General features: G+C 39.3%; 6 protein-coding genes and 2 long non-coding RNA genes across 16 annotated transcripts; 5 read left to right on the top strand and 3 right to left on the bottom strand.

Moving 5' to 3' along the window:
- Positions 1-21,121: 21,121 nt before the first annotated feature.
- Positions 21,122-439,844, bottom strand: DOCK4 (dedicator of cytokinesis 4). Its single transcript, XM_036897350.2, has 53 exons — positions 439,473-439,844; positions 247,284-247,367; positions 244,752-244,792; positions 242,574-242,629; positions 238,542-238,638; positions 233,771-233,919; positions 230,144-230,228; positions 223,626-223,777; positions 207,686-207,767; positions 207,113-207,173; positions 202,033-202,165; positions 198,202-198,290; positions 179,673-179,798; positions 170,808-170,932; positions 169,816-169,978; positions 164,213-164,319; positions 149,962-150,118; positions 136,884-136,981; positions 136,687-136,770; positions 136,418-136,518; positions 134,235-134,316; positions 133,040-133,210; positions 128,465-128,657; positions 118,145-118,272; positions 117,120-117,254; positions 105,412-105,510; positions 96,169-96,263; positions 85,984-86,059; positions 84,017-84,117; positions 83,542-83,600; positions 75,794-75,942; positions 74,035-74,120; positions 69,555-69,581; positions 69,316-69,411; positions 68,422-68,482; positions 64,251-64,344; positions 57,888-58,036; positions 55,982-56,068; positions 54,019-54,123; positions 49,182-49,323; positions 47,679-47,845; positions 44,924-45,010; positions 38,396-38,572; positions 37,594-37,677; positions 35,445-35,564; positions 34,963-35,084; positions 34,513-34,633; positions 33,457-33,538; positions 33,243-33,352; positions 31,482-31,554; positions 29,605-29,718; positions 26,812-26,873; positions 21,122-23,737 (listed from the first exon to the last, which is right to left on the bottom strand). The coding sequence occupies exons 1-53, from the start codon at positions 439,507-439,509 to the stop codon at positions 23,321-23,323; spliced, it is 5,898 nt and encodes a 1,965-aa protein (XP_036753245.2). The 5' UTR covers positions 439,510-439,844; the 3' UTR covers positions 21,122-23,320.
- Positions 439,845-439,995: 151 nt separating this feature from the next.
- On the top strand, positions 439,996-567,200 carry ZNF277 (zinc finger protein 277). 2 transcript variants are annotated; one of them, XM_036897353.2, is made up of 12 exons: positions 439,996-440,182; positions 494,921-495,122; positions 502,677-502,765; positions 502,997-503,079; positions 543,706-543,797; positions 550,563-550,673; positions 552,323-552,455; positions 557,521-557,588; positions 559,652-559,748; positions 561,639-561,681; positions 562,693-562,867; positions 565,531-567,200. In XM_036897353.2, the coding sequence occupies exons 1-12, from the start codon at positions 440,092-440,094 to the stop codon at positions 565,715-565,717; spliced, it is 1,371 nt and encodes a 456-aa protein (XP_036753248.1). In that variant the 5' UTR covers positions 439,996-440,091; the 3' UTR covers positions 565,718-567,200. The 2 variants fall into 2 exon arrangements, with proteins under 2 accessions (XP_036753248.1, XP_057360658.1); XM_057504675.1 differs by having other exon boundaries at positions 440,092-440,182; positions 494,925-495,122.
- A 30,825-nt stretch (positions 567,201-598,025) lies between these two features.
- Positions 598,026-652,218, top strand: LOC118918579 (uncharacterized). The gene is made up of 5 exons (XR_005027192.2): positions 598,026-598,700; positions 618,163-618,244; positions 645,678-645,818; positions 645,975-646,965; positions 651,817-652,218. It is a non-coding gene; the product is annotated as an uncharacterized LOC118918579 (long non-coding RNA).
- A 9,147-nt stretch (positions 652,219-661,365) lies between these two features.
- On the bottom strand, positions 661,366-705,783 carry LOC118918465 (uncharacterized). 2 transcript variants are annotated; one of them, XR_005027151.2, is made up of 2 exons: positions 703,657-705,783; positions 661,366-662,970 (listed from the first exon to the last, which is right to left on the bottom strand). It is a non-coding gene; the product is annotated as an uncharacterized LOC118918465 (long non-coding RNA). The 2 variants fall into 2 exon arrangements; XR_008998532.1 differs by lacking the exon at positions 703,657-705,783 and adding an exon at positions 663,094-663,168.
- On the top strand, positions 679,283-679,441 carry LOC130684302 (uncharacterized). Its single transcript, XM_057504678.1, has one exon. The coding sequence runs from the start codon at positions 679,283-679,285 to the stop codon at positions 679,439-679,441; it is 159 nt and encodes a 52-aa protein (XP_057360661.1).
- IFRD1 (interferon related developmental regulator 1) lies at positions 679,440-698,901 on the top strand. The gene is made up of 12 exons (XM_036897330.2): positions 679,440-679,578; positions 683,162-683,266; positions 683,419-683,503; positions 684,232-684,356; positions 685,970-686,127; positions 688,853-688,903; positions 688,986-689,164; positions 689,252-689,360; positions 693,000-693,134; positions 696,628-696,756; positions 697,158-697,253; positions 698,595-698,901. The coding sequence occupies exons 1-12, from the start codon at positions 679,485-679,487 to the stop codon at positions 698,682-698,684; spliced, it is 1,356 nt and encodes a 451-aa protein (XP_036753225.2). The 5' UTR covers positions 679,440-679,484; the 3' UTR covers positions 698,685-698,901.
- LSMEM1 (leucine rich single-pass membrane protein 1) lies at positions 701,804-713,087 on the top strand. Of its 3 annotated transcripts, none has more exons than XM_036897332.2 (4): positions 701,804-702,335; positions 706,908-707,036; positions 708,665-708,793; positions 712,278-713,087. In XM_036897332.2, exons 1-4 carry the CDS (start codon positions 702,302-702,304, stop codon positions 712,406-712,408), a joined length of 423 nt encoding a protein of 140 aa, XP_036753227.1. In that variant the 5' UTR covers positions 701,804-702,301; the 3' UTR covers positions 712,409-713,087. The 3 variants fall into 3 exon arrangements, with proteins under 3 accessions (XP_036753227.1, XP_057360660.1, XP_057360659.1); XM_057504677.1 differs by lacking the exon at positions 701,804-702,335 and adding an exon at positions 702,581-702,934; XM_057504676.1 differs by lacking the exon at positions 701,804-702,335 and adding an exon at positions 702,942-703,212.
- Positions 713,088-997,153: 284,066 nt separating this feature from the next.
- TMEM168 (transmembrane protein 168) lies at positions 997,154-1,056,715 on the bottom strand. Of its 5 annotated transcripts, none has more exons than XM_036875431.2 (5): positions 1,055,860-1,056,715; positions 1,050,334-1,051,589; positions 1,007,260-1,007,402; positions 1,005,139-1,005,413; positions 997,154-1,000,339 (listed from the first exon to the last, which is right to left on the bottom strand). In XM_036875431.2, exons 2-5 carry the CDS (start codon positions 1,051,459-1,051,461, stop codon positions 999,792-999,794), a joined length of 2,094 nt encoding a protein of 697 aa, XP_036731326.2. In that variant the 5' UTR covers positions 1,051,462-1,051,589; positions 1,055,860-1,056,715; the 3' UTR covers positions 997,154-999,791. The 5 variants fall into 5 exon arrangements, with proteins under 5 accessions (XP_036731326.2, XP_036731325.2, XP_057360662.1 ...); XM_036875430.2 differs by lacking the exon at positions 1,055,860-1,056,715 and adding an exon at positions 1,055,478-1,055,803; XM_057504679.1 differs by lacking the exon at positions 1,055,860-1,056,715 and adding an exon at positions 1,055,478-1,055,781 and having other exon boundaries at positions 1,051,267-1,051,589.
- Between the last annotated feature and the right edge of the window lie 12,353 nt (positions 1,056,716-1,069,068).

Here is a 1,069,068-nt window from a genome sequence, read left to right on the forward strand (position 1 = left end):
TTTTTGGAAAGTATAGGTAAATTCTGATATTTTACTTAAAATCATCCATTACTTCTCAGTGAAACTTTCATTGGGAATATCAAAACTATCTCAATGGGGTTAAGACAGAGCCAGAGGCTGAGAAAATTGCTATATGAGAAAAAATGATCCATGGAGCTCTAAGGTCTCAGTTGGTATGATTTTCTATGACAAAGCCAATTATAGGCCTATCCAATCTCTACTTACTGAGGGTTAATTTAAGCTAACATCATTTCATATAATATTCCTTGGGAACTAAATCCCTTGCTTCTTAGTAAGTAAAACTCTTTTTGACTTCAAAGGGAATTTTGCCTGTCTTAGAAACCAGATCATGTTTCTGGGCATATTACTCTTACATGATCTCCTTTTCCTCTTTACTTCTTTTTAGTGTATTGATGTCTGAAAATTTTGGTGGACTATGTATTAATGGGTAGGAGTAACCCCCATGCTAGTTTGCATTGTCTCTTCCCTTTGCCTCAGCTGCTTAAGTAGCTTTTAAAAAGAGTTCTTTCTGTTGGCATACTTCTGAGAAATTGCACATTGCAATAGATACGATTTGAAAATATATTAATATACATTACAAATACTAAGGGATGTGTTATATAAAAAAACATAGCCCACAGCACTGGCAGGTTGAACAGATACATTTGTTCTGCTTCTGCTCTATTGCTTCAGTAAAGTGCTTTGAAATCCATGTGTGGTCATTTAAGAGGGTAGAGAAGCTATACCAAAGGGTTGAATTTCAGCCATTATTTGACTTTTTTTTTTTTCCAGGAAAGTATTTCCATATCTATTTTATTGGCAGTAAGATCACATTTCAATCACTTTACATGTACATGCATACATTGCATACACACACACCTGGCAATTATTTCATTTGGCACTTCGATTTGCAGGGCTTTATATTCAAAACATGTAACATATTATATATTTATACCCATATAATTCTGATTTTAACAGGATTTTTTTTTTTTCTGTGAAACCCTTATGTGCATTCTCCATGTGAAATGCCCATTTCAGATCCGGATACCCCAGGAAACATCCTGATGCACTGGAAAGGAACCTGATGAGCTCAATCTTTGGGCTCTTGAGAAGATGACAGGGGATGTTATTCCCTGGCCCCCACTTGCAACCTTCTTTAACTGTAGTCAGAGTCTACAGCTTCAGAACAGCCAGGCTGCTCGGTGTTCCAGACATTGGTGAGAGGAATTACTGAGCCTCCTTGGTGAGCCAGATTCTGTGTGTGTCAGAGCAACTCCTGGAATTGTCTTCCATCCTTCTGAAAAGGAGTATGATCCCACATGGTGGATGGCTACATGGTGAGCCCGGCTGGTCAGGTACTTAGGAACACCATCTTAATGATGATGATACACTGGCTAAACGCCATGTTGGCGTCTCCACAGAGGGCCAGCTGAGCCGGACCATTATTTGACATTTTAAAAAATTGATGAAACACAGCCCATTGGCTCTTCTAATTCCTTTCAAATGCAAATGCATAATTAGTCTTCCTAACTTCTGTGAAGAGAGAGCATGAATCAAGCTTCTTTCTTGGAAAGTCAAGGCTAATTTCATTCAACAGATGTACGTAAATTGATAGTTTAGATAAAGACGTCTCAAGGGAAGGTCAGAAGAATGCCCCAACTGAATTTGGCTTTAAAGGGCAAGGAGGAACTCCAGACTCCTTTATTTCTCTCTCATCAGTATTTTGCTGCACCCACAATACAGATGTCATACTCACGATCAGTCTGAGCGGAGCAGCCGGACCATTGCTCCCTGGTTTGTAATGGCGCCTCTCTCTAGAGCCTAGAGATAGTCCCGTGACAAACATGTCCGTTTTCCTTGCCTTCAGTCATCATTTCGTTCAAGTTTGGGAAGGTAATACCACATTGTTTTCTTAATTAATTGAGATTATGTGATCATAACTAAGATTTTGGCAGCAGTGGTGAGAACAAACTTATTAATGATGATCAATTATGACCAGGTGGACTTTCTGACAGCTGATTTTTACCTGACAAGATGTGTAGAGCCTTTAATGAGGTAAATATAGCTAACAAGCTGACCTCACCATCTGCTGTCATTTCTCTGCCTGGGTAGAACATTTCATTCGTTGCACATGAATTTTAACCCTGTTCAGTGCAGGCCCCTCAGTCAGCCCTGCATGGGACTCACAGTTCACCATCAGTGGAGCCAGCGGCTGAGTACCCCACAGCCTATTTATAGCCCCGTAACTGAAGGCAATTTCCCAAAACCAGTTGGTAGGGATCTAAACAATTCCATTCTTGCTCCAAACAAAAGAGAGTAAGTCAGGACTCTTTCTGTTTTGTTCAGTAGGTAAATAGCTTCACATCAAAGAATTCTGAGGCTTGAAGTGCTTGCTCTGGTGTGATGGCTGGAGACAGCTATAGCAACATGGTGTGACAAGAACAGTGACACAAGTAAGCACAGCCAGGGCGGTGGAGCTGCCAGACCCGACTCCTCCACAGGACCGGGACATTCATTTCCCCAGCGACTGGCCGTTTGAGCAGGAAGCGCTTGCAGACGTGTCCCCTCCCTGCCCAGGAAGTTCCCTTAGCCAGGGAGCCGCCTCACTCTCAGTCACATGACCTCTGCTCCCTTATCCCTGTGAGATCAGCAGAGGCTTTTAGGCAGAGGCATCTCAGATCAATTTATCCCTCTGCCTAATCTCGCTTCCCTCGCCCCTCACAATGCGGTTCCTGAGCTCCCCAGTAAAAATCCTTCATTTGACCCTCTTTCCCAGAGTCTGAGCTACAGTCCCAGTACCTGAGCGACCACCTACAGTTATGCCACAAGAGCTTGCCACAGATAAATACTGGACTTGGTCCATGCTCACATTTTGTGTGTGTGCCGTAAGACTTACTCCACATTGCTACATGTCTTCCCTGAGGGTGAGAAAGAGATTGTTGCTTTATTATGTACTTCATTATGGATACAGTATGGTAATGACTACACTTTCTCTGGGGTATTCATTCATATACTCTTGCAATGCATATGGTCCTACCAGCTGCAACTAAAATACTCATGCATCAATAAGTTAAATAAATAAATAAATATTTATTCATGCTTTCAATCAAGGATTTCAAGGGCATGAATTGCCCTCGGAATGCCTCCTGCCATGTGTTGTCTACTTCTGTGCAGTATGCCTCTGTTTCCTCACTCTCCTGTGGCCATTCAGCTCAATCCTATGTGCTCACCTGGCTATGGTTTTGCTTTCAGAATAGTTTGTATATATACATTGTGTGCTTCAAGACTTTGGTTTTGGACAAGCTAAACCTGAGATGCTTATAAGATATTCAATCAAAGATAGTCAAGAAGGCTACTTGATAGAGCAATCTTGAACTCAGAGAAGACATATGGGTGTTAGCATTAAACTGCTATATGAAATTATAGGAATGTAATGAGGTTATTTAGGGAGAATGGAAAGAGAGAGGGGAGTGCTTAGGATGATCTTGGAAACTTAATCTAGGGGCCTGTCAGAGGATGTAGGATTTACGAAGACTGAGAATGAGCAGCCAGAGAGAGAACAAACTAGGAGAGAGTGGTATTGTGGAAGCCAGAGTGCTTTAAGAGGGACAAGAGCAACTGTGGGGTTTAAAAAACAACAACAAAAAACAGCTTTATTGAGATATAATTCACATACCATAAAGTTCACCCTTTTAAAGTGTGCAATTCAGAGACTTGAGCTGAGCATCCATTACTACGAATTCCAGAATATTTTCTTCCCCAAAGTAGAAAGCTATGTTATCAGTTACTCCTCATTTTCCTTTCCTCCCTCCCGCCCCCACCTACCCCACCCCATCTCTAGCAACTGCTAATCTGTTTTCTGTCTCTGGATTTGCCTATTCTAGACATTTCACATAAAAGTGGATTCAAACAAAATGTGGTCCTTTGACATTGGCTTCTTTCACTTGTTTTCAAGATTCATCCTGTTGTAGTATCATTGGCACTTTATTCCTGTTTATTGCCACATAATAATCTATCAAATAGATCCACCACATTTTTTTCTGTTATTATCAGTTGAACATTTGGATTGTTTTGCTTTTTAGTTATGAATTATGTTGCTATGAACATTCACATATATGTTTTTGTGTAGATAACTTTTCAGTTCTCTGAGGAGTATAATTGCTGTGTCATACAGTAACTCCCTTTAACTGTCTGAGAGTCAGAATGTTTTCCAAAATAGCTTCACTGTTTTGCATTCCCACCAGCAATGAGTGAGGGTTCCAATTTCTCTACATCTTCACCATTACTAGTTATTGCCTGTCTTTTTTATTATTGCTATCTTCATCAGTGGGAGGTGGTATCTCCCTGCAGTTTTGATCTGTATTTCTTGGAGAATTAAAGATTTTAGGTATCTTTCCATGTGCTAATTGGCCATTTGTATATCTTCTTTGGGGAGCTGGCTATTCAAATCCTTCGTCAGTTTTTTAATCGGGTTAATTGTTTTTTTATCATTGAATTGTAAGAGTTCTTCATATATTCTGCATTAAGACCCTTACGAGATATGATTTGCAAATATTTTCCCTCATTCTGTGAGTTGTTTTTTCAGTTAGTGGTACCCTTTAAAGCATAAAAGTTTCTAATTTTGGTGAAACTCAACTTCTCTATTTTTAATTCTGTTGCTTGTGTTTTTGGGGTCATGGTCAACTGTGCTTTGTGTGCTGGGAGAGATGAATAATTTCTTTACTCATTACTTTAATGAGTAAAGAGAAGACAGAGAAATAACCACGCATTTGGCAACAAGGAATTCACTTTGATCTTGGAAGAAGGTTTATAAAATATTGGGGTTGGACTTCTGCTGAAGTAAATTGTGGGGGTACTAAAGAGACCACCTAGGCTGACTCCGGCTCCTGAGGCACATGGAAATAAGAGGGAAAGCAGCCTCTATTTGAGGGGGCTGCAACTTGCAAGGGAGGTGTCCTCAGAGACGTCAGCTTTTAGAAAAGGGAGTCAAGGGGATGTTCAGGAAAGAGGTTAAAGTCATAGAACAGTTTGTTGATCAGTGTTTGGAGGTTAGAAAAGGCACAGGGAAGGGCTAGGTTGCTGGTGTACGACTGGTAGATTGGGTCACTTTGGGGGAATCCTGGAATGAATTCTAATTCATCATTTGTCTTCACATCACTAGAATAAGACTTAAAATTCTGAGGTTAGGTATCCAACTAGAGACCTCTGGCTGCCAGGGAGCAGAAATAAATAGAGTCTAGCACTCAGGTTCTATGATGGGAGATGGAGTACCACGTTCCAGAATTTTACCCATAATAGAGGCTTCCCCCTTTCGGGAATGCAAATTAGATTCTGCATTATTATTTCTCTCCAAACACAAACATCTGCAACATAGACTGTTAAATTTGTGTGTCTACTCTAAAAGAATGTTTTAGGTAAAATCCTCTGGGCTGGGTGACAGAGATTCAATAGTAAGTCAAACTCACATATAAATATCTGATTTGCTGTCACTTTTGACTATATGTTTGGTCTAGATGGTTTGAAGTATGAATTATATCAGCATAGATTTTGCAGGATTGTAAAATCTTCAAAAGTATTTTTAAGGCATCATATATTCCTGGAGGTATTTTCAACACATGCACACACACAAAGAAGACTTATTGAAAATAATCTTTCCTGTATATGTAAAAATATGCTAAGTGTCTGCTTTGATTTATTCCATTCTACTTCTGGCTGCTTACGCAGTACAAAAACCCAGCAAGAAGCTGTTGGCAAACATGGTTTATTTTTACTGACACACTCGCATCAATTCTCTGATTTAAATTCCACATGTGTTGTTAGGGTTCAGTCTAAGCTGCTTAAGCACTGTGGATTAAATTTGATAGTTTTTTTTCATCTCCCCACATAATAATCCCAGTGTTCCAGGATGGGTATATGGCTGTGATCCATGACCAGTAATCTTGGCTCTGAATGTTTGGCTATCATCTCCAGGCCTAAGGCACCTGCAACAGGTCTTCCCATTTCCAGCTGGCAGTAAGGGGGAAAGGCTTCGGCCCAGGGGAAGCAGCTTGTCTTAACATTGAGTTGCTCCAGGATTTGCATACTCACTTATGATCACATCCCATTGGCCCAAATTTAGACACATGGTCACTCCTAGCTAAAAAGGAGGCTGGAAAATGTCTTTACCATGAGCCCAGCTAAAATAAATGAGTTCCAGAGCTAAAGGAAGAAGGAGAAAAGAATACTAGGAGGCAAAGGTCTCCACCAAATCAAGGGACAACTAATGTGTGAAAGTTTACCAGTTTTTCCACGCTTACCCAGTCCTTGCTGAATGAAGTACAAAGAAGGATATTCTGTTTTACAAGGAACCTCTTTCTTTCTGCTCCTTACAGTGGGAAAAGGCAGTTAGACATTAGAAGTAAAAGTGGGGGAAGTGGGGGAATTACCTGGGTTCGTAAGTCAAGCTTTGCTCTATACTGGCTCTGTGACTTTGAGTAAATGAATTCACTTTTCTGTGTCTTAGTTTCTCCAAAGGGATGATAGGGATGGAAAGTGCTCGGAAGAGTACCTGGGTTACAGTAAGCACTCAGTTATATGTTAGTTTATATTCTAGCTGCTACTGAAGATAATTAATTGCTTTTTAGTTTGAAAAGTATTTTTAATCATGAAAATATCCTGAAATTGTACTGATATGGGTTGTACTTTTCAAAGAGCAACCATGGTCCCATTTAATTGGCCTTACCTTTCATCCTCTGTAACTTTTCCAACTTCATCTATTTTTACTGCTCCCCAAAGTTTTCCTCCATTGCCAACACCTTGCTGCTTTCTGTTTTGGCTCATTCTAGTTCCTCCTTCCAAACCCCTTCCAGAAAATTCATGTTGAGAACTTTCTTAAACTTGCATCTCAAATCCCCACCCCAGCAACTCTTGCCCTCTCCCCCGGCTCCTGCACTTGAATCTCCCTCCCTCTGAAGATGCTCATTTCATCAGCCTCTTCTATCAGCTGATAAGGCTCTCTGGTCTCTCTGACACTGTTAATGGTCTCTCAACTATCCATTGTCCCTTTCTTGCTTGCTATTAGAAATCTAGTTCAAGGCAGCAATATGTTCAGCCCCAAAGGAAATGTTTGCTTATCCAGCCTACCTTGCAGCTAGGGATAGCTATGTAATACAGCTCTGGCCAATGAGATGTACTAGTTTCCTTTAGGACTTCACGGAAGCTTTTGCTTTTACTAATGAAACAAGAAGCTATGTATTGCCCCCATTTCCTTTTCTTTCTTTCCTCCCTTTCTCTCTTTGTCTTCTTTCTTTCATCTGTGTATGTGATGTCTGAAACTATGGCAGCCATCTTGTGTCCATGAGGCAACACTCAGGAAGAAGAAATCAGATCCATTAAAGATGGTGCTATATAGAAAAAGCTGCAGTTCCTCTTAGTATCATTAGGAAGCTGAAACATTGTCAGCAACCACCTAATTCTTCCTTTCTCTTGTCTTTGCCTTCTCTACTTACACACTGATAAATCCACCAATTCCACACATTTCCCATGCCTCTCCCACCTCACATAAAAGCTATGTCCTCTTCAGTCCGAAAGTTAGTAAGATTGGCAGCAGAAAATACTTAAAATTCATATCTTCTCCACATCCCACCTCCAGACTCCAGCACTGACTTACTCCACTGATTATTCCAACCTCGTTGCCTAGCACTCTGCATGAGGCTCTGGAATTGTGTCCTCAGTATACCAGCTTCATCTCTCATCTAAGATGTGGTATCCCAGGGATAGATAAGGGCTTCTGAATTGCTCTCTGATATCGATCACTTCCCCTCCTACATTTTCTAATATATTAAAGAGCTTCTGAGTCTTTGTTCAGGCCCAAGTCTTCCACATAAATGTCAATTTATTGAACTGGGCTTCTCTCTACTCCTCATCTGACTCCTGGTTGAGACTGTGTGGGGCATTCACTGCCTTGATTCAGTCTAGAGGCTGGAATTCTGTTTTCCTTGAGAAGACTTCACAGACACCAATGGAACCACCTGCCAGGTGCCTGAGCACGCAGCCGCCCTCTGTCCCTTGCCCTTGTCTAGTGGCCTCTGCCTGCTCACCTTCAGCTTGCAGCCTACATAAATCATGCCTGAGCCATGACTGGAGACACAAGGTCTGGGCCTTCTGTGTTTATCCAGATTGTACTGAGCTGTTAGCCCCTACATCTGATCAGCAATCCCAGCTGCAGGTCTGACCTGGTAGGCGGGTCCAGTGCCATGCCAGTCCCACTCGTCCTGTCTCATTACAAAAAACCTGACTTCTCAGTAGCAAATCCTTTGGTAACTTGATACTGATTCTAGTTACATGGGACTTGTGATTTGTCCTTTTAACAATGCCATTGAAACCCTGAGGGTTAGCGAGTTTTCCTTTTTAAATTTTAAAAAATGAGTTCATAGAGGGTATTCATGAACATATAATAGGCTGGTAATAATTGTTCAATGAATGGACAGAGTCACTAAGGCCAAGGAAAGCCATGGGTCAGAATAACAACAGTGCTTCCTTTTCATAGTCTGTCCTCTGAACAGCTTCAGGGAGTTAGGCCTGGTTGTAATTGATAAGGAAAATAGAAGTCTTTAATTCTTTCCAGTGCTGCCTTGTCTGATTAACACTGTGATGTAGGGCCAGTGGCTGCAGAGGAAAAAAATGTAATCTTGGTATTGAAGTTAGTAATTCCAAATGTGATACAAATGACCTGGACACAACTCATGGTAGAAAATAGGACAGGGGCTTAATGTAAAATCCAACCTTTGAGGCCTTTGAAGCCTACTCAGGATTCACTCAAGCCTGACCCACACCACCCCTGGTTTAGTGCACCACACCTCCACATGCCTGGTTCATCAGCTCATTACATTTGATGGAGTTCTTAAGGCTATGAAAGCCTCTTGGGACTTTGTTTTTTAACTAGGCAGAGGGAACACATTTTCATATTCTCATTGCTGTTCTCAATAGAACATCAACATTTTTTGGGGAGTCATATTTGAAGTGATGAATGCTCAGTGAAAAAGTGCTGCAGCATGAAGAAATCATGCAAAAAAGTGGTACAAAGAAATGGCAAATTGCCATCTAGAGACTAAAAAAATGAATGAGTGGACCAGTTCATGAAGAAAGACCTCAGAGATTGTTCTTCTGTGGGCTTGAGTCAATAATTGCTCATCTAATTTACTGTCAGTTCTTTGGAGGTAGAAATGTTTGAAAATCTGGCTCCTTTCTATTGAAGAAGAGTTCTTGAGCAATACCAAATGAGGGTCTTGGGGTCCAAATCTTCCTGTGATGAAACATATCAATGTGTTAAGTTGAAGCCTCTAAATCAAAGGTCTCTAAAGACATAAGCAACAGTACATTTCAGTGTAGAATATTGTATTAGTCTAGAAATAATAAAACTGCTAAACAGTAAATACGTGCATTCCAAAGAATAATGCATTAAGGACCAATATGGTATATTACCGCAAACACTATGGCTACATAGTATCCTTGTTTTGGTATCTGGCTTTCACTTCCCCTCAACATGAACCACTCATTTCCACTGCATTCTCTGGACTGCTGACCCCTATGGAATGATAATCACTGATCCCCTCGCAGGGGCCACCTTCCTCTCCTCCCAGCTCTCACTCCTTGCACATCCTCTTTCCTTTAGCCCAACCTCCAGCCACATACCTCCTGGTCTATCAGAGCCCCACAGGTTTGGACTTGTCTGCTGGGCCTCGCCCAGTGGATTATTGCTGTCAGTGTGTCTTTGGGCCCCCTTCCTTCATGCCCCAGGAGTGCTCAGCTACAAGGAACCAGGATGAAGGCAATTTTCATTTGCCTCCCTGGGAGCTAGAGCTTGGCCCCTGAACACTCTTGGAGAAAGTCACAAAACTGTGCCAGTTGGTGCCATCACAAACTTGTGGTCTCCAATCACAGCTGGCTCTCCACACTGCCCAGTAAACTCAGGTGTTTAAATATCAGTAACTACAACATACGTGGCCAAACTTTATAACTCTCCTCAGGCCTGCTTTACCAGTCCACTGTCCTTATTCTCAGCAAATAATTCTCTTCTTGCTACATGGATAAAATGGAATCCTTAGGAGGGAACTATAAACTTCCCCCACATCCTTAAAAATGCTGGTTTGTATTCAGCACCAAGAGCCCCAGAGGAAAAGACACCCCTCCTTCTTCTCAAGAAAAATCCCTTTGCTGTCCTCTGCAGCCCATTTCCAGTCTCAGGAACATCTTCACTCACCCCATAGGCCAACTATTTCTCTCCCAGATGCACCCTATTGTTTTTTATTACAGATAGATCTGTTATATTTGTACTTTTCTGCTTTGCTACAACTCTGCCTTTAGTCAGATTGCACTTATTGCAAACCCGTGGAACCCCTACCTGGCCTCCTCCATTCTTTGTTTCTCCCAGGCCATCCCTCACCACTGTGAGTGATCTTGCACAGCAATCTTTCTAAAACATAGGTCAGAGCATGGCTTACCTCTATTTAAGATCCTTTAGAGACTCCATTTCACTACTAGAAAAAAAGTCCCAACTCCCAGGCATGGCAAACCATACTCTTCATAACCGGGTCCATTTCTCTACTCTGTTTGCCACTGAATGTTCCTGCAGTCAGAACCCACTTCCACCCCCTAAATGCTCCCAGGCTCCCAGGTCTCTGCTGGTACAGGTCTCTCTGCCTGGAAAGCCTTCTCCATGTCTGCCCTCCTTGGTTGGTCTTCAGTCTTTGATCAAGAGCTGCCGCCTCTGTGGAGGCTTCTCCACCTCACCCCACCCCATTACTCCCACTCTAGGTTAAATGCCTCAGCACTACCATAGCATTCTCCTCATGATGCTTTTCTAGTCCTTATCATGCCTTATCAATTATTCATCTCTTTAGCAATTTATTTCTTTATAGAAGGAATCAGAAAAATTGGAAGCATACATAAGGAAAAAAATCCTTTAGTTCTTCTACCCAGGTTTATCAATAATAACTTTTTGGCATATATCCTAGTATCTAGTATCTAGCATATATTTCTAAGTATAGTATATATGAGTATATACTAATTTGATTAGTTTATACTGTACATACTGTTTTATATCATAAATATTTTCAGTTAATAGTGTTGTAAATACCTTGCCATATCAATAAATATACATACACATTATAATTTTTAATAGCTGCTAAGAATTATACTGTATGGATATTTTATAAAATCCATTCTTTTTTACTAGCCATTTGGAATATTTCAAAAATCTCATTATTACAATCAGCATTGCAATAATTATGCATAAATACTTGTGCATAATTCTGATAAGGATATTTTCTTTGGAAAAGTTCTTAAAAATATAATTTCTGGGTCAAGGAGTGTGTTTGTAAATATTATGCCCAATAGCAGAGTCACCCTGTGTTGAAGTGATGGTCTACTTCTCTTCCTTCCCATTAGTCTGGAGATTACTCCAAGGTCAAAACATAGTTTTGTTAGTTTTTACGCCCCCAGGCCCACACTTGAAGTATTACTGTCTCTGTCAGTGTCAAACAGGTCAAAGATCCATGCCCTAGCTGACTGCCTTTTCTAAGAATAGGGAAACTCAGCCTTCCGGATCATCAACCCCAGACAAACTTAGTTCCAGTTTTTAAGAAAATCAATCAAACAGCATGATAAGCAGAGGGTGTTTGTTAAGTGGCATATATATCATGTGAAGTTAGCCTTTATGGACTGTGCCACTCATGTGGTGATTAATCATGCTATGGTGGCATTTCTTACTATGTTATTAACCAGTAACTATACAAATCTCCATTTTTCCCGTTAACAATAAATTCCTGGAAAATGGGGATAATACTTCTCTATGTGTATAGATTTTTGCTCTAAGTGGGCTAAAAATAAATACTTTTTAATCACCTAAATAAATATTGTTGATAAAACTACCAGAGGAAGGGACAGAGCCCTTTTTCAGATGTTTTCAGATAAGAGAATTAACCACCTTCCACGGTGAGCCCTCAGCACACTGGTTACATGTAGTTGAACGAGACTCTCCTCAGCATCAGTCAGGTGGCAGGCAGGAAGTGGACAGTCCTGGCTGACAGCTGGTGGGCATTGCTAGGAGTCAATGAGGAGGTCAAGGACCATTTCAGCACCTCATACTTTTGCTGTGGCTACCCAGCTCTCACCACTCAACCTGTCAGTGACTTTCAGCATTGTGTCTTAACATTTTATGACTCTGACTTGAAAAAATTTTCTGAATAACACTTTTAACAGCCTGCCACCAACATGAAGAATGCAGGAATTTTATCTAAAAGCCAGTAACAGGAACATGGGAGAAAATAAAATTAGTCTCTGTGAGCCATTACCTACTTACCAGGTTGTTCAAGTACTTTTGACTTGAATTCTACAGCAATCAAACACTCACAGCTTAAAATGCACCCAAAGCTCTTAGCCTAAGAAGTCTTTGAAATCACAGCTAAGCATTATGGAGGTAGACAGGAAGGAATAAAACAGGTTAAAACTTACTATGTTACATAAAATTACTACAAAGAAACTATATCCCACTAAATACTTGAGGCCTAGGCAATAACTAATCAGCTCATTTCTACAAAATGTTTTTTAGTTTTTTATTTATTTAAAATTTTTTTATTGAAATACAGTTGATACACAATGTTAGATTGGTTTCAGATGAACAATAGATTTGATAATTGTATACATTACTAAATGCTCACCATAACTGTAGTTACCATCTGTCACCATACAAAGATACTAAAATATTACTACCTATATTTCCTATGCTGTACTTCTATCTCTGTAACTTATGTTATAGTTTGAAGTTTGTACCTCTTTATCCCCTTCACCTATTTCACCTGCCTCCCCATCACCCTATGTAACCAGTAGTCTGTTCTCAGTGTTTATGAGTTTATCTATTTTTGTTAGTTCACTTTTGTTTTTCAGATTCCATATGTAAGTGAAGCCATATGGTATTCTTATTTCTCTGACTGACTTATTTCACTTAACAGAATATCTGCTAGGTCCATCCATGTTGTAACAAACAGCAAGATTTCATTCTTTTTTATGGCTGAGTAGTATTCCATTGTGTCTATTCTTCTCTCAGACAGTAGGTAGCCTTTTTGTTTGTTGATGATTTCCTTTGCTGTGTAGAAGCTTGTTATTCTGATGTGGTCCCACTTGTTTATTTTTGCTTTTGATTCCTTTGCCTGGAGAGACCAGAAAAAAGCTACTAATACTAATGTTCAAGAATTTACTGCCTATGTTACTTCTAGGAGTTTTATGGTTTCATGACATATTTAGGTCTTTGATTCATTTTGATTTTATTTTTGTTTATGGCATAAAACTGTGATCAGTTTTATTCTTTTGCATATAGCTGCCCAGTTTTCCCAACACCATTTATTGAAGAGACTGTCTTTTCTCCATTGTATATTCTTGCCTCTTTTTTCATAGATTAATTGAGCATGTAAGTGTGGGTTTATTTCTAGGCTCTCTATTCTGTTCTATTGATCTATGTGTCTATTTTGGTGCTAATACCATAAAGTTTTGATTACTATAGATTTGTAGTATAGTTTGAAGTCAGGAAGCACGATACCCCCAGCTTTGTCCTTCTTTCTCAAGATTGCTTGGGCTATCCTAGGTCTTTTGTGGTTCCATACAAATTTTAGAATATACCCTCTAGATTTACAAAAACTGTCACTGGTATTCTGATAGAGATTGCATGAATCTGTAGATTGCTTAGGGTAGCATAGCCATTTTAACAATATTCTTCCCAGTCATGAACATGAAATAACTTTCCATTTATTTGTGTTGCCTTAAATTTCTTTCTTCAGTGTTTTATAGTTTTCCAAGTACAGGTCTTTCACCTCCTTCGTGGGATTTCCTCCTAGGTATTTTAGACTTTTTGATGCAATTGTAGAGGGATTGTTTTCCTGATTTCTCTTTCTTCTAGTTCATTATAGAAATGCACAAATTATAGTGCATATAGAAATGCAACAGATTTCTGTACATTGATTTTGTATCTTGCAACTTTAATGCCTTTATTAACAGTATTTTGGTGGTGTCTTTAAGGTTTTCTACATACAGTATGATATTTTTCTTATCAATTTGGGTGTCTTTTATTTCTTGTCTTATTGCTGTGGTTAGGACTTCCAGTACTAAGTTGAATAAAAGTGGTGAAAGTGGCACCCTTGTCTTATTTCAATCTTATAGGAAAAGCTTTCAGTTTTTCACCATTGAGTAGGATTTGTCATATATGGCCTTTATTATGTTGAGATATATGTCCTACCTAGAGTTTTTATTATGAATTTATGTTGAAGTTTGTCAAATGCTTTATCAGCATCAACTGAGATGCCCATATGGTTTTTATCTTTCCTTTTGTTAATATGGTATATCATATTGACTGATTTGCAGATATTAAACCATCCTTGCATCCCTGGAATCAATCCTACTTGGTGATATTGAATGAGCCTTTTAATATATTTTTTAATTGTTTGCTAATATTTTGTTGAAGGCTTTTGCATCCATGTTCACCAGGGATATTGGTCTGTAATTTTCTTTTTTGTAGTCTCTCTGTCTGGCTTTGGGTGGTTTTTCCTGGCCAGGGTAATGCTGGCCTTGTAGAATGAATTTGCAAGTTTTCCTTCCTCTTCAGTTCTTTGAAATAGTTTGAGTAGGCTAGATATTAATTCTTCTTTTATGTTAGATAGAATTCAGCTATGAAGCCATCTGTCCTTGACTTTTGTTTATTAGGAATTTTTTTGATTACCATTTCAATTTTGTTACTAGTAATTAGTCTGTTCAGATTTTCTATTTCTTCCTGGTTCAGTCTTGGGAGCTTGTATGTGTCTAGGAATGTAATGATTTCTTCTAAGTTGTCCAATTTGCTGGCATATAATTTTTCTTAGTAATATGTTATAATTGTATTTCTGTGGTGTTGTTTGTAACTTCCCCTCTTTCATTGCTGGTTTTATTTGAGTCCTCTCTTCTTTTTCTTGATGAGTCTACGAAAAGGTTCATCAATTTTGTTTATCTTTTCAAAGAACCAGCTCTTAGCTTTAAATTGTATTTTTAGTCAGTATTTCATTTATTTCCTTCCTTCTATCAACTTCAGGCTTAGCTTGTTTTCTAGTTCATTTAGTATAAGGTTAGATTGCTTATTTGAGATATTCATTGCTTCTTGAGGTAGACCTGTTTCACTATAAACTTTCCTCTTAGGACTGCTTTTCCTACATGATGAAGATTTCAAACTGTTGTATTTCTTTCATTAGTTTCCAAGTATTTGTTTATTTCCCCTTTGATTTCCTTGATGGTCCATTGTTTGTTTAGTGGCATGCTGTTTGGCCTCCAAGTGTTTGCGTTTTCTCCATTTTTTTTTTTTGCAATTGATTTCCAGTTTCATACCATTCTGGTAGGAAAAGATGCTTGATATGATTGCACTCTTCTTAAATTTACTGAGAATTGCTTTGTGGCCTAACATGTGATCTATTCTGGAGAATGTACCATGTGCACTTGAAAAGACTTATGCATTCTACTGTTTTCAGATGTAATGTTCTGTATATATCTGTTAATTCCATTTGGTCTAATGTGTTGTTCAAATCTAGTTTCCATATTGATTCTCTATCTGAATGATCTATCCATTGCTGTAAATGGGGTGTTAAAGTCCCCTACTATTTATATATTATTGCAACTTTTCCCTTTATGTCTGTTAATATTTGCTTTATATATTTAGGTCCTCCTCTGTTGGGTGCTTAGCTATTTACAATTGTTGTATCTTCCTGCTGAATTGTGCTTTTAATCATTATGTACTGTTCTTCTTTGTCTCGTTACAGTCTTTATTTGAAAATCCATTTTGTTTGAGAAAGGTATTGCTACCTCAGTTTTTTTCCTTTCTGTTTGCATAGAATATCTTTTTCCACCCCTTCATTTTCAGTCTGTGTATGTCTTTAGGTCTGAAGTGAGTCTTGTAGGCAGCAAATAGATGGGTCCTGTTTTTTTTTCCATTAGTTGACCCTATCTTTTGATTGGAGCACTTAGTCCATTTACATTTAAAGTGATTATTGATAGGTACATGTACTCATTAATTTTGTTAAATGTTTTCTGGTTGCTTTTGTCATTGTGCTCTGATCCTTTCTTCCTCTCTTGTTTTTTTTCCTTAGTGCATTAAGACTTTCTTTAGTGTTATATTTGGATTCTTTTCTCTGTTATTTATCTATTATAGTTTTTTGGCTTGTAGTTACCATTGTGTTCATATATGACATCCTATGTATACAGCAATATATGCTAAATTAATAATCATTGAAATTTGAATAAATGCATTCTACTAGCACTGCATTTATTTATTTATTTTAATTAAGGTATCATTGATATACTATCTTACGAAGGTTTCACATGAGCAACATTGTGGTTTCAACATTCACCATATTATCAAGTCCCCCCCACCCCAGTGCAATCACTGTCCATCAGCATAGTACTATGCTATAGAGCCATCACTTGTCTTCTCCGTAACACTGCATTTTTTAAGGTACATGATGCCTTCGAGGAAAATGGCAAGGTGAATCCATGCATAGGATGGGCTACTTCTGCTTCTCTTTGTCTAGGATTTGTATGCCTCTAGAAATACTCTGAGTTTGCTGTTTTTGGCCTGGCCTTTCAATTTTTTTTTTGTAAAGTATGAATGCTATTTAGGCAAAAATTGGAAAATTCAAAGTAAAGACAAATTACCATCAATAATTTCACCACTTAAGGCAAACATTATCAGTTTGGTGTATGTTTTTAAAAGTATGCATTAAAAAAATTGCTCTAATCATAGCATGCACATATTTTACATCTTTCTTCATTCCATACGCTATTAGTTTTTCCTCATTACCAGTCTTCAAACACATTTTTAAAAATTGTACTATCCGATTGATTGGTTGTGATATATTTATGTAACCATCTCTATACTAACACTTCTATGACTTGAAGTTATTTCCTGTTGTTTCTCCATATACCCATGAAATATTTTCTTGGTATAGATTTCCAGTAATAGAGTTATGGCTCAAAAGACATGACCATTTTTTAGACTCTTGATCCACATCACCAAATTGCATTTAAAAAAGGTTATCCTAATTTAGTGCCACTAGCTGTATCAATAAGTACAGCTTTCACTATATTCTTCCCAGAATTGGATGCTATCATTTTATATATTTAGCTAATTTCATAGGCAACAAATGTTACATCATTGTTGTTTTCATTTCTTTTTCTTTGATTAACAGTTTGGTGAATTATCTTACCATGTTTACTTATGGTTCATCTTCTGTAAATTACCTATTTATTTGACTACTAACTTATTTTCTCCTTAATTCTTATGTCTCTTAATATTGTCCTTATTTTTTTCAATCAATTTGTATGAACTCTAAGTAAGATATTGACACTGTCATGTTTGGTGCAAATTTTTTTTAGCCTGTTGTTTGCTATTTTGGCTCTATTTTTCTTTGACATACCTAAGTTTTGAAATTTAAAACAGTGAATTCTGCCAACTTCTTGTAAATTCTTGACCTTAGAAAGTTGCCTTACCAAAGGGAGTAAACAGGAAAGACAGAAAAGGAAATTCATACTGTTGTCTGAAGTGAGTACTATACTTGGTCTTGTCTTCAGGCCCAGCCCTCAGGTTACTTCTTTAAACAGGGTCAAACATCACAGCCAGTCTTCTCACTTCCTCACTGGTAAGCACAGATTCGGAGGAGGGAGGTGAGATGAGATCTACTGGTAGGTGGAGAGCTTATTCTGGTCAGGGAAGCACCTGCTCCTCTGGGTTTGGAATAAGGCTTTGGGCAAGCTGTGGTCAGGTAAGAGTTTGAGGCACAGGGAAGGGAAGGACGATGGGTATATAAGACCCACCACCAAATTCTTCATCATAGGCATAAGGCTTGCTTAAAAATGACTATGTATTTCCTCATTTTCTTCCCCTCTTAGAGGGAAATAACTTGGGACTGTTGACTGTGTTCCCAAGTCAGTCACACCAACACATGTGTGTTTAACAGAATGAGAAAACTCCCATTATTGACACAAAACTTGTTGGTTGTAATGTTTGCAGAGTTTCTTTCAGAACTCTAAAAATTTTCTACTAGCTGCTTTGTGCTGCCACTAAAGAACAAAGGGGAGCCTTTCCTGTAAGCCTATTGCAAATGAGTTGATGCTGGGGTTAAAATTTGTTCGTAACACTGTAAGTCACTTCTGCTCCAGGAGGAGTTGCAATGGGTCCAGAAACTCCTCCCCTTCACTCCCTGCTACACACACTGCTTTAAGTAGACACCTGGTTGCAAACTGTGTATGGGCTTTTCAAAGAGGTCCAAATCCACATCTGCAATGTATCATGTAAAGGAAGGAAAACAATAAGCAAGAGGTGAAGCCAGTGTGCTGTTAACTGAATGTTTTAGAATTCATTTTTCCAGTCATAGTCATACATGCATACAGTTCTATAAAGCTGTTGTGAAGAACATGAGTCCCCTGTGACATTACTGTCCCCCAGACATTTTCACTTTTCAAAGGCAATTATTTTCCATTTTTAGAAGTTACTTTTTAAATTTAGGGATATAAGATAAACATTAAGATGTATCTCAAATTGTTACTTTTTGATTATCTCTAAATTTTAAACATTTATTGACATCCCTTTATGGAAGATGAGAATTTATTTATTCTCCACACAAATTCTTTCCTTACGCTCATCTTTTCAATGTTAACTATATATAGATCAATTATATATAAATCACAATGCTTTACATTTCCATAAGTAGGTAAATATTATATGTTGCTTTCTCTGGAGTTAACTTTTTTCCCCATTTGCATAGCTTTCTAGGAACCTATCTCATCAAGCCCTCCATTCTTTTCCAAATGTGCAATCTCCCTTCAGTAAGTTCAACACACCAGGCATTTGATCACTTTACCTTCTTGGGACAGTTCACTTAGCAGACTGTGGCACTTCCTATGGCTGTTCAGGTCATTGTCCTTCCTTCTAGGCTTTTTGTTCCTCCACTGATTGCACAGGTTCTGGATAAGTGACTTGTATGCAGAATGTTGGAGATTTTTCTAGTATTCTAGGCAAATAGAGGATCTAAAATGTCTTTCTAGCAATCTCTTCTTTGGGACGAAGTATTTTCAGTAGGTGCCATGTTAAACATTAATGTCCCCTACTTTTCTGCCTTCTCACCTCTTCTTTTTATTTCCTTTATAAGGATATCAATTACCTTAGTACAAGAGTCTATAAAATACTTCAAGAACTTATTAACATTTCCTCCAATTTTGGGTGAGGTAGCAACTATTTCCTTCCCACATTGCTGGTGCTAACACTTTCGGGAATAACTTGCCAATATGCAAAAGAACTCTAACAATCATCATTCCTTTGTGTTTGCAATTTCAGTCTAGGAATCCATCATAAGGAAAAAACCCAAGACATGGAAGAAGCTGTATATGAGACCAGTCATAGAGGTGTTATTTATACTGGTGAAAAGTTGGAAACAATATAATGTCCGCTAACAGGGGAATAGCTAAATTGTGAAGCATATATGCTTTTTACATACATGTACTAATATGAAAATACTTACTATAACATTAAAAAAAGATAGGCTACACCATGATTACAACCATGTAAAACATACATGTTGAGAACTGAAACAATCTACCCCATATAGCGTATGTCTACACAAATGTGACTTCAGTATTCCAAAGCTCATTAGCATAAATTTACTCTTTCAGGACTCCCTAGGCCAGACAAATTTTTTTATTATTCATAACAGGTACTTCTCACTAAACCCATCAAATAACCAATAGAAAGCACAGATTGTCAGTTTATGTAATAAGACTCTTTGAACTCAACTCAAAATCCTTGCCCTGCTGTTTCCACCAAACCTGAACAATTATATCATGATCTTTACTCAAACTTAAATAATGCCTGCTCATTGAAAGACCCACCTTAAACAAAATTCCAGAACTACAAGAGAACCTGATCTTGCCCTGCCCCCTCTGAGACACTACCAAAGTCCTGTTGGAGTGCTTACCCTTATGACACGAGCAGTAAACTCAGCTGTGTATTTTCAACAGGTTGTACTGGCGATACTGGGGGAACAAGTGCTCAACAATGTAGAAAAACTATGTAATATATCCCTGTAGAAAAAGGCAAAAGGAGTATGTAATAAAACAACAACAGGGGATTGGTATTCTCTCAATTTTTCAAACCTTTTTTATGGTATCCTTATGTAATGAGGGCAAGGTTTATTTCAATCAATAATAATTCATTTTGGTATAAGCCACTTTTTAATGTACAAAGATCAAATAACAGCAAAGCTGTGCAACTTGTTATTCTCTATGTGGTGTTATGTAGAACAATCAATAACAATCCACAGAGAAGACTACTTAGGTAGGAAGCAGAGCTATTCATTTGTAATTATGCTTGCAGAATCGAAATACTTAGGGGCTCCCTTTTAATGAAAATGATCCCAAAATGCTCTAAAATCATTTAGTTAATGTTGAGAAACAATCAGGAGGACATTGACTATGGCCTTTAAATGGGTTTTGGTATTTAAGGGGACAGAGGCTTTAGACAATGGGTTGCTTAGCACTGAGATACATAAATATTGGAAACCCAACACAGCATACATCTCACAAAATTAAAAGCCAGGCTTTACTAACAGCAATCTTGTGGTCAATGGGTTTTGCAGTGTTTGTCAACTATATCTCCTATCATTTTATGAAAATCAGGGAGAAAAGTTGGATGTAGTTAATTACAGCTTGTAAAAACAGCACTGAGCTTTTCCTTTGTACAATCGGCAGTTACCTGTTTTGTATTGGGTTTTCTAATGCAAAGAAATTTTGATGGTTTGACTTGTTACAATTCACTCTGGTTATGCCAATTAATGGTTAGCCACACAGGGAAATGTTACCTTCTTTACTGATACGAACCAGTACTATTACCTTCTCAATCTTTATTGTCTATGGCATAAATAAGCTTTGTACGGAGAAACCAAGTGCATCAACCAAGGCTTAACAATAACAACAAAACAGTCTATCTTGATACCTGGGATCTATCAACAAAGAGGTCTAAGAGATTTATGCAGCTTCTGTTCTAGGTAAAGGAACAATGATAACAGGAATAAAGACAGAAATATTAAGATTAATCAGGTAATTTTATTTAATATTTACCATTCAGCAGCAACCAACAGGAACATTTGAGCTAACACAATCTCTTAAAATGTTCTGCTATATAGCTGCTGCAGAAATACACACACATGATAAATTCAACTGTTCATTGCCAATTTTTTTTTTAAAGTGGCTTCAAGAGCAAATAACACTGATTTATACTGTGCCCAAGCACTAGTCAACAACTCTATTAAATTACAGAGGAAAAGGAAGTCAAAGAAGCTTTGTTATCTTACGCATGTCAACTTATTTAAATGGAAGGCTTTACTTCTTTAAAGCAACCAGAAATATGGAGCTTCCTATGTATGTATGTATATATGTATGTGTGTGTGTGTGTGTGTGTATATATATATATATATATATTAAGGATGTGATTACAAACACAGTGTTATCATCAAAAGCAAAAGCTAGTCCAAGAAATTTTTGACTGCAAAACTTGCAAGATACAAAGCTAAAATTCATATGTTCCTTTTCTCAATTATGAATACTTTCGCTAAACATAAATATTTTAACATATATTAATTTTTCTGACATTCAAAACTGTAAAGTCAATATGGCAGAATTATTGTTAAAAGCACATATGTACAAATATTCTTTTTCCATACATAAAGTATTTGGCATAATTATAACAATCATTCAGCATCCACAACTGTTTGCTTTTATTTTTACTTTTTTTTACACATAATGGTATCTCTTATTAAAATTAACCAGTTATGTACAAAAATACTTGAACATTTATTATAGAAAACCTCTATAACCAGCCTCAACAGCATAAACCTGCTGAATGGTTTCATTAAGAGAATATAAAAAAGTGGTCACTGCCTTCCAGGTAAGCTAACAACAAAAACAAACACAGTTAAACTAAAATGAGCTTCCCAACAAAAGAGGGAAAATATTTAACAATATGATTCAAAATACAGTTCCTATCTATTGTCAATTGAGTGTTATAAACAGTCAGCAAAATGAAAAACAAAGATACAAAATACATTACTACATACAAGGTGCATTTCACACGCCTACAACTGTGGCACCAGCATCTCTATCTAAATCTAAGATGCTATGTCGCAATGTTCAAGCCAGAGCAGGCTACAGCCATCATCCTTCAACAAAGAGACAACAGATCAGCTAAGAAGACAAGCTCCACTAGTAAGAATGGAGAGTTTGAGGAATTTTTTACTTTGTGCAGGATTGAAAGTTAATGCCCTTGCCTTTTGAAAGTCCTTTTGCCATTTAGTCATGCTAATATATTTTCTCTAAGGTTTTTTTCTCCCTTTACGCTATTGATTTAATACTGTCCTGTATTGATTCCTGAATTCTTGTTAATGGGACACATTAATTTGTGCCTATTTAATACATGAACGTCTGCTCCTTCAACAACACATTTTGCAGAGGAAATTATAGAGTAAGGAAGCACGAGATTCAAGTAAACATTTTTCCTGGGGTCTTTTGCTTAATCTAGCTGATTGGAACTCTGAAAGTAAATTGCACCTTGAAATGAAATACAGTAGATACCATTACTAACCAAATTCACAAAGTGTTAAGAATGTAGACGGCTGTCAGATGTCAAAAGCAACCTTAAGGAAGTGGTTTGTTTCAAGAACACCACAACTTCCAGTCCCAATGCTTGCAACCCTTTAAGTATTATTGTCTAAGTAGCTTGCTTTAACTTTAAACTCTGATGATGTGCATTGATCAGTCTGCTCATGCAGAGAGCCAGAAACCTCACCTTATTTACAGAAGTCTCCTTTAGTAAGGGCCATTGTGTTAGGATGTGCATTGACTTAATAAGCTTTCTCGGAGTATCAAGTATTCAGTAAAAAGTATACAACATCACACGTCGTATTGTTTGACAATACTGTACTGGTTTTAAGATTAAACTATATAAAAAAAAGTGAACATAAAAAGATACAAAAGAAGTCTTTATCACTATTTACCACTTTCAAATGAGAGACGTTTTAATGAAATTCAGCCATACCTCATGGAACATCTGGCGTTTTAGTCAGTAACTTTTAATATTGTGCAACATATTAATAAGCAAGTTTTAATTCTGTTCACCGAAGGACAAATCTGAGTAAGTTATTAAAGTGCCTACACTAATGTCTTCTCATCATACTTCTTACTCTCTTGTAAACGGCAGAGAATTCATCGCGGATCAGTATCAAAGTGCCTATAACTGAGAGACTTTCCGGGGCAGGGGCCGGGGCCGCGGGGGCTCGGTCCTCCGGGTCCCGTTCTCCAGGAGGCCGGGGCGCGCCAGGGGCTTGGGGGGCAAGGCGGGTGGCTCGGCGGCGGCGGGGACGGACAGGCTGTGAGGCAGCGGGGCGGGGCGCCGCAGGGTTCGCTCGTACACGCTGTAGGGCGGCGGCGTCCTGCTGTCCCTGCGCGCCGGCTCCTCCGGCCCGCTGGAGCTCGGCCCCGCCGCCGGCTCGCTCACCTGATTCTCGAAGCCTGAGGTTTCCGACGTGCTGCACCGGCTGAGGGAGGAAATCCCGCTGCTGTAGCTGCCCGACAACACGGGGGAGTTGGAGACCAGTCCTGGGGAGTGATACTCCACCGGAGAGGGTGTGAAAGACTGCAAGGAGCACTGCGCAAGTGGGAGGGAGGGAAGCCAGGACACGCACGTTATGGGCGGAACTGCGGCCCCTGTGCCCCGCCGGACCCACACCCTGAAGCCCGCACCCCAGTACCTCAGAGTGTGACTCCATTTGGAGACAGGGCCCTGAAAGAGGCGGTTGTTACGAGGCCTTAGCGTGGGCCCTAATCCCACCTAATGGCTGCTCTTCCAAGAAGAGGAAATTTGGACGCAGACACTAAGGTGCGTGCACACAGAGAGAGAGAGAAGGGCAGAAGGTGGCCTTCTGTAAGCCAAGGAGACAAGCCTCAGGGGAAACAAAGCCTGGCTTGGTCCGAAAGCCTCCAGAACATTGAGAAGATATATTTCTGTTTAAGCCATCCAGTTCGCGGTATTTTGTTGTGACAGTTCTGTTGGACTAATGCAAACACCCAGACAGAAATCTGAGTGTTGTCATTCTCAGCACTGAAAACATACATCAGGCATTTATCTGCCAAGTCCACCAGCGAAAATAAGGAGTATAGAGGAGAAACGAAATCAGGAAGAAAATTCAGAGGCATATAATTAGTCCCATGGTTTGAAAGATATGGGAACTGGCAAAAAAAAGAAGTCTTTGGAGGTACCATTTCCCCTTTCTAGCTCAGCAGGGCAAGAGCCAGAACTGGGACAGGACGCAGTGTAGCTCGCGGTGTGCATGGGCCTCACACTGGAAGAGTGAGAGGCCTGTAGGCCTGCATTGCAGTCTTCTGTCTCCCCTACAGCCTCCGCAGCCCTCAGGGTTTTAAAAACATTGCAGATGAAATAGCTACTAATTTTTAAAATTGGGATGATTTCCCCTAAAACTCCAGATTTCTGGCACTTCATAAAGAAGTGGAAGTTCTAGCAACAATGGATCACTTTTTCTCAATGGAGATCATCTTCTGAAGATGAGCAGGGCCTGCCCCTTTAGATGGGGCATGGAGGCTTCAGTTTACCCAAGTCCCCACTACCCCACATTGTGCTTTACCAGCCTCACTCATTTATGTTAGCTGCCTAACTCCACTAACATCTGAATTAGCTACTTTGCTAACTGGTGTCCTAAGGAAAATGAATCCCAAGAGATGCTCTGTGAAAAGAGGCTTCCTCCTCTGCAGCATGCTGCATACTCTGTACTCCTTGAGCACATTCAAAGCATATTGCCATGTTAAAAGTCTTATAATAAAGAAACCTAAAGGACTTTGTTCAGCCCAGTGTATTCTACACTTATCTGACCATAGACCATTTTTTCATTTATGACATAAGAAGCCTGTAAAATTACTGTTCCATGGAACACACTTTGAGAAATGTTAGCCAAGATGAAGTTTGCCTTGCTCTCTTTTTTTAAACAAAATATTGCTGGCAGACACACATCCTTTTAAGTAGCAGGAGTCTAAAATTAAGCTTGGCCAATTAAGAGATCCAAATTCACGGCTGTTTCTGTCAGTGGAATCAGACCCCAAGTTCAAAATAAGGCAGGTAAGCTTGCTCTTCTCCACACAGTTAGCACCATCATTTAATTGCTGAAAACACTTCTATCAGCTAAGGCAACAAACTGCATCCTTAGCACAGTAGAGCTAGTAACTTGGTAGCAGTGTGCCCTCTAACGTAACTCAGCAGTTACAACACAAATGTTCCGTCCATCTTCTCTTTAAAACCCATTTGTAAAAATAGGGCTAAAAGGCTGCATACATATGGCCAATAAGAACATATGCAGGTCTGTAGAGCAACAGTATGCCAACCCTGTGAAATGGGACTTTATGGTAGCTACTTAAATATTTTCATCCCTTCAGTTCTTTTTATTTTTAAAGAATCTCGAAGGCTTCTTATCATGTTACTACTCTGCAAAATCAAGTTGAAAAAAGGCAGATGTTAATTTTTTATCACTGTGGGAGCTCTTTGCCAGAAACACTGCATTGCTTTCCTTCCTGTCACATCAGGATGGCAGTCTAGGGCTTTCAGAGCAAATGCAGTCCCACGTACTTCATGATTAACGGCTGCATTGCAGAATGACAACAAAACTAGCAAGTAATTTTCACTCACCAGCAAATTTCTACATCAGAAGTACTGGAATGCAAATGAAATCACACATTTTTGTAATTTTTTCCATTTCTTTGGTTTTGTTTCCCAGATTCTCAGTTTCTATCAGCAACTATCCTTAGCACCACAGATGCATCAGATCACGACCTGCTCCTGTGTGTTTGTAGAAGCTAATTTGTCTTTTTCTTTTACATTAGCTAGAAATATCACAACAACAAAAAGCCTATAAATCCTAAGTCACTCAGGTACAAAATCATTCTTTCAATACTCACTTCAACCTTATATTTGCCTCAAGTGTAGCAGCTCTGAACACCGACCTCTATATATATTGACAATCCTTGCAGCCAGTCTGATTCAATTAGGATAGAGACTAAATATTATTCTTTACCTTCATGAGGGATTTTGTATGTTTAGAGATGTTAAATAGCCAATGTCTACATAACAACTCAAACATCTCACCTTTAAAGCCTCCAGTTTGGTCCCCAGAAATTTTTAATGCATTTTACTGTCTTCTTTTTCATTATCAAGTATGTATAACTAACATAAACAAGAGTATTGGCATAAAATATTAGAGAAAAAGCTTTGTCAAAATGGATGAGGCTGATGATAAAGGCAAAAAGACACAAGGGAATATTTAGCAGATCTTGATTCTTGATGCTTTTCAAATGTTGTTTTGTTTTGTTGATGTCCCTTAAACCAAAAGACCCAGCAGAAAATGTCCTGTGAGATTACTGGGGACCAGTATCTTTCCCAATTCAGTGTCTATAGTCAGTGTACTCTCACTGCCACCAGTTGGAGAATGAGGTTAATACTCTGACAAGAAAGGGCTGCATTCATGGCCTGGGCTCCCCAAAGGGAAAGCCCAGGGCTTTTTCTTACCCATGTTCCTCTACCTCTTCTTCATATGTTCTTTGCCTCATCTGTGCAAATGCAAGCCCCTCATTAAAGGACCAGGGATGGGGCTTAAGGAAAAAAGGAATGAAAGGAACTTGGGACCAGTCTCTAGCCTCAGTCAGTGTAAGAGTCTGTACCTTCAATGGAGATCGCCCGGCAGGCGACGGGGACACCGACGCTGTGTGTCTTGCTGGTGAAGCTGTAAATAGACAGAGATCATTTCAGTTCAGGGAAGCCAGGTAGTTGCCTATTTGCAAATGCCCTCTGTATGTATAAATTTGTATAGATGAACCAGTGCACCTCCTGGGTGAGGAGGTGGGGGGAATAAATGATGCCTGTGCAAAACAAAGGATGGCAGCACCAAGACATGGGGTGATAAGGAAAAGTCACCACTGCATACATGACAGTGTAACCAAAGTGACGGGGCCCCAAACTGGTCTACTGTCCCTTCCATTTCCCCAAATTCTAGATGCTTCTCTGCTGCTTGATGTATTTCAAAAGGTGCTTTTTGGTATGAGGTGCCAGGGGCCAGTCTTTGAAAACAGCTACTGACTTTGGCCTGAGGGTCACCTGGGCAGCTTAGAATAGATCCATGGGGTTATACTTACACCAGCCACCCCTTTCACACCCCCACTCCTCCTGTAACAGACAGAAAACCCTTGGCCATGTCCACACAAGAGGTGACTAGCTTTCCATTTCTCCCCCTACTGTTTGCCTGTACCCAGGTCTTCCCTTTGTCCCCAGGGGGCTGGGGCTCTGGATTTCAACATCATGGCCAAGAAGTGCTACATCTTTGTTTCTCCTGCCAGAGTTTCAAGCCCTAGCCCTGGCTGCAGTGCGTGCACTGGCACTGCTGTGTAGATGTGCGCTGGCAGCTTAGACCCAGCTCTGAAGGAGAGTCATGCACAGAAAATGCCTGCTGAGGCGGTCACCATGGTGAGTGGGAGTCAGACCCCCCATTCAACCCACAGAGGTTCCGGGGAGTTCAGGGTCTGTCGCTCTGTGATGAACTGCCATTCTCCCAGCTGTCACAATGAGGTTTGTAACTCATAAGAAAACTACAGAAAGGCTGAAGGGAAAAAAAGACAGTTACAGATTCCCCAACAGTGACCACAGATGATGACATGAGAACAGACCACGAGAGCAATCAGTGCAGAAGGGAGGGCAGCCCTGCCAAGTGATGGGGGAGAGGTAAGGTCCCCTGCTCTGGGCCCTAGGGATCAGGGAGTGTGGTCTGTTAGCACATTGTGGGCTTGTGCAGTCTCTGCCTTGCACACTGGGCATGCCATGTTCAAACACTGGCATTAGCTCTCCTGTCCTGCCAATCGTGGGTATTGATTATGGAAGAAAACCATGTCTATAGAGAGAAGGAGTTCCTGACTGTATGTCTGCCACTTGCTGTGGCAGAAGTCAAGACTGACTGACTGTAGCTTGGGACCCTTTTCCTCCTGACTCAGGCATTCAATGGCACCACCACAGTGGACTCCTAGCAGCCCTTGCCATCCACTGCATATTCACAGAGGTGTTTTTCTAGAAAGGCATTCTCACACAGAGACCTGTAGAAGTTCTATCACTATCACTGTCTACAAGTCTGAATGGGCCTAGGAACCTAACTACCATAAATATTATTATTCCTTAGAAGATGTTTTTCAAGTTTCCAAAATTCAGGACACAACCAGGTTTAAACTGGAGACTGCCTGAATGTAAGTATGTCATGAATAAAAGACAAAAAAATGACTCGGTTAATAAGTCTTAATCTTCCCTGGTCACAATGATACACTAATGCAGATTATCAACTAAGCCTGGTTATTTCCTGTTTTGTTTAAAGATTTCACATGCCTTTTAAAACCTAAAAACTTTTCACTGTGGCAAGTATAGAACAAACTGGTTAGCAAACATAGTTTTTTTCTAAGAAAACTGACTTTTTAAAATAAATAAAATAGAAAGATGAGATGCTAAAATACAGCAAATGAAACATAAACTATCAACCCAGAAAAATCCGTGAAGGAAATAGTATCTTATTTTCTCTCGCCTTTAGGCCAGTTGTATTTGTAAAGCTTCAAAAATCCTCTATGACTAGAGTAAGGATTGAAAAGACTCTCCCCATCATCAGGATAAGTAGAGTCTGTACAGCAGAGCAGGTCCCTCTAAGATTATGGCATATGTAGGTCACCAAGCAAATGGCTTGTTTGGGAGGAAAGGGGAGCTATGATTGCTGTGAACTCAGAAAGGAAGTTTCTCAATTTTCAGTGGTTCTGAAAACCTAGAAAGGTTTGGTAAAATATTGATTCGAGGGACTTACCCCAGAAATACTGAAATTCTGCCTTTATAGGTCTGAGGTTAGACCCAAGAATGGGCTTCTTAAACCACTACTCTCAGAGATGCAGTGCCCTGAATCAACCCTTTGAAAATGGGTTGACTGTTGACTATAGACCTCCCTAAGTAACAGAAAGCTATGGATGTGAGGTTGCTTGTTCTCCACAAGCCTATCAAATTATAGTTAGTCAGTTACTATTTAGGGGAAACCAGAAACCTTGGATGAGTCCTGAATAAGACTGAAGAAAGTGACTGACTTAGCAGAGGTTGATAAGAATGAAGTGGTTGATAAGAATGAAGAGGTTAATAAGAACGAGAAAGAAAATGTTAGTGGCTTAGCAAAGTTAGGGGACTTCCCTAAAGTCTAAAGATGGTGCCTATGAGGAGGACATTCTACAAAATCTGTCTGTGGAATTTATTAGGAATGGAGCACTGTTTGACTCAGTCTGACAGACTCTCAGGAAAGGAGAACACTGTAAACGAATTATACAGCTACTAAGGTTTTTACCTCAGATACCAAATGCCTACCTTTCTCTGAGGAATTCGCAACAAGTTGGAATAGTCAACAGAAGTTATTTTATAAAAGTGATTGTTCGAATGCTTCAAATACCCACCAGTTTGTGTGGGTCTTGGAGGGACAGGGGGAGAGAGAATTTTCCCACTATCCGACACGTTCTTGGCTTCTTTCCCACTGTCCAGGCTCCAGCTGCTAGGGGTGGGGTTCACAGCTGGAAGGGAATAACACAGCTAAAAATACACGTCCACTGGCCCTGTGAAACACCTGAGACCTTAGAAGAAAGTCTCAGAATGAAATTATCCAGAATGAAAAAAATCAACTAGATTAAACAAACAAAAAAAACAGGATATCTCCTAAATACGAAACCTTTATTTCATTGCCTACCTCACAGTTATGGTTGACATTTAATTGGGTGATAGCATGTCTGTTTATTTCCCTCAAGCTGTCAAACAGAACTACAAGTCTCTACACTAGAGTGTAGAAACTTGTTGAGAATTATAATGTGTTTAGATGCTTGATAGCAGATGGAAGATGTCATCCCCAGACTATTTTAAAATTTAGTTTTTAGTGTAAATTTCTGGACAAGTGTCATCCAAAAGGGGTAGAGCAATAACATGCTAATGCTTAAACTGTTTGGTAGAATTATTGGGAAGAAACAGCCATGCCATAACCATCCTTCTGACCAACTTCTCAAGAAAAGGACGCTTGTTCCTAAAAATAAATGGATTATACTAAATATATCCTTTAAAAAAAAAACTGGAATACTAACAGTATCATTCCAGTTTTATAATTTGCCTGTTCTATGCTTCAGTAAGATGCAGAACTATAGAGTAACCCTGTTAGGAACAAGGGCAAGACACACAAGGCTAAAAATAGTGGCTATGCCAGAAGGCTTATAAAAGCAGGTCTTAGGAGATTTCCAGTAGCTTGTTCCCTGTACAGACACTGCCATCTGATGGACATGTCTAGAAGTTCAACATTTTACCACTATACGTTACCACTTCATTTAATAGGATGGAATTAGAACTCTGACAATACTTTTACACTGTTCCTTTTAAATTGACCTTGTGGTTTTCTGTGGTAGAAGGCGTAAGAAAAATATCATATTCCTAAGTTCTCCAGACAATCAACATTTGACTTGCAACATTAAAGCAGAAGTTGTGTTTTATAATAATTTAGTTTACAATCTCACTAATTTCAGTCTCTCAAGAAAGATTTAGTATTAATGTATTGGTGTACTCAAATGACAATACAGTCTAGTTCTTAACGGGAGCAACTGAAGTGCACTGGATGGGGACATTTCCTTAATGACTTCTGACTCCCTGGCTTGTGGGATCACTTGGAGTTTTGAGGCTTCACCCTGAGAGAGGTGAATGGGTGACCTGCTGCCAGCCCCCAACCCCACAGCTGAGGAAGTCACACTGAATCTGCTCTTCCTCTTCTGCTGAATTGCACAGCCTGATGCTAATTGGTTATTAACTGCTATGCATGTGTTTCACATTTTCTATGTGACCTTGAGGCAGGGCACACTCCATTATGCACTGGATTGCAATTCCTTAATAATACTGGAGTCACCACAAACAACACATGAGCCAGCAGAATGAGCTTTGTAAGGGAGACAAAGGATGGGACTAGAATCCATTTGGGAAGGTGCTGTTTTCATTGTGTTGAACAGGGATAGCCTATGTGGCAGGGGTGTGGGAATTGCCTCCAAGGCTTACTGAATGACATTAAAGCCATTTAACAGAGGAGTTCCTAACTTGCTCAGATACTGCTGGTAAATCCTACAAGAAAACAGTTTTAAAAGAATGCATCATGAAAGACTTTCATTAATCCCCTGAAAGAAAACTAGTTCTGATCATTAGAAATCTGGAGATCTGCCTTCTCTACAGACACACAGAAGACTGGAGAAAATGAGGACAAAACAAACTTGTACACATTCAGTACTGATGAAAAGGCTGGCTTTATACCCACCTTTCTCAGGTGTAGAAAGATTCGGGTCACTGCGTGGCAGGGCCCCATCTCCAATATGATTAAACAGCAGCCTCTGGAAAGGTACGAGAGTCTATTTTTATGATGTATATGCTGGTATGTGAGACTGTCTAGCAAATGAGATGATTATCTCATTACTACAGAGTTTGGTTCAAAAATAATTTTTATATGGTATACAATGAGCCTGGGAGCGAAGAATTCAATTACATTCATGGAAAAAAGGAGAGAAGGGCCTTAGGTTTTGAGAAAGAGAGCATGATGTTTAAATAAAGTTTGTATTAGATTTTAAATATGAATGGTAAATAAGTTTTCATAATAAAATATAGGGAAAATAAATAGTAGCAGTTAAGCTACGGTGTTCTTCAAAAATACAAATGCTAAACTGGCAATAAGAAATGCAAGGAAGAATTAAAGGAAAAATATTAGCTCATAAAACCTCTAGTGAATGGACTTTACATTTTAAATCCTAGATCAGGCTAAAACATATGAAATGCTTAATATTCTACAATTTTTAGAACCAGGTAAAATTGGCATTTTTGTGGGTTATCTAATATATTTTTTAAGAAGTGCAAGCCCTTAGAAGGAGATGCACCATAGCAATGAGTATTTTGAAGTTCTGGCAACATACAGGCTCCTTCAAATTTTACTGAAAGCAGAGAACTCCACAGGCTTATCTAGGAAGGCTTTCAGAGTCCCCCACACTGGCAATGTGCTCTCCCCGAGCAGATGGAACAAACTGTGAAATTCCCTTGCAACAATCAAGTGATAAAGGGAAATAAACTGGTTAGCTGGTTCAGCCAAAGGCGCTCAGCTACAATTTCTGAGACATCAGTGTTGTGCAGAACTTGCAGGAAGATCACACAACCAGCAAAGATAAGCCAATCAAGCCAAACCCCACCCGCTCTCATCCATTTCCAGATGCAGCCACAGACTTTTGACAGGATGATGTAGGAAAACAGAAAAATTAGCTGGAGCAAAATAACTTTTGTTCTCTGCTACCAAGTTATTCCCAAATAATCAGTAAATTCAGGGTTACACAGGAATCTTCAACTTTGAAACCAAAGCCCTTGAGGTACACAAAGAGCCAAGCTCTAGATCCGGCCCTCAGACTAAGGGGGGTAACTTCCAACCCAAATCCAGGGAGGAGGTGAGGGCTATGCTGTGCTCCCTTCCTCCTGAGGAGTACAGGCAAAGGCCAGACTCAACCGCTCCTCCCTCAGTGCACTAAAGAAGCATGGTGATGGCCAGCATCATGGTTCCCTCAGACAGGAACCAACTGCAGCTCGCTCAAACTAGGTAGAGGCCAAAAGAAAGACTGCTGGACAGACCATGTTTCTCCTCAAGGATTTTTTGCTAATGCAAGAAGTTCCTCCAAATTTCTGCTACATGTACATGCAAATGCAAACACACATGTGCACACACACATCAACTTATTCACCCAATTACCCCTGTAATGTTGAAGTAACAGCAGTGAAATATGGAGGCACATCAAGGAGGAGAAAATCATTTTCCATTTTCCTCTTAGCTTTACTGCTCAGGCGACAACCCACGTATTTGCACCGAAATATGGCTCAGACAGACTCCTAACAGAAGGCACAGAACAGAGCTTCCCTCCATCCAGCTGGGCTTGCATCTAACATAGCCTGTCCGGTTGCCTCTGGCAGTTAGTGTGCTTGTGCAGAGGTATGTAAGCAGTTCCAGAATCTTCCTTGTTTTCTAGCATTTCCACCCCTCCAGGACTACCTGAGAAGGCTCCACAGGTGTGGGATAGATGGCACTGCATGGTCTCTCTCGCGGCGACAGGCAGGAGTTCTCTCTGGAATGTTTGTGTTTGTCAGACAACAACGGAGAAGCTGGGAACAGGAGGAAAGAAAGGACCATCAGTGTGGCGGGTGGGAGCTGGGGTGGCTGGCCGGTCCTCTGGGCAGCCCTGGTCTACCCCACAGCTGGCACTGACCTCTGGCACTTGATGGTGCAGAACTGGTCACATTAGGCGAAGCAGAGTGAGTAGAACTCAAGCTTGAGGTAGATGGACTTGGCTGGAAATACACAGGGGCTGTTATCACCCACTGCTTCAACGTTTCAGACAACACTGACATATTTGAAACAAAATCACTGACACTTTTTTTTTTTTTCAAGCTAGCCAGAAAGAAAAAAGGCATTTAGAAAAATCTCACTAACTCAGACTGATAAGGAAGCCTGTCTGAATCAGAACCCAAGACTTTGACTCCTGCCAAAGGGACGCCTCACAGTGGTTTCGGCCACATCCATGACTGCGTCCCAGGTGGCAGTGCGCTTCTGGCCGGAGTACGGGCACTCCGCCGGGGCACGGAAATCGGCGGATGCTTCTAAAAGGCAGAGAACGTGCCCTTTCATTTTCTCCAAAAAATGCATTCAGAGCATGAATCTGGTAATACGTAATCATGCCCCTTTTCCAAAGATGTGGTGAGGAAAGTTTTGGCTTAGTCTTACTGAACTATCGTCAATGCCATATTAGTAGTGTCTAAATAAATTTTTTTGTTGTTGCAAGAGTTAGACTGACTAAAACTGTGAAAACCATTTTTTCTTTTGTAAAAAAATTATTATAGATTTTTCCAACACACACTTTTCTCTCTTCATCAGGTAAAGAGATTGTATAATGGACCCCTATACCCTGTAATCTTAAGGAAAAAAAGCCACTTCGATGGCAGCTAGTACGTGGTGACATGCTCCCGGCATCCTGGCCCGATGAACCAAACCAGAGAGGTTGGTCTCAACATCAACTAAGCCCTGTAACAGCCTGCCCAGGTTTTTCCACTGCTTGCCCATGTCCTCTCCGAGTGGATGCGGCGGGCTCTGAGAGAAACACCTTCGTACACTCCAGAGACCACGACAGCAGTCATGTCTAAAAGTCTGTCCGGAAGTGAAGTTCTTGCTTGCAGGTCTGATCATCAGCACAGCAGAATGGACGGAAACTTTCATGATCGAGACAGAAAAGGAATAAACACAGCCAGACAAAAAGCCAGTCAAGTACCTGCATGTTAAAGACTTCATCAGAGCTCTCTGACTGCCCTGTGATATTGCTCACTTCAGCAGAAGCTTGTGAGGACAGGGAGGAGGAAGAGTACCGGTTGACAGCTGGGTAACTTAATGGGCTGTTTCGGGGGAGAAAAAAATGGTCGTTAACTCAGTCTCCGAATCGTACTTTATCACATGCTCGCATGGTATAAAACCGAAGGGAAAAAAAATATACATCCCCTTTCATTGTCTCCTGTTTGACTCAATGTAATCGAATGTTCGAGTTTATTTATTTCTCATGCTGTTGCTGTTTTATCAAGCGGCAGATGTCTGCAGCTGCCTCGTGGGTTAATTATTTCATTAAGAAATAGTGTATTTGACAAATGGTGCCATAAAGAATGAGAGAATCATTCCAGATCATCTTGTGGGGAGGTCAAATTGTAAGATAATTCAGAATATGACTTACCTGCGTCTAGGAATTACCCTGGTACCATCTGGGCTCATAGAAGCAGGTGCTGAGTTTCTACACACGCGAGGGCTTCCATTAGGAAAATGGACTGGACTGGCTTGTATACAAGCAGAGAACTCCTAAAGATGTTGTCAAGGAAATATTTTAGAAAAGTAATTATGTGGGCAAAATAACTTGTGAGGTATTTTAGTACATTAGATACCATGAAATCTTTACATAAGGCAACCAAGGTAAGTTTGGGTATTATTAAGCTTTAAGCTTTTTCTCACTTTTTTGTTTTCATAAAAGTTGAGCATGACAAATATAAGATAATGCAGTTTTAATATCTGAGGGCCCCCTGGTAAAATGGTGTAGTTTGGTAGCAAAACCAATAGATGCCACTATTGGATACTTCATCATCCCTTTAACAAAAGGCAAAGGGCAGTGATCAGACTGCGCTCCACCCCCGCTCAGCCACCGTGGACATTTTGTGGACATACCTGTATCCCTAAACTGGACTTCATCACAAAGAACTGGTCAACCAGCTTTTTATGAAGGGGTCTCATATCTTGAGGTACAAACTTCTCATGCACAGCCAAACCAAATTCCAAAATCTGGGCCTTGATAATAATGTAAGAAAAAAATCCACACCAATGAGTAACTCCACTAAGTGCCTGCTAGGGGTCAAATAGTGTACTATGCATTCTTGTTAATCCCCTCAATCCAGTAAAATAGGAACAACCCTTAACTTAAAGGTGTGGACACTGAAGGGTCAGAAACATCCTCCTACATGTGGTAAAAGATAAATGGGATTTGAACTTAGGGGTCTCTGATCCCAAGTCTTGATTTTTCCACTATCCTGTTTTTTTCCCCCATATATTTTAGATCTGTAAAAGCCACCCTTTTAAGCAGCTGTGTGTCTCTGGTCCACTCTTGCACTTTCCAAGAGGGGGCAGGAGGTGCTCCCTGAGGGATCTTTTTCTGAATGGTGACCCTCTTTTCCGCATTACTTTTCTCTCTCCATCAGGTTTTCTGTGCCATCTATCCCTCCCCCAGATGTTCAAAATCTGTCACAGAGGAAGTAAAAAATGAACAGGAATCCTATCATAGTTGCTATGCTTCTTGCTTTTATTAAAAAATATATATTATTCTTGTTCATTTATTGTAATGCAACAGGGAAAAAAGGTTTCCTGATGTGAGGACCCCAAAAAGAGATGAACATAAACATTCACATTTCCTTTACTCAACCATCAATAGTGCTTAAGCCCTTCAATTTGACTAGCAGCTGTCTAAAAGATTTTTTTAAATGCCCCATGTTAAAGTGGTCAAAGGAACAGACTTCATAGGCTAGGAGGAAAGCAAATCACACATCACCTCATCTTTTATCATTACAGCTTGTGAGGTAATGTTTTCAGGGCTGTGGCTCTTTCCATAAGGCTCCGTGAACATAACTGGGCATAACGTAAGGGACACCAAGGTTCTGTGATTTTATTTTTCTTGAGAGGCTTCTTGGCCCTTTTAACTTTAATCCTGGGGCTATAATTCAGTCAGACAAAATACAGCAGGCAAAAGTCTTAGGGTGAGGCAAACCGCTCACGAGAGACCTTTCCATAATCTTAAGAACTGGATAACCTAAACTGCTCGCTTCCAGTACCTACATCACCCTCAAGGCCACATTGAGAACTCAGCTTATTCTCTATTTCCTTTCAGATCAACTTCAAGTAACTCTTCTCTCTTTTCCAAAAGCTGTGCGACTGACCCTCTTCCAGCCATAGCCCTTGTCCATGGCCACTTCTCTCCCCCCAGTGTTAAGTTCTGTGGACTAAGCCACAGAGCCTAATGTATGGATGAAAGTCAGACACAACTTCAGCATTTTCTAATCCCAAAGGGCATACTTTATTTGCTTATTGATTTGGTATTATCAAGTGCGAAGAAATATTTTTGTCCCATTTATCATACATATTCCATTTTTCATGGATATAAAATGTCTTTATTTACTATCTAACCCAGTTTTTTAATCACAATGTCTCCTACCCCAGAGGTTTTCAAACCTTTTTCAAGCCAAGAGCTATCAACAGGAACATAGGAGGTAACAGATTAGTCACTCCAGTTCCTTGATCCTTGTAGTTGATGGAACGAAATAAAAATAAACAATGCTTCTCTGAAGTACAAAATGATGAAGTGTATCTAGTTTTGCCTGTATCATATATTTATATAGTCTTAGTCTGTAAAACATGACACTGTTTTAAAAACACCTGACTATGACATTTAAGAATCCAATTTATTCATTTATCTGTTCATTTATTTTGAGGTGGCCTGAACTTATTTGAGCCCAAAATTTTGAGTGAAAAGTCAGCATCCAGCCTACAGCAAGTCTTTAGGAAGAGAACATTCAAAGAATGTTCCAAGAAACCACTTGGAGTTGTTTGTTATAAGGGACTTCCATAGTCTACTCACTGTTCAATTTATTTTTGCATCAAAGTACGAAGAAAAAATAGAATTAGAGAGTTGGAACACTTTACAGATGAACCCGCAACCCCTGACTGCCAGCTTCAGTTAGACAACCAGTGTAGGAATCCATGTGGATGGGTCTCTGGAAAAGCATGCACACATCTAGCAGGAGACGTGACTGGATTCTCCTCCACTTACCTGCTCAAGCATCAGCTCTCTTAACCGTGCAATTTTCTCTCCATCTTCAGGGTGACTTAAGATATATTCTTTGACAAAGAATGCCTAGTAGGAAAATGGATAGTCAGTATACTTCAGGAGAGTTAAAAAGAAATGAAAAGAGTTGTTTATAAAGACCTGGCATATTTAAAGACATGATACCACTGTAAACCACACTGGGGGAGCAGACAGAATGATTCCTATTGTGGGCAGCTAGTCACAATGGGAATATAAGGAAAGGATTGGTCAAGGGAGATCAGGGATTATATGCTAAATATCTTTGGTAAAACAAACAGATGAAAAGCAAATCCAAACCAATAAGCTTTATAGTATTACATCCTAAAATAAATAGCCTCAAGACTCCGTCTGACCAAGATGGTGGCCGCCTCACTTTCCAAGTTATTGTGCCTTTCTGTTTGAAACTAAGAGTACAGAAGGAAAGTCCACTTAAAGTATCTTCCAAACAAGATCAGGCTTGCCTATGCCCATGAATCTCATTGCTCAGGGAATTGATTTTAGGTAGACATTTATTAAACAACCCTGATACCCTCACTACTTTTATTCATCTAAGAACACATGCTTTTATACTCAAAATATCACATCTTGGGAAATGGAATCCAGATATGCATCACAAAGGACTGTATGTTTGCTCTATTTAACAAAGAACTCGGTGTCAAGTTTAGCCCTGAATCAGCATGCGGATTTGTGCACATATTTTGAAAAAAACTTCCAGAAAACCTAAGAAATGACATCTGAAAATTTTCAAACAATACCTAATCCTCACCTCTTGATACCTGGAAACTCCACCATTAACTGCAGCATCTATAACTCCATTCAGGCACATGGTCAGGGGATTAATATTCTGCATCTGTCTTGTCTGACACTGACTAATCAGAGTCTTCAGCTGTTGATTCTTATTTTCTAACACTTCAATTGCATTTTCCAGAGGACTCATTTCTACCTGAGAAGCAAATGAACACAAATATATGTTGGATTTTGTGACATTCAAGAAGAAAGACGAAGTAGCTTATCCACATTCTAAATTATCTATGCATCCCCCTTGGCTACCATCAATACCTCTACCAGGGGGCCATACAGTAGAACAGAGAAGAATGTGGAACATAAATTAGCTATTCATTAGTAAGGTCTGGAAAGGGAAGGGGATTATACTCATTGGTTGAAATGTGGTTTGGATAATCAGCAGTCATCAAATATATATTAGCATTGCAACAATCAATTTAATCCTTAAAAGAAAATCCAAGCATTCATGTCTTTAAAAAGTTATTTTTCTCTTTTCTTTGGAAGGACAAAATATTTAGGGGCCCTGCATATTATTATCACCATTTTAGTTGCTTACTTAATGCAAAATACCACGGGACATACAAAGATGCATTTACATATCCTCTGATGTCAGGGAGCTTTCAGCCCAGTTGGGAAGAGGGACATATGTCCATATGGACCCCATATGCATATGCAACAGCACCATAAGGTGGCACAAGATGATCCACAGTTGGGAGTTATAGAAAATAAGACAATCATGTATGCTGCAGGATCTATTTGTTGAAGGAGAGCCAAACAGAATCACAATGACCTAAGAATTTGGGGTTGCATAGGGGACCTAACTGTGAAAATGATGAAGGTGCTCTTCAAATGCACATCATTGTGACTGTCATTGGCATTGACATTCTTTTTACAGAGAAGGTCTGCCAAGCTCTCAGCTGTGAAGTAATTCAAGCTTACAGTAAACACATTTAAATACTCGTTCTTTCAAGGAAGGAAAAAATTAGAGTTTTTAAAGGTGACTTACATCATCTTAAACCAACACTGTAAAGTACTAGAATAATATGACATGTCAAAAGTAGAATATACATTCATCAAAAGATACTATAAAAAGAAGGAAAAATAAGCCAAGAAGTAGAAGATATTTGTAACATGTAAAACTGTTAAAGAGCCTGTGTCCAGAACATATAAAAACTCTATAAAACAAAAGGGCAAACAACCCAGTAAAAATGGGAAACCACTTTGCAAAGGAAGAAATCCAAATGGTCAATAAACACATGAAAACATAATGAACCTCATTTGTTATCAAAGAAGTGCAAAACAATCCTATGGTAATATACTACTAACCACTCAGCAAAATGGCAAAAATAAATATGACAGTAGTAAATGAGGGTGAGAATGGTAAGCAATAGAATCTCTCAATTCCTGTGTTGGAAGTTCAAATTGGCTCAATCACTTTTAATTTGGCATTGGTAAACAGCTTGGCATTGTATATTGCAGTCGAAAATCTATGTATTCTACTTTATGATCCTGTAATTCTATTCCTATGTATATATCTGACAAAGTCGAGTAGGAGACATATGTACATGTGTACAAGGAAACATGTACAAAAATGTTCATAACTGTCTCCAAAATCTGTATGTCCACTGATAACAGAATGCCTAAACATAATATGGATGTTCATTCAGTAGTATAGTATACAGCATTGAAAACAAACTTCAGTCACATGTAATAACATGGACTAATATTACAGATAACACTGAGAGTCAGAAGCAAGTTGCACTAGAATATATGCAGTATGACACTGCTGTATAAAGTTCAAAACCAGGCAAAACTAAATTGACTTGTTTTAGAGAGGCATAAACTTAGGTGATAATCTAAGCAAGGGAATAGATACCATAAAAGTCAAAACAGTGGTGACCTCTAAGGGAAAGGGAGGGAGTTGTAAATGGGAAGCCTTTAGGGTGCTACTGGGAATGTTCTGTTTCTTTACATCAGTGGTGCTAAATGGGTATTTACTTTCTATTTATTTATGAAATTAAACCTTTGTTTTATGATCATTAAAGCAAATCATAAAAGAAAAGTCTGAGAGCTCTTATTAACTGAAAGTTAAGAAGTAAAACATCTCAGAAACAGAAAGTATAACAGCGGTTACCTGTTGTAAGTTAGACTGGCACTAAGGGGGAAAAGGGGAATTGTCCAATGAACACAGTTTCAGGTTTGCAAGATGCAAAGGGCCTGTTGCTGTTGCACAACAATGTGCACATAGCTAACACCTGGACTGTATACTTAAACTTGGCTAAGATGGTAAATTTCATGTTTTTGACCACAACTAAAGAAAAAGGAAATTCATGCTCATCTTTATAAAATTCAAATGCTATGAAGATGAAAAAGTTTTTAAAGTAAACCAAAACAAAGTGCAAGAAACACATGCAAAAGACAAGCAACAACTTGGGAAAATATTTGTAACATACATGAATTATTAACATTTCTCAAATACTGAAGAAAAGTAGACAAAGGCTATGAAAAGTGCACTCACAAAATAAATAAATAAATATATGAAAAGATGTCATCTTCACTAGCATTCAACAAATACCGAAAAAAAAAAATCAACCCTACTATGATCATTGTTGGTCTGTTATTTGGAAATATTAAAATAACATAACACCCAGTGTTGGAGAGAATACTAGGAAAATGGGTATTCCTGAGAACACTTATTTTCTCCAGATGGGGCATAAATTGATACATGCCATTGCTGATCCATGAATTAAAGGTTAAATTGTAGATCCTTACCAATTCACTTCTAGGGAAATTATTCTAAGAAGATGGTCAAAGAAGTGTGCAAGGAATAATGTATAAAAAATGCTCATGAAGGAATTACTTTCCTCTACCTCCAGATTGTGAACTTTAAATATTGGTCTACCACTAAAAAGAATCAGGAATCACTGGAGAAATGGTTGCTTTCAGGTCTGGGGCAGGAGATGTACAAGTGATCCTGTACTACCTAGTCATATCAGTAAATCAAGGACGACAGTTGGGGGAAGGCATTAAAGCAGCTGGCCTTGTGATCTATTCACCCTCTTTACTGTGCAGATGTCCTTGGGGAACAGAGCAGGTGACCTGGTCTTATCCCCTTGTCAATTGAACCTTCAAAAGTAAACAGACTAAGAGTAATTGCTAGGGGAAGAGATGGTATCTATGGAATGCCCTTAGCAGGAAGTCCTCAGTTGAAGGACTGCTTACAGTAAATAAACAGGGTGTTCACGAATCCATGAGGCATGATTCCCTGGAGGATGTCCCAGAGGAGTTTCACAATTCTCTGGAGTATAAAATGGCATGTTTCATAATTTAAATTTCATAATTTAAAAGTGCTCCCTGGATGAAAAACTCTGTGAACTTCATTTAGGCACACCATTATTCCTAGTTATTATTATTGATTAGGGAAGAAGGACCTGGAAGACAAAGGCTTTCGGTCTCAGGCTCAATGCTTCATCTGAGCCTCTTGATTGCCTTACAGTTATTAGTAAAGCTTGATGCTGACTCCTCTGTCTGATTTGACAATCTGGTCCTGTGTGTTAGTTCAGTAACAGAGACTACTTATACTTAGATACTGTCAAAAAGACTCAAGAGCCAATTTGAAAATTAATAAAGTAATAACTTTAGTGGATTGAAACAAAACTAGTATGTTTAAATCTATGGGTTACTAATGATACTAAAAACAAAGCTAATCAAACAAAAGTCTATCTCGTGACTTTTGTGGGGGCATTAAGGAAACCAAATGATTACTTTGAAAAATGGTAAATAAAGGAAAGAATAAAGTATTACCCTTCCTTTCCTATACCACAGGGTAATCAGATAGTTGGAGAGGGGATACTTCCAATGAATGAAGAAAGAAGGGATGATAAAACATCACCATTTTGTAACCACTAATAATACATTGATGTATTGGGGCAGTGATCATCAGCGGCTGCCAACATCACACACGAAAAAGAGACAATAAAAGCATTTACTGCCACCTAGTTAGTCTGGCAAATAAACAAACAAAAAACAAAAATGAAAACAAAATAACATGTTAAATTACCCAACTGGTTTGCAGGCTGCAAAATCCATACTTAAGCAAACACTTCAGGATAAACAACCTGGTCTCTACAACAAAAAAATTGCAAGGAAATAGAGTGATTCAGAGGGAACCTATGGATTAGAGGAGACTTAGGAGACACTGCAAGCAACAGACAGCCCTTATTTGGATCTGGACTCAAACATCAATGTCCAAAACCAACCAAACAAAAACCCATAAAATGAACAGACTCTTGGTGAAGTATGAATGAACACTGGGTAATCTACAGTCAAAGAATTATTGTTAATTTTTTTAGAAGGGAAAATGTATGATATTGTGATTATTTTTTTTGTTAATAAACATACTGGAATATTTATAAATGAAATGATATGTCTGCAATTTACCTCAAAATAATCCAATGTTAGAGAGAATGGTACAGATGAAATAAAATTGGCCTTTTGGTATCTGTATCAGGTTCATTATATATTTCCTCTTCTTTTGCATGATATAGCTTAAGTTTAGCAAGGACACTGGCTGCTGTGTACAGAAGTGACTGTGGGCACTGAGGGAAGAAGCAGGTGACCTCTTAGGAGCCGACTGAGAAATCAAGCTCTGGGTGGCACTTCCAGGGGAGCTGGTGAAGTATGGCTGGATTCTGCATATATTTTGAGAGCAGAGCCACATGATTTTCAGATGGATATGATGTGAGGTGTGATAATATTCTCATTATCTTTAGTTAAAGTTAAAGAAATTTTTATTTGTATGTACTTGTATAGTTTGTCACCTTGTTTAAATTTTTTAAAAGGGCTTTATTTTTAATCAGAAAACCACAGATTTTTTTTTGAAAAAAAAAAGTAATTACTGAGGAAACAGGATTCAAAGGCATTGTTATCTTTGAAAGAATGGGATAATACATTCTGGGGCTACCATTTAGAGAATAAAGGCTCATAATCTCATCTGAACCTTTTGGTGCCAGATAGTTCAGAGTTCAGAGTTTGCAGATTTTAGAAAGGTAAATACAGGGCCAGTACAGTATATTAAATAGTCCTCAAGCAGGGTGCAGGGAAGTTCCCTTTAGCCAAATGCATTACTAGTTCTGCAGTAAAATATATGAATATTCATATTAAGTGAGGTAAAATCATAAATTGCCTTACATCAGATCAGGTTAGATTACCAATTGAGTTTTGGGAGCCAAACTTATGAAGACATATTTTGTTTCTCAAAATCTTTGTAGATTTGACATTGTACATAAGGATTTCAACTCAGTTTGGCCTATATTTATTGAGCCCCTACTATGTGCCTTTTATCTTGAGGACCTTATACACTAGGAATCAAAGCAAAAAAGCAGCAATTTTAGGAGAAGGTGGGACATTCCAGGCAGTGGGAACAAGGGAAAGACAATACAAGTTTGTTAGGAGTGGGCTGTGTTCAGGGAACAAAGTAGGCCAGTTTAATTTGCTCTACTTGATGGGATATACGATGGCTTATTCTAATAAAGACAGCTGATGTTTGAAAGGTTGTATTTAGTAACGCTCCTTTAATTATTACAAGCATGCTATTTTTTATTAGCACTGTGTGTGTGTGTGTGCGTGTGTGTGTGTGTGTGCACGCGTAAGTGCGTGTGTAATATTTCGAAGGTTTAGGATCACTGGTGAGACTTTACAGAATTTAACACTCTGGGTAGTAAACAGCTGCAAAAGCTCTCTGAATCATTAATGCAGCATAGATGACTAAGAACACTTCTGTGGGTTGGGCCCATGCCATTCAGCGGGAAGCATAATAGAAAGATTTTCCAAGCACTGTGTTTGGCAGCCTCTCCTCTCCCATGGAAGGCACCAGGGTCCACCATGTACACAGCCGGCTTTGGAGACCCTTCACTCAGACCCTACAAGAGTACAACTGCACTGAGACAATCTGATGAACTCAGTTCAATTTGTTCAGGGAGCTGTGTGAATTTTTAGCGCTGCAAAAGGAAAATGCCATTCATTAAACCCTTAGCTTAACTGAACACGGTAAGATGAGAGGTTTCAATGCTTAGGGGGATAGAGTTCAGGTAGGACAAGCCATTCTTGGAAGACAATTTGGGCAGGAGGTGTTCTTATTTGACAGAGCAGTCTTGGTACCTAAATATGGAAGGGATTCAGTTGTATTTTCACAACTGGCCCACTATCTGGCATCTAGAGGACTGTGGCAACCACAGGGCTGGGATTCCAGTTCTTCTGACTCCCAGGCTCTAATTGTTTACATGCTCCAGCCATATTTTTGGGGAATCCTAGCTGGCTGGACTAGGACAGGAGCAACGTTCCCCTTCAAGCCGTGGGCATGGTGGTCAATATCATAAACATTCACTGACTTACTATGAATGCTGACAGGGACTTTGAGTCAAAAGCAGAGGCAATTAATATATGACATGACTCTCTTCACAGGTAAGTAACTGTGATGAGAAAGCAGTTGAGTATAAGCTCTGATCCTTACCACTTCACGCTTTTCCACTTCAAACCAGCGGGAAATTCCAGGTAAACTCTGCACCAAGTATAGGGACGTTCTCTCCACCCAGAGACTCTGTGGAAACAAAACAAATGCCTAATGTTTGCCATTCCGTTTTATCAGGTTCTGCTCATTCCTGCCAGCTTTCCTTTAGTCTTCATGCTAGCATTTTGGCAATTCCTTTGCACTCACAAAGCTATCAGAGTAAGATTACCGCTGATGCTTGCGTTAATAATTCCATTACATGTTGTCTGAAACTTTTTTGTGTGTGGAGTGAATTATCTACTGTGGAGAGGAAGCTTAAAAATATAAGAACAGGCTATAACATTATTTCCTTTGCTATTGCTATTTCTCTAAGATTCTAATTTAAACTCTTTTCATGCTTTAAGGTCTGAGCCATTTTTAATCTGAAAGGGATATCGTATCAGATAGCCAGCACAGGATTAAAGAAGGAAAGGGACTTCAGGAATCACACAGCTTGAACTTTCTACTTTAAAGATGATGCCAAGCCTCACAGAGGCCATGTGACCCACTTGGAGCTACTCTAATTACCTGCAGAGCCAGGGCTAGACCCTGCCCAATAGAGCTTCTGACTTCTCCACGGCTGCATCCACTGAGCCACAGTTTCTCACCCCCATGTGAACTGCCGTAATCCTGAAGGATTTATAGTGAAGAGGTGGGCTTCCCTCTAGCCAGGAAGAGCACCCCCGTGGCATGTGCATCCATGGCTGCCTTGGTTAAGGGCTGATGATGACAGACTTCACTTTGGTCAACCGGGTTTCATATCTATGTCTCATTTTTCTTATTTAAATAAAGTGTTTCTCCCAGAGGATAATAAACTGTACAAAATTCCTGAAATAATGCCATTTATTCAACAACAACAAAAAAATGGAAGGATTTCTTGGTGCCAGCCAAGATACACTGAAATGAATATTGCAGAGTCCCTGTGACAGTCGCTGCAAGTGTGGTGGTGGTGACAGGGAGCTAAGATGATAAATAAGGGCTAAGGGCTCAGGGTGAGGAGAAAGGACTGCTCAAGATGCTGAGGGAAAGCAGGGGAAAGCACGCATGCACACGCGCCAGCCTGTGGGAGGACAGCACTTCTCAGAGGAGGTGACATGTGAGCGGAATTTGAAGAGTGAGTAGGAGTTTGCCAGGCGGAGTGGGGGAAGCACGGCAGGCAGCAGGAGGCAGCAGGAGGCAGCAGGTGCAGGGACCAGCGCAACTTGCCAAAGGGCTCAACAAGAGATGGAGAGAGAAGCTCAGTGAGGGCGGGCGGGTGGGTGAGTGGGCTGTGACAAGGAAGAGACTTCTTGAAGGGCAGTCTGGAGTCAGAGGCCCAAGGGCTCTAAGCACAGGAATAAGGAGCCAGATTTTTTTTTAAAGGAGGAATGTTATACCACTGAAAATATATGAAGTGATGGTCATGAGGAGGTATGGTGCAGCAGAAAATGCAAAGAAGGTATGAGAAGGTGCAGGTTCTAGAGCATGGTCTACAGGCAATTAGGCTGTGACTCTGAGCAGGTCAACTGCCTGACTCCGGTGGATCTGGGACTTTCTGTTCACTTAGCATCAACTAATGATCTTTAATAGGTTTTAGAGGACAAAAAGAAAAATGTAAGTATTCAAAAGGACTAAAGAAGGACCACAGATCTTTTCAGTAAATCCAGGGCTGTTTTCCAAAGGTTTCCATGCCATGACTTTTAACCCATTAGAAAGACTGCTCTTTGTTCAGTCCCATCATAATAACACTGCAAAACTATCACAGCCTCCCCTTGCGATTGCTGGGATGCAACTAATTTCTGGAGTTATGACTGGGAACACTGGGCGCTGACACTTAGGCAGAGGTGACAAGGTGAGTCAATGTCAGGCAGTCATCGCTGACAATGTCAGGAGAATGCTTTCCAGCATATGCAGAGACTACGAGGGACAAAGCTAAGCCAACTAGCTTACAATAATAAGCTTGTTGCACGTTCTCTGATTAGGGGGAAATGCTGACTACCTGGGGATTTATCTGATCTCATTTGTCACTGTTATCAAGGAAGAACAGGTTATAATTAACCTGTGGAACAATCTTGCATTTTCCCCCAGTGGGGCTGTGAGAAATCTTACCCCTTCCTGGCTGAGAGAGCTCTGACTCAGTAAGGCATACTGGAACTACTGAGAATGGGGAACTCAACACATGCCAAGAGTCTGAGGTTTGCTTTGACTCCGGTTCCTCTCAGAAGTCCTAATTACATACTATTCTAAAAGGAAAACGCAGCAGAAGACAGCAGAGCTTTCCCATCATACCAGCAGTCTACCCAACTGTTCTCTGTCTCAGATTCTTCTTGTCCCCTGTTCATTAAGTATTCTTTACTCATTGTACTTTGCTCAGAATAAATATCTTGAGGTTCCCACAGTTGGTTCAACATGAATGAATGAGAGGACTGAGCTAAACTGTGAGACCTTAAAGACTGGCCTGAGGACCACTGGCAATAGAACTGTCAAAAGAAGCTGATTTCAGGGCTTCCTCTCAGATCTACTGAGTCAGAATTACTGGGCTAAGAAACTGCTTGGTTAGAAAGTACCCCATGTCACTCTGATACACAGCAGAGTTTGAGAAAAATTAGACTAAATGATTTCCCGTCCCTTCTGGTTCCAGCACTTGACTCTTTTCTGAGAGAATTTTTATCAAGGATCTTGCCCCAAGTGGCTCACCATCTATCTGAGGGAATCATATGTAATAAGAACTGCATGGTACCTTGAATTCATTCTCTTTATCTTTAGTGCCTTTGTGAAATGGTCTGTCATAGCGGAATTTCCAGATATGATTCACTTTATAGAAGCTTTTGATGTTGTCCGGAACACCCTCTCTCTGCAGGACCTCCTGGTTCTCTGGAATAGGCGTCACGGCATATATCTGCAAATCTAGAATTCAAGAGTCAAGGAGGGAACCTGACTTGACAAATTCCATGGAAGTCTGACTTGAGCTGAGATGTGGCTGGGAGAAGAGGATGGGTAACAATCTGGTCTTTCCATTTGGGTTGAAGTCATTAAAACAATTGCCAAGAACGCAGTTCTTAGCAAATCATTTCTCAGACTACAGGCTTTGAACTAGTTTTAGGTAGGTGATTCTGACAATTTGAAATTTCTATGGCCTGTGAATTTATTTATAACTTAATTTTTTTTTGGTGGGGGTGGATGGGAATGGCTTGGGTCTTAAGTACTCAAAATTATATATTCCAATCCTTGTTCATGAGACATTCATGTCTTCAGTGCATGTATGGCCCCTTTTAATGAATTTGCTTGCAAAATTATGTATAAATACCCATGCAGCCATGACCAAAGAGTACTGATGGTGACTGACACTGGCCTGTGGGATGCTCGGTGTCTCTAGCCTTCCCACATTTGTGGTATCCACTCTCCCAAATCTTGTACTGATAAGCACAGTGTTTAGTTATAGTTGATATTTTAAAAAATTACATTAAAAGGCATCATATTTACTTGTATATTTACTTTCTTCTCCTTCAAAGAGGGACAGCAAAATCTTTTTCCTTACATGATTTCTTGCTTCTGTTGCATTTTAGTTTCTGCTTTGAAATGGTATCCATAATTATCAGTGGGAATTTGTGATTTTCTCTCAGATCATCAGTCTCAGAAAGAGGCAGAGGGACTCAGAAAGGAATGCGAGGGTGAATTCGTTTTGTCTCTAAAGCCTGTGTAATTTCAATTGAGTTGTTCATGTTTAGACAATGAGAGTGTCAATCACATAGCAATTATTGAAGGCTATCTGAGGTGCCAAGGCTAAGAGTCCCCAAAAAATACTGGGGTACCTCTTTCTCTTCCCTTCCTTCCAAAATAAAAATATCAAGGGCAAAGGGGATGAATGAGGTGTGCCAGTAAACATGATGCTATCATTTCCTTGAACTGAAGCAGTTTCCGCAAGATATGCCAGAGGAAAACTATTCTAAGGGAAATCACTAAAAGGTGTTTTAAAAGCAGGGCTGAGATACATAAAAGTTTTAATTGAAAGGAAAAACTTCCTTGAACAGGACTCTGAAGGGATTTCTTTCCAACTGACATCTGATAATGACTAGAACAATTCTGTTCAGAAGGAGCTAGGAGTAAGATGACAAGAAAGAGGGAGAGTAAGAACACGGCTGTTGAAGAACGAGCCAGCGTCTGAACAACCTTGCAGGAAAATGCTTTGCAGCTAATGGCCAGTTGGATCTGACTGGAACCTGGCCTTTCTCGGTGTGGATACACTGGGCCTCTGCCTGGAAGATGGTCTCGTCGGGCTGGTTGGCATGCTGCATGGCAATGGCATGGGGGAACTCGTTCAGCATTCTCTGTTGGAAGGCCTCCAGCCTCTCATAGTCATGCCCTCGACACACGAACTCCTTATTCTGAAATCCAAAAGAAATTAGGACCATATCATTGAGTGCATTAATTACAGAGAGAAGTAAAAAAATATGACACCGGCAGTAACGGAGCCTATGCCCCACGTCAAAAGACTATAACAAGAGAAATACACTGGCACAGGCTGAAAAAGTTTGCCTAAACGTTAAAAATACAAGGCAAAGGTCATGAGCTTCAGACTATTGCTTTTAATAAGACCCAGTAAGCATGCTTCACCCTTCTCAATTTGCTGGTGTGATGTGCCAAGTGGCATCTGATTCTCAGAGCACCCAAGTACAGAACAAAGCAATCGTGTTCCCTCTTAATGAGCACATGTGGTACAGATTATTTTTATAAACTGGATATCAAACTAAGTGAACAAATTCTAAATTCAGAAGGAGAGAAAAGCAACTTCTAAAAAGGCATTTTATTATATTTTTTCTATAAAGGCCACAGAGAAAAACACTTTCATTACTAGATTCTTCTATGGAAAGGAAGAGTGAGGTTGTGTGTATCCCTGATCTCACCAGGGCTGACACAGGGGGCTTCCCTGCCATATAAGCAACTCAGTTCAGCTTTCTGAGGCCAGGAATCCTGTTAACTGCCCACAGCTAAGATTGAGGATTTTTAGGACCTTGCTAAATGTTGGACAAATTTTTGTCTGGTTTTTGTTTTGTTTTACAATATGTATAAATATTCTGTGGCTCGGGAATAAGTCTCATTCAGAGAAGAATGGTGAAGATTTATCCTTGAGGTAGGCTAGAGAGTTGGAAAGATGGACAAGTTTCTAAAACGTACCTTAATGATCAGACTAGATATGAGGGAACTCTTGAGAGTTTAATGATAGTGAAATTACAATTGTTGAGCACAGTCATTAGCTAGGCACTCTGCACACATCTTACTTAAACCAAGTGAACTTAGAAGAAGCTCAACATCCCTCACCTTGTACAATGGGGAATCGAGAATCAAAGATCAATATATACTTCGTCCATTTATACTAGATTCAAGCTCAAGTTTGAGTCCAAGGCCTGAGCTCTGGCTACACTAAACATGGGCTGGTATATCCAGAAAAAACTCCTAAGAGCTACTGAGACCAAGAAAGGTTGTGGGGTAACCTGTCTTGAGATCTTTGAGAAAAAGAGTGGTTCGTGGTCTGTGGGAGCTGAGACTCAAGTTTCTCCATGTTTCTCAGCTCAAATGGATTCCCAGGATAGTGCAAAATACTCTAAGAACTCTGGGCTAAAGTAAAGAAATTAGAAACCACCCATGGGCAGGGAGCTCAGGGCTGCAGCTGAAGAAAAGCAGCCACAGACAAAGCAGAGGAAACAGCAGCGGGACTGGACTCTGAGACCCTACCACAATTCCCCACAAACCTCTAAATACATTAAGACCCTTTGAAAAACAAGCTAAAACAGACTACCTAGAAATCAGGACCTCAAAACAATCCTATATTCAAAACTTACTATATGAAGTTATACCATTTGATGTTATATTTTATTTATTCTACTCAAAGGATAAATATACTTGATAAAATAATACATAGCTTCCTGTATATTACAGAAGTCCCAAAATAAATATCTGAATACTCTACTAATTGAAACGTTTTTAAAGGAATGCTTTTTATAAGTCACAATAGTTAGTAAAATCAGGGGAGTTACTCTAAGTCACAGACCATAAAATCCACCCTTTGAAGTATGCAAATCCATCTCTCTTCAGTAGAGCTGTACAACTGTCAATGCTAGCTAATTTCAGAACATTTTCATTGCCTCAAAGAGAAACTTGTACCCATTAGCAGTCATTCCCTACCTCCCCTCACCCCAGCCCTTGGCAACCACTGCTCTACTTTCTATGCTATGGATTTGTCTATTTTGGAGATTTCATATAAATGGAATATAAATGTGGTCTTTTGTGATTGGCTTCTTTCACTTCACATAATATTCTCAAGGCTTATCCGTCTTGTGGCAAATCTCAGTACTTTATCCCTTTCTTCATGCTGAGTAGTCCCTTGTATAGATACACCACATTTCCTTTATCCATGCATCAGCTGATGGATATTGGGCTGTTTCCACTTTTCAGCTATTACGAATAATGCTGCTATGAACATTTGTGTATATAGGTCTTTGTGTAGAGGTATGTTTTCAGTTCTCTTGAGTATATACCTAGGAGTAGAAATGCTGGGTCATATTTGTTAATACCTAAAAAAAATCTTGTTTACTATCTTTTTTTGGAAAAGGAAATACATATCTCTGGTTAAAAAAGAAAATCTCAAATAATACAAGGCATACAATGAAACATAAGTCTCTTTCCCATCCTTGACGACAGTCATTCTCCCAAGAAGAATTCAGAGACATTCTATGCACATAAAACACTGTTTATGAAGAGCCCATTTTCCATGAAGCTTAAAAAATGACTTAGATTATACAATTGTATAAATTCATTAATTTATGAGCTTTAGAAATTATACTGAAATTGATCAAACAATGAAAGGAACTTTTAAAGGTTGGTTTTGTTTGGTTTTAAACTAAAGAACAGACTAGATTCTGATTTTCTATGAAGATCTAGTCCCATGATTCTGAAGGGTGCAGTGCCCTTTAGGAACCAACAGAGGGTGACCCTTCTCTTTCACTTCGAAGGAAATGCCGCTTATACCTGGAAAAGCTGTTTTTAAATGAGTGAAAACATGAAGATTTATTTATTTTAATTGACTTTTTAACAAAATTAATTTATCAGTCAATTCAGTTTTCTAATTTGCTGAATTACCTTTAAAATTTGGCTCCTAAACTACTTCTGATTTTTTAAAAATGCTACACTTTTAATCAACATTATTTGCATATACAAGATAGATGTCTAGGGTACTTCACAGTATACTTGCTGGCTGAACTCAACTCGATCAGGGCTACAGTGTGACTTTTGTGGGCCCCTTCCTCCATAAAAATATTAAAAGTGGTATTGTAGGACTGATTTGGTATAAAGTTACATATGTCAGTAAAAATCTAGCATATAATATGCAATATAATATATAATACAACATTTTCTTTAACCTAAAAGTTCACTTTTTCCTTTGATTTTTAAAATAAGTTGAAACAGTTCATACTCCATCTAAAAATATTATAGTCTCTAAATTCTGTTTAATGGATCAATTAGTCCTGGGTAAGAAAACGTTATCTTTTACTTTGCATGATTTTGAGCCGAGAGAGGAAGGGGGTCTGCTGAGGTAGAGTCATGTCGGGACCCTCCTGTGAGGTCGCTGGGCTCTGTGCTGCTCACAGCTCTAGAATGTCCCTCACTCGACTCAGAACCTGGATCCAGGCCATATCCACTCTGCAGGGGGCTGCTGATGACAGCCCAGGCCTACCATGTCCACTTACAAAACTTAGTCTTTCAAATTGACAAAGTGCTCTGAATCTGCCGTTGTTTTTGATCAGGAATCAAGCTTTCCTCTGTCTTTAGGCAGGTCCAACCTAAAGAGTCAGCTTTGTTACCACACACAACATCATGTGGATTCTTTTTTAACCTAACAAGGAGATTTCACTAATGTCTGTGTGGAACCCAAATGCACAGCCATTTCAGTCACAGACGATAACCTGTCATCTGAGTGTTCCATGTAACGCTAAAATGAATTTTTGCCCATGTCAACTGGATATTTTGGAATACATATATATGTATAAAACTTTACATAAATATATAAATAAATAACTACATATAAAAATTTCACTGTGAAAGGCAGGTAAGTTAATGATTCTTAAACAAACAATGAAGTAAAATTTTTCTCCTCTGCCTTCTCCTTCCAATACTCTGTCCTATATCTTTTCTCATGTGCTCATTACAGAAAGGTTAAGTGCAACGCAAACACAAAAATATTTGTATATTGAAATATAAAGTTTGTATTGAATTCACTCAATTTTCCAATTATCCCAGACACTTCTTCTTAGTTGATTGGGGAGATACATTTACTCTCCTAACCAATATTTTTATATAAGTGAGGGTAAGTAAGATGTTACATACTGAAGTATTAAGTATTCAAGTCTATAAGATACTGTTTGACACAATGTGAAAAACAGTAAGAATGGAGTCAAATATTTTATTATCCAGTAGGTACCTTAGAATGAAAATTTCCTTTGAAGAAATAGTTTATACTAGCAATAAATTGGATCTCTTTGCCGGGTGACATTTACCTTTTCACAAAATCATTACCTAGGCCAAACAATGTTCTTGACATTAGTCGGGAGGTAGTTTCCACATGATGTGAAATTTATAAAATTTTTATTACATGTGCAATGTTTTCTGTATTTTCTATATTTCTAAACGTTTCTGTATTTCTAGGTATTTTTATTATATGTACAATGTTGTCTGCACCTCCCAGCCATTTGTCTCCAACGCTAACTTCATGGAAATTGTAGAATGCAGAAAATAATGAATGCCAATCACACAAGGGAAACAACTATAATTACCAAAGGCTGTTCTCAAAAATATAATAAACTCAGAAACTTAGGAAGAAAAATCAAATTACTGCTTGATATCTTGGGAAATTATTTTAAGACAAGGCACTCTAGGTTAGTATGGTGTTTGCACGCTAAAAAGTTAGAAATCTCATGATGTGATTACCTGTTTTAAAGGAAAAAAATGTCACAATTATCTTAGTTTTCTGGATTGGAATAGATACATTGGAAGTATGAAAGTAAATTAAATGGTATATTACTTACCCTTAAGAAAAATGGAAATTTTTTTCCATAGAATCCAACTCTGAAGAACTCTGGTTCAAGACGTTGCTGGTCCATGATTTTGTCATACAAAGAGGCTTCCATCATCTAGGAAAGCACAGGAGAAGATCTAATCATTTCATCTCATCTTTCAGCTTCACTGCTTATAGAAGAGGTTATTTCTTCTCTATAGAGGAGAACTTCATTTTAGTTCAGTTTGCAGAAAAAAAGGCTTGACTCTCTTTCTATGCTTTATGGCAGGGATCAGCAGATTTATTCTGTAAACGGCCAGAGAAGAACTATTTTAGGCTTTTCAGGCCATATGGTGCCTGTCACAACTACTCAATTCTGTGAGGCCCACAGGCAGCAGTTTGCTGACCCCTGCTTTAAAGGATCAACTGTATTATTACATGTTCTCACCAGAGAAAATGAGTCCTATGAACATAAGTCCATTGAAGAAATTCTTTCTCCACAATTAAATAGAAATTAACATGAACTGTTAGATGCAAAACCTTTCTGGAGAATTCTGCTGCCAGACGATCTCACCTGTGGATTTCCTTCTCCTTGGTCATGTAATTCAGGACATTTGGAAGGTGTAACCTTGCACAGGTTGGACAGTGATAAAACTGATACACAGACTAAAAGAGGCCCACAGTGCAAAGTGCTGTCCAGGCCAAAAGCTCTTTAGTGTGTCTCTGACAATGTTGGAACTCTGAAGCACGTAAAGCTTATGGTTTCCTATTCATGGTATTATCGTTCCCAGGGTTTCCAGAGAAAGACTAATATTGTACTTGAAAACCTCCCTCCCTCCCCCCACCCCCAGTAACAGCACCCAAAAGAGCAGTTGGCCCGAGGTGTAATGCTTTGGGTTTATAAAAATCTCAGTGACTATGGTACCCAAGGGCTCTCACGGATAAACACTGTAACCTCGCTTCTGCTACAGGGACAGAACGCCAAGAGAGGCACAGCGATGTTTTTATATAAAACTACAGGGCGTGTCAGAGCCAGCATGAGGGACTGAAGTTAACACAAGGTTTTTTCTCTTTGGTTTTCATGTTAGGAGAAATACCGATGGACTGCTGACATGAAACACTTGACCAACAGTACGGGGCTCGCTCCTGCCAGATGGCTGAGTTCCCTGTGGTGTAAGTGGTGTTATGAGCTCTGAAAAGTTTACAATATCATCCTGTAAATTGCTATCTCAGAATTAAAAGGCAATATCATAATCTTTTAAGAAAACATATACATGTATATGATAAAAAAGCTGATGATCCTATTTTAGAAATGCTGCAAGAGCATGAGAGTTACGAGATGACATAAAGCGTCCATGACTCTAAGGAATAAGGAAGGACTCAGGTGGCAAAAGGGACTTGTTTGAACCTGAAAGAAAAGAAGGGATTAAACATTTGGTTCAGGCACACAGAATATTAAACTCCTTGAGTCTTGGTTACTAAGACCTTGATTTAGATTTAGCAAAAAAAAATGTATTTATTTATTTTTCTTTTTTCTTTTTTAGCTAAAGAGAGATGACACCTATAGAATTCTGCCCCAAAATATTTAAAAATGGGTCAGTTAGCCATTTCTACTATTTTGCTGTGCAGTTTATATGATTAAGAATGGTATATTGTTATAGAGACTTGTGTACAAGTGGGAAGCTCTTCAAATAGTGTGGAGATTTTCCTCAATAAACTAAAAGTATTAATCCTGGATTCGATTGTCTATTTCAGATGTAATGTTTAGAATAGATTAAGGGTTTACTTTTTGTATATTATCAAAAGCATCACAAAGATCAATTGCTATTTCTCTGTATAAATAGCTGAGAGTGCTTTAGAAGAAAGACTAATCTTAAAAAAGCTGTCTACAAGACATGTCAAGACGATCACAAAGTAAACTTCATAGAACCATCTTGGAAAGCTAATCAAAAAAGGATGCCACAGCCTGATCAGGAGGCATCCAGCTACCTTACCCTCATCTTGCTCAGGTTTCTGTAGTCATAATAACTCTCATACTGCTCTGCGATCTTCCGGCATAAGATGATGCCATTCTCCCAACACTGTGGACAAATGAATGTTGTAAATGTTTAAGGGTCGCTATATCAATGATACCTTAATAAAAAAAAACACTGTTGCTAAAAATGCTAACCATCAAATAAATAAATAAATAAATGTTAAAGGTCTCAGAACATTTACTTACTTCCACTCAAAGGACAGGACATATTTGCTTTCAGATCATTAAGCCTTACTTCTTAACCTTTTATAACCTACTTTTGATACTATCATTGCAACTTTTAAGCATGAAAACAGCATGCAATTAACATGTAAACTATTAAAAATCTTTAGAAAGTTGGAAATTAGAATCTACCACAATGGTCATTAACATATGGTGCAGAAACAACATTTTCTGGTGTCATTTCAGAATCATCATCCTGAAATCATTACAGTTCCACAAAGGCCAAGATGAATAAACAGGACCTCTGGGCTGAGGTAGGGAATTGCCACTGACCTCTAAGGCCCAACTGTCCACAGCTGGCATGCTGGATTCTTAGCTTGGCTCAATTGCACTTGTAAATTATGAGGGTCTAATCCAGCTGGTTACTCTAAGTAAAACTGCAAAAATTTTTCAGTGTAGTCCCATTGTCAATAAACTTTTTCTGCAGAGGGCCAGACAGTAAATACTTGAGTCTTTGTGGGCCATACAGTCTTAGTCGTATCTATCCAACTCTACCATTAAAGCACAAAAGTAGCTGTAGACATGAGTAAGCTTAGCTGTGTTCCAGTAAAACTGTAATCTATGGACACTTCAGTGTGATTTTATATAATTTTCACAAGTCAGATATTCTTTTTCTTTTGATTTCCTTCAACTATTTAAAAATTTTAAAGCAGTTCTTAGAATGTGAGCTATACAGAAACAGACAGTGAACCCTCTGACCCATGACCGTAGTTTGCCATCCCTGATCTAGCGCAAACCCCTGGGAATGGGCCAATCAATACATGCAGCCAGAGATTCTGGAACAGCTTATCCAACAGGTGGAAATTCTACCCAAGGAGGGCACAAAGGCCTTTCCTTGCTATTAACATAAGAATGATATGCATTTCGGTAAATAATAAAGAAGAGTAGAAAAAAAAGCAATCAAATTTACTTGCATCAAATTTTTAGGTGTACCAACTATATTTTATAAAAAAGTGAAGGACACTGGTTGAATTTTAATCTTCTGTTAGCCGTGGCTATTTGGAAGGTATTTTAAAATCTAAGACATGTATCACCAGAGCATCCAGGTGCTCCTATCAGATAAACACCCAGGGTCAGATTCACAAGGCTTTGGGCAGAGCGCGGCAAGCCTCTGACGGGGCGGGGGTGGGGGGTGTGTGGCGGGGGCGGAGGGCGGCGACGTGCTGAGCAGCAGCATCGGTCAGTGCGGTTTCTCAGAACCCCGCGGCATCTCCAGGTGTATCATGGATGACAGAATATTCTTTAAACAAATTCGGTTTCATTTATTTTACCTTACAAAAAAGTGGAATGGGGTGGAATACATGCCAATTTGGGGAGGTGAGTGAGGGGCGAGAATGGTTTTTTGGAGAATAAAATAGCTGGTGTCAAAAACCTCTAGATCGGTGTTTCCAAAGTGTGGCTGGAATCTCCTGGAGTCCTCGTGGAAAACCACAGAATCCCCTGCCCCCTGCCAGACCTATTTAATCAGAATGTTTGGAGGTAGGGGCTGGGAACGTGCATTCTAACAAACTCTTGGATGTTTGTAAGGTTCGTCACAGTGTGAGGGCTCCTGCCCGAAGAGGGGAGCACCAAGTGAACTACCAAGAAGGAAGCGTGACACCGCACAGCTGAGCCGGGGGTGGGAGGGGGGGCAGGCCGCTCACTTTGCCTCTGTCGAAGTTCTGGATGATGGCCAGGTGCAGGCGCTCCTTGCGCTGCCACTCCATTTGCATGGGGTAGGTGAGGAACTCCCGGAGGGGCCGGTCAGACCATTCGAGCAGCTCATCGTACAGCAGGAGGGTATAGGCAGCCTCTGAAAGTCAAGAGGGATGATGAAGGCAATGATCCAGGCAGAGCCCCAAACAACCTCGCCTCAAATGGGGCTGGTCAGAGACCCGCCGGAGAAAATAGAGTTTTCTGAATTTCATGATATTGAAGTAAAATGTCCAGGATATATGTAAGAGCAGCTTAATGAATGATGACCTCCCCTGGAAGATGGAATTATCAGAGGTTTGTGTTTAATCTTTTGGCTCCCCATATTCTTTGACTCATTCCTTCTCTCATTCATTCATTTCACTCTCTCCCATTGCCTTCCCTTCTTGATTTTTGCTACAACGCCTGTATGCTGCCAGCATACTAAAAATGTTTAGGGATAGCTTGTTGTAGTTGGTTCAACGGGGAGACATGGCTTTGTTTGCTAGGGAAGGCCACTAGTTCACTGGAACTGAGAGTTGGGAATATGGGCATTTTCCAAAGGGCATACTTAGGAAACAAAAAATGATAGCTAAATACTTCTGGATACTAAAAGGCTTGAACAATTGAAAATGGCTTTGGGAGGATGGTCAGGGTACAGGGTAGAGTTTAGGAGGGACAAAGAAGCCAGAGAGGAGCTGAGAGTAGAGAAGAAAAAAAAATCTAGCAAGGCGTGGGGTGGGGGGATTTAGAAAGGGCAGAAGTGCTGGATAAGAAGTGTACGTATGTGTGTGTTGTGTGATGGAGTGAGACAGCTATGTGACATGACCCACCCCCACTCCAGCTGGCCCCCAGACCTCCAGTCATGGCTACTGAAGTCATTCCATGTCTGGTGTGGTTGGGATTTCTTGGGGAAACACGTAAAGCTGGGACATTCTGTACACACATGTGGAAATGGTGACCTGCAGGCTTATGCACAGTTGACAGATAGGTAGTATATTTAATAAAATACTTGCCAAAGTGGTCAAGAATAGAAACCAGAATTCATTGTCACTGCTGAAGGACAGGAACAATTTTTTCCTCTGACATTGTAATAACCAACTCACTAAAGTGCATAAAATGGACTTTTAACAAACCCTTATGTTACTAGTCCATTTAACTACCATCCCTATTTGGGTCTTAAAAGATGTAATAGTAGCTTTTAACACAATGTCAATAAATGGTCATTTTTTTCTTCATTTGCTTTAAGGGTAACTACATATAAAGCTCTAAAGTAATATGTTCAGTTCTAGTACTATGATGTAGCCACCTCAATATATAAAATACAGATGTAATAAGAAAGGCTTGGTTTCCTAAAAGTTTTCTCTTACCTCTTAAACCCAGATACCTGGGATGTACAGCCCCTAGCCTTTTATCTCTTTACCTCTGGTGAGCTCAATCTCCTGGCTTCAATGATTGTTGCAAGAGTTTTCAAAACCCACCAGCGGTCTCTGATCCTGCTCCATTCAGTTCACACACTATTACCAATAATGACCTTCCTTCAATGCAAATGGCACATGTTGCTTCCAGTTAAAAGTAGCTAATGACTCTCAGTAGCTAACAGAATAAACATAGGCTTTCTAAAGTGACAGAGAAGGCTGGTCATGATCTGGTCCCTACCAACTTCTCCACTCACATTTTTCCATCATCCCCCCCCACAGGACAGGTAAGGAGTCACTACTGTCTTTCTTAAAAAGCCTCTAGCCCTCATAATTGGAGACCCTAGAAGGCCCAGGGGGTGGCTGGAAGGTCAGATATGGGCAAGTGGCCCCTAAAACGTTTGGGAAGAAAGTACACATTGGCATGCCGTCAGAGGATGCTGCCAAATGGCTCAGTGGTTGGCATGGGAAAGGTGTGAAACAAAATCACACTTGCTTCAGCATTTGATTCAGGAAAGTGATGATGTATATGTGGGATCAATTGTGTGTATAAAGGAAGCTGTAGAAATTTTTCATTAAAAAATAATATATATATATACCTCTGAGGCATGAACAGCACAGCAGACTACAGAGGCTGCTTTGAACACATTAGCAAACTGTAGATGTCTTATTGTAACATGTTGTATATTTATTCTTCTGCATCTTTAGAAGACAATATTATGTATTAAAGAGGGAAGAATGAATGACATCCAAAATTTCCAACAGGCAATCTTTTAAAAAGTATTTATAATTTTGAACAAAGGGCATCACCATATAATTAAATATGGGCCATCTTTTTACATCATTTTGAAAAGTGTACAGTGAGGATACCAATATGCAAAAAGAACATAGAGAAGAGTGGCGATGAATAAGGAATGGAGAACATTGTTACGAAAGGCTGGAAAGGCTTAAGCCATTTAAACAGAATGGTTCCATCTATGGAGATGGAAAAGTTTTTCCATCAGTTTCACTTTCTCCAGGGACACACACAATGAGGACAGAGAGAGATCAATAAAATGTTATTTGGGAAAAGGACTTATTTCTTATGACTTTGGGGAACATAAATACTCTAAGTTGAGTAAACAAATTAAAGAAAAAAATATTTACCCATTTCCAAAATATAATCAGACAGAGTTGGCCTTTGTTTCAGAGAACCAGAATGCACCCGCTCCATATTTGGAGGCTCTTGTCCTCAGTGTCCTTTCTCACTTCTTTTTTATGGGTTTTTTTAAAGAACCCTACTAGGTTGTTCTCACAGATACAAAAACCAGCTTCACCACTTCTCTAAAAATTTGACTACTAACTACTTAAAAGTGACCATTTAGATTCTCAGACAACATAGTCAGCTCAGACAAAATCTTAGTCTATTTAATTAAAACTACCAGCCAATCTGTGTGAATAGATTCTAGGGATCCAGGAATTACCAATATTAAAGGAGAAAGAACCTGCTCTCTAGATGTTAATTGAGTAAATTTATTAGTGATGCATTTACTTAAATCTCATGTTGCTAGGCACTATTTTAAGAACTGAGAAGAATAAAAAGAAGAAAACATCATCTCTGTCCTCAAGGAATTCACCTTTTAACTGATGATATGTCTATTGACTGATAGATCTACCTACCTATCTACCAACCTATTATGTACACACATACACACACACACACACACACACACACACACACACACATCTCATATTACTACTAATAAAAGCAATGTGATAAGTGTTTTAATGGAAATCTGAAAAAAAAATGCAATGGGAAAAATGTTGGAATTATCAACTCATCACATGGGCAAGAGGTAGGGCATGGAGTTAAGGAAGGGAAGAAAAGGAAGAGAACTCCAGGATGGCAAAGACTTCATGGAAAAGATGATAAAGGAACTGCCCCTGAGGGATGAAAATGAAAAATGCAGTACAAACGATAAGTTGAGGTTAAATAGACAGGCATTGGTTTAATTATGATGGACTTGAATAAAGAGCTTGAACTTTATTTTGCAGAAGACATGAATTCACAACAGATATATCTCTAAGAAGGGGTTGGCAAAATTTTCTTAAAGGCCTGGATGGTAAATAATTCAGGCTTGCAGGCCAATGGTCTTTATTGCAACTACTCAGTTCCGCCACTGGAGCACAAAAGCAACCGGAGACAATATGTAAATAAGTGGGTGTAGCTGAGTTCCAATAAAACTTTCTTTACAAAATCAGGTGGCTGGTCTGCAGGTTGTGGTTTCCTGACCCCTACACTAGAGAATGACTGTGGAGATACTTAAGAAGCAGTCCAGGAAAGAGATGATACAGGCCTGAGGCAGTGAGAGTGGGAACAATGAAAAGGAAATGACTTAAAATATTTTAAGGAAGTGAAATCAATATAGCATAATGAATGATTTTTTGAGGTAGCTTAACAAGAGAGAAAGCAACGATAATATCAAGGTCTCAGACTGAGGAAACAGGGATGCTATTAATCAATACAGTGAAATCATAGCTAGAGGCATATTTAAGTTCTGGGAACATGAAAACCATTTCAGAAAGGATTCCTTTACTGTCTTCAAGCTGAGGGAGGGGCCACGATACAGGAGTTCCTTGGAAGACTAGTGCAGCAAAAGACTAAGATCTGCAGTGCCTCAATCTAGTAAAGGGTTCTCATTCTGGTTAAGATGTAGCAAGCACGTTCTCTCGAGCTTACCCGCTGACTGCAACTAAAAACCCTAGACAGAATGTATAAAGCAACTACTGGAAGATTCTGAAAAGTAAATAAGAGAAAGTGGACAGAGTAGGAAAATCAATATTCAAAGAATGACCATATAGTGGTGAGTTCCATGTTATTTTTTGTCTCCCACATCTCATGGCTTTCCCTGTCCTGAAACTACAAATGGAAATAGGAAAAACCTCTAAGAAAACCTTCTCTAGTCAGAGGATTGGGAAGACAACCTTTTGACTTGGGATGGGACTGGGATGGAGCACTTTTGGCTCTTCTGGCCCACTCTGAATCCCAGGAACCAGCTGCAAACTTGCATAGGGGCAGTCACAGTGGCAGGAGCAGCTTCCATAGGCTTTTGACGTTCATGGCTAGGCCCCCAGGAAGACCAGTGTAGGGAGCACATTACTGCGTGTGGATCAAGCTTTGATTCTGAAAACTTTGGTTCTGATCCAGCAAGAGTGCTAGGAAAAGGAGCCTCTGAGAGAAGAAGAGTGAGAAGATCATAGAGGGGAGGGAAATGGAGAAAGAGATCCTTAAATTCTGTATATGATGTCCTGGTTCACTCCCAAGCTGCACATGCACAGGATGGACTAGAATCAACATCACAAAGATTCTGAGAAATGAACTATGGTAGGGATCACTGTCTAGGTCTCAGACTCTCCCTGGGCGACACACAGGCAGGCAAGACCAGAAGAGTACTACAAAGGCTTTGAAAACTAACCTGACATTAGAATCACACCTCCAGCTCAGGACTTGAGGTTTGAAACTAACTGGACTGATTATCTGCTAAAATAAAAAGAAAGTCAACATTCTCCAAAGATTTTAACAGAGCCCAGAGTCCCATAATACTCAAAATGTCCAGGATACAATCCAAAATTACTTGTCATTTAAAGAACCAAGTAAGGGGAAACTAAGTAAGTCTCAAAGGAAAAAGGCAATTAACATAGGTCAACCCCAAGATGATTCAGATGTTGGAGTTACAGACAAGTACTATGAAGTACATACAAAAATTAAAATCCTACTGGAAGGGCTCGTTAGTTGAATGGAAATGACAGTGGAAAGTCAATGGATTTGAAAACAGATCAACAAAAATTATCTAATCTGAACAATAGAAAGAAGAAAAATTGAGAGGAAAAAAAAAGAACAGAGCCCTAGAAACTTATGGAACAGTATCAAAGGGCCTAACATTCATGTCATTGAGGTCCCAACAGAGAAGATAAGGATTGGTGCAGAAAATATATTTGAGCAAATAATGCCTGAAAACTTGATGAATTTGGTGAAGAAGATAAGTTTATAGATTGAAGAAGCTCAGTGAACCCAAAAAGGACAAACTTAAAGAAAACCATGTCCATGTACATCATAATCAAACTGATGAAAACCAAAGATAAAGTCTTCAAAGCAACCAGAAAAAAAATGCACATACATGGAAAATTTACATGACTCCAGATCTCTCATCAGAAACCATGGAGTGCAGAAGACAGTAAAACAATATTTATAAAGTATCTACTGAAACAAAAGAACTGTCCACCAAGAATTCCATATCCAGCAAACATTGTCCTTCAGAGATGAAGGTAAAACAAAGACATTCTCAGATTAAGGAAAGTAAGAGAATTCTTCAACACTAGATATGCTTTAAAAGAAATAACTAAAACAAGTTGTTTAGATTGAATGAAAATGATATCAGGGGAAAATTCAGAACTTCATGAGTGAAGAAAGAACAACAGAAATAGTAAATATCTGAATAAATATAATATTTTTATCCTTCAAACTTTTGAAAATAGGTATGACTATTAAAAGCAAAAATGATGACAGGATCTGATGAGGTCTCAATATGACAACTGTAATATAAATGGGGGAGGATAACAGGACCTATGTGGCTGTAAAGTTCCTGTATATAACTTGAAGTGGTAAAATACTAACTCTGAGTAGACTGTGAAGAGTTACGTATATAGTTTGTAACCCACTAGCAACCTCTAAAAAAATGCCAAGATATATACTCAAAAAGAAAATATATAAACTAAAACTGAGCACTTGGAAACATGAATCCAATTTAAAACAAATTTCAATTTTAAAGTAGAAATGCTTGAGTTCTCAGCTGTAATTATAAAAAGCAAAGGAGTGACCATGTTTAATAAACTGACGTCCAGCCCATTTCCCCAACCTGAGCCAAAAGATAGACTTACCTGTGAAGTTCTGTGCTTTGAGATGCAGATCATAGAGTTTGTGGATGTAGCGAATGTACATCTCCTCCTTATTCAGTTCAGTCTTATAGAAGTTCTGTAAAAGAGATTACAGTAAGTACAGACAGTTCTGCAAGCTCAGGTCTGCAAGTAACTGCCTTTTACTCTGCTGCAGTTTTACTTCTTTAACCAAGAGAATGGATGCATTTTTCCATACAGAAGTCTTTTACAACATTAAGTAAGGAGGCCCAGTGACATACTTTCCACTCAACACTGTCTGTGTTAAATATCACCTAGCAATTATTGGATAAGCTGTAACTCTTGGGAGGTGTTACTACCACTGATTCACATTTCTTTAGTTACTCTGGATTATTTTTTGCTTGTTTTACTGCCAATGCACAATCAGCCTATTCAACTAAAAAATATTAAAAATATGTAATAGAGCAACCTGTTTATTACATTTTATCATTGATGTTTGAAGGATGTTTATTTCAAATTTCAAACATATTTTGCTCTAAAGGAAAAAAGATAAATGGTAAGATATACAAGTAATATATAACTTGTATACATACTATATATATACATATATAATACATATATATCTATAGATATAGGTGTGTGTGTGTGCATGTGTATGTGTGTGTGTGTGTGTGTGTGTGTATATATATACACCTAAGGTATATAGGTAAAGATATATATATATATATGTGTGTGTGCATGTGTGTAGATACACACACACGAGATATATAGATAAGGATGGGTAAACAACAATGTTAAAGCATTTTTTTCCCCCTGAAGAATCATGTAAAAGAGGGTAAATGAAAATGGTCTCTATTGTAAGATGTTATTCTGAGTTGCTTGTGTTGGAGTTTAAATATTTCCAGTTTATGCTCAGAACATAAAGGCGTTGATAACAAGAGGTTTTATTTCAAATCATTATTATAGGGGCCTACTAACTGAAAATATTTTACTTATTAAAAAAAAAGTATCTGTATCTTACTAAACATCTCTAAAATGTTTTAACATTAGTTATCAAAAACTCAACTTTGACTTGCCTGGACACATTAAAGGTACAATTTATAAGCATCCACATCTACTCCTTCACCATGTTCAAAAGTACATTAGTCCTCATTGAACTTAATAAACAAAGGAGCAAATGTATATGAGGCTGGATTCCAGCAAAAGCATGACACTGTGAGACTCTGAGGGAGGCAGATGCATTGTACATTATGAAAACCCTATTGAAGCCACCTGAACTACAATCATCATTGTTGCTGTTGTTTTGACTGATGCTACTTAGTATGTGGATGAAGGGAAAATGAATAGTGATGGGGAGATAAATCTGTTGATCTGAAGGAGTGTCAGGTTTTTCTAAGAGGGAAAGGCCAGGAATTCTAAAAATGTTTGAAACTGATTAGCTAGAGAGGTCCATTAATTTAGGACCAAACTGGTCGATGTGGCTGTTTAAATTGTACTTGGGCTTGAAGCCCGAGACCTTTTGTCAAAGGTACTTTCTTTCCGCCACCTACAGGTGTCCATTACTCAACATGAGGACCCTTACAACCTTGAAAACACTGACATTTAGTTGAATACATCATAATAATTTCTTCCCCCAGTTTATACCATTATCCTCCCCTTCTCCTCTTCTCTCCTGCAGATCTTGGCATTCTTTAAAAGGCTAAGTAAATAATGCTATTCACATCTCTCTTATTATAACCAAAATCATTTTAATTAGCAAGAATTGTTGTACCATAAACACAAGTCTAACAACCCCACAGCAGGTTTTTACATTATTAAAGGATGATTTGCTCTAACAGCTTTTTGGTAACAAGGAGCTTTCTTTGAGAACAAAATAAGTGATCATTCTGTAAAGAATAGTTCTCCTTAAAAAAAGAAAAAGATTTCTCCAGTCAGCAGATGAGAATCTTTTACATATGTCTGGCAAAACTTGTGACACAAAGAACAAAACAATAATTACATTTCCTTGTATTAGTCATGTCAAAGATTACGCATTTTTAATTCTACACTACAGTTTAACTCTGATCTTATAAAGGAAGCCAGAGCTGCCCTGAAGATGAGATGGAATTTATCTTTCCAAAGAGTTGAGAAAAATCTCTAAGAAGGAAGTGAGTGGTTGAAGAAAAAAGCCTTATTGCTCCTAGAAAACATCAAGAACTTTCCACATGGAGTAGAAGCTAAAAAGATTAGCTTCAAAGTTATATATTTGGTTCCTTATTAATAAGTATTCTTGCGCTAGTTTGAAATCAGAACTGCTTTTACAATGTTAACATTTCCTATAAGGACTATTTTTGATCAGTGCAAAGCCAGCAGGATAAATTCTTTGTCTCAAGTGTATGCTGATGGGGCCACTGATTTGACCAAGTCTGGTTTATTCCTACTGAGAGGCTAGAGTAAACACATTTAGGGCACAGTAGTAATTCCTCATCCAAGAAAATGAGCTCGTCTGTTATACCAATTGAGAAAATGAACCTAGGGTCTACAATTATTTGTTTACATTCAAATAGAAGGCACTGTAAAGCAGATAGAGACACTGGAAGAAAATTTGTTTGGAAAAATGTAAAGGTTTTCCTCTGAAATTATTTATGAGGCTTTGTGGCTGGACCTGGGGTAAAGCCAGGATTAAAGAGACCAACTGAGAAGATGAAAAGCTTAGAGCACACACGGCTTTTCTCCCCAAACCCTGACATACAGGGGGTTACAGAGGAGCAGCTCAGGCTGAGAATCTTGAACACAGTGAAAGGTTGTAACAACAGGCAAAGAACTGGGGAGACTGAAGAGTGAGAATGACTTTGCTCAGGGTTAGAAATAAGCGCTGAGGGGAAGTAACCGGGCTGACCCAGTGAGTCTGGCCTGATGGCTTGGAAATTACTGTTGGGTCTGATAAAAAATTATGGTAAAAAGTGCATTAACAAGATGGGGCCTGATAGAAGATGCTCAGATCCCACTATTTTTAGCAACTGATGTTGGAGGTGGAGATGCAATGATTAAATTCAAATGAGGAGGAAGTGGTGGGTGTGGCAAAGAATATAGTGATGGAGGAAGAACAGCACAGTGAGAAAACTAACATGGGAAACACATAAAAGGAAGCTGTAAGAAAGCTTAAGTCCTCAGTTTTGAAGAGGTCTGTAAGGGGAATACACAAAAAACAAAGCAAAAGCTGACTCCGATTAGCCAAGTCAAGGCAGAATCAGAGTGAGGGATGCAGTCCCAAGGTGAAGTAGAGTACAGCCAGGCATGTGAGGGAGCCGAACGGTCAGAGTCAGACTGAGAACGCCTCACAGTGGAAGCTTCCACCTAATCCGGGACATTAGAAAAGGAAACCACGGTATTCACCAATTTAGGACTGGAAGAAATCATATATTCTTATATTTCAAATCTGATTAAGGGAAATTATCAGAAGTATCAACATACCCTATATTAAAATAGAGAACACCAATGTCTAGATGTATGGTCATTCTTTTGCTCTGAGGTGAGACTACCAGTCTGTTAAATAGTTAGTTATGAGACATTTTACTATGAATTTAGTTTAGCCAGGAAAATTCTAGTTTAGCTTGATACCCTTACATAATATTATTTTCTATTCCTAAAAATGTCCTGTTTGGGTGACAAATTATATGGTGGTCATCCTAGTTACAATTCAAACTTTAACAACAGTGGTATTATGAATCTAATTTGCAAAGAACCTAGGGAGTAAAAATTAGTGTGTTAAACAGAAAACTGACATTTGTTCACAAAGGAAGAGATCACTAATATTTATTAAAATGTAGAATGAATATAAGGACAGCAAGAAACTGTCCACACAGAAATAGAGACCTCTGTCTGGGGAAATCATGCTTTTCCTAGGATAACAACCAAACCTGGCAGGATAGGAGCGCCAGGCAACAGGACTAAGGGCAGCATCACCCCCATATTACGGGGCCAGCCATGGGAGCCCTGGGGAACGCAGGGGGTGCACTCTGCAGTGCTTGGACCTGAGAATTTCCTGGAACGAATTCAACCTGAAGCTCACTATGCCTCTTTTAAAAACACTTTTAAACTTTTCTAAGAAACATCCAGGTAACAGCACATTGTGGATTAAAAACAAACAAAACACAGTATTTCTGGGAAAATGAACATTGGGCTATAAAGAGGAAAAGAGGAATAGTTTACTAACCAGAAGGCTAACTGTGCAGCCAATCTTTTTGCCATCTACCTCTCCCATTTTCATGCAGTCCCTAAAAAAAAAGCAAGAGTCAGAACTTAGAACTTCCTTCCTTCCTAGGGGCAAACACAGTTTGTTCTTTAATGGGGAAAAAAGGTCTGAGACCGGAGGCAATTTGCAAGTTGCTATTCAGACAGAGGCTCTGGAGACTAAAGGCAGTGCTTCCAGGCTGCATGATCTCCCAGCAATGCTGGAGCATCAGACGTTCCTGAGCACCAGTTTCTGCTGAGAATTTCACTTGTACATCCAGAGAAGGAGGGGTGAGGACATGTTATAATATGCCTCCTCCAGTGTGGTGAGAAGTAGCTGGTAAGCCTGGCCTTCAATAGAGAATGAGCGTTTTGTTCTCAAAACAGAAACACCATGCATTTAAGTGGGATAAAATTCTTTAACAGTTTAGATAATCTAAAAATCAAAACTTATGTCTATGAAAGGTTATGATAACATGCATTTCACTCCCCCTCCCTTTTGTAAGAAAGCAGCATAGTAGCACAATTCTCTGTTACCTTGTCTTCCCCGTAAAATCAATAGATCTACTTGTTAGAATAGGTGAGTCTAACACCCAAAAAAAGATGCCTTTAATATTGGGACTCTGAGAATCCTTTCAATTCACTAAGACTTTGAAAGAATTGTCAACTAAAACAAAACAGGAGAAAAGGAGGGGGAAAAAAACAGATAAAAACTCCAAACCAGTTAATTAGAAGTCCATTATCTTACTGCACAAGGTCCCAGGGTCTGACTGCCAATTCTTTGAGTGATTAACTCTAGTGGAATGTTGATGGTATTCTAGCTCTGATTTTCTAACTCGAGCACAGCATATTTGGGAAGCGTAGGGACTCAGCTTACCTGTAATCTAACAACCTCTCCATTAGACGAGTTACAGTGGCAATTAATGAAACACCACTTTCCCTCCATGTTTCCCGCTCAATTTTCTTTAGTAGACTGGAAAAGAAAGAACCCAGGGCATTTCAACATTTATTTTTGTCAGTCACCATGACAACCATTTTACTTTCATCTGTACCTTAAATGCCTTAGCAACCACTGTAACATCTCACAAGTAGCACGATTTGCAAACAATGTCTTACCTAGGATAGGGACCAAATAGTGGAATTCTAATCCAGGAAGCATTGACAAAGCAAATTGATTTTTCAGATTATCCAAGTCATAAAACGTGAACACATGCATATAATCATATTTCCAAACTATGCAAGCACCACATAGCTCAGACATTTCTTTCTAGCTCCTCTCTTACACTAACAGAGGCTTGAGCCTTACCACACCAAATAACACTGCAAAAAGCAAAAACAAAAAGTACCTCTAAGTTTACTTTCAAGTAAGATCTTGCATTATTCACATAAAAATGTTTTCCTACCTCTCAGTGGAATGCATCTTCATCCAAGCAATTTTACTGCAATGCAACTGCTACAGGAAAATCCTTTTACAGACGGTATGACGTTTTGCGTTTTTTCCTTTCACTTAACATTTGCCCACTCAATACATACTGTACTATCTGTGCACTCAATCAACAGTTTCATTCATTTTGTCCTTAATCACCGAGGATTTTCTATGTGGTTGTTATAGAAGATTGATGACAAGTACTGAACATCTCTCCTCCTACATTTTCCCTAATCTTAAGCACCATGGACCAGAGGCACTATGTAAACATAAAACAACAATCATAATAATTAGGATCTGGTTCACTTCACACTGCCTCTTGGCAAACCACTCATATACTTGGCAAAGCCTCTATGACTGAACTTTCCCCAAAAGATAAAAGTAAGAACGGAAGCATGACACTATGAAGTAATTCTCTACCCCCTCTGAATTTAATGATCATCTTTTCTGCCTAAAATCTTGCTTCCCTGTCATCTTGGTTTCAGGTATAACATAGAAAGAAAACATTTCTTAGAAGAACAATCCAAGCCTATTATATGTGTGCCTAGTGGAAAAATAAACATTAAAGAAAAGAGCTGTTTTGCCAAAGTTTTGTTTTTTGGGGTCTGTAACAATGTTCTTTTCTCATTTTCCTCTCCAAAGCCGCCACTTCTTGCTACTGCCATTCTATCACTCCTGTCCCTTCATCTGTCACCTACGCACCCTCAATCATTTGCCTTTTTCTGTCTTCTGAACTGTTTCCTGGATTAAGAAGTAGAGTACGAAGGGATGGGGCTCGCCCTGACTAATCTCCCAGAGAGAGGTCCCCTAGTTTGTTTAAAATGTGTTTTCTTTCAAAAAGCTCTCAACAGCACCCATTTCAAGTTTAAGTGCTAAACTGGTGTTGAACCAAGTACCCAAATGAAAATCTGCCTGCCAAAGCATTGCAGGATGTTGGAGAAATCGCCCCAAGTGACAGCCCACACCTCATACACTTCAGAGGCTGAAAAACAAAGAGCTCAAGTTAAGTAATAATTCTAAAAATACATGGAGACTTCTTTTACAGAGTGAGTTTTACTAATTTGCACAGCCTCCTAATGCAGTAAGAAATCAGAGCTATATAATGCGCTTGTAAGAAGAGGCAAAGCTCTGCAGAGCCTGTTTCCTTGACTAACACAAGACCCAAATGTTAGGACCAAGTCTAGAAGCCAATTCATCTGCTTTCTCAGCCAGGCTTGTTCCTTCTGCTGGAAGCCTGACGACCTCCCAGTTTAGCTGATACAAACTGAGGAGAGAAGCCTCTCAGCAAGAAGAGAAGTGTCTTCTAGATAACTTGGGTTAGACTAGGTGTTTTTATTAGGTCTATATTCATGCCCACATACCCATGTTGAGGATACAGGGATTCATCTAACAGCAGTGAAAGGTTATTTCTTATTGCTAACTGATAGGCAATGGGCCTCCATACCTGTGGGCAGCAGGATAAACCACGGTCCTGTACGATAATATTACTCATCATACTCACTCTATGAAAGAATATGGGGGATGGGTAGGATTTAGTCCTCAATCTACCCCTCTCTATACCAAAACAGAATTGGGTTGAGGCCATCACTTTTATGTAAAATACCTGTGTCTGTGCATGCTCTTATTAAACCGAAGACAAGAGTTTGATACCTAAAGTATGCATTGCATGGCTAATGCTCTTCCTCCAAACTATAATCAAATGTATGATCACTAAATAAAGATCTTTGAAATGCTCTGAAGTCTTACTGAATTATTTAGAGCAACATATGTGAAAAAGCAGAGTAAAAGACTAGGGAAAGAACTGAGATGGATGTTCCCTCTTCTGGAAAACCCCTTTAGGACCCCCAAGGCTGTAGGTACCCCCTCTGTGTGCTCCTATAGTACAGTTGCTGCGACACCCCAGCCTTCTGAGAGGATCTGGCACAGAGAAATGCTCAATAAATGAAGTTGAATGAAGGGATCAAGCAGAACCTGGGGAAGCAGAAGTGAGTTCTGATACTCCACTCTGGATCTTCAGCATTATCAAAAACAATAAAACCGGACTCCAACTTATTTCGGAAAGATGTAGATGAAGATGTAGTATGGATAAATGAAGATAATGTTAGGGGTTAGAGAATGATGAGGTGACTTCTTAGGAAGGAAAGCACCACACAAATTTGAAGTCTGGCTCTCAGGAGCCTATTTGGGCGAGCAGCACATTTTCAGGAAGCAGTGGGCTACTTCCAGCTTCTGAACAAGTTTTAATTTTTAGATGTGAATTACAGAGAACAAGTGAGAATCTGTACCATAACAGCATGTGTTCCTAATTCATAATGTGTGCAGTGACTCATGGTGATTATAATAATTCATTGTGATTTCTATTGCCAAAAAAGCATATTATTGTTTCCTGAAATACAGATTTTCACTTTCTTTCCTGAGCCCCAGTAGTGATATTTAATTATCACCTTAGATTTTATTTATTCCCAATATGCTGATCATAAAAGCATGAAAGGAAAATATTTATAGTAACATTTCTAGTAATTGAAAAATCAAGAAAAGAAAATAATCTCCGTTGAATCAGGTACCTTAAAATTGTGCTAATTACAGAGGTTTAATACATTAATTACTGACTTGATTCTAATGTCGAAGTACATCTTCTATTTCAAAGTCATATTTATATATAAGCAATCTGAATTGCATGTTTCAAGCCTTTATTAAAGTAGAGAAGAGGCACTAGAGAACTATGTATTTATTAATCTTGTGAATTTATTATAAATAATCACAAATCTCAAGGGAGTTATTTCACTGAGTGCTTTCTTATTTTAGTTCTTTGTCAAACCAAGGACTAGTAACTGAAATGAGACCAGTTTTCAAAAGCAATTTGTTATATTGGATGAGGTTTTAATCAAAATTCTTGTTAAACTCCAGCTATCATGAAAGACAGATGCTTTGTACACCAAAATGAATGAGGGCTTGGTGAATAATTACTGAAAGTTCCAGTTTAATTACAGCATCAGAAGAAAATGGTGTTGTTCAGGATTCAGTACAAAGAATGTGTTTTATCACCCACCACCACCAGAAGAGATATGTAAACCCCTTCTTGGCTTTTCCTTTCAACATAATTTTCTTAAAAGCTTCAAGAATGATTTTGAATCAGGCAAGCTAAAATCTATCAGTCACTAATAATACATTTCAAACCTATATATTTCTATGTTAACTTTTCTAAATCGATGATCATAAATGAATTACAGAATCTTGTATTTGGCTATCAGTTCTAAAGCATTCGTATTTAGTTTTAGGTGATACATGGGCATAAATACAAGTAAAAGTATACTGTGTAGTAGAAAAATGTATTGCTGAATGATTTTTGCACTTCTGAAAGAACTGCAAAACATTTTCCAAGCACAGTGAGCTGGTTCTTCCTTCAAAAAGAAACACTTTATAAATAGGTTAGAAAATGACTAAGAGCCATAAAATACTATAGAGAAAACAAGTGTTGGAATTAAAATCTTAAAGTACTAAACCTTTCTCACATATCATCTCAGTGGGTGAACACTAGGTAAGAGCAATTCACCCTGTGAGTGTGATCACATTCCACTGGCAGGACCACCTCAAAGTCCCTTCACAACACTCCATTATTTCTCTCTCCTCCATGTAAACCCAAATCACAGAATTTAAAAGTGATTAGCTTCCATGATACTCTAATAAGAAACATTTATGAAGCAACTAATAATCCTGAGTGAGCCATGAGTATTTATGAATTAAATCAAGTGTTGAAAAACAGATGCAAACCAGGTTTATTTTCCCAACAGCCAATCAGCGCAGGGTATCTTACTTTGGAAAGTACTGCGTACAAATAGACAAACACAATGTTTTTTTTCCCCTCTCCCAAACTCAGCCCTACTTAAAATCATTATCGTGCAGCTCTGGTTTTAAAATTATTAGGCATGAAGAGTGAGATTTGTTATGTAACACATACGACCTGACCTAATCAGAGATTAAAATAAGGAGACATGTCTAATCATGAACATAATAAGATCGGTTTGTTCGAGTTAGGCAATTACCCTTTATTGCACATTCCACAAAGACAAAGCACTCCTGTGAGACCCAAGCTGTCTTTGTAGCTCTCAGCCACTCGGCACTGACACCACAGCCTCTGAATAGAACCAGCCTGAGGTAAACGTTACTCACATACTGTTGAAGAGCTCACGGTATGTTTCATCACCTTTGCCTTCTGACATCAGACTGTCCAGTTTGTCAATTAGCTTGGCTTCCACCTGAAACACACCCAAATATTACTCTCTCTTTCCTCCCCCTCAAAGTAGGATTTCTAGGCAAAGTGAAACACATATATCTGCAAGGGTAAAAGCCAGAGTAAATTTTGTGAAAGCGACTTTACCATAAGCTGTGGTTAATAGCAGATACCCCCTTGGAATTCCAGGGGGCTAATTTAGGCGGAACAACATGACTTCTAACTCCCAGCGAGGGAGCACTTGCTGCTGCCAAAGGCATCCATCTAGTTGTTGATAAACACAAATGTGCTTGCAGCCCAGCTTATCATGGGATTTTTAGAAGCTCTAAAAAAGTGTCAAGTCCTATTTATTTATTTTAAAAAGCACTATATATATATGAACATCAGCAAAGTAACATATCAACAAATATTAATTTAAATCTTTGATGTGTTTTATATCTATTTTCTTTCTTAAAACAGTTCGAAGTTGCCCTAATCTTGGCTGAAGTGGAGAACCTGCCCTCTCCATGTGCAGATGGCAGATCGTAGAAATATCCTAAGGCAGCAAAGAAGCAGGTGAGACAGAGAAGCCAAGTCATTTGTATCTTCAGTAAGGTAAATCCTTTAGGACTTGAATATTAGGAAGGTAGAAATATCCCTCCATCTATCTCAGGCAGTGTAAGTGACAAAATGAAACATCTCTGCATAGTCATTTATTAAACAATGAGGGATTGGAGGGATACTGGACTTTGTCAAAGGACTAAGCTCTATTATCCTTTGAATCAAATTTCAGTAAGGGGATAAAGACAAAGGAGAAGGAAAGGGCATCCCCTCTATCCCGTACAATTTTAAAATAGCCTTTCATGTACCTATTAGTTTTCTTGAAAAGAAGTGCAGACATCGATACAAGTGAAATGCTGTGCTTTTGGCAATGAGAAGGTTCTGTGTGTGTGTTCAGCTTGCTCATTCAGTTGACAATCATTTCTAATATTTCAGAAAGGCTTCATTTGGAAAAGGGCCAAATCCTTCACACAGGTGAGTCGTACCCATGCTAGGGCAATGGCTGTGTGAACAGACAGCAGGCCAGCTAGCTCCACCCTGAGTGACCTGGCATGGCAAAAGCAGCTGACTTCATATGAGATCTGGTTTTATGATAAGAACATCTGTCTTTTCAAAACTGGAGCAGAGCTATTAGTACCTATGTCAAAGAGAAGTGATAGTCTTGTCTTCTCGGAATTTCCCTTGCAAGAATTTCCACTGCTTTCCCCTTATAAATTAATTCTCAATGCTTCAAGCAAAAAAGAGCAATAAAACATACTGTGCATCAAATGCTCAAAACTAAGCCATTCACCAAATGTGTAGACCACTGAGAGGTCGATTATTTAAGAAATCATTAACCTTCTGATTCTTCTATGTTGTGTCCAACTGGGAGCAAATAAAGTCTCTGCCAGTACATAGACACAGGCCTGGGAAATCACAGAAGATTTTAGCTGAAAGGGAATCAAACAGGTTTTCAGGGCTTCCCCAGAGGCTCGGCAGAACATAGGACCATTGATGCCCAGGGCCATATGGCTGGGAGCGGGCAGGCCAGGCTGGAATCTAGGTCCCTTGACGGCTGTTTCAGTGCTCATTTCCCAACTCAGAGTTGAATCTGGAAGCTGAGAGGCTTGAGGAGAACTGAAACATGTTCCAACTGCTCTGAGGAGCACATGTGCTTACCTGTTTAAAATTGCCACTCCGCCTCTGCTCCCAGTCCATCATATCATGGAAAATAGGAATCATGACATTCCGGAGATCTGGCTGGGGTATCAAAGTCACTTCTAGGAAGGGGCCGATCAGGGCAGGGATGAAGTGAAGCTTGTGCTCTCCTAAATTGAATGAAATATTTGAGTTTCAGTACATTTAATCTTAATAAGATTTCAGAAAGTTAGTATTATAAGTTGAAAATTACTGCCACAAGTTTATCTAATTATAGTTGTCTTTCTAAGCAAGAATATATTTCCCTAAACAGATATAGAAACAGTAAATTTCCATGTGCTAATAGTTCTCCATCATTTTTAATTAAAAAACTTTTCAGTTAATAAAAAAGTCATAAGATACAATTAAAAGTTATATAAATCATCAGAAATTGGTTATATATAGTACTACACATTCATACATTACAATTTTTATGCAGTCATTAGAAATGAGGCTGAGGAAGGACAATATAAGTGAAGTTTTTCAACATAATGAACTAAAAAATGAAAAAGCAAGGTACAATATAGTAGGTATGGGTACGTTTTTCATTTTAAAAAGATGTATGTGATAGTTTAGAAGATTATATCCCCTATTGTTAACCACAGGGGCTATGTCTGTGGGTAGTAAGATTAACAGGTGATTTTTTTACATGTGAAAAAAGGCAGTTTCTTATCAGTATTATGCCATTTTTATTTATTTATTTTTCCATAAGGTAAACACACATTCTAAATAAAAATCTAAATGGTGGTCCAAAAAAGGAATATAACAATTTTCTGAAAAGACTACATTGTAACAACAGTGAACTCAAAATGATGCATCACTGCCCCCTGTTATTTCTTCTCCATTAACTTGAGTGTCCTGCGTGAGAGACAGACAGATGTCCCAGAAGGATGGTTGGATTCTTCCTTTTTATTAAAATAAAATATTTTTTTAATTAAAAAAAATCAAATTTTAAACTAACTTAAAAACAACAATATCAAAATGGTGTATTATCAAGTGCTCAAAGGTATGGTCTTGATAATTCACAGGAAAGGAGAAGGTAGGGTGAGGTAAAGATAGATGACTTCATCTAGCAGATGAGTGTTGAGTTCAGTCTATTATACTGATTAACTGTTAAATCTCAGTCTCTATTCTTATAATGAGAGTACTGCATACTCTACAATAGCCAAGACACAGAAGCAACCTAAGTGTCCATCAGTAGATGAATGGATAAAGAAGATGTGACACATACACATAATGGAATATTATTCAGCCATAAGAAGAAAACAAATCCTACCATTTGCAACAACATGGATGGAGCTAGAGAGTATTATGCTCAGTGAAATAAGCCAGGCGGAGAAAGACAAGTACCAAATGATTTCACTCATCTGTGGAGTATAAGAACAAAGCAAAAACTGAAGGAGCTAAACAGCAGCAGACTCACAGAACCCAAGAATGGACTAGTGTTTACCAAAGGAAAAGGGGTTGGGGATGATGGGTGTGGAGGGAGGGAGGAGGGGATTATGGGGCACTATAATTAGCAATCACAACACAGGTAGGTCAGAGGGAAGGCAGTAGTATTGCACGGAGAAGACAAGTAATGACTATCAAAAGGGGTCGAGGGGAGGGACCTGATAATAAAGGTGAATGTGGAAACCACAATGTTGCTCATGTGAAACCCTTGTAAGATTGTGTATCAATGATACCTTAATTAAAAAAAAAGACTACTGCATACTCACAAAACAAGTTGGGAAGCTGAGCAGAAGATAGGTGCCTTCAAGAAAGAGGATAATTTTATCCATATTTTTCTTTTCTACCTGTGATCTTTTGTAGTTAGGGTCAAATACACACAGAATCATACTGTTCCATTACTGGCCAGTTTCAGAGTTACATGCCTTCACATTAATTTCTGTTTTATTTTTTGTACTAGAAGGCATTAAGGTAGCCACAAAGCACAGACATAGACATATATACAAATCTAGGGTGCAAATATATGGTTTAAATGTATATTGACTTTAAAGAGGTTTTTAAAAGGAAGAGAAAATGAAAGAAAGATTTTGGATATTGTGAAAATATGATGAATGAGATCAGGGATGGGCAAACTTCAATGCGTATTTGTGGAGTCACTGTTTCTGGAGACTGGAAGGGCCTTTCTTTATTGCAGTATAGTTGATACACAATATTATATCAGTTTCAAGTATACAACATAGTGATTCGACATTTATCTACATTAGTAAATGCTCCCACCAACTAGTGTAGTTACTATGTCAATATAGAAAGATGTTACAGTATTATGGACTGTATTCTCTACGCTGTACTTTCATCCCCATGACTAATTTATATTATGATTGAGATTTCATGCCTCTTTATCCCCTTCACCTATTTCACCCATTCACCCCAACCCCTCCCCCATGGTAGCCACCAGTCCCTTCTCAGTTCTATGAGTCTTTTGCTGTTTTGTTCACTTTGTTTTGCTTTGTTTTTGGAAGTGCCTTGGAATAATCTGGCCATCTTTGGAAGGATGCCCCCATCCCTTTTCTCAGTGTTATGGTACATTTAGCAGGACCCGACTCACACACCAATCTGAAAACTCCTCTGTATGACTGAGGTCACGTGGTCCTTTCCTCTCTCTGAGGTTTCATCAGAAGTGACTTAATTGTTTCTTGCCATCTCTAAATCACTTTTCCACACCCATTACAAGTAAGGAAGAAAACTGGCTTGTGGCTCCTTTTTCCTTTCCTATGTTTCTTTTTGACCCAGGCAAAATTTCTCCCAAGAGCCTGCTCAGTTTTCCTCAACAGAGCACTAACACCTCTTATTCATCAAAAGAAACTTCCTTAGTAATCTAACCTTGTATATTTTCCTCTAAAAGAATAAATTCTTTCACAACTGACAAACTCACTGTGGCAGAATATACAGAAACATCAGTTCACAGCTCTCCTCCCTTATTTCCCCCATCTTCCCAACATGACCGGTTCAAGCAGGTAACCAGTAGCCAGACTGTGCAATTCCTTTCCTCAGTCATCTTTGCCAGGGCAGAAAGCAGGATCCACCTGAACTCAATCACTCTTGCTGTCATTTGTAAAAGCCTAAACCCACTCAATGCTTATTCAAAATTTCCTGGCAAGTGAGGGGATTAAAGATAAAAGAGGGAAGGAGATCCCTGTAGGGGCAAAGGCTGGCAAGTCCTGAGATTAACAGGCCTTACATCTGTCCCATGGCCCTGCCCCAGGAAAGGGCTGCAGGGTTCGAAGTCCAGCCATAGATGCTGTGCCCCAGAAGAACCACAGACTGAGGGCCCACCTGCAGGGCAACAGCCATCTTGGCTTGTGACTAATAACCAGGAGGGCCTCACTGCTGCCTTGGGACTGTGCAAGACGCCAAACCTTTGCACAGCTTTGGGGAGGAGGCATGGGAGAGGCAGGAATACTAACTAAAACGGAGTTTCCTGCCCGCTCGGATAGTCCTCGTGTGCCTGCACTGGTGGGATGGGATTCAGAGCTGCTACATTACAATCTTCATTTTTAATCTTTCCTGAGCCTGGCATAATGGCATCATTAGCATGCAGCTATTTTACTTACCACCATTTGCTTGAGTATTTTTTAATTTGTTTTTTAAAAAATCTCTTCCATTTATGGACATTTTACCTGATTTTTTAAAAATAAATATATTATGAAAAAACTCACACAAACACACAATTATAAAGGACACTAAAACAAATCTGCACATATGCATCATCAAGCTTCAGTAATTATCAATGTTGTTGCTGATCCTGTTTCACCTGTCACATCAACTTTTTTCCCCCAGGGTATTTTAAAGCAAGTCTGAGACATATCATTTTACCTGTCCATACATCGATAAGCATCTTGAACAGGTAGGGCATTTTGTAAATATAAAATACAATGTCTTTATCACACCTAACAAAGACAAACAATAATTCCTTAAATTAATCTAAAACCCAGTCTATATTAAAATTTCCCTGGTTGCCTTAAAATATGTCATTTACACAGCTGGTTCCTTCAATCATGATCCAAACAAAGTTCATACACTACATTTTGTAGCCTGATTTTCTATTGACAGTAGAGAAGCCACACCTACATTTAAATCATTGTGTAGGAAAGCATGAGAATAGCCTTATTTTCTGAAAACATGCTTTGGGAACAGGATCTGTGCAAACCGGAACACACTCTCCACCATAGAAAATTTAATTTCTCCCAAATCAGCAAAGCAAAATCTTGAGTTATGTATGGCAACAGCAAAATAAACTTCATTTAACTGATTTCTTTTTAAACCACAGATGTTGTATACTTTTCCCATCTCTAATTGTCAGCCATATGGTCTTGTTTTGAAGTATTCAGGGCACCTGCTCCTGGACGGCTGGAGTTTTATATTTATACACACAGAACAGCCTGCTAGGGAAGTATTGAATTTTCTACAGCAGTTACAAGACACTGTGTTTGCAAATGTGGAAGAAAGAGCCCACTTTATATTTAGTAAGAATGTTAGTTCAATGGGAAAAAAAGATAAAAACCTAATCTTGTGGTACAACGAATGCCAAAGGTTGGACACAGTGGTGAAAACCAACCTCTTCCTTTGCAGACTATTCTTGTGGGAGAAATGTATAAAATTTGGGGAGGGGTTCTCTCTTGACAGAACATTTTTAGTCCTACTCAGGAAATGAAAATACTGAGCAATAACACATTTACAAAAAGGTGTTCACTTTTGACTCCTTGGTCTTTACTATTCAAAAATAAATGATCAAAACCACAATGAGATACCACTTCACACCCATAAGGATGACTACTATTAAAAAAAGTGTTGGCAAAGATTTGGAGAAATTAGAACACTTGTGCACTATTAGTGAGAATGGAAAACGGTAGTAGTCACTGTGGAAAACAGTATGAGTATGGGGCTCTTCAAAAAATTAAGCATAGAATTACTATAAGATTCATTGCTCACAGTTAAATCTAGGGGATATAATGATCCAACTTGAAAATCTACAGCTTCATGTTTAAAAGCAGATAACCTCAATAGGATGGAAAAACCAATATTTCTAGCATGTGGAAGAGTTTCCACACTTATGATGCAAACACCAATAAAAAATTAAAAATATTGCCCAATAAAATTTGTTTCCAAATTAGACCAAGTGGCCACTTTCAAGTGGCAAAAAAGTATATTTAGTGACTCTGGGCATTTCTTCTCTTCAATTCATTTTCTAAAAAACAGTACTTTTTGTATCTAGTAAAAAGTATTGAAGATTTTGATTTAGGAAATCATAAAAGCTTACTTGCTTTACTAAGACATGATGAATCTGTCTTTATGAAGCTTTTTCCTGTTTCACAGAAATTTGACAAGAAGTTTAAAATATAAGATTTTAAAATGAAACTCTACACAGGCAAGGGCCACTTCTTCTCATATCTCACAAATAGTTTGCACATAGCCAGTGCTTGATGACCTGTATTAAACTGAATTTATTGTCCTGTTCTGTTAAAAAACATAAATCTATAATTATCTGAATAAATGCTCCACTGGCTTTTAAAATACTCAATATGACACATTTATAAGTAAATCAAATTATAACTAATATATTTTTATATTCCTAAGTAACAAGCTGACTTACGGTCTATAAGGGATGTTCAAATAGTACCCTGATGACTTAGCTTTGCTTATCAGTTTGTAGGAATATATGTTAGAAGAGAGGCTTTAACATTTCTGAACATTTTCCAGTTCTAGTTGTAGGAAGTGCGGTAGTACTGACCTTTAAAATTAACCTTATGTTTTGGAGCATCAGAAAAGTCAGGACACAACCCCTGGGAAATAATTCAGAAACCAAGGAACATTTATTAACACTCACACTATACTCGAACTATGTCATGCTGGGAATTTGTGGTTGAGTTTAAAGAGCCTTTTCTAACAGTGCTAGTGAGGTGCTTCTTTAGGGCCAGAAGAAAGGGGATGGTGTCCACCATAGTGCTTTTCAATCTCTAGCCAAGTGCACGGAATCACCTAGAGAACTTGTGAACACTCAGATGTGGTACCCCACTCTGAGAAACTTGGTCTCAGGAGGTCTGCAGTGCAGCCAGGGACTCTGCAGTTCTTACAAGCTTCCAGGTGAAGCTGATGTGGCTGGTCTCTGAGTATCTCTGTCTAAAGCGTCCTGACATGATTATGTGTTATGGGGACCAACATGCTCCAGAGATTTCCCACATTCTCTACATTTCTGAAGAAAACAAAGAAGTTATTTAACATAAAAGCCAGAGAAGTAGAAATATTTTTGTTTTAAAGACAAAAATAGAGAGGGAAAGTTTATGAAGTATACAGAGATGTCTCTAGGGAGACGAAAGGTGCTGCTTTATGTAGCAAGCAGAAGGTCATGGCCCTAAATGCATAGCTATCCTGGCTTGGATAAACATTTCTAGGGAAATAATCATATGTGGCGATGCTAAGATTTACCTACAAGAGCTAACCTGCCATGTTGCCTAGTATTCTGGTAACTCAAACGAATCTGTCCTGGTCTTATCTGAGCCTAAACAACCACAACAACATTTCAATGCGTTATTCTCTAAAAATATCTTGCAATGCCCAATACAATATGGACACTACAAGGGCCTTGATCTGCTTTTGAAAAACAAGGACACAGAAAATCAGCAAAACAGGAAGACTAAGAGGATCTTCAAATAAGACAGACTGATGCTATTTCTGAGCTGAATCTAAATACACTCATTTCTTCTTCTTGGCTGGTTTTAGATACTGGAAGTTGCTTTCAAGATGCTAATTCACTTGTTTTCTGAAATTACCAGCAAATATTGAACACAGACTCAACTATGTATAACAAGGCTTCCTTCAATTGCTGTATGTATTTGGGGGATATACATATCCTAGTCAAAAATCACTCTGTAACATGAGTTGAAGTAAAATGATAATGGTCCTATTTTCCCTTACAGAAAATAATGCTGCTATCTCCCAAGTTGTGCTGGGATGAGCCCAAGAGAAAAGACACTTTCAGATCTTTAAATATTCCATTCAAATAGGTCCCTACTTTAATAAGCCACAAGGAGAAATCATAGCGCAGTAACAGCAAATGAATACTATAAACTTGCATAGTTAACATACCAAATTAAATAAGTTAAGACTCTCTAGAAAGAAACCCTATGCCAATGAGCTTTTAAAACTATTTTCCAAAGTATATTCTTTCCTATGCAACCAGGTCTGTGTCATCAATTTGCTGGAATAATATGCATTATCTGCTGTGGCAGATGAACAAAATTGGATCTGCTCATTCCTCAGCAGCTGCAGATGTTTTTAAGTCCTTTGGCTTTACTCTTTATGATACAGGCCCATGGTTTCAAGTTTCTGAGAGTACTGACACTTCAGTCACTGTTTCATGGAGTTTATTCTAAATCTGTTATGCTTCCTAGCCTCAGTTCAGAGTTCTAGAAATTCCAAGTTAACAATTGCCAAATCTGAAAAGTTAGCTCATGGCTGGAAATGTGTGAATTACTGGAGCAATGCTAGATTACAAAATGCATCATTCCTTGACAATGAAACACAAAGGTAAGGAGATTTTTCTTACAGACACTAACCTAAGGAATTAGTTTTCACCTTAGTCAATGCCAAAGTATCAATTACTTTCTACAGATATCTTCAGTGATTTATACATTTGGTTTCAAATGCTGTCACTAGTACATTGCCTTTCTTCCTTTGTACAGGGATGAGCTGGAAAACGGAGGGGACTTCTCTTCACTACTTACCTAGATTTTGCCACATGCTGAAAATTTCACAACCCATTGTTACACGCATGTCACCGTACCTGAAATGGAACAAAAAGAGAACCTGATACAAAGCCTCCAGAACAAAACAATATTTTTATCTCTTTAGGATACAATCTATCATTCTGAATTACAAGGCAATTTGTTTTTCATTAATGATGTTTAACGTAGATATCTTGATGCTTCTGATGCAAATCTTTAGTAAAACAGACTTGTCTCATAAATTTTGCTTCTATAGTATTTTGAATTCTGAAAGACTGAGGGGAAAGATGTATAAATAAGCTCAAAATATTGAAATTTCCAGAAAAGACTGCTTCTTTCCCCTTGGTCATTAACTCTCCAATGTGATTTTTAATTATGGACATCTGATTTATGAATTATTTGACCTAAACATGCTTCAAAAGGCACAAGATTTGATTTACCTTTTATTCCTACCTAATTATGCTCTGATACTTACTTTTCTAGCACCTTTTTCTTTTTGGAAGGTGTAAACATCTCTAATTGTAGACACAACTGGTTTATAAAAATGACTGCCAGGTAAAAGTAGGAATCCCAGATCTAAAACAAGAACAAGGTATTTAAATATTACAGTGTTACAAAATATTTACAGGTGAAGTAACGTGGTATCTTGGATCTGCTTGAAAAGTGGTAAGTAGTTGGGGATATAGTTGAAATAAAAGTTGACAAGAGTTGAAACTAGAAATGGGTTGTATGGGGTTCATTATTCTATTCTCTCTACTTTTATAAGCTTGAGGTTTTCTATACCAAAAAGTAAACTAAATAAATATTATAATTTATATATTGCTTGAATGCCATATCTCATATTTCCTGAGCTCTCTGGCATCTGCTAAATGGTAGAGATGTTTTGCTTCCCTTATAACACACCACAGTATCTCCAAGGAGGCTGAAGTATAAGTTGGACTACTTTATTCCTGTGTGAATTCATTTTTGGAACTCTTTTTAATGTAGAACTAAAAAAAAAAATGCATATACTTCTTTGGATATGCTAATTGCTTTAAATTCAGACAGTATATAAAAATTCCCTGCCCAAACAAATCTTCTGAGTCTATTTTCTTATACCAAAAACAGCATCAGAAAGAGATCAGAATAAAATTCCCAGAAATAAACTTAAGCAAAAACATGTAGGACATAAAGGAAGGAGGCTACTTCTCTACTGACACCATGTAAAATTAAAGATAAGTAGGGGAAACATTATAAAGAATTAATATCTTTTATACATAAAGAGCTCTTACAAACAAAAAAGAATATGATAAAAACCCCAGCAAAATAATGATGTCAAAAACAGATACTTCACAAAATATGAATTGTAGTCAATAATTAGTCAACTAATAACTAATTCATAACTAATACAAAATGTAAATTAAAGTTAAAAAGACTGTTTCCCTTATCAACTAGCCAAAAAAAAAATTATCTCTTTCAGTATTGGCATGTATATAAGGCAATCAAATGTAACTGATATAACCTTTAACTCAACAATTCCATTATAAATATTTATCAACAGAAATAATTAGGGACATATACCAAGTTTTAGTATGTGAGAATGCACATAAGAAGAATAATTTATAAGAATAAAATAAAATAAACAACTTGAATATTAAAAAGTGGAGCTCTAATTATGAAATTTTGATATATTGGTTATTGATAATCATAGTATGTCCATTAAAATCCCATTGGTTTTTATAGTTTTTTGCTTTTTTGCATTTTCTGGTTATCCAATAAGGAAATGTCATTAAATATTTAATACAAAAAACATTATTTTAAGAATAATAATAAAGATGCCAAGAACATAAAACATCATTAAGAAGGGGAGCCAACATAGGTAATGCTCATATTTGTTTACCATATATCATTTCCCACTTAAAAAATACTACATCAAGAATTCTTTGGCATGTAAGCATATCACATTATATCACAGATATACAAAGAGTTCTCCTGAAAGAATTTTGCTGTTTCATTTGTTTTCTTTTCATTAATTCATTATAAAAAATGGGAAGATGGAGAAGAAAAGGAACTAATGAGTTTACTTTGTAAATATTTTCTTCATATGAACTCTATTTTAAAAAATGTCTTAAAAACATATGTTCTAAGTTCCCTTTGTCATGCATGGGGAAAATAACAAAATTAAAACTGAAAGTAACAACGAAAAACAATCTCCTTTTAAGCCACTATGATTTCTGTCAGGTTGATAGGCATGATTATAGCCCTAACTTGTTCACAAATATAATGAAAACTCTTCTAATATTATTCATAATTAAAATTAATATGGCCAAAGATTAATTTGAAGTATCTGGAATAAATTTATTTTCCTATTATTAAGAGAAAAAAAGTCCGTTAGGTAATTTCCTGAAGTACAATGCAAAACGTTTTAGCCAAAGCTGGATAGTCATTTAAATGGACACTTACCTTATAATCAAAATTTTCACTTAAGAAGTTCTTACGAAGTGCATCTGACAGGTATAGAACTGTTGTAATAATAACACTAGTGATAAAAAAGAGTACATTTTAAGTTATAAACTTCACATTAGTGAAAATCATTTATTAGATAAGAGTAAAAAGCAACTAAAATTACAGAAAACCTTTAATAATCATGTGGAACAGTATTAAAGAATTAATACATGAAATAAAAAAAGAAAAGACATGTTGGAGGAAAATAAGAAAATGAAGTCTATCACTGAAGTGGGGTTCTTTGTAAAATGATACATTTCTAGGAATTCATACAACTCAGAAATATATTAATCTAGATGTTTTATGATTTTATTGATTTCTGAACAAAGCAAAATTAAATGAAAATATAATATTCATGTTTAATATGGAAAAAAGTGGCACTTTTTAAAAATAAAGAAAAAGAAATTGAGCCCCCAAATGAAATGGATAGGGTAAAATGATAGAATACAATGAGTATTCCTTAGACGTCTTCTCTCTGCTCTCCCCTGTTTAAGGTGTTAGGGGGCATGAAAGAGCTGTGGAAGGCAGAGTCCTCTCTCATGGTGATAAGACTGCCACTAAGGAAACAATTACAGACTGTGAAATTGTCTATAACCCAGTACTAAGCTGTGTGAAACTGGCTAAGCTGTGTAACGCTGGTGAGCATTATAGTCATTCAGAGAATGGGACACCTCAGAGCTGGAGAAATAGAGAAAGCCTGACAGAGGGGGCTTATGTAGTCATGTCTATCTTGCTGGGAAGATTAGAAAAGAAAGATTTGGTGAGCATTCTGGGTTAATTCTAGAGTAATATAATTTGCTCAAAGTCTGCTCCTTTTTTGCAGCTGTAACAGTAGATATTCACAACTGAATGCATTTCCAGTTAGTTTTTTAAATATTAGATACAGCATTATATTGAAACCAGATAGGCCACTCCCCAAACTACAATAACCCAAGCACCAGTATATAAAGGGTTGATACTTGAAGCGTCTTTGGTCTTTTCTGAGATGCTTGTGTAAAGGTGTGCTTGCGATGATGAGCCTCCAGCTCTCACTATAGGGTTTGGAATAATTAGTTGTAGGACCTTTGGTAAAACAAAATGAAACAGAACAAGACCCCACCAACTTCATATTTGGGCTATTCTACTGATAAAATATAGACTAGAAGGATATTTACTAGTTATAAGAATATTTATAGTCTTCGGAGGACATAAATGTTGATTATTGTTATGTGCTGGAAAACTCATTATTAAGCCTGCTCATGGGGTGGGGTAATATGAATGGGACAAGGGGTAGATGGCTGAATGTGAAAGCTCAATGTGAAGAAAGGAAAAGAGAAGAAAACCACCATTTCTTGGGCACCTGCTCTACTATGAACAAACACAGTGGTACACACATGTACATTTTATAGGTCATTTATGTCTTCAACGAACCTTACTATGAAAGTACAAATAAAGCCTATGAAATTGAGAAGTCCTGTGGTTTCTTTAGTCCCCAAGTGGCAGATACCATCAGTGAATTTAATATCAAAGAGATAAATCATCTGTGAATAACAGCATAAAATGGCAATTTTCTAGACACTGGCAAAGCAAAGATAGTAACTGAAGAAATTGCTAAGGTTCCCAAAGCAGTTTGTTTCAAACTTACTACATGAAACTGAAGTTAATTATCAGAAAGTGGAATGCTATCAGGTAAGGAAACAGTTCCTTGCCCAGCATCTAGAAAATCACTGGACTAATCAAGTTAAAGGAAAAAATTGTGCATCCTTCACATGTGGTTCTAAGCACAAATGTTCTGCCTTCACATTCAATGGAGAAAAACACAGTTGCACTATACCTGAGTTTTACATAAAAAAGCTTTTGGCCCCAACTCTAGCTTGGATTGTTGGTCAGCAACAATAACCTCTAGTGTTAGTGGAACATGACATCTCTGGGATTCAGACTATTGGACCGAAGGTCCCAGGAAGGAGCCAACAAATCAAGTTGAGAGATTCCAAGTTGAGAGGTTATTCCACAGCAAAGATGACCCATTTGTTATTTACATGCTGGGTCCCCAACACGCAAACAAAACTCACAGCTTCTTGAACTGCACTTGCTGGTGAACAATGTGGAGCCTCTCTGGCTTGTAGCATGGACCAGGGAGTCTCAACCTGGCTGCTCACTGGAATTATCTAGGTGCTTTTAAAACACAGACCATACCTCCAGAGATTCTAATGATTGGACTGGGGTGCAACCTGGACATCAGGATTGTTAAAACCCCCAAGGGATTCTTTTATGCACCCAGAGGTAAGAACCACTGTTTTAGACACAGGAGTGCTTCTTAAATTTTAATGGGTCCCCAGTGATCTGGTTGAAATGCAGATTATGATTTAGTGGGCTGGGGTTGGGGCCCTCTTTCCCAACAAGCTCCAGGGATGCTCATGCTGTTGATTCGCAGCCCACCCTTTGAAGAGCAGGGTTATCTACAGAGGCTTGAGTCAGAACACCATTCCAATGAACTCTGCTTCACATTCTTCCGGCTTCTATAAGTTTAGGCTAATGACTGTTCTTATGGTTCTCTAATGGGGCATGCAGTCCTTGCTCTAGATTGAACATTTCATCCTCTTATCAAGGCTGCTTTATCATTAGGCACAAGAGGCATGGTGTTTAGGGCCTATAAGCTTTTCAGGGGCTTTGGAAAATACTGAGACCTGGAAAAATGTTATGGGATCAAAAATTAAAACTGAAAAATAGAAACTAAAAATCTAAGAAAAGTTAATTTTATGTCTACAGAACACAACATCAATTTTATTAATTGTCCAATTTAATATTCATGCAACTTCTATTGTATTAAAAAATTATAGGTTACTTTTTACAACTTCACAAGAATTCCTAAATATACAGAATTGCTGAGAAATCACAACCAAATGGAATTAAATGGTTTACTCATAGGCCAGTAATTTACAAAGCGAAATGTAAAAACTGCTTTTCATTTTCCTTCAGTAAAATATATCTGTCTAATGTGGCATTCAGGTCTACTCAATATATTTGATATGATGAAGGATAAGTCTTCCAAAAATAAGACTTCTCAGGGCTAGAAAGATCTGAAAATGACTCTACTTCATTGTTTTTCATTTATGCTCATAATATTCAGCCAAACTCACAAAGGCAGCTCCCAGAGCTTTTTATGGTAACTTAGCAACACTGGGTTGGTTTCCTGGTACACCGGTCCCCAAGCCAGCTAAAGGGAATTACATATTATTGCTCCCTCATTGTAGTGGATACCTGTGGTGTTAAGGGATCTTTCTTTACTTGTTTCAATTTATCCTAAACCATGTGGCTCCTTTGGTTTTATTCTTACACCCATGACTCAGTTTCTGAACACGAGGACATTTCAAATCTCAGTGCTCCAATTCAATAGTGAAGAAAGGTTTGCAATCTGTTACTACAAATGGTCAAATTACTAGTATCTGCCATAGGAATGCAGGCACAAGGATCACTTTTGACAACTATAATCTATGCACACAGTGTGATAAAATTTACATGTAGAAGGGGAATTGGTGCACAGGGAGTCAGAGTCGGTGCCTCAAGGTTCCCAGCTACCGCCTCGTTCTAGGAAATATTTTTTAACCCAACTGCCTCCCTCCTATAGAAACCTCATCTCCTATAATTTGTCTTTTTGAAAAGTACTCCAACCTTATAGTCCGCTCAACTGGAAGCCCATCTCCACAAAGTATACACAGACTGAGAGAAGCCCCTTCGTGGCTAAACTGGGCATCACAAGGCTGATGTCGGCACATTGAAAAACCGAAGAAATCTAATACGGGAGTACAGTGAATTCCCTAGAGCCTGGTAGGCCGATGGGGGTGGAAGAAATCAACACAAAGACATTTAGGGCAGATGAAAACCCTGGATGGCCATCGACTGACCTAAGCACGTGGTTCTCCCACTTCAGCATGCATGAACACCACCTGAGGGGCACACAGGACTGCAGGGCCTCACCACCACCTACAGCATGGCGAGTTCAAGGTGGAGCCCAGCCAGGTGATTCTGAGGCACGTGATCATCCTCTCTCATTTTGAGGATTGGTGTAACAGATGGAAGAGGAGAGTTCTAACAGGGCTGGAACTTGGAGAGCAATGGTATTTGGGGAATTTGGCCTTGCTAACCACCGTCACCAAGAGTGGAACCTGATCAGGGTTTTTTGAATGACTGTAGCCTCACCATTATATTTAAAAATCTATGCTTCATCATACTTATTTGCTGTACTAGGTAATCCTAAAACGGGAAGCTTGCAAAACTTTTTACACCTTTTAAAGTATATTTTGAAGAACAGACTGAAGTTTGACAGGCAAAGCAGATGGAGACAGGCACATCAAGTGGAGGGCAGAGCATCAGCCCAAACAGGCAAGCGGTAACAGGACTGCTTTGCTTTTAGGTAAAGGAGCACGCAGCAGGTGAGGTAACAAGAACGAACGGAAGCATTTGAAACCTCCCTTGGCCTACTCCACTGGGCACTTCTGGCAGAATCTCACTCATGTGGCAACAGCCTCAGTTCTGACCTACTAAGCTCAGATCTCAAGGAAGCCTTTCCTTCATGTATTCGCTCTCCCTACACAACTTGACAGAAGATGCAGAATATAGGCAATTCTGTGTAAATATTTGCTACAACTATTGAAGTTTGGCACATTCATCTCAGGAATATATAGTTTTGATAAAAATCAGTATCTTATCTCTCTCTGAACAGTAAAATCATTTATGGATAATTACCCCAATAGAAAACCACCACCACCACCACCACCAAAAACAACAGTAACTGTGTCAATGGGTGCTCAACAGCACCCAACTTTTCAAGGTATCAGCTATGTTATCTCCTTTTCTATTACTATGGGAAAACTGCCAGTGCTCTCAGGTAAGGTCGAGCTTTCTTTGTGCATACTGCATCAGAATTACTCTCACTGTGGCAAGCTTCTTTCATTGAGAAAGTCTCACCACAAATAAGCAATATCAGCTGGACTACATCACATGCTCACAGTTAGTTAGCCCTCAGCACAAGCTGGCTGTGGACCCATAACAGAGAGCACTCAGACAGGCACAGAGAGCAATACCATACTCAATCCCATCCCACTTGCCTCCCCAAGGACACTGTTCCTTCACTTACCCCTGCATTCTTCAGCATCACCTCTGTTTCTGTCTTTACTGGGCCAACATACTATAATATTCCAATTAAAAAAGAATGCTAGTCCCCATAATCCTTCCAGATACAGTTCCGTATTTGCTCCCTTTTATAGCAAAACTTATCTCAAGAGCTGCCTATGATTACAGTTTGTACTTTCTCAATTCCCATCTGTTCTTGAATTCACCACATCACTGAAACACCACTTGTCAAGGTCACCAGTATTGACACCACATTGCCAAACCCCAGGGCCAACTGTCCATCTTCATCCCCAGCAGCTCTGGAACTCCTTCCTTTACTAAATACTTTCTCCACAGGGTATTATATGCTGCTGGTTTTCACCTTCCATCACGGGCTGCTCCTTTCTAGTATCATTTGTTGGATGCTTCTCCACATCCTGACCTTTAAAACGCTGACATGCACAAGGGCCCAGTCCTAAATATTTTTTGCCTTACAATTACACCTTCTTTGTGGTCTCTCATTTAGTTGAATGTCTTCAAATACTATCCATATACTGGTGACCCTCAAACGTGCATCTCAAGCCCTGTCTTGTTCCCTGAGCTTCATACGAGCATGTCTAGTTTCCTCTTCTACAGCTCCACTTGGACATCTAATAGCATCTCAAACTTACATTCAAAATAGGATTTTTCACCTCCCACACTCCAACCCTCAAAGCTGGTCCTCTCTCAGTTTTTTCCACCTAGGTGAATGGCACCACCACTTATTCTTCTGTTGGGCCAACACTCTATGGGTCATCTTTAATTTTTTCCCTCCCACTCTCATGCAGCCATCGTCAAGTTTTGTCATCTCTATCTCCAAAATCGATCTTCTCATTAGCTTCATTGCTATCCACATGCTCAAGCCATCATCATTTCTTATCTGGACTGCTTTACTAAGCTCCTAACTGGTTCCTCCTAGCCTCTCTATCCCCTATATTTGGGCCCTGTCCTCTTCTTCCAACCTCACCCTTACTGGTTCCTTTCCTCCTCCTGTTTCTGTCAGGCTGACAGTCTTTCAGTTCCTCGAATGTGTCATTCTCATTCCGACCACAGGGCCTTTGTACATGCTGGAAGGAATATTTGTCCTTTGCTGTTTGCTTGTTAATTCCTGCTTTAGCCTTCAGCTCAAGTTTCACTCCCAAATGAAAGACCCCTCCTACCTCAACTCAGAACAAAGTTCCTTTCATAAACCTCCTCATAGAACTGTGCTCCTTATCTTTATGACAGCTATTTTACACAGTAAGCAATGGTATATTTGCAGAATGGATGGGCCAGTGAAGAATGAATGACCTCGGCTAAGAATCTTTGAATCCATAAATTACTTATTTCTTTATGCAGATCTCATTTGAAAGTTAAATTGGTCACAAAAGAAAATTGAACACAAAAGAAAATGTATAATGTGTTTGAAATCCACATGCACACAAGACAGACAAAATCAGGGCCTGGCCAGGGAGTTTTTACTTTTCTCAGTAAGCAAGTCTGTTATAAGATTTATCTCCTAGAAAATATGTATAAAGCTGTGACTTTATTTTTGTGCTATATTTTGCAATGTGTATGGGGAGGGGGTGGAAAGAAGCTTGTCTCAAAGTGTCCTGTATTTCTGGTACTTAATTTTCATCTCCCTTATGTTCCTTCTTTCTCAGACTGAGCAGTTGTCCTCATCAGAAACATCTTCCAAGCCCTTACAGTGGGCTTGATACAGCTTTGTGCACAATCAAGGAGGATAAGTCACATTTCTTGTCCTTGTAAAACTGAGCCTGGATACACTCACCATGTGATACAGTATCAGACACTCAGGTGGCAATAAACAAAAGCCCATACTAATCACCAGGTGTCTGGTCACAGCTTCTGGCAGGACTAATAGTTCACGCAGGGAAGCTATGGGATTTGGGACAACACAGTTTATAGATAAAACTTAAAAGCATTTAATTTATTTGAAAACATCGGAAGAAAGGACCAATACATAAGAGAATATATATTCTGAGGGACAAGCTATTCAGTTGGGTTCAAGGGTAGGTAGAACACTGGTGACTTCTCAGCTAGTTACTATCAACTTGACATGTATTAAGTATACAGACGGATAGCAAAAGTGGAAGTTTTGATTAAAATGCCTCTTTGAGGGGTCCTGATCAAATATATGTCTAAGAAAGTTAGGACCATGAAAGAAATGGTGGTCAACTTCAGAGATGAGACCTTGCTCTCATAACTCACTTCTAAACAGTTTAGCAAAGTAGGATCTTTTCTTTCCCCAGTGTATGCTCTTTTACATACTTAAAATATCTTTAACATATTTCAGGAATTAATTTTTCTACCAATATCATACAGGTTAATAACTTTTACAGATGAAGCACAAATAGTTAAAGGCTTATTTCTGCATTTATAAAGCATGAGATATCTCCATACACTGATAATTTAAAATGGGAAATGGCTAGGGTGGCTAAATGAGGAGAAGACAGGAAAGGAGCAGGAAGAACAGCCCAGAGCACAGTGTCTGCTCCAGCCTGGCAGGTGTTTCACCAGGCCCCGGAGTCCTATGTGTGATTTAGGTTGGTCTTGCCACTGCCGGCCTTCACCAGTGAAAAAGCAGGGCCAGATTCCTCTCAGCACCAATTTGGGCTGCAATAGAATGCTATCACTGCATCTAACAAAGGTTGATGGCCTTTTTTTGGGGTGTGCTATAGAGTAATCTTCTTCAATGTATTACACATTTACTTTCAAGGACAGAAATCTTACAACAGACTTGCTTACCGAGGAAAGTAAAAACTTCCTGGCCAGGCCCTAATTTTGTTTATCCTGACTCTCTACCAGCTGTATCACTTAGATGTATAAAAGGAACTTTAATTTTCCCATGTCCAGCTTGGGGGTTTATCTTATTTCCAGTGCTCAGCACATGGTAGATGGATATGGTACTCTGCTGAGTTGAAATGCATTAAAAAAGGTCAGAAATGATTCAAGTGTCCAGGAACAGGGCTGGTCCCACAAACTATGGTACATCTATTCAATGGAATATTATACAGCTATAAAAGAAAGACAAAGCCAATGAATGAGGGGCTTTCTAGGTACCAAAGTGGAAAGACTGACAGGATTTTTAAGTGAATGGGTGATGTGCAGAACAGCGTATATATTACACTACCTTGCCAGATTTCTATTTGGCTGGCATTGTGGATGAAAATTTTAAACATCATGCATTTACTCAAAAGCAAAATCTATACTTGCAAGTCTATTACCCACTCCTGTGACCAAGACATCCTCATAAATGGAGTGGAGATTTTCAGGTGGGATAGAGAAAGAAACAGTTTAATATCAAAGAGCTACACAGTTGCCATGGTTTTCAGGAAGTTCAAGCAGAGCCTGTGCATGTAAGCAACAAAATGTCAAATTTACTTTCAGTCTGAATTTCTGCCATTGCAAATTCTATCTGTAGTCAAAATACCCTGTACACAGGGCAGGCAGAATGACCAAGTGATGGTGCTGTGTGATGATCATGTCAGCAGCCTGGACCCCTTCCCTGCGGGCTCCCTGGATTATTTCATTGCCCTTTCCAGGTACCCAGAAGGTTTGATCTTTACTAATAAGGCCAGATACATGATCTGTAGCATCTGGACATCCAGATGAAGATATTTAATTCTATTCACAGATATCAAACTAAATATGCTAAATTCTGAGGAAAGCTATTTCAGGAGTCTTAATTAGTTTTCAAAATGGAAAAGCTGCCTCTGTACTTATGTAAAATATAATATGCCATATTATACTATTTGTTACTTCTCAAAGCTTTTAACACATCATTTCAACACCTCCATAGCTATAAATGTATACTGCAGCAGAAACCATATTAGACATATCTAGTAAAAAAATCAAATCCTATATTCCTGGGGCTCTTACCACCATCAATCCTGGGTATCTGGGGAAAACATATGGTGTCCTTGGCCTATGGAGAGATACCTGGAGAATTCAACCTTCATCCTGAGCATGAGAGTGTTGGGATTACACAGAGGAGGAAGGAGAGTAATGCAAATATGGGCTGAGAGAAAGAACGCTTATGAAGCAGGGTAAATTATAAGTGTGGAAATAAAGGTCAGGCCAATTTACTACAGAATTTCATTGTTATTTTGTATCCTGAGATGACAGACAGCATGAGAACAGATAAATCCATGACACTGTATTCAACAGAACAGCTCCAGCCATTACTACTGCCCCCTAATCCTCTTTGCTGGCTCCTATTCCTTCAAGTATTAACCACACATTATTTTATTTTATTTTTCTGTTATGCTTAATTCAAAGTATCAACTCCTAAAAATTCAACTTTATGTCAATCACTTCCAAATGTCTGCATCTAGTTCTGAATTTTTCTCAGAGCACTATTTTCAACTCTCTACTGGCCATATCACTTAAATGTATAAGGAACTTCAATCTTCATGTGTCCAGCTCAGGGATTTATCTTATTTCCAGTGCTCAGCACATGGTGATAATTAATGTGCTCTGTTGAAGTAAAACAAATTGAGAAAGATCAGAAATGATCTAAGTGTCCAGGGACTGGGATGGTTACATAAACTATGGTATATCTACTCATTGGAATATAATACAGCTATAAAAGAAAGAAAAATCCAGTGAATGAGAAATTTCTATGTACTAATGTGGAAAGACTGCCAGGATTTTTAAGTGAAAGGACAATGCACAGAACAGCCTATATATTACATTACCTCCACATAAAAGAACACAAGAGGGATATACAAGAAACTAATAAAAGTGGTCACTACAGGCTGTGGGTGAGAGATAAATAAGACAGTAGGGAGTGGGAGTACTCAATGTACACTCTGTTATATTGTTTGATTTTTGAACTATGTTAATATATCACCTATTTAAAATGAATTAATAATTTTAAAAAAAGAATGAGAGAATATGAACCCTAGGACTTGGAGGTTTCAGACTTCAGATCAAACTAAAAATATCACTTTGTACTCTCTTCTCTCCCTATACAATGAACTGCAATTGTCATCAATTGAAATGCCTTACTTGTTAGCCACCAAGCGCATAACAGTCCAGTCCTTTGGAAACATCTCTGGGCGTATCAAAATTCGGAACACAGTAAATATCTGCAGCAGGAAATCCTTGGATAAGGAGGAAATAGACCATTTTACTGAGTTGTAACTGTCAACACACACACACACACAGCACCATTGTTACCATTTCCAAAGTGGTGACAGAGAAGGAGGGTGCCCCCTGTAATGGTTTGCCAGGAGAAGGAATCACCATCCTTCCTGCTCTTAGCTGCCAAGTGGCTTGCTACCCTTCCCAAATGTTCCTTTTTCTTTCTCTTTCTCACACACAAAATGACTTTTCATTTCTCTTCTAAAAAGTAGGTTTTACAAATAAAATGGAAAACTGGTAATAGCGGATTAGTAGGCAAATACATCTTCTTTAAGTTCTATTGTAATGTCCTAAACATCAGAATGTTTCAACCTGAGAGAACTATTAACAGTCCTAACTCAGTTCTGCTTTCCTTTAAGGGGATGACAAAATTTAGAAAGTTATGTTCATTAAAAAGCATCATAAGCTGACACTCACATTTCTTAGAGGGCATCTGGAACGCCCTCTAAGAAGCAGTTTTAACAAGATGCACACAGGTTGTTAGAATCTGAGTATGCTCTGCAGAGCAAGCTCAAATGAGGATGCCTGCTAAGCTGAGCCTGTGACAGGGGCTTAGTAGCTGAGTGTCAAGGTTTTCTTCACAGATGCCATACCAGAGGGCAGCAGAATTTACTGAGATGTTTTCTTTAAAAAGATCACCTGGAAAACTATTGACAAGAAGCTACTGTCAGACATGGAAGTATCTCTTCCTGAAACATTAGGAGAAATAGGGCTCCAAATGCAGTAGCACATTATACTTAAAGGGGAATCAAAGAGATAACATACCACACATAATGAAAAAACAAGCATGCCCTACACAAGAGAATGGCTCAGTTTAGCTTTGATTTAGATTTATTACTTAGAAAACTTAAATATTTTTTTGAACCTTAAGTGCTGCTAGGAAAATATATCTAGCAATCTGATAGAAGGCAACAGTATGGTGCTGCATTAAAAAAAAAAAAAACCAAAACACTAGAGTTTTATTTATCAAACGCAACAACACATTATGTTAAACATGTAAGCTGCTTGAGCATAAGATTATGGTTGTCACTCACACCATCAGAAGATAAAAAGATAGAATCTAAAAAGCTAAAAAACATGTGGGGTATGTGTGTGTGATTTTTTACATACTCTAACAGCTTTGATCGAGCCCATAAATATTTTGACGAGAATTTATTTTAGTTTCTTTGGCATCAACACACACCCGTTGATATGTAGCATGCTCATATGGAAATGAGCCCACTAGGTCATCTGTCTTAAATGGCCAGACAGATCCTGCTCAAATAGGCAGAAATGACAGAGAAAGAGTGCCCAACTGTATTCTACTGTAGGTCAAATAATTTGGGGAAACACCTCACATTCTAGCCCTCCCTTGGGATAGTAAGTCATCAACATACTAAACCTGAGAGAAGCCCATTTCAATGCATTTCTAAAATTTATTTCAAACAGCCTTTCAGTTGATTCTTTGGGTTTTCCAGAAACGAATGCATATAATCCTGCAAAAACTGATGTTTGCATTTAACTCCCCAAGAGTGATACCTTACTTCAGCCTCCTGTCTTACTGCATTTGCTTAGCTGGATACTGAAGAAAAATCAATGAACATAGGGAGTCATTTGTTTCTCATAGTCTACAATTACTTAGGAATATTTCAAATAAATTCTGAACTATTATAGTTTCATCTTTTCTCCTCAAGACTTTTAACGGGATTGGAAATTGGATGCAGCACACTTAGAAATGGGGTGTGTGTAGAGGAGTGGTAGGGTAGTGTGATAATCAGTTGCAGAGAATAAAACTGACTGAAAGTGGCTACCGGGGACAAGATAGCTGTCTTCTGGGCTAGTAACTTAAGTTGTTCTAGTGCTAGGGACAAAGGGAAGTTATTACAGGTGTAGGAGTTTGGGATACACAACCTGTTTCTGTGCAAGCTCATTTTCCTATTCCCACTGATCTCACAACATAAAAGGCATGGCAGCATGTCACACTGTGCCAATGCCCATGTAATGACTTAAATCTTTATTTCTTCAAGGAAACCTTTCAGTGTCTCAAGGAGTCTTCCAAGATATCCATTCAAGCTTCATCTACCTTTATAGAATCAAACACATTAATTCATAGAAACCTTATAATGAAAATAAAAGAACATTGTACTGAGAATCAGTAAAACCTAGGTTGTAATCTTGGCTCTGTAATTAACTAGCTCAGTGACCTCGGCAATATATCTAACCTCTCTGGAACTGAGTTCTTATTCTTGGAAAATGTGGCGGCTTTAAGGTCCCTTGTAGTTAGAGGTGATTTAAAAAAGTTAATATGATCACATATCTATTCACAATAGTACATAACATTTTTTCTTACTCCTAAACTGTAGGCTAACGTTTGATCAAATGGTAACAGCATCACCTTCCACTGTGATCCTAACACATAATTTAGTTCAGCAAGTATTTATTGTCAACTGCCACACAAGAGGTTTCATTTCAAACTCAGCTCCAACATTTTAAAGCACTGAGACCTGAAGGCTAGATTCTTCATATCCCCCTTTCTTTCCTCCCCAAATACAGTGGTATTTCTTTGTCTGTCTTCTCTAAGTACTTTTTGGCTCTGATCATTTCACTAAATATGTGCTTTTGCATAGATATATGAAATTATCTCATACATGTAACAAAAACTATAACAGATCCTTTTCAAAATTAAAAAAAGAACATTAGTAGAATACTATTCTTGCTTGGAGAGCAAGAAGTAAGTGTTTTGTATGCCATCATTTTTTAAATTAAGGCATCATTGATATACAATCTTATGAAAGTTTCACACAAGCAATATTGTGATTACAACATTCACCCACATTATCAAGTCCCTCTCTACACCCTATTGCAGTCACTGTTCATCAGTGTAGTAACATTCATATGCCATCATTTTAAAATTGGCAGTCTGGGAGTAGTTTTATTTGTTCACTTCAAATAACACAACACTGTAACTTAACTGCATTACTAGTATTATTAAAATAAAGGTTCAAAATAAAAAGGAAACAGAGAGGTGCTACTTTACACAAGAATTTTTCCGCAATGCAAGAGGTTTGAGTAAGGAAGTTTATATGAGAACTGAACAATAAAACATCCCATATTCAAATAGAAAAGAACGAAGCAATGTGTTATGCTATTAGAAATTATCACTAACATTTTTTCATTCAAAAATGCTGGGTACTTTATTATGTGCCAGGCACAGTATTAGGTGCTGGGGACACCTAGTGGGGTAAAATATATTCTTTTATTTATTCATGCAACAATATTTATGGCATGCCCACAACATGCCACATCATAGTAAGCTGAGTGTGATCTTTGCCTTCATGGAGCTTACGATTTGGTGGGAGAGATGAATGTTAGTCTAAAAACTGCACAGATATATGCTTGCAGTACAAGTAGGGTAAGTCTCAGGGGCAGGTACTCCATGCAGAGGAAAGAGCACCAGCAAGCCTCAGAAACAGAGGAGAACACTGGGTGCCTGGCCTGCAGACAGACAAGAAGTGGGGTGAAAGACAAACGGGGATGAATGAGAAAGAGAGAGAGAGAGAAAGATGATAAATAAATAGGGATCAATCAAAGATAGATGAATAAATATAAGGTAAAAGATGAATAAATCTATACGTTTTCCATGGTACGGAGTTTGGAAATTTGTCCTGAAGGCAATGTGGCGACACAGGGGTTTACGCAGCCGTGTCAGAGGGTCAGCTCTGTGCCTTACTGATTCTCTGACTTTATTGTATAAGGAAACTGTTTTGTCTTCAGGCATGACTGGTATCAGTAAAGCAGAAGATGAAAATTAGGTTTATGAAACAGAATGGTGAAAGACAGAAGAGGAATCCTGAGATCATGAAACATGAGTTAAGACACCCAGAAAATAAGGCATCATGAGTTAGGTAGATAGACCAGGACACTGTCTCCTTGTCAAGAGCAAACAGGGACAGGGCCTTCTAAAAACACATTTCTTTTACCTATGATTTAGATTATAATAAATGTTATTTTAAAAATTTGTCACAAATTTCAAATATGTAATATGTCTGACATGTAATTGAATTCAATTAAAGGGTGCTAATAATCATTATCACATTGAAATTCATATCCTTAAAACTGAATATTTAAGTACATTATGCAGAAATAACTCCCATGCAGTCTTCAATATTTGAGAGGTATAGAACTGTTTTTCTGTAATAAAATAAAGACTGTAAGTTGAAATAACTGTATAGGAAAAGATGGCTTATGAAGCAGGCAGACATTTATTAAGAGTGTTGCTTCACTGAACAAAGACATGAGATGCCAGGCTCTGCGCTTAGCACACAAAGACATGGTTCCTACCCTCATGGAGTCTAGAGTCATCAAGAATACAAGGGAACAACAAATAATTACAATGCCTTTTGAGTTGGATTTTATAGCATGAGCTGAAATCATGGAAGAGATTAATGGTGGTGCAAGTCAAGCAATGGAAGTGAAGTGGTAGAGGAATTGGCACTTCCAGTAGACAAAAAATAATAATTCAGAGGAATTAAAAATTTATATATGGTTTGTCAGGAATATGCAAGTTATTTTACATGGCTGGAGTTAAGGTATCTGGAAAAGGTAGGTGATAGTGAGGATGGGAAAGTAGACTGAGGCTGGGGAAGACCTGACAGAGAGATGGGATTTGGCCCCATAGGTCATGTGAAGTCCTCAGAGTTTTAAAGTTGGTTGAAACTTCACCTGACCTGATTTTTGAAAACAGTGGGCCAGTATATGGAAGACAATGAAAGGTTATAATAGTGCCATGCTTGACCTCCAGAAATGTATGATCTCATGCTTAAAGCAAGATCCCCACAGTTTATGAAAAGTCAAAATCAATAAAGAACAGGAGTCTCACTGCTCTCTGTATACGTGAAACACCAGGGATATGGACAAAACTTCAGCCCCAGTGGAAGGTGGGTGTATAATAAAACATTACGACTACAGAAGGAGAGAAAAACACCCGAATCACTTCAAAATTTTTGCTTTTGTTCATTTCTAAAATAACACTGCATTCTTGAGAAGGAAAGAATGAAGCAGTGCTGAGCCGCGGCCTTCGGGGCCTCGCTCCTGCAGGGTCCTGCTGACACCGTGACTCCCACCACGCACGCGCGGACCCCGCGAGCACCTGAGGACCCCGCAGAAGAGACGGCAGACTGAGCTCAAAGTTCCAGAAGCCGCTCCGACAGTAACCCTGGAGACATCCAGGTTCCTCAAGCCAGAAAGGAGTGAAAACGCTGTTCATCTTAGCAGATACTTGAGAACTACATACTTTCAAAATTCATTTTAATTCAGAGAACCACCGTGAAATGCCAAGCCAAATTTTTCTTTGAATTGGTAAGAAAGAAGAAAGCAGTGCTGCTAGGAATAAAGACCAATAAAAATAATAAAGACCAACAAAAATATTGATTTGAAAATCTCAATATATAATTTGTCAATATCAATTGAGATTTAAAATGGGTATGACCCAACAGTTCTGCTTTTGGAAATTCATGCAATAGCAATAAAGGCGCAAGTCTGTAGAGACATATATATCAAGATGTTCACTGCAGTATCCTTCCTAATGGCAAAAATCAGAAACATCCTGGATGCCCATTAAAAGGGGAATGATTAAATCATTTAGCACCCATATATTGTGATTCAGAGAAATAATTGATGTAGTAGACCCTACAATATCCATGACATATTATTGTATAAAAAAGTACAACTAATATGAATAATATGATTCCATTTAGAAAAATTGAAGGTGTGTGTCTATCACAGAAAGTAGTCTATGAGGACACAACCCTTTGTGTTAACAGTAGTTACCTCTGGGGATTAGAATAAATGTGTGTGGAGGAGAGTGGGACATATACTCTGATAGCACTTTAAACAAGCAGGATTATATGGTATTTTTAGTATCTAATCCCCATGTCAATTAAAATTTTCCATTAAATATTCCTCTATTATGTTATACCTTTTCTTATGGAGAGTTCCCTTATATGTTCCATATCTAACCTAAATGTAGACACAAAAACTCCAAATAACTTTTTATCTACTAATTTGGCCTTTCATTCACACTTCATGACTAGAACCACCACCTTACTACTTTTAAAGAGTTGATCAATGAAATTGTAAGCAATTTGATAGCAAAGATTTTCATTCAGGGAAGTTATTAAGGTTTAGGAAAAAGCTAAGTTTAGCTGCCTGAGCAGAGAACTCAGATGCTAATAGAATCCTGGTAATAGAATTCCTGGTCCTGCCAGTTACTTGATGATAACAGCAGGCCGGTGAGGTGCAGCAAGACGAACACGGGGAGGTCAGTAAAATGAAGGAAAATGTATGGCATTGCTTCTGGCACATGGCAGTGGCGGTGAGGAGGTATTCCCTAACTGTTCCATTATATACACATCACAATTATAAACTAATGTTGTGATACCCTTAATCAAACAATTGACATTGGTAATAAAATAATAATAGTGCCTACCTCATGGGTTTCTTTTGAGGAGTAAATGAGTTAATACTGATCAATCTCTTAGAACAGTGCTCTGCACGCAGTAATTTTTATGTAAATGTTTGCTGTTTGCTGTTGGGGCCCTCACTTCCTTTACCACAATACGCAAATCCCAAAGTATTTAAAAAATTTGGATTTTATAATCAGTTTATCCATATAATCCAGTACCACCTGACCTAAATGACTCCCCATGTGGTGAATGGCACTGACATCCAGCCAGGTTTCAAAGAACCTGGGAGTTATCTTCAACTCTTCTCTTTCCTTCACCTTTTAAAAATATAATCAGTCAGCAGGTCCTGTCAATTCATCTTCCTAAATGTCTCTAGAATTGACCATCATGTTCGCCTCTGTCTCAGGCAAGTCTTCTCTTGCTTAGACTATTACATCAGGTCCTTTACAGGGTTCTGCCCACTGTCTTGACCTTGGCTAATCTATTTCAATACTGCAACCAGACAGGTTCTTAAATGTGATCACATCTCAAAGGTAATCATATCTCTCCCTTTTAAAACCTTCTGTAATTTCCAAATGTCCTCAAACTGAAGTCTATACACAGTCAGAGAGCCCAATGGCTTACAGCTCTCTTCCTCACACTCTATATTATATCAAACAATCAACATGTTTCTTCAATGCCTACAATGTGGTAGGCAGGTTCTGGGATCTGAGGATACAGCAGTGAACCAGCCAAAACCTTAGGCATAGGAGCTTATAACCCAGTGGCTACGAGTTGGGGACACATGTTAACAAATAAACTAAAAATATTCCAAGAACTGTTACAAGGGTGGGGTGGGGTGTGTGCTATTTCAATTAGCATTTTCAGGTGACATTTTAGTTGAGAGATCTGATAGATTCAGCACACTCCTCACCTCTGTGCTTCCAGCTAAGACCTTCCTTGGGGAGTTTTCTTGTTGCTTTAAGTCTGGGTTAGCAGCGACTCCTAGATGATCCAAGTACCATGTGCTTTCCCTGGGCCTTCATCACTCACAGCATCAATGCCCATTACCTCTCTGATTCCTCTCACTACAGGACTCGACATTTTGTTCCTGGCTACATAACACTGGTAGTATTTGGCATGCTGTAATTGCTCACTCTACATTTCCTGAAGGACACACGTAGTATTTAATATCATTAAATACTTTTCCTATCCTAAAGGACTAATTAATTTTGAAGAGGGAAATACATGTCCTTTGAAAAGGTGTGTGTCGACTGAAAACAAAAGGCCACATAAAACACTTCATTCATTACTTCCATTAGCTTTATTATTGTTAATGTGAATATTAAAATGTAAAACTCAATACCTAGATTAAATTAATCATGTTTTTTCAATTTTTGCTTTTCTGCTGTTCTTGTTACTCCCAGGCTTTATAAAAACGGGCAGTCTTTTCCTATATGAAATTTTGAAACATGAAGTCATAGACTTTAAAAGTAAAACTTAAAGAGTTCATCAATGATGTTAAACATTCAACTTCTGATGAAAGTTGAAAACTCCACAATTATCTTCCTTTTAAAACACAGATTTCTTTCTGTAGAGTGGGTAAGTTTATCCATGTTTAATTCTAAACTCAAAATTGAATAGAGGCATGAAAAATATATTTTCAGGCTTGGGCATATGCCAATCAAGCAACTTAGGTTACAATTGAGTACATAGGTTACAACTGTCCAAACCTATTCTTTGTTTCATATGACTCAGCTTGTCAATGCTCCAAAGTCACAGAGAAGTTCTTCTGAGGTCATTCAACATTATCCAGGCAGTTAAAAGTCAAAGATAAGTCACCATTATCAACTATCTTTATTTTAAAAATCTACAGATATTCCCCTGAGGTCCTGAGAAGGCTTCCAGTCAGGCCAATGCTGCAGCCTGGTTATTCCCACTGTGTGTGATTCTCCACCCTCTAGCATTTAAGTGACTCTTCCATTAAAATGGTTTATATTTGAGGTTGTCTGGAAAACTGAGGAGATGTTAGAGAAATAAAATTAAATATGAACAGATGATGGGTTATCTCTCCAATTGAGGACAATCAACTTCAAAGCTCCTAGTGAGCACCATGGAGGAAGCATTAAAGTTCCCTAAACCTCAGCAAAGTTTGGATTTTTATAAACCTGGCATTAATATTTTCTATTTAATGTCAGCCTGTCAGACTAGCACAGCATATTGATTAGACTATAGCTGATAGAGAATGTCAAATATAACTATGCTTCCCTAGTCAGAATGTTGTAGCCACAGCTTTCCATTTTGGTTTGAGAGGGATGAAATCAGTTAACATATTTATATGTTCTTCCTTATCTTCTATTACGGCAATATTTCTAAGTCAACTTAACTAGAGTTAGCCTATTTTCTTTCATTTCATTAGTTCTGTTATTCTGTTTCTAGTTTATTGGACTTTGATGACAACTGTTTTAAATCCTATGTCCTTGTCCAAAGTAAGAGTTCATTGCTTTGCTTGAATAGAAGAAACATTAAAAAGCCAGGATAAAGATGTAAGAACCTTAGAAAAAATTGCTTAGAATTTAATAGAAACAGGTAAGGCAACTGTTAAAGAATTATCTGAACAATGATGAGTAAGAACAAGAGAAGCTAAAAAGATATATTAAAGGAAAATTTTTAAAATGTCACTTACCCTTAGTTCTTCCTTTGTACTGAAACTATCAAGAAGTTGTTGATAATGTCTATCTGTCATTTGTCGTAATAGAGATAGGAGACAAGCAACAAACTCCCCCTAATTAAAAAAACAAATAAGCATATTTCTTTAGTAAGGACATAAAACAACAGCAGTAACTTACTTGGAACTATGATCAAACAGAACACCTAAAAAAACTCACTATGATACAAACTTATCCTGTGAAGTCTTTTTAATCTAAATAACCATAATATCCAGTTGAAATTTCTCCCTGTGATGATTACCATTTACTTGGTATACACACATTTTAAAATTTACAGTGGATTTTTAATTTTGGTGGAAGTTTTTCACTAGGGAACTAACTTCATACATTTAAAGGACGTAGAGCAATGATGTTCATTTATTGAACACTTACTATAACTTTATTCATTATATTCATTATATCATTTGAGCCTCATATCAACATTATGTAGTAGGGGGTATAATGATTATTTAAAGAAGGTGAAATATAGGTTCAGTGGGCTATTAGACTAGCTCAATGGCATACCACTAGAAAGCGGCAGAGCTGCGGTTATCTCTAGGTCTTCCTGACTCCAAAGCTCTTCCTGTAACTTCATGCTCCACTTTTGAGTTCACATAATTTCCTCCACCTTATCAGAATGCCCATCTGCTTACTCAAAGGATGTAGTGAAAGCCATGCACTGTGTAATGTTGGCTCTCATCTCCTTTTAAATAGTTTAATAGTGATCCTTATGTGCTTGGGTGCTATGTGATTGACACCTTAAAAAAAGTCCAGTTCTTAAAAATTAGTAAGAATGTGGCATCCTTTCAATACATATGAAATCGCTATCACTTGCATTTCCAATGTACTTCTAATTTAAAATATCTGTCTTCAGTGCAACTGTTTTTGCCCAGCAAAGAATTTATCTACTTATAATTATAACAATAATGTTTAAAACTATACAAATACAACAGTTGAAACAATCAGTTGTAACTAAGTGTAAATTTACAGAAATGAAATTTAATTGGGAATTGGTTTTTTTGAGTTTACATAGAGACTATAGCTTCACATGTAAAGTTAGAGACTAAAAGCCTTCAGAGTGGATTTTCTCATAGAGGCAGATAAGTCAGGACAGTCAAATGTATTTCTACCAGCTGCCAAGAGAGGCCTCAGGAGGCCACTTAATGGCCATGTCAGGATAACCAGAGATGTAGGCTGACTCTTTGCACATGGATAATCATTTGTAACACACAGGTATGACAATCATCCCTGCACACTTATTAGAGAAAATATTTAAGAAACTAACCAGTATGGGCTAGCAGAAATATCCTCTCAGCGCAATAATACTTTGTTAATGAACAAAGGGACCTCTGATGCTTAACACAGAAGTGGAAAATTTAAGGGCACAATTATTAATATTTTACTGCATGTGAGTGAGAACCCAAGGCTAATAAAATAATTACCCAAAAGGGCTGAGAGAACAGTACCTGGTGCTCACACAGGACTGGGAATAGTTTGTTTTGGTACCCACCAAGCTGGAAAAGCCCTGAAATTAACAGGGAATCAGAGAACTAAAAAAGATATTTCCTCAGTAGCAGGGAAAAATTACTCCTAGAATAAATGCTGCTCTGATCCTACTTAAGAAAACTCAAAAGCAAGACCCAAAACAATCAGCTTCCAAGAAATCTAACTTCATTTCAGGGCAAACCTCAAAGATATCTTTAGGAATTAAAAAAAATATATCCAGCTTCCAAAAAGATAAAATTCACAGTATCTGGCACTCAAAAAATTGTCAGGGATACAAAGATGCATGAAAAAATGATGATGCAAATGAGGAGGGAAAAAAAAGCCCAATCACCAGAAATAAACACAGATATTAGAATTAGCAGTCAAGGTCATTAAAATAGATATTATTATTATTATATTCTATATATTTAGGAAGTTAGAGGAAATATTGAACATTTTAATTAGAGACATGAAAGATATAAAAAAGACCCAAATTGAACTCCTAGAGATAAAGACTTTATGAGATGAAAAGTCACTGCAGGACTAAGAGCAGATTAGAGACTGCAGAAGAAAAAACTATTGAGTTTGAAGACAGCGTAATAGAAATTCTCCAAAATAAAACACAGAGAGAGAAGACAGGGTAATAGAAATTCTCCAAAATAAAACACAGAGAGAAAAAAAATCATCCAGTGAATGGTAGGCAACTTCAAGTAGTAGAATATATATTTAATATTGAAGACCCTAAAGAATAGGAGAGACAGAAAAAGTAACTGAAGAAATAAGGGGAAAAATTTGATTGATTGGAAACTATAAATCTATGTATCAAAGAATTTCAATAAGCCATAAGCACAAGAAACACAGAAAAAAAATATACCAATGCACATCATAGTAAAATTGCTTATAAACCAGAGTTAAAGAGAAAATATTAACACCAATTGAGGAAAAAAACACATTGGATACAGAAGAACAAAGATAAGGATGAGAGGTTTCTCATTGGAAACAATATTAGTTAGAAGATAGTGGAGCAACATCTTTACAGAATATTGAAAGAAAACAACTATCAACCAGGAATTTGTTACCCAGTGAAAATATCTTTCAAAAACAAAAACAAAAATAAAGACTTTTCAGACATTCCAAAGCTTAAATAGTTCACCACTTCTATTCAATATTATACTGAAGGTTCTAGCCAGTGCAATGAAGCAAAACCAAGCAATAAAGAAATACATATTGGAAAGGAATTTTCAAAAAAAGCTATCTTTAATCACGTATTTGTGTACATAGAAAATACCATGGAATCTATAATGAGCTATGAGGACTGCCTAAGATAGTTAACCAATGTCCCAGAATAAAAGTTCAATACATAAAAATCAATTTTACAACATTTAGCTATGCTGATGGACAGTGACTGTAAAGGGGTTTATGGTGGGGACCTGGTATGGGGGAGAGCCTAGTAAACATAATATTCTTCATGTAAGTGTAGATTAAAGATAACAAAAAAAAAGAAAGAAAGAAAAGGGGGATTACTCCATGATAGAATAAAACTAAGTGTAAATCAACGATTAATGCATGTTTTAAATATCCTTAATTTTGATCATTTAAAGGGTGTCAGATGATTGGCTATGGAGGTACACTTTCCTGATAATATTCCTTTCTCTTAAAAAAAAAAGCAGTTCCTATGTGGTGACCTCCAATGAGTTCTACACAATGGTATAAAGGGCATATCAAAGTGTGGGCAAAGGGTCTGTTTGTGTTTATACAGAGGATCAAAGCCTAATTTGGCTACCCCGAAAATGAACTAAGATACAATACGAAGAAGAACTTCCAACATCAACACACTCTGGAAGAGTCATACTAGAAGATGATCATCAAAAAACCTCAACAAAGATCCAGGTGATGCTGCAGTTGTAGCTGCATTCATCCCACCGGTTCCTGGACTTGCCATTGGAATGAAGAAGGAGATATCTAAGCTGGCCTGTGCATACAGTAAAACAACAAATTTGACTGGATCTACACTGTTGGAACTCAACCAAGAATTAGGAGAAGTGCAAGTTGTAGCGCTCCAAAATCTTACAACTACAGATTATCTACTGTTAAAAGAACATATGGGATGTGAACAGTTCCCAGGAATGGGCTGTTTTAATTTGTCTGATTTCTCTCAGACTGTTCAAGTACAGTTGGACAATATCCATCATATCATAGACAAATTTTCACAAATGCCTAGGGTACCTAACTGGTTTTCTTGGCTGCACTGGAGATGGCTGGTAATTATAGATCTGCTTTGGTTATGTAATTGTATTCCTATTATGTTAATGTGTGTGCGCAATTTAATTAGTAGTTAAAACCTATACATGCTTAAATTACTCTACAAGAAGATATGTCAAAGAAATAATCAATCTTCCCATGTTTTCTTCCGCCTGCTACCTCTATAGCTTTTCTTCTTCCTTCCTAATTACAACCCTTAAATAGAATTCGTGCCTCATATCGAATTTACCGAGTATCATAATTCCTCCAAGTGCTAAAGATACTTCAAGACAAATGCTGGGCATAGAAGCCACAGGGCATAAATCAGCAAAGAAGTAAAAAGCTAACCTTTTCAAACAATATGGCTTCTCTCTCACCAACTTTACATCTCCCTGTATGGCCCCAGAAGATGACTGGTTAGCCAGAGACGGGTAAGATTCCTCAAGGGAGGAACAACCTAAGGCAGGCACAGTTGCAGAGGGCCCATCAGGTGAGAAATTGGGGATCAACAGAGGGGAGGCTTAGAACCTCTCTCCCCCTGTTTTGAGAGAAATCTTCTGCATCGTGGATGTTTTCTTGCCCTTGTCTAGCTTGGATTAACACATAGTCTACAGGCACACACCTGATCATCTACATTTGCTCTCTTACAACACTAAACTAAGTTTTCTACCTTTATCTTACATCTACCTACCACTTCAGCATTTTATTTAAAAAAATAATTATAATAATAATAAAGGGAGAAATGTGGGATCCACATATAAATCAAGTATAAAAATCAAATGAATATTCATATTTGACCTGATTTTTTGTAGTTCATAATGCGTGATCAAAACTGAAAGTTTCTGTGATGACTGCCCTTGCACTGTTCACCATGTAAGAACTTGTTCATTATGCTTCAGAAGATTGGAGACTGTTGAGAATTAGGCTTGGGATTGATTAATGATTGTGCATTGAGTCCCCTATACAGAATTTTATTGTTGTTAACAACCATTTGATCAATAAATATAAGATATGCCCTCTCAAAAAAAAAAATCAATTTTACTTCTACATACTAGAAATGAACATCAGAAATTCATATTTAAAATAATGTAGTTCATAATACCATTGAAATACGAAATTCTTGGTGACACATATAGACAAAAGAGATATAAGATCTGTACACTAAAAATTACAAAACATTGATGAGAACAATCAAAGACATAAATAAATGGAGATACACTATGTTCATGGATTGGGAAATTGAATATTGTTAAGATGTTAATTCTCCCCAAATTGATTTGTAGATTCTATGCAATCCCAATCAATATCACAGCAGGCTTTTTAATGAGGTAGAAAGTGACAAGCTGATTTTAAATGCATATGGAAATGTAAAGGTCCTGAAATAATCAAAACAACTGAAGAGAAAACAAAATTGAAGGAATTATACTACCTCTCTTCAAGACTTATTATAAAGCTATAGTAATCAGGCTACTATGTTATTGATGTCAAAGCAGAAACACAGGTAAATAGGATGGAATAGCCCAAATCAGGAACAACCCAAATGTCCAATAGCAGGTGAATGAATAAATGAATTGTAGTATATACATATAATGGAATGCTATTCAGCATTAAAAAGGAATGAGCTATTGATACACACAACATCACTGAAGAAACTGAAATGATTATATTGAGGGAAAGTCAGAATGCCTTCCCCACAAAAAAAAACCCAACAATAGTAACTATGCACTCTATGATTCCATTCTCTATGAGGTAGTATGGTGGAGGGCATAGAGAGGAAACAATATTTTCTGAGAGTGATGGACATGTTAATTATCTTGATTGTCATGATGGTTAGTAGGTATATACAAATGTCAAAATTTGTCAAATTGTATACTTTGAACATGTGTAACTTTTTGTTTATCAATTTCACCTTAATAAAATAAAAAGATATTATGACTACATTATCACTTATACAATGGTACTATGCATAAGTTATTATATTTTGATTGTATTATCAAATTCTTCCTTACTAAAAGCCTTGTTGGGTAGACACTATTAATTTAACTTTACAGTAAGATCTCTTAAGTTTAAGGTATTTATCGCAGGTTCCACAATTAGAAAATGATGAAGCTGGGATGTGAACCCAGGTATCTCTGGCTCTTCTTCCCACTGCTCAGACTTACTTGATTTTATAGAAGAAATATACTGGAGTTTTGGGATTATATTTCAAGTAGAAATTGGTACATAAGAATCTGTCTTTTTAACCTCTTTATTATGTTTTGACTTAAAAATGCAAATCTAGTTGGTAGAAACCCATTCAATTTTTCATTCCTTAGTTTTCCTACATTCTACACTAACTCTGATACAGCTAACAGACTAATATTCCTAAAACATTTATTTCAACATACCATCCTCTGAATATGATATACCTTGAAGTAGAATAATTACAGATTTTTGTAATAATTTTAGTAACAGGAAGAAAAATTATTAAAAAATAAAGACTTTAAGTCTACAATCAATGTATACACAAGAACACTATTTTGAGTCTAGGTTATTAAGTATTTGTATTATGTCATATCTGATTTAGGCCCATTGCAAACAACTTATCCTGATATCTAGTCTCTAGCACATTTATATGTTGTCAGTCTCAACATCTATTCTTCAGTGTCATTTGATTTATTCACTTACCCTATTTAGGAACTCAAAGTACATTTAACCAGTGAAGAGGCCTAGAAGTTCAATATTTTACTAACATATTTTTCATTCACAATGTGCTTTCCTTTGTTTTTAAGGTATCTTAAGTATCTATACAAAAAACCTAGACTTACAATTTGTTAAAAAGAATAAAAAGCCACTGATGGCCAAGATTCACTTGGTTTTAGTATGAGTATTTTTTTACATATAAATTGCCTTTAAAACATTATATGCTTCAGTGGCTTGTATCCATTTTATGTATATATTAAATATAACAGTTATTTCTGTCAATAATTGTGAAGAAGGTATTAGATGGCTACAACACAGTCTTCATGAAGCCTTCTATTATACATATGCACAATATTTTCCAGAAATTTCCAGAATTCTCCCACACCCCTTCCTTCCCCTAAACATAAACCCATAGTGCATAAAAACTTTAGATAAGCACTCCAGAGTATCTTTTTTAGACATTGTCTATGCTGAGCTGAGTCAATCTGCACTATAAATGGTGCTTATCAGGATTATGTGCAAAGAAGCACTTATAAATTATAAGGAACTCTGGAGTCCAATTAGTTGAAGGTGTGAGCAAATGGCCATATATGCTGCTTTATTTCATCTGCTTCCATGTACAATTAAATTTTTGAAAGGAACTAATCACAATAGTGCTGTTTTTTTCCCCCAGTTAGAGAGAGCATTTTAAACTTTAAAGAACAGTTGGTAGTAGAAGAACAAAAAGTACAAACCTTTTAAACAGTAAAAATAAGGCTACTGTTATCTGCAATTAATGATACAGCAGAAGCCAGTTCTCCTATTGGTATTACTGGGAGGCAACATGAGAGCCATGGTATTTACAGGGAACTGGAACACTTGATACCACACGCTGGGGTACTGCTTTTATCCACAGCATGTCCACTCATTGTGGGCACTTTTTCTGTAAAGACTGAAAAGTGCTCAGTGTGGGACTACCATGTGAAGACTCCCTGTCCAGAGAGCCTGTTCTCTGTGAGAAAACAATGAAGAAATTAGGCATTCTTCAGTGTCCAAAGAGAACTGACTTAATGATCAGAGCATCTTTCTCACCATAGACTTAGTTATCACAACAATATAATTATTACTTCTGCAATAATATTAATATGACTGTTGTTATTTCCACAATAACTGGCTAATTACTTAAATAACTAAATAAAATTTAGTTATTAACTAATAATAACTAAATTATTTATTAAAACTTATAACTAGATAAAACATTGATATTGTTTAAAACACTTTTTACAAATTTGATGAAATCATTATACTATCTTTAAGAGAGGTACAATTATTTTCTGTTTTAAAGACAAAGAAACAGAAGCTTAGAGATATTAGATAGTGCATGAGTTAATGAAGAGGCAGAGTAGGATTCAAACCATATCTACCTGAGTACTCTCAAAAAAATGTCTTAAAGCATAAAATCAAAACTGCCAAATAATTTGAGTGTTTCCTAGCAAATTTCACCCCACATGCCTTGTGAAATTGGTTTTTCACATAGCAAGGGGTACAACAGAGTTATGGAGGGGAAAGGTTCTCTTTATATGATTTTATAAAATTTAAAACACTGGATGATCTCACCTCTATCCACAAACCTGATTCATGGCCTTCTTCACATCTCTTACTTTGCACTGATTATCACATTGTGAAGGCCTAAAGGCCACATATATCCCAGAGGGATTTGTCAGTGACACCCCTGTCTATGGATACAAAGCAGTTTGAAAGAGTGTCAGAGCTTTTGACTCCAGGCAGTCTGTAACCATATCCAGTATTTGCTATGATTTTGCTTGCTGGGCCATCATAATTTCAGAACTATATCAGAACTGTATTGCCAGGAAGCAATTAAAATGTTGCCATAAAAACCATAATGAAGGAGACTTTCTTTGCATTGGGGAAGACAGAGTAGATATACTTTTACCTTTTCCTCCTACAAAGCACAGCACTAAAAACCTCAATCTTATATATATATATAACAAGTTAAAGAAGGGTCTGAAAGGTAAAGAAAGCAGCCTGGCTAATGACCTTGGGACCCGAGGAAGGGCATGGTGCTGAGTTCTCTGGCTTTTCTTTTTGCCTCAGATATCCCACACCTGGAGCTGAAGAAGTTGGTCACCCTGAAACACCAACTGCAAACAAAAACTGCCAACAAAAGCCTACTCTCGTGGCCAAGGGACCAGGGAAGGGCAGCTTAGCGTGGCAAAACTTTTAGCAATAACTGCTCTACTCCAGCTGAACACCTCAAAACTCCGGCCTCACCTGTAAAGGCCGGGTGGGGTGCTTAGACTCCCAGCCCCTCGCAAGGTTGTGTCAGGCACCTGCACATCTCTCTGCAGAGCAGTGTCAGAGGAAGCCAAACAGGGAGCAGGTACTTTCATGCCCACTGGTCAGTGCTAGCGAGACAATGTGGGGAACCTGCACTTATACCTCAGTAGAAGGTAATAACGGCTGTGATGAGCTGACAACCTCCCTCTTTCCCTGAAAAGTAGTGCCACATAAAGCCAGCTGTAACAGAAAGTTTAAATAAGATCTTGAGTCTTATAATTCAAAAATGTTCAGATTTCAACTGAAAATCATTCATCATACCAAGAGTCAGGGAGACCTCAAGTTGAATGAAAAAAGACAACAGATGTCAACATTGAGACTGAAGAGATGTTAGAATTATCCGACACAGCTTTATACAAAAATTAATTCAAAATGTTTCATGGACTTAAATGTAAAATATAAAACTTTAATACTTTTAGGAAAAAATACTAGGGGATAAACTTCAGAATATAGGGCTGGACAAAAAGAGTTCTTAGATTTGACATCAGAATCATTATCCATAAAAGGGAAAACCGATCGACATTAAAAATTTTACTCTACAAAAGACCCTGTTAGAGGATGAAGAAAAAAGCTACCGAGTGGGAGAAAATATTTGTAAACCACATGTTCAATAAAGGACTAGTATCTAGAACATATAAAGAACTCTGAAAACTCAACAGTAGGAAACAATCCAATTAGAAAATGGAAAAAAGACATGAGACATTTCACTGATGAGGATACATATGTGGCAAATAAGTATGTGGAAAGATGTTCAGCATTATTAGCTATTAGGGAAAAACAAATTAAAACCATAATAAGATATCATTATTTATCTATCAGAATGTTCCCTCCCCCCAAAAAAAGTGACAACCCCAAATGCTAATGAGAGTACTGAGAAACTGAATCATTCATACATTGTGTATATGAGAATGTAAAACGATACAACTACTATGGAAAAGAGTTTGGCAGTTTCTTGGAAAAACGTGCAACTCCCACACAATCCAGCAACAATACTCCTGGGAATTTACCCTAGAGAAATGAAGACTTAAGGTTACATAAAAACGTACATACAAATGTAAGCTTTGTTTCTAACAGCCCAAATCCAGAGACAACCCAGGTGGTTAAACATGCTTTAGTACATCCATACCACAGAACCTACTGATCAATAAATAGAAACAAAATATATACACACAATAACATGGATGCATCTCTAAAGAATTATGCTGTGTAAAAAAAGCCAATCATAAAGGTTATATGGTATACTGTATGACTCCATTTATACAACACTCTCGAAATGACAAAATTATAGAAATGGAGAACAGATTTGTGGTTGCCAGTGTTAAGCAGGAAGAGGTGGAGATGGAAGGGAAGTGGGTTTGGCTATAAAAGGGTAAGATGAGTGATCCTTGGGGTGATGGAAATATTCTGTATCTTGATTGTGTTAGTGTCAATATCCTAGTTGTGATATAGTATTATAGTTCTGTAAGGGTTACTATTAGCAAAATCTGGTGAAAAGACACATGCAATATCACTTTATTATTTGCTATAACTGCATATGATTCTATAATTGTCATGAAATAAAAAGTTTAATTAAAGTAGTCTGGAAAAAACAAAACAAAAAAATTCAAAACAAAAACCCCAAAATCATAATGAACTCCAGTGGTATTAAATAATAACAGGTTTTGAGCATTTACTATGGACCAAGTAGTATACTAAACACAGAAAGTCAACCCTATGAGGTAGGTACCTTTTTACATATGAGGTTCCATAAGACCATGAGAAATTAATTGCTTGCTCTTTTCTTCTTTAAATGAAGCAGTGTAACTATTACATATGTTAAGAAGCTTTTTCATACTATCTTTAACCTTAGGTTGTTAAGAGTTTAACTGTATTTCCCAAACCCAGAGCTTGGTTTCCCCGCAGGTAAATCTCAGCTGGCCACTATCACATCTATTTCCTCCAACACAGATTTTTCCTTAAGAGAAAAAAAAAATAATGCAGAGAAAATAAAATTGAACACAAGATGGCCATCCTGAAACAGTCAACCTTGGAAGGAGAGCCAGGGTAGTTTTTTTTCTAAGTAAAAACAAAAATTATTTTCATTAGGAGCTAGGCAAACATTCTCAAGACAGGGGTTCTATTGTGCACTATTTGTAAAAAGAATGGCAACAGGCTAACATTTTTTGCACATAATCTGTAAGTGAAAACTATAGCTGTATCTACTCTATTTATGCAAATGATACAGAAGAATATTCTTAATCAGACAAACTTTTGGTCAGTTGAATGTGTTTTAAAAGAAATGTATCCATCCATCCACCCATCCACACATGTACCTGTATACACACACATGTAAATATGAAAAGGCACATGCAATATCACTTTATTTTTATTATCAAAAAAATTAACTATCTGTTATATTATTTCTTAGTACTTTATATAAATCATGTTATATGAGACTCATAAAATAGTGGAGCTTGAAGGCACCTTAGAAATTATCAAGTCAAACTTTCTCATTTCATAGCTGAGGAAACTGAACCCTTCCTCTTCTGCCCCCGCCCCTCCCCACCCAAATTAGGACACCAACTAACTGTAGTAAAATATCCAGAATTAGAAATCAGGACCCCTGACTCCTATTGCTCTATTTCTCTATTCTCTCTTGCTCAAGCAATCTAATGGATGAAAAGTTACCAAGGTGACTAGGGATGTAGAATCACAGGTTAAATTGGGCAAAGTAAAAGCTAATATCAAATTTACCTTTATGAAATAAAAAAAATCTTAACACAAGATCTTTTAACAAACATGCTTCTTATCTTGTTCCCTGGTAAAAGGAAGGTAACTTTATGTATTTTGAAATGCACACAGGTCATTCTCCCAAGGCCAGAATTTCCACCTTCAAGGTGACTGAAGCCTTAACAAGCACAACTGTGCTGTGGTCTGTGTGCCATTTGCTTTATGATCTTACAGTGACATCCTGGAATTGGAGCCGCATTGTGGAGCCGGATGGCTGAGGGCGACTGGTGATCTCCAATATGGTTCTCAGCAGGATGTCCAGCAGGCTGGCCACTATCACATCTATTTCCTCCAACACAGATTTTTCCTTAAGAGAAAAAAAATAATAATGTGTTCAGGAAATTGTGGCTTAATGGGTCTATTAATCTCTAACAGAAAAGGGGGAAGCACATTTCCAAATACAGACTCCAAGAGTCAGAGAACTTGAGAGCTCAGCAGACTTGGACTTCACTGCTTTCCTGAAGCAAAATTAATACTATCTGAACTCCTGGGACTTGTTAAGGAAACCCAAATGTCTTTGCACTGACTGTTATGTAGTGGATTTTGGTTCTTACTTTACCTGCACAAGGCAAAACTCTGTATAAATGCTCCCTACCAAGAAGACTGCCTCTGCAAAGAAAACTTAAAGAATGTACAGCATCAAAAGTCAGGTACATCAACAAGAATTCCCAAAGGCTTATGTAATGATTTACTGATGACTGCTGGGACTGAGTAATGGTTCAAGTACAAGATACCCCCAGCATCCGGAGGCTTTCCTCTGCTTCCACAGTGATCCCCACAGGACTAAGCTCAAGGGCCAGGGCCAAGCTCTGAGCAATATACAGCCATTCCCAAAATGGCCCCAAAAAGACTTCACTTTGCAAGCAGTAATTTATTCTTGCCACACAGCATTCATCATATCAAGATTAAAGACACATGTGGGAGGCTTTGAGATTTCTAATTTTTTCTCACTGGGTATTTGGTTCTTTCTTGAAATACAAGTGTAGGAAACCCAGGTTATTTGGGGTTTCAGCAATTGCACAAGGGTAAAAAAAAAGAAAAAAAATCCCCCAGAGGAAATGCAAAAAGTCCAACCTAGCTGGAAATAAAAGTAAGAGACTCAGAGGATTACTCTTTAGTGTGGTTTCTTTGAAGACTTAAAATTTATTTCCAGTAGACATTTAATGTGAACTGCATACTGGACCTGTATTTACTTACTGAGCTATTTTTCTTGATGAGACAAAATACGTTGCTAAGGATACGTGCACACATGATGAGGTCCTTCTGTTCTTGCAAGTGCACATGGAGGTGGTGTAACACGACAGGCAGGAGAATGTACCTGGAGTCTGGAGAGAAGTGCCGTTACTGCCACACCTGTAGGGTCCCACACAAACCTCACACAGATCTTCACCCACTCTTTAATTTTAATTATGAAATTATTAGCACATGTAGTTCAAAAGATACTAGTTCTGCAAGGTTAACACTGAAAAACAGCAGTACCTTTTCCCAACTCATGATTCCTGCACTTGAGAGGCCTTTAATTCTTTCATTGAAGTAGGTTTTTTAAAAAATTGTTTGTCTTACTTCCAATTTCTAAATGGCATGTTTCTCCTGCTATTTCTTGATTTTTCACTGAGATCAATTCAACTACTGACTTCTACTATGGTAGATAAGAATTTAGTTTTTTTACCCCCTTTTCTCTTCCCTAGCCTCAAAAAAGAGATCATTAATTTCTGACTAAATTAACCTTTGCTGTCATTCTGATTTCCAACCTGTGTACATGAACAGATTGTTTTATTTTTGTTTTTCTTTCTCTGAAAGCTTTCAGGATATTATTCCTGGTAATTCAAAATTTCATTATCATGTGTCTTGATTTGGATGATTAAATCTATAAACTCATGTCCTTCAGCTCTGGGAACTTGACTTCAAATATTTACAGGATTAATTCCTTCTCTCTTTTCTCTGTCCTCTCTCTGGATCATGGATGACATTCACATGAAGAATCTCTTAAACTACCATTTACTTTCCGCAAATACTTTTTCATCTTTCAGTTTTTTTGGCAATTTATTTTATTTTTTAAAATTTTTATTAAGTTATTATTGATATACACTCTTATGAAGGTTTCATGTGAAAAAGCAATGTCGTTACTACATTTATCCATATTATCAAGTCCCCACCCATATCCCAATGCAATCACTGTCCATCAGTGCAGTAAGATGCCACAGATTCACTGTTTGCCTTCTCGGTGCTACACTGTTTTCCCCGTGACCCCCCACACCACTTGTACTAAACATAATATCCCCCAATCCCCATCTCCCTCCCTCCCGACCCGCCCTCCCACACCCTTCCACTTTGGTAACCACTAGTCCCTTCTTGGAGTCTGTGAGTCTGCTGCTATTTTGTTCCTTCAGTTTTGGTTCGTTGTTATACTCCACAAATGAGGGAAATCATTTGGCACTTGTCTTTCTCTGCCTGGCTTATTTCACTGAGCATAATATCCTCCAGCTCCATCCATGTTGCTGCAAATGGTAGGATTTGTTTCTTTCTTACGGCTCAATAGTATTCCATTGTGTATATGTACCACATCTTCTTTATCCACTCACCTACTGATGGACACTTTGGTTGCTTCCAAATCTTAGCTATTGTAAATTGTGCTGCAATAAACACAGGGGTGCATATGACTTTTTGAATCTGAGAAGTCATATTCTTTGGGTAAATTCCAAGGAGGGGGATTCCCAGGTCAAATGATATTTCTATTTTTAGTTTTTTGAGGAACCTCCATATTGCTTTCCACAATGGTTGAACTAGCTTACATTCCTACCAGCAGTGTAGGAGGGTTCCCCTTTCTCTGCATCCTTGCCAGCATCTGTTGTTCTTAGTCTTTTCGATGCTGGTCATCCTTACTGTTGTGAGGTGATATCTCATTGTGGTTTTAATTTACATTTCCCTGATGATTAGTGATGTGGAGCATCTTTTCATGTGTCTGTTGGTCATCTGAATTTTTTCTTTGGAGAATTGTCTATTCATATCCTCTGCCCACTTTTTTAATCGGGTTATTTGCTTTTTGGGTGTTGAGGCATGTGAGTTCTTTATATATTTTGGATGTTAACCCCTTGTCAGATATGTCATTTACAAATATATGCTCCCATATTGTAGGATGCCTTTTTGCTCTGTGGATGGTGTCCTTTGCCGTACAGAAACTTTTTAGTTTGATGTAGTCCCATGTGTTCATTTTTGCTTTTGTTTCCCTTGCTCAAGGAAATGTGTTCAGGAAGAAGTTGCTCAAGCTTATATTCAGGAGATTTTTGCCTACATTGTCTTCTAAGAGTTTTATGGTTTCATGACTTACATTCAGGTCTTTGATCCAGTTTGAGTTTACTTTTGTGTATGGGGTTAAACAATAATCCATTTTCATTCTCTTGCATGTAGCTGTCCAGTTTTGCCAACACCAGTTGTTGAAGAAGCTGTTATTCCCCCATTATGTCCATGGCTCCTTTATTGTATATTAATTGACCATATATGGTTCGGTTTATATCAGGGCTCTTTAGTCTGTTTCATTGGTCTATGGTTCTGTTCTTGTGCAGTACCAAATTGTCTTTATTACTGTGGCTTTGTAGTAGAGCTTGAAGTTGGGGAGCATTTTTGTGGTGTCTTTGCCTGGTTTTGGTATTAGAGTGATGCTGGCCTCATAGAATGAGTTTGGAAGTATTATTCCCTCTTCTTCTACTCTTTGGAAAACTTTAAGGAGTATGGGTCTTCACTAAATGTTTGATAAAATTCAGCGGTGAAGCCATCTGGTCCAGGTATTTTGTTCTTAGGTAGTTTTTTGATTACCAATTCAATTTCGTTGCTGGTAATTGGTCAGTTCAGATTTTCTGTTTCTTTCTGGGTCAGCCTTGAAAGGTTGTATTTTTCTAGAAATTTGTCCATTTCTTCTAGGTTATCCAGTTTGTTAGCATATAATTTTCATAGTATTCTCCAATAATTGTTTGTATTTCTGTGATGTCTGTAGTGATTTTTCCTTTCTCATTTCTGATTCTGTTTATGTGTGTAGACTCTCTTTTTTCCTTGATAAGTCTGGCTAGTGGTTTATCTGTTTTGTTTATTTTCTCGAAGAACCAGCTCTTGCTTTCATTGTTTCTTTCAATTATTTTATTCTTCTTGATTTTACTTATTTCTACTCTAATCTCTATTATGTCCCTCCTTCTACTGACTTTGGGCCTCATTTGTTCTTCTTTTTCTAGTTTCATTAATTGTGAGTTTAGAGTGTTCATATGGGATTGTTCTTCTTTTCCTGAGGTAGGCCTGTATTGCAATATACTTTCCTCTTAGCACAGCCTTCACTGCGTCCCACAGATTCTGTGGTGTTGAATTATTGTTGTCATTTGTCTCCATATATTGCTTGATCTCTGTTTTTATTTGGTCATTGATCCATTGGTTATTTAGGAGCATGTTGTGAAGCCTCCATGTGTTTGTGGGATTTTTCATTTTGTTCATTTAATTTATTTCTAGTTTCAGACCTTTGTGGTCTGAGAAACTGGTTCGTACAATTTCAATCTTTTTTAATTTACTGAGGCTCTTTTTGTGGCCTTGTATATGATCTATTCTTGAAAATGTTCCATGTGCACTTGAGCAGAATGTGTATTCTGCTGCTTTTGGGTGTAGAGTTCTGTAGATGTCTGTTAGGTCCACCTGTTCTAATGTGTTGTTCAGTGACTCTGTCTCCTTACTTATTTCGGTATGGTTGATCTGTCCTTCAGAGTGAGTGGAGTGTTGGAGTCTCCTAGAATGAATGCATTGCATTCTATTTCCCTTTTTAATTCTGTTACTATTTGTTTCACATATGTAGGTGTTCCTGTGTTAGGCGCATAGATATTTATAATGGTTATATCTTCTTGTTGGATTGACTCCTTAATCATTATGCAATATCCTTCTTTGTCTCTTGTGACTTTCTTTGTTTTGAAGTCTATTTTGTCTGATACAAGTACTGCAACTCCTGCTTTTTTCTCCCTATTAGTTGCATGAAATATCTGTTTCCATCCCTACACTTTTAGTCTGTGTATGTCTTTGGGTTTAAACTGAGTCTTTTGTAGGCAGCATATACATGGGTCTTGTTTTTTTATCCATTCAGTGACTCTGTGTCTTTTGATTGGTGCATTCAGTCCATTTACATTTAGGGTGATTATCAATAGATATGTACTTACTGCCATTGCAGGCTTTAGGTTCATGGTTACCAAGGGTTCAAGGTTAACTTCCTTACTATCTAAGAGTCTAACATAACTCACTTAATATGCTATTACAAACACAATCGAAAGGTTTTTTTTCTCTTTTGTCTTCCTCCTCCATTGTTTATATATTAGGTATCATATTCTGTACTCTTTGTCTATCCCTTGATTGACTTTGGGGATAGTTAATTTAATTTTGCATTTGCTTAGTAATTAGCTGTTCTACTTTACTGTTGTTTTACTAGCTCTGGTGACAGCTATTATACCTTAGGAACATGTCCATCTATAGCAGTCCCTCCAAAATACACTAGATTAGAGACGGTTTGTGGAAGGTAAATTCTCTCAGCTTTTGCTTATCTGGAAATTGTTTAATCCCTCCTTCAAATTTAAATGATAATCTTGCTGGCTAGAGTGTTCTTGGTTCGAGGCCCTTCTGCTTCATTGCATTAAATACACCATGCCACTCCCTTCTGGCCTGTAAGGTTTCTGCTGAGAAGTCTGATGATATCCTGATGGACTTTCCTTTCATGTGATCTTATTTCTCTCTCTGGCTGTTTTTAATAGTCTGTCCTTATCCTTGATCTCTGCCATTTTAATTACTATATGTCTTGTTGGTGTCTTCCTTGGGTCCCTTGTGTTGAGAGATCTGGGCACCTCCATGGCCTAAGAGACTATCTCCTTCCCCAGATTAGGGAAGTTTCCAGCAAATATCTCCTCAAAGACACTTTCTATCCCTTTTTCTCTCTTCTTCTTCTTCTGGTACCACTATAGTATGAATATTGTTCCATTTGGATTGGTCAAACAGTTATCTCAATATTCCTTTGTTCTTACAGATCCTTTTTCCTCTCTGTGCCTCAGCTTCTTTGTATTCCTCTTCTCTAGTTTCTATTTCATTTATTATCTCCTCCACCATATCTAATCTGGTTTTAATCCCCTACATTGTGCTCTTCAACGATTGGATCTCCAACCGGAATTCATTCCTGAGTTCTTGAATATTTTTCTATACCTCCATGAGCATGTTAATTATTTTTATATTGAAATCCCTTTCAGGAAGATTCATGAGGTTGATTTCATTTGAATCTTTCTCAGGTGTTGTATTCATAGTTTTACTTTGTACCAGGTTTCTTTGGCATTTCATATTTGTATATGGCACCCTCTAGTGTCCAGAAGCTCTACTCTCTGGAGCTGCTCATCCCCTGAAGCAATGTCAGGGGTCTCAGGGGAGCAGTATTGGTGCCTGAAGGGAGAAAAGAGCTGTTTCCTGCTACCCGGATGCAATGCCTGCCTCTACAGCTAGAACCAGTGGATTGAGCACACAGGTATAAGCCTCTATGCTTTGCATTTGTAGTTGCTGTAGACAGAGCCTCCCTCTGGCTGGCCTAACACCAGGGTAGGGTCTGCCAGTTTGTGAGTCAGGTGGGGCTGGCCAGGAAAAGGCACAGTAGGCTGCATATCACGGAGGGGGTTCTTCAAGCTGTGTAGCCAGCCATGGAGCTTGAGCACCTGAAGATCGAGAAAGTTCCCAACCTGTTGGGCAGAGTTCACCCAGACAATTTTATCTACCTGTCCTTTCTCCTGAGCAGTAAGCTCTGTGCAATCCTTGCCCCTTTAGAAGCCCTCTTGCTGTTAGGAATTCTCTCAGACTGCCCACCTTTCTTTTGTCCCAGAGCAAGTTGCATACCTATGACACTGGCCTTGGAAGTGGGAAGAGCTCTTGAAGATGAAATATATGATAACATAAATAAATTGCCAGACTCTAAAGAGGATGAAAGATAGCAGTGTGAGAGGTGAGGCAGAGGCTTCCTCCTAAAACCACATATAATATGAAAATATAATTAATGGATTCCTGCTTTCCACAAGTGGCTAGAATCTCAGTTTCTCCAGGTATTCTGCCTGTCTTAGCTTTCCAACCCCCTAATCATGAGAGTACCATGAAAGCACCATGAAATGTAGGTTTGTGCTCCCATAGCAGATCTCTGGAGTTAGGTATTCAGCAGTCCCAGGCCTCTACTCCCTCCCCACTCCATTTTTCTTCCTCCCGCTAGTGAGCTGGGGTGGGGGAATGGCTTCGGTTCCACTGGGCCACAGTTTTGGTACGTTACCTTGTTCCCTGAGGTTTATTTTTTTCTCCAGGTGTATGCAGTCTTGAGCAGCCCTCTTTCCAGTTGGTCTTTCAGGATTAGTCATATTAATTATATTTTCATATTATATGTGGTTTTAGGAGGAAGCCTCTGCCTCACCTCTCACACTGTTATCTTTCATCATTAAAAATCTTGCTAAAGATTTTTAAAAAAAACAATTTTCATATTTCTAGCACCCCTAATCTTCATAGATACCTGGTATTTGCAATTCTTCATCCTTTATGAAACAGCCCTGAGTCACCCATAGTTCTGTGGTAGGAACTAGTTTCTTCTTTGGCTCTACCCCAATTCCACAGAAGGCTGGATTTCAGACTTCTCCTGTCTGTTGCCAGTTGCTATTCATCTTTGTAAAAACTGTTGATATTTCTACTGTGTTGTCATCTCCTCTCCCATTCTGAACTTTTCAGATTATACATTTTTTAAAAATTCCTTTACTGATCATAGATACACAAATCCTTTTCAAAACTAGCACATCAAGTCCAGCAATATCTAAAATATGTATTAGTTTATGACCAGCTAAGGTTTATCCTAAAAGCAAGGCTTGTTTAAACATCTGGAAATCATATCTGTGTACTTTCATCAGGAAAGAAAGATAAATACAGTCAATTCTTGTTATTCATGGTAGTTAAGTTCTAACAAGTAGCTGAGAACAATGGAACAGTGAATAACCAATCATTTCTGCTACAGGGAACATACACACACCTGGTACACACCTCACACAGATTACAGTCTTACATCCTAAGAATAATTCATCCAGGTTGATTCTGTTTTTATTTTACAAAAGAGAAATTGAAGTTCAGAAGTGTGAAGTGACTTGCCTGAGGCCATGTCACTAATGGGGGCCAGTGTTGGGAGTCAAACCCTGGAGCTGGAGCTCCTTGCAGTGCACTGCCCCCTACTGCCTCCTCCCTCTGCTCATCTCTGTATGACAGTGAAAACAAAGTAGTGCATTACCAGGACTGACCTCAGCTAGGAATGTGTGTGTTCGGCAACTCAAATTTTTGGCTGCTCTGTGCATGTCCACAAACGAATGTCAAAGAGTCACAGTATTGACTTTGAGGTTACAAATAAACTTTAGTAAGTGAATCCACAAATAATGAACTTTGACTATACATGTGCCAATCCTCCATTAACTGGAAGTCTTATATTTATCTCTATATTGTCATTAAATAAGGATTCAAAACAATAACTTGATAAGTAATCTAAAAATTGATTTGTGCAGTACATATTTCAATCTTAAGAAAAAGTAACAATAAGTATGCTTATTGTCTTCTTTTTCAACAGTATGTCATGAGCATAAACTTATCACCCATTGCATGCCCATAATGAACATACTATTCATTCATGTGCCCACTTATAAAATGCCCTATCCTCTTTCCCTGCTCTACTTGGTTTTCTAAAAGATGATATCTGTACAATTCAGACAGATTTTTCTTGGTTTATAAAAAATCTGTTTCTTATAAATAGTTTGCATAAATTATAATTCCACTTGACTCTCTCAAGAAAAAATGGATAAGCTAAAGAAGTTTATACCTATTAAAGAAGTTGAATTTGTAGCTAAGAACCTTCCCACAAGGAAAATTCTAGACCCAGAGGCTTCTGTGAATTCTATGAAGCATTTACAAAAGAAATTATATCAAGTCTACACAAATCCTCCAGATAATAAAGCAAACAGGAATACAACTAACTCATTTTCTGAGGCCAGCATTACTCATACCAAATTGGCTGAAGACATTACAAGACAAGAAAACTACAGAGTGATTGATGTCTCATGATATAGAGGCAAAACTCCTTGTACAATTTTAGCAAAATGTATTATCATCTATCACGTATGTGTGTATATATGTAACAGTATTATCAAATAGGGTTTATTCTGAGAATGCGAAGTTTATCTAACATTTGAAAATCAATTAATGTAATTCACCATATTAGCAGTATACATGGGAAAAAGTGCAAAATTCAGCATCCATTCATGATAAAAACTGTCAGGAAACTAAGAACAGAAGGTAATTTCTTCAAATTGATAAAGGGCATTAATGAAATGCCTACCTTTAGCTAACATAATAGTGAAAGATTGAATGCTTTCTCCTTAAGATCAAAAATAAGGCAAAGATGATCAATTTCACCAACTCGGCATGTAAAGGATTCCCAGCCAGCGCAATAAGGTACATCCATATGAAAATAATGTATGGTTCTGAATCCTAATAGAATCATGACGAATACAAACAAAGTATTTGCAAGAGTGAAAGTGCTTTTATCAGTATTTGCTTAATCTCTTGTCCTGTCTTCTTGATTTCTTTCAGGATTGAGGTTTGGAATCTCATATTTCTTTTAATGCCTGCCACCAGTTTACCAATGCAAGGAGGTCTGGCCGTAAGTTTACCACCAAAACAAACAACATAAGGCACAGGCATTCTTCATTTTATGAAAACCAACACAGAATATTAAAATCCAAACTTGGGAAATAATTCACTGCAGGCTTCCTTTAAACAGTAAACCTGACCAGGGAACTTAAATACTTATTTATACATCAATTACTTGACAGAAAGAACCAAGAGAAAGAAACTAAAAGCTTACACAACAGAAACGCTGCCTAGTAATGCTTAATTAGAAAGGAAGATAAAGCTTATCTGGTATGTTCCTGCAGCCCATGGGATTTGATTTTTAAAAATTCAATTTGCAACCAACTGTTAAGATTATATCTACTACAAAAAAAAAATAAGTAAGGTAGACAAATAATTCATGTGTGGTATGTATAAGAAGAAATATGACTAGCCTCCAGATTTGCTTTTTCTCCATTACTAGGACAATGTCAGCCAATGCAAATGATAGAATCAGCGAGTAAATGCCAAATAAGCTGACTGGTTAAAATGCTAATTCTTACCTTTAAAAGAAAACACCTGGACTCATCAAGAAGGACCAAAACAAAAAGAAAACCCACAGTTGAACAAACACTAACTTTCCATACACTTAACAACAGCAGCTTCTGTCCTTGAAGGGGTCAATACACTCATACTCCATATCTCAAAGCTCACTGTATTGTGTATCTGTTGAGTGCATAAAAGTAAAGCCCATTTACTTTTTGTTTTGCCTGTACACACTTGAGCAGATAAAGTCAGCTCCAATTAGTAATTCCAGTGGGTGTGGGGTTAGGACAGAGGAGAGATGTGCTGTGCTGGTTGAAAAAATAATGAGATACATTTTTACAGCTATGTAATAAAGGCATAGAAAATAGAAAAGGGAATCCCTTATTGTGGGAATTTCTCTGAAGGAAGTGAATACACACATTCTATAATGATGAATTTCTGAATAAAAGACTTATAGCAATTACCTGATATTCTTAAGATTTGTTTATATTTACTCATGCTCTATTCTTGTCTGCATGTTTAAAATGTTTACAATAAAATAATGTAAAAAAAAGGTTTGTTTACTATATTTGAAACTATCTTTTATTAAATCCCCTTCCCTCTTGCTTTTTTCTAGTTTTTCTGGAAATAAATAATACAGTATCAACTTCATTCATGTGGAAAGACAATTCTCAATAGAATCCAGTTTAAAAGTTGACTTGGTGATACTGATAGAAATCTCCTCGAATAAACTTTAAAATTAGGTTGATACTGTATTATTTATTTCCAGAAAAACTAGAAAAAAGTAAGAGAGAAGGGGATTTAATAAAAGATATTATGACAAAATCAATTTAGTAAGTAGTCACTTGCTATTAGGATAAAATAAAAAAACAGTAATATGTCAAAACTTTCACCCAATACCAGGACATGAATTGATGGAAAACCCTTACAAAAAAAGTGGCAAACAAATAAAGATCATAACAAGCCCCTATATTACTAAGAGAAACTGTTAAATTTTGTTGAACATTAAAAAAAAGAATTCTGCAAAACTGTAACAAGAAGAAAGCATGCCTTATACCACAACTAGCTGGGGTTAGAATTAAAAAATTAATCATTAGGGATTTCATTCTTTCTAGAAATAGTTTTAATAGCCATACTTTTGTATTTGGCTACTCAATAGATTTATTCTACCATCCTAATACACAGTATTTTGAGAAAGTAATTTTCAGTTTCCTTGTTTCAATTGCTTCTGTTGAGCTCTGACTACCACAGGTAAGTAATGGCTTTCTAGAGGCCCTACTTCATCCAGGAGACTCGCCCCCCTACCTGGGTTAGTATAAAGCTGGCTTTCCACGGTTTTGCCAATGCACTGAAGTTTCACAGCCTGCAGGGAGTCGTCCACATGCACGATGGTCGGCAGACTGCCCAGGGTGTCCTGTACCAAGTTGGCCACTTCACGAACATCAAAGAGCTTCAACAGCTCTGAGTACACGGCTGGGAAAGAGCTCAGAAACACAGCCTTAAAAAGAAGACATTTAAATCAACTCCCAGATATGTCCTGAGAAATTTGCTGTAATATGTCATTGAGTTTAAGACTGGCAAATGTTTTTGAATGCTAGGAAAATGAATGTAAAATGTTTCTGATACCTAAAGTTAAAAAAATTCAGCAAAATAGGACAATTTCCTGAAATGTGTAAAGGTGCAACATAATAAAAATTGGAACATTCTGGAAAATCATTGACATTAGCAAAATGATTGGCAAAAAAAATCCCATAGAATTAGCCAAATGCAGCATGATTAAATGGAAAGAATGTTCAACCTAAGACCCGGCATGTAGTCACTTGTATTTCATTTCTTTTTGGAGAAACTTTTCTGAAGTGCTCATTTAAATCTCATTTACCTTTAAGAAACCAGATACATTCATTTCTTTAAGCAGTCAATATATGATTAAAGAAAAAAATAAGGCAGGGCATCAGAAGAGTTAGATGATATGTAGTCTTAGCTCTGCTTCTGATCAACTCTGTGACCTCGGGCAAGTTATTTCAGCTCCTCAGGTTTTAATTTTATTACATGTAAAATAAAAAGAACCGCATCTTAGGTTGCTTCAAGATTTATTGTAAACCCAGAACTCTGTGTACTGATGAAAACCAATATTCTTTAAATAAAGAAACCCCATCACCATTTTTTTAAGAGGAAAAAAAAGATGCTAATACCAAATCCTAAGGACCATACTTAAAAAAATGAGCTACAATGGCACATCAACAAAAAGTTCAGTCTTTTAAAATTCTTCCAAAGGAGGTCTCTGAAAGAAAGAGCCAGACCAGCCTTAACTCCACCTAGTAGGGGAAGGAGGTACACGTTTCTTACATGCTGAGATTCTAGTATTAGCTGGCTTACCAGTGAGAGCTGACACCAGCGGAAAGTAGGTAAGGTCTACATGGGCTGATGACTCAAACACCCAATCAAATTCAAATGTACGGATTTTGGTATTCATCTCTACAGCAGAAACAAAACAATCTAGAAGAGCCAAGACCTCTTTTAATGTCAGTCCCATCAAAATGCTTAAGGTGTTGCAGTCAACAGCTATGTTCTCTTTGACTCTTAAAAATTATAGATTTACTTGAATGCATTTAAAATTAATGACTTGGTATTCTCTGTTAAAGACTATATATAACCTTCATTTCACTCTCTGAAGAGCTGAGTAGTTAGAAAAATAAAATGTGCCCAGCTTTCTGATTTCTGAAAAGTCAACTACATTGATTTTCCTTAGGGATCCTTTAGTTTATCCATTGTTCTTCATTTTCATCTCTTTACTTCAAAAAAGTATTTGAATATGCCTATAGTGTAGATGTATATATTAAAAAGGATAAAGGAACAAGGCATTTGTGATAAGGGTAGAAAGGCAGTTGTACCCAGGTATCTGAGCTAAGGATTTTTACTGTGAAGTGAAGAGAAAAATAATTTTGTTTTGACCATCCTGATAGCCATGAGGAATAGAGATAATTATTAGGAATTTGATGAAGGGTCTTGGGCCTCAACTCTTCTGTCATTCCACTTCTTCTCTTGGGGTTCCTAGGGGTAGGGATCTGTCCAAGGAATGGGAAACCAAGAACCATGCATGCTTCAACAGCTGAGTTTAGCTGGCAGTCCCGCCCAGGGAAGGGTTCCCAAAGCCACAGACATTAGCAAGCTGGGCTTAGGCCAGGAGGACTAAATGGGCAGCCTACAAGGATCAGGATGGCCAACCAGGATGGCCAGGTCTGTGGGGCAGCCGTCCACTGACCCAACATGAGTGGTTACGGGGATAGCTGCCCTGCCTCCAGGGGAAACTGCCCTGAGTTGTAGCCCACAGGCAAAAAAAAAAAAAGCAAAATGGAGCAAGGAAATTAGGTTTTTGCCTTAAGGCAACCTAATAATAAAACTGGACCAATGGATATCCCTGGCTCTGGATGTGGTAAGCAGAATTCTAAGATGACCCCCAAGACCCCCATGCATTGCTGCTGTTGCCATGATTATGTTATATTAAACAACAAAAGGAACTGTGTAGTTATAATGAAGGTTGCTAAAGAGTTGATCTTAAAATATGGAAATCATCCACATGGACCTGACCTAATCACATGAGCTTTTAAAACAAAAGTTTTCTGTAGCTGGGAGGGGGGGAAGTCAGGTTTGCAGCATGAGAAGGATTTGACCTGCGGTTGCTGGTTCTGAGGTGAGGGGGGCTACATGCCAAGGAATGTGAATGGCCTTCAAGGCTGAGTCCCCTTCTCCTCTTGGTAACTTTCACTGCTGGCCAGCAAGGAAATTTCAGTCTTACAAGCATAAGAAAACTAATTTCTGTGAAATCTGAAAGATTCTGAAAGTGAATTCCTCCTTGGAGCCCCCAGATAAGCCATGAAAGCCAACTCTTTGGTTTTGGCTCTAGGGGACCCTAAGCAAAAAGTCCACCCAAGCCTTCTGACCTATGGAAGTGTGAGCTAATATATGGGTATTCTTTACAACCCACATGTACATGGTCATTCATTACACAGCAGTAGAAAAGCAATCAGATTGGTGCACCTTCTTTAAAAGAGACAGCCATGAAGGTGTGGGGTATAAAGGGAGCCTGAAATGGAAAGAAGTGTATAGTACTCCCCTTCTAAAATACAGAGGGATAAGGTCCTCAGTGCTTAATAGAGAAAATGAATCACTTCAGCATTTTATATGAATTTTCTTTTAGCATCAAACTAAAACATAATTGTCATACCAAAATTTACAAGTATGGGATACTCTCAAAATAGTAGAGAATGATTTCAGTAGAGTTTATGAAGATATTCAGAAACTTTATGTGAACATTTTATGTATTATCTCTTGATAAAGAGCAAAGGGCAAAAAAAGAAAAATCAGATATGATTCTTTGAAAGTGATAATTTGTTTCATTATCTTGACTGAAGAACAGAACTTACAGAGAATCAAGCACAGCAGAATCAGTATTTTAAACAGATACCAAGGACACCTGCTCTCTACCGTGGCTCTATCATGGGGGTCCAAGATGTCTCAGGGCACCTACTAGGAATCAGTGGAAACATAACCAAGGTAAAAGACTATTTGTCTAGCCTTAAAGAAAGAACATATCTCTTGATTCCCAAGGAAGGCATCTTACTGAGAAACCATGACTTGAGGTTACTCCTTTAAGAGTAAGAGCATATTTTCAGGTGTGAAATAGGTAAGCTTTAGCCCCACAACTGGTAAAGTTAAGTTTAAAAAGGAAAATCTCAAATTGAAACCTCAAATTTCCAATGACTTTTGTAGAAGAAGTCAACTTCTGAGAACTCTGATCTAAAGAAATACATGGATGATCCTTTTCAAATATCAACTGCTGAAAATACGGTTTGGCTAGTAGGCAATTTGACACTGAGGTCTCTGGCAAGTTCCTGAAGGGCCATGACTTTACCATTGACAACAGAGGCTGGAATGACACTGAAAGAGCCTGAATGGTATTCCTGCCAGATGGAAGACTGGTCTGCTTCTACAGAGACAAGAGTCACAAAACAACCCCAAACAGTCAGGAAAAGCACGGCGCTATTATTGGAGGGCTGGTACATTTGTGGGGTTTTGCCATTATGTATAATGCCTTCTAAACAACAATACTCTGAGGCATCTAGTTCTGTCTTTTAATCTCCCATTTTATGTCCCAACTGTCAATGATTATAAATCGCTAGTCCCCAGGAGGTGGAAGCAAAGAGGCTGCTACTCCATCTGACAGGTTTTTAGCTAAGTTATTAGAAGTAAATGTAAGAAGGACTAAGAAAATGTAGAGACAGATAGAATTCTCTTTTGGAACATGTTCAAGGCCATGGTATTGGGGAAGTGGATGGGTCCTGTTGTCAAACAAAACATGTGGAGCTACTCCAGGTAACAGCATTTGGCAACCAGTGCTCAGCACTGGTCACGTAAGATCAGCCCCGGAACGATCAGGGTCAAGTTAAATGAAACGCAACAACATGCAGTTTAGCCAAGTCCAATATAATGAGTCTCAAGCTGACAGATCGAAATGCAGGGCAAGACTGGGGAAAAACGACTGCAACAGATTGGCCCCAGTGAACTTCCTTCCCGGAGGTCGGTGGTGACAGTGTGTTTAATCATCTGCATGCGTTCTGCTAACTGGAATCGAGGCTGATGCAAACCAATAGGCTCTCCATTCAGACTGAGAACTGTCTGGGGAAAGGCAACCCAACTTCTGCTCTGCTGGCACTTGGAAGCTGGGGGGCTTTTTAAAGTCTATTCAAAGTCAGTAAAGCTATAACTATAAACAGAGCCATGGATTCCTCACGGTGAGAACATTCATGTATGCTGCTATGTAAAAGGAAGCAAACTGGACTCATTTTTCTTCTATTCAGTAGAGATGAAAAAGAAAATTACCTGTGATTGAGATAACGCTCCAGACCCTTTGCTCTCTTGTGAAAGAAAGAAACGGACTGACATGAGGAGCTCCTGAATGCAGCAACGGAACTCCTCTTCATTTTGTCCACCAGTCGCAAGGGAAAACAGCCTTCGAGACTGAACTATATACTTAAAAATATATTCTTGTGCCTTAAAACAAGATTTTTAAAAAGTTAGTTTCAAGAGCATTTATTTAACAGACTCAGCATAAAAATGGTGGCACAACATTAGACTTGTAAATTACTGATCTAAACACTACGACCTCATGAGATTTTTGAACAGTATTTATTTGTAGGAGCCAAGCCATTTTTCTCTGATGCCTAATGAGAGAAAACATACAAACATTTAAAAAATTTTATGTAATTCTCAGAAGTATGAACATTAAATATTTTTGATCCTCAGATGGTTTTAAACATGGTTAACAGAACAGTCTGTTTTTCAAAAATCTTTTTGCTTTGCTTGTAGGTCCTCTCGCCATTTAGCATTTCACCTTCAATCAGACCAAAATGACAAATTTCTAATTAGCAAAATGCTTTTTTTAAAAAAGTACACCTGTCTACTTTTATCTACTGACCTCAAACAGGGTGGTACTCAACAACGGGAATCAGAAAACCACGAGGGCAGTGACTGGACAAACTCTTTAAGAATCTGTATTCTTTAGGAACATGCTTGCAAATAAGGTATTAGCATGCACCTGTGCACAGAGCACGAAGGGCCCAGAGATATGGGCAATGTTAAACCATGAGACATAGTAAAGTCTCAGCTTTCTTCATGGTGATCCCTGCTACGCCACCCATTTCTCTCTGAAAATTTAAGACATATGGTTCTGAGATGGCCTCTGTCAGGTAGACAGAAGCAGGCACCAGGGACATCTGCGCTTAAATGCCCATCTGTACGCTTCCTTCATGAACCCCACCTCCTACCAGCCCTAGACTTCACTTCGAGTGTCCCAGAGACCAGAGGAGTAAGGATTCAATCCCAAGCAGGTTCCAGGGTGCAAGCTCAGTGAAGTCCCTTTCAGATTTCATCAGCTCTGGAGCAGACTAAACTGAAGCTCCTTGACCTGGAACGTCAGTGATGCATCACCACCAACTGCCGTCTGTGTACAGGAATCCAGGTAGCTGAGGAAACAGCTCTGTTAGATGACACTGTGGCGCGGACGGTGCGCCCTCACCTTCAGCACCTCCTGGATGTGCTCCTGCCGCTCCGCTTCTGTTATCCTGTCCACATACCACTTGAGAACTTTGATGAGATCTCTAAAACACAGGGAGGAATGCGCAGAAGGTAGAATTGGCCTGATTCTCAGTTAAATGCCAACACATCAAAAGATTATTTTTATCATAAGGAGGCTTCTTTTCCCATCAGTTCTCACATTTTTCTGTCAGGCCGCTACAATAAAATAATTTTACAAAGACTGCACGTCAACATCACTACCCCTCTTTGAAGCTGAAGAGAGAAACACTTCCTTCCATTGAGATTCCCCTCAGTCTGGTCATATTCTATCAACCCTGCTGTTTCTGGCAATGCTTCCAAATGGGTGCACACAAATATCGGAGAAAAGGACTCTGGCCAAGGAAGTGCTTGGAGATATGACTGTCATGGGCAGTCTTGGGCAACTGCTAATTGGGATTTTTTCTCCTAGTAACCACATGAACAGCTGGGTGAAATAATTCAGCTGGAGGCAAAAGGAGGTGTGGGGAGGGACGAACCCAACACTTCCTCACTTCAAATCACACTCACATGGATTCAGCAAGCCAATTCTCTGACCTGTGGGAAGTACAAGGCTTACCATCAGAGTGTGCCTTAATAGGAGCATTTCCAGAAGAGCCAAGATATATATATATATATTTTTTTTAAGAAACAAAAAATTGAGTAAAAAAAAAAACCCTAACAGTTCTCATGATTGCAGTCTGCTATCTTTGACTTTGGTCAGTTCTTGGTTCCTAGGAAACTGAGCAGTTTCTCTAAATGCTCCTCTCCTCTCTCAGTCAGGGAAGAATACATGGAGGTGCCCGTAGTGGATGCTGCCAGAAATGCTACTTCAGAGACAGTACGTCAGTGAGGTTTTGACCACCCACAGCCCAAGAACTTTAAGCCCAAGGCCTTATTTGTCTTGTTAGGACTGATTATCTGCTTTCCTCGCCAACCTGAAGAGTTGGAAATTACTCCCTTGTTCTTTAGCTTCAGTGACAATTTCTGTTGGAAGTGGTGACCTCTCATACTAGGGCCCAGACTGCCCCTCTGAGCGGCAGAGCAAGGCCAACATCTCAAACTACCCCTGTTGTTCCCTTTCACCCTCTGCAAAAATCATGTGACAGAGGGTCAAGTCTTGCAAAAATAACTCCATTCATTTAAAGGTTGGAGGCAGAAATCTAACATGCCATGATAAGAAATACCAAGGTAACAGGGCCAAATGCTTATTTGATTACCTACTATCTTCATACATCCCACAGATGTGGGGAAAGAGACAAAATTCTGGTTCCATGCTCTTTTACCACACCTCTGGGAATACATGGTTGTGCCTGTACATGCACGCCTATGGATGCTTAAGATATAAGGCAAAATGTGCGCAGAATAGCCATGACAGTATTGGAGAGGAGAGAGGACACTGGGGCACACCACGGCTGTTACTCAAGCAGGGCCAATGACAGAGAAGGTGCTTGGCACAGGACAGAGAGAAGTGGCTGCCTTCCGGTGAGCCAAGCTACATGGAGGCAGGTACTGGCTGAAGCATGTCATTATTCATTCACTTTACATAATTTGAGGTAATAGGACAGGATGAGCAGTTAAAATGGCAGCTAATATCAAAGGATAGCATCTCGTGGCTGAACTGCTTATAGCCAGGGACCAGGCCTTCACATTAATCAGCACAAAGGAGGGTGCCTGGCATGCAGCAGGCACTCAGTAAACAGGACCAGAGGAATGGATGAATGGATAAATGGATGAATGAATGAATGAACCGTTTTTTAACAAGGTATGACGGCAAAGGCTGTTTTCCCTGACACCAAAAATCTTCCAGGAGTGTGCTGATTAAATGAGGCTCTTGGCAGCCAAGGTGAAATAACCAGACATTTTAGACCAAAGAATAGCAAGTGAAATAGAGACAAGAAGAAAACACTTTATATTTTAGGTTTCAGGAAGTCTCCCCCCCAACCCTTTTTTTTGTCTTTATTCAAAGTAAGTTCTAGCCATTAAAAGAAGGTGTGTGAGAAAGGAAGATACTGTCTTAAGAGACACTTCAGTTGTTTTGCTTCATTTCTTCCTACACTGCCTTTTAAATTTCCTATATTGCTGGTTCTGCTTAGAAGAGCTCGAAAGGAACTGCTTCTAAACCAATTATAAGATAAAAGACCCTACCTGTGTGCCAGTGCTCCAGCAAAATGACTCTCAATGTAAGTGTCCATTACAGGTTTAAAATGATGAAATTTGCTATCTTGCAGCAAATTTATTATGTGAACCTAAAAAGAAAATTGGGCTTTATTAAACCAAATGCAAACCAAGGTTTTTTTAGTTCTTTTTAAGTGAACTCTTACGTTAACAAGCACACATTCCCCCAAACAGCCTTATGAAAGTCAAGATTCAGAGACAAAATTACTAAGATCTAATTAAAGTAAATTTAAACTTACCAAGGAATCAAACACTTTTGACCCATATTTTTGGGAATTTTCATCTAAAATTCCAAATAAGGTATCCAGTGTATCTTGTAGAAACTGTTAGATAAAGAAAAAAATTAATGAATAAATAAAATAATATCTAGCCCTCCCCTCCAAATGAGTCTTTATTCCATGAATTTCCAAAAGAGGGATAACAAAATAGCATATACCTTTACTATCTCTGAGCCATCGATTTCTTTTAATCTAGAGAGACAGCCTGTGATCTTGTCTGGGTGTGTTCTCCATTTCAAAAGATCAAGCATATCACCTTTCCAGACAGAAAAGGAAATTGCCTTTAGAGATAACAGTCTCTCACATAAAAGTGTTCCACTGGCAGAAGTTGAATTGTTAAACGTGCTGCCTACTCTTCCTGGTCATCCAAGATGCATGCTTCCCCAGACTGTGACGAGCCCTCTAATGGCATTCATTACAGTGTGTTCTAATTATTTTCCCCTCCCAATATGCTTGACTTACAAATGCCTACTCACCCCTCAGTTCTCAGATTAGCTACTGCTTCATTCAGGAAGTCTTACCTGAAATCTCTAGACTGAGCAACTATCCCCCACATGCTCCCACCTCACAGCAATACTTATTTTACTATTAACAGTTGTTTGTCTTTCCTCCCACTGGACTGTAAACTCCAAAGAACAAATCCATGCCAACCTTGGCCCTATTTATTCCCAGCACCCAGAACAGAGCAGGCAAACAGCAGGCACTTGGTAAGTATTTGTTGACTCATTTTCCACCTCCTGCCATTAAAATGGGAGTTTCTTGGGGATTGGGAACCTGCTTTATTTATATTTGTGCCCCAAGTACATAGTGGGCTGCCTAGCAACCAATTCCACTGGGCAATGAAGGTCTTCTTGACAATGTGACCCCAACCTGGCAGGACTAGATGGTCCCTGCACAATGATGGCATGTCCAGTCAATTCTCTGATCATCTAGTGAGCCCTTGGACTTGAGGGGGTCAGTTCCTGAATTCTATCGTCATTTCCACCCCAGATTCCAGGCAAGGGAAGGGCCCTCGCTCTTCAAGCTCCTTCCTAAACCGACAACACCTGGGCCTGGCATCTGCAGGGTCCTTCAAGGGCCCCTTCACCTGGTGAGGGAATATATTCTTCCCTTGTGCCTCCTGGGCAGAAGTTAGAAAAGCTGCTGACCATGGTGTCCAGCTTCAGTAGCCTCCAAAGGGAGCAGGGAGATGGTGGCATCTGGAGGCCAATGAATGCAGTAAGAAATGACACAGCTCATGTGTGCGGAAGTGCCTGAGGCAGGGAAGCCTGGCAGGGTGGCCTCCGTGCTCAGGGGGTGCTGAGAAACCAGAATGGCAAAGACAGAAGCCAGGAGGGATTTCCAGAATTAAGAGTAAAAAATCCACTTCAAAGCATTTGTTTCCAAAGAAACCCAAACGGGACTTACTCAGAGACAGAAAGACCAACATGGAAACAAACAAATTAAAAAAATACAAGAAACCAAAGAAGTAGTTAGGATGAGAAAGAAAATAATGATGCAATGAACAGAGATGACAAAAAGCTTGAATCATCTCAAGAGGAAAAAGAAGCAACATCCACCAAAGCCAGACTCCAGAGGAGACTCCACAAAGGACTTAAGAGTGAGAACTTCAGTACTAAATAGGAAGGTTCACCTATGCAAACAGGGATAAGAGGAGGAGGAGGATTTAGAATAAGAAAAATTAGGGCATTTCAAAACTACTCTTAAAAAAGAGATTTATATTTTCCTAACAGAAAAACCTGAAAATATTCAATATTCTTGTCTAACTCAGACATCCTGGAGGTGTGATTGAAACCCTTTCCAAAATGACTGGTTATTTATATTTAGAATATTAGAATTTCTGCACCGTGAGACCTACGGTGGCAGGACAGCTCTCTGCTGCCCTCCCGTCTGTTGGCTGATTCCTACTGCCTGCATCCAACTTCAGGAAGCCTCTCTGCCCTGGCCCCCTACTCTAATTCCCTGATGCGCTTCCCCCTACGTCCCACGCCACCTCCACTATGGCTCGCACTCCGTCTCTTTGCTCTCTGTCCCTGGCCCTGGGAGCCAGGCCATTGTGGGGCGCCCAGGGCAGGCCCAGGGTGCAGAGTGGAGAGTGAGCAGAGAAGGGAGGTGGCTCTGCTAGCCGAAGTGGCGTCACCACAGGCAGCAGTGGGGAACCTGGAAAGCAGATGACAGCGGTCCAGACAATAGGATCAGGTGGCCATCTTTCCGGCAAGAAGTCTGATGACTCTCTTAGAGACTGCTTATTATGGAACAAAAGGAAGAGTAAAGTAGTATGTCCTTTGGGACACAATTAGTTATGTAGGCAAAGTACAGAATTAAGTTAAAATTGTCATCTCTTAGGTCTCTATTTCAGCCACTTGAAGATATGTTAGTTGCAAATTAGGAGCTATGACTTAGTACAGAAAATATCAGTTGTATGAATTCCATTCAATAACACTTAGGTGGGAGGGAGCCAAGATGGCGGCGTGAGTAGAGCAGTGGAAATCTCCTCCCAAAACCACATATATCTAAGAAAATATAACAAAGACAACTCTTCCTAGAATAAAGACCAGAGGACACAGGTCAACATCCACACCACATACACACCTGCGAGAACCCAGTGTCTCGTAAAGGGGTTAAGATACAAGCCCCGGCCCCACGGGACCTGAGCGCCCGTCCCCCCAGCTCCCGGAGGGAGAAGAATAGGCAGAGCAGGAGGGACACGGAGCCCAGGACTGTTGAACACCCAGCCCAAGCCATCTGAGCCACAGCGCAGACACAGTGCATGCGCGGGGTCCCTGGATACTAGGGAAACAGGGCAGCAAGAACAGTGAGCGGGCACCGGAGGCCTGGCGAAGGAGGATGTAAGAAAAGCGAGCGGCCATTTTTTTTTTTTTTCTGTTTTGTTTTGATGAGCGCTTTTTGGAAGTCTTAAAGGGATAGGGACCCGAATACTAGGGAAACAGGGCACCAAGTCTGGTGAGCAGATGCCTGAGGCTGGCGCCGGAGAATAAAGAAAAACGAGCGGCAATTATTTATTTATTTATTTATTTTTTAAAATAAAAAAAAATTTTTTTTTTTTTTTGTGGTCGTTTTGTTTTGGTGGGTGCTTTTTGGAAGTCTTAAACGGGCAGGGCGGGACACTTAATCCAGAGGTAGGGAATCCAGGGATCTCTGGGCACCCTAAGCCCTGGGCTGCAGGGAGCAGGGAGGCCCATTACGGAGATAAATAGCCTCCCAGCCGCTCCTGCTCCAACGCGACTCCACCACTTTGTAGTAGCTGCCCGAGCCAGGCCACGCCCACAACAACAGCGGAGATAAACTCCATAGCAGCCGGGCAGGAAGCAGAAGCCCTGTCTGCGCGCAGCTACGCAGCACAAGCCACTAGAGGCCGCTGTTCTCCCAGGAGAGGAGGGCCACAAACCAACAAGAAGGGAAGTTCTTCCAGCCGTCACTCGTCCCAGCTCTGCAAACTATTCCTATCACCATGAAAAGGCAAAACTACAGGCAGACAAAGATCACAGAGACAACACCAGAGAAGAGACAGACCTAACCAGTCTTCCTGACAAAGAATTCAAAATAAAAATCATAAACATGCTGACAGAGATGCAGAGAAATACGCAAGAGATATGGGATGAAGTCCGGAGGGAGACCACAGATGCCAGAAAGGAGATTACAGAAATGAAACAAACTCTGGAAGGGTTTATAAGCAGAATGGACAGGATGCAAGGGGCCATTGATGCAACTGAAACCAGAGAACAGGAACGCACAGAAGCGGACATAGAGAGAGATAAAAGGATCTACAGGAATGAAACAATATTAAGAGAATTGTGTGACCAATCGAAAAGGAACAATATCCGTATTAAAAGGGTTCCAGAAGAAGAAGAGAGAGGAAAAGAGATGGAAAGTATCTTAGAAGAAATAATTGCTGAAAACTTCCCCAAACTCGGGGAGGAAATAATCGAACAGACCACGGAAATACACAGAACCCCCAACAGAAAGGATCCAAGGAGGACAACACCAAGACACATAATAATTAAAATGGCAAAGATCAAGGACAAGGAAAGAGATTTAAAGGCAGCTAGAGAGAAAAAGGTCACCTATAAAGGGAAACCCATCAGGCTAACATCAGACTTCTCGACAGAAACCCTACAGGCCAGAAGAGAATGGCATGATATATTTAATACAATGAAACAGAAGGGCCTTGAACCAAGGACACTGTATCCAGCACGACTATCATTCAAATATGATGGTGGGATTAAACAATTCCCAGACAAACAAAAGCTGAGGGAATTTGTTTCCCACAAACCACCTCTACAGGGCATCTTACAGGGACTGCTCTAGATGGAAGCACTCCCAGAAAGAGCACAGAACAAAACACCCAACATATGAAGAATCGAGGAGGAGGAATGAGAAGGGAGAGAAGAAAAGAATCTCCAGACAGTATATATAACAGCTCAATAAGCGAACTAAGTTAGGCAGTAAGATACTAAAGAGGCTAACCTTGAACCTTTGGTAACCACGAATTTAAAGCCTGCAATGGCAATAAGTACATATCTTTCAATAGTCACCCTAAATGTTAATGGACTGAATGCACCAATCAAAAGACACAGAGTAATAGAATGGATAAAAAAGCAAGACCCATCTATATGCTGCTTACAAGAAACTCACCTCAAACCCAAAGACATGTACAGACTAAAAGTCAAGGGATGGAAAAACATATTTCAGGCAAACAACAGCGAGAAGAAAGCAGGGGTTGCAGTACTAATATCAGACAAAATAGACTTCAAAACAAAGAAAGTAACAAGAGACAAAGAAGGACACTACATAATGATAAAGGGCTCAGTCCAACAACAGGACATAGCCACTCTAAATATATATGCACCCAATACAGGAGCACCAGCATATGTGAAACAAACACTAACAGAACTAAAGGGGGAAATAGACTGCAATGCATTCACTCTAGGAGACTTCAACACACCACTCACCCCAAAGGATAGATCCACCGGGCAGAAAATAAGTAAGGACACGGAAGCACTGAACAACACAGTAGAGCAGATGGACCTAATAGACATCTATAGAACTCTACATCCAAAAGCAGCGGGATATACATTCTTCTCAAGTGCACATGGAACATTCTCCAGAATAGACTACATACTAGGCAACAAAAAGAGCCTCAGTAAATTCCAAAAGATTGAAATCCTACCAACAAACTTTTCAGACGACAAAGGCATAAAACTAGAAATAAACTGTACAAAGAAAGCAAACAGGCTCACAAACACATGGAGGCTTAACAACACGCTCCTAAATAATCAATGGATCAATGACCAAATCAAAATGGAGATCCAGCAATATATGGAAACAAATGACAACAACAACACGAAGCCCCAACTTCTGTGGGACACAGCAAAAGCAGTCTTAAGAGGAAAGTATAAAGCAATCCAAGCATATTTAAAAAAGGAAGAACAATCCGAAATGAATGGTCTGATGTCACAATTATCGAAATTGGAAAAAGAAGAACAAATGAGGCCTAAGGTCAGCAGAAGGAGGGACATAATAAAGATCAGAGAAGAAATAAATAAAATTGAGAAGAATAAAACAACAGCAAAAATCAATGAAACCAAGAGCTGGTTCTTCAAGAAAATAAATAAAATAGATAAACCTCTAGCCAGACTTATTAAGAGGAAAAGAGAGTCAACACCAATCAACAGTATCAGAAATGAGAAAGGAAAAATCATGACGGACCCCACAGAAATACAAAGAATTATTAGAGAATACTATGAAAACCTATATGCTAACAAGCTGGGAAACCCAGGAGAAACCTAGAGACAACTTCCTAGAAAAATACAACCTTCCAAGACTGACCCAGAAAGAAACAGAAAATCTAAACAGACCAATTACCAGCAACGAAATTGAAGCGGTAATCAAAAAACTACCAAAGAACAAAACCCCCGGGCCAGATGGATTTACCTCGGAATTTTATCAGACATACAGGGAAGACATAATACCCATTCTCCTTAAAGTTTTCCAAGAAATAGAAGAGGAGGGGATACTCCCAAACTCATTCTATGAAGCTAACATCACCCTAATACCAAAACCAGGCAAAGACCCCACCAAAAAAGAAAACTACAGACCAATATCCCTGATGAACGTAGATGCAAAAATACTCAACAAAATATTAGCAAACCGAATTCAAAAATACATCAAAAGGATCATACACCATGACCAAGTGGGATTCATCCCAGGGATGCAAGGATGGTACAACATTCGAAAGTCCATCAACATCATCCATCACATCAACAAAAGGAAAGACAAAAACCACATGATCATCTCCATAGATGCTGAAAAAGCATTTGACAAAGTTCAACATCCATTCATGATAAAAACTCTCAGCAAAATGGGAATAGAGGGAAAGTACCTCAACATAATAAAGGCCATCTATGATAAACCCACAGCCAACATTATATTGAACAGTGAGAAGCTGAAAGCATTTCCTCTGAGATCGGAAACTAGACAGGGATGCCCACTCTCCCCACTGTTATTTAACATAGTACTGGAGGTCCTAGCCACAGCAATCAGACAAAACAAAGAAATACAAGGAATCCAGATTGGTAAAGAAGAAGTTAAACTGTCACTATTTGCAGATGACATGATACTGTACATAAAAAACCCTAAAGACTCCACCCCAAAACTACTAGAACTGATATCGGAATACAGCAAAGTTGCAGGATACAAAATCAACACACAGAAATCTGTGGCTTTCCTATACACTAACAATGAACCAACAGAAAGAGAATTCAGGAAAACAACTCCATTCACAATTGCATCAGAAAAAATAAAATACCTAGGAATAAACCTAACCAAAGAAGTGAAACACTTATACTCTGAAAACTACAAGTCACTCTTAAGAGAAATTAAAGGGGACACTAACAGATGGAAACTCATCCCATGCTCGTGGCTAGGAAGAATTAATATTGTCAAAATGGCCATCCTGCCCAAAGCAATAAACAGATTTGATGCAATCCCTATGAAACTACCAGCAACATTCTTCAATGAACTGGAACAAATAATTCAAAAATTCATATGGAAACACCAAAGACCCCGAATAGCCAAAGCAATCCTGAGAAAGAATAAAGTAGGGGGGATCTCACTCCCCAACTTCAAGCTCTACTATAAAGCCATAGTAATCAAGACAATTTGGTACTGGCACAAGAACAGAGCCACAGACCAATGGAACAGACTAGAGAATCCAGACATTAACCCAGACATATATGGTCAATTAATATTTGATAAAGGAGCCATGGACATACAATGGCGAAATGACAGTCTCTTCAACAGATGGTGCTGGCTAAACTGGACAGCTACATGTAGGAGAATGAAACTGGACCATTGTCTAACCCCATATACAAAAGTAAACTCAAAATGGATCGAAGACCTGAATGTAAGTCATGAAACCATTAAACTCTTGGAAGAAAACATAGGCAAAATCCTCTTAGACATAAACATGAGTGACCTCTTCTTGAACATATCTCCCCGGGCAAGGAGAACAACAGCAAAAATGAACAAGTGGGACTATATTAAGCTGAAAAGCTTCTGTACAGCAAAAGACACCATCAATAGAACAAAAAGGAACCCTACAGTATGGGAGACTATATTTGAAAATGACACATCCGATAAAGGCTTGATGTCCAGAATATATAAGGAGCTCACACACCTCAACAAATAAAAGCAAATAACCCAATTAAAAAATGGGCAGAGGAACTGAACAGACAGTTCTCCAAAAAAGAAATACAGATGGCCAACAGACACATGAAAAGATGCTCCACATCGCTAATTATCAGAGAAATGCAAATTAAAACTAGAATGAGGTATCACCTCACACCAGTAAGGATGGCTGCCATCCAAAAGACAAACAACAACAAATGTTGGTGAGGCTGTGGAGAAAGGGGAACCCTCCTACACTGCTGGTGGGAATGTAAATTAGTTCAACCATTGTGGAAATCAGTATGGAGGTACATAAAAATGCTCAAAACAGACTTACCATTTGACCTAGGAACTGCACTCCTAGGAATTTACCCTAAGAATGCAGCAATGAAGTATGAGAAAGACCAATGCACCCCTATGTTTATCACAGCACTATTTACAATAGCCAAGAATTGGAAGCAACCTAAATGTCCATTGATAGATGAATGGATAAAGAAGATGTGGTACATATACACAATGGAATATTATTCAGCCTTAAGAAGAAAACAAATCCTACCATTTGCAGCAACATGGATCGAGCTGGAGGGTATTATGCTCAGTGAAACAAGCCAAGCAGAGAAAGAGAAATACCAAATGATTTCACTCATCTGTGGAATATAAGTACAAAGCAAAAACTGAAGGAACAAAACAGCAGCAGAATCACAGAACTCAAGAATGGACTAACAGGTACCAAAGGAAAAGGGACTGGGGAGGATGGGTGGGTAGGGAGGGATAAGGGGGGGAGACGAAGGGGGTATTAAGATTAGCATGCATGGGGGGGTGGGAGAAAGGGGAGGGCTGTACAACACAGAGAAGGCAAGTAGTGATTCTACAACATTTGGCTATGCTGATGGACAGTGACTGTAAAGGGGTTTATAGGGGGGACCTGGTATAGGGGAGAGCCTAGTAAACATAATATTTGTCATGTAAGTGTAGATTAATGATAACAACAACAACAAAAAAGGCAGTTCCTTTGTGGTGACCTCCAGTGAGTTCTACACAAGGGAATAAAGGGCATATAAAAGTTTAGGCAAAGGGTCTGTTTGTGTTTATACAGAGGATCAAAGCCTAATTGGGCTACCCCGAAAATGAACTAAGATACGATATGAAAAAGAACTTCCAGCATCAGCACTCTCGGGAAGACTCATGCCAGAAGATGATCATCAAAAAACCCCAACAAAGATCCACGCACTGTTACAGCTGTAGATGTACTCATCCTTCCAGTTCCTGGACTTGCCATGGGAATGAAGAAGGAGATATCTAAGCTGGCCTGTGCATACAGTAAAACAACAAATTTGACTGGATCTATACTGTTGGAACTCAACCAAGAATTAGGAGAAGTGCAAATTGTAGCGCTCCAAAATCTTACAACTACAGACTATTTACTGTTAAAAGAACATATGGGATGTGAACAGTCCCCAGGAATGGGTTGTTTTAATTTGTCTGATTTCTCTCAGACTGTTCAAGTTCAGTTGGACAATATCCACCATATCATAGATAAGTTTTCACAAATGCCTAAGGTGCCTTAATGGTTTTCTTGGTTTCACTGGAGATGGCTGGTAATTACAGGTATGCTTTGGTTATGTAACTATACTCCTATTATGTTAATGTGTGTGCGCAATTTAAGTAGTAGCTTAAAACCTATACATGCTGAAGTTACTCTACAAGAAGATATGTCAAAGAAATAATCAATCTTCCCATGTTTTCTTCCGCCTGCTACTTCTATAGCTTTTCCTCTTCCTTCCTAATTACAACCCTTAAATAGAATTCGTGCCTCATACCAAATTTACCGAGTATCATAATTCTTCCAAGTGGTAAAGATGCCTCAAGACAAGTGCTGGGCATAGAAGCCACAGGGCATAAATATGCAAAGAAGTAAAAAGCTAACCTTTTCAAACAATATGGCTTATCTCTCACTTACCAACTTTACGTTTCCCTGTATGGCCCCGAAAGATGATTGGTTAGCCAGAGACGGGTAAGATTCCTCAAGGGAGGAACAACCTAAGACAGGCACAGTCCCAGGGGAGCCATCAGGTGAGAAATTGGGGATCAACAGAGGTGAGGCTTAGAACCTCACCCCCCCTGTTCTGAGAGAAATCTTCTGCATACGTGGATGTTTTATTGCCCTTGTCTAGCTTGGATTAACACATAGTCTACAGGCACACACCTGATCATCTACATTTGCTCTCTTACAACACTAAACTATGTTTTCTACCTTTATCTTGTATCTACCTACCACTTCAGCATTTTATTAAAAATAATAATAATAAAGAGAGAAATGTGGTATCCACATATAAATCAAGTATAAAAATCAAATGTGTATTCATATTTGAACTGACTGTTTATAGTTCATAATGCATGAGCAAAACCAAAAGTTTCTGTGATGACTGCCCTTGTACTGTTCACCATGTAACTTATTCACTATGTAAGAATTTGTTCTCCATGTAAGAACTTGTTTGTTATGCTTCAGAAGATTGGAGACTGACGAAAATTAGGCTTGGGATAGATTAATGATTGTGCATTGAGCATTGACTCTCCTATACAGAATTTTATTGTTGTTAACAACCATTTCATCAATAAATACGAGAGATGCCCTCACAACAAGAACAAAAAAAAAAAAAAAAGAAAGTATACACTTCCAATTATAAAATAAATAAGTAACTGGGATGTAATGTATAGCATAAGGAATATAGTCAAAATATTGTAACAACTTGGTATGGTGATAGCTGGTACCTAGAATTATCATGTATATAAATGTTGAATCACTGTGTTGTACACCTGAAACTAATGTAATGTAATACTGTGTGTCAACTACCCTTCAATAAAAAATAATTATCAACAAAAAATAAATAAATAAACACTTAGGTGTATGCCTATCTACCAAGAGTTATCAAATAGGTGGATGACATGATCCCTACTTTTTTTTTTTAATGGCAATCTCAGGAAGAGATGGAATGAACCACCCATTATTTGGGGGAAAATGGGATATAGGGAAGTATGACTGTTAGACTAAATTTAGCATTATTTTCATTCTTTTTAACTTTTTTCTAAGTTGTGTTGCACAGCCCAAGGAAGTTAACAAATTTTCTTTCTGATTCCTTTCCTGATCCCTGCTCTTAAGAAGTTTAAAATACCTACTTGATCTGGCAATCACAGATGTCCAGCAGACTGCTCTGGCATTGACATACCATATAACCATGTTGGAATACAGAGAAAGCTGTGCAGACAGATACATTTTAGGGATCCTGAAATGAAAATATACTCAAGGAAATTGTTCCTAGAGACCACATCACTTACTAAATGCCCAGTTGTAATGGAAATGGGATTTGTATAATTTCCAACTTGAGTAAAATGAATACAGAGCAATTTAATTCCAATTTGGAACTGGATTATTTCTACACAGAGATGTGTGTCTAGCATGTAAATTTCAAGAAGATCAACTAATTTCCTTCCTCCTTCCAATCTTTTTGAAATACTCTACTCATGTCCTGGTTCATTTTAAGCTGTCTTATACTGACAAGGTTAATCAAAGTCAAATGATAATTAAGCATTTATCAGTGTCAAAAAATGAACCAAGCATTGCCTACCATACAGTGAGATGTTTAATATAATGATTTTGAGAATAGTTTATTGACCCCTATTTAACTGAAAATGTTCTCTGCTTTTACAAAACAGCAACTTTCAATCACAGGATTGGTTTTATCTTACATTCAAAATTCTGTCTAACATCATAAATCTGAGAACTAGAACATATTAAGGATGCAAGGTCAAATATTTTGATTGCAGATAATCTATTGTTAGGTTTATCTGTGTGGCTGGCAGAATAATGGCCCTCAAAGATGTCCATGTTTTAATTCCTGGAACCTGTGAATATGTTTATATACAAAGATATTTTACAGATGTGATTAAATCAAAGATTTTAAGTTTAAGGGGTAGTTATAATGATTTTGTAGTGGGCCTAATGTAACTATAAGGATCCTTAAAAGGTGGAAGAAAGAGTGAGAGAGATTTGAAGATGCTATGCTTTTGGTTTTGATGATGGAGGAAGGGCCCATGAGCCAGGAAATGCAGGTGGCTCCTAGAAGCTAGAAAAGGTAAGCCAAAAGATTTTCTCCTAGAGCTTCCAGAAGGAATGCAGCCCAGTGAGACTGATTCCAGACTTCTGACTTCCAGAACTGAAAGATAATGCACTTCCCTTGTTTTAAAGCCAGTAAGTTTATAGTCACTATTAGAGCAGCAAAAAAAATACAACGTGAAAAAAATTCTACTAAAGGCAATCAGTTGCATGTGAACCCAGGCTCTATAACATACACATCCAACTAATCCACATAGGATGAATAAAAATTCTGTTTCAGGGAGTCAATAACAGGGTGATTTTATCATCTTCATAACCTCCATGGGAGTAGACTGGCCCCATAAAAAAATACCTGAGGTTTGGTAAATGCTTTACAATCATTACAGAGTATGTCAATGAAGGTTTTAAGTAAAATCATTACCCACTGAATACTGATACAAGTCTGGTATAATTTGACATATCTTAACCATGTGACAGCCACAGTTGATCCAATTTACTAAAAACAAATTATGTGATTAATTTAAAAACGTATTTCTCCAAAAATACTTTTGGAGGAGGAGAAACAAAAACTAATATAAATGTGAAAGAATCATTTGCCAAAGTTCTCTATAAATATGGTAGCACCACATGAGAAACAGAGAAGTCTCTTGAAAGTTGTCAGTCTCACAGCACTACATTTTGCTTCTTTTCTGAACCCATGTTCTAAGAGAAGAAATAATTTCCCACTAAATGCTATTCTATGACACTAGTAGAAAGAACTAATACCACTTACAAATGTTTAGGCACAGGAACATTTTATGAAACACAATACCTTATTATGACGTGATTCTCTCCACATAATGAATCTGCCTTACTAATATGACATTCCAGATGTTAGCCAGAAGCCTTATGTGACAACCATGAAAAAACTCAAAAATGTTAATTTACTTCCTTCATTACAGATGATGTTTTCATGACAATTTACCAAGAAGAAGAGCTTGCTTTATTAATCATAACTTGCTAAACAACCACTGACATAAAAAGCAATGCTAGCACAGAAAAGCAATATCCATCTAATTAAACAAAAACAGCCTTTATTCTAAAGCCTGCAATTAGCACTGTCTATGCAACTATAAAACAAGAGAGAGTAAGGAGGTGGTATAGTCTTTGTGTGTGTGTTTTTTTTTAAGCAGTTGGGTTTTGATGGTTTATATGAAGAGGTGTGTCGTCGGATCCCAATACTGGAATAATTATGAAATCCTTAAATTACAGGCATTTAACAGATCACTGGGCACAACTGCTTCCATTTTATTGGAATTTATAAACAGAAAGACCAACAGTTTTTCTGGTGCAAGGTTCTTAAATGTAACAGTGGTATTTGTTGAGTATGCCTACCAAAATTCACATGAGTACTTAAGAACAAGAGCTTTCAAATAAACAGTATTATACATTACCATTTTGTGTGAGTTTTGTGGAACAGAGAAAAGATGTTATCCAAAAAGACTCCTTTGTGGCTTTCATGGCTTGACTATTATTCCCAAGGAAAATACCCTTGGAAAAGGGAAGTTTGAGGTAGCGGGTAGTATCCTGAAGATTTGTGTTTTCTTCACACTGTAAAAAACATTTTTTTTAAAAAGGGGGGAAGGGAAGAAGAGATTTCATAAGAATTATTAAGTACCATTTTCATTGCTAGTGTTCATGAACTGGGAAACAATCCAAACAGCATTACAAATAGAATTTGGCTTTTAAGTAAAATGCAACAAAAATGTATGAAAGGAATTAAGCATGGATTTTGGACTCAAGCTGATTTGGGTTTGATTCCAACTCTGTCACTTCCCACACAAGTAACTTTATCAAGTTATTTAACCACTCGGGATTTCCGTTCCTATCTCTAAAACCTTATTGTGTTATCCTAAGAATTAGATTATGTAAGGCTTTTAACACACTGCCTGATACACTGGAAGTACTCAAGAAATTGTATCTGCAGTGGCCAGAGACATTTTTAAAATATGCTTACATTCTTCCAGCATCTCATCTGAGGCCACTATTAAATAAAACCTTACTTTGAAAACTGGTAATTAGAAGAAACTGTTATTTTAGAGTAATCTAATAGTCCCACTATGTGAAATAGCTACTTCAAAGAAAACAGCAACTAACAAATGTGAAAAGGATTACAGATTAAGAAAAAATAGTTTCATATGCCTAATGTAATGCTTTCTTTAGTCAGGGATTGTTACTTAGAGCTAAAATCAGCAGGAAAATTTTGATAAGAACTGGAAATTCATATGCCAATTTAGCAACACCCAGATTACTTCCCACTGGCAAGAGGACAAATTAAACTGTGTGCCAGGGGGGCCGGGCTGACATCACACCAATGCAGGGCTGTGCAAAGAAACATTATCACTATCGACACTGAATTCTTACCCAAGATGTTGAACCTGAATCTACCACAGCTACAGATCCAACTTCCACTTCATAGGAAATGTAAGAGACTGAGCAACCTGCTGAACACTCTGGGGAAGCAACCTGATCCAGAAGATGGCACTTTCTGCAGGATGCCTGCCTTTGTCTCTTCAAGTCCAGTGTTATAAGAAAAAACGGATTGTTCTAGATTAAATAACACACCAGATGCAACAAATGGTCCTGGATTTGGACAAACCTGCTTAAAATGATTTGTTTTACATTTCTATATGTACGAACTTCTAGATGAGACAGAAAAATCATTGCCTGAAAAAGTGGATTAAGCAGTGTATGCATTATGAAGCAACAAAGATGTCCTTCAGAAGGTGAATGGTTAAACAAACTGTGGTATATCTAGACAGTGAATATTACTCAGCACTAAAAAGAAATGAGCTATCAAGCTACAAAAAGCTATGAAGGAAGCTTAAATGCATATTACTAAGTTAAAGAAGCCAATTTGAGAAGGCTACATACTGTATGATTCTAATTATATGACATTCTGGAAAAGACACAACTACAGAGACAGTGAAAAGATCAATGTTTGCCAGGGGTTGGTGGGGAAGGGAGGAACAGGTAGAGCATGGAGGTTATTTAGGGCAGTGTGATATTATAATGCATATAGGTCATTTTGCATTTGTCCAAACCCATAGAATGCACAATACCCAGAGTGAACCCTGAGGTCATCTGTGGGTGATTATTATGAGTCAACTCAGGTTCATCCCTGGTTAACAATGACCCACTCTGGTGACTGATGTTGATAATGGGGGAGGCTATGCATTTGGGGGTGGAGGGACAGGGGTATATGGGAAAGCATTGTGCCTTCCTCTCAATTTTACTGTATACCAAAAACTGCTCTAAAAAATAGGTACCATGTAATGTCATTTGCATGAAACAGTTCATACAGAAAAATATCTAGAACTCTAAGGAATTAGCAGTTAACATTATCTGTGTAATGAAAGTAAGCTGTTTTTATTCTATTTTGATGATCTGTGTATTGTTTTTGTAAAAAAGGTGACTTTAAATTTTTGAGAAAAAGTATTGTAAGATATTGTTAATACAGTTTAGATAATTTTGAGTATAAATTTTTCAAACTCACAGGAACTTTATTCCTTTATTTTGTTTAAATATTTTCAAGGCTACTGTCCTGATAATAGCAAGAGTTTAAGCACAGAATACCTTTGGTATTCAAGTACTTTGTGTGAGTAACAAATGTTTTTATTTTTTTTTTATTTTAAATAAATCTTTAAGACAGACCTCTGTAACAAGGTTAGAGAAACAGAATCACAATATTACAAGATGATTTTCAAGCACACCTGCCCATTAACAGGAGTGCCTGTAACACAATAAATAGCCTTCATAATTCTCTTCAAAAGCTTTTTTTATTACCGTGATATATTGCATATAGACGAAAGAGGGCATGAACACACATATATATGGTGTAAAGAATAATACAAAGTGAACACTTCAAATGCCTTGCGCAGAAAGAGTGCTTAGGCAAAGTAATGCTCTGGAACCCTGGATCACCATCCCCTTCCCCATCTCATTCTTGGGATCAGGGCTTGGAACACAGCAAGTCATAACATGAGTCACAGCAACCTCTAACTGACCCTATTTCCTTGTCTACAGGGCTAGGATCATGTTCTGGTCTGTATTCCCCCACCTGACTTTTGCTCCATATGTCTAACCACCACTTCCTATTGGCTGAAATGTCATTCGAACGCAGCATACTGTCCAGCTATTTCCAGGTCTCCTGCCCTAGTCTGGTATGCTCCATCTGTTCACAGAAATCCTGCCCCCTACGGCTATACCTCTTACCTTCCTCCCCCACCTAATGGCTCAATCCTCTTGGAATTCCTACATGATATGCTCATCTACCTCCACTGGTGATCATGGATGGACCACTTCTGTGACTTGACAGAGATGGCAGCGTCATGTCTTGCCAGAGCACTGTGGGTGGAAGACTTGGTTGCCTTTTCCAGGGCCAGGCACTGTGGCCAGGTCAGTGCCACCAACCCTGGTTCACTTCACTTCTCCCCCAGCCAAGGAGGCCAAGCCTTAGTGTGTCAGCTTGTCTGAGGAGTGACACCTTGAGTTGCTTATGGCTAAAGCCTATCACCCTCATTCAAGTACAAAATGTAATAATATAAACATTACTATGAATATAAAAGTTATTTCATGGCCTTCCAGCAAGAATACTGGAGTGTGTGTGTGTGTGTGTGTGTGTGTGTGTGTGTGTGTGTGTGTGTTGGAGGAGAGTAGATGGGAGAATTCTACCCATTAGGTTAGTAAAGAAAAGAATGTCCTCACTCTTTGGTCTCTGTGAACACATTAATATTTACCAGGGGTTCAAAACTGATTTTTTTGTCCCATAGAGTCAAAGGAGATCTGCTATGTACAAGGTTAGAATTGGAGGCTTTATTCTATTTTTGAAGAACTTAGGTGGCCTGGAGAAATTGGACAGAACAATCTGATAGTTTATCTTATTTTATTCTATGAGGTTTTTAGCATGCATCCTGAACACATCATACCAGCACTGGAGATTTTAAAAGCAATCCAAGCAACTACCACTTATGAGGGTTTTCTAAATGTGAGGCATTTTACAAAGCACTTTACATGTATTTTCTTATTCCCATAATAACCGCATGAGGCAGGACAGTGAAACCTGAGTTGCATATGTGATTTGCTCAAAGTCATAGTATTAGTAAGTATCAGAGTCAGGTTTTAAGCCAAAATTTATGTTTACAACTATTACATAACACTGCCTCCTTTTGCTCCCTTCCCAGCACTTCTGGGAAAGGAACTATTTGACCTCAGCTTGCTGTTTTAACCAAGTTCTGAGTTTTGCTATAGCAAAGTTAAATTGTATTGACTTATAGGTAACATACTGAATGGTGGGTAAGGCTAAGAACACCACGAACAGTTCACTTCTCAAAAAAAAACATGTTTGCAGGAGATGCCATGAGGCGTAGAGTGGTCTGTGGAGCTGAAATAGTTGCATATGTAATTAGCCTATGAGTCCGGCAGCAAGATGGGCAGCCCAAGCCCTGAAACCAGATGGGGTACAGAAGGGACTGTGTGACCTGGGCATAGTGGACAGGAAGCTGAAGTAGGAAGAGATGAGGTGTGACACCGGAGCTAGAGAACAGAACAGATGAGTTTGGGGTCATCTTTTCTTTCATTCAATAGAAGAGAATCTATAGAAGAGAAATGGGTTGAAGAGCAGAAATGGTGCTCCAGAAGGGGGCCTGTTGGGCAGGGGCAGGTGTCAGCAAAAGTTTACACCAAAAAGGTTCTCTGACCTCTTAGGAGGAAGTGCACTGTTCACCAGCAGACTCAGGGAGTGAGACAGAGTCAGCAGTCCATGTTTCAGGTGCTCTTCAGCCAGATGGGGGAAGGGGTTGCACTGAATGATTCTGAACCAGGGCATGGACCAGAGAAGCAAAGAAGAATGAAAGATCTCTTCCTCCTGGGAGGGACCCAAAGTTGATGCAGTCACAGCAATGCAGCTGGAAAAGCATGGCCTGGCATTCCTGCACTTTAACTGGAAGCACCAGAGCAAGAGAGTCACAGTTGGGTGTTTGAATGCCTGTGAATCTGGGCAATCCAGGCTCAATGCCATAAAACTGCAGCACCAATGTGGTATGTAGTGGATATATGGTTTTGTCACCACAGTAAAATCCTGTTACACCTTAAACTAGATGGATGGTTAAGTAGAGATCTCTTGCATTCTGGGGAACACTTGCAAAACAACTTTTTGGTCTTAGCATTTGAGTTTTTCATCAAATCCAGTGCAGGCATGCAAGAAGGCAACATGAACATGAGATTAATAAGACACCAAGATACTGTCCTCCCATCCCCTTGACAGACACAGCTAGAGTGTTACTGATGTTACAGATGTATGATGATGGATAGATGAGGGAACAATTAACTGAACTGTTCTTTCTAGAATAAATAAGGCAACATGGCCACAGCCTCTAGAGACTGCTACTGGATTGTGGAAACAAAACAGTGCCACTGTCATAGTAAAGGACAACTCTGTTTTGCTTTGATAGGCTGTGAGCTGTGCAAGTCATCTTAAAAAGGCATGAAGTTAATTTATTACAAATTAGAGCAGTGGCATTGAGAAATAGCCCTTTGCTTTATTACACTTGAGACTGAAATCAGATCTGACAGGAGAGAGATGCTCCTTCGGCCTCTCACAGAAGAATTTAAATGCAGGGTCTGTGGTAGCACTAATCATCTCAATTTTCTTTATGATTATACAGCTTGGAAAGACTTCTTTGCCCAGAACTAAAAGCAGTGGGTACAACAATGAATGGGGCATCGTACCCTGGGCCAGTTTTTTGACCGCTGTCTGAGACATGTGAAAGAGGCCTGCATGGTCAGTCATAAAGTGTTCCAGACATGTGGTATCTGTACTAATTAATGCAAGCTATGTGGCTGGGAGATGAGCATCTACCATCTACTCGGGAATAACCTGGTACAGAAATCCATAGTATATTTACCTAATTAAGGAGTCTGTAATCTGCTGGAAATAGATAATTAAATTTTAAAAACACAGTAAGGTAGACAATCCAGCTGGAATGATATATTAGCAGTTACAAAACCAGACTGAAATAGCTGTGGAAGCAAAATACCTTATTTTAGGGACTCTTTCAATATGATTAGCCATCCTTAATGTCATTATTAAACACTTATTAAATTCCTACTATTTGCCAGCTCTTTAATGTGGTGTTAAGAATGTAACAAGGAAATAAACAGAGTCCCGTCCTTGAGGCCACTACACGTCTGACCTCTGTACTCATCTGTTAATACTGATTAAAAACTGTTCTGAAACCACTGGACTCCAGCTCTCCTGGGGAAGGGAAGGAAGGCCTTCTGGGAAAGGGACTACTTGACTTCAGTCATAACAAATCAGAGGCTCACGGAGCAGGCAAGGGAGGGAAAGGCATATTACATGGAAGACACCACACATATAGAGGCATCGGGGGTATAAAAAGTGCATGATCATCTGGCAACTTGCTGCACTGATGGACAGTGACTGCATTGGGGTATGGGTGAGGACTTGATAATTTGGGTAAATGTAGTAACCACATTGTTTTCTCATGTGAAACCTTCATAAGAGTGTATATCAATCATATCTTAATAAAAAATTAAACCACAACAACAACAACAAAAAAAGTGCATGATCAGACTGTGGAGACATGGCAATTGAATGTAACATGGGATCCTGAAACAGAAAAATGGCATTGGTGGGAAAACTTGTGAAATTCAAATAAGTTTTGTGTTAACAGTATTACACCAAGGGCAATTTAGTTTCAATAAATGTGCCAAGGTTATGTAAGATGTTAACATAAACAGAAGTTGGGTGAAGGGCATTTGGGAATTTCCTGTACTACTTTTGCTCTTTTGTAATTTTAAAATATCTTTAAAAAACAACTGTTTTTAAAAGTACAGGTTTATTCAACCATATGTAGTTTAGTATCACTGGAACATGGGATTTTTCAAAACAAAAAGCCTTGGGACTGCCCTAGACCTCTTAACCAGGAAAAACTCAAGGTGATTCTGATATTCACCTCCGGTTTAAATTAGACTGAAATACTATCAAGGAGATGAACTGACCAGTCATGCAACCAGTAGCTTAGACAGGTAGACATGTGAGAAGTCAAGGAAATCTGCAGGGCTCTGTTTGCAGCAGGAGCTTAACCTTGGTGGTGCTGAGTTTGAGGTGCTTCTGGCGAATCCAGCTGAAGATGTTCAGAGGGCTGGTAAAAGTTCTGGGCTAGCAATCCAGATCTGGTCATCCTCAGCAGAGATGTGGCAAGTTAACCCATGAAAGTAGATCAGATGGTTTTAGAGTATAGGAGATGTAGGTGGTGGCTAAGGATTAAATCCAACATAACCGACGTTAGGGTATGGAGAGAAGAGAGAAGAATCTTCAAAGGGGAAGGATGTAACTCAGGAAAATGCTCAGACAGACCAAACAATGTGACATTTTTCAAAAAGAGGAGTAAGCAGCATGTTACACACTACAGGAAAGTCAAACAAGGAGAGATTTTGACAGGGCGTAGTGGCTTTTGCTTCTGGTGGGCACTGGTGACCTTGAGGGAGAGACTTAAGATGTGGGGACAGATGCAGCCTGAGGAAGAAGTGGAATTTAAGGAAGAAAAGACAGTGCGAGAAGACTGGTTTTTCATGTAGGCAGGCTGTGATCAGAAGGGAAAAGGGAGTGTGGGGGCTATAAAAATGTTTTTGTTTTAAACAAAAAGGCTTGAGCATGTCTACAATCAGGGAGAATACTGCCAGAAGAAGGGAAACAGTTATAGATGCAAGAGCAAGAGGAGCAGGTCCCAGGGGAGTCAGGCCGGAGGAAGATCCTGAAGGAAGCAGGTGGAAAAATTAGCCTCGGAGGGAAGGAGTCTTGCCTCTCCTTTTAGACAGGAAGCAGGAAGGAAGGGAAGGATGCAGATAAGTGTGCGGTGGCAAGGGAGAGAGCACAGGAAGTAAAGGAAGTTCCTGTCCGACGGCTACTGTTTGCTCTGTTAAGTAGGTAGAAGGGAAGTGGTGGGAGAGGCAGAATGGCAAAATCTTGTAAAGAGCTCTGGTGCGGACTGAGAGAGCTGATTCGGCCACCTGCAGTGCTGACGGTCCTGGGTCCTGTATCTGCACTCATCAGGTTAACCTGTAACAACAGAGTCAGCCCTCTAGCCATCCTCAGCTGCTATAGGAGGGGCAACGTTGATGGACTGATCCAGGGCTGGTGTTTTTTTCCCATGAAGGCACAGTAGAACTAAGGGTCAAGGGATACCCTGGATAAGGAAAGGGAGAAAGTGAACTCAGGCAGGGCCTATCAGAGGAGAATAAGATTAAAAAAAAACAGGTATCAGAAAATTGGAAGGTTGAAAGGTTAGAGTCAGTATATGGGGAATTTAAGACTTTTGTTTAGAAGTGGTTCTGGATTATTTCATCCATCCATGTAGTATTTATTACCACTCACATGGAAAGTCCTGCTGGCTGTGGATGAAGCAAGGCCAGGGAGAGGTCACAGTGACACAACACAAGTGAAGGTTGCTGGAACTCAGGTGACGGAGAAACAAGAGGAGAGGGCACTGAACAGGCCAACCAACAGGAGAAGACAGCTTTGAGCTAGGGGTGATGCTGACTGGGAAAGTGAACAGCTGCCCAGCCCCATCTCCACACTCTTCCGTGCTGGCCAGTAAGTGTGTATTGGGAGGAGACAGTAACTAGGCCAGTGGACAGCCACAGCACTGTATGGAATGAGCCCAAGGAGGCAGGCAAGCTCTTTACGAGGGGGTGGAGAACTGGTATCTTTAAAGCACTGGGGCCTTTAGATGGATCAGCGCTCTGAACCCTGGACACAAGCCTTCAGAAGATGAGGTCTCCCTACTCAACAAGCTGCTCAGGAAGCTCTCTCAGCAGAGGAGATCCAGGTTTCTGTTAAGGCAGAGCATCTGGGGAAGACTGCTTGGCATGTCTCTATGCTAAACTTACCAGGTTACTTATTCTTAATTTTTTAAATGTTGCAGATGTTTATCTTTTAATTTCTCTCACAATGTGTAATGAAACAAGGGTTGTGTGCACAGCTCTCCTATGCCCAGGTGCAGGGGGGACAGACACGCTCTGGCTTGTCTAAGAGCCAGTGACTACAGTTACAGGGCAGCCCCTCTTGGGACAGCCGGAGGAGCATGGAGGGTTCTCTAGGCAGCAAGGCATGTGGCAGGCCCATCTGCATACCTGGACATTCAGCCCATGTTTCATTTTACTTGAGTGTAATCAGACTATAGGGAAGGATAAGGGGAGAGCAAGAGCTTTCACCTGAATCTGAGAAATCCTTCTCAAAGACAGTGGCCCGTGAAGATGAGTGCCTGTGCAGCACTCTACAGAGCAGGTGGGGCACAGAAACTGAAAACTTGTAGGAAAATCTATGAGCCACAAAGGTTTTATGGACAAAACTTAGGAAGGAAAGGTGAAATAAAAGAATCTGCAACAGATTCTTATAGCCTAGGCTACCCCATCAAATTAATCCTTCAATCAAGGAAGCAGGACCATCATGTGTTGGGCTGGTTCTTACCTGGTCCTTCTTCTGCTCAGATGTATTGGGTTAGGAAGCCAGTAAGTCCCACCATAAGGAATCAGATTTCTACTAAGCAAACCTCAGCCGGGCTGAGTTGGGCCGTTTCTGCCATGGTGGTGTTAGTCAACAAGGATGAATTCACAAAACCTTAATTTCTCAAAGGTAGACTACATTATTACTATTACTATTATTAGGCTTGTTTGCTTATTTATTTATTTTATACACATACTGGACCTGAAGGTGTTTTAGAATGTATTTTCAAGGACTAAAAAATTCTTCACTGGAATAAGCCAGAATAGGCCTTGAGTGCATAGCTATTAACTCCCTATCTTCCTTTTTTGAATTGTCACATCATTCTCCTTAAGAGACTTGACTTTAGAGAAATGAAATCTCTTATACTCTTTATTGCAGTCTCTTTTCTAAACTTGCTTTCCAACAAGTAGCTGGAGAGGGGCAGCCAGAGACATCCCTGCAAAGCAGGGGAAGACAACAGTCCTACCAGGAAGTAACGAAATAATAAAACTTAGATTAAATACTGTTATTAGCAAATGAGCAATACCAAAGGGAAGTTTTGAACATAGCCATCAGCCACGTGGAGATATCATTAATTTTCTGAGAACCATAAAAGAGACTCTAGAGGCAAAATCTCTAATGAGGACTAAGTTATTTTGCTTATATTTCTAGAGCTATGATAGTCAGATTTTTATAGATTTAAGAGTTTATTTCCATTGGAAATGACTCCAAGCATGTAATCAATCATGTAAAGTTGTGAATGTCCTTGAAAGGAGTCTTTGCCCTCAGAATTTCTTACCTCCTACTCTAGAGGATGAGTCTAGGTCCTTGTCAGACTATGAACTGTTAACTCCTCTGGAAGATTTCCTTAAAACACACTCAAAGTGGAGTCCAGCCACTGCTACAAAGTCCAGCTCTCTCACAAATTAGCCTATTAAACAGTCTTTAACATAGAAGCTTTCTTCTTAGCTACTGTAGGATTGAGTTTTTTAAACTAATACCTTACATGAGGAGCATGTAGGTTTTAACTTTAAGTAATCCACTATGAACCACAATTATTCTCTGTATTATATCTACAAAAATATAACCTTCTCTCATTAGCCTTCCATTTTATAGACTGTATCCATCAATGAATGACACAAAATACAGTTTTTAAAGACTTATGGCAGTTTCCTCAGAACCTTACAATATACATTACTATCAAGATTATGATAGAAGAATGGTCTTTAGTTAGAAATTCCATAATTAAATGGTACAAAACAAGGCTAAGTCTAACTTCATGTCTCTTCTCATTTTTATTTTTTCAAAATGAAATAAGATTTCACTGTTATAAAATAACCCTTGTCCATTAACAAAAACTAAGCAATATAAAAATAAAGTCAGCATTAACATTTTAGGATATCCCTCCAAGCATCTATGTAATACATACACACACACACACACACACACACACACACACACACACATACACATACATACATATATACGGACATGTAGTTAAACAATTTTATAAAAATGGTATTATACTAAATATATGCTTCTATAATGTGTGCTTTGTCAGTGTAGCATAAACATTTTTATATGCCCATAAAAATTCCCAATAAACATATAATAATAACCCAGTCATTGTATGAATATAACTAATTTAATTAGCCAGACCTATGTTATTGGTAATTTAGATTACTGTCAACTTTTCCATATTTTAAGGAACCTGCAATGATATCCTGGATCATCTTTTTTCAGCTTGTCTGATTATTTTCCTCCAATAAATACCAAGAAATGGAAGGGCTGAGTCAAATGATATACATGTTTGAATTTTTCTATGTGTTGCTAAACTGTCCTCCAGAAAGACAACACGATTCACATTTCCTCTGTGATGCAAGAGAGTGTGCATTTTCCTCTAACCCTACTCAGATTCTGAGCTTTAAAAATCTTTACCAATGTAATAAGCTAAAAGCTTTCCCATTCTTTATTTAACTTATATTTCTTTGATTATTCATATATTTATTTTATATTTTTGCATTTATTATTTTTGGATATCTTGCTCAATTCTTTTTCTTACTGATTTGTGATAATGTGTGGTAAACCGGGAATGGTCACACTTTTTAACTGAGCTAAACCTATACTTTTGTTTGTTGTGTACCCTGCAGCCTTGATTATGATAGTTTGTTAATAAAGAAGCTGTAAACTTTATGCAGCCAAACTTACAGACTTTCTCTGTACTAGATTTCTAACATTTGAGCAGTCCTTAGAAAGGCCCTCCTTCCCTATTATAAAAATGTTCACTCATATTTTAAGGCTCTTGCAGCTTTACTTTTTATATCTCATCTGGAATTTGTTTTGGTACAAGAAGAAAAGGTAGGGATCCAGCCCTTTCTTTTCTCCATCATGGTCATCTCCACAATGCTTATTAAATGGGCTATTCTTTTACCCAGTGATTTGAAATCCACTCCTCCTCTTATCTTTTTTTTTCCTATTTTGTTTAAATAATAAATCCAAGGCTGCAATTATCAGCAGGCTGTGTTCCTTCCTACATGACTGAGGAAGGATATGCATTATGCTCATAATATGGTTTTATAATCATAAACTGTAAGTGGCCTTAAGCTGACATTGAACTTGTTGGCTCAGTACCATTAAAAAGAAAATCATGGCATCAACTAGACTAAAAAGGAAAGTTGTTATACTTGGTAACTATTCCACATCTCTTTAAATAAGTGATGCTGAATAACCCTAATCATAAGACAATTCAGCTACTTAGGGTTTTTGTGTGGAGCTAATGCTGCCTGATGGGTCTGCCCCAAATTAGATAACCTACCATCCTGAACCTCCTCTGTGCTTGAAGATTATCACTAGGAACACTTGCCCCTTAAATTGTTCAAGCTCAAATAAATTTGCCTATGCTGTAAGGAGTAGAATTCCGGGTACTCAGTGAAAATTTGTGCAAAGGCTTGAGCTGATAAAAAGCTTTGTTTTTGAAAAGTTTTGGTCTTGCCAATAGGTGCCCAATAGGCCTTTGATATTGGAGTAGAATGGTTCTCTGGGAATCAATACCAGCAGGATTCCTAAGGGCTCACACAGACAAGCAAGCTCTGCTACCTGTCCTCTTGTGTTTTTAGTATATGGATGTCTCCCATCAGCAACTAACAACTGTGGTATTAACTGTGTTCATTTGGAGCAGTCAACCTGGACTTGACTGGAAACTTAGCATCTGCCCCAAACACACCCTCTGACCACAGGTTAGAGAGCCTGCACCCAATATGCCTTACAGAAGCAAATCATTCCTCTGTATATTATTAGGAAGCTGCAAGCCCAGTTTTGATTATCTCAGCCTGCCTTTTCTGAGTCAAGATTTAATGTTACACTGAGGCAATATCACACCCATAGAAAGTAACATTACATCTTTTGGAAACTAATAGCTGAAGACATTGCCTGTCACATTACACATCTCACATAAGGGACTTCTGACCTAACAGAGAGGTAAATTGATCACCGTAGGTGTCTAGTACATTGAGCTACTCTGTTTGCTTTACTGGTTACTCTACTTTAAAATATGTTTTCTTTGTATTTTAACACTATAAGTGCCTTTAAGTCACTTTTCAAAGCAGAGAGAATGTAAGTGCCAGAAAGGGAGGTACTTGCACTGTTATGTTCGACACTGTACTTGCAGTACTGAGAACAGTGCCTAACCTGTCACTTGTCATCAGTATGCTGAACAAAGAGAAAATGAATGATTAAAGAAATACGTACATACATATACATACACATACAAATAGAAATTACTAGGTATATTATGTACTGACACTCATATTTTAGCAATAATTCAAAGGTAAAGAAAGTTTTTGATGGTAATCTCCTTTCCTAATAGTAAATATTCATGGCACATGTACAACCTGCCAGGACCCTCTGACACAGCGGCTGCTCTCAAGAGCCTCATAAATCTACTGGGTAAGCAAGGGATCATCAGATAATTGCAGGATGATGTAGTGAGTACAATGTAAGAGGTGCGAGCAGATATCCAGGGAGCTCGGGACAGCAGTTGGCCAGCTGGGAATATAAAGAGTAGGGGGTGGGGAGTGGGGACCATTCTGGAAAAGGCTGTGGTCAAGGTGAGCCTCCGAGGATGAGCAGGAATTGGGGTGGGGGTGGGGGGAGGCATGACTCCAGGAGGGCCAAGGGCAGAGGCGCGGCACAGACAACTAGCAGGCAGGGATTGAGGAACTAGCAGAAGCTGGGCATGTGTGGCTGTGGAGTCAAATACAGAACAGAAGCCGGAGAGGCGAAGCAGTAGGGAGTCGGAAGCCTGGAATACCTTGAGGAGCCTGCTATTTATTCTCTCAGCAATGCGGAGCTTTTCACTGGGTTTAAACTAGGAAGTGGCCTGGATATATCTGCCTCTTAGGCAGGTCCCCTTAATGGCTGGGGAAACCTGGACTAGAGGAGACAACACCCAGGTTGAAAGGACCAGTTAGCCCAGGTGAGATGATGAGAACCTGGAATGTCACTTGGCTACAGAAATGGAGAAATGCAAAGGAGATATATTTTGGAGAAAACTGGGTACTTGAATTGTGTATTTCACATTTCTTAGTATTTCTATTCTATACTTCATTACTGTCATTCTCTGGTAACTTCTAAGGATCTCATTTTATGAATTTTCTTTTATTGCCTAAAGTATACTTCATTCCCAATATTTTTATGACAATTCTTGATGCAAAAAAATAGGAACAACCAACAAAAGTCATGACAAAGCACAGCCACTTCTCTGCTTAGTGAGAGTCAGAGGCCTGACCTGCGAAATTACCTCCAGATGTGAAAGCACGTAGGTACCAGCAGCGCTCAAAAACTTATTTGCAAGATTATTTACTCCCATCACAGCAATGGAAAGGACTTTAAGGTAAACATATAGACTTACCCAAATCAAATACCTATGCCTAAATTAAGATGAAAACATAAATTATCTTTGAAATATGTTTTAGGAATATGATATGAAACATAGAGACAGCATTTTCTAAAACACACTCCCTGGCAGCAGTCTTCCAAAAGAGTCATTCTTTTTCTCTTTTCCAGAACAATGACAAGACAGTGAGTTAATATTCAGCCCTATTTTTAACAGTCCATTACTGATGTCTGATTGATGTTACCTTATGCACAATGAGTTCATGAGTGCCATCTGGAAGAGTCCTACCATCTTCCTGCATCAGGGGGACGAAAGAGAAACCGAACAATTTCTTCTCTCCTTTTTCCTTTGCTGTGTGGGGGAAAAAAATTGGTTGCTTACTTAAACACCCATGTTCAGATGCAGAGATTGTTAAGCAGCATGATCATCAAGAAATACAACCCACAGTCACCAGCTTCCTCTACACAATGGAGGAAAGCTGTGATGATGGGATCTCTATCTACAGTAGCTACCTCCAATCCTATATTCCCAACGTAATCTAGAAATTACATTCCTTGACATTTTCTTCATGGGATTATCAGAAATTACATTTTTAAAAAATTTCTGGTGTGCTTGTATTTTCTCCTCACCTCCTACCCTCCACTCCTGGTCATAAGCATCAGTGAGGGTAGGATTCTTCTCTGTTTTATTCTAAGCTTGGTATCTCAAAGAGTGCCAAGAACATAGCAGGTTCTCAATAAATATGTTAACTAAATGAATGAGCGAATGAATGAATGTGAAATGCAATGGTAGCTTGTGGAAAGGGAGTCTCTAAGCTCTGCCTCAATCCATGACAGAATTTTCCACATTCTGTGTGTAAAGACACATCTCTGTGTGAAGACAGATCGCCCTGTGGAAATTTACCTCTTTGGAATGTTATGCATGCTGAAAAACAACATGAATTGCAATCTATAGGTTAATAAGGTCTTACTGAAGTAGTATTCCTGAAGCTGGAAATGAGGCAATGAGGTTTTTCAGATGCTTAATTAAGAATTACAATGGATAGAAATGTCAAGGATCATTGGCAGGTTATTTGTAGATAAGGAAATTGAGATCACTCCGTGTTAGGTAACCTACTCTAGATCTCTTGAGTACCATTCCAGTCCTTTCCACCCAGCTTCCTTCTCTCCAAAATGGGAGAAAGCATTAAAGGAACGTCCCTGTATTTAGATGTGCACAGAGGAGTTCCATGGCTAGCAGACTATCAAGAGCTGCATGGTTATTCTTTTCCATGCCGTGTGGAAGTGGAGCATTATACTTGGTAGAAAAGCCCAGCTTTGGGATGCAGTCACACCTGAGCTAGAGGAGTTAGATAGTCTGATTCAAGTTTGATCTTGAAGATTAGACAAGAGGCTTTAGCAACACATGGTTCCCTTACAATTGCTTCTGGCATTTAACCACAAGGCAGTGGAGCCCCACACAGAGAATGGTAATTTTGGCTCCTAGCATGAGGACATACCTGAAAATGTGATGAAAACAAAGGATTTTCTTTTAAAAGATTAATTTCAACCCCAGAGAGAAATTGGGAAAATATCAATATTCTTTCAAGTTAAGTGGCAAACACAGCAAAGATCTCTGAGAAGAGATTGCTAAATCAGTGAGAGTGCTGGGCATGGAACTTATGATTTAGGGGGAAAGACTCACTTAGAAATAATTTCCTGAGTTTATTCGACTATTTATCTTTTTGGTGTGGTTTTAGTGTTCAATTTGGAAGGAAAAAAAGATTCCATGATGAACAAAATTAGCAAGGATAAGAAACAAGGCAACAGTTTCTCCAAATTTGTCTTCTTAGAAATAAAAATACCAAAGTTTAAAGAATGTGGCCTTTTGTCTTGAGCTATTAGATTAACATTAATAAACTGGATGGACTGTTATACACAGTAGGCATAATGCGATCCCCCTTTACTAACAAAGGCCCTCAGTTTATAGATTCTACCTCTCAACTTTCCAGTTCATTCTTTCTAGTACCCCAATTCCAACAATTCTGCTGGAACTGACCTCCCGATTTCTTGGCCCACCCCTCCTTGCCCCTCCACTGTCAGTTCCCACTTGTATGGCACATCTTCTAATCAGTTCCTCACAAAAACTCTTAACCCTTACTCCCCAATGCTTCCCACTACGATACTGCAGCCTGGTGAGACCCCACATGCAGCTGACTCCACGCCCACAGGAGACTCACCTCACTTGAATGAATGCACACTGACCACAAATGGGCCCTTAGCTGGGCAAACTTTCTACCTCTCCCTAATCAATTCACCTTTTTAATAACTTTTCTAGACAGTTATTTCATCCAATCTCCTCCCTTCTCAAGCCTGAGAGCAGGGCACCTTCCACCCACCCAGTGGAGGTGGAGCGAACTCCCAGGTGCTCCGCTCACTGGCCGGCCTGCGTCTGGCCCCTGTGCGGTGCCTGAACTCTGCATGCTCCTCCCTAGCTGGTAAGCTGGCTGGTAACCTGGAGCATTGGGCCCATGCTGCCCTCACGCAAGGACACGGCTCCTAGTTCTCCCCTCTCTCTTCTACAGCAGCATCTTCCCCCTCTCTACTGAATCATTACACCAAACAAATATGTCTTAAAGGCTCCACCTTAAAACAAAAACAGAAAACCCCTCCTATGCCCCATTGTTCCATTACAGCTACTATCCTACTTCCCGGCTCTCTCATATTCTTCACAGCAGTTTCTCAAAAGGTTTGTCTGTCCTCACTGCCGGCCCTTCCATTCCTCCCCTCCCTCTGGGGCTCACACCTGCCAGGCCTTCAGTACCATAAATCCCCTAAAGCTACATGCGAGGTTCAATGACTTTCATGGTCCCAAACTGAGTCATAATTTCTCTGTTCTTCACCTTATTTGATTATCATTGGCACCTGACACATCTGAGAAACTTTCTTGAGAAACGTTCTTTGATTAGCCACCTGAATTCTGTTCTTTCTGGATCCTCTTCTAGCCTCGCTGGTTATTCCTTCTTAGTCCCACTAACGACTCCTCCTCCTTCTCCCAACACCAAAAATGCCAAAGCGCGACGGGAATCCACCCTCGACTTCCCTTTGCTATCTTGGCTTATTCCTGAGGATGCTCATCCAGCCTCACGGGTGTCAAGGATATGCTGGAGCTGGTCAGGACTGGCCCCCAGAGGCTGACAGTGTGCATCGTTCCCCAGCTCCACGTTCAGGGATGGTCATATCAGTAGACTGACATTGGCCATGGTGGGAGTATTTGCCACATGGAAATCAGCAAATGCTGTAATTCAGGGTTTCCCTCTCCCCCCCGCCCCCACCCCAAGTGCTTGTTATTAAACATTTACAGCATACCACTGAACTGTATGTTTTCATTCTCTATTTTAAGTCTCCAGCTGAGATCTCATTCAACTGTCGATTTGACATCTTGAATGTCTAATAAACTTCTCACATTAAGCATTTTTAAAATGGAATGTTGATTTTTATTCCTCAGACATTCTTCCTGTTGTCTTCCTCACTTCATTAAGTGACTGTTTTCAGAACAAAATCTTGGCATCACCCTTGACTTTTCTCCTTCTTTCACATCCCATTTATCAATAAATCTGTAAAAGAGAATCAAACCACTACCAAACCACCTTAATCTCTAACTTGGAAGATGGCAAAAGCCTCCTGAATAATCTTTCTGTTCCCACCTACAATCTACCATCTGGCAGCCAGAATTATCTGCACCATAAATCCTCCAACGGCTCTCTTTGCTTCAAATAAAGTCCTCCCTGTGACCTAAAACGCAGAACGGAATCTGGCTCCCCTGCTACCTCTCTGTCCTTATCTCCAAACTCTTTCACTTGCTTATTCTGGGCTCCTTGCTATTCCTTGAAAATGCCAAGCAAGTTTCAACCTCAAGTAGCTTGCACTTACACTGTTTGCTCTGCCTGTGATGGTCTTTCCCCAGATACCCAAGGGCTCACACCTCCCCTTGGTTTTTGCTGACACATCTCCTTACCAGAGAGGTCTTTCCTGACTGCCCTTTAGAAAATAGCGACAAAGCGCCATCACTCTCTAGGACCTACCCCCAATTTAGCCCCCTTCACTACACTTACCACCCTGATACTGTATGTATTTATTTGCTCACATACTGTCTGTCTTCCCTCTCTAGAATGAAAGCGCTATGAGGAGGTATTTCACGTTCACTGATGTATCTCCAATGCCCAGGCAAGTGCTCGACATGTAATATGTGTTCAGTGAGTACTTGTTTCATGAATAAATGATATTTAAAAAATAAATACATGTACACAGAGAGAAAACCTGGAAGCTCATGTGAGGAAGTGGTCACCTTGATTATTCACAGATTATGGGATTATGGGGATTTTATTTTCTTTGTGCTTTGTTATTTCTTCTGCATGTTAATAATGAACATTAAAGACAAAACAAAACAAAAAAAACCCTGTGAGCAATGTTTGAAGTACAAGGGCAAGAGGGCAGAGATCTAATACGTTTGATTGAAAATAGCCTTTATTCTACTTTCCAGCTTCTGAGTTACATGTAATTTTCTCGATGCTTGTTTTTCCTTTTGCCCCATTTCATCTTGACCTTCCCCTCTTTCTCCTACCTTAAAGTTCAAAGATCGTACTAAGTCCAACTGAGAATTTATAACAAAAACTGATGGAAAGAATAGTATGGCATCATTCCAAGTCCTTTGTTTTCCCACTTCCAGTCCTATCCATGGACTTCTCCTGGGAATTTGGAAGAACGGTAAGAACCTGCTGGTCTTCTCCCTCCGTTCTGAAACATCCACAAAAGCATAATTTCTGGAGCTCCCTGAGCCAATGCCAAACATGCCATTGTCCCTGCAGCAGGTAAGTCCTTCCCCTACCCCCAAATCTTGGGCGAATTACAACCATTCAGGTGAAGCCACCGTATATCTATTGGCACTGACCCCGTTCCTTCCAGACTGAAGACAAGCCTGCTTCTTCTCCAGCACTTGAATTCTTCGCGACCTCTCACTCATCCCACTGCCCCAAAGCAGGATTCACCTAAACCTTCTCTGGTCATAATGTACATGTCCAGTAATGTCTGAGATGAAACTTCAGAACACAGGGAATGGAATACCAGAAGATGCCTGGACTGGGAGCTGATGTAGGGACTTGAGGGGTGGAGATGCATACAAAAGATTTAAAAATAGAGATGTCAAGAAATGACAATTTTATGGGTAGTAATGTTCACATGGATAAATCGCATAACTTCTCTTTGTCTTGTATTTTTTAGATCTGTAACGTGAGGCGATTACTTCATGTCATCTCAAAGGCCCATTCAGACTGATATCACTTGAATCTCATTTGAATACCACCTAAGACTGCCCGGTGATGTAGATATATGCAAATCAGATATAAATCTGAGCCAATCAGAGGCTCTCCTAGTGATTTCACATGCTCAGAAAAGCCTCATGGGTTCCCCTCAGCTGTCTGAGAACTGCATGTCCTGGCTGTAGACAGCAGATGGGTCAGAACTTCCAAAGACCACCGAGCCAGTCAAGTTTAAAATGCTGTGTATCCCCTTTCTGTCTAATCTTTTTACACTACAAAAGTGATAAGCTGACTTTTATGAAAATGGTCAAATTAAGGAGAACCATGTAGATCTGCAAGGTATTTTCTTTCCCTTCCCCTTGCTCTGTGTTTTCAGAGGGGTCACTGGTTCTTCAGGAAGTGAGCTCCCTCACCTCCCAGACTCCACTCACCTTCAATCCCGCTCCTGGAGGTCTCTGCCACACACTTTCTGCAGGTGAGCCCCCATCGTCATGGCAAATCAGTAAGTAGACTAGCCCAACACAACACAGCCAACCCCACAGAACACTTACTGGAACAATGTCGAAACTCAAAGCGGATGTGTGCGCCCCTGAATTTATCCACAGGAATAGGGAGTTTCAGCAGCTCGGACCACCTGGGACTGTTGTTATGATAAAGCACAAAGGAGTGGTACTCACTAGCTGGTGGCTCTCCAGAGCCAAAAGAGATAAAATCCTAACAAAGGAAACATGCAGGTTAAAGACAGCTTCACTTGAAGATTATTTTAATAAAGCAGCAGAGCAATGGCTTTGCCTTACCTGCCTGCTTCCCAAATAGCACTTGATGTGAAATTGACTCCTAGCCCTTGGCAGCTCTGTTTCTGCACTTCCTTCTGCTAGTGGCTGCATCTGCTTAATTCTGATGCTGCTCTCCAAGCACCTACTATGCCAAGGGTGGACCTCGGTGACGTGGTGGAGAGGGGCCCACTCTGGAGTTCAACTACGTGGCAAAGTCCTCGGGCTGCTGCAGTCCAAGTGGGCTCTGTGCCTTCCTGGGAAACTCGCTGAGCCCTGGGGCTCATGCTAAACACTTCTTCCATGAAGGCACCTGCTATTACCACCCCAATTACAAATACCCCAATCTTCATGCCCTATTTTGGTCAGGTGTGGAGAAGAAAACTAAGACTGGACATACACAGGCTTATGTGTGCTAGTTTTTTGCTTTTTTGTCCTTTTTTAAATCAACTGCTGAAAAGAAAGTGTTCATTTCCAAAACTATGACAGAGGAAAGGTAAAAATTAAGCGCCATAAAAAACTCTGTAGTTAAGGACTAGCAGTAAGGAGGAAACTGTTGACACAATTAATTAACAATTAAAGTGGAAAGGCCTTTTTGTCTTTCTACTTTCTTTTCCAAAATGTATTTTAATGATTTTTAAAAAAGAAAGAAAACTACACAAGATGGAGAAAAAAAGTACCACAAAGCAGAAATTAACTGATAGCATTAAAGATGAACCCAAAACAATTATGTGAAACTGTTCACTAAAAAGGATTCATTATTAACGTACCTTTAAGGTCTGACCACCACTCTCTACAATGAACATCATAACTTCCACGTTTCTGGCCACGCTCTTTCCTCCTTTCTCAAATTCTCCCCTTTCTACAGTGATGTATAAATCATTCCTCATTTCACCTAGTAGGAAAATTAAACCATGTTATATATACTAGGAAGAACAATAAAGTACTCTATCAAGAAAAAAACTTCAGTTCATAAAATACATGGCTACAGGATACATATAGAGCACAATATATTATATTTATACTTGTATAAAAGAGTCCTCACCCTCACTGCCAATATCTAAGAAAAGGAAAGGCCAGCCTTTGCAAGTCTGAATTCACAATACTGAAAATGTACATTTAGGAGGTGAATACTGGGCTTGATTTCACCATTTCTCAATATTTCTCTCATTTCATTTATGAGGTGTGATTACAAAATGACAGCCTAGCAGGGATGGCTCAAAGAAACTAGTCTTAATACTTTATAGACACAGCACTTAGAGTAGAAGAAATACCTAAATGGAATAAAATGATAGGACTGCAAAGGGTACAGTTACAACTTAAATCTTTCCCAAAATTCATGGACAAAATGATCTCACTGCTGGAAGAATCCAGATTAGTGCTTTATGAACACAGATGTAGAATAACTCAGTTATACAGGCCAGCTTGGCTAGCATTTCTTACCATCAAGCTATAAAACAAATGAGAAAGACCCCGGATTCAAACTGACATATTTTATATACACATATACATCTATTTTTTTCTACATTGGTTATTTATAAAACCTGAATGCTTTTTAATCTTGACCCTTTCTTATTACTGCAAAGAAAAGGGATATCTGATGCTAACTAGCAAACTTAGATAAGCATGCTGTTGCCATGCTTTTACCTCTCCTGTAAGAATTAAATTAGGGTTAAGTGGTGTGTGGATAGGGAAAAGAGAAAGAAATAAGTAAACAAAGCGCTACTGGAACATTTTTGAAGGTAACTGGTGAGGTTGGCAAGGCTGGATTTACCATAGGTTTCAAACATTTGCAGAATCAAAAGCAATATTCTTTTCTTCTAATAAAAAACAGATGCATAAAAAAGCAAATCAGTCTAAGGAATAATAACCATACAAATATGCCCACAACTGGGAGATTTATATAACTTCCAAAGAGGGCAGAAGAAAGTACCCTTGCTCTCAAAACACTGGGGAATACCAGTGTACCTAGTCACCTTCCTCGTTCGGGACCAACTTTTCATGGGGCCATCACTTGTGAATGGCCTGGGCTGACCAGGAAACAGATGGGCCATGAGACAGAGAGATGAGTCACTCCTAAAACAGATGGAATCTTAACCACCCTTTACAAAGGGTATGTAAGAAACATAGGAGTGTATACAACTGATACAGTGGTCTCTGACTTCTGAATTTCTAGTTCTCACAAACAGCTCACACAAATCAACTCAGGAAGGCAATGAACTCGGAATTCCATGAGAAAAGCAACATATTTCAACACATTTAAATTATATTTGTATGCATTGAAAATTTTTTGTTTTAACCACCTCCATGTCTTTTTAATTTTTAGAGAATGGCCCAGGAAATTTTACAAGTTCGCTAGATTTATGATCCTGTTCATTTCATTACCATATATATTTATCACTATCCACATATTCACATAGACATTCTTAATACAATTTCACTTTAACAATTCCATTACAGAATGAAGAGTAAACTCAAAAACTTTGTCCTCTGAAGCAACCAACTTCAACAGACTCAAAATACGTCTGGTATACTAATGCTCTGCACATGCACTACTTCCACAGCATGTTTGGGATGAAACTCTTGACAATAGTTTTCCCACTAACCGATTTGGCATGTGAAAAACAACACTCAAATCAAGGTGTTTTCGAACAAAAGATAGCAAGATAGTTAGTTAACAATAGCAAACCTTCTTTGTTTCTTGGATTGGTGACATAATGGGTAGCTCTGCTTACAAATAGCCTGTAAAACATACACTAGTTAATGGGAAGTATAGCCACAGGGGGGGTTACCTAAAGAATTTCTCATAATGAGGAAATAGCTTGTCCAAAGCACATGGGGATTAATGGTCCTGCAAATAGAAGAGTGAGAGTGTTTCTTGAGGGGACAGACTTCTACTCTCATCTGTTGGAAGGACACAGCAACTCTTACTTTCACCAAGGCAAGAGGGGATGATGGAGTTTGCAAGGGAACCTATTTTCTCCTGTCTGTAGGTCATGCCCAAGGAAGGGGTGGGGTCATGGGTAGAATAATATACTGCCAATGCTACGAAATTCTTTCTCCATGTATTCATTTGGTAAATATGTCTTGAGCACTGACTATGTGCCAGATATTATTCCAGGCCTGGCAGACTCAGCAGTGAAGAAAACAAAAATCCCTTCCCCACAGAGCTCAGATTCTAGTAGGGGGAGGTCTTTAATAAAGAAGTAAATTATATAGCATGTTGGGTAATGGTAAATGCTGGGGATAAAAATTAACACAGAGAAGGGGAGACAGGGTGTGTGAAGTGGGGACAAAGGATTTTTATATGGGAGAAAGACTCACTGAGAAGCTGAGAGATCTGAGGAGGCTAGGGTGTGTTTCAATACAGGAGCAAGATTGAAAGTGGCATTTGCTTCCCAGACCAGTGCATAAAGTCTCTCTAGCTTATAACTTAGCTGGATTCTCCTATCTCTTCTGAATTCAGAAAAGATTCTGAATTCAAGTAACCCTAAAGATGTAAGGTCACAGGATGATTGGAATAAAGAGATCTGGATTCAGGTCTCTCAAGTGATGTTAGTCTAAACAGAGTAACAAAATCCTCTGGGACTCAAGTTTTATGTTATTAAAATTGGGTGGGATAAGGACAGAGGTAGGGAGGGGCCAGAGAGGTGACAGGAGGGACCCAACGACCTCGTTATGTTATACTGTTTCTGTGACTTAGGAAAGAACTTGCGGAATATAACACTTTCATACAGTAAAACACCTTATACATACACAACTTTACTTCTCTGTTCTTCAACTGTCACTATCCTTGTCACCTCTTTACCCTCTGCAAACCTTTTAGATTAAAATAAGATTTCTTTGAAAAGAGAACACATGCCAAGAAGAACATTTCTCCTGGATGACATTCTACAAGTATGTCCCTGGGAATTCTGCAGCTTGCTATGTTCCAAGGTGCCATGTGTTGCCAAAACATGTACCACGATAAAGCTGAAACAAGTGCTAATTAAAATCCATACACTTGAGGCTGGCTCTGGAGAAAACTGATAAGCCCAAATGATGTTAAGAAAGCACCTTGGGTAATTAAGAGAGAAACCATAAAGTGAGTATGAAATGGAGCCATGGCACCAGTGTGAGAAGCTATTTTCCTGACAGTGTTTATTAACACCTTGAACTTCTCGAATTTATTACTCTGTGAATTTGATGTGCAGGCCACTTCCCTCTGTTCAGCAGGCCCACTGGCTGGATGCCTCTACACATGTGAAGGCTTCTCAAAATATCACTGTAGACAAGATAAAGTCATGTTGGATATTTGTCAATATCAGTGGAACTGGAAGAGAAACATTCCCATCCTTCAGTTAAAAAAACATCAACATGTGTAAAAGACTAAAAGCTTTTGTGAACTTAGATTATGACAAGGATGGTGACAGTAGTGGCTGATGACCACAGCTGATGGTAATTATGACTTTGCCAAGGGCTACTAGTAAAACATCTCAAATCCTCACATCTACTTTATAAGAAGGCCCTATGATTGCCATTTCCCAGATGAGAAAACTGAAGTGTAGCGATTAAGAAATGTGTCCAACCTGTTATCAATTATTATACATGAAAAAATAATCATATTTCTTCAGCATGAAAAAACATAACTCCATAGGGTGAGAAAGGCCATCAAATAAGCTAGTGCCTTTGTCACCAGAAGACCAGTGCCTTGAGCAGGGAAGGTATTAGTCCTGAATTCTGCATTGGTCACAGTCTTGAAGCCCTGATTTAAGTTCTAGGAACCATCCTTACAGGACAGAGAAAGACACAAATGGCATCATCCAGATAGTAAATAATATAGAGAAAGGCCTCAGAACCCTCAGAGGAGGGATGAGAGAGACAAGAGTTAAAACTGAATTTTAAAATGTTGAGGTTCCAAGCAGAAAAACTCAACTCAATGGATAGAAGGTGGAGAGAGACTTGTCTAAGGTAAGAGTCATTTTGAGAGATGCTGTGCTCTTGGTCATTAACAATATTCCAGTGCAAGCTAGAAAACCATCACCAGTGACCCGAGAAAGAAAGTCATGCATCGGCCACATGGCTGGGTGCAGGTGTGCAGCAGGCACTGACACTTCCCAGCCCCACAAAGGTGTCCAGGCCCATCCCAGAACCTGTGAATATCTTACTTTACATGGCAAAAGGGATTTTGCAAATGCAATTAAGTTAAGGATCTTGAGATGGGGAGATTTTCTTGGGCTATTAGGGTGAGCTCAGTATAACTACAAGGGGTCCTTATAAGAAGGAGGAAGAGGGTCGGAGTCAGAGAAGGGCTGTGATGAGGGCAACAGAGATGGAAGGGAAAGATGTGGGGCCATGAGCCAAGGAGAGCAGATACGTCTCCAGAGGCTGGAAAAGGCAAGGAAATGGATTTTCCCTTTGAGCCACAGAGGAACTGCAGCCCTGCCAGCCGGGCTTGATTTTAGCCCAGTGAGACCTGCACAAACTTCTGATCTCAGAACTGTAGGATGTGTTGTTTAAACCATCCGCTTTGTGGTGTTTCGTAACAGCAGCCATAGGAAACTAGCACGACATGTCATTCACATCCAAGCTTCTACCACCTCATGGCACCTTTGCAGGGGAGGGGACAAAGACAAGGTTCTCACGTAAATGGGAATCAAGTAAACCACAGACAGGGACAACTTATGGATTGGCTAAAAATTAACTTTGTATTTCTCACAGAGTATACTTCAGTGTTTCCTCTGTTTTTTTTTCTTTCTTCATTCTTGCTTTTGTTTTGCTTTATTTTAGGAGAGTATTATGATATGCTCAACTTTTTTTTCTGGTGGACGGGTAACTTTTTTTGTGACAACCCAATAATGGCAAATGCTACAAAAGCACCCACGGGGGGCTTGCCAGACTGTGCTGCACAGAGACGGGGGCAGAAATGGGCTGGGGCTCCCTGCTGCCCATCTCAGTCTAGGACAGTGCATGCACTTCTGGTAGAGCCTTGGGAAAGTCCTACACCCTGGGCAATGAGGCCTGTACACTTCAAAATTTGGGAGGCACCAGCCCCTCCCCCATTGTGATTAAGGACTGGGATCCATCTGCAGGAACATGGTAGAACCTGCCTCCTTCTCTCTCTGGTCCCTACAGCATTCATTGGCTGAAAGACCCCCCAGCCCCTCCCCCGGCATGATTGGCAGGTTCAGGTCTAAGCCAAGAGGCTGCACCTGTGTGATGTGCAGGCCCAGTGACTGCACTGGGGATGGTAAGCTTTGGCTAGATTTAGGATCTGTCTTTAAGGAATATCAAATACCATGCTGGCTCCCACCTGCTTCCTCTGTGAGAAGGCTTACCTCAGGCAGTTCTATCTGTTGACATGCATGTCTCCATCAATAAGTGGTAAAGAATAATATTTATATTTGAAAGAATGAAATTATATATGTTCTTAAACATGAGGCAAACATGTCTATAGCATTCCTCTTACCCCAGCCTTAAAATCTGACTTATCTGAACTACCTCCTAAAGATCAAAGACAAAGGAGACCTACGCTGAGTGACACTTGTAAAATAAAGCTTATAACAATCTTAAGATCACTATCAAAGCTAGTACTAGTGCAGCCACTTGAAACCTATGCTCTGCTAACGGTTTTCAGTGTGAGCCTCCAGCGTCCCCAGTCTCAACCCTCTCCTCCCCTTACACTCTGCCACTTTCACTTGATTCTGTTTAGGGTCAGCAGCATCAAAACTCTAATATTAAAGTGAATCCACCAGAAGGCATTAATTAGGGATTCTCTAACAAAGAGTGTCAGTTTAACCACTCGATATGTGAGAACGAGTGTCCAGGACAACAGGGTCCCAAGTGAGAAGATAAAGTAGGGAGACAGTAATGAAAGCAAATTCTGCCCAGAAAGAATCATAAACTCAGAGTAAAAATGAACCTTCAGGGTGGGGGAGGGCACAGCCTGGCCTCCCATGACATTGCTGACACAGCAGCCAGCTTTGTTCCAAAATGTCTGGTGGCTAGCAGCTCAGTCCTTCCTGATATTCCACAACAGCCCGGGCCCCCCTTTGCACAGAGGCTGTCAGGACAGTGAGAGCTGGGCTCTCCAATGCTCTCCAATGCAACTGAGTCCTTGAAATGTGACTTGGCTGAAAAGAGATGTGCTGTAAATGTTCAGTACTCACCAGCTCTCAAAGACTGAGCTTGAAAAAGAGCATAAAATGATTAAGAATTTTTTTTATTATGGATTACCTGTTGAAATAATAATATTTTGGATGTATTGGGTTAAATAAAACATTTCACTAAATTAACTTGACCTCTTTGTCCTACTTTTTATAAAGTAGCTACCAGAAAAGTTAAAATTACATTTGTGGCTCTCAAGAGATTTGTACTGGGAAACAATGACTGAGCACCTTCTCTGCTCTCTCTGTCACAGGCTAAGAGATCAGACCATGGGACTTCCTGTGGCTGTTCGGTTGATAGGTGGCAGTGATGGACTTCACAGAAAGTGGATTTTCTTTGAAAATTGGATACCCTAGGAAATAAAGTGCTGCATGACTGACCCTTAACAACAAGGCAGGGCCCAGAGGACTTCACGATAGCTCAGAAGCACGTGGGCAGATTGCCTCCTCACACAGGGCAACATCGCAGAGACCTGCCTATACAATGGCCAGACCAAGGGCAGAATTTCTGTGTCTGTGTTTTTTCCATTCCAGAAAGAGTCAGGCATTGATTACATTCTGTGACCCTCCAGAAGAGTTCTGTGTACGTTCCTGTCTGTGTCAGGACCACAGAGAATTCATTCTGTAGAGAGGCAGTGACATGTCGATGAACTTGGTCCTGCTGGAAGAAGCAAGCACCTCACCTATCCTGACCCCTATTAGAACACAAATTAACTCTGAAGGACAAGTCTAGATACAAAAAGAAAAAAAAGACATCATCCTAGCAGACTGTCAGTGCAACACTGGGGTCAGAAATGTTGTTGACATACATTTTCTCATAGAAGAATTTGCTCAAATCATCACTAAAGCCATAGAGAAAATCAACTGACAAGTAAAATTCTAATAACAAAGGAAAATGAAACAATAACTTTGTGTTTGCCACTGTAAAAAAATTCCACTGAGTTTCAAATTACTTTCAGCTGTTAAGTACACACACACACACACACACACACACACACATCTCTCTCTTCTCCATCTAATTTGGAAGATAAAGAAGCCAAAGAAGAAAAAGGAGAAAAGAAAAAGAAGGAAGTGCTTTAAAAAAAACCTCTTGCCATCCCTGGCATGGCAGACTTACATCTGGGAGGAATGATTTCCCAGACAGTGTGAACCATGCTGCTGTATGTGGGGCAGGAAAGGGACAGAAGTGAGCCTTATTCCACAGAAAGTTCATCTCCATCATTAAATTCAGACAAAAGCTGCATAAGCAGAGTGCCTCCCAGACAATTATTCAGCCAGTGAAGTGTCATGCTGCTTTATGTTTCTGCATTTCTCAATGATACTGCCCAGAGACCAAGCTGAAGAATTCTCCGAGCAGCTGGCTGCACTCTGTTCGAAAATGTGTTTTTTATATTAGATTTGCCCATCAATTTGCTTCCCAGTGGCATGAAATTTCTGCTTTTTTGTTGAAGAGGAAATACCAGTTATTTATAGCAACTGAGGGAAATAACGAATGGTTCCAAGAGCCACTGCATAACATGCCACCAAGTAAACAGTTCTATAAACAGTCATTTTCGAAGACAGTAGCACAAGATGCTCAAGGCAGACTGGGTCCCTACGCTAGGTCAGGTCACCCCAGGAAACTTTCCAGGCTGTTCTCTTAGCTCTCCCTGTGTGAACTTATTTCTGTAAGGAGATCATAAAGTGCGGCAATGAGCATCGGCAGTCAGTGTCTGCCCCGCGTTACATCTTTATTCACAGCAACCTCCCTTGGGTCTCACAGGTTGTCAGATGCAGCTTACCTTGCTTACTTTTACACACAGGATTTAAAAAGTAATTTAGAGAATTTTTGTTTCTAAAAGTGCTGTCAACAGTTTGAGATTGTTTTACTTTGTCTTTCTATTTATTTCTTGGTTGCGGAGGGTGGGATGTAGGGCACTGAGAAATACTGTAACTTGTCATTTACTTTAAGAGTGAGAATCTCCTTAAGCCCTACTTTCTCCACTTAGAAACAAAGACTTTTTGGAGTTTTTTGGTCACTAACAGAGATCTGAATAGATCTCAAACAGGACTCGGAAAGGTGTAGAAACACACAGGGCATTTGCCTATGGCTGCTTATTTACATATATGTATCTCTGATGGAAAAATCCCCCAAGAAGGGCTAACTATTGTTCAATAACTATTCTTAGCAAAACCTCAAAGGATTTCCCCTAAGTGATTTCACTAACATTTTCCACCAAAGAATAAAATAATTTCTAAATGCTGCTTCAGTTTTCCTTCTTAGCATGGCCATCATGATGCATCCATGGCCCCACAAGTTACCCACACTAATATAAACAAACATAAAGATGTTTATTTAAAACTTTTGCTTCCTTATTATCACATACTTCATTTCATCTTCAGCAGGGCCCACTTAAATTCTTCAAAACTTACTATATGAAAAATTTCTCAAGTGTCGAAAACAGACAAAATACCCATATTTCATCATTTGAGCCATGCCAAGTCACTTACCAGGCATAATAATATTAGAAAAGCCTAACTTCCTCGTTATGGATACTCCATGAGAAAATACTGACGAGTATTCTCTTCTGATTTGTTCAATGTCTCCATGCAATAGTTGTAGGGAAACTGCTAAACCTACAAGAAATGAGAGATACCAGAGTTAAAAACGGAAGGATAGAAATAGCATGAACAGAAACTGAACTTGCTTCAGCAAGCTCACATCTATGGCATCCTTGTTTTAAACTAAGGACTAACACTTAGACACAATCAACAGAATCTACAGAAATAATAACACTTTCCCAACTTGACTACTAGAGTTTTCCCATCTATAAGGACATCCACAGCAACTTCAAAAAGTTTGAGCAGAACACTAAGAAGAGAAAATCTGGTTTATAGACCCTTCACCCTCTTCTCCAGCCCCACTAGATGAAGACATTGCTCCACCAGCTTCATTCCAGCAATCAACGCTGGCTACCCGGCTCTAGAAGACACTGATTTCAAAATGGGAGTTCTAATATTTTTTAAGCTTTATATGGTCTAAAAATAATTGCTTAGCACACACCATAAAGATGAAACACATTAAAAACACATAATACTGCAATGATTTTAAGAATATTCATAGAGATTTTTTTTAACTTAAGTAACAAAGGTTATAATAGAACCAAGATTATAGTCTTAATATTACATACAGTAGAAACCCGTAATGGCTTTATTTTCTACTGAGAATAATTTAGCAGGATGCAGGCCATTTTGACAAACCAAAGGGAATTTAATAAAGCAGTAATTTTTTTTTGCCCCAATTATAGTGGAATATATATAAGATGAATGACACTTTTCTCATATCTTATTTTCCCAGCTCTCAGGCAAGAACTACAGAAAGGATGTCATGTGGTATCTTTGTGAATGTAGAATCTTTGCATATTTCCAAGATGATACTTCTCTTTAAGCTTTTAATTCCTTCTTCCTTTCTCTTGTATTATTTTAAAACAAGAAAGATCAAAAAATAAATTTAAGAAGTCCCTCACAATTGTGATAGCAGATGAAACCAGTTAAAGATGACTTCTTTTTAAAAAAAACTTCCAGCCATCATTAAGCTGAACTCAATTTTAATATGAATTTGGGTAGTGGAGTCAAGAAGATGATAAATCTGTACTTCAAAGATTCTCCATCCACATCATCACTCATCACCCCCTTTCACTCAGTAATATACCTACTATGTGCAAGTTCTCACTCCTCATTCTCTTACAGTACTACCACACTCTCTACAAATATAAACTGTAAGGACAACAATCATGCTGGATTGAAAAGTAAGTGTAAAACTCATTTGCCACACATCTAGATTAGGGTCTTCCTTTCATTCTCCTTCAGCAGTACTGTTTAAAAAGAGAAACAACAAGCCCAAATGTAATCATCTGCCACCTATACAGACTTTATAACAGTTTCTACCTATTCCAGGAAAGTGACTTCGTAAGAGTCCATCAGGAATGTTCCCATCAGCACCAATGAGGTAATCTGTCACATGGGCTCAAAAGACGGAGTTTGCACGGTAAGACCCCGAGGCCTTCCCCTGTGGGAGGGTCATCTTGCCTAAAACAGTACCTTCTTTCCTTCTGCTAACAACTTCTTGCCCCATCCTCCTGTCTATTAAAACCTTCCATTTTGTACAATTCCTCTGAACCTTTCCTACTTACTAGATGGGATGCTACCCCATTCATGAACTGCTTAACAACAGATATTTTTTAACAGTAAGGAACAAAGAACAAAAACAGCACTTTGTTGGTCTGCTTGCTTGCTTTTCAATAGAATGGTTTAAAATATCAAGAAAATGTGTTTTGAAAAAAAAAAGCATTAGGCTCAGAGAGAAGATGGATCCTTTCCTGGGCTGCAAATCTGACCTAGATGAGGCATACACAAGAGGCAGTGACTAAGAAGCAAAGGACAGGGTGTGACTGCATCACTGCATCCTCATGCTTTCTGGCGTACACCAGAAAACAAAAGGGAATTTAATAAAGTAGCAATGTTTTTTTTACCCCAATTATAGTGGAATATATAGAAGATGAATGAAAGAGAAAATATATAGAAAGAGAAAAGTGTCACTTCTCTGCAGGCAACAGAGGAGGGGCAGCTGCCTTCTGACACCCACATGGATTGAAACACAGGAGAATAAGGGGTCTGGGTGGTTTGAGGGTGACAAGCATCAGTGCAGTTTTGGGGTACTTCTGTGGGGGACTTGTGGTTTAAACCTCAGAGGCAAGAGAATAAAGACAACTAACACATGTTAGAATCCATCTGTCCCAGCAGCTATTTCTTCCTGACTCACACTCTCCCACCACCCTCACCTCCTTACAGGCATCTCTGTTCTCCCACTTCTGTCCTTTTGCCTTCAAAATACACACCCACGCCGTCACCATCACATTAACATCACTGGGAGCTGGTATTTGTAGAATGGCAGTGTGTGCCAGACACGTACATAATCAACAATCCCTCCTGCTGGGGAGAACACCGCCCAAATCCTGGGGTACTAGAAATCAGGGTTTCCAAATAGAGAATTGGATGCCTTTAGCAAAATTGTTGAGGCCCTGTGATTTTTTGCAAGTGAAGATCAATTTACTAGGACTTCCCATCAAAGGATCTGAGCAGAGACAATAATAACATTCCGTGTACATAGTAAGTAAGAAGATAAAGAACTAAACAGCAATGACAAAGCACTCATCATTGGGGGAGGAGCTGGGAGAAGAAAAGTGCCTAGGTCTTGTTTTGCCCTATCAGAGCCAGAATTCATTTAATCATCAGTGACTTTTCTTTTAAATTGAATACCAAGGATACAACAATTAGAAAAGTCAATGTGAATGCTGAAGAAAATTAAAGATAGGAAACTGAGAAAAAAACATCTCTTTCATGGAAAGATCCGGATGTAAGCATGAGCAGAGAACACATCAGTGCTCCCTTCGGCAGAGCTGCTGAGATGAGAGCGGGCAAAAGGACAGACGAGACGATTCATTCTGGAGAGTGTACAGAGGAGCCAGCCGGGAGGCAAGGAGAGGAAATGAGGAAACAACAGGAACAGAGCGGATAGAACAGCAAAGGGAGGAAAGGAAACCTAGGCATTTAAGAGTTGAATGCATCTTCAAGTATGGTTGGAAGATATGGCAGCTTCCAACCTGGAAGATAAAGATTAAGGGCCTAGGTATAATGATTTCATCGGTCTAGGCGAGTGATGCAATTCTGGGGAGAGAGGAAGGTACTTTTCCAGAGGTAATCCAATTTCCCCAGAATGAGTACCTCACAGACAGTCCAGAATTGGAAAAGTCAACTGAATCAAGGGCTTAGCAACAATGGACTCAGCTCTTCCTAAATCAATAACTCAGTTTCCATTTAAAAAAACCACAACACTCATCAAAGAAACATCAAAGAGTGGGCATGCTTTCAATAAGACAGAAAAAGCATGACAGAGTGGTGAGTCCACAGGGACCAGCCTACAAAGAGTCACTGTAATAGTTATTTTTCAATCAGGGAAATCTCCTGAACCGGTATTTATCAGGGCCCTTGATTATCATGACAACAGGTAACAGATTGGATAAATGAGCCACCAGAACAATAAGAAATAATGTATTAAAATGAAGAAACTACTCATCATTACAAAGGAAAGTCTTATCAAATATTTACCCATTCCAATTAGCAAAGGATTAGCCCTACCTTTCAGGAGTAATCATTCATGGTATATTTACAGAGCAGTATTTTCCTTTCCAGTCTCTTCCTTGTCAGACAACTTGACTCTCCTCACCTTACCTGCTATCCCTGGGGCTGGTGCAACTTCTAAAATTTTATCTGCATACTCTTCGTTCCTACTTCTGTAACTGAAACTGCACACTTTGGGTAAGGCAGTAATTTCCGGCTTGAGAGGAAGGTGGAAGGGGGAACACAGGGATGTGTATATATAGGATAGGATTCCTGTTCCAAAGGAACTCATAATCTAATGTGAACATAAGACACAGACTATAAAGCAGAAGAAGTTAAGTATATGATAGGTATATTGAAGTAAGGAAAATTAGTACTGACTGAGAAAAGTTGAAAGTTTGGGTAAGAAATTTTTTGGAAACAGGGATTTATAACAGCTAACAAGCTGAAGAATTAGGTTAAGTTTTTAATTTTACAAAATACATCAATAATGTTTTACAATCAGTTTTTTTCTGACCATTAATGTCAGTACCAAAAATAAAACCGCTAAGGGAGAAATGTGTCCCTTGTTAGAAGAAACAATTATTAAATTGAACATTTTTATCAGCCTAGATGCTTAAGGGCCAACTATAATGATTTGATATCTAATTGTAAGCAAAGGCATAGTTGTTAATTAATGTAGTCTGTCAAAAAACAACATATTCTTCATGATTAAGCTCAGCTTACAGAGCAGTGGTGCAGGAAAGGAAGGTTTGGTATCTATTGAAGCAAATGTAGTTGATTATCTGGTAGCTCTAATTTCATAGGAATTGAACCTAACTCACTCTCTAAGACAGTTCCTTTCAAATTCATAAAATTCTTCATTTTCACAAAAAAAGTGAGAAGCACAGCATGATTTAAAAGTAGCAGGCAAAATTAATTTTAGACCAGATCAGCCATTTTGCCATCAATGAACCAAAATAACATGTTGCTGGGAATGCTCAGCAATGCAAAAATGGAGAATAGTGACAACTACATCTGATAAAACACATTGTGATTAAGTTTCAGTTTAAGTGTATCATACAGCTTCATGACCTTGTCTCACTGTTAATTTCTCTGTGCTTTTAGTTTCCACACTTGCAAAATAAAGATAATAATGATTTTAACCTCATAAAATACCTTGGGCAATACCTGGCACAAAGGACATGCTCAAAAATATTGGCTGCTACTACAATTCCCACTGCCACTACTATTATTGTATCATACCATTGTTCTGTTCTTATTCCTCCCTACCATGAATATCGACACATTAGCTTCCATCAAAAAAATGTCCAACATTCCCCATGCCCATTTACCAAACAATTAAGCCAGGTATTACAAATGTCCAGGGATATTTGAATGATGAAGTTCTATGGAGGCTTCAGGAGCAAATCTATCAGGAGCAATACTCTAATATGGTAGATCTAACAAAGTTGTAACTGATAAATACAAGTAGGCAATGTGCATAGACAGACATATATGAAGATGGTGAAATTCTTAAAAGGATAGGGATTCCAGTGCCCAGATATTAGAAAGGCAAATCTCTGAACAAGTGGAAAATTCTGAAATAACCCAGAGGATATTTAGAATGTAAATTGGGATGAATAGAGGTTATTCTATTATTTTGTGTTTTTCAATTTTAATTATTTTTCTTGGTTTCTTTTTTCTTCTTCATTTCCATACTCTAAATGGATTGAGTGTTATTAGTTCCTATATTTCTCTCTTTACTATTCTGGAAGTTATACATGCTCTTCCTATTGCTAAATGTTTAATATAGACAACTGAATTAAATAGCAATGAAAAACTGTTCATTTTTTTCATGATGCTTTCATCATGAGTCTGTTTTCCTATCTCTGAGTCTTTCCTTATAGTTTATTACCTAAAACTCTAGAAGATCATGACCCCTGTTTGTTGTATATGTTTACTAGGCCCCACTGCTGATTGGTTCATGATTGATTATTGTTATTGTTAGCACCTTATTGTGATTTGTTCCATGGGTGTTGCCTTTTGAACAGGGATCCAGGTACCATAGGTGTGAAAGGGGCAACATGAAGTGGTTATACATGTACTTTTCTGAGGCTACTCAACTGGGACCAATTTCCTTTTTTTACACTGAACTTCACAGATGTGGACTTTCCCAAACTACAAGTTAATATAAAAATTCAGACTAATGGCATAAGCTTGGAGTTCTTACATCTCATGGGAGAACCACACACCCACATCACCTTCTCGAAATAGACAACTGCTCCTTCAGGCCCAGTACTAGAGGGCTCACTCTAGGTGCTACTTATCTACACCTAGGCCATGTCATAACTTCCACAGGAAATTTAAAATTCAAGCCCCAAATTGCCAGGGTCTATATTCATGCCCCCTTCCCTCTCAGAGCATCTAACTGAGTGTTCACCCTCCTAGTTTTGAGCTCCCTTTTCATTTCAGCAGGGTTTCCTTCCTTTTTTGAACCTTAGTTCTCTATCCCATACCATGTCTTGGTTGTAATTTATCCAGCACTTTCATGTGTTTGTAGTGGAAGTGGAGGTTACAACAGTCTACTATGTTTCAAAAAGTCAACTTTAAAAACATTCTTGAAATCCCTATTGCTCTCCAATGACCCAAACACTCTACTAGAAAATAGAATAGTATGCCTTCAATGCATAACAACATTATAATTGTAAAGGACTGAACAAGCAAAACCTTGCTTTACCTATGTAGTATTTAAGGACAACATATCTTACCAAAATTTTATTCAAAAACCATTCTTCACTCCAAAAGTTGTATAAAGGTACCAACTTAAAGTATGAAATAAAATCACAATATTGATTTAAAGACTAACTTAAGAAATAAAAGACAAAAAATACTTAACACGGCACAATTATATTTTCTATATAAGTAAAGAGAAATGATAGAATATTAAATTATATGTTTAAAAATATATGTGCTAAAACACCTGAGCTAAGAATAGATGTGTTAATAGTGCAAAAATATTTTCACAAGAAGGGTATCTAAAGGTCACATTACAAGCCAAAAGAAATAAAAGACAAAGCCCTTCTGAAGTAGGGGGTTGGAAATCGAACATATATCATTGGCATATGTATATTAACACTTAATTTTCTCAATTCGAATTTTCATTAAGTTTTATGACTAAATTAAAAAGGTCCTTTATTTCCATTTTCAGCATTTTAAAATACCTGTATGCAAGAAAAGGCAAAAAATTTGCTTTATTTTACTTCTTCTGAAAATAAAGTGTCAGAGAATCTAAAACAGGCTATTCACCTCAACTCAACCAGAATATAAATATTTTTAATTTGTTAGGAGGAAATTTTTTTTTATTATTAAGGTAACACTGATATACACTCTTTTCGAGGTTTCACAAGAAAAACATTGTGGTTATTACATTCACCCATATTATCAAGTGTCCCCCCCATGAGTAGTAAGCTACCAGCTTACTGTAGTACCCAGCTACTGAGTTCTATTTTCTAGAATCAATCAAAATTTATAACTTTTTATGTACCCTGCCAGAATTTTTCTCTTTCAATTGTGATAACTGCATTAAAGAAAATAAACCAGAGTCTGAGATTAAAATAATAATAAGTTAAACAGGATAAGTATTTAAACAGGCATTTCTGAGTGATATTCAACCTGGGAAAGAGAAAAGATGATAATGTTAAAAATAGTGAGGCAATGCTGCAGGCAGAGAGAAGAGCATATGCAAAGTCCATGCAACAGGAAAGAGCTTGGGACAATGGGAGAACCTAGAACGCTGCAGTGTCCAAAGGAATCAGAGTCAAATGTGGCTGAAGGGGAGGCTAGAAAGATAAAGCAGCCGTCATGGAGACTACAATAAAGTACTCTTATTCTAAATGCAACAAAAAGCCACTGGAAGATTTTAAGTTAAGAAAATGATCCAGTTTATGATTGAAGAAAGTATTCTTAATGTTTCCTAGAAAATGGGACTTGAAGGGGGAAGAGTGGAACTCATGAGTCTAGTTAAAGGCTATTGCAGATATGAAAGCAAGAGTTAATGGAGGTTGATGCTAATTATGTTTGCAATGGAGATGGAAAAGAGGGGTAAAAAAGCTACATGTTAGAATTCCAGAAGTCATGTGTTGATTGTTCATTAGATGTGAGAGAATAAGGGAAAATGAGGAGTCATGGAAGACTCCTGAGTGTCTGACTTGAACAACTCTGTAGAGGATGGGACTGTGTACCAAGATGGAGAAATTAACAAAGAAAATACTTTCATATTGATTTGGATTATGGTCTGGGTTCACTTGCTTTCAACCTCAAGAACTTCCTTTAGTATTTCTCATGAAGTGGATTTGTTTGCAAAAATATTAGTTTTTGTCTTGAAATGTCTTTATTTTGCCTTGAATTTTGAAAGATAGTTTTGCTGAATATAAGATTCTTGGTTGACAGTTTTGTTTTTAACTTTCAGTGTCTGGACAAGTGCTTCATCACTGACTTCTAACCTCCACTGTATTTCATGACAAGTCAGGTGATAATCTCACTGGAGTTCCCTGTATGTGATGAGTAGTCTTCCTCTTGCTGCTTTCAAGATTCTGTCTTTGCCTTTCAGCATTTTTACTATGACATGCCTGGGTGTGACTCTTTTTCTGTTTATCATACTTAGTGTCATTGAGCTTCTTGAATATATAGTTTTTCATCAAATTTGGTAAGTTTTCTGTCAGTACTTCTCCAAATAGTTTTCCTATTTTTTTCTCTCTCTCCTCTCCTTCTGGTACTCCCATTTTGTATATGTTGGTGTGCTTCATGTTATCTTATATTTTTCTGCAAGTCTGTTCATTTTTCTTCATTCTTTTTTAAAAATATCTTTTTTCCAAAATCCTGCATGTTTTCAAGAGTACTTATAGCATTAAACTTCAGAATCCGTGTTTCAAATAAAGTCATTTTCCTTGAGGAGAGGTTCTGAGTTTTCTTTCCTGGAGTGGGTACAGTGGCCCATTCTTTAAAGAGACACCTCGGCTTTATGAGCAAGGTGCTAGGCTGGGGCTGTAATTTCTGGTCTTCTCAACTTACTTCTCCTTATGTGGAACCTCCAATACAACGAGTAAGTTGGGGTGAGAGCACCTGAAGCCCTAATATTCTTGGTGTGCTACATCTAGAGAAAATTCTCTGTCCTATGAGTGTAGAGTGCATGGAAGAAGAGAGCTCCTGACTTCATAGCCATTTTTACCAGAAATTTTGCCTCAGCAAGTCAGAGCTAAGGGAGGTGAGAAATGCTGGCAGCCTTCACCTTCTGGTCAGATATTGTATCCCTTGACTGACAGATGACAGGAGAAGGAGCCCCATTTTCTAGGCTACATGTGCCTAAAGTAGAACTTCCATGCTAAGTAGGGACAGGTGGGAAGTAGGAATTGAATATTTATTATTATTCTTGAATAAGTATTTCTTTATTAGCTGCATGCTCTTAGGAAAATTTTCAGACTTTAATGATTTTTTGAAAATATGATCTTTACCAGTTATAGTTGTTCCAGTTTGGAGTGCAGCACCTCATACTGACATTCTGTAGCAAAACTAAAAGTACTATTTCTTGATAGTAGTTGCACACTTTGTTTGGGAGGTAGGGACTAAGGATAAAATAGAATTGTCAGGACTTTTAACTTGAACTGCAGAATTACTAACATCATGAGATGTCAGCAAAACTTCCTAATAATGGTATTGATTCTTTCAGGAAATCATCTTCAGTAAAATATGTTCATTTCTGAAATACTTAGGACTCTAGTATTATCAGAGCAAGAATTTTATGCACTTTATTTACAAAACCTATCACCAGAGTTTTGTTTTGGGTACTAAAATATTACATGTTGGGTGTATAAGGTAAGACAATTAACTTTTTAAATAAATATACTAGAAGCATTTAGGTCTTATCTGAGTCCAATTCAACATCAGAGAGAACTTTCAAAGGTACATCCTGGTTGCATCAAGCAGTAAAACCCTGGCAGGATCAGGAGAGTTGTTTATACCGTGAAATAAGAGATGGGTCTTCAGGGTCTCTGGGGCAAAGGAAAGAAAGGAAGCCAAGTGTCTAGTAGAACTGGTATCAAGTGAGACAACACTGTTGGGAAATGAGTCAACTAAGCAAAAGCCAGAAGCATTAGGAAGAGACCAGAGTATAGAAATGAGCCAGGTTAGATGAAGAAACAAAACGGGGGCTGTGACAGTACTAGAGGCCTACTAAATGGTATGATAATTACATGATGGAGGGGGCCTAGCTGCTTAAAGCCTCTACCCAGCAGAACCAGATTACTCAAAGGGTAACTGTCCTTTCACACTGTCACCTTGAAAACCTAGACATCTATATCACTTATGTTGCCATTATTCAAATTTGGAGATTATCTTCTCTTCCTTTTCCTTCAGATGCACTTTCAAAGCCAATTTAAAGGAAAAAAAGAAAAAAATCACTCCCATTTAATAAGTCACACCTGGATTTCTGACTTTCAGTCAGTATTATTAAATTTGTGAATGTACCTATTGCTAACTGCTTCCTTAAACCAACATTACTCTTAAAGGATCTAATTTCGATACCACTAAGGATAAATCTGACTGTAGGCTCACCTTCTGAAGATAATCAAACTGGGATCTTTGAACAGGTAACTCTATATGTTGGGATGCCTACCTCCTAACATGCAAAAGGTATAATATATATGAGCAAATAATCTAGTGACTATAACTGCCAGCCTACAGATCTGCTATTTCAAAGTTTTTGGAAGGCCTTTATGTTTTCTTTAAAGAAGTTATTAGCCCATGGCTAAGAGTTATAGAGAATATGTAAGACTGAACTAATACATAGTAAGTCATGATATGTCAAATTAAGGGACATAAGAAACACCTGAAATTGTTTATTTTCATTGAGTTTTAACCAGAAAAGAAGTTCATTAACAAGAAATGAGAAATGGAGAGGCATATACCAAAAGCCGTAATTGTAGTAGTGAATGAAACCACTCAAAGGGAATTAATATTTCCTTTTTAACAAAGCAGTATTCTTACCTTAAAGTTTCCATCCTTATTCTGATTTGGGATATCAACATTACAATAGTTTACAATGAGGAGTATGTCAGGTTAAAAGGTTTTTGTTTGTTTTCCTTTTACTGTAACTCTTATTGCTTATTTTAATTTTTCCAAGGCATGAGGCACATAGTAAGTCACTGTCTGAAAACTACTTTAAAAATATGCATATAGAACAGCATATATAAGTATAACTTAATATCTGATTATTTTAATTTACTGAAATACTTGCTATAAACTGTATGTCATTTTCTTTTTACTAAGGTATCATTGATATACAATCTTACGTTCAGGTTTCACATGAGCAACATGTACATTCCCCCCTATTATCAAGTCCCCACCACATACCCCATAACAGTCACTGTCCATCAGCATAGTAAGATGCTATAGTCACTACTTGTCTTCTGTGCTACACTTCCTTCCTGTGCACCCCCTATATTATGTGCACTAATCACAATACCCCTCAATCCCCTTATCCTTCCCTTCTCACACACCCTTCCCAACCCCTTTCCCTTTGGTAAGCACTAGTCCATTCTTGGGTTCTGTGAGTCTGCTGATGTTTTGTTCCTTCAGTTTTTGCTTTGTTGTTATACTAGACAAATGAGTGAAATCATTTGGTACTTGTCTGTCTCCACCTGGCTTATTTCACTGAGCATAATACCCTCTATTCATCCATGTTGTGGCTACTGGTAGGATTTGTTTTCTTCTTATGGCTGAATAATATTCTATTATGTATATGTACCACACATTCTTCATCCATTCATCTACTGATGGACACTTAGGTTGCTTCCATGTCTTGGCTATTGTAAATACTGCTGCGATAAGAATAGGGGTGCATATGTCTTTTTGAATCTATGATCCTGTTTTCTTAGTGTAAATTCCTAGGAGTGGAATTCCTGAGTCAAATGGTATTTCTATTTTTAGTTTTTTGAGGAACCTCTATATTGCTTTCTACAATGGCTGAACTAATTTACATTCCCACCAAAAATGTAGGAGGGTTCCTCTTTCTCCACATCCTTGCCAGCATTTCTTGTTGGTTGTGTTTAAGTGTTGGCCATCCTAACTGGTGTGCGGTGATATCTCAATGTGGTTTTAATTTGCATTTCCCTGATTATTAGTGATGTGGAGTATCTTTTCATGTGTGTGTTGGCCATTTGAGTTTCTTCTTTGGAGAAGTGTCTGTTCAGATTTTGTGCCCATTTTCTAATCAGGTTATTTGCTTTTTGGGTGTTGAGGCATGTGAGCTCTTTATATATTTTGGATGTCAACCCCTTATCGGATATGTCATTTATGAATATATTCTCCCATACTGTAGGATGCCTTTTTGTTCTATTGATGGTGTCCTTTGCTGTACAGAAGCTTTGTGTTTGATGTGGTCCCACTTGTTCATTTTTGCTTTTGTTTCCCTTGCTCAAGGAGATATGTTCACAAAAAAGTTGCTCATGTTTATATTCAAGATAGTTTTGCCTATGTTTTCTTCTAAGAGTTTTATGGTTTCATGACTTACATTCAGGTCTTTGATCCATTTCGTTTACTTTTGTGTATGGAGTAACACAGTAATCCAGTTTCATTCTCTTACATATAGCTGTTCAGTTTTGCCAACACCAGTTGTTGAAAAGGCTGTCATTTCCCCATTGTATATCCATGGCTCCTTTATCATGTATTAATTGGTCATATATGTGTGGGTTTATATCTGGACTCTCTGTTCTATTACATTGATCTATGGCTGTGTTCTTGTGCCAATACCAAACTGTCTTGATCACTGCGGCTTTGTAGTAGAGTTTGAAGTCAGGGAGCATAATCTCCCCTACTTTATTCTTCCTTCTAAGGATTGTTTTGGCTATTCGGGGTCTTTTGTGGTTCCATATGAATGAATTTTAGAACTATTTGTTCTAGTTCATTGAAGAATGCTGTTGGTATTTTGATAGGGATTGCATTGAATCTGTAGATTGCTTTAGGCACGATGTACATTTTTTCTATATAGCAAATCTTCCAAACAGTATTGCTAGTGATTATATCTAAATTAGCAAAATATAAGTAACTTAGATAATAAAATTAAACTCTAATCACTACTCCCATTAGCTTATAATTTAGGCTTGGGTATTTTTTCTTTTTAAAAATACTACACAAAACTTTAAAAGTATCTTTAAGCATAAATAATTTAATATCATATTTTGAACTGTATCTTATTTCTTCATTGTCATTTAAAAAGAATGGTTTAAGAGAAACTAAAAAGATATGACAACTGTATTTAAGGTAGCCTGGATTTCTCTAATTATAAAGGACATTGAGAAAACTGTCAAAATCTGAATAAAACCCACAGATGAGATGAGTATTATATCAATCTTAACTTCTTGATTTTTTTATCCTCGTACTGTGGTTATGTTGCCATGTCCTGTACGAAGCAGGTGTAGAGAGGAGTCATGCCTGCAGTTTGTTCTCAAACAGCTCAGGGGGAAAGAATTATATGTATGCATGTGTAATATATACATATATGTATGTATGTGTGCATATAGACACATATATATAGACATCAAGAGTACTGATGCAATTTTTCAGAATTACACCACCTCACTAATATTAAATGGCCATAGAGTCTACATATATACACATACATAAATAACTGTATCTATATATATAAAAATATATGAAAAGTATATATATATATACACACACACATGTGTGTGGATATATACATATGTGTGTGTGTGTATAGAAATAGAGAGAAAAAACAAGAAAGTAGGACAAAGTAAATGTAGTAAAACATTAACCTTAAATAAATTAGGAATACTTTGTACTATTCTTGCAACTTCTCTGTAAGTAAAATTAATTGAAAATAAAAACCTTAAAAGAATAAAAAAGATTGTATCATTTAATAATTAGGAGATTCAAAAAGTAAACAAAAAGGTCATATCCTGTACTTCTAGCCAACAGGTAGTGCCAATAAGTACCAGTTTTCTTTTAAACAATATTAGAAAGCAAAGTTTCCAAATGCCATGTACAAAACTCAGGAGCACTGATACAATCCTTAAGAATTACAGCAGTTCAATAATACTGAATTAAATCACTACATTGCTGTGTGAGGATTGGATGCTCAACCCCCAAATACAATCTCAATCTGAAAAGCCTTCTTTCACTTGAGCCAAAGAAAGAACACTGTTTTCTTCCTGCACAGAGATAAACTGCTTTCCATGTATCTGTGGGCTCCTTATCTAGGGAATTCCTTCACCTTTATGTGGGGGTATAGTTGGCAGGAATGCAACCATGTATGTACTTAATACTCATCTTGCTAAGGCAAAAAGAAGACTGTAGAAATTTACCTGCTTAAGAAATATGGTTTCTTCTAGTTGTAAGCTTCATGTGCAAACTACAGGAAATAGGATTTCATCCATACATAGATAATATGAAAAGACTTTGAAGTTTCTCTTAGGACACACTGAAACAGAGCCAATGATTTTTACACAATTTACTTCAAGTGATGGAACTGAATTTTTTACACAATTTACTTCAAGTTGATGGAACTGAATTTGCCTCTGTAAATCATATTGGCTCAGTCTTACTTCACATTCCTAGAATTTAACTGCTAATGTCTATCAGAGGTGACAATTATAATAACCATTTGTTCAACAAACCTAACCAGGCTCATTTTAATGACTATGCTTAGAATTTCAAGTTCTTACAATATTACCTTTGGATTTTAAAATTCCCACACAGCACAACTCAACCTAACTAAACCTAACTGTAGAGATATGCTAATTCAATGAGTTTTTTTTCTTGAAAGGTTAAATGGATCACTTTCAATTTTCTCCCATTTTCTAAACTCAGCAAAGATAGTGGTTAATGTACTTTTGTAATATAAGTCTTAGGTTACTGGGAAAAAACCCAGTTAAGTAGATGAACCCCTATATTAAAAAAGACAAGATTGCAAATCCAAGAGATAGCTGGACATCAATGAAGCATAAAGGGGCCGGAAATTAGTTGGTAGAATTTGTTTCTAAAACTAATTTCAAAGTTTTTCTTTTTTTCTTTTTTCTTTTTTTAGTGCCAATGACCAAGGAAAAGCAGCAAGAAAGCAGGGGAAAAAACATTACTTTGCTGAGTGAACTCAGTTCTCTGGAGAACATTTGACTGCACTGCTTTTAATCAACAATTCCATGGTCCAAGGAGAAAACAAAGGAAGTCAACGTGATTAACCATTGTGATAGTTTGAACATTAGGAACAACTTCTGACTTCAATTTCGTGTACCCTTGCTTCTCCCACTATTTTTAAGTAAGTCATTAGAGAGCCTCCCTTCCTATATAAAGCCACACAGCTCCGGAATACCTATCTGCTGTTCCTCTAATTGCCTTTCCACAAGATGGGGTCTAGAGCAAGGCAACGTGGAACAATGAGCCACCAACACTGAAGGGTAGAAACTTAAGTGGAAAGAGTAAAGGGCTTATTAATTTTTTTAAAGTTTCTTCCTGAGCTTTCTTTCTCTAGAGCAGTACTTAGGGAGTGATGAAACTCAGGGCTGCATTTGCTTTGGCTTGAGAGAGCAGGAGGGGATCAGGCAGAGACCAGAGGAATTGCTCAGGCAGACAGAAGCTGGCTGGGTGCAGCTGGCTCGGACTCAGGCTTCAAAGGAGGATAGAGAGTGGCTGGGTCGTCGGGACAGGAGAGCAGGAGACAGGGCTTCGCCACAGAAACCAAGGATAAAGAGCATACACTTGACTGACTAGGATCTAGGTATCCCAGTAGGCAGCAAAGGGTGGGGTCTGCCAAAGGGAGGGGACCTTTTCTCTACCTTACAATGGTTTCTTCAACTTTCCAACAATGAGACAAATAGCTTTCATTTCAGTACGATGGCTGTAAATAGAAAAGGCAACACTCAGGGAATGAAGTGATCGGGATCCACTTTCTGAAACAGTCTCAGGGTTCCAGCAAGAAAAGTGATCAGTGGATCAATAAAATTGACAAAGCACACGGAACATATGCTGCCCATCTGAACACCTGGGGAACTTCCTGAGGAAACAGAACACACTCCCCTTCCTTCCTGGAGTTAATCTACATAATGAGAAAGACAGAAATTCAATTTAAAAGACCTGGGAAGAGATAACAGTAATCAAATCAGCAGAGGCGAGATGGAAGAAACAAAACAAAACAGAGACGGAAGGGTCAGTTCAATGATCCAATCCATCAATATCTAACTGTATTATTCTCAAAATCTTCATTAAAGGGGTCAATCAGGATCCATTCTGAGAAAATGAAACAAGGTGGCCCGATTTAAGAGAATATTCCAGATGATGGCTCCAAAGTGGGTAAACAATAATCACTAACACAGAATAGCACTGTGTATCAAGTTCTGTGCTACGTGCCTTGCATACACTTTCTCTTTTAATCTTCTGATAACCCTCAGAGGATAATACTTCTATAATCCCAGCAAAACTGTGATTCAAACCTAGGACATCCCACTTCAGAAGCAAAGCTCTTAGAAGCTATATTCTCTAAGAGATGACTCACATCTGTAAGCAGAGAGAAATTTGTGTTCTAGCTTGTCTGGAACCCTGACCTCATAATATAAAGGATCAGTTATGTTAGGAATCTATTTGGAGGTAAGAAATCAAAGTCCATTATTGAAAACTTTACCCTGATTCAAAAGGCACATGGGTATCACATCAGAGTTTGGGTAATGATATATTTAAACAATCCAACAACGGAGGAATTTTGTTCTGCACACTGGAAAAAGGAAAGGCTTAGGAGTCAATGAAAGAAGCATATGGGAGCAGGCTAACATACGCTGCCAGTGAAGGCTGCATCTATGATGGCCGGGAAAGAAGGGGTGGTATGAGAAAAATTAATGTCAGGGTTAGTTTTCTATTTGTTTATTCACATAGGCAGCAAATGCAAGCAAATTAAGAGTAACAGGAATCTTCGGGAGAAAGAAGTTATACAATGCTATAGATTCCTCTACCCACAGTTCATGTGTGAAGGACAGGAGCAAGGCCTAATGAATTTGTGTGGCATAGAAATAACTTAAAAAAAAATCCTTTAAAGTGAGTCCAGAGTAGCACTGTCTAATGGAAATATAATTTGATCCAATGAAATATAATTTCTAGTAGCTATGTTAAAAAAGTAAAAAGGAAACATAAAACTAATTTTAGTATTATATTTTATTTAACCCAGTATCTCCATAATGTTCTTTCAACATGTAATCAATATAAATATTAATGGAATATTTTACATTCTTTTTATTGGACCAAGTCTTCAAAATCCAGTTATGTATTTTAAAATTACAGCACACCCCAATCCCAGTGCTGTACAAGTCTCGTGTCAATAGCCAGATGTGGCTGGTGCCTGCCAAATATGCAGAACAGGTCTAGAGTGTACTTAATGATGAAAAATCATCCATGGTATCAAGAAACACCAAGAGATTTAAAACAAAACTACAGGATGTGGCTAGAAGTCTACGAATGCATTTGGCAGCTTACCATCTCACTAAGGGCATATTTAAATTAAATCATTTGGTCCCTACCCAGTAAATGCTATTACAATTGTTTCATGGGAAATGCAAAGACAAGTGTACATGTATCACTTCACATTGTCTTCCACTACTACCATCTCTTCCTGGTCCTTGAGGGACTCTGCCCCCAACAGTAAGTGCTCCAAGCCTCTTGTTTATTTAGAGGTAGATGTAGAACTTTGTGTCAATTAAATAAAAGCCAATTACCTCTCCAACTCTTGGGAAAGGGAGGAGAAAACTGACCTCACCACTCACTACAGCCTGAAGTGTTGCCTCATGTATGAGTTGTGAATACTTAAGGCTTTCACTGAACTGACCACTCTCTCTCTGAAGGTTCTTTTCCTTTGTGGGTTATTGTGACCTAGTAAGATGTGCACAGGTCTGAAAAAAGGTGGTCTGAATTTAAATTCTTGTTCTTCTAAATTACCAGGCAGGTTGGACTGTAACACCAGTGTCTGTATTTAAGTTCCTTTAAAAATCTAGTCTTAAAAAACAATGCATTCAGTTCAAATAACAGATTACTTTATTTGAAGTTTCTTGATATCAACAAAAGCCCACAACTACACAGTTTATTTTGCTTCAACATGGGTTTGAAGGGGGATAGAGAGCAAACAATATTTGCCAAGTTTTTGTCTATTGACTAAACTTAAAGATGCACTACACATGCTACATCTTAATGTAATATATTCTATAATGTTACTAGTATAAGACTATGCACCATCTAATATATATAACTTATAATGCTCAGTAATATTGCAGTTCCTTTCTGAACAGTATGCACACATTTTTTCTCCATGACACTGTAGTCAACGTCACTTTCCTTCTTAGCCAGTTTCAATATGTGAGCCTGTGTGTTTGTTCTCTAGGACAATAATGTTGTCCCAGCTACAGGCAGAGAGACATGTCTTTTCTGGATCTTAGGGACAGATTTGTGCTCATTGAACCTATTCCACCACAACAGTCATGAAGCCAAGCACATCTGTGATTTGGTTCTTAGTAATTAGTAACACCTTGGAGGTCCCAAGACTTGGTACTGCCAAACAAATTCAGAGACTGTGCCTTGTTTCAAACCAGAATGGAATATATATATATATATATATATATATATATATATATATATATATATATATATATATATACACACATATAAAAGAAAGAGTTATAGCAACACAACAGAATGTTAACTGTACATTTTTAAAGTTAGGGATTGAATAGAGAGAAACAAAGGGCAAGTCACTTCCTTCTGACACAGACAAATAAAGGGAAGGACCTGCTACGAAAAGTGTAGGGAGAGTCAGTCAGCCCCATATACTTGCCTGCGTTGGAGCCAGTCAAATTATAACGTGCATTCAGCTTTCTGATGATGTTCTCATGGATCTGGTACCACTCACTCTCTGTGTTACACCTATGGAAACAGTAACATTCTGTTAAGTGTGGGTGATGCATGACATCGAGCAAGGACCTTAATAGCACATCTGGGATTTTTGGTATAACCACCATAACGTACTTCCTTAAACCTCCCTGGAGTTCCCAAAAATCCAAAGTTAATGTCAACTTTAGCATAGTCCCTCCAAGATGAGCAGGTATATCCATACCTGGTAATGCATGACCACCTACCTCATGCCAGAAGCAGCCGGGATGAACAATTCACAGACTACAAGAGCCCTCTGCCCCACCAAAATCTCAGAGAACAATATATACAGTAGAAGGCAGTACAAATTAAGAGTCTTACTCCTTCCTCATTACTAAGTAAGTTCAGTCCTTTGGGCAAGTTATTTACCCTCTCTGGATTTCTACATCTATGCGAAGGGGGTAAGATATCAGAACACTAAATAAGCTCGGGTTTAGGATAATGCCAGGCACATAGCAAATGCTCAATAAATGTTCATTATCATTGGCGAGTTTCCACCTACTATAACATGACCAAGATTGGCTAGCATAAAAATGCAACAAATCAAGCAAAATTAAATGGAGGTTAACACAAAAAGCAGAATTAAATTCTGCACTGGCAAAAGACTGGCAGGATTTACCAAAGGGTGATTAAAGTATCCTCCCCATTTTTCCACTTCTGGGCTAAAAGTCATCTTTCTTTTTACTCTCACAGCCATCTGTACCTTGTTTTAGGTCTTGCCACTTGCTAGTTCATGTTATCTTTGTTTGTATGGTGTGGTTCACCTAGAAGACTTTTAAGCTTCTTGAGGATTGGATCTAGGACAGGTTGGTATCTGTGTCCCTCTCAGTACTCTGAACATTGTGGGTACTTAAAAAGGATCAGCTGCATGAATGAATGGAGGGATGTCCCTCTGACTGGTAACTCTCAGTGGTTCATAAGTGTCTGGGTTTGCTATCCCTCCTTACTGGCACTACTTTCTCAGCCAGTCTAGAGAAAGCCTCCCTTATCTGGACACATTTTCAAATTCACTATTATCTTTTATTAGCCACAAATGTTTCCTCCCAAGAGTCCTAAATATAAAGATTCTATACACTATCAATCAAAGTGTTCCAGAGTACAGATTCCTCATGATCTTGTCCATAGCAGCTAATTCACAATTTGCTTACATATTTATTTATTTCACAACCATAGGCTTTTCCAAGATGAACATGATAGTGGCCATTTTCGGGCCAGTTACAGTAGGATACGAAAGAGAGCACTGAATCTTGGAAGGCTGGAAATTAAGATGAAATGAAGCCAACACACCCAATTGCTATTTAGTACATTCTGCCTCTAGTTTTCTTATTTCACCTCAGTGGGGAAGGAAGAAGGATGGCTTGCTTCCTATTAGATAGTTAAGTGACTCCAGAATTCATGCTTTTAACCTGCAAAACTCCACATAAAATCAAAGTTCCTAAAATAGATGACTGAAATATCTTCCAGGCTCAGATGAGATATTTGTTATTATTCTGTATGTGAGTCCCAGATGGGCTGAGAATTCAGTCACCTTAATAAGCAGAAATTTCTTCCAAATTGTTTCTAACAGGCACTTCCCTAATGTATTTTACTAAATTCACACTTTTTTTCTTAATCTACAGTAATTTTTTTTTGACTGGCTAACATTCCTCCTGTAACAGCTTCATGCTTTTATGAATTGGCATTTTTGAGGGCTCTCTCTTCTAGCAAGAATAAGTCAAAACCTTATTAGATGGCTGAAAAAAAAAGCAAGACAATAATAACCATAAAGAGCAGTATGATCTATTTGTAGAGAGCGAGGGTCTCCCATAGGCCGAGCTGGAATTCACAGGTCTTCTTCAGCTGGCTGCCTAATCAAGGGTGAGGTATGCAACTGTTGGTCCCTCAGATTTCCCAGTGGCAATATAAATAGAGCATCTGCTACCCACACCTGGAAGGACTACTCTAAAAAACGGTGAGATGGTGAGAAATTCTAGTTTTCTTAAAAAGCAATGCCACATAAAATCATTATCACGTTAGTGTGAGACAGTGGTGGGAAACAACATCCAGAAGCATACAACCTGGCAGCATGAGAGTTCAGGTTCTGGAGTCAGTCCTGACTTCAGATCTGATTAGCCAGGTGATTTGGGTGTTACTTCGCCTTTCTGTCCCCTAAAGTGGGAAATGGAGCCAGCAGCATCTGCTTCATGGATTCATCGTGAGGATACAGTGGCATGATCCAGGCAGAGTGTTAACGCAGTTCTTTGTACACATGATGGCCATTATCGCCACTATTATTTGAAATAAATTGTTTTATGATCACCAGTAGAATATGGAAAGGATTATCATAGGCTTAAGCCCAACCACTGAAGTTGAGGGCTGTCATGAGATAAAAAGAGTTAGCAAGTTTTACTACTCACTAGTTTCACCACAAGTTTTCATGTTTCAAATCAAGGTCACAGATTTTATCCCTCTTAAAAGAGATGATTTCTGCTCCTAAACCACGGGCTACAGACAAATCCTTGTCACCTAATTAGCACACGCTTGGCAAAGATCCGGGAGGCACTGGTTGGAGCATGGATAAATCCATGAAACCCTGTAGCACTGGTCAAAATTTGAAGCATATGTCCCACTGTCAGTGGGCCACTTATGTACCTCCACATATGAATAAACTATTGCGATACACTGAATCTATTAACTAACAGACAGACGAGAAAACCTAAGCAAGCTCACTCATGGAGGTGGTCAGTGGAGTGGTCTTCAAACCTGAAATGTGGACACCACCACCTCACATGCCCGCGACCTCCCTGGGCCCCTGGGGGTACTTAAGGTGAGGTGATCCAAAACCATGTGTATTTTTAGAATCACATACCTTAGGATTTGGAATACATGAAGTGATTTTCTTAGTCAATTGTTATGAACTGAACTGCATCTCTGGCAAAAAAGATATGTTGAAGTCATAACCCCTAGAACCTCAGAATGTGACCTTATTTGGGAACAGGGTCTTTATGCAGGTAATCAAGTAAAATTTAGGTCATTAGGGTAGTCCCTAACCAATTATAACTATGCCCTTGTTAAAAGGGGAAATTTGGACACAACAACAGACACACACATGGAAATGCCATGGGAAGATAAAGGCAGAGATTGGGTGATATACTGGCAAGTCACAGAACACCAAAGATTGCCAGCAAACCACCAGAAACTTGGAGAGAGGGCCAGGGATCAGATTCTCCCTCACAGTCCTCAGAAGGAATCAGCCCAGCCAACACTTTAATCTCGGGCTTGACCTCTAGAACTGAGAGACCATAGATTTCTGCTGTTTAAGCCTCCCTGTTCGTCGCGCTTTGTTAGGGCAGCCCTAGCAAACTAATAATCTGAAGTAGGAGGAAAGTCACTTATCTGAGCTTCCTTTTCCTAAGTCTAACTCATTTATATTAAAAACTATTCCCATTTTCCAAGAAAAAATTAACTCCCTGAGGGTAAAGACATGTTAGGTTTTTAAATTCACAGGAGGTACCTATGCAGTGGATGGTATACCCAACTGGTACACTGCACTCTTTGGTTCTCAATTTCATGACTGCTGTGACTGGCAAATGGTGATTTGTGGGCTCACTGGGAGTGAGTCCACAGATTACTGAGTTGCTGAGGAATGGCCGGCCCATCCCTTGTGCATCCACTACCTACGTAAAGCAACATTCACCAAGCAGGTCCCACATATCCCTCTGCACCTGCCCAGCCCCACCACGTGAGCGCTTCTTACATGTACACTTTCAGGATGAGGTCATCTTTTGTCTCCCCTGTCAGCAGGTCAGCAATGCTAAGAACTGCACAGCCAAAGGGTCGCCGGTACTGGACACTACAGGCATTCTTTTTTTCTCCTGCCCCCATTCGACCTGTTCAGTTAAAAAGCAAACATGGCTCATGTAGTCATTTGATCAGTGCGTCTTAAACAGACAAACAAACAATTACAAGATAGGCCATAGGAAATGGAACTGGGTGATGGAAAGGAGACAGGTTTGGGGCAATAGAAGACGTAACTTCAGTTCTGGATTCTCCTTTCCAACCACCTTAAACTCAGATGCCATCTATGAAAAGGAAGAGTGGAACTGATTCCAAGATTGGAACCACCCTCACAGATTTATGAAGGCACCTCAGGAGGTTTGTGTCAATAAAGGCAGCAATAGTGCCTATTTTTCTATTTTTAAAAGTGTCCTAATTTAAAAAACTATTTCAAATATTTCACACTTGAAAGGAAGAACTTTGAGATTACCTGAAGGTACAGCAAGTAAGAATAGGTGATCAAATGAGCATACCCTTTCCTGACCCAGGGCTCAGGTTGGCTATAACTCAGCCAATCACTGAAATCCTGATCACTTGGGATGGTTTTCACTCTGACACAATTTCAACTCATTTAAACCGTTATATATTTTTAAGTATGTTATTGCAGTACTTTTAAATTTACTACTGTACTTAATTGCCAGTAGATTATTTTGAAGAGAGAAAGTAGAAAGTACATTGAAGCTAAAATATAACAAGTTAATGTGAGGAAAAATAATGAAAGAAATCTGCAAGTCTATTTCCAGATGCTTGCTAACAGATCTGTAAGTTATTATTGTCTGAGTGAAATTCTCCTATAACACATCTAGATGACTCTAGTACTTCCCATATCCAGTGTTTAATAGAAAAAAGAAAAAAGGGTGGGGGATGACAGTATCCAATTTGGTTTTCATTTAGCAGTAATAAAACTGCCTTTGCAATACATTATTTTCAGGGGAATACTTAGAAATAACAGCCTGAAAACCTCTAATTTTGCAGTTAGAATCAGAACTAAAACCCAGTCAAGTAAGTCCATTGCTTTTGTGATGTGCAAAACGTAAGAACTTTTGATACCATGTGTTCATGACCTGATGCTGTAACACGTATCTAAATTTCAGTCTAGGTTTAAAAAGAAACTCACCTGCAAGTCAAACACTTCACAATGACATATTTGAATTTATTCATCAATGATTCATACTTTTATTTACAGAATTGATTTAAATAAATGTAAAACTTTGGTCACTCATTAAATGGAAAAAAGTCTAGTTTTTCTCTATTTTGAATATTATTACAGACTGAACTACGATGAAATATATACTCCAATGTTTACCAATATCACAATTTAAAATATATTTTTTTCTTACTTTAGTAAATGCAAGATGACAAAATGGTTAGAAGATTTCTGAATGCTGTAATTCAAAGGTATTTAACATCGTTCAAGAAATTTATTGGTGGAAAAAAAAAAAACTCTAGCAAGATATTCCCGCAAACTTCTAGTTCTAACTTCCTAGGCATTTATACACAGTATGCATATCACTCCAATTTTTTCTACCCCCTTCAGATAGAACTGAACAAAAAACTGTGAGTGCTTGAAGTGGGCTGCAAAATAAGGAGATGCAGAAGCATTTTCTCAGGATAACTTGAGAAGACTCCCCAAGGAGGTTTCTATCACTCTGACCATTGTGGAACCTAAGCCAAACCTCCACATCACTCAGGTCTTCAGACACTCAGTTTGAAGTTTTCTTTTCTGACTCTGTGTGCACCATAGCTTTGGACACCAAAACTTTGGTCTAATTACTGTTCTGGAAAGACTAATGATGCCAGCCCTGGTGTTCCCAACTGTAGGATTAATAAGAGTTCACAGTTCTGGTCAGATTTCTAGAAATATTCTCTAAGCAGGAATAGGAAAAGGTATAAATATTTAGTAGTATTTAGTAAAAATTGTACAAACAGGGCGAATATATTTGTAAGTGACATATCCAATAAGGGGTTAACATCCAAAATATATAAAGAACTCACATGCCTCAACAACCAAAAAGAAAATAACCTGATTAAAAAATGGGCAGAGGATCTGAACAGACACTTCTCCAAAGAAGAAATTCAGATGGCCAACAGGCACATGAAAAGATGCTCCATATCACTAATTATCAGGGAAATGCAAATAAAAACCACAATGAGATATCACCTCACACCAGTTAGGATGGCCAACAACCAAAAGACAAACAACAACAAATGCTGGTGAGGATGCAGAGAAAAGGGAACCCTCCTACACTGCTGTTGAGAATGTAAGCTAGTTCAACCATTGTGGAAAGCAATATGGAGGTTCCTCAAAAAACTAAAAATAGAAATACCATTTGACCCAGGTATTCCACTCCTAGGAATTTATCCAAAGAATATAATTTCTCAGATTCAAAAAGACATATGCACCCCTATTTTTATTGCAGCACTATTTATAATAGCCAAATACGGAAGCAACCTAAGTGTCCATCAGTAGATGAATGGATAAAGAAGATGTGGTACATATATACAATGAAATACTATTCAGCCATAAGAAACAAATCCTACCTTTTGCAACAACATGGATGGAGCTGGAGGATATTATGCTCAGTGAAATAAGCCAGGCAGAGAAAGACAAGTGCCAAATGATTTCCCTCATTTGTGGGGTATAACAATGAAGCAAAACTGAAGGAACAAAATAGCAACAGACTCACAGACTCCAAGAAGGGACTACCGGTTACCAAAGGGGAGGGGTGGGGGAGGGCGGGTGGGGAGGGAGGTAGAAGGGGATTGAGGGGTATTATGATTGGCACACATGGTGTGGGGCAGATCATGAGAAAGACAGTGTAGCACAGAGATGGCAAATAGTGACTCTGTGACATCTTACTACACCGATGGACAGTGACAGTGACTGCAGTGGGGCATGGGGTGGGACTCGATAATATGGGTGAATGTAGTAACCACATTGTTTTTTCATATGAAACCTTCATAAGAGTGTATATCAATAATACCTTAGGACAAAATAAATAAATAAAATAAAATAATAAAGTATTCAGTATCAAAAAAAAAATTGTACAAAGAGCTAGAAGTCAAAAAGGGAGACACAGAAATGGAAAAAATTAAACAGGAGAGGCAGAAGGATAGGACTCTACTTATTTCTCATTTTCCTCCCTTCTTTCCAATCAGAAATCCAGGTTTAAATCCTGAGGCAAGGTGCTATTGCTCTTTTGCTTTCTGCAGTCAGTGAGGGTCAGTGTGCCCTTTTCCTACTAAAGCAAGTACAAGGTTGCATTCTAGAAAAAGTAAGAATTATCTGCTCTTAATTTTCCATCTCAGCACTGCAGCAGACTAAGTCTTAACTTTTTTTAGAGTTTCTTACTTGCAGCTTATTTCTCCTCAGTCTCAAAGTATCAAGCCAGAAAACATGACCATGGGGTAAATTTTGCAGTAATCTCAGTAAAGTATTAATTTGACCAAAGCTTGGGGGTAAAGGGTGGGTAGGTAATTTCTGATTCAACATTTATTCTGAAACGTGAAAGATCATAATAGTCTTAATTAAGAATACCATTGCTAATCAAACGCCATGTATTTGGAAGGCAGCCCTACAACGGGTTAATACTGCTAACATGGCTTCCTTGGCAATTATCCTTCAGAAGGAGGACACAGCGGCCCAGGCCGTGTGGTCGCTCTGACACATTGTGTGTCTACTGCCCCAAAGCTGTAGGTACCTTTATAAAAAAGTTCTGAAAGCAAAAGTATTTTACTTTTTATGTCAATGCTATAGAAGATTATATTCAAATTTTAGCAATGTTTACATGAAGATATCCAAAACCACATTTTACATTAACAACTGGTATTACAAATTTGAATTTTAAAAAATCACAAAGAATTACATAACAAACAACACCCCTGCCATTCTGGGGACAAACCCAAGCTTTAGCTCATAAAGATATAGCAGCAGGCATTTCAGCTTCTCCAACGTTTTAAATGATTCTTTCCAAATTTTTTCCCACATACTCATTTATAAAAAGAAAATCAAAACACAACTGGAAACAGTGCACTTTTGAAAAAATTTCTACTGTCCCTTAAATATAAAAATAGCATAAGACAATAATAGGTTTTCCAAAGAGCTTTTTATGAAAAATAATATAGAGATAATTTATGTTGGAATGACATGTTTTATAGCCTCTCTCAATACACACTGCAGTTATCATGTGCATTGGATAAAAGACTATAACAATAAAGATGACTCCACAGGACAGCATGCGATATATTACTACCCTGCAGAAGTATTCCCAAACAAGAAATGCAGCAGAGTTAGTCAAGAGGTGGGAACCAGTTGTCCATACCAGCTGGCTAGCTTTTAACAGAAAAAATTCCTCATTTTACCTAGTTCCTCTACCATAAAAATTCCTGCTTTTAGAGGCATTTTGTGTGTAAAACAGGCTGAAGATATTCTAGCTCTGTTGTATAAGTTTGTGGTAGAACACCTAAGGTGTGTTCTGCAAGATGTTAATAGATATTACATTGTATAAATGTTTCTACAGTCAAATCAAATTCGGGGAAAGCCTATGGTCAACAAACTTATAGAGGCATTTGTATTTTTCCCTATAGGTCTTCTCAACCTCTTTAATAAGCTGATGATTATACAAGTGAAAAAAAAATATAGGATCCAGGATTTCATAACCCTTTCTTATAGCAGTTTCTGTGATAATAGTCTGCACCATCCCACTCTGAAAAATTCTAACTGGTGTAAAGTTTTCATAAACCTGTAGGAAATCTAGCTCCTAAAAGTTTAATTTATGCTGTTAATAGAAATTAAAATTTAAAAGGCAAATACCAAATTTCTCAATCAAATACATTCAGGAAGGCCAACAAAACAAAATGAAACACAACAAACCACCTAAAAACTTACAGGGTCTCCTTTCTGATCCAGACAGCAAGTAAATCACAACTATACAGACACCTCTCAGCATTTCTTCTCCGGTTGTGTGTGTGTGTACCACATTGGCAAGTGTTGTACTTACCGATTCGGATGATGTGCACGGTGATATAGATGTCCCTTCTTAGCTCGCTGCTACCCAAATCCTACCAAAAAACAGTCTGGTTATTTCAGAACTCACAATTTATGAAGAAGGATTTAAAGGGCAGAGCCCATTATGTTCACAAATAACAGAAGAAAGACAATAACTAACACAGACACTCTTAATGGAATTTTTGTAGCAGAAGCATAAAGCTCAAATCCTGCTCTGAAAATACAACTACAATCAGCTTTACCGTAAATCTACTAGGTTAAATAATATTAAAAGAAGAACCCATTCTTATTTCAATCTCCTGCTCATTCTTTCAACATTTATTAAGTACATACTAAATAGAATGTGCTAAGCTGTACTTGGGCAACAGTGGAACAACATGCACTAAAGGAACAAAGGTGAGAGTGCGGATGGGGGTATTCAGAATTCTGGGCACTACTGTAATTTGGGTGTTATTTATGAAGTTGAAGCAAAGCCACTATGTTCTCTCACAATTATTTGCTTTTCTTAAATGATATAAAGGACATTGGAAGACTCTGCCTCCAGGGTAAAACAAGATCCACTTACCACAAAGAGAGAGCAATGTCGTTCTGGCTTATCTGGAGCTTTGGGAAGCCCATTTCTATTCAGCCGCAAGAAAAATCTCTCACTACAAAAGAAATGAAGCGTAATATTTTGAAAACTACTTAATATTTAAGAACTCATCACTTTTCTAGTTGGTCTTCATCCTGAGAGCGAAGCTCAAAACTTATGAAGTCTTGCATCTGACACTGAAATTACTTATATAAATTAGAAGAGCATCTGACAATAAAAATTCGTTTCATTGCGGGTAACAGTGGAAACACAGCAACTGCAAAAGCAGAAAACATAACTACATAAGCAAACAAAAGATCAACTTTTAAAAGAACAGGTTTCCATCCATGATAACACTTTTATCATTGTAAAAAGTAGAAACAAGTACACTAGAGGAAAAAATATAATCTGACACATGTTGTGTGTTTGTACTTAAGAATTTTTTCCAATGTTTTGCAGCACAGTATTAAATTAGCATCATATAAGGACATCATTCTGAATGGTCGCCATCTATTAGGAGGCTTAATTTCTTATGCTCTTATAAATCTATAATCCAAAACTCAAAAAGAGGGTCCAAGAAATGTAACTTGAATTTTCTTTGATCCACAAAGGAACAGAAGACTTCAAACTCCCCATAAAATGTGCACATGAAAATGCAGTGCAACCTAGATTTAATGCAAACACAATGCTATAGATCAGCCACTAAATAGATACTTGTAAACACCATTTAGATCCAAGGTAATGTGTTAACACTATTTATGTTTAAAAAAATAAAATAAAATGAGGAGCAACCCAGGAAAAATTAATCTACCAGCTACCATGAGTTTCTGAATTTTCATATCCTGGTGCCTATGAGAGAATCAAATGGCTGGTTGCCTCAGGCAGAGAACACACAGCCAACATCCACGGAACATGAAATCAGCACATGGGGTGGCCCTGGTTAGTGTAGCTGCAGCCTAGGAAACAGCAGGGTAGAGGAGTCTACAGGAGGGAGCCTGAGCAGCCACGACGTGTCTGTGCTTGCTCATTACTCAGTCCTCAGTCCTTGCCGGGAATAATGGCTCTGTCATCCAAAATCTCCCATCTTCCACACAGGGGCAGAAATGAGGACAATAATCAGATCTCCAAGGAGGCATTTGTATTTGAATTTATGGCTGCTTTGAAACATTTATATTCTCTTTTGGGATCTAAATCTAGATAGATATATGTAACAGAGTCAACTACCTGGCTTACCTTGCCTTGTTTTTTATTGTGCCTATTCCTGACTACTCATATTTGCAATAGCAATGAATAGATATTTCTATGGGGTTGTTTCCACATCTACTACCTATGTTTTTCCTCAGAGCAGTGGCTGATGGGTTCTGAACAAAGAGGATATAAACTGCTGCAAGGAATTCTCAAATGAAGTGGAAGTTCCCATATGATACAATTCTGAAGTAGAGACTGGGAATGCCAGATTCAACTGAGGATGCAGTGAAATTAACCTCATCCAGCTGTAATTCAAGGAAAAGAAAAAAGCTTTCTTCACAGTGAAAGAGAATTCACTATTATTTCAAATTTAAGATCTGCTAAAAGGAAATGTGCAAAAAATCATCTTGGGATAAAAGAACTATACTTTAATCATATTAGGTAATACTATTGTTTTGAGAAATTGCCATTTGATGGGCACGATCCTAAGGACTTTACATGGACTAACTCATTTTATTCTCACTATGCCCTTAGGAAGTTGGTACTGTTATTGTGCCCATTTGATAGATGGGGAGGCTGAGAAACAGTAAAGAGTTTTGCCCAAGATCACAGAACTGGTGTGTGGCTGGGTAGGGTTTCTATTTCGAAACCTTTGAACTTCATCTGAATGCCATGAGGTAAATTCTTTCTCTGCTTTATAGAAATATTGAGCAAATATTTCCACAGTATTGAGATAAGGGAGAAATCATTCATCTGCTCAGGACACCCATTGATCAGCAACGCCTGGTTCCATGAGTTTAGGGTAATTTTCCCCACACCTTTCCTGGGCTAACAGGAATGAAATAAGTGGGAATGTTCATTTGGCAGACTTCAAAGCAGTCCCTCTTTTGCTAGTATTTCTTGGTACTTTTTCAAGGAAACATACCCAGAAAAATGACTTGGGAAATAAATTATTTTACTAAACAAATTCAAAAGTCCAAAAAGATTTAAGAATTTGGTTTTAATTAATTAAAACTCCTGAGATGTAAGACTGGTATTTGGTTTTGCTTCTCAGTCATCAGCCACTTACTAATGTAGAATGTTTATTCGTTAAAGTTTAGTGCCAGACACAAGCAATGTCACCGTTTCCCCCCTCCTGCATCACAGACAGTATGCTCTACTTTACATTTTCTGAGATGCAATTATGCTTCAGGCTCCTCTTTATCACTACTGAAACATTTGAAACAAATTCCACTTTATGTTCTGACTGTCCAATATAAAAGGATGAATACCAATAAGATTATTATAGAAAAGTCAATAAAGCATTTTCGATATTAAAACTTTAACATGATATAAAATACTACACCATATTTGCAAGTTTTATCAATATTTTGGTAAAACAATGTTCCTAAAGTATTCTATTTCAGAAAGATACTCCTTTTTCTCTGTCACTATTTTAATTTCACTAGTCTAGACAGAATCCTGATTATGCAAGTATTATACTATATCATGTCCTGTTTCAGAAAGAATATCAATATGTCCTAAGCCAATGACATATCCCTTAGCTTAAGCATGGCTTAAGGGGAAGATAAAAATAGACTGAAGATGGGTACTGTGGAGAAATAAATCATGTGCAGATTTTTTTTAAACCAGACTTCTTTTAAAAGGAAAAAGAAAACCTTTGTGGCCAATCAAAAAGTTCTTTTTTATTCATTTGATGACAAGTTGCTACACAAACTCAATCAACGTCTCTTCCACTTAGGGGACACAGCAACTACTTAATCACCAAAAGGTTTCAGAGGAAAAAAGAACCCATAGCAAGCACTTCAGAATCTCTGGATTACAAATAAGTACCCAGGTACACTCTCATGCCTGCTTGGAGAATACCAAACTGGATGCCTTAAAGGCCTGGGGGAGAACTGAATGAGTCAATGATATTTCTTCTTGGCACATGATCTAAAATTCTCTCACAAACTTTTGTGGGCACAACAAAAGGTGTTTTCATTTCTCTACTGTAAGTCAAAGAGTGGCATCTCTGATAGAAAACAAAACTAGATTTTGTGAATTTAAAAAGTGCCTTATAAGATGTGCATACCCCCATTTCATCATGCACACTTTTTTCTTCCTAATCAGAAGAGGTTCGTGCATTCCTTTCTATTACATTGTGAGTAACTAGAGTAGAGGCCCATGATTATTATTAACCTTTACAGCCCCAGCTGCTAGACAATGATTTGGTACCTCCTTAGTGTTTAAAGAATGAACAAAGTCAATCTTTTAGGAAAAATATACAACAATACACAAATAATTGGGAAGCTTTAATTCTGTCCCAACTTTCCTTCCCTTCCTCTTAATGTCTTTTACTTTATGGTAGGGAAATGTATGAAATTCTCCAAAGACACATTTCAATCAATGGTGCCTCACCACCAGATGTGAGTTATCTAATTAACTTCACAGCACCTCCAGATTTTAGATCATGCCATTTAACCTTGTCCCTCATACCCATTTTATATCTTTATTATATAAAATATATAATAATGGAAACATTCACAGTAACATTATATGTTTTCAAATGAGAATAATGTCTCCTTCCTCATCATCAAAGAATGAATAAGGAAACAGAACACTTCTGGAAACATTGAGAAATGAGGGTTTATATTATTATTAGCAGAGAAAAATCATCATCATTTGACTTTCCCTTATATTGCCATGTTCTCCCAGAGGAAATTTCACTGCCAGAGAAATTTAGTGTCCACCTGCATTCCATGTGTGAGCCCTTATAAATCATTCTATTATAAATCAACAATAACAAATACTTTCCTTGGAAATAAAGAATAAAAATCACAATCATTTATTATTTATAACCTGCTTTCTTCTAACAAAGACTTGTGGAAACCAAGATAATGACATAAAAGTATAAATAAGCAACCCTAACATTATCCCTGGGGAAAAATAATGCACAAGTAGATCTATACCTTGTGCTATGTACTATCACTTATGCTTTGCATGGATTTTCTCACATAATTCTCACAACCACCCCCTATGAAGTAGGAACTACTCCCCCATCTCCATCTTACATATGAGAAAGTTGGGGCTTGGAAATATTAGGTACGTTGGCCAAAGGAACATGGTCTGTCAGGAATGAAGACAGGAAACTAATTTCCAGGGGCTGACTCGAGTCTCGGCTCTTAATCACAGCACTACACTATCTTTAAAAGGGTGCAAAGTGTGCTGGCTGCCCGGAGGTGGCTGCTGGACCAAAAAGCCTTAGTGTTCAGTGTGGCACCAAAGAAGGGTGAGAGGAATGCTCAGTGGTAAACAGAAGAGACCCTCTGGCCTTCTCACCCAGGGGCTCCTACCCTGGTGAACAACATCCTCCTGTGGAGCTGTATAAAACCCAGGCCCTACCCTGGAGATCCTGATTCATTAGGTCAAGATAGACCTAAAATCTCTTCTGCTTGTTTAAAAGCCCAGTCATGATTAAGGACCACTGTTTTGATCCAAATGCCCAGGCCCTGACAACTTAGAATTGCTGCCTTTTGTCACTCATATATGCCAAGAAACAGGTAACAAATGCGTGATATTTTGAGGTCAAAGATTTTTCCCGTCTTCCTCCAACTGCAAGACTGACAGAAACAACAGAGTTTTTCCTTGCCAATAAATGAAAGCAACCCCTCAAGCAAGCCTTCCTGGATAAAGCTATTCATGTGCTTTCTAATTCTAAAGCTAGAGCAACATTAGGCTTATGAGCTCTTTTTATTAAAGGGAAAGGGAAAGAGGATGGCTGATACCAGGGCTTCTGTAGCAGTTTACCTAAAGAGCAGACAGACACTGGATTTTCTTTTACTAACATTAATATCCAAGCCCAGATTCACTTACAGATTCCTGAGGGTGAGGGACAAAGCAGCCAGCTAACATGATGGCTTTGCTAGGACACTAACAGATTGGGCTTTAGTTGAATGATACAAGGGGAAGTAATTTTTTAAACTATAGCCAACTGGATTGTCAATTTTGAACATCAAGCTCATTCTTTCTTACAACATAGGACGACTAGTTTTACCACTTCATGTTATTTTTCTTTTCAGAGAATAAAGTTATCTGAATCAAACTCTTTATAGGAAGGTAAAACCCAATGAAAAAAGGAATGCAATGTTTTTTAAAGTTATAAATAAGTGGTGTTCAGATCAACTGCATTTCACTTTGCCTGAGCTATTACCAGACCCAACAATTGACTGATTAAAGGAATGATTTGGATTGACTGATTTGTAAAAAACAGTAATGATGTAAGTTCAGAAGACTTGAAACTCCAGAAATTTCAACATTGAATTCAAGTAAAATCCTTAGAAACAGCTTACTGTTTAACAACTCAGGAAAATACTTGCATCTATTTCCAGAGAACTCATTGAGAATTTCCCTAGAAAAACAAATTTCTCAAAGAAATAACAAAAAGCAGGCAATGATATGAATCTGGTCATCAGAAACAGGGACAAGGAAATAAGAAGGCCTGTATAGAGACAGAATGTCATCTGCTTATTTTTCTGTGAATTTACATAATTTGATAATTGTAAAAATAGTGTATCTTTGACATTTCAAGAGGAGGAGTCACTGCAGTTTACATCTGGTAATTATTCTGACCTTTCTAACAATGCCTCTTTCAGGGAAAGCATCTCTAATAAGGAATCTTGAAAGTAAAGCAACTTGAGCTCTTTATAAGTACTCTGGGTTGAAGCATGTAGGTCCTTGCAAAGGTAAAAAACCTAAAGTGAAACAAAATAAATCACAGAAATCCAAGTAATTCAAGCCCTGCAAAAACTGTAAATATAATAAATCTTTCATGCACTTTATTATCTCAGAAAGATGTTTTATTTTTAAAAGAACATCAGCCAAAATGAAATTTCTTGTCAACAGCTTACTAATAGCCATAACAGCTTACTAACAGATTTTATATCCATTATATCTTTACAAAATGAAAACTATCTAAACTATCATTCAATACTATTTATTAGCTAGATGACACATGCAATTGGACTTAAGGTCAAACGCCTTTTTTTTAACCCAGCAGCTACAAAGTGTCTAAATGGATTAACACAAATATTAATGTATATGAGACTAGGTACATTATTTTCAGTAGAGGTCTATAGTTTTCACAAGTGTGAAAAGAGCTTTAGGCAATGAAAAGGTCAGGAAATACTGCTTTAGATATCATGAACATTTTTGTGAAATGAAAACAGCATACTGGTTACTACACAATGAGATTATATAGAAACTCTGGCCTTTAAAAATATTTCTCAACTGACAGTTTAATAATATTTTGAATAGCAATAGAATTCTGAGAGGGCAGGAATTTTTTTTCTGTTTCATTCATTTGTGTGCCCCCAGTGCCCAGATCAGTGCCTGGCCCTGAGCATGAGAGTTTGGTAAATGACTGAACATCAGTGATTCAACAGTAATAGTGTGTAATCTATGATGTTGAACGGAAATAAAAAGAAGATGCAGTCTTTTGAACTTGTAGTGAAAAATCTCTAAATAGAAATACTTAGAAGAAACTACATATTTATCTGCCTATTTTTATTCAATTTTTTTTAGCATGACCAAGGCTCCCTTAGAGACAACTATGAGAGCACAGATCCGATTCACACAAAGTAACATGCAACATCTCCATGAACAATTCCATTTCTGATGCCCTCGACACCTTGAGTTCTCCCTCTTATTGATAAGTATATCCCCACTGGAGTAGAGGATGGTAACAAAATGAAGATAGTAACGGCATGATCTTTTAATGCTTTCCCTCAACTACAATGAAATACTTGCAAGTTTCCTTGAAGTGATTCCATGCCCACCCTAAGCCAAGCCCTCTGCAAAGCACAGAGAACCTCCAAGATGATGATAGGCAAAGCCTCATCTTCAGAAAAGGGGCTAACAAGGACTGTATCATTAATAACTCTTCTGTCAATATTGAATCGTCTCACAGAACAAATGGCACTGAATACCAAAGAAGTCCTTGCAAGGTGGGTTGCTATGTATGACCACAACTTATTCAGAGGGAACAGGCACAGGGCAGAGAAAGAATGCTGGTGAAAAGCATTTATGGTGAAAAGCATAATCATCTGGTCACATTCTAAAACACTGGACGACTTAAGTAAAAAGGGACAAGCAGCCTGAATAAGTGTTTAGAGCTAAAGGGAGTAAGAAAGCCCATTCTGAATCCATTTACTCTATTAGTTTTTAGTTTTCTGCCACTTCGAATTTCCAGCCACTTATTATTATAATAATGTAGTAATTAACAATTTGAAAAATAATTGGAATTGTATGGCTCTTAAAATGCTACAGAGAAAAAGTGGATCATAGAGACCCTGGGTGTTTTCTGCATCAATCAGGTTCTTTCTTTGGTTGTTTTAATCTTCCTGGTCCATTTATTAAAATTTCTCCTATTAACAATATTGCCACATGTAAAAGCAGTCATTTTTGTTTTTTTTCTAATGTGGCACAGAACTGTGACCAAAGGGGGAGCGAGCCACAAAATCTGATTAACTCCAAGGTGACAACAATCCCAATTTTCATGCACCTGCTGGAAGAATCAAATGACGAAAAGAAGAGGGAGAATGGAAAGCCACTGTGGCCTTACACAGGAGGCCCGAGGGGAGGTCACTGCCGGTCACTGCTGTACAGACACCCACAGCGAAATCTGTGCCAGCATGTCTAGACATGGCAGGAAATGCTCTGGGCCGTATGGAATAGTTGATATTGCCACAACCCAAGGAGGACCTCTAAAAACGCCTTTTTCATCTATTTTTGTCTCAAATGGAGTTATACCCCCTGCATGTGCATCCAGTCAGACCTTTTCCCTACACTGCTGCTTTGCTCTGGAGAGGTTACAATTCTCAGTTAGTTTAATAACATCAAACTATCAAAAGAGAGCTATGCCAACTATGATTCAACATTCAAAACAATAAATGTTCCTAATTTATGTGAAAATATAGATGCTGAACTTGTGTGCTCACACTATGATAAGTTGTAAATGATGTATGAAATGAGAAATTCTAGCACAGTGCTCAGAGAATTAAAAAATCATTTCTGCTCTCTTAACTGTGTTACGTACTACAACACATACACAAAAACATTAGCATTTTTCCTAGTCTGGACTGAATAACTATTCTGACAGCTCCCTTCTATAAGTTCTTGAAAAGATTTTTCTCAGTAACTGAGTTTTTCCAAAGAAACATGATTTCTTTACTTAAAAAATGAAAAGGATATTATTATTATTAGATCACATCAGCCTCTGAAGAGACCTACTGGAAGCTCTGGTTGTAATTTCTTTGATTCTCCTCCTCATTACACAAGATTCCAAATCTTCTCATTCTTTTCCAATTATGATGTTTCAGTCTCAAACCCCACAACATGCCTCTGATGCCTATTTCCTGAGCACCTCTGGCAGAAGCTGTCTTTTCTTGGGAGCCAGGATGCACAACCAAGGGCTGTCACCACATTCAGCAATTCTATTATCCCTCACTAACTCATTTCCTATCGAACTTTCGTGCAGTCTGCTTCCCTTTTCCTACAAATCATTTTCAGCCCTAAATTCCCTTTCATTCTCTCTTTTGCTCGCTAAGGCAGCTGACCTTGCTACTGCTCACATACATAAAACTTGTTTCTCCACTTTACTTATAAAAGATCAAGGCCACATACCCAGTCTCTCTTTTCCATCTCAACATTTTATGACCACCTCACTGCTCTGACCTCCCTCCCTCCCATACTATAACTGTCCTTTTTACTTTTCAAAGTAGATTCCTTCACTTGTGCTCTGGACCCTTCTGCCGTTTGCTCTGGGACTCACCTTTGGGTCTCCAGCTGGGTCTCACACTGCTGGCACACAACAGTCACTCCTATGCACTTATGTAACAACTAAATGAGTGAACAAGTGAGTAGTTTGAGGGAATGTGCCACTTAATCCAACCACTGCATTTCCTCACCTTTAGGAGGACTAATCTATACTAACTCAAGGGTTTCAGGGAAGGTGATCCTTGTGTACATAGAGGATTTCACTTAAGCATATAAGGTACTTCTCACAGAATCTTTATTAATCTTCTAAAAGCAACCTATTTTGCTTTTCATATATGAGTCAAAGCATATGCACTAAAGGTAATATTATTATAATGTATGTGTTAAAAAATACTGAATATCCTAGACCTTTGTCAAATACATTATCAAAAATATTGTCAGTTTATATGAACCCAGAAATGTTATTCCAGGCAGAAAGGAATCCAGACCATTCATGGGGACTAGACCAGACTAATAAACCAGTCTTCCTTAAAGAGACTGAAAAAAAAATGCCTGCCCTCTTTGCTTTGTTGCCCAGATACATAAACCTTTAATACATTTTAAGGAGGTAATTCACTAATCTTGTACACTATATGCTAGAAGTTAAACCAAGAACCCATATACTTTCCACAGGAAATCTACAACCATTCAATTTTGTCACACTTGCTCCTATCCCTTTATTCTTTCTCTGTTTTTCTTTTTTTTCCTGTTGAAGTATTTTAAAGTAAATCATATCCCTGATGCCATTCCACCTGCTTTCTAGTAAATCTCTCTAAATCTTACATTAATTATAATATACACCTTAAAAAATCAACAGTAATTCTTAGAATATATGATTTCTTTAGGAATTCAAGACAAAATACCATGTGTCACTTTTGGTTATGTTAAAAGTGTATTTTCTGGTTTGATTTTTAAAAATCATCATCACTAGTGTTAATATTTACTGACCAATTACCCAGTGTGAAGCATTATGCTAAGAAGTATATGTATTATCTCATTTAATCCCCAAGTAATCCAACAAGGAAAGTACTACTATTATCCTCATTTAGCAGATAGTTATCAGCCATAGAGACATGAATTAACTTGCCCAACTGATGCAGCTATGGAGTGGCAAAGGAAAGGATTTGGATCCAGACCCTCTGATACCAGGGCTGGGCCACTCATATACTATACAGTGGTGCCTCCCCCAGAGAAAGGAAGATATGTGTCTTGAGGATGAAGATGAATTCAGATATATTTCATAGTTCAGTATGAATCCATATGAAAAAAATCTGCCTCACCAATAATTTTCACTACTTATCCTTTTTCTCAAATGGCAGAGTTGGAATGATATACTAAAAATAAGGTAATTGCAGACAATATAAAATTTATATGAAAGGAAATTTTCCAGGAAAATGAAGAGTTTACTTATATGATAGTAGAAAAAATACATAACTTCAGGATAGAATGTGACTGCAGAAAGTAAGCTTTATCTAAATTAATTATTATGAAAAGCTTTTTTATATTTAATAAGCAGGATAAGACTTTTTCCATAAGTCCTACCCTGCTATTTTCTAAAATAAAAGCCCATGCCAGCAGTTTGCCTGCATGAGCAGCTGTATATTAAGCTGAGAACCTGTTAGAGGTATTAAATATATATAATAGGTTAGTCCTATTAAATATATTCTCTGATGAGGATGAAGTACAGTAATAGATTAGTTCTGAAACAAGCTTACAACTTCAATTAATGAAGCTTTACAATACATCAGTAAACAAAGTAATGAAAGTTACAAGGAAGCAGTCAACCAGTGAACTATACTGTATTCAAAGGCCCATATCATTTACAGTCTGTTGTAGATTAACTGACATATATCAACACAGAAAAGAAGAATTAATACACAAATCCATAGATGTACAGTCTATGGTAAGCCTAAACACAATTGACAATTTATATTACCAAATAGTGCAACGGTCAATTTTGAAAGCCAGAGACATTCATAGCATATAATGTTAGCAGTTTGACTTATTAAAAAAAAAATAGGCACCTGATATTCCCCATCATATACCTCAGGTGTGCACATCCACACGCTTCCCTTTCACTGGCCCATGGTTAATCTCCCCACCTCAGTCTCAAATCTTTTTCCTGAAGCCTAAAGGACCTTAATCCAGCAACGATTTCCGTCTCCCCTGAATGTAGCCTCTCCTTTGTTACTGGACCCTTTTAGTCAATTCTTAACAAGCTCAAGTCTCTCCCACTCCAGTTCCTTAAGAAACTGCTACTTGGCTCTTAAAGTACTTGAGAAGAACTCAACAGACCCCTTACTACACGCCGGTGAGTAAAAACCAGTTGAGAAAGACAATAGAATGTTATAAATACTGAAGATAATGAGAATGGAGGTAGAAAAGTGATTAAGAGTCCCGATTCCTGATCACGCTGCATGTTAAAATACCAATTCCATCACACAGAAGCTGTGTGACCTATGACAAAGTGTGATCCCATCAGTAAAAATGAGGATATGAATAGTACTGACCTCATAAGGTTGTTACTAGGTTAGCAGGGACAAATAAATGAATATATTTTTTAAAAACCTTAGGACAGTGCCTGGCCCATCATAAGCATTATATAAGTGTTGCATGAATTGACAAGAATCAAATCAAATCAATTCAAAGTACAGATTTTTAGGGAAATGGTTCCCTGACTTTTCCAGCTGTGCCCTTATAGACGGGGAAAATCAAACTTCCAACAAGATAGATACTATTTAAAAACATTTTACTCATGTAAAATTTAATTTGGCAAACATTTTTTTTTACTTCAAATTAGCTTTTATTGTGAGAAATTATGTCAAGACCGCACAAAACTCAATAAATAAAAGTGTATTTTGCTGATAGTTGAGTCCAGGGCAGCTATGCCTCAGGGGACTCTGGGTTGATGCTGCTACAAACAACTGATCAAGTAAAAAGCAGAAAAGAAGCGCAGGTAGGTGTATGTTAGCTGGATGCTGTCAGAATAGGACTAAATCTTTACCAACACTTACAGCAAGAGGGTCTGCAACACGCATCAGAGACCGACATTCTGGGTCTCCTTCAGGTAGAAACTGTTTTGAGATCAAATTGATGGGTTTTCTAAGTATGGCCCAGCTTCAGTAATGATTTGTTTTAACTTTTTGTCAGAAAACGTATCCTTCCTGGTACTGAGGATGCTTCACTGTTTCCCTGAGGGAATCAGAAGGTGATCATTTTCACAGGATGAATCCTTCTGCATTCGACATGCCCATGGACGAAACCTAGGATATTTATCGCTGGCACTCAGCAAGAGCCAATGCTACTTGGCTCTTGAAGCACTTGAGAAGAACTCAATTCAGAAAACCAATTTCTACAGCATAGAATATTTCCAAGGCCCTGTATTAGTTTCAGTATTATCATTATCAATAATTTAGAACAAGTTATTATTAATACTATCAGTCTTTGAAGCTCTAATTCTACCCAGTAAAATACTGCTCAGCAATGGAAACTTCCAGACAAACACAGAAGCCCTGAGGAGGAACGTGGCTGAGGCCAGCGGCGGAGCGGCTGCAGGGCAGGCATTGGGCCAGACAGCTGGTGTGCAGCCTGGCTCTGCCTCCCGCCGGTCCTGTGAGCTTAGGCAAGTCACCTGACTTCTCCGTGCCTGGGCTTCCTCACCTATACAACCAGTGTGGCTAACACAAGTAAAGCATTTAGAATGAAGTCTGGGAGATGGTTAGTGCCCAATAAGTGTTGGCTTTTTAGAAGAAGGAAGTTCAACCAGAAGTCCTGGCCAGTTATCTGCCTTGTGAGAGGAATAAACATCTACACCTCTCCTGACCACACCTCCGCTGATTTTGTGCATTTTGGCCCCTCCACCTAGACCTGGACAAGATAACTTCCTGGGGTTATGGTCACAACAATGCCATAGAGATAATATAGAATGTATTTTATTTTTTGGAAATTAAAGGACTAATGATTCTATTTAACAACAAAAGCATCCATTTAACTACGCCAACTGTTGTCTACTATTTTCATTGTTTGGACTGCACTTTGAATTCTGAAAAAGAAAAAAAAAACAAATGATTCAGTTTCTTCAACAAACAGACATAAGGAATTTAAGACAGACAGAGGGAAACTATAGCTGAAAATGACTTTTAAGACAGATCAGCCAGCTGCAATAAATGGACTTAATTTCCTTCTTTGGAAATTATAAACCAACATTTGAGTCAATAAGGGACATCTGAATACTGACTGGAAATGGGTATTTAATAATGTGAAGGGGATATTAATGTTCTAGGTAGTAATTTCTTTAGAGCTTCCTTTTTTAGAGGAACACCCTGAAATATTTGCCTTTGACAATAGTATGATGTAGGGATTTGCCTTCAAATAGTCTGGGGGCAAAGAGGAGGACTGGAAAGGGATGTGGTTAAAACAAGATCAGCCCTGAGTCAATCATTATTGAAGCTGGTCATGAGTACATGGGACTTCAAGACACTATTTTACATTTTTACGTCTGAAGTTTTCTAAACAAAAAGTCTAAGAAACTGTAATTCGATTTTAAAACACCGGCATATCCCCCAGTGCAGCCATTGTTTGGCACACAGAGAAACACGATGATGCTTCAAACTTGTATCTTAACATTTATAGCACCTTTTTCTGAGAAGATGCCAATACTTCACACTCATTAGCTATGCTGGATGCAGTGAGGGAAGCATGACTTGTCACCAGTTCCAAGAAGAAGGAAAAGACAGAGGTAAGTGAAGGGGTCAGGGCAGTGGTGCTGACTGCAGAGACGAGAACCAAGTTAGTCTCCAGATCTTTGCAAGCTAAGGCCTCTTTGAAAGGCGATGGTGACACTGCCTTGTGTGGTCTGAACCAAAGCTACCCTCACAGCCAGGCTGTGAACACTTCCTAAAAGGATAATCACTGGGCTGCCAGAGGCCTCAGGAAGTCAAGAAAATAAATCTAAGGCTGTTCCAAATGCCAAGTAAGCGGGTACCTTCATCCTCATTCTTCTGCCAACCATCCGTACAGTGATTATGAGTTTGGGAGGGGAGGGCCAATGGCCAAACTCGGTGAACAGAAGCAGGAGCGAGGGATGCAGACTTGATTTCTCCTGCGGGCGTTACCCATCAGGTGCGGCATCAGAGGAGTGTGTTGGCAGAAGAAAAACACAGCAGGGAAGGGAAACAGGAAGAAAAGGCTGGGGAGGAGAGAGGAGGGAAGGGTGGGAGGGAGGCAGGCACATCTAGTAGCCCAACCACATCGCACAACAGGAAAAAGGCCCAGCTCCTGGTCTGAACCTGGGGCCACAAAAACAGTATTTTGGGTACCCTGCTTCCAGGTTATTCTCCTACTTTCACCAAGCACACAGGAATAAAATGAGAGGAACTCTGTTGATCAAAACCTAAAAGGATGCTTTAGAACATTCTAAAATGTTTATAACAAGACAAAATTGAAAGACAAGCTAATACTAATCATAATTAAAGCACTCTATATCAATGCAATTTGAACATTCGTGGCAAAGGGGAATTTGTATTCCCCCAAAACTAGCTTAACAGGAATGAACAAAAGAGTGACTTCATGTTTCCCTTTTACATTCCATATAGCTCACTAAATATTTTAGAGACCATATATTATAGATAATGTTATAAGCATTTCTGTTGAACAAAACTACCTAGAAACCAAGCTCTCTACAACATGCCTCAGTGTCAGGTTTTACCCCTAAATAATCTTTCATATTTCTGAAGCAAGTGCTGAGCTGTAACTTGGATCCAGTTTTCATGCCTTTATCCTCTCTTTTTAGTAGTGCTGATTTATGAAAGGGGAAAGGTTTCTAACTCACTTATTCATTTCCTTTAATAGCGTAGAAAGTGGATTTTGAAACTGTATTACCATTGTTATTTCCACACCTCATAAATTGTCCTTGATGCACAAAAACACCACTTTTAAATTCTACAGACACAGTCCACTGTCAAGAAATAAAATGTACACTTACTACTAGGTAATGACTCACATATAATTTGCCAAAGATTTTATGGCTATAAATGCATTAAAAATAAACTTCACACATATTTCCTAGAAAAAAATCTTTTTTTTTTTCTACCAGAAAAGAAATACTCCAGGATCATTTTAGTGTCTATAAAATAAGATATGTGGCTTAGTGTCCAAGCATTTTAGTATTATTTTTTTTAAAACATGATACAATTGGGTCATTATGTGTGATTTGTGTGATACAACTGTAGTTCTAAATTTAAATTAAAATGTATAATGTAAAAGATGTTGTGTGTTGTGCTCAACTTTAAAATGAGCATAAAAATCTTTTAAACATAAAAAAGTTATGAGTTGAGACTTCTGGATAACAATCAGAACATTAGGAAACTGTGTTTCCTAAATATTCAAAACTTGCCATCAGAGAAGTGCAACAGGCAGGACTCAACAAACTGAGGAAGAAAAAAGAAAACATGAAAACTGTTTAGCATTTCACCACTCTGAAACTCTAGTGGGAAGGTTGCGCAGTATTTCATCATCTCTTGATATCATCTGATGCAGACAGGATAAAGAATAATATAACTGTTAGCTGAAAATTAGAAAAAATGCAATGTGTTGCCCTTGACAAGCAAACTTCAGATATGAGAGATATCTTTTCTTCCTGGCATTATCAATACAAAACAACTCAAAGAAATGACAGGCCTGGTATCAATCTATACTTTCATTCAATAATAATAATTACAATTCTACAATCCTTCTGAGTTTTTCAAAGAACTGTGGTATGCCTCATCCCATCTAACTTTTGTGGAAACCTCCAGAACGTAGACAGCTTAGAAATTCACTGAGTTTTACAGATGAGAAAATGGAGGCTGATAGAGGAAGTGTACAAGGTCATATATCCTAAAGCTTGCCAATTGCAAATATATCCACCATTCCAACATTAAGAAGTTCAAGTCACATCTCTGTGCGCAGTTACCTGATCGGTCGATTCTCCTTACTGTCAAAGAGGGAGAAGATGACCTCGAGCTCCTCTCCCAGGTTGGAACACATGAGGCTCTTCATCTGCACAAAGAGGTGGTGACTGCTGGCCTGCACTGGGGTATCTTTCTTCCGATGCCGATGCTCCATCTGAACGACCCCCCACCAACAACAAAAACATTTATCAGCATGCACTGACAAAAATAATGGGACCCAACAAACTGTTAGCTATGGTGTGACTATAATGATATTCTGTGCTATAATAATTTTTATCTTTGCTGTGGATTTGGTATCCAGTTGGATGTTAAATTCCAAATTTTCTTCCAACTTCTAAAATAAGACACTATAAAGTTTGCAGGCCATCAAGGAATCTTGCTTTACGAATCTGTTTATATCATTAATGTTAAAACGCTACCAACTTACAGAGCAGATTCAGGCAGCATGAAGTTCAAAGGATTCTATGATTACCTCATCAACTCACATGGTAAGAACAAGTTATTAGTCATCTTTTAAAACTCAGACTTAATTATATCCAAGTGATCACTTCAGTGATGAGAGCTGAACAATGCAGCTACAACTCCATATCTCTCATAACTAGAAGTTCTTCTAAAGGATACTAAACTGAAAAATTGTGGCAGGTTTCTGAGACAGGCTGTGGCAAATGATATCCAATTACTAGAGCAAAAAAAAAGTGTTTCTGACATGCTATGGAGCTATAGGGAAAACTTAAGAATTTAGGAAAGCCAGTGAGGTATCAAGGTAGGAACTAATTTCTGTCCTCAATACAGCTAGCCGGGGCTACACTTGGGAGGCAGGACCACAAACGATAATTTTCATAAGTTGAAGGAAGAAAGACTCTAGGGATAAGGAGAACAGGGGGCTAACCATTCATTCAACACACATCTGTTACGTACCAAGCACTGGAAAAGTGATATTGAGCAAAAATAGAAAGAGCCCTTAGCTTCATGGGGCTTATCTGCTAGCAGGGAGCAGACATCAGCCAAACTGTCACAAGAACAGATGTAAAACTGCAGTGTGATGTGATGAACGGAGCAGAGGAACCAGCTCATCCTGACAGTCTCTATGGGGGAATCTGACTCGCGTCTGGGCAGTGACAGGAGTGACACTTGAGCCAAGAGTTAAAGAGAGAGCAGGATTATTAACCATCCAGGACAGGACGGCTCAAACTATGTGAAGCAAAGGACCAAGCTGTTTCTCCCCTTCGCCTACTGCAGGCTGATGTTTTCATTAAACACAATAAAAATGCCATAGTAACGTCAAATGTTATAAAGGCTTATAAACGTTTACTTGCCATTTCTATACCTGGACAGCTACAAACAGTCCACAGTCCCGCTAGTTCTCAGACTGCACTTTGAGTAGAACTGACTCAGGTCAGAACACAGGGAAAACATGTGCCAAGGCCTGGGTGTTAACAGGAAAGGTGCTAAAAATGTGGAGGATTATTGCTGTCCTAACACAGACTACTAATGAGGCCACCTCTTTTGGATCCCTTGACTAATTTAAAAAAATAGCTTAGGAATTAACTCCATACCAATGGAGTCACAGCCTTTGCTAGGGGATTACGTATATAACCCCACTTCTGTACTATCCATCTTTTTACTAATCTAAGTGTAGTTCTTCAATAACCACTGTCTGACTGACCGACATTTGAAGGCAAGAAAGGCCATCAAAAATTTACAGATGGAAATGAAATAGTATAAAATCACCAAACTTTTTCCATGCTTTTATCTTTTAATTTGAACTACTTGAAAAGTAAACAGTTTACAAAATGCAATTAACCAAATGCATTTAGAATCACTGTATACACAACAGGTCCACTGGACACCTCTCTAAGTAAGTGAAAAGTAAGTACATTTTCTTTTGAAGTGGACCTCAGCATTGTGGTAATGTTGACTATAATTACTAGAAAAACTCCCTGCAGAGAAATACTCTACCTCTAGAAAAAAGCATAATTCTGCCTTGTTTACTATGAAGGTGGCTCTATTTTGTGCTTAAAAATATTTTTTTTACCCTGGGCCAAAGAAGAATCATACATTCATAAAACTAGATCTTTTTATTTTCTGAATTGACAACTTATTTATTGATTTGCTTAAAAGTTCAGGGTAACAAAGCACAAACTACTATGAAGAAATGAATGGCTACTAAAGACTAGAGTCAGAAACACAGTATAAAAACCTGAAGAAAAGACCATTTCAAGGAGGGGTCTGCTCTTTACCTCAATGAGTGCTAACAAAGTTCCTAGCATCAATCATGACGTTCACTAAAAGCTGAGGGAAAAAAATTAGCTCCCTTACTCATGCAAAGAATCCAATATATCTACATCAGTGATTCTTAACCTTGGTTGCACTTTAGAATCATCAAGAGAGCTTTTAAAAAATACTTATGCCCACATCCTATCCCAGAACAATTAAATTAGAATTTCTAAGGGATGGGGGTCCAGACAGTGGTAGTTGTAAAAGCTCCCCTGGTGATTCTAATGTGCAATGAGGGTTGAAAATCACTGATTGAGATCATATGCAAAGAGATGCAAAGCACAGCTGACTGGAAAATGTATTGTTGCATCCTTTGTATAATCACTGCCTTTGGAACCGTTGGTCTTTACATGTTTGCTAGTAATAAGCATCCCTGATTCTGACATTTGCACATGTGACAGGAGTCTTCTCTCACAAATGGCACTGGAATCTCTGGCATTGAAATCTCCTCTTAACCAACCTTCCAGATCTGGGATGGATTTGGACTTATTTAAGTTATGATTACTTGTTTATCTCTTGGTAATTCACTACTTTTGGGTACTGCTAAAAATATTTCTGTGAAAATATTATTACAATAACAAAATCAAAAAGGCATGTTCACACTTCAAGACCTATAATTTGGTAGGTAGTTATAATGCACAGACAAAAATTCATCTCTGAAATAATTTATGGTTACAAAGGCACCTACCAGTAACTCTAGTAATAGTGTAACTGTACTAATTACCAGTTACAGCTTAACTGGACCTTTGATTGGGAAAAGAAACAGATTCATTCCAAAGATTTATTTAATGACACACATTTTTAATACTCATATCAGGCATTAATTACTGGGTGAACTGTCCACACCAGGGTTTCTCAGCTTCAGCACTGTTGACAGTTTGGGCTGGATATTTCTCTGTTATGGCGGCTCTCCCAGACTTTGTAGGATGTTCAGATGCTTTCTGTGGCTTTTACCCACCAGATGCCAGTAACACCTCTCCCTGCCCTCACTCGACATCATCTCCAACTGTCACAACCAAAAACATTGCCAGACATTACCAAATGTCCCCTGGTCTCTGTTTGTGAACCACTGGTCTACTCACTAAGGATCACAAACCAAGCAGCTAACATGATGTGGGGAAGTTGGGGTTCCTAGGGCCAGGATCCTTACTGAACTTAAACCACCTGATGATGTAACTGGCCTGTTGCTAGGCTACCGCTTCCACATCTTTAGGCAATAAGCTATTATTGCACTATAGAGAGAGCTCAGCCCAGAGCTCCGGGCAGAGGCAGAGACTATAGTGCTCGACCTACCACCAGGAGAACAAGCCCAGTAATAAACCCTTTCACCCCAAAGAACATTTTGCTGTCAATTTCTTTGGTCACACTGAATCCATAGCGAACTTGCCAGGGGTTGAAACCCATTGGCAAGACACATGATCTTCTAAAACCAAGAAAGGTTCCTAAAAAGATATTCTGCATGCACAACTAACCAGAGAATCCAGATAATAAGATTCTCTATTTATGGAAGGATTAAGATCTAGCCTTTGGCAGTAAACCAAACTTCCTAAGTGGACATATGTTAACACTGTGAGGTTTAGCACTTTTTACTGCTTACATGAGCACAATTAGGTGAGAAAGATCTGCTAACAGGGCTATCAAAAACCTAAAGCAAGACTTTTTTCCTAATGATGCAATGTGGATTTAGTAAGATGCAAACACCTGTGTTTCAAATATGACACAGAGAAGACATAGTAAATGGAGAGGAGTTGAAAAAATTAATGAAACATTCGCTGTTGGGTCATTTTTTCTCGTAGCCATGTTCCTTGATCTGTAAGTCGCAATAAATGGCCAAAACAAGGGATTGGTGGTTGTGCCTGCCAGCTCTCCCTGGTGAAGTCAGTGCTGTCAGCCACATTTACATCACACTGAGCAGACCAGTGCTACAGAGAACCTGAGGATTGCTAGGCTGGGATAGAAACAGGAACTTAAAGCTGGCTTAAGAAAGAGAACGTGTCCTACTGAAGCCTTTGGTTTGTCTTAGGCTATGGTCTTTACTTTAAAACACTAAAATGCAACAACTACTGAGGAGAAATTAAATTTTCATGTAAAAATCACAATGTTTTCTTTTCCTCACCCATAAAATGAAGACTTTGGATTATGATTTGAGCTACAAAATGCTAAAGACCCTCTCCAATGGTGGTCACTGCTATTCAATAGTAATCTTTCCCACCAAAAGCAGTCATTGCTGTGAAACCACAGCCCCAGTGAAACCCCAGAAGCTTACAAAAGTAGCACTCCAAGCAGCCACCTGGAATGTTGAAAGACAGGAAATCAATTTGCCATCTTATATATGACATTAAACGAAAAGAACAGAGATAAAACAGGCACACAAAAATCAAACTAGGGAAAATAAAATGTATTTGTATCACACATGGTTATTGTCTGTCAAATATTTGACATCTTGAGCTACATATGGGGATGTGACTACAATCTGGCCAATGAAATGTAAGTGCCAAGTGTTGTGTGGAATCTCTAGGGAGGCTCATTAAAGTAGTTGAATCAACTGAGAGGGATCTTTCTCCTTTCTACTGCTGGGAAACAGAGGTAAAGTCTAGAGTTCTTGTCATCACATGGTACTGGGAAGTGTCCTTGATGATGGAAGCTGTGCACTGCAGAGCAGAAAGATAAAGCCTGTATCACTCCTGGCACCATGAAACCATCAACAGGCCCAGAACTTCCTGCCTCTGGGCTTACGTATTGTGAGAAAGAAAGAAATTTCTATAACATCTAAGCTTCTATTATTTATTTATTTCAGTTAACACAGCCAAACCTAATCATAAGGCTCAGCACATAAGGTATCAATTATTGTTATCATCCTGCCTTTCTAATAAGGATGAAACAAAGATGAAAAATGAATGAAAATCAATGCGATGCTTAAGTGCTTGCAAACATCTGTCAAGGAAAGGCATCTGTCAGGGTCTTGGAACAAATCCCCTGCAGCTAAGGGGGAATACTATATACAGATTTTGTTATACAAGCTAAGAATTAGTGATGACTTTAGTTTGAAATACTCTTATTTTGTCTCCTTTCTTCCTCCGTGCTTCTCCTTCAACTGACCTCTGTGTTTTTGCTGTACGCCAGGTACACTGCTTGGCACCAATGCCACAAAGGGGAATAGAATGAAACATAACTCTCGAGAAGCTCAACGTAAGGGAAATTCTCTACAAAAACAGAATTTATTCCAACATAATGAGGTGTACATAATCTGAAAACAAAAATCAATGACTAAGGAAAAACGTGAAATCAGTATTAAGGACTGCTTTCTCAAATCAGACATAAGCCCCAATGGACTTACTGATGACTTTTTCCCACATTTTATCTCCTGTAAAGAATATCCCACTATTCTATGAAGAATTCTGTAAGCTTGGAAAGCTACCCAAAAAGAGGCAGCCTCTTCCAAAAAGGAGTCTCCTGTTTACCACAGGCGCTCCTCCTTGGCACATTACGGTAAGATGCTACAGTAACTATATAAAATTTTAAAAGAGTAAAATTATGCCTGGGGCAATGACCTTTGAAAGCCCTTCCCAACCACATTCTTCTTAGAGTTTGGGTTTTAAAAGCACTTAGTTAATATCAAGAGATTAGCTAAGTTTTATACAAGTATTAAGAATATAAGGCAGATGGGACCAGATTTGGGGAACCTAGATGCCAGGTAAAGAGAAAAGTCAAGTCATAGGCGATGTCATGATGGGCAATATGACCACATTTCTTAGGGTTATTAATCTGCTTCAGCACTTAGGAATGGATTGGGGTCTGGGAGGGGTGGGGATAAGACCAGTAGTTGGAGACACTTTCAGTAGCCTGTGCATACAGTGCTAATGGGAGGAAGGAGGGGGCTGATGTGGCGGTGGCAGTAACTGGGTACCATTAGTCACTGAAGCACAACCGATCAACATATGCGACCTGGAAGCCTTTCACTAGACTAGGCAAAAAGAACACAGACGAACGAAAGAACTTCTCTTGATGTCCTCCCTTGTGCCTGGGAGGAGGAGGCTCAGTGGAGAATATCAGGTCATTCTGAAACAGGCAAAGTGTCTCAGTTCTGTGCTTGGGGCATGGTCACCTCAGTTCTCAATTCTCCTTACATGCTCCAAATTAAACCTGGAACATCCTGTTCTTATAAAATCAAGCAAGTATGGAGAGTACCATGGAAACCACAAAATTAGCAGGGAGGCTGTGAGCCAAGGTTTCCTGCACCTACCAGTCTGTAGAGCTCAGTAATGCTGATGTCTTCGGGATCCACCATTGCATACTCTTTCCTAGGCACCAGATCCAGTCCCAGTTGTCTAAAAAACAAATTGCACACATTTGCAGAAAAGGTCACCTCTAAAGCATATGTTAAAAATAGTTATTTTTACTATAGCACTGTGAAATTAGATAGATCAGCCACCATGCTTCGCTCCCCATATTGTTTGCCTTTCATTAACTTGTTCCCATGGTTGGAGAAGCCAGTGTAACTAGGCTGGACAAGGGACATAACTTCAGTAACAGAAGATGACAAAGGCAGGCTTTCAGCACCCTAAAAACTGTCACAACAGAACCCACCACCACCAAAGTGTCTCTGGGGGGTGGAAACTACTGATATAATTTTGTTCTAGAAATGAGAGTTAAGAAGTGGAAAATTTGGTCTTTGGGATTTGGCCTGGCACTCCACCACCTAGCTATATCCAGAGGTGACACATTTCTAGCACACATCGCTGCAACATGTGCCTGGTCCTCATCTCTGGTGAGTTCTGGGATCAGTCATTAGGAGAAACTCAGTAAAGACAAGGGACAGAAACTAAGGCAGCATAGTTCTAGGCCTGGAGACCCACATTCCCTGCTGGGAGAGGTGGGAGATGAATAAGAAGACCTAGTCACCTGGTATCTCTCCCCTCCCCCAGCCACATCTGGCCAGAGCACAGACGACCCACGGACTAGCCAGCAGCTAAGAGGCAGCTGGTATAAAACACTCAGTCTGAATAGGAATAACAGATATGGGCTGTCAGTGAGATTCCTTCTTTGAGACCTGGAACCTGGAAATTCAGAGACCATCAGCCATGTGTAAGACGGAAGAAAAGACACATGAAGGGAAGCTGATCTACATCACTGCAGAGTGAGGCAGTAAAAGCAACTCAGCAGGTGGGGGCTCTCGAACATTCCTGGGCTTTGGTGCTGCAGAAGCCTGTAAATCTCTCTCTCATAAGGTTTTAATTGGTCCTGGAGCCCTAGCTATGTGGAGAGTTTTATCTGTTCCTATTTTTTTGTTGTTGTTAATACCTAGGTATATCCTTACTTTAGCCCTCCCACTTTTTGAAGTTTCTTAACTCACAGAACAGAAACAGGGCAGTGCTTTAAAAATAAGAAGAAGAAATGAGGCAAAGAGGGAAGGGACAAGCTAGAAGGAGAACAGTCAAGCTTTGGGAAGCCAGGGGTGAGACACTGTGGGGGAAACATGGAGAGGGGGTCAAGTTTTATGTCAGCTCAACCGCTAAACTGCTCCAGGACATCAGCAAGCAAAGATGAATGGATCCCTCTCTTAGCATGAAAGTCAAAGGACTAGATGGGAAACAGAAACAGAAAAAGACGCCATTGTTTTGACTATGTCTGAGGCTTCCAGGAGAGAACACTTCTTCTGATGGCCCCATTAGGAAACAAGATAGATCACCTCCTCCTCCCCTCCAGGCTTCCCACATCCAGAGGGCTTCTCTTCATCACTCTTCAACAGTTGGACATACAACTTCAGATTGAACACACTCTTAATTTATGTTCATCCGGGGTCTAACATGCTGACTGACAGATAATTTTGCAAGGCAATGTGATCTAATTTAATATGCAAGAGAGTTACCTGAATTTGCTTTCCACTTGGCACTATTCAATAAGAAAACTAATTTATACTTAGAGGCAAATGCACAATTTGTATGCTGTAAGTCATTTTTAAACAAGTGGTCAAAGAAATTCAGAGAAAAAAGAATGAGGCCTCAGAAAACTCTTGAATTTTGAAATTTGAAGATGATCTATAGAAATGATATTGCTCATTTTCATGCATCAGTGTTTCACCAACTTACTATAAATTAGCCACAGAACTACAAAGTACAAGCTAGAACTTCTGTGAGTCAAAACTGAGTCATGATCCAGTCATGATTAATGTTTTTCCTTCCTTTCCCTTTCCTTTTGTGATCAATCTTCCTTCCAAAAACTGAAAAAGTATCATCCTCTTGCCTGCTCTATATTTCTAAGCTATTTTTGAACAGCTCACTTTATCCAACTTTCTTCCTATTTACAAACTAGTCTTTTAAAGGATTACCAGCTACTAAGAGCCAAAATAATTCAGTGTAATCTCAAAATTTTTCCAAAATAAGAAAAGAAATACATGAAAGCAGGCAGCACAGGTCCTGCTCAAACAGCCTTCAGATCTAAATCTCAGAGTCCTACTCTGTCTCATGCAGCAAGACTGCAGGCTCCATGCAAACAGCTGGCAAATCTGCTCTCAGGAAACACTGCATGTTTTGACTCACAATGCCCTTGGAGCCAAAAGACCTTGGACCTCCTCTAGTTCAACTTACTGCTTCAGCAGGTGAAGAAATGAAGTTAAGAAAAGCTCAGGAATTTGCCTAACATTTTAAAAACAAGCAGAGTTCCTGGTCCAATGTCTTGTTGCCGTTCCACACTGCACTGGTGTCTTATTCCCCACAAGGCATGAATCTCCTAGATACATATATATTATGGCTATGCCATTGCTCATCTGTGAAAGGATGAATGGCACATATTACTCAACAAAATAGCTGATGTACTCTGGGTGAGACTATGGTTTCAAATATTGTTAGTAGGTTCACATATCCATGTCTATAGGAGTCAGTCTTGGCAGAAATCAAAACTGGATTTTGATAAAGTGACTTCCTATGGTTCAAGGAAGCAGCACTTCTGTTTCAAACCAGTTCTTCCGGATTTAGCAAGAGGTAAATTTCTCTCTGATGTACCTGCTATTTTCTCCTCTTCTGTCTGCTTTTCTTTTATTCTGTTGCTCTGTGATCCTCTGAAGGTCCAAATAGCAAATGGGGATTTGGGGAGAGGAATGGAAGGGAGTATATGGCAATGTAGATATGAGAGACCTTTTAACTCCTTAAACTTAAGCCTGTACAAACTTAGGATCATAGTCAAAGGTGGCTTATTCTAATTTCTTACCCACACATTAACATTCATACTTAGCACAATATCAGCATTAATAAGAGCTTTAAGTGATTAGATTAACTATTTAAAGTATTTGGCTGTTATTTTAGATTAGTCATTTCATTTTATTTAAAAGTAGATCTTAGCCAAACAGCTTTTCACTGAGTTCTCCCAAGCAGCTCCTCAAAGAGTCTAATACACACACACACACAGACAGAATCAGGCAATAATGAAGGACTCCACTGTGCACCTGCCCTAAGACCCTTAAGAGAAGCTGTTAGTATTGGCGTCTTCCTCTGGATTATTCTGGTGACCTATTAGCGCACTGTGGTGGTATGTATTAAAGGCAAATACACATGGCTAAACCTAATGTCTTATTTGGAAATATTACCTATTTTAGCAGAAGCCGTATCTGATTGGTCCCTGTGAACACCTTATATTCGGTGAGCACACGCACACAATCAGGTGACACAGGGCACCAGAGAACAGGCACATGCCAGTGCCTGTGCCAGCCCTAGAGGATGCGGTCCTCAGCCCCCTCCGGGGCTGTTCGCACTAGGCCCCAAGAGGGAAAAACTGGAAAAGCCCCATGTGGTGTCCTGCGGAGATACTACCACGTAGTGGCTCGCACCTACAGGTTTCGCCACCAGAGGCCATCCCTGCAGAGGCTGGTACTCACTCATTGCCCCAGTCCAGGCGGGCGGTAATGTGGCGCTTCACGTCTTTCATCCGGTCCTGAGTCAGATGGCCCACCAGCACCTGCCGCCGCAGATCCAGGATTTCATTCATGATGTGCCACAGCCGGTGGAAGAGATCACCTTCATTTCTCTAGGAAGCAGGCAAGCGTGGAGATCCTGTAGTCAGTCCCCACTCTGAATGCGAGGTAACCACAGAGGGAAGGGAGAGGCAAGTCTTGCTTCCCCTCTAGGTGCTCACTACTCTGGACAGATGCCCTTCACAGACCAACTCTCCCCCCATGTTCTTAAACACACCCTGCTCTGAACGCTTTCATCCAGTTTCACAGTGTGGTCTCCTGTCCAAGAATCCAGCTTCCCTTCTCAGATTCCCCAACACAGACACCTTGCATTACCAGCATCCTTACCATGCGCCCACACCTGGCACTCCCGAACCCTACCTCCCTTTCCAAAGCAAGTCCTCCTTTGCTCTATCCAAACTCTACTAACCTCCCCCTCTGTCGGGTATCTTCCCTGACAACTCCTACTCACATTCTTTCTCCCTTCTCTGAACCATGGCTGCATGCAATGAGGCTAATTCAACCGAAAATACCAGTTTTCAATTGTTGCTTGTACGTCGGTCTTAATGCTTTACTGTATTTCCCATCATGAGCTGAGCACACAGAGGGCTCTCAAACTGACGGATTTTTGCTGCTACTATCTGGTCAGTATTCAGGCCTTTTAAAAAATGGTGTGTTCTTTCTTACTTATTAAACATTCATGTAGATTCAAGAGACTCTTCTGTGTAATTCATCAAGTGAGGTGGCTTAGTGGAAAGAAGACAGGTTAAACTCCTGGCTTCAAATCCTGGCTTTGCCACTTACTAGTTTTATAGGTTTGGGGAGTGAGTTTTATCATCTGTAAAACAGAGAGAGTACAAGCTTCCTATAAGGTTGTTTTATGGACTAGAGAGAGAGAGTTTGCAAAGAGAACAGGAGAGTACAGTAATGAAGAGCAGATTCAAGGGTCAAATACCTGGACCTGCAATCCAATTTCTCCACTTACTGGCTGAAGAACCTTTAGCAGTTTATTAGCCAAATATTTACTCATCTGTAGAATGGATGTCATAGTAACTACCTGTTAAAGTTGTAGGCATTGATGAGTTAATATATTTAAACATTGAGACCAATGCCTGGCCTAGAATAAATATCATGTAAGTATCAGCTGTTACTATTATTGTTACAAGCTTGGTGCAGAATAAGCCCTCTACAAATATTGTGTCTTTACAAAAACTTAAGGTGATATCTCTCACACAGAGACACTCAGGACAAAAAACCCTTATTTACCCTTCATCATCTTCTGTAACCAGAAGCTATGCTTTTACTTCCTACAAAAATTATTAGTAGAGGACATGAACAGTGGTATGAAAGTATTGAGATTATCATTCACCTATAGTTTTCTACAGCAATAAGCTACCAGAATTATCAAGGTCAAGTCACAACACTTTTTATTTTAAAAAGTAGTCATATGTCTTTTGCTTTATTCTTACTTGGTGACTTGAGGCATTTTTACCTACTGTGCAGGCCGGACAGTAAGAAGCATTCTCCATGACATTTTCCTGGTCCTCAGAGATATAAATCATCTTGCTCTCCTCTCAACTACTAAAGTACTCTCTGGAGCCTGTTATTCTATTTCTTCTCACTCTTTGCTCATGTTCTACAGTCCCAGGCAAGTCGCCACAAGGGCATGTAACGTGATGTTCCTGCAATCCACTGCTCGGTGTCTGCGTTCTCCACCCTGTGTGAGCTCCCAGCCACAAAGGTTTGGTCTGCCTTGGGCAGCCCAGCAGCGGGAGAATGAATGAATGAATACCTTGAGTTACAGGAGGTATTTTTTGTGGATCTTGAGAGGTAGGTTCTATATTAGGTCATATAAAAGAATAAGCAGGTAAGATCAAGAAAAACTTGACAGAGTCAGTGGTCAGAAAGGTCTGTTGTAGTCGAAGAAATTACATAAGAAATATAAAATAAACCAAATCTTTTGCAGCAAAGCAGAGAGCCAGCCTCCTCTTGTACTGACTGCCACAGTGTGGAAGTCATCTGCTCTGCTCCTGGGGAAGGTGTTCTGCAGTTGTCTAGCAGGATGGGCTTGATTTTCTAATGATTTCCCCTCTAGTACTTAAGTTTAAAAGAAGGCTGAAATGAGAAGGAAGCTGGATCCTTTATAAAATGAAAAGTAGCTGGTCAGCTTCCTCTTTAGGGAAGGGGGGCAGGGACACTGACATACTGCAGCCCTGACCAGCAAACCTGCCTACTAATGTATGAAAACAGCACATACCTGGTTTGACAGCTAAGTCATAGATGATGATTCTTTAACAACCAGATTTTTTAAATTAGACAGTTATAAAAAGTACTCAGAAATATAAAAAATGTTTTTGATTTAATGTTAAATGAAAAAGGTAGGGTATAGTATTAAACACTTGGAATAAAACATTATTTAAAAATTCTTACAATGTATCAGAAATGTAGCAAAAAGCTAATTATGGCTATTTTAGTATTTTAGAGAAAGGTAAGCTTTCATTTACCTCAAACTGGTTTTGGAGCAGCAGATCTAGATTTAGACTGAGGCTTTACCAATTAGCATAGGGTCCTGGATTGGTTATTTTTTATAAGATTCAAGAATAAAAACAATCTGGCAGAGCCCTAGGGAAGAGGGATGTAAAATACCCAGCCAAAGGCCAGCATAAAAGTATTTAGTAAAATATGGCTGCTCTATTTGTCCTAAGATTTTGGTGGTCCTGTTACTGATATTTTATTAAGTGATATTTTAAAGAACATTATTTAGGCTCTTACCAAGGTGATTAGAAAGAACAAATAGCATATGTCAAGTAATTTCCATGTGCTTTATGCTAAAAGTTCTACTTATATTAAGTATATCCCCTATACTGCTTAAAATCTACAAAATACTATTACCTTCATCAAACATCTTCCAGTAGAGAAGCTACACACCTTAAAACTACTGGAAAAGAATGTGGACAGCACCCCAATATGCTCAAGCATGATGAACTTGAATCAAAACATCTGGCACAAAACATATCAGGAAAAAAGGACCCAAAAGGTCCAATGTAACCAAGCAGCCTCAGTCTCAAGGTAAAATATCTAGCATCTCCAAATTAAACTTTACATTTGTTCCAAAATGGCTGACTACCATTCCAGGACCCAGAGAAATGTTTAAATAATTCTCTGAGTCCATTACTAGGAGGTGAGAAGGTTACTCCTAGGGCTTACAACACATAGATTTTCAAGACAATGAAATATGTCCGCAAAATACATGCTCACAACCTCAAAAGATAAAAATAGCTAGATAAGGCAGGATCAAGAGAAATTCAACTTTGCTACCTACAAGCAGCTACATAAAAGGAAAAGTGCCGGTGCTCTGGCTTAACTCATGGGTGACACTTACAGTGTCATTATTTTTATAACTCTTATGAGGGGTCTTTAGGGATGCAATGATTTGAACATTTCAAACAGTTTCATTTTCCACATTAGTGGAATGCACAATGCTATTTTAAGTGAAATAACACTTCAATTTTATATTCTTTCAAACATAAATTTTAAAAAAATCTAAAAAGGAGAAGTATTTCCTTCATAGCCTCTCAGTACAGAGCATCTTGACTGCATTTACCCGATTCCAGCAAAACATAGGGCTCTGGCATCTCACCTAAGATCATCTTGTGGATTTCTGTGCTGAGTCCTGAAGCCAGCAGCTCCAGGAGGGCACAGTCAGAGAAATCCAACATCAAAGGGCTTTCATTTTTAAGATTTTCTTGTCTCAGTGAAATATCCTATTGCATTTTACATGTAACAGACAATGAAAACTGTCATTCTGTGCCAACGTCCCATACTAATTTGGATTTTCTCTTTGACAGGCTGCTTCAAATCATTTTGTCAGGCTAAGTACACCTTTATATTTTGAATGCATCCATTCAAATGATTAAGCTGTTCTATAAATGCCTCTGAAAATAAAAAAAGATAACACTCTGTCTTTCCCAAAACTTCACCACCCCCAAATTTCTGCATATACAGTGGTTCAGAGTGAGGGTACCAGATTCACATCAGAATCCCAACTCAGACATTTTCCAAGTACTTGGCCTACAGCAAGCACTTCTCTCTCTACCCAGCTTTCCTCATCTGTAAGCTGGGGATGGTCACTGTCATTGTGTCCTATAGGGTTTGCAATGTGGTAGACTCTCAATAGATGTAGTTAGTTATAATAAGTAAATAAGTACATACATACATAACATACCACCAATGCATTGATGACCCCCCCTTTTTAAGAAACATTCATTTCTCCTATATATTTAGAATATCCTCATTGATTCTGAGTAAGTAGTCTATCATTTCCTGGGTCATTTATAAAGAATGAGAATATAATAAATATAATAAAATGCCACCAATACTCAAATTGTATCAAAAATAAGTTTATTTCTCCCTGAAAATTAAAAACAATCATAGAGTCTTGCACCAGTAAACCATCCTATTTGATTAGATGCCAGAAAAATTATCTTTTATATTCCTGAAGCTTGAAAAAGAACTAAAAAAATCCAAGCTTGGTGGACATACATATTACAACATGACATAAGCTCTGTATCCCCAACTCCCAGAGGAGTTCTCATGACTGGAGCAAGTGCTTAAATATTAGTCGATGCTTACTCTTGTTCAGGTCTCCTAAAACAATTCTCTACCTGAAAAATGATGCTATTAAAAAGTCACTTACCACGTAGAGTTGTTTCCACATGGTTCCCCAGTCTCTTAATGTTGATGTCATTTCTGTGATAACAGAGTCTTCAGTGGGAATAACCATTTCAAATTGTCTGTGAAATTAAAAAAGAAAAACAAAGTATACATGGAAGTATCATAGACAACAATTTTCTTTTAAATCCTCTAAAAGATGCACCAGGAAAGGAAGCCACCTAGTCAGTTCTGGTTCTACAGACAATGATGAGGATGTGTGAGGAATGCTCTGTGGTTTATGGCAGTACCACACCAAAATGACAGACCACCTCCTTCAGGTCGAGTGCGAGCAGGTGGTAGAAAAGCAACAGTATAAGATGAGTTCTGCTCCAGCCACAGACTGACCACTGAGCTGCAACCACTTAACCTCTCTGAATCCAAAGCCCTCATCTGTAACATGAAGTTCCCTGGCTACATAAACTGAGATGACGTTTTGCCTTTCAAACATCATGACTATAGGACTCATAGGAAGTGACAGGCTTATTCAATAATCCAGATATTATGGCTGCAAACACCTAAACTGAGTTAGTGTTATAGGTAACTATACACCGAGGTAATGATTGAACACTCAACTTTATTAACACTTCATTTTATTATCTGCAAATGTAACCATTTGTACTATTATCAATGTTATCATATATCATAGAATGTACTCAGAGCTTTTTGACATCACAGGTGTTTGAAAACCCATTGCAAAATTCTCCCCTCTATGTTTAGGTTAATATATTCTTACTATTTCTTCTCTAAAAGTTAGAAAGTATACTGGGAAAAATATTCATACCAACATCTAGTGGGGTGTGTACAGTGGTCCTGATGTTGAAAAGATACATAAGAAGAGGGAGGGGTTAAAAAAAACTAGATTTAATTTGTCCTCTGTGTCTATCTTTGACATACAGTAACGGTTTTCTTCATCTCTAATTTCTTTTTCAAATTCTTTCAGTTCATGTGCAGGTTAAAATGGTTAAGTCGCTATTATGACTACAGTTTCTCAAAGGATGCTACCAATTCTACCGATGGGGACTGTTTTCTTTATTTGAGTAAATTTTTTTTAAGGACAACATCCAATTTGTAGAAGATAACAGCATATTAGACACTTAACCAGGTTGTCTAGATGATCAAGAGATAAATTAGTTCTTAGTATGAGGCTAATAATTGCTCTGCAGTTCCTCTTTTTGATGTTATGTCCAAAGCGTATAACTGTCTTGTGTAGCCTTCTTGACAGCAAGTATGAAAAGTAAAATCTCGCCTTGATTTCTTCACCAACAGAGCCTCATCTTAATTTACACTGCTACTAAATTACTTGCTCTGTAAATATTTTTCTTCTTTCCAAAGCTTAAACACAGCTGAAAATGTAAAACTGAGATTTAAAACTAGAAATATAGGTAAACAGTAACATAAGTACTGTGACATATATAGAGCCTTTTATCAAGCCTACATATGACATTTTCAAATGGTAGTACACTTATTTTGCTGTTGAAGCAGCGGTTGTAATTTAAATATGGCCATTTGGAGACAGATTATAGAATGATCGATGCAACAAGGTCAAGAAAGGAGCAGGAACAGTGAATTTCCAGGAAGACTCAACAACCTACTTAACATTTTAACAGTGACATGCCCTCATGCAAGAACTCAACAATACAGAAGTGGCCTCCCTGTTCACAAACTATGATTTAATTTGAGGACTCCCATCAGTCCTACATTGCTCTGAAGACCTAGGAAAGAACATAAAGGCAATTCAGTCTCTAGAAAGTTGATTTGGGGTTTGTTCAACCAAAATGTAAATTTTTAGAAGCACAAAATTGCCATTTTAGGTGAGGCAGCTGTTTCCTCCTTAATTATATCAAGGTTAAAATCAATGTTCAAATAGTCATACATAGTTGCCTCTGAAATTATATTTTGTTCAGTTATTTTGAGATGTACTTTGTAGCTATTTCATCCTGGTGGGTTATCAGGCTGCTAATCCCCTTAAAATAAGACAGGTAACATCAAAATTCCAAAGAAGTTCCTCTCTGGGAAAGCAATCATCTGGTAATACATGTCCTCAAATGTTTTCAGCTTAAAGTTTTTCTCCCAGTTGAGAGTTCTAGGATGTAGGGTCTCAATCAATTCCAATAACTTTTTTTAGAAAATCAGGTTTGGTCCTATCTCCCAGGGTTCTCCTGCTGTATAAAGCTCATCATACCCTGTATCAGGCAGGGTACCCACAACCAAGATTTAAAACTTATCCAGTGAAGTTCTGAGACAACTTTACCGATATTTAAACTTCCTCAGGCTCAGGAAAGGGGGTCAGATAGGGGGTCAGATATGTACTAGTTACTGACTAGAACAAAAATAAATAAAAGAAGGTCCTTATATTAATTAAAATTATGCACCACCCCAATCCGCTTTGAAAAGCAGAACTTTCTCCTGGTGGAGTGATGTTTGACATCATCTTTGCCAGCATCCTCTCTTTTCCCTTCTTGGTGAGAGTGTAAGTTGAGGGCTGGGTGGCCCTTTGCTCTGGAGAGTTGGAGGGACAGGGCTGGGCTTGGGGCAAAAGCAGCAAACAGGACTGGTGGCACAGGTGCACCCAGGTGAACATGTTAAAGGTCAGGGTAGAGACCTCGGGGTCTCCCCATTGCCGAGCTCAGGACCCTAAGGCAGAGAGGCCAGAACAAAGAGGAAGCCTGTGGCTGGAGCATTCTCTGGTTTACTTGAGCGGCGATGGACAGTGTCAAACCTGGCCTAGAGTGAGCACTCCAAAAGCGCTCATAACTCTGTGGATTACAGCAACATGACACTTTTGAAGGACACACACTTATTAAAAGAGTGGTAGTAGTGTCTTATTAGTATTAGAATTACTGTGTTTTTAATCTACAGTTGCACATAATTACTGCTACTAATAATGATAATATTGCTTAAAGTAGCTGACATTAACACATACAGTATAAGGATCTCCTAGACTCTCAAAGTTTTATCCATACAGGGAAGACACTGAGTACTTATGCCATAGACTCTCAGCTACCTGCAGGAATCATTTCACTGAAGACTTCATACCCTGCCTTTTTAGAGAGAGTGGATATAGGAATTCTCCATTTAAAGAGTATCCTTGGAACTTTTTTGGTAATATCCAAGTTTTAAAATGTCATTTACTATGCTTTAAAATGTGCTGTAATAGTTCAAATAAATAGCTGTTTTCTGTTTTCTGAGGAAAATATAATTTTTATGGCTGAATCTGTATTAATACTTTCTTTCATTATAAAATGAAAATTACTGAGTGATCCAATGCATAGCCCTTGTGACATCAGCATCAAATGTTTGGGCCCAAATTCATGAACCCACTTATAATGAATGGTCTGCTCACGTGAAGCACTTAAATAAGCAAGTTCTACTGTTTAGCCTGTGATTCTTTATTTGAATGACTGTTATTCTGATATCTGCTTTAAAGTCCTTTTGGAAATAGACTGGAAAAACTTCTTAAATGTATGAAAAATCCTAGGAAAAACTTTCTTAATGTATGAAAAATCCTAGGTGGTCAATGAACTCAAACAAACAAAACGCCAGAAATTTTGTTTCCTAAAATAGAAGAGTGGCTCTGTGAAGGAGTTGCACAGGATATAGTGTTACCACCAATTAGAAAATGACAGTCTTGGCTACTTATAATTAATGGCGAATGTAGGAAATTCCTGGGGCTGGAGAAATGCCTCAGCACTCAGTGGGTCTGACTGCCACTTCTCTACCTAGTGGGAAACCAGAAAGAACCAACATCTTCTGCTTAAGATTAGGCTGACTGCCCCATGGGCGAGCGATGAGAGCCCTCCAGGGTCCCCGATCCTACTGTTGTCCAGCACGTGTAGATGCAGTGTGTTTCATTTTCTCCAATAACCTCGGTGTAATCTACTTTCATCAAACAACAGAGACCATAGCATTATCTTCTATAGTCCATTTCTTAAGACAATTACTAAGCCTTTCAAATTCTTAAATAAGCAATGGTTCTGTGAAAATCCTCCAACTATTAATAAAATTCATTTCTTACCCTTTGTTCTTTACACAGGCATTTTTCAAGTGAACAAAGCTGGAAGGAAAGATACCCTGGAAGAGAAGACAAGGTTATAGTGCTAGCTGTTAAGGCAAAATTGGTTTCCTAAGTCATATGTATAAGACACAGCCATACAACCACAACAATATAAGGAACAAGACAAAACAATATCTCTACCACATTCTATAAGTAAAATCTATTGTAACTTGGATGCATTCCTTGTATTTTCTACTATTCACTAGTTCACAAAGTCAGAGATTCTCTAAAATAATCAAAAATTAAATCTCCCCCCAAAATATATTCTTTATAAAAATAAAATTTAAGAATTCTCAGGAATTCTGTATAACAGTGTGTTACACTGAACAAGAATTTTTTTAAAAAAATATTGCATAGCTTTGAAAGAGGATTGGTTTTTTTGCTTGTTTCAGGGGTTATTCATTTTCTCTTCTCCAAAGCACTCATGTGTCTATTTTAAAACATACAGTAAAAAATAACCACTGTGAACTTGAAGACAATATGTATATTATGTGTTATGGAAAATCTTTTGCTGAAAACACAGCAGAAATTAATCACCAGGCTGCCATTCTCATGGAACAAAAATTAAAACAAAGAAGTCACACTAGCTTAAAGCTTTTGATTAGCTTTTTCTTGTAGGGAAGAGACAGGACAAGGAAATTGTTCCTTTGTTCTAAGTGAGAAATTGAAAGAAACAACATTAAAAAAATGAGCACAATTTTCTTGCCCATTAAATGATAATATATGCCCTGAGTGATTTTTGACATATAATCAAATGAGATATTCAATTAAATATTTAGGAAAACAAATGTCATTTGAATACATTACCACTGTAGATTCGCACATAACATAAAATTTAATAAGCAAATTCTATACATACTACAGTAGTAAATAGATATGTTTCAGTGGTTATTCATTTTCTCTTCTCCAAAGCACTCATGTGTCTAATTTTAAAACATACACTAAAAAATAACCACTGTGAACTTGGAGATCAAAAAATACATTTCTTCAAAATTTAAATTTACCTCAAAATGGCTGGATTAATAAATAGAGAAATTATAATTAATAAGGAAAAGTCAGGCTTGAGGTTTGTTGGAAGAGTGACAGAAATAAAATAAGTGATAATAAATTTTTTTCTCAAACATGTTCTAAATGAATAATTAAATACTGAAATTATATTTCATGTGCCTTGCAGATGTCCAAAAGTAACTTTAAATGAGGGCTAAAGTGTTTCTGAAAATTTGAATGTGTATACTCTTTTGTCCCTGAGGATCTCCTCTAGGATGACCTAAAAAAAATTAAATAAAGTAAATAAACACAACTGGATGATCCAGAAAAGGCTATATTTAAGCAGAAAGGCGGGTAAAAAAGGTTAGATTACTTACATTATATTTTGAGAGTAAGAAATGATACAATTTCTTATCTACAATCCTAATAAAGCCAGAATTAAAACCAAAAACTGAACATGATATATGAGAATATTAGAATGTGGCAAATATGGATGAAAGCTGAGAAAATTAGAATAAAGCAGAAAAACATAGATATTAGTAAGGATTAGTGTCAAAATCATAAGCCATACAAATGAAAGGTGAAACAAAATTCATAGTACTTCCTAACATAATTCCCAAGATTTTATAGTAATATATAAAGGATAATGACTGCAAGTTTCTATCTGGAAGGGTAAGAACGGTGAGCTCTTTATAATACGGCTTTCCCATGTTTTAGCTACCGAAACTCAAAGGAACTCTTAACATGCTGTAAAAATAAACTTGTTTCTCCACAACAATATTTTACAAATGAGAGCACAGAAAACTTGAAGATTAAATACTTCCATTCAATATTTCTTTTGGAATACATAGTTCCCTTGCCTGAATTTTAATTTTGCTATGAAACTAAGACTTCAGAAAGATTTTATCTATGTATAATGAGCTTATTAAGGTCTTCCCAGTGCAAATTTCAAGAGCTCCATAAGGATTATAATTTGAGTAGCATGTCTTAACTATAATCCAAGTTCAAAGGAATTTCCAAAATTATGAAATTGTGTACTTTCATCTGGCATTTCAACTAAGAGTACCCACTGTAATTTCTACTGTATAATGAAATAAAGTAAAATAACTTTAAAAAAATTGCATAATTATGCTTAGAAGTAATACTTTTTACCTTGATATTTGGGTTTTTTAAGGCAAATCCTCTGTACCACCCTGTGGAGAAATAATCATGGTCATATTTAGATAAACCACTGTAACATTTTTAAAAACAGAAATGATTACAAATTAATGTCCTTTGCTGATGGACTATTACCCTACATGTAAATATTCTAGGTACAAATGAGGTGGGGGCTTGGATTAGGCTATATTTTAGCTCAAGTGAGCACTAGTTTAAGTATTAATAAGACTGTATTGGAAATTTATATAAAATACAGAAACATGGATAATAGGGGTAAAGGCTTTGGAATCAGAGCATTGGGTTTAAATTCTGGTTTTGCTACTTCCTAGATTATTTAATCTTGGGCAAATTAGTTGACATCTCTGATCATAGTTACTCCCCATTTTACAAAAGGCTACTTACACTACGTCCAAGGGAAATTCAAGAATCTGCACAAGATTTAACACATTTCCAATTTCTCTTTGCCTGACAACAAAGCCCAGACTCTACCAACAAAGATAGTAAAGATTCATGTAGTGAATTTGCATAACCTTTAGCCCACCTTTTGTTAGATGAGTTTGATAGCATAGAAAAGGTGAAACCATGTCTCATCCACTAAGAGAATTAATGGGCACTCTTTCTTCAGTCCAATGTCCTACCAACTGAGTTCACCAGAATTTTTATTCTGTAGAATACCTATTACTTAACCTTTGAGCAACTCTCAAGGTTAAGACTGTTATCTTAACCTTGTTAAGTAGGTTAGAGGAAACATATCCTTAAGAGGGAATATATCTTTTCATAGTTTAAAACAAATACAGCATGCATATGAATATATGAATATACACTTGATTCTTGAACAACACAGGTTTGAACTGTGAGGGTCTATTTATGTGTGAATTTTTTTCAATAAATATATTGGAAAACTTTCTTGAAATCTGCAAAATTTTGAGAGAACATTTACTTTTCTCTAGTTTGCTGTATTGTAAGGATATATATATATATATATATATATATATATATATATATATATATAACTAATACATGTAACACAAAATAACTGCTAACTATTTATGATATTGGTAAGGCTTCTGATCAATAGGCTATTGGTAAGTTTTGGTAAGTCAAAAATTATATGCAGATTTCAACTGCATGTGAGGGTCGGTGCCTCCAGTTCCTACATTGTTCAAGGGTCAGTTGTATAAGGTTTATATGTAGCCGCCATAAGTAAATTATTTTCAACTTGTAGTTTATTCAAGTATAAAAACTTTTTCTTTACTGGTAAAAAATTATTTTACCATGTAACAAATGTTCTATTGAACTGGATTTTTTAAACTGAATTTTTAAAAAGAAATATTTGAGCTTTGTATTTAAATATTTTTGTTCCTCATAATTTTTCTTAAAAGGATATATCATAAAGTATGATCCCTAACACTCTTAAAATCAGCCTGAAGACAACAGAACAAATTGACAATTGGAATCTCCGTCTCTCAGGAGTTTTTAGATCCCTTAAAGATGTATCCAGAAAATATGCCCATTCTTACACAATCACTCTAACAGAAAAACCAAAACTTTTTGAGAATTGCAAAAATATCATAAAGGTCCCTGTCCAATTATACCATACAGAAAGGTTTTTAGATTGTAAAACAGCTCCCATTAGGTATAGAGCCCATTTTCACACAGCAATTCAAAGCAGATGTTATATTTACCTGTATATAAAGTAGAAATAGACAAAAATCCATCTGGCAATGACATGGAAAACCTTATTTTTTTTAAGGTATTATTTAAAATAGACAGAATAAACACCCCCAATTACTACTATTGTTAACGCCAGACTGTAACTAAATTTAATAGTTCTGTTTTAGGGAATACAATCTAATCAATAATGAATCTTGAAACGATGGAATGATATCATTTATTAATTCCTAGTATTGACAACATTTTAGGAGGAAAATGGATACTTTGGGATATACCAATGAGTCCTTAAAATGTGGTCATTTTTTAACAAGAAAAAAGTAGTCATTTCATCTGGGATCTTTTTAAATATTAGAATTTAAGGATGTTTTTGGAACAGGAGTGGAAACATTTGAAGATATATTAGGTTATCTTGATTTAATGAATTTCCTGCTACCTAAATTAATAATCATAAAGTCCATATAATATATTCCACTTGCATCTCATATACATTGAATAATTTTAGTAAATCTGGGCTGGTGGGAGAAAGTTGCAGGACTAGAAGAACTGGCCTGGGTAGGAATTCTCCCCAAGACATTCAGTTACCTAATCTTGGAGTTTCGTTGGTATCTAGTAAGCAGTATAAGGAAATAATACTAGGGAAAATTTAATAAGCTTAAAAATACTTTCCAGAAGTATCTTATACCCTCCCATAAGTCAAACACTAATATGCAATAAACAAGTTTTATCAAAAATGGCTTGCTGGGACTACTGGACAAATTCCAGAGATTAATAAAGTAATGGACAGAATTTGTAAACTGTACAAACTGTCAATGTTGAGGAAGTTGTTCCTACAATCACCACTAGCCCACTTACCATCACACTTCTCCAGGATTTGAACTGTATCTCCAATTTCCAATGACAGGCCATAGGGAACGGTTCCTCGAAAACTGGCAATAACTGTAAAAAAATGATAGAGAATCTATGAAGGTGATCCTATCAGTTACAGCCAGTTATATTGCTTACTAGTAAATGTTACTGACTAGGAAAAATGAACATAAATAGGAAGTATGCTTTGATAGCTGGAACCTGCTGTGATATTTTAATTTTATGTACTTTTGAAAGAGTCAATCCTTCAGTTTATACTTTGTTAACTTCCTGGTCAAATAAGTATTACAAATATGAATTTCACAGATGTGGAATTTACTCAAATAATGTATTAAATACCAAGGATATTGCTCAATGCTGTATGTGAAAAAAGATACTGGCTGGAGAGCTCTGATGGCAGCCATGCCCCTCCTGTTCACTGCTGATTTCACTCTGGATCTGGGTGCCTGGCCTAGAGCAGTTACTCGAAAAATACTCAATAATAAATGAGGAATATATGTCTTCCTTTATATCAAGCTTGACTTAACATTTCTGTTATGTTATTTGAAGATTTCTTTTCCCCTAGACTCTAAGCTCCTCAAAAGAAGGGACTGCATCTATTTGTTATGTTCCCAGGACCTGGACCAATATGTGACATAAAAGCAGCCTCCTTGTGTAATAATCAGTGGTGACATTTTATTTAGTAATGACTGGACCCCTTCCCTAGGACTCACAGTCACCATGACAATCCCCACATGCCTTAGCTCTCATACCAAATGGAACTGGGCGTAGGGAAGAGTTGGGAGCACCACCATTTAGCCTTACCTTGCAGTTATAGATTAACTGGCTTCTGAAACATTTCAAAGGGCTGGGAAGGACTAGGATGTAATACTAGAGAGTGTATATAGGTTAGTCATCTCAGGGCAAATTGAGGAGTCAACCCCAGGCAACTATAGAGAGAATGAAGCACAGTGACTCTCCCCAGGATAGGAACGCTTGAGTTAGACAGGAGGCCGAGATAGAGAAATAAAGAAAATGCACCTCAAAACATGACAAGAAAAGAGACATCTGCTGATAAACACTATGTGTGCTGAAATCAATTTGCAATTCACATCAAAGGAAAATGATAGTAAATGCTTAAACTACATAATTTTTAAAAGATCAAAATTTTGGAAGTGAATTTTATAATTCTGTCTCAGAGAGTGAGATTTAAATACAACCTCAAGCCCCAAGATAAACTATTGGTTCTGTTGTGAATATACTTTAAAAGCCTGAAGGAACACATGAATCTGTCTAAAATCAAAATAGACAAAAAAGTATTAGGTTTTTAGAGAAATCTAAAGCCTTTTCATGATCTCAAAACAAAATTAACAGCAGAGATCAAAACATTGGAGAGAAAACATAAGCCAAAGTATATGAGATGGATGAAAATAACTGTAGAGTAACCAAGTTAGAACATTTTAGACAAGCACTAATTCATGATGTCATTTTCTAACTTTGACCATAAATACCAGATGGCCTTACATTGTATGCTAGATCATGTTTGCTCAAAAAAATCATCAGGGGTCTGTATATCTCCACAGATTATTTCAAATAACTTTCAGAGAACTCTTCTCCCAAGCAATCAATAACTGAACAACAGATTGATTGCAATTAAAAGCCTTCAAAACATGCTTGCAAGCAGAACTGCCTTTCTAAACTCATGAAGTTACCTTAATCTCTCAAAACCCCAGTGGCTCAACACCACACTACTGATGCTTCACTTAGATATCTAAGCCCCTGGACCCCTACCGCAGCCTAACATACAGTTCTTTCCACTCAAGAATGCCTTTGTAACTCCCAAGGCTGCCACGAAAACCTCCTCCACTGCGGGTGCCCACCTAACACCCTCATCTTCTTAAACAGAGCAGGACCATTCAAGGATTTCACTTCACCCTCCCTTCATGCTGCAGCCCACACAATCTAGCATCCACTGATCTGAAACTGCTCTACTGAGTCACTAGTTTCCCGACGGTGAGCAAATGCCCATCACCTCCAGGCGTCTATCCTCGCCTGAGTGTTCTACTGCATCTCTCACACACGTTCCAGCCTTCCTCTGTAGGCCTTCTTCTCTTAGCCCTTTTCTTCAATGTTGGTGTCATCCTGCATTCAATCCTCAAGATTCTGAAGCATAAATGAAGGCTGGAGTGTAGGAAAATAACATCAAACTTGGCATCGTGAGACATGGATTTGAATCCAGACCCTACCATTTATAAGTCACATGAATTTAGTCAAGATGCTAACCTCTCAGGCAAATGAGGGTGCCAATAAAGGAACTGCAAAAGGTAATGGAGGATTAAACAAATGCACCTATCAGAAATAATTTACTAGAGTGTCTGGTATAGTCGAGTCACTGAATAAGTATCTCAACTATTTAAACTGTACCTTTTCTTTTCTATCCATATAGTCTCCCTATCTGGAGAGAGTGCCAAGATTTCTGGAATCACCTGCTGACACATCTCTCCCATCCTGATCTATGCCCTAAACATCTGACACAGACTTCCCACTTGTGCCTCTCTAGTCAGGTGTCTAAGCACCTAAAACTTAGTGTTCCTCCAAATGAGCTCTTTATTTCCCTTTAGTCCTCGACCAAATCTAAGCTATTTTCTCTCTCCCAACTACTGACTCTAAAATGTTAGTATTATATTCTTAGTCCTACTTTATCCTGTTCCTAGACATTCTCCATATCCCTCAACTGGGCCACACCAAAATCCTCGGGAGGTCTTCCTGCCACACGGCTGTCCTTCCTCAACACAATGTCCAGGATGCTTCGATTCTGTCATCTTTGTGCTTAAGGTTCTTATTTGTTGTTGTATGTGGCATCAGGAAGAATTTTGCATTCCTTTTATTAGGTTCAATTTCCTTCATATTAAAGCAAAAGGTGAAAAAATATATCATATAGTATTGTATAACAACAGCTTAACGACCTTAGTTGTTTTCCTCTTATTTCATGCTGCCATTTAGCTCACATATCCTTAGGTGTCTCCACACTAGATCCTCTTTCATTGTTCCCAGTTCTGTTGAATGCTAGCACTGCCCATCTAAGCCAGAAACCAGGTCATTCACTTGTCCCCTCAACCACATACCCACACCACAATTATCTTACCTCCTAAGTATCTTCCAAAGCCATCCTGTCCTTGAAATCTCTACTCCCACAACTCCCCAAGCTCTGCTATCACCTCTTGTCTGGCCTTCTCTAGACTCTTCTAATAGATCTGTATTCAAATACTCAGGTACCTCTCCAATCCACTTCTCAGACAACAGTTAAGCAGGTCTTTACAAAATGCACATCTGATGATGTCATCCTCCTCCTAAATATATCAACTCTCTCAGAATAATATAAATATCAGTAATGCAGCCTGTGACACTTGTCCTTCTCAATCTTGACTTTCTGTACTCTGGGCTCATGGACCTTCTATCAATACCTTGCTCACTATATAACCTCCCACACAGGAGTTTGTGAATGATTGTTGAATCCTTGCAAGGAATAATGTTCCTCTCCTTCTTTGCCAAGTTAAACCATATTCATCCTACAGGTATCATTTCAGTAGTCACTTGTCAGGACCACCTGCTCTGATGCCCTCCTCACCCCACAGCAACGAACCAGTCAACCACATATCCCTCACTGGTGCAAGTTTTGTGAATGTCGCTGGCAAGACACTGTTAAGTTCCATGAATGCAACGACTGCGTTGGTTTTAGCTCCCAATTGTATACCCAATTCACTGCAGAGCTTGGAACTCAATCTGAGCTCAGCAAATGATCACAGAGGATGTGGCCATTACTGCTAAAACTTCCGGTCTTAGTCAGTCAGGTTCCTTTATTATTGGCAATACTATTTTGAGAAGGCACTCAAAAATCTAAGAACCAAACTACATCACCTGTGAAAATTCATTCTGTCAGAGGAGCTGTTTAAAACTTTGGAGATAGTTTGAGTCATAACTGTATCATCTCATTTCTTACCTAAGCAGTCTATGTGTGTGAATTCTGATTTTACTCTTCAGCTGTAGAATAGTTGATAACTTTAAAGGAAGGCTAATAAATTCTTCAATCTTTCCAGGCTACAGTTGTCTCTTCTATAAAACAAAGGAGCTAGATGAGGTGACCTATGCTCAGCCATATCCAAATTCTCCACAAAGCTTTCTTGTAGGCCTCAGTGACTTTACACATATTATTTTTTGGTGTGGGAGGGAGGGTTGTCCCTCTCACTCCTTGTATACTAGGAGCTGGCAAAGTGGCCTTAGTTCGAAGTCTAGCTTTTGACTTCCTGATGCTATCCTTTCCTTTCCTCATCCTTTGGCCCAGATGGAATCAATTACTCTTTCATCTGTGCACGAAGGACACTCTGACCACACTTATAGCACTTTATTTACCTATATCTTTCTACTTAGAACATGAACTATTTCTAATTCATCTACAAGACCCAGTATATGAGTGTTGAGTGTATGAATGGAGAATGAACATATAGAATGAATGAATGAAGCCACCGAAAAGGTACCGAGGTTTTAATGGACTCCAAGAATGTCAGAGGCACCTGTCATAACCAGAAACACCTGGAAGTAAGCATTGACTTGCAGATCATAGTGGAAAGTGACACTTTTTCAGGATATGGTTCAAGGCAGGACTTTGATCTTTACTCTCAAAATGACAAGCCATTTTCAATCTCCGAGTTATACAAGTAACTCCAATTGCTGGTGTACTGAACTCATGAACAGATGGATGAATGCTATGCTATCTATGCTTCAGGTTATTTGAAAGGGGAAGACAGTTGTAGGCAAAAGAGTAAAAGATTCGAAAACATGATTGGCTCATGTTTACTAGTGGTAGTATGTTATATATCAACTAAGGAAAACTGGTTTAGCAAAGCAAAAATTCAAAGAGAACACAGGCATTTATGAAACCTCAATTTACATGTCCATCAAATGCACTTAAAGTATTTGTTAATTTTAGATCTAGTCTGATTACAACTTCCTAACCAAATCCCTTTAAGTTCCTCCAAGCGTTTTTCCTTGAAACAAGTCTATAGTTGAAAATCCTTTTTGTCCCCAGTTACTGTCAAGTAGCTATGTCTTTATAAGAAAGTCCTCATTGTCCACTTTCCAGGGGCATTTTTCCCCAATAATATTCGGGTTTGCTCAACATAACCACACACTGTCTTAATCCCTTCACTTCCTTTTCTTTTTTTTCTTATAAACTGAACAACTGTAGTAGTTTCAGAAAAGGTCACAGAGAATGAGCCCTGAATAGAGCTGAAAATATAAAGGTCCAATACTTCTGCTTCGGTCGTAAAAACCCTGGTATGTAATTTCAAACAGCACATAAAAACTACTATATGATACTGTGTTGATCTCTGCCCATTTGCTAGTATGTAAAAATGTACTTGGATTAACAAAATGCAAGTCCTTTAAAAATATATACATAAGCTAAAGGTGTCAAATGTAGAGCAAAACCATCTTGAAATCATATCACAAATAGCTGCCTATCACCATTCCTTGATAAAATTATATCAGTTTAATACCTATGGACAGTTTATTAAAACTTAAATGGCTATGCTGAATATCCTTACATACACTCAAAAGTACTTTCTATGAAAAAAGTAAAAAGAAAGCACAATCATGCTGTGAAGTACAGAACTATTTCTCAGTTTCAATAATATTGTTTGTTCATGCAAAGAACAAATTCATATTTTAAAACCTTTAAACTTAGTACACAGAAACTCAATTAGAGTTCCATGACTTTTATAAGCAAAAATAGAAACAAATCATAAAAAACTAGTATAAGTCAATCATGTACGTCTACGTCTCAGACAACATATTCTTCACCGTCACTGTCAAAATTATATTTACAATGACTCTACTTGCCACAGTTCAACACCAGCCTGGCAAATGCTGCCCTTGCCCTTTATGGGCTGACAATTGAAGATGAATGGAACATAATGTAGAAAGAAAGTAATGAAAACGCTTTGTCCCTTGTGACACAAATGAAAGAAACTCATCTCTCAAAGCCTGAAGTTTGGCTTCATCTTTCAATAAACGGATGTCCACCTAATGAACAGGGTGTAGTCTGAAAGGTCACTTGCAGGCTGACTATTTAAGACACAGAACGTGGTGCTGTGGTTCTCAAGTTATGAGATTATTCCATAGAAGCCTATTTAATACGAAAATATTGCTGTTTTTTGCAATAAAAAATGTGCTATGGCTGCATCAGAACTTGAACATTTTTACATTCATGGTTGTAAAACCTTGAACGCCGGTGCTTGATCACTGTTACCGCAAGGAGGCGGTGGCGAAGCAGGCACTGACCCGTGTGCAGCCTGAAGAACCCTTTCCCAGAGCACGTTTAAAGCTGGCTCTTCACTATGGCCATATTCATTTCACACTGCACATTTGGCTCTGGCTTCTTAGTTTTATCAGCTTTTGTTGAGTATCATTTGGTGGGGAGGGCACAAGTGGAAAAGGGGAAAAACAGGTAGGATTTCTAAGGAACTTGGAAAAGAGCTGGGAAATAAACAGAAAAGGAAAAGGGGATTAAGAAGAAAATATTCTCTCCAGGGACTTTATTTAATGAAATGGTGAATTGTGGGAGATGAGAACAAGGAATCACTTCCCCTGCACATGTACAAAATCCTCCTGTAGGGAAAGATAAAACATGTTGGGGAAAACCAATTTAATTGTCTCAGACACTTCCTTTTTAGAGATGTCTTAAGGAATGACAAAGGTCACTTGGAGATTTCTACTGATACTACACTTAGAACAGAACTGTTTTTCTCCTCTGCCTCCTTCTATCCTTCTGCTCCACAAGAGGACGTTAAAAACAAAGGGGTCATTCCTAACTTCAAGGGACTCCTGCCTGGTGATCAATATGACAGCAGGACTTGGGGAACAGGCAGAACAAAATGATTTTTTAAAGATTCTAAGGAAACGTGGGAGAGGGTGATGGGTGGAAGCTCCTGAACGCTGCTCTGATGTTGAACATGAACTCACTAGGATAATCCAAGAGATGATGTACTCCACCTTCTCATCCTCACGCTTGCCATGTGTTTGGGGTCTGCCTCCATTCTGGTAATGGGCTGAGCCCACAGGCCTCACACACCTTGCAGGCACACCTGAGAAGCACAAATGTATGCACACCTACAGATGAGATTCCATTCACATGCTACAGTTAGCATGGCCAGGCTTTGAGACCTGTCACATGATTCCCTTCTGGCCTAAGTGTTTGAAAAATCAGAAACGTACTGAATAAAATGTATTCATTCCTGGCATTTCCTAAGTACCCCTGAAAATAAATTGCTGCCCTGTTAGGAGCAAAACTCATTCAGGGATTGCAGGCCTTCATTCTGCTTGAACCACTGCCATGTGGACTCAAGGGAAACAGAGAGCATGGTGGGTGTCACAATACCAAGTCCCCCTTCAGAAATGGATGGCCTCTTCTCCCAGCTGCTAAGAGCATTAGGGCAAGCAGACAATGGCTGCCAGTCCCCTTCTGGGCTTGCCTCAGCTGAAGAGAGCTGCTTTGCCCAAGGTCATGCCCCCTTCTGAAGGGTGGTGTGCATCCAGTGACTGACTGGGTGGGAGGATGAGGGCTAGGCTACAACTCAGCACAGCTCTGAAGGGCCACTCCAGCTCAAGGGACTAAAGCTGTCATTGGGCCTGCATCACAGGTTAACTTCTCCTTCAACCCACTCCCCCTTGCACAGGTGTGAACCCCAAAAGCATTCCCTGAGAACTATCTTGCAAGCTAATCTCCATCTCCCAGTTGGTTTTCTGGAAAGCCCAACATGCTACAAGCTTTAAAGCTTTACCCATTCATACTTCTTGCCAGATTTACTCACAAGGAAGAAGGACAGTAACATAATTACATTACTATTTAATGTTAAGGCTTTTGCTAAGTTCTTTATTATTCTCATCTTCTATGATGTAGGTGTTTCTATTCCCATTTTAGAGATAGAGAAAAAATGGAGGAGAGAAGCAAAGAAATGAATTAACAACAGCAGGAAGGAATTACTCCACATTAAGATTGGTTTGAAGACATTGTCACTATGGCAGTAAATGAACCAGTTTTATTCTCCAGAATCATAAACATATTCTTCACCTTGGGTTTAATGTTACAAAAGCAAAGGCACTTTCCTAAGTGCCTACAAGAACAACTGAAGGTCAAACAATAAAACTCTGAACTAATTATTGCATCTGCCTATCAGAACTTACAAAAACAACTTACTACAATAGAGGTTATGGTTTTGGACAGATGCCAGCCAAGGGGAATATTTTGGAAGAGACAAAGTTTAAACAATTTTCTCGAAAGCATCCCAGCACTTAGGAAAGAGAGACAATGTTAAACAGAGAGATGGAGGCCTGGGGCTTAGCTCCAACTACTTAAGAACCATTAGGACCCATGTGGTCTTTGAATCCTTCCATTTGCTAGCCTGGGATGACATCACCTGCCTGGCCTACCTCACAGGGAAGTCATGAGGATCAAGCAAATGAAAAAGAACTGAATTTGTAAGCCTTTAATTGTAAGTAAATATGTAAAATTATTTTTTTCATCATCATTACTAACTGGAAATTTGGAGGCTACACCTGAATCTGTCATGGGCAAAAACAGGTTTCCATTTACAACAGTAAGTCAAAAAGTCTTGGTTATTACAGTTTCTTAGAAATCATTATTAACAAGTTAAACTTAAACAGATTCAGGCTCAGCCACTTGAGAGGGAAAAAAAGCTGATACTACAGCTTTCTCGGATAAAACAGAAAGAATATCTTTGGTAAATGAAACCCCGGTAAGAAAAGTAATGGAGTTAAGAGGGATTTTCCTAAAATGCTAAGGCAGAGATGGGAAGGGCAGGATATTTGGCCTGTAACATTTACTCTGCCTCAACAGTGCATTATTTGTCTGAGGGAGAACAGAGAGCTCAGGAGGTGAACATTACCACATAGCTAGCCTTCATGTCACAGAGTGGAATGAAGTAGCAGAAAACAATCATTGCTTTCCCCATGATCCAAGGGAAAATTTTTATTAAGAATGAAATACCATTTTCCAAGCAAACATATTAAATCTATCACCACATATTTGGTTTAAACATTTATGGGTACTGTATGTATCTTTGAAGAACAGTTGTTGGGGAAAGGGCAATAGCAGGATATACACACATGCACACAATGTAGCTATATAATGTGCCTTTTTACAATGCAAAGTGGTTATATGAAAATTATTATTTAAAAGAATTTTTGAAACACAGGATTAAATTTCCTGACTTTGGGGGTTTTTTTTTGCCATAAGATAAAATAATCTGTTATACCCTGCTGTGTCTTTTTTTTTAATGATTTATCTAAGTACTAAATACTCAAAGTCACAGAACAGCACAGGAGAACTGAAGTGGTACACCAGACCCAAACCATCTCTGCCTTCTCCACCCCACACCAGAGTGACTCACAGCCACCCCAAAATGGGGAGAGGCCAGGCGACCCTCTTCTAACATTCTCTCCAACCTAATATTCAGTCCTGTTTTATCTCTAGTCATTAATTTTCCACACACAACAGAGCATGCATACTTCTAATTTTTCCTCCATAGTCTTTTCTTGTTCCAGTTCGAATTTTGACTTCTATTCCCAATGTTGACTTCTTAAGAGGTCTGCTAGGATATTACCTACAAATTGCATAACTCCCATCTGAAGAGCATCAATCTCTATGTTCCTACTATTTATCTATTATTCTCCTTTCTACTCTGATGACTAAGCCAGTTTTCAATTTTGAACAAACACTACTTTTGACTGGTTTCAGCCATTGAAAACCAGTCAAAAACAATTTCTCTAGAAAATGGGGAACCAGTGAACATGTCAATGGAGAAAAATGTAACAAAGTCCAAAGTTCTTTCAAAAGCTGGCTTCTGCACACTTTTCCAATTTCATCCTTCACAAACCACAATTAACAGTCACACTGAACCTCTCTTATCTTTGCCCTAGCAAATACTTTGCTCTCTACTTCAGATTCCAGCTTCCTATTGTCCTTTCCCACCAGGTTCTTCAAGATACTTCAAGCATCCTCTTAAGGAAGGGTTACTCTATCGCCGTTCCACTGCACACCTCCCAGTTACACCCCTCTAATATCTGCTAGACTCATCACCTCTAGCTTTAGGGCTCCTTTACGTTCCCAATATCTAGCAAAATGGATGACACCTAGAGGTTTCTCAAAAAATACTGGTTGAATATATAATGGAATGAAATTACCAGGTGTACAATTAACTCATTTATTCAGCCAACAGTCACCTTCTTCTATGTGCCACCACTGTGGCATGCACCAAAAATAAAATGGCAAAGGTAACACTTTAAACTTGCTTTATCAAGTTCATAGAAGTCATAAGAAAGAATGTTCCCCCTATCTTTTGGTTCTTACAAAATACTGTTCTGTATTATGAATCTCCAATGATTTTTAAATGTATACACAAAACTAACACACTCATAGTTCTATTATTCTTGTGTGAGAAAAATAAATCCAATGCCTATTTAACTTTTAATTTTGAAATAATTTCAAATTTGTTTAAGAAATTTATAAAGATAGACAGACCCTTATGTTAGCTTCAGCAAACATTAGTATTGTAAGTAAATAGAGTACACATACCAAGACCAGGAAGTTAATGTTGGTAAGATACTATTAACTATCCTAGAGTTCAGATGCAAATTTCACCAGTTGTCCAAGGAATGTCCTTTATCTGTTTAAGGATCCAATCCAGGATTCCACATTCCATTTAGCTGTTTTATTTCCTTAGTCTCCTCCCATATGGTAGTTTCTCAGTCTTTCTTTGTCTTTCATGACCTTGATGCCTTTAAGAATACTGCCCAATTATTTTACAGAATGTCTCTAAATTTAGGTTTGTCTGATGTTTACTCATAACTAAATGTAGGATATGCAATTTTGACAAGAATACCGCAGAAGTGATGATGTGCCCTGCTCAGTGTACCTTATCAGGAAGTATACAATGGTAATGTGATCTTGACCTTGATCAGTTGGCTAAGGTGGTTTCTCCACTGTGGAGTTAATATTTTTTCCTTTGTAATTAGCAAGTATCTCATGGGGAGATACTCTGACACTATGCAAATATACTATTTTCTATCATACTTTTATAGCATGCATTGATGATTCCTGCCTACAACATTGGCCATTTTAATCTGATGCTTTTTTTTCACAGGGCCATTAAGACACAACTGGATTATCTGAAGTTCAGTCAGTATCTGCAATGGGTCTTTTTTGAAGTGACACATTGTCCTGACTTTAGTCTTGATTTCTTAAGGATATAATAAACACTGCTATGACCATAGGTTTCCTTGGGAAGCCTGCTCATTAAATAAATGAGCATTTCATTTGTTTCAGAAAATGGACAAATTAATATTTCTGCCCAATTTTCAGTATATTACATGGCCTCTTTAGGTACTGCTTCCTTAACCAAAGCATATATGTGTGTGTGTTCAAACAAATATATGTTTGAACTGTTTCAGCCAACATTTTAAAGGACAATTAGATGAGTCCTGTTATTAACTATTAACGATTTACAGGTTTCAATTACACCTTCCGTCTTTACTCCAGTTACAAGTGAAAAAGGAATCAGTAAAATTCTGTATTTCTTTCATTTTTGGGTGGAATCTAGCCTTCTATGATGGCTAATTTTATGTCTACTTGACTGGGACTCAGGGTGCCCACATTAAACATTATTTCTGGGTGTGCCTGTGAGGGTGTTTATGGAAGCCATTAGCATTTGACTTGGTGGGCTGAATAGAGCATACTGCGCATCAGTACATTTGACTTGGTGGGCATCATCCAATCCACTGAAGGCCTGAATAGAATAAAAAGGTAGAAGGAGGGATTCAATCTCTCTGCTTGATAGCCTGGTCTGGATTAAGATTTACAGCATCAGCCCACCAGTTCTCAGATGTGAATCACTGGCTCTCCTGGGTCACCTGCTTGCTTTGTGAGACTTCTCTGCTTCCACAATTACATAAGCCAATTGCTTGTAGTAAATCATATGTCAAATACATTATATATAATAAATGGTAAATAATATATATCCTATTGGTTCTGTTTCTCTGGAGAACACAATGCACCTTTCTAATAATTTTGTACAATAATATTTATTTTTAACCAAGGCGTTAGGTCGTAACTAAGATTCACAAAAACTATCAAAATTTATTCTGTTGCATGCTGTATTAGAAATGCATATTCAAATCTTACTTAAAATAAGATATTGATGATAAACTACAGTCTCTCTAATTTACAAGTTATTTACATTTTGGAAATTTTATAAAGTTGGTTATTTAGAATCAGTGACTGGATTCTCAAGCTACCACACAACAGCCTACCTAATCAATTAAGCAGTTGAAAATATTTCACATGCAATGAAAATTAGGGGATGGGAGGGATTTTAGCAAAGGAGGTATACATTGGGGGAGGTGGAGAGGTGCTGGTGAATGTGGAGAGACAATGGACATAAGCCTACTCCTTCCAAATACAAGCTTCTCATCCTGGTCTTCTAGAAAACCCCAGTTCCAGAGAGGGCCACCGCACCTCAGCTTTGCCACAACCTGGTGCTTAGTGCCCCCCATACAGATGGCACTATCACATCTGCTCTTCTCCCACCATTTTCCTTGTCTCCAGAGGGGCACAGCTGCGTCAGGTACACTTCTCTCCTTCAACCCCTCTCCCACCCCGACCCCAGTGCAGACACAGAAGCTACATGACCAGTGGGAGCGGGCTCTTAAAGGAATAATCACATCATTATAAGGCATACTATTTGTAAACCTGGAATCCATGAGGCTTAAATTATCCAAGAAATTAGTATAACCCTGTTATTTTTACTTTATAATTTCTCTCTGAAGCCTTCCTGTTTTCCAAGACTATTTTTAAAATTAAAAGATATTAAGAAAAGAAATGGTTAGTTTACCTTTCGGATTTTAATGACAAGTTGAGGCAAAACTCATGAAACTATAATAGCCAAATCAAGGAACAAGGATAAAAATGAACATTACCTATTCAGCACTTATCAATTATAAATGAACTTTTAAATTCCTCCTCAGGATTTTTAAAGGGCACCAAGTTTCTATGGAGATCATACCCTCTGTTCTTCACCTCTTCCAATTTTATAACTGAATGAAGCAACTGCTTCCTTTTCTTCTCACTATAAATTTCAGCTATTGATTCCACATGTTTTCTATAATAATTGAAATCTGGATTCTTTGTTAACAAACTTATTAAAAGAAACTTTTCTTTTTTACAACTAAGCCCCCTCCCCCACCACACATATACCTCTCACTTTATTTCATAAAGATTAAAAATTACTATGCTTGGCCAGGGTTAAAAATCTTTGTAAACATTTATCCTTTTCCCTTCTACAATGAAACTCACCAAACAAATTAGATCTAAGTTTTCTAAAACACCTTCAAAAACAGACAACAGGTCTGGTGTGAGAGCCAAAAACAGTCATTTGTTTCACAGTGTTTTTATAAGGAATAATCCATCTATTGTAATTTTTTGTTTTGAATGATAATTTTTTTTCACAGGGCCATTAAGACACAACTGGATTATCTGAAGTTCAGTCAGTATCTGCAATGGGTCTTTTTTGAAGTGACACATTGTCCTGACTTTAGTCTTTTTCTGATTCTCACTCCAGTGACTTCTTTTTCTTTTTCTGATTCTCACTCCAGTGACTCAGTCTGTTCATGAATTAAACCTGACAATGTGAATGCCCTTGGGACTTATGTATCAAGTGAGTGCCTTTAATATTCCAGCCAATGCAGAGTGAAATAACAACTGCAGAAAGCTAATAAGATTAGAAGGAAAAAAAAATTCCAACAGTACAGAAAATATTATTTTTTGGACAATAATCTCAAACTCCCCCAAATAACCTTAACATACAAAAATTAAATTGCAGGTGGAATGTACTTTCACAGGTGTGTGGGAAGTTAAAGACATATTCATTTAACACACAGAAGGATTAGAAGCTCAATTTCCTAAGCAGCACCAGAAGCTATACCTAATGAAAAGTACATATTAGAAGAAATAGTTGTCATTAATAATGACTATAATTAAAAGTATCTTGTCTATTAGCCTCTGGTAACAGCAATCTGTCAGTTATGCCTTACTGACAATTTACTAAAAGCTCCACTATTAATAAAAAAATACAGGTAAATGTAGTGAATTCTTAAAGTTTAAAAGCAATCTATATAAATGAATAATTTAGCTATTTCTAAATATAAATGAATGGATCAAAAACTGACCATAGGCTATCAAGACTCCAAAATAATATGCTTTCAAATTCTGAATTTATCAACTTCTTGTAAAATTCAAATACAAAACTATGAATATAAATACATGTCCCTGCCACCTCTCCTAACTCTAGCCCTTACAGCTGAATGAAATATTAGAAAACATTAAGATACTTCTTGAAAGTATTTTCAGTTACTGAATTTGAAGGTCTTTCTGTGTACTAAATATTTGGACTCATGAAATGGTTAGAAAATGCACAGAGTAGTAGTAGATTTGCCTACTAGAGAGTGCAGTTTTAAAAAAATTCTGCATTTTCCCGTGTGTTCTTCCTAAACACATGGGTAGCCAGGAAGGTCTTTTGTTTATTTACCTAGGAGATAAATGTAGAACTAAGTTACATTATACCAGGAAATTCCAATTTATAACTGGATCTGCACAGTTAAAAATACCAAACATTATAGGGAAAAGCTTCCCTACATTGAATTTGAAGCTGTGTGACAGATATAGAAAAGTCTTAAGTGTTTTTCAATTAACTCCTCCCCACCACATGCCTCAGTTCTGACAAACACAGTAAGCAAATAGGACATATTAACCAAGTCTCATTAAAATAGATGAGTTAAAATGTACCCACCCCTCCTTCCATCAGCTAATATTTCTTTTCCTTTGCCATAAGATTGAACCTCTTTTAGTTCCTGGTACATAAATAAACATAATAGATCATTCGGTCAGTTTCCCAAAGACTAGTGGGGGTCCTGCTAGAAGTAACATATGTCAAGCTACTTAATGTGTATCAATCTTGAACCTCCAAGGTGAAAAAGTTGAGCTTCATACAATTTTCCAGGTGTGACAGTTCCTTCTGTTTGTTAAAAATAAAAACAAAAACAAAAATTCATCTCAGTTGGAATCTCTGATGCTCTTCATTTAGCCTGCAGTTTGCACCTACTGGCCTTGAAAAACAAATTTCTATGTTTACATTTGTTTTTGGAAAATGAGAAACTGTCAATCATTTCTTGAAGTCTTTGGCTTACATAATCAAACCTTCAGTCCCAAGCCTGAAGTCCTTGTAAGATCATGTGACACAAAAATTAGGTTGAAACAGATTTTGCTTTCTCTACCAAAGGCCACTTTGGTACCAAAAAGTACCCCACAAGTACAATTTTTAGAAGAAATTTAATAAATGAGCAAAAGCTGGACAATAGAGTCAGAGAGCTAGAATATAATAAGAAAGTGTGGTAGTTGCTAATCACCATGGCCTGGCTTTAGAAAATCCAGAGATTACCTCCTAAAGATTTCAGAGTCTATAAAATAGTGTAGTTTTAAGGAGTTAGAATCAGCTCACATAATCAAAAAGAACATTACTTTCTCTACAGTCCCACTGCTCCATTCTCACTGTCACTAGGAAATTTCAACTTCTTGGAGCTGGGGAGCTTCTTCCTGGTCCACATTCAATCCTATGGCTGGACAGTATGTTTACATATTTATCATTTGTATTTTTCATTCCTAGTAATCTCCTATGCCCTTCAGCCCTCCTGCCACTGCGACAGCTGCATCATTTCAGGGGACAACATGGATTTTAAGGGAAGTGTTAATGGATACAATCAATGCTCAGTCTTCTACTTCCCAAACAGACTTGTTCATTTCCCAGTAAACAGTTGTGAAAGTCAGCCTTCCTTTTGCCAGGTTTTCATTAGCAAGAGCCTGGCTTTGCTGGGAGAAGTGTCTTCTAAATTCCTAAGGCTGTCCTTTAAATATCAAGAATTAGAACCTGGAGGACTCCGGGTTCTGCTATAACCTACAGAGCACGAACTATGCAGAATGGTTTCCCACCACAGGAAGGAGAAAAGCACTTCCAGTCTTGAGAGAGAGAGAAGAGGAGAGGAGCAAGACAGGTGAGCCAGAGGGCTGCATACAACCACAGGGCCTGCTTGGTAGCCTAGTGAGGACCCAGGAAGTGGGGAGAGAGGCTGAACAAAGGTTTCCTGATGGAGTTTGGAAATTTCAAAGCAAAGAGGTCTGCACTCACTGCTCCATGGTACTTTGGCAGGGACTGCAACAATAACAGAGTAGACATAGCAACCTGGTATAATTAATAAACTGACTCTGAATTACCTGAACTCCCCAGTACCCTCTGCCCTCCCCGCCGCCCACCTCCAGACAGCCTCACCCTCTTGAGGGGGCAGCAGAGAGCAGCTGAGAATACTGAGTCACATTCCTGCCAGGTCTGCAGAGGCTGCCGAGTGGACAGCCCAGAGCTTGGGCCGCAGGGACTATAAACTGCCTCTTGAAGGGGCAATACCACCAGCAAGACCCAAGGCAGAGGCCAAGCGAGGATGGGAGATGGCCCATTACCATGTTCCACTCCTGCAGGGAGACAAAACACCAGAGGGTACACAGAAGGCAAAAGCAGATGCCCAGAGCCATCATAACCTTTCTCTTCTAAAAGATTTTGGTCCATAAACCAGTCCTTTATATTTAGGCATAAAAAAGAATCACTAAACTGCCAGAATGAATATCATGAGCTTTAGAGCACAGACTTCAGCAAATCTGTGTTGTCTGTTCAGAAAATTACTTGTTAGTATTGGCCATGCTATGGATAGGTGAGGTAAGTCCCAGAAATACAAAATGTTACAGAAGATAAGGCATCTGTTCTCAAAGGCCTACACCTAGATAAAGAAAAATGGCAGATACAAATGAAAATATGTAAAACAGTCAATCCTGTTCATCCTTTGACGAGCTCAAGAAAAGAAAGAGGTAGTGCATTAATCTCATACACGGTTCTCACCCATAAGCCAAACAAAAACTCCAGGCAACTTGCAGTACTGGAGGAGACCTGCATCTTCCACGGGGCAGATCAGGCTAACTCAGTCCATGAGCCTGACTGTCAGCTTAACCATTTTACATCATCCTGTCATTTCCATCAATTCACCCAAATCTACTTAGTAAGCTATTTTCCCCTATCCATTAACACTTCCCTTAAAATCCATGTCTTTTAATTTACTTACTCCCCAGGGAGCTGTGATCTAATTTTCTCAAAAGATTCCTGAATCATCCTTATCTATCAAACATGACTATAGCTGACCCTTAAACAACACAAGGGTTTGAGGCGCTGACCTCTTTCAATGCAGACAAAAATCCGAGTATAACTTGTGACTCCCAAAACTTAACTTACTGTTAATACTCTGAACTGTTGACTGGAAGCCTTATGACAGTCTTACAACAGTCAGTTAACACATATTTTGTATGCTATATGTACTATATACAGTATTCTTACCATAAAGTAACCTAGAAAAAAGAAAATGTGTCCAAATGGTCACAATCTCCAAAAAATTTCCTGATATAGTTATTGAAAAAAACCCACACATAAATTGACCCATGCGGTTCAAACCCATGTTGTTCAAAGGTCAACTGTATACACAAAATGGAGCAAGCCTTTTTTAAAATCTTTCTTTATTAATGTTTAGAATGTCAAATAACATATATTTGCTAAAGAACATTAAAGTAACACAAAAGTATCTAAAGTAAGAACTGAGTATCCCCAGCTACCTGTTCAACCTCACTCCCGGAAGTTACATCTTCTCTCCCTCCCTGCCTCTTCCCTCTCTCTCGCTCACTCTCTCTGTCTCTTCCCCTCCCTGCCTCCCTCTCATATAGTGTGTTTATTCTTTATTATTGTTTAGCTTTGATTTTTTTCCCCTACAAATCTGTGCTCATGTTGTACAAATGACTCCACAACTTGCTTTTTCACTCAACAACACACTGTCACAGCAGTTTCTTGTACTGAATGTAACACCTGAGATTCGTAGTGTGAGGTACCATAATCTACTGGAGCAGCCTATTAGCAATGGACATTCAGGTTGTCTCTAAGTGTCTGCTAATAAGAGACCAAGGCTTGTTCTTACAGTTGTCCTGCAGCACACTTTGATCCTCACCACCACCAGACTACAGAGCAGGTCTATGGCAAGTCCCAGAAATCCCAACATCAAAGTAAGAGCATACAAAATGCTGTTTTTATAAAATATGCATTTGATAATTTGTGCTCCTAAGTAATGTCAAAATTTTAAGCTGAGAAAGCCCACTAGCCATTAGCAGGGACACAATTTACTTAGTGTTACTCTGTATCATGATGGTGCAAACTAAAAGTTTTACCTTCCCCTCTTCATGTGTATCTGTCATCTGTCCCCACATGGGTTTCTCCCAGCGGTGCTGTATGTGCTGAGCACAATATAATCACCCACTTAGTACATGTTTATTAAACAGCTACCATAGAATAGGTACCACTCTATGTACCAAGCCAGGGACATCCACAAATACATGACAATTATTCCTCTCAGCAACTCTCTGTGAAAGGTATTATTATCTGTATTTTATAAAGGAGGAAAGATTGGCCCAGACAAGTGAAGAAATTTGCCTAAGGTCACAAAGCTTGAAAGTCGTACCCAGGAAGGTTGAAACCCCAGTCTGCTAACTTATGTCCCAGCTGTGGTTACTGATCCTTGAAAGGGGAACAGACACCACAGAGTTGATGAAAAGCATCCCTTGGACTTCTGCATTGGTGGGTTCAAATCCCGTTTCTGCTATTTATTAACCACATGCCCTCAAGCAAGCTATTCCCCTTGCTGTGCCTCAGTTCGCTGACATGGTAAAGCTGGAGTTATAAGAGTATCTGCTTCACAGGGTTATGTGAGGATAGAATGAGTTCCATAGAGAACATGGAAGGGGTTCAGCACAGTGACAGGCACACCTGCGCAGTCAATGTATGTGAGCCACCATCATTGTTACCTCTTCTACCACCACTGCTGTAATCACCTGACAAATAGTTAACCCAAGAAATGTTTTCCTGGCAAAATGCTTACTACCTCAATTTCTAACCTCTGTGCTTTATTGGTTGTTAATTCCTACTAAGCATTAGAAGCCAGAGGTCTGCAAACTGCCCAAAAATTACAAGTACAACTTCTATCAAACAGAAGCTTTTTCTAAGTAGCCTTCATGACAGGATTCCCAGAGTCACTATTTAAGACCAAGGGAAGAATGTAGAAGTACAAGCACTATATCTGTGAAATGTGCTCGGTGCAGAGGTAATACAGAGAACTTTGGCAAGAGCCTCTGTTTTCGCCTGTAAGATTCAGCACTTACTCCCATTCAAGTGGTACAGAGGTTCCAAGGAAGCCAGGCTAAGTGACGCGCAAAGATGCCCTCACTGTGAAGACCTGACATCACCTCCTCACGGGGCAAAACCTTAGCAAGAAAGGACATATTAGACAGCACCATCCTTCTGAAGTGGAGGACAGACTTTAGGTTAATGTGCTTTCTACTATTTTTACAAACAGTAATGGTGAAGGCTTTTTTTTCCCCTAAACTTTGTCCCCAGACTCCAGACACTAGAATACTAATAGAAGAGTCAGGCATTTTGCACTCCAGCCCCTGAGTAGTGGGGCTGAGTCCCTTGGGCAGCATTATTTCTCCAACTCAAAAACCCACCAAGAAAATCCTCAACTTATCAATTCATGATATGTCCTTGAGGAATTAACAAAAGTAGTCTTCATAAAGAGATGCACTCTTTAATCTATGTTCTAGCTCCTTTCATTACATTAAAAAATAAAACGTTCAGTGTTGTTAAATGCTAGCCAGGAGACCAAGGGATACCAGTACAAGGAGGTGTCTCTTTCCCTTGATTTGTCCATCATGTGCTGATCAATAACAGCTCTCCTTCCTAAACTGCTTTGCTTATGCTTTTCAGAGATAATAAAAGGTTTGTCATTTACATGGTGGTTCATGTTGACTTGTTTTTCAAGAAAGACTACTTGCGTGTGTCTTTGAAAAGACATTCTCAAGGATACAATGCTTTCAATTTTCTAATAAAATGACTTCATAAAAATAATCTATTTGACCTAAAAACTTAATATATAAATCAAGTGTCATAAGAAGTCTTTCTCAGCCTCCTGGCTTTAAATATCACCTAAATGCTGATGATTCTTAAATTGATATATCTAGCTGGGACTTCTCCCTTGAACTTCACATTAGTACATTCAGTTTTCTGCTTGATACCTCAGTTAAACTGAATTGCTCATCTCTCTTTCCCACCCTAGCCAACTCCCTGAACCCAAACCTGCTCTACTCTCAGCCTTCCGTCACAGGAAAAGGCACTGCATCCTTCCAACTGCTTAGGTAAAAATCCTAGGAGACATCCCTGCCTCCCTTCTCTTACATCATTTAACCGATCCATCAGCAAATCCTGTTCTTTACTTGTAAAGTACTTCTAGAGTCCAGCCACCCTTTACCCACTCCACCAATACCAACTGGGTTCATACCACCATCATTGCCAATCTGGGTTACTACATTTACCTACTAATGTCCTTGGCTTTCAAAGTCCATTCTCCACATGGCAGCCAGAGTGATTTTCTACAGCCCAAGACAGATCCTGACATGCCTCTGCTCACACCACCATAATTCCATCCTCTACTGTCCTGTGACAGACATTGGTTATTTTTATATTTGTGACTGTCATGAACAGTGCTGCTATCAAGACCTGCAGTTCTTAGCCATCTATAACATTTGCAAAGTGATATAAAATCCTTTACAAAATTAGCAAAGTTATATAACTCCTTCCTCGCTATTTTGTGATACTAAATATTTACAAAATAACCATATTTCCAAGTTTAGAAACTTCATTTATGTAATGCAGCTGGTCACTGAGAAAGCACTAATCCACAGAAATGCTGAAGACCAACAGGAAATACTAGTGACCCTGATGATAGCACAGATGGCTTCAAACACTGATCAAGCCACATCTTCACAATCACTCAGCACCTCCCACGTGGCGCCAGCGAGCGGGTGCTAGGGGATCCAGGGATGGGTCAAAAAGCCGCTGTTTCTACCTTGCCCCTGTGTCCCCTAAGCTCTCACTGTGCTTCCAATTCAGCTGTATTCTGTGCGTGTGAAATAACTGCATGCTCAGAGACACCCTCGACCAGGAATAAAAACTAACCCAGCTTCTGATCTACCTCATGAATGGCAGCACCACACTGTTGGGCTTGAACTATTTTGGCTATGTATTGGCCTTTTCATCTCAGTTCAAAGTGCTTAGTTATCAGACTGGCCAAAGAGAGGATAACCAGTTCCCCTTCTAAAATTTTTCTTGTTTTAGCTCCTGAAACACAAAGGACCTTTGTACACAAGCAGGCTACCTTTCTTTACCTATGTCTTTACAGATTCTAACTTCACTTAACTAAATAAAAAATAATTCACACCAAATTGATGGGGAAATGATAAGCTGAGCCAGCTCATTTGGTTTTTGGTATTTTGGTTAAAGCAGAAGATTGAGTATAAAGTAAGTGGGACAGGTGCTAAGAACCTGGGCTGTATCAAAGAGCTTTGACTTTAGCGAGCCGTAAATGCATGAGCTCAGGAAGGTAGAAGAAGGAAAAGGACTCTGCTTATTTTTCAAATGTTAACTTGACTTCCTTCACCAAACCCAATTCCCTTCAACAGTAATTTCTTAAGCACCTGAGTACCACACAGAGAGGCTGATTACACACAGTAGGTAAGTCACAGTGCATTCTCCAGACTCAGTCTAGTGAAGGTCAGAGCTGGGAATCCCAATAGCTATGATGCAGTTTGAGAAGGACAAGACTGGAGGTGGGTGCTGAGCAGTACATAGAAGAGGGATTATTGGCAGGTCTGGGAGGTGGATGATAAAGCCGCCACAACAAAACAACACCTGACTTGAGTTTTAAATGATGAAAAGGATTGCAAGAGAGGAAGGGAAAGAAACAGCCAGCCATTTAGAAACCCACAAGTAGGTAAGCATCACCAGAGCATGAAGTGGTGAATCAACTTTTTTAAAGATTAACTTGAAAAAGGCCCCAAAACAGGAATATGTTCAAAGTCCAGGCCCTTTGGGACTCCAGCTGAGAACCTAAAATAGGGATAGCACAAATAAGAAATGGATTCCAACTTCCTTCTTGAACTCTATGAAAACATTTCTTTTCCATCCACGAAAGCATCTCATTGGCAGAGTGGAGGCCAGAGCCTACATCAAAAGCACCATTCAGTATTTGTTTGAGAACTGCTCAGCCCTGAACTAACTTCACTGTCTCACTAACACAATCTCAGCAGAAGTAATTGGCTGAAGTGTAATTGTCTGGTGATGCCTTTAAAAGATCTGGTCAACCTCAACACAAGGCATCAAGTGGGAGAAATTTCAACCCAGAAAGCTTTCTAAAAGGACCCAGATCAAGTGAAATGGGAACCTGGAGAAGAGTGAACACCTCTGGTCATCCTGGTCACAGAGTGCTCTGGTTGGCCGCACAAAAAGACTTAACTGTCTCACCGGGTTCCCTTCATCCATTTCTCTCACAGCATGGACAGCACACATTTCACCCTGAATCATACAACTCTGTCCTACTCACGTGGTTGTGATTTCTTTCAGACTGCTTCTAATTGTTTAAAAATAATAATGCTAGGTCTAGCATTTTCCAACGGTCTACCTGAAATGTAAATCAGACACCCAGCAGGGCTGGTCCTACAATATTATGATGTAAGCAGTGTACCTTCTGACTTTTCCCTCCTCTGTCTCTCCTCATCCAGCTCCCTCCAGATGCCCTCAAAGAATCTACCACTGAACATGTGCCTGCTCATTCCTTGGTTCTGTGTCCCGTCACCAAGGCCCACAGGATCCAAAGCAAATCTGAGAAACTGATCATTGTGAATGTGCAAGGATAGGAAGGCTAGATGGCCACTCCCAGGGAGCATAATCAGTTCAATGACAGCCTTCTGTGGGAAAAATCACATCCAGTCTCCCATCCCAGCATATCTGATTCACCAGACACCCACAAGAAGAGGAACAACATTTTGAAACTCTCAAATTATGCAACACTAAACCACTTCTTTCATTGGTAGGTCCTGGATATGAATCTCTTTTATAAAAATGAAAATCCTAAGCAGCCTCCAGGGATGATAATAAATGGGGAAAAATAATTCATAAAATGTCACCATTCATTTTCAGGACAGAACCAACACTTGGTGTTTGCAATATCTTTTGCAAAGTCCAATTGACATTGGATGAGAACTGCTATTAACCCTTGAACTTCCATGCTAATATGAGGACAGAATTTGTCACTATGATTTGAATAATCTAAAATGCCACCCAGCATTGGCTTGAATGTCACTCTTGAATTTAACATGGAAATTCATTAGTTCCAACAGACAGCAGTGTTAATGAAGATGGTAATTTCCCTCACTGGGTGGTTTGTTTGCTTGTCTTGACAGAAGGAGATACTATTATAAACCAATCTGATCCTATTTAATCCTTGGAAGTACAAGGATAAACTACTGATGCATTACAGAAAGAAATTATTTGTAAGAAATATGGCAGAAACTAAACAGTAACACGATTCATTATTTTTCTAAACATTCATGACAATTAAATAGCTGTAATATTTCAAAAAAGATCTGAATGTCTAAATCATTGGCAATGGAACTTTCTGGCTTCAAAATGACTCAAGAAAGTTGCTTCCTTAAAATAAGCAAAGCAGTTAAGTAGGCAAATCACTGCATCTACAGGAAAAGCTTTACTGGAGTCACGAACCTTGCTACTGCATGTCATGTGTCTAATTCAAATGCTGGCTCCCATATGCACTAACCAACACAGAGTATCAGCATCTTGGTTTTGCAGGAAGCAGATAAAATGCCCTTTTAAGCCTAAACTAGCAACTGGGTATGGAACAAGTTCCAGTATCTGTTTCCTAAGGAGATCATCCATTAAGACTGAGAAGAGGGCTGGGATGGGAGGAGCTCAGGTTGGGTCTAAACAGTAAATGCCCAAATCTGAGCCTGTACAAATACACCTGCCCAAGGCCAACCATACTGAACCCACCTGGCTGGTTAATGCTGCTCCAATTAATGCAGCTAAACAGTGGATTCACACCTTCCAAGTGTTTCCAAATCACAATGAAACCACAAAAATCATGAAACAAAAACCAGGTGGCTGAAGTGAACAGACATTGTGCAATGTGCCTTTCATCTTTTCTAACCATTCCACTCACTCCCTGTAGTTTGCGGGGGGAGCAGGCACACATTTTACTCCTCTTCCAACTGGGCACCAAGCAAGATCTAACAGATTCTTCCCTCCAAGTTTAGCCAGAGCTGATGAGAAAAAAGATCTTTCATTCTTTGGGACTTTGAGCTCTAAGAAACAGGAAAGGCTAGAGCCATGGGGACAGAGCCTGCTAGAAAAAGAAGCCTTCCCAGACGGATGAAGAGAACTCTCCTGGTACAATAAACTCCTGGGGCCAGCAGCTATTGCAGCAAGGGTCAGAATCTCAGATTTCCTCGTCAATGCACTTATTTTTTTTACCTCTTTTGAATCTGGGGGGATTGCCACGTGAAACTAAGAGTAGTGGCCACATTCTATGACAAATACTCAGAAAAGGATGCAATGGAGTCTTTTAAGGCAGAAGTCACTGGTGTGTAGTCTCTTGTGACTTGTTTTATCAAGTTTATCAAGATGAACATATACCTGTCTGTCCCCTTCATTTACTGCTGCCAAACCAGACTAGAGCAGGCAGAGGGGAAAACAGCAGGAAGATTATAGAGCAACACAAGCATCGTAGAACCATGGCCACTACCCACTGACAACTGTACCGCAGAACCAGGGACACCAGCAACCCGACACAGCCAAGTAGGGATGGCGCTGGCCAAGGATGCTGCAAGAGGGGCTGGCTCCCTGTCTGAGCCAGTCTGGGCTGCTATGACAAAGCACCATAGACTGAGTGGCTTGTAACAACAAAAATGTACTTCTCACAGTTCTGGAGGCTGCAAGTCCGACATTGGGGTGTCAGCACGGTCATGGTGAGAGCTCTCTCCCAGCCTGCAAGCTGCCGACTTCTCATGGCATTCTCACAGGGCACAGCAGAAAGAGAGTAATTTACTTTGCTGGGCTCTTCTTGTAAGGGCACTAATCCCATTCATGAGGCCTTCACCCTCATGATCTAATCACCTCCCAAAGGTCTCACCTTCACACACCATGACACTGGAGTTAGATTTCAACATATGAATTTTGTGGGAACACAAACATTCAGTCCATAACAGATACCCAGCAGAAAAGGGTAAGTCTTCACTCCCATTCACTGCTGACCCAACTAAAACACCCTTCAGACAGTCAACCGACGCCTCCTTACCTGGTCTTCAGTGGCGCTGGGGTAGCAATCACTCTCTTCCTTATTTAAGGTGAGATGCCAAAGGGTTTTTTCTTTAGGAAACGTAATTCCATTTTTTTATTCTTCACAATTCCCTCTCTCCCTCCTTCCTTCCTTCCTCCCTTGCCTCCCTTCCTCACTCCCTCTCATCTGTACTTCATATAAGCTTTACATCATTAAAGATTGATTACATCCCCCTACAACTTCTCAGAAAGCACACCAGCTCAGTTTTTATACCCTTCCATTGTGTGCACTGCTTTCTAAACTTTCATGCAGCTGAAGCCTCCTGCCTCACTCCCCACTCTCCTCCTTTTGCTCTCCTGGGCTGTAACTCATGGACTGACTTCAAAGAGAATTCGCTATGTGTAGTTCATCATTTCAAGCCTCTTCAAATTAGTCTTGTTGCTATAGGGTGACTTCTTGCTTCACTCCAAGAACATTTTGAAACATACATTAACCCTCAAAAAAATACAGATTTATAAGGGAGATGCTGACTAACCAGAATTAAAGGTATTAAAATGTCTTCTGCCAAAATACTGAAAGATATATGCACTATACATTAGCAACTCGGATTAACCCAATCAAACAACAGTGCTTCCTGAGATTCACGACCAAAAGGCAAGTCTACCAAAAAAAGAAGGCAGTGGGTTTGCATGATAAGGCTGGCCATTATCTCCATAGGAACACGACTGGGAAACACAAGTACAAATGCTGAATCCACTGCAGTCTGCCACACAAAACTCACCAGGATTTTTAATCTTGTCATAAGACCCTTATGTAGGTCATAGCTAGCTTAAAAATTTTTGACAGCAAGAAAAATCTGATGGAAAAAAAAAAAAAATCTGATGGGTGACAATGTGTACATCATGCTCAGGAAAAATCAGTATTTTGCTATTCTGACCAAACCTTGACTGCATTAGAATTATGAAATATTTAGAAAGCAAGGATACAAAAATATCTTCTCAAACAGAGAAACTGAAAGTATGATACCATCTTTAACTGAAATATTTGATAACCAGTTAGGCTTAAGGTGCTGCTTACCTTAAACTGAAAATCCCAAGTGAATGACTATAAAGACCAAGTATAATTAAGAAGCTATTTATGCAAATAATGGGATTAAATTTTTGATAAACTATCTTTCACATCTTACTACAGTGATGCCTCACATGAATGCTGTCCCTGGCTTCCATTTCTGGGGCTGCTTGCTTCATTTTTAACAAGGGCCTTTGGTATTTTGGTATTCGTTGCAAGGCACCAAAGCACTGAGGAAAGATCTCTCTTATTCTGAATTCCTCCCTACATGACGTTGTGTTGCAGTCAGATTCCTGTGCAATATGTGAACATCATATAAAACAGCAAGTAAAGAAGTGCCTGAGAGGTGGACAGCTTTTATGTGCAGCCATGCCTTTGTAGCCTACATCAGGTACTTTTACTGCCTCATTTCCCCCTCAGGCCTCTCACTCACCTAAAAGGGGAGGGAGGTGGGCCAGGAAGGGGTGAAAGTCAATGCATTGCCTTTTATTTACAACTTAAATTTATAGCTTAAAAGAACATTAAGTATCAACTGAATAACCTCCTCTAATATATTTTACTTTCTCATGACAAAAAACATTCTAATCTCTGAAGGAAAAGAAAAACCTTTTACTGTAATATCCCCAAAGAAAAGGGGAAGGGAGGTGTTACAGCATTCATTTATTTAGCTAACAAATGTAAGCATAATAAAATTCACTGGAATCACTTCTGACTTCAATCTCTAATCTAATCTTCTACCTTTATTTTAGTTTTAATAAATCTGAGCAAGCAAATGATCCAGTAAGACATAAAGGTATACTTTTAATTTTTTCCCCATTTTTTATATTACATGTGCTTCTGGAAGCCATACCAAGGAGATAATTCCAAAAGAAATACAATATGCAGACAGGCAGATATAACACAATTTTAAAATAGGTCAAATGCCTCTTTACCTTTCAAGACTTGAAAAAATGGGCTAACAAAGCAAGTATAAAAATGATCATATCTCTTGTTATCTACTGTTTGAGGCCTGCAAAACAAAAGGATAAAAAAGCATAATACTTCAAGTTTATAGAAGAATTCTGAATATCCCCAATCCCATCTAAAACAAAAGAAAACCAAACAAAAACCCCTCTTCAGGAGAGAAAAGGTAAATGCCATTTATTCTGACGGCACATGCTATATCCTACTAATGACTTCAACAATACTTTTCAAGGCATGTCTTAAATTTCTTTCAGAAATTTACTTGCAATGCTTTCTTGCCTTCATTCAAAACTTCAAAGAAGATCCTCTTTTAGGTGGTATTACACTGTAAAACTCCTTTCCTGAGCCTATCGGTTAAGACTGGGCTTCTTTGTCTTGGCTTGATGGGTTAACAACCGCTTGATCAGATTTCATGGATACAGACTTTTTAAAGCAGTTCTTCAGAGGACATGCACAGCCAACCAGCTCTGGTTTCCCCCATTCACACTCATTGCCCCACGTGACACAGTCATTGGAAATCTGAGCTACGACAATTATGTTCAGGGATCATAATCTTTGTACTTAAAAAAAAAAGAAAGAAATTTTAAGAGAACAAGTAAGCTCTATGTAAAACCCACATCAGCATTAATATTTTGGTGTTAAATAGAGTGCTTGGTCTGAGGCAATCCCTAGAAATAGAAGTTTCAAATGATAGCATCTAAATTTATAAACCCTGCAATAAAAGAGCATATTTTCAATTCATGGGCTAATTTAGAGTGCTTTTCATTGGGTTTCGGTTCTAAGCTCCCTCTCAAATCTTTTTTTTTTTTTTTAAAGGGCCTGATATTTTCGCTTGCATACATTCATGTGCATATTTGGTGGGTGGGACAGGAGGAGAAAGAGAGTATGTACAAGGGTATTATTAGACCAATTGATATAACCACAGTTTACAGTGGACTGGCTAATAATAGTGGAATCAAACAGGATTACTGAATATACTTCCTCAAATGGCTAATGGAATTTTTAAATATCTTTTTAAAGTAACTAAACATGGAAATTCCATGCCATCTTTTGAAAAGTGGCAGCTGGAGGAAAAGCACAAGGCTCTCTCACAGCTCTGAGTCCTACCCGTATACTCTGCCCAAGAAGTGGTAATGAGGAAACAGAATGAGCTAAACCCTGAACATTCTCACTTAAAGGCTCTCAACTGGAAAGAAGCTGAATCAGAATTGGGAGTCTTAAAGAAAAACAAAATCCTTGAACCTAGAATCCTGTACTTCCTCAGGGGTCCCAGGCTTGCCAGATTCCAGGATACTAAGCAGAGTTGGCGTCAAGCTGAACCAGCTATGGCTACACTAAGTGGCCAGGGGCCTAGAGTATTTAAAAAACTGTAGAAAAGAAGGTAGATCCGGGTAGGCTGACCAACCATTCCAGGGTGCCTGGGACTGAGGGAGTTTCCCAGGATGTGGGGTTTTCATTGCTAAGCCTGGGAGAGTCCCAGACGCATGAGGATAGTCACCCTACCTCAAGGTCCTCTAGCAAGGACTGCACATACCTCCAGCTGAGCGCTCCCTACCCTCCTCCATTCAGATTAAGAGTACTGCTGGGAAGCTGACAGCCAGCCCTCAATTGTGCGTAGGAATTTGGAGAACGATTTAGTAGTCCCAGATAGAGTTGAACAGAATCAAGTGAATTTAATTCTACATAATCAGAACAAGAAAATGATGTGGAGCAAGGTCTCCATTATGCATGAGTGAGATGGAAAAAGAACAATTATAAAACTATCCTGAAATAAAAAATTTCAAGAAAAGGATCTAGCATGCCAACAGCAGATGTGGAACCAAGACCATGAGGAACACAGCCCTGTGACAGACTTTCTGTGAGGCTTTCAGATTCTATAAAACCTTCATAAAACTATGAATTCTACATAGACTAGACGATAGAAAAGAAGGCCAAAATAAAAAAATTACAGAAGGAGATGCATAGAAAACAACAGTATTAGGTCATTAACAAGCAAATTAGAGAGAGCAAGGGGCAGAAGAGATGAAAATCTAACTGATGGCACAGAGTAAAGGTTGGAGGTAATCACACAGCATAAAGGTTAAGGGAACCAGAGAGAAGGTGATACATGGAGAATCAAAATAATCAAATGTAAGGACAATTGTTCTTAAAGTAATACACACACACATGCAGGAAAAAGAAAAGAGAAGTATTCATATTCAAACACTAGAGTAAGAGAATTACAACACACTAACAAGAAGCTCTTCAAGATAAATGAAGAACTGAAACTGCAGCTTGAAAGGGCATTCTTATGTCAGGGAAATAGATACATAATAAAAAATAAATCAGGCAATAGTCGCTGAACATAAGTGCAAAAACTTATCAGACATCAAGTGTAAAAAGCGAGCCATTTGGACAGGGAAAGACAACAACACTAATAAGCCTCAATGTCAGGAGACAGTGGAGCTACATCCTTCACAGAGGAACTGTATGACCCAAGAATATTAAATTATTAAATCTAGCTAATGTATGGTTCAAGTATAAAAACAAAATGCAAACATTTAAAACTCAGGAAACAATATCCATGAATCTTTCCTTAGAATAAACAAACGAAAAAAAAAAAATAACGACCATGAAATCTGTATAAACAAGAGATGAATCAAAATGAGGAACTAGGAAATGGGAGAATTGTGGTAAAGGACCCTGTTTAAACATAGAACCAAGACTAAACATTGGGATTGTGACTGCAGATAAGAGTATGAATACTGTGAAGCCTGAAAAAAGAAAACAAATACAAGCAACAGAAGCAAAGGTAGGAGGAAGCACAAGTTTGTTAATTCCTCTCATTTCCTAACAGGGAGGCAATCCATAATATTTAAGATGTTTAAATTTAGTTGCTTTTCAAAAAAATTTTTGCACTGATGTATAATTTTATGTAATGAAGTGCACAGATCTAAAGCATAAAGTTTGATGGGTTTTGACAAATACATACATCTGTCAACCAATACAACAATCAAGATACAGAACGTTGACATCCTAGAAAGTCCCCTTTCCAGTCTGTCTTCCATTTGTCTCATACTCAACCACTTAGGAGCCCCTTCCTGTTTTACTAATGGATACTATTTCATTGTATAAGTGTACCACAGTTTGTTTATGGACATTGCTTAAAAGTGCTTCTAAATAAATCTGAAATGAACATTCTTGCACAAATTCTTTTGTGAACATGGGTTTTCATTTGTGAGGAATAAATATCAATAGAATTACTAGATCCTAAAGTAGAGGTACATTCAATTTTATAAGAAACATTTTCCCAGACAGTCTTTACATTCCCAAGAGTGTATGAGAATTCCAGTTACTCCACATCCTCATTTAAACTTTGTATTTTCAGTACTTTTATAACTTCAGCCATGCTAATGGGTGCATAGCAGTAATACCATGACGGTTTCCACCTCCTAATGGTTCTTCTTAACTCTCTTTCCTACCTTGGAGGCATTATGTTCGATATTAATGTTTTTATGATGAAGAAACTTAATCAGAAATTCAAAAGTTCCTCCAGTTTCATTTAATTAAATGCAATGCTTTAAATTTTAAAATAGCATGTACAACATGACCACACTGCTATGAAATTCTTCATGCCAGTCTACCTATCCATTCATTCCTTCTACCCATCTATTTGCAGAAGCTGATAATTCTCTAAATGATAAGTTTGTTTCTGGCAGGTAAGATTTGAAGATGATTTGTAACTTTCTTTCTTGCATTTTTCTATATTCCTTGAATTTTATAAAACGAGCATATCCAATATTTTAGAAAATTGTAAAGCCATTATTAGTTGTTTACTGGGGGTGAGGAGCCATATAAAGGCACATAGAGAAAAACAGGGAGGCAAGATCAAAGTGCTTTTAAAAAATTAATTAACAGGCCTATCACATGGTCATCTCTATTTTGAGGACTCCCGATGTCACAAAAACTTTGTAGGGAGGAGCAACAGAAGAGGCTGTGTGATAATGGACACTACTGTCACCCTGCCACATACCTGGATGAGGACTAAAGATCAATATTCCAAATGAGAAGAAACAGCTTGGGTGTCAATGCCATCACTCCAGTGCCACCACTGACTGTGGAGCTTCACTGCACTCGGGACAGGCTACACCCTACACTGTCATGGAGTGTGTATTCTGAAAACCAACACCAATGCAACCACATTTCCTCTCCAGATGACAAAGCGACAAAAATGTGAACTCCAAGTAGAAGCTAGAAAATTCTCAATCAGAGAACTAAGAAAAAACCCTTTCTATAGAAAGGACATGAATTTTGGCATCAGCTAGAGCCGACTTCAATCCCTGCTCCTTAGTTACCAATCCTAATGTTTTGTCACTATAAAAAGGATCACATCTATCTGACTCAGTAAGAACTTTTTAAAAAGCAGCATATTAGACCAATGCAACTACTCTATATAATACCTTTTGGGCCTAAGAAATGGTGCTATATTAACAAGCACACCCACGTGGAGGTGTTCATGCACACTTTAGGCCAGTCCTTCACTTTTGAGAAGTGGTTTAGTCCTCTTCACAACACAGAGTGTATAACAGGAAAAGGATTTAGACAGGGGAGACCTAAAGAGAAGCTATGAGTGTTAACATCCGTTTATCATGATACATTGCTTCAGGCTCAGTGAATTTCCAAGATCCCCCAGAATCATCATTCATATTTAAACATACACTTCAAATGCAGTCCACACTCAAGTGTGAGTTATGTTAAAATTGTCTCCAATTCTTACATTATTATTTCAACAGAAAGATATTTACTGATTACCGACAGTGTATGGAACCCTGCCACAATTCCTGCTGATAATTATCAAGCACTTACAGTGCTATGGGGCAAGTTGAAGGCTTTAAAAAGGATTTCATTTGGGGGTCTTCAAAATGCATAAATCTAGCTATAAACTGTTGTTCATCCTTTTTTCCCCTCCCTTATGTAATGGCCTATTTGAAATCTTCCAGTTTTTATATATTTTACCTATTCTTAAAGTAACATCGGAAAACTGGATGTAGGAAATAAAGCCTTCTTCTACAGGATTTCCTGATTCCTAAAGAGCTGGACGACTGACCCCAGGGCTACTTCTATCTAGACCTGTGGGCTAGATTAGATCCACAGATAGCTCCTTTTTCACCTGCCCTGCATTTTAAACAAGTTATAATTATTGCCAAGATTTAAGAATTAGGAAATTTGTATAAATAAAATGTAATTTCCAGTTTTTCTTGAAAAATCAGAAAATCCATTACTCTGGGTCCTTATTTCCTATGTTAACAACTTAGTTTGATGTGAACAATGGCAGGCCTTTTAGATAAAGAAGACAGTAGCCCACCCACTGAGAAAATAGACTCTCCATAAATGTATGATGACCCAATTTACAGTGAGATCAAAATGTTTTACAGAGAAAATTTAATGAAATTAATATGAAATAACAGTAAGTGATTAAACAGAAATCCTCCAACAGGATTTTCAGTTCCTGTACTATCACACCTTATCTTCGGAGTAGTAGAATTCTAAATAGAAAGGTTTTCATATAAAGTGAAGCAGAAAGGGAAATTATGCCACAGGTAGACTGCACTTTTGTTTTGCAATGTCCAATAGTAGGAGTTTAATTAAACAAATCGTGGAGTTTGGTACAGAACTAAATATTGTTTTTTAGTAAGACAGTGAAACCACACCAGCTCAGGTTGAGATGCAGTCCCATGTTGAAACTATTAGTTGAGACATCTTCTGAATTATTTTCCTAAGGTTTAACAGGAGAACACTAATGAACACTGCTGATAAAAATCCTTCTGGAGTCTCAAGTACCCAGCTATTGTGACAAGAAGGTTACAGAATGCCCAGTTATTATACTCTTTTCAGGAGAGCTGAGACCCTGAGGTGTAGCTGTCAGAGTGGATAAGAATATACAATTATAGGAGTTTAAAATTTTACTTTCTCTACCTATAGGTAACAGGGAAGACAAGAAAATGGGGTCATAGTATATTTCCATATTAGTCAACATTTTTCATCAAATCACCTTTAGTGAATATATACTATCAAAATAGGGTATAATTCAATGTGTACAAACAGAAAAGCAGGGTCATTAACAAATCCACCATTCAACAGATACCAAATAATTTTAAATGCGTAAGTTATTCCAAATCGTACAACTGCCATCTAACAATAGACCTCAGCGTAAAACCCCAATCTTCAAATTATAAACCCAATACTGTTCCTACTCTATCACTTTCTTGTTCCAGCTCACCATAGGGGTAAGCTGGAACAGGACTAAAAAGACTTTTCAGTTGTGGTTCCTATAATGCTATTAACTTTCATTTTGCAAAGACACTTTCCATTTATGATTTTCCTTTCCTCATCAGTAAAATGAAGGACCAGACCCTACATGATTTCCATGACCTTCCTAGTCCTAAAATTCTATGATTTGATGACAAAGACATTTATTTACTTGAGCCCCAGGCTGGTCCTGTTGCACCACATAGGTACCTCTGGAGAGCCATGCTGTATCCCACTGGGTTGAGTGACAGCCTGTGGGCTTATAAGGAGCACAGCTGCCAATGCAAAGATCCTCCAGGCCCTGATGGAATGAAGTAACAGCCAGGTGCAAGATGATAAAAAATGATCTGTGAGGATGTTTATCTATAATTTATTGACATACACACCCGTCCCTCAAGTCCAGCTCCACTCACTGGAACATACACTGTAGTCCAGAGGAACCAATGACTGGGAGACAAAGACTCTAGGCTCTGAGCTTTTGCCTTATTTGCCTTAGGACAGGAAGATCATGTCAAAATGTGAATGAGAATACTGGACCATAGACAGAGAAAGGATCAAGGAGTTACCTAACACTTTTCGTAAAACTCACAGCCAAGATAGCAAAGATTATAAAACTTGTCACTAGATGGGAAAAGGCTAGAAGACCAGTATATGCTGAGTGAAAATTCCAAGAATGCCACATGACAAAGATTAGAGCAAATACACCAGGAAAAACAAAAAAGGTGGTGTTTAGTTGATAATGCACAACCTAAACAAAATTAAATCTCTGCTGTCCAACGGCTTGCTGAAGAATGATCAATCATCTATGGACAGTAACGGCTCTCTTAACTCACCTTACTTGACACTTAGCATGCGAGGCAGAAGGAGGAACAAGTAGACACCATCACCGACCCAGTGAAATGGAGACTTTCACATGTCTTGAAAAAAATTATGTCATTAAATTTCCTTTGAAATAAAAAATATACTAATCACAATCTCATTATTCTCTCTGAAAAATTTACAAGCTTCACTAATAAATCATATTCAATTCTTCTGCCCTCAAGAAACTGCCACAAATTAACTCATAACCACAAAGGAAGAACCTTCAATACAGGTTCTTACTTGTTTTGATCTGTACACAATGATGCATTGATAACATAGAGAACACACCAGTGAGGGGTTACAGTGTAGTCAACTAAGAACTGCCTACAATGTTAAAGGCAAGATTAAGATCTCTATTAATACTGCACCCATAAAAGCCATCAATGGAGTCACAGAGTCATAAATGTTTGATGAAAAGGCAGATGAGCTATTCCCACAGAACACGGTCAATTTAAAGAGCAAAATAATGCCAAAGAGCAGAGTGTGTTACCAGCCAGTAACAAGCACAAGTACATCCAAATGTCAGGGAGTGAGCAGACAACCCTGGACAGAGGGATAAGAGAATATTCAACTTCAATATGGTTTATACGTAGTATTTGAATACCCCCACATATCAAGCTAATTCTGGCTCTCCCAGAAATTATGATAAAATATCTTGGTTTCCATTCTTAGAAATAAGAATCTTAGACAACATTTAGCAGGCTACATTATTTTGCATTTGAGCCACAGACACAGATTAAAGAATAAGATTTTCTGAAATAAAACAATTAAATGACTATTTAATTAGAGTAATAATAAAAATTCACAATAACTCTTACTATTGTTATTATTGCTGCTATTATTACTAGAGCCGCACATCAACTTGGAGAGCACTATCTATCTAACAGGTATCGCTTGAAGGGCTTTACATATATCCTGTCAATCTTCCCAGTTATTCTGGGGGATAAGTACTACTATCAGTGGCATTTGCAGATAAGGAAACTGAAGCACAGAGAAGCTGGATTGTTGACAGAAAGATGCATAGTGGGTGAGTGGAAGGACCAGAATTAGAACCTAGGAAGTTTCCTCTAGTTTGTGCCCTCAAACACTGCCAACCACCAATGCTCATCACCCGTGGCGCTTATGCTGTTATCACTAGAGCAACAAGGCCAACAGGCTGTGTGCTGGAGGAGAGAGCACCAGATGAGCCAAGTGACCTGGGTCCCACCAACAGCCTGTGCGTCCTTGGGCACCTCATTCTACTTCACAGGACTTCAGATTCTTCATCTGCAAAGTGCGTTCTGTGTTAGATGATCTTACCTTATTTTTACCAAGTGCTCAAAGTGCATGAATTTTTTCTTCTACTTAGATTAAAATGTGCCAGAACAAATTTTTATGTCTAACCCAAACTTCTCCTCTCACTCTACGCTCATAAATCCAAGTATCTAATTGATAGCTCCATTTTTGTCTAATATGTACCTCATATGTGTCAGGTCCAAAATCAAATTCTTTCCTCCCTCCAACTTCCTCAAAACCCCTGATCCCAACCCAGTCTCACCCTGTAAACAAAACTCCCTTCTATGAGTATGAAGGCTAAAAACACTAGAGTCACCTTGATTCCTTTTTTTTTTTTCACACTCTTCATCCAAATCTTCATCAAACCCAAGGATAGGTTCTTCAAAATATACCCTGAATTGACCACTGTCACCATCCAACCACCCCCACCTCAGCCCAAGATGTCCATAATCTCACTTGGATTATTCCAACAGCTTCAAACCTCCAACCACCCTTCAAAGCTTCTTTCCTGGCTTCACAGGGCAGCAACCAGCCAGGATCCTTCTAATGACCAAGTTCTTCAAGTCTCTCCTCTACTAAGAATCCTCCAGGGCCTTCCCATCTCACTCACAGTGAACACTCACATCCCTCCCACCATGCTAAGATGGGCAGGTGATCTGGCTCTTCACCCCATGCCATCTCTTCCCCACCTCTCCTGCAGAGGTCACCTCCTGCCATTTTCCCTCATTCATTCCACTGGCCACTCCAGCCTGTTTGTGGTTTTTTGATCATAGTCAAGCACATCTTACTTTTCTACCTTGTCCCTGAGTCCCTGCCTCTATCTAAACAGTCTTTCCTCAGATAATGCCTGATTTGTCATCTTACTTCTTTAAGGTTTCTGCTCAAAGGTTATCTTACAAAGAAAGGTTTTCCTGACTACTGGACAAAAATAGCACCCTCCCACTATGAAGATCTATCCCTTTACCCTATCACAGCACCTCATCATCCTCTCATTAAACCTTTACGCCATAAGACTAGGGAACTGTTCACTGCTTTGAACAGACTGGAACAGCACCAGACACATAGCACAGTCTCAATAAATACTTAATAAACAAACAAACCAGTAAATAATTCTCACCATGTTTAGTTAACAATCATTCGATGCTAAATGGTCCTTAGCTGACAAAGAGCAAGTCTTTTCATCTATACCCCCCAGAATTTAGCACTTGCCTACAAGGAAATAATTACTCAATAGTCTTTATCAAATAAAAGAGGACCCAGGGAGGGAGCCAAGATGGCGGCGTGAGTAGAGCAGCAAAAATCTCCTACCAAAACCACATATATCTATGAAAATATAACAAAGACAACTCTTCCTAGAATAAAGACCAGACGACACAGGACAATATCCAGACCACATCCACACCTGAGAGAACCTAGCGCCTCACGAAGGGGGTAAGATACAAGCCCCGGCCCGGCGGGAGCCGAGCGCCCATCCCCCCAACTCCCAGCGGGAGAAGAATAGGCAGAGAGGGAGGGAGACAGAACACTGGGCTGCCGAACACCCAGCCCCAGCCATCCCAGCCAGAGTGCAGACACAGTGCGTGCACAGGGGGCCCTCGATACTAGGGAAACAGGGCAGCAAGAACAGTGAGCGGGCACCGGAGGCCTGGCGCCGGAGGACACCAGAAAAGCGAGCGAACATTTTTTTTTGCTCTTTTGTTTTGGCGAGCGCTTTTTGGAAGTCTTAAAGGGATAGGGCCCCCAATACTAGGGAAACAGGGCAGCAAGACCGGTGAGCAGATGCCTGAGGCTGGAGCTGGAGAATAAAGAAAAACAAGCGGCCACTTTTTTTTTTAATTAAAAAATTTTTTTTTGTGGTCGTTGTTTTGTTTTGGTGGATGTTTTTTAGATATCTTAAAGGGGCAAGGCGGGACACTTAATCCAGAGGTAGGGAACCCAGGGATCTCTGCGCACCCTAAGCCCTGGGCTGCAGGGAGCAGGGAGGCCCATTACAGAGATAAATAGCGTCCCAGCCGCTCCCCCTCCAACGCGACTCCACCACTTTGCAGTAGCTGCCCGAGCCAGGCCACGCCCACAGCAACAGCCGAGATTAACTCCATAGCAGCCGGGCAGGAAGCAGAAGCCCTGCCTGCGCGCAGCTGCCCAGCACAAGCCTTGTACAAGAGGTCGCTGTTCTCCCAGGAGAGGAAGGCCACAAACCAACAAGAAGGGAAGTTCTTCGAGCCATCACTCGTCCCAGCTCTGCAAACTATTCCTATCACCATGAAAAGGCAAAACTACAGGCAGACAAAGATCACAGAGACAACACCAGAGAAGAGACAGACCTAACCAGTCTTCCTGACAAAGAATTCAAAATAAAAATCATAAACATACTGACAGAGATGCAGAGAAATACGCAAGAGATATGGGATGAAGTTCGGAGGGAGATCACAGATGCCAGAAAGGAGATTACAGAAATGAAACAAACTCTGGAAGGGTTTATAAGCAGAATGGATAGGATGCAAGAGGCCATTGATGAAATAGAAACCAGAGAACAGGAATGCATAGAAGCTGACATAGAGAGAGACAAAAAGATCTCCAGGAATGAAACAATATTAAGAGAACTGTGTGACCAATCCAGAAGGAACAATAACCATATCATAGGGGTACCAGAAGAAGAAGAGAGAGGAAAAGGGATGGAAAGTATCTTGGAAGAAATAATTGCTGAAAACATCCCCAAACTGGGGGAGGAAATAATCGAACAGACCACGGAAATACACAGAAACCCCAACAGAAAGGATCCAAGGAGGACAACACCAAGACACATAATAATTAAAATGGCAAAGATCAAGGACAAGGAAAGAGTGTTAAAGGCAGCTAGAGAGAAAAAGGTCACCTATAAAGGAAAACCCATCAGGCTAACAACAGACTTCTCGACAGAAACCCTACAGGCCAGAAGAGAATGGCATGATATATTTAATACAATGAAACAGAAGGGCCTTGAACCAAGGATACTCTATCCAGCACGACTATCATTCAATTATGACGGTGGGATTAAACAATTCACAGACAAACAAAAGCTGAGGGAATTTGCTTCCCACAAACCACCTCTACAGAACATCTTACAGGGACTGCTCTAGATGGGAGCACTCCTAGAAAGAGCACAGCACAAAACACCCAACATATGAAGAATAGAGGAGGAGGAATAAGAAGGGAGAGAAGAAAAGAATCTCCAGACAGTGTATATAACAGCTCAATAAGCGAACTAAGTTAGGCAGTAAGATACTAAAGAGGCTAACCTTGAACCTTTGGTAACCACGAATTTAAAGCCTGCAATGGAAATAAGTACATATCTTTCAATAGTCACCCTAAATGTTAATGGGCTGAATGCACCAATCAAAAGACACAGAGTAATAGAAAGGATAAAAAAGCAAGACGCATCTATATGCCACTTACAAGAAACTCACCTCAAACCCAAAGACATGTACAGACTACAAGTCAACGGATGGAAAAACATATTTCAAGCAAACAACAGTGAGAAGAAAGCAGGGGTTGCAGTACTAATATCAGACAAAATAGACTTCAAAACAAAGAAAGAAACAAGAGATAAAGAAGGACACTACATAATGATAAAGGGCTCAGTCAAACAAGAGGATATAACCATTCTAAATATATATGCACCCAACACAGGAGCACCAGCATATGTGAAACAAATACTAACAGAACTAAAGGGGGAAACAGACTGCAATGCATTCATTCTAGGAGACTTCAACACACCACTCACCCCAAAGGATAGATCCACCGGGCAGAAAATAAGTAAGGACACGGAAGCACTGAACAAAACAGTAGAGCAGATGGACCTAATAGACATCTATAGAACTCTACATCTAAAAGCAACAGGATATACATTCTTCTCAAGTGCACATGGAACATTCTCCAGAATAGACCAGATACTAGGCCACAAAAGAGCCTCAGTAAATTCCAAAAGATTGAAATCCTAACAACCAACTTTTCAGACCACAAAGGCATAAAACTAGAAATAAACTGTACGAAGAAAGGAAACAGGCTCACAAACACATGGAGGCTTAAATAATCAATGGATCAATGACCAAATCAAAATGGAGATCCAGCAATATATGGAAACAAATGACAACAACAACACTAAGCCCCAACTTCTGTGGGACACAGCAAAAGCAGTCTTAAGAGGAAAGTATATAGCAATCCAAGCATATTTAAAAAAGGAAGAACAATCCCAAATGAATGGTCTGATGTCACAATTATCGAAATTGGAAAAAGAAGAACAGATAGGCCTAAGGTCAGCAGAAGGAGGGACATAATAAAGATCAGAGAAGAAATAAATAAAATTGAGAAGAATAAAACAATAGCAAAAATCAATGAAACCAAGAGCTGGTTCTTCGAGAAAATAAACAAAATAGATAAGCCTCTAGCCAGACTTATTAAGAGGAAAAGAAAGTCAACACAAATCAACAGTATCAGAAACGAGAAAGGAAAAATCACGACGGACCCCACAGAAATACAAAGAATTATTAGAGTATACTATGAAAACCTATATGCTAACAAGCTGGGAAACCTAGGACAAATGGACAACTTCCTACAAAAATACAACCTTCCAAGACTGACCCAGAAAGAAACAGAAAATCTAAACAGACTAAATACCAGCAACGAAATTGAAGCGGTAATCAAAAAACTACCCAAGAACAAAACCCCGGGCCAGATGGATTTACCTCGGAATTTTATCAGACATACAGAGATGACATAATACCCATTCTCCTTAAATTTTTCCAAAAAAATAGAGGAGGAGGGGATACTCCCAAACTCATTCTATGAAGCTAACATCACCCTAATACCAAAACCAGGCAAAGACCCCACAAAAAAGAAAACTACAGACCAATATCCCTGATGAATGTAGATGCAAAAATACTCAACAAAATATTAGCAAACCGAATTCAAAAATACATCAAAAGGATCATACACCATGACCAAGTGGGATTCATCCCAGGGATGCAAGGATGGTACAACATTCGAAAGTCCATCAACATCATCCACCACATCAACAAAAAGAAAGACAAAAACCACAAGATCATCTCCATAGATGCTGAAAAAGGATTTGACAAAGTTCAACATCCATTCATGATAAAAACTCTCAGCAAAATGGGAATAGAGGGCAAGTACCTCAACATAATACAGGCCATCTATGATAAACCCACAGCCAACATTATATTGAACAGTGAGAAGCTGAAAGCATTTCCTCTGAGATCGGGAACTAGACAGGGATGCCCACTCTCTCCACTGTTATTTAACATAGTACTGGAGGTCCTAGCCTTGGCAATCAGACAAAACAAAGAAATACAAGGAATCCAGATTGGTAAAGAAGAAGTTAAACTGTCACTATTTGCAGATGACATGATACTGTACATAAAAAACCCTAAAGACTCCACCCCAAAACTACTAGAACTGATATCAGAATACAGCAAAGTTGCAGGATACAAAATCAACACACAGAAATCTGTGGCTTTCCTATACACCAACAATGAACCAACAGAAAGAGAAATCAGGAAAACAACTCCACTCACAATTGCATCAAAAAAAATTAAATACCTAGGAATAAACCTAACGAAAGAAGTGAAAGACTTATACTCTGAAAACTACAAGTCACTCTTAAGAGAAATTAAAGGGGACACTAACAGATGGAAACTCATCCCATGCTCGTGGCTAGGAAGAATTAATATTGTCAAAATGGCCATCCTGCCCAAAGCAATATACAGATTTGATGCAATCCCTATGAAACTACCAGCAACATTCTTCAATGAACTGGAACAAATAATTCAAAAATTCATATGGAAACACCAAAGACCCCGAATAGCCAAAGCAATCCTGAGAAAGAAGAATAAAGTAGGGGGGATCTCACTCCCCAACTTCAAGCTCTACTATAAAGCCATAGTAATCAAGACAATTTCCTACTGGCACAAGAGCAGAGCCACAGACCAATGGAACAGACTAGAGAGTCCAGACATTAACCCAGACATATATGGTCAATTAATATTTGATAAAGGAGCCATGGACATACAATGGCGAAATGACAATCTCTTCAACAGATGGTGCTGGCAAAACTGGACAGCTACATATAGGAGAATGAAACTGGACCATTGTCTAACCCCATATACAAAAGTAGACTCAAAATGGATCAAAGACCTGAATGTAAGTCATGAAACCATTAAACTCTTGGAAGAAAACATAGGCAAAAACCTCTTAGACATAAACATGAGTGACCTCTTCTTGAACATATCTCCCCGGGCAAGGAAAACAACAGCAAAAATGAACAAGTGGGACTATATTAAGCTGAAAAGCTTCTGTACAGCAAAAGACACCATCAATAGAACAAAAAGGAACCCTACAGTATGGGAGAATATATTTGAAAATGACACATCCGATAAAGGCTTGACGTCCAGAATATATAAGGAGCTCACACACCTCAACAAATAAAAGCAAATAACCCAATTAAAAAATGGGCAGAGGAACTGAACAGACAGTTCTCCAAAAAAGAAATACAGATGGCCAACAGACACACGAAAAGATGCTCCACATCGCTAATTATCAGAGAAATGCAAATTAAAACTACAATGAGGTATCACCTCACACCAGTAAGGATGGCTGCCATCCAAAAGACAAACAACAACAAATGTTGGCGAGGCTGTGGAGAAAGGGGAACCCTCCTACACTGCTGGTGGGAATGTAAGTTAGTTCAACCATTGTGGAAAGCAGTATGGAGGTACATCAAAATGGTCAAAACAGACTTACCATTTGACCCAGGAATTGCACTCCTAGGAATTTAGCCTAAGAACGCAGCAATCAAGTTTGAGAAAGATCAGTGCACCCCTATGTTTATTGCAGCACTATTTACAATAGCCAAGACTTGGAAGCAACCTAAATGTCCATCAATAGATGAATGGATAAAGAAGATGTTGTACATATACACAATGGAATACTACTCAGCCATAAGAAAAGGGCAAATCCTACCATTTGCAGCACATGGATGGAGCTGGAGGGTATTACGCTCAGTGAAACAATCCAAGCAGAGAAAGAGAAATACCAAATTATTTCACTCATCTGTGGAATATAAGAACAAAGGAAAAACTGAAGGAACAAAACAGCAGCAGAATCACAGAACTCAAGAATGGACTAACAGGTACCAAAGGGAAAGGGACTGGGGAGGATGGGTGGGTAGGGAGGGATAAGGGGGGGGAGAAGTAGTGGGATATTAAGATTAGCATGCATGGGGGGTGGGAGAAAGGGGAGGGCTGTACAACACAGAGAAGGCAAGTAGTGATTCTACAACATTTGGCTATGCTGATGGACAGTGACTTTAAAAGGGTTTATAGGGGGGACCTGGTATAGGGGAGAGCCTAGTAAACATAATATTCGTCATGTAAGTGTAGATCAGTGATACCAAAAAAAAAAAAAAAAAAAGGCAGTTGCTGTGTGGTGACCTCGAATGAGTTCTACACAAGGGTATAAAGGGCATATAAAAGTGTAGGCAAAGGGTCTGTTTGTGTTTATACAGAGGATCAAAGCCTAACTGGGCTACCCCGAAAATGAACTAAGATACGATATGAAAAAGAACTTCCAACATCAGCACTCTCTGGAAGACTTATGACAGAAGATGATCATCAAAAAACCCCAACAAAGATCCACGCACTGCTACAGCTGTAGATGCACTCATCCCACCAGTTCCTGGACTTGCCATGGGAATGAAGAGGGAGATATCTAAGCTGGCCTGTGCATACAGTAAAACAACAAATTTGACTGGATCTATACTGTTGGAACTCAACCAAGAATTAGGAGAAGTGCAAATTGTAGCGCTCCAAAATCTTACAACTACAGACTACTTACTGTTAAAAGAACATATGGGGTGTGAACAGTCCCCAGGAATGGGTTGTTTTAATTTGTCTGATTTCTCTCAGACTGTTCAAGTTCAGTTGGACAATATCCACCATATCATAGATAAGTTTTCACAAATGCCTAAGGTGCCTTAATGGTTTTCTTGGTTTCACTGGAGATGGCTGGTAATTACAGGTATGCTTTGGTTATGTAACTATACTCATATTATGTTAATGTGTGTGCGCAACTTAAGTAGTAGTTTAAAACCAATACATGCTGAAGTTACTCTACAAGAAGATATGTCAAAGAAATAATCTATCTTCCCAGGTTTTCTTCCGCCTGCTACTTCTATAGCTTTTCTTCTTCCTTCCTAATTACAACCCTTAAATAGAATTCGTGCCTCATATCAAATTTACTGAGTATCATAATTCTTCCAAGTGGTAAAGATACCTCAAGACAAATGCTGGGCATAGAAGCTACAGGGCATAAATATGCAAAGAAGTGAAAAGCTACCCATTTCAAACATTAAGGCTTATCTCTCACTTACCAACTTAACATTTCCCTGTATGGCCCCGGGAGATGACTGGTTAGCCAGAGACGGGTAAGATTCCTCAAGGGAGGAACAACCTAAGACAGGCACAGTCACAGGGGGGTCATCAGGTGAGAAATTGGGGATCAACAGAGGTGAGGCTTAGAACCTCACCCCCCCTGTTCTGAGAGAAATCTTCTGCATACGTGGATGTTTTATTGCCCTTGTCTAGCTTGGATTAACACATAGTCTACAGGCACACAGCTGATCATCTACATTTGCTCTCTTACAACACTAAACTATGTTTTCTACCTTTATCTTGTATCTACCTACCACTTCAGCATTTTATTAAAAATAAAAATAATAAAGAGAGAAATGTGGTATCCACATATAAATCAAGTATAAAAATCAAATGAGTATTCATATTTGAACTGACTGTTTATAGTTCATAATGCATGAGCAAAACCGAAAGCTTCTGTGATGACTGCCCTTGTACTGTTCACCACGTAACGTATTCACTATGTAAGAATTTGTTCTCCATGTAAGAACTTGCTTGTTATGCTTCAGAAGATTGGAGACTGACAAAAATTAGGCTTAGGGTGGATTAATGATTGTGCATTGAGCATTGACTCCCCTATACAGAATTTTATTGTTGTTAACAACCATTTGATCCATAAATATGAGAGATGCCCTCACAAAAAAAAAAAGTACACACTTCCAATTGTAAAATAAATAAGTAACCGGGATGTAATGTATAGCATAAGGAATATAGTCAAGATATTGTAACAGCTTGGTAGGGTGATAGCTGGGACCTAGAATTATGTATATAAATGTTCTACCACTGTGTTGTACACTTGAAACTAATGTAATGTAATACTGTGCGTCAACTACCCTTCAATAAAAAATAATTATCTACAAAAAAAAAAAAAAAAAAAAAGAGGGCCCAAAGCATTCTAACAACTTTCCACAATAGGTTAAGAAATAGTAGATTCAAAAACCACATTTCTAAATTGGACAGCTGGGTGAAAGCACATTGTTTTGTTCAAGAGAGCACCACTGACCAAAAATGCCACAGAAGACATCAACGGCACTGCCATGTGAATGCTATTGTTTACCACATGAGGAAATATATGTCTACTGCCATTTGCCAAAATGCTTTTTACAGTATATTAAAATTCATACCTCATATGCTCACATAAAGAACAATCAGTGGAACAACAAAACATAAGGTGTTATTTTTTAGGTTTAGGAAGGTAGGGCAATGGAACAGCAAGATTAAGGTGAGTGGGGTTTTGAGGAAAGGTTTCATGAATGAGTCTGGAATTACTTGTGGCATTGTGGGTGGGAGGTTAAAAACTCACAGCGAGGACAAGGTAGGACATTTCAGCAGCAGCATTTATCCATACGATGGAGGGTAAATTTAGTGGCACCAGGTTACAAAAGGCCTTGAAGCTTCTGCACACATATTAATTATACTTTTTAGATGGAGATGAATCAATGACACTAAATTACAGATTCTTTTTAAATGACATCTTTTAGTGAGGAGAACAGGAGCCAGAAAGACTGAAGAATGAGTTAAGGGAAGAATATGTAGGCTCAACACCTTTCAATGTCAATTTCTGAAATAAGATATCTAAAAATGATTATAAACCATTAATAGGTCAGAAAAAGATCAGAGAATGACATTTTCTAATAATAAAAAAATTTTAAATTGCACTTGACTGCAAATATTTTTCCAGCAAAACTTGAGAACATGAAATTAAGAACCTCAAGTGCTGTCCAAATGATACTATATTATTATATGAGATGCTTTGATATTGCTATGAAAAATATTCAGGGATTTTAAAAAGAAAAAAAGTACTCTTACACTTTCCCAAGACTATTCCAAGTTATTTTTCATTAGACTTACTTTTAATTAAAGCCTAAGAAAGGTCTAACTCTATAGAGCTCTATGTATCTATATGTATGTATATTTATGGATCTATTTCCATAGGTATTTATATATGTATACACAGAGGCAGTTTTATTTTTTTTCTTCCTTAAGTTACCTTTTAATATCCAAATCCTAATACTGTTCTTAAAGAAAGCTCTATAAATACATGCCTCATTCAGTAGAATTCTGGAATTGCCTTCAATATTCTTTCCTATTTTGCCTTCCTTTCCCCATTTTGGGTATATAAAGTATTAGATTCCCATGCTGGATTTTTCTGAAATCTATTATAAGTCTATGTTATTTCAGTGATGGATCACCAGACCTATGCTGGGTCAGACCTATTTCCAACACACCAATTACCATCTGTATCTCTACATTCTTCCATAATGCCTTAGACCAAGCCCCAAACTATTAGACAAGAAGCTTTGCTGCTTCCCACTCACCACCAGCAATAATGGCTGCAGTTTCCTCTAAGCAGCAGCTGGGTTTGTACACCCAGCACCCCTTACCCCTCCCCTTTGATATGTCCCTGCAATGATTTCACACTCCTCTCCAATATTCTTTTAAACTCTTAATTCTTCCTCTCAACATTCTCAATTTACAGTTCTACAAACTAAGGCCCAGTGAAATTTGCATAACTTATACCACATATAAAATCCGTCTGTTTTGGAATCAGTTGACAGAACACATCCATATGATTCCAACTTCCTGTTCTGCTTTCTGTATCACCAAACTTATAGGAGTTAGAAAACCAAGTGAAAAGCCAGTTAAATGCTACGGTTTCCCCTAACCAGTGTTTATTCATTTCAATTATTGTTATGTCAAAAGAATCATAAATAATGAGACTCAATGACTCAATTCTTTTAACAATTCAAAGACTGGAGCTAATAAAAGCACTGATTCTTAAGGACCAGCCATCATTCCAGAGACGCAATGGCAGGCCATAAACCTACTAATTATAGCACAGTATCTGGCCACATGCAAGACCCTAGGGTACTATTTATATCCTACTCCTCAGATGAAGTTCAAGGGTTTGAAGTTCAATGGAAGGACAAGCAAGGTGCCACAATCGACTTTACTGCTGCAGACAATGCCACAAGACTATAAACACAAAGCAAATAAAAACACCCTGGCTCATCTCATTTTTATTACACAGTCCACATGCATATCTTTAAAAAAGGTTTTTAGTAAGACAAAAAAGCCACTCGTTTCCTCCCCACTCTAATCTCTATTTCTTAAAAGCCCAAGAAGAAACTCTGCCCCCTCTCATGAAGAACAGCACCAATAACTAGTACGACCCAAGAAGGCATCATCCAGCTTAATTACAAAGTATCACAATCATCATCATCATAAAGGGCTCCTTCCAAACACTTGACAATACCCAACTTATGCTATAAAATAGGAGGATCTGTTTTGATAGTTTACTTAGAATTTTACTTGCATTCCGACTCAATGGTATACACGCAATTACTAGAGCTTACAAAACCAGTTATTTCTATCAGACTCTGTGGAAGGTCCGAGAGAAAGACTTTGTCAGCAATATTATCCTCACTAAACCATGAGCCAGTTTGGGCTAGAACCTGACCCAAGGAGCCGGGTATGGTCTGGAGAAATACAAATCACAAATGAAAATGGGAGTTGGTCCTGAGAGAGGGGGCAATGGTCCCTGAGAGGCAAACAGCAAATGTCCTGGAGGCCACTCTGAGCTTCAGCTTCCTGTGGACACCTCGCAGGAAACACTCCTCCAAGAAAACGAGAAGATTGACCAACTAATGTGGCCAGAACAGTGATGTTCAGAAAATGAGTACCCCACCTCTGAACTGAGTCACAAAATAATGGCTCTCTCAGTATTAGGGCTGGGACTGCAAAACATTAAATCCCCTGGATAAAAGTTATTTAATGCTCCTTTCCAACTCCAAAATGATGAGATCTGTCATTACATACCTGGGAAAATCTCCAGGTGTCCCTACCACAAGGAACCTTAATTTCCAGAGAAAAGATCCCTCTTTCTCCAAGTAATCCCAGCCTTAAAATCCTGACCTTGTTGCCATTGACAGAGAACTCATGACTATATTAACTGGCTTTCAACTGAGAACGAAAGACCGGATGTTCCTCTTTTCTAAACTAGCCTTCGAACTGGGCATCACTGACCAAAAAAATCGTACGAAATAATGAAATCCAACTATGTATTTTCCAGTTCTTATGGGGGAGAAAAAGGACTTTTCATGTAACATTAATCTGCTTCTGCTCCCAAATCCCTTTAATTGAGGATAACTCATTCATTACATTTTGTTTTCACTTAATTTACATTTATTTAGAACTTTTTCCTCAAAAATCTTAAGGCGTTAATTTCTGAACAATAAAATATATTTTCAAAGCCCTTGTACTTATTCCAGAAGACATTAAAGCAATGTAAGCTATCCTAGAGAAAGTTAAAAAAAAAAACTTGTTTGATATAAAAAGAAAAAATGAATTTAAAAAATAGGAATCAAAGCAAAATAAAGGTATGAAAATAAGATAAAGTCAGGAGGGGGCTACGGTTGCTGAGAGGCAAACAATAAATATATTCCATGCATTTCCATATTCTGCAAGAGATGGAACAGATGCATGTGAACAGTGAACTGTTGAGTACAAAAGATGAAACTGGCTCTAAGTGCTTTCCTAAAGAAAGGCAAAGAGGGAAATGTGATCACTGACAAGATTCTCAGTGCCATAAGGTAAAAACCGAGAGACAGCAGAGAAGCACAATGAGATCTGTTGCTAAGATGAGAAAAAACCTTTTTTCTTCCCTATCTTGAACCACCTGTGCTCTACCAGCTTTGGCTGGGGAGGGAGCGGGTGGCAGGTGGGAAAGAAACCAGGCAGGTGAGCTGAGGCACGATTTCAGCTCTTCAACACTGATTCAGGAATAAAATTAGCTCTGCTTATTTGTACATTGGCCTCTTTGTAAAGAAGTTATTTGGGGGGAAAAGGGCCTGTGGCTTTATTTTAAACATATTGACAAATACGAACAGAGGTTCGCAAGATGAGTCGCTGAGGTACAGGGGAACATATTAGAGTTTCTGTGTTTTAGTGCCTATGTGTCTGTCTGTTGCATGAACGCTCCCTGGTGCATTCCCTAAATCACATGATACCAGAACAATGACGCGTCCAGAGAGAAGAGGGGGAATTACACCCAGAGCAAAGGGACCAAGCAGTTCTTCACTCTCAGCATATTGTGAAAGACTGCAAGGCACCTGGGCCTGGATAAGTGGATTTACAAACAAGATTGCATCAGTTTAACTGAACTCATTTACAAAATGGGCAAATGCTTAAAAAGAATCCTGAAAAGAAAACAGGGCTCAAGGAGAGCACTAATATGGAAGCAAATGAAATACAAAATGGTAAAATTGACACTTCCAAGGGATTTATCTTAATCAGCCATATGTTTTAAGAAAAAAATCAAAGATATAATTAGATCTGAAAATTAGAAGGCAAAAACAAATTACACAACACAAGGCTGAAATAATCAAGAGAATTATTTGAAATACAGATTTTATACCTATTTTCATTAATAATGAAGTGTGTCCTAACTATAGCTATCTTGTACATGAAATATCAGCTATTAAAACCAAATATCAAAATAAACTTATTCCAAAACTCATCAAAGTGCATATTTTAGCATGGGTGCAGTTTACTGTATAAATTATAATAAAAACAATGAGACAAAAGATAATAAAGTACTTAGAAAATGACCTTCAAATGCCTTTATCACAAAGAAATACATTAAGCTTAAAAACAAGGAAGCATATTTAAACACATTTCTCTCACTAAAGTGATAATGATTATGCTGTACGATTAAAAAGGTTTCAGAGTATTAATAAACATTAAATGTTAAAGTTTATTTTATCTTTATCTCATCCTATAAAAAGGTGTTTTCGTTAAGTGCTTTATATTATGCTGAATAGAAGTGCATAGTCCATGTATGTGATTTGTAAGTAAAAATACTATTTTAAGAGTGCAGACTCAAATTTTTTTTTTGCCAATGAGTTTCACTAACATAGAAGACATTGTTTTATAAAGTAGAAATGTTTGGATAGCTACTTGGAGAGAAAGGAGTCCAACTGTAGTGACAGCACCTTACCTTGGCTTCTAATCACTTTTTTATTCCACCCTCTTCATCCCTACCACAGTAAATGTATTTTTGTAATATATGGTATAGATAATTTTTTTTCTTTTACAAATCATTAAAACCTCCGTTACAAGAAATAGTAAGCATCTCCTTCTCTACTTCACAAAGGCTCCAAAAGCAATATGAAGTCATGACATAATGTAATATGCCTAAATTATTTTCTTAATATGAATTACCCAAGCATAATTCACATTAAATTTCATTTGTGACCTTTCATCTAAGTCACCCTGCTTGATTAGAATCTCTGATATGTCTTTTCAGCCCTTTCCAATGCTTACTATCCTGAATGGGGCTTCTATAAACTAAATTTGTCACCTGATCCCTGTTTCATTAACTCAATCATGAACACATTAAATATTGAGTCCCCTGGGCAAAAGCCTCATGTAAGCAATTCTCAGAGCTTCAGTCAGGCACGAGCCTTGATTACAGGTTTGTTTGCTATCTTAACCTGGACGTGGTCAGATAATGAACAAGAAGACAAAGAAGTAAGCCGGACAGCAGAAAGGGAGTGAAGGGAAAGGAACAGAGCCACATCTGAGTGTGGGTTCTGGAGTACAAGCTGACAAAGGTCACAGTCTATTTCCTCTTCCTCTTCCCAAGTCTGCAAGGACCGCACTGTCCTAGGAAACAGGGAAGTGAAGCCAGGGAACTACAGTGCAGAGAGGAGAGAATAGCTCTTCCTAACTCAGAGGTTGAAACTCCAAAGAAAAAGCTGATTTAGGTGAAGGTTTAAGCTCCACTTGAAGGTCACCAGGGGTTGCCTAATCTGATGAGATTTCATGAGATTCAGGAAGGCAATGTTGTTTGAACCATTCAGGACAAGCAGCCAGGCAAGTGGAATCACAATAATGTTTTTAAACAATTACATAACAATTTCACAGTCATAAAATTTATCTGCAGCATTTCAGAGTTTTTTCATTTCAGTGAACACAAAATCATCCTGGCAGAACTTAGGCACCTATTCCCTTTCACCTGTCAAATCAAGGTGTGATGATGATAATCATCTCATATTTTCCTTTAACAACAAAAGTAATGTACAATTATTTCACCAACTTATGATGCAATCAAAGAGAATTGTAAATACACAGCCCTGACTACCCAATCCTGTCTCCTCAAGGAAATCTTTCTACTAGACTTAACAGGGCTAGTTGACTAAAGCAATAATTTTTTATTAACATAAAGTTAATTTAAGATAAACACAGACACAGCAAAAAAAGAAAAAAAGAAAAAAAAGATTGAAGCCATGGGCAAAGAGTCTGACAAGCAGTTACAGAGATGGAGATTTGGCTGTGTCTAAACTTTGAGAAATCGTCCTTTTCAAATACTGGCATTTACTAGCCTCCCTCACAGAGTCCTGTACAGACAGAACCACTCACAACTCCCACTGTCAAAGTCTATACCAACTCAGAAGAACAAAAGAGAATACATTTAAGAGCTAAAAACAAGCTTTAAATAAATTTTGAAGAGAAAACCTTAGAAAATACCTTGGGTATAATGGTAAGAGTTAAGATCATATCCAAGGTGGTGGCCAGAAGCACCACCACATTCAATTCAGGAACTGTGAAGGCTTGATGACATCAGGTCAATGTGGCCCCTTTTACAAGTAGGCAGAGGGAAAGCACATTGCAAAGGGCTACCCACTCCAACAGAGCGATGATTTTATGCCCACCTCCTTCAAAGTGGAATTACAGAGAAAAAGGAGGATGAAATTTCATCCTCGATTTTTAAGCCATTTAAAGATCAAAATCAAAATCAAACAGGAAAAGAATGGCATGAGTTCATAAGATTAAGAGATACTGGGGGTTAACAACCCCACATTTTTTTAACCTACTTTACCATTTTTTCTCTTGTGGCATTCCTTTATTTCACATGAAAACTTTCCAATGTAAAAGAGAAAGGATGAAATTAAAAATGACTACCCCCCATCTGTGGGTGTCTTTCTCACGGAGTGATGATCACACACGTGTAAATCAGCATTTCCAACAATCACCACTGTGGATGGACTGCAGACTACAGCCTCCGAGACAGAAGGCACAGCTGTACACTCTGACAAGCAGCTGCGTCCTGCCCTTGCTGGCCTGCCCAAAGCCCTCGAGGGCTGCAGAGGTAGGTCACACGAATTAAACCACAGAGACATTTGCACTCACAGAGAGAACAGCAGCCACACTGGGCAAGACTGTCCTGGAGTGCCAGGCTTTGACGCAGGAGGCAGCTCAAGACAGATGCCCAGCAGTGAAGAGCAAACAAGCCCTTCCTTCAGGGAGCTGAGCCCTGGACCTACAGCACGTTAACCTTCCTGTCACCTGCTTTCTACCTTCTCATCCTCCCATCTGATACTGAACAACAGTCAGCATGCAACAAATATTTTATAAGCTCTCTCTTGCCATTTAAAATGTTTATAAATACACCAAGGTTTCCTTTTAAAAGAATTATAAATGTAACTGATTCACAGTAGCCTTTCCTGTATTTTATTTTGTGGAACAATATTCTGGGAATATGTTAATAATGTACCACACAACAAAAAAAGGACTGTACATGATTTTTTAAATGTCAACAGGTTCCTCTGTTGGAGAACTTCCTAGTGTCTTTGTTATGTCAATCTTCACTGGGAATCTCCCAGAGGGGAATAAAGTAATGATGGGGATGTTTATGGTGTGCTTATACAGGAGCCAGACCAACATCATCTCATTTTTTTATATATGTTATCTCATTAAATCCTTAAAACAGACATATGTATTAAGTAAAATGATACAGTATAAAGATGAGGAAACTGAGAATTAAGAAATCATAACACAGCTAGCAGTAACAGAACAAGAACTTGAGCCCAGATCTGGCTCCAAAATGTGTTCTTTTTCATTCATTCATTCATTCACGCATGCATACGCATTCATTCACTCAGCTAGTACATATTTACTGTGTGTATACTGTGTAGGACACTCTGAACTAGTATGTATTCTGCTCAATAATATTGATAATTATGACCATGATCTCTTTTCAAACCAACTTTATATTTTTAAGAATTTCAAACCTATACAAGTTGAAAGAAAAGCACAACAAATGTCCATTCCTCCTGACCATGAAATTCTCTTCATGTAAAACAAAGTAAGTTTCAAAAGAGGAGAAGCACATAAGGGAAGTTATGGAAGTGGGAAAGAGCACTACAAACATTCAGAAGACACTCTGAAGGGACAGTTCTGCCTCAAGTAAAAACAAGCTTAATTCTTAAATCTTATGTCTTGCTCCCAAAGTGAAGGCAGCTGTCATTGTGTACATTTAGCTAGTGCTTTACATAGCACCACTTGATGATACATTGCAACGACTAGCAAAATGTGCTAATACATCCTTTATCTCCACTTTATCTCCAGCACCAAAAACAATGGTAACATGAGTGATAGCTAAGGTCGACTTTAAATAGTTCTATTTGCAAACACATGCATAAACATATGCATATATTCTATGATTTTTGCTGTGTCCTCCCTGATAGAACGAAAGCTCTCACTGCATTTACATCACGTGTATACTCTGTGGCTCTGCATCTGCACACAGCTGCCCCCCCACCTCCCAAAGACTGAGAAGTTATATGCAGAGGAGTCCACCTACAGGACAAAAAGCATGCAGAATGCCCCAGATTAAAATGAAAGACATTTACTATACCTTTCACTCAGACCAAACTGTAAACTACCCCCACACCCCGAACACTAAAGCTATGGTTCAAGAGCAGCTTCAAAACAGAAGCCCCGGGGCTGCAGAGTGTCAAGTCTGTACTTGCTGCAAGCCAGCCCCTCTTTCTCAGTCTTCCACCAGCCTTCCACCTTAAATCACGCAATCACAAATTTTGTATCTCATTCACACCCTCTAAAAATCAAAAGAGACAAATGAATACAGACTGCTCATGTTTTACCTTTGTTCCAGGGTAGGAGTGGGAGATGTAACGTGAGCATATCTTGAGAAAAGGGACTATAGAGACCATCTGCCGTATTACATATTTTGTGTTTATGGAAACACAAAACCTGGTTCTTTCTCTTTTTTTTTTTTTTTTTTGTAAGAGGACAGGGCAACCTTGGACAGCTCCCCGTACCGTGACCCACCCCTCAGAGCTAGAGTGTCACCACGAGCCCAGGTTCCACCACCCGGATGTGTTGGTTTGGAAGTGAATGATATGAGGACACGAGCAGGGCACAGGAGGTCCATTTCGCTGGCACAGGTGATGGTGGAGATGCGGCTGCTGGGCTCAGATGTGGCAGCAGCGCTGTGGGTCACAGCACAGGCAGTGTGGCTCTGGGCTGGTGGCAGCTGCACTCCTCTGATCAGACTAGTCCTGTGGGGTGATTCTAGGGAGTATCCATGGAAATTCTGAGTAGAGCATATTTCTGCATCCTTTCAAAGAATCATTAAAATAGCCAACATCCCATAACAATTCCCTCTTAAAACAGCTACCACGGATTCTATTACCTGAACCAAATAACTCTGGCAGATACAGAATTCTATGGAAAGGAAAGGTGTTGAAACTGGAAAAGATCCCAGCCAGTGGAGCAAAAATTTCACAAGCAACTTCCAAGCCACATGCCACCCCTCCAGCTGTATGGGAGGCTGCAGGGACACTAAGCCAGTCTCTTGTTTAGGGTTATTTTCAATGTCCCACAAATTGAATTATTTAATTAACTATAATAATATAGATTTCCTCTCAGTCCCAATAGCACGTAAGAAACAGGTGCTTTGTCTTGTTCGAACAGCTCCTGTGACAAATGGGGAATTTTGTCAACTGCAAGAAGGCAGCTCCTATAGGCTAGACTGCGCCCTTTCTCCCACCCCTGATTCCTGTGTTGAAGACCTAATCCCTAGTACTTCAGAAGGTGACTATATTTGAAGACAGAGTTTTAAAGAAGTGATTAAGTTAAAATAAGGCCATTAGGGTCTCCTAGGTAGAGGAAATTTGGACACAGAGACACCAAAGGTGAGCAAATACAAAGGAAAGTCCGTGTGAGGACACAGCGAGGAAGGAGGCAGCCATCTGCAAGCCAAGGAGAGAGGAGAAACCAAGCCTGCTGACCCCTTGATCTTCGACTTCTAACCTCCAGAAATCTAAGAGAACACATTTAAGAAACTAAATTAAGAAAATACATTTGTTAATGTAAGCCCCCCCTCACTGTGGTATTTCCCGATGGCAGCCTGAGCTGACTAACAGAGCCTCATGGAAGGCGCTGAAGGGACACGCATTCGATAAAGCAGGTTCTAGCCTTCAGCCTGCATTCGTTTTGTCTTCGTCTGGTTCTTGAGTGACTAGTTAAAACAACTCTGCACTCCCTCTCCTCTCACTGCGCTGCAGACATACTGCTCTCCCGAACGTGCCAAGCTTCACTCATGTCAGTGTCCGTGTCTGCACGTGTCATGCCTCAGCCTGAACCCCCTCCCCATCCCCCTCACACACTGGCTCCTTCTCAGCTTCTGGGTCCTGAGACTCTTGGCTTTCTCGGAGAGGCCACCACTTACCATTGTATCTCTCAGTGCCTTACCTACAAACTACTTACCATGATTTTAATGATTCTTTTTGTTCACTTGGCATTTTGCTGTCTTCCCTAATAAAATATATACTCCATGAGGGAGGATGCCATGTCCGCCCTGGTTGCCTCTGTTCCCAAAGCCTAGCAGAGTGCTGGCTGCCCAGAAGCTCTCAACAGATGTTTGATGAACAAATCAGTGAACTGGCTCTCAGCTTCTAGTCCACTGAATGGGGCTGGGCTGACTTTCTTAGCAGATTATTGCCAGGCTCCAGCCCCAAGATTCTGATTCAGTTGGCCTGGGATGGGTGGCAGCTTTGCAAGCTCCCAGATGTTCTCATGCACAGCTGGGCTTGAAGCCACTAGAATTGATGACCTCCAAGATCCACCTCAAAATTAATTCATATCCATGATACTTGTGTGTTATGATACTTTTTCTCCTCAAGTTATCATATAAGCAGCTCTAAGATTAACCAAACACTGTTGGTGGATTACAGGAGGGACACTACCATTCACCATGACACCAGGCATCCAGAGTGGGACTTGTGACCAAGGATCAAAAAAAATGAAAGCACCACCACATGATAACCACATGAGACATTCAGAATGGAGCTTCTTTCCAAGGACAGAACAAACATACATGCTGCTCCCACCCCTGAGACTACAAGCAAATGGCCCAAAATATTAACCCTGGTCATCTCCAGGTGGTGAGTTGATGGGTTGTTTCATACCCTTTGCTTTCACCCCTTTAAAAAAAATGTTACACAATGACCATCATTACATTTATAACCAGGAAAAATAATCATGGAACTTTTTTTTGTAAAGAAGATCCTCGAATCAAACCAGACAATGCCATGACACTAAGCAAACAAAACACACCACCATCCTACTGCTGAGGATACAGGCAGGAAGGCACCGTGGTGGTGAATCCTGCTGAATGGTTGGTGGAGTTGTGAGAGGTGCTCTGAAGTGGGCAGGAGAGAGGAGTGCAGGCAGGAGTCAGCCAGGGAGGAGGTGTTTCTGGAGGAGGTACAACTTTAGCTAACTTTTGAAGAAATGACAAATACACTAAGAGAGAAAAATTCATTCCTTTGCACTCTTACTGGGTGATAACCAGAGGGCTACGAAGAAAAAAAAAGTGCAAATGACTGGGTAAATTACTGGGGCTACTGCCTGCTGCAAAGCAGCATTACCTGCAGGAAACAGGCAGGGACAGGTTTCCTGCCAGCTCTCCCAGCACTGAGAACTCTGACTCGCCTCCAGTACCTACAGGGAACAGGAAAACTCCCCAGAGCAAGGAGACATGTACAAAGCATACCTTCAAAGTCCACCACTTGAAATCCCCAGGAAATCTTAAACTCTTGCCATGTTATTGCTTTGGAAAACTACAGCAGACATTACCAGATGAACTCTAGCTGTTGGCAGCCACCAGAAGTCTAATTATTAGCATTTTTGGTGAAATTACTGAACGACTTGGGCTGCAGTGCAAATATATCCAATCTCAGCCCATTAATCATTGCACTTAGAGTATTCATCTCAAAGCAGGTATGTAATTATATATACACAGAGCCAAGAAAATTATGGATGTCCCACACAATAAGGGAAAGGAAATATGAGATGAAAGAAAATATAATAAACTCCAGATCTCTTTATTCCTGCAAAGTATACTCCTGTGTGTTTAATTGCTACTGGGCGGTTGTACAAAGAGGACTGGCCTGCTGTGTTCATAGCCCAGTATCACCAGTTAATAACAGGAATATGGCTTTGGCCCTATACCCCTCTGGGTCAGTTTCTTCAACTGTAAAATGGGAATAGTGTCTTGTATCCACCACTGGGTCCTTCAAATGATCAATAACATTAGAGCACCTTGTAATGACCCCAACAGGTCAATTTTCCTATGGTGCTTTGGGTCAGACAGGCAGGTAGAAGAATGCGGGGATTAGGAGCACTGACTTTGGATGTGAATTTCAACTTCATCCCTGCTGGGTTTGTGAATGTGGTCAAGTTAATAACCTGTCTAAGCCTCAGTTTCCTCATCTGTAAGACAGAGGTAATATCTATTCCATTCCATAGGCTTATTGCGAAAAAATCTTTCAATAATTCACTTACAGTGCTGGGCACAGTTCTAGAACATTACAAATACACACAAATCATTCCTTCTGCCTTGAGCAAGGATCAACTTTTAAGGCTACATAAATAAAAACACATCTTTTTTGACAGAAACTTTCAGGTCTCCCCCAACTGGCTAGAGGGAGACTGACCTTTCTAGAGATGGAGATGGTGCCTATTCATGCCTGGGTCCCCCGAGGCACCTCCCATAGTGCCCTGCACTTTGTGGGTGTTTACACTCTGGTTGAAGTAATAGTCCTAAGATTTTTTTATGGATTCAGAGAGCCCTCTGATAGAAGCAGAATCTTTGTCTCCTTTATCCACAAGTGGTTCACCAAGGAATCACTTCTTTAATCCAAGGCCCAAGTGAAACAGTTAAAATAAAAAGTGAGGAATATTAATGAATCATATCAGTAGGATGATGCCCAACTTCCATCTCTAATCCCACAAAATGTGCCTCCTTCAGAGCAGTGAATATACCTGACATTAAAAATGTACTCTCGGCTATTCTGAGCACCCAGTGAGGATCTGTCACCTGACCTGGGTACTGCCTGATAACGAATAAACCAATCAACTATTGTCATCTGGTGGAGGACTGCTCAATGGTTTTCTTCTAAGAATGAGGTATCCTTGGCTATGTAGACTGAATACATTCACACCTTTGCTCATCTTCTCAGTCAAGCAGTCACTTAACTATTTATTAATGAAAGACACAAGTCTTGCTTTCAGGGGGCTCTCAGCAACAGAGTATCATTGTTGAAAGGTAGGGCTCTACAGTCAAAATAGCTCCCTTAAATCTCAATTCTACCTCTTGTTGGAAAATTTACCTTCTCCAGTTCTCACTTACGGTCTCATGACTTGGATTTTTGCCCTTCTAAGGAGAGGCAAGGGAGCTAGCTAGCTCTCCTTCCATTGTGTGAAAACAGAAGGAAGGCAGCCCTCTGTAAATGAGGCAGAGGCCCGCACCAAGCATCCAACCCTGCTGGCACCCTGACCTCAGACTTCCAGCCTCCAAACTGTGAGAAACAAATGTCTGTGCTTTCAGCCCCCCAAGTTCATGGTAATTTGCTCCCACACCCTGAACTAAGGCATTATTAGCAGTCATGGTAGTGGTGGCGGTGGGGGTGGGGAGTGCCACATTGTCAGAGCAGATGCAGAGCAGGCCTTTCAGTGGAAGGAAACAGACAAAACTTCCTGGAACAGGAGCCACTTACTGTCTAGAAACAGTCCAGAGGAGAAGGAACAGGAAAGATGGCAAACAACTGCCTACAGGCTTTGCTCACTATGAAGGGAGGCAGAGAGGGAGCTGGCTGGCCCATAATTCTTTGGACTCTTCTTTGAGTAGCAGTTTCGGCTTCCCTCACACAGGTAAATGCTTAAAGTACCAGCCTGCGGCAGAAGATGGGTCACTGTACAGAATTTCTTCCAACCACATCAACAGTGCTTCAGGTTCCACTACAGAGGAAGAAACAATTTGTTCTACAAAGCCATTCTGTTTTCACAATAACAGCATTGGTTACCCAATTTTACCACAGCCCACAGAGGGCTCCCCTCCTTAAATAGCTGGCATTTTTGTTGATATCTGATACTAGTAACAAATGTGATTACTCTTACACATTTTTTTCCTACTGTTCTTAACCATCATTACTTTGCACCCCTTGGTCTTTATGTTCCTCCCACCTCACAGTTTTAAGTACTTGCAGGCCAGGCACATCCACCTCTTGTATCTTCCACAGCCCTGCCTAGCACAGTGTACTGAACACACCAGCAGAATCAACAGAACAGAAGTCATTAGCATCATTATTAAGGATAGTATGAGATCTAACTGACCCTACCAGAGTCAAATAAGAAATCCTTCTTATTCCACCACCTAAAAGCAAAAACATATATAGTTCTATTACTTCTCTAACTAGAATGAACTCAAGAATGATTCTATTTCAATAGGAATGTTACACAAATTGTAAAAAGTTACATTCTCAGAGCAGACTTCAATCTCAAAGGAATGCAGGTATAATCCTTGTAAATATCTTCTAAACTTTGAATTTATTTTTATTCACAATTACCTCCCAAACTCTTATCTTCTTACTTATATGTCCTTGCCCTTAAGCATAGTAAAGTAAAAGTACACTAGCTTTAGAAAAATGTACCAGGAACAATGTGTAATACTGACAGAAATAAGGCTAGATGTAGGAAGTTACCATCTGAACCTTATCAAAGAAAGCCTTACCTCCTATTTCTAGTTAAAAAGGTTAGACTCATGAAACCCCAAATTATTCTTTTTTCTACAAGTTTAAAACTTTAGTGGAATTTCTCAACTCTCATAAGTTGAAGTGAAATACATACACCTTCATCCTGCTGAAGTTACTTTACTATAAGCCAATATGGAAATTAATTCCTGAGTCATAAACTGCTATGATGCCAAAGCTATTGGGAACTGAAATAGCTTCTGCTTTGTTTCTCAAAGGCTCTAACAGAAGAACTTTCATTTCCATTTGCTTAAATAAACCATAATATTTCAGGACAAAAAGCTCACATATTCATTACCTTTTTAGGAATTCTCATGTGTAAAAAAACTACCAATGATCATATTATCAGTTTGTATAATAAGATGACAGTAGTAATAAGTCAATGGACAATTTATTTTCATTTTATTGAATCTTTACTGAACACCTACACAAGACATAATGTATGCTACGCCCTGTGATCCAGGATCTCTTATCTGAAACCTCAGGATCAGGTGTATTGTGTAATTTAGTATGTTCCAGGTGTTCAAAAGTAAGTTGGATTAAATATCATGTACTAACTAACCTTCCCAGGCAGATGTGGGTTACTGTCTAATCAGGGATAATGTTTCTGTAGCAAGGTGTACAAATATTACATCAACAGGTTGGATTAGGTTTTACTGTAAAATGAACTATAAAAAAATTTAGATTTTAGATATCTGAGGATTTGGGGATGGCAGACAAATACGGCACAACTCCTGTATCAAGGAACTCATAGTCAAACAGGGGGAAGATATTTATTTATCCTGCTAAGATATTAATAGGCTAAGTTAATAAGCCATTATCAAATATCTAAGTTAATAAGCCATTATCAATCAGTTCCAAATTCACTCTCCTATTCTCTGTTCTGGGATGCTGGGCTGCACAGGAAGACTGAGAAGGGAGAAGGGACACACTTCTTTCAGTCTCTGGATACTCCTATGTTGCCTCCTGTCTGTTGGCAGTTGCTCTGTCATCCAGGTGACACCTGTCCCCCTGGGCAGTGGCAGGTCCCTCCAGCAGCACTTGAATCCAGTGGGCTGGTTTCCCTACACTTGAAGAACTAGCGTCACCCAGGGCTCGCAGCCCCAGCCGGCTAGCCACTGGATCCCAGGCGCAGAGGGACCCTCTTCTGAACTCAGCCGGAGCAGCACCCTCTCCTCAGGTCCGTTTCAGTTCTGTAGGGAACCCCTCCTACAGAACAAGTTTCTAAGTTTTAATTAACATAACCTCTTCCCTACAGTTGCAACATCCCTGATACTTTAGTGTTCTCTTTTTCCCTTGCCAGTTTCCAAGGTAACACCTTTATACCCAGTTAACAATTCTTTGTAGTAAAGTAGCTCTGTTTAAATAACCAGTGTGGCTACTGTCCCTGATTGGACTCTGGCTGATAAACTATTCATAACATGCTCTAATAACTATGGAAACACAGATTACGGAATAAAATATTCTAACAGTGGCGTTGTGGAAAGATACTGAAAGGCTAAATAGTTGAACTAGAACCTTACAAGACAACAAGGAATTCATCCAATAGAAAATGGGGAAGGGAAATTCTGGTAGAAAATACAGCAGAAGCAACCACGGAGAAAATGCAAAGCCTGCTCATGAAAAGAATTTTTGCAGGGAAGGGAAAGGAGGCAAAGCTGGAGGAGAGACTTTTTGTTGATACTAAGAAATGTTTCCTGTAGGCAACAGTTATTGGAGACTCGCATGCAGTTCCCTGCTTTGGCAGAGCACTGATGATAGTGTAGAGGACAGCTTACGAGGAAGTGTACAATAGAGGAGAACTTGAAGATCACTTAGAAAGCACAATGCAAAGATACTGTCTTTGCTCTAAAGATGTATATAATTAAGCAGGAAATTCAGACACAACTCACTAAATAATGTATAATTAAATATAACTAGTTCTTAAATTTTGGCAGCAAACAATGAAATTATTGCCCACTCCAAAAAGTGGTAGGACAACTTTAATTTCTAACTAGATTTTCATTACAAAGTATTTCCACATAGATAAAATCACCTTCCTACATACACACACATAACCATGATGAAACTTGTGATGATGCAAACATCAATGCAGCTAAGCTTTGCTTTTATTAAAAAAAAAAAAATTCTAGAGAAATGTGTAGTATAACAGGGATAAACTCACTCTTCCAGTCCAAAAGAGGTACCCAAATAAATGCAGTGACTTCTGATTTCTTAATTTTCTTGGACTCCTAGAGGACTTAGAATTTTCATACAATCATCACTTACTCATGTCCTTGCATTATCTGTTATTTTATCTTCTTTTAAGCTAGATCATAAAATTACTTTGTCAAAGGGAAGCATCACATGTGACATTTTCTATATTTTCCTATAATCTGTCAGTAAATACCCCCAAAATACTTGTTGATTTATATGCTAAAAATACAGTATTTCCAGAGTCACTTAAAGAACTCTGTAATAAATACTACAGGAAACCTTTATAAGAATAGTTTCTACTAATGAGGTAAACAGTGTGATTATGCACTTGTATATCCCCTGGAAACAAGTAGAACACCTTGCTCATAGAAGGTACATATTAAATCTTTGCTGATTTATTTGAGTGGACTGAGGAAGAGAATTGAGGGTCTTTAAAATATTTTGAAATCAGGTTCTTCATTAATTTAGGATCTGGATAATAAGTTATTAAAGGCAAACTGGATTTGGCAAAAACAGTTAAAATTTTTGGAACTCATTTTCATATTAAATAGGTTATTTAAAAAAAAGCAGATGATAAAAGCTTAGCACACATTGGCATACTTCCACAGATTATTTGATGATCAAAGACATCTGGCTTTTTGATTATTTATGGAATTCCACACTAAGGCCCACTTGATTCTTTCCAAATATGTTTTGCAATATTCGGACATTTTCCAGGTGGCTGGTTTAATTCACGTTTCCCCAAACACTACTTATTGGGAAGTTTGATTATTATTCCTTTATGGTTATAAATAAGTCCTAAATTCTAGGTAAATTCAGGGTTTTATGAAACTAAATGAAATTTTTTTGAATTTATTTTTCATTTAAAATTGAAATTAAGCTTAGAATTGCTCATTTTTTCATAAGTCTTATTTTTGGTAAAAATTCAGGTAAGAACTAAACATTGCACAGATTTGTTTTTCAGAAAACATACTGCATTTATCAAGAGATAACAAAATATACTATTTCTTAAATGTTGGTAAGTACAAGTATTATTTCCAAATAGCATAAAACAAAGGTATGAGAGTTTGGAGGCTCTTTTCTCCAAAAGATCTGTTAAATATAAATATCAAGGTATTATGATAAATATAATAGTTATATGTTTGATTTTACTCAGTATGATGCCAAAATGAAAAAAAGGGAAAGTCAATGGGACAGAGAAAGAGCAATTGAACGTCAACCAATATTTTCTTATTTGATTAACATCTCTCAGTCAGTAATCAGAAGTTTGAAACCCAAGAACAGTACACTTTTCTGATGAAGGTAACCTTTGAGATCAATCTTTCCCCTATCCTCAACTTGGATGATTACATAGTAAATTGTTATTCAAAAAGGAAAAATGCTATGAAAGTTAGCCAAACATCCCACTAGCAAGAAATACAACATATTTCGGGCTCCCTCAGCAGCATTCGCATCTATATGAAGGGAAAAACAAATCATATAAAAGGAAATCCAATTAGAACATTTTTCGCTTTATACCTCTTACAGCATAAAAACATTTTAAGTACTTATAGAAACTAACATGTCTTTTAAATATATATATTGTTTATAAAACAAAGAATTATTAACCAGTTCTTCTGTGTGTTTAAGAATGATAGAATGAGTATTTAGAAAACACCTTTCACTAATAAATCATTTATAAGCATTCCATAGTGAGTTATGGTGCCATGTATTATGAAATCATGTTTTAAACCATGGAGTGCAACAGATTACCTTCAAGGATCACCTGTAATTTATTTACATATGTGTCCATTTATGTATTTTTTAACATTATTTGTCTGCAGTATCACAGCAAGGTTTTAGGCTGAATGTTGATACTGGAAAGCACGGAGTAATACTTATAATTTTCCCCAAAATGCTCTTAAATTTTTAAGAAATACCATTCATTTGAATATCTTTGAGAGATAAAAACTATAATCAGTAAACTTAATGTATAAAAGGTTACTTAAAAAATACCAAGGCAATCCCAGAAAAAGAGCAAAAATAAACGTTAATCACTTTGGGGTAGGTATTCATTACAAGCCAAAGTGAGTGAAATTCTGACTATTATATTTATTGAACACATTTGTATAGGTGTTACACTAATTATTGGTAATGCTGACAAACACAGAAAATTGTTCTCCACTAAATGGTATATTGATAGATGAATCAACTTCAGATACATAAAATTATCAGATTCTTTTTAAAATTTAAGGGCTATTGGACATACATAAATATAATTTTATCTCTCCTCCAGTTTTTTTTAAGAGATGTTGTAAGATGCATAATTAGTTGATACCTAAATCTGAGCTCTCCTTGAAAACAAACAAGAAGGCCCTTTGTCTCACATTCTGCCCCAGCTATCTCTAAGCCCACCAGAGCTGTCATATTTTCTTACATGAAATAGAAATAGTCTACAATTCCCCAGGTTAATACTTTTTCCTATTATTAACTCTCTTCTACTTTGATTATTAAGAGCAAACTCTTATAAATAACAATTTCATTACTTGGGAACAAACTTTACATCTGCAATCAGGGCACAAAATAACATTTGTGATTCAGGGATAATATATCTGACTAGGTAGAATCATTGTGGATTATCGAGAAAGGTGATTTAAGAGTTTGACAGGTTATGACAGAGAAAAAAGGTGTAACACACCTCCATCCTTCTTCCCAAAGACATGATGGTCAAATAGTATGTACACACTGATGTCACCCCATTGTATTCCCACTTAAGCCCACAGGGAAGACAGGCAGGGTTTATGGAATACCTAGGGTAAGAAAGAACACAGGAGTGGCTCACACACTTACACATGAGCTTTCTCATGGAGTGTGGGTCTCTGCTCTGTTGTAAACACATATCATCACTGCCATCACTATTATAAGATACAATTCCAGGCAGGCAGAGTGAGGAAAACACAATAATTTCTAAAAATTACATAAGTACAAGTGAATCCCTGAACATTTGCTTAAAAAAAAAAACAGTGTATGTACAAACTTAGGGAGACTTGGCTTACTTGCATTTTGTGTAGGAAAAGAACTTAGAAGTCTATCTGAATAAAACTTCAATCTGAGTCAACTGTATTATATGCAAGTATATTTACCACCAACTAAATGAAAAAATAAAAATTCTCACAACTACAGCATTCAGTACAAAGGTCATTAAAAGTCCTACTGTACCCTGCTTATAAATTATAGTACATGTGAAATACATTTTAATATTTTGGCCAATAATATATTCAAGGACACGGGCAAACCACAGCAAGCCCAAGTTGAGCAAGGACAGACAAGGGTCAAGTGATCTTGTCTTACAAGGATAAAAAAAAAAGTTAACTGGAAACTGTAAGACTGCAAAAGAGAAAAACACTCCCAGAGTTGACAGACAGATGTGGTCTTGGTTAATGTTAGTTAGCTTTTCTGTGCTGTCATTTCCTAATTGGAGAAACAGAAATCATATAAGTAGCTGTCTCATAAGGCTGCTGTGAAGATTTGATAAAATAAAACAAACACAAGAACACTGTCTAGCACATAATTGATCTCAGCAAGAGCTTGCTATAGTTAGTAACATCATCCTCATTACTTTCTATAGCCTCCAGAGGGCAGAATTAGAAGCAATGGGGAAGAGTTAAAGAAAAATACATACTAACTGAATATTAACTATAAATGCTACTTTCCTATTTCTGGGATTCCTTGTCTTCATGTTTAATCTAATCTAGTTGCAATGACTTCAAATAGGTCAGCTTTTACACTCTTATGCTCCTTCAGCTAATGAAAATTAAATTTCCATCAGATCTGAAGTTAGAGCAATTGCTTTTCTACACATTATTTACATTGAAAAACTAATAAATACTCTTAACTGGTACCTAAATATGGATCATTAAGTTTCTTAAAGTAAAATTTCTAAATATAATACAGGATGCCCAGGAAAATATAGACTTCAGAAAAATAACAAAGAAATTTGTAGTAGAAGTATATGCCAAATTTGTATGGGACACACACTGAAAAAATTCGTCATTGTTTACCTAAAATTAAAATTTAACTACGCATCCTATACTTTTATTTCCTAAATCTGACAACTCTATTTAAGAGGGTTAATGGTAACAAAACTGAAAGTGACCAAATGGGTTCTTTTAAGCACATTTTTAAGGATCCTTTCTCATTTAGGATGTTTTCTAACATCAATAGGGAAATATTGCATATCTGCCACTTTTTGTTTAAACGACACTTGAGAAATTTTTCCTCCCTGACACATCCTTTAGTCATCTCAGATTTCCTGTGCTAGCTTAAATTGCTCAGAAGAGGTCATGATCAGCCAATACTTGTGGCAGCTTGCAGGTCCATCACTTCCCATTTGGCTAAAGGAGGACAGACCTTCTGGAGACTTCTGTTTTCGCCTCTGTTAGGCGCAGATAACACAGTTCCTTTGTTCCAGGAATATTTACACAACTAATGTCTCCAACTATTTGAGATGACCATGATCAGAGAACACACCTTCTGCCATTTTCCTCGGGCCATACAAGTATAGCCACCATCACTTGAATATGATAAACCAGTAACTGGATGCAGACAGTAAGATATTTTCATGTTTCAACAACTTTTGTATTTATGCCATTAAAACTTACACTGTATGATTTGTGATTTGTGGGGTGTGTAGAATGAAAAGGCAAGTTTAATTACTTGTTCTAGCTGTTGTTCCACAAAACAAATTTTAAAAGACAAATGACTGTTGAGATCCATCATGAAGGGTCGAGTACCTCATAGGCCATGGATGGCAGATTGCCATCTCAGGGGACAAGGGTGAAGCCGCAGCAAAAATGCCGTGGAGGGAGACGGTGGTGTTACAAAAAGCCTATGAAAGAAGAACTGAAACAAGAAGAAGAAACCCCAAGACAGAGAGGAATGCAAACCCAGTGGACAGTTCAAGGAAGCAGAGAGGTTTGAGGACCTTCACAGAATGTGGGCAAGCTCTGTTACATGGCTCAGTTTCCCTATGACTGCGACCTCTCAGGGTTGCAGGGAACAAACAAGGCAATCCATGGGAAAATAGTCTGCACACTACAAAATCCTTAGGGGACACTGGTCATCATGGTCATAAATCAGGAGGGCTTGAATCCAGGGCTCAGCGGAAGGGCGGAGTCCTCCAGGGAAGTCTGCGGTGGAAAGAGCCCACAGGAGTAATCTTAACGGCCTGCCGAACTGACCAGGTAGGCAAATGAAGGACACGGAAGTGGGGCTCTTCCAAATCGCTCCCTGAGGAAAGTCATTCTATTTTGATGGTTTTTAAGTCTTATTTCTCTCCCTTTATTATTTGATATATTTTATCAGCTACCTCAAATGTTTTACAGACTATAACAAAAACAAACCAACCAATCCTTGTAGCTCCAGTTCCTAACACAGTACTCCTCCCACTGCTGATGTTTAATATACATCTGGTAAATTAAATAAATAAATGATGGTTGTTTTCCTTGAAGAGCCAAAAAGAAAGATGGTAATTGAACTTGGGACTCCAGAATGAAAAAAGGGCAAACTACCTAAGTGCCATAATCCAAACGGGCAGATCACAGAGTAACAGTAACAGTAATGCGGCACAGCCCACATGAGTACAGGCCCACCAGGGAACAGACCTGCGCTGGAGCCCTGCTCTGCCTCATATTAGCCATGGGGCAAACTGGGCAAAGGGCTGATCCTCTCTGGGCTTTAGAGTCCTTAAGTGCAAAATCGATGTCATTGAGCACCTACTGCAGAGAATCATGGGAATTAAATGAGATGGTAGTACAGAGCTTGGCATGAAATAAACACTTAATGAGAGGAATAGAAATAATAGCATCAGGAATGAAATAATGAAACACAAAAAACATCCTTTACAAAACCTATGTCAAGACCAGGGTGAGAGAAAACATGCTAATGAAACCATGTTTTGTGAGACTGCAAATACATAATATTTGACCCTGAAATTCTCATAAGTTGTAGTAATGTCAGTAGTGGAAATAAAAGCCACCACTACACCCTTATCTGTGGGTCTGGAAGATTGAGAACATGCCAGGTAGGGGATTAATTCCATAGGAAAGTCCCGCAGAGAGGAAGAGGAGCCAGAAATAGGGACGGTGGTTTCTGTGGTACAAGATCTATTGAGGAATGATAGGATTGGAAATCCCTCAGCAGGCTGGGATTTCCCATTAAATCAAACAACATAATTGTAGTTTATTACAAAATTCTTTTTCCTTCCAGTAAGAAAGTGGAGAAGCCTAGAGAGAATGTATTGTTAAACTAAACCCTAACCTAATGGAGACAGCAGCACTTACAGAGAGCTGCAACTCCATCTCTCTCTCCTACTTAGATTACATGACACTTACCACACTTAAGGCTTTATCTAAAAAAGAGAAGGGAGAGAAAAATACTAACCACCGCATCACTTGCTGAGACAGATTATGTCAAAAGCAGCTATCTGACATTGGTGATGCTTTCATGCATCTGAAAAATACATAATTTTGTATAAACATGGTAAAATCCTACCCCTGTGATTTAGTTAGAAATAAATGTTGAATTAAGAAAATATCATCTATTATGAAACATATTTAAATAAAAACCATTTTATTACCTTCAATTCATTATGGAGATTGTCAATTTAAAGTCCACTGGGTCTGCATTGTGAATAGATTAAGCATACTTGAAATTAGCACTAATTATAATTAGCATTGATTATACCCCTCAAATAAGTGTTCTAATTTTTTTAAATGTACTTTTTTTCAGTAGGTTCATAACATTAATCTTTTCAATAAGCCCTTCACCCATCAATTGCACTAAGGTAAAGTACATTTCCATGCAGCTTAGTCAGAATGATTACAAATTAGGAATTAGTAGAATTTTATATCAATTAAAGTAGTTGAAAATAATTTTATTTGACATGTGAATACCACCACAATCACCTCAGACTCTTACATCTATCATCTCCATTGGTTTCATTTATAAGTATCCAGAGATTAGGAAATTTGCTCCGGGTTGTTCTGTGAGTTCGTTGAAGATGAAAGATTAGTATCTGAAAATCTAGAGTTATTGTACAGTGCATGACCCAGTTACTGTGAGAAAATGAATTAACCTCTGTTTCCTAGAGGTTTACCTTTACATCCTGAGTTAAACTTTTTCTCCCAGAAGTCAAATTTCTGGCAACACTAGGGATTCTTTCTGGAACTGTAGAGAAAGTAAAGGGAAAATCTGCGAAGTATCCAAAGTGGCCATGAAAATGCTTCCCTTTACAGGAGAAGGCCTTAAATCCTCATAGAGAATGTACCTGTCCTTACCTAAACACTTTCTTGTTTAGTTATCCTTACCTAAATTCTTTCTCTGCTCCACTGATGTTGGAATCAGTCAACAAAGTTGACCAACTCTGATGGATGGAATGGAATCAGATGTTGTGCAAGTAGAGAATAGAAATAATGCTTGTACACCAGGGCTATCCCTCTTCATCTCTGCCATCACCACGAGAAAACTTCCCCCTGGTTTGCTGCTCTTCTGATTGAGCCCCAGAATAAACATCTGTGGAACAGAACTTTACTTAATCCACAGAGGAACAGCCTGTGACATGGCCTAGAACACCCCCGGCCAATCGGCATCCTGGAGATTGAGAATGAACGGAAATTCTTTTAAGCCACTGAGTTGTGGAATTGTTTGTTACACTGAAATAACTGACTGATGTGCCATAAATAAAAATGGTTAAGAGATGTTCAAATTGCCTCTGCTTAAGACAGTTACATTTTAAGTAAAATTTCTATCAGAAGCTATTAAATATGTTAAAGTTTAGCATTTGAAAAGATTAACTTTCAACTGACTGGAAAATTCATTTATATGGAAAGTATCCCAAAGCCACGACTTAACTGTGCAATGCATAGTTCTTATGAGTTCTGTGTCCAGAAAAAGAGAACAAGCACTTTCTTTAAATAAAGTTTGCTTAGCTTTGCTGAACAGTTGCACCAGACCCTGAGTTAATATACTTTCATCTAAGGTTTCACACTGCTAAGAAACAGTCACATGATGCTGTGGGCTGAGAAAACGTTTTCTTCACTTCCCACAAATAAACCAACGCAGAAGATTTCAAGACCTGAAAAATAAAAATGAAAGAAAATCCTTATTTTCTTAGAAAATCCCCTTCATGTCTGCATAGAGTGAAGTAACAAACTCAGATTTAATGCCAAATGCCAAGGACATGACTTATTACCACTTTCATTACACTACTTACTGAATATTTCCCACGTTTTGCAGGCTTTGTTCTGGGTGTTCTACTATTATTACTTCAAGTAATAACCTAAAAGGTATGTATTATTACCACCTGCACTTTAGAGAATGAAAAAACTAACATGTAAAGAGCCTGAGTAACTCAACCAAGCTGGAGAGCTAGGAAGTACCCAGCAGAGCTTTGGAGCCAGACTGTCTTACTCCAGACCAGTGTTCTTACCCATATCCTACACTATGAGAAAACAGTTCCAAGATCTTCATTTTAACATCAGAACCCACCATTCAGATCTTACCACAAAGCTACCTTCTATGCTTTTCTCCCCAAATTGAAGAAGAGATCTAACATGGTAACATTTGGAGAAATATTTCATAGCTGCCTGTCTACCCCCAAATGCTGATCAGTCAGGATGCCCACGGAGCAATTTCAAACAGTAAACAAGATGAGAGATTAAAAGTCCACACCTGATAAAAGATTGATATGGTTAGTGTCAAAAAGACACAGGAGTCAAAGTGGCCTATGATAGGGCGACTGAGCAAACAGAATGACTGCAGGGGATGGAGAGATACCCAATGTATAAAAATGCATGCATTCATAGTAATCCTTATGGAAAAAAGCTAATTACTCCTTACAGGAGGTTGTAAGGATACAAATTTATTACTACAAAATTGTCTAAATATGGAGAAAGAATGAAGCATTTATCTTGTCTTTCCTGTACAAACGGTGTATCAAGGTAATCAACTGGTAGATGAAGAGAAGTTCTGTATAGAAGAATTCCAGCTAATGAATGTAGAAGAAATGACAGAATTAGAAAAAAATCACCATTTTCTGATCGTGAAGAGGAAAAAGGACCTAGACAGTGACCATCAGTGGATACCAAGTGCATCAGGTCAGAGGCTGATGGGGAACTTTATAATGGAGCCAGGCTGCCAGCATCCAAACCCCTCAATCTCTGTATCTTGAGGAGTGCCACTGAAATGGGGGCAGCCAGACATCGTATCTTTGTTGAAGGAAGGTAACAGGACACTGTGCCACCTATGAGATATTTTTGCCAAAAGAAGTAAATAAAAAAACAAACCTGAAGCTAATCACAACTCTAATATCCAATTAGAGAAAATAAAAGTTATCAAGGAACGGAAGAAAGGCTAACATACACCATGAGAAAGCCACCAGCCAAATCCACAATCTGGCAATGTCTGAACCTCCCAACAGGCTCATTCCTCACCAAGTCAATGATGTAAGGGGAAGAACAAGAGCAGGAGGAGAGGGAAAGACAAAGATGGAATAAAGACGTTACAGACTCAGTAACAACTGCAACATGTGAACTCCGTTCAGGTCCTGAATCAGGACAGGGATCAACTACAAAACCCACCCTTGAGATCAGGGAATAGGGACTATCATATTAACTCTTGAAATTACTGTTCACTGTGTTAGATGTGATGATAAAATGACAGCTAGTTTTTAAAAATAGTCTTTCTCAGTTAGAAACGCATACAGAAGAATTCTGGAGTAAATGACATAGTGCCTAGGATTTGCCTTAAAATACTCCGGAAACAGAAAGGGGGGTCAGGGAGTGGAGAACATGGTGTTGGATAAGTAAGATCGGCAAAATGTGGATCATTCCTGAGGTTCAGAAAATACATGGAGATACATTATACTACCTCTGCACACATACAGGTTCAAAGTTCCATAATAAAATAAGGGAAAAAAGGAAAATAAAGAAATCTAACTCACCAGAGCTAGTGTTCTTTTAGATATGGGGGCTATCAGTAATGCTTCATTTAATAGCTATCTACCTAGCTCTTTACTTTGTGATTTTAAATTTATAGTTTTGTATTAAAAAACTAAGTTTGGGACACTAATTTTCCAGGCCATGAAAATCAATGAAGCAAAATTAAAAAAAAAAAAAAATTAGAACTGAGAGCACCAAAATACATTCATTCAATAAACATTCGTTGAGTCCCTACTTTCTCCTTTACTAGCCAAACCCACGGTGTTGGATAAATAAGATCGGCAAAATGTGGATCATTCCTGAGGTTCAGAAAATACATGGAGATATATCACACTACCTCTGAACTAACTATCTCTGAACATACTACCTCTGAACTAATGATAACTAAATTAACCTCCACCACACCCAACAATTCCACAAAGAGATTCACAAAGATGTTTCTCACGTCTTTCTTCACCTAGGGAAAAAGGCTCTGCTCATGTAAGCCCCCAATGAAAAAGGCTAAGGAGGTATATAAAAGACACAAGTCCCTCTTGTTAAAATAGTGGTTGTTAAAAATCTGGCAAATGTCAGCTTCCCCATTAGGGCCAGAAATAAGGTTGTAGTAACAGACACAATTTCCCAAATCAACTTTGTCATGTAAAATGTCAATAAAACCTCACTCCAAAGTCACATCTAATGATCCTGACAGGGTTTACACAGAGCCCAGGCCATCCTGCCCAAGTTCATTAAATTTTAACAGTGAAGCACATGCAGGGGAATTAAACAGTTCACGGATTAGAATGGCTTCTGTCACAGCTCACATGTCGGCAGCACCAGGGAAAGGAAAGCAAAAGCACAACGGGAAGGACCAAGATAAAAAAAAAAAAGCACAAGGGAGAACTGAACATTGTACCATAACCACCACATTTTCTTAGGAAAAATATTCAGAAAAAGAAAGGGTTTCAGCGAGGAATGCTGCATACAGCCCCCCTGCAAAAAAGGAAGAAAAGTCAGAAAAATAATGAGGAAACCCTCAGGATTCTCAGTTCCACATTCCGTGGTGCAGACAAGGCAGCTCAGCATCCCAGGGCAGTGGTAAACAACTTCATTTTTTACATTCCGAGATGCAGCCTAGAGGAGTTCAGTCTCCAGAATCGCTTACTCTTCTTGACGGCAAACTTCCACTCATTCAGTTTCCCACCTCAAAGGAATGTGTTAACTGAGGAGGACAGCCTGCTGCTTAAGGTCACTTGTGCTGGAGCTGGACTGCCTGAAACTGTATCCTTAGATACTCTGTGACCTTTGTAAAGTGCCTTACCCTCTCTGTGTCTGTCTTCTCATCTGTAACATGGAAATAATACAAGTACCTGCCACGTGGGGTGGATAAAAGAATTAACTAATACATTGAAAGAGCTTACAATGATTCCTGGCAAGTAGCACATGCTCAATAGTGTTTGCTATTATATGTTGTCAATGTAAAAGCCACGCCAGATTTTAAGAACTTGATTCTAAAAACAAGAGTAAAGAATAGCTTGATAAGTTTTATGTTGTTACATATTGAAATACTAATATTTTGAATATGTTAGGTTAAATAAAACATCAGAATTAATTTCACCTCTTTTACTTTTACCTTCCAAACTTTTGAGTGTGGCTATTAGAAAACTTTAAATGATATGCGTGGCTGGCATTTTATTTCTACTGGACAGGGCTGCTCTCAAAGGCTGATCTTTAAAACTAGAAATCCATCACCTTTCCTCCTTTCCAGAGTTGCAAACTGGGTTTACTTGAAGTTAGGAACACCTGTGCCATATATGATGACTAAATTAACCTCCACCACACCCACCAATTCCACAAAGAGATTCACAAAGATGTTTCTCACGTCTTTCTTCACCTAGGGAAAAAGGCTCTGCTCATGTAAGCCCCCAGTTAACAGTGAGATTTGAAATGAATGTTGGCCCATGAGTGACACACAGAATCCTCCCTGCTCCTTTGGAAGGCAGCGAGAACTGAAGAGCACTGGCTTGCTCTCTTTCTGAGTATCAGCAGAGCCATCTAATCATCCTTCTCTTCCTGCCTCCTAACCATGGCAGACTTCTGTCCTAGGCGGGAGGCTCTCAATGACTCACGAAATAACCAAACATATGCCAGTGCACACTGCACAAGCAAGCGGCTAGAGGTTTTTGTGTGTCAGTAAGACAGGCCACTGTCAGCTCTGCTCTCTAACATCCTACACCCTCGCCAAGGCTGGTTGTGCATTAACTTAGTTTAATAAAGGAAAAGATGCCAAAGATTGACATGAACTATTTCTTGCTTAACACACTGTAAATATTCATTCTGCCTCATGTTCATCCACCATGGAGTATGTTTGGCACACCAGTCTGCCATCTGTGAGGAAATAAATGAGTGTGTATTGAGTGCCCACCATGTATGAAGCACTATGTTAGTGTTTTCACATTTTATTTTTCAATCCTTTTAACAACCCTGTGAGACATTTTACGTCCACTTTCCAACAGATGAAGATGTTGCTATTCAATTGTATGTCCACAAAACAGCTCCCTGCAGACACGACATGTGCACACTTCTGCTGTCAAGGATCAGAGAGGTCTAGCCAAGTGATGGCATCCCTTCACCCGAACAGGAAGAGCCTGGGCTCTGGCTTGTCCTTGGACCTGCACAAGGACTTTGGGCCCCAAGCATCAAGTCTCCTCAAAGCGACATCTAAAAGCACTCCAAGTGAAAAACAGTTTCTCCAAAGGCTTCTGCAGTGTGAAACAGCTTAAGATGACCTGCCTCAAAGAGACCGTGATTTGCATTAAACTTCTGTTTCTTTTCTTTTTTAACATGCCCGACAGGCAGCAGTAGATCAGAAAGCCATAATCACTATTCCAGGTTTGAAATTGCATTGCCCTCCTTCCCCAAGAAGATGGAATAAAATGCACAGACAGCAGGCTCTGGGCACCAGTAAATTACACCCTCACACACCTCAGGGTGTCAGAGAGGTATTGCTCTCTCACTGGGCATTTGGGAGAAGTAGGATAGAACAGTGAAATCCCTACCAGCCTAGAGACAAAGTATCCTGAGGAATCAAACTCCAGTTTAACAACAAAAGATTTATCTTTTCTCTCTTTTGCATATTGGCATTATTATGGAAGATTTGGGTACATTTGGAGATAATTACACCAGTAGGCAGAGAAGAAAGTAGCCCAAACATAGTAGAAGTGTGTTGCTGAATTCTTAAATAGGCAGAGTTACCCTGCTGGCTTGAAAGGATACAAGTGGGTACAATATTACCCAGGAATTGCTTAATGGTCACCTGATCACAAATAAACAGTAAGCAGTTCCTATCATAATGTGCTTTTTTCCACTGCCTCCTCCACCTCCTACTCCTTACAAATCACTGTGGTTATTAACACTGTAATTAATTCTTTCCAGGCAGCTAACTTATTAAAGGTATCATTTTAACAAGTGTTTAGGCTGGTCTACACACCATCATTAATATGCTCCACAAAATAATCTACTTCTCAATGTTGCAGATTAAATAGAACTCATCACACATTTCAAAAGGGGAAAGAACAGTTATATTAATATTACTATTTTGGAGTCTAGTGATTATTACGCCCGATTGATTGATGTGGGCAACAATTTTAAGAATCAAGTCTGTTTTCCCTGTTTTAAACAGCTCTCCTACAGTAGAGCTGGTAGTCAGCAAAGATGTTTCTTTTAAATGAGAAATGCTGTGTAAGCAAAACTACCTCTCCATAAGGGAACTCTTATTACTGTAATATATCATCTCCAAGACTAGCGCAAAATATCCAGTGTTTTTGATGCTAATTTTTAAGGAACATCTCCTATCTATTTAGTATGAAGTTAGCTATTTAAAGAAACAAACAAGAAAAAAGATTCTACTTGAAAATTTGAGATAGATAAATTGATCCATCAGGATTTTAGGTCCTTACAAAAATAAATTCATGGTTCTCTGAAATAATAAGGAAAAATAAAAGAAGAAAACAAAACTGTCTAAAATGGTGATTTTTGAAATTTAAAAGTTGCCAATTTAGTTTCTTAGAAAAACATAGTGAGCCTAGATATTATAAAACCATTAGACTTAGCTGAAGTAGACAGAAAAATCTACTGAAATATTGGCAAATGACTGAAAAATATGTATATTAAAATATACATCAACAGGTTCTTTCAAAAGCATGTTCATTTCATCTTCCTCTCAAAAAAATCGGCTTCATTTAATTCCATTAAAATAAAATACTGCTTACTTCAACAACACTGGTGTGTCATAGGGCAAATTAATAGTCCTCACAAGGGAAAAAGGAAATTCAATACTATCAGGTCAGGGCTCAGAGATGAGCCACAGGGAATTTTCTTTTGTGACACTGTGATAAACTATACGGATGAAAGGGGAATATAACAAACACAGCTCCATTTCAGCAAGGCCCATCCCTTCCCAAATGATAGCCTTATCAAATGAAGATAGTTTTAGGTCAAACCATCTCAAAAGACTTTGAGTTTACACCCGGGTAATCTCTAGTCTTCATCAGTGTTAGAACTTAGAACAAGACACTTTTCAAAATATATCAGCTTAGTTGCAGCTAACCTGAAAGACAGAAACATGACAACTGTCTATTAAATACAACAAACACATAGGGATAAAAAAATGTATCATGTATGATAGAAAATGACAGAATCAGCAACAAAGAAAATTATGAAATAGAAAACTGACCAATGCTTTACATTATAATTCAATGATCATAACAGGAACTTCATTGTGAAGTTTTGAATAACAAAAGAGTAACTAGCAATCCTGGGGAAAAAAAATCCCTCTATGTTACTTACCATTGATCAGCCTTTCCATAGTACAGGGTTGAATTTAGGCTTCCATATTTTATACAGAACATGACATGTTGGAAACAAAGAAGGCAATACAATGAGTTGAGAGGGAAATGCTGAATTACCTAGGAATGGATAAAGATCTGCAGTTCCTAAAGGAAAATAAAAGGCTTAAGAGGGAAGAAATGGGAGAGGGTAAGGGATTCCAATTGATATAAGAAATATTTGGTTTAAATTTACTTTAAAATCAAAGGAGATTTGGTGAATACAACACAAAAGGGAGTCAAACCCCAAAGTTTTAATCTATTAAAAGACAGATCATGTAATTAAGTGACCTGTGACACTGCTTGAAGTTATCTGGCTCTATGAATCCTATGGGCAGAGCGCTCAGCAAGCATTTCACAGAAGTCGTCTTTTCCCTAATTGTTGCAGTGATAACTCAACCAATAAACTGCTTCATTCTTTCTAAAACATGCATGCTAATTTGGAATACTTACATAAAGTTCACTGACGCAGGGAAGGACAAAATAAAAGCAAGAAATTTAAAAAAAAAACAATGAAACCAAAACATTTTACCCAATTCCTTTAAGATGATCGAATAATCGAGTTTCATGAATTTAGGTGTATCCAGAAGTGAAAAAGCATGGGTATAATTAGGTCTCTCTGAGGCAAGTTCTACAATCACAGAAAAGCATGTACACGCGCACACGTGTGTGTGTGGGTGTGTGTGGGTGTGTGTGCGTACACGTGCACATGAACAATTTTTCTTAGGCCACTCTTATACCCATCATGATTCATATATTAATTTATTTTGTTCTTTCAACTGATAACGTAGCTCTAGAAGTCAGGATCAAACCTCATCTCTGTCACGACACAAAGCCTTGCCTTAGAAACACTTTGTGCTCAGTAAATGTTTATCCAGCCAAAAAGAATTCAAATGCCTTTGCATTCTACCCAGTAGCCAAGACAATATTAAATGTCAATGAGGAACTCCAGAATGAGTGAGTTTGGTGCTGGCCCAACCCAAAGACCAACATATAGCTGATTGGGAAAGGTCCAATGAGAAGATCAGATAAAACACAAGCCAAGACCGCACGGAGATGGGCAACTGGACGTTCCAGCAACGGAGGCAGGGCACATCACTGGGGAGCACAGGAACAGGAAGGCAACTGGTGCTGCAACAGGTGGTGAACTGTCTGGATAACACAGGCAGAGACACAGGGGCTTCAGGGGCAGGAGTTCAGTCCCAGGCAGGGTGGGGTGGCTCTGCCTATAGGAAGGGTGCCAGTATAGAATACATAGAATGTATAGCAGAAGGAGTGTGCTGAGGCTAAGGCAGGGCAGAGGAATGGAACACAGAATGTGGTAACCAACTAGAGCCGATTCTTGTCCAAAGGAAAGGAGAAGCTGAGTCAACAGAACTTAGTAACGGATCAGAAGAGAACAAGTCATCAAAAAATACTAGTACTAAGTCATTAAGCCATCAAACCAAGGATTCTTAAACTTCCTTGGCTAGGAAAAGCATTGATTCCAGATCCAGGAAGTGTAAACACACTGAAAGGTTTGAACAGCTCCAGGTAGAGATGAGACGGATTCAGGTTTTCCCATGGGCCTTCAGTACACTAGGTGTGTTTTAAACATTACTTTGACAGCAACATCCTTAGCGATGCATCCTTTTGCTATTCTGATCAGTATTTGTTAATGGTGATCACACTGGTGAACACATGAACAGAACTTTTAAAATGCTCTGGGCCTTTGAACACAAGGCCAGCTAGTAGCCCCTAAACTGAGATTATTATTATTAAGCTGAGATGCAGGAGGTAATGCTGAATGTCAGAATGCTGGAGGAACCCCCAAGCCTAACAGAGTTTAGGACACCACAGGTTGGCCACAGGAAGCTGAAATTCCTTGGTGGAATTCAGGCATTCCCCTGTGTATTGCAGCATTGAAATTCTGTTAGATAACCTAGGCTTTAAATATTACAAAATAGTATGCTTTTTCAGGAAATGCTTTACATCTCTTCTGCCCTGTGTATCTCAAATGTTTCCATGCTACACAATTATTAGAAATGGTTTAGCACTAAAAAATACAAAGCTAATCTACATCCCTCTGCTCAAGTTCCCTAAAAATAAACTATTCACTGCTAAAGGAAATTGTACCTTTTCATTCTATGTATTATATTTATTTTACACATATTATATTTAATTACACATATTATATTTAAAATACACATATACCAAATTTATTTTAGCAGTGAATAGTTCTATATGTACATGTATATATAGTTTTATATATTGTGTAAATTTGAAATAAGATAAATACTAGATCCAAATTACCATATAGTGAACTTTAAATAACCCAAGAAATATTTTTACAACACCTAAAAAGTGCAGAATTTTCTTAAATTCCTAAAACTATCACCCTTTACAGCCTAGAAAGGCAAGTAAGTTAACAGTCCACAGAAATATAAGCAGACACCAGCCCTGATAATCCTATCTATACAGTAGAACCCTCCACACATGACTGTCCTTAATAGTAGCCCCTTATTCTCTTTAACAGAGAAAATTTGTATTTATTGTATTCCTTACCACAGTTGATAATTAGATATTTACTTGCTTGTTTACTCATTCAATGCCTGTCCCCAGTACTTCACTTTAAGTCCCAAGAGGTCAGGGAAGGTGACAGTTCTGTTCACCACTAAGTAACTCTCATAGCACATGTAAGCATTCATTAAAACTGATGGATTGATTGACTGAATTCATGAACAAATACTATTTTCTTTTAGGTTCAAAGACTTTATTCAGACACATTAATCAGAAAAACTTGCTCTGCAAATCAGCCAACTATGCAGTTGGCCCAGAAACACCATAATATGTGTGTAAAAAAGAAGTGAATAGAATGCGATTAAATAGACAACTAGACAGATGGACACAATAGATGAAAAGATTGTCCCTTCACTCATATTTCAAAAATATTTGGTGATATTTGAGCCCATTAATATACTGCTACTAACATGACTGTAGGTAAGATATAAAATTAAAAATCAATGAAAAAATAATGAACAGGTTTTGTTTCTATGGATTTACTGCACAAATTAAACACTTGATAAATATTTGCAAAACAAGGACTCACAAACAGTATTTTATCCTCTGAATTCTAGATTATATTTTATAATCATATCTTTAGACTCCATGAAATACTTTAACAAAAATAAATTCTGGCAATGAAAATGAGCTGTGTTTCAAACCTACATATGCCAAGTATCGTATTTCCTTCCAACCATGGATAAGGAATATTATATTAGACATAAAGCATTTCATATAATGTTTTGAAACAGATACAGTTCAGGTATTAGTAACTATGCAAAGCAATTGTTAAAATCAGATGCCTCCAAGGAAAAATTACACATAATTCTACCCAATGACAAATTAGTCTGGAGAGTGCTCTTTTGATATCTTTGGCACTACCCTGAGAATTGAATGCGGAATTGATATGGGTTTGGATGCTGAGTTAACACTACATACCAGGCTATCCATTCCCTTTAGGAAGAAGACAGAGCAGCTACTGAATGTCAATTCGTCCTCCAGCAAAGGCAAATGGGCATGGATACTCCAATTTTTACATAAGCCTGAGAGGACCCCCATCCTGCCCACCAAGCCTACCTGCAGAACTGCTTCTGTCTTCAGATTCTGCCCATGGACCCCACCTTCACCCCCATCCACTAGAAAGAATTTCTGCGAAAGAGAGATAGCTACTCCCTCCTAGGCTCCTGCTCCACATCCAGGATTCCATATATCAAAGTGCATTGAAAGTGTGTGTTCAGATCTATCTTCCCCATTAGAATAACAACTCAGTGAATTCAAGGAACACACCACATTCACTCCCATATCCCCCAGGCCCCACATATATTAGACATTCAAATATTTACCAAAGGCAAAGAGGTCAGAAACTGATTTAGTGAAAGCTATCTCTACGATAGATAGATAGATAGATAGATAGATAGATAGATAGATAGATAGATAGATAGATAGATAGATAGATAGATAGACAGACACAGATAGATGATAGATAGATAGATAGATAGATAGATAGATAGATAGATAGATAGATGATAGATAGATAGATAGATAGATAGATAGATAGATAGATAGATAATCAAAAGTTGTCAGGGCTAGGGGAAATATTTTAAAAGAAATTCCACACTTAAAGAATGGTTTATATTCCACACTCTGATCTTTGAATTCAGACTTAAATAACCAAATGAACAAGCCAACAACTGAAAAGTTTCTATGGAATAACCATTCATCTATTGTGAGAGTCTCCTAGGAACTGAATCTGGGTGTGTATCTTACAGAAGGAAAGGGTGGGGGGACACACACAATGAGGAGACTTCCCCTTTTGGCACCACTTCTAAAGATGAGAATTATTATAGTCAACAACCCACCAAAAAATAAAAAAGTCATCTACTTAGAAGTAACAAGCAATTTAATCACAAGCAGTGTCCCTCAGTATAAAGTCAGCTCCATTATCCCAATACAAGGTCATGCTGATTTACTATTTATTTCGCATGTCAGTTAAGAAACTCATCTATAATACATCCCTCAAAATGTCTTTTGAATCAAGACTATGGTGACCCTGCCTATGCCATAGCTCTGGTTCCAGAAGGGAGAAATATGTGCTATAAAGAAGAGAAGCTTGATTTTTACACATGGTTGCTTAGCATCAAGTACTTTTATGTCAAAAGACAAATGGCACCAATAAAATAGCTTATTACAAAGGCTAGCAATCAGCCCTAGAAAAGTCATGACCCAGTGCCAACTTCCCAAAGCAATTCTCTCAGTTGAATTTGATATTTATTGTTGTTATGATTTTTTCACACAATGAAATCCCTCAGAGCCCCTCTCCCTTGGTATTTTTAAACTCCAATACCTCATTTTCTGGCCATACCTTTTTCGCTTTTCCCATGCAAACAAATACACTCATTTTCCCTTTTGCCCTCTAATATATCTGTAGTTTATTCCTGAACCTTTTACATTTTACTGACCAATTTTTCTTAAGGACATTTTTGCCCAGTCCTTAACGCATTTGCCTTTCTTTTAAATGCTGTTGTTTTGAGGTCCTTCCTGAGTTTCACATGCACCCCCCTTCTCCAGGTGGAATGGATCTCTCCATTTTCATCCCAACTTTCCCAAAGGGTTTTGCTATTGCTTCTGATATAGCACACTCCCCACTCTGTGGTTATGTATCTGCCTCCCACAGCCAGGCTGAGGTTTTTGAGGACAGGAAATATACTTGAGCACAACACCTAATTAATAGCAGGTCTCAATAAATGGAAGATAAGTGAGCAGATGAATGAGAAATGGGATAAGTGGTGAGAAAGAAACAGAAAGCTAGAAACACTGATTTCTGAAAGCAGGCATAACACAGTGGTTAAGAGGAAAGACTCCAAAGCCCTGGTTTCTAGGATTCAAATTCCAGCCCTGCCATTTTCCAGTTGTGTGGCCTGGGGAACAGTACCTCCCTTATGAATGTCATGAGGAATAACTAAGTTAATATAAGCCAAACACTTAGAAAACTGCCTTTAAGCATTCAAAATACTTTAAATGTTGCAAATTAACATTTACAACAATAGATGAGTCCTTTAAGAATTCTAGTTACTCTACACTAATAAAACCTTCTAAGATATTAATAAAATAAATTTAATTTTTTTTTCTTAGCAAGTTTTCTTACTGAAAGGAAGCACACCTACAGGTGCTCATACCCCTGCCTCTGGGAATGCTAAGACACACGTATGTGTTTACCTGTTGCAAAAAGGAATGCATTTCAAGTATCTATAAAATCAACTCAAATACATGACACAGTTCCATTTTTTAAATGTGTGAATTATACCCATTTCCCCACAATAGGAAAATAGCACATGACTAGCTTTTTAAATTGTCAGCTCAAAATTCCTAAACTTGGAGAGTGAATGGAAAGTAAGAACAAGGTGGAGTTTTTCTAGTAAGACTGCAGGTGCAGAGTTACTGAAAAATGAATGGGAAGTTGAGTCCAGATATTCAGAGCATCTCCCCCTTACCTTTGTAGTCCTGAGAGCCGACAGGAAAACCCAAAGGGCCACCTCTCGCCTTGGATGGGAGGCCTATTTACTCTGGGGAATCGGGCTGTAGAATAGTTGATCACAGCCCTCAAAGCCAGAGAGGTTCAGACTTGCGATAGGACTGGTGAAAGATGATCTATATAGAATTTTTTTTTAACAACTCATGAGTGCCCTTGTCCTAACAATAGCCCTAAACAACCTTTCCCTTTTACTGTGAGATCCAGTACCCAGTTCTGCCAGGTATCCCACTAAGACACGACACAGGGCTAAATTCTCAGGGACCGCCTGACCAGCCTGAGCTTTATGACTCCTATCCAGAGAGTAAATCCAAGCTTCTGCAACCCATTCTCAACTCTTTTCTCCCTGCTGTGGCCAGCAGGCAGGGCAGGCTCTGCAGAAAAATTCAGTGGGAATGTTTCCCTGGAATGATGGTCATTAGAGAACAGGGGTTAGATAGGTTAATGCTCTCTCAGTCTTACAATGGTACTTACTTTCACAACAGATGTGTTATCGCTACTGTGTGTTCTGGAATATGAATCATAACACACAGCAGTTATGACTGAATTACCTTTAAGTACATCACTGAAATAGACTGCCTCATTAACCAGCCATGCTCATCCATTAGCAAACATCATTAGAATAGGGTCTTCCAAGAGGAAGGGGAAACTCCCACTTCAGAACCTTTACAAATTTTTTGCAAATAACTGCAGGCTGTGGCTGCTGAAATGGCTCTCTCGTGGCAAGGGAAACATCAAAACTTAAAATTAACCATGAATGCTACCAAACTCTGAGCATCAGTCATTAGAAGGAATCTGCTTTTCTCTCCCTATGTCGGGCAGCATAATATAGAAGGGACAAGTATAAAATACCACTTTGTAGGAGAAAAATATCCAAACGACCTCCTATGTTTTAAATGTGTGCTAAGGAATACAGAAAGAATGTAAAAAGTATAAAGCAGAGATTTCAAAATGCTTACAGTCTGTGGGCAGAACTGACTAAAAAAGTAAGTTTGGAAAAATATAAGGTATTATAATTAACCCACTGCTAGAGGGTGTGATATTAATTATAAATAATAAATGGGCTCAAAGAAGAGTGAAATCAGTAATGTTAAGGGATGAGAGGTTCAAGAGTAACTATTATGACTCAAGAAAGGAATTAAAGCATTTTTAGATTGTCCCCTAGAGACTTCCCATTAGCTTAACAACCTGCTGGGATCATTAAAAAATGGGAAGCTACTGGCTGTTATCAGCAACATGTCAGATACCATATTGAGGACATTATTTTGCTCTTGCATCCAAGGAGAAAAACTCCTGGTCCCTGTCACCTGGGGAGGTGATTTGCAACATGTTTAAGTCACTCAAAGATGATTGATTCTGTTATTTTTTTCTTACTTCATTACAGGCTTTTATTTACTTTCAACCTTTCCCTAAATAAGTTATGGAAAATTATAATAAAAATCATAGCAATAAGCTTAGGGAAACAAATTTAAAAATCAATGTGAAAACTAAGATTCTTAAACTAAAACTTATACTTTAGAAAACATGGTGGGCACACACCCACCATGAGGGAACCTGGTAACAGGTACACAGGATTTCTTTGGGTTCTTTTTACAACTTCACACTAGTGTATAAATATTCTTTGAATCATCCGGACAGCAAAATCAAAAGGCAAACATTATAACTGCATGAGTTAACCTGAATAACCATGACAGAGTTTCAATTTGGTTGTAAACTTCCTTGAAGCAAATGCATAAAGCCAGCAAATACTAAATGAAATTTCTTAGAAGCAGCTTTTATGGTTATATGAAGGATGAGAAGGCACATAAGAGACAACAGACTCCACAGCAGATTCCATCTGGCAGTTCCTAACTGCTATAGTCTGAATGTTTGTGTTCTCCAAAATTCATATGTTGAGCCCTAACCCCCAAGGTGCTGGTATTAGGAGGTGATCAGGTCATGAGAGTGGAGCCCTAAGGGCTAGGATAAGCAACCTTATCAAGCAGACCTGAGAAAGCACCTTTGCCCCTTCCACCACATGAGGACACAATGAGAAGAGAGTCTTCTAGGAAGCAGAACGGGGGCCCTCAACCAGACACGAACAACTGCTGATATGTTGGTCTTGGACTTCCCAGGCTCCAGAACTGTGAGCAATATAAATAAGCCACCCAATTTGTGGTATCTTGTTAGAGCTACCTGACGGGCCTAAGACACTTGGACAGCCTTCAGCAAGAGAAGACGGCATTAGCCTTGAGTACAGCTCTGGGAGGTGGCCCTGGAAGCTGAAAGAACCTGGTGCCCCAAGGTGCAAATGGATACAAGTCCTCTAGGCACACTAAATACCCCTTTCTCTTAGGCAGGTTTCTGATCAAACCAAAGATAAACTCTAAGCTGGTCCAGAGCCTGATATTTCAGACTGATGAGGACAGCTCTAAACATGCGAAAAGCAGATTAGCAGATGGTAGGACAGGACCTTGTGAGTCAACTGAGAAATTTAACCAGGCCTTTCCAAACAAAGCATATACACAGAGGTGGGGCACCAAGAAAGCTGTGGGCTAAACAAGATGTTTTCTTGAGCAGCAGCAAAGATTGTCCTTTGACATTTAAACATGTATTTGATAGAGCATCTAGGAATTCATACACTGGAGGATGACAGAAGTGCTTTGAACCATGCGAGTTTTCAAAATGAGAAAAACCAGTCTCTTAACCTAACCAATGATAACTTCAAAAATATTCCCAAGAAATATCTAATTCTGAGTAGCATGGTCCCTGATGAGGCCTTTGATGTTACTAGCCCTAGAGAGCTGAATGAAGAGGCTTGTTACATCCCAGCATTATTTAATATCCACCAACTGAATGCAGAGAATGATTGCCAAAGGCAGTGAAGGTTCATGTGTGGATTTATAAGGTAGATGCATTAAGCTCTGTCTTGACTTCTGTTTTCACCTTGAGTTTATAACAAAGAGAGAGGATATGTATGCAAAAGAACAATGAGCAGTACTTAAATCTAAAGGAAAAAGACAGAAGAGAAACATATTATTCTGGCAATGTTTCATTTTATAAATTACTTGGCAGCATTTGGCCAAATCCATTAAGAAATTTTAAGTACCATGTTTTGGCCATAGATCATTTCCATAAAAGTCTAATAACTACACTAAGTTTTGAAGAGTTGATTTAATTAAAATTTAATTCAACAGATCTTTATTGATTATTTATTATGTACAAGGCATTCTTATAACACCTGATAAGCCCATTTATATAAAGCCTTACCTTCAAATACCTCACAGTCTAATAAAGTAATGGAAATGAAAAAAGACATGTAATGTCTATACAAATAGCACTGTTTTGGACACAATTGTGCTCCCCCCACCAATACCACCATTCAGATGTTGAAGTCTTAAACCCCGGTACCTTAGAATATGACTGTATTTGAAAATAGGGCCTCATGAGGTTCTGACTGGAGTCATTCTCAGAAGAGGAGGAGATACCTGGGAGCTATGTGCGCAGAGAAAAGGCCATGTAAGGACAGAGACAGCAGTCTAAGTTCAAAGAGAGAGGCCTCAGCAGAAACCACACCTACTGGCACCTTGGTTTTGGACTTGCAGCCTCCAGAACTTTAAGAAAATAAACATCTGTAGTTTAAGTTATCCAGTCTGTGGTAATTTGCTATGGAAGTCCCAGCAAACAAATACAGCTAGTCTGTAGGGGAAGTAATGATACATACCAGAAGAGGAAAGTGAAACTTTAACTGAGAGAATCAAGAGAGAATTCATGGAAGAAACTTGGGATGGAGAGGTGGAATTCTGAAAAATGAAGGTGCAGGAAGAGCAGGGAAGGAAATCATTCGAGGAAGGAGCCAAGATTCCAGGGTAGCAAGAAGTAGAACATTTAGAAAGTGGTCAGTTACCCAGTTTGGTGACATTCTGATTTCCTATGGGCCATGAAGTGAGACCCTATTAAATCTATACAGGAAAGGGCTTTAAATGTCAGCTGAATTTGGTTGAGGTAGGACTGCATATAAAAGATAAATTACCAATTATACAGCCTTTAGATGCAACAGGAATGACTATTTCAGAATATGGAGAAGAATCTTATATAAAATAATGAAGTTAATAAAGGTTCTTAGCTTTTCTTTTCTAAAAACACACACACTGAAGTTCAAAGTATAAATTTATTATAAGAGTCTAAGATTAGTGTAATACAAATATTTCTGAGATTATATGCTTAGATATATGGTGATATTATTTCACAGCAAGCTAGTCTGAATTCTGAATGGCTTGCAAAACAAATGACACTCTCTAAAAAAAGGGTACTACCCTAAATTCTAAATTCATCTTCATTACATAATCTGTTAGGTATCACATTAACTCTGGAACGATACACATCCTTCTAGGAAATTGAACAGGAAATGAATGAATAAACGAATCCCTTAATAGAAGGCTGCCACGCCTCTAAGTTTGATAGAACAAGTCAAGGAGATACTTGCTCTCACTCTAAATTGAAATTTCCACTGACATTAATAAACAAGAAGGTGTAATACTTTATGCCATTAATTATACTATTTATCATTAAACCATTAAAGATACTGTTAGATCACTCTCCTGGCAACAGGACATTTATTTCTACTCCCTTAATTTGCAGACCTCAGTGAAAGTTAGATAATTAAAAGAGTATTTAAAACTTAGGTCATTAAAAGAACATTGGCCAAACACAGTAGGTTTCCACAGATAACAAAATAAACTAAAACCCACTTCAGGAACTGACCTTTAATTACATTCTTTCTAGTTACTGCAGACAAATGTCAAAATACCCACATCATTGCAATCAATGCCAGTAGAAACTCAACAATTACTAAATAAACCATGGAATGAATATTGTATTCCTGCTTCTTAGGGATGTAATCTAGTAGAATGTAGGGAATTTTAATTTGCAGTAAACATAGCCAGACTCCTTATTTATGAACACTGCTAGAGACTAGGGATATAAAGGTGACCAATCACTTCCAGTGTTTGGCCCAGTTGTATTTATTGAGGGAGAAAAGGAGGGAAAAAATACCCAATCCTAACCCTATTTCAGAAGACTGAGTGATAAGAAAGTGCTTTTCCTCTCTTGAAGGATTCCTCTCAATAAGAGAAGCTTCTCTCTTTAGGCAAAAGAGACTAATTCCCTAGCCACATGGCAACATCCTGGTGGTCAGAAGGCCTGAGTTTCCCCAGGAGAACAGGCAGGCAGGGTGCACTTCAGCACTGCACTGGTGGCTTCCCACAGCCCTCTTCTCGCTGCCATTTCCCCAAGCAAAAAATAAAAACAAAGAAGGCAAAAAAAAGGAATAAACACAGGGGACACTGTCCAACTGCCATACAGACAAGACAAAGATCTTTGCTGATCAGGCTTCTTTCCCATCAGGATTATGGAGGAGGCAGAGCTGAGGATGGGCCACTGGGCAACTCAATTCCTCGGTAGCCCCAAATGCAGCACAGAGAGGGAACAAAATATATGGTAAGCTTAAAATATAAAAAGCAAGACTGTTATCCAAAATATATAAAGAGCTCACACATCTCAACAAACAAAAAGCAAATAATCCAATTAAAAAATGGGCAGAGGACCTGAACAGACAGTTCTCCAAAAAAGAAATTCAGATGGCCAACAGACACATGAAAAGATGCTCCACATCGCTAATCATCAGAGAAATGCAAATTAAAACCACAATGAGATATCATCTCACACCAGTAAGGATCACCACCATCCAAAAGACAAACAACAAATGTTGGCGAGGTTGTGGAGAAAGGGGAACCCTACTATACTGCTGATGGGAATGTAAATTAGTTCAACCATTGTGGAAAGCAGTATGGAGGTTCCTCAAAAAGCTCAAAACAGACATACCATTTGACCCAGGAATTCCACTTCTAGGAATTTACCCTAAGAATGCAGCACTCCAGTTTGAAAAAGACAGATGCACCGCTATGTTTATCACAGCACTATTTACAATAGCCAAGAATTGGAAGCAACCTATGTGTCCATCAGTAGATGAATGGATAAAGAAGATGTGGTACATATACACAATGGAATATTATTCAGCCTTAAGAAGAAAACAAATCCTACCATTTGCAACAACATGGATGGAGCTAGAGGGTATATGTTCAGTGAAATAAGCCAGGCAGAGAAAGACAAATACCAAATGATTTCACTCATATGTGGAGTATAAGAACAAAGAAAAACTGAAGGAACAAAAACAGCAGCAGAATCACAGAACCCACGAATGGACTAACAGTTACCAGAGGGAAAGGGACTGGGGACAATGGGTGGGAAGGGAGGGATAAGGGTGGAGAAAAAGAAAGGGGGCCTTACAATTAGCAAGGGAAATGTGGCAGGGGGACACGGGAGGGCTGTGCAACACAGAGAAGACAAGTAGTGATTCTACAGCATCTCACTACGCTGATGGACAGTGACTATAATGGGGTGTATGTGGGGGGACTTGGTGAAGGGGGGAACCTAGTAAACATAATCTTCTTCATGTAATTGTAGATTAATGATAACAACAACAAAAAAAGGCAAGACTGTTCTTTTGGAAAAAATGCCATATAAAGTCAAGCGATCCAACTCAAACATAAATGCAACCAGCTTTCATGATAGAAACTCCTGGGCCACCTGCTCTTAAGGTAAAACTACTGAACTAGAAATAAGAATGTATTGATTTTTAGGGATATTGTGTATCAGCAGAAAAGGAAGGTCCTCAGGTTTTAAGAAAGTTTGGAGAGAGGTTGGTCATTGAACAAATGCTATGTATTTTGTGAGTGACTGGGGTGTATTTCTATATATAGCACTATTTTTCTGTTAAGCTGCAGTAAAAATCATCTGTGAGCCCAGCACTATATCCAAAAGCAGGCATTTGTGGGTGCTCTCCCAGAAAAGCTTAAAGACTGCCAAACATGAACTCAAGCCTCCAAGTCTGGTACTGTTTGTTTGTTTTTCACTAAGATGTAATATACCGACAGGTAACTTTCCAATAAGGGTAAAAAAATTAAATAACTAGAAAATCTTGTCTTTAAACATTAGGAACACTTGAAGAACCCAACTATGATTAGGATAAAAGCCCAAGGAAATGAGTATTTCATACAGATATCTGCAGTGACACGCATCTACCCACCCACACTCCTCACTCTGGATTCAGTCCAGGGCAAGAGTCTACTACCCATCCATCCAACTCAGAACCTTAGTCTTCAAAGACATGACTCAATTATTATATGACAAGAAACTAAACAGAACAGGAAAAATTTATGTATCATTACCCTTGTATCAAGGCCCCCTTCCTGGGCCTGTCTAGGGAAGAACCACGTAATGAAGAGGATCCTCAAACTACCTTCATCAGCAGGTGAGGTGGGTTAAAGACGAATCTCACAAGCATTACACACAATGGGGGTCACCCGGAAACCCCTTAGCCAAGAAGATGGTGGCCCTGTTTCTGAGGCAATCTCATCCCTGCTTGGAGTGACTTCCTGAGGGCAGCATTTCAGATCAGCACTCCCCACTCCCATCTCTCAGATGCTCCCACTATGGACCAGCATGTCCTGCTCAGGGCAATCAGAGGGGTGGTCAGCCGGAGGGTGCACGTCGTCCACGTGCTGCAGGGCAAGCCTGTCCCACAGCATCAGTGCGACTCACCTCCCCACAGTGGATGCACAGACACATCTGCCTGCATCTTCCCCATTCAGAACGCACCTGCACCTCCCACCTAGGTCCCTCCTATCCTCCTCCTCCAGGCCCCCTCACCCTCCTGTCTAGGAAGCAGATTGCAGGATGTGCAGATGACCCACATCAGAAAAAGGGGGTAGTCATTTCTGAAAAACACCCACAACAGGTGATGTCACTGAGGTACAGGAAGAGTGGGTCCTCTCTGTTCATCACTCGTGGGCATCTGGTCCTGCCACAGTTCATGTGCTGCTCTTGACAGCATTTGAGTAGACCAGATGACGCTGAGGAGGGGTTGAGAGGACAGTGGGGAAGAACAGAGCCATCCCCAAGGTCCCCATCTGGGTAGGAATGTTTTGAGGTGTGAGCAGTGGACATGAAGACACTGCCTTATGTGCAGAAGGGATAAGGGACTGCCTTAGTTCCAGTTATTTCTGGCTGCCTGTCCTTAGGACACAGGCGGCCTGGTTTTAGTGGCGCCTACATAAGGATGAGAAAAACACTTCAAGTTTACAAACTGGTTGAAAATCACCAGTTTACTTTTCCATCATTTACTTTTACATTGAACTTCTACTTATTGGGGACATTTTTGCTAGTCATTTGCTAGTCTCCATATTTTTAATTCTAGCCAATAATTTCTGTTTTAAGTATTTAGCCATCTTTTGCAGTTTTTCATTGAATATTTTTAATGTTTATGAAACTTTCGTTCAGACAATGTATGACATGACATGTCATTCCATGAAACATCAGTCACCACCCTTGGCTTTTGCTCTCAGAACTCATGTGTTAGTGCTCTGACCCAGAAAGGCCGCATTTCCACACTGGAGGGTCAGGAGTGAAGTCCCTGCATGGACAGAGTATGACCTGCTTGTCTAGCTGGGATGGCTAGACATTTTAATTAGGTACAAGCTTCTTCATTTATGAAAAGCAGTGTACATAATATTCATAATACTCTCCAAGGACCCCCACTTTTCTCCTCAGCCCCCAACCGAGATGATTTTTCTACATTTGTCAAGAAGATTCTTCTCAGAGTAAGCTGTGAGTGAGCAGCATGGATTCCACTAACGATTTCCCCAGGAGAACCGCCACAGTATTCACACCCACAGAAATGCACCAAGCCCAGGAGGCATATCTCTTCTCTCACATCTTTCTTTGCAGCCTCCTGCTCCACCTTCTCATTATCTTCTATAGGAGAGCTCTGAGTCTCACTGGCTTTTGCCTCTCTTTTGTGAACCTCTTCAGGGGCCTCTCAATTTCCCACTTTCCTAAGCAGTACAGTTTAGTTTTATCCCTCTTTCTACCTCCCACCTTGTACCCCTCACCTGGCACTTAACAGTCTTCAAGGCCACAATGGGCTGGCTACCACCATGAGAGAGCTGATTCTCCACTCAGCAAATTTCCCCCAATAAGGATCCGTGGAAGGCACTGGTAGATTACCAATAGGAGAAAAAAAAATCAACTACTGCATATTCAATAAAAATGAACTTGCAAATAAAAACAGCAGCAATAAGTCATGTCAGAAGCTATGGTGAAAAGAGCCATTATTAGGGAATTCCTGAGGCAGAAGCATGGCCTCAGCCAGTTCTAGCTATTAATCAGCCAAAGAGATCTGTTCCTGAGTTGGCAAAAATGAAGACCAGGAAGGAAAGTCTCAAGTTAACAGGAGAAACAGAAGAGCTGGCTCCCTGATAAAACATTGAGGCTGAGGAGAAGAGGGCAGCCATGCAAAGTCCAGGGATCTGACAATGTGGGCGGTCGTCCAGAGTGAGCAGATTTGGGCACCATAAGAGATTTTTAAAAAGGAACAAAAACAAAGTTATGATTATTAAGGTAAGAAAAGGAAAAAAATCTTTGTAAATTGATTTCTCTATATCTAACTCCAGAAAAGTCTTCCTCAAACAGAAAAGCTTCTTTAGCTTCTTTTCAAAAGATCTGATGGAGATTAAGAAAATGTTGTATCAGGACCCAGCCAAAAGCTTAACATCATTTTCCTTTACCCTTCCTCATTTGACTTCCTTGTTTCATTAAAAGTGCTACTGATTTCAGCCCATCAGGCTCAAAACATCTGTGTGATTTTTGGCTTTTCCCTGGAACATCCCCTAAGCAGGTGCCAAATGCTGAAAAACTGACCCACCTCATTGTGTTCCCTGAATGAACAAACAAGCCACCCTGGTCAAGCCCTCCTGGCACAGTCACACCCCATGACGAATACTGGAAAATATTCGTGTGCTTAGTAATGCAGATCATCTAAATGTTGATGCCTTTCATTATTCCATATCAAAATACTATAAAATCTCATCAGGAAAGTATCAGTATGCTACTAATTTCATGGTGCTAGATACAAATTTTTCAATATTCTCATTTTTGCTCAAAAGGGAAACTTTTATCACTGACAGTAAATGCTGTCAAGTGCCCTGAAGTGACAAGCTTGTGTGGTTAATTTCCAAGAAAATATCGACCAAATACCCAAGCGTAAATAACTATGTCAATTAGTCTTCCATGACTAAAATGGCGTTCCTTTAAAAAAGCAGCTAGTTCAGCTTGCAACTCAATCCTTTGTGGAAGTATTTTCCTCCCAGACAACCAATGTCTTTAGTATGCAGCCAAAGTGCTTTGTGAGTGCTTCCCACTTTGTCACATATACTACTGAAAAGATGTAAACCTGAGGGGTTGAGAACTTCACTGCTTCATCAAAGGCATTCTTCAGTGAAGCTGGTATTTTTCTCAGCAGGTGCAAGGAGATGACTACAGCTTGGTGCCATGGCCTTGATTTCTGCTAAGGCACCAAAAGTTTTTCCAGCATTGCTTTTGCACTATTAATACAAAGGCCAAAGCCAGTGAAAAGGGAAAATAATGTTTTAGTACTATTATGAAAATAGTTTTGTCTTTGCAGAGCTTCTCCTGAAAGGGTCTAGGAAGAGCCCTAGGAGCCTGCAGACTCTGCTAGGAGAATCTCTGGTCTAGACCAATAAAATGCATTTCTAATAGGTCTTCCTTGTCTCCAGCAATCTGCATGGAAGATAATTTTCATTTCAAAATTCACCTATCTAAAGCACAAGTAAGGCATCTTTTCCTCCTGCCCCCATCAAAATCCTTCTGAGTCCTCCTTACTGATGTAAAAATTAACTACGGATTCCTATAGTGGCATTGAAGATCCCCTAGGAGATGGCCTACACTGCTCCTCCTGCCTGGCTCCTCCATCTCCTGTACTCATCCCCTTCTGTCTGCTCAAATGAACTTGCGCCCTCCCTACTGCGCATTTGCTTCCGTAATTTCCTCTGCCCAGAATCCACCTGTCATTATCAAATTGTTCCTTAACCTGTGGTTCTCACCCCTGGCTGCAAGGTGAGAATCACATGGGGGGCTTTTTAAAAAAATACCTATTCCTAAGCCCCTCCTTCTAGAGACTTTAATTTAAGTTGAATGGAGCCAAGTCTGGGAAAAGGTATTTTGAAGAGCTTCCTGGGTTGGGACCCAGGGAGTCCATCTTATGCACTACTGCCTGAAGGAAAGCCTTTGAAATCATGTGGGAAGACAGTTGCATTCCTTCTTTGAAGAACTGCAGCCTACTATTCTCACCTCTTCCAGGGTGCCCTTCATTTCTTCCTTGTAATCTAGCTATTGCTCCACTATCTTGTCTCCCAGCTAAGCTGCACAGTCGTTTGAGACAGCAGCACCTTGAGGCACTTCTTACTACCTCCCCTGCAGTACCAAGAACAGAGCTCTGCCCAGACCAGATTCAACATATGCTGCTGCTGCCCTTGGTGTGTGTGTGTGTGTGTGTGGGGCAAAATACACATCACATAAAATTTAACTATTTTAAAGTGTATAATTCAATAGAATGAGATACATTCGCAATGTTGTTGCAACCATCACCGCTATCTAGTTTCAGAATTTTTTTCATCACTCCAGATGAAAACCCCATGCCCATTAGCACTGCTGCCTTTCCCTAAACCGTGGCAGCCACTAATCTGAAGTCTCTACAGATTACATACACCAAGGATATATAAGTCAATGTGTGTGGTTTACATATCTATATGTATTATACAGATGGATCCATATGACTGATACATAAGCCATATGCACTGATGACTTCCCTCGGCGTTCCCATAGCCCTCCTTCCTCCACTTCACAGTAACTCCCAGGTGCAGCCCTCTGAAGCCCACCTGCACAAGCAAACCTCAGGTCTATTTCATGTGAAAGGGCCATATTTACTGTAGTAGTTATGTATTTCTTAGCCATTTAACATGTGTAAAACCATGTTACCATTTTTATTTGGTTCCTATGTTTTTTTTAATGTGTCATTGATTACATTTTTGGATGCTGGGTCCGTAATCCTATTCTTCCCATACATGCTGTGGTTTTCGTTGTGCAATTTTGTGCAGCCTGGTGATTTTTAGAGACACAAAAGTTGCAATACAGCAGAACTGACTGTATGACTTGCAGATCTCTTATTCACAAAAGAATGACAACAGAACCAAGAACAAGATTGAAGGAATAGTTTCTCTAAAAATCCCTGGAGCTTACTTATACTATATTCAATTTTCTCCTTTTTAAATTTTAGAGAATTTGCAGGAATTATTAAATAATTTATTGTCAAACTTAATAAGACTTAATTGGATGGCTTCAAATGAAAAGCATTCAGAAAGAGAGAGGCAAGATGGAGATGAGAGTAGACAAGTATTAGACTTTGGAATAATTTAGAAAGAACATTTTGACCTATCTATATACCCAAATATATCATCAAAATAAAATTCCCACTTCTTAGAAAAATATTAACAAATACTCAGTGGGCTCTACACTATATACAGAAATAACTACGAAAAAGTCTTCCTCCTATATCTCATGTCAGGTGGCCACTAGGACTTCTCTGCTTACTTCGAGCTCCCCTTCTCACCTTCCTCCCTCTGTAATGCAGACCAAGATGCTAAGGCCACCTTCTTCCTCCACTTCTAGAACCCCAGTGTAGGCCTTGTCCTTAATCCATGAATCAAACAGGCAAAAAGGCAGTGGCAAGGAGGGAAGGAAGCTCGGGTAATTGTCCCTTCTGCGCTCCACCCCTATTTTACTTCTCAAACTTTACATCCGTTGTGTATACAGTCATAGGCCAGCTGTTTCAATGAGGACCCAGAAAATGCACAAAATCTCCATTTCTCCCTAAATTTAGATGTCTCTTTCCCTAGAAGTCTAAATATTCAGTGCCCACAAATAGCTCTCATCTATCTTCACCTTTTCCTAGTGAGGACTGTGCATCTATGTGAAAAAAGACTCAAGGAGGAGGTCAGAGCTAGGCACTCCTGTTAGCTCACTGACTGTTCCCAACACTTGTTGGCAGTAAAAACATCCTAAGACAATAGCCAAGGAGCTCTGTCATTCCATTAAGGACCCGGGGAAGGAGAGGAGACAGGAATTCTGCTCCAGGATAAGAAGTGGAAACCATAGCAGAAAAGCAAAGGGGCGGGGGTCAGAGAAAGGGAATTGGGTAAACTGCAGAACCCCAGAGGCTTTCTGGAAGCCTCCAAAGCCCAGAGGCCCTAGCACCTGTCCCCCACTCTCTACTAGGAGGTACCACCAGTCTGAGCAGTAGGTGGAGGGGCATGGCTGAGGGCAGAAGTGCCCAAGGACAGGACACCACTGAGGAGAGAGCAGCTCCCAGTCCTCCAGATTTAAAATGCCAGCACTGTCTGAGGATTCCAGACTGGCTTTACAATCTGTGCTACTGCTGGCACTCAGACGCCTCACCCACAATCAGGCTGGCCAAGTATCTATCCTTACGGGGGCACAGCACCTGTTGTAAGACATGCGCCACATTCACGGACCTGCATCCTAATGAGCTCCAGAAGTACAGCCCCCTCATAAGGAAGCAGGCAGGGCAGTGAGGATGGGGAACTCCAACACCAGACCACGGGACATCAGACCACAGCTCTGTCTTCTGGCCTTGGTTCCAGGCAGTCACCTTAAAAAGTGGGCATTTATGAACCAGTAACCCTCACTTACTGGTACCTACTATATGCCAGGCACCATGCTAGGTATTTTATATATGTTACATCCTCATAATCAAACTGCAAGATTAAATAATTTGCCCAATGTCATATGTAGAAAATGGCAAAGCTGGGAACTGAACCTAGGTCAGCCTGACTCCAAATCTCATTATCTCCTTTCTGTCCCAAATAGCATTTCTACATGTATGCTATCTGTGTATCTCTCAATAAAAAGTCTGTAACCTTCACACAGCCTGCTTCCTTCTGAGGACAGTAGCAGGACTTCACTCTGTCACTAGACTGCATGAACCTGCCTCTGCATCCTGATGGGCACAGGTTCCCAGAGCTTCTTAGAGAAGGGCACATCCACTGTCCACTGACCAAGTGTTCAGTACTGTTTCCAACAGGTCCCCAGGGGCAGTGTCTTCTCCTTTTTATCCACTTTATACTCTCACAGCCTCTCAGGATTACGTTATATTCCCTTGAACTTTCAGAACCTTCTCTTTCACAGTTTGCACTTCTATTATTTCATCATTCTTGTCTAGGAACTCTTCACCCACTCTAATGTGAGAGAGAACAGAAACACACTTTTTGGGACTTCACTTTTACAGTTACATTGCATTTGCACACATTGGCAGAGAAAATAACTCTAGGCAGGACGACAGAGACAAACATAGATATTTTAGGGTCTGTGGGTCCCCGCTTTATGGCTCCCCTCATTTCTCTATGTGAGATGTGGTTCTGACCCCACCCACCCATGGAAACTGCTCTCACCAAAGTCCCCAGTAACCTTCCTGGTGCACAATAACTGATCTCTTATTTAACATAAATGAATACTCCTTTCTATTTCAATATAGAACTAAAAGTTCACCACCACTACTATACTTTGATCAATTCCTCCTTCTACTTCTATTAGTACTTGATTTACATTTGTTGCTGAGGGCAAAAAAAATGATGCAAACAATACAATGGAATTCTGCTTTGTCTGATACTAATATTGTCACACTGGATTCTCACTTGGTATTGATAACAGATCTTAGTCTGTCTTTTTATTTTTCATTTTGATGGGTCATTTTTTTTAATTGTGGCAAAAACACAACATACAATTTACCATCTTAATCATTTTTAAGTGTATAGGTCAGTAGCGTGAAATATATTCATATTGTTATGAAACTTGTTTTCAGGACTTTTTCATATTGCAAATCTTAAACTCGATATCCATTAAATAGAAACTCCCCATTCCCAATTCTCCCCACCCATGGAAACCACCTTTCTACTTTCTATATCTATAAATTTGACTACTCTAGAGGTAGGTCGCTATGTTTTAAGACTGTCTCTTATGAACAGTAGTCATATTTTTTAAAACCCAATCTGAATTTGAAACCTCTAGTGTTTAGCCCAAATGTATTTATTGAAATGACAGAGATGTTTGCATTTATTTTGATATTTTATTTCATCCTTTTTGTGTGTCTATATGCTATGTACTTTATTTCCTGTTTCATTATAAAAACTAGGATTTTGTCTGCTTTTACTTATTTTAGTGTTTTGGAAGTTGAAATCTTGTTTTTACTTTACTGGTGGCTGTCTTTAAGTTATCAAATACACACTAAACTCCACATTTCTTTAAGGAAGTCAAGAGCAAGATCACTTGCAATTCTCTCGTAAACAGGATAAGGAATTTAGCAACACAAAAGAGTGACTCTGAGAGGATGGCTGTCTTTGTAAAGAGTACAGGTGAACAAATCTGTGACTCAAAGTCAAAAAATGTCTAGCTAACTAAACCCAGTTTCTATCCATCATTTCCACAATTCAAGCAAATAGCATTTGGAATTTTAGCTATCAAGGTAGGAAATCTTTCATTCCTATACAAAAAAGGAAATAATATTCTTAATTACCCAATGTATCAACTACTCAATAAATTTTTCACTACTTATCACGGAATACTCATAGTAAATTTTATATTCTGGATCCAGTATGGCCTGAACTATCTTCTTACTGTGTCCTCCTCTTAGAACTCAAGGCAGGCATGCTAATTTCCATTCTCCACTAAATCAGCTGTTATAAGGAAGGAAAATCTGCTTTAAAAACTAAATAACATCTGTTAAACCTTAATAGAAGAAATCTAGATAGGAGTCTACAAGCAACAGAAAGATTATCCATGGTTAGGGGGCAACCCTCTTGTTCTGTCCTTGTATTAATTGTAATTACAAGTTTATCCTGAAAATAGTGTATTAGTTTTCCTGATCATGGAGAAAACACTTCAAGTGACATAATAAACCAACATTCTCTACAATTTATTCATATGTGTAACACATCGGGTAAGTTAGAAATGGTTAACAGAACATACTCTGCATTTACATTTAAATGAGAAATGAATTGCTTAAAGTATTCCACCTGTGACCACACAGCCACACTCCAGGATACTCCACCAGCATAACCCCTCTTTAACCAGACCAATACCAGCTTTATTTCTCCTTACCTCAGTGTAACAAAGGGAAGATCATGGCTGGGAGAAAGAAGAGCAATAAATGAAGAGGGGCCTAACCACTCACTGACCACATGACTTCGGAAACCTCATTTTCTCATTCATAAAATGGGAAAAATATTACCAACTACTTCTTAACACTGTGGTAAGGATAAAATAAAGTAACCAACAGCCTAGCATAGCACCTGTCCCATAGCAGTTACTCATTTAATACTGTTTAAAATTTTTTTTGGTTTATTTCCCTGTTTTTAATTGAAAGAACAAAGCTAATTCAGTAAAGCAATACATTTACTGATACATTTCTTGTATGAGTTTTATTTTTTCTACCACTTTCCTAACCATAATGTGCTTAATTAAGCCTTTAAAACATAGGCTGTATTTGAATCTATTAGTGTGCTGAAAAAGTGATATGAAATAAACAGACTTACATGAGACATTCATCCAAAAAATGAACTTGGTATTCCAAGCATCAAAACATAGTTTCATAAAGAAGCTTCACGAGTGAGCATGGTCCTAAAGCCACCAGGGCCTCACTGTGAAAACAGCCAACCTGAATTCCACAGCCCCACCAACTCTGGAATTATAAGAAATATGGAATTATACATTTTGTTTAAGTTATGTCCCTGATGAAGAGATGGGAGAGTTCATTATAAGGTAATGAATTGGAATATCTACTACTTTCTATAGTATCTTTATGATCTAAATTGTACTGTGTGGGGAAAAATCATATGTTTTAGAGACAATGCTTCCCCCCACCCCTACAATGGAGTGACCCCAAAGCCTTTTCTACCACGTCATTTAGAATAATTATCTTTCCTTTCAAAAATCCAAACCAGCTATTTAAAAAATACTAAGGGTAGTCAGATTCTTTCTTCCTAAAATGTGAAGTGATTCTGTATGTGTGGTTGCTTCCAGATGACCTCTAGACAAAGATCAAAAGTACTTCTAAGAAGGCTATGTATGCTCCCTATGAATCCAGCAAGTGTACCTGGCAATTAATTCAGTTATCATTTATGCCATGTGTATCTCCAGGGAAAGGAAATCCTGGGATAAAATACCTCTAAAACTGAAATCAGTCAAAGGGAGAAATAAAGTTTAAAACCTATTTATTGCTTACAAACTGCAGTCTGAGGCTGTCTCTCCTGCTCCAGCAGAAGCAAAACCAGTACTCCCCCTAACCTCTCAGGTTCAGATAAGCCCTCAGTTGCCCAGGTAATTACCCTGATATGGAGATGAACTTCTCTCCACCCCAGAGGAATGCCTATTGATATGAAGATGCACTAAAGCCAAGTGAGATATTCTGGAAATATTACAATTTTATCCACATTGTGCAAAGAACTGCATCTAAAAAAACAATTGACATTAAGGAATGAGTACAGGTTAATGGTTAAAGATCAAGAGACAGAATCAGGTTCAAATTCAGCTTCCCAAGATATGTGACCTTCATCAAGTTAACTAACCTCTCTAAGCCTAGGTTTCCCTCATCTGAGAAATGGTTACTGAAAGAGTACCTAGCCATGGATCTGCTGAGAAACTTAAATGAGACAGGTAATTCATGCTAATAAGCATAGTGCTACACACAACATGTTATCAGTAAATGGAAGGCTCATCATCACTGTTCTTATTATTAGAGAATCATGAATGGATTTTTCTCTCTTATGTAAAACTATAGCCAATGGATATGTTGGCTATTTCTTATCAACATAAAATCAAAAAGACAGAACACTAAAATCCTCAAAGACAGAGGATCTCTGAGTACCTACCACAATCCAGGAGACCATGCTATTATTCTACTCAGTTCTCCGAATGGCTCCGTGAATTAGGTAGTTCATCTCCAAAATAAAGATGAAGCTAAAGCTCAGATAAATACCAGCAGCTAAAATGGGGAAGAGTTGTAAATTAAACACCATCTCTCTCGCTCCCAAGTCTATATCCACACATTAGATCATTGTCCCCACTGGTGTCTGATTCGGGCAGTATTACCCTAAATAGCTGCAAATGAAAACAATAATGGAATAAATCATTGTTACATAGCCAATAAGTATGTGTATGTGTCTTTGTAAAGAAAGTCTATGACTCATTTATTTAAAACAACATTCAAGGAGATGAATAGCACCATAAACACATAATTTAGACACCTCTTACAATCTTTAGGCAAGGGAAGATTCCACTACTATCCTTCTCCAATCATAGAAGATTCTGACTCCTGTACTCAGATGACTTTCTCAGTGTAAAACTGCTATCACCTTAAAAACTGAGACAGCTCATACATTACTGACCAAAGTGTACAATGGTAAAGTCACTCTGGAAAGCAGTTTGGCAGTTCCTTATAAAACTAAACATGCACTTACCATATGACCTAGTAACTGTACTCTTGGGCAGTTATCCTAGAGAGGTGAACACTTACGTGCACACAATAGCCTTTATATGAACATTCATAGCAGCTTTATTGGTTATGGCCCCAAACTGGAAATAACCCAAATATTCTTCAATGGATGAATGGTCAAACAAACTCTGCTATGACCATACTATGGAACAGTACTCAGCCATAAAAAAGAATGAAATGTTGATACATGCAACAACTTGAATGGATCTCAAGGTATTAAGCTTAGTAAAAAGAAAAAAAGCCAATATCGAAGGATATATACAGTATGATTCCATTTATATAACATTCTCAAAAATGACAAAATTACAAAGAAGGAGAACAGACAAAGAAGTAGTTACGAGGGGCCAGAGACCAGGGAGAGAGACAGGTGCTCCTATAAAGGAGTGGCTTAGGGGAAGTCCTTTGCACGATGGAACAGTCTGTATCCTGATTATGGTGGCAGTTACAGGAATCTGTACACAAGATTAAATTGCACAAAATTACACACATATACACTAGTGCAAGGACAAACTGAACAAGGCAGGTAGTCTAGCTAACAGTGATGTGTCAGCATCAGTGTTCTGATTTTGATAATAAACTACAGCTACAAAAGATGTGATCATTGGGGAAGCTGGGTAAAGGGTACATGGGACTTTTCATATGCAAGTAATATCCTGTGAGTCTATAATTATAAATATTTCACAAGTAAAAGTAAAAAAGAAAAGAAAAATCCCAAGCAGCTTTTTAGCTTCTCCCTGTTAATATGTAGATACCTGTAAACAGCAGCCTGCCCGGGTAACATCCCTTCTCTTAAGAGGTTGTGAGTTCCCAAATCTCAAACTAGCAGCAGACTGGAGACTAGAATCCTTGTCACCTGACTCACAGTCCAGTTCTCTAGCACACCTTTTACAATGGAAGAAAATGAAAACGTACACATATTAATATATATAGTATTTAGCTTTCAGAAAAGCCATTCCCTCACCATCAAGTCCTTGGGAATCCTTATTCAAATGAACAAGGCCTTAAATACATCCAGATTTGGAAGCACTTGACTCTTCTAGAAAGGGCACAGAGGTTTCCTCCAAGAAGTGAAATCTGAGCCCAGTTTGAAGGTTGAATAGGCATCACCCAGCAAAACTGGAAGGAAAGAGCATTCCTGGAAGCCATGAGCCAGGACAGCACCCCAGGTTTACAGCACCATGAGGAAGTGTCGGGTGGGGTGACAACCATGAGAAAGAAGCTGGCACCAGGTCCTAAAGGTGAGTAGCACTGAGCTACAAATGGGAAGTCTTAACATTCAAGGCTACACTCCCACCACACTCCACCAATAACAGGGGTCCCTTAACACTTCCCCTCTTTATATTTTGTCTAAGATACCTATATTTTATTTCTCTTCCCCACATGCACACCTTTTACTACTTAAATTAAATGAGATATCATGCTTCTAACAATTTTCCCCAAAATTATGATAATGTGATGTTTTGTCAGTGTATTTTCCGACTAAGCAAAGCAAGTAGATTCTCCTGGAGAAGTAAAATTAAGGCAATGATGAATGGCATCAAAATCACTAGCTCAACTTGTACACAAAAGCTACAGGAAATTTCATCTAACATACTCCCAGCATGTTTTTATTCAATCTTGCCTTTTCTCAGAGCTGATCTATACTCTTAAAATAAACTTAAGCCATGTTTTAAGTTAGAAAATCTGGAAAAAAGTAAAATGTACAGGGGGTGAGTAAAAATATAGAGGTGTCCTACCAAAGGGAACCCATAATTCTTGATTTAAATTTAACAGCTTTGTTCACTGTGGCAGAAAAATATTAATGGCATTGCAAAGTTGAATCCACGTGGGCAGTAATTCACAATCTCTGGAACAGAGTTTTTATTTTATGTCAAGTCATTACATCAGTAAAAGCTACCAAAAATAAATCCATTTGACTTTCAGTATTTTAGACAATAAACAGAGCCATTTCTTTCAATATCAAGTTAGCTTTGAAATACACAGGCTTATGCACAGTGAGAACCTCTGTGATATCAAGGAAAGGGCACGCTGTAACCCATAAACGTGTGTTAAAAACTAACAAATGTGACTCTACCTTATGTCATTTTTGAGGTGTCTTCCAATCTTAGAATTAATTTAAAATTCTGGGTATGAAATATATGCCTTATGCTGGATGAGATCAGCTCACTTTTCAGTACCTGAGATTATTTTCAAATGTGCTGTGGCCTGTGACTGATCAATCAGTGGCATCGAGTATATGCAGTACTGTGACCCCCTGTCTACCTGGGGAGGGCAAAGGAGGCAAGGACTGCTATCAGGATCCAGCAACACCAACTGAATGGATAAACATCAAGGTGCATTATTCACCTACATAAGGTACTAATTTCCCACAGCTTTATAAGGCAAGAAAGAAGCCAACTACCTTCATATCTAATGAACCATGGACTTTTCGGGGTGATAACTATGTCTTATTCCTCTTGGTTCCCTCAGTCCCTAACAAAATGCCTCTCAATAAATGAGTTTTTACTAAATTAATGAATGACAATGAATGCAGGCATGGTGCACCATATGAAGGAGTTAAAATGTGATACATACATTATTTATTCATGCACTTGTCTCGTTACAAACATTTGCCAGTTGCCTGTAAAGAGTCAAGTACCATGCCATGAGGACAAGACCAAAAAAATTGTATTGCACAGAGATGATAGGGGATGCAACAGATGTGACAGAAAAGAAAGACATGACCCAAATAATCCAAGAGAGGAAAAGGGGAAAAGGACTAAGTATGGTTATAATAAACTTCATGACTTCAAAATGATACACAGGTACAAGGCAAGGAGGAAATGCTTTTGAATTCCATTCCTGGAAAGAGGCCGATATCCTGCAGGAAAAACACACAGGGTCTGGAGGCAGAAGACTAACTCAGACACAAGGGACCTTCAATATGCTCATCAACACTGTGGGCCAGAAAGCTTTAAAATCTTTTTTCAGAACTATTTACTGATATCTGTATTAAGGAATGACATGAAGGATGTGGACAGAGGGGGTGGCAGTTCCTTAGACCATTAGGGAAACGGTGGGCTGTCAAGGTGTTTAGCTTAGGGATTTCACTTTGATAGGCTCCCTTAACCCCATGTAAAGTGGCGCCTTAGTTCAGAGCCAGAGGTCATTTTCTCTGGGGTCCTTTTGTCTTAACTACAGGGATTCCTGAAGAGGTTTAAGACACACAGTTTCAAAGGAACAGTTTCAAGTGAAATTCAGTTTGACACAATTAAAGAACAGACTGCCATCCCAAAAAGGATTTCTAGGTATCACAAACAAAAGAATGGAACTTAACTAGGAAAACGCTGGGAGGAAAACAGGACATTCGGTCATCCCAGTCTGGTGGCAGCTCACACAAAGGACGCAGTGCTAAAAATAGAACAACAAACATTCACACAGAGATAGTATCTAGAAACAGCATAAAGATTGATGGTATCCCTCCCCTGACAGAACTTTACAGGAAGCTACAGACTGCAGGCATGCATATACATGGCAAGGCATTTGGATAAATGCTTTAAAGGGGGAAAAAAAAAGACCCTCAGTCTTGTTATTTAACCTATATTCAATATCCTCGGTTACAAAGGAGGAGGAAGCATGAGTCACATGGAGAAAGGCTGTTAAAGGATGAGCAGAATATTCTCTAGCCTGAGGCAAACTTACTCCTGTATTATACTTGGTTGCTTGGCCCCTCACCTTGACAGACCCATCCTCCTGGCAGAATTCGTCAAGCAGGGAGGCCCACATAAACCAGGACTTACTCTGTCAGAAGTTCCAAGTTTTGCTCCCAAGTTTCAATTGACAGTGAATGAAAATGAAATGGATGAATTCAGACACTTAGTTTCTGAGATATTCCATCAGGATTATTCAGACTCTTAGTTCTTCAGAATGTCTTTCCTCAGCATTTAGAATCCCAAATTCCAAGATAATGGCATATCCCTACATTCCAGAAGAATTATCTTCTCCTCTGATACTGAGGTTGCCCTGAGGCTTCTAGGTCTTCCCTAGAACCCAATTCCAGCATGGGGATACGGGTCAGACCACTTCTTGCAAGTGTTAGAGGGAGAGGCACTGACAGGTAAGGATGGTGTGACCATGTGTGCCCCTGTGGGAGCCACCCAAGCTCTGAAATGCAGAGGCATGGCCAGGCACAGTTCTTTCTAGCTAGACAGAAACCAAAATAGAACCCAGAACTGATGGAGACACTTAATCTTGCTTATAAACGACAAAGATTGTTCCTTTGGAAAAGTACCATATACAGGCAGGCATTTATTACTTTGGGTCAGTATTTCTCAAACTGTAAGTTTATGTCTCATTTATGGTTCCTAAAATGGTTCATGCAATCAATTTTTGGAATGGAATGGAGTGCAATGGTATGGAATAGAGTGGAAAAGAAAATATTAGGATGTATCACATGTTGTCAGGTTAACTGTCGTTTGGTGAAACTTGTACCATAGTGGAGGCCAGGATTTGGTTTTTAAACAGACACTACTTTGGATTAGGCCAACTGTACATCGTGAAAAATGTAAACACACAATTCATATTATTCATATTACTTTGAATTCTTCATTCCATGACAATGCTTCAGAATCATTTCAGTTGTCATTAGACAAAGTCCCAGACCCTTTATAATTTAGACTCAGGACAAAGAAGATGAAGAAACTGGGCTGAGCCTTTGCTATACAGTAACACTCTTCCTTCTCCCTGAGGCAGCAGGGATACTAACAGGGGTGGAGGCGGGGTGGGGGTTGGGGGTAAACTATCAACCAATCCATCAAGATGCTGCACCTCTTAAAGTGATCTGTTCAAAGACATCAGACTTGATGTGGCCGGCCAAGCCAATGAACTGTATGTAGGAATGTTCTTTTCTAATATTTTGAAACAACTTTTAAAAAATACAATAGGCAAACTACCTAAGACAAGTAAATAAAGGAGTAGATTCTAAAATGGTAAGCATATCAAGGTATGTTTGGAAAAACCTCAGGGGTATTATCTTATTTAATAGCAAAATGCCTGGGCTATGATTCAATGAAGCATCCTCCATTTCTTAGAGTAGGAGTAATATGTCATGATGAAAAGACATTTACTTCAATGATTTTCTTAATCAGTATCTAGTCTTGATTGCTGTAAAATTTATTCACCCTTAAAGCAGATATACACAAATAAATTTTATATAAATACAATCTTTGCATAATCAATAAAGTCCCTTTTATATAATTTACTCTTTCTAAATTTTTGGCCAATCAATTTTGCCTTAACTAAGTCATAATTTGCTTTAACTAATATATAATTATTCTGATAGGGGCCTCTTAAATTGATTCCTTTACATTGCTAAATTAAAATTTAGCATATTTGTCAAGTAAATATGATTCAAGCTTATTGGTAAAGATGGACTGAACTTTAGCTCATTTAAAAATAGCTAAAATCATGGAACTAAATGTTTTTTTCTTATCATTTTAACCTTTACCTTTCTGTCCTTCATGCTTTGGGTCAAAGCTAGGGCATTAAAATATCTCTATATACTTTCCTGAGACAGTACCATAGATACAGTAAATATTTAAGAAAAACTTTTCTCTGAATGCAATTAAATTTATTCCAATAAATTTATTTTAAATTTATTCCAATACCCAATTATAACCTAACTTATTTATTAATTTCATTCCCTAAAGCAAATTCTTATTAAGTATATAACCTTTCTCCTTTAATCAACTGAAAGCCATCAGTCAAAGCTTCCAGTATCACATCCACTCAACTGATAGCTTGCCACCTTGAATAACCTACATGCAGACTATTATGCAAGGAATTAGAGAACTGTAGAATAGAAGCCATCAGAAACTTACAGAAAAAAAAAATACACAATAGCTTTTTCTAACTCTCTCTTTTCCAAGGATTACATTAAGTTGTAATCATTCCTCTCACCAAAAAAAAATTAAACCACTCCAACTTACCACCAAAATATAATGATGAAAAACTGACTTTCATTGCTTTCCCAGGAATATCTGAAAAGCCAACTGAAAAGACTAATAGGTGTAGAAAATAATAAAAAATACCAACCACCTTATCCTCATCAATTCCCTTCCACATTCATCTAATTCCAGACCACTTGATCCAAAATAATCATCTAAATTTTCAGCCAGGAGAAAACCAAGTATTAGGCAATACTCAGGAATTAATCAGATTTTTCTCTTGTGTCATACACCACTGTCACAGGTTGAAAGAATTCTTTGGACCAATTTCCAAAGGTATTACTATAAATTAAACATATTCTAAAAGTTGGTTTTTTGGGTTTTTTTTTTTACTTCACTGTGGTTTATAATCCAAATCAACAGCTTGCAAAATTTCAAAGCTCTAAAGAAACTGGGAAAAGCAAAAAAAGGAAACTTGCCTCATTTTATGTCTAATATAAATGTTTTAATATAAAAAGAAGCATAGAAACTTTGAAGGACCAGCAACAAACAAACAAAAAACATTAACTGCTTGTAGGCTTTTTATCTCTGTGGTTTATTTCACATCTGCAGTCCCAGGCTGTAAATCACTCAGCCTAAAATCATGCCACAATTTCCACTCCCACAGACAAGTACAATGTACTCAGAGGACACAAAATAATTTTTATTAGCATAATCCAGACATTTATGAAAAGATAAGTTAGCTACAAAATGCATTCACTTATTCATACATGCATGTAGCACCTGCTATGTGTCAAACTCTCACTGGATTATGTGGTGAATAAGATTTGTCTCTGCCCTTAGAGCTTATAATCAGGTGGAAGACAAAAGACCAAATACAAATAACCAGAGTTCAAGGTCAAATGTTGTAAATGCCATCAGAATGGTATAAAAAATACTCTAGGCATCAAGAAGAGGCAGATTATCCCTAATTTATGTGATCAGTCCAGGTTTTGGGGAGGAAATGGAATTTAAATTGGGTCTTGAAGGATGAATAGGATTTTGAAAAGCAGAGATGGATGGATGATTTGAGAAATGAGGAGAAAGAGAACACTGCCATTTCCCAGAAGGCTAGCATGTATGCTGATACTATCTATGAACTTTATTTATGGTAACTCATAATTCCTTTTCAATGGGTAAGCACAATGGGGTTCAGCTATACGATTTGAGGAAGAAGCAAAAAGGCAGGAAAGATGGGGTGGTGCAAGTGTAGAGTGCCTCCAGAGCTAAGCTAAAAAGTCTGGACTTTACCAGATAATTGCCAAGCACATTTTAAATTTTCTGTGATTGCTGTGTAGTGCCCTTTATGTTATGTTTCATAAAAAAATAATTTTTATTAGCTTAATCCAGACATTTATGAAAAGATAAGTCAGCTACAAAATGCCATAATTCACTCATTCACACATGTATGTAGCACCTACTATGTGTCAAACTCTCATTGGATTACATGGAGAATAAGATTTGGAAGGATCCTAAGTCATTCATTTCACCTTCTACTCAACTGAGTAAACCCCTTTCCATCACCTGGAAAGACTGGCCAGTCTGAACACTGATAGGACAGGGAACTTGATGCTGAGCCCCTGCTATGTGTCAAGTCCTCTGATACAGGAGTTAACATTTCTCAGCAGCTTTGAGAGGCTGGAAAGCATTTCCTCGAGCTACAATCTTCCTAGAGCTTGGTTCTTTGGTCCAAGATCTGGAAGAACACAACATTTTTCCATCTGTTCTAAGACATACTTTCTTCACATTTTAACAACTATAAAATCAGAAAGTGCCTTACAATTAATTGTATGTCAAATGCTAATTGGCAGCAATTTTTCTTAGTGGCAAATAAAATAATGATGCGTCTTGTAATCAGTGGTATCTCAGATGCAGTAAAACACAGTCAGATAGTGTCTCACACAGGCCTGGCCTAATCTCTCTTCAATGGCTAGTCCATTTCATGTTTGACAAATATTCTCTGAAGTAGATGTAAGGAGCAAGGCCCTGGAGCCAGACACTCCTGGATGGGGCAGCAGTCCCCCGTTTACTAGCTGGTTGACCTTGACCTGCGTCACACTTTTCTGTACTTGGGTTCCATCATTTATATTCTCTGCCTCACAGGCATTCTCCATGTTCAACACATGGGGTGACACACATAAGATGTTTTGCACAGTGCTTTGCACACAGTCAGCATTCAGTACAGTGTTAGCCATTGCCATCATCTACCTCTAGACTAAGTAATTCCCTCCCTACAAGCATCCTCCATATGATGTGGTTTCTCAAGCTTGCCCACTTTGGGATCCACTCCAAATTTGTCAACATCCTCCTAAAAAATGTTTTGTCCAGAAAGAATATAACTATATTCTCAGTAGTTTGGCTTGAGTCAGAATACAGGAGGACAATTACTACCCTTATTCTTGACACTGAATGTAATGCATGGGTTACTCTCTCTTTGGTAGAGCTGAAGTAGAATGACCATGTAAGTATTTGCAGAAGAAAGTTTAGCATGTATATATGTATATTCAGGTAACACATGTGGAGGCCGAGTCTGAATACCAGAATGCCAGAATACCTTACAGGAAGAGGGTATGAGTGGTTCCAAATAGATTAGAAGAGCTCATTGTATATCCAGATTCTGAGAGGAGCCACCACCATATCCCTGTCCACACCCAGTGCCCTACAACATAACCGCCTGCTCCTGCAAGAAGCTGGTAGTGTCAACAGAAGCAGCAGGTCCTGCAAGCAATCACGCACATTAAAAACCAGGGTCTCCAGGATTAGGAAGTGCTGCTAACGGCACGGAGTCCAGCTACCTCTAAACTGAAAATGCTACCTCTTTCCTGTTGAGTAGGAAGCATGCAAAAACCCCCTGCAAGGAGTAATTTCCTTGAACAAAAGCATTATTAGTCCCCAGAGTAAGGCAGTCTGCAACAAGAAAACAAGGGGTTCTAGACCCAGTGACCACTGATCCCAACAGCAGGCACTCCTGTTGGATTTTTTTGCAGCAGCAGCAGCAATTTCATCAAGAGTATCATTTTTGAAATATAAAAGACAACTTGTAGACAAGACAAGGCTTAGGAAAGGGCAATATATAAGTCTAACCTTAGGATATGCAAGAATGGAATTTCATTTCATCAAACGTAAACTGAGAGGGAACGGGAAAAGCATCAAATTAACAAATTCAGTGGCAGGCTGATACTTTCAATAGCCAGGTGTGACAAAACAGCAACACTTCACAGATTAGCAGTGATAATTATGAGTTTTTCTTAAAAAAAAAAAAAAGTCAGGACCACACAACTCAGAGGACCAATAAAGATGGCTGAAAGCACAGTAAAATCCTTGACTGAGGAAAAATAGGAAGATGGTGGGGTCAGGGGTCTGAGAGAGAGTGAGACCTTCAGATACAGACAAAACAGCCATTGACGTGAATGACAAGCTGTCACTGAACAAAGAGGATGTTAGCTGAGGAGAAAGTAGAGGGATCCAGGAACTGTGAGAGGCTGGAACCAGGCTACAAATTTTTGCCAAGGCGCAGTTTCTACAGCAAGCACAATACAGTATGTCTAGAATTTCAGTTCACATCTTGCTCAATCCCCTTGCGTTTAAGACAAGGAAAAAGAGGCCTAAGTCACGTGCCTAGGCCTGAGAAGCGAAGGTACCCACTGAGCCAAGATGGGCTGCCACAGCTCCCAAGTCCAAATTCACTGCTCTTCCCACCCAGAAGCTTGTGACCTAATCCAAGAATAAACACTAACACAGCTGGAATTCTCCCAAGAAAAATCCAGGGTTAATCCACAGGGTTCTGATGAGGGATAAAAGTAGATCAGTCAGAACAACAAACAACCAGTACAAGGCTCTACGCTCTCCCCCAGGACAGGAAATCAGGATGTAGAATGTTGGTGCCTATATCGCCCACCTGCAGGACACGGTCCTTCAACACTGCAATATCCAGACCCTGCCCAGGGCCCATGAACTCTACACCTCCAGGTTTGCTCTTCAGCATCTCAGTATGTTCTACAGAGAACATGTTTCCTGAGATGAAAACTCTGAGGCTAAGATGTTGGGTTGTTTGGGTTTTTTTTAAATCATTCTTTAAGATTAATTTTGGAGCTTCTAACCTATTTTTTCATGGAAACAAAAGACAAATATTCAGTAGGTTAGGTTGTCTTGAATTCTCAAAAGACATGTAGAAATGGAGTCTTGAGACTTTATTCAAACTCCCTACTCCTGCTCTCCATGAGTAAAGAACCTAAGCTCAAAATTATCTTACCTGATGAATGTTTTAATAAGATATGACAGAGACAAACACGCATGCAAGGACTGTTTTTGTCTTGTGTTTCAGCTTCTCTAAAGCAGCTCTGCACAAATCTCTGAGAAACAAAGAAGGCACTGCCAGAATTCATTTTAAGCCCTGTTGGCACCCCTCCAATGCACAAAGCCCACGAAGCTAATGGTGGAGATGTGAATTCGTAACCTGCATTAATACCACAACTGGAGCAGGAATAACACACACCTGTACACCTTGCAGGCGGCTCTAGAGCTGGTGAGGAGATCTAGTTCTTCCTGAACGTCCCATCTTCTTCCAAAACCCTCCTGAGAGCCTACACATGACTGTTCACAACACTGAATGGCGTTAACTAGGACCACTGAACCCAGCTTCCTTGTTGCTCCCAAGCCACAGGAAATATCTTGCATCCGCAACCACCAATGTGCTGCTCTTAGGTCCCAGCCCAAAGGGGCTTTAATTGCTAAGCTCAGAGACTGCATTCAATTCCTTCAAAAGATCCTAAATACCATCACAATTCTCTAGCATGAGAGACAGAAAAAAGTCTATGGGTACCACATACGTATCACAAAATTACTCAAAAGAATACAATCTATGACAGTCAGTTTCCTATGTCACCTTGGCTAGGCTACAGCACCCTGTTACTGTGTCCAACACTAACCCAGGTGTTGCTGTGAAGGTATTCTGTAGATGTGGTTAACATCTAACAAACAGCTGATTTTAAGTTAAGATACTTATTCTTGATAATGTAGGTGGGGCCTCATCTGATCAACTGAAAGGCCTTAAAAGCAAACACTGAGATTTTCCTAAAGAAGAAATTCTGCCTTAAGTTTGCAGCATCAACTGCTGTCTAAGGGTTTCCTATACTAGATTAGATAGATAGATAGATTAGATAGATAGATAGATAGATAGATGATAGATAGATAGATAGATAGATAGATAGATAGATAGATAGATAGAGAAATAAAAGTTTGTGTGTGTATAAAATCTCCTACCAGTTCTGCTTCTCCGGAGAGTCCCAATGACTGATACATGACAATTCCCTCTTAACATCACTACAGACCTTTTAGAATTGGAGTTGCAAACTCAAATGCCAGTGGGGAGCCAAGCAAATAATGCCACCTGGGACAGTAGCTGTTAGACAGTAGGGGACAATGGACAGGTGCCTCAGTGCCCAAGAGACATGAGGAAGTCCCGGGAACCACACTGCAATGAGGACATCTCTACCTACAGCCAGGCTGCAGGGGGGAACCAGAGCCACTACATGTTCCATTTGTTCAAGTGAAGCAAGAACTACATGCCCTTTAAATGTAAAACCCCTCCCATTCTTAAGTACAGACAACTAATTCAGATTTAAAGCATCTAATAATCCAATCCTACAGAGATCAAATATAAGGAGTCCAAAAGCCAGATGGAAGAAGAGAAGGGGCTCTGTGCTCTATGCACATTACCTAGCTGCATTAGCTATGTTAATATTGCCCTGTAGGTAGATGTTAGTCCTGAAGATGTCCCTATAGGCAGGGACTATGATTATACACCTTCTGCAGATGATGAAACTGAAGCATAGATGTTAAACAACTCGGGCAAGATCACATGGCTAGTTAAGCAGGGCTGCCAGGACATCAACCCTGGCAGAGTACAGAGCCATAGACAGCTTTGCTTACCTCTGCCTTGTATCCTCCTACTGAAGAGTTTGAAGCTCTTAATTTCTACTTCCATATGTCATAATAGGCACGTAAAGGCAGTCATGGAAATGTTAACAGGTGGAGAAAATGTGACAGACAACTAAGGCATGTTGAAGGTCTCCCTCATATACAAGAGCCAATAATTCAACTGATGCCTCTCTCCTCACCACTCTCTCAGGAAAGCTAATCACTAATGCATTTCTTATACATGGTGTGGCTGGGCTTTTGTACTATTACTATTTACCATTTTTAATTAAACATTTTAGTCATTGAAAATATTGAGAAAATTTTATAGTGAAACACAGAATGCCTACCATTCATTTTAAAAACTAAAAATAAATAAAAACTAAATGTTGCAAGTACAATAGAAAGTTTATATGCATTCTTTACTACTTATACAAGGAACCAGTATCCTGAATTTTGTGTGTATTGTCTACATGTATGTGTCAGTGTTTACGCTGTTATTTCACATGCACATATAGTATCAAGTACTATTTTGCATCCTTTTCCAACTGACGTAAATGGTACCATTAAGCAAATATACCCTTCCACAACTTGCTTTTATTTCCTCAACATGATGCATTTGACATTTATTTCTACCATTATGTAACATTCCATTGTATGAAAATAACACAGGATATTTATTCATTTATTTGCTATTAGATATTTAGTTTGCATTATGCACAATGCAGCAAAGCACACTCTTATATAAACTTCTTGTGGGTAAGAGTGAGGCTTTTTCTGAGGGAGGGTAAGTAGGGGTGATAATTATATGGTTATATAAGACGTTAACATGAGAGGAAGCAAAGTGAGTGAAAGGTGTGAGGAGATTTGGTACAATTTTTGCTATTTTTCTATAATCCTAAAATTAGTTTAAAATAAAAAATTTTTTAAAAGAAAAAGAGCACTGTCTTTGGGCCACTCAAAGTAATTGCCCTAGGATTGCAAAGCTTTGGGCTAAATACTAGGCACAGACAGGCCCTGAAAGTCAGTGGCAACAGGAAGAGGCTGGCTTCTGAGCACCCAGCCCCAGAAATGTCACAACACCGCCATGTGAACATGGCTGTTTAGAATGCTTCACATAGCTGAGCTTACATATGGTCAAGTACAGTTTGGTAAAATCAAAGCAATTCTTTAAATATTTATAAACCAAGACAGGAAGAAGTTATTTAAATTGAAAAGACAGCAAAGATTCCTTAGAGTCTAAAATTCTCTCAGGCTATATAGCACCTCTCTATCCAATATATGAAATCACTTGCCTTTTTCAAAGGTTTAAATTGAAGCTGATACATGTGTTTAATTTATGCATTTGGTGGCATATCTAGAAGTCTGAGATCCCCTGAAGTAGTAGGGGAAAAAAGACCCTTTTTGAGTCTTCCTTTTCCTGCTATTCTTCCCAACCAGTAAGTACCCTGTGCTATGAAGAAACTGTTATTATGAAAAGACACAGAGAATAGGACTGAGAGCTCCAGGGTCCAAACCCAAGCCCAGTCATCTCCTCTAGGAAGCCTGCCAGGCCTAAGCTTATCTGAGCCACATCACTCATCTCTTCCTCTCTTCCTCTGGCCTGCCACAATCCCTCTGGCCTCAATCACTTAGCACTTGTAGATGTTTTGATTGGGGTCATCTCTAAGGCCCTGTTATGTTTTCACTTGCCACATAGTAAACTTCTATGTAAACTTCTCAAGTAGTAAACTTCTCAAGGCATTATGTCAATCCATCAACAGGGCAATTGCCAGAATATAGCAGAAAGAAGCCCACATGGAAACAAGGATAAGGCTTGGTTTCTAGGAAGATCTCTGCAACCACAACCTAAGGATGTTACAATCTTTTTTGGAACTTAATCTTTCTTCAGTTTCTAAGAGTTTCCTCCCACTGAATTCTGTTTGTAAATCACCCATTCATTTCATCCTCCTCTGTAATAAACTGACAGTTTATTACATACAAGATATATGAACCCCAGAAGATATAATCTATGCCAATAAAAAAACAGCTGATTATTTTATTTTTGGTACCTCCCACAATACAAGTAGCCCACTGTCAAGGAAACACTACTTAACAAAAGTTGGTTAAAGTAACAAAGTGACAAGTCAGTGGCTGGGGAGCAACCGCCTTAGCAGATCCTTTATCTGAAGTGTGTTTTCGCTTAGCTCCTCAGTCATAGCCCAGGCTTAGGAACAGTTTGACATTTTAGCACCATATGGCTCAGCAAGGATCCAAAGGCCACACTAAAACCTGCCAGGCCATTTGGCATTTCCTGCCCTTGCCCGCATGGATGGCACCAGGTACCCAGCTCACAGCTGCAGGCTGAGTCAGGTCTAAGAGGACCACGGTGTCTGCAAGGATGCCAGGGCAGCAAGCAGCCAGGGAAGTAGTCACAGAGCTTTGCGGTTCAGCGCCACGATGCCAAAAGTAATCATCTAATTCTCATTTACTGAGATTTCTGGCATAGCAGAGAAAATAAACTGGTGGTTTGCAGCCAACTGTCTTTCCATCGAAGGGATCTCACCATCATGCCCTACACTGGAGTGCCATGCCTCTGAAGCACACTGCAGTAAGCTCTTTCCCTACGATTCATGTGAACATCAAGGAACCCATCAGGACTATGGGTACAGAGAAAGCACAAAGGTATGAAAAGAGGGAACCCATCCCCAAACAAGCACCTTTCCCAAAGGTCTGGATTTCACCATTAGAGATTTTTATCCTACTGGGTTATGGAACGCCTCTTGTTAAAATTCTTAAAAGTGCTACACTTTATAGCTATAAACTCAGAACTTTTCTGGTGCCTCTATAAGGACAGCTCCCTATGTGATGAAAAGGAGGAAAGCTGAAGGTGCTAAGACAGGGACTGGACCCCTTGGGGATGCTCAGAGGTAGAAGGTGCCAGAGAGAAGAGGTACCAAGAGCAGGAAAGTGCTGCAAAAAGGAAAGGCCAGTGTGACTTGCAGACAATTTGCCTGTTCAGGGACCGTAATGAGAGCATTTGGTCAATGTAAGTGCTCAGAGTTAGGCTTTCATCCCTGCGCCACATCCCCAAGCAGCTCTTTGCTTTAACTGCCCATGTCTCATTACTCCAGGCCTAAAATTTCTCTTAAACAACATATATATTCTGGCACATATGCACTAATAAACTCCCATGTTAGACCTAAGATTGGTTTGGCTCGCATAAAACCACACCACATGCAAGCATATGTTGTTCAGGAAAAGGGGCCTTAGGGCTTGCAATACTGCAATGTTACATATTCAGAGATACAACAGAAGTTTTCCCGGTTTATAGTGCTAAAACCAGCTATTCAGAGGATGAGAAATTCCAGACGGACTTACCATTCCTCACTTAATAACAGTTAATCTATATAAAAACCTAACAGGATCATTAAACAGGATTTTTATACTTCCTTCAGGCTTATCTAATTTCATCCTTTCTCTAAGTAAGCTTTGCATTCCACTAGACATACATGCACTCTAGGGATGATTTTAGAAACATGATTTGCAAGGGCATGCTTATTGTCATCTGACTTCTTGAAAGTCAGAAGTCCAGTTCACAGCATCCAAGTGACAATAAAAGGGGGGCAGGGGAGGGTATCAGAGCAAGTATGTAATAATATATATATGAAAATGTATTGTTCAATGTCATCTAACATCTCTTAAGTTGCATACTTTATTAAAATGTGCTAAAATGTTTATTACCAATATAGGAAATGAGTGAAACAGACTGAAACATATAATATTCTACAGAATAAAATGTGCCTCCCATAGCTGGAACCCCATGAAATAAATGTGAAGGTCTAATAGCTAAAATCACAGTGGCAGTATTTGTCAAACACTTATAACACAGAACAGTTTTTGTAGCAGGAACCCAAGTTGACTTCACAAAGGGACTTAGTTTTGGAAAGTGGCTGGATCTTAAGTGCTTCACCAGAAAGACTATGTTAAATCAGCCTTTCCTAAGGCTGGCATGGAGAAGAGTTCCAAAGTCTACCACCCAAGTCTACAGAGGTCCCTGGGCTTGGTCATCCTGCAAGGGGCCTACCAAGGCTTTCCTTACAAAATTGGCAAAACTCAATCCCCCTCCTTCCTGGTCACCCTGACTTCAGAAGTGCCAAATAAAAGGCGGGAATGTCAGAGCCACATGCATTGTCAGTGTTATTGAAGGAACTTTGATATAGAAAGAACATGCAGCAAACAGAGTTCTGAACAGACTGAGCTTAACTTCACCATGCTATTTCATTAATTTGTGGTTAAGAATTTGTGGTAAGTTTTGGATAATGTTAAATTTGTCTAAGTTAACATTTTCTCTAGAGAAAGGATGACAGGGAACCCAGTAACACAAAAAAAAGTGATTTATTTTTAATATTTAAGAGAACTTCTTAAAAGCCCCAAAGCACTTTATCAACATTATTTACCTACTAATGGTATGTTACTAAGATAACATATTTATTTATTAAAACAGAACCCTTAGTAATATATAGTAGACAAGAGTTTCTTAGATCCAGTTACTAAAAGTATTTGAAAACAATATGCTTCTTGTTTAACTACATTTATATATTCTGTCTGGTCCCTACTTTAGATTATCTTCAATCTGAATTCAGTGTTGTCATTAGAAATAAACACAGGTTAGCAGTAAATTACTGGTTTTTTAGAGACTACAATCCACATAAATCCAGCTATTCATTAAAACTATTATTCCCAAATGTTAAATAAAACATGTTTTGGGGGTTCTCAAGAAGCTCTAAGCTTCAGTTCCACTATTAGCAGAACAAACAACTTTTTTAATTTGCTAGAATTAATGTTTAAGCATAGCCATTTATAGATCTATCAATGCCTGCTTGTCACTTTAAATTCTGTCCTGCATCCACTTTACCTGTAACACTTCCCTTTGGCTTAACACTCACTCAACATCTTTACTGTTACTGGATATTTTGCCTAAAAATATTTTCTTCTGAAGTGGTTTTTACCTTTTCCCAATACCTCCAGATGCCCTCCAAGGGAGATTTCCTACAAGTGACCAGTTGGCCTACTTTCCTGTTTGGTATAAAATCTGGTACTACCACAGCAGAAGATTCTGACAACAACCTGAACTAAAATAAGAGAGTTCTCTAGGAAGTAAGGGAGCCTCCACAGAAAGCCCTGAGTCACGGAAGCGCATTCAGGTCACTGAAGACCCAGGTGAAGCAACTATCCTTAACTACACACGAATGGTTCCCAGGAGCAAAAGTAGACTTTGTTAAGGAGAAGGGCCCATCAGGAGTATGCTGGAAGCCTCAACTTAATTACTTCTGCCTCTCCTTGTTATCCCACCCAAATTCCTATTTCTGCATCTCAGTCCACAGCCTCTACAACCTCTCCCCCGGAGTCTCGTACTGTCCTGTGCTTGCACACATGCTCTCCCACAGCTAAACAGTCTCTGCTCTCTGTGTCCTGCTTTCACAGCACCCAGCTTTCCAAAAACTGTCATTGAATCAACACCTTTTGCTGGAAGTTTATGTAGACAGTATTATACTGAAGAGGCAGAAAAGCTAAAAAAGTTTCCTTTTTCTCTTTTAAGACATGTAAACCATACAAAAACAGCCAAAGAACTTCTTTGCCAGGGTCAATAATGTAGGAGAGATTTCAGCAAAACAACGGATGCTAAACATTTCAAAGTCACACCTCAGCTCTCCAGAGTGCAGGCAGAGGAACACAGCAGAGAAGAAAACAGAATGGCTGAGCATCAGGACTAATACTGAGGCAAACCCAGCAGAGAACAGGGGTCTTGACTATTTTACTCCAGACTTCCTTTGGCAATACTCCCAAAGGCACAGGTGAAGCCTATCTGTGGACCTGTTCTCAGAATGTTTTTAAAAAGAATAAAAAGTAGGATTACAGCAGAATATAATTATATTATAATATAATTACCAAAATAATTTTTTTAAAAAATTCCAACACAGTTGTATTTGTGCTTCTTTGTTAACACACTGATTAACAGGACCTAGTAGCATATCTTATAAGTACGGTAATTGCAAATGCTAAATACCACCATGATTTGCTGTCTGCATTCATAACGAAAGGAAATCCTAAATTTCAGTCAGGGATTAGTGAAAATGCAGATTTTTCTTCTTCCATCCAAGTCCAGACACCCTGGAATTCTATCATGGGCTCCCTGGCCAAGAATCTTTGACACAGTTATTCTTTCGAGAGCCTAAAATGATTCTGGCTTCTTAGAAGAATTACCTCTAAATTCATTTCAATACAAAATCCAATTCAGTGATAACGGAGCACACAGCTCCTAGACCAGAGGGGTAACATTGACTCCAGGTTTTTGTGGATAGAATGATGCCTCTGGCACCCCAAAGCCTGACCCCCTCAACTGAGGGGAAGCCTCTGGCCCCTGAGCATGCCTCTTCCTTCAGCAGACAGGTGCGGCATCCCCTCATTCCCAGACACTGATTTTGTGCTTCTCAAACTGAAGATACATAAGCACTTTTGTGGGGACCCATGAATCACTGTTTCCTTGTTCAATGAAAAGAGAGATCCTTTAAAAACGGCAACATTAATTAAATGCAAGTTTTACTGGGAGAGGGATGACACAGTGTTAAACACAGTGTTAAAGAGATCCACTGATCTAACATATGTACAATTTTCAGACATTAAATTGTGCAGGGAGAAGCAGAATGCCTCAGATTTAGAATCAAATAAAAAATGTAAGCCATTTCACATTTTTGCTTACCTGTATTTTGGTCTTCTGCAGAAATATGCCAACCAGGAAGCTCAGCAAATACCCATTATTAATCAATTTTCAGTATTTAATTGCTTAACCAGCACTTAATAGTGGCAGGCATCATTCTAAACACTTTATAAATGCTAACCCAGTTAATTCTCAAGACAAGCCTAGGAGACAGTAGCTAAGACACTCATTTTACAAATAAGGAAACTGAGTCACACAAAGGTTGAATGGCTAGCTTGAGGTCATACAACTAACTAGGTTGTAGAGCTTGGTTCAACCCAGACAGTCTGGCTGCAGTGGCCATGTTCTCAGCTAAGCTCTATTGCTTTGTCTTGCTTTATTCCTGATTATCTGAATGACAGTTTTAATTTTTTTTTTAATTTTTTCACAGTTATAAGCAGTGCTACTCGCTAACCAATCTCTTTTTGGCATGTGGCTATGGAGACGCCATGGAAATTTTTCATGCCAGTCAACAGGAACTTATGATTCATGAATGTCTATGGAGTAAGAGGTGATGCAGCTGTAAGACCATCCAGGCTCTGCAAGCGAGTGTTACTGCCATCCCTCTGTCATTTCGGATCCTCACCTTCCCACTTGAACATATCACTATTTCTATACTCAGCATTGAGCCCACAGGCTGATGAAAAAAGCCAGCACAAAAAGGGAAAAAGTGCAACACACTCATATTTTCAGCAATTGGGCCTTTCAGAGGACAGATTCGGAGCATACATGATAACCCTTCCATTACCACGCCAACCTGGGTCTGACAACCCTCCATGTATGAGACTACAGGGTCTTCTTACAGTCTCCGTAGAAAAGAAACACAAGGAAATTTAAAAGAAAAGGAAAGAACATTATAAAAATTATACAATGTACCCTTATTTTGCAGAAAATAAAATAAGACTATCAAAGAAGAGAAGGTCAACCATCCTATCACAAACAAGAGAACAGAAGTTCACATAAACTGTGAAAAGAAAATTCATCCCTTATTAGTAGGTATTATTTCTAATATTCCTACTTCCTGAATTCAATACATCTGAAGGCAGGATGAAAAATACTGGTATAAAAAATAAGAATGAGCTTCTCGGCCAACTACCTGATCTGCTTGTCTGATCAGCAGGCAAATACGCAAAGGCTTCTGATAGGCCCTACAAGAGCCCGGGGAAGGTGTCTGCATCAGGCTAGACAGCCACATGCTCAGAGGATGGGGGATGGGGTGGGAGGGGGCGGCTGCTGATGTACTGAGCATTTACTCTGGGCCGGGCAAGGTGTCAAATATATTACAGGCACAATCCATCTAATCCTCATAAGCACTTTATTAATTTTTGTCCAACATTTTAGAAAAGAAAACATGGACTTAGAGAAGTTAAGTACTTGCCTAAAACAAAGTAGTAGTAAGGGCACAGGCCTGGATCTAAACCTAGGTGGGACTCCAAAGCTTTGAAATACTTCCCTGATGAGGAATTTCTCTTCCTAAGGCCCTAACACTATCTTTTTAACCAAGCAGCTCCAAAATGTCCACTGCATATTGCAACTGCAGTAGTAAAAGCATATTGTTTTATTACAGTTGGCAGAAATATCGGGGTATAAATTACCCAACAATTAGGTAACTCATGGGTAAATAGTCTCAATTTACTCTATTATCTTTACTTCAAGAATGAGTCCTTCTCTCTCAACACCTAGTTCCAGACTCTGAGTCAGCTGCTCCAGCCTCCACCTCTCATCCTTAGACATAACCTTGTCTTTACCCCCTTAGAGAAACTGTGCTGAATTAGTTTCTTCAAAAACAGAAACAAAGTCCACCATTTCAACAGCAAGTCGATCCTGCTCCCCCTTGCAAAACTACAGATGTGGGACTATTCAGCCTCCTGGTTCCCACCCACAGAAGTTCACTAGAGCACTTTTCCAGCATCTGCTCTGCTCACCTATGGCCCAGACCTTGCTCCCAGTCTGTGATAGCGTTTCTCAAAGTCTTCTTCTCTTGCATTCCTCATGGCTCTAAGCACCAGTGTGACTTCCCCAAGACTTGCAAAGTCCCCATGTGTGATTACAATCCCTTCTCAGGGCTTCCATACATTCAGATGACACTTCCTGGCCACTTTGCTCTAAAACAGTAGCAATACTGCCAGCGTCTCCACAACTTCATTACAAGGCACCACATGGTGCCTGCCAGACTGTGAATGCTGAGACTTGGGCAGGTTGCTTTAAATCACACCTATCCTTTAAGATTTAAGGGTGGGTGCACAGCTTCTGTATCACGACTAAGCGCCACACATGTAAAGTAAGTGACACTCAACTATGGGCAGAGTAACTTAATTCTGTATACTTTTATTACACCCTGAGGTCACTTCATAGGAGAGAAGATGCAATACCCATCTCTGAAGCAGCTGTACAAGAACAAAGATTTCTACCTACAGCTGGGACAATTCAGTGATTAAAGCTTGGGGCATCTGAACCTCAGATGGTAGCCTGTATCAGCAGCTATGTAAGCCTGCTGCAGCCTCAGTTTCCTCACGTGTATAATGGCAATAATAATTATAATAATACCCACCTTACAGGACCATAGAGAGCTAATAAAGTAATATATGTTAGGTACTTAGTCAAAATATAGTAGATATTACTTACTAATAGTAAAAAAGGGAGTGACTCAACAGCACATACACTGCACCACAACTGTAACACAGGGTAAAACAGTTCATAAAGATCCACTCAATTGTTGGTTCAGTGGGTGGCAGGCACATTCACGATTCAGATGCACACTCCTGTGATGGAGCTCATCACTAACATGCATGTCTGAGTCGCACCCTGTCATACAGCATCCTTTCCCAAATCCCATTTTCATACTGAGGTTAAATTGGCAAACACAAAGTTCTGTTATTGTGAATCACTGAATGCTTTTCTTACCAAGAGCTCTGTTGTTTTTGTTTTCATCAAATGAATGTCTTTTTTCAATAATGAGGAAAGTTCAGCAAGAAGTAGAGATACAGAGGAGAAAAGGTATGGTATAACATAAAGGTTTCTGTGATATAACCACTTACACAAATTGGATTATCAAAAAAAGAACCTGTATCTGGCTGTAGGTTCAGCCAGATGGGAAGGAACATCAATCACACACCAAAGTAGAATGTAGAACCACATATCTTTAACTAAAGCACCAAACTGCTGCTGACTTTTTAAAAATAAACTCTAGCTGATACAACCTAATATGCAGTAACTTGATGCCTGGATGCATTTAAAACGGAGGGAAAAACTAAATCCATTAAAATACATACAAATGGATAATGAATGCTATTTTCTCAAATGCTCTATTTACATAAAAGCACATGCTCGACTTTAACTTAAAAAAAAAAAAACTAAAGAAAAAATAACTCATCCATTTACTATGTAAGTAACAAGCTCAGAAAATGGACAATAAGACCATTCCATGACAGAGAGTATCAGCATTTAACAAACTCTTCTAAAAACATAAGCAATAAACAGTTTCAGCACAGCTGGCTTCTGAAGACTTCAATATTAACAGACTTAATATTCTTGATTTACCACAGATTTTCCCAACAATGAAATAGTCATGGTGATGATAATTGGGCCCACATGCCACACAGCATGCTTCCTAAAGACACAGCACTGAGGTATGATGGGGTACAAGTCACAGAGCCCAACAAAAAGGCAATGTGTACAGCAGTTCTTAGCTTGCAGTATTAAGAAAGTTCTGTTTACTCAATTATCTACAAATACAGAATTGGGGTATACACAGTCCTAATGTCCATGTCACAATTTTAAGGCACAATAAACTGGTGCATCACTCAAAACATACTGAAGACTGACTCTTAAGAATACTTTTACAGTTTACATCTGCCACACTAAAGGATATATCTTAAGCAATGAAACATGAAAACATCAACATTTATTTAAACTAGATCCTGTGATGGTCAATGTATAAAGAATCTACAATATATGAAGAATTAAAACATATTTTCATGTTAAACCATTTCAAAAACATCACAAATAGAATCAGTACTCATCCAAATTACAAGTGTCAATCTCAATAGTAATTAACAGATCACAGAGTTCTGAATGGCAGATAGGAGACACTATATGTAGACTTTATACTTCAACAGTATTTTACAATAAATTTTTCTTACAGGGTATTGTACGATAAATTCTCAGATCTATGCCTTTGTTACCACCACTACGTACTAACCCATTCAGTTTTTAAGGAATTCTCTTTACAACAAAGGAAAAACAGTATAAATCAGTAAAATAAGCCATTCTAAAATTGCATTTAATCCAAGAATTAAACAAATGGAAAAACCAGTGTTAGTTTTTAGCAAAACTTTGGCAAATAAGTGGACATTAAATTTAGCTCAGCTTCCACCAGGTACTAAATTTCAATTTGTTTTAGATTTCAGGTTAAAGTTTCTATAGAGGGAAAAGGGTCATACAATGAGAAGTCAGAAATAACTTAAAATTTAATAGATATGATAGTTATTTGGAATCTATATTGTAAAAATGAATAAGCCATTCCCAACTTACCAACTGAAATTATTAGCTGTGTAAAATTTAGCTCTAAGTCAGTTTTTGAGAGTATATTCAGATTCTAGCATGTATGTTTCTCCATCAACTAAGCCATATTATGAATTTAGTTAGTTTGGGGGGCCACTCTGGAAACCAACTCATTATTTATAACATTATTCCAACTGGAAAATTAATTGCCAGTTCCAACACAGAACGTGGGATGTACGTGAAGGACACGTTGTTCTAGTAAAACAGAGATCACTCTCCAATTTCTACCAACCTGTTACTGAATGAGTAAGCAATGTGTGCAAGGCCCCATACCAGGTACTTTGGAGAAACCACAAGTAGCAATATTTCAGTGGCATCAGCCTCCATGTAAAAAGGTAACAACAATAAAACTTAACCACTGATAGAGATGACAAACTTCCTATCAAAATAATGACGTAGCAAATTTTTAATATTTTTTAAAGTAAACAGAAAAGGTAACCTTTAAGGGACACTGTACCTGAAGAAAGTATAGGTTTGACAATCACAACAATCACTAATCAAGAGTCTGTTGTTACCCCAGCTAAGAACAGTATCTTCATACTACTTATTGTTTAAAAGACTTCTTTGCACGTGCTTTCTGAAAAACAGACTAAAGGGGAATTCTACAATCACGTCCTCCATTTGTCACACTGTCCCTTTAGGCTTAACAAGTAAAAGTATTAGATTATTTTCCCTTTTCATGAATGAAGATGGCAGCTGATATATAGAGTATTGTCTACTATATATCAAGGCAACTGTTCTCTGCTATAGATGTGCTAAGACGGAGACTGGTATTTATTCCTCCAAGAGATAAAGACTCTCTCATTTCCCAGGAATATTGGCTCAGGGTGAATGAGTTTATAAAAGAAAGACAGCTCAAGGGATCAGAACTCCTCCTCCCCAAACAAAGTATTTTTCATAGTGTCAATCATATCACTACTGACCCTCTATTAACAACAAGATTTTTCACTGCAAGGGCATGCCAGAGACATACAACCAGAGAGCACACTTAGGAGAGCTGAGCCTCACGTATTACCTTACTGTTCATCAGACTTCAAAAACGCTTAAGAAAAGAGAGGATCCTTCAAATAATGCCATGGTGACACTTGCTCAGCACTGGTAATTTTTCACATACTCCCACAGAAACATGATTTCATTAGAGCCTCCAATGACTGTGACTAGCAAGGCAGATGTATTATTCCAATTAATTGATGAAGAAATGAATAAGGAAATTGATAAACCTCAGAGAGATTAAATGACTTCTTAGAGATTCACAATAAAATGTTTTTTCTTTTATATGACACTGTCTCACTTGCGAAAATTATCTTTTACCCGACTACTTTAAAATGCCATAATAATAAAATATATGGACAGCAGGTTAAGACTCCTTTTATGTACTACCCCCCAAAAAAAAGTTCTTTAAAAAGTCTGTCCCCTAAGCCATAAACATTTCCTGAGGATACTAAAATTTTTGTTTTAATATGATCAAAATCCACGAGAGTACATCTCATTGTGGTTTGTCCTTCCCCAACTGAATTAAGACCTTGCATTGAGAAAACACTAAGAGAATATAAAAGAATAATTTGTACCTGGGAGATACATGGTTTAGCACTTAACATGTAAGGAAACAGAATCACTACTCTTCTCACTGTCTGACCTATTCTTTAGGTAATGTTACATATAAACTACTATTATGCTTACACTATGATCAACAACCAGTGGGTTACACAAGCCCTCTCCCCTCCTACAATCAGGAGGCCCCAGCCTGTGGACAGTGTGGATTCCAGAGTTCAAAAAGATGTATGAGTATATGAGTGGCTAAGAGCAAGTGTAAGTCTTGGTCCCAAATAAGTATTTATAGGGTTATAACGATTATATAAGATTCTATTAATGAAGATAATGGATGATAGGCTATAAGGACTTTTCAAGAGGCAGCCACCTGATCAACATTGCCCAACAGAACTTTCTGTAGATAACAGAAATGCTTTATTTCTGCACTATCCGATGTGGATACTCCTAGTGACATGTGACTGACCACTGAGCATTTGAAGTGTGGTCCATGTGAGAGAGAAACTCAATTTTAAATTTTATTTAAATTTACTCAATTCAAATTTAAAGAGTCACATATGGACAGCCTAGCTCTAGAATGATGACATCACTCTACATAGGAATCACAGCCCAGGTTGTTTTCACAGGATGGCTGGGCTAGGGAAGGTCTTCCCTCTCACTGTGTACAGCACGTAAGACACTCTGTAAAACATTCATCTTTCTCTCCTTCTATCCCCTCCCATCCTCTCAATCAAAAAGAAATGTATGCCTGGAACTTACAAGGCAATTAGGAGATATAATTTCATGAACTATCTATAAAAATGTCTGAGTTTCTTATAAGTAAAAAAATCACATCTGGGCTTACATTTTAATTTGGTAAAAAATGTAAGGAATCAAAGAATTATACACTATACTCATTTTTTAATATTTGGTTAATTACAACTATACTTTATTAACAAGAACAAAGCATGTTCCTCTCTTATCTCACAAAGCATGACATTCTATAATAGAGACTATAAAAACCACATAAAATTGTTTAAGTGTTACTTTATGTGATATAGTCTGCCCAAGGAACAGATCTGGAGACTCATTCCTGTATAAGGGATGAACTATCCAGATTTGTTCCACAGTTCAATAAATGTTTGATTGTAAAAGAGAGAGAGTTTAAGAGTAATGACTGACATCCTTAATTATATACTTGGCTACAGAGATTAATAAAAGACTATTTGCCTGAGAAGACAGTGGTATAGAGAGAGCTTGAACCTGCCTCCACCCAACTTCACACCAAATCTACACCTACATAGAGCAATTCATCTTGATGAAGAACTTAGGTCTGAGTGAGCACCTTCTGTACAAGGAGGGACTGAAAGATCACATTAAAAACTGAAGGAGAGATGGAAACAGTAATGGCTGGAACTTCACCCCCAGTTCAACAACCAGCAAAGGGGAGGGACATCTCTGAGGGACTGAGACATAGATTCCCTGCCCTGGGGCACAGAAATAAAAGCCACATTTTGAAGTGCATCTAGACTACAAGTGAAAAAACTGAATTTATAGAACTAAATCACCCACTGTTTGGCAGTGCAACAGCTAGAACTCTCTCCAGATCAGAGGTCTGGGGATCACCATTGTTTACATTCCTTTTCTACATTGATAGAGACACAGGGAGCAGGGTTAGGGCACATACACCAATTTCAGACTTGGTGTAGGTGGCTGCCCAGCCTCCACCACACCCAAATGCATCAGGTAGAGAGCATACTCAAGCCACAGCTGCCCAGTTTCTCCAAACCCCTACAGCGCACACTTTGGCATCACAGTCCTCACTGCAAGACCAAGCCACTGCTGCAACACAATCACAGAGCCAGTCTCAGTCTCAGAGCTTCAGGAAGAGAGGGTGCTTTCCTGGAGATCACACCTCCGTTGCCTCCCCACAGGCATGGACTCCATCTGAATCTACTTAGGAACCCCTCTAATTGGACCCCTCCAACTGCACCCACCTCCAATCACTCCCTCAGAGCCTTGACACCAGAACACCCCCAGCTCACACTCACAAGGCCTCTAGCCAGCCAGCCAAAATGACTAGGCACATGCAGTATACCCATGGAACCTCCCACACACAGTGCCAATGCTGCAAGACTGGGAGAGATAGCCTTTTCTGTTAATTCATAGAATCAAACACAGAAAGTCAAACAAAATGAGGACAGAGAGGAATATGCTTGATACAAAACAACATGACAATACTTAAGAGAAAGAACTAAATGAAACAGAATTAAGCAATCTATCAGATAAATAATTTAAAGTAATGGTTATAAAGATGCTCACCAGACTTGAGAGAAAAAGTAGATAAACTCAGTGAGAACCTCTAAAGAGAGATAAAAATATAAAAAAAGAACCAGTGAAAAATGAAGAATATAATAAATGAAATGAAAAATACACTAAAGGGAATCAATAGCAGATTAGAGGATGCAAAAGAATGGATCTAGCAATTTAGAAGATAGAGCAATGGAAAGCACTCAAGCTGAGCAGAAGGAAAACAGAATAAAAAGAAATAAGGATAGGTTAAGGGAGCTCTGGGACAATATTAAACATCCAAACATTTGCATTATAAGGGTCCCAGAAGGGCAGAGAGAGAGAAAGGAGTAGAAAACTCTTTGAAGAAAAATAGCTGGAAACCTCCCTAACCTATCAGGTCCAGGGAGCAGACAGAGTCCCAGATAAGATAAACCCAAGGAGGTCTACACCAAGACACATAATAAGTAAAATGTCAAAGATCAAAAACAAAGAGAGAATCTTAAAAGCAGAGAGAGAGAAGCAATGAGTTACCTACAAGGGAAATTCCATAAGGTTACAGCTGATTTTTCAGCAGTAACTCTCCAGGACAGATGAGAGAGGCATGATTTAGTCAAAGTGCTAAGAAAAAAAAAAAAAAAACTACAACCAAGAATATTCTACTCTGAATGAGTGTCATTCAGAATAGGAACAGAGATAAAGAGGTTCACAGATAAACATAAGTTAAAGGAGTTCACTACCACTAAACCAGCCTTATAAAAAATGTTAAAGGATCTTCTTTAAGAGGAAAACTAAGATCCTAAGTAGAAATAAGAACAATATGAAAGGGAAAATTTCACTAGTAAAAGCAAATATAAACCAGAAGTAGTGGGTCAATCACTTAAAACCTACTATGAAGGTCAAAAAGACAAAAGTAGCAAACTCAATGACATCTAAAAATTAGTTAAAGGAATCATAAATAAAAAGGTGTAAAAGAAGGTATTTATATATAAAATGAGGAGGTGGAGTAAAAAATGTAGTGTGGTTAGATTACATTCAAACTTAAGTGACCATCAACTGATCATAGATTGCTATATTTGTAAAATGTCATATAAAAACACCATTGTAACTACAAGCCAAAAGCCTGTAACAGATACACAAAAAACAAATAGACAGGAATCCAAAAATAACACTGAAGAAAGTTATAATACACAAGGGTAGAGGAAGAGAGGAAGAAAGGATTAGAGAAGAACAACAAAAATAACCAGAACACACTTAACAAACTGGCAATAACTACATACCTATCAATAATTACTTAAAATAATACAATAATTAATTATAATAAATGTAAATGGACCAAATGTTCCAGTCAAAAAACATAGGGAAAGTAGTATGCAGATATAAGAACAGCATAAAGAGTTTAACTTCAGAGCATTTTCATCTGCCTTCAGAAGAGAAAGCAGTCAGAAGTTACCAAAGAGAAAATGGCTATTGGAAAAATGGAAAGTTTTTTGCAGAAGAATAAAACTGGATATACATAATATCCAGTCTTACATCATATACAAAAAAAACTCAAAATGGATTAAAGATCTAAATGTAAGACTGGAAACCATAAAACTCCTAGAAGAAAACATAAGCTGAACACTTTTGAACATCAACATTTGAAATTTGTTTCTGGATATGTCTCTCCTGGCAAGAAAAACAAAAGCAAAATTAAACAAGGGTGACTACACCAAACTCAAAAGCTTCTACACAGCCAAAGAAACTATCAAAAAATGAAAAGCAATCTACTGTATGGGAGAACATATTTGCAAATGACATATCTGACAAGGGACTATATTACCCAAAATATATAAAGGACTAATAGAACTCAACCCAAAAATAATTTGAATGAATGAATAAATGAATGAACCCATTTAAAAATGGGCAGAGGGAGGGGCGGAAGATGGCGGCGTGAGTAGAGCAGCAGAAATCTCCTCCCAAAACAACATATATTTATGAAAATATGACAAAGACAACCTTTCCTAGAATAAAGACCAGAGGACACAGGACAATATCCAGACCACATCCGCACCTGCGAGAACCCAGCGCCTCGCGAAGGGGGTAAGATACAAGCCCCGGCCCTGCGGGAGTCGAGCGCCCCTCCCCCCAGCTCCCGGCGGGAGAAGAATAGGCAGAGCGGGAGGGAGACGGAGCCCAGGACTGCCGAACACCCAGCCCCAGCCATCCGGGCCAGAGTGCAGGGCCCTCGATACTGGGAAAACAGGGCAGCAAGAACAGTGAGCGGGCACTGGAGGCTGGGCGCCAGAGGACATAAGAAAAGCGCGCGACCATTTTTTTTTTTGCTTTTTTGCTGCTTTGTTTTGGCGAGCGCTTTTTGGAAGTCTTAAAGGGATACGGACCCCAATACTAGGGAAACAGGGCAGAAAGACCGGTGAGCAGAGGCCTGAGGCTGGCACCGGAGAATAAAGAAAAACGAAAGACCACCTTTTTTTTTTTTTAATTAAAAACATTTTTTTTTTTAATTAAAAAATTTTTTTCTTTTCTTTTTTTTTGGTGGTCATTGTTTTGTATTGGCGGGTGCTTTTTGGAAGACTTAAAGGGGCAGGGCGGGTCACGTAATCCAGAAGTAGGGAATCCGGGGATCTCTGGGCACCCTAAACCCTGGGCTGCAGGGAGCAGGGAGGCCCATTACGGAGATAAATAGCCTCCCAGCAGCTCCTGCTCCAACGCGACTCCACCATTTTGGAGGAGCTGCCCGAGCCAGGCCACGCCCACAGCAACAGCGGAGATTAACTCCATAGCAACCGTGCAGGAAGCAGAAACCCTGTCTGCACGCAGCTGCGCAGCACAAGCCACTAGAGGTCGCTGTTCTCCCAGGAGAGGAGGGCCACAAACCAACAAGAAAGGAAGTCCTTCCAGCCGTCACTCGTCCCAGTTCTGCAGACTATTCTTATCACCATGAAAAGGTAAAACTACAGGCAGACAAAGATCACAGAGACAACACCAGAGAAGGAGACAGACCTAACCAGTCTCCCTGAAAAAGAATTCAAAATAAGAATCATAAACATGCTGACAGAGATGCAGAGAAATACGCAAGAGAAATGGGATGAAGTCCGGAAGGAGATCACAGATGCCAGAAAGGATTTCGCAGAAATGAAACAAACTCTGGAAGGGTTTATAAGCAGAATGGACAGAATGCAAGAGGCCATTGATGGAATTGAAATCAGAGAACAGGAACGCATAGAAGCTGACATAGAGAGAGACAAAAGGATCTCCAGGAATGAAACAATATTAAGAGAACTGTGTGACCAATCCAAAAGGAACAATATCCGTATTATAGGGGTCCCAGAAGAAGAAGAGAGAGGAAAAGAGATGGAAAGTATCTTAGAAGAAATAATTGCTGAAAACTTCCCCACACTGGGGGAGGAAGTAATCGAACAGACCACTGAAATACACAGAACCCCCAACAGAAAGGATCCAAGAAGGGCAACACCAAGACACATAATAATTAAAATGGCAAAGATCAAGGACAAGGAAAGAGTGTTAAAGGCAGCTAGAGAGAAAAAGGTCACCTATAAAGGAAAACCCATCAGGCTAACGTCAGATTTCTCAACAGAAACCCTACAGGCCAGAAGAGAATGGCATGATATATTTAATACAATGAAACAGAAGGGCCTTGAACCAAGGATACTGTATCCAGCACGACTATCATTCAAATATGACGGTGGGATTAAACAATTCCCAGACAAACAAAAGCTGAGGGAATTTGCTTTCCACAAACCACCTCTACAGAACATCTTACAGACACTGCTCTAGATGGGAGCACTCCTAGAAAGAGCACAGCACAAAACACCCAACATATGAAGAATCGAGGAGGAGGAACAAGAAGGGAGAGAAGAAAAGAATCTCCAGACAGTGTATATAACAGCTCAATAAGCAAGCTAAGTTAGGCAGTAAGATACTAAAGAGGCTAACCTTGAACCTTTGGTAACCACGAATTTAAAGCCTGCAATGGCAATAAGTACATATCTTTCAATAGTCACCCTAAATGTTAATGGGTTGAAGGCACCAATCAAAAGACACAGAGTAACAGAATGGATAAAAAAGCAAGACCCATCTATATGCTGCTTACAAGAAACTCACCTCAAACGCAAAGACATGTACAGACTAAAAGTCAAGGGATGGAAAAACATATTTCAAGCAAACAACAGTGAGAAGAAAGCAGGGGTTGCAGTACTAATATCAGACAAAATAGACTTCAAAACAAAGAAAGTAACAAGAGATAAAGAAGGACACTACATAATGATAAAGGGCTCAGTCAAACAAGAGGATATAACCATTCTAAATATATATGCACCCAACACAGGAGCACCAGCATATGTGAAACAAATACTAACAGAACTAAAGGGGGATATAGACTGCAATGCATTCATTCTAGGAGACTTCAACACACCACTCAACCCAAAGGATAGATCCACTGGGCAGAAAATAAGTAAGGACACAGAGGCACTGAACAACACACTAGAACAGATGGACCTAATAGACATCTACAGAACTCTACATCCAAAAGCAACAGGATGCACATTCCTCTCAAGTGCACATGGAACATTCTCCAGGATAGACCACATACTAGGCCACAAAAAGAGCCTCAGAAAATTCGAAAAGATTGAAATCCTACCAACCAACTTTTCAGACCACAAAGGCATAAAACTAGAAATAAACTGTACAAAGAAAGCAAAGAGTCTCACAAACACATGGAGGCTTAACAACACGCTCCTAAATAATCAATGGATCAATGACCAAATCAAAATGGAGATCCAGCAATATATGGAAACAAATGACAACAACAACACTAAGCCCCAACTTCTGTGGGACAAAGCAAAAGCAGTCTTAAGAGGAAAGTAAATAGCAATCCAAGCATATTTAAAAAAGGAAGAGCAATCCCAAATGAATGGTCTAATGTCACAATTATCGAAATTGGAAAAAGAAAAACAGATGAGGCCTAAGGTCAGCAGAAGGAGGGACATAATAAAGATCAGAGAAGAAATAAATAAAACTGAGAAGAATAAAACAATAGCAAAAATCAATGAAACCAAGAGCTGGTTCTTCGAGAAAATAAACAAAATCGATAAGCCTCTAGCCAGACTTATTAAGAAGAAAAGAGAGTCAACACAAATCAACAGTATCAGAAACGAGAAAGGAAAAATCACGACGGACCCCACGGAAATACAAAGAATTATTGGAGAATACTATGAAAACCTATATGCTAACAAGCTGGGAAACCTAGGAGAAATGGACAACTTCCTAGAAAAATACAACCTTCCAAGACTGACCCAGGAAGAAACAGAAAATCTAAACAGACCAATTACCAGCAACGAAATTGAAGCGGTAATCAAAAAACTACCAAAGAACAAAACCCCCGGGCCAGATGGATTTACCTCGGAATTTTATCAGACATACAGGGAAGACATAATACCCATTCTCCTTAAAGTTTTCCAAAAAATAGAGGAGGAGGGGATACTCCCAAACTCATTCTATGAAGCTAACATCACCCTAATACCAAAACCAGGCAAAGACCCCACCAAAAAAGAAAACTACAGACCAATATCCCTGATGAACGTAGATGCAAAAATACTCAACAAAATATTAGCAAACCGAATTCAAAAATACATCAAAAGGATCATACACCATGACCAAGTGGGATTCATTCCAGGGATGCAAGGATGGTACAACATTCGAAAGTCCATCAACATCATCCACCACATCAACAAAAAGAAAGACAAAAACCACATCATCATCTCCATAGATGCTGAAAAAGCATTTGACAAAGTTCAACATCCATTCATGTTAAAAACTCTCCGCAAAATGGGAATAGAGGGCAAGTACCTCAACATAATAAAGGCCATCTATGATAAACCCACAGCCAACATTATATTGAACAGCGAGAAGCTGAAAGCATTTCCGCTGAGATCGGGAACTAGACAGGGATGCCCACTCTCTCCACTGTTATTTAACATAGTACTGGAGGTCCTAGCCACGGCAATCAGACAAAATAAAGAAATACAAGGAATCCAGATTGGTAAAGAAGAAGTTAAACTGTCACTATTTGCAGATGACATGATACTGTACATAAAAAACCCTAAAGACTCCACCCCAAAACTACTAGAACTGATATCGGAATACAGCAAAGTTGCAGGATACAAAATCAACACACAGAAATCTGTGGCTTTCCTATATACTAACAATGAACCAACAGAAAGAGAAATCAGGAAAACAACTCCATTCACAATTGCACCAAAAAAAATAAAATACCTAGGAATAAACCTAACCAAAGAAGTGAAAGACTTATACTCTGAAAACTACAAGTCACTCTTAAGAGAAATTAAAGGGGACACTAACAGATGGAAACTCATCCCATGCTCGTGGCTAGGAAGAATGAATATCGTCAAAATGGCCATCCTGCCCAAAGCAATATACAGATTTGATGCAATCCCTATGAAACTACCAGCAACATTCTTCGATGAACTGGAACAAATAATTAAAAAACTCATATGGAAACACCAAAGACCCCGAATAGCCAAAGCAATCCTGAGAAAGAAGAATAAAGTAGGGGGGATCTCACTCCCCAACTTCAAGCTCTACTATAAAGCCATAGTAATTAAGACAATTTGGTACTGGCACAAGAGCAGAGCCACAGACCAATGGAACAGACTAGAGAATCCAGACATTAACCCAGACATATATGGTCAATTAATATTTGATAAAGGAGCCATGGGCATACAATGGCGAAATGACAGTCTCTTCAACAGGTTGTGCTGGCAAAACTGGACAGCTACATGTAGGAGAATGAAACTGGACCATTGTCTAACCCCATATACAAAAGTAAACTCAAAATGGATCAAAGACCTGAATGTAAGCCATGAAACCATTAAACTCTTGGAAGAAAACATAGGCAAAAACCTCTTAGACATAAACATGAGTGACCTCTTCTTGAACATATCTCCGCGGGCAAGGAAAACAACAGCAAAAATGAGTAAGTGGGACTATATTAAGCTGAAAAGCTTCTGTACAGCAAAAGACACCATCAATAGAACAAGAAGGATCCCTACAGTATGGGAGAATATATTTGAAAATGACACATCCGGTAAAGGCTTGACATCCAGAATATATAAAGAGCTCACACGCCTCAACAAACAAAAAACAAATAACCCAATTAAAAAATGGGCAGAGGAACTGAACAGACAGTTCTCCAAAAAAGAAATACAGATGGCCAACAGACACATGAAAAGATGCTCCACATCGCTAATTATCAGAGAAATGCAAATTAAAACTACAATGAGGTATCACCTCACACCAGTAAGGATGGCTGCCATCCAAAAGACAAACAACAACAAATGTTGGCGAGGCTGCGGAGAAAGGGGATCCCTCCTACACTGCTGGTGGGAATGTAAGTTAGTTCAACCATTGTGGAAAGCAGTATGGAGGTACATCAAAATGCTCAAAACAGACATACCATTTGACCCAGGAATTCCACTCCTAGGAATTTACCCTAAAAACACAGCAATCAAGTTTGAGAAAGACAGATGCACCCCTATGTTTATCGCAGCACTATTTACAATAGCCAAGAATTGGAAGCAACCTAAATGTCCATCGATAGATGAATGGATAAAGAAGATGTGGTACATATACACAATGGAATACTACTCAGCTATAAGAAAAGGGCAAATCCAATCATTTGCAGCAACATGGATGGAGCTGGAGGGTATTATGCTCAGTGAAACAAGCCAAGCGGAGAAAGAGAAATACCAAATGATTTCACTTATCTGTGGAATATAAGAACAAAGGAAAAACTGAAGGAACAAAACAGCACCAGAATCACAGAACTCAAGAATGGACTAACAGGTACCAAAGGAAAAGGGACTGGGGAGGATGGGTGGGTAGGGAGGGATAAAGGGGGGGAGAAGCAGGGAGGTATTAAGATTAACATGTATGGGGGGTAGGAGAAAAGGGAGGGCTGTACAACACAGAGAAGGCAAGTAGTGATTCTACAACATTTTGCTATGCTGATGGACAGTGACTGTAAAGGGGTTTATAGGGGAGACCTGGTATAGGGGAGAGCCTAGTAAACATAATATTCGTCATGTAAGTGTAGATTAGTGATACCAAAAAAAAAAAAAAAAGGGGGCAGTTCCTGTGTGGTAACCTCCAATGAGTTCTACACAAGGGTATAAAGGGCATATAAAAGTGTAGGCAAAGGGTCTGTTTGCGTCTGTACAGAAGATCAAAGCCTAATTGGGCTACCCTGAAAATGAACTAAGATACAATATGAAAGAGAACTTCCAACATCAGCCCTCTCTGGAAGACTCATGCCAGAAGATGATCATCAAAAAACCCCAACAACGATCCACGCACTGCTACAGCTGTAGATGCACTCATCCCACCAGCTCCTGGACTTGCTATGGGAATGAGGAAGGAGATATCTAAGCTGGCCTGTGCATACAGTAAAACAACAAATTTGACTGGATCTATACTGTTGGAAGTCAACCAAGAATTAGGAGAAGTGCAAATTGTAGCGCTCCAAAATCTTACAACTACAGACTATTTACTGTTAAAAGAACATAAGGGATGTGAACATTCCCCAGGAATGGGTTGTTTTAATTTGTCTGATTTCTCTCAGACTGTTCAAGTTCAGTTGGACAATATCCACCATATCATAGATAAGTTTTCACAAATGCCTAAGGTGCCTAACTGGTTTTCTTGGTTTCACTGGAGATGGCTGGTTATTACAGGTATGCTTTGGTTATGTAACTATACTCCTATTATGTTAATGTGTGTGCGCAATTTAATTAGCTTAAAACCTATACATGCTGAAGTTACTCTACAAGAAGATATGTCAAAGAAATAATCCATCTTCCCATGTTTTCTTCCGCCTGCTACTTCTATAGCTTTTCTTCTTCCTTCCTAATTACAACCCTTAAATAGAATTCGTGCCTCATATCAAATTTACCGAGTATCATAATTCTTCCAAGTGGTAAAGATACCTCAAGACAAATGCTGGGCATAGAAGCCACAGGGCATAAATATGCAAAGAAGTAAAAAGCTAACCTTTTCAAACAGTAAGGCTTCTCTCTCACTTACCAACTTTACATTTCCCTGTATGGCCCCGGAAGATGACTGGTTAGCCAGAGACGGGTAAGATTCCTCAAGGGAGGAACAACCTAAGACAGGCACAGTCGCAGGGGGGCCATCAGGTGAGAAATTGGGGATCAACAGAGGTGAGGCTTAGAACCTCACCCCCCCTGTTCTGAGAGAAATCTTCTGCATACGTGGATGTTTTATTGCCCTTGTCTAGCTTGGATTAACACATAGTCTACAGGCACACACCTGATCATCTACATTTGCTCTCTTACAACACTAAACTATGTTTTCTACCTTTATCTTGTATCTACCTACCACTTCAGCATTTTATTAAAAATAATAATAATAAAGAGAGAAATGTGTTATCCACATATAAATCAAGTATAAAAACCAAATGAGTATTCATATTTGAACTGACTGTTTAGAGTTCATAATGCATGAGCAAAACCGAAAGTTTCTGTGATGACTGCCCTTGTACTCTTCACCATGTAACTTATTCATTATGTAAGAATTTGTTCTACATGTAAGAACTTGTTTGTTATGCCTCAGAAGATTGGAGACTGACGAAAATTAGGCTTGGGGTGTATTAATGATTGTGCATTGAGCATTGACTCCCCTATACAGAATTTTATTGTCGTTAACAACCATTTGATCAATAAATATGAGAGATGCCCTCACAAAAAATAAATAAATAAATAAATAAATAAATAAATAAATAAATAAAAATAAATAAATAAATAAATAAGGACAGACTTCCAATGGTAAAATAAATAAGTAACCGGGATGTAAGGTATAGCATAAGGAATATAGTCAAGATATTGTAACAGCTTGGTAGGGTGATAGCTGGAACCTAGAATTATGTATATAAATGTTTTATCACTGTGTTGTACACTTGAAACTAATGTAATGTAATACTGTGCGTCAACTACCCTTCAATAAAAATTATTTAAAAAAAAAAAAAAATGGGCAGAGGACCTGAATAGGCATTTTGCCAAAGATGACATACAGATGGCCAACAGGCACATGAAAAGATGCTCAATATCACCAATCATCAGGGAAATGCAAATCAAAACCACAATGAGATATCACCTCACACCAATAAGAATCGCCACCATCCAAAAGACAAGAAATAACAAGTGTTGGTAAGGATGTGGAGAAAAGGGAATGCTTCTACACTGTTGATGGGAATGTAACTTGGTGCAACCACTGTGGAAAACAGTATGGAGTTTCCTCAAAAAACTAAAAACAGAACTATGGTTTGACCCAGTAATTCCACTTCTGAGAATTTACCCGCAGAAAACAAAATCCCTGATTCAAAAAGATATGTGCATTCCTATGTTTATTGCAGCATTATTTATAATAGCCAAGATATGGAAGCAACCTAATTGTCTATTAATAGATGAATGAATGAAGAAGACATGGTACATATATAGATGGAATATTATTCAGCCATGAAAAAGAAATTCCAATATTTTCAGCAACATGGATGACCCTAGAGGATATTGTGCTAAATGAAATAAGTTAGAGAAAGAAGACTACCACAGGGTTACACTTATAATGTGGAATCTGAAAAACAAAACAAATGAACAAACAAAACAGAAACAGACTCATAAACACAGAAAGCAGACAACTGGTTACCCTGTAGCAGGGGAACAGGTGAAATAGGTGACAGGGATAAAAAGATAAAAATTTCAAAGTATAAAATATGATTTCATCAAGGGGATGGAAGTGTAGTATAGGGAATATAGCTCATAATACTGTAATAACTTTGTTTGTTGACATGGTAACTATACTTACCATAGTGAGCATTTAGTAATGTATATAATTCAATGAATCACTAAGTTGTTCATCTGAAATCAATATAATACTGTATATAAACTATATTTCCATATAAATAAAGTAAGTAAATAATAAAAGGCTATTCACTCCCACACACATTATTCAAGATATTCAAAGTAGTTTTATTTACAAAGAAAATGGACATTAACATTCTATTACAGTGAAATTATACATATAAGCAAAAACATTAACTCAATGGAATTTCATGTAGGCATTAAAACATGTATTAAGACTTTATGATGGGAAGTTTATAGTATAATGAAGAAATAAGATCATAAATTATATACAGCATAATTTTTTAAACTAAAAATAAACATGTAAAAGGTAAAAAAAAATGGCTATTTTCATTAGGAGACAGAGTAACATATTTTTTTCTCCTCACACTTTACTTCTATCTCCCTAGATTTCAATGATGAGTATATACGGCTTTTGTATTGGGAGGTAGGGCACAAATGTTTTTAAAGTTATTCACTGTGGTTGAACCCCAGTCATCCTTGTTTCCCAACATTTGAGACAAGAGCTCAAACCACAATGCCTCAAATGTGTTCTGGCCCCCAGCAGCCTGGCAACCAGGCAGTGAGAGTAATTACAGAGTGCTCATCCCATACCCTCCTCGTGGTGGCCACCAGAGACATTTTCCCCTTCCTGCCCTGAATGATGGCATACTAGTTCTGTACCAGATGTGGGCTTGTTCCCCAGAGCTCTGAAAATTTTAAGGGTGAAGAAGCATCCTCCTGTAGCAGCTATATAACTAATTTGCTTGAAAGGTCTTCATTCAGTACCAAAGATTTTTAAAACATGAAGTCTGTGGTCAAATAATTTCTGGAATAACTACATGGGGGAAAACACTACAACAGCTTTGAGAATGGAGCCCCTAACCGGGCTTGGGGAGCTGAGCAACACCTGGTTACAGAACTTAGTGTGAAGAGTTCACCAGGCAAGGAAGAAAGGGAGGGATGTTACAGGTGGAGGCACAGTCAATGCAAAGGTGGAGATATCATGGTACAGTCACAGAACTGTGGAATAACTCCGGCTAAGGCTTCAAGGTATGTGCTGGAAGGATATGAAGGGATCTTGGAAATGCAGAAAAGGACTAGACCATGAAAAGTTCTTGCAAGCCATTGTAAATAATTTGGATTTGATCCCATTTGATCAATGGCTTACTGATTTTAAGGAGTTAAGTAACTGGCACCTAAGAATGATCCCTCTGGCTACAGTGGGGAGATGAGTTGGGGAAGCAGGGAACCTGCTATGAGGCAGGGCACCTAGGTTGTGAGTGCAATTGTTTAAGATGGAAATGAGGCTTCAGCTGAATTAACAACATTGGGGATAGAGAAGAAAGGCAGATTTGAGAGATACCTTAATAGTAGAAACCACGAGATTTGATGAATTAATGGTTGAGAGGAAAGGAGGAAAGAGAACAGAAGGAATGCAGGCCAACAGGATTCCCAGATTGCCTTTTCTGTGCGATGGACCATTTTTGTCCTCTGGTGAGACTACAAGATGTTTTTAAGTGCATAAAATAAAACACATAGAATTTTAAAGGAATCTAATAACAATGGAATACAGTTCTCTTCACTGAAGCCCTGATTAAGAGTCTATGGCTCTCAACCTTTAGCCACTATCAGAATCACTAGGAGGGCTTCCTAAAGCAGACTGCGGGGTCCTCCCCTCCAAGTTCCTAGATGATGCCGATGATGTTAGTCTGGGAAACACACTTAGCAACCACTGTATGAGGGTGTTGCCCAGGTTTCTGGCTAGAAACTGAGATGGACTTGGGACTACTGTTCCATTGGACTTGGAACATACTATGAATTCAATAAATATTTTGTGAACAAATGAAGTCAGAGTACAGATACAGTAGGGGATTTAGTACTTAGTGTGTTTGGGAAAGTTTTACCTTCATTTGGTTTTTGCTGTGTTTTTGTAATCCTTGGGACTCCTAACGACAATGGATTACAATGTTTTGATCTAATTTACAGGTCTGTAAGATTCAGAAAATGGTCTTCAAGTTACCAGTTATATTCCTCTACATGGGTAAGTACAGTGTGCATTTCAAAATAACACTTGAACAATCAGTTAAAAAGCTTAATCCCTTTAGTCATATATAAGAAATATCTCTCCTATTAAGGCTAACAGTGTCAAAATAAAAGTCTTTAGGGACTCTTGTAATAAAAGGCTGAAAACTATTTTTAATTAGCATCTCAATAGTTGTTATAAATGGATGTTTCTCTAGCTACTGACAGTACTTAAAAAATCATTTGCTCCCAACTGAAGGAACAAAATGGCAGCAGACTCAGAGACTCCAAGAAGGAACTAGTGGTGACCAAAGGGGAGGGATGTGGGAGGGCAGGTGGGGAGGGAGGGAGAAGGGGACTGAGGGGTATTATGTTTAGTACACATGGTGTGGGGGATCATGGGGAGAACAGTGTTTCACAGAGAAGAGACATGGTGGATCTCTGGCAACCTGCTGCACTGATGGACAGTAATCAGGGCTTCAGTGGAGAGAACTGTACTCCATTGTTATTAGATTTCTTTAAATTCTAAGTATGGGTGGGGACTTGATAATATGGGTAAATGTAGTAACCACATTGTTTTTTTGCATGAAACCTTCATAAGAGTATATATCAATCATATCTTATAAAAAATAAATAAATAAATAAATAATTTGCTCCCAAAAGTATTTTAAATATTCCTGGTCTGTTCTCATTTACCATTACCAAGGTACAAGATTTACACTTCAGGTAATATTTAGCCCAGCTTCATCTAAGTTTTACAAGCCAACTAAAAGAATCCCATTACTGAAGTCCATAGGTAATTTGTAAAGTAGCCTGCTCTGTGCTGGTTGCTATGGAGGATGTTACAGAACCAAGGAGAAAGTCGGCCACAATTTAGCTTTGTGAGTTTAGCCAAATCCCTCTGGAATTCTACCTATTGGTGTATTACTGCAAACAAGCTATTCTCTGAAATATGTTCTCTTCTCCTGGGACAAAGCTCCAGCATCTTTCCAACATGCCACTCCACAAGTTACACAACCCCACCACCAATGCCCTCACTTGCCTGGGGATTTCCTTGCTTCCTTACTTCTTCACTCTCTCTTTCTCTCTCTCACATCTGCATCTTCCCCTCCAACTCCCACCCCAGTCAAGCTCCTGTTGGGCAGACCTCTGCAGAGCCCCCCTTCACCTCTCCTCATGCCCAGCAGCTCCTTGCTGCATTCCCACCTGTGTCACATCACCCCCTCCCTCAACACGATTTTGGCCCAACCAAGATCCTTGGTCTGGCAACCAAAGTTCTCCTTCGTTTGATCCCAACCCAAGTTTCCAACCTATTTCCTTCCTGCTCCTCTAAACAAACTCTTTGCTCTAGCCAAACTGCCCTATTTCCTTTTATCAAGTCTGTACTTCCATTTTTGCTCTTTTATCTCTGTGACAATGTCCTGTATCTGTCAAAGTCTTACCCATCTGTTGATGCCAATGATGCTAGTCTGGGAAACATGTGTCGAGATCTAGCACATGTATGAACTGTTCTCCACCAGAAGCCTTCCTTATCCTGATAAACAATCCCCTCTTTCCACTTTTCACATAATAAATCATCACATATTTCAGATATGTGTGTCTCTTCTTGGCCTTAAGCTTCCACATGAGAGCTGTGTATCACACTACCAATTATCTGGTAATTACCACAGTGTGCTCCAGAGCAAATGCTCCATAAAAGTCTGACTCCAGGAATCCCATCCCTGTGCCTCAGTTCATCTGCACATGTAGGCTCCTGCTGTGCCTCTCTCAAAGGGTTTTTGTGAATCACATGAGATAATGAAATGTTTCTGTTCAAAACACTCTACAAATTGAATTGGTTGGCTAACACAAGTAGGGAGGCAAATGTGCATTCAGACAGTACTGGAGAACCAAACAATTCTATTACAGTATGATCTCAAGCTCTCACAGTATTACAATACCACAGGACTTCAAAGACAGCAAAGACTACTCTAGGCTTCGCAGGATTCCTGGGGAAGTTTTCTCTGCAGAGAAGGATTTGCAGCAAGTCATGAGGGAAGTGCAGGGTCTGTCTGTATTAGCAAACAAAATAGGAGCAGCTAGGACAAAGGAACCCTACCAAGTCAGCCCAGCCTCTCTGAAAAGGCATCCTAGTCTCCTAGTAAATCATCAAGAATGTGAACATGGCAGTTGGAGGTTACTTAAAAATCTTCTGAACAGAACTGGGTGGTCTCCTTAATCAGGCCCCACCATTTCCCCAGCCAGAGGTCAGTGGATACAGCAGGAAAGAAAACAGAATGTTCCTTCAACAGGGAACAACAATAAATTTGTTAAACTTCAGCTTTCTATACACTTATCTTTCTAAAAGACTTCCTTGTACTTGGCTATAGCCTCTATTAAAGAACCTATCACCACATTCATCAGTTTATATTTCACAACTTTTTCCTGAGCATGCAGGCTTAGCAAGTATTTTCACGGGCTCACATGGACTCAGGGCTCTGTGAAGCGAGACCCCAGGCCCATCATCAGGATCAGTACTGTGGCCCTGAGCCTCCTATACCTCTGACACAGACATTTAACTAATATTTGCAGGGGGGACAGAAAGAATGAATAACTAAAATGAGTCATATGATTTTAATAATTAAAAATTAGCCTTGAAAGCAGATATGTACAGAAAAGGCCTATCACTGGCAAATTTCCTGTTGTTTCCCTGCCTGTTATGAGGTCTACCTGGTGATAGCTAATGAGTCTCCAAATACACCCCATACAAATATTTTTAGAATATTTAACAGATTTATTACCACCTCTGTTAAGTCCAACATATAAGAAAAAGTTGAAAAAAACACTTCTGTGAACTAGTGACTTTGCTGTACTTGTTCAGAAAACTGAAGAGGACCTCTGCCTATTTGCAGAATCCGAGGAAGATACTTTCTTCCATTGTACTGTGAAAGCCATAAGCCAGCAGCTAACAGCACGGAACCACCTGGCTAGGCACACAGTAACAGGAAGGAAAGCTAAATACATCATACATGTCTGGGATGGAGTATCTAATGGAAGACTACATTTCCTATAAATTCTAATTAGACTAGAAAGAGTATCAGAGGACTTTTTTGCTTTTGTCCTGGGATCTGTCTTTATCATAGTATCAACCTGTGAAGTGCAAAAGCAGTTCATTAATTCTGCATGCCAGGTTCATGCAGCAAAGCCTTTTAGGGTAAAGCAAAAAGCAGTTCGTGCTGTCTGAAGAGATTGGGCTAATTTATGTGATGTAAGGGACGCTTTATTTATGGAAGGAAGGTAGGTTAAGTTCTCCTGTGGATAACAACTCAAGCTCTAGAATAATCTCTCTGGACCACTTAAGCAATATCAATAATTCACTTATGACATTTATACATCTTGGTTAATGTGGCATAACAAAACTGGAGGACCTTTATGTCAAAGTAATGTTTTCCACTGAGACTGTAAGTAAAGGATAACAAAAAGCCTTCATCCTGAGCACCCTAACTTAAGAGCATTCTGAACTCACAGTTGCTCTTCCCCATCCAGATTGGTTTCAACTTTCCTCTTAAGATTTGGAGGGAAAAAACAAGGTATGTCATTACTATTATAGTGGTTAAAAAGCTACTGAAAGGAGGTTCACTTTCCATCAAGGAATAAGTATTAAAATTCTGATAGCTAATGAGTCTCCAAATATGAAAATGACAGTGCGAGGAATTATTTTTAATGCATCACAATTTTTATTCTGCATGCTCCCAATGAGAGTAAGTAACTCCAAACAGTGTGAAACCTCATTTATCTGGCATCAAGAGAGCAGAGCTTTAGAGGAGTGGTTTCCTGAATAACAAGCACTCTGCCATTCATTTGCCTGGAGTGGAAGCGTCTCTCCTGCCAGCACCCCTCCCAGCCTCCACTCTGCGCGGCCGGTTGGGCTGCCGCTCATGGTGTCCCAGCCCCGCTGGCCTCAGACGTAGCATGTGACCCAGACCAGACCAATCGCAGTCAACATCCCCTCTACCTCCAAAGCAGGCATGTGAGCCGAACGGGACCTGGGTCCTTTCACTTAACTTTGTGTATGTACATCGGGAGGAAGATGGATTCTTCCCTTTTACCTAAAAGCCTCAACCACGTAGACCTGGAGCAAAAGCAACAGAGCCCCAAGCAATTCCATTTAAACCTTCCAAGAACTACTTTGCTGTAAGCCAGCCATGACTTTGAACTTTTGGTTACATGAGTCAACATTTTCAAGATGGGTTTTATCACTGCAGCTAAAAGGATTCTGGTTCATACAATATCCAAACTTCATCTGATTTAAGGTTTACCTGATGTTAAAGGAAACCATCCCAAAACAACTGTATGCTTCCCTACCTCAGTGGAAAAAAAAAACATAGTACACATGAGCTATCCTTTTCTTTTTGATCTAGTGATGCACATTGCAACATATGATGTTCTCAAGCACTACTGAATTATCCAGGGACATTTAACTCTTCCCTAAAGAGTCAATACTGCTTTGGGATAGATTACTGTGTTGATCATATTGTAAGAGACACAACACTGCCTGCCTGTGTTGGAGCCAGATGTGAGTTTGTCCTCCCTTGTAGCTGTTCCTGGGTTTACTACCAACAGGTGGATGTTGTTGTTGTGAATGACTGATCAAAGCATGTCCTTTTTCTAACAAGGAACATAACTTCACTCAAGATATAAAACAAACAAAAAAAGATGGCAGGGTTTGGGGTAGGAAGTAAATGCTACATATACACAGCCACCCTAACATGGCCTGGACCCCAGGTCAGGCATTCAGAGGACCTCCTCTGGCCCTCTCCACTTCCTCTGTTTCTCTCTAAACAACATGCTCTGCCTTCTTGCCACTGTCCTGCCACATGGCATCCCCTATTGCATGCATCCTCTAATGGTCACCCTCTTCTCTGAGTTTTGAATTGCCTTTCTCCCAATTAATTTGCTTGCCAACTTCCCAAGCATAAGTTCTTGGAAGAAGGATCTGACCTAGCTCTTATTTTTGAGCTAGTGCACCCCATGTCAGTGTCAACCAAGGTCAGCTGATAGATGGCTATCTGTCTCTGGGTTGTGTGTCCACTCCTGGTGCACAACTAATAGTAGCCAAAGATAAGTCTTTTTCATTAACTTATTCATTATTTATTTAACATTTACACATAACTTAGTAGAAGCAAGGCAGACACTCTTCTAAGTGCTTAACAAATACTCAAGAATTTAATACTCTTAATAAACTGATGAGGTAGGTACAATTATTAAGCCACTATACAGATAAAGAAACTGAGGCATACAAAAGTAAATAATTTCCCCAAGGTCCATACCCAGTAAGTGGATATGAGCTGAGGTTGTCTAAAGTCAGAATTCATACTCTTAACCACTATGCCATGGAAAAAAATTCATAATCAGTTAGGACTGCAAGGGGCCAGTCAATCACATATTCTGAAACGAGTTAAGAACACACTTATCCATTCATTTACTCAAATTTTTTGAGCACTTATTGTGTGCCAGATACTTTCTGGTCTCTAAGGAGACAAAAGGATGAACAAAACGCACAAACATACTGCCTTAAAGGAGTTTACATTATAATCATATTAAGATTACCCTGCACATCTTTATTGGATATATAACACATTTAGTGTTCTTTAAATATATACTTTTATTATTGCATGGTCTATATACAGCCATATGAACAAGGTACACATTCAGTTGACTTTATAAATAATAACAACTGGATAACAATAATCATAGTTGTTCTCTAACCTGTCAACATTACATATTCACTCTGCCAAAAACTATACTAAGCGTGCATTACTTCATTTGTGCATACATACTCCAAGCCTATGTGGCCTACCTAAAATTCAACAGGAGGATATCCATCTCACCCAGCCAATTTTAGCACTGTCTATAGAGCCTGTCTCATGTTCAGTATTTACAGTTAATTTTAAAGACCTTTCATTAGTGTGCCAGGCATTGTGCTAAAAGCAGTGCATGCTTTGCTTCACTTAATATTCATGGCCATCTGAGGTGGGCATCATTATTCCTTTAAACAGATAAGGAACCAGCTCAAATACCTAGGAAGTGGCAAAGCCAGTATATAAACTAGGGTCAGCCAGAGCTCCACCAGAGACGACTGGGAAAATGTCACTTATTGGTGATAGACATATTATTACAAACTGGCAGGACACAGAACTATCTGTTTAGGAGTAAAAAAATCTTTGTCTTTCTAAGTACTAACATTAGCAGAAACTGTCTAACTAATATTGAGCTTCAGTCTATGCCTGTAAACAGAAATTGTCTACTCCATGCCTATAAATTGAATTTCTTTCCCTGGGTTATAAACTCCAGTATACGAACTATTACTCCATCCTCTCTTATCTGGGTATTTAAATATCAAGTGCATTTCTTAAAGTGACATAAGGAAAAGCAACCAAGAAGTTTGTATTTTCCTATGAGAAACTAAATTAAACATAAAGTAAGAATAATTTAAGCGTAAGGACTTCTGTTAGAAGTAAACCAAGGTGAGAGCCAATCACTCAACAGCACAAAGTTGATCAAAGAACCCTGCTGCTTAAACATCCTCTTCGAATATTCCTCCAAGCACTGGAATGCCCTGTGACTCCTCCCCAAAATTACTGCCACCCTCTGGTATCTGCAGAATAGTCACAACCTACCAGTGTCACTACCACTACTGAAGAAAAAGTTAACAGGCCATTCTTCCCAACCATGCCTGATATATCTTTTCTCTCTTTCCAAGAGGAAAATGCTAGGCTTCTTCTTCTTTGGAATATCATGTCTACAGAGGCAAAGAAAGTGAAGAGCCTTTAAACACCACTGTCCACTACAGAATCTGAACCGTATATCTTGGGAAACTTAAAAGGTGTATTTGAAGTATAACACAATCTAGCTAATAGAACTATACCATTAAAGAAAAATAAATGTGCTAAGAGTAAGTGTTCTGTTCTTCTAAGCAATAACTCTGGAAGCCCTGTACAAGTACTTTGGCCATATATTGTCATAGAAGATGCCTTCAGAGCCTACAGTGTATTTCAAATTAAATCCTTTAAGAGAGGATTTGACTTAAATTCAAATCTCAATTCTCTCGAGAATCAGGTGTAGCAATCCAGTTATAACCCTTTAAGTCAATAGGGAAAAAAACATGACCTTACTAGGCTGCAGTAAACACCTATGTTTTCAAGAGTGGCAGTATCTCTGAAAAATAGATTAAACGTTTAAAGTAACTTCTCTTAGAGAATGATAGTTGCTTGGAAAAATAAATTCTGAATAATATCTGTTTTAAAATCTTATTACTTTAATGAACCCACTGCATATTTGTTGGGGGGAAGAGGAAAAATAAGTGAAGTGGCTTCTAATTTTCAAGGTTCCCATCACACACATTTCCAACAGTTCTCCAACTGCAAAAGAATGCATTAGTGGACAAAATTCCATTTGGCCAAATGGCCTATAGCTGATCCAAAGTCACAGGATCTCAATTAAGAATTGCTATTCTTCAGGGAACAAAACCAGGAACACTGGTCATCCTTTTGCCTTCCCTTTCCAAGTTTTTCCAAGGAATTTTTTGAAACTGATGTTAATGCCAGAAGAAGAACAAACAACCTCCATTTGAAGTGGATCAGAAAAACAGAAGCAGGTGGTCAAGTTGCTAAACTGGCAAAGCTTCTGGCCAGCATTCAGTCTTGGCCGAGGTCACCAATGACTCCCCAATGCACAGCTGTAGAGTGTCCAGTCCCACCTTTACAAGAAAATGTTTGTGAAAGACAAGAAAAGACAGGGCCAAGAAAATACACACTTGGTATGTAGTTTGATCATACCATAACAAACATTAGGAAATCAGTCTAAAGTGCTCATGGCAAAAAAGAAGAGTAGCAAAGACACAGATACTCTTGCTGAGGATGGGTCACATATACTCCAGGAATTTAAGATATCAATTATCAAAGCTGGTGAACCCTCACTCTTAGTTATCATCCCTTACATTCATATTAAATGACTCTGGGCCTTTGTACCAACTGCTGGTTCAAGGGCAACCCAAGCTGGTTGAAGTACAACCTTGAGTAACTTAATAAATTCAATTAACAACTCTAGGTCATGATTGTTTCTTCAGGAAAAAAAAAATGAGGTACTATACTAAGTAATCTCTAAAATCTCTTTAAGCCTTTTAATTTCATCATTATAAAATTAAAACTTCTTGACTTTCTCCTATGCCAGCCATTATCTCACCAGCCCCTTCTCATTCTCCATGCCTCAAAATTGTAATTGTCCTACATTTTAAAACCTATTCACTTGGATCCATAATACAGTCATGATCATGATTCACCTAAATGAAAACTGGAAACCACATCACTTTTTTGAATTGTTTAATCTACCACACACCATATTTTCTGGAAGAAAACTACTACTTCTCATGAGTATTTGAAAATATTCTTTCACTGTGGAAATAAAAACTACCTGGCCCTTTCCGGTAAAAAAAAAAAAAAAAAAAAAAAAGTATTAATCAGGTTTTTTAATGTATTTATAACCTCGATCCATCACACCCAATCTGTACATGCTTTCACCTGGGTATATACATTGTTTGGAGCTGAATAAGTCAGTCTCTGGAGAAGCAACTCTTCATTTTGGCTAAAATGCCAGCACACATACAAAAAGTTCCTTTATAAACACAGTTAAGCAATACAAGGAATTAAGCAAGGTAAGCACTCAACCATGGTTGATGAGGAAAATAATTCTGAATTCTACTTGCAGCTATATTTCTAAATCACTGAGGGTGGGGTGGGGGGGCAAGGAGGAGGGCATCAGGTTACATCTGTTGTTCCAGTTTGGATCAGAAGTCCATGAAAAATTTCAAGTTAAGCATGGCATAATCCTAAAAAAAAAAACAAACAAAACAAGACCCTGGGTGGTCCTTTCTAGAAAAACACACAAACAAAATTTGTTTTATCACAATCACTCCAAAGCTATAGTTTTCCAAGCAAAATGGGGAGTAAGAAACACAGCTTTAAGGGTGAATTTTATACACAAAAATTGAAAGGCCACTTATGAAAGCCCATTTAAATCTTTAAAGGAATAAATTGAGAATTTACAACCCAAATATTAGATCTCTACAGGAAGCCCCTTGACAGGGAGAGGAATGATTATAAATTATTCTGTGGTTGACTCCATGAACAAATTTTTGAAAACTAACATGCCAGTAAACTAAGGGATGTAGAATTAGGCATATGAATATCAATTATGCATTGGTAGATCACACAAGCCTTTCTCTTATAGCCTCTGATGACACAGAGTTTTGGCCTCTATTCCAAAGCAAAAATCAAAACTCAGAGGAGAACAAACTTATTTCTCAGTTGCAAAAATGGTCTGAACTGAAAAGACAGGAGAGAAACAAATTACACCTTTGTGTTTCACCAGCCTAAATTCAGGGAGCTGACCAGTGCCGACACTGGGTAAGGCTCACCTACAGCAGGCACCCAGTAAAAGCTACATTAATCTGAATAGGTGTGCAACTCAACTAGATGCCACAAATTCCATTTACACTTCTTCCTGAAGCAGAGTTTCTTAGGATTCTCATGCTGCAGATTTATACAGAACCACTAAAAGTTCAATTATTATAATCTCCATTCCCCCAAGCAAAGCTGACATAGCAAATTACAAGGAAAGAAGAGACTACAAAAAACAGCAAAGAAAATTATAAGTGATGGTCTGATAACATAACAAGAGACAAAAATGTATAAAAGGCAAAGAAACATTCAAAAATCACATATATTGAGGTTGTTTATTGTAGGAGTAAACTACACTCATCTCAACAGCTCCAAAGACATCATTATACTGCAGAACAAGAATTGCTTTTATAATGATGACCTTGTTTATTTACACAAAAGGTCAAGCTATCTTCAGAATAGTCTAAGGGGGAAAGGATATCTAACATATTTTAGAAAAATTTTCTTAAAAATATTTTTAACTAGGGTGGAAAAAGGGAAATCTCAGGTATCCAGAAAACCTGATAAACTGCTCAAGTAATCTAAGAAATTTTAAAATCAAATGCTCCTCTATGAATTATCATCAAGGTACTGAGATACACAGAAATATTGTCAGCTACTGCCTCAGAGGATAGTATTACACTCAGAAGCAGTATCTTATATACTAAAAAGAGTGTTTCTCTAGTACAATGATCCAGTCAGACATTCTATCTTGCAACCACTCCACACATTAAAATGTGACTTGTCCATGTGAAAAATCTGTACAGTCACAGCACACGCACACACACACACACACACACAGCTGAACTGACAAGAATGTAGATTGGATCCACTTCCACTAACACTCACAACTCACTCTCTAGGGCATGGTAAACACTTACAATCTAAATGTTAAAAAAACTTTCATAAACATTCCTGACCCTCCTTCACAGCACAAATATTTCAGGATCACACTTCAATAGCATAAGCCTCTGTATTTTCATATCATACTGACAAGGCTGAATAACTCACTTCTGATATTAATTTTTCCCTTAAATGGAAAAATAATTAAACTATTTTCAATAAAGAAATAACTAATGAACACAATTACAATCTGGGTCACAGAATAGCCATTGGAAAAAAAGAACTATGTAAATGATAGTAATGAGAAAGAATGCTATATATTTTATTTCACTAAATATAATCCATGTAAACAAGTGTTTTTCCCTTTTTTATATTTAATGTTTTTCCTTTATCTTTATATAATATTTGATTTGTGGAAAATCACATCACATTAAATAGATGTAAGTTATAAAGCAAAATAGTATAATGCAACACAATGAACTGACCCACACAACCCAGGAGCTAGAACTTTACAAAAGCCTGTATCCTTCTAGGTACTCCCCTCCCCATCCCATCTCCCTTGCCCCTGGATGATTTCTTCACATCTACATGGAAGTGTCCTCCATTATTATACAGTTGGGAAACATATTCCCAATTATCTCAAATGACTCTTCTGCTGCCTCTTTAATTTGCTATGGCTGCCATAACAAAATACCAAGAGTGGGTGGCACATCCTCCTTCTGGAGGCTAGAAGTTCAAGATCAAGGCTTTGGAAGGCTTGGTTTCCTCTGAGGCCTCTCTCCTTGGCTTGTAGATGGGCCGCCGTCTTGCCGTGTCTTCACCTGGGTGTCCCTCTGTATGCACACACCACTGGTACCTCTTTGTGTGTCCAAATTTCCTCTCTTTAAAAGGCACTAGTCAGATCAGACTGGGGCCCAACTGAAAGTCTTATTTTATTTACTGACCCCTCTAAAGGCCCTGGCTCTAAATGAAGTCACATTCCAAGGTACCGAGAGCAAGGGCTTCAGTATGAATTTCAGTGGTGGGGGGATGACCTAGTTCAGTCCATAGCACTGTCTGAATGAAGTTTAAAGCAAATATTTCAGTACATTTCCAGTGCTGTGAATTTGGGGATTCTTTACAGCACTTTAAGGAAATGTCCTCCATCTAGAAAGGCTAACATCCATTTGGCCAAACAGAAGAAATACCCACAAAAACAAGAGAAACACTCTTAGAAAAAAAAAAGCCAGAGGTTTCACCTCCTCTTTGTGGGCTCATTTTAATGCACCATGCTCTCTCTTAGGTTCCAGTAGTACTTCCGTGTAAGAAAAGAATTTTGACCCAATCTCTGAGAGGGCTTGTCCTCTGTCTAGTGCAAAGTGAACCATTAGAAGCACCTGATCTTAGATAAGGTCCAGGTAATCTCCATTTCCAGCATATAAAGAGAACAAGTGACTTTTCATACCCACTCACTGCCAGTGTTAAACAGAGGGTAAAAATCAGGGCAATTGCTCCCTCCAAAGCCAGACTACACTAATTACATAAAGTAACAGTAGTTCACATTTTTCAAGCATTCATCTTCTATAAAAGAGATAAGTTCATTAGCTTGCAATCTATTGGTAAGTGGAAAAAAACCATAATACCAAATGGTAAATATTATATGATCACGTTATAAGAATACATCACATACATAAATAAAAAACATAAAGACACAAAGAGTCCTGTGTTAAACAGTAACAATAGGTTATTTTTGGCAGCAGACTATAGATAGACTTTGATCCTTTCTCTTTACACTTTTTGATATTTCTACATTTTCAACCATGAAGTGTTAAATCTTATTTTTTACTACATAGATGCACATGTAAAAATGACAGCCTGTTGTCTTGAACGATCCCCATGGGTAGACCCTACCCCAAAGGACACAGTCGCAAATACGAACAAAACCTGGAAACTTGAAAGAAGCTTAATTTCCTCCTGTGAGCCCTTCATGACAACCAGTCTGATCGCATGGACATTTATCATTTCACTGATACCAAAGACATCTGGCATGTCAGTAGCTCAAAGGACAACCAATGATCACCCAGAAACCAATGTAATCCCTCTGACATTCTATACATTTGCTTGATTAATTTAGTGTCAGGTTTTTGCAGGCATTCCATACAGAAATCAGGGAGGAAACAAACTGCTAAAAAGCATTATCTCCCTTGTGCACTACGTGAGAAAGAAACAGCAAAAGGATGAAGTCCCCCTCACCCACCAATTTATAATTACTTTTCCATGTTTCAACACAACCATTTCAACTCCAGGGAAGGAGGGAAATGTCACTTCCAGACAATAGCCCTTGCTGTACTAGATTATTTTCCATTGTCTCTTTCTAAAGACTTAGTGGCGAGGCAGCTGTTTTGTAGACACCAGGTCCTCTTCTAGTTCCCTGAGGAATCACTTTCTAAAAAGATTAATAACAGAGCCAAATCCAAGTGGCTTTGAAGCCTGCACTGTGCTTTTAAAGGCAGTCAGCAGTTAGTTCAAAAGGGTTCCACTGGGATCAAATCTGGCTTTCCAAATAGTTATTAGTTAGGCAATATTTAGGAATCACCTGCTCCCAGAGGCTACTGCACACCCTGAATACACCAAATGAACCTGCTGGAGACCCTGGTCATGGCTACGCCAGCTGCAAGAGAGCTTGGAAACACCCAACGGCAGGTGCTGTCTCAGCAAAACCCACAGCAAGACATTTTACTGGCAAATCCAAGTGGGAAATGGCCCCTGAGAAAGGCTACCAACACAGTATTATGGTCCAACAATGCAGCGACCAAAGCAAGTCAAAAGAGCATGCAAGTCCCCTGTGCAGCCTGCTAACAGGGGACCAGCCTCCAGCAGCAGTCCCCAGCAGGGGTCCCACAAGGATGCCTCAGAGCAGACTGCTCTGGCCCTCCCAATGCAGGCTTTCCTTCCTCGGCTTTCCCTCACTTCCTCTCTGCTGTGCCCAGACCAGCATTTGCCTCTGTCTTGGCCTGGCAGAGATGGTTTGAACAATGGCCAGGACCACACCATCTACCAACTACCACCCCTGACCTCTGAAAGACCTTCAAGTTTTTGATTGGGTGTGAGAGCCTGTGGTATCCCGTCAGATGTTAATACAGACCCTGAAATGATGCCTATCATCTGAAAACAAAATTGTTCACACACTGTGAATAAAGTGAAGGTTCCTGTGGCCAGGATTCTCACCTGGCCCTAGTTGGCTGGCTCACTACACATGTGTGGGCAATACGTTGTTACTGACTCTATATAAAGAGCTCCGCCCAGTGCTCAGGGCGACAGGGTGGCATGGCTGCAAGGCTGCAGGAGAGCAAAGACAAGACTGAAGTAGTGGCAGTACTGAGAACAGAGACTGAGATGGCTGCGGGGCAGAGAGGCCCAGAGGTAGAGACTGGCTTGCTGCATGCAGACTTGCTCTGAGAGGCGGGATTCTATTGCTTTACCTGCCACCGTGGGAATTAAGTTGGGTATAAACCCTTTCACTCCAAGAACGTTCCATTGTCATTCCTCGGTCTCATTGAATTCATAGTGAACTTGCCTGGGGCTGAAACCTATTGGCAAGACACACACATACAATACAGTCTGGAAAAGACTGCCATTACCCTTGAAATACACAGTCTCTTTTCGATCTTTTCTCTCCCAGTGGCTTTAACAACTCAGAAGCTCACTACCTCACTGCTCAGTTTAATGGTCAGCTGCTGACATTCCATCGTGGAAAGGCATCTTACACAAAATAGAAGCTCACTGATTTTTACCTTTCTCTAGCAAAGGGACCCAAAAATCTCCTTAACATCACACCTGAACAATTACACCCATAGCCCCCACATATGCACACCCCATTTATATATGAAAGAAATCATGACTACAGAGAATAAAGGCAGCTTTTAAATAATACTAACTATTATTATTACTATTACCAGTTGATTAAAAGTTCTCATCACCACCTTAGGACAGCAGATTATGTGACCCAAAGGGCTCCAGAAACCTCGTGATTTCAGGGCTCTCTGTCACTCCGGTATTATATTCCTGGATGGCTGGTACCTAGTTTCTCACCTGATGATACTTTATGTTAATGTTTTCCAAAGTGTTTTTGTCTGCATGCCTACTAAAATAATCGTGGTAACTATTTTTCCTTTTATACATATTTAAGTCAACATCTAGATTTTTTCATCTCAAGTTTAAATGGTTATTAAGAACCTAACTTCCAAGGCACCATATAATGACATTTGAAAATTAAACTATAACCTGATTCTCTAAAGCGTAATCAACTGGATCAAAACACCACAGCTATTCACTATCTACCATTACACCGTAAAAAAAAAGAAAAAAGCTAAGAAAGCTCTTACGTAATAGAAATTTTACATTGTTCTTTATTCTCTTTAAATCTGCATTTCTATTCTAGCATCCCCATAGAATTTTAACTTAATGTAAAATGTTTGTTTGAAAAGTTTTATTAATCATTCTATCATATTAAGTATAAGTGTACTGCAACTTAAGTATACTATAAGTATAAATAATATGTATAATTTACAGAAAAATGTTATATATATGAAAATATGGTCACAGAAAACTTTAAAATTTTACATATAAACAAAAATAAGATCCTGACCACAGGATCTTTTTAAATTATATACATAAAAACATAAATGTGAAATTTTAATTTCCTATGATCATAAGACTCTCATTTTTTTCATTTGTATTGACTTACATTAGTTATTAGTTGTATACAACTGGTAAAAGCATATTACATATTTATAAATGATTGTTAAAAATTAGTTGTTTTAGAAATGCATCACTTGAGACAAATCACTTTTTCCAATTAAATTTTGCATTCATAGATGAATATTGTTAAAATGAAACAAAATTTAGCATCAATTTCTTTCCTATCTGCCCCTCCTCATTTATTAATCTGAAGCCTGAGAAAACTTGCTCACACAAATAACTACAAGGAAATTTAAATTTGTTGTAATCATTTGCCTTAATAGTTTGAATTCCTTCTGGGACATATGCCAAAAACAATCTTGGGGTGATATATCATCAAAATTACTTTTAATGATCAAGTGACGACTCAATTAAGTCATCTTTCAATTTGTGGAAAATAAAGAACTGGATGCCACCTGAATTGCAGAAGTATTTGTTATCCTGTCATCAGAGTCATTCATTTTCATCAACACCAACACCACTATTTTAATCATCCCTTTGTTTAGAGCCTAGGAGTTTTTCTCCCACAGGGTCTAAAGAACACCCTATAAGATGAGGCATGCATGGAAGACTGGTCTTTCTCCTGTGAATTGGCAGAAGATCTAATGGGAAAGAAGTGGTGAGAAAAGAGACTACATGTACAAAACAAAGAATATATATGGAGTTGAAACCTGGAAATAGATTACCTGAAACCCACCCTACCCCTCACCACCACTGCAACCTCACACGCATCAGAAGTCTATGGGTCTGTGAATCCCTGTCTGAAGATCTCCACTTGACCCCACAGTGTTCTCTTTGGTCCCGACTCCACAGACAGCATGAGGCTGGGGGCTTGGTCTTCCCTCCCACACTAAGGCCGTCTACGTGCATGACTGCTCATTTTTCCTTCAACAACACAAAACTTCTAATGGCTCAATTTGTTGTCACTAAATACTGTACTGGAAAAAATCTCTTACATACAGTGATCTTATTTGGCTTCTCCAGAATCAAAACAGAACAACCTGTATTTTACACAAACCTGCCAATTACTGTATTCTAATTACAGCAATCTTTACCCCCCAGGGTCTTCTAACAGCCAAGTCCAGCAACAATGTGGAAACTGATTCATTATAGGAAGATCTCCTGAGTACCTACTTCTTTTAACCAAGTACATTGCCTCTGAGAGCACTGTATTCAGTGTTGAGATTACACAGGAGATAAAAACAAATTTGGTGGTGGTTGTTATTTGTTTTTTTTTTTTATGAAATCACTGCAAGGATGTTAATCATCTAGGTATAAGCAGCCTTACATAGCAGTTTCCATTAAGATCTTGGGTAAGATCATTCTTTTGGCACAAGTTGCCCTAAGTTACAGGGTAGTGAGGTGGGGTGTGGGTAGGAGGGCAAATAATTCTCCTGCCAACCAACTTCCAATTCCAGTCATCACTTGTCTAACAAGTGAACTCCAGGACACACAATCACAGCCAGACCCAGTATTTAGGCAGAAACACTGGGAATCTGCATTGTCCCTGCAAAGTGATGCCTGTCCTGCTCTTACAGATGTCAGGCCACAATCAGTATAGGCTGACGAATTTCTTAAGAGTTTATGCTTCACAATCAGACAGCCTGTGTATAAACTCAGGTATCACCTCTTACCACGTCTGTGTGACTCTGGGCAGGTAACTTTTCTAAACCTTAGATAGCTCTTCTGAAATGAAGGAATGATTAATAACAGCACCTACCTAACAAGACCACTGTGAGAAGCAGACAAGCAAATATACATTTAAAAGCACTTAACTGGTGCTGACCAACAGAACTGCTTATTTAATAGCAGCTTTTATTGTTCAACAAAATATGCTCTCACACATTTGTGAACCAATTTCTTTGAAAGTGAATTTGTAGATGATAAGTCAAATGTAATAAGGGAATATTGATTTTTTTTCCACAAAAACTTGAAATAAGCCCTTTAGGAGGTTAAAAAAAGCAGCGCCCTTTTGGTGACGTCTAGATCTCTCATCACAGCATTAGGTGTACTTACAGGACAGAACACCAGCTTTGCAGAAATCCTGTTCTTCGTGCTAGAGACACCATGCGCACCATGGGGCATGACTAGCCCCAGCCATCCTCTGCCTAGTGCAAGATGCACATGTGCATGCATGCACACAACACATCCTAGGACACTTGGAGTAAAACAGCTTAATCCAATAAGCAAATTGTTTTAAGTACTCAATATCAGGATTAAGAGAATTTCAAAATGCTTATCAACACCAGAAGCACTCTCTCATTCCCTAAGAGCTCTGAAGGCTACTCTGGTCTCATTTTCCTTCATCACAGTTATAGATGAAATGCAACACAGTGTTTGAGCAGTGCATGCACTGAAAACAGTAGTGGTCCTGCTGCAGGATGCAAGGAGGAGTTAGGCCACATCTATGCACTTATGAACTGAGACTTATGGTGTGAATTTCTTCTTATTTAATTTTTAAATGGTCCTAAGTCATTCTATAATTTAAATGAATAAAGAGCTTCCCCTGCAGAGAGTAAAGGAGGAAATAAGATGGGACATCAGCAGAGAGAGCTGTGAGAGATAAAATCAATGGAGGTAACACCTGCATCTACCAGCCATACCTATTCAAAGGGCTCATTTTGTAAAAGTCTTCAGCTTCTCTGTTTCCATCCTCTACAGATTAGCCAGGAACAGAAATACCCACCAGAAGGAAGCACAAAAACACTAGGAAAAGAGCTGAACTGAGAATATATGGTTTCCTCTCATTGCTCCTCAAGTACCACACACTGAACAAAAGCATATGAGTCCCAGGTTTACAGAGCAGCTACATGAACTACAATGACAAGGACATCACTTGGTTGCTGGTAGCAGCTAGTCACATGGAAATGATTGCTTTTGCATGCTTTTAAAAAAGTGATTGATGGGGGAGGAGTTAGGGTGGGTGGGTGTGGTGGGTGAGGGGGTTAAAGAGGCACAAAATCACAATCATAATGTAAGTTGGTCATGGGGATGGAACTGCAGTATGGAGAATATAGTCAATAGTTCTGTAACAGCTTTCTGTATTGACAGGTAGTAACTGCACTAGTTGGGGTGAGGATTTAGTAAGGTGTGTAACTGTTGAATCACTGTGTTGTACACTTGAAACCAAGAGAATATTGTATGTCAACTATACTTCAATAAAAAATAAATTCTCTAAAAAGTGATCCAAAAAATAAAAATAGTTTTCCTATCCATTATCCATCACACTTCCCTCCAAACTGCTTCTTCGTCCTCAGCTCAGACCCAGAGAGCTCACATGCAGAATACATGTGCACGTACAGCAGGCTGTCAAATTAGAGGCTTTTGTAATAAAGATTTCACTATGCTGTAACCAATCCAAGAAATCAGGATAATATCCATTCCAGAGGTTACCTGAAAAATGCAGCAACTTCAGACATGAAATGAACCTATAATGATGAAAAGAATGAACATTTTTAAAAATTGTCTTTGAGGTTAGCCAACTCCCCAAAAGTTACTATAAGAAGTGCTCAATCAGGACACTTACTTAAGAATAGAAATAGACATGAAAGTGACCACAGGAATAAACTTCTAAGCAAACTCTCTAGAAATACTGCCTTATAGAGAATAATACAGTGTTAATGAATCATTATTTGTTAGGAGTTTCAGCAAAATTCCCCAGTTTTTAAACCTAGATACGTGCATACCAAACCCCAAGGTAAATTAAAGATTCTTGGCACTCAAAGATCCTCTTCAAGGAGAACACAGCTATTTCAAAAGGAATTTTTTCCAGAAGCACTACACAATTTTTAACTGACACATAGAATCACCTCAAAACCCTTTCTTCCACACCCTACAAAAATTTAGCTTAATTAGAAATATGGAAATAAAACTAGCAGTTCTACTCTCAAGATTTAGGAGATTAGGACAGTGTTGTTGAAAACCTTCAAAATCAAGCATATGACAGTAAAACAGGCACCTGAAACGTGTGATGAATATTAAATGTACCTGCGCATCACTTTAGTATAAATAAGCATAAACACTTTTCAGTTGACACTCTTCCTATTATATGAACTTCAGACATGATGTTAGTAAACTGACAATTTGTCAATTCAGTTTTGGGAGGATGGGGCACAATATCAGTTCTGAATCAGTTCTATAGTAACAGTAAGTCCAAAGGCCTACACTAGAACATGACTAGAAAACAAAATTTTAAAGTAAAAACCAAAACTCAATAGCTTCAAGTCAACCACTGAGCAGCTGTCAGTACCATGTACCCAGGGTCCATTGTGCAGACTATTGCCATGGTCGGGCAGTGACAGAACACAGCAAGGAGCCAGCACCACGTAGCCTGCGACTCCCCGGTGCCTGAAAAACCTTCCGGAGAACCTTGCCCAACCAAACCACCCCACATGCATGCAGAGGACCAGAAACCTCAGAAAAAAAGGAGGCACAGCACCCTAGGTACATAAAAATCCCATCTCCCCTTATCAAACAGCCTTTTACTCCACACAACACAATCTAGGATTAGCCAGGCAGCTTAGATGGAAATTCTGCTCTTCCATGATTGAAAGTGTGGGCGGCTCCTGTGGAGCCAAAGCACTCTGAGGCGGAATCCGTGGGCATGTGGTTAAATGCAGGGGCTTTTCCTTATAGAACTCTCGGGAAGAACAGCGCCAACAATAAAAGCACAAGCTCGAGTCCTTTCTGAGGCTTTCTCAACTCCTTGATGATAGTGTGTAGCTTGTGTGAGGCCTGTCCCAGCCATGACATCTTTCTGAGCAGTGGGGATCTCCAACGTGCCACCCCGCACTTCCTGTCTATGCACTCCTTCCCGACCTTAGAGGGAGGGGCTGGCAGAGCAGGGTGGCTTATCTATCAGATGACAGTAAGTACAGACTCCCAAAGCATTAATGGCTTGCCCATCTGGGAAGCTTCCGCAGGCTGGTGATGGACTGAAGGCTGTTTTCCTGAAGCTGATAAAAGTGCCTCAAGGCAGCTGCATGTTTAGGGAAAAGAATATAGACATTTCTTAGTAAAATGGGTCATGAGTATCGCTGTTGTGTATACCGTGTGCACATAACATTTCTTCTTGAGCAAGTGAATCTTAGCAAGACTGGCTAAGTTAAAAGAAAACCAACTTCAAATGTTGCTGGTTTTACCCATCTGATGAATAAAATATTAGAGATGATACCTTGTGTTGGCAAGATACTGGGGAAACAAGTACATTCTTGGGAGTACAAAAAATACAAACTATTGTGAAGATAATTTGTCAAGATGTATAAAAAGTTTAAATGTGCATCCCTTTTAACCCAGCAATTGTCATTCCAGGAATACATTGTACAGAAATGTTCACACATGTTTAATTACATGATTGCATGGATTTGCATATAATATAAACACAAACATTTTTGAGGCAGCACTGTTTAGAATAACATGACATTGGAAACCATAAGGAGAGGTGTTTACATAAACCATAGGAACATTCCCACTGTGGAATAGTATGCAGCTACCAAAAAGAAAGGGCAACTGTTCACACAAGCCAAGATCTGGAAACAAATGGATAAAGAAAATGTGGTATATACATACAATGAAATATTATCCAGGCTTAAAAAATACAGAAAGGAAATCTTGCCATTTGTGACAACATGGATAGACTTAGGAGATATTATGCTAAGTGAAATAAGCTACACGCAGAAAGACAAATACTGCAAGATGTCACTTACATATGGACTAAAGTAGTCAAACACACAGAGCAAAGAGTAGAATGTGGTTGCCAAAGGTTTAAAAAAAAGAAAGAAGATGGTAACAGGAAGCAGGATTACAGTGTTGAAATGAATGGGACAGTAGATGTGTTTGTATTTCACTGGTATAAAGAAAAAACTTAACGTGCTCGTATAACTTACTATGTTAACACATCTGCAGTAGAGCCTGGGTACATTTACCCAAAGAGCTCACAGTGAACTGAGAGAGAGCTGCCCCTGGGATGAGAATTTAAGGAGCAGCAATTGTCACATGTCATTAACTTTTTGCACCTTTTGAATTCTATCCACATGCTGTCAAGTATATTTAAGAGGGTGCATTCTGGAGCTATGCCACTTGGCCTCAAATACCGATTTTACATCCTTGCCCTGCATGATCTTGTAGACAAGTGACCTGATCTCTGTGCCCATTTCTTAGGCTGAAATATGATATGTATGTCCCATAGGTTTGTTGTGATATGTGTAAAGGATTTAGAGCAATACAGACACTCCATAAGTCTCAAATTTAAGTATTATGGTTTGTTATTATATATAACTTCTCAAATCAATAAATTTTTTTAATACTTGTTTTTAAAAGACATCAGATTTATAATGTACTGATATGGAAAGATACAATGTTAAAAGTTTCAGAACTTACATAATGGGATCACACTTTTAAAAATATGCACACCAACAGAACAGAAAAGTCCCTGAGAGGTGCTACCCCAAAGCACTAGCAATAATTTATAAAAAGGAGAATGGGAAAGAGGTGAAAGGAGACTTCAGCTTCATATTCTACATCCTGCTGTACTATCTGAATTTTTAATCACAAGCATATATAGGTTGTATGTGTGTGAGAGAAAATCTGACAAGAGCTCACAGACCACCAAAGCCTCATTTCACTAAGGAAATGAAAAGACCAGATTAAGTATTAAGTAAAACTCCTTTCATGCAGGTCAAATCAGTGTCAACTTTACTACCAATCAACCCAACACAGAGCAACATCGCTAGGTGTGCAAACATTTGGCTCACTACCAAGGCACAGCATCCAAAAACTAGCACAGTAGACACAGAACACAATGAGGACACAATGGTGCCCTCTGGAGTTGTGCAAACAGGAAGGCCACTGGACGACACAATGTCCTTGTTCAAATGAGCAAAAGGAACTGCTTGGGTCCGAGCACAGCTGGCTGGGCCCAGTGGAGCTCTGGCTGGCCTTTAGCCACCACTTGCTCCCTTTACGCAGTAGTTAAACCACATCACTGTTCACAGGGCCAGGCTAACACTTGCCTACACGGACCTTAGGTTACAAACATACAGGCCTCCCACATGGCCACTAACCTCACAAATCTCACAAGAGAAGGCAGCCTCTCTACAGAGAGTGGATCCCAGTGGACAGGAGAGAATGAGCCAGACCAGCCAAATACCTTCCCTCAAACTAGCCAGCCAACTACCAGTCAAGGGAGGGAAGGAAGGCAGGAGAGAGGGAGAAAGAGAAGGGGCAGAGAAAGGGCAGACTGTTTCTTTAATGGAGTTTCTCCACTTGGGAACAGGAGGAGCGTTAGGTGTTTCCTCTTAACAGAGATACTATCAACATAGGTATCAGGATTTTACAACTAGAATTTTACAAGGCAGAATAGCAATAAAACATGTAACCCAGAAAGAGCAAAAGACATTAATGGAAAAGGCTTTCCAGACCCTACTGATGGACTACAAGCCATGAGGCCTTGAATTTTTATGCCATAATTAAAAGGGATAATCATGCTCACCTCCTTGTTACATTATAGAATTATGTCCACTCAGGTTTCTCAAACAGGACACAATAGCCATTTGGGATGGAAGAGCCCTTGCTTCTGAAAGCCATGTAGCATTTCTGACCATGTCCAGTGAATGCCACTAGGGCTTCCCAATCACTGTACTCATCAAAAACAACACATTTCCAACCACCCTAGGAGTTGGGGGTGAAGGGTGGGTTGTTCAACTAGGTCAACAGGCACAGATCTCAAACTGGAATAAGGTAATGCATCAGATACATGTAGCAATACTATGATGGCAATGTTTACAGACATAATCTATGTGTGCTCCCCCACCATTCCACACACACTTTTAGGCTTACTTGTCTTTACTTACACTCTGCCTTTATCCAGGTATGTACTCCCCTATTTCTTCCACTTAGCTAATTCCTTCTCAACTCTATTCAAATATCCTCTTCTCCGGGACATTCCCTCTTGCCTGCCCAGATGTGAGGCCCTTCCTCTGTGCACACCTGCCTCTCCCAGGACCACAACCAGTGATCTCTTCTGTTTCCTCCATGCAGTTCTGAGCTACTTGGAAATCACTGTTCCTCTCTGTACCCACTGCACTGCCTAATGCATATAACTAACACCTATTTAACAAAGGAGCGGATTTCTAAGCTTCCTGAGGTCTGAAAACCCCATCTTGGCCGACACTGATCCAGCTCCTAGCACAGTGCCTGGCACAAAGGAGGAACTCATACAGGAATCGGAGAATACTGCACAGCTGTAGGTGCCAAAGGGACCCTCACTTGCTAATACATCTGGGCAGATGAACTTTTCCCAGACCCTCCTTCCGCACTGCACAATCAGGGGGCACTTCATGGGAGTACTGCTCCAAGCACTTCCTCCACAGTGCACTGCAGCCCCACCTCACCAGCATACAAGTATGTACTACATACATACAGGGAACACTAATGTAGTGCTTTGACTAACTCTGTCTTGAGGGTTAACAAAGCATACGTTCCAAATTGTCTTTCATTTTCCTTCTTTTCTCCTTTTGGAGCAAAAAGACATGCTACTACTATCTTTCTTTTTCCTAGTTCCAGGCAGAAGCATGGCACTAACCCTCCTCATAAATACCCAGTTCCCTGGAGGTCAGCTGGTGACTCCTGTTTGACAGTGGGTCCCTGTTCCTATGGTTATACATCTTGGGCACTGACTCCCAAAATTGTGAGTCAGGTCTTTCCCATGCGGCTTTCGAAGTCTTTCTGCTCCTTCACAAACACCTGTGTAGCCCTCATACTTCCCCAAGGGAGTATGCCAAGGGGCTTGCAGAAGTCTTGAGAGGGGTAATAGATGGTATCACAACCATTTATTTTGACTAGTGCCGACTTCCACCTTGAATTACAGTCATTCATGGGAATTCCTTATGCTTGTGAGGCCTTTTATAATTCACATGGCTTCACATGAATAAGCTCACCAGATCATGATACTAACACTATGAATAAGCAAGACAGGCATTATTACCTCATTTAAGAGCAGGAAACTAAAGCTTGGGGTCCTTCTTATACTTTAAGAAACAAAACAAAGAAAGAAAATGAACAACTTATTCAGGGTATAAAAATGACAAAGCATCCACAGGAAACCAGTAATACTGGACTACAGGTAACTGGGACACACAGCATGGTGATGCAGTGGCTGAGGCTGGTCTGGGGAGCACAGCAACCAAGCAAAGGCTGCACACTGGCAGTCTCGTCTAAGGATGGTGACCATCCATCCATCAGCATCTGGTGCGGTCCACCACGTGGACACGAATATGCACAAGCCATGTGGAAAATGGCCAAATGTCTGCAGCCATGGAGAAAAAGTATACTGAGGAGCAAAGGGAAACAGTCCTTCAAACAAACAGCTGAGGGGGGCTGTCTGGATCCGCCACATTTTGTTCACACTCTGCCATCACTTCATTCCCTCTGCTGTGACTGTCTCATCACTGAAATAGAAAGGACCCCCTTCTATCTATCGCACAAGAGGCTAAAAGAATCAAACAGGACAAGTGAGAAAGCAATGTGAATAGCAAAAAGTTCCATACCAGCAGATGGGGTATTGTTATTTTACACACAGGAAAGTCATGACTCAAGCATTCAAGTCATCGTCTATCAGGCCCAATGAGGTCAAAGATAATAGGTGGTCACCCTTAGCAAGTACCTGGGGCAAAAATCACTTTAAATTAAAGACATACTCAGTCTGACCGCAATACTTGAATCACATGATGGCGTTTTAAGCTTTCCTTGGTATTGCCACAGATCCGCTCTAAGGTCCAGCAGGTCTTTACTGTCGTGCATTTATTCTACTTTCATTGCCTGCCTTTCCCACATTATGAGTGCACAATTCTAAACTGCCTTTCCTAAGTGGAATCCAGTCTTTTCTGTATCACCTGACAAATGCCCACCACCACAGTGGGAAGGGTAAGGGACCTGCCATCGCAATGGGAAGGACCCTGCAGCAGAGGGGAGGGAGCACTTTGGTGGAGGGCCCATGAGCTGCAAGCTCAGGGCGTGGCAGAGAAGCACTCCCCTCTGATGAACACTGATGTTCTGAGCTGGAGAGCTCAGCTGGGGCATCATGAGGAGGGGTTCTCAGCAAGGAGCAAGGAGTCGAAGGCCCAACTCAGCACAAAGGTTTCAAAATCACCTGCTGTCCCACCAGTAGCCTTGGCTCTGTGTGCTTCACTTACAACTACGGGTTATAACTATGGATTTTATCAATAGCTTGACTTTAGGGTAACTGGCATCCCCAAGTCCCACACTACCACCACCAACTTAAAACAAAACAAATGAGTAACAGAGACATGCCAGAGAGACACTGGAAAAAAGCAGTAAAGGCACTGGGTTTTGGAATGTGACAGCAAATCACAGCTCCACAACTCAGTAGCCTCAGGATCTTGGGCAGGTTCTGTAACATTTCTGGGTCTCAGTTTCTCATTTGTAAAACTAGAATAAGAATAGTACCCACATCATGCAGCTGTCATGAGCACTGAATGAAATGATATGTATATAACCTTGGCATGGTGCCTGACACATAATAAAGAGTTCAGTAAATGTTTACAATTATAAAAGCAAGATGCGCTATTATAGTCTATATCATCACAAAATATGGTTCCATTAACAATTTGACATCAAATTAACATTAGTACTAAGGTAGAAACGTAAACACAAGAATCCTCTCATTGTGCTTAATGAGATACCCACAGAAAAAAACTGCAGGATTTGGACCTAATGTTCACGAAATGTCATTAACAGTTTTCTCTTGGAAATATTAAAAACACAAACAATGTGGTACCCCGTTTAGAGTACTGCAAGAACTCTGATTGGAGTGTGACAGAATTTCAGGGATATATAAAATAAGTTGCTTATTTATTAGAGAAAACAGAAGTCACCCAGCAAAAATGCCACGGCTATCAGGAAGAGATAGGCAGTAAGGGGAGATGGGGTTGGGGGAGGGAGGTATCCCTAATTACACGTTTTTGTACCCACACTTACATTTGTTTCTCTGTTTTAAAAAAGTGATTAATACTGATGTCTAGAGGGAATAAAAACAAATGTTTTTAAAAGCCAACCATGAGGTAGATCAGCAACTGCCAGTTACCTTTTTCTTTTAAATCCTGCTTAAAATGTGCAATTGCCTAAATAAATGTTAAGTATGCCAAAACACTAAGAAATTATAAAACTCAGTACCAAAATGATTCATGTGTTACAACCACAATTACTTCTATAGTTAGAAAATTATTATCCACACGAGAAAATCCTAGCAAACTGCTTAAACCATCTCCCTTCTGAGTGAATCTAGGAGGAACAAAATGAAAATTCAGAGTTCTGTCATTTTGATGTCCCCATGCCTAAAAAGACTTTATCTCCATCGATTATCTACATGCAAATAATTTCAAATGTCTGCGCAATGGACACAATTCCTTGGTTTACAAGGTCTTCCATCTATCTCCACCCCATTTTCATTTTCACAGCTGTTTCTGTGGAATAAAAATGAAGGAAAGCTTTCTTCCACTGTTTCGTGCCCTCCGCCGCTTTCTGCAAGTCTTTGTCTGCTAGACTCCAGAGAACCACAGCCAGAAAGGAAATGAGAAGGGCGAGTGGGGAAAGAAGGGTTTGGTTTTGCTCACAGAAGCTACCATTTCTCAGGTGGAAAACAAGGGTATCATGCCAGGATGACATTTTGCCCTGTGTCACAATGATTAATAGTCCTAATTTTTTCCAATTAGGGAAGTAATCACAACCAGTCAGTGTAATCTGACCAGTCTTGCACAATGTGGTCTGTGAGTGCTATAATTTGGATGTGGGATTAGATCTAAAATGATTCTTTTCCTTCTGACAGCTATGAGTAATATATTTACATCCCTAAGCCTTTTCACAACTAAAAAAAGAAAAGAAACTTTTCAGAAATAATAAATTGTTCCCAAATCTGACCCCTTTCACCAATTTGTTTTCTTTGAATTGGTACAATGTGACTCAAAAATAGACAATGGGGTTTATTTTATTCATTTGAAGAAGTTAATAAACCTGGAAGTGCCTTATTAGGGACAGAAAGACTTAAGGGAATAAACTGATTTAACATGGTACTTCTCAAACACTTGGCACAATTTACAGAACCAAAGTCTACAGGAATTGCCCAAGAGCTTCCAGATAACACATGAAGCTGAAAAGCACTAAACCACCCTGCAGAAGGGACCACCACAAACAGTGAACATCCCTATACTCTAGTTACCTACACACAGACTAAAACATTTCAAATACAGAATATTCCAGTTCACTGACAGCAAGTCAGAGGGCACAAGGAAACACCCAACTTACAATGAAACTTTACAATTTCAAGGAATATTGGAAATCACCTCATCCAACTCTCATTTTACAGAGGCCCTAAGAAGGCCCTAGGAGATAAATGCTTTCATGCAGTTCTTATGGTTGTTGTGAAAGAACCAAAATTAGAACCCCAGGCTCTTGCTTTCATAAGATAAACTCATGTTAGCCCTTTCAAATGGGTACTTTATGGTATGATGGTACCAAAAAAATGGTTTTTCAGACATGAATAGCTTTATTGCATCTATAAATGCCGCAAACTGTGTCACATGGCAAATGTGCTCTGGAAAATGCAGCAATTCCAGGTCAACGCATACTCCCCAAACCAGAAGCCCTCTCCACCACTTAACTCAGAAAGATGTCAGCTCATCAGAACAATTTGGACAGTTAATTTCAAAGCCTATTGTAACAGAAATTTACCTACAATACTCCAGCTTCATTTCAAGGCATTCTGCCAAGTCAGTGGTTTTCAAACTTTGGTTTTCCCCGTAAGGCTTTGTTTTTGCCTTTTTTTTAATGAACTCTTAGATAGAACCTCTACATATAAAACCAGTAAATGCAGCATTTTATCCTAGTAAGTTTATTTTATATTTTCAAATCTGTATCTGCTCAGTATCAAGTCAGTGAGAACAATGGCCAGCATTCCTGTTAGTCTGTATCACTCCACTGTGGAAAATAGAAGGCGGGCATCCTTCTTCCCAGAGGAGACATTCCGCAATCCAGCCACCTTGGCAGAGCACAACCCACAGTACCACCCATGGGGCATGATGGATGGCTTCTAATAAAACATTCTAATGAGTAAGGCTGTTTTCATGAAAACAAAAATTAAAAATGGGAAGCTAGGGGGACGGAGCCAAGATGGCAGCATGAGTAGTTCAGTGGAAATCTCCTCCCAAAAACATACATATTTATGAAAATACAATGAATACAACTATTCCTAAAAGAGACACCAGTGGATACAGTACAATAGCCAGGATACATCTACATCTGCGAGAACTCAACACCACACGGAGGGGTAAGATACAAGCCGCGGCCTGGCGGGACCTGAACACCCCCACACCCCAGAACCCGGTGGGAAGAAAGGAGTTTGAACTGGGAGGGAGTGAAAGCCCAGGACTGCTAAACAACCAGCTCTAGAAATCTGCACCCAGAGCGCAGAACACAAGGTGCACGGGGTGATGGATATTAGAGAAATGGAAAAGCAAAACCTGTGGGCAGGTCCTGCAACTGGTGACCCTGAGACAAAAGAAAAGCGAATGCTTTCTGCAAGTCTTAAAGAGACAGGGACCCCACAGATGGACGAAGTTATCCCGGCACACATAGCCAGCAGCTGGGAAACCTGGGGAACTTTAGGCGCCCTAACCCCCTGGGCCATAGCGCAGCTCTGAAGCCCTTCATGGCAATAAGCAGCCTGCCAGTCATTGCCCAAAATGGCGTGGACCCGGACACACCGGCCCAGTAGTGGGAGAGCAGCAGTGCACGCTGGAGGCAGCAGTGCCAGAGGGGACCGGGAGCAGTGCACATGCACCGGCGGCGCCAGAGGGGAGCGGGAGCAGCCCATGCAAGCCCGCTGCACTGGCAAACGAGTGGCCCAGGAGCGGCCCACATGTACCGGTGGCGGCAGCACCAGAGGGGCACAGGAGAGGCCCGCGCGCACCTGCAGTGGTGCCAGAGGGGCCTGAGTGCGGCCTGCGGGAGCCGGCAGCGGCAGTGGAGATGCAGCCCAGCAGCAGCCACACTGCAAGCAGCTGACTGGAATCCGAGAATGACACACAGCCGCCCAGGCCAGACCCAAAAGCCGCTGCTGGCACACAGCTGCCCAGGACGGAAGCCCCTATCGCGGAGGAGGGCACCCGGCATACCTGAAACTCCCCGTAGGGCTCTGTGCTGCTCTGACGGAGACCCCGCCCACAGCAGCTTAGGAGACCAACCCAGTGGCTGCCCCAGGAGTGCGGGTAACCGACACAGGCAGCGTAGAAGGGCAAGGTGTCCAGCAAGCAGGAAAGGACTTTCTTCTCCCAGCTGACACACCAGCAACCTGCCTACAGTCACCGCTATCACCATTTTAAGGCAGAAAAATTTAGTATACTCGAAAATAGCTCAGACAATCCCTGAGAGAGGATGTACAGAGACAGAACTAACCAGTCTCTCTGAAAAAGAATTCAAAATAAAAATCATAAACATGCTGATAGATCTGCAGAGAAATATGCAAGAGCTAAAGGAGCAAGTACAGAGGGAGACTACAGAAATAAAACAATCTGTGGAAGGATGTAAAAGCAGAATGGAAGGGATGCAAGAGGCCATTAATGGAATAGAAACCAGAGAATAGGAACACATAGAAGCTGATGCAGAGAGAGATAAAAGGATCTCCAGGAATGAAACAATATTAAGAGAACTGTGTGACCAATCCAAAAGGAACAATATCCACATTTGAAGGGTAACAGAAGAAGAAGAGAGAGAAAAAGGGATAGAAAGTGTCTTTGAAGAAATAATTGCTGAGAACTGCCTGAAACTGGGGGAGGAAATAGTTGCTCAGACTACAGAAGCACACAGAACTCCCAACAGAAGGGACCCAAAGAGGACAACACCAAGACACATAATAATTAAAATGGCAAATATCAAGGACAACGACAGAGTATTAAAGGCAGCCAGAGAGAGAAAAAAGGTCACCTACAAAGGAAAACCCATCAGGCTATCACCAGACTTCTCAACAGAAACCTTACAGTCCAGAAGAGAATGGCATGATATATTTAATGCAATGAAACAAAAGGGCCTCAAACCAAGGATACTGTATCCAGCACAATTATCATTTAAATATGAAGGAGGGATTAAACAATTCCCAGACAAGCAAAAGTTGAGGGAATTTGCCTCCCACAAACCACCTCTACAGGGTATTTTACAGGGACTGCTCTAGATGGGAGCACTCCTAAAAAGAGCACAGAACAAAACACCCAACATGAAGAATGGAGGAGGTGGAATAAGAAGGGAGAGAAATAAAGACTCATCAGACTGTGTCTATAATAGCTCAATAAGCGAGTTAAGTTAGACAGTAAAGTAGTAAAGAAGCTAACCTTGAACCTTTGGTAACCAAAAACTTAAAGCCTGCTATGGCAATAAGTACATATCTTTCAATAATCACCCGAAATGTAAATGGACTGAATGCACCAATCAAAACACACAGAGTAACAGAATGGATAAAAAAGCAAGACCCATCTATATGCTGCTTACAAGAGACTCACCTCAAACCCAAAGGCATGCACAGATTAAAAGTCAACAGATGGAAAAAGGTATTTCATGCAAACAACAGGGAGAAAAAAGCAGGGGTTGCAGTACTAATATCAGACAAAATAGACTTCAAAACAAAGAAAGTCACAAGAGATAAAGAAGGACATTACATAATGATAAAGGGCTCAGTCCAACAAGAGGATATAACCATTATAAACATATATGCACCCAATACAGGAGCAACAACATATGTGAAACAAATACTAACACATTTAAAGGAGGAAATAGAATGCAATGCATTCATTTTGGGAGACTTCAACACACCACTCACTCCAAAGGACAGATCCACCAGACAGAAAATAAGGAACAACACAGAGGCACTGAATAACACACTAGAACAGATGGACCTAATAGACATCTACAGAACTCTACATCCAAAAGCAACAGGAACCACATTCTTCTCATGTGCACATGGAACATTCTCCAGAATAGACCACATATTAGGCCACAAAAAGAGCCTCAGTAAATTCCAAAAGATTGAAATCCTACCAACTAACTTTTCAGACCACAAAGGTATAAAACTAGAAATAAATTGTATGAAGAAAGCAAAAAGGTTCACAAACACATGGAGGCTTAGCAACATGCTCCTAAATAATCAATGGATCAACGACCAAATTAAAATGGAGATCCAGCAATTTATGGAAACAAATGACAACAACAACACAAAGCCCCAACTACTCTGGGACACAGCAAAAGCAGTCTTAAGAGGAAAGTATTTCGCAATCGCAATCCAAGCATATTTAAAGAAGGAAGAACAATCCCAAATGAATAATCTAACATCACAATTATCGAAATTGGAAAAAGAAGAACAAATGAGGCCTAAGGTCAGCAGAAGGAGGGACATAATAAAGATCAGAGAAGAAATAAATAAAATTGAGAAGAATAAAACAACAGAAAAAATCAATGAAACCAAGAGCTGGTTCTTCGAGAATAGAAACAAAATAGATAAGCCTCTAGCCAGACTTATTAAAAGAAAAAGAGAATAAACACACATGAACAGAATCAGAAACGAGAAAGGAAAAATCATGACGGACCCTACAGAAATACAAAGAATTATTAGAGAATACTATGAAAACCTATATGCTAACAAGCTGGAAAACCTAGAAGAAATGGACAACTTCCTAGAAAAATAGAACCTTCCAAGACTGACCAAGAAAGAAACAGAAAATCTAAACAGACCAATTACCAGCAACGAAATTGAAGCGGTAATCAAAAAACTACCCAAGAACAAAACCCCCGGGCCAGATGGATTTACCTCAGAATTTTATCAGACATACAGAGAAGACATAACACCCATTCTCCTTAAAGTTTTCCAAAAAATAGAAGAGGAGGGAATACTCCCAAACTCATCCTATGAAGCCAACATCACCCTAATACCAAAACCAGGCAAAGACCCCACCAAAAAAGAAAATTACAGACCAATATACCTGATGAATGTAGATGCAAAAATACTCAATAAAATATTAGCAAACCGAATTCAAAAAAACATCAAAAGGATCATACAACACGACCAAGTGGGATTCATCCCAGGGATGCAAGGATGGTACAACATTCGAAAATCCATCAACATCATCCACCAAATAAAAAAAAAGGACAAAATCCACATGATCATCTCCATAGATGCAGAAAAAGTATTTGACAAAACTCAACGTCCATTCATGATAAAAATTCTGAACAAAATGGGCATAGAGGGCAAGTACCTTAACATAATAAAGGTCATATATGATAAACCCACAGCCAACATCATACTGAACAGCGAGAGGCTGAAAGCTTTTCCTCTGAGATCAGATACAAGACAGGGATGCCCACTCTCCCCACAGTTATTCAACATAATACTGGAGGTCCTAGCACAAAATTAGACAAAACAAAGAAATACAAGGAATCCAGACTGGTAAAGAAGAAGTCAAACTGTCACTATTTGCACATGACATGATATTGTACATAAAAAACCCTAAAGACTCCACTCCAAAACTATTAGAACTAATATCGGAATTCAGCAAAGTTGCCAGATACAAAATTAACACACAGAAAACTGTGGCTTTCCTATACGCTAACAATGAACTAATAGAAAGAGAAATCAGGGAAACAATTCCATTCATAATAGCATCAAAAAGAATAAAATACCTAGGAATAAACCTAACCAAGGAAGTGAAAGACCTATACCCTGAAAACTACAAGAGGACACTAACAAATGGAAACTCATCCCATGCTCCTGGCTAGGAAGAATTAATATCGTCAAAATGGCCATTCTGCCCAAAGCAATATATAGATTCAATGCAATCCCTATCAAATTACCAACAGCATTCTTCAATGAACTGGAACAAATAGTTCAAAAATTCATATGAACCACCAAAGACCACAAATAGCCAAAGCAATCCTGAGAAGGAAAAATAAAGTGGAGGGATCTCACTCCCCAACTTCAAGCTCTACTACAAAGCCACAGTAATCAAGACAATTTGGTAATGGCACAAGATCAGAGCCACAGACCAGTGGAACAGAATAGAGACTCCAGACATTAACCCGAACATATATGGTCAATTAATACACGATAAAGGAGCCATGGACATACAGTGGGGAAATGACAGTCTCTTCAACAGATGGTGCTAGCAAAACTGGACAGATACATGTAAGAGAATGAAACTGGATCACTGTCTAACCCCATACACAAAAGTACATTTGAAATGAATCAAAGACCTGAATGTAAGTCTATGAATGAAACCATAAAACTCTTAGAAAAAAACATAGGCAAAATCTCTTAGACATAAACATGAGTGACTTCTTCATGAACATATCTCCCCAAGCAAGGGAAACAAAAGCAAAAATGAACAAGTGGGACTATATCAAGCTAAAAAGCTTCTGTACAGCAAAGGACACCATCAATAGAACAAAAAGGTATCCTACAGTATGGGAGAATATATTCATTAATGACAGATCCAATAAAGGGTTGACATTCAAAATATATAAAGAGATCACACACCTCAACAAACAACAAGCAAATAATCCAATTAAAAAATGGGCAGAGGAGCTGAATAGACAGTTCTCTAAAGAAGAAATTCAGATGGCCAACAGATACATGAAAAGATGCTCCACATCGCTTGTCATCAGAGAAATGCAAATTAAAACCACAATGAGATATCACCTCACACCAGTCAGGATCACCACCATCCAAAAGACAAACAACAACAAATGTTGGCGAGGTTGTGGAGAAAGGGGAACCCTCCTATACTGTTGGTAGGAATATAAATTAGTTCAACCATTGTGGAAAGCAGTATGGAGGTTCCTCAAAATGCTTAAAATAGAAATACCATTTGACCCAGGAATTCCACTTCTAAGAATTTACCCTAAGAATGCAGCAGCCCAGTTTGAAAAAGACAGATGCACCCCTATGTTTATCACAGCACCATTTACAATAGCCAAGAAATGGAAGCAACCTAAATGTCCATCAGTAGATGAATGGATAAAGGAGATGTGGTATACACAATGGAATATTATTCAGCCTTAAGAAGAAAACAAATCCTACCATTTGCAACAACATGGATGGAGCTAGAGGGTATTATGCTCAGTGAAATAAGCCAGGCAGAGAAAGACAGGTACCAAATGATTTCACTCACATGTGGAGTATAAGAACAAAGAAAAACTGAAGGAACAAAACAGCAGCAGAATCACAGAACCCACGAATGGACTAACAGTTACCAAAGGGAAAGGGACTGGGGAGGATGGGTGGGAAGGGAGGGATAAGGGTGGGGAAAAAGAAAGGGGGCATTACAATTAGTATGTATGATGGGGGGGGGGGTACGGGGCGGGCTCCACAACACAGAGAAGACAAGTAGTGATTTTACAGCATCTTACTATGCTGATGGACAGTGACTGTGAAGGAGTATGTGGGGGGGACTTGGTGAAGGGGGGAGCCTAGTAAACATAATGTTCTTCATGTAATTGTAGATTAATGATACCAAAAAAAGAAAAAATGGGAAGCTATACTGACAATTTTGGCCTATCTCTTCAGCTAGCCATATAGCTCTGTATTTTGTTTTGATATTACAATAGAAAAACCTGTTTCTCACAGAGGACTAAAGGCCTATTTTGTAGCAGCTTTGTTTCTGTGTTTTGGTAACAACATGCCTTGTAATCCTGAGGATACTTATTCAGAAAACGCAGTGGTAGGAACCTTTTGTTACAAAGGTGAATCACTAAAAAGTTGGGAAAACACCCCAAACTTACAGGAAGCACTAAAAATGTCTAAGATACAGTGTTAGCCAGACTTTCTACAATTCACCGTTACGTGGTGGCCAGAGCAAGTGACAAACTGCTGTGCCTGGGCATCTGGTGGCATTTAAATGCAGTCCTGCAGCCATATGGTATTGTACAGATTTCACTTGTAAACACTCTATTAAAAATTTAGACCTGCCTACACTCACTCAAATAAAATTTATTTTCTTTTTATATTATTAATTTACTATAAATTATATTTTATTATGTGGCAAATATTAGGCTAAGAGCAGAGAATACAACAGAAAAAAAATCCAGTCCTGTCTTCAGAGAGTTTAGTGGTTGGTAGTAGATTTCTTCATGAAATAGCTCCCGTAACTTTCTTGTTTTTATTCTCTATCTGGATTTTTTAACACCTGTTTTATACGGTCACAGAACAAACAGAACCACATGGTATGTTTCAGAATTGATGTCAGTAATTTCATGTACTCTTAACAAATTCCGCCACTTCTCTGACAAATATTTGTCTTCCTCTGGATCAACACTTGACAATGTGGGGGGCATGCCCTGGCCAGTCTGTATGCCCTCATCTCCTCAAAGCCTGGTTTGTGTATCCTGAACAATTTAATTTTCGGGTACAGAAAATTAACAAGAAATTACAACACACTGGGTTTAGAGTTTTCTCCCTTCTCCAAGGAACCCATTTGCTATGGTCTAGATGTTTGCATCCCCCTAAAATTCCTATATTGGAATCTTAATGTCCAATATCATGGTTATAAGAAGTGGCCTTTGGGAAATACTTAGGACATGGGAGTAGAGCCCTCATGAATGGGATTAATGCTCTTCTAAAAGAGACTCCCACAAAGCTCTCTAGCCCCTTCCACCAAGTGGGGACACAGGGAGAAGTCTGCAATCTGAAAGAGGGTCTCACCAGAAACTGACCATGCTGGCACCCTGATCTTAGACACCCAGGCTCTGGAACTGTGAAAAATAAATTTCCATTGTTTATAAGCTACCTAGTCTGTGGTATTTTGTTACAACAGCCCAAAGGGACTAAGACACCATTCATTCTTTGATTCACCACTTACTAAGCCTACCAGAAGCTAGTTCTGTATTACCCTCTAGGGCAATCAAAGCAGAACAGAACAGCATCTCTGGCTTCAAGGGCTTCACAAGCCTTTAGCAAAGGCAGAAAATTTGAAAGAGCAGTAGGAAGGGCCCTGAGAGAGGCAGCTGCAGGCGCAGGCATGGGATGAAGGCAGGCAGTTTTCATTTCTATGAGCAGGAGTCAGAAATGGGAGGCTCTTACATGAGACAGTGCAGTTAGGTTTTCCAGGTAAAGAAGGGAAGGAGACTGTTCATGAAGAGCAGAGTTCCAGCAAGTGCGGAGCCCTAGAGTCCGGAAGCAGCATGGCACCTCTGAAAAACTCCAAGTGGTTCCCTAGGAATGAGCACACTGTACAGCAAGCACTGCCTGACACTGGACTGGACCACAGACAGAGACCAATTGAGGAAGGTACTTGCTTGCTATGAAATGACTTTGGAGTCTATTCTGAGAGCAGAGGAAGCATGGCAGGTATTGTTTTTCCAGGTGAACCACATCAACAAATTTGTTTTATAAAACAGATGACTTGTAATTTAATGTAAAGCATGTACTCCAGAGAGAGGAGACTATAGGAAAGGGACAAATTAAGAAGCTACTGCAGTAATTCACACAGGAGGCAACTACCCAGCACACCACAGATACTTATGGCACTAGCTCTTTGGTCCACAAAATGAGGCTTCCCAGAGCATGGACAGGGCAGAGTGAGATGCCCAGGTCCATGCAAAGCAAGGGCTTCCAATATCAGAACCACAAGCCTGAGAGATCAGGGTTTCCACGGCTTCTACAATCAATGCTGATCCTCTCTCCCTTTAAGCTGTCCTCCTAGTCCCCCTGTCACTGAGAACTTGGATTTTCACTCCAGGGTTCCTCCTTGTTCCTGGTCAGAGTTGGCCAAGAACCACCCTCACGTGCAGATGCACACTTTAATTTTCTTCCCCTCACACAGTGCTGTTTGGTCCTTGCCTCTCATTCCCCTATTCCCCCAACCCTTTTGGCGCCCCTTCTCACCTTCTCTCCCATCCAGTGGCCCCTCCAGCACCACTGTGCACCATCATGTCCCCCACTCATAGGCAGGGACTGACCATGACCACCACAGACTAACGCTGGAGCAAAAAGACAAGGTGGGTGGAGGTGTCCCCCACTACGGAAAGCAGAGTGGTCCTATGAAACCTTTGGTAAGCTGAAATATATAAAGCAAAGAAGCGACTTTCATTAATTAATATGGAAAAATCTTTAAGCTTTCACAAACCGAAAAAATAACCTCTCTTAAGCTTTTCAGATCCTTTAAGGACCCACCTTGAAGTGGATGCAATGGAAAAGAATAAAGTGAGACAAAACGCAAATGCTCACAGATACACTTCAAAGCTTTGGTGGCTTGATGCTGAGATGCTGAGAGTGGTTCCCAGGGAAGCAACTTGGGAGGGCTGGCTGCTCAGGGTGCTGCACGCTGCCTCTGTTAAGTTCTGGCCACAAAACCATTGAGCAGGCTTTTCACCTTTTCTGGTGAAAGTGAAAATCCTCTTCAGATTTCCTTCAGTTAGCAAAAACTGGTACTCACATAGGTCTTTTGTAAGAGTAAAGTGGGTAACTTTTGAAAAGTGGGGGATACCTATACCTATTTCACATATTACTGGTATTAATACCAACATCTTACGTAAAAAGTAAAGTATGGCCAACACCAAAAAGATAAGGAACAACAAATGCTGGCAAGGATGCAGAGAAAGGGGAGCCCTCCTACACTGTTGGTGGGAATGTAAATTAGTTCAACCATTGTGGAAAGCAATATGAAGGTTTCTCAAAAAACTAAAAATAGAAATGCCATTTGACCCAGGAACTCCACTCCTAGGAATTTATTAAGGTATCATTAATATAGAATCTTATGAAGGTTTCACATGAGCAACATTGTGGTTACTACATTCACCCATATTATCAAGTCCCCCCCACCTATCCCATTGCAGTCACTGTCCATCAGCATAGTAAGATGCTATAGAGTCACTACTTGTCTTCTCTGTGCTATACTGCCAAAGAAAGCAAGATCACAGATTCAAAAAGATATATGCACTGCTGTGTTTATTGCAGCAGTATTTACAATAGCCAAGACATGGAAGTAACCCAAGTGTCCATCAGTAGCTGAATGAATAAAGAAGATGTGGTACATATACACAATGTAACACTATTCAGTCATAAGAAGAAAACAAATCCTACCATTTGCAACAACATGGATGGAGCTAGAAGGTATTATGCTCAGTGAAATAAGCCAGGTGGAGAAAGACATGTACCAAATGAGTTCACTCATTTGTGGAGTGATTTCACTCATTTGTGGAGTATAACAACAAAGCAAAACCAAAGGACTCCAAAAATAGCAGCAGACTCACAGACTCCAAGAAGGAAAGAGTGGTCATCAAAGGGAAAGGGGGTGGAGATGGAGGGAGAAAGGGATTAAGGGGCATTATGATTAGCTCCCATAATATAGGGGAGGCACAGGGAAGGCAGTATAGCACAGAGAAGACAAGTAGTGACTCCATAGCATCTTACTATGCTGATAGACAGTGACTGCAATGGGATAGGTGGGGGGGACTTGATAATATGGGTGAATGTAGTAACCACAATGTTGCTCATGTGAAACCTTCATAAGATTCTATATTAATGATATCTTAATAAAAAAAAAAGTAAAGTATGGTGAACAATTTCTTCACCACTCTCCATGGAACCCCCTATTCTGGTGACAGTCCTATCTATGTACATGTAGCATGTGGCGCCATGACACTGCCACAGGCTTCAGACTTGCACAGTGTATTAGCATCTCAGCTCCACCATACCCAGTTCGGTCACCCAGACCAAATCAGTTGCCCTCTCTGGATCTGCTGTAAGGCTTAGAGTGTATGCAGAGGGGCATCACATAGGCCAAGCCCCATTAGTACTCATCTTAAAGTTAGTTTTTCCTTTGTCTGCCCATTCTTAGTATATGTTTAAATTACAGAAAACTCTGATTTTTATTTATCGCTCCCAAAATCTCTTGAAGGAGAATAATAAATACTGAATGCAGCTTTCTTCCTCTGCCCCATCTTAAAAGGAAACTACAAAAACGACAAACCATTGTCTAAGATACTCAGCACCAGTCAGGTGACAGGAATGCATTGGTGGGGGGAGGGCGGGGAGATTAGCCAGTAGGAAAAGGAAGAAGGTCTTCCAGCTATTTAAAGCACAACTCCACTCAGGTGTTTATACTGGACAATCTCAGCAGCTGGTGACTCACTTCTATGGGGAGTATCTTAAAAAGAAACATCTATTCTTCTGTACAAGTTCGGAGTTTTCCAGGATATGAGACACTCCCTCTTCAGGGCTGTTTCCTCAGGCTCACAAGCGAGTAATATCACTGTCCCAAGTCCTTATCTCCACTTTCAAGCTTGAGGGGAAATATCTGACTTAACCTTCACACTGATTTCTCTGTGATATGTTTAAGTACTGCCTTACCAAGTATATATATTTTTAAATAGGTAACATCTACCTTGAAAAAAATGTTCTGTAAATTTAATCAGATAAACTATCAAACACTTTGAGCAGCTTCTCTTGTCCAAGGATCTAGTTCTCCACCTCTCTGAATGCCCCATCAAGCTAGCGCAATGCCTTATACATAGTAGGCATTCCCAATAATCATCCAACACATGTTTTCCATGTGTCATGTGATATGACTTTACACTTACCACTAGGGAAAACAAAGCATGCAGCAAGAAAACTCTTAGAGGGATGTACTACCTGCTGTCAGGAAATACAAACTTAAAGACAGGAAATGAGAGAAAAAGTTTCCCCAAAATATTGCTTTACTCTCCCTCAGGAACCTGGCATTCAATATCTAGGCCTTTCAAAACTAAAGTACACCAAAGTGATGTCCCCACCTAAATTTCCATGTAATAAAACTTCAGCTATCATTTTTAAATGTTAACTTCTATGTCACCCCAGGTTTTTAATAAATAATGATAGCAGGGAGAAAGGAAGCATTTCAAGACCCTACTTTGTTGGCTGTTGTAAAGGCACCCAAAGTGATTTGATGACTTAAGACAATGTGGGCAACTTTGTAAAAATGCCATTATTCAACTAAACATGTGCCCAGAGTTATTAGTAGATAATGATTATCAAACAGCTTGACTCGGTAAGTCTGTGCTTCCAAGGATGAGCCAGGGGAGCAAGATCTCACTCAGACCGTGCAAAGGGCCTGCAGTGGTTTCATCTGCTACACTGAGATCCAGGATTCTGCTTTTATTTTCTTTGTCCCTCTTTCTACAGTGCCTAAAACTGCTCTAATCTATTGATTTATTCTGCTCATGCTGCCCTAACAAGATACCACAGACTGGGTGGCTGAAGCAGACATTTATTTTATTAGCGGCTGAACATCCATTAACAAGGTCTGGCAGGATCAGTTCCTGACGAGAATCCTCCTCCTGACTTTGTAGATGGCCTTTCTTTTGTGCTTGTGTGTGGAGAGAGTAGGAAGCTCTCTAGGGTATCTTCCTATAAGGACACTAATCTGGTCCAATTAGGGCCCCACCTTTATGACCTCATTTAACCTTAATTATTTTCTTACCACAAATACAGCCATTCTGGGGATTAAAGCTTCAACATATGAATTTGCAGGGTGGGGGGAGCACATTCAGACCATTAACACCCATGAATACCCAATTATTCCCCCTAACTGCTAAATAAAACCTCTTGAAGTTGTTGACTCTTTACGTTGATAAGTTTCTCCTGCATAAATTATCTCAGGGCTCACAGTCTCACAGGACAGTTTACAGAACAATGGAAAGTGAGCAGTGACACCAAGGCCCATCTTCTAAACCAACACTTCATGGACAGAGCAGCATTTTTATCTTAGGTGAATTCCTTTGAAGAAGGATTAGGGCTTTTTTTTTCCCCAAAGACATACACCCCAAGGCCATCTGAAAGCAGAGCTTCAGCACGGCCATTGGAGAATGCATAGGGCAGGGACATCAGAAGTAATCAAGCCAGTATAGTAAGGAAAGCCACTTTGAAACCTTGGAACTGAGTACTTCTGGGCATAAACGACAAACTAAACTCAGGCATTCCACATTCAGCATCCACCAGTTTAACCTCTAATCCTGAGAGGAATCTCTATATAGGTAATAATGCTTGACTTGTACAAAAGAGTTTATATAATTATTATAAAAGAAATTCATGCTAATTTTGGAAATTATTAAAAAGGAGAATGTTGAAAAAGAAAAGGCCACCTCAAACTGCAACAATTAACAACACTTTAACATGTTGTTTCCCAATTCTTCACTTCCCATAAGTATTTTCCCATCTTAAAACCTCATTACCATCATTTTTACATAATTTATACATAATATTTCCTCTTCTAAAATGAGGCCAAGAATATAAATATTTGGTCTTCTGAATCAATTTCTATAAATTACAGATGGGAGTATTAAATGAAATGTAGAGTGCAATTAATACAACTATGATTCTCCTTGAAAAAAAAAATGAGGAAGGGACAAACTTGTGCTGTGTGTGAAATTTGACAGGAATCCTGTCTTGTTAGTTTATCATCCAGATTTCTGGAGAAAAATCTCAAATTTTCACTCTCTTCATTCTTATAGACCTGCCTATATTCATTTTTGGATTTTCCTCTCTTCAAGTGCCCAGGTAAACCATAAGCCTGTGACCAAGGAAGCTCCACAACCAATAGACTCTTCAACCAACTCTGGACACCTCGGGAGAAGCCAACACACTCTATCCTCTCCCCAAGAACACACTCTCTCCCCTCCCCAAGACCTGGCTTGGGGTTATTTTTAGTTGCCTCTCATACATGCATGCTCATGTTCCTAAACATGTTCACCTCTGGTCACCAATGACAGACAAGATTCTTCCATTTAAGAGTTAAAAAACAAAAAACACATATAACCAAATCTTTACATTTCTGCTTAAAGATTTCAGGGAGACATTTTTCAGGTTAATGCCCAATTAATACACTCACAAAACTGAACAATAAACTGCTTGGTTTATGCAAACGGTCTGCAACTTCCCAGAGGAGTGGTTATCAAATTCACCTAGGAAGACTTGCTAATTTCATATCCAGAAGGGTTCAGTCAACCACCCATCTACCAATCTTCTCTTTCTGGCACACTGGCAGGTAACATGAATGGGGGTGGAGAATATACATGTGTGTTGGTAGTTTCCAACAGCCTCTCATATGAGTACCATGCTCTTCCCTCTTCCTCCCCAGCTGAGAAACAGCTATAGTTTAGTTCATTAGGAAGTGACAGATGCCTGTTTCCAGATTTAGTTGTTTTCTTTCTTCTGGAGGGATGCAAATGTGATCACTGCTTGATGCAACCTGGGTCTTGACCCTCCCTGTAGTGCTGTGGATGGGCTAAAAATAAAAGTAAGGGTTCAGTCCCATCTACAGGTCTTTCCTCAAAGTCTGGTTGATGTGCAGAGCTCCCCAGGCAAGTTCTCCATTACAGTCATCATGTACCACATGCCATAGTTTTTGGCAATTCAGATGAAATCATCTCTTATCCCACTGCTTCTTTTTCTAGACTAGCCCAATAGACTGCAGGCAAATTATAATATCTAGTATACTTTATTACTGCAGCACTTCAAGGGCACCCATGAAATCACTTTCCTTTTGAAGACCATAGTTGACTTCTCAAAGACAAAGTGGCATCCTCCATGGACTCCTTTCTCCCCACCCACCCACCTACCCCTTCCAGTCGCAGTTGTTTCTGGAAGTGATTATCTCTCAACAAAAATACCAAGATGGGGTGGGAAGAGGACCACAGATGCAGTAAAGGCTACACACTAAGTTGAATGTACCGACCTGGCCTCTAAGCCAGTGACAGTGGGCAAGGGCAGTGGGTCTTCCTTCCCAGGTCATTGAGGTCCATACAGATGTTCTGCTTTATGAGGGAAAGCAGAGAGAAGCCATCAACTGGTTTTCTTAGTCCAGTTCCACCTACTTTGGGGAAATTCCTCCCAAATTTTGGCAACAGGCTATTTGTCAAACTTAATTTTTAGTATTATTAATGTTTGCCTCTTTGTGTGCATTTATTGATATTTCAGTGGGGAGCTGTAACAGACTATGTTAGCAGAAGGGAGCCCAGTGTCCTCTTAAACTGGAATCCCTTACTCCCAATCACATGTTTTTCAGGGGTGCAATGATGTAACTTTAAGAATTATAAATCTGACTTTGGTGTTCCTAAGAGGTATTACATATTTACCACACACAAAAAAACAATTATCTGAAGGTGCAAATATATTACTTTAGATATCTGAGCATTTTCTCTGTTTATACTTACATACTGTTCGAGGAATGTGTAAATCTTGTTTATTGAAAGGTTATTTGTGCATTCTGTTTTTCAACATTCTGTTGGAGAAATCTCACAAACATACACACAGTCTGGCATGATTTTTATTTGCTTGGGAGAGAAGTGTCACAGAAACAGAAATAACTAATGCCTTAGCCAGGCAGTGCACTAATGGCAAGCAAGAAGAGATCATAAAATTTAGGTTACTACCAACTCTACATGAACAGCTAGTATTTCCCACTTTAGAGTCCCCTGTACACATATTGATAAATTGCTTCAAGATGACTGCTCTTTGCAAATTTTGGGCCTGTCATTTTAAAACTTAGAATGGACATGCTGTCTACATAATTGAAGTCAATACAATTAATAAAGTCATATCTAGGTTGATCACTTCACCCAATGCACATAAACCAAATGACTCTTTAATCACACTCTACAGCCCCAAACCTCTGCTCTGCTCCAGACAGACTTCCTACTAAGTATCACGGCCTGCACATTTGACAGGGAAACTCTAAGTGGCCAAACAAAACTTTAACCTTAAACTATAAGCCTGCTCCCCCCCTACCAAAATGTGTCTTTTGTTGAAAAGTACCTTTATATACCCAGTTGTTCAACCAGAAAACAGGAAGTCACCCTATACTTCTTCCTTTCCCTAACTCCTCATATCCAATTACCAAGCCCTGCTGCTTCAGTCTCCTAAACATCTCAGATCCACCCACATTTCACAATGCAAGGATTGCTAACCTGGTTCAGGTGCTCAGCTCTCTACTCTGCCCTATCAACTGCAATCATCTCTCTTTACTCATCTTTATGCCACCACCCCTGCCATACGCAACAATATGCATGCTTTGAAGTTTTAATATTGCTCATATTTCCAATCAAAAGGAATTTTTTTAATGTGCTGATAATCTCTATATTGTAACAAAAGAATAATTCTCATCTATGCATTAACTGTATCTTCTCTATATGCTACACATTTCATGTAGTTTCAACCAGTCTATATTTACTTTTATTTCTTTTGTCACTTAACACTAGATACCTGGAATATATTTTAGAAATGGATTTATTTATGAAATTATCCCATTTCATGACTATATAATACGCTGATGTGCTGATAACCAAAAGTGATTAAACTATTCCATTATTGGCATTTGTACTGTTTCACAAACACCATGGCAAGGAATCATGCTGGACATAAAACATTTTGTTGCTACTGATTTTTTTTTCATGTAAACTTTGGGATTACTGATCTCAAATGCCTGCTTTTGACAGTCATGTTAGGCATAGTGGCTAAGAGAGCAGGCTCGGTATAAGACTTTTTGGGTTCCAATCCTAACTCCACCATTTCCTGTGTGACCTTAGACAAGTTACTTAACCTCTCTCTGACTCAGGTTTCCTGTAAAATATGTGTGATAACTGAATCTTCCCTTGTGGAACTGGTGCAAAGATTAAATGACAGCACAAGACAAGGTCTTGGAACTATGCTTTGTATGTGACAAAGTGCTCCACATATGCTATTTTACATATATACATGAATTAATATGTGTGCATGTGTGTGTGTGTGTGTATATATATATAAATATATATGGTTTCTGAAAGGATTATGATAATATTCGATACAACAGTAGGGTAATGCATATCAATTTTACTGCAACTTTGTCACCAAAAAGCATTCATGCTTTTTTTTGGTGATTCTTATTTACTTACTAGGTATCCCACAATATCTTAGCACATTTTTCTGTTAAATCTCAGAGAGTAAAAGAGTTGTCCCTTTAGTAAATTCATATTGGTTAAATAAACATAGGCTTGAGGAATTCTACTTCTTTATTCTTTAGCAGTTTATGTACTCTGGCCAAATAAGCTTACCAGTGCAGTTTTTTAAGAAAACAAGTTATTCAAGTTGCCTTGTTGCTTCTAATAATGATCAGCATATACATAAAAAAAGGGAAAAAAGAACGATAGGTGTTACTCATACAACTGGCAATGTATCTAATCAGATCATTATATTTATTCTTATGTTATAATAGCCAGAGATCACTATCAAAGGAAATAATATAGAAAAATCCAAAATTGTTCATTATACAGTTAATCCTAGGCCTTGTTCAAAGAGATCTTGGCAGGAAGACAAACCTGAACTTAAAGAGACAACTTATACAATGTATGTGATGGCTTTGGATATTTGTTCCATCTTTAATGAGATTATATAAAAGGACTTTGATTTACATTGCTTATTAAATTCTAAGTAAAAATAAACTGAACTATCTGAATGTTAAAATAGCAAAAAACAGTATCATGAATGAACACAAGAAACCCAACAAAGTCTGAATCCCAGTCCTTCCTATATCACAAATGTAGTGTCTAGAGCAGAGCTTTTCATGGCTCGTGGGTCAGGAAGTCAAGTTAGGAATAAGCATTTTGTTTTTAATGAAAAAGAACAGAGCATCACATGATGCATGAGCAAATATTGTTCACTTACAGATGTGTGGGCTGGTGCTGGGTGGTACTGGTAGTGTTTATGTATATATCAGGTCAAGAAATTAAATATATTTCTTACTATTAATGATAGTAAAATGATATTAAAAGCCACTCATTTAAAGTACATCACCTAACCTCTATGAAGTTGTTTGCTCATCTCTTAAATGGAAATTATCATTCTACTTCAGAGAGTAGATCCAAATAAGATAATTTTAAAGCATTTTTTCAACTATAAAACACTGTATTAATATGTTATAATTACAGCATTTTGGTTGGGGTTTTTTTAGAGTTTAATGTTTCTATGCCATATACACTCACAGCATAAAGTCACTCCGCTAGAAATCTGGACATACTGTATCAAAGATAAATCCAAAAATGTAGTCTCCTAGTGAGTAAAGCCCAGACACAGGAAAACAGTCTCTTGAAATTTTCATAATCTCTTTTGTTGTACCTATTGTACAGCCTCTGGGGTGTGGGGTGGTGGGTGGCCAGGAATAAGACTAGAGGAAAAGTAGCATCGCTGTGTTTCTGTGGGGCCTCAGGAAAGAATCATGACCAAAAGAAGGAAACATGTTTATAGGCTATTCCCACAGGAGGCCAGATCAAGGACATCAGCTGCCATCCCCCCACCCCTTCAGTGGCACTTCACTTGGAGATATAAATCACTTCTCTTTGCTTCCCACTTAAAGTTTAGACTCCTGTGCCAGACTCTAAATGCCACGAACAATTCCAGGCGGCACATCGTTATTTAGCTATACATGTATCTGGACACATCACAGTATCACAAGTAGGAAACATTTTAAGGACACTGCTAAGAAATGGAAAACAGCTCAGAGGACAGCACACTCCCTCATAACTCTCCTACACAAGCTATCATTAAAGCACCCTTCTGAGGGAAAAGACAGTCTAAAGACCCCATGTAAATAATAGGAGGTTCCTCTGCCACTGAAACAGAAGGAGCTTTAAAAGGAATAGGATTCCTACTCAGATGAGTTAAGAACACCACTTCAAGAGACATGAGGGACAGGATAATTTGGAAGGACTCAGAGATACCAGTACTCAAATACTTAAATTTTAAAATGACATTGACTACCTTCAGAGCAGCTTGTTTTGACCTGTTTCTCATGAGTCTCCTGGTTTTTCCTGCACTGAGCATTCCAGCCCATATTCCCCCTCATAGCTGAACCAGACTTACACAAGTAAAATATCTGGCTGGGGTTGGGAGGTGCAGTTGGCAGCTCAGTAAGACTGACTAGCTCACCTGGGAACGCTGTGCCTAAATGCCCGCTGAACAAATGAATGCAAAAATAGATGTGCAATAGTCTTAACTTTCTCTGTGACTAATTCCACCTTTTTAAGAGAGGGGAGGTGAGTAAGACAGAGGAGAGCATGCAGGAGGCAGGTAGTAACAGTGAGGAATTTGGACAGGGCGATCAAGAATGCTTTAGTCACTGCCCACAGAGTTCCTCCTGGAGAGGGAGAATGAAACAGACTGAGAAAGTGAGCAACTCACCTCAGTTTGGCAGCTTGCCACATAGTTTTTGCTTACCTCTGATTTCTGATCTTAGTTAAAAACCATGTGGAATGTGTCACAGCAAAGTGTCTTTCTCATAACAATCTCTACGCTATGGACATGTTCTCCTAACCAAAGGACACATTTGCCTGGAAAAGCCCTACATAATTAGTACTGGGAAGGACCCTGGATATCATTTGACCCAGAGACTGACACCCAGAAAGCATAAGCGACTTACCTAAGGTCACACAGCTGTCAGCAGTACCTAGACTAGGACCAAGAGCTAACCAGAATCTCCCAAAATATGCCTCTCACTGTGCCTGCTAATATGTTTTCAAAGAAACAAGGTTCCCTATCTGTCAGGACTACAGCTTTATCACTATAGCTTTCTAATTCCATAGACCAGAACACTCAGGTATATGACTAAATATACATTGTTTTAAGAGTACTGATCAACTAAATGGAGGAGACAGAGCCCCACACATTAGGTTTGAAAAGGAATTTCTATCTCTGATACATCTTACTACAGGTATGAAATTCAAGTAATTTTATCCGTGTTTAGAGAATGTTACTTGAAGCAAACACAGATTTAAGGACACAGAATTATCTCCTCATAATTGATGGTAGATAAGAAGCATCATTGTATTAATACACAATTTGCACTTAAACTTCAGGTATTTCAAGTTACAGAAGTTGATTTTTTTCAAAAAATGAGGAAACTGAATCACTACCTGGTAACTATTTGGGCCCATAAAACATATTTTCTTTAGTACTTATAAAAACTATATGAGAAAAGCACATACAGTAAACAAGGTTAAAAAAATTTTTGTGCAGCATAGACAGCTACAAATAGTGCTCTTTATGGTGAGAAATAAAGTCCACACATAAATATCCTAGTAAGATTTTCACAACACACACACGCCTAACAGATGGATTCTAAAAAAATTATTCATTTTATAAGCCAAATGCTCCAAAATTAATAATAAAAGATGATTAACATTCCTATATGGGTAATATTGTATAAATGAGCACAACAGACCCCTCTTTTCTCATCTCTCATCTCAACCTCCTCTTCCTAAAGGTGTGCTCACCCTTCCACCTCCCCCTACTCTGCAGCCAAATTACAACCACCTAAAAGCGAGGTGTCTGCGGCAGCCCAAAACACTTGACTGATAATATCCGGTTTGCCATTCCAGGAAATCCCAGAGTGTGTTTTAAGCCTCTGCCCACAGCTTGTAAAGAAAGGCGAGAGAAGAACTAATTGATACCAGCACCCCAGCTGTGACCTGGCACATAAAGAAATCAAGAAAATAAATCCCATCCATAATCTGTATAATTCAACACTTGGAAGAAAGCAACATCTGGGATGACGCCAAGCAGGACAGTGTTGCTGGATGGTCTGTGCTTCCACCGCTGAGTGTGAAACCCGCAGATCAGGGAAAGCTCCAGTTCCTCACCAGTTCAGTAAAAGCAATGTCTTTTCCTTGCAAGGGTTAATCTACCCCCAAACAGGGAGAGAGTGAAGAGAATAACCAACAATACCTACTCCTTTCCAGAAGAGTGCCTGGCAAAGGTTCCCTTTATACTCTGAGAGGGAAAGCTGGAACCCTTTCAGGAAGATGAATCCAGGACAAACTATTGTCTCACTAACCAGCCACAGTCAGGAATGGAAGCTAATGTAAAATATGGGCATGACTTTCTTAAATCATACAATCTTTTCGGTGGAGTCCAAAGTCCTATCCCCAGGTGAAGTTGAAAAAAAGAAAAAAATCCCCTGTCACCATGACTCCCTGGAAAGGCTTTCCAATTTTTTTTAATTACAGGAAAATGGATTTAGAACATAGGTAGATACCTACATATCATCTAAATCACGAAATCTGTACCCAATTAAAAAATGATAATAATAAAGTATTCCAGTCGGCAGGACGGGGCATTATAGGAATAAGGATTGTTAATATAATGCATAATGCTTTCTCCCTGTTAGACCTTCTGAGAGGTTATAATTGTATTTGGCTGCTGCCGGCTTGTCAGAGAGCCTGGCTTCTTAGTAGTCACAACCCTTAAAGGAGCAACTGTCAAGGCGACCCAGCTGAAATCAAACAACAAAAACGGGAACTGTAATCGGCCTGAAATGGGAGGAGGGAAAGGAAGGGAGACTCCCGTATTCATCAGTCAACATTAATGTCCTTTGTTGTTCACCTTTGCACAGCACAGCGAGCGCTACCCTGTTCCTTTCCCTCCGAACGCCAGTGTCGGGGTAGTCCTTTCCTAAAAGCTGTCTCCCCTCCTGGAAGATCCAGGCTTGCCGATTTCCCCTCCCCATTATCACTCTACAGCTGTCCTCCACCACCCCCACCGCGCTCACCCCGGGCCGAAAGGGTGGCCAGAAGTAAAAACATCGCCGAAATACCCGTTCCCCTCCAAAGACCAGGGAGCCGAGCGGCGCGACGTTGAAATGTACCAATGCCCCAGCCCCTCGGCACACACTCCGCAAACACGGACGAGAGCGCGGAGGGCGCCGGGCCAGGTTCGGTCTGTCAGAGCGCTCCGGAGCACCGCGCCACATTCCGCACTCCGGAATGTCGAAGGGCGTCAGAGGGAAGGATTTGTGCCTCGCTTCTGTTTCGGGGGCGTCCTCTCCGCGCGGCTGTGGTCTCTCCCAAGCCTGGAAAATCTTTGCAGCCCATTGCTGTCTTTGGGGAGAAGGGGAAGAAGGGGAGGAACGCCGTTTCCTCTCCCCTTCCAACTTGACACACACGCCCCGTCGCCACTCCAAACTCCGCAGGCAGAGCCCGCAACGGGCCGGCTGGCCGCGCGCGCCCCTCAGCTGTCTCCGCGCTCCGGGGACCCGTGCGGGGAGCGCCAACCGGGTTGTGAGGAGCGAGACCCCGACGCGCACCCCTCTGCCCAGCGCTGGTTCGGCGAAGCCCCAGACCCGCAGCTCGATGCCAGGATTAGGCATTTCCAGCCGCGCGGAGCGAGAGGGGTGCGGGGGCAAGGACGCGAAATGCACAGCCGCTCCGGCCGAGAGGAATAAAAGTTCGCCCCGCGGAGACTTACCCACGCCGTATTTCTCGTGCTCCGTAGGTATCCACATGGCTAGAGCGGGTCCGGGGGTCTTCTGCTTTGTAATCCCCGCGCCTTCTCCGACACAATGCACGGTTCCCGAGCAGCGGCTGCAGCGCTGGAGCCCGGCGACTCCGCGCGGGCTGCGGAGGCTGGGCAGGGTCTGCGCTGGAGACTCCCGAGTCCGGCGTTGACACCGCGCGGCCAAGGCTGCGCCGCCCGCCGCTCTGCAGACGGCGGCTGCTCACAGTGCCCGGACGCGCTCTTGGGGACCCGGCGGCGCAGTCATTGTTCTGATTCACTGAACTAAGCGAACACGCCGGGGCACTCTCGGGCGCACCCCCGCCCGCCGGCGCCCCCACCGGAGCTGCCCGCCCCGCGCTCCGCAGCACGCTGGGAATCGTAGTTCAGAACGTCTCCGTCCCGAAAGGGGGCGTGGCACCAGGACTGGGGGCGGGGAGTGGGCCCCGCCCGCCAAGCCCTATTGGCCCAGAACGTGTCGCCGCGGCGTGGGCGGGGAGGAAACGTCGCGTTGTCCGGGAGTTCGCCTGCAGACGCGTGTCCATTGGCTCGGAATCTCTCCACGGCCCTCCCTTCACTGCTCAGCGGTGTAATGGCTGCTTCCAAGGCCCAGGTGGCTGCTACCCAAGGGGAGGAGGGCGGTGAGGGCAGCCGTAGCCGAGCCGGGAGTGTCAGTTATGGGGGTGAGTACAGGGGTCCTGAGGTGCAAGTGCTTTGCCTACTTCTCCCTCCGACCGGGAGTGCAGGTGATCGCCGGGCGGCCCCCGGGTGCCTGCCAGCCCTAGAGCCACCTGGACTCTGGGGTGCCCAGGACGGGACCCAGCGGGACGCGGTGAGGTCGGAGTCAGCTTCTTGGTGGGGGCTGTCTGGGAAGGGAAGAGAAAACGGGTTGAAGTGGCTTTTCCCGGAAAGCTCCCTGAGCGTTTTGAACTCCCAGCTTTGCGCTCACTATCAGCTGGGTATGGGTCAAGTCAGGTCCGCGCATGTGTGGTTGTAACTCCGGGATTAGCAGCTTTTCCTTGACAGTGCCCAGTCCCCGCCCTCGGGTGATTGGTGTGGCCTTAGGAGAAAAGTTTCATTTGGGTTTGAGCGGATTTCCAGTGGCTGACTGGCCACTGCTCCCAGCTCTACGGATTTGCTCCGCCTTTGAAGGGAAAGTGTGCCTCTCTTAGTCTCCCCTGTCGCTCGTTGACTGCCCGTGTCGTTCTCCAACATAATGTGGAGGCTGACAGATATTCCCAGGCTGGGTCCTTAGAGAAAGAGGAAGGGAAGAAGTAATTTACTGCCGTGGCTTCAGAGAAAATTTGAAGGTGGTTAGGAAAATCGTCACCACTGCCTTCGCTCTACTTGAGTTTCAGGTTGTCGTCTGATCCACGGCAGAAGTGAAGAAACAAACGTTGAAAGCTCAAGGGCATTGTCTTTAGGATTACTAGCCCCATTCTTTGACTTTTAATTTACCTAGTCCCGCTGCCTCCACTCCCTTCTTTCTTGCTTTGATATTTAACAACACAGCAGATTGTCTTTTCCTAATGGACATGGTCTGGGGCTTAAATTTGGTTCTCCGTCCTTGCTGAGGCTTTTTGTTTGTTTGTTTGTTTGTTTTCAGCTTTCACGGCTAAATAGACGTCTTAAGTTTTGATCTCAGCAGCAATGAGATAAAATGCAATTTCTTTTCCACTTCCCACCAATGGAGCTTCCTAACTGAAGTAATTTCAGTACCTCTACCAAAGAAGCCTTTGGTAGTCTCCTAACTTAAATATTGAGTTAAACCCACACCCTAAACAGTTCATTTTGGGTTTGACCATCTAGTTGGCTCTTCTGATGGTAACACAGTATTAAGGTTTTCCAGATTCTCAAAGTTTCAGAGGGCTACCTATTTAACATTTAAAGATGGAATCTCTGGTGAATTTATCTCACAGATTAATTCATAAAATGGAGGTAAATTGGGTATGCCTTTCAAAAACATTGTAGAACGTTTAAATGTCATTATCTTAAAACTATAAAAGCTTTAAACACTTCAAACCATTCAGAAGTGTGTAAGGTAAAAAATGAAGGTTCCTTCACCACACAGCTCCACTCCCAAAGTAACAACTGGTAAGGGTTTAGTGTGTGTTCTTTTGGTCATATTCCTGTATGATCCACATCTGTATGGTCCTGATTTTCTAAAAATAAAAAGGGATCATTCTATGTAAGCTCAAAGATCTGCCACCTTCTTCTTTGTCCCAGTGATCTGTTACTATATTACAAACACTCATCCTTATCAGTACATTTATTGCTTCATTCTTTTTAAAGACTATGCCTATTGTATTCCATAATATAGATGTATAGATGTGCCATATTTTAACCATTCTTTTATTAATGAACATATAGTGTTGCTTTAGTTCTTCAGTAATGTTGTAGTGAATAGCTTTATATATATATATATATATATATATATATATATATATATATATATATATATCCTTGCCCACTGGGTGTCTATTTCTTGAGGATTTGCTGGGTAAAAGGTTGCATGTTGTTTAAAATTTTGATGTCAGATTTTCCTCTTAAAAGGCATCATGTACCTTCCTACCGATAGTATATGAGTGTCCTTTTCCCAATATCCTTACCAACTGTGAGGAAAACATTAATCAAGGACCAATGTTTAAATGACTGTTGGATTGAATTGAGTAACTGATCTCATACTTTTAGTTTCCAGTTTGTTTTCAGCATAAGTACTGAGCAGCAATGAATTTGCAGTATCTGTAACAAAAAAAAAAGTCCACACCCTGGTTCATGGCTGCCCAGTGTACTCATTTGTGACAGTCCATAGGAAAGCTTAATGGTTAATTTTTATGCCATAATTATAATGTAAATTTGTCATTAAAAATCCCCTTAATAACCTACATATCATTCTGTGACTTTATCCAAATTTTTTCCAAAGCCTGTAAAGTGTGATACAAATTTTGGTTGGAAATAATGATATTTAAAAGTATATTCATATATTTTGGTAAAACGGCCATTTAGTTTTATCAAGTATGTCTTTCCCTATAAAATCATTAATTTCTTGAAAACTGCTTCTTTTAACAGGTTTTCCTCTAGTTCTAATTAAAATGTCAGCCTCTGTGTTTCATATCCTGGGACAGAAGGAACTGGGGAGTGTTGTCATAGAAGCCCTTGTCGTTCTACAAGGTTTCTGTTAGAATGAGTTACTGGAGTTTGCAGGCAGGACAGCACCTCTTCCTGAGATCTGTGTTGCCAGGTTTTTGAGGCTCCATCCCTCTCCAGAAAGTCTCTGACCTAGCACAATGCTGGCTTTCCACACATTTGAACAGTAAATAACAAGGCTTCTATATTGTGCCCTAAGATTAAGAACAGATAGTAAATAGACTCAACATTTCTCACACTTGTGGAGAATACACACTGGTTTTTTTTTGTTGTTTGTTTGTTTGTTTTGCTGTTATTAGTTAGAAAGCAGTAAGATGACACATCTATAGTTTATTAATTCACAATACTTCTAGGAAGCTTCTGTGGTGGTGATTCCTTCTGACAGTGTTAGCCTGTGCCAGAATATTGTCATATTCTGACAGAGCCAACTGTTCTCCCTGCAAAGGCAGGCCCAGTAGACGATGATCATGGTAAGCTACCTAGGATTTATAATGCTTTTCCTCTGGAGAATTTATTAACTCATTTGTGAAGGCTCTAGAGAAATGGAGTAGCAGGTGATATCAACTCATTCATGTATTTCCTAGTTAGATAAATGGCATCAAGCCTTAGGTAGAAACTAGGAAGCATACTTGATTCCTGTCTTGCCTTCAGGTCCTGAATCTGATCAGTTACTTTGTCTTATTTTTCTGTGCCTGAAATAATCTTTTGAACCTGTTCTTTTTCTTCATCTCTTCAGCCACTATTCTGTTTCTAACCCTCACCATTACTGCTGATTTACCTTTGTCCCCCACCATCCAGATTGTGCTTTTGGGACCAAAACCTTGTCAAATTTGTTTTCATCTGCCTACCCCTGTTTTTGGCATTTCATCAATGTCTAATAAATGTTTGACCAGAAAGGAATTCTAGCCTGGATGTGTGTAGAACTTTCCTATTGATCTCATTGATTCTTCATTTTCCACCTTTTATTTTCCCACTTTTAATCCATGTAATAAAATGTGTTCATGGGTCTTCACTTCAAATCTTCAGTGTAACTCTACTGCATGTATAATTAGGTCTAAATTCTCAGCTTGGCCTTTAAGGTTCTAATCTACTTTTCCAGCCTCATCTCCAGTCACGCTGCTTTCCTTCACAGATCTCCATTATCACACTCCCATGTCAGACTGCAGTTACTTCTTGGCAGCTTTGTCTACGCCAGCAGATCATGAACTTCTCGAGGGCAAAAGTTGCCTTATTTTACTTTATACATTCAGTGCTTATCAGAGCTGTGTCTATGTAGTAAACACTCTGTAACAGTTTAATGGTTAGGTTAGACTCTGAGGTTTATTCAAAGTTCCTAAAATGGCAGCTATTTTAAGGAGAGGAATGAAATAGAATTAAAAAACTGAGTAGATGTTTTGTACTTGTGAAGCTTACACCAGCTGGAAAATGCAGAATATCATCGTGAATATAATACTCTGTGAGAAGTAATCATAGTTAGCATTTTAGCATAGGTTTTCAGGATTTTTTAAGACAAAGTTGTTTAGATAATGATTTAATTTCTTAAAAGAATACTTCTTCTCTGTCCTATATAACCTTGTACTGCTAACTGAATGAAGTACTACATAAACCCTGCAATCTGTCTTCATAATCATCTGATTGGCCTTATCCAGTTTTCCACAGATTGTTGTCTTACTTCCAGAGTTCATGCTTAAGTCCAATCTCGTATTTCACATGACAGTGGAAAAAGGTCTACACCCTTTCTTGGAAATACTGTTTAAATATCAGTTCTGACATTTAGTAACTGTGTAACATTGGTTTATACATACGCTGCTACATTTATGAAAATAGAGGTATAGTTTCATTGCAGTATGAAACTATAGATATAGATAGTATTATCTACAGTTTCATATATGATAGAAATACAGATTTCAGAATTATTGTGATTATTTCATTTAATTTATGAAAGCCCAGCATATTTCCTTTTAGAAAGTTGGTTCTCAATAAATCTGAGTTGCTCTCAGTATAAGTATATGCCTAATTGAACTATAAAACTGCCTACTCTCTGATTCTGCATTCCTGTAGGAAGCAATCTGAATTGTGGTGTAACCAAAGGGAAGCTTAGGAATGTGTTGGCGTCACCCACTTAGGCTGCCTGTGCATTCCTGGGGGTTGTCACAGTGTCTGTTGGTGCCACGCACTAGTATTGCAACTATGTGCTCTGAAAGCCTTTTATGTTATCTTCTATACCTTTTCTCACTACTACTCAGTGCTGCCCCATCATCCCCATCTCTCCACACATACCCCCACATTCAGTGTCAGCAAGAAGCTCAGATAATCTTGCATACTGTTAGGGTCTTGCAAGATGATGTCATAGGAGAAAAAGAATTATAGAAACCTTCTTGTGGGTTTGGTATAAGGTTCTGAGGGGGCCTCTTTCAGATATCCTTTTATTTTACTTTAAAAAAATACATGGAACCCAGCTTGTAGGATACTAAGATGAGATATTATAAATGGAGATATGAAAATGATGATGCCGATGGTAGCTCACATTTGTTGAGCTCTACCTGTGCCAAAGTACTGTTTCAGGTGCTTTTACAGGTCTTACTTCATCTTCTTCTCACAACATCCTTGAGGTTATTCACGTTATCCCCTTTCTATTTACAAATGAGGAAACTCTTGCAAAGAGTAGCTCACAAGGTGACACAGCAACCGAAAGAATTTTTATTCTATTTACTATAATAATGATTTCTTATAGTGACAAAACTCCATTGGGTAAGGTCTGAAACAGACTTTCCTTAAACATAAATATTTTCTAAAGCTACTGTGAGTATAGAAAGGTATAGAAGAAAAGAGTATATGTGTGCATTTGAGGTCAAGCCAGTTTAGGATCAAATCCTAGTTACTTACCAGCCACAGGTAAGCTAATCAACCTCTGAACCTCAGTTTCTCATCTGTAGAATGGGTAATAATCATCTTTCTTGCTGGAATTTTGAAATGACTAGTGCAATGATAGATGTAGTAGCCTGGTCATCAATAAATGGTGACTGTTACTTCAGTCATAGATACAGTGTCATCTTTAACATGTGTGCTAGAGAAGATGCATATGATGATTTTGAATGCTATAACTTTAATGTCTTTTCCATTTCATGACCACGTTTCCATTGAGGGATTTAGTAGGTATGTGTAGTATCGGATACTTAATTTACATACACTTTTCATTGTGTTAACATAGACCTTCCATTCGCGCAAAAGAATAGTATTGTCCTGCACAACAAGTAATCATACACCTACTATTTTCATACACATGAAAAACTAAAGATATCAGTCAGACTCATGTAATAAAATTCATACTTCTAAATGTGAATCCATGAGTATATGGAAACAATCAGTATACATAAACTGCCATCTCCAAGCAATTAAATCTTTAAATGCTTCTGTTAGCTGTTGTTAGAGAACTTTGTCACTGAGTTAGGGTTCAGTTTTGCTATGATTTATTTAATAACCTCATCAGACTCTGAATGGATTGGCATCTTACTGACAGTGACTTGAGGAATTGCAGTCCCTTGCTGAAACAAGTAAGATCTACTGTCCTCATGGACCCATAGGTGAGCAAGGCAGCTTTTTCCAGAAGTGGTGATGGATTTGACTGATCAGTCTCTGCCTCTCTTTACATCTCAACCAATACTCTTTGTGACCAGTGTCATTTATTTGTAAAACAGCCAACTGGGGTTGGGTGTTATCCTTAGCTTGAGGAACCAAGTAAAGTTTCTAGAATGAAACCGGATTTAAACCTTTGCTTCACTGGAGTGGACAGGGGTGTCAACAAATGAAAAGTGGTAGAATATTTTAACTGATGTAAGCTAATGTAGAATACTGTTGAGCTTTCTCTATGTGTAGTATATTTAAATTAATACATTGAGTGAAAATGTGTGAAAGGAAAAACTGGATTAGGAGTCAGAAAACCAGAATTTTGATCCTGAATGTGCTGCTTTGTAGCAATGTGAACTTGGGAAGAATCATTTAACCTCTCTGAGTTTCAGTTTCATCAAAATATGCTTCAGTTAACTACGTTGCCAATATTATTGAGGCTGAGTGAGGCAGTGCATGTGAAAGCACTCTAAATTTTGATGCACTATGGAAATATAGGGATGAATGATGCTGATGACGAAGATCTATCACAAGAGGCAGTGATGGGTCTTTGGAATTGGACAAACTGGATTCAAAAGTAGCTGTTAGCTAAAACATCTATGACCTTGAGCAAGTCATATGACCTCATTATTATTGTGACAGCTACTGATATTGCTACTACAAAAGTCTACAGACTAAATCAACATTAGAGTTTGAATCAAGACATACCCCTGATTTTATACGTAAACCCTTTTAGGACAGGACCTGTCACCTATACCTTTGGATCTCCTCCTGTCCTGGGAAGATGCCATAATATTATGACATTTGGTGTTGGTTGAGTGGTGACTATGGATCAGCTCCATGCTGGGTGCTGTATGGGCAGAAATGAAGAGGAACCCCTGCCCTTATCCATGGGGACATTTCAGCGTAGTTGGTGGGACTCAACATTCATATTTTACCAGAGCTAATTGGAGAATCCTTTCTGTTCACACTGTAGGAAGTGGATACTTTTGAATCTGTGATTTGTATGCATTGACTGAGGAGCTGAGCATAGTAAAGCTTTTAAATGTGCTTATTTTTAAAAGGAAATGCATGCTCCCTCTCCTGGTTTCCCTAACACTGTCCTCGTTTCATGTTTTTTCTTAACTGAAAGATGAACTCTCCCCCAAGTAATTACAAAGGCCCTGCCTTGAAAAAAAAATTAGTGTTTTTATCCCAAAACTTAGAGGGATTTGTTTTTTAAGAGAAAGACTTCAGAATTGTAATTGTGGTTATTTATTTAACACAATCCTCTGTTATATAACGAGCTGCTATTCACCAGTAATAGCCAATTAGAAAAGAAAATATCTTGTACCACTAATCGTAATTACCATTAGAAAGCAATTAATAGCAGGAACTATTGCTGAACAGTAGCATAACATCAATCAAGCTATCTTTGCTGAAGCACCATACAACTAATTTCCACAAATGGAGGACAGGAGGGGAGGAAAGGAAGGTGAAAACGAATCCAAAAGCTTATTAGAATTTCTTACAAACTGGTTTATGAATGACTTTTGAAAGCTTTATAAATATGCACCCACATGAAGGAAAGTAATTCTAATAATCTACTGAGGACTTGGAGTTATTTTTTCCAGCAGCAACAATCAGAGACAGTATTGTTTAGTGGAAAACTCCCTGGACAAGTTGTCAGAAGACCTGGGTTTTCATCCCACTTCTGCTTCTGACTGACTCTGATTTTAGAAACTTATTTGCATTCATGGTTAAGACTTCCTAGTTTGTAAATGAGAGAATTCATTGCTGTTAGCATCCTTTCAATTCCATCTTCCAAATATCAACAGAAGAGAAGGTAGGCTTACTGCTAGCCCAATTATACAAATCCTAGAGCCTGTGTAAGAAGAAAAAATATATCTGGACAGTCCTTTAATAATTAGTTCCACATGTGTCATTACCAGGTCAGGTGTATTGGGTTCGAAAATTGGTGGAGAAACACTGCCATAGATAGGTCTCTTAATCCAAGAGAGTATGGATAGATCATTAGGATGCATCCCATCTCACCCATCCCCTAATAAGCAGTGCAAATATTAAGGAGCTGTTGACAGAACTGAACTAGTTCATTCAAAAATGAACTTTTTTTACTAATATTTTTACTAATCATCTGCTATGTACAAGCTTCTGTATTCTAGATGCTATAGAATACAAAGATGAAAACGAGAAGGCTTGCCATCAGTGATCTTATGGCCTAATAGGGAAGATAAAGAAGTACGTAAATAACTGTATTACAAGGTAGAAAGTGTTAAGGACCATCAGAGTGATCAAGATGGAGTTGAGCAAGGAAGAAATTATGCCCCACAGGCAATACTGGACCTTGAGTAAGATTTGGACCTGCAGAAATAAGGAAAAATATTACCGGCATATGCAAGGAGGGAACAATAGAAAACTAAGGACATATACAACAGGTAACAAATCAATTCACTTTCCCTTGAGAAAATGGTAGGTATATGGGATCATTGAAAAGTTTGGAATGGTAAATTGAGGCCATATTGTATAGTCTCAGATGTTAGACCCTGGCTCTGCTGACTTGAGGGAAGGAAATAACAAGATCAAATTTTAACCAAGTAACAAAGTACAAAAGAAAGAAATTTGAATCAGGGGTCATGGGTGTTTACTGGAGCAAGTGGTAAAGAAGAACCACACTAGACTTTAATAATATGACCTTGTTAATGAAGTCAGGTGATAGCTTGGTCCTGTAAGGAAATTCCAAAGATTAGAAAAATATGCTGGGCAGAGCAAGTGGTATATGAAAATTCTTTGGTAGGTTGGAGTCTGTTTGAGCTCTGTAATGATGAAGGCCCAGAGAATGCAGGCAGAGAACATAATTATGATAAAATAGGCATCACTTTGAGAGTACAGACAAGTGAAGATGTCTTATAGCAGTCAGTGTTAAAGAAGACCAGAGCTGGACAACAGTTAAGTGGTAAAATCTGACATTATTCAGGAACTATTACAATTGAAGGAAAGAGCATAGAACTGGACTTAACTCTAGATACAAAGAAAATTGGTTATTTTTAGCCAAGGAGCAGGTTGGGGTGATAGAAAATTACTAAGAGGAAACATTGGGGATTCTGGCTAAACAATTTGACAAAATTGTTACTAAAGGCAGGGCAGGGTAATGGGATGTCACCTGGAGGACGGCAGAGGATGAGGAACCCCATCAGATATGGGGAGTGGTAGATTCTCTCTAAACTGACTTAAAATTCTTGCTAAAATTGGGCTGTGCTGGTCTAGCAAGGCCTAGTGGAAGAAAGGGTTCACAGGCATCAGACTAAAGTTGGGTCAAGGAGAGAGTCTTGGTCAGTAGCAGGAATACCACCACTGGTAAACTGGAAGTTAGGAACAGGACTCAAGCAATTAAAAGGCCTCAGAGAAACAGGTGTAGAGGAACATAAGTTCTGAGTGAAGCATCAAGGCAACAGCTTGAGGACTCAAAAAGGTGTACAAGTTGAGGCTTGGTTCCAAGAATTAGTCACATACCCAGAGACTAGCATCCCACCCAGATCATGGAGATGAAGCCAAGAAAACTGGATTGATGTAGAGCCACTGGCTTGAGATGGTCCCCTGCTGGAGCAGAGCCCAACTCCTGGTAGGCTAGGGACCCTTGCCACACTGATCATCAGAATTGGTAGGAGCCTAGCTCCAGGCAACTCATTACAGTTGCCCATATGGCCACTGAACTCCTAACCCTGAGCTCTTTAATCCTGAATAATCAGCTGGTTGTAATACAATTCTCAAGTATAAGGTGATAACCCCCTCTTTTTTTTCATGACCCTTAGTCTACATTAAGTTTGATGACATAGAGAAAGATTCCTGTACTTGATCTTTTTCTTTGTGGAACATCTTGGGGTTTATTGACAGACAGATCAAATTATAATGTTAATAATATCTCCCCATTAATATATTTTTTGGTATCAGTAGTTATAGTTGTTTCTATAAATAGAGCATGATCATGTTTTCTTTTCATTACTTGAAACACAGAGTACATCCATCCATACAGACGTACATGTTCTTAGGGCCTATGTTAAATTAAACCTTTTAATAATGAGCTAAAAAAAATTCATTGCTGTCATGCTTTTGAGATACATTCATAGAAAATGACTTCTCATTGTTTTTGTTCATCTGTGTGATTGAAGTAGGTAGGGCTAATGTAAATTTAGTGTGCTGTTTATGTTTTTAGGGACAGTATTTCAGGACTCCATAGAATTGTAAGAGAAGTGTTATAATATCTTTTTACCCCAAGAGAATTTTATGATAAAATAATTTGAAAATGCTGAGTTAATAAAGTTATAAAGCTTCCTTATTTCAGGACTTTAATATTCTGATTTTTGTGACTGTCAAAGAGATAAATATTACATTGCAGTTTCCAAATACTCGCTACACTACACTTTTCTCAAATCACACCTATTGACATTTAATGGGATGCCAGTATTCCATGGAATTTGATCTGATGTGGAAATGCTAATCAGGGTCATCTCATATTTTTTAATAGCTTAGACATCCCAAACAGTTCCATTTGTAAATATCTCCAAGAAGAGATCATTCCCCTGTGTCTGTGGTAATAACCATTGTCATTCATTTTTATAGCTCTCCTATTTTATTTCAAGCCCTTAGTGAAGAATAAAATAAGTATAGAGTATTAAGCACAGGGTAAAAACAACAAACAACTGTTTCTTCTGCCTCAGGGAGATAGGATGTCTAAGGAGCCTTCTCCCAACCCCCAACCACCCCTACGCCCATTAAACCCAGAAAGCCAGAGTTCTTAGAAAAATATCCAAGGTAGCACTGAAATAAATATTTGTATAAACAAAACCTACAACTTTAGCACCATATGAGAACTCTTCAAATTGGTGTCTTTTCTTTATTTTAGTGTCCTGTCCTTAGTATATTTAAATTAAAATTTGAATATTGAATGATTGAAAAAGGAAAGTGTTCATAAATAACCAGTTTCTGACCTGCTATTTCAGAGCACTCAAGCCTGTGCTTGTTATTAAGTCAGGTAACCAAAGCTATTTAATGCATTATTTAGGGTTATAAAAATTTAATTCACATTCCTCTATCAGCTTTCATTGACTTCAAGAATGTGGGTTAGTTGCATTTTTTTTTAATTGCCTGTGTGTGGCATCATTGTCAGAAATGTCAGTTTCTGAATTACTATTTATTAATGAAGTGATTAATCCAAGCATCTCTTTGATATAAAATCCACATGTAGTGGAATGTAGAGGAATTTTTCAGTGAAAGGTTTTTTAAAACAGCTTAGAAATGATTCATGGCACCATTGTTACTCAATTCTAGTTAGCAGGATTTAGAGCCAATTGGCAAGTCTCCATTTCTTCAGGATTCACTTATATTAAATGTGGTTTGAAAATAGACTGATTTAAGCAAGCAGTATATATGTTAGACAGCTAGTTGTTCTCTTTGTCACCTTTTCTGATAGCCCTTGTGACTATACATTAATGATTCAGATTCTGAATTCATCTTACTCATCTTATTACTTGTCAAAAATTGCTGTAACATTATTCATATTAGCTGATCCTTGAACCCTGCTGTGAAATTCCCACATAGCTGTGGAAACTCAAACTATTTTCATATACTTATGGGCAACATATCTTTTATACATTATATCCTTCATAAGTTACACTTTATAAATATTATAACCCTCATTATAAATATATACCTCCTCCCTTTCTCTTTCTGGTTAAGTCATATTCATACTTCAGATCTTAGCTTAAATGTCTCTTTTTATATGAAGCCATTCCTGAACCATAGACTGAATTAGCTACACACTTCTTTGTATCCTTAATCATATAGTTACGTAGGAGAATTCCATTACTTCTAGTAGTTCAACTAATATATACTATATTAGTTTCTGAAGACTGCCTATAACAGATTATCACAAACTTGGTGGCTTAAAACAAACATTTGCTCTCTCAGTTCTAAAGGCAGAAGGCTAAAATCAAGATGTCAACAGGGCCAACCTTCCTCTGAAGGCTCTAGGGGAAAATCCTTCCTTGCCTCCTCTAGCTTCTGGCTCCAGGCCTTCCTTGGCTTATAGGAGCATAACTGCACTCTCTCCCTGCCTCCTTCATATAGCCTTCTTCCCTGTGTTTGTTTTCTCCTTTTCTGTCTCTTACAAGGACTTCACTCATTGGATTTAGGGCCCACCCTAATCCAAGATGGTCTCCTCTCCAAATACATACCTTAATTATATCTGCAAAGACCATTATTCCAGATAAGGACACTTCTCAAGTTTCAGGTGAATATCTCTCTTGAGAGTTACCATTCAATCCACTATGTATATTGAAGTTACTCCCTTAATTCTGGACAGTTGTCTTTCTGATCCAGCCAAGGGGTGTGTGCAGAAGTGAATATTTGTTTTTATGTGAACTGGGGAGGGGAAGGTCCTGCCTCTTGTTGCTGTTTTTAAAGGACTTTATAACAGGTGGTACCTGCTTCTTGACTCTGGGGACTGTAGGATTTATGCATTGAACTCATTGTCCTCATCAATATTAAATTCTTTCTAGAAAGCCACCACTGAGAATTTGGATAGGGCTTATTAAAAATGTGTAGTCTTTTCATGCTGCGGTCTTTCCATTACTGCTATTTTTTACTTTCCTTGTCATTTATTATTTTAGGCACTCAGGTTGTACATAGTACATGCTAAGTCCTCTTGCTTGTTAACTGACAGCTATAAGTTTGTCCTTTGTGCTTATAGCCTCTGAAATTTGTTCTCATCCTGAGATTGAGAGCAGTGTGGTGCAAAGAACCCTGATTTTGTAAACAGAAGAATCCAGTTCTTGTATTAGTTGTGTGACCTTAAATAAATTACACTTCCTGAACTTCTGTTTTCTCATAACTAAGGTAGAAATAATAATCCTTCTTACTTCACAGGTTAATAGTGAGGTGTTTAGGAATGGTTTTGTAAAATTTAAAGGGTTATATATTTAACAGTGGTGTATTAATACATAATTATTATGTATTATGGTGTAATAATATATAATATATATATTAATATATAATATATATATATAATATATAAGAAGAGATCATCTTTGTAGTTACTGACCAGTGACATTCTATCCCAACTGTGTAGTATGACTGGCCTGTTCCCCCTTTAAACTGTCAGTCACTTATCAGTTAATCTAAATATTTATAGAATATTTTATCTGAGGGTTACATAGGGATAAGTCACTTTGGGAAATAGTTTAAAAGGGGAAGACATAGTTTCTGTCTTGTTAAAGCTTGTAGTCCATTTGGAGAAGAAACTCATATACCAGCAGCTAAGATAAGCTCTGAGTAAACAGAGAAATGGATAGAGAAAATACTTGCTTGAAAGGGTTGATGATAACTGACTTCATGGAAGAAGTGAGAGAGCAGAGGACTAGGGAAGACACCAGCAGGCAAGTAGATGGACTGGGTACCTGAGCCTAGAGTAACAGCTTGCAATTTTTTTTTTAAAAAAGGAGCCAGGTGTCATCCAGAGCAATTTTGGAAACTGCTGAAAGCTTCAGGCTCCAGAGAGAGGGAGAGAAAATGGAAAAGACTACATCTGGTAATGGTCTTGTAGAAACCAGCCAACTGACCAGTGTTCAAGGCCTTATTTATGTGGATGAGGATGTTTCAGAGGTTTAGATCTTTGTTCTCCATCAGGCCAAATGGTCTCCAAAAGCAGTTAGTAGAATATCCCCAATTAAAAATAAGAGCACACACAGACAATTCTTCCTAGAGATCGAAAAGGACACTTTTCATCTTCTCTGGCCTTTGGTTTTACTAGGCATTTATTGAGCCCTAACTAGGTACTAGGTCTTGAGGGCACCAGAAAGAACAAGACAAAGTTCCTGCCCTGAAGAAGCCACTTGTCTAGTAGAAGAAAATAATGCAGAAGTACAATCAAAGAATTACACTGAAGCAACAAGATAACTCTGTCTTCTATGCTGCTAACCTGTCTGGTAGGTTCAGGTAGGGTTCTCAAGGAGGTAATACTAGGCAGAGGTTTTCACCAGATAGGGTAGGAAGCTGCAAGAGCCGATGCCTTAAACCTGCACATTATCAGAGACCAAAATGAAGGTGGACTAGGAGACAAGGCTGAAAAGGGGGCAAGGACTGAATTAAAAAGAAGCTTGTGGGCCTTGAAAAAGAACTTGGATTATTTCCTACATGATGGACAGGATTTTAGGTGGGTGAGTAATACGGATCCAGTTTGCTGGGTAGGAACAGCCTTGTAGCAGGCATCATGTGAAGACACATACAAAGAGCAGATAATTCAGAAGTGCTTGTTAATAGAGCATGTTTTTTATGCAGTCCCTACTTGGACACCAAGCTAAATAGTCTTTCTAAAAGCCTACCATCAAGTAAACCATCAAGTAACCTTGCAGCTCAAAACCAGCTAGGATTTCTCTATACCTATAGGAGAAAGTCCCAAATGAAAGTATATCCTCACTCAGGACTCCTCATTGGCCCCACTAATTTAATCTCTTGCTTTCCAACCACAGAGATGGCTGAGGGTTTTTTCTCCCTTGTAACCACTCTCAAGTGTGAGTTCCATGTTAAAAGAATAATCTGTGAGTTACAGGTGGAGGAGTTAAACCTATTCACTGAGTGCTCACTTGACTTTGTCATGTGGAATTCTGCACTTTTTAATTTTATTTTCTAGATGAAAGTAAATTTCTTAGTTATATTTTTAATTCTAGGTAATTTTTGTTTTCCAGGAGAAATTGATATCTTTCCCATAAAATTAATGGCCATATACCCCTGCAATTTTGTGTTTTCGTTTTGATCCATTGCAGATTTTACCAAATACTCTAATTAAGCTCCTGATTTTATACATCTCTTCTCTAGGAATTTCCAAACAAGACCCAACATCATTTGGGAGGGAGAGTGAGTATAAGTCTTAAGAATTGTGTGTGTAATAAAAATGTTACTTGTTGTCTAGTCTGATTAACTAGAAAGGGGCAGTGTTGGTTTGCCACTAGTTTTCCTCTTAAGAAAACGTACATATCTACCACAAATCCTTTATTCTGGTTTAGGACAACTGACAAATCTGAGGTCATCTTATCCAGTTTTCAGAGACCTATAATCTTCTGCTGTAGTAATACTTATAATGAAAAACTGAATTTTTTGGAGACTAGCTCAATTACCTCTGAAGTCTTTGATGAGTGCCATCGTGTCCTAATGATGGATTACAATTTTTCAGATTGTTTTCTTGGCTCCTTCTATCTCCCCATTCCCCTGTTCTTTTTCCCATTTTGATAATTTATTGTCATAATAAATTACTTCAGTGCTTGTGAATGCACTTACTGTTTTTCTTTAAATTTTCTTTAACATGAATATCACCTTTTATTTCTGAAAGTAAGCAAACAGATGAGCATAATACTATTTTACATCATGTATTGTGATCAAGGCAACCATACAACTTTCATGATTGAAAGAATCTTTCAGTTGACCAGTGTACAGTTTATCCTGTATTTCTTACTAATATCAAGTGCATTTGTATGAAATAGGTAATGGGTAGGGAGCAGAATCTCATCTGTTATTTCATAAAACAGATAGGACAGTGGTTTACACTTCATAAGGGAAGGAAATCAGTGTCAATTTAAAGTATTCTGCTCTTTTCTCCAGTTAGCTCCCTTAGTAAAAATGGCACCAGAATACAGCGACTGCTCCCTCCCCAAACCCTTAACTACAGTGATTTCCAAGACTTCTTCCCACAAGTGTAGTTATTAAAGACTGGACAGATGATTTTTAAAACGAGTAATAAAATCTAGGGAATTAAGATAGAGATTGGAAGTCATCATAATTGGGATGAGAGTCTTGGGGAAGATGACATGAATTGTAAGAAAATGGTGTCAAACTAAAGAAACCTTGTGAAATCAAAAAGGATGTGTCCATTTTTCAAGTGTTCCTCACAAGTACCTTTTTTAGTTGATTTACCTAATTTGAATTTATTTGAAAGCCAGATTACAAAAGAAGTACTGAGAATTGAGGCCACTTCTCTGAGGTTACTGGAATTATAGATATGTGTATGTGCACAAACAGTCACACACACTCCTAGTTAATGATAATCTGGGCATTGTAAGGGAAGGGCAAGAGTTGAAACTGTCAGCTCTCCCAGAGATGTCCTTTCCTCAAGATCTCTTGAGTCCTGATCTGATTAGCAGTTTAATAGCTGTTTGTTGTTAGAGGGCTTGTGTATCGAATGTTTCATGCAGCACCCAAGTCAGTCTAGTGATGCTGTTCATAATCTCATCAACCTCACTACATTGAAGTTTTGTAGGCTGTTATCTAGTTATCTTCAGAGTAATGGGTGGTGGTTCTAAGAGCCTAAAATTGAATAAACCCACTTCTATTATCTCTGCATATTTTGAGACAGCTTATCATCTTCTGACCAGTCTATGCCTAATACACTAAGTCCCTCTGCCAAGAATATCTTTACCCTGCCATTCTACCTTCCAACCCCTACTCATTCCCCAAGATTTAGTTAGGTATCACCTTAACCTTTTCTGTGAAATGTTCTTAGTGACTCTTGTCTCCACCCAAAAGGTAACCACCCGGCATTTCCTCTTCTTATTGTTTCATTCCCATTTGTCAGTTTCTGATTTCAGCTTTGGGATTGTGACTACAATACACTTTGCTCTTATATTTTATGTTCAGATGTCTGCATTACTCCTGACTTGACATTTCCACGTGGGTGGGGTTAGACATTTGTCTGCTGTATGTCCAAGGCTGAAGCTGAGGCATCCCTGGTTCCGTCCTCTTTCTCCATGCCTGTTAGCTATTGGAGACTACTGTTCTTGCAGATCCAAACCCACATTGACTTCCCTACACAATCCTCCCCACATGGTTAACAAGTCATATTTTCTGGACTATCATTCCATGTTTACCCTCTTTTTATCACTTTGCTATGTTTAGGACATGAGCAAATTATAAGGCAAAAAGTACAAGTCACACAACTAGTTTTTAACAAGCAGCACTGTGTTTGGGAATCTCCATATCTGCTTAGTCTAAGGCACTATTATTATTCCACACCACAAACCTCTCATGCTGTCATTTTAAATATCTCTGCTGTGAATAACTAGTATTTTTGGTTAATTTTTGTGTATGGTATAAGGAAGTGGTCTGGCTCTGTTCTTTCACATATGGACATCCAGTTGTTCCAGCACCATTTGCTGAAAAGGCTGTTGTTTGCCCAATTGAATTGTCTTGGCATCCTTGTCAAAAATGAATTAACCGTAAGTGTAAGAGTTTATTTCTAGACTCTCAGTTCTCCCATTGATGCATATTGATCATTTCTTATGCCAGTACCACCCTTGTCTTAATTATTATAGGTTTTTAGGAAGTTTTGAAATTAGTTATGTATGAGCCCTTCAACTTTGTTGTGTGTCAAGATGTTGACTCACCTGATTTTTCCAGCATCAAAATATATCAAAGGAAAGACAAATATCAGCAGCAACACTTTGTTTTAGCCTATAAATAATCTCTTGAAATCTCTTTTTAACAGACTATTTTCAGATATTATTCTTTGATCACACCGGACACAGGTACTAAGTCTGGGCAAGTGGTATCTGAACCTTTAGGTTTTTCTGGTGTTTATACACTGACTCAATTAGATACCCTTCTGGGTCCCTGATAGCCTTTAAAAATTTGAGCACAGTAATTTCTACTTCCTTCTTCTGTAGTTGAACGTGTAAGTAAAGTATAGGAAGGAAAGGGAATTTACTGGTGAGTTTGTATTAATGAAGCACCCATGTTGTGCAATTGGCAGTATGTTTTAGAATGGAAAGTTAAAATGGTTGTGAGTGCTTGGTAAATAGCTTAAGTTTTGTTGACCCTAAAAATTCTACAAATCGTTTCACTAACAGTCATTCACATTCCATGTCTGAAATTAAGCACAGTCTAACATTTTAAATTGTAACCCAACTGATAATTTTAGAAACATTTTACACTGTGAAAGAGTCACTGCAAATAAGATACATTTCTGTGACAGTGAATGAGGTATTAAACCAGATTGTAATATGTGGAGATTTATATTTCTGACTGTTTCACCCATATTTCTCATAGTAAGCATTCTTCCTTCTAGGTTCTCTGTTTATGTAACCTATCAAGGTTTGGAGTATTTTTAGATGATAATGCACTTCAGTTCATCAAGGTGGATCCACTGACATTCTGGGTACCACTAATTTCAAAATGACTTTAAAGTTGAAACAGTAAAAATTACTAGACATGAATTTATGTATACAGACAGGTATAGTATAAAAAGACTACAGATGCATCTTCCTTAATCAGATTTTCTTTTTTAATATTGTATGGTTTTCTTTATTATCTCTTTCTGTTAAGATACCTGACAATCTCTATGGTTTTGATGTCACTTGGTTGCCTAATTTTATTAAAATATCTAGATTAGAATTTATGGTCATGTGATTAGTTGATACGTTTCCTAAACTGTTAATCTACATTTTCTATTATAATTTTGACAGATGCAGTAAACATAATTTTTATTATTTAGTAGTGTAAAGCCTCTAATATGCAATTACTTGTATGATTATTTTAAAATTTCAGAAGGCAATTATGAACAATTTTCATAAATGAAATGTAATGTTTTACCTAGGAAAAGTAGCACAAATCCTATTACTTATTTCTACTTTGAATACCTAGTTAGAGAAGAGCTCAAATTATATCTCTTTTGAATAAGTATTTCTGTTAACAATATCCAAAACAATTTTTTTCCTCAGGCATGCTTTTTTTTTTTTTTTTTTGGCCTTCCCTTCAGACACTTACTCCTCCTCCTGGCTGTCTGATGTGTTAGTGACTACTCTTACCCCAGTCATTTTGGCTCATGATTCTTCAGGTCTTCATTTCCTCTTTCTAGTTTTCCCTCACCCTACCTCAAGACACCGGCAGCAGTTGACCCTACATTGCTTTGAGACCATAGGCTTGAGGGCCAATGTGGCTGGTGAAGGGAGAGAGAGACTGCTAGCTGAAGCTCCAACCACCCTTCTCTCTTCTTGTGGTTCTTAAACAGCCTGAAGGGAGCAGAGGGAAGAGCCAGCATAGGGAAGAGAGTGAGGAATATTCTAGGTTTGCATTCTACCCTGACAGACTTCAGTAACCTTGAAGGTTGCCTGCAAGGTTGTTTTTCTCTTAGAGACCTAAGGGCATATATGTATAATGTACCTTTTGGCCAGAAAATAGATTTTTCTTTCCTCAATGACTAAAGAAAACAGTTATATTCCTGTACTGGACACAGGAACAATATTACCATGCTATCCTGCTCTATTCACTCATCCTTTTAAGGAAATGCCTAAAGAACAGCAGGGCCCTAATGGTGACAAAGGCACTTTATTCTCAATTAAGTTCCAGTTGGTGGCCTTGTCTTTCTTTTCCTTAATTGCAACAAGCTAACCTCTTGCATCTCAAATGTAGTTATAATCCAAAGGAAATAAAAACATCAATGAATGTTTCATTAGCTGTATATTTCTTAAATAATGAGATAACACAAACAGAAATAATGGGTCTTTACAATACATGTAGTTCAGCAAAATGTACAGTTCATATATTTGTGTGTCAGTGTACAAAAAGTTATGTAAGCCCAAAAGGCATGAATGGGATTGAGAAATTAGCTCTAAATCCCAAAACTGGGCCAGTCTCACAGATTTACTGCTGATTTAGGTGGCCTAACTGAGGGGCATCAGAAAGGCCTCCATTCCCCAAAAATCTGTCCTGGTTTTCAGATAATTCAAAAACTCCTGTTTTTATCAGTCCATTTCTTTGCATTACATACCACCCTCTATGAAGAGCTTTTTTTTAAAAATGTGAGGTATTACTCAGAGAGGCAGTACATTGTGTTACCTTAGTATGTGCCACCTCAGTGTGAGTTTCACCAGATCACTGGCAAAATGAATTTTAAAATGAATCAATCAACAGAATGCATTCCTTTTGCTCAGCACTGAACTGAGCACAATGGGGAAAAGAAAGATGAGCTAATTTTTAAGAGCTTCCTGTGTAATTTATGAGACAAAACATAAACATGTAAACAAAAGTGCCAGTAACAGCATTTTACTGAATTACCTATGATTTGGTATATTAGAGAGCAGTAGTTCTCAAACTTTTTTTTAAGTGATGAAACTATTTTCGAAATTTTCTTACACAAATTTCCAATATGTAAAGCCTATAAAATTCAGGTATCTTTCGTTAAAGAGGGTTGGGGGAGGCCAAGGGAGCCATTCTCTCTGATTGTGCCTTTATCCCCGGTGGGACTCAGTGGGATCTAAGGCATCTGGGATTACAATTAGAATTTAGCACATAAACTAACAACAGGGCCCTAATGGTGACAAAGGCACTTTATTCTCATTTAAGCTCCAATTGGTGGCCTTGTCTTTCTTTTCCTTAATTGCAGCAAGCTAACATCTTGCATCTCAAATGTAGTTATAATCCAAAGGAAATAAAGACATCAATGTGGGGTAAATTGAGAGATGGAAAAAATCCACTATGTGTCTGATAAGGAGTGTAAAGTTCCAAGTAGGAGTTCTCCTCAAGTTGGCATAAAAAAGGACATAGACAACATGAGAGACAGTGAGAATAAAATTGAAAAGAGAAGGTGGGTAGACGTAAGCTAGAGAAACAAGCAGAAAAGCAGAAAGACTGAGAGATTTGTTGACAAAGAAAATAGGGACACACTATGGTTTTAATCCTAGAAACTGATATTTTGAAAACAGACTTGAAGAAAGGAGATTGGTAGCAGAAGCTAGAAAGTTTAGATAGAGAATTGCTGTTTATTCTCAAATTATTCCTTCTTCTCCAACTCTTCTTCATTCCATTATTTAAGAAACTGAGAGGAGGGTAACCTGCCTTTCTCCCTTTCTCAATCCCCAGAGCTGTGTGCCCTATCTGCCTGAGCCGCCATTCTCCCATACTGTGCAATACTGAATACAGTTGGGCAAAATGCCCATCCCTAGCCTTGGGTTTATCATGTCACTACTTAATAAAAGCCCATAATACCATTCCCTTGTCCTTTTTAAAAGATTTTGCTTCTCTCCCTGAGGAAGATATATGGTTATATCACATTGTTAAAGGAAAACATATACCTTTATATAAATCCCAGAAAATGGGCACTATGACTTGGCCTTATTTTCTCAGAAATGTTTTTTTTTGTAATTCATCAATTCCCCTCTTCATTTTCTTATGTACTGATGGTTCCTCTCTAGTTGGTCCCCATAGCAACACCGGATAATGCTAATGAAACTGCAACATCTTAAGCTCTCCCACAGAGCATCTCTGTTAAAATAGCCATGAAACACAGATGCATTTATTATTCTCTTTCCTTAAAAGAAACTGGTATTTTGGTATCTTTCCCATGATCAAGACTACCTTCCTAAATTATCCAGCTGTAATTGGATCTCTAATTTAGAGAAGCTTCTCTGAAGGTAATAAGTCAAAATTGGGATACCACCTCCTTCCTGACACTCACACCCCATGTTTGTGTACAGTAGTGATTCTCAAAATATGGTTCCCCAGCAGTGTCAGCATACCTGGAAACTTGTTAGAATGCAGATCCACATACACACCCCAGACCTCCTGAATCAGCAGCTTGGAATGGAGCCCAGTACTATTCTAGCAGGTCCTGCTGGTGACTGAGATGTACACTGGTTTGCAAACCACTGCTGTATTAGACAACAGCATTACAACCAGTTTGTAATGGATTCTTCTAACATGATTAGGAATTATTTTACTGTTTGTTTTTTATACCACCTAAATGTATTTATACTACGAAATACTAGCTGAATACCAATTTGTGTCATGACACAGTGGAGGGTGTCTGATTTTAGGTGCTGAAGAGAAATGTTTTCTAGTCCTTATTTACCCACTATTAATGAGCATAAGAAAAAGCCAACTAATTGCCATTAAGTCTAGTCTATGAAAATAGGTCATGACTCAGACTATAAAAGTACGTTTTTTTCTTTCTCTGTGCTTCTTTTCCTCCAGTTTCTTCACCTTATGATGTGTGGATGCTGACAAGTATCCACCTTGTTGAAACTTTTCAATAGTGCCTTTTTCTGCTTGTAGTAATCCATCCTTTATATCCTGAAATGCTTCAAAAGCAGGCAGTAAAAGTAAGAATCTTTTGGAGGCCATGAATTAGCGAACAAAAAATAGAAAGCAGATGTAATAGAAAATTGCAAAAAAGGAGTTTACCCTGTCACATAAAGTGTTAAGAGGCAGGTAGGCCCTGGAGAGACTTGTAGCAACTTGGAGACCCAGAAAGAAATTTGAGCTGAAGAAGCAGCCTGAAAGTTAAGGTATATAAAATTGCTGGTTATCACAAAAACTGACCTATCTGTATACCAGGATGTTGAGACAGAACCTAAGGAGTTGAATTTCTTGGTGGTCAAGTCCAATCTGAAGGCCAGGCTGTCAGGCATTATTAAAAAAAAGAGCCACACAGCGTTTAGAAATCAATGTAAGTAAGATTCATACAGTCAGGAATCCAGAAAACAGTGAGTTCACGGAAACAGCAGCAGAGTGATTGTATCACCCACTTAAGCCTGATAAGCCCCTGACATTTGCTCCCTCCTCTTCGTCTCCACTGCCCTTATTCAGACCCTCTCTGTATCTCACCAGGACTGTTGCCATTGCATGCTTATTGGGGTCAGATCCCAAAATATTAGTAATACTCATAATTCCCTGAATTTGCTCTCTGCCTTCCTGCCATATTACTCCTTGAAGTGCTGATGGCCGGCCTGCTTTCCCCAACTAGGATTGCTTCTCTTGTAAAGTCTTTATTTGTCCTTAAGGTCCAATAATTCTTTGATGTTGATTGGCAGTTTCAGGTCTCCTTACTCTGGATTTTCCCTATACCTTGCACATATTTATTATTTATAACAAATGCCATAAATTATAATTGCTTGTGTTTCTACCTGTGCTTTGGAAGCAGGATACGTGTCTCTATCTCCTAGATAGGTGCCTAGAACACTGTAGATTTTCAATAAATATTTCATATTATAGGAATGGCAAACAAATCATAGATTTTCTGAAATAATTCTGGTTTAAAATTGTTTGTCCTTTTCCCTCAGCTATCAGTAACTTCTACTATTTCAGTGCCCCAAATTTGTCTCCTGAATGTCTAATATGCAAAAATAACAAAAACCCTTTAAATAAAGGATTTGTTTATTTAATAATACACAAGAGAAATATATACTATAGATCAGAAAAGAGGAGGAGGGTATTTCTACTGTTAGGAGAGGATGTGTTAGCCATTTAAAAAAATATCCAGGGAAATCCATTATTAGTGAAGTCTGAAGATGGAGAGAGGATAGTATGTTTCTGTGCTTATTAGAGATATTTAATTACCATAAGTCTTGGACTGAACTGTTCAGACTCTATAGAAAACCTCTTCTGTTCTCTCCTCTCTTTGCGTTTCCACACTCATCCAAAATCTAAACTACTAAGGGAATGTGGTTAGAATTGGGAAATTTTTTTTAATTCTAGATCCTTAACATGGAATGTATTATAATGCCCTTTAGTTTATCTGGCAACATCTCAGAAAACAATACAGTATTTTTTATCCATTTACCAGGTTTCTGAGGATTATTATGTTGAGTAGTTATTTTTCTAAGAGATCACATGCTTCACTGACTACCAACCTCAGGTCTTGATGACTGTCAACATGATCAGTACACATACTTTTACTTACTGATTCTACATCAGATATTCTTAAATTGCTTACTCTTTTTGGTCTTTCTGTCCATAGTTATTCTTGCTTCTCCCTGTTTAATGATCATTTAGTTATTAACCAAACAAATATTCACCCAGCATCTACTGTGTGCTGGACTGAGAATGAACTAGAAGAATGCACAAAACAGACAAGCTTTTGACCTTCATCAAACTTAAAAATCTAGTAAGAGAAATAGACTTCACCTGCATTTCATCTTCTCTCCTTGTCATAATTTGTGGTTTGAGATCTGTGGTATAAAATGAATATATATAGCAGAACCCAGGCCACAAACTCAGCTAAAAAGGACCTGCCAGGTAAGAGATTTGATGCAATTGGGTGAAAAATGACCGCTTTGAATTAATGCTACCTTCAGCTTGATACTGGAATAATGAGGAGTGGCGAGGATCATGGCAAATGGGAACATACCAAGGCCGGGTGAGGAAGCAGCCATCCATATCTGGATTGTTGATATGTGAAAACAGACTCCCTTTATTATCAGAAACTGCAAATTTTTTAATACATACTCTTTCAGTTTTAATTATGGCAGCAAATTGAAATTAAAATACTATACATAGCAAATAAAATATATCTGGAAGGTACATTTGGAATGAGGATTACCAGTGCAGGCTCTGAAAGTCTGAGCCCCCTGTGAGGTCGATGCATGACTTTTAGCATCTAATTTGAATACCCAGAAGGCTTTTTTGCTTCTTCCCTTGTTAGAATTACCAGATCAAACAAATTAAAATAAAGAATGAGGCCCAGTTATATTTGAATTTCATATAAACAACTATATATATATTTTTTACTATAATATCTCAAATATTGCACAGTATATACTTTAGTATGCAATACCGTGCAGTATTTGGGCATACTTATACTAAAAATAGTATGCCTTATTTGTCTGAAATTCAAATTTAGCTGAGCACCCTGTGTTTTACCTGGCAGCCTTATTCCTAGTACTGTGCTACTGTTTTGAAGTTAAGTTTGCCAAATAATTGGCTTATGTGTAAATGAAGTAGTTAATCATTTTTCCTACTGTTAATATCAATAACTAACTTAAAATAATTAATAATTTAATTTTTATTGAGTCATTGCTATATGCCAAGCTGGGCATACCTTTAAATAGGAAGTTATTTTTAAAATCTGGCTATCTATAGGGAAACCTTATTTAGTCTTTATATATGAGCTTCTAAAAATGTCTTTACTCTGTTTTATTTTTTCACACAAAAAATAATAATTTTGTGGTTCAAATGAGCACATTTATCACCATATTTATCCCTGTGCCACCAACTTGCCTTTGTGGCATTAAAAAAAAAGTATCTATCTATCTATCTATCTATAGAGAGAGAGAGAGAGAGATCTTCATAAATATCCTTCTTTCCATGTTAGCACACTGATTTTGATTTTAACCTTTGAAAAGTTAAGTCCTTAGCACTTTGGTTCAAATAATATTCTCCCTGATGCCCAAGTCACTTTGAATTTGTTTTTATACTTTTCAAGATTCTCTTAATTCCTCCCTTACAGATATTAATCATCTGTATTTATGAGATAATAAACTAGGCTTTTTGCTAATGAATTGATTCATTCAACTGCTATATTTAATTAGGAAGATATTTAACGTGACAGCAAATGTTCTGATTTTGTTTCATTGTCCCCAAATATAATTTAAAAAATGAATTTTTATATTTTCATTTTTAATTCATTTTTAATTCATTTTAAAAAATGAATTTATTAAAAAATTGATTATATATATTAATTTATATATACATAAATTAAACTAAATCAAGGTTCATTACTCTATCATATATAATAAAAGCCTAACTAATGGAGTTTTGTTACCATTGTATTCCAAATATCAGAAGAAAAATCAGTTTCCTTCTTAAAGCACCAAAATCTAATTGGCATAACGTGTAGGAGTAAAGAGTATTATGACCCTCAAGTCTATAGTAAGGAAACCAAGCCACAGATGCATCCCAAAGATTTTTTTGTTTTTAGTACTTTCATAGGGGATGCATTTTCTGAATTAATTAACCACTAAAACAAATTACTTAACCATAATTTCAGAGACACTATCCAGTGAGTTTCGTTTTTTAATTGTTTGCTTTTCATGGTTATGCTTGCAGTATCCAAAGGTACTTTTATTTAAAAGGAAAAAGAAAGAAAAAGGGAAAGTTATTAATGTGTTAGTGCATGCACAAAAAAGTAACAGCTCAGACTGACTGAACAGTTCTCGTTTCTGTTGTTAAAGAAACACCAATAGATATTCTTGAATAAATCCCTTGGTCTTGCTTTTTTAGGGCAGTTATTTCTGGGAAAGGGTCAGCCTTAGTTACCAGTCAAATTTTAATTTTCAAATGCATCAGTTTTGTAAAATGGACAAGAAGAAAATGAAATGGGGAGGATAGGATAGGCAGAGAACAAAGGTGATGGAATCAGAAATGTGCCTACTTTGGTGTGTCTGCACCATCTTTTCTGACTTAATGCGATGAATAGAGCATAGAGTGACTATTTTTTTCTTCCGAAGTTCACTTCTCACAAATTTGTAATATTTCTCTTTTAGTCTAAACAGTTCTTTCAGGACTTGGTAGAATTGTTCATATCATTCATAGCCAATCACAGAAATGTGTGTGACAATGAGAGATTAGGGCTTGTGATGATAGGCCCCCATATCCCCTAACAGTGGTCTCTTAAGTAGAGTTTGCCTCGGTGGTTTTCTTCCTTTACTGTATGCTTTTCTGTTGTGTTTGCTCAGGAAGCCTGGGAAGATTCCAGTCACTGAAAAGCTTCAGGCATTTATCTAGCTTCATAAATTTTAAAGGTGTCTTTCTGGACACTGCATTAGAGTCTTTGAATCCCCTATTGGGCTTCCCCTTCACTATAGGATACCAGGCGTTGGGGTGATTGAAATGAAATTTCCGCTTCGACATTTTCCTTCAGAACCAGTAATAATGTACCTGGTGACCAACTGTATATCATTTCACCATTTGTAAAGTATTTTACCTAACAGCCAACAACTTGGTTTTCTACCTATAAAAAATGAGAGAATGCAAAGTAAATTTGCTAAATCCCATAAAGAACTAATGGATGGCATTTTATATGCTTAGCTATGTGTAATTTCTGGTTTTGTTTTTTATTTTCAGATAAAGAGAAGTGATTACTTCATTTGGGCCCCTACTGTTAACCACTTACTACTTTTTCTTAGAGAAAAGAATGATAAATTGTATTGACAATAGAAACAAAATCTCAATTTTTAGTGTTAAACTCTCCCTTTATTTTCATGCTTCTTGTCTGAGTATTACCACATTTAACGTTCTGCCTCAAATTCTTATATTCTTTAACCTTGATTGTTGCTTTAGAATTGTGTATTTTTAGAGTTTCTTCCTAATCTTCTCTCCATTAACAGATAGCAGTGTTCATTTGTTTAATCCTTTTGAATATCAAAGCCTCTAGTCAAAGCTCTTGTGTCATTCTGCTTGCTTTTACTTGAATATTCTGTAATAGAAAACTTTCTTAAAGCAAGATGACCTAAATCACCAATGTTCCAAATAAAGTTAGTTATTTTGTTTTAAATAATATCCCTTGACTTGTACCAAGGCAATAAACATCTTAGAATTCTATTTAGGTTTTCTAAGCACTGTGCTAAAAGTTGAGAGGCTTATCTTCTACAAAACATTTTTTCTTCTATTCAGTGTCTTGTAGCATATGAGTACCAACGGTGTACTTATTTACTGTAGAATTTGGTGTTCCCTAACTCATTAATTTGTATTTCTCTACAATGAGTTCTATATACTGCTCTCAGCCTGCCTGCATTTAATAGCTTCTCCTTCCTACCATCTGCCCTTCTGGTTTTGCAGCCTCAGTAGATTTCCCTTCCCTTCATGTTCTGTCTTCCAAGTTACTGAGACATTTTAAAAAGCAATAAATTTTTTTTTTAATTATTATTGAGCCATGTGCATAGACTGCTTGCCCAGATTTATAGATCTTAAGATGGCCAAGATGCTGGCCAAGAATTTTCAGTTTTATATTAAAACTCAGAAAGAAAGCCAAGGGGAGAGCATTGTCAGGGGTATTGTCATTACAGAGAGACTTTGGACTTTTAGTTCCCATGACAAACAGTATTTTTAGTTTCTATTTTTTTAAAAGATTGTCTATTTGTCTTAATTACTGTTATATTTATGAAAAGTATATATACTGCACATAATTTATTTTCTGTATTAATAGATTAAAAGCTAATAAATTAATTATATCAGTAAAGGTAGTTTAGTGACAGAAAAATTTGTTCCATAAGATTAGCTCTGAGAATGTTTTGTAAACAATAAAGAGGTTTGTGTATTTTTTAAAATATATTTTGTCTTACTAGTACAAAAATATGCTGTCATTCAGGCAAAAAAATGCTTCACAGTAGCATTTAAGATAGTATGTTTTTAGTTTGAGTTTGAAAAAATGGAAACTTTTGGTTGTAAAAGTTGCTGAATAGTTCTAAATAACATTTCTAAGGTCAAGAAAGGGAGGAGAAAACTAAGTGCTCTCTATCATAATTTAAGTATTAGGATACTTGATCGGGGAGAGGATAATGACTCAAAAACCTTAGGCTATAGAGTTAGACCGTCTGGATTCCAATCCTCTCACATCTTACTGACTATGTAACCCTATGTGTAACCCTTTGGTCAGTGTTACAGTAGGCAGTTAGATAGACATGAGCAGGAAGGGGGAAAGGAGTGGGGCAGACCACCCAGCCACCACCTAGAGTCTGCCCTGTCTCCCTTAGACCAACCCCTTTTACAGTTCAGCACAAACTGATTAGCAAAAGTACAGCTCAGTGGGATTTTACCAATTTTGGAACATATGCACTTAAGTAAGACCATGTCTGCTAATGACCCTGAGGCCATTCTAATATCATGATAATATCATTTACATTGCAATTTTGGCCCCACTGTGGGTTTTGCTTAGGTGCTCATGGGAAAAAAGAACACAAACCTGCGCAGAGGCTGAAGTGGAGGAACCACGAGGATCCAAAGGATGGTGTGCAAATGACAGAATGGGAGGAAGGAAACCAAATAAACCCCCATAAAAAGACACAATGTAGAACCAGTGGGCAGCTACCCACCCTCAGGATCAGTGCTCCTCTGCCTGTGGCGTGTACTTTCCTTTGGCTTTGCTAAATAAAAAACCCTTTGCAGCTTTAACTCTCTATTGGGTCTCTCAGCTGAATTGTTTCCTTCAAGAAGACAAGAACAGAGGAATTCCACAATCCCAGTAACAAAAGGAGAGGTTACTACTCAACATTTGAACAAAGAAGCTGGATTTACTGTTGCTGGACAGTGGAAACCTGTACTTGAAAGACATACTCTTTCTGAAAAAAAGGCAGACTGCTGATATTTTGGGTTTGGGGAATTGCAGAAGTCAGGAACTCGTGGACTCTCAGAAGCAGGAGCATGTCAGAATTGGTAGACGTTTAGCTATGGCAGTATAGTCACTGAATGAAACTATTGCCAATTAACTTTCAAAAGTGGTAATGGAATTGAGTTGTCACTGTCCTATTGGGATGAGTTTAAAACTGATTTTGATTCTCTTACTACTTAGCAGTAACAAAACTGCCTTCCTCAAAGGACATTTCTGATAATTAAATCAAAGAGCATACAGAATTTTCTAGCATAATGCTAGGGAACAAACCATCATCTTTATGAATCTGGCCTTGAAGAACTTATAAAGCCCCAAAACTATGAAGGCCTCCACTTTAGAGCATTAGATCATCACACTTGGGCACTGTAGCACCTCAAGTTTGTCTTCCTCTCCAGTGTCCTACACTGCATGTCATTCATTTTCATTTCTGTGTGTGCTTAATACACAATTCTACATGTTAGCATTTTATGCAGTGTTTATCTCACATTTAAATAGGTATCATTTGCTTTCTAGACCAGCTTTTTGTGGGTTTGGTTTGGTTTCTAAACTTTTATGAGCATCACACATCCCCTTAAGAACCTGGTAAAAGCTCTGAACTCTTAAAAGCTGTTAACAACTTAAGCATTCCTCTAGGTCTTACGGTGTCTGAGCTCTAGGCCTGTGGTGCTTAAACTGCATACTCTGAAGGGCTTGTTAAAACAGATTTCTGGGTTCTATCCCCAGGATTTCTGATTCAGTAGCTCCCTGACTGGGGCCCAATAATTTGCATTTCTAGCAAGTTTCCTGATTATACTGATGCTGCTGGTCTGAGGACCACACTTTGAGAACTACTACTTTAGGCTCTGATGTATCATTGGTCCTTCAGACACACTTACCACTGGCCACAAACACTAGATTGTTTGTACCAGCTACTCAAATTCAGTAGTTCAACTTGTGTTATGTGATTATTTATAGTAATTCTAGGTCAGTCAAAAGGGGTAATTGCTCTTGGCCAGTCTCATAATTAATAAAAGTACTACAGAAATACCTTCAGGCTGGAGAGAATAGGACAAGATCAGAAAGAAAGTTTTAAATGTATGATTCAATAAAATTGAAAAATGAACCCTGACCTTAACAAAATGCAGATTGCTTCCTCTGGGCCCTAGCCTGCCTCTGGTTGAAAGAAAATTTTGAGCAGAGGCTACATGCATCCCTACCCAAGAATAGGTAACACTTGTAATAGGGCCCTACCCAGGTTATGCTTCCCTAGAAAAGAAATAAGGAGCTTATGTGGCTGGAGAGATTGTTGATCATCTGATTCTCTTCTTATTAGAATGAAAGAAAGGAACTAGATTCATGTTCAAAATCAACACTTGTGATATCTGGTTCCCCCTACTAACCTTGCCTCCTAATTGCTGACAGCCAAGCATTCTTTAGCCACTACATAACCAAAGATAAAAATGATCCACATTAAGATCTCCATATCCTTTGGCCAAGAAATTCTATTTTTAATATTAATCCTAAGAAAGTTTAAAATGGCAAAGACTTAGCTACAGGTGTATTCCCTGCGATTTTGTTTAGAATAGCAAGAAATGTGTACACCATAAATATCTAACTTAGAGATTGAGTTAGTGTTTTTTTCTGAATGTTAGAATACTATGATCATCCTAAGTAATTTTATAGAAGGATATTTAGTGGTGTGGAAAGTTACTTGTGGCATATTAAGTGTAGAGAAAACATGTATCAAGAAAAGTATATTTTGGATTTTTAATAAAAATATTTTGATATATATGAAGAAAAATTGTAATGTTAATTATGGTTATTTTTGAATGGTAGTGTTATCGGTGCCTTTTCCTTTATTTCCTAAAAGTTCTCTGGTGAACTGTGTATTCATTTTGTAGTCTGAAAACTTTATTTTAGAAAGCTATAAGACTTAGTCACAGTAGTGAGAGTTTTAATCAAAATATTACATCCATCAGCCAAGAACTACAGAAGACAATCTAGAGCTGTTCCTTATATTTTGAATAGGAGCAACAGGTCAAAGTCCCAGAAGAATGCTGGGTGCCTCTGTGTAAAGAAGGATCAGTCCTGGGGGAGGGAAGGGTACATAAGGAAGCTATTAGAGGCGGGATGCCTTGCTGGCTCTGCTCTGTTAACCTTGAAATGATAAGGACAAATAAAAGCTGAGAGTGGTATTATCTTAGGACAGAGGCAACCCTGCCTCCTATTAACATTTCTATATTTATTTTTTAATTCTTAAGATGAGTATATAGGTAATGTCTGGCCTCATTACCACTAACAATGGTCCAGGGCCATCACTGGTTATAAAATTACAAACCAAAAAATGAAGACACTTTTAATACAGTGACTAAGAATTGTGACAGCTTCTGAAATTTCTGATAAAAATATGGGAAGATATTACCAGCATATCATAACAAACTGACTTTTGGAAGTAATTATAAAATTGTGTAGAACATTGAAAGCCCTACATTCTATTATATTCCTAAAACAGTTGCTTCACCAAAAACTAACAGTGCCAATAATGTGATCTTTTCTTCATTTTCTAAAATATCCCTTGGCTCTTTATAGTTCTAAGTCTTCTCTTAGGGAGTTATTGATGTCACACATATGTTAGATTTTAATGAACTCATCCTTGAAGGTTCTTAATAATCCTTTAATGTACCAAAAATGTATATTTATCTTTTAATAAATGTAGGAATCATCTCTTTGATATTTATAAGCTTTCTGCTTTTCGAATTCTTTTTTGAGTTAAGAGTTTGTTCATCCAGTGGCTCTCACCTGGAGTAATGATTGATTTGCAGAGCTTCTCAAATTAAAACAATTATCTTCCTCCCCCACTGTAAATGACTGGTTTACAACATGGCAGAAATGACTGCTAGCAGTGATATTCAGAACAAAGCACCTTTCTGCTCTGCAACGGTGGCCTTTGGCCACTTTGTATCCTCTTAATATATTCCTAAGTATATTGGATATGTTGAAGAGGATTATTTTCCCATTACCTTATTTTGTATAACACAATTAACTTTGCAGTTTTGTATTTTGTTTAGTGCCTATCATGCAGGATCAGTAGTTGTTGTTCAGTGGACTACTGGGATTTGGGAAACCTAGTGTCTTTTGATGCTGACTCATCTTTATCAGTATCATCATTTGGACATTTACCTATTATGTCTTAACCATGGGATCTTACTGAAAATAATTACACTGTGTCAAAAATATTACTTCTTAAATGCTTTTAAAGCTTTATAGAGTCAGAGTTTAGAATGAGAAGAGGTCAGGGAAGAAAGAGCAGAGAAGAGTGGCATGAATAGAACTTTGAATGCTAATGTTTGATTAGCTTTGCTGGCTGATCTTTTGTTTTTTTCCTCTTGCCTGCTTTTAAAAGTCCCCTTCATTTGCTCCCTTTCCTGTTTTTCCCTTCTGTTTTGTTAATGTACTTCTCATTACTAGGGAATATCTACTGACTGGAAGAGGACTAGGAGGTTTGAGGCATCAAACCTAAGAGGCTGAGAGGAAAACTGCTTTCTCTACGATTGACATTTCCTCATTCCACAGAGGGGTTCTGAGCTCACTGCACTTTGAAAATAGCAGTGGTGGCAGCTCGCACCAGCAGAGACCTTCTCCAGGGTCTCCTTGGATGCTCCCACAGATGATTGAAGTTCTTAAGCAAGAGGAACTCAGCCTCTCCTTTCATAAAGAAAGCTAATAAACATTTTTGTTAACTGGCCCCATGTAAGACCTGAGTCTGAATGGTTTTGAGTGCCGTATCTGCAAAGGTACCTCATGACAATTTGATATGAAGGTGAATTGAACTACATGTTCCTTAAGGATTTAAAAGGCTTTTTTGTTTTTTTTGCCTTTCTCTGTTCTTTAGTACAGAACATTATCCAATATACGATCATTTCGTGAACTCTAGAAATTTGTAATAATTTTATAACCCAAAAAGTACAAACAACAGTTTATACATCATGGTTTCTGAATTCCTTTTTGCATATCCAAAATTAATATTCAAAAATAGGGAATTTTTCTGGAATTATGTTCCTTCAGACCCAAATAAAACATATGAAAGCTATGGATGTGTTACTCTTGTTTTATCAATACAGAAAATGTTTCCTTGGCTTGCTTATCTTGAATTACTCTCGATTTTTTAATAGAATCACTATGAATCTGTTTTATGTGGTTGATGTAAACATCTGGTTAGGTTTCATTCAGAGCCACTTCATAACTTCAGATACACAATCACTTCAGCATTTGTCTTGATCTAGATTTCTGAGTGGTTTGTTCACTTTTAGAACTCTACATATCTTTGATATTAGTGTTTTATTACATGAATCAATACCCCAAACCTTACAGATTGGGGCTCTTGAATGTGATACTATATTATCTTTCTCAATTTAGTATTTGCATCTCTCTATATGACTTTTATATATGAATTTGAGGGGAATATATTTTTATGGCTATCTGGATTTTTCTAACCTAATCAGTAAACCTAGTTTAAAGCATGATTTCACAAAACAAATGCTGTTTTTCTCATTGCTTTGCAGAATAAAATTGGAACTGCATTGGCAAAGGACAGAGCCTCCTTGTTGACTTGGTTATAACATGATGGAGCACAGTTAAGATATCAGTCATTTGGCATAATGAACCCTGGCTTGTATAAGAAGACTTGTAATACTTTAATAGGGGGGGTAACATGCAAAATAGAAAAAAGCTTTTGGGTCATAGCTTTCTTTCTAAAGTGGGGTTTTGATTCTAGGGCTCTCTAGCTGTAAGCTGTGATACACTCTTCCAGAAACACTTATTCAATATGTGGGACCTCCCTTATTCCCTACCCCCACCTTCTTCTTTTTTCTTTTTTTTTTAAATTTTTTGTTAAGGTATGATTGATATACACTCTTATGAGGGTTTCACATGAAAAAACAATGTGGTTACTACATTTACCCATATTATCAAATCCCCACCTATACCCCAACACAGTCACTGTCCATCAGTGCAGCAAGATGCTACAGATCCACTGTGTACCTTCTCTGTGCTACACTGTTCTCCCTGTGATCCCCCACAACATGTGTACCAAACATAATACCCCTTCATCCCCTTTTCCCTCCCTACACACCCACCCTCCCACACCCCTACCCTTTGGTAACCATTAGTCCCTTCTTGGAGTCTCTGAGTCTGCTGCTATTTTGTTCCTTCAGTTTTGCTTCATTGTTATACTCCACAAATGAGGGAAATCATTTGGCATTTGTCTTTCTCCACCTGTCTTATTTCACTGAGCATAATGTCCTCCAGCTCCATCCATGTTGTTGCAAGTGTTTCTTATGGCCAAATAGTATTCCATTGTGTATATGGACCACATCTTCTTTATTCATTCATCTGTTGATGGACACTTAGGTTGCTTCCATATCTTGGCTATTATAAAAAGTGCTGCGATAAACATAGGGGTGCATATGTCTTTTTGAATCTGAGAACTTGTTTTCTTTGGGTAAATTCCAAGGAGTCCCACCTTCTTTTATTAAGGCCTTATAGTCTAAAAGCTGAGCTATACTATCAGACTTAGCCAGTAGATGCCCTTGTCTGTCACAATATATTCTGCCCTAAAAATACTTTGTTTAACAAAGGGACTTCTACTCTAATAATGTTACATTTATTTTTGAAAAACTTTGTATCCTACAAAACACACAATAAAAATAACAGGTCCTGTAGAGGATACAGAGTGACGGATCGATCACTCAAACCTCTAGAACTTTGTAACCAGAGCAGTCCTAATAAAAAGAGGACCATGGTTAGTTAAATCTTTACTGGATTTACATTCAGAGTACAGTCCAGATGATTCTTTGCATCCTTGAACTCTGGAACTCATACTGCCTCCTATGAAATGTAGTGCCTTGGGGACATTGCTCCTAATGAAGACCTGTTTCATTGAAATTAAATGTCTGACTCAGGGTACAGCTCTGTCAATTAGATGTTTTGTTTTTAAGACATTTTGAGCAGTTTTAAGGTTTACAACAAAATTGAATAAGAGGTACAGAGATTTTTCCATACACCCTCTACCCCCAACATGAATAACCTCTCCCATCACTCACCGGAATGGTACTTTCTTTACCAAGGATGAGCTTAACTGTCACATCATAATCACCAAAATCCATGGTTTACCTTAGGTTCAGTCTCAGTATTGTATATTCAGAAGGTTTGGGCAAATGTATAATGACATATATTCATTTTATGGAGAGTATTTTCACTGCCCTAAAAACCCTTTTTGCTCTGCCTAGTCCCCTGCCTACTCCCTCCACCCCTGGAAACCACTGATGGGTTGTTTCCTGGGGTTTCTTGTTTGGGTTTTTTTTGTTTTGTTTTTTTTTTCTCTCCATAGTTTTGCCTTTTCCAGAATGTCATATGGTTGGAATCATACAGTATGTAGTCTTTTCAGACTGGTTCTTTCCTATAGTCATATGTGTTTAGGATTCCTCCATGTCTTTTTATGGCTGGATAGCTCATTTCTTTTTAGTGCTGATTAATATCCCACTGCCTGGATATACAAAGATTATTTATCCATTCACCTATTGAAGGACATCTTGGTTTCTTCCAATCTTTGGCAATAATGAGTAAAACTACCATAAACTATGTGCAGGTTTTTATGTAGATGTAAGTTTTCAGCTCCTTTGAATAAATACCAAGGAGCACATTGCCTTATCATATGGTAAGAGTATGTTTAGCTTTGTAAGAAACTGCCAAACAGTTTTCCAACATGGCTATATATCATTTTACATTCCCACCTGCAATGAGAGTTCCTGTTGCTCCACATCCTCACTAGCATTTAGTGTTGTCAGTGCCCTGAATTTTGGCTATTCTAATAGGTATGCAGTGGTATCTCATTATTTTATCATTCATTCATTCATTTTACCAAACCAAAATAGAATCTTTAATTTTTCCCTTAAAAAATCCCTCCAGAAGAATGATAAATTATACTGCTTATTATAATGCTAAATTTCCTCCCCTTCAGTTATGTGCTAATGTGGCCCATTCTTCTCTATTCAAGTCTTCCTGTAAAGCCTAATGAGATTTACATGTAACCTAGCAATTTTGAAGCTTTCTTCTTACTTGACTCCTTACGAACATCTGGGAGCTGTTTATTCCCTACCTGTAAGCTCTATAGACCACACTTCTCAGTTGCAGCCTCCAGACCCAGGAGTCAGTCCTGACTTAGGCCCAGACATGTTTTTTTTGTCCTAGCTTGATCACGTACCAATAATTTTCCTGCTGGTCTCTAGCCTTTTTCTGTCAGCATTATCTGCATTGAGGTTTTCCAGATGGTTCTACTGAACCTTGTTAAGTTAGGCTGAATTGTTTTTTGTTTGTTTACTATTATATTTTATTGAAATATAGTTGATATACAATTTATATTGGTTTCAAGTATACAACACAGTGATTTGACAATTAACTACATTATTAAATGCTCACCCCAACTAGTGTAGTTACTGTTAAGATAGGATAATGTTATAGAATTATTGACTATGTTCTCTATACTGTACTTTCATCCCCATGATTAATTTATATTATGATCAAGATTTTGTGCCTCTTTATCCCCTTCACCTCTTTAACACCCCCACCAACCATGGTAACCACCAGTTCCCTTCTCAGTGTCTCTGAGTCTACTTCTGTTTGTTCATTTGCTGTTTTGATTTTTTAGATTCCACATGTAAGTGAAATCATATAGTATTTGTCTTTCTTTTACTGGTTTATTTCACTTAGCATAATACCCTCTAGGTCCATCCATGTAGTTGTAAATGGAAAGAATTCCTTTTTTATGGCTGCATTATTGTATATATGTACCACATCTTCTTTATCCATTCATCTGTTGATGGACACTTTACTTGCTTCCATATCTTGGCTATCATAAACAATGCAGCAGTAAACATTGGAGTGCATATGTTTTTTTGAATCAATGATTTTGTTTTCTTTAGGTACATACCTAAGTGGAATTACTGGGTCATATGGTATTTCTATTTTTAGTTCTTTGAGGGGCCTCCATACTGCTTTCCATAGCAGCTGGACCAATTTACATTTCCACCAACAGTGTAGGAGAGTTCCACTTTCTCTGCATCCATGCTAACACTTGTTGTTTCTTGTCTTGTGGATAGTGGCCATTCTGACTGGTTTTAATTTGCATTTCCCTGATGATTAATAATGAGCATCTTTTCATGTGTCTGTTGACCATCTGTATGTCTTCTTTGAAAAAATGTCTATTCACATTCTTTACCAGGTGTGTATTCTGCCAATCTTTTCTCTCCATCTTTGGTTGTCTTCTAATTTCGTTGATGTTGTCTTTTGCCTAGTAAAAGTTTTTCATCTTATTGAAGTCCAGCTTATCAGTTATTTCTTTCCTGGATCATCTGTGGTGTTGTATCTAAAAAGACATCACCATACAAGGTCATCAAGGTTTTCTGCAATGTTAGAGTCTGTGGGTTTTATAATTTTGCATTTTACAATTAGGTCTATGATCCATTTTCAGTTAATTTTTGTGAAAGATACAACATTTGTGTGAAGATTCATTTTTTTGCACGTGAATGTCCACTTGCACCAGCATGATTTGTTGAAGAGACTATCTTTACCAGTCAAGTGTTTTTAAGCACACAAAGAAATGCCTTTGCAGCTTCTTCACCTTCATTCTCAGCTTCCTTGAATAGCTTAAGGTAGTGGAAAGGCCGTAGTTCTTGAAGCCCCTACTTTGTAAGGAAGAACTTACCTAGGATTTTCAGGAGTTTTGTTTTAAGATCTTTATATATTGCTTAAGTTTTTTTAAATAATGTAAAAGCTTGCCCTATTTACTTCAAATCATTATTTTTATTGATAAAAACATATATGAACTAATACAATTTCTGTGTTTATATTGGTGTTCTTCATTTTATCATATGTGTATAAGCAGACTCAAACATTTTGTATCAGTAAAGACTTTGACTACATTTCATGAAGTCCTTTCTCTTTTTGGTCAGCTTTACTATCTACAAAATATAATTTTATCTATCATAAAATAGTCCTTCTTAAACCTATAGAAAAGATGTTGTTTTTCCCAAAACCAGACAATTTTTTACCCTTCCCTCAAAAAATGTCTATCTTTTTACAATTACAGTAAATATAGTCATATAACTGATCACATCAGGCTTTCCTTAGAAGTCATTTGTGGTTTCACATAAAACATATCCCAGTCACTATAGAGTAATTACGTTAGAATCTCTGTATTTAAAGCAGCATGTTTTGCAAACTCCTTAGTTAATTCATATGTACTGTCAGCTTTGAGAATCACTGTTGAAAAGAAAAATAACTAAAGTTGTTTAGGGTGTCATTGTTAGTAAAGTCAAACTTGGTCATTCCAAATGAAAGCAGTGCTAGTCAGATTAATTGCAGCAAAATTGTATTTGCTGTCGCATGAGTAATTTGTAACATGTACCATTTATGTTAACTGACTTCCACCTATTTTTTAGAGAATTTCTGTCACTTTTTGGATTAATTATCGTAATTGTGACATAAAACACAGGAAATTCAGTGCTGTATCTGAAATGCTAGGACTAAAATATGTTGTGTTTTATTGTTCAGCATAATTGCATTGCCTTATCATTTGTATTGGAAGTCAAGTGATTTTTGTGATGTCATATACATTTGTGGAAGTTATGCTATATGATGGAGATGGGATTTATACTAAACTTCACTGAAGATACAAGAGAGGTTGTCAGTAGACAAAGTGGAGATTACTTTTTTTAAATGTCCTGAAAACATAACTGAATCTCAAGTGTTTCACAGAAGCTTTGAAGGACTACTCACTTACTGTTTAAGATAGCAGAGTTGCTTGTCAAAAGAGCAGAGAACATATTCTATGACTTTTCTCTATAGTTACTGAAGATAGATATTGATTTGAAACTAGCACTTGGCTTTATTCTAAATCATTTGGAGCATAAACCAAAGAGAGAAATGCACTTGTAGATTTGTCTTTATAAAACAGCTCAGACCCTAACAAGTCCAAGTTACTTGAAGAAAGGATTTGTTAAATGCCTCAGAGTAGTCAGCCAACTGCCCAAGCAGCGTGGTATGTGACGGAAACTGAGGAAACGAATCCAGTGCTTCACCATCTAACTTGCTGTCAATAGGGAATCTTACCATTGTACTTGGTTCTTTTCTGTCCTCTGGTGCCTGACATTCTGAGTTGTGTGCAATACATCTATGAGCATGGCCAGCCCTCCCAGGGGAAAAATGTGAGTTCCTTGAGCTGGGTTACTCTTGTCTTCATTGCTCCCCAGTATCTAGCACAGTCTTTCTGCCTGAAAGTGGGCTGGAAGGGAGATTTACTTTCCAGGGAAATAAGTTTATAAAATGGGGTGATAAAATGAGTATCAGCTAAGACTTTGCCTAACTTTAAGTTTCTGTTTCAATACCAGGACTAGGAGGCAATTTATTACTGTTTTTCACCTTCATAGCCTTTAGAACTTTGCTATTACAGAGCAACTTTATTGCTGAAAGGCTATTATAAAGAGGTCTTTTACTATTTCAACATTTAAGTCTGGTTTTCTTCTAAAGAAGTTAGACTAACTTAGTTAATTATTAACTTTAGTATCTCCCCAAAGATCAAAACAGAATTAGGACATTTTCTTAATTTTAGAATCTGTTGTTGTCATTTACTGTTTAAGATAGCAAAGTTGCTTGTCAGAAGATCAGAGAACATATTCAACAACTTTTCTCTGTAGTTACTGAATGTAGATATTGATTTGAAACTAGCACTTGGCTTTATTCTAAATCATTTGGAGCATAAACCAAAGAGAGAAATGCATTTGTAGACTTGTCAATAAAACAGAACAATTTCCATTCATTATAAAGACAAAAACTAATTTTTTCCCAGGAACTAATTGATATCTAATACATACATACATATGTACATATGGTATATATATATATATATATATACACAGAAGTATCAATGGTTATGTGGTACTTTTAAAAAGTCCAATTTATTCATGATTTTCTGTGCCTTAAAAATTACCATCCATCCTTAACCTGTTTCATAAAACAAGCTGTTATACTAAAAAATTAATCATATTGATGAATTAAGACATCAAACACTAAAAAAGATGACATAGCTATTTAATTTTTGAAAATAGAGATCTATTAGTCCCACAACTCAGATATTTATGATTCTTTCAAACACAGTAATTATAATTAATAGAGAATATCAGATAGGTAATTTACAATTGTCTAGTTGCCAAACCATTTCATTAAAATATTGACTAGAATACAAATTCCAAAGTAATTGCCTGTCAAATCAAATCAGTTCAATTAGTTAAACCCAACTTCTGTGAATGCATCGTGAAATTTCCTCTGGGCACTACTTATTTAAAGACAATTTTATTATTATTATTGTCATTAGCCTAAGGCAGTCAATAACAAATTAAATCTTTCTGAATCAGAATTTACCCTTACTTTCTATCTTTTACCACACAGATTTCAGTAAATAAGAGCATTCACCAATTTGCTTTGTTTCCCCATTCCTGCCAAAAAGTCTTCTTTGTCAATATCTTTCATTACATTTTGTCACAATCCGTCCTGTCAGGATCACCAGCATTGTTTGCAGTAGGTTATTCTGGGTAAGTAAATTTACCATTAACAGATTAAGATTTTAATGCCACTGTTTATTTCCAGATTTATATTCCCAAATCCCTAATATCTGCCCCCTGGCTACTACTGCCTTCTACTGGTGGAAGGAAGGTAAATTGAGGACTTAGTTCCTAATTATTCCTATTACTTCTCAGAATGAAATATATATACACAGACTTTGATTCCACTTAGTACCCCAGCATCCCTAGTCCTGGCCCTCAAATAAGAACTTGTCATAGTTTCACATTTAAATCCTCTGAAGTACATAAAATACCATTGATGTGAAAGAATATTTCAAGTAATTATTTAACAGAATCTAGTCTTTTATCTTCCATTCCAATGCCTTTTGGATTCTAAATTTCTCATTGGCAATAAACATTAGAGTTAGAGAAGATATTCCTGGAGAACTGGGTATACTTAATTATGTATTTTTTTATTAAGGTATTATTGATATACACTCTTATGAAGGTCTCACATAAGAAACAATGTGGTTACTACATTTACCCATATTATCAAGTCCCCGCCCATACCCCAATGCACTCACTATCCATCAGTGTAGTAAGATGCCACAGATTCACTGTTTGCCTTCTCTGTGCTACACTGTTTTCTCCATGACCCCCACACTATGTGTACTAAACATAATACCCCTCAATCCCCTTCTCCCTCCCTCCTGACACGCCCTCCCACACCCCTGCCCTTTGGTAATCATTGGTCCCTTCTTGGAGTCTGTGAGTCTGCTGCTGTTTTGTTCCTTCAGTTTTGCTTCATTGTTATACTCCACAAATGAGGGAAATCATTTGGCATTTGTCTTTCTCTGCCTGGCTAATTTCACTGAGCATAAAATCCTCCACCTCCCTCCATGTTGTTGCAAATGGTAGGCTTTGTTTCTTTCTTATGGCTGAATACTATTCTATTGTGTATATGTACCACTTCTTCTTTATCCATTCATCTACTGATGTCCACTTAGGTTGCTTCCATATCTTGGCTTTTGTAAATAGTGCTGCAATAAACATAGGGGTGCATATGTCTTTTTGAATCTGAGAACTTGTATTCTTTGGGTAAATTCCAAGAAGTGGGATTCCCGGGTCAAATGTTATTTCTATTTTTAGTTTTTTGATGAACCTCCATATTTCTTTCCACAATGGTTGAACTAGCTTACATTCCCACCAGCAGTGTAGGAGGGCTCCCCTTTCTCTGCATCCTCGCCAGCATTTGTTGTTCTTAGTCTTTTTGATGTTGGCCATCCTAACTGGTGTGAGGTGGTATCTCATTGTGGTTTTAATTTACATTTCCCTGATGATTAGTGATGTGGAGCATCTTTTCATGTGTCTGTTGGCCATCTGAAATTCTTCTTTGGAGAATTGTCTCTTCATATCCTCTGCCCATTTTTTAATAGGGTTATTTGCTTTTTGGGTGTTGAGGCGTGTGAGTTCTTTATACATTTTGGATGTTAACCCCTTGTCGGGTATGTCATTTAAAAATATATTCTCCCACACTGTAGGATGCCTTTTTGTTCCGTTGATGGTGTCCTTTGCCGTACAGAAACTTTTTAGTTTAACTATGCATGTTTTAAAGCATATTTTTAACAGTGGAGATCTTGTATGATTTAAATCTAATCAATCATTTAATATATTAATAAGGAAAGATTTATTTTTATTCATTTGCTTTATCTTCCTAAGGTTCATATCCCTCTAAAATATCATGAACTTAAAATATTTCAAACAGCTGCTGCTTCCACATTATTGTTACTACTGCATTATTGAAGTAGACACCATTAAATCCTCATTTATAGAGCGGATTAAGAAGATATCAGCCATCTATAAACCAGAACATACATAATCTATAGCCAAGAAATAACAACCATTCAGTTTTCCAGTTTTGTACCAAAGTGGCCTGAGAAAGGAAACTTAGTCACATCTTCATCCTTAGCCAGTTTTGAAAGTAAGAAATGCAACACAGAAGGGAGGCAGCAGCCATATTTTTAGATTCTGCATTGCTTTCATAGTATAATAAGGAAAAGGGGCTTAATTAGTATTATCTTATTAGCCACAATGTAGGCAGAACTCAAGCCATTTCTACACCCTTCTCGTCTGTAATGGTTTGCTCCTGAGCTCCATTTTTTAGTAGCTCCTGAGCTAACTGAGAGTTTTCTAGACAAAAAGAATGGATCTACAAATAACCAACTTTCCAGCCTATCTTGGGGGATGGCATGGACAGTGCTTTCCGGATATATAAGAAAGCAATTTCTGCGTATTTCTAGGAAGATTGGATATGTTAGTACTTTAGTAGGATTGTTGCCACATGTTCTCACTCAATCTTTTCCTGACTTATCTTTGCTTTTGATTGTGCTCGTGTACAAACTGAACCAATCTGCTGCACTGGAAATAACCAGATAATAGAATATGCTACAGAGCTTAACACCTAAACTAGTTTTTTTATAGAATGGAAATGTAAAACGGAAATTCTTTGGGGAGGAGGAGAGTTATTAATCCTGATTCAATGAAAAAAAAAAACATGTTGCCTTTTCCCAAATAAATCAATTGTAATCAGGATGCATAATCTGATCCTTTTAGAAACTCTCTGAATATTTATCCCTCTGGATAAAGAATCCCTCTCTTAAGCCTGTTCTCAGATAGTAAATTCCTGTGTTTATGTAACAGATAACATTTTACTTCCAGAAACAGTGGTCCAGGGAGTTCACTTCGGTGGTGGCAACTTCAGGCACTGTGATAAGCAGTTTAAAAAATCGTTTTGCCAGAGGATTTGTCTATACTTTCTATATGATGCCCTGTGTAATTATTGCCTATTCTGTCTCCAGGTTATCTCCTGCTGTAACTGCAAAATGAGATAATTTAAATCCTACACCAGAATGGTGGTGAATTTAGTTACTGCTTAACATCCCAACATACACTATTCACATAAACATAATAAATAAAAATGTTAGACTAAATGGTAAAAAACATAAATGATAGGATACATGGTCTTTAAAACTTTTTAGAGTCCACAGAACCCTTTAAGAATCTTAAAAGTCCTTCTTCCCAGAAAAATTCACATACATATCAGTTTAAGTACAGTTTCACAGTGAACTCCACAGAGTTTGTGAACCACCTTAAGTGCCCATGGACCCAAGGTTAAGAATTTCTACATTAATTAGATCTGCCCTTTCTAATATAATAGTCAGTAATAACTTGTGGCTATTTAAATTAATTAAAATTAAACAAGTCTGCTAGTCTCATTATCCACATTTTCAATGCTCAATAGTAGCATGTAGCTAATGGCTACCATATTGGACAGAGCAGATACACAGCCTTCTTTCCTCTCTATCCATTAGCCCTTGATTTATATGGCCAACTTCACATATGTTGGCTTATATTATAATTATTTGTACAGTTTCTCATATTTCCTCTAGATTAACAACTTCTTTAGGATAGTGATTTTAAATTAAAAATCTTTGTAGTTTTGACAGTACCTAGCATATACTTTCTGATAGTAGGCATTCAATGTTAAAATGACAAATTCAATAAAAAATTTTCATCTTAAATGTCAAAATTTAGAAAGTGACCAAATAAAACTGCTGGCTTCTTTCTTTTAATTTTGTCTGTCACAGTCATATTGAGGAGCTCATCAGTTAACTTGCTTATTTTTAAATTTTTCAGTGTTAAGATTCAGGGTAAAGAAATAAGAATTTCTCATTGTTTTCCTTATTGTTACATTTCCTTTAAACCTTGTACCTGTATGTTTCTGTACATACATATATGTTTGCATATGTGTGTTAGGAACTGTATGCAATTCACTGAAGACCAGGCTCTTTTCAGTTAATATCCAACATGTTTTTCAGCATCTCTCCATTGTCTTCGTAATTGCCATTTAACAAATGCACATTATACACAGCGATATGCCCTAAATTATAGAATTGATTCTCATTTGCATGACATTTAGGTTGTAGAATTCTATTACCTCACTTTATAGGTGATGTTGTAATATAGTTTTCATAGCTTTTTGCTTTTGTTAAATTAGCTCCTTAAATTTTTAAGCGTGGGTTGATTGGGTTTAAGGGTTGAATGTGTTTTTAACCATTTCATACCTGAGGAGTCTGCAAACCTCCCAGCCGCAAAGGCATATACTGATCAGACACAGCCTCCTCAGCAGTCTCCAAGTGGTAGTAAGAGTGTGTGACAAGGCTGGTAAATCTGTCCCCCCATATTCTTCCACTCTTAGTAGGAGTAATCTTTTAAATGGCCTCACATCTTCCTATGCTGATAGACAGTGACTGCAATGGGATATGGGGGGGACTTGATAATATGGGTGAATGTAGTAACCACAATGTTAATCATGTGAAACCTTCAAAAGAGTGACACCTTAATAAAATTAATTAATTAATTAATTAATTAAAAAAATAAATAAATTGTAACCCTCAATAATTAACAAAATGAATTCTTAGTCCGGGGTAATTACATACGAGTCTTACATTCTTACTGTTAGCTTCAGAGATTGCTTGTAGTTAAAAAGAATTAGACACAGTCTTTTTCCATTTTCTAAGTGCATATGCAGGGGCATGCTGTTAGAAATAAAAAAAAAACTGACTTGTTTAGGAAGCAGAAGGCCATATTTTTAGTGTAAGAGAAAAGTACCCTCAAGAGTTAGAAATAAAGTTACCTTTTTGGAGTTTAATTTTCAGGATAAAACCAACACATAATAAAGGAGATTGACTAGTCATTGGAGTCCTATAGAAAGATATGTCTGTCAAATCAAAAGCTTAGAGAACAAGCCTGAAAATATTCAAGCTTGGTAAAATACTTAAGAGAGCTTTAATCAAAAAAATTACACAAGTATCAAGGAAATGTTTACTTTGGAAACTAGGAGTTTGTTTATAGTGTTTTCCAAATTAAAACAGCAAAACAAAACAAGACCCTGTCCATCTTGATATTCTAACTTTAATGATGATTATCAGTTAATCAGATTACAGAGTGTGATAAGAGTAGCAACTAACCCAAATAGATCTGGGTTGAGTGTATCACAAAATTATTGCTTCCCTTCAACCCCCGCCAGAATATAGTAGTGGTGTAATGGCAGTGTACAAAGCAAGTTGTGGTGAGTTCCTTAAAGGGCAGGTGATATGTGCATGCTCTGCAGTTCCCTCCAATAGAATGCTGAGAATTTTTTCATCAGTTATTTGTTAATGTGGGTTTTTCTTCTCTCATTTGACTTGAGGACAGAAACTCAGAGGCTTCTTATTTTTCCTTCAAAGCACCAGCAGTCTTTGTCTATTTGGCAGTAGTGATACATTGAGAAGTCTAGGGTTGTCTGTTTTAGCATGAGGAGATAGACAGAACCTCGCCTACGTAAAGTATGATTTGTGGATAGGTGGACTGCCATCAACAGGGAACTTAGACTACAGAATTTCAAGCCTCTCTACTTCCTAGATCTACTTTGTTAGTCATATCCTCCAAGACGCACACACTGAGATGGGATTTAAGGTACAAGAGATTTGCTGGGGAGAACACCAAAAGAGGGGGAAAAGGAGGCTGGTGGAGGAGGTTGCAGTGTAGGTCTGGCCCTGTGAGGAAAAGAGGGATGGAAGGAGGGCTGATAAGAACCCCAGACTGCAGCATGGGTCTAAGTTCATGGCAAGCCAGTGGGGAGTCCTCCAGCCAGTATCACATGCAGTGAAGCTCTCTCTGTCTCATAAGAATGAGTCTGCCTTACTATTTCTTCTGTCTCCAATCATTTACTGAGAACAGCCTGTGAAAAGCTTGGCTGGTGCAAGTGGGATTTCAGAGCCCAGCTCCTGAGGCTATCTTTCAATTATGCTTATAGCAGCAAGAGATTTGACAGGCACATTTCTCTGGGTACCACACCTAGGGAATCAGGATCTGCATTTTAACAAAATCTCCAGGTGATTAAATGCACATTAAACTTTGGGAAGCACACTCCTAGAATAATAATTTGACATTTAGTGGATCTCACCAGCATCCGTAAAATTGTTCATAATCAGCATCAGATCTCTGTAAAAACTCAGCTTTCTTAGGATGGTATTTTTTACAGTTCATTTGAATGAAATTGCTGTTCAAAGTGAGAACTAAAGCAGGTAATTTCTTGTTAATTTGTAACAAATATGTGAAGCAGTTTGGTCAGAAGCAGAACTTCCAAGAAGCTTTGCCTGTTTGCTGAAAGGAGCTACATGTAATTTACTTTCTTTTGCCTTTTAGAGATCAGGGTCCCTATAGGAAAGAATTATTTATTTCTGCATCTGTTGTCTTTTTACCATGTGGTAAGACATAGATAATGAGTCTTAAGATGACAGCTGAGAATAAACAACCTATTATACAAATATTACTGAGTTCCCTCTGCTGACCCAGTGCTTAGTATTGGAGGGGCTTTCTTTAGGACAGAGAATACTATCAAGTAAGCTTTGCCACAAGGCTTTGTCACCTAATTTATGGACTTTGCTATGAGTTTGAGATACCAACAGTCTTCCATATGATCAGGATACCCATGATCATTCTCTGAACCACTGATTCCCAGGCTTCAGTCTAGGAAGTACTACTTGGTAAAAATTACATTTCCTCAGTCTACAATAAGGCTTGGGAATCAGTACTTTTAAAATAAGCCCTCCAGAGGAATACTTCCAAACTCATTCTGTGAAGCCAGCATCACTCTAATACCAAAAACAGGCAAAGACACCACAAAAAAAGAAAAATGCAGACCAATATCCCTGATGAACATAAATAGAAAAATACACAACAAAATATTAGCAAACTGAATTCAAAAATACATCAAGAAGATCATACTCCATGATCAAGTGGGATTCATCCCATGGATGCAAGGAAGGTACAAGATTCGAAAATCCATCAACATCATCCACCACATCAACAAAAAGAAGGACAAAAACCACGTGATCATCTCCATAGATGCTGAAAAAGCATTCAACAAAATTCAATATCCATTCATGATAAAAACTCTCGACGAAATGGGTATAGAGGGAAAGTACCTCAACATAATGAAGGCCATATATGACAAACACAGCTAACATCATACTTAACAGTGAGAAGCTGAAAGCTTTTCCTCTAAGATCAGGAACAAGACAAGGATGCCCACTCTCCCTACTTTTATTCAACATATTACTGGAGGTCCTAGCCACAGCAATCAGAAAGCACAAAGAAGTGAAAGGCATCCAGATTGGTAATGAAGTCAAACTGTCACTCTTTGCAGATGACATGATATTGTACATAAAAAACCCTAAAGAATCCACTCCAAAACTATTGGAACTAATATCTGAATTCAGCAAAGTTGCAGGATACAAAATTAATACACAGAAATCTGTTGCATTCCTATACACTAACTAACAAGCAGAAAGAGAAATCAGGAAAACAATTCCATTCACAATTGCATCAAAAAGATTAAAATACCTAGGAATAAACCTAACCAAGGAAGTGAAAGACCTACACTGTGAAAACTACAAGACACTCCTAAGAGAAATTAAAGAGGACACTAATAAATGGAAATTCTTCCCATACTCTTGGCTAGGAAGAAATAATATTGTCAAAATGGCCATCCTGCCTAAAGCAATCTACAGATTCTATGCAATCCTTATCAGAATACCAACAGCATTCTTCAATGAACTGGAACAATTCATATGGAACCAAAAAAGACCCTGAATAGCCAAAGAAATCCTGAGAAGGAAGAATAAAGCAGGGAGGATCTTGCTTCCCAACTTCAAGCTCTACTACAAAGCCACAGTAATCAAAACAATTTGGTATTGGCACAAGAACAGACCCATAGACCAGTGGAACAGAATAGAGAGACCAGATATAAACCCAAGCATATATGGTCAATCAATATATGATAAAAGAGCCATGGATATACAGCGGAGAAATGACAGCCTCTTTAACAGCTGGTGTTAGCAAAACTGGACAGCTACATGTAAGAATGAAACTGGGTTACTGTCTAACTCCATACACAAAGTAAACTCGAAAAGAATCAAAGACCTGAATGTAAGTCATGAAACCATAAAACTCTTAGAAGAAAACATAGGCAAAACTCTCTTCAATATAAACATGAACTTCTTCATGAACATATCTCCCCAGGCAAGGGAAACAAAAGCAAAAATGAACAAGTGGGACTATATCAAACTAAAAAGCTTCTGTACAGCAAAGGACACCATCAGTATAACAAAAAGGCATCCTACAGTGTGGGAGAATATATTCATAAATATATATGTCCCTGGGGAGGAACATATCCAACAAGGGGTTGACATCCAAAATATACTAAGAGCTCACACACCTCAACAAACAAAAAGCAAATAACCCAATTAAAAAATAGGCAGAAGATCTGGACACTTCTCCAAAGAACAAATTCATATGGCCAACGGGCATATGAAAAGATGCTCCACATCGCTAATCAGAGAAATGCAAATTAAAACCACAATGAGATATCACCTCACACCAGTAAGGATGGCCACCATTCCAAAGACAAACAACAACAAATGTTGGCAAGGATGTGGAGAAAGGGAAACCCTCCTACACTGCTGGTGGGAATGTAAATTACTTCAACCATTGTGGAAAGCAATATGGAGGTTCCCCAAAAAACTAAAACTAGAAATATCACTTGACTCAGGAATTCCACTCCTAGGAATTTACACTAAGAAAACAGGATCATAGATTCAAAAAGACATATGCACCCCTTGCTTTTCACAGCACTGTTTACAATAGTCAAGATATGGAAGCAACCTAAGTGTCCATCAGTAGATGAATGGATGAAGAATATGTGGTACATATACACAATGGAATATTATTCAGCCATAAGAACAAAACAAATCCTACCATTTGCAACAACATAGATGGAGCTATAGGGCCTTATGCTCAGTGAAATAATCCAGGCAGAGAAAGACAAGTATCAAATGATTTCACTCATCTGTGGAGTATAAGAACAAAAAAAAAAAACTGAAGGGACAAAACGGCAGCAGACACACAGAACCCAAGAATGGACTAACAGTTACCAAAGGGAAAGGGACTGGGGAGGATGGGTGAGAAGGGAGGGATTAGGGCCATTACAATTAGCACACATAATGTGGTGGGGTGGGGCACTGGGAAGGCAGTATAGCACAGAGAAGACAAGTAGTGATTCTATGTAGCATCTTACTATGCTGATGGACAGTGACTGTAATGGGTTATGTGGTGGGGACTTGATAATGGGGGGAATCTAGCAACCACAGTGTTGTTCATGTAAGTGTATATGAATGATACCAAAATAAAACAAATAAAAAATAAAAATGTAAGACAATGGCAAATATATATATAACCCTTCCAGAGGAAAAAAGTCAAACACACTTGAAACAACTGCTGTAGAGTAAAACATATACTGAGGAGTCAGGTCTCTCCCACAGAAATATCCTCTGGTAAACTGGTATAATTTACTCAGCATTACAAATGCCAGTTGCTCCTATTTACTGGAGAATATCTTTACATGAAAAATAAAGAATGTAAAATCCCTAACTTATTGTAATATAACTTTTATTAACTCAGTAATGCTTATTACCTTAGAATTCATTATATTTTTTACATTATTTATTAATTATCAGTGGGCCTGTTACACCAAGGCCTACAGCACTAAAGATGTAGTTATAAATGTAGTAGATCTACTTTCAATCCTGAGCAGAGAAAGTTCCCCTAAAGGCAGACAGCCACAGGTGCTCCCTGATATAGGACTCACTTAGAAACTGAGTTAAAGGTGTAATTCCAGCTGTAAGTACTCTAGTCCATTATGTATTCTTTGATTTCTTCATTCAAACAAAAACTTAACAAGTACCATCTGTATTTCAGACACTGTATATTCTATACCAGAGATATGAAAATATGTAAGATAGTCTTTGACTTTGAGGAGTTCACAGACCATGCTAGTGACAGAGATATATATGTAAATAGTTACTTAGAGATTTTGCTATTGTTGGGCTGCTGTGGGGATGTGGAGTGGGTCAAGCCCACAGAAAATCCAGCTGGAGCAGGGTACCTGGCAAATGAAAAGAGTAGCAGAAATGCACCACATGAGACAACAGTCCCTGCTGCCCTTGTCCACCAGCCATGTCAAGAATGTATAATTCCTGAGCAGTTCAGCTGGGCTCATCTAAAACCTAACTCATTGTCCAACCCCCTCACACAACAAAAAACCTGCTTCTCTACATGCATTCCTAGATTGGTGACTGGCACCTCCATTCATACAGTCACCCCAGCCAGAAACTAGGAGGCGTCCTAGTCTGCTCCTTCACTCTCTATGTGGCCAACCAATAATCAGGAACTGTTACAATTTCTCTAGCCTCTCTTCTGTTCCTCTTTTCTAAGCCCTGCTATATGTCGCTACCTCAAACAAGCCCTCAAATTTGGACATCTAGAGTTTTCTCCCAACTGATGTGTCTCCCCATCTTGAGACTTGCCTCCTTTCAGGCTATCCTTTCCATATCAGTTTAAAACATAGGAGTGGCCCTACTTAGAGGAAAAGTTCTTAACTCCTTAGTGTCATGTATAGGTAAAGAGTGCTAAAGCTTAAGCCAACCTGCTTGGATTCAAATTCTGCCTCCACCAATCACTAAATGTCTAGGGCCAATCACTTAGCCACTCAGTGCCTCAGTTTACTCAACTGTAAAATAGGGATAGAAATGGAATCTATCAGAGGGTTATTATGTGGGTTAATTGAATTAATAGTGTACATATAAAGTGCTTACCAGTGTCTGGCACAGAATAAACACACAATGGTGGCAGTGGTCATGGTGGGATACCATACAGTGTACATGCCAGGTAAATAAAGACAACTGGGATTCACCTTGCCTTGCAGAGACTAATAATCTGAAGGGGTGATAGAGAGATAAACAAATTACTTCTTTTGTTCAATGCTGTTAGAAATTTGAGCATGATATTAAATGGTTAGGTAGCCAGAAAAACTAAAATCTTGTCTAAAAATATGCTATTAAAAATCTTAATTTTCTGGAGTATATAGTAACTCAAGTATCCAAGCACAACTTGGCACCTTCCAAACCACAAGTTCCTCATACATAAAAATTGCATATTCACAGTTTCTGTTTCTGCATACCCTTTGCAGTGATGACAGGCAGTTGGGCTCTAGTATGTGTGAACATTTGCATCCATTCTCTTAGGAATGATTTGAAAAAAGAGAAACTGGACATTGAACAGACAAAGGGGAAGACAAATGAACTGCAGAAGAGTAGTGGGGTGTTTGTAGTAAAGCAATCAGAAATAATAAACACAATGATAGAGATAAACTTTACCCAGTAATTTTTAGAGGATGTGTGCTACTGAGATTGAATTAAGAGTCGCAGTGGAAGTAGTATCAGGGAGACTACAGAATACTTGCAGAATACATACATATAAATTCAAAACAGCATTGAATATAAAGATTAGAGAAGAAACACAGAGCTGGGGAAATGACTTTTGGTACTGGGAACAGAATAATGTAGTACAGTTGACCCTTGAACAATGTGGGGTTAGGGGCACTAATCACCCAACCACAGAAAAATCACATAGAATTTTTGACTTCCCAAAAACTAAATTACTAATAACCTACTGTTGACAAGAAATCTTACCAGTAACAAACTGTCAATTAACATAAATTTGGTATGTATATGAATTATATATTCTTACAGTAAAGTAAGCTTAAGAAAAGAAAATGTTATTAAGAAAAATCGTAAGAAAGAAAAAACTCATTTACAGTACTGTACAGTATTTATTGAAAAAAATCCACAAGTAGACCCTTCTAGTTCAAACCCATGTTGTTAAAGGGTCAGCTGTATTTGAATTTAGACTCAGCTTAGTATGTTTAGGCCACTTACAAACACTATTACTGTGAAAAATTGTTTAACTTTTTAAATCTTAGTTCTCTATTCTGGAAGATGGGGGTTATAATGGTAACCAAATAAGGTAGTTGGGATTACTGAGAAGGTGCCCTGAAGCACTTTGCTGGTGACTTATAAATAGCAAAGTAATGTTGGTTCTTGCTGATGGTGATGCTTATTAATATATTTGTTTCCTGCATTAAGCAAAATGAATATACAGGTATGTCATTCAAATTTGGGGAGAAGGGTATAATACAACACTTGTTATTCCATACACAGCAAGTAATAATTACTAATGTTACCTTTACTTAGAATATATGCTGCCTTTTTTTGTCCTAGTCTAGTGAATATAAAAAAATTTTTTCACAAGTATAGTACTTTATCTGTTTTCCCAAATCCTGTTTTTCACAAACGGGTTTAAGTTCCTACAGAATTTACCCTACAACTAAAGAATATGATCTACAACTGAAGAAATATAGAATTCCAGAACTTGTTGATTCTATTACCTAATAAATAAAATAATTGGTAACTAATTATGTTAATAGTGCTTTAAAGTGCTTATATATTTGAAATATTCTCCCTCTTGTCATGTATACCCTGTTTCTACCCTTTCTGATATTGAGTAACTCTATGAAACTACGCTAACATTTTGATTTAGCACACTTTCCTATGAGCAGAGAATTGTGAGTGATGTATTAAAGTACATGTCCCATGGGATGGCCTTTCCTCTCCAGCTGTTAGGGGACTCCCCTGACTGTGCTCCCATAAACCTTGTCCATTCTCTGTCTCTATTTATCCTTTTAATTTATTTGTACCTTCAAACAAATTGTAAGCACGTTAGCCTAGATGGTAAAGAACATGTTAAGCAATGTGGAGCAGGAAAAACCAGCACTCACTAGATGCTGAGCTGATTTTTATTGAGTAATGAACACTGCCCCTTACATCACTTATCCAGGTCTTAGGCCATGGTCAGCAGTATACCAGTAACTGATTCAATGAATTACTCAGTTAGGAAGGCCTTTAAAAATTAGCTGAAGATAAAAGTAAATAAAATTTAGCAGGAGAATTAGCAGTAACCTAATTCCAAAACTATTGTCTGTGAAATAACTGTCTTTCTTTCTGAAGAAGGTTCCCTGCCCTTCCTTAAAGGGTGAAAGCCTTACCCTAGTTGCCTGATTACTAACTGCTCAAGAGCCTGCATAAGGTGGCAGGTACAGCCTTCTACCCTGAAAGACTAAAGAGGACTACTGACACAAGGGGCAGTAATTTGAGGCCCTGAATTCAGAGGTATAGACCTTACACACCTCATCTCTTAAAGATCCTATATGTGTTGTTAGGAAAAGGAATAGTATAAACAGGAAACACATTTACTATGTATGTCTAGAAATTGAGTATCCATCTCTTTGTTCACAAGAACTTAAATCATGACACATAATTGTATAATAAGCAAATGATAGATGTGAGTCAACATCAGAAATTACCACCACCCAGCACATGCTGTGACAACCCAATGTGATAGCTAACTTCTTTGCACATGAATAGTCAGAAACATGAGAGAGTTTGCAGGTACAACTGTACAGCTTAAAAGATTGGCCTGGTATCATCTGTACCCTCAACATATGCCATTTATGTCCCATAGTGTGATAACTCTCGGCCATAGGTCACAACTGGGTCTTAGAAGCTTAACCCACCGTGTTGTAGCCTTCCCTCTCCAAGTACCCCTGAAATTGCTGCCGTTGGCCAACGTCCAGGAAGAAGGTTTGAGCAGCTGCCCTGACAAATGGGTTCCCCCCATTCAAGCCTGCATGTGGGGAGTTTGAAGTGCTTTGCCACATTCTCTGCCTCTAGGTTGCTGAAGCTATTTAAAATGATGATAAAGTGTCCCCCTCTGGCACTATGTATTTTTCTTCTTAGAGATACATAACTATATTCAGAATCCTTTTAATGCAGGACATGAGAAATCATCCTTCTGAAGAGAGTTCAGTTCATCTTTTCTCTTTTTCTTTTTTTTTTTTTTTTTGGCTCTCCCAGACAGTAAGGATTGTATCCTGGAACCACTTTCCCTGCCAGAAAGTCCACGTGGCCCCACCGTTTCAGAAGTCTCTCCATCTGTTCCTTGTATATTCTGTGAAGAACACTTTCCTATAGGTGAACAAGACAAACTTCTGAAGCACATGGTTATTGAACATAAGATTGTCATAGCTGATGTCAAGTTGGTTGCCGATTTCCAAAGGTAAATTTTGGTTTTGTCGTAAAAGAACTAAATGTATTATTCCTCAGAGAAAGGCATAACTTATGTATAAAATTATTCCTATACAAATATGAAAATTCATTCTTTTTCAGGTCTCTCCTTAGTTTTTTTAAATAAATCTTCATATTCATTTACCTTCTTGAGTGTATACATTGTACTTGAGACTGTCACATACTGTTTCATGTCCTACATAGTCTAGAAAAGACCAGCTTTCCAAAGGGTAGGTAATATTCCCTTTGCCACATTCCATGAGATTGTTGCCATCATTGGTCTCTTTCAGACTGATATTCCTGTGATGTTTCAGGCCATAGGCATTCTTCAAGTCAGTGAGTCCTTGCAGAAAGCCCAGAAAATACTTTGGAGAAAAGCCACTCAAACAGCAGTGTTTGGGAGTAGGGATCCTTAGAGCCTTTCAGGCTAAAAGGGTGTTGTCCAAACAAGTCTCAGCTTAAATGCTGTGATAAGTATGAAAACCAGAAAAAGAATTGAGTCATTCAACAAGCCAAAGGGGATACAAGAGTAGACAGCTGCTAAAGTCAGTGACTGAGGTACTGAGAGGAAGACAAGGAAGATGAAGAGCAGATACAGGTACATGGTTGAGAAACTGCCAACATTGGGCATGAGTTAAATGTAGGAATCTGTCCTGTATAGCCAGGGCCCAAAGTGAGCTAGACTCCAGCTTATGGACACTTGACTTAGAATATACATTCCAACATAAGCAGTTCTTAATTTTTTCCCCAATTCATAATTCGTAGAAGTAACTGTCCAAAAGAGCCTTATTTTAAGCATATGTAGTGGAATAGTTACATTCATGTCATTATTAGTTGAAACTTGGAAACGTTTTCATAAAAACAACGTCATGATAGCTAACTGGCTATATATAGTTACTGGAAGCACACGTTTTGATAAATCTGGTAATTTTGAGATACTCTGCCCTGATTTCCCTGTAAACATTAGAGTAGCCCATGCATTGTAATATCTCTGCATCTAAAGTGTATCTCCTTGACCACATGATTCCACAAGCAATTTCTTGGTAATGATGGGGCTTGCAAAGCAGTAAGCTGTTTTATTAAGAGTGAACTGTGAAACCCGGCAGTCCTAGGGTTGAATGCAGACTTCCTAACCGTGTGGCTTCCAGGAAGCTACTTAACTACTCTAAGCATCGGTTTTCTTATCTATAAAATGTAGTTAACACCAGCCTCCATTATTTGAGTATTGATTGTTGAGTATTATACGAAACAGGTTATTATATAAACTGTATTTAGATAAAACAGGTATTATATAAAACAGGTCATGTATATCGCACCAGCTGGTGCCTGAGACATCTTTTATACCCATTAAATGGTAGCCAAAAAGTTTGTTATATTTTGATTACAAAAGATATATTTGAAATCATAGTTTTCTGCAACTATAGCTTGGGTTTTCAGTAAAAATTTATGCTGGTCTGAAAACTTAATTATCATTTGTGAAATTCAACTTTTGAGAAAATTTCATTTAAGGTTCTAAGTACTCTAAACTTCTAGAGTGCCCGTTTGTTTTTAAGTTGGACTAGCCAGAGTGCCCACACAAGTAATATATGCCACCAACTGGTAGAATAAACTTATTCTTACTTACTTTCAGAGGAAGCACACTATACTTCTCATTCACATTCATTATTCCTTTATTTTCAGTTAAAATATTTGTATGTGTGTGTGTGCGTGTGTGTATTCTGGTAGCTTTCTCATATGTGGTACCTAGTTATATGTAGTGAGATCTGTTGGCTCTGTTTTAGACACTTCTTAGGCTAGAGATCTTTCTAATTCTTTTCTTATTCAAATAACCATTGACAGGTCAGATATTCTTTTTTATTCTTGTATTACCTAGCTTTTCTTTGATGTGAAACCATTCTTCTTATCATATAAATGCAGATTCTCCCACAGGAATTACAGGAAAATTTGGTGATCTACCAGTGATAATTGAGTAATGTTAAGATTTTCTTTCTCTTCTGCTCTTAAAATCTGTGAGGAAGATCTGAATCAGAGTTTGTATTTTATTCTTTGTACATATGTATGATTGTTTAGCAACTGTATTTTTACTAATCAATCTCTTTTAATCATTGACATTACTCTCATCAGTATGTGGGCAGGAAAATCAAATTATTTACTAGGTTTCAGGGCTTAGGAGTCAATAATTAAATGTTGGGATCAATCACTCTTAAACTGTAGTTATATAATAAAGTGGATGCTTTTATTAAAAAGAAAGAGATACATATCTGATATAAGTGCTTTCTAAGTAAAGTGTGTAGTTAACATGTACTTTAAATTTGTGAACCTAAATTTTCCTTGTCAACTGTCCTAATAAAATAAAAGTTTCACCCTCGGAAAGTAAAAATGTTTACTTAATTCAGCTTGACCAGGTATGTATATGAGTCAGCTGTTGCTTTTAAATAACTTTTATGTCCAGTCTCCTTTAAATAATAGCTTCCTACTACTTAGGAGAACTAAAAATTCCTCTCCAAAACAATCAAGCATTGACTATTTGTGATCAGAGTTAAATTGGAATCATCTCAATGTTACATGACTTTTTCCTAACCAGAAAAGCAGTTACTGTGGGGTAGGCAGGGGTGTGTGAAGGGAAGAGTGAGAGTTTCAATTGGCCTAAATTAATTCACCCAGAACTTTATAGGTTAAAAAATTCTCATATGTATATATAAAAGTTCTCAGAAAGGAGGTGTTGCTTCCATGTACAATAAATATTAAAGATGATAAATAAAAATGAGATGGACTTGTTATTTACAAGAATGTGTTATAAATTTTCATGTTAAATATATTTGACATTTTCTTTATTGAAACAAAGTAACAGTAAAACTTTCTCAGTGGGAATAAAACAAAAATAATAATAAAATTATTTCCTTTGAACTATTTAACATTTATACAGAGCTATTTGCTAGCTTTATTCAATAGTTCACATTTTTCAGGAAAATAAATGTTAGCTCCTTAATTCTTGTCCCTTTCTATATTAAATGCCACTCACTTAGTGCTATTTAATTAACAACCATATCTCAAATCTTTATGCCTCTGTCAGTAAGCATACAAGTTACAGTGGGGGGCTGGGCAGGCAAGATATTACTACAAGGATTTTTTGTGAGACAGTTCTGTGAAACATGGTTGAAGTTCTTTAAAAAGAAAAAAATCATTTGCTCACAATCCAGTAATTACTCTTAGAACTTTTAATAAAGTATGACATGATTTAGTAAGAGTTCACACCACATATTATTTCTTGGTTGCCTTTATATATTGAGCAGCTGCAATTGAAGCTTTAAATAAACTAGAGAAGAAGGAAAAAATGAAGGGAAGTTCTAAATAATACCTTAACATTGAAAAATATGTTTTAGTGGTAGGAAAAGAAGCCCCAGGAATCATGCATTAAAGATCTGCTACCTTTAAACTATCTTTCAATTGAGTACGATTTATCTGAATACTTCTACCAACCACAGGCAAATGTATATATTGACACATCTTAATTCTAATTATAAACTAATTATAACTAGTTTATACTTCCAAATTAATTATATAAACTATAATGTTTAGGATACATCTTAAATTTAGATGTCAAATGTATGTTGAATTCAGATCTATTTTATATACAATACAACAAGACATGATAACATAATTTTATATATCTAAGTTGTATGATAATTTATGGTCATATTTTGCTTTTGTAAAATAATATTTTTGTGGATGTTGTCGCCCAATCTTTGGACAGGAAGAGAACACTCAAATCACAACTTGTGCCTGTCGGACTGACCTATTGCCTGCTTTATCCTCCTTCATTAAGAAGCTACCTAACAACAGCTCAGAGATGTTCCTAGAGACAGTATCTGAAAAACACCCTTTCCAAAATTCATGACTACTTGTTCATCAAGCAATAAAATAACTTCTAACCAATATAAAGACTGCCAAGCTGTCTTTAATAGTCTATATAGTCTTTATAGTCTATAGAAGACTATAGCAGTCTTCTTTCCCTTCATCCCATGGGAATCTCTCTCTTAGTATTTGAGGAGGGCATCTGAGGTTCTGCTAGACAGAATCTCCCATGCTTTTAAGGTAGTTGATGTTAGTAATCACTTTCTTTGTGCCTACGACATTGAAGTAAACTGATACAAAATAAGTACATAACCTGAAACTTCTCTTCAAAGGTCAAGGAGACAGTACCCAAACATGGAAGTTCTTGGAGACTAAGAGCCATTGATTGTTGGAATCAGGGCATTGTTACCTCCATAAGGGTACTTATTTGCACATCCTGCATAGTCGAGCAGTTCCAGTTCAACAGCTCCAAACAGTTGGTGTCAACTTTCAATACTTAGGCAGGATGTTAGGAGCAATTCAAGACCAAGAGCTACTATTAGGTTGTATTATGCTTTTTGGGACAGAAAGACATTCCCTCTTCCTTCAGATTTCATTTTTGTAGCTCAGTTTTGCCTTGTTAAAATGCATTATCCTTGGTATCTAAGGGGAAAAAATGTTTCAAGTATCTATTACAATTCTAGACACTTCTTCCTGTGTCTTCCCTTTTCTGCAGTTGTTGTATAGATTGGTCCTCACATGACCCTAGAGGCACTGTGTTGTAGAAGATTTGAGTTTGGATTTGGAGCCAGAAAGACCAAGTTCTGATCCAATTCTGACATTCTAATTATGTGACCTTAGGCAAGTAAGGTCTCAGTAATAGGCACCACTAATGACTGTCATCCTGATCATCACCATCACTTTATGCTGCCACCACCGTGGCCACCTATATGTGGCTTCTGGCACTACTAATATACCTATTTTGACTTACTCATTAAATGTTTGATGAAATATCATTGTTTTTGTTAATTTTTTAGACCAGTATTTCTGTAGTATAAATATAAATTATTCACTATTTTAATCTTAAATAAGTTACTTATTATAACAATAACTACCATATTGAACACCCAGGATGTTAGACACTGCTTTACATGTATTATCCTGTTTATTTATCAACAATTCAGTTTCCAGATGAGTAAACTGAGTTTCACAAAGGCCAAAAACTTTAAATTCGGGTTCATATATCTGAATGCGAAGTGCCTGCTCCTCCGTTCACTACTGCCTGCTGGGCTGCTAGTCAGTTATTAAAACATCAGTTATGAGGGCTTGTCCATAGTCTTCATTTAAAAAGCAAGACTCCTATAGCCCAAGACTATGCAGATAAGAGACTCTTATTGTATTGGTTCTTCATTACAAAATAAGTCAGTAACAATTCAAAGACAGACCAGTAACTTGTCTCAGCTCTTACATGGTCGTCTGCTTCATGTAGTTGCAGACAGATACTTTTCTAAGTCTGTGAACATTTTCCAAAGACAGTCAGCCTGTGTATTCAAGGAGTTATCACTGCCTTGTTAAACTGTAGACTCAGAATGGAACTAATTATTATACAGGGCAGACCACCACTCTCAGTTTCATCCAGAGGGTGTCCCCAAATGGTGTTCAGTGGAATGACAACCAGAGTGACAGACCCCTCCTAACTGTTGTATTCTAGTGGTGGCTGTGAGGGAACTACAGGTAGAACTTGACTCTCTGGTTGTTTTAAGTCAGTTATCCCAGCACCTGTATGAATTCCTGCTGTATGGATTTGGTCATGAGATAGAAGTCTGTGTGTTTCCATTTGGATGGCACTCCATCTTCTATCCCTGCCATCTCTAGTATGGGTTCTCCTATTTTCCTTCATCCCTGTCACCCCTTTGTAATAGGAAATATGCTGAGGAGAGAATAAGAGAAGTGGCTGGGAATGTCATTTGTACTCTCTTAAGTCTTCTCTTGCCTTTTATTTCTGCCCTTTTCTCTCTCTTCCGGGGAGAAAAGAAAGCAACTAGTGGGGTATAGAAAAGAGGAGAGAGACTAAGAGTACCTGTGTAACATTGAGGAGTGGAGGCTGGCCCAGGGTGCCAAGGAAATAATGTTTCAGCCTTTTGTAAGTACTTTCCCTCTTTTCTGTATACTTTGATGGGTCTGATAGGCACTTGCCTTATGCTTCTGATACTTGTACTATGGAAGCCAGTGAGCTAGGCATACGGTCACAGCCATCATTTAGAGTCAAGGTACATCATTTATAGCTTTTATGGCTTGAGACTTAGCTGTAGTCTAAGATACATCACTTTCAGATCTCCTAAGAGAAGGCCTAGCACTATTCTATAAGGAAAAATTTCTCCCCTTACTTACCTGCCCAGGGTGACTGTGATTGTACATGAGAAAAAGAACTAAAATGTATTGTTCTATTTTTATATATTCTTTTACTTTTTTTCCTTGTATATTCTATACTCTGTGTAATTCATATATATTTAAGTTTTATATTAGCTCATGTCACAATTCTCTCTGTCTCTCAGACCTCCCAGCAGATATTTTTTTCCTAATGTATGACTGCCCTTTTTATAGAGCACCATAGAATTGGGAAATTAATATTAAGAAAAGGGGAGGTAAGAATAAAAAAAGAGACAAAATATTGGGACTTGGAGGCTACTTAGAGAACCTTACAGGAATCTTCACATGCTCTTCTACCTCTTTAAAACATTTGTTGTGGACCTGTTATTTGTGCAAAACACTGGTAGGTGCTATATCAACCCACTTAAAATGTCCAAATTTCTATTCTTTTTGTACACTTCATCTATTTCTTCTATTTCTGAGTCTCATCTCTTTCACGGATTTTGGTTCTTGCTGTAAGTTCTTTTTTCATCTATCAGCCGTGTAGCCTGGTAAATTGTCAACTATAGAGTCAACATTTCCAGTTTCTTTCTTGCCATGAAGAAGACCACATTCTCTTCTTGGTACCATTTGATAAATGAGATTGCAATTGCCAATATAAATTTTTCTAGATAATTCAATAGCTTGTTGAATCCTGTCATCTTACTCTCTCTTTCTTCAGATAGTGCAGGTCTGGGTGTTAGGCTTTGATTTAAATTTACCCAGTGTGCTTCTAACTGCTCATTAGATACAAGAATTGTAAGCTTGGCTATTTTCCAAATGCAAAATTTGCTTCATTTCAGATAGAGTATGGTTGTGTGAAAGTTTTCTACCTTACTCTGTAGATAGTGAATTTACACTGACTTCTTGTTGCATTATTATTATGACCTCTGTTCTTTTGATGTAAAAGATATCAACCAACTTTCATTTTATTGGAAAATATGTGATAAAGCCTATTTAATCCTTGTTGTATTTTAAATTCAGATAAACTGAGGTGTGATTTCAGAAAAATTTCATTATCACATAAAAGTAACTCATTTCAACTTTCCCATATGTCTGTTCATTGAATTTGGGGATAGTAAAGTTTAATCATTTCCATGCCTTTAATAGGATAATTTCATATCATTAAATATTTATTTCATATTTCTGCAATGCTCTACTGCCTTACTGCTTACACATTTTCTAGTGGTTTTCCGTCAACGTTTGATTTGTTGCTTTGGGATAATTAAATATTCTTATAAAATCCCATCATTCTAAAGTAGTGTATTGAGTTTTCTCATCATCCTTTTTTTTTTATTCTAAGGTACATTTTATATTGGAGGAAAAGGTTCACTGAACAGCCCGTTACAGACTTTTGTAGTGTGATAAGAATCAATTCCACAGCTCCACTTGGTAAGTGTACATCTTGGCTACCGTCTTTTTTACTACAATCCAAAAATTCAAAGGAATAATATTGCTTTCTTAAATTAGGATTATCTCACTTTCATGATAGCTAAAATTAAATTGCTGTATTTATGTTGTCTAACTTCAATAAAGCTGAAAGAGAACTATTTACCAGAAGAAATCCTTCCGGAAAAAAATGATAAATACTGTTTCTCATTTATTTTCCTAATCTCTCAACAGAGGAACAAGACAATTATTTTCTATTATGTGACGTTTTACCAGAAGATAGAATACTTAGAGAAGAACTTCAGAAACAGAGACTGGTAAGAATTATTTTAAAGGATGAACAGTGTGTTGGAAATGCATACAAAACCATTTTTGTCATTCTTTGTTTTTATTCTGAAAATTTTCAAACACACAAAAGAGGTGACAATACATACAGATCTTTAAAAAATGTACACTTAATTAAAGATTAAAGCATTTCTTGTTTAAAATGCAGAGAGAATTTTGGGCTTGGTTTTGCTTCCTGGATTATTTCTAAAATAACAGCAGAGCTTACACATTTTAGTGTAATTTTAGCTGCCTGACACATGCTAGGGTTCAGCAGTTGTAGAAAAATGCCCTTGGCTAAAATTGAACTGAACTGATTAACTTTTTTTCTCCTCTTCTCTGGAATGTGTTGTGCACTAGCACTTCTTCTATTCCCCTCTGTGTATTAAGCATTTGGTTTGATCATAGTAGCCTTTCTCATTTTCAGCCTTAACCATAAGCAAGCTAATTTGAAAATCTGAGCATCTTTAGTTTGAAAAAAGGTAACAGCATATACAAGTATGAAAATGTTCATTTTCATAAATTGAACAGAAACTGGTTAAGTTTTTGAATTTATTAATTTTGTTTAAAAGTATGCAGTTTTCTATTATTTGTGACCCAATCTCAACTACTACTTGAAAATGTCTTGTTTACTTCTAAGTGTTCCTTGTACCTTTGGGCTTGGCTAGATGCCTCATGAGAGAGATCTGTGATTTCAATGTTTCTGCTGAATTCTCAAGACATCTAGAAGGAAGATAAATTCTGTGTACCATAGTCACATTATTTTTAAAAGTCCCCTGAAGCACCTTATATTTTGCAAACATCCCAAGCGATTATTTCTCCCATAAGGAGATGTGATATTGTTGATGTTGGTATATACATAAGAAAAATTATGCTTTTCCTGCAGTAACAAACCCAGTAAAGAAAAAGGGCATCCTGAGTCTCACCTTTCCCTGTTACAGAGTCTTAAGAAATCTGCAAAACAAGGATGAATTTACTGTCATATATGATGGATTTTGTTTGCTTGTACTTATTCATGATTTTTTATTCCCATGAGTTTTTTCACTCTTGCTCACAGGGGCCTTAACCAGGACTGAGCATCCTGTCATAATCCTAGTACCCCCAAGGATTTCTTTATAAGAACTCAAACCCTACAACTTCAGGCATTGCTGTTATCCAGTACACAGAATCCTTACTCTGTGTCTACAGATAGACTCAGTCCCTAGAAATATTATATCTGTACAATTTTAGAAGCTTCTGATACCAATTCCTATATGTGGGTTTTTCTGTCACATCATCAAGCAATTCTCTGACACCAGCTGGGTGTCCAACAATTCAACTCAGTTCTGACACTACCCAGAGATAGTATCAGATCCCATGGGGTTCAAGGCTCAGTCCACAAAACTGCACTCCACTTCATATGTCAATCACAAGTCCAAGTTGTTACCCCTCTTCTAACCAACTGGCTATAAATAAGAGGTTCCCATGACTCCCCCTCCCTGGGTTCCATTAATTTTCTACAGTGGCTCACAGAACTTAGGAAATCAGTTTATAAACTAGATTACCAGTTTATTTCAAAGGATATTAAAGAATATGAATCAACAACCAGATGAAGTGATACATGGGGTGAAGTCCCTAACAAAGGAGCCTCAGTCCCTGTAGAGTTTGGGGCCGGGCAAGATAGCACATGGATGTGTTCTGGTTCATCAACCTGGAAGTTCTCTGAAACCTGTCCTTTTGGGGCCCTATGGAGGCTTCATTCCTTAGACATGATTGATAAAATCATTGACCATTGGTAACTGGACTCGTTCACTATCTCCTCTAGAAGCGTGGAGCTGAAAGGTCCAGCCCTAGTCTAATCACATGGTTGGCTCCTGGCAACCAGCCTTTAGCTCTGTGCTTTCCAAAAAGTCACCTCATTAACATAACAAAAAACACTTTTAAAGTTCTGAGCACTTGGGAATTTCAAAGGATTTTAGGAGCTATGTGCCAGGAATAGGGACAAAGATCAGATATATATTTCTTATTATAAATCACAGCATCACACCTTTTTGCCAACTTTATAGACTGACAGAGTGATAGATTTAATGAAAGTGAGCATTATAGCAGCTTAAAAGAAAATATGATGAAATTGCTGTCAGTTCATACATAATGTGCATATTCATTGGATTGCTGATTAGCTAGATGATCACACGAAGTACAAGGCGTGGTTCATGTCATAAAAGAGTATACAGTCTACAGAAAAAAGGCAAATATGTGTTCTTGGTACTGGAGATATCTTTTAGGGCTTGTGAAGGTTAAGTGAAATAATCATGTAATGTACTTAGAACGGTATCTGCCACATAGAAAGTACCCAATAAATGTTGCCCGTAGTACAAATAACAGTAGTACTGTGTCTTAACAATGAGATGGATTTGGGTGGTTGGAGAATTGTAGAAAAGGAAGGGAGAAGGCATATGAATCTAAATATTCAACGTACATTCAGGAAAGTTAATTTTTAGTCTAGTCTGGCTGAGGTAGAAAGATTTCTGAAAGAGGAATATGAGATTTGAAGAGGTAAGGTGGAGATAAATTGTGGAAATCCTTCAGTGCCAAAAACATCAACTTTGTAGTGATAAGGACCCAGTGATGTCACTGAAAAGTGATGTCTTTTCAGTGCCCATGAGAGAGAAATGAAGAAAAGATGATACATGAAACTGTATAAAAATCCATTAAAGCTGATAAATCCTAGCAAAGAACAGAGCAATTTAGTCATCTGGTAAGACGTTAACAATACTGAGTGCCAGCCATATGCCATGCTTTGCATTAGGTCCTTGCTTCATAGCAACCCTGTGTGGTAGGTGTTAAATGCTGTTCAGTTGATGAGGAAAGTTTAATTTGCCCAGGACCACATAATGAATGAGGAGAGCTGGGACTGAACCTAATATGTCTGATACATGCCTTTTTAAGCCATTCTATGCCTGTTCAGTAGCTTCCCACTTGCCTGTGCTCTTATTCTAGGCCCTGGGAATTGCTCTGTCCTGTATGTTCATGGTCTGACAGGTCTGTGTAGAGAGGGAATTCAGACTAAGATGAAAGTTTAGGGAAAGCAGAGGAGGTTTACAATAGGCTGCCAGTGGGAATCATGGCAAGAGGATCAGCAAAAAGGAAATATATACCGAATAGCCAGAAGACAGGTTGAATTTGCAGTCAGCCATTTCAGCATAATTTTATCCTCTAATAGTGTGGAAGCTTGAGGTTAGTGTGGGTGATCTTTCTTTGGGAGTTGGTAATGATGACAAGATGTCTCTCTTTTATATATGTAGCAAGCTCTGTAAATCAGTAACAGGCATTTCTAGAAAGAAGTCCAAATGATCAAATGAAACAACTTTGAACAAAAGGAAGAATATGCCTTTTTTTTTGTCAAGTTAACAAAATTGAAAAAATTATACAAAATTGAAAAAATAGTGGCAAGAATGTTAAACAAAAAACAATTTTTCAGCTTCCTTTAAGAGTGTGAACTGGTATACCACTCCTTGAAGTGTATTGTCATCGTGTATTGGGAACTCTTGAAGATGTTTATGCCCTTGGTCTCCCTCTAAGAACTCATCCTAGGAGAATCATACACACAAAGGGTTGCGAAGTCACTGTACCATGCTTGACTGTTTTTTTCCTTATTTGCTAATAATTGTATTTTATCAAACAATTTCTCTTCATTAATCAGAGTTTCAGTCTAGCTTCCAGAAAATGTAGTTTAAATCAATTAAATTGCTTTATGGTAATGCATGTATCATCCAGTCTATGTTTGTGTGAACTCAGCTCAATGTCAGAATTTCAACTCAAGTCCATGAGGGAAGACCCTCAAACTAGAGTAAGTAGTGTCGTATTTGCTCTCCTATTTTGCAGTAATGATAACTTATGTATGTATCATTCTTTCATATTTACTCTCATTTAGAGCTCTAAATTATTTAGTTTAAGTGCCTTTGTATAATTTGTCCTTGGTTCTAAATGACCATGTAACTTTGAGGGCAGGAATTATGTCTCATATTTAAATATTCTTCAGCAGCACTCACCATATTGCTAAGTTGCTGTAGATACACTGCTAAGTTGGTATAGATATTTTTCCCCATCTCCCTTTTTTAAAAATATTCCTATTTCTCTGTAAATGGCTGATGCATATAGAATCTAAATGATCCACTACAGTTAACATAGCAGAATTAAGACTAGAAACATAATTCAACTTTCCATTTTCTTCTAGACCTTACTGGTTCCTTGTGACATTTGTGAGATTTACATGTATTCTCAGTTTTCTTTGTGAAAAGCCTGATTCCTTCTTGACACTTCCTTGAATTTTCTTCTGTACCCTGAAGGGAACTACAGAATTTGGAAAGATTCTTGAATGTTTGAATAACTTGTACACCTTCCTCCCTTTAGCTTTCTTCTTTAAAACTTTTCCCTTGGTCTCCTCATTCTCCCTTAATCTCCTTCAGTGGCTCTTTACCCTCTTTTCTCTCCAGTGGCTCTGTGTAAATTTCCCAAAGTCTTGTTCCCCAACCAGGGTATCTACTCTCATACCTGCTGCTATGCTGATGGTTTAGGTTTTGGTGCTGGTACTCAGTAGGCAATCAGAGTAAGTATCTATTGATGGAGTTCATCTCCAGCTTTCATCCTGGCTTACCTCTGAACTCCAATTCTAATTTCCCTTATGTTGAACTTTTCCTTATGGATTTCTAGTCAACACTTTGCTTAAGTTTAAAGTACCTAAAACTGAACTTAAAGTTTTCTCTACCAAAATTTGCAGTTTGCTTGTTTACCTTTTCTTTCATAATGATATCACCATTCTTCTGGTCACTCAGTTTGGAAATTTCTAGAATGATCTAACTCATTCCCTTTTCCTCATCCCCGTACATAAGTCATTTGTCAGGTCCTGTCAGTTCTATTTCTATGTCCCATATCCATACCCTTGCTTGCATTCCTAGTGCCCTTTATCTTGCCTTGCCTGTGGACATTGTCTTCACAATTTTACTATTAAAACATATATAGCAGATCATTTTATTCTCTTCTAAATCTTACAATGGTCTTTATTATCAAGTTTTCTTTTTCTTTTAACATTTCACTAGATATTTTCTAGACTTTTACTATTTTTTAAATATTATATTGGTTTCAGTTATACAACATAGTGATTTAACAATTGTATACATTACAAAATGTTCAACACTATAAGTGTAGTTACTGTCAACACACAAATATATTACAATATTATTGGTATATTTCCTTTGCTGTACTTTTTATGCCTGAGACTTATTTATTTTATAATTGGAAGTCTGTCCCTCTTCATCCTATTTCACCCATGTCCTTAACCTCCTTCCCCTGTGGTAACCCAGTTTATTCTCTGTATTTATGAGTCTATTTCTGTTTCATGTTTATGAGTTTTGTTTGTTTTATTTTTTAGATTCCACATATAAGTGAAATCATATGGTATTTGTCTTCAATTATTTCACTTAGCATAATACTCTCTAGATTCATTCATATTGTTGCACATGGCAGGATTTCATTCTTTTTTATGGCTGAGTAATACTCTGTTGTATATAAGTACCACATCTTCTTCATCTATTCATCTATCAATGGGCAATTTGGTTATTCCTATATTGTAAATAATGCTGCAATGAAGATAAGGGTGTGTATATCTTTTCAAATTCATCTATATATCTTAAGCTTTTGTAGGCTCAACCTACATTTCCAGTGCCTTTCCCCATTCTTTCAGTAACACAGGGTACAGTTCATTTATTTAATAGATACTTATCCTGTGCTATATATTGTTCTAAATGATATTGATATAACAGTGAAAGAAAGAAGCCAGTACCTGCCCTTGTAGAGATTGCACTCTAGTGAAAACACTACTTGCCTCACATTTACTCTAGTATGTTAAGCAGTTTCAGGACTCTACTTCAACAACGGGGAATGCCAGTTCCACATGTCCACCAGTGTAAATAACCCCCGAAGACATTGCCTATATGCTGCAGATGCCACCTGTCAGGATGAACAACCTCTTCTGAGCTCTATTAATATCACTATTTTATTTGGCTTTTGAATTACAGTTAGTTGTTTAAAATTCGCCTTCCTTCCTGGATTAGATGTCTTTTAAGGGTTGGGACTGTCATATTCACCTCTGTATCTTCTCTGAACCTTATTTATAAAGTATTAAATTTAATTCTGAAATATTGACATGGTATTGCTATAAAACTATATAGGCAAATCTCCCTGATTTTTAAAAGAGATGTTAAATAGCTGAGGCAGACATCTTTGATCACTGGGTTATACTTCTCACTTAAGCATTAAAAAATGTTAATTTTTCCATTTGCCCACAGGTGAAGATATGTGGTATCCATAAGCTCTCAGTAGCAAGATATAACTTTTAATTAAATTGGGATGAAGGGAACATCCCTTTAACTGCATGGAATTTTTTTTAATTACTATTATATAAGTCAGCTTGAGAGGACATCGATGACAACTATAAATATTTATGAAAATTTTAACATATATAGCAATTTGATCCTAAAGAGAGAAACTGTGTTTTTTTTTTTTTGGATGCTATTTCATATATCATATCTCCCACCACAATTTAAAAAAATGAAATTATACATGTCCCACTAAGGTTTTTCTTCCTGGAGCCACTTTTCTTTTAGATTACAGAGACTTTTAGTAAATGATCAAATTATTTTATATCAGTGACTTAAAAATAAAAAGTCAATTTGCATTTATATCTTTCTTAAATAATTCCTTGCTTTGTAGCCCAAGTTCTCTAATTGCTTGTAGAAAACTTTCCCAAATATAAGATAATAGTTCCCATTGAGTATAGCATTACTAACAGTGCAACAGAGATCAGGTTAGCTAGAATGACCATTTGAGGTAGGGCAGGGACATGAGACAAGCATCATGATTAATTTTTCCTGCCTATGATGAAAAATGCCATGATATTAGTAGTAGAATAAGAACAGGAGGGACTCCATCTGAAGGCTAAGAAGATTTTTCTTTTTTTAAGTTTCTAAGAGAGTAGATCTTTAAAGTTCATCACAAGAAATATTCTGTAACTATATACAGTGATGGATAGTAACTAGACTTATCATGATGATCATTTAAGGAGATATTTTTAAACCAGAAAGTTAGGAGGTAAGATTCCTAACATATTTTATGGTAATCATACAGTAACCAACCCTATCTTAAGGCAGGGCAAGTAGTCTTTAAATGATATGTCCCCACTACTTAAGGGTAACCACTTCCTTGGAGAAGAACAGGATCAAGAAATTCCTTCTGTTAAGTTTGTCTTACAGAACATCTAGAGGACAGACTATGGATGATGACACAGTATCTCTCACCGGATATAGACATCATGAGATCACATGTCAAGCCAACCTACCCCATTCCCCATCCCCACCCACCCCCACCCTTTGCCCTATTCTTGAAAGCCTTAAAACACAGAATCCTAAGCCCGTAAGTGCACCTCCTCTCTGAGGTTGCCCACATTCCCCTTTCTTTGAGTCTGTACTTCTTGCCTTAAATAAAGTCTTCTCACTGATCAACTTTTTGCATTTCATCTCTGCATTCTTCCAGTGGAAAGTGTCTTTGTTACTTTGCTATTTTGTTCTATTTTCTAGACTTAAGCTCTAGTCTTCACTATCTCTGTTCCACTCCAGACAAGTAGGGAAGAGCTACCAAGATCTCTGATTTGGGCTTGTAAGTGTCCCTGGGTAACCCGGACAAGACTGCAGCTGTACATATGATCATGCTCTTAGTAACCTGCCTGAAAATCTCCTTTCTTTGCCTTTGGGAAGTTCTCAGAACATAAACTCACTCCATCCAGTGCTTCACAGCTCCCCCAAATCCTAGGGTGGTAGGGACTTAGTTCCCATACCGTGTAGATTCAAGTAGGCACTGGATGCCAGGTGATCCTGGCTCCAGGAGTTGGCAAAGGATCTGCCTACGCTGAGCAATGACCTGCCCTTCTTCCCTCTGTTCTTCCTTGCTCTCTGCTGCCATTCGCTACTACTCTCGCTTTAATGAATTTCTTCCTTACCTACATTCCTCTGACCTGTTCAAGAATTCTTTCTCTGAACTAGAGTCAAGAACGTTCCCCCATCCAGGTAGAGGTTTCCCCTGTTGTGCAGGGAGAGACCTCCCCAGACACAGTTGTCCAACAACACACTGAGTGATTTTAACTTTCAGATTAACTGATGTTTTCATTTAGGAAATAAATGTAAACCCTGTCTAAAACAATACCAAACTGAATCTGTAAGTTTACCACTTTGAATTCCTTAAACAGATGTTAAAATTTACATAGCATCTTTTATGTACATTGGCTCTGTGGTAGCGGTGAGTAAACCTGATTACCTCTGTTTAGGGAGAGAAACAAGGTCAAAGATGTTAGGAGATATGCTCAAGGCCCTAGTTATATATGGTGTTAAATAAGAAGAAAAGCAACTCAAACTCTTCTTTACAACCTCAAGCACTATTCTTGTCTCCAATTGTACAGGATCTTTTATCAAATTTCATCTTCCTCCTCTAAGCAAATGTGACATTTTCTAAATTGACATTTCTTAGAATGAATAAAAATGTATGAACATGGCATAAATACATACATACATAAATAATAGGGTTTTGTTTCCATTGCTAAGAATTATTTTTTTAAGAAAATCTAATTTATTACCTTAGGTCAGTGTTAGATAGGAATTTCTTATTCCTTTGGGACTAAGCTTCTTATATTTTCTTTTAAAAAAGTTAAGATACTGTATTTTCAGAGTTTCCTCTATATTTAGAGAAATGCACGGCTACATCTGACCTTGAGTTTATCTGGGAAAAATACTTCCCTCACACACAGATAATCTGCTGATCCATGCCATGGCTTATGACATAAAAATGGGTATTTTACCGTCTCCCTCAGCCACCTTTCAGTTTTTTGTTTTGTTTTGTTTTTTTACTTTTAAAACTAGCCATTTTACTGTTGCAGTTAACTAAGTCATATTAATGCATTCTTTTTTTTTTGGTATCATTAACCTACAATTACATGAGGAACATTATGTTTACTAGACGCCCCCCTTCACCAAGTCCCCCCCACATACCCCATTAGTCACTGTCCATCAGCGTAGTGAGATGCTGTAAAATGACTATTTGTCTTCTCTGTGTGGCACAGCCCTGCCCATGCCCCCCACACATTATACATGCTAATCGTAAGGCCCCCTTTCTTCTTCCCCCACCTTCTCCCTCTCTTCAATGAGGTCATATCTCCTTGCGGTTTTAATTTGCATTTCTCTGATGACTAGAGATGTGGAGCATCTTTTCATGTGTCTGTTGGCCATCTGAATTCCTTCTTTGGAGAACTGTCTGTTCAGCACCTCTGCCCATTTTTTAATTGGATTATTTGCTTTTTGTTTGTTGAGGTGTGTGAGCTCTTTATATATTTTGGATGTCAACCCTTTATCAGATCTGTCATTTATGAATATATTCTCCCATACTATAGGGTACCTTTTTGCTCTATTGATTGTGTCCTTTGCTGTACAGAAGGTTTTCAGCTTGATATAGTCCCACTTGTTCAGTTTTGCTATTGTTTCCCTTGCCCGGGGAGATATGTTCATGAAGAAATCGCTCATGTTTATGTCCAACAGATTTTTGCCTTTGTTTTTTTCTAAGAGTTTTATGGTTTCATGACTTATATTCAGGTCTTTGATCAATTTCGAGTTTAGTTTTGTATATGGGGTTAAACAATAATCCAGTTTCATTCTCTTACATGTAGCTGTCCAGTTTTGCCAACACCAGCTGTTGAAGAGGCTGTCATTTCCCCCATTGTATGTCTATGCCTCCTTTATCATATATTAATTGACCATACATGGTTGGGTTTATATCTGGGCTCTCTAGTCTGTTTCATTGGTCTATTGTTCTGTTCTTGTACCAGTACCAAATTGTCTTGATTACTGTAGCTTTGTAGTAGAGCTTGAAGTTGGGGAGTGAGATCCCCCCACTTTATTCTTCCTTCTCAGGATTGCTTTGGCTATTCGGGGTCTTTGGTGGTTCCATATGAATTTTTGAACTATTTGTTCCAGGTCATTGAAGAATGCTGTTGGTAATTTGATAGGAATTGAATTGAATCTGTATATTGCTTTGGGCAGGATGGCCATTTTGACGATATTAATTCTTCCTAGCCAAGAGCATGGGATGAGTTTCCATTTGTTAGTGTCCTCTTTAACTTCTCTTAAGAGTGCCTTATAGATTTCAGGGTATAGGTCTTTCACTTCCCTGGTTAGGTTTATTCCTAGGTATTTTATACTTTTTGATGCAATTGTGAATGGAATTGTTTTCCTGATTTCTCTTTCTATTAGTTCATTGTTAGTGTATAGGAAAGCTACAGATTTCTGTGTGTTAATTTTGTATCCTGCAACTTTGCTGAATTCCGATACTAATTCTAGTAGTTTTGGAGTGGAGTCTGTAGGGTTTTTTATGTACAGTATCATGTCATGTGCAAATAGTGACAGTTTGACTTCTTCTTTACCAATCTGGATTCCTTGTATTTCTTTGTTTTGTCTAATTGCTGTGGCTAGGACCTCCAGTACTATGTTGAATAACAGTGGGGAGAGTGGGCATCCCTGTCTTGTACCTGATCTCAGAGGAAAAGCTTTCAGCTTCTCGATGTTCAGTATGATATTGGCTGTGGGTTTATCATATAATTGCTTTATTATGATGAGGTACTTGCCCTCTATGCCCATTTTGTCGAGAGTTTCTATCATGAATGGATGTTGAATTTTGTCGAATGCTTTTTCAGCATCTATGGAGATGATCATGTGGTTTTTGTCCTTCTTTTTGTTGATGTGGTGGATGATGTTGATGGATTTTTGAATGTTGTACCATCCTTGCATCCCTGGGATGAATCCCACTTGATCATGGTGTACGATCCTTTTGATGTATTTTTGAATTCGGTTTGCTAATATTTTGTTGAGTATTTTTGCATCTATGTTCATCAGGGATATTGGTCTGTAATTTTCTTTTTAGGTGGGGTCTTTGCCTGGTTTTAGTGTTAGGGTGATGTTGGCTTCATAGAATGAGTTTGGGAGTATTCCCTCCTCTTCTATTTTTTGAAAAACTTAAAGGAGAATTGGTATTATATCTTCTCTGTATGTCTGATAAAATTCCAAGGTAAATACATCTGGCCCAAGGGTTTTGTTCTTGAGTAGTTTTTTGATTACCGCTTCAATTTCGTTGCTGGTAATTAGTCTGTTTAGATTTTCTGTTTCTTCCTTGGTCAGTTTTGGAAGGTTGTATTTTTCGAGGAAGTTGTCCATTTCTTCTAGGTTTTCCAGCTTGTTAGCATATAGGTTTTCATAGTATTCTCTAATAATTCTTTGTATTTCTGTGGGGTCCGTCGTGATTTCTCCTTTCTCATTTCTGATTCTGTTGATGTGTGTAGATTCTCTTTTTCTTTTTCTAAGTCTAGGTAGGGGCATATCCATTTTTTTTACTTTCTCAAAGAACCAGCTCTTGGTTTCATTGATTTTTTCTACTGTTTTATTCTTCTCAATATTATTTATTTCTTCTGTGATCTTTATTATGTCCCTCCTTCTGCTGACTTTAGGCCTCATTTGTTCTTCTTTTTCCAATTTCGATAATCTTGTCTTTAGACTATTCATTTGGGATTGTTCTTCCTTCTTTAAATATGCCTGGATTGCTGTATACTTTCCTCTTAAGACTGCTTTCACTGCGTCCCACAGAAGTTGGGGCTTTGTATTGTTGTCATTTGTTTCCATATATTGCTGGATCTCCATTTTCATTTGTTCGTTGATCCATTGATTATTTAGGAGCATGTTGTTAAGCCTCCATGTGTTTGTGGGCCTTTTTACTTTCTCTGTAGAATTTATTTCTAGTTTTATACCTTTGTGGTCTGAAAAGTTGGTTGGTAGGATTTCAACCTTTTTGAATTTGCTGAGGCTATTTTTGCGTTCAGTATGTGGTCTATTCTGGAGAGTGTTCCATGTGCACCTGAGAAGAATGTGTGTCCTGTTGCTTTTGGATATAGAGTTCTATACATGTCTATTAGGTCCTTCTGTTCTAGTGTGTTTTTCAGTGCCTCTGTGTCCTTACTTATTCTCTGTCTGGTGGATCTATCCTTTGGAGTGAGTGGTGTGTTGAAGCCTCCTAAAATGAATGCATTGCATTCTATTTCCTCCTTTAATTCTGTTAGTATTTGTTTCACATATGCTGGTGCTCCTGTATTGGGTGCATATATATTTAGAATGGTTATATCCTCTTGTTGGACTGAGCCCTTTATCATCATGTAATGTCCTTCTGTATCTCTTGTTACTTTCTTTATTTTGAAGTCTATGTTGTCTGATTCTAGTACTGCAACACCTGCTTTTTTCTCCCTGTTGTTTGTGTGAAATATCTTTTTCCATCCCTTGAACTTTAGTCTGTGCATGTCTTTGGGTTAGAGGTGAGTCTCTTGTAAGCAGCATATAGATGGGTATTGCTTTTTTATCCATTCTATTACTCTGTGTGTTTTGATTGGTGCATTCAGTCCATTTACATTTAGGTTGATTATTGAAAAATATGTACTTATTGCCATTGCAGGCTTTAGATTCATGGTTACCAAAGGTTCAAGGTTAGCTTCTTTAGTATCTTTCTGTCTAACTTAACTCACTTATTGAGCTATTATAAACATGGTCTGATGATTCATTATTTCTCTCCCTTCTTATTCCTCCTTCCTCATTCTTTGTATGTTAGGTGTTTTTTTTGTGTGTGTGCTCTTTTGTGTTTCCTTTGACTGTTTTTGTGAATAGTTGATTTTATTTTTTGCCTATAGTTAGTATTTGGTTGGTCCGCTTTCTTTGCTGTGATTTTATTTTCTCTGGTGACATCTATTTAGCCTTAGGAGTGCTCCCATCTAGAGCAGTCCCTCTAAAATACCCTGTATTGGTGATTTGTGGGAGGCAAATTCCCTCAACTTTTGCTTGTCTGGGAATTGTTTAATCCCTCCTTCATATTTAAATGATAATCATGCTGGATACAGTATTCTTGGTTCAAGGCCCTTCTGTTTCATATCATTAAATATATCATGCCATTCTCTTCTGGCCTGTAAGGTTTCTGTTGAGAAGTCTGATGATAGCCTGATAGGTTTTCCTTTGTAGGTGACCTTTTTCCTCTCTCTGGCTGCCTTTAATACTCTGTCCTTGTCCTTTATCTTTGCCATTTTAATTATTATGTGTCTTGGTGTTGTCCTCCTTGGGTCCTTTCTGTTGGGAGTTCTGTGTGCTTCTGTAGTCTGAGCAACTATTTCCTCCCCCAGTTTCAGGCAGTTCTCAGCAATTATTTCTTCAAAGACACTTTCTATCCCTTTTTCTCTCTCTTCTTCTTCTGGTACCCCTATAATGTGGATAATTTTCCTTTTGGATTGGTCACAGAGTTCTCTTAATATTGTTTCATTCCTGGAGATCCTTTTATCTCTCTCTGCGTCAGCTTCTGTGCGTTCCTGTTCTCTGGTTTCTAATCCATCAATGGCCTCTTCCATCTCATCAATTCTGCTTATAAATCCTTCCAGAGATTGTTTTATTTCTGTATTCTCCCTCCTTAGCTCTAGTATATTTCTCTGCAAGTCCATCAGCATGGTTATGACCTTCATTTAAAATTTTTTTTCAGGAAGATTGGTTAGGTCTGTCTCCCCAGATTCCTTTTCAGGGTAGACTGTCTGGGTTAATCTGGTCTGTATCAAATTCTCCTGCCTTTTCATGGCGATAGAGATAGTCATGGGTAGCTGGCACCTGTCAGCTGGGAGAACATCCCTTCTTGCTGGTTTGTGGCCCTCCTCTCCTGGGAGAACGGTGACCTCTAGCGGCTTGTGCTGGGCAGCTGCACGCACACAGGTTTTCTGATTCTTACCAGGCTGCTGTGAAGGAAGCTCCGCACACAGTTTCTGTGGGCATGGCTGCTCTCAGGCCGCTGTTCTGCTATGGTGGAGCTGTGCCAGAGCGGAACTGGCAGGAGGCTGTTTATCACCGTGAGGGGCCTCAGAGCTGCGCTGCCGCCAGGGGGTTAAGGCACCCGGAGTTCCCCAGGTTCCCAGCTGCTGAGCAGATTGTGCTGGGACGCCGCCATCCAGCTGTGGGGTCCTGACCCTTTAAGACTTTCAAAAAGCACTCACTTTTCTTTGTCCCAGGGGCGCCGGCTGTGGGACCCGCTCACAGGTCTTACTGTCCTGCTTCCCTAGTTTCCAGCACCGCACACATGCACTGTGTCTGCGCTCTGGTGCGGATGGCTGGGGCTGGGTGTTTAGCAGTCCTGGGCTCCCTCTCCCTCTGCGCTCTGACTCCTCTCCTCCCACTGGGAGCTGGGGTGAGGGGCCTCAGGTCCCGCTGGGCTGCGGCTTGTATCTTACCCCCTTTGCAAGGCGCTGGGTTCTCACAGGTGTAGATGTAGCCTGGCTGTTGTCCTGTATCTTCTGGTCTCTCTTTTAGGAATAGGTGTATTTGTTGTATTTTCAAAAATATATATGTTTTTGGGAGTTGATATCCACTGTTCTACTCACACTGCCATCTTGGCTCCTCCCTCCACCTTTCAGTTTTTAAAAGCCTTGCTCCTCGTCTAGGCTCGGCTGCCTTACATGGTCAGTGTGAAGAGGAACTGGGTTCTCCAGCGCCCCTTGTCTGACCTTTGTATTTGCTCTGTTGTTGTTGCTATACTTCTTCATCATGAATATCTAGTCCATGTAAATTTTTTAGAGGTTCTGTCTATGCTGTCTCTTCCTACTCTTCAGAAGCCGCATCAGTAAGACTCAAAGTAGAAGAAAATTCCTGTCATTCTATCCTGTGCAGCAAGCAGATGGCTGTTGCCTGTGTCATTGCGGTTTCAGGAAGGGTGGGAGGTACTCATGTCTTTCAAGAAGGTGAGATCTTAGTCAGATTGAATCTCATGTTTGTGGAAGTCTATCATCATCCAGTTAAGAAATTTCTTCACTGTCTTTCTTTACTCATTGACATGACTTTCCCGTTTATTTATTAAGATCCTTGATAGTGTCAAAGTTACTTTCATCAACTCTTATGAAATTCTGAGAATGGTGGACTTTATTGATTTATTTTAATAAATCAAACTGTATTATATCATTGATAATCCTTGTTTAAATGCAGTTACTCCTGCCTCTAAATGCAGAGATGTGTTTTGTTGTACATATATTATCATCAGATTCTGGCAAACTGGTTAGTCTTTCCCAGGAACACCTAGCATTTTTTGACACTTAAAAGGGAATTCTTTGGGAAAAAGGTAGCATTTTTCATGTCCCCTGGTCAAAGGGCTTCTAAAGAAGGTGCATGCAGATTCTGTTCTGAAAGTGGTGGCCATTTTACCTTACTAATCAAACTTCTCCACTAATCCTTAAATTAGTGGAAATTTATAAGCATCTTATGCTTTCATTCATATTAAATGTTGCATCAGTAGAATAAAGGTTTAATAGGAAAAACAGGCCTCATATTTTCTCTTAATCTCATCGTAACTCTGAGTGAGATTAAAATGAAAATACCATGCTTACTATCTGAAGATGTATTATTTTTTATCCTTTCTGGGTTTGAAACTACTTGAAGACCATTTCAATAATTTATATAATTACTCATTCAGTTCCTATAACTCCAGTAATTAGAATTCTCTAACACTTGCAAATGTATTTAGAATGAAAACCCAGACTCCTTAACAAGGTCTCAAAGGGTCTGGGGCATGTTTCTCCTGCCCTCTCTCTACGTTGCTCACTATGTCCAGTATCATTGTATCATGTTGTCGTATCTGTTCCCCAGACACAGGCCAGTGTGGAAAAGCTTTTTCCAGCATTGCCTGTTATTTGCACTTACACTTGCTATTTGCTCTACTTGGAAGGCTATTCTCCAAAACCCCATGGCTGTTCTGAAGGGGAAAGGAAGTATTTTTGGAAAAGGTGATATCTGAGGTGAGCTTCTAGAATGGTGCTAGAGGCAAAGGAATCTTTGGAAATCCTTTTGGAAGATAAGGACATTTAGCGTAATTTAAATGGTTGCGGTGATTTAGGAAGAATTAGCATCTGTGGAGGATTAACTTTAGTCATCAGCTACCATGTAGACACTCAAAAGTTATATTGATTAGGTAATTTACTGAAAATTATTTACTCAGCAGTTAAGAGAGGTAAACCTATTCTGAACTGGAGATTCTGACCAAAAAAGAAATAGGTTTCAGTGCCCAATGTAATACCAAACTTTTAGTTAACCTTTGGGAAATCTTTGTGGAATAAATGACATTTGTTTTATTTAGCTAATTGGAGTGTCCGAGTCACCTGTTTTCACTAAAAGACAAAACAAACATGAAACCTTCCGTATGTTATTTTCAACTCATTTACCCCTTTGGGTGATGCTGGGGCTGGAGAACAGGAGGTGGGTAGCACACACAACTTCTTTGGTCTCTCTTTTGTATCACCAGTAAGAGCTGATGTCCCTACCATTCTCCGTGCCTTGATGTCAGTGCCGCAAGGGAATGCCAGCCCAGCCTCTCCAGTGCTTGTACTTACAGGCTGGGAATGTTCACACTCTTAAAGAGAAAGGCTCCTCAGTGTTCCGTGTGTGTTAGGGTCTTTGCCATTCGACCTGCAGTCTGGCTCCTGGTGTTGTACACAAGTCACTTCAGATGAAAGCTAGTACTTTGTGAGTCATTTGTATCAACAGTATAGACCCTTTTCTGCATCTGACTAATGAAAATACTCATTTTTATGACTTTCCTTTTAAGCCTCCATTTTATTGACTGTCTGCTGTTTCATTTTTTTACCCTGAACTTTTATTGATGGCTGAAAACGTTTCTTTTAAAATCCTAAATAAAATTAAAAAAAAAAACTAAACCTAAATTTATCCAGGATTGATTCTTTTTCAAAGTGACAACTCCTGTAGGATGCCAGAAGGCTCATGTTTTTATCCCTTTTCTTGAGAGAATCATTCATAATCCTAGCATGTAAGCAAAAAGTAAATGCACTCTGGACCTTTACTGGTCCCTGAACAGGTCAGAGGAGCAGAACTGTCAAGGTGATTACTGTTAATCTCCTCCATCCATCTTTTTTCCCTATCATTCCATCAGGTTGTGGCCAAACCTATTCCATCTTTTAAAAAGACAAACTTTCATTCCCATAAATGTTAAGTATCTTAAATATTTTATTTATTTATTTCTAATATTTAAATTTTTTAACACCTAAACACATGGGTGTAACTTCCTAAATTTTTCTAAAAAAATGCATTGTATGACTTACTGACCCATTGCATGTTAGGTTTTTCCAAACCTATCTTTACATCCAACTTTTATACCCAGAACACTACTGTACACTCAGAAAGAATTGAAGAAATAGTATTATACTTCTCTGCATTCCTGGGTTCTCCCCCAGCATTTGGGTGTGGGGAGATTGTGCCTGCTTGCCGCCAAAAGGCTTTTGTTCATATTCTTTGTCCTATATCCAGTGTTCTCCTGAGAATTTGGAGGAAACCTGTGGAAAAGATTTGGACCCCTTTGTGTCTAGGGCTCCCAGAGACTTAGCCTTTAAGAAGTCTGTAAAATTTCAGTTCCTACTTGACTTTTCCTCCCATGCTTTGTCAAAGGTGAAATAGTTCAGGTGTCCCAACCTCTGCTCAGAGAGGTTTGTCACCTTTCAGAATTGAGTTGGTCTTGTTCCCTTGTAACTTCAGCATTTTGCATTCAAAATAAGTTGTGATTTTGAAAGGGATTATCAAGCTTTTTCTTACTGTAAGGAAATTCTTTCATGACTTTCTTGATCCTAAGCAGAGTAGAACTCCTCCTCCTTCTGCTTTAGTTGAATTAATATCTTAGTGATTAAGTGGTTAAAGTAGATGCTTTTCTCCTTTCATAAAGCTCGGAGGGGGATGGTTTAAAGGGGCAATTGACACTACTAACTCGTCATAATTCTAACTCTAAAACCTATTATTGTTTGGTATCCAATCCTGGCCTTTAAATGAGTTATTAGTGATAATCATATATTAAATTGCTACATTTTGTCACCTTGGTATACATTTTGTTAGAAGTTTGTCTTTGGAGGATATGCCAGCAAATCATTGCCACTGTTCTTCCAATAATTTTCTGACCATTCCCTCACCCCCAACCCCCCCAAATCAGAGCTAAGCAACTGGTAATACCTTACTTAAAATTTAATCTGTGTTAAAAATTGTGACCATGACAAATTGTCTCCACAGTATATTTTGGAGGGACTGCTAGAGATGGAAGTGTTCCTAAGGTTTAATAACTGTTACCAGGGGTAATAAAACCACAGTGAAGAAAGTAGAACAGTTAATTACTAAGCAAAATTAAATCAACTACCCCCTAAGTCAATCAAGGGATAGACAAAGAGTACAGAATATGATACCTATATATAAAGAAGGGAGGAGAAAGAAAAAAGAGGAGAAAAAAGAACCTTTAGATTGTGTTTGTAATAGCTTATTAAGTGAGTTAAGTTAGACTCTTAGATAGTAAGTAAGGAAGTTAACCTTGAACCTTTGGTAACCACGAATCTAAAGCCTGAAATGGCAATAAGTACATACCTATCGATAATCACCCTAAATGTAAATAGTCTGAATGCACCAATCAAAAGACACAGTCACTGAATGGATAAAAAACAAGAACTGTCTATATGCTGCCTACAAGACAATCACTTTAAACCCAAAGACATACACAGACTAAAAATGAAGGGATGGAAAAATATATTTCATGCAACTAAAAGGGAGAAAAAAAGCAGGAGTTGCAGTACTTGTATCAGACAAAGTAGACTTCAAAACAAAGAAAGTCACAAGAGACAAAGAAGAACATTACATAATAATAAAGGGGTCAATACAACAAGGATATAACCATTATAAATATCTACACACCCAACACAGGAATACCTACATATGTGAAACAAATACTAACAGAATTAAAAGGGAAATTAGAATGCAATGTATTCATTCTAGGAGACCTCAACACTCCAGTCACTCCAAAGGACAGATCAACCAGACAGAAAATAAGTAAGGAGACAGAGGCACTGAACAACACATTAGAATGGATGGACCTAACAGAATTCTACAGAACACTCCACCAAAAAGCAGCAGAATAACCATTCTTCTCAAGTGCACATGGAACATCTCCAAGAATAGATCATATACTAGGCCACAAAAAGAGCCTCAGTGAATTCAAAAAGATTGAAATTGTACCAAGCAGTTTCTTAGACCACAAATATATGAAACTAGAAATAAATTATACAATGAAAATCAAAAACCCCACAAACAACATGGAAGCTTCACAATGTGCTCCTAAATAATGAATGGATCAATGACCAAATAAAAACAGAGATCAAGCAATATAGAGAGACAAATAACAACAATAATTCAACACCGCAAAATCTGTGGGACGCAGCAAAGGCTTTGCCAACAGGAAAGTATATTGCAATACAGGCCTACTTCAGGAAAGACGAACAATCCCGTATGAACAGTCAAAACTCACAATTAATGAAACTAGAAAAAGAAGAACAAATGAAGCCCAAAGTCAGTAGAAGGAGGGACAGTATAAAGATTAGAGCAGAAATAAATAAAATCAAGAAGAATGAAATACTAGAAAGAATCAATGAAAGCAAGAGCTGGTTCTTCAAGAAAATAAACAAAATAGATAAACCCCTAGCCAGACTTATCAAGAAAAAAAGAGAGTCTACACACATAAACAGATTCAGAAATAAGTAAGGAAAACTCTCTACGGACTCCACAGAAATACAAAGAATTATTAGAGAATACTATGAAAAATTATATGCTAACAAACTGTATAACCTAGAAGAAATGGACAACTTTCTAGAAAAATACAACCTTTCAAGGCAGACCCAGAGAGAAACAGAAAATCTGAACAGAATATTACCAGCAACAAAATTGAATTGGTAATCAAAAAACTACTTAAGAACAAAATTCCTGGACCAGATGGTTTCACTGCTGAATTTTATCAAACATTTAGTGAAAACCTAATACCCATCCTCCTTAAAGTTTTTCAAAAAGTAAAATAGGAAACAATACTTCCAAACTCATTCTATGAGGTCAGCATCACTCTAATACCAAAACCAGGCAAAGACAACACAAAAAAGGAAAATTATAGAACAATATCCCTGATGAACATAGATGCAAAAATACTCAACAAACTGAATTCAAAAATATATCAAATAAATCATTCACCATGATCAAGTAGGATTTATTCCAGGGATGCAAGAATGGTGCAATATTAGAAAATCCATCAACTCATCCACCACATCAACAAAAGAAGAACAAAAACCACATGATCATCTACATATATGCTGAAAAACCATTTGACAAAATTCAACATCCATTCATGATAAAAACTTTCAACAAAATGGGAATAGAGGGCAAGTAACTAAACGTAATAAAGGCCATATATGACAACCCACAGCCAACATCATACTTAACAGCGAGAAGCTGAAAGCCTTTCCTTTAAGATCAGGAACAAGTCAAGGATGCCCACTCTCCATTTATTCAAAATAGTTCTGGAGGTCCTAGCCACAGCAATTAGACAACACAAAGAAATAAAAGTCATCCCAATTGGTAAAGAAGAAGTTAAACTATCACTGTTTGCAGATGACATGATATTATACATAAAAAACCCTAAAGAATTCACTCTAAAACTACTAGATCTAATATTTGAATTCAGCAAACTTGCAGGATACAAAATTAATACACAGAAATCTGTTGCATTCCTATACACTAACGGTGAACTAACAGATAAAGAAATCAGGAAAACAATTCCCTTCACAATTGCATCTAAAAGAATAAAATACCTAGGAACAAACCTAACCAAGGCAGTGAAAGACCTATACTCTGAAAACTACGAGACACTCATGAGAGAATTAAAGAAGATACCAATAAATGGGAACACATCCCGTACTCATGGATAGGAAGAATTAATATTGTCAAAATGGCCATCCTGCCTAAAGCAATCTACAGATTCAATGCAATTCCTATTAAAATACCAATAGCATTCTTCAATGAACTAGAGCAAATCATTCTAAAATTCATATGGAACCACAAAAGACCCTGAATAGCCAAAGCAATCCTGAGAAGGAAGAATAAAGCTGGGGGGATTACACTCCCCAACTTCAAACTCTACTACAAAGCCACAGTAATCAAGACAATTTGGTACTGGCACAAGAACAGAGCAATAGACCAATGAAACAGACTGGAGAGTCCAGATATAAACCCAACCATGTATGGTCAATTAATATATGATAAAAGAGGCATAGATGTACAATGGGGAAATGACAGCCTCTTCAACAGCTGGTGTTGGCAAAACTGGGCAGCTACATGCAATAGAATGAAACTGGATTATTGTTTAACTCCATACAGAAAAGTAAACTCGAAATTGATCAAAGACCTGAATGTAAGTCATGAAACCATAAAACTCTTAGAAGACAACATAGGCAAAAATCTCCGGAATATAAACATGAGCAACTTCTTCCTTGAATGCATCTCCTTGAGAAAGGGAAACAAAAGCAAAAATGAACACCTGGGACTACATCAAACTAAAAAGCTTCTGTATGGTAAAGGACACCATCAACAGAACAAAAAGGCATCCTACAGTATGGGAGAATATATTTGTAAACGACTTATCTGACAAGGGGTTAACATCCAAAATATGTAAAGAATTCACACACCTCCACACCCAAAAAACAAATAACCTGATTAAAAAATGGGCAGAGGATATGAAGAGACAATCCTCCAAAGAAGAAATTCAGATGGCAACACACACATGAAAAGATGCTCCACATCACTAATCATCAGGGAAATGCAAATTAAAACCACAATGAGATATCACCTCACACCAGTTAGGATGGCCAGAATCAAAAAGACTAAGAACAACAAATGCTGGTGAGGATGTGGAGAAAGGGGAACCCTCCCACACTGTTGGTGGGAATGTAAGCTAATTCAGCCATTGTGGAAAGCAGTATGGGGGTTCCTCAAAAAACTAAAAATAGAAATACCATTTGACCTGGGAATCCCACTCCTTGGAATTTACTCAAAGAATACAAGTTCTCAGATTCAAAAAGACATATGCACCCCTATGTTTATTGCAGCACCATTTACAATAGCCAAGCTATGAAAGCAACCTAAGTGTCCATCAGTAGATGAATGGATAAAGAAGAAGTGGTACATATACACAATGGAATACTATTGAGCCGTAAGAAAGAAACAAATCCTACCATTTGCAACAACATGGATGGAGCTGGAGGATATCATGCTCAGTGAAATAAGCCAGGCTGAGAAAGACAAGTGCCAAATGATTTCCGTCATTTGTGGAGTATAACAACGAAGCAAAACTGAAGGAAAGAAACAGCAGCAGACTCACAGAGTCCAAGAAGAGACTAGTGGTTACCAAAGCAGAGGGGTGTGGGAGGGTGCGTGGGGAGGAAGGGAGAAGTGGATTGAGGGATATTATGTTTAGTACACATGGTGTGGGGGGGTCACGGGAAGACAGTGTAGCACAGAGAAGGCAAACAGTGAATCTGTGGCATCTTACTACATTGATGGACAGTGAGTACATTGGGTTATGGGTGGGGACTTGATAATATGGATAAATGTAGTAACCCCATTGTTTTTTCATGTGGAACCTTTTTAAGAGTGTATATCAATAATACCTTAATTAAAAAAAATTTTTAATTGTAACCATGATAAATGACATGTAACTTTAGTGGAAAGTGGTTGGTATTATGAGGGTGGAGTGGGAATTAAAAATGATTGTTTTAAAACTGAAAGAACAAAACAGCAGCAAACTCACAGAGTCCAAGAAAGGACTACTGGTTACCATAGGGGAGGGTGGATGGGGAGGAGGGATAAGTGGATAAAGGGGCATTATGATTAGCATTCATAATGTAGGGGGGTCATGGGGAAGGCGGTATAGCACAGAGAAGACAAATAGTGTCTATAGCATCTTACTATGCTGATAGACAATGACTACAAAGGGATGTGGGGGGGACTTGATAATATGGGTGAATGTAGTAACCACAATGTTGCTCATGTGAAATCTTCATAAGATTGTGTATCAATATCTTAGCAAAAAAAATTGTTTTAGTGGACTCTTTCTATCCAGTGGGTGGCTATTCTTTTGAGTCATTTTTAACAGGGAATTAAATGACTTTCCAAGTAACCTCAGTACATGTTTAGGACTGTACAGTTTCTACAAGACAGCGTCAACCCAAATGTCCCCCTGACTAGCTTCTAAGGCCTATAACTCTGCATCCAAGTGATAGCTTAGAAAAGCAACATTCCAGGTGCATTACTGGAAAGACAAAATCAAGATTATTACCAACCAATATTTATAAAAACCATATTCAGATAAAATTGAGGAAGTTCATCAAAGATAGTCAAACTTTCAGCCTCCAACCTGGAGGAAGCAGGTACCTGGGCTGTATCATGACAACCCTCACCCGACCCCTCTGCACTGCTTCCCTGAGTTTGGGGATGTTCCTTGACATGAGAGTCATCTCCTTTTGAGGATCGACATGAGAAATGGTCCACATCGTTTGGTATATTTATGCTGAGTATATTGTCCATTATGTCACATAGTATCCTTATTATTATAGACTTCTAATTCCCCAGAGTTAAGCCAAATTTCACAAGGCAGTCCTCCACAAGACCGTTCACCACTTTAAACAGCAGCGCAGTTCAAGGGATCCCTAGGCCACCTTCATTGATGACCAGCCATCTACAAATTTAGGCATTCCCACCATCCCCGCAGGTTCATTAATTTGCTGTAACAATTCACAGAATCAAGAATGCTTATACATATGGTAACAGTTTTGTGACAGAAATAGGTACAAATTGGAAGCAGCCAAACAGATACATAGGGTGAGAACTGAAAGTCCTCCACAAAAAGTGTCCACCATCCCTACAAACATGTTGCCCTCCTAGCACATCAGAGTAGGACAGTACACAGACTATTGCCAACCAGGAAAGCTTACCGGAGCTTTGGCATCCAGAGTGTTTATGGAAACTTCATTGCATGTGATTGTTTGAATCATTGGCCCCATGGCTGACCTAAGTCTTCAGTTCCCTCCCCTTCCTGCAGGGAGCTGATGTCCTGCAGCACACCTCCCCCACCAACCACGTGGTTGGGCTCTAGGTTGGCAGGCTCCATCCTGAGTGATCTCATTAGCATTAACTATCAGGTGCAGTCAGAAGGCCCACCTGCAATTACAAAGACTCTCTAGTCACTCATGAAATGCCCAGGGTTACCTCCCAGAAAAGGGGAACAAAGCCAGGCATGTTCTTTGTTACTCAAACCACTGATCTGTTTACCTTTTCTAAGAAAGCTGATAGCCAAATTTGGGGCCCATAGCACCAATTTTTAGGTATGAATTTATGTGTGTGTGCATGTATGTGTATATTTGTGTACATATTTTTATTTTTATTTTTATTTTTATTTTTATTTTTTAATAATTATTTTTTATTGAAGGGTAGTTGACACACAGTATTACATTACATGAGTTTCAAGTGTACAACACAGTGGTAGAACATTTATATACATAATTCTAGGTTCCAGCTATCACCCTACCAGGCTGTTACAATATCTTGACTATATTCCTTATGCTATACATTACATCCCGGTTACTAATTTATTTTACCATTGGAAGTCTGTCCTTCTTTTTTTTTTTTTTTTTGTGAGGGCATCTCTCATATTTATTGATCAAATGGTTGTTAACGACAATAAAATTCTGTATAGGGGAGTCAATGCTCAATGCACAATCATTATTCCACCCCAAACCTAATTTTTGTCAGTCTCCAATCTTCTGAGGCATAACAAACAAGTTTTTACATGTAGAACAAATTCTTACATAATGAATAAGTTACATAGTGAACAGTACAAGGGCAGTCATCACAGAAACTTTCGGTTTTGCTCATGCATTATGAATTATAAACAGTCAGTTCAAATATGAATACTCATTTGGTTTTTATACTTGATTTATATGTGGATACCACATTTCTCTCTTTATTATTATTATTTTTAATAAAATGCTGAAGTGGTAGGTAGATACAAGATAAAGGTAGAAAACATAGTTTAGTGTTGTAAGAGAGCACATGTAGATGATCAGGTGTGTGCCTGTAGACTATGTGTTAATCCAAGCTAGACCAGGGCAATAAAACATCCACGTATGCAGAAGATTTCTCTCAGAACGGGGGGGTGAGGTTCTAAGCCTCACCTCTGTTGATCCCCAATTTCTCACCTGATGGCCCCCCTGCGACTGTGCCTGTCTTAGGTTGTTCCTCCCTTGAGGAATCTTACCCGTCTCTGGCTAACCAGTCATCTTCCGGGGCCATACAGGGAAATGTGAAGTTGGTAAGTGAGAGAGAAGCCTTATTGTTTGAAAAAGTTAGCTTTTTACTTCTTTGCATATTTATGCCCTGTGGCTTCTATGCCCAGCATTTGTCTTGAGGTATCTTTACCACTTGGAAGAATTATGATACTCGGTAAATTTGATATGAGGCACGAATTCTATTTAAGGGTTGTAATTAGGAAGGAAGAAGAAAAGCTATAGAAGTAGCAGGCGGAAGAAAACATGGGAAGATGGATTATTTCTTTGATATATCTTCTTGTAGAGTAACTTCAGCATGTATAGGTTTTAAGCTACTACTTAAATTGCACACACACATTAACATAATAGGAGTATAGTTACATAACCAAAGCATATCTGTAATTATCAGCCATCTCCAGTGAAACCAAGAAAACCAGTTAGGCACCTTAGGCATTTGTGAAAACTTATCTATGATATGGTGGATATTGTCCAACTGAACTTGAACAGTCTGAGAGAAATCAGACAAATTAAAACAACCCATTCCTGGGGACTGTTCACATGCCATATGTTCTTTTAACAGTAAATAGTTAAAGAGCGCTACAATTTGCACTTCTCCAAATTCTTGGTTGAGTTCCAACAGTATAGATCCAGTCCAATTTTGTTGTTTTACTGTATGTACAGGCCAGCTTAGATATCTCCTTCCTCATTCCCATGGCAGGTCCAGGAACTGGTGGGATGAGTGCATCTACAGCTGTAGCAGTGCGTGGATCTTTGTTGGGGTTTTTTGATGATCATCTTCTGGCATGAGTCTTCCAGAGAGTGCAGATGTTGGAAGTTCTTTTTCATATCGTATCTTAGTTCATTTTCGGGGTAGCCCAATTAGGCTTTGATCCTCTGTATAAACACAAACAGACCCTTTGCCTACACTTTTATATGCCCTTTATACCCTTGTGTAGAACTCGTTGGAGGTTACCACACAGGAACTGCCCTTTTTTTTTTTTTTTTTTTTTTGCTATCACTAATCTACACTTACATGACGAATATTATGTTTACTAGGCTCTCCCCTATACCAGGTCTCCCCTATAAACCCCTTTACAGTCACTGTCCATCAGCATAGCAAAATGTTGTAGAATCACTACTTGCCTTCTCTGTGTTGTACAGCCCTCCCTTTTCTCCTACCCACCCATGCATGTTAATCTTAATACCCCCCTACTTCTCCCCCCCTTATCCCTCCCTATCCACCCATCCTCCCCAGTCCCTTTCCCTTTGGTACCTGTTAGTCCATTCTTGAGTTCTGTGATTCTGCTGCTGTTTTGTTCCTTCAGTTTTTCCTTTGTTCTTATATTCCACAGATAAGTGAAATCATTTGGTATTTCTCTTTCTCCGCTTGGCTTGTTTCACTGAGCATAATACCCTCCAGCTCCATCCATGTTGCTGCAAATGATTGGATTTGCCCCTTTCTTATGGCTGAGTAGTATTCCATTGTGTATATGTACCACATCTTCTTTATCCATTCATCTATTGATGGACATTTAGGTTGCTTCCAATTCTTGGCTATTGTAAATAGTGCTGCAATAAACATAGGGGTGCATCTGTCTTTCTCAAACTTGATTGCTGCGTTCTTAGGGTAAATTCCTAGGAGTGGAATTCCTGGGTCAAATGGTAAGTCTGTTTTGAGCATTTTGATGTACCTCCATACTGCTTTCCACAATGGTTGAACTAACTTACATTCCCACCAGCAGTGTAGGAGGGTTCCCCTTTCTCCACAGCCTCGCCAACATTTGTTGTTGTTTGTCTTTTGGATGGCAGCCATCCTTACTGGTGTGAGGTGATACCTCATTGTAGTTTTAATTTGCATTTCTCTGATAATTAGCGATGTGGAGCATCTTTTCATGTGTCTGTTGGCCATCTGTATTTCTTCTTTGGAGAACTGTCTGTTCAGTTCCTCTGCCCATTTTTTAATTGGGTTATTTGTTTTTTATTTGTTGAGGTGTGAGAGCTCCTTATATATTCTGGACGTCAAGCCTTTATTGGATGTGTCATTTTCAAATATATTCTCCCATACTGTAGGGATCCTTCTTGTTCTATTGATGGTGTCTTTTGCTGTACAGAAGCTTTTCAGCTTAATATAGTCCCACTTACTCATTTTTGCTGTTGTTTTCCTTGCCCGGGGAGATATGTTCAAGAAGAGGTCACTCATGTTTATGTCTAAGAGGTTTGTGCCTATGTTTTCTTCCAAGAGTTTAATGGTTTCATGGCTTACATTCAGGTCTTTGATCCATTTTGAGTTTACTTTTGTACATGGGGTTAGACAATGGTCCAGTTTCATTCTCCTACATGTAGCTGTCCAGTTTTGCCAGCACCACCTGTTGAAGAGACTGTCATTTCGCCATTGTATGTCCATGGCTCCTTTATCAAATATTAATTGACCATATATGTCTGGGTTAATGTCTGGATTCTCTAGTCTGTTCCATTGGTCTGTGGCTCTGCTCTTGTGCCAGTACCAAATTGTCTTGATTACTATGGCTTTATAGTAGAGCTTGAAGTTGGGGAGTGAGATCCCCCCTACTTTATTCTTCTTTCTCAGGATTGCTTTGGCTATTCGGGGTCTTTGGTGTTTCCATATGAATTTTTGAATTATTTGTTCCAGTTCATTGAAGAATGTTGCTGGTAGTTTCATAGGGATTGCATCAAATCTGTATATTGCTTTGGGCAGGATGGCCATTTTGACGATATTAATTCTTCCTAGCCACGAGCATGGGATGAGTTTCCATCTGTTAGTGTCCCCTTTAATTTCTCTTAAGAGTGACTTGTAGTTTTCAGAGTATAAGTCTTTCACTTCTTTGGTTAGGTTTATTCCTAGGTATTTTATTTTTTTTGATGCAATTGTGAATGGAGTTGTTTTCCTGATTTCTCTTTCTGTTGGTTCATTGTTAGTATATAGGAAAGCCACAGATTTCTGTGTGTTGATTTTGTATCCTGCAACTTTGCTGTATTCCGATATCAGTTCTAGTAGTTTTGGGGTGGAGTCTTTAGGGTTTTTTATGTACAGTATCATGTCATCTGCAAATAGTGACAGTTTAACTTCTTCTTTACCAATCTGGATTCCTTGTATTTCTTTATTTTGTCTGATTGCCGTGGCTAGGACCTCCAGTACTATGTTAAATAACAGTGGAGAGAGTGGGCATCCCTGTCTAGTTCCCGATCTCAGAGGAAATGCTTTCAGCTTCTCGCTGTTCAATATAATGTTGGCTGTGGGTTTATCATAGATGGCCTTTATTATGTTGAGGTACTTGCCCTCTATTCCCATTTTGCTGAGAGTTTTTAACATGAATGGATGTTGAACTTTGTCAAATGCTTTTTCAGCATCTATGGAGATGATCATGTGGTTTTTGTCTTTCTTTTTGTTGATGTGGTGGATGATGTTGATGGACTTTCGAATGTTGTACCATCCTTGCATCCCTGGAATGAATCCCACTTGGTCATAGTGTATGATCCTTTTGATGTATTTTTGAATTCGGTTTGCTAATATTTTGTTGAGTATTTTTGCATCTACGTTCATCAGGGATATTGGTCTGTAGTTTTCTTTTTTGGTGGGGTCTTTGCCTGGTTTTGGTATTAGGGTGATGTTAGCTTCATAGAATGAGTTTGGGAGTATCCCCTCCTCCTCTATTTTTTGGAAAACTTTAAAGAGAATGGGTATTATGTGTTCCCTGTATGTCTGATAAAATTCCGAGGTAAATCCATCTGGCCCGGGGGTTTTGTTCTTTGGTAGTTTTTTGATTACTGCTTCAATTTCGTTGCTGGTAATTGGTCTGTTTAGATTTTCTGTTTCTTCCTGGGTCAGTCTTGGAAGGTTATATTTTTCTAGGAAGTTGTCCATTTCTCCTAGGTTTCCCAGCTTGTTAGCATATAGGTTTTCATAGTATTCTCCAATAATTCTTTGCATTTCCGTGGGGTCCGTCGTGATTTTTCCTTTCTCGTTTCTGATACTGTTGATTTGTGTTGACTCTCTTTTCTTCTTAATAAGTCTGGCTAGAGGCTTATCTATTTTGTTTATTTTCTCGAAGAACCAGCTCTTGGTTTCATTGATTTTTGCTATTGTTTTATTCTTCTCAATTTTATTTATTTCTTCTCTGATCTTTATTATGTCCCTCCTTCTGCTGACCTTAGGCCTCATCTGTTCTTCTTTTTCCAATTTCGATAATTGTGACATTAGACCATTCATTTGGGATTGCTCTTCCTTTTTTAAATATGCTTGGATTGCTATATACTTTCCTCTTAAGACTGCTTTTGCTGTGTCCCACAGAAGTTGGGGCTTAGTGTTGTTGTTGTCATTTGTTTCCATATATTGCTGGATCTCCATTTTGATTTGGTCATTGATCCATTGATTATTTAGGAGCGTGTTGTTAAGCCTCCATGTGTTCGTGAGCCTCTTTGCTTTCTTTGTACAGTTTATTTCTAGTTTTATGCCTTTGTGGTCTGAAAAGTTGGTTGGTAGGATTTCAATCTTTTGGAATTTTCTGAGGCTCTTTTTGTGGCCTAGTATGTGGTCTATTCTGGAGAATGTTCCATGTGCACTTGAGAAGAATGTATATCCCGCTGCTTTTGGATGTAGAGTTCTATAGATGTCTATTAGGTCCATCTGCTCTACTGTGTTGTTCAGTGCTTCCGTGTCCTTACTTATTTTCTGCCCAGTGGATCTATCCTTTGGGGTGAGTGGTGTGTTGAAGTCTCCTAGAATGAATGCATTGCAGTCTATATCCCCCTTTAGTTCTGTTAGTATTTGTTTCACATATGCTGGTGCTCCTGTGTTGGGTGCATATATATTTAGAATGGTTATATCCTCTTGTTTGACTGAGCCCTTTATCATTATGTAGTGTCCTTCTTTATCTCTTGTTACTTTCTTTGTTTTGAAGTCTATTTTGTCTGATATTAGTACTGCAACCCCTGCTTTCTTCTCACTGTTGTTTGCTTGAAATATGTTTTTCCATCCCTTGACTTTTAGTCTGTACATGTCTTTGGGTTTGAGGTGAGTTTCTTGTAAGCAGCATATAGATGGGTCTTGCTTTTTTATCCATTCTGTTACTCTGTGTCTTTTGATTGGTGCATTCAACCCATTAACATTTAGGGTGACTATTGAAAGATATGTACTTATTGCCATTGCAGGCTTTAAATTCGTGGTTACCAAAGGTTCAAGGTTAGCCTCTTTAGTATCTTACTGCCTAACTTAGCTCGCTTATTGAGCTGTTATATACACTATCTGGAGATTCTTTTCTTCTCTCCCTTCTTGTTCCTCCTCCTCGATTCTTCATATGTTGGGTGTATTGTGCTGTGCTCTTTCTAGGAGTGCTCCCATCTAGAGCAGTCCCTGTAAGATGTTCTGTAGAGGTGGTTTGTGGAAAGCAAATTCCCTCAGCTTTTGTTTGTCTGGGAATTGTTTAATCCCACCGTCATATTTGAATGATAGTCGTGCTGGATACAGTATCCTTGGTTTAAGGCCCTTCTGTTTCATTGTATTAAATATATCATGCCATTCTCTTCTGGCCTGTAGGGTTTCTGTTGAAAAATCTGACGTTAGCCTGATGGGTTTCCCTTTATAGGTGACCTTTTTCTCTCTAGCTGCCTTTAACACTCTTTCCTTGTCCTTGATCTTTGCCATTTTAATTATTATGTGTCTTGGTGTTGCCCTTCTTGGATCCTTTCTGTTGGGGGTTCTGTGTATTTCCGTTGTCTGTTCGATTACTTCCTCCCCCAGTGTGGGGAAGTTTTCAGCAATTATTTCTTCTAAGATACTTTCCATCTCTTTTCCTCTCTCTTCTTCTTCTGGGACCCCTATAATACGGATATTTTGGATTGGTCACACAGTTCTCTTAATATTGTTTCATTCCTGGAGATCCTTTTGTCTGTCTCTATGTCAGCTTCTATGCGTTCCTGTTCTCTGATTTCAATTCCATCAATGGCCTCTTGCATTCTATCCATTCTGCTTATAAACCCTTCCAGAGTTTGTTTCATTTCTGCGATCTCCTTTCTGGCATCTGTGATGTCTTTCCGGACTTCATCCCATTTTTCTTGCGTATTTCTCTGCATCTCTGTCAGCATGTTTATGATTCTTATTTTGAATTCTTTGTCAGGAAGACTGGTTAGGTCTGTCTCCTTCTCTGGTGTTGTCTCTGTGATCTTTGTCTGCCTGTAGCTTTGCCTTTTCATGGTGATAGGAATAGTCTGCAGAACTGGGACGAGTGACGGCTGGAAGGACTTCCTTTCTTGTTGGTTTGTGGCCCTCCTCTCCTGGGAGAACAGCGGCCTCTAGTGGCTTGTGCTGGGCAGCTGCGCGCAGACAGGGTTTCTGCTTCCTGCCCGGCTGCTATGGAGTTAATCTCCGCTGTTGCTGTGGGCGTGGCCTGGCTCGGGCAGCTACTCCAAAATGGTGGAGTCGCGTTGGAGCAGGAGCGGCTGGGAGGCTATTTATCTCCGTAAGGGCCTCCCTGCTCCCTGCAGCCCAGGGGTTAGGGTGCCCAGAGATCCCGGATTCCCTACCTCTGGATTAAGTGACCCGCCCTGCCCCTTTAAGACTTCCAAAAAGCACCCGCCAAAACAAAACAACGACCACAAAAAAAAAACAAGAAAAAAAATTTTTTTAATTAAAAAAAAAAAAAATTTTTTTTAATTAAAAAAAAAAGGTGGTCGTTCGTTTTTCTTTATTCTCCGGTGCTAGCCTCAGGCCTCTGCTCACCGGTCTTTCTGCCCTGTTTCCCTAGTATTGGGGTCCCTGTCCCTTTAAGACTTCCAAAAAGCGCTCGCCAAAACAAAGCAGCAAAAAAGCAAAAAAAAAAAAAAAAAAATGTTCGCGCGCTTTTCTTATGTCCTCTGTCGCCCAGCCTCCAGTGCCTGCTCACTGTTCTTGCTGCCCTGTTTTCCCAGTATCGAGGGCCCTGCACTCTGGCCCGGATGGCTGGGGCTGGGTGTTCGGCAGCCCTGGGCTCCGTCTCCCTCCCGCTCTGCCTGCTCTTCTCCCGCCGGGAGCTGGGGGGAGGGGCGCTCGGCTCCCGCGGGGCCGGGGCTTGTATCTTACCCCCTTCGCGAGGCGCTGGTTTCTCTCAGGTGCGGATGTGGTCTGGATATTGTCCTGTGTCCTCTGGTCTTTATTCTAGGAAGGGTTGTCTTTGTTATATTTTCATAGATATATGTTGTTTTGGGAGGAGATTTCCGCTGCTCTACTCACGCCGCCATCTTCCGCCCCTCTCTATATTTTTATTTTTTATCTTTCAGTTTTTGTTTCTATTTTTCCTTTCCTTTTCCTTTTCTTTTCTTCCTTCACTCTCATTTTTATGATATGTTGTTTTCTACCAGCCTGTTAGAAGTAGAGGCAAAATGAAATAGTCCCAAATATCTCAAAGATAAGCTGCGGTTCTGTAAATACCAGGAGGAATAGGAGATTCTGCTGCCTTCCTGTGGAGCCTTTGGACCACTGCTTTAACTTTGCTGGGGACATGGTTGTGTTATCTGTTGGAGGAGTTCCCCTGGGCTTCAAAACTGAGAATTCCTCACAGGTAGGCCACACTGCCTTTGGGGAGTTTGGCAAGGAACCTTAGGAGTGTGCCATTTTCTGTCATAGCCACCTATATAGCCATGCATCCAGGAAACTCTATTGTGAATCTGACATGTCAATATCTATAAAATGTTTTTGATATCTATAATTACTAACACCAGCCTTAGTTTTACTTGCTTGTGTTGATGCAAACTATTTCCATTGTTGTCATTCTAAAGCATCAGTTCTTGCTTTCCTGTGCACAGATACCTAAATTGACATTTTCTAAATCGCTTTTTCCTAAATAGGCTGGTTTTTATAACTTTCAGCCTCTCATTTTCATTTCCTACCTATATGTCAATCCCCTATGACTATGTTGAGTGCCATCTGCTACATCCGCTGTTTCATTAATGTTTCCTTTGCTCTCAGCTTATGAATAAAGATGAAAGACTGTACACTGACCCCTTTACTACCACACTTGACCTTTTAAACCAATTAGAGAAACATACAGCTCGTTATAATGATTCTTTGCCTAATATATAAGCTGATCTTACATTCTTAAAACTCTGGTTTTTATCCAAGCCTATTTTGTAATGAAAATTGTATCTGATTTTATAAGCTGCTTTGAGAAGTTCAAACATATAACATCTGTGGCATTCTCTTCATCCCTCTATTGTATAAATCTGTGAATAAAATCTAGTATATCTACCCAGCATGAGATTTTGAAAAAAATAAAATAAAACTACAAAGCTGGTGGGTTTCGATTGCACATCTTTGTGATGCTTTTTGTGGATCGTCTCCTAATATTATTTTTTTGTTCATAAGTAACTTCAAACATATGCTAAGCTAATCCTATCAGATACCAACCTTCACAAACTAAGAAAGGAAAGAAGGAAGAAGGGAGAGAGGGAAGAAAGAAGAAAGAGGAGAAAAAGGGAAATATATTTTTTTCTTGATTGCCCGAGTGACTTCCATTTAGTTTTTTTCCTCACTAAACCTGATCAGCAGCTGTCAACATGTGTGCCAGCCGAAGGAAGCACAAAATCACTAAAGCTCAGTTTTGTTTTCTCACATCATAGCAAGTTAACAGCAGTGGGAATAAGGGTATTGGGGCATAGTGGCGATGTAGGTCTCTTCTAGTCATCATAATCATTCAAGAGGTTTGAGAAAGTACAAACCACACAAAACAGAACACCCCCATTCTACAGTTACTGTGTACCCCTGTCTGTGAGGCACAGTAAGGGCTACAGAAGTGAAACAGTTCTGCCCTCAGCTAGCTTCAATACCTGGTGGGGTACATTTTTTGTTGATTATATTAAAATGTAACATTAACAAGGTTTTCCTAGTAGTCATCCATATACTTCAGAAGGCTGTTATTGAGTATGGAAAAATTTCCCTTTTTCATACATCAGAGCCTAAGTCGCAGGGTGTGGAGTTCTTTTGTGGCTTAAGATTTAGAGGCAGGGCATCTAACAACCAAATGAAATTGGTGAACCTAGGATGGTCTTGGTGGGAGTTGAGGAGGAGAAGAACATTAAAAGATATTCTTAGGACAATCAAATTTAAATATTGTCCAGATGCTACATGCAATTTGGAATTACTATTGATTTTCCAAGGTGTGATCATAATGGTATTGTGATTCTATGTAGGTGAATGTCCTTATTCTTAGGAAAGACATGCTAAAATATTTAGGAATAGTGTCATAATGTCTAAAATTTGTTTTCAAATGATTTAATAACAAGAAAAGCTGTGTAGAGCATAAATATGCTTGTGTATACTGTGTGTGTGTGTATGTGTGTGTGTGTGTGTGTGTTTGAAGAGAGAGAAAAAGGCCCAGGTACTTATAAAAATAATAAGTAGTGGGCTTTTATTAAAAATGATGCAAAGTAGATTTTACTAGAGTGAATAGGGGAAAACCATCTTGCCATTATTTCATTTCTTAATTTTTTTAAAGAAGAGAACTTAATATAGTTTCCTTAGTTGTTGGATTCAGTAATTATCACATAGTTAATTTCCTTATCTTGATTTGCATCTGTTTTTCTAAAAAATTCATCTTACTCACAAATATGTAGTTATGCTTTTAAGATAAATGCTTATCAAAAGTATATATACAATATTAAAAGTAAAAATGATTGAGAAAGAATGAAAATACATTTCCCAAATCCCTACCCCATAGCAATAAAATTCTTTATGTATCTGTATATTTATAAAAATTATCAGTTTGTTTTTTTAATTCAGAATATTTTAAATGGTAAGCAGTTATAAATTCCTTTTGTTAGGATAGTTTATGTATACAGTAGGCTATTTTTTTAAGTAGTAACATTGCTATGGAAGGCCCTCTGTTTTGTATTGCATATAAAATATAAGTCATATAATTAAGTGCATACAATCCTGTGTCAGTGAGGGATAATCACATTGTTTTACAAACTCCTCTCTTGAGAAGTCTATTTTAATTTTCAGGAGAACATTCAGATCTGTAATGTGTATGTTGTTGCACCTGAGGTATAAATTTAGTTGTCATGTATTTATTGAGAATGTACTCTAAGAAATATATGGCATAAAGGAGCTTATGTTTTATTAGTAGAAATGGTTAGGAAACCATTTTCTTGTAGACCAAGCAATATAGATGCCAAAGGAATGCTACAACCTGACAAAAGAAGATACCACTTCTAGCACAAAAGTGGTCAGGATAGTCACCTGTATGATTTGTAGGTGTTTCAGAAGCAGTTTAGAGATCATCAGAAACTAAGTCCTAAAGAAGTATCATGCCCAAACCCACATTTAGAGCTAGTTAGACACAAAAACAGGATGAGAATACAGACCTCCTGAGTCCCAGTCAGTTATTCTTTCCACTCTTCACTGACATGTATTGTTTGAACTGAACTCTGAAGGATTAAGGGAGAGAATTCCAATGAACAAGGATGGGTGGAAAAGGGGAACAGTTACTCCACACCATTGAGTGGCTTGAGAAATCATAATAGGTAATTGAGAACTGCTATTGAGAGTAATAATAAAACAAATAAATTATAGTAGGTGTTCTTTGTTTTTCCCTGTAACAGATTATATGGGGAAGCAATGTGAAAGACGGCTTTTAAAAGCTTAGGTTATAATCAGATATGAAGCATTGGGAATGCCATTCTAAAGATTGCAGATTTTATTCAGTAGAAAACAGGGAGCTATTTAGTGTTACGTAAGGCTTTGTCAAGTTCTAGTTCTAGTTGTTTCACTTCCAGATGTAGCCATCACTTTCTTAAAAAATAATTCTTTAAGGTCCATTTACAATCAAATTTTGACTTCTCTCCCACTGATAAACAGATTTTTCAACTGTATATACGGGGAAAATATTGCCTATAAATCTTTCCATCTGGTATCTGGTAGACTTAGTAGATCCAAATAGCATAGAACACAGAAATAACGGACAGAGCATCCCTATCAGATGAAAATAAGTGCCACAGAGCCAGAGCCCATCCAAAGAAGATAAAAGGGGAGTTACTTGTTCTCAAGTAAAAAACATATATGACTTAATGTTACCCATAAAATTTGATTATCTGTTTTTCTTTACCTGAACTTTGGGAATTCCTATAGTTTTTTTCTAGGTTAAGGAGAAGAACAGAGGGTCTAAACAGGAGAGCAAATAGCAAAAGAAAAGGAGATATGGATGGGGGAGCCAGTTGGTGGGGACAGAAGTAGTCTCACTAACAGAAATGAAAAGTTTCAGTGACTGAAAGGAAATAAATGCAGATGGCCATAAAAGAGAGGTGAAAATCAAACCAGAGAACACAGCAGTTTAGAGTCATTTGTAGGGGCAAAGAGATCCTGAAAGTAAAATGTAAGACACATGTTATTACAGTATAATAAAGTAGTAATTGTTCATACAGAACAGGTTAGATTATATCTTGAGTTTGAAGAGTAGAGAATACAGGTATCTTGGAAACCATCTTGTGTAAAACTATTAACCCTTTTAATACCAAAATAAAATTTCTGCAATCTATAAAGTCTACTTATCCAAAATACCTCTTTTTCTAATTAACTCAGGAATAAGGTATAATTGTATTTGTACCTATTATCTGTCCTATGATTTTTGTGTGGATATTTTATAAGAAAGGTTTTTATATCATCCTGCCTTTCCAGATCTCTACCCCGTAGATTCTGAACTTGTTTGTTCACTAAAGAGAAAAGTCATTGTTCAGTGTAGCACAGAGAAGGCAAATAGTGAATCTGTGACATCTTACTACAGCGATGGACAGTAACTGTAATGGGGTATGGGTGGGGACTTGATAATATGGGTAAATGTAGTAACCACATTGTTTTTTCATGTGAAACCTTCGTAAGAGTGTATCAATAATACCTTAATAAAAAAAAAAAAAAGAAATGTCATTGTTACTTGCTGTGTGTCTACATATGTTACACTCTGTACCTTCTGAGAAAAAAAAACAAATGTGGTATCCTTAAAATAGCACCATTTTGGCACCAAGCAGCTGTGTAGCTTTAAACAAATCCTAACATCTCTTTGTAGGGAGTCAGTAAATAGTTTCTCAAATACTGAAAAGCTAGTACTGAACAGCATTGGTCAGAAAGGAAATCTTCCTAGAGAGGTTAGATGTAATTAGTAGAAACTGAATATTTTAATGGGGAAACATTAGTAAAATAGCCAAGGAATAGCAGGCTGAGTATTTACTTTATTGCAACCACAGGAGTCAGGTATGGAAGAATACAAGTTGGAGCTCAACAGTTGGAGCAGAGAACCAACTAAAGCTGAACTACCTAGTCCTCCTGTACATTTTTCCCAGCTATAGAGCTCGTCCTGGCCTTGATTATAGTAAAATGAGAAATGTCTTAGGCAAATAAAATGAACAGCAGAGGTGGAGTAACAAATGGTTTCAGTAAACTGCCCTTGAAGGAAGGTCTGGGAAAGAATTTAAAAAGACTTTGTGTAATGGACAAAAGGCTGATCTTGAAGGAATGAACTTAGCTAAACATTGAAGAAGTTGTATAGAACCTACCAGATCAGGCACTGTGTGAGTACTCAAGGAACTTCGTCTCTCCTATTGTACTTGTAGGTAGTACAGTCACCTAGCTGAGAATCCACAGCACTGCCATCACATATGGGAGGAGCTCCAGAACCAAAGAACAGCAGAACAGCATGCATGGCTTTAGTTCCTTGCCAAGAAACTTGTAGTTTCTTGCTTTATTGCTTTGTCTATTCCATGCTGTCTCTACTTAAGTACAAATTAGGCTCTCCTAAGAAGAACCATTTTATATACAACTTCAAGTATTTATACTAAAGTTGTACAGTTCAGAGTCATTTGGTAAATTTGACCAAAGAAAATCTTAGATGAGTTAATATCACTTGGTGTGGACTTACAAATCTTTTATGTTTATGCTGAGTCAAAGCCAAGAAAATACAAAGTTGAGTAAGATTTTTCTGTAGCCAAATGTGGGTTACATCATCACGAGCTTGAGAAATATGAGCCAGAATGATGATTTTTAATGGACACTAACAGTGGGCTGAAAACAGGATCAGGCAGAGGAAGTACATACTCAGCCTTATTGCAGAGTAGTGATAGTGATCTTTTCAAGAGCTTTATCCACTGGTTTTTGTTCTTGCTGCTAACAGAGTTGTCAATAACAAGGTTCTCTTTTTTTGTTCAAACCAGTCATGTTTGTAAAAGTTTTCCTTTTCCAAAACCTCTTTCATTTGACTTTTACTGTCAATTTCAGTTTTTATGTAAGGTTCACTTAAACTTTAAAAGCAATAATTAAAATTGTCTGATACATTAACCTTCCCCTTTTTATTTCTCTTGCTTTTATCTATCCACTTGATACCAACATGAAGCTATATAACCTTTTGAACTAAAAGATTTCTTTTCTGTTTGTTGTATGCCTGAAGTGTTGAACAAGGTCTTTCCATTCTGCATGTCAGAACTCCAACATACACCAAAGCTGTAGCTTCTGGAGTCTCCAGTAAGCTTCACGGCCTCTGAGAGCTCCTCTGTCAGGCCTCAGACTCCTGCTCTGGATGTATTTGAACCCTGCAACTCAGTATTTGAACAAAGATTAGAAGAATCCCAGTACAGGTTTCTTGAGTTCCTCAGCAGCTCTCTTTTCTCTAGTACCTTGTTCCACAAATTAAACTCAATTTAGTACCCTGAATGCTAGTCGTCTTTTTTAAATCCATCCAGTGAGGTAACTATACCTTGTTTGGGTTTAATTTACCCATGTTGCAATTTGGAAAATCCCACCCAGCAGAAAACTGACAGTGTATTACCTTTTTCTCTCAAAGATCACAGCCTTGTTTGTGCTATTATCCAGTGTCTGAAAACACATAAAATAAATGAAGCAGTTTGTTTTATAGTAGTTTACAGAAAAAGAGTCAGCAAGATAATATGTTATTCCATCATGGCTGAAGCCAGAAGTTCATTGAACTGATTTTTATCATGGTGGCTTCTTAGTATCTTTTTTCTTCACTGGATTAATATTTCTAGATATCTGGTGATACACTTCCAGAAATACCACATGAACTTTATTAAACTTTTAAGTACTAGCTCATTTTTATGCTGTTATGTAAATATTCAGAGAATTAGCAATAGGTTTCCTATTTTGAGCTGCATGTTGTAGGAGAAGCTGGAAAATAGTGTGCCAGTAGAAGAACAGCATGAAGACTTTCTTTTAACTTCAAAGAGTTTTCACCTGCCTTCAGAAAACAAAGCAGGCAACAGTTACCAAAGAGAAAATTGGTAATAAGTAGTGGAAATTGATGTTGGCTGGATAATAGTAATATCCAACATTTAATGACCTAGGCACAATTTGAATTCATAAGTTCTCTGATTTAATCCTATAAACAATGCCATAGGATAATGTTTTCATTCTCATCTTAAAAATGAGAAAACTGAGTATTAAAGAAGTTAAATAAAATGTAGAGTACAGGTGAGAGCCGGATTTTAAACCCAAGTCTGCTCATTATTTCAGAGCCTGAGCTCTTAACTTCTGTAATATAGTCCAGAAATGCTTGCATTACAGAAATGGTAATCAAGTTGGATCTTAACAGGTATGATTTGTAAGTGTGAAAAAGCATAAGAAATAAAATGACTTCAAGGAAAGATAATGTGTAGAACCACCTTGTTTGGAACAGGTTGTTGCTAAAGCATATTTAAAATTATTTGAGATGGAGAGTAGTAAGATAATTGTGCATGAAAGCAATGTTTAAAAAAAGTTTTCCTAGCAGCAAAGAGAGGATGCATCTGATGGAAAAAGGATGGAAGTCAGGGAGACCCTCTAGAAACTTACTTACAGCAATTCCATAATGACTGATTAAAATTCTCAAATGACTCAGGGTGAGGACATGGGAATGGTGGAGAGTAGTAATATGAAAGACAGTTCAAGTGAAAAATTGATCAGAACATTATTACAAAGAAAACTGATAATTATGGAAAGTAGCAAGTCAGATACAACCACATATTTTTGTTTTAGGAAGAGAGTGAGGATGGGAGACAACTAATAAAAATTACTAAACAGGAGGAAAGACAGGGCAGGGAAGGTTAGTGAGACCCTGTTGTCAAATTTCCTATGTTGCTATTCAGATGGAGTGTTCTGTAGGCATTTAACAGTAAAGACTTGGAGTTTTGATACAAGGGCAAGATAGAGAAATTTGAAATACTGTCACTGATCATATACTCCCTATGTGTTTCCAACCAATCACTTCCCATCCAGATCATGACATTTATCATTAGCTAACTATATATTTTTTAAAGGTAGTATCATGTATCTATTTCTGCCTTACAGAAAGAAATTCTGGAACAACAGCAGCAAGAAAGAAATGATAACAGTTTTCGTGGCACTTGTATGTTTTGCAATGAGGAGTTCCTTGGAAACAGGTTTGCCATTATGCATATCTTTAAATGTTAGTTTTTCATCTGAAAATTCACTGAAACATCCATAACAGTTATACAAATAAAGTTGAATGGGTTGGCTCAGGACCCTTTTCATATACCTGCAGAGATTTTTTTAATATGCTTAACATCAAAAATGGACTGTAGTTGCTCAAAACAGATTAGAGGAATAAATTTACTAAATGCCAAAAATAGATTTGTGTTTAATGTTAAAAACCTTTTTTAATTGCCTGACCAGCAAGACCATGTGCAACAAACTATTACAGATATACCTTCTGTATTGTTAACTAAACCATTAGCGGTTTTTGGTGTTTCACTATTATTAAAAATGATAAAGAACCTAAAAAACAAAAATCTGGGGGATTGTTAGTTCTCTTACCAACCCCAGCTGGTGTACTGTAATTTAATTCCAACACTAACCACCCAGAGTTGGCATGAGACTCTGCAGGTTTAAGGGCATTGTCCCCATCAACATTGCCCCAGCTTTAGACACCAGCCACAAGTTCAGGGGATTCCCCAGGACACCTGCACTTTTGACCAACTGGCTACAGATTCACTGATTCCCACCAATCATTTGCATGAGGTCAATAATTCACTAGCATAACTCACAAAACTCAGGAAAGTGCTGTTCCTACAATTACAGTTTTATTTTAAAGGATACACATCAGGAACAGCCAAATGAGGAGATGGAGAGGGCAAGATCTAGGAGGGGCCTGAACTCAGGGTTTCTATGTCTTCTCCCCAAGAAATCAGGATACCTCACCCTCTCAGCACATTGGTATATTCCCCAACCAGTATCTTCACTGAGCTTTGGTGTCCAGAATTTTTAATGGGACTTCATTATATGAGCATGATTGATTAAATCATTGAACTTAATCTCCGGCTGCCTTCCTTCACTGAAGGTCAGGCTGGTCAAAGTCCTAACCCTCCAATCACATGATTAGTCATTCTGGTGACCACCCCCATCTGAAAGCTATCTAGGGGCCCACCAGGAATCACCTTATTAGCACAACAGATATTTCTATCATAGAGAAATTCTAAGGGTTTTAGAAGCTGTGTGCCAAGAACCAGGGACAAAAATCAGACAAATTTCTTATTATGCAAAGTAATATTTACAAACATACATTTGTTAGGAAAGACTTTGGTTCAGTGTCATAGGGAAGTCAGAGTGAGACATGAAACCAAAGTCAAGAAAGCAAAGCAAGTTTTATTATGCTCTGTAATAGAGTAGGCCCAAACCTAGTGTCTGACAGGCCCCAAATTTGGGGGGAGAGTTCCTTTTTATGAGCTTTGCAAGGGTTTTTTAGGAGGGTTAGTATTATACAAACAAGAGTTAATTGATAGGCTGGCAATGATGTAAGCTAATTTTTACTGTGCATGCTCTGCCCCAGCATTCTCTCGGATTGCCCACAAAGAGGGTATCGGTAGAAGTGTAATATTTCCAGAATCTCTTGCCTGGCCTTATTGCATCTCCATATCAGTAGGTGTTTCCAAGGGGAGGAGAGTACTCCATCTCCATATCAACAGGTGATTACACAGGTGCAGGGAGCAAGGGTATATCTGGATCATAGAGGTTTGGTGGGATCCCTTTTTGCAACCAGGTCACAAGAGACAACGGCAAGCAGAAGTGGATGACTGCTGGTAAGCAATAAACGGGTTTCTCCCATTTCATTTCTCCCTTTAACTGATTTTGGCTTCAAAGGAAATTTGCCCAGGCTGGGAACATATTTTGCACCAGAGTTACAGGGGACTAAGCCACAATGCTGATGAATTTTAATCACTTTATAATCAGGATAGGTCACTTCAGTACACCCCAGGAGCATGCCTAGTTAGGCTGTAGCTTGTGGAATGTCTCTTGTGATTTTACTGGTCCTGCTAAGGATTTTCTCATTGGTGGAAACTATCTGTAGTCCTGATCTCTCTGTGGTCAACCCTACCTCTCCTCTTGCTTATCTCTGGCTTCCTGACTAACACATTCACTCAGATACACGTCATGAAGTTGTAACCTCTAGGAACAGGGAACAGTTTCTGACAACATAGAATTGGACAATCAGAAAAGTATTTCCTGCCTACTTGGAAGAAAGCAGTCTTTAGTGTGAAAACAAAACAAACCTACCACAGTAGCTGACATTATTGTTTAGAAAGCAAAGTTTCAGTAACAACATAAAATAGACAATCACAAAAGTATCATTTTATGCCTACTTGAAAGAAAGCAATCTTTAGTGTAAAAACAAAACAAACTTCACACAGTAGCTGACATTATTGTTTAGAAAATGTTGAAGAGGAGAGGGTAGCTACATATTTGAATTGAGAAATGGGTTTTGTTAAAGCATTAGTAAAAATATCATTAATAAAAATTTGATTCTCATATATAGATCAGTTAGAGAAAAATCTATGCCAAGATCACTGATTATGCTTCTACCTGTCTTTCCATTTCAATGGGCTTTTGGAGGATGGCAGTGAGGACCAGGCTTGAGAGTTATTATGATCAGTAAAAATACACCTTACTATCAAAAAATTTACCAAACATTGCTACTGAAAATTTTAACCATTTTTAGGGTAGGATTATTGTTAACCTGGTGAGGAGGTATGTAATTATTGTTAGGGTTCTCAAGTATTCACATATGAGAAGCTACAAATGATATTTTTGTTTTCTATAGCTTAAATTCTCATGGTAAATGTGGATATCAATATAACTTGAAATACATGCCCATATGATAATAAATTCTGATAATATTGATACTTCAACTTACTGAATATTGGTGTTCTTCTAGTTCTTAATGTAATCTTGTTCTTTTCTACCTCTCTGTTGAGTAGGGTCACATGGGAATTAAGTGAGCTCCTCATCAGTCTTCACTGACTATGTCATTTTTCTGTAGTAATGAAATTTTTAAGAAATCAACCAGTGACAAAGATAAGCAGCATCTAGTCTTTAGAAAATATCTCCTTTCCTTCAGCAATTCTTAAGAAAAGGTCAGTTTATAATAGAAGATTAAAGATAACCATCTGATTCCTGCTGTGTACTGTATTATCAGTGTTTGAGACTACATTTGTGTCCTCCCAGCCTAGGAACATAAAAAGAATAGACAGGTGAGTGATGGACAAGTATAGAACAATAAGTACCTTTCCTTATCCTACATATACTGTTTCCCATCTCCTAGTAATTCTTGACTCTGGAATGTATAAAGATATTTCTTTCAACCAATATGTGTCTCTTGTAGAGAGCACATAGTTGAATCATGTTTTTTTAATCCATTCTGCTAATGTTTGCCTTTTAATTGGATTGTTTAATCCATTTATGTTTGATGTAATTATTGATAAAGATGGGATTTACTTATGTCATTTTGCTATTTGTTTTCTCTATGTTTTATGTCTTTAAAATTCTCTCCTCCATTATTACCTTCTTTGTATAAAATAAATCTAGTGAACCATCTTAATTTTCTTCTTTCTTTTACTGTATTTTTAAAATTATTTTCTTAGTGGCCCACTCACTATTCATTACAACTCACTGGGGATTACAATTAATATTTTATTTAAAGCAGTTGATTCAGATTATTACCAGTGTAATTTCAATAATACATATAAGCTTTGCTCCAATGTAACATGTTTTTTCTGACTCTTGTGCTGTTGTGACATATAAATCACAACTTTATACATTATATATAATAAGCTTATACATTATAAGCTTATTAACATGTTTTATAATCTTGGTTTAAAGAATTGTCTTTTAAATCAGTTATGAGAAAAAAAGAGTTATAAACAAAAATTCATTTATATTGTCTTTTAAATTTTACTGTATAATTACCTTTACTGGTGCTTTTTATATCTTCATGTAAATTTGAGTTATTCTGTTACTGTCTAGCATCCTTTCATCCTTAACCCAAAGGACTGTTTTTAGTTTCTTCATGGACAAGTCTCCTAGAAATGAATTTTCCCAGTTTTTGTCTATCTGAGAATGTCAATTTCACCTTCATTTTCACCCTTTATCTTTTGAGTGATAGGTTTTGTTGGATATAGAATTCTTGGTTGACAGTTTTCTTTAAGTACTTTGAATATGTCATCCTACTATCTTCTAGTTGAAGATGATGATTTTTGATGAAATGTCAGCTGTTAATATTAGTAACAATCCTTTGTGTGTGATGAATTGCTTTTCTCCTGCTACTTTCAAGATTCTGTCTCTGTCTTTGGATTTCAACAGTTTATGTCTTGATATGGAGCTCTCTGATCTATTCTACTTGAAGTTTGTTCAGCTTAGATGTTTGGGTTAATTTTTTACCAAATTTGGGAAGTTTTCAGCCATTATTTCTTCAAATGTTCTTTCTACTCCTTTCTCTCTTTTCTGGCCTTTGGGGAATCCTATTATACTTATGTTCGTAGACATTATAGCTCTATTTATCTTTCCTCATTCTTTTTCTTCTGTTTCTCAGACTAGAAGAAAATCTCAATTGACCAGTCTTCAGGTTCACTGATTCTCTCTTCTGCCAGCTCATATTTTCTTTTGAGCCCTTGTAGTGAATTTTTCATTTCAGTTTTGTATTTTTCAACTCCAGAATTTATATTTGTTTCTTTGTGTATGTGTTTTTCTTAATTCCTACTTTTTTAATTAGTATTCCCTTTTTGGTGATATCATTCTCATAATTTCCTTTGATTCTTTAGGTATGGTTTTTCCTTCAGTTTTGAACTTACTCATATTAATTGATTCAAAGTCTTGGATAAGTTCAACATTTGGGCATCCTCAGAGGCAATTTCTGTTGACTACTTTCTTTTCATGTGAATGGGCCGTAGTTTCTTGTTTCTTTGCATGTCTTACCATTTTTTCCTGAAAATTCAACATTTTAAATAGTGCGGTGTAGTAACTCTAGAAGCCCGATTACTCCCCCTCCCAACCAAGATTTTTGTTGTTGCTGTTTGTGTATTTAGTGACTCTCCTGGACTAATTGGTCATGTATGGCCACTGAACTATCTACTCAGTTAAGCTTAGTGTTCAGCTAATAAGATAGATTTCCTTAAATGATCTGAACCAAAATATCTCTTCCCTTTGCCAAGGGGCTCTATAAGTGGGTTAGAGCATACTTTCTACAGTCCATCACTTTGTCTTGGCCTCCACTTCCTGCTTGTGCAGAGTCTCAGAGTCAGCAAGAGGTAAGAGATTAGGGTCTTCTCAGAGATGTCCTGGTCATGCACATAGCCCTGCACATGTGTGTAAATCTTCTAGATACCCAGGAGTATGTCATAACATTTCAGTGTTCCCTATGGACATCTTTTTCCCCAGATTTTCCTTTTAAGATTTTGGCCAACCTGTTGTTTACCCCAACTGATATTGCCTCAGGTAACTACAGTGTTAACTATATAGGAAATCTTTATTCTTCCACTACAAAGAGGGAAAAATATTTGAGAAGGAAAAATACACTGACTTAGCTCCCATTTCCTAGCTTAAGGACACTAAGATGCCAGGCCTTCAGGCCCCAGAGAGGTTGAGAGCAGAACTTGTCTCCAGTGAGTACATTCAGTGTGACTCTTAAAGGCAAGAGGTCCTGATGGCATATAGACTAGGGGTGATGGAAACCTCCCAATTCACCCATATCCCTTAGCCATCTATATTTATGACCCCATCCAAGCATAATCTAGGGTCTGAAGTCCTGGGCAGATGTAACTACGGCTTGGCTACTCTAGGGAAAACCTCCCTGGATTCAGAGGTACTCCCCAACATAGCCTTTTGGGTAGGACAAGCTTTCCAACCTCTGTCTCACACCCTCTGCTACCCATCACCCTGCCTCCTATGGGAGACTCCCAGGTATGCCTCTGCCTGGGCCCTTCCACATCCTGGGCCTCAGGCCTAGAACCCCTGGGAAAGTCCAATTCTGTCTGTGGGCCCAAAAGACACTTAAGTACTACACCAAGTATTAGTTTTATTCAAAGTTATGTAAGTAGACAAATGGGCATATTACTATGAGATTAACAAATATATTTCCTAGTTTAAAAAAGAAAAACATTTTCATAGGAGTGGTTGCTTCATTTCACTTTCTAAAGGAAAAAAAACAACACTGGAAACAATTGTTTTGGGGCCAAGTTAATGTCTAAATAAGCTAGACAAAACAAACTGTGTGGTGTATCATTTTATATAGTCTGTCAATGGTATGTGTACTAATGATATGAGTTCCCCAAAACTGTAACCTTTATTTTATGAACTAAAGTTGTAATGAAGTCCCAATAGAATATATTTGACAGATAAGCTTTTTTGCTATGTCAAAGTTGCATAAATTAAAATTTTCCTTTTTAGCATAAATTAATTACCAGGCTGGTCACTGTGTGACCAGATAAGACATATATAACCCTTACATGTAATTAGTTGTGTTAACTGTGGGTACCAGGTTTCAGTCTGATGACAATCTGACTAAATGTCTATGATCACAGGTCGTATTTCTCTTGGGTAGTTGTCTCTTCCTCTTCTCCATAATGACTTGGAAAAGTAAGCAAACAACAGCTTATTAAATAGTTTAAAGGACAGGAACCCACTTTCACCTGTAGAGTATAATGCTGTCCAATGGCAGATAGTAGGACAAACTTGGACTCCCTTTGAAGCATAATTTATAACATATCACTCTTTAATAACCCAAATGTGAATTTGAGCATTTAACACTTGCTTATACTTCTAATTAGTGGTTTTGTCATTATACAAATGCTATCCCTGACCTAATTTGTTCCTACATGATTTATAAATTTTTTTTAATTGCTCATATTTCTTCATAGATCCGTTCTTTTGAACCACATGGCCAGAGAACATGCTTTCAATATTGGATTGCCAGACAACATTGTAAATTGCAATGAATTTCTATGTGTATTACAGAAAAAGCTTGACAAGTGAGTACTTTATTATGAAACCCACCTGGAGCTATTTTAATCGTGGACTCATGAATTTTTAAAAATTAATGTAATAGAAATAATCAAAGAAATGGACTTTTTGCTTTTCTTATGTTGGATTTTATATGATAATCCTCATCTTGTCTAGATCATAGTACCTAGATTATGTTCCATAATTTAAAATACCTTAAATACCGAACAATGCACATACCATATAAGGTATGTTGTATAGGATATGAAGAATATACAGACATACCTCATTTTATTGTGCCTTGCAGATATTGCGTCTTTTACAAATTGAAGGTTTGTGACAACCCTGTGTCAAGAAAGTCTATTGGTACCATTTTTCCAATAGTATTTGCTCACTTTGTATGTCTTTGTCACATTTTGATACTAATCTCAACATCTCAAACTTTTTCATTATTATTATATTTGTAATAGTGATCTGTGACTGGTGCTTACTACTTCCTACAAGCCCAGATATTTTTTAGCACTTTTTAGCAGTGAAGTTTTTTTCACTTAATGTGTGTACATTGATTTTTACACATAATGCTATATTGCCCACTAATGGACTATAGTATAGTGTTAACATAACATTTATATGTACTGGGAGAACAAAAACTTAATTTGACTCACTTTATTGCAGTCTTTGCTTTGCTGCAGTAGCCTGGACCTAAACCTGCAGTATCTGTAATATGCATCTGTACTCACCATCCAGCCTAAGATACAGAACAGTAGTAATTTTTCTGAATCTCCCTGTATGCCCTTCCACATTAATATCTCCTCAGAAACCACTATTCTTAATTTTGGATTTGTAATGCCCTTACTTTTCACTGTAATTTTTCTTCATATTTAGTAAAGTAAATATATTTTTTAATTGTATGTTATTCAACTTTATGTGAGATAGACTATCTGCATTCTTACATCTCTTAATATTTATGCACATTTATATATCATAAGACTCCAGTTTTGCATTGATCACATTTTGGCAACCATGGATATTTGGAGTTTAGCTTATAGAAATAAGAAAGGAAATTCTCTAGGTCACCAAAATGGCTTTCAAAAATCCATTCACTTTTCTTGGAAAAGGGGCCAAGATTTTTTTCTCTTAAAAGATTTTTTTTTTTGTCCATTTATATACAGTACTAAAGAGTGTGGTATTTCAACTGACAACATTTGAAGGAATTAAATTAAAAAAGAAGTATCAAATGATACAGATCAATTATAAAAAGTTCTAAATTAAAATTCTAATATCAACCCTACACTAACAAGTCCCTTCCCTCTTTTTTAAAATGACCCTTGGTTTATAAAATATTGCCTGGTGTTCTTTCTAGCAGGATTAGCGGTAATGAATATCGCTCATCAGTTTTTTGCCTATAAATTGTTTTTTATAAAAGAATACAGTTATTTAGCATAAGAAATAGCTAAGTTGGCCAATTTAGCCAACTACCAAATAAACCACAGCATGATCCTACAAAGCCAAATGAATAAAGTGTGAGAGATCCTGACAGGGATGTCACATCCCATGTAAAGGCTCTATGTGTGTGACCTAAAATGAATAAATTTAAGACTCAATAGTAATAACAGGCTAGTTCAGCAACTCTCCAAGAGACTTGTTTAATCTATCAATGTTTATGTGTTTCTTTTAGCTTGCAGTGCTTGTATTGTGAGAAGACCTTCAGGGACAAAAATACACTTAAAGATCATATGAGGAAAAAACAGCATCGTAGGATCAATCCTAAGAACAGAGAATATGACCGATTTTATGTCATCAATTATTTGGTAAGCCTTTCTTTTTATTATCTAAAATCTGATTGCATTTCTGCAAACAAAAGTCTTTCTAAGGTCTATCTAATATTTAGACAAGCAATTAGCATAAAAGTCAAAATGTAATTGAGGGACACTTTCAAGCAGTGATTAGCTTTAAAAGGGTTGGTTTACAAAGCATAAATTGACTTAATTTGTCTTTCACTTACCAGATGCTATATAGTAAAAATGTCATGTCTCTAGAACTCACAGTAACCTGGACCAAAATAAACAGAAAGCACTTGGATATCCACACACTCTCCCCCATTTACTGTATTATCTATTACCAAATACTTCTTTCTGTATTGTATTCAAAAACATTTCTTCATCTCTGGATGTGCTTGGTGCTATGCAAGATATATCTACAAAAACACTTCCTTTATCTCACCATTAAAAAAATCTTCCCTTTCCCCCAAAAAGTTTATTCTAATCATTCTCATACACCAGCTTATATATATTTTAACAGAAACTGTAGAGAAACCAAGTCATTTCATTAGGCAAGAGGACTTTTGTTTGTCCAGTAGGATGAGCTAATAGGATTACCATGTCAAGGATTTTAAATACATTGAAAGCTTTCCTTGTCCAGAAACCTCATTACCATTTGCTGGCCTCTATAGATCATAGTCCCTTATGGTAAGAAAAGGTATTCAATTGGAAGCAAATGTTTTGGGGGTGGGGGACATTTAGAAATTCAAGAGGGGATTTTTGATTGACACAATGACTGGGTAGTGCTATGGGCCGTGCCCCAAATCTGGTGTTTTAGGTGTACACAACAAAGGGAAACTACTTAATGTAAAGGGGGGAGGGGGTGTTAAGTAACCCTCAGTGGGACTGGAAGAAAGATGGGGAGTTCTGTTTGTGACACTTTCCTTAAGCAAATGGATATTTTTTTTTCCTTTTTAATATGGATTAGAATCCAGACCCATGAGTCGCAGAAGGCACAGTTGATTATAATCAGCTGTTTTATCTATTGGACAGAGACAACCATATCCTGAATTACGTTGGAAATTTCTGCTCTAGGGTAGAATTTATGTCTGTTCTAACTAATCCTTATGGTATTAAAGTAAAATTCTTTCTGAGAAGCAAATTCGACATGTATTTAAGATTGACTCTGAGAGGTTGCCACAGTTTGCTACAAATGTTTTACAGCTAGCTACAGGCAAAGCCGCCCTTTGATTTCTTTAGTCTTCTGAAATCACTGAGTCATTAATTCCTAGAACAGACACTGCTTTAGGGCCCTGCCCAATCTAATAGGGAGTGGACCTCAGTGTTAGCTTTAAGAAATATTCAGCTGCTTCAAAAAAGAAGCAATTTAATAGCACTTCCTTCTGGGGTTCTTTTAAACTAATATTCAAGAGTTTGGGACTAGAAGAATATTATATAGCTGGAGATGTTCCTTTTAGAGGGAACTTGAAAGGGACTGCTCCCTCAAATTCTACTGACACTTTCTGAAAATTATGATACTTATTCCCTAGGCATCAAATAGGTTGACTATCAAAACTGAAATTGTCTGCTAGGGACAGCTGTCCCTAGATGAGAATGCTAGATTATACTGTTCTCAGAGTACCCACATTTGATGTAGCATGAATCATAGCTTGAGAGAAGTATGACAATAACATATAAAATGAAAAATCACTTTAGGATAGTATTGATAGAAGTGTCTGTTTTTAACTAGCAGCATTTGAGTACTTGTTATGTGCCACACACTGTCTTGGGTATTTATATTAAGTCATTTACTCTTAACCAAATCTCTGTGACACAGGTTTTACCATTATCCCCATTTGACAGATTAGGAGACTAAGGCCCAGAGAAGTTGAGTAATTTTCCTAAGGTCATAAAGCTAAAGCAATTTACATAACCTCTCTGTGCATCAGTTTACTCCAACTTCTCAATTTTAACAATTTAAATAATACTAGTACCTACCCCTTACACTTTCAGTTGGGTGCTTTGGTCAAGTAATGGTGATGAATTCATGGTGATCTACTCACCACCCACTTGCCAGGATATTCCTGTCAAGATACACTTTAATAGTTATAAAAGGTGGGAAAGCCAAGGGACAAAGAGGTTGTTTTTGGCTCTCCTGAACATACAAATTAACAGATTCCTTTTTCCTTCTTAGGTGAGATAATTTCCATGCTTAATAACTAATATCAATTGTTGAATAGTAACAGACTTGCAAATATATAAAAGGCCCTTTGCAAAGTGTAGATTATCTACTTTGAGTCCTTTCTTTTTTTCTCAAAAACAAAAGGATTCAGTGGATAGTGGGGATGGTTAAGTGGACAAGGTCCCAGGTTGTTTCATGTTCAGATACCCCTGCCTGCCTTGGAGAGCCACCGCCTGCTTTACATCATTATTAAAGTGTTAGTACATATTCCTGAGGTGCTCATGTTTCAAGCCTGAGTTTTTTCTAAAGGGAACTATTTACAATATAAATGTTTTATTCTTAAAATATACAAAACCACTTGTAACAAAAGTAGTTAATATTTTTCACAATTTTTCATAATTTTGTTATAGTTCTAATGAAATTATTTACATTTACAACACTTCTCAATTTGTTTCTAATGGATTTTTTAAGTATATATAAGTGTGTGTGTTTGGGGAAAGAGGGGAGCTGGGTGAAGTGAAGGCGATCTTTTTTTTTCCATGTTTTTTTCCACCCCCTCCTTGATTATAAACCATCTGATGCATGGGTCTGAGGGGGAGTTCTGAACATCTTTACTGACATGCCTTCCAAACTTGTTTTTCTTACATTCTTCACTTTCCTGACATGATTCATTAGCAAGCACAGTGTCTTAATTAGAGAGAGTTAATGCTTTTTTTTTCTCTTTGGGTCTTGTTTCTTTGATAAATCATATATTTAACTATACAAGACAGAGCATTCTAGAAAAGTCTGGAACAGTGTCATGTGCAAATTGTTTGTCTCCTAATATACTAATGAACACAGAGTTCTATTTTGCTCTCAAGTAGTAAATGGTTAGTACTGTATTGCCCAGAAAAATCACTATGTGCCATACTGAATGCTGAGAAAGTTGCAAAATAATGCATTGAGTTTGGAAGTTTGACAATGAAAGAATTTTTTGTCACTTTTGGCCAAAGCATTTATTGATAAGCAACATTTGCCCATATCATTGAGAATGGTAATACTACAGATAGCCCATTCTTGAATAATATCTTGCAACAATGACCTTAAACACCAAGTCCAGAGAGACCAAGTAATGCATGAAAGATTTAATTCATCACCAAAAATTCCAGCTAACAAGTTATTGTTGGCAGTGTTGAAGACATTCTTGGTGTCTATAAATGAGGTTCAAACACTTCATGATGACTCTGGGAAGAAGTACATTACAGAGTCCAAATTAACTATCTCTAATGACATTATGGTGAATCTCTGCATGTCTGTGTTTATGCATCATTTAGCTGATAGATAATGACAGCTTCAAAAACCTCTCATTAAGTTGAATGATAGGGTTTTTTTTCCCCCTAAATCATAATGGTGCTGATATTTCTTTGTTTTTAGTTAAATGAATACCTTTTTTTTTTTTTTGAGGAAAAATTCACTCTTGGTTCAAAACTGAGAGTGAATTTGGTTATGTTTTTCCAAAAGAAGGATATCGAACAAGGGTTTTTGTATTTATAGCAGACCAGGTTGGGCTTGACTCTGACCATAGTTTAACTGAAAGGTGCCCATTAGTGTTCCTACCCCTCTTGAATGCAGTGTCAGCTTTTGCTTGGCACAGTGGGACAATGGGTGTTGAGAGACGAAAGGACGAGAGAGAGGAACAGATGACTCACAGGAGTAGAAGAGAAATGGTTGGGCCAAAAGAAATCATTCCTGCTCTTCATTCCTTAAAATGTTGCTGAAACAATGGCTAAATTTGCCACACATAACCCAGAAAGGGTGGAACTTCTCCACGAACTGTAAGAGATAAAAGGGATTTGAGTAGATAAATTTAAATACCACTGTTGCCAGGTGCCAAGTGCCTTATATACATTAACTCATTTATTCACCTTACAAAAACCATTTGAGGAAGGATCTAAATTGGCATCAAATTTTTAGACTTTTTTTGTTATAGTTCAATTCAAAAATACTTTCTAGTACCCACTGTATACCTGGCTCTGGAAATTTAACAACAGCCATGTCCTTATGGGATGTTCTAGTGGAGAAGACAGATAGCAAATAAAACAAATAGTTACACAGAATGATTGTGGTTAGTGATCAATGCTTTGAAGAAAAATAAAACACCATAGAGGAATTAAAGTAACTTGCAAGAGGGGTGCTGTTTTAAACAAACTAGTCAAAAAAAAAGGGTGGTAACACTTAAGCAGATGCCAGAATGACTGAGCCTTACCAATATGTGAGGAAGCAGTGTTTCAGGCAGGCGATGCAGCAAGTACAAAGTATCTGGGGGCAAGTAAGTGTGCTATGTTCGTGGGGCAGCAAAAAGACTGGTCTCTCTGAGCAAACTGAGTGAGTGGAAAAGTGGTGGGACACAAGGGATGGAGAGGGAGCCAGGGCAGAGCTTGGAGGTGTTAGAAGCCATGATAAGGACTCTGGGTTTTGTTCTAGCTGTGCTGAGCAGGCAGGGAAGGTTAATATCCACGGGGAGGTGTCCTTCAGAAAGGTGATGGGCTACTGCTCGAGAAGCAGGCTGTCAGGGTCCTGACATAGAAACAGTCCATCTAGGAGGGTGTTCCAGGGTCTGCAGCGAGGGATATTTTTGGTTTTTTAAGAAGATCCTCAGGAGATTCTAATGTGTATCCAGGTTGAGAAATGCTGATTTACATTTAAGAGAAAGGAATTTGACTGAAAAGATATTTCTACTTCTCCAAAAAGAAGAACACCTTAAAAGCATTCCTTACCACCAAAATGAGAGTTCTAGTATATCCTTTTTACGTTGTTTTAAAACCATTTGAGTATGGGTTTTAGTGTTTGTGTTTTTGTGGGTAGTGGGGGGAGTTCTGTGGCTGTTTTCTACCTCCTTTCTCCTCTCTCCTCTGCCCCCTCCATCTCTCTAATGCCCCTGTTCTTCCTACAAAGGAACTTGGGAAATCATGGGAAGAGGTTCAATTGGAAGATGACCGGGAATTGCTGGACCATCAGGAAGAGTAAGACTTGTTATTGCTGCTAATTTAATTACAGTATTTTAAGAGAAGGAAAAAAAGTTATTTGGTTTAAAATGATCATTCTCTCTCTCACTTACCAACTTTACATTTCCCTGTATGGCCCCGGAAGATGACTGGTTAGCCAGAGACGGGTAAGATTCCTCAAGGGAGGAACAACCTAAGACAGGCACAGTCGCAGGGGGGTCATCAGGTGAGAAATTGGGGATCAACAGAGGTGAGGCTTAGAACCTCACCCCCCCTGTTCTGAGAGAAATCTTCTGCATACGTGGATGTTTTATTGCCCTTGTCTAGCTTGGATTAACACATAGTCTACAGGCACACACCTGATCATCTACATTTGCTCTCTTACAACACTAAACTATGTTTTCTACCTTTATCTTGTATCTACCTACCACTTCAGCATTTTATTAAAAATAATAATAATAAAGAGAGAAATGTGGTATCCACATATAAATCAAGTATAAAAATCAAATGAGTATTCATATTTGAACTGACTGTTTATAGTACATAATGCATGAGCAAAACCGAAGGTTTCTGTGATGGCTGCCCTTGTACTGTTCACCATGTAAGAACTTATTCACTATGTAAGAATTTGTTCCCCATGTAAGAACTTGTTTGTTATGCCTCAGAAGATTGGAGACTGATGAAAATTAGGCTTGGGGTGGATTAATGATTGTGCATTGAGCATTGACTCCCCTATACAGAATTTTATTGTTGTTAACAACCATTCGATCAATAAATATGAGAGATGCCCTCACAAACAAACAAACAAAAAAAAAGTACACACTTCCAATGGTAAAAGAATAAGTAACCGGGATGTAATGAATATAGTCAAGATATTGTAACAGCTTGGTATGGTGATAGCTGGTACTTAGAATTATCATGTATATAAATGTTGAATCACTATGTTGTACACCTGAAACTAATGTAATGTAATACTGTGTGTCAACTACCCTTCAATAAAAAATAATTATCTACAAAAAAAAAAAAAATGATCATTCTGAAGAGAAAATAAAAACAAGGAAAAGTTTCTCAGCCATGCATCCTGTCAGATAATACTGCAAAAACTTAAACCCAAAGTAACTTTGACATAAAAACCACTAAAACAACTATTACTCCAACTAAATGGTGTTTTGCCATTAGAGCTCTTAATTGAACAAACAGGTAATATATAATTCAGAGAAAAATGCATTCTAAAGAGCTTTGCTTAATTACTCTTGATCCCTGACCTTGAAAGGCTACAAAGCTTGTCATTGGAGTGGAGAATATAACTGAATTGAAGTTAGCCTTGTTCTGTGTTCTGATGACTAACTTGAAACATTCACAGCTTCTTTGCTTAAAATTATAAGCTTGAGAAGTATTCTTTTGAACCTAAAAGGATTCCCTGTTATTTGTCCTCTTTTCATTCAAAGCTGCTCGGCCTTTTTTTTCTCCCAGGATTTTGATTTTCCTGGCTTAGAAATGACAAGTTGGCAATATCTTGAGAAATAAATGCAGCAGGGTGGGGAGGAATGGCAAAAATGATCCCATTTGTTTTGTTTTTTAGTTCTGTACCACCAGATTTAACACTTGACACATTTAAAATGATGAGTATTTCTCATATAAAAGATACATGGTTTGCCTTTTTAAAATACACATTTGTCATGCAGAAACACTTCCAGCCTCATACCTCTCATCATGTGCACTTAGTGGTTATGGCTAATGAGAGAGAGCATTACATCTCCTGATACGTCTCTTTGCAGATTTAAACCTAGCTGCCCCAGACATTGCACTGATTCTGTAGTGAAATATCGGCGCAGAAGAGAGACAAATATACGAAAATGGAGCAGCACCTGTTCACTATTTATATTAATTTCATGGTGCTGCTTTGAGTTTCAAAAGCTGTATCAGGAAGTCATAATATGATGTGACAAGTCTTTACATAAATGTCAAGAGTTGTAAAAGATTGGCAGGGTTTCCTAGGGATAAGACAGTAAATACCAAGTCACTGCGAAGGACACCCTCTTAATGAAGGGTTTGCTGTTTTGTGTTTTTTTTTTTTGTAGTGAATGGTCTGATTGGGAAGAACACCCTGTCTCTGCTGTTTGCCTATTTTGTGAAAAGCAAGCAGAAACAATTGAGAAATTGTATGACCACATGGAGGTGAGAAACCTTTTCATTTGAATTTTGTTTTGTTCTGACTGGGAAGCTGCTAATATCACAACCTCATCAGCTTATGCCTTTGGTTTCTCAATCATGATCCCATTTATGAAAGTGCTATAAACAAAAGAGAAGCAACAGGCCAGGTCCATCGAGAAGGTCACATTGAGAGGAAGCGCTCAGGGAAATTTACTGGACCTGGTGAACTGTTAGTGGGGGATTTCACAGACCACTGATGCTGTCCCACCTCTGAGATGCTTATCAGACAAGTAATTCCAGCTTAGAATGTGGGATCTGCAGCTGCGATTCCCAGTACCCAAGATACGGACAGGTTCTGTGTCTTTTTCCGGTGCTTCCTGTGCTGGTGCATAAGGAGAGCAGGAGGCAGAGACTGGCCCTTCTCAAAGACATTGGGGTAAATGGGGTGGCATGGGCAGGGGCTGTGAGGGTGGCGAGGGTACAGGCTATGGTCTTGCATTTCCCGCTGTTACAGGAGTTGGAGAGAAGAAATTTGAGGGCATTTCTAGTTTGTGCATCCCATTATGGATGCCATTTTTATGTCAGAATAAAGCTTAAAGCTAATTGTTCTGAATCTTTTTTTCATCCCAGTATATCTAAGAGGTGACACACTCTCTTCAGCTCTGTTCCTCAGCTGGGCGGATGGTGGGAGCAGGGATGGGGACATCTAATAGTTCATGACAGTATCTCAGCTGGGAGGAGAGGGATGATTATAATAGAAAACTATTACCAAGTGATTCTGGTATGTTTTCCCTCCTCTGCTGCCCACCCATTTCTGGCATAAGTTGAACAGACTCCCCTCTTCCACTCACCTTCTCTTCAGTCTCATTCACAAATACTGTTCTTAGTTCAGTAAAATAAAGACCCAGGAGGTGCTCAAAAGGCCATGGGTATCTACCTTTATGAAAGTAGAGAATCTGTTTCTCTGGAACAGGTTGCAGCTGTTATGTGTGTATAGTTCCAGTGTTTAATTTTAATTCATAATGCCCCAATAGAAGTGAAAGGGGCCTTAGCACCCTGTACCCTGTGTAGGAATTGCCTTTGCAGCATCCATGCCAGGTGTCCCCAGCCTTTGCTCAGTCACTTTCAGTGATAATGCGTTATGAGGTTCCTAATTGTCCTGCCTGTGGCATTGCCCTGAATGCTTCACAGGGAGTTAGATGAAGATGCTTGCAAGTGAAAACATTTACCCAATTGGGTGATTACAGGATGGAACAGAATAAAATAAGTCTCTGCATTATAAAAGTCAAGCCATGTCAACTTGCTGCACTGATGGACAGTGACTGCATTGGGGTATGGGTAGGGACTTGATAATATGGGTAAATGTAGTAATCACATTGTTTTTTTCATGTGAAACCTTCATAAGAGTGTATATCAGTCATACCTTAATAAAAAATTTTTTTAAAAAAAGTCAAGCCATGTAATTTATGGGAAGATGTGAGTGAAGAGAAACTTGCAGGCTTAAATAGCATAAAATGAAAAGCAGAATTTGTACAATTACCTATCTGCTTGGGGGCAAAGCACCTAGGTCCCTAATTCTAGTCTGGATGTATAATACACTAAGTAGGGCTTCATCTTACCTGGAGACTGAGGATACTTCTGTCAGTCTGAAGAAAGCATACAGAGTAAATTATAAAACTGCAGGTATAAGCTGTGAATAATTAAAATGTTTTAACTGATTGACATGACTTGTTTGCTGTGCCTTAAAAAGCATTTGGATGTAGAGGGAAGCAATTAGATTGGAAGAATTCAAAAGCAGATGATGAACTGAGACTGTGGTGTTCAAACTCCTGAGAATAAGGTGTCTGCTTTGGACTTTGGCCTAAAAGATTAAATAATTCATGTGCTCACAGATATATTTATCCCATTTTTTAGGATGCACACGAATTTGATCTCCTCAAAATAAAGTCAAAACTTGGTAAGTTTGATGTGGAAGTTGTTTTCCATAGTACTGCGTTTTCTTATACCCATCCTGTAAATGATGCCTGTGTTCCACAGTCGTGATGGGAACATGCACAGCCAAAATGTGTGTCTCCACAGATGGTGTCAACAGACCTGCCTGAAGCAGTGATTCACAGACATTTTGAACTGTAATTTCAAATATGTTTATTTCATATAGTCTCTCTTCTTCTTTCCTACCAATATGAGTGCTTCAGATGAAATGCAAGTTAATGGTTAGTATCCATCATAAAGTAGAGGGGGCTAATGGGAAGAATGTGGGCTTTGAAGTCAGACTAGAGTTCATATTCCAGCTCCAGCACTTATGGGCTGTGTCACATTGGGCCCCAGGTCCTAAGAATTAGGGATTAGATAATGTGCATAAAGTACCCCCTGCACTTCTTGACAGTGGAGCTAGATTATTTATTATAGGTGTGCCCAATTACATCATTCTCAGTATCGCTATGATGGAAACATTAGGGGCATGAAGACATAAAACACTGGCTTACTAATGAATCCAGGACAGTACAAAGCTCGTTTCCCACAGCTCACATCACTGATGACTTCCCTAGACTCTTGAATGTATTACTGTACTTTGCTGTTCTTATAGACATATATTTGTGCATATCATTATATTAGTAATCAAGAACATAGACTCTGGAGCAAACAGTCTGGTGTCAGATTCTGACTCTGTCACTTGCTAGCTGTGTAGCCTTCGACAGTTACCTAATATGTCATGTGGATAGGATAATACTGCCTATGTGATGAGGTTTTGTGAGGATTAAGTGTATTAATACACGGGAAATGATTAGAACAGTACCTAACACATAAGACCTATATAGGTATTGGCTATTATTATTTGGTATCTGTTGTTATGCTGTATAATTGCACTACTTTCTCAGGTTGTTTAATAAAAAAGTGGCTCTTCTACAAATTACAACAGTACAGGTCTGACCACTTGTCTGATGATTATGTGTATTGTCATTTTCAGGGTTAAACTTCTATCAGCAAGTGAAACTGGTTAATTTCATTCGGAGGCAGATGCACCAATGTAGATGTTACGGCTGCCACGTGAAGTTCAAATCCAAAGCAGAGTTAAAGACTCACATGGAAGAGGCTAAACATGCATCACTGCTTCCTGAAAGAAAGACATGGGATCAACCATTGTGAGTACTGTTCAGCTAAATGTACACTTCTTTGCTTCATCTCCCTATGTGTTCCCTTTATTTAAGTACATTAAACTTAAATAAAAATGAAATGCATGTTTTTTGTGAAAAGCAAAAATCTTCGAAAACCTGACTTTTAAATTAATCCCTCTCTTATAAATATAACTAGCTATTTCAGATATTGTGGTGAGGAGATAGATACAGCTGTACATAGATATAGAAGTATAGATTTTTAGTTATATTTTGTTAACAGAGCAGTGTAAGCATCTTTCCATATCTAAAACACACCTACTGCACTATTTTTTAATGGTTGCCAAATATCCCATTGTATGGATATGCCTTAATTTATTAGATATTTAGGTTCTTATGTTTTGCTCTTTTAAATAGTGTTACAATGAATATTCATATGCCTGCAGTTATTGCATACTTAGTTTTCATTTAGATAGACTCCTAGAGATAAACTGTCAAGTTTGCAACTACTAGGGCTTTTGGTATAAATTTTTGCATGTTGGCCCTTTAAAAACACTAAGTGATTGGTTTACTGATACCACCTATTGAGGAGGTATCAGACTCCCAGGTATCCTTTGCTAGGCCAACCTTCTGGGTTGGTTCTCATATCACTCTGGACAACCTCAGTTGAGGGAACCCCTGAGAGGTTGTGGGTTCTAGCTGCCCAGAGGTTCCTCTATTCTCAGGGAATATTAAATCAGGACTTTCTAAACTCTAGCCAAAAATCTATAGTTTTTCTTCTTTAGAAAATCCCAGATTTTGGCGAGGATGCAGAGAAAGGGGAACCCTCCTACACTGCTGGTGGGAATGTAAACTAGTTCAACCATTGTGGAAAGCAATATGGAGGTTCCTCAAAACACTAAAAATAGAAATACCATTTGACCCCAGAATCCCACTCCTTGGAATATACCCAAAGAATACAACTTCTTAGATTCAAAAAGACATATGCACCCCTATGTTTATTGCAGCACTTTTTATAATAGCCAAGATTTGGAAGCAACCTAAATGTCTATCTGTAGATGAATGGATAAAGAAGATGTGGTACATATATACAATGGAATACTATTCAGCCATAAGAAAGAAAGAAATCCTACCATTTGCAACAACATGGATGGAGCTGGCGGACATTATGCTCAGTGAAATAAGCCAGGTGGAGAAAGACAAATGCCAAATGATTTCCCTCATCTGTGGAGTATAGCAATGAAGCAAAACTGAAGGAACAAAATGACAGCAGACTCAGAGACTCCAAGAATGAACTAGTGGTTACCAAAGGAGCGGGGTGTGGGAGGGCGAGTGGGGAGGGAGGGAGAAGGGGATTGAGGGGTATTATGTTTAGTACACATGGTATGGGGGACCATGGGGAGAACAGTGTAGCACAGAAAAGGCACATAGTGGATCTCTGGCAACTTGCTGCACTGATGGACAGTGACTGCATTGGGGTATGGGTGGGGACTTGATAATATGGGTAAATGTAGTAACCACATTGGTTTTTCATGTGAAACCTTCATAAGAGTGTATATATCAATCATACCTTAATAAAGAAAATCCCAGATTTGTGAGAGACAAGGTTGAGCCCTGGATTGACTTGACACCCTGTTCCTACAGTTATTCTTATATAGCTTGAAATCTTTAGAGGAACCCCAGAACTAACTCTGAAGTGTGTCAAGAGAAGGAACCAGAATAATAGACTTAAAATTCTCTAGATGTTATAATTTTGAATCACCTAGAATGAAGGAACCAGTAATGATTAGATTGGAAAACAAAAACCACAAGGGAAAGTGGTAATTTTTATCAGATATTTAAAGGATTCACGAATGAAAGAGTGACTATATTTGAACTTTGCTAGCCTCTAGGGAAGAACTGGGACCCTTGAGTGTAAATGAGAGGGATGTCTGTCTTGCCAGTGGGTGTCAGCCCCGGGCAAGTTCACTATGGATTCAATGTGATCAAAGAAATGACAGTAGAAAGTTCTTGGGGTGAAAGGGTTATACGCAACTTTATTCTCACGGTGTCAGGTCAGTCACTAGAATCCCGTCCACTCAGAGCGAGTCTGCATGCAGCAAGCTGGTCTCTGCCTCTAGGCTTCTCTGCCCCTGCAGCCTTCTCAGTCTCAGTCTGTCCTCGGTGCTGCCACCATTCCAGCCACTGCTCTGCTCTCCTGAAGCCTTGCAGCCATGCCACCGTGTCACCCAGAGCACTGAGCAGAGCTGTTTGTATAGAGTCATAGTGACGTATTGCCCACATGTGTGTAGTGAGCTAGCCAACCAGGACCAGGTGAGAATCCTGGCCACAGGAACCTTCATTTTATCCACAGTGTCATTTTTAGCTTCATTATGAGGAGGTACTATCTAACAGCTGTTTGATAGTGGAGTCAGCAGCCTTGTAAGATAGTGAGTTTCTTATTATGGCAAATACCAAGTACAAGCAAATGCTGAATGGGCAGCTAGCAAAGATACTAGTAGGACTGAGGTCAATCAGTAAATGTCAAATTGAAAGTAATTCAGTGTCATTTCCCTTACAGCCTTTGCAAAATGTTGATGAAATTGTTGGCAAGGAAACCTAGCAAAATTTTAGTAATATGTACATTGAGCTGCCTAGAAACTTTCTGGACAATTTACAGTTTGGTTATTCAATATATTTGTGGTTGTTCACAGGTATTATTTTCCAACCTATGAAAACGACACCTTACTGTGTACTTTGTCTGACAGTGAAAGTGACCTGACAGCTCCGAAACAAAATGGAAATATTGCTATCATCAGTGAAGATACATCTAAACTGCACGCCTTGAAACAAAGCAGTATTTTGAATGAGTTGCTACCACATGAGTGCTTGAAAAACTAGAAACTGCCACAGAAGCAGTTCTTCATGTTTTTCTTTTATAAAGCAGACTTGAAAAACTAGTTGAAATTTGAACATGAGCAAAAAATTAGTCCTTGATGAAATAAAGCTTTTTAAATAAATGTTTTTTACAAAAAATAAAACAGAAAAATACAGTGAAGACTTTTTGATATTTTGGTGGTAAAGTTTTATTATGTACTCATTTTAACTTATCACATTTCATTAGACTCATAAGACACAAAAATCACGATGATATGAAATGAAATAGTGAAATGAAATGTTCAAATTATGTAAGCCAGTAGCTTTAGTCTCTTCCCCACAGGCTTTCTTCATCCAACAAGTCACAAAATTTGACAGATGTGTGTTTTCTGTACTATATTGGGTAAGCTATAAATGTAGTGACCAAAAGAGGAACCACAGAAGAAAGGAGAAATATTCAAAGATCTGAATAATGCACAAATTGGACACTCTTTCCGAAAGATCAAGATCTGACTATATTATCATTACAGCCTTCTGTCTAGAGTTAGCAAGTTCCCTAGAAATGGACATTAAGCCAAATAACTTTTTCCCCTACAGTCTACATCACTAGCAGATATGTACAATTTTTAAAAACACAACCACAATATCATTTAACATCTAACAAAAGTAACAATAATTTCTTATCATATGTTTTCAACTTCCCCTACTTGTCTCAAAAATGTTATTTTACAGTACTACCAGTTTTAGGACAATTATTGTATGTGTCCTGGTAACATGTGCTGAAGAGAATAAAACATCCCTCTTGAGGATTCCTCCCCAAAATGTATAACAGGAATATAGAAACATCAAACAAACCCAAATTGAGGGAAAGTCTGCAAAGTAATTGGCCTTTACTCTTCAAAAGTCAAACTCATGAAAAACAAAGAATGAAAGACTTTTCCAGATTAAAGAAGACTAAAAAGATATCACAATATGTAATCCTAGACTGGATTCTGGACCAAGAAAAAAATATTTTCTGTTGCTTTAAAAGATAGTGGGACAATTGGCAAAATTTGAATAAAATCTGGAGCAACTGTTGTGGTATTGGTGTTAATTTGCAGATTTTGATCATTGTACTGTGGTTATATATAACAATGTCCTAGTATTTAAAATTCAGACTGACATATTTAGGTTAAAAGAACATTTCATTTGCAACTTTTAAAAAACTAATATGGACATGTATAGAGAGAATGATGAAGTAAATTGTGTAGTAGTAAGATGTTAACATTTGGGGGATCTAGGTGAAGGTATACAGGAATTCTCCTTACCATGGCAACTTTTCTGTAAGTGTAAAATGTCTTTTTATAATTGGTATGTTTAAATCAGTCCAAGTGAGATCCATAATACATTGCATTTGGTTGGTGTGGTCCTTAAGGGTCTAACAATGTACTATAATAGTCTGTGCTCCCTTTCTTTGAAATGCCATTTATTTATTAAAGAAACTGGGCCTTTTGTCTCACTTTCTGAATTACCTGTTCTTTTTTTAGGAGCTACAAAATCATGATTTTCTAATTTATTTTACAGTGGGTTCTTTACACAGCATGTGCAATACAAAACACTGGGGTCTGAAGTTCTTGTTTTGAATTGTTAATAGAAGCCTGTGTAGGCAGTGCCCAAGACTAATCGTGAACTCATATGGCCTGTCCAGGGTCTCAGGAGCAATCTCCCATCATGTTTGACAGATTTGTAAATTATATAGGCTCTGACCATGGCTCTAGATCTCCAAGCGTCCAGTTTTACAGACACCCATACAAGACTTTTACTGAAAACCAATCAAAGAAATGAGAACCTTTGTTATAATGAAAAACACCTAGTATAATAATGACATAATTAAGTTACATTTTGAAACCAAAGATTAGCAAGGCAGTTAGTCCTGTACCTAGAATCTTGTATCTCTAGGAGTCAGATTTGTTCAGGAAATCAAGGAATGTCTGGAGTGTTTCTTGAATGTGTCAGTCAGGAGCAATGGAAAAATGAACAAAATAAACTGAATAATTATGCTTGGGAAGGAGAAAGCCTATTTGGAGATCTTAGAGTCCAAGTAAAGATCAGATAGATGTAAAAGGAAAAAAAATTGAAAGCCAGATAAAAGGAAAACATGGTGTGTTTAGGTTTAGTTCATCTAAGAGGTTATTTTTTATGTGGGTAGATGTTTTAGGGGGTTGGGTGGGGGTCAGGAATAATTACTTGGTCCCAAGGAAATCAAGCAAGAATAGAAGCAAAATCTCAGCAAACTACTGACCCTCCCAGAGGGAGCAAGAATATAGGCCACTACTGGCAAAGTACTCTCTTAGAGCTACATGGAGACTCCTGGGTAAGAATCACTGGGACTGCTCCTTAAAGACTGGAACAGTGATGTCAAGTGTACCCTGAAAGGCTGGACAGTTTGAGAGGGGGAGATCAGTCAGATGGAAGAAACTATTACATTGAATGTGTTTCCAGATGTCACTCTAATCGTACATAGGGACACAAGTACTGCCTGTTACCAGAGGGAACACACCTGAGAAGTTCTGAGAAGACTAAATTAAGGCAACAAGGAAGATGAAACAATAGGACAGAGCCAGTCAAGGACAGTGATAAATGGAATCTAAGCCTGGATTGGCTCTTCAGAAAATACATGCTGAGTGGTGCAAGTGGCCAAGGTTTATCTGAACAACAGTTACTTTTGGCAGACCAGAACCTAGTGACTTATGTCTCAAAACATAAGACCCTATTAGACAAAATCTAGAAGAGAATGTTAGGCAAGTTCATGTCTGGACCCGAAAGGAGAGAGTTTTTAAAAGGTGGGTGGGAGGAGGCATCAAATCCTGCAAATGTTAGGCCTATATGTGTTAGGCAAGGAAAGGGATCAACTTAGGAAATAAGCTATACTACCACAGACTCAGCTGTTCTTGAAAGGTGTGGAAGTAAATAGGGCACCAGGACATACCCACTATTGCTGAAAAAGGCAGAGCAGTGAGAGACACTGCTGGAGGACCGGCATGTCAACAGCAAGGGAGGATGGTTTGCTGAGGAGGGCATGGCAGAGGTATCTGTCCTCACCAGTACACGAAGTCTGGTAGTCCAGTTGCCCCCAGTACTCATTCTTCCTCTCTTCCATAATAATGTTTGGTTGGGTATATAGCTTACTGGAATGAAGACTACATTTCCCAGCCTCTCCTACATCTCAAGATACCCATGTATCTACATTGTGGCAAATGAGATGTAAACAGAAGAATCTAGTGTGACAGCTTCCAAGTCTTCTTTAAAATACTAGACAAAAGCACCCTCTGCCTTCCTGTTACACCTTCCTACATCCTGTTGAGAATATAGATGTTTGCTATGGATTAAGTGAAGGTTCCTGTGGCCAGGATTCTCACCTAGCCCTGGTCGGCTATCTCACTACACACATGTGAGCAAAACATTGTTATTGACTCTACATTAAAAAGAGCTCTGCCCAGTGCTCTGGGCAACATGGTGGTACAGGTGCAGGGCTGCATGAGAGGAGAGACTGTAGTGGTGGCAGTGCCAAAGACAGAGACTGAGACGGCTGTGGGGGACGGAGAGGCCCAGAGGCAGAGAGCAGCTTGCTGCGTGCAGACTCGCTCTAAGTGGACGGGATTCTGATTAACCTGCCACCATAGGAATAAACTTGGGTATAAACCTTTCACCCCAAGAACGGTCCATTGTTATTCTTTGGTCACACGGAATCCATAGTGAACTTGTCTGGGGCTGAAACCGATTGGCAAGACATCTGCATATGAGACTGTGGTCAAAGCTATGCATGGTGAGGCAACAGTATCAAAGGAATCTGATTGCTGATAATGCAGGGCTACACCTGCCCAGGAAGGCTGACCTAGATGTTTATGTGAATGGAATAAACATCTACCTTCACACTGCAGAACCTTCAGCAGCAGCTTTAGTTCAGGAATCTGCTGAGGATGTTTTCCAACTGAAACAAATGAGGGGATGAAGGGGAAACTACCCGAAGAAGACAGGTTTCACAGACATAAGTAATTCCCCAACAAAAGGCAAGAGCAGGAGCCATGTGGGTCTTAAGCACCTAGACCCCATGGATCAGGAGATGTTGGGAAGCAAGGCTCAAATGGGAAAGTTAAAAGGTTTTTAAGATGCAAGGTGGAAGAGAAGACCACCCTTCAAAACAGACTTATGACTGGGCATGCATGCCATCATTGTGTATTTCCAACCTCGGCAAGAATACAAATATCTTGTAGAGGAAAATGCTGTACCCTCTTAGGTTCTTCAGCCTGGTCTTTGTGTCTCATCTGAGGGGTATTTCCTCCAGGCACGTTTCACTCGAGATTCAGTGAGACCGGAAAACAACCAGGAATCTTAGGGGTAAAAGGGTTTATACCAAGCTTTACTCTCATTATGGCAGGTGGAGTGCTGGAATCACGTCTGCCTCTGGGGCAGTCTGCATGCAGCAAACCCATCTCCATCTCTGCCTCCTGGACCTCTTTGTATAGTAGCACCAACAATGGCTCATTGCCAGCAGGTGTGGAAGCAGTAGCCTAGCAGTAGGCCAATTATGTCACCAAGTAGTTTAGGGTCAGGTGAGGATCCTAACCATAGGGACATTCATTTTCCCTACATGTGAAATAAACTGACAACAGACAAATTAATATGAGAAACACAAATTTATTTGATACTGAAAGTTTCACATGTTCAGGGGCTTCCTAGAAAGAAGAGAAAACCCCCGAAGAAACAGCTAAGCTTGGAGGCTTGTATACCATTGAGACAAAAGAGGATAAATTTAAAAAGAAGTGTCAAGACAAGTTGAAAAGGACTTTGAACTTCTAGGAGTAGTAAGTTGTATAGAAAGGCAAATCTATGGAGAGTTAATGGTAGATAAGGACTAATTAGTTGTAGAGAACTTGGGGTTCCTATGGCCAGGATCCTCACTGAACTTAAACCACCTGATGATGTAACTGGCCTGTTGCTGGGCTGCCGCTTCCACACCTGCAGGCAATAAGCTGTTATTGCACTATATGGAGAGCCCGGCCCAGTGCTCCAGGTGGAGGCAGAGATGCTAGTGCTCGACCTACCGCTGGAGAACAAGCCTGGTAACAAACCCTTTCACCCCCAAGAACGTTCTGCTGTCGATTTGTTTGGTCACAGGGAATGCATAATGAACTTGCCTGGGGCTGAAACCCATTGGCAAGACAATTGGTGAAAGTTGGCAGGGTTCACTCTTGACCAAGGGAAAAGACAGGCTGCCCTTTTGGGAGGGGTACTTCAGCGGGCTGCCCCTGTGAATGGGGAGACAGTGGATCATCCCCCAATGGGTATGTGGTCTGAGGTGGCTTGCCTCCTAGAGGACTGGGCTCCTCCCCAGGACTGGAGGCAAATGGAGGTGACACCTGAGGCAGTAGGGGTGGCCCTTGGTATAATAAGCAGATTCTTTCAGAAGCAGAGTGCCCATGAGGCAGTGGGGACTGTGGGCTGGCTGCTTCTCACAGTCTTAAAAATGTCTACAGAGGAGACCCAAGAAATGGCGGCACGAGAACGCAGGCTGCAAACTTCAGTAGATTCCCTGAGGAGGGAAGTGGCATTGTTGCAAGAGGCGGCATGAGAATGCAGCTGCACAGTTCTGTGGATGCCCTGAGGACGGAGATGGTATTGATGCAGGAGGAGGTGTCGCAAGTATGTGAGCTGCAAACCTCTGTGGATTCCCTGAGGGAGGAGATGGCCTTGATGCAGGAGGAGGCAGCATGAGAGCACTGGCAGCAAGGAGCCATTGGAGACGAGATGGCAGCACTGCCAGGTGTTCTGAAGGAGGAAGAGGCCATCAAGGAAAAAGACGAGCTCCTGAGGGAAGCACAGGAGGAGGTGGCATGAGCACATCAGCTGTGAAGCATTGAGCTGAAGGTAAGAGACCTTCTGAAGACAGAGGTAGCATTGCTGCAAGGCACAGTAGAAAAGGTAAAGATTGTAGCAGAGGAGGCACTCGGGGGAGGGGAGAGAAAGGTGCCATCAGCCCCAGTAATGGAGGGGCTGGAGCAGGATGAAGGGGTGGTGCCGGAGGCACTGGCGCCTCCTGTATTGAAAGCACGCCCAGTGGTTGTAAAGAAAATAAAGACCCAGCAGCTGAAAGTTCCCCAAGCAGAAGAGCAGCCCCCTCCCCAGGTCATGGAGCACTCTATGGTCCTATACTCAGGCTGAGCTGGTGGACTTGGGTTCCCAGTTTAGGCAGAAGCCCTCCAAGTCAATATCAGCTTGGCTCCTCCATCTATGGGACTTAGGGGTGGATGGAATTGTTCTTTCAGGATCAGAGATGGGAAAGCTGTCTTCCCTGATAGTGCAGCCTGCCTTGAGGCAGTGATTACAAAATGCACATCAGACCCCAGGGAGTCACTTCCTCCTCGATTGGCTTAAGGCTGCACTTCATGCTGTGTGGCCCAATCCTCGTGATCTGCCATCCTCTCCTGTTAGATAGCAGACATATGCTGAGCTCCATCAGGTGCTACGAGAGCTAGGCATAAGAAATGCCATCTATACAGGTGAAGCCAAGATGGCGGCATGAGTAGGACAGTGGGAATCTCCTCCCAAAAACATAGATTTTTGAAAATACAACAAATACAACTAATCCTAAAAGAGAGACCAGAAGACACAGGACAACAGCCAGACTACATCCACACCTGCGAGAGCCCAGCACCCGGTGAAAGGGGTAAGATACAAGCCCCGGCCCGGCGGGACCCGAGTGCCCCTCACCCCAGCTCCCGGCGGGAGGAGAGGAGTCGGAGCAGGGAGGGAGAGGGAGCCCAGGACTGCTAAACACCCAGCCCCAGCCATCCACACCAGAGCACGGACACAGTGCATGCACAGAGGGCTGGAAACTAGGGAAACAGGACAGCAAAACCTCTGAGTGGGTCCCGAAGCCGATGCCCCTGTGACAAAGAAAAGCGAGTGCTTTTTGAAAGTCTTAAAGGGACAGGGATGCCACAGCTGGACGGAAACATCCCAGGTCACAGTCCAGCAGCTGGAAATTCCAGGGAACTCCGGGCACACTAACCCCCTGGGCAACAGCTCTGAGACCCCTCATGGAGGTGAACAGCCAAACAGCCCCCCATCCATTACCCATCCAGGGCCCTGCCATAGCAGAGAAGCAGCCTGACGCTGGCCATGCCCTCAGCAAGGGAGCTTCCTCCATACCAGCCCGGCAAGATACAAAGACCCAGTCTACACACAATTGCCCAATACAAGCCACTAGGGGTCGCAGTTGTCCCAGTAAAGAAAGGCCAGGAGTCAAGTGGAAAGCTGATAGACGTGTCAATAGCACTCCACTGCATCTATCAACATGAAAAGGCAAAAAAAATTGATCCAGACAAGACTAACCCACACAGCTTCAGCATCTGCTACATCTTCCCCTGAGAAGGAACCTGGGGAGATAGATTTAACCAGTCTTCCTGAAAAAGAATTCAAAACAAAACTCATAACCATGCTGATGGACTTGCAGAGAAATATGCAAGAACTAAGGAAGGAGAATACAGAAATAAAACAAGCTCTGGAAGGACTTCACAACAGAAAGGATGAGATGTAAGAGACCATTAATGGACTAGAAAACAGAGAACAGGAACGCAGAGAAGCCGATGCAGAGAGAGATAAAAGGATCTCCAGGAATGAAAGAATTCTAAGAGAGCTGAGTGACCAATCAAAATGGAACAATATCCGCATTATAGGGGTACCAGAAGAAGAAGAAGAGAGAGAAAGGGATAGAAAGTGTCTTTGAAGAAATAATTGCTGAAAACTTCCCCAAACTAGGGGAGGAAATGGCCTCTCAGACCACAGAGGTACACAGAACTCCCATGACAAGGGATCCAAGGAGGGCAACACCAAGACACATAATAATTAAAATGGCCAAGATCAAAGACAAGGAAAAGTATTAAAGGCAGCCAGAGAGAAAAAAAAGGTCACTTACAAAGGAAAACCCATCAGGCTATCATCAGACTTCTCAACAGAAACCTTACAGGCCAGAAGAGAATGGCATGATATACTTAATGCAATGAAACAAAAGGGCCTCGAACCAAGACTACTGTATCCAGCACGAATATCATTTAAATATGAAGGAGGGATTAAACAATTTCCAGACAAACAAAAGTTGAGGGAATTTGCTTCCCACAAACCACCTCTACAGGGCATCTTACAGGGAATGCTCTAGATGGGAGCACTCCTAAAAAGAGCACAGAACAAAACAACCAACATATGAAGTAGGGAGGAGGAGGAATAAGAAGGGAGAGAAATAAAGAAACATCAGACCGTGTTTATAATAGTTCAACAAGCGAGTTAAGGTAGACAGTAAGATAGTAAAGAAGCTAACCCCGAACCTTTGGTAACCACAAATGTAAAGCCTGTAATGGCAATAAATATACTGATACTGAGGGCTATGCTGAGCTCTGCTATATAATCTAAACATATCTTATATAACTTTCAATAATCACCCTAAATGTAAATGGACTGAATGCACCAATCAAAAGACACAGAGTAATAGAATGGATAAAAAAGCAAGATTCATCCATATGCTGCTTACAAGAGACTCACCTCAAACCCAAAGATATGCACAGACTTAAAGTCAAGGGATGGAAAAAGATATTTCATGCAAACAACAGGGAGAAAAAAGCAGGTGTTGCAATACTAGTATCAGACAAAACAGACTTCAAAATAAAGAAAGTAACAAAAGACAAAGAAGGACATTACATAATGATAAAGGGCTTAGTGCAACAAGAGGATATAACCATTATAAATATATATGCACCCAATACAGGAGCACCAACATATGTGAAACAAATACTAACAGAACTAAAGGAGGAAATAGAATGCAATGCATTCATTTTAGGAGACTTCAACACACCACTCACTCCAAAGGACAGATCCACCAGACAGAAAATAAGTAAGGACACAGAGGCACTGAACAACACACTAGAACAGATGGACCTAATAGACATCTACAGAACTCTACATCCAAAAGCAACAGGATACACATTCTTCTCAAGTGCACATGGAACATTCTCCAGAATAGACCACATACTAGGCCACAAAAAGAGGCTCAGTAAATTACAAAAGACTGAAATCCTACCAACCAACTTTTCAGACCACAAAGGCATAAAACTAGAAATAAACTGTACAAAGAAAGCAAAAAGGCTCACAAACACATGGAGGCTTAAGAACATGCTCCTAAATAATCAATGGATCAATGACCAAATCAAAATGGAGATCCAGCAATATATGGAAACAAATGATAACAACAACACAAAGCCCCAAGTACTGTGGGATAGAGCAAAAGCAGTCTTAAGAGGAAAGTATATAGCAATCCAGGCATATTTAAAGAAGGAAGAACAATCCCAAATGAATGGTCTAATGTCACAATTATCGAAATTGGAAAAAGAAGAACAAATGAGGCCCAAGCTCAGCAGAAGGAGGGACATAATAAAGATCAGAGAAGAAATAAATAAAATTGAGAAGACTAAAACAATAGCAAAAATCAATGAAACCAAGAGCTGGTTATTCAAGAAAATAAACAAAATAGATAAGCCTCTAGCCAGACTTATTAAGAGGAAAAGAGAGTCAACACAAAACAGAATCAGAAACAAGAAAGGAAAAATCACGACGGACCCCACAGAAATACAAAGAATTATTAGAGAATACTATGAAAACCTATATGCTAACAAGCTGGGAAACCTAGGACAAATGGACAACTTCCTACAAAAATACAACCTTCCAAGACTGACCCAGAAAGAAACAGAAAATCTAAACAGACCAATTACCAGCAACGAAATTGAAGTGGTAATCAAAAAACTACCAAAGAACAAAACCCCCGGGCTAGATGGATTTACCTCGGAATTTTATCAGACATACAGAGAAGACATAGTACCCATTCTCCTTAAAGTTTTCAAAAAAATAGAAGAGGAGGGGATACTCCCAAACTCATTCTATGAAGCCAACATCACCCTAATACCGAAACCAGGCAAAGACACTACCAAAAAAGAAAACTACAGACCAATATCCCTGATGAATGCAGATGCAAAAATACTCAACATAATATTAGCAAACCGAATTCAAAAATACATCAAAAGGATCATACACAATGACCAAGTGGGATTCATCCCAGGGATGCAAGGATGGTACAACATTCGAAAATCCATCAACATCATCCACCACATAAACAAAAAGAAAGACAAAAACCACATGATCATCTCCATAGATGCTGAAAAAGCATTTGATAAAATTCAACATCCATTCATGATAAAAACTCTCTACAAAATGGGTATAGAGGGCAAGTACCTCAACATAATAAAGGCCATATATGATAAACCCACAGCCAACATCAAACTGAACCGCGAAAAGCTAAAAGCTTTTCCTCTGCAATCGGGAACAAGACAGGGATGCCCACTATCCCCACTGTTATTCAACATAGTACTGGAGGTCCTAGCCACGGCAATTAGACAAAACAAAGAAATACAAGGAATCCAGATGGGTAAAGAAGAAGTTAAACTGTCACTATTTGCAGATGACATGATATTGTACATAAAAAACCCTAAAGACTCCACTCCAAAACTACTAGAGCTAATATCGGAATTCAGCAAAGTTGCAGGATACAAAATTAACACACAGAAATCTGTGGCTTTCCTATACACTAACAATAAACTAATAGAAAGAGAAATCAGGAAGACAATTCCATTCACAATAGCATCAAAAAGAATAAAATACCTAGGAATAAACCTAACCAAGAAAGTGAAAGACCTATACCCTGAAAACTATAAGACACTCTTAAGAGAAGTTAAAGAGGTCACTAACAAATGGAAACTCATCCCATGCTCTTGGCTAGGAAGAATTAATATCGTCAAAATGGCCATCCTGCCCAAAGCAATATACAGATTCGATGCAATCCCTATCAAATTACCAACAGCTTTCTTCAATGAACTGGAACAAATAGTTCAAAAATTCATATGGAAACACCAAAGACCCCGAATAGCTAAAGCAATCCTGAGAAGGAAGAATAAAGTGGAAGGGATCTCACTCCCCAACTTCAAGCTCTACTACAAAGCCACAGTAATCAAGACAATTTGGTACTGGCACAAGAACAGAGCCACAGACCAATGGAACAGAATAGAGACTCCAAACATTAACCCAAACATATATGGTCAATTAATATTCGATAAAGGGGCCATGGACATACAATGGGGAAATGACAGTCTCTTCAACAGATGGTGCGGGCAAAACTGGACAGCTACATGTAAGAGAATGAAACTGGATCACTGTCTAACCCCATATACAAAAGTAAATTCGAAATGGATCAAAGACTTGAATGTAAGTCATGAAACCATAAAACTCTTAGAAAAAAACATAGGCAAAAATCTCTTAGACATAAATATGAGTGACCTCTTCTTGAACATATCTCCCCGGGCAAGGGAAACAATAGCAAAAATGAACAAATGGGACTATATCAAGCTGAAAACCTTCTGTACAGCAAAGGACACCATCAATAGAACAAAAAGGTATCCTACAGTATGGGAGAATATATTTGAAAACGACAGATCTGTTAAAGGGTTGACATCCAAAATATATAAAGAGCTCACACACCTCAACAAACAACAAGCAAATAATCCAATTTAAAAATGGGCAGAGGAGCTGAATAGACAGTTCTCTAAAGAAATTCAGATGGCCAACAGACACATGAAAAGATGCTCCACATCACTTGTCATCAGAGAAATGCAAATTAAAACCACAATGAGATATCATCTCACACCAGTAAGGATGGCTACCATTCAAAAGACAAACAACAAGAAATGTTGGTGAGGTTGTGGAGAAAGGGGAACCCTCCTACACTGCTGGTGGGAATGTAAGTTAGTTCAACCATTGTGGAAAGCAGTATGGAGGTTCCTCAAAATGCTCAAAATAGAAATACCATTTGACCCAGGAATTCCACTTCTAGGAATTTACCCTAAGAATGCAGCACTCCAGTTTGAAAAAGACAGATGCACCCCTATGTTTATCACTTCACTATTTGCAATAGCCAAGATATGGAAGCAACCTAAATGTCCATCAGTAGATGCATGGATAAAGAAGATGTGGTACATATGCACAATGGAATATTACTTATCCCTAAGAAAAAAACAAATCCTACCATTTGCAACAACATGGATGGAGCTAGAGGGTATTATGCTCAGTGAAATAAGCCAGGCAGAGAAAGACAAGTACCAAATGATCTCACTCATATGTGGAGTATAAGAACAAAAGAAAACTGAAGGAACAAAACAGGAGCAGAAGCACAGAACCCAAGAATGGACTAATAGTTACCAAAGGGAGAGGGACTGGAGAGGACAGGTGGGAAGGGAGGGATAAGGATGGGAAGAAAAGAAAGTGGGCATTACGATTAGCATGTGTAGTGTTTGGGGGGGGCACGGGGAGGGCTGTGCAACACAGAGAAGACAAGTAGTGATTTTACAGCATCTTACTATGTTGATGGACAGTGACTGTGAATGGGGATGTGCGGTGGACTTGGTGAAGGGGGGAACCTAGTAAACATAATGTCCTTCATGTAATTGTAGATTAATGATACAAAAAAAAAAAAAACGCTATCTATAGACCAGACAATTATGGCCCACATGAAGAGGTTTTCACTACTGGGATGAGAAATATTGTACTTCAAATGGCTCCTACAGCCCTCTTTGGGTCTCTAGTGGCCATCCTTTACCGTCACTTAGGGCATCCCATAAGCAAGGTGATATGTACAGTAGCAGACTTAGGAGAGGCTGAAGCAGTGAGAATCTGGAAAGAAATAAGACCTGTTACTCACAAGAAGAATTTACAAGACCCCGTGAAGGTTACGAGGACTCTATGTGGGTTGATTTAATATGGGCAGGAGCAGATGGAAAGAAATTAGATGGAAAGTCCAAAAGGATCTTACTAGAGCTATGGCAACAGCTGAAACCAGAGCAGCAGTTCCAGCCATTAAGACCAAAGAGGCAGAGGTCAGAGACAGAGCCACGAGTCCAGCCTGTGTGTTTGCAAGACTTCCTGCTGGAGAGCAAGCCAACCTCACTTGATCCAACACAGGAAGGTGATTGGGGAACACAGTTTGACTGAGGGAAAGGTCATGGTATCTGCCCTGAGGGACCACGGGGGGACCAGAGACCACATGTTGAAATAGCTATTCATTGGTCCCCAGTGAACATAACAACATGTCCTGGCTCTGGTGGACACAGGGACTGAATGTTCACTGATTCATGGTAACCCTAAGAGGTTCCCTGGGACCCCCACTATCATAGATGGATATGGGGGAGAGGCTATCAGGGTGAAAAAAAGCCCAAATCCCTTTGGGAATAGGGCATCTACCCCCCGAAAGAGTATACTGTGTATATATCTCCTATTCCTGCGTATATGTGGGAGATTGATATACTGCAGGGTCTATGGTTGCAGACCACTGCAGGTGAGTTCAGACTGAGAGTACATGTGGTGAAGGCAGTTCTGAGGGGACATGCTAGGCACCCACCCATAGCTTTGCCTGTGCCTCGGCAGGTGACTAATACCAAACAATACAAACTGTCTGGGAGGGCATAAAGAGATTGGAGAAACTTTCCAGGAGCTGGAAAAGGTGGGTATTATAAAGCCCACCCATAGTCCTTTCAATTCCCTACTGTGACCTGTAAAAAAGCCAGATGGCTCCTGGCATATGACTGTGGATTACAGAGAACTGAATAAGGTCATACCCCCTATGCATGCTGCTGTCTCCTCTCTTGCAGGCTTGATGGATACCCTCAGCCATGAACTAGGTATATATCATTATGTGTTAGATCTCACTAATGCCTTCTTTTCCATTGACATTAAGCAGGAGAGTCAGGAACAGTTTGCCTTCACGTGGGAAGGATGGCAATGGACTTTCACCATCCTCCCACAGGGATACCTCCGCAGCCCCACCATCTGTCATGGACTTGTAGCCCAGGACTTGGCTATATGGGAGAAACCGCCAACGGTGCGGCTGTACCATTATATTGATGATGTCATGCTCACATCTGATTCTCTTTTAGATGTAGAAGGTGCAGCACCTAGACTGCTGCAACATTTACAGGAGAAAGGATGGGCTGTGAACAGCACCAAGGTTCAGGGACCTGGTTTGTCTGTTAAATTCTAGGGGGTTGTCTGGTTGGATAAGACCAAAGTTATACTAGAAGCAATTATAGACAAAGTTCAGGCCTTTCCTACCCCCACAACTGTAACATTGCTACAGGAATTTCTGGGTCTTCTAGGCTACTGGAGAGTGTTTATACCACACTTGGCACAAATTCTGAAACCCTTACACCAGTTGGTACGAAAGAGCATCGGGTGGGACTGGGATGAGACATATGCATCTGCCTTTACTACAGCAAAACGGGTAGTCAAGGCCATGCAGGCCTTGAGTGTGATAGACCCATTAAGGCCCTGTGAGCTGGATGTTCATGTCACTGAAGATGGTTATGGCTGGGGTCTCTGGCAGCGGCTTGAACAAACTTGCCAACCCGTTGGATTCTGGTCACAACTCTGGAAGGGGGCAGAGGTACGATACACTTTGATAGAAAAACAACTGGCTGCTGTGTATCACGCCTTGCTGGCTACAGAACCCATCACTGGAGTGGCCACGATAAAGGTAATAACCACCTATCCCATCTTGGTGTTGGTACGAGACTGGACCTAAAAGCCAAGGAGTGGTGTGGCACAAACACCCACATTAGCCAAGTGGGGTGCTTACCTACAACAGCATAGTGCTCTCTCTAGTAGCCCCTTGAATGAAGAACTCCAATGCTTGTTGGGGCCGGTGACATATACTAGTGAAAAGCAAGAAGAACTTGCTTTTGAACCATTAGTAGCAGAGAGTCCCTATCGGGAGGGAAGAGCCCCTATACCTGAAGATGCATGGTACTCAGATGGCTTCAGCCATGGGCAGCCCCCCAAAATGGAGGGCCATAGCTTTCCATCCTGAGACTGAGACAATATGGATGGAAGATGGTGAGGGGAAGAGCAGCCAATGGGCAGAGTTGCAGGCTGTGTGGCTTGTGATCAACCAGGTGCCCTCCCCTATAGTTGTCTGCACTGACAGCTGGGCTGTCTATTGGGGCTTGACCCTGTGGCTACCAACCTGGTACCATGCCAACTGGCTGGTTGGTCACTGACCCCTTTGGGGGCAAGAATTATGGCAAGACTTATGGGGCTGTGGTCAGACCAAAATAATTACAGTATACCATGTGACAGGTCATTTGCCACTGTCATCCCCAGGAAATGATGAGGCAGATAAATTGTCCCAGATACATTGGTTAGAAGGAAAGCCTGCCTCTGATGTAGCCCAATGGCTACATCAGCATTTGTTGCATGCAGGGCAAAAGACAACGTGGGCTGTAGCCCATCGTGGGGCTTGCCTTTGACCTTCAAAGAAGTTAGTAGAGCCCAGCAGGAGTGTGTGTGTGCTCCAAAAGAGACTTACACCGAGTTCCACAGCAGTATGGAACAATAGCTAAGGGGCCTATACCCCTTGTCAGGTGGCAGATAAACTATACTGGGCCTCTACCTGTGTCAGAAGGATATTGATACACGATGACTTGGGTGGACACAGCTACTGGACTTTTGGTTGCTTTTCCTACTTTTGCAGACCAGCAGGCAACCAAAAGAGGCCTGGAGCATCTCTTTGCTGCCTATGGCCGATCACAGGTGATTGAGAGTGATCAGGGCACCCATTTTACTGGACATACACTGCAAGAATGGGTGCAACAGCTGGGAATCAAGTGGAAGTTTCATTTGTCATACAATCCTACCACAGCAGGCATGATAGAGAGGCACAATGGCTTGTTAAAATCCGGACTAAAGTCAGATACCAATAGTCTGTGGGGATGGTCAGTCTGCTTATGGACCATACTATGGCGTTTGAATGAGAGACCCTGAAAGGGAGCTTTGAGCCCTGTAGACATGTTAACACATATGGCTGCTTCCCCCATTCAACTGCAAGTACAAACCAAGGAAGAATCACTGAAGCCGAGGTTTGGCCACCAGAATAACATCTTGCTGCCAGCACCAATTGCACTGAACCCCAGAGACTCCATTGAGTAGACGTGACCTTGGACCTTTCGACACATGGACCAATGATGGCTGGCTCTCCTGGCATCTTGGGGACAAGGCCTGGAAGCTGGCCTCCTGTGTATTCCTGGAATAACAGCAGAGTGGCTGCCAAAGGTCACAGTAGTATATCCTGAATGGCCAGAAGGTAAGAGCATCTTACTGGGGAGTTTTGTTTTATCATTATGGCCAGTGCATGTACCTCCAGTAGCACTATATATAGACCCTTCAGTAACCCCCATGGGGAAAGGAGTAAATGTATGGTACACTAGACCTGGAAGGGAGCCCCTTCCTGTCACAGTCCTATCATAGAACCACTCTCTTGCATGCATCCTACCTGATGGACAAGATTTGCCTATGTTGGTGGCATTAAAACATGTGTCTTATTGCCCCTAAAGTCTTTGTGGATTGGGAACTTCCTCTGGCTTGAGGATTATTATAATTTTCTATCAAAATCTTGCTGTATCTTAATTTTTATTATCTCTAAGTTGTTGTTATCCTCTGTTGCTATTGTGGAATCTGGTTACAGTGCTCCAGCTTTCTCGCACAGGGACCATTGCGGAAGATTGAAAGTGTGTAGATTGTAAGGCAAGAATCCTGGAGGGGTGGAGTGTGGGGAAGTTGGAGTTCCTATGGCCAGGATCCTCACTGAACTTAAACCACCTGATGACGTAACTGGCCTGTTGCTGGGCTGCCGCTTCCACACCTGCAGGTAATAAGCTATTATTGCGCTATATAGAGAGCTCTGCCCAGTGCTCTGGATGGAAGCAGAGATGCTAGTGCTTGACGTACTGCTGGAGAACAAGCCGGGTAATAAACCCTTTCACCCCAAGAACGTTTTGCTGTCGATCTCTTTGGTCACAGTGAATCCATAGCGAACTTGCCTGGGGCTGAAACCCATTGACAAGACATTAGTACATTTGTTTGTGTAGACTTTAAAGGTTCCATCTCATCTGTCTTGCCAAAGGGTTTCAGCCCTAGACAAGTTCACTATGGATTCAATGAGACAGAGGAATGACAATGGATTCAATGAAACTGAGGAATGACAATGGAACGTTCTTGGAGTGTAAGGGTTTATACCCAACTTTATTCCCATGGTGGCAGGTCAATGACTAGAATCCCATCCTCTTAGAATGAGTCTGCATGCAGCAAGCTGGTCTCTGCCTCTGGGCCTCTCTGTCCCCACAGCCATCTCAGTCTCTGTCCTCAGCACTGCCACCACTCCAGTCTCATCTCTGCTCTCGTGCAGCTGTGCCACCGTGTCGCCCAGAGCACTGGGCAGAGCTCTTTATATAGACTCAGTAACAATGTATTACCCACATGTATGTAGTGAGCTAGCCAACCAGGGCCAGGTGAGAATCCTGGCCCCAGGAACCTTCACTTTATCCACATCATTTCAGATGATAATGTGGTTTTTCCCTTCCTTGTATGAAAGGGAATAGGGGGAGAGGCAGACACCTTCACAGGGGGAATGGATGATCTTGTTTTCAGGTAGGTACCAGCGTGACATCTCATCCTAGGCCTGCTTTTTCTCAATTGTCTTCAGCTCAAAATTATCCTTAATACCAGAGGCAGATGTTCTGACCTCCTGTGTCTCAAATGTCACCCCAAGAGATGCATCTGTGGACTCTTCCCGTAAGGATGGTAAAACATGTCACCAAAGTTAACTCCTGGGGGAGGCTCCTCCCCCAGGTTTACAGGTCAGTGACTTCAGATAATTGACACGGGTGGACTAGCATCCTGGCAAAGCTGAAACCAAAATAACACTTAGTCTCAGTTATGGAAAATACAGGGATCTGGGAGCATTATTTTGTCTTGGGAATTCCCTGAAGATCTTGACATTGATTTGTTTTATTTTGTTTAATTTTGTTGGTGTTAAGTGTTTTGATGATACTCTTTAAAAAGTGAGGTACACCAGAAACTTGATATTTAATTTCACTTGTGAGACAGAAAACCTATGATAGTGGTTCTAGTGAGACCCTGTCTAGGCCACTGAAAGAACCACGGTGCACTCCAGGCATGCAGAAACCCTCTGGTTCTGAATGAGCAGAATCAGAAATTGGGAAGGATGAGTTCTAGACGTAGTGACTTTTAAGTTCAACTCAAAAAGTCAAGAGAATCTCATCTGTAAACTTTAATTTCTCCCTGGGAAATTCACACTGGTAGAGAGGTGACATTTAAGTTGAGAATAACAGTATTTTACTAGGATTTTTAAAATGGAAATATCTTTACATTGTCATAATCTCTGCAGAACCGTTGATAGACTGTCTAAACAACATGGTTAGACATAATTTGGAATGGAGAAATAAAATGGGGAACTTTCAGCTGGCATTCAGCATGACCCTGGAATTAACTTCAGTCAGTGAATTGCCTTCTAGGGGCACTAGCTACACTGTTCATCACCAGCCTCAGGAGAATATACAAAGGAAGAGTAGCTGCCATTCAGATGGGAGAGGTGAGGGTGTGCTCACGGTGGAAGCAACACTCTCATGGTCGATGGCTGAACTCCTGCAGAGATGGTCATGCTCTTGGCTGGCCTTGAGCTTAATGGTTAAGCCCAGTGAGCTAAGATAATGAAAACCTGGGGAGTGTTGGAAACACCTCCCATAGCACCATGTTTCTACAAGAAAAGGAATTAATTACAATAACATCCTTTCTTTTTGCTCCCTTTCACTCCCACAAGGGAGGAGTGAATTATCTGACTGAAAATTTGAGAACAGGAACTAAGTGTCTATGACCCAGCCCCTTCCTGCTCCTTTTTCTCTTTGAGATCTGTCTGTCATGAAGAGAACACATCCTGTTCTCCTCCATTCTGCAAACTTCAGTGTGGCAGGCTCTGTCTGCACTGTAGTGGGAGGCCTGAAGTTGTCCATCATTGTCTGTGACTGTGTGGATAAGTCCGCTAACTCTGGGGTTCAGTGTTAGTAAGCTCACCTTCTCACAGCTGTAAGCTCTATTGTTCAATATATTTATTAGTAATAAAGGTGATATTTCATCTCTGTCTGATTGATTCATGTATCACCTGGCCCTTCTAGAAGGGCCGTGGGGTGGTGGGTATAACAAGGATTACTAGGTATCCACCTCTCAGAGAGTTACCACTATGATACACTACCAGCAGTCAGGAAGCATCTGGGACTACAGCTAGGTGATAAAGCCGGAGAATCTAGGATATCAAAGGTGAGCTAGCTGCACATATATTTTGTGTAAGACCTTTAGCACTAAGGACTTAGGTTAAGTTCCACCAGAAACAGATCTTAGGGTTAAGAATTTGAATGTGCACATAATTTATTTGAGAAGTAAACCCAGGAAATACCCGTTCAGAAAGTAAAAAAGAAAGGAACACAAAACAGTGTGTGTTAATGAAGAGGTCACTGCTATGGGACCTGGGGCTCAACCTTACTGAACACCTCTGGGAGCAGGCAGAGAGCACTTAGAGTTGCCCCACCAACCATCATCACTGCAAAAAGCTGGGATATTTAGTCATGGGTTGAAGACCACTTTCAGGGGTTTAAATTCTCTGGCACTTCCAGCTTGCCTTGCACATTGGCCTGGTGCCCTCAGGAGGCAGAAGAGTAAGGAAGCTGCAACACCAAAGGGCCCAGACAGTAACTGCCACTACTATAATGTCACATTACCCCAAAAATGCTTTGTGTGGAACTCAACAGTGTCATTGTGCTTAACCTTCAAAACAATATTATGAGGGGTGTAGTCAGAAATTTGTAATTCCTTCCAAGGGTAAAGAGGATGAGAAAACAGGATCAGAGAGGTGGAGACTTACCCAAAAGAAAAAATTATAATGAAGTAATCTATGACAAGATAATATATGGAAATTTAAAATGAGACAATGCCAAGTCCTGAATTTTTTAATGAATGGAAGAATAGTAATTCTTTTAGAGAGGACAGAATCAAACTTGAATCAGAAAGAATGAATAATGTAAGTGCTTTCCTGAATTTATATACAGAATTAACATAGACCACTTGTATCAGGGCACCAAATTGCAGCTATTGGTTGCTTAGCCTGCAGAAATAGCAACACTACAGCCTTGAAGTTTAATTCAACTTTTAATAAGCTTTAGGTGATGGATAGCTAGAAGGTTAAACTGGGAGCTGCAGTTGAACTCTTATGCTTTATAATTGATATTTTGAAAAGCTAGAATATGTTCAGTTCCTGATGACTGATAGCAATTTGCAAGATTGAATGGCATTGCAAGCATGTTAATTTAAACTGAAATCATTCAGCTAAGTTAGTATTAATTGCACAGTGTTCTAAGGATCAAGTGAAGCTGTGTCATTTGGGGCTCATAAAATTAGACTATAAAAAACAGATTTTTGAGGATCTCAGTTGAGTTGAAAACAGAGTGAAAAGTAAATAAATCCCTAATATAATGTGGGTAAAACTGTAATATTTCGAGAATATGTCACTTGGCTTTAGTGCATCTGCATATCAACAGGCATTCCTCAGGGGTGGAGAAAGTTCATCTCCATAGCAATGGATAATTACCTGGGTGACCAAGGTTTTATCTGAACCTGAGAAGTTAAGGGGAGGGCTGGTTTGCTTCTGCTGGAGTAGGAAAGAGAAATGGCCCTGGACCGCAGTTTGTAAACAATATATGGGTTTTAAACTTTATTTATCCCTTTGACTGATTTCAGTTTTAGAGGTATTTTGCCCCGGGATTACCTCTCCCTGGAGTTAACATATAATAAAACCATAGAGTGTGATTGGTGTTTTCATCATTTGGACATTAGAAGCCAAAGAATATTCTATGAGAAATTGTAAAAAAAAAAGTTTTTTAAGGAAGAGAAAAAGTGAAAATTAAGCCCAAATCCAAAAATTATCAATCTCCTACTTTCACAAAAGGCAACACAGCACCTCTACCATTGCCTACAAAGATAAAGTCGACAGCCTGGCATTTGAGACTCCCCTCAGCATCTGGCCAAAACTATTAGGGGAGGCGTTGTGTATTTTCCTTGGTTTTTGTCCCTGCCACAACAAAGAACTGAAGGGCAGAGACACAGTAGTGAAACAGAGTAAAAGTTTTATTTAAAGTTAAAGAGAAAAAGGGTAGGCAACCTCAGGGAGGAGAGGCTCCTTGAAAGGTTTAAGTTTTATTTAGAAAGAGAAAGTACACACTCAGAGAAAAGGGACTGTGGGCTACTTCAGAGAGAGAAGTGTGCTGAAAGATTGGAAAAAAGTCCAAGTTACGCACTTACAAAGTGAGGGCAACCTCAGAGAGAGGTGCGCACTGAAAGGTTGGGGGTTTCCCCTTTTAAGGGTTTTTTTCAGGAATGACAAAGGGTTAGGGGTATGGACTTGTTAAGTGGTCTCAAGATGTTTATCTTTGATGAGACATCAAGTCTCTTCTTATCAGTCTTCCAGGTAGTTCTGCAAATTAGCTTAACAGAAGAAATTTACTGCTCTGGTTTCCTCCCAGGATAGCAGCTTCCTGGTTTAGGAACATATCAATTAAGACTGCTTGCCCTTCCTCCAAGGTGGACTTAATTATTGTCTGTTTGCTAAAGAGTATGTTAAGAATCTTACTTCTTAACTTCTTGAATTTTTTTAAAATGCAGTTTTAGCTTTAAGGTGGAATCTTCCTGTCTTTATTATGTTTTTTATAGGTTGGCCTTTTAGCAGGCTAGAGTAAATCTTACAATAGCATGATCTAATTGACACAATGAAGACACAAGCTATGCTCAGATACTTTTCCTTTCTGGGGAACATTCAAACATTCAAGGCCAGGTTGCTCCTGACCTTTTGAGCTTTAACTGATTAACTCATTAACTCTGAGTCTTTCCTGGCTTTCTAGTTTTAACTGGTTAACTGAGTCCTTTCTAGTGGGCTTTACTGACCTCCTTCTCTTTCCACCCTGTTCATATCTACTTTACTGCCTAACAATACTACCTTCTCCATCATGCAATCCACCACTAAGTCCAGTCAATTCTATATCCAAAGAACATCCCAGTTGCTACCACCATAGTCCCTGAATAACTGCAATAGTCTCCTAACTGGTCTCCCTCCTTTGCTGGAGGCTCCTCCCATCCTTCCTCCTCAAATCAGCTAAGATACTCTTTTAAAATTCTTCCATAGTATAGTGAACTTTCTTGGTTATTTACTGTAACTCCAGGGGGAAAATCTCAGGGAAAAATATCTTTGAAACTGAAATTAGTCAAAGGGAGAAATAAAGTGGGAGAAACCCATTTATTTCTTACAAGCAGTCCATTTCTGTGCTCCCATGTCTCTTGCCACCCAGCCACAAAAGAAAAGGCCTCACCCAATCTCTCTGGTCCAGTTAGCCCTTGTAATTACCTATTGACATGGAGATGGCTTCTCCTCTCCAGCCCTTGCAAACACCTATTGATAGGGAGATGCACTAAGGCCAGGTGAGAGATTCTGGAAATACTGCAATTTTACCCACACTTACCCAGCATTCACTCCACCTTCCTTTCCTAATAGACTCCAGATTCTTTGGGGGCCACTTTGCCCTAAGTTGCAGCCATGCCACTTGGGGTGAGCCCCAGCACTAGCCTCAGGAGCAGGGAGTCCTGGTTGGGTAAGAACTTCACTGCAGAGACTGGGTTATACAGAAAGGGGCAAGTCCCTGCTTCCTGGCCAGGCAGGTCCAGTGAGAGGAAGGCTGGGGACTCTGTTACATTAGAGAAATTAGGCTCTCCCTTTCCTTGTGCAAAAAGGAACCCATACACGGGTTGCTGCCAAAACCTTCTTGCCACCTTGAGAGAAACTAGCCCAGCGACTCTCCCAGAAGAGCGAAGTCGAGAATTCCTTAGAAGTGAAGCCAGATCTCTCACCTCAAGGCTGTCCTCCTCTGGACTTTTCAGTTACTCAGGCGAATAAATCCCCTTTATTGTTTAAACCCTGAAACTGGGTTTTCTATTACACGCAGTGAAAGTGTCCCAGCTGATACAAACGGCTTCCCTTGAACATGGAAACCTAAACTTCTTCCATGACGTCCAGGCCTCATGAACTGGCCCCAGCCACACCTCCAACCTCACAACGCCAAGCAGTGCGCCACTACCCACCAGGCACCCAGGCCTTCTTCCATTCTCGAGCAGACCACGCTTTTTCCCGTGTTGGCATTTTCACCCATGGTGTTCTATCTGTACTTGCCTGGCTCTGTACATTAACGTCCCCTTACCATGCAGGCGGCAGATTAACCACGCGCTCATCCTGGCCCAGGGCACACAGTGTCCTGCACTAACCAGTTTGCGTCAGAGCACTTCAAAGTCCTCAGCTCCATCAGCAGGGGGCAGGAGGGGGTGGTCGCCTGAGGGTTGGAAACACCCTTGGGTGCTGCAAGTAAATACTGCATTTGGTCTCTGCCCACTCTTCTCTTGGGAGAATATTCTCCAGTAAATTTGTGCGGTCATAAGTTTTTCTGAGGCTCAGACAGAGAATTTTACTCCCAAGAATCCCAAGAAGGTGCCCCATGAGACAAAAGCCAGGTTGTACTTTGCCGTGTGGGCTCTAGAAGGTCACATGCAAGAAGCAGGCATGAGCGGGACAGGAGAAGGTGGGGGTGAGCGAGCAGTAGGGTGGCGAACACCGGGAGGGACCACGGGCTCTGAGACGCGCAGGCACTTCAGTGGGGCGAGGGCCACGGAGGGCTTCCCGCAAGGCTCGTGGGCAGCCGGGCATGTGGGGCTTATGCTCAGGAACGGTCCCTGGGAAACGAAAACAGACTAGAGCTTACCAGGGGTTGGGGGCAAGGGGAAATGGGGAGTTACTGTTTGATGGTTACAAAGTTTCGTTTGGGCTAATGAAAAAGTTCTAGAAATAAATAGTGGTGACGGTTGCACAACACTGTGAATTTAATTTATGCCACTGAATTACATACTTGAAAGTGGTCAAAATGGACAATTTTATGTACATTTTACCACAATAAAAAAAGAGATTGAAAAACTGTATGACATTTTAACCATTATCAGTTCTATTCTGAGATAGTTATTCCTTCTAATAAAATTTATTATGACTAGGGAAAAAAAATCTTGATAAAAATATGTCATCAAGCTCTCTGTAATTGATCTGTTCTTTTTGGACATGCCAGGCAAAGGCAGGCCCCACAACAGCCGTATGGTGGCCCCATTGCCAATGGATGGGCACAAACCTCTGAGTGAAACTTGGTGTCTCTTTGTATCCCTGAAATTCCAAGGCACTGATGAAAGCTCTGCCTCTTCAGATCCCCACCTTACAATCAAAGAATGGTTTAACCTCTGAATGAATCCGGCTTATTAATTTATAAGATAAGTTTCATCTTTACATATTATCGTTTCCTCAGAAAGTGAGGACATGGTTATTTTAACACTCCCTGGAAAGGCATGACAGTGCTCTGCTTGTCAGTGCCCAGATTTCAGCAGTCTGTTACTGTGCCAGCCGATGGAATAACCTGGGCTATTAGCAAAACAGGGTCTCACTGTGGTGCACATGATCAGCAAACTTATTAGGCTGACCTCTATAAAATTCCTTTATTTTTAGCATTTGATACCTACAAAAAAGGGAAATTCCTGTAGGTCAGGCTAAGATGGTTGGTGTTAGGCTGGAGGAAGGAAAAACAAGGACATGCATACATAACAGAGAGATACCATAAAAGGAGAACAGACCAGACCCCAAGGTCCGAGCCTGATATGGAAAGGGGACAGCTCTTCCTGAATTCCATCCTTCTGATGTGCCAACTAAGACTCGAATGTCAGCCTCCTCCCTCTCGGAAGGAAAAAAGTTTCTAGTTGTCTATTACCTCACCTTTAGCCAATCATACCTCTCCACGCCTCCTAAGATAGCTTGTCCACTCCTCCCCCTCCTAACTCCTTATAAGCCCCCACCTCCCTGACCAGTGTAACTTCCCTGGCCTGTGATAGCCAGACCGCAGAACATCACCCGGGAGTTGCACTCAAATAAAGTACCTGGCCCTTTGTTGCCTCTCTTCGCCTGCTTATTTCAGTTGGAATTTATTGGAATTTATCTTACAGTTGGTTTTTAAAAGTTAATGGGGGTGAAAATTATCTAGCCATACACAACATACCAAGATGAAGATTACCTTCATGTAGAGCAGAATTAGAAATCCTCATGTCTAGGCAGCAGATCTGACATCAAAGCCTGAAGTGTCTACCAGTTGTGGATTTATGGGCTAGGCAGGGACTGCAGCGCCCCAAGAGGCTGCCTGTGCACCCCCACCTCCAAGGTCTCACAGCTCAGCTGTAGCCCGTTTTCCCTAAGATGCCCCTGACAATTGTCACATCAGAAACTCAGGCCCAGTTGGCCCAATCTAACACTTTTCAAAACAAGTCAGAAACCTCGATTTTCATGTGAAATTTCATGACCTTTAATTCCTACCTGAAGGCTAATTCCATGATAAAACAGACTAACAAATTCATATTGTACTGAGTATAGATGAGTGTTCTCAAAAGAAAGGTGGAGTACATGCACTCGGGATGTTTTCAAATTTATAATTGTGTAGATTTATGGTATATATAATATATTATAACAATGGTGCCTATATATTATTGTAGGGTGATTTATAAAGAATAGATATAATTTGAGGAGAGAATGAGAATGCCCTGAGAAATCATATTTTAAAACATTTTGCAGATAAAGGTGCAGAATCAAAAAAGGTTTAGAGGGCCTCTGATGGAGACTCTACCTCAACAATGTCACGGAGCCACAGTTCTCAAACTTGACACTCAAAAAACCCTGTTTTAGATGCACATTCCTAAACCTCACACCATGGTATTCTGATGCCCTAGGTCAAGGGAGAAATCTGCCTTTTGAAGTGCCCTAAGTGGTTTTGAATCAAAAAGCTCATAGACCAGAGTTAATACACACAGGCACATTGTTAGGATTAGAGGCTCTTGAGTCAAAAGGTCCTGGGTTCAAATCTTGCTCTGACGTTGATTAGCCATGGGACTTTGAGAAAGTTAACTTTAACTTTCTCAAAGTCACAATTTTCTCATTTGTGATATGGGGATAATAATAACGGCCCCTCATAAGTTTGTAAAACAGTGCTCAGCACACCAGAAAGGTATAAAAAAATAGTAACTATTTTGTTATGATTGAGTTATCTTAAATCCTGTGGGAGGTTTCAGGAATGTTCCTAGGGCAAGTGAGCTGTCACCCCTGCTGCTCTTGTCTTATAAAGAGCCTTTGTCTGAGCATGACCCCTCCCTTTCATCATGCCTTCCTTTGTCTGCTCTTTCTCAAACTCTTTTCCTCTTCAAAGCTGCCCCTGATCTTCTTTTTAACTTGATTTAATCTATGTAAAATATTCACGAACACGGGCACTCATACTAATCTTTATTTATGAATATGTTTGAAATTTTCCTTAATAAAAAAGTTTTAAAAAGTCTTTATTCACATGAACTGCTCCAAATATAACCTCCCTAAGGGAGACTATGAGTAATATCACATGAAATTTACACCTGGGCAGTGTATTTCAGGCACCATCTCTTAAATTCCTACCAAGTGTGGCTCACCGGGAGTTCAGCTGGTGACACCACTATATAAGGTAAAAGCCTTATTCATGGCACCCTCGGTGAAGCACATCAACCATCCTAGCACATACAAGGCCGGTTTACCAAGAGCTGTCAGAGCTGGAGGCTCCAGCAGACTGCCATCTCTCTGCTGGGATGATCCAGTTGGCCAGGCCCTGTCCTAGGTCCTGGGGCCAAATCCCCAGCTCCAGTCAAGGCACCCCACAGACAAAAGCAGATGACCCTAAGAACAAGGTAAAGAGAATATAGCTAGATGAGCATTCATTATCACTATTGGAAAGTAAATCTAAAGCACATGCACTAATTTCCACAACTCAGTGCCAACACCTTCATGAAAAGGTACTAGACCTGGAAGTATAATTATAAAAATCACCAAGTTCTAAAACAAATACCAGTAGGCACTGAATGTTGTACACTCATGGTGATTCTCTATTCTCAGGCAGGTGTTTGAAAACCTCATTCTCCTGTACACAAAATTCCAAGTGAAACTTTTGCCCAATGCTAGTTCTACCATTAGGGTTTAGGCTAAGCTGCTGTAACAAAAACACCCAAGGATACATTGGCTTAACTCAGAGTCTATTTGTATCGCCCATCACAGTCTAGAGGTTCAGGACAGTAAGGCTGCTTGGCCATCCCTGAGCAGGGCTTCCATCCCATCAGGATAGAGAGAGGGAAAATTCACAGGAGTGCCTGAATATTTCTTTATAGATACAAACCTTGGAGGTGCACAAATCACTTCCATGGACACTCCATTGGAGAGAACTTATCACATAGCCACACTTCGCCACAGGATATGCTGAGACATGTGGTCACTGTCTGGTGACCAAAAACTCAGGGTCTGATTTTTAAAGAAAGGGAGAGTGGATGTTAGTGAACAGCTAGCTGCTTTTTCCTCATTCCTCCTCATTTTTTCTGCAATAAAAAGTGAAAAAAAGAAACTTTTTAGGTTTTCCATACCCTGAGTAGGGAGGGTGTTCAGGACTATGGGTAAGTAGATTATATTTAAAGTCCAGCTATCTGGGTGCAAAACCTGGCTCTCTCAATATTTGTGTGACCATAGGCAAGTTATTTAACATGTGTGTTCCTCTGCTTTCTTATGAGTGTTTTGGAAATAATAATAGTACCTATCTCATAAGCTGTCATAAGAAATAAATGAGAATATATTTTAAAAGTGCATAACAGAGTTCCCATAGCCCAACACTTCCAAAATCCCAAAGGTATTGTTTGCAGAAATAGAAAAAAATCTATTCTACAATTCATATGGAATTTCAAGGGATCCAAATAACCAAAAGGATCTTGGCAGAGAAGAACAAAGTTGTAGATCTCATGCTTCCTAATTTCAAAACACATCAAAAGCTACAGTGATCAAAGCAGCATGGTGCTGACATAAAGAGACATCTAGACCAATGGAATGGAATAGAGAGTTCAGAAATAACATCACTTCTAGCCTTTAGGAGGCACTTAATAAATGTGCCGTCATCATCACTAAGCTTGAATATAATTACCAGTTTTTCTCCCAGCCTACTTGTCTCTATACTGCATACTGATGTCAGTCCTTTAGCATATTTCTTTGACTCCTTACAGACTTTGAGCTTGAAAAGTGTTGACTGGGTATAAGGAGAAATGTGATGTAGGCAGGGATCAGTTAAGGAAGAACAGGTTCCAATCTCATTACACCCCAAGGACTGAACCTGACAGAATCTTTTCTCCCTTCCAGGATTCTGAATAGAAATGAGGAACTTATCCTTGTCTCACTGTTTGGAATTACTGGATGAGCAGCAAGTCTATGGGCAAAGCCATAGCTTACATGAAGCCTATAATGGATCACTAAGGACTATGGTTAATAACGTACAGAATCTTCAGAGCATGGGAGACCCAATAGGGTCTGTGCTCTTGAATGCCACACTGCTGGGTGTATCCTGTGAGGATGAAATACTCAAATAAACAGTTTATTGTTCAGGTTATTTCAGAGCAGACTTGAGGTCAAGGAATAAAATGTTGGGCAGACAGCTCAGAGGTCAAGCCCTGGACATGTGTTCTGCCCAACTGCTTCTGGAGTTTCAGAGGAGCAAAGAAAATGCTGGGTTGACATTGCCTCAGAGCAGTATCATCTGGTGTTCCAGGTGGAATCTGTTCGCTTTTCTCTTCTCTGAGTATAGTAACTAGTAACGACCAAATTTGGGTATAGTTTTTATTGTAAAAGGGTTAGTCCAGTTTATTCCACTCATGCCATCATAAAAATCTGCTGATTTTTACTTAAAAGTCTATGACTAGAAGATGGTCTGTTTTCAGTCCTACTTTTACCAGGAGGTAATTACAAATTCATCAATATGCAAGAGGTATAACTCTTACAAACACAGTCAAGGAGGGGGTGCTAGCCATTCTTCTCCATGACATGTGCCATCAACGCATTGCAGATGGCTTCTATTGGAGTCCCTTCTCTTCTGACCTGACCAGACCCAAGGCAGTTGGTGATAGCCCAGACCTCACTCAACACCAGGGAGCTGTCAGTTCATGAGTGCCAGGATCCTTGGTGTCCAGTTCTGTGGACCTTGAGAGAACCTGAGCTTTTCAGGGAATTTACACACTGGAGAGAGTTTTCTATTTTCCTAGGAATGAGGCTATGATGGAAACCAGAAGGATACTATGAGTCCCACCTCCCCAAGTATGAGATGATATGCATTTAGGTAAACAAATAGGTGTTAGCTGCCAATGTGCACAATTCTGGGCTTCAGTGAGTACCAGTCCTGAAACATCTTAGAGAAGAGTATGACAAAGCAGTCTCTGATGTGATCTTAATTACAGGTTAGTAACCTGGGGCCCCTGGATGTTCCCCAGGACCCCAGGGGTCCATGGCTAGAATTTAAGGGGTCTCTGAACATGAATAGGAGAAAATGACAGTTTATTTACACTGACCTTAAACTGACATGTAACATTTCCCTCTACTATGAATATAGGCAACACGTCATGATGGAATTATCAGTGCTTTTGATGATAAAAACCACAGATACATTCATATCACATTCAGCTGTTGCAGATGTTTCAAATATCATTTATACATTAGTGCTTCAAAATTCAACAGCTACTGTACTTACCCCTGGATCTTGTTGAATACATTAAAATGCAAATATATTACTGTGTCTGAAATATTTTTTAGTATCTTTATTTAACTCTATTTAAAAGATTTGACTTCCTTTGCATTTAATTTTATTTTTGAAAAGCATTACTCTGAAAAGAATGTCCAGGTAGCAAAGGGGGCCCATGACACACACAAAAAGCTTTAAAAAAAAAAGCCCTAGGCTAGGGTGAGGTGTCACCACTGCACCAACCATAGGACTCCTTCAGTTTTGGAGACCGGATGTAACTTGGGAGTCCTACTCAACACAGTGCATCAGGCAGCCACCAGTGATTGACTGGTGCTGGCCTTTGAAATGATACCTGTTTATCATCTCTAGTCCTCATAAGGCTCAGGTCCACTTGGAGTTAAGACATAGCCCTGGATTACATCTGCCCTGGGATTTTTCTGCCCATGGCTTTTGAAGTCTTTTGAACTTTTGTTGCTGAGTGTTTACAGCAAGTCTCCAGACATTCTGGAAGCTCTTGAAGACTGGCCCCTGGAAGCAATGATCAGTAGCCCAGAGATTTTCTGGTCCCAGAACTGTGCAAAAAATCCAGTGTTCTTCAGGAAGCCATCAAGTGTCCATGAGTCACAACCAGAACTGCTACTGGTATACAGCAATGCACATTAGAAAAATAGTAAATCTCCTTGCCAGTTGGTAGTTAAACTCTGGCTTGAGCTCCCTGAATCCTTTTTCCATGCCAGCCACCTCTACCCTAGAAGCCCTGGGGGGCACTACAAGGGGGAAGCCTAGGACTAGCCGACACCCCTGCATGCCTGAGACTGTCCTGCATTTCCTTCCACCCTCACAGATGCTACCATAGCAGACTCAGACAGTTGCCATCCTGGGAAGGGGACTGTTGTCCTGTAGGGAGGTATGGCCCATGCCCACCTGGCCACCCCAAAGCTGCATGCAGTGGCCTGCTGCCTACCTCCAGAAGTTACTTTTGCATGGCCTCTTTGGGTACCGCAGTGTACCATGATGGCTGAAATATTTTGACTATCCTCACCCTACCCCTGCCTTTAAAACTTTGCCACTTTCACAAGAGAGCTAACAGGGTGTGTACTTACTGAGATAGCTGTGTGAGGGACCCCAGTATCACTTCTCCATATTTTCCTAAAAATGCTACTACTGGATGAACTGGAATTCACAAATAAGGTCAATGTTGTAGTAAAGGGGAGGTGGCTCATAGGCACTTTGCCTCTGTCATATCAGCTGTCATTCACCAGTCCAAACCTGGTCACAGGGCTGCGGTCTTTGGTAGGCTGAGGCCATGGGATCTTCATTCCCTTTGATCACACATCTGAAACTGTCACTAAGATCTAGATTGCATTTCTGAGCAAAAGTGGCTGAATAGCAACTAACCGCTACCACATATGACACCTTGCACTCCCAAATATGGGGTCTTTACACCCTCATACATGTAGATGGCTTCATTATTGCTTTAAATCTTGGGAAGAAAATTAATGGATAATTTTAGAAATTTATCTTTTGATCCAAGAATTTCCTACCCATTTTCTTGGCAGTCTGATAAATTATTTCAGATCCTAAATGGTGAACAATGCCTTTTGAGTATTATTCAACAGCCAAATGTGTGATGATTCTGTGTGTGCCGTTGAGCTGTTGCTAATGGCACCGTGTTTGTATGCCAGCTGGGAGCAGCTTTCCTTCCCTTGCAGTGGGCTGGGCACTTGAAGTCAAAATAGCTGAGTGTATTTTTCTCTTTACTACTTGCAAGCTGCATGTCCTGGGGAGCCACTTACGCTTTCCAAGCCTGAACTATTTATCTAAACAAAGTTGATGTGGGGTTTAGAGGAATGTAAAAAGCCCAGCCCCATATCTAGCATGTAACATGGACTCCGTCATTGTTATTTTTGTTGTTTTAATGTTCTTTGGTATTTGAGTGAGCCAAGGGGCTGTGTGCAAAGTAATGGTGCATATTTGGAAGAACATAGGGAACGTTCAACTTTGTTATTACATAATTGTTGCCTGAAATTCCATTAAAGAGCTCTTCTCTATAGTAATCACTTTTTAAAAAATGCAAATGCCTCTCAGGTATGCTTTATTGAGCTATTACCACTAATTTGCACTGATAGGTTATGTGTGACTAAGACAAAAAAGTAACGTGAGTATCCAGAGCTCCCCTTCCCTGGGATTGGCAGTGGCTGTGGAAGAAATATACTTTGAGAAAGAGAGTGGGGCAGGGGAAGAGAGAATAGGGGGAGGCCTCTGTTATCATGGAGAATGGCATTTCTCCGCCAGGTGGGTGTGAAGCCTGGGCCCACTTTCAACTGCGGCTTGAGAAGAAGAGTGCTTTGGAGAAGCAGTGAAAAAAAACTGGAAATCAGTTCAATTTTGGGAAGAAAGTTGATGGGAGCGGAAGGAAAAGGGGACTCTACTCTAAAGAATTACTGCTGTGGTTTACATGATGCTTATTTCAGGCTGGGTTCTCCTGAGGCAAAGACGGAGTTCTGGTTACAAAAAGGTTATTAGTGATCACCTGGGAAGGGAAGTGGGCGGGGCAAAGGAAGAAGGCGGTCCCGTCTAGGCCCAGCCAATCGGGAGTGGGGCTCGGGCCGGCCCCGCCTCCCGCGAGCGGCAGCCCTGCCGCCTGTCCCGCGCTCCACGGGCGGCTGCTGCGGGTGCCGCGGATCCCCTCCGGCCTACAGGCCGGCGGCTGAAGCCCGTGAGCGGCAGCCCTGTGACTGCCGCATTCTCCCCGGTGGGGCTGGGAGCCGTGTTTCTCCTCCACTGCCCCATGGGCCTCTCTTCCTGAGAGGACTTGGAAGGGCAGGTGAGCGGACAAACTACTCTTCACGGGCCTCTCCTGCACGGGCGTCCCGAGGGCCCCTCGCGCGCAGTTGCCACCTTTGCCGGCCTGGTGCCATGGCCTACCCAGGCCTCTGCCCCAGGAGCCCCAGGGTGCGGGTCCCCACGCCGTTCTCAGGCCTTGCCGGTCAGTCACAGCTGTGCAAGGGAAAGCTGAAGGGAGCCCAGGTGGGCCGCCCCCGCATTCCTCCCGGTCCTCGACATAGGCCGCCCGACCCTGATGACGGAAGGCACTACCCGTGCCCACGTGGTGAGCGCTCTTCCTCCTGCGGTTCCTGGACACAGAGCTCAGAATGCCCGGCTTGGAGCCATAGGTTATGATTCAGGACTCTTACTGTGTCCCCTGGCAAGAACGTGGCTGCTTTGAGTGCCGGGTCTGCTGAACCTGCAAACCCCAATCCTGAGGAAGCAGGAAGCCTCTGGCTGCGTCATTGAGACTGACGGTGAGTGTGTCTTCTCCTAACATTCTTGTTTACTGTCCCATCTGTTCTTTCTCTCGGCGACAGCATTTAAAGGTCTTTCATTCCATGAATATACTGCACCCTAGAGACTGGTGCCCCATCCTTTCAGAGTAACGCCTTTGACCTGGTGCTTCAGTTGTCCCTGCAGGCAGCAGTTACAGCACTCTCCGTGGGTGACTTCTTAGAGGTGTGAAATGCCAGCAGTCCTGTGGTCCTGGGCCCATTCCTGCTCCTCCTCGGGGAAGTGGTCCCGTGGTCTGATGCGATAGTACGTGGGATCTTCCATACCAGTGGAGCAAACGTCTGGAAGCCCTTGGGTAGTAGTGTGGGCTGAGGCCTACAGGTGGGAAGGGCAGATCTGTACCCAAAATACATGTGTATCCCTGAACTTCGGCCTTTCCAGGATTGAAGGGGTCTAATGTCAGTTTCCTACCAAGTTAGCTAGTGGGTCTCTTTGGGGGCTGGCGTCATATCAGGGGCTCAGTACTGATCTCTGTTGCTGGGCATTCAGCAATTGAAATAACTAACCTCGGGCCTTTTCCCCTTCTGCCCAAAGTGAATGACCCATAGCAAAATGAGAAAGATCAGAAAGTCCATGCTGCTGGCCCATGAATTGCCTCCATCTTTGCTACCATGGCCACTTCCATGTGCCAGCAGCTAGGACAGCTAATGACAAAGGCTGGCAGACTTCGAGTGGCCCGGTCATTTTGTCTCCTTGGTTGTTTATTGCCTCTTCTGTGATAGACACAATCTGGTGGATGCCAACATGTGATACACACTTCTGACACTTGGTGCCCATGCCTGTATGTCCAGCCACCAATTCTCCCCTAGAACTCCTTGTCCCAGTTTTCCTCTTTTTCCTTCCAAGCACATGACCAGAGGCTGGCCCATTTGATACCACCTGTGAATCTATAAATATTCTGAGACATTTCTCTTACTACACAAAGTGAATAACCAGAAGTACCCAAAGTTCTGACCACTGGGAGAATTTTCCCTTGCCACTGTTTTTCAAGGCCAGCCCTGAGAGCCTGAAGGGCCACAGGCATCTGTTTTCAGATTGCATACATATTGAGCTGATGCATCCATAAATCAAGTTTGAGCTTTCTCTTTCAGTTAGTTGTACAAAATCACCTATACAGCTGTAAACGAGAGTTGAGGGAGGGGAGCTGGTGCAATAGTGGTAGGGGCCATGGGGGTCTGGTCTACGTTCTTACTTATACCTTCTGGTCCTATTTATGCTCAGTCTGGGGTATGCCACTTCTGTTTCGTGAAGGGTTGTTTTGGGGCCAGCCCAATATTATGACTTGGTGGATCTGACAGCACCCAGCTTATGATGGGCAACTCTAGAAAACTGATCACTTGGTGCCCTATTTCAGGCATTCCGTCTCTACCAGGGCCCAGTAGCACGCCAGTTGTTGTTTTTCGAAAGGCATGGCCTTGCTCCTGAATCTCAGGAACCTATGTTGTGATTCTTCACTGGGCTTGCCATAAACTCCACCAGCATCTTTTCCCACCATTGATTCCTGCAACACCATAGGATGCTTACTCATGTGACTAACACAGGAGGGCTGCTTCCGCTGTAGCCTGGACCTACAGCCCAGCCATTTCCTGTTCTGCAGCTCTCAAATCCAGCAGCCACTCACCTAACTCAGTATATGGGCCATAGGAGTATTGCTAACTGTAGAATATGCTGCCTCCAGAACCCAAAGAAGCCTACCAGGCATTGTCCATCCTTCTTTGTGGAGGAGGTGAAAGATGTAATAATTTGTCTTTCCTTTGGGAGGGGATGTTCTGCATGTCCCTGACCATGGGACCATACAGTTTTAATGGATATAGGCTGCCTGCCCCTGTATACTCAGAGTTTATCTCCTATCTTCTAGATCATGTATGGAGATCTAACCAAAGGACCCCAGACTGATGGTCACCTTGTGCTCATCTAGGCTGATCAATGTAATGCCCCCTAGGTAATTGGTCAGTAACATGTTCAAAATAAAACCAAGATAGTCCAGATCTCATAGTATATCATGACAAAGGGCAGAAGTTTGCATAGCTCTGGGGCAACACTGAAAATGTTTATTGTTGTCCATTTGATAGGAATGTGGACCATTTCTGATCCCTTTCTTAACTGATAGGAAAAAAAGTATGTTCACCAAATCAGTGACCACATGCCATATTCCTGAGGTCATATTACTTTCTTTGGCAAAGATGCCACATTTTGCATGGTGGCTGTGATGTAGGCTACTGTGTGGTCTATAGCAGGAGTCAGCAACCACAAGCCAGCCCTCTGGCTAATTTTGTAAATACGGTTTGTTTTATCTTTTAAGTTATTATGTAGAACAATCTACAAATTGTCTGTGGTTGCTTTCATGCTGCAATAGCAGAATTGAGTAGTTGCAACAGAAACTCTCTGTTCAGCAAAATCTAAAATATTTATTATCTAGTCATCTATGGAAAAAGTTCATTGACCCTGTTCTACAAATATCCCCCAGAATCCATCTGGTTTCTTCGGGACCTAAATTGGCAAATTAAATGGAGATATTTTGGGGACCACCTCCCCTGCATATTTTTTATTCCTAAGAGTGACACTAAGCTCTTTTTTCTCCCAGAATGCAGTACCACTATCTGGGAGCAAGATCAGGTTCAGAGCTTTCCTCTTGGCCTTTCCAATTTTGATAGCTTTTGCCCCAAAGACTAGGGATCTGATGTGGGAGTTGAAGGATGTGGGAGTTGAAGCAACTCCCACATCAACATCAAGTATATTGATACCAGTTGTACATTTGGTGACAGAACTGATCACAGGGTGGGTCCAGAATTTGGTTAGAATTTCATATATTACCTAATCTCCATACACTTTCACTATAACAGGGGGGCTGTGGTGATACTTTGGGTCTGTGGGTATCAGTGTCTACCCAGGCCTTGTTCCGGTAATCCTTGAAATGTCCAGGTGTTCCTCTTTCTCCATTGCAGTTATCTGAGTAAATATCATAGGATGCCTTCAAGAAGGACAGAGTCCTGCATTGTCTCCTGGTGTAGAGAGATGGAAGGGTGTGAGTTCCTCATAGTGTAGATGAGCAGTGTGTAATCTGCAGGCTCATAAAGTTCTGAGTCTCTAAGTCAAAATCTTCAGAGGCCTTGATTGCTTGTTCAGTGTTCCTGAACTTGGACCTTAACTTTCTCCACCCTCCAAGAGGAGAAGAGAGCTTCTTCCTGTAAGGCCCTCTGGCTCTCACCTGGCTTTTACTTGCCCATTACCCAGGCCTTAAATGTTCATTATCTTTCTGTAGAGCATCACAGACACTTAGCAGTTGCTGTCTAATATTCTTACCCTTGCAGCTGTTCTTTTCTTCATACATCCCAAATGCCTGCCTTGTAAGTCATTCCACCTAGTTCACTCTGTACTACCACTACATGCTCCCAAGTCACTACAGGTGAAAGTGTAAAAGCTGGGCTGACAGCTTGCCCCAGGGCTGTGTTCCTCCTACCTATCACCAGTAATTGGACTTCTTACTGCCAGCCAAAGGTGATTAATAACTGCTCCAAACCCCCATTTTACTGCCTGTTTTCTTAGACCACTCCTGGTACCAAATCTCGTAGCTTGGGCTCCCTGGAAGCAGATGCTAAGATGCGGTTTGCAGTGCAAAGGTGTTTATCAGGAATAAATACCTGTGAAGGGAAAGAGTAGGAAACAGGATTAGGCAGAGGAAGATGTTGAACTGCAGTGCAGGCTCAACACAGACTTGACCAATTGGGCAAGGAGCTCTGGAGTGAGTGTTCTATGAGAAGCCAGAATGAATGTGTCTTTACATCTCCAATCTGCTTAGTCACAGAATGTGGGCTGCCCTGTCCCACAGAAGGGGACAGAACTCAAAAGCAGCAGCTCTTAGCAGCTGACTACACTACTTGCTTCTCCCCCAACCCCCAGCTGGGAAGCAAGTCCTTCTTTGAAGAGAGTTTGGACCACCCAGAAGCATATACCCAGCAGCTTTCTCAGTGTTGAGAAATCAAGAGAAGAACTTAAATTATTTTAAAATTATGTTTGGCTTGTTAACCTGTGCTTCTAGAATGTGATACCCCCTCAGAGTTTTCTACTAAAAAGCATAATGGCTGAGGAAGTGAGGAGAGCACTTTAAAGCTGGGCCACAGCAACATATGGGTGTGGGAAGGGACACTGCCTGGGGAAAGCACTGGGTAACTGGAAGAAACCCTAGTTCAGAAGGAGAGGGAAGACAGGGGACTGGGAGGGGCCACAAGTCAAACTTTGCCCACTTTACAAGATTGCCTTATGTTCAAAAACACACATAGAAACAGGTGTGAATGAGAATGTAGAGGAGTTGGAACCCTCCTACAGGCTGGTGGGAATGTAAAATGCTGCAGTTGCTTTAGAAGAGTGGTGGTTCTTCAAAAGGTTAAACATAGAATTACCATATAACCCAGCAATTCCACTCCTAGTTATATACCCAAGAGAAGCAAAAGTGTATGTCCACCACACACAAACTTGTACATGAATGTTCATAGCAGCATTATTGACAATAACCAAAAAATGGGAACAACCTAAATGTAAATAAACTAATGAATGGGTAAGCACAATGTGATATAGTCATACAATGGAATATTATTCGGCAATAACAAGGAATTAAGTATGTACACATGCTACAACATGGATGAACCTTGAAAACATTATGTTACATGAAAGAAGCTAAAGACCATGTATTATTTGATTCCATTATGTATAAAATAAATATTCAGAACAGGGAATCTAGGTAACAGAAAATAGATTAATGGTTTCCAGTTGTTAGAGAAAGGAGAAAGGAGAAATGAGAGGAGGCTGCTAATAGGAATGGGGACTTTTGGGGGTGATGGAAATGTTCTAAAATTCATTGTGGCTGCTGCACAGTTCTTTGAATATACTAAAAACCATTACATTTTATATTTCAAATGAGTAAACCATAATGGTATGTTAATTATTTCTCAGTAAATCTTATACTAACTACTCATTAGTTGACTTATTGAGTAACAATGTGACAAATCACAGTGAAATTAATTATTTGCAAAAAATAAAAGTAGGAGGAGCCAAGGTGGTGGTGTGAGTAGGGCAGTGGAAATCTCCTCCCAAAACCATATATATTTTTGAAAATAAAACAAATACAACTATGTCTAACAGAGAGACCAGAAGATACAGGACAACAGCCAGGCTACATCTATATCTGCAAGAACTCAGCATCTCACGAAAAGGGTAAGATACAAAGCCACAACCTGGTGGGATCCAAGCATACCCCACCTCCCAGCTCACCGGAGGGAAGAAAAGAATCAGAGTGGGGAGGGAGTGGAAGCACAGGACTACTAAATAACCTACCCTAGTAATTTGCACTGGGAGCACAGACACACATTACATGGTGTAATGGATATTACAGAAATGGAAAAGTAAAATCTGTGAGTGGGTCCTCACAGCTGGCTCTGGATCCCCTGGGACAAAAGAGAAGTGGGTGCTTTTTTTTTTTCAATTTTTTTGTTATCATTAATCTACAATTACATGAAGAACATTATGTTTACTAGGCTCTTCCCTTCACCAAGTCCCCCCCCCCACACCCCATTACAGTCACTGTCCATCAGCATAGTAAGATGCTGTAGAATCACTACTTGTCTTCACTGTGTTGCACAGCCCTCCCCATGCACCCCCCTTCCTTATACATGCTAATTGTAATGCCCCCTTTCTTTTTCCCCACCCTTTTCCCTCCCTTTCCACTCATCCTCCCTAGTCCCTTTCCCTTTGGTAACTGTTAGTCCATTCTTGGGTTCTGTGATTCTGCTGCTGTTTTGTTCCTTCAGTTTTTCTTTGTTCTTATACTCCACATATGAGTGAAATCATTTGATACTTGTCTTTCTCCTCCTGGCTTATTTCACTGAGCATAATACCCTCTAGCTCCATCCATGTTGTTGCAAATCTTCTTTATCCATTCATCTACTGATGGACACTTAGGTTGCTTCCATTTCTTGGCTATTGTAAATAGTGCTGCGATAAAGATAGGGGTATATCTGTCCTTTTCAAACTGGGCTGCTGCATTCTTAAGGTAAATTCCTAGAAGTGGAATTCCTGGGTCAAATGGTATCTATTTTGAGAAAAGTGGGTGCTTTTTGAAAGTCTTAAAGGGACGGGGCTTAACAGCTGGATGGAATCATCCCGGCACACTCAGCCCAGAAGGCTGGGAATCCTAAGAAACTTCAGGTGCTATAACCCCCCGGGTGGCAAGGCAGCTTTGAAGCTCCTCACGGCAATAAGCAGCATGCATTCATTTTTCCTGGCTGGCGCTGCCCTGCCACAGCGGCTGAGCAGCCGGAGAGTGGCCCCACCCACAGCAACCACCCAGAGTCTCCTCCCAGCACACAGCTACCCGGGCCAGACCCAGAGGCTGCCTCCGGCACACAGCTGCCCAGCACAGACAGAGGAAGGTGGAGCAGGGCATGAAGGTGTGCAGTTCTTGCAGTAGAACACACCTGCTGCACATGCCACTCTGCACAGGACTCTGGGCAACACCGAGGGCTGCCCCGCCCATGGTAGCTCAGGGGATTAACACAGAGGCTGCTCCTGGTGTGCGGGTAACTAACACAGGCAGTGGAGAAGGACAAGGCGACCAGCAAGCAGGAAGGGACTTTGTTCTCCCAGCTGACACACACACTACCTGCCTACAGCTACCTCTATCACCATGAAAAGGCAGAAGAATCTGGTCCAGTCAAGAATCAAACAGACAACACCAGAGAGAGGGCCTGGGGAGATAGATGTAACCAATATTCCTGTAAAAGAATTCAAAATAAAAGTCATAACCATGCTGATGGACCTGCAGAGAAATATACAAGAGCAAAGGGATGAAGTCAGGAGAGAGATTATAGAAATGAAACAATCTCTGGAAGGACTTAAGAGCAGACTGGATGAGGTGCAAGATACTGTTAATGGAATAGAAATCAGAGAACAGGAATACAGAGAAGCTGAGACAGAGAGAGATATAAGGATCAGATAAAAGGATCTCCAGGAATTAAAGAATATTAAGAAAACTGTGTGACCAATCCAAGTGGAACAATATTTGTATTATAGGGTACCAGAAGAAGAAGAAGAGAGAAAAGGGGATAGAAAGTGTCTTTGAAGAAATAATTGCTGAAACCTTCCCCAAACTGGGGGAGGAAATAGTCTCTCAGACCATGGAAGCCCACAGATCTCCAAACACAATGGACCCAAGGAGGACAACACCAAGATGTATAATAATTAAAATAGCAAAGATCAAGGACAAGGACAGAGTATTAAAGGCAGCCAGAGAGAGAGAAAAGATCACCTACAAAGGCAAACCCATCAGGCTATCATCAGACTTCTCAACAGAAACCTTACAGGCCAGAAGAGAATGGCATGATACATTTAATGCAATGAAACAGAAGGGTCTTGAAACCAAGAATACTATATCCAGCACGATTATCATTTAAATATGAAGGAGGGATTAAACAATTCCAAGACAAGCAAAAGTCAAGGGAATTTGCCTCCGACAAACCACCTGTACAGGATATTTAAAAGGGACTGCTCTAGATCAAAGCACTCTTAAGGCTAAATAGATGTCACCAGAGAAAATAAAATCACAGCAAAGAAAGGAGACCAACCAAATAATAACTAAAGGCAAAAAATAAAATCAACTATTCACAAAACCAGTTAAAGGAAACATGAAAGAGTAAAGAATAAAACACCTAACATATAAAGAATGGAGGAGGAAGAATAAGAAGGGAGAGAAATAAAGAATCATCATACTGTGTTTATAATGGCTTACTAAGCGAGTTAAGTTAGATGGATAGATAGTAAAGAAGCAACCCTTGAACCTTTGGTAATGACGAATCTAAAGTCTGCAATAGCAATAAGTACATATCTTTCAATAATCACCCTAAACGTAAATGGACTGAATAGACCAGTCAAAAGAAATCATGATGAACCCCACAGAAATACAAAGAATTATTAGTAATTGGTAATTGGTAATTACCAGCAACTAAATTGAATCAGTAAATTCAAAAAGATTGAAATTCTACCAACCAAATTCTCAGACCACAAAGGGATAAAACTAGAAATAAATTGTACAAAGAAAACAGAAATGCTCACAAACACATGGAGGCTTAACCTCATGCTCCTAAATAATCAGTGGATCAATGACCAAATTAAAATAGAGATAAAGCAATATATGGAGACAAATGACAACAACAGCACAGAGCCCCAACTTCTGTGGGATACAGCGAAGGCAGTTCTAAGAGCAAAGTATATAGCAATTCAGGCATATTTAAAGAAGGAAGAGTAATAGAATGGATAAAAAAGCAAGATCCATCTATATGCTGCTTACAAGAGACTCATCTCAAACCCAAAGAAAGACACAGACTAAAAGTGAAGGGACGGAAAAAGATATTTCATGTAAACAATAGGGAGAAAAAAACAAGTGTTCCAGTACTTGTCTCAGACAAAATAGACTTCAAAACAAAGAAAGTAATAGATAAAGAAGGACATTACATAATGATAAAGGGGGCAGTCCAACAAGAGGATATAACCATTATAAATATGTATGCACCCAGTGCAGGAGCACCAACATATGTGAAACAAATACTAACAGAATTAAAGGAGGAAATAGAATGCAATGCATTCATTTTAGGAGACTTCAACACGCCACTCACTACAAAGGACAGATCCACCAGACAGAAAATTAGTAAGGACACAGAAGCACTGAAAAACACACTAGAACATATGGACCTAAAAGAATTCTACAGAACTCTACACTGAAAAGCAGCAGTATACACATTCTTCTCAAGTGCACATGGAACATTCTCCAGAATAGACCACATACTAGCCACAAAAAGAGCCTCAGTAAATTCAAAAATATTGAAATTCTACCAACCAAATTCTCAGACCACAAAGGGATAAAACTAGAAATAAATTGTACAAAGAAAACAGAAAGGCTCACAAACACATGGAGGCTTAACCTCATGCTCCTAAATAATCAGTGGATCAATGACCAAATTAAAATAGAGATAAAGCAATATATGGACACAAATGACAACAACAGTACAAAGCCCCAACTTCTGTGGGATGCAGCGAAGGCAGTTCTAAGAGGAAAGTATATAGCAATTCAGGCATATTTAAAGAAGGAAGAGAATCTACACACATCAACAGAATCAGAAATGAGAAAGGAGAAATCATGATGGACCCCACAGAAATACAAATAATTATTAGAGAATACTAATATATAGAAAAAACTAAAGTTTTTTGGTAATCAAAAAACTACCCAAGAACAAAATTCCCGGACCAGATGGATTCACTGCTGAATTTCATCAGACATATAGAGAAGACATAATGCCCATTCTCCTTAAAGTTTTCCAAAAAATAGAAGAGGAGGGAATACTTCCAAACTCATTCTATGAAGTCAGCATCACTCTATACCAAAACCAGGCAAAGATGCCACCAAAAAAGAAAATTACAAATTACACCAATATCCCTGATGAACATAGATGCAAAAATGCTCATCAAAATATTAGCAAACCAAATTCAAAAATACGTCAAGAGGATCATATACCATAATCAAGTGGGATTCATCTCAGGGATGCAAGAATGGTACAACATTCGAAAATCCATCAACATCCTCCACTACATCAACAAAAGAAGGACAAAAACCACATGATCATCTCCATAGATGTTGAAAAAGCATTCGACAAAATTCAACATCCATTCGTGATAAAAAAACTCTCAACAAAATGGGTATAGAGGGCAAGTACCTCAACATAATAAGGCCTTATATGACAAACCCACAGCCAACATCATACTTAACAGCGAGAAGCTGAAAGCTTTTCTTCTAAGATCAGGAACAAGACAAGGATGCCCGCTGTCCTGGAGGTCCTAGACACAGCAATCAGACAAAGCAAAGAAATACAAGGCATCCAGATTGGTAAAGAAGAAGTCAAACTGTCACTCTTTGCAGATGACATGATATTGTACATAAAATCTCTAAAGACTCCACTCCAAAACTACTAGAATTAATATCTGAATTCAGCAAAGTTGGAGGATTCAAAACTAATACACAGAAATCTGTTGCATTCCTGTACACTAATGATGAACTAGCAGAGGGAGAAATCAGGAAAACAATTCCATCAAAAATTATAAAATACCTAGGAATAAACCTAACCAAGGAGTGAAAGACCTATACCCTGAAAACTACAAGACACTCTTAAGAGAAATTAAAGAGGACACTAACAAATGGAAACTCATCCCATGCTCTTGCCTAGGAAGAGTTAATATTGTCAAAATGGCCATTCTGCCTAAAGCAATCTACAGATTCATCGCAATCCCTATCAAAATACCAACAACATTCTTCAACGAACTGGAACAAATAGTTTTCATATTCCTATGGAACCAGAAAAGATGCTGAATAGTGAAAGCAGTCCTGAGAAGGAAGAATAAAACGGGGGAATTACGCTTCCCAACTTCGAGATCTACTACAAAGCCACAGTAATCAAGACAATTTGGTACTGGCACAAGAACAGACCCCCCAAACCAGTGGAACAGAATAGAGACCCAAACATATATGGTCAATTAATATATGATAAAGGAGCCATGGACATATAATGGGGTAATGACAGCCTCTTCAACAGCTAGTGTTGGCAAAACTGGACAGCTACATGTAAGAGAATGAAACTGGATCATTGTCTAACCCCATACACAAAAGTAAATTCGAAATGCATCAAAGACCTGAATGTGAGTCATGAAACCATAAAACTCTTAGAAAAAAAACATTAAAAATCTCTTGGACATAAACATGAGCGACTTCTTCATGAACATATCTCCCTGGGCAAGGGAAACAAAAGCAAAAATGAACAAGTGGGACTATATCAAACTAGAAAGCTTCTGTACAGTAAAGGATACCATCAGTAGAATGAAAAGACATCCTACAGTATGGGAGAATATATTCATAAATGACAGATCCGATAAAGGCTTGACATCCAAAATACATAAAGAGCTCATGCACTTCACAAACAAAAAGCAAATAATCCAATTAAAAAATGGGCAGAGGAGCTTAACAGACAGTTCTCCAAGGAAGAAATTCAGATGGCCAACAGACACATGAATAGATGCTCCACATTGCTGATCATCAGAGAAATGCAAATTAAAACCACAATGAGATATCACCTCACACCAGTAAGGATCGCCACCATTCAAAAGACAAAGAACAGCAAATGTTGGCAAGGTTGTGAAGAAAGGGAAACCCTCCTACACTGCTGGTGGGAATGTAAATTAGTTCAACCATTGTGGAAAGCAGTATGGAGGTTTCTGAAAAAATCAAAATAGAAATACCATTTGACCCAGGAATTCCACTCCTAGGAATTTGCCCTAAGAATGCAGCAGCCCAGTTTGAAAAAGACAGATGCACCCCTATGTTTATCACAGCACTATTTACAATGGCCAAGAAATGGAAGCAACCTAAGTGTCCATCTGTAGATGAATGGATAAAAATATGTGGTACATATATACAATGGAATATTATTCAGCAATGAGAAGAAAAGAAATCCTACCATTTGCAACAACATGGATGGAGCTACAGGGTATTATGCTCAGTGAAATAAGCCAGGTGGAAAAAAACAAGTATCAAATGATTTCACTCATCTGTGGAGCATAAGAAGAAAAGCAAAAACTGAAGGAACAAAACAGCAGCAGACTCACAAAACTCAAGAATGGACTAACAGTTACCAAAGGGAAAGGGACTGGGGAGGATGGGTGTGAAGGGAGGGATAAGGGGTAAAAAAGGGGGGAGATTACTATTAGCAAATATAATGTGAGGATGGGACCTGGAGAGCGTTGTACAACACAGAGAAGAGAAGTAGTGATTCTATAGCATCTTACTACACTGATGGACAGTGACTGTAATGCCGTATGTGGGGGAGAGGGACTTGGTGATGGCGGGAGTTTAGTAAACATAATCTTCCTCATGTAATTGTAGATTAATGATACCAAAAAAATATAAATAAATTACCCCCAAAAATAAAAATAAAAGTAAAGTCCAAGAATACCTCAAAAAAGAAAGGTTGCTTCACATTGGCCCTGACCAGAGCTATCTTTGAAATGTATGGCCAATTATGAGAAGGTGGTACATTTTTCTCACTTTTTAGGTTTGGATTTCTAAGATTCCTCTTTCAATATTTGAAATTCCTTTTAGGTAAACACCAGGGATTTGAGCCAGCTGTTGCAGAGAGGTTGATGGTGTCTGAAAGATATCTGTTGCTATTGTATTAGCATTTTAGCTTCTCATGGATATGAGGAAACTTTCCCATTTACTGTAGCCAAAGAAAGTGTAGCTCCTAACACCACTGATGCAGGAGCTCAGCCACCCATCCATTCACCTACTGTTAATTACTAGTCCCTACTGTGTGTTAGATCCATTTAGCTTCCCATGGATATGAGAAAACTTCATTTACTGTAGCCAAGGGATGTGTAGCTCCTAACACCAATGGTGCATGAGCTAATCTACCCATCCATGTACCTATGCAGTTAACATTTACTAGTACCTACTGTGTTAGACCCTGGGTAAATTGCTGGAGACACAACCAGGAATAAGTTACCGTCTTTATCCTTAAGCTTATAAATCAGTGGTGAGGCAATCAAATAAAAAGGCAATTGCCACACAGTGTTGCATGCTAAGCATCAGCACAGTGATTTACATGCTATGACAGGTGAACATAAAGGTTACGAATGAACATCGGTCCACCTTGGTAAGTCTATCCACTCGGTGTCACCTCATCCAGTCTTTTTCTACATAGATGATCTCCTCCAACTTGCTTGCTTCCTCTTGCTCTCTTAACCATTTTGTCTTATCCAGTTCACTTTAAGATATATCCTTTTACTGAGTAATAAGAATGTCAAATTCTTACTCTCTACATAAAGCATTTTAATGAAGTTGGGATATTAAATTTTGCATCAGATTCTTGCTGCTGTTATATATGGATGACCATATTGTCAAGATCATAATCACATGAATGTTCTAGAAACTTTGTAGCAAGAAGCTCAAATTTACTGAAATAATTGGACTAAGTACCTTCTCTTCAAAGACTTGGGATTTTTCTCCCCTAGAGACTGTCTTTAGAGAAAGTTTTATTGCCTAGTCCCATGCATCTGTCTCCATCTTTCTTAGATGGGTGTTTTTAGCAGTTCTGGGTAATTGTTTGCCTTTATATCTTCAGTTCTGTTGTGATGTAAGACACTTTAAAAGAAGAGCAGTTTTTTGCTGACTGTAATAGCCACGACCATATTCCCACCTGTGTCAGTGTAGTTCAGAGTCCTTCTTTTTTTTTAATCCCATTATCAGTGTAATAATTAGTTTTTAAGTATTAAAGATGCATTTTCATAATTTATTTTAATTTGGCTTATATAGTCTCCCAATTTAAAAGAAACCAGTCATGTTCATACTTGAGGAAAACCTGGGCAAGTTTGGAGATTTTGAGTGCTCTGAAGTATGACACTGAAGGAGGTGTGCTATTTCTAGTTTTTCTTTACAACATCTCAGCATTGGAAATTTGGAAATGAGAAGAATTTGAGAAATACTGTATAGACCTAGATAACCTCTTTGAGAGATGAAGAAAAGGGCGATTGAGTACTACTGATTTATAGGATAAATTTTTTAATATATTGTAAAAATGTGTGCAAAGAGATCCCATTATAATGTTTGAACATACCTAAATTTAACTGGTTTGTTACAGTCTAAGTATTTCCATAAAAAGTTATTGAAAATTGCAGTTGTTTCTGCCTCAGCAAGGTGATTTCCACAAATTGAAACTGATGAAGTAAAAGACCTAAAACCTTTAATTACTCAAGAAAGATTGTGTACTTTGATATTACTGTCACTAGAACTCAAATTTTACAAAAATCTTGATTATAATGAAATAATTAGTGTTGCTTTTGAAATGAAGGCAAGGAAAAAAGTTGGAATAAACATAAAACATTGTGAATTATGCATATCTTTATTTTATTACTCTTTCAAACAACACTGAACCATCAATGGACCATGCTGATATATATGCACAATAATTTGATTCTATTATGTTTAATTATAGCCTGATTTCACATTTCATACTTATTTATCTATTTTGTCACTAAGAAACTTTGTTGAGGTGAGAGAACATATTTAACAGGTTGATTTATATCTTTTACATAATTAGAATTATACAATGTGGGCCTCCATTTGTATTCTTGTCCCAGGTTCCACAAATGCTCAAGGAAAGACTACCTCATTCCTTAGTTTAAAAAACCATGAGGTTCATGTGATTCTAAATTTTTTTTAATTAGAAAAAGGCAAAGATTTAAAAATGTACTTTCTACCCTAATTCCATCCACCACATTTCCCCTTCTGCCTGAAAGCCCTTTCCCATGTAACCATATTTATTAATTACTTGTATCTTGTATAAGAATAAAACTATATGATAATGTGGCCTCCCATCTACTACTGTCATTTTTATGGAAATGTTAGCTTACTGTGTATATCATTCTAAACTTTTCTTTTTCCACTTTATACATGTTGGGAATCTTTCCATACTAGTACTGGGGAAGTTTCTCAATCTTTTGTAACAGCTGTATAGCATTCCATTGTATGAATGTACAATAAATTATTAACTAGAATGTCAAGAATGGCCTTTGGATTATTTCCAATCTGTTACTATCACAAACAAAACCACATTGAGTAAACTTCTACATTTATCATTTTGTTTGTGTGCAAGTAAATCTGGGGAAAAAATTGCAAGAAGTGGGAATACAGGGCTAAAGGGTATGACAGTATTTCTCTGCTTCTGACATCAAGGGTACAGGAATTCTTCACTATTTAGGATTGTTCTGCAGCACTGTTCTTCCCCAGTAAATGCCAACAACATCCTCTAGTCACAGAGGTAAACTAATATGTGCTCACTCATCTTTCTGCCTCTGAGGAGCTCTCCACCAGGATATACTAACTGGCTGTTTGTAGAGAGTTGGTTAGATAAATTGTGATGCATCCTTATAATTTATTTAAACCTGTGATTTAACTACATTGCGTGCTAGGCCATGTTTTGAGTGCTTCAAGTATTGGTATGTATTTGAACTTCACAGCCCTCCTATGAGACAGATGGCGCTATTACTCCCATTCTACCGGTGTAAGAACGGTTGCGCTCAGGTGTTACATAACTTGCTCAAAGCCACACAGCTGAAAGGCTTGGGAGCTGGGGGTTGAACCCAGGCAGTCACTCCAAAGCCCACATGTTTGATCTTTCTGTTGTCCTAGCTCTTCAGAAGCCCAAGAAACAGAACAGTGTGAGTAGACTTAACATGACTGAACTGTACACTTAAAACTGGCTAGTGTGCTAAATTGTATATTATGTGTATCTTACCACCATTTTCTTAAAAAACCTATTTCAAAAAATGAGGCAGATCTACATAAACTAATCTGAAGAGAAGACCATGAAGAAGTAGGTGGGGGGAGGGGAGAACAAAAAGTAAAGTATACCTACTATTTAATTGTTTAAATGTGTGTGTGTGTGTGTGTGTGTGTGTGTAATGTGCATATATGTGAAATATATATCTATGTAAAGATTATATATATGCACAGAAAAAAGTGTAGAAGACAAACATCAAATTATTAACTCTGACAACTTGCAGTTTCATTTAAGAGGACAGGGATTTTAAAAAATTCATGCCTCCTGTAATGTTTAGGAAAAAATTGCAATGAGCCTTACTTTGGGAATCAAATAGACAGAAAAGATGTAAGAGTCCCCCCCACCCCGACCACCAGAAGACACCCATTAGAACATCGCACCCATGTGCCTCTCCTAAGGACTTCATATATTCCAACAATCAATAACAAAAATAAAGTGACAATTCCAAACTATAAAACACAAAACAATAATCTTGTCCTTGATCCTCCACTTCTTGAACCCAGGGACAGGGGTCAGTGCCATTTAGTCAGTTTGTCTGTATTCCTTGTCAGAAATCCTCCCATTCTCTGTGTTTGCCCAGCACTGGACCTTTGAATTTCTTTGGTTTCTTTTCTTATGTACTTAGTTGGGGATATTCCAATGGCTGATTATAAAATGGATATTTAATAACTACAGTAATAATTGGTGTATGCTTATATTTGAAGCAGCTTTCAAATTTAATTAAAAGCAGACACCAGAATGGGGCACAAATAATACAAGTGGTGGGGCATGTCTGGCAGAATGTTCCCAAAGATTGTGTAATCTCATGATATGATAAAGTGGAAACAACTCTCTTGGTCATATTTTAACTCTCTATAGAACCCTCCAGGGCTATTAGGGTAAATTAGGGGTTTGGCTCTTCAACACCTGTGTCCATATCACTTCCATGTCAGTGATGGCTCTTGAACTCCTTCAGGCGTCAAACATGGACCCACCCCACCCATTCACCCCCGACTTGTGCTCACTACTACTCGTCACACTCCCTGACTTCCCTTTCTTCTGTCTTTCTGCTCTGATGGTGTGCTTCTCAGTTTGGGCACTATCAGGCCGATTATGAGAGTGCTGTGAGTGACCAGTCACAGACCCAGGCACTCAGCAGGCTGGAGTCTGGCCTTTTCTCTTCTCCTCTGGAAATGCTCCAGCAACTCCTATTCCACCCAGCTCCTTCCAAGGTCCTAGGAGAGCCTACAAGACCTGCCCCCCACTTCACCCCACTGCCTTGCTCTCCGTGGCCCTCTCTCTTTTGCTTTTCTGATCCCAGCACATTGGCCTCCCTGCTGTTCCTTGCACATGCCAAGCATGCTCTAACCTAGGAACTTTGCACCTGCTGTCTCTTCTGCCTGGAATACTCTTCTGGGTACAGCAGTGTGACTCACCTCTTGTGAGTTTTTGCTCAAACATAGCACTTCCACTGTGAAACCTTCATGGCCACTGCAATCCACTCTATCCCTGCTGTCCACTCTTATTCTCCACTTTATTTTTCTTCCTAGATGGAATTTTCATTTCTTACTTACTGATGAATCCCCAGCATCTTGACCCAATATGTGCACATTACATTAAAATAAATAGTATATGTACATTAAATATTCTAGTAAGAAATTTTTTGGACCTTTTAGAATCATGGGGTCTTCAGATTGGCTCAGATGTTTTCATCACAACTTGGTCTTTAAGGTCTTTTTATTATCTCCATTAATAGTTACTACAGATTGTGCAGATCGTTATTACAGATTGTTGAGATACCTGGTTGTTCAAAGATTACTCCTGACCAGGAAGGTGAAGGTAGAACATGGAGAAAGCCCTAAAAAGGAGGACCATGAGAGTTAGTCATGCCGAGTCAGGGGGAAGGTGGAACATAGTGGGCCACATCCCCAGAGACTGGTCAAGCTACGTGAGAACTTCAGAAGTCCCTGTGTCCCACCTGCCCAAATCTAGCCCCAGGCTAGGCACCAAGTTCCTATGTTAATACTGGTATCACTGACAGATGGGCCCCAAAGTTTCACCAGCTGGAGCTCCCCGCAAGTTCTCTAACTGTAAGAGGCTTTAATTCAGACAGTTCATCAGTATTGAGCCCTCTTAGCACCTAATCCCTTAGAAGAGAACTCTAATTTTAGGGATGCAGTGAGTCGGGGACTAGCCACTCCTTCTTTATGCCCAAAGGGTAGGGTATTTTCCTAAATGACTCTTCTGCACACTGTGTAGAAATGGTGGGTCCGGTCTTCTGGGCGGAAATGGCAGGTGGTGTGGAGGTGCTCTGCCTCCCACCCATCTGCGTGGCAGGCCAAGCAGTCCCAAACAGTTGTAAGTAGGGCCTGAGGAGCTGGTTAGGTCTGACATGGCTTCTCCCAGGGAGTCCAGAAGCCATCTCACAGTGACTGGTCAGCTGTCTGGACATGACATGGTATGTATGGCATTGTTTTTATGAGGTCTGTTTCTTGATTCAGAAGAGGAACATGTTCCGAGATTGGTTAACCTGTGAATCTAGATGACTGCAATGGACTCAAAAGGGATGGCCCCTTTCCTTACTAGCAAATTCCCCACTCTTTCTCCATCTTCACTGATTGAGGGCCTCTGGTACACAACACACAGGTTGCTACTGCTGGGCAGAGGACCTTTGGAACACTTTTGTCCTTCCTGAACATAGCCACCTGACACAAGCCCTGTTAGTATATGTTTGCCAAAAATAGGCCATTTCCTGCAAAAATTCTTAAGCTTAATGTAAGTTGGTCACAGACATAGTAGTATGGTATTGAGAATATTGTCAGTGGTTCTGTAACATCTTTCTGTGTTGACAGATAGTAACTGCACTAGTGGGGGTGAGGGTTTAATATGTGTAACTGTTGAACCAGTATGTTGTACAGTTGAAACCAATGTAAAATTTAATATCAATGACACTTCAATAAAAAATAGATTAAAAAAAAAGAATGGGCCATTTCACTGACACAAACATTCCCAGGTTGAGTCTGCTAAAATTTCACTAATATTGCTCAATTTGTGTTTATGGCTAAGAGCAAAAAGTTTTAATATTCCAGTTATTAATGAAAATGAATAAAAAGATACGAGTTGGGTTACTAAACATTAATATAAATATGAGCTGTGAATAACTGTAAAAGAGAACATTTTAAGATGACTTTGTTCCAGAACCTGATTCCTGGAATTTTATCGTTTCAATTCTTTCTTGCAAAGTTTTTTGCTAATTGACATTATATTATTAGTTTCATCAAGTAGGGGGATTTTGGTTTGTTTGCTAGTATTTGCCAGTTATTGTGAGTCCATTCAAATATATATTGATGTGATCTTTTCTAAAGTGTTCTTAGATTGTGGTATATGTGAATTTTCTTTAAGGATTCACACTCTGGTTCTTTGCTTCTTAACATTATTATGCTTGTTAGTATAATCCACTAGTTACATGTGATATTATTATTATTGCAGAAACTATAACCAAAATCATAATTAAAGCAGTTGATTGAACAGTACATGAAATATATAACATCATAATCTTATACTTAGATAGTACTGCTTGTAATTCAATATAATGAGCTCTTTAAAATTTCCCCATTATTATTTAGGCCGAAAGGAAGCATCCTCGGAGGCTTTTGGCTGTCTGCCTCAGCATTTTAGTACAGATGATAATACAATGCCAAATTGTACAGTAATATTTATATATGTATACACACACAATTTAACTTCTTTTCACAGATCTACTCCCTGTATGAGGCAAATGTTCTACCTTATTGATTAAAACCTGTTATCAAAACTGCTTATTTGGGTTGGGAAATCATGAATTACATATAATCATGAATTACATGTTTAATAAGCAGTTTCTGGGAAGTTGCATGGTTGCTGTTGTGTAACTATTCCTACAAAGTTGTTATTATTTGATTAGCTGCTGCAGAGGAGTCTTCTACTGAGATTTTGCCATGGGATTACTGTCTGCATCTGACAGTTCTCTCCTTAGTTGTAGGAGTAACCCAGCAGTTCACTCTGGAGACTCATCCCGGAGAGGTGTTGCCATATTACACTCTTCTGAAGCACCCCAAGTGTGCTTAGCCACTTTTAGACTGGTTAAAAGTAAATTTATTTCCTGGAGTGGGTGGATGGAGAGAATGAGGGGGATAAAAAGGCACAAAAATTCTCAATTATAAGTTGGTCATGGGGATGATAGTACAGCATAGAGAATATAGTCAGTGATTCTGTAACATATTCCTATGTTGACAGATAGTACCTGTGTTAGTGGGGGTGATGATTTAATAATACGAATAACTGTTGAACCACTATGTTGTATACTTGAAACCAGTATAAGATTGTACATCAGTGATACTTCAATAAAAAAATTAGGAAGTCACAGAGATGAAAATTACAACATAAGGAATATGGTCAATAATATTATAATACCTTTGTTGACAGATAGTAACTATTCTTACAGTCAGCATTTCACAATGTATATAAATATTGAATCACTATGTTCTACATCTGAAACTAATATAAATACATATCAATAAAGTTTTTAAAATAATATTTGTTAAAAAGTGAATTTCCACAGCCTAATTTTAGGGAAAATTAATTTTCTTACTTGTTGATAATCTCAGAAACAATTCTTGAATACACAGAAACATAATCAGTTTCTTCTTTCTTTTTCTTTTTTTATTAAGGTATCATTGAAACAAACTCTTATGAAGGTTTCACATGAAAAACATTGTGGTTATTACATTCACCCATATTATCAGGTCCCACCCATGCCCCATGAAGTCACTGTCGATCAGTGTACTAAGATGAGACAGAGTCACTTCTTGGCTTCTCTGTGCCACACTGTCTTCCCCATGTCCCCCCTCTCCACACACACACACACTATGTGTACCAATTATAATATCCCTCAATCCCCTTCCCCCTCCCGCCCCAAATACCCTATCCTACCCCTACCCTTTGGTACCTACTAGTCCCTTCTTGGAGTCTGTGAGTCTGCTGCTGTTTTGTTCCTTCAGTTTTGCTTTGTTGTTATACTCCACAAATGAGGGAAATCGTTTGGTACTTGTCCTTCTCCGCCTCGCTTATTTCATTGAGCATAATACCTTCCAGCTCCATCCATGTTGTTGCAAATGGTAGGATTTGTTTCTTTCTTATGGCTGAATAGTATTCCATTGTGTATATGTACCACATCTTCTTTATTCATCTACTGATGGACACTTAGGTTGCTTCAATATTTTGGCTATAGTAAATAGTGCTGCAATAAACAAAGGGGTGCATATGTCTCTTTGAATCTGAGATCTTGCTTTCTTTGGGTAAATTCCTATGGGCGGAATTCCTGGGTCAAATGGTATTTCTATTTTTAGTTTTTTGAGGAACCTCCATATGGCTTCCTACAATGGTTAAACTAATTTACATTCCCACTACCAGTGTAGGAGGGTTCCCCTTTCTCTGCATCCTTTTCAGCATTTCTGTTCATAGTCTTTTAGATGTTGGCCATCCTAACTGCTGTGAAGTGGTATCTCATTGTGGTTTTAATTTGCATTTCCCTGATAATTAGCAATGTGGAGCATCTTTTCATGTGCCTAGTGGCCATCTGAATTTCTTCTTTGAAGAATTATCTGTTCATATCCTCTGCCCATTTTTTAATAGGGTTATTTGCTTTTTGGGTGTTGAGATATGTGAGTTCTTTATATACTTTGGAAGTTAACCCCTGGTCAGATATGTCATTTACAAGTATATTCTCCCATACTGTAAGATGCCTTTTGGTTCTACTGATGGTGTCCTTTGCTATACAGAAGCTTTTTAGCTTGATGTAGTCCCATATATTCATTTTTGCTTTTGTTTCCCTTTCTCAAGGAGATGAGTTCATGAAAAAGTTGCTTATGTTTTTATTTAAGAGATTTTTGCCTATGTTTTCATCTAAGAGTTTTATGGTTTCATGACTTACATTCAGGCCTTTGATCCATTTTGAGTTTACTTTTCTGTATGGGTTAGGCAATAATCCAGTTTCATTCTTTTACATGTAGCTGTCCAGTTTTGCCAACACCAGTTATTGAAGAGGCTGTCATTTCCCCATTGGATATCCATGGCTCCTTTTTCGTATATTAATTGACCATATATGCTTGAGTTTATATCTGGGCTCTCAACTCTGTTCCATTGGTCTGTGAGTCTGTTCTTGTGCCAGTAGCAAAGTGTCTTGATTGCTGTGGCTTTGTAGTAGAGCTTAAAGTTGGGGAGCGTAATTTCCCTCAGCTTTATTCTTCCTTCTCAGGATTGTTTTGGTTATTCAGGGTCTTTTGTGGTTCCAGTTTGTTGAAGAATGCTGTTGGTATTTTGATAGGGATTGTGTTGAATCTGTAAATTGCTTTAGGCAGGATGGCCATTTTGACAATATTACATCTTCCTATCCATGAGCATGGGATGTATTTCCATTTATTGATACCTTCTTTAATTTCTCTCATGAGTGTCTTGTAGTTTTCAGGGTATAGGTCTTTTACTTCCTTTGTTAGGTTTATTCCTAGGTATTTTATTCTTTTTGATGCAATTGTGAATAGAATTGTTTTCCTGATTTCTCTTTCTTCTAGTTCATCATTAGTGTATAGGAATGCAACAGATTTCTGTGTATTAATTTTGTATTCTGCAAGAATGCTGAATTCAGATATTAGATCTAGTAGTTTTGGAGTGGATTCTTTAGGGTTTTTTTATGTACAATGTGATGTCATTTACAAACAATGATAGTTTAACTTCTTCCTTACCAATCTAGTTGCCTTTTATTTCATTATCTGATGGCTAGGACCTCCAGAACTCTGTTTAATGAAAGTGGGGTGAGTGGGCATCCTTGTCTTGTTACCGATCTTAAAGGAAAAGCTTTCAGCCTCTCGCTCTTAAGTATGATGTTGGCTGTGGGTTTATCATATATGGCCTTTATTATGTTGAGGTACTTGCCCTCTATACCCATTTTGTTGAGAGTTTTTATCATGAATGGATGTTGAATTTTATCGAATGCTCTTTCAGCATCTATGGAGATGATCATGTGGTTTTTGTCTTTCTTTTTGTTGATGTGGTGGATGATATTGATGGATTTTCTAACATTGTACCATCCTTGCATCCCTGGAATAAATCCTACTTTATTATGATGGATGCTCTTTTTGATGTATTTCTGAATTCTGTTTGCCAATATTTTGTTGAGTATTTTTGTATCTGTGTTCATCAGAGATATTGGTCTGTAATTTTCTTTTTTTGTGGTGTTTTTGCCTCGTTTTGGTATTAGAGTGATGCTTGCCTCATAGTATTAGTTTGGAAGTATGCCGTCCTCTTCTACTTTATGGAAAACTTTAAGGAGGATGGATATTACATCTTCACTAAATGTTTGATAAAATTCAGCGGTGAAGCCATCTGGTCCAGGGTTTTGTTCGGTAGTTTTTTGATTACCAATTCAATTATGTTGCTGGTAATTGGTCTTTTCAGATTTTCTATTTCTTCCTGGGTCAGCCTTGGAAGATTGTATTTTTCTAGGAAGCTGTGCATTTCTTCTAGGTTATCCAGTTTGTTAGCATATATTTTTCATAGTGCTCTCTAATAATTTTTATTATTTCTGTGGTGTCTATAATGATTTTTCCATTCTCATTTCTGATTCTATTTATGTATATGGACTCTATTTTTTTCTTGATAAGTCTGGCTAGGGATTTATCTCTCTTATTTATTTTCTCAAAGAACCAGCTCCTACTTTCACTGATTCTTTCTATTTTATTCTTCTCAGTTTTATTTATTTCTTCTGTAATCTTTATTATATCCCTCCTTCTGCTGACTTCGGGCCTCATTTGTTCTTCTTTTTCTAGTTTCATTAATTGTGAGTTTAGACTGTTCAGATGGGATTGTTCTTCTTTCCTGAGATAAGTCTGTATTGCAATATACTTTCCTCTCAGTGCAGCCTTTACTGCATTTCTGATCTCTGTTTTTGTTTGGTCATTGACCTATTGATTATTTAGGAACATGTTGTTAAGCCTCTGTGTATTTGTTGACTTTTTTGTTTTCTTTTCATAGTTTTATCTCTAGTTTTATATCTTTGTGGTCTGAGAAGCAGGTTGGTACAGTTTCAGTCTTTTTGAATTTACTGAGGCTCTTTTTGTGGCCTACTATATGATCTATTCTTGAAAATGTTCCATGTGTACTTGAGAAGAATGTGTATCCTGCTGCTTTTCTGTGTAAAGTTCTGCAATTCTGTTAGGTCCATCTGTTCTAATGTGTTGTTCAGCGCCTCTGTGTCCTTATTTATTTTCTGTCTGGGTGATCTGTCCTTTTAAATGAGTGGTGTGTTGAAGTCACCTAGAATGAATAAATTGCATTCTATTTCCCCTTTTAATTCAGTTAGTATTTATTTCACATATGTAGGTGGTCCTGTGTTGGGTACAAAGATATTTATAATGGTTATATCATCTTGTTGGATTGATCCCTTTATCACTATGTAATGTCCTTTGTCTCTTGTGACTTTCTTTGTTTTGAAGTCTGTTTTGTCTGATACAAGTACTGCAACTCCTGCTTTTTTCTCCCTATTATGTTTGCATGAAATATCTTTTTTCATCCCTTCACTTTTAGTCTGTGTATGTCTTTGGGTTTGAAGTGGGTCTCTTGTAGGCAGAATATAGATGGGTCTTGTTTTTTTTATCCATTCAGTGACCCTATGTCTTTTGATTGATGCCTTCAGACCATTTGCATTTAGGGTAATTATAGATAGGTATGTACTTATTGCCATTGCAGGCTTTAGATTTGTTACCAAAGGTTCAAGGGTAACTTCCTTACTATCTAACAATCGGACTTAACTCACTTAGTATGGTATTAAAAACACAATCTAAAGGTTATTTTTTTCCTCCATTTTCTTCCTCCTCCATTCTTTATAAATTAGGTATCATATTCTGTACTCTTTGTGTATCCCTTGCTTGACTTTGGGGGCAGTTGATTTGATTTTGCATTTGCTTAGTAATCAATTTTTCTACTTTCTTTGCTGTGCTTTTATTTTCTCTGGTAAAAGCTATTTAGCCTTAGGAACACTTCCATCTATAGCAGTTCCTCCAAAATAGACTGTAGAGATGGTTTATGGGAGGTAAATTCTCTCAGCTTTTGCTTATCTGGAAATTATTTAATCCCTCCTTCAAATTTAAATGATAATCTTGATGGTAGAGTATTTTTGGTTCTAGGTCCTTCTACTTCATTGCATTAAATATATATAATGCAACTCCCTTCTGGCCTGTAAGGTTTCTGCTAAGAAGTCTGATGATAGCCTGATGAGTTTTCCTTTGTATGTGATCTTTTTCTCTCTCTGGCTTCTTTTAATAGTTCTATCATTATCCTTGATCTTTGCCAGTTTAATTATTATAGGTCTTGGTGTTGTCTTCCTTAGGTCCCTTGTGGCGGGAGATCTGTGCACCTCCATGGCCTGAGAGACTGTCTCCTTCCTCAGACTGGGGAAGTTCTCAGTAATTACCTCCTCAAAGATACTTTCTATCCCTTTTTCTCTCTCTTCTTCTTCTGGTACCCCTATAATGCAAATATTGTTCCATTTGGATTGGTCACACAGTTCTCTCAATATTCTTTCATTCCTAGAGATCCTTTTCTTTCTCTCTATGCCTCAGTTTCTTTGTATTCCTGTTCTCTAATTTCTATTTCACTTACCGTTTCCTCTGCTTCATCTCATCTGCTTTTAAATCTCTCCATTTTATGTTTCATTTCAGATACTGTATTCTTCAACATTTGTATCTCATTTTTAATTCCTCCCTGAGTTCTTCAATGTTTTTCTGTAGCTACATGGGCATGTTTATGATTTTAATTTTGAAATCTTTTTCAGGAAGATTGATGAGTTCAATTGCACATGGCCCTCTTTCTAGTGTTTGTTGGATTTGGGGTTAAACCAATTTCCTTTAACATTTCATATTTGTAGGTGGCACCCTCTACTGCCCAGAAGTTCTAGTCTCTGGAGCTGCTCAGCCCCTGGAGTGATGGCAGGGGTTGCAGTCGAGCAGCACTGGTGCCTGTTGGGAGGAAAGAGCTCTTTCCTGCTTCCCCACCGCTGTGCCTGCCTCCACTGCCAGGGCCAGTGGGATGAATGCACAGGGTTAAGCCTCTATGCTTCGCACTTGTAGCTGCTGTAGGCAGGGCTACCCACTGGCTGGTGTGGCGCTGTGGCGGGGGCAGCTGGTTTGCAAGCTGGTGCCAGCCCATAGTAAGGTGCAGCGGGCTGTGTATCACGGTGGGGGGGCCTCGTAGCTGCATGGCCAGCCAGAGGGTTGGAGTCCCTGAAGCTACTGAAAGTTCCCAATGTTCTGGGCAAAGTGCACCTGGACAATTTTGTCCACCTGTCCTTTCTCCTGAGCTGCAAGCTCTGTGCAATCATTGCCCCCTTTAGCAGCCCTCTCACTCTTAGGAAGTCTCTCAGACTGCCCACCTTACTTTTGTCCCTGAGTGGCCTGTTGTGGATACATATTCTCCACAAGTGGCTGTAATCTTAGTCTCTCCAAGTGTTCCACCTGTCTTAGCTTTCCAACTCCACTCATCTCCAGAGCACCATGTCATGTAGGTTTGTGCTCCCAGAGCAGATCTCCAGGGCTGGGTGTTCAGCAGTCCTAGGCCTCCACCCCCTCCCTACTCCGGATCACTGCTTTGGACTTTACCCTTTTCTTCGAGGTCTTCTGTTTTTTTCCTCCAGGTGTATGCAGTCTGCTGCAGCCTTCTTTCTTGTTGCTCTTCCAGGATTAGATGTATTTGCTATATTTTCACATTATATGTGGTTTTGGGAGGAGGTTTCTTTCTCACTTCTCATGCCACTATCTTTAAGCCTCTTCCATAATCAGTTAGAAACCAAGTTTAAAAGCCACTTTTGGTCACCAATCTCTGTCATTACAAGCAACTCCTCTTTTATTATCTTCCTTCTCAGACCCAGCCCTATCTGCACCAAAATGCCAAGAGAGGAGTGACCATTGGAAGATTAGGGAAGGCATCAAGAAAGCTGCAGCCTTGAATTTCACACTGAAGACTGAGTAGAGTTTTTAAGAAATAACATGTATTCTGAATGGTTTTAATTACATAAAGGAACCATAGAAGATTTAGAAAATATAGATAAGAATAAAGGAGATTTAAAGATTAAAGTTTTTAAACCCTTCAGTAATTGTCTTTTTAAATAATACTGTGATGAACATTTTTGTGCCTAAATTTTGTGTGTGTCTCTGCTTATTTTCTCAGGATACATTCTGAAATATGTAATTGTTAGTTTCAGTCTTCTGTAACATAATAAAGTGCCCTCCAAAGGGGTCATACTAATTTGTCCTTGTACCTGTCAAGTGTAAGTTCCAAAGCCCTTGTATTATCAGACAGATGTGGGAGACATTCTTTGTTCTTCTCAGTACAAAGCCATGTTCAAGTGCACAATGCTACTGCTTCTTTGAGCCTTAGGTATTTGGGAATTGTTTACAGTCAAATTATATGCTGCATAAGAATTCCTATTTTACTTTGCTATCAATCCCTGGGATTCTTTTTTGACTCATTGGTGGTATTAGTTCATTTTACCAAAATTTAATTTTATCAAAACCTTGATCAAAATATTCAACTCCTTCAAGGATGGCTATTTAAAAAAATACAGATAAGAGTAACTGTTGGCAATGACATGGAAAAATTAGAACCCTCATTCTTTGAAGATGGGGAATGTAAAATGGTGCAGCCACTTTGAAAAACATTTTAGCAGTTTCTCAAAACTTGAACATAGAGTTCCCACATGACCCAGCAAGTCCATTCCTAGATATATATACCAAGAGAACTAAAAATTGGAAACTTATATCTGTAAGTCCATGGAGAAGAAATCCTGGGGCAAAATACCTCTAAAAACCAAAATCAGTCAAAGGGAGAAATAAAGTTTAAAACCCGTGTATTGCTTACAAACTGCAGTCTAGGGCTGTCTCTCTCCTCTGCTCCAGAAGAAGCAAAACTGGCCCTCCCCTTCATCTCTCAGGTACAGATAAGCCCTCTGTTGCCCAGGTAATAACCCACTGATATGGAGATGAACTTCTCTCCACCCCTGAGGAATGATGCAAATGCCATACTTCTTTCCACCCCTGAATGCCTATTGATATGCAGATGTACTAAACCAGGTGAGATATTCTGAAAATATTACAGTTTTACCCACAGGCCACCCCTCCAGAAATCTCACCTTACAATTTACTTGTTCCCCCTCTTATGACCAAACTAATGACATACAATAGCAACAACAATAAAATCATGATAATCCTCAAGCCAGAGGATTCATCCTATTCAGATTAAGTAAATGTACTTTACAGCACAATCTCTTACTAAGCACAAAATATGTTTCTACACTTGTTTACTCATTCCTAACAACCATGCTAGATTGCTCACAAAACTTTTCCCAAACATTAGACAAAGTCAAGCCTCTCTTTAAGCATTTTTTTCTTGACAACAGCAACACAGTCATGATTCTCAAGCCATTGGATTCAGCTAGGTTCAAAGTCCCATGCAGATAAAGTCCAAAGCTCGTCCATTCCAGCCATCATTAAGCAGCTGAAGCCAGTGGGTACATCCAGGACACAGGGACTGTAGAAGCAAATAACCATGATTTTGGGAGGCCACTTTGCTGTTATTCCAGGAATAAAATGGAGGCCAGCTTCCAGGCCTTTTCCCTAAGGGGCCAGAAGAGCCAGCCATTGCTGGTCCATGTGTTGAAATGTCCAGTGCCACATCCATTTTATTCCTAATTGCTGCACCCATCCTTGCAACGCATGTCCAATAAAGTGGGTGCCTTGATTGCTGTCAAGCACCAGCAACCAGCCATAGGCTGCCAAGAGACGCTCTAGGCCTCTCTTGTTGGTTTGCTGATCTGTACAACGTGCAGGGCACTCCGTCTAGGCTCAGCTGACTTCTTCAAAGGTCAATGGCAAGCCCCACTGATGGGCTACAGCCCACATTGTCTTTTGCCCCATGTGCAACAAACACTGATGTAGCCACTGGGCAGAACCACATCAGAGTAGACTTTCCTTCTAGCCAGTGCACCTGGGCCAAAGCGTCTGCTTCATTCCCTGGGGATGCCAAAGGCAAATGGCCAGTCACATGATATATGGTAGGTATCTGTGCCACACCACTCCGTGGCCTTTGGGTCCAGTCTCTCACCCACCCCACAATGGGATAGGTGGTTATTACCTTGGTTGGAGCTTTTCCAGTAATGGACTCCGTAGCCAGCAAGACATGGTACACAGCAGCCAGCTGCTTCTCTATTAAGATGTACCAGACCTCTGCTCCTTTCCATAGTTGTGACCAGGCTCCAGCTGGCAGCAGAAGCAGCAGCAATGGCTGAAGCAGTAGCCTTAGGCTCAGGCCACAGGCCAGGGTCAGCACAGTCAGCAGCGGTGGTGCCTCCATGACCACACAAGTGTGGACACATGTCCCTCAGCATGAGCACCACTTCTCCCCATCATTTCTTGGGGTGGCCCTCCCAAAGGTCGCACTCATTATAACAGATTTTGGGTTCAGAGGAATCCTGCTGACTACGCCAGATGTAAGTCCAGGGAGAGGAAATTCCTGGGCAAAATACCTCTAGAAACCAAAATCAGTCAAAGGGAGAAATAAAGTTTAAAATCTGTTTATTGCTTACAAACTTCAGTCTGGGGCCATCTGTCTCCTCTGCTCCAGAAGAAGCAAAACCGGCCTTCCCCCTCATCTCTCAGGTACAGATAAGCCCTCTGTTGCCCAGGTAATTACCCACTGATGTGGAGATGAACTTCTCTCCACTCCTGAGGAATGATGCAAATGTACCAAAGCCATATTTCTTTCCACCTCTGAACATCTTTTGCTATGCAGATGTACTAAAGCCAGGTGAGATATTCTGGAAGTATTACAATTTTGCCCACAGTATCCAAACAAAAACTTCTGCATAAATTTTCATAGCAGTATTAGTCATAATAGCTGAAAAGAGGAAACAATCCAAATGTCCATCAAGTGATGAATGGATAAATTGTGGTATATCCATACAATCTGTTTTGGGTTTTTTGCCACTAAAAAGAAATGAAGTGCTAATACATATTAAGACTTAGATGAATCTTGAAAACATTATGTTAAGTGAAAGAAGTCAGTCTGTGATTCTTTTTATATTAAATGTCCAGAATAGGCAAATGCATGGAGATAGAAAGTAGACTACTGGTTGCTGGGGTATGAAGGCAAAGGGAAATAGGGAGTGAATATTAATGGGTACAGGGCTTCTTTTTAGGATATGATGAAAATGTTCTGGAATTAGTTTGTGGCAATGGTTACACACTCTGTGACTATACTAAAAGCCATTTAATTGTACACTTAAAAACCCTTATTCAAGAGAAATAAAAACATGTCCACATAAAGACATGTACATGAATGTTTATAGCAGCATTATTCATAATAGCCCCAAACTAGAAGCAACCCAAATGTCCATCAGCTGGTGAATGGATACACTAAAAGTGGTATATCCATACAATGAACTACTTACTATTTATCAATGTATTGAAACAAAGTAGTAATACATGACACAACATGGATGAACCTCCAAAACATTAGGCTAGTCACAAAGAACCACAGATCATATGATCCCATTTATGTGAAATGTCCAGAAAAGGAAAATTTACAGAGATAGAAGTAAGATCAGTGGTTGCCTAGGGCAATGGGTGGAAGTGGAGATTAATTGTAAAATGAGCACTGGTGAGATTTACAGGATGATGGAAACATCCTAAAACAAGGTTTTGGTGATGGTTGCACAACTCTATAGATGTATCAAAAATCATTGATGTACACATTTATGATAGGTGGATTATATGGTATATAAATTAGACCTGAATAAAACTATTAAAAATAGAAACCTGATCAACAGACTTGGCTATGAATGTCCTCTAGACACTTCCACATTTTCTGTCTATCAGGATGAACATTTTCTACATGCCATAGGGTCTGAGCAGAAGAAGAGTTGCAAAAATGTTTTAAGCAATAGCATCAGTTTTTCCTAAAGAAACTTTGAAGGGACAACTTTCATTTAGATGTCACAGTGCCAGTGTGTTCCTCAAGCAGTTGGATAGTGCTTTGTTATGTCTGATGTCTGACATGTGATTCTTCCCTGTACATAATATGGAAAGATGCTCAGTGTGGAAGGTCAACAAAGACTAGAGGGACCTCAAGCCAGCTCCCAAGTCACAGAAGTAAAGCATCCTTTCCTTCTGTGGTAATGGAAACTTCTCCTAGTTAAACAAGATTACACAAAGTTAACACCAACTTCACTTACAGTGGTCATTTTACCATCCTAACAGAGGTAGTGATATGGTTCAGGGCTATCACGAAAGAATACCTCTCCTTACCTTGATCCACCACTCTATATACAGCATACCTATATAAATGCATCCTTTTTGGGCTCAGTAAAGACTGAAATTCTTCAGTGGACAACTTGGTATGGTGAGTGTAACTATGTGATCTTATGGCAGACTAAGTGAATTTGAATACTGGCTCCACTACTTACTAGTTGTATGGCCCTTGGGCAATGATAACCTCAGTGGCTTAGTCCCCTCATTTGTAAAATGGGGATGGCAGAATTTTTGTGAGGATTGAAAAAGTTAATGCCTGTAAAATGCTTAAAAGATTTCCAGGCACATAGTAAATGCTCAGTATATCAATCATTCAGGCCCTAGTTCCAATAAGTACTAGTCTTTTGACCTTGGGGAGTGCTATAGACAGAATATTTGTATTGCCCTAGAAAGCCTATGTTGAAACCTGACCCTCAATGTGAAGGTATTAGGAGGTGGGGCCTTTGGGAAGTGATTAATTCATGAGAGTGGGGCTTTTGTGAATGGGATTAGTACCCTTATAGAAGAGAACCCAGAGAGATCACGGCCCCTTCCACTGTGTGACGACACAGTGAAGAAAAACGGCTGCCTGTGAACCACCAGACAGCAAATCTGCCAGAGCCTTGATTTTGGACTTCCCAGACTCCAGAAATGTGAGAAACAAATCTGGTTTCTATAAGCCATCCAATTTATGGTGTTTTGTTATAGTAACCCAAATGAACTAAAACAGTCATTTACTCTCTGTACCTCCACTTGGTTCCATGTAAAGTGGTGATAATAGTTCAGCACTGCTGCTCTGGATTGTTGTGAGGGTCTCAGGAAATAATGTGTGGATAGTGCCTTGAAAAGCAGCAAAACCCTCATGTAAATATCTGGCTTTTTCCTTATCTCAGTTGTATGTAAATTACTTGGAAGCACAGTGGCTCTCACATTTGCTGAGAGGTCAGAACACTGCTCCTGTGTGTAGCCAATTTCTTCTCTTCAGGTTTCTGCTTAGATGTCACTTCTGTACGAGAACGTCTGTGTCCTCTTGCACTCCCAATATTTGTGTTAGGATCCCTTCTACACCCACAAATATACTGTACCTACCTCTCCCATTGCAGCTTCATATGTATTGTAAATACTTGCTTACTTGTCCAATTTCGAGATCCCTGGAGACAAGGATAACGATGCCCGCCTTGCTCAAGGTTTGTGTCCTCAGCACTTGTCACAGTGTCTAACATATAGTGTGTACTCAGTAGATGTCTGCTTAATGAATAAATGGATCAATACCCAGGAATCAAGATGACCTTTTAGAACAACACAAATATGGATCTATTCAACCACAGTACCAAAAAGGAACAAATTTACTAGCAGACCATATGTACTATACTTCCACAATATTGTCACAAATATACACAGAAGCTCTTGTGCCCATGGGGAAACGTGACTTGATGCATAAAGCGTGAATGGCTGTTTGGGGGTCTGTCTTAGTTTAAGTTTGTCAAGGACCAAACATTTTTATGCACACCTTTCTCTAATTTTGATTCCTTTTCTACAAAAAGATAGTGCTTCTACAATTTTCTTCCCTTATTTCTATATCAAGTTCCCATATCCTGTATTGATGAACTTCCCTTTCTTTTAGATCATCCCCATTGGTATGCAAACAGGCTTAATATCCCTATTCTTAAAAAAAAAAAACTTTTAAAAACTCTCTTTTGACTCCCCAACTCCCTCTAGCCACTGTCCCATTTCTCTGCCTCTACAGCAAAATTTTCAAAAGAATTGTGATACTTCCCAGTTACAATCCTGCTTTCCTCCTTTCCTGAACCCCCAAGTAAGAGGGTTATGCTCCCACCACCCCACCAAAACTTGTCAAGATCAACAAGCATTTGTATGCTCCCTCATCCAACAGCCAACTCCTAGTCTTCCTTTTGTTTGACTCGTTAGCAGCATTTGACCCATTTGACAAGAGTTGATCACTCCTTCCTTCTGGAAACAGTTCTTCACTGTGCTTCAAGGACACTGCACTCTCCTGACTTGCCTTCTTCCTATCTGGCTGTTTATCTTTTACTTCCTGGTTCCTCCTCATTTTCAATCTCCAAACACTGGAGTGCTCTTGGCTTAGTCCACAGACCTCCTCCGTTTGCCTTGTACATTCACGCCGTGGTGGTCTTGTCTAGTCTCAAGACTTCAAACACCACCTGTCCACCATCAATGCCCAGCTCAGACCAACTGAATCCTGGATTCAGAGAGCCCACTGAACAAATCCACTTGGATAGGTTTCCAAAACATCTCCCTCTTTCTGTGTTCAAAGCTGAACTGGCTCTACTTTAACTCTCCAGTTTATTTTCTATTGCTTCCCTTGTCCTGACTCACATTACTCTGTGCTGTTCCCTAAACCTGCTGAGCATGCATCCTTCATAGTCTTTGTAGTCACTGTTCCCTCTTCCTGCAACACTATTCCTCTAAATCCACATGGCCTGCTTCCTCATCTCCCTCAGGGATTTCCTCAACGATCCTGTTTTTATTGAGGCTTGCCCTGATGACCTTTTTAAAAATAACTCATTCTACCTCAGGCCCTCCCCATCCTCCTTCCTGTCTTGTTTTTCCCCATAGCACTCATCCACCATCTCATGTTCTGTTCATTTATTTGGTATCTGTTGCCTGCCCCTCTCACTAGCCTGTAAGTTCCATAAGAGCAGAGATTTTGTCAGTTTTGTTTGCTGTTTATCTCATGTCTAGAATAGTGCCTGGCACATAATAGGCATTTAATAAATATTGTTTGAATGAATAAATTTCAGGGTATGATATAAAATGTGACTTTCCCTTAATGCCTTGGGGTCATCTACATCTGGGTAGTCTTTCCTTACCCCACTCTCTTTTCTTCTCTTGGTCTCATTCAAGTAGAGTTTTTCACTTTCTCTTCTCTGCTACTACAATTCCCTGCACTTGTGTTATAATTGTACTCATCACGTTAAATTCTAATTTGTTTATAAACATGACTGCCTTCCTTTCCATGCCACAGGCTCTTTAGAGTAATAACTATATTTCATCCATTTTTAAATCCCCACTACCTCGAAGAGTGTCTGGAACTTGTTAGACACCAGCTAAACGTCAGTTGGAATGAATTGCCCACACTTAAAGGTGCAGACACAGTGTGGGGCATTTGATTTCAGAGTGTGATTGAGTTTGTTGTTATGTGTGCAGTTAATGTTCCCATCCTTTTCCTTCAGCTTACTGAATCGGACATCAAAGTACTTCCACCTGGCATGTGGGAATCCCCAGGGACTAAGGAAGTAAAGTAACTGCCCATCTCCACCTTCTGCTCCATCTGCTCAGTACAGGCTCCCTGCATCCCACCTCCAAGACCAAAGAACAGAGGCAGAGCTCCTTGCTACTCCCCTGCCTCTTTGCTTGCAGCACCCTCACCTCCATCCAAAGCTGCCATTGGGATCCTCAAGGCTCTGCCCCAAACCCCTTTCTCTTCTCACATGTTCTTTCAACATGCTTTTCCTCTTTACTTAATCGAAGAAATAGTATCAGTGAAGTCAAGTTTTGTGTAATTTTTTTTCTAAAATACATGATCCCTTTGCAGAGGAGGAAGCTGAAGACCAAAGAGGCTTATTGACACAACTAAGGCCACATTTAGAGCCGGCAGTGAGCATTGCCTCTGATAGGGGTCACTTCACCATCAGCCGTGCACTCCCCAGAGCTGGAGACTGGCCTTCCCAACTGCCTGCTTTCCTGTCCTCTTAGGTGTGCCAGCAGAGTATCAGACTCAGTGCCAAACGGACCTCATCTTTCCCCTCTCAAAAGCTCTGCCTCCTCTTGGCTTCTACTGTTGCCCCCAGGCTCCAAGCATCTCCTTGATTCTTTGACTCCAGTATCCAAGGTGCTGCTGAGCCCGTCAGTTTTACTCCCTCACTATCTGACCTGTCTGTCAGTGGCGAGGCAGTCGTGTTAAACCCAGATGGCAGTCAGCTGCCTCATCTCTGAGCTCTCTTAATAACTTGTATGTTTTAATTTTGTGGCATTTATTACTTAACCCTCATACCCATTTTTTTCACACGTCTTATCTGTAAACATCTTTTTTTGAGGGAAGGAATTCAATCATCTTTGAAACTCCAGTTTCTAGCTTATGTATATAAAGGACTGTGTAAATGAATGTTTAGATGAATGAATGAATGAATAAAGGCAAGGTGAAAGCATGGGGAGTTTCAATTTTAAAATAATCCTTTTGTTAATATTTCAATTGCAAATTTTTAGAGAACAACTTAAATGTAAGTTTTCTTGCTGTTTTACAACTCAAAGGCAGTATTACTATGGAGTCAGTTGAACTTGGCTCCAGGTATGAAATATAAGACATTTCTAACTCAAAGATAGCTATAAAATTCCAGCTTACTACTGGCCACACAGGACTTATAATGAAGGTACAATCTGTTAGTCAAACAACTAACCTGTATGAAATATAAGCAGAAGGATAATTAATAAACATGTTAGTCTTTATGGCTGTGGACAGTGCCAGCATTCATCTTTTACTTCAAGCATATATATTCTTTTGGAAGCAGAAGTGGAAGTCTATAATACTGTTACTATGATACATTATTTACAAATTAGTAAATAGGGAATCTCTAGAATGATGTTCTTGAATATTCCTTGCCTTGTACTAAGTAGAATGCCAGTCCTTTTTTTTTTTTTTTTTGCCTAGTTAACTCCTTATATCATTAAAAATTAAGCTTAAATCTCATCTTCAATGTATTGTCTTCCCTGATTCCGGGGGAAAACCCTAGGTGTCTTCACTGAACCATTGCAGCCAGTGACTGATGCAGGTGGTACACAGGCCATGCTTGTGTAATCCCACACACATGACTCTAAGTACTTCAACAATGAAAGTCATGTTTCATTCATTTTTATCTCCAAGACCTGTATAGACCATGTGCTATGTACATAGACACATAATGAAGGTAAAATCTGTTAGTCAAACAATTTACCAGTTTGAATTATAAGCATTCACTCAACAAATGAATACATGCTTATTGACTGAATGACCTCAGCTACTGTGTGTGTGTGTGTTCAAGTGTATGTGAGTGTGTCTGTGAGTGTTTATATTGTGGGAATACCCATCCAAAACCCAAACCTTAGTTTTGTTTTGTTAATACAATTCTTTAATACCTGTTTCTTGCTGTTTGTCTTAGTAAACAGTATCAAAGCTTTTTATTTTTTATTTTTACTTTACTTTTTACTATTATTCCAGCATCAATACACTAAAATTTATTTTATTTTTTAAGATGTTTACTTACTTTGTAAAACCCAATTACAGAAGTCATGTATACTTGCAGTAGAAAAGATGGGACCAAAGATCCAGAGGAAAATACAAATCACCTCTAATCCCTCCTCTGAGAGATGTCCACTGTTACCATATGGTCTCATGCTATGCATGGTTATACCTTACATTTTTTAATTAACAAAATTATCTTTTATTGCCTCTTTTTGAAGAAGATACTTAGAAATAAGAGAATAGTTTCAGACATCCTGTAAATTCTGAAGAGCAATGATATGTTTGAGGAGCCAGTACTTTTTCAGTTGGCATCCTAATTAAGCATTTTACTTTATTCATTATGGCTCTTGTTCAAACAGCAGAAACTAACTCTCACTAAATTGAGGAAAAAGAGGTTTTACTGGAAGAATAAGGGTCTCATGGGATTGAAGAGAAGGCTTATAATAGACAGGACTTGGTGGTCCCAGCCTCTCTTCCTTGTTTGCCCCTCTCTTCTCAAAAGTCAAAGTAGTGGGAGAGAGTGGTTCTTGTTTTGGTTTTGTTATGCTGAATTTAGGTGTGATATTATGAGTTATAAGAAATACCAAAACCGGGGGCAGAGCCAACATGGCGGCATGAGTAGGACAGTGGGAATCTCCTCCCAAAAACATATGTATTTTTGAAAATACAACAAATACAACTAATCCTAAAAGAGAGACCAGAAGACACAGGACAACAGCCAGACTACATCCACACGTGCGAGAGCCCAGCGCCTGGTGAAAGGGCAACATGGATGGAGCTGGAGGGTATTATGCTCAGTGAAACAAGCCAAGCGGAGAAAGAGAAATACCAAATGATTTCACTCATCTGTGGAGTATAAGAACAAAGGAAAAACTGAAGGAACAAAACAGCAGCAGAATCACAGAACTCAAGAATGGACTAACAGGTACCAAAGGGAAAGGGACTGGGGAGGATGGGTGGGTAGGGAGGGATAAGGGGGGGAGAAGTAGGGGGGTATTAAGATTAGCATGCATGGGGGGTGGGAGAAAGGGGAGGGCTGTACAACACAGAGAAGACAAGTAGTGATTCTACAACATTTTGATACGCTGATGGACAGTGACTATAAAAGGGTATATAGGGGGGACCTGGTATAGGGGAGAGCCTAGTAAACAAAATATTCGTCATGTAAGTGTAGATTAATGATAAAAAAAAAAAAGCAGTTCCTGTGTGGTGACCTCCAATGAGTTCTACACAATGATATAAAGGGCATATAAAAGTATAGGCAAAGGGTCTGTTTGTGTTTATACAGAGGATCAAAGCCTAATTTGGCTACCCCGAAAATGAACTAAGATATGATATGAAAAAGAACTTCCAACATCAGCACTCTCTGGAAGACTCATGCCAGAAGATGATCATCAAAAAACCCCAACAAAGATCCACGCACTGCTACAGGTGTAGATGCACTCATCCCACCAGTTCCTGGACTTCCCATGGGAATGAAGAAGGAGATATCTAAGCTGGCCTGTGCATACAGTAAAACAACAAATTTGACTGGATCTATACTGTTGGAACTCAACCAAGAATTAGGAGAAGTGCAAATTGTAGTGCTCCAAAATCTTACAACTACAGACTATTTACTGTTAAAAGAACATATGGGATGTGAACAGTCCCCAGGAATGGGTTGTTTTAATTTGTCTGATTTCTCTCAGACTGTTCAAATTCAGTTGGACAATATTCACCATATGATAGATAAGTTTTCACAAATGCCTAAGGTGCCTAACTGGTTTTCTTGGTTTCACTGGAGATGGCTGGTAATTACAGGTATGCTTTGGTTACATAACTGTACTCCTATTATGTTAATGTGTGTGCGCAATTTAATTAGTAGTTTAAAACCTATACATGCTGAAGTTACTCTACAAGAAGATATGTCAAAGAAATAATCAATCTTCCCATGTTCTCTTCCGCCTGCTACTTCTATAGCTTTTCTTCTTCCTTCCTAATTACAACCCTTAAATAGAATTCGTGCCTCATATCGAATTTACCGAGTATCATAATTCTTCCAAGTGGTAAAGACACCTCAAGACAAATGCTGGGCATAGAAGCCACAGGGCATAAATATGCAAAGAAGTAAAAAGCTAACCTTTTCAAACAATAAGGCTTCTCTCTCACTTAACAACTTTACATTTCCCTGTATGGCCCCGGAAGATGACTGGTTAGCCAGAGACGGGTAAGATTCCTCAAGGGAGGAACAACCTAAGACAGGCACAGTCGCAGGGGGCCATCAGGTGAGAAAATGGGGATCAACAGAGGTGAGGCTTAGAACCTCCCACCCCACCCCCGTTCTGAGAGAAATCTTCTGCATATGTGGATGTTTTATTGCCCTTGTCTAGCTTGGATTAACACATAGTCTACAGGCACACACCTGATCATCTACATTTGCTCTCTCACAACACTAAACTATGTTTTCTACCTTTATCTTGTATCTACCTACCATTCAGCATTTTATTAAAAATAATAATAAAGAGAGAAATGTGGTATCCACATATAAATCAAGTATAAAAATCAAATGAGTATTCATATTTGAACTGACTGTTTATAGTTCATAATGCATGAGCAAAACCGAAAGCTTCTGTGATGACTGCCCTTGTACTGTTCACCATGTAACTTACTATGTAAGAATTTGTTCTCCATGTAAGAACTTGTTTGTTATGCCTCAGAAGATTGGAGACTGATGAAAATTAGGCTTGGGGTGGATTAATGATTGTGCATTGAGCATTGACTCCCCTATACAGAATTTTATTGTTGTTAACAACCATTTGATCAATAAATATGAGAGATGCCCTCACACACACACACACACACAAAAATACACACTTCCAATTGTAAAATAAATAAGTAACCGGGATGTAATGTATAGCATAAGGAATATAGTCAAAATATTGTAACAACTTGGTATGGTGATAGCTGGTACCTAGAATTATCATGTATATAAATGTTGAATCACTGTGTTGTACACCTGAAACTAATGTAATACTGTGTGTCAATTACCCTTCAATAAAAAATGATTATCTAAAAAATAAATAAATAAATAAAAAATAAAAAGAAAACACCAACCAAAAAAAAAAAAAAAGAAATACCAAAACCATATGACCAAATATGTATTTCCCAGGTATATTTGTTCTTCATTCACATTTCCTGAAAACACTGCAGTCTGAAAGGTGAAATGGGTGTTTTATCATGCTAATGAGAGACTTTTGGACTCTACCCAAGGGCAGGGGCTGGAGGCTGGATCAGCCAATGGCCAATAATTTAGTCAGTGATTACTATGCAATGAAGCCTCACAAACCCATGAGAAGAGCTCTCTCTCTGTCTCTGCTCTGCCCTGCTCCGTTGGGTCCTTCTTGGTCGGAGAGAGCTTCCATGCTTGGGGAACCAGAGCACCTCCACGAGCCACGGAGCCAGGCCCCAAACCCCACGAGGACAGAAGCTCCTCTATTTGGGACTTTGCCCTATGTCTCTCTTCATCTGACTGTTAACTTGTATCCTTTATTAAACTGGTAAATGTAAGGGTTTTCCTGAGTTCTGTGAGCCGCTCTAGCAAATTAATCAAACCTAAGGGGGAGGTTGTGGGAACCTCCAGTCTGTAGCCAGTAGATCAGAAGCACAGGGAATTGCCTGGGGCTTGGACTGGCATCTTTGGGGGTGGAATGCAGTGTTGGAGGATGGAACACTTAATCTGGGGAATCTGGTGCCATCTCAGAGCAGGTAGCATCAGGAGTTCTCCAACACCCTGCTGGTGTTCAAGAGTTGCTTAGTGTAAGTATGTGTGGGAAGGCCGCTCCCACTTACTTACACACATTGGAATTGGGTCCTGGTACCCAAATGGAGTTATACTACTATTACTGCTGTGTATAATATTGTTACTTTTATACATACATGAAGGGAAAAAATACATCATTGCTTTTGGTGTTGGGAGAATGGGAATCGCATAATGTTACATAAAATTAGCTGGACTTGATGATAGACTGAGTATAAATGGAGAGGGAAAGAGAGGGGTGCGAAATTATTTCAAGGTTTCTGGCCTGCATGAATACGTTGGTAATAGTGCCATTTCCTAATATTGCCAACAATGAAAGAAGACTGGGTTGGCTAAGTCTTGGCAGGGATTGATGAATGGTTTGATTTAAGGCATGCTGAATTTGAGGTGCCTTGAGACATCAAAAGATGTTAAGCAGGTAACTGGATATATGGGCTGTACAGCACATTTTCTGTCTGCTCTCCAGACCTTATCTCCACCCTACTTACAGCCCCCAGAGGCTGACCTGCACTGACAAACTCCCTTTGCCTCTGGCTTCAGACTGGGTGCAGTCAGTGGGCAGCACTGGCAGGAGAAAGAGGAATGAGGTAGGTCTTTATTTTCCTGGCCTCTTTCCCGCAGAGTGGCTGTGGGGCTAGCTGCCTGCCTGAACCAAAGATCTTCACTCTTGTCAGGAGGCTCTGCCTACCAAGTCCTCTGCCTCCAGGCTCGGGCTGCCTTCTTGCTTGTTCCAGAATACTGTGCTGCCTCTAATAATTTCCCTATATTCTGTCCACCCAATCAAACCGTGCCACTCAGAGTGTATTGCCCATTTCTGCCAGGGTCCTGACTGATGCATGTGTACAGAATTCAAAGAACAGGTTCAGGCTGTAGCTGTATTTTTGTGATTTATCTGTTTATAGATGTAGCAAAAGCTGATGTGGACAATAAATTCCTTTGTGGGGGAGCATAGCCAAGAAATGGAGAGTATTTAGGATTGAGCTTTAAGAAACTTTACCTGTCTCCCAGGAAACAGGGCATTGAAAAGAAGGACCTGATGAAAAGAGCCTCTGGGGATGCCCTTGGAATCATCAGAGAGAGAACAGACACCTATTCTTGACCACCCACTGAGGTGTCACACAGCAAGAAAGGAGCAGTTCACTAAAAGGAAATCAGAATATTAAATGGGAAAATGCATGTTGGGTGGCTGAACCCAGCACACACACACACACACACACACATGCATACACACCTACATAATTTTATTAAAATGGGATACAAATATTCCTGCTTTGTCACCAAGATTAATTCTGCTGCGAAGGACAGAAAATCCAAAATGGTAGTGATATAAACAAGTTTATTTCTCTGCCACGGAAATGAAGTTTGAAGTGAGTTCAGGGCGAGTATAGATAACACTCATGATGTCAGGGATCAAGGCTCCTCCATCCCCAGGAGGTAAGTTCCTCCTCATGGTTCAGGATGGCTACTTGTGTTTTAGTGGTCTTGTCTGCATTCCAGCCAGCAGGACTCTTTACAGATACTGCACTTAATGCTTTGGCTTATATCTCATTAGGCAGAAGTGAGACATGTGGCCATATCTACTGGTGAGCTACTGAGAAATATCTTTGTTTCCGATGGCCCTGTGCCCAGCTTGAAATCAGGAGTTTTGATATAAAGGAAATAGGGAGAGAATGGAAATTGGGACACCCAAACATGTTATTTTCTGAACTGTTTTCTTTTTCATTCAAATATTTCCTTTTTTTCAACCAGTTTTGATGACTCCTTTCCATAGCTATACTGCAATATCTTTCAATGTCCATTATGTTTCCTAACCCAAAGCACTCGTGAAAAATACCAGATGACATCAAGGATCCAACACATGCTACCATAGCTTAGGAGGATTCCTTAAACCAGCTAAGCTTGTCCACAAATCTGACAACATTAGAGTCAAAAGGACCTGTAGAGAACATCTAGTCCAGGAAATGGAGCAGTGATAAATCAAGATCATTTGAAGCCTAGCAATCAAATCCTGCCTCTTGCAGCTAGTTCTGACTTCCTGTGATTTAAAAATACTGGAGTATCTTTGATTCATGGGCACATTTTATACCCTACTTTAGACAGATGTGAATGTGCACATGTTACCCCTGGCTAATCATCAATTTCTAGACAGGAATAAACTACCTATTGCTGCTTTTTCTAGGAGGCATATGATGCTGTGGTGAATGGGGTCATAAATTTCTGCAGGAGATGAAAATTCCACAGTAGGCAGTCATTACCATGTCATTGGACTGCCTTTTCCTGTAACAAATACAGTCAATTTTGTTTAGGGGCTGGTAGGAAAGGTAGTTGTTGGCTCAAGAATCTGGCTCATTAAGCCAGAGTAAAGCAACCAAATAAAAAAAAAGCGTCTTAAGCAATGTAGAACAGAAACAATTTCAAAGTCCAGCCAAGGTAGATTGGGAAGGTAGTAGGGTAGTAGGATTTTTCTCATTATGATGGAGCTATTTACATTTTATGCAGGCATTTAATGGCTTAAGCAATCAACAACTACTATGTGGCAAATTGTCTTTGATTTCTGGAGTTAGCAAACTCTGTCCTAGATACATGGCAAAGAATGTAGCATGGTGAAAGAGGTTTATAATAAATATAATGCCTAATACATGAGATTTTGGTTGAGAAACAAATGAAACTATAAATGACAAATAATATAAATTGTAAACTGCCCTACCAATGTTATTTTAATCATCATCTTTGTCTCATGGCTTCAGCCCAAATGTTATTATTTAGCCAGCAGGAGTTATATATATTGGTCTGATATAATTATTAGGTCCCAGAGAGCCGTAGGTTATTAGTCTTAGCCAGATGGCCAAAAGGTTGTGTGCAGCTCTGTTTAGTGGGAGAAATAGTAAGTCATCATGTAATCCTACCCACTTATGTGGGTAGAAAGTTGTTTAACTTGAATCTAGCATCAGCAATTAAAGATATTTCTCTGGAACACTTTTAAAAGAGCCTAATAATTCTTTAAGTTGATAAAAATGGCAAGAAGAGTTGGATAATGGGAATGTTACTTTGGTTCCTGGCACCACATTGCTCATTGATGACAATAGTTTAATATATTATTATTATTGATGGTGCCAAGTTACTGCAGATTTTGAATTTCCTTGTAAGAACTTACCACAAGGAAAACAACTCCATTTACAATTGCATCAAAAAGAACGAAATACCTAGGGAGATGGCCTACATCTGGGCAAAAGAGAAGACCTCACAGAAAAAGGTAAAGAAGCAAAGCCACGATTCAGCAGGACACAAGCCCTCCCTCTACCCCAACTCACAGGAGTGAAGAAGAGAAATGGAATGGGAAGGGAGTAGGAGCCCAGGACTGCTAAATACCCACCCCTGGAGATCTACTCCGAGAACACAAACCCACATTACATGGTGCTCTGGAGATTAGTGGGGTTGGAAAGCAAAGACAGGCAGAATATTCAGAATGAGAATTTTCCAGCCACTTGTGGAGAACACGAACCCACAACTGGTTGCTCTGGGACAAAAGAAAGGCAGGCACTTTGAAAGACTTCCCAACAGCAAGAGGGCTGCTAAAGGGCTTAAGGATTACACAGAACTTGCTGCTCAGGAGAAAGGACAGGTGGACAAAATCATCCCAGCACACTCAGCCCAGCAGGTTGTCTGGTTAACATCCATTACCACAGATAGATACAAAAATTTTTTTCCTTGTGATGAGAACTTTTCAGGTCTATTCTTCTAGCAACTTTCAAGTATGCAATATAATATTACTGACTGTAGTCACCATGCTTTACATTACATTCCATGACTTGCTTATCTTATAACTGGAATTTGTACCTTTACACTACATTCACCTGATTCCTTCCTCCTACCCTATGCCTCTGGAAACCACCAATCTATTGTGTTTCAATTATTTATTTATTTTTTTAAGATTCTCTATATAAGCGCTATCATATGGTATTTGTCTTTGTCTTTTTTCACTTAAGATAATGCCCTCAAGTTTTATCCATGTGGTCAAAAATGGCAGGATTTTCTTCTTTCTTTTATTCTAAATAATATTCCATTGTGTGTGTGTGTGTGTGTGTGTATACACACATATACACATATACCACTTTTTCTTTGTTCATTCATCCATTGATGGACACTGAGGTTGCTTCATCTCTTGGCTATTGGAAATAATGCAGCAATGAACATGGGAGTGCATAGGTCTTTTTGAATTAGTATTTTCACTTACTTTGGATAAATACCCAGAAGGGAATTGCTGGATCATATGGTAGTTCTATATTTCATTTTTTGGGTAACTTCCATACTGTTTTCCAGAATGGCTGTACCAATTTACATTCCCACAAATAGTACACAAGGGTTCCCTTTTCTCTACATCCTTGCCAACATTTTTACTTTGGCCCTAGTTCCCACAAACATTAAGGTCTGCTGAGCTTCCATTTCTTTCCAACCTAGACCTTTCTGTCCTAAGCAACTTGACCCTGATGAACTGTTTTTTATGTTCACTTTGTTGTTTCAGAAATCTGATTCTTAACTTTAACTTCAGGTAAAATTCCTAGAAGTGGAAATCCCAGTTGATTTAAAACAATGCTAGGTTCCCTTCTCCTTACCCAAACTAGGTCAAATGGACAGAGGGAAGGGTAAAGTGAGTGGAAGGAATTCTTGGGGCAAAGCAAGGAAACAGATACAGTATTTTGTGTAAGTGTTGCCAAGACTGAAACAAGCAGTGAAGAGTGGGCATTATAATGCAGGAAAACTACATGGTCTTCAGAGGAAACTGAACAGTGAAATTAATTATAACCCATAACTAACATATCTGGCCTTCTGATTTGTCTTAAGGAGAAAAATCATATAACTGACCCACTCTTTTTTTTTTATTGAAGTATCATTGATATACAATCTTATACTGGTTTCAAATATACAGCACAGTGATTCAACAGTTATCCTTATTAAATCCTCACCCCTCTAGTACAGTTACTGTCAACATAAAAGGATTTTACAGAATCATTGATTATATTCTCCATGCTGTACTACTAACCCCATGGCCAACTTATATTATGATTGAGAATTTTTGTGCCCTTTCTATGCCCCATGGCCTCCCCACCCTCCCACCTCAGCCCCTCCCCCATGGTCACCACTAATCACTTCTCAGTGTCTCTGAGTCTACTGCTGTGTTGTTCATTCTGTTTTGTTTTGTTTTTATATTCCACAAATAAGTGAAATCATGGTACTTGTCTTTCTCTACCTGGTTTATTTCACTGAGTATAATACTCTCTAGATCCATCCATGTTGTTGCAAATGGCAGGATTTCTTTTTTTTTTATGGCTGAATAACATTCCATTGTATATATGTACCACATCTTTATTCATCTATTGATGGACACATAGATTGTTTCCATATCTTGGCTATTGTAAATAATGCAACAATAAACATAAGGGTGCATATATCTTTTCAAATCAGTGATTTTGTTTTCTTCAGGTAAAATTCCTAGAAGTGGAAATACTGGGTTGAATGGTATTTCTATTTTTAGTTTTTTGAGGAGCCTCCATACTTCTTTCCACAGCAGTTGTACCAATGTATATTCCCACCGACAGTGTAAGAGGGTGCCCATTTCTCCACATCCTCACCAACACTTGCTATTTCTTGTCTTTGGATAGTGACCGTTCTTATTGGTGTGAGGTGATATCTCATTGTGGTTTTAATTTGCATTTCCCTGATGATTAGTGATGTGGAGCATCTTTTCATGTGCCTGGTGGCCATCTGTATTTCTTCTTTGGAGAAATGTCTGTTCAGATCCTCCACCCATTTTTTAATCAGGTTACTTGTTTTTGAGGTATTGAGGCATGTGAGTTATTTATGTATTTTGGATGTTAACCCCTTATCAGTTGTTTGTAAATATTTCTCCCATACTGTAGGTTGCCTTTTTGTTCTGCTGATGGTGTCCTTTGGTGTACAGATGCTTTTTAGTTTGATGTAGTTCCACTTGTTCATTTTTTATTTTGTTTCCCTTGCCTGAGGAGATGTGTCCAGGAAAAAATTGCTCATACATATGTTCAAGATATTTTTGCCTATGTTTTTTCTAAGAGTTTTATGGTTTCATGTCTTGCGTTCAGGTCTTTATTTTGAGTTTACTTTTGTACATGGAGTTAGGCAGTAATGACTCACTCTTAAGACAGTTTCAGCTGTTGTTTTAAGATGTAGTGCATGCTTAGAAAAATTAAGCAGAAACCTTGAACACATTGTTAAGATTTTCATTAAACCAGACCCACCTATCTCTGGTAAGCTGTTTTCAAAGGCTAATTACTTGGCAGGTGATACACATATTTGGGGAAATTTTGGAATTGCATATATCAGAGCATTGTGTCCAGAAAGTGCTATTATTGGGAGCATTGAATTGGTATGTTATTGTGAAAATGAATACAAAATTTGAGGCCTGGCTGGACAGCATCCTGAGGGAAGTCTGGCTTTAGAATAGTCATTTAATACTCTGTTGCCTTGGGCTTCTCATCCATTGCAAGGAGGAATAATGATACAGTACAGTAGATCTTAACCTCATTAGACTGCTGTGATGATTAAATGAGATTATTTGTGTAAATAAAATCCTAGAAGAGAGCCTGGTACATACCAAGCATTCAGTAAATATTACTTATAAATATTTAACCATGTTTATTTGTTCCCCTCCATGGATTAATTATACTTCTAAAATTAGCTGGCCATCTTGCAAAATGTGCTTAGCTGAGTGTTAAGTGGATCAATTTAAACTCATCACCACTACAAGTTACTAAAATGAAACAGCTCAAGGATCCTGTGATAACGGTGGTGGATCACCCTTGTTCCAAAAGACAAGTATTAGATTAGGGTAGATAGTCCATTTTTAAAGCCCTGCCTTAAATCTACCATGCCTGTTTGAAATGACTCTCCTAAAGGGCATAAAAGGAGTTTATTTTTCATGACTGTTCTTGAAATATGTTACAGATGCTATGAAAAATGAGAACAAAGAAGTGGGAGGCAAGAATTCTTAGATTAATGTGAGATTTAAGCTATTACTTGCCAAAAAGTTTTGGTCTTGTTGTCTTATATTTTAAAATTGTGTCTGACAGGTCCCCAGAGTGACATCCTGAAGTCATGTGAGTGGCTGAAGAGAAGAGAAAACGGTCCGTCTGGTACTCCAGGGCCTCCACTCTTGCACTGTCCACCATTCACCCCCACAGACCAAAGAACCATGAGACCAAGAAACCACTGTATCCTTTTATAATTCCAAATTAGTGATATCAACAGTGAAGATGGGAATTTGAGGGCCTGAAAATAATTTGAAATCATTAAATCAAATTATATTTGACCTATTTAGATTTGCTAAGATTTCTTTCTTCCATTCTGGCCAACTTCACTATGATTAGGAGATGGAATCCCTCCTATTGATGCCCAAGAGTGAATCCTGAATGTTTTTCTTCCTTGAGATGCAGACCCAGGAGAACAAGACCTAAGATAAGCAATTCCATTTCTCACCTTCTTCTCAGCCCAATTTCAAATTCCAGTTCCATGCTTAAAGAATTACTCTCTCCTTGACACTGGACATTTCAAAGGGCAGGGAGCTCCCCAGAAGGGAATGGCCTTCCCTGTTAGGTCTTAGGATAACCATCTCTCCAAGAAGTTATCTAGGAGTCATTTTGACCCAAAGCTTCCTAAGATAAAACCAGCTACCCTATAATTCTTACATGGTGGCTGGTGTGCCAACTCGAGGCACACATAGTGACTGCTACCATGAGATGGGCCACACCTCTCAAAAATGGACCCGTCTTGCCAGTGGGTTTCAGCCCTGGGCAAGTTCACAATTGATTCAATGTGACCAAAGAAATGACAGTAGAACATTCTTGGGGTGAAAGGGTTTATACCTAACTTTATTTCCAGGTGGCAGGTCAATCACTAAAATCCCGTTCACTCAGAGCGAGTCTGCATGCAGCAAGCCAGTCTCTGCCTCTGGGCCTCTCTGCCCGCACAGCCGTCCTCTGCGCCTCTGTCCTCAGTGCTACCACTACTCCAGCCTCTGCTCTCCTGCAGCCTTGCAGCCATGCCACCATGTCGCCCAGAGCACTGAGCAGAGCTCTTTATAAAGAGTCAATAACGACACATTGCCCACACGTGTGTAGTGAGCTAGCCAACCAGGGCCAGGTGAGAATCTTGGCCACAGGAACCTTCATTTTATCCACAACCCCTGAGGTCTCTTTCAGACTCAACACCCCAGGTTTCGTCCCCTCCTTGTTTGCCAGGGCTTTGAATCTCCTTCCTCTCCTGTTTACAGTTCTCCCATTACTTTTAGGGCACTTGCCTCTGAAAGTGAGGCCCCTGGAAAGAAATAGCTGACTCCAGGTGTGGTGTGACAGATGCCAGGTAGGTAAGCGATAATCAGTGAAGCAGATTATTGCTACTTAAGAAGCTTCTGGAGAAAACCTAGTACTCAGTGAATACTTTTGGTGTCCAAGCTATCATTTTAATCTTCCTGCTTTGACCAAGTCTCTCCATCTCACTCAAAATCCTGTGTAGGAATCCAAACACCCTCAGGCTGCATGGCAATCTCATGATGGCCAGTGGGTTTTTTTCATCTGTGGCTATGGACATTCAAACTTATGTAGCCAGTTCATGGAATGAGCTTCCCTCAAACATACCACACTGGATTTTCTTTTCTGGCTCTGGACATCTTGAGAAATGCCATCTGTTTCTGGTCTCTCAGTTATCAAAAGAGTCTTGTTTTCAGGTGTTAGAAACTCCAGTCCTGATGAAGTAAAAATTTTGACCCATATTTGCCCACCTACCCTCTGTTCTCAGCCCAGGCCTGACCTGCAGTCCCCCAGGCCAGCAGTGGGGAGGGCCTGCCCTTCCTCTTCCCTACTGTCTGTCACAGTCTCCCCTAGGATGCCAGGAGAAGAACATCCTGCCTTTGAATGCAGCTAGTGCTGTGCTTTTCCCTGGATAGCAAATGCCCTTTGTTAGGGAGAAGGTCCAAATGCTGGGCTTTCTCTCCTGAGGCATTTCTGAGGACACGCCCTCTCCTCCATCCCACCAAGGGCTTTTTTTTTTTTTTTGGTATCATTAGTCTACAATTACATGAAGAACATTATGTTTATTAGGCTCCCACCCTTCACCAAGTCCCCCCCGACATACCCCTTCACAGTCACTGTCCATCTGCGTAGTAAGATGCTGTAAAATCACTACTTGTCTTCTCTGTGTTGCACAGCCCTCCCTGTGCTCCCCCCACATGCTAATCGTAATGCCCCTTTTCTTTTTCCCTGCCCTTATCCCTCCCTTCCCACCCATCCTCCCAGTCCCTTTCCCTTTGGTAACTGTTAGTCCATTCTTGGGTTCTGTGATTCTGCTGCTGTTTTTTTTGTCCCTTCACTTTTCCTTTGTTCTTATACTCCACATATGAGTGAAATCATTTGGTACTTGTCTTTCTCCGCCTGGCTTATTTCACTGAGCATAATACCCTCTAGCTCCATCCATGTTGTTGCAAAGAGTAGGATCTGATTTTTCTTATGGCTGAGTAATATTCCATTGTGTATATGTACCACATCTTCTTTATCCATTCATCTACTGATGGACACTTAGGTTGCTTCCATATCTTGGCTATTGTAAATAGTGCAGCGATAAACATAGGGGTGCATCTGTCTTTTTCAAACTGGAGTGCTGCATTCTTAGGGTAAATTCCTAGAAGTGGAATTCCTGGGTCAAATGGTATTTCTATTTTGAGCATTTTGAGGAACCTCCATACTGCTTTCCACAATGGTTGAACTAATTTACATTCCCACCAGCAGTGTAGGAGGGTCCATCAAGGGCTTTTTAATTACATTATTTTTTGGCCCAAGTATTGTACTTCATGTCTGATTTCATGAATCCCCCTCAACCAGGTCCTATTCTAGGGTCCTTACCTGGTTCTCCTCATCCCAATAGGCATCCTTCTGTGGTCACATGAGGATGACAATAGTACAGTGACCCACTGTGATGTCAGTTTGTCCACCTTTGGCACAAGTCCTGCTTGCTCCCACTGTACTTCTCTTTTTTTGCACCAACAGCTCTAGCCAGCCTCTCTTCTTACACCCTCAATGGTGGGAAAAAAGTATCGGTTTCCACGTCCTTCAAGCTCAGGGGGCCATGTATCAAGCTTTCTCAATTTGGTGCCACGGTAGTCCTTTGACTGGCCTCTCTTTGTCTCTAAAACATTGAATTGCAGGCTGACAGCCTTCTTGGTAAAGTTCTCTTTGATCAGTCTCTTTAAACTAATTCTTCACTGAGTTGAACTCTTAATATTTTTGTAATTTTATGCATGTATGCTAAACTTCAATAAAGAAGTCTATTTAAACATCTTAAAACTGATCTGTCATTAACAGTTATACCTCTTCTTAGCTTCAAGGTGTTTAAGGACAAACTCTTGACAGGAATACACACATGTATATAAGAAGATTCTTTTCTACACAGGCCCTAACACAGGGTTACTTTAAAGCAGTGATAAGCAAGCTGGGGGTTACATTTGCAATCACCGTGAACCAAAATAATGAGGCAATGACTGTGTACCCTGGAGAGTCTGTCAGGGGAATTAGAAGTTTTCAAGGGCTGCAAGCTGCTCGTGAAAGAACTCCAGTAGTTGACAGGCTTGTAATTGGATCATGAGAATAGTGGGGTATTTGTTTCTCTGTTCTGTAACTTCAGTACTTCTCTGTTCTGTAACTTCAAAACAAAACAGGTTTTGAAAACATATATATGAACTCTTTTGTTGAAATCAAGTTCAGTTGGACTGAAGAGTAAGGTAGGTGACTAGGGTGGGGGCACTTTACTGCAAATAGAAAACATCATATATATATGTACATTATAGGTACATATATTACATATGTGTGTGTGTATATATATATATATGCATTTTTGCCTTATTACTTAAATAATAAGGATAGTGACAAGTGCCTTAGGCCGTTTGCATCTTGCCTCTCATTAATCATTTCTCAGAGAATGTGCCTTAACCCACAGAAAGAAAAACTGCCTTTTTGGGAGACGGTTCTATACAGCAATTGTTCAATAAATCGTGTAGCTTACCCTGACTATTCTGGGTACCAATGGTGGTAGCATGTTTTGATTGAATATCTCTGCTTTAACCTAGAGCAACTCTTTATCTCATTGGATGACTTTGAAAGTCAAGCCACGTCCTTGTTGTCTGGATATTTCTTTTTAAAGTGAGAAGGACTGTTAGAGAAGGTGACCTGATACAGTTCTTCATGGTTTAATATGAGGCATAACAGCTGTATTCTGTGAAATAAGCAACTTCCACAAATGATGGCCCTTATTCACCATTAGGTTTTCACAGGGAGGTAAAAATCAACACTTAAAGTTAAAAATAGGTTAACCAAATTTGCAGACTACTCATTTTAATATATTGTATTCCTGTGCAATCCAAAAGGTAGAAAGCCACCATTTAATGGCTTATAGAGGAGAATATAAGAATTTGGTTTTAGGTTGAAGATTTTCTAATGAGTTACAAAATGGATTTCACTCACTGGTGCAAATCTTGTAATCATAGAGGCATTGTTTCCAAAAAATATATACAGCTACTTTATGCACAAGAGTTTTGACATTTTATCAGCATGCAATTAAATTCCCTTTGTCTAAGGTTCTGGCTCTAAATTCTTGAACAGATAGAAGGCCAGAATGAACTGTTATACATTTCAGAAAGAAGAGATTAATTTGACAGCTGGTCCCAGGCGTCCCTAAGTGGGCGTGAGCAGCGTAGCACTGCACCCTAGCGGGCTGCTGCAGAAACAGGGCACATTTTAATTGTGGGCCAAGAAAGTCTTCCTAAGGCAATGTCTCCAGTCACTTCCCTGTGAATAACCTAGCTGCTTATTCAACAGAGACTCTACTTTCAACAGAAGGGCAAGAAACACACAGTAAGATATGTAATAGACCAAAAAATGAAATATGTTAAAACTCCTTTAGTGGGTGCTGAATGTTTGCATCCTCCCCCAAATTCCTATGTTGAAACCCTAATCCCCAGTGTGGTGGTATTTGGAATTAGGTCTTTGGGAAGTAACTAGGTCATGAAAGTGCAGCCCTCATGACTGAGATGAATTCCCTCATAAAATAAATGCTTTTTCTGCAGCTGTTGAGATGATCCTATGCTTCATCCTTAATTTTATATGTGATGAGTCACATTTATCGATTGATATATGTATGTTGAACCATCCTTGCATCCAGGGATAAACCCCGCGTGATCATGGTGTATGATCCTTTTATTACACTCTTGAATTTGTTTTGTTAGTATTTTGTTGAGGGTTTTTGCATTCGGCTGGCACCTTGATCTTGGACTTCCCAGCCTCCAGAACTGTGAAAAATAAACACGATCTAGTTCTGGCCAATGAAATGTAAAAGCTACTAGGTAGGGGAAAGTTTTTCCTCCTGATAAGAGCAAAAGCTACAGGAGAAGAAAGTTACATTTGCCTATCATCCCTCCTTGCTTATGGAACTGTTAGGTGAGGCTGGGCTGCCTAGAACCTGACAGACATTTTGTAACCATCAGGAGTTAATTCTGTGGATGAAACACTGAGCTGCTGACCACCCCAGGAAGAGGCCAGCTCTGAACTTCTTGTTCATTAAGGCTTAAGCTTCTGTTGTTGAATATTCTGTTACTTAAAGCTGAATGCAGTTCGGCTGCTACAGATGGCCTAAAATCTGGGTAGGAGGTAACGCTTCCTCCACTGCCTGGGGGAGTGTTAGAACTGGCCACCCTGCCTTCTTCTCATTCTCTTCACTGCTACTTTGATTGCTCAGTGACCTCAGAGACCCAAGGATCATGGTTCAGTAAGGCTTGGGGATGTGTCAAAGCAGCCTGTGCTTCCAACCTGCAGCTGAACTCTAGAGGTGTGGTTTGAATGGCACCAAAATACTCCACCCAGCATATAAAATAAAAAAAACAGATTTCCTTATATCTTGATTTCAGGTCTGATATTTTACAGGTAGAGATCAATTTCCTCATTCTTCAGGAGTCCTTTTTTAAATTACACATTTTCTTGAGCATAGACTAGCATCCTATACGCTTACAAGCTCAGTTGTTAATAGAGATAGGGAAGTGTAATGTGGGGACAAAATGAACAGAATCTTAGGATACTTAAGTTACTAGGTATCTTTGAGATCAGCTAGATGAAAATATGTGGACAGAGAAGTTCAAAAGTTTACTCAGCTATGATTTACCCTGGTTTCCAGACTTCCAGCTCAGAGGATTTTACACTTTGCCACCCCCAAAGTAAGTGTATGAACAGTACATTTTAAATGCCTGGAGAAAACTTGCTGCAATTTCTCCATCTGGGTCTGGAGTCTGTCGGCTTGAAGCTTCATCTGAACAGTGAGTATACTTTTGCCTTTGGGGAGGGTGAGCAGCATGAGAGAGCGAGCCGAGGACACTGGACAGAACAGACAGTGGCCTCAGGATTTTGCTGAGGTCTAAGCCTGTCTTGCCCTCTAGCTATTGGAAAGGGCAGTTCCTTCTCGCACTCTTCTCACCTCCAGTCTTACTTACCTGGTAGACCGACTACATGTTTGTTTTTAATAAAGAACACATTTAACATTTTGACCTTTGTTAGCCCATTTAACAAATGTCACTGCATGCTATATTTACTCATTCTTTAAAGAAATCTATTTCTGGAACTTATAAAATTAATCACTGCCATGTATGTTTATTAAAATTTCAGAAACTTTATTTCTGTGGCATCTTCAAATAAAAGTGGTTCTTAAAATGTTAAATTATTCCCATATTTTTGTCAAGCATTTAAGGATCTATAAAGAAATGCATGTATTTTTTTAAGAAATTCTGATTTTTATAAAAAAGCAGGAATTTGTTGCAATGTCAGTAGTACATTAATCTCTACTTTAGACATGCAGCTTTTAAATATATTCTTTCAGAAAGCCACACTTGTGGTTGTTTTGTTGTTTATTTTTGCAAAGACACATATAGTCCTTCTATTCCGAACATTCCTAAGATCATAAATCTTGGAGTGATCTCTGTGTTCTCTTGCCCTCTGCTGGCTGATTTGGGACCTTCCTAAGAAACACCACAGTTAATACCTTGTGGTCACCAATGTACACCTTCTGTACTGCTCATTTTTAGGTCCTTGTGGCAAAAGCCTCCATGATCTTTATGCCAGAGATAAAAAAAAACTAACTTTAGATCCCACTTCTCATTAAGATATCCCTGATCTGATGGTTCCTGCTTGAGGTATCTGTCCTTTCTCAGGCATCTTTTGTATTTACCTCATTCATCCTCTGATTAGCACCTTATTATATATTGTAATAATTCCTGAATTGTCTCCACTGCATATTTAGTAGCTACATCAGTGTGTAAATATAAGCTGTATCATTCTCTCTTGGTTATTAATTGCTTGGTGTTTGTCATGATTTCCCAGTGTGACTTAGTTCTCTAGGCCTTCAGCCCCGTTAACTGGATTCAGATTCCTCAGCTACGGAAACTAAGCCCTCACACAGTCCCTAGAGCTCTATGGGGCAGTGAAGGGCCCTCATTCTGGCTATGAGCCAGGCATTGCCAGGCCTGCTTCAGTCTACCTGCAGCGGGCCAGATGGAGCGCACACACTTGGGGACAGTCAGCCCTTCCCTGTGGGCCCCGTTGAGGAGAGTGAGCCCCATTGAGGAGAGTGAGCCCGCTGAGAGTTTGAGACCTGTTTCCCCCACATCCCACTGGTGGTGAACCCGAGCTGACATCCCCTGGGCTGTGTTACTGCTGGTACCCCACTGCACTCTCCCCTTTCTGAGTAACCCAAGCTTGGGGTTGTGCAGCAGGCTTTGAAATGACTGCTGCTCTTGGATTTCTGCTTTTCCCTTTATGTCTAAACTGAAATTTGCATTATTCTCTGCCTCCTGGTAGTTCTGCAGGTACAAGCTCTTTATTCTCTTTCTTTATTGACCTGTACTTTCTCTGTTTTTTCAGAGGGAGTGTGTGGAGAGATTTGAATTTGGGTGGCTGACATTTATATCCTATGAGAAAACTGCAGAAGTTCTCTTTTGATTTTTTGATTTGCTTTACTTTCTCAGCGAGGTAGAAAACAAGACAATTAGTTGAATGAGGGTGGGGGAGGGGAAGGTAGAGTGGGAATAGCTGTCCCAGGTGTGGGGGAGTGTGACTGCCTAGGGACAGGAAGGTACTACATGAAGTTTGCGGTGATGAATTAAGCAAGACCGTGGGATTTCTCCAGTCACCTTCAGCTGCACCCTTTCTGTTTTATCAAATGAGTGCAAAGAAATGTGCAAAAGGAGGAAAACTTTAAAGCACTCCTGTGAAACTCAAAAGAAGAGCTGAGCAAACAGGAGATATGCCTTGTCTTGGGACCAGACACAGCATCAGGGAGATGCCAGTTCTCCCCGAGCTGACATTGATATTTATTGTGATCACATTAAAAGTGGTCTTTTTCTTTTTCCGAGTCAGGAAAGTTGATTCTGCAGCCCTGTAAGGGCCAAGGACAGGCCGCCCCATACATGCCCCTTTGGCATGCAGATTACGTCAGAGCTGGAAACAATCAGGGTCCAAAAATGGGTCAGAAAGAAACTTTGACCTTATCCCTAACTGCACAGAAAGAATTTAGATAGAGGACCTGCTCCAGGAAGAGAGCTGTCACCATAGATGACTCCACTGTAACAGGAAACAGGACAACCGAGGAATCTGGCAAAGTCTTACTAAAATTTCTCTTTCTGTCCCATTGTTTCTGTGGCCCATTTGTTGACCAAACACTTGTGCTTTCATGTTCCTATGAATTGTGTCCCTTTACTTTGAAGCCTCGGAACCCCTACCCACTTCTCCTTAGTTTGCGATATACCTCATTTTTCCTGTCTTTGGGATCTCATGTCTATGGATTGCCCATTCAAACTTTGGTTTTTTTCTTTGACTCTTAGCCCAGCTAGAAGAACCTCAAAGCATAGAGGAAAATTCTTCCTCCCCAACAATACATAAGAGAAATGAATAAGCAATATTCAGGAAACCCCTGAAAAGGAGGCACAATGGATATGACCAGGCTGTTCAAAGAACAAAAATTTTTTAAAAGAAAATGGCCCTTAAATATCTGAAAAGCTACCAATCGTGAATACATTAAGAGAAGTGAATTAAAAAGGATTTAAAAATATTATTTTATTCTATGAGAAAACTGCAGAAGTTCTCTTTTGATTTTTGTTTGTTTTATTTTCATAATGAGGTAGAAAACACTGCTCAGCTATCTGGCAAAACTCAAAAAGTCTTATAATATCCTCTGTTAGGCTGTAGAGGCACTGTCATAATTGTTAGGAGTGCAAAATGGTGCAGCCTCTACAGAGGATAATTTGGAATTACCTAATAAAGCTGTATTTGCAGACCTGTCAACTTAGCAATTCTATTCTTCAGAATCTCTAGAAATTCAAAACAACTATTTGCAGGGAGTTATTCATTGTGACATCACTTTTATTAGCTAAAGATTACAAACAATACAAATATCCTTCAATAGGAGACTTGCTAAATAAAATAGAAAATAGAGCAACTATTTAAAGAAAAGAGAGAAAGGAACAGTTCTCCAAAAACAAGATTCCAAACAAAAATTAGACAGATAAAAGAAATGTATTGAATGTTTGCTTATTTTTGCCAAAAACAAAGGCCTTGTAAGGAAAAGTCAAAAATTAATAAAAATGGTTTCCTAGATAGGGCAGGAAAAAGGAGGTAGAGTGACACTTCTTTAAATATATTGAACAATGTAAACATCTTACAAATTTAAAAAAAGGTAAAGGATAATAAAAGCAAATCCTAATATTAGAAACTGATGAATTTTAAATGAATAGCATATTAAGGGACCATGTGCCTTTTCTTGTCAACCCCACCAAGGAGCTTCCCCACGAAAGCCTGTCTCTGTACCCAGATCCTGTGCTGCTTGAGATTTGCACAGCTTGCCTCAGATATGTTTATTGTCTGTTGTCTGTCTTCTCCCACTGAACAGTCAGCTCCACAAGGCAGGGATCTTTATCAGTTTTGTTTACTGATGTATTCAAACAGTCTCTACAGTGTCGGGAACATAGTAGATGCTCAATAAATATTTGTTTAATAATGAAGCTCTTTGAGGGCAAGGAAGCCATTGATTATGTGTACTTATTTTAATGCTCCCATGCTAGTACAGGGCTAACACAGGGTTTACTATTTACTATATATTTTTATCTGAACCCAGATGTTTTTAGCAGAACTACAATTACATTTCTATCGTCACTGTCTTTTATTCATGTCTGGCCCATAGTACCGGATGGTGCTGCCATGACTTTATCTGCAGCTGGCAGACAAAACATGGCCAAGCTCATGCTGTGCTGAGTGTGGCCCAAACTGCCACAGATTTACTCTCTTCTCTCCTTTATGGCACTTCCAGCTGAGCTGTTTTGTAGATGCTTCAAAGATCTCTCTCCATTCCTTTCTGGTCAGCTTACAGTGACAAGCAATAATATTTCAGATTCATGGGGATAAATCTTTCTTTAAAAATTCCTATATAAAAGTGAAGAAACTTTCTTCCCTGGGTTGGATTTAGTTATGAACTGGATAGATCTGACTATCACCAAGAATAGCCTCAACCTTTCCACATCCCTCTATTGGCATTTCATTCTCACTATAAAATTCACTTTCAGTTGGGAGTCTACTTCTTAAAATGTTTTGCTCTGGAAATGAGACATACGGATTTGAATGCTTGCTCAGACAAGTTACTAGCTCATCTTCCTGGAGCTCAGTTTCTACAATTTCAGCAATACCTATCTTTCCAAGTTGTTGGAAAGATAGCAAATATGTATGTCACAGACCTAGCATGGCACCAATTCTTTGCTAAAGGGTGCTATTGATAAAAATAGGTTTCCTATTCCTAGTAAAACTTGTAGGAAAAAAGATAAGAAGGAAATACATCAAAATGTGGACAGTCATTGCTATGGGGTGGTGAGATTATTGTACTTTTTATCTTAGTAAGCTAAACTTTCCTGGACTTTTCATAACATGTAAAAATGATTTTATAGCAATCAGGCAATGTTAATGAAAGTGATAATTTGTATCTCTTTAAGAGTTTTAAAATTCTCAGCTCTCCTTCCATGATTCTGTCCTGTTCTTCAGTAAGAACGTGCAACAAAAATCAAACTAAATAAAAGAAGTCGTGTCTTTTCATTTCATTAACAAACCAGGAGAATTAATATGGGCACACAGACCCAGGGCCAGAAACAAACAAACAAAAAACAGTCCACAAACAAAGGTAAGAATGAAAACTGAGGATGTGATCTTTACCACAAATGTCAGAACTTTTAGGACCTGGTGAGCAGATGGCAAATCATTTTGGGTGTTGGCTAAGAAGAACCATCTCTAGATCACAGGATGACTCAGCAGTGGGCTCTCTGTGAAGCCGAGAGGGCAGAGTGGGGGAGCATCTCTCCCATCAGGAGGGACACCCTGTCTCTGCCAGGAAGGCATCTTCACAGGCCTTTCTGGAGGGCTGTGCATGGAGCAGTGGGGCAGGAAGCAGTCCTGCATGCTGCAGCCACCCTCCGTGATCAGAGTGGAGAAAGGTGCTCAGCCAGGTCGGGCCTGCCCCCACTGTGGGGTGGCTTTGTTTGCATCCCTGCTGGGGGCAGAGGGCAGAGTGGGTATCAGAGGCTAGAACCCAGGAGGAAGGAAGTGGCACAGTTGGTAGTTGCTGCTCTTTGGACCTGCTGGCCACTCCTTCCTCCTACCACTTGCAGGGACTGTGGTTAGGGTTGCAAGAGGAGTAGTGGGGACAGAGGAGGCATTTGTGACCAGTCGGTTCTCATGCATGAGACTTCTACCCACTCTGCATTTCACAACTGAGGAAATAGGAAGAGGGGGCTTAGAAGGGAACAGGGGCTGGCAGCTGTATACTCAGGATGTCAGAGGGCAAGCATTTTTGCCAATACTGGTTCTCCAGTAAGTGCGGATGCTGAAATACATTTTCCCATGTAGCTTCTTTTATAGATGGTTGACCAGTTCTATAACTCAGAACATCTGCAGTCCGCCACAGTGCTCCGCAGCCTGAAGATCAGGGCCATCTATCTCACAGTCCTACAGCACAGAGCAAGGGTCACTTAGTCACTAGAATTGATATTTATTATGGGGAGAATTTATAACAGAGAATGGATGGCAAGATCTTTACACCTCTGACAGCAAGCTCAGATTGCACAGATGAGATCAGGAAGTTAATAAAGTTGTTGCACTCATCTGTCTTTTAGAAAACACATCTAATTTTTTTTCCTTTGCTTCACTTGCATCCATTTTCACTATTGAACAGGTCTTTGCTTCCTCCTCCCTCTCATTTAACTTTTTAAAAAGAAGAACCTGAGCAATGTTCCCAGGAAGAAAGCACCTTTTCTTGCTCAGGGCACTCCCTGATTAGCAGGTGGAAATTCCCAGGTGTCAGTAAGAGCACCTGCCCATTTGGCTGCCGCTCAAGAACTGAGGTCAGGAGGCTCGGGCCCAGAGAAGGGCAATAACCAGTTGGATCAGCAAGAGAGAGAGGAGAGCTGTAAATAGGACTGGGGCCAAAAGTCAGCTGCATATGGGTCAGGAGATCAGAGTGGCCCCTGGAATGCTCCCCTGGGAGGCCTGGTTCCCGAGGATTTCAGTCCCCGACCCCACCCTCACCCTCTCCAGGGGCAGGATGACTCAGCATTTCCTATTATTCCTATTATTATTAAGGCCAACCCCAGAGGCCCTAGCAAGGCTGACTAATGTTAAAACTGGTCTGTTCTTCTGGCCACTGGTTTATTTTAGGTCTATACAGCAGAAGGCTGTTTCATAAGGGATGTGAAATTCTTCCCAGAATTAAAGTCTCATTACTTTTAAAATGTGGGCCAACAGCCTGAACTGGTCAGGCTTTGGGCTGACACCAGCTGCTGTATCTGATCTCATTGTCACGTAACAAGAAGTAATAATCTTTGGTTATTGCTAGGTGTAGAAGAACCTGACGGGGACATTTCTTTGAATTCTCAGAAGCAAGGCACAAGGTTGGTATTATCTCCATTTGTAGATGCAAAAACAGGTTTAGAGATGTTTATTAAATTGCTCAAGAACTGAGAATCTAACTTAAGCCTTTTCACTGAAGAGCCCATGCTCTGAACCTATACTTTCTACTGTCTAGTGGAGATTAGAAATGGTTTGTTGGGTTTAAACAAAAATTATGTTATCATACCCAGGAGAGCATGGAGAAAATTAAGAATAAACCATGAGTTAGGAATGTGATGAGAAGGGAAGAAGAGGGTGAGGGAAGCATACGCTACTGGTAGAAAACCAAGGTGGCCTTGTGGCCATGTAAGGTCCCACCTCGAGGCTTGTTTACCTTATTAGCCTATCTTCAAGACAGCCGTATTTTGTCACCTCTGTTTTTATATATGTTTATGTCCCATGGATTTATTATCTAGATCTGTATTCTCCCAGTCACCAGGGGACAGGTGTATATTCAGTATGACTGGAGAGGCAACTGCCATAGTGCAGCTCTGTCTACCCTCCCTGAACATTTCACTGGTAAATTAGCTGCATAAGGCAGCAAAAGCTGGGCATCATCCTTAGAAGGTTATCATTGAAGTGGACATGCTGCCCTCAAATCAAATCCACGAGGGCAGGGATTTTGTCTTCTTTGCCTCCATATCCTTAGCTGTGGCAATGAAGGTGATCTCTATGTATTGAATAAGAATATGTAAACAAGTGAATTAAAGAGGTGAACAGAAGGCAGTGTCCCGTGAAGGCTTTACTGACACTCTTGTCTAGCGGATTCATTGACTTCGAAAAGTAGAAAATGGTGAGGAATGGGTCACAGGTGATTTTGTGGGGGATGTGATTGGGTAGGATTAGGGTGGGGGAAGCCAGGAGCTTGGGGCTCTGTCGTGGGAGACCCTGGAGAACTGGGGGGTGGTGTAAATTTCCCAGTCTACCTTCCTTCCACTTCAGTATCAATGTCTCCATACTGTTCTTTCATCCTACCCTCAACTTCAGAAGAGGAGTCCTTCTGACTTACCAAGGCTAACATTTCTAGTTTTAGGCCTTCTCCAGCATTTTACATTGCTCAGTACTTTGATGGAACTCTGCAGAGGAGGGCACCTACCCCATTAGTTGGTGGCATAGGAATGGTTGATGAAGCCCTCCAGGAGATGGTGAGCCTGGTAAAGGGAGGTGGGAAGGAGGAGGGGTGAGGAGAAAAGGAGGAGATTCCAAGCAAAGAGGCCAGCCAGGAGCCAAAAGTTGGATGTGAAAACTTACAATGAATTTGCAGGGAACTACAGGCAATATGGTGTTGATACTATGAAAAGCTGAGAGGTGATGCAGGAGAGGTAGGGAGGTCCAGGTCATGAGGCTTTGCTTGTCATGGTCAGGAGGCTTGGAGCTTTCTCTTGATTGGGCTTTAATGAAGGGTACTCAACAGGAGTGTGAAATTATAGATTTGCCTTTTAGATGGACAGAGTATTCTGAGCAACTGGGTGAAGGATAGATTTCTGGGAGGCAAACCAGAGTGGAATTGGGAAACCAGTTAGGAGGCTATTTGCAGTGAAGTAGGTAAGAGGTGGTGATGGCTATGTGTTAGCATGAGGAATGAGAAATGAAGACAGACATGAATTTGCGAAATGCTTAGGAAATGAAATGGGCATGACTTGGTGACTGAAGAGGAAATGAGAGGAAGGATCAAAACTGACTCCTGGATTTCTAGCTTTGGTGGATGGGTAGGTGGGGGTGACAGTGTGAGTGGCCTGAGCTGTCACTTACCCATGTGGCAGCTTATTGTGAAGGTAAGGAAGCTTACCCTTCAGGCCCTCTCCCTTTCATAGGTCCATTCAAAGGCTCTGAGTGTAGCCTTGGCAATTTTGTATTCTTATTTTAAAAGAGCGTCCACACACTCTTTAAGCTGGGATAGCTTCAGATGCACAAAACCTGAATCCACCCCTGCCCATCCTCTTTTAATTCATTCTTCTGATTACTGTTAATCTTCCTAAAAAACCATTGACACCATGTCAGTCCTCTTCTCAAAAGCTACCGTCATCATGTCAACTTTTACCCAGCTTGACAATTTTACCTTGGGATTGCCTTTTACCTCCTCTCTCTAAAATCATTTCCCACCAAATGTTTATGGTTTCAGAAAAATAACTTTGACCTGTCTGCCAAAGAGCAGGGATGTCATTTACAAATGCTGAAAGTCTTTGGTCCTTTAAGACCTACCCACTAGGAGGGCTGCATTAGTGCAATTACTCTGTTGGGCTTTTGTGTTTACTACCAATCTTTTGCTTTGTTTTTATACCAGTGTGGCTACTCTACCTTAAACACTCACCTAATCTCAGACTTGGACATTCAGTGGTGACTGGTGTTTGGAATGTCTTGGATCTCCAGAAAGCCTCTGGCATAAGCAAACATCACTCTTTATTGTGGCCATAGTGTGCATCCAACATGTGATTATGCTTTAAAATTCTGTTTTTGAGTTGAGTCAGTTATGACTCAATAACTAATTGAACATTAGTTATTCAGTACTTTCCATATATGGAATGTAACTTGCTGTCACCTGCAGTCACGGAGCTGTCCTGGACCATTCTCTCTTTGGAAAGAAGAGCTGTCTTCATTGTTGTTTTCTGCATTGCCCCTTGATAAGTTGTTTGCGAGGATTTTTCTGCTATCTGAGCAGCTGCTATTCCATATATGAAAAATCCAATTTCACTTCCCAAGCTTTTTTCCCATTATGTTCCTTCTGCTTCAACAGATTCTCACTCAGACACGCTAAAATGGGACTCATAACATCAATTTATTATCTTAGCAGTCTCAATAAACAAGGCAGTTTCACCATGTTCTTTTTCCTTTAGGAATAAGGCAGGCCTAGTATCTTTCTGTAAAAGAACCTCCTGTATGGCCTCATGTTACAAAAATTGCAGCTTGGTTAAATTTTCCACTCAGAGTCCTTCAGTTTTTCTTGTAAGAAGATAACTTATTATGGAGAAAAGTTGCTATATACATAAAATAAAGATAGAATGTTACTATTAGGAGACGATTCTGAGTCATAGAGCACAGTGCTGATGTTTCATACCAGATCTTTCTCATCCCCTTGCTTCTCAGCTTCTCTGTACTTCTTGATTCTCTCCTTCTCTCGATGTTGGCAGATCCAAATCAGAATGTGGTCAGGTTGACAGCAATCTGCAGAGGCCCCAAGCCTTCTCTTTAGATAAAGGGATCTGGATCTGTCCCCCATGATTCCACAGATGGTATTAGGAGCCAAGGAAAGCAAAAAATTTTAATACTAAGCAATGCAGAACCCACGAAACCTGAAGGAGGTTTTGGGGAAAATATTATTTTTTATATTCTTATTCTTTTCTGTCATCCCAAGCCTTCTGATCTTTGTGGTGCCCTGGGGGATTCAGGGATGGACATGTGTCGGTGGCTGGAGGAAAGCAGAATGAGAAGCCTGGCAGCAGCCTGGGAGGGTGGTCACACCCCAGCGAGAGGTGACTGCCTGAGAGCTGAGCCGCAGCCTGGCTCCATGCTGTTCCTGGGCACAGAGGGCGGCCAGTGTGGATGTGCAGGGAAGGCGAGCAGACCTTAAGGATTCGTGGAAGCATGTGAAGAACATGGCAGAAGATAAACTTTTTGTCACATACAATAAGAGTTTTGATCCTTGAACATCTAGCCTCCCCAGAATCAACACTAATGAGCCCATGCCCAGGAAAGATGCTAGTTCCCGCCTCCTTTCCACACACACACATTCACACTTAGCTGGCTTCCATGCACTTGCTTCTTCCATCTGGGGTTGCCCAGGTGGGAAGGGAAGACAAGAAGGTGTTTTGTATAAAGGGAGCAAGGAGGATTTCAAAGACTCACACCACCTGTTGGTAGCTTGGCACCGTCACCCCCAACCCCAGAAGTGGCCCTGGGTGCTCACATAGCCTGGTGTCTGAAACAGAGGGTCTCCAGGTGTCCTGTTCCACGCAGCTGAGCACTGTGCTCCTCAGCTGATACCAGTGCCTCCCCACCCCCCACCCCACTGGCCAGTGTAGGTCGGGGGCCATTCCTCAGAGCTCCTTCAGCCCCATGTTTAACGTAATTCATCTTTGAGATGGATGGAACTTCTAGGTTAATTTGTTTTATCTTTCCTTCCTTCCATCCTCCTTCTCCCCATCCTCCCACATTCTCTCTGCTCTCCCTACTTTCCTTCTTGAATTCTTGTTCGGTAAATTTTCTGCTCCTTACTTTTCAATCAGCGTTGCTGCTCCTCCCAGTATCCCGTGTTTCATGTTGTGGCCAGAAATCTACTTCCAACATTAGAGGCTCAGAGGGCACAAAGGGAGCTGGAGAAGCTAGTGGCTAGGCCTCAAGGTCATTGCTTGGATCCTTTTGCCTAGAAACAATCATATAAAAACATTGTTTAGACTCTAGACTCTATATCCTAATACATATTTTGAATTAAGAATCAAGACATAAATGTATGACAAGAAAATTCAAGTTGATAATTCAAGTATACCGGCTTTGGACTTTTTCTTCTGCTTTGATCAGTAGTACTCCAGTATGGCTTATGGAGTCTGCTTTACTACCTATCTTGGAGAACAAGAATGACATGCATTGATTAGGAATGTTTCAGGTGAGATCACCTAGCAGCCATGTCACAGATGAGGTGTAATCATTTATCTTTGGACTCACAGCTGCGTTTTGCCCTCCTTCCATCCATTCCTCTTATCTAGGCAGCCCTCCTGTCTAGCCTGTGGTAATAATGGGAGGGTTTTATCAGGGCATAGGAAATTCCCTTGTCCTGACCTGTATTATCTAGATTTGTGACAAAGGTCATAGGGGCTACCTCCCACTGTCTAAATGGGTAGGAGTAGAAACGTCATAGTTATGGAAGTAGTTATTTGAAATAAGGGGGAAAGGGATACCAAGTATTCTGTGTGTTAATTATGATCTTTTTGAATCTCCTTTACATGGAAATACCAGTAATCTGAGGCCTCAGACTCTTGAAAGCAAGCAAGTACCTCTCTGTTTTGCTGCTGACATAGATGAACTTGTTCATATTTTATCCATTTTGGTGTCCTCCACATCCTAAGTCCTCAATAAATATTAACTAAACAAGTGATTCTTGCTGCCTGTAATAGCATTGCATTGGAGGTATGAGGACAATTTAATAGTAGAAGGTGTTAGTCATCAGGCCAGTCCTTTAGCTGTGTCCTCTTATTGCCTGCCTACTTCTGTAATTAGCATGATAAATACATGGGCATGAATGCCCATAGCATTTTTTACATCCTAAATTTTTTATATCCATTTGTTTTGACAACCAAAAATCAGTTATTATGGCCTAGGTACCAAGTATTGTAACTGTGCCTGGCACTCTGTATACAGTCTTAGTAATGTTTGTAGTCGTGCTGTAAGGAATTATCTTCAGGTTTCTTTGATCCATTCAACAACAGCTAGGCTCTGTGTTAGGTGCTGAGGACAACACTGAGTGAGATGGACAAGATCAGACCTTCATGGTGCCTAGAAGCTGAGGCTTAGAGAGGTAACTTGTAGTGTAGGGACACATTAAGTGACCAAGCCAGGATGTCAAACTGTTTGCTTCCAAAGCTCTTGCCACCTGACAAATAGTGCTAGTCAGTTATAAAGAACCTGCTAAGTGCCAGTCCTTGACAACTTCACTCATTTTTAAACCTTCAGACCAATCCCAATTGTTGTGTTACCTCCATTTCGCAAGTGAAGAAATGGGATTCTAAAAGTGGCTTCCTCATGATCGTAGAGCTAGTGTCCGAATGCAGGTCAGCCTGGCTCCAGATCCCAGGCTGCTTCCACCTGACCGTTGCTGTTACCCGACGTAGAAGAGAACACAAAGGTCCGCAGGCTCTGCCCGGCAGCAGCTTACAGGCAAGAGAAGCAAAGTATAATTACAGTACAAAGCAGAGCAAAATAAAGCCACAAGCAGAGTATGAACAAAGTGCTTTGAGGTTGAGGAGGAATTATTTTAGTCTAAGGAGTCCTTGAAAACAGAGGACAAGGGGAAGTGTTCTGTTTGATAGATCTACAGGGTATCTTCTTTCAAGTAAGAAATGGCATATTATTCTGAGTGAAAACAGTAAATAGAAGTTAGGATTATTTCACTTATTTAACGATTATTTTTCTTTGCTTAACAAATGTATTCATCATATAAAATGTGGCTGACTGGGTATAGCACTGTGAGAAACATTTCAATTTCAGAGATGTTAAATTGTTTAAAAATGTGGACCTTACAATAAGTTAAATCTAGTTCTTTTTGAAAAATTAAAGAAAATAGCTTGGTCTCTGTTCAAGGTATTTTAAGTAGAGAAAGTACTGGAGTCCTTATATATTTTCTTTCACTGGGGTCCCAGCAGGGCTGCTGTGTACAGTTGTACAATTTGTGTATGACACAAAGGTAGCGAGCTGAGGGGATGTGAAAGGTTGAACTCCAGTCACATTTCCCATGCCAAACAATATTCCCCATTGCAAGACTGCCTCTCTTCCACTAAGAGAAAGGGCATCTTGATGCCTTTTTTATATTTTGTAGGAAAGAGTCTCTGTACTAGAAGTGACCCTGGGTCCCCCAACAAGAATGATAATAATGCTGCAACAGCCAGGATTGAAGTTTATTTTTTCTATTGAATTATAACTGACATATAATAATTTATGAGTTTCAAATATACCACAGTGATTCAATATTTCTATATATTATGAAATGATCAGCTTATTAGGTCTAGTTTCCCTCTGTCACTATCCAGTTATTACAATATTATTGACTGTATTTCCTATGCTGTATATCATATCCCTGTGACTTATTTTACAACAGGAAGTTTTTACCTCTTTAATCCCCTTCACCTGTTTCTCCCATCCCTCTAACCCCCACCCCTCTGGCAACTATCAGTTTGTTCTCTGTATTTATGACTATGTTTGTTTGTTTTTGTTCATTTGTTCCATTTTTTAACAAAAGTGAAGAACATACAAGTGAAATCATATGGTATTTGTCTTTCTGTCTGGTTTATTTTATTTAGCAAAATACCCTCTAGATCCATCTATGTTGTTGCAAAAGGTGAGATTTCATTCTTTTCATGGCTGAGTAATATTCTACTGTATGTATGTACCATATCTTTTTTTTTTAATCCATTCATCTTCAGTGGACACTTAAGTTGCTTCCATATCTTGGCTGTTGTGAATAATGTTGCACTGAACAAAGGGTTGCATGTGTCTTTTAGTGTTACTGTTTTCTTTGGATAAATATTCAGAAGTAGAATTACTAGATAATATGGTAGTTCTATTTTTCATTTTTTGAGGAACTCCATACTATTTTCAGTAGTGTCTATTCCAGTTTACATTCCCACTAACAGTACACAAGGGTTCTCTTTTCTCCACATCCTCTCCAACACTTGTTATTACTTGTCTTTTTGATAATAGCCATTGTGACAGATGTGAGGTGGTATCTTATTGTGGGTTTGGTTTCCATTTCCCTGATGATTAGTGATGTCAAGCATCTTTTCATGTGCCTGTTGACTATGTGTATCTTATGTGGGAAAATGTCTATTCAGATCCTCTGCCTATTTTTAAATCAGGTTTCATATTTTGTTATTGAGTTGAGTTGTATGAGTTCTTTATATATTTTATATATCAACCCCTTATCAGGTATATCATTTACAAGTATTTTCTCAAGGCAATTCAGTAGGTTGCCTTTTTGTTTTGTTGAATGGTTTCCTTCACTGTGCAAAATCTTTTTTAGTTTGATATAGACCCGTTTGTTGCCGTTGCCTGAGGAGATATATCCAAAAACATTTTTCTAAGACTAATGTCAGAGAGCCTACTGCCTATGTTTTCTTCCAGGGGTTTTATGGTTTCAGATCTTACATTTATGTTTCTAATGCATTTTGAGTTTACTTTTGTATATGGTATAAAAAAGTGGTCCTGTTTCATTCTTTTTCATTAGGCTCTCCAATTTTCCCAACACCATTTATTGAAGCAACTGTCTTTTCCCCATTGCAAGTTCTTGCTTCCTTTATCATAGATTAACTTATCATACAAGAATAGGTTTATTTCTGGGCTCTTTATTCTGTTCTATTTATCTATGTATCTGTTTTTGTTCCAGTACCATATCATTTTGTTTGTTATAACTTCATAGTATAGTTTTAAACCAGAGAGTGTGGTACCTCCAGCTTTGTTCTCCTTTCTCAAGATTGTTTTGGCTGTTCAGGGTCTTTTGTGGTTCCAAACAAATTTTAGGATTATGTGCTCTGGTTATGTAAAAAATACAGTCCTGTATTTTGATAGGGAGTGCTTTGGGTGAAGTGTACTTATGAAACATATGAAACATGTTTTTTATATGTATACTATAGACCTTAAAAAAAACACTGTAGTTTTTAAATTCTAAAACTCTGTAGGAGTTTATTAAATTCTAAAATAAATATTTAAGATTAACTCAATAATTACTAACATTATCATGAAATCTATTCATGAAAAAGTTACTGATTCTGTGTTATTAGTAAATACAAATTGTAATATGGGATAAAATTAAATAATTTCAACTCTCAACTATACAATATTTTCACATATAATTTCAGGGGTTTCACAGACCATCTAGATCCCATTTTTGGACCTCAGATTATTACACTCATTGTACAGAATGATTCAGAAGGAACTGAACACTTAACAAATATAAACATGGTCAAAACCTAATACTTTTCTCTGTCTCGACACTTAAAAGGTCGCCCACATTTTAGCACATACATGATTGTGTATTACCTGGTTAGAGTTGTCCACTTTGGAAGTGTTCAGTTCTTTTTGACTCATTCTATACCATTTAACAACTTCCTCAGAGATTTTAAATGCCAACTCTGCACTCCTAGTTCTGGGTGTTATTATGCCATATTTATTATAGCTTACTATGCACAGGGCCTTTTATAGGTTAGTTTAATGGTGAACAGAGTAATCCTTTATTAGATGAGAATAATTTTACTTTAGATTTCAATGAGTGATGGTGGCATTACCCCCCCCTACAATACTCCCTCAAATCAGACCTAAAATATAACCTCCCCAAGACCTAAAGTGTCTCTGACAGGTTGAAAGTTGTTACAGTGACCATGAAATTACAAGCTACTCTACTCTCATAGAAAGTGAAATTTCTTAGGACAATGAGTCACTATGAAAGCGAAGACAGCCTCTAAATGGTTCCATTATTAGACTAGCCAGTGTGCGACTGTAAAACGTACATCTGACAGTGTGATCATTGTCACCAGCCTGAGGCTCTATTCCACTTCACAGACTATGTCACGGAACTGTCATGTTTAGTGTTTTATTTTTCTGGCCAAATGTCACCTTTAAGAAATATTATTTCTTTGGGAAGTTTGCTGAGAGGAGACTGGCTTGTGATTTTTACCATGAGCCAGAGGAAATCTGCTGCAGGTGGATGGGTGGGGGACCGCTAGTTCCCTAGTTCAAATGGCAACCATATACATCTGATTGCAATCATATACATGAGTTCCATCGGCCAGTATAAATTAAAGTTGACCTTAACAGCAATACATTTATAGGCTCAGTTTGGATAATAGCTCTTTATAAGCTTTTAATTTTCCCTTATTAATATGAAACTTCATACTTCATTATATCATTAATTTTTGAAATGTTTTATTCATTTTACTCAATTTTTTTCTTGATTGCTTCAAATAATGGTGACTGATTAAAATAGACCATATTTCCTTATATTTCCCCTTTTAAAAAAATGGGAATATCTATTCAAAGGAGACATGTTTTAACCATGAATAAAAGCTGAATGTAAGCTATGTAGCAGGTAATTCCCAGGGCACATGCCAAGCATTTGCTTCACCACCATTTGTATATTAGGGATAGTCACTATTTATGATTCAATGGGCAGCAATTTTCCTTCCCTTAAACATAGATCATCCATAAATATTTATATTTTATTCATTTAACAAATATTTGCTGAGTGGCTCATCTGTGTCAATCACAGAGTTGGATGCTTGGGATACAAAGATGAGTAAGGCAGAGGCTCTGTGTGCCGCATCCTGGGTAATCAGTGCTTCACAAGAGGCAGAGTACTGTAGGTGCACACGGGAGGGAAGGAGGGATCAGTTCTAGCTTTAGGGTGGCCATGAAGTCTGGAAACAGAGATATATAAATTTCCTCCTGTATTGTAATATACCAACAAACCATTTATTATGTATTTGCCTGTGTTTCTAGACTTGGTGACCATCTCTAAGGTCAGGAAAGACTTTTAAGGGAAAGATACTTGATTTGGTTCTTGAATATCAAGTTTACCGGGTTTGGGGAAAAGGCTGGGAAGAAATTCCTGGTTGAAGGAAATGTCTGTTTGGGGAACTGCATATGACCTTCCTTAGCTGGAGTATAGAAGATGAAGCAGAATAGATGGGTAGGAGCCGAATTTCGGAGATTTTGTAAACCATTATAAAAAGTGTGTATCTTATACTACAGGCAATCAGAAGCCAATGAAGGGTTATGTGGCCAGGCAGTAATGTGGTCATTCAGACAAAAAGTGTGGAGTGTCTACTACTTTTCAGGCTAGTGCTAGATGCTGAGCTACAAAGGTAAATTAGGTGTAAGGAATTCAAAGCCTAGTGAAAAGATATATAAACAATGTAAATATGTAATATATATTTATATATAAATATAAATGCAATGGAAGTCATAGATTTTCTGTAATAATAGTAACATTATTATTACATTTATTATTTACTATGTGCCAGGTATGTGCTAAGTGCTAACGTGTTGTCTAATCTTAAGGTGTACTATTGATTAGTGCCATTTTATAGAAGAGGAAACTGAAGCACAGATATTCAGTAACTTGCTTCTAGTAAAGTGGTGGAGCCAGGGTGCAAATCATAAAGATCTGATTCCAGAAAATATACTTTTCACCCTAAGGTCTATGCTTCTCCTTGACAGAAATCTCTTGAGAGCATGAGTGTTGACATTGGAGAGTTCAATCCATTCTACAGGGATAGATGATGGGTTTGGAAAGTTTCATGGAGACAATGATGGGATTTGCCTTAAAGAAAATCATTCTGACAGGTCTGGAGCTGGGCAAGACTAGAAGTAAGAAGGTGCGTTAGGAGGCTAAGTAATAACAGTTGGTAGTATCAGTGGGAATGAGAGGAGAGGATATAATCCAGAGATATTTTAGATGTGAAAGCATTTTATTTATTGGGCTGGATGAGGTTAGGTTTCTGACTTGGCTATCAAGTTGGATAGTAGAGCGATTAAGCATGATTTATGACACCAAAGGAGAAACAGGTAGCAGTGGGGTTAGGAGTAGAGTAGGTACATTTTTTATTTGTTGAATTTGAGGAGTCTGTGGGATAGTAAATGGCAGTAAAAGTAAGTAATTGGAGATAGGGTTCTGGAGTTTAAGAGAAGTATCAAAGGTAGAGATTGCATTGTCATCTTTGAAGATTTAAAAACTAACACATTAGTTAATTGATTGTATCCCTCTAAGTGTCATAACTATTGATTCCCTTTAAAAAATTGGGTCAAATATAACAAAATGGATAATACCATGAGGAAGCAAATAGTGAGCTGGCAAAATGTACCACTTCATTTTAAAGAAAACTTGCAGGCAGCTATGCTAGCCTATAGGGCTGTGAAAATCGAGTTGTAGCACTGTGTATACCTTTGGCACAAGGGAATACTGGGGATGGGGAGAGGGTGAATTAAGATAGAAGAGGTAGAATTTGGGAGAGCAAGAGCAGGGAAAGAACATTCCTGAATATTGCCTTAAGCATATGAAGAGCACAAAGGTATCAAAGTTCTTAGCTTACTTCCTATTTTGAGAGTTCCTTGATCAGCCTGGAGCTTCTGAGAAACAAAACTAGGAGACAAATGCAAGTTTGTTTCAATGGATGTATGAATGGAAATAATTTGAGACTAGAAGATATCTCCTATTCAAAAAAAAAAAAAGAGGCTGTGGAAATCAAGCCAACAAATAAATAACTTTCAAAGAAATAAGTAGTGACCTGTATATTTAGAATCAAATTAACCCTGTTATCATATGGGTGGAGGACATTTTATTCCTTCAGTCTTTGGACTATAGCGAAAGCACCATTGCTAACCCATCATGGCAGCGCTTATTTACAAGGAGAACTACCATTCATGAATCATCAACCTTGGTATAATGAAAGTTAGCCATTGGGGATACCACTGACAGAAAAATTGTTTCCTCCCATTACAAGATGTTTCAGTTACAAAAATTCTGATGCCAATAACAGCACAAACAACCTTATTAAGGGCCATTAAGGGAAAACTCTTATTAATTAGGAATGCCAAAGATGCAAAAAGAAAAGGACACTGGGAAAAAAGCCCACAAAACACACATACATAATAATAGTGGAAGTGGAGGAAAGGAAATTCTCCAAATAGAGTTTTAACAGGATGTCCTTGGACAGAATTCTGTGGAGGTGGCATGAAGTGGGCAGTGGCACCGTGTTGGTACATTCTATGTACACAACAGCAGATGACAGCAATGAGGATTTCAAAGACGTTTTCTTTCTTGTAATATATGGGACTTTTAAGGGTTGTAGGGGAATAGTTAGGGGATTATTTTTATTCAACTCACTTTTGAACACATGTAAGAATGTTAGAAATTGCCAAATGCTACCATCATTTAAAAGGATTGTTAGATATCATGGTCATCAGTTGGGATGTTTTTCAGCCCAGTCACAGAAATCTCCAGTTAAAACTGGCTTAAATATTAGGGGCCTTTATTATCTTACATACTGAGTGGCCTAGAAGTGGTGGGTAGTGCCAGTTAGTAATTAAATGACTCAAAAATCTCATTCAGGTTCTTTAATCCTTTTGTCATTCTGGTATGTTAGCTGTGTTTGCCCTCATGGGCACAAATGATAATATCCAGAGAAAGAGAAGACTATCGTTTCATTTGTTTTTCTTGTGAAGGAGAAATCTGTTTGAAAAACCTCTCAACTCTTACACCTAATTGGTCAAACCAACCATTTATAAGAGGAAATCAATCATAGGATCAATAATCACCCAGGCTCTGGAGCTGAGGCTACATCCTCCAGCTTTTCCTGAAGCACATGGCTATTCAAAGAAGGTTGGAATATGGGCAGAAATGTGAAATGTGTGTGTGTGTGTGTGTGTGTGTGTGTGTGAATGAGGAAGGAGGGTTGGGTAAATCTGGGGAAGGCAATCAAGGTGTCTAATACAAATTAATTACAAAGGACTTTCTTGAATGAGGAAGTATTTACTAAAATGTCTTATTAATAAAATTGTCTTTTAGCAACATGTTCAATGGCCAATTTTATTTTTAATAAAATAATCATAACTTTAGAACTACTTAATATAAATAATTCAATGTGATAAACCTGATTTGGTCAGTTCAGTTTGGCTTAGGTTTTTAAAGTATCTCTTCAGAGTTCTTTTGGCTGGGTTGGTTCACAGTAAATATTACTGATGATGCATGAAATTTGGCAGTTTCCTCATTTTCCCTAATTCAGAAAAATGCTACCATGCCTCCCAAGTGTTGGAGAATCTGCTCCTACTTCCTATTGCCTTTCCTCTGAAAACAGAAGATGGACTTTTCAAGTCCCATTTGCAACTGCCTGGATAGTTTCCTAGGAATCCAGTAGATACTAGACTCAAGAAAATAGGAGGGTGACAAGAAGGAACTATCAGTTACTTCTGTTTGCAGGCAACAGAAACTGCTGTAGTATAAGAAAGAGTTTGTTCTAAAATATCAGGGGTATGTCCTGGTTGAGTTTAGGAAATTCTGCCACCTGGAAGTGGAAGCCTATCAGGAGCTGGGCAGCTCCATCTCTTATCTCTGCTTTTCTCTACAATCCTGTTTCATTTTTTTCCTCCTTGGAACCTAGCTTTCTTGCTTTGTCACGTCAGTGTGGGAAGATGATAGCCATGTTTTATTCCTTGACATTACATCTTCTCTACTCAAAAGCCTAGTCCAAACTGGATGTGTCTCGGTTCTAATTCTGAATTCCCAGGAGAGATAATCTGATTTACAAATGAGGAAAACTGTGGCTTAGGTTAAGTACTTTGCACAAAGTCACCCAACTCGTAAGTGGTAGATAAGGCATTTTGATTCTAGGTCTGTCTGGATCTAAAACCTGGTGACCTTCCAGCACAGTATTAGCCATCAATGCGATTTTCAGGAGCAAAGCTGGATGCCTTGTTGACACAGCCCAGCCTTGTCCCTGTAGGTAGACCTATTTGGAGACTCAGTCCAGTTCTTCTTCTCAACCCCCGTCAAGTCGTAGCCAAAAGATCTTCCATGGCTGACTGATGTCTAAAATTCCATCATTAGGAGAGTCATTTCTTTCTTTGGCTTAACACCAGGAATAACTCATCATTATAAAGTACCTGACAGGTTACAAGGACCACATAATGATCTCATTTTATTTTTACAACAGCCTAGTGACAGTAGGCAGGAACTGTTTACTCCCCTTTACAGATAAGGAAATGAGAGCTCACAGGGACAGGGTGATTTGCTCTAGAAGAGAGGACTGAACTTCTTGGGGAGTCTGTGGACTAGTTGCTTAGGGGCAGATAAAGGGTCTCCTTGGTCATGTCCCTAAGGGACTCAAAGAAGAGTATCACCTCCAAGTGGGCTGAAACGGCCAGTCAGGTAGACTCTTGCTAGACTGGGGACTTCATGAGGCCAGATACCCTCTTCCCACTCACCCCTTTGTTCTCAGGTTCTAGCACAGTATTTGGTACATATAGCAGACAGTTGGTGAATGTTTGTTGAAGGAATATGAGACTTTTCTAAAAATGACTATCCAATATTGGGATGATCTGCTGTGAAAAGTTGTGTGATTCCTAGCATTGGCAATTTAAGGCAAGCTGGATAAATATCTACTGGCTAACACTAAAGGCTTATGTTCATTGAGTGTTTACTGTGTGCTGGGTACTGTGATGAGAGCACTATGTGTATTATTCCATGTGTTCCTCACTCCAACCACATGAAATAGGTTCTATTTACCTTTATCAAAACCAAGGCACAGACAGGTGACATGACTTGCTCAAGAATCCACTGCAAGTAGTGTGGCCAGGATTTTAACTGTGGGAGACTGAGTTATCTGGGTCTCAGTAATTTTTTTAGTGTTTCCTTAGATGAGACAGGAGTTTGAAGTAGATTGTCTCTCAAGTCTTTTTCAACTTTACGATCCTCTGGTTGTTTGAGCAGAAGATTGGTACCACCAGTACAAAGTAAGCAGGGAAGGAGAACTGGTTGTAAGATTTAGGATAGAGAGGTTGGTGGAGAACAAGCTGATTTTGATGATGTCCGGTATGAAAGTGTCAGAGGATATCCAAATGAAAAAGTCCAATGATGTCTCCATCTTCAAGGGAAAGATAACTCATACGTGTGTTGTTGCCATGAAAAGCTCTTCCAACATTATATGTGATCAACGTTATTGTCTGGCTGTGTATATTATAGTACTTATGGTCCACGGTACTCTTCTAACATAGCCTTATACTGTATTATTGGTAATACCACAACTTTGTAAGATAAACAACATTCTCTTTTCAGAAGACAATTGAACTTACTCTTTTATTATAAATTTCAGTAGAGAAAGTATATAATTTTAAAACAAAACCAAAAGGAAATGTCTCCTACATAGCAAAAAGATAATAGGCAAATAAAATACATGATAAGGCTTAAGAGTTCTAATTTAAAATTGCTACTGTATCCTTTCTTAGAATTTCTCAAATTTAAAATGTATCACCATTCCTTGCAGTAAAACTTGCAAACAAGTTAAGAAAGCAACTGTAACCTGAAACATAACAAATGATAATCCATTTTTAAAAACATTATTTGACTGAATAGCATTGCTACTCGATAATACAGTTCTGCTACAGACTTAGAAGTATCAGAAAAATCTAAATCTGCTCGATAACCATCAGGCAGTCAACAACACTAATGGTCAAGGCACATTAAAAAAAAAGGGAACAAGACAAGATTTTGTGCACATGGGCCTGTCTTAACAGTACTGCATACATAACCCATGACTCCTGGGAAGAAGCCCAAGGGAATTCTCGGGAATAAGCCGAGGCCAGCCAGGGACAACCTTGGAATCAGATGTGCCTGGGTTTTAATCAGACTCAATGTTTACTAATGGTATGACCATGGGGGAAGTTGCAAAATCTCTCTGAACCTGTTTCTTCATCCACAATATGTTAAAACTAATCTTCCCTGCATGTGGTTGTTGTAAGAAGTACATGAAATGTGTGAAAAGAACCTAGAATTGTATTTTTCACACACATGCACACACACACATACACACAGGGTGGAAGAAAACTTGTGAAGGTAATGGGTGTGTTTATGGCATTGATAGTGGTGATGGTTTCCCTGGTGTATACTTAGCTCCAAACTCATCGGGTTGTATCTATTAAACATGTACAACTTTTTGTATGTCAATCATACAAAGGTGGTTAAAAATAAAAAAAGAACTTTTAACAGTGCCAGCAACAGAGCAGACTTTCAGTAACTGTCAGTCTCATCCTTTCAGTCACCTTAGTTTCTTCTCTTGTAAAAAATGCTCAGATAGAAGAAATTCACCCCCTTAATGAATTAAACAAACCATTATTGTCTGCCAGGGCCATAGACTTCTAGGCTGTTCCCTGCTGAAGGGAGAGGGAGGCTGAATTCCAGCCCACTATTACTCATTAACCTGGGTGCCCTGGCCTCTCTTTAATATGCACAGTGGTGCTACATGTGCATGTCTGCTTCAGAGATGAAGAACTTGGATTTTGCCCACTTTGTGTCTGGTGGGGAAACAGCTAAGTAATCAGGAATTACAGTATATATATAAATAATGCTATTCTGGGGAAGGTTACAATAGGAACACAGAAGTGAGACATTTAAATCAGATGTGTTTCGGGTGGGGGCATCCAGGATTTATGACTTAGAGGATGAAGGGGAGTAGAGAAGGATGTCCCAGGCACAGGAGTGATATTCAATTATTTAGCCATTTATTCATTCAATAAACATTGATTGAATATCTACTAAGTACCAGTACTGAAGATACAGCAGTGAGCAAAACAAGCAAAATATCCTTTCTCATAATTCTAACATTTTAGCAGGGCAGTCTCAATAACTGAACTAGACAAATATTAGGTGGTGATATATATATATATAGGACAATAATATAGGTGGGGTGGTGGTAAGTACGGATGGGGATAATTAGAATGGACAGTGGGGGAGGTATCATTTAAAGCTGAGATCTGAATGGCAGTGGTGGGAAGCTCAGGGGATGATCATATTAGGCAGAGGCGGAGCTGTTACAAAAGTCTTAAGCGGGGGAATTAACTGTGTATTTTGAGTTGGCAAAGAAGACAGGTGTCCCTGAAGTGTAGAAATGGGGGAGGAAGAGATGAAGTGGAGCAGTAGGCAGGTACCAAACCAGTGCAAGGCCCAGCAGCTTGAGCATGGTGAGCTCCGATACCTGCTAGGAGTTCTATATGGCAGAAGAGAAGGGACTGTGTTGTTCGGTGGGTGAGAGGTGAGTTGGGAAGACATGCAGGATCTAGATTATGACAAGTCTTAGATGGATCTGGGAGATATTTAATTCTGCCTGATGCTCTGCAAAGAATCCCAAGAAAGCCATGACTAAAGTCATTCAAAGAAAACCTTTCACATTTATGCCTTCAAGGGAGGTTTGAATACCAAGCTCACTGTTCTTGAATCAAAGTCCTAAATATACAAACTTTATGAGATGTCCAAAATCTTCTCAGGTGTTGCCTATAAATTCAGATTAATGTAAAATGTATTTTTGCGACATCTGAGTATACTTTACCATGATGGTAAATCTGTAGATGGAATGTTGTAGGTTGTGTTTTATAGGAGGATACATCTTGCTAGTAAGAGGCAAAAGGTATCACATAATGTCAAGGTGGTAATAAATATGTGATATTTACTTTGATAGAGCATGGAAAAACCTTCCCCACTGCTATAGCTGCCTACCTTAAATCCACGATCTCCCCCTTCATGCACTTCAACAGAACTTAAAATTGAGACCAACTAAAAATACTCTTTTTAGACTTTCTTTCTACAAGGGATCATCATGTGGCAAATATCTGGCCAATGAGATTCAGGCGGAAGTCCCTGGAAAAGGTGTTCTTTCCAAATAAAAAGGCCAAGCCTGGCTAGGAAAAAGCCCTTTTGTTCTGTCCCAGTTCCTCCTGGTATTTGTAGTTATTTGATGACTCACTTAGTGATGTTTGCAGTCTTCTAATTTCTTTTAAATTATTGCAAAATCAATATATTGAGTTATGAGGACTACAGCTAAATCTTTCTGGTAGCTGTACTGATCTAAACTGCAGATATAAAATATAGCAAGATCATTTTATCAAAAGGGTCTCTCAGAGTTCATTATATTAAAAGTTATACTCCATGCATGTAATATTTTTTCCCTTTTCTTGACCCAGAAAAATCTAGTCAATAATTATTTCTTAAATATTCAAGTAACATGTACTTACTATCTATAATTAGAAAGATATACTTCCTTATGTGCCATGAGGTGGAGAGATGAAACAAGAACAAGGTTCTCGTTTGTGGAGAGCTGACAATTTCATGGGATGATAGATTATGTTCACAAATAGATGTAACACAAGTAGGTATATGATGTGTTGGGCCATGGATAGGCCTGCCCAAGAAACGTCTCTAGGTGGACAAAAACGGATGCAGATGAAAGGAATGTGTCCCAGAAGCAAGCAAAGCAAAAGTTTCAAGGTCTGAGACAAGTTTCCGAGACTGAGCCATGTGGCTCACAGAGTACCAAAATTGTTGCCTTATGTATAGTATTAGTTGTGTCTGGATGATGGAGAGTCTGGGATTATAAAAGGTATGGAGTTCTGTGCTCCTGCAGTCGGGGTCACCTCAGTGTAGGCCAAGGCCATCAGACTTCAGGTGTGCAGCCATCTGAAGGATGATGCACGGGGACTGGAGTGGAGTCCACCAGCCTGCATCCGTTTCTGGTCAGGTGCTCCAAGCAGTTGTCTTGCTGCTTCAGGGTTAAGCAAAGTAAAAGCAACCTGAAATGTTGCCCCTTAAATAGCATCTTTGAATATACCATGTGGCCTGTGGAGATGTACTAAGTGACATTAGAGCATCACAAAGAGTGCTGAAAATTGTGAGGAGAAACAATTCTGATTAAAGGCTTCATGAAGCCATTTAAGCTAGATCTTGAAAGATGGATAGAATGGGAATGATAAATGGAGGTAGGAGAGCAGAGATATGTACTGGAAATGCAGAGTAGTCCTGTGTGGCTGAAGAACAGGGTGTGTGGGGGGCAGCAGTGAGATGGGGCTGGAAAGGGAGTCCAGGCCAGGCTAAGAGGGTTACTGGTACTGAAACCAAGGGGTGTTTTTGAGCAAGCATTAAAGCAGGTGAATTAGTAAAATAGAGGATAAACAAACTAATCTGGCAGCACTATCACACATGAGAACACTGGTGAAGACTGAGAAATCCCTTAAAGTGCCCAAGCATGAACTAAGGCCTTGTGTGATTGAGAATAGGACATGCATGTAAGAGTTTTATTGTAAAACATTGTTTTGGGGGGCACTGAAGAGAGGATCCATGTAAGAGGGTGAGGTTTTGAATTTGGACATATGAGAAGTTAGTAGTACTGTGAACACAGAAAGGGGAGAGAAAAAAAAGGTAAACAGTATTTGTTTTAGAGATGTAGGACTGGGGTGCAGGTGGAACATTCTGGTGGAAATGTGCCACAGGCAGTTGAAGATAAGAGCAGCAGCTCAGGAGAGAGGTGGAGTGGGGGATGAGTCGCCTACACAGAGGTGAGTCACTGAGTTTGTCTGTCATAAGAATACATGAACCTAATAACAGGTCCTAAATACATGACAGATGTTAAGAAGGAAGACAGAGATCTAGGATCACTTTGGAAAATTAAAAAACACTGTGATTAATGATATTTATAGCTCATGTTTGTTTTACCAGCTGTTAGGTTCTCAGAAACCAACTCTATCCCAGACTGACCTCCTAATCGTTAGGTAGAATTACCAAAGGGCACATTCTTGTATAGAAACCTGTAGACACTGAATCGCCAGATCACAACAGTCTGGAAGAAATACGCGAGCTACACGACCAAGTAGATTAAAGCACACCTTTTTTGGAGGGGGTTGGGGGGCACACAGCCCTGAACCACGGTTCAATTATAGACACTGATGATCGGTAAATTAACTCAATTACTAAAACCAGTGTTTTAAGGATGGGCATGGCTGTGCCCGGGCTGAGGCCTCATGGAAGCAGGGGAAAGGTTAAAGAGAACAATGCCGGCCGCTGGAGCAGGACGAGCGAGGCTGACTGTGTAGCCCGCTGCTGGAAGCCTGCTGTAGTCATCAGGCACACCCGCTCCATTGCTCATGACACGTGAGCACCTACGTCCATCCCAGGCAGGGCCACGGATGCAGGCGGAGTCACGAGAGGGACGCAGGTGGACACACAAGCCCGCCGGGAGGAGCCAGGCCAGGCCCGGAGCCTACTACACGTCCCGGAACTGGGCGCGGCCGCCGGAAGCCGGGCTCGGGGACAGCTGCACGCACTTGCCAGTAAGCGTTCGAGTCCCGCCCACCGGCGGTGACGCCAGCGGCGGTCTGCATACTTAAGGTGTCGTGGCCTGGCCTGCCCCGCCTTAGCTCCCGCGCTAGAGAGAAACATGTGTCGTTTCCGATCACAGCTCTTAACGGGGATTTCTGCGGCCGCCACTACCCACTTTTACCCCCGCCGCTGCTCGCCTCTGTTGTTAGCCGAAGACTCGCCTTTTAGCCGCCCGCCGCACAGTCGCACGAGTAAAAAGTGCAGCTCCATCGGCTGATCCTCGCTAAGCTCCGAGTTTAGGCGGCCCCGGGCGTCCCACGATGCCGAAGAATAAGAAGCGGAACACGCCCCACCGCGGTGGCAGTGGTGGTGGCGGCGGCGCGGTGGCAGCTGCAGCGACGGCGGCGACGGCAGGTAGGGGGTGTCCCGACCGTCGGAGGGCTGGCGAGTCTCTTCTTTGGGCACTACGGGAGTTGCAGTTCATTCCCTCCCGGCGTGGGCACCTGCGGGGCTCCTGGCTTTGCTGGCGAACTACCGTTCCCAGCGTGCCTCGGGGCCGCCCCTCGCGCGATTTGGTCTGGTGCGCGAACGGGACTCTGTGACACCGGCCTTGGGGCGGGACGCGGCGGGTGGGCCCGTGGGCCGGAGGGCTCGGGGTTGGGGGTGACGCGAGGCTGGCGGGAGACAAGTGTCCCCAGAGGCTGGAGCTTGCTCTCCAGAGCTCTTCCTTGCGGAGGGTGGGGCAGAGATCGGGGCTGCGGTCGCGCTGTCACTGGTCGCCCTTGACCGCCGGCTCCAACACGGAGTTCCGAGAATGCCAGATGTCCAGCGGGTCTGGGCGGGCCCCTGAGTCACTCGGCTTGGGCCTTCTGTGCCGTATGCCATTCCCTTTTCCGCTGCGTTCTTGTGCATCCCGTGTGTCCACCTGGCCGGCCGAGGCATCGGCTGCTGGGAAGTCCCAGCCTAGGCTCTCCTCCTCCCTCTACTTGGCATCTCAGTTCCAAGCCCGCAGCTCCCCGGAGACCAGTCGGGACAAAATTCTCTTCCGAGGGGCAGGAACTGCCTTCTCCTTTGTGTTGCACTGTGTAGTGTTTCTGCTGTGGGCGCTGGGTAGGCGGGGGTGGTAAGGAACTCAGGTTGCAATTGGCCAAAAGTTTAGGTCTTTGGACTCCTCACCGTGAAGTTGAAACTTTTCCAGGATGAGTAGGTCCTTAGCCGAATTAATTATTATCTATTACGTACTAAAAGCAAAAAAGACATCAAGTGCAAGGTTTTATGAGACACTACACTAAACGTACATCGAGTATTAAACTGGATAAAATCATCTCATTTAGTAATTTTTCTGTTGAGATTCTGAACTTAAACATTGGAATATCCTAAAATGTTATCACATCTGAACTAACCACTAGATATTTGTCAACAAAATTTCCATCCTAACTCTCAGAATGCCATGCCTTTTGCTCATTGGATGGTGAATAGGCCTGTTTTCCTGTTGAAGGTAATTGGAAACGCATTTAAAAAGCTTTCCTGTAGGGTTTAGAGCAGCAGGAAAACTTGTGACCATGTATCAAACATTTAGTAAGTAACAATAGAATGGATTATATAAATGCAGATTTCCCCCCCCATTTTTATATCGCTGTTTATTTTGATTGAATGCTCTCGATGTTCGTGAAATTCATTCTCGATCATAACTTCATAATTTGTCGTGGAATCCGGTTGCTGTGTGTTGAATTGGGGATACCTCTTTACTGTGCTTCAGCTTATCCTCAACTTAAATATACATTGAAATTCAGTCCGGAAGGTTATTTTATTCTTTTGATGAAGCAAGTGATGGAGAAGCCGCAAGCTAAAGTCATTTTGAAAATGGTAATGATGTTACTAATGGCTTCCTTGTATCACAAATAAAGCTTTATTCCCTTCGGAAACTTTTGCTCTAGACTTCTTCCTTCCTGGTACTAACTTGAGGTGCCAGTGGAGGGGTTGCCTTTCAAATTTTTAAGGCTCATTCCTGACTTCAGCCAGCTTTATTACTGCTGCTTTTTCCATTAATTTCAGTGGAAGGGTATATTTAAACACTGAATTTTAGCATATATAATAAGCAAAGGGAAAGAATCCTTTGATTAGCTTATAAAGCGATACATGCTTTGAATATCTGGGCGTTTACAGTAGAACTTGCTAACTGCTCACCTGTGGTAAGTGGCGCTTGTGGGGGGGGTGAGATTTACTTTTTCAAAACTTTAATTTGATTCCAAGTGGGTTTATTCATTAAATAAATAATTGAGTAGAAGAGATGGAAAATTGTCACAAACTTCTACTTATTTACAAACCACTTACTGGTATTTTGAGATGACGTTTAGAAGAAATGGGACTCAAATGAGATTTTCACATGTATAACCAAAAGATAACCAACTTCTGTGGGTTTTCTATTTAAATTCTTTATTTTTTGTCAGTGGAGGGTTATAGGAAGCTAATAAAATTGAACTCTTACAAGAAATGCATAACTGTCATAGCACTTAATTTGAAGAGAACATTTTTAGGAAAGAACAAAACCTTGTTAGTAAATAAGCCCAATAAGAAATAAGGACTTGATGTGTCTAGAGTGTCACCTCACTAATGATACTTGGGATCACAAGGTAGGTAAGCTTGACCTAGATATCAAGGATTTATATAGGGTTGTTTTTCTTGAAAAGTTTTTTATTTTTATTTTTATCTCGAGTCTTGGGAAATCATTCAAACTTAGAGTAAGAGCTGCATGGGAATACACTTCTTGGCAGTTTAGAAATAGGCTGAATATGAAAAATAAAAATATAAATTGAGTTGTAATATTAGTAAAAGTTAATCAAATGACTCAATTTTTTCCATGATTTTAAATCATGAAGACAGTGAAGGTATATCCAGAAATAGAATATGCTGTCATAGATCTTTTTTTATTTTGGGTTGTTCATTGCTTTATGCTTTTTCTGCTTTGATTGGTACTGTCTTTCCTTTAGGATAGCAAGTAAATCTGAAGGTCACTTGCTTCCCATGTTGATTTAAAAATCTGCTAAATTATCTAATCTGTTTTGATTTTAAAAACAAAAGGAATGCCTAACAGTAACAGGCTTAAACATGGAGGACTTTTAAACAAACTTAAGATAGTAAATGTTACTAATTTCTTGAGCATAGGGACCTACAGATACCTGGTGCAATTTTTGATTTTAGGGAACTTGGGAACTTGGGTTCAAAAGTAAATCATGAGACTCAAGGTCACTTGGGCAGAATTTGGGACTGACAATTAATTCATGACTGGGCAATCTTTTTATTAATGTTAAATCCCTACCCCAAAAAAACGGTGGCTATGGATTTATTCCTTAAGTTACTAAAGTTGAGAAAAAAATTTTAGTTTTTAAGAGGTTTTATTTTCTAGTAACACTATGTTTTTAAACTGTTGGATGGATATGTTAGAAACTTTTGAAAGTAATTTATTTCATAGACTTTTATACTATATCAAATACCAAAATTTCTGCTTTAAACCTTTTTTCCCCCCTTTCAGTTCAAGTTATCTTTAAAGTTCCATCTTCTAACTCCCTAATTCCCCTTCAAATAAGGTATATATAACCTAGAAACTAACTCATTTACCATGTGTAATAAGCCCAGTCGTAGTCATTGGAAAATGGCTTCTTTTGTGATGATCTATAGCATCATTCTCTATTTCTGGATATTTTTATTGTCTTCATATTTGAAGTTACGGTTTAGAAGTAGGTTTTTCATCCATAATACCAGTATTAAGTATATTTCTGAAGCTGGTGTATATCATAAGTAGTTTATGCTCTGAAATAGTTTTTAGGTGAATTGACTTACTTGGGAATATTTAAGTATACTCTTTTGTAATTTGATCATCCCTTTTCTTAAATATATTTGGGTTTTTGTTACTGGATTTCTCCTAAGTAAATAAATATCCACGTTAAATATTTGCACATATGGCAATGAAATCATCTACTTCCACTTTACCTAATAGGTGGCCAGCATCGAAATGTTCAGCCCTTTAGTGATGAGGATGCATCGATTGAAACAATGAGCCATTGCAGTGGCTACAGTGATCCTTCCAGTTTTGCTGAAGATGGTATGAATTTTAAATTTAAATCTGCAACTTTAGATAAAAGGATGTCTTAGGTGAAGGAATTGTTATAGCTAAAATATACTGTAGCTAAGATATTGCTGTTCCCTTTCTGCTTTTTTTCTAAATTGCAGTGGTTGATTTATGTTATTCCTTAGGACCAGAAGTCCTTGATGAAGAAGGAACTCAGGAAGACATAGAGTACAAGTTGAAGGGATTCATTGACCTGACCATGGATAAGAGGTAGGAAATACTATGTACAGGTATATGTTATATGTGTACTACTCTGACTTAACAGTATGTTTCCCTAAAGTTTGAATTGTTTACTTTGGATGTTTACTGTTGTTCCTTTGGACTTTTAATGTGGCTAGGAACATTCCACTAGAGTTTAGATTGACTCAGATTTGTCATTATTTTAGTGTAATAGTATATAACTGTATTTGATTGTAATTGGAATGGATGTGTTGAATTTAATCTTCAACTAGAAAGAACAACCAAACTTGAAGCCTCTTGTCCACGAATTTTGTTGCAGACATGGGAAATATCAAGCTAAATTATCTCCTTACTTTACAGTAGCTTCAAAACGGACTTAAAACCAATACAATTTTTTTTAAAAGCCCAGAAGATGCAAATGTGAACTCTAGACTTGTGTAGTGTTAAAAAAGAAATGTGAGTTTACTTAAACATATAATACAGAATGTTTTTTCCAATTAAACTATAACATATTTATTAATCATTTAAACTTGTGATTACTAAACTAACAAAAATGCTATGATACAAAGCAGTTTAAAATCTTTTGTGTAATAAGGTGAGTTTTGTAGATGAAAATTTAATTTTTGAAAAATTGAGATTGATGACAGATTTAAAAAAACTGTAAATAGAAAAAATTTAGAGGGAAAAGCTAGGTTTTTACAAGTCATTGATGGTATACTCTATCTGGGTCTTTTTTCTCTTAATTTTGTTTTAAATAGTGCGAAGACAAGGCAGGCAGCTCTTGAAGGTATTAAAAATGCACTGGTTTCAAAAATGCTTTATGAATTTATTCTGGAAAGAAGAATGACTTTAACTGATAGCATTGAACGCTGCCTGAAAAAAGGTAATGTCCTTATTTTTGAGTTACAGGGCCCGATCTATACAGGAATTTGCTGCCTTTGCAATAACGTTTCTTTACAGCACTAGAAGACCGGGTCACTCTCATAACTTAATAATTGTCAAGGAATACACCATGCTTGTTAAAACTCAACATGAGACTTGTTAGCTTTGTTTTTGTTTATAAAACAAAACGTTTTGTAATATTTTGTAGTAAGTAGCTTGAAATTGGGAAGGATCAGGTTGGATTGTCATCCTTTATTGTATCTGAGGAGGTGATTGCCATTCTTATGTACTTAAGAAAGGTTTGAAAGCTTGTGTCAGATGTCAGCAAAACGTATTATTAAGAAAGCCATCCTACTTTATTTTTCTAAAATTGAAGAGGTATCATAATCATCCAGCTCATTTTCCCTTGCACTTATTTAAAACGTCAGTCATATCTGTCAATTACATCATTATCAGGATGTCCCTTGGAATATATGAATTCCAGAATTTTGTAATAGAGGCTCTGGATTTCATATTGTTATAATCATAGAACTTTTGAGAATAAAGAGAGACCTTAAAGATTAAGTCTAGTATTACCAGACTGCAGTTTTAGGAACCATTGAATTTAAAAGATTTGGGGCTGCCAGCATAACTTTGCCAAGCAGAACATAATGGAAATAATAATCTTATACTATCATTATCTCTATTAACAAAAATATTTTCTAGCACCAAAAATATAGGAAGCACAGATGCTTCTTTAAATTGAATTAACTTAGTTTTATGTCCTTGTTTTTCTCATTTTGCCTCAGGTGAAACCTTTTGTCAGGAATGGGTGTTTCGAAACCTTTCATCCAATCCACCTCTCATTATACAGAATAAAGAAAGGCCTAGGAAACATGAGACTGGTCTAAAGTTATATAACTTGCTAGTGGTACAGTTGATAGCAGAGCCACCTTTTTTGAGTTTTTACAGTGGCTTTGTTAGCAGTGTTTACATTGAAACTGTCTCCAGTAGTGGTAGTCAGACGGGATTAAACATTTCATCCCAACTGAATATTTTACAGAGTTTTAGTTTGTCAGGTAATAATTTGAGATCAAAACTTGCTGAAACCTTTTGGTTTTTACAGTTCTCAAAAGTATTAACTTAGTTTTTACCTTTACATAGATGTTTTGGTTTTAAAGACTTATTTAAAAAAACAAAATGGGAGGAGAAATCATGAAGGTATTAGTTTACCTTGTGGACTATGTGTATCTGAAATGCTTGAGAGATTGATTTAAGGGCTACTTGAGTACTCTTCTGCCAGTACCTGAAGGATCTGAAAGACCAAATCATCTTCAAACAACTGCTTTGTTGAGCCATTACAGTACTCCCGTACGCAATGTTTCTCTCCATCTCACTGAGGAGGAAATCTGTTCTGAGAATAGGAATTGAAGGTGTTCTGGCTAATAAGTGGTGGGTCTAGAATTTGAGCAAGATCTGTTTCCAGAGTTGGAGGTCTTACGCCTCACTAGGCATACATCTCATGGCAAAGCCTAGAGTGTGTTATGGGTTTCATAAATGGTAGATGCAGTTTTGAAGTGGAACCAATTGGGGCAGTTGCTGTCTTACTAAGTAGTGGCACCTGGGCTTTTGTAGGTAAGAGTGATGAGCAGCGAGCAGCTGCGGCATTGGCGTCTGTGCTCTGTGTTCAGCTGGGGCCTGGCATTGAAAGTGAAGAGGTTTTCAAAACTCTTGGACCAGTCCTAAAGAAGATAATTTGTGATGGAACAGCTAGTGTCCAGGCTAGACAAACTGTAAGTATTAAGATTTAAAAATGTTTAGATCTTATCTAGGCATGACACCAGACATTATGGTGATCTTGGAAAACAGCATTTAAAAAAATAGGTTTATATTAACATTGTAGTTTCATTTGTCTCAGTTTTAGTGAACAAGAGTTAACAGGACAATTAATTGTTCTCTTAAATTTTCTGAGATGCCATAATGCATCCCAGATACAGCAAATTTCTACATCTTTGAAGTGGGAGATAACACTGATATAGAATACTGTGTTGAGTTCTTTGGGATGATCATAGAATAATTTTCATTGGATCTTAAAGAAGTGGTCTAGACAATGTTTATTGGGTGGTTATTTTTTATTCTAAGAAATGCAGTGGGGTGTTTGAGTTTTTAGCAGCCATGGCCTACAAGTCCTTATGAAAAAGCTGAATGCCATATTTCCTTGGTAGATTTGGATTGATGGAGGAAACTGACCTGTGAAATACTCATCTAGTTTTGGGGTTTCACTCTTTTTAATACTTCTAATATTTTTTTTCAATTAGCTTTCTTTTTTTTAGTATTACTTAAAGTAAATGACATTAATCTTTGAGTCAGATAAACCCTGAAGTCTTAGTGGCTCAAAAAAAGTTTACTTTTTGCTCATATAACTGCCCAGTACAAGTCAGCAGGGTCCCTAGCTCAGTGGAGAAAAAAGCGGACAGGGGCTCAGGCATCTCACTTCAGTGGCCAGTTCCCTTGGTTTACTGACTCTATGGAGGCTGGGAATAGTTAAGCTGCTTCCCTAGAGACAAAGAAATAGGAGTCTGGTGACATCATAGGCCTCTCTGCTGGCGGGCAGTTAGTAATCCTAAAATATTTAAGTTTTTGTCATTTACCTTTCTGTCTCCCCTTTTGGGGTAGTTTCATGCAGCTTTTAAATCATGTAGGACTATGGAGATATTTTTGTTATGTTTGATAGAAAACACTGTTGGGTAGATACTTTTTAGTGACAACTTAATTTTGGTTGCATGTAAATTTGCTTTGGCCATTTCTTTTTCATACTTTAACTCCTGCTGTGAATTCTTTTTTAAACTTAGCAGCTCTCATTAGCAGCAGGAATCTAGGTTAAAGGTAGACAGTCATAGTTTTTTCTGAGGGTCAATAGAAGAGATGTGGCCTTGCCTCAGCTGCTTGCTTAGGAGAAGGGATTGCAGATGGAAATTTTCCTTTATTGAGAATAATGCCTAGGCGACTTCTTAATTTTAACAACAGCCAATTTTTGCCAGAAGAATATAATGAAAATAAAATACTAACATTAAGAGATTAATATCATAAGTGTCCTTATAGTTCTTGAAACAAACTAGCTGAAATCTGGACACCTGAATGGTGACTTTAAAGACTTATAGTATTAATGGTACTTGAAATAACATGAGGGAATTGTAGTGGAAACGTGGAGTAAAGGGAAATAGAGAATAATAAAATCTCACAAATTACAAATGCTGTTTTTATGTGACTAGTTTTGCTAAAGCAATATTCTGAGAATTGTTGACTCCTGTTTATGTTGCACAGAGGTTGTATATAAATATTTTGTGTCCATTCTGTTAGGTAAGCTTTACCTTGGTAACCTTGTAGTGTACTCACTTGTTTAACCCTTTTTTACCCCCAACAAAAGGTAATTAAAAGATTCCTGACCTCTTTTCAACATAATCCAAAAAAATGAAATCTGAGTTAAAGAGATCTTCCTTTAGGTTGGAAGTTTCAGAACAGTTACTTAAATTTTAGGAAATTTCTGCTCCTAAGTGCTTATTTTTTGGAAGCTGATTCCTTTTAAAGTTTTCATAGTAAAGTCTGCATAAAAACAAATGAATACAAATAGTTTTAAAAGCTTACAAACCTACAACAAACAATGTATTTAAAGATTTTTAACAGAGTAGATTTCTTTATTTCAAATGTCCAGACTTCCTGTCTTTCCTTTGAAGTTTAAAATGATCTATTAGAACCCCTATGTTTAGCACAGCACTATTTATAATAGCCAAGATATGGAACCAACCTAAGTGTCCATCAGTAGATGAATGGGTAAAGAAGATGATGTGGTACATAAACATAGTGGAATATTATTCAGCCATAAAAAGAAAACAAATCCTACTGCTTGCAACAACATGGATGGAGCCAGAGGGTATTAATGCTCAGTGAAATAAGCCAGGCAGAGAAAGACACGTACCAAATGATTTCACTCATTTGTGGAGTATAACAACAAAACTGAAGGAACAAAACAGTAGCAGACTCACAGATGCAAAGAAGGGACTAGTGGTCCTTACTATGCTGATGGACAGTGACTGCAGTGGGGTAGGGGGGACTTGATAATATGGGTGAATGTTGAAACAGTAATGTTGCTCATGCAAAATCTTCATGAGCTTGTATATCAATGATACCTTAATTTAAAAAGCCCGTTGTATTTTTTATTACTATAGTAGTATATAATAAAGATTTAACAAAATACCAAAAAAAAACGATCTACTAGATTAATGAAGGATGACTCAAGAAATGGAATAATTTCTCTAAAGTTATACTCTGAGTTTGGAAGCAGAGCTTGGGCTGAAACTCACTTCCTGTAACTCTGATATTCTTTGTCCTTCTTTTTATACTGTACTTGGGACCACAGGGTAGTCAGGTAGTTGAAAACATTTTCACACTGAATTATAAAAGCAGGAAGATGCGGTATTAATAAGAAAATTACAAACATTAATATCTTTTTTTTTTTAGTGTGCAACTTGCTTTGGTGTTTGCTGTTTTATTGCCACAGATGACATTACAGTAAGTAGAAAACCTTTGACTCCAGTTATTTGCACATTTCTAATTTAAGATGGCTATCTTATTTCATAATCTTATGCATTAGGAGCTGTTTTCAACTCTGGAATATTTGGAAAATATCTTCACCAAGTCCTATGTCAAAGAGAAAGACACTAATGTTATTTGTAGCACCACTAATACGGTGCTTCATATCCGCTCCCTTCTTGCATGGACATTATTACTGACCATATGCCCAATCAGTGAAGTGAAGAAAAAGCTTGAGATGTATGTATTTTTTAGTTTCATATTTTATAAAAACATTTATTGACATAATGGTCATGTTCACATAGTAGTAACCGACTTCTTTTTTAGGCATTTCCATAAACTTCCAAGCCTCCTTTCTTCTGATGATGTAAACATGAGAATAGCTGCTGGTGAATCTTTGGCACTCCTATTTGAACTCGCCAGAGGAATGGAGAGTGTAAGTATCTGATGAGTAGAGGAAAAAGACTGTGCCATGAGGACTATTATTCTATCACTGCCTTCACATTAAGAATTGGATGATAACTTGGGAATGTGACCAGCTTGAGAAGCAGGTGATTGATTGCCACTTCCCTGGCAGTACTGAGAAAATACTTTTAAAAACATAAACCAATAGGGGTTGGTAGAGCAGCATTTGAGTATAGTTCATTATGCTTAATTGTTGCTATCTGTAGAACTAAAGCTTAGGATGCTCTGCTACTCATGGAGAGAGCTGTGTCTATAGTATAATTTGTGCGGATCTGCTTGGATTTCTCAGTCCATGGATTCAGGTAATTCAGGCAAGGATGCTTTGTAATAAACATCAGACAAATGGTTGAAATATTAAGCTGTCGTAGGTTTGTGATTAGATGAGTTTAGTTGCTGTTAGTTTAACTTCTCTAAGCCAAAGATGGAAACAGACACGGCCCCTTAGCTGGGATATGTGCCTTGCAGTTTCCCACCCACTTTCTGTTCATGGATGTTGCCACAGTTTGGCTCTTCTGGTTTGCCTGGTCCTGTTTCAGGTTAGCCCCAAAAGTGCTGTGTTCCAGGAAACCCCTTGTCTTCCTAACAGAGACGTTTAGTAGCCCTGTTTTGTGACTTCCATTGTGAACATTGGGTTACTTATTAGTGCTTTTTAATTTAAGGAGTAAGATTATTTCCAGAAAGTTTCCATAATTTTTCTCGAATTAAAGTTACTTACTGGTGAATAATTATGAATGGGATCAATACATGTTCTGGGTTATGTCGGCCCCCAGTACTCTATTCTCTGCATTTAACAAATGGTTAAGCTCTTAGAGTTTATGTCTGGGAAATGTCTTTCCGTAGGCACTCCTGCCTCTTGAGGAAGGATAGCGGGTAAGAATGGAAAGTAAGTTGTCAGTGCTGTCATTAGCAGTGATTCTCCTTATGTGAGAAACTGTACTCAAGTTTAGCAGTTAATTTAATTTTATTGATCTAGTTAATGACTCCTGAACCTTAAGGCACAGAAACCAGATGTCCTAGTTTTTAATTTTTGTTCTATTGGCTAGAAATGGTAATTTCTTTTGACTTTGAAATGCAGTTTAATTTATACTTGAAGTTGTTTAAATTTGTGTAAGCATGAGTGTATTATCACCCACATATCTTATGTTCTCTGGCTTAATAAATCATATGGGATAGCCAGGAGGACTCATCCAAAACGTTTAATTTGACTTGAGTCCTGGTCCAAGGACAAACATGAACTGGGTTACAAAGCAGAACCTCCCTAGTGTTTTGTTTGCTGTGTTTGTTAAGTAGATAAGCTTTTTGAAAGGAATGAATGTGTGGTGGTGGGGGTAGTTACAGGATGTTTAAAAAATTAATTAAACCAGGTGTTGCTGAATACATAGGTGAATTAAGTGTTGCCTCCCCTCTATGGCAGTAGTCTAGTAGTGGCCTTTCAAGAGCTCTCTAGGATGTTTTATAGTAAATAAGACAAAGACTGTTAAGTGAGCAGAACTACAGATCTTGGGTGTAACATGATGTGCTGGCTCAGGCAAATACACCAAAACATAGTGTGGTCAGACCTTCCCCAGTTCTGCCTTTTTGTCCCTGACCTGACCTGATGGGAAGGGAGTGCCACAGGAAAGAGACAGACAGACACACATATCCCCCGCCACATGCCCTGTTGTGTGAAAATTACTATGCCCTTTTCTTATGATGGATAGGAGCTAAAGTGTTTATTTGTACCTTTCAGGAGCCCATTTTTCATTTGTCCTTTACTGTACAGTTTTACTATATAGCTACCTAAACTCCAATAAATTAGCTTTTGGATGCTGCTCATGGACTATTTTTGTTGTATTTTACATTTTCTTTTTTTCTACTGCCCGTGCACTTTGTGGTGACATTTCCCTATAATGTTTAACGTTTATTTTTCCAAGTTAGTACCACATTGAACTCAGTGATTCAGACTGTAGACTGTTGAGTTTTATTAGCTGCAGGGATCACGTCCAGCAGGGTTCCTCAGCCTCAGCACTGTGGGTGTGTTGGGCTGGGTAACTTTGTGTTATTGGGGGGGTGTGTCTTGCACATTGTAAGCTGTTGAGCAGAATCCTTAGCCTCTGCTCAGTAGGCGCCAGTAGCAGCTGCTCCTTCCCCAGAGGTGACATCCAGAAATGTGTTACATACAACCAGTGTCCCCTTGGAGGGGAGATTGTCAGGAACCCTGATGGCACTTCCGAGTTCTCAGAACGAATTAAAGTAGTGCGTGGAGTTTGCTTAATTTTGTTTTTCTCCTTCAATATGTATTTTTAAATGTTTCACACATTTTTTTTTAGAATAGTATGAAAGAGTAGCCAATAAAATGAGTAGGAAATGGCTAGTTCCTGAATTTATACTAGTTTCTACAAGTAAAACTGTTCCCATCTTGTTAAGATAGTCAGATTTATTGAAATAGAGAGATCCACATAACCTTGATCTGTTTTTAATTAAACCTCAACCAGCTTCAGTAATTGCTTTTCTCCATGCAAATCTTAATGGGTATTGTCTCCAGCTAACTCAGACATAGGAGGTTGAATTACAACATTTGAACAAAACATTTGTTAAAACGGTTAATAATGTAAAATGTCTAAAATATTTGACAGTAAAATATTTAGGTACTTGAAAGTTAGAATATCTGTTAATTGCAACCTTATTTTCTACCAGTGTAGTAATCTTTTTCATTTTAGACATTAAAAATAATCATAGTTGGACTTACTGAGATTAGAAAATTATATATACAATTTGAAGGATGCTAGAATAAGAGCTGTTAATTTTAATAGAAGAGTTAAATAACTGCCACTGCTAATGCAAAAAAAATGTTGAATAGGCATTAGTAACTAGAACTGGAGTTTGCTCACCTGCTGACTTCTATAAGTGTCTGCTCTGCTTTTGGTCAGCAAAATAATTTAATCATCTTTAATTTTTAATGTTGTAAAATGTAGGTGGAAATAAAAATACCCAAAATAAAGCAACCTTTTAAAAGTATAGCCTCTTAAACTGTAACAAGGAAGCCCACAGTCAATTCAAAGATAATAGCAAATAATAATGCATTTTATGGCTTTCCTCCAAAAGGGTTAAAATACCTTCTTACTTGAGTGTCTGATGTAAATACTTTATTGCTTGTTTGAAATACAGCCAAAACATTAGACATGAGGTGATTTAAGCTTAAGCATTACTGATAGGTTGCACTCTGGAATAGGAATATTTGGAATTCTGGGAATGTGTGCTTTGAGGCCCGGAGTGCCAAAGGATAGAAGCTATATTGGTACGTGTGTGTCTGACTCACTGAACGTCTTAAAATCCCAAGAATGTCTTGTATGCAGTTGGAGCACATAAGTATTTGTTGACTGCATCTGGGTATCCTTGGGAGGGGGGTGTTAATCGTTCGGTGGCCAGCAGTTGGGGGTCACATCTTTGCATGACCGCATAAATGTGTTCCTTTGTGCGTTTGCCAAGATGCCTGAATAGCTTGAAGGTTTATATGGCTCTGTAGCAATGCTGGATGGTGTTGAAGGTGGGCTGTTCTTTGTTAGCACTGGAAGAGGCTGGGGGGAAAAAACCAATAACAGACTAAATGAAACTGCTTTTCCTTTTACAGGACTTCTTTTATGAAGACATGGAGTCTTTGACTCAGATGCTTAGGGCTTTGGCTACAGATGGAAATAAACACCGTGCCAAAGTGGACAAGAGAAAGCAGCGGTCAGTGTTCAGAGACATCCTGAGGGCCATGGAGGTAGGCTTAACACTGTACTGGCTACTCATATTGAAATTACATGATCTCAGGCTAAACTTGACAGTTTAGTCATTTTGTTAGTTAAACTTCATCTTTGATTAAAATAATCTCATTTTGAGACAGCCAGGTTTTTAGTAACATAAATGAAGACTTCTTTTAAACAAATGAAAATTTAATTCTGATATATAAAGGTACGTTTTTAGGTTTAAAAAAATAACACTGATAATGATAAAAATGTATTTCACTTTGGGGTACTTGATATAGGCAATGGTACTTAGCACATACATACTTAGTACAGTGTGTTTTGTGAATAGTATATTGCCTACCCCTCAGTACTTTTAAGCAAAGAAAGACCTTTGTGATCCTTCTGTGAAGGAGGCTATGTGCTAAAAACTGAAATAACAAACCCCAGCCTTCAACCAGAGCACATTCTGATCATCTGATGCTTGAGTCCCTTCTCTGGATCTTAACCTGTTTCAGTCTACCTGGCAAAAAAATTGATTTAGAAGCTTTCAGCAATTAGAATAGAATGTATGATTAAAATGAACTGTAGAATCTATTAATAAGGACAGTCTTGCTGTGGAGAATACCAAAATCTTTTAACACTTTTCTTTTTGGTTGGCCAGATAAATATTTCCTGGATATGAGGGGTAATTTATCAGGTTATTGGTATCTAATATGGCATTTCTCTTTAGAATAAATGAACACCAGAGAGTCATGCAACCTGATGTATATAGGAAAATTTAGAATGGGAATTTAAAGAAATAGAGATACTGAAGCCCCAGTCAGATCCAGTTTTGAAGTGTTCCTGGTTCCCATATGTAGCCTGCTAAAGAATTGCTTTCTTCACTGTAATCTTCCATAAAAAAGTGAATCTTATGGTATAAAGTAGTGTAGATTTCTTGGGTTCTAAACTTTCTGGTGAATGCTGACTATAACTGAATTGTAGTAATACTTAATATTTACTCTGAATTTTATAATGTGAAAATCAAAACAAAACCCCCAGACTTGAGCAGACATCAATATTAATAATTAATCTGATTAGTTGTATAATTTAGAGTATAAGGATCCCCAAATTAAGCAAACCGTTGTTTTGATTAACTAGAAACCATTTCTTTACTTGGATACTGTGGCCTCCAAAGATAAGATAAATGATGTGTCCTAGATTTTCTGGGTTAGACCTGATTTCAGATTTTCCTTCTTAATGTGTCCTCTGTGGGTAATAGATTTTAAGGGTCAGCAGGGCCTGACAGCCCCTCAGTCAGCTGCAGCATGCAGCACCGAATCTCCTGAGGAAGACACCAGTGAAACTCCAGTGCTCAGCAGCCTTAACAGGCCTCTTGTGTACCTCGCCCCCTGCCACCCCGCCGGTATGCAAAAAGGGAAGGAGCCCTCTGTTTGCATCATAGTTCTGTCCTTAAGTGACCTCCGTCCCAGGCCTTACCACCTCTACTCCTCATCTCAGATTTCAGGCCCTCCCCTACCTGTTGACTGGGCTCCCTGTCCCTCCAGCTCTGCCTCTGTACCTGCCAAGGAAGGGCCTATTCCTAGAGCCTTGTGAAGTGTTCCTGTTGATTTTCTTTCATTGGCACCCAGCTTCCTCTAAAGGACCCTGCTTCCTTGATGGATCTTCTAAATGAAAGTTGTTGAAGTGCCACCGAAGAGAGTCCCCATTTTATTAGGTGTGGTGGTCGCTGCCACACTGTGCCTTTTCATCCAGAAATCCTTCTTGAAGTTCACGCAGTCCTCAAATCAGCAAGCATTTAACATATTAGGTCCTCTGACGTACGGTTTTCTTATTCAATTCCTTTATAGAATTAAGCAACAGAATTACTTTTTAAGGAACAGTGGAAACCAATGGAATAGTTGAAGAGCAGTAAGTAGCAAAGCTGAGATTTGAACCCACTGTACTATGCTGTCTTTTAACCAGGCCAAATGCAGAAAAGGTCGTGTAAGAGTGAACAGTACCAGTTAGATTTGTTAATTAGAAGGTCATGGTGACCTTTGTAAAAGCAGCTTCAGTTGAATGGAGAAAAGCCAGACTGAAGTGGATTGAAAAGTGAATGGGAAGAGAAGTTCTTTTGAGGAACATTTCTGTAATGGGAATGGGAAGAGAGTTGACCTGGATTGTAGGAGGGCTTGTTACTTTGTTTTGTTTTAGATGCTAGAGATAGTTTATGGGAGAAGGAACCAGTGGAGAACAGAGCATTTGAAAATACAACTGAAAAACTGGGAGTATGATGTGGTTTAAAGAGTACTGTCAGCCTTGCATTGAGGAGTGTCTGTGTCTGATTCAGGAGAGAGGAGTACGTAAAGATGTAGATAAGCGTATAGGGAGTTCTTTCCTGGTGTCAATATTTTCGGACATGAGGCTGAAGTAATAGAATCCTCTTCTTTTTTTTTTGAGCTGTTGTAACAAACCAGGCGTTGTATGTGCTTCACAGACATGTTCTGTTTTAACACCTTAATAACACTGTGTGGTGTAGATGGAGTCAGCCTCACTTGACAAGCAGGGAACCAGGCCCAAAGAGGTTAAATTACTTGCCAAGGTCACAAGGCCCTGAGTAACACACCATGAAAGTCTAGGGCTGACGTTCTTTACTACTGCATTATATACTATACATACTGTGTCTGCTGAGAGAGAAGGGTGCTGGGTAAATGTTAGGAAGTTGTGGAGTGCTCTTGCCCCATCAGTTTCCATCTCCTTTCTCCCCTAACAGTGGGTCAGCTTCTCCCTTTCTGATCCTCTTCTGTATTCATGATTCATCAAGGAATAGAGCAGCCAGTGTTTTTCATCTCCAGTTCTGCCCCATTCTGGGTGACTTCTCTGTCTGGGTGGAAATCCCTATCCTGTGTTTGTTTCAGTGAGCTTTATTTCCATTTCAATTGGATCACTCACCCATGCTTATTCTTTAGAAATGATCTTGCAAAACTTCTTCATCTTGGAAATCTTAAGCTCAGAGCTAACTCTCATTTTCTTAATAAACCTTTTCTCAAAGGCCTGTGGAGCACTTAGTTGCTGGTCCTCTCTTTGCTGGTTGTTTTTAACCCCATTTATCTTCACCTCCTTTCCTGGCTCCTTCTTCTCCTCAATTCCACACTGGTTTGTGGAGGCATCTTGTGTTTCAGACCTGTCCTATAACCTCCTCCCCACTCCACCCCCCAATCCTAGACCAGTACCCATGTCTGATTTTTTCCTTTGTTGAGTGCTTCTGAAATTTTAAAACATGCACAACATGCTTTTGCCATTATTATCCAAACTTAGTTGTGCCTTCAAGTTAGTCACAGCTAGACAAATCCTATGTCCATATATATAACATAGTGCTTTCTAGACTGCTTATGTAGCAGGGATGGAGGTATAATATGGTTATGATATTAAACCATATTGCTCATTTATCTCGACGTGTAGATGTCTACTTGGAAATTATGTCTATGTAGGCTCTCTTTAGGACATTTTAGTTCCTCTTACAATTTTGATTCTTCTCTTGGCTAGGAACGGGATTTTCCAACAGAAACTGTTAAATTTGGTCCTGAACGTATGTATATTGACTGCTGGGTCAAAAAACATACCTATGACACCTTTAAGGAGGTTCTTGGATCAGGGATGCAGTACCACCTACAGGTGAGTGGGTGACATCCTTTCTACATGTTTACTTTTAAGTTAGGGAGCAGTTTAGAATGTAGCTCACTTAATTGGCTTTTGAAGTTAGTTGAATGTGCAGAATGCTTTCAGCATTATACAAGGCAATATCTTTATTTTTGAAAGGAAAATTGAACAAACATGAAACTTCTGTTTTTGTATTGTGGCTCTCTGGTGGAGCACAACTCGAATCTGTATGAAAGCACATAGTTCGCCACTTGGATTCAAGGCACTGAAAAACAAAACAATTGTGCCTTATAATGAGAAAGAAATAAAATAAATGGTCTAAGTTCATACATATAAAATAGCTCCACATAAGTTCATACATATAAAAAGTGCTGATATGGAATACTGAATCTTGCTATCTTTGTCTTTTACCTTAGTCGAATGAATTCCTTCGCAATGTCTTTGAACTTGGCCCCCCAGTCATGCTTGATGCTGCAACGCTTAAAACAATGAAGATTTCTCGTTTTGAAAGGGTAAGTGTTGTTTTTGTTTCCAGCAGAACTAAAAAGCACCAAAAAAAAGCTGAGCCCGAGCTTTGATTCTGCCAGGTGGTGGGTATTCAGCTGTCTCTGTGAGGTTTGAGTTCTTGATGTTTCAGACACAGAGTAACTGTCCTGAAAGTATAGAACTTCACTGCATTTAGAGTTTGGGGGATTGTAATGAAACATTTTATCCATAATCCTGTGAACACAGAAATTATTTTCCTTTTCAGTTTCCTTTCATTCTGTGAAGTGTTAATAGTGTTGCCAAGGCTCTTCTGCCTTGTAGCATGTATCAGTTCTTCAGGACTTGTTCTGGCTGAATAATATTCCATTGTGTGGCTGTACCACATGTTGTTTATTCATTCATCAGTTGAACATTTGGCTTGTTTCCACTTTTTGGCCCTTGTGAATAGTGCTGCTGTGAACCTTTGTGTGCAGGTTTTTATTAGAGTACCTGTTTTCAGTTCTTTTAGGAGTGGCGTTGCTGGGTCATGTGGTGGTTTTATGTTAAACTTTACAAGGAACTGCCAAACTGTCTTCGACAGTGACTGTGCCATTTTTACATTCCCACAGCAGTGTAGGAGAGTTCAGTTTCTACCTTCTTACCAACACTTGTTACCCTGTTTTTGTTCTTGTTTTAAATTATAGCCATTCTAATGGGTATGAAATGTGTAATTCTTTTTTATAGAATCTTTATATTTAATTTTTATAGCCACACAATTGTTGGCTCTTTTTAAATGTTTTGAATAAACATTAACATTCTTACATATACCTCTCTTTTGAATGATTTCTTGGAAGAAATCCTTAAATGAGAATACAGAACCAGATTATGACTTGATATGTATTGCCAAATTACCTTCCAAAGTTATTCTATCATTCTTTTATTGTTTCCAGTAATGAGTAAAGAAGTATGTACCTATTACACACACATTTGACAGCATTGGGTTTTATAATTATAAAAGTTTGTTAGGTAGTTGGTATTAAAATGAAATCTTACCACTTTTTTTGTTGTTATTTTAATTGACAGCCTGGTTGGATATTTCTCAGATAACTTCATGATTTATCTTTTCCTTGGTCAGATTAAATGTTCACATATGTTTTAAAATTTTATTCTTTGGTGTTTCATTGGTATTTTACATATTTGATTGTTTTTTCTTAATAAAAAAAGCCAGTAACCATTTTGTGTTCATTTCCCCCCTTGTTCTTTTTATAAACATTTAAAATATTTACAGGTTTGAATTAGTTCACTACTTTGTGATTTACAAAATTATTTTTAACTGTAAGAATACCTTAAGCCTTAAGTGACTAACAAGTACTTTCTCTTCGTTTCAGCATTTATATAATTCTGCAGCCTTCAAGGCTCGAACAAAAGCTCGAAGCAAATGTCGAGATAAGAGAGCAGATGTTGGAGAATTCTTCTAGATTTTTAACACTTGAAGATCACTTTCTAATTTCCTTTTTTTTGTGTGTGATTTCTAATGTATTTAAATTCTGGACAGTTTTTATCTTGGGTCAACATAGATCTAGCTTTTGTAGTGGGGGTTATATTATAATTTAATGTACAGTATTGTGAATGGTGAGTTCTGATTATTGAATATTCTCTGTAAATATCAGTAAACATGAATACAGTGTATATAATGCTTGGTCAGTTTCTCTATGAAGAGGGCAAAAGATGCAGAATTTCACTTATGGTTAAATTTCTTATGCTGTGGCTGACAAATACTGATTATATGCAAGGCATTTAACTCAAGATCTTAGACAAATGAATTTTAGATACAATTTTGGGGAGTTCCTTCTGGAAAGCTGCTCTATTTTCTTTTTAAATGGAGCCTTGTAATTTAAATTTTGTCACTGGTATCGACAAAGGGAATTACACCGTGTGACCTTAAAGCTGCACTTAAAGGCTCTTCAGTCCAGCTACTGGGAGTTGATGATGAATTAGCATACACCACAAGGGTTGCTAACCTTGACCTCTGAGGGCAGTAACACTAATTTTATTTGCATGTAAGACCTTGTGCTTTTCATTTGAAATAAAGATCTTTTCACACTAAAAGTGTTTCTTTTTTCTAATAGAAGAAATATTATTTATGGTTTTGAGGTTCAGGGTTCCAAATGACCAACCTGGATAGGGAAAAAGACAAAACTTTGTATATTTGGAAACATGAAAACAGATGAAAAACTGTGGCAATATTATCAGTGGGATTCCAGTTGCTGACTCAGGGCTGTTGCTCCTTGGTTGCCCCCAGAAAGTAATTTTTCACTTTATGAAGTTGTAAGCATTTTAGCAGTGCTCCAGTATTTTATTATTAAACTTCATATTAAAATTACATTGCACCAGCATTATGTGCAGTTTAGTATTCATAGCCTTAAGTCTTTGTTATAAGGGCAGAAAACAGTGGTAAGAGGCATGAGAGGTGGGGAAGGGAAGCATGCACACTGCTGTTAAGTGCCAAAAGCAGGGAAGGTATATTTTTCAAACTAGTGGTCTTCTCCACTTCCTCAGCAGTGGCTGGAAAGCTCTGATGTGGCCGCTAGTTGAAAATCATTGGCTGGCCTATGAGTCGCTGTTGCTTCTGGGAGTGAGTTCCAACTCTCAGATAACACTGCAGGGGGAAACAACTTGGAATCTAGAACTGGGATTTGCATTTTGTCACCTCCGTATTCTAAGAAGGTCAGAACTGTGGAGAAGAGATTGCAAGTAATGTTTTAAATTTTCAATTTCATATATGTATACACTTTTTAAATGAATTTTTATTATAGGCTTATGCATGTACATAGTTTAATAGTACTTCAGGGCTTATAAGGACAAAAGCTGGTACCATCTTTTTCCATTCCTCAGGAGGCATCTCAGCCTTTAGCTTATTTTTAACACTTTGATTTCTGTTTTCTAAGTAATAGGTTTATACAGCTGTTTCAGATTATTATGTTTAGACTAATCTAATGGCTTATACCTGATAAGTGAAGATTTCTGCCCTTTTCACTTCTCATTCTCTGTTTTCGGTTAAGTCAGCACCATTGTTTGCATTATAATGATCGTATTTCTGTGTTTATTCCTAAGCTAGATAGTTTGCTTACATTTCCCTCCTCAGAATATTTTATCTTGGCTTTACATTTATATCACTAATTCTTCCAAAACAGCAACAGATAAGTCAAATTCTTTAACCTGTTTTTCATGTGTTAAAGGCCTAACGTGTTTCTTGTTTCAGCCTGGACTGCTTTCTCTCTTGGAGTACATGGCTGTCCCTGAGACTTCATCCTGGGATTTGTTTTCCTCTCCCCTTGGATTGGATTTTCTGGGCCCTGTCTTTGTTACTAGATTACTTTTTTGCTAAAGAAGAACACTCCAGGAACTTCTGGGAATGGGTGCATGGGGTGTCAGTTACTGAGATTTTTACATGTCTGAAAGGTAGTTATCTTGGTATATAAAATTATAGGTAGAAACTCAAATTAGGAATTTAGAAGGCATTGTGCTACTGTCTTCTAGTTAGAGCATTGGGGTATCTGACCCAATTTTTATTTTCTGATTTGTTTTCTTCTTAGACTGCCACTAGTGTGCCTAAAGTGCTGTGTTCTAATGATTTAAAATACTATTGTGATACCATGCTTTGTGGGCTCTGGCAATCTGGAAAATTTTTAAGTTCTTAACCCTTCTTCCCTCCTTACACACACACACACATGCTTTCTTTGTTCTGAAACTCCATGAGATTCTAGAGCTGTTGGATTTCATTTCCTCTCTGGGAGGTTTCTGTAACACAGTTTTCCGATTTTCCTAATGCATTTTAATCTTGATTAACATGAAGGTACCTGCCTGTATTTAGTTCAACACTTAGTTGTTGCCTCCAATTCCTGAGCCTGTCTGAACTCTGCAGGGCCAGTCCCCTCATCAGTGGTCGTCCCCGGAGGCTGCTAATGCACATACCAGCTGCTGTCTCTCTCTCATAATCAATAACTTTGTTGAAGTCTTAGTATTGTTTCCTCCTATTTGCATTCTTGGGGTTTTGTCATTTTTATTGCTACTCTGCTTTTTTACCGTGGTTTTAGGAGAAAGATAAATGAGTGTTAATCTGCATATGAAATTTATCGATGGGTGCTTTTTATTTATGAACTTGATGCGGTAGTTGTTGGACAAAGATTACTGGGGATTCAATATATAACAGTGTGAGTTTTCTCAAAAGGAAAGGAATAAAATGGTGTATGATTGACCAGTTCATTCCTTGATTCTTGGTTAATCTTGCTAGTTTAAAGGAATTTAAAATGGTCCCTGCCTAATAAGTTCTTTATTTTGAGGCTCAAACATTAGTGTTCAATCCATCAGCATCTGTGACTCAAGGCTTTGATGGCATTTACATCTGGATACTGTGAGAAAATATTTGAAAGAAAAAGCAGGAAATACTCAAGAATGTCCCCAACTCAAACAGTTCATGTGAGAATACCCATATTTGAGCCTGGCTCTCTTCTCAGACAGGTAAGGTAGGTTATCTTGCTTTGCTCTTAAGTGGTTCTTCAGAAGTTTTAACTGGCCACAAACCATTAAAAAACAAAAACAACAATAAAAAAAAAAACTCATTCCCACCTCACTGGTATAAAATATGGTTGAATTCAGACTTTGCTGTGAGGAATTGCTTAGTCTCCATTTCCCTCATTGCTGAATGGGGATTAATACTTCACAGGGTTGTAATGTAGAGAGAAAAACACATAGTAAATGCTCCAAATGAGGCTATTCTATTATATCTTAAAAGGATAAATGTTTTAAGATCTGGTAGTTGGGAGATGATTTTTAAAACAGCATCTTGACAAATAGAATAACAGCTAATGTCTTCATTTTTATAGAAACTTAGCATAGCTTTTTAATGCATAATGTGCTTCTGAGTAAACAGTTATATTATCTCCATCATGAATTGGTCCTCAGGTATAGATGAAGTTTAAGAAGATGACAGTCTTTCTCCCCCAAAGCAGAGCAGTGTGGTCCCTGCCAAGTAGAGCTGTGAAGCAAGTTTGCTGGAGCAAACATTTTCTAATTGATATGCAGTGTTTCAAGGATGACTAATGTCTATCTAGTCGTGGCAGTGGAAGGTAAGCTTATAAAGGACTGCATATCAGTTTACCACCTAACACTCAGTATCCTGCTGGGAGAGTGCATCTCTGCATTCTGGGATCAGGGTTTGCGGGACTGCAGGTCTCTCCCCACTGTAGCTGCTTTTTTACACCAGAGGGCAGAAGCTCCTCAGTGTGTGTGAGGGAACCGCCAAAGAGAAAGGCTGACAAGGCTGAGAAAGGAGGATGCATGAAAACTTCCAGGGTAAACCTTCAGAAAGGAAAGGAAGTTGATGAGTAAGTGCTTCAATCACCTACAGTTGGTCTGTAGCCATACAATCTCCCACTAGAAATCTTGATTTTGTAGCTACTGGAAGCCTTAAGTATCATCTGACCTGCCCTTATCCTAGTTACGTTGCAACCTTACTGGGTCCTGTTTACTGCAGTGGTCTGGTTGGTCTGGAGTCCTACACAAGGAGGTGGTAGAGGGGCAGCTCCAGGCTGCTACCGGGTGTTTATATATGGGAGCACACCAGGGCAGGAGGCTGGCAGTCTTGTCAGCTTGCACGGTCGTGTCGCCAAATAAGGACATTAACTTCAGTCCAATCACAGCTTTACCTGTTACCAACTGAATCAAGGCATGGTGGCTTTTTCTTTCTAAATCATCGTGTCAGTAATCTATTTACTAAAACCGTAGACATTATGAAAAGTCAGTATTTGGAATCTTAACTGCTTGGCTAAATTAACACTAAATATAGACCAACAGTTTCATGCTGGGGCTTGTGGGCCTTGTAGGAGCACCTGGCTGCTGAAGGAAGGCAGAGAGAGAAGTACAGAATTTTTAGAAAGTTTATTATAGTTGCTTCTGAATAATTTTTTTTTTTCTGGTAACGTTGCAGGCAAAGCTCAAATTTTTGTAAGTAACTTGCATGCTGTTACTCTGCTGAGACTGAATTGTGATTCTTCAGGGTGGGACGGGATGTTTCTTGTTGCATATGTGCTCTATGCTTTTTGCTTTTGATAGAAATGGTGTAGACCTGATTTTAAAAATTACTGAATATGAAGAGGCACTGACCGAAATGGAGTTAAAGAACAAATTACCATAACTCACTCAATAAAGCTTCCTATTAGCTCTGAATTAAGCCCTATTGTAACAAATCTGACTTTGTGGCGGGCAATACTGGTGTGAATTATTTCTGTGGTTTAATACTAAGCACCTATGGGAATAAAATAAAGAGCAAAGCAATTTTTCATAGTCATCTTATTTGTCAGAATATTTGTAGGGAGTCTTAATACTTAAATGACCAAAAGAAGTAGCTGTTAGTATTGATCTAAACTGGAGGAAAATGAAATTACTTACATGTTTCAGCTCAAGGTATCAGAGAGGGTTCCATTAAGAGGATCCTGCTTTGGTCAGTCTTAATGAGCAAATTTGCACACCAGGGTTGGGAAGGAGCGTGGGGTTACTGTGATGCCAGACTTAGTAACAGTCTGGCTTTCCAGCCCTGCTGCTTGTTCCCAGGTGCCCTCATATGGAAATGCCAAAGATAGAAGTCCTGGGGGCCAAGCAGCCACGGGTCCTGGTTTTGGGGCCATGTGATCTTGTATCCACTTATGCACAGTCACTTGTGTGATCTTGGTGGCTGTAAATCACTCACACCAAACTCAGTTTTCTCTGCTAGTTATTTTCCATTTGAATGTTGCAGTTAATTAAAAAATACATTGAAATAGCATCTATTTATACTGTGGCTATAACCTAAAAAAATTTTCTTTCAGAGCACTTCATAGCTCACTCTAAGTTGTTGTCTTAGTGCTTTTGGATTTGATGGTGCATTGAGTCACCTTCTGAGTCAGTAGCAAAGCCAATAATTTTGAGATTTATTAGCTACACTACTAAGTTTCTGTGGTGATGGCTTTCTAGCTAGTCCTCTACTTTGTAAACATTGATTAAGCCTCACTGAGATCTAAGCAATAGTAATTACATTCCTAAAAAGGAAGCTAAGGATCAAGAATATTAAGTCAGAGATCCAAAAATGAACCATGGATCAGTCACAAGCCTGAAATAGAAGCTGTGCTTGGAACAATGACCTGATGAGACACATGCAATCTAGTATGTGGGATAATAGAGTATAAAGAAATGATGAAACATAAAACATTTCTAGAAGAATAGTGTAGAAATCTGTGACCAAGCAACAGCCAGTATTTTTGGTTTTATCTTTAAAAGGTAAGATTTAACTGATCACTATGGCTCCTTCATTCTATATGCTGCTACTTTTTAAAAAATTGCAGTTCAAGTGATTCCCTTAGAAATGCTCTTTGAAGTATATTTGGAATTCAGCAATATCAGTATCTAAAATGCTCAGTAGTATCTTATCTAAAATACTCAGGGAATTATGTGTTCCTGTTCATTAAAATTTCAGGGTAACTGAAACACCCTTTTTAGTTTTTAACTTTGATTGAAAAAGAAATGTAATTCATCCATGACTTCTTGAGCTCACTGTTTTCTTAGGCTTTGGGGAGCATATTTTTTATAAGTAATAAGTTTAACTAGTTAGTTCAGGAATTACTGGGAAGCCAGTGGGTTTTAATATTTTGAGTACAGTTCAAGCTTTTTAGTAAATGGCTGGTACTTTTTTTCAGATCTTCTGAAAGTGTTCACATTTGTTTTTTCCTTTTCCTGAATTTGGTTTCTCCTAACTCTGTATTTCTGTTCATTCTGTAGCTGGGTAGTAAAGGGAATTTCAAAAATGTTAATGGGAGGTAGATAGTGTACTACCCCATATAGGCAGGCACAAAATTTATTGACTTCACTAGAATCCAGATAGACACACATGAAGTAAATATACTCTATTTTATTTCTGTCAGTATACTTATAATTAACTGCCTCAAATTCTTTTGAAAATAGTGAGGTTGAAATCCTAGTAAAATATTTTAGGTGTTCCAACTTAAGTCACTTTCTAAACTTGGTACTAAGCATTTGAAGCACAGGATTGGTGCCAACCCTAAGGAGTTTCAGTCAATTGAGGAAGTAAAAAATGTAAGCAAATAAATGTTCTAAAATACTATAGGTTTTGACAGAAGAATGTTCAGCATCCACCAAGGGCACAAGGGAAAGACAGGATGATTCTTTGAGGACTAAGAGTTGAGCTGAGTCCTGAAAGAGGATTAAGGAAGGGTGCAGAGGAGAAAGGTAGCAAAGTGAACCGCTGAAGAGAAAGGCTGACATGGCTGAGAAAGGAGGATGCATGAAAACTCCCAGGGTAAACCTTCAGAAAGGAAAGGAAGTTGATGAGACAAAGTGCTTCAATCACCGGTAGCCATACAATCTCCCACTAAAAATCTTGTTTTGTAGCTACTGGAAGCCTTAGGTAACCTCTGACCTGCCCTTATCCTAGTTACGTCGCAACCTTATTGGGTTGTTTACTGTGGTGGTCTGGTTGGTCTGGAGTCCTACACAAGGAGATGGTAGAGGGGCAGCTACCAGGTGTTTATATATGGTAGCACACCAGGGCACTCTGAACAAGAGGCTCTACAACAGCTCAATAAATGCACCATCTTAGGCATTTACCACCTGAGCCTCAACTTCCTCGTAGAAAGGATGGGAGCTAAAGCATATTTTAAGTCCTTTCCAGATCAAAAAATCCTATATTGCTATTAAACATTTTATGAAAATAGGTAACTGTGAAAGAAAGCTTTTGTAGGAATTGGAATTTATTTTCCTGGAGCCTTCTTTTCATGTAATTAAAAGGCCACAAGTTCTTTGGTGTGCTACAGAGACATCTTAAAAAGGGGCTCTTTAATCCACTCAGGCTTTTCAGTGTTTCCTGAAGTTCAGCTGTCAATAGAGAATATCGCCTTAAACGTAAACCTCAGTTTTGAAATTATTTATTATATAAGTGACCTCAATCTAAAGGAGCTCAGGGGGAAGATACCTCAGACGTCCTGGAGTCTAGCTTTCCACTGCTGCAGGGCTCCTCTTGGTAGTGTCTAAGCTGCTAAGTTTTTGTCTTGAGGACTCACAGCATCCAGTGGCTAAATGGTACATTTTTAAGGTAGAAACTGATGTAGTGTATTGAAGGACTATTTGAAAATTACAGCTTTGTATTAAAGCCTCATGTAATTAGAATGGTTCACAGTACTATTCTCTTTTTTCAGAATCTTTATGGCCACAGTCTGACCAGCTTCATTTTATTTTTCTGTATGTTTACACACAGTCTTCTTGGATGAAGCATTTGAAGCATCTTGACTGAATATAACAATGTAATAAAAGAGAAATATTTACAAATCAATTATAAAATAAAAAGCAAGCCTGAAAACCATAGGGAGAATTGGGGAATCTGGGGGAGAGGAAAAGAGCACATGCAGAGAAGCAGGCTATAAAGCACTAAGCTTGGGCTGCACACTTGACTCTGAGCTTCCTGGCAAGCAAAGCGAAAATAGTTACAAAGGTGTCTCTGAAAGGAAATATTTTCTTCCAGACAAAGAGATCTCTCCTAGACCTTCAGCTAGAAATGTGTGGGTGGATCTTTATGTGCTTGCTGTGGGCTGTGATTTTTGTGAAGTCAAGCTTCCCAGCCCAGGCTTCTGATTAACGCCAGTGTTTTCTTCCAGGGACAATGAATCGCTCTTCCCAGGCTGGCTTCCCCGGCATTCCTGAAGATAGAAAGCTTTACGTTGTGGATTCCATAAATGACTTAAACAAACTAAACCTCTGCCCTGTGGAGTCTCAGCATCTGTTCCGTATGTGTGAGCTCCACTGCCGCGGCCCTTCCTGGCTCCTAGGCCACCTAAAAATAGCAGATGCTCAACTGGATGCGTGACGGGGTGGGGGTGGGGGGTGGGGAGTGGCATTAGCAACGGCTTGGCACTGGGAATGCTCTCTTAATAGGCAATCTTTGCTTTTGTTCTCTGAATACTGGACAAACTTACGGGCTTTCTTGACTCCTAAGTAAGATTTGAACTCTTGTCTTTAAAAGTTCTGAGTAGCGCCTGTGGAGTTTCTCTCCCTGGAAAGGGGCGGAGGCTGCCGAGCTGGGCTGTCAGAGGCGCGCTGTCCCCCTTGGCTGCTGTTGTGCTTTCTGGTGACCACAGCCAGATCGTGGATGGTGCCCACTTTATTCTAGAGAGGTTGCACTTCATAGTGGATTGCTGGAAAATGTTCCACACATTCAGTTTTTACAAAATTATTAGAAGTCAACTTTATTTCCTACCTACAAGTTATAAATTGCCCCAATTGAAAAGGAGGATAAAAGCAAAAACAAAAATCTGCTAAATACTAAGTGTACTTTATTTGTTTGGCAAAACATTATAAATGGGTTCTGTCAGACCATTCTGAGCCCCCTCTTTCCTAGCTTAGACGCTGACATTCAAACACAGATGTTAATTGCTTAGTTGCCATTTCTTCATAGGTACCCCAAACTTAGACTGTCTGATATTGTATCTATTATTCTCCTAAATCCCTTCTGAAGTCTTGCTTTTTTCTTCATTTTTATGTGTTCAGATTTTCACCTGATTTTACTGCATTCAGTTTCAGTACAAGCAGGTGTTGGGTGCCAGCTTATGCCATTGCTTTGATTAGGAAGCAAAAGCTGTGGAGGGGCCGACAGACATAGGATATACCTATGAAGTATGGGACATAAGCCACCCATGTATCTGTAATCAAGTAGCACGGTGTGTGGGACTGAGGCAAAGAAGGAGAGAATCCAAAAAGTAATTCAATTCTTCATTTCCCTTAGTTTCTGTATTCTTATTCAATTTAATTTGGGTGTTAGGCAAACAACTTTTGCAAAATGATGAGCAAATGTAGGCAGCTCATGGTTTGGGGGAACCAAGCTGTTTGTCTTAGAAGCATGGTTGCATTCTCAGTTCAACTGTAAAACATTGCAAAGAACTTTCTTCCAGAGCATTTTCATCCTGAAAACTGCTCTAAGAAACCAAGATACATCAGGGCCATTTTTCTGTTTCAAGGGATGTAGGCATGGCTGATTATTCCTTGGTTAAAAGGAGTTTCCCAGAGTTTTCAGACTTCCTCCCCGAGGAGCTGTTCCACAGCCAGCTGGGTTTTAATTACTCCTGGGCCACTTTGGGAAAAGGGCGAAAGAGTCCCCAATCAGTCTTAACACTTAACTTCTTTATTCCACCCTGCAAAGAAAAATCACGATCTTCAAAGAACTTTCCAAGTAGGGATAAGGAGATTGGCTTGGCCCTGCTTGTTCTGTGAATACCAATCTAGGAGGAAAAAATTCGCCGAGAGCACCCAACCCAAAGACATTCCCAGGGCTGCCTTGCAGGGTGGGCGCTCACAGAGGGGGCGCCTTCCATCTGCTAACACACGTATGCTGAGCAGGTTTGTGTTTGTTTCATGTTAGCTCTCGAGGAGAAAGTCCCAGTCATTGGCACTGACCCAGGGAATGGAAGCCACAGTCTGTTTTTTGTGGGGCTGATAATTGTGCTGATTGTCAGCCTGGCACTGGTTTCCTTCGTGATTTTTCTAATAGGTGAGTATAACTGACATGTTCATTCCTTGCATGCACTTATTTGCAGCTGGTTATTTAACTTCGTTCCCTAGGGGGTGGGTGCTTTCTGGCCATTAGTGCTGCACTGGCGTGAGCCCTGTTGCCCTGGACAGGATCACAGGGTCACAAGCCCACGGCATCAGCCTTAGTGCTGGAGGTTCACAAGCATGTTTGTTCAATATTTCTGTAACACTTTAATTTTGTACTCAGAGATCCTGTTAAATGGTAGGCAGCTTGGTATAATTTCTCCATTAATTTGGATCCATAACATAATTCAGTCACATTCAGGTTTCAAACTCCCTCCCGGGTTTTCTCACTTCCCAGAAATCAATTAGACACCCTGAGGGCTTATGCAAGGCCCCAGAGGCAGTGCTGGGATGTGCCGACCTTCTTCCCTGTTTGACAGCCCAGGCTGGCCTTCTGCCCCTCTTGTACCCTGCTCTGCCTGCCCTGGGCCTGGAGTGGGGACCCGGGCTTTCCCACACAGTTCCTCGGCCAAGACATCCCTGAGGACTCAGTCCCGCCTTCCGCGCTCCGACTTGGGCGGGGGAGGGGTGCTGTCCCCGCCTGCCTGTAGCCGCATCCCCTGGGGCCAACCCAGTTTTCTCCCTCAGCGAACCCCTCCCTGCCTACCATCATCCAGAATAATTTCAGTTCCCTCCCAGGCCCCTTAAGGAGCCTGAGAGGAGGAAGTTATCTTTGACAGCTCTTTACCTGGATCTACCACACTGTCATTTCTTTTGAATTTTCATGCTTTGCAAGCCTTGAGCTTTTAAAAATCCTCACTGAGAAGTGGAGCCTATGTCTTTAGGTGCCTCTAATTTAAGTTTATTCAGGACTCAGGAAGTAGTGGTGATGGTGATGAGGGGAGAGCAGTGGGCAGAGGACATGACTTGTACAGCTTCAGACCCTTTTCTTACCCCCAACTCCTTCCTCCTTTGCAGCTTGAAGGTCTTTCTCTAGCCTGGGGGTTTGGACTGGTGGGAGGAGTGATATTTAATAGCTTCCCTTTCACCAACTGATGCCCTGCTGCACTTACAAGCTGCAACGGGAGCTGTCCATGCAGTAATGGTGCCCTTGCATCCAACTGTCAGGGCAGGACTGTTGGCCCTGAACCTGTAGGACCGGAAAGAGCACTTGAATTACTCCTCTGAAATGTTATACCACATAAATTAATGCTTCAAATATCCTGCCACACTTGTCTTGGGTAATGATTCAGTTAAACTATTGGGAAATTGAAGATATGCCTACTGACATGGGAGCAGCCCAAAGGAACTTCTGTCTTTTGTGGATGATAAGAAATAAGATTAAGGGTAAGGATGATAAAAAATGCTATATATTGGGGGCTTACTCTCTCCCAGGCACTGAGCTAAGCTCTTGATGTCTGTTTTCTCACAACCTCACAACCACTCTGGAGTGTAGGATCTGTTAGTGTTGTGGCTTTACCGGTGATGAAACAGACTTGGAGAGATGAATTACCGTGCCCCAGGCTCACAGCTCCCAAGTGCCAGATCAGGGCTCAGAGACACTCGTGCCTGACATCACAGACCAGGCGCTTCATCATCAGCATTTCACCCTTCTCGTATAGACAGGATTTATTTTATATTTGCTTCTGGAGTTTTATATGGAGGGCAAAGTCAAATTAAGAAACAGAAAGGAGGCGTGAATAAAGAAGGCTTTTTTATTTGACAATTACTCTGTGCCAGGTATGTGCATTCATTATCTTAAATCCTTTTCTATCCCTCAAGGTAGTGTGTAATATTTACTGATGAAGGACTAAGACCCAGAGAGTTCACCTCTCCGTGTCTGCTGGGCTAATCACAGGCAGAGCTGGGATCCCAGCCCAGCCGGTCTGGCCCCGGAGCGCCCCCACACTCTGCTGCCTATGCTGAAGTCATCGGGAAGGCTTCCTATGGCTTTTAGACAAACCTTAACCCAATCTAAGAACAGAGTTGGCACAGGCATCTGTAAATGAACTTGGCCTGTGCTCATTTTAACCAAGAAATCTTTTTGCCATCAGTGGGCTTCATTGCAAATTTGTATCCTTTTAGCCCAAGTGCAAGAACTTATATTCTTTGTAACTCTGCCATTTTTACACAAAAGAAATAAGACTATTTTATACTGATTACATAGTTCTTAAACTTTTGGCCTTGTCACACTCCATGTCCTAAAGAGGAATAATCCACAGCAGGAGATTACTGTGGATGCCTTTCTAACTCTGGTATCAGTTTCCAGGGACCAAGCAGTATTCCAGAAAATACCAAGTGCATGGCATGTTAAGTGTTGCCTTAAGGAAAAAAGATTTCGTGGTGAAATAAGCTTGAAGATTGCTGGGTTAGGGTAATACTCAAGGTGTTTTTACTTCTTCTGAATTCCACTAGGCAGGTTTGCATATTGATTTTTTTCTAACTCTTTGTGCAGGTGGAGCCCTTTTCTTTCATTGAAATTTAATTTGTATTATGGAACATACTTTGGCCGCCATGGCTGCTACCTCCTTCTGTGTTTGACTAATGTAGGAGGCTTCTGAGAGGGGAAAGGACGTTGCATGTTTTGGATTTACTTATGCTTCACTCTTCTCTCCAGAAGCAAGTGGTATCTCTGCCTTGCTCTGCAGCAGTTTACTTAAGACCCTTCCCTCATCCTTGGACCATGGTTCACCCAGCATGATTTTTCAGATGTGGGGGTGGAACAGTTCTGGGCAAGAGTTTGTCCCAAGGCTGGAAGGGGGAGCTCTATCACCTAGTTTACCTTCCCACGTTAGTTTGTCCACTGAGCCCAGTGGCATGTTACCAACACCATGAGCTCCTGAAAGATATCTTTGAGGAAACCTTCCTGAAATGGAAATAAGAATGTTAAGTTTGGGTTTTGTGCTGAATTTCTTGGAAATTTTAACTATGATAAACATACCTCAGAGTGTTCCATTCCCTACCTTATTCTTACTGCCAGCGGTTCTGTTTATTTTGAAAATACTGTCTTTTTGTGGTCTGAGTGGTCAGAGGGGAATTATTATGGGCTGGTAATTCAGAACCATGTCATGGTTGCTATGTCAAAATAGGCTGGACTCTAAAGAAATCTCATTTCCCAAATGAGGAGCGAAAAATGTTTTCTGAGACTGGATCTTAAAATGAGCCAACATAGCATCCCCTTCTCTGACGTGCTTACAGCCAGACCTGCTGGTGGCTTCCTCTGGCTGCTCTCAGTGATTCTTTCTCAGCCACAATCTGAGCTGAGCTGCCAGAGGTGTCTAGGCTGGCACCACAAGGTTGTAGAGATCAGTCACTTGCTAGGTAACTTCAGTCTTCAGCAGTTTCTCTGCCCTGTGGGCTGTGGGCTGCGGGGGATGCTGGAGCAGGGGGGTTGTCAAAGGGCCTTGTAGCGCTCAGCTGAACACCAACACAGGGCGCTGACAAGATCCAGTGGAATGTACTGGAAGCCAGTGTAACACAGACTGTTTTCCATTTTGAAGTTCAAACTGGAAACAAGATGGATGATGTGTCGAGAAGACTAATGGCTGAGGGAAAGGACATAGAGGATCTTAAGAAAATCAACAGCATGATCGTAAAGCGCCTCAACCAACTGGACTCTAAACAGAACTAAAGAAGTGAGCGTCTAAGAACTGCTAACGCCTGAGCTTCGTACTTTCCTGGGAGTGGACGGGGTTAAGAATTGAGCAAGCACATTTCTGCAGGCAGCAAATTAACTGGTTAGTGAACTCAGCCTGGGGCCACTTTCCGGGCAGGGATGGGAAGGACTCCAAGGCGAAGGGGTGTGGGGACAACAGCCAGAAAGGGGCTTATGTTATCACAGGGTCCTTCTGCCATAACGGGCTCCAGGGTGGCTGACATGGTGGAGAGCCCACAGTAAGCAAGAGGATTTGGCTCTGTATGTGCACCTTCTCTTACAAAAGGAGCTTTGTCACCAGAATAAGTTGATGGTGCTGGATGGAGCCCATGTACCTTTATGAACTTCCTTGAAGGCCTAAAGAAGTCATTGAATTATTTGAATGCAAAGGATCCAGGTGATAACTTTTCAATAAAAGAAATTCTGCTCAGGTGATTACACATTGACTCTTATTTCCCCAGGGACAAGGGGTGGGTGGACTTTAGAGCTCGTTCGTTGCCTTCTGGTATTTGCAGGTAGTATTAGGTATGTGTGGTGGTGAGGGGGTAAAAGAGAGCAGTTGATTCAACTGATGGTGATGAGCTCTTACTTTGTGCAAGACCCCCTACTCTAGAGGAGCTTACATTCAAGTATGAGAACAAAGGACATGTATGACTATATGTAATTATATAAGCTTTGTTGACTTTGTTTCTCATGAAAAAAATGCTTCAGTACTTTGCTGATTTATTTTGAAGAAATCTCATCAGATTTTGGCCTTTACTACTTCCCTAACTATAGTAGAAAACTATATATTTGGAATATTTGTTACTGTTAGGGTCCAGGACTCCGGGGTTTCCCCAGAGAGCAAACTACACGGACATGGAGATGTAAATCCAAGCAAAGTCTTTATTCAGCCAGCTAGCTGGGGCCGACAGCACCTCTCCTGACACGCAGGCCGAGTCCGAGCTGCCGACCCCTAGGCAACTTTAGGTAGGGATTATATAGGGTTTTCACAGCCGTTGCACCGAAGCCCGCGCATTTCTACAACCAATAATTTTAAAACACATTCTATATATTCTATATTTTAACCAATGGAGTTGAAACGAGAACGCCCCGGTTACCTAACCGCCTCCCGTAATCTCTAGCTCACACAAGCGTGTCTACGTGACTTATCACGGGGTTATGTCCCGAGGCTACTGCCCAGCTCTGGTTATCTAACTTAGGGCAGGCGTGTTAGCTTCAGGCAGTTTCTACAAAAACTGGGTGGCTCTTGCTCTAGGGTTTAGCTAGGTTTTATTAGTTCTTTTTCCTGACTTTTGCTGCTCTTTGCACTTCTTTACATTCCCCCCTTTTCTTGATCAGACTGAGGAATCTTCCACAGCGGCACCTAGGGCCTGATACTTTTGACGAAGGACCAGAAGTTGGACGGTGTTAATCCTCTCCCGTACAAACCTAAGCAGCCTGTTTATTATGCACAGACCGATTGTAAGCAACAACAGCAGGATGACTAATGGCCCCGCAACGGCCGAGAGGAGGGTAGCGAACCAAGGCTTGTATTTGAACCAAGACTCAAACCAGCTTTTGTTACTTTCATATTCTTTACGCCTCTTCTCTAGATCCATTTTTAGTTTGGCTAAGGAATCTCTGACTGTACCTGTCTTATCTACATAGAAACAGCACTCTTCCTTTAGGGCTGCACACAGTCCACCTTCCTTTAAAAACAAGAGGTCCAGGCCCCTTCGGTTTTGTAGGACCACCTCTGACAAGGAGGTGAGGGATTGCTCCAGGTCTGATATTGACTGTCGGAGTTGTTCTAGGTCCCTGTCAACTGCCAGCCTCAGGGCTGTGAGCCCTTTTTCCCGAGTTGCAAGGGCTGCAACCCCAGTGCCTGCCCCTGCTATCCCTAGGGAGAAGAGGGTCCCAATGGTCAGGGCGGTAACAACCTCCCTCTTGCTCCGGTGGGGGCTTGGCCTTTCTTCCCAATAAGAAAGGAGAAATTCATGAGAATGATACATTAGGCGAGGTAGAATGGCCACCAGCACACAAAACTCACTGTTAGCATTGAACACAGAGGTGGATAGGGCCGGAGTGAGGCCTGTCTTTGAGCAGAGCCACCAGCCCGAGGAAGGTATAATCCACTTTTCCTGCTCCCACGTGGTGTAAGCGTAGGAAGAGCATAACTGGCCCTGGGCCGTCGAGACTGTGCCTACACACGTACCAGCGACTGAAACCTGAGCGATCGTAAGTCCCCACGGTTTCCCGTCCCAGTAAGTGGGATGGGAGTTGCTGATAGCGTAGGAGCCATTTATCCCGATTGCCTCATAGAAGGGGGGTGAACCTGGGTAGCATAGCCAACAGGGATAGGTGAGGGAGGGAGTGGTGTGGTTAAGAGTCTCTGCTACTGCCTACACCATTTCCCACATGGGGTTATCTGACCCAGAGGGACCCAGACCCGGTCCTCTTGTGGGCTCTGGAATCAGGGCTACAGCACCTACTGGAACCAGGGCTGCGGCTACCAGCAGGGCTACAGGCCAGGCTATGGCGGCTCCGACTACTCGCCCCATGGCTATTACGGCTATGGCCCCGGCTACTACTACAGGTGGGTCCGGGGCATGTGTTCTGGTGGTTGGCCGGTGGATGTAGTTGTCGGTGCCCGCCAGGGCGCCCCTCAGGGAGCTGAGCCGGGCGTGAGGCTCAGGCATACGTCCGGTCGACATTTTCTCGTCCCTTTGGCCCAGGCCCTTGTCCTGGATCGAAGGTGTCTGGGGATGTATAACCGGGTTGGGACCTACGGCGGTGCTGGGAGTTGACACGGCTAATTTGATGGTGAGGATTGAGACTTCATGTTCTCCATGTCCCCCATATTTATAGTACTTTATCCCCCATTTTAGTCTTTTTATCCAACGCGATACCTCAGTCTTTTTGCCCGTCTCGGTGAATTGAATTCATACCCAATCCTGGTTCCTTCGGTCACAAGCCTTGTCCATAGGCACATGACGAGGGATTCCCTGGTTGACATAAGAAAATTTGACAGCATCCTTTTTTGTAACTGGCCATCTCCGATCCCCATCGTTCGAGGTCACACAGTCCCCTATGTTGGCACACCAGAAGGGCCCCCACCCACATGACTCTCCTTTACCTGCTTCTGGGCAAGCATAAAATCCATGGGAGCGAGCCAAGTTTTGAGGGACGTTGGGCTGCCCCAAAGGGTTCGGTAACCTTGGGTGATCCGTCGAAGGCAGAAAAACAGGTCAGGCCACCAGGTTCCGAGTGGCGCAGTGTGTTCTGTGGTACTGATGACCTCCCCAGTTGCGCCGTTAACCAGCATCCAGGTCAGGTCCCATGGCTGAGGGGGGTTGGTGCCTTCGAGCGTGGTTCCCTTGAAGGTCCATATTAAGGTGCTTATCAGCAGGATCCCCTTCATCTTCGGCTTAGGTGTAGTTTTAGGGGATTCGCAGGATGCTGCTGCACCTTCCATTCTTCCTTGCGGGCCCCTGGATCTTTATGAGGCAGGACCTTCCGAACGTGGGTGTGATGCACCCAGGGAGCGATACCATCAACCTTGAGAACAGTGGGGGTGGTAAACAATACAACATAAGGTCCCTTCCACCTGGGCTCGAGAGTCCTCACTTGGTGTCTCTTGACCCATACCATATCCCCTGGGACTATGCCATGTTCCGGGCTCGGAATTTTCCCGCCCTTGTAATATGCTCTGATCAGGGGCCAGATTTCCTGCTGCACTTTAGCAAGAGCTTGCAACACATTCAGATAGTCAGGGGCTGGGTCCTCTGCACCGGGAAGCTGCACTCGCCGAGTTATGGGTGGAGAGGCCCCATACATTACCTCAAATGGAGTTAAACCATGTACATAGGGGGAGTTCCGAGCGCGGAAGATGGCTAAGGGAAGGAGGGTCACCCAGTCCCCGCCAGTCTCCAATACCAATTTAGAAAGGGTCTCCTTCAAGGTCCGATTCATTCTCTCTACCTGCCCAGAGCTTTGTGGGTTGTAAGCACAATGTAACTTCCAATCCACCCCCAAAGCCAGGGCTAGTCCCTGCAGGACTTTGCTAACGAAAGCCGGGCCGTTATCGGAACCTATGGCTTCAGGGACCCCATATCTGGGGACGATCTCTTCAATTATTTTTTTTGCTACCACCTGGCTGGTCTCATGCTTGGTTGGGAAAGCCTCCACCCACCCAGAGAAGGTATCCACCATAACCAGCAAATACTTATATCTATACTTCCCTGGTTTTACTTCGGTGAAGTCTATTTCCCAATTCCTCCCTGGAGCCCTCCCCCTTTCCCGAGTACCTGCCGGGTGCAGCTCTCTTGGGGCTGGTCTTAGCATTGCACGGCTACTACATTCTTTTGTGATCTGACGAGCTGCCTCATTCTGGTGGGGAAACACCAACTGTGCAGACTGGAAAAGGCTGAGCAGCTTTTTCCAGCCTAGATGGGTGGACTTATGCAGATTAGCAAGCATATACTGTCCTAATGCTTCTGGCAGAATCAATCTACCTTCTTGGTCCCTACCCCAATTTCCTTCCCCAAACACTTTCCCCGAGACTTGTTTCCTAATCCACTCGAGGTCCTGAGGGGAATACTCAGGTTTGGGTGGGAGGGCCGGCAGTTCAGGTATGGGTATCTCGAGGGCTACAAGTACAAGGGAGTCCGAGAGGGCCGCCCTCCTAGCTTCCGCATCAGCATGGTTGTTGCCGATGGCCTCAGGTGTCTTCTTTGGTTGGTGGCCCGGTACATGTATAACTGCTACCGCCTTTGGTTTTTCGATAGCGGCTAGTAGTCTTTGGACTTCTTGTAGATTCCTCAGTTCTTTTCCTTCCGTGGAACGGAATCTTCTTTCTCGGTAGATGGCACCGTGGACATGGACAGTGCCAAAAGCATACCTGCTATCTGTGTAGATGTTGGCCCGCTTGCCTTCGGCTCTTTCTAAGGCCTCAGCGAGAGCAATAAGTTCCGCCTTCTGTGCTGAGGTGCCAGGGGGCAGAGCTGCGCTCTAGACAACTTACCCTTCATGGGTCACTACCGCTGCCCCTGCTCTCCTGACCCTCCTGCACAAAGCTGCTCTCATCTGTGTACCAATTTAGCTCACAGTTTGGTAACGGTGTGTCTTTCAGGTCTGCTCGCACCTGTATAATTTCGGAAAGGATGTCTCTACAGTCATGGATGGGGGTCGACAGATCTGGGTCCGGCAGAAGGGTGGCAGGATTTAGGGTCACCGAGTCAGAGAAGACAATTCGTGGAGAATCTAGTAGGAGCCCTTGGTAGTGGGTGAGTCTTGTATTCGTCATCCATTTTCCTGGAGGATTCCTGAGGATCCCCTCTACAGTATGTGGGGTTGTTACCCTCAGGTTCTGGTCAAAAGTCAGCTTGTCTGCCTCTTTTACTAGTAGAGCAATGGCTGCTAGGATACGCAGACAAGGTGGCCACCCAGAGGCCACTGGGTCCAGCCGCTTGGACAAATAGGCCACAGGTCTCTTCCATGGGCCCAGCTGCTGAGCCAGGACTCCTTTAGCCACTCCCTTCTTTTCATCTACAAACAGGATGAAGGGTTTTTCTGGGTCTGGCAGAGATAGGGCGGGGGCCCGGAGGAGAGCTTCTTTCAGTCTGTCAAAAGCCTCTTGTTCCTGATTCCATTGCCAGCCCGGCCCTTCTTTGGTCGCCTCATAGAGTGGTCGGGCTATTTCTGTGTATCCTGGAATCCAGAGCCTGCAGAACCCGACTGAGCCAAGAAATTCCCTCACTTCCCGGGGTGAGGAGGGGATGGGGATAGTCAGGATAGTTTGTTTTATGGCCTGCGTTAGCCACCTGGCTCTATTAGATATTTTATACCCCAGGTAGACCACTGACCTCTGACAGATGTGGGCTTTCTTGGCGCTGGCTCGATATTCCAGTGTGCCTAGTTCAGCCAGCAAGTTCCCCGTGGCTTCTTTGCACTCCTCACGGGTTTCTGTGGCCAGCAACAGGTCATCTACATACTGCAGCAGTGTCACGTGGGGGTGGCTCCTGCGAAAGTGCTCCAGGTCCTGGCTTAGAGCTTCATTGAATAAGGTGGGAGAGTTCTTGAAGCCCTGTGGCAGTCTAGTCCAGGTAAGTTGCCCGTTTCTTCCTCCCCCTGGCTCCTGCCACTCAAAGGCAAACAAAGGCTGACTAACTTCAGAGAGTGGGATACTGAAGAAGGCATCTTTCAGGTCCAGAGTAGTATACCACACATGTGAGGGTGGCAGGTGGCTGAGTAGGGTGTAAGGGTTGGGCACTGTAGGGTGGATGTCTTCTATTCTCTCATTGACCTTTCGCAAGTCCTGCACCAGTCTGTAATCTCCACTGCCAGGCTTCCTTACTGGAAGCAGGGGCGTATTCCATGCAGATCGGCAGGGTTTAAGGATTCCTGTCTCTAACAGTCTGCGGATATGGGGTGCTATCCCTTTCCTAGCCTCTTCTGGTATTGGATACTGCTGGACCCGGACGGGTAGGGCCACGGCTTTGAGTTGAACAACAACCGGGGGCAGATGTTTGGCGAGACCGATTCCTCTGGTTTCGGCCCATGTGGAAGGGAACCTCTGCAACCAAAAGTCAATTTCTCCCTGTTCTCCCTGGCCCCCCTCTTCTTGATCTGCCTGAAACAGGCGATGTTCATTGGCCAGGGATAGAGTCAACACATGTACCGGTTGTAAGGGCTGCCCTTCTTTGTCCATGATCTTTATCCCCTCGGGTTCAAAATGGATGCGCGCCCCGACCTTGGTTAGTAAGTCTCTGCCCAGCAATGGTGCGGGGCTCTCGGGTACAACCAGAAATGAGTGAGCGACCTGATGCCTTCCTAGGTCCACTTTTCTGTTAGTAGTCCAGGCACATCTCTTGGACCCTGTCGCTCCTTGGACTATACTTGTGCGTCCTGGGTTTAGGGGACTGTGGGCTTGGTTGAGAACTGAATACTGTGCCCCAGTATCTACCATGAACCCAATGGGAGTCCCCTCCACGCACAGGGTTACCCAGGACTCGGAGAGGGGTGCCGAGCCCCGTCCCCGTCAATTCTCCTCTCCTACGTGTAGGGTCTTAACGGGGTTCCCTCCGCCTTGTTCCCTCCTTTTGGGGCACTCCCTCTTCCAATGCCCATATCTCTTACACAGGGCGCGTTGATCTCGTACTAGTCGGGATTGGCGGGGCCCTGTTCTTCGAGGTGATCTAGGGCTCTCCTTCACCCTGGCCAGGAATATCTTGGCCATCTCCTCCCTCTGCTTCTTATTCTCCCTCTTCTGAAATTTTCTGTCTTCTTTCCTATTTTTCTCCTGCATTACCCATTTCTCTTTCCTCAGCCTTTCCTCTCTGTCTTCTGGAGTTTCCCTAGCATTGAAGACCTTCTCCGCTTGCTGCAGCATTTCTCTAATAGATATTTCCCCCAGGTCATCCCGCTTGTGGAGTTTCCTCCGGATATCGGGGGCTGCCTGGTTGATGAATGAAAGGACTACAGCTGATCTATGTTCCTCTGCTTCTGGGTTTATGGGGGTATATTGCCTATAAGCATCAAACAGCCTTTCCAGATACGTGGCCGGGCTTTCCATTTCCCCCTGAACAATAGTTTTTTACTTTAGCCAGGTTAGTGGGCCGCCTAGCAGCCACCTGGAGACCAGTCATCAGAGTCTGGCGGTAGACCCGGAGACGCTCCCTACTTTCTGCAGTCCCGAAGTCCCAATTCGGGCGTGCAAGTGGAAACGCCTCGTCGATGATGGGCTGGGGGGTAGTGGGTCTTCCATTTTCTCTGAGGACATTTTTCCTGGCCTCATTGAGGATATGCTCTCGCTCTTCCGTTGTGAAGAGGGTGTGGAGCAATTGCTGGCAGTTGTCCCATGTGGGACAATGGGTAAACATAATGGACTCTACCAGACCTATAAGACACTTGGGGTCCTCCGAGAAGGGAGGGTTCTGAGTCCTCCAATTATAGAGGTCACTAGATGAAAAGGGCCAGTACTGATATTGTTGAGCTCCGTCTGGACTGCCTGCACCGATGGCACGCACGGGCAGAACCAGTACTGCTTCTTCTGAGGTGGAGGAGGGAGCCTCCCCTTCTTGTTCCCTGGCCCCCTGAGGCCTTAACTGCATTCCTTCCGCTATCCCTGGCCTCCTGCCCTCTCTTGCTGGAGAGCCTGGAAAAGCTGCGGCCATTCCTCCCGCTCTCCCTGGCCTCCTGTTTTCTCTTGCTGAAGAATCTGGAGAAGCTGCGGCCGCCTGGTCCCTGCTGGGCTCCCTAACCTCGTTTTCTACCCCCTCGGCAGCTTCACCCCATTCCTCCCTCGGAGCCGCATACGGGGGTGGCCGCTCAATTGGCAGAGGGGGGTATAGGGGAGAACTGTCCAGGAGAATGGGCGGTGCACTCGGGGTTCTGGCCCTGCGATCAGAGGGCTTTAAATCTTCCCGGGCAACTAGGACGGAAGTCTTTAGTGGGTCGGTGTGAGGTTTCTCCACCAAAAAGGGCCTCAGCCAGGAAGGGGGATTCTCTGCCAAATTTTCCCAGACAAGAATATAGGGAAGTTGGTCAGGGTGGCCCTCAGGGTCTGGCCGGGAGATAATGGCTTTGACTTTGCCGATAAGGTCCAAGGAAAGAGACCCCTGCATCGGCCAGCTTACTTCAAAGGAAGGCCACTCGGCCGAGCAAAGGGTGTCGAGCTTACCTTTCTTGATGCTAAGACCCATATTTAAGGCCTGTTCCTTGACCTTCAGAAAATGGGAAAGGATCAGACCTTTAGAAGTAGCCTGAGTTTGGCCTATAGTGCGGAAGACAAAGGCGAAGGATAGAGATGCCACTTAAAACAAGATGACTGGTGTATGTGCTTGTGAACGGGTGCCTGTCGTTGCACAGTTTTTTTTTTCTGCGGGGGACGCGAATTTATCTGGAATTCGCGGCTGTGACCCCCTTATCCTGTCATGGGAGTCTTCTAGCGGCGGGTGCCCTAATGGCTCTTAATTGCCCGACCCATGCCCCGGGGAATGATTTAGTGGCAGAAAGGAGGAACGGAAAGAACAGGAGAACCTCAGAATAGGGGAAACTTAAAATGATAAGCGCAGAAAGAAATATAAACCAAAACACAATAAAACAAGCAACAATAACACTAAACACACACACCACATCTGATCGCACTCGCTCGGACCGGTCCTTCTCTCACTCTGGTGCGCACCACACTCACCACTTTCAGGATACTCAAAAACTCTCGTGATTCTCCCGAAAGGTGTCCACTCGGACTGCCGCAGGGTGATGAGCTCGATCTTTTCCTCCTTGGGCGCCAGGTTCCTACCGATCGGACTTGCCTTCCCAAGGCCGAGTCACTCGGACCCCAGGGCCAGGATTGGTTACCTGGACTTCACCCAGGGTCGCTAACCTGGGGGCCAGGACTACCAACCCGGACTTCCTCACTCGGGGTCACTAACCCTAGACCATACACGGGATGGCGACTCCCGCTTTATAATGGGTTTATGCAGACACAAGGGGGCGACCCTCGAATTACACTGCCCTGTCCGGACAATTAGACCTTGCCTCCAGCCATCTTTTGTTCCCAGGGAAGCCGCTCGAATCCCGGACGAGCCCCCAAAATGTTAGGGTCCAGGACTCCGGGGTTTCCCCAGAGAGCAAACCACACGGACATGGAGATGTAAATCCAAGCAAAGTCTTTATTCAGCCAGCTAGCTGGGGCCGACAGCACCTCTCCTGACACGCAGGCCGAGTCCGAGCTGCCGACCCCTAGGCAACTTTAGGTAGGGATTATATAGGGTTTTCACAGCCGTTGCACCGAAGCCCGCGCATTTCTACAACCAATAATTTTAAAACACATTCTATATATTCTATATTTTAACCAATGGAGTTGAAACGAGAACGCCCCGGTTACCTAACCGCCTCCCGTAATCTCTAGCTCACACAAGCGTGTCTACGTGACTTATCACGGGGTTATGTCCCGAGGCTACTGCCCAGCTCTGGTTATCTAACTTAGGGCAGGCGTGTTAGCTTCAGGCAGTTTCTACAAAAACTGGGTGGCTCTTGCTCTAGGGTTTAGCTAGGTTTTATTAGTTCTTTTTCCTGACTTTTGCTGCTCTTTGCACTTCTTTACATTCCCCCCTTTTCTTGATCAGACTGAGGAATCTTCCACAGCGGCACCTAGGGCCTGATACTTTTGACGAAGGACCAGAAGTTGGACGGTGTTAATCCTCTCCCGTACAAACCTAAGCAGCCTGTTTATTATGCACAGACCGATTGTAAGCAACAACAGCAGGATGACTAATGGCCCCGCAACGGCCGAGAGGAGGGTAGCGAACCAAGGCTTGTATTTGAACCAAGACTCAAACCAGCTTTTGTTACTTTCATATTCTTTACGCCTCTTCTCTAGATCCATTTTTAGTTTGGCTAAGGAATCTCTGACTGTACCTGTCTTATCTACATAGAAACAGCACTCTTCCTTTAGGGCTGCACACAGTCCACCTTCCTTTAAAAACAAGAGGTCCAGGCCCCTTCGGTTTTGTAGGACCACCTCTGACAAGGAGGTGAGGGATTGCTCCAGGTCTGATATTGACTGTCGGAGTTGTTCTAGGTCCCTGTCAACTGCCAGCCTCAGGGCTGTGAGCCCTTTTTCCCGAGTTGCAAGGGCTGCAACCCCAGTGCCTGCCCCTGCTATCCCTAGGGAGAAGAGGGTCCCAATGGTCAGGGCGGTAACAACCTCCCTCTTGCTCCGGTGGGGGCTTGGCCTTTCTTCCCAATAAGAAAGGAGAAATTCATGAGAATGATACATTAGGCGAGGTAGAATGGCCACCAGCACACAAAACTCACTGTTAGCATTGAACACAGAGGTGGATAGGGCCGGAGTGAGGCCTGTCTTTGAGCAGAGCCACCAGCCCGAGGAAGGTATAATCCACTTTTCCTGCTCCCACGTGGTGTAAGCGTAGGAAGAGCATAACTGGCCCTGGGCCGTCGAGACTGTGCCTACACACGTACCAGCGACTGAAACCTGAGCGATCGTAAGTCCCCACGGTTTCCCGTCCCAGTAAGTGGGATGGGAGTTGCTGATAGCGTAGGAGCCATTTATCCCGATTGCCTCATAGAAGGGGGGTGAACCTGGGTAGCATAGCCAACAGGGATAGGTGAGGGAGGGAGTGGTGTGGTTAAGAGTCTCTGCTACTGCCTACACCATTTCCCACATGGGGTTATCTGACCCAGAGGGACCCAGACCCGGTCCTCTTGTGGGCTCTGGAATCAGGGCTACAGCACCTACTGGAACCAGGGCTGCGGCTACCAGCAGGGCTACAGGCCAGGCTATGGCGGCTCCGACTACTCGCCCCATGGCTATTACGGCTATGGCCCCGGCTACTACTACAGGTGGGTCCGGGGCATGTGTTCTGGTGGTTGGCCGGTGGATGTAGTTGTCGGTGCCCGCCAGGGCGCCCCTCAGGGAGCTGAGCCGGGCGTGAGGCTCAGGCATACGTCCGGTCGACATTTTCTCGTCCCTTTGGCCCAGGCCCTTGTCCTGGATCGAAGGTGTCTGGGGATGTATAACCGGGTTGGGACCTACGGCGGTGCTGGGAGTTGACACGGCTAATTTGATGGTGAGGATTGAGACTTCATGTTCCCCATGTCCCCCATATTTATAGTACTTTATCCCCCATTTTAGTCTTTTTATCCAACGCGATACCTCAGTCTTTTTGCCCGTCTCGGTGAATTGAATTCATACCCAATCCTGGTTCCTTCGGTCACAAGCCTTGTCCATAGGCACATGACGAGGGATTCCCTGGTTGACATAAGAAAATTTGACAGCATCCTTTTTTGTAACTGGCCATCTCCGATCCCCATCGTTCGAGGTCACACAGTCCCCTATGTTGGCACACCAGAAGGGCCCCCACCCACATGACTCTCCTTTACCTGCTTCTGGGCAAGCATAAAATCCATGGGAGCGAGCCAAGTTTTGAGGGACGTTGGGCTGCCCCAAAGGGTTCGGTAACCTTGGGTGATCCGTCGAAGGCAGAAAAACAGGTCAGGCCACCAGGTTCCGAGTGGCGCAGTGTGTTCTGTGGTACTGATGACCTCCCCAGTTGCGCCGTTAACCAGCATCCAGGTCAGGTCCCATGGCTGAGGGGGGTTGGTGCCTTCGAGCGTGGTTCCCTTGAAGGTCCATATTAAGGTGCTTATCAGCAGGATCCCCTTCATCTTCGGCTTAGGTGTAGTTTTAGGGGATTCGCAGGATGCTGCTGCACCTTCCATTCTTCCTTGCGGGCCCCTGGATCTTTATGAGGCAGGACCTTCCGAACGTGGGTGTGATGCACCCAGGGAGCGATACCATCAACCTTGAGAACAGTGGGGGTGGTAAACAATACAACATAAGGTCCCTTCCACCTGGGCTCGAGAGTCCTCACTTGGTGTCTCTTGACCCATACCATATCCCCTGGGACTATGCCATGTTCCGGGCTCGGAATTTTCCCGCCCTTGTAATATGCTCTGATCAGGGGCCAGATTTCCTGCTGCACTTTAGCAAGAGCTTGCAACACATTCAGATAGTCAGGGGCTGGGTCCTCTGCACCGGGAAGCTGCACTCGCCGAGTTATGGGTGGAGAGGCCCCATACATTACCTCAAATGGAGTTAAACCATGTACATAGGGGGAGTTCCGAGCGCGGAAGATGGCTAAGGGAAGGAGGGTCACCCAGTCCCCGCCAGTCTCCAATACCAATTTAGAAAGGGTCTCCTTCAAGGTCCGATTCATTCTCTCTACCTGCCCAGAGCTTTGTGGGTTGTAAGCACAATGTAACTTCCAATCCACCCCCAAAGCCAGGGCTAGTCCCTGCAGGACTTTGCTAACGAAAGCCGGGCCGTTATCGGAACCTATGGCTTCAGGGACCCCATATCTGGGGACGATCTCTTCAATTATTTTTTTTGCTACCACCTGGCTGGTCTCATGCTTGGTTGGGAAAGCCTCCACCCACCCAGAGAAGGTATCCACCATAACCAGCAAATACTTATATCTATACTTCCCTGGTTTTACTTCGGTGAAGTCTATTTCCCAATTCCTCCCTGGAGCCCTCCCCCTTTCCCGAGTACCTGCCGGGTGCAGCTCTCTTGGGGCTGGTCTTAGCATTGCACGGCTACTACATTCTTTTGTGATCTGACGAGCTGCCTCATTCTGGTGGGGAAACACCAACTGTGCAGACTGGAAAAGGCTGAGCAGCTTTTTCCAGCCTAGATGGGTGGACTTATGCAGATTAGCAAGCATATACTGTCCTAATGCTTCTGGCAGAATCAATCTACCTTCTTGGTCCCTACCCCAATTTCCTTCCCCAAACACTTTCCCCGAGACTTGTTTCCTAATCCACTCGAGGTCCTGAGGGGAATACTCAGGTTTGGGTGGGAGGGCCGGCAGTTCAGGTATGGGTATCTCGAGGGCTACAAGTACAAGGGAGTCCGAGAGGGCCGCCCTCCTAGCTTCCGCATCAGCATGGTTGTTGCCGATGGCCTCAGGTGTCTTCTTTGGTTGGTGGCCCGGTACATGTATAACTGCTACCGCCTTTGGTTTTTCGATAGCGGCTAGTAGTCTTTGGACTTCTTGTAGATTCCTCAGTTCTTTTCCTTCCGCGGAACGGAATCTTCTTTCTCGGTAGATGGCACCGTGGACATGGACAGTGCCAAAAGCATACCTGCTATCTGTGTAGATGTTGGCCCGCTTGCCTTCGGCTCTTTCTAAGGCCTCAGCGAGAGCAATAAGTTCCGCCTTCTGTGCTGAGGTGCCAGGGGGCAGAGCTGCGCTCTAGACAACTTACCCTTCATGGGTCACTACCGCTGCCCCTGCTCTCCTGACCCTCCTGCACAAAGCTGCTCTCATCTGTGTACCAATTTAGCTCACAGTTTGGTAACGGTGTGTCTTTCAGGTCTGCTCGCACCTGTATAATTTCGGAAAGGATGTCTCTACAGTCATGGATGGGGGTCGACAGATCTGGGTCCGGCAGAAGGGTGGCAGGATTTAGGGTCACCGAGTCAGAGAAGACAATTCGTGGAGAATCTAGTAGGAGCCCTTGGTAGTGGGTGAGTCTTGTATTCGTCATCCATTTTCCTGGAGGATTCCTGAGGATCCCCTCTACAGTATGTGGGGTTGTTACCCTCAGGTTCTGGTCAAAAGTCAGCTTGTCTGCCTCTTTTACTAGTAGAGCAATGGCTGCTAGGATACGCAGACAAGGTGGCCACCCAGAGGCCACTGGGTCCAGCCGCTTGGACAAATAGGCCACAGGTCTCTTCCATGGGCCCAGCTGCTGAGCCAGGACTCCTTTAGCCACTCCCTTCTTTTCATCTACAAACAGGATGAAGGGTTTTTCTGGGTCTGGCAGAGATAGGGCGGGGGCCCGGAGGAGAGCTTCTTTCAGTCTGTCAAAAGCCTCTTGTTCCTGATTCCATTGCCAGCCCGGCCCTTCTTTGGTCGCCTCATAGAGTGGTCGGGCTATTTCTGTGTATCCTGGAATCCAGAGCCTGCAGAACCCGACTGAGCCAAGAAATTCCCTCACTTCCCGGGGTGAGGAGGGGATGGGGATAGTCAGGATAGTTTGTTTTATGGCCTGCGTTAGCCACCTGGCTCTATTAGATATTTTATACCCCAGGTAGACCACTGACCTCTGACAGATGTGGGCTTTCTTGGCGCTGGCTCGATATTCCAGTGTGCCTAGTTCAGCCAGCAAGTTCCCCGTGGCTTCTTTGCACTCCTCACGGGTTTCTGTGGCCAGCAACAGGTCATCTACATACTGCAGCAGTGTCACGTGGGGGTGGCTCCTGCGAAAGTGCTCCAGGTCCTGGCTTAGAGCTTCATTGAATAAGGTGGGAGAGTTCTTGAAGCCCTGTGGCAGTCTAGTCCAGGTAAGTTGCCCGTTTCTTCCTCCCCCTGGCTCCTGCCACTCAAAGGCAAACAAAGGCTGACTAACTTCAGAGAGTGGGATACTGAAGAAGGCATCTTTCAGGTCCAGAGTAGTATACCACACATGTGAGGGTGGCAGGTGGCTGAGTAGGGTGTAAGGGTTGGGCACTGTAGGGTGGATGTCTTCTATTCTCTCATTGACCTTTCGCAAGTCCTGCACCAGTCTGTAATCTCCACTGCCAGGCTTCCTTACTGGAAGCAGGGGCGTATTCCATGCAGATCGGCAGGGTTTAAGGATTCCTGTCTCTAACAGTCTGCGGATATGGGGTGCTATCCCTTTCCTAGCCTCTTCTGGTATTGGATACTGCTGGACCCGGACGGGTAGGGCCACGGCTTTGAGTTGAACAACAACCGGGGGCAGATGTTTGGCGAGACCGATTCCTCTGGTTTCGGCCCATGTGGAAGGGAACCTCTGCAACCAAAAGTCAATTTCTCCCTGTTCTCCCTGGCCCCCCTCTTCTTGATCTGCCTGAAACAGGCGATGTTCATTGGCCAGGGATAGAGTCAACACATGTACCGGTTGTAAGGGCTGCCCTTCTTTGTCCATGATCTTTATCCCCTCGGGTTCAAAATGGATGCGCGCCCCGACCTTGGTTAGTAAGTCTCTGCCCAGCAATGGTGCGGGGCTCTCGGGTACAACCAGAAATGAGTGAGCGACCTGATGCCTTCCTAGGTCCACTTTTCTGTTAGTAGTCCAGGCACATCTCTTGGACCCTGTCGCTCCTTGGACTATACTTGTGCGTCCTGGGTTTAGGGGACTGTGGGCTTGGTTGAGAACTGAATACTGTGCCCCAGTATCTACCATGAACCCAATGGGAGTCCCCTCCACGCACAGGGTTACCCAGGACTCGGAGAGGGGTGCCGAGCCCCGTCCCCGTCAATTCTCCTCTCCTACGTGTAGGGTCTTAACGGGGTTCCCTCCGCCTTGTTCCCTCCTTTTGGGGCACTCCCTCTTCCAATGCCCATATCTCTTACACAGGGCGCGTTGATCTCGTACTAGTCGGGATTGGCGGGGCCCTGTTCTTCGAGGTGATCTAGGGCTCTCCTTCACCCTGGCCAGGAATATCTTGGCCATCTCCTCCCTCTGCTTCTTATTCTCCCTCTTCTGAAATTTTCTGTCTTCTTTCCTATTTTTCTCCTGCATTACCCATTTCTCTTTCCTCAGCCTTTCCTCTCTGTCTTCTGGAGTTTCCCTAGCATTGAAGACCTTCTCCGCTTGCTGCAGCATTTCTCTAATAGATATTTCCCCCAGGTCATCCCGCTTGTGGAGTTTCCTCCGGATATCGGGGGCTGCCTGGTTGATGAATGAAAGGACTACAGCTGATCTATGTTCCTCTGCTTCTGGGTTTATGGGGGTATATTGCCTATAAGCATCAAACAGCCTTTCCAGATACGTGGCCGGGCTTTCCATTTCCCCCTGAACAATAGTTTTTTACTTTAGCCAGGTTAGTGGGCCGCCTAGCAGCCACCTGGAGACCAGTCATCAGAGTCTGGCGGTAGACCCGGAGACGCTCCCTACTTTCTGCAGTCCCGAAGTCCCAATTCGGGCGTGCAAGTGGAAACGCCTCGTCGATGATGGGCTGGAGGGTAGTGGGTCTTCCATTTTCTCTGAGGACATTTTTCCTGGCCTCATTGAGGATACGCTCTCGCTCTTCCGTTGTGAAGAGGGTGTGGAGCAATTGCTGGCAGTTGTCCCATGTGGGACAATGGGTAAACATAATGGACTCTACCAGACCTATAAGACACTTGGGGTCCTCCGAGAAGGGAGGGTTCTGAGTCCTCCAATTATAGAGGTCACTAGATGAAAAGGGCCAGTACTGATATTGTTGAGCTCCGTCTGGACTGCCTGCACCGATGGCACGCACGGGCAGAACCAGTACTGCTTCTTCTGAGGTGGAGGAGGGAGCCTCCCCTTCTTGTTCCCTGGCCCCCTGAGGCCTTAACTGCATTCCTTCCGCTATCCCTGGCCTCCTGCCCTCTCTTGCTGGAGAGCCTGGAAAAGCTGCGGCCATTCCTCCCGCTCTCCCTGGCCTCCTGTTTTCTCTTGCTGAAGAATCTGGAGAAGCTGCGGCCGCCTGGTCCCTGCTGGGCTCCCTAACCTCGTTTTCTACCCCCTCGGCAGCTTCACCCCATTCCTCCCTCGGAGCCGCATACGGGGGTGGCCGCTCAATTGGCAGAGGGGGGTATAGGGGAGAACTGTCCAGGAGAATGGGCGGTGCACTCGGGGTTCTGGCCCTGCGATCAGAGGGCTTTAAATCTTCCCGGGCAACTAGGACGGAAGTCTTTAGTGGGTCGGTGTGAGGTTTCTCCACCAAAAAGGGCCTCAGCCAGGAAGGGGGATTCTCTGCCAAATTTTCCCAGACAAGAATATAGGGAAGTTGGTCAGGGTGGCCCTCAGGGTCTGGCCGGGAGATAATGGCTTTGACTTTGCCGATAAGGTCCAAGGAAAGAGACCCCTGCATCGGCCAGCTTACTTCAAAGGAAGGCCACTCGGCCGAGCAAAGGGTGTCGAGCTTACCTTTCTTGATGCTAAGACCCATATTTAAGGCCTGTTCCTTGACCTTCAGAAAATGGGAAAGGATCAGACCTTTAGAAGTAGCCTGAGTTTGGCCTATAGTGCGGAAGACAAAGGCGAAGGATAGAGATGCCACTTAAAACAAGATGACTGGTGTATGTGCTTGTGAACGGGTGCCTGTCGTTGCACAGTTTTTTTTTTCTGCGGGGGACGCGAATTTATCTGGAATTCGCGGCTGTGACCCCCTTATCCTGTCATGGGAGTCTTCTAGCGGCGGGTGCCCTAATGGCTCTTAATTGCCCGACCCATGCCCCGGGGAATGATTTAGTGGCAGAAAGGAGGAACGGAAAGAACAGGAGAACCTCAGAATAGGGGAAACTTAAAATGATAAGCGCAGAAAGAAATATAAACCAAAACACAATAAAACAAGCAACAATAACACTAAACACACACACCACATCTGATCGCACTCGCTCGGACCGGTCCTTCTCTCACTCTGGTGCGCACCACACTCACCACTTTCAGGATACTCAAAAACTCTCGTGATTCTCCCGAAAGGTGTCCACTCGGACTGCCGCAGGGTGATGAGCTCGATCTTTTCCTCCTTGGGCGCCAGGTTCCTACCGATCGGACTTGCCTTCCCAAGGCCGAGTCACTCGGACCCCAGGGCCAGGATTGGTTACCTGGACTTCACCCAGGGTCGCTAACCTGGGGGCCAGGACTACCAACCCGGACTTCCTCACTCGGGGTCACTAACCCTAGACCATACACGGGATGGCGACTCCCGCTTTATAATGGGTTTATGCAGACACAAGGGGGCGACCCTCGAATTACACTGCCCTGTCCGGACAATTAGACCTTGCCTCCAGCCATCTTTTGTTCCCAGGGAAGCCGCTCGAATCCCGGACGAGCCCCCAAAATGTTAGGGTCCAGGACTCCGGGGTTTCCCCAGAGAGCAAACCACACGGACATGGAGATGTAAATCCAAGCAAAGTCTTTATTCAGCCAGCTAGCTGGGGCCGACAGCACCTCCCCTGACACGCAGGCCGAGTCCGAGCTGCCGACCCCTAGGCAACTTTAGGTAGGGATTATATAGGGTTTTCACAGCCGTTGCACCGAAGCCCGCGCATTTCTACAACCAATAATTTTAAAACACATTCTATATATTCTATATTTTAACCAATGGAGTTGAAACGAGAATGCCCCGGTTACCTAACCGCTTCCCGTAATCTCTAGCTCACACAAGCGTGTCTACGTGACTTATCACGGGTTATGTCCCGAGGCTACTGCCCAGCTCTGGTTATCTAACTTAGGGCAGGCGTGTTAGCTTCAGGCAGTTTCTACAAAAACTGGGTGGCTCTTGCTCTAGGGTTTAGCTAGGTTTTATTAGTTCTTTTTCCTGACTTTTGCTGCTCTTTGCACTTCTTTACAGTTACCTGCCTTGTTTTAGCACAAAAGGTAAAATAGACAATTTATGAAATAAGATATGGTGTGATATAAATGAGCTTAAAAAGCATGAGTCTTAGAAAATCTTTAATATATATTGTGCAAGTCTATTGAAGAATTGTCTTGCCAATGGGTTTCAGCCCCAGACAAGTTCACTATGGATTCAATGTGACCAAAGAAATGACAGAAGAACATTCTTGGATGAAAGGGTTATACCCAACTTTATTTCCACAGTGGCAGGTCAGTCACTAAAATCCCATTTATTCAGTGAGTGTGCATGCAGCAAGCCTGTCTCTGCGGGCCTCTCTGCCCACACAGCAGTCCCAGTCTTCATTCTCGGAGCTGCCACCTCCCCCACCCCTCCTCTGCTCTCCTGCAGCCTTGCAGCCATGCCACTGTGTCCCCCAGAGCACTGGGCAGGGCTCTTCATAGTCAATAATGACGCATTGCCCACACGTGTGTAGTGAGCTAGCCAACCAGAGCCAGGTGAGAATCCTGGCCACAGGAGCCTTCACATTATCCACAAAATATATTGTGATTCTATCATTTTAGGTTGATCAAAAACATTTGGGTTTACCCAGAAATTGAATCTGGGTAAGACTTATTTATAATGCACATTTATAAGACTTAGTAGTTAATGGAAAAACACAAGCCATTTTACTTAACCATTTTTTCAAAATCATTTGTATTGCATACTCATTTTCTTAAAATTGATATCATACAGAATATTTTCAAAAAAGTTAGAATTTGTGTTTGCTGGAAAATACTTATTGACCTGTTGATGGGATGTGGCAAAATTAGTTTATAACGTTTTATTGTAACATTGTTTCAGAAACCATATTTTTAAAAAACACCCATTTCTTTCCTGAATCTTATGTTTTTTCCCTTTTAGCTTACACAGTGTACGTATTTCATGCTCAGTAATAAATGATATTTATTCCAAGAAATTTATGATTTTTCCAACTTGAAGAAGGGTTGGATAAATCATGTCATCCATCTTTTTCGATCTGGCCTTTTAGATCTGCACTGCCCAGCCTGTCTGGTGTGGACGGAGCTGTGGTCTCTCACAGCCTAGACTCCAGCCACCGTGGCTCCTGGTGTTTGGAGTCACAGATTAACAACTTGCATTGGCCCTGTTTCAGCACACTGGCTGGCTACATGTCTATGTAGTTTTTTTTTTAACTGCAGTACAGAAATTTTCATTTGTTATGAAAGCAACAACTGAAATAATCTGAATAAGATCTTAGACTAAGTATTGTATCAATGTTAATTTCTTGATTTTTAATGATTGTATCATGGTTATGTAAGACACTGTCCCTGTTTTTAGGAAACATACATGGAAGTACTTAAGGGTAAAGAGACATCATGTCTTCAGTTTCAAAAATTTTCAGAATAAAGTGTGTGTGTGTGTATGTGTGTGTGTGTGCATAAAGCAGCTATGGTAAATGTTAACATCTGGAGTTTTTTTAATTGAAACTTCAAGTTGTTTGGAACAGCTTTATTGAGATATTGACATATAGAAATTTATTTAAAGTGTGCAACTAGATGTTTCAGAATATTGATTGTCAAATAAGCACCAGAGTTGAGCTAATTAGCATATGTATCACATCTACATAGTTACCTTTTGGGGATGGTGGGCAGGGATGGGAGTCAGAAGATATAAGATCTATGCTCTTAACAACTTTTCAAGTCTACAATACAGTATTGTTAGTTGTTATCATGATGCTGGGAACCTAGGACTTGAGAACTTACTCATCTTGTATAAACCCTGTGGCTACATGTAGTCTTAGGGCAAATCTGGTGGTTGAGACATGGGCTTGGGAACCCAGCTTCCTGGTTTGCATATCCTGGTGCCACCACTTACTGTGAATTTGGGAAAATTAACCATTTTGGTTATCAGTAAAATTGGATAACCATAAAATCTATTCCTTGGTACTGATGGGAGGCTTAAAGAGGTGATAAAGGACTTAAAATTGTCAGAAACAAAGTACGTGCTAATTGTTATTGTAGTTATTACTGCTACATATATTAGGTGTGGTACAGTGGAAATAACTCGCTATATTTAAACCTCTACTGGTGGGGAATTAGGGTCAAAATATTCTTCCACTGCACTGCTTAAGACTGTGGCATCCTGATCGCATCTAGCCAAGGATGGTGGGGTAAGAGCCTTTTGGCAAATTATTTATTCTGCTGTGTCACAAGAGGTGATCTGTACACGCAGGAGGTCTGTTGTTCTCCAAATAATCTAGTCTGAAAAACATAAGGGTGCACATCGCCTGCCTGAGACGGAGCCAGGAGCTTCTCTGTCCTGGACTGGCAACCTGACCACAGGTGCAGTGAAGGGGGAGCCAGGACACTAACAGGAAGCAAAGGAGTAGGAAAAAAAAATGGAAAGGACAGCTGAGCTGAGACATGTCCTGATAGAAAAAGAAAGGAACGTTTTGTTCCATTCTTTGCACTTTGTGTATGTTTGCAAGAGGATAAGAGGGTTTTTTCTGGCAGTGGGCTGTGTCTGCACGCCCTTTCTGACACTGCCAGCTATAACAGGATTGCACACATCTTCTGACCCCAGGCCTATGCCACGCACTTCCTATTCCTCCTGGAGGACCCTGCTAGGGCCTTCCTATAGCTCCTCAAGTTGTTCTGCCTTGGCAACCACCTGCAGGTGAGCCTGGCCCAGCTGGCTCACCACACCCTGTTGTTAATAACAGTTGGAGGAGCTGGGGCCAGGAGCAGCCTGGAGCTAGGAGGCCCCAGCTTCCTGGTGTGGTTGCTGAGCTGCGCTGTGGGGTACACAGGTTACTTCTGTCTCAGGAAAAAGCCAAGATCACCTGCCCAGCACCCTGCCAGTGGACACCAGTCTCCAAAGCAATGCTCTTTGGGTAAGAGCAAAGCAAACCGGAGGGTTGCAAATAACACAAAATAATTGCTTGGTTTGTTTGTTTTGCTAACAACAACCTGTGGAAAAGGGAAGAATTTTGGTACAGGTGTCATTTGTACTAAATGAGGTATCTTGGGAAATATTGCACAAACTATTAGGTTATAACCCATTTTTATTACTGAGAAAGACAATTTTAATGGAAACAAGATCTGATTCAGGGTGTGTAAAATTCCATTTTAAAATAATGACCCCATTTAAATTCGATAGAGGATGAGCAAAGAAATAGATAATCAGAAAAGACTAATAATCTATTCCTTCTGTGAATTAGTTCACCCAAAAAATGCTGTAGAAAAGGAGAAAGCATTAGGACTGTGAGCTATCTTTTCGGTCAGGATGTGCATTTAAAAAAAGACAAATGAAAATACCCTTATTGGAACTAGTGTGCCCACTTATTATTTGGTGAAGATAAGAGCTTGTCAGTTAAGGTTTTTAAAGGGATAACATTCCTAAAATATAATTCTACTTTTTATGAAGAGGAAAAGGATTTTTTGAAAAGCGATGAAAAAGCGATTCAGCAGGAACTTGATTCCATTTAACAAGTGGGTACTGAGCGTATCTACCTGGCCCGGCAGTGTATGCCGTGCTGGGCTGACACTGCAGAGGACCCAGGAGGGCCCTGAGATGTGGTCCTTCCCCCCGACGGACGATGTCATAGGTTATGTTCATCACAAATTATTTTCCTGCCTGGGGAAGCTAAATAGGACATTACCTGCGGTTGGGAATGGAGGGAGTTTTGATAACCATGTAGATTTTATAAGAACTGTTCAAAAAAGTCCAAATTAATTGCTTATAACAGTAATATTTCCAGCATGTGATAATATGCTGTCTTAATGTCTTACTCTGGCAGGCCTTGACATTAAAAATTTTTAAAGAAATTTTGTTCTTTGAACCAAAATATTTGGTCAACACCCTCAAATTCTTCCCTTTAAAATTTTGTGTAGCCAGGAAACAGATGAAAGGATCTAATGTGTTGCTAAATGCCTGGCCCTGTGCTAATTTCCTCATATATTATTTTAATTACAAGAAGAAAACATGTTAGATTCTTAAACATGGACTAGATGATTTCTTTAGTCCAAAGAAAGCATATTTAATGTTTTCTTGTTTTATATTTAATTCTATGGAACAAATAAATTGTAATCACAGGAAACAAACAGAAAAAAAGGAAGGATTGTATGAATAAGACGTGTAAGAAACCAGTAAAGACCTTTAACCATGAACAGGAGACAGCAGTTCCCTGCTCAGGGCCCCACCTGAGGGGCTTCTGGCTGCACATTAGAATCACCTTTGCCTGCCCTACACCTGCACCAGTTGTGTCAAACCCACCTGGTCTTCCATTTTGAATTGCAAAACTTCTGTTTTGAAAATTTTCATATGAAGACATTTTATAGGTTCTGTGAAAGAATATTGACCTGCCCTGGGGATTGAGAATGTCAAGGAATGGTCAGAAGTCCTTCTTGTTTCACATAACTATTATAAGTGACTTAGAAATTACTCTTCAGAGTTGGGATAAAAAATAAAATCAATTCCAAAACATTCAAGAATCAGCTGAAACTAATGGCAGTCATGGGCCATGAAGTAAGGCAAATGATTAACTCAATTCTTAGCACCTGTGGAGCAAAACAAAGTTGAGCAGCCTTGACTACTATGCAGTGTGGTGCAGTTCTTCAAACTGCACAGAGATTAAAACGTGTCTTAAATTTAATTGAGTTTTCTGTTTTTGCAAGAGTTAATTTGGACAAAGTTTGTGGTGCCCCTAAATCTCCCTCACCACCTAAGAGGAATCAAACTGGACCCATAGGAAGTCACAGAATTGGTGAGAAATAAATTTAAGGAAGCATTGACTTTTATTTCATTTCTTTTTTCTCACTTTTTTCCTTCAGGGGTGGTTTTGCCAATAAAATACCTAGAGATTTTTCTGTAGATATTTGCATTTAGGCCAGTAATATGGGGGAGTGGGACATGAAGGTGAACAAGGGCAGAGAAAGCAGCCATGGTGTGACATACAGAGGCCACCTGAAGGCTACAGTCTTTGAGGGCCTTCCAGGTAGAGGAACACATGAGCTATTTTTGTGTCTTTCTGGGGAGGTGAAGAATGAATGAGCTGTAGGAAAAAAAGTTATGTTCCTAATTTTTGTTTGTTTGCTGGCCTCCTCTGACTTTCATGTCCCTTTTTAAATTTTGAAACAGTCATTATGCATGCATGAATCCGCAAAGAAATGGATTGTAACAAGCTTATTCCCTCAGGAATATTCATCCTGAATGTGGACTGCTGTTGCCACAGATTGTTTTTTTGTCTGACAAACAAATGGAGCAGGCCAATTTTTTTTTAAGTTAACATTTTAATGGCTTCCCAAATGCTAATAATATCTAATTTTCCATACCCTTAAATGGTTTTAAATATTGCCCAAACAGACTAAATTATAATTCTCCACATCCCTTTGCCAAACTTCTTTAATATTGATGAGTTGGGGTGAACTTCTGAATTACTCTAAATCCACATACGGGCTCAGAAACAGTTTCTTACAGACTCAGGAAAAACAACGGCGGAAAAGACATTAGGTAGTCTCCAAGGTACAATCTAAGACCCATTTTTAACCTTCATTCAGTACCAATGATAGAAAACCCAGGTTCCTCCCATATTGCCTGTAGATGTTGCAGAGGAATATTTTATGATTGTTTCCCCCACCAACTGTGTAATGCATTCCTCCTTCGAGCTTAGAACTTCATTTGGACCTCTCAGATTTTGCCTTGTAATTGTGTACGTGTGTTATACCCTTTGCATGGCATTCTCATCTGGGCATCCTCAGGGTACAGTACACTGCTCAGTAATGTGAGTTTATGTGATAGAGCTAAGCTAGGAGGAGTTTGCACACCATCTGCGTTGCCTCCCATTTGCAGTTAGAGCAAAGTGGTGCTCACTGATAGGAGAGGAGGGACACCATGTGACAGTTGGTTATTTCAGGGGCAGGAGGTCACCTGCAAAGGAAAAAATTTTAGGCAAGAGTTAAAATGTAGTGTGTGATTCTGAGGAGACAGCGAATGGTTACATCAGACATAGGACATCTGGGGACTATGTCTGGGGAAAATGGCCACTAGGCTAGAAGACCACCTAGATGGTGGTGAAGATCGTTGGCTTTGAAGTTGAAGGACCTGCCTTTGAATTTCGTGCTGCTCACAAGCTGTGTGACCTTGGCCGAGTTACCCTTTCTGAGCCGCAGCCTCCTCATCTCAATGGGAAGAATCCCACCTAACAGGGTTGCTGTGAAGATTGAACAAAGTGATGCCTAATACTTGGTAAGCACTTAATCAGGCAAAGAGGCTGTTATTTTTCTTGGTCACAGAAAAAAGGTGAGAGCAGGGTTTGAGGGCAAGGGGAGGCTTTCTACTGGCTCTAGTGAGGGGTCAATAGTTCTTTTTTTTTTGGATTTGGGGAAATCTCTGGAAGGGGCCTGTCTGATCCACTTTTAGGAAGGTCTATGCAAAGTAACCTATTGTCAGGCCTGTTGGGGAGTATCTTCCCATGAAGCAGTAGGCATTTATTAAGCTGCTTAAATATCTTTTCACCCTGAAGACATGCTTCCTTTACAGAGTTTAGCCGTAAGTGGGCAGATAAGATTACCACACAATGCCAAAACAAGACATAAGGAATGGTTAGGTGCCCAATTTGTGGCCCAGAGACTAAGGGCTAGAAAGGTCCAGAAGAGGGAAAGCAGTTCCCTGAGCAGACAATAGGCAGACCAGCTGTCCTGCAAAAGCCTGAGTCCTTGGCAAGCTGGGAAGGTCGGTTACCCTACTTTCAGAGGGAATATTGAAGCCATCAGGAAGAGTTCTCCAGATGTATGCTTTCTCCCTCTGTTCCTCTAGACCCACTTAGAGCCTCCCCCCAGCTGTGGCTTTTCCGTAATACTTAGACCAATGTGCACTGTCTTCTGTCCTTGACCCCAGTCTCTTGTTCTCATGTGGAGAATGTTCTGTGTGGTCAGTCTGTTCCTTTCCATTTGCTCCTTCTTTTCCTGTTGATACCCATTTAAGACTCTCCCATCCTAATAAAGCCTCTCCCATGACCTGCTGTAGCCACTGTCTTTTTTCTTACTCTCCTTCCTATCTGGATTTCTTAAACGGGTAGGCTACACTCACCATGTCCCCCTCTTTAACTTCCCATCCATTCCTCAAATCCTTCTGCAATCTGACATTCACCTCCCTCTCACCCCCTCTGTCAAAACTGTCCTTGTTAGGGGTATGACTGATGACCTCTTTGCTAGATGCAATGACCATTTCTCAAACTTTTTCTTAATGGGCTTTTGGTTACATTTGACACTGATGATCAACAATGGTTTCCCTTCCACACTCCTAGGGTTTCTGTTCTATTTTCTAGGCCCTGCTTGCTCTGCCTGCTCTTCCATGTCACTGTTCCTCAGGGCTTTGCCCACTGCTCTTCTGTCTCTACACTATTTCTGGGGTAGTTCATTTTATGGTTTCAAATGCCATTTACAAATAGGTGATTTTCATATCTGTTTCCTCAATCCAGGTCTTTCTACTGTATTTCAGATATAGAATGAATTGCCTGTTCAATATATGGACTTAGATAAACTCAACATGTTCACTATGACTGGCCCGTAACCACCATGAGGGCAGCAACCATGTCTATCCTATTCATCCCTGAATCCTTAGTGCCTCACAGTGTTTTTCACAAAGGGGTCTTTTTTGCTTATATGAACAAAGAAATTGTAACTCTCAGAAATATATGTACATGTGTATTTCCTACAATTTGCTTATTAATACTATTTTGGGATAAGAAATCTTAATTCTCCTAGGCCTTGACGGCCTGCTCTCCTATTTGCCAATGTAGCTCTTTACTCATCAAAGGCAGATTGTGGATTCTGCAAGAAGAAAGGTGATTTAATCTGGAAAGATTAGAGATGTCAGTTGACTAAAGAAAGACTTTATCAACATGTAGTGACCTCTGTGGGGGAATCATTTTAGTGCCCTAATGCTGACGACAGCATTGTACTGATGACAGCTCCTATTGTGACTGCACACCTCCTTAACCTTGTGACTGCTCTCCTGGGGCAGGATGTCTGGGGCAAGCTCAGTTGGCAGGTAAGACGGAAAAGGGGATCTTGCAGAAAAAGGAGGTGAATGGATTGTCCTAGTTCTTGCTTTGGTCTCTCTCCAGATTTGTCTGTTATTTTAGATGTGGAGAAAAAATACTTTGAAGTAGGGGTGAAATTCTTTACAGTTTCAGTTTGTTGGAAAGCCTCCCCTTGTCCTCAAACTCTGCTCTCACCTTTTTTCTGCGACCAAGAAAAATGCAGGATCAGCTGTATAATTGGTAGGGTCCAGTGCAAAATGAAATTGTAGGTCCTTTGTTTGAAAAGTAAGAATTTCAAGACAGTGACAAGGAGAGCATTAAACCAAGCCCAGGGGCCTGTGCGAGTGTATGGGTGAAGAGCCGGTGAAACTGACCTGGTTTAGAGACTCTATCAGTGTTGGAGACAATAAAGTCTTTGTGTTCCTGGCATTTCCTGCAGCGTTCAGTCCAATTCCTGACTCAGGAAGTGTAGCAAAATACCCAGCCAGCAAATCTTCTCTCCTCTGTAAAGCTGGGCTGTGTTCCCTGTGATTCGCACCTGTCTGTGGTTTGCCCCAGGCCCTGAAAGTCCTTATGCATTGTGGCTTTCCAGGTTTCTTTTGTGCTGTTCTCGTCCTGCTCACATCCTTTCTGTTAAGAGTTTGTGCACTGTTTTTGTGACTGAATGTCACCCATGCATCCTTCTCTGCCTTTGCTGTCTTTTAACCAGATTCTCCATCTCTAATTAATTTAGACTGTCCTATGTAATCTGCTCTTCCACGTTCACTTTTAGTTTTCTTTGGATTCCTTCCAATTTTCACCTTTCCTCAACAAATGAATTGCTTAAAATGAAGCGTAGTGTTCCAAGTGCCGTGGCTGGCTGTGTATGCAGCGCTAGGCTGCCTTATTTTAGGAGACCCAGCTTATCAACAGATGGCTTGCCAACTCCAGCCATTGTTATGGTCCAAATTATATCCACAGTCTTCTCAGAACTGGCTCCTTTCACATTTGGCATTTCCTCTCTTCATGCTTTTTCTGCATCCATTTAGTATCAGTTTCCTACGTAGAGTTTTCACTTCCAATTACTTTAGTTAGCACTCACCTTTAGTTGAATCTTGATAGGTTTTTGTCAAATTTCTTGACATTCTTTGGTTCCACATAAACTTATTCTTTGGTTTTAATTGTCCTAAGATAAGAAAGACCACCCATATTGGGTCAGATCAGAGATTTATTTAGTTTAACATTCTGCCTCTGGCACTCCGGGTATTTTATGGGTGACTGTGGTCTTCATAGCTCCTCTGTGTGATTAGAAATTAAACACATAATATGTATTTACAGCTATGGCATTACTTAAATTCTTTGTAGCTACTTATTTATATGTTGTATTTTATTTTGATTTTTGACTTCCTGACTTCCCCAGCTATGATCTGTGTCAGAGATATAAAGTGGACCCTTTCATTAGCTCTCTTTTTGTCCTTTTTTAGGAAGTGACATATACATGGGAGGCTACTAATATTCAGTACTCCCATGTAGACTGGCCTGAGTTTTTTTCCAAGATCCGAAGAATGGTTACCTCTCAGTGAAGAGATTTAAAGATGCAAGAGACAAAGATGATTTTTTTAATGATGATATCCCATGAGTCTTATTTGTTCAATGTATCAGACATTTTTGCTTAGGTAAAAAAGGGAATTTCTTTGAAGGACATTGGTCTATATGATGAAATCCAATGAAAAGTTGAATAGGCTTTAGGAAGTGGGAGGAAGGACTTCTGTTTCTCATCAAGACAGAGTGGGACTGGATTTATCACTTCTCTTCCCCAAAATATTTGCAACTGTGGTTTCAAGACAATGGACATCAGGCATTGAAGGACTTGTTTCTAGAGAGTGGAAACAAATACAGTAAGCCCAATGATTGTCCCAGCTTACTGCCTTGAACTGTATTCTATATGCTTAAAAAGCTGGAGGTCTTGAAAATATAAAAGAGACCCAAAATGAAGCACTTAGAAATAAAAACTGCAATGTGTAAGATAAAAAATACAGTAGGTAGATCAATAGCAGATTAGATACTGCAGAAAAAATCATCAGTGAATTTGAAGACATAGCAATAGAAACTATTTAACTTCTTGACATCTGAATTTATTTTTCCTCAGTTCCAGAAACAATCTGGTTTTCTATGAAGCCCATTTCAAATTTCTAGGAAAATTCGTGGCCCACCTTATACTATTTCTGGTCCATTCATGTGTGACTGAATTGGGGTGTGGGGCCATATGGTATGAACATGGTTACCCCTTTTCAGAAGGGCTTTGTTATAAACAGGACATACACGTTAAAAGGTGACTAATCAAGTCTTTAATTGCCTTATACTCCATCCCTCCACTGAACTCATTCTGGACACATCTCCATCTAGATTAATCCCAAAGTTTATTGAGAAATGAGGATGCCAAGGAGTTATCAACATGGATATCCAATGTTCAAATTTTATGGAAGCAAGTGAGAAGGGAGAAATAACATTAGTTTGGGTTCAGATTTGCCAGAAGCAGAGACATAAACTTCTAAAACTTGAGTGGATATTGGTGTTGGTGATCCAGTATGGTATGACAGACTTCAGAAGAAGAGAATTAGAGAAGAGGTATTTGTGACTTCATCACCTCATTAAGACAAGATAATCCAGATAAGATTAAGGTTCCATTTAAAAAGGCAGAGTTTGTTGACAGGAGACTGCATTTTCCTTCACTGCTAGGAAGGAAAGGGTGGACATACATTTAAGATATGAGGCACTCATATATTGGGTAGGGACTTGATCTAGAAGATTTCTAGAGTGTGAAAAGTGAAAGTTGAAGGTGATCTTGGGAAATAAGGACACTCTAGTTCATGGTGTAGGAATTCTAAAATGAGGAAATAAATGCCAAGAGGGATGTACAGGACCTAGATAGTCAAACAGATGAGCAGACAAGGCATAACACGTATAAGGCAGGATCTTGGGCTTCTAGAAATATTTATTATTCCTATGTCTCTATTGACAGGTGTTTTTTTCTTCTGCCCTGTATGGGGTCACCATAGGCTGGGGTCAGTGATGGACTGACCTGAAACTAAGAATTCCATCTAGAAGAAGGAGGGAAATGTGAAAAAGAGCTAAGATCTTATTTCTCTTTCCATGTCAACTCATGTTGGTTTAGTGCTGAAATGGACTGAAGTTTCCCACAAAAATTCACCATTTTCTTTCCCCCTCTTCTCCCCTTCTCTATTGCCTTAGTTGGATCCTTAGTCTGTAGTTTCTGCATCAAGTTTTGTAGCCTTAAAACTATTGCCTGTGATGGGGTAATCAATGTAAATAAAGCATCGGAAAGTCTGTATCTATGAATAAACGTAGAACTGTCCATAGACATAGTAAAATACAACCTCAAAATCTACTGCAAGAATAAGATTCTCCTTCACTGACTTGAGGGATGAGAAAAGGCATGATTCTTTCTCAGTCTGAAGGACTCCCATAGACAGATACACTGTGAATTTATCATGCATAACATGAGCAAGAAATTAAAACTGTGCCTAATGTCACCCACTTGTACCTATATCTTGATACTAAACAAAAAAATGGGAGAAAGTTAAAACAATGGAAGTGGATCTCTGCAGTTCCCAGTAACTATTGTCTTTCTAAAAAATGGTAACACTGATGAAATCTCTGAGGCCAAAATTTACATAATCTTTCATTGATTAAAGGTGTCTTAGCAGCTCATTTCCTTAAAATTAAGTTTTAAAATCTCTAGCTAATGACTAACAGCTAATGTATATTAAATTCTAAAAAATGATTTAGAGTAGAGAATGGAGAGTTTTTCCACTAGGTGGTAGGATTTTGCCATGGTCATAGTCTCAAATGTTGGGAGCAGGGAAAGTAACTTAATTAGGAAGGGTTGAATTAAGATAGAAAGTGACTTTAATAATAACACATTGATCAAATAGACTTGTTTTCTTGGTACAGACACAGAAAAATGCTCCTAATGCTATTCTTGAAGTAGACCCAAAACAAAGCAATTCAATGTTCTGAGTTCTCAGAATAAAACTGGGCATTTAAAGAACACTCTTAGAGGGAAACTTACTACATTACACCTTTAAAAAAAAAAATTCACCTATCATTGACATACAATCTTATGTTAGTTTCAAGTATGCAACACAGTGTTCAACAGTTACCCATATTATTAAATCCTCACCCCTGCTAATACAGCTGCTATCTGTCAACATAGGAAGATGCTACAGAATCATTGGCTATATTCTCCACGCTGTACTACCATCCCTGTGACCAACCTACATTATGATTGAGAATTTTTGTGCCACCTTATCCCCTCAACCTGCCCACATAGCCACCCCAAACCCTCCCCCATGGTAACCACCAGTAGTTCATACCCTTTAATACCTGTTACATTTTATATCATGTGCATGTTTTGCATATTCAGAAGACTAGCAAATTTTGACTCTCTGCAGACATGAAGGAATATGATTCTCAGTTTGAATGACTCCCATAGGCAGGTGTGGATGCACATCTTTCAAGAACCATCTTAAACATCTGGGAGACCACAGCCCTCCATGATCACAATGCCTGCCTTTCAGCAAGTGTGTCATGCCAGGATTTGTCAGAATTGGTTGTTTTATTAACAACTTCCTTTTTATATTAGCACTTTTGAGAAAAAAAGCCTAGAGAACTGGAGAGAGGAAAATCTCAAAAGATAAATTCTTTACTGTCAAAATAGCTTTTAAATGGAACTTCTCATTTTTTTCCCCAAAGGAAATCATCATTCTAATACCTAACCTCTCTTGTCTGGTTTATTTAAATGTTGTTGGGTTGAGCGTAATAATTATTTTGCATACCACAGAACATGCTTTAGTCCATTATTTCTAGTTCTAATTAGTAAATGAGATTAGATAATCTTCCTTGTTTTTCAGGTTTTTACTTAGCCAAGCAATTAAAATGTTTCCATTTCCATCTAGTTTCTCCGAATAGAACCTTGGCTCCTTAGCGCGATTCCTTTCATTTTTCCTTATCTGGGAAGCGAACCTTCTGGCTCCCCTCATCATTCTGTGGTGTGGCACTCTGGCTCTTTTCCCTCCATCTTTTGAGCACTATAAAGGCCTCTGTTGAAAACAGGATCTGACTGTCACCTCAACAGATTTGGGTCAGGCTTTCTGATTAATGATTAATCTCAGGCCTTAGATAAAGGTCACTAGACCTTGTTTCCCTCTCTGAGCCCCTTGGTGGCCTACATTCACCGGGTAATTTGCCACCCAGAGCCACAGCCCCGGCCTCTTGGCCTCCTGCTGTCTGGGTCTTTCAGAGCAGAGCTTGCCTTCTTTTCAAGAAAATTCGCAGACCGAAAGCTGGTTTCATAGTGGAGTCAGGCTTAGGCCCTTGATAGCCCTCACACTGACCTGAGGTGCTTCTGTTCATGCAGGAAGGTGGTACATGCGATCGGGTGCCTGTTGTGGACGGTTTCTTCCTGCTGGGTGGTGCTGTCAGCATGTCTTTGGGTGCTTGCTGACACTCCCTTACTGGAGACTTTTGGTAATCATTATTGATTGCCTATTTTTTGTGCAGTGTGCTGAGGAGATACAGATACGTAAAAGCAAACATGGTCTCTGACTTAACAGACCTAATATCTAGCGTGGGGTGGAGATGAGCAAGCTGGCAGTGATAATTCAGGATGAAAAGTTAGGAAGGGCAATGTACAAGACTCCCTGGGAGTCCAGAGAGCCTAATCCAGAGCCGGGGGACCAGGTCTGTCTGTTGGTAGTGCTGGGCAACCAACTGGCTCAACACTTAGTGGCGTGATCCCACTGTTCCATTAGCTCACAGAGTTTGGGGGTCAGCAGCTTGGGAGGGGTCCAATGGGCCCAGTTCTGCTCTGTGCTACAGTGTCTGGGCCCTTGGCCAAGAAGACTTCAGTGGCTGGGGGGCTAACGTGTCAGCTGGGGCTGGAGCCACTGCAATGTATTCACACACATGTCTGGCACCTGTGCAGAGACTATCAACAGAGCACCTGCTCATGGCCTTTCCATGTGGCCTGGGCTTCCTCACAACATACAGTCTTGTAATAGCTGGACACCTTACGTGGTCAACTCAGGGCTCAGAAGATAGGGCATGAAAGATATTGTGTGGCCATCTTTGGAAAATCCTTTCCAACCCAGTTCCTCTTAGTGCCCCACAAATCACACTGCTAGATTATCTGGTGTGAGTAAACAAAGATACTCTTCTCAGGAAGGACATTTCAGGGCCCTAGAGATTACTTCCAAGGAGCCAAGGACAAAGGCTAGACCTCTCTTTGGGTAAGGTCAAGTCCTTACTACACAATGGGTTTAGGGGTAGGAGCAATGGAGAGAAAGTAAAAAGTAACTGGATGGTTTCAGTCTGGGTGATTGAGAGAGCAGAGGTGCTATTATCAGAAACAAGGCCAAGAGGTAGACCTGGTCGGGAGATGAGGGCAGGAAGAAAGAAGCAGGTTCATTAAATCAGCTTTTGAGTTTGAGATGATGGTCCAACATCAAAGAATGTTAATGGACTTCAGAGTGGCCATGGTGGTGGGGTGGCCTTGGCTGGGGAGTGGGGGCCAGGGGCCAACATGGGAAGCGCAGCTGGTGTGAAGGCCTGAAAAGACAGAGAATGGAGTTTCCAGGGCACAGGAACCACCGCCTACCCTGCTCTGCAGGTCTCAGACATGGAGGATGACCTCTCAACAGCCCTCCTGCCAGGCACATTTGGGGAATCACTCTTTATAAATGCCTCACTAAGCAACTGGTCACTGTGTGGGCCATTCTGTCACATTGTAAGAAAAGTTTTATTTGTCACATTGATGTAAATTATTTTCTAATAAAATAAAAAACATTTTTGAGGGCTTTTCTCTTAGAGTATTTCTGCCCCCATATCACTTTATAATTTCTTCAGTCCCAGTGGTATCTGCCACATAATTATCTTTATCCAGAGCACACGGAATACACGTCTCAGACTGGCTTCTCTCAGTAACTTCCAAATGTTCATTTTCCTAGCAGACCCATAGCACTTTCCATTTGTAATATCCCCTACTTAACTCTAGTCTAAATTTGCCTTTAATTTTTCTTTGTAAAGACACTTTGGGGGTTAACAGGGGTAAAATGCCTCCCCTGAGTGTGCTTCTGCTTTCTCTGTTTCCCCTACAAAGCAAAATTACCCAAGACCCGGGCCGTCTCCCCTACATAGTCATCGAATTGCCATTCTTCTGCCTGGAGCCTTCCTGAGGATGGCAGCAAAACTGTAAATTAAGAAGAGCCAAAGCCAGGGATAGAAATGGGACTCTGCAAAACCCTGAGCAGATGTTCCTGGAGCCTGGAAAACAGACGCACAAGCTCTCAGGGAGGTGACAGCATGAACTGAGGCACGAGACGGGGGATCTTCTCCCCAGCTGTCCTTACGGGGCCTGGAGGAGACAAGGAGTGCGATGTGTGATCCTCCTGAAAGACTGCAAATCCCGCTGTTGCTGACTGTCCTCCCTCCTCGCAGGGATGGGCTGGTGAAGTGCCTCTTGGCAGAGTAGTAAGTAGGGGGAAGAGCATATTGAGGAGGGGGTCCCCAAAAGTCCATCTCACACTCTCCATGTACCCAGCCACTGTTAGTATCCTCACTGTGCTCTGCCAAGTGCCACCACCTCCCCACCGCCCCTCAACTCTTGTCCCAGAATTACCTTAATGGAAATTTAATTACTAGGTTTCACCATAGCAGAGAGCAGATTGGTAACTGTGTATCTGTGTCACAGGCCTGGGCTAGAGCAGAGGTGCAGCTATATCTGAGATATGCAGTGATAACCTCTCACTCATGCATCTATTTCCTCCACTTGTATAACAAGGTACGCCATAGGGTGCTTTCCCTGAGCCTTTTATTTTTTTTTTTGAGAGAGAAACTGACAGCTGTATTCTTCATGGAATCGCATGGGACCAGAGGTTTAATCAGAGTCAGTGGAATGGGTCCTCTGAGTTTGTTACTGTAGCACAAGCTGGCCCTTGCTCTGGGCAAAGGCCTGAGGGCACTTTCTGTCTGACTTGGAAGAGCCAACCTCTAGCTTGGTGTGTAAACTCTGGGGAGAGGACGGACCCGCTTGCATAACATGCCTTTGGGTGGATACCGGCCTCTTACCCTTAAGATTCAGGATGTTGTGTTAGGAAAAATCTAGGGTTTTGAGTGAGCCTAAGTGGTCCTAATCAAGGCCTAAGGCCTGAAGCACTCTGGGGCCTGTGAGGTTCAGCAACTGAGTGTTCCCCAGAAGGGCCACTCTTATTCTGTATCCTCAACAGACAGAGCATCTGAGTTGCTGAGGCACCTGGAGGAATGAGGTCAGCAGGACGGTGGTCAGGCCATTCAGGGGCCATGGGGAAGGCAGAGTAGCAGGGTCTGGGGTCTGGGGGCAGCTCCAAATGATCTGGGAGGTGGCTTTTGTGGACTCCTGAGGATTCCACCTTCCTGGGGCTGGAATGCCTGCCTGACCCGGAGGATGCTACAGAGTCAACAAACATCGGGCTTTAGATGTTAATAAGATACCATTTGCAGAGGAAAGCCAGGGCAGCCTGGAGCCATTTAGCAAAATTCTCTGAGGGCACCTCCCCCTCACCTGCATGGCTGAAGGGCTGAGCCATCTTCCTGGCTTATCTTTTCAATATTTGAGTTGCTTTATTCCTTTTTTTACATACATCCCCATGTACTCAGTCAGGTTCTTGGTTTCATGGTGTCTTAATTTCCTGAGCTGCCAAAACAAAATACCATAGGTTGGGTGGTTTAAACACCAGAAATGAATTTTCCCATGATTTGGGAGGCTAGAAGTCCAAGATCAAGGCGCCAGCGTGGCTGCATTCTGGTGAGGACTCTCTTCCCGCTTTGCAGATGGTTGTGTCCTCACCTCACAGAAAGCAAGTCCTCTGTGCCTCTTCTTGTAAGGGCTCTAATCCCATGACCTCAGGACCTCATCCAATCCTAATTACCTCTTAAAAGCTCCACCTTCAAATATTATCACATTGGGGGTTAAGGTTTCAACATACGGATTTTGGAAGCTACACAATTCAGTCCATAATGCAAGGGTAGCTCTAAAATCCTCCGCCATATCTCTGCCTCCTAGAAAGGAGACAACTTCCTGCCTGCAGACCATCTACCCAGGGAGAGATCTGCTTTCTCTGAAACTTGTACTTCTGAACAGCCATTCAGGACTTGGCTTCCAGGGCAGTCTCTAGTCTCCTTATGGTACATACTGTGTGGTCTTCCATCCTCTGCTGTAGCGAGCCTCTAACCAGACTATGTCGTGATCATGTAGAATAAAGAGCTAATTCTGCCTTCACAGTTCTCTTCCCGCCTTGAGGACGAGAAGAGTGTCTCCAGGCTTTGTGTCATTCCCTATTGAGGTGCGAGTTGGGGGGGCAACCATCTCACAGTCTAGAGAGCACTGCTAACCACCCACTTTGCTGGGGCAGGCTGTTTTGCTAAAAGCAGTGGTGGTGATCAAAATATTAAGCAACTGGTAACAATCAGAACAGATGTCAACCGTACATACTGACATATAGGTGTAAATTACCTAAATATCAGCTCTGGTTGCAAAAGCTAGGCATCCAACTCCAACTGGGTTAAATAAAAAAGAGCTCCTACAACTCTCGGTGGGGTTGCGGGTGGATATGGCTTTAAGCTTATCTGGCTCCCGCAGCTCAAACGGTGCTGCTAGGGCTTTGCGTGGGCCTCTGTCAGGGTCTCCCTCTGCCTGCCCTCCATGGTTGGCCTCCTCCTATGGACAGGCGCTCAGGGTGGTGAGGAAGGAGCTAATGAGAGTCCCATGGAAACTTTTCTGTTTAGCAGCCCCAGCAGAAAAGGCACTTATCTCCCCCCATGTCTTTAAGTCAATATAGGAAAGGACTCAGATTGGCCCATCTTAGGTCATGTGCCTAGACCTAGACAATCACTGTTGCCAGGGGATGGGGAGCATTTTTGTTACTCTGAATATATGGTTTTGCTTGATTGCCTCATGAAACTCTTGTGGAACAGGAAAGGAATAGTTCCTCAATAGAAACAGAGGAGCTGACAGGCAAACACTGTCTACTTGTTGATTGATATAGCAAGGTGTTAGGTTAAGAGCAGAAGAGCTTCTCTCTCCACAAACATGTACACTGCTGCACTTGGCTCAGTCCATTTCTTGGCTGCTGCTTCTCAAATAGGTGGGAGCAGGTCCCAGAAGGTTGACTCCCAGTGATAGGGTGGTGGAGGGAGGCAAGGGCTGCCTGCATGTCGTGGCTTTCCTCCTGTGGGTTTGCAGACGAGTTCCTGGGTGCTCTGCCTCTGCCTTTTCCCTGGGAGCATGTAGTAGACACTAGAGCAGGGCAGAGGAGGTGAGGGAGCCCAGGCCACCTAGCAGCTTTCTCTCATCAACTGTCCCCCACACAAACCTCCCTGTCTTCCATGTGCTGTGTTTCTGTGCAGGACGTGGACACGAAACTCCTCCTGGTGCAATGAGGAGAGGTTGGATCGATCTGACTCATTCTGTTTTTTAAAGGCTTATTTTTATTAGCTGTAGGTGGTCTGGGGTTAGAAGGTAACTGATGATGTTAAGGTGTGAGTGGGAAGCTGCCTCTCTTTCTGTTCACTGTGCTTGGATGTGGACGCCTTTCGGTGGGGAAGACAGCGTGAGAGGGGGCTTACAGAAGCAGGGGATGCTCCTGACGGGAGACTGCCCCAGGCAGAGCAGCAGGGAGGGAAGTTTTATGGCTGGAGGTGGGCGGAGCCAACGGAATGGGCAAGGGGAAAAGGCATCTCCCTGGGAGGGAAGGCAGCCGGGAAGCCCCCCGGAGACGCAGGGAGGGAGGAAGGTACAGAGAGAGGGACCTATGGAGGACTTGCAAGCTGGGAGTGATTCAGTGAAGCAGCAATGTGGAAAGAAGGATTTGAGAAGAGTTGTGATGTTTGTGCATCAGCCATTCAGATAAATAATATTCGCTGTCATGGTAGAAAATGCATGTCACAATCATGGGGTCTATAAAGTAAAACCTAGGAGTGAAAAGATTGTAGATGGATGTCCACTGGGACCCACACTTTGCTAATTTGACTCTGCAGCCCCTTAAGAGGAACTAACTCACATTTACTGAAGGCTTACTATATGCCAGGCACAGGGCTAACCAGGTGACCAGCATTATGTCACTTAATCCTCAGAATCCTATGGTGAGGCATTATTTCAGTGACCCTATTTTATAGATGGAGGAATAGGCTAGAAAACCTAGCAAGCTAAGATCACGGAGCTGGTTTCCAGTGCCAGGGGACTGATCCCTCTCCTCCAACTCAAAGCTTCTTCTGGCCCAGTGGCCTAGTTTCCTAGGGCTGCCGTAACACAGCACCACAAAGTGGATGGCTTAGAACTGCAGAAATGTCCTGTCTCACTCTGCTAGAGGACAGAGTCTGATGCCAAGGTGTCAGCAGGGCCCTGCTCCCTCTGCGGGCCCTAGGGAAGCATCTGTGCGGGGTCTCTGTCGCAGCTTCTGGTTGCTCCTTCGCTTGTAGCAATGTAGCTCCAATCTTCACATGCCAGTTTCCCAGGGTGTCTGTTTCTCCATGTGATTTTCTTTTTATAAAGACCCCAGTCATATAGGATTAGGGGCCCACCCTCCTCAGGTATGACCTTGTCTTAACTGATTACATGTTCAACCACCCTATTTCCAAATAAGGTCACATTCTGAGGCACTGAGGGTTAAAACTTCAATGTATGAATTTTGGAGGAACACGATTCAACCCATCACACCAGGAACCCATGGACGTGGGTTCTGTGTGTCGGCAGTCCTCTCAGTCTATTCCCACCCCCAGCTGGGCCCCTGACAAGGTCCCCTTGGCTGGGGAGGCAGGTGTCCCCCTGGCTCTGCTGCTGACGCTGGGGCTCAGCTGCGGCATGCACATTGTGATGATGGCCTTGGCCTGATGGGCTGGGGTCACTGCCAGGGGCAGCTGTTCATCCCCTGCCTCTATGGCCAGCTGCTTCTTTGTCAAAACTGCCATGTCTTGCTGACCCACTGGAAAAGCACCTGCTGTTCTTTGTCCTCCACAGAACAGACTCCTAGCTTCCATCTGTGTGACTCTCTGTCTAGGAGGCCTCTGTAATTATTTCATAAATGCTTTTGGAAAATGACTTTGTCCCAATTGCAAAAGCACTATGACTCATTTACCCCCCTTCCTCTCTGTGGACTTTAAATAGTTCTCTGCCTCTGCCTGCTAAGACCCCAGGAAGGCAAATGTAAGCAGTATCTGCTTGGGGGTCCCACTCTCTTTAAGAATGAAATTATCAGCATCTATTCGCTTTGACTTCAAAGCTGAGGCCCATTGAACTAATGTCTTGGCTGGTTTCTATCTAGTAGCATATTTGATAGGGAGCTGTGATTCGATTAACTCCCTAAAAAAGCCTCATTGCTGTCCCTCCTCTTTCTGATTTGGAAGTCTGTAGAGGACACAGACATTTCCCTTTACTGTATAATGTTCCAATCAGCAGCCAGCATAATGAAATCCAATTAATGTGTTAGGCTGTTGTGATTCTAAAAATATTTCATACCCCCCAGAGGGGCTGAGGAAATGAGAGGAATCAAGGTATTACAGCAAACCCAGAATTTGCAGAACCATTCTTCATCATTTTGGAGGTGGGAGATTTGCTCTTGAGAAAACAAAAATAGATCACCTCTCCAAAATGACGCTGCCCCTGCGATCATTCCGGCCATCCTTTATTCAGATGCCAGGCCTTATGTGCAGGTCTAATGATCCCTCGGTTCGGATATATATGAATTATTAAGGTCAGTTAATTAACACATTTTTCTTCTGCTGAAGTAATTAGATGAATAGAGCTCTTGCCCTCTTTTTGGCTTTCCTGGCAGTTGCTCAGGGCTGAATAGAGGCAGTAAACATATTGCCACACAGATGCTAACCAGAGAAGTAATTTTTTGGTTTCCTTTTGATTTCTGAAGTGTCATCCTGCAGCTGAAGGCAGCTTCCACTTAGGGAGTGTAGGGGAGGGAAGTGGGGAGCGAGGGGAGAGAGCGAGGGGAAGAACAAGCTCGAGCTTTTGTAAAAGCTGCCTGGAGCCTCTTCTAGATAACTAATACTCATTTGTCACTCCACCTAATTTCAGGCTTCACATTTTACAGTTTTGTGCTTCCCTTGCAAAGTCTTTATTTCATTTATATAAAGGTTATCCAAAGTGGATAGTTATTATGGCTGTTTGTATTAATATTCCAAGGCCATTTCCTTTTTGTCCCCAGTGCGGCCATAGATTTTATAGTTTTCAGAAATTAGGATTTGATATGTCAAAAGTGATTTTTCTATAATTCGTGTTTCCTGATTTTCTAGGTCAGTGGTTCCCAAGACTGCCTTTGTGTCAGGATCAGCTGGGGAGCATGATAAAGTACAGATTCCCAGCCTTCCCTTCACATCCACAATTCCAGACTCTCTGGGGATGGGGCCTGGAAATCTGGATTTGAAAAAGGTCTCCTAGGATGAGTCTGATGCTCAGTCAAGGTTCGGTAACCGCTGTTCCTGGAAATGATAATGGAAATGCCAACCTACTGCACCTCCCCTTTGCTTTGCTGACAGGCAGTCTGTTACCCTTCTGTGCATCGGTGGAGACCTCCCAAGTAGGCCCAGGCAAACACAGGAAATGGTGCTGGTGGCTTTCTGTGGGTGTAAGAGGGCTTGATCTGCAGCACTTGATGTTTTTGTCTCCAGAGCCCCTGCTGAGCAGAACAACCAGCGCTTCATGGAAATGACTTGGTGCAAAGCCTGGCTGGCTGAGGAGGCAGTGCCTGGTAGAATAGCAGGGTAGAAACATAGGTCCCAACTTCAAGGTGATGTGCATGAGAGTCCTAAGTAAATTTTAAAGCACTGTATCATGGGAGGATAATGATGGAGAGGGTGGTGATGACTCAGGAAAGCTCTGATTGAGGCAAAGGAGCAGAATGGAAAGTTGGAGAAGAGTAGGCAGAAACTGAGCATCTTTTGGGCGGGGCAGATGGCCCTGCAGCAGGATGCCTGGTCCATGGTATGTGGTCAATAAGTGTTTCCTCACTGAGGTTTTATGTCTTCTGCTGACAATTTTTCCCCATCTTTTATACTTCATGATCACTTTTGCTGATTTTAACAATATTTTGCCTTCAAAAATATTGTGGATGCAGAAGAAGGTTCCCCCACGGTGCACTTCACTCCAGCTCACACGTCCCAGGGCAGCCCTGCAGACAGGTCTGGTCTACACAGGGGCAGGAAGGACAGGGCTGGTCCATAGCATGGACCTTAGGAATTTGAGGACTATTTGCATGAAGACTTGCTAGGATTCCCAATAAAAATGGTGAGGTGGGCATTGTGCATGTTGATAGGGCTCATAGACTAAAAGATTAAAATCCATAATTAAAAGTGGGAGTGAAGATAGCTCCAACTTTGGGGGCTCTTTGAGATAGCAGAGTTAAGCAGGTGACTCAGGGAATGGGATTTGGATGTTTTACAGCCAGGGACAGGATGTAAGTCGTATCACTGTGCGGGTCTGGCGGAGGCCCTTGTGCCGTGCTGGGCAGGGGCACCTCCTGCACACACTGGGGACACTCTCTGTGCCTGGGACACTGGGTCACATTTCTTGCAGTTTGGAAGGAATATCAGATTCAAAGTGCTTTATATGCATTATCTTATTGAATTCTTGCAACTCTGAAACAAATAATATCAAAAGAAGGGCACAATCCCTTAGCTGCAAGTCTGAAATTGCAAAAGCTTGGAAAACCTCATTTTTCATAACTCATTTGAACATGAACTGATCTGACCTGCAATCCTTTGATAGGAAACTATAACTTAAATTTATGTGAGGCTATTTTTAGTTTTGATTTATCTCACTTAGTGTGAATATCCATATGTTTTGCTGCAGAAATATTAATGGATTTAATTATAGGGGACAGTGTTGGACCTCATTGGGTCTGTTACATAATATATGGTATGGACAATGTGTGACTGTCCTGTAATCCAGAAAATCTGGATTCTGAAGACACAGCTGGCTCCACTCTGAGTTTTGGAATAGGAATTTTCATTCTGTGTCTTTGCTTCTATAAAAAAAACTAAAGCTTGAAGAGATTAAGTCATTTTCCCAGAGTCATAAAGCTGCTAAGTTAGGAGCTGTGGTCCCAACATAGATCTGTTTCAAGGCATTTTTCTCAATGTAGCTGTTTCTTCCTTGGTTTTGAATCATGTCCCCCAAAACTCCCCTTTTTGTTATCCTGGCTTCTGTGGCAGGCCCCAAGAGGATGGGTATGTGTGTGTGTGTATGTATGTCTATGTGTGTAAGTATGCATGTGTATGTGTGGGGTATGTTAGGTATGTATACATATGTATGTGTGTATATGTGTAGGTGTGGTTGTGTATGAATGTGTGTGTGTGTACATGCAGGTGTGGTGAGTGGAGTCAGGTCTTCCTGCTTAGCTACCCACCCTCATTCTGCCCTCACTCTGTAAACACTTTGCATTTGTCCTAAAACACAAGTCTTATCATTCTACTCATCTGCTTAAATCTTGTGCTGCTGCTCTGGAGTGCAGCCCAACTCCCAGAAGGGGATGGGAAGTCCTCTCTGAACAGGCTCCTGCCTGGCTTTAGTAGCATGCTGTGCTTAACAGTGTGGACTCTGGAGCTGGGTTGGAGAGTAAAACTCCCTCTCTGTTGCTCCCCAGGTGTGTGTGACCTCAGGCCTGCCACTTGCCTCTCTGCCTCCGTTTTTTTTGTCTGTAGAAAAAGAGTGATAGAGTCAGCTACTTCCTGGGGTTGCAGTGAGCAGTGAATGGGTTCATGCCACGTGAGCTATTTAGAGCAGTGCACACAGTCAGCTCTTAGGTAATGCTAGCTGCTATAGCGGGGGTTTCTCTAGGCTCTTTGCTTGCTGCTACCATTCCTTCCTCCCCTCACATGCTCTGACTGTCCTGCCAGGAGCCAGGAAGTCTGTTGCAGCCGCCTGGCCCATAGTTCTATTTTTGTCTTTACCTTTGTCCTGCTGCCTGCCTGCATGTCAACAACCTGCTTATCTTTTACCGCTCAGCTCAAGGGTCATCTTCTCTTCGAAGACTTCCCACTTTGCCCTCCTCCTCCCTGCCATTTGGGCCCCATGATACCATGTTTGCATTTCTGCCCTGGCCACCTATGGTATTTTAAAGTTCTTGGTTTGCTGGTCATTCTTTCCCCTTGAATTTAAAGGCCCTAGAGAATGAGTCCTGTGTTTCTATCCCTAGTCTCTGGCAGAGAGCCTGATACAAGCCACATAATCAATATATGTGAGAAAATGCTATGGAGAGAATTCTTTCCAACTTGGGTAAGAATTTCTGCTATGGATACTATTTACAAGCAACAAAATCCATTCTTGCTAATTTGAGCTCAAAAGGAATTTATTAAAAGATACTAGATAACCCACAAGATTTCCAAGAAACCAGAGAATGTGACTTGGATATTTTATATAGTTAGGAACAAGATCCAGCTTTTATCAGTGGGTTTTTCCTGTGGAGACCCTCCTGTCATGCTGGTCCAGGACAAGGAGGTCCCCTGCAGACACTGAGTCTGGGACACCACCTCCACACCACGGCCTCTGCGGTCTCTGACAGCTGACTCTCTCTCGCCACCACCCCCATCCTTGCCACCGTGCTGTCAGGTAGCGCCTGGGGACTACCTTCCAATGGACTCGCTTTCTCCCAAACTGAGATCTCGCCCAGAGGCACCTGATTGGTGGGGCCGAGGTCATGTGCGGGCGTGGGGTCCGCTAGGGAGGCCGACAGGGGCAGAGCACGTCCTGTGAGAAAGCAGGGCTCACGACACAGGGTGCCCATGCGCAGTAGAGGGCTTCCAAGGTGCCAGTGGCCAGGGTGCCTCGTGTGGTGAGAGAGGCAGTAGTGGCAAGAGTTTACACCAGGAGCAGCGGCAGAGGGGTGGTGGGCAGACACAGTCATCAGTGGGAGGGGCGCGGGCTTCCTGGGCTGCAGTGGGAGAAGTCTCACCCCCCAGGAGTGGGAAACCCCTAAGACTCAGGGCAGAAAATGAGGCAGACATGTGAGCTTCAAGTTCTAGGTCATGGATTTTTCTTCCTGTGTTCTTCACTGTCCCCTCTCCAGGCTTCCCCATCTGGACTGATTTCCGGAGAAATGAGGGGCATGCTCATGCATCACGATTGCTGTCCTCTCTGAGCGGTTGGCTGCGAGGCATTCACTGATAACAAAGAAAGGGGAGCAGTTATTCATTGTCTGAGTCAGTGCTCTGTTCAACAAAGTTCTGCAGCTGCGCTACCCACTAGCCACGTGGGGCTTGTGCTGGAAATGAGGCTAATGTGACTGAACAACTGGATTTTTAATTGATTTCTTGTTAATGAATTTAAAAGTTAATGGCCACATGTAGCTAGGCGCTCACTTAGTGACTAGCGCAGATTCAGATAATTTGACCTATTTAGAAAGGCAAAAGGGATCAATGTGATTTTTCTTTTTTGGGAGAAAAAATTTCTAAGTGTATCATCGACTAGAATATAACCATGTGTTGCTTCTTGGCAGACGAAGCCTTTGTTTTACTGATAGAAATATTTCACGGCATGTTGATTCAGTGACAAACAAGAAAATGGTGGGATATTGGATTTAATCCTCATGAGTGATTCCTCACTTTAAGGTTTGTTAAACTAAGAATCTAAAACCTAGAGGGTGCAATAACAATATTTTCTAAGTAAATCACTTTGGGAAACACTCGTATTTGTCAAAAATAGAAAATAGGTCAGTGTTTAGGACTGTGGTCCTCGAACTAACATCGGAGTCCTCTTGGCAGGCTTGTGATAGCTGGACGGAGGGCCCCACCCCCAGACTTTCTGATTCTATAGGCCTTGGCGGGGCTGAAGTTCACCTTCCTGACAAGTTCTCAGGGGAAGCCCATGCTGCTAGTCTGGGGACTACATCTCAAGAACTCCTGACTTAGGAAATGCTTTTTTCAATAAAGTTAAGCCAAGCTTTCATCATAGGACAGCTCTGAATCTGCAGGTATTACCCTGGTACTCGGAGGCTGGTGGGGAACTGTATATGTGGCTTATACCACAGTGATTTGATCATAAAACCCTTTTGCCTCAGGGTATTCCAAGGACTAGAGATGGAGAAACTCAATTCTATAAAATTCCATTGATTAAACATAAATATTAATTTTTCATTCTTCCAGTTCTCCTGTCCAGCCACAAAGCCAGACTTCCCCTAGGCTCAATTCTAGGACGTCTTTTCTTTTTCCGTCTTTCCTCCCCTCAGAGGAGAAAGACCTCATCTAGGGCCGTGGCTTAAAATGCTGATGATGCCCTATTTGACATCTCCCCCCGGTCTCTTCTCTGAACTCCACAGAGTGTATCCACTGCCTCCCCGGCATCTTCTTCTCAAACAGAACTTGTCCTGAATGGAATTCTTAACTCCTGTTTACAGCATCCCACTGGCCCCCTCTGTCTCCTCTCTTGGGTTCCCCTTCTTAGTAAATGGTGCCATCATCCACCCCCTGGATTGCCATCAAATCTATCAGCCAGATCTGCCATTGCTCCCCCAGAAGTGTGTATTAGCGTATATGGGTATAAGCTTACCTATGCATGAAGGCAGCCACAGTACATACGTGTGTTTGGGTGTGTGTATACATGTACATACTCATAAATTTATATGCTTTTATCTGTCAATAATGACACATGCTAGTTCAAGATAGGAGTCATTTTTTATTATATCATATATACATTTTTATTATATCATAAATTATATCATAATTTCTCCAGGCCATGCCGTCCTAGAAGTTGCCATGGGGTTATAATATAAGAAAAAAGGTATTTATTTCTCTGGCTCTGCTACCACCTATAATTATGGAAATTCAGACGGCTCTCAGGTCTTCCCAGCTGGTTCAGGAAGACCCTGAGGTACTTTGCAAGTGCTCAGGAGCTAAGCCCATGCCAGCTTGCTCGCTCCTCCACCCTCCACTGTGGTGACGTCACATGCCACCCAGAGAGGAGCTCAGGTAAATGTTCTCTCCAATGTCTCCACTATTTCAGAAGGCGGGGGGCCCAGCTTCATGCCCAGTGGCCGTAGTCCTCTGCTGTAGTAAGCTCCACATTCCTTGAAGTGGGGTATGACAGAATCCCTCTGGGAACTCCTGCACTCCTCTTTATTCTGGCTGGCAGAATACCTTTATTTTTTTCAGACTGCTGTTTTTTATGTTCTGTAGCTAACAGAATATTTACTGAAATAGGTCTTTTATTTTTCATTTCTTGTATTTCAGTCTCTTGTTCTGGGACTCAGGCCAGCAACTGTGCCTGAATTTCCTTTCCCTTCCTACACTGACCTAGTGCTCTTGGATCATGTTTGTGTAACTTTATTCTCCTTTCTTTAGGAAGACTTTTTAAAAGTGGCGTCTTGGTCCTCAGAGACACAGAACTGTGGGAGGTCTGTCCCCAGTGGCCTTTCTTGTTTTCTTCCTGGGGTGCACCAGCTTTTGCTTTCTATACATCCCACCCCCTGCACTGACATGTAGGTTCCTGTCTGTGTGTGTTTCTATGTAAATGACGTCTCTCCTCTCTCCATTTTATTTGCCTCACACCATAATATCCTGGAGTGGATACTCTCTGTACGCTTCTCTTTTTGTACCTTTCCTCTTGGAGTGTCCCGAGTTGTTCTTAGTTACCTTCAAAAACAGTGTAGAAGGGTCAGAGACGCAGAGTTTATCCTTCCAACCATGTTGGAAATCTAAAGATTATTAGGTTCCTGAGTATAGGTTCTTCAGACTTTACTTTGTTTGCATTAACGGTAAGATCCAAATTGCAACCTGAGCTTCACAGCAGACCATCACCAAGGGCAGGACTCCCCACCTGCCTTTCCCTGCCTGTCCACCCCTCAGTGATGCTGTTTGCCCCCGAGCCAGCCTCCACACAGCTTACGGGTGCTCTGGCGGCTGCCAGGAGTCGTGCAGTGGGGCTCTGAGGACGGCTTCGTGCAAGTGCTGCCTTGATTGCTCATCAGAAAGCTATGTGGACAGATGGAGGCTCTTTTTAGTTTTTCACTTATAAGCAGTTTGTCATATAGCATAATCCCATTTAGGCAACTTGGTGCAGTAAAGGTATGTAATTCAAAAGATCAACAAAGAATGAAGGAGTCATGAATTAAGTGTGGCGTGTGTTTTTCAAATACAAAACAGCGCCAACAGATTTAAAATATGCATTTCAAGGGAAACCAGGTTTGCGATCAATTGTTCCTCTTTGTATCACAGCCATAAATACAGAAATTAGGGATTCCTTTGTCTAGGCCCTATCCCAGTTTAATCCCAAATTGTTCATGTCCTTGGATGGATTGATTTTCATTTGAGACTTTTTAACAATTAAAAAACAAGATTTCAGAAAGTTAAAACACCTTCTCCTGTATGTCTGAAGAAAGGGAGATTCTAGGGAGAGTCTTAAACCATGGTGGGGAGGAGAACAGAGTGGGGAGTGTTCAACTAAAGAGGTGATATGTGTTTTCAGAGCAATCTGAAGGCCTGCTGGGTACCACCACAGAGGTACCAGCTGTGTCAACATTAGCTTTTATTTTTCCCTCCAGGGCAATGGTTTCCAAATTGTTTGCACAACCGAATCACCTGGGGAACCTATTAAAAATACAGATCCCTAGTCTAGTGTGGGACATCAGATTCAGTAGGTCTAAGGCAGGGCTGAGGAAGTGACCCACCTCCAGAGCAGCCGTCTGAGTTGCCTTGCCTCTGGGATGTTTGCCTAGGAGGAAACACAAGCTGAAGGCCAGCTCTTCCAGCTTTTCATTAAAACCCAAACTCTCTGAAGGGCTGCTTGCTAGGTGACTCTGCTCCCAGTATTATTTCTTATAAAGTATTTGGAACAGCTTTCTATTTCTTCTCAACTTTATTGCAGTTCTCTCATGAAATTAGATCCTTTGTTCAAATTTTATTGCTTACCTGGCAAGTATTTGGCGGGACACCATGTACCTCCTAAATGCCCTCATTATCATTAATGAATGTTATTAATTAATTGCTTCCAAAAAGAATCCTTCAGGAAGCATTGGTTCTTGACAAGTATCATGCACTAATTTCAGATTCATACCAGTTATTCAAAGATCTATCCATAGTCCATTTGGCTATGACTTTTTTCTGTAGTTATTTATTCAATTTAAATTTTAGCACATAGCGTGGTAATAACCATGGTAGTTCAAATATATATATATGTTTGCTTGTATTTATGTAAGCAAGTAAAAACACAATCAGTCATTTCTTCACTAGAAGTGACAGAGGAAAAATGTAATCTCCATCCTCGTATTAATATTTTAAGAAATGGCTTGGTAATTAGAGTTATTTAAATATTAGATGCACATGGAACCATGAGCATTATTATAAACATTTCTCTATATGAATGTTCAAAATTTTTAAATTCTCATCTCCTCCAAGAGTGATTAGAAACAGAATCTCTGTTCAAGGCAAAAACAACTTAGAACCTTATCAATTTGTTTTCTTGTTACCATGAAGCTAATTTGAATAAACCATTTTTTCTGCAGTGTAGTAACTCTGATTTAAAATACACCACTCAAGTAAAGGACTAACATCACCTGTGTATTCATTACATTTGAAACGGTTGTGATTATGTCTCAGCTTCACCTTTATACCCTAATCCATTTTCTTCAAGAGAAGCTCTGTATCCTTTGGCAGGCTCATATCCACATCTGGTGGCCAACTGCATGGCGTGGCTTCTGGAGTCACAGGAGAGTGAGAGCTGAAATCACTTGCTGTCCCTTCTATTTCACACTTGATTTCCTTGCAAACCGTTGATCAAATTCTGCCCAAACCCTGTGGTTAATAGCATTTAAACATCCCTGCTTGTTCTCTAACCCCCAAGATGATGGTATTAAGAGGTGAGGCCTTTGTGTGGTGACCAGGTCATAATAAGTGGAGCCATCATGAATGGGATTAATGGCTTTATAAAAGAGATCCCAGAAGATTCTTATCCCTTCCACCATGTGAGCACATAGCAAGAGAGACATCTATGAACCAGGAACCCCATCTGCTGGTATCTTGATCTTGGACCTCCCAGCATCTAGAACTGTGAGAAATAAATTTCTGTTGAATGTAAGCCACTGAGTTTAATGCATTATGGTATCATGTGAAGCAGCCTAAACAGACTAAGATACATGGCAATGATAGAGTTACAAGAGAACAAGTGGAAATGCAGCAGACTGTTAGAGCCTGGGCATCGGGCAGGCGCACTCTCACTTTGGCCTTGTTCTGTTGGCCTAATATGACAATGGTTAAGATGTAGATAAATGCACTCTGCCCTGGATGGCACTGAAGTCATATGGCCCACGGCGGGCATAGGAGGCCTGAGGGATGGGTGGTGAGAGGTGAGAAGAATCAAAGCTAATGATATACTCTATTATACATGTGGCTGGAGTTAACCTGTGGGGTGGCCATATCGCTCCATGTGGCCCAGAAAATAGAATGCCTCTGCCCGGAGAAGGAAGAGCAAAGCAAACACCTAGACCGGAAAGGACGAAGAGAGTCCTGATAACTTCCCTGCTCCTGGTTCCAGGTCCTTCTTTGTCTTGACTATATTTCTGCCCTTGGCTTCTGTGTAAGATCTCTGAAACCTTTTAATTAATCTGTGTTCTGCATGGATACAAAATGGAAAATGGCAAGGAGGGCAAATGGAGCTAGCTTATTTTTTCATAAGGAATCCTAGCACCAATGAGAGCTCACCTGAGTTGTAGCTGTATATGTGGCCAGGTGGGAGCTATGGTAACTGTAAGCAGATAAATAGAGGGCACTTCGTCCAAGTGCATTTCTAAAATTATGAACAGATCTGGAGCTTAAGCAGCTTTTTACTTCTTAACAAAGCAGGATCAGTTGGAAAAAGCCCTGAAAGTTGCCTCAAAAGAAGGCTTTGGAGGGTCTTCAATCATTGGTAAACTTTTCACTCTTTGCAGAAAGCCTTTAAACTGCCCTTGGGTACCTTTTCTAACAGGAAAGTAAGTAGAATGCAAAGCTTTATTGATCAAGTAGATAGAGTAGAAAACTTTATTCTAATATGTGATATGTTACACATGGTTGACGACCTCCAAATATGTATCTCCAGTCAGTTCTGACTTCTAATTTAAGCTCCAGATTTGATATCCAGCTCCCTTTTGACATCTCTATTTGGATGTCTAATGGGCATACTGGACTTAAAATGTCCTAAGTAAAACTCCTAACTACCCTCATTCCCCCACTTGCTTCTCTTATAGTCTTCCCCATTACAGTACATGGCACTTCCTTCTATCTAATTGCTTAGTCCAAACACTTAAAAGACATCCTTGTTTTCTGTTTTTCCTCCATCCAGTCCATCAGTCTACATTTTATTTTCAATATATTTGCTGACTCTGACCATGTATCACTTTCACTCTATCACGCTTGTCTGAGTCTTTGTCATCTCTCACCAGTCTTCCTGCATTCTCTTTTGCCCCAATAAAATCTATTCTTATATCAGCCAGGGGGATTGTTAAAAACATCATCTGTCATTTCACTCCCCTGCACAGAGCCCTATAATGGCTTTCCATCACATTTCTAATAAAAGTCATACTCCCTTGGGCTTGCTTCTTCACATCATCCAGGTTTTACTTAGTTATTACTATTCAGAGTGATCTTACCTGATCATCTTCTGCAAAACAACCAACCTGCTCCACTGACCCCAACCTCTGCCACTTTCTTTTTGTTTTTTTGCATAGCCCTTACTATTGCTTGATTGTATATTTATTATTCACTTATTTGTAGTCTCCGCCTCCTATGAGATGTAAATTACATGAATATGAGGATTCTGATATTGATGTTACTATATTCTCAGCTTCTAGAACAGAGCCTGGCACTTAGTAGGTGCTCAGTAAAAATGCTTGCTGAGTAAACAATTCAATCAATCCTAGGGCCCAAAAGTATTTGGGGCCACAATATTGCACGACTCCATTGGACACCATAGTCACATATGGCAGTTCTTAAGTTTGCAAAAGACAAGACTGTATAGTGGATATTTTACAAAGAGTTTGTTTTCTAAAATTATATCTGCTCATTCCTTCTGGAAGGATGAGGGATCAGAATGGGGGCTCCAAGTGGCTAGGTGGCAAAAAGCTGTGTAGGTGAGCATCTTTTCTGTTTTTTCTAATAAAAGGCATTCCTTCCTATTTTCCTTCCCAGCCTTCTGTTGTCTCTCAGACCACGTTGGGTTGACTGCACATTAGAGTTTCTGGTCATTCTATGAACAGAGGATGGAAGCAAGACTTTTACATCTCTGAGAATAATTCTGCTCAGGTAACCCTAAGTATTTCATCTACCTCAGCATAGAAGAAAGGTAGAGTCTGACAGCAGCCTTTTGAGATGGAAAGGACATCCTGAGCTATGGCATCTGGGTAGGATGAGGAGTTTCTGGATCCCTCAGGCACCTACTGGGTTGTCCACATTCATATACAAAGGTTTATGCGTGTTAGGTTAACATGTTAAAATATCAGACCTGTGGTTTACACTCATTTTTTACTTTAAAATGTCACAGCTTAATGAGGTCTCTAAGAGGGTTAGTCTCACTTTAATTCCTAGATCAATTGGTTTTACTCCTTTAGGCACCTTAACTGACAGAGAGGCCACCCATCACTGAGATCCAGAGGGAGCTGTCCTCCTCGAAGGCTCCTGAACACCCCAGAGATCTTCTTCAGCCTCTCAGTCTGTTGCTCAGCAGCTCCCTGGAAGCGGTCTACTTCCCCTGCAAGCCTAGCAAAGACGAGTGGTGACCTAAGGCGTTTAATCCTTCTTCTTTCCTCATCTGTTCATCTCAGTCTCCTGATGGCAGCTCGGCGTCAATTCAGCTCACTCTAGAACCTTAATTTCTCCAAATTCCTCTTTATTTCCATCCTGTCTTTGCAATCTAGGAGCTCCCTATTTCTTGTGCTGCATTTTTAATTTAACTGAACAGAGTAGAGCGTCCTCGAGTTTTCCATATCGTCTCCTCCCTCCAGCATCTCCTATTTGAGTTCTAGGTTAAAAGTCAGATCCAGATGGTCACAGAGGTTGCCTGCTAAGTAATTCTTGTTTGATTCAATATCTAAAATGCAACTGATTTAGCTAGGATGCTGACTTGGCCAGCCAAGGTGCTTTTAATTCACCTGGATTTGGGCAGACATTTTTATTTAAAAAATGAAGCAGAGGCAGCAGCAGGCTCTGTTTGAGAGGTCTTAAGCAAATTTATAGCCGCAGTTGTTCACTTGGAAGTCAATCCCAGTTGAAACAAAATTGTTTTACAACTACTGCATTCTTTGTTTTGTACATTTTTCCTCCTCTGCTCTCTTTCAAAAATACCCTGGCACTCATATGCAGATGGGTATCTTCACGAGGGAATGTCTATTCTCCTTCATTTCTGAAGAGACACTAAGTTTTTATCTATCTAATATCTCAACTAAGTGTTTATCTAATGCAGTAAAGAGCATTGCAGACAGTTGAAACAGTGAACTGTCAGATACTCTGAAGCCTCACCGTGGTGTAGACTTTTGGAGGTGTGTTGCAGAATTATGTATTTACCAGAATATTTTTTTGAAGTGAAATGATTTTTCTGTGAGAGTTAAAATGTGTAGTACAGGATCCAAGACTAAGTCTTGTCTTATACTAATTTTCAAGCTTTACGGGACTGGGTGCCTGTGGCAACCCACGAGCTCCCTTATTGGGCTCTAGGGAAGTCACTTAAATTGACGGTGGGCTGGTGTGTATAATAAAAAAGAGAACAATGACTCTTTTATAGCTTTCTTGGGAGACCAGAGGTGAACTAGAGATTATAGTATTTTATTTTAACAGTTTATATTTTATTGAAGAGATTTAGCACTGGCTTTTTTCAGATAAGATTTCATTTTTATGAAGCATTTTTCTATGTAATTTTACTACATTTTCCCACAGGGCTATTTACATTACTAGACATATTCTCTTGTGAGGTTTTGCTATTATTCTTACTTAGGTTAGTTAGCTGCCTAGCCTGTCCCAAATTTAGGAGATAATTGAGTTTTCCAATATTTTCCTCTGGATGGCAGCATTGACAAAATGAGTGTGGGGGAGGACAGAAATTGGATGACATTTTGAGGTGGCCTAATACGAATCTCTCTAAGCATCTGTCTTCTTAAAGCCAAGCAGTGCATGTCCTACATACTCTCCCCCATTCCCACCCTCTTAGGCTCAGGGATAGAGTGAAGCTTGGGAAGTCTATTTTGTACATTTCTAATTCTTGTTTTAAAAAATGGTGAATGCTTATATCTTGATGAAGCTGTATCCATAGGAGTACATCAGAATGTCCCCCTAAACTAAAACAATCGCAGACTGACCCTACCCTGATATCCTGCTTTTGAAACCACTTCAGTTCAGAAAACTGAACTGTGCTTGAAATCCTCTTTGCACCCTTAGCCATTTTACTTCTTTTTCTTTCCAAAAGCTAACCCATTGTCTTGGAATGTTTGCATCTTCCTGCTTAAGTGTCTTCTAAGACATATACTGCATTTGTCCATACAATAAAAAATTTTGCTTTGTGCATTTGTAAACTTTAAAAAAGTGGTGTTACAGCATAAACATGATATCCTACTTGTTATTTAACCCAATAGCAGCTTGTTATTAGCTTTAGTGAGATATAATTCATATGCTGTACAGTTCACCCATTGGAAGTGTAGAACTTAATGGTTTCTAGTATATTCACACATATATGCAACCATCACCATGATTCTTAGAACATCAATAATTTCATCATCTAAAATAAAGAAATCTTGTGCCCAGTAGCAATCACCACCCTATCTCCTCACTTCTGCTGCTTCCCCACTCCTAAGCATCCACAAATATGCTTTTTGTCTCTTAGATTTTCCACTTCATAGAAATGGAATCATATAACATACGGTCTTTGTGACTGGTTTCTTTCACTTAGCAGAATGTTTTCAAAGTTCTTCAATTGTTGTAGCATGTATGTAGTATTTCAGTCCATTTTGTGGCCAAGTGATATAATTTGTCCATTGATGAACATTTGGGTTGTTTCCACCTTTTGGCTATTACTAATAATGCTGCTATAAACATTCATGTACAGGTTTTTGTGTGGACATATGTTTTCATTTCTCATGGGTATATACCTGGGAGTGGAATTGCTGGGTCATATGGTAACTCCACATTTTATCGTTTGAGGAACTGCTGGACTGTTTTCTAAAGTGGCTATGCCATTTTACATTCCCGTCAGTAGTGTTTGAGAATTCTCACTTCTCCTTTTTGACACTTGGTATTATCAGACTTTTTTATGCTAGCTATCCTAGTGGGTGTCTCATTGTAGTTCTCATTTACATTTCCCTGATGACTAATGATGTTGAGTATCCTTTCAAGTATTTACTGGCCACTTTTATATCCTCCTTGGAGAAATGTCTATTTAGATCCTTTGCCTGCTTTTAAATTGGTCTAGTTGCCTCTTTTTTATTAAGTTGCATGAGTTCATTATGTATTCTAGATATAAGTTGCTTTCAAACATATGATTTGTAAATATTTTCTCACATTCTGTGGATTGTCTTTTCACTTTATTTATGGTATCCTTTAAAGCACATTTTCAATTTTGATGAAGTCCAGTTTATCTATTTTTTTCTTTCTTTTTTCTCATTCTTTGGTGTCATATCTAAGAATCTATTGCATAATTCAAGGTCATGAAGACTGACCTCTGTTTACTTCTAAGAGTTTATAGTCTCATGTTTATAACTTTGATCTATTTTGAATTAGTTTTTCTATTTGTTGTGAGGTAAGGGCCCAACTTCATTCCTGTGCATGTGGCTTTTCAATTGTCTCAGCACCATTTGTTGAAAAGACCTTTCTTTTCCTATTATTCCTATTTCACCCTTGCCAAAATCAGTTGACCATAGGTATATAAATTTTTTTTTTTTTTTTTTTTTAATAATTATTTTTTATTGAAGGGTAGTTGACACACAGTATTACATTACATGAGTTTCAAGTGTACAACACAGTGGTAGAACATTTATATACATAATTCTAGGTTCCAGCTATCACCCTACCAGGCTGTTACAATATCTTGACTATATTCCTTATGCTATACCTTACATCCCGGTTACTAATTTATTTTACCATTGGAAGTCTGTCCTTTTTTTTTTTTTTTTTTTTTTTTTTTTGTGAGGGCATCTCTCATATTTATTGATCAAATGGTTGTTAACGACAATAAAATTCTGTATAGGGGAGTCAATGCTCAATGCACAATCATTATTCCACCCCAAGCCTAATTTTTGTCAGTCTCCAATCTTCTGAGGCATAACAAACAAGTTTTTCCATGTAGAATAAATTCTTACATAATGAATAAGTTACATAGTGAACAGTACAAGGGCAGTCATCACAGAAACTTTCGGTTTTGCTCATGCATTATGAACTATAAACAGTCAGTTCAAATATGAATACTCATTTGGTTTTTCTACTTGATTTATATGTGGATACCACATTTCTCTCTTTATTATTATTATTTTTAATAAAATGCTGAAGTGGTAGGTAGATACAAGATAAAGGTAGAAAACATAGTTTAGTGTTGTAAGAGAGCACATGTAGATGATCAGGTGTGTGCCTGTAGACTATGTGTTAATCCAAGCTAGACCAGGGCAATAAAACATCCACGTATGCAGAGGATTTCTCTCAGAACGGGGGGGTGAGGTTCTAAGCCTCACCTCTGTTGATCCCCAATTTCTCACCTGTTGACCCCCCTGCGACTGTGCCTGTCTTAGGTTGTTCCTCCCTTGAGGAATCTTACCCGTCTCTGGCTAACCAGTCATCTTCCGGGGCCATACAGGGAAATGTGAAGTTGGTAAGTGAGAGGGAAGCCTTATTGTTTGAAAAAGTTAGCTTTTTACTTCTTTGCATATTTATGCCCTGTGGCTTCTATGCCCAGCATTTGTCTTGAGGTATCTTTACCACTTGGAAGAATTATGATACTCGGTAAATTTGATATGAGGCATGAATTCTATTTAAGGGTTGTAATTAGGAAGGAAGAAGAAAAGCTATAGAAGTAGCAGGCGGAAGAAAACATGGGAAGATTGATTATTTCTTTGATATATCTTCTTGTAGAGTAACTTCAGCATGTATAGGTTTTAAGCTACTACTTAAATTGCACACACACATTAACATAATAGGAGTATAGTTACATAACCAAAGCATATCTGTAATTACCAGCCATCTGCAGTGAAACCAAGAACGCCAGTTAGGCACCTTAGGCATTTGTGAAAACTTATCTATGATATGGTGGATATTGTCCAAATGAACTTGAACAGTCTGAGAGAAATCAGACAAATTAAAACAACCCATTCCTGGGGACTGTTCACATGCCATATGTTCTTTTAACAATAAATAGTTTGTAGTTGTAAGACTTTGGAGCGCTACAATTTGCACTTCTCCAAATTCTTGGTTGAGTTCCAACAGTATAGATCCAGTCCAATTTTGTTGTTTTACTGTATGTACAGGCCAGCTTAGATATCTCCTTCCTCATTCCCATGGCAAGTCCAGGAACTGGTGGGATGAGTGCATCTACAGCTGTAGCAGTGCGTGGATCTTTGTTGGGGTTTTTTGATGATCATCTTCTGGCATGAGTCTTCCAGAGAGTGCAGATGTTGAAAGTTCTTTTTCATATCGTATCTTAGTTCATTTTCGGGGTAGCCCAATTAGGCTTTGATCCTCTGTATAAACACAAACAGACCCTTTGCCTACACTTTTATATGTCCTTTATACCCTTGAGTAGAACTCGTTGGAGGTTACCACACAGGAACTGCCCTTTTTTTTTTTTTTTTTTGCTATCACTAATCTACACTTACATGACGAATATTATGTTTACTAGGCTCTCCCCTATACCAGGTCTCCCCTATAAACCCCTTTACAGTCACTGTCCATCAGCATAGCAAAATGTTGTAGAATCACTACTTGCCTTCTCTGTGTTGTACAGCCCTCCCTTTTCTCCTACCCCCCCATGCATGTTAATCTTAATAACCCCCTACTTCTCCCCCCCTTATCCCTCCCTACCCACCCATCCTCCCCAGTCCCTTTCCCTTTGGTACCTGTTAGTCCATTCTTGAGTTCTGTGATTCTGCTGCTGTTTTGTTCCTTCAGTTTTTCCTTTGTTCTTATATTCCACAGATAAGTGAAATCATTTGGTATTTCTCTTTCTCCGCTTGGCTTGTTTCACTGAGCATAATACCCTCCAGCTCCATCCATGTTGCTGCAAATGATTGGATTTGCCCTTTTCTTATAGCTGAGTAGTATTCCATTGTGTATATGTACCACATCTTCTTTATCCATTCATCTATTGATGGACATTTAGGTTGCTTCCAATTCTTGGCTATTGTAAATAGTGCTGCAATAAACATAGGGGTGCATCTGTCTTTCTCAAACTTGATTGCTGCATTCTTAGGGTAAATTCCTAGGAGTGGAATTCCTGGGTCAAATGGTAAGTCTGTTTTGAGCATTTTGATATACCTCCATACTGCTTTCCACAATGGTTGAACTAACTTACATTCCCACCAGCAGTGTAGGAGGGTTCCCCTTTCTCCACAGCCTCGCCAACATTTGTTGTTGTTTGTCTTTTGGATGGCAGCCATCCTTACTGGTGTGAGGTGATACCTCATTGTAGTTTTAATTTGCATTTCTCTGATAATTAGCGATGTGGAGCATCTTTTCATGTGTCTGTTGGCCATCTGTATTTCTTTTTTGGAGAACTGTCTGTTCAGTTCCTCTGCCCATTTTTTAATTGGGTTATTTGTTTTTTGTTTGTTGAGGCGTGAGAGCTCCTTATATATTCTGGACGTCAAGCCTTTATCGGATGTGTCATTTTCAAATATATTCTCCCATACTGTAGGGATCCTTCTTGTTCTATTGATGGTGTCTTTTGCTGTACAGAAGCTTTTCAGCTTAATATAGTCCCACTTACTCATTTTTGCTGTTGTTTTCCTTGCCCGGGGAGATATGTTCAAGAAGAGGTCACTCATGTTTATGTCTAAGAGGTTTTCGCCTATGTTTTCTTCCAAGAGTTTAATGGTTTCATGGCTTACATTCAGGTCTTTGATCCATTTTGAGTTTACTTTTGTATATGGGGTTAGACAATGGTCCAGTTTCATTCTCCTACATGTAGCTGTCCAGTTTTGCCAGCACCACCTGTTGAAGAGACTGTCATTTCGCCATTGTATGTCCATGGCTCCTTTATCAAATATTAATTGACCATATATGTCTGGGTTAATGTCTGGATTCTCTAGTCTGTTCCATTGGTCTGTGGCTCTGCTCTTGTGCCAGTACCAAATTGTCTTGATTACTATGGCTTTATAGTAGAGCTTGAAGTTGGGGAGTGAGATCCCCCCTACTTTATTCTTCTTTCTCAGGATTGCTTTGGCTATTCGGGGTCTTTGGTGTTTCCATATGAATTTTTGAATTATTTGTTCCAGTTCATTGAAGAATGTTGCTGGTAGTTTCATAGGGATTGCATCAAATCTGTATATTGCTTTGGGCAGGATGGCCATTTTAACGATATTAATTCTTCCTAGCCACGAGCATGGGATGAGTTTCCATCTGTTAGTGTCCCCTTTAATTTCTCTTAAGAGTGACTTGTAGTTTTCAGAGTATAAGTCTTTCACTTCTTTGGTTAGGTTTATTCCTAGGTATTTTATTTTTTTTGATGCAATTGTGAATGGAGTTGTTTTCCTGATTTCTCTCTCTGTTGGTTCATTGTTAGTATATAGGAAAGCCACAGATTTCTGTGTGTTGATTTTGTATCCTGCAACTTTGCTGTATTCCGATATCAGTTCTAGTAGTTTTGGGGTGGAGTCTTTAGGGTTTTTTATGTACAGTATCATGTCATCTGCAAATAGTGACAGTTTAACTTCTTCTTTACCAATCTGGATTCCTTGTATTTCTTTATTTTGTCTGATTGCCGTGGCTAGGACCTCCAGTACTATGTTAAATAACAGTGGAGAGAGTGGGCATCCCTGTCTAGTTCCCGATCTCAGAGGAAATGCTTTCAGCTTCTCGCTGTTCAATATAATGTTGGCTGTGGGTTTATCATAGATGGCCTTTATTATGTTAAGGTACTTGCCCTCTATTCCCATTTTGCTGAGAGTTTTTAACATGAATGGATGTTGAACTTTGTCAAATGCTTTTTCAGCATCTATGGAGATGATCATGTGGTTTTTGTCTTTCTTTTTTTTGATGTGGTGGATGATGTTGATGGACTTTCGAATGTTGTACCATCCTTGCATCCCTGGAATGAATCCCACTTGGTCATGGTGTATGATCCTTTTGATGTATTTTTGAATTCGGTTTGCTAATATTTTGTTGAGTATTTTTGCATCTACGTTCATCAGGGATATTGGTCTGTAGTTTTCTTTTTTGGTGGGGTCTTTGCCTGGTTTTGGTATTAGGGTGATGTTAGCTTCATAGAATGAGTTTGGGAGAATCCCCTCCTCCTCTATTTTTTGGAAAACTTTAAGGAGAATGGGTATTATGTCTTCCCTGTATGTCTGATAAAATTCCGAGGTAAATCCATCTGGCCCGGGGGTTTTGTTCTTTGGTAGTTTTTTGATTACCTCTTCAATTTCGTTGCTGGTAATTGGTCTGTTTAGATTTTCTGTTTCTTCCTGGGTCAATCTTGGAAGGTTATATTTTTCTAGGAAGTTGTCCATTTCTCCTAGGTTTCCCAGCTTGTTAGCATATAGGTTTTCATAGTATTCTCCAATAATTCTTTGCATTTCCGTGGGGTCCGTCGTGATTTTTCCTTTCTCGTTTCTGATACTGTTGATTTGTGTTGATTCTCTTTTCTTCTTAATAAGTCTGGCTAGAGGCTTATGTATTTTGTTTATTTTCTCGAAGAACCAGCTCTTGGTTTCATTGATTTTTGCTATTGTTTTATTCTTCTCAATTTTATTTATTTCTTCTCTGATCTTTATTATGTCCCTCCTTCTGCTGACCTTAGGCCTCATCTGTTCTTCTTTTTCCAATTTCGATAATTGTGACATTAGACCCTTCATTTGGGATTGCTCTTCCTTTTTTAAATATGCTTGGATTGCTATATACTTTCCTCTTAAGACTGCTTTTGCTGTGTCCCACAGAAGTTGGGGCTTAGTGTTGTTGTTGTCATTTGTTTCCATATATTGCTGGATCTCCATTTTGATTTGGTCATTGATCCATTGATTATTTAGGAGCGTGTTGTTAAGCCTCCATGTGTTTGTGAGCCTCTTTGCTTTCTTTGTACAGTTTATTTCTAGTTTTATGCCTTTGTGGTCTGAAAAGTTGGTTGGTAGGATTTCAATCTTTTGGAATTTTCTGAGGCTCTTTTTGTGGCCTAGTATGTGGTCTATTCTGCAGAATGTTCCATGTGCACTTGAGAAGAATGTATATCCCGCTGCTTTTGGATGTAGAGTTCTATAGATGTCTATTAGGTCCATCTGCTCTACTGTGTTGTTCAGTGCTTCCGTGTCCTTACTTATTTTCTGCCCAGTGGATCTATCCTTTGGGGTGAGTGGTGTGTTGAAGTCTCCTAGAATGAATGCATTGCAGTCTATATCCCCCTTTAGTTCTGTTAGTATTTGTTTCACATATGCTGGTGCTCCTGTGTTGGGTGCATATATATTTAGAATGGTTATATCCTCTTGTTTGACTGAGCCCTTTATCATTATGTAGTGTCCTTCTTTATCTCTTGTTACTTTCTTTGTTTTGAAGTCTATTTTGTCTGATATTAGTACTGCAACCCCTGCTTTCTTCTCGCTGTTGTTTGCTTGAAATATGTTTTTCCATCCCTTGACTTTTAGTCTGTACATGTCTTTGGGTTTGAGGTGAGTTTCTTGTAAGCAGCATATAGATGGGTCTTGCTTTTTTATCCATTCTGTTACTCTGTGTCTTTTGATTGGTGCATTCAACCCATTAACATTTAGGGTGACTATTGAAAGATATGTACTGATTGCCATTGCAGGCTTTAAATTCGTGGTTACCAAAGGTTCAAGTTTAGCCTCTTTAGTATCTTACTGCCTAACTTAGCTCGCTTATTGAGCTGTTATATACACTGTCTGGAGATTCTTTTCTTCTCTCCCTTCTTGTTCCTCCTCCTCGATTCTTCATATGTTGGGTGTTTTGTGCTGTGCTCTTTCTAGGAGTGCGCCCATCTAGAGCAGTCCCTGTAAGATGTTCTGTAGAGGTGGTTTGTGGAAAGCAAATTCCCTCAGCTTTTGTTTGTCTGGGAATTGTTTAATCCCACCGTCATATTTGAATATGTGTGCTGGATAGTCGTGCTGGATACAGTATCCTTGGTTCAAGGCCCTTCTGTTTCATTGTATTAAATATATCATGCCATTCTCTTCTGGCCTGTAGGGTTTCTGTTGAGAAATCTGACGTTAGCCTGATGGGTTTCCCTTTATAGGTGACCTTTTTCTCTCTAGCTGCCTTTAACACTCTTTCCTTGTCCTTGATCTTTGCCATTTTAATTATTATGTGTCTTGGTGTTGCCCTTCTTGGATCCTTTCTGTTGGGGGTTCTGTGTATTTCCGTGGTCTGTTTGATTACTTCCTCCCCCAGTGTGGGGAAGTTTTCAGCAATTATTTCTTCTAAGATACTTTCCATCTCTTTGCCTCTCTCTTCTTCTTCTGGGACCCCTATAATACGGATATTGCTCCTTTTAGATTGGTCACACAGTTCTCTTAATATTGTTTCATTCCTGGAGATCCTTTTGTCTCTCTCTATGTCAGCTTCTATGCGTTCCTGTTCTCTGATTTCAATTCCATCAATGGCCTCTTGCATTCTATCCATTCTGCTTATAAACCCTTCCAGAGTTTGTTTCATTTCTGTGATCTCCTTTCTGGCATCTGTGATCTCTTTCCGGACTTCATCCCATGTTTCTTGCGTATTTCTCTGCATCTCTGTCAGCATGTTTATGATTCTTATTTTGAATTCTTTGTCAGGAAGACTGGTTAGGTCTGTCTCCTTCTCTGGTGTTGTCTCTGTGATCTTTGTCTGCCTGTAGCTTTGCCTTTTCATGGTGATAGGAATAGTCTGCAGAACTGGGAGCAGTGACGGCTGGAAGGACTTCCTTTCTTGTTGGTTTGTGGCCCTCCTCTCCTGGGAGAACAGCGGCCTCTAGTGGCTTGTGCTGCGCAGCTGCGCGCAGACAGGATTTCTGCTTCCTGCCCGGCTGCTATGGAGTTAATCTCCGCTGTTGCTGTGGGCGTGGCCTGGCTCAGGCAGCTACTCCAAAATGGTGGAGTCGCGTTGGAGCAGGAGCTGCTGGGAGGCTATTTATCTCCGTAAGGGGCCTCCCTGCTCCCTGCAGCCCAGGGGTTAGGGTGCCCAGAGATCCCGGATTCCCTACCTCTGGATTAAGTGACCCGCCCTGCCCCTTTAAGACTTCCAAAAAGCACCCGCAAAACAAAACAACGACCACAAAAAAATAACAAGAAAAAAAAATTTTTTTAATTAAAAAAAAAAAAAATTTTTAATTAAAAAAAAAAAAAAAAAGGTGGTCGTTCGTTTTTCTTTATTCTCCGGTGCCAGCCTCAGGCCTCTGCTCACCGGTCTTTCTGCCCTGTTTCCCTAATATTGGGGTCCCTGTCCCTTTAAGACTTCCAAAAAGCGCTCGCCAAAACAAAGCAGCAAAAAAGCAAAAAAAAAAAAATGGTCACGCGCTTTTCTTATGTCCTCTGTCGCCCAGCCTCCAGTGCCTGCTCACTGTTCTTGCTGCCCTGTTTTCCCAGTATCGAGGGCCCTGCACTCTGTCCCGGATGGCTGGGGCTGGGTGTTCGGCAGCCCTGGGCTCCGTCTCCCTCCCGCTCTGCCTGCTCTTCTCCCGCCGGGAGCTGGGGGGAGGGGCGCTCGGCTCCCGCGGGGCCAGGGCTTGTATCTTACCCCCTTCGTGAGGCGCTGGGTTCTCTCAGGTGCGGATGTGGTCTGGATATTGTCCTGTGTCCTCTGGTCTTTATTCTAGGAAGGGTTGTCTTTGTTATATTTTCATAGATATATGTTGTTTTGGGAGGAGATTTCCGCTGCTCTACTCACGCCGCCATCTTCCGCCCCCCCATAGGTATATAAATTTATTTCTAGACTCTCATTCTATGCCATTGATCTATACATTTATTCTATGCCAGTACCAATTGTCTTTATTATCATTACTTTGTAGTAAGCTTTGAAGTTGGAAAGTGTGAGTCCTACTTTGTTTTTCTTTTTAATATTGTTTTGGCTATTTTGGGTCTTTTGCAATTCCATATGCATTTAAAAATCAGCATATCAATTTTTATAAAGTCAGTTGGGATTCTGATAAGTATAGAAATCTGTAGATCAGTTTGGGGAGCATTGCCATCTTAATGTTAAATCTTCCGAATCATGAACATGGGATATTTTTCTATTTATTCAGATATTTCTTAATTTCTTTCAATGTGTTTTATAGTTTTCAGATTATAAATTTTGCACATCTTCTATTAAATTCATTTCTTAGTCTTTTATTCTTTTTGATGCTATCATGAATAGAATTGTTTTATTAATTGAATTTTAGATTGTTCATTGCAAGTATATATAAAGCAATTGATTTTTGTATATTGATATTGTATTTTGCAATCTTGCTGAACTCATTTTTTTTATCTTAATTGATTTCAATGGCTTCCTTAGGTTTTACTATACACAAGATCATGCCATTTGTGAATATAGTTAGCTTTTCATTTTCATTCTGGCTACCTTTATTTCTTTTTCTTGCCTAATTTCCTTGGCTAGGACCTAGGGTGTTGAACAGAAATGGGAAGAGTGGATATTCTTGTCTGGTTTCTGATTTTAAAGGGAATGCATTGAGTTGATCACCATTTAATATAATGTCAGCTGGGGGTTTTCATAGGTTTTTCCCCTTCTATTCCTAGTTTGTTGAATGCTTTTATCATGAAGAGTGAATAGTATGCTTTTTAGTTTTATCTGTATTGATGTATGTAGTTGTAGTTCATTCATTTTAACTGGTGTATTGTTTCCAATATAAATATACTGTAATCTATATGTTAAAAATTTTTTTCTCTTTCAATTACAAATTATGCTATTGCAATGAACATGCTTGCACATATGTTCTAGTCCATATAGGCTATAGTATCTCTAGCATATATCCCAAATAGAATCATTGGATCTTAGGACAAGTTCAAATTGTTCTAAAAAGCTGTGGCAATTTATGCTCCCACTAGCTTATGAGAGTTCCCTATTCCCATATCCTTCACCAAATTTGTGATTGTCATTTTGTTAAATTTTCATTAACTTGAGAGATATAAAATATATCTAATTTTAAATTTATATTTTCATATGTTTATTTGTCGATGGGGTTTCATCTGTGATGTGATCATTTCCACTAATCTTTGCCAATATTTTTTTTATTGTGTTTCTTCTTGATTTAAAGGAGTTCTTTATATAGCTTGGATACTAATCTTTTGTTGTCTTTCTACAGTACGAATATCTTCTTCCTGTTTGTGGCTTATCTTTTTTTATGGTATTGCATCATATAGAATTTTCAAATTTAAATGCTGTCACATTTTTCACTGGGTGTCCTTGTAGTGTGTACTTTTAATCTTGTTTAAGTCCTTGCCTATCCTAAGATCACAAAGCACTTTCCCACTTGTTGTTCCAAAATTTTTAAAATTTGCTCTTGAGTTCAGTTCTTCAGTTTTTCTGGAATTTATCTTTTATGTACTAGAGGAGTAAGAATCTATTTTTCCTCATATAAAGTACCATTTATCAAGCGCTCCATTTTTTCCCCTCACTGGTTTGCAATTCTACCTCTGTCACCTATCAAGTTTTTCTGTGTGTGTTGCTCTGATTCTGGCCTTTCAGTGGTTTTCTAATGGTCTATTGGTTTTTTACTGCATTGGTAACTGCTTTAATCTCTGGAAAGTGAATAGATATACATGGTACAAGTGTGTGTGTGTGTGTGTGTGTGTGTGTGTGTGTGTGTGTAAAATATAATTTAGAAGAGAAAGAGAGAAAGAGTTTATATTTGGTAGGGCAAGTGCACCACTTGTTATTTTCTAAAATTGTTTTGGCTTTTCTTGACCCTTTATTTTCCTAAGTAAACATTAGGATGAACCAGTGAAGCTCTGTGAGAAGCCCTGTTGACTTTGCATTGATTACACATATTCATTTGGAAAGAATTTCTGCTTTGTACATGTGTTGATTTTGTATCCAGCTAATTTTCGAATACTAACTCTAAATGATTTGTCTATATAGTCTCTTGGATTTCCATGCAGACAATCACCTTTTCTCCAAAACATGACAACTTTGTCTCTCCACATCCTATTTTTAAACTTCATAGAACATTTTTAGTATTTTTGTATCAATTATGATTTTTAGTATACCTTGACTAGTACAAGGAACAGTGGCAATTGTTCTCCTGGTTTTTACTTCAGTGAGAATGTTTCCAAATATTCCTTCTTTACTGTTGGTTTTTCATAGGCTACTTAGAGTAAAAGCTCTCCCAAAGTAGTGATTCTTACCCTGGATATACATTGGACTTCCCTGGGGAACTGTATAAAAATGCCGATGCCTGGTTCCTACCCTCATAAATTCTGATTTAATTGGTTTGGGATGCAGCCTGAGCATTGGGACTTTTAAAAACTCCTAATGCTTCTAACATTCAACCAAAGTTAAGAACTACTGTTCTTGATTAATGCCTATTGGTCATGAGCCTATTAGTGATGGGTGACAGAAGCACAAGAAATATAAGCTTAAAATAATAAAGAGGATGAGGGTTTCTAAGCTTATAATATCTTGATGGTTGGAGAGCTAGCAGTATATGGATCCAGAGACTAAGGCTGCCTCCCTTCTCTCCATCTCTCCTCTCTGCTCTGTGAATGGCAGTTATTCCCCTATTACAGCAGTGGGCTGTCTCCATAGACTTCTGGAAAGCTCTGAACTCATCTTGGAATAGCTCTAGTGACAAGACCATATCTTTCTTGCCGGGTCCAACCAGATAAATCCCCAAGAAAGGCTCTAAATGACTAGGGTACCTGCCCTTCTCTGGATCAATCACTGTGGCCTACCTATTGGCAGGTGATTGAGGGGAAGACTTGTTGGGCAAACTGGAAGAGTGATTTATTTAACATTTAGACTTTCATTAACTTTAATTTTCTAGAATACAGCCATAAATATGATTGTAAGAAAAAGTCTCTGAGAAGGAATGAAAACAGTATTCACAGGAGAGATGTGAAACCATTCTTAAATATTGTGTTAAATTATGTTACTCCTTTAATAAAATCAGTAATTTGGTTTTCCCTGGCAAGTTGCCTAGGTTTCAGAAAAAAGGATACTAGGAGCAGTAAGAGATTACTGATGAAGTGGATACACTGAAAGTGATCATTGGTAGCAAGGGAGATGAGAGGTAAATTATCTACTAAAAGCTCAGCAACCTAGCCTGTTTAGTTATAGGGATAAACAGCCCTTGAGGGACCCCTAGCAAGAAATAGCTTTAAAAAGCAACTTTCAAAAGTTGGAGGGGAAGGCATGGAAAGGGGAATAGAAAACTTTCAGAATTAGACATAACTACATATAAATTCTAGCTAAAAATATGTTTGATTTTGGCCAAGTTAATTTTCTAAATCTTAATGTGTTTATCTGTAGCATGGAGATAAACATACCTAGTGTATAGGATCATTGAAGTGGTTAAATGTTATACACCAGGCACATAGTAGGTGCACAATAAATCTTGTTCTCATTCTTTCCTTCTTTTACCATAAAAAATGATGATCATAATGATGATCTTGAGCTTACAAGCAAGATTATGTTTTATGTCCAGTGTACCATGTATTGGGAGAGTAGGGAAATTTTAATGAGATTTACATGAAAAGATGGCTAAAATTAAAGGTTTGGTTGCAAAAGTAGTAGACTTTGTCTAAAAAATTTATTTATATGAATAAGACATTACTGTACTATACAATATGGAGGAATTTGAGAGTGCTAACTTTATACTTCCAACATATAAGTATTATCTCTAACTTATTTGTTAATAGGCAGATTTTGTCAACCTTCCATGACTTCATGCTTTCTAAAACTTTTCCCATTGATATGAAACTGACATGGGCCAGCTACTAACAGTGGGATAAACTCTTCTTTCTGTTCTGTAGAAGCCACGGGATTTCTGGCGGACCTGAAATAAGAGCACAGAGGAGGACTTTTCTGTCCTGGCCATTCCTGTCATGGAGGCGTCCGGAAAGGCTGGTGGGTGGTTGCAGGTGCACCCCACTGTTGCTCTTGGATACTAGAGCCTGAGGTCCTGGAGTAGACCTCAAGCCTCGTGCTCTTCTAGACAAGACTTCACTTGGGTTGGTCTGATGAGGAAGGAGCCCCTGACCCAGCCCTTCTCTTTCAAACTCTCCCCTCTCTTCTGTGTCACTGTCTTTCTTGGTTTCCCTGGAAGCTCTCTGTTCTTCCTTCTCACCATCTCTCCTCCTTTTCTACATTCTACATGTTTCTCCTCTGCATGATTCTCTCATTCTCCTTTACTCTGATGACATCAACTACCAATTCCATGTGGCCACTCACTGATCTCTGTTTCTATGCCTCGATCCCCCTCCTGACCACAGTTTCCACATATGCAACATAAGCTTGTTTCCAACTGGATGCTCCCCAAGGCCCTCTAACTCAGCGTCTTTTTCATCTTTTCCTCCTCTTGCCTAAACCTGTCTTTCCGTCTGTACTTCCAGCTCAGGAAAAATCATGTCTCTTTACCAGTCATGTATTCCAGAAACTCAGTAGTCATCTCTGTCACTCACTGTTTCACCCAATATGCCTAATAATCTGATAGCCACATTTCTGTTAGTCTTACTAAGCCAGGATTATTAATAGTATAGAGCTAGAATTCACTGGTGCAAGAATCCTGCTTTTAATCTACTTTCTCTGCCAGTCAATTCTCAGGTCTTACTGATTCTACCTCATTATTATATTTAGATTCTATGTTCTTAATGTGTAACATATTTGGCCTATCCTTTCTATACATTCTTACTGCCTTAATCCAATCCTCTATGTGGTCTCTCTGCTCCAGTCTCATCCTCTTTCCACCCTTTCCATACTGCAGCAAGATCTGAACCCCTTTCTGAGAGTGACCACATACCCAGTGAACCTTTGGCATTTACCCTTCTGTGTGGCACTACTTTATACACCCTCAAAGTCAATGTCTTGTGTAATACATTACCCATCTTCTCTTTCTTCCTAGAACCCAAGTGTAATAAACATTTTAATTCATTTTGAGCAACTGAAACACTAGCTAATCAGGTATTCTTGTACTTAGTCTCAGTGTATTTAGTATTCATAGAGGATTCATATCAGCTTTCTGCAGCACCTTGCTGAGATCCTCCCAGCTACAGCTCTCACTGAAGGAGATGAGCACTGTGAGGCAAGGGAATTAGATAAAAAATGTTATCATAATCTCTATCGACACAGGGATTGAGATGCTACATTAACACGGGAAGTAGGACTTGGTGGAGAGCCACAGGAGAGCTTTGTGAGAGCTGATGCTCAGTACAAATTGGCTAATTTTAAAGTAGAGATGATGCTACACACTAGAATCCTCCCTGTGGAGCTATCATGGTTAATTAAGGACAGGTTAAGGGTCATATGATCCTCTGTAACCAACAATAAACCATGCTGCTTGACAAATCGAAGTAAACAACAGGCTCTTTTCTTAACAAAAGGTTGAGATGAATAAACAGAAAAGTTTGTTAGAATTTAACTTGCTGCAATGTGGAATGACTTTTAATGAAAGATAAAAACCCATGGTATCTTACAAATTATTTTCTAGAAGATTTACAGAGTTTTATAGAATATTTTTTGAATACAAAATTCAAAAAGTGAAAAGGTTATACACTAAACATTAAATCCTCTCCTCAGAGGTAAACCTGTTAACAGTTTCTTGTGTTTCCAAAGACAGTCCATTGTAGAACAGATCTGAGTAAAGATTTTATCAAAATAAGCATCTCCATTTCTCCAATACCTAATGTGTTGTCTGCCATATAGTAAGTATTCTATAAATCCTCTTTCTGAGGGAATGTTTTAGCAAAGTTTTAGAGAGTATTTTTTATAAGCTAAATTTTCCCTTTGCTTATCACATAAAAATAATAACAACAAAAACATGATATTAAACAATGATATAACAAAGGAAAAAGAGGTATATGTAATCTCAATTATTTTATTGCAAACTCATGGGTAACATCATATTCACTGGTAAAAGGTTGAAAGCTTTCCCATTAAGATCAGGAACAAGACACAAATACCTACTCTTACCACTCCTATTCAGCATAGTACTAGAAGGCCTAGCCAGAGCAATTAGGCAAGAAAAGGAAATAAAAGCCATCCAAATCAGAAAGGAAAAAGTAAAACTGTCTCTGTTTGCAGATGATATGAATTTTATATATAGAAAATCCTAAAGACTCTACCAAAACACCATTAGAATAAATGAATTCTGTAGAATTTAGTAAAACTGCAAGATACAAAGTCAATATACAAAAGAATAACTTGCATTTCTATACACTAACAACAAACTATATGAAAAACATAAAACGATCCCACTTACAATAGCATCAAAAATAATTAATATCTAGGAATAAATTTAACCAAGATGAAAGAGTTGTGCAATGAAAATTACAAGACATTGATGAAAGAAATTGAATAAAACACAAATGGAAAGTATCCCATATTCTTGGATTGGAAGAATTAGTATTGTTAAAATGTTCATACTACCAAAGTAAGCTATAAATTCAGTACAATCCCTAATAATACAAACCAGTGTTATTTTTCACAGAAATAGAAAAACAATCCTAAAATTTGTCTGAAACTACAAAAGACCCTAATAGCCAAAACATTTCTGAGAAAGAAGAACAAACTTGGAAGTATCACAATTCCTGATTTCAAACTTTATTACAAAGTTATGTTAATCAAAACAGTATGGTATTGGCATAAAAAAAGAAACACAAACCAATGGAATAGAACAGAAAGTCCAGAAATAAACTCATGTACACGGTCTACTAATATTTGACAAGGGAACCAAGAATATTCAATGGAGAAAGAAGTCTCTTCAATAAATGGTGCTAGGAAAACTGGATATTCACATGAAAAAAAAAGAAACTGGATTTCTATCTTACACCATACAGGAAAATAAGCTCAAAATGGATAAAAACTTGAACATAAGACCTAAATGTAAAATTCTAAACTGTAAAACTACTGGAAGAAAACAGGGAAAATTTTCCTTGACATTTGTCTTGGCAATGATTTTTTTTTTTATATGACATTAGAAAGTGCAAGCAACAAAAGCAAAGACAAACAAGTGTGACTATGTCAAACCAAACTGCTTCTAAACAGCAAAAGAAACACTCAGCAAAATGAAAGGGCAGCTGGTGGAATGGGAGAAAATGTTTGCATGCCATCTATCTCATAAAGGGTTAATATCTAAAATATATAAATAATAACTCATACAACTCAATAGCAAAAAAAAACCAATCAGATTAAGAAAATGAGCAAAGGAACACAATAGACTTTATCCCAAAGAAGACATAGAGAATGGCCAACAGGTGTATGAAAAGGTGCTCAACATTATTAACCATCAGGAAAATGCAAATCAAAACCCCAGTGAGACAGCTCACACTTGTTAGAATGGCTATCATAAAAAAGATAAGAGATGACAAGTGTTGGTGAAGATGTGAAAAAAAGGCACCCTTTGTATACTGTTGGTGGGAATGTAAATTGCTATGACCACTATGGAAAAATATATGGAGGTTCCTCAAAAAATTAAAAATAGAACTCTCACATGATTCAGGAATTCCTCTTCTAGAAATAAAGCATCCAAAGAAATGCATCCAATTCATATCCAAAGGAAATGAAATCACTATTCTTAAGAGATACTTGCCCTCCCAAGGTCATTGCAGCGTTATTTACAATAGCCAAGACATGGAAACAACCTAAGTGTCCATGGATGGATGAATGGATAAAGAAAATGCAACACACACACACACACACACACACACACACACACATGCAAATATGGAATATTTTCAACCATAAAAAAAGAAGGAAATCCTGCCTTTTGCAACAATATGAGTGGACCATCAGGGCATTATGCTAAGTGAAATAAGTCAGAGAAAAGACAGTTACTATATGGTATCACTTACATATGAAATCTAAAAAAGCCGAACTCATAGAAACAAAGGGTAGAATGGTGGTTGCTAGGGGCTTGGTGGGGAGCAAGAAAGGTGTTGGTCAAAGGGTACAGATTTGCAGCTATAATGAGTGAGTTTTGGGGATCTACTGTACAGCATGGTGACTATAAACAATACTGTATTATATACTTGAAAATTTTAAGAGAGTATCTTAAATGTTATCATCACAAAAAAAGGTCATTAAGTGAGGCAATGGATATGTAAACTAACCTTATTGTGGTAATCATTTAGCAGCATGTATGTTTATCAAATCACATTGTAGACCTAAAATTCACATGTTATATATCAATAATACCTCAGTAAATCAGGAAAAAATACCTTTCAGATGAATCAAAGATTTTAATATAAAAATTAAACTTTAAAAGTTGTAGAAGAAAATATAGAAAGGAATTTCCTGAGGCATAGAGAGTGAAGGAGACTTTTCTCACTGTAGATGCTTTTGTACTTTATGAATGTTGTATTGTACCTATATTACCTAATGAAATATTTTTTAATAAAATGAAGTAACTAAGGATATTGTCTCTGATAAAATATTCAAGTCTAATTTGTTCCTTAAAAGCTGAGTATTAACTCATTTCTTTACAGCTTCATTTCTGCTGTAACAAAACAAACCTGAAGGCAGTGAATATGACATCTTTGTTCTTGCTCGCTGTCCAGGGAAACGGCAGAGAGGAATTGCAGGGCAGTACTGGGAGGGGTAAATAAAACAGATTGGATAATATTTGAAAGTATTTTCCTGGACTATCCTCTCTCCTCACTATTTCACCTTCTAATGAAGATACTTTTATGCTTTATGATCTAGTATTTCAAGGAAATGAGTGCAGTCTTTGGGTTTCCTGATCAGTGAGTCTGTTCTGATCTGTGTAATTTACAAATACAAGAACCTTGATAGAAACTGCACTCACTTTGTTTATTTTGTCCTCCCCATTCTAGACTGTAGCTAAGATGTTATCATGGTATAAGCACCATGACATGACTGGATAATATTCAACAGTTTAAGCCATGGAAAGTTGGTGTAACTTAGAGCAGAAAGGAATTCTAATCTTTATTTTAGACTTGTTAATTATTACTTACAAATTTTAAGAAATTGCTTTTAGTAATAATGGAGGAGTGAAGTGGCCCCACAAATTCTGAGCAGATAATTATAGAAGCTCGTTAAATAATTTAAAAAAGCTATTAAAGGTTGTGAAAATTATCTAAAGCAGTTGAAAGCCAGAGGAGAGTTTGATTTCTAAACCAGAGGAGTAAGAATTGTGAGTTTGTCCAATCCCCAGAATGGCAACGGAGGAAAACTGCAAAACACTGCTGAGAGAAAGTTTTGTAAAATTTAAACAAATAGAGAGATCTGCTGTGTTTGTGGGTTGGAGGATGTAGCATTACAGAGGTATCAGTTAATCCCAAATTGGTTTATGGATTAATAAAATCTCAATCAAATACCCCCCAAAATAGAAACTGACAAGCTGATTCTAAAATTTATATGGAAGTATAACTTACCTAGAATAGCCAAAACAATTTTGAGTGAGTGATATTGGATAGCTTTCAAGTGAGAAAAAGAACGAAGTTTTAACTGATTCATGATTTACTATAAAACTACTGTAATCAAAATGGTTTAATTAATTTAAGGATAGTCAGGTGAACCAGAGAGTCCAGAAGTAGATCTATACATGTATGGTCAAGTGACTTTTGCTGAATGTGCTAATGTAATTCAATTCAGTGGGGTAAATAAATATGTTTTTCAACAAATGCTGAAGCTATTTAATATCCACATGCAAAAATAGTAACTCCCATCCTTACCTCACACCATATAAAAATTTTAACACAGGTTAGATGATAGGCTTAAATGTAAGAGCTAAAACTGTCAAACTTATAAAAGAAAACAGGAGGAAATATTTATGATCTTCCATTAGTCAACAATTCTGAAGGCAGGACACAAAACGCGTGAAGAAAAAAATGGATACAGTGGAATTCATCACAATTGAACATACAAGTATTGGACCAGTCATTTTTTTACTGTCAGCCCCAACCCACCTTTCCTGGCTTTATAATAGTGGATCTGTAACCTGCAAACATTTTTTTTCTGCAAGCTAGTGTAATACTAGGATTTTTCAGTAGAGGGCATTGGAGTAACATTTCAAGGTGATGGCAAAGGGAACTTTTTGGGGTAATGGAAATGCTATGCACTAATACGGTAACCACACTTCACATGTAGCTATTTAAATTAATTAAAATTAAATAAAGTTAATAATTCAGCTCCTCAGTCCCGAAGCCACATTTCAAGTGTTTAATAGCCACTGTGGTCAATGGCTACCATATTGGACAGGGCAGGTATAGTACTTTTCCATCATCATCAAAAGTTCTATAGGACAGCATTGCTCTGTAACTTTATTGTGTTGAAGGGCACAGGGCTGGTTTGTCAAAACTCAAAAAAGTGTATACTCAGGATTAGTGAATTTTGTTAAAAGTTACATGTTAATGAAAATTTAGCAAAATGCCATTACTCTGATTCAAAAGGTGTTAGTGGGCTAGTGTAGGGTTTTAGTCATTTTTATCACTTGGACACAAACCATAATCTTTAGTTTATATAATTGAGTTCTCTGTGAACTCTGTTACAGTATAATGAGAAATACTATGTACAGGAAACTTAGTAATTTCCCATAATTACTAAACGAGTCTTTGCAATGTATTGCACTTTGTAAATGATGAGTACATAAATGAAGAGATGTGGTAAACAGACAAGGGCATATTGTCCCTGTGAATACACTAGATGGCATAATTAAAAAGTCTCTGTGAACTAGTTGGGATATGCAGTAATGGTAGGAATAGTACTCTACACAAAGCCAAACACCTCATTAACAGACTTGATGGGAATTGGTGATAATTCTGACCCTCAGAATGGAAGGGATGTTATTGTTGCATTAAGAAAAATGTGTTCGATATGAATATTAATCATGTAAACAAAGGAAATAGATAGCTTATGTGAATAAAGTCCTTTAGTCCAATAAGTTATTTTCAAAAGCATTTGGAAAGCCATATTTATAGTTATTGAATAGTGGAAATGAATGTTAAAGAAAAATGGTTATTTATTTACTGAAGAACTCATGAACATGTTCTAAGAACCACAGCCGTTTCACTCCCCTGCCAGTCTGCAGTGACTCCAGGTCTGCACGTCCTGAGCTCTGCTCCTTTAGTGTATGTTTATTACAGCTAACCCAATTAAAAATTTTTCTTTCCTCTCCAATCCATAAATATAAAAACAGGTGGGAATTTTATTGTAAGAGAGTATTTTGACACAGATATTCAGGCTTGTGAGTTACTGACACTAATAGTTTCCTTTGGCTTGTGATAGTTTCAAATGACTTGAAAAGATTAAGCGATGATTAGAAAAATTGAAGTTTTAAATTAAGGCCTCATTTTCCTATTCTTAGAACATATTATATTATGAGTTAAAATCATAAAATGAGAATACAAATATGACTCTATGACTATAAATTGAGCTAGGTTGTAAATTTCATGACTGCAGGGACCATCTCTGTGTTTTATCCCCAATACCTAGCTGAGGGCCTGGCTCATTGTGAGTGCTCAACAAATATTTCCCATAATGAGTATATAAAACATAACAAATAACTGACATTTTTAATGAATAGAAAACATTGACAGTTTGGAGACACTGTGCTATAAGTTATTTTCTTGTAGCTCAAGCTATGTAATTAAACATGTCTATTTAAATGAATTTGGTGTTAGGATTAAAGGCTTTCTGATGGGCATACATTTTTTGAGCCAGCTCTACATGATCAGCAAATACCATTACTATCTACTTATTTACATGGGGATGCAGAAATACCAAATGGTCAAGCAAATCATGGTGCACCAGCTAGATACTACAGCCAAAAAAATCTTGTGAAAAGTGGAAATAATCAATTACAAGTTTATTTCAATAAAGAATAGAGAAGAAACGCATTTAGGTTGCAGTTATTAGGAATTAAACCTTAAATACATGTTTTCTTTTTACTCATGTTAATTAGGCTTGCAACTTGAATCTTGGGCCACTGCCTAAATACCAACTTTTCTTACAGAATTAAGAGACGCTAACAGAAATACACATCGCCACAATGTTGGTAGAGTCTATATTCCCATTACTTTCTTTCTTTGTATGGATTTCATTTAATGGAAGTGGATTTGGAAAATGCACTTAACAGGTGTTTAATAAATATTAAGCAAACAAAGGAAAAACTATAAAGAAAATGATTTTTGTGAACTACTTTTATACTTGAATGTTCTGGTTCATTCATTTAGCAAATATTTATTGAGTATGTACTTTGTGCTGGGCACTGTCCTAGGACTGAAGATAGAGACAGATACAGTGGAGAACAAGTCCCTACCCGTGTGGCACTGACATTCTAGAGGGTCAGGGATAGCCCTGATGGAGGGCTTAGGACCGGGCAGAGTTCTAGCACATCCTACATATTAGCTTTAGTTTTCACAAGAGTTCTAAATGGTAAGCACAATTATTATCTGGCCTCATTTTACTAATAAAGAATCTGAGGCTGAAGTTAAGAAACTTGCCCATAGTCAACATTTCACAAGGGTTGACAGGTTCAAGCCCAGGCAGTATCACTCTATAGAGTCGTCTCTGTGATGTGTTCATGGCTATGGGAGAGAGTGAAATAGAGTTAAGATTTGGTGATGGGACTCCAAACAGGCAATGATTTTACTAATGGGTAAAAGTTTTATAGTAATTTAGTGTCCCTTGCCAATCAAAGATCTTTTCACATGTATAATTGCTTCAATAATTGAGTGACCCTTATTAGATGTTGGAAGAAAGTTTTGGCATTAATAAATGAAATTCTTGCACTGAATTTTGTCTTTGTAGGCTTTTCTGACAATTTTAATTGTCATGATTATACATTTTTTAAACAAGGAGTATGATGATAAATTTTGTTTTTTTTCCCCAGTTTAATTCTAAAGGTTTGAAAGAGAGGAGGCCCCAATAAGGAGTTAATACAAAGGTGTAATTCCAGCTTAGACATTCCTGAATGGTGGTGGTGGGAGAAGAAGCTTTCAGATGTACTTACAGAGGAATTCTATTAAATCCATTTACTATGGTACAAAGAAATTTGGTTTGAGTTATTTTTTATGCTCTGATCTGAATCAGATATTGCTTATTCATATAATCTATAAATACATACAGTTTCAGAGCTGAATAAGGTGCTGGTATTATGGTTGAGAAATGAAGAAGGGTAGAGTTGGACTATTTAGTTGATGTCTAGGCAGCCAGTCTTAACAGAGTAGGAGAGAAGAGGGTTGAGACTGGTTTGAAATAGGAGATTGAAGCCTCAAAAGACTTAAGAGGTGTGTGAAAGAGAATAAAGGTCCTGAAGAATATATATTAATTAGAAGGATCGTGAGATAATGTCACAAGAAGGAAAGGAGTAACAATATCCTTTGACAGACTTTTCTGTTCTAAAATTCCAGATATCCACTGGGGAACAAACAGTTGCTGAAGCAAGAGTTTTGATGCCCCATTTACACCCTCACTCATCAACATAGCTGAAACATTGCCTGGCGTCTTTTCGCATTCTACAAGCAATTGGGACTGAGCTGGCAAACAGGAGCAGGAGGGCTCAAAAATGATTTGCCTGAGTCCAGACCAAACTGTTTTTAGTATTAGTGTTTGGAATAGAATTCGAAGTTCTTAAGATTTCACATTATTTAGCCTTCAATAGATTTTCAAATGCATAACCTTCAACATACTGGACCCTCCATGCTTTTCCATTATTGGGCATATTTATGAGAACAACTGAAACTTTCAGTCTCCTACACTCATTGTCAGTAAAAGCAGGAAAAGTGACAGCAATAAAAAAGTCTTGGCTTCTGTTACTGAATCAATGACCGATGCTTTCATATCCAAGTAAGCTCATGTGACAATAAGCACCATTATCACTAAAGGCCAGCCAGCAATTTTGTTACAAAACCTTCTGAGGCAGCCTGTAATTTGGCTGTTTTAATTAAACCTTACCAGCCCAGACTGCAGAGGGAAAGTACTAGGAATTTTCCATTGAACTGTCACTCTACAACAATGTTCTACTACGGATTTGATGTCAAAAAATCATAACAATATTTAACTCCAGATAACTGATGTAACAATGATCTTGAGTGACAGCGTGCTTGCTTGGGAAGTTAAATTAAAATTGATATGCTTATTTGTCTCTTGAACTGTCAAATCAACATATGTACCTTTGCCTTTTCAGCACTGCTACATTTTGGGGCAGTTGGCTGCAGTTAGTAGTTACCTCTGTGCATATCAGCAAGAGACTGGATTTGGTCTGAGCTTTTCCTTTTTTTTCTTTAACCTTAGATGAGGATAATGAGAATAGAGGTAATGGTGAATTTGTCAATACAAACTAAGGCCATAAAAAGCTAAATGTTGCTTTAGAAAAATATTTTTTTTGGCTTAGTTCATCTGTTCAGGGAGTTTAGGACTGTAAAACAGCTAATAATGGCAATGGCTACCATTATTGAGTGTTTACCCTGTGCTGGGTATTAGGCTAAAACTCTACCATCCCCTTATTAAAAAAAAAAATTAGAATCACCCCATAGAGGAAGATAATAGCATCACTTGACAAAGTTCCATAGCCAGTAAATGATGTATTTATGATCTCAGCTCAGGTCTGCTTACCTCTGGAGCCCTGTTTTAACCTGTGATATCATAATGCTTTTCACCACAAACCCCTTCCCTCTCTACCAAAAATCAAGTTCTTTTTCCCAGGGTCTAAATGCTTTTTACCTGAAGGGAAAATATTTATTCTAGAGTTACATACCCAATAAGGAGATGAATATAAAACATTCAGTCCACCTTCTTTTAGCTTAAGAACAATCATAAAACAATATAATTTTACTAAAGTTAATATTACTAACTTTAACATTTAACTTTTAACAGTTTTATTTCACTTCTCTATTGTGACTAGATGGGAGAGAGAGAAGAGTTGAGGGAAGAAAAAATGGAAAGGAGAAATAAAAAGGAAGGAAGTTAAGGGGAATGAGGAGAAGGAGGCCTGGAAACAATTCCTTGGAACAGTGGGAGAGGCACTGAGAAGGCCCTTGTACCATGTTTGACCATCGCCACTGGACAATTTCTCCCATGTCTCTCTTTTAATCAAGGTATTTCTTTTAACTTGACCAATTTTGTTTTCCCATTGGCTTCATCTTCTTTGCTTTCAAAAATACATGGCTCACTTCTAACATAAAAAAACCTTCCCTTGGTCTTGAGCCCGATCACTGGCTGAATCAGGGATTGACTTGAGATGCAGTCCTGCACATCCATTTGCCAGACATCGGCTCCTAGTCCTAGAGGCCCAGGGTAGCACACAATAGGGTTCTTTCCTTTTCATAAGCAAGCTTCTGAATGGTGGAAAATTAATCATAAGCAGATAGCTATCTAAGACCATAGTTTTATAATGATAATTGAATCTGTTAAGAATAAAAATCTACCAAACCAGCCTCCAGTGTCATATAGACATATCAACCACAATAGTGATTGTTTCCCCTCTTTTCAACCACTTATTTCTTCTTTTTGTGGATAATGATTACTATCTTCATTTCCTTTCTGTCCACTAATTATGATAGTTTGGTACCCACCTATCCTCCTACTAAGGTGAACCCTTGAATGTCACCAATTACCTACTTACTGAAAAGTCATAAGTTTCTTAGCTTCATACTTACCCTTCTTTCTATTGTACAGATTGTAAATATATGCTGGATGATCTCCTTTGCCTCTTCTCCCCAACCTCAAATTATTTCCTTCTAGAATTACAGCTCAAATATTTATTCTAGTCTAGAAAAGCTTTATCTCAAGCTATAGGAGCTTGGTTAGAAAAGCTTTTCTTGAACTCTATGAACTTGACTTACAAAATTTGGGGCAAGCCACTCAATGGGACATTGAGGTTCTATTTATGCTAAGTCATATCTTCAGGTCATAGATTTCATTCTTTCATATCAGGAATGTACCTTCCAATGATGATAGTTCCTCTCCTGAAAGGAGATAGGGTCTTTATTGTGTGCAACTTTTTGGAGGGATAATTATTTTATATTTGATATGCATGTATCAGAAGGAGACATGGATTTAGAAATCTCATTTTTTTGGTATTCAATAATTCAGACCCTTTGGTTTTCTGGGTATAAGGGGTAGGGTATGGGGTAAAGTCCAACTTTGCTAGAAGTAATCTAAGTTGAATTCTAACTTTGTCATATCTACCTCTCTTACCTTAGTGGGAAGACTGGCAAACTCCCTGGATTTAACAATATCCTTATTATGATAGCATAAACCTGCTCAAATATTACATGACATTTTCACATATTGCTCAACTCTATTTTGTGTGCATTCATTGGGGAGTTACTTATTTTGGGAATTTAGTATCCTGTGAAGTTGGTTACCAAGCTTATTTATATAAATATTCACCCTTCTTTGTTAAGAATTAAAAAATTTGCTTTTTAAAATTTGTTCTATATGTTTTGCTTACTGACATAGAAAATGATTTGGGTTGAGTCCATATAAAGAATAAATAAGTGGTTGAAAAGAGAGAAAACACTATGGTCATTAATGTATTTATATGACACTAAACAACTGGTTTGGTAGACATCCACTCTTAATTGATTCAATTATCATTGTAAAATATGTTCTTAGATAACTACCAGCTCATGATTAATCTCTGATTCATAATCCTGCATTTTTTGACAATTTGCCTTTAGAAATTTTCCAATAGAAACAAAAGCTTGCAAAATGAGCCTTAGCTAATTTGAAGAACCTGGAGCCCAGATGATGGAAATAGAGCCAGTTTATATAATGAGGCTTTAATTCAACTTTAAAAGACTATTCAATAGTTGGGCTTTTTAATTCTTAAGAATATAGTTTAGATTTGGATTTGGTAGTAAATAACCACATTTACATTTATTATGCATAATTATTATTCCAGTAGAGCAGGTGAAGTCTGAGTTTTAATAGTCTTGGATAAAGAATGAGAAAAGAGATAAAACATGTGAACACACTTTGAGCTGACATTTCTGTACTGTTTATATCAGCAGTTCTCTTAACTGCCTCCGAAAGTCAGGCTGACTCTCCCATTACCGATGCCATGGCAGGTTGTGTCAGTCAGGATCCAGAAAGGAAATAAATAAGTGGCTCACTTAAAGCAAGCAATGGAGGAGAGTTTAATCAAAGGACTGTTTACAAAGATGTTAGCAAGGTTGGCAAGGTCAAAGTGAGCCAGCAAAGAATGATGAAGTGTACAGAGCTAGTGGTACCAGGGAGCCATTACCTTCCTAGGCCTGAAGCAGTAAGACAAGGAAGCAGCCACCAGATTCAAGAGAGAGAAATCAGTTGTAATAGTTTGTCTGATGGGTGCTGTGGTCCAAGGAAAAGGGAAAGAGCCAAACCCTGGCCCGGGAAACAGATACTCAGTCTCATTGTCCTCTGTCTCACTTTCGTCTTTTGACTAGTGCCTCCTTTAGGGTAAACCCAACTGGAGGCCAGAAGACAGCACAGCCCACTGATGCAATCCATACAAATCAGCCTCCAGACCACCCAGCAGGCAAGAGGAGCATGCAGAGTGAATTTGTTCTGCAAGAGCAAATGAAATACACCCAGCTCACAGGCGATACCTGGTATCTACTTCCTACCTCATTGGCATGGGTCAATTAACTTTGGCCCAGATATCAGCATCTTTCCCTTGAATGTTACCAATTACTTCCTTCCCAGAAATCAGCTGTTTCTTTTAATCTCACGCTTTCCTTTCTTTCTATTTGTACACACTGAATGATTTCCCCTACTTTTTTCCTGCCTCAAATTATTTATTTCAAGAACAATAGTTCAAATTTCAATTCCAGTTTAGAAGAGCAATATCATAAACTGGATGAGCATGGCTTCCTATGTTTGGGACAAGCCACTCAAAAGGAATAGAGGTTCTACCCTATACTTCCCCCACAAAGAATATGTAAAAAGAGATTGTTGCTTTGGACCATGACTTCTGAAGTCTGTGAATATTGTCAGAAGCATGACAATATTGTCAGCATGCTAAGGTACACAATAGTACACTCTGTAGATTTGCTGTGCCAACCTCTCCTGATAACTAACAGGCAAATGGGAAAAGAAAATATGTCATATATCTTTCTGAATTTACACAGGCACCGCTATATCAGTAAGTGTTGAGCTATTAGAAGATCTCGCTGTCTTTAAAACACATCTTGTAACAGTATCCAGTCTTATTATGTTTGTCTCAACGTGAATAGAGTCTGTTGAATAATGGCTCTCAGCAAAGTTTACCAACATACTTTAACAAGATGAGATTTCCTTTAATGAGGCATAATTTGGCCCCACTTTCACCCCAATCTCCTCTTTCACTATTCCTTCTAACACCTGTTGTGCACATGCACACACCCAGAATATAAGGCCTCCATATACAGACACTCAACTCCTCTATATCGTCTTTCTTAACTTTATGAAAAGTTAAGAAAGAAACAACTGTTCCCCCTGCCAACAACACTCTTTCTGCTCCTTGTATTTCTTCCATCCTGTCACTCATCATTTTGTATTATATTTGCTTATTAATAACATTAGGATGTGAGCACCCTGAGAACAGGAGCTATTTCTCACCTTATTGTGATTGAATCTCCAGGACAGTGCCTGGCATATAATAGCTTCTCATTATCTGTTGAATTAGAAAAAATGAATGAGGAAAATAGCAATGGGAAACGTTTATTCAGCCATGTTTATCCTAAAGTTATTTCTTCTTAGGATGGTCTCATTTGTAACTGGGAAAGAAAATTGGAAAGTGTCTGAATAATTTAAAAATACAGTCAATGCCTGAAAGAGTGGCAGAACAATAGACATTGTGAGAAATCTGGCTGCTATCTTTTCCTCTCAGGTTAATGTCCATCAGAATCCCTTCAGGTGACTCGTCACAATTACCAATGCCAGACTTTCCTCATCCCAGACCTTCTGCATCAACACCTCTGAGCGTGGGACCTGAGCATATATGTTTTATTAGCAGCCTCCACCAACTTCCAGGCGGTGGTTCTGGTGTGCATCCAGTGTTGGAAAATTGCTTGACCGGTGATAGGTCTTGAAGCTCCCTAAGGGCTTGTGATCTTGCCATGAATATGAGTCATCAACAGCCTTAAGTTTGTAAATGATATTTGTAAATATTCACAGTTATATGTTTCAATTTTTTATGACTTGTAGACTTCCCCCTGGGGAGATGTTTAATTTTCTTTTGCTGTTTTGAATTGCAGGGTCTTACTCACTTGATTAGTTTTGAACTGGAGAATCATGCTGTGCTATTTCCAAACTATGAGTGGAGGCAGCTCTGTATCGCTTTCCCAGTGGAGTTCTGATTCATGATGTCCTCTGTGGTCCCTGTGGACCACCAATTTCCTCATCCTCCTATTATATTTATTCTGTAGAGAGGGAGGCAGAACGTTGGGGAAAGGTAATCATAGCTAAGCAATGTTGAGATATGCTGGATGGCAGTGTTAAAACTTTCTTTTGTGTGCCTGTAGGTATGCATTTCCTTGCATTTCCTTGTAACCATCCAATGTAGTTTTGTCTCTTTGTTTTCATAATCACTTGCTTTTATTGGAAAATTGCTTGCTCTAAAATTAAGCACTTAACTTCATCAGAGAACTTTGCAACAATTTCCAAATGTGCATCCCAGTCTAGAAAATGATTGTTAGTCATTTCAGTTAGTTGGTTCTGCTGATTCATCTGTTTAGGCTTGTTGATGAAGCCACGCGAGTCATTTTCCTATAACAGCTCATTGTAACTCAACAAATTATCTTCAGAATGGCCAACAGATCTCTTCTGCTGGTCGCCAGGTGGCCTGGCTGTTTCTCCCTCTGAGTTAGATTTCAAATCTTCATACACATCTGTGTGAAAATGTTAGATACAAAATAAACATGACACATAAGTTCCCAGAAGGATAGTGTATTAGTTAGTTATTTCTGTGTAACAAATTATCACAAAGTTAGTGGCTTAAATGACACCCATTTATTAGCTCATGGTTCACTAGGTCAGAAGTCCAGCAGGAACTTGGCTGGGTTCTCTGCTTAGGGTCCCACAAGGTTGAAATCAAGGTACTGGTCTTGTGGGAGGGGGGCAACTCTAATCTGGAGGCTCTGGGGAAGGTTCTGTCCCCAGGCTCATTTAGGATGTTGGCAGAATTCAGTTCCTTCACCATAGGACTAAGGTTGTCATTTCTTTGTTGGCTGTTGCCTGGGGCTGTTTCTTAGCTCTCAGAGGCTGTTCTCTGGTCCTTGCATGCAGCCCCCTGCATCTGCAATGCCAGCAAAGGTGCATGGAATTCTTTTTTATGCTTCTAATCTCTCTGACTTCACTGTCTGCTACAGCCAGAGAAAATGCTGCTTTTAAAGGGCTCGTGTGATTAGGTCAGGCCTACCCATATACTTCTGAATTTAAAGGTCAATTAATTTGAGACTTTACATCTTAAAAACCCCTTTACAGCAGTACCTAGATTAGCATATGACTGAATAACTAGTGAACAAGAATCCTGAGAGTCTGTTTTAGAGTTCTGCCTAAAAGAGATGGGGACGTTATTTAAATGATAAGACAATTATTATAACTTGAAAATACGTGTAATCTATATTATATGTGCAATGAAGACTATTCAGTTTTATTTGTTTGATAATATGGCTGCTATCTTTGGGAGAAAGTGGTAGTATATAATATCTATACATTATGTGTAAGCCAGAAATCAGATTACAAGAATGTAAGATCTTTTACTGAATTTAAAGGTACACTTCCTCTTGATTTTTGAGCAAAACAGTTCATCTCTATAAGGAGGACTTTCAGGTTATCTAAATGCTCACTCCAATGCTGAAATCTATGAGGCATTTCCCAATAGTTACCTGTTAGGCCTGAGGGCCCATTCTTTTCCAAGTCTTTTGCCCAGTGTCAAGAATTCATTTTATGGACCATGATAGTACTGGTTTATAGTATGTTTAAAACCCCTGTCCTATTGGTTTATAGTATGTTTAAAACCACAAACACTCAGTGAAAAGCCCTTTTCCCAACCAGTTCAGAGGGTCAGCTAGCACATTTTATCAAAACACTTGAAGTTCTTGTTAAATGTAAACATCTTTTTTCTTTTATAACATAGAGTGGTGAGTGAATGGGATCTGTTTAGGATAATATACTTAAAATCAGTGAGACAGAGTAGTTTTTACAATGAGTAGGATCATAAGAACAGGGTCAAAGACTAGCACTGTAGTTGAACTGTGGGTTTGCTTACTGACATTGGGACCAAGAACAAAAGCTATAGCAGGTGTGCAAAGAAGAGGGGCGAGTCAGGGGAACGATGAAATCAGGAAAGGACCCAGGGGATGACAGCCAAGGGCAGCTCGGGGCTGAAGTGAGATGAGCTGTCCAACCTGGCCAGGGTGAGGCTGTGCTTCTGTAACTGAGCACACACTGAAGTCCAAGTTTGAAGCAAGGTAGTGAGTCAACGGAAAAAATGCAGAAACTAGGAGAACACAAATGGATATCAGTGGTTCGTAACTTCTAATAAAACCTATTGTCCTCCTTCCTAAAAAACCCCACACATATGGATTTGTACTTAATTCTATACCACAAAGGGCCTAATCACTCTGCAGAGAGATTTAGATCAGCAGCTACCTAGTACAGGCTCTGGAATGTGGATGCAGACCTGGGAGTCAGGGGTGAGCTCTGAAACCGCCTGTGGGAGCACAGCGGCAGCATCCCACGGGCCTTGATTCTGACGTTCCCCCCTTCACCAACCTCCTGACCCGTGTTGGGCACTCAGAAGCCAGCCTCAGGGTGCGGCCCCTGCACGGTTCAGAGGGAGCGAGGTTAAAGAGGACGGATCGGGCACGTAAGGCAGGAAGAAGGGCGAGCCCTACTATCTGGGTTGTATTCTCGGGCAGATGCAATGGATGCCATGAACCGGAGTCGCCTTTTATTTTTTCCTTTAAAATTTTTGGTCTCCTTACACATTTCTGGCACCTTTGTGGTATAATTCTTAAACCTGCCCAGATGAGAGAATTATTAAAATGCTTTTTAAGCTGGACATTCACACAAGTTTATTTACTTTATATTCCTGAGTGTTTAAATAAGTAAGAAGGAGTCTCAAGGAACGGTCAAATGAAACAGGTGCCTAATAATTGATGAAACACAAACGACTTCAAACTGGAAAGACAGAGCAAGGGCAGATTCAGCCTCCAAGGTAAGACAGTCAAGAGAAAGCCTTTACCATTTTTTCATTTTGGTTTTGTGAAGGAATATTTGTCAAAAAGTCACTAGAGTTCTATGGTGGCATTTTCTCCTCTCCCCTTTATCAACTCTGTAGCTGGAAAAACTATGTGGGTTAAGAAGTTTATTGACTGTGAGCTTCTATACTACATGCAGAAAGGCCTAGAGTTATCATGCAGGCCATCCCATCAGAGTGGACTGGCCTAGCCGGAATGTATGCAGCATTCATGCCAGCTTTCCTCCCTGACTGGTATCACCATCAGGGTTAATATTTAGTGTCAGAAAGGAAACATTTGGGGAATTTTAGGCTACCTGGAATGTCCTTGGAGTCCTAAATGAAGGTTGGTCTATGTTCTGAGCTTAGTTTCTCCTAGGAAAGAGATGTTACTACTAACGATCGACGTGCCAAATCCTTGGTACTCCTTCTTGGCTAGGGACTCATATACAAGGACAGATTCAAGGAAGGGACTCTGGAAATGAGGCTGTGTTGGGGAAATCTACTGTGAACAAATGAGTTTGGAAAGATCCAACTACTCTTACTTTTTAGTGAGTAATTGTTTGCATTGGACATGAATTAATTGATTATAAGTGGTAAATATGATTCATTTAATGTTTTGTTATCCTCCTGGCATGCACATACATATTCAGGATGCAGTGTCTTCTTAGCTGCAATATTTCATTGTTGGTTATAACTCTGGGAGGTAGGCAGGGGAGTTACTAATATTTTTTAGTTTTAAAAGATGTATATCTGAGGCACAGAGGGATAAAGTCACATGCATTGTAAATGGCCAACCTGGGGCTTGAGCCCGGTCTCCTTACTCCTCATATCTACAGATGCACTTCTGTTCCACCATCCTCAGAAAAGGTGTTCTGTTATTTGTTTTTCCAGAAGTATTAATAAGATTGTTCTTCTTAGTGGTGTATTTGGCAACACCCATGTCAGCAGTGAGTGGCACAGCCTGGGCACCTCAAGTGGGCTTATTCCTAGTGGCAACTAACTTGCATATTATTATTATCAAAACCATATTCTATTCAAGTTTAGTAGATGAATGTAAGCCAACCCCAATGAAATGGCTGGTAATGTGCCTGGTACCTGGTAGACACATAGAATATTTGTTGAGTTGACTGTTCTTACATTTATGATTGCTATATATGATCTATAGAGTGGGTTTTTTCAGAAGAATTTATTCATTAATTCAACATTTATGAAACACCATTCTGTGCTTGCAACTGCTCTGGGCTCTAGGAATTAAGGGGTGAGACAACAAGGTCCCTGTGTTCATGATGCTTACAGTCAAGTATGAAGAGACAGATATTTAATAAATAAGTAAATGTTATGTATGATGAGTAACCCAAAGAACATTTAAATGAATAAGCTGATAAAATGGCTGAGCCAAGGGGTAGGTTAGCATTTCAGAAGCTTCTACTCTGAGGAGGGAACATGTAGGCTGAGACCTGAATGATACGCAAGTGCTGGCTGTGCAATGAGCTTTCCAGGAAAGGGCTCTTAGAAGTTAATAGTGTTAAGAAGTATTTGAGGTGCCAAAAACCAGGGGACCAGAGGAGTTGGAGTATCTGAACTGAGGAGACAAAGAGAACATGAGATTAAAGATAGCTAAGAGTCTTATGGACCGTGACAGGAGTTTGGAATGTATTCTGATTATACTCAGAAGTTCAGGAAGGGTTTGAAGCAGGGTAGTCATAAAATCTGATCTGTATTTTAGATGATTCTGACTCTTGTGTAATGAGTGGACTGTAGGGATCAGGGTGCAGGTAAGAGGCGGCAGTGGGGGTACAGACAGGGTGTCAGAGGAAGTGGTGAGAAGTGGTTGGGTTCACGTACATACTGGAAGTAGGACTTGGCAATTCTGATTGGTTGGAAGGTGGGGTGGGGGGGAAAGAGACACATCCGGGATGACTCCTACAGTTTGGACTCAACACCTACGGATGACGTGCTGTCTTCTGAGAACAGGATTTAATAGTGTATGTGGTGAGATGAAGAACCAAGAATTGTTGCCCAAGGGCACCTTTGCCACCGAGGAAGCACTGCTTGGAAAGAGAAAAGGTGAGACAGAGGAATGGCAGGACTAGGGTATGAGAAGACTGGGGCTTTCTTTGATGTTGTTCTGCTGTGGTCTACAGGTCCCAGAAAGTATATTCATAATGCTCTATTTCCTGTCTTCAGGAGTGACAATATCAAATACTTAAAAATGAATATGCACAGTATTCATCCCTGAGAGTGTTGAGCTCCTTGGGTTTCAGTGTTATACAATCATAAATGGTTCCCCCAAAGGTCAGGCAGTTTATCTCCTCCAGAGTGATTTATGTTTAGCAGCCCTGGCTGTTTATCTCTTCAGCAACTCTGCTGCCAGGAATAGAAAGAATATCCTGAGACATCTTATTCTTCATTAGGCAGCCGGGGAAGTGCTTTAAAGTCCCTGTCCAAGTTATTAATTAACCACTTAACTCAGTTCTGTAATAAAATGTAAGGAATTCTCTCCCCTCATCTCATAGCAATACTGAAGGAGACAAAAAATATATAAAATAAACAATATGAATTGGTGTAGGTTAATGAAAAAAAGCGCTGGTTTCCTCCTGCAGTTCAGTCTCCACAAAAATAATTCAGCATCATTAATATTTGGTTATAATTTAATAAACCTTTTCATTCACTGGGGTAAAATAAGCTGTCACTAGGAGATAATATTTGGGTGCCAGACAAATGACTTCCCTGATTTCACCAAGGGTGCTCGAAGGTCTTTAGATTGGCACTAATAGGAGTAATGAGTGAGGTTAGCCAGAACGATCCTCTCCCATACACTGATGTGAACTTGTTTTTCTCTTCACATATTTAATACTCAAAGACCATCAAGCATTTTTAAAACCCTAACCTTGTGAGACTTTTGACAGCTGAGAATTTCAGGCTTTAAAGGGATTGGAGGGCTGATCTAAAGTTTGGTCAGAATTAGACTCTGAAGAATCTAAGCCTATTGTTGGTGAAAAGGTAGAAATTTAATTTCTAGTGACTAATGCCCCCACCTCCCTTATCTATATATCATTTCCCCAACAGACCAGGGCCTTCCTGAGTATTCTTCCTGGACCTCTCATTTCAGAAGAAAGGTTATGATTAATAAATTATTGCTTGAATCAGTTGGTGACAATTTAAAGTGTTATTCTTTGAGAGGGGAGTTGAATTTTTAAGAATAGATACTCAGAGGCTTGGCTTAAAGGGAAGAAAATGAATCTTTGATAGTGGACTTTTAGTCACATAGCCTCTGGTTGGACATGTGTTGGAGGCAAGGAGCATCTCCCTGGTCTCCTCAAGCCATAACACATCAAAGATTGCCTGTGTTATCATTGTGAGGACTTGGTTCTGGTACCACTTTATTCTCTGAAGCCCAAGACTCAGTAGAGACTGAAGTATCTACCCACTACTTGTCAGGCTGTTTTCTTTAAAGTGAAGCATATTTTTCCTCATGCTCCCTATATTAAATATTATTTACATACATATATTTGAGAAAAATAGCAAAATGTTTCTTTCTTAAATTCTCCTTCCTGCCATGCTTCCCCCTTCCTATTTGTACATAAATAAAAGATAGCTGGTTAAATGAAAGCCACTAGCTCATTGCACATCAGTCTCTGAGAATTTAACCTTAGCAGGTGGTCCTCAAACTTGCATATGCAGTGTGCGTCAGAATCACCTGAAGAGCTTGCTGAAAGGTTGCTGGACACCTGTCTCTGGGGTTTCTTATTCAGTAGGTCACATAGATGAGATATTTAATGTATTGTTCTCTTACTTGACTTTTAACTTAATATTCTATGTTTTGATTACTCTGGGTGCCAAAATCAGAAATTTATATATATATATATATATATATATATATTTTTTAAATAATTATTTTTTATTGAAGGGTAGTTGACGCACAGTATTACATTACATTAGTTTCAAGTGTACAACACAGTGGTAGAACATTTATATACATAATTCTAGGTCCCAGCTATCACCCTACCAAGCTGTTACAATATCTTGACTATATTCCTTATGCTATACATTACATCCCGGTTACTTATTTATTTTACCATTGGAAGTCTGTCCTTTTTTTTTTTTTTGTGAGGGCATCTCTCATATTTATTGATCAAATGGTTGTTAACGACAATAAAATTCTGTATAGGGGAGTCAGTGCTCAATGCACAATCATTAATCCACCCCAAGCCTAATTTTCATCAGTCTCCAATCTTCTGAGGCATAACAAACAAGTTCTTACATGGAGAACAAATTCTTACATAGTGAATAAGTTACATAGTGAACAGTACAAGGGCAGTCATCACAGAAACTTTCGGTTTTGCTCATGCATTATGAACTATAAACAGTCAGTTCAAATATGAATACTCATTTGGTTTTTATACTTGATTTATATGTGGATACCACATTTCTCTCTTTATTATTATTATTTTTAATAAAATGCTGAAGTGGTAGGTAGATACAAGATAAAGGTAGAAAACATAGTTTAGTGTTGTAAGAGAGCACATGTAGATGATCAGGTGTGTGCCTGTAGACTATGTGTTAATCCAAGCTAGACCAGGGCAATAAAACATCCACATATGCAGAAGATTTCTCTCAGAACAGGGGGGGTGAGGTTCTAAGCCTCACCTCTGTTGATCCCCAATTTCTCACCTGATGGCCCCCCTGCGACTGTGCCTGTCTTAGGTTGTTCCTCCCTTGAGGAATCTTACCCGTCTCTGGCTAACCAGTCATCTTCCGGGGCCATACAGGGAAATGTGAAGTCGGTAAGTGAGAGGGAAGCCTTATTGTTTGAAAAGGTTAGCTTTTTACTTCTTTGCATATTTATGCCCTGTGGCTTCTATGCCCAGCATTTGTCTTGAGGTATCTTTACCACTTGGAGGAGTTATGATACTTGGTAAATTTGATATGAGGCACGAATTCTATTTAAGGGTTGTAATTAGGAAGGAAGAAGAAAAGCTATAGAAGTAGCAGGCGGAAGAAAACATGGGAAGATTGATTATTTCTTTGACAAATCTTCTTGTAGAGTAACTTCAGCATATATAGGTTTTAAGCTACTACTTAAATTGCGCACACACATTAACATACTAGGAGTATAGTTACATAACCAAAGCATATCTGTAATTACCAGCCATCTCCAGTGAAACCAAGAAAACCATTAAGGCACCTTAGGCATTTGTGAAAACTTATCTATGATATGGTGGATATTGTCCAACTGAACTTGAACAGTCTGAGAGAAATCAGCCAAATTAAAACAACCCATTCCTGGGGACTGTTCACATGCCATATGTTCTTTTAACAGTAAATAGTCTGTAGTTGTAAGAGTTTGGAGCGCTACAATTTGCACTTCTCCAAATTCTTGGTTGACTTCCAACAGTATAGATCCAGTCAAATTTGTTGTTTTACTGTATGCACAGGCCAGCTTAGATATCTCCTTCCTCATTCCCATGGCAAGTCCAGGAACTGGTGGGATGAGGCATCTACAGCTGTAGCAGTGCGTGGATCTTTGTTGGGGTTTTTTGATGATCATCTTCTGGCATGAGTCTTCCAGAGAGTGCAGATGTTGGAAGTTCTTTTTCATATCGTATCTTAGTTCATTTTCGGGGTAGCCCAATTAGGCTTTGATCCTCTGTATAAACACAAACAGACCCTTTGCCTACACTTTTATATGCCCTTTATACCCATGTGTAGAACTCTTTGGAGGTTACCACACAGGAACTGCCCTTTTTTTTTTTTTTTTGCTTTGGTTTTGGTATCACTAATCTACACTTACATGACGAATATTATGTTTACTAGGCTCTCCCCTATACCAGGTCCCCCCTATAAACCCCTTTACAGTCACTGTCCATCAGCATAGCAAAATGTTGTAGAATCACTACTTGCCTTCTCTGTGTTGTACAGCCCTCCCTTTTCTCCTACCTCACCATGCATGTTAATCTTAATACCCCCCTACTTCTCCCCCCCTTATCCCTCCCTACCCACCCATCCTCCCCAGTCCCTTTCCCTTTGGTACCTGTTAGTCCATTGTTGAGTTCTGTGATTCTGCTGCTGTTTTGTTCCTTCAGTTTTTCCTTTGTTCTTATATTCCACAGATAAGTGAAATCATTTGGTATTTCTCTTTCTCCGCTTGGCTTGTTTCACTGAGCATAATACCCTCCAGCTCCATCCATGTTGCTGCAAATGGTTGGATTTGCCCTTTTCTTATGGCTGAGTAGTATTCCATTGTGTATATGTACCACATCTTCTTTATCCATTCATCTATTGATGGACATTTAGGTTGCTTCCAATTCTTGGCTATTGTAAATAGTGCTGCAATAAACATAGGGGTGCATCTGTCTTTCTCAAACTTGATTGCTGCGTTCTTAGGGTAAATTCCTAGGAGTGGAATTCCTGGGTCAAATGGTAAGTCTGTTTTGAGCATTTTGATATACCTCCATACTGCTTTCCACAATGGTTGAACTAACTTACATTCCCACCAGCAGTGTAGGAGGGTTCCCCTTTCTCCACAGCCTCGCCAACATTTGTTGTTGTTTGTCTTTTGGATGGCAGCCATCCTTACTGGTGTGAGGTGATACCTCATTGTAGTTTTAATTTGCATTTCTCTGATAATTAGCGATGTGGAGCATCTTTTCATGTGTCTGTTGGCCATCTGTATTTCTTTTTTGGAGAACTGTCTGTTCAGTTCCTCTGCCCATTTTTTAATTGGGTTATTTGTTTTTTGTTTGTTGAGGCATGTGAGTTCCTTATATATTCTGGACGTCAAGCCTTTATTGGATGTGTCATTTTCAAATATATCCTCCCATACGGTAGGGATCCTTCTTGTTCTATTGATGGTGTCTTTTGCTGTACAGAAGCTTTTCAGCTTAATATAGTCCCACTTACTCATTTTTGCTGTTGTTTTCCTTGCCCGGGGAGATATGTTCAAGAAGAGGTCACTCATGTTTATGTCTAAGAGGTTTTCGCCTATGTTTTCTTCCAAGAGTTTAATGGTTTCATGGCTTACATTCAGGTCTTTGATCCATTTTGAGTTTACTTTTGTATATGGGGTTAGACAATGGTCCAGTTTCATTCTCCTACATGTAGCTGTCCAGTTTTGCCAGCACCACCTGTTGAAGAGACTGTCATTTCGCCATTGTATGTCCATGGCTCCTTTATCAAATATTAATTGACCATATATGTCTGGGTTAATGTCTGGATTCTCTAGTCTGTTCCATTGGTCTGTGGCTCTGCTCTTGTGCCAGTACCAAATTGTCTTGATTACTATGGCTTTATAGTAGAGCTTGAAGTTGGGGAGTGAGATGCCCCCTACTTTATTCTTCTTTCTCAGGATTGCTTTCGCTATTCAGGGTCTTTGGTGTTTCCATATGAATTTTTGAATTATTTGTTCCAGTTCATCGAAGAATGTTGCTGGTAGTTTCATAGGGATTGCATCAAATCTGTATATTGCTTTGGGCAGGATGGCCATTTTAACGATATTAATTCTTCCTAGCCACGAGCATGGGATGAGTTTCCATCTGTTAGTGTCCCCTTTAATTTCTCTTAAGAGTGACTTGTAGTTTTCAGAGTATAAGTCTTTCACTTCTTTGGTTAGGTTTATTCCTAGGTATTTTATTTTTTTTGATGCAATTGTGAATGGAGTTGTTTTCCTGATTTCTCTTTCTGTTGGTTCATTGTTAGTATATAGGAAAGCCACAGATTTCTGTGTGTTGATTTTGTATCCTGCAACTTTGCTGTATTCCGATATCAGTTTTAGTAGTTTTGGGGTGGAGTCTTTAGGGTTTTTTATGTACAGTATCATGTCATCTGCAAATAGTGACAGTTTAACTTCTTCTTTACCAATCTGGATTCCTTGTATTTCTTTATTTTGTCTGATTGCCATGGATAGGACCTCCAGTACTATGTTAAATAACAGTGGAGAGAGTGGGCATCCCTGTCTAGTTCCCGATCTCAGCGGAAATGCTTTCAGCTTCTCGCTGTTCAATATAATGTTGGCTGTGGGTTTATCATAGATGGCCTTTATTATGTTGAGGTACTTGCCCTCTATTCCCATTTTGCTGAGAGTTTTTAACATGAATGGATGTTGAACTTTGTCAAATGCTTTTTCAGCATCTATGGAGATGATCATGTGGTTTTTGTCTTTCTTTTTGTTGATGTGGTGGATGATGTTGATGGACTTTCGAATGTTGTACCGTCCTTGCATCCCTGGGATGAATCCCACTTGGTCATGGTGTATGATCCTTTTGATGTATTTTTGAATTCGGTTTGCTAATATTTTGTTGAGTATTTTTGCATCTACGTTCATCAGGGATATTGGTCTGTAGTTTTCTTTTTTGGTGGGGTCTTTGCCTGGTTTTGGTATTAGGGTGATGTTAGCTTCATAGAATGAGTTTGGGAGTATCCCCTCCTCCTCTATTTTTTGGAAAACTTTAAGGAGAATGGGTATTATGTCTTCCCTGTATGTCTGATAAAATTCCGAGGTAAATCCATCTGGCCCGGGGGTTTTGTTCTTTGGTAGTTTTTTGATTACCGCTTCAATTTCGTTGCTGGTAATTGGTCTGTTTAGATTTTCTGTTTCTTCCTGGGTCAATCTTGGAAGGTTATATTTTTCTAGGAAGTTGTCCATTTCTCCTAGGTTTCCCAGCTTGTTAGCATATAGGTTTTCATAGTATTCTCCAATAATTCTTTGCATTTCCGTGGGGTCCGTCGTGATTTTTCCTTTCTCATTTCTGATACTGTTGATTTGTGTTGACTCTCTTTTCTTCTTAATAAGTCTGGCTAGAGGCTTATGTATTTTGTTTATCTTCTCGAAGAACCAGCTCTTGGTTTCATTGATTTTTGCTATTGTTTTATTCTTCTCAATTTTATTTATTTCTTCTCTGATCTTTATTATGTCCCTCCTTCTGCTGACCTTAGGCCTCATCTGTTCTTCTTTTTCCAATTTCGATAATTGTGACATTAGACCATTCATTTGGGATTGCTCTTCCTTTCTTAAATATGCTTGGATTGCTATATACTTTCCTCTTAAGACTGCTTTTGCTGTGTCCCACAGAAGTTGGGGCTTAGTGTTGTTGTTATCATTTGTTTCCATATATTGCTGGATCTCCATTTTGATTTGGTCATTGATCCATTGATTATTTAGGAGCGTGTTGTTAAGCCTCCATGTGTTTGTGAGCCTCTTTGTTTTCTTTGTACAGTTTATTTCTAGTTTTATGCCTTTGTGGTCTGAAAAGTTGGTTGGTAGGATTTCAATCTTTTGGAATTTTCTGAGGCTCTTTTTGTGGCCTAGTATGTGGTCTATTCTGGAGAATGTTCCATGTGCACTTGAGAAGAATGTATATCCCGCTGCTTTTGGATGTAGAGTTCTATAGATGTCTATTAGGTCCATCTGCTCTACTGTGTTGTTCAGTGCTTCCGTATCCTTACTTATTTTCTGCCCAGTGGATCTATCCTTTGGGGTGAGTGGTGTGTTGAAGTCTCCTAGAATGAATGCATTGCAGTCTATATCCCCCTTTAGTTCTGTTAGTATTTGTTTCACATATGCTGGTGCTCCTGTGTTGGGTGCATATATATTTAGAATGGTTATATCCTCTTGTTTGACTGAGCCCTTTATCATTATGTAGTGTCCTTCTTTATCTCTTGTTACTTTCTTTGTTTTGAAGTCTATTTTGTCTGATATTAGTACTGCAACCCCTGCTTTCTTCTCGCTGTTGTTTGCTTGAAATATGTTTTTCCATCCCTTGACTTTTAGTCTGTACATGTCTTTGGGTTTGAGGTGAGTTTCTTGTAAGCAGCATATAGATAGGTCTTGCTTTTTTATCCATTCTGTTACTCTGTGTCTTTTGATTGGTGCATTCAACCCAATAACATTTAGGGTGACTATTGAAAGATATGTACTTATTGCCATTGCAGGCTTTAAATTCGTGGTTACCAAAGGTTCAAGGTTAGCCTCTTTAGTATCTTACTGCCTAACTTAGCTCACTTATTGAGCTGTTATATACACTGTCTGGAGATTCTTTTCTTCTCTCCCTTCTTGTTCCTCCTCCTCGATTCTTCATATGTTGGGTGTTTTGTGCTGTGCTCTTTCTAGGAGTGCTCCGATCTAGAGAAGTCCCTGTAAGATGTTCTGTAGAGGTGGTTTGTGGAAAGCAAATTCCCTCAGCTTTTGTTTGTCTGGGAATTGTTTAATCCCACCGTCATATTTGAATGATAGTCGTGCTGGATACAGTATCCTTGGTTCAAGGCCGTTCTGTTTCATTGTATTAAATATATCATGCCATTCTCTTCTGGCCTGTAGGGTTTCTGTTGAGAAATCTGACGTTAGCCTGATGGGTTTCCCTTTATAGGTGACCTTTTTCTCTCTAGCTGCCTTTAACACTCTTTCCTTGTCCTTGATCTTTGCCATTTTAATTATTATGTGTCTTGGTGTTGCCCTTCTTAGATCCTTTCTGTTGGGGGTTCTGTGTATTTCCGTGGTCTGTTCGATTACTTCCTCCCCCAGTGTGTGGAAGTTTTCAGCAATTATTTCTTCTAAGATACTTTCCATCTCTTTTCCTCTCTCTTCTTCTTCTGGGACCCCTATAATACGGATATTGCTCCTTTTAGATTGGTCACACAGTTCTCTTAATATTGTTTCATTCCTGGAGATCCTTTTGTCTCTCTCTATGTCAGCTTCTATGCTTTCCTGTTCTCTGATTTCAATTCCATCAATGGCCTCTTGCATTCTATCCATTTTGCTTATAAACCCTTCCAGAGTTTGTTTCATTTCTGCGATCTCCTTTCTGGCATCTGTGATCTCCTTCCGGACTTCATCCCATTTCTCTTGCATATTTCTCTGCATCTCTGTCAGCATGTTTATGATTCTTATTTTGAATTCTTTTTCAGGGAGACTGGTTAGGTCTGTCTCCTTCTCTGGTGTTGTCTCTGTGATCTTTGTCTGCCTGTAGCTTTGCCTTTTCATGGTGATAGGAATAGTCTGCAGAACTGGGACGAGTGACGGCTGGAAGGACTTCCTTTCTTGTTGGTTTGTGGCCCTCCTCTCCTGGGAGAACAGCGACCTCTAGTGGCTTGTGCTGCGCAGCTGCGCGCAGACAGGGTTTCTGCTTCCTGCCCGGCTGCTATGGGGTTAATCTCCGCTGTTGCTGTGGGCGTGGCCTAGCTTGGGCAGCTACTCCAAAATGGTGGAGTCGCGTTGGAGCAGGAGCTGCTGGGAGGCTATTTATCTCGGTAAGGGGCCTCCCTGCTCCCTGCAGCCCAGTGGTTAGGGTGCCCAGAGATCCCGGATTCCCTACCTCTAGATTAAGTGACCCGCCCTGCCCCTTTAAGACTTCCAAAAAGCACCCGCCAAAACAAAACAACGCCCACCAAAAAAAAAAGAAAAAGAAATTTTTTTAATTTAAAAAAAAAAAAAGTTTTTAATTAAAAAAAAAGGTGGTCGTTCTTTTTTCTTTATTCTCCGGTGCCAGCCTCAGACCTCTGCTCACCGGTCGGTATTTCTGCCCTGTTTACCTAGTATTGGGGTCCCTATCCCTTTAAGACTTCCAAAAAGCGCTCGCCTAAACAAAACAGCAAAAAAGCAAAAAAAATGGTCGCGCGCTTTTCTTATGTCCTCTGTCGCCCAGCCTCCAGTGCCTGCTCTCTGTTCTTGCTGCCCTGTTTTCCCAGTATCGAGGGCCCTGCACTCTGTCCCGGATGGCTGGGGCTGGGTGTCCGGCAGCCCTGGGCTCCGTCTCCCTCCCGCTCTGCCTGCTCTTCTCCCGCCGGGAGCTGGGGGGAGGGGCGCTCGGCTCCCGCGGGGCCGGGGCTTGTATCTTACCCCCTTCGCTAGGCGCTGAGTTCTCTCAGGTGCGGATGTGGTCTGGATATTGTCCTGTATCCTCTGGTCTTTATTCTAGGAAGGGTTGTCTTTGTTATATTTTCATAGATATATGTTGTTTTGGGAGGAGATTTCCGCTGCTCTACTCACGCCGCCATCTTCCACCCCTCCCCAGAAATTTATATTTTATTCATCTGTTTATTGTCAGGAGAGTAATGTTCTCATGTTTCCCCATAGTTTGGTTTCATAAGCAAAGGAAACCACAGGTGACAGAAGTCTCCATTTTCTCAGATCCATTTGTTCCTTACATTGAAGGATGTTAGACCTGGATCTATCTGCACCCATCCAAAGAGTAATAAGCTTATCTCTTCCAAACTGTGGAAACATTCCAAAGTTGTAAACTCAGAGATGCTTATTTTCCCTCTGGAGACATTTATTTATATGCCAAAGGGTAAGAGCCTGGCATCCTCACCCTTTTGTTCCAAAGGAGAATTTATTTATATTCATGAACAAAGGTTTCTCTCCCTTGTAAGAGAGAAGATGGGGAGCAACTGTTCCTCTTTTGTAAATAAACTCCCAATTAATATTTTTGGGGGTTCTTTACCTATCAGACTCTTGCATATGTAGGGTGACATCTGTCTGGCTCTCTTTCTATCATCCCAGAAAGGGGAAGAATTGGGACAAAGGGGAAACATTTTTGTGATGTATGTTCCTGCCCCAGAAATCTTGTATCTATTTTCAGGATACTATGAATAAATGCAAGTATTAAAAATGATCTCTTGTTATTTCATGGAATGGCTGTACATGAATTATTCAACACTTTTTCCTTCTGAAAGCATTTAGTTGTCTACCTTTTTCACAATCACAAATGATGCTTCATTAAATAGATTTCTTTAAATTGGATTCCTAGAAGTGAAAACATTCAGTTAAGTGGCATATGCATTTACAATTTTGTCAGATATTATCAAATGGCCCTCCAAAAGGACAACACTAATTCATACTTCCATCAACTGGGCATATTGCCAATTAAATTTTGTTAATCTGGTTCATAAAAATTTTACTTTGTTTTAATAAGCATTTCACTCTTTACTGGTTAGGTTAAGATTCATTTTGTATGTTTATTCATGTATATTTTTCAGTTCATTACTTGCTCAGATGCTTTGTTCACTTTCCTATTGTGTTTTCCTTAGTGATGCAGAGATCATTATATGAGGATTGATTCATCTGCTCTATATATTGCAACTATTTTCCCCCAGTATGTTGCTTTTTGCTTTTGTTGCTTATTTTACTTTGTTTATGGCTTCTTTGGCTATATCAAAATTTAAAATTTTATGCAGTCCACCTACCAATCTTTTCCTTTATGGTTTCTGAATTTTCTCTTTCTTATAATGAAAAGAATTGGAAATTGACTCTTGGTGAAATTCCAGCTTCCTTGTAGCATGCCTTACTTCATGCTAAAGGCTAGTGGGTAGAAAGACTGCATTTCACAAAATTCATGAAAGCTTGAATTCTGCATGTGAGCAAATTCCTAGCAGACAATGACCTTCTTCCCAAGTTTTAGAAGATGAGAATGAGGTGGGTTCATGCCTGTGCTAGTCTAGCTGTTTCCCCAGGTGAGCATGGTGGGAGGGTACATTTGGTTTTAAGAGAGCAATAGTGGAATCCCAGTTCCTGGTCTTTACTTCCATAGATGGAAAGGGCAGATGCGGGGGATCCATTTAGCTGTTACGGAAGAGCTAAGGTGGAGTGGTCTTAAAGCTAGCTGATTCCCCAGCTTTCTGATCATGGAATTTCCTGATCACAACACAGTTTCTGACTATTTTGGTGGACCAGGTTTGCAGTGATATTCTGAAAACCTTTTTTTGAAAGTTCTTAGATCTTGCTTTTCAATCTCTTCTGATAATTTTCTAAGCATTAAGTTCTCTATTTTAATGTTTTTCTACTTAAGCCAGGTAGAATAATTTCTGTTATGTTCAACTAAATCCTGGTTAGTATACTTTCTAATGCCTCCTTAAAGTTATGCATTCATTCTCTTTTATTTTCTTCTAATACTTTTATAGTAGTTTTTCATTTACAGATTGGGACTATATCTGGAATTATTTTAGAGTTTGGTGTTGTGTAAAGATAAAATAATTATTAGTCCCAACAAAACTCTTTGAATATACAATTCTTTCAGATGTTACATTTATCTTAGATCATATCCCACATACACAAAATACAAGAGTCTGTTTAGGACCTTTATTTTACTCTGATCTTTATTTTTGGAAAGATTTTTCTGTTATTTTAGTAAGTACTACACTATTTTAGTTACTGAAGTTCTCCAAAGTATATTTTGAAATCCTGCACAGCAAGTCATACTCATAAGTTTTTATAATTTACACAGGTAGTCTTAACATGTATATTTGTAGATGAACTTAAGAGTTATCTTTTTCATGCTCTGTAAAAATCTTTTTGGGATTTTATTTATAATTGCATTGAAATTATAGATTAATTTAAGAAGAATTGATTTGTTTTTACTAATAAAAATAACTATATTATACTTTATATAAATTAACTCATTTAGTTCTTATAACAACTCAATGAAGTGGATACTATTTTCATTTCCAAACAACAGACAAGAGAGAGAAGACACAGGGAGGTTAAGTAATTCACCTTACTGTGCAACTGGAAAGATTGTATATCCAGAAACAGAGGATGTCATTCTACTTAAATGAGTATTTCTTTCAATAAAGGTTTATGTTTTTTTTTCTCATAGGTTTTATATGCATTCCAATGTGTTTTATAGGTTTTGTTGCCAATGTGAGTGAATGTCCTCCCCATTGCTTTGTAGATTAAAGCCAGCATGCAGGAAAGCACGTCCTTTCATAGTTGATCTTGTATTTGGCCATCTGACAAAATTCTCTTGTGAGTTTTCATAGTTTTAAAATATTTCATGAGTATTATATATTCACTGTGAAAACTGACAAGCCAAATCCAGAACATCACATATGGGAGTGTACAAGCACACAGATGTGTGCACACATACACAAAGGACACACACACACGAGCATACATAAGCACCACACACAATATGCTGCAGAGTGCATGGACATATCCAGGGTGGCAGCCCTGCTTATTTTTACTTTTACAATCCCTTGGCATCTACCCCTCCAACAACAAGGTCTTGGCTAACACAGCCAAAGCAACATACCAGTCGGCTCAGGTCATTCCTCACTGTTCAAGTCCCCACCTCTATAAAAACTTCAGTGTTTTCCTTATTTGGGTTCTCAGTCAAGCTATTAGTTCCTTTCAAATTCTACCCAAAGCTCTTTTCTGACTTCTCTTGGATAGTCTAGCTCAAATGCCCTCAGGTAACCAGATTTTCTAATCACAAAACTGAATATCTTCAGGGTAGTCAGTACTTGATTGCTAACTTCTTTACTAGTCTGGAGACACAAAAGCTCCATTCCAGCTGGTGGTAGGGAGAACCTAGGCCATAGCTTGGCTCTCCTCTTGAGAAGGGGTCAAACTATCTTTTATTCCTAACTAATGCTTCTGAAGGAGTAAGAATAAAATTTGCATTAATTTCTCATAGAGCATCCTATTTCATGCTATTCCTAGATTCCTGAGTTCATTTCACAAATAGGTTTGGGATATTTTTCAATGCCTTTTTCAGCATCAATTGCAAGAATCATATAGATTTTCTTTGTTTTCCTATTTATACAAGAAATTAATACATTTCTCATTGTTTAAGCATTTAACTACCCTTTTATTCTTATCGAAAGTACTACTTGGTCATGACATATTATTCTTCTAATACAGTGCTAGTTTTGATTTGTAATTTAAAAAATATCTTTACTTTTATAATCTTATATGAAATTTAGAAAAGGCTATTTTGGGCAGCCTTTGCTCAAATTTGGTGTTATGTCAGCCTCATAGAACAAGTCATGGAGTTTTATTTCTATTCTAAGTCCTAAAACAGTTGAAATAAAACATGAAAACAAAAAAAATCTGTCCTTTAAAAATTTTGTAGAACTCACTCATAAAACAGTCTGGAACTGATACCTTTTTTTAAAGGGTAGATTTTTTAAAACTACATTTTGCATTTTTTCTATGGCTACTCAGTTTTACATCTTCTCTGACATTATTTTGATATCTAGATGTCCCAAATAACTTTTTCTTCTAAAATTTAAATTTTATTGGTATAAGTATTTGATTTAGCAAGTGTTTTCTGTATTTGTGGCTATGTCTTAGTTCTTATTTCTGGTGTTCTTTCTTTCTCTCTGTTATCAAATTCCACTAGAGGTTTGTGTACTTGTGTTTGGTCTGGTTCTTTTTCTGTCATCATAAGTTGAAAGCTTAATGCATTTATTATCTGTTTTTCTTGTTTTCTAATAAGTGACCTTAAGGATGTATACTTCTTTTGGCTGCATGCCCTAGATGGAACTGTAGTACTCTCATTGATGTTCATTTCATTGATAATTTTAGATTTGATTTCTCCTTTAATCCAAGAATTACTTAGAAAAATGGTTTTAAATGTCTCAAAATGCCTTTATTTTACCCTTGTATCTGTCTTTCAATAGATGAATTCAGGATACTCTTTGAATATTGCATACTGGTCTTCAGTATCATTCACATCTCATTGTTGCCATAGCTGGGCAGCTTCCAGATGTTACTCATCTGCCTGCTAACCTGTTCCTTTATCAGAAGCAGATACCATCCAAAGCCTTTCTAATATCCTTGTTTTAACTGTTGTGGTTTTTTTTGAATTAAAGCAGCTGAATTTAGTACAAGTTTTAAGTTGTTTTCTTCAAAAATTAACTCATCTTTCTCAGTGTGAACTACTGAACGAGTAATGGACTGGCCTTATCCAAACCTTACGGATGTATTTTTTACCCAAGCAATTTCAGATTTCAAGATGAGACCCATTCTCCTGAATAATGGTGCCATTGGGGAAGTGGTGTACATGGACATCATCTTGTAATGAAAGACCAGCGTCACAGCCTTGATGAGGTTTGCGTGTGATGGCAGAGTGGGAACTGTGTGTGGTGAGTTCCTTTTCAGTTTCTCACTAGTTGTCAAACTGGTTCTTATTCTTTTTCTTTCCAAGAAGCTTGAGTTCTATGCTGATGTGATTGAAGTCCCTCTGAAGTGTTCTTTTGCAGTCCTTTGTAATAAATGTGCATCCCTTTGGGTTAATTAACTCTATGCTCTTGGAGTTAAAAAAAAAAAAGAAATACAATCCCTGACAAAACAAAACAAAACATAAATGCTAGCAAAGTGTGTCATTCTCCCATCTTTTAGGACAGGGAGGTCTTGGCCTGGCTCTTCTGTATCTCCACAGAAAATAGAAAACACTGGGGATCAAGGACCACCACAGGCCAAGCTTTCTCTATAATCTTCACCTACAGGTCTTCCCTTCCCCCTGGGCCTCATTACTGCTGCTTCCCTGCTGCCCCCTGGGTTCACCTCCCCTTCAGGACTGGCAGAGCCACAGCCTGCTCAGCCTCTCTAAGCCCAGGAGTCATTTGGCTGGGAAGTAGTGTGGCAGGTGGGTTGGAGGTGGGAGCCAGTGAACGTGAGAGCACAAGGACTAGTTCAAGCCACTGCCTTCCTCCCTTTATGTTTTTGCCAGTCTTATGAGCACAAAATGGCATTTTGTTGTGTTAATTTGACTGTCTCTGATTACTACTAAGTTTGAGTATCTTCAATATGGCCATTCAAACTCTGTCTTTGGTAAATTGCTACTTCATATTACTTCTTGTTTTCCTGTCTATTTTTTCAAATAATTTTGTAGAAATAGAAATATGTATGTGTGTATATATTCTAGATACTAATTTTTTATTGTTGAAAGCATCACAACTATCATTTGGAAGCTTGTCTTCATTTTGCAGTCTTTTATTGTACAAAAGATTTTAATGTTTATCTAAGCAGCTTATTTTTTTTCTTAAGGAAAGAAATAAAATTGACTGAGAATGTCCTATTTTCTCCACTGCCTCCAATTCCTAAGAAATGTTGAAAGGAGAAATTGATGATTCACTTCTCTGACTATGATAATAAATAATAGGCAATGTTAACAGGAAAAATCCAGGCTGTTTAAACATTTTTATATTGGAGCTTTAAAGAGCTGCTTAAATGTCCATTTGTGCTAAATGACAGGCTTTAAAGGAGGCCCACAAAATTAACTGTCAGGGTTATAAATCCTAAGAAAATCCCCAAACCTTAGGTCACATGGATGTCTGCCAGGACTGTGTAATTCTCACTTTAACCACGTTTTAGTTGACAGGAGTAATCTGTAAGTGTTGAAACCTTATTATTTACAGGACAGAGTGGCTGAGTCATCTTGATATTCAAAGCAAAGGGTTTAAGTGTGTTGTGGATCATCTTAATGCTGTGATATTAATGGGGAGACACATATAGAAGGAACAGAGGTGAAAACAGTGGGTCTAGAACATTGCTACTCACCTTTTATCTTCTTAGAAAGGGCAGACTCTGACCACCATGGCAGCCGCTTTTACCTGTGAACTCAGTATCACCTAAGTATACAGAGGAGACTAGAAATAGTAAAGATGCCAGTTTTTACAATTCAAAACCAAAAGTGAATTCTCTCATATAAAATTGTATTTTTGTCATTATGTATGTAATGGCCCCATAGCCTCACCCCAAAGTCTGTATTTAACTCTTGATAAGAGCATTCTAGTTGTCGTATTAATTCTGAGAACTTTCTTATGACATTTTTGACAATGTACACTGGTATACTGCCTATAATTGCTATTATTTTTTATGTCAATGCATGACATAGGGAAAAAAACTCTAATCAACCTCTGAACTAATAATTGAAGGAGTTGATTCCTCTGGTCTTTAAAAGCGACTGGCTACAAACTCCTTCCCTCCTCCCAGCCCTCCAGGGCAAGCTGAGCCCTCTAACAGGCAGGGGTCCCTGTCACAGGGCCAGGCTTTCATCGGCTCCATCGTTAGGGGAACCAGCAGGCCAGGTGCACCGAGGCTGGACAGCGACCTCCTGAGTTGTTTCCAGATGTTGGTCTGACACCCACTTCTATATGACCTAGACGATTTTTCTGTCTTCTTATTTGTAGACTTCACTCAAGTCTTCTTTGTCCCTGACATCCTTGCCCTGTGACCTGGACCTTGGTGCCTTGACACGTGGTCTATCATTTCTCTGTTGCAGCCTTGGGCTCAAACAGCAGCCCCGCTCCACCCCAGTTCTTTGGGTGGTTCTTGTGTCCTCAGCCCTGTCGTCACCTCCAAGCCAGATCTTCAACTTGTTTTAGATGGGATAGACAGAAACTTTAAATCATCATAAAGATATTCTTCTCTCATAATAGTTTGTTCTTTTTCATTAGAAAAATTGGTGCATTGATGGGAACATGTGCCTATATCTTGGGGTCCTCTGTCTCCTCCCAGAGGCTGTTACCACCTCCTTCCATGTGAGGAGGGCTTTTTGCTCAAACAGTCCAACTTTGGGGACTTCAGCTTTCAAGTTGAAGGCTTCACATTCTTCCCCAGAGTGAGGGAGCCCCAAATTCTCCAACTCAAAGCTACTCTCTTGGAAGAGAAAAGAAAAATGCCCTCCTTTGAGAAGGGACAGGACTGGGTAGAGAGGGTGGGGCACCCTGAGCCCGGTCCCTAAATGATGCAGAATACATAGTGAGGCTGTCTACTTGGCTGTTGTTATTATTGTTACCATTGTTAGGTTTTTCATTTTGTAAGGAAATAGCTTGAGTCTCCTTTTCTAAATGTTCCTGTGCTTCCAAAGTAATGATAGTTAATGTGTTAAATTCTCTCTAAGAGCTTTGCATGCAATACCCCCTTTTATCCTCACAGCCACCCTGTGATACAGGGACTGTGATCATTACCATCCCCACTTTACAGATAATGACACTGAAATCTAAAGTTGCTAAGTAATTGCCAAAACCACACAGTAAGTGATGGCAGACGCAGTTCAGAAACCCTTACTGGGAGAGACCAGAGGCCACGTTCTTATAGGCCGTGTCTCCCAGGACAGTGCCTTGCAGCCGTGCCCTGAGGCCAGCTGCAGCAGAACCATTCCTCACTTCTAGCAAATGCCGCCCCGAGCTGCCTTCTCTAAGGGGAGATTTCAGGGGTCCATCCGGATTCCCTCAGCTCCCCTGATTCCTGCCCTGGTTCATCAGGTGAGTCTTTGAAATCTGTCCATCTAAATTTGACTTGTGGCTGAAGATTTTTTTCCCCCTCAAAGGCTCCTTAGCACTCATATAAGTCAGAGGATGAGAATGAGTATTTACTTGCCAAGCAATTCCATGTTCTGGTGATAGTTTCATCAGAACCTGTGCTACTTGCAGGACCCGTGATTCTGAAATGCAGATCCTTCCCTCCTTCCCTCTTTCCCTCCCTTCCTTCTTTTATAGAAGCTATTTATTCCCCCTACTCACTAGGTCTATAATGCAGGAAAATTGCTACCAGGTGAACGACAGCCCAAGGACTGCATTTTTATAGTGTGAATATGGATTTGGTTTACTGAAAGTGAGCAGCCACCTTTACGCTCAAGTCAATCAATCAGTCAATCAACTGATCTTTTTTCCTTGTAGAGCTAATATTCAGGAGGCATGTATTAGTATGACCATACTGGTCATTTGTAGGCACCTTTGTCATGATTAGTTGGTGCTGAACTGGTTGTGAAATATTTTGAATATCACTTCTGTGTATGTGTGCATATTCACAGAATTAAAATAACAAATCCATAAACTCAGAGTCATATAATTTTAGATTTTTAGATTAGTACACTCTGAACCATACACAGAGAAGCAAATTATTAACAGCAATATTGGAAACCAGAGAGCTTCTGTGGCTGATGGTTTACCCAAGGAGACAGAGCTAATAAGAGACAGAATCAAGCCTATACTCTAAATCTGTCAAGACCCAGGTTCAAGTGCACTCTGCTCTCTGCTGACAACTTCCATCAGAGATTAAGGCTTTAAAAAAGATAAATATCTGGCTATAGTAAGGCAGGTTGCCCTCTACCTTTTAACAGAGCCCATTCATCTTTATTCTAGGCTTTGGTTCTAACTGACCTCAGTATTTTAACTATTGCTAAAAACAGTGAACATAAATACTTCAGTGTAGAATTTTTGCCTTTTTTTCCAGCTTCCCTGGCTTCCTAGAATTCCCATTCCATGGAAGGAATATAGGTAAGAGTGCAAGGTTCTCTCAGACCTGTCTGGGACAACTTTCTCTACTTCCTAGTTTTTGTAGTCTGTCTTTTGCCACAGATTGGTTTTGAAAGACATTTGAGATATTAAGTTGCAGTATGTCCCTGATAGAACTTTTAAAAGTACATTTAAGGGAATAAAAATAAGATTTCTATTTGTATGGTTCTTCCACATATATTTCCTAGTCTGATAATTGAACTGATTTTGTGCTTACAACAGGTTCCAGAACCTCTAAAACAATTTAATATTGAACGGAAGGTTTTCATCTTGATAAATCTTATGATTTAATTCAGTTTTGGCACTCTTCCCATCAATCTTTTGTATTTTTAAGTCACTATCAAAATGTTCACAAAGAAAGGCACTTTCTTCCTTTTCATTTTAGGAAATGAAAAATGAGCAATGCTAAGTATATAGCAACAAGGAGAACTTGTCAGGACTATAAAAACACAACTTAACTAAATTCTGTGTGTTAGTCAGAAGGATTCTGGCACTGAAAAAAGTGAAGGAGCCTCAGTTCACCTCAAGGAAGATGGAGTTGTCAGACTTTTGTTTCTGAATATAAACAAGCTTAATGACATTCTTCATACTTTTAAAACTACAGAGCTGTGGTTATAAGATATGCTTATTTATTCACCTGGCACTGAAACTCTTCTAAAATATTTTTGCAAATTTTGGACCATGCAAGGGAAGACGACATACTTCCTGTTCTTAAGGATAATTTGGCAGAGAGCCACATTGAAATAAATATAAGTACAATAAAATGTAATTATGTACAAAATGATCATGTCAACAACCTTTACTAAGTGCCTGCCAAGTGCAAGATAATATAATGTCAGTCTGGATGAAAATTGTTGCCTTCTTCTGCCTTCGTGATAGTAGCAAATGTTTACTAAGTATTTCTTGAGTGCCAAGTGATTCTCAAATAACAGTTCTCATGGGTGGAATTGTACCACTCCCAATATGTTTAAATCCTAGTGCCCAGTACCTAAGGATGTGACTTTATTTGAAAATGGGGTGGTTAAAAATATCATTGGTTAAGATGAAGTCATGCTGGAGTAGGAGAGCCCTTAATCCAGTCTGAACGGCGTCTTAATAAGAGGAGGAGAGAAACACATGGGGAGAAGATGGCCATTGATGACAGAGGTGGAGACTGGAGTGATGCGTCTATAAGCCACGAAACACCAGTGACTGCCAGCCAACACCAGGAGCTAGGAGAGTCAAGGAAGATCCCCCCTCCAGGCTTCAGACAGAGCATGGTTCTACCAAAACTTTAATTTTGAAGTTCCAGCCATCAGAACTGTGAGACAATAAATTTATGATTATTTTAAGCCACCCAGTTTGTGGTTCTCTGTTACAGTAGCCTTGGGAAACTAATGCATCATCTCATTTAATCTTCTCAATAAACATATGAGTTAGGTAATATTATTACCCTCATTTTAGGGATTAGGAAATGGAGTGACTTGCTCAAAATTACATAGCTGGCAAAAGAAAGAGTAGAGCTAGGATTTGAAGCAAGACTGTGTATAACTGCTATCCTTACCTACCACCCTCAACACCTTCCACAGATGCAAGAGGTGACATTCTTTCCCAATACCAGTTACCAAAAGGTCATCAGCTAAACTGCACCTGCAAATTGCATGGAGCTGTTCTTCATGCAATCCTATCCAAGGGCAGTACGGCAATATATAAGCTCCTTATGTAGTATTATGGATACAAGCCTTCATCTGTTTTACAATATTGAATATTTTCTGCTAGTCTCTCCTCCCTTTCCCCTTTTAAAACTTTATTTATGATATATTTTACCATATAGAAACTTTAAGTTTTGGTGTTGTCTAACTTCTCAGTCTTTTTTCTTCTAATTTCTGGGTTTTGTGTCTTGCTAAGCAAGACCCTTCCTTTCCAAGATTTTAAAACTTTTTCATTTTTTAAAAATCCTTTTATGTTTAGGTATTTAATTGTATGGTTGGTGAGGAGAAGAGATATAATTCTCCCCCACTCTAAGTTATGGCCAGTTATCACACAATAGTTAGAAAGGTTTATCATTTCCATATTGATATTAAACATCAACTTCATCAAGTATTCTGTTTCCACATATTTAAAGAGCAGTTTCTGGACTCTTCAGTCTGTTTCACTGATCTGCTTTTGTATATGTCAGTGCCAACTCAACTCTGTTTTTATTATCAAGGCTTCATAGTATATTTGAATAAATGTTAGTGCAGTTCCTTTTTCAAACATTTTTGGATATTATGGAGTATTTTTTTCTTCCAGATGAACTTTAGAATCAGCGTGTTAAGTTACATATACAACAAAAATCCTGGTAGGATTTTGAATGAAAACATATAACATTAGTAGATTAATTTGGAGAAAACCATCCAAGAGCAAGGTGGGCCTCTGTATTTATTCAAATATAATTTTATGTCCTTCAGTTAAATTTTAGAGTTTTCTTCATATGTATTTAGAAAATTTTTGATAGGTGTCTTCCTATATATTTTATATTTCTTTTGCTATTATACATGGTTTTTCTACTATATTAAAATAATTGATTATTACTAAGTATATCATAATGTTTCCAGTGTTTTTAAACACTGATCTTATATCTGCCCATGCAATTAAACCTTCTAAAATAATTAACAATTTTCTGTTGGTTTTTCTTGATTTTCTGGGTAAGCAATCATAGTTCTTTACAAATAACAACAGTTGATTACTTTTCTATGATTTATCTCCTTGATTTAATCATCTGATAGTGTCGGGTAGGATCTCAGGTGCATGGCTGAATAGTCCTGGTGAGAGTGACATCTTTGTCTTATTGATGCATCACTGGTAGTGGTTCAAATGTGTTCATATTGAATATTCTGTTTGCTCTGTTTCTGGTAGATATCTTTTATGAATTAGGAAAATTTCCCACTATTTCTAGCTTGAAAAAATTCAGGGTTGTATTGTTTTTGGTGAGTAAGAGGTGTTGAAATGGTTTTGGGTTGTTTAATCTGTGGCTCTTCTTTTTAATCTGTTCATGCAATGAATCTCTGTGGTTGATTTATTAGTGTAAATGATCCTTGCATTAGTGGGATAAATGCTACTTTTGTCAGCATATAAGTCCGTGTTCTTAGTTGCAAGCATGAAACTGACTCATGTTAAGTTAAACAAAAAAGCAATTTATAAAAAGCTATCAGGAAACTTTTGGAATTTCTGGGAAGTCAAAAGAGTCAGGCTTGTAGACTACACAGTCCAGAGCAAAGCTTCACATAATTTTGTAAAAACGGTCCATCAAAGACACACCGCAGAAACTGCTGGGCACAGATGCCATAACTTTTATCACCTAAGTTGGACAGTGGGTCCTCTCTTTGACCTTATCAGCTCCACAGCCCAAAAGATGGGTTCTCAGCATTCCCTGCTTCTTCACATCAGTTGCTTCCACTTAAAGTCTGGAGTGGTGGGATCTGGTGGGGAAAGTCTAGGTCATGTACCTCTGGCTTTAGCTTCGAGGAAAACAGGGACAGCTTCTTTGAAGGGAGATGGGAATTCCCTGAACAAAGGGAACGTTGTCAGATACCAAATAGCCCAGAGGAAAGACTAATGTCCTGGATAGTTATGAGGTATTTTAAAAATAAACTTCTGGATTCAGTTGGACAATATTTTTGTGATTTTTACATCAGTGTTGTCTTTTTGAGCTATCCTTATTTGTTTTTGCTATAAAGTTGGGCTACTCTTATTGAATGATATGAGAAAAAAATTACCTGCTGGGTAATTATAGGTAGGTGAAACTTATAGAACCATCTGGGACTAGAACCTGTTTTTAGGATAGAGCTTTGACATACTATGTTATATGTGAATATTGATATATTGACCCTTTTTCCTTCTCTGTTTCAGTTTGATAATTTACATTTTAAAGAGACAATAATTTCATCTACATTTTCAAATGAATTGGTGTTAGAAAGTTTAGTATTCTTTTATAGTTTAAACAATCTCTGTGTTTGTAGATATAATCCTTTTTCTCATTATAGATGGTGTTTATTTCTTCTCTCTTATTTTTAGTATTCAAAGCTGTTATCTATTTTATGGGACTTTTCAAAGTGCTATCTTTTGGTTTTATTGACCAACTTTACTCGTTTATATTTTCTAGTTCATTTTTTTAAATTTAATCTTTATAAATTACTTTTTCTTCTTCTCTGGAGATATTATTGTTTTTCTAGCTATTTGATCTGAGCAATTAGCATATTTATTTTTTCCTAAAATTATAAATTATATCAAGCAAACAAGAAAGTATAGCAGAGGACATGTCTATATTCCCCACAGAAATTTGGCAAGTCTTAATATTTTGTCAAATTTGCTTCAGATAGTTTTTTTAAGAAACAAAATAATTCTTTTTGTATCCTTATGAATTCCTCACCAGTGATAGCTACTATCCTAAACTCTGTATTCATTATGCTTTTGTTTACTACAGTTATAGGTAGCCACAAGCAACATAGAGCTTATATAAAGTTTTTAAAGTCAAATATTTGGTAAATTGCCTTTGCTTCTGCTGAGCATATTGTGTTTAAGATTTATCTCTGAAAATACATGTAGCACCAGTTTATAAATTTTAGCTACTCGACAACTTCCTTTGATGAATGAGTCACAGTGTATTTATACAATATCACGTTGATGAGTCTGCGAAAAAAAAAGCTTCATCTGTGATGATACTAAAAGGAGTAAAAGACTGTAGAACGAGATCTGAGGGTTCAGACATTGCAACGAGAGTGCAGCCGAACTTAAATTGGCATAATGTTTGAAATGGACTATCATCTTTGCCATTAAAACTTTTTGACCAGGTTTATTCAGAATATTTTTATGGAAATATTTCCAAATGGAAATCACTTAGATACTGTGATTAAGCATTTCATATTAAAACTCGGTTTTCGTTCAACAGTCACAAATTTTGTAAAGCCTTTTCTTTTTTTCCAGTTTTAAATTAGGAAAATAAAAATAGTTTTTAAAGAAGTTGTCTTTCTGAGGTTAGGGATGACTTCAAGTCGTACTAGTGAGTCCACTCAACATTTGTCCTTTTCAGAACGAGATGATTCTTCATCTGCTTTCTTAGATGATCCTTCTTTCTCTCTCCTTCATCTGTCACACTATACCTTAACTGAATACAGAGCAGAACTAGAATATGGAATGTCTTGATGCTCTGTGTTCTAAATTTTAATGTGGAGAATTTATTTCTTCGTTAGTATAAAAATTGATTTTGATGGATTTTTATTTAGGTCAGAAACCTCAATTTAAAAATGAAGGAGGAGGGGGTCACCTCATCTGATTTTGTCATTTGAAACTACAGAAAAGCCTTTGAAATGGGCAGCTTTCTGTAATGTTTCCCAGAAGCTTCGCTCTCCAGGGCTGACCTGCGCTGTTTGGTCTGTCTACATCATGGTGACAAATCTCTCCTTAAAAGCATTCTGCAATGTTTCCAGGCCAAAATTTTCTACATATACTTACTTAAATGTCTCAAAACTACTATTTATCCTTAGGCATTTTATTAAAGAAATATATGTGATTATTAAAATCGGATTATCTTTTTCTGACTTTAGGCATATTAAAACAGAGCTTCAAGGGCCAATTATATGTTGCTAAAACTGTGTAAGACTGAGACAAAAGGGTTGACACATGGAGAATAAGAAGGATTGGTAACATTTTGAAATGTTTTATCAAACTATATTTTAAATTTGAGGACAAAACTTAAGAAAGTTAGGCTCTGACGGAGAGTATCGAAGAATTTGAAGCGAATGACTGTCGTTCATAAATGTTCCTCTGAGGAGATGCCACCAGGTGAGGAGTGAGCAAAGGTGGGTTTCTCTTTAGTGCCTTCCTTCTTAGCATCGTGGCTAGACTTGAGAAAACTCAGGAAAGTAGCCTGCAGTTCCTACTCACTTCTTTGTGATTTAATCACAGTCGAAAGAAAACTGCTGAAGCTTCTTGTGGCATTCACCGTTTATTTATTTCGTTAAGAAAAATATGTTAAGTATGTACGCTGTTAGGGGCTGTGCTATTTTCCAGGTATACACTGGTGAATTGGTTAGATATAGTCCATACCCACAAAGGGACCTGTCTAAGCCATTCATTTGTTTGGGTACACTAGGAGGTTTTTTTTAAACCTGTACTTTCTAGATTGGAGACTTTGAGTGCTTTAATTCTCTATTAACGACCTGAAACCTTCATTTGTCTTCACTTAAAGAATGAAAGTGTCCTCTGTCTTCTTTCGTGCCTTTTCAGAGAGGGGCCCAGTGAGCAGGACCTAGTTAATAGCAGTAAGACAGAGCCCTCTGGGAAGGCCCAGAACACAGCATCAGGCAGACGCTGCAGGACAGATGTGTGCTGTGGTGCTGAGACCCTCATCTAGTGGGTGCCTGATAAAAACAGCAAATGCTTGCATCGCACGTCGTATGTTCCAGATGTAAATCACAGCATGCTTGTATGAACTTGTTCACTGCACACCATACCGCCATGAGACAGATACTAGAGTGTGCCTTCCTATTTTAATTCAGGAACCAAACAGAGTCAAATTTTATGGGAGCCTCTCTTATTAACCCACTTTAGAGATGAGGAAACTGAAGCATGTAGGGGTTAGTGAACTGCCCGAGGTCCCATGGTTGGAAAATTCAAGGTTCAAATCCTGGTAGTCTGAATCAAGAATCTGTGCTGTTAACCACTGCATTTCACAGCCTCTCCTTCTTCAAAATACATATTATCATAATAAGTTTTCAAATAACTGGAAAACTTCTGGATCCAAGACAACCTTCTGTTGGTTGAGGGCAGGCCTGAGCATAGCTCCGGCTGCAGGGAGAGCCTCCGTGCAGGGCTGATGCTCTAACAGCCTCTCCACCAACATGTATCTCTCTACCACTGTGTACTTCTGTCAATGCATTTAGCCATATTACACTAAAAGTATTCACTCACATGTCCTCATCCCCACCAGAGAGAACCCCAACCTATGCAGCCTGCAACTCACATAGTCTCATACTTCTGTCTCTTGGTGATCCCCTCCCATCTGATCTGGATGTGGTTCCTTGGGAAATGTCCCTTCGTCCCTCCAGAAACTTTATGGAACCCCAGCTTGTGATGGTAAAACTTCTTAAAATCCCCAAGACAAGCAGGTGTGCTGATTTTTCTCCATTTGTTCTCATGTTGACATGGTATCTCTATATTATGAGGGGCTGGAGAATTTTAAGAGAAGTCTCACTGCTTTTTAGAGACTGTGAGTCAGCTACCCTAACATGCATTATCCCCGTGTGACTTGGTAATAAAGCCCCCAGATTATGACTGGGCACATGGCTGTCTCGAATCAGGACTAAATCCCACAGCCTTTCTTTCAGTTAGGTACGGCTATGTGGCTAGGTTCTAGCCAACGAGATGTAAGTGGAAGCATTATGTGCAACCTTTGCAAGTTTCCTTAAAGAGATGGAGTATGCCTTTCCTTACATTTCTTCCTTCCTGCTGACCGCGGTGCAAACAGGTAGTTGGAGCTTGAGCAGCCACCTTGGATCTGTGTCCTGACTGTGACAGAGCAGTAAGAGGAGACTGGAGATCATGCAGCCACCATTCAACCCTGGATAGTTTATCTCCAGGTTTTATGAGAGAAACATAAAATTCTAAGAATTTAAAGTCACTGTTATCTTACATTCATCTCTCTCATGGTTAAACCTAGTTCTAACTAATACTGATACAAGTGAGATCTACTCTCTACCCCTATCTTGGTGGCAGTACTCGCCCATATATCTTTCCTCATTCCCCTTTTCTGCCAACCAGCATTATTCCTTAGAGAACAAGTAAACTTCTCACCACAGTCCACTTATCCTGCCTCTCAGATTGGCCATGCTTGAGAGCTGGCTGATGCCTTAGGGAGTACATGGGAATTTTGAATAGGATAATGAGATTCTCTAATTAGTAAGGAAGATTTGATATTGTCTCATGACTGTCTGTATTTGGAGAAGGCAGAGGTGAGGAGGTGGGGGGACTTTGTGACTCCTTCGTGTTTAGGGTTATATTTTTGTTGTGACAATCGTTGTGTGAATAGGTATCCTGTGGGCAAAATCATGGTCATGCCTTGTCCCTCATCCTTACTGAGTGTTCTGGCTGATGGTCCCTTGTGTTCAGTGTTTACATGTGGGTTCATGCTCTGCAGTGTCGACCGGATTTTTGATCTCTTAGATTTCTTATTTCTTCCTTTTACTGGTTTCTTCTGCAGCGGTCCTCAAGGTGGTACCCATGTACACCTGAGGCATTGCTTTGAAGTTGAGGGGAACCTATGAAATCTTCCTACATTGCATATGGACTTTAGCAGACATACATGGGTGCATTTCTTTCTTTTTATCCTAGGCAAAGAAGCCTACATTTCATCAAATTCTCAAAGGGATTTCTAACTATGAGAGGCTAAAGATTTTCTTTTTATTAAATCTTGATTGAGTCAAGAAAAATAGAGAGTTGCAAACATGTGCCATGTTATTTGATATTATGTAGCCTGCATTTATTAAATTGCTTTTTAAAAATTTCTTTTTTTATTGAAATGTAATTGACATATACCATTATGTTCGTTTCAAGTACACTGTATAATGATTTGCTATTTGTATATATTCAAAATGATCACCATAATAAATATGGTTAACATCCACACTGCACAGAGTTACAATCTTTATCTTACAGTGAAAAATTTTAAGACCTATTCTCTTAACAGTTTTCAATGATTCAATGCAGTATTACTAAGTATAGTTACCATATTGTATATTACACCCCTAGGACTTATTTATTGTGTAACTGGAATTTAGTATTTTTTGACCACATTCACCCATATCACCCACCAAACCCCTTCCTCTGGCAACCACCAATCTGTTCTCTGTATCCTTGAGTTTGATTTTTTTGTTTGCTTTTGTTTTTGTTTTGTGTTAGATTTTACATTAAGTGAGATCATATGGTATTTCTCTGACTTATTTTACTTAGCGTAATGCCCTCAGGGTTGTTGCAAATAGCAAGCTTTCCGTTCTTTATGTCTGAATAATTTTCTATTATACACACACACACACATACACACATCTTCTTCATTCATTCATCATTGATGACACTTAGATTGCTATTATAAATAGCAACACTTGGAGACTTGGCTATTGTAAATAATGCTGCAATGAACATGGAGGATACACATATCTTTTCAAGTTAGCATTTTTGTTTCTTTCAGATAAATGCCCAGAAGTGGAATTGCTAAATCATATGGTAGTTCTTAGTCTTTTAAGAAAACTTTTTATTTATTTCTGCCATGACTACACCAATTTACTTCTCCACCTTTTTCTCTCCATCCTTGCCAGTATTTGTTACCTCTTATCTTTTTAAATAGACAATCTGAGAGCTGTGAAGTGATATCTCTTTGTGATTTTGATTTGCATTTCCCTGATGATTAGTGATGTTGAATACCTTGTCATGTACCTGTTGACCACCTGTATGACTTCTTTGGAAAAATATCTATTCAGATCCTCTGACCATTTTTAAATTGGATTGTTTGCTTTCTTTCCTATTGAGTTGTATGAGTTCTTTATATATTTTAGATATTAACCCCTTATCAGGTATCTGATTTGAAGACATTTTCTCTCTTTGGTAGATTGCCTTTTCATTTTCTTGATGGTTTTCTTTGTTGTACCGAAGGTGTTTTGTTTGATGAAGTCCCATTGTTTATTTTTGCTTTTGGTGTCAAATCCAGTAAAATCACTGCCATGACCAGTGCCAAACAGATTTCCATGTGTTTTCTTCTAGGAGTTTTCTGATTCCAGGTCTTACATTCAAGTCTTTATTCCATTTTGAGTCAATTTCTGTGTATGGTGTAAGATAGGGATCCAGTTTCATTCTTTTGCATGTAGCTGTCCAGTTTTCCTGTGTCATAAATTAGTTAACCATCTTAGCATGGGTTTACTTTTGGCTGGCTGTTCTGTTTCATTGATCCTTGTCTCTGTTTTAATGCCAGTATATATGGTATTGTTTACTACAAGCTACAGTAATGTAGCTTGAAATTAGAAAGCATGATTCCTCCAGCTTTGTTCTTTGTCAAGATTTCTTCAGTTTGGTAACTTCTCTATTAAGTTTCTCTTATTTTACTGTAAGAAACTAACCAAAATGTATGGCCTAACTCTAGCTTAACTAAAATATTGTTTTATTTTTCCCAACACAATTTTATAATCCAATCATTGCTAATCTCTTATGTGTATATTAAGTAAACTGCGTTAAATTGTTTTTTAGAAGGACATATAATAAAAAGTATATAATCATGCCTTATTTAAAGGACTCATCATTAATTTCCTATGTCAGACTCTAATGTTGTGCTAAGAGTTGCATTACCATCTATGCCCAGCTTATTAAATTTAACTTTCCCTTTCATCTTTAGGCTTGGTAAAAGCAATTTTGATCCCAGATGATATCAGTCTGAAATTATCTGTGGTCTCTTAATGGGTAGGGGATTCTGAAATTTAGGACAGAGGGAAATGGTTGAAAAGATCAGAGAGAGAGTCTATGAAGATGACATAGATTTTAAAGGAGGAAGTGATATCTCTTTACAGACAGAAGGGATGGAGGTAAAGACAGATATTCTAATATGGATAGAAGATGAGATAAAGGAATAAACAAGTGATGGCTCAATATTTCAGGAAAGAAAGAAGGGGAAGATTTTAAGTAATTTGCATGAAAAAGGGAGGGACAAGAGTTAGTTCTATATGAACAGCCTCACTCAGGTGAAAGGAAGGAGTCAGTAGAAGAGCGACAAAAATCAGTGCGGAGGTCAGTTCAGTAGTTCATCGCACTTCAATGAGCATCACCATGATAAGATTCTGTATAAGCACAGGGTCAGAGAACACACAGTCCCTTCCTTGTGGCTGTCATACTCAATGGAAAGCTGTCACCAGGGCCCAGGTGAAAGCAGGTGAAGGTGAAGCACGAGCTTGTTGGATTTAGGAGGAGAGGAAGTTGAATTGGGGGCTGTGAAGATTCGGGTTTACTGAAGACTTCATGGAAGTATTCAGGGGAACACTGGTCCTGGTGGACATGCTGTCTAGACTAGGAGAGGAGATGTGTAGACTGAGGGAAAGCACTGCTCCTCCGTGGAACAAGTAGAATAGGTGTCCAGAAAGGCAGTGCAACTTTTAAGGAGGCCATTAAGTTAGAGTTTTTTAAGTGATAAGAAGTCCCATGGTTAAGGCCTGATAGTGAGTCACTGAGGCAGTGGAGGGACATGGATGAGCAAGAAGTGTTGTGAAGATGTAATAAGGGATCACACATGTCATAATATGATTGGAACAAACAGGGAGTATCCAGGGGTTGTGGACAGTTGTCTCCCCACAAATCTGAGAGAGACCAAAGCATATAAGGTTCTGCTCACCGTGGAAAGTCTCAAAGTCCAGGAATACTGAGTCTAAAATCATCTCCATTCATATTGGTTTCTCTTTTTAAGACACTTAGTAGTTTCTGAGCCGCCTTGCCATTAAGATCCATTACCTTTTCTTAGCTCTCCTTTTCTTTGGCCTGTTGTCTACCTCAGGGAAGACTTCAGCAGTAGGAAGGGAAGGGTTGATGCAAACAAGAAGGCTATATAAAATGACACAACAATCATTCTTTGGCAATAGTACTTCCTAGGTGCTTAATGAATGTTTTAAATGAATGAATTATTGTTTCTCTGGAAATTATCCACTTGTATATTCCTTCATCTCATCTTCTATCTACATTAGAATATCTCTGCCTTTACATCTATCACGTATTTTTTTTGTTTCTAAACAGATATCACTTCCTCCTTCAAAAGAATAGAATAGAATTTGGGGAGAATAGGGGTAATTTGCAAAGAAGAGAATAGAATAGAATTTGGAGAATTCCAGGATTCCCTTTCTATTTCATAATGAATTTCTCATCTCACTATAAGGTAGAATCCTCTTTTCCCAGAAGAGGAGCTCAGAGGTTATCTCATCTGCCCCTTAATTTTACAAAATGGTGTTGAGACTTTGAGTCCAAGTCCTCTGACACCCAGTAATTGTATCATGCAAGTTTTATTTTCACTCTCATGTTTCTCTGCCTATTATAAGGAAGATACAAGAAGCATCCATTTCATAGTTCTATTTGAGTCTGAAATACGCTCATCCATGTAAAGGGTTTTTAAAAAGTATTTGATAAATAATAAGTGATCAAGAAATGTTAACCCTTACTATTGTCATTTTACAATTTTTACCTCTTCTCTAGTTTATTTGTCCCCCTTAGTAATTTTTCCTTTCAGTTCAGGATATCCTCAATCAGGATAAACCCAGTAAAAAGCTCTGAAGTTGCTGGAGTTTATCTTTAGAGCTTTAGGTGTCTATGAAGTGGTAAGGGCCTGCTAGGCTTAACAGTGGAAAGGAAGGGATGGAGGAGAGAGAGAATATCAGGAAGATGAAAGTGTGGATGATGTGAAGGTGAGAAGAGGGAAGAAGAGTCAGACGGCATCTGGGGTTTGGCTGAGGGATTTAGAAAGTTTTGGGGCCATTCATAGAAATGTGAGTGGAGGGAAAGGGACTGGTTTGGGGATGAAACCACTTTAAATGATTTTAGAAATATTACTTGGAAGTGACAGTAAGACATGCAAGTGGAAATAATCTAGTAGATAGACAAGTCGGGATATGAAAGTAGGAGAAAGCTTGTGGCTGAAGATAAACATGGTGGAACCTTCCAAGAAGTGTGACAGCTGAAGTTTTGTGACTCGATTCCTACTTCAAGGGCACCCGTCCCTGTCGCCTTTCCCCTTCTCTCAGGCGTTCATGTTCTGGGCCTGGAGACGACAGGCGCGGTGCATCAGTGGAGGACAAAGACAGCGCAGAAAACCACCCATCTGTTTCCTTTCCCTCCTGCTTACTCTTCTCTCCCCTTTGCTCTCTCTCTACATGTATTTCTTGTTCCTGAAAATAAAGGAAGTTTAGAAATCCCATATAATAAGTTTTTTAAAGCTAAATAATTAGAAGATTCAGGCAGAGGAAAATCAGCTTAGAAAAAAATGATCTGGAACAGTTGTGCTCGTGTGTTCCAAAGTGACCCCTGGGGGAGGCAGCCCACAGGGGAGGGCAGACGGGAGTCCTTGGAGTTCAGGGAGGAGGGCACTGGTCTAGGCCCCCTCCCGAGAAGCTGCACTCACACCTCATGAGCCTGTTTTCCTCACCTGCCCCGAGTGGCAGGATATCCAGCGCGGCATGATCTTCTAGAAAGGTCAGCACTGGCCTTTCTCCTAGAATTGTTCAATAACGCTGGGCGTATGCAGGCCAAAGGGAGGTCAGTCCGTCTTCTACACCAAGACAGAAGCACCTGAACTTCCTGTCAGTTCTTTCTACCATGTATTTTTTTTTTTAGCATACATATTGTTTTAATAAAAGTAGTACATTTAACATGATTTGAACTTACAGAAAATTAAACTGAAGTGGAATTAAAGGGAATTGCTGTAGTTCAAATATTTCATCACCACAAAAAGCATTAGTTCCTTAAAGTTCTTTTAAATTTGGAGTGCTTTATGAAAATACTGAGTTTAGTTATTAAAATGGTGAAATATTTTCATTTAGGTCACATTTAATGGTTTCCTCTTATGAAAGTCAGTACACTTATAATTTTCCCTCACTTTTGGAATTGTTATATTATTGTTTAGGTTCACACATTTATATGAAAGTTTGGTGATGAAATTTCCCATCACTCTTTAGTTGTGGTTCTGTATTTAGATGGTTTCATTGCATGTTACCAGTCTTTTTGCCATAATCTTGTCATTACTAAGTTCTTCATTCAGGTTCACCTTTATCTCTCTGTCAGCTGGATATCAACTTTAGTGAATGGTTTTCCTACCCTGAAGGTCTCAGGTGAGTGATGTCACGAGTTCCCACCTGCTTAAAATACATCTGTTGAACTTGATAGGAGTCTTAGGTCACACCCGTTTTTCCCTTGGAAGATGTATCACGTTTCCTGTTGTGTGTTACCAGACAGAAATCACCCCACCCACCCGTCCCACTAGAGTCCTGCTTTTGCTATGATATGGTCATAAATCACTTCATTTTCTTAAAGTTCAGTAATGTCACCAGGATATGTCTTCCTATTGCTTTTATTATATTTTCCTAGACATGTCATACATTTATGACATGCAATTCCAGATATTATTACCTGCTCAATTATTACTATCAGTTGGCAATAATAAGTTCTTTATCTCTGTATAACATTTTAGTTTTCTTTTTCCTAAGCTCTGACCACTTGTTTTAAAATAAAAAATAAAAGAGTTCTCTTTTACCTTAGAATCTCTTCTTTGTTACCTCTGCTCTGAGCTTTACCATTAGAGATCGTATTTTTTTAGACTCGAACTATGGACAATTACTTGTCTGAACTTTTTCCCTATTCCTATGAGAAGGCTTTTGGGGAACTTTTGTAATTATGGAGAGGTGCTGTGCTGGATTCTTGAAGATTATTACTCTCTGAATGGGGCTGGCTGTTTATTGAGTAATAGGCAAATGGGTAGGAGTAGGGGTCTGTCACATGACTGTTCATGGAATCGTATCACTCTCTTTGCCAGGGAACCTATCCACCCTCAGGTTTTGGGCTGTAGGAGGCTACTGTGGCTCCTGGCACACCCTAAAGGTCACAGCCTCCCTGGGCTGCGTCACAGCCATGTTTACCTCCATCATTCCTCTGGCACCCGTCTCACTCAGAGCTTCTCCCTGCCTTGTGAGTGGGTCTCTACAATGGATAAGCCACTTGAACCTGATTTCTCTTTCAGCTCCTCCTTCTCTGACATTCTGTGGCACCAAACTGGGGCTCTATGGGGACATTTCCTCAATTTCTGGTGGCAGAAATCCTTAGATGTCACATCCTTAGATTGTTAGGCAAACCTTTCAGTACTGTGATCATTTATTCTTTGGAAAGTATTTTCTACTGTTGGCACTCAAGAAGATACAGGTTTTCTTTCAGTACCTGTGGTTGTTTTCCTTCAGAGTTCATAGTATCTCACCTGTAAGCTCAAAGTCTGTGCCTTGGGCTTGTGGCCATTTCCTTCATTTCTTTGAAGATGGGCATGTCTGTCTGTTTGGCATTCCTTCTTGCTTACAATGACTTTTGAGGGAGACTTGAAAAGGGAAAATGTCCATTCATAACTATCTTTCATAGGAACAGCTAATTGGAAAAGACCTGCACTCAATTTCACTTTCACTTAAAAATGTCTATAATCCCAGTAAGTTTAGATGTTTCAGAGATGATAGATTTACTTGCTTGCTCAGCCTCAGAATAATATTTTGGCCAACTTCTTTTCTCCATTGTAATAACTTCCTGTTGCCCAAGTACCCAATGCCTCTGGCTCTGTGAAGAAACTTTCCTGATTTGGTCTAACAACATAGCAAGAAAATTTAACATGAAATATATAAAGCTTTTCTTGTTTTAAAATGCTTATTTAATCATGGGACTCTGAGTCTTGTGTTCCTAAGTGAGCCAAAAGGAACAGAACCAACTCACATGAAATACTGCAGAGTGTACGTGGCTTCAACTCCTTGCAGGCCCTCTGGTGGACTCCACTGTAGGATGTTCTTCATGTTTATGGATAAGAAGGTGACATTTGTAGGCTTAGGCAAACTACCCGAGACACAGGGAACTGCGCGTCCCGACGGCGCGGCCGCGAGCAGCCCCAGCAGCAGCGGCAGGGCCGGGAGGCCGCGCGCCGGAGCCCCTCTGGCCGCCGCCCTCCCTGGGGGTCGGGGAGCCCACATGCGCGGCGCGGCCCGGTTACATCTCAGCGCGCGGAGCAGCCTATCATGTATTTTTTAACCTGATTGAAAACTATTTTGTTCCCATGGGCCACTGTCACTGATAATTCCACAGTCTTTATATTTGCAGTCTCTACTAGAACTCTGTGAGTATATCTGCAATAAGGGGAAGTCCTCTGTTCTCGCTGATTTATTCATCTGCTTGATTTTAGGAAATGAAGATGCTCACAAGGTCACTAGCTTCCTGGAGTGTAAAAATCAAACACTGTGTAATTCTCCAAATGGAAATGGAAGCTGCTCTCATGCTAAGAAGGAAGTTGGAATGTGTCTTGTGTCTTAGAAAACTGCAAATTAACTAGCCATAAAGAAATAGAAAAATTAGGAAAATGGGATGAACAACTCCCTTGTCTTACTAAAAAATAAAGGCTGTGTTCCTTTTTCTCTCTTTTCTATAGTGACACATTTATTCATTGACAGTTTAGACAAGAGTTTATGTTTATATATTTAAAGGCATTATAATGAGAGCGACCATTTCTTCTTTAGTTCCGATGGGCCAAGAAAAATGACAAAAATAGAAGGAGAAGTGTTCCGTCTAGGTTGGGGTGGAAAGTTTAGGGGAATGCGAAGTGAGAGAGGAAGGGGGTCTAGAGGCATCTGTGGTGTGTGAGTGAGTTACGGAAAGGGCAGACTGGAGGGGAGTTCCTGCATTTTACTGTGGATTATGGAGTCTTGCCCCTGTGTTGCGCGGGTCTTGGTAGTCTTAATTTGCTTTTCAATCATTATGTTTTCCCTTGCTGTGCAGAAGCTTTTTACTTTGATGTAGTCCCACTTGTTTATTTTCACTTTTGTTCCCCTTGCCAGGGAACATACCGCCAATGTTTTCCTCTAGTTTTACGGCTTCATGCCTGACATTTAGGTCTTAATTCATTTTGAATTTATTCTTGTGCGTGGGAGGGGCTACAGTCATATCCAGGGCCCGGGCAGCAGAGAGGCAAGCAGCCATTCACTACCACACCTCGCCGGAAGGCCCACAGCCTGCTGGGAGGGAGTTTCTGCCTCACCAACAGGGGAAATCCAAGGAAATATGAGGGACAAATTTCACACAGGTACAACAATCTTTTCTCTTATATTATTAATAGAACAGAGGGCAGCAGTAAGGCTCGTAAACAGAAACACAGCGATGAATGTCATTTGGGGAGCACTGGTCTGCCAAGTGAAGTATCCAGTGAGGCAGCTTCAGCCCTACCCTGGGACCTCGGTAGCCTCCAAGAGAAGTGTGGTACATTCCCTGGGTACTCCGTAGCCTCTTGAGATGCGCTGTCCCTTCCCAGGGTCCTCGGCAGCCTCCTGGAGAAGTGTTATCCCTCCACTGGGTCCTCCGTAGCCTCTTGAGAAGCTGTCTCTTCCTCGGTCCTGGGCAGCCTGCTGAGAAACTGTGCCTTACATGTGTGCTTGGCAGCCTCCTGAGAAGTGCTATCCCTTACCTGGGTCCTGGGCAACCTGCTGAGGAACTGTGCCTTACCTGGGTCCTCGGCAGCCTCTTGAGAAGTGCTGTCCCTTCACTGGATCCTGAGAAGCCTGCTGTGAAACTGTCCCTTACCTGTGTCCTGGGGAGCCTGCTAAGAAACTGTTCCTTACCTGGTACTTGGGGAACCTGCTGAGAAACGGTGCCTTACCTGGGTCCTCGGCAGTTGGCTGAGAAATTGTGCCTTACCTGGGTCCTCAGCAGCCTTCTGAAAAGTGTCATCCCTTACCTGCGTCCTGGGAAACCTGCTGAGAAACTGTGCATTGCATCGGTCCTCGGCAGCCTCCTGAGAAGTGCTATCCCTTCCCTGGGACCTGGGCAGCCTGCTGAGAAACTGTCCCTTCCCTGGGTCCTGGGGAGCCTGCTGAGAACTGTACCTTACCTGGGTCTTGGGCAACCTGCTGGGAAACCGTGCCTTACCTGGGTCCTGACAGCCTCCTGAGAAACTGTGCCCTACCTGGGTCCTCGGCAGCCTCCTGAGAAACTGTGCCTTACCTGGGTCTTCAGCAGCCTCCTGAGAAGCGCTGTCCCTTCCCGGGGTCCTGGGAAGCCTGCTGAGATACTGTCCCTTACCTGAGTCCGGGGCTGCCTGCAGAGAAACTGTCCCTTACCTGGGTCCTGGGCTGCCTGCTGAGAAACTGTGCCCCTTACCTTGGTCCTGGGCAGCCTGCTGTGAAATTATCCCTTACCTGTGTACTGGGCAGCCTGCTGAGAAACTGTTCCTTACCTGTGTACTGGGCAGCCTGCTGAGATACTTTACCTTAGCTGTGTCCTGGGCAGCCTCCGGGATAAACTGTGCCTTTTTTGGGTACTGGTCAGCCTCCTGAGAAACTGTGCCTTACCTGGGTCTTGACAGCCTCCTGAGAAACTGTGCCTTACCTGTGTCATCGGCAGCCTCCTGAGAAACTGTGCCTTACCTGGGTCATCGGCAGCCTCTTGAGAAACTGTGCCTTATCTGCGTCCTGCGCAGCCGCCTGAGAAGTGCTATCCCTTCCCTGGGTCCTGCGCATCCTGCTGAGAGACTGTGCCTTACCTGAGACCTGGGCAGCCTGCTGATAAACTGTGCCTTATCTGGGTCCTCGGCAGCCTCCTGAGATATGCTATCCCTCCCTCGGTCCTGTACAACCTGCTGAGAGACTGTGCCTAACCTGGGTCCTCGGCAGCCTCCTGAGAAGTGCTATCCCTTACCTGGGTCCTGTGAAGTCGGCTGAGAAAGTGTGCCTAACCTGGGTCCTGGGCAGCCTGCTGAGAAACTGTACCTTACCCGTGTCCTGGGCAGCCTGCTAAGAAACTGTTCCTTACCTGGTACTTGGGGAACCTGCTGAGAAACGGTGCCTTACCTGGGTCCTCAGCAGTTGGCTGAGAAATTGTGCCTTACATGGGTCCTGGGCAGCCTCCTGAGAAGTGCTATCCCTTACGTGGGTCCTGGGAAACCTACTGAGATACTGTGCCTTACCTGGGTCCTCGGCAGCCTTCTGAAAAGTGTCATCCCTTACCTGCGTCCTGGGAAACCTGCTGAGAAACTGTGCATTGCATGGGTCCTCGACAGCCTCCTGAGAAGTGCTATCCCTTACCTGGGACCTGGGCAGCCTGCTGAGAAACTGTCCCTTCCCTGGGTCCTCGGCAGCCTCCTGAGAAGGGCTGTCCCTTCCCTGTGTCCTGGGCTGCCAGCTTAGAAACTGTCCCTTACCTGGGTCCTGGGCAGCCTCCTGTGAGACTGTACATTACCTTTGTACTGGGCAGCCTGCTGTAAAACTGTGCCTTACCAGTGTTCTGGGCAGCCTGGTGAGAAACTGTGCCTTACCTGGGTCCTGGGAAAGGTGCTGAGAAACTGTGCCTTACCTGAGTCCTCGGCAGTCTGCTGAGAAATTGTGCCTTACATGGGTCCTGGGCAGCCTGCTGAGAAACTGTACCTTACCTATGTCCTGGGAAGCCTGCTAAGAAACTGTGCCTTACCTGTGTCCTAGGCAGCCTGCTGTGAACCTGCCCCTTACCTGTGTCCTGGGCAGCCTGTTGAGAAACTGTGCCTTACCTGTGTCCTGGGCAGCTGGATGAGAAACTGTGCCTCACCTCATTCCTGTGCAGCCTGCTGTGAGACTGTACCTTACCTTTGTCCTGGGCAGCCTGTTATGAAACTGTCCCTTACCTGTGTTCTGGGCAGTCTGGTGAGAAACTGTGCCTTACCTGTGTCCTGAGCAGCCTGCTCAGAAACTGTTCCTTACCTGTATCCTGGGCAGCCTGCTGAGAAACTATGCCTTTCCTGGTTCCTGGCAGCCTGCCGAGAAACTGTGCCTTACCTGGGTCCTGGGAAGCCTGCTGAGAAACTGTACCTTACCTGTGTTCTGGGCAGCCTACTGAGAAACGGTGCCTTACCTGGGTCCTCGGCAGTCTGCTGAGAAATTGTGCCTTACATGGGTCCTGGGCAGCCTCCTGAGAAGTGCTATCCCTTACCTTGGTCCTGGGCAGCCTGCTGAGAAATTGTCCCTTACCTGGGTCTTGGGAAGCCTGCTGAGATATTGTCCCTTACCTGGGTCCTGGGCTGCTGGCTTAGAAACTGTCCCTTACCTGGGTCCTGGGCAGCCTCCTGTGAGACTGTGCCTTACCTGTGTCCTAGGCAGCCTGCTGTGAACCTGCCCCTTACCTGTGTCCTGGGCAGACTGCTGTGAAACTGTGCCTTACCTGTGTCCTGACAGCCTGTTGAGAAACTGTACCTTACCTGGGTCCTGGGCAGTGTGCTGAGAAACTGTGCCTTACCTGGGTCCTGGGCAGCCTACTGAGAAACTGTGCCTTGCATGGTTCCTCGGCAGCCTCCTGAGAAGTGCTATCCCTTACCTGGGTCCTGGGAAACCTGCAGAGAAACTGTGCCTTACCTGGTTCCTCGGCAGCCTCCTGAGAAGCGCTGTCCCTTCCCTGGGTCCTGGGCAGTCTGCTGAGAAACTGTGACTTACCTGGGTCCTGGGCATCCTCCTGAGAAACTCTTCCTTACCTGCAACCTGGGCAGCCTGCGAGAAACTGTCCCTTACCTGTGTCCTTGGCAGCCTCCTGAGAAGAGCTGTCCCTTCCCTGGGTCTTAGGAAGCCTGCTGAGAAGCTGTGCCTTACTCGGTACCTGGGGAAACTGCTGAGAAATGGTGCCTTACCTGGGTCCTGGGCAGCCTGATGAGAAACTGTGCCTTACCTGCGCCTTCAGCAGCCTCCTGAGAACTGCTGTCCCTTCCCTGGTCCTGGGGAGCCTGTTGAGAAACTGTGCCTTACCTGTGTCCTCAGCAGCCTCCTGAGAAGTGCAATCCCTTACCTGGGTCCTGGAGAACCTGCTGAGAAACTGTGCCTTACCTGTGTCTTCAGCACCCTCCTGAGAAGCGCTGTCCCTTCCTTGCATCCTGGGTAGCCTGCTGAGAATCTGAGCCTTACCTGGGTCCTGGGCAGCCTCCCGAGAAGAGCTGTCCCTTCCCTTGGTCCTGGGCAGCCTCCTGAGAAGCGCTATCCTTTTCCTGGATCCTGGGCAGCCTGCTGAGAAACTGTGCCTTACCTGGGTTCTCGGCAGTCTCCTGAGAAACTGTCCCTTACCTGGGCACTGGGCAGGCTGATGAGAAACTGTGCCTTACCTGGGTCCTGGGCAGCCTGCTGAAATACTTTACCTTAGCTGTGTCCTGGACAGCCTCCTGAGAAACTGTGCCTTACCAGGGTCCTCGGCAGACTCCTGAGAAACTGTGCCTTACCTGCGTCCTGCGCAGCTGCCTGAGACGTGCCATCCCTTCCCTGGGTCCTGCGCATCGTGCTGAGAGACTGTGCCTTACCTGACACCTGGGAAGCCTGCTGATAAACTGTGACTTATCTGGGTCCTCGGCAGCCTCCTGAGAAGTGTTATCCATTACCTGGGTCCTGGGAAGACGGCTGAGAAACTGCCTTACCTGGGTCCTGGGCAGCCTTACGAGAAACTGTGCCTTACCTGGGTCCTGGGAAGACGACTGAGAAACTGTGCCTTACCTGGATCCTGGGCAGCCTTACGAGAAACTGTGCCTTACCTGGGTCCTGGGAAGCTCACTGAGAAACTGTGCCTTGCATGGTTCCTCGGCAGCCTCCTGAAAAGCGCTGTCCCTTACCTGGGTCCTGGGAAACCTGCCGAGAAACTGTCCCTTACCTGTATCCTGGGAAGCCTGCTGAGAAACTATGCCTTTCCTGGTTCCGGGAAGACTGCTGAGAAGCTGTACCTTACCTGGGTCCTGCTCATCCTTCTGAGAAACTGTACCTTACCTGCATACTGGGAAGCCTCCTGAGAAGTGCTATCCCTTCCCTGGGTCCTGCGCCTCCTGCTGAGAGACTGTGCCTTACCTGCATCCTGGGTAGCCTCATGAGAAGAGCTATAACTTACCTGAGTCCTGGGCAGCCTGCTGAGAAACTGTGCCTTACCTGGTTCCTTGGCAGCCTCCTGAGAAGTGCTGTCCCTTCCCTGGGTCCTGGGCAGCCTCCTGAGAAGAGCTGTCCCTTCCCTTGTTTCTGGGCAGCCTGCTCAGAAACTGTGCCTTACCTCGTCCTAGGCAGCCTTCTGAGAAGTGCTGTCCCTTCCCTGGGTCCTGGGAAGCCTACTGAGAAACTGTGCCTTTCCTGGGTTCTCGGCAGCCTCCTGAGAAACTGTTCCTTGCCTGGGTCCTCGGCAGCCTCCTGAGAAGTGCTGTCCCTTCCGTTAATCCAGGGCAGTCTGCTGAGAAGCTGTCCCTTCACTGGGTCCTCTACCTCCCCAGGTGGGCGGTTCTCTTTGTGAAGCTCATAAAGGTATCGCAGGAGGATTATGACATCGATTCCAACTGTCACCCTGTCGTCACGGCCACCGGACTTCTGGCCGGCAGGTTGGTCGGGCGGGTTGTGGGAGTGCACGCGGGGTGACATAGTCCCCGAGGCCGCTGTAGGAATCGTCCTCAGCAGCTCAGTGGCCGGGCAGGTCAGCAGACCCAGGTGCATGGACAGCACCCGTGAGCAGCGCGTGGGTAGAGGTGGGATCAGTTGCTGTACAAGCGGGTCCGGAGGCTTGCAGTTCCACTCCCACATACCCTCCGTGGCCGGTGGATCACAGACTGTCCCCCAAAGAGCCTTCCCAACGTGCTGTGTGCTGCAGCATAGGTGCATTAAACACACGTAAAATGTCCATGTGCTCACTTTTCACTGTCATAAGTGCATCATTTTGTGTTTCGCTGCATGTGCCCCCCAAATGCCACGGGATGGTTGCCCTAGTTATCCAATTAGCCTCCCAGCCTCAGGCTTGCTCTCGAAATAATCTTTCATTGTCTTGTCAGATGTGTGTGTGTCTGTGTAAAAGAATAACAGGAAGGAGATCCTTTGGTTTATTTCTCTCAGGGGAGGAGCGTGCATTTTATATGCATGGACTCGTGTACTGGTATGTGTCCTCAGAGAGGACCTGAGTGTGTGTATGGTGTCATTTCCAGTCTCTGGAAAATTCCATGGGCTTTGCTTTGGCTTGGCAAGCCAAGGTGCACTGAAATCCCAGGCCTCCGGAGCAGGGCTGGTAAATTAGAAAGGAAAGACTATTACTCCCACCAGGGCTGTGTTGTAGGCAGGCTGGGGTTGCAAGTGGCACACTCCTCATGTCCCCAGAACAGACAGACAAATAATAACGACAGGCAGTGACAAAACAGCCAGGTGAATTGATGATAATTAATACTCAACTACCCGTGTGAGGTGGGTAGTATTTATCACTTGTGTACAGAAGAAGAAACTGAGGCACCTGAAAGGATAAAGAACCTTTGGGATCTTGTGGGTTGTGAGGGGTGATGCCCAGATTCAGGTCTGCACAAGGAGGCATGGTGGCCCTTTAAGTGCAGGAGCTGGGAGTTGCATACAGCCACAGGCTCTGCCGGTAATATGCAGAGCAGGAAGCAACGTTAAAACGTGGTCCATGTTAGAAAAAGTCCTTTCAGTCTATTGTATCGCTAAAGATCAGTTAAAAATATAAATACATTAAAGAGACTTCTGTATCTTTGAGGAAAAATAATGTGTATTAGTATCTGAAAGACACCAACTGGATTACTATGCTTTTAGATAGTGACTGCAATAGAGGAAGTGTGGACTTGATAATATGGGTGAATGTTGAAACCAGTGTTGCTTATGTGAAATCATGATAAGATTGTATATCAATGATACTTTAATTAAAAAAAGAAGAAAAACAGCAATTGGAATAAGCCCTGATCTAGTCACATTAAGATATGAACTTGACCAAAAGGCTTTGAAATTGACAATGATATAATGATATATGGATATTTGAAATTGACAATGATATATGTACCAGAAAACAGAGTACATATCAGCACATTTATATGTGAATTTATACAGATTGGTTGAAATGAAGTATGTTAGGCATTGCTCGCCTATTTTCCAAGCAATGTTAAAAACATTAACAAGATGATTTTGAAGTTCCAAGCTGAACCTGAAAACACCACTGTTGAGTTTGTACTGTTGAGCAGCATCCTGATGTGCTGTTGGAGGAGAGGATTCCAAAGGACACTCTGCCTGAAATACCCAGCCAAGTACTCTGCGGACCTCCTCAACACAGCTTTGGAAAAGGTATTGTTATGGAGAAAACTGGAAAACCTGGACTGGATCGCTGGTAGAAGACCCCAACGGCACTCGGAGGTCTTGGAGTGTTGAAGTTTTATTTTTCCACTGGCGGGCTCAGAGGAAAGTAATCTCCCAAGGTCCGAGCCCTAAACAAAGGCAAGGGGGGCAATATATATGTCTTTCTTATTCCATATCTGCAACATTTCTACGTGCACAGCAAGCAAGCAGGGGGAAAAGGGGGTTAGGGGAGTGAGTGCCTGGTGGAGCAAGGAGTGAAGGGGAGGGGGTAGTGGGAGATTTTTTTTCTGCTGACTTTGCTAAAGAAGAGAAGCAGAAGGGAGTCACCTGGACTAGATTGCTGGCCTTGTAAATATTTCCCTATCAGTATCAGAGCCTGGGCTCATTAGGAACAAATTACGAAAACAAATGAAATATTTTGATTTCAATTTAATTCAGCAAGTTTGTTGGGTAATGACTGTGCTTACTACATAGTCTCAGTTTAAATATAATTCTGCATTTGGGAGTCTCTGGGTCTCATTTATATAGCAACACCATTTAAACTTCCATAATATAAGTTATTTCATACAGTTGCCTGAGATAATGGGGTGACGTTTTTACCAACCGAGTAGGCAAAGATCATATTTAGTCCTGGCAAGAGTGGGGGATAAAGTTGGTACTATCTTTCTGGAAAGCTGTTAGTTTGGATCGAGAGACTTTAAATGCTTTTTAATCCTAGTAATTCCACTTCTAGATTTATATAAGAAATAAAATTAGAGATGTGGATAGAGATTGGGATAGAAGTGTGTATACTGCAGTTTTTTTCTTCTAGCTCCTATCATTTTGTATCTGACCACTCTCCTCATTCTCTACTCTTTTTCAAGACCCCTTCTTCTTGGCTATGATTTCAGTTACCTTCTCTTTGTAGAAACCTGAAAGTTTCCTTTTCCTTGCAGAGTATAGCCAGCTGACTAACTGGCACTCTACTTGGATGTCTCAAGTTTAAATTCAGTAGCCCAAAATTGAACTCTTGTTTTTTCTACCTAGTCCTCTTCCAGGTTTCCTCTGAGAAAATGACATCACTCCTATACTAAAGACACTTCAATGACCTCTCATGCTCTGAAAATAAGGCTCTGCCATGGTAACTGAAGGGTGAAAATCAAATTCTAGAAATTAATATAACCAAGTTAGGTAATTTATCAAGCTTTACTTTTCCTTTTAATTTTAGTTTGTTGAACTTAACACTGAACTACTGGACATTCTAAACCAAGTGGTAGTATATCTGATATCTGACTCTGTCCTTTCTTTAGCCCAACAGGCAATTTTTAACTTTCTTGCCAGTGAATCTTATTATGGGTACTAATAGGTGATCCTTGAAAAAAAGAATTAAATTTCTGGAACAAAAAATGCAAAGCATATATTATGAATTTAATACCTGAGTTTTGTTGATTATTATCCTAAGTATTCTGTTGCGGATAGAAAATAATTTGGAAAAAATGTGGGACTGGATCAGAAACAAATGTATCTTCATATGTCCTCCTTACATGATACCTGAAGCAGCATTCTTTTGGATTCACTTTTGCAAAGCATAGAACAAAATAGAAAATTATTAGACAGAAAAACCAACTCTATCCACTCTGCTCTAGGAGTGTACAACCTAATGAGGCTGATAGACATACAAACTTTGTACTGTGAAGGGCACCAGTGCTCCACAAGATTTTCAAGAGCGGCTCACATGAGATTCACCTGGGGAGCTCATAAAAGTTCAAATGCCTTGGACCTGTGGCAGAATCTCTGTGTTTGTGACCCAGGATGAGCAATTTTAAAGCTCCCAAGGCAATTTCAGGGGGCAGTCAAACTGGAGAATTATGAATCAACAGATCGAATTGTTAATGAATTTCATTCTTTTAAATGTGAGCCTGATTTTAAATCAAATGCACATTTTAATGTGGGAATCTCAGAAGTGGATTTGAGATTCTTTTATTACTGTTTCACCGGTTAAGAAGGGGAAGAATTAGGAACCAAGATGGTATGATTTTTAGGCAAGGAGGCAATGTGTGAAAAGATTCCTAATTCATTGTGTTACTTCAAAACCCAATGTCTTAGATTGGGGGAAGGAAACAGCTGAGGAGACAAACTTGTTTCATGGCAGTCTCTGGAATCGTATCTGTCAGCATGGCTTGGAACCTGAGTGTTGAGAGAAGTCTTATCAAGGCCTGTCCTCTCCTGGGGAGGCACAAAAGTAGTTGATTTTAGAAGTAATCACTTTTTTTTTTGCTCCAGATGATTTTCACTTATTCACATATTGAGGTTGATCTAACCCTTCTGATTAACTTATTTTCTTCCTCTTGAAGATATCAAAGAGGTAGAACTAAAGCTATGCTGAGTTTTGAATGTGCACTTGGAGCTGTTTCTGAATGTCTTCTCTGATGACACCCTTCATCTTGCCAACCAGCACTTCTCTTAACATCTTAGTGGTCTCATCCTCTTTAGAAAGCCACCCCACTCATTCTGAGCTCAATAGTAGATATAGTTTTTCATGCTTCTGAAATATGACTGATTTTCAAAATCTCTCTGGAACAAGCCCTAACAAAGCAGAACTAGCCCCAAGGCATTTTCCAGTGAAGGCTGTCCCAGTCGTACCATTAAGTTGGATTTAGACAATTTTAACAAATCATTTTCTAGATGATTAATTACTAAAAGGTTTCAATAGGAGATTTTGAATTCCTCACTTTTATCAAATCCCATAAATTTTGTTGATCTCATTTTTTAGGAATGAATAACCTGTCTAAATTTATTAGACATCCCATATTTAGAGGATTTTTTGAAAATGTGCTGAAGTTGTAATTTCAAGTAGTGAAATTCAACATTCTTTCCAATTAATGGCTTCCATAAATATTGTTCCTAGTATGTTGGTGGCAATGATATCCAGTGGAGATGTTATGAAACAGTAAAATGACAAGTGTCATGAATAAATAGAGAAGACTATTAGCAAAATTATTTTGGGCAATATTACAAAAACCTTCTTGGGCCTGACTACTGTTTGAAAGAATATTCACACCGGAAGGAACCCTGATTGTTGAATTGCAGGTCAGATTTAGAATTCCTGGCAACCTGACTTATGTTCTTAACAGCAATAGGGGTATTCTTCAGAGGTCATGTTTGCCTTTCATGATACTTCAAAAGGCTAAACTGTCACTCAAACATCCCTTTTTTAATGCCTTGGTTATACATTTATCATGAAGTTCCCTAACTATTTTTTGAATCTGTCTTTATTTTTAATTTAGACTACAGGTGCTGTACGGGAAACTTAAGATTTAAACACAGGCAGTCTGACTCCCCTTAACCAGAGCAGAATACAAAAGTCTAAAGCTTTTTAAATTAATGGCTTGAGAGACTAGAAGTATTATTAAGAAAATGAAAGGACTGGAGAGATGATCTAGCCTGGATTTGTCTTGGCAAACAGAGAAGGGGGAAATAATAAATTTAACTTTGGGCATGTTAGAATGACATGATGTCAGGATATACAAATATCGTCCTATGGACAGCTAGACACCTGTGATGAGGGCAGAGCCTGCAGTGTGGGTATGGATCGGAGAATCTTAGACAAAGTAGGATATAGATGAGAAAGTATGATTTTTCCAAGGAAGTGAATGTATAGAGAGAAGAGCAGAGGAAATGTATTTATGATAAATACATAGTTAAGATGAGGGTAAAGGAAGGGAAACTGAAGTAAAATAAAAATAGTCATGAAGGTAGGAGGAGAATGGCAGTAGGCTAAGACTCCAGTTCAGAGAGAATTTCCCAGCAGATGAGCACCTGTAGAGAGGGTCAAGTCTTCAAAGAAACAGAGGAGAGTGATGAATGAGAAAAGATAAATTTGGGGAAACGTTGGTTATTGGTGACCACTACAAAGTAATATAAGTAATGAGTATAAATATGAGTAGATAGTCTAAATATTAAGGGTAAATAGAAAAATATACTTTATTTTGTCTTATTTGTTTTTCAATCTTATTTTGTTTCACTTCTGGCATTTTATTGTTTGTGTTTGGTAGACAGCAAGAGTGAATTATTGCTCCTCCGGGCTTTTTTGGGTCAAACTCCAGAAATTGTGCGTAGAATTTGGCATCAGCCAAGTTAGAGAACCAGAGAATGTTATCAAAGAGAAGGACCTCAGGAGTTCATCCTGGTTCATTACATCTTATTCCTGGGGAAATTGAGGTACCGAGTGGGTGAGTGACTCTCACCAGAGAAGCTCCCTGAGGTGGGGCTGAATCTATGTTCCTGCTCTTTCTGATGTGTCTTGATGCAGCTTTGGAACGAAAAGTAGTCAGCTCAAAGCCGAACGCTCTCTTCTGACTTCTGTATCTGCTCTTGCACCTGTGTCACATCATGGAGGGAGACCCTAGACCAATTGAAGAGATTTTTAAATATTCTCCCTTGTTGAATCAGACATTAAGCTATGCCCGGTTTGTTGGGTTAATGCTTTCAGTGCCTCAATGTCTCTTTAATATTTAATAAGAGAATATTTAGAATCAGTTGTGTCAAATGAAATACATACCCTCTGGAAATGGATATCTATTTAAAGATTTGAAAATTATGACATATAACTTGTAGCATCTGACTATACTAAAAATAGTAGTTGTTGCAATGTTAAGAATGAATTTCTGTGTAATTTGGGGTAGTTTAGCATCTCACCAGAACTGTGATCTTTCTGCCTATGCTGCCTGTCCTTCTGGCTGTTAATGCCAAGAGATGTACTCATAAGCTGAGAGATTTGTCCTTACATGGTTAGGAATGTAAACTGACTGAAAAAGCATGTCAGGGTATCCAGGAATCCATAGGAAGTATGTGTCATTGTTTTGAGAGGGAACTGGGAGTTAGTTTATAATATAAAAGAATGTACGTGCCATTTCAAACTACTAAACTCCTGGGCCAGTGAGGCTTTGGCACTGTACTGGATAGGGGACCTATGTAAGTGTAATCATAGTCGTGAGCTTCCTTTAGCTTCTGCGCCTTTGGACGGGTCCATTCTCAGTGGCATGGGGAGATTGAGGCAACTTGTCCAACTTCACGGAGGACATTAGTAAATACGCAGAAAGAACTTCTGTTTTATGGTTTAAACTTAGACGAAAGCTTGCTTCTTAAGAAAACAAAGCAAGCAAAACAAAACCCCAAAACACGTTAAGTATTTTGACACCATTTAATCTTTCAGCTCTACGAGAGTCATTTCCATTTAGCAGTAGCTCCCCAAAACTTGAATCTTCACAAGAAAGCCATACAGCATTTAACAAATGCTGCAAAGATTGCTTCCATACCCAAGGTAAGCCTGGGGAACTATTGCTTAGAAATTTCAAAAATGTGAAAATTATAGAAGTATAATGTGCTGGTTTTGTCATAGCATGTTTATTTGAAGGTGACTGACAGCCATGCCTTACCAGCAACATTACATGATGTCATGTAAAATACATGAATTACTCTAGCCCAGAATACACAACACAATGCTTGGATCATATCAGGCAATAGCATAAACACTTTTAGCTGAATATTTTAGGCTGCTTCATGGTTTTGTAAAAGTAAATATTTTTCCATTTGTAGAGGGCATACTCAACTCTGTGTTGAGTTTGGAAAATAAGGAAATGTACAAATGCCACCACTATAGCCTCTCTGCATTTCCTAAAGTGATATCATTTGTAAATATGTAAATGAGAAACTTGTTAAGAACAGAATTTTTTCTTTTATGTTAAATTTGCATCTAATTCACAAGTGTAAGGAGAAATTAGCCTGTTCTTCAATATCATTTAACTGACATTGGTATTATTATTAGTATTAATATTAAACTTTCTCCCTGAGCTCCCACCATCAGTCAGGCAAAGTGCTAAGCACTGCACATACATGATCTCAGTCTTCACAAGAAACCTAGGAAACTGGCACTATCCTTAGTAACTTTATACAGATGGGTTAGTGGAAGCAGGGCATGATTATATAATGTGCCCAAAAGGTAAAGTGGCTGGTAATGAGGGCACCAAGAGTCAAAGCCTCCTCTAATATTATTACACTAACAAAAAATATATGACAGAATAGGAAGGCTAGGCAGAAACCTCCTCCCACATGCACACCAAGAAAGCGACTACAGCAAATACAACTAAGCCTGAAAATGAGCTGAAGACTGCAGAACAGGCCACCTACACCTGGGGAAGAAGAGAAGACCACAGAGAGAAGGCTAAAGGGGTAAAGCTGCTATTGAGTGGGACCCAAATCCTTCCCCCACCCTAGCCCACAGGCAGGAGGAAGAGGAACACAGTGGGGCAGAGAGAGGCACCCAGGAAATCTGCACACCTGGCCCTGGAGATCTGCTCTGGGAGCATGAGTCCATACTGCATTGGGTTCTGGTGATTAGTGGGGTTGGATAGCAGGGACAGTTGGAACTCTCCGGGAGGCTGAGACTCCTGCCACTTGTGGAGGACAGGCACACTCCACAGGTCCCGCTGAGACCCAAAGCAGAGGAGGAGGTTTGCGAGATTTGTGAGCAGTGGGAAGGGTGCCAGAAGGGTGAGGACTGTACAGAGCTCTCTCCACAGGAGAAAAGGCAGGTGGACGATATCTCCCCAGGCTTCCCTCAGTTGGGCACTCTCAGGAGCCTCAGACACACCATCCCCCTCACTGGTGGCTCAGCCCCAGGGTGCTTCCCTGCACACCTCCAGTGTGCCAGCCCATTGGGCCCAGCAGTGTCAGACATTGCTGCCTGGCAGGCAGAGGGAGAATTTCCCAGCTTTTTCAGCCCTGTGTCAGCCCAACTGGGGAGGTATCTGTAGGAGCCAGCCCCAAGCATTCCTTCCTCCCTGCTGGTGGCCAAGCCTGGTACTGGTGCCTCACTGCGACCAGGGGGCTCCCATACGACTTGCTGTAGCAGCCGCATGCTTGCCCCAGAGCCATGCATCTGCCCCACCCACCCCATTAACCCTGCAGTCCGGCTGCAGAGAAGGCAGAGGGAGGCTGAGCCCACAACGACCCCAGCAGAAGATGCAGCTCTGATCACAAAGGGCTAGCTGAGGGAAACTGCCTGCTGCAGTGGACAGACCGCTGCCAGCCAAGCGAGAGAAAGGTGGTCCCATCCATAGCCCACCAACAGCAATGGGATCCACCACAAAGAACCAGGCACTGAAGAGTAAAGAGCTTCCACTTAAAGTCTGGAGTGGTGGGATCTGGTGGGGAAAGTCTAGGTCATGTACCTCTGGCTTTAGTTTTGAGGAAAGCAGGGGCAGCTTCTTTGAAGGGAGATGGGAATTCCCTGAACAAAGGGAAAGTTGTCAGATACCAAATAGCCCAGAGGAAAGACTAATGTCCTGGATAGTTCTGAGGTATTTTAAAAATAAACTTCTGGATTCAGTTGGATAATATTTGTGTGATTTTTACATCAGTGTTATCTTTTTGAGCTATCCTTATTTCTTTTTGCTATAAAGTTAGACTAATCTTATTGAATGATATGGGAAGAACATTACCTGCTGGGTAATTATAGGTTGGTGAAACTTATAGAACCATCTGGGACTAGAACCTGTTTTTAGGATAGAGCTTTGACATATTAGGTTATATGTGAATATTGATATATTCACTCTTTTTCCTTCTCTGTTTCAGTTTGATAATTTACATTTTAAAGAGACAATAATTTCATCTATATTTTCAAATGATTTGATGTTAGAAAGTTTAGTATTCTTTTATAGTTTAAACAATCTCTGTGTTTGTAGATATAATTCTTTTTCTCATTATAGATGGTGTTTATATCTTCTCTCTTATTTTTAATATTCCAAGCTGTAATCTATTTTATGGGACTTCTCAAAGTGCTAGCTTTTGGTTTTATTGACCAACTTTACTCGTTTATATTTTCTAGTTCATTTTTAAAAATTTAATCTTTATAAATTTCTTTTTCTTCTTCTCTGGAGATATTATTGTTTTTCTAGCTATTTGATCTGAGCAATTAGCATGTTTAGTTTTTCCTAAAATTATAAATTATATCAAGCAAACAGAAAAGTATAGCAGAGTACATGTCTATATTCCCCACAGAAATTTGGCAAGTCTTAATAGTTTGTCAAATTTGCTTCAGATTGTTTTTTTAAGAAACAAAATATTTCTTTTTGTATCCTTATGAATTCCTCACCAGTGATAGCTACTATCCTAAACTTTGTATTCATTATGCTTTTGTTTACTACATTTATAGGTAGCCACAAGCAACATAGAGCTTATATAAAATTTTTAAAGTCAAATATTTGGTAAATTGCCTTTGCTTCTGCTGAGCATATTGCGTTTAAGATTTATCCCTGAAAATACATGTAGCACCAGTTTATAAATTTTAGCTACTCGACAACTTCCTTTGATGAATGAGTCCAGTGTATTTATACAATATCACGTTGATGAGTCTGAGAAAAAAAAAGCTTTATCTGTGATGATACTAAAAGGAGCAAAAGACTGTAGAACGAGATCTGAGTGTTCAGACATTGCAACGAGATTGCAGCCAGAAGTTAAATTGGCATAATGTTTGAAATGGACTATCATCTTTGCCATTAAAACGTTTTGACCAGGTTTATTCAGAATATTTTTATGGAAATATTTCCATATGGAAATCACTTAGATACTGTGATTAAACATTTCATATTAAAACTCGGTTTTCATTCAACAGTCACAAATTTTGTAAAGCCTTTTCTTTTATTCCAGTTTAAAATTAGGAAAATAAAAATAGTTTTTTAAAAAGTTGACTTTCTGAGGTTAGGGATGACTTCAAGTCGTACTAGTGAGTCCACTCAACATTTGTCCTTTTCAGAACGAGATGATTCTTCATTTGCTTTCTTAGATGATCCTTCTTTCTCTCTCCTTCATCTGTCACACTATACCTTAACTGAATACAGAGCAGAACTAGAATATGGAATGTCTTGATGTTCTGTGTTCTAAATTTTAATGTGCAGTATTTATTTCTTCGTTAGTATAAAAATTGCTTTTTGATGGATTTTTATTTTGGTCAGAAACCTCAATTTAAAAATGAAGGAAGAGGGGGTCACCTCATCTGATTTTGTCATTTGAAACTACAGAAAAGCCTTTGAAACGGGCAGCTTTCTGTATTGTTTCCCAGAAGCTTCGCTCTCCAGGGCTGACCTGCGCTGTTTGGTCTGTCTACATCATGGTGACAAATCTCTCCTTAAAAGCATTCTGCAATGTTTCCAGGCCAAAATTTTCTACATATACTTACTTAAATGTCTCAAAACTACTATTTATCCCTAGGCATTTTATTAAAGAAATATATGTGATTATTAAAATTGGATTATCTTTTACTGTCTTTAGGCATATTAATACAGAGTTTCAAGGGCCAATTATATGTTGCTAAAACTGTGTAAGACTGAGATAAAAGGGTTGACACATGGAGAATAAGAAGGATTGGTAACATTTTGAAATGTTTTATCAAACTATATTTTAAATTTGAGGACAAAACTTAAGAAAGTTAGGCTCTGACGGAGAGTATCGAAGAATTTGAAGCGAATGACTGTCGTTCATAAATGTTCCTCCGAGGAGATGCCACCAGGTGAGGAGTGAGCAAAGGTGGGTTTCTCTTTAGTGCCTTCCTTCTTAGCATCGTGGCTAGACTTGAGAAAACTCAGGAAAGTAGCCTGAAGTTCCTACTCACTTCTTTGTGACTTAATCACAGTCGAAAGAAAACTGCTGAAGCTTCTTGTGGCATTCACCGTTTATTTATTTCGTTAAGAAAAATATGTTAAGTATGTACGCTGTTAGGGGCTGTGCTATTTTCCAGGTATACACTGGTGAATTGGTTAGATATAGTCCATACCCACAAAGGGACCTGTCTAAGCCATTCATTTGTTTGGGTACACTAGGAGGTTTTTTTTAAACCTGTACTTTCTAGATTGGAGACTTTGAGTGCTTTAATTCTCTATTAACGATCTGAAACTTTCATTTGTCTTCACTTAAAGAATGAAAGTGTCCTCTGTCTTCTTTCATGCCTTTTCAGAGAGGGGCCCAGTGAGCAGGACCTAGTTAATAGCAGTAAGAGAGAGCCCTCTGGGAAGGCCCAGAACACAGCATCAGGCAGACACTGCAGGACAGATGTGTGCTGTGGTGCTGAGACCCTCATCTAGTGGGTGCCTGATAAAAACAGCAAATGCTTGCATCGCACGTCATATGTTCCAGATGTAAATCACAGCATGCTTGTATGAACTTGTTCACTCCACACCATACCACCATGAGACAGATACTAGAGTTTGCCTTCCTATTTTAATTCAGGAACCAAACAGAGTCAAATTTTATGGGCGTCTCTCTTATTAACCCACTTTGGAGATGAGGAAACTGAAGCATGTAGGGGTTAGCGAACTGCCTGAGGTCCCATGGTTGGAAAATTCAAGGTTCAAATCCTGGTAGTCTGACTCAGGAATCTGTGCTGTTAACCACTGCATTACACAGCCTCTCCTTCTTCAAAATACATATTATCATAGTAAGTTTTCAAATAACTGGAAAACTTCTGGATCCAAGACAACCTTCTGTTGGTTGAGGGCAGGCCTGAGCATAGCTCCAGCTTCAGGGAGAGCCTCCGTGCAGGGCTGATGCTCTAACAGCCTCTCCACCAACATGTATCTCTCTACCACTGTGTATTTTTGTCAATGCATTTAGCCATATTACAGTAAAAGTATTCACTCACGTGTCCTCATCCCCACCAGAGAGAACCCCAACCTATGCAGCCTGCAACTCACATAGTCTCATACTTCTGTCTCTTGGTGATCTCCTCCCATCTGATCTGGATGTGGTTCCTTGGGAAATGTCCCTTCGTCCCTCCAGAAACTTTATGGAACCCCAGCTTGTGATGGTAAAACTTTTTAACATCCCCAAGAGAAGTAGGTGTGCCGATTTTTCTCCATTGTTTCTTATGTGGACATGGTATCTCCATACGATGAGGAGCTGGAGAATTTTGAGAGAAGTCTCACTGCTTGGTAGAGACTGTGAGTCAGCTACACTAACATGCATTATCCCCGTGTGACTTGGTAATAAAGTCCCCAGATTATGACTGGGCACATGGCTGTCTCGAATCAGGACTAAATCCCACAGCCTTTCTTTCAGTTAGGTACGGCTATGTGGCTAGGTTCTAGCCAACGAGATGTAAGTGGAAGCATTATGTACAACTTTTGCAAGTTTCCTTAAAGAGATGGAGTATGCCTTTCCTTACATTTCTTCCTTCCTGCTGACCAGGGTGCAAACAGGTAGTTGGAGCTTGAGTAGCCACCTTGGATCTGTGTCCTGACTGTGACAGAGCAGTAAGAGGAGACTGGAGATCATGCAGCCACTATTCAGCCCTGGATAGTTTATCTCCAGGATTTATGAGAGAAACAGATAAAATTCTAAGAATTTAAAGTCACTGTTATCTTACATTCATCTTTCTCATGGTTAAACCTAGTTCTAACTAATACTGATACAAGTCAGATCTACTCTCTACCCCTATCATGGTGGCTGTACTCGCCCATATATCTTTCCTCATTCCCCTTTTCTGCCAACCACCATTATTCCCTAGAGAACAAGTAAACTTCTCACCACAGTCCACTTATCCTGCCTCTCAGACTGGCCATGCTTGAGAGCTGGCTGATGCCTTAGGGTGTACATGGGAATTTTGAATAGGATAATGAGATTCTCTAATTATTAAGGAAGATTTGATATTGTCTCGTGACTGTCTGTATTTGGAGAAGGCAGAGGTGAGGAGGTGGGGGGACTTTGTGACCCCTTCGTGTTTAGGGTTATATTTTTGTTGTGACAAACGTTGTGTGAATAGGTATCCTGTGGGCAAAATCATGGTCATGCCTTGTCCCTCATCCTTACTGAGTGTTCTGGCTGATGGTCCCTTGTGTTCAGTGTTTGTACGTGGGTTCACGCTCCGCCGTGTCAACCATCTTTTTGATCTCTTAGATTTCTTATTTCTTCCTTTTACTGGTTTCTTCTGCAGCGGTCCTCAAGGTGGTACCCATGTACACCTGAAGCATTGCTTTGAAGTTGAGGGGAACCTATGAAATCTTCCTACATTGCATATGGACTTTAGCAGACTTACATGGGTGCATTTCTTTCTTTTTATCCTAGGCAAAGAAGCCTACATTTCATTAAATTCTCAAAGGGATTTCTAACTATGAGAGGCTAAAGATTTTCTATATATTAAATATTGATTGAGTCAAAAAACATAGAGAGTTGCAAACATGTGCCATATTATTTGACATTATGTAGCCTGCATTTATAAATTGCTTTTTAAAAATTTCTTTTTTTTATTGAAATATAATTGACATATACCATTATGTTTGTTTTAAGTACACTGTATAATGATGATATTTGTATGTATTCGAAATGATCACCACAATAAATATGGTTAACCTCCACACTGCACAGTCACAATATTTATCTTACAGTGAAAAATTTTAAGACCTATTCACTTAACAGTTTTCAATGGTACAATGCAGTATTACTAAGTATAGTTACCATATTGTATATTACACCCCTAGGACTTATTTATTGTGTAACTGGAAGTTGGTATTTTTTGACCACATTCACCCATATCACCCACCAAACCCCTTCCTCTGGCAACCACCAATCTGTTCTCTGTATCCTTGAGTTTGATTTTTTTGTTTGCTTTTGTTTTTGTTTTGTGTTAGATTTTACACTAAGTGAGATCATATGGTATTTCTCTGACTTATTTTACTTAGCGTAATGCCCTCAGGGTTGTTGCAAATAGCAAGCTTTCCGTTCTTTATGTCTGAATAATATTCTATTATACACACACGCACACATACACACATCTTCTTCATTCATCATTGATGACACTTAGATTGCTATTATAAATAGCAACACTTGGAGACTTGGCTATTGTAAATAATGCTGCAATGAACATGGAGGATACACATATCTTTTCAAGTTAGCATTTTTGTTTCTTTCAGGTAAATGCCCAGAAGTGGAATTGCTAAATCATATGGTAATTCTTAGTCTTTTAAGAAAACTTTATATTTATTTCCGCCATGACTACACCAATTTACTTCTCCACCTTTATTTCTCCATCCTTGCCAGTATTTGTTACCTCTTATCTTTTTAAATAGACAATCTGACAGCTGTGAAGTGATATCTCGTTGTGATTTTGATTTGCATTTCCCTGATGATTAGTGATGTTGAATACCTTGTCATGTACCTGTTGGCCACCTGTATGACTTCTTTGGAAAAATACCTATTCAGATCCTCTGATTTTTTTTTAATTGGGTTGTTTGGTTTCTTTGCTATTGAGTTGTATGAGTTCTTTATATATTTTAGATATAAACCCCTTATCAGGTATCTGATTTGAAGACATTTTCTCTCTTTGGTAGATTGCCTTTTCATTTTCTTGATGGTTTTCTTTGTTGTGCAGAATGTTTTTAGTTTGATGAAGTCCCATTTTTTATTTTTGCTTTTGGTGTCAAATCCAGTAAAATCACTGCCTCAACCAGTGCCAAACAAATTTCCATGTGTTTTCTTCTAGGAGTTTTGTGATTCCAGGTCTTACATTCAAGTCTTATTCCATTTTGAGTCAATTTCTGTGTATGGTGTAAGATAGGGATCCAGTTTCATTCTTTTGCATGTAGCTGTCCAGTTTTCCTGTGTCATAAATTAGTTAACCATCTTAGCATGGGTTTACTTTTGGCTGGCTGTTCTGTTTCATTGATCCTTGTCTCTGTTTTAATGCCAGTATATATGGTATTGTTTACTACAAGCTACAGTAATATAGCTTGAAATTAGAAAGCATGATTCCTCCAGCTTTGTTCTTTCTCAAGATTTCTTCAGTTTGGTAACTTCTCTATTGAGTTTCTCTTATTTTTACTGCAAGAAACTAACCAAAACTTATGGCCTAACTCTAGCTTAACTAAAATATTGTTTTATTTTTCCCAACACAATTTTATAATCCAATCATTGCTAATCTCTTATGTGTATATTAAATAAACTGCCCTAAATTCTTTTTTAGAAGGACATATAATAAAAAGTATATAATCATGCCTTATTTAAAGGACTCATGATTAATTTCCTGTGTCAGACTCTAATGTTGTGCTAAGGGTTGCATTACCATCTATGCCCAGCTTATTAAATTTATCTCTCCCATTCATCTTCAGGCTTGGTAAAAGCAATTTTGATCCCAGATGATATGAGTCTGAAATTATCTGTGGTCTCTTAATGAGTAGGGGATTCTGAAATTTAGGACGGAGGTTAAATGGTTGAAAAGATGAGAGAGAGAGCCTATGAAGGTGACATAGATTTTAAAGGAGGAAGTGACATCTCTTTACAGACAGAAGGGATGGAGGTAAAGGCAGATATTGTAATGTGGATAGAAGATGAGATAAAGGAATAAACACGTGACGGCTCAATATTTCAGGAATGAAAGAAGGGGAAGATTTTAAGTAATTTGCATGAAAAAGGGAGGGACAAGAGTTAGTTCTATATGAACAGCCTCACTCAGGTGAAAGGAAGGAGTCAGTAGAAGAGCGACAAAAATCAGTGCGGAGGTCAGTTCAGTAGTTCATCACACTTCAATGAGCATCACCATGATAAGATTCTGTATAAGCACAGGGTCAGAGAACACACAGTCCCTTCCTTGTGGCTGTCATACTCAATGGAAAGCTGTCACCAGGGCCCAGGTGAAAGCAGGTGAAGGTGAAGCACGAGCTTGTTGGATTTAGGAGGAGAGGAAGTTGAGTTGGGGGCTGTGAAGATTCGGGTTTACTGATGACCTCATGGAAGTATTCAGGGGATCACTCGTCCTGGTGAACATGCTGTCTAGACTAGGAGAGGAGATGTGTAGACTGAGGGAAAGCACTGCTCCTGTGTGGAACAAGTAGAATAGGTGTCCAGAAAGGCAGTGCCACTTTTAAGGAGGCCATTAAGTTAGAGTTTTTTAAGTGATAAGAGGTCCCATGGTTAAGGCCTGATAGTGGGTCACTGAGGCAGTGGAGGGACATGGATGAGCAAGAAGTGTTGTGAAGATGTAATAAGGGATCACACATGTCATAATATGATTGGAACAAACAGGGAGTATCCAGGGGTTGTGGACAGTTGTCTCCCCACAAATCTGAGAGAGACCAAAGCATATAAGGTTCTGCTCACCGTGGAAAGTCTCAAAGTCCAGGAATACTGAGTCTAAAATCATCTCCATTCATATTGGTTTCTCTTTTTAAGACACTTAGTAGTTTCTGAGCCGCCTTGCCATTAAGATCCATTACCTTTTCTTAGCTCTCCTTTTCTTTGGCCTGTTATCTACCTCAGGGAAGACTTCAGCAGTAGGAAGGGAAGGGTTGATGCAAACAAGAAGGCTATATAAAATGATACAACAATCATTCTTTGGCAATGGTACTTCCTAGGTGCTTGATGAATGTTTTAAATGAATGAATTATTGTTTCTCTGGAAATTATCCACTTGTATATTCCTTCATCTCATCTTCTATCTACATTAGAATATCTCTGCCTTTACATCTATTGCGTGTTTTTTTTTTGTTTCTAAACAGATATCACTTTCTCCTTCAAAAGAATAGAATAGAATTTGGAGAGAATAGGGGTAATTTGCAAAGAAGAGAATAGAATAGAATTTGGAGAATTCCAGGATTCCCTTTCTATTTCATAATAAATTTCTCATCTCACTCTGAGGTAGAATCCTCTTTTCCCAGAAGAGGAGCTCAGAGGTTATCTCATCTGCCCCTTAATTTTACAAAATGGTGTTGAGACCTTGAGTCCAAGTCCTCTGACTCCCAGTAATTGTATCATGCAAGTTTTATTTTCACTCTCATGTTTCTCTGCCTATTATAAGGAAGATACAAGAAGCATCCATTTCATAGTTCTATTTGAGTCTGAAATATGTTCATCCATGTAAAGGGCTTTTAAAAAGTATTTGATAAATAATAAGTGATCAAGAAATGTTAACCCTTACTATTGTCATTTTACAATTTTTACCTCTTCTCTAGTTTATTTGTCCCCCTTAGTAATTTTTCCTGTCAGTTCAGAATATCCTCAATCAGGATAAGCCCCAAAAAAAGCTCTGAAGTTGCTGGAGTTTATCTTTAGAGCTTTAGGTGTCTATGAAGTGGTAAGGGCCTGCTAGGCTTAACAGTGGAAAGGAAGGGATGGAGGAGAGAGAGAATATCAGGAAGATGAAAGTGTGGATGATGTGAAGGTGAGAAGAGGGAAGAAGAGTCAGACGGCATCTGGGGTTTGGCTGAGGGATTTAGAAAGTTTTGGGGCCATTCATAGAAATGTGAGTGGAGGGAAAGGGACTGGTTTGGGGATGAAACCACTTTAAATGATTTTAGAAATATTACTTGGAAGTGACAGTAAGACATGCAAGTGGAAATTATCTAGTAGATAGACAAGTCGGGATATGAAAGTAGGAGAAAGCTTGTGGCTGAAGATAAACATGGTGGAACCTTCCAAGAAGTGTGACAGCTGAAGTTTTGTGACTCGATTCCTACTTCAAGGGCACCCGTCCCTGTCGCCTTTCCCCTTCTCTCAGGCGTTCATGTTCTGGGCCTGGAGACGACAGGCGCGGTGCATCAGTGGAGGACAAAGACAACACAGAAAACCACCCATCTGTTTCCTTTCCCTCCTGCTTACTCTTCTCTCCCCTTTGCTCTCTCTCTACATGTATTTCTTGTTCCTGAAAATAAAGGAAGTTTAGAAATCCCATATAATAAGTTTTTTAAAGCTAAATAATTAGAAGATTCAGGCAGAGGAAAATCAGCTTAGAAAAAAATGATCTGGAACAGTTGTGCTCGTGTGTTCCAAAGTGACCCCTGGGGGAGGCAGCCCACAGGGGAGGGCAGACGGGAGTCCTTGGAGTTCAGGGAGGAGAGCACTGGTCTAGGCCCCCTCCCGAGAAGCTGCACTCACACCTCATGAGCCTGTTTTCCTCACCTGCCCCGAGTGGCAGGATATCCAGCGCGGCATGATCTTCTAGAAAGGTCAGCACTGGCCTTTCTCCTAGAATTGTTCAATAACGCTGGGCGTATGCAGGCCAAAGGGAGGTCAGTCCGTCTTCTACACCAAGACAGAAGCACCTGAACTTCCTGTCAGTTCCTTCTACCATGTATTTTTTTTTTTAGCATACATATTGTTTTAATAAAAGTAGTACATTTAACATGATTTTAACTTACAGAAAATTAAACTGAAGTGGAATTAAAGGGAATTGCTGTAGTTCAAATATTTCATCACCACAAAAAGCATTAGTTCCTTAAAGTTCTTTTAAATTAGGAGTGGTTTATGAAAATACTGAGTTTAGTTATTAAAATGGTGAAATATTTTCATTTAGGTCACATTTAATGGTTTCCTCTTATGAAAGTCAGTACACTTATAATTTTCCCTCACTTTTGGAATTGTTATATTATTGTTTAGGTTCACACATTTATATGAAAGTTTGGTGACGAAATTTCCCATCAGTCTTTAGTTGTGGTTCTGCATTTAGATGGTTTCATTGCATGTTACCAGTCTTTTTGCCATAATCTTGTCATTACTAAGTTCTTCATTCAGGTTCACCTTTATCTCTCTGTCAGCTGGATATCAACTTTAGTGAATGGTTTTCCTACCCTGAAGGTCTCAGGTGAGTGATGTCACGAGTTCCCACCTGCTTAAAATACATCTGTTGAACTTGATAGGAGTCTTAGGTCACACCCGTTTTTCCCTTGGAAGATGTATCACGTTTCCTGTTGTGTGTTACCAGACAGAAATCACCCCACCCACCCGTCCCACTAGAGTCCTGCTTTTGCTATGATATGGTCATAAATCACTTCATTTTCTTAAAGTTCAGTAATGTCACCAGGATATGTCTTCCTATTGCTTTTATTATATTTTCCTAGACATGTCATACATTTATGACATGCAATTCCAGATATTATTACCTGCTCAATTATTACTATCAGTTGGCAATAATAAGTTCTTTATCTCTGTATAACATTTTAGTTTTCTTTTTCCTAAGCTCTGACCACTTGTTTTAAAATAAAAAATAGAAGAGTTCTCTTTTACCTTAGAATCTCTTCTTTGTTACCTCTGCTCTGAGCTTTACCATTAGAGATCGTATTTTTTTAGACTCGAACTATGGACAATTACTTGTCTGAACTTTTTCCCTATTCCTATGAGAAGGCTTTTGGGGAACTTTTGTAATTATGGAGAGGTGCTGTGCTGGATTCTTGAAGATTATTACTCTCTGAATGGGGCTGGCTGTTTATTGAGTAATAGGCAAATGGGTAGGAGTAGGGGTCTGTCACATGACTGTTCATGGAATCGTATCACTCTCTTTGCCAGGGAACCTATCCACCTTCAGGTTTTGGGCTGTAGGAGGCTACTGTGGCTCCTGGCACACCCTAAAGGTCACAGCCTCCCTGGGCTGCGTCACAGCCATGTTTACCTCCATCATTCCTCTGGCACCCGTCTCACTCAGAGCTTCTCCCTGCCTTGTGAGTGGGTCTCTACAATGGATAAGCCACTTGAACCTGATTTCTCTTTCAGCTCCTCCTTCTCTGACATTCTGTGGCACCAAACTGGGGCTCTATGGGGACATTTCCTCAATTTCTGGTGGCAGAAATCCTTAGATGTCACATCCTTAGATTGTTAGGCAAACCTTTCAGTACTGTGATCATTTATTCTTTGGAAAGTATTTTCTACTGTTGGCACTCAAGAAGATACAGGTTTCCTTTCAGTACCTGTGGTTGTTTTCCTTCAGAGTTCATAGTATCTCACCTGTAAGCTCAAAGTCTGTGCCTTGGGCTTGTGGCCATTTCCTTCATTTCTTTGAAGATGGGCATGTCTGTCTGTTTGGCATTCCTTCTTGCTTACAATGACTTTTGAGGGAGACTTGAAAAGGGAAAATGTCCATTCATAACTATCTTTCATAGGAACAGCTAATTGGAAAAGACCTGCACTCAATTTCACTTTCACTTAAAAATGTCTATAATCCCAGTAAGTTTAGATGTTTCAGAGATGATAGATTTACTTGCTTGCTCAGCCTCAGAATAATATTTTGGCCAACTTCTTTTCTCCATTGTAATAACTTCCTGTTGCCCAAGTACCCAATGCCTCTGGCTCTGTGAAGAAACTTTCCTGATTTGGTCTAACAACATAGCAAGAAAATTTAACATGAAATATATAAAGCTTTTCTTGTTTTAAAATGCTTATTTAATCATGGGACTCTGAGTCTTGTGTTCCTAAGTGAGCCAAAAGGAACAGAACCAACTCACATGAAATACTGCAGAGTGTACGTGGCTTCAACTCCTTGCAGGCCCTCTGGTGGACTCCACTGTAGGATGTTCTTCATGTTTATGGATAAGAAGGTGACATTTGTAGGCTTAGGCAAACTACCCGAGACACAGGGAACTGCGCGTCCCGACGGCGCGGCCGCGAGCAGCCCCAGCAGCAGCGGCAGGGCCGGGAGGCCGCGCGCCGGAGCCCCTCTGGCCGCCGCCCTCCCTGGGGGTCGGGGAGCCCACATGCGCGGCGCGGCCCGGTTACATCTCAGCGCGCGGAGCAGCCTATCATGTATTTTTTAACCTGATTGAAAACTATTTTGTTCCCATGGGCCACTGTCACTGATAATTCCACAGTCTTTATATTTGCAGTCTCTACTAGAACTCTGTGAGTATATCTGCAATAAGGGGAAGTCCTCTGTTCTCGCTGATTTATTCATCTGCTTGATTTTAGGAAATGAAGATGCTCACAAGGTCACTAGCTTCCTGGAGTGTAAAAATCAAACACTGTGTAATTCTCCAAATGGAAATGGAAGCTGCTCTCATGCTAAGAAGGAAGTTGGAATGTGTCTTGTGTCTTAGAAAACTGCAAATTAACTAGCCATAAAGAAATAGAAAAATTAGGAAAATGGGATGAACAACTCCCTTGTCTTACTAAAAAATAAAGGCTGTGTTCCTTTTTCTCTCTTTTCTATAGTGACACATTTATTCATTGACAGTTTAGACAAGAGTTTATGTTTATATATTTAAAGGCATTATAATGAGAGCGACCATTTCTTCTTTAGTTCCGATGGGCCAAGAAAAATGACAAAAATAGAAGGAGAAGTGTTCCGTCTAGGTTGGGGTGGAAAGTTTAGGGGAATGCGAAGTGAGAGAGGAAGGGGGTCTAGAGGCATCTGTGGTGTGTGAGTGAGTTACGGAAAGGGCAGACTGGAGGGGAGTTCCTGCATTTTACTGTGGATTATGGAGTCTTGCCCCTGTGTTTTGCGGGTCTTGGTAGTCTTAATTTGCTTTTCAATCATTATGTTTTCCCTTGCTGTGCAGAAGCTTTTTACTTTGATGTAGTCCCACTTGTTTATTTTCACTTTTGTTCCCCTTGCCAGGGAACATACTGCCAATGTTTTCCTCTAGTTTTACGGCTTCACGCCTGACATTTAGGTCTTAATTCATTTTGAATTTATTTTTGTGCGTGGGAGGGGCTACCGTCATATCCAGGGCCCGGGCAGCAGAGAGGCAAGCAGCCATTCACTACCACACCTCGCCGGAAGGCCTGCAGCCTGCTGGGAGGGAGTTTCTGCCTCACCAGCAGGGGAAATCCAAGGAAATATGAGGGACAAAATTCGCACAGGTACAACAGTCTTTTCTCTTATATTATTAATAGAACAGAGGGCAGCAGTAAGGATCGTAAACAGAAACACAGCGATGAATGTCATTTGGGGAGCACTGGTCTGCCAAGTGAAGTATCCAGTGAGGCAGCCACAGCCCTTCCCTGGGACCTCGGTAGCCTCCAAGAGAAGTGTGGTACATTCCCTGGGACCTTCGTAGCCTCTTGAGATGCGCTGTCCCTTCCCAGGGTCCTCGGCAGCCTCCTGGAGAAGTGCTATCCCTCCACTGGGTCCTCCGTAGCCTCTTGAGAAGCTGTCTCTTCCTCGGTCCTGGGCAGCCTGCTGAGAAACTGTGCCTTACATGTGTGCTTGGCAGCCTCCTGAGAAGTGCTATCCCTTACCTGGGTCCTGGGCAGCCTGCTGAGGAACTGTGCCTTACCTGGGTCCTCGGCAGCCTCTTGAGAAGTGCTGTCCCTTCACTAGGTCCTGAGAAGCCTGCTGTGAAACTGTCCCTTACCTGTGTCCTGGGGAGCCTGCTGAGAAACTGTACCTTATCTGGGTCCTGGGCTGCCTGCTGAGAAACTGTGCCCCTTACCTTGGTCCTCGGCAGCCTGCTGTGAAATTATCCCTTACCTGTGTACTGGGCAGCCTGCTTAGAAACTGTTCCTTACCTGTGTACTGGGCAGCCTGCTGAGATACTTTACCTTAGCTGTGTCCTGGGCAGCCTACGGAGAAACTGTGCCTTTTTTGGGTACTGGTCAGCCTCCTGAGAAACTGTGCCTTACCTTGGTCTTGACAGCCTCCTGAGAAACTGTGCCTTACCTTGGTCTTGACAGCCTCCTGAGAAACTGTGCCTTACCTGTGTCATCGGCAGCCTCCTGAGAAACTGTGCCTTACCTGGGTCATCGGCAGCCTCCTGAGAAACTGTGCCTTATCTGCGTCCTGCGCAGCCGCCTGAGAAGTGCTATCCCTTCCCTGGGTCCTGCGCATCCTGCTGAGAGACTGTGCCTTACCTGAGACCTGGGCAGCCTGCTGATAAACTGCCTTATCTGGGTCCTCGGCAGCCTCCTGAGATATGCTATCCCTTCCCTCGGTCCTATACAACCTGCTGAGAGACTGTGCCTAACCTGGGTCCTCGGCAGGCTCCTGAGAAGTGCTATCCCTTACCTGGGTCCTGGGAAGTCAGCTGAGAAAGTGTGCCTAACCTGGGTCCTGGGCAGCCTGCTGAGAAACTGTACCTTACCCGTGTCCTGGGCAGCCTGCTAAGAAACTGTTCCTTACCTGGTACTTGGGGAACCTGCTGAGAAACGGTGCCTTACCTGGGTCCTCGGCAGTTGGCTGAGAAATTGTGCCTTACATGGGTCCTGGGCAGCCTCCTGAGAAGTGCTATCCCTTACGTGGGTCCTGGGAAACCTGCTGAGATACTGTGCCTTACCTGCGTCCTCGGCAGCCTTCTGAAAAGTGTCATCCCTTACCTGCGTCCTGGGAAACCTGCTGAGAAACTGTGCATTGCATGGGTCCTCGGCAGCCTCCTGAGAAGTGCTATCCCTTACCTGGGACCTGGGCAGCCTGCTGAGAAACTGTCCCTTCCCTGGGTCCTCGGCAGCCTCCTGAGAAGGGCTGTCCCTTCCCTGTGTCCTGGGCTGCCAGCTTAGAAACTGTCCCTTACCTGGGTCCTGGGCAGCCTCCTGTGAGACTGTACATTACCTTTGTACTGGGTAGCCTGCTGTGAAACTGTGCCTTACCAGTGTTCTGGGCAGCCTGGTGAGAAACTGTGCCTTACCTGGGTCCTGGGAAAGGTGCTGAGAAACTGTGCCTTACCTGAGTCCTCTGCAGTCTGCTGAGAAATTGTGCCTTACATGGGTCCTGGGCAGCCTGCTGAGAAACTGTGCCTTACCTATATCCTGGGAAGCCTGCTAAGAAACTGTGCCTTACCTGTGTCCTAGGCAGCCTGCTGTGAACCTGCCCCTTACCTGTGTCCTGGGCAGCCTTTTGAGAAACTGTGCCTTACCTGTGTCCTGGGCAGCTGGATGAGAAACTGTGCCTCACCTCATTCCTGTGCAGCCTGCTGTGAGACTGTACCTTACCTTTGTCCTGGGCAGCCTGTTATGAAACTGTCCCTTACCTGTGTTCTGGGCAGCCTGGTCAGAAACTGTGCCTTACCTGTGTCCTGGGCAGCCTGCTGAGAAACTGTTCCTTACCTGTATCCTGGGCAGCCTGCTGAGAAACTATGCCTTTCCTGGTTCCTGGGCAGCCTGCCGAGAAACTGTGCCTTACCTGAATCCTGGGAAGCCTGCTGAGAAACTGTACCTTAACTGGGTCCTGGGAAGCCTGCTGAGAAACTGTACCTTACCTGTGTCCTGGGCAGCCTACTGAGAAACGGTGCCTTACCTGGGTCCTCGGCAGTCTGCTGAGAAATTGTGCCTTACATGGGTCCTGGGCAGCCTCCTGAGAAGTGCTATCCCTTACCTTGGTCCTGGGCAGCCTGCTGAGAAATTGTCCCTTACCTGGGTCTTGGGAAGCCTGCTGAGATATTGTCCCTTACCTGGGTCCTGGGCTGCTGGCTTAGAAACTGTCCCTTACCTGGGTCCTGGGCAGCCTCCTGTGAGACTGTGCCTTACCTGTGTCCTAGGCAGCCTGCTGTGAACCTTCCCCTTACCTGTGTCCTGCGCAGACTGCTGTGAAACTGTGCCTTACCTGTGTCCTGACAGCCTGTTGAGAAACTGTACCTTACCTGGGTCCTGGGCAGTGTGCTGAGAAACTGTGCCTTACCTGGGTCCTGGGCAGCCTACTGAGAAACTGTGCCTTGCATGGTTCCTCGGCAGCCTCCTGAGAAGTGCTATCCCTTACCTGGGTCCTGGGAAACCTGCAGAGAAACTGTGCCTTACCTGGTTCCTCGGCAGCCTCCTGAGAAGCGCTGTCCCTTCCCTGGGTCCTGGGCAGTCTGCTGAGAAACTGTGACTTACCTGGGTCCTGGGCAGCCTCCTGAGAAACTCTTCCTTACCTGCGACCTGGGCAGCCTGCGAGAAACTGTCCCTTACCTGTGTCCTTGGCAGCCTCCTGAGAAGCGCTGTCCCTTCCCTGGGTCCTGGGCAGTCTGCTGAGAAACTGTGACTTACCTGGGTCCTGGGCAGCCTCCTGAGAAACTCTTCCTTACCTGCGACCTGGGCAGCCTGCGAGAAACTGTCCCTTACCTGTGTCCTTGGCAGCCTCCTGAGAAGAGCTGTCCCTTCCCTGGGTCCTAGGAAGCCTGCTGAGAAGCTGTGCCTTACCCGGTACCTGGGGAACCTGCTGAGAAATGGTGCCTTACCTGGGTCCTGGGCAGCCTGATGAGAAACTGTGCCTTACCTGTGCCTTCAGCAGCCTCCTGAGAACTGCTGTCCCTTCCCTGGGTCCTGGGGAGCCTGTTGAGAAACTGTGCCTTACCTGTGTCCTCGGCAGCCTCCTGAGAAGTGCAATCCCTTACCTGGGTCCTGGGGAACCTCCTGAGAAACTGTGCCTTACCTGGGTCTTCAGCACCCTCCTGAGAAGCGCTGTCCCTTCCTTGCGTCCTGGGTAGCCTGCTGAGAATCTGAGCCTTACCTGGGTCCTGGGCAGCCTCCCGAGAAGAGCTGTCCCTTCCCTTGGTCCTGGGCAGCCTGCTCAGAATCTGTGCCTTACCTGGTCCTAGGTAGCCTCCGGAGAAGTGCTGTCCCTTCTTTGGGTCCTGGGCAGCCTCCTGAGAAGCGCTATCCTTTTCCTGGATCCTGGGCAGCCTGCTGAGAAACTGTGCCTTACCTGGGTTCTCGGCAGTCTCCTGAGAAACTGTCCCTTACCTGGGCCCTGGGCAGGTTGATGAGAATCTGTGCCTTACCTGCGTCCTGGGCAGCCTCCTGAGAAGTGCTATCCCTTACGTGGGTCATGGGCAGCCTGCTGAGAAACTGTGCCTTACCTGGGTCCTGGGCAGCCTGCTGAAATACTTTACCTTAGCTGTGTCCTGGGCAGCCTCCTGAGAAACTGTGCCTTACCAGGGTCCTCGGCAGACTCCTGAGAAACTGTGCCTTACCTGCGTCCTGCGCAGCTGCCTGAGACGTGCCATCCCTTCCCTGGGTCCTGCGCATCGTGCTGAGAGACTGTGCCTTACCTGACACCTGGGAAGCCTGCTGATAAACTGTGACTTATCTGGGTCCTCGGCAGCCTCCTGAGAAGTGTTATCCATTACCTGGGTCCTGGGAAGATGGCTGAGAAACTCTGCCTTACCTGGGTCCTGGGCAGCCTTACAAGAAACTGTGCCTTACCTGGGTCCTGGGAAGACGGCTGAGAAACTGTGACTTACCTGGATCCTGGGCAGCCTTACGAGAATCTGTGCCTTACCTGGGTCCTGGGAAGCCTACTGAGAAACTGTGCCTTACATGGTTCCTCGGCAGCCTCCTGAAAAGCGCTGTCCCTTACCTGGTTCCTGGGAAACCTGCCGAGAAACTGTCCCTTACCTGTATCCTGGGAAGCCTGCTGAGAAACTATGCCTTTCCTGGTTCCGGGAAGCCTGCTGAGAAGCTGTACCTTACCTGGGTCCTGCTCATCCTTCTGAGAAACTGTACCTTACCTGCATACTGGGAAGCCTCCTGAGAAGTGCTATCCCTTCCCTGGGTCCTGCACCTCCTGCTGAGAGACTGTGCCTTACCTCGGTCCTGGTTAGCCTCCTGAGAAACTGTGCCTTACCTGCATCCTGGGTAGCCTCATGAGAAGAGCTATAACTTACCTAAGTCCTGGGCAGCCTGCTGAGAAACTGTGCCTTACCTGGTTCCTTGGCAGCCTCCTGAGAAGTGCTGTCCCTTCCCTGGGTCCTGGGTAGCCTGCTGAGAATCTGAGCTTTACCTGGGTCCTGGGCAGCCTTCTGAGAAGCGCTGTCCCTTCCGTTAATCCAGGGCAGTCTGCTGAGAAGCTGTCCCTTCACTGGGTCCTCTACCTCCGGAGGTGGGCGGTTCTGTTTGTGAAGCTCATAAAGGTATCGCAGGAGGATTATGACATCGATTCCAACTGTCACCCTGTCGTCACGGCCACCGGACTTCTGGCCGGCAGGTTGGTCGGGCGGGTTGTGGGAGTGCACGCGGGGTGACATAGTCCCCGAGGCCGCTGTAGGAATCGTCCTCAGCAGCTCAGTGGCCGGGCAGGTCAGCAGACCCAGGCACATGGACAGCACCCGTGAGCAGCGCGTGGGTAGAGGTGGGATCAGTTGCTGTACAAGCGGGTCCGGAGGCTTGCAGTTCCACTCCCACATACCCTCCGTGGCTGGTGGATCACAGACTGTCCCCCAAAGAGCCTTCCCAACGTGCTGTGTGCTGCAGCATAGGTGCATTAAACACACGTAAAATGTCCATGTGCTCACTTTTCACTGTCATAAGTGCATCATTTTGTGTTTCGCTGCATGTGCCCCCCAAATGCCGCGGGATGGTTGCACTAGTTATCCAATTAGCCTCCCAGCCTCAGGCTTGCTCTCGAAATAATCTTTCATTGTCTTGTCAGATGTGTGTGTGTCTGTGTAAAAGAATAACAGGAAGGAGATCCTTTGGTTTATTTCTCTCAGGGGAGGAGCGTGCATTTTATATGCATGGACTCGTGTACTGGTATGTGTCCTCAGAGAGGACCTGAGTGTGTGTATGGTGTCATTTCCAGTCTCTGGAAAATTCCATGGGCTTTGCTTTGGCTTGGCAAGCCAAGGTGCACTGAAATCCCAGGCCTCCGGAGCAGGGCTGGTGAATTAGAAAGGACAGACTATTACTCCCACCAGGGCTGTGTTGTAGGCAGGCTGGGGTTGCAAGTGGCACACTCCTCATGCCCCAAGAACAGACAGACAAATAATAACGACAGGCAGTGACAAAACAGCCAGGTGAAGTGATGATAATTAATACTCAACTACCCGTGTGAGGTGGGTAGTATTTATCACTTGTGTACAGAAGAAGAAACTGAGGCACCTGAAAGGATAAAGAACCTTTGGGATCTTGTGGGTTGTGAGGGGTGATGCCCAGATTCAGGTCTGCACAAGGAGGCATGGTGGCCCTTTAAGTGCAGGAGCTGGGAGTTGCATACAGCCACAGGCTCTGCCGGTAATATGCAGAGCAGGAAGCAACGTTAAAACGTGGTCCATGTTAGAAAAAGTCCTTTCAGTCTATTGTATCGCTAAAGATCAGTTAAAAATATAAATACATTAAAGAGACTTCTGTATCTTTGAGGAAAAATAATGTGTATTAGTATCTGAAAGACACCAACTGGATTACTATGCTTTTAGATAGTGACTGCAATAGAGGAAGTGTGGACTTGATAATATGGGTGAATGTTGAAACCAGTGTTGCTTATGTGAAATCATGATAAGATTGTATATCAATGATACTTTAATTAAAAAAAGAAGAAAAACAGCAATTGGAATAAGCCCTGATCTAGTCACATTAAGATATGAACTTGACCAAAAGGCTTTGAAATTGACAATGATATAATGATATATGGATATTTGAAATTGACAATGATATATGTACCAGAAAACAGAGTACATATCAGCACATTTATATGTGAATTTATACAGATTGGTTGAAATGAAGTATGTTAGGCATTGCTCGCCTATTTTCCAAGCAATGTTAAAAACATTAACAAGATGATTTTGAAGTTCCAAGCTGAACCTGAAAACACCACTGTTAAGTTTGTACTGTTGAGCAGCATCCTGATGTGCTGTTGGAGGAGAGGATTCCAAAGGACACTCTGCCTGAAATACCCAGCCAAGTACTCTGCGGACCTCCTCAACACAGCTTTGGAAAAGGTATTGTTATGGAGAAAACTGGAAAACCTGGACTGGATCGCTGGTAGAAGACCCCAACGGCACTTGGAGGTCTTGGAGTGTTGAGGTTTTATTTTTCCACTGGCGGGCTCAGAGGGAAGTAATCTCCCAAGGTCCGAGCCCTAAACAAAGGCAAGGGGGGCAATATATATGTCTTTCTTATTCCATATCTGCAACATTTCTACGTGCACAGCAAGCAAGCAGGGGGAAAAGTGGATTGGGGGAGTGAGTGCCTGGTGGAGCAAGGAGTGAAGGAGAGGGGGTACCGGGAGATTTTTTTTCTGCTGACTTTGCTAAAGAAGAGAAGCAGAAGGGAGTCACCTGGACTAGATTGCTGGCCTTGTAAACATTTCCCTATCAGTATCAGAGCCTGCGCTCATTAGGAACAAATTACGAAAACAAATGAAATATTTTGATTTCAATTTAATTCAGCAAGTTTGTTGGGTAATGTCTGTGCTTACTACATAGTCTCAGTTTAAATATAGTTCTGCATTTGGGAGTCTCTGGGTCTCATTTATATAGCAACACCATTTAAGCTTCCATAATATAAGTTATTTCATACAGTTGCCTGAGATAATGGGGTGACGTTTTTACCAACCGAGTAGGCAAAGATCATATTTAGTCCTGGCAAGAGTGGGGGATAAAGTTGGTACTATCTTTCTGGAAAGCTGTTAGTTTGGATCGAGAGACTTTAAATGCTTTTTAATCCTAGTAATTTCACTTCTAGATTTATATAAGAAATAAAATTAGAGATGTGGATAGAGATTGGGATAGAAGTGTGTATACTGCAGTTTTTTTCTTCTAGCTCCTATCATTTTGTATCTGACCACTCTCCTCATTCTCTACTCTTTTTCAAGACCCCTTCTTCTTGGCTATGATTTCAGTTACCTTCTCTTTGTAGAAACCTGAAAGTTTCCTTTTCCTTGCAGAGTATAGCCAGCTGACTAACTGGCACTCTACTTGGATGTCTCAAGTTTAAATTCAGTAGCCCAAAATTGAACTCTTGTTTTTTCTACCTAGTCCTCTTCCAGGTTTCCTCTGAGAAAATGACATCACTCCTATACTAAAGACACTTCAATGACCTCTCATGCTCTGAAAATAAGGCTCTGCCATGGTAACTGTAGGGTGAAAATCAAATTCTAGAAATTAATATAACCAAGTTAGGTAAATTATCAAGCTTTACTTTTCCTTTTAATTTTAGTTTGTTGAACTTTACACTGAACTACTGGACATTCTAAACCACGTGGTAGTATATCTGATAACTGACTCTGTCCTTTCTTTAGCCCAACAGGCAATTTTTAACTTTCTTGCCAGTGAATCTTATTATGGGTAGTAATAGGTGATCCTTGAAAAAAAGAATTAAATTTCTGGAACAAAAAACGCAAAGCATATATTATGAATTTAATACCTGAGTTTTGTTGATTATTATCCTAAGTATTCTGTTGTGGATAGAAGATAATTTGGAAAAAATGTGGGACTGGATCAGAAACAAATGTATCTTCATATGTCCTCCTTACGTGATTCCTGAAGCATCATTCTTTTGGATTCACTTTTGCAAAGCATAGAACAAAATAGAAAAGTATTAGACAGAAAACCAACTCTATCCACTCTGCTCTAGGAGTGTACAACCTAATGAGGCTGATAGACATACAAACTTTGTACTGTGAAGGGCACCAGTGCTCCACAAGATTTTCAAGAGCGGCTCACATGAGATTCACCTGGGGAGCTCATAAAAGTTCAAATGCCTTGGACCTGTGGCAGAATCTCTGTGTTTGTGACCCAGGATGAGCAATTTTAAAGCTCCCAAGGCAATTTCAGGGGGCAGTCAAACTGGAGAATTATGAATCAACAGATCGAATTGTTAATGAATTTCATTCTTTTAAATGTGAGCCTGATTTTAAATCAAATGCACATTTTAATGTGGGAATCTCAGAAGTGGATTTGAGATTCTTTTATTACTGTTTCACCGGTTAAGAAGGGGAAGAATTAGGAACCAAGATGGTATGATTTTTTAGGCAAGGAGGCAATGTGTGAAAAGATTCCTAATTCATTGTGTTACTTCAAAACCCAATGTCTTAGATTGGGGGAAGGAAACAGCTGAGGAGACAAACTTGTTTCATGGCAGTCTCTGGAATCGTATCTGTCAGCATGGCTTGGAACCTGAGTGTTGAGAGAAGTCTTATCAAGGCCTGTCCTTTCCTGGGGAGGCACAAAAGGAGTTGATTTTAGAAGTAATCACTTTTTTTTTTTGCTCCAGATGATTTTCACTTATTCACATATTGAGGTTGATCTAACCCTTCTGATTAACTTATTTTCTTCCACTTGAAGATATCGAAGAGGTAGAACTAAAGCTATGCTGAGTTTTGAATGTGCACTTGGAGCTGTTTCTGAATGTCTTCTCTGATGACACCCTTCATCTTGCCAACCAGCACTTCTCTTAACATCTTAGTGGTCTCATCCTCTTTAGAAAGCCACCCCACTCATTCTGAGCTCAATAGTAGATATAGTTTTTCATGCTTCTGAAATATGACTGATTTTCAAAATCTCTCTGGAACAAGCCCTAACAAAGCAGAACTAGCCCCAAGGCATTTTCCAGTGAAGGCTGTCCCAGTCGTACCATTAAGTTGGATTTAGACAATTTTAACAAATCATTTTCTAGATGATAAATTACTAAAAGGTTTCAATTGGAGATTTTGAATTCCTCACTTTTATCAAATCCCATAAATTTTGTTGATCTCATTTTTTAGGAATGAATAACCTGTCTAAATTTATTAGACATCACATATTTAGAGGATTTTTAAAAAATGTGCTGAAGTTGTAATTTCAAGTAGTGAAATTCAACATTCTTTCCAATTAATGGCTTCCATAAATATTGTTCCTAGTATGTTGGTGGCAATGATATCCAGTGGAGATGTTATGAAACAGTAAAATGACAAGTGTCATGAATAAATAGAGAAGACTATTAGCAAAATTATTTTGGGCAATATTACAAAAACCTTCTTGGGCCTGACTACTGTTTGAAAGAATATTCACACCGGAAGGAACCCTGATTGTTGAATTGCAGGTCAGATTTAGAATTCCTGGCAACCTGACTTATGTTCTTAACAGCAATAGGGGTATTCTTCAGAGGTCATGTTTGCCTTTCATGATACTTCAAAAGGCTAAACTGTCACTCAAACATCCCTTTTTTAATGCCTTGGTTATACATTTATCATGAAGTTCCCTAACTATTTTTTGAATCTGTCTTTATTTTTAATTTAGACTACTGGTGCTGTATGGGAAACTTAAGATTTAAACACAGGCAGTCTGACTCCCCTTAACCAGAGCAGAATACAAAAGTCTAAAGCTTTTTAAATTAATGGCTTGAGAGACTAGAAGTATTATTAAGAAAATGAAAGGACTGGAGAGATGATCTAGCCTGGATTTGTCTTGGCAAACAGAGAAGGGGGAAATAATAAATTTAACTTTGGGCATGTTAGAATGACATGATGTCAGGATATACAAATATCGTCCTATGGACAACTAGACACCTGTGATGAGGGCAGAGCCTGCAGTGTGGGTATGGATCAGAGAATCTTAGACAAAGTAGGATATAGATGAGAAAGTATGATTTTTCCAAGGAAGTGAATGTATAGAGAGAAGAGCAGAGGAAATGTATTTATGATAAATACATAGTTAAGATGAAGGTAAAGGAAGGGAAACTGAAGTAAAATAAAAATAGTCATGAAGGTAGGAGGAGAATGGCAGTAGGCTAAGACTCCAGTTCAGAGAGAATTTCCCAGCAGATGAGCACCTGTAGAGAGGGTCAAGTCTTCAAAGAAACAGAGGAGAGTGATGAATGAGAAAAGATAAATTTGGGGAAACGTTGGTTATTGGTGACCACTACAAAGTAATATAAGTAATGAGTATAAATACGAGTAGATAGTCTAAATATTAAGGATAAATAGCAAAATATACTTTATTTTGTCTTATTTGTTTTTCAATCTTATTTTGTTTCACTTCTGGCATTTTATTGTTTGTGTTTGTTAGACAGCAAGAGTGAATTATTGCTTCTTCGGGCTTTTCTGGGTCAAACTCCAGAAATTGTGCGTAGAATTTGGCGTCAGCCAAGTTAAGAGAACCAGAGAATGTTAGCAAAGAGAAGGACCTCAGAAGTTCATCCTGGTTCATTACATCTCATTCCTGGGGAAATTGAGGTACCGAGTGGGTGAATGACTCCCACCAGAGAAGCTCCCTGAGGTGGGGCTGAATCTATGTTCCTGCTCTTTCTGATGTGTCTTGATGCAGCTTTGGAACAAAAAGTAGTCAGCTCAAAGCCAAACGCTCTCTTCTGACTTCCATATCTTCTTTTGCACCTGTGTCACATCATGGAGGGAGACCCTAGACCAATTGAAGAGATTTTTAAAAATACTCCCTTGTTGAATCAGACATTAAGCTATGCCCGGTTTGTTGGGTTAATGCTTTCAGTGCCTCAATGTCTCTTTAATATTTAATAAGAGAATATTTAGAATCAGTTGTGTCAAATCAAATACATACCCTCTGGAAATGGATATCTACTTAAAGATTTTAAAATTATGACACATAACTTGTAGCATCTGACTATAATAAAAATAGTAGTGGTTGCAATGTTAAGAATGAATTTCTGTGTAATTTGGGGTAGTTTAGCATCTCACCAGAACTGTGATCTTTCTGCCTATGCTGCCTGTCCTTCTGGCTGTTAATGCCAAGAGATGTACTCATAAGCCGAGAGATTTGTCCTTACATGGTTAGGAATGTAAACTGACTGAAAAAGCATGTCAGGGTATCCAGGAATCCATAGGAAGTATGTGTCATTGTTTTGAGAGGGAACTGGGAGTTAGTTTATAATATAAAAGAATGTACGTGCCATTTCAAACTACTAAACTCCTGGGCCAGTGAGGCTTTGGCACTGTACTGGATAGGGGACCTATGTAAGTGTAATCATAGTCGTGAGCTTCCTTTAGCTTCTGCGCCTTTGGACGGGTCCATTCTCAGTGGCATGGGGAGATTGAGGCAACTTGTCCAACTTCACGGAGGACATTAGTAAATACGCAGAAAGAACTTCTGTTTTATGGTTTAAACTTAGACGAAAGCTTGCTTCTTAAGAAAACAAAGCAAGCAAAACAAAACCCCAAAACACGTTAAGTATTTTGACACCATTTAATCTTTCAGCTCTACGAGAGTCATTTCCATTTAGCAGTAGCTCCCCAAAACTTGAATCTTCACAAGAAAGCCATACAGCATTTAACAAATGCTGCAAAGATTGCTTCCATACCCAAGGTAAGCCTGGGGAACTATTGCTTAGAAATTTCAAAAATGTGAAAATTATAGGAGTATAATGTGCTGGTTTTGTCATAGCATGTTTATTTGAAGGTGACTGACAGCCATGCCTTACCAGCAACATTACATGATGTCATGTAAAATACATGAAATACTCTAGCCCAGAATACACAACACAATGCTTGGATCATATCAGGCAATAACATAAACACTTTTAGCTGAATATTTTAGGCTGCTTCATGGTTTTGTAAAAGTAAATATTTTTCCATTTGTAGAGGGCATACTCAACTCTGTGTTGAGTTTGGAAAATAAAGAAATGTACAAATGCCACCACTATAGCCTCTCTGCATTTCCTAAAGTGATGTCATTTGTAAATATGTAAATGAGAGACTTGTTAAGAACAGAATTTTTTCTTTTACGTTAAATTTGCATCTAATATCACAAGTGTAAGGAGAAATTAACCTGTTCTTCAATATCATTTAACTGACATTGGTATTATTATTAGTATTAATATTAAACTTTCTCCCTGAGCACCCACCATCAGTCAGGCAAAGTGCTAAGCACTGCACATACATGATCTCAGTCTTCACAAGAAACCTAGGAAACTGGCACTATCCTTAGTAACTTTACACAGATGGGTTAGTGGAAGCAGGGCATGATTATATAATGTGCCCAAAAGGTAAAGTGGCTGGTAATGAGGGCACCAAGAGTCAAAGCCTCCTCTAATATTATTACACTATCAAAAATATATGACAGAAAAGGAAGGCTAGGCAGAAACCTCCTCCCACATGCACACCAAGAAAGCGACTACAGCAAATACAACTAAGCCTGAAAATGAGCTGAAGACTGCAGAACAGACCACCTACACCTGGGGAAGAAGAGAAGACCACAGAGAGAAGGCTAAAGGGGTAAAGCTGCTATTGAGTGGGACCCAAATCCTTCCCCCTCCCTAGCCCACAGGCAGGAGGAAGAGGAACACAGTGTGGCAGGGAGAGGCACCCAGGAAATCTGCACACCTGGCCCTGGAGATCTGCTCTGGGAGCATGAGTCCATACTGCATTGGGTTCTGGTGATTAGTGGGGTTGGATAGCAGGGACAGTTGGAACCCTCCGGGAGGCTGAGACTCCTGCCACTTGTGGAGGACAGGCACACTCCACAGGTCCCGCTGAGACCCAAAGCAGAGGAGGAGGTTTGCGAGATTTGTGAGCAGTGGGAAGGGTGCCAGAAGGGTGAGGACTGTACAGAGCTCTCTCCATAGGAGAAAAGGCAGGTGGACGATATCTCCCCAGGCTTCCCTCAGTTGGGCACTCTCAGGAGCCTCAGACACACCATCCCCCTCACTGGTGGCTCAGCCCCAGGGTGCTTCCCTGCACACCTCCAGTGTGCCAGCCCATTGGGCCCAGCAGTGTCAGACATTGCTGCCTGGCAGGCAGAGGGAGAATTTCCCAGCGTTTTCAGCCCTGTGTCAGCCCAACTGGGGAGGTATCTGTAGGAGCCAGCCTCAAGCATTCCTTCCTCCCTGCTGGTGGCCAAACCTGGTACTGGTGCCTCACTGCGACCAGGGGGCTCCCATAAGACTTGCTGTAGCTGCTGCATGCTTGCCCCAGAGCCATGCATCTGCACCACCCACCCCATTAACCCTGCAGCCCGGCTGCAGAGAAGGCAGAGGGAGGCTGAGCCCACAACGACCCCAGCAGAAGATGCAGCTCTGATCACAAAGGGCTAGCTGAGGGAAACTGCCTGCTGCAGTGGACAGACCGCTGCCAGCTGAGCGAGAGAAAGGTGGTCCCATCCATAGACCACCAACAGCAATGGGATCCACCACAAAGAACCAGGCACTGAAGAGTAAAGAGCTTCCACTTAAAGTCTGAATTGGTGGGATCTGGTGGGGAAAGTCTAGGTCATGTACCTCTGGCTTTAGCTTCGAGGAAAGCAGGGGCAGCTTCTTTGAAGGGAGATGGGAATTCCCTGAACAAAGGGAAAGTTGTCAGATACCAAAAAGCCCATAGGAAAGACTAATGTCCTGGAGAGTTCTGAGATATTTTAAAAATAAACTTCTGGATTCAGTTGGATAGTATTTTTGTGATTTTTACATCAATAATGTCTTTTTCAGCTATTCTTATTTGCTTTTGATATAAAGTTAGGCTATTCTTATTGAATGATATGGGAAGAAAATTACCTGCTTGGTAATTATAGGTTGGTGAAACTTATAGAACCATCTGGGACTAGAACCTGTTTTTAGGATAGAGCTTTGACATATTAGGTTATATGTGAGTATTGATATATTCACTCTTTTTCCCTCTCTGTTTCAGTTTGATAATTTACATTTTAAAGAGACAATAATTTCATCTATATTTTCAAATGAATTGGTGTTAGAAAGTTTAGTATTCTTTTATAGTTTAAACAATCTCTGTGTTTGTAGATATAATTCTTTTTCTCATTATAGATGGTGTTTATTTCTTCTCTCTTATTTTTAGTATTCAAAGCTGTTATCTATTTTATGGGACTTCTCAAAGTGCTATCTTTTGGTTTTATTGACCAACTTTACTCCTTTCTATTTTCTAGTTCATTTTTAAAAATTTAATCTTTATAAATTTCTTTTTCTTCTTCTCTGGAGATATTATTGTTTTTCTAGCTATTTGATCTGAGCAATTAGCATATTTATTTTTTCCTAAAATTATAAATTATATCAAGCAAACAGAAAAGTATAGCAGAGGACATGTCTATATTCCCCACAGAAATTTGGCAAGTCTTAATAGTTTGTCAAATTTGCTTCAGATTGTTTTTTTAAGAAACAAAATATTTCTTTTTGTATCCTTATGAATTCCTCACCAGTGATAGCTACTATCCTAAACTTTGTATTCATTATGCTTTTGTTTACTACATTTATAGGTAGCCACAAGCAACATAGAGCTTATATAAAATTTTTAAAGTCAAATATTTGGTAAATTGCCTTTGCTTCTGCTGAGCATATTGTGTTTAAGATTTATCTCTGAAAATACATGTAGCACCAGTTTATAAATTTTAGCTACTCGACAACTCCCTTTGATGAATGAGTCACAGTGTATTTATACAATATCACGTTGATGAGTCTGCGAAAAAAAAAGCTTTATCTGTGATGATACTAAAAGGAGTAAAAGACTGTAGAACGAGATCTGAGGGTTCAGACATTGCAACGAGAGTGCAGCCGAACTTAAATTGGCATAATGTTTGAAATGGACTATCATCTTTGCCATTAAAACGTTTTGACCAGGTTTATTCAGAATATTTTTATGGAAATATTTCCAAATGGAAATCACTTAGATACTGTGATTAAGCATTTCATATTAAAACTTGGTTTTCGTTCAACAGTCACAAATTTTGTAAAGCCTTTTCTTTTTTTCCAGTTTTAAATTAGGAAAACAAAAATAGTTTTTAAAGAAGTTGTCTTTCTGAGGTTAGGGATGACTTCAAGTCGTACTAGTGAGTCCACTCAACATTTGTTCTTTTCAGAACGAGATGATTCTTCATCTGCTTTCTTAGATGATCCTTCTTTCTCTCTCCTTCATCTGTCACACTATACCTTAACTGAATGCAGAGCAGAACTAGAATATGGAATGTCTTGATGTTCTGTGTTCTAAATTTTAATGTGCAGTATTTATTTCTTCGTTAGTATAAAAATTGCTTTTTGATGGATTTTTATTTTGGTCAGAAACCTCAATTTAAAAATGAAGGAGGAGGGGGTCACCTCATCTGATTTTGTCATTTGAAACTACAGAAAAGCCCTTGAAATGGGCAGCTTTCTGTATTGTTTCCCAGAAGCTTCGCTCTCCAGGGCTGACCTGCGCTGTTTGGTCTGTCTACATCATGGTGACAAATCTCTCCTTAAAAGCATTCTGCAATGTTTCCAGGTCAAAATTTTCTACATATACTTTTTTAAATGTCTCAAAACAACTATTTATCCTTAGGCATTTTATTTAAGAAATATATATGATTATTAAAATTGGATTATCTTTTTCTGACCTTAGGCATGTTATTACAGAGTTTCAAGGGCCAATTATATGTTGCTAAAACTGTGTAAGACTGAGACAAAAGGGTTGACACATGAAGAATAAGACGGAGTGATAACATTTTGAAATGTTTTATCAAACTATATTTTAAATTTGAGGACAAAACTTAAGAAAGTTAGGCTCTGATGGAGAGTATCAAAGAATTTGAAGCGAATGACTGTCGTTCATAAATGTTCCTCCGAGGAGATGCCACCAGGTGAGGAGTGAGCAAAGGTGGGTTTCTCTTTAGTGCCTTCCTTCTTAGCATCGTGGCTAGACTTGAGAAAACTCAGGAAAGTAGCCTGAAGTTCCTACTCACTTCTTTGTGACTTAATCACAGTCGAAAGAAAACTGCTGAAGCTTCTTGTGGCATTCACCGTTTATTTATTTCGTTAAGAAAAATATGTTAAGTATGTACGCTGTTAGGGGCTGTGCTATTTTCCAGGTATACACTGGTGAATTGGTTAGATATAGTCCATACCCACAAAGGGACCTCCTGTCTAAGCCATTCATTTGTTTGGGTACACTAGGTGGTATTTTTTAAACCTGTACTTTCTAGATTGGAGCCTTTGAGTGCTTTAATTCTCTATTAACGACCTGAAACCTTCATTTGTCTTTCACTTAAAGAATGAAAGTGTCCTCTGTCTTCTTTCATGCCTTTTCAGAGAGGGGCCCAGTGAGCAGGACCTAGTTAATAGCAGTAAGAGAGAGCCCTCTGGGAAGGCCCAGAACACAGCATCAGGCAGCACTGCAGGACAGATGTGTGCTGTGGTGCTGAGACCCTCATCTAGTGGGTGCCTGATAAAAACAGCAAATGCTTGCATCGCACGTCATATGTTCCAGATGTAAATCACACCATGCTTGTATGAATTTGTTCACTCCACACCATACCACCATGAGACAGATACCAGAGTTTGCCTTCCTATTTTAATTCAGGAACCAAACAGAGTCAAATTTTATGGGAGCCTCTCTTATTAACCCACTTTGGAGATGAGGAAACTGAAGCATGTAGGGGTTAGCGAACTGCCCAAGGTCCCATGGTTGGAAAATTCAAGGTTCAAATCCTGGTAGTCTGACTCAAGAATCTGTGCTGTTAACCACTGCATTACACAGTCTCTCCTTCTTCAAAATACATATTATCATAGTAAGTTTTCAAATAACTGGAAAACTTCTGTATCCAAGACAACCTTCTGTTGGTTGAGGGCAGGCCTGAGCATAGCTCCAGCTTCAGGGAGAGCCTCCGTGCAGGGCTGATGCTCTAACAGCCTCTCCAACAACATGTATCTCTCTACCACTGTGTATTTCTGTCAATGCATGTAGCCATATTACAGTAAAAGTATTCACTCACGTGTCCTCATCCCCACCAGAGAGAACCCCAACCTATGCAGCCTGCAACTCACATAGTCTCATACTTCTGTCTCTTGGTGATCTCCTCCCATCTGATCTGGATGTGGTTCCTTGGGAAATGTCCCTTCGTCCCTCCAGAAACTTTATGGAACCCCAGCTTGTGATGGTTAATCTTCTTAAAATCCCCAAGACAAGCAGGTGTGCCGATTTTTCTCCATTGTTTCTTATGTGGACATAGTATCTCCATACGATGAGGAGCTGGAGAATTTTGAGAGAAGTCTCACTGCTTGGTAGAGACTGTGAGTCAGGTACCCTAACATGCATTATCCCCGTGTGACTTGTAATAAAGCCCCCAGATTATGACTGGGCACATGGCTGTCTCGAATCAGGACTAAATCCCACAGCCTTTCTTTCAGTTAGGTACGGCTATGTGGCTAGGTTCTAGCCAACGAGATGTAAGTGGAAGCATTATGTGCAACCTTTGCAAGTTTCCTTAAAGAGATGGAGTATGCCTTTCCTTACATTTCTTCCTTCCTGCTGACCGCGGTGCAAACAGGTAGTTGGAGCTTGAGCAGCCACCTTGGATCTGTGTCCTGACTGTGACAGAGCAGTAAGAGGAGACTGGAGATCATGCAGCCACCATTCAGCCCTGGATAGTTTATCTCCAGGTTTTATGAGAGAAACAGATAAAATTCTAAGAATTTAAAGTCACTGTTATCTTACATTCATCTCTCTCATGGTTAAACCTAGTTCTAACTAATACTGATACAAGTCAGATCTACTCTCTACCCCTATCATGGTGGCGGTACTCGCCCATATATCTTTCCTCATTCCCCTTTTCTGCCAACCAGCATTATTCCTTAGAGAACAAGTAAACTTCTCACCACAGTCCACTTATCCTGCCTCTCAGATTGGCCATGCTTGAGAGCTGGCTGATGCCTTAGGGAGTACATGGGAATTTTGAATAGGATAATGAGATTCTCTAATTAGTAAGGAAGATTTGATATTGTCTCGTGACTGTCTGTATTTGGAGAAGGCAGAGGTGAGGAGGTGGGGGGACTTTGTGACTCCTTCGTGTTTAGGGTTATATTTTTGTTGTGACAATCGTTGTGTGAATAGGTATCCTGTGGGCAAAATCATGGTCATGCCTTGTCCCTCATCCTTACTGAGTGTTCTGGCTGATGGTCCCTTGTGTTCAGTGTTTACATGTGGGTTCACGCTCTGCAGTGTCGACCAGATTTTTGATCTCTTAGATTTCTTATTTCTTCCTTTTACTGGTTTCTTCTGCAGCGGTCCTCAAGGTGGTACCCATGTACACCTGAGGCATTGCTTTGAAGTTGAGGGGAACCTATGAAATCTTCCTACATTGCGTATGGACTTTAGCAGACATACATGGGTGCATTTCTTTCTTTTTATCCAGGGGAAAGACGCCTACATTTCATCAAATTCTCAAAGGGATTTCAAACTATGAGAGGCTAAAGATTTTCTATATATTAAATCTTGATTGAGTCAAGAAAAATAGAGAGTTGCAAACATGTGCCATATTATTTGACATTATATAGCCTGCATTTATTAAATTGCTTTTGTATATATTCAAAATGATCACCATAATAAATACGGTTAACATCCACACTGCACAGAGTTACAATATTTATCTTACAGTGAAAAATTTTAAGACCTATTCTCTTAACAGTTTTCAATGATACAATGCAGTATTACTAACTATAGTTATCATATTGTATATTACACCCCCAGGACTTATTTATTGTGTAACTGGAAGTTAGTATTTTTTGACCAAATTCACCCATATCACCCACCAAAACCCCTTCCTCTGGCAACCACCAATCTGTTCTCTGTATCCTTGAGTTTGATTTTTTTGTTTGCTTTTGGTTTTGTTTTGTGTTAGATTTTACATTAAGTGAGTTCATATGGTATTTCTCTGACTTATTTTACTTAGCATAATGCCCTCAGGGTTGTTGCTAATAGCAAGCTTTCCATTTTTTATGTCTGAATAATATTCTATTATACACACACATACATACACACATCTTCTTCGTTCATTCATCATTGATGACACTTAGATTCCTATTATAAATAACAACACTTGGAGACTTGGCTATTGTAAATAATGCTACAATGAACATGGGGGATACAGATATCTTTTCAAGTTAGCATTTTTGTTTCTTTCAGATAAATGCCCAGAAGTGGAATTGCTAAATCATATGGTAATTCTTAGTCTTTTAAGAAAACTTAATATTTATTTCCACCATGACTACACCAGTTTACTTCTCCACCTTTTTCTCTCCATCCTTGCCAGTATTTGTTACCTCTTATCTTTTTAAATAGACAATCAGACAGCTGTGAAGTGATATCTCGTTGTGATTTTGATTTGCATTTCCCTGACGATTAGTGATGTTGAATACCTTGTCATGTACCTGTTGGCCACCTGTATGACTTCTTTGGAAAAATATCTATTCAGAACCTCTGACCATTTTTTAATTGGATTGTTTGGTTTCTTTGCTATTGAGTTGTATGAGTTCTTTATATATTTTAGATATAAACCCCTTATCAGGTATCTGATTTGCAGCTATTTTCTCTCTTTGGTAGATTGCCTTTTCATTTTCTTGATGGTTTTCTTTGTTGTGCCGAAGGTTTTTTGTTTGATGAAGTCCCATTGTTTATTTTTGCTTTTGGTGTCAAATCCAGTAAAATCACTGCCACGACCAGTGCCAAACAGATTTCCATGTGTTTTCTTCTAGGAGTTTTTTGATTCCAGGTCTTACATTCAAGTCTTATTCCATTTTGAGTCAATTTCTGTGTATGGTGTAAGATAGGGATCCAGTTTCATTCTTTTGCATGTAGCTGTCCAGTTTTCCTGTGTCATAAATTAGTTGACCATCTTTGCATGGGTTTAGTTTTGGCTCTCTGTTCTGTTTCATTGATCCTTGTCTCTGTTTTTATGTCAATATATATGGTTTTGTTTACTACAAGCTACAGTAATATAGCTTGAAATTAGAAAGCATGATTCCTCCAGCTTTGTTCTTTCTCAAGATTTCTTCAGCTTGGTAACTCCTCTATTAAATTTCTCTTATTTTTACTGCAAGAAACTAACCAAAACTTATGGCCTAACTCTAGCTTAACTAAAATATTGTTTTATTTTTCCCAACACAATTTTATAATCAAATCATTGATAATGTCTTATGTGTATATTAAATAAATTGCCTTAAATTCTTTTTTAGAAGGACATATAATAAAAAGTATATAATCATGCCTTATTTAAAGGACTCATGATTAATTTCCTGTGTCAGACTCTAATGTTGTGCTAAGGGTTGCATTACCATCTATGCCCAGCTTATTAAATTTAACTCTCCCATTCATCTTCAGGCTTGGTAAAAGCAATTTTGATCCCAGATGATATGAGTCTGAAATTATCTGTGGTCTCTTAATGAGTAGGGGATTCTGAAATTTAGGATGGAGGTTAAATGGTTGAAAAGATCAGAGAGAGAGCCTATGAAGGTGACATAGATTTTAAAGGAGGAAGTGATATCTCTTTACAGACAGAAGGGATGGAGGTAAAGGCAGATATTGTAATGTGGATAGAAGATGAGATAAAGGAATAAACACGTGACGGCTCAATATTTCAGGAATGAAAGAAGGGGAAGATTTTAAGTAATTTGCATGAAAAAGGGAGGGACAAGAGTTAGTTCTATATGAACAGCCTCACTCAGGTGAAAGGAAGGAGTCAGTAGAAGAGCGACAAAAATCAGTGCGGAGGTCAGTTCAGTAGTTCATCGCACTTCAATGAGCATCACCATGATAAGATTCTGTATAAGCACAGGGTCAGAGAACACACAGTCCCTTCCTTGTGGCTGTCATACTCAATGGAAAGCTGTCACCAGGGCCAAGGTGAAAGCAGGTGAAGGTGAAGCACGAGCTTGTTGGATTTAGGAGGAGAGGAAGTTGAGTTGGGGGCTGTGAAGATTCAGGTTTACTGATGACTTCATGGAAGTATTCAGGGGAACACTGGTCCTGGTGGACATGCTGTCTAGACTAGGAGAGGAGATCTGTAGGCTGAGGGAAAGCACTGCTCCTGTGTGGAACAAGTAGAATAGGTGTCCAGAAAGGCAGTGCCACTTTTAAGGAGGCCATTAGGTTAGAGTTTTTTTAAGTGATAAGAGGTCCCATGGTTAAGGCCTGATAGTGGGTCACTGAGGTAGTGGAGGGACATGGATGAGCAAGAAGTGTTATGAAGATGTAATAAGGGATCACACATGTCATAATATGATTGGAACAAAGAGGGAGTATACAGGGGTTGTGGACAGTTGCCTCCCCACAAATCTGAGAGAGACCAAAGCATATAAGGTTCTGCTCACCGTGGAAAGTCTCAAAGTCCAGGAATACTGAGTCTAAAATCATCTCCATTCATATTGGTTTCTCTTTTTAAGACACTTAGTAGTTTCTGAGCTGCCTTGCCATTAAGATCCATTACCTTTTCTTAGCTCTCCTTTTCTTTGGCCTGTTGTCTACCTCAGGGAAGACTTCAGCAGTAGGAAGGGAAGGGTTGATGCAAACAAGAAGGCTATATAAAATGACACAACAATCATTCTTTGGCAATGGTACTTCCTAGGTGCTTGATGAATGTTTTAAATGAATGAATTATTATTTCTCTGGAAATTATCCACTTGTATATTCCTTCATCTCATCTTCTATCTACATTAGACTATCTTTGCCTTTACATCTATCCTGTATTTTTTTTTGTTCCTAAACAGATATCACTTCCTCCTTCAAAAGAATAGAATAGAATTTGGAGAGAACAGGGGTAATTTGCAAAGAAGAGAATAGAATAGAATTTGGAGAATTCCAGGATTCCCTTTCTATTTCATAATAAATTTCTCATCTCACTATAAGGTAGAATCTTCTTTTCCCAGAAGAGGAGCTCAGAGGTTATCTCATCTGCCCCTTAATTTTACAAAATGGTGTTGAGACCTTGAGTCCAAGTCCTCTGACTCCCAGTAATTGTATCATGCAAGTTATATTTTCACTCTCATGTTTCTCTGCCTATTATAAGGAAGATACAAGAAGCATCCATTTCATAGTTCTATTGTGAGCCTGAAATATGTTCATCCATGTAAAGGGCTTTTAAAAAGTATTTGATAAATAATAAGTGATCAAGAAATGTTAACTCTTACTATTGTCATTTTACAATTTTTACCTCTTCTCTAGTTTATTTGTCCCCCTTAGTAATTTTTCCTTTCAGTTCAGAATATCCTCAATCAGGATAAGCCTCCAGAAAAGCTCTGAAGTTGCTGGAGTTTATCTTTAGAGCTTTAGGTGTCTATGAAGGGGTAAGGGCCTGCTAGGCTTAACAGTGGAAAGGAAGGGATGGAGGAGAGAGAGAATATCAGGAAGATGAAAGTGTGGATGATGTGAAGGTGAGAAGAGGGAAGAAGAGTCAGACGGCATCTGGGGTTTGGCTGAGGGATTTAGAAAGTTTTGGGGCCATTCATAGAAATGTGAGTGGAGGGAAAGGGACTGGTTTGTGGATGAAACCACTTTAAATGATTTTAGAAATATTACTTGGAAGTGACACTAAGACATGCAAGTGGAAATAATCTAGTAGATAGACAAGTCGGGATATGAAAGTAGGAGAAAGCTTGTGGCTGAAGATAAACATGGTGGAACCTTCCAAGAAGTGTGACAGCTGAAGTTTTGTGACTCGATTCCTACTTCAAGGGCACCCGTCCCTGTCGCCTTTCCCCTTCTCTCAGGCGTTCATGTTCTGGGCCTGGAGACGACAGGCGCGGTGCATCAGTGGAGGACAAAGACAACACAGAAAACCACCCATCTCTTTCCTTTCCCTCCTGCTTACTCTTCTCTCCCCTTTGCTCTCTCTCTACATATATTTCCTGTTCAGGAAAATAAAGGAAGTTTGCAAATCCCACATGATAAGTTTTTTAAAGCTAAATAATTAGAAGATTCAGGCAGAGGAAAATCAGCTTAGAAAAAATGATCTGGAACAGTGGTGCTAGTGTGTTCCAAAGTGACCCCTGGGGGAGGCAGCCCACAGGGGAGGGCAGACGGGAGTCCTTGGAGTTCAGGGAGGAGGGCACTGGTCTAGGCCCCTCCCGAGAAGCTGCACTCACACCTCATGAGCCTGTTTTCCTCACCTGCCCCGAGTGGCAGGATATCCAGCGCGGCATGATCTTCTAGAAAGGTCAGCACTGGCCTTTCTCCTAGAATTGTTCAATAACGCTGGGCGTATGCGGGCCACAGGGAGGTCAGTCCATCTTCTACACCAAGACAGAAGCACCTGAACTTCCTGTCAGTTCCTTCTATCTTGTATTTTTTAGCCTCATTGAAAACGATTTTGTTCCCATGGGCCACTGTCACTGATAATTCCACAGTCTTTATATTTGCAGTCTCTACAAGAACTCTGTGAGTATATCTGCAAAAAGGGGATGTCCTCTGTTCTCACTGATTTTTTTATCTGCTTGATTTTAGGAAATGAAGATGTTCACAAGGTCACTAGCTTCCTGGAGTGTAAAAATCAAACACTGTGTAATTCTCCAAATGGAAATGGAAGCTGTCTCATGCTAACAAGAAGTTGATATATGTGTCTTGTATCTTAGAAAACTGCAAATTAACTAGCCATAAAGAAATAGAAAAATTAGGAAAATGGTACAAACAACTCCCTTGTCTTATTAAAAAATAAAGGCTATGTTCCTTTTTCTCTCTTTTCTATAGTGACACATTTATTCATTGACAGTTTAGACAAGAGTTTATGTTTATATATTTAAAGGAATTATAATGAGAAACACCATTTCTTCTTTAGTTCCGATAGGCCAAAAAAAATGACAAAAATAACAGGAGAACTGTCTAGAGGCATCTGTGGTGAGTGAGTGAGTTACGGGAAGGGCAGACTGGAGGGGAGTTCCTGCATTTTACTGTGGATTATGGAGTCTTGCCCCTGTGTTTTGCGGGTCTTGATATTCTTAATTTGCTTTTCAATGATTATGTTTTCCCTTGCTGTGCAGAAGCTTTTTACTTTGATGTAGTCCCACTTGTTTATTTTCACTTTTATTTCCCTTGCCAGGGAACATACTGCCAATGTTTTCCTCTAGTTTTACGGCTTCACGCCTGACATTTAGGTCTTAATTCATTTTGAATTTATTTTTGTGCGTGGGAGGGGCTACCGTCATATCCAGGGCCCGGGCAGCAGAGAGGCAAGCAGCCATTCACTACCACACCTCGCCGGAAGGCCCGCAGCCTGCTGGGAGGGAGTTTCTGCCTCACCAGCAGGGGAAATCCAAGGAAATATGAGGGACAAAATTCGCACAGGTACAACAATCTTTTCTCTTATATTATTAGTAGAACAGAGTGCAGCAGTAAGGTTCGTAAACAGAAACACAGGGATGAATGTCATTTGGGGAGCACTGGTCAGCCAAGTGAAGTATCCAGTGAGGCAGCCACAGCCCTTCCCTGGGATCTCGGTAGCCTCCAAGGAAGTGTGTACATTCCCTGGGACCTTCGTAGCCTCTTGAGAAGTGCTGTCCCTTCCCAGGGTCCTTGGCAGCCTCCTGGAGAAGTGCTATCCCTCCACTGGGTCCTCCATAGCCTCTCGAGTACTCTGTGTTCCTCGGTCCTGGGCAGCCTGCTGAGAAGTGCTCTCCCTTACCTCTGTCCTGGGCAACCTGATAAGAAACTGTGCCTTACATGTGTCCTGGGCAGCCTGCTGTGACACTGTCCTTTACCTCTGTCCTGGGCAGCCTGATGAGAAACTGTCCCTTACCTGGGTCCGGGGAAATCTGCTGAGAAACTGTACCTTACCTGGGTCATCGGCAACCTCCTGAGAAACTGCGCCTTACCTGCATCCTGGGCAGCTTCCTTTGAAGAGCTGTCCATTCCCTGTGTCCTTGGCATCCTGCTGAGAGACAGTCCCTTACCTGGGTTCTGGGAAGCCTGGTGAGATACTGTCACTTCCCTGGGTCCTGGGGAGCCTGTTGAGAAACTGTGCCTTGCCTGGATCCTGGGCAGCCTCCTGAGAAGTGCTGTCGTTTCCCTGGGTCCTGGGCAGCGTCCTGAGAAACTGTGCCTTACCTGGGTCCTGGTCAGCCTCCTGAGAATCTGTGCCTTACCTGGGTCCTGGGCAGCCTCTTGAAAAACTGTGCCTTACCTGGGTCCTGGGCAGCCTAGTGAGAAACTGTGCCTTACCTGTGTCCTGGGCAGCCTGCCGAGAAACTGTGCCTTACCTGTGTCTTGGGCTGACTGCTGTGTAACTGTGCCTTACCTTTGTCCTGGGCAACCTGCTAAGAAACTGTGCCTTACCTGTGTCCTGGGCAGCCTGCTCTGAACCTATCCATTACCTTTGTCCTGGGCAGCCTGTTGAGAAACTGTGCCTTACCTGTGTCCCGGGTAGCCTGCCGAGAAACTGTTCCTTACCTGGGTCCTATGCAGCCTGCTGAGAAACTGTGCCTTACCTGGGTCTTGGGCAGCCTGCTGAGAAACTGTGCCTTACCTGGGTCCTCGGCAGCCTCCTGAGAAGTGCTATCCCTTACCTGGGTCCTGGGAAAGCTGCTGAGAGACTGTCCCTTATCTGGGTCCTGGGCAGCCTGCTGAGAAACTGTGCTTTATCTGTGTCCTGGGAAACCTGCTGAGAAACTGTGCCTTACCTGTGTCCTGGACAGCCTGCTGAGAAACAGTCCCTTACCTAGGTCCTGGGAAGCCTGCTGAGAGACTGTGCCTTACCTGGGTCCTCAGCAGCATCCTGAGAAGAGCTGTCCCTTTCCTGGGTCCTGATCAGCCTCCTGAGAAACTCTGTCTTACCTGGGTCCTGGCAGCCTCCTGAGAAGCCCTGTCCCTTTCCTGGGTCCTGATCAGCCTCCTGAGAAACTCTGCCTTACCTGGGTCCTGGCAGCCTCCTGAGAAGCCCTGTCCCTTCCCTGGGGCCTGATCTACCTCCTGAGAAACTCTGCCTTACCTGGGTCCTGGCAGCCTCCTGAGAAGCCGTGTCCCTTCCCTGGGTCCTGATCTGCCTCCTGAGAAACTCTGCCTTACCTGGGTCCTGGGCAGCGTCCTGAGAAGAGCTGTCCCTTTCCTTGGTTCTGGGCAGCCTGCTCAGAAACTGTGCCTTACCTCGTCCTAGGCAGCGTTCTGAGAATTGCTGTCCCTTCCCTGGATCCTGGGCAGCCTGCTGAGAAACTATACTTTCCTGGGTTCTCGGCAGTCTCCTGAGAAACTGTTGCTTACCTGGGTCCTCGGCAGCCTCCGGAGAAGCACTGTCCTTTCCCTGGATCCTGGGCAGCCTCCTGAGAAACTGTTCCTTACCTGGGTCCTCGGCAGCCTCCTGAGAAGCGCTGTCCCTTCCGTTAGTCCTGGGCAGTCTGCTGAGAAGCTGCCTCTTCCCTGGGTCCTGGCCCTCCCCAGGTGCGCAGGTCTGTTTGTGAAGCTCATAAAGGTATCCCAGGAGGATTATGACATCGACTCCAACTGTCACCCTGTCGTCACGGCCACCAGCCCTCTGGCCGGCAGGTTGGTCGGGCGGGTTGTGGGACTGCGTGCGGGGTGACGTAGTCCCCGAGGCCGCTGTAGGAATCGTCCTCAGCAGCTCAGCGTCGGACAGGTCAGCGGACCCAGGCGCGTGGACAGCACCTGTGACCGGCGCGTGGGTCGAGGTGGGGTCAGTTGCTGTACAAGCGGGTCCGGAGTCTTGCAGTTGCACTCCCACATACCCTCCCTGGCCGGTGGATCACAGACTGTCCCCCAAAGAGCCTTCCCAACGTGCTGTGTGCTGCAGCAAAGGTGCATTAAACACCTGTAAAATGTCCGTGTGCTCACTTTTCACTGCCATAAGTGCATCATTTTGTGTTTCTCTGCATGAGCCCCCCATATGCAGAGGGAAGGTTGCACTAGTTATCTAATTAGCCTCCCAGCCTCAGGCTTGCTCTGGAATTCATCTTTCATTGTCTTGTCAGATGTGTATGTGTCTGTGTAAAAGAATAACGGGAAGGAGATCCTATGGTTTATCTCTCTCAGGGAAGGAGCGTGCATTTTATATGCATGGACTCGTGTACTGGTATGTGTCCTCAGAGAGGACCTGAGTGTGTGTATGGTGTCATTTCCAGTCTCTGGAAAATTCCATGGGCTTTGCTTTGGCTTGGCAAGCCAAGGTGCACTGAAATCCCAGGCCTCCGGAGCAGGGCTGGTGAATTAGAAAGGACAGACTATTACTCCCACCAGGGCTGTGTTGTAGGCAGGCTGGGGTTGCAAGTGGCACACTCCTCATGCCCCCAGAACAGACAGACAAATAATAACGACAGGCAGTGACAAAACAGCCAGGTGAAGTGATGATAATTAATACTCAACTACCCGTGTGAGGTGGGTAGTATTTATCACTTGTGTACAGATGAAGAAACTGAGGCGCCTGAAAGGTTAAAGAACCTTTGGGATCTTGTGGGTTGTGAGGTTTGATGCCCGAATTCAGGTCCAGACGGAAGCCTTCACCCACTCTCCAAAGAAGGCAGCTGGAAGCAGGAGTGTAACTTGAAGCAGCATGGCAACCACAATGGACAGTGGCTGGACAAGTTCATAGTAGGCAAAGCCAACCGGCCTGACTGGGTAAAAGTTTGAGGCCCTTGAGTTTCTGCACAAGGAGGCATGGTGGCCCTTTAAGGGCAGGAGCAGGGAGTTGCAGACAGCCACAGGCTCTGCCAGTAATATGCAGAGCAGGAAGCAACGTTAAAACGTGGTCCATGTTAGAAAAAGTCCTTTCAGTCTATTGTATCTCTAAAGGTTAGTTAAAAATATAAATAAATTAAAGAGACTGCTGTGTCTTCGAGGAAAAATAATGTGTATTAGTATCTGAAAGACACCAACTGGATTACTATGCTTTTAGATAGTGACTGCAATAGAGGAGGTGAGGACTTGATAATATGGGTGAATGTTGAAACCACAGTGTTGTTTATGTAAAATCATCATAAGATTGTATATCAATGATACTTTAATAAAAAAAAGAAGAAAAACACCAATTGGAATAAGCCCTGATCTAGTCACATTAAGATTTGAACTTGACCAAAAGGCTTTGAAATTGACAATGATATAATGATATATGGATATTTGAAATTGACAATGATATATGTACCAGAAAACAGAGTACATATCAGCACATTTATATGTGAATTTATACACATTGGTTGAAATGAAGTATGTTAGACATTGCTCGCCCATTTTCCAAGCAATGTTAAAAATATTAACAGGATGACTTTGAAGTTCCAAGCTGAACCTGAAAACACCACTGTTGAGCAACATCCTGATGTGCTGTTGGAGGAGAGGATTCCGAAGGACACTCTACCTGAAATACCCAGCCAAGTACTCTGGGGACCTCCTCAACACAGCTTTGGAAGCAGGTATTGTTATGGAAAAAACTGGAAAACCTGGACTGGATCGCTGGTAGAAGACCCCAACGGCACTTGGAGGTCTTGGAGTGTTGAGGTTTTATTTTTCCACTGGCGGGCTCAGAGGGAAGTAATCTCCCAGGGTCGAACCCATGAACAAAGGCAAGGGGAGCAATATATATGTCTTTCTTCTTCCGTATCTGCAACATTTCTACGTGCGCAGCAAGCAAGCAGGGGGAAAAGGGGTTTGGGGGAGTGAGTGCCTAGTGGAGCAAGGAGTGAAGGAGAGGGGGTACCGGGAGATTTTTTTTCTGCTGACTTTGCTAAAGAAGAGAAGCAGAAGGGAGTCACCTGGACTAGATTGCTGGCCTTGTAAACATTTCCCTATCAGTATCAGAGCCTGCGCTCATTAGGAACAAATTACGAAAACAAATGAAATATTTTGATTTCAATTTAATTCAGCAAGTTTGTTGGGTAATGACTGTGCTTACTACATAGTCTCAGTTTAAATATAATTCTGCATTTGGGAGTCTCTGGGTCTCATTTATATAGCAACACCATTTAAGCTTCCATAATATAAGTTATTTCATACAGTTGCCTGAGATAATGGGGTGACGTTTTTACCAACTGAGTGAATAAAGATCATATTTAGTCCTGGCAAGGGTGGGGGATAAAGTTGTTAGTATCTTTCTGGAAAGCTGTTAGTTTGGATCGAGAGACTTTAAATGCTTTGTAATCCTAATAATTCCAGTTCTAGATTTATATAAGAAATGAAATTAGAGATGTGGATAGAGATTGGGATAGAAGTGTGTTTACTGCAGTTTTTTCTTCTAGCTCCTATCATTTTGTATCTGACCACTCTTCTCATTCTCTACTCTTTTTCAAGACCCCTTCTTCTTGTCCATAATTTCAGTTACCTTCTCTTTGTAGAAACCTGAAAGTTTCCTTTTCCTTGCAGAGTATAGCCAGCTGACTAACTGGCACTCTACTTGGATGTCTCAAGTTTAAATTCAGTAGCCCAAAATTGAACTCTTGTTTTTTCTTAGTCCTCTTCCAGATTTCCTCTGAGAAAATAACATCACTCCTATACTAAGGACACTTCAATGACCTCTCATGCTCTGAAAATAAGGCTCTGCCATGGTAACTGTAGGGTGAAAAGCAAGTTCTAGAAATTAATATACCCAAGTTAGGTAATTTATTAAGCTTTACTTTTCCTTTTAATTTTAGGTTGATGAACCTTACACTGAACTACTGGACATTCTAAACCACGTGGTAGTATATCTGATATCTGACTCTGTCCTTTCTTTAGCCCAACAGGCAATTTTTAACTTTCTTGCCAATGAATCTTATTATGGGTAGTAATAGGTGATCCTTGAAAAAAAGAATTAAATTTCTGGAACAAAAAACGCAAAGCATATATTATGAATTTAATTCTTGAGTTATGTTGATTATTATCCTAAGTGTTCTGTTGTGGATACAAAATAATTTGGAAAAAATGTGGGACTGGATCAGAAACAAATGTATCTTCATATGTCCTCCTTACGTGATACCTGAAGCAGCATTCTTTTGGATTCACTTTTGCAAAGCATAGAACAAAACAGAAAAGTAGTAGACAGAAAAAAAAAACTCTATCCACTCTGCTCTAGGAGTGTATAACCTAATGAGGCTGATAGACATACAAACTTTGTACTGTGAAGGGCACCAGTGCTCCACAAGATTTTCAAGAGCGGCTCACATGAGATTCACCTGGGGAGCTCATAAAAGTTCAAATGCCTTGGACCTGTGGCAGAATCTCTGTGTTTGTGACCCAGGATGAGCAATTTTAAAGCTCCCAAGGCAATTTCAGGGGGCAGTCAAACTGGAGAATTATGAATCAACAGATCAAATTGTTAAAGAATTTCATTCTTTTAAATGTGAGCCTGATTTTAAATCAAATGCACATTTTAATGTGGGAATCTCAGAAGTGGATTTGAGGTTCTTTTATTACTGTTTCACCGGTTAAGAAGGGGAAGAATTAGGAACCAAGATGGTATGATTTTTAGGCAAGGAGGCAATGTGTGAAAAGATTCCTAATTCATTGTGTTACTTCAAAACCCAATGTCTTAGATTGGGGGAAGGAAACAGCTGAGGAGACAAACTTGTTTCATGGCAGTCTCTGGAATCGTATCTGTCAGCATGGCTTGGAACCTGAGTGTTGAGAGAAGTCTTATCAAGGCCTGTCCTCTCCTGGGGAGGCACAAAAGTAGTTGATTTTAGAAGTAATCACTTTTTTTTTTGCTCCAGATGATTTTCACTTATTCACATATTGAGGTTGATCTAACCCTTCTGATTAACTTATTTTCTTCCTCTTGAAGATATCAAAGAGGTAGAACTAAAGCTATGCTGAGTTTTGAATGTGCACTTGGAGCTGTTTCTGAATGTCTTCTCTGATGACACCCTTCATCTTGCCAACCAGCACTTCTCTTAACATCTTAGTGGTCTCATCCTCTTTAGAAAGCCACCCCACTCATTCTGAGCTCAATAGTAGATATAGTTTTTCATGCTTCTGAAATATGACTGATTTTCAAAATCTCTCTGGAACAAGCCCTAACAAAGCAGAACTAGCCCCAAGGCATTTTCCAGTGAAGGCTGTCCCAGTCGTACCATTAAGTTGGATTTAGACAATTTTAACAAATCATTTTCTAGATGATTAATTACTAAAAGGTTTCAATTGGAGATTTTGAATTCCTCACTTTTATTAAATCCCATAAATTTTGTTGATCTCATTTTTTAGGAATGAATAACCTGTCTAAATTTATTAGACATCACATATTTAGAGGATTTTTTAAAAATGTGCTGAAGTTGTAATTTCAAGTAGTGAAATTCAACATGCTTTGCAATTAATGGCTTCCATACATATTGTTCCTAGTATGTTGGTGGCAATGGTATCCAGTGGAGATGTTATGAAACAGTAAAATGACAAGTGTCATGAATAAATAGAGAAGACTATTAGCAAAATTATTTTGGGCAATATTACCAAAACCATCTTGGGCCTGACTACTGTTTGAAACTATATTCACACTTGAAGGAACCCTGCTCGTTGAATAGCAGGTCAGATTTAGAATTCCTGGCAACCTGACTTATGTTCTTAACAGCAATAGGGGTATTCTTCAGAGGTCATGTTTGCCTTTCATGATACCTCAGAAGACTAAACTGTCACTCAAACATCCCTTTTTTTATGCCTTGGTTATAAATTTATCATGAAGTTCCCTAACTATTTTTTGAATCAGTCTATAGTTTTAATTTAGACTACAGGTGCTGTACGGAAAACTTGAGATTTAAACACAGGCAGTCTGACTCTCCTTAACCAGAGCAGAATACAAAAGTCTAAAGCTTTTTAAATTAATGGCTTGAGAGACTAGTAGTATTATTAAGAAAATGAAAGGACTGGAGAGATGATCTAGCCTGGATTTGTCTTGGCAAAGAGAGAAGGAGGAAATAATAGATTTAACTTTGGGCATGTTAGAATGACATGATGTCAGGATATACAAATATCGTCCTATGGACAGCTAGACACCTGTGATGAGGGCAGAGCCTGCAGTGTGGGTATGGATCAGAGAATCTTAGACAAAGTAGGATATAGATGAGAAAGTATGATTTTTCCAAGGAAGTGAATGTGGAGAGAAGAGCAGAGGAAATGTATTTATGATAAATACATAGTTAAGATGAGGGTAAAGGAAGGGAAACTGAAGTAAAATAAAAATAGTCATCAAGGTAGGAGGAGAATGGCAGTAGGCTAAGACTCCAGTTCAGAGAGAATTTCCCAGCAGATGAGCACCTGTAGAGAGGGTCAAGTCTTCAAAGAAACAGAGGAGAGTGATGAATGAGAAAAGATAAATTTGGGGAAACGTTGGTTATTGGTGACCACTACAAAGTAATATAAGTAATGAGTATAAATACGAGTAGATAGTCTAAATATTAAGGATAAATAGCAAAATATACTTTATTTTGTCTTATTTGTTTTTCAATCTTATTTTGTTTCACTTCTGGCATTTTATTGTTTGTTTTTGGGAGACAGCAAGAGTGAATTATTGCTTCTTGGGGCTTTTCTGGGTGAAACTCCAGAAACTGTGCCTAGAACTTTGGCATCAGCAAATTTAGGGAACCAGAGAATGTTATCAAAGAGAAGGACCTCAGGAGTTCATCCTGGTTCATTACATCTTATTCCTGGGGAAATTGAGGTACCGACTGGGTGAATGACTCCCACCAGAAAGGCTCCCTGAGATGGGGCTGAATCTATGTTCCTGCTCTTTCTGATGTGTCTTGATGCAGCTTTGGAACGAAAAGTAGTCAGCTCAAAGCCGAACGCTCTCTTCTGACTTCCGTATCTGCTCTTGCACCAATGTCACATCATGGAGGGAGACCCTAGACCAAATGAAGAGATTTTTAAATATTCTTCCTTGTTGAATCAGACATTAAGCTATGCCCGGTTTGTTGGGTTAAGGCTTTCAGTGCCTCAATGTCTCTTTAATATTTAATAAGAGAATATTTAGAATCAGTTGTGTCAAATGAAATACATACCCTCTGGAAATGGATATCTATTTTAAAGATTTGAAAATTATGACACATAACTTGTAGAATCGGACTATACTAAAAATAGTAGTGGTTGCAATGTTAAGAATGAATTTCTTAGAGGGGCGGAAGATGGCGGCATGAGTAGAGCAGCGGAAATCTCCTCCCAAAACAACATATATCTATGAAAATATAACAAAGACAACCCTTCCTAGAATAAAGACCAGAGGACACAGGACAATATCCAGACCACATCCACACCTGAGAGAACCCAGCGCCTCGCGAAGGGGGTAAGATACAAGCCTCGGCCCCGCGGGAGCCGAGCGCCCCTCCCCCCAGTTCCCGGCGGGAGAAGAGCAGGCAGAGCGGGAGGGAGAGGGAGCCCAGGGCTGCCGAATACCCAGCCCCAGCCATCCGGGCCAGAGTGCAGGGAGCTCGATACTAGGAAAGCAGGGCAGCAAGAACAGTGAGCAGGCACTGGAGGCTGGGCGACAGAGGACATAAGAAAAGCGTGCGACCATTTTTTTTTTTGCTTTTTTGCTGTTTTGTTTTGGCGAGCGCTTTTGGGAAGTCTTAAAGGGATAGGGACCCCAATACTAGGGAAACAGGGCAGAACGACCGGTGAGCAGAGGCCTGAGGCTGGCACCGGAGAATAAAGAAAAACGAACGACCACCTTTTTTTTTTTTTTTTTAATTAAAAACTTTTTTTTTCTTTTTTTTTTTTTTTGGTGGGCGTTGTTTTGTTTTGGCGGGTGCTTTTTGGAAGTCTTAAAGGGGCAGGGCGGGTCACTTAATCCAGAGGTAGGGAATCCGGGATCTCTGGGCACCCTAACCCCTGGGCTGCAGGGAGCAGGGAGGCCACTTACGGAGATAAATAGCCTCCCAGCCGCTCCTGCTCCAACGCGACTCCACCATTTTGGAGTAGCTGCCCGAGCCAGGCCACGCCCACAGCAACAGCGGAGATTAACTCCATAGCAGCCGGGCAGGAAGCAGGAACCCTGTCTGCGCGCAGCTGCACAGCACAAGCCACTAGAGGTCGCTGTTCTCCCAGGAGAGGAGGGCCACAAACCAACAAAAAAGGAAGTCCTTCCAACCATCACTCGTCCCAGTTCTGCAGACTATTCCTATCACCATGAAAAGGCAAAGCTACAGGCAGACAAAGATCACAGAGACAACACCAGAGAAGGAGACAGACCTAACCAGTCTCCCTGAAAAAATAATTCAAAATAAGAATCATAAACATGCTGACAGAGATGCAGAGAAATACGCAAGAGAAATGGGATGAAGTCCGAAAGGAGATCACAGATGCCAGAAAGGAGATCACAGAAATGAAACAAACTCTGGAAGGGTTTATAAGCAGAATGGATAGAATGCAAGAGGCCATTGATGGAATTGAAATCAGAGAACAGGAACGCATAGAAGCTGACATAGAGAGAGACAAAAGGATCTCCAGGAATGAAACAATATTAAGAGAACTGTGTGGCCAATCAAAAGGAACAATATCCGTATTATAGGGGTCCCAGAAGAAGAAGAGAGAGGAAAAGAGATGGAAAGTATCTTAGAAGAAATAATTGCTGAAAACTTCCACACACTGGGGGAGGAAGTAATCGAACAGACCACGGAAATACACAGAACCCCCAACAGAAAGGATCCAAGAAGGGCAACACCAAGACACATAATAATTAAAATGGCGAGAGGGGGGCGGAAGATGGCGGCGTGAGTAGAGCAGCGGAAATCTCCTCCCAAAACAACATATATCTATGAAAATATAACAAAGACAACCCTTCCTAGAATAAAGACCAGAGGACACAGGACAATATCCAGACCACATCCACACCTGAGAGAACCCAGCGCCTCGCGAAGGGGGTAAGATACAAGCCCCGGCCCCGCGGGAGCCGAGCGCCCCTCCCCCCAGCTCCCGGCGGGAGAAGAGCAGGCAGAGCGGGAGGGAGACGGAGCCCAGGGCTGCCGAACACCCAGCCCCAGCCATCCGGGCCAGAGTGTAGGGCCCTCGATACTGGGAAAACAGGGCAGCAAGAACAGTGAGCAGGCACTGGAGGCTGGGCGACAGAGGACATAAGAAAAGCGCGCGACCATTTTTTTTTTTTTTTTGCTTTTTTGCTGCTTTGTTTTGGTGAGCGCTGTTTGGAAGTCTTAAAGGGACAGGGACCCCAATATTAGGGAAACAGGGCAGAAAGACCGGTGAGCAGAGGCCTGAGGCTGACACCGGAGAATAAAGAAAAACGAACGACCACCTTTTTTTTTTTTTTTAAATAAAAAAATTTTTTTTTTTTTAATTAAAAAATTTTTTTTTCTTGTTTTTTTTTGTGGTCGTTGTTTTGTTTTGGCGGGTGCTTTTTGGAAGTCTTAAAGGGGCAGGGCGGGCCACTTAATCCAGAGGTAGGGAATCCGGGACCTCTGGGCACCCTAACCCCTGGGCTGCAGGGAGCAGGGAGGCCACTTACGGAGATAAATAGCCTCCCAGCAGCTCCTGCTCCAACGCGACTCCACCATTTTGGAGTAGCTGCCCGAGCCAGGCCACGCCCACAGCAACAGCGGAGATTAACTCCATAGCAGCCGGGCAGGAAGCAGAAACCCTGTCTGCGCGCAGCTGCGCAGCACAAGCCACTAGAGGCCGCTGTTCTCCCAGGAGAGGAGGGCCACAAACCAACAAGAAAGGAAGTCCTTCCAGCCGTCACTCGTCCCAGTTCTGCAGACTATTCCTATCACCATGAAAAGGCAAAGCTACAGGCAGACAAAGATCACAGAGACAACACCAGAGAAGGAGACAGACCTAACCAGTCTTCCTGACAAAGAATTCAAAATAAGAATCATAAACATGCTGACAGAGATGCAGAGAAATACGCAAGAAAAATGGGATGAAGTCAGGAAAGAGATCACAGATGCCAGAAAGGAGATCGCAGAAATGAAACAAACTCTGGAAGGGTTTATAAGCAGAATGGATAGAATGCAAGAGGCCATTGATGGAATTGAAATCAGAGAACAGGAACGCATGGAAGCTGACATAGAGAGAGACAAAAGGATCTCCAGGAATGAAACAATATTAAGAGAACTGTGTGACCAATCTAAAAGGAGCAATATCCGTATTATAGGGGTCCCAGAAGAAGAAGAGAGAGGCAAAGAGATGGAAAGTATCTTAGAAGAAATAATTGCTGAAAACTTCCACACACTGGGGGAGGAAGTAATCGAACAGACCACGGAAATACACAGAACCCCCAACAGAAAGGATCCAAGAAGGGCAACACCAAGACACATAATAATTAAAATGGCAAAGATCAAGGACAAGGAAAGAGTGTTAAAGGCAGCTAGAGAGAAAAAGGTCACCTATAAAGGGAAACCCATCAGGCTAACGTCAGATTTCTCAACAGAAACCCTACAAGCCAGAAGAGAATGGCATGATATATTTAATACAATGAAACAGAAGGGCCTTGAACCAAGGATACTGTATCCAGCACGACTATCATTCAAATATGACGGTGGGATTAAACAATTCCAAGACAAACAAAAGCTGAGGGAATTTGCTTTCCACAAACCACCTCTACAGAACATCTTACAGGGACTGCTCTAGATGGGAGCACTCCTAGAAGGAGCACAGCACAAAACACCCAACATATGAAGAATCGAGGAGGAGGAACAAGAAGGGAGAGAAGAAAAGAATCTCCAGACAGTGTATATAACAGCTCAATAAGAGAGCTAAGTTAGGCAGTAAGATACTAAAGAGGCTAACCTTGAACCTTTGGTAACCACGAATTTAAAGCCTGCAATGGCAATAAGTACATATCTTTCAATAGTCACCCTAAATGTTAATGGGTTGAATGCACCAATCAAAAGACACAGAGTAACAGAATGGATAAAAAAGCAAGACCCATCTATATGCTGCTTACAAGAAACTCACCTCAAACCCAAAGACATGTACAGACTAAAAGTCAAGGGATGGAAAAACATATTTCAAGCAAACAACAGTGAGAAGAAAGCAGGGGTTGCAGTACTAATATCAGACAAAATAGACTTCAAAACAAAGAAAGTAACAAGAGATAAAGAAGGACACTACATAATGATAAAGGGCTCAGTCAAACAAGAGGATATAACCATTCTAAATATATATGCACCCAACACAGGAGCACCAGCATATGTGAAACAAATACTAACAGAACTAAAGGGGGATATAGACTGCAATGCATTCATTCTAGGAGACTTCAACACACCACTCACCCCAAAGGATAGATCCACTGGGCAGAAAATAAGTAAGGATACGGAAGCACTGAACAACACAGTAGAGCAGATGGACCTAATAGACATCTATAGAACTCTACATCCAAAAGCAACAGGATATACATTCTTCTCAAGTGCACATGGAACATTCTCCAGAATAGACCACATACTAGGCCACAAAAAGAGCCTCAGAAAATTCCAAAAGATTGAAATCCTACCAACCAACTTTTCAGACCACAAAGGCATAAAACTAGAAATAAACTGTACAAAGAAAGCAAAGAGGCTCACGAACACATGGAGGCTTAACAACACGCTCCTAAATAATCAATGGATCAATGACCAAATCAAAATGGAGATCCAGCAATATATGGAAACAAATGACAACAACAACACTAAGCCCCAACTTCTGTGGGACACAGCAAAAGCAGTCTTAAGAGGAAAGTATATAGCAATCCAAGCATATTTAAAAAAGGAAGAGCAATCCCAAATGAATGGTCTAATGTCACAATTATCGAAATTGGAAAAAGAAGAACAGATGAGGCCTAAGGTCAGCAGAAGGAGGGACATAATAAAGATCAGAGAAGAAATAAATAAAATTGAGAAGAATAAAACAATAGCAAAAATCAATGAAACCAAGAGCTGGTTCTTCGAGAAAATAAACAAAATACATAAGCCTCTAGCCAGACTTATTAAGAAGAAAAGAGAGTCAACACAAATCAACAGTATCAGAAACGAGAAAGGAAAAATCACGACGGACCCCACGGAAATGCAAAGAATTATTGGAGAATACTATGAAAACCTATATGCTAACAAGCTGGGAAACCTAGGAGAAATGGACAACTTCCTAGAAAAATATAACCTTCCAAGATTGACCCAGGAAGAAACAGAAAATCTAAACAGACCAATTACCAGCAATGAAATTGAAGAGGTAATCAAAAAACTACCAAAGAACAAAACCCCCGGGCCAGATGGATTTACCTCGGAATTTTATCAGACATACAGGGAAGACATAATACCCATTCTCCTTAAAGTCTTCCAAAAAATAGAGGAGGAGGGGATACTCCCAAACTCATTTTATGAAGCTAACATCACCCTAATACCAAAACCAGGCAAAGACCCCACCAAAAAAGAAAACTACAGACCAATATCCCTGATGAACGTAGATGCAAAAATACTCAACAAAATATTAGCAAACCGAATTCAAAAATACATCAAAAGGATCATACACCATGACCAAGTGGGATTCATTCCAGGGATGCAAGGATGGTACAACATTCGAAAGTCCATCAACATCATCCACCACATCAACAAAAAGAAAGACAAAAACCACATGATCATCTCCATAGATGCTGAAAAAGCATTTGACAAAGTTCAACATCCATTCATGTTAAAAACTCTCAGCAAAATGGGAATAGAGGGCAAGTACCTCAACATAATAAAGGCCATCTATGATAAACCCACAGCCAACATTATATTGAACAGCGAGAAGCTGAAAGCATTTCCGCTGAGATCGGGAACTAGACAGGGATGCCCACTCTCTCCACTGTTATTTAACATAGTACTGGAGGTCCTAGCCACGGCAATCAGACAAAATAAAGAAATACAAGGAATCCAGATTGGTAAAGAAGAAGTTAAACTGTCACTATTTGCAGATGACATGATACTGTACATAAAAAACCCTAAAGACTCCACCCCAAAACTACTAGAACTGATATCGGAATACAGCTAAGTTGCAGGATACAAAATCAACACACAGAAATCTGTGGCTTTCCTATATACTAACAATGAACCAACAGAGAGAGAAATCACGAAAACAACTCCATTCACAATTGCATCAAAAAAAATAAAATACCTAGGAATAAACCTAACCAAAGAAGTGAAAGACTTATACTCTGAAAACTACAAGTCACTCTTAAGAGAAATTAAAGGGGACACTAACAGATGGAAACTCATCCCATGCTCGTGGCTAGGAAGAATTAATATCGTCAAAATGGCCATCCTGCCCAAAGCAATATACAGATTTGATGCAATCCCTATGAAACTACCAGCAACATTCTTCAATGAACTGGAACAAATAATTCAAAAATTCATATGGAAACACCAAAGACCCCGAATAGCCAAAGCAATCCTGAGAAAGAAGAATAAAGTAGGGGGGATCTCACTCCCCAACTTCAAGCTCTACTATAAAGCCATAGTAATCAAGACAATTTGGTACTGGCACAAGAGCAGAGCCACAGACCAATGGAACAGACTAGAGAATCCAGACATTAACCCAGACATATATGGTCAATTAATATTTGATAAAGGAGCCATGGACATACAATGGCGAAATGACAGTCTCTTCAACAGGTGGTGCTGGCAAAACTGGACAGCTACATGTAGGAGAATGAAACTGGACCATTGTCTAACCCCATATACAAAAGTAAACTCAAAATGGATCAAAGACCTGAATGTAAGCCATGAAACCATTAAACTCCTGGAAGAAAACATAGGCGAAAACCTCTTAGACATAAACATGAGTGACCTCTTCTTGAACATATCTCCCCGGGCAAGGAAAACAACAGCAAAAATGAGTAAGTGGGACTATATTAAGCTGAAAAGCTTCTGTACAGCAAAAGACACCATCAATAGAACAAGAAGGATCCCTACAGTATGGGAGAATATATTTGAAAATGACAGATCCGATAAAGGCTTGACGTCCAGAATATATAAGGAGCTCTCACGCCTCAACAAACAAAAAACAAATAACCCAATTAAAAAATGGGCAGAGGAACTGAACAGACAGTTCTCCAAAACAGAAATACAGATGGCCAACAGACACATGAAAAGATGCTCCACATCGCTAATTATCAGAGAAATGCAAATTAAAACTACAATGAGGTATCACCTCACACCAGTAAGGATGGCTGCCATCCAAAAGACAAACAACAACAAATGTTGGCGAGGCTGTGGAGAAAGGGGAACCCTCCTACACTGCTGGTGGGAATGTAAGTTAGTTCAACCATTGTGGAAAGCAGTATGGAGGTACATCAAAATGCTCAAAACAGACTTACCATTTGACCCAGGAATTCCACTCCTAGGAATTTACCCAAAGAATGCAGCAATCAAGTTTGAGAAAGACAGATGCACCCCTATGTTTATTGCAGCACTATTTACAATAGCCAAGAATTGGAAGCAACCTAAATGTCCATCAATAGATGAATGGATAAAGAAGATGTGGTACATATACACAATGGAATACTACTCAGCTATAAGAAAAGGGCAAATCCAATCATTTGCAGCAACATGGATGGAGCTGGAGGGTATTATGCTCAGTGAAACAAGCCAAGCGGAGAAAGAGAAATACCAAATGATTTCACTTATCTGTGGAATATAAGAACAAAGGAACAAAACAGCAGCAGAATCACAGAACTCAAGAATGGACTAACAGGTACCAAAGGGAAAGGGACTGGGGAGGATGGGTGGGTAGGGACGGATAAGGGGGGGAGAAGTAGGGGGGTATTAAGATTAACATGCATGGGGGGGTAGGAGAAAAGGGAGGGCTGTACAACACAGAGAAGGCAAGTAGTGATTCTACAACATTTTGCTATGCTGATGGACAGTGACTGTAAAGGGGTTTATAGGGGAGACCTGGTATAGGGGAGAGCCTAGTAAACATAATATTCGTCATGTAAGTGTAGATTAGTGATAGCAAAAAAAAAAAAAAAAAAAAAAGGGCAGTTCCTGTGTGGTAACCTCCAACGAGTTCTACACAAGGGTATAAAGGGCATATAAAAGTGTAGGCAAAGGGTCTGTTTGTGTTTATACAGAGGATCAAAGCCTAATTGGGCTACCCCGAAAATGAACTAAGATACGATATGAAAAAGAACTTCCAACGTCAGCACTCTCTGGAAGACTCGTGCCAGAAGATGATCATCAAAAAACCCCAACAAAGATCCACGCACTGCTACAGCTGTAGATGCACTCATCCCGCCAGTTCCTGGACTTGCCATGGGAATGAGGAAGGAGATATCTAAGCTGGCCTGTGCATACAGTAAAACAACAAAATTGGACTGGATCTATACTGTTGGAACTCAACCAAGAATTTGGAGAAGTGCAAATTGTAGCGCTCCAAAGTCTTACAACTACAAACTATTTATTGTTAAAAGAACATATGGCATGTGAACAGTCCCCAGGAATGGGTTGTTTTAATTTGTCTGATTTCTCTCAGACTGTTCAAGTTCATTTGGACAATATCCACCATATCATAGATAAGTTTTCACAAATGCCTAAGGTGCCTAACTGGTTTTCTTGGTTTCACTGCAGATGGCTGGTAATTACAGATATGCTTTGGTTATGTAACTATACTCCTATTATGTTAATGTGTGTGTGCAATTTAAGTAGTAGCTTAAAACCTATACATGCTGAAGTTACTCTACAAGAAGATATATCAAAGAAATAATCAATCTTCCCATGTTTTCTTCCGCCTGCTACTTCTATAGCTTTTCATCTTCCTTCCTAATTACAACCCTTAAATAGAATTCGTGCCTCATATCAAATTTACCGAGTATCATAACTCCTCCAAGTGGTAAAGATACCTCAAGACAAATGCTGGGCATAGAAGCCACAGGGCATAAATATGCAAAGAAGTAAAAAGCTAACCTTTTCAAACAATAAGGCTTCCCTCTCACTTACCGACTTCACATTTCCCTGTATGGCCCCGGAAGATGACTGGTTAGCCAGAGACGGGTAAGATTCCTCAAGGGAGGAACAACCTAAGACAGGCACAGTCGCAGGGGGGCCATCAGGTGAGAAATTGGGGATCAACAGAGGTGAGGCTTAGAACCTCACCCCCCCTGTTCTGAGAGAAATCTTCTGCATACGTGGATGTTTTATTGCCCTGGTCTAGCTTGGATTAACACATAGTCTACAGGCACACACCTGATCATCTACATGTGCTCTCTTACAACACTAAACTATGTTTTCTACCTTTATCTTGTATCTACCTACCACTTCAGCATTTTATTAAAAATAATAATAATAAAGAGAGAAATGTGGTATCCACATATAAATCAAGTATAAAAACCAAATGAGTATTCATATTTGAACCGACTGTTTATAGTTCATAATGCATGAGCAAAACCGAAAGTTTCTGTGATGACTGCCCTTGTACTGTTCACTATGTAACTTATTCATTATGTAAGAATTTGTTCTACATGTAAAAACTTGTTTGTTATGCCTCAGAAGATTGGAGACTGACAAAAATTAGGCTTGGGGTGGAATAATGATTGTGCATTGAGCATTGACTCCCCTATACAGAATTTTATTGCCGTTAACAACCATTTGATCAATAAATATGAGAGATGCCCTCACAAAACAAAAAAAAAAAAAAAAAAAAGGACAGACTTCCAATGGTAAAATAAATTAGTAACCGGGATGTAATGTATAGCATAAGGAATATAGTCAAGATATTGTAACAGCCTGGTAGGGTGATAGCTGGAACCTAGAATTATGTATATAAATGTTCTACCACTGTGTTGTACACTTGAAACTCATGTAATGTAATACTGTGTGTCAACTACCCTTCAATAAAAAATAATTATTTAAAAAAAAAAAAAATAATAATTAAAATGGCAAAGATCAAGGACAAGGAAAGAGTGTTAAAGGCAGCTAGAGAGAAAAAGGTCACATATAAAGGGAAACCCATCAGGCTAACGTCAGATTTCTCAACAGAAACCCTACAGGCCAGAAGAGAATGGCATGATATATTTAATACAATGAAACAGAAGGGCCTTGAACCAAGGATACTGTATCCAGCACGACTATCATTCAAATATGACGGTGGGATTAAACAATTCCCAGACAAACAAAAGCTGAGGGAATTTGCTTTCCACAAACCACCTCTACAGAACATCTTACAGGGACTTCTCTAGATGGGAGCACTCCTAGAAAGAGCACAGCACAAAACACCCAACATATGAAGAATCGAGGAGGAGGAACAAGAGGGAGAGAAGAAAAGAATCTCCAGAGTGTGTATATAAAAGCTCAATAAGTGAGCTAAGTTAGGCAGTAAGATACTAAAGAGGCTAACCTTGAACCTTTGGTAACCACGAACTTAAGGCCTGCAATGGCAATAAGTACATATCTTTCAATAGTCACCCTAAATGTTATTGGGTTGAATGCACCAATCAAAAGACACAGAGTAACAGAATGGATAAAAAAGCAAGACCCATCTATATGCTGCTTACAAGAAACTCACCTCAAACCCAAAGACATGTACAGACTAAAAGTCAAGGGATGGAAAAACATATTTCAAGCAAACAACAGTGAGAAGAAAGCAGGGGTTGCAGTACTAATATCAGACAAAATAGACTTCAAAACAAAGAAAGTAACAAGAGATAAAGAAGGACACTACATAATGATAAAGGGCTCAGTCAAACAAGAGGATATAACCATTCTAAATATATATGCACCCAACACAGGAGCACCAGCATATGTGAAACAAATACTAACAGAACTAAAGGGGGATATAGACTGCAATGCATTCATTCTAGGAGACTTCAACACACCACTCACCCCAAAGGATAGATCCACTGGGCAGAAAATAAGTAATGACACGGAAGCACTGAACAACACAGTAGAGCAGATGGACCTAATAGACATCTATAGAACTCTACATCCAAAAGCAGCGGGATATACATTCTTCTCAAGTGCACATGGAACATTCTCCAGAATAGACCACATACTAGGCCACAAAAAGAGCCTCAGAAAATTCCAAAAGATTGAAATCCTACCAACCAACTTTTCAGACCACAAAGGCATAAAACTAGAAATAAACTGTACAAAGAAAGCAAAGAGACTCACAAACATATGGAGGCTTAACAACATGCTCCTAAATAATCAATGGATCAATGACCAAATCAAAATGGAGATCCAGCAATATATGGAAACAAATGACAACAACAACACTAAGCCCCAACTTCTGTGGGACGCAGCAAAAGCAGTCTTAAGAGGAAAGTATATAGCAATCCAAGCATATTTAAAAAAGGAAGAGCAATCCCAAATGAATGGTCTAATGTCACAATTATCGAAATTGGAAAAAGAAGAACAGATGAGGCCTAAGGTCAGCAGAAGGAGGGACATAATAAAGATCAGAGAAGAAATAAATAAAATTGAGAAGAATAAAACAATAGCAAAAATCAATGAAACCAAGAGCTGGTTCTTCAAGAAAATAAACAAAATACATAAGCCTCTAGCCAGACTTATTAAGAAGAAAAGAGAGTCAACACAAATCAACAGTATCAGAAACGAGAAAGGAGAAATCACGACGGACCCCACGGAAATGCAAAGAATTATTGGAGAATACTATGAAAACCTATATGCTAACAAGCTGGGAAACCTAGAAGAAATGGACAACTTCCTAGAAAAATACAACCTTCCAAGATTGACCCAGGAAGAAACAGAAAATCTAAACAGACCAATTACCAGCAACGAAATTGAAGCAGTAATCAAAAAACTACCAAAGAACAAAACCCCCGGGCCAGATGGATTTACCTCGGAATTTTATCAGACATACAGAGAAGACATAATACCCATTCTCCTTAAAGTTTTCCAAAAAATAGAGGAGGAGGGGATACTCCCAAACTCATTTTATGAAGCTAACATCACCCTAATACCAAAACCAGGCAAAGACCCCACCAAAAAAGAAAACTACAGACCAATATCCCTGATGAATGTAGATGCAAAAATACTCAACAAAATATTAGCAAACCGAATTCAAAAATACATCAAAAGGATCATACACCATGACCAAGTGGGATTCATCCCAGGGATGCAAGGATGGTACAACATTCGAAAGTCCATCAACATCATCCACCACATCAACAAAAAGAAAGACAAAAACCACATGATCATCTCCATAGATGCTGACAAAGCATTTGACAAAGTTCACCTTCCATTCATGTTAAAAACTCTCAGCAAAATGGGAATAGAGGGCAAGTACCTCAACATAATAAAGGCCATCTATGACAAACCCACAGCCAACATTATATTGAACAGCGAGAAGCTGAAAGCATTTCCGCTGAGATCGGGAACTAGACAGGGATGCCCACTCTCTCCACTGTTATTTAACATAGTACTGGAGGTCCTAGCCACGGCAATCAGACAAAATAAAGAAATACAAGGAATCCAGATTGGTAAAGAAGAAGTTAAACTGTCACTATTTGCAGATGACATGATACTGTACATAAAAAACCCTAAAGACTCCACCCCAAAACTACTAGAACTGATATCGGAATACAGCAAAGTTGCAGGATACAAAATCAACACACAGAAATCTGTGGCTTTCCTATATACTAACAATGAACCAACAGAGAGAGAAATCACGAAAACAACTCCATTCACAATTGCATCCAAAAAAATAAAATACCTAGGAATAAACCTAACCAAAGAAGTGAAAGACTTATACTCTGAAAACTACAAGTCACTCTTAAGAGAAATTAAAGGGGACACTAACAGATGGAAACTCATCCCATGCTCGTGGCTAGGAAGAATTAATATCGTTAAAATGGCCATCCTGCCCAAAGCAATATACAGATTTGATGCAATCCCTATGAAACTACCAGCAACATTCTTCAATGAACTGGAACAAATAATTCAAAAATTCATATGGAAACACCAAAGACCCCGAATAGCCAAAGCAATCCTGAGAAAGAAGAATAAAGTAGGGGGGATCTCACTCCCCAACTTCAAGCTCTACTATAAAGCCATAGTAATCAAGACAATTTGGTACTGGCACAAGAGCAGAGCCACAGACCAATGGAACAGACTAGAGAATCCAGACATTAACCCAGACATATATGGTCAATTAATATTTGATAAAGGAGCCATGGACATACAATGGCGAAATGACAGTCTCTTCAACAGGTGGTGCTGGCAAAACTGGACAGCTACATGTAGGAGAATGAAACTGGACCATTGTCTAACCCCATATACAAAAGTAAACTCAAAATGGATCAAAGACCTGAATGTAAGCCATGAAACCATTAAACTCTTGGAAGAAAACATAGGCGAAAAATTCTTAGACATAAACATGAGTGACCTCTTCTTGAACATATCTCCCCGGGCAAGGAAAACAACAGCAAAAATGAGTAAGTGGGACTATATTAAGCTGAAAAGCTTCTGTACAGCAAAAGACACCATCAATAGAACAAGAAGGATCCCTACAGTATGGGAGAATATATTTGAAAATGACAGATCCGATAAAGGCTTGACGTCCAGAATATATAAGGAGCTCACACGCCTCAACAAACAAAAAACAAATAACCCAATTAAAAAATGGGCAGAGGAACTGAATAGACAGTTCTCCAAAAAAGAAATACAGATGGCCAACAGACACATGAAAAGATGCTCCACATCGCTAATTATCAGAGAAATGCAAATTAAAACTACAATGAGGTATCACCTCACACCAGTAAGGATGGCTGCCATCCAAAAGACAAACAACAACAAATGTTGGCGAGGCTGTGGAGAAAGGGGAACCCTCCTACACTGCTGGTGGGAATGTAAGTTAGTTCAACCATTGTGGAAAGCAGTATGGAGGTACATCAAAATGCTCAAAACAGACTTACCATTTGACCCAGGAATTCCACTCCTAGGAATTTACCCAAAGAATGCAGCAATCAAGTTTGAGAAAGACAGATGCACCCCTATGTTTATTGCAGCACTATTTACAATAGCCAAGAATTGGAAGCAACCTAAATGTCCATCAATAGATGAATGGATAAAGAAGATGTGGTACATATACACAATGGAATACTACTCAGCCATAAGAAAAGGGCAAATCCAATCATTTGCAGCAACATGGATGGAGCTGGAGGGTATTATGCTCAGTGAAACAAGCCAAGCGGAGAAAGAGAAATACCAAATGATTTCACTTATCTGTGGAATATAAGAACAAAGGAAAAACTGAAGGAACAAAACAGCAGCAGAATCACAGAACTCAAGAATGGACTAACAGGTACCAAAGGGAAAGGGACTGGGGAGGATGGGTGGGTAGGGACGGATAAGGGGGGGAGAAGTAGGGGGGTATTAAGATTAACATGCATGGGGGAGTAGGAGAAAAGGGAGGGCTGTACAACACAGAGAAGGCAAGTAGTGATTCTACAACATTTTGCTATGCTGATGGACAGTGACTGTAAGGGGGTTTATAGGGGAGACCTGGCATAGGGGAGAGCCTAGTAAACATAATATTCGTCATGTAAGTGTAGATTAGTGATACCAAAAACAAAGCAAAACAAAAAAAAAAAAAAAAAGGGCATTTCCTGTGTGGTAACCTCCAAAGAGTTCTACACATGGGTATAAAGGGCATATAAAAGTTTAGGCAAAGGGTCTGTTTGTGTTTATACAGAGGATCAAAGCCTAATTGGGCTACCCTGAAAATGAACTAAGATACGATATGAAAAAGAACTTCCAACATCTGCACTCTCTGGAAGACTCATGGCAGAAGATGATCATCAAAAAACCCCAACAAAGATCCACGCACTGCTACAGCTGTAGATGCACTCATCCCACCAGTTCCTGGACTTGCCATGGGAATGAGGAAGGAGATATCTAAGCTGGCCTGTACAGTAAAACAACAAATTTGACTGGATCTATACTGTTGGAAGTCAACCAAGAATTTGGAGAAGTGCAAATTGTAGCGCTCCAAAGTCTTACAACTACAGACTACTTACTGTTAAAAGAACATATGGCATGTGAACAGTCCCCAGGAATGGGTTGTTTTAATTGGTCTGATTTCTCTCAGACTGTTCAAGTTCAGTTGGACAATATCCACCATATCATAGATAAGTTTTCACAAATGCCTAAAGTGCCTAACTGGTTTTCTTGGTTTCACTGGAGATGGCTGGTAATTACAGATATGCTTTGGTTATGTAACTATACTCCTATTATGTTAATGTGTGTGCACAATTTAAGTAGTAGCTTAAAACCTATATATGCTGAAGTTACTCTACAAGAAGATATGTCAAAGAAATAATCAATCTTCCCATGTTTTCTTCAGCCTGCTACTTCTATAGCTTTTCTTCTTCCTTCCTAATTACAACCCTTAAATAGAATTCGTGCCTCATATCAAATTTACCGAGTATCATAATTCTTCCAAGTGGTAAAGATACCTCAAGACAAATGCTAGACATAGAAGCCACAGGGCATAAATATGCAAAGAAGTAAAAAGCAACCCTTTTCAAACAATAAGGCTTCCCTCTCACTTACCAACTTCACATTTCCCTGTATGGCCCCGGAAGATGACTGGTTAGCCAGAGACGGGTAAGATTCCTCAAGGGAGGAACAACCTAAGACAGGCACAGTCGCAGGGGGGCCATCAGGTGAGAAATTGGGGATCAACAGAGGTGAGGCTTAGAACCTCACCCCCCCTGTTCTGAGAGAAATCTTCTGCATACGTGGATGTTTTATTGCCCTGGTCTAGCTTGGATTAACACATAGTCTACAGGCACACACCTGATCATCTACATTTGCTCTCTTACAACACTGAACTATGTTTTCTACCTTTATCTTGTATCTACCTACCACTTCAGCATTTTATTAAAAGTAATAATAATAAAGGGAGGAATGTGGTATCCACATATAAATCAAGTATAAAAACCAAATGAGTATTCATATTTGAACTGACTGTTTAGAGTTCATAATGCATGTGCAAAACCGAAAGGTTCTGTGATGACTGCCCTTGTACTGTTCACCATGTAAGAACTTATTCACTATGTAAGAATTTGTTCTCCATGTAAGAACTTGTTTGTTATGCCTCAGAAGATTGGAGACTGACGAAAATTAGGCTTGGGGTGGATTAATGATTGTGCATTGAGCATTGACTCCCCTATACAGAATTTTATTGTCATTAACAACCATTTGATCAATAAATATGAGAGATGCCCTCACAAAAAAAAAAAAAGGACAGACTTCCAATGGTAAAATAAATTAGTAACCGGGATGTAATGTATAGCATAAGGAATATAGTCAAGATATTGTAACAGCTTGGTAGGGTGATAGCTGGAACCTAGAATTATGTACATAAATGTTCTACCACTGTGTTGTACACTTGAAACTAATGCAATGTAATACTGTGCATCAACTACCCTTCAATAAAAAATAATTATTTAAAAAAAAAAAAAAAAGAATGAATTTCTGTGTAATTTGGGGTAGTTTAGCATCTCACCAGCCCTGTGATCTTTCTGCCTATGCTGCCTGTCCTTCTGGCTGTTAATGCCAAGAGATGTACTCATAAGCCGAGAGATTTGTCCTTACATGGTTAGGAATGTAAACTGACTGAAAAAGCATGTCAGGGTATCCAGGAATCCATAGGAAGTATGTGTCATTGTTTTGAGAGGGAACTGGGAGTTAGTTTATAATATAAAAGAATGTACCTGCCATTTCAAACTAGTAAACTCCTGGGCCAGTGAGGCTTTGGAACTGTACTGGTTAGGGGACCTATGTAAGTGTAATCATAGTCGTGAGCTTCCTTTAGCTTCTGCGCCTTTGGACGGGTCCATTCTCAGTGGCATGGGGAGATTGAGGCAACTTGTCCAACTTCACGGAGGACATTAGTAAAGATGCAGAAAGAACTTCTGTTTTATGGTTTAAACTTAGACGAAAGCTTGCTTCTTAAGAAAACAAAGCAAGCAAAACAAAACCCCAAAACACGTTAAGTATTTTGACACCATTTTAATCTTTCAGCTCTATGAGAGTCATTTCCATTTAGCAGTAGCTCCCCAAAACTTGAATCTTCACAAGAAAGCCATACAGCATTTAACAAATGCTGCAAAGATTGCTTCCATACCCAAGGTAAGCCTGGGGAACTATTGCTTAGAATTTTCAAAAATGTGAAAATTATAGGAGTATAATGTGCTGGTTTTGTCATAGCATGTTTATTTGAAGGTGACTGACAGCCATGCGTTTCCAGCAACAGTACATGATGTCATGTAAAATACATGAAATACTCTAGCCCAGAATACACAACACAATGCTTGGATCATATCAGGCAATAACATAAACACTTTTAGCTGAATATTTAGGCTGCTTCATGGTTTTGTAAAAGTAAATATTTTTCCATTTGTAGAGGGCATACTCAACTCTGTGTTGAGTTCGGAAAATAAAGAAATGTACAAATGCCACCACTATAGCCTCTCTGCATTTCCTAAAGTGATATCATTTGTAAATATGTAAATGAGAGACTTGTTAAGAACAGAATTTTTTCTTTTACGTTAAATTTGCATCTAATATTACAAGTGTAAGGAAAAATTAGCCTGTTTTTCAATATCATTTAACTGACATTGGTATTATTATTAGTATTAATATTAAACTTTCTCCCTGAGCACCCACCATCAGTCAGGCAAAGTGCTAAGCACTGCACATAAATGATCTCAGTCTTCACAAGAAACCTAGGAAACTGGCACTATCCTTAGTAACTTTATACAGATGGGTTAGTGGAAGCAGGGCATGATTATATAATGTGCCCAAAAGGTAAAGTGGCTGGTAATGAGGGCACCAAGAGTCAAAGCCTCCTCTAATATTATTACACTATCAAAAATATATGACAGAAAAGGAAGGCTAGGCAGAAACCTCCTCCCACATGCACACCAAGAAAGCGACTACAGCAAATACAACTAAGCCTGAAAATGAGCTGAAGACTGCAGAACAGACCACCTACACCTGGGGAAGAAGAGAAGACCACAGAGAGAAGGCTAAAGGGGTAAAGCTGCTATTGAGTGGGACCCAAATCCTTCCCCCACCCTAGCCCACAGGCAGGAGGAAGAGGAACACAGTGGGGCAGGGAGAGGCACCCAGGAAATCTGCACACCTGGCCCTGGAGATCTGCTCTGGGAGCATGAGTCCATACTGCATTGGGTTCTGGTGATTAGTGGGGTTGGATAGCAGGGACAGTTGGAACCCTCCGGGAGGCTGAGACTCCTGCCACTTGTGGAGGACAGGCACACTCCACAGGTCCCGCTGAGACCCAAAGCAGAGGAGGAGGTTTGCGAGATTTGTGAGCAGTGGGAAGGGTGCCAGAAGGGTGAGGACTGTACAGAGCTCTCTCCACAGGAGAAAAGGCAGGTGGACGATATCTCCCCAGGCTTCCCTCAGTTGGGCACTCTCAGGAGCCTCAGACACACCATCCCCCTCACTGGTGGCTCAGCCCCAGGGTGCTTCCCTGCACACCTCCAGTGTGCCAGCCCATTGGGCCCAGCAGTGTCAGACATTGCTGCCTGGCAGGCAGAGGGAGAATTTCCCAGCGTTTTCAGCCCTGTGTCAGCCCAACTGGGGAGGTATCTGTAGGAGCCAGCCCCAAGCATTCCTTCCTCCCTGCTGGTGGCCAAGCCTGGTGCTGGTTCCTCACTACAACCAGGGGGCACCCATACGACTTGCTGTAGCAGCCGCATGCTTGCCCCAGAGCCATGCATCTGCACCACCCACCCCATTAACCCTGCAGCCCGGCTGCAGAGAAGGCAGAGGGAGGCTGAGCCCACAACGACCCCAGGAGAAGAGGCTGCTCTGATCACAAAGGGCTAGCTGAGGGAAACTGCCTGCTGCAGTGGACAGATCGCTGCCTGCCAAGCGAGAGAAAGGTGGTCCCATCCATAGCCCACCAACAGCAATGGGATCCACCACAAAGAACCAGGCACTGAAGAGTAAAGAGCCTTTAGCTTCTGGGCACCACAGGATGGCTTCTTTATAAGGCCAGTACTCTCTGGGCCAGGAAGCATAGCAGAACCATGTAATAGAGAGGAAAAAAACACAGAAACCCTGGCAAAATGAGGAGGCAGAGGAATATATTCCAAACAAAACTGCAGGATAAGAAAGCAGAAAGAGGGCTAAATGAAATGGATATCACCAATCTTGATATGGATTTCAAAGTAAAAGTTATGAATAAGCTCACTGATCTGCAGAAAAGCATTGAAGATTTTCAGGGCGGATTTCAAAAGAGACACAAGTGCTGAAGAATAACCACTCAGAACTAAAGAATACAGTCACTGAAATGAAATATACAATGGAAGGAATGATTAATAGATGCTGCAAGTAGAGGAGACAGTGAGATGTAAATTAGAGAACAGGAACACAATGAAGCTGAGGAACAGAGAGAAGAAAGGATCTCCAGGAATCAAAGAATGATAAGAGAGTTGTGTGACTAATCAAATTAAACAATATTTGCATAATAAGGGTACCAGAATAGAAGAGAGAGACAAAGGGATAGAAGACACCACCAAGACATAAAATAATTAAAATGGCAAAGATTAAGGATAAGAAGACAATATTGAGAGCAGCCAGAGTGAGAAAAAACATTACTTAATATGGGAAACCCTATCAGGCTCAGAAGACTTCTCAGCAGAAACTTTATAGGCCCCTCACTGGTGGCTCAGCCCCAATGGAGAGGTATGAAATATTTAATGTACTAACACAGAAGGACCTTCAGCCAAGAATCCTCTACCCAGCAAGATTATCACTCAAATATGAAGCAGAGATTTAAAAATTCCCAGATAAATGAAGGCTCAAAGAGTTTATAACCACTAAGCCAGCGTTACAGGACCTGTTAAAGGGACTGCTGTAGATGGAAATGTTCCTAAGCCTAAATAGTTTTCACCAGTGAAAGTAAACCCAGAGTAAAGGTAATAGGCCAATTACTTACCAAGCAAGTAGGAAATTAAAACAAAAAAAAACAAAAGTAATAAAATGAGTTAAACACAAAATCAGCCAAGGGATACACAAAAAGTGCAGATTATGACATCTAATACATAAAATGTGGAGGAGGAGGAGGAAGAAAAAAGTAGTATTTTTAGATTGTGTTTGAAATACAGCAATCATCAGCTTAATATAGCTATTATTAAAAGTGGAGGGATGGGAAAAGATATTCCATGCAAAAAGGGAGAAAAGAGCAGAAGTAGCAGTACTTACATCAGACAAAATAGATTTCAAAACAAAGTAACAAGAGACAAAGAAGGACATTACATAATGATAAAGGGGTCAGTCCAACAGGAGGATATAGTCATTATAAATATCTATGCATCCCACATAGGAGCACCTACATATGTAAAATAAATACTAACAGAATTAAAGGGGGAGATAGATTGCAACACCTTCATTTTAGGAGACTGTAACACACCACTAACATCAATAGACAGAAAATAAGGAAATAGAGGCACTGAACAACACAGATCTGATGTACTTAACAGATACCTACATAACATTCCACCCAAAAGAAATGGAATAAACATTCTTCTTAAGTGTCCATGGGATGTTCTTCAAAATAGATCACATACTAAGCCACAGTAAGAACCTCAATAAATTAAAAAGATTGAAATTTTATCAAGCAGCTTCTCAGACCACACTGGTATGAAACTACAAATAAATTACACAAAGAAAACAAAAGATCCTACAAACACATAGAAACAAAACAACATGCTCTGAAATAACCAATGGATCAATGAACACATTAAAACAAATCAAGTAATACATGGTGACAAATGAAGATAAAAATTCTCAAGAAATGAGCATAGAGGGAACATACCTCAAAATAATAAAGATCATATATTACAAACCCACAACTAACACCATACTTAATGACGAAAAGCTAAAAGCTTTTCCTCTCAGATCAGGAGCAAAACAAGGATATCACTCTCATCACTTTTATTCAGCATAGTACTGGAGGTTCTAGCCATGGCTATCAAACAACACAAAGAGATAAAAGGCATCCAAATTGGTAAGGAAGAAGTTAAACTGTCACTATTTGCAGATGACATGATATTATACATAGAAAACTCTAAAGACTCCACCAAAAGACTATTAGAACTAATAACTGGATTCAGCAAGGTTGCAGGATACAAAATTAATACACAGAAATCTGTTGTGTTCCTATATACTAACAACAAACTAGCAGAAAGAGAAATTAGGAAAGCAATTCCATTTATAGTTGCATCAAAAAGAATAAAATACCTAGGAATAAACCCAACCAAGATGGTGAAAGACCTGTACTTTGAAAACTATATATATATACAGGCCTACCTCAAGAAACAAGAACAATCCCAAATAAACAGTCTAAACTCAAATTAATGAAACTAGAAAAAGAAGAACATATGAAACCTAAAGTTAATAGAAAGAGGGATATAATAATGATCAGAGCATAATAAAACAATAGAAAAAAAAATCAATGAATCCAGGAGCTGGTTCATTGAGAAGATAAACAAAAAAAGGCAATCCCCTAGCCAGAATTATTAAGAAAAAGAGAAATTAAGGAAGACTCAAATAAATGGAAATCTATTCCATGCTCTCAAATAGGAAGATTTAATATTGCCAAAATGGCCATTCTGCCCAAAGCAATTTACAGATTCAATGCAATCCCTATCAAAATACCAAAAGCATTCTTGAAAGAACTAGAACAAATAGTCCTAAAATTCATATGGAACCACAAAAAACCCTTAATAGCCACAGAAATCCTGAGAAAGAACAACAAAGCTGGGGGATTATGCTCCCTGATTTCAAGCTATACTACAGAGCTAGAGTGGCACAAGAACACACTCAGATCAGTGGAACAGAATAGAGAAACCAGATATAAACCCATGCACGTGTGGTCAATTAATATGTGATGAAGGAGCCATGAATACACAATGGGGAAAAAAAGCCTTTTCAATAACTAGTACTGGGAAAACTGGACAGCTACATGCAAGAGAATGAAACTGAATTACTGTCTAACCCCATATATAAAAGTAAACTCGAAATGGATCAAAGACCTAAATGTAAGTCATGAAACCATAAAACTCTTAGAAGAAAACATAGGAAAAATCTCTTGAACATAAGCATGGGCAGTTTTTTCCTGGGCATATCTGCTTGGGCAAGGGAAACCATACAAAAAAAGAAAAAGTGGGGCTCCATCAAACTAAAAAGCTTCTGTACATCAAAGAATACCATGAGCAGAACAAAAAGGCAAGCTACAATATGGGAGAATATATTTGTAAATGATTTATCTGACAAGGGGTTAGCATCTAAAATATATAAAGAACTCATATGCCTCAACACCCAAAAAACAAATAACCTGATTAAAAAATGTGCAGAGGACCTGAACAGACATTCTCCAAAGAAGAAATACAGATATCCAACAGGCACATTGAAAAGATGTTCCACATCACTAATCATCAGGGAAATTCAAATCAAAACTGCAGTGAAATATCACCTCACACCAGTCAGAATGGCCACTGTCTAATAGACAAGAAGTAACAAGTCTTGATGAGGATGTGGAAAAAACGGAACTCTCCTACACTGTGTGTGGGAATGCAAATTGGTACAACTGCTGTGGAAATAGTATGTACATTCCTCAAAAAACTAATAATAGAAATACCATTTGACCCAGTAATTCCACTCCTAGGAATGTGCCTGAAGAAAACAAAATCCCTGATTTGAAAAGACATATGCACCCCTATGTTTATCACTGCTCTATTTGCAATAGCCAGTATATGGAAGCAACCTAAGTGTCCATCAATAGCTGAATGGATAAAGAATTGATGTACATATACACAATGGAATATTATTCAGCCATAAAAAAGAGAAATCCTCCCATTGCAACAATGAGGATGGATCTAGAGAGTATCATGCTCCATGAAATAAGCCAGGCATAGAAAGACAAATACCATGATTTCACTTATTTGTGGAATATAGAAACAAAGCAAGACAGAATGAGCAAAACAGCAGCAGACTCATAGACACTGAGAAGGGACTGGTGGTTACCATGGAGGGGGGGTTGGGGTTGCTAGGTGGGGAGGGGGAGGGCAATAAAGGGGCACAAAAATTCTCAATCATAATGTAAGTTGGTAGCGGGGATAACTAGTACAGCAATGAGAATATAGTCAATAATTCTGTCACATCTTTCTTGTCAGTAACCTTACTACTGGGAGTGAGGATTTAATAATAAAATGGATTAACTGTTGAACCACTGTGTTGTGTATTTGAGGTCAATATTAGATTGCATACCAACAATACTTCAATAAATTAAAAAGAAAAAGAGAAAAACATTCTTACTTTGTCTATTCATGAAAAGAATAGAGGGAAGGTGCTAATTTATTGATCACCATTACATAGGGCCCTATGCTAGTTTCTTTTCTTATCTCATTCAATTCTCACAACCTCACATGGTAAATTATAATATTATCATTTACTAATATGGAAACTGAGGCTTAGAGAAATTAAATACTCATTAAAAGTCACACAGAAAATAAGCGGTGGAACTTATTAGGAGAAAGACCCAGTTTTTTGTTTCCAAAGCAGTCATTTCTTGTCAACTACACAAGAAAACTAGTTTATGTCTCTTTTTTACTACATAGATTTATAAGATAAAAATTTGTTGCCTCTTTTTATGAATCTATGTAGGATGATACACAAACTGGACTTAAAGACTCCTTAGCCCTGTAGATTCATACTGACTCCCACTTTGATGTCCAGCTTGGAGAATTCCACCAAAGATTCAGCATAATGCCCAAAGATTGTATTGAATGTGCAATCTCATGTCTTGATATTTAATGTTTAATCGCGACTTAGAATAAATGGGAAAGAATAGATTTGACACTAGCTTAAAAGAGATAGCATTTTTTAAAATGTGTAGGAGGAATTCAAGCACACTGCTGTTTTCCCAATTAAAAATATTCTCATTTAGTGATTAACATGAAAAAATATGTAGCTTTGTCATATCACTTAGAATATATTTTTGCATACAATTTTTAAGAGAAATTATATAGAGAAGAAAACGATTTGAGAAACCTGGGTTGCAAGTGGTATTATTGTTTATTCATTCAACAACTTTTTACTGAGTGTACTTTTCTAAGTGCTGGAGATACAGTGTTAAACAAAACAAAAGGCCTGTTCTCAAGGAGATTAATTTCTAGTTGGGAAATACAGAGAGTAAGCATAAAAACAAATTGATAAATAGTATATCAGATGGTGAGTTGTGTTACAGAAGAGGAGGATAATGGGGAAAGGAAGTGTGGGGTATAAGGGGCAGTTATTGTTTAAGCAGAGAAGTCAAAGATCTCCCTGTAAAATGGAAGCTATAATTTCTGCTTTACAACGTTGTTGTAAGAATGTGGGATAAAGTATTCAATGTTCCCTATACTGAGCATAGAGGAAGCTATTATTATATTTTATAGATGAGAAACATATGTGGATTAATAAGTTAAGTTCATTCAGTTACTATAACTGGCAAAGCCAGGATTTGGACTCAGTTTTTCTGACTCCAGAGCCTGTGCTCTTCCCATTTCACCTTCCAGTTGGACTCTTTCCCAAGAGTATTGATCATACTTGGACAGACATTGGAGATAATATTTGCTTTCAAAGTAACCTAAAGTAAATGCTTATTTCTCATTTTCATAAAATTTTCTGCACAATGCCTATGTGTTTTGAAAGTGTATTTAACTGCTAACTATAGTTTTGTATGTGTTTCTTAAATGTACTTAAAAATGATGATTTCTAAGGATGTAACTTGATTTTTTTAATGTATAACTAAGGTTATAGCTCTTTTTATATCCTCTTGGGTTTTCTTGTTGTTTTTAAAAACCGAGTACAATTATAGGAGAAACATTTGGAACAGCAGCATAAGTCAGCCCTAAAGAAAAAGCAAAAGTCCTGAAAATCTTCTTGTAAAGTCAAGATAAATAAGAGTGGTGATTTAAAAGAAAGAACCAGTTGTGCTAATGCCATTATGGTATAAAAATATGTTGAAGTTGTCATGAGGGATTTTTATATTTGGCAATTCTAGTTAATCATTAAATCACTCAGAAAAATTGCACCACCAAAGAAATTTCAGAGAAAAGTATTTTAGTATACATAATCAGAGCTAAAAATGACATATAAAAACTACATGAAGAAAAAGGAGTGCCCCAGTATAAATGGCAAACACATAAATAAAATTCAACCAAAGAAGTAGAATTATTAAGGATGCATTAAAGATATTTGTGGTTGCTAGTAATCATAAAAGCAAATTAAAAGGCAAAATAACTTATTTTTCCACCCAAATTAGTTAAAATGTATAATGAAAATGGTACCTTTATATCTTGCAAATGGGAAGACAAATGATGCAGCTTTCTTGAAAAGCAGTGTAGTAATATGAGTCAAGAGTCAAAAAATTCATAGCATTTTAACTAGCAAGTCCACTTAGTGAATTCATCCTACAAAAGTAAACTAAAATAAGGGAAAAACTTTATGGACAGAGCTGTTTACTGCAGTATTATCTATAACAGCAAAAATATTGGAAGGAAAAATAGCCAACAATAATATCACAGTTGGTAAAGTAAGGTTGCTTTACTTGTTACAAGACTGTACAACTCATAGAAATGATAATGAATATCACATAATGATATAGAAATGTATTAAAAAATCTTAAGTGAAAAATGAGTATGTGAATTAGAATACAGGCCATTATTATAATAAAGTCATTATTATAATTACAAACAATTATGTAGGCAATACAGGAAAGGAACATATAAAATAGTTTGTAACTTACTTAAGGATAGTGAAATCACATATTTCCTCCTCTATTTTTCAAATATTAAGCAATGTTATAATGCTTTAATAATACACTTTTAAATTCATAGTATATTAATGATATTCACACATTTCCAGAATGGCTGTAATATGAAACTTTTTTCCACATACCAATATTTTCAAGAATGGCATATTCTCATGTATATGATGCATCATTTCTTTCTGAATTGGGCTGATATTAATTTTTAAGCTAACCTGTTTCTTCTATAAAATTAGGCTTGCACTAGAGACCTTACTCTCACTTTACATAAACAGTAGTTAACAAAAGTCATTGTTTTGAAATGTCAAGTGCTTCCTATACTAAAATATTTTTATGTATTTATAACTTACAGGTAGCTTGATTAAAGCATTGGGATCTTAAAAATGCAATAGGATAGCATCTTCATATGCCTATGAGGTGCTTAAACCCAGAGGTTCAAACATAGAACTACTATTTTATGAGGGAGGTCATCAGTTTTTTACCACATAGGAAAACCATGCTATGTGTGCCAGGACAGACATATTTAAATCTCAGGATTTTATCCCTTGGAAGATGAATGAAGACCCTGACCAGGTTCTTTGTGTTCTAGTAATTTGTTACTCAGCAATAGCTAACTAATACATTAGCACAGGAAGCAAAAGCCCCTGATAATCTCCACTTTCATCCCCAGTCCTTTCAAGCAGTTAAAATATTAAGTTTTGGTGGGGGGAACAATTACATTTTATCTCACAAGTTCTGTCAAATCTTTCTCAAGCATGTTATTCATTTTCTATTCAAAGAAGTAAAGAATTATTAAAGCCAGCTCTCCACTGACATTAACCTTCTACTCTCTTCTCTAGCCCTTTTCTTTCTGCTGATCTTCCCCTCCAACACAAGCTATGCCCACAGCCAGCCTCCCTAGTCTGGCTTGCAGTTTAAGTCCCTTTACTGCCACTAACTGCTTTAGATTACTCCAGTGGCTCATCTTCATTTTAAAAATCCCTTTCTCACTTTATAAATCTGTGAGAATTTCAGCACATCCTGTGGTACCTTTTCAGTGAATTATAACCGTCTATGAATATGTCATATAAATGAATATTAATCAGAATATTGTGTGCATTTATTATCCAGTTTATTCTTGGCAATAAAATGTAAAGAGAGACTATGGAAAACATACTTACTCACAACATTCTCTACATTCATTTAGGACAGATGAGAGAAGCAATAAAGGATGCTAACAAAGCTATTTCTCTGGACATTCTGAACCCGGTAGGTTTGATAAATTTTAATAGCAACATAAAAGACTAATAATGGTGTATAGTTTCTGTGATTCTTTCCTTTATCATCTCTGCTTGCTGTTTTTTCAATGTTATAATTACACCCTGTTTTTCTGTATGTCTGTGCCACTGTATATGTCCTTGACTAATATTTAAATCAGTGGAAATTTTGCCCCTTGAAATGTAACAGTGAAATTTAGGAAGACTTAAGCAAGTTAAAAATTATTGTGATCAATAATATTAAACTAGAGCTTATTTATAACTGCACATCATCTTCATAAAACATGCCTTTAAAACCTTCCAGCAAAATAAATTGATAACATGTTTCATCAAATTATTAACAGTTTATCATGAAATGGTATATGTGGTTTTCTGAAAAGATAGGCAGAGCTAATGTAATGAATGTAAATGCATGGAGAAGATGATGGTAAGCCCATAGCTTGAGAAGCTGGAAAGATAGCTGTTCCAGTTCTCTCATTTTGCAGATGAGGAAGGTGAGATCCAGGGAACTGATTGGTTAGTTACATGGGCTCCAGGGCCACCAGGTTGTAAATGACACTAATGACTGTTGTAAATGATCTAAGTTTAGAGTATGTGAATAGTGCTCCAGAGTTTCCAGTGCACAACAGTACGGCCCTGTTAGTTAATGGAACTTATGGGACCAAAGTCCAAATCTCTGAACTGGGATAGGGTTCCTTCAGCTATGCTATGCTAGCTGGCCTATGTCTTTCTTGCTTGTTTTGATTTCATTTTTGTAAAAGTCTGAAGATTAACCACTTTTATTTTCATGACTTTCATGTTTTCCAGGATGTGTACTGTGTTAGAGCTCTTGCATGAAATTCATGTAAAGAAACTGTATAGAATTTGAACTATGGCCTCAGGCTAAATCCTTATCACACTTGTACATTAATATTAAGAGGGGCCGTCACCAAGTCTATTACAGATGAAAATGAGCAGTTTGATGATAATGAAGATCATAAAAAGGTAAATGTAATTTTCAAAAAGCTTTTGACATCATGAATTTTAAATCCACTTTCCTTCTATTATCTGAAATTTCAACTGTAATAAGAAATGTGATGTGAAAAGCGGTAAGTTAGTAATTAGAAATTTTGGGGTAGAAATCACTGCATCATAATAGCATTAGCCTATCCAAAACAAATTATAAAACAGAATAAAAAGACCTTGGGTATATGAGTGATGCAGAGATCTATCACATACACACTCAAAAGCATAAAACACTAACAATCACTTTTTGAATTTTAATTATCTTTGGGAGAAAATATTTAAATCTTTGCATCTTTTAAATATCTTTGAAAGAAATGTCTGAAAGAAACATTTATTTTTATACCTGTTAGGGCAGTATTGCATTGATGGCAGCTATCCATTATTTAAGTAGGAGTTACAAATAGTTGTACTTTTGTCAGAAGCCCACTTTCCAGAACATGAAGCTACCTTTTGATATTATGGAAGAAGCACTCCTGTGACCATTCGGAAGTAATCTTGTGGCATTCCTTTGAGTCCAATTGAAAAAACTTAGAAAGCTTAGACTTCTCGTCCTTTTGTTTCAATCAGATCTATTGACAGTAATCACACTCAGAGTTCTTTACTGGACATAGTTCTTTCACCTTATTCTTATTCTTATTGGTTAAGAAGGCAAACCTAATCTTATCTTTGCCATACATTTTTACCTAGGTTTCTCAACTCTTAGCACTACTGACATTTCGGACTGGTTACGTCCACCCCCGGTGGCTTTATTGAAGTATAATTGACGTATAACATCGTTTAAGTTTACAGTGTACAATTTAATGATTTGATACATCTATATATTAGAAAATGATTACCATAATAAGGTTAACATATCCAACACCTCATGTAGCTAGAAATTTGTGTGTGTGTGTGTGTGTGTGTGTGTGTGTGTGTGTGTGGTGAGAACTTCTAAAATCTACTTTCTTAGTAACTTTCAAATATACAAATCCACTATTGTTAAATATAGTCACCATGCTGTACATTACATCCCCGGAACTAATTTATCTTATAACTGGAAATTTGTACCTTCTGACCACCTTCACCCAGTTTCCCCACCCCTATGCCTGCCCCTGGCAACAACCAATCTGTTCTCTGTTTCTATGAGTTCAGTTTTTTTAGATTCCACATATAAGTGAGATCATACAATATTTATCTTTTTCTGTCTGACTTATTTTACTTGGCATAATGCTCTCAAGTTTCATTCATGTTGTTGCAAATGGCAGGATTTCCTTCTTTTTATGACTGAATAATGTGTGTGTGTGTGTGTGTGTGTGTGTGTGCATCTGTGTTATGTGTGTGCCACATTTTCTTTATCCATTTAAATGCTGACAGTCACTTGGGTGTTTCTATGTGTTGGCTACTGTGAATAATGCTGCAGTGACCATGGAGGTGCAGAGATCTCCTCAAGACAGTGATTGCAATTCCTCTGGGTATATGCCCAGAAGTGGCTTCTCTGGATCAGATGGTGGTTCTAGTTTTAATTTTTTGGGTAAATTCCATACTGTTTTCCATAGCGGCTGCACCAATTTACATTCTCACCAACAGTAGACAGAGTTTCCCTTTTCTCCACATCCTCACCAGCACTTGTTACCTCTTGTTTTTTTGATGATAGTCATTTAACAGATGTAAGGTGATATCTCATTGTGGTTTTGATTTGCATTCCCTCGTGATTAATGATGCTGAGCACCTTTTCATAGACCTGTTGGCTTCTTGAATATCCTCTTTGGAAAAATGTCTCTTCAGGTCCTTTGCCCATTTTTTGACTGGATTATTATTAGTAGGAGTAGTATTTTGCTATTAAGTGATATGAGTTCCTTTGGATATGAACCCCTTATCAGATACGTGGTTTGCAAATATTTTCTCCCATTCATTGAGTTGCCTTTCCATTTTGTGGAGCGTTTCTTGCACTGTGCAGAAGCTTTTTAGTTCCATCTAGTCCCCAGGTTTACTTTCACCTTGTTGCCTGTGCCTGGGTGTCATAGCCATAAAATCATTGCCACAACCAAGGCCAAGGAGCTTTTTCCTTGTGTTTTCTTTTAAGGTTTTTATGGTTTGGGGTCTTAGTAAGTCTTTATCATGTAGGGCCATCCTGGGCATTGAAGGATATTCAGCAACATCCCCGGCCTCTACCCACTAGATGCCAGTAGCACCCTCTCTCTCAGGTGCAAGAACAAAAGGGTTTCTAGACATTCTCAACTATTCTCTGAGGGGCAAAACTGCCCCTGGGTGAGAATCACTGCTTTATTCCCTTGTTTGTAATGTTTGAGATATAATTGCCGCAGAACATTCATGGATTTATGTACAGGACTCATGTAAGGGTTTTGAAAAAGGCTAAGAGCAAAAAGAATCTTATCTCCTGCTGTTTGGGATGTGCAGACTTAGTTAAGCTTTTCCGACCTTGTCAAGTCCCAGTCTTCTGGATGCTGTATATTTTTACCTCTTGCAAACTGGCCAGTTATTGCCTGATTTTGTCTCTCCCTTGCCAGAAAGTGGCAAGGAGTTTCAGGTGCATAGGGACATCCTGGCTTCCTTTAGCTACTTCCGCTAGAGCTGCAGGCATGGTAGGCATATAATTTGCCTTCCAAATTATCACAGGAAACAGTTACCAGAAGTTTTGCTGTGGTGTAACAAGAGTCAACAGATTTTTACCTTGCAGTGTCTGCGATCTTTATTTCTGCCATCACACTGTTAGTCCAACACCATATTTTAGGCTTTTGTGATGTCAGCACTGCACTTTAGAGTTGCAGTCTCTGTCACAGGTTTGAGTGACAAGAAAAAAAATAAACCGTTTGAGAATTCAGGGGAGAATGTTTTGGATAGAACGAAGAGCTGGTGGAAAGGTGCAAGCATTGGAACATACTTATAGTCTATTTGAGGAGCCAAATGAAGGCCAGCATGAATGGAACTTAGTGGAAAAAGGGTGGAACAATCTGGAATGAGGTCGGGCTACATTTGTAGGGCTTTCTAGCAAGTGTAAGAACTACGGATTTGTTTTTGGAGCAATGGGAAGCCTCTGGAGTATTTTTTTTTTTCCTTTTTCCCCGCCCAACTCTGGAGTATTTTAAGCAAAGAAGGGAACAATATTGGGTCCTTTTGGGCAGTATGGGGGAAATGGATTATAGGGAAGTGAGCAGAAGTAGGGAGTCCTGTAAGTTCATGTGAAATATAATGGTTACTTAAGTGTGGGTTATAGTCAAAGAAATGAAGGAAAATGGATGGGTGAGGGGAGTTTTAGAGATAAAGCTGGAGGGACTCCTTGATATATTGAATACTGGGTATGAGAAAAAAGAGAAATGAAGGATGATTCTTGGATTTTGGTTTAAGTAACTTGGGGAATAGTGGCTTAATTTATTCAGCTGAAAAGGACTCAGTATCCAGTATCAGTTCTTTCTTTTTTTGGTCAAATTAAGTTTGAGATGCCATTAGTAAGCCACATGTTTAAATTAAGTGGCCAATTTGCTATATGATTCAAGATTTCCAGGAATATGTAAGAAACAGATATTTTGACTTGAGAGTTATTAGCATTTGAGGATATTGAAAAGCCTGGTCGTGAATGAAGTCATTAATGAGAGTGTGGAGAAGAAAAGGAACTTAGCATAGGCTCTGGAACTTATCACATTTAGAACTAATGCACAGTAAGAGGGACAAGCAAAGGACTGAGGGAGCAGAGAGAGGTAGGAAAACAGAGACTGGGTGCCAGACATGCAATGAGAGGTGAATCTTTTTTCTACTGCTGATTTACAGCCCACTCACCAGTAGCGCTTTTGGTTATATCCTTCCAGGAGGTGTAAGCAGATAGTTTATACAAGAGGATTCATATTCTTGAAAGACACTCAAATCCAAATAGGAAAATACCATAATACTATTTTGCAATTTGCTTTCTTAACAGCATATCTTAAAGCTCTTTCCATATTGTCACATGCCACACTTTTCTTTTTTATGACTTCATAGCATTTGAAAGTCTAAGCAACCCTCTGATTTTTAGATAATAAGGGGGTGCTCTATTAACACACACACACACATAATAATAATAACAATAATAATAAGGGACAAGAAGCCACCCACACATGAAACATTCCAGATCTGACCTTAACTTTGAGATTTAATAATCGCCAGAACTGAGGGTTATAGAAAACCAGCAACAATGTTCTCAATCTCCAGAAGAGAGAAATGTGGAGAAGCAAGAGCGATTATTCCCTTGTGTAGGATTCATGCACTCAAAAGTAATAGAATTAAATGAATACTGTCTGACAATGCAGTGCAATAGAGAGTTATTAAAACCATCTAATCATAAACTGTGGCTGCTGGAATCCTTGCCCCAATTAAGTAAATAGAACGGCTTACTTTGGTTTTATTGAGTTATAAGTAGAAAAATTCAACCTGCTTTTTTCTGAAAAGTTTCTCTATATTTCTAAACAATTATGTTTCTTATAGCAATGAAGCAATAAGCCTTGTAAAAAGACTAATCATGAGATGCTTACACTACCATCCAACTATTCAGATTCATTTGTTAGACTGCTTGTAATTGTAAAACTGCTTTTTGCACCACAGAAATAGACTTCATATAATAAATATACAATTAGTCACCATAAACAAACTCAATGCCTTAAAGCAGTAATGCCTTTGAGATAAAAATTTCTCACTTTTGTTCACACAGTGATCATTGCATTTAAGCATCATTAATGCAGTGTTAGCAATTCACATTAATACAGTTGAGGTGTCATCTCTTTTCTTTAATAGGTTTGTAAAATACGCCCAACTAGCAAGCATTTCTTGGATGTTACAGACTTCAGCGGTCCCCAGATGGCTGATTTCTATGACAAGGAAGTGCTATGACAGTTGAGAAGAACTTGAGCTGTTTAAAGAATTCATTGTTATTGTGAAGTGGACTTAATTTTTTTCAAGCTATTAGTATAGATATGTACCCACACCAAGGTCTGAGACCCTGGGGAGGGAAGGAGACTGAGGCTTGGGCAGTTAAATCAGCTAAAGTCTGTGTTCTTTAAACCTGAAGTGACTTTCCAAACCCACACAAGGCCACTCTGTGACTTGGGGCCCTGTTTTCCCTGGAAGAGCTCTTACTCTGATCCAATGCACAGGCTCCATGGCCTCAGGCTTTGCCTTCCTCTCATCTTCCTCCCCTCCATTGGGTCAAGCTTGCCTGCGTTGTCCAGATCATTATCCTTAAAACATTCTTCCTTACACCCTCAAGGCCTTTCTTCTGCTGGAAAATATTTTCAAAGAGCAGACCCTGTGAGATTCTTTCAGGCAGGCCTGAGTCCTTGTCCTCTGATCATAGGGAAGATTCCCTGTAGGGAGTTCTTTGTTTTTCTCACAGGTGGCCACACTCCCAGCCTCGACCCTCAGCATAGCGGCAATAGTTTATTTCAGAATTTTGCTGGCCTTCATCAGCCCCTGTTACATTGTTTTCTCAAGAGGCTATATGATGCGTTGATTCCTGGCATTTTTTCACTTTGTTCCAAATTGTTTTGGCTTAAGATAATATTTTTCAAAATGTGAGGTGGGAGTTGCAGACTTTTCCCATTGGCAGTGCTGACATGTTCCGTATCTGCTGTTTCTGTTTTTCATCGAGCCTGGGGGCTGGGCTTCCTCCGTTCTGTACCAAACTACCAATCAGCAGGTCATACATTATCCAAGGGCAGGATCTTGCTTTACAATCCACTCTCTGCTCAGTACCAAACTATCTTTGAATAGCTAATGGCTCTCACTGCAGTTCTAGGGCATATACTGAATGTGCAGGTTATTATATCCTACAAAATCTCCTGAAACTCTCTTCTGTTGGGTGGTGACTAAAAGCCTCTGGGCGTAGATGTTTCCATTAAAACCTACAGCTTGTTATCTAGGGAATAGTCTGTCTTTCCAGTTCATCGTCTCTCCTAGCCTCCCAGCTTCTACACAAGGCTGCCTCTGGACACCCTCAAATCATAGTCAAGCCCAAGAATTGCATAAGATGAAGTGCATTTTAGGCATTTGGTCTCACTTGGATGTATACTAAATGTACTAAATATCATATACTTATATACAGTTCCTCTCCAGAAGATTTAGAAAAGGTTTGTCCTCAGTCACATAATACTTTTTTCTCTACATGAACAATTGTGCGTTCATTAAGGAGATATACTGCCTGCTGGCTGCATGCTGGCCTTGAGTACTGGGATACAGCATGACTGAGCTAATCTCTGCCCTCAGAGGACTATTGTCTAGTGACAGGGGAAAGTAAGTACAAATTATGTACAAATTATGCAACCTGGTTTGAAGGCTTGGGTGTACTATTTTAAGTAGATACATCTTGCAGGATTTAGTGATTGTTAATTATAATAGAGATGAAAATTCAGACAAGTGTACATTTTATTCCCCTACAGATTGGAGGAATTAGATTGGTGATGGTTTTTTGAAAGCAAGTGCTTTTGAAATTGTGCCTGAAATTTAAATGATAATTTTGCATATTTCTGGGCTTCAAAGAGGAAAAACATAAATATTTGGCAACCTAAGGATCTTTACTTAGGTGAAGAATCTTTTAATGTCCCCTTAGTATGCACTGCAAGTCAGATTCACACAAACTATTCAAATACAAAACTCTCATTGAATTCAACAGCTGTCTCTTCTGTTTTTAGCTACTAGTTTATTTTCCCCTTGCTCTTTGAAAAATGAATGCTGTATGCAAATTGCTAGGTATACTTGCTAAGGCACAGGCATAAATGGTACAATCTGGAATTGTTAAAATGCATTTTACCTAAATAGCTGCTCCATGGAAGAAAGTTAACTATGATATTTACTAAATCAGTACAATTTGTTAAGTTTGTTTTAAGCCAATGTCTTTTCAAGATTGTATATCAAATGCATTGTCAAGATTTTTGCAGTAGAAAATTAAAATTCATTGTTGTTTTTAAAATAAACATTTTTCCATTCCATTTCCCAACAAGCTGCTAATCCCACTTTCTGTGAGAAACCAAGTACTGGTTCATCTTAAAGCTGGTGGTTTTCTTTGTTCTCTGCAGCCAGCTTGGAGCCAGATTCTGCCTCCATGTTTTTAGATGCTAACCTGGCATCTAATGGAATTAGAAAACAGAAACATGTAAAAGCAGTGTTTCTCATCACCTGCCTTCTTACAGCATCGGTGGAGAGATTCAAAGCATGTCCTGTTTGTATGTGGCAGCCTCTCAATGCTTTCTCAGGGAGAGGAGCAGTAATCTGAGGTCATCCACATGTTACCAGCACTAACACCCTGGGTCTACCTAGATCCTGAGAGGAGAGGGAGTTTCATGGAATGTTACCTATACCTTTATCAGGTACTGTAGATCTTTGCAGAAATACAAACGTGCAGAAGGCTGCCCCTCACAGATGTCTTTCAGCCCCATATCGAGTATAAGGAAAAATGCGTCAAGTATGACAGGCTCAAACCTCTGGTCTCCAACCCAAGATTCTGCTTCTGACCTTGGTACAAAGGGTCTTAGTTCCTTCCTTAAGTTAGCAAGTGAGTATTGCCAGCCTAGGCTGTGCCAGGCACTACTTTAGTTGCAGGGAATAAAATGACAAGTAAAACAGATGTAGTGGCTGCTCACCTGTAACTTACAGTCTAGCAGAAGAGACGTTAGATCAAATAAATATACAAATAAATGTGCACTTACAGCCTGAGCACAGCACTATTAGAGTGAGGAACAAACAGAATCCAACCTGGTTGCTGGGGCGACAAGCCTCCCAGAGGAGGGATGTTTGTGCTGAATTAGTTTGGGGAGGGAGATTGTCAGGTAGAGGGAGGATGTTCCTAGGAGAGGGGAGAGCACTGTGCTTAGAGGGAATGGGATGATTTGAGGGATTCAAAGAAGGCAGTGGAGTCAGAAAGCAGAAGGTCAGGCAGGGTGTGGTGTGATGTGACCCTGGAGAAGCAGGCAGGCCAGACCATATCAGTCTTGTGGAATTTTGGGTTTTATTGCAGGAGGAGAGGGAGACCCCTGAAAAGTTTTAAGCAAAGGGCTGGAGTGGAGACAGGAAGTTAGGGCGAGGTGACATACACAAAATTCCCTAGGCTCTTTGTGAGTTTAGTCTCCACAAATATTCCAACCTATTTTTTACTTTTTAGTATCACCCATACTTATAGCCAAGCCTATTTTTGTTTTCAAATACATGATGATTCTTTAAGTATATGAAGATAAATAAATTCCCAAATGGAAGACCAAAAAGTTAATACTACTGAGAAAACAGAAAAATGCATTATTTTTCTAATGAAAAATAATTGTTTGCCTTGCTTTATTATTTATATATGCTAATATATTGTATGTTATATATATATTATTCACCTCCTATATTATTTGCCTTGCTTAGTTTGAAATTTACTCCTTTTGAGGTGACAAGTAGGCATTCTTTTAGTGCCTACTGTATAAGACACTAATTTGTTTTTTTCATCTTTAAACTACTTTGGTTCTCAAGAGCGCCCCCATCTCTTCCCTAGTCAGACTATCCAAACCCTTAATGATTTTTTAAAATAAGTTTCTATTTTACTTCCTCTCAGCCTTTGTGTGTCTATGTCAGAGAGGCCAGTTTTGTTGAGGCTATTACTCTGCATGTCCATTCATCCATACTCAGCAGGTCATCAAAGAAATGGATCCCATGCCAAATATTTACTCGGTCACCCTTCTCTGTCTTGGGTTTTATCTTAACTCACCTCTGCTCCTTCTTTGTGGTAGGGTCAGGTAAAGGCAGGTAAGCTATTTGGGAGTGTCCCACATGTGGGGAGGTGGATCAGTTAGCCATCAGTGGTTGTAAGCAACAGGCCAATAAAAAATGAATTTAGTAGAAGAATCTGCTCACCAAATTTTAGAAGGAACAGGAATCAAGGCTGTCTTGGGATCTTGGTAGCAGTCTTATCAGGTGCGCTAGAGACATTTTGCTTCATGTAGTTAAGAGATGAATATATTAAGATATTGTAATAATGGCTTCATTCTAAAATTGTAAATGTAATTTAAAAGACCACCCCAAAAATCCAACTAAAAAGAATCTAGAACACAGAAAAGAACCTATTACTTCTGGGTTTTTTACTGGGTGGTAACTGGCGGGGTGTATTAATGGTAGGAAAATAATCCTATATGTCTCTTATATTTATATAAAGCCAGTAGTCATAACCTTACAACAATGAAAAGGACTTTGTTATCTATTAAATTTATATTTTTGGTAAGTTTTCAAAATGCATTTAAACTTGACTTTCATTTGGAGAATACCTTCACAAATTGTGATTCTGTGGAATTCAAAAATTAATCAATATTTCAAAATATTTCCTGGATAGCTTTGTGACCATGGTCTATAAAACACTAATCTTAAGTTTGTGACTTAGAGTTTGGTAATGCCTCCCAAGGGGTACCATTCCTAAAGACATGCAGCATGTGAGTCACTGACTTAGGCAGAGAAGCTTGAAGCACAGAGGGGTGGGTGAGAGCCAGCTCCCCGAATCTGAGACTCAAAAACATACATATGCTTTCAGCTGAGAGCACTTCAACTTGGAATTTGAATCAAACTTAGTACCAGGTCTTATGAAGTGAAAGGTCAGCTATTTAATAGAATAGTTTTACTTAAATGATAATAGCTCTTTTTGATACATAAAAAGAAAGGAAGCAAGTTCCAAAATGAAAGAGTGAATAACTAATTCTGATGAGGAAATTGGACTTACGAACACAGCAAAGTTCTTATTAATTATCTTCTTTAATTTCTTTCATTTGCTTCTGCATTAATTTTTACAATGGAGTGTGTTTCCTATATTTATATGAAGCTTTTAATTACAAAGGTGTTGCTGAATCATCTTACCCAGAATGTGCAAAATAGAATAGGAGTATTGAAGATAGCTATTGGAACTCGAGTTAAACTGTATTGATAATTAAAACTCATTTTTCAGTATTCATTGTTTTAAAAACAAGATTTTAAACCAGATACAATATTTCAAAGTCAAAACTGTTTTCCTCCAAGCTTGGCCATTTATATCTCAAAACTGAAAATGCTTCTCATTTCACTAGATAGATTATGGATGTTCATTATTCAGTTTATGGTTATTATGGCTAATTTAAATCATAGGAAGCAGAGCAGCTTGTGAAGATTTGCAGTAAAACAAAATTAAAGATTGAGTACTCAGCAAATTTAATGTGCACATTAGATGGACATACTATTATTGTTTCTATTTGGATGAGCTGTTACTGGTTGCTTCAATCTTTTCAACATTTATCTACCAATTAACTCCATTTTTTTCTCACTTTCACTTTACATAAAAACTTTAAATCTGCCTTTTAGCCAAAGTAACCTATTGAACATGTTCTGAGAAATCCACTGTTTTTCCAATTGCCAGTGCCAATAATTTTTAATATTATTTTAAACTAGAGTTTAACATAACATGTTGAAAAAAATGCATAGATCATAACTGTGTATCTCAGTGAATTCTCTCTTCTCAAGGTAACCACTATCCTTACCTTCATGGGTTTGTTTTCCTTGATTTTTGAACTTTATAAATACAGTCTCACAGTTCTCCTTCTCTGACTTCTTTTGCTCCATATTGTATTTTTGAAATTCTTCTACATTGTTAGATGTAGCTATTTTCATTTCTGTATTATTCCATTATGTATCATCATTTATCCATTTTACTGCTGAAGGATATTTGGGTTATAGCCAGAATAATGCTTCTCTGAACACTTTTGTGCACATATTTCTATTGAGTTATATATTTAGGAGTGGACTGTTGTCATAGGATAAATGTTCTCAACTGTTGTAGACAGTGCTAAAATGTTTTTCATAGTGGTGGTAACAATTTATGGTCCCACCAGTGATGTATGAGAGTTCCAGTTCTACAAACACATTGAGTCTAAGTCTTGAATTTTCATTCTTTTGGTAGGTTATTAGTGGTATCTCATTGTATTATTTATTTGGATTTCCTTGACTACAAATGATACTGCTCACTTTTCATAAGCTTATTGGGATTTCTTATCTTATGCAGTGCTGGTTCAAGGCTCTTGCTCTTTAAAAAAATGGGTTGTCTTTTTCTTGTTGATTTATAGTTAAATATATACACATATCTCCTCCCACTCTTTGGCTTGATTTTTTACTCTTAACTGTATCCTTTGATGAATATATGCTTTTAATTCAATAAAGTCAAATTTGTCAAATTTTTCCTTTATAATTAGCACTCTTTATGTTCTGTTGAAGAAGTCAGTTTCTCATCCTGAAAGCATGATAATATATCCTATACTATCTTCTAAATGTCTTATTGATTTGTCTTTTAAAAATCACTTTTAGACATTGTAGAAATTAGAGAACAAGTCAAATGAGGCTTGTAGGAGTGTAACCTAGGAAAAGTGGAGGATTTGAATTTCTAAATAAATGGCTCCAAGTCAAGGACTCAAGCAGCTTTTACCTAAACAAAAAATTGTAACATATATTCTGAGGTTCAGACAAAGGGAGATATAAATAGCATTTTTAGGAACATCAGTGGTTGCTCATCCTGGCCTTAGCTTTGCAATTTCCTCCTTAACTGGATTGCAATGTTCCTGAGTGTATGAAAGACTGAATTGCTTTGGGATGTGAGCAATACAAGCCCAGCTTCCCTGAAGACCATTAATGGGGAACAGCACACCTCATACAGAAGGAGGGTTTTGAATTCCTTGCCGGAAAGGCAATACATCTCAGCTAAGAAATAGAGTTTAGAGAAAATCATAGTGCTGTTTTTTTCTCATTCAGTTAGATTTTTATCTGAATTTTGGTGTGTTTATCACTGAACAGGAAATAAAACATGAGCTATTTAACTGAAAGACAGAAGTATCAGAGGAAATCAGCTTTATGAGTACTTAAAATTGAATCTGTTTTACAGTTTTTCTTTTTACAATTCCTGTTTTATAGTTTCCAGTAGCAATACTTTCATGAAATAGCTAAAAATGAAATAGAAGTGCAAAGTGATATGAAGAGAAATATATTGATTCCACTTGCCTTATTCAATTACCTTCTACACAAAGTAGCTCTGTTACGGGTCTAGTTCATTCTCCTTGGTTCTTGTCCCACTGCAGCAAAGAATTGAAAGGCAGAGACACAGTAGCAAAGCAGAATGCAAGTTTTATTTGAATGCATTCCAAGGGAGGAGCAGGCCAGAGCCAAGGCAGACAAAGGCAAGAAAGGGAAGTTGATTGAACTTCTGCTCAGCATTGGGCAAATTCCTTGCCAACTCCTAAAGCCACGATCACCTGGCATCCTGTGTCCGCTTGAATCTTCAAGGCATGGGAACTAAGTCCCTACCACCCCAGGACTTGGGGAAACCATAGAGCACTAATAGAGTGAGATTATGTTCTGAGAACATCCCACAGGCAAAAAGAGGAGATTTTCAGGCAGGCTACTAAAGAGCATCATATAGCTGCAGTCCTCTCTGGCTCACCCAGCCTATGGGAACTTGCAAGCCCAAATCAAAGCTCTCAGTAGCCCCTCCCCGCTAATCTGGAGTAGAACAGAGAGAGTGACACACTTGAAGAAAGGGGAGTGTGGGCAACCTCAGAAAGGAAGTGCACTTAGGGTTTAGGGTGTGGGATTTATAAGGCCTTTTGGGGTAAGGGTCAGCATAAGGTATGATGTATACAGGAGGTTTAAAATTCCTTTGAAGTTTTATCTTGAGAATAGGGTTATTTAAGTGACTGTGTTGGTCCAGACCTCAGCATTCTTTATTCACATAGGTTTATTTACACCTCAGAGGTCTATATCCTATCCTGGTTACAGAGTTGCTTAATTAAGGGTCTGGAAGAAGTGGAAGAACAGCATATAGATTAAGTTAAAAAATAAACTGGGCCTTTTTCATAGGCTAAGTAGATCTTTCAGTGGCATGGCCCTTGTCGTATTTCCCTGCTCTACCTCATGAGGTAGGGCAGAGAAGTCCTTGACTGACTTTATCTGGGGAATATCTGGACATTCCAAGTCACTCCTGGCCTTTGAAACTTCAACTAATTAACTCTGTGAGTCCTTTCTGGCTCTCTGGTTTTATCTGGTTAACTCTTTGAGTCCCATTTAGTGGGCTCCATTGGCCTTATTCTCCTCTCACCCATTCACATCTTGTCTTTCTGCCAAACAGTTCTGATACTCTTAGTTAAGGAAATTAAAAGTGAGTAGAATAGTCAGGATTTCTGGAAAGGGGCAAGACTTGAACTGAGTCTTGAGTGGGTTTGATTTTAGTCATTGGAAAGGACTCAAGTAAAGAAATCACCCAAGTGTGAATGACATGATTCGGGCTAGGTTCTTGAAGGGTGGGAATTGTGGGAAAATTTTCAAATTTAAGTGCGGTCAGATTCAGACAGCATTAAAAGTAGGCAGAGAGATGTGGACTTGATGCATCAGGAAATGTGGAGAACTGGAGAAATTGAAGAGTGATGGAAACAGTGTTTAAGAAAGGCTAAGTGTGCAGTGGTGAGCAGGCGGAACTGCAGCAGTGAAGTTCTGCCCTGGGCAGGCCAGCTGAGGAGCAGTGCGGTCAAGTGGGCAGGGGCTTTGGAATCCCGGAAGCCTCGCTGTCCTCCCAGCTCTACCCTCTAGCCTTTCTGAGCATCCTTTTCCTGTGTTAATCAGTAATCTTTTGCTTTCAAGTGATTAACTCTAAATTCAATCTAGGTTTTAAAAAGTACTTATTGGACAATGACTGGACTGACTCCTAAAGCTGAGGGAAAGCTGAACAACCAAGCCTTGGGAAATATGAGCCGAGGCAGTTGGAGGAACTCAAGAAACGAAGCTAGAGATTTAAAAGCTTCCAGAACTCTCTTTTCCTCTCTGGAAAAGGGAGTAAAGGGAGCAGATTTCATAATGGAGTAAGGGGTGTGGCTGCTGGTTCCTGCGTGCTCACCTCTTTCTGGCTTCTTCAGCAAAGCGAAAGGACTCTTTCCATAGCTGTGGTTCTTGAGTTCTGAGAAAAGATGAGCTTATGACCTTAGCCAAATTTCTTAACCTTTCTGTGCCTCTGTCTCTTCATCTGTTAAATGGGAAAAATACTGGGACCTATGTCATAGGGTTGTTGTTAAAATATTTATAACATTTGGAATAGTTGCCAGCACAATGCTGCTATTGTCATTTATGTCATCATCATTAGCAACCCCCTGGACCAGCACTGTGGCCAGGAGCGTGTGGTTCCCTGGTTGAACTAAATCCCCTCGTATGTCTGGGAGGAGGGAGAAGGGCACTGTCATTGTACCACGGGAATGGGGTCAGGAAGGAACAACTGCCCCACAGGTTGATGGAAAGGGGTGCCAGGTAGACAGAAACAATGGCTTTCCTCCACTCTTCATTTGTACAAACTTTGCATATTGAGTTGCAGCATTACTGTGAGAATTAATAATAAGGTGGGTATGACGCCTGTCACATGACAGGCCTTCAAGGTGTGCTCACTATATAATCTGCACATGAAGACACCAAGGTCTGGGTTAGATAACCAGTGATGGGAATTAATGAAATGAATATTTTGAAGGAAAATCAGATAGATTGGTTTGTAGATTGTATCGATAGTGGGACAAGGCATATCACTTTGGATGTTTTACCTTTTGTCTGTGCAGTTGTATACATACTTGTTCACATTAAAAATGTGAGTTTTGTTACTTCCTGCTTTGGGTAGGAAGGTTCCCCACCAGGAGGTGCTTCCTGCAGTCTTTCCAGCTGGGTGCCATCTGGTCTGTGCTAAGAGAGAGTAAGGTCTCAGCATCCTGTGGGTCTTTGGGACCCTGGGTTATGCTTCCTCCAGTGAGAAAGAGTGTCCTCTTCAGCCGTCAGAGAAGCAGTATCTGTGGCTGACCAGAGATATTGCTAATCCAAGCAGGTTCATGGAAAAGGGGTTTCCTTTTTAAGGAGGCTAATGGGGTATTGTGTTTCTTACCAGTTGCTGCCAGAGGACCCAGTCATTTACTCTTTGCTCTATACCAATGTCACACTCATCAAAATCATATTACATTGTTCACAAATTTGGGTCTATAGGCTTCTACTAATTAAATTATTACTCTAGTGGTTGTCTTTTTAAAAAATCCTTTATGCAGTGCATTGAAAAGCAAAGTCAGGCCCAAGAGAGATAATCCCAGACCTTTTCCAGGCTCAGAAATGAAAGAGGCATGAGTGATGGATAAATCCATGCTTTTAAGGCTTCAGTTGAGAAGTGGGAAAATATGTTTTCATTTCAAATCCTTTAGAATGCAAATAAACAAGCACTCAGAGATCTTTGTGTATACGATGTGCTCAAAATGAGCAAGAAAACCACAAATTCCAGCAAAATTTAACATTATGATATTGCTCTGAAAAAAGCTGTGTCAAAGAAGCAGTTGTGTAAGGATTTGGTTGATAGAGATTATATGCAGGAAAGAAAAAGTCTAGGAAGAGAATGAGGCAAAGAAAATCAAACTTTTGTCCTATTAGAGCACAGCAGGCCAGAAGGAATTAAAGTTGGGAACAAAACAGGGAAAGTAAAATGTAGGGAATAGAGAAGCCGCAGAGAGTTCTGTACAACAGGAGCTAGTGAGATATCCTTGCTTCAAGATGATACTCTCTAGCGTGTAGAAAAGTGGAGAGGGGTAGTTATTGTATCAGTGGTTTATCTGACCTCATACGTGTTTATGACTCTCAGTGACAGAGTTTTATTTGACACACAAAATACCTAGTTTGTACCTAAACTTTTATTATGTTTTTACAATCTTACTAATCCCTGGAGCTGCCATATATACACAGCTCACCCCTCCCCACAATGCACACACACACTGACCAGCGTATATACATATAAATATTATAATTCTGTTCTCTCATATAATAGTTTCATGTTAACTTTATTATTAATGTATCAGTTCACTTTGGAATTTGAGTGTTCCAAATTAGCTAATTGTATTGATCAAATGAATTCATAAGCACCAGTCACCATCCTAATTAATTAATAGAAGCTGTAGCAGGAACAATTTCCATCTTTCTAGTATTTTATAATTTATAAGGTGCTCTCACAGATTTATCTCATTTGGTAAATGATCATGCAATGAGTGCAGCATGCATTCAACTAGCTCTTTAGGCAAACAAAATGCCACATTTAAGTAAGGGTAGGTATCTCTTTGCTCACAACTGTAGATATTATCTGTTTCAAGGCTTATTTCAATAAAAAAATTTATGTAAACAAGTATCAGTTGCAATGTGAAAGCAGCTTTAACTAATATGAAACACACAAAGGGAGCAGTCTAACATCCAAAATTATAGGGACCCGCCCTCTGAGTGTTGGACTAAAGAAAAGTAAAACCAGATCCGTTGCTGTTTAAGACTAATTGGAGGGATTCTTATGAAGTAGAAAAGTGCAGCTCATTTTTTGCTTTTAAAATAGTAAATATATTTAGCGCTTTTATTCCTTTTTTGTGATTAATTTATGATGAATAATCATATAAAAATTTTTGGTCTAATGTTTTTCTTATAGTTTTATTGAGGGTTAATTGACATATAAGAAATAGCACATAGTTATAGTGTACAATTTGATGAGTTCTTTGGCATATGCATATATTTGCGAAACCAATATAATGAACATAGCCATCACCCCCAAAAGTTTAGTGCCCCTCCATAGTTCACTTCCCACAGCCCTGCTCCCCGGGCAACCACTGATCTGCTTCTGTCACTACAAATTAGTTTGCATTTCCCAGAGTTCTGTATAAATAAAATAGTACAGTGTAGACTCCTTTTTTTGCTTGTGTTCTTTCTCTCAGGATAATTAATTTGAGAATTATACATGTTATGAATGTATTGTTCTTTCCTTTTTATTGCTGAGATGCATTCTGCTGTATGGATAGTCTATGATTTGTTTATCCATTCACCTGTTGATGGATATTTTGTTTTGCTTTTTAACTTTGGGTGCTTGCAAATAAAGCTACTATGAACATTTATGTGCCATCAGTTATCTTGGGTAACTATGTACACGAGTGGGATGACTGTATCATATGGTAAGTGTACATGTAGCTTCTTAAGAAATTGCTGAACTGTTTCCTAAAATGGAAATCCAGCAGATTATTTACAAAACAACATTTCTTCAACAGAATTTAACTGGCACTTTTTGAAACAGTTCCCAGGGTATTGTTCAAACTAATTAATGAGAATTAGTTTTGACTAAGTAAATACACATTTTAGGATTCCTGATTGACATATTGAAGTTTACTCTAGCAGGTTTTTTTCAAACCACTTAAGCTGATATGCCAAATATAATCTCATTATCCATTTAAAGCATCCACTTCATTGCACAGGCTGTAGCACAAATATGTCAGTCACTTGCCCTGCTTCTTCCCTTGTTTATATTGAGGGTCATGGAAAGATCAGTACTAAAATATCCATGTTTTATTTTCATTATATGGAGATTTCAGTTATAAATACAGATTAGTTGAAACCAAGGGTTTCAGAAAAAGATTTATTTCTGGAAATATATACACATTTCCTTAGAAACAGGAAGTTATCCATTTGACACCTGAGCCGTAGAACATGCAGAAAGTTGAGCACAAATTTGCAGATGCCGTAGCCACCCCTCCTCTCCTACTTTATGGGGTTTTCTTCCTCTAACATGAAGACAGGGAGAAAATGGCTCTCATCCCCTTTCCACAGTGAAGCGCCCCTTCCCACATTTTCAGAGGTTTGGGAGCCTGTTTCTCCTTGTCTTTTGTGTTCAGTGCCTGCTTTCACTGAGCTGTTGATCCCCTCTGGGTCTTATCTGCTGCAGCTGGTGTCTTTGATCTGCCTGACATCAACACAGGCGTGGAAGAGCCCGCTGTTCTTCAACCCCGCAGAATAACAATGCAGGTCTCTTTTATTTAGCAGAGCAGTATTGCAGGCTTAGGGCTATGCGGGCCGATTTGGGGATGAAGGAGGTGAGAGAGATTTGGGGATAAAGGAGGATTATATCACAGCACAGCAAACAGTTAAATTGAAAATGAAACATTATTTTTTGGAGGTCTTTAGGCAGTTGCCTTAGAAAATTTTTGCCTAACACCGTACTGTACTTGCCCTCACCCTTTCTCCAGACCTTTATCAGCTTCTTCTTCTCTCAGCTATCTGGACTCCCACAATACATAAAGGTTTTTAGAAATGCCTTTATTTTAATGCTTAGACTAGAGCAGTCCTTTTCAAACTCAGTGTGTGCATGGACCACCTGGAGATCATGTGACAATACAGATTCTGACTCAGTAAGTCTGCAGCCTGGGGGGTGGGGTGGGGGTGGGGGACTGAGATTCTGCGTCTCTAACTTGCTCCCAGGTGGTGCTAATGCTTCTGGTCTAAGAACCACACATTTAGAAGCACTGCCTGGAGCAATCTAACTCTGGTCTCTATCCGTTTCTGAGCCTACCTAGTCTGCCCCAGTGGTTCTTGACTAGGGTGGGTTTTGCTCTCCGGGGCACAGTTGGTAATACCTGGAGACATTTTTGGTTGTCACCGTTGAGGGGAGGGAGCTACAGGCATCTCTCGGGTGGAGACCAGGGATGATGCTAAACACCCTACAAGATGCAGGACGCCCCCACAGAGAGGGATGATCTGGTGCAAAGGGCCAACCGTGCTGTGGTTACAAATCTTGCTTTACCCCAACGCTCTCAACTGCTTTGCTGAATAAAAGACCACCTGGCCAGTGCCTCCACGCATAGAAGAATACTTGGGTGGTCACTGGAAGTTTTAATAGGAGTCAATTCTGAGGCTCTGCTCCCTTAGCTCAGCTGCTAGTTTCTGAATGGTGACTCCATCCTCCCCTCTGTAAATTAGACTCCCCTCCCCTCTATATGAAGGCAAAAGCAGCTGAAGTCAGTTTGTTATTTTGTTTTTTTTTTTGTTTCAAATGTTTAAAACATTTCTTGGCCGGCTATAAGTGCCATATAAATGTATATTCATTGTTATGAGCACATGTTATGCATAAACCTCTTTTTATCTTCGCTATGTCTTTATTCTCTGCTATGTTAGCGTTAAGAACATGGCTGGAAGCTTCCTGCTAGCATAAGGAAAGAAAGTTATTTCATAAATGTATGAGGAAAGGAACTATTTCACTTGATAGAATTCTGGGTTTAGGTTAAAGAATACTCCCTGCTCTCGTCCACTTTTTACCTGCGACCTATGGTCAGTTCTAGTATAAAACCTGTATGCATGATGATGCAGAACCCCCAGATAATATAAAAGAATTGATCTTTATAGAATCAGGAACTCACCAATAGTGAGCTTTGAAGGGTTGGCATTGCCCACATGCCAAAGAATAACCCCACAGGGGCAGGAATTATGTGAAAGGAAAATGTCCTAGATTTGTTCAATGGTTAAGGGCAGGAGCTGGAGACAGAGAGCCTGGATTAGAGTCTTAGCTGTGCTGATTACTCGCTCTGAGATGTCGGCAGGGCAACTGCCTACAGCCGGGTAGGAAGTATAATGTATCCCCTAGCGTTGCACAGTGCACAGTCTGCATGGCCATATGTATGGCTCTGGACCTTCGGCCCATTTTAAGATTATTTTGTGTCCCTTTATCCTTTCTTGTAAATAGACATAAGTACCTACCTCATAGAGTTGGTGAGAGTTTTAAATAACTTCACATTTATGAAGTTTTTGAACCAGAGGCTGGCATATGGTAAACATTCAATAAATGCCATGCTGTCATTAATTTTCTCTACAGTATAGGCAAAGGAGTAGCAGGGATTTCCATGAAACATGAAAGTTTTTTTTTGTGGCTTTGGCAAGAACTACAGAGTAAGAAATAGAGGGGATTGGAGACTTTATATACACTCTTATTGTTATTACAACTCTACTCAAAATTAATAGGAAAAAATCCTAGACAAGTAATGATTATGATTCCAAATACCAGCTTCAGGCCTCTTAAGTCAGAATGAGAAGCAGTCCCTTTGACTAGGAAAAAAATGGGTCAGAATCAAGAATAGTAGAAATAACAAAAGGAGAGAAATGTGAGAAGACTTTCATACAACATTACTCAACACATATTTATTGAACACAATGATAAGTGCCATAGACGCAGTGATGAACAGGATTACAAGGTCTTGCCTCCTGAAAATTTTTTATCATTCAGCTGGAAAGACAGACAAGAGCAAGCAATTACAGTGTGGTAAATGTTGTTACAAGAAGGACAGGGTGATTTGAGGGCAAATACTTTGTGTTTCAGCCTAGGATTTGCTATGTTTTTCAGAAAAGTTGGAGGAGAAATATTTTAAAAAAACAATGGTAACAACTGAAAGGGAGGTAAATTGTGACTATGGAACACCCTCACGCTAAGATTTCGCACGAACCCTGCTCCTTTGGGCCATCTCTCGGTGGAGACCCCGTGCTCACACCCTCTGCATTCCCTCACCTCCCACACCAAGCCCAGGGTCAGGCTGGAAACGGGACATGTGTGATATGTGCTGTTACAATGAAAGGTGGTTTTGGTTCCCTTTGTGGGGGTCCTGTGAAAGTAATGGACCATTTGTTCTCTATCAGTGAGACCCCAGAGAAGATGGAGAAATGGCCAGAGGTTCCTGAGGATCATTTTTCCAACTACCTTCACTCTTCAACCTTGTCCTCGTGTTCCTTCACTCTTGGGCCAAGTCTTGTGTCTCCCTTTCTGCTCCAGAACTCGGGCTGGGTGTCTCTGGTGCAAGAGGGATACTGTATGACCTGCCTCTCCTCCTTAGTGCAGCTGCACCCCCTAGGCCTGAGCAGGCCCAGTTCCCACCCTAGTTGATCCATATCAGCCTCATTTCATTTAGAAAAGCCTTCATAGAACTATGACTCAACTCCATGCCCTCAGATTTATTCCAGTGGTGATCAGTGCATTGGCCAAAGGAAGAATATTTTCTGTGTCCTTCAAGGAACACTTCTGAGACCATATCTATTATATTGCTCAGTAAACATCAGTGTGATTTGTTCCAGAATTTATTTGCCAGGCAGATGAGGTTCTCTGCAAAAACTGATACAGATAGCCCCAGCTGCGAAGCTACCTGCCTCAGCTGCAAGGGAGTTCAGAGCTAAATTTAGTACTTGGGCAGAGGATCACATCAGCCTCGGTTTCCTTTTTTCCTATTAATTTAGATATCTCATTTTATTTCCCTGTGTATATATGTATATGTCTTTTCTATAAGAAGACTGGATTCTTTTATGGATATAGAAAAGGTATCTATCTGATAATGTCTCTACCATCTTTCAAGTCATGGAGGCTCAAATCTTTATCCCCTCCCTTGTTCTCTAATGTTACGTCACATCAATTTCTTTCTCTAAAAAATATTTATAGCCACTACCCCTTCCATCCCCATTGCTCTCACTGAAGGCCACCTCTAACCCCATTCTACCTAGGTTATTATAACATCCACTGTCTGGCCTCTTGGCCTTGAAAGTGTCCCCTTAAATCCAGCCTCACTATCCACATTCACTAGGTGCCAATTTCATCACTCTACTCTAATGCCCAGAAATGTACAATGATTCTCTGTTTCTCTGTGAAGTTCTGCCTTCATTGCCATCTCCAGGACCATGTATTACTTGCTTGCTTGATCTGACTTCCTTTTAACCTCCACTGCCCAAGCTCCACACTTGGGTAGCTTGCTTCCGTGCTTCCTCTTGCCTATCCCCAAGCCTACTCTCATGTTTCTCTCACCAAGGAAGCTTGTCTTCTCCCCTTCCCTCCTCAGCTTTAACTTTTTTTTAAGTATTATCTTAGGTGGCATCAGAGGTTCAGGGAGAGAATCATCTTCCTTTGGGGAATGTAGAAAAACAAAACTGATGAGCTGCTTGGAGTGACAGAAAAGGGCAGAAAAGCCTGATGAGACGCCTCTGCACTAGAGACGGACAGAACTGGGAATGGGGAGAGCAGAGAGAGTAAAGGGAGGCCGAGCAACAGGGAGGGTGGGGGGGACGCTTGCAGAACAGGAAGGGTCACATTCCATCTGAAATTATTTTCTTTGTTGTGAGGAAAACTACTTTCTCCATTCTTCCCGACCTTTCGCTTTGATCCGTTCTCTACACACAGGCCTCATGTAAGTGTTTCCTGATAGAAACCAAAGAAATGAGTTTTTTTTCACACTTCATTTAACATTGAATAAAATATTGTTTTCTCTTGAGCTAGATTGTAAGCTCCTTGAGGGCAGAGGCTATGACATGTTTTCCTTCAGAATTCTCCATAGGGCCAAGCACAGAGCTGGGATATCCCATACCCAGCTTACCGACGATGTGATTTGCCCTCAGGTAGATCTGATGAACAATTCTCAGGGATATTTGCATTTGGCAGAGTATAATAACATACCCACATGTAAAAGGAAAGTAAGTCATTGCAAAACCTGTTTTTAGGAAGTGAGCTAGAATGTTCTCATTCACAGCAGAAGTTTGGTAACTTATTCTTTTAAAGGCCATGGAGTAAATGTTTTTGGCTTTGTGGGAGACAGTGTCTTTTCTGCAGTAGTCAAGTTTGCTGTTGTGCTGTGAAAGTAGCCATACATAACAGGTAAACAAATAACCATGGCTGTGTACAATGAAACTTTATGGACACTGAAATCTAAATTTCATATACTTTACATGTGTCATGAAATACTCTTCTTCTTTTGATACTTTTCAAGAACTTAAAAATATAAAAAACATTCTTGTGGGCTGTATAAAAACAGGTGGTGGGCAACCCCTAATTTGGAGAATCTCTCTTGCTTGCTGTGTGCTTTATGAAGTAAAGCTTTTATTTTAAATCTCTTATTTTTTAAAATATGCATTATGTTCTGGGAATTCAATGCATAATTTTGTTTGAAAATTAAGTTTCCCTGCTATAAAAGAAGTTTGAGAACTCTTGATCATGCTGTTAGGCCACCATCAAATGGTTTTTTATTTTGCTTGAGTCATTGTGAGACCTCTGAAGTGTGCTTCAGAGCTAGCAGCTAAAAATGACTCAGCACACGGATTGAGGGAGAATATGTGTAGGCCGTGAATATCCATTTGTATCGTAGATGGCTAGATCTCAGAGACTGAAGTTTTTACCAAACCTCCAGAAAGCTAAAGACTGTTTCAATTAACTACTTAAATGTATGCCCATTTACATCTTTGCCAATGTTGGCGGACTTAGAATATATTCACATTTAATAGTGCAGCATGCCTGAGCTTGGTGTCTGGTGACTTTAGGAATGTTATATACGTTTTTAAGCCAAAATTCAGAAGAATATTTCGGTTCCAGACTGAAAATGATGCAAGGTTGTGGTTTTCTGACAGACATTCCTAAAATTAGAGCTTGACTTGCTTAGGGAAGATGTCCATAATTCAAGAGTCCTTGTTAGCTTTTCTGAAGTCCAGAAAAGCTTGAGTCTAATTCATATATGTATATACCATCAACTTTTATTTTGCCTTTTCTCCACCAGGGGTCATTTAGCTTCAAAATCTCTTTAACCATTTTCAAAAAAATATCACAATACACTGAAGGGATTATTGTAAACATTAAAAAAAATCTTTCTGATAATTCATTTTACATTGATTATATCCCTGACTCACCATGGTTACCATAAATTATGTTCTAAATTTGTCCTATAGAAAAAATGAAGAAAGAAAAGGATAGTAATACAAGAAAACTGAGAATACACATTAGTTAACCCATGCAAAAGAGAAGCAGGAATTCTCACGCCAAATGAATGAAAATGTACTGACTCCCTCAGTAGAAACAAATACGATTCAAAACCTGATTGTCTCCCAGTGTGTGTCAATACAATTTGCCCTTTTATCACTGTATTGAATCATATTTGGAGAAGATACCAGTTTCTTCTAGTTCTAATTTTTTTTCCTATTGTGAGTAGCACTTAATCTTTTTGTGGTAAATAAAAATGAATGTTTCATATCACATTTAAATTAACCAAATTAGTAAAGAAAATTTGAGGAAAGGGAGGAAACAGTTTCATTTGGCTTATTAAAATTGCCTTTCTCCTAGATTCTTGTGGTCTCTGCACATGCCTCACACTATCACAATGGTAGAACTATCGGAAAGACATACTTCGTCTTTTAGCAGTATATATTCTGATCTACATATGTTTGCTTAAAGTTGGGGATAAATGTTAATTAGAAAAGCTGTGATCTTCAAGACATTAAAACGCATGATGACTAAATAAAAACATTAAATGACTAGTGTTTCTCATGAGAGGCAAAGCCAACAGAGGTAGAGATGGAAACAAAAGACAGGTTGGGCCCCAGCTGTGTCTATGAGGAGTGATCAGTGTCAGTCCAGTTTTGAAAATCTTGTCAAACTGTTTTGTAAATAAGGAAAATTATAATTTGGGAGGTTGACTTTTTAAATTTTTTCAGTCCGTTTTGTTACTTAGCTACAACCTGTGTAACACAATAATTGCATGTGGCAGGTTATGGATGATAATAAATCAGAGAGAAAAAGAGAGAGAAAGGAAGAAAGCATTTCATCTTGATGCCTGGGAATGGTGGAGATCTTTTCTCCCCCAGTGTCTAATTTTCAAGATTAGAGAGACTATAAAATTCACTCAGTTGAAGAGGATGAAAATCAATTTTCAATTATAAGCTTGCCACGCAGATTACTAAGGAGTTTGGGGGATTGTTTGTTTGTTTGTATTTATGTTTTCAGTCAATGCTAGAATTAATTCTAATTGTACATAATTAGATTTAAGGGATTTTAAGTGTTAAAGCCACAGTATGATGATTTCTATAACTTTCCACTCCTACCGTGAGACCCTAAGTGGGATATTTGGGGAAAATAAATATGTTTTCAAAGGTTAATATTTATTTTAGAAAATGTCCTTAGTTATAGCTCTATTCAGTCATAGTCTAAAACAAGGGCTAACAAATTATGGTCCTGCCAGCTACTTTTTTATAGGCCCCATGAGCTTAGAATGCTTTTATATTTTTTAATGTTTGAAAAAAATCAAAAGAAGAATAACGCTATCCTAAATAATTTGTACATGAAAATAATATGAAATTCAAATTTTAGTGTTCCTACTAAAGTTTACTAGAACATGGCTATGCTAATTCATTACGATTGTCAGTGGCTGCTTTTGTACCGTAACGGCAGAGTTAAGTAGTTGAGACAGAGACCTTTTGACTGCAAAGTCTAAAATATTATTTGGCTCTTTATAGAAAAAGTTTGCCAATCTCTACTCCAGGTTAGTCTTGTCCACAAACTATGTGCATAATTTAAGGAAAAAACAAAGAAATAAAAGCCCAACTATTGACTGATAGTAACGAAAACAAACTGATAATAGGTAAGTTCGTCTTCTTGATCTATAAATGTCTGGCTAAGAAATTGGAATTTAGTGAAGGAAATTAGAATGAAAGAGAATAAAGTTTATTGTGTTTAGACTATATCTCTGAAGAGTGTTTTTTGTATATAATGAGATTGGAACCAGTTTCAATTTGCATCTGTGGAGTTTCACCCTCCTTAACTAGAACTTGTGTTGGCTCACAACCACAATTTAAGTGAGGCTACTTTATAACTTGCAAAGAATGATACAACTGTCAAGAATTATGATATATTTTTAATATACCCATCCACCAAGAACACATAGGTGGTCTCAATCTTTTGATCATGTGTCATCAGCAACAAAATGTATGAAACAAAATTCCCACTCATTTTTTTTAAAAACAGCTTTATTAAGATATGATTCATACATCATACAAATTACCTATTTAAAATGTATAATTCAATAGTTTCTGTTAAATTTACAGATATGCACAACCATCACCTCAAAAGAAAACCCCATGCCCTTTAATTATTCTATTTTCTCATTTCCCCCAGCCCTAGGCAACCACCAATGTATATTTTGTCTGTATAGTTTTGCCTCTTGGCATTTCATATAAATGGAGTCATATAATATGCAGTCTATGTGATTAACTTTTTTCGCTTAGTATGTCTTCAAGATTCACCCATGTTGCAGCATGTAACAGTACTTCATTTCTTTTGTGGCTGAATAATATTCCATTATATGAATATACCACATTTTCTTTAAACATCCGTCAGTTGATGGACATTGGCAATGTTTCCACCTCTTAACTATTGTGAATAGTGCTGCTATAGACATTTGTGTACAAGATTTTGTGTGGTCATATGTTGTCATTTCTCTTGGTTATACACTTAGTAGAATTGCTGGGTTAAATTGTAACCTTATGTTAGCTTAAATTTTTTGTTAGATAGTCTTTATCAAGTTAAGAACGTTCCTTTCTATTCCCTATTTTACTGAGAATTTTTATCATGAATGAGTGTTGGATTTTGTCATATGTTGTTTCCACATCTATTGATATGATCATGTGAGTTTTTTAGTCTGTTGATGTGATAGAGTACATTAATTGATTTTCAAATGTTGAATCAGCTTTGCACACCTGGGATAAGTCCCACTTGGTTATGATGTATAATTCTTTTTATACCATTTTAGATTCAATTTGCTAATATTTTATTGAGGAATTTTGTCAATGTTCATGAAAGATATTGGTCTGTAGTTTCTTTTCTTGGATGTAGTGATTTTTTTTTAAAACTGTATTCCATTTCTTCCTTGTGACTTACTTATTTTATAATTGGAAGTTTGTACCTCTTTTTCCCCATCACTTATTTCACCCAAATTCCCAGCCCTTCCCTTTATGGCAACCACCAGTTTGTTCTTTGTATTTATGTGTCTATTTCTGTTCTGTTTGTTTGTTTGTTGATTTGTTTTGTTTTTTAGATTTCATATATAAGTGAAATGATATGGTACTGGTCTTTCCCTGCTGAATTATTTCACTTAGCATATTACCCTGTAGGTCCATCCATATTGTTGTAAATGGCAAGATTTCATTCTTTTTTATGGTGGAGTAATATTCCATTATACACACACACAAATACCACATTTTCTTTATCCATTCATCTATTGATGGATGCTTAGGTTGCTTCTATATCTTGGCTGTTATAAATAATACTGCAATGAACATAGTATATATGAGCATATATCTTTTTATGATATATTTATGAGCATATATCTTTTCAAATTAGTGTTTTTGTATTCTTTGGGAAAATACCCAGAAGTAGAATTACTGGGCTTTATGGTAGTTCTATTTTTAGTTTTTTGAGGAACTCCATACTATTTTCCATAGTGGAAAGACAAAGATAAAGGAGGAAGGGTCTACTAACAAAATTAGGGGAGTGAGAAGGTGGTACAGTTTTTAAAATTTTAATTTCATTTTTTAACCTCTTAATTTGTAAAACTCTGTATTATGGGAACTTTTAAATAAATACCAAAGTAAGATAATTATGTGCATGACCCCCTGTGTAAACATTGTCAGTTTCAACTCAGTCCTTGCCTTATTTCATCTGTAAGTCCTACTCTTTCTGCCAGAGAATTTAAGAGAAAATTCTTGTACATTACATAATTCCATCCATAAATATTTTAGTATGTATTTCAAAAAGGTAAGTATGCTTTAAAACATAAATTCAATACCCTTAGCACATCTAAACAAGGCTAGTATTAATTCCATAAAATTAGCAAACACCTAATCAGTGTTCAGTTTTCTCTGATTGTATCATAATTTTGGCCAATTGTCTGAATCAAATTCAATATAAGATCCACAAGGCTGACACATCTCTTAAGTCTCTTTAACCTATAGGTTTCTGTTATATTTTTCTGTTGCCTTTTTCAAAATTGCAATTTATTTGTTGAAAAATGGGTGGGTATTGAGGTGAAGAAAGCAATTTGGTATTGCTCACATTTTGCTGGAGATGCCAGTTGAACATTAGGTGGACTTGGTCAGGAGACAGTTGACAGTGTGGGTCAGGAGCTTTAGGTCAAAGCAGTTTATATTTATTTGGTAACTATTTGAGCAGAGGTTTATATTGGAGCCATGGGAACAAATGACATCACTGGGAGGCCACAGGGCAATAAGAGAGCTGAATCAAGAGCCAAGCTATAGGGAGAGAGTGAGAACAGGAAGGACCAGAACAAACCAAGGGAGGGAACTGCTTCTGAAAAATGTCAAGAGAGTGAGTCTCTGAACGAGGACTAAGGGAGACAACTGACAAGTGAATTCAAGTATACAGTTACCTTGGGAGCTCTGGCAGTGAGGAGGAGGCATAACACACCGTTTGAGGGAATTATGTTTTGTCTTGGTTTAAAAATACTAGTATTTTGAGCCTGTTTTGATGGACCCAGGAGAAATAACCAGTGGAGAAGGAAAGACAGTGGAGATAGGAAAGAGTCATTGAAGAAAAAGGTTTCAGAGGCTATGATTGACCATAAAAACACCTAAGTAGAGAAGTTGGCCTTGGAAGATGGAAGGGCCTGTGACCTCTGAGAGAGGAGGGAAGGGAGATGGGATGGATGAAGGCACACAGATAGTTGGAGAGGAGAGGAAGTGAAGTGCAGGGGGCCCACATGGAGTGGGGTCTATCTCCTGAGAGACTGAAGGAGTCCAAGAAGGGGAGGGTAAGGTTGGGGACATTAAGAACAGTAACTAGTCTTTATTTCTACTAGGTTCTCTATTCTTTACCTTATAGTTAATAGTAACCTGAAAAATGAAGTGGGGAGTTAGTGACTATCCAAATATTGGACTTGAAAAACTACCTCATGGCACTTTATTCAACCTATCTTGCTTTAGAGCTAATACTCTAAAGAGGCAAATCCAGTTTGTATGACATTCTAGCTCTTCTAAAACTTCCCATCCTCCAAAAAATGATCTTCTTGACTCTGCCTCTGGCAAATTTGAAACATGTAATAGATCTCACCATTTGAACACCCTCCTCTAAAGAAAAGAAGACTACTATTATAGGCTAAATTCAATCTTCCCCAAACTCCGGACCAGTAGTATCTCTGAATGTGACTGTATTTAGAGATGGGGCCTTTAAAGAGGTAATTCAGGTAAAATAAGATCATATTGCTAGACCCTAAACCAATATAGCTGATGTCCTTTTTAAAAAATTCTTTTAAAAACTTTTTATTATGGAACATTTTTAACATACACATGAGTGGAGAGAATGATATAATGAATTCCTAATATATCAGTGCTTTGATGATTATCTTACCTAGTTGTGTTCTATTGTACCATTTTTGTTGTTTTTCTGGATTTTTTAGAATAAAGTTTCATTGATATACAATCTTATACTGGTTTGAAATATATAACACAGTGGTTCAACACTTACCCATGTTATTAAATCCTCACCCCCACTAGTGCAGTTACTGTCTGTCAACATAGAAAGATGTTATAGAACAATTGACTATATTCTCTATGCTGTACTACCATCCCATGGAAGGGCCTTCTTATATTATGATTGAGAATTTTTGTGCCCCTTTATCTTCCTCACCCTCCCCACCTAGCGACCCCAACCCCTCCCCAATGGTGACCACCAGTCACTTCTCAGGGTCTGTGAGTCTAGTGCTGTTTTATTCATTCTGTTTTGCTTTTATACTCTACAAATAAGTCAAATCATATGGTATTTGTCTTTCTCCACCTGACTTATTTCACTGAGCATAGTATCCACTGAGCATAATATCCTCTAGATATATTCATGTTGTTGCACATGGCAGGTTTTATTTTTTTATGGCTGAATACTATTCCATTGTATATATGTACCACCAATTCTTTATCCATTCATCTATGGATGGACACTTCAGTTGCTTCCATATCTTGACTATTGTAAATAATGTGGCTATAAACATAGGGATGCATTTATTTTTTTTAATCTGTGATCTTGTTTTCTTAGGGTAAATTCCTAGGAGTGGAATTTCCAGGTCAATTGGTATTTCTATTTTTAGATTTTTGAGGAACCTCCATATTGCTTTCCACAATGGTTGAATTAATTTACATCCCCACCAGCAGTGTAGGAGGGTTCCCCTTTCTCTGCATCCTGGCCAGCATTTGTTGTTCCTTGTCTTTTCGATGTTGGCCATCCTAACTGGTGTGAGGTGATATCTCATTGTGGGTTTGATTTGCACTTCCCTGATGATTAGAGACGTGGAGCATCTTTTCATGTGTCTGTTGGCCATTTGTATTTCTTCTTTGGAGAAATGTCTGTTCAGGTCCTCCGCCCATTTTTTTTTTAATTGAGTTATTTGTTGTTTTGGGTATCGAGGCATGTGTGTTCTTTATATATTTTGGATGTTAACCTCTTCTTGGATGAGTCATTTAGAAATATATTCTCCCATACTGTAGGATACCTTTTAGTTCTGCCCATGGAGTCCTTTGCTGTACAGAAGCCTTTTAGTTTGATGTAGTCCTATTTGTTCATTTTTTATTTTATTTCCCTTGTCCAAGAAGATGTGTCCAGGAAAAAAATTGCTAATACTTATGTTCAAGAGATTTTTGCCTATGTTTTCTTCTAGAATTTTAATTGTTTCATATCTTATATTCAGGTCTTTGAACCATTTTGAATTTACTTTTGTGTATAGAGTTAAACAATAATCCAGTTTCAATCTCTTGAGTATAGTTATCCAGTTTTCCCAACACTGGTTATTGAAGAGGTTAGGCTGTCTTTTCACTATTGTATATTCATGGCTTCTTTATCATATATTAATTGACCATATATGCATGGGTTTATACTTGGATGCTCTGTTTTGTTCCATTGATCTATGGATCTGTTCTTGTACCAGTACCATACTGTTTTGATTACAGCAGCTTTGTAGCATAGATTGAAATGAGGGAGTGTAATACTCCCAGGTTTGTTCTTCTTTTTCTGGGATAGATTGCTTTGGCTATATGGGGCCATATGGTTCCATATGGATTTTAGGATTATTTGCTCTAGTTCATTGAAAAATGCCATTGATATCTTGAAAGGGATTACATTGAATCTGTAAATTGCTTTGGGCAGGATGGCTATTTTGTCAGTATTAATTCTTTTATAGCTGATGTTCTTTTAAGAGAAGGAGAGTAGAACAGAGACACACAGAAGGAAGACCAGGTGAAGGCACGTGTAGAAGATAGTCATCTACAAGCCAAGAGGAGAGGCCTTCAGAAGAAGTCAACCCTGCTGACACCTTGACTCTAGACTTCTAGTCTCCAAAATTGTGAGAAAATAAATTTTTGTTGTTTAAGCCACCCAGTGTGCCACTTTGTTGTGGCAGTCCTGGCTACCACACAAGTACCCTCTTAGGAGTCATTTGTATCCTTCAGACATCAGAAGATGGCTCCCTACAGCACTGGCCACAGCTGCAAAAGCATAAATAGCCATGGCCTCAAAAACCACTGCAGTGGAGAGCACAGAATTGTCCCTTCAGGCTGAATAAATGTCCTGAAGTCAGCACAACTCTTTGGAGAAGTCATCAGAACAAAAAATCCTCTTGGACAATGTGTTCAATAAAGTCTGATACAATGTGAAAAAAAACACTAAATGTTCAGGGTTGGATATAGGAAGGCCAAGATGCAGAGAGGCCCTCAGCAATACCTTAGCAGGGAACTGGCTCCCTTCCTACCCCACCATCATCAGCCCACAGGGATACAGGTCACTTGGCCTGCACTACCCACAGGATTGCTACCACTGAGGGTACCGCCAAATTAGACCTGAGTTCAGTCAGTTAATAAAGAAAAATAACATCTAAGGGAACCTAGTATCCAGAAATGGAAATTAGGCTAAAAAAACCCAAATGCTTAGTAAAATAGAGCTGTTAGATAAGACAGATTAACAACCTGAGATAAAATATCAATATGATATGAGGAGATTCAAGTGGAGGCCATAAAATACACTGAATTTTAGAAATATTATAATTAATAAAACATTATAAGTAGTGAAACGTAATACTTTAATCAAATGATTAAGTAAATAAAATGAAGTGGACTTAACTTAGTGACACAGAACAGCTAGAGGAAGAACTATCTTGGATTCGTTCCCTAGGGCTGCTGTAACAAGTTTTGATAAATAGGGGCAAAAAACAACAGAATTTATCCTCTCAAAGTCTTGGGGGCTAGAAGCCCCAAGCCAAAGGGCTGTACTTCCTCTGAAGGCTCTGGGGAAGAATCCCCTCTTTTCTTCCAGCTTCTCGTGGTTGCTGCTGCCAGTCCTTGACATTGTTCGTCTTTCAGCTGCATTGCTCCAATCTCTGCCTCCACTGTCACATAGCTTTCTTCCCCCTGGTGTCTGTGTCTCTTCTGTCTCCCAGTAAGGAGGTCAGTCTTTGGATTTAGGGCCCACCTCATCTTATTGATATCTGCAAGGACCCCATTCCCAAATAAGGCCACATTCATAGGTACTGGGGATTAAGATCTCTATCTTCTTTAGAAGACACAATTCAACCTACAGCATATCTGAAAGCACAAAACAAAAATATAATTAAATATAAATCATTATAGAAAAGGTAAGAGAATTAAATAATATCTCCAGGAAACTAAGCCTGGAAATAATAGCAGTTCCAACTGAAAGATACATCCATAAATGGAGTTAAAGGCTGTAATGAAAGCTATCGAGGAAGACAATGTCTGAGTTAAAGAAAGATCTAAGTTTTTAGATGAAAATGTTCACCAAGTTCTTGAACATACTGATGAGGAGAGACATATACTTAGGCATATCATAGGAAATTTCTCAGTTCTAATAAATAGAAATTATTCAAAACTTTCTGTCAAAATGGACAAACTAACCATAACGGGAAACAATTATACTGGCTTTGAACTTTTCATTTGCAATACTAGAAGCTAAAAATAAGTGGAGTAGTATCTGAGGACTCTTGAGAGAACAGAATTTCAGTGTGCTAATCCTATATACAGCCAAGAAACTATTCACCTGTCAGAGCAAAATAAAGATATTTGAGGATGTGCAAATGTTCAGAGAGGAAAATGCTCAAGAAAAAACTAACAAAAACAAAAATAAATGCCACAGAACACATCAGAATCCTAAAGATGGAATCAAAGACATAAGAAAACAGTGATGAGCAAGTAAATATTTATATATTAAATCAATACTACCTGTTCAATCGAAATCCAAATGGATAAGACCATTGCAAGTGCTGAGTAAAAATTCTAGGAACAGAGGGAAAGTACTATAAGAGAAAGTCTAATAATAGTTTAAAATTAAATGTGTTAAACTATTCCAGCAAAACTCAAGTTATTAAAGACTAGGAAGGGGTAGGGAGAGGGGAGGAGAAGAAGGAATAAAGGAAAATGAAATTATTTAAAGGTCTCATCTCATTGGAAAGAAGAGGAGTAGGGTCTTTGTGGCATCTTGTTTTCAAACAGTAGTAGAGAAGTATATGCCTTTATAAGACCAGAGAAGGGGAAAATAACATTAATAGAATTGTAAAAAAATAGAATAACTTTCAAATTAATAAATGGAAAAATGGAATGAAGTACAACTTGATCAATCCAATAAAAAATAAGAAAAAATGAACAAAAATGTAAAATAAATAGTAAGTGGAATATGTAATGGAAGAGTAAAATCAATGTCATTACACTAAATATAAATGGACTTTTTCCATTGAAGGGGAGAGAATGTCAGATTGAGTTAAAAAGTAAACCTAGTTGTGAACTCTTTACAGGAAAAACATTTAAAATAAAATGCTAAAGAAAAGCTTAAAATATAAGAGTAGAAAAAGGGATAGTAGGTAAACTAAAAAAATGTAGATGACAGTATTAACATGAAATAATATGGAATTTTGAGTAAAAATACTTGATATAGAAGTAATTTTGTAATGAAAAAGATACAATCTATGACAAATACATAGTTATAATTCTATATGAATCAAACAACATAACATAAATATATAAAGAGGAAACTGTCAGATGTACAAAGAGACCTTTTTAAAAAGAAAGTTATGGTGGGAGACTTTAATATATGATTAGAATCATATAATCAAAAAGTGTGAGGTAATGGATAGTATGTACTTATGTGTACATATTTTCTAGCTATTTATTAGAAAATAAACTTCTCATATATTACTGCAAGATTTATAATAATTGATCATGTTATCAGCTACAAAGAAAACCTTAACAAATTTGAAGAAGTAAATATCTTGCAGGTCACATCATAATCCAATAAGACTAAAAATATGTTTTTAAAAAGTGACCAGAATATCATACCTCTTAGAAATTAAGAAATCTATTTTTAGATAAGCCATACATCAAAGAGGAAGGAAATCAAATTTACAAACTTTTAAAAAATGATGAAAAGAAGAACATTTCATTACACTTCATAACTTGAGACTAACAGAAAACTTAGAGAAAACTTTAAAGCCTTAAATTTTTAAAATTATTACAAAAAAAAGAGAAAAAAGTTAATACATTAAGCAGTTCTTACTGCAGTATTTAAGGGGCCCCAATAAATGGCACTCCTCCTTCCGTCCCTAAGAGGGAAAGTAGGAAGACAGATGAGACCATAATATCTTAAAACATGACCTTGATTACTTCTCATTTGGTGGCCAAAGCAAGTCACTTGACCACAAAGTCAAGTGCATTCTTGCCATTTACCCAGAAGTGGAGAGAACAAGAATATCCGTGAAAAGCCATAAAGACTCCTATAGTTCTTATTCCCAAATGTCACTTGATTAGAATTCAGGTGGCTATAATATAAGCCCTGACAGGTTTTTTTTTTTCTGTTTTGTAATACAATCACCTGACTTAAGCTTTTATTGCTGCAGTATCCACTTCAAAGATAGCTGTGTTCAGTAAATACATTGCCAGCCACAGAACTAGAGAAAGATCCAGGCCACCTCCCCATTGTAAGAGGTCTTGGTTGATTTCAGTAACTGGCCATCAGACCGTTTGTCTTTTCTCCCCCTGCACTTTAAATTCCTGCTCTTATGTTTTAAAATCACCAAGAGTGAGCTCTTGAACCTCTAGTCCCCTACCCTTGACCCCAATAAAGGCAGAGCCCCAGCCAGTGTGTTCTCTCTCTTTCTACCTGCAACCTTGCTGTGTGGCCCTAGGTGTGATGTGTAATTTCCAGGTCTTGTTGAAAGGGTATCTCGCTGTGACCCTCCTTACCCCAGAATGAGTCAGGAGACATGGGCCCACACACAAAATATTTTATTATCTGAAAGAGAAAATGGCTGCCCCCAGAGAGAGGGAGCACCTGCTCATGGGTGAGGAAGCATGTTTTTAAGGAGTAGGGGTAGGGTGTGTTCTGCATTGTTGATTGGATCTTAAGGGGTGAGCAACCATCTGGTCGGTGGTAACTGGATCTTAAGGGGTGGGGGTCTGCCCCAGAATTTGCCTTCATTCCCATATTTTTCTTTTCTTAATTGGGCCTCTGGGGACCTGAGCATAGAATCTCATTCTCTAGCTACTTCCTGCTGGAAGGGGGAGTAGATTCTGGGGTTAGCAAGGCCATTACTGTACAGTTGGGGAAGGGCAGGCATCCTGAGATGATTCATGATGTCATCTAGCTGGTTTCGTTACTCTTTGTGAGAAGGCCTTGATAGCCCTGGAGGAGTAACTGGTTGACAGTATGGTTAGTAATTTTCAAAATTTGATTTTGAATGAATTTTTGGAATAGGTTAATGAAGCAGGGAAGGAAAAGGAGAATAATAATAATAAAGGTAATGGGGCTAGGAGGGGCAGGAGCCAATTGAAGGGGTAAGGGAACGGATTGTGAGGGGAGTTTTCTAGGAATTTGGAGGGCTTGTTCACGGAGGTGCTTTGCACCATCCCAGACGAGACCAGATTTGTTGGTGTAGAAGCAGCATTGTTCTTGGAGTAGGGCACATATGCTGCCTTATGCAGCTGTAAGGAGGTCCTGTTTGGGTTGTAGAGTAGATTACTGGAGGATTTGTAGTCTGTGGAGTTGAAGGTGTAAGTGGTCCCATTGGGATGGAGGAGAATCATGAAGAATGCATTTTTGAGGTCAAGGACGGAGAAGTAAGTAGCAGAGGTGGGGATAATGGATAATAAAGTATAGGGGTTAGGGACTACTGGATGGATTGGACTAAGAGATGCACTGATAATTCTTAAATCTTGAACTAGCCTATAAGAGCCATTAGGTTTTTTGATAGCCAGTATCAGGGTGTTGTAAGGGGAATTGGCTGGTCTCAAAAGGCCCTTTCGTAGAAGGGGTATTGAGGTTGTGAGGGGAAGGAGGTAGGGTCTTTGAGTTTGATGGTTATAGATGGGCAGGTGGTGATAGAGGAGGTAGAGGTGTCCCAGACTGTGGGGTTTACTTGGCAAGGGGTAAGGGCAAAGGGGAGGGAAGTGGGTATGGAATGGTTTGGAGAGCAAGTGGAAAAGGGATCGAAGGCGAGTCAGGGTTGAGGCGTTGGCCAAAGGTAAAGGAGATAAGAGCCCCTAGCTTGGATGAAAGGTTTCTTCCCATAAGGGGAACTGGACAATGAGGAATCACTAAAAAGGAATGAGAGAGTAATGCCTCTAAAGATGCAATGAAGCATGGGAGTTTGTAAAGGTTGATAAGCTGTGCCCTCTACCCCGACTATAGAGGATTGTGAGAGGGAGGAAGGTCCCCCAAACTCCTTCAAAACTCACCAAATTGAAGGCTGGTGTTGGGCGATAAGATGAGTGACTGGGGAAATAGACAGTGAGCCCATGGAGGAGGATCAGGAGGGTTCCCAAAGCAGCTCAGATTCCTGGAGGAAGAGCAAAGTCAATGGGAGAACCTCTTCCGAGTCATGGCACCAATGAAAGGGTAACTCGCCGTGACCCTCCTTACCCCAGAACAACTCAGGAGACACGGGTCCACGCAAGAGATTTTATTATCTGAAAGAGAAAGTGGCTGCTCCCAGAGAGAGGGAACAGCAGCTCATGGGTGAGGAAGTGCGTTTTTAAGGAGTATGGGTAGGGTGTGTTCTGCATTGGTGATTGGATCTTAAGGGGTGGGCGACCATCTGGTCAGTGGTAATTGAATCTTAAGGGATGGGGGGTCTTAGCACGCCAGAATTTGCCTTCACTTGTAAGTTATAAACCTTTATTTTTTCAGTTTCTCTGTGGTTGTTGCTCAAGGTCATCTTGCAATCATTATAAGAACCACAAAGGTAGCCCAGTCTTAACATTGGTTTGGAAAGGGGAGATACTGTGTGAAGCTCACTAGGGCCAAGATGAGTGCCCCAGGCATTTCTAGCTGATAGCTTTACTATCAATAGGCTGAGACCCATTACAAATCAATGGCGTATTTATATTCAATTTCCTAATCTCAAAACCTATTTAATACAAAATGTAGGGGAAATAGGAGTTATATAGACCTTTCACCACTGAAAATTCCAGTCCATCAATCCTGAACTTTCTGTAAATGTTGTTAAACCCTTGTGGGTCTGAGAGCTGTGTTAGAGAAATCTAGACCTGTGCAGATTTGTAGGCATCAATAGTTGAAGTATCTGGTGAGAGAATAATAGCATTTTAATTTCTGTGTTATTATTTGATCAAATGTTAGTAATGTGCATGTACACCTTGTAATTAATGGGACCTATAAAAAAATCTCCTTGGTTAGAAAGAACTGGTCTGAATATAAACTATGTTATAAAATTGGTGCTTTTATATTTAATGATAATTCAATGATGCCAATATAGCCTTTCTGTTAAAAAGGGCAGCTCAGTATCTTATTGAATTAGTAAGCAGCAATAATCCGAAATGCTCCAGTTAATATCATTAACAATAAGTGTGTATTTGTATTTACATTTTCTACCAATTAGTTAAAAAGTTATGCTTATAATAGGGTATTACCTTATTATAAAAATTATTAGAAGTTAAATCTGATAGTTGTTTAGCATACAGCAAAACACATACTGAATAATAATATTTCAGTTACTAAAGGAAAAATTCGCAATTTGAAATTGGATACTGCTAAACTAACATTCAAGTAAAAAAGTGATATAGAAAATTTGTGTTGATTCTCTGGAGAGCAAGTTTTCAGAGACAACACAAAAAAACAGTAGGAGTATCTTCCTTATCTAATAATAAGATTTTCATGACTCACCAACGATAAAATCATCCACTATCTCTTTCAGGTAAAAAAATAATAAAGAAAAAGTTTTCTTGATTGAAAACAAAATGAACATAGAAACAATCCATTAAATGTAATATGTATGCCAAGAACTGTGATATTCCTCTCTCTCTCTCTATTAATATCTTTATTGCTTCACTCTTATAGTAATAGTAGTTAAGACCTGAAAAATTCAATGGCATTTCAACTTAGCATTTTCCTCTACCTGGTAGTAATGTATGAGGATATAATTGATCTTATATCCTTGGATGCTAACATCTTAAGTAAAGTCTTGCAAGCTCTACAGGTATTCTGACTTGTAATTATAAAATCACTGATTAACCTTAGTTAATTTCAACTCTATTTAGAGTTTTTTAAAACTCAGTTTTCTTTCTCTTTTTCACAATCCTTGTTATTTTTGGAATTCTTAAACTTTTTGGAAAATCTTTAGAGTATCCTTTTGTAGCATAAAACTTTCCTCACATTATTCCCTCCTCCCCACAAACCTGGGACCCACTGCTGAGTTTGAGCCTCAAATTGTCAAAGGTGCTCAGATTATAATGAGCCTTCAAGCCAAGCAATTTATTTAGAATTTCCTAAATAATTATTAAGCTAATAGCATATTTTTATAAGGGTGTGATGATCAGAACATCACAGGGACGGTCGAATCGTAAATGTGCCTAGCTGGAATGAAAAAAATAGACATATGAGTTCCTTTAAACTTATTGGTTTGCTTATGATTATAGAGGTAGTATATATACAGTCCTTATAGAAAATTTGGAAAGTTTAAGAAAGAATAAAGAAGAAAGTACAAATCAATATAACTTCCCTACCCAGATATAACTTAATATTTTGATTATATTCTGTTTTAAAATAGACTACAAGCTGCAACATACTTCCACAACATAATCAAAATAAATATCTTTCTCTTTTTTTTTTTTTTTTCTTTTTGGAGACTCCAAAGAGCAGTACTAAGCAAAGGAGAGAAGAATGAGAAACAGAAAAAGAAAAATTTAATACACCATGTAGGTGGCATGCCCTAAAGAGAGCTATTCATATGCTTTTTCTGCAACAATATTTTCCTTGGAAAACCATTAAATTTAGCTGATACTTCTGATGCCAGGGTTCTTGTTCACAAAGCCGAAGAATGAGCTTCACAAACACTCAAGGAGAGCCAGGTACAGGCTTTTATTTAGAAATAAAATGAGAGGAAAGAGCTCCTGGCCCATGCCAGGAGGGGACAAGAGAGCCTGTAGTGGTGCGTTGTCTAGGGGGTTTTATAGGCAGTTCAGGATTTCTTGAGAACATCAAAAAAAGGCTTAGGGTGTGGACTTGCATCACCTGCCCTGTCCTCAAGGTGGGCTGGGTCACAGTCTGATTGCTAGGGCTGACAGCAGAGTCATGGGTTATGCTGATACCCTTGCAGAACACTCAAACATTCAAGGCCAAGTTGCTCCTGGCCTTTTGACCTTTAACTGATCTCACTGAAGATGTCTATATCTTTACCCTAGAGAATTAGTGTGACCTTGACTTTGCATAATGCTTAGCACAGAGTTTCAGTAGGGACTTCTTGGCCCATTGTTACATTGCTCTGATTGTAAATATTCCGCCCTGCTTTTCCTGGAGGCCCTTACCCTACTCTGACTACACCCACGATCCCTGTCTCACTTCCACTCGGCAAATTATATTACAGCAACCATGCTATTGGAAATACTGTGTTCTATGATATTGGTGTGTGACATTTTTGGTTAACAAAATTAAGTGAGGATAATTTAAATATGTCTGACACACAGATGCTGCTTATATTTAGTTTTTCTTTGATTTGTCTCGGTCTACCCATTATTTCAGTGCCTTTAATAAAACGTCTTCTTTTACACTTTTGAAGTGTTATTAAGGGAGACAGTGAGTGTCAGTACCAGTGGGTTTACCTGTGCTGTGAATTGTATGAAACATCTGGTCTGTAGGTCAAGCATTTCTCATCTGTTTACTCTGTCACAGTGGACTTCAGGTCTTTGGATCTTTGTTGACACATGTACATACTTTGAGGGATATTGAACATTCCCATTCAACCTTCTCTTCTTCAGGCTATTCTTCCTCATATAATCTTCCCTTAAAGTTCAATTTTCATAGATGAAAAATTCTTGTTTCCTCCAGGACTACCCAAAGATATCTTTCCCTATCTCCTTCTATTTTTATTGAAAATAAAATATTGTTCATGACAATTTTATTTATTTATTTTACTTAAATTCTCCCACTCCTGGGGCTACAAGGTTTTATAACAGGTGAATAGTTGGGCACTTAAAAAGTCAGGCCAGGTGCTTACCCATCTATCCTGATGTCTTATTCAAAAATTTCTTTCTATTTTTCTTATTTATTGTCTTCATTTTAAAATATTTTTATCACCCTTAGCTCACTAAACAATGCTTGACTGTGATAAAAGTTCTCGTGCCTATTTTCTTCTATAACAATATGATGTTTTTAAATCTTTCTGTGACAGAGACATATATTCATTTTCTTTATAGAAGATATTAGCAAGACAGTATTTTTCATGTAAAAGAAATCGGAGCTTGTGAGTTGAGAAATAAAACTAGATCCATAAGGAATCGAATGCTTTTATTTAAATTAACAGCAGCATCTAGAAATCTCACATGAATACAACCACCTGATATTACATGAAAAGCTTGAAAAAAAATGGTTTTAAATAACAACTTATGGTCTTATACATGCCTCAGCTAAGTATACTTTAAAAAATAAATGGATCAACATAAGTACAAGACTGGTTAAATAATTTTTCTAAAATTTATTTCTAAAAAGTAAGTGGATCATTTCACCATATAGTAATAATCTATCTTAATGATATAACTAATTGTTTGGTTGATTATAATGCCCAAAAATATATCTCAGAAGTAGGGAGCAAAGTTTTTTAAAGTACTTAAAAACCTAAGAGATTTCAAAGTGTGGCACTAGTCTGTCAGTTGCTAACGTTAAAAAACATGCATCTGTAGAATACTGAAATCTAATAGTTACTCTAATGACCATATATGCCTCGATTTACCTTGAAACTAATTTATTGATTACATGATATGTAAGATGAATTTCAAACCAGAAACCTTGGTACAGGATTTTCAATACATGTATTATATTGATAAGTGAACAGTAACTCAGATATTATTGAATAAATTTTTCTACCAATGATATTAAGCCTAACTCTTGAACCTTCTGAGTTGAAGAATCAGATTCCACACTAAAACTTTAAATTTACTTGTGTACTCTGTATCTACCCAGTGCCTTCCAAACATTCTCAAATTCATTCTTTCCCCTTGCCTTCTCTTTTCTCCCTTCCCTGAATTCATTGATTACAAGTTAATTCATTTGTTGATTGCCTCTGTATGCCAAGAACTGTGCTAGATACTGGGAATATAAGATTGAATAAGAAATATTTCTACTTCTATTACAGAGTAATTGGCACTAGATTAGCTTTCACACTGTTAGAAATCATGTAACTGCATGAAGTATATAAAGTCATTGTTTCAGGCATTGGACAATGGATTGTGACCCCTGAAAAGAAAACTCATCAGATAATATATGATAATGACCCTGGCTCTCTCTCTGGAGGCAATTAATCAACTATGGCACAATGAGATAAAGTCCAAGCAGAACGTGGAAGTCCTGCTTGGAAGAAATCAGAATGGGGCAAAAATAGTCACTGCAACGTGCAGGACAGGAATGGAAGAAAGAGTGGTGAGAGAGGACATAGAAGTCTTGCATCATCATCATGCACCAGATGAGATAACTGAGGCTCACCAGAGTGTTTGCTGTGAGGTAGAGATTGAAACAAAGATTCTAGAGGTTGATCAATTCTGGATAACATTGGAGTTCCAATCCAGAAAGAATGTTAAACACTGAGGCATCCAGCTGGGGCACCAGAAAGGTCATGTCATAATAGTAAGGTTCATGCTTCTGGAGAAAGTCTAGTCCAGAGGTAGCCTATTAGAGCTGAAAACCACCAACCTTAAAGTATGTATCTGGAGAAATTATCTTTCAAAACTGAAGGAGAGATAAAGACTTTCTCAGACAAACAAAAATTGGGGGTATTTGTTACCCATGGGCTTGCCTTGCAAGAAATGTTAAAAGAGGCTCTTTAGAAAGAAGGAAAATAATATAGCTCAGAAACTTAGATATACATAAAGAAAGGAAGAATGTTAGAAAAGGAATAAATGAATGAAGGTAAAATAAAATCTTTTTCTTAACTGGTCTAGAAGATTACAGTTTATTCAAAATGATAATAGCAATGATGTATTTGGTGATTATAGCATATAGATAAGTGAAGAAAATGACAGTAATGTTACAGGGGACAGGAGGGATTAGGAATATGGTGTTTAAGGTAGCCATACTATCAATGAAGCAATACAGTGTTATTGAAGTGGGCCTGGGTTAGTTGTGAATTAGATAGATATACTGTAAACTTTAAGGCAAACACTAAAAAATTTTTAAGAATCATTTTTGATATACTAAAAAAGGAGAGAAAAGAGAATCATATAACATGTTCAATGAAAGTCAGAAACCAGAGAAAGCAGAACAAGAGTGAAAGACAAGTGGAAGAAGAGGGGGAGGGAGAGGCGGTAAAGGAAGAGGAGAAGAAAACAAAAAGAAGTGCAATGAGTAGAAAACAGTTACAAATATAGTCAATATTAATACAAGTATATCAATAATCACTTTAAGTGTGAATGGTCTAAATACACCAATTAGAAGACAGAAACTATCAGAGTGCATACAAAACAAGACTCAGCTATATATTGTCTGCAAGAAACCACTGTAAATGAAAACCACAGATACTTTAAAGTAAAGCAATGGAGAAAGATACACCAGAGTTAATACCAGTCAAAATAAAGCTGGAATAGCTATCAGACAAAGCAGCCTTCAGAGTAGGGGAGATTATCAAGAATATGAAGGTCATTACATAATGATAAAAGGGTCAGTTCTCCAAGAAGACATAACAATCCTTAATGCCTACTTGCTTAACAGAATATCAAAATACATGAGGCAAAAACTGATAGAAGTGCAAGGAGAAATAGATAAATCTACTTTATGGTTGGAGATTTTAAAACCCCTCTAACAGTGATTGACAGTTCCAGCAGGGAGAAAATCCGTAAGGATATAGTTACACTGAACTGTACCATTAATGAACTATATCTAATTGACATATACAGAATACTTCACCCAACAGCAGAATACACATTTTTTCAAGCTTACATGGAACTTTCACCAGGATGGACTACATCCTGATAAGTAATACAGATAAAACACACCTCAACAAATTTAAAATTATAGAAATCAAAAAATACATGAGGCATGTATTTTTTAGCATTGAATGCATTTTATAGCATTGAATGCAGACATCAAACAAGAAAGATCTATAATCACTCATCTAAGCTTTCACCTCAAAAAACTGGAAAAAAGGAGTAATATAAACCTAAAGCAAGCAGAAGAAAATACATAATAAAAATTAGAGCTTAAATCAATGAAACTGAAAACAGGAAATTAATAGATAAAATCAACAAAACCAAAGCTGGTTTTTTGAAAAGATCAATAAAATTGATAAAACTGTATTCAGCTAACAGAAGAAGAGAAGACACGAATTACTAATATCAGAAATGGAAGAGGAGCTATCATTGTTGATCCCATGGACGTTAAAAGGTTCTGTTACTGTGGTGGAGCCCTGAATGACACAGGCACATAGATTACATGGGATAAAGTTTGAACTTGATAGATTCTAGTCTTAACAACATTTTTTTAAACCAGGAGAAGCTACTCATATATTTCTTGTGAGCTTAAAATATTTTTTGAAGAAAAGAACAGTTGAAAGTCTGGATAGCCACCTAATCAACATTATACAAGGCAAAGATAAGTGTAAACAAAAGAGTGTGCAAAACAAAAGTGTGAAAAGAAAAGCTTTCTATTATTTCTGATTGTATAATAATACACTTTCAGTAAGGACTTGGCAATATGCCTGCAAGACACTAAGGATAGATAAAGCAAAATGGTGTCTGCTCTCCCGTGAGGAAACATCACCATTAATACCATATTTTGTGCACCTGTTTATATTACTGAGTCATCATTTATTGAGTACTAACCAAATGCCGGGCATTGTTTTACCTGTTTGCTGTGTTTTACATGTATTTTCCAGTCAAACCTCGTAATAACCGCAGGCACATAGGCACTATTTTTATTATCTCTGTTTTAAAGATAAGAAACTAAGCACAGATGGGCTAGTAACTTGCTTAAGGTTGTCCAGCTAGACACTGGGCTTCAAACCTGTGCAGTGCGATCACATCACAGAGCCTGGCTCTCAGCCCCTGTGCTTTGCTGGTGTCGTGGGATCCGCACCCAGACCCAGCCACTATCTGCCGCCAGTACAGATGGGAAACGAAACGGAAAGAAGCCGTGGGATGGCGTAGGTCATGCTGATGGTACGTTGCAGAACCAGGTTTTAAATCAGCTCTTTCTGCAACCTTCTTCTTCCTGGGGCTGTAAAAACTTAAAGTGTAATAACATGTGTTTGAGGCTTGGATAGCAAACACCTCCTGGGTGACTAGCCAGCCTAGTCCCCTCGTAGTCCCCGGAGCCACGTCCCCACCTTCCTCCCTCTGCTCCTCCTTCTCCTGCTTCTCGGCATGCATTTCCTCAACTTGGTGGCTGCTTTCTGTCAGTCTTTCTCCCTTTCCCCTCTGAACACAGACACTGGGCTCCTAAGTCAGAAAAAAAAGCGCTGGGACCTCCCAGCTGACGGAGGAGCAGGAGAGAGAGCTTATACTCTTGGTTAAATTCAGGTCTTTATTGATCAGTTATTTCCCGAAAAATTAAGTGTCTTCTTCTTGTTCATGTTCAGCATTGTGGACGCAGTGGTTCTGCACGTGCTGTGTCTCCATCTACACGACACTCCCAAGCCCTGGGGGCTCTTCCCTTTACCGGGAGGGAGTTCCAGCTGGCGCCTGGGTGCTTACACTGCCTATTGCTCTGGAGCCGCATGCCGAAAACTTCATAATGAAACCCGAAAATCACAGAAGCATAAACACAGCTGCTTATGCCTATAGAGTAAGTGGTTTACAAGGGAAGGCATAATCAGTGGAGTCTAGTGTTTAGAGCATTACATTAACAGCAGACAAAGAGAAATCATATGTATTTGACAGGAGGCCATTTTAAGAAACTGTATTTGTACGCCGCAAGCATAATGAGACATCGTAAAATAAATGTCATCCATTATTCATGAATTTGAATAAAATAAAAAAGGGCTTTCCCAAAAAAAAAAGAATATCAAAATTTTGTTTCAGATGTGAGGGTTTTTATTTTAGTAGCTCAATGTATTTCTTAAATTGGTTCAGACTTTTTTTTTTAAGAGATTACAAATAAAGAGATTTAATGTACCTTAAATATGCCAAAGATACTGTTTCAAAAAACCCTGTAGGTTTGGGGATTTCCAAAGCTGTAAGAAACACAGACTCTAAACTGGACTGGGGGAGGGCCATAGAGAGTAGTCAGACCCAGCACTATGGCAGGTGATTCAGGAAATACCCTTGATGAATTATAGAAGGTGATCAGTGAAGACAGGTGGACCATCGGGAGAATCTGGTAGCAGGCAAAGGTCAGAGGTCAAGCCAGGAAGCTCAAAAGACCCATTGCGGGCTCACTGGTGCATTTTTAGCCCTTAGGATGAGAACACAGGAAAGCCCCCTATGCTGGGGTGAGGGCACAAGGTTCCTGCTATTGGATTTGGGGCTCATGGCAGGGACTTGGTACAAGGACCATTTCCAGGACGGCCAGACATAAGGTACAGTTCAGTCATCTATTTAAGATTTATTGATTGAGGACTGTTTTAAGAGCCTGGGGTGGGCTGAGTCTTCAAGCACATTTTCTTAGTTGTAAGGTCTGTGGGGAGTGAGCGAGTGCACGTTGCAAATGAACTTTCACGAATCAGGTGTAACTGCCATGGTGATAAATCAATACATAATAAAGTTCCTATATAAACAACTAGTAATCGCCAATTGCACAAGCATTTCTGAAAGCATTTCTAAATTTCAATTATTATGGGACTGGAAGTTCTTAAGGTATGTGTTAATAAATCATGGATAATAAATAAATGGATAAGATGCCTGGTTGTGTAATAAGCAGCGATCCCCAAACAACTGTGCAGTAATTGATTGCATCAGAATAATCTGGTGGTACACGGGCTCATGGGCAGTCTACAAAATCAGCATGGAGAGAAAAGCCTAGGAATCTCAATTTTCTGCAAACTCCTTAGGGAACTAATGAAAACTTCCTTTAGAACTTTTTCAAATTTATTCCACAGAGAGTATTTCAAGTGCTGCAAAGAATTAAGGAATTTGAAGTCTTTGTTCTCTCAAATAGTTTAAGCATTCAATAGCATCCTATAAATACATGGACAAATCTAGCTCGTTATTATACCATGATGTATAGCTTTAGCTCAGTGCTTCCCAGTATTATCATGAATTCTACTTTAATAAGTCTAAATTAATGAACTTATAGAAAACCATCTCCTAAAGTCCTACTGTTCCTCTGCAATTGCACCTACCCTGCGTTGGACAGCATCTTCCCATGGACAGGGTCCTGGAAACAATCCCAACTGAATCCCCGTTTTTTGTACCTTATTCCTCACTATCTTTCCTGTCATGCTGAAGTGAGTTTTGTCTCATGTAGTTGAGATGTGGGAGTCTTGATCCAGCTAATCAGAATGCATGGACTCTACATCCAGTCAGATCAATTGTGCCCAGGATATAGATGAAGACACAGAGGTGCATAAAATTTTGACACCTGAGTAGGCTTTCTGCCTCCAAACCTCTGAGCAAATCTCCCCACCCAGCTGGCAGCTGAGAATGTTTTCTAAGTCTGTTCACAATCCTCAGCAGTTTCCCAGACTCCTGGGTGGATTATCAGGAGCCCAGAGTCCTGGTTTTGCCTTCAATATTATCCAGCTGTTAACTTATGCAAATAGTACCATCTCTCTGGTTTCTGTTCCTGTAGTGGTAGAAGCAAAGAGTCAAATCCTGAGTCTACTTCCTATTTATCCGATTTGGGGCAAGTTATTTAGCATCTAGTGCCTCAGCCTCCTCACCTATAAAGGAGAGGTTAAAAAAGGACCCATATCAGAGAGTTGCTGTGGCAATTTACTCAGACATCAGATGTTAAATACTGAATGTACTTGATGCCTGGCACAACATAAATTTTCTATAAATGTTAGCTATTATATTTAGGAAGAGGTGGAATAATGGATGTGAAAACATTTTGAAATGGTAGTGAGTCCAGATGTATGCAAGAACTGAGAGAGATATAGTATTAGCTAGCTAATGCTGTGTAACAAGTTATTCCATAAGTTAGCAGCTTGAAATAGCAAATATTAATTTTCTACAAGAGTTTCTGAAAGTAGGTGGATTTGGCTCAGGATCTCAAGGGTGTGAGGAGCTCAGCAAAGCTGAGAGAGAGCTGAACTGGTAGAGGCTGGAGTAGCTGATTAAAACAACAGGCCAAAATGGAGGTAACAGTGAAGCCTTTATTCACATGCTGTAATAGTGTAAGTAAGAGGCTGAAACAGGAGACGGCGTTGACGGTCCCTAGTCCATTGCCCCCCATGGAACAGTGTGCTCCTCATGGGTGAACTGGGGGGAAATGAGGGCTTGGAGTGGAAAACTACAGGGTACTGAGTCAGAATGGGCAAGTGTCCTCAAGGCCCTCCTTGGCCGAAAGGTGCCTGGGGCAGAACTGAAGATATATGGAAGAGCCTGCTGGCTAGAGGGGCTTGCATCCTTGACTGAAACTCCCTTCAGAGACTTTTATGCATTGGTTGTGCACCAAGTCTGGTATGGGGAGGCTAGCATCCCCCATTAGGCCTGCCAGGTAAAGCCTTTGAGATTGCCTGTGGTCAGGCCTGAAAAATCACACATAGGTTTTTAGTCAGGAGCTGAACTCTTCAGTTGCCACAGATGTGATCAGCTGGGGCTGGGGCTGGGGTGTGGGGGATAGCATCAGGCTGCATGCATCAGGCAGGCCTCAGTAGCAGGGCAGCTGACACAAGGACCTATAGCCCAGTTAGATAAAGCCTGGGAGGGGATGGAGGGAAGGGCCAAATAGTTCAAATAGACATACACAGGAGGTCAGGCGATCAAAGTGAGCAAATATCAGAGGGCCAAGAGCCACAGTAGTTCCAGTCAGCCTGAACCCAGGACCTAAGGATGTTTCTCTATGTGTAGTGCCGGGACAGCTGTGTTGTCATCTGAGAAACTTGCTAAATGCACCAGGCCCCACTCTCAGTTTCTCCCTCACCTGTTTTAAGTTGTATTAGGATATTTAAAAAACATTTTAAGCAAGTTTTCCTATGATCTCAACTCACACAGTAATTTGAGAGGTCAGCAAGGAAGATGAGGGCAGGTCAGAAATGACCAGAGAGGCTTGGCAAGAGCAGGGTCAGGTGACAGGCGTGGATTGAGCACCATGCCCTCTCTACTTGTTTTTATTTGCATCTTTTCCAGATGGGAACATTGCATTTCTGGTTAAATATAGCCTGGAAACACACAAGGAAAGGTAATTGGGAATGGCTTTTTAAAAATTCAGGATTTAGTAACCAAGAACAGGTGTGGGTCTTAATAGTGGCCCCTGGTAATAGCACCACACCAAGCAGGAGGGCTAGTCTTGGCCCTCTTTCCACCTGTGGTTCACCTCGATTGACATGTGAACTAGTTAGGGTGCTTTCACACATGATCTATACCCATTGTGGCAGGTTGATTAGAATTATTTAGCTTGACTTGTACCCAGTTCAACCTCATAGGAATATTTCAAATTTAATTGAATTCATAATGGTGCTAAAGCTGAGGTTATGCTTTGGTCTGAGAAAGCCCACTGGACTTCAGTGGTCTTCTGATATAGTTCATTGTTTCAGTGGTGTAGTGATTGTGGCCACTGGTCACAATGAAGTGAAAGAGTAGTGCATGAAGTGTGCAAATCCTAATGACCAGTAGCTATCTGAACAAGAAGAATCACAGACTGAGAAATTCACAACTCTCATTCTTGGTAATAGGCTAGACAGAATTTAGTTGTATCTGCCATTCCCACTGGCCACAACCAACAGAAAATCCTGGGGAAGAGTCAAATTCATCAAATTCTAAAGCTCCTTAGGATCTTAAAAAGCCAAGGGCATAGCCTAAGAAATGTGAATGATTACTTACTGACCAGATCATATGTTATCCATAAGTTCAATTTAATGAAGAGAAAGGTCTCATACTTAAGAGACAGTGGGGATTCACTATTAGTAGCAGTATTATGGGTCAGATATTCTGAAAGCCATCTTGCTCAAATACAGATAGGTCCTGAACAACAAATATATTTTAAAAAATGGCTGAGTTTGCAAGAAACTAAGGAGGATTCCCAAGAGCCAAAAGAAAATCTGGACTGCAGCTAAACATAGAAGCCTGGCTAACTTGGAGCAAATGCCAATACCCAGTATCTAGAGCATTATGATTTGTAATTGCTAAGGAAATGAAAGGACCAGGCTTTGTCCATGCAAATAAGGAAACAGCCTGAGACATATTAAAGTCAGAACCTGTTGAAGAGACTGACTTCAACAACATAATGTGTGAAAAAAAAAAATCTGACAGTCAGCAAAAGGCAGCTGTGAGGAAATCTGTCTGGACTGCAGCTTTGGGTGAAAAACAGTAACAGCAACAATATCATCCCTTCTGAGAATTTATGATTCCGCATGTGATTCTGTGGTTGGCATTTATAGTCTCTAATAAACTTATGCTACCCACAAGCAAGAAAACCCCAAAGTAAAAAGTAAAGTCCTTGCCCTAGTGGGGGTATGGATTTATTAATATGGATAACTGTTGAACCACTATGTTGTATTTGAGACCAATATAAGATTGTACATCAGTGATACTTCAATAAAAAAAGTAAAGTAGTCCTGGACTAAAAATATTCCCTGGGTACCTGGCATAAGCAAATACAAATCCTAGAGAAAGCACCTCCTTTTCAAGGCCCTCAGGAGTCCAACATATTAGATTAAAACAAAAATTTCCAATGAAAAATTACCAAACACAAGAAAGCAAACTCCAGTGACTGAAAGTCAGCAAACACAACAAATAATAGACTTAGATCATACGGAATTCAGAAATGGAGTTTTTCTTTCTTTTTTTAATTGAAGTATTATTGATTACAGTACTGGTTTCAAGCATACAACATAGTGATTCAACATTTATCTGCATTATTAGCTCACCCCACCTAGTGATGCTACTATCTGTCAACATACAAAGATGTTACATAATTATTGACTGTATTCTCTATGCTGTATTTTCCTCCCCAGGACTATATTATGGCTGAGATGATGTGCCTCAGTATTGGCTATAAAATAGCTAAGCTATTTTTAAGAAGTGAAAGATTTAAAACATGCAAAAATTGAATATTAGCAAATAGAATCCAATACTACAACAAGACCACATGAGATTTATTCCAAAAATGCAGGGTTGATTTAATATTAGGAAATTTAGTAATATCATATACTGTATTATTAGTTGGAGATGGGCTTTTGAATATCTTTATTGAGATATAATTAACCTATAACAAATAGTACATATTTAAGATGGACAATTTGGTAAGTTTTGACATGTGTACACCATGAAACCAGCACTAAAGTCAAGATAATGAACATATGTCATTCCCCAATTTCCTTATGCCACTTGGTGATCTTTTCCTCCTTTTCCTTCTCACAGGACCCCTCCCCAACCTCATGTGACCACTGATCTGCTTTCTGTCACTGTAGGTTAGTTTGCATTTTCTAGAATTTTATTTAAGTGGAATCATACAATATGTACTCTTATTTTGTCTGACTTCCAACCAGCATAATATTTTGAGATTCACTCATGTTGGTGTATATATCAATAACTTATTCCTTTTTATGCTGAATGTTGCTCCATTCACTGACTCGCTTTAGAAAATGAGTGGTTTCCTTTCCAGTTGAGTGGACTCTAGCAAGTCTGTAGTCTAAAGGGCAATTGAAGAGAAGAAAAGACCTCCTTTCACTTCTTGAGACTTGGCTTAACAGCCAGCAGGTCTATGTGGATTCAGAAGCCTCAGTAATCCTTAAATTTGGATCATCCCCTTGGAGTGAGTGCAGCTCTTACTGGAAGTAGGGCTGTAGATCTAAGTTATCCTAGTTTATGTCTGCAGCAAGGCAGAAAATCTGGCTAATGTGCTGGGTGGGCCCCCTAGATGTTCCCATTGGTGAGCATGTAGGGGATTTTAGCACACAGACTGGCTTTTCTTCCGGGTTCATTCTGAAAAACCACAGTGAGAAAGCTTGGCCAGCCTGCTCAGGCCGGGCGTGGGTTCCTTCCAGCTTTATCTTCGGAGCCCACAAGGAAAGGCGCCTAACTCTTCACTGAAGGTTGCACTGTGGGAGGAAAGGGTGGAAAACCTCTCTGAATTAGTGATTTATCACTGTCTACCCACTAGCAGGCTCATCATTCCTTGGATTCCTTACATAAAATGTTCAGGAAGGAAGAGGAAGGTAAAGGACAGAAGCAAGAGAAGAGTTTAGAAGGACTCATAACTCACATCAGAGACACAGAAACTTGTGGTCTCATAGCAATTTCCTCAACTCTCTTTCATGCTAAGGTACAGCAGAAAAACCTGCGGAAAGAAAGGAAGCCAGGGCCAGAGAAATGTCACAGGGTCTGAGTAAAGAGTGTGGTCAGTCTGACCTGATATTCCAGGAAGCACTGAGATGGGCCAGGACAAACGTTGGCTGAGGGTCAGGAGGACAAACTCTGAGTGGGCACAGGGAACCATACGTGGTAGGAAAGTAGACAGAGAACCAGCATATGAACATGTTAGGAAAGGTAAGAGTAATTGATTGGAGTAAGTAAATACACGATTTTCAGACTGGAGAGCTGTATTTGCCACCTCACCTCTTGCAACATATTCCCTTCCAACCTGGACTTAAACCAGTTCTCCAGCAGGCTGTCTTGGAGGCAAATTGAAATAACTGCTGGGGGATGTGGCAGCAAAGGGGAGATTTCTTTTCTTATGGGCTCTTCCAAGATTCCTGAAATTTTTTGATTTGTGGCTCTTCTAGTGCCTTAAAAATAATTTGATTTATATACAGAATTTCTGCTTAGTAACCAATGTAACATTAAAAATAATAATCATTATAATTCCAGCATAGCTGTAATCCCCACCCTGCGGATATCTCTAATACAGATTAACAGGAGCCGTGTAAGCAGTCACAGCTGCTATAACAGCCAACGTTAATTTGGCTTGCTATGAATGCTTTCCAGACATTAATGCATTTAATTCTCACAACAGTCTTATGAGGCAGACATCATCATTCCCATTTTATAGAGTAACCTGTTTGCCTTGGACTGGGCTAACCATGCTTTCATTAATCTAAACGTTTTGTTCTTTTTAAGCTCATGCAATGAGTATGTTAATAGTATTTAGGAAAAATCTAAAATCTGTTTAATGATATAAAATCAGCTACGATGTAATAGTCCTAATCAATGAACTTCATTAACTAGAGATTTTTGGGGGGTCATGTACTGACAGGAGGATCTCAAACAGAATGTATCTGTAGTCCCCATCTTTTGAAAATAAATCATTTTACTTGATTATGAAAGAAATAGTGCTTACTTATTGTGGACACAGCAGAGGGTTCTATGTTTTTTGTTTTTTACTATAACTCTCAGAGACTCCGGGTTTCTCCATTTTGGCGACAATTTAGACTGGTTACCTAGGACAGTCTATATTTTAGTCATATGTTCCTAGAAAATGCAACTGATACTTGGATAGAATAAACAAATTACATTTTAAAATTAATAGTTATAGAAGATAGGTAATTCTAAAAATGAACTGGTTCTAAACTGGCCCTAACAAGTTTGGTTTTTAGAAGTCTTATTTTATTAAATATCATTTTATTAAGGAGAAATTAAGGGTGAAATGTATACATAAACTTACTAGTCCAGTAATATATCAAGGATGCTAGTGACACCCATGTTCATGTAAAAGAATAACACAAAATGTCTACAGGCAGTGTTTTTTTTCCCCCACAACAAATTTAGTTAACTGATAAGAGTTTGTAGGAGATTGATAAACCTCTTTCTTCTCTGGGTGGATTAAGAAGAGTGAGACATAAAAGACTTCTTTCAGAAGAACTGAAAGAAGGAAGGACTTTGTCATGCAAATGAGTAGAGAAAGTAGCTTAGTTATAAAGAGCATAGAAATGCCTTCTTGGCTAAAAATGTGTCCTACTAGCCTGACTTGGGACCTGATAGCTAGAAAGGGCAAAGCATTAAATCTGTGTCTTTCATTGACAATTTGGCACTGTGTTGCATTTTAGACTATAGCTCATTTTCCTGATTTCCTCCCATCAACTTCTCTTGAAAGAAGGAATGAGGAGGGAGGAATAATAACCTAGGGACACAGTCCTAAGGACTCAACTGAGCACTGCAATGGGAGACACAGGGACCTGAACGCCTTCAGGACCCCTTTAGAGTATGGACCATACTGGACTCATTTCAACATGACGAGAATGATTATTAAATGCGTTAGCAGCCACATGGTGTTGCAGAAAGCTGTTAGCTAGTGATCCTGGCACTGATCCTTGATCTTGCTTTTCCCACTCCCCCAGAGGAGCTCAGCATTCTTTTGGCTTTGGAAACCATCTATATTCTGCTGACTCACACATTTCAAATTCCAAGCCAACCTCTCTTCTGAGTTACAAACCCATATAGTCTCACTGCCTATTCAACAGCACTTGACTATCTCCCGAGGCACTGGAACTCAGCAGTGAACAAAGCAGGCAATACAAAAAAAAAATCCTGTCCTCATGGAATTCACATTCTAGCCCATACCAAAAATATCCCCCCAAATGAAGTTACATGCCTAAATTTTTCCCAGCCATTTAGTTGCTCTGGCTGAAAACTACAGCTTAGTAACTACATCTAAGGTATTTTTCTCCTTTAGTGCCCACACAGTCATGGAAGAATTCCATCATTTCTCTCCTGAGCATCTATACATGGCTCTTAACTGACCTTTCCTCATTCAGTTTTGCTCTCCAACCTAAGCCAGATGGTTACTTTCATTTTCCTAGAGTGATCCTTTCATAGAACAAATCTGATCATGACAAGCCCTGCTTAAAAAATTTTCAAATGCAACTTGAATAAAATTCAGAGCCTATCAGACTCAGTGTGGTGTGACTCCTGCTTTCCTTCCCAGCTTTCTCCCCTGGATTCTTGGAGTTCCAGTCACAGTGACTTTCATTGAGTTCTTAATTATGCCAAAGTCCTTTTCACTTTAGTGACATTCTTTCTCTTCCATTTGACTCTAAATCCAAATCATTTTCAGATCTCAGGTTGAATATCATTTTTCACAGCCTACAATTCCTTCCACATCATGACTCCCTTTATGTATACATTTGTGGCATTTTTTCCTATGCTTGCTAACATTGCAATTAGTTACTTGTGTGATGATCTACTTAATGTCTGTCTCCACCATTAGACTGTAAGCTCCTTTAGGGCAGGATCTATATCCATCTTTTTCATCACATACCCTCCAGGAATATCACAGTAGAAATAGTAGGCAGTCAATGAATATGTGTTATATTTGTTGAATACAAGGAAAAGCTACAACTCCTTCAATTAAAGCAAGTATTATAATACTAATAAGAATTAAAAACTTATCATTAAGGGTGTAATTATGGGAAAGAAAGGAGTGCTAGTGGGATTATGAGAAAAAATGATGTAAACAAAATTTTTATTGTCCTGATGACAGTTGTGAACTAGTACAAATGTTTCAGGAGTAAAATGAATGTTGATAATGACTAAGAGAGAGAGGAATCAAGAAAGACATTGTAGCAGCTCCAACCAGGAAATATCATGATGGAAAAGACTCGTGAATGGAAATGTCATCAAGGACAGGAAGTGATCTTTGTCTATGTAAAAGGAAACAGTAGACCTCGCAGTTACCTTTTCTCATTAATTAAGCTGCAATAAGAGGTCTGAGCAGGCTTCTAGTTTCCTAGACTCATGCTGTACCAAATGTATTTGGAGCTATGATCTCCTGCATGAGATAATCAGATGTAGGTGAACAGAGTTGTGTAGGGAATAGCATAAAATGCTAAACTGGAATAGGTGGGAATCCAGGCAGCTGGTAAGCGGAGGAAGAAAAAAAAAAGTTTGTGTGCAGGTAGATTCCCATGATGACTTTAAAATCTAGTTTAGAGTGTATAAATATTTAATGAAATGAAAGCTTCAAGTTTGGGAGTGATCCTGTAAAGGCAGAACAGGAACATTTTCTGCACATAATTCCTGTTGACTTCAGATTTCCATTTGACTGGGCCAAAATTACTTGTTATACAGTAATGATTTCCTAATGGGAACATTATGTCTCAAGGTTAGAACCTTCTAAATTATTCAGAAATCTGAAATTTAGATTTTTCAACCTCAAAGGATACAGTTTATTTTGTTTTGAGAGGAGAAAAGGTATCTACGCTTTTAAAGGCTTTTTCTTTAATAAAAATGAACCAAGACACGTAGGTTTACATATTTGAGAATACGTGGAGCATGTTTCTCCTATTTAATCCCAAAATGTTGAGTAAAACATTCAGTCTGCTCAAAGCCAAAGTATTATATCACTATGCATTTACAATACTATTGATATTGAGCTCCTAGTTTACTGTTAAACATACTTGTGAAAATTTAAGTTGATTTTATTAAGAAATTGTTTTTCTTTCAAAGATACATAATGCATTGTTACCTTTCTCATTAATTAAGCTGTGATAAGAGGGTCTGGACAGAATTCTCGTTTTCTATTCTTCTAAAAAAGACCTAAGCTTGAATAAAAAATGTGTTTTCCTTGTTTTTCTCTGGTCAGTTCTACAGAACTACTTTTTTTTTTTTAAGATAATTCCCAGCCACTCTAGAAAACAGTTTCACAGTTTCTTAAAAAACTAAATATGCAGCTACTGTACAACCCAGCAGTTGCCCTTCAGACAAAAACTTATCCTCACATGGAAGCTTGTAAATGAATGTCTATAACTGCTTCATTCATAATAGCCAAAAATTGGGATAAAACCCAAATGCTCTTCAATGCATGAATAGTTAAAAAAAGCTGTGGTATATCCATATCATGAAATACTACTCATTAATAAAAAGACATGGATTATTGATACATGCAACAACTTGGATGAATCCCTAGGGAATTATGCTGAGCAAAAAAAGCCAGTCCCAAAAGGTTGTGTAGTATCTATATGATCTATTCCACAGCATTTTTGAAATCAAAAAATGATAAAAGTGGAGGATGCATTAGTGGTGGTTGGGGGAAGGCCAGGAGTGGGGAAAGAGGCTGTGAAGGGATAAACTATGGAGAAGGGAGCTGGTTGTACAAGGGCAGCACAAGAATGTTCGTCATGATAAAAACAGGTTGTTTCTTTGTTCATTCATTCACTAGCCAGTGAACATCTGGATTGTCTCCTGTCTTTGGCTACTATGCATAATGCTTCTGTGAATATTTATGTACAAGTCTTTATATGGATAGATGTTTTCATTTTCTTGAGTAGATTAATTGCTAGATAATGGTAAGTTAACTATGGTAAGACTTAAAGTTCAACTTCTGAAGTAATTGCAAAACTGTTTTCCAAAGTGGCCGTGCCATTTGACATTCCCACCAGCAATGCCTGAGGATTCCAGCTTCTTATATTTGCAAACCTTGGTCTTTGTCGACAGTCTTTTTCATTACAGCCATTCTGATAGGTGCGTATTTACATCTCACTGTAGTTTTGATTTGCATTTTTCTAAGAACAAATAATGTTGAGTATCTTTTCATGGGTTTATTAGCCATCCATATATTTTCTTAGTGAAATGTCTGTTCAAACTTTTTGCCCATTTTTAAAATCGGGTTACTTTTATTCTTATGCTTGAGTTTTAAGAATTCTTTATATATACTGGACATAACCCTTTATCAGACATATGATTTGTAAATATTTTCTATGATCTATGGTCTATTTTATTATTTATGATGCTTTCTGTAGAGGAAAAGTTTTTAATTTTATGAAGTCCAACTTTTCACTTTTTTCATTAATGGAGCATGCTTTCAGTGTTATGTCCAGGAAATCTTTTCTAACCTAATGCCACAAAGACCCTTTCCTGCTTTTTCTTCTAGAAGTTTTACATTTTTAGCTTATATATTTAGGCCTATAATCCATTTTGACTTTATTTTTCTGTTTGGTGTGAGGTAAGGATTTAAAGTTCATTTTTTTTTTTTTTTTTTTTGCATGTGGACAGCCATCTGTTTTAGCAACATTTGCTGAAAGACTTTCCCTTTGCTTTTGAATTGCTTGGCACTTTGTCAAAAATCAGTTGACCATAAACGTAACAGTTTATTTCTAGATGTTCTCTTCTGTTACATTGAACTATGTTTATTCTTATGTGAATACTACACTGTGTTATTACTGTAGCTTTAGAGTGACTTTTGAAATAAAACGTAAGGCCTCCAACTTTTGTTCTTCAGAACTGTTTTCCTTATTTTAGTTTCTTTTCATTTCTATATAAGTTTAGCATTAACTTGTCCATTTCTATTTTAAAAATTGTGGAGTTTTTGGTAGGGTTGACATTGACTATATAGATCAATTTATAGAGAATTGCCCTCTTAACAATATTGAGTCTTCTGATCTACAAACACACTATAACTCTCCATTTACTTAGGTCTTCTCTAATTTCTGTAAGCAAAGTTCATATGGCAGAGGTATGTGACCCTTTTGCTAAATTTGTTTCTAAGTATTTTATTCTTTTTGATGCTATTGTGAATGAAATTGTTAATTTTGTTTTCAGATTGTTCATTGCTAATACATAGGAATCCTATTGATTTTTGTGTATTAATTTTGTGTCTTGAAACTTGTTAACCTGGTGGTGAGTTTCAATAATAATAATAATATTTTTGATACATTCTTTAGGGTTTTCTACATAACACCATGTCATCTGCAAATACAAGTTTTACATCTTCCTTTCTAATCTATATGACTTTAATTTATTATCTTGCCTTATTACAATGGTTGAACTTCTAGGAATGTTGAATAGAAGTGTTGAGAATGGATACCCTTGCCTTTGTCCTGATCTTAGGGAGAAAGCAATTATTCTTTCACTGATAAATATTATGTTATGTATGTGTATATATATATATATATATATATATATATATATATAGAGAGAGAGAGAGAGAGAGAGAGAGAGAGCCTAAATTTTTTACTTGAATGGAAAAAGTACATTAAAAAATATATAGGATACAGCCAAAGTCTCACATTATGTGCTGCTTTGACATTTGGTAAAATTGGGACAACTCCAAATGAGTAGGAAAACAATGGGTGGGGAAAACTTCCCGACTTATTTGAAGAAGCCAGTTGTACCTTGATACCAAAACCAAACAAAGACGCATAAGGAGAAAAACAGACCACCATAGATACAAAAATTCCTAACATATTAGAGATTGAATCTCTACCAGAAGTTCTTCTCTTCATTCTATTCCCGTGGATAAGGTCCCATAGCTAAACAATCCTCTTTATTAAACAGAGCAGGTGCAGTTCCTGTTTATCTCTCAGTAGTGGGTTTCTGTTCCCTGCCAGCCCATAGTAGTATCAAACAAGTAATTCACATCCTCTTGCAGGCACCAGGGGCAGCTCATCCTTTTGATACTACAAGGCTTGCCTCCTACAGTCCATGGTTATTCATTTTGTTGGCCACTCCGACCGACCGCTGTGTGGTCCTTCATGGCATGTAGTTTCCACCTCCCCTGGGCTGTGAGTATATTTGACTAATGAACTGCTGTTGATCGCATCTATCAAGGATCAGGTGTTGCAAGTCCAGTCATCCCCAGAACCATAGGGTAAGAATCCCTCCCTCACCAATGGGGTGAATAGGAGACAATATATTTTTTGTAGACTTCCTTTATCAGGTTATGGAAGCAATCTTCTGTTTCTAGTTTAAGAGTTTTTAACATGAACTGTTGGATTTTGTGGAATGATTTTTCTGAGACTATTGAGATAATCATATTTTTGCATTTATTTTATTAAAATGCTGTAGTACATTAGTTGATTTTCATTAGTGCACCAAGTTTGTACTCCTTGGATAAATTCCACTTGGTCGTGATATAGAATCCCTTTTATGTGTTGCTGGATTCAATATCTAATATTTTGTTAGGAATTTTTGTGTATGTTTATATTGGTCTGTTTTTCTCCTTGTGGAGTCTTTGGTTTTGTTATCAAGGTACAGGTAGCTTCTTCAAATAAGTTGAGAAGTTTTCTATACTCATTGTTTCCCTACTCATTATGTATTTCTTCTCTTCTGTTTGTTTTGGGTTTAATTTACTTCGTCTATTCTTTTTAAGGTAGATGCTTAGATTCTTGATCTGATGCTTTCTTCTTTTCAAATATTGGTATTTGGAACTAAATACTTTCTTTTAAGTACTGCTTTGTCTGCATCCTATACATTTTTAAATGTACTTTTTAAATTCAGGTCAAAAATTTTTCTAATTTGTCTTGTGATTTATTCTTAGTCTCATGGATTATTCATAAGCATGCTATTTAGTTTTGAAAATATTTGGGGATTTCTTATGGATTTGTGCTATTGATTTGTAATTTCATTCATTTGTGGCCAGAAACATACTTTGAATGGTTGTTTTATGGCTTACCATATGGGCTGCCCAGAAAAATGTTTCATGTGTACTTGAAATGACTGTATTTCTCTACTGGATTTTCTAATTTTTCTAAAATATTGCTAAAAATGCTCATGTTGCTAGATCACCAACCCAGCTTGCAAGCTTTTCCTTTACCTGCTGATGTTTGTAATTCTGTTTCTACAATTTTGGTTCCCTTGACTTCAAAAAACAGTCTAAGAACCAACACAGTTTCTACATTATCTGAACATATATCTCCTACATTAACTTATTTATATTAGAGAAACTTTATTACAGAAGAACAGACTGTCAGAACAACTTTGTGTTGATATCTGCGGCCTCAAGTTTTTAAGGCAAAACTTTTCATAAGGAAATTTATAAAAGGGATGTGGAAATATATTAAACCCTTGGCATTTTCAGAATATTTGTGATCTCCTTTGCCCTTGAGTTCACAAAAATCCATGTCATATGTTGATTTAAATGAAGATAATAAAATCCATTGTAGTTTATAGGACTGTTGTGAGCATTAAATGAGATAATGTAGAATAGTGAGCGAGAAATTAAATGTCAGGGGCTGAAAGGCAGCAGGGTGAGTCTGTCCTTAGATAGGGAAAGCCAGTGAAAAAGTCTGCTAATCTAATTAATGATTGGCTCCATTTTGAAGTTTCATCAAGACTTCCTACATATACTAGAATTTCTCCAATGATTCTTCTGCCATTAATGAAAGAAGACATTTTACACTCAGTTTGAGCACTTCAGTTGAAGCTTACACAGTAGTTAGAATTGGGTTTCAGAGCCAGACCACCCAGGCTGGATCCCTGCTTTTTCTACTGAGTGACCTCAGGTGAATTATGCCTCATTACCTTATCCCTAAAATATCAATAATAGTACTTCTTCATAGGACTGTTGAGAGGATTAAATTAGTTAACATACATCAAAGCATACAATAGAGATTGTATATGTTAGCTGTCCTCTTAGGTAAATTAAAAAATATTTCCCAATGTTTTGGAAATTTATTTTTAACTTAGTTTCAGTAACATCACAGCTAGCTTTAACAGTCTCATCCTACCACTGATCATAAGCAAACTTATAAAACCATGTTTCAAACCTTATTTTCTACTTACTAATTTTTTTAATGACTTTCTATTTAAAAAACAAATTACTCCAAGCAACTCTATGAAGTTCAAGGATTATTTACTGAACCTATGGAATTGGCATTTCTAGAACCCACTTTGAAAACAAATGCATTTGGCTCGCTTCAATATGCAACAATATCCAAATCTGATATCTCTTTATCATTGACAAATATGTTGTGGTACAGATGGTCTCACTGTGGTATTGTCTGAAACCTTGGTTGAAAGATGCCGTGGAAGTACAATAAAAGAAGCAACGTTACCTTGAATTTATGAAAGTATCTTCACGACATGTTGGCAATTTTTAAGGTCATTTCAAAGAGAGTAGCAATTATGTCTGCCAGATTTGACATTGAATAATTAGTAATTTGCTTCACAAATTAATTTGCATCACAGTGGCTCATCAGCTTTCTGTTTGTGAATTATTCTTTTAGATCCTTTATATGTATAGATGATGCAGTGAGCATCATGATGTAACTAGTTCACCTTATAGAATTTAATTTAAAATGTATATAAAGAATGGTAGGAGCTCATAAACAATGAACATAGGCATTGAAAATTAATCACTGATAGAAGTTGGGCATAAAGTTAATGAGGCAGTTCATGTTTTCTGGTAACTTTTCACCTACTGCATTGGATTTTCTATTAGAAGCAGTGTGTAAGGGCCAGTCTGTCATCCATTTTTCCAGTGGCAATTTTTCTATCTCCAACTTGTTCTCATGTAATGGTCTAGGGACAAGCTACAGAAATTTCAGCATTATATTGTATAATATGAAAATATGGTTAATATATGGTTCATAAACAATTTATCTGATAAGGTGTTAACGTCAAAAATACGTGAAGAACTCATATGCCTCAACACCAAAAAAAGCAAATAACTCAATTAAAAAATGGGCAAAGGACCTGAACAGACATTTCTCTAAAGAAGAAATGGAGATGGGCAACAGGAAAAGATGCTGTACATCACTAATCATCAGGGAAATGCAAATTAAAACCACAATGAGATATCACCTCACACAAGTTAGAATTGCCACTATCCAAAGACAGAAAATAAGTGTTGGTGAGGATATAGAGAAATGGCAGCCCTCCTACACTGTGGATGGGAATGTAAATTGGTACAGCCACTGTGGAAAGTAGTATGGAGGCTCCTCAAAAAACTTAGAAATAACATTTGACACAGTAATTCCACTTCTAGGTGGAGAAAACAAAATCCCTGATTCAGAAAGATATATGTACCCCTATGTTTATTGCTGCATTATTTAAAATGGCCAGTGCTTCAGTTGTGTCCATCAAGAGATGAATGGATAAAGAATTGGTGGTACATATACACAATGCAATATTATTCAGGCATAAAAAAGAGAGATCCTGCCATTTGTGACAACATGGATAGATCTAGTGGGTAATATGCTAAGTAAAATAAGCCAGGTGGAGAAAGACAAATACCATATGATTTCATTTATTTGTGGAATATAAAAACAAAGTAAAACAAAATGAACAAAAGAGTAGTAGATTCATAGACACTGAGAAATGACTGGTGGTTACCATGGGGGAGGGGCTGGGGTGGGGAGAGTGAAGAGAATAAATGGGTGCAAAAATTCTCAATCATAATATAACTTTGTCGTGGAGATAGCGTACAGCATGGAAAATATAACCAATGATTCTGTAGCTTCTATGTTAACAGATCGTAACTGCTATTAATAGTGGGGCTGAGGTTTTAATAATATGGGTAGCTACTGAACCACTGTGTTATATACTTGAAATTAATATAATATTGTATATGAACAATACTTCAAGGAAATATGGTTAATAGATCAGCATAGAAGGCATTATGAATCAAACAGTAAAAAGAAGACTAGAAGGAAATAAAAGTGAATGTACGTGGAAATAAATGAAGGAAAGGAAAACAATCAAAGACTTTCTTCTTAATCATTTGGGCAAAAAAATTCTCATTTTGTGGTAAATAGGTAATGCAGTCCTCATTTCTGAAAAAGCATAAAAATAAATTGATCACTTTTATAAAGCAATATGGTTGGAAAATAACTGCTGTGTTAAGAATCATAGCCAACACCAGTTTCTTCCTGGGAAGTCATTTAAAGAGAATTGATTAGCAGGTTTGATATTCTTTGACATAAATTAGATTTTATTTTGCACAAGTCTTGGCTGGAAATGAATTTGAAAATTAAAATGTCTTCTAATGTAATTACATTGTCTTCTTGTATAAATCACTTCAGAAATGAAAACTCTACTTTTAATAAGAAATGAATGAATACTCTTAGCAGAATTAAATGGAGATCCAAGTAGAAACTGAAATGCATATGCAGTGTGGACTGCAAAATGGAAAAATACAGGATGGATAGCATCTCCATAAATTTTGTTTTGAATATGAGTAACTGTGCACAGGACTATAGGCTAAGTTTGGTACATTTTAAAATATCTATTTGTAGCTTCAGAAATCTCAGAAATTTTACTTTTTTAAAATTAGGGTTGTTGTAAAACTTTTGCTCATGTGTTTCTTCTGGGCAGTTAAGAACTTAAGATATGTTTAAACAACATATATGACTATGTGTTTATTAGAAAGTGGAAATTGTGTCATATTAGGATTTGTGTTGTGTTTATTAGAAAGTGGAAATTGTGTCATATTAGGATTTGTGTTGGGGTTGGGATGAGTTCAAACTGATTTGAATCCTGTTTTGGTCACTTACTGTCAGAAATGGTAGGCAATCCTCACCTCTAAACTGGGAGTAAAACAACCTTCCTTGAAAGTTCATCATGATGATAAAATGACAGGACAAATGCAGAGTGGATTGCTGGTGCTTTGGGTACCTAAAGTATTCAAGAAGTAGCAATTCTTAAACTTCCATTTATGAGAACTTATAAAAGAGGACTTCTTAGGACAAGGAAAACTGAATAAATCTGTTATTCAGTTTTCTATCATATACCCATGTACTATCCTCAAAAGTCTTAAAACAGTAAATATGGGTTTAAACCTACCTTATTACTGTGCTTTCTATATAGCCTGCCTATTCTGTGTTGTTTTTCCTCCCTTTTTACTTTCTTGTGAAGTCACTGATTTTCTTAGTCCATTTTTTCCTTTCGTAGTCTGAAAATTATGCAATTTTTTACCCTAGAAACTACAAGTTAATTAGTACTTAAACCTTCCAACAGGAAAGTACAACCAATATGCTATTATTTACATATGCTCTTTATTTTAATTCTCTCTATATTTTAAATCCCACAAGACTTTATCATTATTACTTTGTGTAGCCAATGTTCATTTACATTTGCCCACTTATTTATGGCTTTCTTTGGAATTCTTTCCTTCCTACATAGCTAACCTTCTAACTGGAATCATTTCCCTTCTGTATCAAGTATGTACTTATTTCCTTCCTGAAGGCGTGATGATAGAAAATACTTTCAATTTTTGCCAAACATTGTCTTTATTTCATGTTGATTCCTGAAGGATATTTTTTGCTGGGTATAGAATTTTATGTTGGTCATTATTTTCTTTCAGCATATTGATTATGTAATTCTATTGTCCTTCGATTTGTCTTGTTGCTTTGCTAAAACACAGTTGTCAGTATGTATTCTGCCTCTTTGAAGATAATTTGTCCTTTTAAAAAAATCTAATTGCTTTAGATATTTTTGTTCTTTGCATGTTATGACATGTCTAGATGTAGATCTTTCAAAATTTCATCTTGATATGGAATTAATCCAAGTGCCCATTTGATAGATGAATGGTTAAAGAAAAGGTGGTACATATACACATGGAATATTACTCAGCCATAAACAGAAGAAAATCTTGCCATTTGTGACAACATGAATGGATCTAGAGGGTATCATGCTAAATGAAATAAACCAGGCAGAGTAAAACAAAAACCATATGTTTTACTTATTTGTGCAATCTAAAAACAAACAAAAAGAAATAGACACACAAATATAAACAACAGACTGTTGGTTACCAGAGAGAAGGGAGTGGGGGGATAGATAAAGTAGGTGAAAGGGATAAAGAAATACAAGTTGCAAATTGTAAAACAAGTTAGACATAGGAGTGGAAGTACAACATAGAGAATTTAACCAATAATATTATAATGTCTTAATATGATAATGGGGTAACTACACCTACTGTGGCAAGCATCTAGTTATGTATACAATTATCCAGTAACTATGTTATAAATCTGAAACCAACATAATATTGCATATAACTTTTTACTAATAAAAAATAAAAATAAATACAATTTCATCTTGATCAGGATCTGTCACTAAATAGCCAAAGTTTTAGCATCATAGTCAAAGTTATAAGATCATTCCTAGTTGGAAATATCTTTTCTAAAAGCTAGTTGTAACTGTAATCTTCTACAATCCTAATACCTGCTACACTCAAAACAATTTCTGGACTTATAAAATAGAGGAACATAGAATTCTTTTTATTTATTTCCAATTCTCTTTTGAACAACAATATGAATATAACACTTATGACCTTCTTTAGCTTTCCATTCCTATAGATGTGAGGTTAAAAGTGAAGAATGGCTGCCCAAGGATACAAGGAAAGCAAATGAATGGTTTTAATAAACTCTTTTTTTTTGATCATCCAAAGCCAGTTGGGTCTGAGAAAGTGGTTTTCAATCTATTATGTCATCAAGAGTGACCAACCAAAGTGTTGGCATGTATGATCCAAGGGCTAAAGGGTTGAATTTATGCACTTATCCAGAATGATTTCTGGTTGGGCCAAATGAAAAGACTTGATTGGAACTGAAAGTGCTTCAGGGACATTCAAAGAAGTCATGGATTTTGGTGAAATTCTGTAACTTGGAAGCCTTTTACTTTAGCCAGCACAAAGGGGTTATTCATAGCCTATGATAGGAATGGCTACTTTTTAAGTGCCAGTATAAAATAGGTTGTATCTCTTGGTAAGGAGTCCTACTCATTTAGATAAGGGACTTCTGTAACTGTATCCAAAGAGGAGAATCACTTCCTAAAGTCAGACTAGACATTCCATTGAAATACTGTCTCCTGTAAAGAGGTAGAGAGAATGGTTCCTTGTGAGGAGGGTCTGAGTTCATTCTAGTGTTGGAGGTTTTATCCTTCATGGTTTTGTAATCTTCCACAAGAAGGACCCTAGGCAATCCTGGATTTGAAAAAATGGCTTCAAGTTTCTTATATATTAGTCCCTGGAGAGATCTGTATGATTTGGTTGTTATTTAAAAAATGCCTTTAAAATAAGTGTATACAAAATGAACTTCTATATTCTGTGTGTTGATAATATAAATCCTGCCTCAATGATGACTTTATTCTAACACTTGCTTAAAGCACCAGCAAAGCAAGGATATGAAAACAAATTATTCTGAAGACCTTTGACATTTAATTAAAATATTTTAAACTTTCCCCTGTGACTTATCTTTGACCCAAAGGTTGCTTAGAAGTATGTTACTTGAAAATATTTGGAGATTTTTCTAATTACCTTTTCATTATTGATTTTTAATGTATTTCTGTTATCATAGAAAATATTTTGTTTGATTGCAGTCATTTGTAATTTAATGAAACTTGGTTTTTGGACCAGAATGTAGTCTACCTTGGTGAACATTCCAGGTGCAATCGAAAAGAATGTGTGCTCTGCAATTGCTAAGTGTAATATTCTGAAAAGTATCCCTTAGGTCAAGTTGGTTGAAAGTGTTCAAATCTTCTGTGACCTAACTGGTTTTTATCTAGTTATTCTAGTGATTACTGAAAGAGCAGAGTTTCAATTTCTCAATATGATTATAGATATTTTACCCTTATTTCTGTCAATTAATGCTTTGTATTTTGAAGCTCTGTTATTAAGGGCATGCACATTTAAATCCTTTTGAAGGGTAGATCTTTTTATTATGAAATATCTCTATTTCTGGAAGTGCTCTTTGTCTTCAAATCTGCATTGTCAGTTATTAATATAGTCATACTAACTTTCTTATTAATATTTTCAAACTTTTCCATGAAAACCATCAGTGTCTATATTTTATAGGAATTTCTTTCTTGTATCAATACAATTTCAAGTATATATTGTTGAAGCTTGGTTTTTAAAATCTACTCAAATCATTCCCAATTAGGGGTGATTTTGTTCCCCAAGGGACATTTGGAAATATCTAGAGACAATTTTGGCTGTTACAACTAAAGGAAAAGGGGTGTTGCTACTGGTATCTAGTAGGTAGAGGTCTGCAGTAGAAAACAGCACAGACTGCTACAATGAAGAATTACATGCTCCAAAATGTCAATAGCACTAACTAAGGTTGAGAAACTTGGATCCAGTCTGACAATCTCTGATTTTAATTGAAGCCATTAATTAGTCCATTTACATTTAACATAATTATCAATGAGGTTAATTTTAAACCAGGCATCTTGATAATCGTTTTCTACTTGTTCTATTGGTATTTTGTTCTTTTATTCTTCCTTTCCTACCCTCTTTTGAATTAATCAAGTATTTTTAAATTCTATTTTATCTCCTCTATTGATTTTATAAAATTATGCCTCTTTGTTTAAATATAACAGTCCTGTTCATCAAAGTATTAATTTTTAAAAATATATATACCATTATGGACACATAGTTTCTTATTTTACTCAATGGACTATAATCTGTTATATCATTGTTTATTTTAATGATCAAATTATATATTTGAGCTGGCTATTGGGGGTTACTTCAAGATTTTGTGCCTTTTTGAGTTGTCCCTATTATTTTTTGAGTACTGTTTGCTTTTGGAACTAACAGATATTCTGGATTTCTTGTTCTTTTGATGCTTCAGCAAAAATAATCAGAAGTAATCAGTTATTTCTCCAAAGAGCACTGGTTCCTTTTAATGGAGAATAATATTCAGAAGCCACAATCTGGGGTCTAAGTGTGTTCATTGCTACTGGGGCACTAGTAATCTCAAGTCCTCTTTTAGGGAAAGCTATATATATATAAATATAAACACACATACACATGCTTACATTCATGATCATTTCTAAATCTACCTAGTACTTTCTCTTCCAATTCTGTATCTTAGAGATCATTCTAATTCTCTCCATTTCTATATTTGCAATTCCCTTCTTCAACAGTAGAATCTGATTTCATTATCTTTAACATTCTCATATTTGACAAATCCCTCCTTACGTAACCAATCTCCCACCATCGTCACTCCCTTATCTGTGGTGTGGATGCCTTCCTTAGCCCATGCCTGATAACCCCTTTTTATGGTTCCTGCTACTCTCTCTGACACCCCATGCCAGAGACTGTCCCCCCATTCCATGAGTGCTATCCAGTGATTTTTAAAATTTCTGATATACTTACAAGTCCTAGAATACCCATTTGGTATTTCCTATCTCTCTGCTATTATATCCATCCTTACCTGTAAATTCCTCAACACACTAATTGTTCTTGTCTGCTTGTAAATTACAAGTTTCTGTTAGCTGCTTACTCTTGATAGTGGGTCCAATTTCTTCCCTCTTCATGTCTTGTGCATAACAGAAGAGTGAAGAGTAAAGTGTAATTTTGTGTCCAGAGAATGCCAGAGAAACCACCATCTTTCTCTGGTGGTTCTGGTGAGAGACTTACCGTTCAGAATTTCCCACAGGTTGCACTGAGCTGGAGCTGGGCAGCAGCTTTAATTAGACTGAGTTCACCTTCAGTTAGCCCAGTCCCCAACCTCCCATGCTTCATGTGCCAAGAGACCAAGCAATTTGATCTTTTTACTATTTGAACTGGAGTAAGAGTTAGGTGTCAGTTTTACATCATTTAGATGTACTCCCATGTGTTCATTTTTGCTTTTTTTCCCCTTGCTCAAGGAGATGCATTCAGGAAGAAGTTGCTCATTCTTATATTCAGGAGATTTTTGCCTATGTTGTCCTCTAAGAGTTTATGGTTTCATGACTTACATTCAGGTCTTTGATCCATTTTGAGTTTACGTTTGTGTATGGGGTTAGACAATAATCCAGTCCATTTACATTTATGGTGATTATCGATAGATATGTATTATTGCCGTTGCAGGCTTTAGATTCGTGGTTACCAAAGGTTCAAGTGTAACTTCCTTACTATGTAAGAGTCTAACTTAACTCACTTACTATGCTATTACAAACACAATGTAAAGATTCTTTTGTCTCCTCCTCCATTCTTTATATATTAGGTATCATATTCTGTACTCTTTGTCTATCCCTTGATTGACTTTGGGAATAGTTAATTTAATTTTGCATTTGCTTTAACTGTTCTACTTTCTTTACTGTGGTTTTATTACCTCTGGTGACAGCTATTAAACCTTAGGAACACTTCCATCTATAGCAGTCCCTCCAAAATACACTGTAGAGAGTTTGTGGGAGCTACATTCTCTCAGTTTTTGCTTATCGGAATATTGTTTAATCCCTCCTTCAATTTTAAATGATAATCTTGCCAGATAAAGTATTCTTGGTTTGAGGCCCTTCTACTTCATTGCATTAAATACATCATGCCACTCCCTTCTGGCCTGTAGGGTTTCTGCTGAGAAGTCTGATGATAGCCTGATGGGGTTTTCTTTGTATGTGATCTCATTTCTCTTTCTGGCTGCTTTCAATAGTCTGTCCTTACCCTTGATCTTTGCCATTTTAATTACTATATGTCTTGGTGTTGTGTTCCTTGGGACCATTGTGTTGAGAGATCTGCACACCTCCATGGCCTGAGAGACTACCTCCTTCCCCAGATTGGGGAAGTTTCGATCAATTACCTCCTCAAAGACACTTTCTATCCATTTTTCTCTCTCTTCTTCTTCTGGTACCCTTATAATACAAATATTGTTTCATTTGGATTGGTCACACAGTTCTCTCATTCTTTCATTCTTAGAGATCCTTTTTTCTCTCTGTGCCTCAGCTTCTTTGTATTCTTCTTCTCTAAATTCTATTTCATTTAACGTCTCCTCCACCATACCAATCTGCTTTTAATACCCTCCTTTGTGCTCTTCAATGATTGGATCTCCAACCAGAATTCATTCCTGAGTTCTTGAATATTTTTCTGTACCTCCATGAGCATGCTAATGATTTTTACTTTGAAATCCCTTTCAGGAAGATTCATGAGGTTGGTTTCATTTGAATCTTTCTCAGGTGTTGTATTCATAATTTTACTTTAAACCAGATTTCTTTGGTGTTTCATATTTGTATATGGCACCCTCTAGTGCCCAGAAGCTCTACTCTCTGGAACTGCTCAGCCCCTGAAGCAATGTCGGGGGTCGCAGGGGAGTGGTATTGGTGCCTGGAGTGAGGAAAGAGCTGTTTCCTGCTTCCTGGCTACTATGCCTGTCTCCACTGCCAGAACCAGTGGTCCAAGCACACCAGTATAAGCCTCTATGCTTTGAATTTGTAGTTGCTATAGACGGGGCTTCCCTCTGGCTGGCCTAATACCAGGGTAGGTTTTGCTGGTTTGTGAGTCAGGTGGGGCTGGCCGTGAGAAAGGCGCAGTAGGCTGCGTATCATGGAGGGGGTCCTTGTTGTTGTGTAGCCAGACAGGCAGCTGGAGCACCTCAAGTTTGAGAAAGTTCCCAACCTGCTGGGCAGAGTGCACCTGGACAATTTTGTCTACCTGTCCTTTCTCTTGAACAGTAAACTCTATGCAATCTTTGCCTCTTTAGCTGCCCTTTTGCTGTTAGGAAGTCTCTCAGACTGCCCACCTCTTTTGTCCCAGAGCAGCCAGATATGGATCCCTGCTTTCCACAAGGGGCTGGAATCTCAGGCTCTCCAGGTATGCTGCCTGTCTTAGCTTTCCAACTCCCTAATCATGAGAGTTCCAAAAAAGCACCATGAAATGTAGGTTTGTGTCCCAAGAGCAGATCTCCAGAGTTAGATATTCAGCAGTCCCAGGCCTCCACTCCCTCCCTTCTCCATTTCTCTTCCTCCCACTAGTGAGCTGGGGTGGGGGAAGGGCTTGGGTCCCACTGGGCCATGGCTTTGGTACATTACCCTGTTCTGTGAGGTTTATTCTTTTCTCCAGGTGTATGCAGTTTGGTGCAACCCTCTTTCCTGTTGCTCTTTCAGGATTAGTCATATTAATTATATTTTCATGTTATATGCAGTTTTAGGAGGAAGCCTCAGTCTCATTTCATGTCACCATCTTTAATCCTCTCGAGCTGCTATTCTTTCCTGACTGGTTCATTTTTTATATTTTTTGTACTGTTATTGAAGTTCTCCTTGTGATTGTCTTTTCTCCAGTTCAGAGACCATTTTTATGACTTATTACTTTGAATTATCAAGTAGATTATCTCTGTTTCATTTAGCACTTTTTTCTCATGTTTTGTTTTGTTGTTTGGAACACATTCCTCTGCCTCCTCATGTTGTCTGGTTCTATGTTATTTCTATGTATTAGAAAGATCAACTGTAACTCCTCATCTTGAAACCTGGCTTTATGCAGTAGGTACCCTGTGGTACCCAGAAGTGCAAAATCCCTTGCTCACCAGAGCCAGGGGCTCAAGGGGTGTCCCCTGTGTGGGCTATGCACATTCTCCTGTTGTGGCTGACCCACAACTGTCGGTGGGCTGTGGGCAGGGTCTGCTCTCAGCTTGGCCACCAGAAATGGCCAATCCGACTACTGGGCTGCATGTTGGGTGGGACAAGTCCTCAGGGGAATGCTAGAGCAGGGCAGGCAGGGTTAATGTGGAGTTTCAAAATTGGCTCCAAATGTCTGGGCAGCTTGGTCAAGGAAATGTGGAAAAATGGTATCCACTAGCCCTTTCTCAGGCCCATACCCCTCTGGCACACTTCCCAAAGTTAGTAGGTCTCCTTTCAAATTGCTTTTCTATGTTGGGTCTCAGAACAATTGACAGAGCATGCCAGTCATCGACCAACAGATACTTGCTCCCCCACAGCCCTCCAGCTCTCCCTGGCATCCAGCCCTGTTGATTTTCATAGGCCCAATGCTATGGGAAATTTTCTGGAGCAGATCCCTAGGGCCAGCCAGGTGTGCTAAGTTCCCAGGCATTTATCTCCTCTCTCCCCCATCCCCACCCTTGTAGGTTGGGATGAAGAACTTATATCTCCACTGATTGCAGCACTGCCTCTTTACCCTTGTCAATGTGGTCTTCTCTTTTTTTTTTAGCAAGGTATAGATCTGTTGTGTAGATCTTCAGGTCCTTTTCAGTTATTTGTATTAGATACAGTTGCTTCCCCATTGTGTAAGTGTATGAATTTATCACAGTGACCCCCTATTCTGCCATCTTCCTCCCCAGCTCCCTGACACTTATTAACTACAAATGTGTTTTCCTTTCACTGATTCTGTAATAGTCTTTAGTAATCAACTTAATGATCTTGAAATAATACCCACTTAAAATTGTAAAGAAAATACCATTAAGTTCCTCTAATTTCTCCCTATGATTCTAAATTTATTCACTCAAAAATATTTTAAAATGCCTCCTATTATGGGCAAGGCACTGTTCTAGGTTAATTGTGTACCAGAAATACTAAGTGGTGTAAGCCTCTTCTGGTGAAGAAATGAGACTAGTGATTTCCAAAAAGATGTTCAAAAGTAATGACAGCTCTAATAATTCCTTTGAGCATTTACTATCAAATAGACCTAATCACATTCTTAAACCATTTTCTTCTGGCATATAATGTTAACTATCACACCACTTGTGGAAAGGTAATATAGAACACTACTTTGAAAGAAACTTAACTTAGTCTGAAATGTGAATGAATACATATAAAAAGGCAGTATCCAAAACAGCAAATATATTTAAGCCAAATGTAGTTTTAAATTCTAATGAAGCTTTAAGGAAAAAAAAACACTATCCACTCATGCATTAAGTATAAGTACATTTTAATTAGCAATGTAATTTTTTAAAAGCATAGGACTTATATAAAAACACTGGTCATAAAAACGGTCTTCTGAAAAAGATCTGTTCTGTACAATTTTGTATTTATTAAGATCATGGTAGAAAGCTATGCAAAGATAAATCCAAATATCCCAGGGAAGAAGAGATTAGTCAGAGCAAATTAAAACAAAATGTGTGAATGAAATAATAGCATATATGAAAAATAATGGGATGAAAAAGAATTTCCTTAATTTATCACACCACAGTGTACACTTTTAAAAAAGATGTTCTTTGGGGGTAGTGCTTTTGTGGTTTTAGCAAGGTATATACAAGGAAACAAGACAACATTATGCTGAAAAATACCTCCATATTACTATTTCTTTTTAGTGGAATGGTAAAGTTTTGCCCTAAAATAATTCCTATCACTCCAAGTAACTCTTTAACATATGATATATAAAATAACAGCTATAAGAAAACTGGTCTCATTAACTGTCAGATCTATTAATCTTGAGGTAAAAGTATAAATCAATTCCTTCCTTCCTGTAATATTCCTTCTTTATAGTATCAGTTACTTTAATGTTTTAAAATTCACAGCTTTAATTTAGCATGCAGTCTCCTAAGAGTCATTTGTACTTTTTGTTTGAGTAGGAGAATTAATCAAAGTGGATATTCCAAAACTTTAACAACAAGTAATAAATTGGCTGAAGTCACATTTTTAGCCCAAACCTTTTTTGGTTGTACTTTCAGATAAAACATTAGCTTTGTGGCTGTAAAACTGTCTGCTAACTTTTGAATATGACTTTTAGTGCCATTTTACTACTACTACTTTATAAAGAATATAGAATATACCTCAACATTTGACTTTCTCAGAGTAAAGAGTTATGCTTTAGTTAAAAGCTAATTCGCTCAATAATATCACAGAAATTTAAAAGGAGATTTTACTTAAAGTTAATTTAACTCTTTTTTTGAAGTTGTAAGCTCATGATTTTAACACTTGGCTTTTCTGCTATACTATTCCTCAATATTAATGAACACTATACTATTTCATTTGGATGGTGTTGATATAAATATGTAACCAAAAATATTGGAAATTCTCAAATTACCCTCTATGAACCATGAAATCTAATATATGGGCATTTTTAATGATTATCATTTTTAATATAGTAAAATATTCAGTAACTTATTTGCATGTTACATGAAAAATTTTATTCAAAGCATTAGGAAAATCATACCCAAAACACAGAAATAATAAGACTATAACAATGCTGCATAGATTGTGGTATATCAGTTCCCTGACACTAAGTGACTTCTAATTAAAACTTCAATTTTCAAGTCACCAGGTATAAAAAGGTAGAGGCATATTTCCTCCCTCAGAGGCTGGAAAAATGGCTTCAATGGTGAGAAGTTGCACAATTTAAACAACAAAGATTAGATTATCCCCTGGTTTAATTCTATTCCCTTCTTGTTATGTCTTAGAGATGAAAGTTTAGACTATAAGGATTATTGGAAGGGAATAGGAGGTAAATTACTTCTTAGGAGATACTCTGATCAGTGCCTGCTTTAATCAGACAAAACACTGAATTAAGTTTTAAACATTACAACCACACCATTATGCATAACTAAAAGTGCCAATATGAATACTTTTTACATAATACAAGAAAAAAATGACCTGTTTCCAATACTTTGACCTTCAGTAGAAAAAATGTTATCACTAATGGGGGATTTGTGAAATAATTTTCATTGCAGAGCATTAGCTTTATAGAGATCATAGTCATTTCTGAATACTGCAAATAGATTAAATGAGAAGTTGGTAAATTTCTTTTATAAATTTTTTTTGAAAGGGAAGACAATTTGGAAGGAATTTGTAGCTGAAAACATTGTTCATGAAGAAAATATTGTTACCCTGAGAAAGACTTAAAAATTGCCAGTGTTTTCAGAGATCATTCCCCACCCCCACCAATGCATGAAAAGGCAACTTGTAGACTTTAACTTCTTACAGTTCCCTAATGAATAATGTTTTGATCTAAAGGGTAATTTGGGCTTCTTTGCTATACTGGTACCAGGTCACAATGAAGACACCTGAATGTGATGGACTATAAGCAAATTTTATATTCATTTCAGGCAGACTTCTTTTTTTCTAAGAAAGAGTTTGTAAATTCTTCAAATGGTCTTTGACTCAAATCTACTGTTCACAAAAAATAATCCTCTGTAAGCAAATTGGCAGTTTTTTCATAAAGTAAACAAACTGATCTATATTCTCTAATCTATGCCTAGAAAATAAGGCATTAGTAATTCTTCATTGGCTATTGCAGAGCATAGACAAATGTTTTCTTTCTAATCAGAGGCATATGCAAATATTCCTCAAAGTGCTTTGCTACTTTTAACCTCTCTTCTGCATTTATATAGTCAGCATTTATGACTCCCCACATACTTTTAGTATAAAATAATGCTTATTCCCAACATCTTACATATGGCATAATTACTTGAGAAAAGACAAAGTGAGAGCAGCTACAGAGAAGCAAGATATTTTTCACAAACAAAACACAATATACAAAAAAATGGCAAGTCAGTGATAACTGTTTGTAGTATGAACTCCCAATAACGGGTTTACACTTTGGGTTGCAAATTAAGATTTGACAAGTTTGAAGCCTTGTCCTGTGTCCAGCACAGTAGGAAGAAACCAACTCATTTTTAATCTTTTCAAGCACCTAAAGCAAGTTTTGCAGATCCAACACAGGTTCAGACCACACAACCAGTTTGCCAAATGCACTAGTGGATACGTAATACGAGGAAAGTGTAACATCCAATGCTTGGCCACATCGCTTCCCGTCGGCAAATGTAGAGTGTAGTCACTCCACCGTTTTGACACACCATATACTGCTTTCACTGTGCGTCCCTTTTCAGTCCAGCAGATGTTATTAGTGGAATTGCAGTTATATTCTACCCAGTCTTTTGTAAAGTCACCCAGCTGTGGTGGGTCAGCTTCTTCAATGTCTACTATCTTTGTCAGTTCTGCTCCTTGCACTGCAATATACTGGTCACTGATTTTTCTCACTTCTTTCACCCAAGGGGTTGAATTCTCACTGTCTAATACAATAATGAGTCGGGAACAGAAGGAACCATTCTTTTCTCTCCACCATTCTAGAAGTGTGTCAAGGCGTAGTATGTCTCCACCTGGGAACAGAAGAAAATGCAACAGAGTAATAACTACTGAAACCTCTTTCAAGAATATATTTTTAAGTGTATTTTCTTGAAAGTCTTGGAATTAAATATGTTAAGCATAAAAAAAAAAATAATAGATGGAGCCTTTAAAGATACTTTAAGAGACTTTTTAAAAAAAGACTTTTGACTTCAGGTAAAAAAAAACAAAAAGCAAAAGACAATCATCCTTGTTATATTAAAAAAGAAATCTGCTATGATACATTAAGAAAATTGTTTTATAAAGTTAATGAAAATTAAAATCACAAAGGAAAGCTAATATTCAAAGGGCAGCAAATTATTGTCTGTGGCCAAATTCTGCCTGCCACCTGTGTTTGTATGGCCTGACAGCTAAGAACTGATTTTACATTTTAATGGTTAAAAAGAAAAAGGAACAAAAGTTCATGACATGTGAAAATCGGACAGTTTACATTTCATATTATTTTCATAAATAACACTCATTTACATTTCTTTCTATGGCTGCTTTTGCACTATTACAGCACAGAAGTTTGCTGACACCTGTTCTACACCACTAAACAAGTGGTGTTTCCCTATCCTCATATGCAGGAAACCTACTAAATGAAAATGAAACATTCTTTCTACCTATACAAGAATGAGTTTAGAATAAACTTCCAAATAATTTTTTAAATCCTTTGTTGTTTTTCAGGTATAATATATCCAGAAAGGTCTAAGTTCATAAGTGTGACCTAGAAATCTGTCTTACAACTTAGTAGGCTTTACATCTGGTTCATTGTGGATAGTTTTTTGCATTAGTTTTGATTTTCAAATATACTGCATCAAAATATTATCTTGATTTAATTTTTGGCACCCTCTTGCACTTTGGGCCCCAGGAAACTGCCTTCCTCACCTTACCCTAGTCCTGGTTCTGGCTCAGTGGTACACTAATACAACAATTCCAATCACACGAATTTATTCTAAGGAAAAGGCAGAAATGGAGACAAAAATTAAAAATCTTCTTCCCACTGCTATCTAAGGTGGTATAAAATCAGAATCAACTAAGGGGAATGGAAATAAATTATGAAGGAATTTTATAAGAAAATTCCTTCATGAGAAAATGTCTGTGATACTAGGAGAAAAAGCATGACATAGAAATGTATCTACAAAAATAATAGCGGTGGTTGTTGCTGGGTGTTTGGCAGGTAGTTTTTGTTATACTTTTCTCTACTTTCCAAAATTTTCACATTGAGCATATGTTCCTTTCATAATTAGAAAACAATTTTAATATGCTACAGCTTACCAGCACAAGCTCCGACAACCTAACATCAGAATATACATTTTTACCATGAGAAACCATCCTCTTCACTTAGCAATCAGAATGACAACATGGGAGAGGAAGAGAATCCTTTAGATTTCTCTTTCTATTAAAACTATGACCTGTGAAGCCAGGGTATATAGCACATTCTTTATGAATAATTAATATTTTATTCATCAGCCTGTTATATCCTAGGCTCCAACATTTGTCTCATGAATTGCTCTTACACCAAGGCATATCATCTCAGAGGCACAATTTCAATACATGGTCCACACACATTACTAATGTGCTGCTTCACAGAGATCTCCAAAAGACAACTTTTCAAAATGGTCGGATATTAACTTTTCATTACTACCAGTTCTATTAAATTGCTCTGGAGATCAAAGGATGATACAAATTATAAGAGCTATTATACAAATTCCATCTGCACAAAAACATCATTGTCTAACTTGCCTTCTACAACTATTTCAATAAATGTTCTTCACATTCTATACTAATTCTCTTATATATATGCTCTTTAGATATCAACAAGAGACTTAAAGTAGCATTAAAGCCTTTTAAATTGACTATTCTCTTCCCTTGTTTTGCTCTTTCTCTTATGAACTGGTTCTATGTTGCACGTGGCTTTTGGCCCAGATGCAAAGTACTTACATGTATCTCACATAACAGCCATCTGATGCCGTTCAAGTAACTGAGACTGCTTTTTAAAGCTCTGTTTATCTGTAATGAATTGCTTTATAGATAATCCGCATTTTTTTCATTTATTTCTTTCTTTTCATTACCATAATTGTTTCTACCCATGTTTTTCAGGTATGAGGCAAAAATGCAGGTTTCATATTATGAAACCCCATACATGTAAAGACTACATATTCTAAGAAATACTGTGAGTAAAGTTATAGAATAAAGGGCAAATATAGATTCTTGTCCTCACAGTGATATTTAGTTCTGGAGTGACTCTTAATTTGCTAACTCAAGTAAAATCCAGTCATGGTGTTTCCTACTTTAGAAGTTTTTTAGTAACTACTGGTAAACTCTCAGAATTTTTGTTCCTGGGTTGGAATGAAGTATTCTTCAGGGCAGGGATGTGCAGTATTGTGTCTGAGGTAGAATCAGCCTTGGCTTGGAGAGCTGTCTCTGGCAGGCCACGGCAGAAACTCACTGAAAAGAAGGCTCAGTCCCTGTGCCTGTTTTAACCTGGCTACCTGCAAATGAGCCGGGTGCCTCAGGCCATGACAGGATAGGCGTGCTGAATTAGGGAACAAAATCTACCCCTCTCAGGGAAAAGAGGGCCATGTCAAGCTATGTTTTCTCTCCATTGTTTTTTTCAACTTTTTACAATTAAGTCTCTGACAAAGAAAGCTGAGCATACAGGAACAAATCTTGGCTAATCGAGGAATTCTATAATGGTCAGCATATCGGTGACATAGTTCAAAAAAATTAATTATCAAGATAGTATTTTAGAATGTAATTGCTAGACATTACCTAAAATGTAACTCTAAAGTTTCTAAGTCTTTATAAATTATTCCTCACTCACAGTGAATGACAATTTAAGAACAATGATATATATGCTATTTTTCTTGGTGTACATTACTTTTCCTAGGAAAAGAAAAAACAGATATAAATATTAAACTGAACACCTATAATTTATTTCCAAAAACATCTTTAAAAAAATGCAAACTTTTTGAAAATCTATTTAAAAATCCTTATGTAAATACATAAGATTAAATATTACCTTTAAAACTACTTCATTATAATACTTAAAAATAACTACAGATAGATGCATGATTACCAAGATTATGTCTTTTTTTCCCATTGATTCAGGAAGAGTTCATTATTATGAGCACTACAGTAAGTTTTCAATACTCAATCCCTGCTTTCAGCTCTGAAAGTCTATTTCTCTGAAGATTTTAAATTGACTAGAATTTTCCTTTATGCTCTGAAGGAAAGTACACAGACTGCCATACTTTACCTGGAATTAAAATAGCCATAAATGTTAAAAAGTTGTTTTCTACAGTGAGCTATTAAAAAGTTATAGGTCAAGTAAATGACTTCATAAACTATATTCAAGAAGCTTTAATGTTGACTACCTTTGTTTGTATTCTAGTATTTCGAAAAAAAGGTAAACCAAGCTAACAAAAATATCTACTTAAACAGAACATGCCATTTTTTTTACCTTCAAGATTTTTGCCTTGAGCAGCAACAGGATACAATGGGGAAAAACATACACATTATGGGTCAGGCAGATCCTGGGCTTAAATCACAGTTCCATCACTTAGCAGTAGTATGACCATAGATAAGTTTGGTAACTACTTTCTGCTTTCCTTTCATCCTTTGAAAAATGAAGGTGATGGATGTGACAGTATTTACCTCAAAGGATTTCAAGTGAAGGGTAAATCTTAACAATGTGTATAAAATACCAGGCATAGTAGCTGAGCTTCAAATATGCTCAGTAAGTGTTTGACTTCAGACAGCCATTGAGATATTCAATATTTATTTGCAAAACCAAAAAACTACAGAAGTATGTCTTATGATAAAAACCTTGGTTACAAATCTGGCAGGAAATAAGTGCAACCATGATGGTTTAAAAATCATCTCTGCTTTAACCTTGAATTAGTTTCCTTCCTTCTGGAGCTTGTATTGGCAGCTTTGCTTCTGTCCTTCCATAATACTTAGGTATTTTTTCAGCTGAATATCTATTTCTATGTGTTCTTAAGGTAAAACAGAATTTAATGGAAAAAAAGCAAGATATAATTAAAAGAACTATTTCTAATCTAAAATAAGAAAATTACCTTTTTCATGATTCATTCAGTGATTTTATACACCTATCAATTACATAAGGATCCCCTATTACCAGGCTTTGTTGGAGGCACTAAGTAAATAATTCATCAAACAAAGCCCTTGACTTTGGGTCTCTACTCTACTGGGGAAGACCAACAAACAAATTTACATCTAGTTTGGGAAGGTGATTCCATAGTACCCGTCATCTTATAAATAAGAGAACCGAAACTGAGAGAAGTTAAGTAACTTGCCTAAAATAACACTGTTGTGGCAAATTAGGACAAGAGACAAGGTCTGTTTAACCTAAGCCTTACCCTTGTGATATGGCATCATTTGCTATTTAATATTTTGGCGAGCTTTCTAACATAAATAAAACTGCCCAAGTGAAGGGGCTACTGAAATCAGATTTGTAACATTTAAAGACTTAGAAGTAGTAGTAAAGTTAGTTTTAGAAAAGTCTAACTGTATTTAATAACTCTCAGATCATGACAGATTTTTCTTCCAGTAAATACATTACTGAGACATAATTCTCAAAACCTTTAAAGATTACTAAAATTATGCTAAACAGGTATGCTGGAGAAAAGAAAAAACAGTCACATGTATATTTGGTAAGTTGTGAAGTAGGAAACTGAGAATTCTGGAAATGTAATGTGTCCATGTGAAAGACAGATTTCCACAAACAGGTGTATCTTCACAACAGTGAAACTGCCAGAGGTGAACTTACCTGCAAGAGCCCACTCTCCTGTACTATGGCTGTGCCCACTGTAATACAAAATGTATGTATCATGTCTAGGTCCATCCACAGTCCGAAGTTCAAGGAAAGCTTTCAGTTTGGAATGTAGAGTATCAAAAGACAGTCCACTTGTGGAATAGTCACATCCATAGGTCTCAATCATATGATATGCAAAAAATCTTTGGATAGCATTGAGCATGCCAGTAGACCTAAAATTTAACTCCTGTACGTGTTCTGGTGGAAGAAGTGTTGGCTGACCATGAGGGCTAAAGGAGAAGAAAAAAAAAGTTTTTTTGGTGTTTAAGTAGTATTCATTCTATGTCACATTCTTATTCTTTGCTTATAACTAATTGTCTAAAAATGCTAATCGTTGCTAACTAAATGGCAGGCTATTTTTAAAAATCTCTTTTTCTAAAATTTCTGTACTGCTAACAACTAAACTTGGGACATCAAAGCCTAGTTTCAAAAAATTTTATTTATCAATAAAACAATAACCAAACTGAAAGCTGGGAGACAATCTCTAAATACAGGCAGTATTACTTTGTTTTTTGTTTTTTATTCCTATTATCTTACTAAATGACAGATATTGGACACGACTTTTTAAAAGCAAGAATATGCTGATTTTACCCAATGGCTCAAGAATTTTTCTTGAGAAAAAAATTTAAACAAAATATGGAAGCAGTATCTTAAGTTATATTTAATTTCTGTATTGAGTTTATAAAGTTCAAGTTTTACTAAAGGTACATAATTTTTACAAACTTAAGATACGTTAATGATAGTATAAAAATACCTATTAGTGGCATTTTAAAACAATTATTTAGTTCATTGCCCTATATTATTGAACACTAATTGAAGATTAGATCTAGATCTAATCATAGAACAAATGTAAAACAGTCATCTAGTAAAGATGATAGAACAAAATCTTAGAACCAGCAGACTCAAAATGCTATCAATACTGAGGGAGGAAAAAAAATCACTCCTGTCTAGAAAAGGGATTTCTATCAGGAATTTTGAAAATTTCTATTTTGCTTTATGTATTACCAACACTATTCTAATAACAGTAGTTTTCATTAAGAGGATGAAACATTTTGTTCCATATTTATAATGTTTAAGTCACAGAGGGTAAAAGAATAAGCAATACATAAACAAAAATTATAATGGAATAAAAGTCTGACCATGCAAATTATCTTCTCTTCCCGCAAGTTGTCACATCTTACTTTATGGGACCCTACTAAATCTATTTCTTTTACTTCTCATGAGACTTTTCACCTTTTATCAAGCCTTTTACATAGAGGAAAATATTTACTATGAATAATCTATTTAGGGATTTTATGTCAAATATTTGAAATCAGATAAAAACTTTAGTTCAAGTCTCCCTAACAACTCCATAAACCAAGGAAAGTCTGATGAATATCTAGTCATCAGAATTCACTAATAGCAAATAACTAGTTTTTCTATTTCAAAGGTACTTAAATTATAATGTGGCAATACATACATTCAGATTTGCCACACATTTGGAGTAAAAAATTATTTTGGAATAAAACTGCAAAGAAACAAATACATATTTAACTTCATTGCCAATCTTCTGAATTCCTGGTATTTGTGTGACATTTCCAATGGGCAAAATTTTACATTCATATTCTCATTTGCTCTTCATAACATTCCTCTGAGATGGGCAGAATAGCTATTGTCACTTGCATTTTAGATGGAGACAATGAGGTCAGAGAAGTTACAATCTGCCTAAGGTAACAACTGAAATTTAGGACTCTCAGGTTCAGGGTATGTTCTATTATATTTCACCACATTGTTTCACAGGACATTTTTTTAAACAGGATATCCCTTTCCTTAGAAAATTTATATTTTCTAATTTTTAGCTAAAATATAAGATAATTACATCTATCAAAAAGATATTTAAACTGAACCCTGAAGATTCTATTGTTACTCAGAGTAGATAAAGGCTTTTAAGCATCTGGGATGAATGAAAAAAATGCAACAGAGTATTATACTTTGAAAATACTATAGCTTTGAAAAATGAGCTATTTTATATTCATAGTCATACACATATTAGGAAGATGTTTAGAGTCAAGTAGTTATTATACTAGATTACTGTACCTGCAGAAGTTGGTAGGAATCACAATAGCATATCCAACAGAAGTTCCACCTAAACAGCTACCCAATTCATGGAAGAGCCCATGAGCCATGGATTCCAATGGCAAAACAATTAGAAACATGCTCAAGAAGATTCCATTTGTTGGCTAAAAGAGATTTAAAACAGCATGTTTACATAGTGTAAGAGACTGCACTTGTCTGTGTGTATATACACATATATTTATATACTGCATATTTATTCACATTTTTTCCCCTTCTTTCAAAAAGGTTAAAAGGGCAATTAATGACCTAAAAACAATTATAAGTTGAAGCAGACCTTTATGGATGGGTAATGAACCCTAAATTTATCTCTAAGCTTCTTGGGAGTAGGGCAAAACAAATATAGCAAATAGTATTTTTTTAAATTTGTCAGATAATATCAGACCCAAACTAAAAACAAAAACCACTTTTGATGACAGTGAAAAGAAATCAAATCCTTTCCTATTAAAATCCACATGCTGTAAATAATTTTTACAGTAATATACTCATCTACTTTATCAAATGTAATTTAGAAAGCATGTTTTTTTCCCATGAATTAAGAGAATAAATTTTAAAGAAAATTTAAGATCCTAAAGAAGAATGGAAAAAGGGAGAAGAAATATTAAAAGGGGGTAACTGCTAAAAAAGGAATTAGAGGACCATTTAATTGAAAAGAAAACGGGGGAAAGCTGTCAGTGTGTCTTATATACTGTAGTATTCCACCTTCTTCTGTGTTGTTACTGCACATCCTACACAGTTACGTGCTTCTGTGTAGGAACACATTTTTCTCACATTGATAGTTCACTTGGTCAGAATTTTAATAACTATAAAGTTTACTCTCACAATGGAAAACTGGATATAATGCCCCAATTTTAGTATACCGTTCTATGTTATCAGTAACATAACAGTACAGGCCCAGTTTAGAAAGACTAGACAATACCAGTAAAGATATATGTGATTAAAATCATTCCAAGTACCATCATCCATAGAGTCACTTTAAAAAATATTTCTGGTCTTCATGAAATATATATTTTTTAACCTAAGTGGATGACATATAATGTTCTGTACATTTTTAATATATTGTAAGCCAGTTAAAATTATAAATCATTTGTAATAATTGAAGAACATTTCTATTTTATATATATGATATTTGAATTAGCTGACTCCCTATCATTGTTATTTAGATTCCTTTTAATTTTCCATTATGATAAACAAAACCAGAATAAGAATTGAGTTCTCTGTTAAATACCTTTGATCATTTGGGTTTCATCTTTGGTAAAGTGTTAAATACAGTTGACCCTTGAACAACATGGGGTTAAAGGTGCCAACCCTCTACAGTTGAAAATCTGTGTATAACTTTTGACTCCCCCAAAACTTAACTACTGTTGACCAGAATGGTAAGAGTTAATTAACTTATTTTGGGTTATATGTATTATATACTGTATTCTTACAATAAAGTAAACTAAATAAAAAATGTTATTAAGAAAATCATAGGGAAAATACATTTACAGTATTATACTGTAGTTACTCATGCAAGTTTACACCATCTGTTTATAAGATGCATCATCTGTCACCACCTACATCAATATCATCTTATATGATACAAAACACTGTATCTGAAATAAAATAATTTATTACTAACATTAGACATCAGAAGTAAAAAGAAATTCCTAATTATTTACAGGTATGATTCATGCACCAAAATGAGTAAGCAGCAGTATGACTGCTTTATGGTAGCCTAGGATGATCAATACAGTGCTTCACAGTAACCTAGCTTCTACACAAATCATTATAAAATCTTTATGTATTACACTCATAGTCATAATGCAGTGTGGGAACATTGTTACATTTCTATGTAACCACCTACCTGTGATGATAGGCTGATATACAGATTCTCTAATTATGTGAGATGCATACACATGGTAATGCAATGCTTTCAAAGAAAGTTGTGAAACAGCAAGAAAACATTAACTTTATATTAAATATCATTCATCTTATGCCTATATAAGGATAGGCTATTGACTTCCATACAAGTATTGCAAGTGATGTTCTACAGAATACTTAGGTGACAATGACGACACAAAACGGCTCATACAATTCTTGCTGCAGTTAGAAGGTTCTTATGAAGACACACACATACACAACAGGTAAGTTTATGAAGTGTACTCATGATTATTTACTATTCAGTAATTTGTTAAGTGGGTCATCATAAAGGTCTTCATTCTCATCATCTTCATGTTGAGTAGGCTGTGGAAGAGGAAGAGCAGGACTGGTCCTGCTGTCTCAGGGGTAGCAGAGATGGAAGAGATGGAGGAGGTGCAAGGGGAGGCAGGAGAGGCAGGCATACCCAGTGTAACTTTACAGAAATAGCAGTTTCTAACTTTTTTGCTTTTTCATTTCTCCAATGATGTTTCTACACAGTACCAATCCTTTTTCTATTGTTTGCTTTAGTTTCAGTGCCTGTACCAAAGACATTAGGTCCATGTTGTAAAAAGTTAAAAGCAGTCTTGAATAATCAGACCCTTATGCTACACTAATGCCAATTTGTTTTCTGGCAGCTCTTCTTCATCTGACACTGGTTTGGAAGTAATTCATCTCCACCAAATGGTCTTAATTCTTCTGGTGTGGTTTATTAGCTCTTGAATTTCTTTAAGATCTGTATCTTGAAAACTTTCACCTCCCACTTTTTTTTTTTTGCCATTTCTACAATCTCTTTCATGATTTCCTTGATTAGCTCTGTTACAAGGCCTGTGAAGTCACGCATAACATCTGGACACAGTTTTCTCCAGCAGGAATTTGTTTAGAGCTTGATGGCTTTCACATCTTTTCCTGTAACAATGGCATCTTCAATGGTGTAATCCTTCTAGATTTTCATGTTCTCTATACTGGGTTCTTTTCCATAGCATGAACAATCCTTTCCATGGAGTACCTTGTGTAACAAGCCTTCGAGGTCCTTATGACGCCCTGATCTAGAGGCTGAATTAGATACATTGTGTTTGAAGACAAACAGGCCACTTCAAAGTCTTTGGTGTTGAATTAATGGGGTTCTGGGTGGCCACGGGCCTTTGTCCAATATCAGAAGAACTTTAAACGGCAGTCCCTTTACTGGCAAGGTTACTTCCTGACTTCAGAGGGAAAGCATTGATGGAAAATCCAGAAAAAGGGTTCTTATGGTCCCGGCTACCTTGCTGTACAACTAGAAAACTGGCAGCTGTCATCTTTTCCCTTCAAGTCTCAGGGGTTAGCAGTTTTATAGATAGGGCAGTCCTGATCATAAACACATCTGCATTTGCACAAAACAGTAGAGTTAGCCTATCCCTTCCAATCTTAAATCTTGGTGTTCGCTTCTCCTCCTTACTACTAAAATGTCCTTTGTGGTGTTTCCCTTCCGCCCCAGAATAGGGTACTTCTGCATAAAAACCTGTTCAGACAGACACACCCTTTCTCCTCAATGATTTTCTTAATGGCATCTGGGAACTTACGGACTGCCTCTTGGTCAGCAAAAGCTACTTCTCCTGTTATCTTGACATTTTTAAAGCCAAACCTGTCTAAAATTATCAAACCATCCTTTGCTGGCATTAAGTTTTCCAGCTTTAGATCTTTCCTTTGCTTTTAAGTTGTCATAATGACTTTACAGGCATGACTTTCTTGTAGCAATCCTGCATCCACATAAAAGCATTTTCAATATGAGATAAAAAGATATTTCACGAACAGTGCAAGCTTTTCATACCTGCTGGTACAGCTGCAGCAATGGCTTCATTGAGTTTCCTTTTCCTTTTTTACAAGGGTCTTTATGCTGGATTCATTGATCTTGAAATAACAGGCAACTGTAGCTGCAAACCTCAATCTCTGGTACACATCAAGCAATTCAGCTTTTTCTTGTAATGTCATGACTTTATTTCTTGGGAGCTCTTCCAGTATCACAAGTGGCACTTCATATGGGTCCAGTGTCACAAGGTTTATGGTATTGCGCTAAATAAACAAGATGACAAATACAGGAGAACCACAAAAGTTCACTTTTTACTACAGTACACAATTTATTGGAGAGCTGAACTGCTTATCTGGAGATGATTTGTGTCACACAGTGTTTTAAACAGATACTTGCAACATCTGAGTTCACCACAGTTAAATAGGAGGTAGCTACTAAATTATTCCAGTAGTACAGTATGTACTACAGTTACTTTTATGCAGTTATGATTTAACACTGAATCTTTGTCTTTCTACCATTTTCTTGACCGAGAATGGTGCCATGTATAGTTTGTATAAGTTTTGATAAATTGAAACAGTAAGAGATTTATGTGTATTTTATAGTAAATGATAGACTAGTATCTACATATATCTTATGCATTCATAACATACCTTTTCTTATGTTTTCAGTATTTCTAGGTTTTGCACTTTGTTTTTTCCAAGATGTTGCAAATCTCCAAAAATTTTTCCAAATTCTTACTGAAAAAAGTCCTTATATAGGTGAGCCTGTACACTTCAAACCCATGTTGTTCAAGGGTCAATTTTGTCCACTTTTCCAATGGGGCTGCCTTTTTTTTAGTTTACAGCTTTGTTTTGCACTCAACGTATTTTAGATAAAAGTCTTTTGTGGGCTGTACTGCAAATACCCTTCCCCCTCTGTGACTCCCTATATTTTGCCTGATGTAAGTTCTTAATTGTAGTAATTTTGTGTCTTGTTAAAGAAACCTTCCTCTACCCAAAGCTCAAGAAGATATTTTTCATTATCCACCACAGACTTTGTTTTGAACAATCAGATCTTTATTCCAAACGTTAATTGATTTTTATGATAACAGTCCATTTTTTTCTATATGAACACCCAATTGTCCAGTTACCAATTACTGAAAATCTCAATCATTCACCATTATTCTACAGTGCTATCTTTGTCATAAATCAAGTATTCTGGGTTCTGGGATCTGTGTTTATACTCTCTTCTATTCTACTGGTCCATTTGTCTATCCTTTCAAATATTTCCTTTGGCCTTTATTTCCTCTCTTCTTTCTGGGAGTCCAATAAAACACAGATGAGATCTCACTGCATCGTCCTGAGTCTTATCCTTTTCTTCTGTATAGTATTTTCCCTACCTTTTTTTTCTGTACTCCTTGCATAGCTTCTTCTGAATTGTATCTTCCAGTTTGCTAATACACATTTCAGCTTTGTTAAACCTGAATAATGAGTTAATTTTAGGTGTCTTTCATTTTATTTACTTCTTTTTCAAATCTGCCTCGTCACTTAATCATTTCCAACTTCCCACTATTATGTACTATCTTTGCTTTCCTTCAACTTCATAGGTATAATGGTTGTCTCTGATGAGTAACATATCTCAAGACTGGTCTGTAACACACTGGTTCTACCCACTTCTTGGATGCTGTGTGTATATACTTGAATATATGTATTTAATGTTGAACACTAAAGGGAAAAAAAGTCTATGGCCAACTTCAGGCCTAGGATAATACCTTTTCCAAGAGGACTTTTGTTTGTTTCTTCCAGGGTACTAAGGGCATTATTACCCATCTACATATCTTAATCCAAGCTGGATCACTAACAGGTCAGGGTGCAAGTCCATGAGAGAACTGTAATGTACATGGTTCCACCCTGTTCTTTCAGTGCGTCATGGGAAAGTAATTACACATGGGAAGTAATTTACTGGAGTCCACTTCTGAAGCTCTTGGCTTTGATTTTTGATTCTCTCCTGATGGCACAAGCAGCACAGTTCAGCTTTGAAAACTGTTTCCTTTTTACTAACAAATATCTGTGGGGAAGTGTTGAGTCTTCCTGTTCCCAGAAGGTATGTTTTTCCATGTATTCAAGTCATCTTTTATAACCTTCAGTGGAGTTTTATATTTCTTTATAAAAACCTCATAAGTTTCTTATGAATCTTATTTCTAGTTATTATGTTTCTGTTCTATGAATAAAATCATTTCCAGAATATTTTTTGCATATTCATGTTATTTGCTACCTAAGTGGTATTAAAAAGTATATTTCCAGTATAAACACCATGTATTTCACCTTACACACATGTTATATGAGTCCAAGAGAATTTACATAGTTTTTACACTGGTTGGGTTAATGACAATTATATCAGTAAGTAAAATCAACCCCCTATGATATTTACAGATTTAAAGTTGCAACATAATTCTCAATATTACTGTAGCACTTTCAATGGGTTTTTCAGTTAACTCTTAGGTTTGCCAGGTAATCATCTACAGATGGGGACAATTTTGTTATTTTCTTTTTCATCTCTATACCTTCTATTGCATATGTTACTATTAGAATATAAAATGCTTTGATCAATTAAACCCTTAATCACACAAAAGGATTACTTTCAAATTATGTTAGCCATTCATATAAAAGAATCACTAAAAAGAATTACAAAGTAATAATACCAATATATGACAACTTAGTTATTTCTACCTTTAACTTTTTGTAACTAGTACTTTTCTGATCAAGAGAGCAATATAAGAAACTAAATAATTCACTGTTATAATTTATAGCAAGAGTCACAAACTCAAAATGCCTTCAGGGATCAGAAAATGGATATATAGAGTAGCTGCACAAGTAGTATGTAGCGGTAAGGAGTCTAAAGGAAGTGCCCCGCTACATAAAGGCATTTAAAATGTTCTCGCCAAATAAAACTGTATAGCAAAAAAAAAAAAAGTCCCTGCACATTAATCCTCGACAGGATAGTTTTTAAAAGCAAGAATGAGAAGTTCAGGTATATAAACAGCCTTTTTGTACCATGAGTTACTAGGATATTTCATGACAGAGAAATTTATATACACATGTAAAATTCACACACAAACAAGAAGGAATTTGATAGTCTACTGAAAGTGGGAAACTAAATTTTGACATGTATGTGGTTAAAAATTAGAAAGTTGTATTATAAAAAACTGTCACTTTTCATTTTGTGTAGTCAAACCATTTTTATTTAGTTAAGACTATTAATTTGCGATCTACCAGTTTATTTCATACAGAAAAAGAGAATGAAAATTTCCATTCCTGAAAGTAGGCTAAGATATATTATTTTAAACTTGGCACTGTTTATCTAAATATGTCAGATGTAGAGACTGGCCTTTCTTTAAATGTACATGTGTATAGAATACCAATAGTTACCACTGACTTATTCTGTATTACATTAAAGAATTTTATAAAGCTACTAGTACTAAGATTTTTATTGTGAAATTAAAAGATATAGTTTTTACCATTAAAAACATTAAACAGTTTACAATTTAGCAGTGAACTACATAAAACAAAGTTCAACTGCCAATTTATAAATTGAGAAGCCTAATTAAATGATTTAAAATTCCAATTAAAATGTTAATTATATAAGTATGTTATTCAATACCTTCAAGTTGGTTATACAACACTGACATTTAATAAAATTAGACTATTAAAATAAGCAGATATTCAGAGGTTTACTGATCACAATTCATAGGCAACAGATGATCTATTACTTGCTGTTTATAATCTTAGTAAAAAATTGAGTTTTATATCATTAAAAGTAGATATATAATAAAAGTATCAATAAATACTTCTATTAGGTTATTTTGAGTAAGGAAGCCTAGAGAAACAATAATTAAATATACTATCAAGATTAACATACACAAATAAGAGTGAATAGTTTGGCAATACAAAAAATTAGCAATCTAAACTGAACAGATGGCAACTATGTCCTGGGAGAGCCAAAATAAATTCAGGATTTTTTATCCACTTGCCACTTTCAGAAAGTTTCAGTTTTACTAACATGCAAACCTTTATTCTATAGCTTCAATCTAAAAATAACTTGTGACTTTGGAGTATTCCTTAACTTTAAACTCCCTGTTACAAATAAGATCAACTTACTTGATCAAAACTAGTTATTGTTAGTTATTGTTGGTACTTTTCTTCCTTTGCTTCTCCAAATCACTCTAAGCCCACTATCAAATTGTAAGACATGGTTCAAATTTCAAAGCAGATATAAACTGAACATAACAGACCAATAAACAACTAAGTAACATCCTTTGTATAAAAGAAGTTATTAACTATTAGTTATCTGTACATGTGGGCTTTCAAGTCATGGTCAAAATATTCAACAATTTCATATTCCAAAATATCTCAGGTAATAGTAATAAAATCTTATATGCAACATGCAGATATCAATGACAATTTCATTTCTCAAAAAAATCTGGCATTTACAAAAGAGAGACAATTATTGTTTACATGTATTTTTGTGTAAGTTCCCTTAAAGTAATATTGGGAAATAGATGTCAAGAAAATGAAACCCAACTAAGAAATGATATATAAATGTATGTTGCAAAGCAATATATAAATGGAAGTATTAATCTCATCACTGTGACAAACAAATATTTAAGAAAGACCTGATAACTTCTATAACACTTTGCTTAATTCAGTAAATTTAAGAACATTATGAAAGCAACTTTCCAATCTGGTGATTTATGTAGACGCAATAGGGTACAGTAGAAAGGACTCCAACTTTGGTTCAGTCCTACTTAAACAAATTAATAACCCTTTGAGTCTGAATCTGTAAAGGGGTCTACTATTTTATGAGCTTTTTCTACAGTGATCTGTGAAATGTGTCTAGCATAAAAAATGGTAGCTGTAGATTCAAGATACTGGCATGAGAGGTGAGATGGAGAATTTCTCCCAAAACCACAAATAGTATGAAAATATAGTTAATTGCTACAACTAACCCTAAAACAGCAACAAGAAAGAAGGCTGAACCAGACAGCATGCAGACCTCACCAACAGAGCAGACCTCACAAACACAGGGTAATGTACGAAAGCCTTTATCAGGCAGGACCCAAGCCCTTCCCCCACCCCAGCTCACCAGCAGGAGGAAGAGAAATGGAGCGGGGGAGGGGTGGAAGCCTAGGGCTGCTGAACACCCAGCCCTGGAGGTCGGCTTTGGGAGCAGAAACCTACACTGTGTGGTGCCCTGGACGCTGGGGAGTGCGGACAGGTGGAGTGCTTGAGAGACTGAGATTCTGGCTGTTTGTGGAGGAGGGGATCCACACCAGGCCGCTCTGGGACATGGGAAAGGCAGGCAATCTGAGAGGTTTCCTAGCAGCGAGAGGGCTGCTGAAGGAGCTTCTGGGCACTAGTAGGCACCACACAGAAATATTAAGCAACAAAAGAACGTGGTTCAGACCAAAATCTCACAATCCCCAGAAAAAGGGCCTAATGAAACTGAACTCACCAATCTGCCTGAAAGAGAGTTCAAAATAAAAATCATAAACATGCTTATGTAGGTACAGAAAAATATTCAAGAACTCAGGAACAAATTTAAGTCGGAGATTCAATTATTAATAAATTTCATATCTGAAATGAAACATACAATGGAGGGATTTAAGGGCAGATTAGATGTAATAGAAGAGACAGTAAATGGAATAGAAATTAGAGAAGAGGAAAACAAGCTGAGGCACAGAGAGAAAATAGAATCTCTAAGAATGAAAGAATATTGAGAGAACTGTGTGACCAATCCAAACAGAACAATATCCGCATTATAGGGGTACCAGAAGAAGAAGAGAGAGAAAAAGGGATAGAAAGTGTCATTGAGGAAGTAATTGCTGAAAACTTCCCCAATCTGGGGAAGGAGATAGTCTCTCAAGCCATGGAGATGCACAGATCTCTCAACACAAGGGACCCAAGGAAGACAACATCAAGACATATAATAATTAAAATGGCAAAGATCAAGGATAAAGACAGACTTTTAAAAGCAGCTAGAGAGAGAAAAAAGATCACATACAAAGGAAAACCCATCAGGCTATCATCAGACTTCTCAACAGAAAACTTACAGGCCAGAAGGAAAGGAGTAGCATAATATATTTAATGCAATGAAGCAGAAGGGCCTTGAACCAAGAATATTCTACCCAGCAAGGTTATCATTTATATTTGAAGAAGGGATTAAACAATTTTCAGATAAGAAAAAGTTGAGAGAATTTACCTCCCACAAACCACCTCTACAGGGCATTTTGGAAGGATTCCTATAGATGGAAGTGTTCCTAAGGCTAAACAGATGTCACCCAAGGGATAGACAAAGAGCACAGAATATGATTCATAACATACAAAGAATGGAGGAGGAAGAAAAAGAAGGAAAAAAAAAAGAACCTTTAGGTTGTGTCTGTAATAGCACATGAAGTGAGTTAAATCAGACTGTTAGAAAGTAAGGGAATTACCCTTGAACCTTTGGTAACCATGAATCTAAAACCTGCCATAGAAAAAGTACATACCTATCGATAATCACCCTAAATGTAAATGGTCTGAATGCACCAATCAAAAGACACAGAGTCACTGAATAGATTAAAAAACAAGATCCGTCTATATGCTGCCTACAAGAGACTCACTTCAAACCCAAAGACATACTCAGACTGAAAGTAAAGGGATGGAAAAAGGTATTTCATGCAACTAACAGAGAGAAAAAAGCAGGAGTTACAGTATTTGTATCAGACAAAATAGACTTCAAAACAAAGAAAGTCACAAGAGACAAGGACATTACATAATGATAAAGGGATCAGTCCAACAAGAGGATATAATTATTATAAATATCTATGCACCCAACACAGGATCACCTACATATGTGAAACAAATACTAACAGAATTAAAGGGGGAAATACAATGCAATGCATTCATTTTAGGAAGACTTCAACACTCCACTCACTCCAAAGGACAGATCAATCAGACAGAAAATAAGTAAAGAGACAGAGGCACTGAACAACGTATTAAAACAGATGGACCTAACGGACATCTACAGAATACTCCATCCAAAAGCAACATCATACACATTCTTCTCAAGTGCACATAGAACATTTTCAAGAATAGATCATATACAAGGCCACAAAAAGAGCCTCATTAAATTCAAGAAGGTCGAAATTGTACCAACCAGCTTCTCAGATCACAAACGTATGAAACTAGAAATAAATTACACAAAGAAAACAAAAAAGCCCACAAACACAATGAGGCTTAATAAAATGCTCCTAAATAATCACTGGATCAATGACCAAATAAAAACAGAGATCAAGCAATATATGGAGACAAACGACAAAACTGGACAGCTACACCCCAGAGAATGAAACTGGATTACTGTCTAACCCCATATACAAAAGTAAATTCAAAATGGATCAAAGACCTGAATGTAAGTCATGAAACCACAAAACTCTTAGAAAAAAATATATGCAAAAATCTCTTGGACATAAACATGAGCACCTTCTTCATGAACATATCTCCCTGGGCAAGGGAAACAAAAGCAAAAATGAACAAGTGGAACTATATCAAACTAAAAAGCTTCTGTACAGCAAAGGATACCATCAGAACAAAAAGACATCCTACAGTATGGAAAAATATATTCATAAATGAGATATCTGATAAGGGGTTGACATCCAAATTATATAAAGAGCTCACACACCTCAACAAACAAAAAGCAAATAACCCAATTAAAAAATGGGCAGAGGAGTTGTACAGACACTTCTCCAAAGAAGAAATTCAGATGGCCAACAGGCACATGAAAAGATGCTCCACACTGCTAATTATCAGGGAAATGCAAATTAAAACCACAATGAGATGTCACCTCACACTAGTTAGGATGGCCAACATCCAAAAGGCAAACAACAACAAATGTTGGTGAGGATGTGGAGAAAGGGGAACCCTCCTACACTGCTGGTGGGAATGTAAACTAGTTCAACCATTGTGGAAAGCAGTATGGAGGTTCCTCAAAAAACTCAAAATAGAAATACGATTTGATCCAGGAATTCCACTCCTAGGAATTTACCTTAACAATGCAGGGGCCCATTTTGAAAAAAGACATATGCACCCCTATGTTTATCACAGCACTATTTACAACAGCCAAGACATGGAAGCAACCTAAGTGTCCATCAGGAGACAAATGGATAAAGAAGATGTGGTACATATACACAATGGAATATTATTCAGCCATAAGAACAACACAAATCCTACCATTTGCAACAACATGGATGGAACTAGAGGGTATTATGCTCAGTGAAATAAGCCAGGCAGAGAAAGACAAGTACCGAATGATTTCACTCATCTGTGGAATAAAAGAACAAAGAAAAAACTGAAGGAACAAAACAGCTGCAGACTCACAGAACCCAACAATGGACTAACAGTTACCAAAGGGAAAGTGACTGGGGAAGATGGGTGGGACGAGAGGGATAAGGGGGAAAACGGGGCATTACGGTTAGCACACATAATGTAGCAGGGCTGGTGGACATGGGAAAGGCCGTATATACAGAGAAGATAAGTAGTGATGCTGTAGCATCTTACTATGCTGATGAACACTGACTAATGGGGAATGTGCGGGTGACATGATAATAGGGGGAGTCTAGTAACCATAATGTTGTTCAAGTAACTGTACATTAACGATATCAAAAAAAGTGATAGCTGTAATTTGCAACTAACTATTTTAAAGTTGAAATGGAGTCACTATGAGCAAAACATAAGAAATATAAAAGACTATTGCTATGTAGGGAAATGTTAGTGTAGAGTTTAAGACACTAGTAGATGCATTAGAAATCTTTTTTTTTTCCTAAACAGCTTCAAAGAGCAAAAAATAGAAATTTTTTGGATCACAATCCTGATAAAGGTCAAACAAACTGGTATTAGAATCAAACTACTGAATCTTTTCCCTATTGGCAAAACAAGAAGGTTACATTAAATAATCTCTGTGCTCATTTCCAACTCTAAATATACATGGAACTAAGTGGCTAAGAGTGAAGTCTGTGAAGGTTGACTGCCTGAATCCATTCCAGCTATGAAGACTTGAGCAAATTTCCTAAGCTCTCAAGAATGTTTCTTACCTATAAAATAGGAATAATAATGGTACTGATCTCAGAGTATCTTAATAATTAAATTAATACATATAAAATACATGGGAAACAATGAATAGTAAATCTTATTAAAATATAAAATTTTATCTTCTTGTCACTAAAATTTAAGAAAAATTTGAAAGCTGGAGAATTGGAGGAAAAAAGAAATAACATGTTTTCATAAAGTATTCAAACCATTGTTTTTGAAATGTTTCAGAAAAAAAAGCATCTACTCCTGTTTCATAGTGTTCTAGCAGAAGTGATAAAACATCAAACATTTAAGCATACCTTCAAGCTAAAAAGAGTTAATCTCCATTCTTATCTAGACTAAAATAGCTCAAAACACTAGGAAGATAAGTGGAACACAACAAAGAATTATGAAATATGCATTTCTAGTTTTGGCAACAGATTTGAAAACTCCCTGCTCCCCATGCTAACTGAAGTACTATGGCGATCCTGCTGTCTTGCTAGAAATGACACAATGTGGCATCTGTGGATTCTATCCCTTCCCTGGATGTGAGGCTGATCTTCTTACATCTGTCTCGTCCAGTGAAGCTACTGCTTCCCCTATAGAAAAATCAACTGTGGTTACGGTTTTTCTGGTTTGGACCAAAAGGACTTCAACAAAAAAACTGCATCAAACCCCCAAGGAATCTGTAAATGACAATGCCTGGGCAAGAAATGGCATATCAATAATCTCACATGAAAAGTTTCAGAGACAATCTCTAAACATAAAAATGAGCCACTGGGCTATGTTTCCTTAGGTATCTGGAAACTTTCTTCTCTTTTTATCTTATGTGAATTAGCAACTATTGTAATTTCAGAGAAGCTTATAGCTGAGCAATAAAACTAGCACCAAATGCTATGGTCGTGCATGTCTTTCTTATTGACTTATTTTAGGAAAAAAGTATAGAAGAGGAAAGCAAATAGCACATTCAATGAACATAATACAAACTGCAGGAAGCAACAGCTGTAATGTCACATTTTAAAATTGGAATGAGATTATGAACAAAACAACAGAAGTTAATGGTAAAATTTCAGGTTTTTCATGTAAATGACTTGAATGATACTACCGAATTATTCTGAAAATGTAACTAAACTGAGTAAAACTAACAAAAAACAAAGCTATCCATGTGGGGCTACCCAAAGGTTCAACTCAAGTGAGATTCAAGATTCTTAGATTTATCAAAAGATGAATCAAGAAAAGAAAAGTGATAAACTTGACTATAGCAAAAAGAACTCAAAAAACATGACAGAAGACAAGACACACACTGGATATTTGCTAGTCACATATTTGATAAGGAAAGTATATCTAGAATATATAAAGAATTCAAGAAAATAACTCTATTTAGAAACTGCCAAAAGATCTGAACCAAAGTAGACATACAGTCAATTAAGCACATGAAAAGATAGTCACTAGGGAAACATAATAAAACTGCAATGAGTTACCATTATACACACCTATCAGAATGGTTAAAAAAAAAAATAGATAACACCATGTGTGGGTGAGTATGTGGAGCACTGGAATTCCCATACACTGCTGGTGAGAATTAGCCACTTTGGAAAACAGTTTGGCAGTTTCTTATAAAGTTAAATATGATATGTTTATTGTGAGATCCAGCAATATGGCAATAAAAATTTGTCAAAACAAAACACTGTCTATGAATATTTACAGCTTTTATTACCAAAAACTACTTTCAATGTACCTCAATTGAGTAATTGTTACACAGAGATACCTATACAATGGAATATTGCTCAGCAATACAAAAAAATAAACTGATATACACAACTGCATAGATGAATCTCATATGAATCATGCTAAGTGAAAGAAGCCAAACTCAGCTATATACTGTATGATTTCATGTACATGATATTCTGGAAAAAAGAAGTATCTTGAGGCAGAAAACAGGTCAGCGGTTGCCAGGTCCTGGGGGCTGGGGAAGGAACTGACTACAAAGGGGCAAGAGGGAAGAATTTTGGGGAGTGATGGAACTGCTTTGACTGTGGTAGTGGTGATCACACAATTATTCATAGTTGTTAAATGGCAGAACTATATACCAAGTAGGATGAAGAATACTACTATATGCAAATTTTTCCTTAATAAAAAGAATTTTTATGTTACCAAGCTAAGTAAAATGAACAAAGCCCAAAACTACAGACATGTAAAAAAAGGCTTAAACTAAGCAGAAATAGCTAACCCATTTTTGGGAATTAAGATCTAAACTACAATTGTGCTCCATGAGGCAGACTAATCTCATGTTTTTGGTTGTTTTTAGCGCTCTGGTACTAAAACTAGAATACATTTGACCTTCTAAAAACATACTTTAAAAAATAAATAAAGCAGAGGGAGAGGGGCGGAAGATGGCGGCGTGAGTAGAGCAGCGGAAATCTCCTCCCAAAACCACATATATCTATGAAAATATAACAAAGACAACCCTTCCTAGAATAAAGACCAGAGGACACAGGTCAATATCCAGACCACATCTGCACCTGTGAGAACCCAGCGCCTCGCGAAGGGGGTAAGATACAAGCCCAGGCCCGGCGGGAGCCGAGTGCCCATTCCCCCAGCTCCCGGGGGGAGAAGAATAGGCAGAGCGGGAGGGAGACGGAGCACAGGACTGCCGAACACCCAGCCCCAGCCATCCGGGCCAGAGTGCAGACACAGTACGTGCCCAGGGGGCCCTGGATGCTAGGGAAACAGGGCAGCAAGAACAGTGAGAGGGCACCAGAGGCCGGAGGACATAAGAAAAGCGCGCGACCATTTTTTTTTTTGCTGTTTTGTTTTGGCGAGGGATTTCTGGAAGTCTTAAAGGGATAGGGCCCCCAATACTAGGGAAACAGGGGAGCAAGAACAGTGAGCGGGAACCGGTGGCCTGGCGCCGGAGGACACCAGAAAAATGCACGACCATTTTTTTTTTTTTGCTGTTTTTTTCAGGCGAACGCTTTTTGGAAGTCTTAAAGGGATAGGGCCCCCAATACTAGGGAAACAGGGCAGCAAGACCGGTGAGCAGATGCCTGAGGCTGGCGCCGGAGAATAAAGAAAAATGAGCGGCCACTTTTCTTTTTTTTTTTAATTAAAAAAAAAAATTTTTTTTTTTTTTTTTTGTGGTTGTTGTTTTGTTTTGGCGGGTGCTTTTTGGAAGTATTAAAGGGGCAGGGTGGGACACTTAATCCAGAGGTAGGGAATCTGGGGATCTCTGGGCACCCTAACCCCTGGGCTGCAGGGAGCAGGGAGGGCCCTTACGGAGATAAATAGCCTCCAGGCCGCTCCCCCTCCAACGCGACTCCACCACTTTGGAGCAGTGGCCCGAACCAGGCCAAACCCACAGCAACAGCGGAGACAAACTCCATAGCAGCCTGGCAGGAAGCACAAATCCTGTCGGCGTGCAGCTGCACAGCACAAGCCACTAGAGGTCGCTGTTCTCCCAGGAGAGGAGGGCCACAAACCAACAAGAAGGGAAGTTCTTCCAGCCGTCACTCGTCCCAGCTCTGCAAACTATTCCTATCACCATGAAAAGGCAAAGCTACAGGCAGACAAAGATCACAGAGACAACACCAGAGAAGGAGACAGACCTAACCAGTCTTCCTGACAAGAATTCAAAATAAGAATCATAAACATGCTGACAGAGATGCAGAGAAATACGCAAGAGAAATGTGATGAAGTCCGGAGGGAGATCACAGATGCCAGAAAGGAGACTGCAAAAATGAAACAAACTCTGGAAGGGTTTATAAGCAGAATGGATAGGATGCAAGAGGCCATTGATGGAATTGAAACCAGAGAACAGGAACGCATAGAAGCTGACATAGAGAGAGATAAAAGGATCTCCAGGAATGAAACAATGTTAAGAGAACTGTGTGACCAATACAAAAGGAACAATATCCGTATTATAGGGGTTCCAGGAGAAGAAGAGAGAGGAAAAGAGATGGAAAGTATCTTACAAGAAATAATTGCTGAAAACTTCCCCACACTGGGGGAGGAAGTAATCGAACAGACCACGGAAATACACAGAACCCCCAACAGAAAGGATCCAAGGAGGACAACACCAAGACACATAATTATTAAAATGGCAAAGATCAAGGACAAAGAAAGAGTTTTAAAGGCAGCTAGAGAGAAAAAGGTCACCTATAAAGGAAAACCCATCAGGCTAACATCAGACTTCTCGACAGAAACCCTACAGGCCAGAAGAGAATGGCATGATATATTTAATACAATGAAACAGAAGGGCCTTGAACCAAGGATACTGTATCCAGCACGACCATCATTCAAATATGACGGTGGGATTAAACAATTCCCAGACAAACAAAAGCTGAGGGAATTTGCTTCCCACAAACCACCTCTACAGGACATCTTACAGGGACTGCTCTAGATGGGAGCACTCCTAGAAAGAGCACAGCACAAAACACCCAACATATGAAGAATGGAGGACGAGGAATAAGAAGGGAGAGAAGAAAAGAATCTCCAGACAGTGTATATAACAGCTCAATAAGTGAGCTAAGTTAGGCAGTAAGATACTAAAGAGGCTAACCTTGAACCTTTGGTAACCACGAATTTAAAGCCTGCAATGGCAATAAGTACATATCTTTCAATAGTCACCCTAAATGTTAATGGGCTGAATGCACCAATCAAAAGACATAGAGTAATAGAATGGATAAAAAAGCAAGATCCATCTATATGCTGCTTAAAAGAAACTCACCTCAAACCCAAAGACATGTACAGACTAAAAGTCAAGGGATGGAAAAACATATTTCAAGCAAACAACAGCGAGAAGAAAGCAGGGGTTGCAGTACTAATATCAGACAAAATAGACTTCAAAACAAAGAAAGTAACAAGAGATAAAGAAGGACACTACATAATGATAAAGGGCTCAGTCAAACACGAGGATATAACCATTCTAAATATATATGCACCCAACACAGGAGCACCAGCATATGTGAAACAAATACTAACAGAACTAAAGGGGGAAATAGACTGCAATGCATTCATTCTAGGAGACTTCAACACACCACTCACCCCAAAGGATAGATCCACCGGGCAGAAAATAAGTAAGGACACGGAAGCACTGAACAACACAGTAGAGCAGATGGACCTAATAGACATCTACAGAACTCTACATCCAAAAGCAACAGGATATACATTCTTCTCAAGTGCACATGGAACATTCTCCAGAATAGACCACATACTAGGCCACAAAAAGAGCCTCAGAAAATTCCAAAAGATTGAAATTCTACCAACCAACTTTTCAGACCACAAAGGCATAAAACTAGAAATAAACTGTACAAAGAAGGCAAAGAGGCTCACAAACTCATGGAGGCTTAACAACACGCTCCTAAATAATCAATGGATCAATGATCAAATCAAAATGGAGACCCAGCAATATATGGAAACAAATGACAACAACAACACTAAGCCACAACTTCTGTGGGACGCAGCAAAAGCAGTCTTAAGAGGAAAGTATATAGAAATCCAAGCATATTTAAAAAAGGGAGAACAATCCCAAAAGAATGATCTAATGTCACAATTATCGAAACTGGAAAAAGAAGAAAAAATGAGGCCTAAGGTCAGCAGAAGGAGGGACATAATAAAGATCAGAGAAGAAATAAATAAAATTGAGAAGAATAAAACAATAGCAAAAATCAATGAAACCAAGAGCTGGTTCTTCGAGAAAATAAACAAAATAGATAAGCCTCTAGCCAGACTTATTAAGAAGAAAAGAGAGTCAACACAAATCAACAGTATCAGAAACGAGAAAGGAGAAATCACGACGGACCCCACGGAAATGCAAAGAATTATTGGAGAATACTATGAAAACCTATATGCTAACAAGCTGGGAAACCTAGAAGAAATGGACAACTTCCTAGAAAAATACAACCTTCAAAGATTGACCCAGGAAGAAACAGAAAATCTAAACAGACCAATTACCAGCAACGAAATTGAAGCGGTAATCAAAAAACTACCAAAGAACAAAACCCCCGGGCCAGATGGATTTACCTCGGAATTTTAAGAGACATACAGGGAAGACATAATACCCATTCTCCTTAGAGTTTTCCAAAAAATAGAGGAGGAGGGGATACTCCCAAACTCATTCTATGAAGCTAACATCACCCTAATACCAAAACCAGGCAAAGACCCCACCAAAAAAGAAAACTACAGACCAATATCCCTGATGAATGTAGATGCAAAAATACTCAACAAAATATTAGCAAACCGAATTCAAAAATACATCAAAAGGATCATACACCATGACCAAGTGGGATTCATCCGAGGGATGCAAGGATGGTACAACATTCGAAAGTCCATCAACATCATGCACCACATCAACAAAAAGAAAGACAAAAACCACATGATCATCTCCATAGATGCTGAAAAAGCATTTGACAAAGTTCAACATCCATTCATGATAAAAACTCTCAGCAAAATGGGAATAGAGGGCAAGTACCTCAACATAATAAAGGCCATCTATGATAAACCCACAGCCAACATTATATTGAACAGCGAGAAGCTGAAAGCATTTCCTCTGAGATCGGGAACTAGACAGGGATGCCCACTCTCTCCACTGTTATTTAACATAGTACTGGCGGTCCTAGCCATGGCAATCAGACAAAACAAAGAAATACAAGGAATCCAGATTGGTAAAGAAGAAGTTAAACTGTCACTATTTGCAGATGACATGATACTGTACATAAAAAATCCTAAAGACTCCACCCCAAAACTACTAGAACTGATATCGGAATACAGCTAAGTTGCAGGATACAAAATCAACACACAGAAATCTGTGGCTTTCCTATACAGTAACAATGAAACAACAGAAAGAGAAATCAGGAAAACAACTCCATTCACAATTGCATCAAAAAAATAAAATACCTAGGAATAAACCTAACCAAGGAAGTGAAAGACTTATACTCTGAAAACTACAAGTCACTCTTAAGAGAAATTAAAGGGGACACTAACAGATGGAAACTCATCCCATGCTCGTGGCTAGGAAGAATTAATATCGTCAAAATGGCCATCCTGCCCAAAGCAATATACAGATTTGATGCAATCCCTATGAAACTACGAGCAACATTCTTCAATGAACTGGAACAAATAATTCAAAAATTCATATGGAAACACCAAAGACCCCGAATAGCCAAAGCAATCCTGAGAAAGAAGAATAAAGTAGGGGGGATCTCACTCCCCAACTTCAAGCTCTACTATAAAGCCATAGTAATCAAGACAATTTGGTACTGGCACAAGAGCAGAGCCACAGACCAATGGAACAGACTAGAGAATCCAGACATTAACCCAGACATATATGGTCAATTAATATTTGATAAAGGAGCCATGGACATACAATGGCGAAATGACAGTCTCTTCAACAGATGGTGCTGGCAAAACTGGACAGCTACATGTAGGAGAATGAAACTTGACCATTGTTTAACCCCATATACAAAAGTAAACTCAAAATGGATCAAAGACCTGAATGTAAGTCATGAAACCATTAAACTCTTGGAAGAAAACATAGGCAAAAACCTCTTAGACATAAACATGAGTGACCTCTTCTTGAACTTATCTCCCTGGGCAAGGAAAACAACAGCAAAAATGAGTAAGTGGGACTATATTAAGCTGAAAAGCTTCTGTACAGCAAAAGACACCATCAATAGAACAAAAAGGAACCCTACAGTATGGGAGAATATATTTGAAAATGACACATCCGATAAAGGCTTGACGTCCAGAACATATAAAGAGCTCACATGCATCAAGAAACAAAAAACAGGGGGAGGGGGCGGAAGATGGCGGCGTGAATAGAGCAGCGGAAATCTCCTCCCAAAACAACATATATCTATGAAAATATAACAAAGACAACCCTTCCTAGAATAAAGACCAGAGGACAGAGGACAATATCCAGACCACATCCGCACCTGAGAGAACCCAGCGCCTCGCGAAGGGGGTAAGATACAAGCCTCGGCCCCGCGGGAGCCGAGCGCCCCTCCCCCCAGTTCCCGGCGGGAGAAGAGCAGGCAGAGCGGGAGGGAGACGGAGCCCAGGACTGCCGAACACCCAGCCCCCGCCATCCGGGACAGAGTGCAGGGCGCTCGATACTAGGAAAACAGGGCAGCAAGAACAGTGAGCAGGCACTGGAGGCTGGGCGACAGAGGACATAAGAAAAGCGCGCGACCATTTTTTTTTGCTTTTTTGCTGTTTTGTTTGGCGAGCGCTTTTTGGAAGTCTTAAAGGGATAGGGACCCCAATACTAGGGAAACAGGGCAGAAAGACCGGTGAGCAGGGGCCTGAGGCTGGCACCGGAGAATAAAGAAAAACGAACGACGACCTTTTTTTTTTTTTTTTTTTTTTTTTAATTAAAAACTTTTTTTTTCTTTTTTTTTTGGGGGGCGTTGTTTTGTTTTGGCGGGTGCTTTTTGGAAGTCTTAAAGGGGAAGGGCGGGTCACTTAATCCAGAGGTAGGGAATCCGGGATCTCTGGGCACCCTAACCCCTGGGCTGCAGGGAGCAGGGAGGCCACTTACGGAGATAAATAGCCTCCCAGCAGCTCCTGCTCCAACGCGACTCCACCATTTTGGAGTAGCTGCCCGAGCTAGGCCACGCCCACAGCAACAGCGGAGATTAACTCCATAGCAGCCGGGAAGGAAGCAGAAACCCTGTCTGCGCGCAGCTGCGCAGCACAAGCCACTAGAGGTCGCTGTTCTCCCAGGAGAGGAGGGCCACAAACCAACAAGAAAGGAAGTCCTTCCAGCCGTCACTCGTCCCAGTTCTGCAGACTATTCCTATCACCATGAAAAGGCAAAGCTACAGGCAGACAAAGATCACAGAGACAACACCAGAGAAGGAGACAGACCTAACCAGTCTCCCTGAAAAAGAATTCAAAATAAGAATCATAAACATGCTGACAGAGATACAGAGAAATACGCAAGAGAAATGGGATGAAGTCCGGAAGGAGATCACAGATGCCAGAAAGGAGATCGCAGAAATGAAACAAACTCTGGAAGGGTTTATAAGCAGAATGGATAGGATGCAAGAGGCCATTGATGGAATTGAAACCAGAGAACAGGAACGCATAGAAGCTGACATAGAGAGACACAAAAGGATCTCCAGGAATGAAACAATGTTAAGAGAACTGTGTGACCAATCCAAAAGGAACAATATCCGTATTATAGGGGTCCCAGAAGAAGAAGAGAGAGGAAAAGAGATGGAAAGTATCTTAGAAGAAATAATTGCTGAAAACTTCCCCACACTGGGGGAGGAAGTAATCGAACAGACCACGGAAATACACAGAACCCCCAACAGAAAGGATCCAAGAAGGGCAACACCAAGACACATAATAATTAAAATGGCAAAGATCAAGGACAAGGAAAGAGTGTTAAAGGCAGCTAGAGAGAAAAAGGTCACCTATAAAGGGAAACCCATCAGGCTAACATCAGATTTCTCAACAGAAACCCTACAGGCCAGAAGAGAATGGCATGATATATTTAATACAATGAAACAGAAGGGCCTTGAACCAAAGATACTGTATCCAGCACGACTATCATTCAAATATGACGGTGGGATTAAACAATTCCCAGACAAACAAAAGCTGAGGGAATTTGCTTTCCACAAACCACCTCTACAGAACATCTTACAGAGACTGCTCTAGATGGGAGCACTCCTAGAAAGAGCACAGAAGAAAACACCCAACATATGAAGAATCGAGGTGGAGGAACAAGAAGGGAGAGAAGAAAAGAATCTCCAGACAGTGTATATAACAGATCAATAAGCGAGCTAAGTTAGGCAGTAAGATACTAAAGAGGCTATCCTTGAACCTTTGGTAACCACGAATTTAAAGCCTGCAATGGCAATAAGTACATATCTTTCAATAGTCACCCTAAATGTTAATGGGCTGAATGCACCAATCAAAAGACATAGAGTAATAGAATGGATAAAAAAGCAAGATCCATTTATATGCTGCTTAAAAGAAACTCACCTCAAACCCAAAGACATGTACAGACTAAAAGTCAAGGGATGGAAAAACATATTTCAAGCAAACAACAGTGAGAAGAAAGCAGGGGTTGCAGTACTAATATCAGACAAAATAGACTTCAAAACAAAGAAAGTAACAAGAGATAAAGAAGGACACTACATAATGATAAAGGGCTCAGTCAAACAAGAGGATATAACTATTCTAAATATATATGCACCCAACACAGGAGCACCAGCATATGTGAAACAAATACTAACAGAACTAAAGGGGGATATAGACTGCAATGCATTCATTCTAGGAGACTTCAACACACCACTCACCCCAAAGGATAGATCGACCGGGCAGAAAATAAGTAAGGACAAGGAAGCACTGAACAACACAGTAGAGCCGATGGACCTAATAGACATCTATAGAACTCTACATCCAAAAGCAACAGGATATACATTCTTCTCAAGTGCACATGGAACATTCTCCAGAATAGACCACATACTAGGCCACAAAAAGAGCCTCAGAAAATTCCAAAAGATTGAAATTCTACCAACCAACTTTTCAGACCACAAAGGCATAAAACTAGAAATAAACTGTACAAAGAAGGCAAAGAGGCTCACAAACTCATGGAGGCTTAACAACACGCTCCTAAATAATCAATGGATCAATGATCAAATCAAAATGGAGACCCAGCAATATATGGAAACAAATGACAACAACAACACTAAGCCACAACTTCTGTGGGACGCAGCAAAAGCAGTCTTAAGAGGAAAGTATATAGAAATCCAAGCATATTTAAAAAAGGAAGAGCAATCCCAAATGAATGGTCTAATGTCACAATTATCGAAATTGGAAAAAGAAGAACAGATGAGGCCTAAGGTCAGCAGAAGGAGGGACATAATAAAGATCAGAGAAGAAATAAATAAAATTGAGAAGAATAAAACAATAGCAAAAATCAATGAAACCAAGAGCTGGTTCTTCGAGAAAATAAACAAAATAGATAAGCCTCTAGCCAGACTTATTAAGAAGAAAAGAGAGTCGACACAAATCAACAGTATCAGAAACGAGAAAGGAGAAATCACGACGGACCCCACGGAAATGCAAAGAATTATTGGAGAATACTATGAAAACCTATATGCTAACAAGCTGGGAAACCTAGAAGAAATGGACAACTTCCTAGAAAAATACAACCTTCCAAGATTGACCCAGGAAGAAACAGAAAATCTAAACAGACCAATTGCCAGCAACGAAATTGAAGCAGTAATCAAAAAACTACCAAAGAACAAAACCCCCGGGCCAGATGGATTTACCTCGGAATTTTATCAGACATAGAGAGAAGACATAATACCCATTCTCCTTAAAGTTTTCCAAAAAATAGAGGAGGAGGGGATACTCCCAAACTCATTCTATGAAGCTAACATCACCCTAATACCAAAACCAGGCAAAGACCCCACCAAAAAAGAAAACTACAGACCAATATCCCTGATGAATGTAGATGCAAAAATACTCAACAAAATATTAGCAAACCGAATTCAAAAATACATCAAAAGGATCATACACCATGACTAAGTGGGATTCATCCGAGGGATGCAAGGATGGTACAACATTCGAAAGTCCATCAACATCATCCACCACATCAACAAAAAGAAAGACAAAAACCACATGATCATCTCCATAGATGCTGAAAAAGCATTTGACAAAGTTCAACATCCATTCATGATAAAAACTCTCAGCAAAATGGGAATAGAGGGCAAGTACCTCAACATAATAAAGGCCATCTATGATAAACCCACAGCCAACATTATATTGAACAGCGAGAAGCTGAAAGCATTTCCTCTGAGATCGGGAACTAGACAGGGATGCCCACTCTCTCCACTGTTATTTAACATAGTACTGGCGGTCCTAGCCATGGCAATCAGACAAAACAAAGAAATACAAGGAATCCAGATTGGTAAAGAAGAAGTTAAACTGTCACTATTTGCAGATGACATGATACTGTACATAAAAAATCCTAAAGACTCCACCCCAAAACTACTAGAACTGATATCGGAATACAGCTAAGTTGCAGGATACAAAATCAACACACAGAAATCTGTGGCTTTCCTATACAGTAACAATGAAACAACAGAAAGAGAAATCAGGAAAACAACTCCATTCACAATTGCATCAAAAAAATAAAATACCTAGGAATAAACCTAACCAAGGAAGTGAAAGACTTATACTCTGAAAACTACAAGTCACTCTTAAGAGAAATTAAAGGGGACACTAACAGATGGAAACTCATCCCATGCTCGTGGCTAGGAAGAATTAATATCGTCAAAATGGCCATCCTGCCCAAAGCAATATACAGATTTGATGCAATCCCTATGAAACTACGAGCAACATTCTTCAATGAACTGGAACAAATAATTCAAAAATTCATATGGAAACACCAAAGACCCCGAATAGCCAAAGCAATCCTGAGAAAGAAGAATAAAGTAGGGGGGATCTCACTCCCCAACTTCAAGCTCTACTATAAAGCCATAGTAATCAAGACAATTTGGTACTGGCACAAGAGCAGAGCCACAGACCAATGGAACAGACTAGAGAATCCAGACATTAACCCAGACATATTTGGTCAATTAATATTTGATAAAGGAGCCATGAACATACAATGGCGAAATGACAGTCTCTTCAACAGGTGGTGCTGGCAAAACTGGACAGCTACATGTAGGAGAATGAAACTGGACCATTGTCTAACCCCATATACAAAAGTAAACTCAAAATGGATCAAAGACCTGAATGTAAGCCATGAAACCATTAAACTCTTGGAAGAAAACATAGGCGAAAACCTCTTAGACATAAACATGAGTGACCTCTTCTTGAACATATCTCCCCAGGCAAGGAAAAAAACAGCAAAAATGAGTAAGTGGGACTATATTAAGCTGAAAAGCTTCTGTACAGCAAAATACACCAGCAATAGAACAAGAAGGATCCCTACAGTATGGGAGAATATATTTGAAAACGACAGATCCGATAAAGGCTTGACGTCCAGAATATATAAGGAGCTCACACGCCTCAACAAACAAAAAACAAATAACCCAATTAAAAAATGGGCAGAGGAACTGAACACACAGTTCTCCAAAAAAGAAATACAGATGGCCAACAGACACATGAAAAGATGTTCCACATCGCTAATTATCAGAGAAATGCAAATTAAAACTACAATGAGGTATCACCTCACACCAGTAAGGATGGCTGCCATCCAAAAGACAAACAACAACAAATGCTGGCGAGGCTGTGGAGAAAGGGGAACCCTCCTACACTGCTGGTGGGAATGTAAGTTAGTTCAACCATTGTGGAAAGCAGTATGGAGGTACATCAAAATGCTCAAAACAGACTTACCATTTGACCCAGGAATTCCACTCCTAGGAATTTACCCTAAGAACGCAGCAATCAAGTTTGAGAAAGACAGATGCACCCCTATGTTTATTGCAGCACTATTTACAATAGCCAAGAATTGGAAGCAACCTAAATGTCCATCGATAGATGAATGGATAAAGAAGATGTGGTACATATACACAATGGAATACTACTCAGCCATAAGAAAAGGGCAAATCCAATCATTTGCAGCAACATGGATGGAGCTGGAGGGTATTATGCTCAGTGAAACAAGCCAAGCGGAGAAAGAGAAATACCAAATGATTTCACTTATCTGTGGAATATAAGAACAAAGGAAAAACTGAAGGAACAAAACAGCAGCAGAATCACAGAACTCAAGAATGGACTAACAGGTACCTAAGGGAAAGGGACTGGGGAGGATGGGTGGGTAGGGAGGGATAAGGGGGGGAGAAGTAGGGGGCTATTAAGATTAACATGCATGGGGGGGTAGGAGAAAAGGGAGGGCTGTACAACACAGAGAAGGCAAGTAGTGATTCTACAACATTTTGCTATGCTGATGGAGAGTGACTGTAAGGGGGTTTATAGGGGAGACCTGGCATAGGGGAGAGCCTAGTAAACATAATATTCATCATGTAAGTGTAGATTAGTGATACCAAAAACAAAGCAAAAAAAAAAAAAAAGGGCAGTTCCTGTGTCGTAACCTCCAACGAGTTCTACCCAAGGGTATAAAGGGCATATAAAAGTGTAGGCAAAGGGTCTGTTTGTGTTTATAAAGAGGATCAAAGCCTAATTTGGCTACCCCGAAAATGAACTAAGATACGATATGAAAAAGAACTTCCAACATCACCACTCTCTGGAAGACTCATGCCAGAAGATGATCATCAAAAAACCCCAACAAAGATCCACGCACTGCTACAGCTGTAGATGCACTCATCCCACCAGTTCCTGGACTTGCCATGGGAATGAGGAAGGAGATATCTAAGTGGCCTGTGCATACAGTAAAACAACAAATTTGACTGGATCTATACTGTTGGAACTCAACCAAGAATTTGGAGAAGTGCAAATTGTAGCGCTCCAAAGTCTTACAACTACCGACTATTTACTGTTAAAAGAACATATGGGATGTGAACAGTCCCCAGGAATGGGTTGTTTTAATTTGTCTGATTTCTCTCAGACTGTTCAAGTTCAGTTGGACAATATCCACCATATCATAGATAAGTTTTCACAAATGCCTAAGGTGCCTAACTGGTTTTCTTGGTTTCACTGGAGATGGCTGGTAATTACAGATATGCTTTGGTTATGTAACTATACTCCTATTATGTTAATGTGTGTGCGCAATTTAAGTAGTAGCTTAAAACCTATATATGCTGAAGTTACTCTACAAGAAGATATGTCAAAGAAATAATCAATCTTCCCATGTTTTCTGCCGCCTGCTACTTCTATAGCTTTTCTTCTTCCTTCCTAATTACAACCCTTAAATAGAATTCGTGCCTCATATCAAATTTACCGAGTATCATAATTCTTCCAAGTGGTAAAGATACCTCAAGACAAATGCTGGGCATAGAAGCCACAGGGCATAAATATGCAAAGAAGTAAAAAGCTAACCTTTTCAAACAATAAGGCTTCCCTCTCACTTACCAACTTCACATTTCCCTGTATGGCCCCGGAAGATGACTGGTTAGCCAGAGACGGGTAAGATTCCTCAAGGGAGGAACAACCTAAGACAGGCACAGTCGCAGGGGGGCCATCAGGTGAGAAATTGGGGATCAACAGAGGTGAGGCTTAGAACCTCACCCCCCCCTGTTCTGAGAGAAATCTTCTGCATACGTGGATGTTTTATTGCCCTGGTCTAGCTTGGATTAACACATAGTCTACAGGCACACACCTGATCATCTACATTTGCTCTCTTACAACACTGAACTGTTTTCTACCTTTATCTTGTATCTCCCTACCACTTCAGCATTTTATTAAAAATCATAATAAAGAGAGAATTGTGGTATCCACATATAAATCAAGTATAAAAACCAAATGAGTATTCATATTTGAACTGTTTATAGTTCATAATGCATGAGCAAAACCGAAAGTTTCTGTGATGACTGCCCTTGTACTGTTCACTATGTAACTTATTCATTATTTAAGAATTTGTTCTCCATGTAAGAAATTGTTTGTTATGCCTCAGAAGATTGGAGACTGACGAAAATTAGGCTTGGGGTGGATTAATGATTGTGCATTGAGCATTGACTACCCTATACAGAATTTTATTGTCGTTAACAACCATTTGATCAATAAATATGAGAGATGCCCTCACAAAAAAAAAAAAAATAGGACAGACTTCCAATGGTAAAATAAATAAGTAACCGGGATGTAATGTATAGCATAAGGAATATAGTCAAAATATTGTAACAACTTGGTATGGTGATACCTGGTACCTAGAATTATCATGTATATAAATGTTGAATCACTGTGTTGTACACCTGAAACTAATGTAATGCAATGCTGTTGTCAACTACCCTTCAATAAAAAAAAAAAAAAAAAAAAAAAGATATTTTAACAGCTTGGTAGGGTGATAGCTGGAACCTAGAATTATGTATATAAATGTTCTACCACTGTGTTGTACACTTGAAACTAATGTAATGTAATACTGTGCATCAACTACCCTTCAATAAAAAATAATTATTTAAAAAAAAAAAAAAAAGAAACAAAAAACAAATAACCCAATTAAAAAATGGGCAGAGGAACTGAACACACAGTTCTCCAAAAAAGAAATACAGATGGCCAACAGACACATCAAAAGATGCTCCACATCGCTAATTATCAGAGAAATGCAAATTAAAACTACAATGAGGTATCACCTCACACCAGTAAGGATGGCTGCCATCCAAAAGACAGAGAACAACAAATGTTGGCGAGGCTGTGGAGAAAGGGGAACCCTCCTACACTGCTGGTGGGAATGTAAGTTAGTTCAACCATTGTGGAAAGCAGTATGGAGGTACATCAAAATGCTCAAAAAAGACCTACCATTTGACCCAGGAATTCCACTCCTAGGAATTTACCCTAAGAATGCAGCAATTAAGTATGAGAAACATCAGTGCACCCCTATGTTTATCGCAGCACTATTTACAATAGCCAAGAATTGGAAGCAACCTAAATGTCCATCGATAGATGAATGGATAAAGAAGATGTGGTACATATACACAATGGAATACTACTCAGCCATAATAAAAGGGCAAATCCAACCATTTGCAGCAACATGGATGGAGCTGGAGGGTATTATGCTCAGTGAAACAAGCCAAGCAGAGAAAGAGAAATACCAAATGATTTCACTTATCTGTGGAATATAAGAACAAAGGAAAAACTGAAGGAACAAAACAGCAGCAGAATCACAGAACTCAAGAATGGACTAACAGGTACCAAAGGGAAAGGGACTGGGGAGGATGGGTGAGTAGGGAGGGATAAGAGGGGGGGAGAAGTAGGGGGGTATTAAGATTAGCATGCATGGGGGGGGGAAGGATAAAAGGGAGGGCTGTACAACACAGAGAAGGCAAGTAGGGATTCTACAACATTTTGCTATGCTGATGGACAGTGACTATAAAGGGGTTTATAGGGGGGACCAGGTATAGGGGAGAGCCTAGTAAACATAATATTCGCCATGTAAGTGTAGATTAGTGATACCAAAAAAAAAAAAAAAGGGGCAGTTCCTGTGTGGTAACCTCCAATGAGTTCTATACAAGAGTATAAAGGGCATATAAAAGTGTAGGCAAAGGGTCTGTTTGTGTTTATAAAGAGGATCAAAGCCTAATTGGGCTACCCCGAAAATGAACTAAGATACGATATGAAAAAGAACTTCCAACATCACCACTCTCTGGAAGACTCATGCCAGAAGATGATCATCAAAAAACCCCAACAAAGATCCACGCACTGCTACAGCTGTAGATGCACTCATCCCACCAGTTCCTGGACTTGCCATGGGAATGAGGAAGGAGGTATCTAAGCTGGCCTGTGCATACAGTAAAACAACAAATTTGACTGGATCTATACTGTTGGAACTCAATCAAGAATTAGGAGAAGTGCAAATTGTAGCGCTCCAAAATCTTACAACTACAGACTATTTACTGTTAAAAGAACATAAGGGATGTGAACATTCCCCAGGAATGGGTTGTTTTAATTTGTCTGATTTCTCTCAGACTGTTCAAGTTCAGTTGGACAATATCCACCATATCATAGATAAGTTTTCACAAATGCCTAAGGTGCCTAACTGGTTTTCTTGGTTTCACTGGAGATGGCTGGTAATTACAGGTATGTTTTGGTTATGTAACTATACTCCTATTATATTAATGTGTGTGCGCAATTTAAGTAGTAGCTTAAAACCTATACATGCTGAAGTTACTCTACAAGAAGATATGTCAAAGAAATAATCAATCTTCCCATGTTTTCTGCCGCCTGCTACTTCTATAGCTTTTCTTCTTCCTTCCTAATTACAACCCTTAAATAGAATTCGTGCCTCATATCAAATTTACCGAGTATCATAATTCTTCCAAGTGGTAAAGATACCTCAAGACAAATGCTGGGCATAGAAGCTACAGGGCATAAATATGCACAGAAATAAAAAGCTAACCATTTCAAACAATAAGGCTTCTCTCTCACTTACCAACTTTACATTTCCCTGTATGGCCCCGGAAGATGACTGGTTAGCCAGAGACGGGTAAGATTCCTCAAGGGAGGAACAACCTAAGACAGGCACAGTCGCAGGGGGGCCATCAGGTGAGAAAATGAGGATCAGCAGAGGTGAGGCTTTGAACCTCACCCCCCCATTCTGAGAGAAATCTTCTGCATATGTGGATGTTTTATTGCCCGTGTCTAGCTTGGATTAACACATAGTCTACAGGCACACACTTGATCATCTACATTTGCTCTCTTACAACACTAAACTATGTTTTCTACCTTTATCTTATATCTACCTACCACTTCAGCATTTTATTAAAAATAATAATAATAAAGAGAGAAATGTGGTATCCACATATAAATCAAGTATAAAAATCAAATGAGTATTCATATTTGAACTGACTGTTTATAGTTCATAATGCATGAGCAAAACTGAAGGTTTCTGTGATGGCTGCCCTTGTACTGTTCACCATGTAAGAACTTATTCACTATGTAAGAATTTGTTCTCCATGTAAGAACTTGTTTGTTATGCCTCAGAAGATTGGAGACTGACGAAAATTAGGCTTGGGATGGATTAATGATTGTGCATTGAGCACTGACTCCCCTATAGAGAATTTTATTGTTGTTAACAACCATTTGATCAATAAATATGAGAGATGCCCTCACAAAAAAAAAAAAAAGTATACACTTCCAATGGTAAAATAATAAGTAACCGGGATGTAATGAATATAGTCAAGATATTGTAACAGGTTGGTATGGTGATAGCTGGTACCTAGAATTGTCATGTATATAAATGTTGAATCACTATGTTGTACACCTGAAACTAATGTAATGTAATACCGTGTGTCAACTACCCTTCAATAAAAAAATAATTACCTACAAAAAAAAAATAAATAAAATAAAATAAAAATAAATAATTCATGTAGTTAAATCCTCTCTCAAGAAGGAGGGGCAGAAGTCCCCAGCTAGGCATAGTGACTTCCTTCCAAAGAGGACAGTATTAAAAAGGGGGAGGGAGGAGTACTTCACAGTGGAGAAACCAACAAAATTTTACCTCTATAGTGTTCCTCCCCAAAACCCATAACCCCAGTCTAATCATGAGGAAAACATCAAATAGACCCCAAGGAACATTCTACAAAATAGCTGACCAGTACTCCTCGAAACTATCAAGATCATGAAAAACAAGGAAAATCAGAAACTGTTACAGCTGAGAGGAGCCTGAGGAAGTATGGCGATTAAATGTAATGTGGTGTCCAGAATGGAAAGGGACATTAGGCAAAAACTGGGGAAATCTAAATAAAGTGTAGACTTCAGTTAATGTATTGATAATTAATTAATTATAACAAATGTACCATACTAATCTAAGATGTTAATAACAGGGGAAACTGGGTATGTGTACTATATTTCCAGTTTTTCTCTAGTCTAAAACTGTCCTAAAATTTAAAGTTCATTAAATACATTTGGGTGTGTATATTTAGAAATAAAAAAGGAGAAACTACCACTACACTAAATAGCATGGTTGAACCTTTCAGATGTAATGATGAGCAAAGAAGCTGGACTCCAAAGAGTATACATTGTTTTACTTGTATGTTTCCATTTACAGGAAGTTCTAGGATAGGCAAAACCAACCAATGATGATAATGGTCAAAATAGAGGTGTCCTATGGAGGGTGCTGTTCATTGGGAAAGGGCATGAGGGAGCCTTCTGGGTGCTGGAATGTTTTATATCTTTATCTTGAAGGTGGCTCTAGAATTATATATTTATGAAAAAAATTCATATTCAAGGTGTATACTTAAATATAGTCAATAATATTATAATGACTTTGATGGCAGATGCTAAACACATTTATCATGATGTGCATTTTGTAATGTATGTAATTGTCAAATAGCTGTGTTGTACACCTGAAACTAATATATCAACTATACTTTCACTTAAAAAAATCTTGTCCATGAGCATAGTTGCAAAAATCCCAAATATAAATGAATCAAATACAATTTGGTGATCAACATGGGTTTTACCACAGGAGTGGTTCACCATGGAAATCTTATTTATGTAATTCAACACTATATAATCATCTCAATATGTATCCAAAAAAATTAAATAAAATTCAACATCCATAAAAATAAATAAATAAATAAATAAATATATAAAGCAAGCAGTTCAAGATGGATGTATAGAAAAAGACTGAGTCCACTTCCTCCCATGTATACATTAGATCTATACCCACACACAGAGCAATCATCCTCAGGAAAAACAGAGACCTGAGGGAACAACAGTGCTACCCTTTCTGTATAACAAGGGGTAAAAAGACAGCATAAAAAAACAGTAAGAGAGAGACATGGTAACAGAGGGGAGCCCCACCCCCAGCACAGCCCTGCAGCCATGAAAGATATTGCTGAAATACCAGAGCACAGACTTGCCTACTTGCATAAGAGAAAACAAGCTGTGAGTTTGAGGGTTTAAACTTGACTGCTGAATGGCAGGGGAACTGCTGGAACTCTCTTGGGTACCAGAGGTTCTGGTGAGTGCCATCGTTTGTATCCCCACTGGACACTACTGGTGAAAATGGGAGCAGGATCAGGGTGAACACACCAACTCCAGTAACAACAGATAGCCTCCCATTCCCTGCTCACATCTAAACATGCCTGTCAGTGATCTAGCAGTTCTGACAAGGTGGTACTAGCACAACGTTCATGTGGATTCACCGTGACTGCATTCCTTCCATCCCTGGCTGCCCCATTTACATGGATCCATCCCAGTGCCAAAGGGTGCAGGGAGAGCCCTGGATTGCATACATCCACCCTCAGCTGCCCCACTAGTGTGGCCCTGGCTGGTGCCTCCTCAGGAGACCCACAGACTGAGCCCCTCTACCACCAGTCTGTTTGCCAGAACATTACCTACCTGGGAGCTCCACAGACTGTACCCCTTTGACACCAGCTGCACCACCAGCATGGCTCTGGTTGGCAAGCACACAAAAGACTCTCAGCCCATGCCCTGGAAAACCACCATCCACACACACCCAGAGAGCCAAAACTACCAGGCACACATAGTCTACAGAGGGGTCGTTCCTACACAAAGCCACACCTTCAAGACTGGGAGAAGTAGCCCATTCACATAAACCATGAAAACAAAGTAAAAAAAAAAAAAAGAAGAGACAGACAACACAGGAATATGCTTGAAACAAAAGAACACGACAAAAATTCAGAAAAATAACTAGATTAAACTGTTAAGCAATCTGTCTGACAAAGAGTTTAAAGTAATGGTTATAAAGATATTCACCAGACTTGAGAGAAGAATGAATAGTCAGAAAACATAAAAAAGTACAAATCAGACATAATACAAAAAATGAAACGAAAATTACACTAGAGGGAATCAAGATCAGAAGATGCAAAAGAAGAAATCAGTGATTTGGAAGACAGAAGAATGTCACTCAAGCGGAAGACAAGAAAGAAAAAATAACAAAAGAAATGAGAATTGGTTAAAGGAGCTCAGAGACAACATTAAACACCCCAATATTTGCATTATGGGAATCCTAGAAGGAGAGGGGTAGAAAATTTATTTAAATAGCTGAAATCTCCCTAACCACAGAAGGAAACAGACATCCAAGTCCAGGAGGCACAGAAAGCTCCAAAGATCAACCTAAGGAAGTCCACGCCAAGACATACAATAAATGCCAAAGATCAAAGACAAAGAGAGAATCTTAAGAGCTGTGAGAGAAAAGCAATGAGTCACAAGAGACAGACCACTGCAGGCAGACAGAAAGGTGGTCCTGCCCATGGCCCACCAAGAGCAACTTGGGCTCCACCACAAATGAGAACCAGGAATTCCCATAAACAAATGAGAACCAGGAATTCCCATATGGGAGAACAGGAACTCCCATAAAGAGTCTTGAGCTTCTGGGCACCACACCACAGGATGTCTTCTTCATAAAGCCATTCCTTTCTAGACCAGGAAGCACTGCAGATCCATCTAATACAAAGGAAGAAACCCTGAAAAAATTAGGAGGCATAGGAGTATGTTCCAATCCAAACTAAAAGACAAGACAACAGAAAAAAGGCTAAATGAAAAGGAGATCACTAATCTTAATAAAGATTTCAAAGTAACAGTCATAAATTCCTCATTGATCTGTGGAAAAGTATTGACAATCTCAGGAAGGACATCAACAAAGAGAGAGAAAAGCTGAAAAAGAGCCACCCAGAGGTGAAGAATACTGTAACTGAAATGAAATATACAATGGAATGAATATTACTGCTGCAAGCAGAGGTAGCAATCAATGAGATATAAATTAGGAAATACGAAAACACTGAAGCTGAGGAACAGAGAAAAAAGAATCTTTAGGAATGAAAGAATGCTAAGATAGGTGTGAACAATGCCAAATGAAACAATATTCGTGTAATAGGGGTACCAGAAGGAGAAGAGAGAGACAAAGGGTTAGAAAGTTTCTTTGAGGAAATAGTTGTTGAAAACTTCCCCAGTGTGGGGAAGAAAATAGACCCTCGGGTCATTGAGGCACAGAGAGCCCCTAACAAAAGGAACCCCAGGAAGATAACACCAAGACATAGAATAATTAAAATGGCAAAGATTAAGGATAAGGAGAGAGTACTGAAAGCAGCCAAAGAGAGAAAAAAGATTACTTATAGGGGAAACTCCATCAGGCTATCAGCAGACTTGTTAGTAGAAACTACAGGCCAGAAGGGAGTGGTATGAAATATTTAGTGTACTAAAACTGAAGGTTCTTTCAACCAAGAAGCCTCTGTCCAGCAAGATTATCATTCAAATATGAAGCAGAGATTAAACGATTCCCAGATAAACGAAGGCTCAAGTTATAACCACTAAACCAGCATTACAGGACATGATAAAGGGACTTCTATAGATGGAAATGTTCTTAAGCCTAAATAGTTTACACCAGTGAAAATAAACCCACAGTAAAAGTAGTAGGCCAATTACTTACCAAACAAGTATAAAATTTAAACAAAACAAAAGTAGTAAAACCAACTATACAAAAAATCAGTCAAGGGATACACATAAAGTGCATATTATGACATCCAACACAATGTGTGAAGGAGGAAGAAAAAAAGTAGTAATTTTAGATTGTGTTTGAAATAGAGCAAACAGCAACTTAATATAGACTTTTATATACTTAGAAAGCTATCCTTGAACCTTATGGTAATCACAAACCTAAAACCTAAAACAAATACACAAAAAATTAAAGGGAAATCCAATCACAACACTAAAGAAAACATCAAATAACAAGAGTATAAGAGAGGAAGAAAGGAACAGAGAGGGATGATACAAACGACTACAAAATAATTAATAAAATGGCAGTAAGTAAATACCTATCAATAATTAACTTAAATGTAAATGGACTGAATGCACCAATCAAAAGACAGAGTGACAGAATGGATAAAGAAACAAGACCCATCTATATGCTGCCTACAAGAAACTCATTTTGGACCCAAAGACATACACCGACTAAAAGTGAAGGGATGGGAAAAGATATTTCATGCAAATATTAGGGAGAAAAATGCAGGAGTAGCAGGACTTTTTATCAGACAAAATTGATTTCAAATCAAAGAAAGTAACAGGACAAAGAAAGAAAGACATTACATAATGACAAAAGGGTCAGTCCAACAAGAGGATATAACCATTATAAATAATTATGCACCCAACATAGGAGCACCTAAATAAGTAAAACAAATACTAACAAAATTAAAGGAGGAAATAGACTACAACTCATTCACTTTAGGAGACTTTAACACACCACTCACATCAGTAGATCAACCAGACAGAAAATAAATAAGGGAACAAAGGCGCTGGACAATGCATTAGATCACATGGACTTAACAGGTATCTACATAACACTCCACCCAAAAGCAAGATACACATTTTTCTCAATTGTACATGGAATGTTCTCCAGAATAGATAATATACTAGTCCACAAAAAGCAGCTCAATAAATTCAAAAAGATTTAAATTGTATCAAGCAACTTCTCAGACCACAATGGAATGAAACTAGAAATAAATTACACAAAGAAAACAAAAAAGCCCACAAACACATGCAGGCTAAACAACATGCTTCTAAATAATCAATGGATCAATGAACAAATCAGAACAAATCAAGCAATACATGGAGACAAATGAAAACAAAAATACAATAGTCCCAAAATTGTGGACACTGCAAAAGCAGTTCTAAGAGGGAAGTACAGAAATTCAGGCATACCTCAAGAAAAAAGAACAATCTCAAATAAAGTCTATACTCACAATCAAAGAAACTAGAAAAGAAAGAACCAATGAAACTCCCAAAAATAACCTGATTAAAAAATGGTGAAGGATCTGAACACACATTTTCCAAAGAAGAAATACAGATGGCAAACAGGTACATGAAAAGATGCTCCACATCAATAATCACCAAGGAAATGCAAATCAAAACCACAATGAGATATCAGCTCACACCAGTTAGAATGGAACTATCCAAAAGACAAGAAGTGTTGGCAAAGATGTGAAGCAATGGGCACCCTACTACACTGCTGGTGGCAATGTAAATTGGTGCAGCCACTGTGGAAAGCTACATACAGTTTACTCAAAAAACTAAAAATAGAAATACCATACAACCCAGTAATTCCACTTCTGGGAATTTACCCAAAGAAAACAAAATCCCTGACCCAAAAAGATATATGCACCCCTATGTTTACTGCCACATTATTTACAATAGCCAAGATAAGGAAGCAACCAAAGTGAATAAAGTATTTGAATAACTTGGATAAAATATTTCTCTCTCTGGCTGCTTTTAATAGTCTGTCCTTATCATTGATCTTTGCCATTTTAATTATTGTATGTCTTGGTCTTGTTCCCTCCTTGAGTCCCTTGTGTTGGGAGATCTGTGCACCTCCATGGCCTGAGAGACTATCTACTTCCCTAGACTGGGGACGTTTTCAGCAATTACTTCCTCAGAGACACTTTCTATCTCTTTTTCTTTCTTCTTCTTGTACCCCTATAATATGAATATTGTTCCATTTGGATTGGTCACACGGTTCTCTCAGTATTCTTTCATTCTTAGAGATCCTTTTTTCTCTCAGTGGCTCAGCTTCTTTGTATTCCTCTTCCCTAATTTCTATTTATTGACTCCTCCACCATATCTAATCTGCTTTTAATACTTTCCACTGTGTTCTTCAACAATTGGATCTCTGTCCTAAATTCATTTCTGAGATCTTGAATATTTTTCTGTACCTCCATGAGCATGTTAATGATTTTTATTTTGAAATCTCTTTCAGGAAGATTCATGAGGTCGATTTCATTTGAATCTTTCTCAGGTGTATTCATAAGTTTGCTTTGAACTAGGTTCCTTTGACATTTCATTAATTTGTCTGTGGCGCCCTCTAGTGCCCAGAAGCTCTACACTCTGGAGCTGCTCAGCCCCCGAAGCAATGTTGGGTGTCGCAGGGGAGCGGTATTGGTGCCTGGAGGGAGGAAAGAGCTGTTTCCTGTTTCCCGGCTGCTATGCCTGTCTCCACTGCCAGAACCAGTGGGCCAGAGCCAGTGGGCTGAACACAGAGTTGTAAGCCTCTATGCTTTGTGTTCATAGCTGCCATAGGCAGGGCTTCCTCTGGCTGGCCTGACGCCAGGGCAGGGGTTGCCGGTTTGCAAGCCTGAGCCAGATAAGGCTAGCCGGGAGGAAGACACAACAGACTGCGTATCATGGTGGGGGGCCTCCAAGCTACATAGCAAGCCAGGGGGATGGAGTGCCTGAAGATTGTTTAAGCTCCCAACCTGCTGGGCAGAGTGCACCCAATTTTGTCTACCTGTTCTTTCATCCTGAGCAGTAAGCTCTATGCAATCCTTGCCCCTTTAGCAGCCCTCTCACTTTTAGGAAGTCTCTCAGACTGCCCATCCAGATCAGCTGGATATGAATCCCTGTTTTCCACAAGCAGCTGGAATCTCTGTGTCTCCAGGTATTCCACCTGTCTTAGCTTTCCAACCCCACTCAATCACAAGAGCACCAGGCAATGTAGGTTCATGCTCCCAGAGCAGATCTCCATGGCTTTGTGTTCAGCAGTTCCAGGCCTCAACTCCCTCCCCACTCTGTTTCTCTTTCTCCTGCTGGTGAGTTGGGGTGTGGGAAGGGCTTGGGCCCCACTGGGTCAAAGCTTTGGTACATTACCCTGTTCGGTGAGGTCTGCCCTTTTCTCCAGGTGTTTGCAGTCTGGTGCAGCCACCTTTCTTTTTGCTCTTTCAGGATTAGTTGTATTAATTATATTTTCATATTATATGCAGTTTTAGGAGGAGGTCTCTGCCTCACCTCTCATGCTGTCATTCCTTGAATATGCTTTTATGAAAATGATAAAAAGGTAATATATTAAAAAGGTATAACTACAGAAGCAAAAATGAACAAGTGGGACTATATCAAACTAAAAAGCTTCTGTACAGCAAAGGACACCATCAGTAGAACAAAAAGGCATCCTACAGTATGGGATAATATATTCATAAATGACATATCTGATAAGGGGTGGACATCCAAATTATATAAAGAGCTCATGCACTTCAACAAACAAAAAGCAAATAACCCAATTAAAAAATGGGCAGAGGAGCTGAACAGACACTTCTCCAAAGAAGAGATTCAGATGGCCAACAGGCACATGAAAATGTTCCACATCACTAATCATCAGAGAAATGCAAATTAAAACCACAATGAGATATCACCTCACACCAGTTAGGATGGCCAACATCCAAAAGACAAACAACAAAAAATGTTGGTGAGGATGTGGAGAAAGGGGAACCCTACTACACTGCTCATGGGAATGTAAATTAGTTCAGCCTTTGTGGAAAGCAGTATGGAGGTTCCTCAAAAATCTACAAATAAAAATACCATTTGACCCAGGAATTCCACTCCTAGGAATTTACCCTAACAATGCAGGAGCCCATTTTGAAAAAAAAACATATGCAGCACTATTTACAATAACCAAGAATGTTTATCGCAGCACTATTTACAATAGCCAAGACATGGAAACAACCTAAGCATCCATCAGTAGATGAATGGATAAAGAAGATGTGGTACATATACACAATGGAATATTATTCAGCCATAAGAAGAAAACAAATCCTACCATTTGCAACAACATGGATGGAGCTAGAGGGTATTATGCTCAGTGAAATAAGTGAGGTGGAAAAAGACAAGTATCAAATGATTTCACTCATCTGTGGAGTATAAGAACAAAGAAAAAAACTGAAGGAACAAAACAGCAGCAGACGCACAGAACCCAAGAATGGACTAACAGTTACCAAAGGGAAAGAGACTGGGGAGGGGGGTTGGGGAAGGGAAGGATAAGGGAAAAAAGGGGTATTATGATTAGCACAAATAATGTAGGGGGTTGGGGACATGGGGAAGGCAGTATATACAGAGAAGACATGTAGTGATTCTATAGCTTAGTATGCTGATGGACAGTGACTGTAATGGTGTATGTGGTGGGGACTTGATAATGGGGGAGAGAGTAACCACAATGTTGTTCATGTAAGTGTATATTAATGATACCAAAAATAAATAAATAAATAAGGTATAAGTAAAGGTATATACCACCACCTAAGAACACAACCCCAAAATACACGAGGGAACAAAATGACAATTTAGTAATTAGAATGGAATTTCCAGTATCTCTCTTTCAGTACTGATACCATCAGACACAAAATCAGCAAGGACATAGATATATGCACAAAACCAACCAATCAAGTTGACCTAACTGATATTTATGTAAAACTATATCCAGAAAGAGCAGAATACTCAATTCTTTTCAAGTAAACATGGCGTATTCTTCAGAATAAAACACAAGTCTGGTGAGAAACAAGTCTTAATAAAAGATTAAAATCATACAAACCATGTTTTCCAATCATAGGGAATTAAATTAGAAATCAGTATCAAAAAGAATTGTGAGAAATCCCCCAAATATTACAGTATCACACAACAAACTTTTAAATAACCCTAGGTCAAATAAATTTCAAGGAAATTAGAAAATATCTTGTCAGACAGCATAGTATTGGTATAGACCAGGTAGACCAGTGGAAAAAAAAAGCTCAGAAATAAAACCTTACATACATATGCATATATGCATGTTCTTTAACTATATTCCCTATGCTGTACCTTTCATCTTACATTTATATTTAATTGATTTTGGACAAAGATGCCAAGGCAATTCAGCAGGGGAAAGGACAGTCTTTTCAATAAATGGTGTTGGAACAATTAGAAAGCCATCATAAACAAAAATTAAAAATTGATTATACACCTAAATGTAAAGGTTACAACAATACAGCTACCAGAAGAAAACTACTACAGGAGAAAAATCTTTGTGATGTAGGGATGAGCAAAAAGTTATTAAATTGTAAAAGCATAGTGCATAAGAGAAAACATTGATAAACTGTACTTCATAAAATTAAAAACCTGTACTCTTCAAAAGGCATCATCAAGAAAAAAAGGTAAGCCACAGACTGGGAGAAAACATTTCCGAAACATGTGTCTGATAAAGGCCTTGTATGCAGAGTATAAAATGAACCCTTAAAATTCCACTATAAGAAAAAATAACCCAATTTTAATAATGGCCAAAAGATCTGAATACTTTAACAACAAAGGTAAGTGAATGACTGGTAGTCACATTAAAAGATCATGGAAAAGACCATTGTCATTAGTAACTAGAGACATGCAAATTAAAACCACAGTGAGGTACTATTCCACACCTAAATTGAGGGGCATTCTCAAACAGATCATCTGTGAGAGTAGTATGGAAGGTAAGAATATGGAAATTGATTGTCTTTAAATTATATTTGTTGACATACTCCTTGGAAAGCTTTTGTGTACCCGCCAGTGGTACATAACACTGTACCTGAAAACCATGGGTGTAAGAAAACAAGAATTTGGTAACTCAGAAAATATTTGGTTAACAAGAACTGATGATCTGGCAAAGTTGTTAAGCATGAATGAGGCTGATTTAGAAAAGAAAACAGTAGTAGTGACGGGAAAGGAGCTAACAGGAGGGAGAAAGGCAAGGAAGAGAGCTCTTGCTAAAGTTTCCAATACCATCCATCACCATTGTCATCATTCTGATAGTTCCTAGCAAGTGAGGTAAAGTGAGGAGGATATCCTCAGGCAACACCCATGATGCTTCTGTCATCTAACTGGCTCCCATACAGGCTCCCTGCCCTGCTCACCCTGACTCACACACACACGTCCAGGCAAGTCTCCACATCTCCCTTCAAACACAGCTAGAAATCACTCTGCAGCAACTACGGGGTGCAAAGCAGAGAAATGCACTACAGAGAGCTGACCTTCCTTTACGCCTTACATCCCAACCTGAGGTAGTCAAATTATAACATTTATCACACTGTAATAATAATTGTTTCCATGCCTGTCTCTGATCCCCTCTCATTATAGAGATCACACTAAGGGCAGAGACATTTCTCACTCATCTTGAGATCTTCAGCACCCAATACAGTACCTGACATAGTACAGTCAATAAATACTCAAAGGATGAAAGAATGGGCTTGTTAATACTATGGATATAAACTCCAAACCCACAGTTTGAATGTCTTTGTGTACAACAGACCTTTGGGCATGTTAATACTATAAACTCCAAACAGACAGTTTGAATATCTTCTTCTACAATACACCTTTTTTTCTTTTTAAACATATTGTGGGCAGAAAATGTACTGCAAAATCTATTTTTTCTTTCTTAGGAGAACCTCTAATCAATAAATAAGAACCTAGTATGTTGTTGTTATAATCATATCTTATATAAAATTGTGTTATATAAAATCTTTAGGGAAATGACTATGTAAGAGAAACGTGCCATAGTAAGGAGACCAATGGACTAGACAGAAGCTAGGTAACCTGGTTCTGGATAGAACTAGTGACTGGATACATCTTCTTGGGCTTTCAACTTCCTTGTGAAAAAGGACTGGAGTGTAATCTCTAAGCCACCTTCAAATATTAATATTCTAAGGATCTTTAATCTATGAGTATTTCATTAATGAACAATCACAAGGTAGGAGGCACATCACATGTTGAGTATTCCTAACATTCAGTATCTCTTTGCTAGACATCAAACCAAATTATCCCATCAATATTCATTATTTCAATTCCATGAACAAAATTAAGTGCCAAAAAAGAATCTCCTTTCAAAATCAGGAACTTGATCTTTCAATTCTAATAATTCTACTCTTGCAGGAAGCATTTTTCACACATCAGAGACACTGACATAATAAACTATAAACTTACCTGCCAGGAAACTGCTCCCAGAATTGCTGTTGCAAGAAGACTAAAAAAAACTAACTGCTCCGAAATTAAGCAAAAATGACGCATTCCTTTAGATGCCATGATTCTATCAAGGCTATTGTTATCTATCCTGTGAGTAAAATATACTTTATGGCAGTCATTTAATTTGGTATGGAACCCCCATAGAGTTAAAAGAAAAATAATATGGCAAATCATCCAGAAAATTCCAAAAATGGAAAAGCCTGGTATTACAAAGTACCAGAGATGAGTGTCTCTAAGTTTAAATGCTGAAAGAATAAAAAATGTAAGCTCAATCATTCCGGTGAAAACTACTGAAAGTCTTCTGCAAATTCTTCCACGGTACAAAAAGGGTTTCCATCTTTCAGTCACTGAAAGTCCACTAAAATAAATGTCAAAGAAAGGATCGGTTATCAAGCAAATAAAAAAACATGCAAATGCAACTGGATTTTTGGGAGTTTCCAATGAGGAGAAAAACAGCAAGACTGCAAAAATAACTAAGTTTGGAATAGCTAGGAAAGACTTCATTCTCAGGTCAATAAGCAGCATGGCCAAAGCTACAACGAGTAAAATAACACTCAAAGACTTTTCCACCAACATAGTTGTGCTGGCAACGGCAAATCCAACAAGTTCCAGAAATTCAACTGTGGTTAGTAAAGTGGGTCGATAACGGACATAACCAGAAACTCTCTCCACCAAAGAGCATAATACCCTTAATACTATGGAAGTTAGGAGCAAATATTTGGTTGATTGTTCTTTCACATCGTTTTTAAAGGATGAATTATCAAGAAAACATAGGAGGCCAAGCAAGAATCCAAACCAGAGATTGGAGAGACTCAAACTCGCTGCTTCCATTGAAAAGTAATAATAGAGTATGCTAGCAATTCCAAGAACAAAAAGACCAAGAATAAAAATTACCAAAATTAAGGAATTTGCTGTTTTTTCCCATCTTACATAAAGACCTAAGCATATAGCAACCAGGAAGTTGATTCTGGCTAAATAGCCAAGATACCGCACTGAAGAATGCATGTTCACTTCTCGGTTTACTTCTTCCAGTCTTGTCATTGCTAAATAGAGACAATGACTAAAGCAGTAACGCAGTGATTTACACATGTAATCTGGCAATTTGGGCTTTCTTGCCAAGTTCCAAAAGTTAACTCCTTGTATTTCATCCAGCAAATCCAATGTACTGTAACTCCTACTTCAGCATTTTCTTGGGTGAAGTTTTTCTTTATAGTGATCTAAAAAGAAAAAGAAATATTTCAGTGTTAATTTTACATAATTCACCTCTCACATGTATCTTTTTTATACACAATAGTAAGTGAGAAATAAAGTTTGTTTTAAAATCCAGTTGAAACTGACTTGCGTGTAACTTAATAATACTGTTTCTGGCTTAGAAACTCTCCATTTTATCCAAACAATAATGGTGGTGCTTATTCATAATATGCTAGGACTGCATGACTAAATCACCATTGATGAAACTTTTTCGAGAGATGGTGAGGAATTAGCCTAATCCATTCTTATTCTAGTATCTGCTTTTTCAACAACAGCTAATGTGAATATTCTATTTAGCTTAGATTATAGTAGATGGGTTTGCCACAATAAAAAGCTACTCAGTTTTTAAACACGATGAGGGACTTCCATCATCTTATTTGAAAAGCACCAGTATTCAATAACAGTGACCATTACTCCCTGCATAAAATCCTCTACATCTTTTTACAAGGCAGCTCTAAAATACTATAGTCTTAAGTCTTTAAAAATCTTACTAGAAGTAAAGTTTAACTGTATAAAGTTACTCAGTTCCTAAAGTTGATTCATAATTTTCACTGTACTTTTATCTCTATTAAATTACTTTATAAAACCCATTTTCCAAACCTAAATACCATCTCTGTAGCAAACCAATTCCTGACCTTTCTAGTCAAAATTGAAAAGTTGGAATGCTGACCAATTGTTATGATAGTTAATTAAAAACTTCATAATTTTACTTTTAAAGTTACTACAATGATTATTTATTAAAAGACCCAGGTAAGTATTTCAATCTAAGCGCCCCTACAAGTTGCACTTAAAACACAACAGTGATCACAAAATGATTTAATTATCTACTAGGTATTTCTTCAACTTATCTAGTATACTGTTTCAGAAGAACTGATCCATGCAATGGCTCATGGTCACACACAGTATCCATGGAGAACTAAACCTGATAAAAATTCGAAAAGTAAAGTAACTGGTTTATGATTAGTTTATTTATACTTTCTTAATAGCAGGACACTAAAAGAAAGTCCCAACAGAAACATATGAGATAACCTGGAATTAATGCATAATTACCCATTTGGCTGGAGAAGAATGTCACTTGGTGACAACCTTAGAGTCTCTGGGAGGTTCCAAGTATTATTATTAAATCTACCTCTATTATGTTCAACAAGTATATTTTCTACAACTGTATCTATTTAACTAAATATTCTGACTCTCCTCAATCACATTCTCTTTCAATAATTTCTTATTTGAGATACTATATACTAATAAAGAAAATGTTGGTATATTCTGGCTTTATCTTTTTTACTTAAGTATGAGAAACTGATAAAATCTAGAGTGCATTATACTTTTTTTAACATCACTCCTGGGTGTTATATAATCATTCAACAAATATGTTGGAACATACATCCTCAAAGCATTGGTGGTATGGTTGGCTCCGGTGACTGAACACTGCTGGAGGTGGGGGGGGAATCACATACCACACTAGGTTAAATGGTTTCTACTCCATTCATAAGACATCCTTCTCTGTTTCTTTGTTCAACACCTTCTCCCCTTCTCTGTGACTAGCCAAACCTCTCTTCCCTAGACTCAAATCTGATACCCACTTCACACTGCATTCTCACCAGAGGACTTGCCTCCAAGAGAAGGCAGCTTGAGATTCCAACCCCACAAACCCACCTCCACTTACATACAGACATCCTGATACAAAAGGGCGTCCCTTCCCTACCTCAGGCTAAATCTTTCAGCCATACTGTTTTATCTTTTCCCCTCTGTCTCTTCCAGAACTTCATGCTCTCTCCTCTCTTCAAACTCCCATTCTTCTCTTGTCCATTGGCACTCAAACATTTGCACAGCTCTTTTTAAAAACAGTAGCAAAATCCAAAAATGAAACAGAAACAAAACCAATCCTCACTCATCCTCATCTCCTCTACCAAATTAGATCTTCTGTCCTCTTGACAGCTAATATTTGATTGCTTCACTTCTCATGTCATTAAACCATGTTTCACACCACACAACTGCTCTACCAAGCTCTAAAATGACCCTTAAGTCCCTAAATCTAATGAGTACTTTTCACTCCTTATCCTGCACATTCTTTGAACAACCTTTGACATGATTCCTTTGTGAAGCCTGCCCTTCCTTCAGCTTTCAAAGACCAGTCTCCAGATTTTCTCCCAAGCTCATTGGTCTCTCCTTCTCAGTCTCTTTCCAGGGTCTTTATTCTCAATCCATCCTTTGGCTGTTCAATCTGAAACCTAGGCTTTTCACTCATTATATACTTTCTAGAGCAATCTCACCTATTTCCATGTCTTCAGTTATTCTCTCTCCCTAATTACATACACACATATATATATGCTAATCTGATAAAAAACAAAAGAACTAGTTTTGTACTGTTAATAGAGGTAAAAACCTAAAAAAAGTAAATGCAAACATGAAAATAATAAAGCCCAACACATCCATATCATGGAACATATGTAGCCACCTACCTACTTATGGGCCAAAACGAACAAGGCAGTATATGATTTTTAAATGGCCAATTTACATAAGTATTTCCCCATTCTAACCTTCAAAAAACAAACAGCCTAAATCAGAGAGTAAAACAACAAAGCACTACAATCCTTTCCAACTGGTCTGCCATCACCTGATTCAGTGGAAAATTAGTTGAAAGGCAGATAAAAATGGAGCACATAAAGAGTCAACCTGCATATGGGGGGAGTTAACTAATTACTGCCAGTGTGTGTTTTATAAAACCCCATATACTACTTGCACCCTCCTCTCCTTCACTGCCTATGTTTAATCCTCACCAAGTCCTGTCCACTCTTCTTATAGACCTCTTCAATGTTTCTACTTCTTCCCATCCCCATGGTCGTCACAATCCCAATTTTGGCCACCACTGTCTCATGCTTGAACATCTTCCTGTATCCTCTTGCCCTTCTCTGTGATGTACCCTTTTTAAAACCAAAAATTCATCATGTCATCCCACAATGTAGACCCTCCAATGGCTTCCCATCACCCTTAACAATAAAGTCTAATCTCATTAAAATGCCTTATAAGGCTCTCCACATTTGATATGAGTAATTCTCCTGCCTCATGTCTTACCCCTCTTCTCTTGAACCCTGTACTCCAGCCATACTGACTTCAATTCTGAACTGCACCAATGCTATTCCCTCTTCGGGTACACTCCATTCCCTCCTCCTGGCTCCACCCTAGTCCTCACACTTGGTTCACCTTTTTTCCTTAGGTTTCAACTTTAAATCACTTCAAGATTAAACAAGTTGCCCAATATCCCACAGCTATCAAGTGGTAGAGCGAAGGGCGATTCCATGAATGTCTGGTTTGTTCTTCTCCAGCCTTGATTTAATTCATCCAAAATCCTCCAAACCAGTAACTTCTCTTCCATGTCCCACCTCGAGGGAATGGCTCGCTAACGAGTCCAAAACACACTATTACGTGCATCATCTCTTGACGCAAACTATTTTCGTCGCATCTAGGGGAAGTGTCAAAAGCTGAAAGCACCGTGCTCAGCAGCCTGGGTCGGGAAATTCCAGTGTTTCAATTCGTTAGTCTTCGGGCCCATCTCATACGAGCCGAATAGTAAGTACTTCGAGTATTAAATCCTTTAACAACAGGGCACAACAGCAGCAATTCTTCCTTCTAACAAGACGTGGGAGGCCCGAGAAGGCGGCTTTGGTTCCGACTACCCCTCTACTTTGGAAGAAAGTGACCACAACTGGGCGCCCAGCCGACTGGGAGCCGCTGGGGAGACGGAGAGGCGCCCCCGCCTGCCGTCCGCCCCCGCCACCTTCACCTTCCCGGAGGAAAGACAGCCTCACCGCCGCGCCTGGGCCTCCCGCCCGCCGTTCTCTCCCGGCCCCTACCTGACTCGGCGCCGCCACCAGCTCTCTCGCAGTCCTCGGAGGTGGCTCTGCGACCAGGACAGTCAGGGAGGGCCTTGGGGCCGAGCCTGCGACTCGGAGCGCGGAGGTGGCGCGCCAAGGGGGTTGAGGGCACGAGGCCGCGAGCACTAGCAGCAGCCAGGCTCGTTAGAAACTTTCCCCGTTACCGGCTTGGCTGCGGCCGCCATGTTCTCGCCCCCGAATCCGAGACGGTACGGAACGCCGCCGGGGTCAAGCCGCACGGCGCGCTCCCTCCGCGCCCACACCCGCCCGCCGCCGCGCCCCCGGTGGGACCCGCGCGGCGCCAGCGCGAACGGCCTGACCGCGGGCGCGAGCTGAGCCCGGCGTAAGTGGCCTCCCGCACCTGGAGAACGGGGAGCCGTGAGACCACGAGGGATCAGGCCCCCCGGGCCGGACCGAAGCTGGGGCAGGACGGCCACACGGGGGCTGTGAATGACTGCAGGAGGCGTTGCTGCTCTTTAATAGCCATGACGCAAATTATGGCTCTGTGACCCACTAAAGCCCAAGCTTCCTAGGCTCGCCTTCAAAGCCTCCCCTCTTTATTTTCTAATTAAGAGTCCCTTTAATGCGCTGTTCCCGGCTCTACTCCACTGACAGCACTAAGCTCCACCCCCGCCCCGCCCCAAGCCCTGGCCTGATCCAGTCACTCCTTTACATCCTGTCCCTTCTCCGTTCACTGGGTTTGCATCATGCGGGGCCTTCAAAATCCAGCGCTTGTTTTCATTTGTACTGTGAACTCACTGAGTAAACGTAAGGGGATATTACTTAGAGGTAGCGTTTCACAACAGCTGTGGAGCCGGATGGCTTTGCAGTTTGAATCCTGGTTCCTCCCTTTCCTATGTGCGACCTCGGTTTCTACATTTAAAAAATGGTAATGAAATATTCCTTGCAAAGTTATTGTGAATATCCAGTGAACCAGTATTTTTTTTCTGGCTTGATGTAGGCCCTCACAAATTATGAATTCCCCCTTCCCTAAGAAGGCATCCCTGCCTTCTATCATTATTATTTTCTACTGCTTGGAGCTCTTAGGGAAGTCAATTAATTTCTGTAAACTACATTTTCTCATATGGACATGGAATGCTAATAAAACCTACTTTACAGGATTGTTGTAGGGATTAAATGAGACCATGGATGTGAAAAAATACCTTAAAATCTTTAGATGATTTATCCTTTTTAGGATAAATCTCCATCCAACTCTGCACACCAGTCTAATTTCCTCAAATACAAGGACATGGTTCGGTTTTGCTCACCATTAAATCAGCCTCCCACAATGCCTAGTACATAGTTGATTATATATTATATATATCAAATATACGTTATATATAGTATTTGTTAAGTAAAATAGTATTCAGTAGCCTGGGCCTGCCCTCAATTGCTAGTTCTCTCTTCCTATATATTTTCTATTAGTGTCATCTGTATATTTGTCCTATCTCCCCAATACAGTGTGAATTTCTTCATTTTCATTTAATAGATGGGGGTCAGGGTGGGAGCATATATATAGTGATGAAGCACTGTCAGACTCAGTTTCCTTTCATGTAAATGAAAAGTTTGAGTCAGATTATCTCCAGTCTCATGGATAACTCTAAATGTGGTCAGTGCCCAGCTCTCAAACCTGTAACTCTGACTCTCTGCAGAACACAATGTCATGTTAACTATGTGCTAAATGTTTTCACTTGATTATACTGGCATCATTTCTAATCCAACTTGTCATTAACAGATATTTATAAGTTTTTGGGGGAGGAGTGGTTTTTTTTGCATTCCTACCTCCTGAACCCCTGTGGGGAAGTTGGGGTTCCTATGGCCAAGATCCTCACTGAACTTAAACCACCTGATGATGTAACTGGCCTGCTGCTAGGCTACCGCTTCCACACCTTTAGGCAATAAGCTATTATTGTACTATATAGAGAGCTAGGCCCAGTGCTCTGGGCAGAGACAGGGATGTGAGTGCTCCACCTACCGCCGGGAGAACAAGCCAGGTAATAAACCCTTTCACCCCAAAGAACGTTTTGTTGTCAATTTCTTTGGTCACACTGAATCCATAGCGAACTTGCCTGGGGCTGACACCCATTGGCAAGACAACCGCTATTCCGTGTTTGGAGAATCCCGCACCTCACTTTGGGACAGTAGTGAAAGTGGTCCTAGTGGTAGCCTCCAACATCCAGGATTAGTGGTCAATAATTCTAGATGCCCATGCATGGCTATGGCAACCTCAGAGCCCTCTCCCCTCAGTTCTGTGGTCTGTTATTGGTTGTTATCTCTGGCCATGTAGGTCCAAGCCTCTGTTTCCAGCAAGCTGCTAATGGCTTTTCTGCTTAAACCAGCCACAGATGTTTTCTCTGCCTTAGCACTAGTCCCCTCATTAAAGCAGTGCTTTTGCATCTTTCCAAAACATGATCCTCTGCCTTGTGACCTTGAAACTATTTCTGATGCTTGTTATCTTGTCGGTATACTTTAGAATACTTCAGTGGGACGTGTATGTATTTGAGAGTTATCTTTAATCTGCATACTCCAGGGTGGGTAATTAGCATTTGAAAGACTAATCAGAAATCTTCACTATAAAGCTGGTTGCACAAGTGCTTCTAATATCACTATGTAAATCTGCACTAGAGCTATGTAATTAGCATAACAAATTAGAAATAATTCTTCATTGTGGAGATAACAGGTGTTCAAGATATGTGGCTGTCCTGAATATTGTAGACACTTCTTGCATAAATGTGGCACATGTGAATCTACTGAGTCTAGCAGACTGACTCCCTGAGTCTAGACCTCTGTTTCGTACTTTGCCACAAAATATTGTTTGTGTACTGCTTTTTGTGCCTGTTTATTGATAAATATTTGTGTAATTGCATTAAGTCTGAGATTTGCTCTGATTGTAGGTCACTACCTAGTAGGAATGGAAGAAACAGTAGGTCTCATCAATCTTTAGTTGCAGAAGGCTGCCAGTAATTTATAAAAGAACCTGACAATTATGAAGACCAAGTGTTGATCATTTTCATCTACCATACTTCCTGCCTTTCATTTTCCATCGCCACTACCCTAACTGAGGTCCTAAGACCTGAATTACTTCAGTGGCCTCTATGGCTGGTCATCTTGATGTCAGCCTCACCCCAGTCTAACCCATCACAATGACTGACATTCTCAGAGCATCTGTCTTGCCAATGGGTTTCAGCCCCGAGCAAGTTCACTATAGATTCAATGTGACCCAAAAAAATGACAGTGGAACGTTCTTGGGGCAAAACGTTTATTACCCAGATTGTTCGCCCGTCGGTAGGCCCGGCAGAAGGTCGAGCACTAGCGTCTCTACCTCTGCCCAGAGCACTGGGCTGAGCTCTTCATGTAGTGACTCAGTCAATAATAGCTTATTGCCTAGGGGTGTGGAAGTAGTAGCCTAGCAACAGGCCAGTTACATCATCAAGTGGTTTAGGTTCAGTGAGGATCCTGGCCATAGGAACCCCAACTTTCCCCACTGTACCAGTCTGTCTCACTTACAATTGGATTAAAACCAATTACTTGTACAGGCTACATGATAAAGTTCAAACTCCTCAGTCTGGCATCTGAAGCCCTCAGGGCATGATTTAAACCCCTTTGCTTTTTTTATCCTGAAATTGATTTATCCTGTTACTTATCCTGAAATTGAAAGTATGCGGGTCAGTTCCTGACATCTGGTACATGCTCAGCCAAACACCTGGATATAAAACAGCCACCTGGGAACCATTTCAGCGGCAGGAGATTTCAAGCTGCAGTTGTTGACGGCAGTGCAATGATCCTAATAACTGGAATATCTATTCTTCAACACTTGCTTCTCTGCAGGCAAGTTCTGAGTACTCCATGCAGCAATTACACCCGAAGGAGTTATTTCTGATTAGAAACACATGTTGAAAATATAATCATGAGTTTTAAAAACCAAGGAAGAGGGCAGCACTTACAGCAGGAGAAATGAATAAATTGATCAGCCATTTCAGTTGTCTGTGGCAGGAAGTCACAGATGACTCCACATTGTTTCTTCCCATGTTCTCTTTTTTCCCATTTCTTTCAATTCTTCAATCCTGTTCTAGAGCTAAACTAACTCAGGTTTTCCATGTCTAAGGACCTATTCCTTTGTTATTTTTTTAACACAGATTATAAAATGCTTTCATGTATATCACATAATCAAATCTTTACACAATCCCAATGATGTAAATATTTTTATCACCATTTTGAAGGTAAAGTTAATGTTATTCCCACTCCTCTGACACCAAATGGAATGGTATCTTTTTTTCCTACATATATGTATAGCAATAACAATATTATACACAGCAGTAATAGTAGTATAACTCCATTTGGGTCCCCAGATGTGGGAGGGGGTCTTCCCACATGTACTAACACCAAGCAACTGTCAAACACCAGCAGGGTGTTGGAGAACTCAATTCTGATGCTATCTGCCTGGAGACAGCACCAGATTCCCAGGTTAAGGGCTCCATCCTACAAGAATGCCCTCTACCCCCTACTCCAGATATAGGTCAGAAGCCCCAGGCAGTTACTTGTGCTTCTGACCTACAGAATTAGAGGTTCCAATGGCCTTCCCCTTAGGTTTGATTAACCCGCTGGAGTGACTCACAGAACTCAGGAAAACACATTTACCAGTTTAATAAAGGACACTGTAAAGGATACGAGGTAACAGCCAGATGAAGACAGACATAGGGCAAGGTCCCAAATAAAGGAGCTTCTATCCTCATGGAGCTTGGAGCCTGGCTCGGTAGCACATGGAGGTTTTCTTGTTCCCAAAGCTTAGAAGCTCTCTCTCTGACAGAGAAACAGATCCAACAGAGCAGAGCACGATAAGCTCTTAGTCATGGCTGACTACATTGCTGACCATTGGCTGATTTTTACCTCCAGCCCCTTGCTCTTGGGGGGTGTCCAAAAATCTCTCATTAACATGACAAAACACTGTTTCACCTTTAAGACTGAAGTGTTTTCAGAAACTGTGGATGAAGACCAAATATACCTGAGAAGTATGTTTATGGTCCTATGAATGACTGTGGATAAAATGAGAGTTCCTGTGGCCAGGATTCTCACCTGGCCCTGGTTGGCTAGCTCACTCACTACACACGTGTGGGCAATATGTTGCCATTGACTCTATATAAAGAGCTCCACCCAGTGCTCTGGGTGACATGGTGGCACAGCTGCAAGGCTGCCGGAGAGCAGAGCAGAGGCTGGAGTGGTGGCAGTGCTGAGGACAGAGGCTCAGAGGATAGCTGTGCAGGCCAAGAGGTCCAGAGGCAGAGACCAGCTTGCTCCGTGCAGACTTGCTCTGAGTGAATGGGATTTTGGTGATTGACCTGCCACCGTGGAAATAAAGTTGGGTATAACCCTTTCACCCCAGGAATGTTCTACTGTCATTTCTTTGGTCATATTGAATCCATAGTGAACTTTCCTGGGGCTGACACCCATTGGCAAGACAATGACCAAATATGTATTTCTTATAACTCATTATCTCAGTAACCAAGATCCAGAGAAACTACAGTGTTCCAGAGCAGGGACTTAAACCTTAGTCTTTTGGCTTCAAGTCTTTGGCTATCAAGTGCAGCTTTCTAAATATCATTCCTTTCTGTAGGGGAATACAGTATTTTAAGCTCATTTTACTGCTGTTCACAGTAAGTAGGAAAAGGACCACAATGTTCAATCCTGGTATATCTCTTAGAATCATTTGGAAGATTTTAACTTACATGCCTACCCAGACCCAACTCAGAGCAATGAAATTAGTCTCTTCTGGAGTGAGTCCCAGGTTTTGTTAAATACCTTCCCTGACCCCATCCCCAGTGATTCTAATGTAAAGCAAGGGTTGAGAACCACTGAATTATTATCTCCATTAATGCAGTGGTTCTCTATGTGTGGTCTCTAGACCAGGTACATCAGCATTGCCTGGGAACTAGTTAGAAATACAAAATATCAGGCCCTCCTCCCAGATCTACTGAATCAGAAACCAGATCTTAAGATCAGGTTCAGATGCATGTGTCAGAAACTCAGTAACTATGGCTTAATAGCAGTTTGTGCCTCACATAAAAGCAGTCAAAAAGTGGGTGTCCCAGAGCAGATGGTAAAGTTAGCAGTAAAGTTCCTGATACCTTTCCTCTTGTTGCCCTTCCATTCAGGGACAGGGCTTCCTCCTCATAGTCATTCTTGGCATGTTCCTGACATTAATGGAAAAGCTTCTAGTATTTTCACCCTTGAGTATAATCTTGATTAATTTAATGGAAATATTTAAAGAATATATTCTTTCATAGTTAATGAAGAGAAGTTTTTCATTGTGTTTTATTTCAGAAACTGGTTTTCAATTCAAGCAAATTCTTTTTAAGGATCTTTTGAGATGTTCTCATGGTTTTCCCTTACTGATGCCGTTATATTAACCTCTCATTTTACTATTATTAGTTAATCCTTCTGATTCTGGAATAAATTCTCAGTTTTTAAATAAGCACTTAAATTCAGTATCCAAGATTTTATTTTTCATATCTTTTTAAGTGAAAACAGCACACTATTTTATTTTCTAGAATTATCTTTTTGGTTTAATATACATGGTATGTTTGTTCAACAAATTGGGTGGCTTTCCTTTCTTTTTTCTTTCTATTTTGTGCAACAGATTATTTGGTATGGAAATCTTATGTGTTTGAAGGAACTCAGTCCTGAAGCATGTGGTTCTAGGGTGTTCTGTGGGGTCTTTTTGAGAGGTATTTCTTTGGTATTAAAACATGGTATTGGTCTTTCAAGTTTTTATTCTTCTTGGGTTTATTTAGTAACTGAACATGTTTCAGAATATTGACCATTTAATCAAGATTTCCTATTTTACTAGGCAGTTTTAGAAGCGTCTCCTATCATTTCATATTGTTAATTTATAAATTTAACTTTTAAGAACCTATTTGATATTTTATTTTTCTGGTATTCATATACTTGCCAAAACATGTTGTCCCAGGAGTTCTGGTAGTTTATATTCTTTTGTGCCTCACTCTCTGACTTAGATGTTAGGTGTTTATTCTGAGAAGCATTATAGGGTAGTGGTTAAACCCAAGAGGCCTAGAGCCAGGCTGAGTTTGCATTTGAATGTGAATTCGGAATGCTTACTAGCTCTGTTTCCCCATGTGTAAAATGGAAATAGCATTTATTCATAGGGTTTTTGTGAGAATAAATGAGTTAATATGTGTAAAGTATTTAGAACAGGGCCTGACACTTAGAAAGTTCTCAATTGTTAACCGTTTCATTTTTATATAGATCAACTTAGCCTCTCTGGACTTCTTTCCATCTTCCTTCTCCTTCAGTTTTCCAACTGGCTCCTTATTTAATACCCAGAACTCAGCCAGGAGGCCAGAAACCTTGTTAAATAGCAGGGAGGAGGGGAGAAGCCTACACATAATAAAAGATTCTTTCTTATATCTTTGTCACATCTAATTATAAAAACAGAGACAAAACAATAACTTGACTTTTACATGTAAAGAGATTTAGCTTTCCTTCACCTTTCTCCATCCATTTATCTGATCACTACTTTCCCACATATCCTAAGAATTTAATAATTTTCTTTCAGTGTGGTAAGAATTTTTATGAAAGTTATTTATTCTTTAGCCTGATAACCAACACCCTCCAAAATATTGCCTTAATTAGTATACTCTTAATTCCGAATAATTTCTCTCCAGTGCCCTGAACTCTATCAAATGAAAGTATTCCTACACTTAGAACCCTCATCCTTTCTGTCCCTTTATCTCATTCTTCTGCCTAGAATACTTCTTTCCTTAGTTTTACTTGTCCCGACCTTAACTTTTCCTTCAAAGCTGATTTCGAATGCCACTTCTTCTAAGGTTTCCCTGATGTGCCCTGGGTGAAAATATAATTTTCTTTCTGTGATTTCTCATAGACTTTATCTGTTAGGGGACTGAAGACACTTACCTTCTTTGTATTTTTCTTTTTTGTTTTAATTGTTTTTAAAATGTACAGATTACACCAAATCACACAATTCAAACAACATTAAGCTACAGAGAGTAAAAACAGAAAGTTCCCCTTCAGCACTTTGCCAAAGCTACTTCCAAACCTATGAGAAAACAGTATTGTTCTTTGATATACCGTGTCCTTTAAGTCAGTGTTTCTCATTATACTGGCCAGGGACTGCCTATCTGCAATCACGCGGGAGCTGGTTAAAGACAGAGGCACCTGTGCATCAACCGAGACCTACTGAATCAGAATCTCATGGAAGTGGGACATAGGAAATTGCCTTTTGGTCATTCTTAATCATACTACATTTTGTGAATCATTGGTCTTATCATCTTTCCATGTGTTAATAGTTCTTATAAAATGTATAAATTTGTTTTTTGTTTGGTTATGTTCCTACTACTGCTTTTTGAATTTTTTATTTTTAGCAATTCATCTTGGAGATGTTCTCAAAATAGGACAGATTCACTGTAGAGTTTGTGTTTTAAAAAATTTCTAAACAACTGTATATACTATGATTCAAGTAACTACTTTCCTATTGATGGACATTTAGATTTTACAATTTTTTATTACTAAGAGTGGTGCTTCACTGAATATGTGACCTTTGCAGACACAGTGGTATGTCTGTGGATTAGAAATTGCTGGATTATGTGCATATTTAAAATGTAAATACTGCTAAATTGTTCACCAAAAAGATTTTTGAATTTATAACAAATTTTTGCCATTAGTGAAAGAGAATATTTTATTCCCATACCACTATCAATAGCACATATTATCGGTTTTCATTTTTGTTAGGCTGATGGATGAAAATTAGTATCTGTTGTTTTAATTTGCTCTTATCTTCATTACTAGTGAATTGAACCCCTTGTCATTTAAATTTTTTCCACTTGTATTCTTCCTTATGTGAGATGTCTGTTCCTATTTTTTTCATATTTATTATCATTTATTCAGTCATCTACCTTGAGCACTATTGAATTGTTCATTGTTTCTCTACTGATTTGAAATGTCACATTTTTCCTTAATATCTATATGTACATTGGAAAGTTTTTGGACTTTTTACTCCATTCTATTCATTTTTTTCACTTATGCCTTATCATTTATAGTATTATAAGCTTGTATGTTTTTATATCAATATCCTGTTTATTTTTCAAAAATTTTTTGTTTTTTCTTGCCCATTTTCTCTTATGAAATTTTAATCAACTTATTGATACAAAAATGTTATTTGGATTTTGATTGAGATTGCAATGGTTTATTGATTAATTTTGGGGAGATTTGACATTTTCTAAATCTTTATATCAGACTTGGTGTCTCTGACATTTAGTCTTCCCATTAGGAACCATGTCTGAAGCTATTCAATATTGTGTTCTTTGGTAAGTTGTAGTATTTTCTTTTTAACAGATCTCAATGCTTTTTTATATTTGGTTTATTGCTAAATATTTTTCTTTGTTTTTATTTTTGCAACCATGCATGGAGTATATTTTTCATTATATTTGCTAATTGGTTTTTGATGATTTATAGGAAAGCCAATCTATTAAGCTTTCCTATTCTAATCGTTTGTCATTTATACTTTCTAGTCAATGATATCACCTATAAATAATGAGCTTAACTCTTCCTTTCCAGTATATACCTCATTTATTTATCTCATTTTACTAAATTAAGCCCGTTTGTACATTGAATAGTCATGGTGCAATTGGGCACCATTGTTTTTCTTTTTGCCCTAATGAAAGACTTCTAGTGTTCATTAGTTATGAGTGTTTCTATAGGTTTCTGGTAGATTTTTTTTGTCATGTTAAGGAGACTTTTTTCTATTAAACTTAAGAGTTTATTTATGAATGGGTGTTGGATTTAATGCTTTTCTTAGCATTCAGATGATTGTGTATTTTTTCTCTTTTACTGGTGGTTATAGTGGCTTATATTATTACTTGCCTGAATTCATTCTTGGAAGAAAAAAACCTTCTTTTGTTATAACAATTGTGTCAATATGTTACCTTTGATTTTTTTCTAGTACTTTATTTTTTCATTGTGCATTAATAGTTATGAATGAAATTGTCTGTAAGGTAAGCAGAATAATGGCTTTCCAAGGATTTCCTAATGCATGGAAGCTGTAAATAAACTACTTTACTTGGTAAATGGAACTTTGCATATGTGATTCAGGTTAAAGACCTTTTGATATGGTGATTTTTCTGGATTATTCTCATTGGCCCAATCTAATCATGAGTTCTTAAAAGGAGGAAAGCCTTTTCCAGCTGCAGTTAGAGGAAGAGAGAGAAGTGATGGTAGAGGGCAGTTCAAAATTCTTGTGAGGATTTGATTTGGTCCTAAAGATGGAAGAGATCTGTGAGCCAAGGAACACAGGTTGTCTCTAGCTGGAAAGGGCAAGGAAATGGACTCTTCCCTAGAGCCTCCACAAAGGAATGCCACACCTTGATTTTAGCCCAGCAAGACCCATGTTGGACTTCTGACCTAAAACTGTTTATAAATTTGTATTTTTTAAGCTACTTTGGGGCAATTTGTTACAACAGCAATGGAAAATTAATACAACATATAATTTTATCTGTGTGCCCTCCAAGTTTGAATCAGGTATGGCTGAAAATTCCACTTTTCTTTTTGAACTTTTGACTTCTTTTTAATTCTTTGGAACAGACTTAAAAAAAAAATCTTTCATAGAAGTTTAATAAAACTCAAATGTGAAATTTGGCTCTCATGCCTTTTTAAAGGAGAAAATATGATTCCCTTTTCAATTTTTTCTGTGACATCCTGTTTTCTACCTTGTATTATAATTTCCATGTATGTAATTTGTCTTTCTTATTAGACTGGAAGCTTTCTAAAAGCATAATCTGATTTGGTATCAGAACTCAGTATGTAAAAAAAAATGCCTTGCACAGCACAATGTGAACAGTTACATGCCTATCTTATTCAACTTTGCATTCTCACAGCACCATATATAGTGTCCAGTGTTTATGAAACTTGTTTCAAAAATATATACTCATTCAGACAGCCACATTATTAGCAACTCATGTAACGTGGTTAATGAACATAAGCTTTGAAGTCACACCCAAGTTACATTCTGGCTGAGCCACTCTTCTAACTCTGTAACTATAGATGACTGCTTAACATTTCAATGACACATTTTCCTCACTAGTACAATAGTGATAATAGTACTTTGTAGACTTGTTGAAAGGATGAAAGTGAGGCAATGTTTGTAGAGTTCTTGCTTGGCGTAATACCTGATAACATAAGTCACTTAGTAAATGATACTTGTTATTATGACTATTGAAAGAACTTTATGTAGAACTGAATGGTACTTTTCAAAAGTGTGTCTTTTCTGTTGTTCTTGTTGTAATTTCCTAGGCTATGTTTAAAGGGAATGAGTCTCCAGTCTGTTTTGTGTGCAAGGCCTCTGCAGTGCCATAACTTCCAGACAAGCACTCTGCATGGATGAGGTCACGTCCATGACTTGGAATGCGATGGAGCAACAGCTGGTGTGCTCATGTAGTGCTAGAGACAGTACTTTAGTAACAAAAGTTTTTCAAGAGTTTTCTTTCCATTCGATGATGTAGTATCACCAGTCTCTACTCTTGAATAAAATTGGGATTCTCCTAGTTCATATTAAGTGCCATCCTTTATATTTACATATTTCCTATATATTCCTAAATACATATCCTATACATTTCCATATATTTTATATGCCACCTCCTTCATACTTAATAGGTAGTTACATTGTCAACCCTGAAGGGCACAGCAGACATCTATTAGTCCTCATAGTATCTCGTCCAATGTAACTGCAGAAATTAAGCCTCAACTAATGAATCAATATTGATTGGTGTAAAACTACTTTGTTTTGTTGCCAGAAATTGTATCCCTTACTTGAGCTATCTGACAAAAAACCCTCATAGTTATAAAAGGGAACCACAATGCCTAGTGGATTAGTGAAAACACATTATTACTCAAAAACAGCCTCAAGTGTATTTCCAAAGAAATACTAAATACAATCTAAAATGAGCTGTCACAAGATCTGTACTTGCTCTCTTCTGAATTTCATGCTTCATATCCTTTGGGAAGTGAAATATATCTACAGAAGTGTTATTATGCACTTAGGTTTGTCTGTAATACTATCTCTACACCAATTATGTTAAAATGTTACTTCTTTACATTTGAGAAATTCTAGGGAGGAAAACATTATAAAGGGTTGTTTGAACTTCTGGAAGTATAAAATAGGTAAAAGCAGTTTTAATATATATTACAGCCCCAAGCAAGACTAAAGAGATGGTCTGTGACATCCTAACTCCCATTCTGTAGCTCCATTCCAATAGGAAATTTTCCAGGCCACTAGGGTTCCCCTATCTTGATACTACTTTTAGTTACAAAAGCTCTAGAACATCACCTTTCCTATCAAAATGCTACTTTCTTACTTTCAAATTACCAGGTTCTTACTATTTCCACAGTAACCTTCTGACAGGTACTTTAATCTGTGCTAATGATTCAGTGTGTTGGAAAGCACAAAGCTATTTATAGTTAAGCCTTCAGTTTCTCTTGCTGTCCTGGGTCTGTTTCTAAACATTGCAGGCAGGCTCCAGGAATTTGGCCTGCCTACCTCTCTTCTTTCTTGCAATCACCCAGCTACCTTATTTTCAGAGAATGTTGGTTCATGCTTGGCTTTGGAATCTCTTGGATTCCTAGTGAAAAGACCTGTGACAGTTTGGATACTATGACTGTTTTTTTTTTTTTTTTTGGGTCCCTGATACGCTTTATTTTGAGATAATTACAGATTCACACGCAGTTGCAAGAAGTAACACTGAGACACAAGGTTCATGCTTTGCCCAGTCTCCCCCTCCATTGTGCCCTCCCATCTTGCATAACTGTACTATGACTGTTTTTTGCTCTTTCCTACATTATTTTGTAAATGCCCTCTGCAAACTCTTATTTAAACAGATGTGTTATAGGAGTTTATGTAACAGAGGCTACCATCAGTAATCCTGGGGAACTTTGTATTTGCAGTGGATTTTGGATATGAAATTTTTATTGTGAACTATCATGGAGTTTATTGCAATTCTGTTTTTTGGAAAGAATTAAATTTTTCTAACACAGACATTCTTTATAACTGACATTTGCAGTATGCTTTTTGGACTAGTAATTTAGAACTTGTTTTACACCTTTGCTGTCATCTAATAATTTGCAACACCAAGGAGGAAGCAAATCTTCAATGTTCTGCTTACCTTAATGTGTGGGCTCTTAAAGAGGAATACCATTGCAGCACTGTGCTCAGAAAAGTGTGGGAAAATGTTGCAAAAACTCATAATTATGTTTTCCCCCTGCCTTTTACAGTCAGAGAATTGGTTTTTAGCTTGCACTTTTCTAGAGGGTAACAATACACCCCTTTTCACAATGTGTTTACAATTTGCTGAACAGATTGTTGTGTTTAAAACATTTTTTGCCTCCTGTCCCATTTCTGGGAAACAAATTAAGGGACCTGAGTGGGGGCACAAGTATAGGATTGGTAGGCAAACATTCCTAGATAGAGATATTAGCTCCAAGCTTGTCCTTCTCTATTATATCATAAGCTCCATGAGAGCAGAGGTTATGACCGCCCCAATCCCTGCTG

The sequence above is a fragment of the Manis pentadactyla genome, chromosome 7 (assembly GCF_030020395.1).
Source record: "Manis pentadactyla isolate mManPen7 chromosome 7, mManPen7.hap1, whole genome shotgun sequence".
Taxonomy (NCBI): Eukaryota; Metazoa; Chordata; class Mammalia; order Pholidota; family Manidae; genus Manis; species Manis pentadactyla.

Excerpts from the sequence above, each read along its gene's own strand:
- LOC130684302 (XM_057504678.1), top strand. The coding sequence starts at position 679,283 with ATGTGTCGTTTCCGATCACAGCTCTTAACGGGGATTTCTGCGGCCGCC.
- IFRD1 (XM_036897330.2), top strand. The coding sequence starts at position 679,485 with ATGCCGAAGAATAAGAAGCGGAACACGCCCCACCGCGGTGGCAGTGGT. Across the intron at positions 683,504-684,231 it reads GACCTGACCATGGATAAGAG|TGCGAAGACAAGGCAGGCAG; the intron begins GTAGGAAATACT and ends TGTTTTAAATAG. Across the intron at positions 696,757-697,157 it reads GGATGCAGTACCACCTACAG|TCGAATGAATTCCTTCGCAA; the intron begins GTGAGTGGGTGA and ends CTTTTACCTTAG.
- LSMEM1 (XM_036897332.2), top strand. The coding sequence starts at position 702,302 with ATGACTAATGTCTATCTAGTCGTGGCAGTGGAAG. Across the intron at positions 702,336-706,907 it reads TCTAGTCGTGGCAGTGGAAG|GGACAATGAATCGCTCTTCC; the intron begins GTAAGCTTATAA and ends GTTTTCTTCCAG. Across the intron at positions 707,037-708,664 it reads GGAGTCTCAGCATCTGTTCC|CTCTCGAGGAGAAAGTCCCA; the intron begins GTATGTGTGAGC and ends GTTTCATGTTAG.
- DOCK4 (XM_036897350.2), bottom strand. The coding sequence starts at position 439,509 with ATGTGGATACCTACGGAGCACGAGAAATACGGCGTGG. Across the intron at positions 84,118-85,983 it reads GTGAAAATTTTGATTATAAG|ATCTGGGATTCCTACTTTTA; the intron begins GTAAGTGTCCAT and ends TTCTTGTTTTAG. Across the intron at positions 69,582-74,034 it reads CGTGAGCTCTTCAACAGTAT|AATTCCACTATTTGGTCCCT; the intron begins GTGAGTAACGTT and ends TTCCTGGATTAG.
- TMEM168 (XM_036875431.2), bottom strand. The coding sequence starts at position 1,051,461 with ATGTGTAAATCACTGCGTTACTGCTTTAGTCATTGTCTCTATTTAGCA. Across the intron at positions 1,007,403-1,050,333 it reads TGGGAGCAGTTTCCTGGCAG|CCAACAAATGGAATCTTCTT; the intron begins GTAAGTTTATAG and ends AATCTCTTTTAG. Across the intron at positions 1,005,414-1,007,259 it reads ATTCCTACCAACTTCTGCAG|CCCTCATGGTCAGCCAACAC; the intron begins GTACAGTAATCT and ends CTTCTCCTTTAG.
- ZNF277 (XM_036897353.2), top strand. The coding sequence starts at position 440,092 with ATGGCTGCTTCCAAGGCCCAGGTGGCTGCTACCCAAGGGGAGGAGGGC. Across the intron at positions 559,749-561,638 it reads AATTGTATGACCACATGGAG|GATGCACACGAATTTGATCT; the intron begins GTGAGAAACCTT and ends CCCATTTTTTAG. Across the intron at positions 562,868-565,530 it reads AAGACATGGGATCAACCATT|GTATTATTTTCCAACCTATG; the intron begins GTGAGTACTGTT and ends GGTTGTTCACAG.